This window comes from Cyrtonyx montezumae, unplaced genomic scaffold (genome assembly GCF_038088225.1).
Source record: "Cyrtonyx montezumae isolate F1298 unplaced genomic scaffold, pur_monq_1.0 scaffold_2, whole genome shotgun sequence".
In the NCBI taxonomy this organism is placed as follows: Eukaryota; Metazoa; Chordata; class Aves; order Galliformes; family Odontophoridae; genus Cyrtonyx; species Cyrtonyx montezumae.
Genome location: NW_027071936.1, coordinates 21,568,692 through 22,722,124, shown reverse-complemented (window position 1 = coordinate 22,722,124; position 1,153,433 = coordinate 21,568,692). Strand labels below are relative to the sequence as shown.

Below are 1,153,433 nucleotides of genomic sequence, written 5' to 3'. Positions count from 1 at the left end.
TGCTCCAGAATGCATACAGTGGATAGATCAGAACTCTTCTCCTTTCCCCGAAGTCAGAAAACATTGGTTTGATGTGGCACTTAGTGTCTAAATACTCAAGGACTGACTCCTTGGATAGCTATGAAAGAATACTCAAAGCAATTAAGTATCGTGCGACTTGTTTTTGGCTGCTGAAACCTGCCCGTGGGGACTAATCCCCAAAGCCACAACTTCAAGTAGAGCACAATAACAGCTTTAGGATTTATGAGATAAAGTTTTAGTCTCCAATATTTAATTGGACTTTCAAATTTTTTCTGTACTGCTTCAATTCCGTAACTGTGTACTTTGGGATTTTAAAGTTTCCAGTGTACCTTGAACTGGGCTCAGCCCAAGCATCATTAAATCCTGATCCCAAGTGGGACTGAAAAAATATAAATAATAATTATAATAATAAGCATATCATTGTTATTATTTTTTAGGAGAAATCATATTTTTAAAGGATAAAATAAAAGTAAGAAATTGAGTCAAAGAGTTACCTTTCCATGGGTACTGGAATATTCCACAGATTGTTTTGGTTTGTGAATCATAAAAAAATTAGGCTGTTTTGTCCATTCCTGAGCAAGATAAGTGAAATGGTGGACAGGTGGGGCTAAAGGCACGCCTCTGACCTCTGTGCTTCTGATTTGTTTTGGTCACTTTGCTGCATCCCTGTGCTGGACCATGAGCACAGGCCCCCACCCCGCTGCCAGCCCCAAGGGAGGTCCCAGCTGGAGAAATGCCCAGGCATTGTGCTGGGGAGAAACCCAGTGGCAACCTGCACACTGAATGAAACAATGTGATGGAGCTGGTGCACTGGGCTCGCTGTGAGTGGTGTGGGGCTGTGCGAGGGCTCAGGCAGTGCTGACAGCAGCTGGGGAAAGGATTGCAGACAGACGTTCAGAAAAGAAAGGCCATGTGCCAGATGGAAACCAACCAGCAGAGCCCAGTGCTGAAAAAAAGCACTGGGGAAAAAAAAAAAAAAAAGCCCTCAGCAGTGAACTGGTCTTGTGGGGGCAACGCAGATTTCATTGTGAGATATTAAAAATAATAATAATAATCCTCTTTGGCTGTTGTTTTTCCAAAGGGCAATGTTTTATCAGAGACCTGTAGCACAAACACTGCAAAATTTTACCTCTTTTTTTTGTAAGTCATAAAGCCGTGAGGGAAATAAAAAGTTTTCTTCAAGGAGAGTTTGATGTGTTGTTTTGCCTGCTCTGTCATTTTTCTTGTCTCTCTTCATAACCCCTATGCAACCCAGAAACGGCCAGTAAAAAAGAGAGAACCTCTGCTTGTTTAATTACTTCCTGAAAATTTGATAACTACTACTTCAGCCTCATTGGATAATCTACTTTTAAATTGCCTAGTCTTTCAAAGACAGCATAATTATTTGAGTGCGCTTACTTCCCTAGCTATACATCATGCCTATCAAAATTAAATGTTTCCAACATACCATTGCAGCGTTTTAACATTTCACTTCTGTAATACATTTAACAGTATATTGACCCTATACTTCCTTTTTAACAATTTTTCATACCTCGAGCAGTGAAGCACAGCTAGAAGAGGGATCTTTAGTTTCTGACTGGGGAATAGAGTAATTGAAAGAATGATAAAAAGACCCATAAAATGCGAAAGGTGGCTGTAACGTGATGTTTAAGAATTCTTTATTTCTGTTTAAAAGAGACTATTTCATTAGTCGAGCTAATTTCTGAACAAACTATTTAAGCATGAATCATCTCATGAGTTTGCAGTTTTGTTATGCATATACCCAGAATGCACATTGTTCCAAAGGAATTTTGTGAAGATTTTGTTTCAAAATGAGATAATGATTTATACAAACCGAAGAAGAAATGATATAGTGTATTCATTCAGCAGACCCAAATTTTAACTGGAAAAATGCTGAGTTTTAGAAATCCTATTTTTCTTTATTCCAAAATATTATTTATACTTCTCTATCACCATCAGGGAAAAAAAAAAAAAGAAAGATAAAGAACAGGTATTGATAAATCAAAAAAATCTGCATTAAGTGCGTTCAGGATGCAATTACTGCAAGAGATGTGTGTGTTTTACAAGGCTGAAAGATTCCCCTCTGTACTTGCATATCTTGAATAAAGAAATGAGAGGCTAAAAGTGACATTGATCACTTTTAGCCTTTCATTTACAATCAAATACTGATTTTAGAGCACTTCTGAGCATTCCTCTCTCAAGATATGCTGAATTCAAAGTTTGGTGGTATTTAGTCTTTAAAAACAGAAACAACAACAACAAATAAACTTGTACTGAGTCACATCAGTAAGCCACACTTTCAAAAGAAGGGGAGGTTTTATTTGCAGAAATGCATGCAGAATGTAGAGGCAGATCCTGTTGGTATATGTACTGCACGTGTGCGTGTGCATGCAAGCCAGAAGACTGTCTATAGCACATGTGCAGGTCAATCCAACATGAGCAAAACCAAAAGCGAACGAGGTAAAGAAATAGCACGTAAAAAATGGGGAAAAGAAAGAAACCCCCCTTGGTTCTAAATCATCACAGAGACTGCAATATCCTGTTATCTATTGTAGTAACATCACATACAAAATAAAGAAACAAATGTTGCCCTTCTGTGAAGGGAGATAATAAAAAATTGATTCATTAAGAAGAAAAAACAGATCAGAAATACATTGTTTTAAGAGTTGTGCTAAAGAAAAGCCCAGACAGACCTAACTTCTAAGCAGCTTGAATTTCTTCATCCTGTCTGGTCACTGATGTCTTATGGGGCAAACGGGATAGATGTGAGATGAAGGACAAACAAAAGAGACTGGATGCCTGGTTCCCACAAACTTGTTTCTAAACCTATGGCCTAGTGGAGAAGAATTTTGTATGACCTTCATTTATTTTTTTCCTACCACAGACCTTAAAAAGACAGAAGTAAGAGACTAAAAAGCACGAGTGTAATAAGTGCCTGGGAAGCTGCACCCTAAAGATTACTCACCACGGATTGGCACTGGTTTAAAATACCCATCCAGAGTGCCTCTTTGATTCTGTTATTATGGTTAGCTAATAGTAATTAGGTAGATTTAGGAAGGTACACATGTCAAACTGTAACATTAAACGATGAGAAAATAGATACACCAGTGCAGGCATAACATTTAAAAAAAAATTCATGTCAAAGAATTAAAAATTACCTACCTTTTTCTAAAATCTGGGGCCAAAATATCATTGATTACCAATTTGATTCTCATTTGATTATCCTCCCTCATATTCTAAGCATACTTCAAAGTTTGGGAAATATTCAAAATGTCAATTCTTGCTGGAATTCACACAGATTTTGCAAAACTAACAAACAAAATGATAAATAATATTCATAAATAAATCTTCTCCCCTTACCACCGTGAAATCAAAGCAAAGTGGTGTAAAGAAGTGGAAACGGATACAGGAGCATTTTTAGAGAAAACCCATAGAACTCACAGGAATGAGCTTCAGCCCAGGAATATTTGCCAGATCTGGAAGGACTCTCAGTAAACAACAGTGCATATGCTTAGAAAGTCCATGTGTTAGGGCTGCTGAACAAAAAAATTCAATGCCAACATTCGGACTCCCCGGATCTCATGTAGCCCCCGAAGGAAGCCTGGCCATCAATTCCCTCTAATGTTTGTGGCAACTGTTCTACACTTCCCAAACTTGCAGCACTCACTTAGCTGCCCAAGTAAGGCGTTTGCTTAGGCAGAAGGTTTGTTAAAGGAAAAACCTTCCATATCTTGACATCTGCGCCCATGCTTTCAGTTTACTTGGTCTGCTAGCACGCATAGCTGGTGCCATTATAGCATAATGGCAGTTTTACTTGTACCGAGTATTAAATGGCACACACAGCTTCACTCCACATCTCAGCTTTTTGTTTTCTCAGTGGCTTAGACAGAGTGCACTTGTAGATTAACCAAAGTTACTATGAAAGAAGGAACAGGTCATCGTTTATTTGTAGTTTGTTCATTTTGATTAATCATCGTCGGATTTGAAAAATTTCTGTAATGAACTAAACAAAAATGCTTCTGTTCAGAAGAGCTTTCCCAAACTGTTCTCACCGAGTACCCCATGCTTGCTTAATATTTAAGGTCAGAATAGTCACAGTAGAATTAAATCACTGTTCTGAACTGAGCTATGCTCACACAGTGATTTATCAAAGCGGATTAGATCTTAAAAATCAATCATTCCAAGTGAAAGAATTCCAGGTGACGCCCCACATGGAATTAATATCTAATTAAGGATAACAGTCTCAAAAGGGGGAGAAAAACATTTGTTCCGTAACTCATGCACGTGTATCTCATTCCAACTTTTCCTAAATTATATAGAAACTCTTGCAGTAGCTGCTAGACAAGCTCTATACTTTTGTTTCAGCCCGTTATCAAATTCACGTTACCCTGTATGCCCACATAAAATAGTAACTAACCACTCCTAAAAATCTTATCTAATAGGAAACACTTGTACTTAAATCAGTTTCTGAATAAAAGTTTGACCTAGAGCTTTTATTAACAGTAATTTACATCTCACCAAAGGGTTCTAAAAAAAATACCTTAAAGAGAACTTATTTTGCTAGTAGTTCATATTATTCACAACAATAATAAAACCTATACTTTCTTTCTTTCTCCTGGTTTCATATGCTCTGGGGCTGTTCTTGAACTGTTTGAATTTCATTTCATGCTCCCCACATTCCTCTAATGGGGTTTTGCAGAGCTGCTCTGTGACAGCCGTCATACAAATAGTTTTCTGGGTTTGAAATTTGTCTGGGTTACATGCACACTCCTTGGGGCAAGGCCCGGGGGAAATCCCCACTGCAGTGAGATCTGTTTCCCAATTGATTATGATGGAGCTGGCATTTTGTAAAGCAAGTACATTTGTGAGAGCCATGATGTTCCTGTACAGGTAGCGTGCTATGAAAATGGAAACAAGTCAGCTACTGTAGTCAGATAGGTACTTACTTATTCTTAGAAAAATAAAAGAAAATAAGTTTAAAGTAAAAACAATAAGCTCTTTTTAATAATGGATGATTTTGTAACAATCTGCAGTAAAAAAAAAAGGTCGGCTGGGCCAGAGATTCCTTTCCTCCTCGAGGGATTTCTTTTTACTTATTTATTTTTGACTTTGAAGAAGGGTAAAAATTATTTCTTTAAACAACTGGCTGCAGATTAAAATTAACACTGTACGCTTCAATTATTATCAATTCATCAATGAATCAGGAGAGCTGGTATCTTATTTTAATTAAAATAGTTCTATCAGATAACCTAAGCCTCTAAAGCCATATATTTGATTTTAATTAAAAAAAAATTCTGGTTGTGATCATTGTTCAGAATTAATATACCAAATAAAATATGGGAAGAAAAGAGGTAAGGGGAGGTTATATAGTGTTACCTGATAAAAGGAGACAGTAATATTTAAAATGAGGTAAGTGTTACACCGATTTATGATGTATTTTATCTTCTGGAGAAACCCTAGTTTATCGTAGTGTCGTTTAGTTTGAAACGTCAGCTGTATATCTTTCTGCTTTCGAATGTTACTCTAGGTTGAAAGGAAAAGGTTTGCAGTGATGTGATGTATAAGCAGATCAAAAGCTCAGCATTTTTTTCTGGGACAATTCACTTTTATATTGAAATATTTTTGTTGTCATATATACATAAATATTATAAATATCTAATAAATATTTTGAAAGAATATTAATTAATAACACTTAACTATTCTCTCATCTTTATAGCCCTATACAAACATCCACTAATCAGAAAGGATGAAAATGTTCTTTATGTTTCAGTTCCCACTCAAATTATCATGTAAACATCCTCAACCCTAACCCACTCGCACTAGAATTTCTGTTTCTTCTTTGTTTTGAAAACAAAACAGAATATCTTCATTCATAGTCTGCCTTTCTTTGTATCTGTAACATGTTTGCATTAGGAATTTTGCTAGTATAGGAGGAATTTGTAAGAAAACAGAAGTGGTGCCCTTACAAATAAATAAAAAATTAATGCCCAGCTAGTGCCATATTGGTAATGGATTTATTCTCAATATATATTCCCATAAATTCCAAATCAGACTCTACCTCCACTGTGTATGTTTAAAAGCCTTCTAAGTTGTTCTCAAAAACAAAATAAATACACTTCAAAAGTAAAAAAAAGTTCCACTGGCCCCAGCACCAAGTCAGGGTCAGGTATAAGTCAGCCTCTAAATCGCCCAACTAATCTTGTTATTCAAAAGTGACGTACCAGCCAAGAGCCAAACTAACCCCTAGGTCACCACTTGCAAAGGGAGCAGGGACAGCTAAGGTGGTGCTTCACTTTGGCTGTATGGCACCAAGGATGGTAGCAAGTGTAATTTCATTAAAAAACCTCAGCAAGACATAGAAGATCCAAGAACTCCTGTGACTGAAAAAAGAAATGCCATTCTTGCAAGTTAACTGGATTTCATTTCTCTCAAGGTAGCAGCTTCTATCTCCTGCTGATTCCACATACAGGAGAAGCAGCACCCTGTCACTTCTTAGTGACGGCCATCTAACAGTGCTGGGCACTTAGCCCCGAGGATTGTACCAGTGAAATGTTTACCATTCAAAATCACATCTCAGCCATGGATGACTGAGCCCAAATGCTTGAAGATGTTTATCTGTCCAATTTCAGCTTGCACACATATATATCCAGTGCAGAATATATTTCTACATTTCATTTCTTAGATCTAGCAGCACAGACAACACTTCTAAGAAATCAGCTGAAGGGAAAAAACGTTACAGTCTTCATTTGTATTCGCAGTGGATTGTTTTGCTCAGTGTCAACTAACACCATCTGCCTCAAGCACCACTGTTTATTTCCATTTACAGCAATTCGTAGGATAATGTATAGTTGTAGTATAAGGATTATAGTTGCTTGCCACTGCTGTCAGCACACATTATTAAAGAAGCTCAAGCCCTCAAGTCCCACGATCGTCCACTTTTTATCTTTAAAAAAGCAACTCTTGGTCAAGTTTATAGATTTATTCACATTGTTTTTCATTTCTGTATCTCTTCACTTGTTCCCAAGGTAAATGGGATAATAATTATTGTAATCTATAAAGCTTTAACATATTTGCCTCATGAGAATTCAGTGTCTGGGTTGTAGTGTTAACATCTTGGATGTAAGTACCAGAAAAGAAATTACAGCTAAACCAGAAGGATTATTTTTCAATATTATTACAATTGTTGTGGAGTTGTTTTTCATGCCTGCGTGACTTTTTTTTTTTTTTTGTAAGCCTAACTTTTTCCAATTAAGGAAAAGACAACACTTGCATAAATCTTCCAGAGACCTCAGATCACCATTTAATCTCATTATGGCTGATAAGGAATTAATGACTGTTGTGCCCTCATCTGCATCCTGGGGATTTAAATGAGCACAGTTCAGATATTTATGACAGCAGGATCTCATTTACGCATATGTGATTGCTTACATTCTCTTCACATCAGCCTGGTGGATCCACTGAGCCCTTCCACATCAGATGAATGACAAAGAAGAGTCTGGAATTGACAGGCTGCTTTAGGTTTGGCCTGCTGAAGAAAGCAGCTCTTGAAGACATTTTAAGAACTTGTCTTGGCCTAACTCCTAGACGCACTGGGACTTTGGAACAGATTTAGAAGTGCCACTTGAGGCTTTAATTTTTGTATGCTAATCTTGAATGGCTTGCAGATAATAATCTGCATCACTTATGCACATACATAAACGGATGTACATGCGTGGAGGCACACAAAGATGTAAACCACAAAGAGTTAGGAAATGAAGTGTATGCTTTTCTGACTCCCATATTTCTGAAAAGGAAAAAAAAAACAAAACCACTTTCAAGTCTTCTCAGGATAAGACACATTCTTGAAAGACCCAAAACAGCCATAACCCAGTTTGTGATTAAACTGACAGTGAAACAAAGGCAACAAAGGCATGAAGGTATCTCTTGACTCTTTCTATAGTGGTTTCCTATTAGAGAAGCATCTGTTTGCCTGCTATTTGCTAAGCTTCCACCAAACTGACAAACAAACATAGACCTGCAATATTCAATATTCACAAAATGCTGTCAACAATTTGCATTTTATTAAAAATATTAAGAAAGAAAACAATTATAAAATAAGTATTAGTTTGGGAGCCCAATTGGCGTATCTTTCCCTTTTTATTCCTTTCCCAGAGAAAAGCTCTGTTTTCCTGAAACTACATGATAAAGAAATTCAGAATCAGGGTCTCACTTTTCCCTGTGTCAGTGCTGTTCAAACTCTGACTTTATAGTTTTATACATCAGCAGAGGTATATGGAAACATCTGTTTGCAGATGAACCCCATTTTGCCAACAGCAGTAGAGTGCAAGACAAACATTCAGGCTGAACTGATACCCCCTAGTTGTTCAGGGTCTACAAATTAAAACACACTACAACACGTACAGAACTGTCAAAAGACAATTTGGTTACTAGGGGACATGAAGAATTTGTCCCACGCTATTTGGAAAGAATTTTGTTCTCGCGCTATTGCAATTTGCCATTGCTTCTTGCATTGCTTTTTAGTATTCACTTATTCATACCCCCCACAGATCAAGGAAAATGTAATCCCCAGACATTTAGCCTTGTGGTAGCTGCTGGCAGCTCCAAGGGTTTATCACCTGTGTTTTAAATGAATCTAGGTGATTTTAAATGATCCTAGGTGAATCTAGGATACAGAAAGATGCTCATTTACCACAAATAGATACCAAAAAATAAAACTGCTACTCAAGACTCCAATAACCAGCTGCCAAGACTACTGGGGCATATCTGTATTTTTCCAGTCACATACTCTGTCCTCAATTTAATGACAGAAAAAAAACTTTCCTTATTCAAATCCATTTTGATTCAAAGAAAGAGAATCTTTTCCTTCTTTGCTGTACTTTGCTTGACGTACTGCCTCCAGGGCAACGTTCAAAATGACCTCGTGTAAGAGTTTACATTCATAATCCATCATTGCAGAGAAAAATCAAAACATCAGAATCTTTCCCACCCCAAACTGACGTGCTGCTGTTCTGCCATGGAGAGGCCTTGGGAAAGAATCAGAGATGTGAGCAGATTCGCACCACAACAAACACAAACAACTCGGCCTTGAGAGTGGGCACTTGCAAATTAGTTGCAAAAAACCAGTGGATTAACTGTGACTCAAAATAAATTTGTTCAAACCTCAAAGACCATTTTTATGCCTGGTCACAAAACCTGCTGAAATATCCCAAGGTTCATGTACAGAAGTACAAATATATACTTACACACACACACATATATATACTGCAAAAATAATACAAATTCATAACTTTTATTTGTAAATGCACATAACATTTTTTTCAGTTAAAACTGCCTTTAATACTGATTTATTTTCCCTTCCAATTTCTTTCTGCAGCTATTAGTATAATATTCTATGATCTTGGAAAATAATTTTATTACTTACCAGAACAGGAGAAATCTCACCCCCTCTTAACTTGAAGCTGATAAGGAAAAACCTCCCTAATCCTATTTGTCAGTTAAAAGCAAAACAGAATAAAACAAAACAAAACATTCTTGCTCACCTCACAGAGTGGCTGAATAAATAAATATGACACAGCAGGTTTAGAGATAAGAAGACAGCGAATTGAGAAAGACCTTGAATTCTGCACTATTCTCATTATCACCAGATCTCAAACAGTTTTGCTAAACAGCTCCAGTTCTTTGGTGAGAGGAACAAGGATGGAAGCTTTACAATAGCATTCAGTGCTTCTTGATAAATAGCGAAAAGGCTCAGTGGAAATGTTCAACTTCTTTATGATTAAAAAACAAACCTTTAATGTAGTTTTTGTTTACTGTGTCATAAGTGCAGCGTTGGAAGTTGTTGCCAAATAATCATTGGAACAGGCATCACTAGAGCAGTGTCAGCCAGCCAGCTCTTTGAAAATGATTCAGTTCCTCTAGTCTTATGACTAAAATAATATCCAGTGGCTCCAGCCCGAAGCCTGGTTAATACATCTGTCCAGAACACATAATTACTCAGTCATAACATTCCCCCGGCCACCAGCCAACAAACCAATCAGCATTTCTTTCTAACTCATGAGAATTTTTGCTGTGTCAAACTGTTTGATCTTTAGGTAGTAAAAATGCAAAAAATGGAAGAACATTGCACTGAAAGGTTTTAATTTAATGTAGTTTCTCATGGAAATTAAATGTGAAAAGAAGCATGTTTTTGTTGACTTTGCTAAGGTTAAACTTTTATTCTGCTTTGGGAATTATATTAACATACCTATGTTGCAGCTTTCTTGTCTCTTCAGCAGCTAAGATTCTGAAATCTAATCTGTTTCATTAATTGCTTTCACAAGGAAACTCATGTTTATGAGACAGTGAGGTGACATCAACAAATTTGAAAGGTTTCTATATTTACAGCTACCAAGGAATATGTTATGCATGCTGTGTGTGGAAATGAGTTGAAATGCAGTCTGCATTTGTCCAGATGCACTGCCCACAGTAAACTAAAGCTTTATTTGCAAAAGTACACATTTAATTTTCTGAAGCTAAATTATGAAAATTCTGATCCAGATCCCGAGGAATCAATAAAAGCCTTATCTTGACTTTGCTAAGATGTGGAATCAGGAATACTGTGCCATTATATTTACATCCTGTAAAATTTGCCAAAACCACAGCCAGGAAAGCACTTCATGCACGTTTCAGAGGAATTCAATCTATCCTCCATAAAGATAGAACATTTATAAACTGATAAAATAAATAGCCACAATTTCTAAAATGAAGAGCCAAGGCAACATCCTCAAATATGCAGCCTGAAAGAACCCACATCATTTCATAAAGATCAAAGTATATTCATTGTTCAAGGGCTATAGTTTCATGTAGTGTCCTTTTTATGGTTCATAGATGACAAATACCTTTTGCTCACAGCCAATGATAAGAATTAAAAAGCAATACGGGAACACAGATAAAGATCAGAACATCTCTGCACCTCCCTTGTCCACAGCTGAACACTGGCCACTCGCAAACAGCATCACTAATCTCCTCGCAAGCCACAACAGTTATAAACATGGGCTATGGCACTAGAGCATGTGTGAGAACACTCAGGTTCCTCCATCACAAGTGAAAGATTGCAAGCAAAATGATAAAACCCTCATGTGGACTCTGCATACAAGTCCTCTCTCCATATGAAAGAGAACATGGAAACAGAAGAGCTTGAGAAGCTCTTTTATTCATACAGAGCTAGGATGCGGCTGGAGTCAGATTTCAAACTCAGAATGTCTCCTACTTATACTTTGTTTATTCCTTACCAGTATCAAATCTTCCAGATTCAGCATGTGTCTGTGAAAATGTAGAATCGACCAAGCATCAGCAGCATGCTCCGAATTTTTAGCGCATTATGATGCATATCTCAAAGGACAACATTAAGAAAGACGATGCATTTAGAGAGTGTGAGAAGATTGAAAAATAGTTCTCTATAATCATTTATAAGGTGCTAAGGAACTTTTGGGTTCTTAACACGTACATTATTTTCAGAAAGCATCCTTGACACCCCAAACTTAAGCATTCCAACTATCAAATTTGCTAGCAAAACAAACTCATCACAACACTTCGAACAAAATGGCAAACACTGTTTAACTTGAATCCCCCCAGAAAATACTTACTTAAGATTAAGGCTGAAGGACTACATTGGGAAATGTCATAAGGATATTGCCTGAATCCACACAACCTTCCTTCCTGCAGCAGTAGCCTCTTTGTGCAAATATACATTTATCCAGCTTTAATTCTATAATCACAGTTCAGATTTTTAACAGAACTCTTGCCTTATTTAATGTAATCATAACACTGCCTTTTTTCTGTCTTCTGCTCTCCTCGTACGTTCACATATTACTCAGAAGCATATCACCCAAGCCCTGCTTTGAATACGTGATCTATGAACATTTGTTTTTATACCGACTTCTAACTTTCTCTTACAAATCCACTTTAAAGGAGTGCTTCGCAGATTTATTTTCACAGCATCTTACTAATCATCATGAGGTTATGGACACTTTTACCTCAAAAAATTGTCCTGCAGCCACATGAAATTATTTCAAAGTAGAGCGTTCTCAGCCCTACAGCAAATATTGCAACTGAAGAACAGGAACTATCTCAAGGTTACCCTTCTGACAGCAAGAGCTGCATATAAAGACTGTACTTCAGGATCGTGGGAACAGGCAGCTGCTGCATGAGCAACAACATGATTTCCCTAACAGTACATCATCTAAAAGTATCAACTCATTCTAAGCTTCAGGTGCACGTAAAAGGTGTGAAGTGCATCCATAAAAAAGACCAAATAATATCTGAAAATAAATGTTTAAATGACAAGCTAGGCTTATGATAAGCTAGGGCTGTTTGTCAATTTGTTTTAACTTTGAAATCAAAGAGCAGAGTGAGGCAGAACAAAGACTGTTACAATGATGTATATTCTCAACCTTGTTCTTTTAAGGGGCTGTGGTGCACGCTTGGTTCAGAACAGCCAGGTGGAATTTTTTTCAGGTTTCTTCCCCACTCTCTCCTGACTTCTGTTGAATCATGCATTATATTCTGTTGACATTAAACACTTCCTTCATAATTTGTGTTTCTTTTTCATTATTCCTTTTTTAAATAAATCCCAAGCGTCTTAATTTGAGTTCTTAGGAACTGTGTGAAGATATTATACGAACAGACACTACAAAGCTCAAGTTAAAAGCTAATATAAGGAACATGATCCCTCCACCTTCCTTCCCTCTGTTTTTTATATTTGCAAAAACTGGAGTGTTGCATGTCCCTGCTTTAATTTTTCCTACTTTCCAGGGAGCCTGTGCCCTTGCTAGTATTCATTCTTCCCTGCTCTTCCTGTCCTAAAAATCCAGACTTCAAATCTTAAGAGTATATTACCATGTTCAGATCTTCACGTGTCCTCTGGCCCACAGTTTTTCCTGTCGTTATTGTTGTTCTTCAATTTGATAGCTCTAGGATAATATAAACTTGGTAGTCTTTAGTTTTATACATACATGCATACGCTTTTGTATGTATATGTGGTAACTGAACAAAGCATTCTGAAAAGGAGCATAATAAGCCAATTCAATGTCATTTAAAAAAGGAAAAAAATCTAACATGCTGCTTTCATTTATTCCAAAAGTGTGATTAGTGTATAAATGAAAAAAAATGTTGTTGCAACCAATTAGTTTATATATTAAAATTTTATTTAATACTTTATGTATCTTCTAATGCTCACATTTGTTCCTATTTTCACCACAATCACCTATACAGATGATCACTTAGTAATTAAAAATAAAGTTTTCCCTGAAATCTTCATGATTCCTCTCTCCAGATTGAAGGATTCCAAAAATCACATCCTGCCCAATCTCCACTTAGCAGGCACAGAGATGACCCTCTCTACCATCAGTGGAGAAAGACACCTAGCATTCCAGTTGCTCTTTTATAGATTCTACAGGTTATAAGGTTTGAAGGTAGTATAACTAAGGTTAATTTAAGGTACCTTCTCAATTAAGTTTCCTTTAAGTAAGATACTTAATTTCTATGCAGAGAGGTGGGGAGCATCCAGGCCAGTGTCTGGAGCACACTGCGTTATGGCACAAGAGCCACAGCCATCTCTGACACACAGTGCTCTCTTTCCTCTGCCGTCACACTTTCCAAAGGCAATATTTATCCTTCCACTCAGAAATGAAAATGAAAGCTAGTGTGACAGAACGCACAGTATGATGCAGGGTACCTCATGTCATGGCAAAATCAGCTTGCAGACAGCATGCCAGTGGATGATATCATTCATAGACAACAGTTAATTTGGAAACTGGAAGGCAGAAGCTAATATCTCTAGCGTTATGTGATTTGGTACTGAAAGGCCTTCACATAAATGTATGCAACTGGTATTAAAAGCACTTAGACTGGGGACCAAACACTAGGGAATGTACAGTTGGGATAATTGGCTTTATTCTTTAACTTGTTATGGAACATATACAAACATTTCCTGAGTTTTGCAGGCATAAGCAGCAAATTGGATACTAACAGAGGGCTTCCCCCCCCACCCCACCCCCTTCCTGAGCACCTTTTCTAAACCATTTATCATGGTTTGTACTGGTATTAAAAGAAAAATCTTAAATTATCATTAAATACACCTTTGACTGAATCCAGGCTACGAAGTAATGAGCAACTATGGATTCTGGATAAACTCTAAAGTGTTTCTCGCAGTCATACATTCATCTCCTCACCAAGACAATCCAGTGCACTACATATATAATGAACACTGTGCATATAGATGCTGCATATATTCCAGCTTCCTTAAAATAACAAGCAGAGACAAGAAACAATATGAAGAATAAAATGAAAAACATAACTGCTTATTTTGAAAATTAAACAAATTGAGATGGATGAAATTCTCATTATTTACTCAGGGGCTGTTACAAAGCTCTTTAAAAATCAGTGGAAAGAAGAACAACTTCACTGGGATTTAAGTCATGGCAGTGCAGTTGAATGCTTTAAAAGATCTATTTTGAAGTGGAGAGGGAAAAGGCTTTCTGGATTATCTTGTACTGTTTTGGCCTATGGGACTGTCTCAGCTTACAAGGACACTTGCACTTTGTTCCTCACTGCAAGAATGAGGCTCATTGGAATTCTGTAGCACTGTATTAAGTGTAAGATAGGACTAGAGCAGGAAATACAATAGTTTGGGTAATATTCACAGGGAGATGCAGCTGAGAAGGGACAGCTGAGGCTGCTGTGCCTGCAGGCTCCCCTCACTCATCAGGTCAGGCCACAGCTTCAGGAGTAGTGCTGAGTAGGTTGCACACATCTCTAGCCCCACACTAGCGGCACCCCATTGAGCAGCCAAGTCGCAGTAGAAGGGAAAACCACTTATTATTCCCCAGATTTCATAATTAGTTTCAGTATCGCTTGATGTTATTTCCTCCGAAGTTTAACTGTGTATCTAGACTATGTGATAAGACCTTTAATAGAGTAAGTTCTCTCCCTTAAAAATGACATTTGTTTTTCCCATTTTTTTTTTTGCTCTTGTAGTAGTTCTTCACTGCTTTGGAATTAAAGGATTATCACTACTAACATGTCTGTTATTCCCCATTAACATTAAATGCTGTATTATTGCTAAGTTCAGCCCAACACAAGGCTGCTTCCCAAATGTGTACAGAGTACAGGAGACCTCTCATAGGCATTTCAACATACTGGAAAACAAGTAGCTTTCTTCCACACGGAGAACCAGGAGAGACAATATACGGGTTAGAAGGGTATAACACGCTAGAAAAATATACTCAAGAGTGTATGAATTGCCAGGATTTGTACAGCTTTTCCATGTCTTTTCCTATTCCCTATCTATGGCAACATAAAAGTCAGTACAGAACACACAGTCTCTCTCAAAGCTTTCTTTCCTTCACTATTAGACTATTTGCTCCACAACCAGAATCCTCGTGCTGAGGAATGTTTGTCTTCATGTTCAGCCACTTGCAGGTCATTTTTAAGGCACTTTTAAAATATTTTATTTTGGAGTATGCCTTTTGACTTCTGGAAAATACGATATCTTTCACTTTTAATGAAGATAACCCTCCTGATCCTTAGAATAACCAAGGTGAGAAAAGACCTCCAAGATCATTTAGTCCAACCAGCCATCTGCCTCCAGTTCTGCTCGCTAAGCCATGTCCCTTAGTGACTCCACCACACCCTGTTCCAGTGCCTGACCACTCCTTTCAGAGAAGGGATTTTTCCTAGCATCCAGCCTGGACCTCCACTGGGGCAACTTGAGCACATTCCCTCTCATCCTCTCCCAGGTAACAGTGATAAGAGGCTGACATCCACCTCACCACAACCCCCTTTCAGGTAGGAATAGAAAGGGATAAAGTCTCCCCTGAGCTCGCTCTTCTCCAAACTTAATCCCAGTTTGCAGCTACTTCTCTTATGATCTGTGCTCCAGACTCTTCACAGCTTCATTGCCCTTCTCTGGGCGCACTACTGGACCTTGATGTCTTTCCTGTAGAGTCAGGCCCAAAAATGAACAATTGAACTGAGTTGCAGAAAACATGAGGGAAACAGAGTTATCATAGCACTGCAAGATTCTTTCCAGTAACATACAGGTTGTCTGGTTTTGTGGTTGTTTTTTTTCCTGCATTTCTGCCCTTCTTATTCTTTCTGTAGCCATTCTGACAAAAAAATTCTGTCCCATAACACTTAATTGAGCTTTTCTTCATCCCTGAAATGTTATGCCACTGTTATGTTGCCTTCAATTAAATTAAAACGACTTATACTTCCGTGAGATTTTATATAGAGTGTAGCCTCATGTTATATTTTCATGAATAGAAAGTACGATAGCAGTGGAGAGATCACAGATTAAGAAAGTTCACTTTTCCATAACTGATAAATACTTCACAGAGTTAATTCATTACTAAGTTTAAGTTGTGGTATAAAATTATAGTATGAATTTTTCCTGTCCCATTTTGATTGTAAGACGTCTGAGGAAAGAATAAAGAAGGAATTTAGTATTCACTAGTAAAAGCAGAAACCTGAGCCAGCTGAAGCCTTATAGAAAAGAGAATAAAGTTCTTCACACTACATCACTTCTGTTGCAACTGTTTAATTGTTTATTACTTTAAATGATGCCCCAATAGTAATATTAAAATCTAGTCCAAGAACAGCCAAGATACACAAGGTAAAGCTGGAAAAAATCCAGATAGTTTACAGCATCACATTTTGCAGTGTCAGAGCAGCAAGTGTTTACTTTGTATCTCAAGACATAATATCTTGTTTAAATTAAATGATGAAAATATAAACAGATGGAGATAATTTTTTTAGTGTTTAGACTCATCGTAGTGGAAACTGTTTGCAAAATAAGGATAAAACTAAACAGATACAGTGGTCTTATCCTGGGAAGCCTTACTTTTAACTTCAAGTGCCTGTGTCCACACTAACAAGCCAGTTGAGAAGTTCAGCTGCTTAAATTCTCAGTGCTTTAACTTCTAGGAAACTAAGTCAACGATGTGAAGCAGGTGCGAGCTTTCCTATGATGACCAGTTTCTGCAGAAAATGTAGACTGTTTGACTGCCAGGTCTATTTATGGCATCTTTAGTTTTTTTCCCCTGCCTCATTTGTGATAGAAGTACCCAAAGAAATGTTTAGATGCCCAAATCAACTTTGTGTTTTTTTAGTCTTACAAAGGGATCTGCTGGGGAGAGCTATGATGTCTCAACTTTTGATCTAATGAATCTACTCACAAAAGGAGATACCATCTGCTGTTTATGGAGTTTTTGTCCCCAAAAAACTGATACAGCCACTTCTACCACTTTCACAACACCAAAAGGAACATTTAGTCACTTCACAGTGTTACTGTGATTTTCCCTTAGTCAGTATTACACTATAGTACATGTAAGACTTTGGCCAATTTGGTTGATTCCAGGGAGGATTCTGGAAGTGCCAGCTCCCAAAGGTAGCCGTGAGTTCATAGAAGTTCATTTAACCACCAGGACTGAATGACTAAGTCAGCAAACATCTCTCTGCCCTGCAGCATTTACCAGCACCTACATCATACCCAATGCAATATAGATTTGTGATCAAAATCTACCAAGAAACTTCTGCACCTCAGAAGTTAGAGAACCATTTTAAAAACAGTGGATTGATCACTATTCTACTTCCGAGATTTGCCTGAATATTCTTCCCTAGTTTCTTGGCCCATCTCCCAGCTTAACAATCTGACAAAGAAAGGTGAGCATTTGATTTTTTTTTTAGACCATATTATTTTTAAATATACTGTTCTGAATGAATTCCAACTGAATTGAGGTATATGTAACAGTTTAACTACTAAAGCCACAGAAGAAACCGCTACACCACAAAACTTATCAGCACAGCCTTTCTTCATCCTGAAAGATCAAGTCTGTTATAAAGTTCCCAATTTTCATGGCATTGAGCTCTAAAGAGCACATTAGCAGAGATTCAATCTCTGACTTCCAGCCAAAAAGCCCTCCAAACTCTTCAGAGAGGAATACTGTATTTTTTTCTTAAATTTAAATGTTAAATGCAATATTCAAAGCAAGGACTACACAGAAGCTATCAGGTAGAAACAAATACCTGTTTTGAAGTCCCAGAAGATTGATGTCACATTAAGAAAAATTCAGCGTTTCAAGTAACTTCAAAATCAATTCTTATTAACATTTTATCAGCATTCTAAGAAGCTGATATCTGAGACCGTATGAAAAAAATGACGATAAAATATAGAATGGAATTTCTAGAAAGATTCTTCACAGAAACCATCTCTCAAGATTTGAGAATAGAGAAGGATAAAAGAATCTCAGCAAATATCATACTTCACATTTGATAAACTTCTGCTGAATGTAGCATATTGTCTCTTCAAGAGAAAGCCTTTGCATTATCTCTCTTCAGCTTGACAGAAGCTGTCTTTTCAGAGATATGCCCTCATTTTAATTTGGGCTTCAAACCACAGGCAAAAGATCAGTTCATGGCATAAATTCATATATGCTATATATACTGTGGAGTTTCACACATGCATCAGAAGCAACACAGATTATACATTTATTTACTAGAAAAACATAGGACAAATGTGCATTCTGAAGAACTGTTCAAATACTCAAGAGAATGAATGCAGGGGAAGGAAAATGAAGCAGAGTCAGCACTGTCGCTTTGGAAAAGCTGCCAAGGCTGATTTATGAGCATCACCTATGGCTGCCTTCAGTTGTCCCAAATGACTTTTGCAGCTCTGTGCACAAGGATGCTTAAATTGAGCTGCGTCATGGCCAGGAGCCATCTACTGCTAGAGCCACATCCTGACATGCCTCTTTCCTTCCTACTTCACTCATGCAGTGGTGGGAAGCTGATTTGCCAGTAATTACAGAGGTGTGTTGCTTCCTCTCAGCCCACCAGCAAATAAATCAGAGGCAAAAAAAAAAAGCCTTTTCAGCTCATCCCATACTACTTTGTAACCTAGTTAACACAAACTAGAAAAAAAAGCCACACAGATTTCACACTACTGTACTGTAAAAGGTTTGCTATATCAGAATAGAAACCTGTTAAGAGCAAACAGCAAAATTAACAACCTAGTTTGGATTAAAGGGGAAAGCCACCATATATCCCAAGCCAGCTGTATGGGAAGTGTTGAATCATGGCCTAAATCACTGATTGATCACCTGAGGTGAGCACTGAGTCAGCCATGGGAGCACAGGTGAAGGCAGTTCACCTGTATGACTGGAAGGACTCAATCTCTCCTAGACACCATTTAAGGGCTAACCACAACTGGGGAAGGATTTATTTCTGGTGATCCTTCAGAGTTTCCTATCACAAGGCAAGGACATTGGGGAACATTTTCCCTTTATTGTGATTGCCTCTTTTCCATCACAATAATCTGCTTAACTATACCATCTGTAAAATATCTTGGCTATAATACACCACTTGGTATTATTCATTCTGTTAACCTTGCATCTTACGCCAGCAAAGCATAGTAGGTAAGTGCTTACCTTCAAGCACACAGTGTTACAAGTGAGTCGGTGTGCCCAAAGGCTAGGCAGATGAGCTTTAAGTTTGTTTTTCATGTAGTAGTTTCCACAAGGGATACACTAAAATTGCACTGTTTGTTCATTTAACAAAGCTCCTTTTACTTACAAGATACACAACACTACTTATGCTATAATGTGAATCAGAAATGCAGAACAGGGACTGAAATGACAGATCTGAAGACTGATATATGAAAAGATACGTTCCAACAGTTCCTTCTGCAAAGTTCTGTTCATTCCAGTTTGATCCCCCAGAGCAACCAATATCATGAGTTTTGGAAGCCATGGGTGCAATTCAAGCAAACAAAGTTATATCTTAGCTTTTGGGAAGCCTTAGGGCAAGTACTCAGAAGCTTCTGAGACCACATCTCCTCTATACAAGTTGCATTTAACAACCTCACACCCCTTAGGAGGCGCTGTGACTTTGAAAAATGCTAGAAGTGCATTTATCAACATCTTAAATTTTTTTTTCCTTCATTGCTGTTTAGAAATAAATCCTATTTTGATACTGAATTTAAGCATTGCCTGCACAGGAAGAAGAGTGGAATACAGGAGAATCCATAGAAAGTGCCAAGCTGTAGGAAAACCGTTTGAAATTATCTGTCTAGCTTAACTCAAAAAAATCAGAAACATACCTCATGTCTGCTTAATAGTGTTAAAGAAATCCAAAGATAAAAAAAAACCTCCAATCAAAACCAAGGAATATTAGAAACAGACTTTCAAATATGCTTCCAGCAATGCATTTGCTAAACTTGTACACACTTCTTGTCCAAAAGCACTTATGTTCACACAGATTGAGACAGTGTGAACTTTGCAAATAACAGGAGTTAATTTTTCATTTTAGTCAGCAAACCTGCAAGGTAGAGCTGTGAAGCTGGTGACTTTTTGTTACAATAGAAAACACATCACTGGTCCAGGAAGACATAAGAAAAATTGACCACATTATTTGTTTAGTTTTGGTTAAGAAGGTTAATACACATACTTTGTACCTTGTCTGGGTAAATTCCACAGAAGGAGGGAACAAAGAAAAAAAGGGAGGGGGAATCCTAGCCAGGGAAGCCATTTAGACATTTGTAGCCTCATTACATTCAGTCAGAGCTCACCTGTGGCACCTATGCAGAAGAGGTGGTGTTCTGGGGTAACTACACTCCAGAGATGACAGAATGAGACATCTGGAAAGAAGAAATGACACCCTGAGTATGCTTGCTATAATTATAAGCTCTTATATCAGCTTTCCTCAAATTCAGACTCATTTCAGAATTTCCCACATAAATTAGAATTACTGTTTAGCTGTGAAGAAAGGAATCATCTTGAGATTGTACAATGCAGAATTTGCTTCTTCCAATTTCAGGTATATTCTGGTAAATACATTGTTTTATCAACTCAAAATAATTCACTTCTTCCAGTAGATAGAAGCCTATCTCCAGTTATGACACCCTCTTTGCATTTTATGAGGGGGTGGAGGTTTAAGTCCTTTCTAGTCTCTAAGATTAGGACTGGTTTCATTCCAAGCTTATGAAGATGCTTTCATGTTACTGCTTCTATTTGTATGGAGTAATTACAAAAAGACTTCCTTAACCCTTACCCATTGATCCCTAAGAAGTCTTAAGAGCAGCTTTTCCATGAGAGAGTCCAGCCCACGGTACTTGCAGAACACTTTCTAATGCTTTTTAACCTTGTGTCATTTCCAAACAGATATATTTCAGTAAGTGACTCATTAGCATTACACAAGAGAAGAATCCTTAATTTTTTTCCTTTTAAAACCACCGTATCCTTTGCTATCTATCTCTGGTGTTTGTTCTGATACTACAGCCACTTCAGTAAATTGAAGCTCTTCCACAGATCTCTACTTCAAATCAGCGCCAGCCTCGATTCTTCGGCTGAGGCAAATGCCAGACATTGTTTATACAGTGGTAATCAACATGGTAAATTTAGAATATACCAGAATAAATTATGATAAATTTGCTGCCTCAGGATAAAGATAACATACGGGTAGAGTCAGTGGTTATCACTTAAAAAGGGGGGAAATTGATGAACAGACATTTTTTTCCTTTCAGGCTATCAAAATAAATGTTTTTTCCCCCCTGGGATTTGTAGAAAAAGAAGATGGGACATGTGGATCTCATGAACTCAGATGCTAAATACAGCCACAACTTTTGAAAAACTGTCTTCCTATATTTCAAGTTGAACTCCACATTTGTTCCTTAACATTAAGGGTTGTTTTATTTTATTTAAAAAGAATAAAACCTCCTTCCCCTCTCCTCCTCACCCGCACCCACCCCCCCCCACCAAACCCATCATCTCAGCAGAGGTCAGGAAATGAACTGTATGCCATCAGAGAGGAAAGAAGTACAGTTCCCAAGGGGCCTGAGAGTACTGGTACATTTTCACCCCTACCTCAGCAGCTTTACTTTTCCCAGAAGGGGTTTCAGAATCATCAATTTGTGGAAAATAGATAACTTGCTGTATTGGCTTTTTAATTAAGAATATTTCTTAAAATTATATTTTCATTGAGACTGGTATTGGACTTCCCTGTCTTAACCCAATTCAGAACTTGAGAGTTTTTTTTTTAATGAAGTTTATTTACATGGAAACAAAATTTCCTTGGATGTTTATTCTAAGTGCAAACTATCTTCAGGGAGGACTGACATGCCTCTCTCTCCGCAAATACATTCACTGATACAGAATTCATGTTTTTTCTCCTACTACATTTTATGTGACCAAGGCAAACTTTCTGGGGAAGAAAAAACTATGATCTCACTGAATCACAGTCAACCAATGAAGTGTGGGCAGTCCTCTCTAATAGATGTTGCAAAAGCATCTTCACATCTTCATATGTTCATACACATCAATAAGATTCCCTTGCTACTATAGGGATAACTTTGCTTGTATGCATATATTAAACTAGCAGGTACAACTTCATCGCTTGGATTTCATTTTTCATGTCTCCCTTTCACCTACACAAAACCTGAGAGATGTAAGTACAACAGGCCTTAATCGGATTTAAACATATGCTGTGCCTTGATGAAGAGAGAACAGGTTATTGGCACACCTACTCATTTAAATCACATCCCTTGGTACATCAGAGACTTAACGTGCTTCTTCATTGGTATTCCAGGAACACATGAAGGTGGAAATCTTATAACGTTCTGCCTGGTCTCCCAGTTGTGGAGAGGGATGATGGACAGGCAACACATCCTCCTCTTGCTCTTGACACAGCATTCTGGTAAGGGTTACCCCATAAGGAGCAGGCACATCCAAGCCAGGGATGTTCCCAAAGACACTGGTCAATGTGTAAAATTGAAATGAACATCAATAAATGTGTTGCCCAAGGCTATCTAGGATATAAAATGCACACCGCCTGCTGGTAATACACACATCTCAAAAGCTGTTCTATTGAATTAATTCCTCCAGAAAATAGTGGAAAAGGAAAGTTTCAACATCACATCAAGTTTTTGTGATTAAAAACACCTTTCCCATTGTTCAAAGCATCCTCAGCTGTTAAGGAAAATTTTCACTGTGCATAGATACTGTACTGGTGAGGACCTGAATAGGACTCAGTCATCTCACCATGCAGGGATACAGAGCTCACACCCTCATCTCAGCTCATCCTAGAGGGTTACTGTAGGAAGCATCCATATTCTAGGCAACCTGGAGGCTCAGAAAAGCCCATTATTAATCACCAACCCCATTGGGGAGAAGCTAGAAGCACTTTTCTGTGTCTTGGCTGTTTCAATTCCCCCCCCCCCCCCCCCGCATGCCTCATTTTCTTTTTTTACTCACTCATGGCAGCCACACAAATGCCAAAACATTTCAGAAAGATATTTACAATCTCAGGCATCTGAGTGACCAGCATTTCCCTGTGACCTTCTCACCCTATCAATTAGTTGCCAAGGTTTACTATGTTGTGTCCTAACAGAAATCTTTCTTAGGCTTCTGCAGCTTAAACATTCCCGCTCTGATGCTCACACTGGGAAAGTTTATATCTGTCTGGGTCAAAAACATACAAGCAGTCTGGAATAGGTATAGATAAACCGTGTTTAGCATGCTTCAGAGATAGTTACTGTACTAGCAAAGGCAGGGTCTGAAAAATCTCTGTAAAATGAATAAAGGAGGTAAAAAAAAATCTGATTTAACATTCATTGACCTACCAAATTCTATAGGAGGGATGAATTTTGAAACACTTCAATAAATGATAGAAAAGAGCACTGAAGATTTGCCCAATGAATCCACAATCCAATCTTCTCTTAACCCCGATGTTTGCATCTATATAAATATGCACATATGCAAGGAAGCAGACTGATAGCCAGCTTTTGAATAAGAAAACTGGAATTGTAAGGCCTAGCTGCTGCTTGATGGCTCTCTTTCAATCAGCAGTCACAGCAGACAACTATTCCCAGGGCTATTAGCTCAGCTCCTGTTCTGGAGCTGTCAAACAAGCATCAAAGAAGAATTGGCAGATAGCCCCAATACATTTCCTTTAGTATATTCTTTTCTATTGGCTGTGTTCATTTTTTCCAGGTGCAATCACTATAATTTCCTCATTCGGGAATCAGAAGTCACAGTGCAATTAAGCCATATTCTTTGAGGAATGGTCATCCACATCAGTTTGTGGTTTTATTTTACTATTTAAAACACAGAAGTGATTCAAGGTCTAAGAACAGCACAAGGCCACCTCATCCAGAGGCATATCCTCTTGAGAAAGGTCAGACTTAACCTCCAAGAACTTGCTGCCTTTTGGTGGTATTTGCTGAGACAAAAGCCAGGTAAGGATAACATTTAGGAAAAGTAAAGTACTTAAGTAAGGACAAGACAAAAATAAAAAAAGCATGCTCCACAGAAGTACTTCAATTTAGAGATGGAAAACAGAGTATAAGAAGTAGGCCTTCTTTAAATTACTTTCATAACTTTGAAAGTCTGAACCAAAGTGAATCCATCAAGGTTACGCAGAAAGTCTCTGACCAAATACTCTCGAGTCCCACAGCAACCTACTAGTAGTCCTCCCTCTCCCAGAAAGTTTACTGGGCTTTATAATCATTCAGAAATGCCTCCACCTGCAAATGCCTGCTTCAGATGCACAGTTCTTGTGGTTCTGAGAGTGCATACCACTAAGAGGGAGAGACTTACCTCTGTACACACACAGTTAACATAAATATCAACAACTTTCCTTCTTTTTACATTCTGCAGTCTTCTTTGAATATTCATTTGAAATATACTTTGAAAATTCATTTAAACTGAGTGACCAGATATGCTAAAGAAACATGCAGATAAGTCTCCTAGTGCTGGATGTTTGTCAAGACAAAATTGTGTGGTCAATTTTAAAAGGAAGAACAGTTATTGCTCAATACACCATCTCTGTTCATCTCATGCAGGCAAAATTAACATTTTTTATTTTTAACATTAAAATAGAACTTTAAAGAAATAAAAGACATATTTAACCTATGCTGTAACTGTTGCAATTTCTGTACAGGAAAGTTTTGAACAACTGCTTTTTGGGCAAATATAACTCTGAATTCTAAGAATTATATTATAATTATTATCTCTTAGATAAGTTACAATTCTTACAACACTGTAATTCATATTGAAGTACCACATTATTGAATGGAAATATTCTGCATTTTATTTGATCTTCTGGAAATTATTCTATTTCTATTTATAGGAGGCCTCGCCTGCACAGATATGAGCTCCTCCACTGGCTTAAGTGCACGCTCAGACTTTGTGCTGGCACAAATAAAAAGAGACTGAGACTATCACTGTGGATCACTATGTTTCTATTTCAACTCTCAACCGTTACTATGCAAGATTAAAACATCAGAAGATCGTTTTATCTGTTATCGATTAAAATTGACTAGAACTGAAGACTTCATATTTCAGACAATTTTTCTCAACATACATTATCAAGAGCTATGTAAACTTTCCACTCTTTTCAGAAGAGTTGAAGCAGTTTTTGTGCTGGGGTAAAAATGAAATCTGCTGCTGAGAAGCCAGCACACACTACAGAAGATTAAAACTCAACCAAGAAAGAATCACATCAAACTCACATCACTTTAAACAGAAGTAAATGCATATTGGTGAGTGCTACTTAAAAAAAAGCTGTACTACTATTGTTGCATGAGTCTTAGTTTATAAGATGGAGAGCATTTTTATTGCTCCAGGAATTCTTTTTTAGTCCGTATAATCAGGACACCTAAACTCCTGCCTTACTTGTTTATGTAAGTCTCAAGAACTAACTCTTGCATCATTCCTCACTGCTGGTTAACTCGATTTCCCCACAGAGGAAAAAATCCAGCAGTAGAGCACAAGGAGAGATAACCACTAGGTGGCAATAGAAACCCCCCAAATAAACTACTATTACATGCTATTTACGCAGTTCCAATAGATACAAACCTAAACTAAGAAAGTGTTGAATCAAAAGGACGTGAACAAAAATTCTTCATGATCATTAAGAAAGGAATTTCTCCATACAACTTTCTGTAGGATTAATAGAGAACAACTGATCTAGCATCGTATTAAATCAGTTTCTTGCTTGCTTCTTTATTTCCTCCCAGCATCATTATTTAATGGACCTCACAGTAGAAAACTAATTATTCCAAACTCGGTAAGTATTCTATGCATTAAGCACAACAGAAATTACATGAACAGTCTACCACCCCTACTTAAGAGAGATGGCTGAAATTATAACATTTCTTCATTTGAGAAGCATTAAAATTCTTACAAAGTGCTTTAGACTCAGCTTCTAAGTCCACTACACACTTTTCCCCACCATTTCTAAAATATCAGGGACTCCTTTAGAAGAGTAAAGATCTAATTTAAGGAGTGGACTTTAAGGTACATATCCAAAAATATCCAAAATTAAGGATAATCTTGATTTAAAAGAAGCTACTGTATATTTGAAAGTTCCTTGTCCATATATGTGCAAGTTACCACTTCACTACAGATTTCACCCTACTTGTTTTCCTAGACTATGATTAGGAAAAGTAAGAGTTATTACCTAATACACATGAATATTGTAACAGGTTTAAGATCATAGCATTGATTAAACAATATTTAAAAATATACGTATAAATTTGGTGTTCCCACTTTCAAATCCTTGATTTTTTTCCAACATCAGCATCTCCTTAACACTGCTCTAGTATGTTATTTCCAAGTTTTGTTTTTGTTTAGACACCAGCAATGCCTGTAATGAGCTCCTCCTTGTTACCATTGGAGTATGAGTCCTGAATATTGAGAATCTCCCACAGTAGCAAGCTGGGCTGGCTGCAGTGCAGGGCTACACTAGCACAATCAGACTGCTTTCAGTTTGGGAACACCCTGCCTGAACAAGTTTATTTCACTTCTGCCTGCTCCAAGACGCAGGGGATGTTTGTTTTTTAATGTGCAGTGTCCCAAGACAGCCCAGGAGGTGAAGAAGTGGAAGACATAGTCTTCACCCCTGCCCAGCACCATCAGCCCAGGTCTCACTTGCTTCCTCTGCTCTGTCTACCTCAGAAGCAGGGTGCGGCAACATTGGGGTTGCATTACTGTCCTTCTATCCCAGGATAGAAAAAAAAAATCAAGAAAGGAAAGAGTAATAAAGACTAAAATCAAACTTGAGTGGAATTCTAAGTGAAATGAAGAGGGGAAGTACCTGTTCTTTAGATACTCTGCTGTTTGTTGTTTTTAGAAAAAAAACAGATGAGCTTCACAAAATACATATACATATATCTCAAATGCATAGCAAAAAAACTCTTACAGCCTGCCAGGGAGCACTCTTGTCATTCATTACAAAACTCATCCGTCAGAACACAGATCCAAGATCTTATCTTGGTGAAACAGCGCGACAAAGATGCCACCCATGCCAAAATTTCACACTAAGTTCATTTCTAAAAGGGAGCAGAGGAGTGTAAATTATGAACTTCTGAATGGAGTCCAAATCTGGATTTTGAAAGCTAGACCTGTTTTCTGTTTACAATGCCATGTACTTGCCATGGAAATATATATCTTTCATTAACATCTTTGAATATAGCTTTGAAATACCAAGAAGCAATATTAAATTCTTAATAAAACAAATATAGTCTCAGGCATGCACATGAACACTGACTGACATCTACAGACTTTCCCTTTAAAACATGAATAAAAATACAGTTTAAAACTTCAAGCCATTATTTTTATGTCTGCATGCAGTACAGGGCCACAATTCTCATACTTCAGAGCAATTAATTCTAGGACAGATCCAGAGGTGATGTAACTACATATGTTACAGATCTACTGATTGAAACCAAAACACTTATTTTTACATAAATAACAAAACTGTAAAAAGACACAGGAAAAAAAAACACCATTTCCTTATTTAGATCTTTGGAGTTAAAAATTCTGAAGCATTTAGGGTGTAACTCAACAGTGAGCATTAATAAGCACAAAGAAAGAAGACATGTAAGATACTCCTCCTGCTGTTGTTCCTTTGTTCAGTCTTCTGGCTGCTCAGAACTTATAGGTATGAAAATATACTACAGCTTTTGCTACTAACCAGGGATAAAAGCATTCAGAAAGGCTACAGCACCAGTTACAAATTAACTGAGTTAATTTCTTATTATAAGAGATATTATTTACTACTAACTTAAGGAAAAGTACCGAAGAGGAAAAAAAAGAGGAAAACATGACCAAAAAACCAGCATTCCGCCAGCTTTACACATTTGATAAGCAGATGACAAGCCACATAGGAAGATCTTCAAGACAAGAACTCGATTCAAGTCTTCAAGCAGGCACGTAAATTGACTTAAAGTGACAAATACAAACAGATTTTAATTAGCCCACACACCTTTCCTCTTCTACCTTAGAGCCTACTGTAACAAGTAGCAAGGAAATGAAATATTGCTTCTGAGGTCCATTTTTAAACGGAGGCTAAAAAAAAGTACCCTTAGAAGCCTGTTATAATTGTGCCAGATTCACATAGACCAAAATATCCTAATACAACTAAGAGAGAAAAGTAGTAAGACTATCATCTCTTTCCAAATATTTCTTCAGAGACCCTGTTGCCCTATTACTTCATTCACTATACTGAAACAAGACTCTGGAAAAAATAGCAAAGAGTAACAAATTCAAAGAATCATTTTTCTTTTGTACTCAAGTATTGCCCCTAGAGGACCTCATTCTTCCTCAGACCTGGCAGCAAGAGGTAGCAGTAAATAACAAAGTGAGAAATAGAGAAGCAGAAGAAACAGCTGCTCCCCAGCTATGGTATAGAAGTACTCCATTAAGCGCAGCAATAGAACTGACACAAAATGAGGTACCATCTTCTCCCTGTGGGTAGGGGCAGTCATCAGGTAGGTGGAGATATTCACTTCTCACAGGAATATTTGTAAGTCTTCACAGATCTAGCACATCTTTAATAGCTGTCTAGGTTATAGCATTCTCAATTAGACTCAAGGGAGAGGAACTTCAGGGAGAATTTGATCTGGGTCTCCTCTGTGGAGAGTAAACTAACAAAATGCTTTGCTAAAGGAAGATAGTCCACAGTAGGTAGAGTAGAATGGGAAAGCTGATAACCAGAAATAGAAAATGAAGAGCTCAGTTCTCTACTGAAGGGGCAGAGCACCAGCCTCTGGGTTTTGACCCCATAAGGTAGGGCAACTTCAGAGGTAAATCAACCCACTTCTCTACCAGAAGCAAGTCTCCTGAAAAGCAGAACACAGCTTCTCAGCTACAACACCTCACAATACACTTTGTCTCTTAAAGATCAAATAAGGTTGATATCCATCCCTAGAGCATACCTCCAGAGTTTCTCTAACACCACTACAAAATTCAATAAGCCCAGTAATGTAACTTCTCTTCCTCTTTGAAACACAGTAGATAATGACAACATGACAACAACAGCAGCAGAACAGGAAGATCTCAGGCTACAGCAAATAAGAAGTTACTCAAATACAACAGATAGGAACACTGAAACAAAGGAAAGAAGCTTACTTTCAGAGAGCCTAAAGCATACAGAAATTCCCAGTTACCCTTTTCCCCATTGCCAACCCTTAAATGAGGTCTGGGAAGGGGTGGATCCTGGCTCCACCTTTTCCAGTCACTCAGGTGCACTGCACGCACCTGAACTCCCCTGGGTTGGTCCTGCCTTCCCACCAGGTGCTCCATCACTGCTTCAAGCTGTGACAGCATTTCCACTACACTCATGAAAGCTCAAATTCTGAGACTTCTCTGGCATTGAGTGAGGGTTTGACAGGTTTTTATTTATTTATTTATCCCCCCTCATTAAAATCTGGTATTTTTTTTAAATGGAGTTGTATGTATGAAGAAGGTGAAGACTGGTGGTTTATACCCAGAAGACTGTGTAATCTACACTGAAGGATATCTAGCTGTGGCCCTCTTACAACATGGCATTTTCCATCTCCTGAAGTTATTTTGGAATGTTGTCCTGGCTGCTGTTAAAAGGGCTTGTCATTCTCTTCTTTATGTCTAGAATAAAACAAAATGCACTTGACATTTTATTCTGTTTATTTAACAGTTTATTAATTTATTAAATTTAAAGTGTATTCTCACCCAGAAAGCATTTTGTACATTTCTCCATGTGACTGTCAAAACATTTTTTCTTTCTCTTCAGGCCTGGCCTGACTAAGAGGTATGCTTTTTGTTGAGTGAAATGAACTTTAGTTCCTGATATTCTATTCAAGTATATATTTCTTTCTGCTTTGACCTATGCGAAAAATAATGGAATGACAGCTTCCCAAAAAAACATAAGAAGCTGGCTGTAAATAAAGCCTATTTTCAGCTAAAGAGATTGAGTACATTCTTTACATTAAGTCAGTCCTATGAGGATCCTTTGAAGAGAAGAAATTTAAGGACACAGTTGCATAAAAGGAACAACTGAAACATGGTGCTAGTTTTGTGTTTACGGTAGAGTGAGCAGGATTTGGGAATTTTTTAGACTCAAGTATGACAAAAAGATTGTTGACATGTGGAAGAAAAGACATTTTGAAAAGATTCATGATAGTTTGATGTAACTTTGGTAGTCCTTCTCTGTGGAAGAAACAAAGAACAACAGATAGTATTCTTATTGTTTAATTTCAGTGATGAATCTGCTGGGAATGGTTCCACATGAAAGTAGAGTGTCTTTCCTGAAACAGTTTTAGAGAACATTATGCAGTTTTATAGAAAACCTTAAAATGCACCCTCCTTTAATATATGCACTTCAACCGGTTCGTGACACTTCTAACAGTTTTCAATCTGATTTCCTTTCCAATACCATATTTTGTACTGTCACAGTCTTTGCTGCAGTCTTGCTTGATTTACATCACCTGAGAGCAAAGGTAGCTCACTGGGTAAAATTGAGGCTGCATGGAAGCCAGTGGCAGAGCTCCCACTGGCTCTAACTGTACTAAGATTTAATTCTCCCCTTTTTAAACAAAGTGCTGTCCCCCACACTAGCCATGTCTCATACTTTGGAAAAGCTCTAGAGCCAAATCAGCATTTTCACAACTGTTTCATAACCTAAAATAGGCTGAAATATTTAAAGAGTGAGGGGAAGGAAGATGAATTATTTGAAGATATACCAAGTAAGTATGGACTGAACTTTAGAAAGGTAACATTTATAGGCTGCCTGTATGGAAAAACATCCTGACTGTACATTAATCAATCCTGAATAGAAATATTAAACAAGGCCAACAGTTCAATGTGCCTAAAATTAGGCATCTAAATACATGCTTGAGGATTCAGTTTTAAGACTACCTGATTTGAAAAATTTGTTTCTAATTCAAATTTATCTTTCCGTGTTTTCTTGCTGACATCATGAGCTAAGGAAAGCTACTGTTCTGACTGAACCGCACGAGATAACAAGAGGATCTCATCCAGTTTCAAAATTCAAGACAATTTCTGCCATTTAACAACAAGTTTTCTCAGATTCTTCCCCAAGGAATTCTCCAGATTTCAACACACAAACACTAGAACTCAGAAATCTAGAGAACTGCTGTTTCTATGCATAGAAAAATACTATGGGGAAAAAGGGAAAAAAAAAAGTAAAAAGAAAGGAGAACTATATCCTCCTTAAAATTTTATTTTTAATCTTTGCTATATAAAGAAACACTGGACTTGAAAGCATGATGTGGCTTCTCTGGAATTAGATGTCCTTGTTCTTGAGCATAAATACTATTTTAGATCTGCTTTTTAAAGCACATATTAAACATATTGCTATACTACAATATATTAAAGAGATTTCCCATTTCAATAATAAAAATAACTCATATTAGTTTTAAAGTTGCAAGATGTTAACTTCAGATGGGAAACAGTTTAAAAGACAAGTGCTAAAAATAACCTTTAAAATACAGTGCACGTTGATGTTTCAAAGATGAGTGAAAGTTACACTTGGCAAGGGCGTAGGATCCTTTCATATGCTGGATATGTTTAGCTTTGGTATTTTCTTAACAAATGGTTAGTATTGGGCCCTATGTCCCAGGAGGAAAGACATCATCCTGCAGTGACATGTTTCTATACAAACATACTCAAACCAAGGTCATCACTCACCTTCCTAAACCCTCGGCAACACAGGCCAACAACTTAATTTACAGAGAGAAGTTGTGTGAAGTGTAGGACTAGCAGCTCCCAGGGTCCAGTCAAGGTCTGCCACTGAATTAAGGGAACAGATGGAGTGACTCAAGCTAGAAGAGCTTTTTTTTTTAACTACTTCACCCATATATTTTCACATGCATCCCTAATTCATGCTTAACCCTTTCTCATCTGAGGAGGTATGTAAGCTGAAAGAAATGAACATCATCTCACTTTGCTATACTCCCTCCACACAGGATCTGATATTTCCTCAAAGACAGTATTCAGACATACCAATGAAACCAAGCCATGCCACTCTGATTTGAAGTTCTGACTTTCCATTATAATTTTCAGTATTACATTTTGAGCTACTGAGTAATGAAATCCTTGTTTTACTCTTAGAAGTGTTAAGAAAATTAGAATCTTTTTTTGCATTTTTGACATCTTTGGTGGGTTTTTTTGTTCGTTTGCTTTTCTTTGTTGCTGTTGTGTTTGTTTTGTTGTTTTGTTTTGTTTTTGTTTGTTTGATCAATCTAAGCTCTTAATCATTAATTTGATTCACAGAGCAAACACAACCAGAACAATTTTGTATTATGCACATCAGAGGATACAAATTAGTAAATGAAGACCTGGGAGATGTACTTCTACTTCTGGTCCCATGTTCACTGCCTAACTAAATACTAAACCATTCCCTAACTTTAAATCAGTGTAACTATGTCATTTTCAAAGGAAATATGGGGACACAAGATTAGATTAATATGAAGGTGGGTCTAGATTTCTAAAGTTACTGGAATATGAATCTTGCATTGAACTTACCATTGTCTAACTTTTGACTGAACACATACGCTCAGTTCTTCAAGACAGAATGAATCAAAGTTTTCCTTGCCTTATTTCAGTATTCACAGATGGGAAGTCACACACCTTATTCATTAAGTTGGAAGGAAAAAAAAAACAGAGACATTTATTTTTCTTAATGTCCTTCTAAGGGAAATCTGATGCGTTTTGCTTTACTGTATACATAGCGTATACAGATGCAAAGATCACCAAACTCACTCCAGTGTAGCTTAATGATGAAGGAAAAAGTAGTCTTAGAATGAGTGTTTAATCATAACATTTTCAACAATTACAGCAGGAATTTCTTTTAGAAACAGTACATTTTCTTTTCTTTTACTTATATTTCATATTGTGGACTCTATCTTCACTGGGTTGATAAGGCAGGTGCAGCTTAGGCATGATTTCAATTCTTCCCTTTTCTTTTGTACCTGACAGCTACATATCTGAGTTCCGAAGATTTGTGGTGCTATACATTGGCAGCCATTGGCTAGCACTTAAAAGGAATTACACTGTAATTTTTCTTAAGGTTACTTTATAAGGTTAGTCATAGTTACTGATAAAGAGAGTCCAGAAATAAATCAATTACTAGAAACATTTCCTATGTCCCAGTAAAACTATGAAATGTGTCTCCTCTTTCAAGGAAAAAATAACACCATTCAGTGATTTAAAATGTATGTTTCAAGTATTGTACTTTTCTTAAATTACACTTTACTTTTACCTTTAATACTAGATAAAACTGAAAATCAAAGTAATAATTTGTCAGTTCAATAAGGGTCAGTTATCTGATCGAGTCTGTGAGTTTTATATACTGACAGTGAAAGATGGCAGACACCCACCAGTTTCAGTGGTTTCGCGGGATATGAGGAATGAACTCAGTTTATGCTTCATGTATTTTGCTTGATCTTGGCATCCAATGTGCCATAGCTTCCCTGAAGAGGGAATTAGCAATATATAGCCACTTCTCATCTTCTGTCAAGAGAATGCAATCTTTCACAACATGAAACAGGACACTGGAAAATGGAGGTTTCTGTTAAAAAGCAGTTAAAGATATAGCCAGTTGTTACCTTATTGTGTATCTGGCCCTCCTTAGGAAAGTCTGACTGTATAAACTTACAATGCCTGACTGCACAATAAAAAACAGGACTTGCCATCTCTTTCTTATATTCTTATAACATATGCTACTGGTCACCTTTGCAGGCTGAGGCTTTGATCTAAGCCAGTATGGCAATTCCTATGTCCTATAACCGCCTTCATTAATTAAAGCCATAGCTTAATCCCTTGCCATTGCTGTTGGTCACACTGTTAAGCATTTTTATTTAACACTTTATGTAGTTATATCTAAGAATTATAATATGTTGACGTATATTATAGAAAATTATTTTTTCACTCTCCAGTCAGCTTTATGTACTTTATAAAGGGACAGCATTATTCAGACCTCTTGAATAATAAATGGGCTTGAAGTACGTTGTAGAATTACTCAGTAGTGAAAATATGATCAGAAGACAGAACTAGGTCTATCCACTGCAAATTAAGACAGGTCAGCAATTTGCATTGGTAATGGTCAGAGAACTCCATCTTCATTTTCTCAATACTGCACAGTAAAATGTACATTAATAGGGACTTACCTCTCAGAATCTGTACATCTTTGAAATGTGTTATCCATATGTGGTCCATTCTTGGACTGTACGTGCTCCTTGTGCCTGAAGCTAGCCATGAGCACACACACAGTAAAAATGGACTCCATGTGGACAGTTACCCAGTGAAGAGAATAAATTTATTTAGGCTGCAAACAGAGAAAAAACAATAAGTAATGGCAAATTTACTGTTGTCTGTGCAATGGTGACCTCAGTGGATAAACGCAATATTTACTGTCACGGCGCAGTAAGTTGAATTCCTTGTCTCAAATGAAAGAACTTCTATCTTCAAAATGTCTTCTTGCCAAGTTCTGAAAATACATGCAGCTCAGACAGTGCCAGAAGTAGAATTCTGAAATTGCTATAGCAAAAGTCAAAGGAAATAGCTTGTATCCTGTGGGGGGAGAGAGATAAAGCCCCTAGAGTAACCTTCTCTCCCTCTTTTTCTTGAATTTATGTTGCCTTGATTTGCATTCTGTTGTTTTTCAGACACGTACGATTCATTTTATATGCCTTTTCCTTCCTTGTATTCTGCTTCCTAGCTAGATCATCTGGTGCATTCTCAGCCACCAAGAAATTGGTTTTCTGGGAGGATAAGGAACCGGCCATCCTTTACTCATCCAATGCATTTCTTGAATGGAGCCTTTTTCTAGCTAAGATAATTTTTTTCCAAATGTGGTGTAATTTTTTCTTTATAGTAGTACCAGAATTATTCTCATCTCAATGTTAATTTTTTTTTTAATTTATTTATTTCTTTTTCTTTCTTTTTTTTTTTTTTTGTCAATAACATAACTGGTTTTTACTCCGTTTTTTACTCATTTATATTCTGATGTTCCTTTGCTTAGCTATTTCTCTACACTGTCTCCTAGCTAAAATATAATCTTTTCTTCTCTTTCTACTACTACAAGTAACCTCTCAGAAGCCTAATATTTTTTATGATAATGTCTACATAAAGAAGATGAGTTGCATTTCTCATATACTACCTAGCCACCATAAACCTAAACAGGACATGAATAAAATGAGTGCTAACATCTGCCTTGCTACGCTAGGCTCCACCTTTCTGGCAAGGTAACCTATCTTGTATTATCATTATCATAATTAGCATACTCATATGTAAAATAGAGATAAATATTAAACATAATTCTTTTACAATTGAATAGTTTAGTTTTGTCATAAGAGCAACAAGTAACAAATATACTTTATTTTGAAATTAATATTTACAGTAAGATGAGATGGTTAAGGCAGAACTGAGATTTATCATAAAAGCATAAACATGAAATTTCCTTTCCCAGTAATTTAGTTTCACAGATTTATAAAAGGGTCTTAGCAATACTGATTGTACTGGTTTCACTTATGTTTGTTGTTGGTTTTGTTCTTTTTTTAAAGAAATGAATAATGCTGTCATACTAAGTGGGTAACATGTTCACTCCATTTAGACATTCAGTTCCTAATCCCTTCTTTGTATAATGTAGGTGTCACTGTTCATATTCATAATCATATCAATTCACTGGCACATCTATCACATGCTCACAAATAAGATAGTTGCATGAAAATATTAGGTGTGCAGTGACACTTGCATTTCAGTCAAGAACATGAGAGAAAACCTTGAGCTTAAGATGGGATATAGGATCACACAGACCACTATTATTTAGGAGGGTATAGCATTTCAACAGTTCCTTCTCAATGGACTGCCACTGAGATAAAGAAGCTTGAGTTCACCAAAAGGATAGCTGATTTTGGCTAAAAAATAGCAAGGGAGAGAGGGAGCAAGTGTGGACAAAATAGCTTCATTTGATAGATTACTTTTTTTCCTACTTGTCTCACTTGTTATTAGAAATTGGAACTCATTTCTTATTTGAATTTGTCTCTCCTTAGCTTCCGGTTTCTGAAACTGGAATTGTATGTCTGCAATTTGTGAAAGTCTACAAACATCAATTTCTTTCCATGAAGGAAATAGTGACAATATTCTTTTTAAAAATTTTATAGGGGGTAGAGAACAATACAGATTGAACATTTTAAGTTTTTCTTTGTGAAATGTTTTCTTTGTAATATTATCTTATCCTCACTTTCATTTTTCAATAACTCTATAAAAAGTAAACATCAGCGGGGCTGGTTACACTATTCCAGTATAAATATTCTCTCTGTGCAGCTCAATTCATGGATTTTTACAGGACTAATGTTGATTTGCATACTCATTTTGATTCCCAAACCTTTTTCTAGAGCCACTTATTTACTAAACATTCCATTCTATTCTGGAAATATGCCTTGTTTCTTGGCTAATCTTTTAAATCCCACATGTCAGTACATTGTGTACATTTACACTGCACTTAGCAGCTGTGTGGAATCTCTTGTGTGAATCTAGATGAAAGGGTGTTGCCTTATATCTAGGAGCTTTTACTAAATTATTTAGCAGCTATCAGACTATCAGTATTTAACTGAGTATTAAAAAGCCTTTATTGTCTCCTTAGCATTTCTGAGATCATAAGTGGACAAAAAAGGGCAATAAATAAATAGATAAATAAATAAAAAGAGAAAGATCCGGAAGATGCTATATGACTTGCTATTACCATTACTACTGCTGTCCATGGGCAACTCAGCAGAATGCATAGCTAAGATCAATAGATACATGATAAATTTCTAAATTACCATTTTTCCTGAGTGTGCTTGGGCTTTGCTGAGCATCTAAGTAAGGATCCAGACCTAGTAAGATGCTGCATGTTCTCAGCTAGTATCAGGATCTAGCTAAGCAAAGGAGCAATGTTTTTCCTTGTTATATCTTTAAAGTACATTTATCGTGCGGCTTATACTCTGGCAGAGAAACCATTCCTAATCTGTTTTAAAACAAATAGATTGTGTACAGCTGTCTCTATATCCAAGGCAAAATGATGATTTAATGTTGATTAAGAGAGAAGGTCTTTGAAGTGAGTGAGGCAGGAGCCCGTAGTATGTCTTTAGTGATCATTATCAGTCTTTCCCTGAAGGGTGACTTGGTGCCAAAAGCACTTTCCCCAAACTGGATGAGGTGGATTCAGGAGCGAATGCTTTGTAAATGTAAAAAGACCTTCTTATTCACAGACCTCTGGTGTCTTATTCCTTTAGCTGTATTAATGTCTGAGAATAAGCAGATGCAACCTTTTTCACTGGTTAACTACAAAAAGGGGCAAGATCCACTGCTACACTGCACTGCGGGCATAATTTATTCATCACAAGAAGAGTAACTGAGAATGCATCCTGCAGTAAAATCAAAGTTATTGGGTTTGTTTGTTTTTCTATTCATATGAACAGCTGCTATAGCAAAAGAGAAAACCTTTAGAGTCAGCTTTTTATAACTGAACACAACTGTGAATCAGTACATAAAATGTAGAAAAAACAATCAAGTATTCTCTCTCGTTTGTCCAAAGTTATGAGCCAAACACCAGTTACAATATGTGTGTGTATGTGTACCCACACATCAACATTATGTATACACACACATGCACATGCTTATACTGCAGTCTACAAGAAAGTGAGCAATAAGTCATTCATATATACATCCATCTGTCTACAATTTTGTTAAAAAATTCATGGTACCAGTGACAGATAAGAGGAATCCTTTGTTGTTTCATACTGGCTGTTGTAGAGAGTGTAATTCTCATGTAGCTGAAGGGCTGATGGCAAGAGAGGACACTAGGGAAATTATGCTTCCTTGGCTGACAGTTACTGTTTACACTCATTTATGACAAGGCAAATTTTAGCTCGCACATACACACTCTAAAGCAAAACAAAACAAACAAACAAAAAGCCCATCGGTAATTTTCCTGTTAAAGCTCTTTTTTTCTTTTTTGCCTGTCTCAGTTCCCAAAAATCCAGCATTACCTCTTTATTTATTAGCTTCTTTCTTCATTACTAGGCACTAAATTTGCTCTTCCTGAGCAATGCTTACTGTCAAAGACTTCAAAGCTACTGTCCATAGCATCTTCATTACTGACATACTTTCTCACATACCGTAGTATTGGGCTAAAGCAAAAATACAACGATTTTAATCATACAGTGCTATTACATGAATATAACCACCAAACACGTTGCTTCCACTGCTGAGAAAGGATACTTTGCTGTTGACTTCAGGGGGAGGGTGGGGAAGAAAATTGGTCCTTTGATGAAGAAGGGTTTTATGTAATTGTCTGTAATTTAAAAATTATGTAAATGTTTTACTGTGAGAGATGCCAGATTGACAATTCTGGGAATTTAAATAGAGAGAAGTAGCATGGGTTTCTCAACACTGCTCCATTATTGTGTTGCAAATCATGCCAGGAGGGAGATATGTCTTAAATATACATAACCAAGTGCAGAAGGGCCCTCCTAGACCCATATTGTAAAATTTTAATTCTTTCTCAACCTCCTCCCTCCCTAATAACCAAAACCAGACAAGTTTTTGGCTGAAAATGTTTTGTTTAGGGGCATTTTCATGAAAAGTTGAAATCATAAACCATTTTTCCATAGAAAAAGAGTTTTTATATGAAATTTTCAGCTATCCATATTAACTTCAAGTCTTTTCTCCCTGTAAACACATACATTAATCTTACTCATTCTTTTTCATCTTTAATTTGGATCATTTTTCAGCCTGAGTTCCCATTCTGTAACAAAAAGCATCAAAACATTAAAACACACTAGTTGCTTACTTATATTCTCACATTGCTTTTCACAGCAGCTATTTTGCTGAGCTCTTATTAGAGACTTAGGTGAAGTGTGACATGGATAACTCAGTGGATACTGTAGCATCAAAACACACTTTTTAGCAGTCTCCTGTGAAATCTGTAAGTATGAATTTGACAGCTGAAGGTTTTGGTGGGATCAGGATCACAAAGAAATGTCTGATCATTCTCCAAGCTGACCTAATCCTTGACCACTGTAGAAACAGATGAAGGTAGAAATTAATCCAAACCAGAGTTTATCTTAGTTTGATCAACTATTAAAATTATGCAATGGAATTTGCCTTGTAAATTATGCCTAAATTTAGCTGCTGAATGAGTTGGCAATCCTCATAGCAGGGAGTCATTGTTAGACTGGCTAAAGAGAATTTTCCTATCTGTTTGATATATCAATCTTTCTGGATGTTGAATGACAGCCTGTGAACATGTAATTCCAAAGACATTTTTTTCCTGAATCTTCTGTCACAAGTGTATCGGGACATTTTTTAACTAAGCAGTGAAAAGTTGGTTTTGACATTTTCCACCTCTTCCATGTTTCTGTTTTGTCCCAGAGGACAATAAAAATGGATAACCTGCAGATCTGGGGTTTGTTTCTTTATTAAAAACAAACAAACAGAAAGTGACACTGCAAAGCATCCACAATTTTGAGAAAAACGTTTCAAGTGATGTAAGATCCCTGGAACAACTTAGTTTTTCTACTTTATAGCTTGCTAGTAATAAAAGTAGTTTTGAAAATTATGAAGTGGCAGATGCAGCATCAAGGACAAAACAGTATCATATATAGGCCTAAAATGTAATTGGTTAAACAGGACAAAAAACAAACAAAAACATTTAGTGGCATAAAACTGGGAGATCTGCAATTTCTATGCAGTTCTGTCAAAAGACCTGATCCTGTAAAAAAAATCTTCATTTACTGTTTACTTGTTTTGTGCCTACAATTATACATGTTTGACAGTAGATGTTCAGTACATATAGTCCAGAAACTTTTTGATATATATATATCTTGGCATAAGCTCATGCATCATTAATTGATGTTAGACTATTATTTTGTCCACATGCCTTAGGGACTTCTCATTCTCAAATTTCACATTTCTTTGCTTGTTTAAAAAAATCTTTTTGACCAATGTCACAATTGTTTAGTATTACAATTGTCTAACTAAGTTATGGGCTGAAATAAGTAGAAAATTTGCTCATGTTAGAACAAAGGAAAAAGTGGTAGCTTTGGTCTCTAAAGAAAAAAATCTTAACAGACCATAGCAAATGAAATGGACAGCAACTCTTTTCTTTAAATTTTATCACTGTCCACTCAGACTGCTAACCTGAGTTGCTCCTTAATTTTGAAATCCAATGATTGTATTAGCATTTTTCCATTTCTGATGAAAAGGAACAACACGATTTTCAGAAACAATGAGGTTTCAAGATCCCAAAGATATACTAGGCCAATCCCAGCATTTGAAGGAAGGCTAATTAGATTTAAAAAGTCATGATCCATTCTTTAATAAACCATTGTTCAATATAATTTGTCTTACAACAGGGCCTGTCATAACCAGAGAATTAACACTGAATAAAAATTAAGACTTGCATGAGTGTGGAAGACTGTGTCTTCCACCAGACACTCCAGTTTCTTGCAGGGGAAAATGACACTGTAAACAGCAGACACACATGTAATCAGCAAAAACAGACATTGTTACAAATCCCCAAGTGTTGGAGTGGCTATGGGAGCACTAAAGCACTACCAATGAAAAAAAAAAAAAAACCCATGAAAAAAAAAGAAAGAAAAGGAAAGAAAAAGATACAATTGCTACAGGATTATATGGATTGTACGTGCAGGGAAGTTTAACACATTTGACAATACATATAGACAGTGGAACAAAAAGGATATGTCATCTTTATTTCTATATTCTGTTTTTTCCCCTTGCTTTACTCATTGATCGTGTCCTGGGGATAAACCTCACTCACTGAATATCACTGGTGATTTCGCTGTGAAATAGAAAACTGCCTAAAAGCAAAAGATGTTAATAGAGTTAATAACTCAAGATGTTTATCTGTGCAATTCATAATAATAAAAGCAGAAACATAGGCTGAAGTATAGTGGTTACGAATCAGTTAAAGAAAATGAGCCAAAAATAACATCTGCACCAGCAAATCTGCACTGCTTAGCATACGGTTTTAATTTAAAAATATTTACTTCAAAATTTTGAGAGCTGTGAGAGGTTTTAGATGTGTGCTTCTCATTAAAACGATGCTGGCAGATAGTGTAGGCCAAATATTGGTTCTGGAGAAAGAAAGGTTTAGAAAAGAACTAATATTAGGCCTTACTGAGCCATTGATTTTATTTTATTTATTTATTTTTTATAGGCAGAAGTCTGCTGAGTTCTAACTGAATTCATGGCAAATATTTTTGTGTTAGTAATTGAAACACCCGCTTGAGTATCAGATAAAGGTTTAACTATGGTATGAGCTGTTACCTGGGCATCATATTAACAGTCAACTCGAGATAGACCAGTTTCATTCTTTTTCAAAATTTTCCACAAAATGCTGTTGCTATATGTTAAAAATATGAATTTTATATGCAGCATCAATAGCTTGCTACAAACGCCAGTTATTAAGAATGACTTGATTTGCTTGTCTGTACTCACCCTTTCTCGAGAGGGACTTCTAGCATTCCCAAATGTTAGCATCAATATGCTCACTGAATAGAATGGGAATGGAGCAATAAGACGGAGCTAAAGTGCAATTGCATGACTGCACAGCTATTTGCATCTGTCAGTCCAAACCCACAAGCAGGAGCTTTTTAGGTTACAAGCATCAGCTTTGAAAGGGTCACGAGTGCTGTCTTTGCCTTGACATGAGCCCATCCATTTACCACCTGCTACACCTTATCCCATACCAAAGGATTTGACTCCTTAAATCTCATATTCCCCTTTCGCACAGTGTCCTCTGTCCCTTAGTGATCATAGTGAAAGTCATTCAGGAAACTCTTAGGTCTTCCAAGAGATGCAACAGAGCCTGAAATCTCTGTTATCAGATTTTCCCTTATCCTAAATGGCTACGTTAAAGCCACATTTGAAGATTCCTTTAAAATACCCACCATTTGCATGCTGGCCTGTAGCCTGCTGGAATCCCCACCTTCTTACTTTAAAATGACTTCTTAATTAAAAGGAAAATAAAGGAGAAGTAAAAGCAAATTGACAATGCTATAAAAACTTTTTTATGTGATTAGGTAATTTTAAGTGTTTCTACAAGTAAACATTTCTAAGGTTTTGGTAATTTTCTTTCCTTTTTGTTGTATTTATTCTTTCTATAAGCTGTTTAGATAAAAATTATTTTTAATTGTCCAGTGATAAAAGCTGTCCTGTGACAGAAAAGTCCACATCTGCTTCAACAGCAGACACATAAAATCCACGTGACAAACACCATCATTAAACAATCTGATTTTCTTCTTGGGAGGGTTTAATGCAGTTGGGTGTAGTATTAAAATGTAGAATTTGATAGTGCATCTTAAAATTTTAATGATGTGTTCATGAATATAAAACATGCTTCCACCAGTAACTTTATGACTTCTCCTCTGCATAATTAGTGGTATCTGTTTTATGAGCTTACTGTTGTTGCCTTGATCCCATGAAAACGTGAAACCACTGTAATAATTTACACCATTCCAGAGCTTTAAAGATACAAGCTGAGATTCCTTCCTCTTCTCCCCTTCCATATATCCTTGCTTTTCTTAAAAAGGCAGCCTTCATGAAAGCTGAGAAAGAAACTCAAGGACAATATTTAAGTAGTTGTAATAACTTTGTGTTTGTTGCCTCAGGTTAACTCTGCCTTGTTTAATTCTGTTAGAGGATGAGACAAATTTCTCACTCCAAAGTCGGTAAATGTACATCAGTACTTAAAAAAAAAACTTCTAAAAACAAAATTGGCAATTCTAGTATTCAAGATAAAAAGTCAAATAACTTCTCATGAAAAAAAAATTACACAGACAATAATGATTCTGTGATCACAATTAGCTAAGTTCTGAACTATCATTTATTGCAGTCACTGGACCCACACAAATAAAATGTCACTTGATTTATAAGATGAAATGCAGAATTTATTTACAAACCTTGATCAAATATTGGCAAGAAGGACAGCAGTGCAGCTTCTGCTGATTCTTTGTATCTGTGGTTTCATATTCGTAAATCAAGGATGGCACTGGTTAAAACATAGTGCATTCTTGTTGCATTTTACAGGCATGACTAATTACTCCTCAATTCAGAGAAGACAGTGAGGGAGTAAGCAATATTTTCAGAAATGTGTTCTACATGAATACACATGCTCCTGTAGGTTATTCAAACTCTGAAAAGTTGTCCTTACTTCTGCTTTGTGCAGGGGCCTAGCTACATCCTGATTCTAAGTTGTCTCCCTTTAGAATTTAAACAAACAAACAAATAAAAAGTAAAAATGCTAAAATAGACAAGGCATCTAGTGATGATTTGGTAACACTTCGCTACAGTGAATAATCTTGGTTTCTTACCAGTTAAGCATCACTTATCTACAGATACAGCCAATAGGTGCAGAGGTACAAGGCTGTGTTGAATAGAAATACATGAAGCAGTAATTAAATAAATATCTGGAATATTTTCACTTTCCAACAACTGAATTTTCTTTTACAAAACACTTTTTTGGTTGCTTACATCAATGGAAAGTTATCATTTATATCTGAGAGATATAAATGAAGAAATGTCACATTCATAGGTGCCATTGGAACAAGTAGCACTTCCTATCCTCTGGAATCACTCCTTTGGTTGAGAAGTGATTTATCCAGCTCCTATAAAGAAACATAGAGCCAGAAAGAACAGACAATGAAAAGAATTTGGGCACAAGGATCTGGGTTACCATGCTCACAAGACAATGCAGAGTTATAAACAGACACAAAATGATCCATAATTTTGAAATCATGAAAAATCCCACAAAATGTGATATTTCAAAGTTCCTTGGGATGAAAACAAATATCCACATATTGGAACACCTCTAGGGACCAAAATCTCACCGTCACTCAAATCTAATGAAAGCAGGAATCTAAGATCTGCTTATCTCAGCTCTTCCCACTTGATAAACATCAAGCAATCCTGGCTGAAATCCTTGCTTCTAACTGCCTTTCAAAGAGTCTGCTTCAGAAGGTCTTATCACACCCTGCTATTACTCCCTGCAGCATGGCTGAGTAGAGTGAACTCTGATTTAAATCAGTCCCTTTGCTACAAGGCTAACCAGTTAAAGAGTTAAATTAATCTCAGTCTTTGGCTCTAAAATACAGATCCAGTTTTGCATTCCCTACTTGAATTTTACTGGATTTTCTTCTAAAGAAGATTTCTTTGTTGCTTATTTCAGTGGGAGGTTATCTTTTCCCTTTGAAGGTTATATTGTGATTGGCAGAGGGTCAGGAAACTTCAGTCACATTGGCCTGTTACGGAAATACTTTGAAAAATAAATGTGAAAGACAAATGCTAAGAGACGCCTTAATCAGCAACAGTTCCATAAGGCTTCAGACTAAGTGAGGTATTCACAAATGTTTTGTTTACACAGAGTATGAATACAGACAATGGAAGCTTTTCTGTTGACTTTGATAGTCATGCTTAAGATGCAGAAGAGATTGTCACTGTGTTGGCAGGATGTTCACAAAAAAAGCAGCCTCAAAAACAAGTATGCTATATGGCCACTGTCAAGATATCATGTAGATTAGCAGACTTTTGCTATTAGTGTTGGTGGATTCTCTTGTTTTGCTTCTCACCCGTCCAACTTGTGCTAAAATAAATGTAGATACATAATATGTCAGAAGCAACGAGATGAGAACAGTAGCATTTGAAATATGTTCTCACACTACACAAGAGCTGGGACTTCTAATATCACATTTTAGAATGTACTAGAATAATTCCTAGCTTCCTAATTCTCCAGTTCATTTTTATTTAAGCATACTAAAAAAAGTCCAAGAAAGAAACTAATAGACAAATATCAGTTATGTTGTATAAACCAAAGCAGATATACTTTTGTTTAGAAGTTCCTGGAGAATGAGCATTATGCTTTATGAAGAGCAGTTCCAAAGGCAAGGGAATAGTATTAGAAGTGTTATTCATTATAACAAAACTAGCTAAGAGACTATTCTTTCTGGATAAGCTCATTTTACTCTCATTAGTAGCAAAGGAAGTTGTCTGTGATCAGCAGAAGGATGTGCACCCTCAGGATTTAAAAATTGAGCTGCCCTCATTTGATTCAACTGACCTTAATAGCCATGTTTTCAGGGAGCCCAAATAGCAGCTGGTTTTAACATACCATACCATAAATGCTGGACCTCAATGACACAAGTAGGATCTTAAGGACGAAGGATCAGGCTTGACTGTCATTTTTACAAAAAAAAATATTTCCTTTAGGCATTCTAAAAGAAAATGATAGCAAACACCAGAATAGCGTAAGCTCACATACTTCACTGCCAGAAGATTTTAACATGATTTTTAATATATTTCACTGTTTCTCCCTGTACCCTCACTCTCCTCTGCTGCTACCAGGCATGGCATGGCTCACTACCAGGAAATATTCAGATCCTTTTTTTTTTTTTCCAGGTTTTCTGTCTGCATAGTTTTTAAGCTGTGCCTAAACCTGAGCCATAAATGAAAACCTCCACGAAGCACAGGTCAAATTATGATTTGTTCAACAGTAAAATGGGAAAACACACTTATTTTTTGTTTCATCCTCTTACTCTCTCATTCTCAGCATCAACTTACTGCCTCTGCCAATGCAACTGTTTATGTGACTGTGCTCTAAGTCAGACTAGCAGAGTGGTATAAAAATGTTACAAAAGACCTACAAAAAAAAGAAATAGAAATAATTTCTCTTTCATTGACTGTCACATTTTTTGTGTATTTGTTTAAATGAACAATAGCTTCGGAAAACTATTCCTTTCAAAATGTTTCCATTTTTTTGTAGCTACATTTCCACTTCACACTTGTAGTTAACAGCATAACTTATTTTTCTCATTGCATTCCACACTTAGGGGATTGTAATTAAAGGAGTAACACAAAGGCAAAATTCCAGCAGGATCCAAAGAAGTCCAAGAGTTTTATTTGATATGACTGTATCTGAAAGTATATAATACAAACAGTACTGACTTGCAGCTTCCACTAGGGACAGCTAAGACGTCTCGCACTGGCTGGAAAGGTAGATTCTCCCTTTCATCAGCTGTGTGATCTGCTGGCATCACTAGGTACTCGCCAACAGGCTTAGGCTTGATCCTTCACTTATTAGAGGAATATGCCATTCTACAGGACAGGCTTTCTGCATTTCCACGAGCAATGTAAGAAAATTCTGTATTTCAATCAAGATTTAAAGCTTCCAAAAACATCTAAAAATTTAGTATCAATATAGCAATCATCTGTGATCGAAACCACAATGTTCCACTTATTCTGTACTCCTGCTTTCTCAGCAGGTCATTAAGGTTCATGGATGCACAATAGCCAAAAGTAGGGAATTGCTGGAGTGCACATAGCATCATACTTGTACTGCTCTTCACTTGGAAGAGATTGGCCTGGAAGAACGATGAGGACAAGATATTACGTTTCTCATCCAAAAATGAATCTACTAAATTGACTATAATGCTATTCTGGCAAGCTGGACATTTCATCACATACTCAAGGCTTTCCGAAGGCAAGGAAAGTCTGAGTGACTAAATCAAAGATTCTGGCAGTTTGTGAACATGAATGAAAACAAGATTTGTCCTGTGTGTAAGTTATGACTCAGCACTGTGTGCAAGTTATGACTCAGCACTAAAACACAAAGCCCAAAAAGCAGGCCAAGAGCCTGGCCTGAAGGCAAGAGGTGTGAGAAGAAGGCAAATAAATATCACTTTCAGCTGAAGTATGTCACATTAAAGAACTCAGTTGCTTTCTTCTGAAAGTCATACAGGGCAAAAAATATCATAAGTTACAAATACAGTCCCATACAAAATTAGAGGGATTAAAAGGACTTACACATCTGTCTCCTGCAATTCCTTCCTGAAATCTAGATTATTGCTGTTTCACATGTAGGGCTCATGACACAAAAACAGTAGGATTTGTATTGCAAAGGAACAGTCTGAAAAAGTACGTAGCAGACACACATGCTCCATTTTTAAAGTGATGCTCTAAAAGCAAGTCTGGATAACGGGACCTTGACACAACAAAGAGACTAGATTCATTGTAAATATTCTTCCTTACTGAAAGGGCTTTTTCCCCCCCCCCCCCCCATCACCACCAGTAAGTACCAGTGTAATGGCAACTGGACTAATGCAATGAGAAGGTGTTACAAAGAAAGAAGAAAATGGAATGCTCACCTGTCTCCAAAGATCAAGTCTCACAGGAAAAAACTCCACAAAAGAGGAATCTCTAACAAGCGAGTTAGACCTTAAATGAGATCTAAGAGGTGCCTTCACCTATGCTCCCAGGGCTAACTGGGTCTTTTCTCCAGGTGCTCAGTCAGTGGTTCAGACTGTGACTCAGCAGAACCCAAACAACCATGAAGCAAGAAATATGTGGAGAAATATTAGATGATAATCTTTCTCAAGATTAATTGAGAGGTTTGAAGTCACTGATAGAAATTTTGCATGAAGCAGCTGAATATAGGGAACCTTGCCTTCTTTAGATTGTCTGTTATTAAGGAATCTGACTACCATCAAGTCATTTGTATACTGTGAAGCTTAGTCATGGAGAACTGAGAGTACACACACTACAGAGAGAAACTGAGGAGCTGAGGAAGACTGACTCTTGTTATAATGCTTGTATTCCTCCTTTTTTAGTAATTATTAATAGAGAGGACATTGACATCAACATTTGTGGTCCTTTTATTGAAATCTGAAAATTCTCAGTAAATTTTAAAACCTTATAGTTTGTGAAACAAAAACATTTTGGAACACTGTCTGAGACATGGGCAGGATTGTGACAATCACTTCTAGATTTTGATATCTTCATGGATAAATTTAGCTCCATGGCTTAGAACTGTTGTCAGGATCCTGCCTGCTAGTAGCTATGGAGTATTGCATTTGCTTCTTTCCCAAACAGCCTCAAGTTTTTTATTTACTCAGCTTTATTTTCTCCCCTTTTTAAGCAATTAGTATTTAAGCGATTATTCACAGAAAAAAATGTTTCAAACAAATGGTTTCAAAGCTAATGTCCCCTTGAGGTGGGAGAAAGGGGAAGGACAGGTAATGCTGGCAACTTAGAAATATTTAATCATAGTTCCAGTATGTTCCTGTGTTGTTTGTAGGACAATCAGATTAAAAGCAAAGGTGGCACATAGACCTAAATTCCAAGGCATCATTAAAAAAACCAAACAAACAGAAATCTCATTACAAATATTGTTTATAAACATAAAGGAACCATCAGTTCAATACGTGTTTTAAAGTTCTGATTCATAACCCGTGACAATTGACAATTTCTACTAATATCATAATAATACCATCGGAGTCTATACATATAGGCCATCCAATTAATCTGGTGTAAAGGCATGTTTATCTTGTTATGCATCCCAGGAGCTCTTGCAATGTCAGACCTTCAGAAGCTCTTGCAATGTCAGACCTTCAGACCATCTCAATAAACAAGTAGCAGACACTTGTCAGAGGTAGCCTTTGAAATCTTCATGACAACCTGGGTTCACCCAGTTGTTTGTAGAAGCCCGGATCAGTTTGCATGAGTTTCCTCACTTATGCTTAAGGAGAGAATATGTTCAATTCCCTTATAATTTCCAGATGTCTGCAGACATAGTACCCAATCTTAGTTCTATTGCAGCCTCTCTACCTCAAAAAATAAGAAAAACTTTGTAACCTGTATGAGAAGGACATCATAATTTTTGCTTTTTAAAATTTTTGCTTGTGAGATGTTTATATGTAGCAATGTAGTAGCACACATTCACTATAAATACCACATACGCATATGTATATATGCACTTTTTGGTGAGTATCTAAGTGAAGCAGGTTGTGCTCTATTTAATTCTACTTTTTTTCACAGCATTGAAATAAGCTAATTCTCATTAGCATTTTCAACTTAATCTTTGTGAATACAGTTGCTAGGAATGACCCTATCAGCTACTGATGACCATAAAACATTGAAGTATTCTATATTTTACACATGGGGAGAAATTAATTCATTTGTTGCTCAGTTACCTTAGAAAGGAATTCATTTGTTGCTCAGTTACCTTAGCTCGGAAGATGAACAATAAGCAGCCTAGGTTTCATGTGTTCCTCTCAACATTCACTACTTTTTCATTAATCTAAATAGGTTATAGTGAGCTAGTCTGCCATGATTTGTACAGGAAGAAATATCTTATTTAAAGGAAGAACTGTGCTTAACTCAGCTGACTTAAAATTATGGGACAATTTCTCCATCAGTTATGCACATGCAACTTTTATCAGTTTTTGAGGAAGCATATGGCTCTAAGCTCAGCTCTCATATTTTAATTGCTGCCAAACACACACGCACGCATGTACACACAATCTTCCTTCCCCTAGTTCAAAGCTAGGAATGAAATGGTTCTGAGATTTCAAACATTTTCCTGCTCTGACTCAGGGCAAAAATTTGGAATCTCATAAATTTTCATCAATGTGCCTTCCAAACGAAAGCTTGGCTTAATTAAAACATTTTGTTAAGATCTGGACTTTTATAATTACTCTTAACACTGTGATTTGTTGATGTTTCTTCTACAGAATAGTCCTAAAATGAGGACAAAATATATATGCATTGTCTATTTTGATTTTCCTCCAGTTCTTTTTATTTGAAAAGACATAAATTGCAGCTGATCATTTCTGCTCTTTTTCCTTTTTTCATTTAGATGAATTAGCACTTCCTTTCGAAGAAGCTGCACAGAAAATCCCCCAGTCAGCTGTTACTTCTATACTGGATGAAGCTGAAGGTTCAGACCTGTCATTTCTATGTGCGAAAGAGATTAATGCAATTTCTCTTTCAGTGCTGGGAACAGAAACATGTTTACAGAGCTGGGAGGCAGCACAGTGCAGCGAGTGCAGCAGGGGAAAGTCTGTAGTCTGCATTCTCTTCCTTATTCTGCCACTGCCTTGACGCATAATCCTGAGCAGATTGCATGTTTTTAATGCCTAAAGGTCAGATCTAGATGCTAAGAGTGTTTTGCTGACAAAAAGACTCCTATTGTGCATATAACATTCACTGGAAAAACTGTTCTTTTGCCAGAATAATTTATTCCAGTCCTTCACAGTTCACGAGTGTGGTTTCCAGGGACCATACCTCTCCCTCTGCTACAGAAGAAGTTATCCAGGCAGAATTTTGTGCTGCACATGTAATTTAAGTTTCCTCTCCTAAAGCATGAGAGGAATGAGAACTTGGATAAGTATTTGTGCATGGTGTTATCTGTGCTGCTGCCTAATTATCATGTTTCTCAGCAGCACAGGGTGCAAGTTGCTGATTTCCCAAAGTGACACCTGTCACAGGTTACCATTGACAGCAATGTGAGAGGCAGCAGCTGAGCAGAGCTATAGAGACTTGGGAAGCTCAAACATGCTTCTGTAAGAGACTATAATATACAAGTTGCCTTTGGTCTCCATGGAGTCAAAATCCTGGCAGCCCTGGGAAGACAGCAGTGTGAATGCTTTTCCTGCTATTTTTGTCATGCTAGGAAGACCTTCAGAGCAGTTACATCGATTTTATATTGTTTTGCTGGTTCTTTTGAGGAAATATTGGCTCAAGCAACAGAATCAGGGCTCTTCCACACCTCTTAAAATACAGCACTTAGAGAAGTTTCCAGTAGAGGAATGAGTGTTGTCAACTAGTTAGCACAAGTCTTTGGAAAAATCCCTGAACTCTCTGCAGGCAGAATAATTGCACACAAATGCATTCGGGAATCCTATGGAAAATGTAGTCCAGTGACCTGGCATGGTTACAGCACAATTTAGCAAGTATGTTAGAACAAATTACTCCTTTTAACCATAAGCCATTCTGCTTCACGCTTTTAATGAAGGCCTGTGCCACACACTAGAATACTTCTCACCTCATTACTGCTCATAAAAAGCAATGATCCATTCAAAGGCTCCTCATATCTCCCATATGAGATGTAAAAGAGCCCACTCTTTCTCAGTCTGGCCCAAGAGAGAAAAACGACTTCTCTCTCCAGCCTTTGATGTTGATCATTAGGATGTTTACTAGATAAAAGAACAAAAAAATTTATCTGTGTAACTTCACTGCTGTCTTATGCTTGTGTCCTGCCTCTCTACCCGCAGTTCCCTGCTTGTTCATATAAATCTCTTGTTGCATGTTTAGGAAACTGAAAGAGTTTTAAGATTTCTCATAAGCAATTATTTTGCTCTGTGTGTATGTATTTATCTTTCTATACATAAAAACTACATAACAGAAGGGAAAAAAACTGCAAAGAAAAAAGAAATATTTAGTGAGCTCAAAGAATATAAGGCAGTAAAACATAAACCATGTGCTGAATAGAAATTAAATGAGACATGCTGTTCGATAAGCAAGTTTAAAAAATAATCACGCCTGCATTTAAGCTAGCTATTACACAAACACATGCGCACATACCACACACGCAATGCATACCATTGTGTGCATTTAAAAATACAAGGGCAAAGGTGCAAGCTGCATTTTTTCCACGAAGAAAGTTCTTATGTGTTAGTTGTAAGTCAGTATCTAGTGTTTTATTATATATATATATGTGTGTGTGTGTGTGTGTGTGATATAAATATTCCAACAGGAGGCTTTATCGTGGCAGCAGTTCTGTTTCATTACATCTTGGCAGACCACGTTGGAGCAGATTCTGTGCCTCCCTCTTCAGCACCAGGGTGACAAGTGACTAGCTAGCAGTCACTGTGCTGGATGACAAATGGTAGCTCAAGATCCTGTCTGCCAATCTGCTGCAGGTTTATTTCCTGCAGTTCAGCTCCTGAAATGGGTGGGCGAAGTGTAGTTTGAATGTATCACGAGGATACTCAGTTCTGGCACTGTCACTGGACACAATCCAACCCCAAATCTGTCAGCACAATTAGGTGTAGATTTATTCAGCCTCTATTCAAGCTCTGCCAAAGGGACCCAGGATGTTTGAATAGTTTCTAATTAATAAGGCTCTTTGTATTTAAATGATGTTCACTGAACATCAAGCTTGAAAATTTCCTATAATAAATACAAAATGCAGAAATGCCTAAGGTTCTGGACGGGGTGGGGCTCAGCCTGCTATAGCTATGGCCAGGAACATTCTGAGTAATACCAAAGCACAGAGAAGCAGGAGAACTTTTCTCCACCTGGCAGGCAGGATCTACAGCCATCAGAGATGAAGATCTGCCATTCTCAGTGAGACCAGCAGTTTTTCTAACCTTGTATCCCAGCAAGCAGTATGTGCTGCTTCAAAGGAAAATACATGATACCCCATAACCACCCACTGTAATACTCTGAGTAATAAGCCGCCTGCAGAAAAGTTTCCCTCCTAAACTCAAGCAGTTAGTTATGCCAGGAAGCTTGAGTATTTTAAATCCTCTGTATCTTATCCTAGGTAAGTATGGATGTTTTATTATCTGTATAAACGTCTAATCATATTTAAGCTCTGGAAAGCCCATCTTCAAAGTGCTGTAACGACATTAACTGATCATCCCTTAAAAGGGGAGGTGGGTAAGTACGTTGTTGCCATCTCTCCCTTTTCTTAAATATACAAAAAGTAAAGTATGGAGTGCCTCAATTCTGTGCCCAAAGCCAAACAATGACTGAATATAAAAGCCAGAGTTAAAATACCAGAGTTCATGATTCATAGCCCTCTATACGTGCAATAGCACACAGAGTTCACACGTATATTTTCCACATTCAGCTAGGAAAAATGATGGCAGAATTTTCTTGATTATTTTCTGATTATTGACAACTTTTGTGCAATTCTTTACAATTTTATTTTGGTAACAGTCTGACTATGGCACTGTGGCATCTTTCCTTAGAAGCAGCCCAGAAAGACTGCAATAATTCTGTGGTAACTCTTCATTATTTCAGCGTAGGTAGTGGTAACAGAGTATGAAACATTACAAGATGTATCTGGAACATGTAAGGCCTGAGCATGGAACAGATAAAGAATCCATCTAATTTTAACTTTATTAACTTTTAGAAAAGAACTTGCAGTTGCCTAAAGCATAGGTGACAATATAAAACACCAAGAGACACTTAAGCCATGTTAGTTCTAAATTGAACAGATATTCTTGAGGCACTTAGTCAGAAATAGGAGCTTGGCTTGAAATATTTTGTATTCTGTACAGCTGCATCAAAGAAACAGTGACACCCTGGGAGCATCAGAAAAAACCTCTGGAATAACAGCCACACAGCTTTGCTTTATTTGGCAGCTTAAGTCAACACACACATCTCTGGTTAGGGAGTAAGCTATCTCAAAAAAAAGAATCCTACCAGCAAGTACTAGAAGGGAGGAAGAAGACCATATTGGCATTAGAAATGTTGACAGTGTTATTCAAACTTCAGTATTCTCTTACATGCATAAATTTGACTTTTGTTTATAAATGCCGTTAGATATAATTCACAACTCCTGTTAACTCAACCTGCTGAGTGTAAAATCTGTTCAAAAACATCAGAGAATAATTTGGTCTGCCATAAATACTCCTTGATAACAAACACATTCATGGAATTTACATCTGCATTTGAAAATCTGCATTTATTTCATAATCTGGTGATGAGAAAGACAAAGACACAAAAAGCATAAACTTGAGTCATTTCCAATCTCAGCTGTCAATCTTCAGTAAAAGAAAAGAAAAGTCCCCTCAAACCAGCACAGCTATGGGCCAATGTTCCTCTCTGGTTTTGCTGTCTATCAGAGAGAATAAATTACTAAGCCGATAAAAATGTTTAAGGAAAAAAAAACACTGAATATTTCTTTTGAACTTCATTGTAGCCCAGTTGTGTAGAATCCCGAGAACAAGAACTTTTCAAACTTGTTTCGAAAGCAGTACAGTAAGGTCTCAGCCTATCTTTTTTACAGCTGACATATGTGTATATTATTTTGTAACAAAGAAATCTGTCAGCTGTATTGGACTGTTTATTACTTTGACAACCTGATTTTGACTTTTCCTGCATGATTTGTCAAGATTAGCTTTTATTTACAGGGTTTTATGTTCTAAGATGAGGTGAAAGTAAGAACAGCAAATATATCTTTTTCCCTGACATCTCCAATAACTTTACCTGGTCAAATATTTGGATACATGGAGCTGCAGTAAAAATGCATGATTAGTACACTCCCTTGTGGATTATGAACAGAAAGCATGTGCTGGGCTTGCACAAAGCCTGTGATTTACTCACAGCCACATACAAAGGTATTTGTTCTTTCACTCCAGTGTCTTTAGTGTCCTTTTCTCATTAAAGAAGACAGATACCAATAGATAATGAAACAAGTCTGTTCTGAAAAATACAAATCTGGCTTTTGAAGCAAGCATTCTGACCTAAGCACTTAGAAGGCAACTTTCAAAATATGTTCTTGTAAGAGGAAAATATGCTGTGATTACAAAGTTATATATGTGGCCCTCATTATAAGAAGTGTCTCAGTGATGGATTTTGTATTGGATAAAAGTATTAGCAGGAATAGTTCTGTAATACATTTTAAAGATAATGAGTTTAAGTTTCCAAGCATGGTGTAAAGTGATAATTCACTGCATAACAATCAGTGTAAGATGGATTTTAACAAATGCTTAACAGCAATTTCATACTCCTTAAAAGAAGACAGAGTAAACTCAGGGCTAACAATTGAAACACCTACAGAACAGCTGTTCAATCCAACCCACTCAGTAAGAATGTAAATAATAGGTTTCTATCACGAATTTACTATTTTAAAATGTATTTGCCCAAAGCATCATTTGCATCAGACTCCTGTTCATCGTGAAGTTACTAGATTTACTTAGTACACAGAAACAGCAGTAAGATATTAACTCGAGCAAAAGCAGCTCAGCCTCACATGCTTGTTTTAATGATTTTTATAAAATTCCTGAGTTTACTTCAGTCCAGTGAGGTTTCCGTTTTGGTGCAGTGCTGAGAAATTTTTTGGGAGTAGCATGTGTGCAGCAAAGAGCGAATTGCAGCCTCAGCAGATGGCACCCTTCTCTCTGACTGCAAGTCCTTCAGGCATGACAGAACTGCGCAACCAAGGCTATCATGGCTTTTCAGCAAGTCCTGAAACGGCCCCTGAGGGTCAGCCTGTCCCACATGCACTGTGCAAGCAGCATGAGAAACTCCCTCCATGTCCATGACAATCATTGGAGAGCCATGCAGCTGCTGACAAGGCAGAAATGTAGCCCTGAGGAGCAGACCTCACTAGAGGCCTTTGGGACCACTAATTATGACTATAAAGCATGAAGCACGTGGCCTAGCATAGCATATATACATATATGTATCTATGAGATAGTGGCCTAGCATAGCATATATACATATATGTATCTATGAGATATATATTCATCTAATACCTGATATGTATACATCATGATTCAGGCCTTAGTCATACTTTTATACATTTTAAATACTACTCAGTGCTGCAAGCATAAGGATATGGCAGTAAATCAGCTTGGTTGTAGCCTCAGTTTGATGCTTACAAAGTCTAGCAACCTCTGAAAAAGGGCTGAATTATTAAGACAATGCTGGGGCTTACTGGTGATTAAAGGAAGTCTTCTACTAATCACTGGCTTAAAGAAGATTTGAAATTAGATTCAGTTTACACAAAAATCTTTTTAGAAATTCAATAGATATGAAATTTATAATATTTTTTCCTGCTGACTTTATTGCACACCAGTCACAGTTCTGTATGTTTTTTGTTTGGTTTTTTTTTTTTTTTTGTTTTTGTTTTTGTTTGGTTTTGTTTTTATTTGTTTGGTTGGTTTTGTTTTTAATCTGAGACACTATATAGCTAATGCCTTACTGAAGGAGGTGTATGAAATAATCAATAGTTTATGATCATCTGGTTTTAGTAAGAAGTGCCACGACAGGTTACATGTAAGTTGAGCATATTTTCAAAATGCAGAAGGGGCACTTTTGTGGCAGTATTTTCTACGGTCATGAAATACTCGAGTGCTCTGCATTCTGGTTTCTTTCTTTGATCTGTTCTGCCTGGGTCAGAAAAGCTTCACCTGGAGCAGATCAAAGAAAGTCTGAGCAGTGCTTCTTCTTCCCTGACCTATCTTTCCTACACTTCCCTCTTTTCTGTGGTGCTTGAAATCACAAAAAGAAGGGAAACGAAGGCATCCCTCCCCCACAGACTGCATCTCCTCCAATCCCCAGCACAGATTGTTAAGTCTTCATCAGAGCAGCCTGTCTAAGTGCAAGGCTTAGAAGTCTCACAATGTTTTAATGAAAGTGACCATGCAATCCTTCATTTGTTTAGTTATTGTATTAAATTTCCAATTGAATGTAAAGATCTTCTAAATGACTTTAAAGATGCAAATGTTCTACTAGAAAATCAAACTGAATATGTTTTGGTGAGTAAGGGGGAATGCAAAAATTTTCAAACAAAATAAATCGTTGCAGAGATTGGCCAGAAAATAATTTATATGCTAAATAAATTCCTTCATAGAAAATACACTGATAAAAACAAAAAGTTTGGTATATATTTGTACTTGCTATTTTAACTGATTATTAGAAGAGAATTTTATTCCAATGGAAAAAAAATAAAAGTATTCACTGCTACGGTGCTTGTGATCTGTGAAAAGATTAGAAAATTTAGTAACATTACTTTGAAATGGTTTTGCTGCAGATATTTGATAGCTTGGCTGCTGATGATGGATGCTAGGTATGTCCTGCTGACATTTCCCAATCTTCTAGAGCACATCAGCGCAACACGGCTGTGTAGGACAGCTGTGGCTGCTGGGCCAGCAGTGAAGCAGTTAAGCATGAGAGAGTGGAACTGCTTATAGGGGTGGGAGCTGTCAGGAGGGTTGTCACAGTTTTAGCAAGGGGAATGGCAAGGAATGGACCTTGCTTTCATTTGGCTGGCGGGGAAGGCAGGCTTTCTCTGTATCAGTAAGTGGCTGCATTTCTAGATGTCATTTGAAAGCATCTGGCAATACTAATGTGCAATGAATTTATAAGCAACGGTTAAGATGCATAAATCACAGGGAAAAGTGATTAAAAGTTACTTTTGTATTACTTGTACCTAACATTTCAAACTGCAGAATATGTATACATTTTAGGAATCCTTCAAGATTATCAACTGAAGTCATTGGACCAATATTTCCTCCTATTTGTGCCAGTGTGAAACTTGGGCATCTCCGTTGTAACCAACATCAGAAGTTTGTATATCCCAATACTGGAGACATTCAGTCTAAATGGATATTGTGAGAATAAGCAACATTAACTTTGCATATTTGAGACAACAACTAGGAACAAAGAAATTGCATGCTCCATAGTGATATAGAAGCCAATCCCAGCAGTATCGTTTTAAAAAATATATATTTCGGACATCTCTTGCCTAGAAGCTGCAGACTCATTTACAAGTCAGGAGACCACGCAAGTGGTACTTGGACTGCTACTGTTAATTTTTTCAAAGCTCATTTTTGTTCAGCCTCCCCTTTTCCTGAACAATTTATTCTGGCTTCCCTATGTCTGAGAGGGATAGAGGAGGTAGAGCTTTTTTCCGTGTCTGACCTGAAATATGTTCAAAAGCAAAGTTTGTACTGAAATTTATCTTAAATCTTAAACTTTATCTTAAAGTTGATTGAAAATAGTAGAATTTGCTTCTATCAGGGAACTCAGGCTGACTTCTGCTGTAGAAATCTCTGGATCTTGATATTTCAATAGGAATGTTTTTCTTTGAGCTGAAATGTGTTCCTTTTTACTAAGAAAAATTTCAAAGGACATAAACTGCTTCTTAGAATAAACTTAATAAACAATATTTTGAAATCTATGGAAAACATATCACAGATGTGAAACTTAATTTCCACTTAAGAAATAGTATTTATTCCAAGGTTTGAATGATTTATTTAGATTCTGAGTGAAAAACTAGCAAGAGAGACAGTGAAAAAGGATATCTTATGATTATCAATCAAAATCATTTCCACAGCAATCCTTCTGTAACAAATCTTTTTCACTTATATTCTATTAAAAAATGTTTTCTACTGCATCTGATTCTTACAGTTAAAGAATGACTTCAGCTGTTCTATTCACACCATTTAAGGGCCTCAGGAAGATCTCACTTGTCCCCAGTGTTAAGATATTTTACCTCAATTAGATAAAAAACAATTTGCATTCATCTGAACGCTACACAACTGGATATGCAAGCCTAATATTAGAATATTTTCTTTACTTACATGCATTTCATTAAAATGCATATATACATAATTGGAAAGCATAGGATAACATGGTTTTACTGTAAGTTTTACCTCAGAACTGTGAATCTACAGATTTCTAATAGAGAAATCCTGTGTTTATTGCAGAAAGCAGCAAGTACATAAAAATATGTATGTTTATGCATACGAACATTGCAGTGAGTAGGAATCAAATCCACAACAGTTCTCCACCAGAGAGTACTTGCTCATCCTGATTCATAGTCATGGATAAAGCAAGCTCCTTCATGCACTGGCTTAATCAGTTTTGCAATTCCAGGTCTCCAACAGCCCAAGCTCACCTGGAAATTATTGGGTTCATCTCCAAACAAGTGAAAGACAGGGTATCAAACCATCTCATGGTTGAGGTGGTCAGCAATCCAGTGCTGCCTCTCAGCAAGTGCCCTAGCTGCTCAGCTGAATCTAACAAAATATTCTGGGCAACATTTTTGACCCTCCTTCCTGAGAAACCTGTGGTTCTGTTTTCTAAACTTAAGTGGCTGTCAAATGAAGCAGTTAAAATGTCACTGCATTGTTTTTGTTTGTTACAGTCATCCATATAGTGCAATGGTACCTCAACAGTTCAGGTCTCTAGTTTCAAGCACTCAGATTTTGTGAAGCCTGATCTGCTCCAGGGCTTCCCTTTGGACTTTGGGTTTTGTCCACTGGCTGGCAGGAAGAGGGAAGCAGGGCCTTGTACCATTTCCATTCCCCACCAGAGCAGAGGCTACCTTTGATTCCTGATGTGGGTCTACTGCTGCCATTGTGTATTTTACGATAAACTGTTTACATAGCAGCCTTTTGTTACAGGTTTTAAATCTTCTCAGGCTGCCAGTTTGAGGCTGAGGCTGCCAGCTGGCAGACAGAGAGGTGCTTGTGCTCCAACTGTTGGAGGTAATTAACAGCCCGAACTGTCAGGAGGTGACAGCCGGCAGAAAGTTCCTGCCCTGGGGTCACAGCTGGATTCCGGCAACTTGCTCCTTGATTTACCAGTAAAACTAATAATGTAAGTAATATCGGTATTAAATTATAAAACAAGGGGGTCTGAGCCCAAGTTAGATTTTCTACCTCCAAATGAACTGGCAAAGAAAATTATCATTAATATTTTGAAGCAAATAAGAAAGATTAACTCACTTTCTTTGGGAAAAAATTGGGGGACATAAATATTAGGACGATTGCAGACCATAATACTGTTCAGTTGACATTTACCTGAAATTGTAGAAAATTAAACTAATATCTAGTATTAGTAATCTGGGCAATGATTATTGGCCACAAACTTTTAATTTAAGTGCTATACTCAAAATGTCGCTTTAGATTTAAATTTGCAGCAAATAACTGGCTATGAATGGAAATGTAGAAAATGTTAATTTTGCTGAAATAAATACTTATTTCTTTAAAAAAATATATACTGTTACTTTATCAGACATTGAGGCATGTGTTTAACTTCAATGTTAAACAAGAGCATAAATACAATTGAGTCAACAAGTCATGAACTGTTCTTTTTTTTTTTTTTTAACGTATGACAAAATATTCATTCTTGCTTCTCTCAGTCCATAATAGAAAAATGTACATACATGGACAGTCAAATATTGAGATGCAAATAATGTTAGCATTTGTATGTCTTTGACTTTTGAAATTGAAGTGTCTGATACTTTAATACATCGGGAATCACACCTCCAGTGCAGTTAATCCTACTAGTGATTAGAAATATTCTTTCCATCTTGAGTTTCATCTCAGAATGTTAAATATAAATGTCTGTAACTTTGATGCTCTTGTTAATCACCATAGATAGATGTTCTGCTCTATATATGCCCATAAAAGAAATCGTAACTCTGGACCTACAGAAATGATCAGGAGAAGTAACTTGAGGAGTTCAAAAGTTTTGCTCTACATAATTTCTGACATTTTTCTAATGCATCAAATGCCACAGAAATTACGAAATTACAATTTGATAATATGTTTTCCTAAGTTTCTCTACTTAATGAGCTCTTATCTGATGTGTCAGGGTTTTTCAGTTTTGAGGAACAGAGATGACAGAGCTCAAGGACCTCCTAACCATTCACTTCATTATAAAGAAACTGTAACAAAATTCTTAAGTAAAAACTACAGAAATAATTGTGTGGAAGGAGAAAAATTATATTCTTAACAATATTTATTCAACAAAAATGTATTCCTCTTGTAGAAAATATTTCCTCACATTTTGACTTGCCTGGTATGGTGAAAGAACTTTTCATACCACTGGGTCTTTTATCTTTATGATATCCTACAGCTATCTTCATCTGCCATAAGGTGGTGTAAATTGGCTTCAGGGAAGCTATCATGATTGATGTTTGCTGAACATTTGGCCAAGATGTTAATTTGTATTGAGCTGTCAGTTACAGGAAATTAAAATTCTTGATCTGTATTTTGGCTCTTACAGTGGTTTATCCTGTGTTCCCAGGAAGCTTTAAGATGTTTTTTCTATATCCTCGATTCATAGCCAGCAAAGCAGCACAGTTATATTTTTCTACAGAACCTTCACACACACATTTGACAACTAAGTCCTAGTTCTGCTGTCCCTTTTGACCTAAACATTGATGTGTGAATAATGATGAATTAGGCTCTTTCCTGTTTATGGAGTTCTTTGAAATGCAAGAAAAGTACTACTAAAAATAAAATTTCCTGAAATAATAAGCTTTTAAGTAGTAACTCTGTATCAAAAATATGTAAACATTTCAAAAACCACCAGAAATGTTAACACACAGTGCACCAAGGAAGTAGACAAAAAGAGAAGCTAAAGTATTTACCTGGCTGTTCCACATCTGTGTCTGTTGCCTGTCATGCTCTGGTGTCTTGTGTCTTTCACTGTACAGATGGGAAGATATGACAACTCCCTCTTGGTTTGGGGAGGTTTCTTTCCAGCCTGAAGTCAGGCCTTCATTAGAGTCCATATCTCAGCCCTGGAACCGGGCTGGTTCAAGGTACACACAGAAATCTTATGGACGCATGTTGGAGTTTAAGCAGACTCATATGTTGTACGAAAAATTATTGATTCTGAAAGCACAAGTTTCCCTAGAAGTGCACTTTACTTGTCTTTCTAACTTCTGGAAGGCAGGGGAATGAGGAAGGATTTTGCATTATGCTGTTTCAGAAAGCATGTTTTGGTGAGGATCAGCCCTCAGTTCTTAGGGTCATTGAAAGATCACTCTTGAAAGTTTTATTAGCATTTATAACCATGTTGTGTTTCAATATAGTGTTTTTAAAGACCTGATTCCACACCCTTTTAACTTAATGGGAGATTTCTCATTGACAGCAATGGGAACAGGACAAATCCCTGAAGAAATATAAACTAACTAAAAGAAAAAAAAATCTATTTGGTTAATGTTAGCTTCTAATTAAGTTCTCAGCCAATGTAGTCATCCATTTTAAAAAACTTTGAAAAAAACTTTTTCCCTCCCTACCTTCTAACACAGCCTGTGTAGTACTGTTGAAGGAGAATAATAATTTCGAGAAAAATAAAGGAAAGGTGAATTATTTGAAAATTAATTATTAAAACAAAAAAAGACTAAAACAAACCAGGCAGGATAGTTATACTGAATCACTTTATTCAAACGAAAAAACGCTACAGAGCTATAAAAAGAAGAAAAGTAAGAAATCTGTTTTAGAATGATTCAAATAGACTAGTAATACTTAAATTCTGAATATTATCTTCCATCATCTTATGTTTCTCTACAGGTTCCCGTTATTTAGTTTCAAACCTCAGTTTCTAAGATGTACTAATTTACATTTTTATTAATCAAAAATATTCTGTTCGACATACTCCCTGGCTGAAGTCCATAGTCCTTGAAAATACTGATGTTAGCAGTTCATTCTGTCACCTATTTAATGTTTCTTGTCCACCATTATCACCCACTTCAGTTCCTCTTTTCCCTCCATTCTCATTCAACCTTTGCTGAAGCAAAGTCACACATATCTATAGGCAGCAGGTGTTTCATGATATAAATCAAGCCTGCAGAATATCAGCTCCTTGATATGACTTAATAATACTGCATGCTGCAGTCAAAATTCTACTTTTTTAGCTCTGCCCTGGGGCTGGCACAGCTGTCTACAGAACTTGTCTTCACATATGAGACTTTCCCAGTGGTTCTGAGCAGACTGATCTCCTAGTAGCTACGTTTTGTAAGTCTCAGCAAAAGAAAGAAAGAAACAAACAATGACATTGTCACATGAGAGTCTAATGTGGAAACAGCTTTTCATAAACCATTGTAACTATAAAATGTATAGGATAATAGATGCCTCCAGCTGCATGAAGAAAGGAGAAGCACAGTGCAGATTTTTGGTCACAGGAAAAGTTTCTGAAAGAGGAGGGCAGAAAAAGGACATGAGGAGTTACTCTTATTTTTGATGAAGAGGAAGAAAACAACTGAGAATGTCAAAATGTAATAGAATGTTTTCAGCTCAAGAAAGAAACACACAGTTTCAGTTCTGAGCTTTGTCAGTGAAGTTGTTAGGCTCTACTTTGAGCCTCAACAATGACAAAAAGATTGTATGCTGCTTTAGCACATATATACAAAAATAAAAGTATGTGGGATTAAAAATTAGTAAGATGAAGACATGAGACAGTATCAGGCCCATGCAGTGATCAAATAGATCATAAGAAATTATTCTGTAAATATATATTATTAGTAGAGGAAGACTAAACAATAATTAATCTTGGTAGTCAACAGGGATGACAAATGAAAAAAATTGTTCAGCACTCTTTTGATTCATGCCTCATGAAAAGTAGTTACCTGATACTGCATCAATTCTGTGATTAGCATTAATAATGGGCAAAACCTCAACCTGCTCTGAGTTATAAATGACTTCATGTGGGCTGCGCCTGAATTAAATCCAGTGGATATTTAGAGAAGTGGCAAAGTGATTCTAGAACTATTACAAATTAGAGCGTCTGCAGACGTCATGGGTCTGGGGCTCTAAAAAATCCAAATATTGCGATTACTCTCAGAAGAAACAAGGAATTCTAGAAGATATAGTCTGACTTCAAACCAATGAGAAATAAACAAGGCATCTATTTCTAAGCAATAAAAAGATTAACCAGTGAAAAGTAATGGCCAAAAATAACGTAACTAGAATAAATGTATCAATTTATTCATTATTATCAATGTATCGATACAAGCTAATTCTCTTGTATGGTAGGGAACAAGCCTCAGAAGTAGAGGAAGAGCAGCATATATGTGCTGTGGTTTTTTTTTTTTCATTCAAACAGTCAATACTGTGTTGGACATGTGAGAACCTGATTGGAAAAAAAATAACTCTTCTGCCAAACAATAGTTTAATGGGAGTGCAGAAATGCTAGGGTATCCACTAGGATTCTACTGAACATACCACTTGACTTTGGTAATACGTAGTTACTTCATTAATGATTTAGGTGGTACAATAGGAAGAAAGTTTATTAAATTCTTATGTGATATGAAGCTGGGAAGATTGCAAGCATTTTGAAGGACACAGAATTAAAAATAGAAATGACAAATAGAAGGAACAGGCTATAATAAATAGAATGCAATTCTACTTAGTAAATCGGCTTCTCAAATACTGGATGAGAAATGACTTGCTTAGACAGTAGATCTATAGAAAGGGATCTGGATGTATTAAGAGTCAAAACAGTGCTGCAATTTCAGTAAAGCAAATATAATAATGGAATTATAGCCATGGGAGTTATGTGTTGAATACACAATTTTGCAATTGCCCTATCAAGGTTGGACAAAGTCCAGCATAAAACAAGCACATGATCAGAGCTTAACAAAATGTGAATTTCAAGGAACAAATATTGCATACTGTTGTACAGAGAAGAAAATTTTAGAGAAGACTGAATGGAAATATGATATTGCTATATAAAAGGTCACTGCAAAGATATTATATTACTCTTCATGCCTATAGGTAATGGAGTCAATTTATAGTAAGGGTTTTTTGGTTGGAATTTTATTTCTATTATCCTTCTATAAGAGTAGATAATGGAATAGGCTCTACATGGGAAGGTTGTAGGGTTTCCATTTCTGGAGTTCTTAAATAATAGGCCAGGCCAAATTCATTCAGGAATGTTTCAGTAATCATTTAGTTTTAGGAATAGTTTGATGGCCAGGCTATATGGCATCTGAGGATTTCCTCTAGCTTCCCATTTTATGAAAATATGTCCATACTCTGAAGAGTTGAATATATATAATGAATACTTTTCTTCTGAAACACACAATTTACTGTAAAGGTTTCAAATGAAATAAATAAATAAGTCATAGGAATTCTTAATAGAATTGCAAGAACCATATGAGAGTAAAATGTGCAGTCTTGTGTTAATAGAAAGATTGGTCATCCAAAGAACTTGAACTCTGTACAGTGTGAAAATGCCAGCCAGGAACAAAATTATTGGGACACATTGTAATGCCATCTCAGTCAAATCTCTCATGGATTTCAAAGGGACTAATACTTGACTAGTCTTTTTCTAAGATCTCATATGACACAATGTGTGTGTACCATTATTAAACTGATGCAAGTAATTTAATCATTTAATCATTCCACATTAATATCTTATCAAATTGTCATTTGAGAGAATTTAGTTCAGTCTGTTTAACAAAACTGGCTACTACTAGACAAGTAAATTTATCTGCAAAGGAATATTTACAAAGAAGTCTGAAATCTGAATTCCCTATCGCCTGTTTCTTCACAATATTGTATAAATGAGGAAATAGCACCAAAGACCTATTAGTAATAGTTATTTCCTAATTGCAGTGGGAAGCATCCTGCATGTTCAAATAAATATTGTTAACTCTGACCTCTTGGTTTGCCAGGACTGATAAGGCAATTGTTTGACCTATATGAAGCGTATACAGTATGCATGGACTGAAAGCAGCAGGAAAACAGGAAACAATAAATCAGAAATTAGAGCACTGATTGTTGTAGCTAATTACATCAGACTTCTGCTTAATTTCTCACTCTGTCATTCTAACCTGATTTTCTTGCCAACAGACTTTGCAAATTGCTGGTGTCCCGTACATACAGCAAATAATAATCTTTAGTTACTATGATTGACAAATGAATGAGAAGGAGAACACAGTTTATTATCGAAGAATGAACTGTGACATGCACCAGATACCTGCTCAGATGCTTTTTTAATTCAATTACACAGATATCCTGCATGATACATTTTGCCAGGACCACAAGTTTTGGCATCACAACAACGTAATAGAATATGTGGTGTGGTTTGATAATGCTGGACAAAGGAGGAAAAATTAGGCTATTAGCAAAGAAGAAAAATTGCATAGATCGATTCTCACAGCAAGACAGACAAAGTGGTAACTAGAAAATTTAAATCAATTTTGAAAAAAATATGCTAAAATTAGGTAGATTAATTAGCATGTTATTTGATCTTGATATTACTGTCTTTATGTTGTGCATCAGACTAACTTTGTATCCTTACTATTCTCTCTTTTAGCATTACTCCACTTTCAAACTATACTATATTTCTTTGTCCTGTTTCATCACTGCCATCAACGTCTTCAGCTGGCATAAATTAGCGCTGCTTCCTTGAAGTCAGTGGAGCTGCATGGGACATTTTGACATTTCTGGGAATGTTTAGTAGAACATAAACAGTTAATTTTTGACTGTCTAAATTCCACTTCCCAGTTTGATGATTTAGTCCTTGGGATCCAAGTAAAATTTATTAGCACTGTTGTTAATACGCTGCCTTTCTGTATGGCGTATGCTTTTCTTTATACCAGAAGGTTGCTGACACTGTTTTGAGAGGTCAGGCCACAATCTGACACTTCTACGTACTTGGTGATGCAGAGATGCAGATTTCATTTTCCTCAATGTCTGTTAGAATCCCATCAGCACTAAGTCAAGGCTAACAGAGCCAATCAGACACACTGGAGTAACACTAGAAGAATAGATATTATATAATCACTGTCTTTGGCAGGCTGTACCTTGTAGATTATATATGCTGAAACTGCCCATATGATTAAAAAAAATAATTAAAAAAAAAACCAACTTCATCCCAATATAATGTTTTACTTAGAATATTACAAATCATATTCTCCATAACTGCTCTTTTTCTTTGTTGTTGGTGTTTTTTAAATTTTTATTTATTTATTTATTTATTTTAGTGTGTAACTTTGTGAGGTCTAAACCTGAGAACTCATCCTATAATCTAGCTTGCGAAGTTGTGAGCAACACATTTCCAGAGGTCTTCCATTCTCTTCCTGGAGGGCAACTGCATAACCTCAATGATCTACCACAGTAAAAGCGATTCATATTGATCTACAGTGCTCATCAGGTTGTAGGACCCTTCTCTTCTACCTAGCTTAAGAATCATGTAAATGTCTTCTCTCAAAAAATTTCTTATATTACAGCAATAGTGGCAGGGCCTGTCATGTAATGCTTTCTTCAACGGTAAATTTCATGACCATTATATGTTAATTACAATGTATTACATTATGAACATTCCATACACAGGTACAGATTTAAATACGCAAGTTGATTTTTAAATTATAAGAAATTTTAATATTTAAAAATCCTCAAATCTATATTCTTCTACATTTGTTTAGAGTTTTCTGCATATTCTCTAATGTAATTGAGAGTTTACTCTTTTTTTTTTTTTTTGAAACTACTTCATTTCTTTGTCCTTCTTACTCATTCTTAGTTTTTGTATTGATAGGCTGATGATCAGATTATTTAAACTGGAAATGAAAACCAAAGATTTTGTCAGCTACACTGACAGAGAATATGTATGAAAAAATAAGATAAAGCTTACTACTTACCAGGCTTTAGGCACTGCTGGCAAGACTTTACCTATAATGATAAGGCAACTATCTAGTTGCTGCAGTAAGACAGTTGCCTTATCACTACTGATAAAACAGTAACAGTACACCACAGCACAGATTGCTTTTGGCTGATGCAGGCCACATTAAAACACTACATTTTTGGGGGCCCACTGAGAACACTAAGGTACCCACTAATCTTTCAGCAATTAAGCCCCAAGTCAGGCCATTATTATGATTAGTCCTATAACCTTTGGAGATACTAACAGTGTAGAAACTGCTTCGTAAAAATTCCAGTTACTTTCTGATTTCCTTCATGTTATCTCTTGGAATTCCTGGATTTGTTCTGGAGGCAGCCAGTTCATCCATCTCCATATAGAAGACAAGTGTATCCTTGTTTGTGGCATTGTTATCAAAGACTGCAACAAGGATAAAACAAACAAACAAACCCTAATCCAAAGTATTTAAACTACAGCATTAGAACTAGAAAACCCACTGATTACTGCTCCTTATGCATGGCAGCTAATGGGACTATCAGTGTATTTGGAGTGTATTCTTATAACTACTTGACAGAAGCAAGCTTTGATTTTTTGTAAATGGATGGGTCCATAATACTTTCTGCTCAGTTTTACTATTTTCTGCATAAGTACAGCACAATAATCTTTAATAATTTAACAACAAAAGAAGACACACAGTGAACAATATTTTGAGAAAATATAGAGCATTCTGGTAATGAATTACCTTTGCATAGCGTTGCCTAAGAGGGAAATATAATATGGGGGAAAGCTTTCAAACTGCAAACCTACCACACATATATAATTATCTTTCCCTAAAATAAAATCAGCCTGCAAAATACAGCAGGGATCCACTTCCTTTTTTTCCTCAGAGAAAACTCCCTAGCAATAATTCCATTTTGAAAAATGATTTTAGTAGTTTCTGAGACACATTTTGATACTCAAAAATGAATAAAAATGGAGTAATTCATACTCATGCTGTATTTTTCTCTTTGCTGTATCTTAACTCCCACCTTTGTCTACTACTATGTATTTTGACCTTTAACACTAGCACACGAGAATCTGAAACCTGCCCCCCTGCTTCAGGCTCTGTACAGAAGTCCTATGACTAGACCACCCTTTCACAGGTAAGAAAAGCCATTAAACCCTGTGAATTTTCACAGTGGATAAGCCTAGATTAATTTGGTACAGCTGTTTGTATAACACTGTGCATGGGAACATTTCAGTGTCCCCTAGTTGTTTCTCCTGTGGTGGTCCAGACTTAGTACTCTCTGGACTCTAATCTAAAACATGTAAGAGTACCAGCTGGTGCAGGACTTTGTAGACAGCTTTTGTTATGCCGTTTGTGTCACTTTGATGTATTCTTTTGCTTTGCATATGAATACACGTTAGAAGCAGGAAGAAACTATGAAGAGCCATGTGCTGGAATTAGGTTACAAATTATTATCTTCTTCTATTTTACACAAACAAATCCTTTATTTTTTACTAAACGAGCTGAAGAAAATGTCATTATCAGAAGAGTAAAAATGTAGAGGCAAATTTTTCTTCATTTACACCTATGCAAACTCTTCTGAAGTCAGTCAAATTGAACAGATGTAAGAGAGGACAGAATATGTCCCCTCAGATTTTATTTATATGTTGCACCCTTAGGTTAGTCTATATCTTATTTTAAAGACAAGTAAGCAGAAGAGCATCAACACCTAAGTAAATAAATATTAAATCGTGTGCATGTATATGAGAGGTTTCTAAGTATTTTCTAAGTTATTATATTGAGAGCTGGTCAGAATTTCACTTGATTATTTCACTGAATTTTACTTGACTAAAATACTGAGAAGAGCAAAATTTGCAGCTAATGGGTCAAAATGTGAATTCCCCAACATACCCCAAAAATGTGTGCTTGAAGAACATGAACTTTCTAAAACTGATCAGGGCTAATGTAGCCATGAATGGAGTGTGAGTAGGAGCATGAGTTGGAGCTCTCTCTCATGGCACGAGTAGTGTTCTCACATGTCTGGTCCACTGGAGGCACAATAATATATTGGCAAGATCAAGAGATGAAACACTGTGGGTAGCTTTTCAGAAAGGCAAGAGGAATCTTCAGGGTCTGATTATCCTCTCATTGCACTGCAGGTTAGCAGCTAACAGAATTAGGCTTGTTTTAAACATGTACAACTGAATGGATACCTGTATAATAGTGAAGTCGCCATATCACAGACCTTTTTTTTTTTTTTTGTACCAATAAGCCACTGAAAATCCAGGATACATCTGCATAATTACTTTATAAGGGAGATGAGAATCAGGCCATGCCTAAAAATTGAAATTAGGAAGAAAAAATATATTTTGGATTGTCTAAAACTGAGCTTAGACGTCTGTTAGATGTGCATCCTAAAGGCTGCTTATATCCATTGACTAAGTAATCTAGACATCTGTACTCATTCTTGTCTCAAGACTGTTAGTGAAGATGTAAGACACATCAAAAAGATGCACTTTTTGAGCTAAGCTTAACATCTTACCAATACAAATATAAATAGGATAGATCAAAATAATTCAAAACTGTGAACAGAACTATCTCAGTTGTCACAAACTCAAGCCAGGAGATTGCCAGTGATAGAACTTACCACTGATTTTAAACACAAAGCTAATAACACAGGGGAAGGTAGCATTTCAGTCAGACCAATTGATGATGAAAGCTGCATTTTTGTCTAGCCCTTTACACATTTCTTAATTCATCAAATCAAATGTATAAAGCTATCTACAAGCAATTGAAAGAGACAAGAAGACAAGAGACGGATTTAAGGTACTTTACAGAACAGGCACTGACATCACAGATTTCTTTAGTCCTGTCTTTAAGCCCTTGAGAGACAGGCTTTTTTCCATGCCTTATTGTACTAATCAATAAATGAGTTTACTTACATATTCCAGATTTTATTCTAATTCAACCTATAGTAAAGAAAAAAGCAATCTTTTCTACCTGGTCTGAAATTATTCCCTGGAAAGATTTGTATTCCAAATTTATACCATCCCTTAAGTGAGATGCCTCATCCTGTCTTCAAGATAAGATTCCAGGCATTGCTCAGATACTTCGGTATAATTTATTGTAGCCAAACAAAAGTCAGATCTAAATCCTTTTGGACCACGATGCCACAAACTAGCAGTTCAAAGTTCAAAGAGGGAAGCCGACACATGCAATTTGGTTATCACTATTGGGATAACTGTAACCCTTGCTTTGCTTTTAGAGCTTCTGGGATCCCAAAGATTCTGAAAAGCAAAAAAAAAAAAAAAAAAAAAAAAAAAAAAGTAAGAGTATTCTCCTCAACACTACCTATGTTTTCATTACATAAATCACAGCAGTTGTAGTAAAATATATTCAGTGAATGATTTCCTGCCACTAAGGAAAAAAAATCCAAAATCTTGTTTCCTGATGACTACAAACTTCTCTTGACAAACCTCCAGTGCCAAATGTGGTTTCCATTTACTGTTTTGGGATTTATTTGTCTATGCCAAAGTTCAGGTGTGCCAGCTCTTTGTAATAAGCCATTTGGATGAAAGCTTGGCTAGCTCAAAGGATTCTGATGTATTTTATTGCTGCCTTTTAAGATTATTGTTCAGAAATACCAACTCTAATTTTGAAATCAATTAGCCATGCAGTCTGATGAGGTGTTGGCCCAGCTCAGGTTCACACCCGCTGTCCACAGATTATTGTTAAGTTGAGTCAGGTCCTTAGTGCTGCTCTGCATTGCAGGCATCTGGTGTACACATGTTTGATGTCCTCACAAAATGACGCTGATGGCTTAAATGGCAAGGCCCTAATGAAGAAAGCCTAGCAAGTTTGCTGCTGTTTGCCAGCAAAACATGACTTTTACAGGGCTGTGTAAAAGTCCTTTTTCCCCTTGTTTAACTCTTCCATGTCAAGAGAATGTAAATCTTCCCCTAAGAGAGGAGATTCAGCAATGATGATGGGAATGGGACCTGAGGGTCCACTACTGGCATGCAAAATGAAAATCCCTCTGAGTTCCTGCGCCTCTCCAGCACCTGCATGGCATGCACATACAGTCAAAAGTGTTTCTTCCAAGGGAAGGGCATCTGTTTACATCAGCCAGTGACTCCCTGCAGGGTGAGGATGCCAGTCCCTTCAGCTGTGCAACATCCACTGATGGCAGAGCCAAAGACAGAGGCACTAAAACTCCTCTGGGGAAAGGGAAGTTAATAAAATCATCTAAAATGGTTTGCACTGGTTTTACCATTATAAAATGTCTTATATCAAGCCAAAAAATAAATGAGTTTACAAGGTTATTTTCCATTACCTCTTTACAGGCTATGAAGTTTTTACACACGTCTTCCCATTTAGTGCATGAGAGCTAAGATTACAACCTGAGGAATAGATAAAAACTTAGTTAGATAAATAAGAGATTACTTCTGATTGGGTCCTTTAAAGTACACAAGTATTTAATACCTTACATTAAGGCTCCGTTTTTCTTCTTTTAATGAAAAAATATTTCATCAAATTTACCAGGGTGAGCAACTAATTATCAGCAGTATCATCCATTCTAGAGGAAGAGTAATAGCATGGGTGTGCAACGAGTTACTTGTATCCATAATAATGCTAGTCTATCTCAAATGACAGATGCTAAACCAGTCTAATCATCTCAAAAGAATTTACAAGTATTGCATTGTGGCTTCAGAGCTGAAGCCATTTATCAAATTCAGCCTTCCATTCAATCCATCTGCAACATTTTGGAGAATGTTAAGCGGATGCAGCCTGAAGTTGGCCCAACTTCTTTTTTTTCAAATCCAGAACTATTTTGATTTTACTTGCATGATCTATTATGGTCATTGTGAGCATTTAGAACCAGTGTCCTCTATGCTAAATAGAATAATAGAGATAAGTATCATTAATTAATCTGATTCAAACCTACGTATTTTGAAAATGTAGTTTTTATTTGGTTGCGGAGATGAACATAGAAGTTTGCAATACAAAAAGTATTTGAATCCTCTGCCTGACTGTTATCATGACCTGGAGAGTCACAATAAAATGAGAGAGTCATTCAAAATGAGTTTTGCCTTTACATTATAAATCAGGATCATAATCACAGAATGACTGCCATCTTACTTTTCTGATTACTTTTCCTGTTTAAATACGTCACCAACATCACGTAGTCTTGTACTGATGTAGCTTGTATTTTAGATCATCTGAAGAATAGAAATTTACAACTTCTAAAACCAAATATATTTTCAATATTCTCTCAAGAAGCAGATCTTTTGTAATTGTATTGATACCACACTCCTACCATGGAAGGAAATGCTATGTGAAGCTATGCATTTTTACATTCATTCTCTCACTTGAATGTGTGAAACATACTGGTGGCTTCATATTACACAGTGGGAAATAATTAAAATTGCACTATATGCATTTCCTTCACATTTTTATTTTATTTTATTTTTAATTTGGCAAGATACTCCTTCAAAGATCAGATTTTGTTCAAGCAAAACTTTCAGGGTTTGAAGAGACTAAGTATCAATCATCTGCTACAACCTTGCCTCTTAAAGGGAAAATCATTCTCTATAAAGCACAGATGTTGCCATGTAGAACATCAATATTAAACATGGAGGAATTTGGATCCTTCCTTTTGCTCAATCCTCCTAAAAAGATTGTTAAAATGTGTGTATGTGAGAAGAAAGAAATGGGGAAAAGGAAGGAAGCCCCAACAGAGAATGAGGAAGACATTCACTGCTTGCCAGTTTAGGGGGATGGTAAAACAAAATTACTCGTAGCTGATGGGAATTTTCCTTTCCTTAAATCCCTGACAATTAAACCCATCAAAAGCAAATGGTCTTGATCCTGGCAGTACAACAGCAAATAGTCTTGATCCTGGAAGTATAACAGCCAGTCTAAGTCAGCCCAGAAGTCTGTATAGCCCATACAGTATTTATACCATACTTTTAATCTATATCAGTCTTTTGTTCTGTTTTATAATTGTGGTGACGGGATGAACAAACTCTGCACACCAGATTCTGTTTTAACATGGATCTTGACATTCTGGAAAGCAGAGCCTGGAGATCAAAAGTCTGAGAAATCTTGCCTGTGCACCAGCCAGATCTGGCATTACTCTATATACTGTAAACAAATAGCCTTTCTTTAGCATCCTGAAAGGTTGCTGTTGTTAAACTGTATGAGGGACATTATATTATCTAAAATTCCACAAAATTAGAGGTTATTGAAGGGAAAAATGAAGTTCTGCCAAAATTCCATTTCTTTTAAATTATTTATAAATTTATTTTATTTGGGGACAAAAAGAAAGGTGTGCTAATGAAAACAGTTTGGTTACTCTTGTGTCAACACTGGAAGAGTTTAGTCAGTTTTCCCAGTTCCTGCTAGGTCTAACAAATATTGGCCCTTTAAAGTAAGTTTATTAAAAGGCTTTATTATTTTACTGAACTCGTATCCTATTCAATAGCACTTAGTGAGTTTATGTTTCACTTAAATCCAGTTATTCTTCAGATAGGCAGACATGGGGTTCATATTATCAGTAACACCTACATAAATGGCAGACATCGATTGTCTTATGATAACACTGATGCTAGGAAAAATCGCTATGATCAGAGCTGCCTTATAGATTTTATCCAATTAGGTAGGATTCAAGGGTAAATTTTGGTAAAAGTACAGAAACTCCACTATGATATTTTCTCAAAGATATACTTCTGAAACAGCTAAAAGCTATATTTGGTGTCCAACACATACCAGGGAGAATGTCACCTAAATAACTCTGTTGTGGGTTATTATTTGTCTCATTAGTATTTGAAGCCTGGATCTACGAGCTCTGAAATTTATATGTTGCTTCAAAGGTAATATCCCCTATTTATCTCCACAGAAACTACAACATATACAAAGAGCACGATAACACTATCTGATAGAACATATTTTCAGCTAAAAAACACTATATGAACATAGTCACCACTAATAACTGAATTTTTGCCAACAATGAGGAGCCTTCATGCTTCACTTGTAATAATCTGCACCACTGTTTCACAATTGGAATGATAGTCTCATTGCTAAGAAAATATTGCTCATGCAGTCCACCTTTCATTGGCTCAAAAAGAAGGACATCAGAAGTTGTCAAATCTGGACAAGCCAAGGTTTGCATGTGCTCCACAGTCTTCAAACTGGGATGGGGCCTGGCGTTGCTCTGCTGCAAGAGAAAGCTTCTCTTCTCTGGTCTGACTCTGGAAGTTGCAGTCTTCTGCTTAGGCAGTGTCACAGTCTAAGTCTAGCTGTCAGAGTTTATGGTTTGTCAGGTTGCAGGAAATCTTGAAGGAAATCTAGAAATCTAGAAGGATCACAACTTTCCTATCCCAGAAGACAGTGCACATCACTTTACGTGCTGAGGGCTGCATCTTGAATTTTTTCTTCAGTGGGGAATTCACATGACAGCACACCATGGAAAGGAAAAGTTCACCTCTACTGCCACACCACCAACATCTGCCTCTGATATCATGGTTTAATATAATATAATAGGAGCCATTATTTTTGGAGTAGCCTGATATAAAATGCACTGTACATATACTAGTGTATATTAATTTCAAGATAAGCATTTCAAAGTAATTCGGTGCATTTCAATGGAAAAAAAAAACCTGTAACTCATTTTATAAGAAAGTTCATTATTTAGTGAAAACAATTCCTCTAAAGTGAGTAGCTAAGTGACTTTACATTTCACAAAAGAATTGTCATTAGGACAGACAGGTTCTGAGAACTTTACCTATCCCTAGCTATTAGCTGTTAATATTTGGAGATATGTTGAGGAGACAGAAGCCAATCTTTCTAATGGTTTTCCCCATGCAAATTGATAGCTTGTTTCTAAATTGTCTGCAAGGTAAGCATAGGATATAAGGAAACTGATGATACTCTTTCACCCAACCCCTGCTGACTCTGCTAGTCTGTAAAACGAGTCTGACATTTGGGTTAGATCTCAGAGGAATCCTACTCTTTGTCACATAAATCCTCTTGTGTTTTATTTTGTTTTTCCCTGGCAGTGCTGCTTGAAGACACTAACATCTGTATGGCTTTTTTGCCTACATTCTTACTCATTCCCTACTTTAACCAGGAATGTCTCAGTCACTATTAGCCAGTTTTGATTTCTCAGGAAGCCTCTTGTCACTTTCCAACAAGCATCTATTTTGTAAGAAAAGCCACAATTTCAATGAGAATATTATTTCATTGATTTGAACTTATTTTTATTTTTACAACACCTAATGAACTGAACTATACAAATGCCATCAGTAACTGTCATGAAGTCTTCCTAAGGCATTTTTGTTACTGTCTTTCGTAATGGCTGCGTTTTTCTGTTCCTAACTGATAACACAGCAGAGGAAAGTAAAAGGTTCAATCTGCAAACCACAACTTCTTGAATTTCAGAACTGCCTTGCAAATTACTAATAGGATTTTCCCAAAATTCAACCTGACATGTAAGTTTGTGCAGGTACTTGGGATTTGTGTGGCCCAAGAGATGGGTTACTTCTGGCTAAGCAGAAAAAGATAAATACCAGGCAGTAAGCATTACAAGGAGAAAAGCGTGTGAAAAATTAAAATGAGAATTTATTTATGACACATCCTATATAAGCTTGACCTTGTTCACGTTGTAACCATTTCCAAGCCCCCAGTGGCGTCAACCTACACAAAGCTGAGCCTCATAAAAATAGAAAATGTGAAGGTTATGTGGCAATACACTGACAAGTTTTAATACCACCTCTTTCATAACAAATGGCCAACATAGGTGCAGAACTGCTGCTACTGGTGTGTGCTTATAAAAATGAGAGTAAAAAAGGCAAAACCCTATAGGTATGGAACACAGGTCATGACACACACATTGAAAAGTCATGACCTTCAATATTAAGGCAACAATTCTGTCCTTAACTTTGTATATTAAGAACAAGAGCAACTAGAGTTAGGAATGCTGCATTACCATAAACTGAGAAGTCCTTGAATTTTGTTGCTTTGCTCCATCCTTAATGTTACGCGAATGCTGTTTTGTTGTGCCTTTAATACAATAAAGGACTAATTCCTAAGAAATCAAGGATATAAGTCACATAAATGAAAACTTGTAAATTATGTCAGTAATCCATAACTCATACAACTGATTTGGAAACCAGAGCCTTATGGTTCAGAAAGAAGTAATTGCTTTATTAACTCCCATTTATCAGTATAAAATTGGCTAATTTAACTGACTGACTGATTTATATATTGATACTTTAAATTTAGCTCAACATCCTAATTTAATAAAGGGATCACATATGGATGTTTAAAAATATATTACTTTCTAGTTGGTTGATACTCTAAGCATGCCCTTATTAAGACAGATTATCTCCTTTCCCTTGTTCTTTTAAGAGAAGGACAAAACAAATTATATATCTCATTCATTCTATCTGACAGAAAGGCCATGTTTCCATATAACCCCCACTCTAGTAATATATTGAATGCATGGCTAACCACATCATTCATTCTCTTTTTAACATCCATGATGTCATAATCTTTTGCAGCAGGAGGGGTGTATTCCTGCCTGCAGACTTTGGGAAATCACCACAGGGAGTCAGACTACTGAAGCACAGTCAAGCAATAAATCTACTAGGTATGTTTAAAACAAAAGTTTGAAAGAAAACTATGGATTTATACACCTCTGACTCTGATTTTCCCATAAGAAAGCTCTTGTGTATTTCTACCTGATCCTAAACTATACATTAAGAACAGGAAATTCTCAGTAACTTCCTTTAAACTGTAAAATTGTGGGGTGAGGTGAGGAGGAACGTTACTTGCTTTAATTAAAAATGATTGATATTGTCAAACATGATAAAACAGTCCTTAAGGGAGAGACACAAGTTATGATTCTAATGAGAACATTTTTAGACATTAATATTAAACCACTGACAGTTGTGACAATCAGGAGTCATAATCTATGTAAACAAGATTATAGACAGGATGCTATGCACAACCATAAATGTATAATGCAAACACTGAAAGTAAAAACAGGAACATTCAGTTTCTTTTTCTTTTAAGCTTAGCACTTCTGTGAAAGGGGGCATTAGTAAGATGAAGCTATGTGTAGTAAGGTAGATAACTCTGTGCCAGTTTAAATTCTGAACATTTCAGTTTTTTACCCATAACAGTTAAGACAACTACACAGGCAACTGCAGATTGCTCAATGTATACCAGGGCTGAAAAGTTAATTACTATGTGGGATTTTGACCAGGGAATCAGTCAAATTCCAAAGAATAATGAGAAGTCTACTGCCGGGTAACAATTTCTATTAAATTATGGTTCAAAACGTACCATCCATATTTCACATTAACATTCAACAGGCTTGGGTTGTTTTTGGTTTTTTTTTTCCCCTAGAATGCCTCTTAAAAATTGTAGCGTTTGCTTAGGACATTAAAAGTTGGTTCTCAATCATTCATTCTAGCGATTTTAGCTCAAGATGCTTCCTAACTCCAAATCTGAATGGCAGACGATTAGAGCAATAGGAAAATTCATTTTCTGAAGCTGAGCCAATTTCTAAAAGCAATCTTTCGATTTTGGAGCCTACATTTTTAAATACAAGCCAGAGTATGCAATTTTGGAGCTTAGAAATTATCAAAGTGCTGTTCTGCAACACAGAATACCTATCTCAAATTTAACACATCACAGGACTTCCTCAGGGTTTTTTCCAGTTTCACGTGTCTGCATCTTTTGGTCTTTACTTCTGCTGAAGTTGGAGTTAGCCAGTACAGCTCTATACAAGAATTAAGCTTTCAGCCTTTTTCACTTCATGACTACAGAGCCATCTGATCAGGCTGAGAGAAAAAGGGCATCTTAGAATACTAAAAGTAAAACTCTGTCTCCTGAGTTTAAAATCCATGTGCACTCCATATCACTCCTTAGTCTTTGCATCCCCATAACAATAAAATCATATGATGTGGCTGAATTCATTATCTATTATATTACCTTACTCTTCCTCATTCACCCTCTCCATTTTATACAGAATTTATTCTTCTCAGCCATATGGTACACACACATTTCCCTTAACATATGCTATACATCCTTGTTTGGTGAATGTGAAAAATAAATGTCTGATTAGAAACAGAAAGCCACTAATGAAACAAAGTGGTCATTATTCCTTATAAAATAATCACTGAAATGGATTTTCCTAGTACTCTTCTCAAAGGGGTATTTCCTCAGTAACCCTAGAATGATTGCTGAGATGGACTAGTAATTGAGAAAGCTTAAAAATATTCAAAAGGCTTAATGGTCTAGAAAGATGTTGAAGTTTGGACTTTTGTTCTGAAGACAGCACAAAATGCTTCAGATAAATCTGTAGCTTACTAGAAATCCCCTTTCTTTCTCTTTGTAACAACTTCTGCTGTCTTCAAATACAAATTCACAAGGAGAGTAGAGAGCAGTTCAACCAGAGGTAAATTTGCAACAGGACTGACTTCAGATGGTACTGAAGCCTTGCAAGAAAAATATTACAGTTCTGTCCAATCACATCTCATCAGCAAATGTCTCACTTACATTCGAGTGTTCTGAAATTCAAAGCTGGTTCTGCAGTCTCACAGCATGATTGCACTTACAGTGCAATGGAGTCATCTTGTATTTATCAGGAGTGAACTACTGCCAGCAGCTGAAAGGTTTGTGGTTTTAGTGAGCATACTTCAATGTTGCCCATCATGTATTCACTCTCAGGGTGGTGCACATTTTTCTCCCTTCCCTTAAAATAACTGTTTCAGGTCAAATCAAAAGACTTCGTGTCAAACCTGATTTCTTTTATTATATTTTACAGTAAATATACTTTAAAAAACAAAGCATATTTACATTAAAAAGAAACAAAACAGAATTTGAATGGAGACTATTTCAGTTTTGTTTCTATTTAAGGATAGTTCATTAAAAAAAAAAATCACGTTTCCTTAGATTAAAAATAAACCATCACTGTAGAAGTTTATAGGAAACAATTAAGTCTGTTAGCAACAACATACTAGCAAAGGCTGATTTTTCATGTTGATATTGTTTTAAAACACATTTTTTTCTCTATTTCACTTAAAAACAAACAAACAAACAAACAAACAAACAGAAAGACTAGAAATTTACTTGACTCATGAAGATTTTCCAGTTCCAACAAGTCATTCTGTTTCAATAGCAAGACACAGTGTTCCTACAATTAGCAACAGGCTTGTCAGGGCTCTTCAGAATATTTTTGACTGTATTGATTCAATACAGCTATAGCTTTGTTAAAGTTGAGGACAACCTTTTTAAAATGAATTATAACAATTGGCCCAACGAATCCATTGCTCTATAAACCAAAATACAGGCAGGTATTTTCACTTGCTTTACGGTGTCCTTCAATCTATTTTAAACAGTGAAACACATTTTCTGGTCTTGCTGACTCCAGAATAGAACGAAATCTAGGGAAAAATCTCTTCAGAGAAGCCATCTGAAAATGTTAAATTTTGTTCAAATAGATACTGTTTCAGAGAGTAGTGCAAGCTTCTCAAAGTATGAAAGGCATTTTTGTGAAGTCTTCGAGATTCTGTTTGCTTCTGTTACTTTCAGGAGCAAGTTATGCCTTATGCCTTCAAAGATGCCTGCTTTAGTTCTCAATGCAAAAGCAGGACTCCATCTTCCTTTTGTCCACATCCTGGTATATATTCCATTGAAATTAAATAAAGATGTCATTTGCTTCAGTGAGCTTTGGACGAGTCTTCAAAGGCATTTTTAAACATAGGAATACTATATATACCTATTGAATTAGTGGTTAAAAAAAGTTCCTGCACAGTTTGTAGGGGCAAAGGTATATGTATGTTGTAGAAGAGCAATCAAGAAGCAAAATAAATATTCAGCTTTACAATATTTGCTACAAAAAAGACATACAAAGAAAGACAATTATCTGACTAGGGATCTGCTTAAAAGAGATGAGTTCAAGGCACTGCGTTATCCGAGATTTCCTGTGTGATCTCGTACCAGTCTGCACTTCTGCAGGAAAGAGTATTTCCATATATTTATAAAATGAAATATTTGGAAAAAAAATAGTGGCACACTGATTCTGTGGAAAAAATAAGCATTTAGACAGGGAGTTACATAAATACAAAGAAGACATCAACCTATGGCAGCAGACAGTCTCTGATACTGGAAAAATCATAGTCTCACCAGCTTCACTGCTGTTGCCAAAACTCACGGTGCCCTGTTTATCTCGAGCAGCAGGGACCCAGATACTATTGTGAAGAGAAAGCATCATCCCTTCTCTTTAGGAGAAGCAGCAAGCCTGACACCATCTATACATCACAACACTACCCTTTAACCACCCCTACACTTTTCTAAGATAGGAGTTTCAAGGCTCACAACTCCTTTCTTTCTCAGAAAGATCCAGTTTTTCTTTCTTTGCTGAGGAGGCTATGAGAGATTTCTAGTATAATGTATATTACTCAGAAAATAACTTGTGCATTTATTTTCTTGTGCATGTAAACCCTTATTCAATGAGAAGAGTTGTAAAAATGAAATTCAAATACAATGCAACATTATGTGTGACTCTTGTCATTTTATTGGGTGCACAACATTGATAGTATTTGTAATGAAGTATTGGAATCCTGCTACTCACTACTTGTTAATCATCATGACTCAGATTACAATCATGGAATGTCTTAAACATGTAGGTCTTAGTCACATAGAGTAGGACAGCACACTCCTAGTTTTAGATAGATGATAATTAGATTAGATAGATAGATGATTTCTGGTAACTATTTTCTTATTTATGCTTACTGTTTGGTTAGTGCCTTAGTATCTTGCTGAAATGAGGGCAAAAGAGGATTTGGTAAAAGCAGAAAAAGAAAATCCTATCTGGGGGCCATACCTGTAGTTAGACCTAACGGCTTCACTTTTCAGTTAACAGGAAAATACAGAAAAAGTTTTTGAGTCAGGGACAAGATATCATGTCTTTACCTCCCCTCCTGTTTGGAGATGGACTGATCATAAAATCATAGAATCATAGAATCACAGGGGTTGCAAGAGACCTCAAGAGATAATCGAGTCCAAACCCCCTGCCAAAGCAGGTTCCCTACACCATCCCTTGGTTTTAGTACTGATATGGGAAGAATGCACCATTGTGTTTCCTTTGCTGAACCAGGCCTTCTTCTGGGGATGGTAAACTGAAAGACACACAAGCAAAATGAGAAATTAAACCTAGAAGGGTTCCCTAACCATGAGGTGCTAATAAAAATGCACCACTATTATCACCATATATGCCAGCATCATATTTTCCTCTGAAAATGAATGCAGCATCACTGGTATGACTTAAAACTCATTCTGAAAAGGGGACTCCTGCATCAGGACCTCCAGGAGTTCAATGATGGCGACATTTTGTCTTTGACTCCTAAGTAGCCACATATTGCTCACTTCAGACAATAGGGTCCGTGAACATTAACATACAAAACATGCACACAAGTAACATCACTTTAGAAAACCTAGGACTCCTAAACTCTACTTTAGTTAGTGATTCTTTAAATTTTAATTGTATCTAGTAGTTAGTTGTCCTAAATAAACAGATTTGGTTTGGTCATTAACTTGTTTTTATCCGAGCCTTTTTTTTTTGTCAGTTCAAATATTCTCTCTATATGACTTCTTACAACAACCTTATAGTGATTTCAATTGCTCTTTTCTTTGGGGGGGGAGGGAATGTTTCTTTTCTTTTGGGTTTGTTTTTTTTGTTTGTTTGTTTGGTTTTGTTGTTTGGTTTGGTTTGGTTTTTTTGGTGCTCATATTTGCAGTGGAAATGCTAAGTCGTGGCTTGAACCAGTGACTGAGGACCTGGTAGGAAGACAGGGCCAACCCCGGGGAGCTCAGGTGCATGGAAAGATGCAAAGCACCTGAGTAACTGGAAGGGGTGGAGCCAAGATCCACCTCCTTCCAGACTTTCATTTAAAGACTGGCAGTGGAAGATCCAGCAAACCTGTGACCTTTTGAAGGTAAGCAGTTTGTTTTCCTTATTTCTGTGCCTGCAGCTGTTGTGTCTGAGCAAATCCTCACTTCTTATAGTCTGGGATCTTGCTGCTCTTCTGTTGTTGTACTTTCTATTGTGTTATAGTATTTTTTTTTGCTTTTTTTATGTTTGTGGAAATATTGTGAGGTAATTTTATAGACTCATTTGTATCTTGTTATATACAATAACATCTGGATTTTTAAGGTACAATCCGGGGTTCATGTTTTTCCTTTCAGTATATGCTGATAATATATTGAGGTTTTGACTAACTGCAATAACTGAGCTGAATTCTTCACAGGTACACATGGAGGGTAATCAGCATTTACCAGAAGGCAATGACTCACTAAAGGAAGGAATCATCTAGGGATACAGAGCATTCAGGCAGTGCGGATTAACTAAGCTATTTTATTTCAATACTAGTATACTAAAAATGGATTTATTTCTTATTTTCTCAATCTCAGTGTAGTTTAATCTCATTGAAAATCATCAGCAGTGGACTAATTCTCTATTAAATAATGAATAAAGTATGCAGCAAAAAGGTACTAATTTAAATTAATAATAACAAGGCAAAGATCTCAAGTACAATCATGCAGTAGTTTTGGAGTTGTTTTCATGGCAACTCAAATACAAGTTTAGATAGAGAGCTCTTTGTGGAAGTGAAAATAAACCTATCATTCACATGCAAGTCAAAACTTTCTAGTATGACAGTGTCTTTAATGATTTTAACTTAACCGAATTTCTACCTGCATGACTCAGTGGATCTGTCCCTCCGTGAAGACCCATAATCCCAGTGGAAGACTCCTGTGCTGTTGATACTCCCCCTGCTGACAGCGTTCCATCAGGAGAATGAGTTGGAAGGACTTGAGGGCACAGTGATGAGAAGTCACTTTGAGGGAGTTTGTATGAGGATTAGAAACAGTGGAGGTGATCACAAGTAGAAATGGGTGGGCGACATCAGGGAATGTGGTGGCAAAAGGTCCCCAGTTACTAATCTGTACAGCCTTGGATCTGGGACTGGAACCTAACCTGAGTTTTGCATCCTTTCCTCTCTTGCTTGAGTTGTCATGATTTTGGAGTGCATTTCATTTGCTTTTACACTTTAAACATTTATTTAGAAAGAACTTGGAGGGCGAATAAGAATTTCCTTGCAGTGGAGTAGCTCCTGTGAGATCAGGATTACATTCCTGGTTTCTATCAAGTAGATAAGGAACAGAAGCTGAAGGCCCTGCTAACTGACCAAAGCAACAAGTTAGTGGCCATTCTTGTGGGTTTTTAGTTGAAATAAATAATTGTACAGTCTTTGGAACATTTGTATACATTTATTGCTGAAAATTGCATTAAAATTACACTGTCTTTATTTACTTAAGTCTAACCCCCTAAAATTTTTCCACTGGAAAACCAAATTATTTTTACATCTACTGAACTCTACAAAAACTATAGCTTAAAAGAGACCTGTTAGTCATTCACAAGCAGAATGGTACTCCATTTGCTGCTGTTGGTTTGCAGGTTACAAGACAATGCTATATTACTGAAGAGATTAATTATTGATTTTCTTGAGGATTAGCAATTTCTGTGCTCTTTTTAAAAGCTTAAGCAATTACAGAACAGTCTTATTTCTACATCTTCTTCACAGCAAAGAGATAATGCTTCTGGCCTGCATGACTGTATTTATTGTGTCACAGGCTTTAATTGCATGGACACTCTGTACTCCTGCCTCTCTCATCAATGTATTCATCTCCAGCAGGCAGTCACAGCTCTATTAAATCAGTATGGTCATAGTAAAATTATCAACTGAGGGTGAAACACAATGCTTTTTCCAATTAAGTGGTCCTATTCTCAAGAACCAGGTTTTATTCCCATTTTTGACATAATGGACTGCAGGCAAGTAAGCACTGCAAATGTTTCACAGATTATTATTTTGCTTCTTTGGTTTGATAGGCATATCAAAGTTGATTTCTCACCTAACTTCAGACATTTGCACTCTACATATTTATTTTGATTGGATAAACAGTACTCTGTTTCTATCCATTGTCAATAAATGTAAATGCTCTTACCTTGGAAACAGTCATTTCTGTGATTTCCACAGTAAAAACTGAATTTCAGAGATGAATGCCCTTGAATACAACTGAAACTAGTGATTCTGCCTTGTTCAGGCACAGGGCAGTGTAGCAACACTCTCCTGTCCCAGTGATCCAGAGAGCATTTGTAGCAGCTAGAAAAGTCTAAGTACACCAAAGTATTCAAGCTAAACATGTTTCACAAGCCCAAATGCAGGATTTTATGTAACTGATTCTATTGAGTTAGTTGACTGTTTGGTTATTTTCTGATCAATCGTATGTAAGGATAAGCTTGATTATCTCTAAAAATCTTATACTTGTGCACTGAGACATTCTTATCAATGGCACATATGTATATGTAAAATAGAGAGATAACAAATGCTTGTGAGATATCCTGAGCAACTTGATAGCATGCACCTATGTGGTCTATACATCCCTTTTTATTTTCCTTTGTTTTGCTGTTTCATAGCTACTGAAAGCTTTGATGTCCATTGCTTTATCCATAGCATGATACATAGGTTATGATTCTAAACTTTAGAACAGAAAATACTTTCACAGAGAAATCATGTACACCATGAGAATTGGTCAGTTTCTGGTGAGGCTTCTCTGAAAATGTTCAAAATTCAGGTGTTCAATCACTAAAATTGCACCTTGTTCAGCCACAGGGCTTTTCAATTCAGTTTTAGGAGACCCTAGTTCAATGCCTAGCTCCAGAACAGAATGGTAACTTGAACCTGAGTCTTTTGCATTCCAGCTAAATGCTCAGAAATCCTTGCTTTCATGCCAGCCCTAATGTATGTGAAAAGAGATGGAGAGACCACATTAACTATGTGTGTTTGCAATGAACAGCTTTATACGTGGCAGTAAAACTGTGAGAGTTTTAGCTTAGACATACTTGATGCAAACAGTCTAGTTTTGCAGTATGTTCCTTTAAGGAAAAGGAGGAAATATGGAACTGTGTTGTTTCTACAGACCGTTCTCTAAATTCAGCATTAAAAACTTCTGGTGGGAAAGGTAGAATCTGTCTTTTGCTGTCACAATACTCTGCTACCATCACTGAATTTTGTTTAGAATAATATGGCCTTAATGCCCCCATCTCCTGTAGAATTGCTCAGACTGGTAGTTGATTAGAGCAGAGAGAGGTGCCAGTATTATCTGTGTTAGTGCTCCAGAGGTCATCCTACACTAACAAGACTGCCCCAGTCAGGGATGACAGAATCCAGCTGTTGTGCTTTCAGCTGAATGAAAAGAATCCACTTAATGCCACGGATGTGTCTCAAAAGATTAACTATGCTAACTAGTTACTTTCCACCTCTGCAAAAGTGGCTGGCTCATCATCATTGTCCTCTTTTTAGCAGGGGGCTACGGTATCCATGAAACCATTTACCCATTTACCTCTTTAACCTTGTGAACTGTAAGGTACCAAATACGTTATTTTAAACAGGTAAAATGAAGTTTTAACTTGACCAGTTTCTGCTTAAAAGTGACCTCTTGTATCTCTGAAATAGAAGGCAATGCTCCATTCCAAAGAAATGCTTAGATATTTTTAAATATTAAAAATGTTGGGTATGTATGCCACTGCTTAGTAGCAGCAAGTCACAATCTCAGCTGCAAGAGGAATGGCACAAGAGCACTTGCTATCAGTTTACACCACTGTTACAATATAGTCAGGAAAGCTGACATCCTTACTAAGGCTGAATATTCAGGTATATATATACAAGAAAACTTTTAAAGGTAAACACTGAGTCATACTTTTTATAGTGCCCTCTGAGTAGCCTGAAACGTTTCCCAGACTGCTTTTGCACTTTCTTATATGTTTCTTTGATTTGTTCCCCCCCCCCCTTTTTTTTTTAACTGTATGTGAGTCAATGTGGCTTTCCTTTCCAAGCTACTTGCTTGCCCGTAAGCATCCGTGGGAACGTCAGCAATGTTCTGCGGCTACAGATTTATTACATGGCCAGCAGAGGGAACTCGAGTTTTCCAATGACTTCATGAATCTGGAGGAAAACAATCATGGAGTCAAACTATACCTATCGTTTTGTTCAGTTTCCCACTGACACAGGTTGGTATGGGTTATTTTGTTTTGGTTGTATTCTGGATTTGATTTTTGTTTGTGGTGGTTTGAGTTGTTTTGTTGGTTTTTTTTTTCTCCCCAGTTCTTGAGGGTTGAATTTGGTGGCACGGATCAGTTTCATTCCATTCAAATGACCTTACCTAACACAAAAAGCAGTCATTTGAAACTCAAAAAGCTGTTTATAGCTGACTATGATTTGAACATATAGAGATTGTAACGGCATTTGATTCTTCAGGAGTTTTAACACTGTGCACTCTTGAATGACATGCTTTTACAATGTTACCCGATGAAGAGACTTTCAATGCTCAAGAGAAAACTTCTCATGGAATTTAAAAGTTAACATAAGGTTTTTTTCCCTTTTTTCTTTTCCAGTGGACAGTATTAGTTACCAAGTCATGGCAAGTCCTATTTCAGAAATAGATTTGACTATTTATCTGTATTTTTTTTTTTCTGGTAAAGGTTATGCTTAAGATACGGATCCAACATGCATTCCTTAGTGTATTTCCTGATTATAACAGCTTTAAAGTGAATGCAAAATTGGAATTATGCATTTTCTTAATCTTGTTCTGGAGATGAACATATAAAACAAGCTGAAAATGCCACATAAAATGTTTTCCAGGCTTTGGGGATTTTGTTTGATATTGTTATGCTGTTTATTACAATTTAAAAAAAAACTGCAGATCTTGTCTGCAAAATTCTCCCTGTAAAGCTCTTTCAGTGGCTGGAGGTTGAGTGGGATTATGATGCTGCAATAACCAGGAAAATGAAGTTTAAGCAAATAAGATGGAAAGACATCTTCAGTTACTCAGTCATTTTAGTGACATAAGGGATCGTACTATCATGTAGCCTGACTTCTTACATAACAAACCATGGAATTTCACCCTGTAATTCCTGTACTGTATCCAATAAAAATATGGTTGAATTACAGTGTAGTATTTAGAATGGCATCTGGTCTTGATTGTAGGAGTCTGGGTAAAATGTTTGCTCCTAATACTCAGGTCATTCTAAAAAGCCATGTAGGCTCCTAATTCACTTAGGCTTTTAATATTTTAATTGCATCTTCTTAAAATGACTGCCATGATTAGCATGGAATCATAACAATATGCAACTAACTTTTAGCTTAATGTTGCTTGGAGTGTTTTTTTTTATAGGGTAAAAATATGAGTTTTTTACATATTAGGCATAGAAAGAGAACCATCATCTCTCATTTATCCATTCCCAATGCTTTTTTTTCTTTAAAAGACAATTTCTTGCAGGTGTTTTTTTTACTTACATATCAGTCTCATACTGATGTGAAAAGAGGGAAAAGAATGCAAATAGGGAACACAAAAAATATGTCCTTAACATCTATAGGTAAGGATTAATGAGTAAAAGCACATTAATAGAAAATTCAATTTTCTTCCCCTGTATTGCTGACTGCTTAGAATGGGGGCGTGGGGGGGAGGGGGTTGTAAGGAGGGAGGGAAAAAAGAAAAAACAGGATCCAATATTAACATCTACTCCATACCATGCCAGACAGTTTTAAGAACAATATCGACATTCTGCACTTGAAATTCACTGTGATTTCTCCTTCTCTGCATAGTTCCTAGCCACATTTTTGCACCCTTTGGTCTAAGTTCTTAACACCAAGTCTCAGCGAGGACAAGGTGTTATGTGAAGTGATCTAATATCCATTTTTATCTGCAGTGTCAGGATAGCAGCACAGATGACTTTGTGTTGAGAAGCATGCGACCACTGTGTACTGAAGTCACCTTTGTATACTGCTCAGTCATGTTTATATACTTTTTCCCTCTGCTTGCTCTCCTATGAAGGAGCTCCTTGAGCAGTGTCTTTTTCTTCTTTTCTGTAGATACATAAGATGCATGAGAGACATTGACATCAACATTACCACTTGATTTACACTTAGAGATACAAGGAAGAAAACATATCTTAAACATCAAAAGGTCTGCAATAGCCCACATTTGGAGGAAAAAAAAGGTAGTGGAATGGCTTTTCCCTATTCTCAGTGTAACTGCCATTGGTATAGGTACTGCTGGAAGGGTAATGAAGGCAGAGCATGAAGGTATAGAGCATGGTATTTTCCTTCACGGTGTTGTGGCAGAGACTACACCCAGCAGCTGAAGGAATCATTTGAACACTCTGAAGCACGTATTATCCTCTGGCTCTTCATCACCTTTTGCTGAGATGACTTCATCCTCTTGCTCACTGTGGGGCAATGCCTGCCTGAGAACAATCTCAGCTGGAGTGAGTAAAATACCCAGGTGTACCCCCAGCTTTACCTGTGCAGGGAAGAGAAGGAGTGCACCAGTAAATATGGGGCACATCCAAAATAGTACAGAGAAAGATAAAGAATGGATGTTGTGGTTTTGGAGGAAAAACTAATAGGTGACAGGAGAACACATAAGTCTGTACAAAAGTAATGGGGATGTGTAAATTATTGTTTAAAAAAGGTTTTCAATACATGAAACAAGTTGCTAAAAGACCCTTAACCACAGACATCCTATCTTTCAAGATGAGAAGTTAAGGTTTTCTGTTATTTAATGGCATTTTGAGGACTTAGTAAGGAATTTCATGAGGAATTGCTAGAGACTGCTATGTCACCATTTAACCAGAAGGAAGAATAGAAGACTGCAGAGCAGAGGGAATATTTATTGTTTATTTTCTAAAGATCAGTAGGAAAGTAGCCTATTATACTGGAAAATAGGACAGCTTAAAATGTTAGTAAAAGCCATCAGTTATTGTTTATGGATTGAAGTGTTATTTTTTTAATTGTTCTGGCATTACTTGTGGGTATTTGACTACAGTTTATGCTGTTATGTTGTCAGGCTTCTGATAATGGGAAGGACTGTTTGTTTAGACTGTGCAGCTCTTCACTTTAATTTGCTCTGGCTCCAGTGTGACATGTTAAAACTAGTATCAATGGAAAATCCAAATTTCCCAGAAAGACTTAAAAGAGCAACCTCAGTGAACTGAAATTATCTCCTCTTAAAGCTAATTACCTTAGTATACTTAGGAAAGTAGTGCTATAGGAAATCTGTTTTTTTTTTTTTTTTTAAACTCTCTTCTGTTTCATTAAATGCCTCAGGTCAATATGAATAATTGTTTGCTTTTATTGCAACTTTTTCATTATTCATTTACATGCCTATGAAAGGACGTAAAACTAAAATAATCCAACAAATTAGGAGCAATTTTTTGAGACTGTCTTTCATAATTAAAAAACAAACACAAAATATTTTCACCTTTCAGTTTATTTTATTAAAAAGAAAATACTGTGAGGTTTCCATTTAATAGGAAGCTTTAAAGCATTAATGAGTCTCCCAGGGCAGTTATGGCAAGTCAATGTGGAAAGCTTCCAAAATCAAGTATGTTCTACCATATTCTGTTACCTGGGGGCTAGATTTAAGAAAAATACGCGTCAGAAGATTCTTGCTTATGGAAGTAACACAGGATTCTGTATTCTGTGCCATCTCCATTCAATAGTGTTCATCTCACACCTTTCACAGGTAGGGTAGGGTAGCAGTTTTTTCCCATTTCCCAGTGTGCTTATCGTAAATTCCATATTTTGACTGACTGAAACATATTTTGGGCAATTATTTTAAAGTCCCACAGCCCAGTGATTTTATGACCTCCCAAGGGCAACATTTCATGATGGTCAAACGGGGGGAGAAGCCAGCAGTCTTTACTGCAGTCCGTTATCAGGCCAATATGCTACCTAATTCCTGGGATAACGATGATAAAAATTATGGGAAAGACACATTGGGGGAGATTTCTTAACACATCTTGCTATCAAATTTCAGATTCATAGAACTGCAAGTCTACTATTTTTTAAATTTATTTATTAAGCACTGTTTTTCCAGACCTACGAAGACAATTGTTTCCCTCTTATCATGGTATTTTATTCTTCTCATCCCACTGCATGATTCATTTGTGAACCTACAGCTCCCCACCCCTTTCAGGCTGGAGTTGCATTTATCCTTATCTAAGCATGCATTACTGAGACAATGTAAAATACATTTTCTTTAACTAACTTGTACTTGATTAGTTTTAGCAACTGTGTGTAAAATGTTCAGTAGGGAAAATGTGAATTTTTTGTTTAAGTGAACAAAGAATAAATCTGTGGTTGCCACACCACCAAATTTTACACTCTCCCTGATCGTAGATTAACCACTACTTTGAAATTGAGTAAGCTAAAGCCATGAAAAAAAATCATGTAGAGTCTTTAATGAAAGAATTTTAGATACTATTTTCTATTGTAGGAATGAAGAAAAACTTCCATAGCAAATAAAGATTAAACCAAAGGCAAGACTCTGATTATGGTTGCTTGCAGAAAACACTCACATGTGATTTCAATCTGCTTTTGTTACTCACATCCACTCTCATTTGTTGAATTCTTTGGAAAAATAATTGTCTAAAAAGAGGCAAGAAAAATTTCTCTGAATAGCATGATTATTTTAGTAGTCCTTACATTTGAATTTGCTTCTACACAAAGCTATTAATTATATTGTAAATAATTCACCATGTTATTTATTTATTCTCTAAAGAAACTAGTTTTGTAATAATTTCTTTAATAAAGTCATTACTGATATTCTGGAATAGGAGGTAATAAATCTGACATAGACTGTTACATATAATTATGACAAAAGTTGTGTTTGCATTATTATTTAGAAGTTGGCAGTGTAGATGCAACTCACCTTAATTCTTGTTATCTTAGTCTTGACTACTCAAAGTATCCTACAAGAGAAAGTTCTTTAAAGGAAAAAAAAAAAGGCTTTATAAACTCTTGGCTATACTGTCATCCTGAATATACATTGCAGCAAAGCCTGTTTTGTTTTTTTTTTAATACTGGGGTAATTCAGTCATGGAATACAGTTTAGTGTTAAATGATCCAATTTTTTAAACATTTTATGAGAGTGTACATGTGAGCATATTACATGTATATACTTAATGAAGTATTTATTCTTATGAGCTGCAAAATACAACTTGGTGGGGAGTTTTGCAAAACTGATATAAGAATCTTAAAACTTAGGAACAAGAATCTAGTGGAGCTCTGAATAGTAGATTTGATTTATACGCAGCAAGAAACATATATACAGACATACAACATCCTGACAGGACTCTGAAGATCTCCTTCCAGCTATGAACTACTAAGTTTTGAATATTGAGAATGCTTTCCCAAGTCCTTGGGCAACACAGCAGGAAGACTTTTTGTAACCAGAACAGAAAGACCAAAGGAAAGACTCCTTTGGAACTTCAAATCTAAAGTAATACAGCAGCAAATGATGACTGGTGACATAAGATAGGACTGTTGATTTTCATCAGGCAACCTGACAAATTTTAGGTACACCAGGAAATATATTAATGTCATTCTTGTGGGTTTTTTTGTTTTTTTTTTTTGGTTTTTTTTTTTTTTTGCGGCTAAAAGTGTGTTTTATTTTTCTAGATTTGCAACTCAGGCATATCTGTGCTGAAGACATTAGTAACTTTGGGAAAGGCCTTTCCACACACTTCTGTGTGACCTCAGACAAGGCTGTTTCACAGAAGCAATGGTGTATTATTTTGAACTAATTTATGCCTTACTTTTTAAGTCTGTAGGTGGAAGTAAGAAAGTAGCAGAGGTATTATGGACTCATCTCTCAGTAGTCTGGTACTGATCTTGAGGAAGACTGGGTTTCTATTGTGTGGACATTTGTGGTAGGAGATGAGGCAGAGGCAGGCTTCCAGAAGCAAGAAAGTCTGAAAACAGCTGGAATACTGTTCCACAGATGCTGTGATAGCATTCAGAAATATCTGTGGTATGACTGAAAGGGTTGAGGGGTGATGAGACAATATTATGCACAGCTATTGCAGTCTTTCTTTTTTTTCTGCACTTCACCTTAACTCCTTGCTGAAACAGAGCCTGGGGTTCTACTGTTTCATAGTACTTCAAAAAGTAAAACACAGGATTACATCTCAACATTAAAGGAAATATCTGAAAAACATCTACCATTCAACATGCAGGAAATGATTTAAAAATATAAACTTTGTAAATGCCATTCAAAATAACTTTAATTAAAACATTCTGAGGGGGTAGATTTACAAGTATTCCTTCTTAAAAATGTTGTACTGGTGTTTGATATTTAAATTTAAATGCAGAGTTGAGTATAACAATTACATATGCTTAACTGGCATAGTCCAGTACAACCAATTCAGTTTACAGTCCATGTCTAAGGCTAATATTCTCTTATTTCCCTTCCTATGAGTTCAACAAAAACAGGATAAATCCAGTGAATTATATGAGCAATCTCATTTCATTAGCCTCACTTTTCCTCTGACTTTTACCAGCATCCTTTCTGTTAACTGTTTTAATATGATTATTTAACAATTGTTGGCCTTCAAAAGGTTAAGTGGACAGTCACTTAAAACCATAAATGAATGAAGAGGCCAATGTTTCTAACTTTTTTTAATTTCTGAATTATTTCAGCTAGCTACTCAGTCAGCTTTGGACCTTTCTGCTGAATCAGATTAGCTCTGATTTTGCCTAGGGCCTTCCTCTATGCATGTGTCAAATTTACTCTGTCTTTAATACTGGGATATTTATCTGAAGCAATACAGTTTTTTCTAATATTTCTAGAAGTCTAGCGAGTTAGAGAATTTACATTTTACTTCAATTTCTATTAAAGATAAAAAAAACATTAAAAAAAAAAGAAGAAGAAGATTGGAAACTGAGTATTTATCAGCAGAGGAAGAGTTAAACGAAATACAGTGAAAAAGAATAAAAGGTAAGCTGCTGAAGTGTGTAAACACTGTACCCCGATGGAAATGCAGTTTGGTAGGTGTTATACGAATCTTCCAACAAGCCAGTTGTGTTTCTATAATACACTTGGTCCTTGAGCTCAGATCTCTGGAAGCTATTTGATTTCAGAAGCAGATGGTAGCCTGTATCTAATCAATACTTATATCAATTTCCAGGAAAATACATCTGATTTCAGAACATGAAGAGTCTAAAACTATGTTTTACTGTGAGGACAGAAGAGAGGGGAGACCAAGTAGTGCACAACACTGGAAGCAGTGCCTTTGCTATTTGCTCACTTGATGAGCCTCATTGCTGCAGTGTCGCTAGCATTCTAGCTTGGGTTGCACCTGGTTACACCTCATCACACATCTCAGCAACCTGCCTATGCTTTTCGAAAAATCTGGAGGATGGCAGCAGACTGAGGCATCATGTTGCCACACTACCACACATCTCAAGAAACACTTCAGAGGAGATGGCTCAGATTTTAAGTGCTGCCTGCTCTCCCAAAAGCAGTGCTGGTCCTATACAATAATGCACAGCTCTCTTCTTTCCTCCCACAAGCATAAATCTTTGGAGCAGGTTGAGATTGTGGCTGGACATGCAGATGAATTCACAGCTTAGAGTAGAAAAAAAAGCAAGCATCTCTCAGGGGGCTCCCGTAGCTCTGAAGCAGACAGTGTAGTGCTGATGCTTGGCCTGACAGAGGTAAATTTCCTTCTATCCCACACTCGCTCTGATGCTGGTCAGTTGGCCTGTATCCTGTTTCCAGAATTTGGCCAAGTATGAATATTTCCTGGAATATATGTTATTATCTTAAAACAAAGGTCAGTGTAAGAAAGCAGGCTATGTATCAGTCCTTTTCCCTTCAGAATTAAAGCCTCTTTGTTAGTATTCAAGAACCTGAGCATGTAAGATTTACTTTCCCTATCTTCAAAGCCTGTCCATTTGGCACGCCCCCATGGCTCAGCAAGCTCTCCAGCTGACTAATCTCAAAACAGCTTTGGTAACTTACTCACTGTCTGTCTCCTCTAGCTGCCTGAACCACAACCAACTGTGCTCCACACCTCTGGAAAGGGATACTGTAATAGAAAAGGGGGAATTATATTTCATAATCTTGATGCGTCAATAGAAGCATCTGCATCAGAACTGGAGCTTGCAGGCTTTGAGCCAGCGCAGTATCAGCAGCTGGAACTGACTCCCACCAAAAATGCTAACCTCAGGTTGCAACAACTGCATCAAAACAAATGCTGGAAATCAGAGAGAGGCAGTTATGAAAATGACCTCCATTACCTGGCAGCTGTATGGCAGCACATGTTGTACCTTGCACCATCTGTGGATAAAGCTTCACTGTAATTTAAAGTGTAAAAGCCATCATACTTTTCTGTCAGGAGTCAGGACTCCCCAGTGTACACTAATATGTAAAATGCTTTGTTGCTATGAGGTCCAATTGTACGTGCACATATGTCAGCCTTTACTGAGGCTCACTAAGTCATTGTCAGGCAGATGTTGTTTTGCCAGGTGTGCTTTTGTAAAGCTTACAGCTGGATAACTTCCCTCCAGAGGGGATATTTAAATTGGAGATGGGCAAGCCTCAAAGGGTTTAGAGGTTCAATTAAATCAGCATCTAAAAGTCTGGATACTTGTCTGAACCAAATCCAGCATCCCCAGAATAAGGCTGTAGAGCAGAATAGAGCAGTTCAGTTGGAAGGGACCTACAAAGATCATTGAGACCAATTGCAGAATAGTTCGGGCTGTTGTAGACCATACAGAGCAGTCTCTCATGCAACCTGTAAGAATCACAAAGTTGTTTTTTTTCATCCCAAGATTAATGTATTAAATTTACAGATTATTTAAAATCATGTTTTAGTAAGTTAATGTTTGATTTTAGTTTGTGTAAAGTTCTAGGTCAGTTTTATTTTTGTCAACCCATTTCCATAGTCTTTGGTTTAAAAGAAAAGATATTTCTTAAAAGCCTATGAAAAATTCACAGAAAAAGATTCAAACTGCAAGAGCTATTTACTGTAAAATTGTAGCAAACATTTCCAAAATACTTTTGTGGAATGAAAGCAATTCAACTAGAACCATAAGAGAGCGCATTAACTTAATCAGAATGCAACGATTTCTACAGGACAATAGAAGACTCTAGAAGAAAACAATCTGGAAACAATATAAAGGTGCAAATAGGAATCACACAATTCCATGTACTTTTGGCTAGGTATAACTCTTAAGTAGGTCCTAAGCAGACATTATGGATGCTTTGTATTTTGAGACACTACTTCCCAAAGAGTCCAATAATATCACTGTTAAACTCTGTTTATCACACTAGCTGCAGATTGATGACCAAGAATTCTGTAAACTTGTCTGACTGATATAATGCATTGTGTGTTTTAGCACAGTCCGTTAACACTGAAAAATTTATGAAATCTGAATGAAGATCAAACAGAAAAGATTGAAGGGCTGTGGATAAAAAAGCCAGTCACACCCAAAAAACTTCCTTGCTGTTCAGAGGAGAATATGCATTCAAGAGTAGTTAGTGTGCACCTGAGGTCATGATGAGCTCATCAATGACACTAAGACCTCAAAGAGACTCAGCCTGATTGGTCAGTATTCATCTAGGAAATTTTCTGTAGGTCCTGTGTGTATTCACTGACTTACATTAATGCATGTACTGCTTAGCCTAATGCTAGAGTGTACAAGGAAAAGCTTAAGAAGATGAAAAGGATGTTTCACGAACTAACACACAGAAACATCGCAGAACTCTGCAGCCAGGTAATATTCTGAAGAAAACACTGCTGTTCAGTGATTCATATAATTTCCCTACCAAATTAACTAAATTGCTTTAAGATATCTTCTGAAGTGACAACAAACACATAGGTGAAAATCTCAGCATATAAAGGAATGTATATATATGCTTTTAATTTAAAAATTCTTTCATGGATATGAGTTAATGATTTTCTTTTACAGCCTACAGAATGTACATGATCTGCAGAACCTTGGTGTGTCCTCAAATGGTGTCCAGATTAAATTCAAGTTGAATGATTATCTATAGTTCTTCAGAACTTGATTGCACTTTACCATGGATTCATGCAGAACTTCATAATTAAACTGTATGCTAAATTTGAAGTCCAAAAGGAATGGTAGCTTTTAAAGGACGCTAACTACAGCTGCTGAATTCTATTTTATCACTCCAAGTTTTTGTGCTGGTTATTTTTGGCTGATTTTATTTCACAGAATTAAATATGCCGAAGTTCAGTTAAGGTAAGACTACATAAAACAGTGGAAAAATGTAGAACATTTCAGTTGGTTAGGCATGCATTTGAACTTATAATAAAAACAACAGATGAGCTACAAGTGGTTTAAGGTTTTGTTGTCAGCTCTGTGTGCAGCTGTGCTAATTTTTTATTAATCAGGATGAGAGATTTGGGAGTGCATTCAGTGATTCATATATGATTCAGATATTTCACTAACCATATGTTGTTATCTCACTTTCTGTTTTTTATATGTATTATTCCCAGAAACATGAGTACTAAACAGTAATGCTTGGATTGATGACATAGAGTTAATTTTTTTAAGGTCAGGGTCTAACAATGTTGCTTAGAAGATTCAGAAAGTGTTATATTTATCACTAGAATAAATGTGTTAGGGCTGCTCTGAAGCAGTGCCTACTATTTTATTATTCTGTATGACAACATTGGAGGCGAATGTTGTTGATATGGTAGAAGAGGTTGAATCTTCTACCAATATCCTGTTACCCATTGTTTCCATGTGACAGATGGCAGTAGAGAGGCAGACAAAATGGCAGCTGGCATGGAAGTGTATATGATGGAAAGGTGTGACATTGAATTCCTCCATGATGAAAAAACTGCACTCATTGACATTCACTGATGTTTGCTGAATGGTCATGGAGAGCAAGCACTGCATGTGAGCACGGTGGGGTTGTGGGTGGTTCATTTCACTTGTGGTAAAAGTGATGTGAAAGTCAAGCCACCTACTGGATGACATGTAGATTTGTATGAGCACAGCATACAGGCTCTTGATCATCATTGACAAAACTGCACAGCTAACAGTGGTGACTATGTTGAGAAACTGTTTTGTAGCTGAGAATTCATTCTATCAAATAATGCAGTTGTACTCTGTTTCTGCTGTAAATTCCATGAAAAAAAAAAACAGGAGGTATTACTTTCAGAGCAAACTATTGATTGCAATAAAATGTGATAAATGGATAAAGAGGTCTAGGTTATTTTCTCAATCATTAATCATTAACAGTTCTCTTTCATTAACTACTCTTTGTCACAAAAGGTAAGAAAATTAAGTAAATACATATGTGTATATGTATGTATATACATAAACACAGTACTTGTCAAAGGTGATGGACTGACATCTGTAGAAAACAGTATGCTGAGTTTCTATACTGAAAAAAAAGCAGCATTCGTATTTTCTTCCTTTACATGATAAAATATTTGTTGTTCATTTCAGAGCTGGGATTTATTTTTAAATGATTAGTGAACTTTAAGATAAGACTATTTTCAAATGCAAAAGGTCTTTCCTTATCTCATTTCCTGGCACTCTTTTTTATCTGTCTTTTAAGAAAATATATATATATATTGACCTTTTAAATGACTAAAATTGGAGATAAAACATCAAAAGCTCTGTGGAGCTGATAGCTAATCAAATATTGTTCAGTTTTTCTACCTGTATCTTAACTTAGTGAGATGTAAAAACAACAACAACAAAACCAGCATCAGCCTGGCTTTCTGTCATTTACATACAAAATATTCTAATTGACATAGGAATGCTTAATAAAATTAACAGACGTAAGTTCATTTTTCATTGGAATTTTCATTCTTATAACGTCACAAAGTCTGTGAAAAACCTTGATACTTTTTTACTGAATGTTTTGGAAAACAAAAGAAAACAAATCAAAAGAAAACATGGGAACATAGCTAATTAGCTTAGAAATTATTTCAGCCATAAATATCTGTGCCCCTGCTAAAATAGTTGTCTCCTTCTGGCATTTTCCATAAAATACTCCTTTACTGTCTAAATCAGTGTAGGTAAATCAGCTATCTTTTAAGTAGACCTGATAGCAATTAAACTTGATGAATAGTTGCTGTGATTCCAAGGTATTACTCTTTGCTTCTTCAACCTTGCGATTAATATGAATTTTCAACCCAAACACAATGTTGTAAAACATCATGGAATCTGAAGACAGCCAGAAGATATTCAAGAAGACAAAATGAGAGTAAAGGTCATAGATACCCTTTTAAAAAGTTGAATAAAAATGAATCAAGGGCCAAGAAGATCAGACAAAAGAGCTTCATCTTCTCTTTAACCAGACTTGAGGGTTAGTGTTTTTCAAGCAGTGATAAAATGGATTAAATAGACTGGCTGTGTGGCTAAGATGATTCAAGTCTTTTGCTTGTGACAGATTCCCTGGATTTATATTACACGCAACATTTTTGTTCAGATAAACTTAATTTAAAAATAGAGCCCTACAGTTTAATCTTGCCAGATATGTGCAATTTAGCTTAAAATGAACCACAATGTAAAATCCAGACCACTAGGGGTCTGACTGTTCAATCAGCTGTGCATTATTGTCCATCTACACAACCTCCAAAGAAGTTTAAAGGAAACACCTTGAGACTTGTGTGGATTTTTATTAACCCTACACTGTGAATTGATGGGGTGCTGGTGAAAAACAAACATAGGCATAGAAAACATAAGGTCTGCTTCACACAAGAGCTCTTTATTGACAGTTTATGACATAGACCTGAAATGGCCTGACACTGCTCCTAGGATTTTAGCCTCCAAAAACTGGCTTTTTGAGACTTTGTTCGCTCTGTGAGGGCTTGCCTTGCTTTGTCATTGCAGCTTTCTCCTCAGCATCATTTGAAAATTAATTGTGATCATTGGAGACAATTACACATTTTTTGCCATCTCTTGACCTATATTTCTGCCAGTTTCACTTTCTCAATCTACATGCAGAGCTCAGTCTTGTGCCAAATTACACATGGCTTATTATTAGGTAGCAGCAAACTAAATCCTCAAGCTGGCAACCAAATTTCCCACTAATTTTGGCCCAAATTCATAATAGGTTAATAACTGAGGAAAGGACATATTCAGTTGTTTTTGGTTTGTTTGTTTGTTTTGGTTATTTCTGTCCCAAGAAAGAGGAAAAGTATTGCAAGCAATAAAGCTCCCAGTTCTTACTTCTACGGCTCTCAGGCTGTCTTGGTTTAGTGTCTTCTGTTAGCTTGCTATTGAATCATAGAATCACAAAGAATCACAAAATTGCAGGCAAGTGATCTCAAGAGATCATCAAGTCCAGCTCCACTGCTAAAGCAGGTTACCTACAGTATGTCACACAGGTAGGTGTCTGAACTGGCCTTGAATATCTTCTCAGGAGAGTCCATGACATCCCTTGGCGACTTGCTCCAGGGCTCCATCACCCTTACCAAAAAGAAGTTCTGTGTGTTAGTATGGAATATTCCATACATAAGTTTTAGGCCACTTGTCCTATTATACATGTTTATCGGATCTCCCCTCAGTCTTCCCAAGGCTGATTCCCACAGATTCAGGTCACTCCACCTTTCTTCATATGGGAGATGCTCCAGCCCCTTTGTCATCTTTTTGGTCCTCCACTGGACTCTTTCTAGGATATGCCTTTCTTTTCTGAGCTGTGGAGCCCAGAACTGGACACTGGAAATGAAGAATGGAAAATCAGTTAAAAGTATAAATGCACAGATCTATTATCAGTGTGTGCATTCAATTTCTTAGTAAAGACAACTCTTTATCCCAACCCTCCTTTCTATATTATGTTCTGTTTTTTGGTTTTTATTTTTGTTTTGTTCTGTTTTTGTTAATTGCTTTGTGTTGTTTTTGCTGTAGCTTTTCTGGAAGAATTCCTTTGAGTTTTCTTTCTTCCTAAACAGAACTATTAAGAAAAAGCATGTGGAACAAAGTTTTTTTGCTATTTGGATTTTGTTAGGTTTTTTACTGTCAACTGTAAAGCTAATAGGAAGCAAAATGTGAAAGACCAAAATGAAAATTAAAGTTGCTATAGGTGAAACCCACCGTTATTTTCAGGCTTCACATAATCTAACATTACTCATGAAAACAATGTTAAACAGAGCAGTAAAATAAATAATAAGCACACTCCAAATTCTAGGGAATATTTTACTCAACAGTTGAGAAATTCAAGATCAACAGAGATTAAAATCTTGATGGGAAAGTCAATTTACCTTAGCAGAGTCTTGATAATAAATCTTGCCAAATTTGCCTATACCCTCCCAGCAGCTGCATTTGCATAGTCCTCAAATTCATCTTTCAGTCACAGTCAATATTCTGTCTTTCTTGGGCAAGATCACATTTTTATCTTAATTCAAAAAGTTCTCAAATCATGAGTATCATTCAAGATAGCTTGTAATATATTTAATTTTATGTAAGCTATAGAAATGTGGCAACCAAGAGGATAGTCAGCTGTCTGTACAAAATTTTTCTTGCTTTCAGCCTCCATATTGCAATATTTGCAATGCAATACATTTCTTTTTAAATCAGTGGGTAGATACATAGTTGTTAGAACAACCACAAATCATCTTTTAGATAATTCTCTGAAGTTATTTAGTACATGAAAATAGTACCGTATACACTATTCATGATACTTGTAGTTGAGTACCTGGTGTCTAAAAGTGGCCTAAAAGAGATTAAGAAAAATACAGGTGGCACATGTGGTACATTTTTACTACAATCAACACTTCAAAATCTGATTATTTTTTCCAAAGGGCATTCCTGATCCAGAAATCATTTCTGTATACCCAGTTGTACTGAATAATTTGTTCCTCTGTGAACATGGCAAATTTTACTCTAAACCATGTAAAGGATTTGTAGCATCCTTTGTCAAGGAGTTCCATAGCTAAGGTACCCAACAAATAACTTCTCCTGTCTGCTTTGATGTTTCTTATTTCTAATGTTCAAAGAAATAGTGAACAATTTCTGAACTTTCACCTTCTTCATGCTAGTCACAGTTTTATCAGTCTCTTTCATGTTGTGTCTCTTCCATTCTGTTTCTTTGCCTATTTTTTTTTCTAACAGCCTTTTCTTGCAGTCTGTACCCCTTCTCTGAATACTTGCGATATCTATTCTATCTGTCTTTGAGATTCCAGGTGTCAGTTAGATTTGCACTGTAATTAAACAAAGAAGATGATGAAGTAATCTGTGTAGAGCCCTGTAATCATAATGCCCTCTTGAAATGCGTGAAAACCACAATGCAAAGATCTTCCAGAGAGCTGGAGTTGTGATATATCAAACAAAACACCAAGCTAGTCCAGAATTCTACTTTCTTTTTATTTAATAAGCATAATTATTTCATTTACAGGTATATAGCACCCAATTTACCCAAATAACTTGGAAACACCATTAAAAGACAAAGAACCATTCTGTTTTGGAGTCTGATAAATTGAATACTTGAACAGTACTCAATAAAAGTCTGAAAAAAATTGTACAAGAGAATAATAAAATCAACTTTCCAGAAATGCCCACAGTAATCAATGCTATTTTTCATATCATACTATGAGCTTCTGGATGTTGAAGCAAAACTGAACTCTGAGCCCAGTTATACTTTTTATAAGATGACAGCTTGAGAGTGTTTCAGTTGATAAGTGTCAGTACGTTCCAGGAACCCACAGGCACAACTACTTTGATTTTCATGCCATTTAAAGCACAAGAAAAACCTTACTTAGAGAACAGTTAGGTTCTGCAGACTGTTTAATACTACTACTGCTCCTTTCTACTGCCTGCATACCTCAAAGACATCAAATTAATTGTGTGTGAGTAAATAATGGCTCAGGAGCTACTAAAAAAAATTCCAGAGGCCTAAGCTTGCAAACATGAGCAAAGACAGGAGCTCAGAGTACAGAGCAGGAAAACAATAAAAATAGGAAGAATTTTATAAGTTTGAAATCAGGGATCCAGAGTGAAGATAGAAGAACTAGAAAACTGGCTATCAGGGAGAAAATTAAAAGGAGAAGATACTTAAGATGACAGACTGCCCCTATTCCTGGTAAAGGTGGAAACTTGGGTGTGATTCTCAGCATATTTAGAAGATGGAAAGAATTACTGAAACAAAGAGCAGGTAGGGTGCTCAGGAAGCACTGAGTTGTGAACATAGAAGAATAAAAGTGAGCCTGGGCATATGATCAGTTTGCAACTCCTGTACCATTGCTGTCTGATGAAGTCCTGATAGGTTCTCCCAGTACCTTCAGAAACAAATAATGCACAAGAGGTAAAATGCTTTGGGAAGGATGCATGGTGATGCACAGCCCAACAGTCTTCATGCTGAGATCTCCTCTTTCTCCACGTCATTACCATCTTTTCTTCACAACACTTGGAACAAACTGAAAACTATACAAATCACAAGATGATTTTAGAGTGAATGCTCCAACTTATTCAATAAAGTGGCACATGAGTAAAAATAAGCTTCCTGGCAACATACAATTTTGCGTTGTTGTCAGAAGCAGTGAGAAGATGACAGAGAAATACAGTGTGCCTTCGCTGTGGCTGCCTAGCTTTGCAGTGATGCCAGTTTCTCAGTACTGACTGTATCTGAGTCATCAAAGAGCACAGAAGACAGCAGTCCATGCTACTTTCCATATGCAGTAAGATAACCTTGCATGTTAAGAAACAATTGTTCACTTTAGGAAATTAGTCTGCCTTGCCGCAGAAGCTGCACAGGAGATGGAACTTCATCACAACATTATTTGCCTTTGGCCAAGTTGGCCTTTACCTAGTCATTTGTCTGTGTACATAACAGTTACCTCCTGAAGTATTTGAGATGTAAAATGTTGTAGAGTAGCCTTCTGCTGAACTCTAAAAAATGACCCCACATATTGAACCTGGAAGTTTTATATCTGTGTAAGAACATAAGAAACTGAAGTCACTTCTGTAGCAGAAATGCAAGTCACAGCTTGAAACAGTGATTGAGTGCCTGGTGGGAAGGCAAGGCCATCTCAGGAAAGCTCAGGTGCATGCATTGTACCTGAGTTACTGGAAGTTAGGACCCATCCCCTCCCAGACCTCATTTAAGGGCTGACAGGGGGAGGTGAGGATGTTTTGCTGAAGATTCCTGTGTGCCTGAGGCATTCTAATGGTAAGTAGATTCTTTCCCTTGTTTCTATGCACATGGCTGTTGCATTTGAGCAAGTTCCTGCTTGCTGCAGCATAGGACTTTGCTGTTCTGCTGTTGTTGCTGCACTTTCCTGTAGTAATTAGACCCCAATCCTTGAAAACTGAGGAAGTGCCTTTTAAATTTCAAGGCAGAAATGCTCTGTGTGACTCGGAAGTATTGTAGAAAAGCAGATGAATAACTTGAGCTTTTCAATTCCATACAGCTGGACAGCATGGACAACAGTACTGCATTGCCAGCTGGCTCTATTGAGTTATCATATGTGGTTTCAAGGATGTTTGCACGAGATGTTAAATGAAGTTGGTATGGACAGCTCAAGCATTTTCTGCAAGCACTGCTTTTAGTGGCCTAAAATGAGTGTTTATAGCCTAACATTAGTTGCATATATGATATTGGCTTATAAAAGGTACTGAAGAGCTTATTACAGCTTGGGAAAACTTAATCATTAGGAAAGTATTTCAAGTCATTAAAAAGAATGTATGTGTCTTGGAAAACTTGATATGTAAAATTCAAGTGAAGAGAGGGGGAGAAACATTTTACTCATTAACTCCTCTTATGTCTTCTGAACTGTGCAGTTCACAGAAAACACATTTGCATCAGATTCCAGGAATTGGATTCTTTTAGTATTCTTTGGTGGAAAATGAAGGCTTGGCTGCTTACCAGATTATTTGCTGTATGATAAACGAGAAAGTTTTACAAGCTCTGATGGATTGTGGACAGTCATTCCTGAAAAATTTGATCATTGCTAAGACTATTGCAGAAATTGAAGTGATGCTACTAGTTAAGTAAATTGTGTAATTGAAATATCAGTATACGAGGAGACCAATATTCAGCATATTTTTTTTATAGTGGGTAAGAATTTCACTGACATACCTCCACAGATGTCAAGGTTTCTTAGAAATGATGTGATGATGACATGTTTTCAGGAGATGAGTTTAAACTCAGCCTGTAGAGCTGAGTTTATCCACAAAGCAGGATATCCACGAAGTAGGATAAACTGGTAGAATCCCTATAGTCGACCCAAATTCCAAATTTTGTGTTTTACAAGCAGCTTATTCCTCCCTATTGTAGTGGGGTTTTTTTTATGTTTTAGCTGCATTATTTCCAGGTTTAATACTACTGAATGGTACCAGGACTTCCATATCTCTGTGCAATACTATGTAAACCTGGGCTGCCCATTCTGGATTCAGAATAATTTCGTTTTCATTTCATGCTGATTTCCATCAATATGCTCTCCTAGGCACTGTTAGTGTTCACTATATTTACTTCAGGATGGCAATCTATGCACAATTCTATCGATGCAGAGAGTATATGGGTTGCACTTTGAATCTTCATAAGAATTCTTCATAAAGGGGAGTGGCATGTGCTGAGAATTGTTTCTGTCAGTGGGACAATTAAAGTATTTTATTGCTTTACTCAGCTACCTACTTAACCAAAATTGGGAAGTATTTTACATTTCTCAGTTCTGTATCACTGCAGGAAAAAAAAAAAAAAAGAAATGGAAGTTATTAAGGAAGTAGAGGGAATTACTGGTTTTCTGACAGGCATGCAGATGAAAACATAATAAGACGTTTCCGTAGGAAAATTCCGAGCCCTTTATCTCTTTCTGAGTGAGTCACATTTTCAGAAGAATGTTTGTGTTTTCTCTGTAAGCATTTAGGCTCTCTTATCCTCATATCTCTCCTGGAAAGATTTACTGTCACAGTGAGTTCAGTGGAAATTCATAGGGGAAAGAGGCACCCTAGGAGAGAGTGTTTTGTAGATGAGACTGTATGACTTCAGAGGAATGTTTTGCAAGATGCTGGCTGATCCAGAAACTCAGAAACTGATGAACTCCTTTATGTCATGATAGTAAAGAATGCTAGATCACCACACAGAAGTCAGTGTGGTGCTTTACTTGTTTGTTTACTTTAAGTAGATAGCATAGATAGATCCTAGATCCAACCGGGATTCAAGTAGGCTTGAAGTACCTCACACTGCATCTTAGTAGGTTTTAGAGAAAAAAAAATCCTAGGCCACTTAAATCCAGTATATACACACATTTTATAATTCATGCAATTCAGTTTTTCCAGCGTCGTCATTACACCTGAAATGAATTCTAACTCCTATCCCCAATGTTTCTAACACAGTTTTAGTCAAGCCAAAGAAGGTAAAAGTATGTCTGGCATCCATGTGGCTTGGATTATCATCTTATGGCAGCATAGCTGACATAACTAAATTAATTTGACTTAAGAAATCAGACAAGTCTTGAACTGTTGTCTTGTAGATGACAAACCAGTGCCTTATCAGCTAAGCCACTCAGATCCAGTCCACAGCACTTTTAAGTGTGGTTTCATCTAAGTAATGTGTTGCTGAGTCTAATGTCAAATGAATCCATCACTTTACAACCTTCCCTAATTAAAGGGGAAGAATAAATGTATATGAGCAATCATAGAAAAAGCTGTAATCTTTTAACTCAGCATTTTTCTAGGAATTTTAAAGTGTTTTTTATCATTAGGATTTTTAGCTGGATTTTTTTTTTTTTTTTTTTGTTATCTACCTGAAGATAGAAGAGCAGGTTTTACTATTCTTCCTTGAGGAAATAAATGGTAGGTCAATGCTGAAATGTATCTAAATCATACTGATTTAATCCCATATAAAACCTTAGTATTTCTCATTAATTGGCCACAGTCCAATTTATGCATAATTAGAGCTACTTTAAATTGGGTTTAACCAAGTAAACATTTTGAATGTGGGATCTACACCACAAAGATTTGAGTATTACTTTGTCATGTACTCTATTCTTGGTGTATATTTGGGGGAGCAAAGGACGCATTTGAACAATGTTGCTTGAAGCTATGACCTTTGGAGTTTTATTTTTGAATTTTTATAGTGCAATGGTGTGCTTTTAAGAAAAAAGTGCACAGGAATGCAGTACACCTCCTGAACTGCTGACTTCTGCTCAACTGGACTAAGTGTTCAGATGCTATAGGTCAAATCTTCATTTAGCAACAGAAATAAAGATTTCTTTGATCTGAAAACACTTAATATGTAAATTTTCCTTTATTAAGTGTCACATCTTTCCCATGCCAAAGCCTTAACTCCTTTATTCGATATTTAAAGTTACATTTTCAAAATCAGTTAGGCAACTAAAATCTTGCATCCTACTGTGTTTTGTTTTTTTTATTTTTTTTACTAGCTTGTCACCTTTCACAATGTGAAGAACTATTCCAATTCACTCTAAGTCTATTAGCATTAGGTATGAGAAGTTAATGCTTCTAGCTTTCTGTGGGTCCTAGTTACAGTCTTAGATACACTAGTATAGGATGGATCTTAGTCCTGTAACAGATCAAAGAATAGTAGATACACCAAGAATTATAACATCTCTGCATGAAAATTAATCTGTGTTCTAGATAAAAAAGAAAAATGCAAACAATAGTGCAAGTCCCTTATCCAAAGCCAAACAAAACTGGAGATTCCAGAAATAGAATTGCCAAATTTTTTATCATATTTTTTAATCTCCATTGCGTGGAGATAAAGAAAATTGTTTTGTTTCTTTTTTTTAAGTTTAGCAGGCCAATCAGGATTTATTTTCTAATTATTAGCAACATTAACAATGATTGTGAATTTGAAAGCCAGTTCAGAAATACTGGATCTTATCTGATCTCAGATGAGCACTTATGTATATATAACAGTGACTATTGAAAACTTTGTTTCAAGGGTAATGAGAATTCATCAAGAGTTTTGCATATGTAAATTGGAAATCTTGATGTAAACAAAGATATTCTTTATTTACACATACAAGCCAGTCATTTAGTCACAGAAGACAGATTTAAATAATTAGTTTCTGAAAATGTGATCTATTTTTCTTGCTCATGGTTTTTACTTGCACTTGATTTTTGAATTCTTAGTCATATTTTCATTTTCTGGCACAGAAAGGATTTGCGGAACAGATTACAGATCCCACTGGAGTTCAGTACATCTTTAATTACTACCAGGTCTTCAAATATTTTCAGAAGATTCCCGTTAGAGAGATCAAGAATCATTTCCATCCTAGATCTCCAAAGGAAACTTTGAGCAGACTCTCTCACCCAATAGTAACATTGACACATTAACTTTCCTCAGCCACCTCGCTCAGACTACTTAGTCTGGCTCCACCATGGCTGGAAGCCTTAATCAGATATCATACTAACGAAAGCTATGTCAGTAATGATGTCAGATGAATGGTGGTCACATGGCAACAGTCTCATTTGAAGCAAACAGTGCCACACTTGTTTTTAGGCTACTTTATGACTCGGCTGAAAAATGACTTTGTTCACAACGAAACACCACTGAAGTATGAGCTGTTACTGTAGGATTTTTAGCACGTCTACTATTTTCTCAACATTATTTTAATATACCTAGCTGGACAAACAGTGTAAATATCATTAAACTACACATATTATCAAACTCATCAATCAGTATGTAAGCTAAGCAGATGAAAGCTTGGCAATCCTTTCTGGCATTTCAAATCCTCAATAAAATAGAATGATGGAAAGCGTCTAAAGGAGAAACTATTTCTGTACTCTGAATTGGCTTATACCAGATTTACACACTTGTGGAATAGGGAGACTCAGTCACCTCTCCTGAAAATGTGTTTTTCCTGTCCCTGAGAGGGTTGGAAGGGGGCTTCTAAGAGAGTGGAATAACAAAACTGACATAAGGAGAGGCATGTGCTTTGTGGCTCCATTCACACTGCAACAAAATAAAACTTCAGAATCTCCTGGCATTTTATTAAGATTAGGGAGCAACTCCTGTTCCTTCTCTGGCTTCTGAGGTAAAAATGCCTCTGTATTTTCAATATGCACAGTTAGCAGCACTTTTACTCTTAGCACATAGCTCACAGACAAGAATGACTCTTTCACTGTGGAATACAGAAAAGTCCATCGCTTTATCAAGGATCCTAACTTGACTGGGAAGTAGGTGGTGACAACCTGGAGCGCAGCTTCCCTGAAAATAAAAGACCATGTGACTGGTCATTTTTCTGTACTTAGAGAAGGTAAATATCAAAGCCAGTTACCAGAGATTAATGTAACAGATAATTTGCAAGTTGCCACGTCCTGAGGTGGGCAGCTACATTTTCCTATGGCTGTTACTTGGACTGCAATCTCATGATCAGCTTAAGGTAATGGGCTGCCACTGATGTTGAAAAGTGAAGTCCCTGTGTTCCTGCTGACTGATCCTCCCCTGGCTCTGCTGCCTGCACATGTAGTGTGCAGCACAGCAAGTAGTGCAGAAGGTTGCAGGAGGAACTGGAACAAGTTTTGCACAGATGACTGTGCCACCACTGAGGGCATGGATGCCAGGTTGACCAACTGGAGATGTTGGGAAAGCAGAGAGAGCAGGACTACATCTCTCACTGACACCACTGGTTCAATGTTTTGTATTCATTGGGAAGCTGTGATATCAGGTTGTCGTGAGAGTCTGAAATCCAGAAGGGATCACAGACCTCTCTGCTTGGTCTGTAGTGTCTCTTTGGTTTGAACTTACTAGTCAGGAATATGGTTAAAGATAACAAAGCGAAGCTATCAAGCCCCAGAATTTAAAACAGGGAGTGGTCAGGAATAAAAACAAAAAATATTTCAGTAAATCTGTATGAAAGATGAATCTGTAGAAATAAAGAACCCTCAAGCAAAACTCAAAGAAAAAAAATGTTTAGATATTTGCTGAGAGTTATTCAGTTATTCCTAAATGCTAGCATACGAACATGAACTAAGGAAGTATACTATAGAATATTCTACTTGTAAGGTAAAATTAGCAGAGTTTTAACTAGTTCATGACCCTGGTGCTGTGCTGGCATAGTCTTTAGAGTAACATAAGTCTGGAAAAGCTATCTTAATGCAAGCTCCAATACACTACAGTAGATTCCGGACATAAATTGTGTATCATTCATACAGTCAAGGCTAAAGCACTATTATTTTCTGTTCCCTTCTGGCACCACTTAGCAAGTTCCAAACGAATGAATTCTCTATTCATAGATATATACTGGAAAAGAATGCAGACTCTCTGAATTGAAAAATAGCATGCATGCTTCTCTTACCTTACTCTTAGTTCTTCTGAAATATATGAAGTCCTCGGGAAAATGCACTGCTTTCACATCTCTGACACAAATTTGCTGTGTTTTTGCTGGGCGTTTGTTTCTGACTTACATTTTACCTTTATTTTTTAAAGATTATATTATCCTTTTCTGAAGCCAGAAATGAACAGCCTTTCAAAGCGTAGAAGGTAATCCAATGAGATGTGTTTTAGGACTACTGGCCATAATGTCTTCCTAGAGTATTGTTTCATTTTCCATTAAAAAGATTTCTATGCTAACTAGATACAAAATGGCAAAACTTCAGTGCATTGCTGTAGATAGAAGTAAAAAAGGCTACCATGAGTATGCCTTATTTTTTTGCTTAAGATACCTTGCTTGCGCTATCAAAAGTGCTATTGCTAATGAAGGTTGGAGAATTTTATGCTGTATATGTAGAGACATTTGTTTATTTCTTTTTCTGGCCAAGAAGAACATAACAGGATTGAAATTAGGCTTACACTTATACAGTAATTATAGCACAGTTAAAAATACATAGAGTATTACTGATCAACATGAGCATTAGTATACACGTTTTACGTGATCATTGCCTGTTCCCCTCGACCAGTACACCAAATAAAAATTGTCTTTTAATGGAAGAATACTGTACAGAGACCAAAATAGAAACTGCTAAAACAAACAAGATAATTATCTAAATTTTATAATATCAGTCATAAAACGTCTGCCTTTTCCCTTTATGAGGTTCATAGATTAAATTTAGGGCAGATGTTTCATATAATTTACTCAGAAAACAGGAAAATTATTTAAAAAAAACTCATAAAGCCTACAAAAACACAAATGAAACTAATCTAAAACATATGCAGTCTACAGGTCTCAAGGAGAAGTTCGTTATTTCTAAAGCTATGGATGGGGATGCTTAAGTGATAAAAACTATCTCACACATTTTATAGTATCAGATATCCTGAACTGCTTTGGACAAGCAGAGGCCCTTCTAAATTTAGGGTGCTTGAGGTAGCTCTGGCTGCTTTCCCAAAGACAAACTAAGAGAAATGCGAACCCTGCTCCTCAATGCACTGAAGCCTATGATAATAGAGAAGCACATGCTGCAGCATGAACATTCTGGAAAAATACTGCATAGCAGTATCACATCTTACCTATCTGTACACTGTAAAAGTGGGAATAAGAACAGGTGCAATGCCTGTAGTACTTCAAAGAGAAACAACATCCTTGCTGTTAAGAGATACTAAAATCAGCTCTTCTTTAAATGAGTTATCTATGGCTAGGCAAACAAAGAGATTTGGAGGCAAACTTCATAGACAGTTTGAAAGATATTTTTCACATTCCAATATGAAACACAAACACATTCTGAAGCTCCATTAGTAGCTTGTAATTTTCAGGACAGTTTTGCTAAAGAAACACCAGGGGAAAAATATATTTTATATATATTATATATGTATGCATTATAAATATATATATGTGTCATGTGCGTATACATATATACATCCATATATATATATAATGTGCTTGTGTATTTTTAGATCCAATCTTTGGAGTGTGAGATTCTTAAATATTGAAAGCAACAGAGGTGTATCACTCCCTGTGGTGTCAGTTAATGCACTTGATGAGAGCAGGAAAAGGAACTGCACGACTAGATTCAATTGATGGTTATGTCCCCATAAATAAATTAGCAGACAGACAAAATAACATTTAAAAAATCCAAATGTATTCAACTTAAATGATCAGAAATTGTGAAAATACAGAATCCACGTGTCCACTACTTTTCACCAATGTATGAAAAGACATATGAACAAAAATAGTCTAACCAAAGAATCTTTGCCACATGTACAGAATGTGGGAATAAGGCATAGACATTAAAAAAAAAAAAAATCTAGCTACCGTGTTGAAAGTCACTGTGGGCTTTGGGGTCACAAGAGAAGGAATTAATATTCTAAGCCAGACTTCATGCTCAAAAAAATACCCAAAACAGCAGAAAAAATCAGTTTCTCAATCCTCAGTACCTCCCCTTTTTCCAGCCTAAATCCAACCCTGCCTCAAGAGCAGATCACTTGAAGAACAAATCCCTCTGGTGCCGGGTCTGAATAATTTCTGTGTAGTAAAGCTTTCCTTTCCAAGAGTTTACCCCTTTACACGCTGTTCCCGCTGGCAACACATCACAGCCTGATTTTGTGCATGTGATAAAGAGGATTTGGCATTGTAAATGCATACTGTGTGTGAGATACTGAATGAAAGTAGCAAAGGAATGGATGAAAGCTTCTGAGTGTTGCCTAGCCATCCTGTGTTTCATTTGAGAAAGACCAGTCACCCACAGACAAAACAGCAAACAAGTCCATCTCAGAATCAAGGAAGTAGAAATTAACTCGATGAAGTAATACATGCTTCTTGATGCCCTTTCATGGAGCAGAGTTCTTTTGAAGGCAAATATTTGTACACAGAATATTAAAGAAAATGGTTTTGAATATGTCAGCATAATAAAAACTGTGGGACAACTCCTCCTGCGGAACACATTAGGTTACAACAATGCAGGGAGAAAAGTGTGAAGAGTTACAGTAAAGGTAGTATTAAAGCAGTGAAAGACAAACGAACCCAAATGCATTATTTGAGGTAGAAGTAACAGCAAGTTAACTTTGATGAGGCTTAAACACATGATCTCAAATAGATATGGCCAGAACTTCAAAAAAAGCTTCAAAAATGGTTTGCCTAATTCACATGTCAGTTCTTCCACAGGCCATAAATAGGGTTCAAAGAGTAATAAAACCAGGCAGCAGACATCAAATGCATGCGATCATTGAGTAGCCCTATTAAAAGCACTTCGCCACTCTTCTGCCACTCTGAAAAATTAGCAAATACTCTGTGTTTATACCCAAGTATGCATATGCATACACACTTCTGAACATTATATTGTTTATTAAGTAATACACCTACTGGCACTAAATAAAGTTTTGTAAACATTTTCATTTCACAATTGTTAATGGTATAGGAAATGTTTGTGGTATGTGGTCATTATGCAAACAGCAAAAATACTTTTATGGTAAATAGAGACAGTTTTTATAGAGTATCAGACAGCAAGATGAAGCTGCAAATGCAGAGGCCCAGCAGATGTTCTGGGGCAAGGCAGCCGCTCTGGATCCATCTAGCAGCAAATTGTACTTGGGCAAACAAGTGGGTGTGGGGATGTGTAATGGAATACAACAACTTAAAAAAGAGCTAAACTCATAAATGGATGGGAAGGCATATTTATCTTTATTTATTTATTTATTTAAATAGAATTTGGCTATGTGCCTCAAAAATGTTCCTGGATAATCACTTGAAGAAAGCATTGCATTTATTTCAGTGTTATTGACACTTTCTCAATCCAGTTTCCATGAATATTTGGATTACTAGTAGGAAAGCTTGGGGAAAAAGAGAACCTAAATCTTATATAAGAACACATGACATTTCCAGACTATATATGTGTTATAAGATCTGAACTCTAAGGGACACATTTTTTCCTCCACAAAAATAAATAACAAAACTACTAGGTCACTGCATTCAGACAAATTTATGAACACCAAGGTTATGTATACAAAAATGTATTCAGCAAATGCCTGGGAAAACAAATATTTTGGAGAGCAACCATAATTATCAATAATTAAAAGTATATATGATATTTATAAAATTTCTTTCTCTGTAGTCAAACTAGGTTCTTATGTTTCTGCCAGAGTTGCCCTCTCAAGTATGTGGTCCCTTCCTGGAGCTCACTAGTGTTATTTCATTGCCAGCAGTATATTTTTATGGTAACTAATGACTGCATCTTGTTTTCATCCTCAGAAGCATCATCAGGAATAAGTAGTGTCACCAATACACTTGTGGATGTTTCGCTTAGTCAGCCTTCACTCTGGGTGCCTCACAATGCCTGTGTGCCTCTGCTCAGAGCAGGCCTATGCCTTGCTTGAAGCCTCGGGCTCCTCAGCCTCTGCTCACCAATGTGTTTCCATAAATGCTTCTGTTTTAACTATCAGTAGATTTCTTTCTGTGACAACCAGAAGTAAACGGTTTATATGTTCTCCGGCCAGCTGTTGTAATTTATTGTGGTAGACAAATTCAGCAGTGTCAATGCTCCTCTACAAGTAGCATAATGTGACTGCGCTAACTGGAAAGAAAATTGATTATTAACTTCAGCTGAGCTGAAGAGAATAAGTACAAGAGTGACTATGTCTTGTTGCAGTGTACTTACAGATGAGTTCAGTTGGCTGTTTCAGCTAGGTTCAAAGAAGAGGAGCTACTCTCTCAGTGTGTGCCCTGAGAACAGCAGATCCAGAGCATCCCTCAGTAGGACTGAGAGAGAAAAATATGCCTTTGATCCACCCTTATTGCCAAACTGTGTGAGCTGAAGCTTTTATCAAGCTTGCAGTTTACCTAAGTTGTTGGATCTGATTGATGTCTGTGTCCACTTGTGCAGCAAAACTGCCTTCATCGTTCTAATATATTTGTGTTGTTGGTTATTCTGCCCACGATTTAAATATGAAGCACTTGTAATTATGATAAACTATTTCAGTGTGCGAAATGCCTCTTTAGGGTTCCTTGGACACAGTTTCAGAACCCAAGATTCATGTCTGTGATCAATAAAAGAAACAGAAATAGTACCTTCCATCATTAGTGCTTGTGAATCATGTGTAACAAATGACCAGCACACTCCGTGGCTGACATGTCTGGATAGCAGCCAAATTTCTATCAAACTTCACATGGTTATCCTTGGCCTACCAGCTTGGCAATACTAAATTCAAACATTTAGGGATAATTCCAGTCATATTCCAGTCTGGAGAGTGGTTGCCCGCTGCTCCCATTTTGTCACGTTGAGAATAAATGGATGTGGGCATCACTAACAATCTTGAAGAGAATTCAGCCTGGGCTTCTTTGAATAAACCATTAATTACTGTCTTCCTGTTAATCACCTATTTTTCAATAAACAACAGTACTTGAAAACAGGTATGGAGTAATCTGAACCACGGAATAACAAAACACTAATCCTGCACCAGAAAAACATCCTAGTACCATACTTGCTAACTGTCTAATTCTCTTGTTTAAAAGAATATAACTATCAATAATGCTTCATTCAGTATGTGTGTATATAATAACGTATACAAGGCCATTATTATAGTGTTCACTGTGGAAATAATGTAGTCATACAAAAGACACATTGCTCAAAATAAAACCTAAGATAAATAAAGGAAGCTATAAAATGCTCTGCTGGGCCCATTGCTGGACCTATTTAAAGTCAATGGCAGAGTTCCCACTGACCTCAAGCAGGAACTAGCTTCTTTTTCTCTTGCTAGTTTTGTTTAGGAATAACATAATGACAGACTGGAAAGGTAGGATGAAATATCTGGGGAAAGAGACAAAAATTGGGATAAATGAAAGAGAGAAGTGTATGAGGGATACAAGAGAAATGTATTTTTAACATTTTATATGGGATGTAACAAGATTTGCTTAGGGCTTTTTATTTCAGATTTTCCATGTTCTAGTTGTGTCAGAATACTTCCAGTATTTCAGTGCTTACATTTTTCTTCCACTTCTTTCCACTCTCTTCCTTGTGGGCACTTCTATTGGCCTCCAAAGGCACACATTTCTTCTCAGAGCAAAAAATGTGTTTGCCATTAAATATAATGTGTAAGATCTTACAATGCTTTCAGAAAAATAACGCTCACCTCCAAAATGAGGAGAAAATGGTACATAATCATGCATATAATTCACAACATTTATTTCCCCAGTAATTAATGTTGTCAGATTTTTCCTCCACTGACTAGTCATAACTGAGGCACGCAGAGCTAAAGGGCAAGCTCGCCACTGACATAAATGGCAGCCATGGCTGCTCTGCCAAAGCCATCTCCAATTAAGCCAACCATTATATTTGCTTCAAAGTATGTAATACCTTTTGAAAGATAGAAGCAAGCCTAGGAAATGCTGAGCACTTCTACAAATGCTGGTTTGTGCCTATCCCCTGTCCTGGCCCAGAGCCTCTGGGTTTGCACTGAGGGCGGCTCGAACGTGTGTCCTGTTTACCTTCACAATTAACAGAGCAGGACTCGGCGAGGGAAACCAAAGAGCCTGCTGCACTTAAAGAGCTAAGGGGAGGTGATAACAGCCTCCACTCCGTTAAGGCTGGCTGCCCAGCTTTACTGAAAATGTAGTGATAGATAAAACATAAATCAACATCCTTATCATCCTGGCTTCCTTGCCTGCCAAATGGGGGTTTCATTTATCAGCAACCCGTGGGCCCACTGGCAGCCTTTACACTTACAGCTGGTCAGTGGGGCGGGTCTGGGTAGGAGCTAAATGGCTGCTCTAAAAGGCACTGGTGTAAACAACCCAGTGAAGGGCTTCCTTGAACTGCTGGTTACCTGAGTGCCATCCGTCTCCCTCATGCACTGCCCCAAGAGGGGCAGCGTCGCCTGCATCTGGGAAAGAAAACAAACAAAAAAGCACCCTGCAAAGCCAGGCTGGAGAGCACCAAAACCCCCCAGAAAGGGCTAGATTGTAAGGGGAGGGCTCAGGAGGTAAGAAAGAGCCTTGAGAAGAGAAGACCTCTGTGAGCAGTGGCAGTGCATGCGGAGGTTTCAGCACATTAGTTCCAATGTCACACAGGGACTATTGTAGAAACTGTGAGGTCACATTTTCCAAGGGCTCCAGTGTCTCTAAAGCCTGTAGAGAAGACCACGAAGAAAATTGGTTGGTCCTACCTTGCAAGCCAGCAGCCCACGTTAAGAGTGGGTTGTACAACATGTAGGGATTACAGAAGCATTTCTCCCAGTTCATGACATCATGGGTAGACTGGTGCATTAATCTCAGCTCAGAAAATAGGAACCAATTAAATCAGGCAGTGGTGATGGGGAGGGTGGGAGTCCAGATAGTGGAGCGCTCCAATTTTCACTAGCTATGTGTAGGCACTGACATAATCTCCCCTTACAAACACTTAGCGAAGATGAAATTAGTCTTTGGATCTCAGTTTATTTCTGCACTGAGATCTACTGTGGCGGATAACTTCCAAAGAATTTGAAGTGAGGCAACTGTGGCAGTTTATGTCACTATCAAAAAGTGTTGAATGCAGGTGAATTTGACAGATACTAACTCAAGAGCTGTTTATCATGTTAACTAAATGTGAATTAATGCTAAAATTATTTTTTTTCTTGTCAAAGTAGCATTTGGTTGTATAAAGATGGATGTCAAGTTATATTTTACTTTTAAAGCAAATAACTGTATGTTTTTGAGTTTAGGATGCCACAGCTTCTGGCAATAGCTCCATGGATAAGCTATGCAGAGCACAGACAAATTGTAAGGAGGAAGTGAAGACACCATGTCACTGCTTATGTCACTGTTATGCAAGAAGATGAAGCACAATATAATAGATAGGTAGATAGATAGATAGATAGATAGATAGATAGATAGATAGATAGATAGATAGATAGATCAAGTCTTCTAACAGAAGAAAAAGATATACAATTATTTATTTTTGCTTAATAATTTTTTTTGCAAAGAAAACTTTTCTAAATTTATTTGAATATATGAAATTTTAAAAAAGAAAATAAATCTATTCTTTTGACAGGTTCAGACTTACACATTTCAGGAAGATATTCATAATAAATCAGACAGCGCTTTTCTTTCTGTATTTCCAGCAGACAAGTTTGTTACAGACGAAATTGCTAGAAGCAAGAGAGCAAGGGCAAAAGCATCCCATCAGAACATTTGCTTACAGTGTTTTGTCAAGGTTATCCAAGGTTACCCAAGCAACAGGAATACACTTAAACCTGTATTTAGTCAAAGCACAAAACTTCTACAGCTCAGAGACAACATAAAAGAATTAGTTACTCCCTAAGAAGTCTGTCAGAAGAGCATGTTTTAGTTTAGAGCTACAAGGAGTTGAACAAAGCTTTCCCTGAAGGAACAGATAGCAGGAGAGTGGGCTCCAGAAAGGACAGAGGTGACAGCAAAGCTCTTCCACTCTGTGTGCTCTGGGCAGAGGCATGACAGAGGAAAATTACTGTCCTGTCCCACAAAGCCAGGAGAAGTAGGAGGCAGAATTAGAGATGCAGCAGGTTTATGGGAGCTGGAAAGATGAGCAAGGGCAGGAAATAGGATGGGAAGGACTGGCAGGATCCATAGATGAAACCAAAGAAGAGCCAGAGCCAGTGTGTGAAAGGATGAATAGCAGAAGCAAGCAAGTGGAGAGCAGCAGGCAGTCATCATAGGGATGTTGAGGTCCAGAAGAGTTGTAAATGTTGGTGAATATTCTACTTCAGTCCAAAGTTTCCAAACTTCCTGAGCTATAATCTGTGAAATACACTTACAAAATGACTAGCTTTCCAGTAGCTTCTCAGAATAGCCTACAAGGCAAATAACTTGCTGTTAGAGATATCAGTATGGCTAAATGTTCTTTAGTTCAAATAAAGCACTCAAACTAGGCGTTAAGGACAAACTGCTTATGATGTATTTTAGTCTTACACTTTTCCACACATTGGGGTTGTTTTGGTTGTTTGTTTTTAATTTAAAAAAGCACAAAAAGTGGAATTATATTTCAGAAGTTACCTTCCAGTGCAGTGTATCAATAGCAGCAGATTGTCCAGGTAACTTTCATTTCTCTCCTACTGACATGTTTCACGAGAGCAGGTCCCCTGTTATTTTGTTTTTTTTTTGCCACGGTGCTCATTCATACATGTACAAGGTCTAATGTAATGCCCTTTCTTGTGCTGGGTGCTATGCATCACACATTTTGGAAGAGGCTATAGTGCTGCGATGTTACAGAGAATGTATTCCCTAGTGGAGTCACTCCTGAGCACAGGGTCTGCTGCAGACTACATCTGCCCAAGCACTGCTAAAGATGGCCTGTTAGGTTGTATTGCAGATCACAGTCTGGAAATAGTTGGATCGTGAAATAAACAATATAATCTTTTATTTCATGCAGCCAAACATGTGAAGGAGAGCTTTTTTTGGAGGACTGTCAGGTCTGAGTAAAAGAGAGACTTGTCTATAGGACTTCCTCAGAAGCTGAGAGACTGCACAGTGAACTGTGAAGAAAGAAAAGTGATCTACAAATCATCATGCTGACAAGTCAAAGAGAATGGTACCATTTTCATAGTCCCTGTAAAATTCACCCATCAAATCTCTCAAATCTTCCATTGTCAAATCCTTCATTTGGGACAGAAATGTACATCCATGCATGGTTAGCAGCACTATAAACTGAGGTTCCATCTCTTGTATGAAAATATTTGCCTGAATGGGTCACAGCCATGACTACTAGTAAGTTAACATTTATTGTGTGGGTAAGTGTGAGAAATTAACACCAAATAATTTAATGTAATGGGTTTGGGCTTTCGTATTTGAACAAATCATTTATAATTGTTTGGACAATTTGAACTTTTTCCTGTGAAAGGTAGTGAAATAAAAGGTTATTTTAGAAAATGGACACATTTCCTGACAAAGCCAGAGTTACACAATTTTGAAAGATAATATTTAACCTTTGAGAAGGCCAAAATTCTTTGGACTGAAGCAGAAGTTATAAAGATAGATCTTGCCAAAGGTAGAGTAATTTTTGAAGAATTACTCTTTTCACAATACTAATACAAAAATTCTTGGACGTGAAACTGAGAACTCTGGAACAGGAAGGAGAAATGATAAATGCTATTTAGAAGCAGTTTGTTCTGAATTCAGTAATGTCTGCTGACAATAATACATTTTCATGCTTGACTCTATTTTACTAGCTCATTTCTTCATGCACAGAAAGTAGTACATTTATTGTATGGCATTTCAAATTATGCTTTTAAAAGTGGACAATGCTTGTGTGCTTCTGCATTTTCTAAAAGAATGGAGAGTAAAAGGACAAGTGAGAAAGAAAGTAAATATGGGTATGTAGAGCCACATATAAAATTCAGTTACACATTCTTATGCTTATATTGAAATCTGTAAATACCACCTTGAAGAAGTGAAATTAGTAGGGGATATTACCTTTTCTGCGACCTTCCATGTTCTATACAAGGAACTCCTTAAATTTTTACTTCTGCAGGTGATAAACAGACTTATACTGAAACTGAGCACTCAGTTTAGATTTTCTATTTATAAGCAGAATATTGGCCTTCTTACATGACTTTTATGTTGGTATTGTTGTGAATGCTAAAGCATTACACAACTCTAAAATGAAATAATATTTTATAATATATATTCCTTATATATATATGTGTATAATAAACTCCCTATACTCCTTAGACTGAGCTTCTCAATACTAGTTCTAGTTCAAACGGCGCTTTTATCAAAAGAAGTGCTGCAGTATACTTTTGAACTTTGCCATAATTTGCAAATGTTAGAAGGCATTTCTAAGTTGCTTCTCAAGTTAGTAAGGTACATAACAGGAAATGGTATTTTATTATCCCCTCCTTTGTATATACTTATTTCATTCTTCCTCAGAAAAGCTGCATTTCCAAACTGTTTCTATTTTAGGATATGTTGAGGATATTTCTACCCCAATGAGAAGTATCATAATAGAAAAGAAATAAAAGAAAAAAGAAAAGAAAAGCAGAGAGGAAGGAAACCGCAAATACTGAGAATGTAATGTCTATGAAATGCACCACCGATTCCAAGCTTGCAATGAGCTGTCACTCCACACACAAAGAGGAAATTTCATTTAAAAGTTACAAAAATGACCTTGCTATGAACCAAGTGAATGTGATTACTTCTCAAATGAACAGAAAATTAAGAAGTTTGGATCAAATGTTTTACCAGTGCCAATGTCCCAGAACTTTCTTTGGCTCTATATTCTCCTTTCCTATGTTTGTCAGCTGAATTTAATGTTCTCTTCTTTTTGTCTTCTGGTCTCTTTGACCTTAATGTGACATTTTAGTTGGGTGATTAATTACTATTAAATGGCCCTGCATTTATTAAATGGAGTCCTTGTCTGCATAAGAGCAGAGTTACAATGCAACGATTCAGTTTGATAAGCTTAAATATACACAGTTAGATGTGGTAATATCTAATTTGTCAAGGATCTTGTGGCTAGCTTTTCTGCCACACAACTAGAAAAGAGATGCAATTGCACAGAAAGCTTAATATTCTGGACTTAAATGTCCTCAGTAAATTGATCATCTCCATCATGTAATCTTATTTCAGATCATGCAGGAGACAGTAAAGTTCCACACAAGCCTAAGTTGCCTTAATACCAGGCCTGAGGGTTCCTGACCATAAAAATAAAAGCTATGTGACAAGATTTGTATGTCTCTTTTCGGCAGACAACAGCTGACTTGCCTTGCCAGAAGCTTTATTTCTGGGTTAATTGAATAAAAAAAAAAAGAATAAATGTCAGTAAAAGGATAAAAGGCTCATTGAGAAAGAAAAGATCCATCTCTAGTGTTCAAACTGGGAACACTAAGTGAAAAAAGAATCATGACTATTTAATTTCATAAATGAAAAAACTGCAGCTGACATTGTAATCAACCAGGTTACTACTATGTAAATTGTATTGTCCCAACACTACTTTATTCTTTACTTATCTGATATATTTATCTATGCTGATTGGAAATGTTTTTCAGACTATGCTGAATCATCAAAACAAGACAAAGCATCTCACAAGGAAAAGGTTTTGATTTAACAACAACTGGAGAAAATAATTCATACAGATGAGTTGGATACAGTCAAAATGGGAAAGAGACTTTCAGAAAAAGATTGGTGGCTTGGGTACTCAATGGGAACACAGACTGTAGTAGTTCTAGTTTCTGCCTGGTTTTCCTGTCATTGTTTTTTTCCCATGGGTTAAACACTAATGGAGTCAGCATGAAGAAGAACAAAACTGTTCTCATTTCAAGCTCTGTCTTGTGTCTTCCACTTTGCAGCAAAGATTCTACTGCAGCAGAGTCAGCATCAGACTTTTCAACACTCTCCTACTTTACGTGAAGCAAGAAATTAAGATAACGAGATAGGTCAAGCTAATATAAGAAGGGATCTGATCTCAGTCTCAGAACTATAGGTTCATAGTTTTTGATGGTGTTTGCGATAGAAGCACTGTAGGTAGAAGAGGCATTCACTTCATCTGATTTTAGGTGTTAGGGAACTTGTTGTGGAGATACTGTGGAGCAGTCACATCATCAGACCTGCTTTATGTCTGAGATGAACATCAACTATTTTGGCTATAGTGGGAATTCAGACACAAACCTCCACACAGTTGGGAAAAGCTCCTGCCATTCTCCTAGAAAACAGTGGTATGAACATTACAACATATATGCATGTTTACAGGACAAAGATTTAAGCTGAACTCAGCTGTACACTGTTCAGGTTTGCTTTTGCATTACAGTCATGTAAAATCTACATAGCTCCAACTGTAATGTTCAGTCTTGGAAAGTATTTTGAGAGGGAACACACAGAGTTATGCCACTCTGGTTGCTGGATTTTGAATTAAGGTTATACAAAATACTGTTGAGATTATAGAAAAAATTATATTTTGCTTGAGTATGACTAGTAAAGGCTCTACTCCATGTTAAATGTTTTGAAATAGAAGTATTAGTGTCAAACAGATGGTGTACCATCTGGAGACATTGCAATAACCCTGCCTTGAGGCTGTATAGAAATACTAAGTCACAGCTTGAAGCAGTGATTGAACACCTGGTGGGAGGACAGGGCCAACCCAGGGCAGCTCAGGTGCATGCTATGTACCTGGTGACAGAAGGGGTGGAGCCTGGATCCACCCCTTCCCAGACCTCATTTAAGGGTAGGCAGTGGAAGCAAGCATATTTAGTTGGAGTTCTCTGTTTACCTTGAGGCCTTCTGAAGGTAAGCAGGTTCTTTTTTTTTTTTCCTTTTGTGTCTTTGGCTGCTACACTTGAGCATAGCCTTGCTTGTAGCTTGGGACTTGTTGCTGTGCTGTGATTTCTATTCTATTTTAATGTTGCAAGGCTGAACAACAATAGAAAAGTGAATGTAAATGAAAGGCCATTATTGCATCTATCTCTAAAATGATTATAGTGGAGTCTTGACTACTGGTGATGGTCTTAATGATAAGATTGTATTTAAAAAGAAAGTTATTATAGTTCTCAATGCAACTGAGTCACCACGCTTTCAGTTCTATCTCTGTAGGTGTGTTTGCCTGGGACAAGAGTTTCCCAGAATCCTACAGGCTCAGAATTACATTTAGGTCATTAGTTTTTTCCCCTTACAAACTCAAAATGTTGACCTTTTGGAAATGCTGGACACTGAAGATATGTCAGGTGCTTTCTTGAATTTATTTATTTATTTGTAGATAAGCATGCATTTACAAAAAGAACTTATGCATGTGCAGAAACTGTATTTTAGACTAGGCTTAGAATCTTCAGAAAGAACGCTCAGCCCTTATCTTATTTGTAGAATAGAAATATATTTTACTGGTATAGTTTGCTATTTTTAGAGTTCAAGACAGAGGCACAAGTTTGCTCCTGTGATCCAGAAATCTCTGAAGCACATAAACAACGCTAGTCAGTCACCTTTGCAAATATTGGTGCTATCTCAAAAATACTGGAACTAATTTCAAGACAAAATGCTCAATTTCTAATTTTTTATATAGAATTATTAAAAATTGGTCATCATCATTACAATGTATATCATGTAAAAAGGAAATCCCATGTAGCAAATGGGAAGCTTTGATTTATCCAAAGGAAATTGTTACTTTAAGAAAATCTGGGGAAAAAAATCCAAGTTTAACAGGTCACAAAATGCATTTTCAAACTAGCTCTAAGCTTTCATTTTTAGGAGTTTTCTTAGTTCTTTTGTGAACTGTAGACAGGACATAGGCGGATAATTTACATTTTGTGGAAGATACACTTGGCTGCTGGTTTTGATCATTCAAATACAAGAACAAGATCCAGCTGTTCAAATCACAAGACAGATTATTTTGAGGAAATTAAAATCACAATCTAGCATCCATTTTTCTAAACACAGAGTAAAACCACACTGATTCATGTTGTACAGCTTGCTGATGAGCACAGTAGTTTGCTAGTAATTGTCTACTGATCTTCTCTCTGACTAGGTAAGTGATTAGGGAAATAATAATCAAGTCTGTTAAGTGGAGGAGTGAAACACTGCATGGTAATAAACCTGTAATAGTTTCAAATTACAAGTAAAGTTGAACAGGGGAAAAATATAGTCCTCTCTCTTTCCCTCCTCTGTAAGCTAATGTGAGATAAATCCATTTCTAGCTTTTTCTTGGTGGAATATCAAATAGCAGTTAATTCCAAATCTTCTGAATTGTAATCTGACCATTGCAGCAAGCACAGCCTTACAAGGCCTTCCTGTAACTCAAAGGACTATATGAAAGTGACTGTGTTGAAAGAATTATAGCCAAGGACATAACTGTAATGAAGCAGTATCATGGGCATATAATATTATCAAAATATCAAACTCTAAATGTCAGCAGTCACCCAGCATGATTAGAGGCAGATCTGGCTTTCAGTTTAGGTAGAAGTAGGCAGCTGTTTACATTGGCAGATCATGGGGGGGAAGGGAGGAAATGAAGTGCCCCAGTAGAGTGCCACAGCCCTGGTGCCTGTTGTGTAGATCTGAGAGCAGTAAAGGCAGGGAAGAGAGGAGCTGCATCCTCCAGGATCAGGTCAGCTCAGGGGAGGAGCAGTAGGGTACTGCTCCCCTGCCCACAAGCTCCTAGTAAATCTGCTCCCTCTCAATACATCCTAGCTATATTTCTCCAGTCTTTCATGTTTACCACTGAATGTTGGGGGGGAGCAAAACAGCCTCTTGCCCACTGTTACCTCCAAATCTCTGGCAGCTGCCACCAGCCAGTTCCTTTTCAATATCTTTCCCTGACTGCTGCCACCAACACAGGGTGATTTGTTGCGGGGCTGCATCCTCACCACCTGCTTTTAGGTCTGCATTTTCTCTCTGAACCTGTCATGTTGCTGCCACATATGCCCAGCGATTATTTCTTTGTTCTTTACCTTGATAGCTTCCCCATGCAAGTCTGTGTCTGCAGTCCTGGGTACTGATTCACCATGCTGCCAGGAACATGTTGAATTGAAATGTACCTACCATTAGGCATGGTTAAGAGAGTGCATGTGCAGGAGAGGCAGTGTCTGCTGTCAGATTTAAATTCTTTAACTGCAGCCTTATACAGCAAACCCCTACAGTTGTTGTTTATTTACAGAGAGAACTGAGGATGTGACAGTCCCATTTGTTGAAGTAACTGGAAAAGCACCTTGTTTGCTTTGAACCTTGCACAAAAGTGAATTCTTTTTTGTGTGCTGCTTTCAGCATGATCCTGCTCCAAGAACCATACAGACTTGTAATAGCTTCTGTTTACGCAGTGTAACAAGCTGAGGTCAGTGGGAAAGTGTCGGCTGCAGCGTATGACTGAGTTTTCACTGCATCATGGAACTTGGCACAGCTTTGTAATGACAGATAACAAACTGCATTCTATAGCTTTCAAAACCCTCAAAGGATATGTGGCTGGGAAAGGCTTGCAAATGTCTTCCCTTGATTAATAGTCACAAAACTGAAGCGATCATAATTTAGTCCTAGCGAAGAGATGTGCATCTTTGTAGCAGCAATAAAGAAAGACACAAAAGCCCACAAACCTAAACAATATAGAGAAATCATCTTTAAAGAAATTCACAGTCATCATGCCAGACACTAAATGAATTATGTCTCTCATTTCTTGTCTCACCACAGCTCCCTCCCACTTGGACACACATGTTAGGCATTCAGTTAACCTCGAGCATAGCTCTCCTGGCCCTATCGCTATATCTGCACTCCCCATCACCAGGGTATGCTAGACTACATTTTTGCAATGTAAAAAGAGTGACATCATTTTTTTCTTAAAGTAGGTTGTCTCTTATAGTGCTTTAGTTATACCCAGCTCAGTTTAGCCCAAAAAGTGCTCATCTCAGTGTTTTCCTGCCCTCTGCTCACTGCCACTCCTGTGCACGGTTCTGTGTTACATGCCCCATTCTGAACCTCTCATTTTCCATCTACAGCAGCTGCATTTGCTTCCCCATCTATAACTTTTGCTGACCTCCTGCTCTTGCATTGCACTTCCTGTGAAGTGTTTTGTTCATGGACCCAGTGGAGGAATATGTTATGACAATGGAGTTTTAAGGAAAGCTTTTTGTTTTCTTGTCATGCACTTTATCCATCCCTTTTTGTTGTCTGATGGCTTTCCTTTTTTTGTTCTAGCACATATTTCATGACTAAAGCTATTTCACAGGCAGCCTTGGAAGTCAGTCCTTTTTCAGATAACATTTTTCAGCTGATCCACCTTCCTATCTAATTACAAATCCATCAGACAGTGCTTTATTTGGCTGCTACCCTGCATCTTTTTATGGTATATTTATAGAATGATTTAGAATGTCATAATATTCTCCAGCCTTAGGTGAAACACAGATTTTTATTTTTTTAATATCCTTCTTTGCAATCAGCAAATTCAGCTTAGGATAATAATATGAGACTTCACTGGCTCTGTAGAAATGCAAGGGGAAGAAAATCCTGCAAGATGCATGTGGGATCTTCATTTGGGGAACAGTTAACATTTCATTTTATTCAGGAAATATCTAATTTTTCATTATGCATTGGCTTCTTAAATATAGTAAGCAGTTCTTCCTAATGCTTTATAGGTTCAGATTAATACTGCTATGAAACTAAATAAAGGATTAATTATCCTTACTGAGCATTATATCATAAGATTCCAGAAACTGATCTGAAGTGCCATCATTCTCATATCACTGAAAGAATTTTCACCTGAGCTTCACCTGATGATTGTCTGTTTAGTCTCCTCTTTATTGAACTAGATATTGGATTACCAAGCTGTAGTGAAATTCCTATTCAGTCCTCTATCCTGATAATATATGAAGATAACCTGTGGCATAAGGTCTAGAAAAAGTTTTAGCTAAAATGAAGTGTTAGAATTACAATATCCTTGGGTTTCCTCATGTTTCCTGACTTTAAGTCCAGCTCACCATGAATCAGTTGTTGAGAGTGCAATTTTTGCTTTTACATTTTATTTATTGATCATGGTATTTTTATTGATCGTGGTATTTATAAGTTGTGTCGTTTATTGTAGAAGTATTGCTACAGATGTGCTGTAGGAACTGTGGGAGAGAAGGTTTATGCTTTAGAAGATACCTCTCATTGTGGAATTATTGTTGAAATATGGTAAAAGTACAATTTACTTTATTACTGAGTGTTGCTTTTTTTTTTTTTTGTGCTGGATCATGTCCTCTGCAGCATGGTCTTAGTTTTATGTGGAAGAAAAAGGTGCTCTTCTTATGACAAGAAAATAATAGCAAAGCCCTGGAATGAGGTTGCATAATCTAATGTATAATATTTGCCTTCTGATAACCCTCACCAACAATGTCTAAAAGTAGTCATTTGCCTTTTAATGACTGATGCTGTTTATGTTATCTCTACAAATTTCCTTCTTGAGAGAGCAGGTCCTCATACTGTTTAAATATATCTGATTCTGCATTTGTAAGAGCAGAGGGGGCGTCATTGGCCTTGTTTCAGTTCTTACATAGCGTCTACGAAGATTTAAACACATCAAAGTGCCAGCTAGATCGAGTGAGCCAGAATCTATTTTAGAATAATTGAAAGTTTGACTTCCATTTGCCCAAGAACTCTATTTATTTAACTTCTCTAAAATTCCCTCAGTATCATAAAATTAATTGCAGTTTTGTTATCTTTTCCTGATCACACTCTCTCAATGCTGGCAGTTTCTGAAATATTTCTTACAAAAAATCTTAACTCTAAATAAATGTTTTTAAAGCAAAGTAGGAGCATCTTATAGAGAACCACTTCTTATTCTACATTCAAGTGAAAGGCCTATTTTTACATAAGCATCCAGTAGCAAGAAGAAAGCCAGGAGAAATATATATCAGAGGAGCCTGTGAACTTTGAAATACAAATCACATTTACTTTGAAGTAATTTAAGAAAACCTTGCATTGTATTTTTATTTTTTTTGTCCCACAGTTTATGTTCAATCCTATAACATTGCCCATATGTTTTCATTCACTTCAAAAAAAGGTTTTACTCATCAAATTTGTTGAGGCGAGATTCACCTGTGCCCTGATTTGGAGGTCATAAGGCTGGGCCAGATTCTGTGTGTGTTTGTAGAATTTAGAGCCCAATGGTCCACTTTAGCTGCATCTCAGCATTTCTGTCTTGCTGCTTCCGTGCTGCTCAGGACTTTGTTTTTGCATTATTCACCCACAGCTTCTTATGATGTATCAGCATCTTTAAAAGAAACAAATGCTCCCAACAGGATATTTCTGTAAATCTTTCAAAAGTTAGTTCTCTGCTCTATTAATCTCTGTGAAGAGGAGAGGCAACACCTGAAATAGGAGACTGGCTCAGGGCTAGGCCCTGAGAGGTTTGTGTGTGATGGCCAAAACTTGCATTTGTTATTCTCATGCATAAAGGGCAAGCAACAGTTTTAAGACTGTTAAATAATTAACGCATTACAGAGATATACATACATTTATTTTGAAAATGGTTCATTATATCTCATTGACAAGCTCATACTTTTCCTGGCTTCAAGTCCCTCGTGTTCATAAAAACATGAAGCATAAAGCCTTCTTGTCTTCATCAACTCCTTCAACATGGGAACACTATGACAGTGGCTCAAATCTATTATTTTGTGTAAAGATGTTTTCTTCAAAATGCACTGGGTAATTAATAAGGTCTTCAAAAAATCTAAAAAATAAGAAGGAACAGTGTGAAGTCTTAACTTTTACATCTGCACCAAAAATCTTATTTCAGAAAGTTGAGAACTATGTTTTTTACTCTAGCTTGTGGATTTTCACACACCAACCACAGTCCTGTCCCTATAGTCTTAGGGTCTCTGTTAAGCCCATTAACATGTGACCAGGGCATAAGCAAATGTCAGAAAGTAAACATTCACTCTAAAAAAATCACCTTCTCCACCATGCTTTTCAAGGGCAAGGATGCATCCATAAGGGTTTTATCCAAAAGAAAACTCAGACTTTAAATTTAAATTTCAAATACAGGGAAAATATGAGGGGATTCAACTCCTGTAGTTTGGGTCCTTTCTTTGGTCTATCGAATGCCTGTTAGGTAAAAGAAAAGCCTTTATATGCATACAGTAGACAATGTCTCTGTTTAGATCTGCTTCTAATAACTTGAATAATATTAATCTCCCCTACAAGCTGTGCTAAAAATCTCTTTTGGGAAGCAATGACATCTTTGCATTATTAATAGCTGATTCAGTCTGGCTTGCTGTAGTAACGGCTTTTGCCAGTGTGAGATTAGGTTCAACTAACAGCTTTATGAGTTTCATCATGTCTTTATCTAGCAGGGTACTATACCACAGTGTCCTTCTGTGCCCAAGAAATGTAGCCAAGCAGAAATCATGCCTGCCTGGTATCATCAATCACAAGTGGGCAATTCTCAGCCACACTTACCACTTTCTTTTTTTTTTTAAGAAATTATTTTTCAGTCTCAAGGGAGAGGCAAAAATAAGTGTAAACATCTTTATTATTCTTTCTTGTTTTATTCTTTGCTATTCTTTTCATATATCTTCAAGCATCAATTCCTGCCTTCTGCCACAGTTTATCACTGACTTTCCTGTAGTGTGTTTTTCTAACTTCAGTTAATTTTCTTTTAAGAATACCTGTTTGTATTCCATATGTCTACGTATCTCTAATCTCCCATCCATGTTGTAAAAATGCCTATAATGGTATTGGATAGATGCTAGGACTTTAATAGATTTCTAACACCACAAGGGACAGGACTGGAAGACTGACATTTTGACCCCCTCGTTTACTGCCAGATGAGCTATTGGGTGTTCTGGATACATTGGTTCTCCTTTTCCTGTCAGGGCAGGCCATTCTTTTGCAGGTATTATCTCATCAGTCTTTTAGACAAGCGTGCACACTAGCTTGGTCTGCCTCATGAGTGATTACTTGTTTTCCACTTTTGTTCATCTTCTTCATTAAATGAGCTTAGGTTCAGCAGTAGGAACAAAACTAGAGTTGTGAGAGCTGGGGGGCAGGGGTGGGGATTGTTGCAAAAGAGAACAAAATCTCTGTGCTCTGTTCCCTTAAACTGCTAATCTGAAAGTCTCAGTCAGGAGGAGGGTAGGGATTTTTCCTTCATTAATTTACAGTCCTCATCTTTACTGCTGTATTCTTTTATGCAATAGTCACTGTAAAGTTAGACTGATGGGATCTGTTAGAACTTGCTAAAATGTACAAACACATATCCTATATTTTCATCAGAAGTGTTAAAGAAAATTTGTATTTTCATAGTTTTAAAGCATGCTTTTGAGAAGTTAAATTAGCTAGTATATTTTTCATTTTTTTCAACTTTTTCATATTTTCTATTTTATAGTGAAAATTCTTCCTCCACAAAGTGTGGATTAAATTGCAGATGCAAAGCAAAATCAAAATTCTAGTAGAAAATTTTGATTGAAAAGCATATGACTTCTATCATCTTAATCATTTGGAATACTGACTTGAACATACAATGCATTCCATATATTATTCAAAATCAGGGGAACTTCTGAGAAGGCTTAGGACGTAGATTAGAAAAAAAATGAGAAATGAGAATAACAGACAAATAGAAACTGAATAGAACAAACTGCCTTTTTCTGTTTTGAGCCTTCCTGCTTTTATTACTGAGACTTTAATATTAGATGAATATAAATTCTTTATATTTTGTCTAGCCTTTTATCAGTTTTAGCTTTTTTAAGAAAGACTAGTAATGTTTGCCCACTCTTATAGCAAGGAAGAAATAACTTCCTGAGATAAGGAGAAGGAAACATGCCTAAAGCAGGATGATAGAATATAATGAATCCTAAATGAATACCAAGGATACAACAACAGTCATTTCCTTGGAGAGTCTGAGCAGGGTATGGATTATGGTTGGTAAGACAAATAGGGGCATCTACTGAGCAACCAAGTCAAAACAAGCAAAACTGTGTTCAACGTAAATTAATGCAATGCAAATCTTTTCACATTAATTTAAACTATCCAATTTCATTTACCTATTTTTTGGTTCTCATTATTTCTGCTCTATGTCAACCTCATTTTGTAAGATGATTATTTTTTCAAAGGAGGTTGTATTTAAAAAACAAACAAGGAGGGAAGTTTACAAGATGTTCTCTTTTTCTATGGTTTCACAATAGCTTGATATTCAAGCTGAATCTGAAGAGCTTTTTGCTATTGCTCAGTGGTATTGATAAAGAGTTAAAGTTGCATGTATCCCACAGGAAAATACAGGGAAACATTGAAAGGATGTTTAAAAGATCAGGAGAGATTATATTATAAAATAATATTTATACTTTTCACATACAGCAACATAGTCAGAAAATTATTATGACCATGTTTCAGGTTTCATAGTAAGCCTTTTTTTTGGGGAGAAATGAATTATTGCAAGCCCAAAAACTATGTGGCTGCTGAAAGACTACCAATCCATGACAGCCCCTCCCTCCAGATGAGTGCTATCAAAAACATGGTAAGACCTTAATATTTAGCTGTAAAACTCAAGGGAGAATATATTCACATGAAGTGATTATCTCTTATGTTTCTAGACATTCTAAAGATACATTACATTCTCCTAATAATACTTGCCTTCTTTTTGATATGATGTTTTGGAAGAACAGCTTGCACTTATAATCAGTACAATTTATCACCTATCCCCAAAGTACTCTACCGTTGAAATGCCTGACATATATATTAGGTGTTGTGGATTTAGCAAAAATTGAATTATAAATTGCCTTGCCAGCTTTTGCCTCTGGAAATAATGAAAAAGTGAGCAAAAAAAAAAAGTTCTCCTGAAGGATTTATTTTTAGTGGCTATAAAGAAAGAAACAACAAACACGGATTGACCAGATTTTATCATTTTAAGCACTGAATAACTTAGTCTCAAGAAAAATTTTCATTCTTTTCTTTTTTTTAAGAAAAAGACTATTCTGAGTGCTTGAACATTTCTGAAAATAACCCAATTTAGAATTTTTTTAAATGGCAAAAAAAAGGAATAAAAAACTATTAACAAAACATTAATTTGTACTCAGTAAGCTCATATGAGAAGGTCTTGTACTCAAATGAAGTCAAGTCAAATGTCACCCAAAATACTTTTTCCTCTTCTCTGGTGTCATCTCTGTGTATGAAACTTTATGCTATGGCCATTTTGAGTTTAACTTCATCCAACTCCTCAAAATAAGAGGGCCTTTAATAAGTTATCTAAATTGGCAGAGCTAAGTAGAATCCATTTTGAGAAAATATTCCAGCATCAAAGATGCAGAGTAGATTTAAATGTTGATTGTCATTATGTTCATAATTTCATAAGTATCTGTAATCATAACTTAAAATGGACAGTTAACATTTTCTCATTAATTACATTTTTGTATTTTTACAAATTCTGGTGGAGGGGAGGAACTTGTATTCATCTAATTATTTAAAGGCAAACATTCTGCATTCTAAAAAAAAAACCATACAGCCTGTGATCTGTAAATGTGAGAACAAACATTCCTTCAAAGAGCTTAAGTAAAATTTTACCCCAATTTCAGCCATTTGTAAGGATCTAATGATTTTATCATCTTATTGGATCCCTAGTAAGTCGTGGAACTCAAGCTCTAATTGTTTCTTTGTCTAAGTTTAAATAACCATAATTCATGTGCACGTTTTCAATACAAGTGATATGAGAATATGTATTCTTATTGGAGCATGTTGTTTCTGTGTGCAAAAAATTTTAAATCAGGCATTTATCAGCCAAATATTGCTTCTTTCTTACATTAAATATTCTGTTACTAAGCAAATTAATCGTAAAATTCAGATGTCTATTTGGCATTACCGGGCCAAAGATGATTGAAACATCTTCATATAATTGATGCATTCTACAATATGATTGCCAGATTATAGTCACATGAAATTCACTCAGCAGCTTGACTGCATAGGTTAATAAAATATAACTGCCTACACCAGGTGGAAAGAAGTGCAGACAAATTGAGTCAGATGAATTCATCCCTAAATATGGTTGAGAAATATGAATACTATCAGCATTCATACCGTTCAGCTTACATCAAATGATTGCCTTTTTTTTTTACAAGTAATACAAAGAATCTATGCTCAGCAAAGCATGAAAAGTTATGCAGTCTGAGAATATGCATACCTAACAGCCATAGTACTTAGAATTTTTAATCAAGAAGGAAAGAATGGAAATTTTGAATAAGTGTAAATTTTTAATAAAGTAGAAAACAGACATGCTGCTGGAAAGACCAAAATAAACTATCATGAAAGCAAGACCTCCATGGAAGGGTTGAGTTTACAAGAGATACATAAATCCCTATGCAGAAACAGGATACAAGATTTCATAGCAAGCAGTATCAGGATTACATCAGTTGAAGGAAAGAACACAGGAAGATGAAGGAGAACCAATTTCCCTAGTACTTGTATTTACATTTTGTTACATCTTCGTTTTATAGGATAAACTTCTGATGCCTTGCCACTTATTTTTCTCTTTTGCATAGCTGTATAGTTGATTCAGTGGCCACTGTGGGCGACTGAGCTTGTTGGGGGTTAAAAAATCAAGTATAAGCAGGAGATCAAAATGTATTTGCATTATACAAAATACATGTGAAGGCTTACAAGTCAGCAAATATGCTGAAGAAAGATGTTGTCATCATATAGCCAGAAAATATCCTGCAGATTAATCCTATGTTGGCCTTGCACGACACCTGTAGTGTATGTGGGCATTAGGTCAAAATATTAGCTGAAGCTAATGATGCACCCATTATAACTCTCCTTAGTGCTCATTACTTAGGGGACCTTTTGAAGGTGCTCTGTATCATTCTCTGGCTGACAGGCTATTCAGTGAAGGTTAGTAACTCCCTCTGAAGTCCTATTTCTCTGTTGCAGCTAACAATCTAGTTGGGGTCATGGAAGGCACACATGGATCCTTCACCTAACCGACAGAAATAGTATAGGAAATAATTAACATCTGCATGTGGTACAAAGATTTCAAAAGAAAGAAATTTACTGTTTTTCAAAGTTATTTTCTTTCTGCATTGAGTATAATCGCCACAACAATGAATCAATGTTATTAGCATTGCATTCAGATCAATGAAGACATGAGTGTGTATGGTATGTTCAAAAACCCAGTGGAGGAATTCTACACAGATGTTCATGGAGCAGTCAAGGAATTAAAATAATGCTATTCTTATAATTCTGGTTTAATCTATTGATGAACAATAGTTATCTGCCTCCCATAGCCCTAACATTTAAGAGCATGACTTAGAACAGTCTTCCAACTTTTCCTTTTAACTAATAATTGCAACATCATAGCAATCCATTCATATTGAACTTCTCAGCTTTAATCACCATACATTTGGTCTACAATAAACTTGGAGCATGAAAGCCACCATTTACTACAAGTGTGGAATGCTCTTGATCGGAGATTGAATGGATAAACTGGAATAACGATTGTGTATTTTCCACTCACTATTTCTTGCATATTTTATTGAATGAAAAATAATAAATCTACACGCTCTTCTTCCTGTTCTTGTAGTGATTCTAGTGACAAAACAAAACCAGAAGCCTGTCAACTCAGTCTTTTCTTATTCCCTATTTTGAATCTGGCCTCACAGCATAGCTGCATGTTCCTATTAGGTCTGAAATCTGGAGTATTTGCTTTCTCTTAAGCCTTGCTTCACACTGCCATTTCTCCTAAATTTCTTAGTGATTATTTGCTGCAGTTGAATGCATGATTCTTCCAGAAATTTGTTTAAATCCTCTGTGAAATGCAGAGAGAAAATCACAGTAACTTGCATTAGGTGCTGGCTCTCCCTTTGTAGGTATAACTCACCAGTGATGTTTATGTAAGCATTTTTTCTCAACGAAAAATAACCTATTAGCATATACATCATTTTCCCTAACACCTACAAGTAGATAACAAGAGGCATTAGTATACTGAAGAGGACACAGTATCTGTGAGCCAGAAAGCATGAACACGATACTGTGTGAATGGTACCTATGAACTAGGATGCTGACCAGCAGATAATGTGTACAAACTATGGAACTGAACCTAACATTAAGGGATTGCATACTTAGCTATTTCCAGGGATAGTTTTACAGGTTTCGCAAAACTGTGCAATTAACACTCCAAAACAGCATTTTTGTAAAGGTGCTTGAGCATGATGTGTCAGTTATGAAAACATCAGTTTTATCAAAGTAGCATGTGGCATTGAAAATTTGAATTCATCTGCCCACTTTTAGGACCATGTCAAAGCACTGCCAACAAAGACACTACTTTGATTTGTGTTCAGGCAACTCAAGCCAAAATTACTCAATAACATTTAGTAATGCCTAAATCATCAGAGTCCAAGGCATTAAAAAAATAAAGAAAATAACTCTATAATATAACTGCATAATATAGAAAGTAAATTTATTATTATTAAAATATTAAATATTATTAAATATTAAAGTATATTAAAGCATAATCTATATTAAATATAATATTAAAGCAAATAATAAAAAATTTAATGTTTTATATTATAAAAAAGAAAATAACTATACGATATAACTATATAATATTTCTCTAAAGGGAAGTATGAAAGTTACTTCCTTATAAGGCAATTAATTTTTAGAGTCTCTCAGTTTTGCTCTGCAGAGAAAAATAATTCTTTGATTAATGATCAGTAGCAAAGATTGATATCAAGAAATGTTTTTTGAAAGGCAAGAGGAAATTCCCTTAAAATAACACTTCTCCAGTTTGAGGATTCTGAGTGCTCTTTACTATACTGGATCTGAGGGCGTGAAGCAGCACTCACCTCCTTACTAATTTATCAGACAGCAGGGATTAGAAAGCAGTTGTGGAGTATTTCTGATGGGGCAATGAGGCACATGTTTATCTGCAAGCATATCTGAAGCTGCAAAAACTGTCTAGGCACAGCTTAGATCAAATTTGAGTCACCTGAGGCCAAGTGTAGTTAGATCTAATAGGTGGGAATAAGAGAGTGGAACAAAAGTAGTAAGTTGAAGTATCAAAGCTCAGAAACAAATCTGAATTTTAACAGTAAAACATCTATGATATTTTGCAAAAGCTAGGAAAAGGTGACAATGTCTATTGTTACTAAAACAGAGCTCACTGTAAAGCTACAAAATACAAATGAAATTTAAAATTCACTCCTCACTATACTGACCCTTCATTAGCCCACTGTCCCCATTCCCATATTTTAAATATACTAGACTATAGGGTTGGGGAAACACTTTAGACAGGTCATCTATGTTTGAAATCATTTGAAGGCTGATTTATTCCCCATTCCAGTAAAGCCGCCTCAAATAAAGGAAATAATCTGTTTCTAGCCTAAGACATTTAGCAAGTTTCAGAGTAAATATTCGTGACAAAGTCATAAGCCTCTGAAAAAAAGATTTCCAGTGGAAATGCTGACAGGTCCTTAAGCACAGTGGTGTGAACAGCAGCGTTGTAATAAGCAGTAATTTAAACACTGTGCACTAGTTAACTATTAGTGCTAGTAAACAAGTGACTCTGATGGGATTTCGAATTAAAACTTCAAGCAAACCACATGATATTTAACCCTAGTGCTTTTCCTTCAGTTTATGGTAATAGAAATGTTAAATGTCAAATCATAATATTGTTGTATTATATAATATTGTAATATTACTTTGAAATCCGTTCCTATTATTATAGATAAAAGATAATACTTTGTGACAGTAAGAAACCCCATCTTTCAAGAAATCCAGTCATCTAGCCTTTTTCAAGAGGCAATTGCCACAGCTTCACCCTGGCCTAAGTTGGCTATGACACCTGAAAATGAGAAAATAGTGCGCTAACAATACAACCCATTCTACCAATCAACAGAAATACAGAAGACCAAGTTAAAAATCATCCTCTCTTCCTGATTCTTGGCCATTTTGAATTGATTAGATTTTCTTTAGGAGCAAACCACTAAGAAAATACTGAGGAAAAAGAAAATAAAAAGGAAAAAGATAAAGCCCCAAGTTGCAAAGAATCCCAGGAAAACACTGTGCAAGTCTGGCAAATCTTTAGGAGATGCACATAGAACCTCCCTGTGGACTATGCCCTTACTTCTTCCTCCCTAAGCAAACTGAATGGAGGAGAGATGCATCAGCTTGAGGGGTTTTCCAGAACTACTCTGCCTACTGTGTGATACAGCCCATCTGGACAGGCAGGCAGGTCCTAAGGCTCAGTTCTCTTTAGCTGGAAGCCTGCACAAACCAGAGCTTCTTTCCTAACTATTGCTACAGAACAGGATTTAGATAAATCAAACTCAGATTGCTCAGAATCTGGTTCAGTGCTGATGACTGTTGTTAGGGAGCAGGAATAATATAGTCCCCATTAAAAGATTAACTGCTCCCCAGAATTACAGATCACAAGATAACAAGGCATATGGTATGAGTTACAAACAGGTAAACTGCAATTTGAAGGTGGGCCTCTATTAAACACATCAGAATCCTGCCATCTCCCTATTGTGCTTCTCTGGATAAGGCAGAAGTAATCACACTGATCAGAAAAAAAGAATGCTGCTTCCTCCTAACCTGAAATCAAGAAGCCCTGACCTCCTCTGCAGGGAACGCCAGTGACATGTTTAGAGTATGGAAGAGTGTTTGATTTATAGCCCTTAAATCAAGAACTCTTCTTGTGAATAAACAGAATAAAACATTTGAACATGCATTTAAACTGACCCAAAACATCAGAGAGATCTTGTATCATGTCCTCATTCACACATGCTGTGGTATTTTACTATGTGAGCTGTGAACAGACCAGAAAAATCGAGAACTTCATCACCATCACTTGCACCAACTTCCTGCTGATATAGAAAGAATCCCTGGCCCTTCCTCTGCTTCTTATAGTTAACCAGAGTAGTTTTTCATTGAGAGGTGTGTTTGCTTTTGAGTGAAAAGAGAGCAAGTGACAGACTGTCCATTTGATCACAGTAATGTCTGATTCCCTTAAGGCCTTCATGAACTTTTGGCAAACAGTAATGCTGAAGGATTTTCACAGCATCCCTGTTTCCCATTCTGTCTACTCCTTAAAGATTTTTGTCAACTTTGAACAATGCATAAGTCTGGATTTGTCTTAAAATCCAATGTACAAATGGAACAGAGCTTACAGAAATGATATTTCTGCAAGTGACGTGAATGCTACTTGCAGAGCACTCTCTGAATATTATAGTATCTTACAATAATGAAAAATAAACTCCTCTAAAGTTTGAGACTCAAAATACAAATAATTGTCTGAAAAAGTTGTGAAACAAATAGTGAAGAGAGTAGTGAAGAGAGTCCCATAATTGTTAACCAAGAGTCATTTTTACACTAAGATCTTGCATCATTTATTGCTCTTAATTCTCTTTTTCTTAGATCTAGTAATAACAAGCAGTTCTTGCAAGTGGTACTACAGATTTGGCATTTTCAATTTAATTTGCAGCTAGAAATACTTCAACTGTGTTTCAATAATCCTAAGGTTGTAGTACATTGCAGTGCAGAAGAATTCACCCTCCTCCATTTCCTTACAACACTAATTACTTATGCAAGAATATTGAAACACCTCCTCCTCTTTTTCAACTTCCCTTTCACCAAAAATGATTCAGAAAACTTCATACCCTACCCATTTCGTCTACAATCCTTTCTTCTCTCTTACCACATGAAAATGAATATATGGAAAAGAGCTCTCAAAGTATCTCAGGCATTAAGTGAATTTAGTTTCCATTTCAGGTCACCAAATGACAGAGTTTTATCTCTTAGGTCTTTTACTTAAGCACTTCCTCATAAAGTTAGATACATTTTTTTTTTCCACAGAATAACACATTTCTTCATAACACGATGCAGTGTAGATCACTTTAAAACTGACACACTCTAAATGATACATCCAGTCATTATAGCACCAAGTCAACCCTGTTGCAACCAGACAGAATTCCACTGAATTCAGCCTTTTAACCTCAGTCAAATCTGTACTTGCTTCCTAAGTCACAGAACAAGGGAAATATATCCTTTAGTTTCACACTAAACCACTAAATTAATTGATCACAAACAAACAGTGCAAGTGGTCATAGTATCCCTTGCCTATCTGCAGGAAAGCTACTCTGAAGCACAAACAGGCCAGGCCTGCTGTATGTCTGTACTGCTTGGCAGGGTTTGGTTTTTGCTTGGGCAGGCAGCACAGCCCAGAGATGCTCCCTGGTCTGAGCTGTAGCATTACCCATTCAATGAGACAGTTTGATCCAGTCATTTGCGAGCTGTAGTTTCTGAACAAGTAGGACACAATCTCTGTCCCCACGCACCTCTGTAAGACATTTTGTGAGACACAGTGGAGAAACCCTACACACTCCTACGTACTGATTCCTGTTCCTGTAGCCAGTATCTCTGATTCCTTTTTATGACATGCATCTTGAATTAAAGAGGACAAAACTGTTTGTCTGTCCTTTGCCTTTCTTCTGTCCTGCCAGACCTAGTTCTGCTCATCATCCTGCTGGTTCCAGATATCTGCTGTGTGATCCCATGCCCTCAATTCTGGCACGCCGTTCCTCTCTTATGTCTCCAGAAGCTCCTGTTCTCATTACTGAATGAATACATTTAGCAAAATTAGTCATGCAGCCTACTTATTTTTTTTTAAGATTATTTTATTTTAGAAGTTCATTTGAACCAGTTTACATTTGGAGTCAGGTGCACTAGATCAGGAGGCAACAAAAGATTAGGCCCTGTAACAGAGTTTTTTCACTGGATTGCCCTGCTAAACCTGACAGTAAAGTATTTGCCTTTGAAGGCTTTTAAAATAACAATCCAAGATGAAATCCATAACCTGTAAACACTGTTTTTGCTTCTCATTCTTCCATTTCTTTTCACACTAAGCTTAGTGCATAATCCCATGAGCCAAACTGAATTTCATTAGAACAATTGTAATTAAGGATATTCAGGATCTCATTGGAGATAGAATTTTAGGGAGAAAAAAAAGAAAAAGAAGAGGAGAAAAGAGGATGAGAAATGAAAAGAAAAGAGGATGAGAAAAGGGAAGGAAAGGGAAGGATAAAGAAAAAAGCCACCTCTGGTAATTTAAACCTCAGTTAGATATCTGTTTCATCACTTAAGATAGAGTATACTGTAGTGTTTTTGTCTTGCAATGCTCTCTACAATCTCAGTTTTGCCATGTATATTTCCCTAATTTTTTCAAAGTTTTCTCAGCCCCTGTTCTGAAACACGAAAGTCTGTATCATTCATCAGAGAATGCTTCACAGAATGAAATGTTCATTTAAAGAAGAGCAATCACTAGTTTCTTGTTTAGAAAGATAAAAATATAAGCATCTGCCAATTCAGAAGTATGATAAAAAAAAAAAGGCTATCACAACATGACACTTCATGCTCCTTGCTAATATGGTTTGTGGGCTATTTAACCTTCAGTTAGACAAATTTGTCTTCAACATATGCTTTCTATACAGCCTACTGGTGTAAAAAATAATTATAATGTTTATTAAATTAAAATAATGAGGCTTATATGAACTTTCAATAATGCAGACAGGCAGACTATAACTGTAAACCACATGCTATATACTTTGGACTTTTACGGCTTTTAATTTATCAAAGGAAATAATTAGCACACTTTGTGGCAGCCAGTGATGGAATTTATTCATTTGGAAGCCGTGGGTTTCCTGTCATTAAAACTACATCATGTCCTTCCTTTTCTATTAAACTTCAACTGAGGGCAGTAAGAAGTCACTAAAAGGAAATGAAGAGTTTTTTTGGCAACATTTGCGTACAATGATTTAATACTGCTAAAAGATAGCAACCCATAATCTATGCCAATAAGGGATGAGGGTTCCAATTACCACATTATTTCCTTTATTTGCTGCTTTGTTTGTGGTTCAATTAACTGTGATTTGCAATAAATTTATTTTCTCTTTGTTGGCTTAATTCATTTTTCTGTTTCCCAATTACAAGTGCTTCTTCTGGGGCAAATAAAATGATTTAGATCTTTAACTGATATCATAGGATATTATTTTTTTCCCTTCAAAATGATCAGTGTTTAACTAAAGGTTCTATCTGGCTAAAATTAATGCTTTTGCTTTTTTCTAAGGCATTTTTTCATATACAGCCAGCAAAATATCTGGGTTTTTTTCATGTGGAATATAAGCAAAAGTCCCAATAACATTTCCCTTCTCCTCGATGAATATATACACAAAAACAGCCTCTGCCTTATACACACAGCTATGAACAGCTTCTGCAGAGCAAAACACCACAGAAGTAGCCCAGCCCAGTCTGAAGGCAACTGAAAGATACACATTCGTTTTCTTCAAAGGCAGGCTAATAATCAAATTACCATAGAGGCAGATTTACCCTCTCTTTTACAGGAGTGGGTGGTCCTTCCAGGTCACGACCATGGTACAGCAGCAGCACCAGAATGCTGGAGCTTCAAGTATTTTATTAAGTGATGTCAGGAAACGTGAAAGAATAGATGATAGAGAGTACTGTAAGATCTTTTCAGATGTAATGATTTTAGTTAATAGTTATTGAAAACACACAAGCAATCCAAGCCAAACCTCAGAAACTTAATAGGAAAAAAAAATCTTAAAATGCTTAGCAGAATTCTATGTTTCTACTCTCTATGTTTGCTGAAAAATAAACTCTTAGAAAAAATTGGTATAAATATAAAAGTGTCTTCAGCTAAGATTGTTGGAAGGTTATAATTCTCAATTGAACAATTTTGGTTGGAATGTATGTTGGTGTTCTCTAAAACCTTGAGTTCATATTATAGGTACATATTAGGATCTAGTGATGCTTCTCTAGGAGCATGGCAAATATTGACAGGGATAGAAGTGTGACTTTTAAAAATATTCAGAAGAATTCCAGCGCAGTTAATTTATTGACTGCCAGCTGTGCATTTGAAGAGTCGAGGATTTAACAGACAGGTTAACTGAGGCAGACATTAGATATCCACAGTATGTATTATCAAAACCTATTAAATCTGAGGGGGAGGAGATCTTTAAGGCAATAAGCAGACAATTGTAAACAGGCCTTTATTTCGGTTCAGTAGAAAATTGTTTAAACTCAGCAATATATCCACTAAATTTGGGCCCTGATATTGCTGCTGAGTTTGCAAATTAAGATGTAAGATCAGAGTTAGCTAAGATTGTCATATTGTCTCCTCTAATTTGAAAAAGTAGAACTAGGCTGGAGAGAAACCCATAAAAGAGACTTTATGACTCTCTTCAAGGCTGACATAGAAGCCAATGCTCCAATCCCTTCTCCCAGCCTCTTGCAATTACATTTCCGCAGGAAGAAAGAAAAGGAATTAGAAACAGGATAATGTAGCTTTAAATCATTTCTCACAGCCTTTGCCTTCAAGTGAGAGTCCAGAACTTTTTTAACATGCTTCTTATATTGTTTAGTGTGACACAACAAAAAGCACAACTTGTTTGACCCTTCCTCAATAAAAAATCATTTTGTTCTGACATCCTATAAAATCTGTGCAAGAGCCTACTGAGTCATGGTGTCTCCTGCAATTGCAAAGGAGCAAGCACTGTAAACTCGTATGGTTAAGGTCCCTTGTAGACACGTTTAAGGAAATTCTGACAAAGCAATATGTCATTAATATACCACAGTAGTGGGTAAGTGTGTGCTACCATTAAAAAAGAGCAACATTTCTAAAGCTGACAGTTTTGTCATCACAGAACTTCTAAGTTCCTGAATCATAAGGATATGATATCCTAGTTGGATTATTATGAGTAGGTATGACATGGCCCATGAACTCATAGGAACACTATGTGATTTGCTCTGTGATCCAAATCTGACTACCTCAGTGTGGACAGATTAGTATCCTAAAGAAGAGATGTACGTGAATATTTCTGACCCAGTATCACTAACAGTCTGAAGGTTATAGCCAGTAAGAATACTTTTCCTTCCCCCACACCACCGGCATGGAAGCAGTGAAAGCCAACTTGCTGTTAGCAAGTACTGTAGTGTCATGTATGAAAATAACAACTGTGTCTCAGTACAAGAAGCACGTTGAAAACTTATGCTTATTAAAAAGAGAACTTCTCAGCAAAGATGCTGAGCAATATTTTCAGAAGTCACACTTCTATCCCTGTCAATATTTGCCATGCTCTTAGAGTAGCTTCACCAGATCCTAATATGTATCTATAATATGAACTCAGGGTTTTAGAGAACACCAACATACATTCCAACCAAAATTGTTCAATTGAGAATTATAACCTTCCAACAATCTTAGCTGAAGGCACTTTTATATTTATACCAATTTTTTCTAAGAGTTTATATTTTTATATTAACATATTTTAACTTTTTTTTCTTAATAGTGAAGTTTTATTATTATGCCTAATGTTAAAACCAGTAACTGTGACTTGGGGAGATTATGAAAAAATATCCTCATTAATTTTGGATGTCCAGTGTGAGATACCTAGGGCCATTTTCAGACTGCATAGCCTTGATGTTATTTAAAGAAATTAAACAGTGGAAAATGTCAACTTCAAAAGTAAACAAAATCTGAAATATTTTGGCTCACAATTAAAATACTTCAGTTATGAAATACTATCATACTATCCCAGGCAGCTGTAGTTCATAATCTTAATATTCCCATCCTCCTCTGTAGCCTAAGCTGTCTGAGCAAAACAATAGTAAGAAGAGCTTGTTTCCTTATACAGTCCCTGAGAACAGTGTTGAAGAACAGTCTGGCTGCAAACTCCAGTCCAGAAGAACGTGTTAAGAAAGGGGAAAAAAAATTCTAAATACAGTTCTAATAAGATATTGCATCCAACTAGCAAAACTAAAATATTTTATTTCTCACATATTAGATTTTAAGAAAAATGTCTGAACAGCTGCATGCAAGAATAATCTACCTTAATTTTTCTGCACATATTAAGGTAAGGATAGTAACATTCTTTGCTGCTTGCACCTTCACAGAGGAATTCCCTTCAGCTTCAGGAGCAGTCAAAAGCATTTACCACTTCAGCAAAGTGGGCCTCAGAGACTTACATCAGGTGTCTTGAAAATGAGAGCATATGGCAAAAACTTGAATTAGGCAGAGGCAAAGAAGAGCTTGCTCACCATAGTATGCAGCCTTACATATCTCAGTTGTTTTCACTACTTCCCACTCTGTCTGCCTTCAATAATCAAATCCAACTCCAATCTGTCCCTTAAGGAAGGAAAAACTGTTTTCCACTCACTTTTCAACCTAAGTTTAAATATGGGGCTTGTAAGCACTCCGATAAATGAGGGAATTCAGGAATGCAGTGGTTTCTCCTGCTCTTGAAGTTTATGTTCAACCATAGTACATAGTTCCAGGCTTTATTTTCTGCTTAAAATAAAGACAGAGGGTTTGAATGTAGCAACCAGACATTATAAAAGATGAAGGAAAATATTCGTCCTTCCATGAAGAGGAGGTTCCCATCTCTTCTAGGACTCCTCTCTTCCTTGTTTTGAACCAGTCTGAGATATAGTCCTCTAAAATGCAGATGCGTTAACTACCTGGATCCACACTTGGACCTACTACTTGCTAACATGAACGCTTCCTGAGCAGGCCAAGACCCTCCATGAAAGTCATCAGAGGATTTAATATGCCTTGAGTAATTTGTAAAGGATGAGTGAACTGAGAAAAGCCAGCTGTCTGACAAAAGGATTAAAGTTGTTAGTCTGGTCTGTCTGTACAACCAATGTTCAGGGGTCAGAAAAGCAGAAAATTACCAACAGCAAGTATGCATTGTCAGTGACTCTACTTTGGTCTCCCAAGGGCAGTAACCTTGGACTTCCATTGCTTGCATGGATCTGGGGTGGGAGAAGACAAAATGAAAGAACTAGGAATGATAATTGGATAAAAATGGAAAAGTAAGCAAGGAAACAAAATAATACAAGAGCTAAATACAAGGTATTACTGAGAAAGTAAGAGTTCAAGGGTATCGCAACAAAGCAGCAGCAGAGAAAAATGAATGCCAGCAGGATTTGATGTGAAGGGACAGGGGTGAAAAACTGCTGCCCAATTGAAGTAAGGGTCAACATAACTATCATGCCCATAGGACAACCAATGGACTTGACTGCTCCCTGAGATTCCCACAGAAGAGCTCAGGGGCCAGACCTCCATGTCAGCTCCCAGAGCGCTCACTCCCTGCACCAGTGATGCTGCTGTAGGGCTACAAGTCTCCAACTCCCTGTAGCCCCACAGGCTTGTATCCCAGTCTAACTGCGGCCTAGCCCTGTCTCCATAGAGAGGGCCAGTACTCAAGTCTGGAACTGCTCCAATACCTCTAGCTGCTCAGCTTCTAACTATAGTGGTCGACTGGGCCATGGCTGTGGCCTGCAGCCCATTTAGTATCCAGAAAATAATTCTCCTACCTACAGGTCAACTGCCAATTCTGCATGAAATATAGAGTTCGAGAATTTACTCAGCTTTTTTGCACATATTTGGAACACCCCTTTCATAGCAGGTGTATGCTTCTCCTGCACTAACAGAACAAACAAATAGAAAAGGGTGACTTTAGTTATTCCCTGATTACTTAGCTCAGGTAATTAGGTCATTATGCTGTTGAAGCCCATGTGCTGCTGAAGGACACTTGAATAAATAATCTGATTTTCTCAGTTCACATTGTACTCCAAGAAATCTGCTTTAACAGGCAGAATATTATTACTGTAAAGTCAACCTAACATATATTTAAGAAATACAACAGCTAAGACATCCAAATGCAGATTTGTTCCTTACTTGACATGTTTTGTAATGGAAATGCTGTCACAGCTTTAATCAGTGATTGAGCACCTGGTAGGAAGGCAGGACTAACCCAGGGGAGCTCAGGTGCATGTAATGTACCTGAGTGACCAGAAAGTATGGAGCCAGGATCCACCCCTTCCCAGACCTCATTTAAGGACTGGCAGTGCAGGTATCTTTCTAGAGATCCCCTGTGTACCTGTGGCCTTCTGAAGGTAAGTGTTTTCTTGCTTTTGTTTCTGTGACTACTGCTGTTATGTTTGAGCAAATCTTCTCTTGCTTGGGTTCTTGCTGTTCTGCTATTGCTCTTGCACTTTCCATCATGTTATAGATTGCATTATGATGCACTCAGTAGTTAGGTGCTCGTGTATATTGTTTGGAGAGTCTTCTTCAGTTTCTGTTGGCAGTGGATTGGAAGGAGGTAGCATAGTCTCCTACGTGTATGACATCTCTAAGTTATCTCTAAGAGTTCTGCTGTTTATTGTAGGAAGAGGAGGTGCTTCAAATTATGTGAGCTGTGAAGGTGAAAAAGGTTTGGTGGACAAGGTGAAGAAAGTTCCAAACTTCTAGCAGTTCTTGGTTGTTGGTCTTTTTTTCATTCTTTCTGTTGAGGAGTCTAACTTGTACTTGGCAGTGGTATGTGTTTACCATGTATCTCCAACAAGAGTATTGTAATATGGAGCCTATTCTGTTCAATAGCTAACTTGGTGGCTGTTGGTACAGGTGGAACTGCTTATCAAACTGCTTTGTCATCTGTTGATAAATTTCAACAGTGAGGATTATGAAAGGAGGAAACTTCTCAGTCACTGTATATAAGATAGTTGAGAGAGCATGTGTTTGTACAGCTGTCCAAAATTCAAATGAGAGGGTATTGGCTAAATTTCTGGAAGAGAGGTTTATGAATAAAATACAAAAAAAAGTATAGTGTACAATCAGACAGTTTCTTTGTGAAAAATGGGTTCTCTGTCAGCTAAGCAATTAATCCACAATTCTTAGCTTATAATGCACAGATTCACACTAATACATCTGACTGTCAGAAAACTAGCTTAAAAGTGAGTTTAAAAAAAAGTCAACCTGATAATTTTCAGAGGTTTGTCAGAAATTGCTTGAAAGTGTTTCACCAGTGGCAGAATTTCAAAGCAAAATGAGAGCTGACGGAACTATGGAGATGTATGTTGAATGTAAGTTTGTAGTCTGCCACTTCATGTAATGGCTACTGCAAGATTTTTCGAGGACCAAAGTGTGTAAGAGAAACAAGATTCAACTGTAATGAAATATGTACTCTACATAGACTATGTGATTCTGAAATGAACATGCATTATAACGTGTGAGATATCACTCCTGTTTAATCTTTGTTGAAGTCCCCCTAATTGTGATTTCCCCCTTTCCCTTCTGCCAAAAAAAAAAATAGTGTGGCTTAATCCATTGAGTTTTTTCAGGTCAAAATATTGAATTTGATTTATATACTATTACCCAGTTTTTCTCTAGTAAATGACAGATGAAAAATGCTTTATCAGTCTGGAACTGGGTATGGCTTTGCTGTAAGGTTTCCCAGACTGCTTGCTCTGCATAGCTATGTGGAAGATTTAAGTGACTGTGTATTAGGTGGAAATGTTAACCTTTTTCATGTCAGATCAATTAAATAACCGGTCAAAAGAATCAACACATGTAAGATGTGTGCTTTAAGAAAATTAGCACTGAATCTAACTTTTAAACTCAAAAGGTATTTCTTAGCTCCACTGTTTTCAAGTAATAGGGGACTTTTCAACATGCTGCAATAACACTTCATTGGATGGTGATACAATATTAGCTACTGTCCACACAGAAGTAAAAGTAAGCCATATGTACAAGTACAATGCTGCTATCTATTAGTGTTGCTCTTTAATAGTTGTGTACTACTGCATTACAATAACTAATGTTAGGGTTGAATGGACTATAGGAAATTAAATTGGACCAAGGGTTTTTTTTTAAGACTTAAGAAAAGCTAATGAGGCGAACTTTTTTTTCCAACTGTTCAAGACTTTGTATCTTTATACACTATAAAATGTTGAAGCATCATATGAAATATTAATTTTAAAATAGTACTGAACTGTTCAAAATCTAACCAGTTTTCTTGTTCACCTACATCTTTGTTCATCTGCAACAAAGAGTTTAGACGCTACTTGCTTCAACAATCCATATATGTATTTTCTTAGTTGGCAGATAAAATACTTAAGTTGCTGACTTTTCTATTTGATAGAAATCTTAAATATAGGAGATCACACCAGAAGTGCATAAAAATTTTTTATAAAAATAATGCATCAAATACTGGGTATTTTTTCTGTGAAAACTTTGCTATGTGCTGTATTACAAATTTTAAATGGTCTAAATTTGAACTGTGCTACTTAATGTATTACAAGTGACTGAGGAAGTACTTGAGAAAGTATCACCTGGACTCACACCTTTTCATATTCTTTGTAAGCTTCTGTTTTTGGTCTCTGGAGACAGGATATTGTGTGATGTGGACCCTGTTTTGTTCTAGAATGGCTGCTTTTCTAGTCTTAGATATTTTGCTGCCTACCAGTTCTGGCATAGAGTGATCCTTTCTAGTTTCAGTGTGAATAGATATTTCCTCGAGTAGAAGATAACCTGGAGATCACCACTACATTCCTTTTTTTTAATTGATAAAAGAAGAAAGAAGAAGCAGGTGTTCACTCAATGAATTCCAGCATGGATGTGGACAGAAATGATACTCATTCCTATAGATGACATCCCCTTAACATAGTCACAAGTAGATTTTTAGACTGTCAAAACAATGACAGAGGGCCTAAGATTTACAGAATTAATGAGCAGCAGGGGGATACAAGTCTAATGTGCCAGAGGAGTGCTAGTAAGAAAATAAAAGTAAGCAAACCAGAAGGTAAGAAGAGAGTGAACAAAATAAAAGGAAACTTGCATTTCTTGACTTAAAAAAACAAAAAAAGGCTACTGTCATTTAGTGATTGGTGAGCTGCTGAAGGACAGAAGAAACACTGGAGGTAACTAAGAAAACAGGAGTTCACACTGTAATCACTAGAACGAATGTGCAAAGAAAGAAGGAAACCTTTAAGAGAACGCTATTGTGCTTGGATTAGCAGTCAAGAAATAATAATAAAAAAAAAACCTAAAATGTAAAATGTTTAACTACTTACCCACAGTTCAGGAGCAAAGGAAGATATATATTTTCCAATCTGAATTGTGTATTTGAGCTCAACAAATCTAAGGCCGTATCTATGGGAATATGATACTACAAGGTGACCAGTCAGACTCTTTCCAGGAAGATGTTTTTAATCAAGGGGATAAACTGTGTTGAGGATAGGTTTAGAATTATTCTCAAAGAACATCAGAACAGACCAATTGTTTATTAGAGAGGTTGTTTCAGGTGCAAAAGGACTAAATCATACCACTGGAGCATTTGCTGCACCATGCATACTGACCTGATTTTGTATTTGAAATAAAAGCACTGTAAATGCAAAATCACAGGGTGGTGATGCAACATGACCGTTTCATCAAATCATAGGTCAAGAAGTCTCTGCCAATCATATTCATGTAAGCAGTATTTGAATCTTTATCTTGGTTAATCCTTTCAGGAAAATCTCTTCAGATAACCTTAAAGGAGACTGAGAAAATTCAATCACGATCTAAAAATAGAGGTTAAATAGAGATATGTGAGTCCTTTGACATTCAAAGTTGTTCTCAGAATCTGAATAATTGCAGCCCTTAAAGGAAAAACCTTTGAAGTATTTTTCTTCTGTTTTTGGTTGGTTGGTACCATCCTGTATATGGTGCAACCATGAATGCAAGCACAAGTCTGTAGGTTTTGGACTCCATGCTCACTTCATGGCAGTCAGCACAGCAGAATGTAAATGGCCAGATTAGCCCTCCTTTTATTTTTTCCCTAGTGGTCAAATTCACTGCAGTTTGCCATATAGATTTAAATAAATACTTAAAATAGTGACTGAAGTTTAGGTCTTTACTGAACTTAAGAACTTTGTGTGCAGTGTTCATGAGGGTTCAAATTCAAAGGCTGACATATATTGAATCTTAGTTAAGACCTAGTTATTTTTGTTGGCAACAGAATTAGTGCTAAAATCATAACAAATTCCATTTTTCTCATTCTATTCCAGTTTAGTTTATGGATCATCTAAGAGGATATTCATTTACAGTTCAGTGAAAGTTAATAGGTCAAAATACAGTGTCCCTGAAACTCCACTAGTCAGATCTCAAAACTGTTTCAAACTAACTTTAGTGAATGCCTGAGGTACAGAGACACTAGTTTATTTGTTTAGGCAATAATTGTCCTTTGCCTTCAGAGAAGCCCTAAAATTGCTTCTATGTTTAGAATCAAGATTGGTCTGTTAAGGCTGCATGTCACAAAGCTTCACCTCTTTTTAGAACTGTTTATTCCCAGTACCCTATTTCCCAATTTAGTCCATTATGGAGTTTGATTGATGCATCTGCCTGACACAATATTGAAAGAACACTAGAATCCTTTATTGGTTGCCCTAGGCGGTACAATTACTATTTAAGGATTACAGTGATATTGTTTGTTAAATGTTTACTGCCTGCCTTTCTGAACAAACATTATTATTTGTATATATCACGCATTTTACTGTCTCAGTTTGGGGGGAAAGAAGACTGTGAAAACATGTTGAAGTACAAATACTTAGAGCCTCACTCTTGCCCCTCTGTGTACGAATTATATTCTACTGGAATTTACTGGTGTTAGTGGGATTTGTGTATAAAGACAAAGTGGAAAGAATAGCTTCTGCTCTTGTTCTGTTGACTATAATGTAAGATTAACCTTTTCAACAATGGAAAATTGAGTAGAATGCTTTATAGCCAGATATTATCTGTAAAAGGGACAAATCAGAGCTGTTGCACCCACAGAAAAATAAAGTGGGAAGGAGAATTAAGCCACCCTGCCTGTCTCTAGCTCCATGATCATCTCTAGCTGTTATATTCCTGAAAATGGTTGCTCAGCTTACACCTGAAGACCCTCCAGGGATGCTATACCAAAAATTTTCCTGGTTGATTTTTTTTTTATTATTATGGTGATCAACTCCCCAAAACTCATTACATAGTGACTCATCTTACTTAAAATAATAAAAATGCCAAAATGAACTACTTTCAAAAATTTTGGACCTTTATAGATATATACTACTACTCTCCCAGTTTCAGAAAGCACAAGCACTTTGACAGATGCACATGAAATGGAGCTTTCTTTGCTGAACAGTACGTAAAATTCTTAACAAGTAACTGCAGGAATGCATGGAAACATGCTGAATCTCACTTATAAAATTCTGATGTATCTAAGGAAATTCAAAGGACATAAGCTCAACCTTTTTAATCACAATGCCAGTATTTAAAACAAATATTTATAACAAAAGACCTTTTAAAACAAGTTCCTCCTTTTTAAAAGAGTTCTCATACCTGTTTGATTTAGGCAGTAACTTCTTTGCTTCTGAGAACAGGTAATCTGAAATTTATTATCCTCATTTGCATGGTAAGACTCCTAGTATCACTGAGTTGTAGTACTTTGAGGATGCTGAATGGCAGTTGTGAGCGAACTGTGCTACATGAAACAGAGTTAATATGTTCTGTACTTCAAGACAAAAAAGAGCTGGTCTTAGCTGGGCCTGATTATTATCTTTTGAGAAGTGTTAGAATGTGAGTTTCAGACTTCAGTGTGCTAAAGCATAGGTAAGATTGTACTACAACCTATCCTTTCAAGCAGAACTTGAAGTCAAATAATCTTTGTTTCAAAGCACAGTCCTTTGAAGGCTGATGTTTATGAAGAGATGAACAGCTGAAGATGATCTCAGGGATCACAGACTATAAAGTCTAAATGGTAAATCAGGAACATAAATCCTACGTTCAACTAAAGTGAAATTTAAGACATCATACAGTTGCAGGCAAGTTTCACAGGAAGCACACAGAAATGTTAGCCCCAATCTAAAAACCTGCTTATATCACATCTTCAGTAGTAGTCTTAAATTTGGTGTTGTTAGGCTTATCTTGTCAGTAGGAGCCAGGTTCATTTTAATATCTAGAGAATATTTGCCTAGACCACAACTTACTTGCTTTAGCACCAGTATACAAAATTTAAATGAAAGTATTTTTGATACACAGGATTTAGATGTGATCCACATGTAGAAAGTCCTGCGACATTAGAAATCAAAACTACTTTAGAATATGTAGCTATGCATTTTTAAATCAGATAATTTCCACTTTAATTTTGATCAATAAATCAGTTAATGTGTGTTTTCACATATTCCTAATAAAATATCTAGCTTTTGTTAGGTGAATCAACCCGATGTCGGCTAAGATTTCTTATAAAATGAATACAATGTAAAGGAGCTTCCCCAGTAAAAATCTGACCCCAAATATTTGGCATAGCACTCCAGGAATAAACCCACAAAGATAAATGAATTTGCATAAAATTTAGTATAGATAACAAACATACTGCTCATCTTTCACATAGTTTCCCTGCTACTTGCTATCTTTCCATATAGGGACTAAATATATAGAGAAAAGTAAATCTTGGCTCATGTTCTTCAATAACAATGACATTTTCTACAAGTCCCGGTGTTAGTAAATAGTAATCGACGCTCTTGCACTCAAAATATACTTTTTTGTTTTATCTGTGGAAAGATACTTAGCTATCTGGGTTGGTTGTTTTCATTATTTTCAGTTGGAACTTTCAGTTGGAAGGCACTAAATGTTTTAGACACCTAGAGCTGCAGTTGTAGAGCAAAACCTTTTAATGGTTTGTTTAGAAACAGCTTTTGGCAACAGTATATCCTTTGATCTCAGTATTAGCAGCTGGGAAGTTACTCACATTGACTGTGAAACAATCAGTTGGCAGGCAAAAGATGAAGGCAGGAGCAGAAATGACACTGTGGAGCTGTAGATCCAGTAAATTTGACTTAAAACTACCTTACAAATACAGAGAAGGTGAAGGCCATCACTGGTCCTGATACTGCTTTGAAGTTGCTCTTTTGTTTGAGCAAACCATACTGACTTGCATCAGCTGACAGATCAGCCCATCACTTTCATTTTCACAAACTACACGCATATAGTAAGCCTATGTTCTCTTTATGTTCTCTGAAAATTTAATTCTAGAGGGAGGGAGGGAATTTTGAGAGCTTCTGGCAAGGGCCAAATTAAGAGTATTTTTTTCCAAACTGAGTTTGACTGTCTGTGCTGACCAGAACAGAGGAGGTACTGAGAGAAGATGACTTCTGTTGGGTTGCTTGGCTACAAAAGGTATCAAGCATAAAAAATGAAGAGACAAGCAAATGAAGACCCTTGTGAAACACTGAGGCAAATCCCACAAAGATAAATTTGCATGAATCTAGATGCAAAACTTAATGTCTGGGTCTAAGTAAGCTGTGGTTTTAACATTATTTTTCCCCACTTAATTCAGCCAAGAAGACTAGTTATGATCATCTTAGATCCAAGGGCCTGTAGCCCTGGTGGATAAAATGAAGGTAAAGGAATCCAAAATAGAAGTGTCAGTTAGTGTTTGGACAGGAAAAAATGGATGTTACCATGTTTCTGCTGATAAGACCACTGTATTAGGTGCATTAATAGAAAGCCCTTGACTTCCTCTGCTTTCCTAAGTTTCCTAAGTAATGTATGTCTATTCCTTTCACTTTTCAAAGACCAAAGGGAAAGAGGTATGCATGTGGACTTTACCTTGAATACCCCAGTTTTTATTTTGTTCTTTCACTGCTGCCTTCATTCAACTTGAAGTTAAGTTGGAATCAGAAAGAAGCCCTTTACAAACTTCACATGCTAGCCAAAAGAACATACTTGTTGGAGTTCCTGTCATAGCCCATGTAAACATGTCCTTACACATTCATTTTTTTCCCTTGCCACCTTTTGTAGTTTATTTTATAGTATTAGATTACCTTGGTGGCAGCCACCTGAACTGATAAACTTTTCCTTGTAATTTGTTCTTTTTTTGGTTCAGAATTACAAGTTAGGGTCAAACCATTCTGAGGCCGAAGTAGACTGCAAAGAACACCCCCAGTGGATTAATCCTAGTTTATTTTAACCAGGTGTTCCTGTAATTGTGACACACTGAACCAGTTCACAGTGCTTATTCGTTCCTTAAACTTATATTTACACCTGCTCCTTCTGGCAGCGTGGCATTGCTCATGTTCGTTATGTTCTGTATGTTTATTTAGGTGTGTTTCTTTGTTTCTGTATCTAATTTAGCACATTTTTTAAAAAAGAGGGCATAGTAAAATTTAAAAGGCTAGTTGTGAGAGTTTCACACATTACCACTGCATGCACTGCTAATATGCAGGTGTACAGCAGAAAAACAGATAAAATGTGGTGTGAATGATACTTATAATGGATGTTTCGCCAGATGCAATTAAACATCTGTTCTATTCTGATAGTGATGCAGAAATAGTGAATATGTTAAAACAGAAATCCTCAAGATGTTCCCTAAAACTTGCATTCATCCACCTTCTTCACCTTTCTTGAGGTTAAAGACAATTTTGTTTTGCTATGTGATTTGATACTATATATGTGAACTTCAGCTGCCAAACCTTTAAATGTCTGATGTCAAAACCTGCTTGGGGTTATTTCAAAGTCTCTGATGCAAAAGAGATAGTTTCCATTACATTTGGAATGGTTTCCAAGGAGTTTCTAATGTTGATGTGACACCTTCCACAGAAAACTGGAAAAGAAAAAATTCAGGCATGAAGGATGTTCAGGAACAGAAGAGGGAGAGCCAGCAAGCAGAAGCCTGAAATTCCCACATTAGGTTAATATGCTTCATCATAGCATCTACAAACAGGAAGACTAAAAATAAACCTGCCCCTCAGTGTTTAACTCAAAAACGTTGTGTAAAATAAGTCTTCAATAGTATAAACAAGATTGTTAGTGCTAGAATTTGTATGCTTACTTATAATACCCTGTGTCTGTTACTGCAGGAAAAAAAAAGTAAATAATAGAATCATTATCTTTCTACATAATTTTAAATATGCATTTACTAGATTACTAAATTAATGATATCAGTTCAACTCAGGACATTCTGTTAGTTCTTTGGAGCACAGTACTAATAGTCTTCCTCATCCAGGAAAACTTCTTCCATTCATTCCAAATGGTATCGTATTTTATGAGAAACTCCCATCTAATGAGTGCACTGCAGTCTAGCTAGTGGGTATCAAATCATTCTATTTTATATCGTATTTCAGGTAACTTCCTTCTCCTTATCCTTCAGCTTTCTCTAATGCAACTGCTCACAGTTTGTAAGTTACAAGTTTGTAAGGAATCATTGGTACTTGATGCTGATAAGTCTATGCAGAAAGTTGCTCAAAGATTCACCGTGTCTGCATTTCAGCACAGTAACTATACTTTACTGAGGTTCAACAGCTTTGTCATCTTGGCATTTATGAGTCTGAATTGACCAGTGTCCAACATAATGAAGAGTATCATCATTTAGTCAAATGTCTGACACTGTACAGTGTTATCAGTGTGGGTTAAGGAGTTTAACTCTAGACCATTCAATGTCATGTCTTCTAATTCATCTAACCTACTTAGTGTCTGGATTAAGAATGTGTTGAAAAGTGACCATGAGTTCATGCTTTTGATTTCATAGCAAACTGGCTTAAAGCATTTGTTAAATTGCCAAATTTTTGAAACATAGTACACATAACTTATAAACATTTTTGCTCCATAGGTAATATTGTATGTTATCCATCACAGTCTCATCCAAAAGAAATCTTTGTAAAAGTAGCAAGAACAGCTTTTAGTTCCATTTTCTTCTATCTCCTCTTTGGAATTTTTGTTTTGTTGTTGTTGTTGTTGTTTGGTTTTGATGTGGTGGTTTTTTTTGTTTGGGGTTTTTTTTTGTTGTTTTTTTTCCTAGCTTGTGGCCAGAAATTCACATGCAGTTTTCCAACAAGTTGATATCAGTGTGTCCTGCAATCTTTCAGCTTTCTGAAAGATGTTAAAAAATAATAATAAATTGAGTGAGGCAAAACACATGTAAAGAACTGAAGGAAAAATATTACAAAACTATTTTGGAATTTCTTGCTTTTGATTACTTCCTATTAATGTATCAGCCAGGGCAAAGAGTAAAATCAGAAAGCTTAATATTAGCAAAGCCAGCTTTCAGCTCTTCAGATTGTTGGTCAACAAAAAACCCCTGGGAAACTGCCCTCAAGGACAAGATTGTGGAGCAGAGCTGGCAGATCTTTGAGAAAACTTTGCCCAGGGCATAACAGCTCTCAAACTCCAGGTGTAGGAAGTCAGAAAAGAAGTCAAGAGATTGGCATGGCTTGACTAGGACCTGCTGGTCAAACTGCAGAGGAAGAAGAAAATCCACAGACAGTGGAAGCAGTGACAAGTACCCTCGGAGGAGTGTAGGGATAGGATCAGGAAGGCCAAGGCCCAGCTGGAACTGAACTTGGCAAGGGATGCAAAGAAGAATAAGAAAGGCAGGTATATCAACTGGAAAATGAGAGCCCAGAAGGATGTGACCCCAACCTCCCTTACCCAGAGAGCAACATAGGCAGGCTAGTAAAAAGAGACAGGGAGAAGGTTGAGATGGTCAATATTTTTGCCTCAGTGTTCACTGGCAGCTGCTTTACACACAGATATCAAGTGGATGGTTTGGAAGGTAGGAACTGGTGGAGTGATGCTCCTCCCACTGTAAGTGAAGAGGTATAATTGGTATAATGGCCACTAGAGGAACCTGAAGGCCCATTAGCCTATGGGTTCTGATGAGATGCATCCCAAAATCCTGAGGGAACTGGCTGATGAAGTTGCCAAGCCACGCTCCATGATATTTGAAAAGTCATGGCAGTCTGGTTAAGTCCCTGGTGACTGGAAAGAAGCCAGTGTCACACCTACTTTTAAGAAATATAGAAAGGATGACCCAGGGAATTACTGACCTGTTAGTCTCACCTCTGTGCTGGGCAAGATCATAAAGCATATTCTTCTGGAAGGTATGCTAAGGCATATGGAAAGCAGGGAGGTGATATGAAATAACCAGTGTAGCCTCACCAAGAGTGGATCCTGCCTGACCAACCTCAGCACTTTTCATGATAGTGTGACTGCATTAGCAGACAAGGAAAGAGCATCTATGTGGACTTCAGTAAGGCCTTTAACACAGTACCCTGCAATATCTTTCTCTCCAAATAAAAAAAGATATGGATTTAATAGGTGGACTGTTTGATGGACAGGGAACTGGTCACAAGAGCATACCTGGATACCAGTGGTTAGTGGTTCAGTGTCTGACTGGAGTTCAGTGATAAGTGATGTCCCTCTGGGGTCAATTACAGGACCTATACTCTTTAACATTTTTGTTGGTGACATCAGCAGTGGGATCAAGTGCATCCTCAGCAAGTCTGCTGAGATGACACTAAGCTGTGTAGTACTGTTGATGCACCCAAGGGATGGGATGCCATCCAGAGAGACCTAGAAAGGCTCAAGGAGTGGGCCCAGGAGAACCTCATGAGGTTCAACAAAGCCAAGTGCAAGATTTTGCACTCAGTTCATGGCAACCCCCTCTATTAATACAAACTGTAGGGTGCAAGGATGGAGAACAGCCCTGCCAAACAGATCTGGGTGTACTGGTGGATGGCAAGCTGGATGTGAGCCAGCAGTGTGCCATTGCAGCCCAGAAAGTCAACCACATCTTGGGCTGCATCCAAAATAGTGTAGCCAGCTGGTTAAAGGTGGTGATCCTACCTCTCTACTCTGTGCTGTGAGGCTTCACCTGGAGCACTGTGTCCGTATGTGGAGTCCTCAGAACAGGAGAGATACGGACCTGTTGGAGTGTGTCCGGAGGAGAGCCACAAAAACGATCCACAGGAGATGGAACACCTCTCCTACGAGGACAAACTGCAGCTGTGCAGCCTGGAGAAGGGAAGACTCCAGGAAGACTCAATAGTGGCCTTTCAGTGTTTGAAGAGGAAACATAAGGAAGAAAGGGACAGACTCTTTAGTAAGGTCTGTTGTGCTAGAGCAAGAGGAAGTAGTTTCAAAGTAAAAGAGATATTTAGATTGGATTTAAGGAAGAAGTTTGTTACAACGAGAGTGGTGAGGCACTGGAGCAGGTTGCCCAGAGAGGGTGGTGGATACCCTATCCTTTGAGACATTCAAACTGAACCAGAGTATGAGCAGTCTGATTGAGCTGTAGGTGTCCCTGTTCACTGCAAGGAAGTTGGACTAGATGGCTTTTATGGTTCCATCCAATTCAAATGATTCTATGTTTCTTATACTGCCTCTCCCACTGTTTGCATTCACACAAAAGGAAGTGCTGTAGAGAAGAATAAATTTATGTCATTAAATAAAAAAAATCAATAACATTTAGATATACAGTAGCACAAGGTGAAGACACACAATCTTTCTAGCACTGGGTTGAGATTTTTCCTTCATTTTTTTTCAATTAACTAAAATGTTCTATTATGATAAGCAGTAACAGTGAGAAACTTATCAGATAGGAGGAAGCATGTAGTGTCTGGCGATTGCTTGCTTGTACTTTTGATATCAATGAAAAGAAGGAGAGAATTCCTTGAAAATCACAAGCCTGCTTTAAGCACCAGCCCTGTTCTGTTTCATTGAGCAAACTTGCAACTTAGTAAGCAGTACAGCACTCGGAGCAGATCAGTAGAGTCCTTTACTGTGAAGGTGACTGAAGACAGCAACAGATTGCCTAGGGAGGTTCTAAAGTCTTCTGCCTCAGAGATGTTAAAATATCATTTGCATGTGGTTCTGGTTTCCCCTGGCAGAGTAGAGGCATCAAGCTGACCTCCAGATGTCCCTTCTGACCTCAATATTTCTATTGTTCTGTGAGAGAGTTGGTACTGAGGGTAAGAGATAAATATTATATGCATTTCAGGATTTTTCTTTTTTTTTTTTTTTATACGGTCTCAGCTCTGGTCTCATTCCCTGACTGCCTGTTTGGAGCTGCACATAACCCAGGATTAGCTTTATTTGAAGAGAATGTAGTTTACAACATAGGGACTACCTTATAGTGCTGGGTGGAAGACCCAGAGGGCTGCTGCTGAAATTCCCCCATTACCTGCAGCATCAGTGCTGGCACCTCCTCAAACAAGTGAAGACAATCCATATTAGAAATGGGAAGAGAAACTGCAAAATGTGAAGATGTATGAAGGTAAAAGGTGGGTAGGGCTTTGAATTTAAGTATTTAAAGTAGTGAAAACAGACTTTTTTTAAACGACTAAGTGATGTTCTTCATATTATTTACATGTCTTGTGACTGTTTCCTAGATTCTTGTTCCATTTTTGTACGAGCATAAATCATGTAGCAAGCATGGAAGGGAAAAAAGTAGTTTTATTTGTTGTATTATCTCTTTCTTGAGAGAATACCCACCTTTCTTTCCTTCCACCTTTAACTTCAGAAAACTTTCTTACCATCGTGGAAAAACTGAATTTCTGTTCCTCATCCATTACCTCTGTCTCCCAGGTTTATGCTGGCTTATGGCTCAGTAGGATTTTAAATTTAGATGTCTCAAAATACTACTGAATGAGAACTGGAGAAGAAAACTCATTCTCACCATTTGCAAGGAGTTTAAAATAATGACATTCTTAAGCATATGCAAGTTATCTAATTTTGCTGTGTGTTGAATATAATATATACTCTCTCAGCATGCCTTGTCAAATTGAATGCATGAAGCTAAAGAAGTCTGGCTGTAAGTATGCAGCAGTATGGAAAACCATGCCAGTAAAAGAAAAATTTATCTTGAAGTTTCCACAGTTTTGGTATTGCTGCATAATGTAATCCTATATTGTATGTACATCTATGATATAGTTATAGCAACACTATAACGTCAGATTTATACCAAAGGGCTGCATCCCCTCACAGATTATTATTTGTATAAATACTTTTCTTGTACTTGTATCTGGAGTATCTGGAAAAGCTATTATTATATGCACTTTTTACTTTACAGCTCAAAGGAAGAATCTCACAATCCATGCACCCGTACAGTTGCAGAGCTTGGCAGAAATGACCGTTATCCTGTCCCATGTATAGAGCTTTCACTGAGAGTGCCCTTCATCCAGTAAATGAAGATGAATGCTTATTAGGAAAAAAAGGGCTTGCTGTGATCGACTTCCCAAAAATAATCAGAGTGAGGCACGCAACCTGAACATTAGGCCCTTAATGGCTGCTTTGGAGAGAACTGAAGGAAGGCTAAGGATCCTTGGCTGTTTGCATTGAGTCATAACTTTTTAAACAAGGCCCTAAGTCAGAGCTATCAGTCCTGTGGTGGTGTTTTCCTGGCTCATGATAAGCCTGTCTCTTTCTATCCCAGGCTTGGGCCTGTGATTTAACATAGCAATGACAGCAATTGCTAGCCCTAAAAACATCCTTAGCAACTCTCATCTAATACAAATCACTTATTCTTTGTGAAAGATGAATGAGTCATGCAAGTAACAGACGGCACATTAAGAGTGCATTGTTAAAGTGTGCTTTAAGTAGTTATGTGGCAGATAATGATACAGGGTCAAATAATAATTTAATTTTTGTACACTATCCTTTTTTGTATATTACCAGTGGACCACCCTCTATGATGTAGGATCCCCCAGTAATACTGAAGAACATGAGGAAATTCATTATTCTTTTTTCACAATAGCTCTTTACGTGTTTCTAAAGTCGTTGTGTTATACAAGTGGCTTTGAAATCTGTGGCCCAAACCTTTGTAAAATATCATTGGAAAAAAGAAAACAGATGCTATCCTCATGCCATAAAATTAAATGAGTTGTTGTTTTGTTGTTTTGGGTTTTTTTTTTGACAACGTATAGCATACCACTTAGCTATTAATTTTTACTTCTACATCATAAAAGCCCTCGGCTATCCTTTTATGTATCTCTAAGCAGATTGAATTTGGTGCTCCAAAAAACCCCCTGATTTATTTTTGTTATACCAAGAAATTTAACAGTGTGGTGACTTTTAAAAATAAATAAATAGATTAAAAAAATATTTTTTCTCTCAAGTGGCTCTGTTTATAAAATGGCACATAAGGGAAAACGTTTTGGATTAAAAAATAAATAAATAAAACAATGAGAATGTCTTGCTCATTAAATAAACCTTTTCAAGAAACAGAGCCCTGCAATAAACTCTGTAAGTTAGGCTCCTCAGATTTTTGAGCTGAAGTCCTCTCCAAGAACAGAAGATGATAATCTTTTAATCAGATGCAACTTTTTAGGGATAAGCCCACTGAAAGTAGGGGGTTGTGTCTTTAATTTTGACATTTTTTTCTTTAAGTCAATTATTTTGCTACTAGTATTCACTTCATCTGTAGCAGTTTAGCAGTCTGAAGACCAAAGGCACCAGAAATTGGAGATAAACCCACAAATGCATTGATTTCAGCTTCTTTACTAGATATCTATATATACTGTTCACTCAATCTTTAGAGTTTTATATAGTATTGTACCATTCCCAGTAATGTAGCTGACAGTCATATGCTGGACATCTCTATGTTCCAGTAGCCTGAGCAGGAGCTTGTAAAGACAGGAGTAACCTGTGAAGCCAGTTACAGGAAGTGGGTTGAGGAGGGAGCAACACATCATGTGAGCCTTAGTAAATTAAGACTCACATTTTTTCATACTTAACAGCAATCTTCAGTGTTGGTGGTATGTGTGGAATTGTTCTTGAATGGATTCTTGAGAGCAGAAATCAAGAAATTATATTTACATGGTGGTGAGAGCTCTGTTGTGCCAGGAAATGTGACAGACTTTGGTTCTCTCAAACACAATTTTTATGGGACATGTTTATCTTCTCATTTAATTCTCTGTGAACTGTCTCTTTGAAGAATATCCACCTTTTAACAACTCTCTAACATTCTGACCTAGCACAGCCACGATGAAAAGATGATTACTGATGCTTTCTATGTGGCAGTCCAATTTCTGCCATGGTAATCCCCATTTATGTATTCATCACATGTATGAAGCTTGCCACAGTCTTCCACACTCTTATGCTGCTAGACTAATATCCTGAATTGAATTTCTTCATAAATTGGTTTGAATTTTCAAACCATCACCCTATGTATCTTGAAACATGGAAGAAATAAAGAAGCTTCTTACTACCTACTCACTACTTTGTCATTGTCTCTGCTGTGCCAACAGATCCATTTTAGAGTATTAGTCCTGACATGCAGAGCACATCATAATCTAAGCTGTGACTATTTAATTGATTGTTTGTTTCTTACTTTTCTCCCTAAATGTGATGCCATCAGAAGCTGGTGGTTGGAATTTTCACTTCACAAGGGCTATGGCCTTGGGAACAAGCTCTCACATTCTGAACTTTTTCTTCAGTTGTTGGCATAATTCCCACAATAGTCATTGATGTGTGTTTTTTGCACATATACTTGGTACTAGTTCATCAAAACTGATTACGTTTTTCTTTAAAAATTAAGAACGATAATATCATAAGGGCTGCAGAAAACTAGCTGTAAAAATCTACCCCAGCCAAACATGCTTCTTCTTTTCCAGTTTTATTCTTTTATATTCCCTTTTTCTCTAATAATACATCCAGTATTTGATGGTCAACCAGGCTGTTTTGCAGCATGTGTAAGAATACTTGTATTATAACATCAAATGTTCAGCATTTCAATATGATCATTAATGTTGGTTTTTATCATCGCTGGCATGAACAAATGAAGCACTAAACAAGACTCAACTTTATTTATATTAATCAAATTGTCAGTTTGGAGTGCTTATCCTCTCTCCTATTTTAATTATAGGTCTGTATGGGAACTGCTAAATCACAACCTGAATCACTGATTGGTCACCTGAGGTGAGCACCAAGTCAGCCATGGGGGCACAGGTGAAGGTGATATACCTGTGTGACAGGAAGGGGTGGAGCCTGGCTCCACCTCTCCCAAACCCCATTTAAGGGCTGACCACCACCAGGGAAGGCTCTCTTCTTGGAGATCCCTCCTACGTGGAGTCCCCTGTGAGCCTTGTCATGCTGAAGATGAGCATCCTGAAGGTGAGCCATCTTCTCTTTTGTATTTTTTGTATCCTATCTATATAGAACTACTCAAAATATACCATCATCTATACTATTTCTTTGTGAAGTACCATCCTTGGGAGTTATTTACCCCACATAGGTCTCATCATTTTCTCTGTGTATAAATTAAGATGTACCAGAGTATTAAAACAGAGCAGAGAGTCAACTGAATATGTTTATTAAATTACTGAAGGTATTTTTTATCTTTTTTTAAAGAAAAGTCATCCTGAATATCTCACTCTGAGCGGTCAAAACTGAGGAATATGTTTAAATGTTAGGATGCTGTTAAGGAGGTTCAGTCAATCTTCTATTCAGGTGTTCCCTTCCTAACGCTAAATACAAAAAAAAAAAGACACTCAATTCATAGAGACAAGTCAGGTGTGTAATATGGTTGTGAAGACACATTAATGAAAAATTAATACTTTAATATTGTATAGATATAAATTTTTAATACAAATTCTGAGTAAAGGTGAAGGTAATTATTCATGTATTTACACTTGTAACTGCTGGTGACTAACGACTCTTTTTTTTTTTTCTCATATGAGCATATGTTTTCTGAGACAGTAATTTGAAATAGGAACCAATATTTGTCCACAGTTATATCTATAGAGAACTTAACTCTGTCCACTAAGTAAAATAAAGACTGTCCTCCAAATTAGATGACTGAGAGAATATCACTATTATCTGAGATATAGGTCATCCTGAAAGTAATGTCTCATGCCTCATATTTATTTCCTTGGAAACTACAACAGACACAAAGAACACAATAGCACTATTTGATAGTGCACATTCTCAGCTACAAACCACTGTTTTTCAACATAATCACCACCATTAGCTATGCGTTTTCACTAGCAATGAATAAGAGCCTGGATGCTATACTTAAAAAAACTTGCACCAGGGGAGGTGACCCACTGTTATACAGCTGCTATGAAATTGTTGTTGCTAAGAAAATACTGTTTATATGGTCTGCCTTTCACCAGTCTGAAAAGATAGAACTAATAAGGCACAAAATCCAGACTATACAGAGGATGTTTTGAGACACTCCAGCCAAGACTGGCAATGTACTCCACTGACTTCAAGTTTGTATGGAGTGTGGTATTGTGATGCAAGAGAAAGCTTCCCTTCTTCTCTGGCCTGATGCTGGAAGTTTCAGCCGCCTTCTTCATCAGTGTCACAATATAGTCATCAGAAATGTTGATTTGTCCCAGTTTCAGGAAATTCAGAGTGATCCCTCTTTTTCTATCCCAAAAGACTGTGCAGATTACTTTACCTACTGATGCTCCTTCTTGAACCTATCGTTTGATGGGGAATTCACACATCACCACCCCATGGACTCCCATTTTAACTCCATCTTACACTGGTGACACCATGTCTCATCACCAGTAATAACGTGATCAGAAAACTGTCACCTTCAGTCTTGTATTGGTTCAAACTTTTGGACAAACTTTCATACAGTCTCTTTCTGCTCCTGTGTGAATATTCTTGGGACCCACCTGGCACAAAATCTGTGACATTCCAATGTTAATATCAGTTTCCACAGCACTGAATCCAATACTGAACTCTGTTCATAGTTTCCTGGTGGTAATCTGCTGATTCATACAGATGAGTTGATTGAGATGCTTTTCATGTCATGATATGACAGCTCTGCATGGCTTTCCAGAACAGGGCTTGTCTTTCATATTGCTGTCACCACAGCTGAAACACACTACCCACTGCCTCACTGTGCTCACATTCACTGACTGGTCTCTACAAATGTTTAGCAAGCTCTGATGAATATCAGTGGATGCTACTCTTTCAGCACGGAGCAGTTCAATGAGACACCTTTGTTTCATATGCACTTCCATGTCAGATGCTATTCTGTCAGATTGCCCCTTTGCCACCATCTGTCACATGGTAATAACATGCAATAGAAAATTAACGGGAAGGTTTATTTTCTACTGTCATATCACCAGCATCCATCTCTGATCTCAAGGGCCAACACCATTAAATAGGAGGCACTACTTTTTGAGCAGCTCTTGTAGATACAGAAGGACCACATACAGGTGCCCATTGATGCATAAAAATCTTATGAAGTTTGGGTCTATGGATGAATAAGGATTCTGGATCTTAGACTGAGGATCCTGTACAACTACTATTAATATACTTCCATTACATGATATAAACTCGGTATTGGGTCTCAACCAGTCTATTCTGAATACATTTCCAAAGCATTTGATGAGGCCACTGGCACAACTTCAAGTCAATACATCACTCAGGAGTACTGAAAGAGACCTCTTATTCTATTATTACTCTCAAAACTGCAGTACTCCAAAAGTTAGCTAATTAGCAGCCAAGTATGACAGTTTCATCCTGAGATGGTTTCCTGTCTGTGAAAGGATATCAGTTTAAGTACTGGTTGCTATGATTTAGTATTGTATATCACAGAAGTGGGCTTCAAGGCACATGCAGATTTTCTTCTTGAGGACTCTTAAGTGTTTTGCTGAATATGTTCCAAAAAGCCTGACTTTTTAAAAAAAAACATGGACACACATTGCTTTAGTTTTTGTAGCTTCATGATAATTATTTATTTCAGTAAGTGAAAAGATAAATGACTGAACTCAGAGTAAAATAAAAACTGACACAAGCATAAAGCTCAAGAAAAATCCAAGACAACTCACTTTTCTAGGCTGGAAATCGTGTGTGTTAATGAAAAGAGCAAAGGATGGTAGAATGGAAGAAGATTTTGAGGAAACATAGAAAAATTAGGTGGAATTATTTTAAACAGCTTTTATAACAGTGATTTGGACTTGTTAAAATCTCACTGCACATTTTAGAGCACTCTTATTTTAAAACTGATATTATATGAGGTTGTTTTTTGTGTTTGTTTTTTTTTAATTATCAACATTAATGATGAATATGTGATGCATACTTTGTAATTTGTAATATGAAGTTGAAGATCCATTTATTTCCAATATGTTATACCAATAACATATTTCCAAGACCTGGAAAATAAGAATAGGTGGCTTTGAAGATATGTTCTACTTCAGGCACACAAATTATGATAGCTTGAGTTCCTTGGACATTCCTGAATTTTTTGTTTGTTTGTTTACTTCAATTAGATTTTGTTTCTAAAAATGGTTACAGACAAAAAGTAAAACTTTGCCAACATTACTGATTTCCATCCAACTTAAAGCCATTAAATACCACAAATGTTGTACAACCCTGTGTCTTTTGCCAGGTTTAGTCTTATCTGCCTACTAAAATTGATTCTTTTCTTCTTCATTTGTAAACTTTTCATCATCTAGTCTATTTGATGAAAGCAATAATATGAGTCAGTCCAATTTGAAGTAATCTAAAATATTTGATTTAAAACCTTGATAGAGACCATATCTCTGCATCTTTCAATGTTGTATCTTTTTTTTTCGCAACAAATATTCTATCATTTTTATAACATCAGTGACCAAGAAAAGAATCTAAAACAGCAAAGGTAAGCATGATACTAAGAAGCAGAACATTAATTTAATCTGGGTTTTTTTTTTTTTTAATTGAAGAATTTTAAAAACAATTTACTGAGGTGACAGGAATTTGTTTGGTTTTGGAAATTTGTTTGCTTTTGTGTTTTTTTTATGTAACACTAATCTTTGGAGTTCTTACACGAAGTCTATCAGAGCTCAAACTTTGTTTATGAAGTTACTATCATCTGATCCTCCTAAAATGTCAGGGTATTTTTGCAATTATTTCTAAAATATAAATTTTCTAAAGCTGACTAGATATATGCTTGTATAATAACTAGCATTTAATACCACAGCCTATATCTTTCTGCTTGTCTCCTATATAATATCTTGTCTAAAATACATTCCCTTTTTGTCTCTGCTAGGAAGCAGTTAAGTCTAATTAAGTAATTAAATGGGAGTTGAACACTTCAGCACAAGTGAATGGGTCTGAATATAGGTCTACTCATGTACAGTCAGTCCTGATGGTAAATTTTGATTCAAAAACATAAATTTTGGTGTGCCCAGTTTGCACAGTTTTTCATGTTGCACACACATCAGTTACGTAGGTCAACCCAGGTTTATCTAATAAAACTGAACATCTGGAAGCCCATCCAGTTCATCATGGTCAGAAGTTTGTATTGCTGCTTCTGTGTAATCAAGATAGTTTAATTAACATTTATTATTTTTCCAGCATAACTTTTATTTGAAAAAGCATTTAAGTGTCTCTGAACCTGGTTGAAATGCTTATTATCTGATACCAATTCTTGCTTCTCCAAATTTTTAGGCTTTTTTGAGACCACTGTGTAATAAACAGAAATAGTAAAACCCATTTTTAATGCATCAGTAACACCATGAAGAGTAAAACAATAAGATTTGTTTTTCCTCCCCCCTCTGTTTTTGTGCTGTTTTTTTTTTCCCTCCAAATATTATTTTTAAAATATGAACTTCTTCAGGCTACTGGATATTTCCAATTAAAATAAAAAAAAAGTGGATAAGTTAGAGAGACTGTTAGCTAATGTCTGACAATCAGCTATACACAAAGTTTGCAAAAAGCAAGTGGCTTTCATTATTTCCAATAGAGGCTGAGAGTTACAGGATTAAAGAAATTGATTCCAATTATTTAGGATCCTATTCCAAATGCATATAATAAATCAAACCATAAGTGGCATCAGCCTCACTGAAATATAGCAATCACACCTATACCACAGAAGAATATGTGCTTAGCCATAGGTAATTTCTTTTTATTGGGAGAATTTCAGGTATGTGATGAAATTCCAGCTACATGGTTATAAGCAGCATTTTGTGGCATGTAAACTTCGGATGACTAAGATTTACTTATAAAATAACATAACACCTCATACTGGGAAATCTTTTTAAAGTTGAGTGGTTCCTTTTATTCTCTATATATCAGCTTCCTAATGGCTTTTCAACAGTTTGAACCATTTTCTAAAATTACCACAGCTGCTTCACATTAGTTACAGGGTTTTGTTGCTAAGAGACCTTCTGCTTTCTAAGTCTTACTTGTTTCTTAAACTAGAATTTTTTTTGTTGTTGTTTGTTTATTCTTAGCAAAACACTATTGTGAAATGAGAACTGGAATAACTTTTCTCTCCAAACTTGTCCAAAGCATACATGCTGTTAATAATAGTGCTCTTAGATGATGCTGTCTTAGCCTTATTAACAAGGCAAGTCACTTTTCTGGAGACTCCATTATGTTTTGTATTTTTCTGTTCAGTAGGCTTTTGTTTTGTATTTGTTTTACAGTGTTGACAATGATCATGATTTCATTAAGAGTCATGTTTAAAAACTGAATCTGGGAAGTTCATCAGTTCATCAGAAATGGCAGCATTCATAGGAAGAGGGTAGCACACACTTGAGAGATTTGCTGAGCTCAGCTGACTCTTGTTCTTTTCACTGGACAGTAAATGTGCCATATAAAACACGCTCAGTGCCAACATTTAAATCTGGTGGCTAGTTTCGTTGTTTAGGCAATGAGTATCTGAGATAAAAATCAACAAACAGGTCCCAGAAGGAGCAGTCTAACAGTAAGCTCCTACTAGAATGTGGGTAACGGGGAAGTGGGGAAGAAAGAAGTACATGATAGGTGAAAACAGGTAGGGAGGTACAGGAACACTTGTGTCAGGAATGTAATCAGAAGGAATACATCAGTCCTGATAGAGAGAATGAATTAAAATATATACACCTGAATCGTTCCCAAATGCTGCACAGATCTTTTCTTTCATGACAACCTAATGCATCCACCTCAGCTGGGTACAGATGATGAATTTCAGCTGAAAAATCAGAAGGTTGGAGACAGCAGAGATGCTGGGCTGCTAGCTCTCAGTGCAGGAGACAGCAGAAGAAAACAGGTGACCTACGGGAAGATTTATGGAATTGCTCCCTGGATAGGAAATGAAATGACACACGGAGCTTCTCCAGACAGCCTGCCAGAAAGAGGAAGAGGTTGGTAAAATTAAAGTTATTGTAACATTTGGGGTTTTTTAGCATTAGTTTTTAAGTTGTACCAGTGATTTTGTGGTTCTTGAGTCATAGCATTAAGCACTTTTCTGCTGCTTTTCTCTTCTGTTGCATGTTTCTTGACTAAATGAATTGTAACAGAATTAACATAGAAGCACTGAAATTTGTCAGTTAGTTGAGGATCCCAAACACAGATAAACACTTTGCTTGAGAGAAATGTTCAGCCAGTAGTTCCATCCAAAGAAAGACAAAAATGCTAATGTAATTCTTAATGTATATTTTTTTTATCAGAATGATAGGAAAGAACATCTGGAAATTTAGCACAGATGGAAAATCAGTACTTATTACAATGAGAGACAGGAGTAGATTGAGCCCTCATATGTTTAGTTCTGTCCAATAAAGTAAACCAAGGGATGAAAGGCAAACCATTTTGATGTGCAGATCTTTAAACTTCAGAGAATTGAATGATCTAGCATTTAACCACTTCTTTGTTTACTGCAAAAGCGTTGATCTTGATAAAGAATTTCAAAGGTTTGGCATGAGAAGAAAAGCGAACAAAACACAGTGTAAGAATAGAATAGAATACCTACCGTTTAATTAATTACAAAGGAATTATTCAGGTTAGACATGAAGGAAAACTAATGTTAAAGACTGCTGCATATGTTGTTTCAGGAGAGGAGTAGAACCTCTGCTGTTTGAACTTCTTTAGAATAAGTTTGACAAACTGTTGGTCATGGTTGTTGCAGCAGATTCTGCCTTGCAGTATACAGAGGCTTCTTCAAAAGAATGTGATATTATAGTAGTCCTCAGGCAGATTTTCTGTTAGCTCAGAGTGAGAAATGCTTAAAAGAGATTCAAAACTACAGATTTTTGCAGTTCTCACTTCTCTGGAAAAGGTGTCGCTACCAAGCTGAACTCAAATATTATTCCAGGGATAGATGTAACCACAAGTCAAGAAAGTGCATGGAATCTAACTCCAGGTTAACATGCAGCAGAATATAGTGGAATAGATATTATCAGTATAAAATTAGAAGGACAAAATGCACCATATTCCTTATAAAAATGAAATATTTGAAATTAAGCAGAGATTTTATGTTGGAACACTAGTGTTACTGTAGTCGTGGAAAGAAAAATGTAAAATCTGTATCCTTTTCTTGGAAATCTATGCTGTTGTTAACGGTAAATATGAGGAATCTATTGGATGAATTACACAGTATTTGGCTATGCTATGATACGTAACGTTGAAATGCAAACTCAAGATTGAATTAGCCTGGAATAATATTTCAACCGCTAGGGAACATGATATTTTTGCAAAAATAGTCTTGTGAATTGGATAATGACATTTCCACTGCATTATTTATTTTTTACGTCTGACAGTGTGCTCAGTCCTGTAGAAGACAAACTAAAGAGTTTTCCTGCCCTGGGGACTACATAGCCTAAGGCCTCAGTCCTAGAAAGATTTATGTTTGAATAACTCAAGCAATTTCACTGGGATTTAAAGTTAATACTGAATTTACAAAATTGGTGTATGTGGCCAATGAGTGGGATTACAGTCCAGGACATGGAAGAGAGATTGTATCATGGCATTACTAGTTATTTGACCCATACCTTAAGTATTTTGCTTAACACATTGAAAACCATGTGTGTCTGCTGTAAGGAATTCATTTTCCATGAACAGGTAATTTGGAAGTCAGTGAAAAATAGGGACTACAAAAAGGAATAGCCCTTATTAAAATCTTCCACAACTTGTCAACTTTCAAATATTCCATTGTTTTATTGGCAGTCATGTGCCCCACTCAAGCAGCATGCATTACTGAGCTGGACAGTAGAGCTGTGAGATGATATGAGGCTAAATTCACTAAAAATATTTAAGAATCTAGGTCCTATTGAGATCTTTTGGAATAGATTGCCTAATTCAGAAGATTCAAGCACTAGACAACTGTCATTATTGCTAGAAGTTTTATAAGTCCTTTCGACACTGCCATCGTAGTAGTGATAACTGCATAGAGCCATGTGCATCCAAAAGACAGCAAAAAATTAATAAAACTCCACTTTATTTTTTTTAATTATTCCCCTAGTCTAACCAGACTGTGGAAACACATTCACAAATAATGGCACATATTTGTCAAAATATCTGAGTCACATTTTGAAAACTACTAGTGAAAGCTCATGCTATCAACCATGCTCATATATTTTTGAAACCTGAAGACTTCCATTAAGTTATACGATAGTCACAATTTAGACATTATGAAAGGACTGAAAAGGTTTTTTGTTTGTTTTGTTTGGTTGGTTTTTTTCCAACAGATTTGTCTCTCATTTGGCCATATCTGTATACAGAAAGAGACTACCATTAAATTTTTGCCAACCAAGGGTCAAATTCTCTCTTTCAGTTAGTCTAGGTCTCTCTGGAATCAATAGAATCTCCACATGCATATACAGAAAAATGCTGCCCATTATATTTAACAAATAGCTCTAGTAGTAAATATTGATGTCTTTCCCCATAAAAAAAAATTAGGCACTCAGGTTAATGCTGGAAGTGGCACTTTCAGCCACAGTGGAGAAGTTTGTTTTTCCCTGTTTCACAAACTTCAATCATCAGTAACACTCTTCCTTCAGATAAAAGAAATGCTCTGCAACAAATCAATTATTCTTGATACTCACAACGCTTTTGGCAAATATATGAACTGTTATATCTTCTTCTTTATGGAACTCAACTGTTAATTGTAACAAAAAAAAAAACAAAAACCTTTTTTCTAAAACTTTCTGTCACTTCCATTACTTGCAGAAATTTCTGTGAGGACAACTAAAGCTATAACAGAACCAGTTGCTAACTCATCATATCTAGTGATTTTGTTGGCCTCTATAGAAGATCAGTGTGAAATTGCTTGTAACTGATTATGTTGCCCTACTAGAAATCCCAGGTTTCTTTCTTCCCCAAGTCTGACCTGAATAGCTTTATTTTTTCACAGTTTTGACACTATTGACAGTTTCTTTGTATTTCTTTTACTGAAAGAGCAAGGAGTAGGAAAACCCTAATTTCAGGAAATAACCTTTCATCTCCATAGTTTCTTCTGAACACCAGGATAACCTTTTGCAGAACACTTGAGTGGAAAGAACGTGTTTATATTGGCGGTGCATAAGTATGCGTGCACATCTTTTACTACTCTGTTCCCCAAATCTTTTATCCTTTATATAAGTCAGCTGAGAAACTGAGAGTCTACAAAGTGAAAATGACTGACTGTCCTTCCAAACAGTAATAAATACAGTGAAGAAAACTGAAATGACAACATACAGACAAAACTAACTTTGTTATGTGGTACTGGCACCCAACACTTTGATCTGCATTCAACTGTGCTCAGCACTGCCAACTGGGGAGCAATCAGATAGATTCTGTCCAAGTGAGTGCTGGAGAAATGACAGAACTAAAAAGTATCATGTGGTAAATTACTCTAGTAAGCAACTTACAAAAAGTTCCACTGTTTGTTAGGTTGTAAAGCAAGAAAGTGGCCTCATGAAGTAACTAAAGGGAGGATTGAGATGGTCAATTCCTATGCAGCAGTTGTCTTGCTGAAGTATAGAATAAAAAAAAGGATGTGAAAAAGTAAATATCTTTTCTGTTTCTGAGTGTATGGGAACTGCTAAATCACAGCCTGAACCACAGATTGGTCACCTGAGGTGAGCACCAAGTCAGCCATGGGGGCACAGGTGAAGGTGATATACCTGTGTGATTGGAAGGGGTGGAGCCTGGCTCCACCTCTCCCAAACCCCATTTAAGGGCTGACCACCACCAGGGAAGGATCTCTTCTTGGAGATCCCTCCCACATGGAGTCCCCTGTGAGCCTTGTCATCCTGAAGGTGAGCCATCTTCTCTTTTGTATTTTTTGTATCCTATCTATATAGAACTACTCAAAATATACCATCATCTATACTATTTCTTTGTGAAGTACCATCCTTGGGAGTTATTTACCCCACACTGAGATATTGCTCTTCATTTGTCTCTAAAAAGAAACTTTCCTTTTGTCCAGTGGTACATAGGAAAAAAATAAAAAATGGAGATTTAAAAGCTAAAAATAGTCAGATACTTTTTAGTGGTACCTTTTCTGTCTCTGTTTATGCTGTTTAAGATCATTCAGCTATTTACATTCAATTTTAATTGGAGAGAAATTAGAATAAATCCTGTTCATGCAACTTCTCAGTCTCTATAGAAAATAAAAAGTTAGACTTATTTTCTACTATGTCAAGCTTAAAAAACATGTTGAGTACATACCCTATTACAGTTAAATGTTGGGGGGTGTGGGGAGAGTGTGTATCATATACATTTAGTTGCTTTGGTTTTTGTGAAACCACAAAACTTTCTCTGAGGTTTTTTTGTTGTTATTTCAAAACTTAAGTGTCCACAGAAGTATTTCTTCATGGAAATTATTTCTAACCCTCAAAAAAGTAGAGGCTCTGTTATTTGTGGATTAGTACTTGAGAACCATACTCAAACCATTTTAGAAAGCATGCCTGCCCAGGGAAGCATTTCAACCATAAAAGAAAATGCTTTCTCTTCTGAATTTGGGTTGATATCCATTGGAGCAAAACTGCATTTTGCATGTGAGAAAAACACTAATATTCTGTTCTTTGTCTTCTCTGCTGATCTCAGAGTATAGATCACACTTCATGGATTGAACTAGCAGGTATGAAAATAGATGTCTTTATTCTCCATGACAAATGTTGACTGGATTGTAAGGAGGCAGTTTGTAAGCTGAAAGTAGAAGTTCTATTTTTCTACATTTTGCTGGTGAAACCAGTATCGCTGTGAGCACAAGCTTTTTATTTCCAAGAAGAGTAAATTGGTTCTACAATAAACCTAAATAGATCCTTACAGCTGGGTTCAAATGAAGGAAAATAACCAAACACTGAATTATCATTACTATAAAGTATTTTCCCCAAAAAAACAAACCTTCAGGGAAAGGTCTTTATCTTATCATAAAATACAAACAGTTTATTGTACTAATTTGTGTTGTTTCTGTAGTGAGATGAGCCTGTGGAAAACTCAGATCTTGCTTCTATGATGACGATCCCCTGTAAACATGAAATAGACAATAGATTAACAGTTTATTTAAGGTTTTTGTCTTGCATAAGTATGGGTGCCTTTTTAAGACAGTCATTCTTAAATTGTTTTCTGTAAATGGCTTAAAAGCATAATAAATTAAATAAATATTTTCACTGTACTTCATTATAAAGCATCAGATATGCAAGGAGAGAAACTGGGTTTAACAATTACCAATGTTATCTTCAGAAACATTCTCAAGTGTTGATATCCCATACCAAAAGAAGTGTGTTTTGTCTCCAGGACAAAACAAGCTCTCTGAACGAAGACCGTGAGCCAGAATCCGTTTTATTTCAAATTACAATGATGAAATGATAAAACCATATGCACTTTCCAAAGCCTTTTTTTTTTTTTTCCCAGGAAGTGAAGAGTACACACTGACAGCTTTTGGAAAGATATGTGATACAGCCCTCTGAGAAGGGAAGGGAAGATGAGCGGGAGAGGACTATCATAAACAAAATGTGAAAATAACAAATAATTTCTGCTAATTAAAATTTTAATTGAATGTTCTGGCTCATGATAGCCATTAGATAGACTGCAGAAAAAAGTTACCTGGAAAAAGTGTTTCCTCTGAGAGATAAATTAGCTACCTAAAAGAACAATTTACTTTGAAATAATTTTTTCATTACTACTCAGTCACATAAATATATCTAGAATGCAATGTTAAAGTAACCTGGTAGTGAGTTGCTAACATTTGCTCTATTTCTCCATGTAGTAAGCACATGTAAGTTTTTGCATAGAATTGAAATACTTATTTACTTCTCACCTTGACTTCTATGACACTTATCCTAGCTTAGAAATATTATTTTTTTCGATGAGAAAATGGTTGGTTCATGATAGATTATATGGGAAAGTGATTCCTTTTCTGTGAAAAATATGCAGTTGAAATAGAAGGAAAAAAATCAAATTATGGTCAATTGCATGTACTTATATTTCATATAGAACCAGAATTTAAATGACTTTTTTATTATTATGATTTTTCAAAGAAGGCATGGAGCTTTTTTTTTTAATTTCTAATTTGTATTGTGATCCCACCGAAGTTACTATGATGATTCCCACTAAACACAGTGAAACAAGAAGTTATTGAAGTAATTTATGACTCAGTAGAAGAGAAAGGAGCAGAAGATAGCTGTCACTCCACAGTTCTCAAACTGCTCTGGGTTTGTCTCAAGTTAGAGCTGTGCATGTTGAACAGAGTTCTGTTCATTAGAGATTATATGGTGGCCCAAGTATAAAGTAAAATAGTTTTGTTTTAGTGATTGATATTTTATATGTATCTATTACAAATTAATATATTAAAATTAATGTGAAGTATTTTGTTTTGCAATAGCTAGCATCACTAGCTGAGATAAGGAAATTGTGTTATTTTTTCATGCAAAGGACTTGACTGAAAGAAGTCAACATTTTTGTTAATTATTTTAATAGAACAGTAGAGCCACATGCATAATAAGAAACTGGAGGTCAACAGTGATAAGTATGCTTCATAAATAAATGATTGCAACTAAAACTACATTATATATGGATAATAATCATATTTCATTGGTGTTATATCCTGTACTGCATTTCCTAGTTCTCTGGTAATAATTCCGAGTTAGCCACCTTTTATTTGCAGGCTGTTTCTGAAGAAAAGGATATAAATGTTGATCTGCCCTCCAATAGGGCTGTTTCTGTATAAGATAATACATCATGCCAAATATTTTTAGAGTCGCAAGTAATGGGTAACCAAAATCCGTGCCCTCAAAATAGTCTGATATCCTTCAAAAAGTTTTGAGTACCTACCAAGCAGAAATCAGGTTTCTCTGATAATTCTTTTTTTCCCCTTACCATTTCTCTTTTAGAATGATAGAGGGGGAATGAGCATGGTATCTCTGAGCTAAGGTTACCAGCCTCTCCCTTAATTCAAGGGCCCAAATCCTGATACAATAAAAACAATTTACAGAAGCCAAAAATGCAAATGGCAATATGACAATAAACACTTGCCTTATACTTTACCATGCTGCTGTTTACAGGCATGGTGCTTCGTTGCTAAAAGTACAGGTTTTTCCAGAGTTCTCCTTGCAAGTAAAACAAGTAGATGTGCCAGAATTTCAGTATTTCTTTCTTAATACATTGCTTCACAATTTAGCTTGAAGTCACGTACAGTATCTTCAGTTTCTGCCACTGAGTGTAGATACTAATGTTTAAGAGTCCCCAAAGATAGTGAAAGACATTGGAAAGAAACGTGATCCCTATGAAGATGATGAAAATATTGAATATCAGCCAAAATAGATAATAAATAACATAAAAGAAGGATCCTGTTCTCTAGTGTTCCCTGAGAGCTATTCTAAGCACTCCTTAGGTCAGCCTTTGGCAGCATGTTGGAAAGGAGATTCATGTTGTCTGGATGAAGAAGTAAATGAAGATTTTCATCCGGGATGACTATCACTGAACTGTAGCGCTTCATGGAGAAGTGTAATTCCTTAACAATCTGATGTCTTGGCATTTAGCTTGTTTCATTCAAAAACATACATTGAGCAACTTTTTCCTGTTTACCTGAAGACTGGTCCAGAGGGTCAAGTGCATGTAGATCTAGCATTTTCATCTCTAAGGAATACCATTTTCTGCCCAGTCCAGGAGACTGGGAATTCCTTAGAGACAGTCTGTGGCAGTGCTCAGAGACAGGAAACTGGGCTTCTAGGCTCTTCTCTTTGCATGACACAGGCCAGGATTTAAGCAGAGGAGGACTAAGTCAAAACTCTCTGGGGGTTTATAACAACTCTTTTAATTGAATCCAATCATGGCAAAATATTTGTCTTATAATCAATTAAAAATATTTTTTATTATGTTCTGAAGGAAAAATGAATATTTTAATAAAAAATAACTTCCCCATAGTGCTATGCCTTGATCAAAATGTATCAAAACATATTACATATTTTTATAGTTTAAATAATAAAATCATCTCTTTTTTTTTATTTAACTGAATTATTTACCAAGTCCCAGTAATGAGTAAGTTAAAGCTTGAATTTCCTCAGTAAAATTACTTTGTTTCAGGTCCCTCGAGTACCTTTATTTCATAGGAGTAGCTTTAAAGATAAAAATCTTAGTTTCTTTCTTGACTGGAATCTATACTCCATGTATGCGCTTAGTGCTCTAGCTGCTGAATCAGCCCATCTACAAAACAGGAAGCAGTAACAAGGTCTTGAAAAGTAGACCAATTTCTGAGATGTAAACACTGGCTCTACAGACTGAGGATGCTCTCAATTGAGAAGACCTACAGTTTGTCAGGAAATGTTAGGGATTCACAGAAACCTCCCTGAGATTGCCTGATGTCAAAGAATAATAATCTTAGTCTATTGTAATAACTTTTTCAAATAGCTATCCAAGCAAAGCATTAGCACTTTCTAGTCTCTGCACAGAGTACAGGAGCAGAGCTGGATCTAGACCAGAAGCATGGAAGGGGCAGGAATTGCAGCTGCTCTGGGGCCACCTGGATGCTTTGCTCAGGTGGTATGAAATGCAGATGTTCCTCTGAATTTGCAAATGGACCAGAGTCTGGGTGCAAGGATATATCTGTCACTTGGGTGTGTGACACAGTGGCAGACAACAGCAATACAAATTCATGAGCGTAGCGAATGAACTAAATGAAGAAATACTTGCAGTTTCTTGTGAGTGCAAACATACTTGGTTCACCTGTTAGTCCCTGTATTAATTCATCCATTTCTGAAACAGAAACATATCCACCCCAAACTCTACCACTTCTCTGTCTCTGAGTCTTTCCCCAGAACACTTATATAAAGGCTAATGGCTCCACAGGGTTCTTCTCTATTTTACATCCACTGTAACATCAGTCTATTAAAGAAATTCAGATAATGGGTCCTTTATCTCCAGTTCAGAATTCCCTTGCCATTTGCCTTCGTGGAACCATTTATCCTGTGTCTCTGGTGTTGTTTCTGTCTGTTCAGCCAGCTTATCCAATCTTAGCCATTTCCTCCTCTATAATCTTGTATGCCTGTGACTCTTCGGGGACCCGCCTTTCATTTTTATTGCCCCACCTCCTGGAACATTTTTATTTTTTTTTCTCATGATTTATTTTAGAACTTTCCAATTTTCAGTAGTCTGACTTACTTCCTCTCTGCCTATGAAATTTTGTGAAGGCAAGGAAGAAAAAATCTTAGAAGAAACTGCAGTGTATTTGTACCTGTAGTCATGAAATTAAGTCTGTATGTCAATCAGATCTGAGCTCCAAAATGTTACACGTAAAAGTGTAAGGAAAAAGTAATGCAATCCACTCTTCATCATGGAAATATTAAGTCACTGCATTCACAGGTGGGTTTTACTTCAAAGTTACATGTCATGCAAAAGAATGAGTTGTTAGCTATGACGTTTAAGAAAAGGATTACTGTAACTTATTTTAAAATGTAATCTTTCTCTTATTCATCATGACTCACTGGTTATGACATTTGAATTAAAAGCATACCATGTAGAGATAACTTCTTCGGGTGTTATACGTAATCAGTGTCTGACAAATAGTGAGTAGCAGGAAATCAAGACAACAGAGGTTGACGGTTACACTCAGTTTGGGGGCACAGGAGGAGAGTGGTTTTTTTTTTTGTAATCTGTGACCTTTCAGTAACGAATTTTGAAACAAGCAATCAAATATTTTACTGGAATAAGCAAATTTAAGAAAAGAAATAACATTTGGTTTTCCATTAGTAAATAAATGTTCCTTTCTAAATCTATACAGTAATTATAAGTTGTTGTAGACTCACAGTAGCAAAAACGAGACTTAAAACCATGTAAACTATCAGTGTCTTAGTATCTAAAAGAGGAACTATTTTTTAATACTGTCAGGTTCTAAATGATATATGGAGGAGTAAACTAGTAGGTAATAACTCTCCCAGTGGTTTTCTACTATCACTGAATTAGAACACACTGGAATAAAAACTGTCAGTATTTGTAGAGGAAAAAATACAGTCAGTATAAATTCGACAACCTACTAATGCTATACTAAACTCAGTGTAGAATTTAGATATTTTTTTTTTCCCTCTTTGGTATAACACTGACTTTTGACTGAGTTGATAAAAACTTGAATACTTTACATGGTGTTATAATATGAGAGGTAAGGCTAATTAATTTTTAAAGCACTATTTATGTGTATTCTGGTTGGAATGTACGTTTTATTTTGCTTTGGATTTTCCTTTTCAGATATTTTACTATAAAGGATAGCTAAAGCATAGAGGAAGCGTACATTCTATCCATATGTGCCTGTAACATCCACTTGAGGTGAAGTACTGTTTACTTTAATATCCATTTGCCATTGAACTGTGGAAGGAACGCTGTACTTTTCTTAGATTCAGTTGTAGACTTAGAAGTACTGATGATAATAAAATGTTTATCACTCTTCTTTAGTGTTTCAACACAAGATGAAACAGAAATTGAAGTTTTCATACTGTGAAACATTTTCCTAGTTATCAAATTAGATGCCTTCTGCTCATTACTGTAACATTGTTTTCTGGAACCTCCTTTCATAACAGGTAGTACTTTGCTGTACTTTGGCTAGGTAATTCACAAAACATTTGACTAGCACTGTTGACCTATTTACAAGATATTTATTATACCATTTAACATTAGACTCGATATTTACTTTCCATTATGGAAACACTTCTCCTTTAACAAATGAAAAAAAATGTTTTCAGATGCAAAGACTGGAGAAGTTCCACACATTTGCCCTGATAGCAGTACAGTCTAACTCTCTGAGAAGCCTGAAATAGGGTTATACAATATGAAGTTGTAGCTATAGCTATAGATATTCATAGAGGTATATACAGGTCTAACTATTATCTTGTCCTAAGTCAGTTTATATCTGTCATCATATCCATACTTTGCTCCCCATCAGACAACGAGTCTTGTATTTGGAGAACAGGGAACAATCCACTAATGTAACTGAATGGCTCTACTGGGAAGTGCTGTGGTCCAGCAGAAATAGCTCTGAGCCTACCTGCCAACCCTCAAAGGACCTGACTCCATATGATCAGTGATGCCATATTCTGCCTGTTATCTCCATTTTGTTTTTTTATTTTTGCCCATATTGGCCTGGAAATGAAGAATTGGTAGTGTTATCCTTTTTTGTTTGGCCTGTTACCAACAGCTGATTGGGGGAATAAATGGCCTGATGGTAACATAAAGTCTAAGGATGCAAGGAATAGTTGCAATAACTTTGAAGGTTTTCAGCAGGTTGTAGAGCTGCATTAAAATATACTGAAGAGATTCATGTGGTAATATAGTAAACAAACTTAACAGGGTCACCTAAGCTTGAGGTACTGGGCAACATACCATGATAACAGTTGTAGCAGTATAGTGGATGTGGATAATAAAGCACACAAATATATCTTATAACAGTAAGGAAATAACATGGATTTTAGTAATTTTGGTTTAACTTTGAAGTATTTTACAGGAAGAATTTATTCTTCATTAAGCTGTCAAAGATGCTTAAAGAAAGCTAACAAATTATGTACTAACTTATTTACAGTATCTTCTACAAATATAGTTCCACAAAAGTTATCAATACTGGGTGACATGTGGAAAAGCCTTTTCAGAGGATTAAGTTTAAAGAATGAATCATGTCATTTCCCAAAGACAAATCAAGCAGTGCTGGCCATATGGTGGAAAATATAGGCAATCTGGCTGGACGTATTGTGTCTATTTAAAGACATAAATGGAATATAAATGCAAAGTTTGACCTTTTCATGTTTCACAAGTAAAAAGGCATAATACTTTATTTGTGCAAAGGAACAGTGGGGTGTGATACTTAGGACAGGAGCTATGGGCAGTATTCTCTTGCTACTTGTACACCTTATGTTTATCAACACAGCTGCATCACATAATTCAACAGATTCCCTCTTCCCTTTCTCCCTTGTGTTGCTTAAAGTTCATTGACATATTTAGCACCTAAATGTAACACACCAGAATGAGGATGCAAGTAAAATGCCTTAATGATGTGGCTGTTGATATTATTTAAGTAACAAAGCTATGAAATAATGAAATACTTTCGTCATTCCAGTGCTTGCACTATTCTTTACTTTCCGTTGGAAGTTTCTGTATGCTGTGTGGTACTTTTCAAAACAAATCTCCAATTAAAAACATTAAAGTGGAACACTGACAAATTTGTGTTCCATGACAGCATTACAGCTATTAACATTGTTTCTTTGCTATTCAAGAGAAAATTCATTCTGACATTAGTAATTTTTTTATCACTTTCTATGCATATTTTCATTGCTTAGTTACAGCACATATACAGTACAGAGTATAAAACGTATTGATATGAATATGTAGTAAAGGCACGAAAACTGGTATTTGTTATTAATGATAGCAAAGTTTCTCAATTTACTAAGATTCAAGGCAGTCAAAAACAGTTGCTCATTCTAATTGTTTTGCAACTTGTTCTAAAAGACAAGTCTAAAAGACTTGTACTTCCAAGTATCACTGTGATCACTGTGAGTTCCCTTTCTGTAAGTGATATAATTAGGCACTGAAACCTGCATCAGTTTCTTTCATATAAAAAACATGCATTGAAATTCATATGCACTAATCTGAAATAATTTCAATTGACAACATTTTTTTTATTATTCATAATTGTTCAGAACATGTGTAAACTAAAGATGTAGCAGAGAGGGATGCATAATATGATGGAACATAACGTCTCAGTCTAGCAAACAAAAGTATACTATTCTGTTACATGACAACTTAATTTGTACTTAATGTTTCCAACTCCAACTTACAAAGCCTGCTGTAGCAATTTTTGGAAAATCTGTTCATGTTGTGGTTTACTCATTTTGAATATGATTCCAGCATGAAGCCTTCTCTCCAAGAAGTAAAACTTGTTCTAGCTGCTCATAAAATTTTCCCCAGAAGTGTTTACAAAAGCTAGTAAAAAAGAAAGTGCTCATTATTTTTGATAAGCAGTGAAGAATTGGAAATATATATTTCAACCACAGAGCTATAGATATCTAAAAGTAAAAAAGTTCTTGTCAATTTTAAAATGCATATACGTATCTTTAAAAAGGTGAATTTTTGTGAACAAGTTGCTTCAGAATTCAAAACTGCAACTTTCTTTTTGCTGTGGCTAAATGTAGAGAAATTACACCAAGTCTCAGCAAATGTCAAATTCAGTTTTAAAATATTGGGATTTAAAGGAGGTATAATACCAATAAGTCTAAAACTATTAGGGCCTCCTAGTGAGAATATACAGGACTGGTTTATGTAGTTTTTGACAGAGAACTTAAATTAGCCCTGCAACATGGATGGTGTAACTTTTCCTGCTGTCTGGGAAAGAAATGCTGTCAAGCTCTAAGTTGCGGTGATGGCACTTAGTTGTATGAGTCTAATAAAAGGGCAGAGTGTATGCATGTTTCTCTGATTTTAGATTTTTTTTTCTCTTGGTCAGAACTTTGAAGTCTTTTTAAAGCTTTGTTCTCTTCCTCTTTGCCAGGCTAATAAAAAGAATTATTATTACTACCACATTTGTGTCTCTTGGATTTTATTTTGGCTAATGCATGCGTTTTTACAACATGATCTTGGACAAAGGAGCAATTAGAATTAAGGAGCCTTATCCAACAATTACAGCACTTACTGCAATTTTAACAGTAACTTAGTAAGTTGATGACTTACTGAGTTACCCAAATGATACATTTTTATTTTGCTTTTAAAGTTAGCAAAAGCTTAATGCTTGGGTTTTTGTAATGAGCCTGTGGTAAGCAGATTTGTAGTCTGAAGCCTCCGTCTGCCACACTGTTAGGCATCAAAGGAGCCCTGTCCTACCAAGCTTTCTATTTTCACAACAGGATATCTGGTTTCTTTTATGAGGATACAGCTATGTTAATTTGGTTTAGTGGTTTGTTGGAGGTAAGCATGCTCTTCACAGCACAAACACCAAAATCCCCTTAAAGCAGTTCCTTGTTAATAGCTGGGGTCTGATTGGCAGTTTTGCATTGTAAAGTGTGATTTGGTTGGATAAATATGTTTAGTCTAGTAAGCACTTTAGTGATTGAGTGTCTGTTAATGGATAAAGGTGGATTATGGTGAAACCTCTACAGGCTGTCATTGAGCACTTAGAGTTGTGAGATGTCACGGGGGGAACGGAAGACAAACAGGCACTGTGGAAAAACTCACTAAATATATTTTAAATATTCAGTGTTATTTCAGTATTTAGCTTTAAAATCATATTCATTTGAGAACAGAGCAGAGCCGACTATGCAGCTTGTAGTCTTCTCATTTGGCCTTCAAACAGGCGTAATTGCTACATGCATATGGGAATATTCAGAAAACACAGTGATCTTTCTCAGCAGATATAGCCAAACAGCCACCAGGTACCTGGAAGGTAAATGCACAGTAGCCCTAACTTTTCTTAAGAATCTACTGTAAACCCTTTAATTCAGAATGAAATCCAATGTAATTTTTTGTGTTTCCCCAACACCCCACTAAAGGGTTTTATAAATCAGGATGTTGACTTGGTGTTGTGCAAGACTACTTTTTACTTTTTCTATTAAGGTCTTCCTCAAAACAAAGATTTTCTGCAAAGCTACCCTTCTTCTATCTTTTCTCTTCAAATGCAGAGATGAAGATCTTTCTTCTCTTCCTTTTAAGAAAGGTAATGTGATCTTCCATTTGTATCGCCAAGAAACGTCACTTTTTTTTTCCTCTACTTAGGCATACACATCTTTTTTACGAGGTGGTAAATATCAACTTACTTTGGGATTTGGAATGGCCTTGAGGCCAAGTGGCAGATATTCAGGCACATATGTAGAAAGTCTCCACATTTGGTGAGCTTTAAAACTAGTATGTCCTTACTGGTAGTCATGTAACCACGACTTGCTTAGTTTGTTTACCATCCTATGGAAGGACAGTATTTTAGTAGGTGAATTACATGCTGAGAGTATTTTGGTGTACATCTGAAATCCTTAGACAAATAGAGCTAACATATAAGTCTTGTTAAGGTCATAAAAAATTAAAATCTATTCTGGTTGATTATGATTTTTTGTATTGTTTGTTGTTGTTTTTTAATGTTTTCAGATTGATGTTTTTTGGAAGGAAGAGGTTGATGTTTTTTGGAAGGAGGAGGGAGGAAGTTTGTTTTCAAGGAAAACCCTGGAACTCTCCCCTGTGTTTTCCTTTATTCTTTCCTTATCAAAGACATACAAGGCTGACCTAGGCCTTACAAGTGATTTTTATCACTTTTCAGTATTGGTTCAAGCACACAAAACCTACAAAAAATCTAGACACAATTTTAGAGTGGAAAACTTCCTCCTGCTTTCTTTTGGGAAACTTCACTATAAACCTACATTTTTCACAGACACTTTTCATCTGATTGGAACTGCCTGCATAGGAGGATTACTTTCTGGTCAAATCTGGATGAAATAGGGAGTGGCAGCTTCTCCATTAACTGTGGTCTTTACAGTTAGGTAGTCCTCCAGAGGACATATTTGGTCTCAAATGCCTTTAATGGGCTTAACAGAATCCTACAATAAAGTTGGCTTTTTCTATTACGCTGTTATGCTAAACAAGCTAGATGGTCTTCAAACTTTTATCTAGCCAAATGGTACCTTGGAGACAAAATTTTACACTAGTATACATGCAATTATTCCCATCTTGCAATAATTCAACTAAGAGAAAAACAGACTTGTAAGCTTAATCTTCCTCTATGATTCTTGTCGCAGCTTCTTGCTTCACTGAAAGAATAATTCAGCACTGTAATAATTACTAGTTTTATATGAGGTATTTGCTTACAAACACAAAAATCTTGGTCTTAGATGTCAATTATTAGCAATAATGAATACAAAAAGGGAAGGAAGGTTTTACAAATACATAAGGATATTATTTGTTAAATATACATATTTTAATTTAGAGACAGCTTATAGCACACTGTAGAAAAATGTGTGCTACCTAGTATGCTAGACCACTGGAAGATGAAAAGGAAATATAGCTGAGGAAATAAGACAGATACATTTATTTAAATTTCTGGTCCCTTAAAATGTTGGTGCTCCTTCATATGGAAAGCCAGCTTTATTCACAGGAAGTAAAATAACAATGCAGGGCTCATTAAAGATCCAAGCTGTGAAATACAGGCCCTTGTTCTAAAATGTGCTGCCAAAACTGAAACTTTACTTTTAGGGATTTTTTTGCTCATTTTACAAGTAAATTAGGAGGTAAAATGAAAATGTGGTAGTTATTTGGAGAAAGGCTAACATTTGAAAATAGTTTGAGAGAGCAGCTGATTGAGTGAGGACAAAAAGAGAACACTGGTATGTTTGGGGAATCTGTGAAAGCTTAACTAATGGAGCAAAATTTGAGGTGGATGAGAAAGAGGTTGAGGGAAGAACCATAGTGTCAAAGTCCTATTGACAGGAAGACAGGAATAACTAAGACTGGAACATTTTGAGACAAGAATAAACATTTGGCATGCAGAACATTAGGGGCTGAAAGGAACAGAACAGAAAAACATGGAATAAGAAAGTAATGACGCTGGAGGAATTAGAGGTAAATAATATAATTTTGTAATGATGACAATTTTGAGATACGAAAACTGCAGGCAGGCAAGGCAAGAGTGAGTCAGAAGACATGGGTTATTTACAGGAAAGAGGAGAGATAGAAAAGGTGGAGGAAAAAAAAGCCATCAGAAGGGAAAAAAATGTAAGTAAAAATGCAGTGAGGCAGCAGGAAAAGATGCAGACTAAACGTGTGATTTGAGAGGAAGCAAACATTGATTCTTCAGTGCATTTTTCTGGTTGCTCATAATGAAGTTCATATATATATATAGTAAATATAATATCTGGGAACCTTACTTCTTAGTTAGACAACTAACGTGCTGTATAAATGTATTTTAAAAGACAAAAATGAGAATACTGGTGATACTGTAAATGATATGTGATGGGTCTATTAGTACAATGAGAAATACACATATGATCCATGAATGCAGGAACTTTTGAGTTGCCATCTTAAAATTGTTGCAGTGACTTTAAGACTAATTGGAATTGATTTTCAGGAATGACAAATAGTTTCAAGCTCTTAAGATATCTTAGACCTCTTTTTCTGTTTTTGCTGGCAATTTTACTCTTGGCATCATTTTATTTTTTGTTACAACTTTGAAAGTTAAAAGTTTTCTTCTTTCCTAATTTGCTGTGTAAGGAGTTCAAATTAAAAAGCAGGATGAAAAAAACAACTTGCTAAACAGGGGAAACAGTAAAAATTACACACAGCATAGTGCTCTAGGTGCATGAACTAATCAAGCAAGAGAAAACAGGCATTAAGGAGCAGGTAAGGAAGTCCTTTTAAGTGCTGTAATTTGATGTAGTAACATACCTTCTGTTTAGGAGGTAAATTTCTAAGTATAAGTACTTGCTTAGTATTAAATACCTGTTACATACATGCATGCAGTGCATACACAGCTACTAGCTGGGTTTCTTAGGGTAGGGGATTTTTTGTTTTACTCTACAAAATCTCTAAAAAATCTCCTCTTTACCTTGGCTATAGCTTTCACATCTTACTTAGATGATATTCAATTTTTCTACTTTGGTTAGCCTTAACCACAACACTGTGCTACTCCAGAACCGAAATATGTGCAGCTTTTGCAGCTCTATTTCACAAATACCCAGCAGGCATCCAAACACTTTCAAGCAATAAATAAGACCCCACAAACAAAAGCAAATTAAACCTTCCACTTCTATTCATAAAAATATATAAGCAGACTTCATTTTCCAATCAGAAGCCTGTTTGTGGCACATGAAATAACTTGGTGGTCTTAGTCCAATTCCAACTGGACAGCTGTTTGGACCATAAAACTCTACCATAATTGGCATTAACCGACATCCTTGTCAGCAAAATAGCCAAGCTTTGTAGGGGAGCAGAGACTGAACAGCCTTTCTCATAGCCTAGAGGTGGTTCTTCAAGATTGAGCATGTGGGTGGCCTGCTGATAGTGGGAGAATTACTAAAAACATAAGCTACACTGTTGTATTTTTCTTATATCTTTTTTTTTCATGATCAAGACAGAGTTCTACTCCTGAGTTTTTCCTAAATGTTAACTTAAATGAGTAGAATGTATATTGCCCTTGAAAGATGTTTTGGAAACTGTGAAATAAATTGTCTTTTGGAAGTCAATAGCAAAACTTTTTTTTTTTATTTCAGAGAGGTCATAATTTTACTCAATGTTTAAATAAACACTTTTATTTAATTAAAAATATATATAGAAACAAGTGGAGAATTAGAATCAAGATTTGGGCATTAGTGGGAAGGACAGCTCCACTGTTGCCACTTGGATAAATTCAGATCCCCAGATTTATCCTGTACTATCCTGTACAATTGATTTAAATTGGAATTGCATTAATCTTGTCTAAAATTTAAATGAATGATGAAGTAGCCAAAAAATGGTAGAAAATTACAATCTTCAAACACAAAAAAATGGAGAAAAAGTGTTTCACTCAGACTGAGCAGTTCTTCAGGAGCATCATGCCTAGAGCAGGCCTTGAATAGATTGAAAGACCCTGCTCTTTTCAGGATTATCACACAGTAGGTACTGTAGAAATATAATGATATATAAAACTACACAGAAAGTAACTTACATTTCTGAGATTGCTTCACATGCTGTGAAATGGGAAGCATGAAACATGCACCAGACTCCCTGATTCTCTGTACTGTGTGGGACACCTTGGCAACTGGTCTGAAGCTGAAGATTTGCACTCTGCACCAACGTAAATGCCTGTGCAGGGTGCAGCACAGGGGATATCTCAGCCTGTAATATAGAGCTGTTTGAGTGCTACAAGATAAATGTTACTGTAGTCTTCATTCTTGAAATTCTGCCTACTTTTTTCTTTCCCAGTGACTGCTTCTTAAAGAGATGCCACTCTCTTTGGCCTTTTGTGTACTGTCTGGTGTATGAGATCTTGACAAGCTGGGAAGGAAACTTAGTGTTTCCTAGTCTGCTGTGGAAAAAAGAGATGCAAGTTGTTTTTTCTATTAAAAAAAGCAACAAAAACACTGTTAAATCAGATGAGCACATGTTTTGTGTAGCTCCCAAGGCCTATCTGAAGAGTACCATATAAAAACAAAGCTTGGTGAAGAGGAAGCAGCTGCAGGAGTGATATAGAGCCCTTTCTTATAAACAAAGAGCACCAACAAATCTGTTGGAGCATGAATATTAGATTTGCTGACTTTTGCTGACATCACTGGAGGAGATAAACATATTACAAGGAGTGGAACAGCTTGTTGCTTGAGAGGTTGCCAGATGAGATAAGCGAATGGCGAAGTGGCAAATGAAGACAGGGTGCCCATCCTGACTGGCTCAGCATAGCTTAGAGCTGCAACTCTGTGAAGTGTTGTAGTGAATGTAATTGCTCTGGAACAAGTGGATAAAAATGAACTATGAAGCTCTTTTTTTTTTTCCTAATAATGAAGAGCTAACAGCTGCTTCCATCTGGGAACTGTGTGAAAGTGCCTTACAGCTGTACAATAATAAACAGCTAAAAACTCCACAGAGCCTACTGCTCCATTTACATTCTTTCCCAATCTTTTGCCTCATTAAACTGTAATCTTCCTCCTAATTATATTTCATCAATCTATTGTTTATGGAACTCTAGATCAAATGGCAAACATATTGAAACAAAAATAAACTTATAATTAGTTGTCTTCTCCTCACCCCTCCTCCCTGTGTATTAGCAAGTGCATCATTATCAGGCCCCAGGGGTTTGGTGAGGCAATCAGTTTACATGGTGCTCTTTTGGCAGCAAAGAATAATAAAAAAAAAACATTTGTAGCTGCATAATATGATTTACCAGCTCTGGGGCTCCAGGGTCTACACTTCCATAAATATATGTGACAAATTATCAATAAATCATTCTCTGGTCTACCATATTGCATAATGTTTATTGAAACCCAGTTCTAATAAATATAAAAGTCACCTTTTTTATCCAAAGCATAAGAAACAAAGATGACAGTGATTACAAACAGAAATGAAAAATGAGAAATAAGCCCCTTCACAAGCAACAAACCCTTTCTCTCTAGCATCATTACAGCCTCAGCATTGTTGGCGTCTAAAATCTGCCTTGAAAACAGATATGACCTTCAAACTGTGATTCTGTTCTTTGATTATGATAGATATTGTTCTTCTGGTTTTGTTTGTTATTCATGTAGTTCCCATATCTGATTCCTAATCTCTGAAGAAATCAGCCCAGTATTTTTTTCAGCACACTGAACTGGTAGAATTCATGCAAACTTGTCCTATCATAGATCAGCCAAGCGCACTGAAACTGTGTTGGTTTTGTTTATTGCAAGAAATTATTTGAAAAAGGAAACAAAGGGAAATGCAAAAAGCACTTGCATGTTATTAAATTTTATGTTTTTCATCTCTGTATACTGAAACCTACAACTGTAAAACTGTAGTGTAACAGTTATACTTTTTTCCCACTCCATTTTGTAACCACTAAAACTGGACCAAATATTCCTATGGCATTCACCCTTACTAAATATTATTTCAAGAAAATGAGTCAGAAATAGGTTTAGACTTCACTACTTTTTCCTACCACCATCAAAAATATATTATTAGATACATGTGCATTTCTTGCAACAAATTGGATATGTTTCACCTGTTAAAGGTGCTAATTAAAACATGGGATTATACTATCCCAATATTTTCTTGCAGATAAGCATTTGGAAGTAATTTACACAGAAGTCATTAGAATTCTGTAGCACTTAAAAAATGAGGTTACATCTTAACTGAAGTTCCCTATCCTATTGTGTTCCACAAGTCAAACATCAAATACCCAGGGTAGACTTAACTAGCAAGTACTCTTAAGAAAGCTTAACTTTTTAACTAGTTTTCCAATGTGTCTTTTTCCCTAGGACTCATAGCTATCTTTGTATCATTAAAAAGACCTATTCTAGAATACTTCACCCATCTTACTTAAATTTTTGCAAGGTGCATCCTGCTCTGTAGGACATGTAATCTATATGAATCTATACATTCATTGACATGGTTTTGCTGATGCAATCAAATTCCATCCAATTCAAATGCCCACTGAGGTCAGAACAAGATTTTCCCTCGTCATTTCCATGGAAATGTTGTTTGCCTGAGAACTGTGGGACTGAACCCAGCAGCTTCCCTTCCAGATTAGGGAATATTTACTGTTCAGGCTTTCTCTCACCACTGGATTTTGATTCCTGCTTTCCATGACTTGTTCTGAGGGCAGTACAGGCATTAGTGTGGCTGTGTTTGTGGGGTATGGGGAAGTTCTTACAAAATGGTTTGTTTCCTATAGGTTTAAGGCCCTAACTCCTTGACCAACTGGAATAATCCTCCTGAAATCATGTGCCTAGGAACCACTGTTCCTATGTGGTGGTATTCACACATCAGAACCTAACAAAATGTGAAAGAAGGAATGATTCTGGCATTCCCAAAGCATTAAACAAAGTCCATTGTTTTAGACATTGTTCCTCTGCTGGCACTTGGTCAGAGAGAAAAGTGCCGTGCTGGCAGCTGCAGCAGTTTTTGTTTCTAGCATGGCTGCTCCATCCATGGCTGCCCAGACAGCAGCATCTTTTTAAATCCCTCTCACCAAACTACATAGGATCAGAGGAGTTCAGACTCATAGCTCCTCCTGCAGAAGAGACAGCACATCCTCAAAACTCTGCTTAAAGCGGGAGAAGGGATTCACCCTCTCAGCATAGCAGAGCAGCAGCAGCCCTCATCCACAGGAAGGAAGCAGCTGCAGAACAGCCATGCGTTAGAGACCTGGTGCTAGCTCAGCATCTCACATTTGGTGATGAGTGAGGAAGTGGAAGAAACTGAGACCACTGAACTGACAGACTATTTCCATTCATCGAAACAGGATGCAGTGAGAGATCTGAGAAATCTGGACTTTAAAATAAAGTCGGAAAATAGACTGATGTGCATATCCTGACGTAAAGAATGACATCTGTGAGGGCGTCTGAGCAATCTGCAGGAGGATATCAGAAGACTAACAGATGATTTTCATAGATTTGGATGCCAGAGTTGTTGCTCAACATTCATATATTTCTGATTTCACATGATATACTCTAATGAGGTCGTAGCCTGGAACTTGGGGAAAAAAATAGTATGAAACTCTAGATTGATCATAATTCCAAACAAATCCAGCCAAAAATTAGTATTTCCTCAGGGAAAAGCAGACTTGGCTGCTCTGCTGTAACAATTCTGCAATAGCTTGACATAGGTATACTACATCTGTCTTTCAAGAAAAACTGAAAATAATTTTTAAAAGTTGAAATAAAAAGAGAGAATGAGAGAGAGAAATCTATATATAAGAAAGCAATCCTGCTGTAAGTGAAGGACCCAGGGATTTCTGCAGGCAATTAAATGTTTACAATAAACAACACAGGTTATTGTCTTTCATAAATATCACAGTTACATTTTCCTGGATCTTTTTTATTTGGTTCTGAGAAAAATTGAGAAATCTGCATTTATGGTTTTCATTGCAAGGGTAAAATGTGACTTAGTACAAAATTCCCAAATTCTTTGCATGCTTAATTACAAATTGAAAACAGTTCACACCTAGGAAAGGTCTAATCTGACCTCAATATTATTTGAAATTCTCATTCACGGTATTTCATCATATCATTTACTCTTGATATTTTAATAATTGTTAATAATTAACATGTAGTCAAGAAAGTTTCCAGTTTATTGTAGTAATATACTGTTGTCTTTCTCCAGTGATCTAGGAACTTTTACAGAATTCACTCTATAAAAATCATCCAGTTAATTATAACATCGTGATCTCTTTCTCATAAGCTGTGTTTTATTTTTAATTAGCAATATGTTGACAGCCATAGATATTCATAGCAAAAGCTATCAGATAGATAATTTAGGCAACACAAAAAATCACTACCATCCTGAAGTCAAAATCTATATAGAGCTTTTTCTAAGAGCTTTCTGTCTTGCTACCTGATTGCTGGCTTATAGCCCATAAAAACATATGATGCTTGATCTTGAAGTTCAGTAATTCAGCAAGGAGCTATGTGCAATTATTATACTTCTAACAATTCCTTGTCTTGATTGCACTCTGAAATCTGTTTCTCCTGTCAGAGCTAACAGCCGGGTTTTGTTTATCGTCTAGCTGATCATACTGATATAACACATCTATTTTAATACTGTCTGTATGTGTATTGATATCAAGTGCTAGTCAGCCAAGAAACAATTAGGGACCCTATACTGTAAGCACCCTAGTCCCATTAACCTCAGTGGAAGTCATTTGTGTGCGAATAGGAGAGACTTTGGCCCTGAATTTATCAGACAGCTGGAGTGTATTTTTATCTTATTCCTATGGTGTCAGTAGACATAACATAGCAATCTGCGTGGTTTCACATAAATCCAGCTAGAAATGAGCACATTGCTCTCTGCACATCATTTTTTCCCATTTCTTTGGCTATGAAAGTGTTTTGCAAAGACAGTGTTAAACTGATATAACCCAAAAAAGGTATTAAAACTAGTAGTATAACTAAGAGGCCTGTATGCACAAGTCAGTTCAGCTTGTACACCAGTTTTCCCAAATGTATCATCCAGGACAACAAGAAGCTGCAGTGGAGTTTGTCCACCACCTTTGGACATTGTTAACAACCCTCATTGAGGAGCAGAGTTATTTATTTATACCAGAAAGAAATTATGTCTTGTTCAATTTGTTCTAGTAAGAATGAAATCAGTGAGACCTACCTATCCATGAGATGAGTCTTGTGAAGGCAGGGAGTCACAATATTGTATAATAAAGATTTAATGTGATGTGAATTGCACTCAGCTTCAGCGTATTCTTTTGTGTCTGAACGTAAAGTATAAAGACAGGTTTTATATGCCTGACATTAGCTGCCAGCAGGACAATCTCCTCTTGGTCAGGTTTTGTAGAGGCCCTAAATATTAAGCTGCTAGTGCTAAAAATGAAAGCTAGTAGGGTCTGTTGTGATGGTTTGCATATTCCTTCGGCTGGCTCGCACTCTGAGAAACTGTGAGAAAGAAACTGGAAACAGTGCTCTCAGATGGTGTGCCTGCTACCCACCCTGAGGATAAGGTAGGCAGTGGGAAAGCTTTGGCAGCTTGACAATCTTTTTTTGTTGTTGTATTTTTCTTTTCTTTTCAGATTAAATCCTTCCCTTCACTCATGTGCAGCATTTTTATTTGCCTCTTAGCTACAAGATAGGACCTAATATATCACTATATGCATTGGGTCTCAATAAATGTTAGTGAATATTTTCATCACTTAACAAGTTCTGAAGGAAATGGGAAAAAAAATTCCTCTGTGCTTATCTAGCTAGCTGTCCCCTTGAAAACAATGACTTGTAGCTTGTCTTATTTACCTCTCCGAAGAAGCAGATGCATAAAAAAATAATATTAACTATTTGTATGGGTGTCTAGGCAGTTAAAGTTTGTCAGAAAATATGTTTTTAATTAAAAAAATCCACTTTATTCCTTACTTCTTCCTTTTATTATGAATTGATCTACCTAAACATTTTTGTTAGATTCATGATATTATGTTTTTCCACCTCACCATAATTTCTACTGTGGTCTCTGTTCACAAGCTGTAAAGAAACGAAACACTCATGCTTGTTTAGAGAATTTGAAAAGTTGACTGTAACATTGTTAAAATGCTGCAGTTATTTGATTTTGTACTGGTGCATGCTGACATTTCAAGTGCAAACTGAAATAATTCTCATCCTCCAATAATTTTGATGTATTTGAATTGCAGCTAAAGCTGCATTAAGTTGCAGAAGAAAACATCCAGATTGGTTTCTAAAATAATTACTGTCACCTGCAACCTGTCTCACTTGTACTTCACCATCTTCCCAACGACACTACTAATAAAAGGCTGAATACAGATCCCCAAAGGAGAATATTTTCAACACTTTTCCTTCTCTTTTTTTCTTATCATTTAAGCAGCTGCTCAGTTGTCACTACACGATAAGACCTTCCCTTGTCCTCTGTAAGGAAACTGTTAAGGACATCTGACAGAGGATACTGAAGATCCAGCTACAGCCTATCATCTAGGTTTACTATGATTCACATGGTAAACTATTTTTTGAAACAACCTTATCGGATTTGTAAGTTGTGCCTACATCTGCAAAACTTGATGACTCTTCCCCAAAGAATCATATCAAAATATGTTCTCCATCAGTTTATCTAGGCTTAGGTAAAGACAGTCCTGAGATAAAAGCATGGATTAGTAGCTGATGAGATATCAAATATCTGTGTCATATTCCCTTAGTATCAAGTCCAGCTTAACCAATAGCTAACACAAAACATTTACCAGTACAAGATTTTCCTATGTGAGTACTTCTGGCACTCCTAGAAATATCATTTAGGTCCTGAAAATTTTTCTTCCTTAATTTACCACTTCAGAACAAATCTCTTCTACTTATGTTTCAGTTGGAAATAGTTCCTCAGACTCTTCTCCAATAAAACATGATGTTAGTCTATTGTCTTTTCTGTAATGAATACCAGTGCAAGGAATTTGCTTTGCTTTCCGAAATGATCTGGATTTTCCTTGACAGGTCCTTTTATATCAAGAACATCCCATGCCCTAACTTCTCTTTGAAAGGCTTTTTCCTTTTGATGCACTGGAAGAAGTTTTTTATTATTAATATTTATTCCTTCAGCCAGTTGCTCAACAATTTTTGGCCTGTCTAACTGTGGTTTTACATCTAATAATGTGGTTTTACTTTAAAGAGATTATAGGCCAATAACTGCACACAAAGATTTAGAAACTAAATATATTTCATATCAGAATGATGAAGTTTAGTATCATTTAAACATTAATCAATCTATTAAAAAGATGATGGTAAGAAGTGTTAAAGGAAGAATATCTGCTTCTATAGTACATCTCTCAAAAGTGCTACTAATTATAGAAGTATAAGAATTTTGGTGCTTTATTCAAGACAATCTAATGATGCTTGAGCAGCAATGCCCAGAACTCACTCAGCCTTAATGCTTAGGCCTTTGGGTGCAGCCACTCTGCTTCTGGAAAGAAGTTGCATAGAGTCTTAAATAGTTCATCTGTCCCCCAACTTTCTCTGTTCACAGTGCTTTGAGCAGCTGCACATTCAGCCTGTGTAATGTTCATTTTTAAAAAATTCTCCACATAAGACTTTTAGATAGTTCAGTACAGGATTCTGGATTTTTTTTAACTCTAAAATAGGTTCATTAGGTGCTTTTGTCTTTTACTAGGTTATTTACTTCTACCACATTTTCCTCAAAGGCTCATTTTTCTACAGCCGTTCCATTAAAATAAGTATTAAAAAAATCAAAGATTTTCAATACATTAAAAATAAAGATTAAGGTACAGATAAAACTCATTTACCTCTTCTTTGCTTAATTATATATAGAAACAGAATATTATAAGCATCAGCAGATATTTTAAGATCAGTGTAACTTGAGTTCAATGTTTACCTCCATCCATTGAGTATCCTAGCAGCTTTTCAGCTTCTTATCATAAAGTAGAAGGCAGTACAGCATGTGTATTTTAATCACCAAGTATCTCCAAACTGCTTTTTTGAATTCATTTAGGGAAAGCATTTTTTTTCCTCCATCTCCTATGTTTTGGGGCATTTTTATTTGTGAAAGTGTTTTTAGGTGATATCTTTTAACAGTTCTCTCTTGCACTGGCTAAAGAAGCTCCTTACATGACATAAAGAATTCTAATTATTTTGTACAAGCACTTACAAATACTTTAGCAAAGCTAGACAGAACTAATTACTTTCACAGATGTTTTCAGAGTTTATTACTGGTGATGGTGGTCTTGAGTGAAGCACAGATCTGAAATGTAGACTATCTGGAAACAAAGAAGAGATGTTCATTTATGTAAGTAGAGAAAAGGAGCTGTGTAAAAATGAGGCTAAACCCTAGATTTTCAACAGCACTTTGTCAAAACTCAGCCTTAATTGGAAACAGCTCTATCTTGGACATACAACTTCAGTGTTAGGTACATTCTGCATTCTAATCCTCTTACCACGCCTTGTGACATCAACACTAGTCCACTTCACTTTTCCAATCAAATTAAAGATGATTGTAATATTTAATAACTTCCAATTATTAATTGTATTAAATACATTTCCTGAGCTCTTCACAGCATACTGTGCAAATGAATGATTTTACAACTAGAGGTAGCACGGCAAAGAAGCACACTTCATACTCTTGGAATTTTATACATAATTATCACCCCTTTCCCAGTCCTTCAACTTTTATTGATAGTTATTGATGATTATAACATATTAAGCAAAGCGTAAATATAATATGTTAAATCTAATGTTTCTTTTAAAAAGCGTTATGTGGAATCCTGCTGTCCAAAAAGTTAAGTTTGCTCTAAAATTCAGCCACCGAGCTCATCTTTTCTAGGCATTGCTTGAATTAAGTAGCCAGACAAGAGAACTTCTCCATAATAGCCATTTTCCCAGAAGACTTTCAAAATGCTTTTCTTTCATCTTAATTTAGTTACTTCACTGGAAATTTTCATAGGTGAGTCACCATACTTCAGCCACAGTGCCTAGAATAGAAGGTTATGTCTGCATACTGTTGCAAAATCTGAAGATTTTATTGTGAACCTCATACTTCTTCATCTCAATGAACCAGTTTCTGAAACTATATGAAAAAATAATAAAAAAAAATAAAATAAAATCTCATGTTTTCCTTCAGTATCCAGGAACACATTCAGCAAAACTTAAAAATGGTGGTGTTTATCTTTCCCTAGTCCTCTCTCCCACTGAAAGTTTTAAATTGTAAGCTTTAATGATTCCAGGAAGCACAGCACTCCCAACTTTTAAAGTGTGGTGCTTTCTAAACTTTGCAGTAATGATGATGAAGAGAGACTGAACCACAAGTCTTCAATAATTTGAGTTAACTGCATTATGAGGTGTTTCATCTCTTAGTCACTGAAATGCATTGCAAATCTTCCATAGATTTTTAATGGTGTAAGTCTATGGTGAGAGAAAGGTCCTCTTTCCTCTGCACCTGCCATGGTGTGGGCACCTCAAATAGCACAACTCCTTTGTTGTCTGCTCTTGCAAAAAACAAGAATCTAACTTGATTTTGACATCAACCAAAGGAATTTCTCATTATTATTTCTTTCTCTCTTATGCATATTTTATAATTTTAATAAATGTTTTGCTTGCATTTTCTTCCAGGTTGAGGGTTTATTTTCCTTGCTGTATTTTCTTAACCTATTTGGCCTTCTGTACTTTTTCTGGCTCTTATTTTGGCAAAATCTTTCAGTGTAACACCATCAGCAAATTTATTTAATGTGATCTTTATTCCTTTTTCCAAGCCCCTAAGATGTTAATTCATGTTCTTACACTGACTCCTCCATTGGCTTGGAAAGTTACATACTTTGCCATTAATCATTATCTTTTTTTCTAATCTCTGTTGTCCCATTTACATAAGATTGCATTATATTTTCAAATAATGGTTCTTGAGACTCTACTGACTACATGAACAAGGGCAATATATGTTAAGCTACTATATTTAATTCATTCATTAATTTTGAAATTCTACTAAAGAGCATAAAATTTCAGTAGCAAGATTAATTTTTATTCCTCCAATATTCCATATAGTATATGGCTCTAGGTTGTCCTTTTTGTTTTTCTTTCTTTTCCCTATAATATAAAATATAATATAATATTTATATTATTTATATATAGTTACATGTTTATATTTTTATATTTCTAAAATATAATATAAAATTCCCCTAATATAAAATAGGAAAAGTATTAGGAATTTTTATTTCACGTTAGTATGAATATTTTCTCCTGCTCTATGGCTGAGAGATTGTGATCTGCTTGAGGAGATATGCCAGGACTGTGACATGAAGTATAGCAGAAATAGAAAGTCTGTCACTACACCCATAACACAGTGGTAATGTCAGGACCAAAATTTCCATCGTGTCCTTGTTTTGTTTTGTTTTGTTTTTTGTATTTTTCATTTTGAAATTATTTAAATTGGAGCTGAGATTAACAACCAGATTTTGGCCCCTCTGCCAATCCTCTAATCAAGTTTCGATAGTCTACCTCATGTCCATACAATGTCAGTGAAACTGAGCATTTTAAAATCTGTATTTCTTTGCTGTGAAACACTGTAGTAGATAACGATCATTTAATTTTCATTGTGGCATCTTGGTTTATTTCATATTCTGATGTGCACTTTAACCTGAACTTAAGTAAACCTGCCATTTAAACTACTCACCAGTTCTGCTTCTCTTTATACATGTGTGGTTTTATGTAAAAGATAGGGGAAAAAATGGTCTCTTGTAGTCATAGCCAGTGACTATTTCAAGATATAGGCCTCTTTAGGAAATCAGTTTATGTGAAATAATTAGGATAGATTAGTAAGAAATGCTTTCATCTTGTGTGTTGGCTTTTTGGGCATTTTTTTTTGTTTGTTTGTTTTGTTTTGTTTTTGTTTTTGCTTATGTTGCATTTCAAAATAATTAAGAATCCAGATTGTTTCTGTTTTTCACCTTCGTTTACTGGCATCCAGCAAAGAGGCCTACACTTTGATTTTAATCATGGCCAGACAGTATAAGACCTTGGTCTTAAAGGCAAGTGGGGCTACAAGCAGAAACCCTGCTGTGTAATTTCAAAGCAATGTACTTCATGCTGCTAACCCTACAGTATGATTTCTGTTCTGCCAATGGCTCCAATAGCAGACAACTTCCAATTTGCACCTCTTGCATAAATCCACATTATGCCAATAGGTTTAGAAGAAAACCACAAGCTGCCCAGTTCAGCAGTCAGAGGTCTGTTAACAGATCTTTAACTATGATCTATTGTGTAGGAAAGTCTGAAATTATAGAAGCAGAGTTTCACTTTATAGAGCTCTCACTTGTGCTATGCAGGTTTTCTTGAGATAATTATAAGTGTTTATTTTGGCTTTTAACAAGTTTAATCACATTATTTAGCATGTTCTGATTTTGTCACTGAGGCAACCATTACTTTTGCACACAAGTTGGGCTTAATTGGCAGCAGGGAGAGAAAATGGAGTTTAAAGTGACTAATTGCGCTAGACCTCACAGATGCCAAGATGTAGTTCTTTTAATTAAAATTTTTACAAGAGTATTTACAAATGCAAAAGCACTATCTCCTGTAAGTTACTAGTACAGCATGGTTTGCTTCCATTTTAAGTGGTAAATATTCTGGAAGTTCAAATACAGGATGAGTGTAGAAAGTATTTCAAGGCAGGAAAGATAGAGATTGGGAATACAAAAGTACAGAGTTCAGTTAGGCACTTCACTTACTTATCTGAATTCCAATTTATAAATAACCTCGGCTGCCTGTAGCGGGTAATTCAGTCTGTTAATTTCAGGCCACCGCTTAAGTGTCATGCTGTGCCAAATTGCATTTGATGGTTTTATAATGGCATGACTGTAATATACTAAAATGAGATCTATAAAGGTATCCCCTAGTGAGAATTTCAACTCAGGTCTCCAGAGGTAAAAATGACACTCATATCTATCAGCTCTGCACCTCAGGTATGGTTTACCAAAAAAAAAAAGAAAAAAATATGTCTTCTAATTTAAATTGTTTTGAGATCCAAATAAATAATTATGCAATTTCTAATTGAGTTTTATAATAAAATATTTCAAAATAACAAAGTATGCTTCTTGACACATTTCATCCCACTTTAAATCTCTGAAGTATGCAACTCTATCAGAAGTGATCAATTATCACTTGATGGATGATAACAGTTTGCCCACAGGGAGTGTTATTTCTTGCTCTCTGACATTAAAATTGCAAAGGTACATCTCAAAGAAGTAAATGCTTACATCGGGATATTGTTGCACATGAGATTTCTTTGGTAATGGTGGCATTTTGTAGTGAACGAGACATCTTCACCCCTCCTCCAGAGACCCTATGAAGTTAAATTCATTTTGGAAGGTTAAGCTCTGTACACAGAGGTCATGGGACTGTGCTGAAGCTGGAGAGTCTGTTTATTTTCTACACGTGTAGAAAATGTTGTTCCCAGGTGTGAACAGAAGTTTCTAACCTTCACAAATGATCCCCAGGAAGAGACCTTGCTGACTAAGACTGGCTTTGTCTCTGAGCCATTCCAACAGTTCACTTTTTTCCAATTGATGTATAGCAACTAAAGAGAACACTTATTTAAACACTGGATTTTATTTTAAACTCCACTAACCAGAAGCAATGCCTTTACTGGCATAATGGTGCAATTACTCAGATACTTTTTCAAACACATTTTGGGGGAAAAGACTGCCATGGATATACACCTCTAGTATCTAGGGAGCACAGCAGTCCTATAAGGAACTTCTTCTTTTAGCCTGCTTATAATGCCCTGAATTATACCAGGCGAAACAAAACACTGAGAAGGCTTTAATAAACTTCCTGGCTCGTGTCATGACTCCTACATATTGAAACAGTCACACTATGCCAAATTGCTTGAAAGCAGAGAGATTCATGGTTTTTGTGAAAATGGTAGCTATATAAATTTAACTATTTCTGAGTCCACATAAATGAAAATTGCCGAGTTTTAAGAAATGTAAATAAATATCTCTACTTACAGGAGGAGTAGGGAAAAGTGTCTGTAATAAGCATTAACTTTTATTAAGTTCTTTTTTTCAGATAATTTTGATTTTACTTGTATCCTATTTTTCTCTCCAAGCAACTCCAAGCCTCCTACAATCATAGAACTGTATATTTTAAAAGCCTTTTTTTTCTTTTTTAGGCACAAAATCTTCCATTAAACCAGCTGGTTCTGGATAAATAATGAATAGCTTTGCTATATTCATGCATTAGGTTAGTGTGCTGCTTATTATTTTTACTACGAAGCTCAAAAGTTATCCTATGTCGTATTCATTAATTTCAGCAGTTATTTTGTTTGGGGTTATTTTACTTACTTCCCTAGGGAGAAATCTTTATTTGGATGTGACACCAGAATGAGCATGCTATGATTGAGACTAGATTGAGTAACTTCTGGTTTCAGGTCAGAAAATATCTTCAGGAAGCGCGTACATCTTCTCCCACAAGCCTGACAGTGCAATATGTCTATCCTTTCTAGTAGTCATAATATTTACAATGCATTATTAATAATGAATTTCATAATAATCCCATTGCTGACCAGACAGTGAACTTCAATAACTCATCAAATGCTTATTTTGATAGTTGCTGGAAACAAAGACATTATGACTTAATGGTCAACCGTAAGATATTTCGTCAGACTTTTCGATAAAGACTTAGATGTCAGACTTAGGATGGTACTATGTGTCTTTCATTGCGGAGCTTGATTTGGTCATAGAAGTAGAGAGTATTTTTGAATTCTGATTACAATATGCCATTAAGAGTCACATTTAATAGAGCAAATACATTCAAAACTGAAGTCAGTGAATGAATAAATAATGAATGAATAAGATAATCATAGAATAATCTTTCATACCAAGAACTGCACAGGTATGAAACTTAATTAAATATTAACTATTAATATCACTATTAATCAGCTTCAAAAAAACCCCACAGATTACATTATGATTTTTCTCCTCTTTTCCAATTTGAATACACATATTTAAGAAAACAATTTTGGAATAAGTGAAAAAGTTTCAGTGTAAAACATCAGATCATTACTGCACATATATTTAACCCCAGATTGCTTACACTTGTTTGATGTTTTATAAAACACATGGCAATATTATCTTGTTTTCTGGTACATATCAATGTCATGCCTAACAGCTGATACAGTTCTTCTATTAGAAATTGGAAAAGGACACATAAATAATGCTGACATTTCCGGTGGTAGACTTTTTCCCAGGAGGATTTGAAAGACTATAGGCATACTAATGATGATGCCAATTTTTAGATAAGATTTCTGAGTAGTGTTCAGAGTTCATTTACAGTTATTTGAGATTTCCTGGCCATTTGGTGCTTATGTAAAAGGAAAGAAATTCACGGTGCCAATCCTGATAAATCCACTTATCTGAAAATCTCATTTGAAAATTTCAGTTGCTTGCTCTTGTTGTGACTTGTTGTCTTTAACAATAAACTGTTTCCAATGTTGACTGAAGCAATTATTTTGTATAACTCGTATCACTGAAATTGGTTCATATCATTACATCCACTGGAATGGAACCAGAACCTGAAATAAGCAATAAAGGCTTATTTCATTTCTCTGATGGTGAATTTCAATGTGAAACTTTTCTCATTATATTTGGACTTCTCTGCACTCTCTAGTTTTGATCTAAAGTGATAAGTTTTAAAATTCCAGCCTCATCAAACTGTAGACATAAGGGAAATGTTATTTTATTTGAATAAGTGTTCATATGTGCATAACTCAGATGGCAATCTGAAATGGAGTGCACGTAGCCTGCCACTGAAAAATTGGTTATGGTGTCCAAACAGTTCCTGAAACATACCTGGGAGGCAATGCACCTGGGTTTGAATCACCTGTGTGAAACACTGACAAAAATTGAGGCATCTGTCGCAACAGAAGTAGGACATTTGTCAGAATGCTCACCAGCTATCTTACAAAAAATATATATTTTTTCTTTATAGGACCAGTAAGGAAAGTTTGGCAGCACAAACATGCACTGATTGACTTAGGAGAAATCTCATGGCTTGTTAAGTCCTTGGGAAGACATATGAATGCCATGAGCATGAGTGGTTTTTCTAGTCAAACTATTTATTTAACACAAATGGGACAGGAAAATCCACATTGCCATTCCTACAAGTCCTATGAGGTAATACAGGATTTGGGTAAGTGACATTTAATGGAAAACTGACTTTCAAAATGAAATAGGGATTTTTTCAACAATCCAAAGAGATATACTTTATTTTGATTTTGTATGTTTCTAATGGTATTCCTCTGCAAAAATTCAGTTTTGTAGGTCTTTTTTTCCATCCAATTATACTGACATAAAAGATTTTCAAGCATCTTTTATTATAAAACAGAGTTGTATAATTTATAAAAGTTACAAGTATTTCTCAGTTCCTTCTTAAGCGTTATGTCTACTTCAAATTTTATTCTTTAGTTTTTATTGTTGTTTTTATTTCTTAGTTTTCTGTATTATACGAAGTTCATTACTTAAACTGTGAACACAGGAAAAAAAATGAATTCTTCATTGCCTCCTACTAACACTTTTCATATAAACTCAGCCCATTTCCTTTCTCTTCACTAAAACCTACTCTAAGCTTTGTCTAAGAGTAAATTTATTATATTTCTATCTTGAATTTTCACCTCTTGTCAATATGGTCTTTATTTTCTTTGGCAGCGATCTGAAGAACATGGGCCACAATCTAACTTCAAAAATTTACAGCAATTACATAACTATGTCCTGGGCCAGGTAGAAGTGCTATGAGCTCAAAAAATTGCAGATAGCACTTGGACTATGCTGGTCTAGAGTCTGTGGGGGAAAGAAAAAAAAAGAAAGAAGAAGAAAACAGGACTGTGAAAACATAAAAATAGAAATAACACATTTGTGAAAGGAGAAGAAGCAGGTAAGAGAACAAGTGGACAGTACCGGTCTTTTCCATTAGACTGAGTAGCTTCCTTTATTTTATTGCATACTTATGCTTTCCATGCTGTATTTATGACACTCATTTAAGAACACTGTAAAAATCAGAAAAATCTTCACTTGAGATTTTTTGTCACATCTTAAAAATTAAGAAAAGAGTAGGTAATATATTTCACTAAATCAAAACCCACTCCCCTTAAAAAGCCCTCACTGTTCTAACTGCCCTGTTTTATAAAAGTAATGTTTAAAAAATTTTTTAGCTTAGAATATAAAAGAATCATAAGCTTCATACATCTGATTATGTAAACACTGTAGAAATGTGTTGTAGTTAAAAATTAAGTCTTCACATTGTAGCTGCAGTTGAGCCAGTGTTTGCCTTATTTAACTCTTTAAAAGGCTGTAGACAGTATCATTCCAGAGGCCCGTGGTTGGATGCACTTCTATTCACATTATTTAGGACAGTTCTGTAATTAAGTTGCATTTGGTGTATAACTTTAATAACTTATTCCAACTGAGAGCAAAGACATTGCTATAAGGAGCAAAAGACAAAATCATGAAAGAAATCCAGTGGAGCAGTTCTGGACCAGTGGTACTATCTAGAACACAGTTGTAAGCTGAGCATAGCAAGTTTTAGGTTGTCTGTTTAATTATCTTTCATTTAACTATTTTAAATTATTTTTTCCACAAAAGCATAGTTTGTGTGAAACTTGCCAAAAGGGCACTCTGACCCCTTTAAGTTTTGCTATTAACCTAATAAGGGTATTGTACTGGACAGCTGATGATTGTATAGTGTAATTATAGAAACAAGGATAACTTGAATATACACAAGCAGTAGGGAGTCACCTACTCAACAGTAAGGGCCTGAGCCCACAGTCCTCAGGCCCCACTACCTTCACTTCTTAATTGACTTCAAAGAGAGTAAAAACAAAACAGTAACGTTTAGAACAAACCATTCAAGCACAAATAAGGACAGACAAGATGATCAGACACAGCTGACAACCAAGTGATTTTTCCTGCCTATGTGTCTTCTACTATTTTTTTATTCAGTCTCTAGCCCAAGGAAGGATTATTGATTTTTTTTTTACTAGAATGAGAGGAAGAGATATTCCATTTTGATTCCAATGTTAATTATTGCAAGCCTCCATTACTATTGAGCTGAGGATTGGCACGAGAAACATTCTGTAGGGAATAGAAAAAACGAAGGACTCCTGGGCTGTGTGATGGATGATGCACTTTGGTATTGTAAAATCACCTGTTCAAAAAAAAGACATGTTCAAGCCAACACCTGCTTACATTAGAGGAGTCATTCTTTACGCTCTAGTGTTAGCAAACTTGTGCACACATTAGAGAAAAATATATTATGATTTTAGCAAGCACACAAAGTGCAAATGCTCTTGATATTATGACTGGAATCAATCGAACTAACAAATATACAGGAATAATTTGAATGCCCATGACCTTGAAGGTTCTTTAGCTATTCCTTTGGGACTGCATATGAAAGAATTTAAATAGGAAGACACATCTGTTCTATGTTGGGAAAACTGGGCAGAAAGCCTCTTCCCAAGGATTTAACCTTGAAAAGAACTGATCATACCTTTTGTTACACCTTATTAGATTATTATTAAATGTGTAGAATTTGTAAGATAGTAAAGCACACAACTCAGAAGTTTGAGGTCATATGGGAATTGCTAAGTCATAACCTGAACCAATGATTGAGCACCTAATTAATGGGCACAGCCAGCCCTGGGAGCACAAGTGAAAGCAATTCACCTGTGCACCTGATGGGGTGGAATCTGGTTCCTCACACTCCTTAAGACTCATTTAAGAGTTGGCTGTTGCAGTGTATGAGCTTTATTATAAATGAGCTTTATTTGGAGGTTTCTCCTTTTGTAGTATTTGGTGAGCCCTGACCCTTGGAGTAGGTAAGTACATTTTTTTTTGTTGTTGACTGCACTGTGATCACCACCCTTTTTTTGAGCAATTTGGGACTGTTTTTCTACCATCGTTTTTTCCTAGACTAGTTTTGTTTTTGTTAGCAGCTATCGTGGTGTAGTAGAAGCAGATGTGTGCTAATAACAGAACTTGATCAGTGTTTGCTCTTCAGGGCACCCTACTGTTTTATGCTAGTCTGATTCTGGGGCAGAATCCCCACAAGCTGCTGAAGGTCAGTTGCTTAAGTGCTTTGTGTTGCAGTAACTGGCTCTCTGCTCTCCAAGACTGTGTGGTGGTGTGAACTGAAGTCTTGTTGAGCAGTGATGAGTTCATGTCAAATGTGCACTCCTGAGTCATACTAGGTGATATTGATGTTTGAATGATATGCCGAAGATGTTCAAACCCTTTAACAAAGATGTTAAAAGAGCACAGCTATCTAAGACTTTTGAGTAGTTTTGCAAGTATTAACTTTGTCAGTTCTACAGATTCACTAGTGAATAACTTTACTGTCTAAGGACAGTGAATGTGTCTCTATTTATTTATTTATTTATTTTTACTATGTGCACTTGATATGCAGGTTTCCATAGGGGTGTACCATGTTTGGAAGAGAAGTCTGCAAAGAATCAGTCTGCTTAAGAAAATAAAAAGTGAGGGAAGAGTAAACTTTTTGCTGGCTTCTCAGGCAAAGCGGCTCTTCTATTTTACCTGGCTGTTGAGTAAATAGGAGACTCTGGCATGTCATTGAGGAAAACTGACATATGAATCTGAGGAGCAGCCAGCTCTGAGGAAAGCCTTAGGCTGCAGTCAGCTTATGAGGCTTGTTACCAAAGCCAGACCTCAAGAAAACTGTGTAGTCTTGAATCTGGAACAAATTGGGAAGGCCACTGAGGAATGTTTAAGGGCGCCTGGAAGGGACCTTTCCTTCCTTCGCTAGCTCACTGATAGTGCTCTGTGAAATGTTGTTCAACATTAAGAAAATAAGGAAAGATAGAGCATAGAGCTTGAAAGTAATGAAGAACTGGTTCAAGACTGACTAGCTGCTTATACAAGATTTCACTATGGAGAGTAGTGTTGAATGTGGGAGCTAGAGCAGAATATCATAACGGGACGCAAAAGTGAAAGAAAATCTATAGCAGTTAAGCAAAAAGCTCAGGGAAGTCAAGTGCTGGAAGTCTCAAATTATTCATTTGTCAGGAAGGTGAAAACTAGAGAAAAAAATCCTTCTGATGAAGGAATATGATTACAATAATTTGTGAATATTAGTCATTAATAAATAGTTCCTGCAAAGTTTGTAGAAGAAATGTATTTCTGTCCAATTAGGGCTACTAGGAGTGAGAACCAGGAAGACTTAAGATCATGAGCATTATAATCTGTGATGATAGAAGCTAATGTTAAATCAGAGAAAGATCAGGGCAGTACTTCTAATTCTGAGATACTAGCAGTCTAAAACTTGTCCAAACAAGTCCTGTATTTACACTGCGTTTAAAAACGTCATTTCAATGTTTAAATTTATCAAATTTATTTTTTCATGGTGTTTCTTTTTTACTCCTCAGTAACTATAAAATTAAAAATGCTTTCCTATGCTTCTGCAGAAGTACACTAACTCCCGCTAATTTTTTCACTGAGGAAAAAATTAAACACTGGCAGCAAAGCACTGAGTACAGTACACAGATGTTATTGACTTTGAATAATTTGTTTTGTAGAAACAAGCTATTTTCTCCTCACTGGGAACAGCAAAAATCCCATTGACTGGGGCATGGGGGGGAAAAACAGTATTCAACATGACTTTTTCTCAGAGAAAGAACAGAAAGTTGTAATATCACAATTTTGTCTTGGAATAAAATGTTCCAAAATAATTCAATTTGGAAGTGTCTATGTTTAGTTTTGACTTAAATTGAAGTGTTTTATTTTCTTGAGCTGAACCCAAGCACTGTTTCAAGTCAGTTCGACATTAATCTGCACTGGACTATTCTGTCTCATTGGAATTTGAGCAGTCCCCCCCTGGTTTCCACACTTTCATAAGGGCCAAGTTTTTTTTTTGCAAACTTCTCCCCATTGCTCTGCAGCAGTTTGACCCTGCTGAGCCATGTACTTCGATCAGAGGGGAGCTCATGATCCATAATGGAGCATGTACTTTTGCAAGTAGAAAATGCTTTTTTTTTCCTGCATGAGAAGTATTTGACAGGTTTCTTCACAAGTGATGTTGATGGAAATGCTAGAGGGAGAGAGGAATTGGTTTGCAGGTCTACTGTTGAAAATGTTGCAGACTTGGAAAGTCATGGTATTTCAAGAGTTAAGAAATAGAACTGCTTTCATGTCTGTCATAACTCCTCTTAGATGGGGAGGAAATTGGCCCCTACATATCTAGACTACGTAGTAGAGAGGACTGCAATCTACAGAAGTCAAGGGGAAAAAATGTGATAATACAGCAGATGGGGAATGTGTTCCTATGGTGACTAGATACACTATATTTTCTGCTAAGATATACAAATGAAAAGCAACGAGGACTGCAGTAATGGAAGGCAGCTCTAATTCTTATTAGGCTCATTTTCTTCAGGCTGCTATTCTTAGTGAAAACCAATACTAAGGTTGGAACACACATTGTGTCTGTAATATGTAGTGTATTGTGATCACCATAATTCTTGCCTTCTTTTCTCTGAAAGTTTAAAATATTTGAATTGTTTTTCCTTTTGGCACACACAAAAAAGTCAGCAGTAAGAACCAGAGCTGTAGTATGCCAAACTACTTGCTCTAGCTGATGGGTATGGCTGCACAGAGAGAAAGGGTTTGCTGTGGAGTTTTCTCATTGTATTGCAGGTGGGTGCCTTGTCAAATGAATGATGAGGTTGTAAAGGCAAGGTTTAAGAGGTTAGCAAAAGAAAGCATTATGATTGAATGTAACCTAGTTTTTGTCCTTTGAACTATAATTGAACAGTATTCCTTTTCTTTATGCAAAAACACCTACAAAAGTGGAAAGTTTTGTGTTAGAAGGTTTCTGCAGTCAGCGTTTTCAGAGCTGTCATATTATGTCTTCCACAGAAGTGTTTTTTCTGACGTTAAAAGAAAATGTACAATGGGTTTGAATGGTAGTATACTGTTGTGTTTTGGTTTTTTTTAGAGGGTCCTCAGCTGCAAGTGGGTATAGTATCTGCTTCTCAGGATTTATTTCAGAATGGAGGGATTTCTTCTGTCCTGGATGGGAAGCCTGTTCCTGGCTTTGGCATCACATTCAGCACAAGCTTCACAGAAACTGGTCAGCTAGTGCTCACAGCTCTCTACATCTCATGTGACTAGTCTTGGCATTGTCTCAATGACATTAGTAATGTTTTGATATATGATATGTGACAATATACTTCCTATATAGTAGAAATAATAATGATGATATAATGAAGTGGAGAAAGAGCTGTTTGGCAAGTGAAGCAACTAAAACAATCTTACAAGCACTAAGGAGCCTCTGCAGGGTTATAGTGGAAACATGAATAAAATTAAGATACACTCAATGATATTTTCCTGGATGACTCAGTGAGAATGTGTGTGAATATCAAGGAACTATAATTATTGGGGAATATCCAACTATTTATTTTGTCATGTCTTGAGACAGTTCACTCAATGTAAATGAAAGGCATGTTTGCCTCTATGATGGCCAGTTTCTGGCTTGATTGCAAAAGGAGCTATAAATTATGTTAATAATGCCAAATGTGTAGTTTTGCAATGTTAATAGTGCATGGTGGGGGGGGGGGGGAAGAGGGTGCAAGTCATTCAATTGCAAGAAAAAAGATTTCAATTTTCAGTTGGGCAAATATAGCTGAGTACACTCTTGAATTCTGATTGAAAATGCAATTGATTTTATACAGCTGCTGAAGAGGGTTCCCATTATCTAGTCAGACTGAAAAAATGTCACATTGTCTACTGCACAACTATTACTTGCATTTCTCCAAAGTCACCTCAGCTGCACTTGCTGGGTAGTGGTAAAGGAGCTTGTCTGCAATTACAAAGGTGTTAATTTCAACATTGCGTGTACGTTTTCTTTTTTACTAGATTGGCATGAACATTTCACACTCTAGTGTGTGCTGTAATTGGAACAAACTGCAACACATACTACTAAAAACTGAGTTCTTTGTAGCTGTTGCTTGTCCCTTCCATTTAAAATTCCCTGGCCGCACTTCTGCCTCCCAAGCTGCCTTTGAAGGCAGATTTATGTGTTTTAAGTACAATTCAAGCATATTGCAGACACAGCAGGAGACTGTAAACAATCAGAAGCTGAACTGGAAGAGTCTTCAGCATCAGGTTGGTAGGACTTGAAAAATTCCTGCAACTTAACAGGTTGTGTTCATTATGGAAGATATGGATGGCATCACTAGTAAATCCCATTAAGGAACATCAGGTAAAATGCCCAAAGATGCAACTATCTTATATGGATGGTCTCTGCATATATGAATCATTGTTCCCCTGCAGACAGGGTTTATATGGTCTCACTTCAATATCAGAATCTACTGAGCTTAACAAAAGATTATCTCAAGACAATGTAGGAAATTAAAAGAGCTATACATTACTTCGATCTCCCAAGAAGTGATTGCACTTGTACCTTGAATTTCCACTTGTTACTCCTGTATATTCTCATGTTAGAAAAAATACTGAACCTAAATAAGGCTCACTTGCCTCACTTTCAAACTTAGACAGAATAAAAAAAAAAAACTATATACTCAGCTTTTCTGTGCAAATATACTTTTTGCATATGTCTAGGACTATGAAAATTGGCTTGTACAGGAAGAAAAATAATGTTCTAACTATCAAGTATTGACTAGACTGTGCACAATGGTCTTTGAAAAGCTATAGTTTTAACAGAATACAGAAATATTCTAATTTCAAAAGTGTCTCACGAATACTGCCTGAGAACACTCTCAACAGCCTGCTCCTTTTTCAATAATATATAGTAATATTCAGTATGAAGTGGAAGAAACATACTTATTTTGATTTTCTTTCTTACCCAGTGGTTCTTTAGCACAAATTTTGCACCAAAGCTGTGGAATTTTTTTCAACACTTCAAGAATGGCTTTCTCTTTTCACTGAGAGAAGGAAGTTTAGATGTCTTGGGCTGGGTAAAGGCGATGAAATCAATACTGTTACTTCCTAGCAAAGTGCTTTAAGCACTAATTATGCAAATATTTTTTTCTAACTTATTCTACTTAGTGAAAGCGGTATATTTATTACCCATTTATGCTAAATCTGTTGCTGTCCAGTATTTTGAGATTCTTTGCCAGTGTTTAAGACACCAGACACCTGAAGAGACCTCCAGGTGTCCTAAACTGCATTAGAAAGAGGCTCAGTTTAATTAAGGAGTTCAATTAAGGGTATGATACATGTAGACATTAATCCAGTGAAATATAGGATGTGTAACAACTAATGTTCTTTTGGATATGGATACTGAATCTCTGCTTAAAATACATGTTAGTCCCAAAGTTTTCTCAAGACTTATAAAGTCAGTGTTTGGCAAACAATTATGACTGCTATTTTGCTTTTTAACAGAGAAATGCTGTTAAAGAAAGGCTGCTTTTCACTGGAGAAACTTTTTTTTTTTTCTGGATGCAGGCAGCTGTTAAAACCAAGATTTAAGAATTTTAACAGAACTTCATCCAAGGTAGTTTCTATCTAAACTCTGGCTTTCTTCAGTTGTCCCTCTGTCTGATGAACAGGTTACTCATCCCCATTCTAGACTTACTCTGTAGAATATGATTCTCATGTTGTTTGTGCTTTGAAATACGTGAGCAGATTATATTTTCTCATTTAAAGACTCTGGGCTAAGGACCAGTATAATTGTAACATTAATGCTATTACAGCTGGATAAGTCTGAAGGGATGAGCCCTTAATCTCATACAGGCTGATGAAATAATGGTTTCTAAGCTCAACCTGATGTGTTTTTTCCCTAAGAATCATACAAGAAATAGATGTGTGAAACTTCTGCTGGAGATTTCTAAAATGAAAATGTGAAACACAATATTCAAATATTTAAATAGGAATTTGCATAACAAAACTTGTTCTGGTTATCCTTTCAAAAGCCTAGTTAACTCCTCTGAAATCACTCGGAAAGACTACAGAGAAGATCAAGAAATGTTGGCTCTACATGAAACTTTTCCAAAATGTTGTACCATTCCACTAAACAGGGCATGTTTATCTGGGACTGTGAACTTCAGGAAGGATATTGTAAATGGTCGAGAATTTATAGTTCCCATAAAAGAGGAAAGACATCTTTTTTTCAGTCTAGTTATATCTGAGGACTAAAAAATGAAGAAGATAAGTGAGAGCCTGGTCATTTTTAATTTTTAACTAATAAAAATTTGAACAAGAAGCAGTTGTCTCTTAAATATTTTTCTATGTTGAGGATGCTAGCAAAAATGTGATTCCTTGCAAATGAAGGAAGTTGCTTTACTGCTGCTTATAACTTACCTATACAATGATTCACATTATAAATATGTTAATATGTAGTAATGGCAGCATTTTGGCTTTGATATATTTGTTCATATCTTAAGTTGGCTTTAATTTTTCCTCATGGTTGAAGTTAGATTATGTTGAGTTCAAAAAGAAGATTTAAAAAAAAGCCAACAAGAAAAGTTTTTTCCATAAACCTATTTAAATCTCTTAGGTTAGGTCATGGAAACCTATAAAGCCTTTTTAGAGGAAATACACATACATTGCATGTTGCTGGATTTGTTGAGGTCATTTGATATGATCTATGTTCTGAAATGTGTAAATAGAGTTCATACAGAGCTCTGAAACAGTGGGATAAAATGATTTTTAAAAACGTTTGTGTAAGAAGCATATCTACAGAACCATTTGTTATTATAGATGACGTGAAGAATGGATATTTGAGGAAAAAGTTAATTTAGATACTTCTTTCAGGAAGCTGACCATGTATTCTAACTTTATTTTTACCACTGTGTGGAGTTTTGTAATAAAATTACAAGCCCTAGTTTGCAATACATGTGAACTAATTAAAGGTATATAATAGACAAAATCAGAAGAAATATTTAGTTACATGGAACTGAAAAAAAGGTAAATGTGAATGCTTTTTGGAATTAAATTACCCTCTTTCATCATTTAAAAAACACCTGGATAGATTCAAGGAATAAAGTGAGGCTGAGCGAAATATGAATTAATGAATAACACATTTCCATGATAGAATGTTTTTGACTACTATATAGACCTATAAATAAAACATGCTATGTGCATAGTTGGCACCCACCAACTGACTAACGTTAATGTAAGTAGACACAGATTTCTAGAGTCTTTTTATATAAAATGACTAGTTTCTGCTTTCTATGTTATGTTAATGATTGCCAGGGAGGCTATAGGCTGTATTTTAACTTTTTGTTTACTTCATCAGACTCATGCTGAGAGAGTAGTAAGTGTCATTCCCATAGCAGAGGGCTTACCACATGCACTTAAAAGGTCCATACTTACACAATTAATCACATTTTAAAAATGATTTGCTTTCCCACATTGAACACAATAGGCCTTTGTTATATTTAAGAGCTCATGCACAAAAGAAATGCACTAGCTGCTGAAATACTATAATCACATAGTGTTAGTTACAATAAATTGCTGAGTTTTAATATGTCTGGGCTGCAATGGGCAGCTCAGACTTGATTATCTAAGATTGTGGAAGATAATTGTCCAATGAAAAGAGAATAGGGACCTTAGCAACTCTTTCTGTGGATAAGTAAATAAAGTGGAAAACTCAACTGAGACATTATAGAGAAGAAAACTAGTTGCTGTCAGTGGAGGAACTGGAGCTATCCCAAATGCTTTGGTATCAGTAGTGCAAACAAAATTCCACCTACAAAATTCTGACAGAACAATGTTAAAAAGTAAGAAGACTGAATAAAGTTGCACAGTAGGTTATGTATGCCTGTAACAAATGCATAGTGAAATTACCTATGTTTATTTTGGGTAGCAGTTTAGGAGTGGATCTGCAGTAGAGAATCTGAAGGGATTTCTGGTCTTGCTAATATTTAATGGAAGATAATGACGTGAAAAGACACAGACTGAACTCTTTTCATGCTAGGGAGAAAAAGGATAATCTCTTTTCTTGAAAAGAAAATAATAAAATAATAAAAAATCATAAACAGTAAATCAAAAATAAATAAATTATAAATAAATGTTAAAATATATATTAAATATATATTCTATATTAAATATACTATTTATTATGTTTATACTTTATTATTTATATTTAAACATTATTTATATTGTTATATATTAATATATTAAATTATATAGATTAAATATATATTAAAATATAAAATATAAATTAAAAAATTAAATAAATTTGAAAAATGAAGAATAAATAAGTAATAAAAAGAAGAAATTGACCTCTTTTCTTGAAAAGGAGGGAATAGGGCTTTTTCACCAGCAGTGGAAGAGGCATAGAGGAGATTACCAGTCACTGTTCCTACCACACTGCTAGTTATGTAGTATGTTGCACCCGTCTGTCTTTTCCTAAAGTAGAAATAAGCCAAAAAAAATATCTCCAGCAAAACATCAACTCTCTCAGTAGGCAAGCCTGGGTAAAGCTTGTGTTAGAATGAATCAGCAAAAAAAGTTTGGCAGGGTGGGCAGAAACATATGTAGGAAATGACTGCTTGAAGACTCAACAAATTCATCAAGTATAGATGACAGCAATAAAGTAGTTTCATTTGTGAACCACGTTTGTGGTTGTGACCATCTTCAAAGAGTAACCATCCAGTTCAGTTGTGGCTGGTGCGTCCTCCGAAGATGCCTGCTCAGCCAAAACCCATTAGGAGGCTTTAGGGTGGGATGCTTCTTCCCCTTCTCAGACCAGCACAACTCAGCACGCACAACTTGCTGCCAAAGGCTTGTTACTGCCCAGAAAGGTGGTAGTGGGTAACCTGACACTGGCAGGGTAGAGCAGTGCTTGTAACCTTGTAACAGTACTGCAAGGCATTGCTGGACCTTAAGTATCACAAACGCACCTCTGAACCCAAGAAATACTGGAGCAGGTAGAATACATGTTCCTAAGCTGTCCCTGCAGAAAAGTTGCTTTCTTCATGAAGTGGTAACCAATCACATGCATGTATTTGAAAACCAGTAGAAGAAAATGTGGACGGAATGTGGTTTTGGCTGGTTTTCTCACTCTGTGCTAGTGAGAGGTAATACTGCAATATTCTTTGAAAGGTTCCAGTGAATTTACTACAAGAGCACACTCCAAATGGTTATGAGAACTTTGGGATCCATTGCAACACTGTTCACAGTGACCCCTTCCACTATTTTATAGAACATATGGACCTGGCTGTTAATTTTAATAGGGAAGACAACTTTGTTTAACACAGAAATGCATCTTTAATAACCAATCCTGTAGCTGTGAGTGTTCTGTAAAAGTCTCCATCAGAGACATTTGTACAAATGCATTTGAATTAATTTAAAATCCTGGAAGGGACTGAAAGTCAGGAGAAATTTTAGATTTATAAACTATCCATGTGTCCATGGATTATAAGACTTTCTGACATAATACTACAAACGGATTTGGCCAGTACATATGAAGAGGTTTATTTTTATTCTACTGATTGAAGAATGGGATTAGGAGGTAGGTTTTGGAGAATTCAATTCTCAGCTCTGCTGCTCATTTATTATGTGTCCACATAAGCCTCAACCACATTAGAAAGTCTCAGCTCCCTCCAAAGATGTGCAGCATAGTCCCCTAGTAGCATTCTGAATTGCCTGAGCTCCAGGTGCAACACAGCAGGCAAACAAGCACCTCTCTGCGGCTGAGCTGGAAACCGTTCATACTCCATCCAGCATTCTGTGGTTATCAGGGGATACACTGCTATTGGAGTCACAAGGAACTTCTGTACAGGCAGGTCCCTAGTGGCTGATGGAGTTTTTTGTTGGTTTTTTTGTTTGTTTGTTTTTAAATTTACTGTGGGCTGAGCCAAGTCCTTAATGATGCAGGCAGTAATACTGGACTGATAAGAAGCTGTCACCTAGAATTCACACTCGGTTTATTGATCATGGTGAACCCCCCATAGAATAGTAAATGCAAAGTCTAGTCTCCTGTTTAGGTTCCTCACTAGCTGCATCAAATAGGCTATCAAATTAGTATGATTTTTTTTCCCATCATTTTATGATGATTACTTTCTGGAAGGCATTATCTTCAATGGGATCTACATGAGCTATTTTAGATGGGTTTCCATATTTGTTACTTACTGCTCAAAAAACTATTTTATTTAATAGTGGGCCATCAGTATGATTTATTAACAGTCCGATAATGTAGGGTCAGTATTTTAGCTTATTTTGTTTGTTGTATGTTTGGTTTCTTTATTACACTTTGGAAATGCTGCTATAAAGAATGTATCCTGGTGCTTTTTCTACTTGCTTTATTAAATGTCTTTGCTGCAGGGTATTTTACTGTTGTCATGTAGGTTCCCTTTTAATGCACCAGCTGTATTTCATGCTTATTCATTTCCTCTATCCTTAAATGTTCCTCAGTAAACTAAACAATCTACTTATTAGATGTAACTTAGAATGCAAAATCTGTACACTCTCTTCAGTGCATCAGAAGCTGGTACACCTTTACCTTCTGATGACAAAATTACATTGAATTTATAAACATTGAAAATGTGGTTTTCAAAATACTTTGCATACTCTGTTATATGTACAAATATTGCAGCTAGAATTATCATTATGGAGAGAGAAAGTATTTTGGGATCTTTCCATGGATTGTTCTTTCTGTTTTTCAGACTTACATACATTAATTGTCAGATATAGCTGCTACAAGAATAGATATTACAAAATAACTTTGAGTAAACATTGATAAAGTAATCTTTTACTCAAATTTATTTTCTAGCTGGTAGTAGCATCTACTGTATGCAACAACTTGGAGTCCAAATATCGCTTGCAATAAAACTCCAACTATCCTGAAAGGAAATGCAAAATGTGAAATAGTCTGGCTCACATATTCTTAGGAAGTGTGCATATATTTCATGTGGTAATTCACACAAATGCTACCATTATGAGTAAAATACACATAAAATTATGTGAATAACTGTCATTATACTGTTTTGTTAACATCTGAGGCTCATTCTATGAAGAGTTTGAGCTTTAGGCCACAGTAATATTCACCTGAGCTCACATTTCTCCTGCTCAAGTGCCCTTATGCCTCACCTCGCAGGCCTGTGTGGTTCCTTTGACCTTCTCCAAATACACTCACATTGGTGTTATATAAAGACTCTATTTATTCTAAAAGTACTTGAATCCCCCTTAAAGGCAGGCCAATCAAACACAAGCCACAGGCAGCTTCTATGAGGCATAGCTTTTCACAAGCTATTATTTGCCAGTACCTGGTAGCAACAGGATGGGACTTTCCAAATTCTTTCTACCATCTGACAAAGTCATCCAAAGCATTGGACAAAGTAGATCTCAAAGCCAGTTTCTGAAACACAGTTCCATTCAGAATTCTGAAGATCGTCAACAAAGCCAGGATTGTATTTTCTCTGAAATTGCCAGCTTTTGCATAGTGCAGGGTGAGAAGATCGGAAAATATACGTTTCTCATAACTATGTCAGGACTAAACACATGAAGAAATTCCAGCTAAGCTGTTTTCAATAGAAGATAGACATCTACCGGAGTCTTCTGCAGCTAGGCTACAATTTCTGAGTTCCGCCCTCAGAAGAATCCAGAGGAAAAGACAGGTGAATTAAACATGACTGATCATCTTTGTCTCCAGCTATCTTCCTCTCCAGGATGACATCCTGAAAGATATTAGGAGCCAGAATAGAACAGTGCGTCCAAAGACAGTAGAAGTCCTATTTCAACTGAAGCCCTGTTTCCAAGCAGCTTCTGAGGAAAACAGCTGCCAGACTTTAGTTGTCCAGCTACTGGACTCACTCTCAAGTGAGTTCCCACGCCAAGCAAATGTGGCCAGTCATGTTTCATGGATGCTGAGAAGGAAGATGCCACAGCACAGCATAGACACAGCACAAGCGAGTAACTACTCACATTCATACCAGTAGTGAGAATAACTGTGGTGAAGGTCACAATTAAAAATAGACAGTTCTAGGAACTCTCTATTAAATATGATTCTAAGTCTGTTTTTTGAAGTGCAGACTTAATCTCATTCACTTTTCAATTGGATAGATTTTATACGTCACAGTCTGTCAATGGTTTATGGGCTGGTTCAGCCAAGTTACATGAAAAATGGGACAGGGGATCCACAGACCCATGCCTTGAGAAAGGGGAAAAGAGTAGGGAGATGGGCATAAAAACATAACAGTAGCAACAATCTGAGGAGGAAAACTGATTTACTAAATAGGATATCAGAATGAAAAATAAAACGATATATCTGGAATTGAAGCTAATAAATCAAAGAAAATGAGAGAGAGACTGTCCAAAACCAAAGGCCTTACTCTAAAGCTGAAGGTGAGACAGCTGTGGAGCTCCTACTGCTGAGACAAACAGGAAAAATAGGGAAGTCTCGAAACTTGTGTGCAGTTTTCTTTCCTTCTCAGTGGAAAACAGGAATCAAAAAGCCCTCTGGAGTATGTAGTTCTCTCCAGTTTATCTGATAGCTCATAGAAACTAAGATGTGGACTCCAAAGACTTTCAGCAATGATAGCCCTCGTTAGCTCACTCAGCTCACCCACATGGCAACAGCTTCAATTCTTCCACGTTTTATTATCTTCTGAGAATGCCATTTGAAATCACATCAAAAGTTTTTCTGTACTCAAACCATAGAGTATCTACTGCTCTGTTCGGTACACAAGGCTATTAGCAGTAAAAATACGATTAATATTTCCTGACATTATTTATTCTAGACAAATCCGTATGAATTTTCTTATCACCTTGTTCTTTTTTTTCTGTTCACAGACGTTATTTATCCTGGTATTTTCAGGAAATAGAAACCAGGTTGAACATTCTGTAAGTCCATAAAGCTTCCTTTTTTATAGTCTGTTTGCCACCTCCCGTTATTCAAAAATGTTACATTTTCCCTTCCATAAGTTCTCAAGTACAATAACAAAGTAATATCTGAATTACTACATAATAAATTTTGTAATTTGTTACAGTTTGATATCTGGAAGGAAGAGCTGAAGTTGATGCACAGTCGTGGAACCATGTCAGTGAGATCCAACCCCAGCCCCTTCTCATATTTTGCTCCAGCCAGCTGTGCAGATTTTCCCTTGCATGCCTACTCCCTCCTCTTTAGGCCTTCTTCTGCCCTGCTCAGGAATTACCCAATATTTTTTTGGAGAACGCTCATGTAAAATAACCAAGTTGATATCAAGTCTCCATCCTCCTTAGAAGAATTATTTACACTTTTGCTTTATCTCAACAGCTTTTTGCACTTCTTTTTATTATGCATTTTTTGCTTTTTCTTCATTTTCCAGAATACTTTTTCTTGGTGGAAACTCAAAATCAAAGAAAGTAATTTCTGTATGTGACTGTGGAATCTGAAAATGGTGCTTCTTCAAGATTTTCCTTTCTGGAGAAAGGAATTTCATCACCTCAGACAGGCTGCCAGGAAAGACCAAACTCCATTAGACTCAAAACAAGAAGGACATAGGAAGTTCAGTTGCTGGGAAACTGAGAGGGAGATAGCATCTTTGAGAGGTAAGGTGACCTTTCTAACATTTTGGTCCAGTTCCTCAAGAGTCTTAAATGCAAGAAGACTTTAAATGTTCAGTTTTGTGCCAATGAAGATAACTGAAAATGAAGATGATACCTGTACTAGAATCAGTTTTTGTCAGTGGGAAAAACAGCCATAATGTTTTGCTGCTGTGGGATCACTCACTTCTCATTCTATAGCTTTTTTGGGGTATTCTTTTCTTCTTTTTACCTTTTTTTTTTTTTTTTGGGGGGGGGGTGGGTAGGAGGGGAAGGGGGAAATCACTATATTTTTGTATAAAATTTTATGATAATGAAGTTACATAACAATAATGAATAACCTTGTGTACTCATGTTATAATGATCTATGAAGGAGGCCCCAAAAGTCGTGCTTCCTATTTTATGATCTTAGCCCATGGCATCAGAGGTAGATGTTGGTGGGGTGGCAATAGAGCTTGAACTTTCCCAGCAATACTCTGTAACAGTTTGCTGCTTTGACATGTTACAACAGAAAGTCTGACAAAATGGCATCTGACATAGAAGGGTATAGGCTTGCATATGAAACAAAAGCATGGAACTGAAATCCTCCATGCAGAAAAAAACAGCACCAGTTGACAACTATTGATGCTTGTTGAACGTTTATGCAAACCAAACCTTGGACATTAGCACAGTGAGGTAGTAGGTGGTTCATTTCAGCAGTGGCAACAGCAACAGTGAGTCACTTCCAGTGATGCAGAATTTTACAATTGTGACATGCAGGCCCTTGTTCATTGCTGGTGAAAGTGCACAGCTAATGGTGGTGACTACAATGAAAAACACTGTTGATTAGCCGAGAATTTGCTTTATTAAATAGTGTTTTTGTGCTCTTCGTATCTGTTGCAATTCCTGTGGAAAAAAACAGGAGGCACTACTTCTGGAGTGAAGAATGTAGTATAGTTCTTGTTTAAACTAACTGCTCTTCAATAGTTTCTAGCCAGAAACATGCAATGATGATCAATGTGTTACTTTGCCAATCATTTAATAAACATTCTCAATGTAATCTTAAATGAATAAATGACTACTGAAATGGCTGGAGCAAATGTCATCAATCAATCTCATATACCCAGTATGTAAGCTGTTCCATTGGAGTAAAACATATGGTTGTAGTTTAAAAAGAAAATCCTTTGTAAAACTTCTTACAATGTTGCTTAAATAGAAGCTAATCTTTGACATAATCCAATATGAAGAGAGTGAGAGAGATTTGTTTCCTTCTGATTCACTTATACAGTCTAGCTTTGAAAGAGTCTTTCCCAAGTGTCTCATCACAGTAAAGTCTTTTGTTTAAAAAAAAAAAAGGAAGAATTAACATTTAACAATTGTGTAACACGGTGTGATTGAAAAATTATTGCCTAGGAAGACACTCCGTATTATCCTCTATCTGCAGTATTGGGTCTCTAAGGAAATCAGTTATCGCTCAGTGTAAGGAGCAACATAAATTTTCATAAACTTAGCTGCTGGAAGCAGCAGGAAGGTTGGCATCAGGTCTTTCCACACCCTTGCTGCTGAAATAGACATGAGAATGGATAGGACTGTGTGAGAATCTTTGTTCTCTCTCCAGAAGTTTTTGTCGTTAGAGCAGGTTGGGTGAGCAACAGCATGACAAGTCATGACACATACTGTCACTGGCAAGAAAACAATGTCAAACCCACGTTGCCTTGTGAGGCAAAGCCTGTGGTTGACTTTTCCAGGGAGACCACTATGGGCTCATGCAAGAGTTCTTCATGTTAAGTGGAAATGTAATGTTTTTTTCTCAGTTATGGGCCAACAGAAAATATTTTTCGTGAACTCACTTCTACCCTAAAACTTCATAGCACAGTTGAGTGAAATACAAGAAATAGTTTTAAATGCAGGTATTTCCTTGATGTTTGGGGGTGAAAGGAAAGCAAAATTAGAATTGAAACACATTTTTTAAAAGCATGAAAACTGCAGTTGTGACATATGATGTGCCCTAAAAATTACCGAGATTTATATGTACTCTACTGAAAGATTCATATCAAAGATGTTACAGAAATTTTCTTTACTATCAAAGGGAACGCCTTTTATTACACAATCTTGTAAACTGATACATGCTTTCTTTTTAGACTGCTGTTCTGATTTTTATGATAGTATAATATATCCCATCTATATATATCCTATAATGATAATGTAAACAGCCAGCAGATTGAAGTAGTTTAGAAAAAACTGCAGTTATAGGAACAGAATATCATAATGAATATATAATTCAAACATTTTTCTGAAAACTTTAAAGCAAAGATATTTTCACTAAGAATTCTTATGGGGTCCTCCTGCTCCAAGTTCTGATCTTGCTGTGGATAATCCAGAGTGAATTACTAGCAAACAGAAAGGTGTTCTGTTTCTGCAAGACTTACTGGTGTAGTGAAACAAATAGCAAAGCTGATTAGACTAAGGCAATCCTAAACAATAAGTAAGGTTATTTTAAAATGTTTATAATTTAAATCTTAAACATGATTACAGATCAAAATGAATTTATTTCTACTTGAAAGTATTTTAGATCCTAAATCAATTGAAATAGGATAGGCTCTAGATAATTCAAGCATCACTGAACAAAATCAATTAAAAATTACTTTTAAATAATGCCTTTAATTTTTTAATCCAGCAGTAGCTGTCTAGAGAAGCATTCCATTCTACCCACCAACAAACAGGAAGAAATTTTATTTGAAATATTATTTATTATTTGAAATAATTTAGATATTCATCATTTGTGCAAATGGCTCATAAATCCTCAAACACGTAGCAATTTCAAAATGTGTAAATTTGAGAAATATATATTAATATATATATTAATATATTCACTTTTTACATAAAAGGAAAATATATAGCTTTCCTACAAACAAGGATAGTGATATACACGTCTGCCTGCTCTAGTTCAATATGAAGACCTGCAAATATCCTGAATACTTGAGTTTCTTTTGTAACTTTAGAAAGCTCCGGAAATGGTGATTAATGCCTAATCTAAGAGTTGCTGCAAAAGGAAAAACAAAAATGCTCGGGCTGTATTCAGAGCCTTCTGTCGGCTTGGAAATGCCTTCATAATTGTTGCTTTCCTAGCTAAGAAACTTCTCAGGAGTGTTCAGGAACAGGGCTATCTGCCACAGCTAATAACTCACTCAGTATCTACCCCTCCAGAATCATAATGCTCCGGCCCCAGCCGCGTGCCTGCTCTGTGTGACAGAGCAGCTGATGGATGGGAAGAACAAGCTGAAATGGTAATGAGTCCTGGGATTCAGAGGGACACTACCCACCTTATGTGTTGGAAGAATTTATGAAGATAACATGACATACTAATATATTTTTACAGCCCAAACAAGATATTTTATGCCAGCTGTGGGATCCACACATAGTTCATCAATATAACTTCCAAGACCTTTCCCCTTTTTCTCCTGTTCTTGTACATAGTGTTACTACCAAAGCAGGTAAAGGCAAGTTGCTAAATAGAAAACTTGTGAACAAGAAAAGAACATCCTTTTGCTTCTTTTGATTTTTTAGGTGCATTTTTAATAATAATAGAGGAGGTGCAACAACTTTCTTACATAAAGCTTCTCCCTTGCAGTTAAAAACCTCTTTAACTTCTCAGGCATTGATGGATGTAAAACATTCTAACCAGGGACATTACTGCATCATTAGAACTGTTGCTGTTTTTTAGTGGGTTTTTTGTTGTTGGTTTTTTTTTGCTAAAAATAGCATAGCTGACCATGTCAGAAATATTATTTGCAAAACTGTAACACTGACGTGAAATTCTTGTCAGTCGTCTTTTACTACCAATGCTATAAAACACCTGCTGATTTTTTTTTTTTGCTATATTACATTTAATATTTTTTATTTATTTAATGTCCATCAATGAGCTTTTTTCAAATAACTGGTTGAAATAATTTCTTTCTACACTAAAAATGCAAAAATCTCTAGACAACATAGTACATTATGAGTAGCCTGATACTGTTATTAAGCTCGTATCTAACACAGAAGAAGGGAAAGCTATCATTATGTGACAGAAAGGGATTGCAAAATTTAGAATAGTCATCCAGATAGTGACACTAAAATCCTTGATCATATTATACCTTTCAAAGATCCAAGTAAGAGGATTACACTATTTGTTTTAGTATTTCTTTTCAGTGTATTTTTTCTTCTCTCATTATTTTTTTCCTTGTAGCAAAGAGGTAGTAATGGAAAGGAAAAAAAAAAGAAAATGCTTTTCTTCAGGTGAGTGCTTGTAAACATACAGGCTGGCTTTGTTTGAGTTAGATAGAAAGAACACAAGGCTTTACATGAAGGAAATGAGTAATTCAGCTTGACCAGGAAAATGGATACTTTGATACATACCTAATATTGTTTTATGGCACTTTATAACGCATAATCAAATTCCACAACAGTAAACGTGGATTAAGTCAATGGTGAAAACAGATTGTTAATGAAAATATAATAGGTTTATGCTCATTTCCCAGGAGACTAGTCCTTCACTGCACAACAGCTTATAAATTTATAGTGATCTAAAGTGAAATTACATTTCTTGGAATTTTCAAAGCCAACAATGGTATTCAGCCCCAGATTTAGAGGAAACCATTAGTCTTGGTCTGTCATGTGCATCAAGGTTTAGAAGTCAGTACACTGTTACATCACTGAACCTCTGCCAAATATCCCAAAAGGAAAGCAGAAGAGCCATACATCTGGATTGCAACTTTGCCAGCTACACTGTCATGTCTGTGGCCTCAGCAGATATGGTGAAACGTGTGCACTGAATACCTTCACTAGCACTGCAGAGGTGAGAATGTGATGGCAGAATTATGCCGAGGCCCCTACAAATTTCTTCTGGGAAGAATTTCAATAGTAACTGACCATGACCATGACCCCAATCCCACATCAAGGCTTTACCAGCACTCAGGAGTGAGGCTACACTTTTCTTAGTGTAGGACTGGAGTCCAAATACAAATTGAAATTTGCTCTGTCTTCCTATGTATCCCGTATGTTTGAACCATATTGTCAGCATCTGTTTAGATGAATCTAGTGAGTCAGGAATTTTCCAATGAAACTGTGTTTTACTAGAAAGATGGCAGTTTATCAAAACTGAATTTCTGTGGCACAGTGCCAAATTTTGTAGAAAAGCTTTCAGGTCCTTTGTAGCTTTCAGTGAAAGAAAGAACCTGCAGCCCTGAATGTCTATCTTGAGTCATCACCCCACCTAATATTCATTTGTATGCAAAGATGTATCTACCATTAACTGGGCTGTCATACATCTTTAATTCTGTGGATACATTCTGCTTTTCAGCCTTGAAATTTTATGTGATTGAAGAAGAGTTTGGCTATTTGTTTTTGCTATCTGGACATCTGGTACCCTGAAAAAAAAAAAAAGAGAGAAAGAACTAGCTCAAATGGGCTGTTGAACATCTGGATATTGTGGGCAAATGACCACTTTATGTAGGAAGATCAGCACCATGGTGAAGGAATCCATGTTTTCATTAAGGCTTCCCTGGAAAAATTTAGAATCTCTACTCCGCCAAGGCAACATCTAGTAACCATACACTAATGAGTTGCTTTGGTATCTCCATGTGTCACTCTTTTAAGCTACATAACTCTTGACAGAGCAGAGCAATCCAGTTGGATGGGTTGAGAAACCTGGAAGTGTATGTACATTCCTTGATGTGAAATGCATATTTTAGTCAATCTTACCTATCCCCACAGTTGTGTGAATGCTTCCAGAATGCACAACTTGAGGTTCAAATTCCAGGAAACCATATCAGAGATACCTTCTGCAACCATCACCATGAGGCATATCTGTGGATCATCCCAACCATACTACAGCTCTCCCTTATTCATACATTATCAAATGTATTAAATTCACCTTGGTATGCTTTTGGCAATAAATACCTTCAAACTTCATGTATTTCCTCAATATGGCAAATGTTTCAAACAGGAAAATATTTTTCAGCTCATTCTAGTTAATTTTATGGAGGAGCTGTCTCTGTCCTTGATGTCAACAACACTATCAGCAGCGGCATTCTACAAATCGATAAAAATATGCATTATAAGTTAAAAAGGGGAGGTTCTTTCTATAATAAATCACTCCAAAATTTAATATAAATCCTTGTAAAAGCTTCTCATTCCTCGCAGGTCTTGATATGGCTCCTTCTAGATGATGCCTAGTTCAGCATAATTTTATGGCAAAAAAAATCTTCTGGCAAACACAGAACAGGATCATGTGTTTGGTGAGTCTATTCACATCTACTGATCCACAGATTCATAGATTCATAGATACATTAGGTTGGAAAGGACCTACAAGATCATCTGGTCCAACCATCCTCCATGTAGATGCATGTAGTCCAGCCTGTGCAAGTGCATTATGATCATATTTCTCTTAACTGATTTCCAGAGAGACTTGACTCCATGCTCCCATGAGGATATAAGCAGCATCCCTGAATTTACTTGGTCAAAATTCCTTAGTGCATTAGGCAAGAGCAGATAGATCTGATAGTAATTTTTATACTCATTCAGTAATTTATATGATGATGACATTTCTCTATTGCAGTGAGAGAAATTTTTGCACATGTACATGTGCAAGTGTGTGCATGCATGTATGTGAAGATATTTTAAGTTTTTTCTAAGCTAACAGTAACAAAAACTGGATCATAAATAGGACACCAGAGGATAATAAGACTCTGCTGAAATTAGTTCATATCTGTATGAGAAACCAACAAATTTCTTGCTGTGATGAACAACATTTAGCAGTAAGAATTGATATGGTGTATTGCCAAGAATGTCTAGGTCAATTGACATTAGTTATTAGATAACAGACAGCGATGAAAAACACCATGTTTCCATAGACAGTGCAAAAGAATGGCAAGGTGTCTGTGTGATGTGGATTCAGTCACGGTAACCAGAGATGAAGTACAGAGTGTTTCTTGGAGTTTTTCTTAGAGTCAAACTCAGGAGAGAGATTCTGAGAAACACCTAGATTACAACACAGAATATTTTCGAGACAGTATTTTCAAGATCTTCAACTGAAGATGTGAGCTAGTCATGTGGTTATATTAAAAACAGCAGACTTTGACTCCAGTCAAATCCAACTGGGTTTTGCCTTTAACCTTGAGGTGAAAGAGAGTTATAGGAACCTCTATTATCACTTTCTGAGAAAGTATCAGTGGCACTGATAGTTTTGTCGTGTTTATTTCACCCTAAATGATCAAAATAACTTTTAGAACCTTTGAGACACCAGTGTTCTTCCGTAAAATTTGCATTGTGTGTATCTGTTTTTTTCATGGACACTTAGTTGCTGCAGTTATGTAAACACTTCCTGTGTTTTTTTGGATTTTTTTTTTGTTGTTTTAAGAACAAGATTAGCTTTTAGGGGAAGATGATAAAACAATTTAGCTTTAGTGTTAGCTTTTCAAGGAGAAGATGATAAAAATGTTTTTCTATCAAAGTTGAATACAAATTCTCTTTTCCACATTTCAGTGGCAGAAATAAGTTTTCTGAAAAGTGACATTTGAGAAAAAAATATTTTGATTAGATTAAATTTTTTTATTTAAAAAAATTACTGATTTTACTCACTGTCATCCCTTCCATCTCATTCAGGCTATTGGATTTATTTAGTTCTAATAGTTGTCCCTGACATTTTGTGAATTGTCATTTAATCTATCATGAAGAAAGTCTTCAGTTCCCTTTAGGATGCTGTTTATAAATGATCCCAGACAATATACTTTTGGTCTTGAGGAATTCATAGCCTTTTCTGACAGCTACTAGTACATTGATGAAAATGTTTTTTTTAATTGTGTGAGGATCTGTGCAAGAACTGATAAGTCATGACCTGAACCAATGATTGAGCAGCTGGTGAACGGACACAGCCAGCCCTGGGAGCACAGGTGAAAACAATTTACCTGTGTGACTGGAAGGGTGGAGCTTGTATCCACCCCTTCCTAAACCTTATTTAAGGGCTGGCTGCCTGAAGGTCCCTCTTTTTGGAGTGTTTGATGAGCCCTGATCCTTGGAGTAGGTAAGTAGATCTTTCTTTCTGTAACTTTGTTGTGACTGCTACCTTTTTTGGGGTTACTCAGAAACAGTTATCTGCTCTTCCCTTTTCCTACAGAATCATAAAGCTAATGAAAGCAAATAAAATTTATTTTGAAGCCAAAGGTATCATGTTAACACTTTTTGATTGGAGGAATACAACAGAGCGACTCGAGTAAAAGTGTCCCTAGCATCAGAAATTCAAGAGTAAAGCAATGTTATGAACTCCTCATATGAAGAATAACGTGGTTATTGTGGAAGTGCCTACAAATGGACACAGCTTTAAGTTTTTTGGGTAAAGGAACATTGTTTAGCAGAAGTAAAGAGGGCTTCAGTGTAAAAGAGAGGCAGATCTGAAAGGACAGTAGGAAACCCTGTGGTCCAGAGGTTAAAAAAATCAAGTGCTGAATTGTATTAGAAATGAAGTGCATAGGTAGAAGACTCAAACAATTTCAAAGCAATAGAAATGCTTCTGGTACAGATTCAGTGGAGGCATTATTGCATATGGGTTTTTTTCTGAAGTGATAGAATTAGAGGCCAACACTCTACCAGCCCTAGGTGAATGTTTTTAACTAATGTATATTAGCGTGATGTTGCATGTCCCATGCAGAATGAGGTGATTGATCAGAATTGTTAATAACAGGATTCTAACAATTTACATGTACAACGGTGTCCACTATCACAAGGAAAAGTGGTAAGCATACATTTACCTATATTTTTGAAATGTGTCATGCACATATATCCAGCAGTTTTTGTAAGACTGTAAGTTAGTCAGAAAGTGCATTGCTTTAGGAAAATAGCATGGAATATATTCTACAGTGAAAAAGAAAAAGTGCTTTTGTTTAAATGTGAATATCTATCTCAAAATAATATTAAAGAAACTGCCAGTAGTATGAGAATAAATCACTATCTGAGAGTGATGAGACTCAGTCCCCTTGCTAGAAATCCATGAGAGCCAGGCACTTCATGTTTATAAACCTTCTTGTAAGCCCTATGTGCAACCTGAACCCATCAGCTCTCCAACCACTCCTCTTTGCTACTTCTAACCAAGCAGACCATGAGGCTGAGAGCAAGAGCTGTGGGTGCAAGCTAGTACAGCAACAAAAGCAAAAAATATGACGTTGGCACTTCTAGAAAGTGCTGATCCCTTGTTCGTAACTTGTAGGAATGAATTTGCACTGAGATGTATAAATGGCTTGAACTCAACCTGGGTATTTCAGCTTGTAGAGGCTTTCTGCCTGTGCTCGTGCCATCCTATAGTAGTTCTCAATAATTTTCACTTGTTAAATTTCAGAAAGCAGGTAAAGATTTCCATAAGAAAAATAGACATCAGTTATTTAGCATAAAATCTATGCATTGAAAGTAACGGGTTCCATCCAAATCCTGTGGGAATGAAGAATGCCAAGTTTAATCTGGCACTCAACCATATTTGCCTGTTTAGAAAAGTGGTCTCAGAGATTCCTAACCACAGCCTCAGGCATGGGTTTTGACTCAAATCTCCTTGTACTGCATAAATCACAAATTCATTCCTTCAAATACCAAAGTCAATTTTTAAATCTTGTGTTTACAGTGGATCATCAATATTCATCAGTACTATCACCTTAAAAAAAAAAAGGGAACTTTTAACAAAGTTAGAGTGAGTGCAATGAGAACAGAAGATATATATATATATTTTAGGTTTCAAATCTGAAGTGGAAGTGAATGTTAAATGTATGTCTCATACTAAAACTTTATGAAAAATGAAATGTACGAAAAGCTGGATCCTTGCCATGACACCCATTATGGTGAAGTCTGAGACTCTGACCCTTTGTGTTATACTTATTGTGTTTTTGACACATTTAGTCAATTAAAATGGGTGAAGTGTAATTTGTTTTTCTTAAGTTTAATACAGCATGTCAATAGAAGCTAACCAAAATTTATAGTAGGAACACTAAAACTGCCACTTGCACTTAAACAAATGAACACAATTTATCATGGTTGAAATAAAAAGAACATCATGTGCATTTGACTTTATACTTCACATGAGCATGTTGCCAAATATAGGAAAGCATGTTACAGCTGACACTTCCAATGGAAAAGACATTTTACTTCACATTAAATATTGGTGTGAAAAATTTGGACCCTGTCCAATCCTAAGAAGTGTTAACGTTGGCACTTCCACTGTATACTTTTACTGTAAATTGTTGTAACATTTATTTGACATGGAATACCCAAAGGATTGATGAGTAAAGAAAGGAAGACTTTTTATTGTGCCATGTTCCCTTTTTCAGTCATACATACTAAGCCTTTACATCTTCGGAGTTTAAACAAGTCGCCACCTGTACTCAATCGGTGAAAGTTATTTTTCATGCAACTAGAGCTTGCCTTTTTTATAAACCTATAAAAGCACACATTTTCCATTTTATTGGTCAGCAAAGCAATGGCTGATTTAATCGTAAAACTCACAAATGTTGTTTCTTTATGTAGATCTATGTTTTTTTAACCCTTTATAATTCCTTGGAATATGAGCCTCCTTCATTTCATTCATTGTCAGAGACTGAACACTCAAAATAAACTGCAGTATTTTTTCTTTCCATTAAAAAAGTTTACCTAACACTACTACCACTTATATTATTACCCATGGACTACTAAAGATTTAGGAGGAACAAAGTACTGCTTCGTAAAAATTTATCCGCTTCAATTAAGTACCTGCACAAGAATTCTGGTTTCATATTATGTGAACTATAACTACATTTATCTGCAGTAATGAAGCACTGTAAAATTTTGGAAAAGTGCTGAGGGGCACTTCACATGATTTACTGAACTGATCTCTAGGTTAAGAATGTACGCCTACAACATGAATTTTTAATCCATATTTTTCAAATCAAAAAAATTTCCACAGCATTTTGAATTATAAAATTGAAATTTAGAGCCATGAACATGAAAATTATTGGGGTATTTTAACATTCTTTTTTGAATACCAGATCCAAGACCTCAGATTTTTTACCTATGTAAGCACAGCACTTTAAGAATTCTGTATTTGTTTATAACTTTAAGAAGTACTGTATGTGCGTAAATACTGGGAAAACAGATTTTTTTTTTAAGTAGGCGAGCAGCACAGCTGCTCCATAGCAGGTAGAAATCTCAGCAAATAAATGACAAAGTGAACCAGGAGAACTTAATGACCAGCTGAGCTGATGCCTAGGTGTACTTCTGCTTACATTAAGGACACCATATAGAGGCATCTTCAGAATGTCTCTGGAAGGAGAGATAGGGTTATTATTTAAAATTTTAAGGGAACGTTACTGGGGTAAAAGGAGGAGAAATACTGTCTGCTTTATGTGTTCCTACAACATACCTAAAACTGACAGCAGGAAAGCCAAATCAAAGATTCTGAATCTAGGTCCTAGGAGAAGGATTTTGAGCAGAAGATCCACATACCAGAAAATCAACAAGCACCTCTCTCTCTTTCCTCTTTTTATATTGCAAATATACTTTCTGAAATAATGGAAGGACAGAGAGGGTTGTACGTTATTGTTTTTGGTAGATTTCATAGTCCTTAGATGAAGGCTAATGATAACATCAGGAATGGAGTGTCAGCAGAAGCAAATTCAACTTAATCGTCTCTCAGCCATGTATGATGAAGCCATGATGCTTCAACAGCCTCAGTACAGGCAGTGCCATATTAGGGCTCTTCTGTATAATCATATTCTACTTAGGGATCTCTGCAGTTGTTTTCGTGGCTGACCCAAAGTAGGCTCAAAGTTATTAGGAATAAGGAGTTCTATCTCACCCTGATTAAAAAAAAAAAAAAAAAAAAAAAAGAAAGAAAAGAAAACACCAAATGTTCTCTGTTATCAAGATCTGATTGAAAATTCCATGTCATCATACAGGCCTTCAGAAGATCATCACCCTTAGTACTGTAGAGTCATTCACTCATAGCAAACTGATAGACAGGGAAGGCAAAGGGGTTATTCCTAACTTCTATGTTATATTCAAAAATTCAGAAAGCCACTACCTGTAGGCTCTTTTGCTTTGGAACAGTTTTCTCAAAGAAGTGGAATGAGCAGAGCCTTCCATTACCTGGTTTGATCTTGTGGCTGACCCTAGTCTCAGTAGATCAGACTACAGAACTCATGAGGTAGGCTCTGAAGTGATTTAACTAATGACTATACAATTGAATCTCTTATTTCAGGTGTAATGAGATTAAATCAAAAACAATTTTTAAGCCATTTGATTGTTAATGATTAACAAACTACACCACTTCTTTCTCTATGCCTCTACCAATGCTTTGGAAGTGCAGGTTCTCCTAAAAAGTAGGTAAAGATACAGGTGGACATTTTCTTATTTGCAAACAGTACTGGGGAAGAAAGACAAGTATTAAAGGACTGCCTGGCTTTCTTCAGAAAAAAAAAAAGCTATCTTTTCCTTTTGTGTGAATGTAATGTCAAAACTGAACAGAAGAAGGTTGTGTTTGTGTTACTCCAGTTTCTAGCTGAAGTTAGTAATGGGTGTGAGGGAGGAACACTCCATTTTAAAGAAGTAGCACTACCTTTCCTCCCATGTCATGCTATCATCTTTAATGGCAACAATAATTCACTTAAGCCAGGAAGACATTTTTTCTGTTTTATTTATAGATCATTAGGAAGGTCTGTCCGCTGCATTAATGCCTGCTAAAACGATATGCCGCTTCCAACTTTATGGCTCTGTGTCAAAACTGTCTCTGATAGCTAGTTACTCACTCCACTTTGTCTGTTTTAAACAATCCATTTCTTATTGGATGAACCGCACTATCACATGTCAGTTACTTGACTTTTATAATATTCTCTTGGGGTCTCACATCTCTGGAGGACGGTATGTCCTCAATTCCCACTGGAAAGAAAGCAACATAGCACCTTACAGATCAGATGTGACTTTCTGAGGAGCTGCTTAATATTTTCAGTTAAAACCATGCAGCTGTTCAAAATGTGAGCATTATTTTTAGTCATACAAAGCATCTCTTCATTTGTGATAATTTATTACTATGCAAAGTATGTTGCTATGCTATGGCCCAAGAGATAATAGCAAGGGCAAATCAGTGCAAGTATGAATGTAAAGAGCCGGAGCCAAATACTTGGTGGATACAATCTAGCTTTGTTGCATTGACTTCAAGATTTGAGAGTTGTATTTTTATATTCACAGGGCCTTTTTTCCACTGCAGTATAAACAATATTACAAAAAAAAATGTAAGATCAATTTTTTTAGTGAATTGAAGAAATGAGCTTGTACAGTTATAGAGGTCACTCCAAAAGTAATGCCTTTAACTTGTTTCCATGGGAGCTACAAGATACAAAGAACACAAAAATACTACTTCATAGAGCAAGTTCTCAGCTACAAAACACTATTTTTCAGTAGTCATCACCGCTAGCTGTGCATTTTCACCAGATATGAGCAAGCACCTGCATGCTGTGCTTGTAAAAATCTGCGCCAGCAAAGGTGATCCTCTGTTGCTGTTGCCACAACTGAAACACACCACCTACTGCCTCACTGTACTCACATTCACTGTTTGGTTCCCATAAACATTCAGCAAGCGTTAAAGAACATCAGTGGGTGCAATTTCTTCTGCATGGGAATTCCACATCTTTGCTCCATACGCACTCCCGGGTCAGATGCCAGTTTGTCAGAATGCCCCTTTGCTGCCACCTGTCACGTGGCAGCAAAATGTAATGGAATATTGGTGAGAAGGCTCAACCTCTACTGCTGTGCTGCCAGCATCTGCCTCTGACATTATGAGCCAATATAAAATCAGAAGGCATTACTTTTAGAGCAGCCCTTATACAAATGGTGTGAGTAGGTCTGCTGCATTTATTGAGTTGAAAAACAGTAGATAAATCATTCATCAGTTTGTTTGGAGACCATTTTACTGATTTTGGTAAGGAATGTTGTGCACCTAAAGCTTGGCACATAGACTCTATAAATGACATTCATAAATATGTGTCTATATATATTATTGGCCATCTGTGATCTACATGAGTATTTCATACAATAAGTTGTCTTCACTCTACATCTAAAACCATCCTTCTACACAGCCCATCAACAGGGTGTTTTAAAAAGTTTTTGACCAGCAGAAGTATTTATAGCACTTCTAGCATTTGTCTAAGAGACCATGCATGACTTATCTGAGTAGATGACCTGATTAAAAGTTCCAGTTCTTTGTGTGCTAAGCACTGTAAACATAGAACAAAATATGGTCACAGCCTTAATTACTTGTGTGCAGCAAGATTAATGCATATGATGTTCAAAACAGAATTCCTCTTACTAAGAGATATTTCTCATGTCACTTATTTGGTACTTAAAACAGCAAATTGAGATATAATATATGAAAGGTCCTGCGTTGCTTTTCCAAGGGTGAAGAAGTTTTGACACTTTGCAAACCAAAGTTTTCTTTTTATTGCTCCTGCATCAGCGTAATACAGCTCTGCTCATTACTTCCTGTAATCTCCTCAGCTAGTGCCTAGCATGTTGGTAAGGTATGATATGCTATAGAAATTTTGGAGCTAAAGTAAATGTAAAACCCTGAGGATTATTCCAAAGACTTCAGAGTTAAAAGCTCAATGAGGCCCATTGTGCCTCTTTTGCTTTTTTTTTTTTTTTTTCCAGTTAGGTTGTAGACTGTTTTGTTCCTCACGTGAAGAAGGCAGGATGAAGCTCTGCTGAAAATGCAAAGCTTACATGGACTCAGACTAAGTAGGGCCTGCTTCTTAGGCTGCAAGCACTCATAAAATGGTTTGAGGCTTCTCTTTCCAAGTGAGAGGAAAGACCATTACCTCCCACCTTGGACAGGAATGCCTTGGCTCCATTTTGGTGTTATATCTATTAGGTGCAGAGTGATGAGTCTATCTTACTGCTGATTCACACAGGCTGTTCCAGCAACAACATGTGACTGTGATTCCTCCTCTGTGGCCCAGGGGATATTTTCCATCAGCAAGAACAGATGTTACTAATTCAGAAGGCCAAAAGAAAGAATAAAATTATATGTATATAATATATGTAAACATTTCAGTTGGATTCTTTCAACCATAGGATCAATAAATGTGAGTTAAAACAATGAATGCTGGGGCTCATGGTATTGTTGGAAGTTGTCAGTGATTTCTGATGATTTCTGCCTATTGAGGGCAAGCTAAACTTAAACTACTTGTGTAAAATAGAAAATAAATTGGGTGTGATTTTAGTTTTCTGAGTGCCACTGTAGGGAAAGATAGAAATCATCAGGAATAATATATGAGGGTTTGCATTACGGTGAGATGGTGATACAGTATATCGTTTTAGCTCTCATCTCATACATAGAGAGAAAAAGGAAAGAAAAAAAAAAGAATCTTATTTCTGGCACCTGCATTTTAATTGCATTTCTAATAATTTAAAACGTCACGTTATTGCAACTACTATTGCAAACTGGCCAAGGTTATTACCAAAATGAGAACAAGTTGGCTGATATTAAACCCAAGAAAAATGCTACACTGGAGAACTATTCTAAAAGAACTGACAGAAACAATTCTCATCAGGAACTTTGTCATGTCATGTTCGATCATGCCTAGCCTAAATACAATTTTTTGTTAGATATTTATTAAAATATTAATATTAAACTTTTTAAAATATATTTTCATTCAGCTCAGTTTCCTACCTCTTCAATAATCTGTGCACCTTTCTTCAAATGTACTGTGTTGTCGTCTTGATATAATTTTTTTCTGTCTCAAAAGAAGGAAGGAAGGAAAGAAACATAGGCTAGAGGGTTATGGTTTTGTTTTGTTTAAATCTTCTTTCTTTCTGATACAGAGATGAACTCTATAAAAATAAACTTTCTTTGGGATTAATCACAGTGAAATAGTGATCTCTTTAGGCAGAGGGAACCAATCACTTCCAGTTCATTATATGAGAAGTTCCTTTATAAGATTTTCAGGACAAGGATCATGTCTTATTCGCCGGATAAACTATGTCATTATATACACCTATGTTATTTCAAGAAACGTGGGTTAAAAAAGAAAAAATGCCATTTGGAACTTGGCCTGAAATACACTAAAGTCAATGAAAATATTTCCATTAGCTTCAGAATGAGCTGGATTACGTTCAAGTGGTTCTGTGAACAAAACATCCATATTATAATAAAGACTGTATCATAATGTAATTACTGAAAGGGGGCAAATTAAGATCACATGAGTGACCTAAACTGTTGTATTTCCTTATGCTTTTGAGCACTTGATTTTGCAACATTAACATTTTTAACATTGCTGTCTGGTCATTGTACTGGCAGTGTCATATTACACTACAACACAAATCAGCAGATGTCAAGTTTTTAAATTGTTTTTTTGTTGTTGTTTTTCTTTTTTTTTTTTTTAAGAACTGTCATCAGCCTTTCCTGCAAGTTACTACATCTGCAGAGCTACTTTTTAGGCTATAAAAGTATTATAGACACACGAAGAAAGGCTCTTCAAAGTCAGATCTAATTACTCTTACTATGAGGTACTTCATGGAATATTTATTTCTATTAATATTGGAATCTAAGTGTTTTGTTTATTGACAAAATGAAAGAAATGTCAAATATAGACCTGCACAGGGGGATAAGATGGAATTCTGGAAATGTTCTATCTAATTCAACATTTTTGCCATACAATGTATTAGGAACAATCCCATGTGCAAAAACTAATGTCTCTGATGTAAAACTGTCTTCCAAAAGTTTGAAAGTCTGTCATCTTTCTCCATATGCTCACTCCATTAAACAGTTTACAGCTTGCAAGGGCATCACAATGTTGGAGTAACAAAATGACTGTCCTGACAGATTCAGACAATAAAACAACCAGATTGTTATATGAATGTTTTCTCAGAGACTGTTGCTGCAACACGTAATAAATACAAATATTGGAACACCTGCATGATAAACATAATACTTTTAACAGATGTTAATCCCCCTCAATGCAACCAGTGGATTTAGATCACATAAATGCAACTTGCCCCCCTCAGGTCTCCCTGGAAAATTACTGATCACAATTGCTTTCTGACCAACTGCTGCATGCTACATGCATGGTTTTGTATTTCTGCTCTGCTACTATAAGCATCTTAAAAATAATCCACAAATATACCAACATCTATGTATGAAACTGAAGCTTATCAACAAGTTACACTACTGGCATGAACTGGCTGTATCATTCGCAGAAAAGAGATTTCAAGTAAAAAACAAGCCTATTTTATCAAAAGTTTGTCACTCCCTGGGCACGACAAGTAGAGCAGAATGTTCCTCTCCAACTGATAGAACTTAGTTGTTCTTCCTCTCAACCCTCCATCTACACACAGCTTCTACAACTTCAAAAAATTGAATGGAGTATCTTTGAGAATTATCTATTAGCCCTCCACAAACTCCATTCAATTTTTCTTAGGCCTGGAGGAGAAACATTTAAAATCTATTGGCTAAAATTTAAGCACCTGCTTATTCACTCTGTTCAAAAAGACACTGAATCTACATCTGTCTTTTCATCTTCAGAATGTATTTTATTGTCTAGTGGTGTAATTTATGTTGATGCGAATGCTTCTGCACACGTGTGATTGTATCAGTGTTATCAAATATGAAGTATACATTTCCTTCATAGTGAGTGGCATTTTTCAGTGTTAAGCTGTCCATTCTGAAAATGAAAATTGGTAAAAGCAGAAAATAACTGGAAAATGATTATTAGAAACAGAATGACCAAGAAAAACCTGTAGACTTGATTTCATACCTTGACTCGTAAGTTGCATTAAGTCAGAGAAAGGCACGCAATGGGAAATCTACTCAGAGCATCATCCAGGTATCAGAACAGAAAAATAGTAATTCCTCATGGAAAGACAAAAATTTCCTTTTAAAAGAAATGGGTTAACAAAGGAAACTTACACAACTGGTGTAAAAATGAATAATTTGTTCTAACTCCATGATCCCAGGGTTGTGCAATTTGACAGAAATGTGTGAAACTGTAGGAAGATCCAAGTGGTGAAGAATTTTCTCAGAGCAATTTGTGGATGCACATCAGGAGAAATAAATGCATCTGAGAAGAATATAATGAATATGTTTGACAAACAGTTCTAGAGAATCTCCGGAGTTTCTCTTGATGACAAAGGATGACAAATTTATTTCTTAGATGCGCACTGGAGAAAAAAAAATAAACACCATTATTAGAAATTAAGGCTCAATTTCTTCAACTTAAATTCTACCCTTGATGAAATAATTATAGCTAAAAATGTGGTTGGCCATAATACTCAAGAAACAACACCAAGATGGATTACTTCAGTCACAAACAGCTACAGGGAAAATAACATTGAGTGCTTGAAGACAGATGAAGTAAAAAAGCTTCCAAAATTTTCCTATTCAGACATGAACAAATTAATGTACACAATTAAAGGCAAAGAGGAGGATTTTCTTACTACGTTTAATTAAATCTGCTGTCGATTTCCAACAGATGAGGGCAGGATGCATTGTATAAACATTTCTATTGTTCGTGAAATGAAAAAATTAACTGATTCTTCTACTTTTTAGGACTAATGGTTATCATAATTAAAACAGGAAGGGGTATAATAATTTGCATAAAAATTCTTCCAGCCTTGCCAATATGGTCCAAAGAGCAAGCACAGTTTTTTGTTGGATACATAACAAATTAGAAGGGAAAACGAACTTTTCTGAGATAATGATTTCAATTATGGTATCCATCAATGGAGATATCTGTGCAGCAGTGTTCTCATTTTTAAAGGTTATTAGAGAATGAGATGATTAGTTTTTCCAAGTAATGCTTTTTGCAGGAAAAATCTCATATAAAAATGAACTGGAAAGAGACACCGTTAAATTAAAAGACTATAGAAAAGTATTACTAAATACACAGGTAGACTGACCTTTTCATCTCACACATGATAATAACAGAAGGATTGAAGAAAGTGAGAAGTGGAAACTCAAAATGAGGGAAGGGATTACTTCTTCATTCAACCCATTTTTAGACTAAGAAGTGATCCTACTCTGTAGAAAGAATCAGAAAAAAAATCTCTATTACCTGGTCAGAAAGAGTAGAAAGAATTTTGATGTAGAAAGCCCACTTATTTATTTATTTGTTAATTTGTTTGCTTGTTTGTTTTTAACAAATGCAACATCTCATATTTTTCATTTAAGCATAATATTTAAAGCTCTACTTATAGCTTGGTGTTTCAAGCAGGGAGATTAAATCTACTATAATTCAACTTGCTCTAAACACTTAAAGAGTTTATCAGACCCAGTAGCTATTTCTTCTGGATTTATCCTGCACTAGCCAAAGCAGATGTTTTCATACTTTATCTGTGTGTATCCATGTGACAGTTACCCTGTATGACTTCATAGCTGTTGCTGTCAAAATACATCGAGTGAAGAAGAAGTCTGATGTATGAATGTAGATGTGTCTTAAGTTTGCCAGGATTATCTCCCTTATTTATTATAATGCCAGCTATTTTACCTTTGAAAGTCTGGGAAAACTCCAATTCGTAAGTAGTTGATTTTTTTTTTATAAATTACCAGAGAAGTTGCTGATAGAGATGTAATATTTTCTGACAGCACCTCCCTGATGTGAAGCTTTCAGTCTCCTTTCTCCCCTTATCGAATTCCCATCAAACATTTGGAGCCTATCTTTCAGCCCTCTCTGAGCACGTACTTGGCAGCCCATGCTCAGGTCTGGGTGTACCACGCTGCTTGGGTTCATGCAGGCTCAGTCAGGCCCACCTGCTTCCTCCTCCCCTTCACCTCATAACAGTGTAAATGCTTACCTTAGGAGACTGGGAAGGACTAGCATGACCCAAAACAAACAGGAGCAGGGCACCACTCCATACCTTCATGCCAGTGGAGCATGCACTGCTTGTGTTTTTTTTCCAGGTATTTGTGGAAGCTCATGCTAACCAGCCCTTCTGGCTCCCACTTGCACAAAGCACTGAGGTAGCTCAAAGCATTCATTAACCACTAGTATTTTAAAAACAATGTCCCACAGCCTTCATTGTGCAGCTTCCTGCACCTGGGAGGAGTCACCTGGAAGAGTGTCCAGCTTTGGCCATACTGATGGTGACTAAAACTCTACCCCTCCCAGGATACAGGTGCACTGGGGTCAGCATGGGTCCTGTTTGCCAGTGCTGTTTGCCTTCCTCTTCTTGCCTGCCTATTTGTAGGTATCTGTTTTCTCTCAGGACCTGCACAAGCGTTAACGTTCCAGGATTAGCTTTTTGCTCTGTGTTTGCAGAGGTAAAGTGTGCAAGGGGATATTGGTATGCAACATTATTGTAGTAAACTCTGATTATGATAACAACAAACAAATAACCTTTACATGTTAAAAACAACCTTCATGATTTTCATTCTTCAACCTTGTTTTCAAGTTACATTTATACGCCAGGGCTTCAGTGAATTTTTGTTATTTAGGCATTTCTGAAATGTCTACACTTTAATGGATTCAAATGACTAAGCTGAAAATGAAACCTCAGTAATTAAAGTGCATGTAAGGGGAGGTGTTTCATTTAGGTTTTTGTTTGTTTGCTTTCATCTAAAGGCCTCCAGTGTTTTTCTATCTAAACAGGATAATATAAAATCATCTAGTTACAGAAGAAATGAAAAGTTGAACTATTGGTTATATTTATATGGCCCTAAAACATGCTGCAGAATTGTATTTATTACTCAAAAAAAAAAATCAAAACAATAAAACATTTTATTGAGTAGACAATTATATGGCATTACAAAAATCTGCCTTCCAGTGGAATCCTTTGACCTGCATATGTACAACACTATAAATCTTGCTAAATATTTGTTTCAGAAATTGTCCAGAAGGATGAACAGATTGATTTTCCAGACCTAAATCATTTCAACACCAAATAGTACTCTGGAGAAAACCATGTTTCTCTTCTTGTTTGCAGACACATTAAGATCACACACTGAGCTGCAGCAGTTCAGCTTTCTGGTTCCTTTACTTCTCTGATAATGACAAGATGGAAAATACACGGGCTGGAGAGACTACCTAAATAAAAGCGTTTGACGAGGGGGAAGAAAATGACAAAATCAAGGAGCTAATGACTCCATTTCATTAATTCTGAATTTCTATCCTGTGGATTGCTGTGAATTTAAAAACCTGAAGAAAAAGAAAAAGAAAAAAAAACAAAGAGGACATAGATCTTTTTCATAAAATAGAACAGTTTATAAATATATTTTCATTTTTACAAACTGAAACATGTTTTACAAGAAGTCATCAAATCAATGAACTTGTTCACCAAATGAACTTGTCAAATTTTACAAAGGAAATATTTTCAGCTATAAAAACTCTGATTTGTAAGTTATTTATAGTCCAGAATGGTGTTGTGATTAATTTCCCCAAAGCGTGTGCTGATCTGTTGAGATCACAATTCTAATTTGTATTATATATCTGTGATTTGAGAAGTGATATAATACATATATCTTCAACCATAAACAGTATTTACTTTTCCAAACGCTCTCAAAGGATAACAGATGTCGTATACCTTCCTATTAAAGACAATACCTACTTACATCCTAGGCATTTAATACCATGCTTTTAATACTGATGCTTTCAATACTATTCATCAGTGAAAACCCAGTGCCATACTTTCCCCATTCGCACTGTTGCTCCCCCCCCCCTAACCAACACACTTGCCAAAGACGATATTCACAGACCTCTAAGAGGAATAGAAAGAAAAAACTACATTACGTCAGAGGTCATTAAAAATTGAAAAGTTAGGAGTGGTTTTTCTCACTTCTGTCATTCATAACATGTATCAAATGCAATTACATGTGCTCACACCCAGTCAGCAACACTTTACAACAACAGACACTGAACTTCTATGGTCCAGAAGTACTGGTTCTGTTTAGGCTGGCTTTTAAGTAGGCTGATTAGTTTTAACAAACCAACTTAAAAAAGGCAAAAGCCTGATTCTGCTCCATCTTTTGCAAAGATGAGGAGTTATTTCCAGCCTTGTCAAGTATGAATTCATTTCATAGCTGATATGAGATTAGATTTAGAGCCATTATCATTTCTGCAAGGTGGAATTTTCCTGTAAAATTAAATGTACAGAATAAAAGTTTATTAATTTGGGGGGTTCAACATATGTTTTTTAGTGTTTTGCATACTTTTCAAACTGATACCCCTCTAGAGTACTATGGAAAGGGACTAATGTCTGTTTATATATATTATTGTTTAGTATTAAGAAGCTTCAGTATGAAAGAAAAACAAACCTATCCACTCAACTGGTAAATCATTTCTTTGTCTTCCAAATTATTTTCCTTTTTCTGACATGCTCAGCTTAAGAGAATATCAGTAACAAACACCAGAAGAGAAGTCTCCTTTCAACTATGGAACATGTAGAAAGGGGAAGAGAGAAATTTCTTAACCACAACCTCTATCATTTGCACTCTAAGCCTCTTTGGGTCACAAACAAATAAATAAGCTGCTCTTATTTAGCTCCTACTTCTGAGAGTGTATTATATCATTTATAAAGGTCCTTTAAGCCCTGTGGAAATGTAAGTTTTATGCATCTTTAAAAAAAAGTTCAACACCTATTTGTCAAAACTCTCATTTCCTATTAAGTAAATGAAATGGAATTGTTGGTGTTACAGTGGTTTAATGGGTTTCTTCTCTTCTAAATGAGCACAACCTGCTGGATCCAGCAAATTCATTAAAAATGTGATTTTACAGGGTAGAGAGCTTTAGGAGCTGCACAAACCCATCAGACTTTATGGGTTTTTCGACCAGTTTCATTCACGGGGTGAGAGTGAATATCTCCCAGTTCCCAGAGAGACTCCCTTCACAAATAAAAAGAACAGAGATAAGTTGGGAGACATGTAAGGCAAGTATAAAATATAGTTAAAACCTATTCTCAATCTATTGTGGCTGTTTTACAGATTGGCTGTTCATCTGTCTGTAAATCCTCCCAGAGATCGTGTCTAGTCGCAAGGCTCTGTGCCTTAATTTCACTCTAGTTTTGAAGGATGTCCGTAAGCAAATACTTGGAAGTGATTGCCAGCAGGCTCAGGACGAGTAAACTTATAGTATGAAGTGACAAAAAAAATATATCTACTTTAAACTTATGCATAATCTCTGGAGTTAACAGGCTCATTTACGTATATGTTGAGTGCAAACATTCACTGGGTAAGCAACAGTACTCTTTTCACATGCAAGAATTTCAAAAACAAAGACAAGAAAAGGGGCAATTAAGCACAGGTTTTCTTCACTTGCTATCTGTAAGATACATTTCGTGGCCAGAACGTGAAAATAAAAACCACGTAAATTCTACGTTACTGTGCTAATATCAGGCACCTGACCATAATTTTCCACTTACATCTCAGTTCACGTAAGTGTTAAGTATCAGTCCTTCTAGTGTTTTATGAACTTTACTCATGACGATTACAGATGGTACTAAAACCAAGTCTATTGTTTGGCTGGTCTTTGCACTCCTTTCTTATACGTGTGAGTTGTACATCTGTAAGAAAATCATGCCAAGGTGAAAAACCCTGGGCCAAAAACAAGCAAGAAAATAGGAATATTGAAATAAAATAGGTTGAACACGTAGTACGAGGTGCTCCTGAATGCTCATGTTCCCTTCCCCAGTTTTAGTCCTACATTTCTGTGTTATATAAGTCTATTCTCTCACATCAAGTCATCCTATGTGCAGCACATCTTCTGCCAGTGCCAGCAAAGTAACTAGTGAATGATCAGCCCCAACGGCCACACCATGTGCTGGTAGTCTTGATAACTGTTAACACTTTGCTTCAGTTCTTTCTAAGAACTGTGAGTGGAGATGGCAATGAGAGTTTCCCCTCCAGAACCATATGTGACATTTCAGGTATTCAATTGCCAATTTCTAAAGCTGCTTATTACACTTCATTACACTCCAGTGAAATCACAGTGTACACTCAGAAATGCAGGAACGTTGACTTGTAGTTGTGATTTCATGCTGTTTTGATAATCTAGGGAATGTAGACCCACTTTGAAGGGTTTTATGCTGGTTCAGTGTGGTCTCAGCTGTCCAGGAGCTGTCTCATCCCACACAATATGCTGCCTGAGCCTGCCACTTTCATGCAGTGATTTTCCAGTCGTGTGTTTCACTCCTGACTGGAGAATAGGTTCTACCACACTAGTGATGAGAGCTTAGTGCAGTCCAGGCACACACTGACTGATCCCTGTGTAGTTGCAAGAAATTTCATGCCAAGACTTTTTTACACTGTAAGTATACTTGAGATTTCAGGAATACTTGAGCAGTTATAAAAATCCAAACCTTGCAGATAAGGAAATACAGATAGCCGTCAGCTGAGATAAATAAATGCCGAACACACGGAGAGGTCCTCCCAGGCATTTCTGGGTACGTGGATTTATGCCTTCATACACACCTAACCAGGAATGTTTTACATTCCCAGTTGTGAAAACCATCCCCAGCTATTTGTTTGCATATATATGGTAACGGATTTCCTCACAGTGTAAACATCTGTGTTTATAAGGTGGATCTTGGACAGTAAAAATTTTTACAGTCAGGACTCCTATGTCCTAAGTTTTAAAAGTTCATGACTCGTGGTTTTTTGTTTTTTGATTTTTTTTAACTACTATGTGAATGATTTTTACCACTGTAGCAAATGTTTCCAATATTTTTCAAACACAAAACCACTAAGCAATCTTTGTATTTACTATACTTTTCTTTAATACATAAATCAAAAGACACTAACAAGCCTAATGTCAAAGAAAATTTTTGACACTTCATACATTAAATAAAAGCAGCTGATAAAGAGTTTAGATGAAATTATGGCTTGAAAAGTAGTTCCCAAGAGAACTGTGGTTCATAAATTGTTTTTATACTGCCTCTGTCATTGTTGATTTGAGATATGCACAAGACACCCATAGTGGTTACCAGCGCAACCATTATTTAACCTGCCTCTGCTCTGACTGATATTTAGACACATGGAGACTACCAACCATCTACTTCTGTGAAAAATGCGTTGTTTGGTTGTCATCACATGTGTAGTGTGTTGCCTTCTATTTGAAAGCTTGACACATAATAAAAAAAAAATTGGAAAATCAGCCTTTCAATTTTCACAATGCCTGAATCCCAGAAGCTTCTGTGGCTACTTTGGGTACTTCAAGATAGGGTGTTTTTTGATCAGTACAAACACAATAATATTTGGCTGATAATAGATCTAATCTCATTGACTCTCACAAGATAACCTGTTCAAGCTCATGAGTTCTTTGTTGCATTACAGCTTTCAAACCTCTGAAATACATGCTTTCTTTTTCTTGTATATTTAATCCCTTTCTATAGCTAAAAGTGACAAGATAGAGCACTGCCTGAACAGTTCCGGTCTGATTATTGCCAGAATATTTATAGTAACTCAGAAAGAAATATGCCAATATTCACCTTAAATATTGAAAATGAAACTAATATTGATATCCAGCAAGAATCAGAGCAAGATCTTCATTTCTCATTGTTTTTTGGTCGAAGAAAGTGCTTTGTAAAATTTTTTGAGATTATGTACTATTGAACCATTCACATCAAGATCTTTGTTCTTCAAAACTGCACTATGCATGTAAGCACTTCCCTCTCTTAGGAACGGATCAGCTCACTGAGCTGTGCTCTGTGTTATTTCACCACTTCAACATAAAGCTGAGGGAGAACTACAGGCTTCACTGTAGAAATGTTCTGATAAAAATGAATTAAGAATAAAACATCCATAGACGAATCTAGAAAAAAAGATGAATTCACTAAGTGTATCACTTGGGTTCTTCTAAGTCAAGGTAGGTCTCTGCAAGCAAAGGTGGAAATCTTCTCAAAGATTGCTTCATTACTGTGCTAAATATGTGGCAGCACATTTGCTGAAAGCTATACAAATGGAGCATTGCACCTGAATGGCAACTACATATTTTCACCATAAACAAAACTAATAGATTCTGAGAGAGGTTTTATGCATTTGTGAGCAACTACTCTTTAAAGAGTACACATCCACGGCACAAATCCTGATGAAGAAGTATGTGCAAACAGTGATCTTAAAAAGAGCGTTATGAAAGGAAGTCTCCATGGCTCAGCAGATTTCTTATTTGCTGTGCTTTCATTTACCCTTCTAACACCTCTACACAGAGCTTTTACAGGAATGCATGCTTATTTGAAGAAACAAGTGGGTCTATCCAAAACAAACCGTACATATATTCCTGCTCCTCCACTCCCAGGGAAGTTGCTGCTTCTTTGTAGGCAACAGTTAGCTGATAGCTCTATTTTTTCATTCCCTGCTAACAATTTATACTAGTAGGTGCCACTGACAGTGCAGAAAAACTACAGAAGCTGGCTGGCAGCTAGCAAGCAAGATTTGTAGAGTGAGCCTTGGACAACTCTGTGTTGCCAAAGTGACTTAGGGCCAAACTGAGAAACGCAAATACCTTCTGTGCTCAATTTTTTCAATGGGAGATTCACACTAACAAATTGGGTGCATAAATGTAACAGATGCAACTAAGAAAAAAAGGAACTAGAAGTGGAAAACCCCTAACCTGTCCTATTAGTCAGTGAATGCACTGTCTTTTTTTCTTTTTTTAAATTTCATTGTTTATTTTAAGTATAGTGGAAAGGCTACTGCTCTACTTCCTGTACTACTGAAGCATATAATTCATTCACTTGAAATCACTGGCTTTTCCTTTATTTTATTTTACTCTGTTTTCTTTCTTTCTTTTTTTTTTTTTTTTTTTTTTGGAAGGCATGGTCGTAAAACTAGTCATCCAGTGAAAAGTTTATCCTTTTATGATATTAGGTTGAGCTCACCTTTGGGCTATGTCCAAGGAAAAGATCTAGAGAGAAGAAATGTATTCTTTGAGAGCCATTAAACTTACAATAGGAGTTAATATTGGTAGTATCTTATCTAATTCTGTCCTCTCTGCAGTTTCCTTAAAGTAACAATATTTCCTTCATCAGATCCAGTGGCTTTTTAGCTATTATTTGTACTGAAATTCCCACTACCTACAACATATGTTCTAAATTCTTCTTAGAACATTAAATATTCTTTCCTTTGCTCTTCTCATTCTTAGCCAAGTAATTCCTCCCCTTGCTTCCCACTCTTCTTTTTATTGCTGCAGAAACAGAAGTTCATGAGATTCAGAGTCCTGCTGAACCTCTTTTTTTTACTAACAAGGGAGGACAAGGTTGGGAATATGGAGGCTAGAGGCAGCCTTGGATGCAGCAACCATGAGACAGCTGACTTCAGGATCTTACATGGAAGAAAAATAACAGTAAGTAGGATTGCAGTCCTGTATTTCAGGAGAGACAACTGTCACCTCTTTAAGAATCTTCTTGGTAGGATCCCATGGGTTAGAGCACTAGAGGTAAGGGGGACCAAGAGAGCTGGTTGATATTCAGACACTGTTTATCCCCTTTGTGGTGGAATAGCCCTACTGTGCCTCAGCACAGGCTCAGCTCAGAACTGAAACCCCCAGCCTGGTGTCAGCATCCATAAAACCTGCTGTGGGAGTGACCAACTTCCCATTGGAAGGATGCTCCTGGGTACCTCTTACAGGATGACCTTTCCTAAGAGACTTTATCCTGCCTTGATGAGGGGGGCCTCAGGCCTGTATCTCATCATCCAGCTGTCTCCACCCCACTATTGCAGTAGTTCATTATCTTTTCTTCCTCCAGAAGGAAATCAAACATGCACAAAAATAGACACGTGTATGGGAACTGCTGAATCACAGCCCGAACCAATGAATGAGCACCAGAAGGAAAGATCTGGTCAGTTCTAGGAGCACAGGTGATGGTGATTGACCTGCGTGACCAGAAGCCTGGCTCCACCCCTCTTAGATCTCATTTAAGGGCTAACTGCCGTTGAGGAGGCACTTTTTGTTGGAGGTCCCTCCCTTCTCTGTGGAATTCCTTCCCTGTGAACTTAAGAGATGGTGAGTACTTTTTTTTTTCTTTTGGTAATGCCTCCTTGTTTGTATGCCTCTTTGCTTTTACAACATTTCATTTCTTGTTCTCTCCTTTGTCATTTTTCTATAGTTTTCTATTACTTTCCTATATAGTTTTCTATTACTTTCCTAGTTATTTGCTGTTCCTGTTGTTCTTTGAAGTGTATCTGAACCCCTGCACCTGGCAGCACCCTTACAAGACTTGTAGCACAATTTTGTTTCAGTGAAGAAGAAAAAAAAGAAGCCTGGAAACAGCCCAGTGCAGCTCTTGACTTGAAGTTTAAGATTCAGTTGTGAAGACTTCTCTTTACACTGAAGGATTAATTACTGCCAACAGAATTTAAAAAAAAAAAAAAAGCCGTGGAAGGGGTACACTAAATTGTTTAATTTCAGTTTCCAATTTAATTTTTTCAAGGGCCTATGGGAAACATGCTGCTTATTCTGGAATAGTTATGTAAAGTGATTTGTCTATCTGTGGAATGCTCAGGCAGAAAAGATGTGTTACATAGCTGAAGTGCAAATATACCTGACCTATGCTTGGTTCCTCTCCTGCTTGTTCTTTCTATATGAAATGTTAGTGTGACATTACCTACTTTCATTTCTAAGATTTTTTTTATTTAGAAAAACAGCTGAGGAATGTAGACATGATCACTATTAAAACAACCTCTTTTTATTATTGACTGCTTTAACCCTCTTCTCTTAGAACAGTCCCTTGAGCAAAGGTTTATAGTCAATCACCAAAAAAAGTGGGGGGTCCATTACCTTCCCCTTTTAATTGTAGGGCAGGGGCCTTTAACTTTCCATGAGGCTTTACCAAGAATTTCTTCTGGGCAGAGTTTCCTTGAACCTGGTAATCAAGACCACAGGATATGTGTTAATTGTCTTTGACATGCAGAATTATCTGCGTTTAACCAAGTTAATAACATCACCACAGACACGCTGATTTTTAAATACGTGATTTAAAATAATTTGTAAATTTAGTCACTATTTAAATAATGTAAGAGTTGACAAATATTATAAAAACTGGAAGAAATGAAGAGAAATATGCTTTGTCCTTAATTCACCCTGTTTGAATTACAAGCCCTGGAAGTCTAACACAGCTTGGGAAATCACTGTTGCTTATAGTTCCTGTTGTACTAAGGTACAATTACTTAGTTTAAAAACAAAGTTACAGTCTTACTATTGAATGAGCTTTCTTCCATAGGCTAAAGTCAATAACTTTAAAGGTATGCAAAACATTTTCTGTTATAAAAACATATATTTCCAAGAACCTAGCTGTATGAAAAAGGGAAGAAAATACCTCTTGTGAAAAAGTAGAAATAACTTAATATAGTGCTTCTGAATCAAAGCATCTGCAGGTATTTTTAGAACTTCAGCTTTTTATTTTTTGTAGTGTTTACTTTCTACCTTGAAGGTATATAATTGATGGTACATGTAACTAGGCTGCAATAAGTAATCTGTAACAGAGTTTGACAGAATTCAAACCCATTTTTTTCCTTATAATTCACCCACAAGATGAGATTTATTTAAACACTGTTCATTGTTCAAAATTACTTGATTAATGTTTTCTTAGAATTCATAATTCATTTACCCATTTCCAGGCAGGTTTCCAGCAAGCTGCATTTAAAAGAATACAATTGGAAGTTAACTGTGCTTAGGCACCAATTCATAGCAAGCTATATCATTTGATGTAACTTTCTCATGATATCCAGTTGATTCTATTTGCTAAAGACCTCTAGTTGACTTTTCTCTATCTAATTCCAAGCCACCCTTCTTGTAACCTTAAGTAAAACTCATGGTGTCCAGACATCAGTATTCCCTATTTCATACTACAATGAAGACTTCTTACATTAGTGTTATTGTATTATCTTTAAGTAGTACATATTGTGGTACCTTATTTTCTGCAGTTTTTTCCATACCTACCCACCTGTGTTGTATCATTTCCCCATGGATGGGGATAATAGCTGAAAGCCAATTGAAGAGATATCAAATGATTATTGAAGATGACAGTATAGAGTTGACAGAGCAGTGATCCAGATATCAACACTGATCAAGATAATAACACTGTATATTCAAGGGAGAGGGAGAAAAAAAAGGAAAATCAGCAAGTACTGTTTATTACCAAGGCAAGACAACTCAGAGTTGGTCTGAGTCCTGCCTGTGGAAATATCAGCCCTGCAGGAGCTGGCTGGAGCTATGGTGGTGATAGGTGCCCTGTCTTCTCCCATGAGCTTTGCTATTGAAGCTGAGTTCTGTACTCTGATTCTTGCATGTTACACTCCTGTCTAAAAGACTGCTCTGACTTGCCTGGCAGGACTTTGGCTGAGCTGTTTAGTAATGGTGGTGGCAGCGCTGTCCTTAGAACAGGAAGGAATAGAGAATGAGAATGGAATCATCTGCTTTGCCCTGTTTCTTCTTCTCCCCCCCCACCCCATCCCCCTTTTTTTCACTTCCTTTCTCATGATGAAGATGCCTGACCTGACAGCTCCTTATATCACTGCCTTCAGACGTCTCTGAACTTTCCTTTGAAGCTGTGAAAATCATGCCATGAATCAGTGGTGATGAGACATGGGGGCAGACAGACAGAACAAGATGTCAGGCTGCCAGTACTGTGTGGCAGCAGGCTCCCTGGGGTCAGGGAGGAGAGAACGCTTTTCAGTGAGGTAAAACTAATGGAGAAAACCTTCAAAAATAAAGGCTGTGGTAACCCTTGGATGACAGTACCTAGTGCAGTAATCATCTTGCCCAGTGCTGGCACCACTGCCTTCAGGTCTTTAGACTTTGGTGCACTTTACACATCAGGAGTCTGAGCAATCCCAGCAGAAGGTGATGTGCTCTTCGCCTCTTATTAAAAGCCTAGATTCTATTGTTTTTGTTCAACTGAATTTTTATTCAGCCATAATTCTGAATTTTCATCCTTCCTTAAATTTGGAGATATGAATAGGTGGTAATTAAAAAAATGATCTCGGATCCATTTGCATCTTGAAGCTTCTGTTATTGCAGCACACATCCTTAAAAGGCATGGGGGAACCATACTGGTTTGCCTCTATGTACGGTGGTATGTATCTTTGCCCTAAGGACTGCAGACACTAGTTATAAATCCAAGACGGAATAGCTTGAAGACAGTGGAAACACTTTGGAGGCACACTGAGTGGCATCAGAGGAACAAGCATTTGCAAAGATTTCTATGTGTAAAGTGAAGTTGTGAACTCTCACTTCAGAGTGTAACTTTCACTATCAGTTAGTTCATTTATATAGACAAAACTCAAGCGCAGTGCAGTATGAATAATAATAAGCATTGTTTAACTTCTACCAGTGATTTATGTTGAATTAAACATTTTTGCTGCTATTTACATAGCTGAATGACACTACGTTTGCACCATTCAATTTTGTATTATTTCTATATAAATATTTCTTTCAAACCAGATGTAAGTTCAAATTAGCTGTGAAAGAAATGCTCAGATAAAATAAACTTCCATTTGTGGTGATCACAAATTACTCTAAAAGTGAAGAGCGGGCTTGTTAAAATGCAAAGTGAAAAGCAAACAGTATTAAAGTAAGCTGAACAAATGAGGAAAAGTAACATACAAGTATGCCTTTAAAATGGTTTATCTTATTGCAATTGGTTATGAGGATTACAGGTAAGTTTAAATTAAATGAGGGCTTTAATCTAAGTAGCGAGAAGAGACGCAGTTCTTTAAAAGAAAAGCTTGTTGCACATATATTCAAGGTCCGAACTTTATGCAGCTCAACTGAAAGCAGAATTTACTCTTTTTAAAGCTAGTTGAATTATAAATGGTAATTTCATTCTTCCATGCTGTTTCCTCCTTGAAATCCACTGCAAAAGTACTTGGTTCCTCCAGAAGGCTGCTAATTTCTACACTGTTTGGAAGTAAACCCTATGAGAAAGAATGGAGAAGCACAATCTCAAAACAACTAGATCATAATATTCCTTCGCTCTTGTTTGTCTGACATCACACTTCTCTCTCAGATGCAATGCTGTACCTAATTTAAGATGAAAAATTCTCAGTGGTAGTCATGGTTTTATTCCTTCACTAAGTGTTTTCCATCCCACACAGGTGAGGTGATCTACAAATAATACACTATTCAATGCTGGGCACTTTCTCATTCCAAAGCACCAGGGAACTGCAGGTGTTAAGGAACAAAACCTGAGCATAGGAAAAAACATTCTTCAAATTGACTTTTTAGGAGTACATCTGCAAACCTTGAAGCTTCATTAGCAAATTCATTTCCACGTGTCCCAGATTTCCAGTGTTTAGGTAATGGCATCAACAGAATAGAAATCAGTGAGAATAGAAAGGTGTTTCAATGAGGGTTCTGGAGAGACCTGTCTGGGGTCTAACTCCTGTTGCTGTCTGTATGAATGGTCCAAATCATAATGTACAGGAGACACAAACTTTATATGTGAAGGACAATTTGAAGCCAACAGGAATTACGAGTATGTGGAAGATCCAGATAGGAATTCCAGATCATCTAGATAAATTTGAAAAGTGATTGGAGAACAAACAGAAAGTGACTTTCTGATCAACTGCACGGCAATATGGTGAATAGGCAGCTCATAATATTTTTTTTAATAAAATATTTAATGGTTAATAACCATTGAATACATACTGAACAAAATTATGCATCGGCATAATTTTGGCTTTGTTACTTGGAAAATAGAGGAGCTGTTTTGCCCTGTCAGAACCTGGTAAGAATATAAATTCTGAAGAAAAATAAATTAATGGTTATTTTCTGAATATGGCAAGATGCATCTAACACACTTCAGCTTCTTTTTACTTCCATTATCAGGATGAGTTTTTTCTGGGCCCTCTGCGCAGGGTCAGACCTGCTCAGATATATGTTCTCCAGCAAAGGAAGTCACTTGATTTCATTTTATTATTGAGGTGCTCGCTCCCAAAGGTGAGGGGTTAATGGCACACACCAAATTATGCAGAAATTTCTTTAAGGAAAAGATTCATCTTGGGTCCATGGCTACAGAAAAGAATGACAATGATTGATCTTCTCACCACTCAGCACCGTCGGCAAAGCTACAAACATATATTGTTTTTACTCCTCTGGGAGTTATTTATTGAGCAAAGGGAGGGTGGATAGTACTTCCTTTGAAGTCAAACATCTTGCTTGGATAAGGAGATATGTTGCATGAAATGAAAGTAATAAAAGGACAAAATGCTTTATTAAATCTTCTTTATCACAATATTGTGTTCCAATAACATGATCTAATTAAAGATGTATACAAACCTCTTTTCATCTGAGGACTAGTTCAGAGGCCTTCATTTGTTCTGAAGCAAATAACACTGCTGAAAAGTTTCCAAGATTTCCATTGATGTATTCTTTCCATTTTCTCTAATAGGTGTTGATGCTTTAACTACATCTTCAAGATTTGTTGTTCACAGGGGAAAAGACAGAAGGTTTTGAAAGGAAGAGACAAATTTCTTTATTATCAGAGCGGTCATTTAATATAGCAAAACTTCCTAAGTTACACAGACATAGTGGATAGTGCTCAGTTTATTTCATTGCTTAGAGGTAGTTCACATCAGCTCTTCTTATGTAAGAGATGTAAAATCAGAAGTTTTAAAGTCAAGTTGGACAAAAAGTGTTAGAAAATCTGGGCTCCTATGCACCTTGTCTCCTAGATAATGGGTGTTGAGGATATTTCTAATTTTCCTTTGGTGGTTCCAGAACACACACACACACACAAAAAAAGATTTGTGGGCTGTAGCTATCACCTTTCTCCTGAAACACACCCCACTGGCTTTCTCCCAGTACTTGCAGTTGGTTTAACTCAGTAATAGTGTGTGCAATGAAAATATTTTTATTTACGAAACATTTTTTTCAACAAATTTTGTTTCCATTTATCTGTCATGTTCAGTATAAAGCAAACATAAATCTGGTATCTCATAGTCAGAAAAATTAACACTATAAATATGTATAAACACTATAAATCAGTTTATATGTTCTGTATTTTAGATTTCTAGTAGCAATAATTGACAAATAATTCCTGGCATTGCTACCTGCATCTTGGTACATTATGTGGATGAAATTGTAAACTTGCATCAGGAGCCTGAATCTCCTAGATCTCCTATTAAACATCAGGCAAAAGGCAATGTGTGTATTTTGTAGTGACTGATTGAAAGCATTTCTGTAAAACCTTTTGTCGCTCAGAATTTCATTGCCCTAGGCTTATGGGAGTCAAATATTTAACAGGTCTGCCTCTTTTCTTCTACTAGGTTACTCTTCTGTTTTGTGCTCATAGTTCCTTTGTCTTAATATGCACTCACTCTTGTTTTCGTAGCTGTGTAGCTGCATTCATAGGTTCATTAGGTTGGAAAGGACCTATAAGATCATCTAGTCCAACCATCCTCCTATCACTATCCCTACCCAACTACTAAATCCAATCCCTTAGCACCTCATCTAAACGCTTCTTGAACAGTGCTAGGGATGGTGCCTCAACCACCTCCCTAACATAAAAAAAGAATGAATGCATCTGCATTCATCAGCCATCCTAGTTTATGGGTATGAAGATTCTTCATTAAGAAAATAATGTGAGTATACTTTTTTAAATTATTCTCATAAGCATATTCCCAGTTCTCCCTGTAACCCTTACCATCAACCCTGCCATAAGATCTTTCTTTTTTGTAATCATGTATGACTGTAGTTAAAAAAAGCCTGCCGTAAGCAAGTACTCCCACTAAGCCCTCTCAGTGGAATACTCATGACTGTACATTGTACTCCCTTTAGTCAAACAGATCTCAGATTTGACAAACTTAGGTCCTCATTCAAAACCATCTGTTTTATCAGGCATTCTAAGCTTGATATCAGCCTTTTTTAAGACACTATTTTAAAGGAGAAAATGGGGGTGCATTACTAACTTCTACAGTCTAAGGGAAAAGTATTTTCTTCCTGAAGTGCCATAATATACCTATGTGCATAGGCAATTGGAGCTATTACAAACAGCTTTTAAATATTGTAGATTAAAACTTACCGACAGAACGTGTGGAGCACAATAACTTTGAAGAAAAAATATGAAATGGTCTACTGAGGTCAAAGAAAAGGAAATATTTTTGGGACAGGGAATCGTATACTTGTATTTCAAAATATTTTTCTCCACTGATAATATGATAATTCAGGTTACAAGTTGACCTTTTGCAGGAAATGATTTTCAAAATTATTTAGCCTATTTATAATTATTTAGCCTACTTTAGGCTAAGTTAGTCTTTGATTAAACCTGGCTTTATACATACATATTAAACCAGGTAGGTGTATATATACATATAGGTGTGTGTGTGTGTGTGTATATATATATATATTTATATATAGCCAGTTTTATTTTCTAAATAAATATATATATATTTAATAAATTTTCTAAATTAAATAAATTTTCTAAATAATATATATATACATGTGTATATATATGTGTATATATATATATATATATATATGTAAGATTAGTTTAATACTGAGATGAAATGTCAAGTTTAATTGACCACAGAGTGGAAAGTCACAGCAATAGCTGTTCCATACTGCTAAAAATTAGAGGGGGAATTTCAGTATGATACAGTAAGAACTAGAAAACCATTGTTCCAGGAAGTAAGTTCACTTTTATCTCTGACAAACAGCTGGAAACTTCAGTATCTTGTTTTAGACACAGAATTATGTCTTATGTCAATTTAACTTGAAATTTTATTTTTCATTTATTTTATGGCCCAAAGATGTTTCAGCACAACTGTATCTGAAGCAAAACTTATGGAATAGTGGAAAAAATGCCTTTTAAGGGGGAAGAAGAAAAGAAACTGACCCAAGCCCAGATGACAACATAACAAAAGGCACAAAAGTGGTAACAGATGGCCCTGTGTTAAGATTAAAGCTCAAGATTAGACCAAGAAGAGATTCTTTTGAGGACATCAAGGACCTCAACAGTGTCTACAAGAAATCAGAGTAAATACAGCAGTGATTAAAGCTGAGAAAAAGAACATAACTAGTGCTTCTAGTTCTTGATACACTGGTTTTGGATCTTTGTCACTGGGTGTACAATAGGTGAAAGAGGGAGGTTTTGTGTTCATAGCTAGACAAATAGATAAACATATGCATGTGCATATTTTCCTATGTATTTAGTTCTTAGCACATACTTTGAATGTTCTATATATATGGCCAGAATGGGAAACTGGGATAGATGCATCGCATTTCCAAAACCTGAAAAATACAGTATAGTTTCCCAAAATGTTACAGTATTTTGAAGGAAAGATTTCCCCTCAACTGTCTAAATAGTGTTAATCTCACTTTCAGTGTATGGATGGGATGGTACGTCAGCTTCCCCAGAAACAAGCTAATCCTGTCATATACCATTCTGAATGTCTTTTCTTCCTCCCTTGTTTTTGTTGTTTCTGCGGCCAAAAATGCTGGGTATTCTGGCACTATCAAACTTTCAGATTGCCTTCACTCTCGTTTGTATGCTCCCCTTCCAAGGAATCAGTAGCCACAGCAGTGGAGGGGCAACTCGCTAGGTTTTAGCAAAGCAAGGGAGAAACATCTCTGAATTTCCAGCGGCCTCATTCAAGTGGCTTGGTGCAAGTCATCAGGGTATCCATGGCTCTTGGAACAAATTCTCAGTTCACTACTAAGAAATTGAGTAGATAGGGTAGGACAGTCTGTATGCTTTTGTTTTGGACAAGCAGAATCCTACTCTACACAAATACAAGTTTAATTTAGAACATCTTTTACAGAAAAGAAAAAAAGTCTTATTACAAACAATGTCTTTTCCCACTCTAAAATCAGCCTTCATATTAACAAATGAGTTTTTACTTCACAGAGATTTTCCTTTTTACGTTGTTGTTTCCTGCATCATTTATTGCATTCTTTGATCTTGGCTGTACCTTTAAATCTATGTCATCTTTCTTAGGCTGTTTAGATAAACGTAGCTTAATAACTCTGCAGTTTTATCTATAGTAACACAGATAACTATCACACATTCAGCTTGCTGTTCAGTTGTGAACAACCACAAGATTCTATTTTTAAAACTTCATAAAGCTCCAGAGAATAGCTGAAATCTCTTAAAGGACAGTACTAGTGGCTATCACTGTAATTGAAAATGAGGCCTATAATCTCACGTGAACCATCTCTTATGTTGTACTATATCAAAAAACAGATTTCACAGAAAATATCTTTATTTCATAAGATCTCAGCTATTCAATAATCCTGTATTTCTTGTGCATTCTAATCTCAGTTTGTATTAGCCAGACTTTTATTGAAAAAATTAATCCACTCTGTATGTATACATATCAATTTAAGAGCATTTTGACTTGTAAATCACTTTGTAGACAATAACAATACTGAGTAAGAGAACTAGTGTACAGCAAGGTAATTTTAAAATAATGAAGTACTTGCTAAAATTGATACTTAATGTTATAGAAACCAAAAACTACTGAGTGAAGATCAAACATCAGTAGACATATTTCCACAGGTTTCTAAGGAGTCAGGATTTGTCACCAAGACAAAGCACTGTTGGCTTAACTACCTAAGGTTTTCTAGCGTGTACTTTTCTAGCATGTACTTAGTTGTTAAGAATTCAGAAGGAAAACTGAAGAAAAGCCTAGGTGCTAAATAATCATTTGGATGATTATTCTGAATGCAATTTCCACAGATTCAGCACTTTACGCTGAAAATTTATGTTCAATATACATTTCCACATATCAAAAAGAAGTCAGTGGGTCACAGAAAATCAGTTTATTATTTAATTATTTACAAACTTTTGTTCTGAGCCTTTTCAAAATAGCTCCACTTGATGAACAAATTCAGTAAATACAAATTACACATAGTTAAGCTTGTTTTTTCCTTAGAATTGTTAACCATACTTTCTTTAGCAAGTGATCAAAAACATAGTGTGAATAGATAAGAGACCACCATTTCCAGTAATTCTTTCTTTTAACAGGGCCAAATATAGCAGTTTCAGTGAAGGTTATCCTAGATGACTTCTTAGTTTGGAAGATGTATCCACTATGGAAGATTGGCAGAAGTTGTATAAGGCAGTGAAAGAAGAAATGCCTCTCAGATTAGGTTAGCCCAGTCAATAATTTCAAGATACCTGATAAAGCTACCTCAGTCAAAAATTAATGCGAGAAAGTAGCAGATGGGTGCAGAGCGCAGCTGATAAAATTGGGTGAGTCTACTGAAAGGACACCAAGAATGTGAAAAAACACAAGACCTATGAGGAGAGGATGAATATCTGCTTTAATAAAGGTGAGCATCCTGCACTTAGGTACTGATGGGCTGCTGCTATGACCTCGATGAAGTTTTCTCTTCTGAACATCAATCAAGCTACTCCCAGCCTGTACTGCTGCAGTCACACCAAGAGAGGAGGAAGCTATGGTCTTAAAGTGAAGCATCATTTTACAAAACAGGGGAGGGGAAAGTCATAGTTAATGTGAAGATAATTCAGCTCATGGTGTGCAAAGAAACTGTGCAACCCCTATTATTGAGGATTTTTGTGACCCATATAGACAAAGCCCTGAGCAACCTAGTCTGACTCCATAGCTTAACCTTCTTTAAGACAGAGGTTAGGCTACAGATCTCCAGCAGTCTCTTCAACCTTAATTATTCAGTCTTTCCATGGTTGCGGACAGTAGCAATCAATAGTATCTCACATTTAGAGTGATTATCATGAAATTTCGCATTGTTCCTGGCAATTTTGAAATTACAAATTTGTACTACTCACTTCCTTGGAAAGGTGCAAGATAGATCAGCTGCTCCACAGATTTTCTGTTTCCTGTCAGTAATTCACTTGTCTTTGCAAGATTCTGGAAGGCTCTGAAAAAAATAACCTTCCAAGTATCTGTCTGTCTGTCCATCTGTTTGCATGCTATGACCTATCACTCAGCAATCTACTCGCTATGGTAAGACACCAACATTCCCCATTTGTGTTTTCTTTTTGTTTCTTTGTTCATTTGTTTGTTTTTTAGAGATAATTGGGCTTGATATTCTGACAGTCTCAAGGTCTTCTGAGAACTTCACTCTATCCTTGACTAAATACACAGAAAGACAATTGGACTAGCAGCTAAAATTACCCTCTTGTCTTTCAGTTTTTGGACTCTGTATTCAAGATTTATCTGTACTTAAGATCTTTTGTATGCACATGCATATAAAAAAATGAATTAAATAGGAATTATGTATTTGAATAGACATGTATTTCAAGGTGAGTGAAGAAAACCACTGTGGTAATTTGACAGCTTTTGAGAACGCTACATATGTCTGGTGTCCACGAACTAATTAATATATTTGCCTTTCCCTCCAGTGTTACTGAATGTTCCTTGGGTTTAACCTTAGACAGTGACTTAGTTAAACGCTATATTGAATTTCACCATTTCCATTTGAACTACCTTTTTGGTAGTTCACTGAAGGGTTTATAGTTATCATGAGTGACCAAAGTACTTGGATGTGTGTACTTAGGTCAGTGTATAGGCCTATACATGTGGAATGTGGGTGAAATCTTTTAAAATAAAACAGCTGCACAAGAAATGGTCAAGCCATTGAAGGCAATATGATAGCCGCTATTAAATCCCACTTTGAGAAACTTCCTTTAGCTTTGATGATTTTTTTTTTCATCTCAAAAGTTGCTATCAATTTTTCACTGACCTCAGTTCAACCTCACAAAATCAACCTAACTTCTAGTCTGATGATTTTTTTTCAGTATGTGGTGACAAAAAGAATAAAATATAAATAATGAATTACATTGAAACTGAAAGTGACAGCAAATTGGGATGATTTGTGCTTTTAAAAACTCCATTAATTTTATTTTTGCAAAACCAGTACTCAGAGGTGGCTCAGATCAGGTTCTCTTTTTGTCTAAAATTCAGGGAAGTTTGGATAAAATGTATGAGTCTTTTCTATAATGATAACCAAATGCCTTATCTTAACAAGTGACTGAGAATTAGCATAAAGGTGTCCTTAGCTTTTTAGGACTCATTGCTATTCTTGGAATAAAAAATATTAATCTGGATATAAATAATAAAAATAATGCCCACTTAGTAAAATGTCTGAATGATTCATAATCTTTAGTTATGTTAATAGTATCTTTACTCTGCATCTTTATTATTGTAACTCGTACATTCCCATTCAAATGTGAAATGAAGGCATAAATGCCATGAGCAACATGATCTCTACATCACCTATAGTTGCAATGTCTGCTTGATTGTGGAACCCAGCAGCACAAGCAAGGAGCAAAGCATCTTTTTCTCCATGTGCACGAGGCATCTTGCAATGTGCACGTGATCACTGTGCCAAATGGCAGATTCCTCCTGGCCCTCATGCTGAATGCACCTTAAAATACTGCTTCTCCTCAAAATTTAAGCGACTTGGCCAGTGCAGAGCTCCTATATTTCAGCTTGGGAAATCTGTACAGCGTATGTGCACTCCACCCCACACCAGGAAGCAACACACCCTGCTGCACATGCAACATTTCATTGCTCTGCATATTCACAGTAAATCTGACTTACAGAGCCTTAACTGTGCGTGTTCCCAATGACTGGGCAGCACATGGGCAGTAGGTCCATTAGGCAGAAGTGTCTGCCTTACTGTGCAGGCATGAAGGGACTTTGTCACACAAGCATAATAAATATGATGCTCTCTGAAAGTGTCTATGAGGGTTCATGCAGTCTTGTGGTTACCACCAGGATGTGTACAACCCGCTCACAGAGCAGCCTGGGCAGAGCATCTGACCTGCTACAGAAACCAAACAGCCTGAAATCCTAACAAATGTATAAATGATTCAACAGCTGCCCGAACAATGTTTCTGAGCTGAAAAAGAGAATTTGCTCTGTAAACCCAGCTGTTTGGCAGCTTTAAATCAACAGTATAAGAAGGTGCCTATGCAACCCTTGGTCTTCTCTCGAACACTGGCAACTGCACCTCTGCCCTCACCCTAAGAGAACCTCTACCTCTATCTGCATGGCCCATACCCCACCACTGGCAATGAAGGAGTCTGTTTCTTTCATAGTCTGGGTGATATTTCAAGAAATTCTGTGCTTTTATGAAGTTGGTGGAAGGATTATCAACCAGACCTGTGAATACTTACAAACCAAGAATGACTTCCAGATTAATAAGTACATGGAATACCCAGCTAGAGGATATAGGCATCTGCTAAGTGGGGCAAGGTTCTGTTCCCAAATACATTCTGTCTATCTCTGAGTTTGGCAGGAGAGCAAAACAAAATGCCGAAGAGCTTTCTGATTAGCCATATTAGTTCATGAGGCACTAGCAGGTGTCTGGAGAGCACCATTCTGATTTGTATGACACTATTTTTCCTGACAATCTTCAGTAGAAAGACATCTTATTTGAGCAGTTGTTTCTACAGTCCTGGGAACCCTCTGAGCAACAAGCAGAAAGAGGGCTGGACTCTGTGCCATAGGCTTTGTTTCAGACGCTGCTGCTGTGAACCCACCAAGCAGACTTCATACAAGTTGGTAGGGACGTGGACTAGCAACACAGAAATGAAAGGCTCTATTCTCTATTCATGGTCTCATAAACTGCTAACTCCCACTTGAATCGCTCCACCGGATTCTCTCTGTAAGTTCTTCAGCCTTTCTTTTGGTCTTTTTCCTTCACTTTGTCCCACTGATTTTGCAGTAGAGAATTTTAGATGTGTAGAATTTCAAGCTGAAAGGTCTCTTCCACTGGCAATTTAAGTAGATTGGGCAGTATGAAAATGTTTTACAGCATGCACGTGTTGCATGTTACAAGGGAGTGCAGTTTCTGCCTGAGTCCAAGCTATTAATAATGATTTGTATGGAGACTAAGTAACGGAAAAAATATTTAGGAAAAGATTTCTTAGTTCTTATAAGATTGATTCTTTGGTAGGCAACTTTCTTAGTTTATGAAGTAATTTAGAAAGTGCTGTGTTGTAAATTACAAAGTATAGTACATAGCACTCAGGCTAAGGGCAGTTTTGTTATTATGACTGCCTGAGATCTGATAAACTATTATATCTGCCTTTATAAACACTTTATTAAATATCACACTATCGCAAACCCAAGAATGTTTTATAAAAGCAACTTGAGCAATTCAACATCCACTTTTTGTCATAAAAAAAGAAATATTCTCTTGATTAGATTCTATGAAGCATAATAACTGTAAAATAAACAAGATAATCCTTGTGTAAACAGCCCAGGGTACGTGGAGCGCAGAAATGGACAGAGGCATAAAGAACATTCTTGGCTTTAAAAATTGAAAACAAATATCCACTTCTTTTAATCTAGTTTAATTATAGTTTTAATTGTGGTATTTTTAAGTTGCTGGGAAAATATATATATATATATATATATATATATAAAGGATTTCTAGGGATGTTTTGTTTGATGGTTTGCTTTTACAGCATCTATTCTTCCAGGAAGCCTCCCCTGGACAGCCATGAATCTTCGTGTTTGTGTGCCCCTCAGATCTATCTCTAGATTTCAACAGGGGAGCTCTGCCTGGCAACTATTGTTCTCTTCTTCATATATCAAAGAGACGAAGTCTGACTTGCCTGCACTCAGAGTGGCAATCTAACCTACGGTTCACTGACAACATGCCTTACTTCACATTAGAAAAGCAACCAGTGTTTCACAGCGATAGGACTGGTCTCATCATTAGTTGTTTCCCCTCTTTAAGCATTTCCTTGATGACAGATATAATGATTTTTATAAAAATGAATTTTACTTTCTTTTTCTCATCACTTTAATCCCCAGTTTTGAAGACTGTAATGCTTGAGATCCCCACAGGAACATAGTGAAATTTCACCTGGCCAACTGAGGAGACTCCTGCCTTCACAAAGATCATCATCCCTGAGGACCCTGAAGAAAGCAGAATCAGAAGTTTTTCAGTACGATATGTGTATTTACATGTATATGTATCAAAATAAAGGATATAAACAATATTAAAACTTAAAGCCTTGTTTTGGTCTTAATTATATCTCCATAGCATCCATCCTACAGATAGCAGATCTTCTGTTGACAGCAATGGTGGGAATGTGTAGTGGCAAGCAGTATTTAAGATGGCTGGAGTCCAGGCTAAAGTGTGGAGTATCTTGAAAACACCTCAGTGCTTTTGTGTGAGAGGATGGGGGAAGAAAGGGCTGTTAACTTCTGGTGTAAAAACACTGGAAAATTTGAAAAAGTCAGGAAAACAAATCTTGTTTAAAAGTCTTCTTACAAAATTGTAGCATAAATCCAGAATAATATTTAAATCATTCTAATTGCTGGATCTCATAGCTTTTCAGGAAAAAAAATATACTGCGCAGTTACAAATCATATCATACATTTGATCACTTCTGATGCTAAACGGTTCAATTGCTGTGCTCTTGGGACTATGCAACATGTGATTACAATAGTCATTTGACTGAGGATGACATTGATTTTATGGCAAAACTGAATATGGGGGCCTGAACCAATGAGCACCTGGTGGGAAGGCAGGGCCAACCCGAGGGAGCTCAGGTGCATGCGATTCCCAGACCTCATCTAAGGGCTGGCAGTAGTGGTGAGGGCATTGCTTGCTGGAGATCCCTGTCTACTTGAGGCCTTCAGGAGGTAAGCAGCTCCTTTCCTTTATTTTTGTGTCTGTGAATGCTGCTTCTGGTCTTGTCCTCATTTGCTGTAGCTGAAGACTTTGCCACCCTGCTATTATCATGGTACTTTCAATTATAGCATTATAGGATCTCTCTTTACTGTTTGCTTTAGGCTTTCTCCAGAGGTTTCTATTATGCTCTGGAATGAGAAGGGTAAAGGTAGTTGTAGGAAAAATGTTAGGGAGAGGGAAAAGGCCTGCACCAGTCAAGCCTGGAGGTCTTCAAGCTTTCTGGAAAGTAACCTGACTTGAGGATCTTACCTATGGTCCAAAGGAGGGACTAGTTCCTCCTCATATAGAAAAGTATTTGAACATTTTGTGGTTTTTTTCTCTAAAAGGTGGATAAGCATCAAGGTTTTTTACTTAGTTTACACTAATGCTATCTTTCATCCAAGTTTCCATTTAAACACTATTTCTGCAACCCTCAAATTTAGCCTGTGGCAGATTTATGAGGAGTCAGTGTGAGAAAAGAATGTCCATTATTCACTTATGGGTAGCACCGTACATGCTCCTATGCACATTGTGCTTTCTGAGTCGTGTACCACCTCTGTATGAATTAGGGAAGTATCCTCCCATGAATTATCTTTTTTTTTTTCTTTTTTTTCAGTTATTTTACTAGTGGGGTTGATGCGATGTTTGCAATATTTATTTATTATTTATTTTTAGAGATGGCCTAACAGACAAAAGCAACAGAATGTTTCACGGACATACCGCAGTGTTCAGTGTAACTCCATAGTCTGCTCTTGACTAATTATATTCATAGCACAGCAATCAATGTGTTATTGTCCATAAACGTTATTTGCTCGTTCTTAAAAAGGAATATGCAGTTTATTTCTAATACAAGAGAAGGTAACACAAATATTTTAGTTTTTCCAAATGATTTTAAGGGGAATGCAAAAGGGATGAAGCTTCCCTGTGATTTGCAGAGGAGTTGCTAGCCCAGGATGCCTCTAATTGTGATGAGATGAGAACATTTGAAATGCAGGCTGCTGTGGCTCTGCTCGGCACTCTCCCCAGTCACAAAGCTGCATTGGTGAGCTGATAACAGACAAAGATCTAAAAGCCTATCCCAAGCACAAGCACATCACTCTGAAAGCTGTCCTGGTGATACCCGGGTGAACCTTTGCCCAGTATGCATGGCCAAATGGTCACAGAGTAGCACATGATAGGAACTCCATTACCTACAAAGGGATTAGGAATGTGTTTCAGCTGAAAGCTTTTATCCTTTTTTTGTTGTTGTTGTTTGAACAACAAAAATAGTAATGGAAGCATTCTCCCTTTGCTACTGTGCAAAATCATGCAATGACTGTTTAGACTCACACTTTGTTTCATGAATAGTCGAATTTACCGTGGGAGTAAAGAAGCATTTACATCCAGAAAATCTGCATTCCTCAAAGCAGATGTTTTTAATTTTAATAACATCAGCCTGTAGAAATGAATGTCTGAAATATTCTGGTTGCTGTGTGCATGTTGCTTTTTAGGAGCAACACTCTGTCTTGGTCGGTTTGCAGAAAGATTCAGGAGTCACCAGGACAAACAAGCTGCTGATAACTCAGCTACCAAGAATTGTGCTGCTTTTTTCTCCTTTTGAAAGCCACTTAAAATTGCTCTCCTGTGCAGGAGATTGTCATTTTATGCACTGTAGATATGCTGTGCTGTAGACCCATAGACCCCTACTTTGAAAATTGCACATGTAAAATTGTTTGCGGTGTGTGCCTTTACTTTTCCACACATGCAGCCCAGATGTGAGCATGCACATATCACATGAAATGGGCATGCACAGTTTTTACAAGTTAGGACATATCTTTTAGGAATAGTACGCACATGGAGTCAGTGGGCTTCACTGCATGCAAGGCAGAGCCCCTGGCCTCTAGCTCACTGAGGGTAACCATGCATATAGGGCTCAGACTTCCCTCTATTCTGCCAGTGTTGCAAAACTGCAGGCCAGCACAGTGGTCCTTGAAGTGGCTGTAAAACAGTGCTTCGGTGAATAGAGATCAGCCCAGGATAAATTCTCAGTGGGGGACAGAGCACAATTAGTTTGTGCTGTATTCTGCCTCACTATGTCAGCCTGGTGAACATGTTGGAATGAGCTTGAGAGCATCCCAACGATTTCCTCTAGCAGTAGGCATGTACAAAACTGGAATTCATGCAAATAGGTGCCCCTCCCCCGAGCAACCCTGCAGACTTAATCAGAACAACTCGCACTGATGAGGTGGACTGTGTCTGCCAGTGTAGGTCATCTTACTTTTTTTCCACCGTTACATTTTGTAGCTGTTGTTCAGCACATGGTTAGGATTGACATATCTGATCCATACATTGTTCTACGACATTTCTTAAGGAAACTAGCATTCTGAAATAGTTTGCCTGATCCGTTAGAAAAACAAGTCTGTGAAAGTGTGAGATGATACATGAAGTCATTTTATTTTACTTCAAAATCTAGCAGCAAACCACCTGACCTAGCAGCTATTCCTTGTTCTCTTGGTGACTTTAACTGGAGTTTGAGCGAGCAGAGCAAGCCTGATTAGGACTGAATGAGAGAACCAAAACGAGGCATGAGAACAGAGAAAAATATTCCTACTGCTTGAGAAGCAGACTTGCTAGCATTTAATAAAACGGTTTTTTGACATTATAATTGCCATTTTACAGTGGAACATGACTCTGAAAAAAATATATATATTCTCTATATGGCAGATCTTCAAAGGTACTGAAAGCAGAGTTGTGTTTTGGTTTTCAAACATAACCAGGGTTTAAATCTTCGAAGAGGTTTCTATGCTGAACCTGCACGTATTTCAAGGAGCTCTGAACTCCTTGCCACGCTGAAATCCTCCCCCTGAATTACCTATCCTTATTTTAGCACGTGAATCTCTCTATAAACTTGGCCCTGTGAAACTAGAGCTGCGTTTTAGCTCCGCGAGTGGATAAATGATCTCAAACGTTTATAGTTTGGGAGCAACCAGGAAGAAAATAGCACTATATGTACAGGAGGAGAGGAACGGTGGAGTGTTATTTCAGCCTGAAAGTTCTGCATGTCAGCAAAGCAGGGAAGGGCACCACAGCGGCACCGTAAATGATCAGAGCACGTCCTAGCAGCGCCCACACGGGGCTCTTGTGCTGGTGCTTCGCCCGTGGTAGTCGAGGGGGGTTGTCGCTGGGCTGGGGGCACAGAGTCGGATGGCTGGGGTCCGCGTGGCGGAAACGGGGCGTTCTCCTCTGCGTAGGCATCCGTAGATGTACCTGTAAAACGGCTGAGCGGTAAAACCGTGGAATCCTTGTGGTTTTGCTGCTGGAGAGGATCCATAAAAAGAGATTTATTGTCATATTTCCCTTTTGTGTTGTACGGTTCTCCTCCGCCATAAAATATTCTCGTCAGTTTATAGCCAAGCGAATATAGCAGCTTAGTTCCTAAGCGCCAAAGTTCCCCTCTGCTACACGCGGGCTTCAGCCGTAATTGAATTAGCGCCGATTTTTGTTGTCGCTGCGAGCGGGCTGCTGCCCCGGGCTGCGGGAGGGGCTTCTCGGGGCCCGCGGCGTGCTCAGGGACCGCCACGGACCCGGACTCGCCCATGAGTCCGCAGGAACCCTTCCAAGAGCGGTTTTAACTTTTATTCTTCCTGCAGCAGATTTAAAGCGGCTTTGTACGACAGTCAAACAAGACTAAGCAGCTGTGGAAAATATCACAAATCTTAATAGCGGTTTAGCAGAGAGCGGGAGAGAGGATCTCGCGAAGCAAATGCGACGGCCCCCGGAGCCGGGCGGGGGCAGCCCTCGGGACGGGGATGCGGGGGGAACCCCGCGTGCTGGGAGCTGCAAACCTCGGGCAGAGCAGGGCACGGGGCGATGCTGCTCTCTCGTTTTTGTTTATTCCCCTCCAGCCGCCCCCGGGACGGCTCGCTGGGTGGGAGAGGTGTCGGCAGCGGGGGGCAAGGGAAGCCGGCCCCAGCGGGCAGGTAGCCACCGGCCCGGCCGTAATTACAAAGCAAACAAGGGTGAAATATTGGAGCGGCCTCTCCCGTGACAAGATCTGCGCTTTTTGCCGCCAATTTGTTTGTGGAGCTCTATTTTAAGGCGCTTGATTGAGGAAATGTTGAAAATAGCAGTTAGGGTTTCCCTAATGAGACCTCTAGAGGAAAGCAGTGGCATTCAGGGGGCTCGAGGAGGAGGAGGAGGGGGCAGCGCTTAACACTTTCCAGCCACCCCCAGGCCTCGGGGCTCCTCCGGGGCTTGGAGAGCTGCAAGAGGACGGGGGACAGCGGGGTCTGTCTCTTGCCCTGCCCCTCGCACCCCCTCGACGACCCTCGGGCAGCAGAGGGGCGGCGGGGCCGGGGTAGGGCCGAGCGTTGCCAACGTGCGCGCCGTCGGGGCTCTGCCTCTCCGCGCTCCTCGCATTACTGGGCCGGGTCCCTGCCGGGGCGGCCGCTCGCGGGCGGGAGGACGGAGAAACGGGGGCCCTTGGAAATGCTGAAACGGCAGCGAATGTAGTGAGCCAGTAACGAGGTTTGTCATTGATACGCTCCGCTCTGGGGCCTTGTGACACTGTTTTCCATGTATTCATTGCTCCCTTTTCCCTAGCTGGGCGAGCCTGCCCCGGCACTCATGCTCGCAGCCTCACATACACTTACGTGCTCAATTAGCGCCTGTCTGAACCCCATATTAAATACAAACGAGATCTTTGGTAAAACGCATGTTGATAATATTTTGAAAGGTGCTAATGCCTGTAAGGGAATGTGGATTTCAGCCCGCTTTCAGGCTTCTTCCTCCAACGCTAACATTTGAGCGACATTTGAAATCCGCTCTCTCTCCGTTTTATCATCGAGCTCCGGTTCCGAAACCGGGGAACCGCTCCAGGCCCGCCCCTCCCGCAGCCCCCCAGCACTGCTCGGGCCCACCCGGCTCCGACCGCCGCTCTCTGCACGCACCGCAGCGCGGTGTTCCCCGCGGAGAGACGGACCTAGAGTGAGATCAAAATAACTTCCTAAGGAGCACCTAATAAAAAGGGGCATTGTCTTTTCCGAGAGGGGAGAGGAGGGGAAAAAAAAAAAAAAAGTGTTGACTTCGTAAAATATGTTCTGCACGGTGATGTCAAATATTTATTTTTGTTGTCGCATTTACACCCAAGGCTTTGGCCACGGCTCCGTTTCCCTGCAGGTTTCGGGAGGTAAATGACACGCGGCTCCTTCTATTACTTTCCCGTAGAGAAAAGACTTTTAATTCTTTTTTTCCCCCCTTTTTGCCGGCTAAATCGACGCAAATGAGCGTTTTACACATCCCCAGATCGGCCGTAGTGTTGTCAGAACGCGTTACAGCGCGTTTTCAGTCGCGCGTTTCCAGTAAAACCTCCTGCCCTCTGTTTATGTTATGCCATTTCTGTTTGCAATTATTTTTATTTTAATTTTATGTCATTTTTAACAGAAGCCAGACCGATTTTTCCCCCCCACCCCATGCTTTGTACACCACGCTCTCCTTCTCGATAAGATGTTCCTTCCTATCTTTTCGGTTTTTTCTTTTTAAAAATGTTTATAGTTCCCCACGAGCAATTCTCCGATATTTCTCTCTTGCATTTTAAGGACTTGTCCCTGTCTTGCTTTATTTGTTTGTGTGAAATTTAGTTTGAAAGGAGATCAGAGAGAGCAGGAGGAGTTTGTAATAAGAGAATGACCAAGTGACCTAAAGGCTGATTATATGTCATTAACTGGAGACTTGGTGTATCCAAATTACCAAAAAGACCTCACTCGGGCAGATCAATTACACCGAGATACGCGCCGAGGCCCCGAGCTCCGCTGCCCCCGACAAGTGCGGGGCCGAGGCTGCAGCTCTCCGCCCGCAGCCCGAGCAATGCCCGCCGCTGCCATGCGGGCACACGATGGCGAGGCACCGGGCACGCGCAGCTCGGGCTGCGTTGAGATTTTCCACTCTCCGGAGGGACTTCTGTTAAGCCAGGCTTGGTTGCTTTTGATGTGTGAGAGCTACTTAAAGCCTTGCCTTGTTCGATGGAGTCTTTCCATCGGTAACAATGGGAGCGTTGAGGTTTTGTTAAACAACCAGCGATGCCAACCCAACCTCCAGTGCGTGAACTTCGGATGCTAGAGGAAAAATCAGTAATAAAGCAATGGCACCCGCGAGCAAGCTCACCAGCGCCGGGCTCAAGAGCAGCTTCAGGATGCTCTTTCCTAGGAATGCAAACAACATTACATGGAAAAATGTGTGCGTGTATGTAGGCATTCGTGTGCGTGATAGTACACGGGGGTGTACAGGAGATTGGCAACTAGAACAGAGGCACGCTGTGCCCTCTCTGCATCCTTTTGTAAGGTCTTTATTATCGTCCTTCTGACAAAGAAGGGCTCTTGGTTTGAATTCGTTGCATTTTTCTTTTCTTTCCGTTATTTCTCTCTGAGGTCTGAACACAACTCTGGATCCTTGGTCCCAAATATCAGCAGACCTCGAATAATTGCTCACACATGCAGTAGGAAAATGCACACAGTCCAGCACTTACTGCCAATCACTGCAACCTGCAGAATGCCCACTGTCCTGGGTTTTTCTCATCCCTGCTTTTTTTGTGTATGTCTTTTGGTTTTTTTTTTTTAATACACTGCATAGGTTATCGTGCCTGGAATATGTGGGCATTCGTTCCCAATAACGGTAACGTAAAGCAGGGTTCCTCCACCTCCAAGGGCAACAATTAGCTCGGGCCTGGTGGGCCCAATTCTGCCCTCTGCCCCAGACGCTGAAATCGAGGTTGCGTGAGTGTAACTGCGGGCATAAGTAGGCCCATTAGGCACAAGTCCTTTTCATTAACCCACGCTGACAGGTTGACCTTCAAATGATATTTCTCCGGTGCCTCTTTACAAAAGTCCACTTTCCTGAGGCTTTGTCGTCTTTCACAAACCCCCGAGTGGTGTCTCGGAGGAAGGAACTGCCGCTGGGGCGCGGGGTACCACAGTGTCCCCAGACCCATCCGAGGATTACACCCCTCTCCCATTCCCTCTCTCCCGGTCAATGACATCACGCACGCTATAAATCCAAACGCTACTCCGAGCCGTGCAGCGGGCGGCTGAGCGATGTGGTAGGCAGAAAACCAGGGGGAAAGAGAGCCGGGGGTGGAGACGGCAGGGCCGGGGTGCCCTTGGGGTGCTGGGGGGTTCCTTGGGTTAGCGGATCTGCAAGGTGAATGAAGGAGGGGCCAGTCGCTGCTGCCCGGAGCGGGATACTTGCAGACGGGACCCGGCACCCCGTGACGCTGCGGGGCTGCCACTGCCCGGCCCCGGGCTGCAGCGTGTCCCCCCGGAAAGGCCCGCCGCCGTTGTTCTGCTGTCCCCGGAGAGTCACCCCCAGATAAGTGCGTAAACACATAAAGAGCCCAGGGTGAACGGGGAGGGGGGGAAAGCAGCCTCGGCGCGGTCCCCACTAAAAATTGCAGAGAGCACTGGAAGTGCTGTCTGGCAGCAAAGATTCCCCGCCCGACGTGCAACCTTTTTTTTTCCCTGGCAGGAAAAAAAAGTGACATACCTTGAGAGCTTTTTTTTATTATTATTATTTATTTTTCCTTTTTTTTTTTCCCCTAAGCGACTGATTCGTGAGTGGAAAGAGAAAAAAAAAAAAAAAAGCAAACGATTCAAATCAGTAAATGAGAGATAGGAAAAAACTCGTCAGCTGCCCTTGAGCCTTGTCCTGAGAACATTACGTGGGGCTGCGGCGGCTACAGCCGAAGAGCAAAGCACGGCCCGAGCGGCGAGGAGTTGGGGGAGGACACGAGAGAGTCATTCGCTCTGAAACTCACTTTATAAAATGCATAAGCAATCGCTAGGGGATAGGAGGAAAATTATATGTATGGTTCTGCTGGGTGCTTCAGCGGGAGAGCCCCTTTCTCCAAAGCTAATTAAGCAGTAACGATGCGAGCTTCGAGACCGGTGTTCTGAGCCGTATCTCCTGGATCTGTTATTCCTTTTTCTCTATCTCACGTTCACCGTTCTCTTCAACACAGGAGATGCTATCGGAGTCACCTCAGTGCCACGGACGCTGCCGCAGTTTCGGTCCACCCCGTGGTGCGTCAGAAAGCTCCTACACGAGTAAGGAGAGTGCAAAGGAGCACGTCCCCATCCTCAGCCCGTGCACTCTCCCGGCCTTGGAAATGCCGCTTCTGCTCCGCACCGAGGAAAGCACCGCGACCGAGCGCAGCCGGAGTAGCGTCGCGTCTCGGCCGTCGCTGCGCGGGGTACCCGCGGTCTCTCTGCAGTCTAGAAGTCGGCACCGGGGATACGTTATTTCCTTAGGACAGTGCAACATGTGCGCGCACGTATAGCTAGAGATTTATCAGTCGTTTTAGTGTAAGCGTGCGTACGTATGGCCGAACGTGTACTTACATACGTTCTACACCTGGACTGCCTTTGCCTTTACGTAGTGTACACACGGCGCACGCTCAGGTATACACTCATACACGCGCACCGCCGCGTTCTGTCCCGGTGCGCTGCCCTCGGAGACCGCACACCGCCCTCCCATTCCCTCTGGCATCATCTGCTCTGCTCCCTGGCTGCACCCGCCGAGCCCTTCAACCCTGCTGCCCCGCAGGCGAGGCCGAGATGAACTCCGGGCCCTCTCCCCCGACGGTTCTTCCCCAGTGCCTCCCTCAGGCATCCCCGCTGCCTCCGCCCCGAGAGCTCCGAGCTCTCGCAGGAGAAGGACCCGCGGCTCCGCCGCCTCCGCAGCTCCTCCGTCTCTATCTTTCTCTTTCTTTAATTTACGACCTCTCGGCTCCTGTTGACACAGTTTTCCACACTGCCTACAGTGCGGGGTCGCATTGTAATATACGCCGAATGAGCTCAGCCGTCGAGCAGTGCGCAGAAGGGTGGGGATTTGGTATTTCCCCGCTGTTGAGAGATGCGAGGATCACAGCAGTCGGCCTCGTCTCCGAGCTCTCCGCGGGTCGCAGCCTGGGGTCCGCTTTTGTTCCGTCGAAGTCAAACACCTGGAACTGTGCTGCCCACGGGCTCCGTTCTTTTTACCGCATAACGGGAACGCGGAGAAACGTGTCTGTATTTGTCGGTAACGAGAGGCTCTGAACCGCTGTAAGGAATATTCTGTGACTTACCGCTGAGCCCAGTTAAACAAGCACGGAGCTGATGTCTGGAGCCACGGGCCGGGTTCAGTGGCGATGCCTCGGAGCGGCTGTGGCAGAAAGCCCCGTCCTGGCCGAGCCCCGCGCTCCTCTCTCCCAGATCGCGACGCCGTGCACTCATCCTGCACTTCCTACGTGCGAATAACTCGGCAACGCACGGACGCGGTGCTGCCCATCACGACCGGACCTGACCGGGCCGTCCGCAGCACCCTCGGAAGCCGCTTCTACGCGATGCTCTACGGAGAGCTCTAGCAGCGATTTTTGCCAAGAAACCTCGCCGCGCCCATACTGTACCTGGCTCAGGATTGTCCGATATTTAAGTTTTAATGATTTTGTTGCTATTGTATTAAAAAAAAAAAAAACCACGAAGATTTTACAGTAAGGCATCTGCTAAACACTTGCATTAACCTCTGCCTCCATGATAATTCCCCCCCCCCCCCGGTTTTAATTACGTTCTGAATGCGGAGGGGCGGCCAATCCCCGCCGAGGAGCGCTGCAATTAGCGGGGCCAACATCAAAAAGTTTTATTGCGGAGCCCCGCGGACTCCGCCCCCGCCTCCAGCCATTGGCGGCCGCCGCCTCTGACGCCATATATTAACCCGAGCGGCCCTAAACATGTAGCTGTCCATGGAGGTCGGCTCGGGGAGCCCTGCCAGTGCCCTGGGCCGCGCCGAGCCCCGCTACCGCCCGCCCGATGTCCCAGCGGAGCACTGAGCCCCGCGACGCGGAGCGGCGCTGACCGCGGCCCCAGGGCGCAGGGGTGAGGGCGGCGGCGAGCGGCCGGGGGCGTATGGAGGGGGGCCGCGTGTAAGTACCACCCGGCCGGGCCGCCGCGGACTTGAGTGCGAGAGCAAAGGGAAGCAAGAGGCGAGGAAGAGCCCGGGCTGGGAAGCCGAGCCCGTTTGTTTGTACGGACTGCTCTCCGTAGAGCCTTTTTTTTTTTTCTTCGTCTTTTTGCTTTCTTTTTCTTTTTTTTTTTTTCTTCCTCTCTCGCGCGCGTGTGTGCGCGCTTCCTCGAAGACCCAGCCCCGGGCGAGGAGGAGGAGAAGGAGGTGGAGGCACAACGCATGAGCGGCGGCGGCGGCGCCTGGGGAGGGGGGATCGCTCGGGCACCCGCGGGGACTCCGCAGCAGCGCCCTATGGAGCGGCACTGAGAGCCGAGCGGTGCCGCCGGCGCGGCGGGCTGGGGCGGGCGGCGGGAGAGCTTCGTTCGGGGCCAGGGGCGGGCCGGGGCGCGCGAGGCAGCGGCGATGAGTCTGGTGGGCGGCTTCCCCCACCACCCGGTGGTGCACCATGAGGGCTACCCCTTCGCCGCCGCCGCTGCCGCCGCCGCCGCCGCCACCCGCTGCGGCCACGAGGAGAACCCCTACTTCCACGGCTGGCTTATCAGCAGCCACCCGGAGATGTCCCCCCCCGACTACAGCATGGCTCTGTCCTACAGCCCCGAGTACGCCAACGGGGCGCCGGGCATGGACCACTCCCATTACGGGGGGGTGCCGCCCGGGAGCGGCCCGCCCGGGCTCGGGGGGCCCCGGCCGGTGAAGCGCAGGGGCACGGCGAACCGCAAGGAGCGGCGAAGGACTCAGAGCATCAACAGCGCCTTCGCGGAGCTGCGCGAGTGCATCCCCAATGTGCCCGCCGACACCAAGCTCTCCAAGATCAAAACCCTCCGCCTGGCCACCAGCTACATCGCCTACCTCATGGACCTGCTGGCCAAGGACGACCAGAACGGGGAGGCGGAGGCTTTCAAGGCAGAGATCAAGAAGACGGACGTGAAGGAGGAGAAGAGGAAGAAGGAGCTGGTCAGTGCCGCGGGACGGGGCGGGAGGGGTTCGTTGCGGGCCGCGACCACCGAGGGCGGCGGCGGCGGGAGCTGGGGTTCGCCGAGGGGACGGGGATGACCGCGGCAGCGCCGTCGTGCTGGAACTGCCCCGCGTCCTTCGGCGGGAGGCCCCGCTTCGCCCAGCCCGGCTTCGCGCGGGGCCTCACGGAGCGCTCTGGCCGCGTTCCCCGCGTTTCGGCGGCTGCTGTCGCGCCGCGAGCCCGCGGCTCTGTCCGGTGCCTCTGCGCCCGTGCGACGCGGTGCGGTACGGTCCCGCAGCCCCGGGGGCCCCCGAGCGGCGAGGCCCGCGCTCTCCTCCCGCAGAGCGGCCGCCCCGCGAGCGGGGCTGGAGTGGAGAGCCCGGGCCGAGCGGAGTCCGCTGGTGGCTTTCCCTCTCGGGCCGCGGCCGGGGCGAGCCAGGAAGTCAGGAATCTGCCTAACCTCGTTTCTCCTCTCCCCGCTTTGTTTTTTTTCCTCTGTCTCTCCCTCCTCATCCTGTCTCCCCAGAATGAAATCTTGAAAAGCACAGTTAGCAGCAGCGATAAGAAAACCAAAGGGCGGACAGGCTGGCCGCAGCACGTCTGGGCGCTGGAGCTCAAGCAGTGAGCGCGGCGGGGGCCCTGCTCGGCGCTCCCCGAGGACTCTCGCGTTCGGAACCATCCCGCTTATTTATGTGCAATTTCTCCCCCCCCACCCCCTAAAATGTGGATATTTGAAGGAGAGGGAAAAAGCATTCCATAGATGGATACGAAGAGGAAACTCCGGCTTGGTAAGGGGTAATAACATCTCTAAGAGTTTCGTGAATGTTATTTGCTCTGTATAAAACCCACGGGGAAAACAGAACCGTAGAGAAGCAGAAAGGAGAGAAAAAAAAATCCCTCCCTGGCATTAGTGTGTATGTGAAGTGTATCTTTAATACTTGGCCGTTTGGATATAAATATTCCTGGGATTATAAAGTTCTATTTCAACAGAAGCAGTTGCACCCGCATTCGGTCGGCTCCGTATTTCGTGTCGTGATTTTGTTGTGATTGTTCGGTATTCTGAGATGTTTTCAGCAGTTATTGGTTATGTGCACTTCCGTCCGTAAGGGAAAAAGTGGAATCTAATTAATATTGAAGGTGTAAGCGTTGTAAGTACTCAATAAACCACTGTGTGTGTTTTTTTACAAAAAAAAAAAAACAAAAACGGGGGGAGGGTGGGGGGTGGAGAAAACCCAAATCTTTTTATGTTTTATACCTCAAAATGTTTTGAATAACAGCGTTGTTTATGGCTTTTTTTCATAATATTTAAAATATTCGGAAGTAAACTAAATTATAAAGATGGCTCCGAGGTTCGTTTTTAACCAAGTGCCCGAGTGAGAGGAAGGGGCGAGGGGCGGCTCCCCCCACCCTACTGCTGTTGCTGCGTGGGTCGGGACGATGTTCTCCGGGCTGGGGCTCCACGGGAGCTGCAGGGCGGTGTGTTACGGCTTTGCTTGCTGCTCCAGGTAATCCCCTACCGAGTAGGTAAGAGGGAGCAGGGCCGAAGCTTTGCTCGGCGTGGGGAGCAGAATGGAAGATTTACAGCGAGCTGCGGTGAGCTTAATAATATTAACGTAGTGGTTCCCAAAGCTTTCGCGAGTTGAATAGTTTCAGGTTGCAAATCCGAGCTTCTTTTTTTTTTTTTTTTTTTCCAGCCCCTTCCACCTCTCCCGTGATAAACCTCTGCTTGGTATTGCTGCGCCCTCTAAACCCGTGCTGGCTCTCTCTACAGGTCTGCGGCCGGGTGCCCACCCGCCCCATGCCCAAGGAAGTCGCTCCCGTCGCCCCGACCGTGAGCGGAGGTAGAGGTGCGAATGCCCGAGCCAAGATCAGGGCGTCCAGAGCCGGAGCTGGGGAGGTTGCAGGGTTACGACAACGGGACCAAAGGGCCGTGCCCTCTCCTTGGCGGGTCAGGCGGCCCGGCCGTGAGCTCTGCCGTGGGGCCGTGTTTATAGCCACTTGCCTTTGTTTGTAGCATTTGCAGAGAAGGATCTCCTCTTCGTTTGCTTTTCCCTGCCTGCTAAGTGGCCGGGCTGATGAAGCAGAGGGTCCCACCGCCCCAAGCCACAGTCCTCCTGCTGTCTTCCAAAGGACTTGGAGCTGCGGCTGGGAGCAGATCTCCCAAGGATTTTCCTATCCGTAATTCTGTCCTTTTTCGAAACGTTCATTTTTCAGCCCTAGGAGTCTTTCTGGACCCTCTAAGAAGGATGCCTTATAATTGCTCGGTTGTGAGGATGTTGCCGCTTTCTCGGGAGCAATCATTCCCGGAGCTAAATCACGAGAGCCCTAGACAGGCCGGAGCCGGCAAAAGAGCTAAATGGGGGAGCGGGGCGGCAGAAGGTGAATTGATGGTAGCCGGGATGTCAGCGCCTCAGCCCTGCTCTGCGAGGCAGCGGGGCTGATAAGAGTGGGATCCGCGGCCTCGGGACTGCTGTGTGGGAGGTGCGGAGCACGTAGCAGCGGTGGGCAGCCCGGCCGCACCGCAGCGTTCCTCTGCATGATGTGGTGCAGCCGGGTGGGTCCAGCCCGGGTTTGCTCGCAGCTCAACGCTCATCTCTAGATAAAATGACTTTATTATTCCCCCCCCTTCCACGTCTAAAGGAAACAGCAGTACTCCCAGCGGGCCGCTCCCAAGCGCCCAAAACCCATCGCTCCTTTGGCAAAGGTGCAGGCACAGTCCCGGCTGCTGTCTCCAGGGACAGCCCCTTTTGCCCTCCGGCTGCGGGACGTGCTTCTGCCGGCGGGGCAGATCAACTCAACAACCGCGATTTAAAATTTGTTGGTTAATTTTATTTTTTTTCCCACCCGCTCATTTTCAGGAGCCCTTCTGTACGTCAGGAGATTACTGCAACGATTACTGCTAATTTGCTTTCGTTGTCAGAGCGCTGTGATGGGCCCCCTTCTGCCCAAGCCGCAGACACCCCCCGGAACGAGCGCCGGGACATCCGCGGGCACTGTACGGACATAAACACTCACGGGGGATGCCATTGAGCCAAGGCGATCACGAAAGGTGGGCGGGGAGGAGCGGGAGAAGGTTAATAATAAAACCTCGAGGCAAAATATCCTCCTCCCGCGCTCGGAAACCCACCCTTAATCCTCCTCCTTCGCACGTACCGCCCGGCGGTCGCAAACGCGCCCAGGAGGAACCTCTAAGCAGCGATGGGAAGGAAACGCATTCCGCGCTCCTGCAGGCATAATCCCCTCTGCTGTAACGAGGGGCTTATCGACGCTCTGCATTTCTTTTATTATTATTTTTTTTTATTTGGAGTACGTTTCCTTGCTGTTGCATACCGTGGGCCGCGAAATATGTGCCTTCGCCGACGGATTCCATTCTTCTCCGTTTCTAATTGAGTTTTGTCGCTGCAGCCCTTCCCGCATGACAGAGATTACCGCGGGGCTCTTACCCTGAACTATGCGTTCCCGTTAAACCGTAGCGGCAACCGTAACATCCCCCTACCCTCATTATCCCCTCCCGGAGAGGCCGCTTTGACGATCTGATAGCGGAGCATTGATTACGAATTTATTCTCGGACGCTATGTAAGTCTCTATAGCTGCTATTAGAGCCAGCTGGGAACGATTAGGGTCTTCCCTCCCTCGGCCCTGCTGCCTCTATCTCGCGGCGTGGAGCAGAAGCCGCGCTGACGTCACGCGGCCCGCAGCCAGCCCGCCGCGCTGGGCGCGATCCCGTCGGAGCTCTCCAGGTCCGGTCCGGCCGCGATGCCCGGGGCTCTGCCGCCGCTTCCGTGCGCCTGTTCGGCCGCGGGAGATGCAGAAGAAAAGCCGCTCCCCGCGCTACTCTCAGCACTCGGCCCAGCTTTCCTTTTCCCCGTGCGGATCGCTCGGTTTCAAAGCCAACGTCGGGTCAGGTAGATTTCCACCTTATGTCCCGGCAGGGGGAAGTTAGAGAAGCGAAGTGTGGCGTTTATGTGCGGGCTGGGAAGCGGGCTGTTCACACCCGAGCTCGCTGCTGCAGCCAGGAGTTGTCCTTGCACCTGCTCATGCACCCTCCCTGCCTCCTGGCTTTTCTGGCCAGGACCAGAGGGAATGGTTTCAAGTTGTGGCAGATGAGGTTCAGGTTGGATACAGGGGAAAAATTTATTCTCAGAAAGAGCGGTGAGGCGCCGGAACGGGCTGCCCAGGGAGTGCTGGAGTCACCGTCCCTGGAGGTGTTCAGGAAACGTGAAGACGTGATACCGAAGGATGTGGTTTAGTGGGCACTGTGGGGATGGGTTGGACAAGATGACTTTAGAGGTCTCTTCCGACCTTAATGATTCCATGAATTTATAGCCCGACGGGACCCACAGTGCCACGTTTGTTTTACCAAGCTTTTTACTTTATTGTTCTGTACGTTTCGTGCCACTCTCTCCCCTATCCTCCCCCAGGAGAGATACCAGCAACACCTCCGTAACCGGATCCGAGCCCTCGCCCGCTGTGCACGGCAGCCGCTGCTGCTGCCAGGGCCGGGCGGTGGGAGAGTGCTTGGAGCCGTCTGCAGAAACAGAGATAACAGCAGCCCCCTTCGGCTGCAGGGTCACATTCTCCGGGTAAAAATTCCCTTTCCAGGAAGAAAAAAAAAAACCAAAAAACCACACACACACACAAAAAAAAAACCCACAATTAAAAAAAGAGCTCGCGTGATCCTAAAATAACGAATAAGAAAACGCGTTTCCATTTCTTTGTTCCAGTAAAATAAAACGAAATAAAACAAATCCCTGAAGATACAGCAACGCTCCGCTGTGTCTGTGTGTAATCTCGAAAGGAAAAGGAGCACTTCCTTTGTAATTCGGTAATGCTGCTCCCCGCTCCCCGTTGCATCCACCAGCGGTTGGATTCGGCCAAGGGGTAGCAGTGCGAAGCTAAAACAGTAAAAGGAAGGGAGAATATAACGCCATGGAACGAACGCGATCTGGAAAGCCTCAATAGATCCCAGTGTGGCACAGAGCGGCAGGGAGCAGCCCTATGTGCGGAACAATGGGAACAGAGCGCCTGTCCGCGCTGTGCGGCTCCCTCAGTTGCCCGAAGGATTCGAGAAAAGAAAATATACATAGGCATATATTTTAATGCACAGCAGTAGAGGTGGTTTCCTGGTCCCGTACGCTGGGAGAGAACGTGTGGGGGTAATGGGAGGACGACTCTCCTATAGGGGTCCCTACTCGCATGCCATATGTGGCCATAGGCTAAAACAGCTGCGTATGGTGAGCTTTGAAAAAGCAAAACAAGCATGCAAACCCGTGGCAGCTTTCTAAAGCCAGCCTAAAAGACAATGAAATGTTCTGCCAGAAAGTACAGGAGGCGGAAGAGATTAAAAATAATCATAATATCGGTCCGCCCCCACCTCATCCCAGCCCAGAGCCCACGGCCCCGCAGCTTTATGGGAGCGCTGTCCGGAGAGGGACCTCGCAGCCAGGAGGGGGGAAGTGGGGCGGGTGGGGGGGGGGGGGGGCAGCGCTGTAGGACCAGGCCGGGCCAGAGGGGTGAGTGGGGCTAGCGGCTCGGCCCTGAGCCTCTGACCCAGTGCAGTTCTCACAGAGCCGTGCCGTAATTACCCAAAGCCGTAACTGTCTCCGAAATTATTCATTAAAGTCATTCTCGGCGATCTCACGGCGCCCGAGCTTACATTTACGGCCCTCGCAGCGGCAGGGCGTGCCATCGCCTCTCGCCCGCGCCCCGGCGGTGTACTGCCAATAAGGGGGGGTGGGGGGGATGGGGGTGGCCGGGGGGGTTCCTTCTCGCCCCGCTCTCGGTGTTCGGCTGCTCGGGGCTCTGCCGATTTCCCCCTTTTGGAGGAGGTGCGCCGCGCAGCCCGGCAGACACCCTGGGAGCGAGGAGGGTATTTTGGGGAGTTGCAGTGTTGTGCGGAAGATCATGTCTGTGCCCTGTGGTGCTGTCAGCAGTGACAGATCCCAGACGCAGCCGCTACTGTATGGCAGATTGAGTTTCTCAGCAGAAAACTCTCCCTCCCTCCCTCCCTCCTGAACGTCTTCAAAAACCTTCTCCAGATACTGCGGGTCACTTCGGCTCCAGCGGAGAGAGAAAAGGGGGGAAAAAGCCTTCCCGGTCTCCCACCTTCTCTTCCTCGAGCGGCTCTTCCTGGGGCGCTGGGGGGCCGTTCCCTACCCTCCTCCCCGCCCCTAATCCCCCCTCCTCCGGGGTCCTCTCAGCCCCCCTATCGCCTCCAGCGCGCTCGGAGCCCGCAGCGGGACGTCTCCTTCAGGTAAGCGGGGGTCGGCAGGGACGGGACGGGGGGAAGCATTGGGGCTGGGACTGGGGGGCTCCGGAGCTCGCCCCTTCCTCGGACCGCGTCTCACTGCGTGGGAGGGTTGAGCCGGGGGGAGTAGGACGGCGAGAGGCTGCTGCTGCCCGAGGGAGCCGAGGAGCTGCGTGGGACGCCCCCGGCCCGGCTGGGCCCCGCCGATGCCGCGTTCGCCCGGCAGGGAAAGCGCAGCGCCGGGACAGAGAAGGATGAGGGACCCGCGGCTGTTGCCGGGGCTGCGTGGACAGCGAGGCTGGGGGGGGGAGGGGGGGGCGGGTGTGTTAGGCAGAGCGAAAGGACGGGAGGGAAAGCGGGGCGGAGCGGCGAAGAGGACGGGCGGGGGGCTCGGTTCCTGGCACCGCCGCCGGGAACCCCCGCCTCCCTCTCCTCCGGTCTCCGCCTGTCCTCGCCGCTGCGGTGAGGATTGCAGCCTGCAGCGCGGCTCCCAGGGACCCCCCCCCCCCCCCGTCCGGTGCGGTGCCGTCTCAGCCCTCCGGCCCGGACGGTCCCAGGGCACACGGTCTCTGCGACGGATCCACCCCACCATCCTCCTGCACATTCCTCATGTGAACCAGTCCTGCTATCCTCGCTCTCTCTCGGCCTTTCCTTCCTCGGATGAAGTGAAAAGCTTTAATTCCACCGCTCGTCCAGCCCTCTCTCTCTCTCCCTCCCTCCATTTTTTTTTTTCTTTAAGCCTTGCCTTTAGCAGAAGTGTAATTGTGACCCCGGCTGATCCGCAGAGCCTCCTGTTGGGAGCAGTTAGCTGTGGTTGCATTAGGCCGAAAGACCTCCCAAGTGGCGGTGGCCTGGGTGTCACAGGCAGGGACTCTGCACATTGTCCGCTCCTTCCCATCAAAGTCCCCCGGCACCGCGGAGCCACAGTTTCTGCGGAGCGGGAGAATAGGAAACAACCTCAACCCCCCTTCCCTTGACTCTCCCCCCCCTCCCCCCGACCCGCAGTGCTGCGATCCTCCTTAGGACGCAGAAACGTAACGAACTTTTTCATAACTTCAGCTCCACGGTGTGATTTACATTTCCGGCCTCTCTGTCAGAAGGGCAGGAATTTACGAGCGTGATAAAAACACGTTTACAGCACCAGAACATGCTCCGCTGGTGTCTCGGTGTGCAAGGAGATTTTAAAAGAGGGACACACACGAGAAAGAGGTCCTTTCTCTGCCTTTTCCCACCGCGGCTTTCTGAAGAGAAAAATGGGTTCAAACTGCAGCGTAGGCAAAAAGAGCGGGCAGAAGTCCGTGTGGATGGACGGGTGGATCAGCCCGAGCTTTTGTTTGTATGGCATGTGATCTGTGGCCGCGTTTCTCCCGTTTCTCCACGGCTTTTGCTCCGTGGTCGCTTCCATTCCCGTGCGTTCGGGCCGACCCCGCGTGTCCCACCCCGGGGAGCTCTCCCGTCCGATCTTGGCTCCATTGTGTTCGAACAATTCAGTCTGCTCCGTAACTCATGTGTTCTCCGAGGGGCTCTGGTGGCATTTGCAAATGGACAGCGTCCTTTTTTCGGCTCTAATTATACCGACCCGATCCGAGCTGCGAGCACCAGAGGGCTCAGCACGCTAAGGAGACGTGAATTTGGCAGACAGTTAAGGATGAAAACGATCAAACGATTCAAACGGGAAAGAAAAAAGAAAGCGATGAATAAACCACACGCAGCAGTTGCCGAGTTGCTGCTTTCCTGACGCTGTAATTATTTACACTGATTCATAGTTTATTCCAGCCACGGTTTTCAAAAGTAAACCTTGAAAGAATTTAATTCTTTCCAGTGTTCTGGCATAGAGACGGAAGGGAAACGGAGAGCAGCGCGGAGCTGCGAGCAGCGGCTGTCCCGGGGCGCTCCCGTGGGCTCCGGTCCGCACCGGGCCGCGCACCCTAAAACGGCCCTCGGGTGCTTTTGCTAAACGGGCCTCGAGGCTCGGCCTGACCCCGCGGCTTTTGAAGCCATTTTCAGTCGTCGCACGTGTGCCGCGGGGCGGCCCCGGGCTCTGCTCCCAGCCCGTTCAGAGCCCTCCCCGCCCGGTGACTTGCGGGTGTGGGGGTGGGGGGGGTTTACAACAAACGCTCCCCGGTCTCGTTTCCTGGGCTCCCCCAGGTCACCCCCCACCCCGTGCCGCACAACGGGGAGCTGCTCCAGCGCCTGGGTTCCGGCTGCGGAGCTGGAGGGTGAGGGCATCACCCACTGAGTGCGCTGCTCCCGCCCGGGGTGGGGGGGGGACACGTGGCGGGGATGGAGAGCCGCGGGGTTGCTGGAGTGTGGCGACGGGAAAGGAATATGGAATCGTTAAGGATGGACGTACCGCGCTGGGTGCGTAGAGCTGAGGGAGCATACCGCGTTTCTCTGTTGAGGTCCATCGCTTGAGCCGTGCGCTCTGCGATACCGTTTTGTTTTGTTTTGTTTCTGATGGGCGATCGTGGCAATAGATGTCAGTCCTGCGATACTTAGTACCGCACTTCCAGTGACGTGCAGGCACCTCTTTCTCTGTTTTGGGAACGAAGTTATTTCTGACCCGTGCAGCTTTACACACATACGCCGTGCACGCATACACACACCGTGCACACATACACGCACCATATGTACATGTGTACCCTGACTGAGAAGTGCAGCTTCCGAAGGACGGGCAGCTCAGTTCCCACCAAAGCATCTCGTTTAAAACCACCACGAAAACAGAGGTTGAAACATGATAATGGCACAGAATATGTTCGGACCGAGTCTAAGCCGTATAAACATTGGAAGTGTTTAAAACCTCAACATTACTCTGTTGTTTCTTTTGGTTTTAAATAGATAAAGCTGTCGTTTTATTTCATAGTGCGTATATACGGACGCACGAATGTATGTCCCCGAAGAGAGCTCTGGCACCTGCTGTAAGCTCCGGAGCAGGAGATCACAGCGCAAATGCTTTCTGCGTTTGTAAATATCAAACTCAGTTCGCGGGCGGAATTTCTCAGCAGGAAAGCCTCGCTGAGCAAACGCGCTGCGAAAATGTGCTGGAGACGAAATTCACCCTCGAGCGGAACCAGAACCCGGTCGGATTCGCCCTGTGTTTCTCAGGCTTTTTACATCCTAATAGATGTCTGCTTTTTTTGTTGTTTTGTTTTGTTTTAGTGGTTATAATATTTCTTAAAATCTGCAGGGACCGCTTTACTGAGAGTACTTGGGTTTGTTTTTACTTGCTGAGTAGCGAGATGGGAAGATCGGTAATACTAAAGGGCTTGGGGGGGAGAGCCAGGGAAAAGAAAAAAAAAAAAGAAAAAAAAAAAGAAAAAAGGAAAAATAGGACCATTTTCCATATTCCAGTTCCGGGGTCGCCCGGCAGCTCCCCGTGCCATGGGGCCGGATCCTGCCCGGCAGCGCGCTGTCGTCCGCGGCCGCGGATGGAGGGGAGCAGCGGTAATGGTTTTCCCCGCAGATGTTGTCCCGGTGTTTAAAGGACCGAATCTCGACTTCCAGGCACAGCTGCGGGATGTTGTATCCTATCAATTCATAACAATTGCGGGGAGGGTGACAGGGTTGGGTGCCTTCAGTTTTGTTACAAAGCCAAAATGGCACAGTTCTAGTTGTGAACAAATGGTTTCCAGAGAACAGCTCTTTGCTCTTTCTTTTCCCTGCAGAAAGATTGTTTGAAGTTCCTGGATTTTTAAATGTTAAATAATATTAATACCAAAAGAGAACTTCGGGGCTTCTTGTTTTAATTTGGAAGGGCCAGCCTGTGTTGCTCTTTTCCCTTCCCTCCCTCTCTCCCTCTCTCCCTCTCTCCCTCTCTCCCTCTCTCCCTCTCTCCCTCTCTCCCTCTCTCCCTCCCTCCCTCTTTCTTTCTTTCTTTCTTTCTTTCTTTCTTTCTTTCTTTCTTTCTTTCTTTCTTCTTTCTTTCTTTCTTTCTTTCTTTCTTTCTTTCTTTCTTTCTTTCTTTCTTTCTTTCTTTCTTTCTTTCTTTCTTTCTTTCTTTTTCTTTTCTTTCTTTCTTTCTTTCTTTCTTTCTTTCTTTCTTTCTTTCTTTCTTTCTTCTTTCTTTCTTTCTTCTTTCTTTCTTTCTTTCTTTCTCTCTCTCTCTCTCTCTCTCTCTCTCTCTTTCTCTCTTTCTCTCTTTCTCTCTTATCTCCTCTTTCTCTCTTTCTCTCTTTCTCTCTTTCTCTTCTTTCTCTCTCTCTTTCTCTCTTTCTCTCTCTCTCTCTCTTTCTCTCTTTCTCTCTCTCTTTCTCTCTTTCTCTCTTTCTCTCTCTCTATCTTTCTCTTTCTCTCTCTTTCTTTCTCTTTCTCTCGCTCTCTTTCTCTCTTCTTTTCTTTCTCTCTTTTCTTCCTTCTTTCCTTCATTCTCTCTCTGTATATTTCTCTCCCTCTTTCCCTCTCTATATTTTTTTCTCTCTTTCTCTCTTTCTCTTTCTCTCTGTCTTTCTCCTTTCATTCATTCTTTCTTTCTCTTTCATTCTTTTTTCATTCTTTCTCTTTCATTCTCTCTTTCTCTCTCTTTTTCCTTTTCTTCTTTTCTCTCTTTCTTTCTCTCTTTCTTTCTTTCTTTCTTTCTTTCTTTCTTTCTTTCTTTCTTTCTTTCTTTCTTTCTTTCTTTCTTTCTTTCTTTCTTTCTTTCTTTCTTTCTTTCTTTCTTTCTTTCTTTCTTTCTTTTCTTTCTTTCTTCTCCTCTCGTTCTCTCGTTCCCTCTTTTGTTCTCTCTTTCACTCCTTCCCTCTCTCTCTTCCCTCTCTCCTCCTCTCTGCAACTTTTTTCCTTCTTCTCCCGTCTGGAAGCTCCATTCAGAGGACCGCACTGGGGATGGATATTGTTGTGCATAAAGAAAATAAATAACTCAATAAAGAGAGCAGGCTCCTGTTATGACAAGTTCTACTGCAGAGCAATGTATTGCAAGTTAAAATTAAAAAGCCCTTGAGGAAAAAGAAAAAAGAGAGAGAGAGAGGGAAAATGAAGGAAGGGAAGGAAATAAAAGAAAAGGAAGGAAAGGAAGGAAAGAAAGGAAAAGTATTTAATAAAGAGGCTTTGTCAGCTGCAACAGCGAGGCAACGGCACCAGGCAGAGCATCTTTCCCCCGGCCCGGGCGCTCGGGGCTGCACGGCACGGTGCCTGGAGGCCGATGTTCAGTTGGAGGGGAAAAAACGCCGATAACAGAGCCATCGTTTGGCTGCGGGGGGCAGCGCCCGGAGCCCCACTCTGCCCCGGCGCTGCCCGGAGCACACGGCGGCTCGGGAGCAGGGCGCTGCTCGGCGTGGGGCATTGCCCTGTTTGGTGGGGCTGCGCTGGCCAGAGGGTCTATTAGGATCAAGTGACCTAATGAATCGCATGGCCATTAGCGGGCTTTGAAAGAAGGCAGTTTTCCTCGTTACCTCCTCCTCTGCCTCTTAACATGGGCAATTATTTTTAACTGTCCTTCAATCAGAGGTCGGAGAGGGCCTTTTATTTGCTTGCTCGTTTAAAGCAGCTCCCTGATACACAGTCTCACGTACTTCCAGGAACAGCCCTTTCCTATCGGGGTTCCTCGACAGCCACGCGGTGCGGCCGCAGCCGCCCGACGGAGTGGGGAGGCCCCACGGCACTCGGGGCGGAGCTGGGGGCACTCCCGGTGGGGCTGTGTCCCTGTGCCCCTCCCGCCGAGGCAGGTAAGCGTCAGCCCTCCTCTCTGTGCGGGCGGTGCGCGGGGGGAGCGAAGGTGGGCGCGGCTCAGCTCTTAGCTCCGGTGGGGAGAACCCGAAACTTCCTTGTTATTTATTTTTTATTGAAGATTTAAGATTGTGCGGTGGAGGAGATGAAATATTTGCCCCGGGTTTATTCTGTCACCGTTCACACGGTAAATAAATAGATAAATAAAATAAAATAAAATAAAGAAAAGGTTAAAAAAAGTAAAAAGAAAAAAAAGCGGCCAGAGCGTGCTGGGAACAGCAGAGACCGCAGGTTTTTGGCCTGGAGCCTCTGGGAGAGCGTCTGCTCGGCTGGACTCGTGCCTCGTGCCCGGCCCCAGGAGAGCACCGCACCTGCCGGGGTGGGGCGGGTGCCAGCTGCGGGAGCAACGTGAGGTGTCTGCCGAAGGGGGAGGAACGGCCCGGCCCGCCCGACTTGAAAAGCCTCCACGTTTCCCACAGCTTTTTCAATCACACTCTGTTAGGAGTTAATGTCGCCGAAACCGCTAAACGTTTCCATGCCTGCAGGTAGGGCCCGCCGGGGGCTGCGGGGCCGGGGCCGGCTGGGAATCCTTGGTGTGCTCCGTGCTGGGGGGCTCGCACATTGGGGCTGTCCGTGGGGCACGGGGAGAGGGTACCTCGTGGGGAGGGGTCGGGGGGATGCTGCCAACTTTGTCTCCTTGCTAATTAATAAGGTGACTCGATGAAGGGAGGTCCGGGTGCCAGCCCCGAGGTGAAGAGGTGCTCGAGTCTTGCTCGCAGTCTGCGGATTATTATAACTATTATTATTATTTTATTACTATTATTTTGGAAGCCACCGGGAAAACTGCTTTGGGCTCTGTCTAGGAGCCCAGCTCCTCTCCCCAATCCTGCAGCCGGGCGGGGTGGGAGCGGCGACGCAAACGTCAGCAGATCCGCAGCCGGGTGGCCGGGGCGGGCCCTCATTACAAGGTGCGAGCCGCGGAGAGCTGTCACCGCCCGCAGCCACAGGCATCCGTCCGCGGAGCAGGTAACGGGCGGCTCCGGGACCCGCAGTGCCCCCCCCCCCCCCCAGCCCCGGGGAGCCGCGTCCCCACCGCAGCCGCACAGCGGTGCGGAGCTTCCCTTCCTCGGAGCTCCGCACGTCTAGCAGAAAATCGTGACAAAATCGTAGTGGCTAAAAACGCAACGTCGTTTTTAGTTTTATTTTTTGAGTGCTTTTCTTTTAATTTAGTTGTTTAATTAATTGATTTCATTCCGTTCAGTTGGCCTCCCCTCTTTATTTATTGCTTTGGTGCCGGCTCTGAATCTCAGCCCACGGCGCTCAGCGGGGAGCGGGCACGGAGCCCCCACGCGGCTGTGCGTGTGTGGAAATAGCCGTACAGATCTGCACGTACCGTTAATAGCAACTAAATCAATACAAACGAATATGTATTGCATTATTGCAGTTGGCTTATTAAATAAGAGAGGATCAGTCCTGAAGCTTATCTTCATTTGCACCGTGAGCTCCGAGAACTGCGATTAATCGGGAGTATTTAAACATAAATAAGGTGTATTTAAACACGCATTTTACATATTCAGCGTATAAAAACCGTATATTACATAAGCATGCGTCAATGAATGCACGCTTTGGGAAGCGGTGTGATGCTATGCGATGGGACGTGATGCGTTCGACGTAACGTGACACGACGTGTGCCCCCTCCAGCACCCCCCCTTCCCCCCCCCCCCCCCCCCCCGCAGCCCGTGGGAGCGAGGCCGTGATTTCCCTTCCCGGTGCTGCTGAGGTTAGGGTGGGGGAGAGCCAGGCGGACCCCCGCCCCACATGAGGGGCTGCTGATGGCCGGCAGAACCGCCAGGCCGCGGAAGGTTGACGGGGAGCAGGGAGAGATGGTAGCTTCCAAAAAACTACGTTGTATCCGGCTCTTTTCTGCAGAAATAGATCTTATCACAGGTTGCAAGGGGAACTTGGAGTTATTGGCAGAAGGATAATGCACACATATGCAGAGGAAGGGAGGGGAAGGGAAAGAAAGGGAAAGGAAAGAAAGAAAAGAAGTGAAAAGAAGACAAAAGAAAGGAAAAATAAGAGAAAGGAGAGGAGAATAGGGAAGAGAAATCAGAAGGGGAGAGACCACTGCAGGAAACGGACAAACGAACACCAAAATGAGGTCCTCGGTAATTTTCGTTCGTACTTCTTTTTGAAAGGCTATCCCTCGCCTCCCGGCACAGGACGCCAGCTCAAACGTTCTCGTCCTCAACGTTTATGTGGCACTGACTGTGTCTTTCACACTCCTCGAGAAGTACAAAACAACGGACGTTTTTCCAACTTTATTTTTTTTCTTTCTCCTATAACTGCAGAATACTGAAGAGATGGATAAAAGCACCCATCCGTTCTTCATGCGGTATGCCCAGAGCAAAAATTAATCGTGCCACTATGAAAAGAAAAGAACAAAACAAAAATTAAAGTAAAGGCAGACGCTTTGGTTGTTTGTTGGTACTTTTTCTGACTGTTTCCTTATACGAAGAGCTGGGAGCGGACACACAACGGGGCAGAGGGAGCTACCGAGCTCCGCCGGCAGTCGGAGGGGTTTGGGGAACGCTCCCTTCCTGCGGGGCTGCAGGGGTTGTCGCTCTGCGTTACAGGTATGGAGCCGGGAGCTCCCGCTGGGCGCGGCTGCCTCCGCCGCAGGGTCTGGGACGCAGTGAGCGGCGGTTTCTGGGGGAGCAGTGGGAGCGAGGAAAGGAAAAAAAGGGAAAAAAAGAAGAAAAAAAAAGAAAAGAAAAGAAAAAAGGGAAAAAAAGAAAAAAGGGGAAAAAGAAAGAAAAAGAACAAAAAGAAAAAAGAAGAAGAAGAAAGAAAAGGAGAAAATGAGAAAGTAAAAGGAGAAAAGGAACAAAGGAAAAATAAGAAAAAGGAAAAGAAGAAGAAAGAAGTAGTATTTTAAAAAATTGAAAGGGAGAAAAAAAGAAGAAGGAAAGAGGAAAAAGGAAAGCAAAACCAAAGAGAGGATAAAAAAGAAAACAGGAACAAAGGAAAAAAAAGGAAGAAAAGGCAAAGCGCCCAGTGCGCGCTGCCGGACTGACTGCCCAGGGCCGGAGCGGGGGTGAGGTGCGGTGCGCGGGGCTGGCAGCGGCTGTCACCGGGTGAGGATCCGGCCCCGCGCCTTCCCATGAGCCGAACCCGACATCAAAGGGCACGCGATAGCAATGTGGAGCGCACATGGGCGGCTCGCGAGCCCCTTCTGTCAAGCGGCGTTTCCTGGCGCTCCCCGCCCTCCGCCCGGCAGCCCGAGCCCCACGGACTCGGGGCGGCAGGGGAACGCGGAGCTCCGGGCGGGCTGCGCACCCGCGGCGTCCCGAAGCCATCCCGGGGAGCAGCCCGCTGCCTTTGCTCCTCCACGGGACGCGGGGACGAGCTGCGAGTTAATAGCCATTGTCATCCAGGGGTGGTTTCAATTATCTTTTGGGGCCTCCCCAGACTTAACTCATCTTCTGCCACTTTGCCGCGCATCCCGGGCACCAATCCAACATCCCTCTCCAAGGAGGCTTTGCAAAGCGGCACCTCACCTGCTGGCGGCCGCCGGACCGTCACAGCCCGCTGCTCAGCCCGGTCAGCAGCCGTCGGGACCCACGTCCCCCCCGCTGCCATCCTGCTCGGCCACTGCGGGTGGCCCCGGGGCTCGCCGGGGGCCGGGGGCACTGCGGGATGCGAGATGGGTTGTGATGGAAAACCAAGGAGGATTTTCAGGCTCTGCACTGGCTGGGAGTGGAGGCAGGAATTGAAATTAAGACCATTCAGCTTTGCGTGAGCCTTCAAGAAAACAGTCTTATAAACGTTTGCATTAAAAAAAAAATAAGTGAAGTTTCTGTTTGGGGTGGATCCAGGAGTTTGTGCTATATCCTAAGAACAATACATTTCTCTAATTCTTCAGATTTTTTTTCATTCCTTCACCCCTCGATGTTTGGGAAAATTGTAAGTGTAGAGCAGGAGATGCCTGTGCAGCCATTTACACAATGCAGCGTGAAACTTACATTTTGCAGTGATCCTAAGACAGAGTACTTAGGAAGAATCACTGCAAATGCTTCATGCCATCTACACCCAGAGAGCTCCTATGACATCAGTGAGACACAAGTCCAGATCACAGCCATGCCATCGCCGGGGATTAGGTGGAAATCTGGTGTTTGAATGCAAACTCTCTCTTCCATGTTGTTTTATCATGCAATCCTCAGCACCGGGGAAGGCTCTGAGGTGCCTGAAGCTCTGCTGCACACATGCACTGAAGCCTTTTGCTCCTGACAGGGCTGAGTACGTATCTCACACCTAACCCCATCCGGATGCACAGACAAAGCATTCCTCCTCCCGAGGGGCTGCTGGGCCATGCATGTGTGAGACACGCTCACGCAAACGGGCTCTGCACACAGCGTGGTGGCACTGCAGCACAGTGGGGATGGAGTGGTGAGAGCAGGAGATTCCTCAGAAGCACCGGGGCAGAGTGGGCACGGGGTGGGTGCTGCTGGCATGAGCATGCTGCTGGAGCCCCATAGCACATCTGTACTGCTCAATGTGGGAGAACCCAAAGGCACAACCCCACGCACCTCCTGCTCTTGGGGCTACTGGGACTTCTGCTTCAATAAGGAATGGAGCATGGGCTCTGAAAAGTGGCATTTTAAAGCAGCCCGAACCATGTCTTTCTTCTGCGTATGTCACCGCAGACCTGTCAAAGACATTTGTTCCTATAAATATTTTAAGAGTTCAGCGATGGTGCTGACATGGAAATCTTAGCTCCCTGTGCTGGCAGCCATGCTGGTGTTTCCTAGAATTCGCAGAGCTGAGCGAAGGAGGGTGCTGTGGGGAGGTTCAGCTCCTGGTTAAAAAAGGGAAGAGGAAGCACAGCACTGCGGCTCGTGCGCCCAGAGCCTTAATCCCCCCAGCCCCACCCCCTACAAATTTAACCACACAATTTGTAATCATTCATAACAGTTGGAATTGTCTTGAGTTTTAAAAGGCTTTTCTCATTAACCAGCCCTTTATTCCTTGCAAAGCACATTATTGATCTTAATATGCAGAAAATACCATCGCTAGCATAATGTCTGTGCCGTTTTTGTTAAACAATGAGAATTGATGAGGTTTGGCAGGACATTAAAATATTTAACATTATAGCTTTGAGAAGACTTTTATGTGTCTGTAGTAATAGGAAAATCTTTTAACAGGAAAAATGTTTTCCTCGGCTTCACTACAGTCTTCATTGAGGGCTGATTCTGTTTGTACTAAACCCAATGGGAGGTTTCTGTCTGACTTCAAAGAAAGCCAAGAGGAACTCCACTTTGGAACATCATTGCTAGAAGCAAATCTGAGCCTTCTGGCCACATGACCAGTGCCATTTAAATTAGCGTTTTTTACACTCCCTGCCTGTGGCTGGGACCTTCATCTCTGCCTCAGGAGTTGGGGGTATGGTGGAGATGCCAAGAGGTGGCCGTGCAGCTCCCCACCAACCCATCACTACAAGGCATGTGTGATGGGTCAGGTGCCACCCAGGGGCAGCTACCAATCTGTGCTCCTTGCCCCAGAGAGTTTCCTTCTGAGCCACATTTTGATGTAACTGCCCAATATTCTGCTTTTGCTACCAAAACACCACTGATGTTTTGGGTTTTAACTCAGGCAGTGTGGCTGATTCTCTGACTTTATAGTGTTATTTGCAGGGTACAGAACTCAGGGGAAGTTGAGGAGAGGAAAGGGCATTCAAAAAACAGTCGATTACTTCATAGATCTTTACAAGACCTGAACAGCTAACTGTCACAGGGAGAGCATATCCAGTTCAATTATTTGGCCATATGGGCATCTTCAGGTGCTCCTCCTTCCTGAGAGACTGAGTGCTGCCCTGGCTGGCACACACCTGCACTAAGGGGTCCTTGCATTCAAAGTGCAGTGACAGCTAGGAAAGAGGATGAATCTTTTGGCTAACTGAGCAGCTTACAAGAAAGTTGTGATGAAAAGGAGGGTGTGAAGCCTGCTCTTATCCCTGTTTTTAAGTAGTCAACTTACGTGAGGGCACTGTGATCATTTGGGCGCATAGATCACCAAGGGATCTGGTTCACTGGGCTCAGTGGTGATGGGCTGGTGATTGGACTACATCATCTTTGTGGTCCAACCCTAATGATTCTGTGATCCTTTCAATCACTGCTCTAAAGGCTCCAAGGGCAGAGCTCAGGAACCCATTCAGGCCTCTAACTTAAAAAAAAAACAACCCAGTAGTTGTTCCCAAACTCCATTTTAATGACGATCCTCACTCCCGAGGTGAGAAATTTAATTATAAATCATAAACCATGAGTTATTTGTGAAGATTGAATTTACTTTGTCATTTGAAATCTTCCCCTCACCCCCTAGAGGACAGCACCTCTTAGAAAAGCCAGCAGGAAAAGAACAGAATGTAGGACTGGTATCCAGTGATCATATTTATCCCCATACATAACATGCTCAAACACTGGGATCTTTTAATAGCTTTTTCCATATTGGACTCTTTGTTTGGATGTGGTTTTCCTGATGTATCCTAGTAACATGTTTAGTTAATTTATATTGTGTGTATGTGTAGACAGATATACACACATCCATATGTACGCACACACATAGTCCTCATTAAGTAAGTGCTAAACCTCCCACAGCAGAACCGGGTCCAGAGGGCAGTTGGGTTGGAAGCAAGGAGCCTGCTCCTTTTGCAGAAGGGTCCTGCAGGCACTGCTTAGGGGATACATGCAGCCCCCAGGGGAGTCTGTCCCCTGCACCTCTGTGGTGTGAAGGTTGCTGTGATGTGGGATGGGAACCACTGCTTAATGTGCAGCAACTATAGGGATGTGCTCAGAAGCTGCTGTGGGGTGGTGTGCAGCCCCCAGTCCCCTATTGCTTGTGTCCCCAGTCCCCCACTGCATGTACAGAATCTGGAGCCCTTGGTAGTCCCCAGTATAAGAGGGGCTGCTTGTCTTTAAAGTGAGTGTGTATGGAGGTTGGGAGGGGGAGGAAGGAAGGGTGTAAGGGTTCAATCCTTAAGCTGTTAGAGTATCCCAGCTGTTGCAAGGCAAACACCAAAATCAGAAACGTTTGACAGATGATGAGGGAGTGGTTTTCCATATTTCACAGTAAAACACATGCATATCTTAATTATTTTGTTAGGATAAGATTCTCAAAGGACTAAACCCTAGTCTATCTTTGTCTTCATTAAAACAAAGAAGAGTTGGTTCTAGGGCCACAGTACAAACTCTCAAAAAGGCCACATACTCCCTGTATATGTATATGTATATGTATATGTATATGTATATGTATATGTATATGTATATGTATATGTATATGTATATGTATATGTATATGTATATGTATATGTATATGTATATGTATATGTATATGTATATGTATATGTATATGTTTTTTTTTTCCAGGCCCACATCTGGACTGAGGAGCAGAGATGATGGAGAGCAGGGACTCAGCCTCAAGCCGGCTGCTTCCCAGGCACTCCTGGATGGGTTGCACCGTGCCTGAGAACATTGGCTCTAGGCTGTCCTGTCAATAACACAGTGTTGTATGTAAAGCTGGGAGCACCAAGTCTCACACAGTTGTATTTACTCAGCAAAGCTCCCTTTTGCCTCCAGGAGAATTCTGCCTACGTAAGGACTTCAGAGCCATTGCTAGGAGCTAAGGAAAGAGTGTTATTAATTTGCTTCATCACTGGCTTAGAGAAAGCCAGCAGCTTTCTACAGTCTTGCCAAAATGAAGAAGAGATGGTCTGAGGTACATGCAGGATGATTTTCATACTGAAGGTAAAAAAGAAGAAATCACTTTACGGTACAGTAACTTGCTGTAAAAATGTGATCCATGTTCCCTTTGAAAGGAGATTTTATAACTCTGTGGCCTTTGTTATTAAGGCAATCTTACTTTTAATTCCAAAGTTTGTGAGAAAATAGAATGGAACCCTTAATGTTTCTGTGCTCTCAATTGTCACTTCATTGTATAAGTATTTGCTTAATGAAACATACAGTAAATGTTGCACTGTAAAATCTGCAGCAATGTCCTCAGTATCTTTTGGAATTAATAGAAAAAAATACAAGGCTGCATAAAGGGCACTAACTTTTATTTTATCAAATAAAAATATTACTTGATTGCAAAGCCCTTTACTTTATTTTCTCATTTATATTGTATATATTTGAAGAAGAATGCCTGCTGCATGTTATCTATCTAACACAAAAAAACCCTGATGCTGTTATTAATAAGTTACAGAGAAAAATAAACCAGTTTGCACTTTGATTTCTATCATTCCTGGTGAGTGATTCTTTTGAAATAAACATAACTCTAACACATGTAAACAACACAGGAAATTAATAACAAAATTCTTTGGATTTATTTCAGATGCCACATACATTATGTAAATATATGTGGCTTTCAATTTCAATGATATTCCAGTAAGTAATAAACTTTGCTCATTAACCTCATTTTAAACTAAACATTTATTACTTTATAAGTGTTATTTCAACTGAATCAAGTGGATGTGCTCAGTAAATGAATGCAACAGATCTACTCAACCAGAGAAACAGGATGGCTTCTTTTGAGTTAGTCAAACCACTTCAGGTAAAAGGGAGTGGGATATAACTTAATTTGCTGAATTTTCCTGTAAAAGAGGTTGATAATACACACTTTTTTTTTTAATTAACCTACTTTTTCCTCATTTGCTCACCTGTAGAAAATAGACTGCAGCAGCATGGGGCTGCCAGCTCTGGGGCCAGTGAGACACAGCCTTGCTCTGAGTGCCTTGGATATTGGAACACAACATGAGTGCTAGGCTTCTGGGTTTTATCTCTTAATGAGACACAGGCTATCCTTGAGGGACACTGAATGATCACATTTCTTGAGCACCAGACTGCAACCAGCAGCGCTTATTTGAGGGACTGCGTTGTCCAGAAGTCTGCACAAGGTGATCTTAGCTCTGATTACAGAAGTCAAGCACTAAAATCAATTCACTCAGATATAAGATTTTTCAGTTTCTTCTGTTTTTGTTTTGTTTGGTTCAATTGGATTTGCTTCAGACATGACTCATTTCCACTTCCTGCATCTCCACAATAGTTCCTGCAAGACCCTCAGCCATGGAGCATGGCTTGCACCCACTTCAAACACAAAGTAAAGTCTCATTTCTATTTTTCAGACTGAGGCTTCATTTAAATTAAAAGTGGCAGGCCAGAGGGTGTGCAGTACACGTCCTTGGTTCCCTTATTAGACTGAAAAGAGGACTACAAAGAAAGAAAAAAAATAATCTGGATATGTAAAGGGAGAAGTCAAATACCAAAAGCTCTCAGGAAATCAAATTCCTCAGTCACAAGGAAAGTGACATTATCCAAACAAAATCTTAACATAGCATGGAAATGTGATGAGGAGTGTGGCTGGTATTCTCAGTGAGGCTATAGACGTGTATGTAAATGTAATTAAATTTGGAACATATTAGAGGGATTAAAGAGATCTGCGTAGCACTAGAAGAAAGAGGCAGCAGATGTAACTGTTAACAATAAAGGAAGGGATTTCTGGCCAAAGTTCAAGGTTTTCTTGCACCCAAGCCCATTGTTGTGAATGAATGGGGACACAGTCAATAACTTGTAGTGACTTGTAGATCCAACATCTTGCCGTTGTTGTTCATGATTTAGCTACCATTTACCAACATGCTGATTTTTATAAATGAGTTCTTTCAGCAAACACACAACACAGATGTACTTTCATCTAGGCAGCGTCACTGCTCTATTACAATGAGATGTTGCAGTGGCTGCAAGAGGCGTGGTGACCAAAAAGTGCCGATGACTGAAGACACCCAAAACTTTCTGAGCCCTGATTGGCAGGTTTCCAGCAACAGAGAGACCCGAACACTCACAAAGCTGATCTTCAGGCTTCAAAGGGGCTCAGTCAGGCATCGTGCCGTATGTAGGTCCCTCTCCATGAGGGAGGAAAGGCCTCGTGGGCAAGCACTCTCTGGCCTGGAGACAGTCCCCATTGGGACAGCCCAATGCTGATTTTAAGTTCTTGGTATCTATGGCCAGAGGTCTCTGTCTCTCCCAGCAGTTGGTATCAAATAAATCATTAAATCACACTCTGGTCAACGTGATTAGAAAATATTGCCAGGCATTAAAGACAGGCATTAAAATGGTGATAAATATCTCTTTGACTTCCACATATAGTTTATAGCATCCTGACCACATGAGTGGAGTAAGTAAAGCTCATCTTGGCAAGCCTTTCTTTTACTGGTCACCTGAGAATGCCCACAGCATTCTGACCAGTTTGAATGTCATGTTCTTGTCCAAACCCTGTGACTGGAAGCTTGACAGGTTAAGGAAGCATTTATTTGGTGTCCAGAATACTTCACTAGTCCCCACAGTGAATACCACAATCTGACAACTTTAATATAGTCAAAAACAGGAATGGCAATGTAGATGATGGTGCTCTACCTCACAGTGTGAATTACAGGAGTCTGTCTTTTTTGTTACTCAGTGAAATCTAAGGGCAGAAAGGATCTCTGTACTGTCCCAGTGGAAGATGGAGAATCAAATACCAAGTATCTTCTGTCCATCATCTGTGCTTCTACGGGACTGGTAGCAGCAGAGCTTCCAGGCTGGGGCAGAAAAGGAATGGTAGAAAAGTTACCATACACACAGAGAACTTATGAATAAATGATTGGGATTTTTGTCACTGAGTTAGCTGATTAGCCTTCTGGCTGTACGAGCTAAGCTTGCTGGTTGCACACAGCTTTTTGGCCAGGTTTCCAACCTTTTCCCTTGTTACCTCTGAGATAGCCACAAAAGATCCAGTTATGTTAGTAACCACTGGTTGCTTTAGATTGGTGTGAGACTTTACGGCTGTCATCAGGTAAAGCAGAGAAGCTGGTGTTGCAGGTGATCTTAGAAGAACAATTGTGAGTTGGAATAGGTGAGAAAAATGAAGGTTTCAGCAGTGCCCGCGCATGAGAAATAAGTGTGCTACTGCACCCTAGGCAAGTTTCTCCACTCCCCAAGGAGTTTTTCCATGCTGGTGCCATATCCTGTGCTGGGTAGTTCCTCTGGTTCCCAACTCTAAGAGACTGCAGCAGATCCCCCTCATGTTGGCTCACTGAGTCCACACCACAAGCCTGAGCTCTTCTCTTCCTTGCACTGGGGATGGCAGCAGATTAAACAATGGAAAGAAGGGCTATTTGTTCTCTTTGTTGCTCAAAATGAAAGTTCCACTTTGGCTCAGTACCCTTTTTTTTTTTTTTTTTTGGAAGATCATTGCTCTACAGAAAAACCAAAAAGAGCAGATAAATGAACCAATTTTATATAGAGAATAGCATTGCCCTTTTTAAGTCTTAAAGCCTATGTTCAAGTGTTTCTATTAATGATCCAGGATGCTGAACAATTTTTAATATCTTATTATAAAAGCTTTTCAGCTTGCTTTTAACAAAAGGAAAAGCTGGATTAATATATGAAGCCTGAAATATTGCCAACTATAAAAGAACATCAATCTTTTTTTTTTTTTAATTATTTGAAATGCTTCTGAATTCCCAAAATAGCTATTGGGATCCAAGGTTATGATCTAAGAGAAAAGATATGTTCATTTAATTAAAGTAGCCTTTTACTGTTTTTTAAAAAGTTTCCTTCAAAACACTCATATCACTGTTTATGAGCTCTGGGAGGACCAGGAACTCTGGGGATTGCTAACGACATACAGATAGACATATGGTCCTCTCACTTCTACTGTTTTCTCTGGGACTGATTCCTCATTGCTTGTGCCACGAGCAAAGTAATAGCAATTTGTGTTACAGAGCATTGTAGCCTTTGGTAGCAGAACCTTGAATGATTCTGTCACAGATAGGAGATGGAGGCACAGATGAGATCATTTGCCCCTCAGGGGCAAAGCTCATCCCAGAGCAGTGCCATCCCAAGTGACTTGTGCTGGGTGAAAAATGCTGTCATCTGAGACTGTTGACTCTTTGCAGCCCTTTGCTGCTGCAGATGCAAAGAATGGAAACATGTCCATCGATTTCAGTGATTTCCACCTCACTGAGAAGAAAGCCAGGCACAGATAATCCTAGGTATGATTAAAAAATAATAATAATAAAAGAGCAATAAGAAATAATCACGCAATTAGTATTTCATAAGAGATCGTAAGAGATCACTGTGGTTGTAGCCCAGCTTCACACAAAGAAGTATCTTCACAGCGATGCTGCGGTCGCAGAACCTTGTCTGCCTCGCCCCATCAGAAGGATGGCTCTCACCCAGAGTTCATTTTCCCCTTCAGTGCTGGTCAAGTAAATGGGAGGCTGAATAAATAGTCAAAGCAACACAAAGCACAAAGAAATCCATAGCAAGGGAGCTCTGGCTCTCACCAATGAAATGTGAAGCAGTTAGACTTTCTTCTCTTCCCCAAAACTGTGCTGACCCCCCTTGGAGGCACAGATGTACTTACAAGGTCTAGCTCCGTGCCTAATTACCAGAACACTGTCTATGATGGAACCTATTTTTAAATAACTTCCCTTCCATATCTGAAATCAAAGAGAGAGTATGTGATATAAAGAGCAGCCTTGGTCCAGATAAAGTATTAAAACTGTAAGAGAGGAAGTGAAGGAAGAGAATGATGGTCTAGTGGCCAAGATAAAGCTCATAAATTCCCCAGGTCTAAGGGCAGAGGAGATGCAGAGTGTCAACTGTGCGCATATTGCAGGCTGCTAAATTTCACATGGTTAGGCCTACAGAGAGCTCAGGCTGACTGCAGCATAATGGATGCTGCAGTGAAAGCTCATGTCACTGCTTTTTTTATCAGTGAAAAACTAACTGAGTGGTCATTGCTATGAAAAAAATTCAGCAGAGAGCTAAAATAAATTACCAAAAGGAGGAAATCCCTGGAATGGTATGGGTTAAGGAGCATGTCAAGGTGAAAGCTGGAGGCTCAGTGGTTTTGTCCATGCCATCTTGATGACTGTGGGCCCGAGATAGCCTTGCTGATGACCTACAGGGACAGCTCTGGAACACTAACACAAACATTTCTACTCTTCCAATGCCTGAAACCTCACCTTGCCCACAAAGGTGGGATGGGTGCCACCACCACACCTGCCTGTCCCCAGGGAGCTGGAGTGCCCTCCTAGCAGCACAGGCACAGGACTGACACCCTCTTTTGGCCTGAACTGCTCCAGCACCCTGGGGAACTTGGGCAGGTGTTGTGGAGAGAACTGCCTGGGTACCAAAACTGTCCTTTCCTCAGCTGGCACCACCGCAACCTTTGGCAGAAAAAGAGCAAGGATTGGATCAGACAGAGACGAAATGGCAAGAGAAGGCTGAAAACTAAGACATCTATTGAGCGTAAGCAGGTTTTCTTTCTCTCCACAGGCTTGCCATCTCCCTCCTTGCTAAATAAAGCACCTGGTGCAAGCCTGGCGTACAGATGGCCCCGCTGTGGTGCACTCAGCCCGCCGAATCTGGCATGCAGCTGCTTTGGGCTCTTTTTGCCAGGCTGCCAGCTCAGGATTGTTTTTACTTTTCTTTCCCCTTTTCTGCTCCCTCTGTACTCAGCCTCACACTCTGCAATGTAAAATGGAAGAGCAGATGTATAATCTGGGAAATTTTCCACATCCATCTTTTAAAGAGGAAGGTGGATAAGCTAACTCAGCTCTTTAAGGCCCCAGTTCGGAAAAAGCACTTTAAGCACATGCTTAAGTCCTGTTGATTTAGGAAAGGCAAAAAAGGCTGGTGATTTCATAGGTCTTAAACACATGCTTATGTGTCCTTCCTGAAGAGCAATATGCACCTGAACAGTGGTCCAATTATGCCAGTGCAGAAAGCACAAAATGAGTGCTCACAGTAAAATACACACGGCAAGCCATGTTCTAGCTTAGCTCTTTAAAGCAATCACAGTTTGGTTGGATTTTAAGGTCAAAAAAACATGCTTATTCTAGACCCTCATTAGTATCAGAACAATCAAAATCAAAGGTGAATATCTAAGCCCTGATCACCCCAAATGCACCAGGCTCTATGTCTGCCAAAGAATCCCCACAGCCCTAATCCTTCAGGAAAAACATGACAGCGCTACCAGAACTGGCACATTTGGATTTTAGCAAGGATGAAATGAATGCAGTGAAGTTCTTTTCATGTACGACAGTTTCTAGCAGATGCAGAGGTGAAGTGTTCTCCTCAGCTGCTGCAGCACAGCAGAGAAACGCAGTGCAGCCCAAGCTGCCACCTAAGTGCTGAACACCATGCTCCCTGAGGCCAGCATCCACACCAGCTGCTCTAAATGAAACAGGCAGAAATCTCACCCAGGTGCTTCTGGCGTCATCTCCCACAGGGCCTAAAAAGCAAAGCACACAAGGAAAGCAGAGCTAGATGCCGGAGTTGGGGAGAAATCATCGCTACCATCTTCAAGGTCTCCTTTCTAGGGATGACTTCCAGCCTTCGTGTGCTGTGAGTCTACAAGTACAGAGACAGCAATTTGGCCTTTGTTGGCTTATCATTTCTGCCAAGGGGTTTCTGAAAAGGCTTCCGTATGGATCTACGCCTGCTTGGCTGTCTCTTTCAGGAAGAGCTGAAGATAGCAGACAGCCAAAGGACTGAGGCTCACCTCTGTGTTCTTGGTGCATTGATGTTAGCTATCAGCAGACATAAGTCACAGAAAGGAAGGAAGAAGAAAGTGGGGCTGGAGAAATTAATGAGGAGGCAATTTTGCCTTGTCTTTTCCCTTAATCACTGGTTGTGGCAGATTAGCGGAGATCAGCTTTCACTGCAGCTGCCTCTATTGTATTTGACTCTAAGAAGAAAGAACAAATTTGGTCCCCAAGCTTGGAAGTTAGGCATCCAAGCCTAGCTCTGATTTCTCCTAAATAATTTTAATTAAACAAGGAAAAAAAAAAGTGAACTGACAGTTATGAATAATGAAGTGAAAATGGGCTATGAATACAATAAGAACTAATTAAACAGTGAGGGTAAGACCATGTTGATTTATTTCCTTTTTTTTTGTGTGTGTGTGTGTGTGTGTGTGTCAGACTTTTAAATGAAATACATGTGCATTAGGCCTAAGGAGGGATTTAAATCTGCTGCACACACTTTCCTTCAGAGCGCAACGCGTGACAGATGTTAGTCACATCACTGTACTACTGCGCTGGGTGAGCGGCGCAGCATAGGAGTCCATATGGGAGGGCACAGAACACGATGCTGGAGAAGAACATTTTACCTTCTGTTATGGATGTGTTTGCACAAGTGTACAATGAACCTCTAGCACGGCAAGCACCGTAATGCCAAATCATTCCCAAATGCTAAGATGGTTCAGCCTGTTCTAATAAAAAGTATCTGCATTTCCCTAACATGTTACTACTGAAGATGTGCAAATAACAATAGCAGTATATTGCACCACAATGAAAATGAAATCACTGGCAAGGGACTATCCCGCAGACCACCTGCAGATTATATATCACTTCATTTCAGAAAAGCTGAAGCAGGGGAGAGAGGGGATTGCTTTATTCCACAGAAAGTGATAGCAGCAAGCTGTAAGTGATACAGGCAACATTCATTGCTTGCTCCCAGAGAGGGAAGCAAGGGCCAGCTACAGAAAATGAGAAGGCTCTACAGAAGGCCCTCCTGGCTGAACTCTCCTGCAAGCTCCTGAGTGCTGGTTCCCAGACAAACGACAGCAGGAGCTCTGCAAAATGACCCAGCAGCTGACCAAGTGGCCCCTGCCCTGCACATCCCTCCTCTCCTTACCTCTCCCGGACATGTGGAAGCAGGAGGCTGCGCAACACCAAAATGTTTTTTGGGAACTGGCTGCCTGCCTGCTCACTTGAGACCATCTCCGGGTGCCCCAGGTTGTTCTGCAGACCACCCCTCACATTCCCTGGTCCTGCCTTTACTGCTTGTCTGTGCCAACTTTGTGCTCATCTCTGGCAGAAAATGTTGCTGAGTGGGAAGGTATGTTAACACCCAAACAAATCATATTTTTTCAGTTGTCCTCAGAATGGGTTGTGTGATGTGTTTGCTGAGGAGACTGTCAAAGTCATGGCAGTGTAGCCGAGAATGGATCACTTTATGCATTCCTTGCTCCTTATACATTTCCCTAAACAACCAACGAGGAGAAAGGAGGCAGAGGAAGGTGGGTCTGCCTCAGCCCCATGGCAGGTCTGGTGTTCCTGCAAGAGCAGAGGATGCACGACGCTCCTGTGAAGCCTACTGCACTGTGCCCTAATTAGGAGAGCTGACACCCACGTACAAACCATTGATAACCCACGCTCAGAGAGATGCAACATTCATGGAACCAGTATGGTCCATCTACATGCACACAAAAGTGCATTTTTCCAAAAAGAGAGGGGCTGTATTTTCACAGAGCTCACTTGCACACAGAAAGTCTCATTTGTGAATCTACGGTATGCAGCGAAAAAGCTCCCTTTTTGTGAATAAAGCCCCAACTGTCTGCTAACAGTGCTAACACACTGACATCATTCTGCAAACATTTTCACGTAATACAGTCTCTGACAAGCTTTGTTTCCACTTGGGTCAAATTACTTGGAAAAATCACACTTTTTCCATTAAAAAATCGTTTTTTCTTTATGCAGTTTCCAAGGTGCTCCACCCCACCGACTTCCAGTTGGAGATGGCTTGTCTCCTTGGCTGGATCTGAGAGCCAGAGTGGAGAGCTGCTCAGTGCTGAGGGCAGGTGTGAGCCGGCTGATGCATGAGGAGCACAACCATGGAAGTGCCTGCAGCACAGAGCTGCACGCCCCAAAGAACAAGCAGTTGGGTGCCAAGAGCATCGGAATGACATCTGTACAGGCTAGGGGCAGAAAGAGTTCCTCAAAAAGCCCTCTCTTCATGGGAATGAGGAAGAAATGTCACCTCAGCGTGGATTTAATCAAAAAGAAAAATGGCATGTAATAGTAGTGTATGTGACTCAAAGCATGGGATTTTCTCACTTTGTCTCCCTTCACTTTTTCATGGTACTTGTGGCCACATCCCTACCATTTTACTTATCACCGAAATATCCTCCCGAGGATTAGGCCTGTGTTTTCCTTGTCTCCTTGTATGGTATCAGTGGTTAATGGTGGGAATATTCACATATCCTTGCCCAATAAATTATTATTCTAAGGTAGTTTCATTAACTTCAAAAATTTTCCCTGAAACGTGCCTATTTAAGTTCAAGGTATCTTCAACACTTCCGTCGTAAGTATGAAATACAGAGATTTGGTATCCTGCTCGGCATAAAGGAAAACAGAATTCACATAGAAGGGGTGAATGATACTGACAGCTCATAGGCACACAGGGGAAAGAGCAGAAATGCTCTTATCTTTAGGGAAAGATGGAGAAATTATCTTAAGTTACTGGGGACAGGCAGAGGCAGGTAGGTGGGAAGGGGTGGGAAAGGGTGGTGGAAGGTGGGGAGAGAGGAAGGTGGGAAGGGAGGGAAGCAAAAGAGGAAGGAAGGAAAAGGCAGGGAGTAAGGGAAGGAGGGGATGGCTGAATGTTAGCCCCTACGCCTGATCAAAGGGCCAGCTTCCTATGCACCGCAGCAGAGATCTAAAGAGTCCTGAGGAATGTGCATTTACTGTGGTGTTAAATGGCTTCCAGAGCTGACCCTTGTGCAGCAGCTTGAGCATGGGCAAAGCAGGTGTGCGGCTTTCCGTGCACACCAGTGTGTGAGAAAGCTGTGTTTGAAGTGAGCAGGCGGAGGGAAGGGCTCGCGGTTGTCTGGCTGCCTTACCCTTGTGGGCGTTCGCTCTTGTGTTTTCAATCTGAATCCGGCCTTGCGCTGAATAATTATATCACTTTATAGATGATTACAGATACTCAGATGGAGCCGTGTCATCACCTGCTCAGGCTCCAACTCCCCCAGGAGCCCATACCCCTAGTGTTACCATAAGCATTGCTGTTCATCACAGCAAGCTGGGAAAAACAGCATGGGCTCATTTCAAACACTTGGCTCACCACAGGCACCTCATGTGGGACAAGCCTCACCTAATGACAACTGCATGTGCTGCAGACAGAGATACAAGGTAATCACTTTGGCCTCCTCCTACAGTTACTGAGCTCTGCTGAGTGCAAATGCAAACAGTTGATGTTGTACTGCTGCTTTCAGGTGAAATTAAGTGCTTCTTAAAAGTGCTTTCTTCTTTCCAATTGCTCTAAAAGAGCAAGTTAGGCTGAGAAATGGTTCTTATAGATGTCTACAGCTGAAACCCAGTCCTTAAGTACCAATGTTTGTTCTGATAGCATCGTTTCCTGACTAAACTGAGTATCTTGAAGGTCCAGCACATGTGCGTGGAGGGTCACACAGTCTGTCAGTCCCACATTACACTGTACTCAAGAGCCTGAGCTCTGCTGCAGGCTGCTCTCATCAGGCACCAGCTCTTCCGTGGGAATTAAAAGCGTCCCTTTCTGCTACAGAACTACTTTGCTAAAGGAAACAGACAACCTTTCTCATTAATGGCTCCCCAAAAGGCATGCAACTCTATTTGGTCCCATACAAGCAGAATTTTCTGCCTGACTTCTTAACATAGCTCAAGAATCATTTAGCCCTTTTATTTTTTTATTTATTTTTTCCCTTCTAGCATGTAATGTGAAGCTTTCCAGTTGTTATTACTTACAAACAAGTATCATGATTAATTTGACAAACAGTTCCAGACATGAATACCTCTGCTGGGATCTTTTTATAAAGCTACATAATTTTGTACTAGTTGTTATGTGAAACAAAGGAGAAACAACCTCTTTGGCAAAAAATAGAAAAGAACTCCTAGCTCTCATGAAGGAATGAAATGGATTTCTTCTGTATCTGTGGTCTCATATTCAGATATATTTGTGGATGAAATTTTGTCACCGGGGAGATCAGTGGGGATTTCAGGGTCTGAGAATCTCTCCAAGGTGCAAATTACTTTTTCCGGGGGGAATCTTACATTATACCAGATTTCTCTTTGAACAGAAAATTTCCTGGAGAGTATTACCTTAGTTCACACTTAGCTATGTATATCCATAATGAATTAGAGACCAGAAGTCTGGTCCCCTGATACTGAATAAATGACTGCCCACTGGATCATAAATCAAGTGTTTGCATAATTTAGCTATTTACAAATCAAGCCGGAGTCCAGAAAATGCTTTTTCCTGATGTAGTCATCGTAGTTAAGCGAACACTTGGAAAACACACAAGTTTTCATCTATTTATCAGTTTCTTTTAGAACAGCTGTTAGTATCTGCAGTGAAAAGGAAGATGCAAAATGTTCTTGGAGGCCATTCAAAATATGATCGTGGTTACAGTGGGAACATGAAGCCTCACATAGGGGATCCAGCTTCCTTTCTACTGCCTCTCAGGATGCTAGTGCCCACAAAAACAGCCTCTCAGGCAACACTTTGCCAGCATGAAGAGGGAACACTTTTTCCCAGCATGAAGAGGGAACACTTTTTCCCAGCACGAGCAGTTGGCTTCTCCAGTGGCTTGTGCCTCCCGTCTCTGCACACCATCCCACCAGTCTGTGTCTCTGGAAGGAATGTGTGCTGGCTCCCTCAAATGCTGCTTTCTTGGAGGGATTTGCTGCTTTGCACTTGTTTTTATAGGAAAAAGGCCACGATCAGGGACTTAGGTTTCTACCGCCATTCAGTACTATTCATACAATATTATGTGCTACACATACTGCTTTGTGAAGGATGCTGAGCCAGAGCCTGTTCCAAAGCCCACCCTGATCTTAGTGACAGAATCCTTACCCTACAGAAATAAAGGGCAGAAGGCCAGCCCTGAGCCATGCAACTTGTATCAGTGTCTTAGACAGCCTGGCTTTGATACGTGAGCCCGATGTTGGTTCAGCTGAATGCCATGCATCCACTTGTGCACCCCTGGGATATAAGCAAAGGTTGGAGCAGGCAGCATTGCCTCTGGGGTAAGTGGCAGCATGAGGACCAGGCTGGAGGTACAGTTTGTTTGGAAGTTGTACCCCTGACGTGTTTCAAAACAGATATTTAGAACCATAATATTGTGGTTAGAAATGCATTTGAGTTTCTGCAGTCATTTTTAGATGTAATAAACTAATGAAAGGCATAAAAGCTGGACTTGGCCACTGTCTGTGATTCCAAAATAAACATCTTAAAATACATTATGATCAAAATAAAGCAGACAAAGTTACTAGCGAGGTTTCCAAGTGGAGGTGGCTTGTTTTTCATTTTGCTTTGGTGCCAGCCTGTGAAGCAAAAATATTCTGAGAGATAACATAAAGGTACAGACTTAAAGGGAGAATAAACCCATTATTAACCTGTTGCAAGGCATTTGGTCACAATGAGGAAAGAAGGATGGAGAATGGAAAGCTGTTGACATGTGTGGAAGATGAAAATAATTTTGTGGAACACAGTGCAAAGCGCAGTGCTATCCATGAAAAAATAAAAAATAAAAGAGAATGCTGGGCTATGGGAGAAAGAAAGCAGCTACTCAGAAGATAGAGGAAGCCCCACCATCACACTGATGTCAACTGGTGGAGCCATCTGGATTTACCAGAATACACCCGTGTTCTTATGCCTGACACACAAAATACTGACTTCTTACACTCTTGCAAAATTATTTTTCTCTCTGCAACAACTGTAACACATGCAGTAAAATGCAAACACATTAAATTAATATAATAAAATAATATAAAGAAAAGGAAAAAAGGAAGGAAAATAAAAGAGGAAAGGAAAAAAGGAAGGAAAATGAAAGAGGAAAGGAAAAAGGAAAGTGGAGGGAAAGGGAGAGGAGGGAAGGAGGGGAGGGGAAAAGCTGACCACCACAGCTTGGAGAACAGGTAGACCTGGCTGCTGCATCTTGGGTCAGTGTACACCCAGCCACTGAAATTTCCATGTTGAGTCTAACAAGTACTAAACCATAGAAAAAGGAAAATTCAATTTTTGTTGAATAACTATATCCTATTTGTCATATACGTATATATGTTTAACAAATTTATGTTTCATTTGTGTATAGCCATGTCAAAATATTCTATAGCAACATTCAAAAAAGGAATTATGTCATATTTCTCAAACTTCTTCCTCATCCACAATTTTTTGATTGCTCTTAAAAGTCATATTTAATAACCATGCCAATATGACCTGAGTGTCTTCCTGCAGAACATGCTCTGCTTTTCTGGTTCGAATGTATTGAACTGGAGACTTGATGAACTAACAAATGAATTGTCAAAGTTTGTGCAAAACAGATTTCTCTCTCCATTTCAAATACCACTAATCTACAAGAGCACCTCCAGGACAATGACTTTCTAACTGAGGACCTCTAGTTGACGACTCTCTCTCAGCCCTTCCTGGGGAATTACATCTTCTGGCCCTGCTGAGGTGTCAGCTGCCCATGGCAGATGCTAAAGCAAACTTTCATTTTTCAAACAATTACTAATGTATAACTCCATGTCAACAAACAAAATAATTTTGTTAGTGCAACATTTGACTACTACCCACTTAATCATGCCCTAACTCATCTCTCAGGACCCTGTGGTGGCAGCTATGTGATCAATTCCCAGTTCCTCAAGGGTTCTATGGCTTTGGGGCTGCAGTGCTGCGTCTTGGAGATTCATGGTTATCAGCTGATGTTACTGGTGTTTAAATGATCAGTACAGTGCTTATTTCCGAGAGTATTTGGATCATTTTCTGTCTTCCAATACATTTCCCAACATATATCCCAGCACCTAACTGAGTTATTGCTGATTTACACCAGAAGAACATAACAGAATTGTATCTGGATGCAGCACAATGAACAGTAGTCACATCCTTCTGCTCCCAAATCACATACCTTTGCCGCTTGAGCTAAAGACAATTTTTCAGTCATTTAGATTCATGCAGAGCTCTTGTCTGGGACTGCACAAAGCTGAGGAGCTTCTAACCTGACCTTTCAAACAGACCTGGGAGTGGACTTTCAGAGGAGTGTCATTAAGTTTACTGCTAGTTAGCATAATTCCACAGAAATTTGGTGTCCTCTCACTTATTTGTACAGAAAAGGAAAAATTGTAAAAATAAGGTTTTGGAGATGTTTCCCCTAGAAGAGTTAATCCCACAGTATTTAGAGTTTCCTACTTGATTAGCAGTGGCATGGCTTAGGGTTTTTATTAACACTCATTTCATAGCTGCCATGCATTTGAGTTTTGGCAAGCAGAGAATGATGTTTCAAATGAGTCACATATTTCCTTTCAGTAATCAGCAATTCTTAGTGAACATAAACCTGAATTTCAGGCTGTATGGGAACTGTTGAATCATGGCCTGAACCACTGAAAAAAAAAAAAAAGCCAAAACTGAGTGAGGTTTTGCCTGGTTTTGTGTTTCATTGTAAAAGTTTTACACACCTTTCCTCGGAAGTACTTTGTGAACCAGCCATTAGAGCGTGACTCTTCCTGGTGATTGAGGAAATGAGATTCTGCCCAGCAGGGATTACAACTGAATTATTTTCTTCCCTTCCTAAAAGTACTTGATCTTAAAAGTTTATGACTAGTGATAATTACTGTTAAAAATACAGTCTTTTTCTAGTCCTAGCATCTGATAACATGGCTTTTTCTATGTTGATAATTTGCCTATAGATTTGCTCCATCACCTCCTGGATGACACGTCCAGACTGTTTGGGATCTCTGTTTGGACACGACAGTGAATCTGCAACAGTAACTGCATTTTCCATATTCTCTCAAGGTCAGTGTATATTGCCGTTTGCCTCTGGCACCCTCAGATTCCTCCAAATGAATATTACTAGATATCTACTCTGCCACAAATGAGAGTACTAACACTCCTGAGTAATGATAATTTGATCCTTCTTTTGAGCAAGAATTAATGTTTTTGTTGTACATATAATTTTTTTTTTTTGTTTGGAAGACCAACGAGGGAGGTTTTTCAGTATATTTTGGGAGGTTAAAACATGTATTTCACTTAATCCAATTAATTTAGATTGGTGAAAGATGTTGAGATCAAAGCCAGAAATTTGATGAGCTTTGGAACAGTCTCTCCTCATTCATAGTTAGAATTAAACTACAGCTGTAAAATGCAGCTTTGAGTTTCCAATGCACTAAAAGATATTCAGACCATATGACTGAAGAAACAGAGCTGTCAATGAGAAGTGTGACTGCACTCTGCCTTGTTTATATGTGTCTTCATCAAGTTTACCATAAGGTAAATGAAAAAAATGATTTTTAAGCCTCCTTATGCCTGGCAAAGCATATTAGTGCTATTATTAAAGTGGAATATATCTTTAGTGAAGGGAGTAACAATGACATTTGCTTTGTGTAGTGGAAATGCTGAATCATGGCTTGAAGCAGTGATGGAGCACCTGGTGCGAAGGCAGGGCCAACCCAGGGGAGCTCAGGTGCAAGCAGAGTACCTGAGTGACAGGAAGGTGTGGAGCCAGGATCCACCCCTTCCCAGACCTCATTTAAGGGTTGGCAGTGGAGGCAAAGGTATCTTACTGGAGATCTCTGTGCATTTGGGGCCTTCTGAAGGTAAGCAGCTTTTTTTCCTTTATTTCTGTGCTTATGGCTGTTGCATTTGAGCAAATCCTTATTTGCTGTAGCCTGGGACCTTGCTGCTCTGCTGTCGTTGCTGTACTTTTCATCACATTGTACTTTTCATCATGTTATACTCCCTAGGAGAGAAGGTTAGAGATCACTAGCTCTTCTCTAAATAATTTTGCTTATGAGTACTTTATCTAGATTAAACTCTCTGGTGGAGCTGATTGTTGCAGTGCTTTCTAGGCTGTTGTATAGCTATATACTGTTTGTGTCATGGACCAGTCCATAGCATGGACTGTGCCAGGGTTCCTGGGTTGGAGAGGGAGGCAAAAACACTGGAATGCAGAGGTAAGGCTGCTGCGGTGCATGTGGTCCTTGTGTCACTCCTTTCACTAAGGACCATCATATATTGTATACATATATAGCTTGTCTTATATACTTGTATTAAATGTGTATACTATTTGCAATTTGAATTATACCAGGTGAATGTGTTATTTGGTTCTGCAGGGTGTACCTAAAACACTTCTGTATCTTTTTCTTTTTATCACACATACTAAAAAACACAGATAAAAGATGGAAATAACAAATCTGTTATACTTGCTTTTCCTTCCTCAAATATAGAAAAATTAGGACTAAGTAACTGTGTCACTTGGTTGCCAGCAAATTGGGTGTTACTACTGCCAGTGCTAGAAACCTGGCTTTCCAGAAACTGTAAACTTAGTCCTGTTCAGATTTAGAAGTAATTTCTGTGGCTGGTTTCTGAGTCTGAGGCACACACCTTATACTCTTAAAGAGGAACTTGTTGCTTGTGGAGTATCTACTGGCCTAGCAGCAATTTTGCTTACAAAATATTTTCTACAGTATTAATCATAAAGACCTCATCAGTAGAGGAAGAAAAAGAGCTATAGCTGCAGCCTCAGTGGACTAGTTTCTGTCCGCTGTACTCAGCATATGCAGCAGTAAAGTATTGCACAGGGGACAATTCTAACAGTTATTTGAATCTTGAAGTACAGAAATAAAATCATTGAGGTCAATATAAAAAAAAATACTTCTTATGAGAGAAAATGTTGAATAAAATATCTTGCATAATGATTGTCCAGCTAAAAAGTATGAAATCTCTTAGAAGATCAGTCCAAGGCAATTATACCTAGTTATTACATTAATATTTATCCTGGTAATTGCATAAGAAAAAGCTTGTTCAATTCTTCAAAATGTGTTGCGTGCCTCAAGAAACTATATATAGGAAGGAGAGTAGAGAGGAAAAAAAGCCCTACTACAGTGGAGAAGTAGAAGCTAGAACAGAATAGACCAGATTTTTGACTTGTTCAAAAGTAGGAGCTCTGTCACATTCTTAAGTCCTGCTATAGGAAAAGGGAGGTTAAATTAGGTGACTGAAGTGATTTCTCCAGTATACTGACAACCACTAAATATACAATCCAGTTGTCATAGCACATGCAGTGTGTACCCAGTGTTGGTGGTTGGGCCTTCTTAATTTTCCAATGCTGAGGACTAAGGTCCTGTAGGACAAGAAAATACTGTTCAACAAGCTTGCTTCTGAGGCTGTTGATAAATACTTTCTGCTTTAACTCACTGAGTGATGGTATACTAGCTTGTTTTATTTAATGCAGGAAATGCTAGGTGTTCTAGCTTTTGCATCTGGATCCGAGTCCACTTGTACTGCTGTCTGAGGTAAGGCAGCTGAATGGCTCCGTATCCAGAGCACAGGTGGTATGGAGCTGAGGAGAAAAAAGAATTCCAACTGATTTCATTTTCATCAGCTCTTGACAGCACTGATCCTGGGAAAGATGTACATTTGCATTTTACAGTCTTTCATAACAAGGTAACAGAAATTCCAAACTAAATATCGTGACCTTCCAAAAGCAACTCATGTTCTATTTTGTGTGTGCTTAGAGTACATGGAAATCTTGTAACTAAAGGATTGAAGAATTGAATAATCATGAATAAATTATACTGTACCTACATTATAAAGACTCTGTAGCTTCTGATATGCTGAAGTTCCACAACTTTCTAGGGGATTAAGGCAAGTCTGTCTTCAGTTTAGTTTTTAATTTCTCTATTATACCATTTAACAAAGAAAAAACATTTGAAATTTGTGAGTCTGATACAAGCCTTTGGCTCGGGTTTGTTTGTCCATTGTTCTTGATTTCCATGTCAGACTGCTGAAATCTGGTTTGAGGGGAAGGGAAGCAAAGAGGAAACAAAGCACAGCAGAAGGCCTGACAGGCATAAGTTTCACTTTCCAGAATGTCTGTGCTTGCAATCAGCAGTCTAAAAAGTTCTGCTATGATCATCAAGAGATGATGCCAATCAATCAGTCTTTAAACACTGCCTGTTATGCTCTCTTGTCGAGGATAGAACCGAATCTATAATTCCCTGAAGGCTGTTTTTATTTCATTTTTCAGCCAAAGGAGAAATAAGGGAAGATCTTTTGCTTTCCAATACATTAAGTGGTGTGGATCAAAGAGATTAGTATTGTGGCCTAAGAAGTTCTTTTTCAGAGCTATAATAGAATCTGTACTGCATTTTTTTTTTCCCATGGAATTGTTTAAAACATAAATCAAGTCATATAGTATTGATTGTAGAATAGATTTGCAGATGTCACCCCTCAGTATAAAGTGTTTTATTTTCTGGTTCTGTAGAGCTTTATACATTCAATAAGGGTGTATGCAAAAGGCATTATACGACTGAGTTCAGACTTTTTCCAGATGATAGGCGTTACTTTTATGATGCCCTAGATGGAATGGCAGAGTAAACTGCCCTGATTTATACTCCATTAGAACTAGTGATACTGCCATCATGACTGCTGCTCTTTCTCATTAAGCAACATCATGTACTCCCTTTTCTAGCAATGAAATACACTGCAGAGTTCCCAAATATCAGCAACTCAGGTCGATTCCCATCATGTGTTTTACTTGCTCACCCTGGGAACTTTTCCATTTTAGATCTTGGCCTACAGATCCTCTTACGGATGGTTTCCATTCCGTTGCCTTATCTGGGGTATACATGTTATCTCATTCTTCATTTTAGATGTACTGTTTGGAGACAAGCACCGAAACAATAAATCATGGGACTAGGTTATTTTTAGGCCATATTTCCGAATCAACATTGAGACTATTTCTGAAGAACCTGCACAAGGAACTTATTGTGTGCATACACAAATAAATGACACAATTCAATGGTTTAATACTATCTGCCAAGTTAAACTACTGCAGAGCAGCTGTGTACATTTAAAATGATCCCTGGCACTTCTGAAGAGTTCATAAATCAGCAGTAACATACTTTCTTCCAATTAAGAGAGTTAAAGGGAGAAAAAAAATAGAAACTAATGTGTCTGGGGCATAAATGACATCTCTATACGCTTGTGAATAAGAAACTGGAAAAAAATCAATGCTCTTTAAATTGTGAAGATTATAATCATTTCCCATGCCCATTTTTGTAAGTGTTGCAGATGTCATTAAAAGTATTGTTATAAGAAGGCTTGCTTGAAGCCAGAAAATGATGCAAATCCAAATCTGAAGAAAACAGATGCTCACCAACCAGAATGCGTAAGTACCGCATCAACCCTCAAACTATGCCTCTCTCCACTAAGGATTGTTAGATGTTACCACCCTAAATGGGTAGTCACAAACCACCTTTTAGAACTCACTCTGAAAGTAACTGTTAAAATACTGATTACAATGTTGTTCTTTAATGCAATATTATTCAGCCTCTAAACTTTCCCGTCAATTCTCTGGCTAGCATCAACAGCAAGCACTGTGCTTCCACTGAGTGACTGCATTATTGTGTCTTCCTATAGAGAAGTGCAAAGGAAGTAACAAGTATTACTATGTCTTTGCCATCTATGTCAGTCTCTAGAGTTTGTGTTTCTCTGACTTGTACTGGTTCATCCTCTTACCATGCTCCATGTTCACACACCTTTTCACAATTAGTCTCTTGTCATAGCTGTATCCTCATCCCAACCATATCTGATACTGTTTGGATGCATCCAGGAGTATATGGATAAAATGTGTATTTTGCTGTAGTTTAGATCTTACTGAGGGAAGCACAAGGATGAAGCATGTTAATAAAAACATTACAAATACTTTAAAGTTATACCTAATTATTCTGTCTGAACAAAAACCTATCTGAGCTATTTACATATCTTGCTCTCCAGCAGATTTCTCAAGTGATCTCCAGAAAGCTTCATCTGCTTCAACTCTGCTTTCTCATTCTCTTTGCAAAGTGGTAGCCACTTCCAACAGCACCTTACACGTGATTCTTGCCTATGTACAAGAAGGATGAAAGAGACATCAGACAACCACCTAGAGCGTTCTGCTGCCCAAAGGAGACTGTTAAGAGTAGGTATTTTTTGCTTGCTCAAGATTTCAATGTGTTCTAAGATGGGTATTGCACTACCTGTCTGGACAATCAGTTCAGGGTTTGACTGTCAGTGTGGAAAAGTTTCCAGCTTTCCAGACCTTGTCTCTTCCACTACTTATATCTGAGATGGTGGCTCCAACTTCTCTACCTCTTCTTTTCTGGGAGAAATTCCCAGAAGAATGCAACACAGAAATGAATTAATTGTTCCCATTATTTAACTACTACTTCTGATGGAGAACTTCCTAAGGTTCAGAACTGGTCCTCTCCGTGCTCCAGAGGAAGGATATCTTCTTTCACTCTGTGCTCTGGCAGGATGTAGGACTAATGTATGTGTAATTGCCAGAGTGTCTGAAGCATGCTTGAGTCTGCTTCTTGTTAACTAGACCGTCACTTCCCATTTGAAACACAGAAGCTATGTTAAAGCGTACACTCTTGTTTTAAGCTTGTAATAATCCAGGCCATTTTTGTGGTAAACCAAGTGTGGAGTGGATAAGATTTGGAGGACTGGGAGACAAGTCTGGGTCAATGCTGTTGTATCTTGACATAATGAGTTCATAACATCATTTAACTGTAACTACTGAAGCGGTGCATAGAAGTTACAATGTAGTATGATGTTAATTTAATTAGAAATAAAAGACTGGCTTTAATGCAGATTTGTAAAATGTTCTGTAAAAATGCCAAAGCATGTGATTCTTGTATGGATTTATTTCCCATGTCAGATGTCTCTCGTGTCAGTGATCTGTTTGAAAGTCCAAACAGGGACATTTTTAGGCCTTGGGGATCTCTAGGAACTTGAACAGGGGAGCATTTCTAACTAATAACATAACTCTTCTGGAAAGTGAACAGATATTCTATAGTGCCATAATGAACTTAGTAGGTTCTTCATAGCTTATGTTCATTCAATAGTAAAGATTATGATACCCTGTTCTTCAGGTGAAGTTTGTATGCACAACATACAGATAAACAGGTGTTATATGAACACATTTCAGAGAGCTAACTGGGTGAATCACACCAGTTAGCTTCAAACAACTTCAAGGCTGAGGCTGAAGGGACTTCTGGGTCCATCAGAGCTTCACCTGGGTTGAACCCCTGGGTGCTCAGGCCTGAGCTTTTGAAGATCTTCAAGGAGAAGGACTCTAAGGACACATCTTAGCTATGGGCTATGTCTTGCCCAACTGGCTGGCAGTGTGGAGGATGCTGCATGTTAAAGATGATGCTGGTGTTCCTTGGCAGTCTGTAGCAGTACAGACAGAGAACCTGTGTCATCCAATGTCTATGGGAAAAGCCCAGTTGTTGCCTTACCTGAAAAGTGATGTGAATGAAAATGATTGCCATCACTTCGCTTCTTTTGTCCCTCTCAGCTTCTACTAAGAGAAGTGGAATGTTTTCCAGAGGGAGCATCCTGTGATCATCATACCAAACTAGTTTGTGCTGAAAAAACTATGTCTGCTCATTCCTTGTGGCAGGAGAGTGGGTGATCTTCATGCTCCACTAATGCATAGTGTTGGAGAGGTTTAGGCCAAGAAATGGGCTTAGACAGTTCAATCTCCACTGTTAGATGCCCTTATCAGCTGCTGCTTGCACAATAACCAGGTATAACACCCCCACCTGCACAAAAATGAATTTGTCCAGTTGTAGGCATGCAATGAATTGCTTTCCTTTGACATGGATAAGTTATTACAAAGCTGACAACTTCTAGCCAAAATCTTACTGAGAAAAGAAGGCTAGGTTAGGAAACAGTGGGTAAGGGTGAGTTTAGATGGTATGTTGCTACTTCAGTCCTGAACTGTGATTCTGCAGCACAAAGAAAAGCCAGTTTAATGTGATGAAATATTTTATACATCCAGTAACTTAATTAATAGGAAATTACAGATTTTCCTTTCTGGAAAGCTAAGGAATTGTTGGTACTAAATGTAAGTAATGCTGTAGAGTTTAAGGTTCTGAGGAAGTCTGCTTATTTTAGGGAAGATAGTAGAGCTGATTTGTTTCCTAGATTTTTATGCCCCTTGATGAAATAATATTTTGCAATTGTTGTTTAAAACTTCAGAGTCATATTATGTATGTACGTAGACTATCTAGTTAGGGATGTATATTAAGGAATCTAAATAGCATGTGAAAATTTAAAAATGCTTTTACAGAATATACATCTTACTTTGCCTGTAAATATCTGACAGAGATAAGAGATTTTTATGATCTACAAAATATTTTTTACTGTCATACTGAGCAGGCTTAAAAGCCAAAGATTCAGTTAAAGCATGAAGTACGTAAAGACTCCCACCTAAGGAGCAGTACAATAAACATAAAATGCTTTAAAACAATCATCATTTGCCCACTTTGAAAAAATATATACTTCATAGCTGTAGAGTACATGGCTAGATGGAGGGAAAATTCCACTGAGTATTTTATCAGCTGGCTGCCATTCTCTGTATGTGAGCCAATAAAAATGGAGAATTTTATTGGGAAGCAATAATTTCCTTTATATCAACTCTTGCAAGCACTATTACATCAAATCCCAAGTGTGCTCACATAAACAAAACACCCTTTAAAATGTTTTCCCAAGATATGATGCAGCCATTCCGTTTATCATTTGGATTCCACTGTTTCAACCAAATATGTATTGTCAGAGGTTTGAGCTTCAGACAGCATAGATGGGCAAAAGGGCTACAGGTTCAGTAAGATTTTACTGCGTTACTTTTTGGTTTTAATTTTGGGGGTCAAAAGACTGGAGTATCTTGGCTGTGATGTAACACAGCTCTAAGAGGTAAAGGCAGAAAGACCACAGCTTTATTGAACAGCTCCAGTTACACAGGGAAGGGATGTGAAAAGCCTTTTCAACACAGGAAGCCATAGTCTCTCCCTTGACTAGAGGCAACACTTTAAACCAAATTAAACAGAAGTCAGGTGACTAGGAGAGCACCTGCATATTCCCAAGACCGTTTGGCCATTGGTCTCAGGGACCTGACTGTCTGAACCAGAGTGTAAGTCGAATTATTCTTTATGGCCTTAGAAAGCATTAGAGCTATCCCCCAACCATTTGTGTCTTTACTGCAAAGCTTTGCTGATACGCTGAATTTAAATAATCTCCCATTTTGTAGCTGGCTGAGATGAGTAACAGGCCATCTCTTCAGCTCCAGCCTCAGCCTGGCTACAATAAATAAATTCACACTTTGTTTATGTACTTTTTGTTCATACAGAACTTCAGAAACCGTGTAGCCACTGAAAGCCCCAAGGAGCCTTTAACAATATTTAAAAGCAATTGTTCTTTTGCCATAAGCGTCAGCGTGTGTTACTGCCTCTTGCCCAGCTGGTTAGTTAGAACTGAAGACAAAAATCACTTAAAGCAGTGCCACGCAAATATGCAGCAGAGAAACATGTCCTTTGTTTTTGATCAACAGATTTTGAATGGGCTCAATCATGCACCAATGAATGATCACTGATCAGATCAGGAGAAAAACACCTGTTGACACCAATGGCAATGGTCCCACTGTATTTCATTTAATGATCTTTGGTATTTACCTAAGAAGATAAATAGGATGAGTCCCACACACAACTTAACATATCTTCCTTTTTTTCCTATTTCAGACTCAGCGTACATTATAACATTCATTACACAGAGCAAAGTGCTCTCATCAATGCATCTCTGGTTTGGCTTGGTTTACTTTGAGGTGATAGGTGATCAGCTTTTATTATTACTATTTTATTCTTCTTGGTATTTTTTGTTTTTTTGTTTTTTTTGCATCGAGATCAAGAGATTTTCAGGAGCAATGGAAGACACAATGGGCTGCTTCTGCAGTGCCACAGGATGGAGCCAGTGCAGGAGCAATGCCAGCCAGCAATCTGTTCTGCCTGAGAAGAGAGGGAGGGAGGGATAGAAGGGATGGGCTTGTTTGATGCTTCCTCTGTCCTTTGCTAAACTGAGACAGATTTAGAAACAGTGTTAAAAAAAAAAAAAAAAAAAAGGGGGGGGGGGGGGGGTTCTGAAAGGGTTTTCTGTAGAAAAGTATTGAAATGAAATACTGTGTCTTTTCAATTTTTTTTTCCTTCATGTTCTTGAGTGAAATTTTTGCTGAGAATTTGACCTCAGGACCCAGATAAATTCTGTGAATCCCAACCTGCATTTCAGGCAAGTGAGATACCTATGATATGTCAGTACAAGAATGCTGGCTGTTTTCCTACTAGAATACTCGGACCTCTCATATGTCACTGAAAGCTTAGAATATAACCACATTTGTTTGCTTGTTGGTTTTAAGCCATTTCCTTTAGTGCTCAGTGAATTGCTCCATGACACATTGAGCAACTTGTTTTCATATTGCTACATGCAATTCGACTGGATGAATTTTATGTAGCAAAGTAAGTGCTCTCAATTTTAATCAAGCTCTCTTGGCTGGAGAAAGATTGATATATGACAGGAAGATGGGGGAATGAATGCAAGCAAAAAAAACGTTCTCTTTTCTATCTAGTATCTGAAAAATAAAAAATCCTAATTTTTTTAAGGGGAGACCAATTCAGCTAACCTGGTTCTGCTGAGTACCAGTTGTAGTCACAAAATCTCAGGCCTTTGCTGCTCTGAAGTCGAGTTGTACACAGGCAGTACCGTAAGAAGGAGAAAAGAGTCAGAAACAAATGTAAAGGCTGTGCACACCATTTAATTGACATGACTTTGGAGACACCTATGTAAGCAAAGTAATTAATAGCCAAGCAGCAGGGAGAACAGGAAGAAAACTGAGAAGCAGCGAATAATTTAAAATATTTGGATGATTCTCTTGGCAAATTCCATAATTTTCATAACACTACACAACCCAGAAATTGCATTCTGTATCTTCAGGATGCTAGTCTGTGCTGGATACAGACACCTACCAAATACAGTATAAGAGAAGAATAAAAGGACCAATTGTTTTGGCTTCAGCATGATGGTGAACTTTGATGGCATCCTACTAAAGCACATAACATTTATTGCCATGATAAACTGCTCTTGAGGGAGTGATTTCCCTGCCCTCCCAGCTGGAGCTGTCGTGCTGCAATGACAGAGTGGGTAAGGAAGGGACAGAACAATAGTGAAGTCAAGGAGCTGGAGCCTGACCTTAACAGAGTGGGTGGTATTTGCTGCAGTCCAGAAAAGCAAATAACTCATTCAAAGGTGATAGATTTTACTAGGGAGTGGAAATAACAAAGCTGAGAAATAAAGTAGAGCAAACAGAGTATGAAAGCATATTGAAGTAACTGAAGGGGAGGGAACTTCTCAGTAGGTTTGAATACCAAGGAAGGAAAGAAAAAATGAGAGAAAATGAAAGAATAAAATAGAGGAGAGAGAAGAGGGGGATGGGGAAATAGGAAAAGCAGAAGAAAGAAAACAAGAAAGAGCAGAAATTAAAAAAAAAAAATAAATAAGAACAAAGGAGGAAAAAAGAAGAAAAAAGAAGAAAGAAAAAAATAAAAAAGGAAAAATGAAGAAGAAGAAAATAAATAAATAAATAAACAAATAAATAAATTTTTAAAGCAAGTCTCGTAGTTGTGAGGTGGTCTTGATTAAACTTATCACTCAGTAACACGTCCAAAACACACCAAGCCATGTCATGGAACACCTCACCTGACAGCCAGTGTGTAATTGAGTAGTTGTACAGGAAAATTTGTTTCTGTTTTCTCTTATTTGAGACCAGACACTGCGGGACCTGCAGGCAGCAGCAGTGTCTTTTTTGGTCACTGTCTCAGTCAACACGCAGGAGAAAAAAACAGCTCTTTTCTTTTGTCCACTGAAATTACCTTACATTTTAACCACTGTGTCTATTGCCTTAATTTCTATAAAGTCTATGAATGAGAAAGGCCAGAGACCTACTCACCAGTCTAAAAAATGAGGAGTTGCTTTGGTACCAATGACCTTAATCCTGTTGCACTTGCTGTGTGCAGACAAAACATGACACCGGCCACAATGTGTGCATTTGGAACTTGAAAGGGTTCAGTTCTCCAAAGCTGAAATAAATCAGTGTGATGACTGACTAAAAAGTGGTATTGTTCAAGGATATTTTATTTGCTCAGAAAAACACCACAGATAGGAGAAAGTATTCTGGCTGAAAGGAGACACAGAAGCTGCAACACACCATAAATATGCATCTAGAATGACAGAAAAGGAAAAAAAAATGTGTCACTGAATTAAAATTACAAGTTTAAATGCCTCATAGCTGAGAGTGTTCCAGAACAAATGTAGTACAAGGTACTCTCTCTCAGTCAGAGGCAGCTCCTGTACATATTGCATTAAAATGTTTCAGAATAGGGGTGAATGTAACCCCTCAGTGTTCCTTTGGAAACAGATGTCTCCTTAGACTCCATGTAACAGACGGGAGACTGGTAAAGAGAAATTCAGAGGTGTCTCCAGTGACAGAATGTGCAGTGGAAGAGCAAGAAAAACTCCTGTCAGTTCCTGGGGAGAGTGTAAGTGGGTGGCCACCCTTTCTCCAGGAACAATGGTCTCTGTTCCTTTGAAAACGTAATGCAAGTAACTTCACTGTTACTAGTGTTTCTCTTATTACTATTAGCATGGCACATAACACGTTTGGGTCCTGCAGGGAAGGCAAAACTCTTGCTGGGCCCTACAGTCATCCCAAAGATTGTACAGAGAAGCAGATAGCAAAGAGCCAATAATTAAGACACTGGTAAGGCACAAGGGCTGGGAGGCAGCCACCAGCCCTTGCAGAGGCCACATAGCCTCCAGTTTCTGAATGCATTTCTCCTGCTCTGCTTACCAGTTTTGTTCTTCTTTTCAACTTTTTTTTTTTTTTTTTTTTTAAATATGTATATTAAACAGAGTAGTTTTCATTAGTGACTACTTTACATCTTGGGGCTCCTGCAGAGCTGATAATTTGCAAGAAAAATACTCAGCAGCCAAAGCACCCTATAGAATACATTAAAACCAGCCCTGCCATCCCCGTGAAGCTTGCTCTGGGTATGCCCCAGGTTTGGGAGTGCTGTCTGCCTTCAGGATCCCATCCCTTCAGCTTCAGTTCAGCAGAGATGCTGAACTCCACTCTCACTTGAGTGGGAGCCTGGAAGGGACCTTTCCACAAAGCACAGCCTGCAGCAGCACCACTCCTCATACAACAACCCTTGACAGTGCAGCTTGGGAACCCCTAGGATGGACTGTTTTTTCCCTTCAGACCATGAAGGTACCAGGGCAGCAGAGCCGAGGGAGCTGCTGGACACATTTTTCTGCCAGAACCACTCCATTGCAGTCACTTTGCTTTTAATAGCATTTGTGTGCACATGTTAAATGCGTTCTTGCAAGAACCACGGCAAGGTTAGGATAGAAGGTATGTATAAACGAAAATATCTAAAATAAGTAATTCTTCATAATTCAATATGACATCCTTTCTTTAATTTAAACCTAATCAGGGAATAAGAAACTAAGAACAGCTGTAAGCATTCACATTACATCTCTCCAGGGAAATGTACATAAAGTTAGGATTTGTTTTCACCCAATGGAAATTTTGCGATTTCGCACAGCCACTCTTTTTGTTTAAGCTTCTTCTTTATTACATTTTCCATAACAGAATTTACAATCCTCACAAAATAAAAAGCAATCCCACTGCATTTTCCTTGGGCAGCGCTCTTGCCCTACCCTCTCCTGCTCTAAACATGAAAAGATTAAACACATAAGCGTTTCTGGTAATCAGACTATCTCAGTTGTAAATTCAACAGGCAGGAAAGACCCTTTCTATTTTTTTTTCATCAGTAAAATATTCCGGGAAACTCTGCAAGGCACCACACGATGTGCACATTTCTGCTTTTAACGTTCGTACCGTAAATAAGCTTTTAGCAATCACAGCCAAAGGCCTTTTAAAGCTCTCCCCTCTGCCTGTATCAATCTCTTGGACAACAGTGCTAAAATAAAATGCACAGCAAACTCAGAAGCGAGTGCTTCCAGTGATTTAAGTGTTCCTTCCAGCAGGCATTCCCTTACGGCGTGTGGGGACCTCGCAGCACAGAAGGACGCGGCCCGGGGACCCCAACAAGCCCTCACTGCTAACAGAGGATGAGATGCAATGGAAACATGAGATAAGCAGAAGCCTGAGTCCTCAGAAGTCAACGGGAAGCAAATAATCCGATTACAGCACAAGACTCTTGGAGAGCTGGACGCTAATGAAGGTTTATAGGAAACGCTCGGCTGCTGAAACTCGCTCAAATAAAACACACAGTATTTGTGAACAGCAATGCCTTATGAATCCACAGCTAATGCTAGCAGCAGCCTCTTAATCTGTACTTAATAATCTTCTGGCAGAGTGAAAGGCTGACCCAAGGCAAAGTTTAATGACCGGGCTGGTCACAATTGGTAACAATTAATTTTTCTGCAAACGTGCTTTCCGTGGTGGGAAGTGCAACTATTAAACTTCCAGGCATATTTCACTGCATTTTCATTTTAATCTTTTAAAAAGGAGACACTACCCACCCTAAATACTGCACAAGATCATCTCTGATGTTAGACCCAGGAACAGTGGCAAAGTCTTGCATAAAAAGATGATGGAAGAAATTGTGATATTTGAGTACAGTCACAGCCATGAGTGTTTTCTTCTTCACAGACAGAATGAACCTAAGAAAAAAAGAAGACTGTGAATCTTCCCTCACAACAAAAGACTGTGATCTTGCTCTTGAAAAGGAAAAAACTAACATGCCATGAATGTACATGGGTTCCTGAGAGCCAATTGCCTTCAAAGGCTTTGCCCAGCTCTATCAGCAGGTACAAACAGCCCTTGCCAGCCTAATCCAGCAAAGCATGAAAGTACCTACTCAGTTTTCAATGAGTGATTTCAGAGGGACAGTTCGCAGCACATAAAACCGTTTTGCTCTCAGGTTGCTCTCCCCTGCTGGGGAGTCTGAGATGGCAGCTCTTACCCCAGTTGCTGCCATTCCGCTGGGCTCTGCCTGCAGGTCAGGACAAAGCCTGGGCATTCCTCTATTGGTGGCCCTTCAGAGGATGCCAGATGCAGCCAGACTGCACCAAGGCTTTTTGCCACTGACGTGCTCATTGCTGTTGGAATTACGTTATAGTTGGAATTACAGCATCGACGTGCTTTTTATGAGGACAAAGATGTGCTTGTTTGTTGGATGCTGATGAGAGAGTTGTGAGAGGGAGATTGGAAGAGGCTGTAGAAAGAAAACAAGAGAAAGGAGACAGCCAAGAATGGCCTGTTTTCACCCTGTTTTTAACAATTTATCCAGCCAACATGACAGGTTTTAAACATGCACACCATAAAACTGATTCATTTTTCTTGTGCAGCTTTGAAATCTCCATTTGTCTCTTTTTCTGCAATAACAGATTTAATTTGGAGTAGAAGGAAAATAAAAGAACTGAAGGAAAAGAAAGGGGAAGAAAAGAAGGAGAAGGAAATAAAGGAAAAGAAAAATGAAAAGAGAAAAACATGAAAGGTAGGTACTGCAAAGGGTATTTTGCCAGCTACTTAGTAGCTATGTCAGGTCTACAAAGGAGCAATTTGAACTCAAGACAAGAATTATAAGCCTGCTAAAAGGCATATCATCATGTCATAATGCCATGGTAGGTAAGAACTGCTCTTCTAGTGAGTGAAGACTACAAGGCCTAAGCAAATACATAGAGCACAAATGCATTTGATATATAGTCATACATGTGCTGAAAAACACTTCTGGTCTACCTCATCAAATTAAAAGCTTTTGCCAGCCTAGCTATGTTCCAGTCTTGCTTTTGACAAAATCACACACGTACATACAGCTACATAGAAATTTTCTGAGATAACCATGATTTTGCATACAATACACAAACATTTATAAGACTTTTAAAATGATTATTGATAAACAAAGATTGCTTTCCTTACAAACTCTAGACTTCGTGTAGTTCAAGTCAGGATTAAACAAATCCAGTGTGTTTCAAAAACAAACACAGGTACATGTGATACTTAAAATTAGTTTTATCTATTGTCCTGATGTTGCCTCTTATGCAGGGGGTAGTTTTGTGTGTCAGTGGTTGTTTGTGCTTTTTTCCTTTCATTTTTCCTTTTCTTGCCTTTTCTTTTTTTCTTTTGGCCTGGAAACTGCCACAGAAAAGTCTGGCAGCTATAACCTTCAGCTAACTACTAGCAAATGCTAACATGCTGTAAAGTAGAACATTTATACAAGATCCATCTGGCGCATACAAGTCAGAATCCAGGATTTAAAGCCATTACACTGTGCATATGCATTTACACCTTCACTGGAGCTGGCAGAAGAGTCAATTTTGCCCCATGACTCCAGTAGTAAAAGAAGGGGTGTGAAATGCATGCTGACCTGCGCTCTGCTGTCCGACTGCAGTTGTTACACACTGCACTTGGCGTGTTACATCCCAGGCTTTGTGCCAGAAGTAAATTAGTCCAGTCCTGCCTTGCCTATCAGAAATTAAATAGTACAAGAGTGAAACATGCCCATAAAGTATTAGAGTAGCAAGCATTTTCTTTTGATCAAGCTTACAGCTATAAGAGGGGAGTCCACTGGGTCTGGTAAAACAAGCACTGCTCCCACAAAAAAGGGTGTCTCAGCTGGCTCGTTTTGCCACAGCTGAATGGGAAGGAGGGAAAAACAGCTTTGAGTTGTTTCATTCCTCTCTGTGCACCTCAGGTATGCTCAGCTATCTCGCACCTGACTGCTTTCCTGCACGACACATACCCATCTCTGCAGGCAGAGCACACCTGGGGTTCTCAGCCTCGTGTTTCTTTATCCATGTGCAGGGTGGAGGGCAGAAAAAACACCCGAAGTATGCCCTAAGTGATGATGAATATTTCCATCATCATGTTGGGGAAAAAAAAAAAAAAAAAAAAAAAGAACAGAACAACAAAAGTTGAAGGCAAAGGCTACATTTCTTTTTTTGCCAAGCGGCAGAAGCCGGTGACTATAAGGCGTTCGCCGATGCCCTCTGCTGTCTGCCTATGAGAACTTCCCTGAACACCGCCTCCACTCCGCAGAAGGAGCGCGACCTCGGGAAGCTGTTCAGGGTCCAGTGCAGCGGAGTTGTGAGATCCCCTAAGGCAGAGGAGGTTGCCCTGCATCTTTGGGCAGTGCGTTCTGGTCCTCTGCCACTCGAGCAATGAAAAATATTTTCTTTTTACGCCGTTTCCCTTCTTGAAACTTGTCAGTATCATTATATTGCATGCTCAAGAGCCTGTCTCCATCTCTTTGATGCTCCTCTGTGGGTCCCCCCATATTCCCTTCACCACTAGGCTAAGAAAGGCCAGCCTTTCCTCACACACCACCTGCCCTAGTCCCTATCCTCTAGGCTTCTCCTCGGTTTGCTGCCTCCTCCATGGACTTCAGAACCTAAACCCAGATGTAGTGACCCAGGTTGCAGCCCCACAAGTACTAGAGGGACAACATCCCCTCATCAAGTTGCTGACTGGGCTCCTGCTCCCACAATTCAGCAGGAGTTGGGACATCACCATAGAATCGTATAATCATTAAGGTTGGAGAAGACTTCCAAGGTCATCAAGTCCAACTGTAGACTCATCCTCACCATGCCTATTAACTATGTCCCTTAGCACCACATTTACATGCCTTAACACCTCCAGGAACAGAGACTCCATCACACTCTGGGCACCTTGTGACAATACCTCACCACTCCTTCAGAGAAGAAATTTTTCCTCATATCCAACCAGAACCTCCTCTGGCACAACTTGTGGCCATTCCCTCTTATCCAGACACTAGTAAAACAGGAGAAGAGCCCGACTTCCATCTCTACCCTTCAGGTAGTTGTAGAGGGCAATAAAGTCTCCCCTGTGTCTCTTTTTCTCAGACTGAACAATCACCAGCACCGGGGCACAGCATTGGTGCAGCCCAGCTTGGGCCCGGTAACCATGTCCTCCCTCTTAAGCTGCCCAGGTTTGGTCCAGTCACAGCGTCACCCAGTGCATGGCATTTCACCATCCTCATCTCAGGATGGTGAAAAACATCTCCGGTGGTAAAACCAGAGATAATTGGATTAGGACAGTAACAAACAACAAGGACAAATGAGAACACTGCTACCTGTTGGAAAGCCTTAAATCTTCCAACTAATTGTTGTGAAGTTAGTTCAAATTTTCACCGATATTACCAGCACAGCAACTCTGATTTGGCTTTCAAGTATGAAAAGCACACCTGGAGACCACCATGCATGTAGCTGCAGTAATGCTTCAGGTGAATTTCCAAAGTCAGTGACAGGGAATCCTGATAACACTAATGTAATAGGCCTATTTGAATAACTATCTTTTAGTTGCCACATATTTCTGCCAGATGCCAGCTATTTAATTTCATTTCCTCTGTGGGAAGTGCTGTGATCAGATTTTATACACTCGCACCTTGCCAACACAACAAGATCGTTCTCACACTCACATGCAGAAACTGAACCCTGCAGTTCCCTCATGTTTCGCTTGCGGGAATAAAAAATAATGAAATGTTTCTACAAATTGTCCACCAGATGGAGCAGGAGCATCCCAGCCAAAGGAGAGGATGGCTGCGGAGACGAGAAGCTGCCCGCGCATCCGACAGTAACAGCTGCGAGCAGAACAAAAATGTCCCGATGTTCTTCCCAGCTGCACAGAGGAAGCAGGGTAAAGCATTACTTACAAGAACATGTGTATTCATACGACACACACACACTGCACGACCATTGCACCAGCAAAATAACTGTACGGGCAGGGTTTTACATTCCCGGATCACAACCCAAACCATGGACCAGTCTGAGTCCTGGCTGCACCTGTTTAATTCCCTGCACGCCCAACTTCTTCAGCTCTTCAACTGGGCTTCGGAGCTTGAAAAAGGTTTTCTGTCATAGTGAGTGATCAGGCAGTTACCTTGAACTGCCCATTCCAAAGTGGCCAAACTGACACCCTCCCTGCACCCAATAATACGAGGGGTGTCCTTTCTCCTTGGGCACATTTCTCACGCTTCCTTCCTGTAACCAGAAGTTTGGGAAGGTTGGAAGGAGTGATGCAGTTTTGCAAATTTCTGACTCAATTTTTCTATGTCAGGTTTACTGTTCAAAGCAACAGTGACAATGGGTATAAGGAACTGAATACCAGACTCAGTAAGCAATTTCACATTTCCTTCTGTAGCAGTTGTGTTGTACTCCTCTGGATGCTTATACCTAAAGCAAGTCATGATTTAAGTTGCATTTTTCTCTTCAACAGGGCTAGAAACATTTAAAGGATCTATTTTCAATAATTCTCCACTAACAAAATCTCATTTTTATCTGCTCTGAAACTATTTGTATTGCTGAAGACAAACTGCTCTTCTTCCAATAAGCATTTCGTGCAATGCTTCACCTATAAGAACTGGAAAGATTAATCTGCATGAAGTTAATAATGCTTCACTTTATCAAGTACTAAGAAGTCCAGTCTCTAATCACCAGCTCATCTTACCTGTAACACAGACAGGTTCTTCTCTCCTATTTCCCTTCCATGAACATAAAAGTAATTACACAAAGTACAACAGTTGCCTATTATCCTAAATGAACTATAGCCTACTGCTTAGAGTGCTGTATTAAACTGCAGAGGGAAGGAACTGCCTTTCTTATCTTGTAAAGCTGGCTAACCATCCAACTACTGCATGGTTCCTTTCCTCCTCAGGAGGAGAAAAGAGCAGATTCATGCTTTGCTTACAGGGGGAGGAGTTTAGGCATCCTTCTCCAGGAACTCCTGGGCTAGGAGGGCTCCTAAAACTCTTGGAATGTTAAACTCATGGTCTCACATGACTGATACAGCCATGAACTTTGGGAAAATATCCTGAATTGCATTGTCTTTCTCTACCAGATTGTACAAGGGGGCCTTTTCCATCCTCTGGCAATTTTTCACTAGTTAATCTTTATGCACAGAAAATTTGTTTTAAAAATCTTACATCTTTTGGGAAAGTCATCAAGGAAAGAAAATTCTCACAATTCCTACACCCCTCTGCCAAACATCTTGCATACTTTTAATGATGGCAATAGAACAAGAGAAGATCTTCCAGGGAGCCAGTGCTGGGAAAGCCACAGAATCACAGAACTGTAGGGGTTGGAAGGGACCTCTAGAGACCATCGAGTCCAACTTCCCTGTCAAAGTAGGCTCCCTAGCCCAGGTTGCACAGGTAGGCATCCAGGCGGGTCTTAAACATCTCCAGAGGAGAGTCCACACCCTCTCTGGTCAGCCTGTTCCATCCTCTTCCTCCATTAACTGCCAGACCAAGCCTGTCTTGGGGCTGAAACATAAAAGGACTCCAAGCCACCAACCAGCCAATGCCAAAACAACCTGTGATCAACTTGTATCCTTCAAGGTACAAACTAGGAAACAGAAACCTAAAGCTTTCTGTCTGATATGACACAGTGATAGAAGAGGAAAAAAAAAAAAGAAAAAGAAAAAAGGAGTAAGTCAGCTGCACTTTGGTTAATTTTTCATATTAAATTCGGTTCATTGTCAAGTAATATTAGAGCAGAAATGAATCTTCAGCCAAAAGACCATACTAAGTCATTAATTACAGAAGCTGTACAATGGAGAAGGCGAGCAAAGAAAATGGCATTACAGTAAACACTGAAGGAGTATTCAAACCAACAGAATCTTCACACTTTTCAGCGAATCAATCTTTACAGTACACAACTAACAGTGAATTACACTCTGGTTGGATAACTAAAAGCCCTCAAAACCTGGCAGAATAAGGACTAGGATTTAAGAAAGCCACCCTATGTTTATTCAGTTGGTGAGAAAGAAAACCCTTGATATCTAATGAGAACAGCTTTCAAGCATGAACTCCTCATGATGAATTTGTAAGTGGTGAATAGTCACCATCTAGAAGTCAGTTTGCTGCTTTGCATGCCAGTTATTTAACTGTACAAATCCTCCCAGTGTCTGTGCTCAGACAGCTTATCATATTCCAGAGTATAAAAATGGTCCCCAAATTGTGTATGCTAATATACTAGTATTGACAGAAGGAAGCTGGGAAAACTGACTCAGAATTAACAAAGAGTTCAACAGCGAGGAACAACACTGGCAAAAAAGGCAATTACAACTTAAATAATGATGATTACTTGAACTGTGAATCCAACTGACCTCTCTTTCGGAGAACACATTTTTATTAACATCCAACCCGAATCTCCCCTGGCGCAACTTGAGGCCACTCCCTCTTGTCCTAATGCTAGTTACATGGGAGAAGAGGCCGACCCTCACCTCATCACAATGTCTTTGTTGTAAAGAGGGGCCCAAAACAGAAGACAGTACTCCAGGTGCAGCCCCACCAGAGCTGACTACAGCGGGATGATCATCTCCCTGCTCCTCGGGAGAAAACTATGGGAGACTGTGTCAAAGACTTTGCTGAAGCCTAGACAGACTACATCAACAGCCTTTTCCTCCACCAGGTGGGTCACTCAATCACAGAAGGAAATCAGGTTTATCAAGCAGGACCTACCTTTTTGTGAATCGATACTGGCTGAGTCCAATCCCCATTTGTCCCACATGTGCTGTGTGATGTCACCTGTAAAACCCACAGCTCCAGGGGATACTCTTCCTTAAAGAACATGGCCCAAGAAATGTGTAAAATGCTCAGTTATCTTCTGGAATGTTGTTGTCACCCTACCAGACAAAAAGGTTCATCTTAAATTGTTTCTGAACTATTAAGAACCAACAACAGCAACAAAAATAACCCAAACCCTACAGAATACCAATAATTTAGTGGGCAGTCTGCTGCAAATGCATGCCATATGGGCAATTAAATTTTGGGCTGAGGTATGGAAAAAAAAAAAAGCCCAGATGGAAGGGTTTCTACTGTTTATTCCCATATCTTGCAAATATGGTGATCTTTTTTTTTTTTTTTTAAATGAGAAATACTTGTTCTGATTAATTTGGTGGTGACAGGCATAGAGCAGAGCATAGAAAATCTTAAATTTGATATAAACATAATCATGCAAAAATAGTTTACTCTGCTTATTTTTCACATGTTGGGCATACCTTAAGTTAACAAGTGCAAGGGTTGCTGAAGACAGCAGTATATTGCTTCATAGTTTTTGCTTTACTCAGAGTTGTCCTTTTCCTTGACTACTTACTGTTTCAACTGAACTCTATTCAGTCCAAACTGAAGAACTGTGTAATGTTTACCTAATACTCGACTGCAAGGTCTTGCTAACAAAATCAAGGGTCTATGCAAAGATTATAAAGTAAGATTTCAGTTCTGGTTACTCCGAGAATGAAGTTTTTAGCCTCAGCGAAAGCAGGGACAGTTCAGAAAGCGGCACTGACTACACTTTGAAAAAATTTCTCCACCATTCCAGTGAGTCAGTGAAGATTACAAAAGAATAAAGTTTAGGACAATGCATACTGACAATCGAAGATACTGTGCCAATCCTGGAAATCAGAGATACACTGCAAGATGTGACTTATTCAATTTAAATGCAAAGGTAAAATCTCTGGAAACTGTTTACAGCATGGGTGTCCAATCTTTTGGCTCACCTGGGTTGCATTTAGCGAGTAGAAATGGTCTCGGGCTGCATACACGTTAGTCGCTCCAAAAGTAATGCTTCCTATTTATTTCCATGGAAACAACAACAGATACAAAGAGCACAATAACACAATTTGATAAAGCAAATTCTCAGCTACAAAACACTATTTTTCATCATGGCCACCGCCATTACCCGTGCATTTTCACCAGCAATGAACAAAAGCCTGCTCATAACAATCTGCACCAGCAAAGATGATCCTCTGTTCACCACTGTTGAAACACCACCCACAGCCTCACTGTGCTCACATTCACTGTTTGGCCTCTATAAATGCTCAACAAGTGTCACTGAATGTCAGTGGGTGATAATTTTTCTGCATGGAGGAGTTCAGTGGCAAACCTTTTCTTCGTGCTCCCATGTCAGATGCCTTTTTGTCAGACCAATCCTCTGCTGCCATCTGTCACACGGCAACAAAATGTGGTGGAATATTGGTGGGAAGGTTAAACCTCTACTGCTGTACCAACAAACCCCTCTGTCATCTTTGGGAGATAAGGATGGCAAAAAAATACAACAAATTTTGTGAAAGGGCTCCCATGGAGATAGGAGAAATTGGGGCCAAGGCACCTGACCTCAAAACTGGACAAATTTACCAGTAAAAATTACAATTAAGAAAAAAAAACATCAATTTCTTGGCTTCTGTGAGTATCAACAAATAACTCCTAGCAAATCAGTTATATATATGCAATATATATAGTGAAAAGCTATATAACATTTTGAATCAATGAAGAATCAGACAAGGCATGGACTTTTGTGTATTAGAGAACCAAAATGCCTGCCATAGCTGTTACCTGGGAATAGTTTCCCAGTTTATAGTCGTTCTTTTCATGGTACGTTCAGAGTCATTTGTCTCTCTGAAACACTGGGCTGCATACATACACACATCCACTAGTATCTCGGTAGGCCTGTCTGGAATTGACAGTTCATAGCATCAGCAGGTTCTCACTGTATGGCATCCTCTCTGCATTACTAGAAAAGCAACAATCTGAGTGTGCCATCTGAGAAACCACGCTAAAATATGCCTTTGATTAGATCAGTGCTATGTCTTCTATCTTAGCCAAGCATGGTCTGCAGACTGCAGAAGTAGAGAAAAACCAACAGCAATTACAGGAAGTCAAAAATTACTGAGAGAGGAAACAGAGATGCTCTGGGACTTCACAGAGAACAGCGACTGGAAATAAAGCAGCACCTCACAACAGAGGCCAGAGACATAAGAAAAGTTACATGAACAACAACTACTGAGCTTGATTTTTTCAAACAGGCAATGAACTTTTCCTTGTCTGGAAAATTCAAATGAACCTCCCAGGCTACTGCAGATACAAGGTACAAAGCACATTACCAGATGCAGGAACTGCAAAGGCAACAGTAGATCATCTAACAGCATAGATATTTTCTAAACATAATCATCAGAGGAACAAAGGAAACAACATTAAAGTTACACATTATAGATACCGAGCCATGGAAAAAATGACAATGAAGCTACAGTGTTTGTGTTACATGTGTATTGCAAAATGAGCATGTAAGGATTTTATGGCTGCTTAAAAGCTTTAATACCGAAAGCCAACTATAAAGCACCACGATCCTGTAACAAATGATGACAGCAGTTAATGTCTTAGTTGCACTAGCACTGTCATTGCTACCAGTATCAAGTCTCCCAAGGTCTTTATGCATTCCTACAATATTTACATTTCACTAGAGTCATGAGCCGTAAGTTTTAGATTGCATCAGCCACCAAAATCAGGTTCTAGGATTCATTATAGATCTCCTCAATATAAACCGGATGTATTAATGAGTTGCCTGGCATCTTTTAAGAAGATTTAATGAGAGGAGAAAATGCTAGCATTCTGCACCTGTCAGTATTTTTGCCTGCAAAAAGTTGCATGTTATATGACATTGAGAATACAGTAAAATGCAAATTGATTTGTGCTTACAGAAAAAAATGTTAAACTTGCATACCTGCATCAAAAATGTGAAGTATATGTAGAATGTTGAGTACTTAAATTCAAAAAACAAAGATTATTTTCCCAGGGCACGTTACACAAATTTAGTGTGGAGTAATGTTATATACCGGAGATTGCCACTCATTTGCAGCTGAATGTCAGTGCTGCCTTTTCTTTCTTCCTTCTCACTCTACCAGAGGACATTGTCCTTCTTTCCTATAGACCATTGCTACTACCAAGCCTCTGCCCCCTCCAAACAGCTCTATTTTAAATCTTACCATTCCTCTTCAGACAAGAACAGGAATCAGCAGGCAAATGGATAAAGCATCTCTAGATATAAGTTGAACAGGATTCATAATGATCCTCTCCACCACGTGTAGACACAGATTGAGGAAGTATTGATCAACACCCCCAGGCCCTTTTCCTTTGCACAGTCTTCCAGCCACTCTGCCCCAAGCCTACAGTATTGCCTGGGGTTGCTGTGGACAAAGTGCAGGACCCTGCACTTGGTCTTGCATTTAACAGTCAAATAAGCTAACTTGACAGTCCTACAGAAAGTAGGATAGTTAGTATAGAAACATTCATGGCAACAGATTAGCAAAAAAAAAAAAAAAAAAAAGAGAGAAGTTAGATCTGAAAGCATTGCTTTGCACTTCGCTCTCTCCAAGGCCACCAGCACCAAAGGCTGCCCTAACCCTTCAACACATTTTCCTATAAGCTACCTACCTCAATTTTCATACCTCAGAAAGCAGTTCCTACATCAGCCACTGTAGTCTTTGGTTGCATCTTACCCCCTAAAACCTTTTCTTCTTCCAGATCTCAAACCTACTTCCCAGCTTCTATGCTATGGAAGCACCATGAGGGGGAAAGTTTCTTCCTGTTCCTGAATGTTCGCAGTGACTGGAAATGTCAAACATGTCCCTACAGAGAAGGGACAGGGAGGAGCACCAGTGCACCACTGAAGCAGTATTTTTGTTAGAACTGTCTTTTCTCAAAGCACAACAGTACGTTTTCAAAAGAATGGTCTCCCCGCTCACTCTGTTTTATAAACAAAGTGATCCAGTGTCACAGTTTACCCCAGAGATTGTTTTCTCATTAATACATAATGCTTCAGGTCTATTCAAGGACTTCAAATTGCAGGTTTTTACCACACCAGATTACTTGAATATTTATATTACAGTGATTACACAAGCCTGCTGGCTGGCTGCGTGCCCTGCTTGGATGGCACAGCAGGGCATGTATTCCACAGGGGGGCACTTTCTCCACTCATTCTGAGTGCTGTGGTTTGCTCTCTGAGGGGACACCTTGCTATCAGGTCCTGGACAGACTAAGCATTTCCTGCTGGACCGAATGCATTCTTTCTCCTTTCCCTCATCGAGGTTGGCAGTGGCTGAAAGAGGCAGTTCTTGAAGCCCATCCTCTGCCCCTTGCTAGAGCATGGAGCGTGTCACTCACAGGCAGAAAACAGGCTGGACAAAAGGCTGTTTGTCCAGCACCTCCGCCAGCCCTCCCTCTGCTCATCCCCTCCAGCTCTAGCCCTGTGTACATCTAAAAAGACACAGCTGTCAAGAAGGTGAAAAGGAGCGGAGCAGAAGAGAAAGGTATGTCTCACTCCTGAAATTATCCTTGTACTCTTGTTCTTCTGGTGTTAGTCACAGACTGCAGAATTAGAAATATATACAGGAACATACAGAAGAAGATTTGGAAAAATCAGAAACACTGTAGGCAAAAGCTGTTATTTGAGACAGATGCATGGATATGATCCAGCTAAAGATCATTCTTTCCTATCTTACTCTCCTTCAAGGTTGGATCATCGTGTATTAACAAGTCATTAAACATGCTTCCCTGTACTCAGTATTATTGCAAAGTTGGTAAATGTGGAGAGAGGTGAGCTCACAACAAATTGCTGACTTTAAGAGAACTAAATAGATTCTGATGAGAACTCAATTTCTGGAAAGAATCGTGGTATTGATGGGAATTACAAAGCAGCAATTCACCAATTCATCCTCACTGGAATAGCTGCTGTCCTCACAATGCACCAACTGTTCAAGCAAAACAGATTTAAATACCTTTTTATGGAAGAACATTTTTTATAATACTATCAGTTATGCAGTTCTTGTGTAATGATTTCTCATGAATGCACTACAATGCACTGACACCGAAATATTAAATGTTAAGTTCTGCTTTTTACAGAATCTCAAAGCAAGAAATTGCAGGTGTTTCTGAATGATAACCCAACAGAGGGCATTTAATTCCGAGTGGGCACTTTTAGCTCTTGAACTCCACACACATTGAGAGTGCAATGTATACATATAATATATATAGAAAATAAATTTTGCTTCACTTTTTAAGGCACGATTAGCCAGCTTGCTAACCCAGCACATGTCACTGAACTGAACGGAAAAGCTCATACATCACATCAGCATCAGATGAGCACATTGCTCATTTTTAGGATTAGGCAACTGGAGATGCACAGAAAAGCACAACTAACTTTGAAAAGTCCAGTTAAGAGACAAAAATTGTAAACAAGCATTTTTCCCTAAACATGAAGGATCTCCTAGATACACTGAGACATACATTTTTGTCACATTCTTCAGTTTTTCCTGTTTCTGTCTCCTACTGGTTAGGGATAGCAGTAATTCCTGAACTCTCCAATGAGACCGTTTCCTCTACACAAAATCCTAAAGTCTTTCAAAGCATTTGTTTGCCCAGCTGAACTTCTTCCCTGAACTTTAATTACATTATGTCAAAGTAACCAGGGAATTAATTCCTTAAAAAGGATTTCTGCAACTGCCAGGAGCTCATTTTTAGCATTTGTAGGTGGCTTAAGTCCTCTGTTAGAATTGGAAGTGATACAGTCTTGATAGAGCGATCTGGTCAGGCTTAGTGTGGCTTGCATTGCTGCTTTTTCTGAAGACTTTACATAAATGCAATACCATTTGCTGGCAGTGATTCTGTGGGTCACCTTGGAGGCGGGATTTGCTCAGATTTCCCTCATTTGTTTTATGAGAGAAGATCATTTCCCTGCTATGTGAAGGCAGATAAGGTCTTTGACATACAATTTGAAATAAATATGCACTTTCTAGCTCTGCAGGTTGCCTGAACAATCAGTGATATTCCATCACCTCTGAACCCACAGTTCAGAAGAAATTGCAGCAGTTTGTCAGGAAAAAGAAGATTCTGTATCTGAAAGGTCCACCAGGTTTATGACCATTGATCCTGTGCAGGGAACTGCTGAAATGCTGCTTCAGGTCTGTAGCAATCTTTCACCTGCAAATAGGCACCATTCTCTTACAGTGAAGGAACAATCTTTTGAAGAAAAGTCTCCTAACTGAAAGTTTCCTTTCAGTTACTAACCACAGGAAAAAACAGGAAAGAACAGTTTTAACGAAGTACTTTTCTGAAAAGCAGCAGTACTGAGTAGGCAAGATGTGTACTGTGAGTGAAGCTGTCTATCCACAGCTCACTGGCACATGACTTTGCTAATGCCACTTTTGGCAGCCATCCATATCGATGCACTATAGCAACATCTTGCTGTACTCCAAAGTGAATGCTGAGTTATCCTCAACTGTAGATCACGATTCTTGAATCCAGCAATTTGACAGCCTGCAGAAAATCTGTCAGTTTTCGCGACAGAATGTGTTCCTACTAATTTAGAGCAGATCAGCAGCTGGCAACAGATTGAAATGAGCACTCCAGATAAACTCCATGTAGGGAAAAATCATCCAAATAAAGTAGAAAAAAACATGCACAAGATATTATGAATGCCTCATCCTCAGGGGAGCAACTTGCAGAAAATCCAACCACAGAAAACAAAGACGAAAACCTCATCTGTTCCCTAAATTTCTTTCATGGAACGTTTCTTCCATTAAATGCTTACATAATGAAGTTAAATTATTTGAACAGGAAAAAAAAAAGTTTAATTGCATTCCTCAACACTGACATTTATCAAAGTACAGCACAAATTTCTTTGAGCATTAGACACCTCTGACCCTCACAACTGCCATATTTCCACTGCAAAACAAAGTTATTATTTTAACAATGCAGATTCTTTACTTGCGTCTAAGAAATAACATCAGACAAAGTTAGAGCAATTTTTACTTTATTTGAGAAATGGTTCTGAGGCCTAAAACTAATAAAGACAGTACATTATTCAATACTGCACTCTAAGGCAATTTAAAATTGATCCCCAAGGCTCCATTACCAGTAGTTTATAGGAATCTCCTACTCAAAAGTTCATGTACAAGTTCACAGAAACTAGAAGGAATTGTTCAATTCATTTTGTTCCTACTACAGAAGTTTGAAAGTACACAAGAGTTTATTTTCACTTTAGTCATATTCTTTAATGTATTAGCCAATTTTTAATACTTCATTTGGTCAGTGGTGTTCCAAAAAAAGTTTGCACAAAATCTTATGGAAAATATAACTGAAGAGCAACAAAGTGTAGCGTTTGATCCCTAATATCAACACAAATTACCAGATTTTATAAGTTGTCTCTGGCTTGGCTTTCGTGGGCTGAAGAGCCAGAATATCAGCAAGATAACTATTGGCATTAAATACCTACTCAGGAAAAAATACTGCAAGTTCAGAAAATGTACAACGTAAGTAAGTTTAATAGCTTATTGTTTGTTTTTCAAGGGTGACTCAGGGGTACCACAGAATAACACAAGCAAGACTAGTTATCCAAGTGAACTCTATGCCTGCCATGCCCTGGTTTTTTTTTCTATCTAGTTAAAGCTATAGCACATGAACTTGGGATTTGATGGTCTTTGCTCAGAGGGTGTTTTATTCCTTGGGGTTCATTTAGAACACCCTATCCTGCAGTCACATGTGACAGCCTAGAAGTAGCCAGCAGTAGCAGCATAAAGGGATCAGCTAAGTGCCAACCGAATGAAAGACAACAAAATCATTCTAGATGCTACCATAGTTAGAACTAGAAGTGCTCATATCTTTCATTGGGAAATGTAGCATTAACGTTAAGTGGGTGACTCATTTCAACCAGCCAAAATCACCTGCAAAGCAGTGAGACTCACGTTCTCCCCGCCTTGGTAGCCAGCAACGTGCTCACTCACATTGCTGAGAGAACACAGTCAACTCAGAGCAATTTTCTCAAGGTGAGAGGGCAAGCAACAACAAAATTGCCAGCAACAGAAGCCTCAGTTCCCAGCAATGAGATTCCCGTGGTTGTACAGAAAGTAATGAATATCAATTCCATGGCAATCTTATTTACCTCCTAGGAGAAAGTGCCCTTCAACACAGAGGCTCAAACCTCCAGAAGTTCACAGGAAAGGCAGAAAAATGTAAGATAGAAAGCAGCCCGAGGAAAGAGATCTATCCATCCCCACTGTGTCTGTGTCACCTACCTCCTTTCTATTTAGCACTGCTGCACAAGAAACCTTCCAGAAATGAAGATGCTCTCAGTTCTGCTTCTACTGAGTGCCCTCCTGGGTGCCCATACAGTGCCCTCCCGGCAGTCCCTGTGCTACAAGAGGGTCCTGCACAGCCACAGCTGCCACAGCATCCCTGAAGGCATGGGGAGCCTCCGGCGAGTTGATGAGAGCCTGCAGGATCACTTCTGGGAAGGGAAAGGATGCGAGACCATCTGTTACTGCAACTTCAAGGAACTGCTCTGCTGTCCAAAGTAAGATAACACTCGTTTCATAGAAACTCGGGGGGTTCTGCACAGCCACTGGTAATTCTAACATTTCACAGTTTCCACTGCTAGAATAAGGTACCGTTTTAGAGAAGAGTATCTCTTCAGGTGGCTTGAAACTGAATCAAGATGTATCCGATTACCTGACACGCTGGCAGTTTTCAATGTTTTTCAGGGCCTCACCCGGGACATGCTTAGCATACTTGTGAACCTGCATGTCCCAGCAGAGGGGAATTTAGCATTTAAATTATCCAACTTTCAACTCTTCTGCCAGTGACTTTGATCTAAACTAAGTCTGAGAACTACAGATCCTTACACACAGAACTTTGCAATGGAGATGTTTTCAGGACCATAAACAAAGCCATTTGATTTCTGTTCCACAACAAAGAGCAACGAGGCAATTCTAAGGCTTATGCAGATATGTCAATAGAATAAACAATTCTTTAAAGACAACTGTTTAAAGTAGTAAGGCAAGCAGGGGGAAAAGAGGTCCACAAACACCTGCAAGGGGGAAAAGGATCTTGCTGACTTCTCCTGCTGGCTGGCTGTGTTGACAACGCAGGACATTTCTCATGAAATCCGGGTATTGTGCTGTTTTACAGAAAGAATGTATATCTCAACAAAATTAATATTGAGTAAACATGAATTGCAAGTTTTGTTTTTATAATATCATATATTTGAGAAGTTTATCCTCCCAAAGTTAAAATACCATGCTAGAACTCTGACATACTGGTCAGTCAGTGAAAGTCTTGCCAATGATTCTGAACTAGGCCAGGAGATGAAGAAATACACAGTGTCTTCATACAAACCTGCAGCTGCATTTGCATGGTTGGAAGGGCATCCCATAAACATGGTGATCACACATACATCCTAGCAAAATCTGAAAAAAAACCAACAACCTTGGAAATGCACGGCATGTTAAAGCCCTCATAATTATCCAAATATTTAATATCTTTCAGGGAGATTTTCTTTGGATCGAAGATATCTTTTGTGATCCCCTGTAACAGTGAGTGACCAACCACAAGCCCGCCATTGATGACAACAGATATCATTCTACAATCACAAAATACGCTTCCAAGGGGAAAAACAAAGCCAGCAACAGACAAAACAAAACAAACTTCCTCTCTAAGCACGCTGTGGAAACTCCTTCCTTTTTATGCTTCATGCAATATGTAAGAAGTTCTCTTTTTGGATAGAGAGATGCTTGCCAGAATTGATTGCAGTGCAGCTTCCTATTGCTTTATTGCTGCTTCACAGTTAGTGTTGAGGTAGTGTTGAGCTTTTAAAATACTACAATAGCAGTGATATAATATATATCTATATTCAGAGAGACTTAGAAAGAGGATTGGACAGAAACATCAAACGCGTAGTACAAATGTAACTGTGCTTTACCCCTCAAACTTGCTCCCCCAGAGACATGGTTACTGGGTATGGTGGAGATGGGTTGACAGTTGGAAGAGATGATGTTAAAGGTCTTTTCCAATCTTTATGTTTCTACGATAATAACCCAACAACACTAGACTGCGAAAACTGCTACAGTCAGCACACCAAACTTACTCCACTTATAATATGAAATACCACAAATACTGTTTTACTTCATCTGTTAGTAAAAAAATGCTTGGATACGCATAGTGCTAGGTTAATTATACATAGTCAATAATAACAGTTTCAAGTCTATATGCATTTTCTACTTTTGCCAAGTAATTTTTAGAATATGGAGTGTTGAACAGTTTCTAACATCAGGCTTTTAAAGCCTGGGTCATATAATTATTCCTGCATCATTTGAGCTTCCTATGTAATAACCAGTTAAGGAGGATGGAAGGAATCTGGCAACTCACTGACAAAATAACCAAAGGTAGTGCTCTAAGAAAATGTATAGTATCTTCTCTTGTGCTAAGTCCTCTACAAGCTTCTAGTAGCAGCAAGGACATGTAGTTTCTGTGGGTCATGCCAGCTAGTTTTTTTCCTAATCAGGTAGCGCGTATCTGCCTTTCAGAGCTTTCCAGAGCAGCAGCAACAAAAATGCAGAGCTGGGTAGTGAAGTTAGTCAGTGATTTTCAGTTACTTCCCTTTCACCACTACCGATGCGGGAAAATACATAACCTGATGGAAAAAAACTTTCGCTGCTTTCCACACGCAGCAGCGTAAGGCCACAGACCTATTCCCGATAAAAGCTCGCTTTTGTTTCTCTCCTTGCTCTCTGTCCCTCGAGAAAAAGCTTCCACAGGTCCTGCCAGACCTATGCAGGAACACTCATCCCTGTTCTCCATCCTGTAATAAAGAAAGAGACTTTATCCTCCAGGTGTTCAATGCAGAGCCAGGCTCCCTGGCTGCCTCTCCAGCTAAAGCTGTGAAGATTACAAATGTAACTTGTGCAAAGGGTGTTTCATAAACAACTTTACAGCCATTGCTGTGAAATGAGTACTACGTATCTCCAAAGGAATACCAACTGCATCCCACAGTAGCCTGGTATCACTAACCAGCTTGAACTACAGCCAACACTGCAAAATTCCCCTGTGGAAAGACATGTGAGACTGTAGGGTAAAGAAACTAGGGTACCTGTAGCTCCTGAGAAGGAAGCCAATTTGAGTTTAGGGTTTATTACCACTCAGTTTTAAGCAAGAGTGCCACAGGTCGAAAGAGCAAAATGGAGCATCTTGGTCGCAGTGAAGTTCTCCACAAAGCTTCACAAGGTTAACACCAGCAGATTAGACCACAGAAGTACTGTTCTCTCATTTTTGCCCAAATTTAAGAAAAAGCATTTGAAAATCTGCTAAGGCTTGAAGTTGCAATGAATGCTAACTGAATAAACTAAAGCTGTGTCTTCCTCTTCTCTAAGCTTCTCCTCCTTCTGCCTCTTCTTCAGCCAATGCACACAGCTTAAAGCAGAAAGAAATCACGCTTCGTGTACCACGCATATAGATTAACACAAAGCTAATAAGGAAAATACAAGAAATCATATATAACACTGTTTTCAACATCAAGACTTTACTAAGATACCACATTAAAATGATACTCTGCTCATGTAACTTTCGGTGCATTGTTTTTAAACGGGCCTGAGTTAACACATGCAAGGAACAAGTAATAGCATTCCTAATAGAAGGCACCGTATCAACCCAGCACAAACTCAGTCTGCCATTCTCCAATTAAGGAGATGAATGGGAAAAGCCAGCAGCTGAAGCATTTCTTCCCAAGCAGAAGGACTTCTCAGCACAGTGAGCTGCAGGCGTCTTTGCATCCATACTCATAGTTTTGAAATTCAAGAACTGCTTTTCTTTTTTCTTCTCCCAGTTTTAGTACAAGAGCAGGAAAGCCTCAGCGCTTGGAAGCACATATACCAGCAACGACAAGATGAACAAACAAATCAGAAAAGCCCACATAAATTCCTGTTCTCAAAGAGGAAAATGAGAATGTTATTCAGTCATTTCTGCCCAGCGAATAACTGGAACTGTCAGTTAAAGCCTTTTACCTCAAGAAAAAGAGCCCGCTGCAAAGTCTACCGTAATGTAGACGGGGTTTTTTTTTTGTTGTCTGTTTATTTTCAAGACAACATTGGATTGTGAGAACTTGAAGGACATTCATAAATGCATCCTTGGTACACTTGAATTGAAAGATATTTTAATATCACTACATGAGTAGTCAAAGCTGAACTATGAAGTACAAATAACTCACTGAATAAGTTAGACACACCCACTTGAGCAACAATATCAGTAATATTTATTTAAAATAGTTTGTGAGGAAATTTGTTCCATAAGAGATGGTTTCCAAACATATCATCAAGGTTATGAAAAAATAAAACAGAGAAACTCTCTGGGGAGAAAAAGATACAAAGAAAGCTTTTGCATATCAACAAAAACTCTCAGTCTTTTGATTTGTGGCCTGAGCGTCAGTCCCAATCTTTGCTGCCTAATGAACACCACTATCCATCTTTAGATCTGGTTTATTCTTGTCATTCTTGACCGAGTAGATGAAATACGCTAAGGTGTCCTTTTCGTTCACTGGGATTGTCCTAAAATGGCAGCCAATTATCTACAAAGGAAGAATGCAAGGGAATTAAAACACTTATACACAGAAACTGAAGATTTAGATTTATATAGACTACATTAAAAGCTTAGGATAAAGGAAAGCCACCCTCCCTCCCTTCAAAAGTCTTCAGTCATACGTAAGGCGGGAGAGGAACTGTTTTATTGAGAACCCTGAAACAAATACAGTACCCTAATTTCTCAAATAAAATGCCCAGAAGATTATCAGGAAAGGAAGAAAAAAAAAAAGATTTATCCCAAAAAGTGCAAGAGCATCATTACATCTGTGCAGTCTCTCTTTGAATACAGAACATGTAACATCTATAGACTATCATGGACATACAGCACGGAAATGAGGTTACTGCTCATTACTCATGCTGAAGGGGGGTCTGTACTGAGCTGTGTACAAAAAAAAAAGAAGACTCAAATGCAAGCACTTTTAAGAACAAGCATTGAAGATTTAGCTCTTTGAAACAGGGCTGTTAATGACAAAAATTCACTATGCTGTACATGCTAACATATGTCTGCTTCTGCAGCTATTAAAGCCCTTTTGTCATTAAAAACTCTTTGCCTCTTTGGCACAACGGACCGGCAGCTTTATAAGGAAACACTGTGCTGCACTGCCTGCCCCAGCACACCCTCCAGCTTCTCGTAGAATACTTTTTTAGACTAAAATTAGCAAGAGGAAGTGAGAAATGTGAGACTGCTCATTGAACTACCACAAGCCATAAGTGTAAATACTTAGCATAATTAGCAAGTTAGAAAGCTCTCCAAAACACAATCTGGGAAAAAGAAAAAAAAAACAAAAACAGAGACAGTTTGACAGAATCCTTTAAATTGGGCTTGAAAATAACAGCTACCAGAAAATCCCTTGTATGTTTGTGCAAAGAAATCACATGCACTGTAAATGACAGAAAGTTCTGCAGCTACAGCTGACAAGGACCCTACAGGTCCTTCAAACGAAGCACACAACAGAGGTCTTGCCTGTTCACATTGAGCAGCACACGAAGCATAAGCTACTGCAAGGATCTCACCTAAAGCAGACCCTTAGAAATGCCAGTTCTACCTGAACAAAAATTGTGCTTTTTCAAACCAGTCCAGCTAATTCAAGAAGAGGATATATCCATGCAAGAACTCTCACATTAAAAAGGAAGAATTATTCTAAGCACCTAACCGTAGAGGCAGCAGCATTGTTCTTCTGCAGTCTAGCCCTTGAGAGCTCTCACGCATTTAATAACCTTGGCTTTAATCTGTGTTAATTAGTAGAGAGAGCAACAAAATGTCTGCACTGAAGTACAACTGAGCAATACAGCACAAAAATGCAAAGGTGGTGGCTATCCCCTCCCTGCTGAAATGACCACCAGCACTGTCAGGTATCTGTGTTGGCAGTACGTAACCGTGTCTTTGCAGTGCAAAAGAATTACTTGGAAGTTGCACTCCCATACAGAAGAGACACATACAGCTGTGCACACATACAGCTTAAGAGCTTTTAGAAATGCTGATAAGAAAAAAGGAATTTCATAAGCTTCTGTTTTGTGATAATAGATCCCCAGTTTTTAAACCGAGATCAATAATCAATGGAAGCCTATTTTTCAGGTCTCTGCACTTCCTATATGTGTACAGATGCCTATACTAATCTGTTTTCTAAAGCCTGAATCTTACTAGAACCTCGCTGCTACCTCTCAATTTCTGGTTATCATCAGTAGGATACTTAAGTTGAAGGTGTGGCTGATGCACAGGTTCCACGCAATCAAAGATGCACAGATCACCTTAGTGCTCGACTCACTGTTTTCAAGCAGCACGCACTCTTTCTGAAAGTTAAGAGTCCTTCTCTGGAAGGAGCCCTCACTTCTGCTTTACTTGGCTCAGGAGCTGTGGCAGCGAAGGAAACTAGATAAGCAGCTCCTTTTTGTTCTCATAAAACCCACATTATATATGCACTTCATGCAAGGATAACACTGTGCAGGCAAAAAAAAAACGACACAAAGCATCCCATGGCAAACTGCATTTTCTATTATGGAATAAACGTACCTCCACAAGCTGTGCTTTGTTAAGTCCTGGTCTGGTCTGTAGCTTGAAGTGTCTTTTGTACCTTCGGAGTGTGTTCACTTGTAACTGATACAAATCAACCTAAAAGAAAAGAGGAAAGGGGAAGAAAGCAACCTGATGTAAGTGGTAAGCTTTCTCTCATTAAGCATCAACATTCTGGAAACTTGCACATACACAGCTGTAGACTGTCAGCTCGGTAGAGCTCGTTTTGACAGAAAACAAAACTCCACTCCACACCTTCCAGAGGAAGGAAAAAAACTAGTTCAGTTTCAGAGCAGTTTATTCTTACTAGGTATTGCTCTTCCTCCCATTAGCAGCAGACAGTATTTGGAACTTACAGCACTATAAGCTTTTCTGTTTTTTCTTCTTTGATTGTTGCTGTTTGTTCCCCATTTTGAGCACAATAACACAAAGCACAGTAACAGATCTCCTAACATCTATGAAGATGCTGATTCAGAAGGAGCTATCTGCATTTTAATTTCAGCCATGAAGTTTTTCCACAAGTTACACCCAAGATGTAGCAGCATAGCTGCTCCATGAGCAACGTGCGTTAGAATCAAGAAAAAAATCTAGAACATTAAAGCTTTTGGCTTGAGGTGGGAGAGAAAAAAAAAAAAAAGAGCTGGTCTTGGTCTCCAAGAATATCCCTGCTACAATAAGCACAACAGAGGAGTTATGTACACAGGCATAGTTGCCCAAAACTATTTTTCAGTATGAGCTGACAGTTCAGAGCATTGCACAAGCTCCTCTCGGGGATATAAATACACAGTCTCAACCCAGTACTCGCTCAGTTTTTAATCCCATGAGCTCAGATCAACAGCCACTTCTCCCAGCAACAGCTTACCCTCTCACCTCCTTGACAGTGTAAAAGAAAGTTTAATCAGAAAACCAAGGGGGGGAAGGAAGCTAAGAGAGCAGGTTGAACAAGAAATTCTGTTAAGTCAGTTGGAATTACGGCAGCATTCTCCAAACTTCCTGCATTAAAGACTGGTTAAGGCATTAACTTCTATTTTAAAGTCATCTAGCAGCCTCGGCTTTGGAATATTAAATGCAACAACAGTGCCAGTGCACTCCTCGTGACCTGGCCAGACTCGATATGACTATGCCTTACACGTTAGAGGATGGACATACCGTGATACTTAAGATAGCAGCACTGTGGAAGTCACTGAAAATACACTTTTTTTCTCCTGTTCTATGGATATCCACCAGTTGTGTCATACTTCATTATTCGTGTCTCAGTAAACAAGCAGGCAAAAGCTGCAGTTACCACTCTGCCACATAGCTACCTTAAGCCACACAGAACAGCAGGTTTAGAGAGCATTCAGAAATGCCATTCGATGTTTTTTAGCAGACAAAAACCACAACCCAGCATCAAACTGCTTCCAATCTCCTAAAATCCTCTTAGTCAGAGCCTTCAGGCTTGAGCTGCGTGCCTCCAGTCACGGATTCCCACACAAACACTTTATCGCTTACACTGCAGATGCTGACCATAAAGATAAATTAACACTTCTCTAGCATTTTCTAAAGAAAGCTGGAAAAAATCTCTCTGTTGAGGCCAGGTAGGCTCTGCTCACAATTAACACACAGATCATAGCAGAAATAATCCAGCACACGTGTAGGACAAAGAAAGCTCTGAGTGCAGTCACGTTATTCCATGAAAAAAGTTTGAAAGAAGTTCACTTCCCACAGGGTGGTGATTCAATGGCCTATAGCAGAGAAGGAGAAATGCCATCTTATTTCAGCTCCTTTTAAGACAGAAACGCACTCCACTTTTGTCGTATTAAAAGCCGAGGAAATCAGGAGCCACCCCCAAAAGCAGGAGCAGCAGTGGGTCAGAACAGACTTAACACAAGTATTAGTAAAACTGTTGGCTACCTCTGGAGTGTCGATGTCTTGTACCGGTGAGTCGCCATCGTCATCACTGCCTTTTCTCTTTCTTCTATTTCTCACACTCTGAATTAAGTTTTTGTGGAAGTCACAGATGTAAAGGTGCCTCGCCTACAAGAGTGAGACCGCATCTTTCAATCAAGTGCTCGCAAGCTCCTCCCAGCCTGGCGGCACGGAGGCATGTACGGAGGCATTCTTTCGGCCGCCTCGCTCACGCGGACCGACGTGGGGAAGCTCTCCAGCCGGATTCCTCTGCACGGAGGCATTGTTATGCTGCGCATAACCCAAACCGCCTCGGCCGGAGGACGGAGAATCGCGGCTATCGGCCGACTCGGAGGGAACGGCGCGCATCCCTCCCTCCAACCGCTCACCGCGACAAGAAGCCAGCACGAAAACCCGAAAAGCGCTCGGAAGGCGGGCAGCCTCCCCTCCCGCGGGAGCCGAAACGCCGCCTCCTCCCGCTCCGCGCGGCTCTACCTCCGCAAGGTCATGCAGCACGCGGGCTGCTCCCCCCGCAACACGCCCCAGCTCCCTGCGCAGGGCCGCGCCGAGCCCTGCCCGCTCCCACTGCCGCCGGGCGGGGCAGCGACCGCGCGGGGCTCGGGGCGGGATGGGGCAGCGGGATAGGAGGCACCGGGAAACGGCGCTTCCCCGCCGCCAGCGGCGACGGCAACAACGGCAAACCCGCAAACAAAAGGGAACGCGCAAGGAGGAAAAAAAAATAAAAATAACACTTTAGAAAGAAAAAGCACTTTCAGAGCCGCCGCCTCCGCCGCGAGACTTACGCTCTTGTCCAGCTCGATCTTCACCTTCTTTTGCGAGATGCTCTTCTGGATCCTCTTGCTGAAGCTGGCGTTGCCGGCGGCGCGGCCGCACCGCTCTCCCTCCTCCCGCAGGCAGCACAGCTGCCCGGCCCCGGGGCCGCCCGCCCCGGCCGAGCTCGCGGTTCCCGCGGTCAGCCCCGGGGCCGGCAGCCCCGCCGGCACCTCCGCGCCCGATCCCGCACCGCTCACAGCCGCGGCGGAGTTGGCGGCGGCGGCGGAGGGGGGATCGGCCCCGCGCTGGGGCAGCTCCTCGGGCGCGAAGCCGTTCATACCCCGCGGCGGTGCACTCCGGCCCGGAGGGCAATCCGGCCGCGCTCGGCCGGGGCCGCGAGCTCTGCGTGCAGCGAGGGGGGGACGCGCGGCGAGACGGGCGCCCGAGCTCGGAGCCCCGCGGCTACCGGCGCGCTGACGGCGCCCTCCGGGCCGCCCCGCTTCCTCCTTCCCCCTCTGTCATGTGGAGACTCTTCAGCTGTTTCCTATGCAACAACAGCAACCTGCCCGCCGCCCCGCCCCGCCGCGCATGCTCGCCGCCTTGCCGCGGGACCCGCCGGGAAATGCGGTTCCCCTCAGCGGCGCGCGGGGACGCGGGGGAACTACGGCTCCCGAAGTGCGCGGCGGCGGCTCCGGCTGAGAGGAGGGAAAGGCGGCCGCAGTTGGGCTGAGCGGCGGGGACGGAGCGGTCAGGCGTTTCGTGGTTAAAGGGAGGAACTGGATAAGAGCTGGAAAAAATATCAAACCCTCCTTTGTTGTCAGCCTGAAGGCTGAGCGAAGCATCTGGGTTTAATTCCTCACCCTGTGTAATCTCAGCAAACAGACGTTTAACTCGCTGGTAAAGTTTCTTGTGAGTGGGCCCTTTCAAAAACTGTAGTGACGTTAATATTAAAAACAAAACAAAACCAGCAATACGAGGCCTTACCCAAAGAAGAATATAGGAGGCATATACTCTGAACGCCGAGAGAAGCGTGAGCTCCAGGAAGCTTCCAGCAGAAACCAGGGTCACGAGGAACAATTTCTAGCACCTTACATGGTGCCTTTTGAGATCGTTTCTTCGGGTGGTTTTGACCTTGCAGCAGTGAGCATAAAATAGACAAGCTGCGTTGCGTTTGCTGTGACCTGTTAAAATGTACAGACTAGCTCTACATCTCAAACATGTTTCCGATCCTCTTTGTACAGTTTGTGAGCAGTTAAAAGGCCTATTTCAGCCATGCTTGGCAATATGTTAATTCCTAAGCTGAATTTCAATAGAGCAGTATCGTAGTTTCACGATTAGATCATGATAAGGTTGCAGCAGGGCTGAGAAACGCAGTTTGCTTCTGCTGTGAGCTGCTCACTTTCACACCTGTGCCCTGTCTTTCTTTGTGCCTGTGAAAACGTTTATAACGCTCTGTGGCAAACTGACAACTTGACCAGGGAAAAGAAAATCAGTAGGTTTAACTCCCGTCTGCTTTACTGCTCAGTTACACCATCAAGTCCATACAAAGAATGAACTGGACACATCACCTTGAATATATTGCAAGCATGCTATAAAGGTGTTAGGAGTAATCTTGGAAAGGAAATGTAATTTATAACTGCATGTACACCTTCACGCAATAAGTTGTCCTTTTTATCAAGCTGTTCTTTCTCAAATCTTTTAAATTCTGATTTTCCTCTCCCATTGGCTGCTGCCTCCCATTTACTGTCCAGCTGTTTAAGCATGAAGCTGAAAACACCGGAATATAGAGATCCACCTGAAAACTATTACTATTATTATTTCACTTCTTCACTAGGAAAGCTAAAATGCAACTTTGATGCTTAATCAGGTAACAAAATCTCTGGTAGCACGGAGTTTATTGTGGGAGAACTAAGTAAGATGACAAGAGAGAAAATCCCACCTTTAACCCAAATAATTAAATTAGTGTAAAACTGCTATTTTCGGGTCCTTGAGTGATCCTGTTGAAGCCAGTGTTCCTTTCATTGTTTTTTTTTTTAAAGCATTCCAGCTTACAAAATGAAAACTAAGTGTGTATAAGAGTTTATGTAACACATGCTTTTATTAGAAAGCAGAATACAGGGTCCAAAAATAAGCACTGTATTTTAAGAATAATCTAGGTGTTACAGGATTAAAACTGATAAGCCTGTGTACTGTAAAAGCTTTGAAGATCTGTATAATACATGCCCCTTCACAGTTTGTACCAACTCACTCTTGCAATAAGCATTAGTTGGGCAAAAGGGACCTCCTATTAAAAGGCTTTGTTTTCATGTGCAAAGTGCATAAACGTTGTCACAAAAATACAAAAGAAACCCAGCAAAAATCAACAGTGGTGCTTTTCTGAAATGTAACCAGGGATATACAGCAAAAAACTATCACTCCCAGAGGTTTGGCTTAACAATATAATAAAAATTAGCTACAGATAATAGATCTGATACTTGTGTATGACTTAACAGTTATTTTTTTATTCCCTTGGAAAGAAATAAAGAGCTAGGTCGGCTCTTTATTTTGTCAGCAAAAGAAACTCATATTTAAGTGAATTTTTTTTGTGGTCTCTCTCAGTACCACGGAAACAAAGCAAAAAGTCTTTGCTACCATGTTGTATTCTGAGAAGCACCATATCCTGGTTATATAACTTAGATTTGACATGGTCTTTAATCACTTTTTACTGCGGATAATGCAATAAATTATATTATCAATAAATAATAAATTGTTCCTCTACACCATCATGATCTCTTCTGATTTGGGTTCTTTTTATACAAAGGAAAACGGAAAACCTCTGCGTCCTTCTGTCCCGTTGTAGTGTCCTCATCTTGGCAGTATAGCTGTAAGCATCCTTAGGTCTGACTACACATAGTAGCCACAGAGTGCTCCTTGGGAGCAGGTGAACACTTCCTCCACCTGAATCTGCAGTGCATAATTTAAAAATTCTTCAGAGGATGATTACTCAAGTAGAGTCTGACAATACTATGGATACTTTCATAAAAACTAAATGAATAAAATTATGTTTAAATGTCTTCCTGACCTCCTGTACAGTTCACTCTGTTTAAAAGACAGAGGCTTATGCTCCCAACAAACTCGAGTATAATTACAGTCTGAACTAAAACTGTTTTTTTTTCCTGATACTGTTGAAAAGAAACCCTTCATAGAAAAATATGAAGAGCTGACAAAAAATTTTGCAGCGTTTCTCACAAAAAAAAAAAAGACCAATAGGCAGAAGGTATTTTTGTAATTGCAAAGTACACAGGGTACTGTTTCCCCCATTTGTTCTTACAGTCATCAATCGTTCAGTACATAGCAGTTGATCAAAAGCACTGCTTCTTCCTAAGAAATCACCAGATTGTGATTTTTCCACTTCATCTTTCATGCTCTTCAAGTCTCTAATCCTTTACTTCGAAGATGATGTTAGAGTCTCAGCTTTCATACTCATGAAGCTTCCAGCCTTACAGTTGCAAATATGTTTGAAATCAAATCAAGAACATTTTCTAAAGTAAAACAAACAAAAATACGACTTAACCACAAAGAAAAGGTGGCTCTCACCTTCTAGTTTCAACGTTATGATGCTTAAACAGATGTAATGGGGTTTAAAGGCTTTTTGTCTGGTGTTTAGTAGTGAAGACTTATTGATAACCACAGATGAGACCTGATTCTGCCATTGCAACTATCCACAGGCACAAAAAACCCCTCACCTCTCCCCACAAGTGACTGAACAGATTTTTACATGATCTTGTAATTTATGTCAGTCAGCAACACCTCTTAAGCAACTTTCTGTGGTTATCTATGTCCATAGTTACATCAAAGTCTGTTCCAAAATGAATTGTCTCTTTATATATATGTATGTAAATGTTTAATACTGGAAGAGTTGAAAGAAGGGTTTTATGCTTCTAATAGTTGTCCACATTATGTTAATTAAGAAAACCACAGAAATGCTGATTATCTATGCAAAATGTAATGACAAAAACTGCACAGCAATCAAGCTAATGAACTGCAGCATGTTTGATCTAGCAGTAATAAGTCTTGATTCAAAAAGGATTCTCTCCAAGGTTTACATCGAAGTTGAGTTTGCAGATTTGAAGGATTCTTAATTAAAAAAAAAAAAAAAAGCAACTGAAAAGGACATGGTTTGGGCTGCAATTTAGTTTTTCAGTGGCTTTGACTAAGCTGGCCTTTCCTTGAAAGTGAACTTCATTTGAGATTTCTTTTTCAAATGCATAGCTGCACCCTTCCCTGTTTTATTTTCATTTGTAGTTGCGGTTTCTCCCTGCCAATAATTACAGAGAACTTCTCCTTAACTTCACTGTTAACTTCCTTAACATCAGTGATGTGTGTTCCTTCAACTCAGCTTTCAGTTTGGCTTCATTCAAGAGTTACCTCCATTTGTGTGTGCTGAGACAGCTGTGAAATATGAAAGAAACCATGGTAAATAAAATCTCATCAGGAGACCACCTTTGAAAGCATACCGTTGTCCTAAACTAATTAATCAATTGATGTAGATGGACTCACAGTGGTATTCCCATGGCCAAAACGATTTTCATACCAGGATGTACTTCACATGATCAAAACTTCAGACCCATTTAAGTCAATTTGTGTTTCTTTACTACTCGCACACAAGGCCAATGAGCTTGTGAGTACTAACATTTCTTACAAGGAACTGGGCTGTTTGCAGCCACCTCTCTCTATTGGCTGCAAGAGACAGAAGAATGCAGATTCCTCCTTCCTCGTGTGGCCTGTGGTATACATCTCTGTCAACTCACTGTATTCTTTTCTTCCCTAAAAGATTTAAGAACAGCAATTACGTAGAAAACGGCTTTTGCTGTCAAGTTCAATTTGCTTTCAAGTTTCTTGCACTCAGAAGAAAACAGTGCTTCTGAATGGAAAAGGTCTAAACAAAACATTCTGTAGAAGTTTCAACATTTGTAAACCATCAGCAGCAGCCACATGCTTCATTTTGGCAGCATGAGCGCTAGTGGCTAATCTCACACGGGTGCTTTGACTATTCAGGAGCTGAACTGGGATTAGAGCCTCTTCAAATCTGTTTCCTGGATGTCACACCTCCAGGGCCAGACACAAGTCAACCCTTTGTCTTCCTATTTAGAGGTAAAAATATCCTGGAATTAATGTCCATCAAATCCCAGTAGATGCAACATTTGGTAGCAGTAATTACATTTTACTTAAGTCTCATCTAGGTTTCAGATAAAGAAACCTGTGTTCATGAAGATTTTGGGGAGTGGAGAGGTGGGGGCAGAAGGAACAAACCTTTTCTCTATCTGTCTGCCTATCTATCTATCTATCTATCTATCTATCTATCTATCTATCTATCTATCTATTACCTATTTAAACCAATTTAGTACTGTCATTTATAACTAATCACATTCTGAAGTCTCTTTATACCATCTGTGAAACTATGTAATGGATGAAGAGGGAAAAAAGCTATTTTCTTCTCATATTTGTAAAAAGAGATGAACAATACAGCAAAACATAAGGAAGCGTATTAAGATCAAAAAGGGAATTTGAGTCCAGTATTTCTTTGAATGTAAATAAATAAATGAAATTCAGATTAAGGTTGACAAAGTTTGCTGAAGTATAGCAATTATTGTGACCAGGAACAGCTGGTGTTCCTAATATTATCTGCATCAGTACCAAGAGAGATTTGTTGTGTTTATTTCCTATCATATGACCACTTCAGTTTCACTCTCTGCTCTGCAGCTGTCCCTGGTAGTGCCTAATGTAGGCTGTCTTTGTTTTAAACATTTGGTACACAGTACGGAGTCAAAACAAGTTCCTGAACTTTCAGACTGAAACAGCCTGGTATACCAAGGCCACTGTTTGCCTACGAGCTGCTTAACTGGTTATGCAGGCTTTACAGTAGTACATACAATAAAACTGTAATGTTTAGAGGATAAATATATTTCATTTTTATAAAATACATATTGTCTCTGCTCTATACAATAACTGAAAAAATAGGAAGAGCTCTAATACATGACTTTAAACCTAATTCCTTACCGACAGACACATCAGCTTAGAGAACTTTTGGCCTGCTGCAATTATATATGTTTTTATTGAAGTACAAAGAAAATAACTGCTAATATTTGGAACACAACAGCAAACAGAGCATTGCTTTGAGTTTTGGTAAGCAGTAGCTTAGGTAGTCCTATATTTTGCATTTAATCCTACGTCTCCTACTGCCTACAGAACGTAAGAGACACGTGTATGAAATAGGCCCCACGACACAGTTGTTGTTTGTAGACCTTGTAACACACAGTAGAAAGGGGAGTTCTAAAGCAGTGACCTATTTAAATGTTTTTAATGTCTTGGATTTTAAACTTCTTTTTCCTATAACAAAAAATGCTCATGATCTGAAGCTAAATTTGCTTTGCCTTTCAACAGCTTGCATTGCTGCTTGTGAAGTTAGTTAGGTGATATTAAAAGCGTGAGTGCTTATAACTGACTTTCATTATTCATCCGGTAAACGGTGACTTCTCATATCTGCCAGAGAAACCATTTCAGCTGCAGACTGCAATTAATCAAGAATGATTACTTTCCAATTTCACTGCCATTAATGCTACATTATGGTGCACTCTGTGCAGGAATTCAGGTCATAGCAGAAGCTCTGGGGCGAGACAGTAGACCCACTTCATACAAAGGAATGAATTTAAACGGACACTGCCATCATATATACACTTACACCAGCATAAAAACTTGGTCTGAGTTTTGGTTGTGCCACTGGAGTCTGCGGTTCCCTCAGCTGAATCACATCTGTTCCAAACACAACAGATCTGCTGATGGAAGCGTTGACTGAGATTCAAAGAAGAGGTTTTCATCACTTTATGTCCTAATAACAATATTCAGAAAAGCTAAAGACAGTGGTCTTAGAAGCTAGGAGTAAAGTATTATACTCTACTCACCCATTTTTGTTGTCCACCACACACTTCTCTTTAAACCAATTTCTCAGCTCTGTGACCCCTTGTTCTTTTTGTCTTCTCCCACCCGATGCTTCTAGTCACTGCACTGCTTATCTTCCTGCAGACAGTTTACTGAAGATTAAGTGAAGTTAACAATAGCGCTCAAAATTGCAATTGTGGAGCAGATTAGAAACACAAAATGGCTTGAAAACAGGGAACTATAAAACTTAAGTCATTTCACGAGCTGAATTATTCAACTAGAAGTAAGCCCCAAGTCCTGGAGTTTACGCTTCTTACCCACAACTGTCATCCCATAAATCAACCACATGGACTGACCAGAGTCAGTACTGCATAGATCACTGCTTTAGAAAAAAGCAACAGCGACAGCATCTCTTGAGACGGAATTTGTGGTTTTGCCTGAAAAGAAACAGTATGGTATAATGAAAAAGAGTGACAGCTTATTGTGGAAGTAGGCACACAGAGAAACACATTTCCAAGTAGGATGGTTCTGTAGAAAGACAGCTTTGGAACTGACAGCTTTCTTAAAGTCAGCACTCCTGCGTGGAGCTTTCAGCATCAGCACTGCATCAGAAAGCTTCCAGTATCATATTCAAGCATGGCAAATTTTCAATACTGCCTCCCTTGTTGGAGGACAGACAGATGTTAAAGACTACAACTGTTTGGTTTGTTATGCTGCCCCATGTTACATGACATCGCATGATGTAACCTTCCGTGTTTACATTTAATTGCACAAAAGCTTTCTTTTTCAGAGAAGATAATCTAGGAAAAGGATGTTTGAAGAAGAATGCAGAACAGAACGTGGAACAGCTTCCTTAAACCATTTGATTAAATCATTTGAAAGACAGGCAGGTCTCATTTTTCCCATGGCAGTAATTACACTTTCTCACCGTACCTTTTCCACAACCGTTTTCTTAAAAGTAGATAAGAAAAGACAATGCAGTAGAAAAAAAAATTCACTGCAATCTTTTCCCATAATCTCCAGCAACTGCTGCAGAGTAAAGTTTTCACGTGAAGTTGTGATATGAAGAGAAATAATTAAAAAAAATACATATAGTAGTCTTACATGATTTTTTTTTGTTTGTTTGTTTTAAGAACTATCAGAATATTTTATTGCAAGAGATAGTGCTACTTTGTTCTCGTTTGAACGGCCCAATACGGAGTTCTGGGTATGTCTGTTGAGCAGAAAAAATGTGTTTGTTTTGTTTTTTTTTTTTACATGAGACACAGTAATGGCTGTATGATGATTCGTTCTGCACACATTAGTATTCTAGGATCTCCTACCAAATGATTTTATTAACCAGAAAGCACTCTGCAAGAAACTGTCATACGCAGGTGGTTGGCCACAAAGCAAACGAGCAACCATCTGGCAGCTGAATTCACTAAACAAAGTCACGCTTTCCGAGCAATACACGAAGTAAAACTATTTGTAAAGGCCACGCATAAAGAAATAAAGCACTCCTTGCAAAGCAGCTCGGCCGTCACCGAGTTCACTGCTACAGAACTGACGGCATCATTTCACTACTGAGGGTAATGGGTTGGTTTATGGCAATAAAACACTGGAACACAGAACGTCCCCTGCATCAGTGTTTATCTTAGAGGATAAGCGTGAGGTCCGTTTGTAGGTTACACTCTTATTAGAAGGAGCAGCCGCAGAAGTAAGTGCTGTAAGAGCCCTGATCAGCAGCTTCAGACAGGCTTTGACACCTGCCAAGGGCACACACAGCTCTGCCAATTCACGCTGCTTTTGAAGAGGATTCAGAGCATCAGTGGGCATCGCCTTTCAGGGCTGCAGCTCGAGCAAGCACGTAAAGCTCAACGTGAAAGAGGTACAGAGGAGGTGCGCGTTCCCACGTTACAACGCGTTTGTCAGAACGAAGAAAGGGGAGCTCGAAGGGCCGGACCGACAGCTGCTTCTCATCCAGCGCTCCTAACAGAGCCTCTCTCCAGGCCTCTGCACACGCGTTCCCCTCGGCATCCCGGGAGCGGCCCGCCCTACCCCGTGCGGGCGGCAGCGCTGTGCAGCACAGCCCGGCTCCGGCCGCTGCTCCCCTCCTTTTGCGCCCTCCCGGGCTTTGTATATTTAAACCACGCCGCAGCATCCCGCTCCGCCCAATCACAGCGCGCGCGGACCCCAGCGGCGAATAGCAGCCGCCCCCGCGGTTTTTTAAACCGTCCGCCTCCGCCAATCGCAGCCCGGCGCCCTTAGCCCCGCCCCCCGCCCCCCCTCCCTCTCTGCTCACCCCAACCGGTTCCAGCGAGTATGAGAGCTAACGACTCCCCGCGCGCGACCTAACCGCGGTTGTGACGTCACCACGCGGCGGCCGAATCAGCGCCGGCCGAATCCGGGTTGGGCGGGGCTTCGGGCAGTTTGAACCGGCGCGGCGACCAATGGGCGGCGGTGGGCGGGCTCCGAGGCGCAGGCGGCTCAAGTTGCTGTGGCGGGCAGGGGCTGCGGAAAACAAGAGGCTGTAAGTGCGCCGCCGGGAAAGCAGTCCGCACGAGCCGCGCACCGAGCAGCGCCCGCGTCGCCGCCGCTCAGCCAGGCAAGGATGCGCCGCACCGCCGGGAGGGGTGGGGAGGAGCGAGCGGGCGGCGGGTCCCGGCGGGAGGGGCCGGGCCGCCACGGAGGGCGGCGAGCGGGCGGGCGTGCGGGGCTCGGCGGGCGGCGAGCGGGCGGCGGGGCAGCGCGGGGCAGGGCCGGCCCCAGGCGGGGCGGGCGGAGCGGCGGGAGAGGGGCGGGAGCGCGGCGGGGCCCGCCCGGGAATAGCGCCGCCCTCACGGCGCCGCTCCCGCCCTCGTCCCTCAGGATCCGCCGCCGAGCGCCATGGGCAAGGGCGACCCCAACAAGCCGAGGGGCAAGATGTCCTCGTACGCGTACTTCGTGCAGACGTGCCGCGAGGAGCACAAGAAGAAGCACCCGGACTCGTCTGTCAACTTCGCCGAGTTCTCGCGGAAGTGCTCGGAGCGGTGGAAGGTGAGCCCGGTGGAAGGGCGGCTGCTGCGCGGCCGTGGGGGGCGGCGGGGCGCCCTCTGATCCCGCGCCTCCCCCTCGCGTGTGTCCGCAGACCATGTCCAGCAAGGAGAAAGGCAAGTTCGAGGAGATGGCCAAGGGAGACAAAGCTCGCTACGACAGGGAGATGAAGAACTACGTTCCTCCCAAAGGAGAGAAGAAGGGAAAGAAGAAGGACCCCAACGCTCCTAAAAGACCACCGTGAGTGTTGTTGGGATCAAAAGAGCCCCGCAGCGTGCGTTGTGCTAGCCTCTTACTTGCTTAAATTACTCGTTTCAGATCTGCATTCTTCCTTTTCTGTTCCGAACACCGTCCAAAAATCAAAACCGATCATCCCGGCTTGTCCATCGGAGACACGGCGAAGAAGTTAGGGGAAATGTGGTCCGAACAGTCAGCCAAAGACAAGCAGCCCTACGAACAGAAGGCTGCAAAGCTAAAGGAGAAATACGAAAAGGTACGGTGAGAATAACACAGTAGTCGTTAAAGATGTAGGAGTCGCTGTAAAGGTGACTTCTGTTTTGCACCTAACCTCCATGCAGTCGGTTCACAATTCCAAACGTGTGCACTGAGCTTTGTCAGGCTTCCGCACGCGTGGAAAGCTGTGGCGAGGAACCTGAATGCAGTTTTCTGTATGTCTGAGGAGTTTTATCAGCGCTTTGCTTCCAGAAAAATGGGTCACCTACTTGGGAAAACGTGCTGTCGTGTTCTAACACGCTGCATCCATAAAACGCATAGAACTGTATGGATTAATGTATGTTTTCTCACCAGAAGCTGAAAACGTGGAAGTCCTACGGCTGAAAACCCGCTTCTCCACGTGTACTGTGGCATTAAATTATCGTGGTGGTACACGATGGTTGTCAGAGTTGCATCCCCAGCAACTAAGCAGCATCTTTCTTGCAGGATATTGCAGCGTATCGTGCCAAGAGCAAGAGTGATGTGGGAAAAAAGGGCCCAGGGAGGCCTGCAGGATCTAAGAAGAAAGCGGAACCAGAAGAAGAGGAGGAGGAGGAGGAGGAAGAGGAGGAAGAAGAAGAAGATGAGGATGAGGAGTAAATGAATGTCCTGCTGTAAAGATTTATGCTCAAAATTCAATATTTTGCTAAGAATGTGAACTCAAGTGCAGCTCATTGTTAGCTTCGGTATAAAAATCTGTACAGATTTGTGTATAGGTAACGTGGTTCTTTGTAGGGAGACCTCTATTTCTAATGTAAGTAGTAGCTGAGTGCTGCTACAGTTCAGTTTTAAAAGAAAAAGTTGTGGAATGTTTCTGCATATTTAATGGTTTTGTTGAAATTCAGTGAATGATAGCCAGGTGTTTTGTTTTTGTTTTGGTTTTTTTAGCTAATAAAGGAGGTAGCTTAATAGCTGATCTTATATTTTGTAGTATATTCACTGTATTACTTTTTTTAACAATTTTGTAATAAAATGTTGTACATGATTACTGTGCTATTTGTTATGTTTGATAGGGAGGGAGCCTTACTCTGGCAGGTCCCTTCAAGCACTCTAAACTTCTGCAATCCACGGGATCTCAAGTTTTCTCTCTAAGTCACGCTCTTTCATACATACCACCTTTAGTTGCAGTTGATGTGTCCCCCTGTGCCACTCTTTGCCTGATCCCCACTTTCCTTCCCTCTCCCCCCTCGGCCCCCAGTAGTAGTGACTTCTCGTAAACGACACAGCTTGTGAAGCAGCATGAAAAATGTTGGAATGTTCCCACATACCAGGAGTCAGATCCCTGCAAGGAAGAGGAGGGCTTAGTGAAGAACCACCTGCTCCTGGTGCCTTGCTGGTTGTAGGGTCAACAGTAGCACAAGTTGCACTGTTTTATGGTCTGAGATTTTTACTCAAATGTGGCATGAATACATAATAATAAGGCATCTTATTTACACAGGGAAAACTGAAAGTTCCGTAGCTAAACAGACACTCCATTTAATTTGTTGAGGTGGCAGGTTAAAAAAAAACTCCAAAACTGGTAAATCAACCAGTTTGATAACTTGGAATGTTTTTAGTTCTGCTCCAAGGCTTTTAACTGCAACAAAATACAACCCTTCAACTGTTCTTAAGAGGTGAAGAGCACATCTCGAGGTGCATATTCCCATATTTTCCTCAGCGAGGTGAAGACTTTTGGGGTTCAATTTCACTTAGTGGCTAACTGAGCTTCAAATCCACCTCGCTCCAAACCCAAGACTGACAGGAATAAAGAGCCCGTGTGAAGGAATAACAAAGGTAACAACTAACAAATAAAAACGGTTCTCCCCCTTGCAAGTTATTTCCAAACCCGTAACACAGAAGAAACTCGCTCTGACAACCAGATACAGCAGTGTGCAGCAGGGAAAAAATACGAGCAGGACAAGTTGAGAAAGCACATGGATTAATAACTTCCATGAACGTAAGAACTAGGAGGCCTACTGAACAGCCCTCATGGGACGAAAGATGATTACGACAGAAAATCAGTGTTCAGAGTAGATTTCAGGAAAATAAAAAAAAGCTTTTTTCTTTCTTTTTTCTTTTAAACCTTGTGGAGGGGTTTCAGAAAGTTCTCATGACAGGGTTTTTAATGGAGGCGGCATGGTGGAGCATCTGTCTCAAATCCGACTGTAAAAGGTTTTGACTTGAAATGACAGGACAGATGGTATTCATCCGAGAGTTCTAAAGAAACTCAAGGATGGAATGGCTGAACCCTTAACTGTACTTTATATGTGGGTCTGGTTGGGTTTTTTTCCACTTAAAACTGCCTTAGTACTAGAGGAATGGAAGGTCACAAATATGATGCTAATTTTTAGAAAGTATTCCTTGGAGATACAGGGCACTTCAGACCCATATATCCATATGGCAAACTAAGAAGTTCTCATAGCATAGATAAGAATTTCTGAATGAACAGCTAAAAAAGACGTGAGTGGAAGTCCTGTACACAGGAAAATAGAAAGAAGTGAAAAAAAAATGGTCAAAAAGAAGCTAGGGTGATCAGGTATGTCTGCTCCATCTGAATTTCCCCACAGACTCCTCATAAAAGAAGGGAAGCCATCACTGAAGCTCTTAACAAGTGACTGGTTAAAACACTGGGACAGAATAGGATTTAGTCATCAGTTTCACCAGTGGGGGCAAATCACCTGTGAAAACCCACAGATTATTTCGGAGGTTGTGTTAAGGGCTACTGAAGCCTGTTTAATCGATATGTATGTAAATCATTTGTAGAAAAGTGGTGAACGGTACTGCAGCAGAGATGGGAACTAACTGTGAAGAACAGCAAAGGCAGCGTGATTTAAACAGAAGGTGAAATATGCTCTTAGTACAAAAGATATTACATGTTACTATGTGCTCCCCTAACACATGCAAAGGGGAAAAGAAAATGCCTAATGTTTGCATCATTGGTAATGAGGATGGACAATAAACCACATTATACTTGTCTGGAGGAGATGCTGGAGCTATGATTCTGTGAAGACATAATGGATGTTTATAGAAAAGCAAACAGCACGTCGGGCATTATTAGATAAAGGAATAAGGAAAAAAGCAAGAACTGTTTATGAATTCATTACCTTCTTCCTGAAGAAATGTAAGGTTTCATTTTTCTCAGACCAACGTCTTGGGCAAAGCCTATTTATAAAGTTGGTCTTACTTTTCCCAAGAGAACCCTATAATCTGAAGCACGGTTTTGTTTTGTTTTCAAAAGGAAGACCTTGATCAAAACAGCTATGGACATGAGAACTGAATGCAATATATACAGGCTTAAAACACAAATTGCAACAAAGGAATCATCAATGGGCACGGAGAGAAAATCAGCCAAAAAAAAAATGAAATAGGAGTACTATCTTTGCTCACCTGACGTTCTGTTGATCTATTTACTAATGGTGTATCAGAAGAACCTTGTACCTTAAACTGGTATATTATCTACTACTTATTGCTCAGCGACAGAGACAAGCAGACACAATTTTATCTTAATCAGTATAATCAAGAGCTGTCATGGGCCAGCTATATGTAAGTGAACCCATAGGCTGCTCCAGCCAGATATCCTGAGGTAACTTCGGCCTCACTACTGGAGAGACTCTTGTTGTTCCGGGACTGAATACAGTGTCCTTTGGCCAGGAAATCTCGTGCTTCATCTACAAGTTATTTGGCTATTCTCAAAGTCTCTTAATCCAAACATCGATTGCTGAAGTCATATCTGTAAGAGGGCTCATCGGCAGAGCTGAAGGAATGACATTTGAATGGACAAGCTGTAAGTGCATGGTCAAGTAACTTCCCATAGAAAAGACCACATCCTTCCAAAAGGTCTTTTGAAAAATGTGCTGTGATGACATTCTTGTCAGTACTGCCATCTTGAAGCCAGCTGCTGGCTAGCTGAACCCAGCACTGACCTAGCACTAATTCTTCCCCTGGGAATCAAGATCATTACTAAGATCATCATTCTTCTGTGTCTCGCTGATTTGTCTCAGCAGGGGAATGAACTGCAATGCCAGTGCCTCTCTTAAGGAAACTGGAAATCTTTTTGTGTAATCACATGTGATGGATGACCAGTGTCTGTCCAGATTCAAAAAGTGGCCAGACAAATTCTGGAATACTACATAGAAAACACAGTTTCTAGCTTAAAGTCCTCAAAATCGCCAGAAAGGGAGAGGTATCCTTGCCCACTCCTTTCACTCTGCCTTGTGCTGCTTGACCACACCAATCCTGCTGAGGGAAACAAGGCTACTGCGCTACCTGGGATTTCTGGCTGCTCTTGCATGTACTTTCACATTTCTTTTGTTCAGTTCCTATCCTAAATCAGAACATTCTTTGCTTTTGTGCAATAGAGACAAAGTTTCCTGGTATTTCTATATTAACATTAATACAGGTACTGCTCTTCTTCTCCCACCCTTTGCTCCTGAGACTGCTTGTGCAGGAGATGTTTCTCTTGCACAAGAAAGGGTGCAAATTCCACGTCTGGTCATCTGAGTTGGCAACCCACGAAGGTAGGTCTGCCTCCACACTGAGCGATCGCACGCATGGGACCGGCGGTACCCACAGCCCCTTGCCCTGCTTTACCTGCCCTCCAGCTCACACATGGCACGTTTCTCCCTAAAGCAATCACATTTCTTTTCAGTGAAGTATATTCGTAACAAGAATTCGAAGGGATCTAACGTGCATGCCTACCTTTTCATCTTGGTGTTTAAATAATCTCTTAATCCTTTTTCCAGCCTTTGATCCTTTCCTCGCAGTGCACCTGTTTAATGGAAGGAATTTGCATTTTTCATCAGTCAAGGTCTGCCAGACCATAAGCTATGCCATTACCATAAGCTATGCCATTACCATAAGCTATGCCATTACCTTGCTGAAGAGCCTTCGTCCACACGATTGTTCAGAATAATCACAGAACAATGCAACATTGTGAAAAACACACAGGTTGTGCAGACTGCTTTTTTTCTTTTTTCTCTTACCAGGACCTTTTGTTGTACTTCAGAAATCACTCTCGTGTTTTTATTTTTACCTCTTTCTATTTCCCTGTGAGCATATTGAGTCTAACCTAAATAGATCAGCGTAGTTAGTACGAAAATCTAAGTACATCCACATGACAACTCACGGTGAGAAATTCACTCCTGACTTCTCTGGATAAAAAACTCCTCGCTCATCACAGATAGGACAAAAAGGTACCTAGGTAAAAAGTGAAACAAAGCGCTTTTAATGTTTGTCAGTTTGTAACACAGAAATTCTCAAGACTTAGAGATACGGGGTTCCTATAAAGATAATAATCCATTTTTTACTCTGTAAAAAATATAGTAAACCCCCAAAAATTCAAATATTTTATTTACTTCACCTAAAAAACAAGCAACTCATAAGATATACATGTTTCCCAGATTTCCCCCTAATAAATTTCTGAAAGATTTATACAATTTCTACAGAAACATACAGTGTATCAAAATCTGCATAAATCAAATTTATAAAATATGTAGAAATGCATAGTGATATTATCATCAACTTACAGAGCAAGAATATGGGAATTATTATTATTTTTTTTTTCCGAGCAAGTTATAGTATGAAAAAGACATTACAGCAACAGCTTCTTACGATCTCATGTTTCGGTCTCACATACAGATGTGTACTCACACACAGCATCAGCTTTTAATGAATTGCACAAAACACCCATTTAGAACGCACAGCTTTATGTGCCACCACTCTTTCTCTTATGCATAGTAACGTGATTAAATTAATCTACCCAGCACACAAAGATGGAGTCAGTTTTCATACACGCAAGGAGCAAAGTACCGACACACACCCTTATTTTCCGTTTTCCAGTTTCTCCCTCCTTTATTTTCTATTCTTCATACCTCTGAAAGGATAGATGAGAAGTTTAAAGAAACTAGGAAAGATCCCAAGCCAATGTATCAGTGCAGTCTGCCCTAGAAAAATCAAACTCTCACCATATATGATACACAACCCTTGTTAACACCGATGAAAGCTGCATGCAACGCTATTCTAGGTTTCAGGGAATATTTAGTCGTACTTAATAGTGTGACGTGTTATAGGCTTCACTCTAAGTCAGTACACTGATGTCAACATTTAACAGTCACAAAATCTCGAATGAGGAAGCGAGGATAAGTCATTTCTCCTCCGCCTCTCTGTTCATTCAGAGTACTTATACTCCTGAGGGAGTCCTCGTGAGCTCCCATTCGGAACGGTTTCAGAAACTTCTCCGCACTCTGTTCTGTACACTATAGCACCAAGTGGTTATATTTTGTGTTTGTAATCCCTCAGGAAAATTTTCCAATGGAAAAGAAAAAAAAAAAAAAGCGGAAAAAAATTAATATGAATAAATGTTTCAAGGTTTCCACTTCTCTTTTCAAACCTTTTCAAACAGTGGACAGATGTCCTTTCAAACAAGTATGCAGATGTGTTAACGAGCTGGATTTTTTTTCCTAATTAAAAGTTTTAGTTCACCTCTAAGTGATTTTCATTTAAAATAACAATATAAACGAAGTGCTGGAATTTTTCTTTTTCTTTTTTAATAATTGTGCAGCTTTTTTTTAATCTCTCTTTTTTTTTAATTATTTTATTTATTATTCTTACTTTTATGTAAGGTCTGATTTGAACTAGCAAGTTAGTGCTTATAAATTGCTGACTGGAATTGCAAGGGTGCTTCATTGAAACCCAGCGTACCACATTGGTGCTAGCCTTGCCACTGAGCTCCTCTTTTCTCCATGCCAGGCGCTCAGCTGCTGCCCCGTGCACACCAGAGCAGAGGTGGGCTGGTGGCCCCGATTTGAGGTTCTGGAGCACCCACAGCCAAGGGGCCCATCAGGGTGGCTGCATGCAGCCCTGCTTCTGCCCGCTGAGAAGCAGCCCAGCTGCTAAGAGCAACCGTCTTCAGCAACACAGTAATTACGTGGGGTGGGACAGCTGATCCCCGCCTGTGGTGACATCCATTGTCTGATTTCCAATAAATGCTTTTCTTGTGAAAGAGAGAAACGGAAGAGGCACTAAATATGTTGAAATTCACCTTCCAAAAAAGCAGCATGACTGTGAGAGAAGGCCACCCCGGCTAATAACCTGTGGCAGTGCTTAGTAAGATGTAAAATTAAATAAAAATTTACAACAGGTTGATCATCACCAAGTTCTATGAAAATCTGGTTACTCCAACCTTTTCAAGTTTGTGTAAAAAAACTGCCTTCAGACCCCTGAGTGTAATCCCAAAGAAGACAACAGCACTTTTAACTATGCTCCTATGAAACACAGCTAAGAGTGCTTTAAGTTACCGACGTCTTAAAACAAAAAGATGTAAACATCTACAGAGTTTAAGGTAAAGCAGTTTTGTAAACATTAACTGCGGATGATAATGTTATTGTAATAGTCACAGTTCATCTATGTCCTTCATCCAAGTCAGGAGGCTCGGAGATGTACAGTTAATAATTGCAGCAGTTTTCAGGCTATTTTCAGTCCTGTACAAATGCACGTGTCAGTAGGTAGGTTCTGTTCATCTACACGCTAAGAATGTTGTTCATTTCCCATTTCTGCGTTGCTTTACTGGAATCACACTCTGAAATGAAAACTTGGTGTAGGACTTCTGACCGATCCAAGCACTTCCCTGAAGGAATGTGTGTAAATCTGTGCAGATTCTGGAAAAAAACAAAAAACAAAAATACCACCAAGGACATTTTAAAAAACAACCACAGCAACCAAAAACCAGGTTTTGGTTTTCTTCACAACTGTAATGTAGCTATTTGCAGTCACAAAACCAGGTTTCAGGGTCCCTGAAAACATCAGTTCCATATTTGTACTACTTATTTGGATTTTTACTGAAATGCTTGATGCACGTAGGTCAACTTGAAATGCCTTGCATTTCTCATCAGAAACAAACTGCTAAGAAAATAAGCAAAACTGTGCTTAAAACACTTGCAGCATTTTCATCTGTCCCGTAACCCAAACAAAAGATTAACTCTCAAGGACAGCTTTACGAGAGCTGACCTTGCCGGGCAAATCCTCCTCTGGTTAGCTGTCACATACAGCAACATTAGCTCTGCTGGGGAAAAGGCACCAACTTCGTTCCTTGTTTGACTGGTTGAAGGAAGAAAAGAGGGGATGAGAGCAAGGCTGGCCTCCAGAGCAACAAGAGATGGCTTCAGAAACTGCAGATCTATTGTGTTGAGCACGGTCATGCTGAGACTCACGTTTGGCTTCATTTATCCCCCCTTCTCGCAGAGCCAATTTGCCAAAGCAGCCTCTGGCTCCAGGCTGTCCCACTGCCCAGCTGCGTGCATCGTGCCAAGTGAGGGAGCAGCAACAAACCTGCTGCAGTGGGGCTGCACAGCCTTGCCCCGTGCTCCCTCCTGCACATGATGGAGTGCTGGTTCCCTCTCCCATTGCCGCATCACTTGTACACACATGTGCACATCACACAATGGGGCAACTCGATGTCCATGCCCATCGTGGAGATGGACACGTGGCTCCGCTGCTTGGACAGGTAAATGGAAGTCAGAGCAGAAGTCATGAGCTGACCTCTGCTGCGTTCCGGATGTGTGCCCGGCCACCAAAAGCCCTGCTGCTAAATGCAGTAGCACAGATGTTATGCTCACCGGACTGGCACGTGTACTAGCATTCCAGAACCAATCGACTGGCCAGATAACTTCTCCTGGCAGGAGAATAGCAGGCCACAACATTTTTCAGCAGTTCATAAGCATTTCATTCCTTACACCCTCCTCATTAGGAGAAACAGTCATACCCTTTGCGCTGCACAGCAGAGTGCCAAAGTCCTAAGATCTGCTTGGTTACACACCCTTGGTGGTCCCTTCACCCTCTTCTCCTCCCTGTATTTTTTCTGGAAGCCAGTCCGAGTTTTGTTCTGCAGCCCAGACTGTGCCCACCAGGCTTTCCTTATAACTTGTGGTAATAAGCAATCGATTACATAATTGGTACCACTGGGGAGGATCTTCTCACATAAATGAAACGCATAGAGGAGAGCCGAGCAACATGCTGGGATGCACTAGAATGGCTGGTGAGGTAACAGGTGCTATATATTATTTCAATACTAGAGCCAAAGTCAGTAGGCACTGAAACACCCCTTTCTGATTTTTAGATTTCAGATTTAAAGACCTTTGCCCATCTAAACTGCACAAGACATTAGAAACAGCATTACGATGCTTGAGATTCCAGAGCTCAATGGAGATAACAGAAAAGGTGGGGTGGTTTTGAGGCTAACAAATATAATTCAGTGCATTTAGTAGTGGCTTCCAGATGGGCTCAATGCAGATAACCAGCTAACGAACTGATATGTACGCAGTGTGCCAGGTAGAGTGAACAAAAAAAAATCAGCACAGAAGATAGACACAGAACTAAGCCACAGAGCCACTGGCCACATCCAGTGGTAACATCACCCTTAGACAATTCAGTCCCATTTTTTAAGAGGAAAAGAAATATGATCTTAGACTTTCAGAACTCAAAATTAATAGAGGTTTACAGACTAAATAGCCCATAACAGCCCTTGCATGTGTAGCAGGCAATGTTCCTAGTCTTTATTAAGAACTCATAGATTTTGCAATAGCATTATAATAGCACCACACCCATAGTTCACAACAGAGTGTGTTTTTAGAGAACGGTTAATGAACAGGAGAAAGAAATACTGAAAAAGGCAAAGAGCACAGAAAGACAAAGAGTAACAACACTACTTTTACCTATTCTTATGTAGACTTCCTTCAACAGGCTAATACTTCAACTGAGACATCCCCAAATTAGATATATGGTCACTAGCTGCTAAATGCACCTCAGCATTTAAGTCATCCTCTCACGACACCCAGTGAGGAAACCTTCTTGAAAGAAAGACACGTGCACACAGGGTGGTGGCACGTAGAGCTTTTAGGGACACAGTCACTTCTTTGCTTCCTCTGAGGCGAGTGCTAACTTCTACAACGCCTGTGGCAGCACATGGAGCACCAGGAGGTTTGCTTTCAAGATTTTTGCTTCAGAATTCAGCAAATAGGAGAGCCTGCAGAACACCTTTCTCTAGAGGAAGTTTTTCCAGCAAGCATGGCTTTCTGGGAAAGTGTAATTAACATTTCCTCTGTTTGTTTCAGTTAATCTTGTCACAGGTCTCTGTTTTCTGATACACGCAGAGTAATAATAGAAAAGGGGTAATAAAACAAGACACAAATGATAATTACTTTTCCCCATATGTCTGTTCCATACCTTGAAATATTGCCAGTCCTTGTATTCATTCAGATTACAATGTGTGATCATAATTTTGGATCCATCTGGTCCTTTAGTTAAGCACTGATCATACTGCATGAGTTGATTAGCTTCATTGATTCGGAAAAGCTACATGAAAAGAAAAAGAAGGCATCTTCTTAACAGCTGACTTAGAAGAATGTTTTAGAAACAATGCCATATCAATAGAACTCCATCATGCTAAATATTCTCCGGTGTTATGACACCTATTTTAAGGAGGGCTCTTTATTCAACATAAGGTAATACATTTTTGCTAGCAAAACGCTCAGTTTGATGGATAAATTTGCTTTACAATTTAGAAGTGAAAAAGCTTAGCTTTCAAGACAAAGATGATACTAACAAAGGGAAACCTACTTGGGAAATTTCTGCAAGTGTTCAGCTAGAAGCCTTCATGTAATTTGAAGGCTATCACCTCCCTATCTATGTAAAGGCTTGGGCAGTAATTTCATATGAAAACAGTAACATTTCAGCATTCTACACATGGAGGAAACCAAATTAAGCATACAAAACATGTTCAAAAACATTATCTTTGCTTCTTCTTATGAGAGAATTACTACATGCTCTGTGTGCACCATCTACAGAACAGGTATTTTAGGGAACTTCTGCATTAAATACCAAAACAAAAGAGACATTTCTAAGGCCTACAAAGAATTAAGGAGATATGATTTTTAAAGCGCTGTCCTGCACGTGATTTCAGACTGCAGTGAGAAAAGCCACCTGGTTCAAGTCCCCAGCAACATAAACAAAGGCTGCAAGTGCTGCAGAGTCATCCAGCTGAAAGAGGAGATGCAAATACAGAACAGCATGCTTGCCTGGCAGCGTGTGCAGGTTTGTGAAGATATAGGTCCAACACTATAGTAGCATGGGTTGGATATTAGTAAATATGTTCTGTCAATTTGTAAGCGAAGCAGAGAAATTAATATTGTTTGTCCCTTGTGGTGGAAGGGGAGCGGCGGCACAGAAATATCTTACACTCTCATTAAAGCAAAACAGCACTGTGAAATAAGTGAGCTGGAGAAAGAGGAGCTGTTTCCCTAAGGATTAATAATTAAGTGAGGGTAAATGACAAATCAGCAGCAATGCTAAGAGTTACACTTGCTCTAATGCAGTGATATGGCTGCTTTCACATGTACCCGCTTCACTGAGAAACAAGGTCTTCATTTCCCTTCAATTTTGTAACAATACTTTCAGATTTCTGTACTTTGACAATGGCAGCATGCTTATGAAAAATCTTCAACTCTCTGTTTCGTAGGTACTACAGAAGTGACTTCATGCAAAGGCTCAAGAGAAACACAGTCCATTATCCACGAGTGCAAGTACTTCTCTTTCAGGCTTGCCTCAGAGCCACTTACCTGGTTTCCTCCCATTCTGTGGCATGGTCCAAGTTCGACAAAGCCGCCGTTGGTGTGCCCCATGCTGTCAATGCAGTAAGCCGTTTCAAAGCCTCTGATCTGGAAAAAATAGGTTGTGTATATTCAGTTCCTCTCGTGGGAAAACAAGCGTGAAGGAGTTCAGAAAATTCTCACTTTTCTTTCAGACCAGAGACAGCTATCTGGTAGACAGATACAAGGCAAACCTGTGAGTGACACATAAATAATGATGTTACGTGTTGGAGATGGGAGCTACTAGCTGCCCAGACTAATCTGTGGGCTCTTACATGAGTTAAATGGCACCAATAAAACTAGAGCTGTGAAGCTCAGTTCCAGACTAATGACACTGAAATGCAGAACTTCCAAGTATTTTAATTTGTTCAGTCTGCTATTAAAGCATGTTCAGTCTCTCAGATCTTCCTAAATAAAGCAGCAGATTGGTTAAACTGCTCTCGTCTTTTGGAAGACGTGAGGAGATGAACTCGATGCAGAGAAGCTGCAAACAGTAGTTATTAATGCTGCAGCCAAGCACAGCCCCCTGGCCTGGCTGTGCAGAAGCGTGTTCTGCAACAGCAATTACATGGGGAAAAAATAAAAAGCAGGTGAGAGGCAGGCAGAGGCAAAAGGACAAAGAGTAAAACTCCTGTTGGAAAGCATGCCTCAGCTGCTGATTATTCCATTCTACTCTCAAAAGGATCAAAAAATAGCTTTGCAAAGACACAAATAACATTCTTGCCAAATCCCTTTTTCTTCGCAGGAACCTCTTTCTCCTTTGTGGCTGCAGAAGGAAGCTGGGAGGACTGAGTTCAGAGCACAGGCCTGATTTCCTGACAGTCCTGAGGAAGATGAAACACACACTTCCTTTCCTGATGGTTTGGGAATGCAATTAGTGCAGTGTTGGAAACATGGGAAAAAAATCTCAGATACTGTCAGACAACTGGTAGCCAGTGAAGACTTGAAGGAAACTTTGGAGTTGTTTCTGAACTTCAGTCTTTCCTGTTCCTTCTCCTTAGCCATCTGTTTTTATCAGTGGCAGTTTCTCACAAGGTGACCATCATTATTTTGTTCTCTTCCGATATTTTCACCTTGCTGAAGCAACGTATAACAAGTGTTTCTAACCTTTTTTGTGAATGTAAAAGAGGCTCTCAAGCTAACGTACTAACTTGATGCTTTGTGTTAGCTTTCAGATATGAAATAATGGTGACATTGTTGATTGGCTCCTCAGATACAAGACTATAACCCCTTTCCACCACGTGTATGCTCTCTATCACTAATTCCACAGAGAAGTCAGAGATGGCATGTTCTTGATCACATGAACATGCATACATCTCCATTTTCTAATGCTCTTCTGAAGTTAGAAAAACAGGTCCATTTCATCATGAATTTGTTGGGACACAGGACTCCTCCCTTACTAGCAAGATGATTTTCTGGTTTTACCTCCACAATTTACAAAAATGAAATTGATAGAAGAGGAAGGGTAAAACTGGAACCTTCTGAAAAAAGCCAAAACATCATTTGAAAGCGTGAAGGAGGCGCTAGCTTGAAGCCAGAAGTGGCAGAGTTTAGTGAGGTGGCCTGCATCCCCTGCTAACATTCTGTCTCTCAGTTAAGTGAAACTGTCACATTTGCTGAATGTTCTCTAAGTGAAAATGCCAAAATTGTTACCACACCCTTAATTTAGCAATGCCGTACTCATTACATTAAAGAATCATATCAAGTTATTACATGCAGGACAGGGATTTACCAAGGCTGTACAGGTATCAGTACATCCCAGGCAATCAGGGCTAGAAGGTACTCTCTCTGTATTTCATGATCTATTCTGTAAGCCTTCATAAAAAAAAAAATCACCTATTAATTTTTGCCAATACTCTGTTACAAACAAGTTGTTTTTTTGTTTTGTTTTGTTTTGTTTTTTTCTTTTGGAAAGCACTGAAGTCTAATTTTGGAGAAAAAAATCTTTAGACGTAAGTGAAGAAAGGGACAGTTACAAGAATGACCCATCAAGGAAGCGTGGAGCTAATTAACAAAACCTCACCTCTTAAAGTAGAATATTTTGCCCTTTGGTTATTTCTCTGCAGCTGTCTGGCTGGCACCATTTACATTAGCACAGCTGGAACCAAAGAGTCTCTTCTCAGGTTGATGCCAAGTAACAATGGTTTTGAATTCCCAACTTTAAAAAGAATGCTCCAAAAATAAAAACATGTTATGTGCTGTACATACCTCTCCCCACTCCACGTTTTTAGGTGGTAAGGGATAATACGATGTTATATCATATGCTATTTCTTCCATGAACCACTTAAAACTTTTGCAGTTGTGATCTTCACGGAACTTTTTCAGTTCAGATATATCTCCGTAGGGCAGTGCTTTTGTCTCTGGCCGGCTGGCATAAAAATAATCTTTGTATTCATCCCACCACACTTCCACAACTCTGACATAGTTCTGTGAAGAGGAATGACATTACTGCTACTTCGGTGCACACACAACAGGTCAGACACAAAAACATGTTAATTCCATGAATTTAATTTTATATTCTCATGCATCTAAAGTGAGGTAGTTTATTGATGCTTTTAGAAGGCGAAAAAAAGGATAGCTTGCCTGGTGAACAAGTTTCCCTCACATTTATTTCTTATGCTCTGATGGCTCTTATCTCTGAATTAGCTTTATGTGGTCTAGGTGCACATGTTTTTGTTCTGATATTCTAGCATTAGTGACAATGTTAAAACAGTCTCAATAAATTTGACTAAAAACACATTATTATTTTAGTTTAAGGAAGCACTAATTAAATAAGTAAAGCTATACATAAAAGGGAGCTTTCTCCCACCTAACGAGGGAGAAAGGTATTCCTTCATACTGCCCTGTACAGAGAAGCTCCTTATCATTTAAGAACACCCAGCAGTGTTTTGTTTTATCCAGACGAGCTGAATAATGTAAGGAATTTAGGTACAGAACAAATGATCGTATTTTTCAGATTAATGGAATGGTTTTATAATTTCAGACAAGCTTACCCGCATTGAAAAATGGAGCTATCATTTACAATCTCTTCTCCCATTGCTCTTTTCTCTGTCACTACATCCAGCTATGCTTACTTCCAGCTACCTTCCATGGTACTGCTCGCTCCTGCTGTTAGTTTGGTCAAAATGTTAATCATGTCTCCATATTAATACAGGATATTTTTATTTTGTACATGCTAGTCTCTGCTCTGAGCCTTTTCTGAGACATTCACTTTTGAATAGAAACAACTGTTAGCTTGGCTCAAGCCACAGTTTCTAAGCCTGTAAATCTGTAGTCATCGTCACCAGTAACTGCTAGTACAATGGCTCTGGGATGGGAATTTATAAAGAATGGAGCCTTTAATTTATAAATATACAAATGCCAAAACAATGCACAAGAGGAATTTTTAGCCAGGTAATAGGAAACCTTAACAGAATTATCCTTGCCCTTCTTTTGGTAGGTACAAAAGCATATGAAACCATTTTTCTTGATTCAGGTTCCCTCCTCAGATGCAGACAGGTTGCTCACTCTTTCCGTGAGGTGATGTCTACTTTCAGTGTCATGGCTCCAGTAACACTTTTTAACCTACAAGACGCCAGAGGAATTATGGACTTTCGTGTGCAAAGCATGCCATTTTCCCAGGTATCATCCTCTGTTTCTTTGTTCACAAATGCAGCTATAAAGGTACGAGAGATGCTAGGGAACTGCATTTGCTAACTCAGAGAGAACCTGGGCTCCCATCCTTCCAAGCCAGCAGAGCGTTGCAAAGCCATGCTCACCACCTCCCAGGACTGTGCTGCACTCACCAGAGCAGAGGCAGGCACTTTCTGCTGCTTGCACTTCAATTGGGCACAGCTCAGCAAAGGCTGGGAGGTGAGAGAAAGCTGTAGGAAATGTAATTTGTACCTCCATGCTGGGGAAGGGTGAAGAAAGTAGCTGGGTTCCAGGAGTGTCTGTTCTTACAAACACTGGGGTTGGCACAAAGATTTCCCTCCTATGTAGCTCTCCTATGTGGCCACCTCAGCTTCAGACAATAAACACCTTCGGATAAAGTGCTCTTTAAACTACTACTGATAATTTAAATAGACCTATTTGAATCTGTTGCTATCTGGCACCAACAGACCTTCAGGGTTGCAACAAATCAGTACCTTCAGCGTGGGAGAAGACCCAACGTACACGGGTGGAGGATTTCCTTGCCAGCCCTGGAGACGGTAGATGTGTCCAACACGAGAACAGGGGACAAACAGCAGTTTTCCCCCACACTGCCAGATCTACAAGATCAAGAAAAAATGTGGATATTAATAAACATGTACAGGAATTTAAGACAGAAAAACACACAGCAAATTGTGAAAGAGATGCCAGCTACTTTTCTTACCATACCAACCGTGTAATACACTTCAGTATTTTTTACTTCAGACGTAAGCGTGGACATAATAGATCTGAAATGAAAGGCTGTATCAAGTACATCTTCAACTCCACCACAAAATTACTTGATCAAAGTAATTTTTCAAAGAGCTTTTAAAATAGTTTGCTTTCTCATTCCATCGCTATTTTAAAAACAACGGTGATGAATGAGAGAACAAAATCTGGCGTGGGATAACTTTTAAAATGACAGAGCAGTATTTTGATTTTATTGGAGTAATTCACGCACCATCACTAAGATGGATTTAAGTTTTTCTCAATAAAGACTAGGAGAAGATTAGGACAATTTGGTAACAAATTATTTTGTTCCAAACCGTTACAGATCTGTTACAAACTGATTCATTTTGTATATTTTTTTCCAGCTGTAGTAGCTGAAAATAAAAATGGAGAATGTATGTTCCCATTCTGAAATTTCCTTCCTCTCACACATCCTGGGAGAATCCATCTATTTATGGGGAAAAGAAAATATACCTATAAGAACTGAATTCATTTGCTCATAGCTTTGACAAATTCAAAATGCAGAATCAAATCCTAGTTCTAAGTAAATTCAGGTATATTCCAGATTAAGATTGGACTCCAGATTAAAAGTATGACTTAACATCACTAGGAAAGATGGGCACAAAAGTTTATTTCCTTCATTGTGCACGTTTTATCATTATATTAATTTCTTAAGAGTTTGATTTAAAATACACATGAAGAAACTCTGATACACAGAGACATTTTATTTGCTATCTAGGAGTCCGCATGCAACAACGATAAATGGTTTTGATCTACATGAAATCAATTTTAAGGTCTCTACATAATCAGCAACAGCTATCCACTTCAATTACAAAACTACTGCATGTAATTTCAATCATCATTTAAATCTAACCAAGATGGGGAATTGGAAGAGTAAAAACCCTGTAAGTGTAACATCCTTAATAACTGTCTTTTGCATATGGATTTACAGATGAGAAAATGCACTCAGAGCTTTCCTCAAAATCAGCAGCAGCAAGAGTAGCTGAGGAAGAGCTGAATGTACTTTTACTGAATTCAGTTAGTGTATCAGAGATCACCGCTGAGGATATTCGATGTCTCCTCTTTCGTTTGTTAATTGGAACAGATTCCTGCTGTCTGCCACTTGAGTCATTATGAATACTGAAGATACCAGAAGCTAATGATTATCATCTTACATTTCCTGCTAACTGAAGAGCGTGCATATGCCTAGGATTGAAAATAAAATCTGTGGCTATTATGAATTATGCAGTTAGTGCTTCAATTATGAAGACTTCCCTTGAAGAGAAGTTCTTTAAATTCTGAAAAGCACGAGACCATTTTTCACCCACAAAAACAGTAGGGAGGAGGAAACCGGGGCAGTTTACCTCTTGGCTGCATTGCTGTTTATTTTACATGCATCTGTGCTTTAATCGAAGGGTGCCTGTTCTCTGATCACTTCCTTTAGAGACAGCATTGTTCTACAATCACACACACCGAGCACTCAGGTTTTCCCCCTCCTGTCCGTCTGGTTTCAGGCTAGCTATTCACGGGCCCACATGTGATCCCAAATCCTTACCAAAATCTACACTTAGGGACAGCTTCCCAAACTGACACCATCAGGTTGGATATTAGGAAAAATTCCTCCTCGGCAAGAGCCGTCAGGGACTGGAACAGGCTGTGCAGGAGCAGTGGGGTCACCATCCCAGGAGGTGTTCAGGAAACATTTAGATGTTGTATTAAGGGATGTGGTTTAGTGGTGGTAGGTGGATGGCCGGACTAGAAGATCTTGGAGGTGTTTTCCAACGTTTCTGATTCTATTACTCTAGGATTCTATGAAAGTTTTCACTATTTAACGTTACCTTGTAAGAAATTTCAAAATTTTCACCACCCCAGATCTGAAGGCCTGGATCATAGAGACCCAGTTCAAAAAAGAAATCACGTTCGATGGCAAACAATCCACCAGCCATGGCAGGGGACCTGGAAGAAGAATACAGTGTAACTTCTCCTGCCAAAACAATCAGAGAACGTTCACAGAAAGCAACAATTAAGGAAGCAATTCACCAATAACATATAATAAAGATTAGATTAATGGCAATACACTGAAAGATCATAAAGCTTTGTCATAAGCATTCAGTGATTTCATGAAATGACATCTGTATCATTTTTAGCCAAGTTGTGGATTTATTTTTGTATATCTAGATTCTTAATTATACAAAATGTTGATCAAAATTACCATTTCCAGGACCCATACCAAGCATTTTCCACCCAAGCATCAATAAATATTAAAAATCCCTAATGGATAAACCTGTAGTCCCCACTAGGCTGGGGCTTAAAAGGGTGGAAATCTGTCTGGGGGCTCTTCTCTCATTGCTGAAAGTTGATCATTTTGTCAGCTTTGCTTTAGTTTTTTGTTTTTTAATGAGGCAATCCTATCTCAGAAAAGCCATTGCTTGGTCTTACATGTCTTAGTATCGCTGCAACAAAACACATGCAGCCCGGACACGACCGACTTGGAATTCTCTTTGGAAAGGGCATTGTGACTATCAAAGTAGTATTAAGAATAAAGTCGTCTTTTAAACTATTCCGAGAACATGTGTTGTGTGTTTCTGGGAACAGTTTAAAGGATTTTAAGACCTGTTTGGATGGTAAACACAGAACACAACAGCGATGTTTGAAATAGTTTATCCCCCTCCAAGCGAATATTAAAGTTCCAATGTGGACAGCCTTGTCAGAAAATGGTATTATTTAGGTTGCACACAAAACAGATCAAAGCTTCATAACTTCCTTGCATGTGTTGCCATTTTAGCAAAGAACAATCACGGGTGAGGAGAGGGAATTACCAACATAAGTTCTTACAGTGCTTAAATCATATATACAAGCAATAGAAGACATTAGACTCTGAAGATGTGAAGATTGCTTTCAAATGTAGTAACACGATTAGTTAAGTGTGAAGGGGAAAGTAATAAAAAACAGCAGAACCACAGCCTTCCAGTCTTGAAAAGCAATCCAGAAACCCTAAGCTAGAGCTTCTAGCCAGTTTCTGTTTGCTGGGAAGAAATCATACCCTGCTCTGAAGCAGAAGAAAAAATCTGTGTAAAAATTATTGGAGTTTTCCCAGAAAGTAAGGATTTTTTTTTCTCTCTCTCTTTTTCTTTTCATGTGAAACGTAAAATCCCCAAGCATACCGAGACCTTAGAAAACATCTAGCCAAGATTCCCAAATAGTATGCTTCTTTGTCAGATGTGATCTATTATGAAGCAAGTGGGAGAAACATGACAAAAGGGATTCTTTTGATATACGTGCATAACCCACGAGCTGTACGCATGCACCAAGCCAGGACAGCATCCTACAGATTTTATGCATTACCAGCTGTTACAAATACTCACAGCATGCTCATTATTTCAAACCAAATGGTTAAATAAGCACTTTTGTTTCCAGCACTGCTCCTTAAAAATATCGTAGCTAAATAAAGTTTTCCCTGGAAACAAATTCATACAGCGCCTTATCTCCGCAGACAACCCCCCGCTGTTCCCATGTACACCCTGTTAAGCACACAAGAGCAGGAATGGAGAGGCAGCAGAAGGTAGTGAAGCCATTTGGAGCAAGAGATCGGTTGCAGCGTACAGGTCTGATGGAACAAAGCAGCTGGCGTGGTCGGAGGTAGGAATATTTTCAGGCTTAAGTGTACATGCAAGATTTAGTGGATCAATATCTACTTAAGAAAAAAAGAAACGTGTAAGTGATTTAGCGTTTACCGATACGGTTCGGTTTTTGTCTCTCTTTTTTCCTTCTCTCGCTTGGCCAAGGGCACCCTCTTCCATAGCATACTCCAATCCCATGCTCCTCTAGCAAACCCATCTTCGTCACCACCCCCTTGCGGCACAATCTTAAAAGTGTTGCCATCTATGACATCTATAAGCGGCACAGTGCATGTGGTTCTGCGGGTGGCGGATGGTGGCGGGGAGGATGTGGTTATGCGCAGGGACCCACGGAGGATGCGTGCGCCAACCGTGATTCGTGGGAGAAGAGGGAGGAGGGAAGAAGGAAAGGCTTTAGACACTCATTTGTTACAGTTCACAGTAAATAAACAGCTCTCTTTACCGATAAGGCTCAGTTTTATGTTTTCGTTTGGACTTTTCCTTGTGGCTTAATGGAATTCGTTTCCATAGCAAACTCCAGTCCCAGGCCCCTCTGGCAAAACCATCTTCATCCCCACCTTGCTGTGGCTCAATGGAATAATCGTTCCCATCTATGTAATCTATTAGAGGTACAGTACATGTAGTTCTGAAACGTTTACAGAAGGGAAAGAAAGAGCAAAATGCAATTTAAGAAGAGTAATACGGCTAATCTGAATTTTTCACCATCAATTATTAATCTCATAAAGCAGTTTATATGAAAAGTCACTTGCAAGCATTGTCTGCGAAACGATGCCTCATTAGAAAAAAGAGAGGCTTTTCTTCTTGCTGTTTTAAGAGGTTCTGAAAGCAGAAGAGATAGGTATGAAATGCTAACATATCAATTTTCTTATACTTTTTCCTTTATGTGCACCTCTTGCAAAGAATTGCTGGAGGCAACAGAAGAGCCTTTAGAGGGCTTGGGTTCTTACAGTATTATCGTTTTCTGTAACTTCTATTCACATCAGACCGTAGCTGCCAATAAGATAATAAAAGGTTAGCTTTCACTAGTGCAAATATGGACGTTCACTGTTTGCTCCATTCAACTGTGCTGCAAATCCTTTACGGATAAAAAAAAGTGTTATTGGTACTCATTCAGCAACAGCCTCCAACAGATTTTTTTTTTTTAATTTACAGTGCGCTCCTCAGAGTTATCTCTCATACACAACTTTCAACTATGAAAATACGTCATCCCGTTATTCTCCCTGATTTTCCCAAATGAGTTTCCTGGTGACCAAACTGCAATCAGCACCTCCACACGCAGTGCTGGAGCCCCTTCAGCTGCCTTTTTCTCCCACCTTTTTTGTCAGGTTTAAGAGCAACACAGCCTCAGTGGAAGTACACAGAGCATGTTTATTTTCTATCTAGTATTCTGACCCACATATGGTCTCGAAGCTAAGTTATGACCTTTAAAAAACAGACAAAAAAGGCTTTTCAAGAAACTTCTGCTAGTATGACAGGTTAATAAATACTTTTTTAGGATTAAACCATTACTTTATAAGATTAAAGTGTTTAAACGAGCCTGTGGTTTCCTAAACCCACGCACTCCTGACTACGAAACTAGGAGCGTGGTAGCACATGGGAGCAGCAGCCAGACATGGAGTCCATGGGATCCCCATTCTTATCGCTGCACACAGTTCCCACAAACACAGCACAGGCACTTCAGCCAACAGGTCCTTGTAGACACCTGGCCTTGCAAGACAGATGGACTCAGCCCTGGGCCCTGCTCCCCTAGAGGCAATGCTCCCAAGTGCTTCACAGAAATCAGATTAGAACATCTTGCAATCCCAAATTTATGAAACTCGTGAGACGGCAGTGACTTAAACCCTGATTAAATCAGAACTTTTGCCATTACTTTTCCTTTACCAAAAATAACAAGTTTTCTTTAGTTAAAATAAAAACCTTATTTAATCACCACCCTTTCTCAGCTAGAATAGAACATTTTTGTAACAGTGATCACTGCAGAAGAGAAGTGCTGTTTTATATTTAATCTACTTTAAGCGAAATATTCAGGAAACCTTCTGAAACAGAAAATCTATTTGCCTGTTCTCCTTCCTCCTCACATAGTTTTTATGCTGAGAGACGGTAAATACGTCATTCAACAAATATTGACATGGTTTGATACAGATAGAAGCTGACATAGATATACAGCACACTGCTTTTAATTTTATATGTGAAGTTTGTTACTTTGACTTTTGCTTCCTAAGAGGCCAGGCACTGGAAGTCATAGGAGAGCATTACCTGTCCTTGGAGATAGGAGCTATAAGTGGTGCGTACCAGTTAATTCCCACCTCACAGTGGGCATCCAGATAAACTAAAACCTTCAAAAGAGAGAAACAGAGAACCAAATGAATAATAATTTCACAAAGATTTAAGTAAACTTATTTTACATTGAAATATCTTAATATTAGAGACAAAAAAAAAAGGTTAAAGGTGTAAAATTAAGCCTACCTGTCCAAGCTTAGCCTTCTGGGCTCCAATGCTTCTAGCCTGGATTAAACCTTCTCTCCTTTCATTTCGAAATACCTTTACAAGGCCATTCCACTGCTTAATGTAGTCATCCAGTCTCTCCTTTAGGTGAACTATCAAATAACAGGAAAAATTTATTTGGGTGAAGCTTAGTAATAGTTGTGTTTGTACTCTTAATACAACCCAACTCCAACTCTACTTCAATATATCTACAGACATATAGGATCTAGGGACTCTTGAATTCAAGCAGCAGCTTGGACTGCTGTGCACAAGCACTAAGCCTGTACAGATCAAGCCTAGGAGCTCTCTGACTCTGTGGTACAAGTTCACCTCTTTAAAATCACATTCCAAGAAAAAGTAGGTCAAGTGGTTGGCTGCACCACAGTGGGGGTGGATGAAAAACTCCACTTCACTGTATCACAAAGTGGCTTTCAGGTCTTCACCTATATTTTGATCACATAGACCAATAAAGTTTTGACACTTCAGCACATAGTCTTACCTCATCAGATAGTATCACACGTATACAGCAGGAGGCACTGCTTTTCAGTTTAGTGTCTCTCTTTGCCAACTATCCTTCTGACTTAAAAAAAAAAAAGTTATGCTAGTCTCTTAAATCAGGAAAATTGAGACAAACACCCATTGTACTCAAATTATTCCCCTCCCTCATCTAGACCTGTCCCAGCTTGGGGCAGTGGTGGTGCTAGGCTAATCTTTTAATTAAATTAATAAAAACAACACTTGGGAGGGATGGAACTGTAGCGGATGAGCTGTGGCTCATTGTACTGATGATCATACTACAGATCCTACAGAACACAAAAAGGACAAAAAAATTTAAGCCAAAGGGACTTGGCCAATAAAAGGATGAGTTATCTACAAGAACCAAGATGGGCTACGCTGAAATGCTTACAGATTTGTATTTGCACATTGGGCTTTGCCAAACTACTCTGGAAAGCACGTTTCTACCACACAATTTGAAAAAAGGACGCTAGTGTTGCATAATATTTTCACACAGTTGATTCTGTTGAGAACATTCAAAAAGGCAGAAGAACTGGCAGTCAGGCGCTCACAGTTTGAGGCTATGCTAATTCAACTACTGCTGTTCATTTGAAATCTATTTCTGTACTGAAAGGCTTGAACAAATCACGCCCGGTTTCAGTTTCTCCATTACGACCCAAAATAAGCCACCTAAGCTTGGGGCAGGGACACCCTAAGCGTGGTCTGTAGCAGTCTGAAGGGGCACACAGCCACGTATTTGTGCTGAGCCAAGAGCATGCTGCCAGGAAGGACAGCAGTCCTTCTCTTCTTCTGCTCCTGGCTTCTCTGTGAGCTCCTATCCAACACCTCCCACCCATGCTGGACCTCTGACTACTGTGGTGCCACAAGCTGCTAACTGGGCAGAAATCCACTTGAGGGGTAGCTTTTCAGCTGGTTGGCCTGTTTCCTGTTTGGTGAAACCACAGAGGTGGACATGGCCAGGAAGGACATGTCAAGGTGGAAGAACAAGAACATCCCTTACAGTAGCAATCAGACATCAAGGTGCTTCAGCTACGCTGCTTTCTGCACTCTGACTTAAAAGGATTGAAGCCTGGAGTTTGCTGCACCTTACATTTTAACAAGTCTTATATTCTTGCCAAAACTATTTCAAAAAATGTATATTTTTAACAAAAGCTACATAATATTGTTCAGATAAGAATGTTTATTTCTTATAAGTGAAGTTTCCAAACTTGAAATTCAGCAGTTCTACCAAAGACCAGAAAATCTTCAAAATCAGTATTCTTTCAATACTGATATTATCCCTCCTCTTGAAATTAATAAAAGTTTTCCAAGCAAATGTATCCTCTTTTCCCACACACATTTACAATTTCTTTTGTAAAGCCTTAAGAACTAGAATAACTTCAAGGATCTATAAATATCAAACTAGGAAAAGAACAATTTTATCACATACGCTATGTGGAGTAACGTGCCATGAGTTATACAGAGAATATGCAATATGACAGTTGTATAAAGAAATGTTATGGGATAAATTTAAGTGAGTTATGAGGTCACACTGAAACAGCACTAAGAGAATCTCTATACCACACCACTATTTACTCTGCGCATTCCAAATACATGCAACAGAAGGACTGTTGGGAAGGTTTTAAAGTTTATAAAGTTATTTTCAGCTCTCTTGCCTGTGAAGCCAAATGTTCTACTTATCAAATGTTCAACTACGTACAATTCACAGGGAGCTGTAAAAACCTGTAACAGTGATTGTGTAAAGCTTTTCTACAGCACAAGTCCCAGGGCTTTACAGTCCATTATCCCAGTCTTTGCCAGGGCTAGCAGCTCTTTCCCACAGGAAAACTGAATTTTCCCCCTTTCCCATAACATAGAGACTTGGCCTTGCTAGGCTGAATGACAGTACTGTATAAAACCCTGATCCTTTTACAGTTAGAAATACTGTTTGGCCAACATTAAATGTCATACACCTAAAACAAGTATTCATGATATCTGTCTGCAACCTCTCTGTATTTTATTTTCTGTTTTTAAAATATTCATTTTACACCTCCAAAGTACTATAACCCCCAATCTGGTCTTCCCTTGTTTGGGTGGTTCTCTCACTGCATGATTACAGCATGAATCAACGCTTTAAAAAGCACATCCTTTCTCCAAAAGACATTAGGCACTGCAGATTGCAGCTGGGGGTGGGAGGGAGAAGAGCTCTGTTTTTCTTCCTCTACTCAAGGATGTCATTTATTAAAGAACAAGAGAAAAGGCACCACAAGCCCTCTGTGAGGCTGCTGCCTCCCAGTCCCCCCAAACTAACATCACAAGTGTAGGGCTCTTGGTTTGGACAGGGATACCCATTCACATTTCAGATCCCACCTGTGAGCACTGTTAAACTGAAAGTACTGTTACCTGTCTATGCCCACTGCTTCCCATTTTTATTATCATAAGGGATGCTACACCAGTTAACCATAAAGAAAACAAAGGAATATGGATTCTAGCACGCATTAGTACAGAGTTTTCCACTACAAATATCAGAACTAGTGCAATTGAATTAGCTCTGCATCATCTTCTTGTTAGTGTTCTGTGTGTTGGCAAAGAAAGACACGCTGGAGCTGAATGCAGCACATCTCTCGGAGCAGTCCTCCACAGCCAAGACCCACTGTTTGCAGAGCAGACAAATGGAGGCAGGCAGTGTCATTCTGCAGAGAGCCTGCTCCCAGCTGACTTTTCACAAAGAACTAAATGAAAAATAGCATTTTCAAAGCACTGCAGCCGTTTCTCCCTCTAAGGTATGTAAGGAAAAGCAGACACAAAGCGAGCAGTCTGAAAGCGGGCGGGGAGGAGAAAATCTCGAAGCCTGCCTGTTTGATCAGCACCACCTCTGCTTTGGCTGGAGAAGCAAAAAGCCACCAGCAGCTCTACTATGGCAAAGGCTGTTTGTGATATGCCGCTTTCCTAACAACTGCAGATCTCTTGAAGGAACTTGGCATGGCATGCCGGCTGCACGAGATCATGCTTTTCTCCAGCAAGAAAGAAGTGGAGCGAGATTCTCCTCCCTCAGCCATTTTTTAATCTGGAATGCAATTTGAATGATTGAAATTAAGTTAATTATGTTTACCAAGTAATAGCCTAAAGCATTTTAATGAATTATTATAGGGAAATAATGCAGTTGCAGCAAGGTGTACAAAGCCATTCCAGTCCCTGCTTGTTTTCATGCTCACGCATGAGAACACTTCATCCTGTGTATGCTTCACTCCATTTTCTGACCTAAGTTATTTAGGAAAATGAAGTGTAGGAAAAATAAAGACAAGAGTCTGCTGGAAGTTAGTACTAGGCTAGCTGTATCTATCTGCTAACCATACATGCGCGTGTAAAACGCACAGATTCTGCATTCCAAAACAAGTTTCTGGAAAAATATTACCTTTATTTAACATTAGTCATGTACTGGAAAAGTGTAGCACCAGTTATGCCAAACTCATTCCATAAATGACATATGTGTAGCAGAGAGTCAGCTATGACTCATGTGCAACCCAAACATTGAGGCTGATCATTAGTAGTAAGAGACTGGTAATGTTTCTAGAGACCATCAGCATTGCAGTTATTCCATGCTGCTCACTCAGGCAGTCCTTGAACAGCTCAGAAGGAAAGCTGTGATCCCAGCCGCAAAGGAAAAACACAGTACATGTCTGCTGACTGAATTATTAAGATTATATCCCTTAGGAGAGAAGATATTTCTATTTTATAGCGTGTTTGTATATCTAAGCCAAATTCTCAGAGGCTGTAAAGGATACAGGAGACTATAATGTACCATTCAGTATCTTTATTAGACTGAGCCAGATGTAGACAAGTTTACAATACAGGTAACTTTTCCTCTTCTGTAAAAACAAACAAAATGATACCTGCCTATCTATGGATATGATGTAAAAATTAGCATGCATTAATTATCTTAGTAGCAATTTATACTCAATCCTGACTATGTGATCCGTTCAGTCTTAGAGTTCATAGCAGGCACACAAGCAGGACACAACAAATGCTGCTAGGCTGAATGGGGAGAAGTGCAGATTGCTTGAGAGGGACAGAGCTTCAGCATGGAGCCATCTGCTGTCTGTGCCCCTGCCCAATGCAGATATTACGGAGAGAGGAGGCCAAAGAGTGTGTATTCTGCACTCCTGACCAGATCTGACTTGTCTGTGCTCCTAAAAGCCTACCTTAGCTCCTCACTGTCATCTTAAAAGAGACTTGCCATAATACATGCTCTCAGTTCTGTCAAAATAATGGATTAGTTCTGCCCTGCAAAATCAGAGCCATACAGCATGGAATGACATACAAGGAGCAAAGATTTGAAACTATGATTTTTGCATGGCAGAACTATTGAAGACTTTCCCTCTTTGCCACAGATCCGCATTTCCTACAAATTTATTCTACAAAAACTTAAGAGTTTAAATACCTTTTTGGCTCACTATTATCTTGATAGCTGAAAGTTTTTCAGGTTTTATGGATTTATTCCCATAAACCTGTGGATGAGGCAGATGTACTGCTGCTGCCACTTTAATACGAGCCAAGGGACAAGGAAATTGAGTAGTTAGTCTGAAAGGAGAAAGTTAGAGACAGTAACTGATGTCTAAACACTGTCACAAGAATATGCTTCTTGTATGTATAAGATGTTGTTACTAATGCATCTACTCTGTCAACTTCCATTAAAAAGCTAGGCAGCAATAAAACCTTGCAAAAAAAATGACTGCATTTTCTAAAATAAATTTCAAAATAGTGCATCCAGTTGAAAAAAGATGATTTCATCTATACCAATCATCTTATGGTCATATTACTAACACTCAGCTCTCTGCATTCAGTCTCAATTTGTATTAGTCCTTAAGATACCCCCATTAGAGGAAAAAAGTCAGTGTATGTTTATATTTGTAACAATCACACAGAAGTACATACTTTATCAGTATAAGCTGAGGTTGTATATTACAAAGGAAGAGGAAAATCTTTGGACTTCTGGATTGATATGCAGGTCTTGAAGAAAGGCAGAAGACAATGTGTGCTTAAATTCTTAGCTCCCTCACCCCCCTGAGAAACAACCACTTCTACACAGTGCTAAAGGATGCCAGAAATTAAAAAGACAGTGAAAATGAATCAGAATAATTCAACTGCCTTCGATAAATTTTTATTATAGTTAAAAACAAACAAACAAAACAACAACAAAAACCAGAACCTGGATTCCTCTATAGAATAAGGGAATAAATTATTCATTACAGGTTAAACACAAACTCCTTCAATACTCTAAAAACTGTTTGTTTTCACAAGAGCTGAGCGAGGGACCTGTTCTCCCAGCTGTCCCCTACACACTCCTCCACAGCTGAGAGAGAGAATGGAGCACAAGCCCTGTCTTTCAAGCAACTGACTGCACAGAAAGGATTGTCACCTTCATGAAAGCTGCTCACTGAGCCTTTCCTTTACTGAAAGCTGAAAAGACTGAAGAATCAGCTTGCTTTTCTTGCAGTCAACTCAGACCACGGCAGGCAATAAATCAAAAGAAAACGAATTTTAAAACAAGGCACTTGCTTTTTCTGCAAGCAGTGTATTTAACAGTCTGATGTACCTTTGTTGCTAAAGTCATCAATCAGCACAATTTCTGCCAAGTATTTCCTCGGTGTTCTCTTAATGACGCTGTGAACCGTCCTCATCAGTGTGGACCACCCTTCGTTATGGAAGACAATGACGACACTTGAGGTGAGCAGGTTTTCATCGTAATGCCAGTATTTGCATCTGTGAAAAGATTGCACTGTATTGGTTTTGATACTGTGATGTACAGAACTGCTTAATAACATCTTTCGTAGTACAGCTCAAACACACCGCAGTGGTGCGAGGACTGAGACAGCAAGGCCTTTCTGCTCCCACAAGAGGGTGGGATGGAGCTGCCAAACATCTGCTGCCAATGTCACCATGTGCTGAGGTGTGAGACTGCACATTCCTGCTGCCAGCACCACGCTGCAAGGGAGTGCTGCAAGGATGTGCCCAACTGCAGCTGCAGGAATGTCCTTGAGATACCAGGGTGGGCTAAGCTTACTACATAAGAAATAATAGGACTGTTTCCGATTTTTTTCTGCTTTGTTTTTGTCTTTAAAGCGCTTCCATTGCCTTTATGCAGACAAGAAGGGATCTTTATTATTCATATTTAAACTTTCAGGTATAACAAACACAGCTAAAAGAAAGGTCACGTTTAGCTCTCCCTTCCTATGCTCAAAATGCAGTCACGTTTTACCTGACCCACAAAAGCAGCAACCGTGGCCAAATCTGTGCAACTGTCCATAGTTCCTGAACAGATAGAACTGTGTGGAAAAGCCAAAGAAATAAAATAAGAAACCGAGCCCTGAAGGGCCACTTCATTTTAGAATCTATGGCTTATTTGAAAACGTAATGCCTATTTAGCATTTGCTAATGCTATCACATTAATAACATATTTTGATCAAAACAGTTTCTACCCCTACAAATACACTGGATGGACATTCAAGTAACAGTTCCAGTCAAGCCTGTATCTGGCTATAATATCTTTTTTACTTGTTCCCATCTTTCAGCATCAGAGAGAGTGACACTGGAAATGTGACTATTTCCTATGCCAATTCTTACCAAGTGCTTCAGCAGAATTATCCGCACCACTAAATTCTAGCTCAGTGTGCCATGAAAAGCCTTTCTAAATTCACTTCAAACATCCTACATTTCAATTTCACTGCACTCTCTAGAAGAAAAATATACATCCCCTTGTCCCTCTCTTCTGTAAGATTTATGTCAAACTTTGTGCCTGTGCATTCCCTAAATGATATCACTGTCTTTGAATTCTGTTCCTGCTGCTGACATTATAAGGGCAGCAGCCTATACCACAAGAACTGCAGATCAAGGAAAAGGATGTACAGGTAAATGAACATAATGGCATAATGATCCTTATACTTTTAGGGCCGTTTGTATTTTTGTCCACCACAGGTTTCCCCACACAAATTGTATGAACGGTCTTTTTTTTCCCCTGAGGAACTATAGATGATTTAGAAGCAGGCAAGGCAAGCAATTTGGCCACACTTTTCAACATTCATCACAGTTATCAACAACACTTCTACTTTGCAGCTGCTACCTTCCTCAGCTGCATCCCTAAATGAGACAATATTCAGTCTCCCCAACAACGGCCTATAATTCCTATACCTTGGAGTTTTCTTACTTGATAATCAGCCCCCTTTTCCAAATCATAGATCATTTGGGGTGGAAAGACCACTCAGATCCAACCACCTAGCCCATGCTTGTGACCACCTTCTAGACCAGTGTCACATCCACCCCCTTCTCAAACACCTGCAGGGACAGTGGCTCCACCACGTCCCTTGGCAGCCTGCTCTGATATCTCATCACTCTTCCTGAGAAGAAATTTTTCCTATTTAAAAATATACCAATATTTATTTGTTTTACTTATTACAGAGATGTAGTGCTTTAGGTTTCAACAGACACAATAAGAAGGACCTAATTCTTTTCTTCAAGTTTCAGCAAGTAAAATCTCTACTAGAGAGAATCTGACTTTTCAGATATATCTATCGTATATTAAAAGATTATTCTTGATAAATGCAAACATTGAAATTGCCATAGTTATATTTCTCTATATGCTTAAAAAGGTTATTAAACATAAAGAAACATTCTTGTGTTTGAAAACACAGAAATCACCAGGTTTTCTGAAACAATATTCAATAATATGCGAACATAACCCATATAACTCATCAGTAGGTATTTAAATAACATTTCTTTGATCAAGATGGAAGTATTCCATGTTTTTTCAGCAAACAGCATCCATGCATATTCCTCATCCACCATAAAGAAAACTGAAATTGGTAGACACAGGTTATCCATTTTGGAGATGAAAATTACCAAACAAAATCCGTCTATAACTAAGAGCTATCTGATCAGGCCTTTTCTTTTTTAATCAGGCTTGATGCAAACAACCTCTGCAACAGCACGATCTCCAAAAGTACACCTTCACATCTAAAAGCCTCTACCTCAATTGCTGTTATGCCTGGAGGGGCTGCAGCTAATAACATTCATAGCTACCAACAGGTGGGTGTTAGATGGACTTCTTTGTAACGGATCAGGTGACTCACAGATTCCCCCCACAAATTCCTCTCAAAGATTTCATCCGATTACAAGTTTCAGCACTTCAGTCTGCAGCAGCAGAACTCAGGCTGCCAGTGACTTGTGCAGCTATTTGCACAGGTGAAAGGACTATGCTGTCCAGGGGAGTGAAGTCAGTTGGTTTGGGGAAGATATTCCGCTGTGTGTTTAATAGCATATTAATAACAGAATTATGTTCTGCTTTATGGATATATACACTTGAGTTAATTTTAGTGGCACAGCTACATTAGAGTACAGGAGAACAGCATTATATATTCAAAATCAGAATGCCAGCTCAGCACTTTTCAAGAGCTTTACGTAGAAAGTAGCAGAAAATTCTGCCTCTGGTGCAGGTGACCTGCATCTTCAAACATTATGGTAGAAAACCTTTTTTTTCTAACCAGTTTCAGACAGTTGCAACGTTTCAGACCACCTCCAAATAAAGCAAACACTCTAACAAACCAAAATCTTCCGTGAGCTTTTTTCCCTCTCACTTCCCATAGCAGAAAACGGAGGTAGAAAATGGTCAGGAGCATAATGAGAGGCAGTAATTAATTTATCATATTTAAAAAAACCTGAACCTATTATAAAAACTTGAATTCAACACGTCTGGGAGCAATTTATATGCTTTTTTTTTTGTCTTTTTATCTGCATCTAATGTATTTTCAAAACATAAAGCCAGAGCTCTAGATAGGTATGGGGTTTTTTTTTTGCTACAATTCCAGCTTAATCTCCTCAAATCTGTCAGCACATTTCACTTTTTAAACTTGAAAAATCACGTGTTACAAAATGTGCCATTTGTAAGCTGTAAAAATGCTGCATTTATACCTCTAAATCATGCTTCTAGGTTTTTTTTTTTTGTTTTTTTTTTTTTTCCAGAGACTTCATTTCACTTATTGGACAGTCAGCACACTGACTCATCAAGCATGCAAGCTTCAGCAGGCTGCAGTAATTTACAGCACAATCTTGCCTCTCACCTTGCACTAGGAATTAGAGGTTTGTTTTAGATATTAGCAATTAATGTCTACTATAATTGATGTGGCATTTCTTCCAAGAAATGCAAGTGGGCAGCTATTTGAGTGACAACCTGAGAGCCTCCACTCTTGTTTGCACAAACCCACTGGAAAGGAGGTGGGAGAACCTTCTGTGAGGCAGCAGTGACATCCAGTGGTTGGCAAACCAAACACCATGCAACAACACATAGTCCATGTTTTTGAAGCTGAATTTTACAGTACTACTCTACCTGTGAATTTTAAACATTAGAAATGGAAGTAAAACACTTCCAATTCCAAGCTCATGCTTCAGTTTTAAGAGACAGGGTCAGGAAGGTACAGACACCCAGACTAAAGCTGCTACTGAAATCAGGCATGGGGAAGGTTCAAAGTACAAAAAGCTCTGTGACAAAGAGGACTTAAATAAGCTTCAGACTCCAGCTTCATCCCCAGTGCTCTGTCTTACCCATGCACTGCAGGGTGCAGCTTCTGTCCTGCATGATGCCCCTTCAGCTGTAGCCCACGGGTCAGCTGTGATAAGCTGGGAACCAAGACAGCTCACCTTGAACAAATCTTTCCTTGCCAAGATCTCCATTTTGCCAGAATATAAAGCTGTTCACACTTCAAAATCGTATTTTAAGTTATATTTCATGTCGAAAAATGTATCAGAGCCTAACAAGAAGTAAAGAGTTCTGTTGCCATTTGCAGCTTCCATTTCTCCTAAGATCTGTTCTTATCTTATAAGGGCACAATGCTTCAGCAGGCAGCACACTGTTTACATAGCTTCATTCTGAATTCAGAACCGTTTGCTGTTTTAAGTCATCAATTTATTACAACTATTGCAGTAAACTGCACCCCCTTTCCCCAAGGAAAACAGATGAGCACTTCTTTCATGAGGCACCTTGAAACAGCTCACTCATCCATATGGCTGCCAGCACCAAGGTGCCAGCTGAGGCTGCTGCTGGAGTGCCTGCAGGTCAGAGGCAGCACTGCCTTGAGAAGACAGAAGTGGACCACACACAACTGTGCACTTCTTTGCTAAGATGTAACTAAGTAAATCTATAGTTCATACTTTACTTTTTAATCATTACAGGGTATTTTTATGGATCATCCACATCAATACAAAATTGTGTTAGTTAACTTACAAAACAGGGGTTCTAGAAAAGAAGCGAACAGTCCAAAAAGGACTGTTTGCTCAGCTGAAGACAGCTAGGTATTTGTTCTTTTGCCTTCAGCATGAAGTAGCAAAACCACTCTTACACACTATTTAACAGCTTAGACCTACACCAAAACAGCATTTCCTACTTTGATAACAGCTATAGGCTCTGTATAATTCCATTCTGGAAGCAGCCTGCAAGGCTATGTGACTGAGTTTCAATACCGGTGCCCCTGGAAGCACAAGCTGTACTTCCTATCATGCCTCTTAAAACATCACAACTCTAATTCATGACCAGGTCTGTACAGAGTGCCAACACTGGTGCTAACAGCAATGTGAAAATAATAAATCTTGCTTTTTTTTTTTTTTTTTTAATCACAGCAGTCTTGCCTATAGTATCACTTTCACAATAATGAAGAAGGATAAGCAATAAATACATCAGGGCAGGACAGTGAGGCCAGAAATAAATTTCCTTCCCTGGGGGAAGCTGCCTTACAGAGAGAGGGAGCCAAACTTCTCTTTCTCCCCTGAAGGCTCCTGTTTCATGTGCTGATAGCTGTCCTCAGCTTGTTTTTCCTATGACATTCAACAGATCACTTTCACCTTCCAAATTAGAGCTGTACTGCTTTACAGCATTGCAGATCTGCAGCATCCTTTCAGCTCAACGCAGCGTAGCGTTTTCCAGCGTTTCTCAAGTCCCTCTGCAGAACAGTGGCACACTGAGCTCTACCACGGTGAGGAGACAGACAGGGAGAGCCAACCACCAGGCAGAATAAGGAGGCATTTCTCTGGGTTGATTACATAAGTGCTGTTTGTTGCCCTCTACTTTCCTCTCCCATCTGCAGCAGCCAGCACTCACTTGTCAGAAAATGCTGCAAAGAAGCTAATGCATTATGGCAATTCCCATCGTTTTTCTGCTGGGGTATGCACTGCTTTAGGAAGTGGCAGCTTGACATATTTGCCTATGTAAAGCTCAAAAGAACTCAGACTATGCATAATTTTATATTTATCAAGCACTGACAGTTGTTACCGAATATAATAAGCAAAAGGCTATGAGAAGCTTGGGGCTCAACCCCAAGAAAATACCTCATTTCTACCACACCAGACGTTAAACTTCGAAGTTACTGTCCAGGCTCAACTGAGCTGAATTACAATTTATTTTACATCAGTTTATTTAAAAGCTCTGAGATAGACGGTAAGTTTCTAATCGGCAGGAACAAGATAGGGATAAGAAGTTCCATTATCTTTTAGCTTTGCATTCATATTACAATTCATTTGACAGAATGCTTCCTCTGTTTGCCTCAAATACTTTCTGTTGAAACTTAACATGTGAAATGCTGGCAGTTGACCTTAGACAGGATCCACCTTCACTTTAGTTTTCACTTTCGGGACCTGAACTGTACACAGATAATGCTTATTTTCATTTAAGCACAATATCTGTCATTCAAACCTTTCCTCATCACAAGGAGATGCTGACAGTACATTCCCCATTACTTTTTAACTACTTTTTTCTCCAGGAACCCTGTCAGGCGTGAGGTAGCTAGTGGCCCACCGAGCACAACCCAAACTTCTCTACTTTATTTGACCTCTGTGATGCACTTGCCCCAGCCCCAGGACTCAGTAAAGCACACAAAGGTTGTTGGGCATGCTGTAAAACTGGTCTTCTCGGTTACAAACAGGTACAGCATACCACAGATTGTTGCAAACGTACTATGTGAAATGAAACCAAGCTCCTAATGCTCCATTTCCAATGACACTGATACCAACAGTAATTGCTGAAAGCATATTTCGTAAAACAGTATCAAATACATAATTTGCACAGTGCTATAATTAAGCTACTAATCAAATTCCTGAAGAAAGCAGGCTTTAGTGTAGTGCTTTCTATTCGCCTTCCTTAGCTATGACAAGATTAATCTGACAGCTAACCACTATAAAAGAAAACAGTACATTTATATTTTTCACTCAGACTAAAAAGACCATCTACTTCTTACAAGCAGCTGGGATCCATGTGCCTCATCTCATGCTTTCAGTGAGGATTTTGATATTTTTTAAACTCGAGTCAGCACTAAGAATTTGTGCTATAACATCTGGTATTTTCAATTGCACTTGAAACAACTAAAGTGTCCTAGATATCACCATCAAACTATGATCGGAAAAATACTGAGTTTTGCTTTGCTTTGCCAAAACAGAGCTCTGCATGTGTGCATTCTTAAGTGAACTCGGAAGTGTTTATTTCTGGCAAGAATTCCCTCCTCTACTTGTACTACTAATAATAAAAAATAGAACGATCATCTTTCAAAACTTCATTTATGATTTAAAAAACAATTCTCATTCACTTTGAACAAAAAAACTGTATTATAGAATGGTAGGAGCTGCAAAAACAATTGTTGAAAAATACATTTCTGTACAAAAGAAGCATTGTACTCAGACAAGGAAGAGCTACTTTTTCAGGTTTTTCAACAAAAGCTTATCAGCAGTTTTGTTTGAAGTAAAAAGGTGACCCAAGACAACAGATCCAATTATTCAAGTATGATTTCTAGTGGCCCAGGAGGCACATCCTGTAACAGCAGCCATGTCATTAAAAAGGAAAATAAAATAAAATAAAAAACAACAGATAATCCAGGGAAGGAAAAAACACAAATATTTATTCTGTCACAACAAGACTGACAGATATGTGTGTGAGTAATGCACTTGAGATTCTGGCTTATGCTGGTGAACAGACAGCAGTTATCTGTTGTAATACTGAAATAAAAAAAAAATCAGTAAGAGATTAATTTGTCTCATGTCACAAACATTCACAAAGAGTCCTAATGCTTCCTCTCACAGTCAAAATACTCAAGGTACAATTCCTGCAATGTCTGTAAGAAGAGGCTGTCAAAAACAGCCAAGTACAAATTGAGTCCTAAGACTAAAACCCTACGGGTCAGTAAGAGTGATTTGCAAGCAAGCCTTCCACGGGTGTGATAACAGCAGCAAACGAAGCCTGAGCAAAGCGTGCTGAGCAGTCATCCTTTCTTACAGACAACACAGTTAATTACCCCAGCAAAAATCTGATCAGCAGTGTGAACATCCCTGGCATTAGGGCTCTAGAGTAACAAAAGTCATTAACAGAACAGACAGGGAGTTTCAAACAGCACCACTTACAGTGGACTTCACGAGTGCTACTCCACCTATATTTCAATCCAGAGCACAATGAGTGTGACTTCAGCCTGCCAAAATACACCAGTATGGATGGGGATGTTCCATTAAGAAAACAGACTTGATAAAGAAAACCCTGCATTGCTTCTCAGTGCTTCTGAGAGAAAAGAAATTGCCAAGGGAGACTACTTCAATTCACACACTAGCTATGTGTTTTTTGTAGCAATACTAAATGCAGGTTCTTTGGAACAGCTAGCATTGTTTTGGTCTTGTATAACCATGTACAGCTTTTGTCGTGAGTCACGCACCATACAGCCTCTTCTCAGAGCTCCACATTCATACTCATCAGTGCTTTTGTCCACAGAGTAGATTTCTCATCTTTTTTGACTCTCTTTCACAAGGAAGACACCACTTAAATGTTCCCTAACATCTGCCAAGAAAAGCTCATGATTTCAGGTGTAAGAACTTTGCCAAATTTCCAAAAAACACCAGGAAGAAAGTGACTGAGAACAGCCAGCATGGCTCTACCAAAGGCACATCATTACACCTGTCCATAAAAAGCTCCCAGCTTCAAATAAATGTCTTACCTCCCAGCAAACTAGCTACTAAGGACAGACGCCGGGAATAAACAGCATAAGGCAAAAAACTCACCCCGGACAATGATAAAAAAGGAAAATACAGTTTGGCTCTTCGCAGTCAGGAGGCCAATGCATGGTGACAACACTCAACACTATTTTTCACTTTTTTAAAACATACTCAGAATATTTTGTAAGATTTTCTACTTACAAAGCCGTACTGTAGAACTACTGTTTTCCGGAAGAACTTAAGAAAGAACATTGTCATTAATTTAACAGTTAACCATAGAATTCATGTAAACAAACAGAAATCAGACTTCTACAAGGGATAATTAACTCACTTAGGTCTCTATTTTAAACTTACTGAATTAGAAGATCGATTTTGCAACCAGAGGTCTCTTCGGTTAGGCTTTAGTGCACAGCTCCAAACATCCCTTTGGCCAGCACTGTGTCTGCTTTGTCCTTCCTATCCTTAGTTGTATTGAAGAATAAAATAGAAGAGATGAAGGAAAGCGGGAGAAGCTTGTCCAGAGGACTCATTCAGTATCTCATACCCTCAGAGATGAGGCTGAGAGGGCACATACAATTCATTTATTTACTGCTTCCAGATGGAAAGAGGAAGAGGAGTGCTGGATTTACCCAACTGCTAGGAAATGGCAAAGAAGCAGAGATTTGGTGTCTGGATGAGAAAATTGAGTAGTAGCCTGTTTTAAATTCATTAATCTGGTGAGACTTTTGCCACTGTTTAATTTTATCCAGGGAGGATCACCTTCGTTAAAGAAACCAGGTGTACAGATTACTAGAGTTCAGATGTGACACAGATGAAGACAAGGGAAACTGTCAGTACAACTAGCGGGAAGAACTGGCCACCCATGCAGGACTCTGCCAACCCCCAGGATGTGCCTGGAAGAACAGAAACCACAGGCAGGAGACCTCCATTGCCTCTAGAGAGTTGGTAAATCCAATCTGTTCTCCAAAACCTACAGCTGTAGGCATCACTAGTTAGTGCTGTCAGAGAGAAGCGTAGTAGAGAACTTGCAAGAGCAGCAGCAGAAGAATTTTACTTTTGTCACTATACTGAGCTCTGCTAAAGGTAAATCTGTTTGGGAGCCACACTCCAGTTGCAGCCACAATGCACTGAAGGTCCAGTGTCAAACAAGAGGTGTCACAGCAACTCCTTCTCTTGGATAGGGGAACTGTAAAGGACTGAGCGGGCTCGTTAAAATGCTTTCAGGTAGCATTTCAGAGTTTTCTCAAAGACACCATATTAGAAGCTGAGAGTGTTGTTTACCAGTACTCGCAATTAAACAAAAAAAAAAAAAGGGTAGAAAGGAATGAGGAAAGGCAGCATAATTAAAAGTCAGGTGCTGTTTGCAGTGAGAAGGAGATGTTCTTTAAATAAACTGGGTGGTATCCAAAAAGGAAAACTGAAATGAATGCTAATTCAGGCAAACAATGTAAACAGTAAGATAGATGGTGAAAAAAAAAAAAGTTTGAGAAAGACTTACTGAAGTATGAAAGCTGCTATTGAAATACTTTTTCCAAACACCACAAGTAGGATAGGCTGCCTGCCAGAAAGTCTGCGGGGCTGATAAATGATCAAAATAAAGAGAGACTACCACTTCAGAAGTGGGAAACCTAAATTACGCATTCCCACTGAAATCTTAACATTGACCAACACCAGATAACCAGGGAAACAAAAAAACAGAGCAAAGACATAATGAAGCTTCACTCTAAAATTAAGGACTTTGTATGCTGACACCGTCCATTTACAGAAGGGCCCTGAGGTTTCAAAGAACAGCAGAGTACTGAGTCCTACTCCAGTGCTGTGGACAGAAGCGAATAATAAAGAACAAAAGTAGTATACCATAAACACGGCATTTGTTGAGGAAAATCATGCCACAGAAACATAATATTTTTAAGGAATCAGAAAGTATGTAGATACGGGTGAGTCTGTTGGAAGAGCAACTGAATTTCCAAAGCCTTTGACAAAGGTTCTTTGGCCTCTTCAGAAGCAAAGTTCTACAGTGAAGTAAAGCAGAATAAGATGGAAGATTTTGTAGATCAGTAACAGCTTAAGGAACAGGAATGAATGGATATTGCTCACACTGAAGGAAGGCTGCGACTGTAAAAGCCTATTAAAATCTAGGCTGCCTCTACTGAAATGTAAGAAGCTGCAGAGGAACTCAAGGAGCTACCCAGGCAATAAGGCATCAGAAGAGCCCACTGCGAGCACAAATGAGTGTACATGAAGCATAACAACACAGCAGTCAGACATGGCCTCTGAACTTGTCATTCATTGTCACTTAGAAAGTCTTGAAGTTGAAGAAAGGCAGCTCTGTGCACATTTTAGCTCAAGGCTGATTAGAGGGCAAACAGTGGTAGAAATAATAAGGAAGAAGTACAGAACGTTAATATAGTAGCTCGACGTCAATACTGTTGATATTTCTGTATCACAGGGTGGCAGAATAACAGAGGTACATGACAATATCCAGGAGGAAAGGTTAAGCACACACTGTGTTCTTCAGCCTGGAAAGAGACTCTGACTCATGATTTTATGAATTTCAAGAGTGCAAATGCATTTAAAAGACAATTACATGCACAGGAAAAGGTCCATGAAGCATGATGGTCCTGTTGCAATTTCTGGATCAAGAAGCCCTGGCCCACTGGTTTGCTAGGAATGAAAGTAACTCCATTCTTGCATAATTTATCCCAAGCATATGTTATTCAGTGGAGAAACAATTTTGAGAAAGCAGATCTCTGGTCAGATCCAGAACCTTTTTATTTAATTTATTTATTAAATTCTGTACCAGTGGCTCTGTTTGCTGGAAACAAAAACCCTACTTTGTTGCTCTCTCTAGCAACAACTTTTTTCTTTTTGAGAGCACACATCTCATACCTGACAGCATTCATCCCCATCCCAGGTTTATTTTTTATTTCCCTAGCATGGTCTGTTTATCTTGAATCCAAGATCATCCAGATTCTTTATTGCTCTGTTTTGATTCAGCCTTATCTCTGTGTAGACTCCCAATCACAAAAATACCCTGGGAACAAATAAATTAACAATCTCATTCCCTAAAGCTCAAGTTTTATCAGTGTTCTGCTAGGATTCAGAACAACATGTAGAATTGAATGCAAATGCTCTCAGAAGGCAGAACTTGCCAGAATAAAAAATAAATAAATCCAAAGAAGGTAAAAATCACCAAGCTTTAAGGAAAAAAAATTTCCTTCAGCAACCACGCAGAGGTTTTAGATAGGGCCTGTGAAACCTGCCTCCTCCTCTTTGCAACCAGGAGTAAGGGGGAAAAACAAGTCCTGCACTATCTAAATTCATAGCAGTTCCCCTTTGGCAAGAAAAGTGATTGCCTTCAACCTCAAAACAGCCTGGTTAAGAAACTCAAAGTTGGAGTTCTCAGTACTGATCTAAGCAATAGGTCAGCATTGCTTGACAAACCACTTCAACACATCAACCAACATGACTCCTCCCTACAGGAGGCAGCAAAACTTGAGCTTCTTTTAAGGAGCTGATACTGTCTACAATCAGCAGCAAAGTTCCTGCTGAATCAGTAATGGCAGTTGGCAAATCCCCTTGGCCGTGGATCTGACAGAAAAGACAAATCTAACCACAGCAGGACCAAATACTCCCCTTCATGGAGCTACATGTCTTTTAAGCTCAGAGAGACTGTTCTTACAGTACTGTTTCTCTCCTGCCATTGCAGCCTGGGGAAGCACTTGATGTCCTTTCCTGAACAAGCTCGTTGCTTAGGGTGACGCTGAAGAACTTCTAACTCTCAAGGAGAAGGTTGACAAGAGGCTTACCTGGATTTGAGCATCTCTGACTGAATAACCCAGCCTTTTCCTGAAATATCTTCCTGACAACAATGCTAAGATGCTGGTAGTCAAAAAAGGATGATTATACTGTTCTTTGGTAGGATTGAAGCGAATGCTGCCCCACTCTTACCAACCAAAACAGCTTCAGGACTCACTAAACGGATCAGAAGGGTGAAAAGGGGAAAGAAATAAATGGGGCATCCATCAGGAGAGCTGCTACGTTTTGCAGGGGGAAAGAGCAGGAAAGTGAATACACTGATACCTGAAAGCATATACCAGTACCAAACAATCCTGCATTGCTTTCCCTCTCTTCTGCCTTTTCTGGAGGGACACATGGGGATAGCAATAAACCTTTAACATATTTAAAGTAACGGCAAGAATTTCAACTATTCAGTATATTAAATATTAGATATAAAGTTGCCTGGAAGATGCATTTTGCTCATATTTTTTCATGCTGTTTTGTTTGCTTGCTTATGTTATTAAACAATAAAGCCTAACTTTGATTTGAGCTGCTGGCTTGGAGCTCCTTGGATGATTTATTTGCATGTGTGCTCGGAGGAAACTGTTTGTAAAATTCTTTTTTTTTTTCCAATGCAATCAAGGCTGTCCTTTATATTCCCCATAGAAATACAAAGTATTTAAGTCTTCTTAAGGAATTTGTATTGTTAGAACAGCAGTAAGGAGAAATTTGGAGATCATGCCAAAAACATTTCAAGAAGTTAAAGGGTTGGATCTACCAGGCAGATATGTAGCCCCCCTCTGATGTCCCTCAGCTTGGGGAAAACGAGAAGAAGGAGGTAACTAAGCTCTGTTGCCAATGGTCAGTAGCCTGGGTAGAAGTAACCCAGTCCCAGTGATGTGGGATATTCTGCCATTTCTGCTTTGCTATCTGGGCAGAACAGAGAGTGAAGATTGGGAACACGCTTCCATCTCCTTCCTCCCCCTCTTTTGAGGGAAGGCAGGGTCACAATGAACTCTACTAACACAAATTCTTGACATCAGCTTCACTCTACTCAGCTCATTACAGAACCTGACTGGAAAACAGCTTTTCTTCACCAATTTTCTTAGTTCTGTTTCTTCTTCCGGAAAGTCCTCAGTGGTTGTAAATACCTCAGCAGAAGTAGCAGTGTTCAGGGAAAAATCTGGAAGGAAACGGTGGCCTAGGCAAGTTACTCTGAACATTTATTCCCCTCCATGAAGTCTTTTAAGTACTCAGGTCCAACTGCTGACTGCAGTGCAGAACTAAAATTAAAGTAACCCTCAAGATGGCAAACATTCTCCACTGCTGTGAAGAAGAGGAACCTATTTTATATTTAAATTCATACACCTTCCTATCCAAAGCAAAAAGGGCTAAAAACACTGGTCAATCAATTTGCTCAGGAACCTTTCCTTGATATTTAACAAGGAAAAAAAAATATCAAACACAGATTAGCCTGAAAGCAAATTTGGCTCCAGCATTTAACAAAGAACAGAAAGAGATTGTGGAAACCTGTTGGCAATTATACACGGAGTAAATATTAATATCTTCCCAGAATTCTCCTCATAGCGAAGTAGACACACCTCAAGGCAAGTAAATCTTTTTTTTCCCAACTTTCCTTTGTGATAAATGCAGTGAGAGGTGCAGGTAGAAGACTACCACTCTGCTGTTAGCTCCAACCCAAACTCTGCTGTAGCAGATCTATACGCTCCTGTTAATGTAGGTAAAAATGTTTAAAGCAAACAATATATATATTTTTTTAAAGCATTGTCATGAAACTATAACTAAATAAACAATACTACAGGCACTTCTGTATGAAATAAAAATAATAAAGAAGCATCCTTACTTAACAAATCTTAAGTTATGAATCAAATAGAGATGATACAACAAGGAAGACTGCCAGGAACTGGAACATCAAAATTTATACAATTAAACACTAAAATGAATGATTTTTATAAACAAATCAACATAGATAAAGCATTTATGAAAGGAATAATTGGCACAGCATTAAGCATAATATATAGAAATATTTGGTATAGGACATCACTCTTGCCTGTCAGGACAAGAAGTCTTAACAATTTGGCCTAATTAATAATATTATTTTAAGCACTGATTAAGATCTATGGACAGAAAATAATTAAGTCTTATAAAAACAGAACTAAAAGAAAACAAAAAGTTTGCTTACTCTTCTTGACGCAAGTCATTAACACTCCGATCTAGTGAGATCATATCACTTGCCACCATATTAAACCCAAACTCTTTTATGCTGGCTTGAATGGATTCTTTGTAATCTGGTCCTAAAACATATGGCTTCGCTTCCTCTCCAGGGCCACCAACAACTCCATGAGGCTCAGGCTCTTTGGGTTCAAAATTACCGAGGACTCCAGGTCGTAAAACAGGATCTCGATATACAAATGTCTGAGGCTTAAATGTGAGATATTGCCTCTGGATGACGTTTTGCTGATTGTTATCACCACCACCATGCTGATTTAATTCATTTTTGGCCTTATTTTTCCTTCGAATGGATTCCAAGTCCACTTCCACACCTTCAACATGAGGCCAAGGTACCACAGGTTTGAACTTCTCATTTCCTAGTCCATGCACTCCTTTGTTTGGCAAGGGTCTGTTGGCTTCTTTGTCATCCTATATGTACACACAGAGAAACAGCAGGAGATCATGTAAATGTATTACTCTTTTTTCCCCCAAATCTTGTACCTCGGACACTGAAAGTTGATACTAAATATATATTATGCAAGAATAAAGAAGTGCCTGTTAAGGGGCTGAACTAATACTTAAATCTAGCAGTTGCTGGAGAGTTTCAATGGACTACATCCACACTTACCTGAGCGAGTGGGTCCTGGCAAAGCCCTAAAGTCCTTCTCACCCCAAAAATTGTTCCCACAAGCATTATTCCCTCTGCCGAAATAGCAACGCTGTTTTAGAGCTGTGAGATAAGCTGAAGGCACCAGGACACAGAAGGCAAAAACAAGCCACAGTCCTACTCTGAACTGCCATGCAGCCGTGGATGCCATGCTTGGGGCTGAAGTCAGCAACCACAATCACTGATGCTTAGAGCGCCAGTGTTTAAAGTGACTTTACAACTGTACACCACCCACCCAAAGAAATACCAAGTTTGCACTGAGAAGACAGGCTGGGATTTTGGAAACTGTGGCATTTTCAGTGATCAGTAAGATACATGGGTCTAGAACAAGGGTGATATTGAAATAAATTTGGCAGAAAGGCTGAGTGTGAAGTTGCTGGAGTACAACAGCCCCACCCATGATCATGCATCAAAAAATACAGTCATTGCTTTTCCCAGTACTTCTGACTAATAGTATAATGGGAAAACATTGCAGAAAGTTCAGATTTCCTGGTAAAAGTATCTACGTGTAAGACAGAAGTCCTCTATGGATTTTTAGTGTATGGATTTCAGCAACACCTCACTACCCAGTTGCATATATGGGATCAGAAGTGAAGAATGAGATTAGAAGGATGTTACCTGCTGACAGAATCACACAGAATCACTATGGTACATTGCCAAGCAACAATCTTAACTTGATGGCTAAGATGGTGCTAGTCTGACCTTACTGCGGTAATGATATGTTGCTCCTACATCACAGTATTTACCCATACACCATTCTTCACCGCCTTCAGAAAATAACAAAAATTCACAATAAAATATTCCAAGAGTAACACAGTAACAAAGGGAGTCAGAGTGGCTCAAATTCAAAATAACATCATTTACTCAAGAAATATTCAACCTCTCTGCTTTCTCAAGTTTAAACAGTTAAGATGTACAGGATGCAGAAGTATTACATTATTCTGCTCTTCTGCCGTTTCCAAGGGACTCTCAAAAGGCAATAAGAGAAAGAGAAGGATAAGAGAGCACATGAAAAGGCACATTTTGCAAGGAAGCAAAAAGTCTCAAGAGGACTCTTCAATAAAACATCTCACACTTGCCTTACAAATCAACATGAAGGCTCCACCACTCAACTGTCAGAACACTGTTGAGCATTCAACCCTTACAAACTTGCACCTAATTTCTGCTCCAAGTGCAGAGGCAGCTAAAAAGCCAACAAAATAATGAGTACCATCAGAAAAGGGTGCTTAAAGAAGAATGTGCTTTTGACAGCATACAATTTTCATGCATTCACATCTTCAGTAATATTTAATCCTCCACATCTCAAAAAGACATGCAGGAGTTAGAGATGGGAGAGAACAGAGAAATCAGAATGAAGCTGCAGGGTTGTGGTGCCTCAGGACATATGGCCAGAAAGGCTGAGACTCTACAGTTTGGAGATGTGAAAGCAGAGGGGTGTATCTCTGGAGTTCAGAAAATCATGAGGGTGATGGCTAAATTGAATACAAAAGCGCTGTTGACCCTGAATACACTAGAGGCACTTGGCAAAATAGTTTTTTGGTAAAACAATAATAAAAAAATAGAAAAAGTTCTGTGCACTGGCAGCGATTTCCTGGGAAATGCTAAGTGGGAAGCTGTGGACAGAGACAGTACCAACAGTTCAATGGGGACAAGGCAAAGTAATGGGTGCCTGATCTGAGAATGGACAGCAAAAGGAGTAAGGCAGGGAGGTATCTCCTAAAAACTCTAATTAAACCCTTGTGGATGTTGGATGAGTCCAAAAGGAAGTGAACACAGACAGCAGCCAGACCTACATGCATGTCCTTCTGGGTTGGGTGGATCACTAGTCTCAATAAGACAGGAATTTCTTACAGCCTTGGTTGGTACAAAATTAAATATCCTTTCACTCCACTTCTGCTACCTATAAAATAGTTACAAGCTTCCACTTTGCTTGTTTTCTGACTAATTCATAACACTTCTCAAAGTAGTTCGTTTACAGTGCTGTAATGAGAACCATGACTTTCCTGATATCGCATAATAATTATTACATACAATTAGCAACGTAATGCATTTTATTTACTGTTTCCTAAACATATTTCATTTTTCTAGGAATGAAAAATAGTACAGAGAACAGGGAGCTTATATACATGCAGACACTCACTCACCTCTTCTTCCAATTTCTATGCACCTGACAAACCTGAGGGAAGGCAGTGGCTGTGGGCCAAAGCACCACACTGTCATTTGCTCAGCCCCTACCTTCCCACACCTAAGGGATGGAGGGAAGAGAAAAAGAATAGGAGAGAGAAACCTCACATGTGAGATACAAAAATGTTTAATAAGTAAAGGAGAAGTGGAAGAAAAAAAACCAAGTAATGCAAAGGCAACCACTCACAACCTCCCATGAGTACAATGATGCCCAGCTAGTTCCCAAGCAAAAGATTGCTAATGAGCACGACACTATATGGTATCTCCTGTGTCAGTTTGGGTCATCTAGCTGGCAGCATCTCCTCCTACCCTCTTGCCTACCCCCCCAAATTGTTTTTAAAACAGTGTGCCTAGGTGATTAAAAGTTCAGCTTTAAAAAGACTCATACCACAGTGTCAGCATGACCAGACGGCACAGATATGAAAAAAATTATAACTTTTCAAAAAGCAGATAAATAACAGAATCTTAACATTGTTTGAAAAAACTTTGGAATGACCAGATAATGACAGTAAGGTACAGGGAGGTCTCAGAAATGAGCACAACACATAACTGAATTACTGGGGTTTCTAAAACTAAGGGATAGAAGCAAAATCCCGAGAATTTTCTCATGCTTGAAGACCACCAAAGAACAACAACAGAAGTCTAATTACATCTTAACCAAGAACGTGTAGTTAGCTGTTTATATGCAGTAATGTAGAAATGGTTGGGTTTTGTTCTTTTTTTTTTCCCTCAAAACACTTTTCTTCCATATGCTACATTTAGGATTTTCTGCAAGTTTTTCTAGAACCAGCTTCTTTGTACTTTAGATGTTGTTTTCACCCCTCAAAAGGATTATGTATGAGTCACTGCAATGGGTGTTCTGGAAATACTGAGATGGTATAAACACAGTCAGTCCCTGACGTGTGTAAAAAGGAGATATTTGGTGTGATTTTTTGCAAATGAGGTTTTTCCTTTTTGAAAAAGACAGGCATGAAATTGAACTTAGGAGGAACGTAACAGTATTCTCTTGGAAGCATTTTTCTATATTTCACAAAGAAAAAAATGGGAGAGGCCTCCATGAGGCTGTAGTATTGGTCAGCTGACAGGAGGGCTGGGACTCTGGCTGGCAATAAAATGGAAAATGTCAAAGTTGCACAGTCTGCTTTTCTTCATTAAACCAGTTCAAGACTGGCAACTCCCTGATGTCCTATGAAATAATGTCTGAAGTACAAATTGATGGTTAAAAAAAATAATGAAGTGGATTTGTTTAAATTTATAAAATGGAAGATTATCATGTTGAAAAAAGGTTCACTAATTCAAAAGCATGTCTGTAACAGCAGCTTGTTTATCTAGACAAAAATCAGCAATGTCCGAGAAATGGAGAGAGGTATAATGAAGTAGAATTCTGTATTATTCTCATTACCCAAGGATGAAAAAGGAAATTAAAATTTTTGCCTGTCACTGCATTTGCACCACTGGCACTTACCATGAAAGGCAAGTAACATGTTTTCCTACCATAAGGAAGAGTTCAAAGACTTAACAGAGGATAAATCAAGAGCTCTCAGAAGTCCCCTGATGCAAGTTGTTCTATGCGAGTGACGATTTAAAAGTAAACAAAGGGGAAAAACTGAAGTATTTTGAAAAGAAGCTGTCACTGAAATTGAGAGAGAGACCACACAGCTCTCAGCTTAAGTTTGGTACTTTAGCAAAGATTTCAACATATTTTAAACATTTTTCTTTGTTTGCTTCATCTTAACGCAGCCACATTCTTACTTTACTGGAGAAATAAGACCACTAGAGAGAGGTTCTGATACAGTGTATTAGTGCTGTGCATTTGCAATTATTTGAGTAAATGAGAGGGGTTGTTTTGATGTGCTCAATTACCAAAAGAAAAGAGGAGGAAAGGAGAGGAGAGAAAAGAACCACAAGCTGGATCCACAAAGATTTCCTTATTGACTAGACTTGTGCTGACAAGATATTAAAATAATGCTGTTCTCAGGCACGCTTCTAGCATGACTCTGCTCTATGTGCTGCTAACAAAGGAGGAGGAAACATCCATGTTTTTTGGAGTGCACGTCTTAGTAGTTCCTACACTAACTTTTAAAACTTGTGTAACCTTAGAATGGAACGGTTATGGGAACTGTAGAAACAGAGAAAAATATGATTTCATACAAAATTATAGAGAAATTCTGATGTTTAAAAACACATGCCTGTAAAAATAGCAGACTCCTAAATCACTGTAATTGTGGCACAACTCAAATGAAAAAGCACACTGTAAAAGGTATTCATCACCAACACTTCCAGGAAAACATTAAGTTTATAATTATGTTCTTATGTCAGTTTTGACAGATATACTGACAAGACCAAAGTCCATTAAACAACCAGTGCCACTTATCCAGTGTAGATTTTTGCTCTGTTAAATATTGTAAAGGGGAAAAAAATAAAAGAAGCACTTAATAAGACCTAAATCAAACCTATTAGTTTGATTAGCTGCATCATACCAATCTGCAATAAGCTTTGACCACAAGACAAACTTGACTACCACACCGCAAACATACTACTATGATGGCATCCCCAAAGAGCAAGTAAACCTACCAAAAGGTGACCACATCAGCCTACCTCTTCGAGCATTTCACATACGACCCTGACTGAAACCACTTATAAGCCACACAGAAAACTACAAAAATATTAACAAGAACTTTAACGAAAGCATTAAATTACATACATTTTATATATCTACAACCATCCACACACATGAATATTTTACTCCTTAAAAACATTATACAACTTAAAAGCATAACTGATATGCAAGGGCAGCTTTGGAGAAATGTGTGTTCAGCAAGTCTTATACTGCTGTGTACTACACTACACCTGAAAGATGTAATATAAATATAAATTATTCTTATTATCATTTTATAAAAAGGACAACTGCCCCTTTCACACGCGTCTTAAATTTTACAGTGACTGGAAAATTTTTTCTCTCCCTGCTTATGTTCTGATTAGGAAATACAGGAGAATTGTTAGTATTTACACCCCTGCTTCGTATTCAGACAGAATTAACTAATAGATTTCAGTAAATACTGGTGGACCTCAGTGCACTGGGGAAAAGTAATAATAATAATAAAATTATCAGTATCTTTGTGTCCCAAAATTACTTGAATTAGTTGAAGAAGAACAACTTAAGGGAGTAAAATGAATAATTTTCTTCTATGTTAATGTTGACGTTCCTGATTTGGAAAGCATCACTTATAGAAAAGCAAGTGACCTCCCAGCCTCCCTCCAAGTAAATTAACAAACAAATAAATAAATAATTTAAAAAAGGACAGGAACTGTTTTTCAAACTGTGAATTTGGCGGAAGTTCGATGTTGTACTACTACACATTAGTTTGAATGAAAGTACTGTTCAAGTTTTGAGTGACCCACATGTAAATCCATGAGCCTCTATCACTGATCCCAAGATAACTGAAAAAAAAACAAGTTAGTGTTTCCTAGTAACAAGTCTAAAATCCAACAGTATTCACTAATATCCAAGTTTGTCCCTGCTGCTGTTTGGACCTATGAGTGGTAGAAGGCCACTAAGGAAGACAAGGCTCAGTTTCTCAATAATTCATAGTTTTTTTTACTGGCTACACAGTTACTCTAAGATCTCACGGAGCACAAGCATTATCTAGTTTTTCCTGCCTTCCTGGATTTTTGTAAAGAGGCCATCTACATTGTCACAGCAGAAGCATTCTCCTAGGACAGTGGCTACAGTCTATTTCTTGCATACTGCCATGGTTTGCGGCCAACATTTCATTGCATTCAAAATTTTGCTAAGCTATGGAAGCCCCAGGGTACCAAATCAAATGGAGATCGCCTCTTGTCCTTCCTTTTCTTTTGTGGCATGCCTGCAAACACAGTCATCGATATTAATTTCTAACAGTGTATTAACATTTATTTTCAGCTGAAATAACTTGATAGCTCAAGTATTTGCCTAACAGGGTAACACCCTAAATCCCTCTTACATTTGGTGGGTTTTAAGAGCAGAAATGACAGTGAAAAAACCAAACAAACAGCCCTTACTATCTCACATGGCCCATTTGGGAGAAGTTCAACATTTCTTAAATCCCTGTGTTACAAGTAGTTTCTCAGTTAAACTCCTCTGCCTGAACAAAAGCCACTGAGTGTTTCAGAACAATAACAATCTTTTATTGTCTTCATTTTTACAGATGCCTACTGTTTGGAGGTACTGAGACAACTCCCCCAACCTGCCTTCCTTTTTCCCTAAGGTTCAACTCTTATTGGGCTTTTACATTTCTTGTATTGTCATAGTTTATAAATAAATAATCACACTGTATATAAGAAGCCTTGTCAAGAATCCACCTCACCCAATGCTTAAGAGATCTTGGAGAGCTTTGTGGAGATAATCACACACAATGTTTACCACCTCGCAGCTCTGGAAAGCAACATCATCTTAAATAGTGATTGAAAGATCTAAAATAGAAGAACTCAAATAAATGTATGAATAAGCAGATTATGGCAGTCTTTGTCTCTCATCATTAAGAATACAATCACTCAAGTAGCACATATATTCTTAAACTGAACTACGAACAAGGCTGCTATAGTACTTAAGGTCATACTATATTTCAATTTCTCCTGAGCTCTAGAAATAGGAAGATATTGGCACTAGCAGCTTGTGCAGTAAAAAAAAGAAAACAGAAAACCAACATTTGTAGCTGCTTGCTGTAGAATAAAAACAGTCAGAGGACGTTGGGTAAGGCAGAAGTATGAGCCAGGTACTCTCCATACAGAGCACTCACCGAAGACGACAATAAAGCTTTTAAACCTTGAAAAAAATGAGAATTTATCACAAGTTTATTGCAAATAGAAAAACTATTTTTTCCAGTAAAGGAAAGGCAAAGTGATCAACAAAGCGATATACAAGAGTATAAAAACAAGTATATTCCAATCCACTGCATTACTTCATGTGAATTATGTTTCTAGACGATGTTAACTGTCTTTGTTGCAGTACAGTGTTGGATCCTGAGATGTCTGTTCCCATCAGCTATAGATCTGTTTCTTGTTCTTCTCAGCTCTCCTCTCTGTGCTGTGAAGTTAACTGCACTGTTTCCTTTCCTGCTGTACACTGCAGCCTAAAGCCCTCTCCTCTCCAAGAAAGCTCATCTCCACAGTGCCTGCCTCGCTCTTCTTAATGGAATGTGACACAGATCAGGAAGAGTAAGTACTGGACATCAAACAAAGTAGGTCATTTTAGGCTAAGTATTTAAAGAGTCTAATCAAGAAGTTGCTGAACCAGATACTGAGCTTCACCTGCACATCTGCCATCAACTGTTTTTTGTAAATGCCCATAAACTTTCCTCCTTCCTCTGCACAAACACTTTGCTACATACTGCATGTTTTCAGGATGGTATTTCAGCTGCAAACTTTTGCAGAGCAGAAGCCCCAGTCCATTCTCAAGAAGAGATGGCAATGACTCAGTGCCTGTCTGGTATTTCTGTATGTTTATCCTTGTATGTACCACACAGGCTGCTGTACCAGAGATTGTATGCACAGATGAAAAATTAAGATTCATATACCAGTTGACTCATTTTCTAAATGCAGCTATTTTAAATACTTTATTGTAATTTTACTTGTTCGGAAAGCCAAGTCCTATGAAGGGACCAAAAAGCAAGGAGAGCATCAAGCCCTAGGGCACAGCTATCATTCTGTTGTGGAAGCAGAGGGAAAAAAAAAACTTTCCAAGGTAAGCAGAGCCCACCAGATACTGAGCCCTATCTTTCCAAGACACAGTGTAGGTTCTTGTCTGAACATTGTGAGTGGAGACCCTGCTAAACGCCCAATTCCTCTCAATTTTCCTTCTTTTCCTGTAATAACTCTCCACTTGAAAGATGACAAGCTCCATCTACTCATATGAAGGACAGCATTTAGTTATTGTCTAGAAAATTATATCTTGTCTTTAAAGGAGCTTTATGAAAGCATTTTTTCCTCTAATTTCCCAAGTTGGAAGCAGGACAATGGGCACCTTACTGTGTGGGATTTCTGCAAGATGACTTGCTTCTTAAGCAAATACTTCAGAAAATGCTGGAAAATTGGTGCAGCAGATATCAGAGGAAGAATAAAACAGTGGGTAAGAGGATGCATTTCTAAACAACAACAGAAAAATGTAACAAGTTACTTCTAAGGGCAAAGCCAACTCCAGAAAAATTGTTTAAGCAGATGAAAGCTGTGGGAAGTCTCCAAACGCTCACAATTCTAGCTGGATCTAATCAATACTTTCATCACTTACCTATGTAAACATTTGTTTTGAATGTATTTTGTTCCAGTGCAACCTTCTGTTCTCCTTTTAATTAACAGTCTTTTTGATTAAGGTGGTAGCACTGCTTACTCTGTTTTAGACAGACAAAAAGTTGGAGGTAAAAGCTTTTTCCAGCTGTTTAATCTAGAAAAAGCTGAATATCCTATTGAAAAAAAATCAGCAGAAGGTGCAAAACTGCCTCCCCATTTCCCTCCTTCAAGTGATTAGGAGTATCATCATCTGCACATCACTACGTGGTTTGGAGAATTCTACATATTTGACCAGCCTTTGAAAACAGTGCTGAATGATTCACGTAACATCTGGAAATGATGAAATCTTCTAAAAAAGAAAAACATCAATTCAGACCTTCAACTTGTACACCAGATCTTCAGATTCAAGTGCTGCTTTTTCTTCCATCTTTCAATAAGCTTTCTCTAAGAGAGATGGTTTTGGACCGCATCACGCAGCAAATCTCACAAGCAAAATATTTTATAATGCAGCCTGATAAACTAAATACTTTTTTTTTTTTTTAACCAAAAACTAGACATTTAAGTCAAGACCAGTAAAACAGTGCAAACATAACATTTATTAATTTTGTTCTAAGTGTGGGATAATCTGAAACATACCTGGGATACAATACATTTCTTCAAAATAATTCAAATAACCAATACTCTGCTGGCCAATAAAACATTTTCCCCAGGATCTAAGGTAAAAGGGGACATATTTGATAGAGAGGCAAGGGATTCACATCCCTTAAAGCTGAAATTTCAGCACTGTTGTGAATAGCCACTCTGCTAAAACAGCCATTATCCTCAAACCAGAATTAGACAACTGTTCACAATCTTCCTCTTCAGAGGGATCTGATGAATGCTTGACTAGAAAAATTACCAGAAGAATAAAGTTATCAATTGCTTGATACAACATCTCCATCAGAGTGGATTATAAAATTCAAAAGGGCCTCCAGATACCAGGTCTTTGTCTATGACCTTTGGTCCATGGCTCCAGTTTTTTTTTTTCCCTTTCTTTCATCTGAACTTTGCCATCTCCCACCATATTGCCAATCGGAGGCTAGCAGAATACGTGTCCCATGTCCTAGTTAAAATGAGCTCCATCCCTTGCAGGCATCTTGGACTATTCATCTTGAACAATTAATAAAAAGTAAGAGCAAATGATCCTGAATACCTGGAAATAAAAACAGTGATGTTATATGAATAACTCGTGAATTTATTATAAGCTGATCCAGGTAATTTTGCTATTCCTATAGTAGCATTCTGCTACGGCCACACGTGCACATACTTAAACCTGCATGGCAAGCAACTTCAGTAGTTTTTGCCATCAAATGGATGACAAATATAGAAGACACCCATGAGAATGACTGAGTAAAGAAACACACCATCTGTTTCTTCTAGAGTTAACAATTAACATTTAAATTATGAAATTTAAGAGACCAAGCAGTTAGAATTTATAGCCCATAGCTTTTCTATTAAAAATAACCAACTGTATTATTTCTCTATCCATAGGGAAGAAGTCTGAGAAATAAAGAAAAATTACCATAAATCCTAATGTTTTAAGTAATGTCATGTTTTCCAGCTCCCTAGGCATCAGCTGTGAGCATTGTACTAGTTAAACCCAGCAGAGAAGGAATGCAGAACTTTATCCTTATTCCAAATAGTTATTTAAAAATTATGAATCTGTTCTATATACTTCAGTGATTAAATTACATTCACAATACAGAAAAATCCACTGTTGATGGATGTGCTTGACCAAGGGATACAGGTTCCTGTGCTACATCTTGTATGGCTCCATTTTTCAGTCATCTGTCAATTTCATTTCATATTTCTTATTATTAAGAAATAAACTGCATGATTAGATTTTCATTTATCTTGAAAGACTGTTACCATTTTCAAGCTTTACAACAGCCTATTTCTGTCTGTGATTTTAAATTGCATTTCACAATTTGATCAACCCTATCATTTTGAAAGCTTTCTCAGAGAAACAGCCAGCCAAACCCAAAAGTTGCACTGCAACACATAAAAACTACACAAAAAATCACATGTCATTGAAAACATTTCTGAAAATTTCATCTGAACTCCCAAAAGATTTGGGAGACTCAGTCTTTACTTAATTACTTTGGGTACTGCTTGACAAGCAAGGGGAAAATTGCTTGTTATGATCAATTGTACTGTGTCTCACTTTTCCTTGACCCTCTTTCCTGCATCTTTTCTGTGCAGAGGCTGAGAGAGATGATCCTCCCCCTCTCCTGTGCCCTCGTGAGGTCACACTTAGAATACTATCCAGTTCTTGGCTAGCCAGTTCAAAAAAGACAGGAATCTCCTTAGAAGGAGTACAGCAGAGGGCCACAAAGATGGTAAAGGGCCTGAAGCATCTCCTGTATGAAGAAAGGCTGAGAGACCCAGGTCTGTTCAGCCTGGGGAAAAGAAGACTGAGGGAGATCTGATTAATATCTATAGATATCTAAAGGGAGGTGGTAGGTAAATGAATGAGGCCAGGCTCTTCTGAGTGGTGTGTAGTGATAGTATAAGGAGCAACGGCCTAAAACTTCAACATGGGAACTTCCATACAACCACATGGTAAGGCTGATGAGCACTGGCACAGATTGTGGAGTCTCCTGCTATGTACACCCATTTGGACACTTACCTATTGTAGGGAACATGCTTTGCAGGGGGGTTGGACTCGATGACCTCTTGAGGTCCCTCCCCTGCAATTCTGTGAGGAATGTCAAAACCTATTTCATAGCTTTGCTTTAAGAACCATATCATGTGTGAACATGGTCAGATTCTTTGCATCTTTCAGATAGTCAGCAAGAATACTATGACCTAATCCACAAATTTCTTAGAACAGATCTTGCTGAACTGGTCTGCTGCACCCTACTCTCCACCACCCTTCCAGCCTTGCACTTAGCTCTGTGCTCTCTACAGTATCTATTCTTTTACTAGGGAAGTCACTGTGTTCATAGCGAGACCACGAGTTCTAATAGGCAGACATACTGCCACTGGACCTCAAAAAGCAGACTGCCTTGACTTTAATTTGGTTAGTGCTGGTGCTTTGCAGTGGTACAATCTCAGCATGAATCTGCCCAAGACTCACATTGAAGTTTTCACCGTCGGAGCTGGTTCGGCACCTGATACCCTACTTGCTTTCTGGCACTGTGGCAGCAAAGTTCAGCCTCTATCCCTGAACACCCTCTCCAAAGCTCCTGCCTACATCTCAAGAACCATCCTGAGGAAAATTTTCATGTGACTCAGCTCAGGTACAATCAGGATGACATTTCTAAACCACAGGACTGGAGAAAATATGAACAAACATCATCCACCTGAGCGCACCAGCCCCTTTGTCAAGAAGCAACTATGCAAATGGTGAATAAGCAACAAACTCCAGCAGCTGCTCTCTTTTCCTCTCTCCTTCTAAACCAGGAAACACTGTTACAAATCATAGGCAGCACTGGATTTACAGGGTACACACTGTCATTTTCAGCTCCCCAGAGACACTGGTATAAAGTGCCAGACATCAGACATGCTGCAGTTCACAAACATTCTATCTTTTAAGTGACAAGAATTTCAATCAGTGTTATATTATAACTAATATAATATAATATCTTCTTTTCCTTTTTCCTTTTTTTTTTTTTTTAACATGGGCTTTAATACAGAAGTGCCTCTTAGTGAGTGCTGCAATTCCTTGCCTTCAAACCAGCAGTAGACTGTAGCAATCTACCGTTTATATTATTTTTACATGCAGCAGACAAAAAGACACACGGATCCTCCTTGCTTGCAACAAATGGAAGTCAGTCTCTTCAGCACTGGGTCTCTAATCCCCATCATTGAAACAACGTAGCAAGAAATATTTGAGATTTGAAGAACTGCAATCTTTTTAACAAATGTTGACTTACTGAAAAGATTTTTTGTATGAACTCAGAAGTCTTGGCAACTCAAGCTCTCCATATAAATAACAAGAATGGAATTTTAGTTAAAAATTGATCCAAGAATGATTGCAAGCCTTTTTTCAGGTTCTATTTGCCTCCATAAAACTGCTGGCAGCTGTAGCGATTTCCATAAACACTAAGCACACATGAAAGCATGTGGGCTTCAACTGGATGTGCTAACGACTGCAGTCAGGAAAACTACAGCCTTTACTTACTACTTCTAACATAGAAAAGATATTAGTGAAGTGCAATTACAATTAAATACCTATTCCACTCGACAGTCCTAGTAAGCTAAAGCAAAACAAAAAACAAACCAACACACAAAAAAACACCTTTTTTCTTAAATTACAACTAAATAATTTTACAGTTTTAAGACTCAGGCAAACTAAAAAGATCAGGAAGTGATGAAGAGGTCAGTTGCTACTTTAAAGAAATTGTCGGAAATACCCAACTGGATACAAGAAAAATTCTCACCATGACCACAGCCCAGCATGGCAACGAGGTAGACTGAAAGGTCGTGAAGCTTCCCTCCTTGGAAGTTTTCAAGACCTGACCAGACAAAGCCCTGAGCAGCCCGTCTGACCCCATGGCTGACCCAGCTTTAAGCAAGAGGCTGGACCTCTTGAACTCCCTTCCAGCTTGAGCTACCCTATGGTCCTATAGAGAGAAAAAAAAAAAAAAAAAAGATTGTCTTTTTTCCTTCATTAAAGCTAATTTTTTTTTCCCCTCACTTCACATTTAATTCAGCTTAAAAATAAGCTACTATTCAGCTTTTCATTTCTAACAATTTCAACAGTACATGAATAGCAGGAACCCTTGTCTCTTTAGTAAAGAGCAGTTGAAAGCCACAAGCAATAAAAGTCACTTCAGACATAATATTTTACCTGGAAGCAGCATATTTTCCTTTTGTTCAGTATGACATTCCCAGTTCTGTAATTCTTGGCAGTATGACATAGCTGTACATTTGTAAAGGAAGTCAGACTTGTATTAAATGCAAAAAATAAAAATAAAAATATAATAAAAAAAAAATAACTTGCCTATTCTCCCTACTGAGTATAGGTACTCAGGTCTGGCTTCCCTGCTTTATTTAAAAAGTTTGGAATACTTCAGAATGTCAATACTGTGATGCATTACATTGACATTTATCTTCCTGAGATTGCAGATACACCGATACAGTAAGACCTGAAGGTGGTATTTTTCATCTCTGCTGCAAGCTGAATAGCGGAATATCAGGAAAATGAATTATAAGACGCACCTAGCTCTTGCTGAACAAATAAACAAAAAATACTGATCTTAGCTGATGCAGAGGAGCTGCCTTCACATTTTTATCTTCTCTAATTTGTTGTAGATTTAAAACTCTGCCTGATAGATGCTAGATGTTAAAGAGTAAGATGGATGCTTTACTTTTCTCCTCTACACATTTTTATCCTTTCTGCATGCCAATACAAGCACCTTTATGCCTGTGTACAGAGCTGGATCAATGACTTCCTGAATCAAGCCACACAGGTGAGCCAAAGGAATCTGGCATCCATAAGCAGGGTAAACACCAGCGCTCATAGTTCAAATGGGAGCATGGAAAAAAAAAACAACAAAAAAACAGCAGCCATGGAAGCTGAAAAATATAGACATGCGTGTGCCCTAGCAACAAAACGCACAAAACACTGGAGTTACTTCTAGCCATCCTCAAAGCCCTCCTGAGGTTCTCCAGGGGCACCCAGGAGAAAAGTCACCTCCAGTCTGGCACACGAGCAGCTGTTTGGCTCAACAGGGGGGCTGGCTGTTGCTATTTTTTCTTTGATGGCTTGTTTTGTTTCATCTATTTCTTTATTTAAATTAAAAGGTACAAGAGTCTCTCTCTCTCTCTCAGCCTTTCTGCTCCCTCTGAGGAGATCCCTGTGCTGCGCTGAGGCACTGGACACACAAAAGCAGATAGTCATGGTGCAATAAGATCATCAGAAAAAAATGCAGGCTTGCCCAGTTGCGCAGTTTTCTGAGTTGCTGCCACACCCAGGCCCTATCTCCGTCACAGAAACCAGAAGTAACACAAGCATTGCTAAGGAAGGGAAGTCCTTCACAATAAAACACTGCCTGGGGTGGGCTGAGCCACGAGTGCTGTTCACATACCCTAGACACCCAACAGTGTTCCTCCAGTGTTTTTTCTGGTCAGTGACAACAGTAATGCAGGAGGAACAATTACTCTCAACATGAATCTCTCTCTTGTCCTATTTCCTCTGAAACAAAAGTATGCTTAAAGAAAGCAAACATTTTCACCTTATAGAATGAAGAAGAGAGTTGCAAGTTGTTGAATCGGGGGAGGAGGGAAGTTGTTTGTGCCCAGCAGCTGTCCCTGCATTGCGTGAGGTTACTTTTTCAGGAAAGCTCCAACTGATGGTAAGTGTTATCATGAAAAATAAGTCACTTTTCACAGTGTTATGATTGGAGCATGTTTTTCTAAATCTCTAGTACCATGTTTTATGAGAAATGTACCCAAGCATCATGCAGAACTCCCACATAAGATAAAAAATTAAACAAAATTAGTGAGGGTTTTCTCACTCTTGCATCCAGTCTTTTACACCTCTAGAGCTAGAGGAGCACATCTCAGTCTACAGATAAAATAAACCTAAATAACTGTAAAATCAAGCAAAAAAAAAAACAAAAAACCCAAAACAAAACAAAAAAACCAACAACACAAAACAACCCTTTAAAAGCAAAACATCCACATTACAGAAAAAAACATCTCACCTCTCAAACAAAAAGCTTCCATCAATTTCACGTACATTTAAGTGTTAATGATATAAACACTTCTCCAGAAGAACTAATTTGTTGTCACACTGAAATGTAGCTTCCCATTCACAAACACCATCCTCTAACACAGGACTGTAGTTAGTCTGTAAAACATGAAAGAAACTAGCACTGTGGAGCTTACTGTGCACCAGGACAAAGCCAGCACTGGTTATAACACTACGGAGTAACCAAAACAGGTCTGTCTTATATACTTCAAGTTTTCTTTGATTTCTACAGCCAATGCAGCACAGAAGGAGTTAAGCAACAAGTGCCTGACAAGATTAACAAGCACATGCAGAGGAGAAAATGGACTTCCTTATAGAAAGCTGTTGAGGATGGGTGCTAGGACACAAACAGGGCTCTGAGAATACACACAGACTGAAAACTTCCACTTTCACAGCCAAAGTCACTTACAGAAAGCCAGCTACACACAACTGTGAAGATGAATATTTAACTGATTCAGCTGCAAGGCACTGATTCTGTACTTGAAAACTTAACTATCTTCTAAGTAAAACTGATCTTAAAAATAAGTGTACACGGTCACTTCAAAAGTAACACCTCCTATTTTCTCCCATGGAAACCACAACATCTACAAAGAGCAAAATAACACAGTTTGACAGAGCACATTCTCAGCTACAAAACACTATTTTTCAGCTTGGTCACCACCATTAGCCAATTAACACGGATTAGGTGATCAAGATGCTCTTCATTTCGTAGCCTGACAGCTGTACATGGTCAACTGGCATGCGACTTATCTTTGATGCTGCTGTCAGCAGTGCTGAAACGCACCACCCACCTGCTCACTGTGCTCAGATCCACTGCTTGGTCTCCATGAATGTACAGAGTGTGTCAATGAATATCACTGGGTGTCATTTTTTCATCATGGAGCCATCTGTCACACAGAAACAACACGTCATGGAATACTGGTCGGAAAGTTCGACCTCTCCTGCCGTACCTCTGATGCCAGAGGCCAACATAACAAAATATGAGGCATTGCTTTCGGAACAGTCCTCACATGTGCCTTTTAGTAAATGTACAGAAGTACTTTGCTCTCCACTTAAAAAACCTTTGGTTCAGGAATGAAAAAAGGAAGATGATAAAACACAGTTATTTCAGATACTTGAAAATATTCTCACTGATGAACATTTTAAGATATCAGAGTCAAGCCTATCTAGTTAAACTACTAAAATGTATTTTTAAAGCACTGACCTAAAAGTATAATGAGTTACGTTTGGAACACTATGCCTTTGGTAATATTGTGAAGTAAATTATGGTTGTTAAATAAACCGAATTAATAAATAAGCATTCTGTTTCTTAGCAATTAATAGCTGTGAATCATTCCTGAAAATCACGATTGTTGGGATTAAAGCGCAAATTGTATTTTGACAAGTTTTCAGCAGACTAAATTAAATTCTAAAGTCTTGCAGGTATAACGCATGATGAAACCTGTTCAAGTAATCTCTCCTTTGCAGTAACATTAACTGGCCAACTCTATTGGTGAGAACTTTAGTGCTTAGCACTTAAGACCATAAAGACTTCTGTAATCCTAGACTGGAGTTGCAGAGTTTATAAAGGAGCAAGTTTTTTCCATAAAAACATTAGCATTTTATATCCTGTGAAAAACCTGTTAGAAGACAGACTGCCCAAGCTATTACTGGGGATAAAAATCAAGAGAGGTATTCTAATCATACATTGTTCTTCCTAACTTTCAGATACCTATTTCACTTAACATCTTACACTGCCCAGAAAACCATGAAGTTGCTGAACAGCTTATAAAGGACATATATACATGCCTTTAAGAGCTAATTTCATGCTGTGGGTCATGAGAATAAACCTAATTAAATCTTTAAATCCCAATAAAGAATCAACAAAGAAAATAAAACTGACTAGGGGAAAAAAAAGCGTAATTGAGGTATTCATCTGAGGATGAGAGTGAATATGAAGGTGAGCTTGCAAAAGTCAGTGCATCTCATTACAGTAGCACAGACCTGTGCTGGCTGCAGTCAATCAGCAATCAATATTAAGCTTCCTAGTGCAGATCCAATCATACATTAGTCACCCAATGTGAACAAATGAAAACAGTTTTAGAAAGTTAATTTTTATGGCAAAAATATAGCCGTTCAATTTCTGTAAATATAAAATTATGCAAAGATCCCATGCCTTGGTGTTGTGCTGAGAAGTGAGAGGTTGTTTAGTTTACAGTAACTAAGTACATCTGACTATGTGTACCGATGCACATTTTGCCAAACACATATAGTCAAGTCAGCCTAGGTTTAGACATACACACTGTTGGAAAACGTCCTCAAAACAAACCCCTCCCAAAGAAGAAGAAATCATCTCTCATAAGTCCCAACCACAATATACAGGGATAGTGAAATCAGAGAAAGAGGACGTAGGACAGAAAACGTGCTCAAGGACAGCACATTTCAAAGAATTCTAATTATTTTAAAGTAGGCCAACCCCTAGGACATATCCATTTCATCCAGAAAAATTAATCCCGTCTGCTCCCTGCCATCTTCCTTTTCCCAAGGCCCCTCCGGCATACACAAAGATTAAAGGCTACATGAACTATCCTGGCAGTCTGCTCCCTTTTATCAAAACAGCTTGACAGCTCCCCTGTCATCACAAGTCTTGGTAGAAGATAACAACAGGAGGAGAATCTGGCAGCCACCTGAGAGGTGACTGACTGACTACCCATGGAAAAGGCACGTCTGCTCACTGAGATAATGACTCTGTATCTTGGCCCCTTTGTTTCTCCACACCAAATAATGGCTATGGTATCACCATTTTGGATTCTCTCTTAAGTGTCTCATCACACGTTACCAGTAGGAGCTCACTGCTGCACCCAAACAGACCATGGCCTTGCTGTCAAACCACAGTAATATTCCTCAGCTCAACCTCTCAAACTCTGTACATTGCTGAAAAATGAGGAAATCTTCAAGACAAACATTTTAAACAAAAAAAAACGACAGGGACAGAAGATACAGGGAGGCTTCAGTTCTTGGACATCTAGGTCACTCAGTCTTACTTCAGAGGTCTAGGGAGAAACATCAGCATTTGGAACTGAATGGTCCACAAGAAGCAGTGCAAGAGGCAGTATGGGATTCTTCTGCCTTTTCAGTATGAGGTGAGGCAGAGGAAACTCACACACTATCCTTTTATCTTGAGAATGGCTGGCTAAACACTTTCTGATGAGAAGCAGGCAATTGCCTGCACATCCACAACTAGAATACACTTACAAACAACCACTAAAAGCTGTTTTTCCATTAGAAGAAACAAACAGCTACCAGAATCAGAATCACCACCACCACCACCCTTTTCCACCTTGGCAGACCACTGAGTTTAAGCTAAGCACAGGGGGGCGTCTTGGTTCTTTCCAGGAGGAGGATATTTCATAGAGAGGAAAAAAATAAAGGAGGAATACTTGGAAGAGGTGAGAAAAAACAACATATTTCATAGCTGCTGCTTAAAGCATTTCAGAAGGCTTTGGCATATTAGAATAACACTGGGGAGATGGATTAGCAGTCGCTTAGCAGGTGAAGCAATCCAAGATGCATGATAAATGCACACTGACGCACGCATTGCTTATAAAGAACATATATACAAGCCTTGAAAAGCTGACTTCAAGGCCTCATTTAAGTGCATGTGTAGCAAATCACGTTTCAAGACTAAAGCACGCTGAGAACAATTTATTTTCTCTGGAGAACATCTTATCTCAACATTGCCTTTTTTTGTTATTTCTTCAGTGATAGGAAGAATAGAAAACTCGTGACATTACCATCCCGGACACTGTAAGAGGTAGCTTGGTTTCTTTCTTAATTTCAGATGCTATTAGATGATGCATTTTCTACAACAAATTAACGTAATAAAACAATAAATACCTCTTTGATTGACACTGCTGGAATTCTTATTAACTAGCTCAAAATAAAGGCACTGCTTAAATATCTCAAACCCATGAAGACAGGAAGTGAGAAATAAAATGGAATCCTGCTATGCTTCAAACCCTCCTGAAATGCTGTTCATTGTTTTTCAGTCATTTTTCGAAGAGAACTCTTTTATGAAAAGTTAAAAACAAAGCAATTTTTAATCCTGAAATTCTGACAAAAATGTTCAACTATGCAAAAAATTATATTCAACTTCATTCAAAATATTGCACTTTTTTCTAAAACACGCTATCATAATACTGCCTGCCTTATTAAAATAATCACTATTAAGTCAGAACAACTATTGCTAAGCCGTTTCATTGCCAATTTTTTTTGCTTTTTAAGACAACACAACAACTAAGAAATTTTGTGGGCAGAGCACCATCTGCTCGTGCTTTAATTTTGCTAACAGTTATGTTCTGAGACCTTCAGCTGTAAAGAAAGTTTTCCAAATGTAAACAGCATAGAAAACAGCATACTGGCTTTACCGTATGCCTTTCCCCAACTCCCTCCTGCTGTACAGAGGTATACCACACACCAGTGCTGGCTGCTGCTCTTTGCAACCTAGCATTCCATGAGGAAATCAGAAGAAAATAAGCTGCAGCTTGGAAAGCCAGAGCAGTACTAAAAATGTCACCGGAGTCAGCGATTAAAATGAAGGATTCAAGAAAAAGTAGTAAGAGACAAACCTGAAACACACGCAATATTATAATATGGAAGAAAACCTCACGTGCTTTGTGAGTTGCAAGAAAGCATGCTGATGTGTAGAGAAGAAAAAGCCTTCAAAATGATAAGATGCCTACACTAGCCTGCAGCAGCAGAAGTTGGAAAATGAAAGAAATGAAAATGAAAGCTTAGTAGGGACTCTAATATTTTTCTGTCCTTAATAATGGCAGTGAAAAGCCACAGCTTTCCTTTCCTCAGGTATGCCTGCTCAATACAACCCTTTCTCAGGTATCACCTCATCATTACAAAAAGTAGCATTTTTTGTTTTCTGTGTTAAGCATCTACCTAGCCAGGTAAGGATAATATTGTTAATCCTATATAGGAATGAAACAGGAACTCCATGGGTTTTCAGAAAATAGAAATTCTATGCTATGAAGTGCATCTCTAGGAAAGCACTAACCTATTCCATCAAAAGCTTGCGACAAGCAAAGTATTTGACTTTTCCAATTTCAGACCTACCAATTCTAATGAGATATCAAACGATTAAACAAACACTTCAAAACCATTTAACCACAAATTGGAAGAACAAAATGGAGATCATCATCACTTGAAAACAAAAGCTGATCACAAACATCACCCTTCTCCTCTAGCTGGTTTGCAATTACTATAATAAAGCAGCCCTTCAGAAAGGCACATAGCACTTTCAAGGAGCATACTGCAATTAAACCTGAAAAACCCAATCCAGGGAACTATTCAGCAAAAGCCTAATGTTTGGTTTAACTTTTCAGAAATCTACCCTGACTTCTCTATTTTTTTCCCTGAAAACCTGCATTGGCTGAAAGAGCAGAATGCCCTGACATCCAAGCCTGAACAGCATCACAGGTTGCCAAGATGCACCCTGCTGGCTGCATACCATTCCCATTTGTTGGGTGCACTGTGCTTTCTGAATACGCTGCCTTGGTGTTGCTATTAATCACAAGAGGAAAATACCTCATTTGCCAAAACAGTACCTAAATCTAGAGCACTGCAGGGCGGAGGTGGGCTGGTAAAGGCAGACTCACGCAGGATAAATTCCCTTTAATTCACAAAATGATTAAAGAAAGCTGATGGAGGAGGCGGCCTTTTAAGCAGCATGTTTCTATTTTTAAACTAATCGTTCACAGCAGACTTTTTTTCCCCACTTACAGAGGAAATCTAGTAATTAAATGTAACTGCTACCAGACTTGGAATCCTTCTCTTAGTTTATTTGGCCTATTTTCTGCAAAAAGCATCCACCCCCCTCCAAGGTAGAAGTCAAACCTATTAACGTAACAGCTTATCCTGCCCTATTTCCACTTGGCAGTCTCTCGTAATGCTGATTTAATATCTGACAAAAATAGGACAAAGATACTGTCATTTTTCATTAGGAAATGCCAGCTCAGTACAAGCAATTTTAACTCTACAGAGCTTGGGTTAGGGAAGGTGCACGCTGCTTGGCCATGTGATGAAACAGCCCTGCCTGCCTGCCTGCCCTCCCCCCCCCTTCTGCACATGGTATAATTCTCTCCAGGCTGACACCCTAATGACCCACTGGGCCCCGTCTGATAGCTGAACTTACTGATAACAGAATTTCCACTGCTTCAGCTCAGTCACCATCTCCTGATTCAGTACCCTTAGAATAAAGACAGAACTGTTATTTAGATTTTCACACCTTTTAAAGTAAGGACTTGATAGCATGCTATTTTTAACACCCCACAGTGTGGCCACTAAGACACCACCAAAGGTTCCTGGACTAACCAGAACTCTTTTCCATCAACAGGATCCTTACAAAGCAAACACCAGCCTTAGCATCTGCCATTTTTCAGCTGTTATTTAATTTACATTAGTCACAAATGGTAATACTTGAGGCTAGAATAGGACAATAGGCATCTTGTCACATACATATTAAATGGTGCTAAACTGCTCCCTGCAGAAGAGCAGCTTTCTACATAATTAGCAGACTTGAGATAATGAGTTATTTACTTATTAGTAGTGATTTCAATGACAAAAAAAAAAAAAGTTCAAGAAAGTTTCAGTACAATCTGTACATACACCCGAACTGTAGAAACTAGGTAGGGCTTTCTTCATATTATTCAAAAAACCACTTTGTGGTCATTTATTCTGTACCATAACTGGAAGCATTTGACAAAAGACTTCATTTTTAATAAGATAGAGATTGGGCTTCTTACACTCTCCCGAGGGTGACAAGACTTTTACAAGCTTTTTCAAAGCCAATTTAGATGAAAGCACACATTAAAAAAATTAACATTTAATATCTCAAAACATTTTGCCTATTACTGTCACTAGCAATACGAAAGACTGCTGTGATAAATGGGAAGGGAGGGAGTGATGCTTACTTGCTAGAACAGCAGCACTTAGGCTACAGCATGCTCACTGCTTCCCTTTGTTAAATTTCCACACCAAAATCAGCAAAAGTGTGACCTGGTGTTCTCTGTCTAAGGTCTCACCCAACTATAGAAAGGCAAAGTGGTGAATAATACACTGGCAGAAGCACAGCTAACCATAGCAAGCAATTGTGGGGGGACCATCTGCTTGCCATGGTGCACCTTGGACTTAGCACTTGGACTGCTAACCTTCCGCTTGAACCACACAGCTGAACACAACTCCTCCTGCTGCATTAGATTTATCATCTGATTCCAGTCTCTGTTCCTGCATTCCCTCCAGTGATGACATCAAATTCCCCAATTCTCAGTTTCTCTTCTAAGCACATTTACTGTTATTCCTTAAGGGAGAGCAATGAATTTCCACCGGGACTTCTACTGCAAAGAATCTAATTTAAACCACAATAACACTTCAAGTTCAGTCTGCAACTTGTCATTAAGTCCTCAGTGACAATCCAGTTAAGGCATGCAGGATATTAGTGGCCTTTAAAGTGAGGGTAGAAGGGGTGTCAGGAGAAAACTCTGAAAAATTCCATTTGCTTTTCTTTTCTTATTTTTCTAACTCCTCCTCCACATCATAAATCCTGCACTTTCAGGCAGCCACATGAGAACTGTAGCACATAGCCCTAGTGGCTGGTGACAGCTGCAGCCTCCCCCTTCAAGCCCACCAGTAGCCTGGACACAGCAGCTGTGGGCTAGCAGCCTCTGGGTCCCAAACATGAAGAATCAGTTCCCAAATAGCAGGCTATGCAGCACACACTTAAGTTTCAGGAAGTTTTCCTCCCTGCACTTGAGAAGAGTTCAGAATGCAGAATTTATTTCATGGTTTTTACTATCTCACCGCCACATTTCTGATCCCTGCAGTCAGCAGTGTACTTCCATCCCGTCTTTTACAAGCTTCCTGAGCCGTGAATGATAGAGCATTCTGGACCACTTTGCTACAATCTCTCCTTCCTATGGGCAGTTTCTATGACCTTCCCACAGCAGTCCAACAAAGATTAGAAGAAGCAGATCACTAATTACAGTGCTGCCACAAAATCCATGAGCATGCAAAGTTGCCCTTCAAGCACTGCCTTGAGAAGGCTAAGCAGATCATAAACAAATAAATAAAATCGTGATTGCATTATTAATTGAAAGCATCTGGATACTGATATGAACATTTTAACTCTTTGCAATTAGTCAGATGCGGAGAATTAAAGTTGACCTACACTAGATTTACACTAGGCTCCTTTCAGATGTGCTGCTTTCAACTTCTCAGCCTTGAATCTTTCTTTACCTTTCCAGCCCACTGGCTCTGCCTACTGCATTCCCATTCCTATTCTCTTCTTGGCAATACCAGTTTGTAAGGCTGTACCTCTGAGGCTGATCATTAGCAACATATCACACTTGGGACCAGCAAGCACCATAGCTGAGCTCCTTAGGCTATTCACTGTAAGAAGATTGCTCTCACTTGTCTCCTGCTGGCTCCAAAATCGTCATCCTTGATTCAGAAGAGCTTAAACAAAAAACATCCAGAAGACTCCACAACATGTACATGATTACCTTACCAAGATTTTGACTGCTCTTTTCTTACAGCTATAAACAAGAGCGTGTGCACCCCTAACTAACATTTCAGTACCTTTGCAATCCTTGCTGCCAGATAGCAGGTGTTCTTACTGCTACAAAAGCTGGTATTTACTCAACCTCCCCCTGAATCCCACATTTTGTCCCTGAATTACATCTTCCAGAAACAGGGCTCTATAGGCTGAGTATCTGGAAAAAAGTGTTGCTTCCCAAGTTCTGAACACACTTTCAGTAGCAGTGAATGTATCCATCTGTGGTAACCGTCTTCCACCTCCACCTTCCAGTGCTACTGTTAGTACTTAGTCCTCATTTCCTTCCTGAATTGCCACTTCTCCACTTTTCTTTTGGAAACTCTGTATCTCAAGTCATCTCACTTCTCAGAAAAACCATTCAAACCCTTTAGGATCAGTAGGAAAATAAATTAATAAATATTTGAAGATAGAATGTTACAAACTGCTACAAATTCTTCACTATTACAGTATATCCCATCCCCATTTGCTGCTCTAAGCAGGAAAAGATTCACGGCTATGAAGACAAAAAGAGTAAGGTAGCTATTTGTTCATCTGTGTTTCTTTAATGCCTGACTGTTATTAAAATTGTGCTCTCAGCCATGCCTGGGCTCACAGAGCAAAATGGAGATGGCACTGCCCAAGGTTAGCTGTGAGAAGCTGAATTACTACTGGGCAGACCTTCACAAGCAAAGGAGGGTGATGTAAGCGAAGAAGAATTACTCTGTCATCTCTGGTTTGACAAACTTTCTTGCAGCTAACAACAGAGCAAACATGCACTTGAGCTGCCCTACATCACATGGAACCACCTATTACTACACCCTGAGCAACAGAGAGCTGAAACCATACCAAGACATGCACAGTGTGTTCCAGGCACAGCACAGCAGCCCACCTGCCAACACACACCGTGCACGGTGTTCTCGCCCAGCAGCCGTGGATCTGCTGACCTCAAAGTGTGTGTGGCACTGAGGTTTTCTCTGGGACCCATTGCCTGAAAGGCCTCTGAAGAGGAGAGAGCAAACAAAAGCGCAAGTGTACAAATAATACTGCCATCTCCTAAAGAATGATGATAGAATGTGTTCCTTGCTATTGAGTACATCATGATGAAAGTAAATAGTTGGTCTAGCTAACGAACCGTGTATTCTGTTTAGATATTATCTTTGACAGTGTTTACTTGAGAGAATTATATTTGTTCCCAGCGAAGACCAAATCACTTCCTGAGGTGGCTATTGCAAACACCTCCTCCTCTAGCCAGGAGGAAGGTGACCAAGACAGAGAGCTGCTTTATCAGGGGCTGGGCTGCCAGAATTCTTCTGACTCCTTCAATGCCACATGGACAAGCGAGAAACACTTCACAAATAAAGCCCACCAAATCAGTAGAGCTGAACAGGGCTTCAGCACACCAGCAACCTCTGAGAATGGGCACGGGGTCCTTACAGCACCTGCACACGTTAACACAGCAACCCCAGAACACCACCCATGTTCCCCCACAGGATGCTTGCCAGCAGGTCCGCTCTCTTTCCTACGCAGGATGAGTAATTCAACCGGTTTTGACATGAAATGTTTATTTCTTGATGTTTTCTCAGGAGGCTTGCAAATAAAATTCCTGAAAAATTCTCCCTACACAGAGGAGCCCGTGTTGTGCCTGAAAAAAACAGATTACAGGAACTTCACCACTTAATAAACTGTGTATCTCAAGAAAAAAATGTGATAGCCCATTATCTCAGCAGTAACTGCCACAATACAGCAAAACGTAACAGCTTCAGAAGACAGAGCATCTGCTGAAGTCCAAAGTCATTTCCATTGTTCAACAGTAAAAATTATGTCAGCTTGCTGCCCTTTGACAATTGTCCATGCTACACAGGACCGAAATCATTAGCCACCACATCATAACAGATCGCTTTTTAAATAAACACCATAAAACAAAACGACTTATCCGAGACTGCAGTAATCTTGGCCAGTCTCCTCCAGGCTCACCTCCTCCAACAGGCACCAGCCGTCCCACACCTGCTCTCCCCGTAGGAGAGCACATCACCTCGCTGCCAGGGGCTGCCGGCAGTCCTCGGCCCTCAACTCTCCTCTCCCGACCCCCAGAGGCACCTCGAGAGGCTCCGGTGCCCTCGGCAGCCGCAGGTCGGCACGGGGCCATCCCTAGGGCACGCTCCATCTCCTCGCGGGACGCTAGGTGTACAGCGGCGCGGCTGTGCGAGCCACGAGCGCTCCCCAGCTACACCCACCCGGAGTACCGCACAAGCGACCAGGGCCGCGGCTCCGGACGCTGCCCGCCCTCGGCCCCCACCCCACGGCGGGTCCCAGCCGGATCGCGGGGACCCCGGCCTGGCCGCGGGCACTCCCACGGCGGCACCGGGCCGAGCCCGGCCCCCTCGGCTCGGCGTTCCCCTCTCGGGCCTGCAGGCCGCGGCCCGGGCAAGCGTCCCCCGGCAGCCCCTCGCCCACCGCGTCCCGCCCGCCGCCGCCCCCCCTCCCCAGCCCGGCGCCGCCACCGCACACTCACCCGTCCCGGGGGAGCCGGCTCCTCGGCACGGGGCGACAGCGAAGACCAGAGCAGCAGCAGCCCCAAGAAGCTGCCCGCCAGCAGCACGGCGCGCAGCAGGAAGCCCAGCTTCAGCCGCATCCTCCCGTCCGCCCTCTGCCTCCCGCCGCCGTCGCCGCGCACGCAGCGCCCGGCCCCGCGCACCGCCGGGCTTCCGCCCCCCCCCCCCCGCCCCGCGCGGCTCGGCGCTGCTGCTGCTGCCGCCGCCTCTCCCGCTGCTCTGCGCCTCTCCCCCCGTCCGCACGTACAAACTTTCTTTCTTTTTTTTTTTTTTTTTTTTTTTTTCTCTTTTTTTTTTTCTTTCCTTAAAACCTCCCCCCTTCCCCGCCTCCCTTCCCCTCCTCCCGTTAGCCGCCGCCGCCGCCGCCTCTCCGCCGGGCTCACGGCCGAGGCGAGGCGAGCAGGAAGTGGCGGCGGTGGGAGCCGAGCTTCCACGTGGCCGCCCCGCACCGGGGAGGGGGCTCCGCGCTCCGGGTACCGCCGGCTCCGCTCCCAGCGGTGTTCCCCGCGCACCTGCTGCAGCCCGGAGCCGCCCCGCACCCTGCGGAGAGAGGCGGGAGGGGGGCCGGGGGCTCCTCTCTGTTTTTTCTTTCTTTTCTCTTTATTTCTTTATTCCCCTCCCCTCGCACACACTTCTCGTGTGCCACTCAGGTCACCGGGTGGGGAAAATCCAAATGCAAGCGTTTGGCTGCTGTGATCCCGTGCGGCTAGGATAACACGAGCCCGTTAATCAATCTGACACAGCCGGGGCAGCACCGTACTGCTGTGTGCTCAGGCCAGGCTGTATGTAAAGTCAACAGATTTTTTTCTTGAGGGCAGCAGATTAAGCAGGAGATTACAGAGATCTTATCAGCTCTCAGCTTTGCACGTATTCCGTTAGTAATTTTCTGCGCTGAGAGTTAGGCATCGTATTTCCTCCCCTGAAGGGCTGTCACACACACACATACACACCCAAACATGATTACACGAGTCTTGCACAAAGTGCAGTGATGCAAGGACAATGCTTCCCATGTAAAACCTGTGTCCTTCCCGTGTAAAACCTTTGCATTTCCTCTGTTCTCAGCACTCTCAGTGCACTTTTGCATTTTTCAGCTTTTTCACCCTCATGCACTGTGAGCTCCAGCAATACTGAGCATTACTGTTCAGTGAAAAGCACTGCTGGAATACAACAGGATCTTGCACCCTGAACAGGATCACATCAGAGGGAAATGGGCCAAACCCACTGACCTTTGTAGCTGACACGCCTGGAGCAGGAGCCTTTGTTTACTGGTGGAGCCTGTACCAGCACTGTGGCACTGTGTGATCCTTCCCTGCTGTAGGACATGCAGCAAGATGCAGAAACACAGCATTCACAGGGTAGGCAGCAGCTCCAGCCCTGTGACACCCTTAGGTCTGAAAGAGTGGTCCCCAGCATCTCCCCCCAAGCTGAGGGTGTGCCCTTCCAGTTGTGAGCAGGTTTGAGGTGTTGCCTCTTAAGTGGCAGGGAAAGGCAGGCTGGGGCTGCACATGTTCTTACTCCACAAAAGCAAGAGGACTGGAAGCATTTCTCCAGCTCTCACCACTTCCAGGAGACTTCACTACAGCAAGAGGCTGTCACCTCCCTTGCTTTATTCTCTGGTTTTGGGATCCCTTTCTGTTTTCTGTGCTGGCACTCTAAGTGCATGCAGGAAGAGGGAGAACATAAATCCCTCCTGGCGCTGTGCAGAGCTGTGGCTGTGTGATACCGCTCTGCTGCTGCCTGTCAAGCTGTGACCTGTGTGCCACTCCATAGATGTGATTGCACATTTATAAGGCTGCTGGACAGAAGTTTTGTTTTTTTTTTTTCTTCTAAGCAGAAGCTTACATGCTGTTGAAACTCATCTATGAGCAACTCATCCATGACCACCACAGAGCTTCAATCTTGAGAGTGACCAAGAGTTTGGTTGTGCGTTCGCCACTATTTTACTGTACCCTGTGCCTGCCTCATCAGCTACATTTTTCACGGACTCAACCAGTCCAGCTGCCAGCCCATCCCCACTGTGCCCACCGAACCATGTCCCCAAGTACTACATCTATTCTTTCCTTAAACACCTCCAGAGACAGTGACGCCACCACTCCCTGGGCAGCCCATTCCACTACCTTACCACTCTTTCTGAGAAGAAATTCTTCCTAATATCCGACCTTTTGACCAGGCTGTGGATCTCACTCCAGAGGCTTCAGGTTAATACCGACCTTGGCGGTAATGTTTTCCAGTTGCTTGCTCTTCCAGCCCACTGAAGGTATTTATCTTCATTGAAGACTGGCTGAGGTTTCAAATGCTGCACTCTTAGTTTCTCTTATATAGGAAAGTGCCTAAAAATATCTGCAGAATATATTTTTGCTCTTGCTGAATTCATATGGCTAAGATAGAAAACTCAAATTAATGTTGTCCTTAAATTGCCTCCATTAACATTCAAAAACACTTTAAAATGTCACTTATGACCTAGGGGGAGAGAGGGCTGAACAAAAACATTGTTTCTCTCAGTTGTGAAAGACCGTCCTGGCCCTGGTGCTCTGAGTATCCAGCTAAAACTGAACATGAAATAAACCCATATGTTATTAGGGAGTTAATCAACTTCTGTCAGACCAATACTCTGTCACTCAAATGTTTCTAGCAGGCTGGCAACTGTCATAATGTTTGTGCCTATATGTGGACTCGCCTGCTGCTTGTTGCATTTAAATTGCACGCAGGTTTCTGCATATGCCTCCAAATAACCACCCAGTGGTATCTGAGCCATGGCAAGCTCCCAGTGCTCCTGAAGCCAGGCTGTAGTGACCTGGGGTGAAGTGTCCAATTACCAATCCCCTAAGCCACTCAGTGCCCTCACTGCTGGGGATTTGGGGGATGATGTCTGCAGTGGGGTCACTTCCAAATGTCAAAACCCCGCTCAGCTGTCAGCCCTGGGAAAGCTCAGTGTTGGATGTGCCTTTCTTGGCCTTCTACTTGTGCATTAACCCAGACTTTGACAGGAAATTCCTAAAAACCTTAATACCTACCACAGTGTAAATCATGTAGTGATCTGTGCTGCAAAGACTTTGCTGCACAGGCCCCCCCCCCCCAATTCTGGTCATCTGCAGAGAGCTTTCCCGTAGCACCTAGTTCTCCCTTGTCATGTCAGCAGTTCCAAGCCTAATTTCCTTCTGCTGAGTGCCATGAGAAGACACAAGGTTTTCAGTGAGTACGCAAGCAGAGCCTTTGAAATTAACAGTGGATTATAGGCTTCGAGGACTCACACTTCCCTTAGATGTTTCTAGAATTAACTGCTGATGCTTCACTTCGTGTGGTATTTCACTATAGGATATACTCCACATGAACAGAATGGCAGTCTCAGGCATGCTTTCATTAAGAAAGTGCTGAAACAGACCAGCTGTCTGGCAGAAGCTCATTTTCCTCAACCAAATGCCCTGAATACAAGAGGGCAAGTTTCATTTTAACATGGCTTTTAAAAGGCATCAGCATGTCTATGCCTGGAATTGTATGTTATAATACATTTGTCAGTATAATGATTAATACCTTCCCATGAATTTCATCACAGCACCCCAAACTTATTTACAATTCAGTAATGTAAAAAGCTTATAACGTGGAGGGAAGCTTTAGTGGCCTCAGCGGAGGGGAAAGAGAAGATGGAAAGAAAATGTGTTGGGCCTGGAGAAGCCTGGTGCTCAGAAAGGGTCTGGGAAGGCTTGGTGACAGATCCCATGCCCTGGCCAGCTCTCTGACTTTCCATTTGCCACTGTGTCCTGCTTCAGTAAAAGACAAAGGCAGTAATGAGTACTTCTGCATGGCTGCAAGCAGTGAGAAACAAGGTGCAGGCTATTCCAGGGAAGGCTGGTCCTTGAACTCGTTCTCTCCAACTCCTACTCCTGCTCATGAAAGCTTTTGGCTCCATTCAGCTCCTTTTCCTAACCATTTCTTGCTTCACCATCCATGCTTTTAGAGTTATCTGCATTTAAACTATTATCTCCAAACAGAGGCAAAGGAGTCTTACATACAGCTGTTTTGGGTCTTACACAAACTGACCACTGGCACCTGTGGAAAAGTTATGTAGGGCATTCACACAGGTCTGTTGGTGCCACATCTATGCTGACTTCTGCCATCCACTCACTCTTCCTGCTGATGCTGCCCCCATTGCAGGGACTTGGGGTTAATGAGGTGTTCACCACCTGGGATAATTCAGAAGCACAGAGACTGACGTACACTGCCGTGGAGATAAAGTTACACCCTAAATATTTACAGTGGACTGATATTTAAGTTGATAAAAAGGAACCGAATTGCAGGCTTTAAAATTCTTCTTAATTTCTTTATATAAAATGTACTTTAATAAAATAAGTGTATTAACTATTACTGAGAGACATGTTCTTACAAACTAGACTGAGATGTGCTTCATGTTCATTGTTGTGTGTTCATGATAACTAGTCCTTAATACAATTCTTCCTACAATTCCCTTTTATCTTTTTCTTAAGCCAGAGATTTAGCAATACATGTCTTACCAAAAATTATTCTTCAGTATCTCGTGATTTGATTTAATGCTTTTGGCACAGCATGGTTTGCCTCCTTTGCTTTTTCTGTCACTTCTATAAAGAACGCATTGTGAAATTCCTGTCATTATATTTAGCCCCCATACTCCTGTCATGCCTACTTAGTTTTCCCTCCTGCAATATCACCTCTAGCTCATCCTATATTTTATTACACAACAACAGTAGGTGAGCTCATTATTTTGTGTTGGTCCCTATTCCACCCATGTTCCACAGACTGGATTGTAAAAAAAAATCAACAAAACAAAACAAAAAAATCTATGTGCTTTTTTCAGCTGCACTTTCTGGTATCGAGTACCAATCAATGTTTATGGCCAGTGTTGTATGATTAATGTTGCTTTAGTCTACAGAAATTTAACCTCTTCTGGATTTGCAAGTCCTCAAAAAATCTAAACTGTAATGCCTGTTGACAATCCCAGACAGATTTGGATCTCATTAAAATAGAAGATTGAATGGTCTGGTATGTGGGTGTCTTATTTAAGTGTGAGGAAAACTGAAATAATTCTGAGCAAGGCTTAGTCATTTTAAAAGTAAAAGCAAAATATATACTTTAAGTAGCTTTATTGTAGGAACTCTCACCTGCATTTTGAGCCAGATGTGTCAGTATTTCAGATCCAGAAAATATCCTTATTCAGGTTGACGTATTCCCAAGCACTTACAACAGAAATTAAGTTGCATCATTTCCAGAATCTAGGGCAGGGAAAATTGAAATATGTTGCTGCAGTTTCTGTTATGCTGGAACAGTGAACCATGTAAATACCCACATTTCAGATGCCAATTTCCTTTTCCTAAAAACTTTTAAAATATAGCAAATTAGTGGAGTTAATTAAAAAAAAATGGACAGTTTTATCATGATGTAAAGTACATTCAAGGTACAACAAACTATTATACAAACAACTGCAAATAGAGTAGGTTTCCCTATTTCTCTGGACTATTTACTCATTAACTGTTGATAACTAACATCCAAATTCACAGGCATTATTAATTTAGTATTATATGTGCTGCATTGGCTAAAGGTCTTCAATCAGCTGGATAACAATATATATTGAATATATTTATGTTCAAAGTTAAACTTTTTTGCTGAAGACAATAATCATTTGTAAAGCACTGGCAAGTCAAACATGTCAGTTACAAAGGAGGTAAAGCCCTCCATGCTTTGGGTTAAGGAGGGCCACCAAAGGTTGTTATTGTTGCACACTGATGCACAACAGTTGCAAGTTGCCAGACATCTTTTGTTGCTCCTCAGCCACAGGATGAGTGAGCAGAAAGAGTATTCTGCCTCATTTTACATAGATACAAAAGGTCAATTAATTACTGTGAAAGTCCAGCCCAGGACACAGTTTTATGCGTTAACGCCAAAATAAGGCAACAGAGTAAGATCACAGAGAAGTCAGACTTAATTTGCAGCTGGGTTCCTTGGATGCCTTGGAAATGGGGAAGGCGTTTGGTGTAATGCATGGTACCTGCAGCTGACAACAAAAGTATGACTATTACCACGAGTCACATCAAGTGTGCTATACACAGCTTCCATCACAGATTTATTATGGAAAATCCTGGTAGCAATTACACTACCAAAGCAAAGTATTGCTAGACAAATTCAAACTTCCTTAATTTCTTGCACATTTCACAACTGTGTGTCCAGTATTCCAAGTGGACCTGAACGAGCACAGAGATGCTAAGGAGCCTGTTTCCTTTGAGTTGCTACTTGGAGAGAAATTCTTAAACATTAGAGATTATTTCTATTAGATATAATCTGACACCAAGAGGTATTGATTATGTAAGTCAGTGAAATTATACTGTTATGAAAGGCATATTTTATGGGAATGGATTCTGAAATTGTAGGCAGTAACTAGCATCTGTTGGATCATGACACTGCACATATTCAAGACTCTTACTAAATATAATCATAAAAAAAATAGATTTCATAAGGCTTTGAGTACAACATGGAGATGTATCAGTTTTTTGGAAGCTTCTCCCTTTACTCAAAATTATTTAGTTATATACATAATTAATTCTTGATGTGAATTAAACAATTTCCAACTTGTACAGTTCTAGCTCAGGTAGATACATATGCACATGTATACTTATTTATTTTTGAATGTTTTCCATCCTTTTTCCCAAACTGAAGGGTAATGTCTCTGTGTCTTAAGAGGCAAAATTCCTAGACTTGTCTAAAATCATTTGAAATAAAGGTTAAAAAACCTTAATAAAGTCATCATCCTGGCAAGCTGAACTCCACTGCCTTTTAGTCACTTGTGACAAGTAATAGTGGCAGTGACAAGACATCATCCATCTTCAGATACTGTGGGTTTCCAGCTCTTGCAGTTCACTGCCATTCAAGTCCCTTTTCTAATGCATGACTGCAGTCACTTAACAACTAATTGGTTGGGTCGACCGATGAAGCCAAATATGTTCTCAAACTCCCAGGTTCATACAATGGGCTGAAAGCAGATCTCTAGCTTGCACTTTTATTTTAATGCTGCCTTAACTAAATCTTCGTTCAGAATAGTCAGGTCAGCTTGGGGATATCCTTTAGAAAAAGGGGGTTTAGAAGCTAGTTGCAACTTACAGATTAAGTGGTAAAAGACTCATTCCAATTAACATCATTTCTAATTGAACTGAAGAGTCAGTGATTAGTTTCTATTCCCATTAATTGGCCCTTTGAGTAAGGAAAGATGCTCCTGTAAGACTTAGGTCAAAAAGAAGCTGATTCCATTTATTGTTTGCTATCAACAATTTTGACATGTAGGAATATAATTAAAATAGAACACAGCATCAGTGTAATTATTATTTTTCCCCTTCCTGGAATGGTGCTCTGGGGCAAAGTAGAAGCTAGAGGAAACCTGCACAGCATGGTGATTCTCACCAGAGCTTTTGTAAATTCTTGGTTAATTGCTTGAAAAAACTGTCTTCTTACTAACTTGCAAGAAAGGGGAAGATTAAACGTATTTTCAATACATTTTAGACTTAAATGAGTAGAATTACAGAATGAATAAAATTAATTTAACAATTTGCCTCTCTTTCTTATACGCAAAATCTCTCTTCAAACTTGCCCTGCTAAGCCTTTGGTGTCAGAGTTGATTAACACAAAGGAAGAGACACAGGCACTGTTCCTTGCAGCATTTAGGTCAGAGCTGATACTCTCCAGCATGTATCTAGGCCACGTCTAATTAATCCCAGAATACTCCATCGCTGTCGGATTACCTCAGCCAGCTTCTCCCACAGAAACCTGGCAGCAAAGATTTTTACCTTAGGTGAGGAATTTCCCTTTTCTGAAGGCAAGTAGGAGTTTTTTTTTTCATTATTTATGTAATGTTTATGCAACAAATTATAGAGCCCTTAGGATAGTAGAGTATTTAGTAGGGGTGAACACCTTCATTTGAAGCAAGTGGAACATTGCCACTGACTTGAGTTGAGCCAGGAGTTCACCCCCAATTGTTTTTGGATAAAGTTTCCTAGCTGTGGCCTTCACATCTCTAAATTTGACACTGTTAGTCAATGTTAGTCAAAAGAACTCCTTTTTCCTTTTGTTTCTAAGCCAAATGTGTATACATGGCATTCAGTCAGTTTCTATGACCAGAAAACACAAATCAGTACAATAAGGGTGTCACAAAAGCCTGTTGCAGATGAGGAAAGAGGGACGGAGTTGTGTCTTTGCACTTTAAACTCTAGTCCATGGTCTTCTGCGGTCATTACTAGAATCACAAAGAGTTTGAATATACACTCAGAATTTGAGGAAGTGCTTGAGTCATGATGAACTCCTCATATGAAGCAGTGGCACCAAGTATATAATTCAACACTTACCAAATGAAGGAAACACTACTGACACATAGAACCATGAATGTATCACAACACTAAAAATAGAGCACTAATTAGCAATCCTAAATTGGTATGCAGGGTGCTGAGTGTCAGAAGCAGCACCAAGGCTGCAGCCTGAGGACAGAGTTACTGAAACTTCAAATCAGTGTGCCATAAATATGTATTCATTTCATACGCAGAAAGTCAGATGATTTTTTCCACATCTGGTGATATAGGACTAAAAGACAAGACAAAATATTACTTGCAGAACATGAAATGCCTGTTACTGTGTGTCTATTACTATACTCTTAAAATACCGAGCATGAAAAGCAGGCATTTTTGTAATGGACAGCATATGCTTTTTGACCAGAGTTTTTCCAATTACGTCCTTACTATGTGTTTTACTTACATATGAAATAAATTAAAAAAGAAAATGTATTTAATACAGTGCTCTTATCAAAATCATCACTTAAATGCTTCTGATACCTTTGGAGTTAAGTAGTAATATACATGTAAATAAGATGCAGATTTTCACATCCTCATTTTCCTCTCCTGTGTGGGTTGATTCCTAAAACTGGAAATGCTGTTCATAGGGATTCATAAATGCTCAATATTGGCACACAAAAAAAAAATAAATCTATGTTGAAAAATATGCCTCCAGAAGAAGAAGAAAAAAAATAAAACACTAAGAAGGAATTAGTAAAATCAGCATCCATTACCAGTTTTGCCTGCATTAAGATTTACCTGCCCTTCAAATGTGTGGTGGTGGTGGGCCAGCTGATTGCTGCGTTAACAAGCCTCACATCTACATACAGAATTTTAGAAGTAATCTCATGATTTAGCTTGCATTAAATCCATGACAGCAGATTTTCCTGCATGTAAGATGCATGTACTACAGCAAAGTGCACTTTGATGCATCAGATTCCACAGAAAGCTGTGGAGGTGCCAAATCCCAGTGCCTTGCACTTAATGCTTTAGGATAATCCCACGGACAGGTCATAAAAGACTGGAGGTAAAAATGCACACAGGCTAGCGGGAACAATAATATTTTATGTCTGTGTAAGCAGTCACAATTCACAAAGCACTCTTTCACCAAAGCTCCCTACTGGAGCAGTGGACAGCAGTGTGGGAAAAAAGGGCTCCCATCTGCTTCTGGCTTTAACTTGGACCCGCAGCACATCCTATCAGCCCAACAGCCAGGAGTAGATGGGCACTGGAGAGAGGAGTGATCTGAGTGGATTATATGGTCTCTAAACTCAGCATTAATACACTGTATGCTGCAGAACAGCATGACTTCATTATTCAAGGAGAATATTAATCAAAGGTAACTTAAAAATTTCCTACATCCGTGAGTCTGGACTTCAGAATCTGTTAAGGCACAGTCTTCATTGCAATATCTACAGCAGCTAATTGAACACACAGATGTTTTGTAGTCCAGATAGAGATGCATTGTTAGGCAGGAGCAATCAATAACTTGCACACTCTGAAAGAGTAAGCACGTATAGCACATGCAAAATGCAAGCAATTATCTTAAGAAGAACTACACTGTTTTGAGTGGCTGCACAACTTGAATTGCTGTTGAAAAATTAAAATAGCTCATTGTAAGCCTCTGAGAAATTGCTGCATCTAATAAGGAAGTCCTCTCTCATCATATAGAGCTTCTACCAGAGCCTTCTTTTCCTGACATCCTTTTGTTAGCTTTCTTCTTCTTTCTCTATCCATAAACGATTGGTTTCTTTTGTAATACAGGCTCTTCATCAGGCTCTAGTCTATCAGAGAGCCTACCACGATTTTCAGTTTCCCACTCAGTGATCTGAGTACAGTTAAATGATTCTCTACTTTCAACTACCCAAAACAATCTCCATTATGAGGACAAGTGTTTTCCCACACCACAATACATAAAGAGGAATAGCAATAACATCAGTGTTCATGCTGATTGCATAGACCAAGTCTTCAGAGAAAAATCTGGATTGCTCTGATGAATTTTAATACAAAGGTAGAAAAGATTATGTTTTCATTTTGACATAATAAAGTCCTGGTGTGCCTTGCTGTTTATTCTAGCTCTGCAGCACTGTCCTACCTTATTTTTTAAATAAAGTTACATTGCTCAGGAAGGATACTAAATAGATCTGTCCCGAAATGCTTAGCAGATGCATCTGGCTTCCTTCATTCTTATACGATGTCAGGTTTCAAATTCAATACATGATTTTATATATCCTACTGACAGTGTTTATTTTTATGACCATGATGCTCTCAGTGCTTGTCTGTTGGACCTCAACACTGTCAATGCTCCGAACATGGCATTGGCTGACTAAAGCAATGAAAATTAAATAAGAGTAATCTTAGAAATCAGTCTGCTTAATGTTAGGACACAGATTTCTTGTCCCTCTTGTTTTGAAATTTTAGCATGCAAAATGCAAAATAAATAAATAAATAAAATCCTATGGGCTTTGCAGCACAGCCAGGGAGTACAAAGTTTGAATGCTGTCATGCTGACCCATTTCAGCTCTTTATTTATCTTCCTTTGCTGCTGTGTATGCTCTCCATTATGTATTTTTACTCTGTGTTTGCTTAGTGTGAGCAGAACAGACTGGTCGAGTCTGTTCCTAAGACACCTATAGAATGTTACACGTGTCCTAATCCTAGAGGTAAGTGGGATCTAAAGCACAGACACACACACCCTACTCATCTTGGACTTCCAGTACACTTATCTGTAGATAAATACATACTGCAGGAGTTTCAAAAGGAGGATCTGCACTAATTAGAGGCAGTGTCTTTTGGATGCCAGAGCTTTCCTCATTACCTCTAAAAATTTAATATTTATCTCACCCTCTTTCTTAAAGGATATGTTTGAAAGTCAGCTTCAAACTCAGAACCCATCTCTATAGCAGTAATAATACTGTGTAAGCCAGGTTTCTTATCAAGTGGCAACTTCCGTTACTGTTATGGCTCTTAATTCTCTAAGGCCCCTTAGGCTGAAATATTGTCTGCTGTTCGGTACCACTGACTGGGTATTCTCTCTCTGTGCAACATACTAGTTTTTAATGGTTATATTTTAATAAGAATGCTTGGATAAAAGTAGTGATGAAGCTTAAGGTCCACAGGCCAGATGCTGAATATGTATAAATCCCGCAGCTCCCAAATACATCAAAGAAACGATATTCATTTGTCCCAGGATTTGCTTTCTACTTCCAGTTTTACCAGACTTTTCTTCAACTAATCTTGCACATGCCTTAACCACATCCACTTCCGACTGTACCCCTTTCAATCCCTTTCAAATACCTCCTTCTTAACATATAACCCCTCTGTAATTCTTCCCTTTTAAATCCTTTTCAATCCTATTTTTTCTTCATTTTCCCCCCTTAAATTAGCTAATTGTTGGAAGCTTTTGTAGCTCTTTGAAATTTTACTTCTGAATGTGTTGTGGTATGTTGACTCTGGGGCCTAAAGTTTATAAGCAGCTTTCAGAATAATGAGATTTGTGTGCATGACTCCCATACACTACTTTGAAGATTTACTCTATAGAGTGAAAATATTTATGAAAAAAAAAATCAGCTTCATTGTTATATTCACTTGTAAACACAGCTCAGAGTATGCTTCCTTTACTGTATGGTTACTGCTTTCTCCTTTAAGATACTTGCTGTACTTGAGGAGCTTGTGAACGTATACCCTTAACAAACAACTTTTTAACCTAAGGGTGCATCATCCTTAGCTGTAGCTGATACAATCAGTGTTTTTTTTTCCTATTTTCTCCCTCTCTGCACTTAGCACTTGCATGCATAACATATTTGCATTACACATTCCTCTAACTAGAGGCTTTTCTTTCTCTGCATGACCAACATTTCCAGTTATACGTGGCAGTAACTTGTAGATATCTAATGTAAAGTTCAGTGTGATCCAAACTGCCATGCTCACATATCACATTATTCGAATAAGTAGTGCCTAAAACATTAACTAAAACTACCTGGATTTTGGAAGCTGGCTCGTTTTAGCCGAAGTTCCTGACATTTCATAGTTTGTTAGGTTTTGTACCCTTATGTCATACCAAGACTTTCATAGTCTTCTGACAAGTAAATCTACTGAGGGTCTAACTATTGCCTGCAGTACTACTGACCTCGTAATTTGGTTTTGGTTTGCTAAACCTGCACATGGACAGCTTTGTTCACGTTTCCCTTTGCACTCTAGCACAGGTATATAAGCATGCCACGTGGCTGTCTGTGCCAAACAAGGTGGGTTGCTTGGGTGCTGTGGCAACTGGTCCTGGGCTATTTGCATTGGCTCAAATAATGCCAGCACTCCTCTGCTCACGCCTGATGCTGTGTGTGCTCTGACTGGGTACTGCAGCCTGGCCATTTGTCTTAAGGCAGCAGTCTCAGACAGGAATCAGGATGTAGTCATTTATCTTTGCTTTTTTCCTGCTTCACCTACTTTCCCAGCCACAACTACACTACCTCTGGTATCGTGCTGGAGAATGAGAGCTGTGTGAGTCACATGCTAAAGAATTTTCATCCACAAAAAGCACATTATTCCACTGCCTCCTCTATATACAACATTTTGAACTCAAAACTTCTGCTTTGTTGGCAGGCTTTGGGTTAACTAGTCAATTCTGTTAATAATGAGCCATATGAAATATAATGATGCTTAATTGGAGAAAAAGAATGTTAAACAAGCCTCTTTAGTGAAAGGAAGCAAGGAAGAAAAAGAAAAAAAAAAAGAAAGATATTCAGTCTGTGCACAGGTTTTCATTTGTGGTCTCGGTTCCCCCTTTTACCAGGAGCTATGGGATAGTGACTCCAGGATGACCCTGTCATTACAAAGTTACATACGTGCCTAAGCCATTGTTTGAGTACTGAGGCTTGTGGATGGGAGCTTCTTGTGCTTCCGCATTGCCCCAGGCTGCGTGAGCATATTGGCTTCTCCATAACTGAGTTGGCAATAACCACTGATTTAACTGCACCCTAAAGAAAAAATATTAAATTGTTAAGCTGCAGACTTCTTTAAGACTCTGTTAAGGTCATAAGGATAACAAGAACTCCAGATAGACATGAAAAGCCAGAAGTCAGATAGGAAGACAAAGAATAAAGAAACGTTATGACAGCTGAATATTTCTACATTATGGTGTTTTTAACTGTGCTGTTATAACTATCTTTTAAAATCTTTTTTAGTAAGTCAGCTTTAACACTAATCCTGTTCTCTACTCATCTAAAAGGATGTTTTTATTATTTCTATTCCTTTTTAAAATTTTTTTAATGTCCTGTATTCAGTATCATTCGTTTCCTTCCATGCACTGGGGGTAAAGAACAAAGGATGTGGCTGAATCCTCAGTGCAGGCTCCTGTCCAGTTTCATTCACTTTTTCCTCATTAAACACACAGAGGATATGTGTGTGCCTATTTTACAGTGCAGCAAAGTTACTTGGCATCTTGTCATGGCCTCTTTCAGCAAGGCAAAGGAGAGCAGACCCAAGTCAGGCACAACAGAACACACTAGGCTGTGCTTGCTGCTGGCCCACACACCGTCAGACTCTGCCTTGCATTAAGCACCTTTGGGGTGGGGGAATGTTTTTCTTAACATTGTTATCACCAGATATAGTTTACATAATCTGTAATGGTTGATCCAGGTCTTAAAGGAAGTGCTATCCAAATGCTCTAAACTCTCAAGAGCAAAGTCCTGGAAGCATATACAACACTAAGCATGGATGGGAACATCACAAACTTTACTGCTTTAAAAAGTCTTTCAACCAGAGGATGATCCTTTCTGGATCCAATGACTTTTTTCCCTTCTCCCATTCCCACAAATACAGACTGTCCCAAGAGGCAGAGAGAGCTGCCCCGCGTGATCTCAGACCCAATATTTTGAGCAGCACACCATTTTACACCTGCTCTGTCAGACACTGGACAGGGAGAGTGCAGAAAATACACGGAAGATACTTTGGCAACTGCAAATGTAGTCAATCTTTCCACTCTCACTCCACAACCCTATCACTCTTTTCTCCCCAGAAACCTGCTGAGAGCTCAAATAGCCCTAAAGTCAATGCTAACGCATTAAGAACATAATTCACTAGGTAAACTTGTGAACTTTGGTTGCTTGCCACTGGCAGACCGCTTCATTGTTTCAGCTTGACTTGCTCCCCATGACTTGGGAAGAAGGCTTTCCAGCCTTCCAAATGCCCCTGGTGACCTTCTCAGGGCTCAGCTGCCTCCTCAGCAGGGAGCACTTCTGTTTCTATGGCAATGGGAGCCCAGGGCCTCGCTCCAGACAGAAGATTAGGGAAACAGCTCCTCAAGCATTGCTGCCACAAGCAAGCCTGCAGCTAGGCTTAGCCTTCAGGTTTCACAAGATTTGTCTGTGGCTGAGGTTCCTGCCACGACATCCTCTGCTTCAGGGAGCTATATGTGTGGTTATGCAGCAAGTTACTATCTTGTGAATCTGGTAACTCATAGCAGCCAAGTGTAGTTTTTGGCACTCTTCTTGTCTGCTCTACACAGTTCTTAACAGTGCTGTTTCTTATCCTACCCACTGAGTATACTTAGCCGTGGTGGTGACACCCCTCTGTTTACATCTGATGCATCTCTGCATCTGGTCAGATGTAAACAACAGAAAATCTCCTTTTAACTAATGGAGATTCAACCAACAGTCTAGAATGAATAATTAGAACCGCCATATCAAGAGAAGGAAAACAAAGATGGAAGCAGAAGTGTTTTTATACCTTAGAGTCTTAGGGCATTAATTTTTTTTCTACTTGAGATCTTAATTTTTAATGTTGTTGGAGGAAAGCCAGTTTCTGAGTCCTGTTTGCTGTAACATCATGTTTTAAAGAAAAATCAATATGTACTCTGATGGTATTTATTTGCACTTTAATTTCCTTTAATACCGGATATCAAATGAACAATTCCTCCTTGCTAGCAATAAAGTTTTATGATTTACTCACTTTGTCTCTGCTTTATTGTAATAATGAATGCTTGTGGAGGGGCTCTTCAGCACTCAGAACAGGCTTTAAAATATTGCAGGCTGTAAATGCATTTCCCGTTGTCATTGCTTTCCTCTCAACACCTGCACCTTTGTTCTTTGATTTTGCACCAAATCTGAACCGTAACCGATTGCAGCCAGCAAAGCCTTGATACCAGTGATATCTTTTTTCTGTCTCTGTTGAGCTTCAAATGCACCAAGAAACTATGTCTGGGCTTCCTCCATCAAGAGAGGCCTCCAAAGCAGAACAGGAGCCTGAATCAAGTGAGCTTTGCTGGGTGTAGCTGAGAAACAAAACCATGGATGAGATGGAAGAAAAAGCCAAAGAGGCCCAGCAAGAAGATCCCTGATGCAGGGGCTAAGGAATGAATTGAGTCGTGGATGGAAGAGCTTCAAGTGGGTTGTAGAGCTCATACTAGGGGCTTGAGGCCTGCACCAGGGACATGCTCCCTCACACACTGAAGCTGCTGAGGGCCTGAAGGGTTCAGGAAGGAGCCAAGCAGGGCCTGATGTTCCATGAGACATTTCCTCTTGGAATTCCACAGGTTGTTTACTTTTGTCGGGTATCAAATGCTGCTTGCATAAGTACATGTTTGCTTGGCTCTCAGGAAAGCAAGAGCAAATTGTACCACAGAAAAATTGATTTCACTCTTCAGATAAGCTCAAATGCAATGTAAGGAATGTTTTACATACTATGGAGAAAATACACCACAATTCAGCAGGAAAGCTAAATTTTTATGATTTTTTTTTAATTATTTTTCCAATTTTGATTTTCTGTTTAAGATTAGAAACATAGATTACAACAAATTACTTCCTCAGGGTTCACGTTCTTTCTAGGACTACGAAGTCAGGAAATAACTAGCCAAAACTTTATTATCACTGAATGAAATGAAGTCAGTGGTGAGACTGTATCTCTTGGCTTCGGTAACACTAGCATGCAATAAAACTAACAGAGCTGGAAAATAAATGCAGAACTTCAGAGCTGAATAGGATGCTTTTAGGCTCCAGAAATTCTGAAGCTGCCACCCACCTACATCTAGGAACCGAAGATATTGCCAGTCCTCCAAGTACAATGCGCCTGTCCAAACCCACTGTGGAAAATGTGTTGTACTTAACTACTTCCAGTGTGGAGTGCAAACCTGTGATTCAACACTTTTCAGATTCAATTGTTGTGAAGCTCACAACAGTTTCCTACCCTCATCCTCCACTACCTCCATGATGCTGCATGGAAACCAGTCCTCCAGTGACACTCTCCAGGAAAACGTTGTCTTTGAAGACTGCATGAGTGGTGGTAGCGTGTGCTCAGCTCTACGGACCTCCTGCACAAAGCTTAGCCCGGGTGGTTGTGCTGAAGTTTGGCTTTGCTGATGGGACAGCTGCCATGTGAGTGAGGCAGTATTTGATCCTGGTAAACAGCTGCTGACATTACCATTAATTAAGCTTAAGGAGAAGTCTACAGTACAGCTGTGGTACCAGGTAAAAAGATTAGGTTTTCTACCTCACTTTAAAGCAGAAAACTTACAAGCTTATACTGTTAAACTTCCCCAGAAAAGTGAATAAAGGCTGCAATCTGTATAAAAAATACATACATGTAAAAAAACCAAAACAAAAGTCCACAAAAAAATCCCAACGATAACAATTCAACAAAACAAGCATAGCTTACATGCCATGAGCTATAAAAACCTCAGTTCTAGACCACTATTAGCTTTGGGAGAGTTTAAATTCAAACATATTACCAGATCAAATTCTAAGCCTTAAAGAAAATTACTTAATGCATAAATGAAAACCTTAGTGTGAAAACACCGCTGCAAGCTTTAAATATATACACAAAAAAGTCAAATTGCTGTTAAATTGTCTGTAAATTGCTGCTCTTCTGGGTAAAGTAAATATTTTGTGATACATTATTGCCTCTTCATCTGAAATGCAAACTGTTTTCTTTATTATTGGTGTAGCACTTAGTATTAAAAAAAAAAAAAGCAATAGTTTTTGTATGTGTCAACCACAGCAATCAGCCACCAAGAATATTGCGGAAGACAAATAACAGAATACTTTTGGCTCACACTGCTTCAGACTTGTGCTTTGTAAGGGAAACATTATTCTAGGTTTATGTGGATGGGGGCTCTTCAGAGAACTGAAAACATTAAGGAAAGTTTAGCCACAAATGGGGTCTATAGCTTCTTCATATCCTTATTAACAATCCTGTCTTGAGAATTAGCACAACTTCAGCCTTTTAAGAGTGCTCTAGGTGAAGAAGATCTCAGTAAGAATGCAGATGAAAGACTGATGAAAGAAGAAGTCTTCTTGCACAGAACAAAAACTCAGCAACATTCCCAATACCAAAAGTGGATAGTTCAAAGGACACAAAATGTCTGCTTTTTTTCCTTCATTTATTCCTTCTTCCTAAAATGAAATGAGCTCCTTTAGTAATTTGAATTCCTTAATTCAAAAGGTATGTCAGAAAGAAGGAACAGGCAGGATGATAATCAAGGCTTTTAGCAAAGTAGTAAACTCTCCTCTAATTATGTTCAATAAGTTCCATGAGAAATACTTGCATACCTAGGCCGTGCCATGTCTCTTGTCAGACTCAGATACTGCTTATATTGCCTCTAGTGCAAGAAAGTGTTTGTCCTTATCTTTGCAGAAATGGTGGTGGTTCAGCAATGGCACAAATAGCACTGGGCATGCTGACAGATGGCTGGGATGGGCAGCAATGCCATTTTGCTTTGCTCAGCAAGGCACTTGTCACACTTTCCTTCTTGCCAAGAGGCCAGCAAGTAGGTAAAGCAGGCTGCAGCTTCTTGAGCTAGAGCCCTGACAAGCAGGTTGGGCCTCCAAAAAGGTCAGGGGCACAGATCTATTAAGAATCTTATTTAGTCTATTTAGAATCCTATTTAGGAAAAACAAGTTCAAGCCATTAAACGTAGCCTGCTGTAGGTTTTTATAGTCTATTTCCATGGTTATTTGAGGTTTACATGTCAATCAGCTAGCATCCCCTGTTGGTACAACCTTCATAAACTCTTAGCAGCAAAAACATTGGCACTCTCCATGGATCAGATTGCAACTTCATTTCCCTACCCTTCCCTGTCTGCCCAGCCTTACTTCCTGACCTAACAAGTTATTTCATAGGTTGGTAGTACTTGCTCTCATATCTCAGCAACAACTGCTTCAAATATCTTTGTAAACATGTTTACAGTACTGACACTTGATCTGACAACAGCAAATAATTAAGTTACTTACCTGATTTGGGATTGGCATTGTATCTCCTCAATTGCAAGTCTCAGTGCTTGGAGAGCTGAGGATGCACCTTCTCAGAGGATTTCAGATGCAGATTTCTTAGCAAGAAATTGGTGGAGCCACAGCTGGTCATTAATCAGGAGGCACAAGCAGGAGCCCCTAGAACAAAAAAACTCAAGAAAAAAGAGAACAAGTCTGTAAAAGCTTTACATACCCTTTGGGATGGTCAGTGGAGGAGCTGTGGGATGGCTCAGGTGACACCAGTTACTCTAATTGCAGCTCCTTTGCACTGATGGACCAGTCAGTGCTAGCATGAACCTGCCTGGATCACCAAGAATACATGGGAGGAAGCCTAGGGAGGTGCTTCAGTTCAAGTTCTAGAAGAGGAGGGCAACCAAGAAATCCTGGAGCCCATCCTCTGGCCTAGTTTGGGCAATAGCTACCAAGCCAGCCACGTGCCACTGCTGGGTTCAGTGCCCTGGATGTGCTTTCCTGGCTCTTGTTCATCTGTATGCACATGTATTGGGCATTGCTCTTCTTCTGTACATCATTTATACCTTCACCTGCCAGCATGGAAATTTACTCTAGCATTTCCTTAAACTAGAAGTTTATTAGATCTAAATTAAGAGACATGCTTAGAGGAGGCATTAGTATATATCATGTAAGCATACAATCAGGCAGAGTTAAATAAACAAAAATACATTTTTTTCCTCTTACCTCAAAAATCAGAAAAGATTGTCCAGCTATACAGTGATCCAAACACGAATACCCCACCGAGCACCCTCTTGCAGGCACTTATCAGAATTGGGCTGGGGGAATGTAAGTGCTGCCATTGAGCTAATAGGCAGCTAGCGTGTGGAGCTACTGTGCGAGCTAGTGGTATCACAAGTTTTAAGGATGGAAATTCAGGATGTGGGCGGCAAGTGCTTGTGAACAGCTGCTGCAAATGTGAAGCCGTATCTGAAGGCTGAAATAACATAGCTGCTGCTGCTGCTGACCCCTGGAGGAGCAGACTTCCTCTTGCTTAAGGAGCTGCCCACATGCTCAGCTAGTATACAATTATAGTTAGAGTATACATTCATCACACTCTTCATAACTTCACTGACAAACTTCGCATACTTGCAGGCACTGCTGGAGGAGGAAAGATGACAAGGAGGCAGAAGCCAGACTTGGATACTTTTCTGCTTCTTGATCAGTAGTAACATATACGCCACAGTTTGGTCTTGACACAAAAGAGTCAGATCAGAAACCTGCTCAGCCTATCACTGGACTATGTTTTTAAATATGCACCAGCAGCTACTAGCTGCTATTTGGTTCCTCTGCTGCACACCAGAACGTGGTGCAGTCCTTTTTCATTCCTTTCCTTCTCCAGTTCAAATCTTGTTACATACCTGATGTGTCCTTATCTGCAAGAGCTCTTTAAAGCTCTTTTTCCTTGATGGTTTGTATCTGATGTAATCAAAGTTAATTAGATAACTGACACAAAACTCACGTAAGGCTCTCAGTTTTCCTAATACAAAGTGCTTCCCCCAACTATGAACTTTAAACGATGCAAGTGGGAGAATACTCTCCTGTTTTACCATGCTTAACTTTAGGCTATGTTAAAACTAATGGCTAATTGTTTGTGATGTATCTAAAACACTTTATTGTTCTTTTAATAATACTTTTCCTTTGTTCCTAGTTGTTCCCTTGCTAAAGATTAGCAACTGTAATGTAATTGCTCCAATATCCTTAGGGCTTTCGTATGAGTTTCTGTTACTCATAAAATCCCCCTCACTAGGATTTTTTGTTGTTATTGTTAACATCCTTTCAGTTTATGATTGTTCTGGAAAGTTATTTACCAAAGTTTGCTCAGAACTACCTAAGGAATTCATCTAAGGAATGGTTTCATTGGGAAGCTTCAATAGAAAATGATAGTTTGTATTTTTCTGCAGCTAGAGATGCCTTGTATTTGACTGCAGCAGCCTTTTAAGCTATCTATATAATGAACAGTCACAAATTTCCAGTGCATACTTACGCTTTTCTTATATTTGCTATTTCTGACAGACTACTTCAGAAGCTATGCTCGCTTCAATTGTACTCTCAGAAAGATGCTTGCATAAATAAAAAAATATGCAGTGGATGAAAGGGATGAATTTAATGAAATAATTTAGATCAGAAAGTTTTAGTGTAGAGGTACAGTACTGCAGAAGTGAAGCGTATGGGAATGCATAAAATCAAGCTTGAAGTAGAAATGCAAACGGAAAAGAAAATTCATTCCTTGAAAGACAGATAATAAGTAATAAGCATCTTTTCTGTCCCTTTGAAGATGATTGATTTTTGTTGCTCTTGTATATGACTCCTGAATTTCTTCAGTGTTGGTTACCTGCTTTTGATAGCCTAATCTGACATTGGAAGATGATATATTTTATATATTATCAGTTGAAAATATAAAAAGAATCAGTTGGGAATTTCTAGTTGTTGGTTTTTTTTTAATTGAGTTTTTGGGGTGGGAGGAGGACAAATAAATCTCTTTTTCCATCACTTCTTACTGGAATCAGATCTTCATTGCCTTTTTTTATGCTTCCTTACTTATCACTTGAGGAATGGTATGTGTTACAATTCCGTAAACATTTCTATTTTTGTCTCTCATTTAAATGAGCATTCAAGGTCTGATACTGCCAGAGCTAACGTTGCTCTTTGGTGGTGTGGTAGATCTTGGTTTCTACTTTGGTGTGGCTGGGGCTGTGGGAGAACAAGCAGCCCTATGGCCCTGGGCAGCTCTGGCTGCAAGCAGCTTCTGAACAAGCTTGCCTGGCTCTTCCCCCACTTGACATGCATGGCAGGTTATTTCAGCAGCAGCAGATGCACAACAAATTGAAACACTAATGCTGTAATTTCTGAGAGGTATTTATTCATTCAGATCGTGATCTTTTTTTTTTTTTTAACTGCTCTACAGCAATCTTTTACTTTGTATTCCATAATTTGACACATCCAAATATAAAATAGGACAGGTGTACAATTTTTATTCCATTATTCAGGATCTTAATTACAGTCTGGTAATTTACAGGCATGTACTCTCTGTAAATTTTGTAAGTATGTCTTAAAAACTATATTTTAATGCATCAACAAGTTGGTCAAAGCTTCTACCATTGTTGTTTAAAATCATCTAAGCCAACTATCTCAGACTAGTCAGCACAGAAGCTTATGTTCTCATTTTACTTATTATTATATATATATTACTAATTGCAGTCTACTGTATAATACTTGAAAACTTGAAAATATTTTCCCCATTTTCTCTTTTTTTTCCTTTTCTTTCTTTCTTTTTTCTTTTCTTCCTGGAGAGCTATATTTCCTAAATCAAACTTACCAAAGAACAGAAAATTACACAACTCTGTCTCGCTTCTTGTGGACTGATCTCTACCATACCATTATTGGCTGCCTTGCCTATGAGCACACAGGGAAGAGATTACATAAACTTATCCACAGCCCTTCTCGGTCCTTTGAAATTAGTTTGTAACAGCTGAATTGTGAGGAGTTGTTGTTTTTTTTCCTGAAGGTTGTTTAACAGCAAACAAAGGCTCTCAGAAAAATGAGAGAAGTGGGTATTTAGCAGGATACCTGCAGGAAAGGCTGCTGACTCACAGAAGTGCCTGGAAATCGCTCTGACCATCACAAAGGCTTGCTGATAAACAGAAGCATCTTACAGGCTCAGAAGGGACCATACATTTCTGTTCTGACATCTAATCCTTGGTGAGCCACGTATGTGTCCATCCGGGCTGGACTGCCGTGGAGCACTAGGAGATGCAAGGTGAAGCAGATCATCTGGCAACCTTCTGGAGAACTGGTCAATGCCAAGCTACTTCGGCCAACAGAATTTGAGGTGGAAAACACAAGGTCAGGGCAAAGCTGGAAGAAATGTCCTTTGCAGAGACAACTGTGATTGAAGACTCCCAACTCCAAAGAATGGTTTTACAGAGCCATGGTGCATAGATTCATACAGAAAGTTGGCAGCAGAGCCCCGATGAAGCACCATTATTGTTCCAGGTGCAGATTACCATGATAGGTTTAAATGCAGAGCACTGGCTGTGATTTGAATGCTCATATTGCACGAATAAAGAAAATCTAACTTCAGGGAGGCTTACCGTTCTTCTATAAGGAATCCTTATTCCTTGTCAGACAGTACTTTCAACTCTGCTTTAATACAGTTTTCATGTTGGTACTCTGATTTACCAGGAACTCGTGTAGCAAAGGGACAGATTTAAACTTGTATTTATGTTTTCTGGTTACAAATAAATGACTCTAGGGGTGTATAAACACAAACAGGAAACAAATGAAAGGATTTTCTGCTAATAGGAAAGAAAAGGATGTTTTACTGCAAGTGCAGCTTTGATAATGAGTATCATGGGAAATCTTTATATATATGACCTTTGCTAACTTATTGGGGAATAAACTGAAACTCTCTACAGATAAAAGCAAGAGTTGCTGCATGTTGGACAATCTCTCTCTACTTGTGGTTTTATGTAAAAATAAAAGCCACTCTACATCTCTCCATCCCAACTGAAGGTGAACTTGTATCATGTATTCACCAGGGATTACAGATCAATTTTACATTTGAAATAATGCCTTCAATTAAAGTTGTTATAACTCCCTGATGGCTTATACAAACCACATTTTAATTTGGTGGACTTATAACCCAGTTTCTTGTATCTATGTTAGCTTAGGATGGATAATCATGAGTTAAAACCTACTTGCAAAGTTTAAGTTCTGCTGCTTCTGAACATTTGTAAGAAGTACATTAATGGAACAAGATGCTTCTGGTCTTACATAATCCTCTTTCTGACTTCAGCATTGAATTTTAAAGATGAGTAAGAAAGTTGATTGCCAGTGGAGTGTTCTCCCTTGCAGAAGGTAAACGGACATTTGTCTGCCTGTGCATTTCCAGCATGGACAAAACTTGCAGTGAGACACTAATCCATAGGACAGGACCCCTTCCTTCTGCTCCAGTACCATTCTGCTCATTGGCAACAGAGGTGTACCCAATGCAGAAGGGTTCACGGATCTGCCAGGGCAAGAACAAAGCAGCATTGATCACTGTTATCTTGAGGAAGGGGTCTACAATAGCTGAACACCTCTTCACACACACCAGAAAGAAGGAAAGGAAGACTGTCATTCTGGCAAAATTCTGCAGATGAGGAGTCAGGCAAGATTAAATAGGATAAAGAATGAAGAAAATAACTGAAATTGCTAAAAAAAAAGGTAAATGCTGCAAAGTGTCATGACGGCAGTCACAGTGTTACTTTAGGAGTTCTATGCAATGTTTGAAGAGGAACATGAGATACCTTGATTCACAATGGGAGGAGGCAGCGCTACTTTGTACTCACCTGGGTTGATATTTCCTTGACAATTTAGTTAACCACTCACTGTATTTCAAAACAGCCTGAGATGCAGAGAAATATTAAGCTGATTTAAAGTAGTGACCATTGTGTTCCGCTTCTATTCCCAGAGCATCCTTGGGAATATACACACGAACCTTTGGTGGAAAACTCAACACTGTCTTGGTGTCCAGCAAAACTTCACTGTAGCTACACTCACATATCTCACGATCAGTATGTTTCAGATTACACAGTTCTTTCTTCTAAATTCAAGTCCTTTGCGGGAGGAGGTGGGAGTGATTACTTCTCAATTCCTGAGCATTTGCAATGGAAACAAACATGCAAGCACTGGTATGAAGAGGTACCCAAAGTTATCCATGGCTGACCTTTGCAAGTCATGCATCCTACATACCCAGAAATAAAATCAACTCCTGCTCCTTCCCTTGTACTGACTACTTCCTACATCCTTTCTCAATTAAACCACCATATCATAATTGCACATTTGGCCTTTCACCTCTGTGCAAGTTCATTACTCCTGATCTTCATAATCTAGGGTCATTACCATCAGTCGCTCCTTGAATCAAATGAAACATTTTTTTTTCATAGAAGGACATAAAGGGCCAGTGGATCTTTCAGGATGGTTATACTGTTTTAGATTTGGTGCCAGTCAGGGTTTTTGACTAAACTGCCTAGCATTTGTGTCAATCAGATGCTACAAGCTGACAAAGAAAAATTTGCTTGGGCTGTGATTCCTTCCAGCTTGGGTCATTTGCTGGCCAGGGTGAAGGATTAACTTAATTAGATCAACTAATACCTTAACAAAGGGTCAGGGGTACTGCCAAAGCTAATAAGGGCAAAGGTTAATGAGGACCAAGTTTTCCCTTCTCATGTCCTAATGTCTTTTAGATAGCATTGCTTACCAGACCTGTCACATTACAGCTCATTTCACATCCCTTATGTGATACCACTCTTAAGACCCTATTCATCTGCTTCTCAACAAAAGGTCACTGTGACTCTTTCTGTGTCCATTGCTACATAAGGGCTTTTCTTCTGTGTGGCTTCTTCCTGTTCGTGTTTTCCTGGGAGAGTTGTATCTACCACAACAGCCACACAGAAGAAACAGATTTATCTTTGTGTGTAAATAACATCCTCAGCTGTGCTGAGGACTTGATATCTTTAGGCAACCACACATTTTTATTAGTTTTAACCCACATGCTCTATGTTCCCCTATTGTCAGCACTTTTTTCATGAAGGCTGTTGGGGATCTCAGGATGGGTAATGTTGGCAGAGCCCTCTGGGTCACTCTGCTCCAACCCCTGCTCCACCAGCAGGACCACTCATAGCTGGGGCCCGAGCCTGTGACTAGGTGGCTCTTGGAGATCTCCAAAGAGGAAACTCCACAGCCTCTCCGGGCAGCCTGTGCCAGTGTACTGTGTGGCCCTGTAAAAGAAACAAACAAATAAAAAGCAACAAGCAATCAAACAAAACAAAACCTAAGAAAATGGGAATCTCATAATTAGCTAAGGCTCTGAAGACATCCCAGGCTGCAATATTTGAAAGGGATCTTTTAGGAACTGTTTCTACAAAGTGACTTTTTCTCTGCAGTGCGCTGTCTATCTACTGTGCCAAATGATAGCACATCATTTTCAGAAATCCTGATGCAAGGGTAATACTAGTGATATTACTGATGCACTGAAAGGATATTGAGCCATCATACAAAATGAACACAATTTCTGAATGCTGCTGAAGCTTTGGAAATGTGATGCATTTTTCAGTTCATTTCCATCTATGCTTTCTCACTGTTTGTTTCCGCACAGGTTTGTTTGATGTCAGTTCTTAAAGGTTTTTTCTCTGCTTAGGTTATTCTCAGTTGAGTGCATTCAGAATTATAATAAGAAAAAAATGAGTTTAGAGGACACTTCAGGGCAGATTTATGTATTATATGTAGCTAAAAAATAACAACAAAATAACTATCAAAAACTAACTACATTAACTAGAATTATTTATATATATATGTATATACCTTTAAGAGTAGAAATCTAAATGAGAAAGCATTAAGCAGTGCTACTAAACTGTATTTATTCATCTAAAATTTTCTGGTCAGTGAATACTGTTTTAGAACAAGAAGTCCAGCAAAATCTTAAGAAGTCAGTATTTTTGTTGCTGTTATTGTTTATTTGTTTTGTTATTGTTGTTGTTACCTTTTTGCATACACCTGATATAATATTCTGAAGACCTTTCAAAATTTACTTTCATATACTGCAATGTCTCCAGAACATGATGTTAAAGAACCTGAGTACCTCTGTTCTCTTTCTAAGAGAATGTATGAAACAGATTTGGAAGGGAGTTATACTAATGAGTTCATTAATCTCATAGACCCAAGGCCAGCTATAAAAAAGCTACTTCAGATCAGCTTTTTATTTTCAAGTGTTTTAAAATGTTTTTACCTAATGACCTTGATGGATTAAATATTCTGCCATCGTATTCTTCTTTTAATGTACACCTTATGTTCCCTAGAAAGATGCTGGACCAACAGCACTAAAGACTGATGTTCTTTAGCTTCTCAGGAGAAGGCTGCATCCAAGGTGATGGCCTCTCAGGAGTTGTATTCCCAAAGCACTTCTTCCCCACTCTGTCTGGGTGGCTTGGAAGGCCACCACTTACCCAGCTCATTGCAGAAGTTGGCAGTAAAATTGTAAATTAATTCTAATTTTTATTTATTTTTAAGCAAAGGTGACATCCACTCTTACAGGGATGCCATCCATAGAATAGATTTGGTTATTTATATACATTTCTTCTGTGATGTTCTGTGGCATCCGATTTCACTGAGGTCACAGAGACTCGATGCCTGCTAAATTGCCAGTAATCAAAGGCTGTTAAGCACTTGTGCTTCCTTTCAAGCCTAGTCTATCTTTATCATGAGGATGACCTAGTTCAGCAGCTACAGCCCATTTATTTATAAACTGATAACACTCAGGAAGTATGCATTATATCATTAAAGTATCTATACTGTTGCAGAAACATTTGTTCTAAAATGATGTCATTTTCCTGAAATAAGGTCAAACCTCTACACAATGCTGCTTCCCACTCATCCTCTCCCTTAAGCCCTCGCCAAGGGCTTCTGCTTAGTTTGGATTTTGGAATACAGACAGGGAAACTCAAATGTTTCCACACCTGATTTTAGAGTTTTCATAGCACTTGGTGTCTATGCTACTTTTCCAGTTGCTACAATCTCCAGTAGTAGTGGTTTGCTGACATCTAAAAGAGTCAGAAAGCATTAAGTGGGAAAAGTTTAGGGTAGGTGCTGATGAACTCCAAAAACACAAAGATCTTTTTGGGTGTGTTGATTAAATTCCTCTCAGCTGTAAAACAAACAGCGGAAAAACTGAAGCCAATCACGAGCTGGAATTTCATAGAAATGATCTCTTAGTGCTACTTGCGCACTAAGTAGCAGTTTTTAAACACCTTTCTGAACAGAAATTTCATATTCTTTGTAAGGAATGTAGATTGAAGTTAAATGCTTCTGGTTAAATATGGCAGGAAAAACATATCTGTCCTTCCTATCTTTTTACTTGCTCGGATGTCTGTTGAGTAGAAAAAGATAAGGTTGCTGGAAGACTTAAAGAAATTCTGAATGTTAAATTAGTCATGAAATGCTGTTATCAGTGGAAAGCATTGGAGAACACTCAAGACAGAATTTAATTTAGAGGTAGGGATGATCATTTATTATTCATAATGCTTTCTGCTGAAGGAGGCCTGTGCTTAGCAAGTCATAACCATTTTGTGAATCCATCAGCCCAAATGCTACAGGAGCACAGCTCTGAAACTCTGTCCCTAGGGCCACCTTCTCTGCTCAGCAGGAGAAATACAGCTGCCTGTGAAGAACCTGCATGCGAGACCTTTTCTCTCTGTTTTTAAAAAAGAAAACTGCTTAAACTGAAAACAGTGAAATAACTATCTTCTCTATTCAGATATTGATTGCTATCCTTCCTTCCTTCCCTTCCTTTTTCCTTCCTTTCTTTCCTGTGCAGTTCTGGTTGTACCTGAAATCTCAGTCTGTGAAGTGAGAACTAATGTCTCCTCCATCTGCCTTTTTCCACTAGTCAAGTATACGTACATGCATATGTACGTGTGTGTGTTAATACCACACTGTGGCAAGTTATTAAATGTTTTTCAAGATCTGGACCTTCATATAAACTTTATATTTCCAGATTAACCAAAAGCTGCACGCTGCTGACATACAAAAAACTCTAATATAACTTTTCTTATATTTTGCCTATAAAAACTGAAAACGATATGTAGAACAGATTTTTCCAAAACATCTACATCCCATTCAGATGGATTGTAACCTGACCGGGACTACTAGGGCTTACAATCACTGTTCAGCTGAGTAATGGAGAGGTTTCCTTTGTCAGTGCAGGATGCTGTGCAATATTAATTAACGAGGGTTGTAAAAGGCATAGAAGATCTCTGCCCCAGCAGCAGTCTAGTTCCCATTAGACATTTCAAAATCAGACCACCGAGATGCAGGCAGAGACTGAATGATATAACCTTACCAATCTGTGCATATTACAAATTGCATTGCTGGTTTAGCAATTCTCCTTTGCCTCTCTATTTTAGGCATAAAGGACTTTGACAGTTTAGGGCCAGTTTCAATCAGCAGCCTGAGGACTGAATTTACATTTTAGGAACTCATTTTATTCTTTTTCCAAATCCTCATTTCTCATGTCCAGGCTGCAAAATAAATGATGATGCTGCAAGCTCTGTATCCAAGAAGGGTGACAGCCTGCAGTGCCCAGACTGCTTCTGTGTACTGATAGCTATCTAAATATCCCCACAATAGCCTTGCTACCTCCATCTTTCAGTGCTCCACAATTAAATTTAAACAATACCTAAGCAAATTCCTTTGCTTTAAAAGCATAAAATGATGTCTACAGTCATTTCTTTCAGATTAATTGAAGGGTATCTTCACTAACTTACAGCAATTACTCAATGCATGTAAGCATCCAAGTGCATGCATCCTAAATGCTTCAAGATCCCATTTCTCTCCTAAACAGTTCCTATAACCAACAATTTTAGGTTAATACAATTTTTAATCTGCAACTACAAGGTGCTGTCATAAAATAGTGTACACTAATTGGTACGAGAACCATCCTCCGGATGCAATCAACACCCTTTGAGCATAAATACAGAGTAAGGATCTATACACAAAACATATTTGCCCTTCTGCCTCAAAACACAGTAGCTTACACACCAGTATTTCAGCTAGTCATCCACTTCTCCAGCATGCAGATTAAGCAACTTAATTCCTTATGATATTTTTGGAACCTGACGGCACTGTTATAACCACCTCTGGGGAACTGTCATCTATCCACATTTATGCTGCTTTTGTCTGTAAACACCTTTCAAACAAAAGCAGTCCACATACTTATTTGATATACCTATACACATGCTCTCATCTAGAAAATCCCAAACCTGTTAGTAATGTTCTACATACTAGTATTAACTGATTCCTTCTGAGAAGAACCATAGGCCTTTCAAACAAATTTTAGAGGCCTCTCATGAGAACAGCTCAATGGGTCTGAAGGACACCATGTGTCATAATGCCTGTCAGAGTGACAGAAGTCTGTCCGAATCTGAACTGTATCTGTGCCTAAAGCACCAAAATATTGCCATATGTAACTTGTTTGCATTCCTCCTGTCCTCCACGATGAGATCTGCAGACCATTCACTTGACAGCTTAGGTTTCCATCACGGATTTCATCAGGAACTCTAAAACCACCCAGCTAGCTTCATGTCAGATTTTCTCTCCTCTTATATCTGACAAGAACACCACATAATTTCTGCAAGGTCTTTCAAGCTGCACTACAGAGAATCAGCACATTTTTAGGTGATGGCAGTGTACCAATGTTAATTTGACTAACCTAGTTCAGCATGCAGTATGCAATTATTTCCTGCTCTCGTGATGATTTTTTCAACCTATTTTTAACTTAATGTATACTTTGGTAAGGATTCTACCTTAGGAAAGATAGCTAGTCCACAGGCCTTCTATTATGTTGCAGCTGCTGTTATGTTTGTCACTGAAAAATAAACCTCACCGTGACAGCAGGATTTGAATCACAACTGCTAAATATACCACGTAGAGAAATTTGATTGCTTTATGTTATTTTTCCTCAACTGAAGGGAAGAAATGTGAGGGCAAAACCTTACAGTTCATTTCATGCTTCACTACAGTGTAATTCTAGACCCTAAGATTCTACCATTCCTATTTTGGTAATGAATGGAATGTAAAAGGGAGGTATTTAAAATTAATTGCAGCAGTTCTGAGGGTTAAACCTGCTTAACCCGACCTTTTATTATGAGAATATCAACAGAACATATATCTTGTCTAGGGAGCACTGGGACATCATTATTCTTCCACGGGCATGTTTAGTTCTAAAACCTGGGATTTCTTCAGGTTCCTGTAGCTGTCATGCATACCACGTACCCATCCCAAATCATAGTGCCTGTTCTGAACTACTCACTACAGCAGGATTAGACCTGAGAAACTCTAGAGTTTTGTTTTACTTTATTAACTTGGAGTACTTTTAAACAGTTTTTAAACAAAATTTTCCCTTGACCAGCAAGGGAATTTTCAGCCTGAAGTTCTCAGCAGCATCCGGTGAGGCTCCTAGCCAAGTTCTTCAGATACTGTACATCCTCAAGGACAGCCTGCTGGCTCTTGCTGGGGCATTTTCTTAATCCTTAGAGCAGACTTCCTGGATCTAGGAAATTTAATTCCTGACTCCTTCGACCCAGATGCTGGCGAAAACGTAGTCTGCAGGCTGTGTGTAACTGGGTGTGTTCGTTTTTTTATTTTCCCTAGGAACTGGCCTTGCTGTTAAATTTTTCTAAAACAGTCATATTAATATGTTCAAAAACCCACTGTTGAGTTTCAGATAAAGGATCACATCTGTTCATGAAAATCTTCTTTTCAGATGGGTTGCAATCTATGCAGCTGCTGCTTACCGGATGGAACAAAGTTTTGTCCTACAGAAATGAGAAAAAAATAGAATTAAGTAGCAAATGCCAAGTAATTGGAAGTGTTCTCACTTTACTGAACATGGATTAACACAGTTGTAGCTGAAATAATTTTGTATACTTTGTGTGATAACCTTGTGCAATAACCATAGCTGAATTTAGAAACTTGCAGAGAATCTAGCACTTTTCTTCCTTGTGTTATTAACCTTCAAAAAACTGGGGACTCAAAGAACAAGATGACATAGTTTTGGCTTTAGCTAACAACCACATAACATAATGAAAAAAAGAGGATGCCTTTCCTTACACACCACGTGCTTCCCTAGGCAATGATTAATGTCTGATCCTGATGGGTTTTTTTTATTTTTTTGAAGGGGGAAGGCTGATTTCAGCAATTTCTACTGTGCTGCTTGGTGGGAGGATCTGTAAAGATCTATCTGAAAAACGGGTAACCTTCAACTCAATGAAGAAGACACGTAACAAATATTAACTGAGGTGCTGTGATGGACAGATGCATAACTGACGATCCCAATTTTCACCCCATAAAATGCAGTATTTGCCTGCATCCTCGTAAGACAAGCCACTGAAACACTCAAGCTCTACTCCTAAGAAGGAAATTGTAATGCTACCTTAGATCCCCATGGAGATACTGGGAGGATAAGGATGGATTAAGTTGTTTAAAATCAGATGTTCATGGTTTTTAGTTTTATTCATTTTATTAAAAAAAAAGTGAATTTTAAATCACCCCACTCTGAATCTATGGTAAAGCAGAAAGTACCGAGATGAGCAACAGGTATTTGTGGGTAGGCTAGTTTCAATGTATTTAGTTCATGTAGGCAAGCAGCCAAGAGACAGACGTGGAAGCGATTAGAGGGCCTGAACGTTTCCAGGGACTATATAATGCATTTACAGTATCTGTGGAAATAAACTTCTGATGACTCTTGGTAAACAACATTCAGGCTCTTCCCCTCCTCTCCAAACAAGCTCTGCCAGCAGTTCAATGCTAATTCAGGAAATGCTTGTTCACCCAGTTTGAAAGTAGAAAAGAAGGAAGCTACTTGTCAAATCACAACCTATTACAAACTCACCAAAGTGCTCTGGGTGCTGAGCAACAATCATACAGAAACATCTTTAACTAAAAATACCTCATCATTCAGAAAAAAATTTATGAAGACAGAACTAAAAATAACACAGTCTAAAAAGAAATAAAAGTTATTTTAAAGCAACTTTGATAAGGAAAGCTTTTTTAATTTAGGAAAGAGAAAAACTGATTGGTTCTGGGGTTTGTGAAACACTGGTAAAGCACTATATTCTATAAATTTAGAATATGCAACAGAGGGCAAATTCAAAAACATAGCACTGTGCTCTGCTAGAGGGCGATGGTGCTCCACCTGCCTTTCACCCCAACTCTTACCCCCTAAATGCACACACTCACAAGACAGAAGCTCTGTGGGATGCGGCCAAAGCCTGCATGGCTAACTAAAGGAACAGATTTTGTGTGGATGGGGGGAGGGGGGGTGGGGTTGGGGCAGAGGCCCTGTTTTGCTCTGTACAGGGAGCAGCTTGCAAGCACAGGCACTGTGCACATAGGGCTATCAAATCCTGCCTAGGAGGAGGCCATACCAGAGCTCCTAAGGACCTATGGGATGGCTAGGTGCCCTTCAGCACCTTGCCAACTCCTCCTGCCATTCTGTGGGCACCTGACAGCAGTCATACCTGAGCTGGGAGGGAGCAGGGGGTACCATGGCTGCCTACCTGCTATGGAGCCTCATGAGAAAGGGATGACTGGTTTTCCTCATGTCATAGCTTGGGAAAGGCACAGCCGAGCTACTGGGAAGCTGAAATGCTAGAAGTTTTAACACAGTAGCTGGTACAAGAAAAGAGGAATCTTCAGTACAAAAAGCATGCTATGAGAAACACTCCAGCCCTTTCAAAGAGCCTGCAGTCTGTCTTCTCACAGAAAAATCCAGGGGATGCAATTCTTGAATGAAGCATTGTTGGTGCTTCTTTCAGCCAGTCTGGTTATTAGGAGAGATGAGTGCCTCTTTTCGGAGAGGGACACAGTTACTATGAGAAAACTTCTGGCTGCCTTAGCTATGTATAATGGCCTATTAATTTATCATCTCCAGCTTACACTGACCTAAGGTCAAAGCCTGCAGTTCTTATGGAACTCGATAAAAACAGGCTGAGGACTTTAAAGGGTGACAGTTGCATGCACCCCAGAGAAGAACTTTGAGGGAAATATATAAATTCCTCCTTAAACCAATATAAAAGAGCTACAAGGACCCTTCCAGAGACTTTTCAAACATCTGAAAAGTGCAGAGTGATTTTTTTCCCCCTCTGCATAAAGGCAAGTCTGAATATTATTTGCAGAAGGAGAAACTTCTCCGTAAGATAATGGTTCTTGACAGTTCAGGGGATTGGTAATGAGACACAGAGCCTTTCATTTCTTCTAGGTCACTGCTATAACTATGGCCAAGGTCAACAGCAACTGGAAGTCATTATCAGCTGGTGGCTGCAGTAGTTTATCTGAAATTAGTCAGCAGCCCCAGTGCAGTTTCAGCAGGACAGATGTCCATATGATAAAAACCACTATCACAATGACATGTCTTTCATTGTCTGAGGGAATAATCTATGGACTCAGAGTAAAGAGTGAACTTACTCTTGCAGTTTTGTCCCTGAAGCTGTCAGGAGAGTATGAACAAATGGTGCTATTCTGGGCACAGGTTTTGACGTTGCCAGTCCAGCTTCTATCATAATCACTATGCTCAGGGTAGAATTATAGTATAATGAAATTGATTTTGCACAATTATAACCATTATTTTTTAAAGATGTACTAAATCAGCCCTCTCTTGAATACACGTGCTCTACAGATGAGAACAGGGCACATAAATTTAATCATACTTTATCAGAACCAGTGTATTACCTATCGCTCCAGAGTGACACTAAGCTGAAAAACAGGAGCATTTTCCTTCACTGGAAGGAACAGGAATCTGTATCCACTGTTGATCTTTGACACTGACATGCTTAGGAATCATAAACACAGTTAAGGAAATGGCTTTATCTTGAAAAGACGTTATTCTCCAATATCTCTACTATTTTCTGCATTCTCCTATTGCTCCCAGAATTGATTTCAAAGCCCCATTACGGCATCAATGCTTTTTTTCCCCCATTATTAAACTCACTCCCTTTTTCTAACCCACGGTGTTGTTCACAATATTATTTGGATTCAGTCTACTTCATCACTTCTTACAGATTTCTTAAATTCAGACTTGGCTGTTTTATTACAGGATAAAAGTTTGAACTGGTCCTAAAAATACTGATTGCTCACTGTCATAGACTCACTAGAATTTCAAAAACTTGCTCAGAACTCAAGACATGAGGATGCAAATAATCTCAGAAAGAGAAAGTAGCTTAAGCTATTAAAAAGCTATTATCTTCTAGTTTTATAGGAATAGTATGACCGTACGGTAAGAAATGCTTTCTATTAAGCATCTCATAAGACACTGACCAACAAGGTCGTTTTTTCCTGAAGAATTACAGATGAGATGGACACATGGCCATTAGAAAGCTACAGCTTCTGTATGTGGTGCAGATAAAAGAACACAACTGCTCATCTGCTCTTTGTTTTCTAGAAGAAGGCATTCCTTGCTGAACCACAGACTATTTTAGAATGCAATTTTAGTTGCATACTACTCTCTAAGAGCACTACTATTGGTGCAATTAAGCTGAAAGAAACATCCTTTTGCTGTATGACTTACTTGTCTCTGAGAAACAGTATAAATCCTATTTCCAAGATGCTCTTAAAACTATGTAAGGATAACAGGTTTTTTTTTTAATTACTATTTTGAATAGTTGTACCATCAAACTTTCTATGGTAAATCTGCCCTGCATCTAATGAAACACTACGAAACAATCAAAACCTACTTAACTTTAGTTTGGCTACCCACTAAGCCTAAGTAATAATAATAATGAGCATATTTGCACTATTTCAGCTAAATTTTTTTTTTTAATTTGAAATTTTATAATTAAGCAGTAAATGCTCATACAAACTAATCAGCTTGCTGTCAGGTTAATATTACAGCTAGGACTGCGTCAGTACTTCCATCACTGCAAAATGTTGTGGTGCCTTTTGCTGAGATGAAAATGCCTGCCTTGCATTGAGAATTTTTATATGAGCCCTGTCAGCCTACTGGAAATGAAAAATGAAGCTGTGCAGAGGATTTAATAGAACTCGTACATTTTTCTTTTTCAAATGTCTTTTTTTGGATTGTCTGCTGTTTTCTGTCCACATCAAAGGTGATGAGCCATACAGAGGGCAGCTCCAGATCTGCGTTTTTCTTAGGAACCAGCTACATTAGGCACTAATGAAGTGCTAAAGGTATGAAAGCTTCTTTGGTATGGCTTGGACAATCAAAAAGATAAATTGGAAGTGTTTTGAAGCAAGAAGGGATTATAATGACATTATAAAGCCATATATGCAGCAATACAGCCACGTCTACGTCTTCTACATAGCCAGCCCACACCTTTTAACTTCACTACAAGTGAAATCTCAAGAAGAACACGTTTTTGGAAAATCCTGTGGTACATCTCTGATTGCAACACAAATATGGTAAAACAACAACAAAGCAACACAAGCTGACAAGCAGGTACTCAAAATAGTTGGGGCAAAGCTACTTTTAATATTTCTGAATTAGTTTTCTGCTAATAATTTTAATCTAGAAAGTAATACAGAGGCTTATGTGGCACAATCCAATTCCTGTCACTTGGGTCTCAGCACAAGCAATGTAAAGGACAAGGCACAGCAGTTGCAGAAAATTAAAGGATGCATGAGAAGAAGCTCTCACTTCAGAGAAATGTATGTCCTTACCCTGCACAGAATACAAAGTTTATTAGAGAAATGTTTAATCCAGGCAACTAGTCATTCTTTAAAAAATTTGGTAGCATTACCAGGACTTTTTACGCCCCAAATGAGGCACTCTCGCTTCCTAGCTTGACCTCCTGCGTTAGTGATTTTTGATCAAAATGGGCAGAACCTGACAGATCAAAGTAGTGTCTAAGCTGCTTATCTTTAATTTATAAACTCCTGACGTCTTCAGGCTTACAGCAGTCCTTTTAATGTTGGTTTGGGGTTTTTTTGAGGGAGACATTTCTGCTGCTTGTAAAAATGTAGTAAAATAGTAATATTTAACTCATGAGCAGCATTTCTTGATGCTGTCACATTGGATGCAAATATTTCCAATAGCATCTCACTTAAAATGACACTAGCATCTTTGACATTCTAGCACAAGTGCCAGAATGCTATAACACCTTTCAGACACCCAACACAGACATCCTCTGAGCTGGATCAGATCCATTTTCATTTAAATTTGACACAAGTAGCTGAACACTCAATGAGAGCACACTCTAGAGAGTTTACCACAAAATTAAATTGGAGTGAAACAGTGGATTTTAAAATGCAACTTCTCTGAAGGTACAAATCTACACTGAGCTGAGTATAGGCTCAAGACAGCCTGAACCTCTGAAATGACCCGGAGTGACTCTGACCTTCCTATAGCTCCAGTGCTGGTTCCCCTTCATCCCGTGACAGTCATACAGTGTGACAGGGCTACTGTGCGAGATGGCATCAAAGCAGAACTTCCTGGTGTGAAGTGGCTCCCCAGGACGGATGTCTTCTCTCCAGCCAAAGGTGAACAGCTAGAAAAACAGCCAGACAATGCAATAGCTTATTACTAGTTATTACTTACTGCAAAACACCACACACTAAATGACTTGTCTTTTCACTGAGAAACCTGTGAGCTACAACCAGCCTGTTAGAGCACTTTATCTGGCTGCCTGAGAGGAACTGTGGAGGCTCACAGATAACAGAGAAATCCTTCTCAATCAGGCATCAGCTGTCTGAAATTATGCTGTGACACTGCAGTTGTTCAATCATAAGATGAAGGTGACAGGTCTGACAATACCAAATTTAAAGATACAGAGTGCATTTTCCTTTCCTATGGACCAATCCTTGCAGAAAGCAGGCTGCAGCTTGTACTTTGCTGCCCAGAAGCTCTGCTGTGAGCTGTGATTTTTTTTTCTTCTTTTAATTTTTTTTCTTTGTGTGTGTGTGTGTGTGTGTGTGTGTGTGTGTGTGTGTGTGTCAGGGCTATTCCATGCCTTTCTACTCGACTCTTGATCTTCCACAGTACAGACTGAAGCATAACACTGATAAAACTCTCTTTAAATGATCAAACTTTGCTACTGGAAACCATTTAGCTGTGACAGTTCATGCAGAACTGCATGCAGGCTCATTATCTGAATAGCACTTCCACTCTATGCTGTTTTTAGCCTGCCTGCAGCACCTCAGCCATCTCATCCCAGGCAGCTCTGGCACTCACCTGGTACCCTGCTCCCCACAGTGCACACATTTCCTGATGCTGGAACCACTGTCTACAAATGCAAACTAAAGCTCAGTGTGACTGGGGGGGGAGGTGCCTGATTTAGAGTATTCCTGCTGTAGTTTCTAGATTTTGAACCTTTCACTGTGCCAGCTATCTGCTCTCTGTGGTGTACCTAAAAGAGGCATCTTTTAAAAATGCTGCATCTTCAGCACTGTACCATCCTCCAAATGCCACGTTGAGAGGCATAATTGTTTCCTGTGGCCTGCAGGCACAGAGTATAAACATATATCTGAATATTTGCTGTTTTTCTTGTTCTCTCTGTTCGCATCTGTCATTCCCTATTTATTTCTGGTTTTCCAGTCAGCATTTTCTCAGTTTTCCCCCCATGTCCTGCTTATTTCTTTTCTCCCGCAGAGTGCATTTCACTGTAAAATCTGCTGTAAAATGCAGTGGACAACTTTAACTTCATTTTCAAACCAAATCCTTGCTTTTTAAAAGGTTAAGTCTTTTCTCCATTTATCTTTATATTTCCTGGAAGCAGCATCATGCACTCCCTGCTAAACAGCTTATTTCACAACAAAAGTCAGAGGAAAGATTTGATATATGAAAAAGCTACAACGCTGCTTCTTAAAAAAAAGAGTTTGAGATGTTTTGCTTCTGAAGGAAAAAATAGCAAAAGCAATTTCCTTTCTTTTGCTTTACTTTTCTACAGCCAAGTAATAAACTTGGAGCTCAAAGTGATGAATAACATACCTGGAGAAATGGTGTGGAACAGTGATTTTGCAATATTCCCACTCTGACTAGTTTGCAAGATATCATTTTGCAACACCTTTCTCATCTTTCCCAGTCACTAGCTGTCCAAATTTTTCATTCTGTGTGTGACTGGTGAGCTGAGGGGCCATTCCTGATGCTCTCTGGACCTTGCCCCGAGGACTATTGCCACACTGAATGCATCAGTACACCTGAAAGAGCTGAAGCTTGCTTTTAAATCAGATCAGACCGATCCAGGGTATCCCCTTGCCTTTCCCACTCCTGTGTGGTTTCTGAAGGCTGTGTTCCATTTGAAAGTCAAGACTCTTGACTTGGTACCAGATAAGGTGTCACTTTTTCTTTAAATCCCCATTCACTGAAAAACACAATCTATGTAATAGTAGATCTCACTGATTCGATGGCACAGATTCCTCACCCTCTTTCTTAGGCTGATGTTTTGTAAAATAGTTGCATTTAAAATGCAAATGTGTTCTCCCTAGTGATAGAGTTATAAAATAAACCTTGTTAGTTTTAAAAACTAGTTTCTGCCCCTAAGACAAATGAAAAATATCTATTTGGGAAAAAGTTCTTAGATAACATTTGAAGATCAACATCCTTCCAACCTCCCTACTCTATCATATCCTCTGTAACATGGCAAATTCTGTCTACTTCAACACTAAACTGAGCCAGTGTAAAAACGATCTTTCCTTTGTATAATGCATAGCAAAGCTATAAGTTGTGGTTCTGACACCATAAGTATCTGCTTTCCCACTATTTGATGCTTTGGATGTTCCTTCCTTTGACCCAAGCTGCTAGGAGCCTGCAGAGCCTGACTTCATGAGAACCCTTCCTGTACTCCTTCATTTGCAGATTTGAAACAAAGCTGCACAAAGATTTCTGAACACATTAGAGTCAGGCAGCTGGCTTTCTCTTCACTTGAGGTCTCAAGGGCTGCTGTTTCTATTGAGTCCAAGAAATTCTCTGTCCTTATGGTTCCTTCCTTCCGCATCCACTTCTCCTACCACAGTCCCAACTTCTGAGTTTGCAACCAAGTAACACCTTGGCTGACACAGATCAGCTTTTGATGAGGTCTGGCCCTCTCACAGGACAACCTGGAAAAAGACAGTTTTTCAGTTGTCTTATCTTAAAGGAAGAAAAGAATTTCTAATTAGCATTGGGCCTGAAAAATGATTGCCAGATGCAGCCACTGGCTTTGGACTGTCTATAGGACAAAGGTCCTTTTGAGACCATTAGTGCTCTCCAGCTTGACAACTGTGTTCATTTGACCACTGCCTGGCTGGAGCCCGTCAGCAAGCATTGTGCTCAGGCCACAGTGCAACATTTAAGCAGACAACGTATGCCCCACACAAAGACAGTATCGTATCTGTGAGCTTGACTTTGGTTTGAATTACATTTCTAAGCAGAGAAGAAAGAGCCAGGAAGGCTGCACAGTAACAGCCTGGGCTGAGCTGGAGATAACACCAGCCCACTTAATCCCTGGCTAGACTGGGGAACTTGAGAAGACACAGAAGATGCTTGCCACCACATCCTTGGCTGCAGTTTGATCTTGCCCAAGTTTCACCTTGAAACAGAAATTAGCTTAGGCAAGAGAAGTGGAAGAAAGTCAAGATGTGTCCCACTCCTGCCTCTTCTCTCTACTTTTTTTTTTTTTTTTCCCTTTTTTAATTCTGGGGAAGTTCCCAGAGACTTCTTTCTCTTGTTCACCAGAAAATCTGCAAGTGGTTTATGAAGCTTTTGCCTGCTGTTAGTTTTTACAGCCCTGAGGTGGAAGGTCTCTTTCTCAGGGGCTGCTTAGGTGACATGAATCAAGTAGCACAAAGAGTTGTTTCTATCTCATGGTACCATCAGCACTAACACCTGCTGCTTTCTTCATATCACATTTTTCTAAAGAACTCCCTGTAAATTTATACCAGAAGTTACAAAATCTGCTCAGTGTCAGTCCACACTACTTGAAATATGATAATAGAATCCTCAATATTTTCATTAACCCTTAGTGTCTACCAGCATGTGTAGAATTAATGGCAGCAACATGACTGGAGTAGTGGAAAAGCAGGTGTTCACAACACAGCACACTGTCTCTACACTGAAGAAAATACTGGAAAAGGCAGAGGGAAAGAATGTTACTTTGCTTTTGGAAAAAATCCAGGCCTAGCATCACTGAAATGTTTTGATCTACTGAAGGTAAACATTATCAGAACTTCTTTTCTACAAGAAAACGGATAATTCTCTGGATAATTTCCATATACTGTAATTCCCTGTGGGATAGAAATTCTGAGATTCACTTAAGTCAATCTAGTTTGCTTAATCTTAAAGTTTATGAGATTCTGTAACTCTTTCTTAACTGCTGTCTTTAAAATTGGCACCTTGCACAGGCTGATCCTTGAAACCAGTCATCTGACTGTGTTCCATACTGAGAGTCTGAACATTTGAGTAAAATTTGCTTTGCTTCATTTCTAAACTAATCCAGAAATCAATGAATTATAATGAAATAAACCAACAAGATTGCAAAAATAAAAAGTTACCCTGTAACAGAGCACTAGATATTAGTCCAATCATCTGTCTTCTACAGCTTCTATTTTCTAGCTCAAGTGAATAAAGTCCTAAACTAGGAGAAAGTGAAATTACGTTACCCTAATTTTGTTCAAAAGATTCTTCAAAGTTTCTTGTGTGAGTTCTAGGATTTACGCTGGCAGGTAGGTAGGTTAAGAGCAAGCATGCTCTGCTCTGTTGGAAAAGCAGCTTTTGAATGTGCTGCTGTCTCTAGGAGAAGGAAAATACTACCAATCAGAGGCACACCACAAACACAAGGGAATCCAAACAATGACAGAATCGTAGGGGTTGGAAGGGACCTCTAGAGATCATCTAGTCCAACCCCTCTGCCAAAGCAGGCTCCTTAAACAAGGTTGCATCTCCATCTTGCCAAAAGTAAAGGGACCGTTTTGAGTGTTAAACAGTATCTACCTGTCTGAAGCAACAGTAAGCTGCTTTTTTTTTTTTTTTTTTTTTTTTCAAGCGATTCTTTATCATCCTCGGTCTGATCTCGTTGCAAGCCCTGAGAAGCCCGCAGAGCTGCCGGCTCTTCCCCTTCCTTGGCCCGGCTGTGCTCAGCTTGTCCGGAGCTGCCCTCTGCCGCCTTTTTGCCGAATTACACTCTTAACGCAGCAGCTCTTGGACAAATGCGCTAGAAAAAAATAGCAGTCGATGGTGTGATCCCACTCCTCTTGTACAACCTAAAAGAATCTTTGGACTGTTCAGCATAATTGAATTCAGTGACTTGGCTTGGGCTCTGGCAGTCCCTTCCAGGCACAGCCACACCACAGTGCTCAGAGGAATGCTGCCTTGCAGTGCTTTGAACTCTCTTCAGCCATGAGAAGGGACATGCTTCTCCCTGCCAAAACAACTCCTGCTTTCCTAAACATAGTTTAATTCTACTTATCTATCTCAGCATCCTATCACTGCACTTCATCTCTGTTAGCTACATGAGGAAGCCTTCTTTCAGCAGCTTCCTTTCTCTTGAGTTGCCACTTATCTAAATTGCGATCATTTTTAGCTCCTCAGCTTCATTCACTTGCACACCTTCCCCTGCACTTTCCACTATCCTTAGAGAAGGATTTTTTGACCTCAGCACTTCAAGTTCTCCTCAGAACTCGTCCCTCCTGAGCTTTTAATATCTTCAAAAACGCCATGCTTAGCTGTCAATTTTTTCTCCTCAGCCTTGTGGGTTTTTTTTCTAACCTGAGTCCGTTGCTGTGCAGAAGGTACATTCATTAGAATTGCTATTAAACAGACAGGTTTTTTTTCATCCAGATTCTTCGCTCACATTGATCAGAGTTAATGAGTCATAATCTTCTTCCTAAGGTACTCACAATCATGGAGAGTACAAATCAGTGCTCTTTTCCTCCGTACTCCTGAAAAGTTGTTTTTCTTCCTAACCAACGTAGATTAAAGCATTTTTGAGCCTTTATCATCCCTCATGTTTGTGAAAACCATTCTGGCTTCCACAATATTTATCCTGCTTATAGCTCATATTAATTTAAAATACAACCACTTTCTGTGTTTATGGAGATGGAAGCATGGAGACAATCTCTAGAGCTTTTCATGCCCTGTAGTATTTTAAAAATATTTTCAGTTAAGTGAACTGAACTCCATATGTTTTCATGACATACAGGAATAGAAATGGGCATCTGAAAGCTCTTTGAGAATCTGAATTCTTTCTGGAAATTTAAAAGGATATGTCAAAATTCTGAGATTACTTTAAAAAGAGTACTTTTAAGAAGCTATTAAGGTCAGAAATCATTCAAAAAATAATAAATAATAGCTTTAACTTAAGAAAAGGAAGAAACCTCAGATAAATGCTCAGAAACTAGAAAAAAGGATCAACAATTTTACACTTTTTTTTTCCATCTGTTGCAATACCTGTTCGTGTGACCACGTCCGTTCTGAGCCATCCTTCACACAAATGTCTAGCCTTAGTTCAGTCCCCGTGGCTCCATGTTTGCTGTCCACACAGAGATTGGCTGCCACATTTCGAATCTGTAAAGTCAAGCAGGAACATTTCACATCAAACAAGACAGTCTCTTATGAATTCAGCTATCTTAAAACTGAGGGGCTTAAGACTCAGTGCTATAGAGTTGGTTTTTACAGGGTAGAGCACCAGGTCTTAGAATGATCTCTTCTTTTGAATAGCTCCAGAATCAGTAGAGCTAGAAATGTTCTGCTTAACAAATGAGAGGTAGGCGTGTATGAAATAGCCTCATGCAAAGAAAGTAAGAGGAAAAAAATAAGAACGAGAAGTTCAAAGCTGAGTCTGTCTTTTTTTTTTCTTAGCCTCCTACTGGACCAAGTGAGATCAATGGTATTATGAGGAAAATATTTCCAAATGAGACTTTCACAGGCTTCAGAGCAATATTTCTTGAAAATTTATGCATGCCCTGCCCCACTGCTTGTTCTTCATTTGACAGAATAATGCCACTGTAGATAAGGTCACGCACTAGCATTCAAAACGTATAAAATTAAAAAGTACTTATCATGGTTACCCACAGAAGTTCCTTGCACTTGAATGCTTCTGCAAACAAACTGCAGTGGGACTTATAAGTAAGTAACCAAAGCCTATGCACCTTCTTCTTTCATTTGTCTGCATTTCAAGTTCTGCGTTCATGTAGTGAGGGGCGCAAAACTGAAAGACACGGTGGCCCTGGAGCACATTCACAGAAGGGCAACAAAACTGTGAGGGCTCAAGAGCACAAATCTTATGGGGAGCAGCTGAAGGAACTGGGATTGATTGTTTTGTCTGGAAAAGAGGAGGCTCAGGGGAGACTTTATTGCTCCCTGCAAGGAGGTTGTAGCAAGGTGGCTGTCACATTCTTCTCCTGAATAACTAGTGATGGAACAAGGGGGAATGGCCTCAAGTTGTGTCAGGGGAGGTTCAGGTTGGATGTTAGGAGAAGCTTATTCTCCAAAAGAGCAATCAGGTATTGGAACGAGCTGCCCAGGGATGTGGTAGGGTCACCATCCCTGGAGGTGTTCAAGAAATAAGTACTAAGTGTTCAATAAGTAATAAGTGTTCAAGATAAAGTACTAAGGAACATGGTTTAGTGGGAAACATTGGTAGTAGGGGGGATGGTTGGATGATCTTGGAGGTCTTTTCCAAAAGTAATGATTCTAGGATTCTCAGAGATGTACACAGATTCTGTATGTGCAATAGACAGAGGGAGGTGCACATTTTGACACTGTTGTACTTTGTTTTAAAATACTTTGATCAGTATTTTAAAAAAAGAAGCTAGATGCTGAATAGAGCTGAGGGGATGATTGCAATTCTCAATGGAAATTTCTTTTCTTTTTTAAGTCATCATTATTGCCATATTAGACAAACAAATATTGCTACTCTTAAATAATATGGCTTATCTCACAGAAAAAAAAACAAAACCAAAAGAGGATAAAAAACAACTTATCATGGAAAACAACACAGGGAGAACAAAAGGAGTAAGCCCTATGCTTGTAATGCACAAACTAGAACTGCTTTGCTCTTTTTTTATTATTATTTTGGAGGTTTGGAATTGAATCCATTCATCATGTTCTAAGAAAGATTTAGACAGATGGGAAAGCAACAGGACCTGGATTAAAAAAACCCACAAACTAAAAACAACACATCACCTTCAGGAAAGGCTTCAGGAAATCTATTTGCTTAGCCTAGGAAGTAGCAGATTGAGCAAATGACATGAGCAGCAGTCTGAGCTCCAGAATTCTCTGAGACTTCACCAGAGCTCAGAGGCATATCTTTCAAAACACGGACAAGCACAGTTCTAAGGCATTTTTTCTTATTTTGTAGAACTGTAGAAGCAATTGCTGCTAACCTTCTAGTTTCCACAGACACAGAAGCTCAGCACTGAGCCCCAAAGTAGTCATGTTGACTGCAAAAAAAAAAAAAAAGGGTGAAAGATAATAAGCTCTCAATAAATCTCCCCTCATTTTCATATCATCCATCAAAAAAGACATAAGAACAATGAGGGGAAAAGATTAAATTTTTATGTATCTTTTTCTTATGTGAAAAAATCTTCTCCAAAGATTATTTGAATTCAGATCTGCATAAGAATACACCCCATATCTAATGAATGCTCATTGGATTAAATGGCTGCCATAATTTTGTCTAGATGGCATTACTCCATCCTGTTCTCACTCATTTGGATGTTGTGATGAATGGTGAATGTATTCTAAGCATTCTTGGAAAGCTTTGAGCCAAAGCAACACTTCGTATATTCACTGCTGGAATCCATCTCTTTTTTTTTTTTTTTCCTTTGCTCCTGAAAGGCTTCCTCAAGTTAGTTTTATTTTTGTTTTGTTGCAGCTGAAATGGTAATTCACTTTTTTTTTTTTTAAATCCATCCTTCCAGCTGCAGAGGGGTTGTGGCTTGTTTTTCCATTTTCTTTTTGTATTACAGACATATCAGTCAAGTCTGTGCTTTTGTTCTCAGGCATTTCTGTGTGGCCTTGGCAGTCACTAGAAATTGGATCATGCCATCAAACTGCTGCCAGAACCACAGGGAACATTCTGCTGAACACCAGAACTGTGTTGCCTACAAATCCCCTAAGATCCCTTCAGAGAAGGAGGAAGGAGAGTAAAAACACAGCTAAGAGATGCTGTATTTTCATGTATACATTGCTACTGCTTTGTCTCCAGTCATGCAGTGCAATGAATGTCAAATATTTAAGTTACAACTAGAGACATAACTAGCACTCCTAACACACTCCTATTTCCAGCTTTCATAGCTGGGTAACTGTGGAGACTCTTTATCCAACATGTAACTCTTGAAATGTTATCTGAACACACACTAGGACAACGCTACTAAGACCGTGGGCCCTACAGTTCTTATAGAGAACATAAAATAGAAAGCACAGACTAATGGGCTCATTTTCTCCCTATTCCATAGGGAAGGTGTAAGGCCAAAGATAGAGTGTTGCACCTATGTTTCAGGAAATAAAGATTTACCAAGTAAGGGAAATTTCTGCTCTTGTATCATCATCTGATTTCTGTTTTTTAAATAAGGCAGCAAGCCATAAGATAATAGACTGTTCAAGTCTAGATATAGTTCTCGAATTTTATGAAAAAGAGTTAAATAGACATGAAAACTACAGCTTCCTTTTTCTACATTAGCAAGCCTACATTAAAAAAAAAAGCAAACATTCCTGACAAATAGGCAAAGCCTGGAGTAAGAAGCAGATTAGCTCAATTGCACTACAAGAGTAGAAAGTGGAATATATTAAAAAGGAAATGTGGCATTAGTGGATAAAAGCTCTTTGAGCCTAGGTTTTACATTTGAAGAAGACATTTTACGCAGCTGATTTGATAGATATTTCTACATTAATTTCCAGGAAAAAGAACAAAGGACTTACAAAAACAAAATATTTGTGGCAAATGTTGTCAGTATGGCCAACTGTACTAGATTATTAGTTCCTGTTAAAATATTCCATTCTAAACTCAGGGTTTGTATGCTTCCTTATGTTTCTCTATAGCATTTACATACAAAAGAATATACTGCTTCCTAAATGACATTTCTGCCTTAGTTTCTGCTGGGCAGAATTGTTTTCTTCAGAGTGCCCAGTATGATGCTATGTTTTGTTCTAGGAGAAAACAACATTGATAGCACACTAACATTTACAGTTATGGGTGAGCAGTGTTGTATAGAAACAAGGCTGTTCCAGTTTCTCAGTTGATACTAACAAAGGACTGGGATGGATACAGGGAAAAGTAATGGCAAATAACCAGTTCTAAATTACCCAAAAAAAGTCAGAGTCATAATTCACATAAAGAAAGATTTGCTTACCCATCCCAAGGAACAGGATTCACCAAAAACTCCAAAAGGAGAGATATCCAAGTAGAGACTCATCCCTTGTGGCTACCAGTCCTTAAATAAGGCTTAGGGAGGGGTGGAACCTGGTGAATTGCTTTCACCTGTGCTCCCAGATCTGGCTGTGTCCCTTCATCAGGTGCTCAATCATTGGTTCAGGCTGTGACTTAGCAATTCCCTTGCAAGGGGACAGAAACAGGACAGCTGTTTTTAAACTGGCCAGAGGAATATCCCATGCTGTATGACCTCAAGCAGGAGAGTTTTGAAGGGGGGTGGGAGTTCATCTCACTCTCACTTGGTGCTAGAGTCATAGAATGGTTTGGGTTGGAAGGGAAATTTAAGATCATCTAGTTCCAACCGTCCTGCTAAAGGCAGAGACATTTCCCACTAGACCAGGTTGCCTAAAGCCCCATCCAGCCTGGCCTTGAACGATTCCATGGAGGGGGCATTCACCACCTCTCTGGGAAACCTGTTCCAGTGTCTCACCACTCTCACAGTGAAGAATTACCTTCCTATACCCAGTGTAAGTCTACTCTCTTCCAATTTAAGTCCATTTCTTCTCATCCTGTCATTACATACCCTTACATAAAGTCCCATCCCAGCTTTACTGAAGGCCCCCTTCAGGTACTGGAAGACCACTGTATGGTTCTTGGAGCCTTCTCTTCTCAAGGCTGCAGAGCCCCAGCTCTTTCAGCCTGTCCCCATAGGGGAGGTACTCCAACCCTCTGATCATGTTTGTGGCTCTTCTCTGGACTTGCTCCAGTGGTTCAATGTTCTTCATGTGTTAGGGACTCTAGAACTGGATGCAGTACTCCAGTTGAGAGGTAGAATCACCTCTCTTGACCTGCTGGTCATGGTTCTCTTGACACAACCCAAGATACAATTGGTCTTCTGAGCTGCAAGAGCACATTGTTGGCTCATGTTGAGACTTTCATCAACTGATGCCCCCAAATCCTTCTCCTCAGGGCTGCTCTCAAGACATTCTCTGCCTAGCCTGTATTTGTGCTTGGGATGGCCCCAAAACAGGTGCAGGACCTTGCACTTGGCTGCGTTGGAACTTCATGAGGCTGGCATGGACCCACCTCTGAAGCCTGTCCAGGTCCCTCTGGATACCGTCCCTTCCCTCTAGAGTGTCAACTGCTTCACTCAGCTTGGTGTCATCTGCAAACTTGCTGAGGTTGCACTCAATCCCACTGTCTGTGTTTTTTACAAATATGTTAAATAGCAGTGATCCCCAGGGAATGCCACTCATCACTGGTCTCCATTTGGACACTGAACTATTGACTACAACTCTCTGAGTGCGACTATCCAGCCAGTCCCTTATCTAGCAAGCGGTCCATCCATCAAATCCATTTTTCTCCAATTTGGCAACCAAGAAGTTGTGTGGGATGGTGTCAAATACTTTGCACAAGTCCAGGTAGGTGATATCAGTTGCTCCTCCTTTATTTATTGATGCTGTAACTCCATCAAAATAGGCCACCAAGTTTGTCAGGCACAATTTGCCCTTTGTAAAGCCATGTTGCTTACCACCAATCACCTCATATTCATTTTCCATGTGCCTTAGTAGGGCCTTCAGGAGCACAGAGGTGAGACTGACTGGCCTGCAGTTCCCTGGATCTTCTTTTCCCTTCTTGAAAATGGGGTTTATGTTTCCCCTTTTCCAGTCATTGGGATCTTCACTAGACTTCCATGACCTTCCAAATATGATAGATAGCAGCTTGACAACTTCATTCGCCAGTTTCCTCAGAACTTGTGGAAGAATCTTGTCAAGTCCTATGGACTCGTGCACCTTCAGGTTCTTTAGATGGTCTTGAACCTGATCTTCACTTACCGCAGGCACATGTTCCATCTCCCAGTTCTTTGCTTTCTGTAGCTTGGGCAATGTGGCTAGAGCCCTTGCCAGTGAAGAGTGAGGCAAAGAAATCATTAAGCACCTCAGCTTTCTCCATATCCCTAGTGCCCAGGTCTCCATTCTCCTGCTGGAGAGGGCCCACATCTTCCCTGGCCTTCCTTTTATCACTGCTATACCTATAGAATTTCATATTGTTCCCCTTTATGTCTGGCTATATTTAATTCTATCTGTGTTTTAGCTTTCCTAACCTGATCCCTGGCTGCTCAGATAACTTTTCGTAGACTTCCAGGTAACTCATTCTTGCTCTATTCCCTAGAGACTGTCTTTTTGTACACTGTGCATAACTTGTTATATACATTCATACATAAATATATATTGTCCTTTTCCTTTTCTCTATCTTAGTAAATAGCTTTATCCCAACCCACAAGTTAAGTTCTACATTTTTGTTTTTTTTTTCCCCTGATTCTTTCCTTGATCTCCCTGCAAGTTTTGCAGAAAGTCAGGACTTAACGTGATTTCATCTGCTCTCCATGAGAAGCAGATTAAGATGGTCTGTCTTTTCACATTGAAGAATACAGTAGTTCCTTCAAGATTTGCTCTTGAGTGCATGGGTGATGCTCTGCCTGCTCTGCAGCCCCACTGTCAGCCTGGGTCACCTCAGCCTTGGTGGAAGCAGTGGTTGAGTTAGAGATGGGGAATCACTCCCAGCAGCATGAGGGTCTACTCTGTGTGCTCACTGTGCCCTAACCAGATGCACTAAAAACAAAAATGGGGAAGCAGAGCAATCTAAAGGCTGCTTTATGCTCAGCATGGTCATCTTAAAATGATGAAGGTGGAGATGATGCTGTGACTATCCTCATGGTGCCCCATACAAAATAGCAACATGAGAGAAACCTTGATGTTACCGGCTCAAATAAACACTTTCCTTATATCTGACTCAATGCTGAAAATAATAAAATATCCATAACTCTTGGAAGACACTAACAACATCCATTTATGTTGCTTTTTTTTTTCTTTTTTGTCTGAGCAGCACTTAAAAGTGATTTTAGTACATGCTTATATTTTCAGATAACCCTAGGGCCATCAACGTCTACAGATCAAATAAAGAGAAATGAGACACCTTTCCTGCCAACAGATACACAGCAATTTTAAATGGATTTATCTTTTGTGTGAGCCATAAAAAGGAAAAGTTGAAGTTGAAAGAAGTCAGGCACTGCCAAAGACCTCCTTGAAGAAACAGGGAACTCTGCTGTGCTGCATGACATTGATCCTGATGGAAGAACTGCAAGAAACACATCTGCGTGCTCTTGTTCTGTGTGAATGGGAAATAGCTGGTTACACTACTTTTGTACAATGCCCATGTGACACTTGGTGAGCTGATACTGACTCATTAAGGCTACAAAGGTGAGACCTTAAAACCAAAAATAATCAAAAGAAATTACTGCATTCTTACATTTTAATCCTTTTTCAGATACATTTCTTGATTTAATTTAATGTGTGATATTTTCACGCCGGTGCTGTAGAACAATTCTATAAAATCCATGAGGTCTGGACTGAAAAATGAATATTTTGAGGTCCTATAGCTCAACACTGCTGCAGTGACTGAGTGACTTGCTTTGTATTAAATCACTAAATAAGAAGTTTATGCAACAACAAATGAAACCAAGCTTAAATATTTCCCTTTTGACTCAGTAAAACAAATCAATCTTTTTCATATCTCCCTGACAATAGGATTTCTAAAGTCTAAAACAAATTACTACAATGGCTGGCAGCATATGATTGATTTACTGTAAAATGTGTTTTCAAAGATATTGTTGGAAGCTGCAGAATACACACACAGTGGCTTGTAGATTTAGGAACGCTTCCTAAGAAAACATTAAATGCCCAAGTTTCACCTAATGCAGCTCTTGTTTTTAACTTCCTTCAGCAGGATTTCCAATACACATTACAAGTAAATTATTGCACCTTTGAAAGAGAATGGGATGGTTATTACTGTTTTTCAGCTGGTAGCACAGTTTCCAATATATTTTTAAGGAAAAGAAAAAATCTAATTGAAAATTTGCCTTTTTTTTTTTTTCCCCTGCCAGGAGAGAAAAAGGTACAATAATCTCATTCAAGGAACTGACAGTCTCACTAACCTTAATCTGTCTGAATTCATCACTGCATTGCTTTACTGCACATATTTCAGATGTTAGAAGGCAGAACAAAATATAAAGGCAAGATACACCCTGTCAGCTACAAAGGACAAAAGACACAAACAAGAACAAGAGATAAGGTCATGCCGAGGGTATTGAAGACAACTAGTTCTTTGTTTCTCAGATTTACTTCTTCTCTATCATGAATAGATTTTGTTGAGAGAGTTAGGAATCAGATTTTAAGTAAGAGTGTTTGCAGAAATAGAGGAGTTATGCAGAGGTTGTTTTTGAGATGTCTGCTTTTACACCAGATAGCTTCTACTAGCTGTGCATCAAAATACCAGAGCCAAAGACTGCCTGAGAACCTCTTTGTTTATTCTTCCTCAGATTGATATAAAGTCTTTCCAAGTGCAGGCAGAGAGAGTACTAAATGGCAGTCAGCTCTGGCATAGACTTCTGGTGTGTTTAGTCAGCAAGGCTTCTAGAGCTGCTTGATTCTTACAAAACAGTAAAACACAGTCTGTGTTCCTCTCTCTGTTTCTAATTATGACAGCCACTGACCTTCAAATTTGCTCAAGTTCTTCACAAGTGCCAACAAATTAATTAAAACTTCACAGGAATGTGATATTCTCAGGAAAAAAAAAAAGTGGTAGGACTGAAACTTCTCTTGTTATGTCAGAGAAACTGTATTTTAGAGGAAACAAAGTCTTTGGTCTTATTTCCTTCCTAAGAACTCAGTAAGTACTTTTAAAGTACAGATTAGTTACCACTGCTATGATGTACAATTTACTTTCAAGAAATTGTGTTTCAATGCAAGGAAGGCATCGATAACAATGTGAGCAGACTTAATATCTGAATCCCAATCTCTTTTACTTAGGCCCTCTCACTGAGTTAAGCATTGTTTGTCTGCCCATAGAAGTTACAGATCTCATGATCATATTCCTTGAAGAATGCACATGTATACACGTGGAAGACTGTGAAAGAAGACATAAAAGTAATTACACGACCCTGACCAAGCCTGGCTTCTACCAACAAATCTGTTACCTTTTTACGTAAATTTATCCCATGAAGTGTGGGCAGCAGCATTAAAGATATATAAACAACAAAGGATTTCATTGTTGCCAATGAGTAATATCTATTATGACACACATAAATTGAAGCTCCTTTGAATTTCCCTAATTGGCAGCTTACAGAGAAGAATTAAGGATTGCTACTGCCATAGGAAGTTCTTTTTAAAATTTGGAGATGAGACAATCAGCTATTGATACAGAAAGAAAAAAAGAAATCTGGAGAACAACAAAGGTACCTGTGCTTAGCAATCCCCTAGATGGACTGTGACCACTGGTGATATACTGAAAGGATCTTACCAAAAGTTTTGGTCAAAAACTCCATTTTTTCAGTTTGTCTGAGAACCCTAAGAGCTTCTCCAGCAAAATGAGAGAGGTCCAGAACTCAGCATAGATATTTTTACTCTTTTAAATAGCAGCAAAATACAGTGGAAGAGTAAAGCATTTCCTATAAATCTTAATTAATCAAGTGGAAAAAGTTGTATGCATGTCACCTCCAAGATGCAATGAATCAGCCACAGCTCCTAGGAGTACAAGGCCACTGAGCTTTCCAGTTTAGCTATGGAAGTCATATCCACTCCCTGCACTCTTTGTGCTTTCATCTCACCTACACAAAACAAACTGCCAAAACAGGGTTTGCCATGGCTCTGCTCTTCAGAGAACTCTGTAGGCAGAACTTCTTTGAGCATGGTTGGAGAGTTCCAGCGGGTTGTTTCTTTGCCCCCGCTCAAATGATGCTCGGATGCTAACTTCCCTTTTCTCTCCCTTTCCTTTCCCTTCTCCCCCAAACACACGTTCCATTTGCCTGCTACCAGCAAGTGGAACCTATAAAATGTGAACCACAGGTTCAGTAAAATTAGTCTTTTAAAAAGAAAATTACCAAGGCTCCACTTTTCATATTTGCATATATAAACAAAACAGGTCAAACGACTGCACCTGCACAGTAACTCTGGTGAACTGCAAGAATAGAAGGAGGTATATAAGCAGATAAAGCACTGACTTCAGACCTCCTTTTTGCTAAATAGACTCTCAGCATGTACAATCAACTTGTGACATTCAATAACGAGTGCTACATATTCTTTTCCATGTTCTTGTTCTCAATGGGCAGGTATCTTATGGCCTGTACACGCTACATTGTAATGAATTATAAAATGGACAGCAACAATCCTAAGACATGACAATTCCTCATTTTAATGGCTAATTCAGAGATGAAGTCCATTAATAACACTACTTATCAAAGGTGGCAAATATAATTTTGTACTTTTAATTTCCTGTGAGGTAAAATGATAGGCTCATTTAAATTTCTTCTAATTTGTATTCCTCACCTCCCCCCAGGCAGCAGGTGGAGGCTCCACAGGTGGGTAATATTTGGGGACATCCCAAGCCACTGCAGCCATGAACCACTTGAAATCTTTACATTTCAGGTGCTTGCGAAGTTCCTTCTGGGCAGAGATGTCACCAGTCGAGAGATGTCTGTACTCAGGCCGTCGCTGGTAAATGTACTCTGCAAACTCATCCATCCACGTCTCTGCCACACGTTTCAGGTTCTGTGCAGCAGAAAAAAAACTGCAAACATTATTTTTTTTTCATGCATTGACTGAAATGATATCTCTGATGGGGAGAATTATACAAACAAAAACAATCAACAGCCCATATAACTTGTAATATTAACTGGTCTAGCTTTTCATTCTTAACATATAAAAAATACCAGTAAATATATGCTACATTTATTTATTAAAGTTTAGAGCAGTTACTGCAGAGCATTAAATATCCTGTTTACTTGCTACCTCTGTAAAATAAAATCTTTAGTCTGATGAACATCTAATTTTACTTCCTACTTTACTTTATGCATTTTCACACGGGCTTTAATTATTGCTGGATGTTAAACAGAGTTTTTCTTTCAGCTGATCACATTTGTACCTGTGCCTTTTCCTGTTAGCTTGGAACCTTCTAATTAGCATGAATAGTTCGAGCTATTCCTTCTGATATATCTCTCTTCACATCTGAAAGGCTTCTAAATTTCAGCCATCACATGGCCTCTTTGCCTAGCTTTTGCATTTCTGATCCTTCTCCAGTCTTGGCTAACTTCTCTTCATCAAGCCACATCCCCCGTTGCTTCCTCAATTCTCTTTAGGGAGATTTTAGAAAATGTTTCAAGAATGGAGGTCTAGTTGCCCTGCCCTCTTTTCCAAAATTACATCTCAAAATTCATGCCCACATTTTGGGCATGAATTACATGCATATGCATGGGGACAAGCAGCCATGACACAACAGTGCTCCATCTCCTGTTTGGTTTTGCCTAGATTTGGACAGGAAGTTTTGCTGTATTAGCGCACCAATAAATCTGCAAAAGCAGAGCCTGTAATCCTGGAGTGGAGTTGAGCTGAGGCAAAGCAACTTGTGGGACAGGCAGAGCATCTTGTGGCTTTCTGCACACATCCTATCGACATATCAAGGGCTATTTTTTTATGAATCCCAGTTCTGGCTTATGTCCCACAAGGTTTATTTTTGTTGGCACTTTGCAGGAAAGAAAACTACCAATTTTCTCGTGTAAAAATTTGCTCAAAGTAATTAAATCAGCTCACTGAAATTATAAAATAAAAAAAGACTTGTGAGGAAAAATCCTAGGCAGATAAGATTGAAATAAATAAAGTTTATTGTTGTTTAGCATCACAGAATCTAAATAGCTGTGGGGTAGGGATGGGGATTCTCTTTATATCTGTATGTTATTTTTCTATATGAATTTATATGCAGATGTTGAAGTGCAGAATAGATTTATTCTATTCCGCATTTCCACAGTTGCCCAATAACCTCTTCTTCCAGTAATAAAGCAACATCTCATTGGATGACATTGACACGCTGAAGTATTCTTATTGCTTTGTTTGTAAAAACAAGATCATCAAGTTTTGTAATATTCTTTTTATAGAACACTAACTGCAAAATGCTGAGATTTGCTCTGTAATAAGCTGGAGGACAATATACATCTGATTATCAGCAGCATAAGGCAATGCTTCTTCTCAGAACATTCTCTGCATACGTTAGTCTGATTCTCACTTTGATTTGCTCTTGAGATTCATTTGAAAGATCCTTTCTTGAATTTTATTAATCTGCACAAACTAGAAGTCTCTGAACTAATAAGACTGATCTGAATATAAAGACAGCAAGACACAGAATGAACTTGTAGCTGAAACTGCAAGATAAGTTTCTAGGTGTTTTGTCTCAGTGAAGAAAATACATTGAAACCTGCAGGGGTAAAGCAAGCACAATTAAAGAAGTTTAAAAAATATCATCACTTCTATACATATACAGAAATGGCTCGTGCCTCACATAAGGTTGTCTTTTATCATAATTTCATAAAAATCCAAATTTCTTTAATTTACAAGACATTTGAATTCAAGAATATAGGAACTGGGTAGGACAAAGAAAGCAAGAATAAACTCAAGAACTATATCTAAATGACAGTCTCATGCTTTCGGCAGAAACCATATGACACAAAAATCTACCAAGTAGAAGTACTATGGGATGAGACTCTGTAGATGAGGCCAAAATATACTTAAGTATACTAAACCCAAAAGCTAAAATCTGGAAAACAATTGTGAACCTTCTAGCACATTTTCCGCATATATATGCTGTACATTTCAATTACTATAATGCACATAAAGTTTAAGACTGTTATAGAAAATATCATACTATATTTTTGGCAATCTCTTTATCTAATAGTGTCATTTCCATATTAAGAACCATACAGTAAAAGTACAATAAAAACATTTCTGAGGAAAGAAAAATTGAAAGTAACTCCAGCAGAGACTTAGCCCATTGGTATTATAGTAGACTGCTGGAGTTTTCTCCAGTTATTTGGCTAATTTAAAAGAACAGCATTCTTCCCTAAATGATTGTAACAGAATGAGAAAGGAGTCCAACAGAAATGCGGCATATTATACTTACTCATTAGCTCAAAATTCCCATTCACCCATCAAAATCTCTTTGTCTTCCTACAAACTCTTAACTGATGTAATTTTTTTCTTTCTTTTTCTTTTTCTTTTTCTTTTTCTTTTTCTTTTTCTTTTTCTTTTTCTTTTTCTTTTTCTTTTTCTTTTTCTTTTTCTTTTTCTTTTTCTTTTTCTATTTTTCCTGTAATGGTCAGAACTTACCCAAGTTGAAGAAAGTAGAGTTCTGCACGCTACTCCCCAAGTATCAGGTAAGCTGCTTTATCCATATATAATAGAATATCCTTAGTTAGAAGGTACCCACAGGGATCATGGAGTCCAACCCTTGATTCCACACCAGATACCCAAAATTCAAACCCATATCTAAGAGTGATGTCCAAACGCCCCTTGAACTCCAGCAGCTCTGGGCCATGCCCACTGCCTTCTGGTGCAGAACCTTTTCCTAATCCCCAGCCTGAACTTTCCCTGATGCAGCTCCATGCCATTCATCCAGGCCATGTTGCTGCACACAGTGCTGGAGGTGAGACTACACCAGCACACAGCAGAGCAGGACAATCCCTTCTCACACCTGGCTGGCAGTGCTGGGCCCAGTGCACACCAGAGTGCAGTTGGCTCTTTTTGCTTCCAGGACACACTGTTGACTCACATTCAACACCTAGATGCCTTTCTGTGGAGGTTGCTCTCCTGTCTTTTGTTGCCCAGTCTACACATACATCCAGGGCTGCCCCATCCCAGGTGCAGAATTCAGCACTTGCTCTTATTAAACTTCATGTTGTTGGTGACTGCCCATCCCTCTAATATGTCAAGATGTCCCTCCAATGTCTCTATAAGCATGAGAGAGTCAACAAACAGCTTCTATTTTAGTGTTATATGCAAGCTTACTTAGAATACACCTTTGAGTCCTGCAGACAGGTCATTCATGAGAACACTAAAGAAAACTGGCTCTAAAATGGAGCTCTACAGATCCCCACAAGTGACTGGCCACCAGCCTGATGGAACTCCATCTACTATAAATAACCCTTTGAGGCTGACCCATCAGCCAATTGTTCACCCACTGCATTCTGTATCTGTCTTGCTGTATTCTGGACATTGTGTCCAGAAGTATATTGTGAGAAAAAGTGACAAAAACTTTGTTACTTTTGTTAAAAAATATTGTCAACTTGGTGGGTAACCCTGTCATAAAAGGAAAAATGTTCACGAACCCCTCTTGGCTGATTAATGACTGCATTGTGCTTTTCAGTTGTTCCTAAAGTAATCTTCTCCATAATTTTACTCACTGAAGTGTGTCTGACAGGATCCAAATCTATTTAAAAACTTGGTTCCTAATTTCTTCCAAAACCTATGCTTCCTTCTTATGCTAAATTTTTTCCATAACTTGGCAGATTCTATAATGAAACTATACATTCTCAACATGTTCATACATTACCATTGTTAGCTGAACCTGTATGAAGCAGCCCTTTGAATTTCAGTAGGTACCCTTTCAAAAATATACTCTCAATTTGCTAGTTTAGCACCTCTGGACTATTTTGAACTTGATTGTAAGAAGCCCTCCCTCATGGAGTAGCAGAAAGCTCTTTCTGATGTTGGCAGTTATAAGAAAGCATTCTGTATCCAAACACTTTAAAGGGTTTTTTTGTCCTCAGTTAACACGAGATTCTTATCCTTATTATCACCACAGAAGCTCAGTAATCACAACATTTTACTTTAACATAAAAACGTACAGACCAGTAAAAAAACCCTTCAAATAACAGTTAACCCCCATATTTAGATTGAATGAAGTCACATAGATCAAATTCTGCAAGCTACCCCAGAACAACTTTACACAAAGGCGAACATCATTTCACATTACTAATTACAGTAAACTGACTTAGCATGTCCTTGGAGGTGAATGAGCTCTGCTGAGCTGAATTCTGCAGTTCTGTGGCTGTCTAATATTGTGTGAAGTTGCGCTATGGAAAGAACCTCCTTCTCCACAAACATGTCAATGAGATTCTAGTATCCTACCAACCTTACCACCAACAGGAAAAAAGGGCTCATGACTGAAAAGTGAGAGAGGCCATCCTACTTTAAGGTTTGTCAAATGACATACTTGCAAGGAATTGATTTCAAGTCCTTTATAAGTCTCTCCTAGAACTGATTTTCCCACTATCTGTGAGAGTTTGACATTGTGGAGGAAGGAGGACTGTGAGACGTCCTCCTTGCCTGAGCTTCAAATGAAGCTAGATACATTCTGAAGCATATATACATATTAAACTCCATAAATGAGAATGAACAGCTACCAAATCTTGACAGAATGTGAATATAAAACAGGTGCCAAGCAGTTTGGCACTGAAAGGACTTTACAATGTATGAGACTTAAGAGCCTATGAACTCAGGTGGCATTTTGTGGATGCCTTACAGCACTCCAGTCTCACAGTAAAGTTAATCTACAAAGAAATTAAAGCAAACAAAATAAAAGTCGACTTGAATCTCTCAATTTCTAGCTCTGTTAATCTTTGCATAATCTTCTACAGTTGTTTTTTTTTTAAAAGTCTTTTTAAAGTCTTTTTAAATGTTGGTTTCTAAAATGCCTTTTCAAATATCTTTATCAGTAAGAATAATCAGTTTGGGGGTCTCTCATGATGTGGTAAATCACATTTGCTTAGATTATTTACCTCAATCCAAACACCTATCTTAATGCATTCTGAGAGGAAAAATGAAATAGGTTTCTACAGCTCAAAAACTGCTGTAGCTTGGCAAACTACTACTCATTGCAAGGTTACACATGCTCAGCCTGGTTAAGCTGCAGTTTTAATAGAAGACGAAAAAACAAAAATAATAATAACAGGAGTAATTAAATGAAGATCAGTTCGATATTAAATAGTTACATGAATTGACACACGATGTAAGGAAGTCACAGGAATTGCAAATGAACATTTGAGGAGTTTCTCAGGACCTATCCATGACAGACCAGTGATGACTTTTTCCCCCCTCTTCATATCAGTGAAGTTTCTCCATGATAAAAAATAAAGCCCAAAGATATTTCTATGTATATTTCTATGTGTAAGGCTGTGACAGTGCCACCTAGAGGCTGAGTGATGCATGCAAATGTCACATCAGTCACAGCAAGACTCATTCATCATCTGCCATCTGTTGTTCATACATGCACTTCTGAAGTTATTAAATTTTATGGCGCTGCTACAGATTTGTTCTTTGTTAAATCCTTTAATATTGGGCTCATATTTGGACAAGTTTTCCTTGATTTTTTTTATGTAACTCACACATTTAAAACTGGAACTTTTTTTTTAGATTTTCTTTTAGCAATGTGCTACAACAAAAGAGCAAGTTACAATGTCACTGATATCCAGACTTCAACAAAAGAGTAGAAATTACTTGACTGGAGAAAGAGACAGAAATATTTCATGGACTGCTTTGTCCTTTTCACATTCCTTAAGTGAGTAGGAGAGATACATCTCTTTGATCAAATGACAGTCCCTTCTTTTTAAGGATCTAAGATTGTCCACCTTTTTCAAGAGACATGCTATTACTGAAACTCAGTGAGAAGAAAATGGGTACTGGTTAGAAGGTTGGAAAACTGGACTCAGGAAGACATAGCAAAGGACAGATGCATAAATATTTTCTCTGAGCAAGGTTAAACTAGATTGGTCCCTGAGAAGAGAGAAGTAATTCCATACTTCATGATAAAAATGCTGCCTAGTGACATACTACTGCACGTTGTAAACCTGCAAAACTCCATCCCACAGTTACATCTTTTTTTCCAGTTCACATTCCTGATGCATCAGTTAAGCTACCATTAAAATGTAATTGCTGTTTTCAGTTTCTCCAGATGTTCTTATGTATGTTTTTGTTATCCAGTGGCACTAAAACAGTGCAGTGGTTCTCTTATTTGTTTCACTTCTCCTGCATACCTGTTTTCTTTTGATTTTGTGCCTATCTCACTCTTGGCATGAAACCAACTCTGACCCCAATCCACAGACTTCGCTTTTGTCAATATTATACTACCACAGGAACAGGTGCATCCTGCAGTGAATTCCTGTTGTCCTACATTTAACCTGGCCATTTTCCAGGAAGCTGGATGTCACCAGCAGAAACATACACATCTGGCATTGTTTTATGTGTCACAACAGTCTTTTCTCTCATCAGCCAGGACATAAAAAATCACTTTCAATTACATCAGTCATACACAAGTCACTGTAGCATGCCTAGAGCTATGAAATGTAAGAGGGGATGCAACTGTTGATATGCTAAAAATAATGTGACAATTTTTGCCACAACCAATATATCAATCTATTTCTTCCTAATAACATTCATACGTGGTTATTTCCTCTCTACCTACTTCATCTTTCTATTTTAAATTTTCTTAATTGTTTGTTTTGCAAAGTACAGTTTTTTGGTGCTTCAGGACGTGTATCTTATTTACTTCTTGAAGCAGCTGCATCTCATTTATCTAGAAATAACATAATATACAGTTACAGTTTGTTTTACACAAAAATTATTTAAAAAACACATTGTGATCCAGCCAGCCAAGAGAACTATATGTTATTCTGGCAAATAGGTAATATAATGTAACGATAAATCTCTGTGGGGAAGGAGAAAAGTATGACTGGAGGAGCCTATTCAACAAGTATGAATTAATATGACAGAGGCAGCAGCGCACATATCCTTACAGTGCTCACAAGGAGAAAAACAGTACCCAAAACCTGAATGTTATGCAAAAGTGCCTCCGTAAGTGACAGCACACAATCATTTCTCTTTTCTGTATATTTCTACAGTGGAAGCATAATAAAGCATTTCCTGGACACCAAGTACAGCTTTGTGACATGTAAGTCTCAATATCTGCCCACATCTGTTATGTTAAAATGGGGGCTTTCTTCCCTTTCCTCTTCTTGCCAACTTCCTTTTTTCTTTGTCATTAGGCAGTGCTACTGTTTGGCAGTCTTTTCTCCTCTTGGACATCTTGTTTTGGTCCTTTTGTACATAACAGTGTTTAAAACTTAATTAGCTTTCATTCCAGTAATAGTCCAGTAATTTTTTGTGTAAAAAAGCAAGCAAAAAAGAGATGCATGCACGTGTAAAAGAAAGGCTTCTCGATGGAAGACAGTGCACTAACCAGGTGACAAAGTTGGTGGTATATATAAATAACTCCCGTGGGAGTTAGCACAACTGGCAGAGAAGCAATAGACTATTTTCAGCCTTTATTCTGTTAAAACCTAGAACTGAAATTCTTGAGATGTCACCTGAATACAGACAAAATCTCCTTCTCTTTAAGAGTGTTTGTATTTTCACAAAAAAAAAAAAAAAAAAGCAAAATAAAATAAAAAATTAAGCCTACACTTTGAAAAAAGGGAAGAAAAAGGGAAGAGGTGTCTGGAAAAAGCCAGCTGCCACTAAAGGACACATCTCTGCTCACTTGCGGCCAGACTGTGGAGCTTGGTTGGCAGCAAGCTCTGCGTCCACACATGGTGCAGCACCAGGACTCCTTCTGCCCCAGGTTTTGTGCCTGCATGTTTCTTAAGGCTGTTTGTAGGACAGCTGTGGAGAGAGAGTATAGCACAGCATCCTAGTGGCCACTCTAGAGATAACTGTTTCAGAAGGGTATAAATAAAAACTATTCACTGTTGCCTGCTCTCAGCAGGAAGTAGAACAACAGTGTAACATCTGTTTGCTACTATGATGCTCACTTTGTGGATTCATACTCGGTAGCCTAAAAAAAAAACCCATCGGTGACAAGCCTAGAAAAGAGTTCAGCAGTTTGCTCCCAGACGTATCTCTCTAGCTACATAAGGTGGCTGCCAGTCCCAGGCTGTTGAACAAACTCTAGGAAGTAGTCACTATCTCTGTGATGATACTATCATCCAGGAGCACCCAAGTTCTCAATCTCCTTTGCATTCCTTTCAGCTAGCTAACAGTTAAACTGCCTGTCTTGTTACTGTCATGTCTTTTGTTTGTTTGTTTGTTTTTTAAACCTTCAAAGCAAAGCTTATATTCAGATTGAAAAAAATACATGAAATTTGCATTTAAAAAATACATTGTGACTTTCTTGTGTTCAAGGATAAGGAGATATTACAGTTCCTCTTCGGTAAGTGCTCTGCTTGAGATCTTGCCTTATCTAATTTTAATGATAATTTTATAGATCTGTTAAATAAAAAATGTTAGAATGGAAACTGAGAAGTTGTACAGATATCATCATTATCATATATGACAACTGTGCTGTTGCAGAAAAGCAATTCTTGCTTCATTCTGCAATGATTTGCTCATTCTAACCTAATGTTTCAAGCTGCTTACTGTGACTACTGGATCATAACTGAATTTGTGCAATAACCTCCTATGCTGAGGAGGTGACTGCAAAAGTGCCAGCACTGCCCCTGAGCAGCATGCCTCATCTATTGGTTTGCACTCCAGTCACAAGACAACACAGCCCTATGAGCTCTCTTTACCTAACTGTTTCTCCTCTGTTCATTCACTTGTCTGGAAACAAAAGAAAACGTTGAAGGGCTGATTTAAGAAAAGCCCAAACATTATCTGCAGCTGGAAAAAAAAATAAAATAAATGATCATAATATTAAAGGAAGCTCTGCCAAAAATGCAAACGTAGTCACAGCACCAGATGGTCTAGCTACATTTCTTTATTTAAAGAAACTATCTTTTCAAAGCCACAGAAAAAGGCTGAGAGAATGGTTCAGGTGGGAATCTGAACCCACCTTTAGCAGCTGAATTCCTGAAACAAACTCTTGCAAGTCCCAGTTCAGCGACACTGTGCAATGAGGCAAATATCATCGAGCTTGTGTCTGCTGGGTCAGAGGATCACTGTGCTCTGGGATCCCACGTCCTGGAGTGCAGGGAGGAATTCAGGTTAAGATTAGGATTCACCATGCTGCTGGGTTAGCATCCAAACGTGAACTTCATTGGGAATGCCCTTCCTTTCAGGAAGGCCTAATGCGCTACTGTTCTGAGTTAAGGCTAAAATGCTGTGTAAAATACCTGTAAATGAAAAAAAAATCTGTGGATATATTTTGAAATTCTGAGTCCATCTCTGTATATCCTATTTAAAGTGATATCTTACTGACAATTTTCTTATAGCTCCAACAGAATCATGAACAGAAAAATACCCCCACCCCAATAGGAAATGAAATAAATAATTTTCTGGGATATGTCTAAAATAAACTGCTAATTGAATTTTAAGCTCTAACCTCATAGGTAACTCAGTAAAAAAAAAAATTGCTTAACTGAAATTCTTAAAAATGAAACAAAAACAGCAACACCGAAGAATATCATAAAGCAACTAAAGTAATATAGTCAAACCATTCACAAGCTCTTAATAGGACATCTTGTGTAGGGTTTTAAGATTTGAGGCCTTGTTTCCTATACTTTACCTAAAACAGACAAAAGTAGCTATTAATCACTGCAGTGTTGTGCAGAAGGTGACTGAACAAATGAATGAATAATTATGCGGTGCTTCCACACTATAATGAAGAATCACTGCTGTTATCTGCATGCCCATTAATCTCATTTTATGTGCTAGTACCTGTAAATCCGGCCTCTGGCAAGCAGTGACATCCTGAGACATCTCCAGAAAAAAAGACTCAGCTTTGTTATCTGCATTTGTTAGTCACGGTCTGTTTTATAAATCTACTATGCATGCTTATAGTTTGCTTTTATTCTGTACAACCAGTTTAACAGACATAGGTGGATGTTTTTCAATACTTGAAGTATGTGTAGGCCTGTCAGGTCTTGAATGACAGAAAAGAAGGAAAGAAATATGGTAACAAGGACATAGAAAGTTGATGTAATGACATCTGCTATTGTGTATGGTACACTAATGGTTATTTACTAATGGGGAAGGCAGAAAATGGTTTCTGACAAGTCTTTCATTTTATAAATCAAGTTATTCTCATGACAGATCACAGCTCTTCAAAAATATATCTGAACTGGTCAGGTATTTCATAGCTAGCTGAAACTGCACTTTGAAACTTGCTGCTAAAAGATATGGACAGGAGAAATTCCAAGAGAAGGGAAGGTAAAATGTCGATCTTAAGCCATGTAGATAATGGGCTAACATAGGCTAATACAGCTAGAAAAGAGATCATGGCATGATCTGAGCTTGCGTAGAAATTCCACCTTCCTAACTTGTCCCAGTGTTGCTTGTGTTGGTGTTGAGGGAAAGGATGAGGAAATCCATGCCTCTTTAACGCAGTATTTGCATAACAGAAAGCTCTCCCTTGATTAATGAAAGGGCTACTGCAATCATATACAAAATTCCACTTGGGCTTCCTACAGCTTATTCCCTACCTCCAGCATCCTCCTTTACATAGTAGAAGATGGAAAAGGATTTAGTGAAAAATTTTATGGAAATAAATAAGTACTGAAATACTGCAGGGATAATACTTTAGGATTTTCTTTAATATGTTATCTATTATATTTCTGAAGAGAAGGGAAAATTCAGATAAAATATTTTTAACAGCTAGACTATCGTCTTTGGAGAACATCATGATATTTGGAGGATACAGTAAAGATTGCTGAAAAACCCAGGCAACCAGCCATAGCATTATTTTGGCTAACAGCTCTGTTTGGGACAGTTTATTCAAAACCACAAATGGTTTGTTTCAAGGGGATTGATATACAAAAGATGAGTGCATACTTGCTTTTGCTTTTTTGGCTTGGATGGCAGAAAGAGAATATTTTTACTCTTAAAATTACATACAGCATTATTGTTCAGAGTCCTTTCATTTTTGGCTAGTGATTAAACACTGAAATGTATAGAAGATCTTGTACTGTTGGCAACCTTGATAAAATGTAGCTTAACAGTCATATTTTGATTAAGAATATTGTACCAGAAAATAATTATGAACCTGAAAATTCGAATTTTATTTCAGCATTAAACATATGCCAGAAAATTACCTAAGCATATCGTGTTTTGAATTCAAACAACACAGATGAACCTATTTCTTGAATGGGAAGGATAAGATCCATCCTATCAGCACACTACGTCTTTTATCACAAGACATAGAGCAGAGTATTGGTAGATATTTAACTTTATATCAGGGATTTGGGGGTGTCAATATTTCACAATTTTTTATTAGAATCATGCAAAAATAGGTTTATGATATAAAAATATAAATGCATATATCTATACTTATGTATAGAAAAAAAGGGAGACTGCAGGCTGTGGGTACCTGTTGGCTGCAGGTTTCCACAGTGCCCTCATGCAAAGGAGTGTTGAACTGTATGAGATAATAGTAAGTCTAAATAGAAATGACTGAATTTGTCTCCTACACATAATGCGCAAGACAGGCTATTCTCTTATGAGATACTTTGTTCTATGATAGAGGAAAACAAAGAATGAAGCTTGGATTTCTTATTTCAAGTTGTGTGATTTCACCAGGGAGTACCAAGAACAAAGCAATTTATTTCAACCAGTGCAGAAATCTGAATGAGGATACTTTGAGAATACATGTACTTAGATTAGGGGAAGATTTGGATCTCCCAACTTAATCAATGTCCTTGTCACTAGCACTACCACAACCACTAATCTCGTTACTATGCCTCGCTATTTACGTGGATATTCTTTTCCAGCAATTTTTTCTCTCTCTAGGCAGCTGCCAGGCAGAGAGTACAGAAGGCCTCATTCCTGTCTCCAGAGTTATCACAGCAAGCCTTCTTCCATGTTGCCGAAACTAAGAATATCTCCCCTTTAAAAGAAATTTATTCTTTTATTCATACCATACTTTCATTATTAAGGAAAAAAAGGATTCATAAAATATCATCCTATGGCAATATACAGACTTTAATATTAATGCAATTTTATTAAAAAGAAAAAAATCCTCTAAAATAGAAAAGATCAAACTTAGGCATGAATAAATACTAGTATCTGCCTGGAAGCTACATCTGTGCCCTTTGTCTCCCATCTTTTGACATCTCATTGAACATCTCCAGAAAGTTACAGAACATTTTTCACTTGAGTAAAAGCCCCTCGTGGATATGGATGGTAGTCTTTGAGAAATGCCTAGAGGTCTTCCAATTTCTCACTCACATGGCTCCAAGTTGGCTGTATCCTATAACCAGGTTTTATAGAATAATTAGACAGTTGCTCAAATCATTGTTGCTCAGTTCTTTTCCCTCAGAAAATATTCCTTATGCAAGATTCTGCCTGTTTCACTGACTGATAAGAAAATGTGCATTCAAATTGGTCCTGCTATGACTGACAACACTGTGCTATTCAAGAAGCATAAGCCTTAGGTTATTCTTAGGTTCTTTTGAATTGGTATGAAACACACTTCTGCACTGAAATGTCCAACCCTATAATTTTAAGCTTTCATTTTACTCTTTGCAATTTTATCTCTGCAAGGCAGCATAACTGCAGCAATTGCACATCTCATTTCAGAAAAATAAAGCAACATTCATTTCACATTTTAATGGCTTACTGTTAGGTGTGGAAACTAGTTCATGGGAAATGAAGAAACTGATTATAAATGAAAGTGAAAAACAGCAAAACCCAATTACTTACGCGTGCTAGGCTGGTTCCAGAAGGAACTTTATAAGGGACATACTTCCTGTAGATATGCCCAACTCTAGAGCATGGAACATCAAACATGCCACCTCCACACATCCACACCTGGAAAGGAGACAGAAAGCAATGACTGCTGAAGACACGCGGAGCAAAACATGGCATTTTAATTCATGAGATATGTGAAAACTACACATCATTCTGTACTGACTCTTCTCGTACTCATAGTGGCGGCCTTCTGTGCAAGCCCAGTGCTGGGACTAGATAAAAAGGTTCTTTGCTACCTGGAATCTCACCTTACAAAAGCAGAGTATGTTCAAAATAGAAATACAATACATATTTAGTATGTCTACTAATGATCCTCCTGCAGCTGTTTAAAATATACACAAACAAAATGTCAAAAGAAGGCCGCGTGAGTTCAAACAAACCATCAATCAGAAGAAAAAGAACAATCAAAATACCCATCTTATCTTTTATATTGAACAGTGAACATAAAGCTCCACTGTTGTGTACTCCAAATTATAAGGAAAAATAAACAAGTCCATTTACCTCTGATCAAATTCATGCAAAAGAGAAAGAAGAACATGCCACTTCTTTTTTTTATTAATTAATTTAATACTGAAATAAATAGTCACCTGGCAGATCTGTTTGATGCTTCAGGTTAGAGCAACCAGAAATCCATAAAAAACAATGGGAGCTGCAAGACCTTTGCAGGACTAAAACTCAAGCTGGGTGCTAAGGGACAGCAAGCAAGGAACTCTTCACAATGCTTCACCTAGCATATCTAGGTTTTATTAAGTATATGTGAGAGTTAGGTTGTTGTCATGTCAGAGAAACAATGGAAATCATGTGATAAAATCACTGTCGATGCTGAATTACTAAACTACCAAGATGGCTGTTAGATGACTTACGTAGCATACTGACAACATTTAACATTCTGATTTTAAATGAATAGATAAATAAAGCAATATGACTTTACAAATCAGGGAAATAAAAAACAATAACAAAGAACACTTCCAGAAATCCCCCAGCCAGAACATTTTCCAGCAGTCTAAAACCAATCAGGTAGCTAAAGTTTAAAATTCACAGTGAAAACATTGATATTATTAAAAATGTTCCCTAGTCTTGGCAAAATTTACTTTTCTCATTCTCTGCAAATATTATAAGAGAATGGCAGTTATTCAACATAAGGGACACTTGTGGTTTCAGATGCCAACCTTAGACTGAAAACAAAAATTCCCCAGCCCCTTCTCACCCTGTTTAAAAAAAAAATTGCACAGAAGCTGAGACCAAAAGGACTTATCCTTTAAGTGCTTCTTTATGTAAGTACACATAAAGATGTGTTGAGAAACATTTCCATTCATTAGGGTGAGAATTTAGGTCCACGTATTACATATGATTTTATCTGGATCTGAAGCATTCTGGAGCGATATGAAGCAAATTTGTGAACGAGGCTAAAGCACAACAGAACAGACAACTAAATATTTTACCAATGACTTGCACGCATTAAGGAATTCATCTAGAAGTTGGCATGCTACCAGTTAAAACAATAGTAACCGGATTCCTAACAAAAGTTATCAGAAAATAGGATATGATTACGAATACTTGATGTTCTCTGTGAGGCCTGCAGAGAACAATGTGCATCTCTGTACTTTTTGACCTTACATTTTGCATTCTGCCTCTCCTGCTTAGCTGGCTGTTGCTGCTGGCTTACAGAAAGCACAGGAAAAATAAATGATTAATTTCATTCACTTAAAACAACAGTGAAAACAGACAGGAGTTTGGCATCTTTCACTGTGTTTGCCTGCACTACATCTGTGAGGTCCTGGCTGTGTCGTCGAGAGTCTGTGATGAAATTTTAGTAATCCAAACATGCAGATGCTAAGCACTGAGCAATGGGATAACTTGGTGCTTGAGGGTGACCAAAGCAGTTGCCTGAGGTAGCAAGTGGAAATTCAGCACCTGAGACTGACTGTCCTACTCATGCTGTGAATGGAGAAAGCAGGGGTTTTAGCGTGAGGTCTCGAGCTGCAAAGCAATTTAAGAAGCTACTTCTTACGGGCCATTTGGGTATTGACCCTTGTAGTCTGTTAGCTGGTAGCCCTGGCATCCAGCTGAGACCTGGTAATTGTTTGAGGCTCTACAGCAGACTACTGGACAAACCTAAGTATGCAAGTGTGAGGGAGTAAGGAATGCTTGAAACTGGTGGGGGAAAATCCTGTGCTTGGCTTTGCCCTGCAGGACCAGAGACCCCCTTGCACAGTTGAATTGCTTAAGGGGCTTAACAGCTCCCAGCAGTCTGTCCTTCTAGGGCAAGAAGCACTGTGTTGCTGCTTCTGCTACGTGGAAGCAAGTCAGATGAGAAAGCACATTGTGCAGACTGGTGGCACAGGGTTATATGGGCAGTTGTACAGGGCATCACTGCCAAATGAAAACATGCACGTTGACAGAATTTAGCATGAGCACAGTCTTTCTGATAGGCTGGAAGTGGAGACTCAAATGAATGCCCTGCATCTGTGCCAAAATAACTCATTACAGTCCAGAGCAGCCTTGCTATGACATGTTGACATGATGGGTTTTTTTCTTGAAAGTACTTTGTAAAATGTACTTCTCAAAGAAAACATGGAAATCCTCAAATCTCCACCTGTCTAATCCCATGTCGCCTGCTTCACAATGCCCATAAACATACTATAAGTTATAAAAATGAGAATGTTAAAGTCAGGAGAGTAATTCTAATCATTTAAAAATACATTATTCACCTTTCTGTAAATACTTCATTTGTACATTATTTCCTCTGTGGAAACCTCCGAGACTGTCTTGATACAACCCGATGCACCGATGAAAGTGCAGGCATATAGTGACTATTCATTGCTGTTTTTTTAAATTAAAACACTAAGTTGAAGGCTAGACAAAACATTGAAGTCATTAAGAAAGATTTCTAAGTCACTGAAGAGAAGACAGAATAGAAGTTTGACTCAGGGGGAGATCAGCCACAGAACAAATGTAAAAAATAAACCAAGAAAGCAGTATAAAGTAGTATACATACATACATATATCTGTAGGTCGACATTAATTTAACTCTGGCAATGAGAGCTGAGGTAGACATATTATGCAGTGTATATCAGTAAAAAAAAAAGAAAAAAGAAAAAAGAAAAGAAAAGAAGAAAAAGATTCAGAAAAAAGCCCCGTCAGGTATGCTGAGGCAATAACGAATGGGAAGAAATAACACTTTGTGTTAGGTTTATATTTGATAGACATAAAACTTGAAAAGGCTGTGCTGCACCTGAGGTGCTCTGTGTAGGGTAATTGAAGTGAATCTTGGGCTGCCTTGAAGGACATTTAGCAGCTGTTCCTGTTTATCTTTCAGCTTCAGAATGGTTTTAAAGGTGTTTTTTCTATTTTCCTGGGAAGATCAATTCTGGCAACCTTGTCTTTAAAATGTGCATTTTTATGTCACCCGCACTGAATGCAGGAAATCTGAGAATGGCTTCTGTGTTAAATATTGCAGTTCTTCAGTGTACCATGAAAGGAATTCAGGTGGTGTGGGACATTTAGCAAAATGATATCACAACACTGATGCCTCTGTTTATCTAAAATGCAAGCAATGAAACTCTCAAGATTGCTAATGCCTCCTCTTTACAAAAGCAATGAATCTGCTCCCCATCTGAGGTATAAAAAATGAAGATGAAACCAAAACAATGCAATTGCAGTTTGGAAAGATCAAAAAAAGAATAGTTTATGTGTCAGCTATATACTATATCTCAATCTATCTTTATATAGGTCCTTCCCAGAGAATGTTGCAAAACACTTTATGGGGATGGTTGAAAGCAAGAGGCAAGAATTATTGCAAACCTTTAAAATAGATCGTTGTGGTTATGTGGTTTAGGTCCTGAATACAGCATAGGTATTGCTGCAACATATTTCTGTTTCCACTATACGGCTTTTGTAGGACATTGGGTGAATCAGCCTCTTTTCATATTACTCATAATGAATGTCACTTGCTCTCTCCCTCTTTGCCTTATCTATCTATCTTGAGAGACTATCTGTAAAATGTAAATACAGTACACAAGAGTAAGAGATTCCAATCCATATGCTATGCTGTAATCATAATTACTGCAGTAAGAGACTCATGATACTGGAGCAGTGGAGGATGTATTGCTGGGAACAGGAACGTAAACTTATAGCAAATTAAGTAAAAGATTGAGGAGGGAACTGAATGGGTTTTGGATCAGGATTCAAAACTAATTGAGAAATATACTGCTGCTGCTGACAGTCAGTAAGAAGACAGACAATGGCAAGAGACACTGAAATTATTGGAAAAAACCCACGAAACAGTAAACTGGTAGAAGAGGAATATAAAGTACGTCATGCAAAGCTGTCAGCTTGGTGCTCTGAGCACTGAGCAAGAAACAGTGACTAAAAACAGGAGAAACGTACCACCACAAGGAGGCTGAAAAAGGTGTAGAAAGTAAGAATACAAAAACATTATGGGAGGTTGCAGACATTCTTCCTGAAATACAAGCCAAGAGACTAGATTTGGCAGCAGTAGAAAAGGAGAAGGAGAATACTTTATTGTGAACTTTTCAATGTAACAAGAATGTCCAGCTAAATGCAAGAGAAGACTGAAAAACCATAACAGTGGCTTCAGATATGTGGCCAGCAAGGTCAGAAACAGCAAAACCATTTACTTGTAGTGCAGTAGGATTTCATGCCAGTGATAATGAAACAGTAATGTGTACACTGGAAAATGATGACTGCGGATATTTCAACAGCAGTCACCAGCACCTCTCAAATACTGAGTCTACATTGGTTATAACTGCATTGATAAGTGGTAATGCTGCCCTACTCCCTGCCTCCCCCCAAGACTGTCAGCAGTGGAGGGAATTAATAGTGATGATGATAAGGAAAGGGATTAATGATCTTGGAGGTGTGTGTTGAAAAACAGGGATGAATAGAATCTGGAAGGTATGTCAGCATGCATAAGAACAAAACCTTAGATATAGGTGACTAGCTTCAAAGAGGCAAGGGTATCAGCATGAGCATTTCTGTTAAGGTATGATTTATGTCTATGCCTTTGGAATGTCCAGTATAAAGGATCTTCAGCAAACACAGGAAATGAATACCTTTCACCACTCTATATATTTTGGAAATTACTACATAAACTGTTTCTTTCTATCAGATTTAAATTTAGGATTTCCTAAATAGTGACTTCCCTGGTTAATGAGAAAGGAAACTATTCATCAGGTCAGTTCCAGTGTTTGACAGTTTTCTCAAGTTAAGCACACCCTGGACAGTATCATTAGCAATACACCATATATCTTTTTAATTAAAAAATTGATCCTGAGGTTATGCAGCCAAAAAAAATTGAAATACTTCACATTATTTCTTTTCCAAAAATTAATACAAGAAACTTTTAATAAGGGGGTCATATTTTGAGACACAGGCTGTGATTGCTTCACCATCTGTGGATTTGTGTGAGTGCTCTGATTTGGGAACAGCAGTCAATGCAGCACCCAGTTCTACAATTGCTGCTGTCCTCCACAGCAATGTTACTAGGCAGGAACAAGAGAGAAGTATATTGGTTTTCCTAACTGAGGAAATATAGGTCAAGGAAATTAAATAAGCAGCCTTTTTGTTAAGCAAAACAAAACAGAAAGCCTGTTCCTCTCTGCTCTTAACAACTCAGCCCCTGGTATAGAGGTTTGTTTGAAGTTTGAGGAAGTTTCCTTTCATGCTACAGTACCAAATATCACAGAAACAACATTTTGGAGAAGCTCAATGAACTGCTGTGCTGTAAATTTAGTTTCAGTGCAGATTCACTCTGTATAATTTTTTGTTCTTCCAGAAGGACTCTCACACACCCAAACACACAAAAGCAGATTTTTCCTCACATCACTCACCTTCTGTCCATGTATTGTGAGATTATGAAACTTCCCCCTCAGAAAAAGACTTTTGGTTAGGACTCTGCTCTGCATCGAAGCCTGGTGCCTGTTACCCCAGGTCATATCTAATGAAACAGCCAGTGAGAAACATCAAAACAGACACTGTCCCTCCAAGAGGGAGAATGTTTCCAAATATGTTTCAACCTCTTTGTGTCATGAACTGCAGTCTGACTCCCGATGCAACCACTTGTCCTGTTCTAATTTTACTATAGTTTTTTTTAATCAGTCTTCAGTCTCTACCTTAGCATCTTGAACTCATAAAGCCATACGGTTTGCTGTCATTACCAAGTGCCTGATGACTCTTGCACCAGCCTTTAATTCACAGAGCAGAGCAGCTGATACTAGGATCGCAACTTAGAAGCTGACAAAACCTTAAGTCAGAGGACTTGAAGCTATTTAACTGAGGACTATTTAACTGAGTCCTGAGACTAGCAAAAATCTAGCCGTCTTCCTGAAAGATCCAATTTCTCCAGCTGCTTAAGCCCACACTCTGCAATCACAGCTATCCACCTGATTTGTAGGCAACACTTCTGCCATTTGGGTTGTAGGGATGACTGTGGATAATTATGGTACTGTAATGCAGAGATCTTTGATTGAAAAGCTACTTTTTCCCTCTGATGTGTTAACTGCAGCACACATCTTGGTGTTTTCTGCACGCTTGCCAAGGGTGCATTCAATCTCTCTGTCCATGTCACCTACAAAGATGTTGAATAGGACTGGTCCCAACACTGACCTCTGAAGGTTTGTGATATATATATGTAGTTATTACATAAAAAGGTGTGTGTGTGTGGGGGGGGTTACAATTATTTGTTAGTCCATGATTTTGAAACTCAGCACTGAGAAGAGGACAAAAAACAATGTGTGAATGCTCCTTACTCCATCTCACAGAGTAGAACTGTTAGTTTAAAGTTAACCAGACAGTGCTTCCTTCCAGGGAGTCTGTGACAGCTTTCTGGCATGCTCTCTCTCACAATTACATCACTGTATTTCAATTAATCACAAGAATTCCAAGTCTGACACAGGGAAGGTCATATTATCAGTAAGGTATTCATTTATAGTAGCTGGGTCATTTGCTTATTTACAATTATATAGCAGCTTTCATAGAAATTAATCTCGAAGTTAAAAACAAGATGATATATGAAAAACATGAAAGGAACACTAAGTCCATCACTGGGTTTAAAGACCAGTCTAAAAGAGTCATTTGAAGAACTTTCTATAGTTATGGGACGTTTCAGATTAGCTTCTTTCTGCAGCTTTTAATGAAAGAAACATGTTTTTACAAAATACTCAAGACCTAATTGAATTGAAGAAATAACTGAGTACTGGTGTTTAGCCATATTATTGAGAGAGTTACTGTAGCAGTATGCTCCAAATAATTATTTGCCATACAAAATAGTATTAATACTAGATATGGCTTGGATGCAAAGGACCCATGATACAGCACTTCCAGAAACCATGGCTGTGGACACTCTAAGGAATTCTAAGACAGTTTCCTACCAACTCAAGTAAGGTCTCTCACAGCTTGGTCATCTGCTTTCTTCATTGACTTTATGAATAACACAAAGATGGCAAGTCCATCAATCTCACAATTTTGTAAATAGAATCAGTAAATTAAACTGAGTAATTTGGTGTCACTTTAAAATGTTTCAAGATTACTGGATCTGTAGCTATTCATGTAGGAATTGTTGAACCAGAAACGTTTCCCCAGCTGATATTGGTGATTCTGTTTCTTTCTCCTGCCCCTTGATTTCTTCTTCCACTTTCTGTCATTCCAAACAAAACTAGTCTTTTTTTCTGAAACTTGTTTACGTTAAGTTCTTCTAATAAAAAGCTATTTCTATTAGGCAGTCCTTTTCCTTCCTCTTCTTTTAATACTTATAAAAGGGACAGGGACCCTAAGGTTAGTGTGTACTAATGAGATGATTTAGAAGATATGACTGAAATGAGACCCAGTGTGACACAGCTGCCTACAAAAAAAAATCTATTGAGCAAAACACACTGGGGTAATCTAGTATCTCAGTTTCAGTGCTGTTACCATGGTTTCTATACAAAGGCTGGACTGCGTTATAATTATATTCTTTGTGATGACAAATAAAAGGAATACATGAAGTAGGATAATAAAATCTTAGGTGACCTGTCAGAAAGTCTAGTTACAGCTGCAAGTGGCTACTTAGATTTGACTTTGAAATGACTTGTATGGATAGAATGTAAATTGATATATTCTAAACATGATTTCTACCTATTGGGTTTCCCTTGCTTTCCAATTTTATTTTGCTGTGGTGTAAAAATGATTTAGAGAAAGAGGAGAGTAGTTCAGGTAATACAAACTGTTTTCCTAGTTTTGATAACTCCTATAATAAAGACAGTCTGCCAGTCCAGTGTAGGATCACACTGCGTTTCATTCAATAGAATGGCCATAGCTGTATTGTTTTAATCACTGCTGAAATTCAGATGGAGCAACATGTACAATATTAGTCATGGCTGACACACTAAATTTATTTACTGAGCTTTACACTGTAGTAGTTTGGAAGTAGAATGGAAAGATCCTGAAGCTAAATGTGAATTCTGATTACAAATCCAAGCTTTATCTATACATGTTTGACTCAATTAATTTATATAATGAAATCCTATTAGCTAATTGAAAACCTTTACATAAGGTAGAGCTCTTAATTTTGGGTAAACTGAAACAAAGTAAAATGAATTTTCAAAATTATACATTTAGTCCTCATTAAACTAATGGAAATACCTATCTGACTTGTAGAAAGTAACAAGACTTTCAGCTCAGCATATAAAAGCCAAATAACTGACTTGAATACACATGTCCCCATAGAGGAGATAGGATTGCTGGCTGTACATAACTGGAATGTTTTAAAACTCTCTGCCATTGCAATTTTATCATTTAATTATCCAAATGCAATTAAAAATACCAACTGATTTTGAAAACCCAGCCTACCAATAACAGCTCATAAGAACTCAAGCCAATCTAGTGATTGTGTTGAAAAGGGTTCTTTCTATTACTTTCTTCTTCCCTTTCCACGAGCTGACCCTACAGGGGCCTACCCTCAATATGATAGAGTTCAGTAGGTGCAGCGTCTGATGGAAGGTAAGTAGAGAAGACTTGATACAAGGGACAAAGTAAACCTTCATGGTGGTGGTAAGCTACAAGATATTTGGAGAAAACGGCACTGATTTTTCTACCATTTCTGGAACACATGTTTGTGGCATAGTTCTGTCTGAAATTTGGGAAAATTCCTTAAGAAAGTGATCTGTACTAAATTATTTGTAGTTAAAATACAAAATCTAGTATTAGTGAACTTACCAGGATCACAAAGCATATCAGAAATGAAAATCCAGAGGCAATAGCCTAATAAGTAAGGAAGCATTACATAAGGCGAATAGATGACTTACCTTAAAGGAGATTTCGTACTGCTCTCCTCCCCATATTTCCAGTCCTGGATCATAACCTCCCAGTTCCCAAAACCACTTCCGGTTAACAGCAAATAGACCTCCAGCCATCACAGGGGACCTGAAGAATTAAGTGAAACAAATTGTGAATGATCATGCTGTGCTTGAAAAATGGAAAAGACTGGCAATGTACATAGAAAAACAGTAATGAAGATATTAGGATTGTGTGTGTGCATGTGAATGCAGGTGCATTCAGCTACCTTTTCTGCAAACAACATTTACCTTTATTGACCCCTGTTGAGAAATAAGCAATGTGATAGTAACATAGATGGAGGGCATGCCAGACAGCCTTCTAAATATTCCCTTCCTTAAAACAAATTCTATTCATTACTGAACAGGCCCATTTAACAGCAAAAGAAAGAGACTTTGCAAACATGTTTAATTAAGTCCTTGAACAAAATGTGAAGCAACTCACGTCTGAATGTGAGCAAAACTCCTCAATTCATTTCAGTCTCACAGGTGCAGGCTAGAAAAAGGCAATAGTAGATACCTACAGAGCTACTGCTGGGAGTTAAACATCTGCTTTTCCACAGGAGCATCTGAAAATCCTAAAATTTGCCTCACTGTGGTAATTTACCACCATTCCATGAATAAACATGTGGAACTCGCTTGAATTACTTTAACTCATCCTTTTCCACAGACAGCACAGAAAACAAATGAGATGTTTAAAGTTAGTATTAGCAGATATTCATAAAAGGTGTATTTAAAATTTATAAGCATGATTTTTTTCAGCATGAAGACAATGATGTTTCTAATGAAGCAAGGATACTGAAAGATCTTGGGATTTTTATGTTGTTCACTGATTCATTGAACAGGGATACAAAGAGATCTACACTGAATAGGAAGGAGGTAACAGACAGAAGAAAGTTCAGTACAACTGCTCCACCAATTCGTCAACACTTACCCTGGATGTTTTAGAACAAGGTTATTAAAGGAACACATTTCTACTGATGGGTGGCCAGCAAGTGGAAAGCTTCTGGTGGAACTTACTAATCAGAGAATAGACATGAAACTGGATATTATGCTACGTGTAGCACTACAGTCCCAGTGGATAATTATCTCACCTGGAGACATATTTTTTCTAAATTATAATTGGCAGTTTGTTATTGGAAGTGGAAGCAGATAGTACAATCCCTGAAGAACTGACTGTGGCATTATTTGCCACTGATTTAGGATTTGATAATAAGAAAGGGCAGGGAAGTATTTCAGTAAGCTAGATGCCTATTAACGGAGTAACAAGTTAATGGAATAATGTTCTGCCATATTTTCTCTATCTTCTCACTTTTTGTAATGCTATCTTTTATCTAAGCCAAAACAGCAAACAGACAGCTGGGTGGCTTCTGCCACTATTGAGATGACGGAGTATCCCTACAAGCACGAATGTCATAAAGTAATCCTCTCATCTGCATTCATAGTAATGGAAAACTTACAGATATTTCACCTTTCACTTCCAATATGTAATCTAAAACATATATATAACGCACATCTTACATCTTTTATTAAACTGTTCATTCTTATGACTGGGGAGCTCTGTTTTTAAGAGATTAATTGCATTTTCCTTTAGAGGTTATGTTTCTAAAAGCACATAGTAGCTTTGTGAAACAAAGCTGAAATATTCTAACTGGCAAGGCCGTGCCCTGTAACATAGACTGTATGTTAATACATTTCACTTTTATTGACATTGCTTAGCTCAAGTATTGACTGGTTTTTTTCACATATGAATAAATTAAATTGACTTTTTATAAGAAACCTTCCCCTGAGGATTCTGACTACTACAATACATTTTCCATTCCTACCAACATATATCTAATTACAAGGTAGCCTTTGTGTCTTCAGGTTCTAAATAATCAAAACAAAATATCCTCTTATAAAGATGGACTTGCATGGTAAATATTTAAAACTTAATCATTATGAGCAGAAGAAATGAAGTCCCAGAAATCACTGGGGAAATGCAGGTCTTCTATAATTTTCTTACTTTTATTAACTTCCTTGAGCATTTCTCTTGGCACAGTGAATGGCTTAAGAAAATGCCAATCCCATCAAGTGAATCCGATAGAAGACAAAAAAAACAAAACAAAACAAAAAAAACCCCACAAAACAAAACAACAACAACAAAAAAAAACACCCACAAAAAAACCCCAGAAAAGCCAGAGACTTAATAGCAATACATTTGGCAGATCCTTACAAACGATACTTTAAAACTAGTGTATAGATTTTCCAAGGGTAAAACTGAGTAAAGAAACCCCTTCTTATTTATGTGATAGTTCATGAAATTTCTGAACCTTTATTATAGTTAGTAAAACTACCAAACAAGTTACTGGAACAGCAGCAAACTCATATTTCTTGCATTCACTTAAAAAAATAATAATTAAAAAATCACATTGTGTTGCTCTGTTCATTCGTATTCACAGTATGTTCTGACACTTGTTGGTTTGCAAGGAAAGAGATGGAGTGGACAAAACAGGATGGGTCTCTGGTTCGCAGTGAAGATGGATGAGCAGTAAGCTTTGTGGACCTGACCACTTGGCACAGGATTCTGTTCTATGACACAAGCAGCTAATGCCAAACAGGGCTTAAATTATCTTCAAAATAGGAAGACCGGAATCCAGTCCTGCAATCTTGACTGATATGGGAAGTTCTTATGTAGTCAATAGGATTACCCACACAGATGATAACTGCACTGAGCCTGAAAGAGAAGAATTACTGTCTTGTTTAATGGTTTTTATATATGAGTAGAAATGTCAAGTAAAAAGCTATGCTTGTAGAAGACATTTTTCATGAAACATCCTACTCAGCCACTTAAATAATCAGACTTGAGCTACTGTAGCATAATATTATGTGAGTAATTATACTGGGAAGCTGTAAAAGAATTCTAGTCAAAGACTTCAAAGGACAAGAACTCCCAAAACATCAGAAAAACTGGAAAGCCTAAGGTTGCTAAACTTTCAAATAGTTATAAAATCCTTCCACAAGAAAAGTACTCACAAACTCACTGGAACAAAAATACTGCAAGTAGTATTCAGCTGATCAAAAAATGGCCCAAGATATCTCTTCTGTCTCAGCACCAATGGGTGTACTTGGACAAAAATGCAGTTTGATTTTTCAGAGTACGAAAAAAAAAAGTTATTTATCACAAAAAGAAGATACACTGAGAAGTCATGCAAATACTTAACGTGAAAAGATAGCTTACATATTTAGTAACTGTACTAGAAATAATGCTACTGTAGCTTAACTGTAGCCACTGAAGAATTTTCTGATGTCTCATAATTTACATGCAGAGGAGGAAGAGATCATCCATGAATTTTCAAGGTAAGAGAAAGATTGACAATGGCTTAAAAGCAGCAAAAAGTTGCATTAGAAACAAATGTAGTATATTGCAAATAAATGAATGAGCCGAACATCAAGGCTTGGAATGATTAAATTGCAAGGAAGAGAAGCTTTGACAACAAGCCTGAATGCACCTGGAAACCATTGTGCTAGATGAAGCATGCCAGTAGGTATGCTAACATTCAGACTAGAAGCTGACCAATACAAGACACATATTTTGCATCAGATAATGTCAGTAGGTGAATGCAGGCTTGTGTCATCCATCATTCATTGACCAGTTGACATGCTGCTGTGTACTGGGGTGCTTTGGAAAGGGCTGAGAGAAATTACCTACCTGTAACAGCTGAAGTTTAAAGAGGTATAGGCTCTGATAGAAAAGGCTATATATACATATCGCATCCAGACAACAGTGTACTACACAACATATTTCTTCATACAGTCCAGACTTATTAAAGACTGCTGCACAGATGAATAGAAGCAGCAGATGTGTTTCCATCCCATGCAGGACACGTTAGACAAACTCCCCTCCAGTGCTAAGTTTAACTGGCATGCAGTCCAAAAACCTGGCTACATGTCAGCTGATAACAGGTATTGGTGGTGGGTCTTATTGACCTTGTGGAGCAACAGGTGTGACAGAGGAGGAGAGAGAGATGAGGGAGCTCCTGGCACAGTGACAGTCATAGAAATGAGCGGTGACTTACAGAGCAGTGCTCTGAACTGGACTTGTCCACTTTTTATAGTGGATGTCAATGTCTTGTTGATCAAGGACTATGCACCTCCACTGTAATGATACCATAGGACACTCCTCAAAGGAGTGAAAAGATTCCAACACTTTGTTCCAGAGAGGTGCTGCTCTCTGTAGTGATTCCTGATAGTACACCAAATCTTTCTCAAGCAAACAGCAGAAGCTGATACTATTTCTATATAACAAAAAGGTCTAATACGACTGAAAAATAAAATCCTTTATATGTGAGAAGTAAGAGAGAGAGATGGACACTAATGAGAAATGAAGTGGATGCATAAAAATGAAGAAGATGAGTTGATCAAAAGGCTGCTGGTTAACAGGATAATAATACAAATGACAAAGTGTGAACTTAGAGGCTGCTTCAACTGACAAACTGAAAGACAATTTCTATATTATGAATAGAAAAACATGACGTAATTGAGGTCAGTGCAGCTAAGACTGACATCACAGAATTTTCAAGAAATAAATTAAGAACCTTTTATATACTTCACTGTTTAAACAAGTACATTAAAAAGATATTTAATGATTTTAAAATATACTGAGTTTTTTATGTAGAATACTTCTGTACTTTACTGTTTCCTTGTATCTTATTGACATCTATTTTAACAAGATGGCTATGAAACTTCTCCCTTTATTTGATGAATTTGTGCCCCATTTCTAACACAGTTTTTGTAAAACACTGTTTCTCCAATGCCCATGCATCTTAAAATATGTGGAGGACCAATTGCCTGCAGAAGGGGTATGTCTTTCAGTTGACTTGCTCCACAGAAATACTGCCTGCACCTCAGCGGTTCATTCATTGTGAATTCAAAGCTATCATCACAGTACACTGTGAACTACCAGCTGTTCTTTTCCTTGTGATGTATGTTAATTCTGAAGTCTTGAATATTTTTGGTAAGATATGACAACAATTTTCACAGAGCAAACTGAGAGAAGCATTTGTATTGCTGTTTTCCACTGTGCAGAGACTGCTGCAGTGTCATTGTCCCATTGTCATTGTTAAGTAGATGGAATATAATGATAATTTTCCTTCCCTTATCTCTGTATCCACCACACCTACACTGAATACCTATGTATATATATGCTTCATACCTGTTTTCTCACTGACACACTGTAAACCACTTAATTGGTGATAATTCATTTAAGACAGGAGTCCTTTAAGAGGCATGGAACTAAAATTTCACCAATGTTCACTTCTTTGCCAAATGTCCTCCTGATTGTTTTTCTAAAGCCATTTCTGAAGTATTCAGCCTAAAAAAGTGATCACTCTTAGGTTAGCAAAAAAGGACTAACATGGTAATTATAAATATCCTTATTTTTAAGCAGTCCTTTTCAAATTCAGTCTTACTCTTCAGTGTTGGCGACAAAATCATTCCCTTTTCCTACAGTAGAGAAGCTTTCAGATTTAGCAGCTCCACGATATTTTAACTTCAGGTAACATCTTTCCTAGGCAACTCATACTCATGCAAGCCAAAGTGTCAGAGCATTGGCTATGAAGTACAGTACCACAAGTGGCAGAAGCTGGTGGAAGCAAACTAATACTGTGATGTATTACCAGCAGGTCAAGAGAGGTGATCCTTCTGCTCTATTCAGCATTGGTGAGGCCACATCCGGAGTACTGCATCCTGTTCTGAGCCCCCCAGTACAAGAGAGGTGTTAACATACTGGAAAGAGTCCAGCAGAGGGCCACTAACACGATCAATGGTCTGGAGGTCTGGAACATCGCTCCTCTGATAGAGGTGCATCAATGTCTGAAAAGACCTGAAGAGAGGATGTGAAGAAGAAGGAGCCAGGTGCTTGTCAGTGGTGGTAAAAGAGGTGATGGATGCAAACGGCAATAGAGGAGGTTCTATACAATCATCAAGCAGTTTCATTACATGTAACTTTTAGAAGTGTTGTTACAGTAACTTCATTCATTTTAAGAGTAAAAATATAAATGATGTTTTGATATTTAAGCAAATATTTTACACAAGAAAAAAAAAAGGCACCAAACTTAGTTTTTATATAACCTATCACCTTAAGTTGTATTCAAATATATAACTGAGATATATGAATATATATGAAATGTGTAACAATCAATTTGCATCACTTAAAATTAACTTGCCAGGTCCTATTCAACTGCATTTCATTTTTCAGGTAGTCATTTTGAGGGAGGTTTATATTGAGATAATGCTCCATTCTTCTCCAATAAACAGTCAAAAAGTCAGCTGTAGAAATTCAGCCACAAAGTTCTAACAGGACTTGAAGCTCCATTTATAAAAATTTGCAATGGGATTTAATCACATAGCTCCTTTGAATATTTTGCATATTTTACTTAGCATATTGCTAAACTTCATTGACAAATCATATTGTAAAAGAACCTTGTTATGGGTAATGATGCTGAGTTTCATTTAGCCCTCCCTCCCGTGTCCAGAAAATTAATGAAGCTGTGGAAGAGCTGGAACAGTTCAGTAGAGATGGAAGACTCAGAAAAGAAGACTTCCCTCTCTCATAATTACTCTCATAATCCAAAGGAAATATATCTGAATTATTGCTACAGTAATCAAACTAAGGAGGTTGGCCTGCAAAAATTATCATGCTGAAACATGAAAATGAAAGGTTCTGGAAACGTTCTACAGGTAAAGGTGTTGAGAAGGATAAAACTGACAAGCAAAAGAAGAGCTGGAATACTATGCTTCAAGTTGATCTAAGGAAATGAGTCCAATGCACAAGCACTCTTAAAACATTCCAGGAAGGAGAGCTGAGAGCAGCACTTCTGCTGAGCCATGTTCGTGTCATGAGGAGACAATCTTGGACATATGCAGCAAAAACCATGTAAACATAAAGATACACCTGAGGCAAAATATGTCCCTAAAATATGGACTTACATTAGCCCTCCTGGCTTTTTGTAAAGTTCAGTTTTGAATCATGTCTAAAACCAAATATATATTCATATATACTTATAATTTAAAGTGTATATTCTTTCTGAGCTTGTTAGTTTAAAAAGCCAGTACATTACATTCTGCATTTAAAGTTAATTCAATGTCAAAATTCAAACAGATCAGTAACATTTTTGCACAGCCTAGCAAATTTGCAAGTGTAGGAAGTCACCTTGCTTCTGGCTCTTGTGATAATCCATTTATTTTGATTACAAAGGCCCGTGCCATTCAGCTGAAGGCACAATGAATATCCTACTACCATCTATTTTCCCCTCTATGTTATAAAAGACGAGTCTGGTATCTTAAGGCCAATGACACTATTCTAAACTGGGTGTACATCTTAGTTTTAAACAGGAAAAATCTGTACAAGGAAATCTGTGTCAAAGGAAGGGAATACTCAGGTAAACTGACATCTCATTTGAGATGAAGCTTCTGTTTTCAAATAAACAACAAGGCCAGCAGCATATCTGTAGGTCATCTCTCCTGGTTGTACAGTGGCTCCAAAACTGCCTCCCAAACATTAGCATTAACAACAGTTCATTAAATTGCATCACTACCTTCAAGGATGTTCTTTCAGAATATATGATGGCAGTAGCTCAACAGAATTACTATCCAATTACAATGCTATCTTCTTCTCTTTAGATGTAGAGGTATAAGCCAAAGAACTATCTTCCTTTACCAGGGCTTGCTTTTGCTTAATTTATTTACATAAAACAGTATAGCACTATAAGCAAAGTTCAGGGGGAAATTTTAAACTTCATTAAAAATGATTCCTCTTTAAAACACATCCAGTAGCCCAAACATAGGTTCTCTGACATTTTTTTTTAATTTCCAAAATAGCCCTTTAATTCAGACCTTGTCTTCCCTATAGACATTCCTAGTTAAATAACGAGAATATTGGTTAGGAGAGTCTGCTGTTAAAAGTTAGAGTTGATTTGATTAGACTTTTCTGTTTACTGTATCCCTGTGGCTCCAATTTCTATAACTCTAAAAAGTTCTGTTTCTGTTCCAAATTAAAGACACTGCAGCTCAGAAAGCTAGCTTTGCACACAATCAGTAAAAGTGACTTCACAACCAGGGATTAAAAACTACTCTTTTTGCACCTCTCTCACCTTCCAGCACAACTTCACAAGCAGACCAGAGCAGCTGGGTGATGCAGGTTGCCAATAGCACCGTGCTGTAGGCAGGACCAGCAGGGCTGTGTCTGTCTGGCCTATGGCACCTCCTGTGCCATCACTACTAAGCTGCTTTGGACTTTTTATGGTCAGCAAGTGAGAAAATGAGGTCATTCTATAGACCATGATAGATGCACCAGTAAACTGCAAATATATTCACAACACTTGGAAAACTTTGAAAAAGACAGAAAAAGCAGTCTAACTTTCCTAAATTCCAAACAAAAAAGTCTTTTTTTTTCTTCTGGCTTTCCTGCAGTAACCCAGGCTGAAGTTTTGGTGGTGAATGCTTCAGGTTGGCATGGTACTAAATCACTACAGGGAAACGTCAACACAGGTTTCTGTGGGTTTCCTTTTATTTTTGTTTGCCCCACTGTTCCTATGTCAGATCACACTGAACAATTGCTGAAGGTCATTTCTAGAACATTTCTGAGTGGCAAAGACTTTAAATAAGTGGAAGCATAGTTCCAATAACCCACTCCTCATTAAAAATCTTTTAAGGCATTACAGATTTCCACATGGATGAAACCAGCTGTTCTCCGGGGTCCCACAAACTGTGTGTGGTGATCGTGACAAAGGCAGACGTAGCCCTCACACTTTGCTAAGAGGATGAGATACACAGTCCCGATTTGGCCTGTGATCTGAAATGGAACAGGGATGTGGCTGAGTATTACTGCTTTGATCAGTTCTTCAGAAGTACTGTCAGCAAGTGCTCCACTCTACCCTTGTGCGTGCATGCTGCTTCAAACTCAGGCAGGGAATGATGAGGAAAGGTAGTTGTAGTATTTCATTTACACTTTTAGTGGTTAATGCAGAAGCCCGAAACAGTGTTACAAAGGAAGACAGGAGCCAGTGCAGCTTCACGCCATTGCTCTGAAAAGCAGGCCACTCATTTGCCACTGGTCAACATCTTCAAGAACGTAATCAATGCACTAAGAGAAAGCATCAAAAACAGCAACCGAGATCAGATGCCTGAAGAGGCAAGTATGTAGCCGAAGACATGTTGGGATCCTAATATGGATTCCAAAATGCATCACTGCTAATTATTAAAGATCCATAATTTGCTATGTTGCACTCGTAGGGACGGTAACAGGGACATATGTAACTATAACAAAGTTGGATTTTATCCTGTCTGCACCAGAGGCACAACAATATTGTCTTGTAAAATCATGAAACAGTGAAAGTAGTTTTTCAGAAATGGAACTAACAGAAAAAGACTGGAAACCACTTTACAGCAAGGGATGAAGGAACTGAAAGCTGATGAGGTTGAGCACTTCATTGTCCCACAACAGCATATGCATTTAATTTGATGCTGTTGGAAAGATGGGCAGGCAGGGCTGTTGAAACCTAGGGAAATGAACCTTTCTGTATTATCATCATAATAAATCACATTTAAAAAATATCTCTATTTGATAATAAAAATAAAATGAAAGTCTTGACCAGGGATAGCTCTCCATATTTGCATAAACTCATTCACTCCGTGCCAAAAGTGCATGGAATGTGCCTAGCAACAAAGAGACAGAGAGAAGATCTACAGTGTGGTCTAAAGGAGATTAATATTTTTGAGGTTTTCAACTGTTAGGAATCACAGAAGACACCTCACCCAATAGCTTATTTTATTTCCCCAATAGCTTATTTTATTTCCTCACAAAGAGTAATATCTAGTGTTCTGATTTTAGGATTTGGATATGAACTGGTTGTTTTCAAAAGTAATGCCAGATTACAGACAGTTTTCATTAACTGCTAGTAAAATATTCTGACGGTGAGAGATGTTGATTGCTATTGTAAATGTTCACTCCTGTTAGAAACTTTCAGTTATATGAACACTTTGATATATAGCCGAGAGGAAAATAGTCTATCCCACTTTGAGGTATCATATTTTTCTTATAAATGTAAATAAATATATACGTGTCACAAGTACACTTATTACACTATTTACTGACAAATGGTCACATCTAGAGCAACTAGAAATCTCTATTACTGAATATATGACTCAGCTTCCAAATGATGTCTGGTACACCTGCAGCTGGCTCTTTGGATGGTTTAAGTGTTTGCACAACATTCTGCCACTGAAATTGTACTGTTGTGCATGAACCCCAACCCTGAGGGCAGATAATGAATGTTCCACAGAGCTGTGATGATTCACAGAGGCTCTAGTGCAAACAATTCTTACCAAAGCACATTGGTCTTGGGGCTGGAAACAGGAGTTCAATGTACATACACACAGAACAGCACCTCCAAAAGTAATACCTCCTAGTTTATTCTGCTGGTCCACAACATCAGAGGTGGATGTTGGTGGTATGGCAGTAGAGGTTGAACCTTCCACCAATATTTCATTACATGTTGTTGCTGTGTGACAGATGGCAGCAGAGGGGCACTCTGACATATAATGGTGTCTGACATGGAGGTGTATATGAAGCAAAGGTGTGCTACTAAATTCCTCCACTTGGAACAAAATGGCACAATGCAGCTCTTGTTCACTGCTAGTGAAAATGTATAGCTAATAGTGGTTACCGTGAGGAAAAAGTGATTCTTAGTGGAGAATTAGCTTAATCAAACAGTATTACTGTGTTTGTACCTGTTGATGTTTCCATGGGAATAAATAGGAGGCCTTGCTTTTGGAGTGACATATATATATATAAGGATAAAATAAGTTTTACGTTAATTTTAAAAAACATCAATACAGTTGGAAAAAGTTGAGGCAATCAGTCATTCTGACTCATTTCCAAAAATCTTCATGTCAAGCCCTATCATTTCAGACTTAAATTGAAAAAAAAACCCACAAAAGCCATGACAAATCCTGAACTGGCAGTGGGATAAGCTGGACAGTAATGATGATTCTTGCAACTAACCTACAAAGGCTTCATTGTCAAGACTTCTCAGAAAAAGAAAACAGAAAAAGCAAATCCTTAATAACAAAGAAATCAGATTAATCTATTGTTACTTATGGCAGATACCAGAACCAGAGAATCTGTAGATTCATCTGATTTCCTCCATCACAGTCAAACCTGAGACAGACAATTGTCTCTGTGTTGTCTGGATGGTAACTGACAGGTAGTCTCACTGGACAGATGATATTCAAAGGATGGAGTTGGCAATACTGTTATTATTTTACAGACTACACAAAGAGTGCTCAGAGCATCTTGTCCAACAAGTTCTTAGCTCTGCATGGAAATACTTCAAACACAGATACAAAAAGGAGTGCTAGTGTTACTTGAAGGCCCTCAGTTCAGACAGAGTGGTTTCACTGTTCCCCAGTTCCATGTTCTCAAATAACAACGCTGTTCTTGAAAGTGTGAACTGAATCTTGATAGAGACCAAAGTGCTGTTGTAACCCACCCCAGTGCCACAAGGTACAGGTGGGCTTCACACCTCACATCACCTATTCTCCCTAGAGCCAAACTGACCAGCAACTTCTCAATGCAGGAGTTCACTTTAGCCCTGCAGGCACTTCTATCACCCTAGTTTGTACCGTTCAGCAGTCTGTCTTTGAACTTTGAAATTACAGTCTGTCATTCAGTAAAAACAGGATCAATGCTGATTATACAAACTAAATAGAACTGTACGTTTCTGAAGGATGCAAGTGACTGATGAGATGATTGTGCCCATGCTGCCATTATAACTTCCTTTCTTTTCAGGCTCTGGATCTCAGCATCAGGTTACATTCCCTTCACATAGGGCAGTCCTTCTTCTACTTTCTAGAGTAAAAGTATTCACCAATTGCCAGCTAAACAGAAATGGGAATTGGGATGATCTGAGTACTTTGCAAATGATTACATTTTTCCAACAACTCAACTCCAGCTAGAAGAAGAGAGCCTATGGAAGGTGTGAAGAAGAACAGTAATTAGGTCTGTCTAACATTTGTTTTCCTATGCTTGAGAAAATATTTTTCTGAAAACTTCATACAACTCATAACCATAACTTCATACATACAGTAAATTGTTGGCTGTCACTATCAGTAATAAGAGAGAAGAATTACAGTTGCAAAGCAGCTGCTGTAGCATTCAACCATTTTGTTGGCAAGAAAATAAAACTAATGAAAGATTTAAAGGAAGAACATTATGCATGAGGCTTCTCAGACACAATTAAATACAAATTGCAGCACAAATAAGTATTATAAAACATGGAATTGCAGGTCAAAGACTGAAATTACTAATGTTGACAATCTCTTTCACAGCTTTCCTTCTGAAGTTATATGCAGGATGTTGTTCAATAAGTAAAGATAGAATGAAACAGAAGACTGCAAATATTTTCCCCTCATGACTACACTTTAAATGCAGAATTATGCCTCCCCTGTAATTACAGAAGCTGCTACTCCATTAACAACTAATATTAGGAACAAGTGGGAAAGCAAACAAGCCAAAGGGAAAAAATCTGCTTCCAAGTATTGTTAAAAGAATGCCATTCATTCATAATTGTGTTTACTGATGAAGCTTAATGCCTCAGCAGAGGAAGAAAAGTAGAACAGTCAAAACTAAGCTGTGTTTTGGGGTCAGGCAAAATGGAGTCCTGACAGTATTCTTCAGTCACTTGTGGATGCAATTATTCCTGGAGGCCAAGATCTGATCTGTTTGGAAGATATGATTTCTTGATAATGAGTAATAGCAAGAAAGAAAGACTGTGTGCATTTCCTTAGGAAAAAAAAAAAAAAAAGAGCTTAACAGAGGTCAGCATTCTGTCTTTGCTGCCTCTCTTTCTGGAGCACAGGCAGCAGCTTCAACCAAACCTGGCACAGCATGCATGAGATTAGTGGTTTTCTTCCCTCATGCATCACTGTGTACTGACAGCCTTTAGATACCATTCCATTAATATGGAAGTTGTTCATATATCTGCATTTCCAAGGGGAAAGCTCAGTATAGTCCATCTTCCTATATAAAACAATATTACAGAAAAGAAATTCACCTTGAGACTTGATTTCACTTCCTGAGGAATGTATGAAACCAAAAAGCACTGTCTTTTTTACCTCAGTTTTTAAAGATTACAGTAGAACACAGATCCACACAGGTGCTATCTGAAGTAATGACTATGAATTAAGAAATGACGAATTTTCCTATTTTTGCTTCCCTAGCATAAGGAACTCTGGAAGCAAAAGCGGATACCAGCCCAAGATGACTGCATACAGTCCTACTATCTCCTCAAGATCAACGTATTATTTGCTGTGCACTAAGAATAAAGATGTAAAACTCCAAGTGACTAATATCAGCATCCACAAACTCCTGTTGCCATGAGCAATGGAGTCCACATGATAAATACTATGCAACTGAGCCAATATTCCTCCAGTAGACCTTAGCATCTCTGAGGAATAATGAAGCTCACTCTGCTGTCAAGATCCATTCAATGTGCAAACATATTTCATTATCAAGACAAAAGCCAACAACCATAAATTCAGAAAGAAATATGTTCCACATTCTTGATGAATAGTGTAAAGTAATAAAAAGCTCCTGCTTCACAGAAAGGAATATAGTCAAGAACTTTTTTTTTTTTTTACATGTAGAATTTTCAATTTAGTTTTGTAACTACAGAATTTTATTGATGAAGCATAACTAATTTGTACTCTAAGAGGAGATTAACAAAAGATCTTTTCAATATATTTTCCTATAGTCATCATGCAATTTGCTGTCGTAAGTAACAAAAAAGAATAATAATGTTCTCAGAAAGCCCATGGCTTGTCTGTGGTACAAACCATCATTTGTAATAACAATTCCTGTAAAGGTATTTTTAGAAATTGATACCTGTGGAGGTCTTCCTCAGCCACTGTGCTTCTACCTGGCTTCTACCTCTTACAGCATCAGTGCGATCAGGCATCCTGGATTCACATTGGCCTAGTTCATTGCTGAGAACACCATATTTTAAGAAGCATTGTTTGTAAAAAATGGACCTGGAATATAAAATAGAATGCTTTCTGGGCTACTGTGAAGAAAGTTGCATTTAAAATATCCCATATAATATGATTTCACACGTGCCTCAGGTTTGAATACACTCTGAATTTTTGCTCAAATTACTTTTCAGTATGTAACACTATATCTTTAAAGTAGCATTTTTAAAAGTTAAACATTTCCAGTTATTTAAAGTCTTGCAAGTTTTAATCACTGTTATATATTTTCTTTACAAACACATAAATGAAGTACTTCAATGTTCCTTGCTGTGTCTCAGTTAGTAAATTAATCTCAGTGATGACAGCCAGTAAATCACTAAAGACTCCTCTTCCAGGAAAATGCAGTTTTTGTAGCAAAACAAACAATTATGCACAAGAACTGTTTTAATTCTTAAACCACTGCCTCAGAGCAGTATTTAAACTTCTACAGGTGAAGACGGTATAGCCACTTTATGTATATACCAACACATCAAACATTTTTTGGGTTACTCCTATCACTTAAACCGCCACTCCTTTGATTTTATACAGCACTCATTAAAACATGAAGTTTTGAAGAAACAGATGTATGTGACAGTCCAGAAGTGAATTGATCACTTCATGTAATGCCTTTGCCTGATGCCAACTACTGTGAATATACATTAGCAATAAGACTACAACTGTAGCACTGGATTGTAGTGGATTATTTAGTAATTTTTCTGATTTTTAATCCACTCTCAAAGAGAGTCTTATTTACTTTAGACTGGATATAAGGAAGAAGTTTTTTACAGAAAGGGTGGTGAGGTGCTGGCACAGGCTGTCCAGAGAGGTGGTGGATACTCTGTCCTCGGAGACATTCAACGTCAAGCTGGACAGGGCTCTGAGCAACCTGGCTGAGTGAGGATGCCCCTGTTCATTGCAGAGAAGTTGGACAACTCAAACAACTCTGTGATTCTACGAATCACTCCAGTTCAGGAAGAAGATGCAGACAGCCCAAGCTCTACCTCAGAGAACTTTTTGTTGGCACATGTTTTCTGCTTGTCATTGTTACTAACAGAGTGCTAAACCTATCTTCAGGGCAGAAAAACATGGCTGCAAGGTGTACTCAGAGTGGTGACATCCAGCACATCCCCTGGAGAACACCAACTGGATTGGCCCTGAAGCCAACTCTGATATCAGTGCTGCAGGCAATGAATGTGGACAGATGGCTCGTTTGGCTTTCATTCTACTCAGAAATCAAGCTTACTTCTGGTAGTAATAAAACACAAAGATTCTGACAAAACATTCGGTGTTATATTAACTTTTCTGATTGTTCTCATTTGTTTTTCATAATATCAGCATTTGTATTCAAAATTTTACCAGTTGAAATAAGCTTCTGTTTATGCTCACAAAGTACTTGAAAGCATATTTCTCAGTGTATCCTTGTCACTTTAAATCATTCAGTTAATAATATTTTGAAGTCTATCTGCATGGATCAAAAGTTCCAAATACTGAGCTGTGTTTGTTATGACCATCCAACCAAGCCACCTGGCACAATACGAGTAGCTCTCCTTGCATCAGCATAAATATACGTCTGCTCACTTGCTTTCTAACAAGGCCTGTGCACAGAAAATAGAACTATAACTTCTGTGCATTTTTTTTAGATAATGAAGCTGTGTATATATCAGCCTAAGTGGAAAGGGGGAATTTTGCAGCTGACATTAAATATTCGTGGTATTTATTTTTGTATTGTTCCCTTACATGTATGCACAACACCTAAATGACCAAAAATATTTTAGGAAATGTTACATATTTTTTCTGAAGACTTGATTAATCAATTTATTTAGATTAGTTAATTTTTTGAAAAAAGATAACTGAAAAAAAATGGGGGAAGATGGTGTAAGAGGTAGGAGCAAAAATTTGGTGGATATTTCTGTTTGAATTTAACACTTGAGCACCACTGTGTATTGAGTTTAATGTAAGACGGTTTATAGATAATTGTACAGTTGACAAATTAATGACAAATTCAAATGCAGAGACCTCCAAAAAGCACATGCACTACCACGGACAACCAGCAATAAGAAAGAGCACAGCTGCTTATGTTCTATATTACTGAGGCAAAGCACTATTTCCTTCTTCAGTTCCCCAGGTAACAACAGTTCAAAATATCAAAATGACCTAAAATCCAGAATGTTTAGGACTTCTGTCTAGACAGGACTGAGATACCTGCAATTATTATACTATATTTTGCCCTGTGCCTGGCTTTGACACATGCATCTCTAGTAAGCAGCTTGTTCTCAGCTTCCTCTCTTAAATACATTATCTTTCTTCTTGGGTTGGATGCTTTGGTAAAATGTTCACTAAATTTTGTGATGCAAACAAAACCCTTCAAGAAAGAACAAAAGTCAATAAAACAAAAAGTAATTCCTCTTCACTAAGTGCTTGTGGAATTAAAAAAATAAATTTCTCATTTTATTTCTTAAAACTTTGTTTCAATCTGGAGAAAAAAATACTGAAGGGTACTCACACTATTTTAGAGACCAACTCAAGAGTTCATTTCATCTGACGCATTGATCTAAGACATGCATGATGATATATATATGTTTTTTTTTTTAACAAACGAAAATGTGAGCTCACAGTACAGGGAACCAGCAGCAAAGCCTGCTTCTCTCATGTACATCAGTCACAACAAAGACGGAGGTTATGCAGTCTCCAGCTCTGAGAGTACATTCTGCCATAGTTCACAGTTGCATTGTGACTGTCAAGAACAATTCTTTTTAGCTGAACAAGCCTGTTCAGTGTGGAATACTCTGACTTACCATGAGACTAAGACTGAAACATCTAGATACCCAATCAAATACTCACAGTTTCCCGTCCTGAAATGCCATTTCTTTCTAGCAAAAACCTGACTCTCTCAGTCTTCACAGGCAGACAGCCACCCCACTTCTCTCACACGTCCCGGAACCTCTAGGCAGGGGTTGAACGAACAGAAGAAAGAGCAAGTCCAAGCCTGCTTCATGAGACCGAACTTGTCTAAGGGGCCAGTACTTAAAGGGAGTTTATAATCAGGAGGGAGACTGACTTTTTACACAGTCTGATAGGGATTTCACAACGGGAACAATTTTAAACTGGAAGAGGTGCCCCATCTCTGGAGGCATTTGAAGAGAGATTGGGTAAAATCCTGAGAAGCCTGATCTGGTAGGTGGCAGCCCTGTCCATGGCAAGTGGGTTGGAACTAGATGAACTTTAAGGTTCCTTCCAACTCAACCCATTCTATGATTCTATGATAATATAACACCAGGCAAAAAAGCTAAATATTCCCACTATTTTCTTGGTGAGAACTGAATTTTAATTTCCAAATAAGGTGAGGCATGGATAAGCAACCGTTTGGCATGGGACCGTCCTAGAATAGATCACATTTCACTATTAGTTTGGGTCTATTTTTTGTTGTACCTTTTGAAAGGTTTCATTTTGTTCTGCTTCATACAACATGAGCTTTGTTATTAATTCCACTGAGATGACAATAGCTTTTTTAGAGTTTCTCAGCCCTACTTGGAGGTTCCTGTGAACTACAGTTGGTATTTTAAACTCCTGTTCCAAGTATTCAAAAAGCGATGAATACATAATTGGTATATTTCTTTTTTCCTGTTTTTTACCATTGCTAAGATAATTACGCTCTAGAGACACTATCTGACTTAGCAGAAGCAACGCTGAATAATTCAGAAATATGGAATATCAAATGTGCAGAAAGGAAAGCTGTCATGAAAATCCCCCGTGGTCTATTTCAGCTAACAAATCTGACACTTCAGATACCAGTTCTGCTCTGACTCTGCCATGAGCTACTACTGCTCTACCTATTGTTCTCATCTTTTCTACCTCTTTATTCAGCCCCAACAAGAGAATCTCCAAACCAGTATATTTTTCACATTGAAATACTTAACTTTGAAAAATGGATTATAGGTACCTAGGACTATTTTTCCATTACTACATGTCTCTGTAAGGTATATTGTTAAATTTATTCCTACGGGGTAAAAAAAATAAAATAATAAAAATAATAAAAAAAAGGGTTCAGAAAGTTAGAGTTTTCCAAAGTAAATATTAATAGACTCTGACATTAACAGACTCGGGTGAACACCAGTTCTATTTCAATAGATACCAGATACACAAGTCTCAGGATGCATTTTCCATATCAAAAAGCTGGTCATCTCTTGTCATACTTTCAGCTGGTAAAATCTACTTACTAAAATCATGATTATCAATAGAATATGCTCATCTGTGGTTCTCAATAATTTCTTGAATTGCAATAATTCTTCCCTTTTGCCAAGTATTTTTTCCATGCAAATCACAACAAGAAAATTAAAGAATTTGTGTCTACTTGCATACGTGTTAGGTAAGTTTAGAGGCAAAATAGTTCGTATCTTAGATTCACATGGATTGCCCCTCCCAAAATAAACAGCAATTTAAACGTAGATGTATTAGATATTAGCTATATACATACAGGGCCTATCCAAAATACTTTTCACTTCAGTCCTCCAGCGTTACAAGAACTATTCCCAGTTCCATGCTATTACTACCAATGATGTTGCTGCAAATAAGAAAATAAACAAAAAGCTATGTTAATTTCAAGCTTCATTAGAGAAAGTGAAAAACCATCAGCACTTATTGAATGAAAATGGACTCAAGTATTGGAGAAGAAACATCAAAGGGAACCTTTCAAATATATCTCAACTCAGGGCTCTTCTACATATCTTCTGTCCATTATCTCAAAGGAACCACAACTGGATCAGCTGATATTCTGCAGTATTAGCAGTTCCAAATAACTGAGATATGCAAGGTCAGAGAGTTCAGGAACGGCTGAAACTAGTGTCAGATTAGCTTCAGAAAGGGCAAATGCAACTTTAAGATCTATCAGTGGACTTCTTCCCAGCTACAGATATAGATCAGTAGCACTGATGGAGATCACACACAGTACAAGACTGCATACAAATCTGGCCAGCTCTTTTCAGAAAAAGGAAAAATGAAACCTAACTCAGCTGTGCCAGAATAGTCAGAGGAGTTATGAATCTGAGATTAGATGAGAAGAGGGTGAAGAAGTGCATCAAAATGAAATCTAATTTCTCTTTGGAGACAGACCAGACAGGAGTGCTGTCTGACGGATCACATATGTGTAAACAACCTGGCTACCTAGTTGTTTACAATCCATTTCCAGAAGAACCAACATTTTCAGAGATTTGTGAGACATTCTGATGCTGTCAAGTAACACAAAGCCCCACAGTCTTGCTTAATGGGTTAAACTCCACGCATTTCTGCTTCAGTTCTGGTTCTGCTGTTAGGGTACTTTGGATCCTATGTCTGAAATGTCAAAACATACAAATTTTCCAATTTGTTTGAAGTTTCAGAATTATTTAAACCAATCAAAAAATAAGCTGTCTTGAGAACTACAGCTATTGTCTTACTAGGTAATAAATATTTCTGTTGGTGCCTATTATTTACAGAGATACAGAGCAAAGTGCCTTTTAAGCTTCTTACAATTATCTTCCGCATTTCTGGAAAACTTGTTTTCCAGCTGGTTATAGTTGATTTTCCATTCAGGGCACACTCCTATTTTGTTTTATTTCTGTAACTACTGTGAAAAAATTGCTCAGAGCAAAACAGTTAGTGGAAACCTACTTTGTTTAGCATCTCAATTCTAGCGTTGCTTAACACAAGCTTCTGTAGAAAGAGATATTTAACTCTAAATGGCTCACATGGCTTTTCTGTGGATGGACCTGATAAGGCATCTGATCCAGGCTGAGACTCTGTAAAATGAATTGTGTGTGTGCAGGAGCGTTAGTGTTACTCAACCTAAACATCACACTTCTAGTTTCACTGTAATTATTCTTTATATGAGTACTAGGGAGAGAGAGAGACTGTGCTCTTAATATTCCTCACAGATGCTAAAATTACCAATGTATCCTTAATAGGAAGATTCCTGAGGCCAGAAATTCACTAATTAAGTAGAAATTAAGTCAACTCAGTAGAAATGTCAGTAAGAAAAGTTTAAGGAGCAGCTAGTGAGGATTTGACATCCGCTCTCACAGATGAACGCACCATCATGAAGGAAGAGACAACAAAGACTTTGGAGAAAATTAAGGTATGAAGGAACATCCTAAATTGTAATTTTGCATCTATATATTCTCTGTTCTCCTCTTCTCGCTGGGGAAATGAGGGAAAGGCTTTTGGGCCCAAAGACAATAGAAGAACTAGATCCCATTTTAGGCTGAGATTAAATTATCCCCTAACTTGTGAGGAAGAGGAGTAGGGGCTAGCTGAGATTCTGAAATATTCTGTAACCTTGGAGGGCCACTGGCTATGGCAAAATAAGCTCCAAGACTGCATTTGCCATTTCCACAGCTGTTATCATACTGGAGAATTGCTGCAACGAGCAGATTTTACAAAGTGTTTCTCCTCCTTTACCGTTACTAACAGATGAAACCAACTCCAAAGAAATTCTCATTATCATTTTGACTTTGCCCTTTTTGTTATTGAATTTTACAGCCTTTTCTCTTTGCTAATGCCTGAACTGCAATTAGGAAGGCTTCTGTATGTGGCTCTTAAAAAAAAAATTATTATTATTATCTTATGCATGCCAAAACTGATAATTAATCCGTGAGTCAGCTGCTGAGTGCTTTGTTAGAATAGATTTTTCTTTTCCTTAAATCATTCCTCTTAGAGCTCACTTATAATCATGCTTATTAATCTGTTAAGCTTTATTACGCTGTATGGAAATAAGTTCTAAAGGTTTACTGCATTCTTGATGTGCTGACAATTTCCCACAGAAAAGACATGATAGGTGGGTTAAACACACTTTAAATTTTATTCTCACTTAAAATTGTGTCATATTTTCTTTATTAGGACCAAGGCTAGTATGCATAGGTCAATGAGTTTGACATCATCTGCTTAATTACATAGCTTTGAAGAAGCTTCCCCTTAAAACTGTGGCTGTAAGCAATTTGTCTGTAAGAAATGTTACAATATTAAAAACAGCTTGGATGTCATTTAAACCAACATTGGAACTGGAATTTACTCACTAGCCAGCAGGTGGAGATGTAGGTCCAATAATTACTACAGAAACCAGCTATTTGGCAGTCCTTGATACAACTGAAGTTTTGTATAACGCAATTTAACTGAGGTTAAATTTCTTAATAAGCATTTGATGAGACAGATTAAATCTGTTTGCAGTTAAGGCCCATCTATCAGCCTTCCTTGTCGAAGATATTCTTACAGTCTATGGTCAGCTGTGCCCACACTGCTTAAGAAAATCTAATATTCAAGAATATGCTAACAAAAGGAGGAGAGTTAAGTATGTAATCATTCAACATTTTCTAATACTTGACCATGTGCTATCAAGGATCTGAAACAAGCTTCATCAGTATTCTATCGCTCAACTCACAAAACTGTAACAGAGTATATATACAAACTGGGAGAAGTCCTCCTTGAGAATAGCTCTCATAAGAAGGACTTAAGGGTTCTTGTTTATGAAAAACTTAGGTGACACAGCAGTGTGTGCTTGCAAGCTTGAAGGCCAATGTTAGGAGAGGTGGCCCACAAGGCAAGGGAGGTGATTGTTTCCCTGTATTCTGCCCTTGTGAGGCCCCATCTGGAGTATCAACATCCAGGTCTGAGGCACCCAACGTGGGAAAGATGTGGAACTTTTGGAGAAGGTCCAGAGGAGAGCCATGAAGATGATCCAAGAGGTGGAGCAGCTCTCCTATGAAGATAAGAAAAAGGAACTGGGCTTGATCAGCTAGGAAAAGAGCAGGCAGCAAGGAGACCTTACTGCAGCCTTCCAGTATTTAAAGGGAGTTTGTAAACATGAGAAAAATAAACTTACTACATGGGTAAATAATGATAGGACAAAGGGGAATTTTTTTAAACAAAAGGGAGATTTGGATTAGATGTTGGGGGAAATATTTCACTGAGAGAGCGGGGAGGTGCTGGCACAGGCTGCCCAGAGAGGCTGTGGATGCTCTGTCCCTGGAGCTGTTGAAGATCAGGTTGGATGGAGCCCTAGGCAATCTGATCTAGTGCTTGATCTTGCCTGTGGCAATAGGGCTGGAACTTGATGAACTTTTAGGTCCCTTCCAATCTAAGCCATTCTATGTTTCAATGAAAGCATACATAGAGCCAGTCATTCAAATACCTTATTTTGATAAGTTTTGAGTCTTTTCATGCCTACAGAAATTATAAGTGTATAATTATGTTTCAGAAGATATAGGAATGTACTTAATAGATTCCATCAAGAAAATCACAATATTCTGTTTTGCCATTAAAAAATTATGAATCTATAAAAATTATTATAGAAAATATTATTGGGAATTGTCTTGGATAGCAATAGTATTTTGTGATAAAAAAAACAAAACAAATTGCAATAATGTCTGCTAACAGTTGTCCTCTACAGAACAACAACAGTATCCCTATCTATAAGAAATAGAAATGCAAACAATTACTGTACTGTATAAGATAAAGCATAAGTTTTAGGGCAGTGTTGTTGAACATTTAAAGCAATTTCTTTGCCTTTATTTATGCTGTTTGATATGTCATATAAACCAATATTGAAATCAATAGGGCCCATGTGATTTACCACCATCAACTTAATTATAATTCTGAAACCAAAACTGTACACATAGGCAGCTTATACCAAAAGACTGTTCTTACCTGAATGCCCTTTAAACAAGTCAGGAATGAACAAAGATTATGCTTTGAACAGTTTTCCACTTAAATTGTCATTCTGTCAAAATGAATCACCACAGAATGGACTAAGCAGCAAAACATATCACAAAGAAGCAATCCACAGACCTAAAATATTTCCTGTGGGGTAAGAACTTAGTAACTTCACTTTTCCTTTGGTGACTTCCATGAAAGCTATTGGTGCTTCTCAGAAACTTCGTCATCTGCAGACGATGGGTTGAAAGTACATTGTCAAACATCTTTCTTTCCCTGCTGTTTACCTTCTCCTAGCATATGCTCAGTGCTTCAAAAAGGAAAAATGTTGCTGTTCTCATGGCTTATCACCATCTCCTCCTCCCTAAATTCCCTGTACATCCACAGGCCATTTGCCATCGTGGAAAAACTGAGTGGAGACCTGTCCTAGCACAAAAACACCAGTGTGGTTATGAAGCATCAGCTCAATTTTCTGCAGAGAACCAGGAGTCAGCAGGGAATGGAGTCTCCTCTTTCACTCCAGGAACCTCATTCTCTGTCATGGGCAATTGACTCATGCAATTTCATAACGACAACACTTTTTGGTGCTTTCTGCCTAACTGCACTAGTTTAGGATGTGTGCCCATGAGGTCCTAGGTGCTAAGTCCTAGTTTATGGAGCAACAAATGTCAATTTTTTTGAGCCTTATTTATTCCCTGTCTCTCAGTAGAAACTCACAGCATTTTATAAATAAACTAGCACATCAAAACTTAGGGTGTTCATCATAATTTTTGCCTCACAGGCTGCTGGAGGCATTTGCCTTTGCCTCTTGGCAAAAGTCATCTTAAAGCTAGAAAAAACATATTTTGGTTACTTAGATGAAAAGAAAACAAATGCTAGAATGCCTGGGGATGATTCAGAATGTGATGTTGCTTGTTTTATTTGTAAGATCCTCATTATGCCAAAACCTGTACCAAACTTTCCTGATATTTATTCAAAATTGGCATTAACTGTTTTTTCTCAGTAGAGTGTTTAATAAGTTATCAATTCACAGATAAGTGCAAGAGTTAAAAATGACAGCAATGCATACTAGACACAACAGCTATCAGAGTGATACAAAAACAGCCAATAGCCATAACTAAAATTCAATCACCTATAACTCAGCATCAGAGAAGAAACTGTTCTGAAAGGGTAACTGCAGACACTGCCCTGCATTTGATTCAGTTCAGTGTTTCATTAAACACTTGCATTCAGCAACCCTACTCCATGGGGCTTTACATGGCACTTCCTGTCTAACTGTACTTGCTTGGAACTTGTGCCCCTAAGGTCCTGGATGCTGGTCTCTTGTCTGCAAAGGGAGCTGAAGAGCAAGCTGAAATTGTTTTGTAGATTTGTACCATCTAGAACTTTCAGAGAAGGTCCTATGTATGAAATACCTGGCGCTCAATGGATCTGAGTTTCAGGACATATGCATAAAGACTACTAATTTTTATCAGGATAACAAAATGATTTATAAACGTTTGCCCAGCAGGAAGCATCGCTTCTGAATTGAACAGATTATCTGGAGTGAAATAGTACATGAAATATACCAGAAATGGTACATGCTCCATTTCTGGCTGAGGAAATGGAGGAACCTTGTATGCACCAACAAAAGATAAACACATCATATACCTTGAATCCTCTCATTCTCACAATCTGAATTTAGAAAAAGAGTTTGTCAGTTCCACAAACTTCAACATTACATAGGCTTTAAACTAATGGGAGGCCTAACCAGAATTTAAAGACCTGGCAAGCTGGAGAAATGAAGAAACAAGTTGTAAGTATCAAGTATCACACTGAACTAGTGTGATATAAACATAACAAAGACACATCATCTTTTTAGCCATGGCATTTAAACAGACATGGGGATAAATGCCTTGCCTTTAAACAGGTAAAATCTGAATTAAAAAAGGAGATGGATGAAAACTTGGCTACATACAAGTTCTTCCAAAAAAAGCCAAAAACAAACAAAAAACATGCAAAGATTACACCAGAACAGAACAACATCAAGGAAATAAGCATGCAGACTGAGGTAGATAAAGTTGCTCACCTGCTCTACTACAAAACAAAAAGGCTTTGGCTGTTGCAGTATCTGCTCTCAGTATAGCTCTCAGGCTAAATGGAAAGAGTCCAGAGAAAGGCAAAGATAATCCTCAGCAATATATCATATGATATTAAAAGAGACTGAAAAATAATAATTTTCTTGAAAATGAACAGTCAACTGATCTGACACCAGTCCTCAAGTACTTATAAGTTGTTCTCCCACTGTGCAGCGTTCAGGATAAAACAGAAGAGAGTTAAAGCTGGTTAGCTATTATGAATAAGAAGAGTACTGAATCACTGGCTCTATAATAAATTGTGTGACTTTGCATCACTGGAGATTTAAAACCAGGCTACTCTACTGGATATCTTATAAAAAGATGGGTGAGGCTAAGGGGATGAAGTAGGAGATTCCTGACAATTCTTCCTAGTCCCTTATTCTCACGCTTCTAGCACATAATGCTTTAGCAGCTCAAGTTCTTCCAAGTGGACACCAGAAACTTGTTTTCATCCCCAGGGCTAAGGGGATCCGATGCCAAGACAGCTGGGCAGTCCGAATTATTCACTATAGACTAAGAATCAGGTGTATTCTAGCAGGTAAAGATGTTTTTTAAGCAGACCTAGTTCACTGCTGGATGTGAAAAAAGAACCACAGGCATTGCAGGGGAAAGTACTATGGATCTTGCAGAATAAGAGGGAAATAACTCCCACCAACTGCCCATACTGGATAGTAATTGTAAATTTAAGCCAATGAACAAATATAGAACTTGCATTAAGTACAGATTTGGAAGCTATCTGGCACAGTGAAGGGTCTAACAAAATCAGTAATTGGTTTTAGTCTTTTATTGGGAGCAACTGAAGCACACACATACACAAGACAGCAATAGTCATTCTTTAAAAAAGCAATGACCAACAAGCTCAAACAACTTGAAATGGCAGTGGATGCAGAATTCAATACCAACATAATGCTGGTAAAAATTACAGTGACTTCTGCATGGAAGGGAAGGATGTTTTTCTGTTTATTAGTACAAGTGGGTGTCACCTAATTCTGAAAGAATGTTGTAGAGAATAAGGCTTGAAAATACAGTTAGAAATATAAGTAACTATTTCAGAATGGTGATTTCTTTTTCATCACTGAAAATTGTTCAGACATGATTTTATAATTTTGAAAAACAAATAATCTCTATCAATAGTATATTGATAGCTTTAACTTTTTTATATCACTGGATATATTAAGCAATGCATCTCTACCATTTTCTTGGCCACCATTCCAGTCTTTTTTTTTCTTTTTTCTCTTTTATGTTCAGAAATATTAAATTCATGTCCAGAAACTACTTAGTTTTCCAATTACTGGTGGTTTTGATGACCCACTCTATGAATCTGCCCTAGCATATGGGCATATCGACTAGCAAGCTCTGAAGTTTATACTTGTGGGAAGTAGCAGGCTAACAGCTCCAGAAACATTACACAAGATGTTTTTATCGTAATTATGAAATCCAATTATAAAAGAAAATTGGAAACACGAGTTTCCACAGAAGCAGAAATAGCATAGCTACTTTGGCATTGCAACACCAAGTTTACAGAGATTTGGTCCCTTTTGCCTAGAGAGACATGAGGCATTACTAACATTCAAGTGAAAAGTCGTGCATCCAACATGAATCTACTCAATTCAGCTAGTACGTAGGAATCAACTATTTGCCCAAATGATTCTTATGAGGTTGGAAAAATCATACCAGCAGCAGATCTTGTAATTTATATTTTTTATTCAAAGAGACTGTGCTCTTTGTAGAGGCCTCTCTTTTGAACTGGCCTTCAGAGAAAATGTACTGCTTGTACATAACCTCTACATCACAATTCTAACAATGGCAAGAGAAAATAATGGAATATTAATATCTTAACATAAACACTGCACATCAGTGTTTGCATTTTTTATTGAAAGAATTCTGAAATTTTCATGGGGCCGCAGGTGAACAGCAGTTTGTAAAAGCTATTGTTATCTCCCTATCATTTCTTCTACAAACCACTGCTTGTCAAAACAATAAATCAAGACCCTAAATTGCACAAACTCACACTAGCTGGCAACTGCTTTTCTGTAGAATAATGCCTTTGCATCAAATATTGCTATAGCACAGTTCAAAAGAGTAGATTACACTCAGGCTGTAGCATAAAAAAAAAAACCACCAAAAAACAACAATTGTTTCTGGTTGTGAGAAGTTTTATGAATAAAGTTTATAGGCAGAAATCAGCCATAAAAGAAACAGACTATAAAGCACTGGGAGCTATAGAACAGAAATCTTCATCCTTTGCTCTTTCTAAACTTCAGAAAACGATCATAAAATTGTAAAAGTACTTGTCGATTTGAAATGCAGCCTATGCAGAGAGTTTCTTTGTACCACCATGTTGTTAAAAATATGTATAAATAGTGAAAGTAAGGAATTGTGGAAAAACGAATACTTCTAAGCTAGAGTATATTAAATTCCAATAAAAGATCAACCTGACAACAGCTTACATAGTAATAATACAAGTGTAAATGTGCAAATCAACAGAAAGTGCCAGGTAACCTAATGCACAACTGATCACATTGAAGCCATGTGTTATATTGAAGGCTGAAAGTCTGTTAGACAAGAGAACAATGCACTAATTACCTAATTCCATTCATAGAGCAGATCCAAACTTTTACTAGAACCACAGAATTGTAGGGCTTGGAAGGGACCTCTGGGAATCATCAAGTCCAATCCCCTTGATACAGCAGGTTCACTACATTAGGTTGCACAGGAAAGTGTGTAAGAGGGTCTTGAAAATCTCCAAAGAGGGAAACTCCACAGACTCTGGGCAGCTTAACTTGTGGCAGAAGTACATCCATAATACATGAATGCCACATACTACTATGAACCACGTTCCTAGAACCTTGCCTGCACTTGTACCCAAAGCAGCCTTAGGATGGTGAAGTTTTTCTATTCTTATTTCATAAAAGGGAAACAGTACAAAGCACTGAAATCTCAGCAAATGTTACAATGCATCTTCTAATTAATTAGTTAGCAAAGTATTTGCCAAAGCTATTCTTCTGTTCCTTTGCTGGAATTATGTGACTCTGCAGCTTTGACTCCCTTTTGGGAGGTCTGGAGATGACAGCTCCATAACAGAATGCGAACAGGCCATTATAGAAAGGAACCCTTAAAGACCAAGTGGTATTTCACATACCAAAACTCCACTATCTTTCCCAGACAGATGCTGGAAGTTTTGGTAATCAGTAAGCAGCAGAACATTCCCCTCATTTCCATTCTGAGCTGCAGTTCCATAGTAATGTTGTCAGGTCTTGCTCATACCTCTCCCTCCCCTACTGTATCATGAAGACACACCTCAACCAAAACTGCTCTGAGGAGCTGTGCAGCCCTTCCTATTATAAACTATATTAGTCTTCTGCACTATGTGATTTTTTTTTGAAATAGTTTTTTTGAGCTGAATTCTTGATGTTTTCTTGTCCCGTTGCTGATGGCACCAAAGGACACTAATGCCTGTTTTCAGATGGTACATGATAAAGCGAATTGATGTTACGAAAGTACTGACAGAAAATAAAGATCAGTCATCCTCAACAGGCAGAGCATATCAAATTCCTGCTTTAAAATTCCACAGAGCTTTTAGCCCAGACAGGCTAGTAGATAACATACACTAACATGCTCTATATCACAGCCCATTATGGTAACAAGATTGCCCTATTATTTTAAATGGCAATTGCTTGGGTTAGGTAAAATCCCCCAGAGGACAGCATGTTTTGCACCACAGAAAGAGAAACAGTACCATCAGAGCTTGTGAGCAATGGCCCAGTTTCTACCATGGCAGAGAAACAAGCCAATGAAAGACACAAGCCATGATGAACTTTGCCACAGAGGAGGTAAATATCTCTGATGCTCCTGATTTATAGACCAGAAGAACATTTTACAAGTTATCTCAAGTTTTGCTGAACAATCAGGGACCCTGGGATCAAGCCACTGAGCATCATCATGGCGCAGTGGTGATTTCACATTTATCTTACAAAGACCGCTTCCCACAAAACAGCAGAATCAATTTACTCTGTGTCTGATACTCAGCCCTAAGTGCATCAGAGAGAAACAACATGAAGTTTCCTTCAGAATGTATCACAGAGTTGTACGTGCATCAAAAGAGAAAAATCACTGCAGGCAACTGTGATGGGCTGCAAGTGCAACAAATCAGCTGAATATTATATAAAATGTCTATTGCTTCCATGGCATACAACAGAGGGAAATCAACAAGGACTTCAGAGACTCTGGGGGAAAAAATAAATATATATTTATTATTTTGAGAAAAAAATAATTCCAGAAATGCTAGCTCAGCTACTACTGGAATTCAGTCAGCTCCATGCTACTGTCACTGCAAAGCCTACCTGACCACACTTCTGCTGAGCCAGCAGCAAATGCTGCTGAAGTCCACTAGAGCAGCATATTGATCACATGCAGATGGAAAGAAAACACATCATTCAGATGATGCAATGACTACTTTTGGGTCTTCTCCAGTTTGATCTGTTTTTATGTACATTAAGTCTGATGCAACTTTTCTGCTGAACATGAGCTGGTATTTCAAGTGAGGGGAAAAACTCATCCACACAGTTTTTGGATCTCATTATTTCTGATATTTTACTAAAAACTTCAGCAATTTTCCACTTTGTTAAGGATCAACTAAGATCTAATGCTGTTGGCAAGAAACATTGCTACTGGAATACAAATAGCAAAATACTTACATGTATATATATCCCTACTGCTTAAAAAATAGTAACATCATAATTATAGTTCTGGCTGAAGCCATTTCTAGCTTTAGCATATGCACCTAAAGGAAAATGGTTATGCCTCTTTAATTCTGTAGGAGCTGTCTCAGTCAATTAAGTTACTGATACTTAAACGTGAGTTCCGTAACATTTACGTTAATTGTTGTAAGGAAAGTATTAAAAGCTTCAGGTGTCAACAGAGAAGGCCCTATGAGAAAAGTGATACTGACTTTCAATTACAAAGCAATTTCTTAACTAAGCAAAAATATTGATCATTAAAAACACTTCAACCCTAGCCATTCTTGGCAGTGGGTATGACTGAGCAAACAGATTGCCGTAGCTCAGCCAGTCTTCGATTCTGTTCCCACATGTGGAGTGGACGCAGTGGGTCTCTGTGCAGGACTGTTTTTCAACCTGCACCCCTCAGATTTGGATTCTGTGATGGGAAAAACAAAGGAAGGCTCTTCTTGATTTATTTAGGAATCAGGAAGTGTGCTTTTCTGGGGAGGCAGTGACTCAAATTGCAAGAGATTTATACATCACATGTTCTTTGTGAAGCCATTTATCTGTGTGGGTTACATATGCAGGCAGGGTAAGGTGGGCACCAACTGCTGCCACATTGGTAACAACAGCCCATGCAAAATCGTCTCATTTGTTCTGTAGTGTATGAAGCCTTGTCTGTTCTATGAGCTTCCTTCAAGCATCTCCTCCTCAGTCCCCTTGTTTTTGAGAGATGAATATGACAAACTGTAAACGTGTGAAACCGCTGATAAGAATCTCTCTAGCTGCAATAGCTAAGTTTTACTTGCACACAAATTCTGAATGTTGAACCAAATTATAGGATGTATGAGGTGACTTTCAGTAAGCTGCAAGAAATCACAGCTGGTCAGAAGACCAGAAAGACTTGTGGAAGAGCAGCGGGGCATCTAGCAGCTCTGGTGCATTCTGTGATTGCGTTTGCTGCATCTGTGTTGAAAAATCACCACACTGGCAGTAGAAGGAAAGTACTCCATCAGCACTTAAACTAGTGCAAGATAGAGAGTGATGTGCCTAGATGAGGCACTGATAGGTAAAAAGGAATAAGGAGAACAATGAAAATAAGCCACAGAATGCTGAAATTACCTACTTTTTCTCAACATACTGGTCACACCGTGGATACAAGGGTCATGCTCTGCATGACTCAGATCCTCTCCTTTCACATAGTGCAGAGTCGGCCAGAAACACTGATTTTCTGTTTCTATTTCTTCCAGATTTTGTTTTGAGGAGGGGAAAATGCTGACTTTTTAAGTTGTCAAAATCTGCAGTGTGGCATTTCAGACAGGCATGAGCATCACAGCAAGTCTGCCTGCCAGCCCTGCTGGGATACACGCTGAACAAGAGACCTAGAGACACCAAACCACATCTGTCTGCCTGGCCCCACTCTGCTGGTGAGGATTAACCCCAGCTGAGAATAAAAAGAAGAAATTAAAAAAATTCATTTTTATGAAGAGTAGAAAACCATTCCCTTAAATAAGTTGTTCTATATAATATTGATATTACAGGCTGTCTTATCAAGAATTATATACAGATCAGCTTGATACTGTTCAGGTGTGGGAATACAAGAAAGTATATTCAGAGCAGAAGCTGTGGAGCAGGATAAACAGCATGAGAAAGGGAGGCTGAGAACCAAGGACACTCCAGAAGAAAAGGAAAACAAGTTCAAGTAAGCTGTGTGGTGGCAGATCCCAACAGGAGGAAGAGTGTATGGCTTGGAGCAACTCATGACCCTGACTGAATAAGCACCTGCACACTCAGTTAAGGAGTGTTTGTGAAGTATTTTGTTGACACGTAAAGGTGGGTGGGAAAGTTAAAAGAGAAATATTGTGAATGTGTATAAGGGATGTTAGAACCAACCTGTAATAAACAATTTGGATCATCCACATCTGAGTCTGTGCCTCAGATGCTGCATTCAGGTTTGACAGTTCCATGTTAAAATTACAGCAACACATACAACAGCAATATCACCAGTCATAAACGAAGCATTTGCTGCCACAAATGTGGACACAGTGATTAATGCATGCACTGTAACAACCCTCAGCAAAGAAAACACAACTAAAATCTGTTCAGAAAGCACTCTGTGGAGTAAAGAGAATTGCTGTAGTCACATTCACTGCTTTCCCAATGCCATTGCTTTCTCTTAACGATGTGTCTGTTTCTTTTTTGCACAGCCACCAGGCCAAAAAAGATCAGGAAGTGTTAGTGAGCACAGCTTGTGAATTTGACAACTTGTTGCCCTGATCTTTTTGCTGGTTTGAAGTTCATAGCTGCTTGCTTCTACTACCTTTAATAACTGTGATGCGTGGAAATTCCTGGGCCTGGCTTCTTCTATTGCAGCTGCCGCCTTTGCTCATTTTGCTTCATGTTCCCACTCTCCCCTTTATTGCTACTTACTCAAAGGGGTCGCTGGGATCAGCTCTCTGGAGCTCAGGAGGAATCGGGATTCTTTTGTAGTACATTTCCCAGTCAAAAGCTCCTCGCATGGCATCCCCTGCCTGTGCCTCGTAGCCAAAATGATTGTGGTCAATGACATCGATCATAGGACACACGATGGTTTTGTGGTTTAGTGCAATCTGGTCTGAAAAATGAAAGTAGAAAATAGGAAATGGCATGTCTAGTCAAGCCATCTGTCATATTACTGCAAAGTGAATCCCACAGGTTTTTTGATGTTTGAAGATTGCTTGCTTCGTTTACTGTGGCCCCCAAAACATTTCATTTATAAAATCTGTATCATGCCTTTGTCTAAGTGGACTTAATGCAGTTGGGGAATGATTAGAAGCATTTCCCATTCTTTAAAGGGAGGCATATCCCTCTGAGACCCACAGGAGTCCAGTCATCTATATCTCTGTCATTTTGCTACTCTGAGTTGTCCCCAATCTGTCAGCTATGGAACAAGCCAGCAAGCAAAATGTAAAAATACTCCTTCAGCTGTAGGGAATGTGTATGGCAAGCTCCTGTGAAAGAGATTCGTGTTCCCAAATGCAAATCTCAGACTTTGCAACCATTCAGCCCCTGCTCTGTAGCACTGGTGAACGTCAGCTCCGAGATCAGACGCTAAAATTAAAGACAAATTCCAACACATGGAACAAAACAGAGCTCCTGTCCTTTTTGTGCCTTTCTTGGCAGTACAGAGAAAGCCTTAGAGCATGATTCTTACTCACCTGTTTTATAAAGAAGCAAGTTTCAATTTATTAAAAAAAAAATTGAGCTTTGAGACTAAAGCAAATTCCCATCACTAATATAAAAGCAGTGAGGGCCTGAGTCTGCCTTTGGAGAATCCTATTACTTAATCCCTTAGAGCTTCCCGGAAAAGAAATAAAAGGAAAGAAGATATGCCAACTTCAAGAATTAGGCAGAAGAATCATGTTTTGCAGTGAGGAAGTACACAAAAACTTTGTAGCTGCATTGGAGTTAAAGAATAGCAGAAAAATTATCCACAAAACAAGGTCTCAACACTATAACTGAGGTAAAGCTTATTCTCCAGGTGACATCCTAGATTCTATGCAAAATATAATACATTTTCTAAGTCTATGTGATTTTTTTCTAAATAAGAATTAGATTTCACTGGTGCATGAAAATGTCCTAGAAAAAAAACCCCACAACAAATATCTGAGGGTGGAATGTGTAATAAACAGATAGTAAGGCAGGAAATATTAGCATGATTATTACTAATGTAGACTTTGTTTCCCTACTTACGAAGGACTGAAATGAAAACTATATATACATTTTAGCAAAATATCTGTAGCTTTTATATTTATACTCAGCTATTGCTTAAGAGACTGCCCAAATGGGGGGACAACACTGGCTGCTAGTGAGAAATAGCCATGCCTGGAAGTTTTACATCCTAAATCTTGAACAGTGAAATAAATTTAAAGTACAGCTTTCACAATATTCTAGGAAGCTCTTCTGAGACATAATGGCCACATTACTGTTGCAATTGCCAAATATAATTACATTCAGTGTTATATGAGGTAGTGCTATCTGTAATCATCATGTAAAGTCATTTTTATATAACCTCTTTCCTGTGATGGTCCTACTAATAGTTAGAGGGCTTATAATAATCTGTCTGTGATCCTTGCTTTGTGAACTGATTGGAAGAGAGAAACTAAAGGGGGTTGATTTGGCTGGTATAGGTCAAAGGCAGACTCACAATACATTAATATCCTTCTCTTTAAGAGTTGCTGCCTTTAAGCAGGCTGAAGGATTAGAAACAAGCAAAGACAGCCAGTGATACAACTTTCTGAGCAGTGCTCAAACTTAAACCCCACCTTTCTCCCTACAGCTCTGCAAGACTTTTGCAAATAAGATGGTTCTAACTTGCCTGGTCCATTGAAAACCACAGGAACATCTTGACTTTTGAGGAAAGCAGGGTGTTAAATTACATATTTGTGCAACCAAAAGGCAAAGTAATCAAACCTTCAGCCTCAATCTTTCTTTCAGTATGCCTGAAATAATGAATTTTACATATAAGCTTCAGAGGCTTAAATGTAGCCTGAATATGAGTTCAGGAAACAGAAAGAAGTGCTGTAGGGGCAGCTTATGTTCCCCAAAAGTACTGATATCATAGCTTTACAGATGCGAACATGCTGCTGCCTTTGCCACCCACTGCTGTCTATCCCAACTGCTCCTAACGTAAGATACTGAAAGTCACAGCTGAAATGTTTTGCAGTCTCCTCCTCATCCTACCACAAATGCCTACTGGTCTGAAAACATCCACGGAGTATTCAAAGAATATACACTGAAAATACAGGGAAAAAAGATAAATAAGCATCATTGTACATGTAAAAATCTTGCAGAGCTGAGGGAAAGCTTGGGATCAAGTGGGAACATTGCTCATGTTTTCTCCATTGAAATTGTAAGCAGTTATACATACATATTTGACTTCAGCACTTTTAGTATGAAGCAGAGCGTGGGTATGTGGCAGTAAACAGAAGTCTGCAAAACCAGGTAAGCCACTATATCAAAACATTAGGTTTTGTCTTTATGAGAACTATGCACCTATTTAATTTCAAGTGTTTCCTTCAAATCATTCTGATTAAAGTAACAATACTATAGAAATGCTCTTATTTTTGTACTTACATGGGATTACAATGGTGACTACAGCTCAACAAACAATGGTGACTACAGCTCTTTCCCGAACTGTCATAAACGTTTTTGCTCTGAAGTTTGAATCTTTCAGCTGGTTTGTCCCTCAGTTTCTTACTTCAAGCCAATGACAACTGATTTTTATACTATACTGGACTTGACTACAACAGCTGGAGTCCAAATCACAGATTTTTTTCCACTGACTTTAGAAATGATAACAACCAGCTGTGTTTGCCAACATTTTTACATGGCTATAGCTGTCTGCTCAGTGACCACCAGGCAAAACTCCCTGAGGCCTTGGAGTGGCTGATCTCAGTTTAGAGTGCTGTTTAAGCTAACCAAATAAACTAAATAAAGCTTAAAGAAAAAGAAGAAAAGCCATTTAGCAGCCATTTTAAGAAAAAATAAATAGATAAAAAGGGCTGTAACTGAAATATAGTTGTTTTCCACAGAAAACATCTCTGGCTGAGTTATTCATATATCTTACAAGAACTGGAGTAACTCAGTCTTCTTACAGCCTAAAAAGTGATAGACAATTCTAAAAATGTAAACTGGATGCCTAAATAACTTTGAGAATGGTCTTGATTTTTTTTTTTTCTTTCTGACCTTTATCATGCAAGGTCTCATTTTGATAAGAACTTCCACTACTCTGGAGCAGTGCGAGTCACTGCCTCCCTCAGTGATGCAACCTTCACACCAGAATGGAGTTGAAATGGGCTCCTTTTGAGGACTTTTCACTATGCTCCATGGATGAAAATCAGTTAAAATAGGGCACATTTTGTTTTGGTTTCCTTGAACAATATGCATTCAAATGCACTGCTGTATGAATCACATGACATATCTTTAGATAAACACTAGCAAATATCTATAACTGTCATTAGTCAACAACCACCTAATGGTTCTGAGAAAATCCCCTCTCCCCTTTGGGGAAACGGCACAAGGCATTCTTAAGTTGTGGTTTCATTCTCTATTTGCCCTCCCTCATGTAATGCTCTTATTCTTTTCTTTAAAAATCAAGCCTATTGAACCTGGGCTCCTGTGTTTCTCAAGATTACTTCCTAGATCCTCTGGCTGGTTTTCTAAAGGTATTTCCACTGGAAGTAGACTGAGAAGGATGACATTGCACGTGGGAGTTGGACAGAGCAGGGTCTTGGTCCCTGAGGATGCTTCTCCCATATTTGCATTTTTCTTTCTTAAGACTGGGGAATCAAGATCACCAGTTCAACATCCCCATGAACCTAACTGCTATTATCAGTTCTTTGTGATCATTCTGTTTAGCATTATTTATAGGGTCAAATCCAGCTAGATGCCTCTTCACTTTAGATGAGAAAACTGGAAATTTTTTTGCAATTTGCAATTTTCCCACGTCTAAGCTAGTAAAATAGAAGGGTTAAATCTCATCTGCAACTACTTAGAAAAAGATTTCAGCAGACAAGAATGACAATCTTCCTGATTTTTTTACATTAGTAGCGATGTACTGTGCACCTTGGGGAAAAAACAGAAGGTAGAGGAAAGATGTGTAAGTGCACTCCATGGTGTTTAACAGCTAATCTGCCAGGGCTGTCTGTGGAAGGAGTATTGAAACTCACATTTCCCTATGCTCCTTTATGCCATTTGGGCTTTACATGAAGACAGCAAGGTTACTTCTAAAAATGCTGATTAAGGCCAGTGTGATAACAAACGGATAGACTGTAAATTGATGTGGAAGCTAGAAAGAATGTAAATTTGGAATTTTGTAATTACTCTGTTACTGATCTGAAGAAAAACTAGTTAATATTTCTGTTTCTTGGTCTCAAGTGATTGTTCATTAGCAGAACAGCATCTCTTCTTGGCTGCAAATGTTTATTGGCTTATTGCATGGCCAAACAAGGCTTAAGAACAAAATTCAAGGAACAATAACCACTAGTTGATGAAATACTATCCTGTCATACCCTTATGACATATTCTTGTAATTAACATAAATTTCCTTAACAACAAATTCAGCAGTTTTATTTAGCTTTCCTAGAAGAAAGTACTCACTTTCAAGCCCTTTATATGTAGTCAAGAGAGAAAAGAGGGGACAATGTTTTCTAAGTGAAATTCTAGACTACAACAATTGATTCTTTCCATTTCTTTGACTAATGGAGCTTTGCTGGGTGCAGCTGGAATCCAGCAAAGCAGTCAATAGCTAATCATTCTCCCTGAGCTTTCTATTGTGAATGCAGTTATTGGATTTAACTCTGAAGTCCTAGATGCATTTACAGTGAAAGCTGTTTTAACGGAATGTGGAAGTCTAGGAAGGAGTACGAAAAATGCATAACAAAAGCTTTCAGGTGTATAGTAAAGAAAGGCATAGCACAATACTAGATTTAGCAGTGTGTTTAGTAGTAGTAATAACACAATAAAATGTAGCTCTAATGTAACTCTGATAGGCCAAAGTGTCACCTCAAAGTTTCACTAATTCTTTGGTTGCAAAAACAAACAAACAAACAAAAAAAACCCCATAAATTGGAGCTGCTCAGATTTCTCTGAGTTCTTTCCTCGCACTGCAGAGCAGCTTCAAATGCTTTTATGCATTGCATGTCCTTACTGTGGGCTGCAGCCTGGATTGCTTCAGCTGTGCTATATGCTGTACTTTTAATGGCTGATGAACACTCAGACACTTACTAAGCAGGGGAGGCAGCCAATTCACGTTGACTTCGCAATGGGAATCCAGAAATGTCAAGACTTCTCCTCTAGCCAGCGAGGCTCCTAGCAGTCTGGTCCGAATGAGCCCCTCTCGTTTCTTGGTACGTACAATCCTCACTTTGGCAAAACGAACCATGTATTCCTCCAGCTTCTCTTTTAAATGTTCTAGAAAGAAGGGCAAAAAAAGTGTCAGTTGTGCCAAGTCTGGAGGAGCCAACAGAAGGGTAGGTTGGCATACAACCTGCAAGCTTATCCACTTCCATCTCTCGTCTTTTCAAGACCTCCAAAATGTGCCACAAATCCTCTCTAAGATGATTCAGAAAGTGCAAATGCTCTGTTTTATCACCCAGAGGAAGATGCTGACTCTCTGGACCTTTTACTGCAGTTGCTACTGGCAACCTGCCATCCACGATATAATCACAGCCAAAACAACTGTAAGATATTCATGTATTCTCTGGTTCTAGCAGCCCAAGGCCACATAAGTATTCTGGCACACCGTTTTACCAAAAATGTCCTTTCCAAGTGGACTTGCTATTACCAACTAATTATCAAGAAATGCAAATAGAAAAAAAAATTAAGTAAGCATTAAACTAGCACAATTAGATTGTTTTATTAATGGAAGGGAACCAGACATGCAGATCTTAATAGCTGGATACCTGCAGGAAGTAAATGGACAGATAATAAAATTAGGCTGTAAATATATAGCAGTTGATATACTTCTTATCTGCATAATCTGGCTTTCTTGTATCATAAAAGCAACACTTTTGGGAACCTTCTCTATTCTGACTAAAAACACACACTTACGAACCATATAAACCAAAACTAACCACTACCACCAACAAACAAAGAAATCAGACCTTACATTTTTTGACTCTTTCTAAATGCATCCGTAACAGTTGCACTGATCTTTTGCCTTTGATACAACACCTCAGCTTCTCAGATTCGTTGCTTTGCAAGAATTTGATAACTTTTCTTGGCAAGGAAAGAGTCTCCCTCTCTTTGTCTCTGATAGCAATAACATTGCACGGTGCCACATTTAGTGACGCTAGGAGCTGTAAGCTAAATCTCACTGATAAAAGTTTGCCAGGTTATGTTTAACTCTTGTATCAGCTGCTCTTTTCTTTGCACTTGTGTGGTCAGTACACAGGCTTTGATCCAGACCTAGTAGTGATGTATCACTACTGATTGCAAGAAGTTTGTTACGGACTACTAGAAAATACTTCAGCAGTATCTCCATGTGTGTATAAACATAGATTTAAAGGAAACAAGGAAACAAGTCACAGCACAGAGAATACACAATACTGTAGAAATAAAATTAAGCTCCACTAAAATAACAGCTTCCTGCACATACTCTTCCTTGTCTGTGGCCCTTTACCTGTGGATCAAGAAGTAGAAAACATTGAATTGTCAATGCACTGCTAGCAAACCTAAAGCAGTGCAGATAAGTTACATGCATTTAGTAGGACGATGTTGCATGGAATGATTCTCTGAACGGATGAATCTTGTTGCACTCTGACACTCATGCAGGAGAGGCCTGAGATTTGACAACATCAGCTTGCAAGGATTACAGACAGGTTCAGGCTTTGTAAGGGAGGAACTAAATGCTTTGGAGTCCTGTGAGTCATGAGAGTGGTTTCCAGGAGAAGTATTAGATCAAGTAGTAAATAGAAATGTGGTAAGTCTCATGGCGACATTGTTAGAAAAATGAAAAATATGATATGAGGCCAAGTATGAGACAAAAAATAAGGACTGACATTCAAATAAAAATCTAATGGTTTTCATTCCTATTCTATGGCTGAATGGAAAACACCAAGATTTTCATTTTGCAAAGAGGTATCCCTTTTTTTTATCCTAATTTGCTACGTACATACTCAATAAAAGCAAACACAATCCTGCAGTAGTCATGATGACAAAAGTATACTGTGTCTTCAAATGATGATGCCTGTCTGCCCAATCACATTCACATGATAAGGGCTGTGTGTCACTCAGACTCATTTTAGGTACCAGCTACAAGTCACTACCACGACTGGCCTGGGGTTAAATCAGGTCTTAGATCATCTTGTGCACATGTGCAGGACTGTCTAAGGTGTGTATTTATATCGACCTGTTTTCCTGTTTTTATGAGCTCCACTGAGGCTATACACATTGTGCAGAAATAGAGAAGAAGGGAAATAGACCTTAAAAACAAAGATACAAAGAGTCCTTGCAGGAAACACAAGAAAGTCTGTTAGGATCGTCAATCTAGATTTTTTTCTTGTGTTGTTAAAAAAAAAAGGAATCATTTTATGGCCATGAAAAAAATGAAACAGTTTCCAACTGACAGGATATTACATACTTTCAAAGATCAAATCTCACCTCTTAGGTACCACATCTTCTTTTACTCCTGAGACACTGTGGAAACTTCTGTAGTACTTAATGTCACTTGAGGGAGCTGGGATTGTTTAGTCTGGAGAAGAGGAGGCTCAGAGGAGACCTTATTGCACTCTACCACTTCCTGAAGGGGGGTTGTGGTGAGGAGGGGGTGGGCCTCTTCTCCCTGATAAATAATGACAGAATGAGAGGGAATGGCCACAAGTTGCGCCGGGGGAAGATTTAGATTCAACCTGAGGAAACATTTTTTCTCTGAAAGAGTGGTCAGGCACTGGAATGGCCTGCCTAGGGAGGTGGTTGAGGCACCATCCCTAGCGCTGTTCAAGAAGCGTTTAGATGAGGTGCTAAGGGATTGGATTTAGTAGTTCAGTGGGTAGGGATGGTGATAGGAGGATGGCTGGACTAGATGATCTTGTAGGTCCTTTCCAACCTAATGAACCTATGAACCTATGTCATATAAGCCTTCCCCTCTGATCTCTTTCACCCACAAATCTAAAGTTCTACCCACAATGTTATAGTCATGCTAAATTAGTTATTTAGCTTTTCATACAAGAACAGAAAAGAGACTAATAATATAAATTGATTTATAATATGATTTGGTTGAGCTTGGACACAACTGATGCCAAACTCAATGAAATCAATGATCATTCATACTCTTCCTTCACTGCTTCCTTGCAAACTCTGGAAAAGGGATCTCTCACATTTTTTTTTTCTTTTTCCAGATTAATAGTCAAAATTCTGTACAACAAACACCAACTTCCTTCCTTTCCTTCAAATAGCTATTCACACATTTCAGAGAGAACATCATTTGATTTGTGAAGAATGACATTAAAGCACACAGCACACCTTCTGAAATCAGAATCACACTTAACAATGTTGTTTTCATCTACTCAGTTTTCTACTCTACTCATCGAATGAATCATTAAATCATTGAATTATTTTTTTTTATATTATCCTTTTCATTCAAATAAAAACTCATAAATTAGCACAAGTATATAAAAGTATACATCTTAGTCATGGTGAATTTTAAATACATCCTCATTTAAGATGTATGTGGAAGTAATCAGGAAGAAAACAAAATTAAGAGTTAATTTTTTATAGAGCCTAGACAAGTAAACTTAAAAAAAAAATAAAAAATAAAGGCCATGTCTATAAACAAATCTAAGTTTATCAACTACTAGAGGTAAGACCTAGATAAAGTAGCTTGATTTAATAAAACAATCACAGTAATAACATTCTAACAACAAATCATAACACAGTCAAAGATACACCAATTACAATAGCTAATCTATATTCAGTTTTAAGATTTAGCCAAGAAGAATGTTTGGGAAAGTTATTTTGGAAAAAATACGATGTATTCAATTTCAATATCCAACTGCAACAAACTTCTGAGAATCAATACATCTCAAAGTGGAGAAAAAAATCTCCCTTTTGGATGTGTGAGTAATGATAAATATATTTTTAAACCTAATATGAAAATACTCTCACATCATATTTTCCTTTGTGTCACGTTCTAGTTCTAATCTTACCAAACTGATGTCATAAACAAACACAGAGTAACAGCCAGCGACTGTAGAAGAGTACAATGATAAAATCCTTAGAGTGGGAAGGGACCCTTAAATGTCATTCGATCCAACTCTCCTGCAGCAAACAGGGACATCTTCAACAACAACAGATGCTCAGATCCCCATCCAGCCTGATCTTCAATGTCTCCAGGGATGGGGGCTCCTACGACATCACTGGGCAACCTGTGCCAGTGCCTCACCACCCTCACTGTAAAGCAGGGTGTAAAAGAGGAAAGCAGAGGGGCAGGATACACTCCCTCAACCTGCTGACCACACTTCTTTTAATGCAGTCCAGGATATGGTTGGCTTCCTGGCCAGCACATTGCTGGCTCATGCCCAGCTTGCTACTTACCAGTACACCCAGATCCTTTCTGTCAGAGCTGCACTCTATCCTTTCGTCCCTCAGTTTGTACTGAGAGTAGGGGTTGCCATGACCCAGGTGCTAGACATGCACTTGTCTTCATTGCATCTCTTGAGGTTCTCCTGGGCCCACTCAGCCTACCTAGGGCTCTCTGCATGACATCCTGTCCCTCTGGCTTACTGGCCACATCACCCAGCTTGGTAACACCTATAAACTTGCTGAGGATGCAATTCTTCCCACTGCTGATGTCACTGATGAAGAAATTAAAGAGCTTTGGTGTCAGTACTGACCCCTAGTAGTAATTAGTTTAAAAAAAAAAGTGACATTTTATTCTGTTCAGAGAAGTATTAAAAACATATCCTTCACGTTCAGTTATTCACCAAAGCTACACCTGCATTACTCAATTTGGGTGAAACACACAGGTGAAACTCTATTTACTGGTCATTTAATAATCAGCAGCTGGCTTGAAAGTCACCTACCTAATAGAAGATCCAAGGATACTTCAACAAATACAATACCTGGCAATCTCACAGTTCAAATATTATTTAAAAAATAAAAGAAGACCTTATAATTCTCTGTCTGGCAATAAATTTGACTAACAAAGTATTTTGATAGCATTTATCATAACGAACAAATTTTGATTAAATTCATTTTTATCTCCAAAATAACAAAATAAACTGTCCCATTTCACAGCACTCCAAAGATTTCCTTCTTAGAAGAAAAAAAAAAAAAGGAAACAAAAGGAAACAAGGTTGTTTTTGGTTTTTTTTTTCTGATTGTACATTTACTTTTTCTCACAGTTCCCAATTACTGTTTTGCTAATACTGTCTCTAGAAGAAGCATCTCACACACAAAACCTATGCACAGTACATACACGTTTAGAAGCAAGTAAACTCAGGTGCCCAAGTAAACATGCATCCATCAATGTCAGAACAAAACTATAATTCTACAGAAATCCTCTGAAAGAAGTTATAACAGCGTGTGAAATTAAAAGAAGCATGAAATAAAATGGCCTTTAAATCTTCAGAATAAAATGTGTTAAGCCCATTTATTACCAACGGAATCAGTTCAGGAAAGTTTACCATGACAATAAAACAAGGAGGTAGGATGGTTTCATTTACATGCTGTAACATTACATAAATTTCACTTTCATAGTTAGGCACAAGAGGGAAGCTAGTATTTAAATTGTACTGTGAGCTATAAATGGTGCACTTTGGATATAAAGAAGCCAAAACTCCTGTCACTAGATGTGGGGAATAAATGTCTAATTTGTAATTTAAAGGAAAACACATCATGCTTTTCTTTACAGTGTTGATCAAATGTACCCATGAATCATATGTTTGACACATGCCAGGCACCTGCCAGGCCAAGAGTTGGCACAGGTGGTGACAAATGTAGAATAACGCACAGGCAGGAGGTTTACAGGCTGTCACTGCTATGAAAAGTGATGATAAAGGGCAACATTATGTCTCCTCCAGTGACAATCTGTAAACAGACTCTCCATTGTAATTACTTTGTGTGGATCTACTCTGTCTTCATTTAAAGTCTGGATAAAATTTTCTAAAAGAGAATGAGAGTCAGAATTGCCTGATCAGAGTAATTGAAACTCTACTCAAGCAGAGCACCAACTTACTTAATTTTGTGGCTAAAGATACATTAGAAATTACAGTTCTGTCTTTGTCTGGAAAAAAAATCATTGCAATAAAAAGTACAAATGTAATTTTTTCTCTCTGTGCTGTATTCAAAGAACATTTCATCGTCACAACAGTACCCCTTGGCAACATGTGCTGTGTGACAAGCAGTGTTCCTCCAAAGTTATTGAGAAGATGTGAGGAGACACTTAAAAGATGATGTGAAAATTGGAGCTGTTTTTCAGAGCTTGCTCGTAAGGATCATGAAAGATAAAAGTGAATACAAAGAAAAGTTAATTATCTCCTGGACAGTCCAGTAGGTCCAATCAGATCTATACCTGTAACATAGCTAATTCTCCTCAGCTTTGTTATACCTTCCATTTCTGTCCAAAAGTTCAATTTGTTATAGTGTTGTAAGTAATCAATTAATTGTATTCATAGGATCATAGACTCACAGAATGGCTCAAGTTGGAGGGGACCTTAAAGACTGTCTAGTTCCAGCCCCTCTGCTATAGATCAGACTGTTCAGGGTCACATTCAACTTGGCCTTCAATGCCTCCAAAGATGGGGCATCCACAACCTCTCTGGGCAACATTTTCCAGTGCCTCAAACACTCTCTGAATAAGAAATCTCTTCCAAACATTTAACCTAAATCTCCCCTCTCTTAGTTTAAAAAAAATCACCCTTGTCCCATTGCTATCAGATTGCACAAAAAATCAGTCCTCTCCCTTTTTATAAGCTGCTTTCAAGTACTGGTAGGCCACAATGAGGACTCCCTGGGGCTTTCTCTCCTCCAGGAGGAACAATCCCATCTCCCTCAACCTTTCCTAATGAAAGAGGTGCTCCAGCTCTTCTGGCCTTCCTCTGAACCCACTCTAACAGTTCCACATTTCCTCAGTTCTTATACTGAGGACCCCAGGCTGGGACACAGAACTCCAGGTGGGGCCTCACAAGGGCAGAAAAGAGAGGGACAGTCACCACCCTCTCCATGCTGGCCACCCCTCTTTTGATGCAGCCTAGGATAACGTTGGCCAACAGCTCACTGTTGGCTCATTTCTAGCTGTTTGTCCATCAGAACTCCCAAGTCCTCTGCAAGGCTGCTCAAGAAGTTCTTCGAGTTTGTACTCGTATCTGGGATTGCAACACCTTGAACTAGGCCTTGTTACCTCACTGTTACCTCATTAGATTCTGTTGTGCCAGCATATCCAAGTCCCTCTAGATCTGTGTCAACTGCACCACTCAGCAAATTTGCTGAGAGTGAACTTGATCCCACTGTCTACATCACTGATCAATATGTTGAAGAGCATCAATTCCAAGACAAATACCTGGGGGACACCACTTGGACATAGAGTCATTGACAACAACCCTCTGGCTGCAATCACCCAGTCAATTCTTTATCCACTGAAACGTCAAGACTTCAAATTCACATTTCTCCAGTTTAGTAAGAAGGATGTGGTACGGAAGCATGTCAAATGCACAATCCATTGCTCCATCCCAGAAGGCCACCAGATTGGTCAGGCACGATCTGCCCTTTGTGAACCTACGCTGGCTGCCTTGGATCACCTTCACATCTCACATATGCCTTATCAATTCTTTCCTGAAGGATCTGTTTCATGATCTTCCCAAGCACAAATGTGAGGTTCACCAGCCTATAAGTTCACCAGGTCTTCCTTTCTCCCTTTCTTGAATATGAACCTGATGTTTTCCTATTTCCAGTCACCAGGGACCTCACCGGAAAGCTACAAGTTTTCAAATACAACAGAGATTGTCTTGGCAACCACATCAGCCAGTTCCCTCAGAACCCTGGGATACATGTCAGCTGGCCCCATAGACCTGTACACATTCAGCATGATGAGGTGGTCTCAGACTTGCTCTAATCTTATAGTCAAAGTAATTTTTCTCCCCTGACCCCCACTTAGAAGTTCAGGGACAATCCACTTCATTAAGATCAGCCAAGAGCCTATAGAACTGTTAATACTCTGATAAACAATCTTAATTTAATCTGTTTCTTTTTTACTTTTATTTACTGACATATTTTGAGCTGCTCTACCATCTCCAATATGAACTGTATAAATTAAATACAAGAGTAACTTACAGTGGTGGAAGATGCATGCTGTCCTGTCCTGTTATTTCAGCACAGGCATTTGGAAAGAAGCCATGTAGCCAACAACATAGCAGACAGTAATCTCATGTCAGTAAAAAAAAATCAAGTGACTATTTCTACTGGTGAAAATTAAAGCAGCCAAATGTTTTTTTACATGCCATGATAACAAGGCCAGTTCAAAAGTTTTTTCTCAACTGGCCAGCAGCAGAAAGCTTTGTGCTCAATATGTACAGCAAAACCTGTAAGTACATTTAGGCAACATAGCTCCCACTATTAAAAGAACCTCTGTAATCTGTAAATCGTTCTGAGATGGGAATATCTTCACAGATAAAATTAGCAGGCATGCCCTCCATTCTTCTCCTGAGGCTCTGAGCACAAATTTTTCCTGGAACACCTCTGCTTAATCTTCTGATGACTGAAATGCTTCTGTCTAGCTTGACAGAAAATACGAAAAGGAGATGTAGAGACCTATTATTATTTGTTTTCTGCTTTCCAAAACATCCTTCTTCAGTACCTTGTTGTTCTTTTTAGTTTCACTGATGCTATATGCACTAGAAAAAAACAAAATCAGCCTAAAGAAAGAATACAAGGTGAGCAGATGAATTTGGGTGCACCACCTTTCTTTTCAAAGTTACCCTTTGAGTTTATACATTGTGAGGGTCAGCTGGAAATGATGTCTGGGTGCAGAACTGTTGTCAATAGTGTACCTAGTCAGCTACCATGATTTTCTAGCCAAGTCTTGAAGACTCCAAGATGGACAGTTCCACTGGTTAACTCTCTGGGTAAGCAAATCCAAATACCCTTCTGGTGAGCAGCTTCTTTTCCCAGTATTCAAACTGCAACTCTCAAGCTGTACCAAGTTGCTGCCTCTTATTTTACCACCTGTCAGTAAAGGAAAGAATTTGGTTCTGTTATCTGGGAAATTCTTATTCAAGTTGCTATTGCAGGCACCTACTAGACCAACACTTAGCTACTTTTCTGTCAGACTAAACAAGCCCATATTCCTCAGTCTCTTCTCAAAGGTCACATGTCTTTGGCCTATGATTATATTGCAAGCTTTCTACTACTGAACTGACCTTAGCTTTTGTTGTGCTACTTGAACTGTAGAGCTCAGAAGTGGATGCAGCATCCCAGATGCACACCGCATCAACATCATCAACATCAATGGAGGGATTACCATTTCAACTAATCTGCTCACCACAGCTCAGACTTGTTTGCTTTCCCGGTGATCCTCCTCTTGGTCCCATTAACTTGCTATCCACTATGGCCTTTGCAAGTCCTTTGCAGCACAGTTAGCCAGTTTCCAGCACTACTGGAACATGGATTTATTCACCCAAGTACAGAATTCAGCACTTCTTGAATCTCATAATATTTATTTTGCACAGTCCTATAGTCCTTCTAGACAGACACTGTGCTACTTTAAGTATAAACTGCTTTCTCTATTTTAGTATCATCTGTAGTTTTGGTGCGAGTGCAAGGTCAATCATGAAGACACTGATCAACTCCATCAAGACTTTGATTAACTACCCTTTTTGCTCATCAATTCGACCCACTTAATGGTTTTAACACTTTTTTCTTTTTTTTTTTTTTGGGTGGGGGGGGGGGTCGTTGGTGGGGAGGTGGAGGGGCAGCCCATGCTTTCCCTGGCTATGAATAAGATTGCTGCAAGGACAAAAACCCAGCCAAGGATACATGTTTTTCTTCTTCTGGGGACCCCATGCCTGGATGCAGTACTCCAGCTGGGGTCTCATGAAGGCATAAATAGAAGGGCACAGTCACCTCCCCTCTCCCTGCTGCCACCCCTCTTTTGATGCAGACCAGGATACATTTGGAATTCTGCACATGGATATTTCTGCCTGATAGACTTCTCTATCTGATCCATAGCCATAGAAAAGAAGTTCCAGAAGCAGTCAGATCCTGTGAGATCTGTTGGATGTGGTAAGTCTGACACAGACTGATAAAAATGGGCAAAATTTAAAACTGTTTGGTAAAATAGCAATTAGCTAATAGCGATATCATTGGAGCATCAGACATCTTTTCCACAGCTGACAACAGATTCCTTCATTTGCTGTGTTTGCATCAGCGTAGTTCTGAGAAAGCTGGGGATATCCTGTCCAAAGACTAAATGATGTAGTGATTACTTATGGTCTGAAAGGCTCCACAACAACAAAACTACCAAACATCCTATTTTACACATCAAAGTTAAACACCCGATGTATTATAGAATTAAAATAGAGGCAACAAATCCAAATTGTTTGTCAGCTATAATATATGGAGAAATAATTTGGTTTACCAGAGGAATAACACATTATATAATGCAACTGCCGTATCCTGGATGAGGAAGGTTGGCTAAGTATGTATGACAAAGCAGTATTAAATGGGAAGTCAAAGTAAGTTATCAGGAAGTTATTTTTGCTGCAATGTAAATGAAAAAAATCACTGGAAAGCGAGCAAGAAACAGAACCCAATTAATGACTGAATGGAAAACGGTACACAAAGAATGAAAGGCACATTTCTCTCTGCTTGTCCTCCAGCTAACTGTATGGGTTGTGAGTATGCTGCCTGAAATCAGGGGTGGAAAGAAACCAGGCAATTCTGCCACAGACTGCCACACTGAATGCCACTTTGCAGAACACTTCAATCCCTGGGAGAGTTTCACTGATGCCAGCAGCGTGGCTCATGGAATGAGATTCAATCTGAGCAGCAGGAAGTTGCTCCTAGCAGAGCCTTGGCAGACCTAACCCCAACACGGCATGCATGAGCATGCTGACAGACATACACCTCTCTCAGATGGGGAGAGAGAACACAGATGAGGCTGTAAAAGCTCTATCCTGATTGCAACTTCCTACCCTTTCCTTTCCCTTCCAAACTTTCATGGAAGGCTGCACTTGCAATGGCACCTTCTTACACATCTAGTGCAACAAACGTAATTTACCCTACAGCTCATGCAACTTTCTAGGCAACTTAAGTACAGGGTAAGGAAACAAATGAATGTATGGCTGCCTTTTCAGATCATTCTCTGGACACAATGAGGTAGTATAAAACTGTCAAAAAGGTCACCTTGCTTCATTAAAATTCAATTCTTTTTACCAAGTCTGTTTACTACGCAGTTATTTATATACAGTAACTTGTCCCCAAGGAAAGCATGTTGTGAAGTTTCTTCCACGTTGCAAGGCCAATTAGAAGAAGGTTATTTTGAAGTGAATCTAGGAAAGTGTAATTTTCTTTGCGATCAATAAACTCAGAAAAGCCAGCCCCTTATTTTCAGAGTTACACTACTGCATCCTGGCAACATTAATTGTAAATAATTGTAAATGATAACCCGTCAGACAAAACTTCGAACATATTTATAACACTGCAAACAGTCTTGCAGATTTTCAGACCTGTCATTACACTGACATTTTCTGTTTTGCCTGAAACTATATTTGACATATTTTTAGTTCTTCCTCCAAAATATATAACTGGCTTTTACAGTAGATGCTGTTGTTAGAGAGCTGATTTCTCTCATACCACTTCTTAACCTATCAAATGCCAAAGATAGATTACAGCAGAGCACTGCTGAAACATTGCTGTGAGGATGTGACCGACCTTATATTTGCAGAGCCCTCGGGAAGGGCAGAAATAGAAGTCACAACTCAGGTAACTACTTTTTAAGTAGCATCAGATCCTAAAACAGCCCCCTACACTGAGCACTTTCATTTCCCAGAGTAATCCTACTGACATTATTGTAACCCGTTGTGAGACTTAGGCTTTGCTAACCTAAGGATATTGGAATACAAGCATCACCTACGTTTCTCTAATCCTTGTTCACTCAGTATACTAATCACCCGTGGTCAAACCTTTAGGTCCTATTCTCAGTTTGCAATCACTCCTCTTCCTCAAGATTTCATAAAGTGCTTCTTCTTAGCACATAGTTACATTCTTGCAAATAAGAAATTAAATTCGCTTTGAAATTGAGATTTCAAAATACAAAACAGAGTTTTGGCAATACTTCACTATTCTTGAAGTCTATTATTATATCTAAAAATTGCCCTTATCTCTGACTTTGTATCATTTGTCTTTTAGAAAATGCCCTCTTTGATATAGGATCTGGAAGTCCATGGCACCAGTTTTACTATGAAGTGATGAACTGACGTAAGGTTTGCATGCTTCAGCAGGGTACAGGATGACAATAATAAGATATCCTTGCTGTACAGAAACAGATATTAAATTTGTCGTGTATCTAATGCTAAAAATAAATTTGTAGCCATTAACTTTTAACTATTCTTTGTATTTCCTTATTTGTCCCAACATAGCATCTAGAATAATGGACATATCTTCATGGCTGGAATGCAGGTCATTACAGGCTTTGGTAAGTCATGCTTCTTATTTGTTGATGCAAGCATTCAGCTACTTCTCTGTATTACTGCATTCCATCATCCAAACACTTTCTTGGTTGTTACATAAAGACTTTTCTCTTTCTTAGATTTGTCTATGGGGAAATACATCCCTTCTGATACTTTGATACTTCTAAGTCTTTATGGAGCTAGAATAGTAGTTCTCAGTGTGTCACTTGTTTATTTTCAAATCTTAGCTGTGTTCTTATTATAACCCTTGAGGTCACTACTATGTCATGAAGTGCAGGGAAAGATGACAGAGTTAACACTGCTGAGGACATTGTCAGAAAGCTGAACTCTGGGAATTCTCTGATGCTTCATTGGCAAAGAAAAGCAATCTGCTTGAGGCATGTTTCTGGAATTAAGTCAGGCAGTCTTCTTTTTTAGCAAAACAATTAATACTATTTGCAACAATTTCCTTCAAAAATTAGGTGTACAGTCTTTTATTGAAAGAACTAGATTGCTGTTTGGGTTACATATTTTGAAGTATGTGAATTATCAAAACAGAAAGTGTTCTTCTGTTCATGGTCTAATCTGCTATGATGATTCTCCTCTAAATAATGAGGCAAGCATTAAAGCATAATTAGGCATCTCCTAACATCAAGAAGAGCTATTAATCAAACAATAACACCGTGTTATTTTTTTATGAGTAGAGAATTGGCTTTTCACTTTTTATTTTAAGACAGAAAATAGCAAATAAATGAGCTGCTGCATAACTCAAGCTTTAGAAAAGGAGACATCAAATTCTTTTATCTTTTTTTTTCTCCCATTGTTTTACACACTGAATCAAACTTGTCTTTTCCTGCCTCTCAGCTGTCACAGCAGTGTGAATTTAAGAAACAGAAAGATATACTGAATGCTTAATGAATAGCTAAGATTCAAAGTTTAAATAAATAAATGAAAGAAAGATGTAATGTTACTACTAGCAGATTTCATGCAATGACAATGGGATTAGAACCAGACTGATCATATGTCCTTACACAATTCAGTTTGAGCACCCCTCCAGCAACTTCCCTCCTCCATCCTGCTGTCTGCTTTGTAACGTCAAAAGACAGAGGATGTGACATAGTACATCATCTGTTAGCTTTCATTTTATGTGTCACAAAGTTTTACACTGACACAGTCATCTCTAGATAGGAGGAATGGTTATGGCAGGGACTGTTTGCTCTAAATCTCTTTGGAAAGCTGAGCCTTAGGAGTGAGGGATTGTTCCTCCTCTGGATGGATGGACACGAGTCCAGAACCAAACACAATAGTTTGCCTGATCTGACCTATGCTCACATATACACAGCCTCCTCCTAGCAAATTCTGCACATTCTTCCTAAGTAAAGGGTTAATGGTTTAGCAGCTATCAACTGATCTTTTAAAATTCTTAACTATGATTATTTGCCATTTCCTCACAAAATTAGGTGCATAGCCTTATAGCAAAAGAACTAAACTGCTGTTAGAGTTGCATATTTTATTGCCACCATAATGTCTTCTAGCTCTTGGAAGGTATCACAATATTTCAAAACTGGTCTGGTTCTATTTTCTTTAACAATTTTACTGGTCTTTAAAGATGGACAAAATAGTTTAACTCTGAACACAATTCTTGTACCTCTCTTACTGTTAAAACTACATATACTGTAGATCAGCATAAAAGGACTAAATATACTTCTGAATATAGGAAAAAACATCCTTGTCCAAAACTGCATTTAAAGGTAAAATATATATGCAATTTTGTATGAAATATATGAACCTAAAAACAAAAGAATCTTATTCTCATTTTAAAACAACTTTTACTTAAAAGCTGTCAGTATCTTGGGTGACTGCAGAAACCCCACTAGTCCTGACCACAGCTACATGTCCACATTCATCTTCCCCTCAGCGTGTGTGTTCTCTCTGAACTGATGCTAAGCCATAGCAGTGCTTACAGGTTGAAGAACATGTCTGGCTTAATCTCAAAGCTACCTGAGTACAAGAGCTTTCAATTTTTTTTCCAGTTATGTTTTTGTGTTCATATTTTCTTGGAAGCAGTGGAAAGAAAACAAGAGCAACAGAAAAATAACAGTTGAGTAAATTAGTTAGTATGGGCAATGCTGAAAATAGGAATACTAAAAAAAATAACCCAAAGCAACTACCAAACGTAAAATAGTAAAGAGCGCATAAATAAAAGGCAAAATACAAGTTTTTACAATGCTCTGAAGTGAACACAACTCCTGTTTGTACTGAAATATCATTCTTCTGAAGAAAACTTAGACTACATTTAGCAATACCTCTCTTCATCTGGTTCACTTTGTGGCTTCAATTGAAAGGGAGGACACCTAACTCATGGACAAATAAAATACAAAAGAGTCAGCTTTCCCCAAGATCACCCAGAGATGTTCAAAAGAAGGAAACAATACTCCAACTCTCTTGCTTCCAATATACACTTCAACTTTTCCTGAGGGAAACTCTCTCAAGGATAAGAGAATCCCTCGATACAAAAGCAACGTGCTCTACTTGTTAAGCTTTACAGAAATGTGAATTTTGTTTTCAAGGGAAATAAAGATTTAACTGCTCATTTATCTTGCAGTTCTTTAGTCCACTCAGCTTGGCATTACAAAGTGCTAACAATAGGCCTCAGTCTTGATTAAAAAAAAAATAAAATACTTCAAGACATAGGACATCTAATGCTCTTTCTTAAAAGCACTGTGACTTGATGTGCTGTATCTAAAAATAAGTAGGAAACTGACTGCAACTTGCAGAAAGATCTGATGGTTATTGTCTGTCTTTCCTAGCTCTAAAATCACAGTTACCAGAGGTAAATTGGTGCTTCTCCTACGTTTCTCAGCTTCATCAATATTATTTGAACTGCTTTACATTCCACCTTGCTTAGCTCTGTATCAATTGTGCTGTTCTCCCCTAAGAAAGAAATCATACCACCTGCAGAGGAGACACGGTGAGACTCTAGGAGGGTGAGTGCAACACCAGGGAAAAAACTAACTAACAAAATGCTGGTTTACCACTGTTTTAATTACATTGTTAATGACCACATAGAATAATAAGATACTTTGTATGAGTGCAAATACTGTTTTAATTTCAGTACATCAACTGCTTGTGGTATTTAGATTAGGCAATTAAAACTCTGGATTAACAATAAAATTCTAACTCTTGTCACAACATACAAAGGCGTTCTCTGTTTTTTGGTAACTAAATGGTATATGCAGCAATACATTCACATTATGATTTGGGAAGGATTGAGAAAAATCAGAAACACTTCAGCTTCCTTTGAACACGTCTCAGTGACTTTTTTTAATCTCTTGTTCCAAATACTCCAACTGTGTGTTTTCTCTTAACAACTACTCCAGCACCACTCGACAGGATATTTTGAAAGCAACAAAGTCAGGAAGGCAGTGTTTCATCTATTTGTCAATGTCAATATTGTTTTTACTTTTAAGAACCTTTGCAGGCTCGGAACACCAGAGCTATCTGTTTCACCAGACAATGGCTTACCATGGGACTGAGGGATTGTTAGTGAAATGATGCAGTATCTGCCATAAGCCTGAGGCAGCCCTACACACAAGAGCAACAGCTTTATGTATTGAGCGAGTTTATGAAAATGTACTTTGCTTTAAACTTAGATCTTCTGAAAAGGACTTTCATATAAGACAGGTAATTTGTGAACTATACTGTGGAAACTTCAGTATGCACAGAGGAACAAAAGGCAGAATTTACAATGCCAGCTAGGTATTTGGCTTGGCAAAGCAGCATGAGCCTCACTAACCTCAGGCAGGCACAGCCTCTCTGTGAGCCATTCAGGCACTGCAGGACACTAATCCATTTGCTGTCCCATTTTCTTTCTTCCAGGCCTCATTTCAGGGAAGCGGGAATGGCCCTGATATTACTGCCAAGAGAAGCTTTGAGAACTGTTAGGGAGGCAGGGAAATTTGGGATGACACAGATGTATTCTACGGCAGCAGAAGATAGCACAAAATATTTAAGACAATGTCAACTAATGATTGTCTCAAATGCTTGGTCAGTGTATATGCACATGAGGATGGGAAATGGCAACAGATGCAAACTTCCCTCACAATGAAGCTCCTGCCTCACTCCAGCAACTGGTTAGACAACAAAAAGGAACAAACTACTGCCTCTGTAAGGTGGCTAAAGCCAAGAACAAATATTTCTGCTCTAACTTCGGTCTATTTATTTTAAGAGGTCTTCCAAACCAAACATCTGTAGGAACCGATAATGGCTAATGGATGCATGAGGAGCCTTATCCCAAGTCACTTCACTGAAACTGCTTGTTGTGAACTACGCCTTGAGATCCACCCACAGAAATAAAGTGACTTATCCAAAATCATTTACCACCAATTCATTCATCATCATGGTGAGAAATCACCAAAGTGAATTCACCAAAATAACCTGGAATACAGAATTAAAGAGGAAACTCACACAAAAACAGTCAAACCCTTCAAGATGTTAAATACTCTGAAAAGTAAATTATATTCACTGAGGAAATAATTCAGTATTAATTAAGAACGTGACTCATTAATTAATAAAATTCACAATTTGTAAAACAGATATTAATACAAGAAAGACCTGAAAAAATAGTAGGAGTCAATTCTACACCATAACAGAGATTTCTTAAATATTATTTCTGCTACACTTCAGCATTTTTACCAAATTAATTGTTGGCTGCAGGAGCTTTATTTCTTTCAATGAAGCCTGTTTTGTTTGTCTGTTCCTCCAAAACAGTAACTATACTTTAAATATAGCTGTTTAGAATTACTGTAATTGTGACTCTACCTCTTGAGATACATTTCATTTCACTCTTCCATAGGCTCATATCCTCTCCCTGAATATTTTTTCTCCTTCTCTGCTTGGACATATTGCAAAATAAGTTTGTGTGGGATTTTTGAGGTCAGTCACTTATACATTCTTATATTTTCACAAGCTCTACATTATTGCCATTAGAATTACAGTTACATGAGAATAAAACAGTAGGTTGGGCACTGTTGTTGCTAAAAAGGAAGATATTATTTATTATTTTTTATTATTAAAGTCTATAGTTAACCCCCTTTTTATGCCTTAAAGTGGAAAAGGTGATTGCCTAAGGAAAAATGGAGATGGTTACCATCAGTAACACTGTGAAGCATTCTGCACCAGAATTATTTCATGTGTTTTATATTGTGTGAGACAGGTGAAAAATGCCTAAACTAAAAAGACTGGTCAGAACCAAATTTTTTGATGCATTTTATAATACTCCCACATGAGCATAAAAAACAAACAAAAAAACCAAACAAACAAAAAAACAAACCCAAGCTTCTATCCTTGTTCAGAATTTTTCTGAAACTGAGACCATGGTGAATATATATGCCTTTAAGGAAATGGTTACCTTACACTGCACTTCTCCTGAAAACCTTCAGCAGATATACTAGTAGCTGCACACAGCCATTCCATTCTCACTGTCATTTCTCTCAGATTTTTCTGCCACCCATCATGAAAACTGTACGCAAATAATAACTCATTTCTTCATTTTCTTTCTGTTTTACATCTCTGTTTCAAACTAAGAACCATTTCATTCGAACCACCAGAACAAATGGATCTAGACTTTGCTGAATTTTACTTCTTTCTAAATCACTGTATTCTGTATTTCCTCATTTCACATCATCTACATAGCTTGCCTTCTACCTGGCTGCTGCATTTCCTCTCTTGTTTGTTACACCAGCATCCCCTCCTGAAACCAAGCTGCCCACCAGATAAGGCAGAGCTGAAAACTCCAGTTGGTGTAACCACAGATCAAGGCTCAAAGGGAAATATGGAACAATCCCATGGCAGTAATTAAATCGCTGTCTTGGAGAACTGAAAATTTCTCCCCAATTGTTATCTAAATCCTATAAATGTTCTTATTAAAACGAAACTGCAAAGGTTGTCTTCAAAAAGACCCTACGGAAAGATCCATGTTCTTTTCCCTTTGTACAATTCATCACTGTAAGGATAATTTATGAATATATGCCTTAGCAACAATTCCTCGCATTAACAACTTCAGACAACTATGAATTGCACACTTGGGACAAAGATTTTTCTACATAATCGGAAATTTTCACGGTTCAGCCACATGGTGCAGAGCATTAGGAAAAAATATGCCATTTATTTCATCTCTATAGATCACTTTGCTTCTTTATCTGAAATGAGAAGAATTAATGCCAGCCAGTCTGATGCTTTCAGGAAAGTTTCCTTGCTTACATTTGTAAGTTCTTATTAAAAAATCTGGCTAAAGTAAGAGAAAATCCTGTAACAAGCTATGAGCACACCAGCTAAGCCCATCACTCAATAAGGGCAGAATATTAAAGGTTTTCAAACATTAAATGTTCTTTGTTAAAAATAAGAGTATTTAAATACTTTAAAAAATGTCATTAATAACAACAACAAAAAAGCTTAGCAGGTGAACACTTCAAATATTTTGATATCTCTTTCTTTAGCAAATTTATTCATTAAAGCTACCTGAAAAAAAAAAAAAAAGGAATTGGACAGAGTTAGTGAGCAATACGTGCCACTCCACAATGACTTAAAAATAGTGCCCCAGTACTTACAAGCACCATAAATCAGATAAGGAGGAGATATGTTAGCAAAAACCAGAATTTCAAGTATTGCTACTCATTAACCTGATTGAATTACTACGTTATCAGTGATCTGTGCTTTATGATTGTCTTCCCTTGTGAATAAAATGTTTTAGTCATCAGCAGATCCTACAGCTCTCATGTCCTTTCCACACTCCATCTGCCTTGCCACGGGCAGTTTGGACTGATGTGTAGCATCGCAAAAGAGTGGGCAGACTGAATTGCACCATACATTTTAAATATCAGCCACATAGAAACACGTAGTAGGAGATATCTCACAGTACAGTTTAGCCTACTTTAAATGGCTGAAATGTCAGAAAAACAAACAAACCACCCACCCAACAAAACACCTTAAGCTGTGCAGCAACTAAACAAGAACACTGAACAGGACATAGAGGCTAAGCAAATACAAATTGACAAAGTCAGAAAGAAATGAGGCTTGACCAAAGACTTCAAGTAGATAAAGACAATGAGAAAGCATCATTGGTACATGCTTCAACATTTCCAAAAAAGTCTTTGTAATATTACAAGCAACTTTGCAAATGTTAGTCATTAAGGCAGCTTTCAGAAGTGTCATTAGAAGTGATTATTGCAATTCCACAACGTTTAGAATTACCATCAAAACTGAACTCATGCATTAATACCATGACTGTTACCAGTCTGATTTACACACTGATAGTGTTTCCTTGAAACAGTTTACAAGTTACTTGAACACAGCTGGCTTTTTATTCAGCAGTAAAAACGAGGCAAAAGATGGAAAAGGAACAGAAATATTTTCCTTTTCAGGTGTAAATATTCAGCAGTATTCTGAGACAGTGATCAAAACTGGAACAAATCTACATTTCATGTGCTACTGAAGGGACATTTATAGTCTCTGCTGTTTACAGGGCAGAAATATATATTTTACTATTCCTTCAACCCATACTACTGGTAAGCTAAAATTAAACATACATATTGAAGAAGCTCTTTAGTGCTACATTAGTGTGCTGTAAGCAAAGATGGCTCAATAATGAACTGCAGGCTTAACAATTCAATCCAGCAATTTCAACTTCAACAAAACTCCTGTCTGTATACCTAAGGTAGTACACAAAGCAATCTAAGCAGCAAAACCTCTTTCGCCTCTGTTAGGCATGATTAGACTAGTAAAAAATCTTAAGTTCTTTTGGTCAGTGTAATCTTTGTTAAATAACTAGCATGCTGCAGAAGCATCTGAGGCTCACTATTATTTGCTGTAAGTAGGACTGTTGCCTATAGTTATGCTCTACTACATCCTCTGCTCAATTTTGATACACCCTGCTGCTGCTTCTCCTGACTGGGCTGGGTGAAATGACACTGCATGTTTGCCAAAGCTGAACCTAAGATCATACATCCAACGAGAAGGAAATAGTTATAACTATCGTTCATAAAATAAATAAATAAATGAATAAAAATCAGTCTTTTTTTTTTTTTTTTTAATCTCTCAACCTTGGCCCATGAAGGTCCCGAAACAACCATATGAATTAGCATGATTTTTTTAACCTTCATTCTACTGGAAAAATGAGTAAACAAAGTATAAGTCCAGGTCTGAACTGGTCTAAGCTTAATGAATTTAGGGTCACTAATTTGAAGTTTAGGTTGATTTCCTTATTTAATTACTGATGTGCATTGAAAAAAACTTTTTGTCTATTTGATTATTTGGGGCACAATCTTCATTATCATGTTATACCTTCCACATTAGAAAATTAACTTCCCAAAGAAGGACCAGAATAAGAAAAATATGCAATAATGTTTGGCACTATGAGTATGTATAATAAGATGAATTATAAATGTTAATTGAGGTTTGTCCTATTAGAAATTAAATCATGATGTAGGTAGTTAAACACTCATACAGCATGCACTTTTCCATGTGACAAGCTCAAAGGCTCATTTATCTACACATTTGATAGTGCAAAATTTTCGTTGCTATCTGCATCAGTTTATTTGGGATTCAGACCTTATTACAGCATAACAATGCAACAGCCACAGAGACCTACTATCCTTCCCTGACTCCTTTTCCAAAATAAATTCAGCTCCACAGAGAAACATTTCCCTTTCCAAAGATTTAGAAGTAGACTCACTTATGCACAGAATGAGTGGAGTAGCATTGGTAACTTAAGCCATGGTATAGGTTTGGAAACAGGATTCAGACCTTAGTGGAAGAATCTACAATATTTGAACTGTTATGTAGGAAAAGCAAATGATGATAATGAAAAATATATATGATGTTAATTAAAATTGTGTAAGGACTTATAGTTATGATAAGCACCTTAACAATTGTAGAAAGAGATAGAAACCACTTCAGGGAATTTTATATTTATCCTAGCTACAATCCTTTGCATTAAAAGGCAAGATGATGAAAGCATGTAGTTTTGAAAATCTGAAACATTTCCTCGGTATCCTGATCACATGCAGCATAAACCAAGTACATGACACTATGAACAAGAGTCTGATAACACAAAAAAATATGGTGTTCTTTTCTTTTTAATTTAAACTTTTACTCTTTACGACATCACAGTATTCCCATTCTGTATGGTAAATATGTTCACATTAGTAGCTGTATGTTCATCTGTGTGCTACTGGATACAAATGATGTCTACTTACACCTAACAGTGACTTACCAGGGATAGACAAAATATTCATATCTGAGGAAGAGCAGTTATACAAGATATTTTTATGGATGTTTTCAGAGATGTCCTCAAAATATTTTTACTCAAGTTAGCTGAGGAATTTCATACCCTCCTACTCAGGAAAGTGATAAGGGAATTGGGTGGTAGGGATTTGAGTCAGATATTGACTAAATATCATGAAAAATAATCCTTGAGAAGCTCCTTCAATATGTCTATACAATTATTGGCAATTTAAAATACATAGCATACACAAAATGTCAGGAACTATTAATGCTACACTGAAAGAGCAGAGATCCAGTTTAATAGGTGAGAAAAGAACTCCTGAAAAGCTGCAAGCAAGTTTTACCAACTACAAGGCATTCTTTCATGCTATAGCTGAAGTCAAAAGATAGAAGACAAAGGATAAAATCAGAAGGGAGAAAGAGAAAGAAAATGGTTAAAGCAGATGTTGATAACAGTCATTTCATTCTCTTAACATAAATTCTTCTTAATAGTACACAAATAATGTAGCTATCTCATGTCACTCATGACATGAGACACCCTGATACTCCAGGAAAATAAAAAGTCTGCACCAGAATTAACCAGTGTTGGTGTTATGTAGCCACATTAGTTTGAGAACAACAGGAGAATTCAGGGCTTGTAGTTCAGGTCAAATCTTTCATCACAGTGGGAGAACCAACTGATATAGCTTTTTTTTTTTTTCAATTAGATCAGCAGGTCTAATGGAAGACATTACCTGACCTATGAATGTAGCTACCCCAGAACTTAATATCCACTTCCAAATTCTCTGTCTTTGAGGAAGGACAACTGTTCCACAGTGGAATGACAATTTTGGGGCAGTAAATAAAAAGCCTTCTCTCCTTATGGAAATGAGTGGGGTCAACTCTAGCTAGCAGTCCGTAACTTAAAGTGATGCCCAAGATTTAAGCAATCCAAACTTGCAAAAAAGAAAAAAATTAATTAAAAAGTATCAATAGCTTCAGAGGATTCAAAACACAGTTTTTAATTTCTATGGTAACGTAGTCCTCAAGTGATCTTCAGAATACAATTAACAATTCTTATATCAAAGCAAAGCAATGCTTTTGTTAAGCTTTGGAAAAAAATTGAAAAATAATGAAGAATAAAATAAATTCAATGCTGAATCACAATAGTTCAAACATTTACAGACAGGAAAGACTGTACGGTCTCATGAATATTGCTGTGAAAAAATTAAGCTGCAGGAAAAAATGCAATCAGCTAGTACAATTGTTTTAAATAAAATAGTCTTTTGCTACCAACAAAATTTTGGCAACGAATGTTTTACCTTTGAGAAGTGAAGTAGGATAAAATAAATAGAAACAAATACAGAACAGGAAAAAGGTGTAAATTGATAGACTGGTGACCCCAGTTTATGGACAGTGATCTGCAATGGATACTGAGGGGAGTATAATTCTAGAGATAAAGCAGATACAATTAAGTTTTAAGCATGCTTGTAACTTTTTCAGCTGTTTAAAGGTAACTGTTGGGTTAAGCAGTGTTTTTGTTCTGCACTGCTAATGTCATCACCACTGGCTCTGTTCTTTAATTAAGGAAGAACCAGAGGGAATGACTGGTTGGCATGTTCCTTTCATCTTTCCTTTCAGGTGAAGCTCGCATTATTTCTTCACAGCAGCACAAACTACAATCACTACTTGACTGGCAGCTACCTCTGTCATTCACACAGACACTGACTTCCCTTCTTCCACATCTCTGAAGTAGCAGATCTTAGCTTTCTCTGTTCTTACCAGTTTTATCAGCATTTGCACTGTTACTCCACCTCCCAGCTAATAGGAAATCAGAAAATCAGCATCTTCAGAAAAAAAGGAATTCAGCATCTTGCTACATAAACTTTATTAGACATGCAAACATTTATATGTTTTTTATAAGCTACTGAAATCACCACTTAATCCACTCATCACAGCATATTTCAAAGAAACAAGACAAAATGCTAGAAAATAGCATAATTTAAAAGAAAAAAGCATCAAGTTTGCCTCAGAGCTTATAGTAATTGGATCTCTATCAGATGTACTTAAAATGCAAATATATTTGAAAACCAAATAAAAAGGTGACATTGGGGATTTACTTTGCTTAAAATTTACCCATGTGTGACACTGTGAGTTTTAATCCTCCAGAAATGGACTCATTGAAAACAAAGTACCAACACTTTAGTCCAATGACCATAACATTTTACAGTTCCAGGTATTTCTATAAAACTGAGGTTATCAAGAGAATTCCATCACAACTGAATTCCTGAGAAGAAAGAAAGCCCTGTAATAATGCTGGTAGAGCCTTCTCTAGGAAAGTAAATTGTGAATAAGTGAATTATCCTTTTCCCAAGTAGCAACAACTTCTCTACAATTATTTATTTCTTTATTTTATCAAACAGTAAACATCTTAAATCTTTTACGCCCACCACTAACATTCTGTGTTCCTCAGAAGCACTACAGGAATGTTTGGCCTTTCTCTGAAAGACAGTTGATCAATATTACCTATAGTTTGTTGCCATAATTAGTGGAGAATGTATTGGAATACAATAGCCTACTCTTTGTTCAATTTCTCATGGATTTTTTTAAAATCATGAATTATTAAAGATTGATGATAAATAACACTGAAAATTAATAATATTTTCTTGAAAAATACCACAAATAATTCCATGTCAAAAGTGAATTAAGAAAAAAAGAATTCAGATTTTTAGTGTATTTCAGCACAAGTTTTATCACTTAACAGCATTCAAAAAATGTGAATGTACAACTCAAAACACCGATTTTTTCTTAGAAATGTATATTATTAGAATATGTAGAGTTGCATCGTCATTATTTTTGAGAGTCAACTCTTCTACTAAGAGTGGTATTTCTACTTTGCTCAGCCTCACTAATAATCAGAATAAGATACTGTGATTTAACCTGGCAGGTGGTTCAGCAACACAGATTCATTCACTCACTCGCTTTCTTCCCAGTGGAATGGGGGAGAAAGTCAGGAAGAAAATCCAAAACATTAGAACTTTTGGGTTGAGATAAAACTATTTACTAAGATAAGGAAAATAGTTACGACTATATATACATGAACATATTTAACAAGTGATACATAAGCAATTGCCCACAGACCAATGGCCAGCTAGCCCCTAAGCAGCAGAAGAGAGTGAGATTAACTCCCACACCCTCCAGACCTCCTTCCACATGATGCCATAAGGTAGAGAATACCCCATTGCTCAGCGTAAGACAGTTGTCCTATTTCTGTTCCCCAACAGCTCCTCAGGCTTTTCACTGCAAATGGTTGTGGTTCTGTACGACACTGCTTAGCAGCAGCTACAAACTTCAGTGTGTTATCAGCATTGCTTTCTTCCTAGAATCAGAATATTGCTTCATACCACACACTCTAGCACTTATTTTGCAGTATTTCAATTAAAGCGTTCATTCAATATTATTATTATTTTACAGAATTGCATGTAGTCACTATAAACTCCACTTAATTCCAGTGAAGAAAATTGTTCATACTTTAAAATCTTAGGCTCACTAAAGTCAACAGCCAAGAAAACAAAGACTTAAGTTTCTGTATTTACAGTACAGACCTCTTACATAAACTTGCAGTCACATGCTATACCAGCTGTTAAGGGTTGAAGGGTTAAAAGCTCTATGGTCCTTGCGGTCATCCCAATGGTTGAAGTCACCATTACAGTTGAAAGACTGATTTTACTCCTTCAAGCCAAATTTGTAGAAAAATGCATATAAACCCATGCAAAATGGGAGTGTAGTAGTCAAATCCAAAAGAGATTCTGCCTCATGTAACTGTTTTTATTAAGTATAATGTATTACTGGTGGCTCTACTATGTTGCTGAAGTACTGTGCCAGGTTATTCTTGTTGAACCTGCTGCTGAGATTCAACAATATGTTTCTGAGTGTCTCACTGGTTCAACATTAACAAACCTATCCCAATACAAAACAAGAAATAGAATTCAGTGACCTCATTCTAGAAACTCCATTGATTATTCTGTACAAATCAAATGACACATCAAGGTGTTCTCAGGGTATGATGTGAAAACGAGCTGTCTTCATAGTACAGAAAGCTAAGTGAATAAACACTTGCTATATTGCGTTCTGTATTCCCGTTTCTATCACTCACACCAATTAGACAGTACTTTGCCTAGCCTAACAAAATACCTATAACAATTTCCTGTAACAGCCTTAAAGGGAAGAAAAACCATTCCATATGTATGTATAAATTAAAACAATTTTGCCCTCGAACAAATTGCCACCTTGGGATTTTAATGAATGAATATATAAGTAGCTTTTCAAGTCAAGAGACATTTCCATTTGCTGATTTATTGCAGATTCAAAACCTAAATAGTGAGTTGTCAAAATTGAACAGCAACATTAATCATTATCTATAAATATGCAGAATGCACATCTGACTGAAATGACTTTTTTTCTTTTTCAAAAACATTTGCGTAATATTTTTGTTACTAAGCAACAAAATGAACAAAATCCCTCTATTATCCACAACCCTTGCATTATTGCCAGGGCAGCCTTGGAGTATGCTTAATACAACTTTATTATCTCAATTGTTCCACTTGCTGAGCATGTGGAGCAGCAGATTAGGGATAATTAGACAAGGAATGAATTAAACTACAGTGCAGTCACATCCTAAGAAACAAATGAGTATTGATTTTGATGATTCTTCTAACAGCCATTTAATATGTGTAGCTACTAAACATTTGAATTGATATGACTTCAGCCTCAATACATTGTTAAATGTATTCAGTGTTCTGGCTGAGAAAACAATGTTCAGCCTTTCTGACACTCCGTGCCATTCATGGTTATTATACACAATTAAGCAACATGAAAAAAACTGCTAAGGTTGAAAGAAAGACTATTGGAGCACCTTTAAAATTTCATTTTTTGAGGTACAATGGAACAGAGAAAATGGTAAGGGAACAATGAGATAAGGTGCCTTTCCAACATATACAAGGGCTGCTCTGAAAGTAAGCTCCTATTTTATAATGTCAGCTCACAACATCAGGGGCGGATGTTGGTGGTATGGCAGTAGAGGCTGAACCTTCCCACTCAATTACATGTTGTTGCTGTGTGACAAACAGCAGCAGAAGGGCAGTCTGACAAAGTAGCATCTGACATGGAAGTGTGCATGAAGGAAAGGTGTGTCAATGAATTCCTCCATGTTGAAAAAAATTGCACTCACTGACATTCACTCACACTCATTGAATGCTTCTGGAAACCAAACAGTGAATGTGACCACAGTGATGTGCTGGGCAGTGGATTTCAGTAGTGGTAACAGCAATGTGAAAGACAAGACAGATGTTCATATAGATTTTAAAAACGCAGCATGCCTATGATTCTATGATTCTATGCAGGTTCTTGCTAATTTCTGGCAAAAATACATAGATAATGGTGGTTAAAAAAAGTGTGTTTTATAGCTGAGAATTTGCTGTATCAAATAGTGCTATTGTACTCTTTATATCTGTTATTAATTCTGTGGAAATAAATAGGAAGCATTACTTTTGGAGTAGCTTACATACATTCATCCCTGGAATGTAAATGTTCTCAAAATGTTTTGTAGCATAAATCACACATGCATGACAATATTGGGGAAAAACTTGGGGTGAAAGCTAAGTAGAATCTAAGACATCCCTGTCAAAGCATCGTGTAACATGATTAACGATTTAGCCTAAATAAACTGTATATAAAACAGTAGAGTGAAAAAGGTTAATAATTGATTTCTAATTTTTATTTTTTAATATAAGATGAAATGTTCCCTTTGGTTGTGCTATTGCAAATTCAGGCAACTGAAACTAGTGAAGTTAGCTTGGATTTACGTCAGTGTGAATGCTGCATTTTGTTCATAAACTGCAGAGGTATTGCTTCTCAGAGTTAAAAACTAATGTTCTCTAAAGTAGCTCCAGAAACGTTTCAAAGCACATTATTCAATCCCCATGGAATACAGAGGAAAAAGGGAAGACTACTATGCTTAAGTGGGATTACAGAGAATATTTTTTGTCAGAATTGCAAGAACTCAAATATGACCAAGATATTAAGGCTAATGTTCATAGTTTTGTAACTATGCTTTTTCAGCTTTTGATACACAGTACTCAGTGTAAATATAGACCAATCACAGTGTCTGCAAGTTTTGGGGTCAAATTAATTCTTTGGATTCAAGCCAGAAGATAATGAAGCATAAATGAAATCATACCTCATTATCCTGAGTGGTCTAGACCTCATTGTTAGTCCAAAAGACTGGAGGACAAAGACAAAAAAATAACGTACTAAAAATCAAAAGTAGTGCAATTGGTACATCCTCGTTCCAGTAGATAGGCTCCAATACCTACTGCTGGAGTCAATCTGAAAGGCTAAAAATACAATAGTGTTTTGGATGGCTCACAAGGTGTATGTGTGAGATTTTATGTGCGTTTGTCAGGCTACTCACCAAATTGCCCCCGACATTATTCACCTCTGAATTATGTATAATTTCTGCTTCACCAAATTGTGCTGGTTTGGACTGAACATCATAACTGCAAGAGCTGATTGGCCTTTCAGTCTTGAGATCAGCCTGAAGCATGAGTGTCAAGCATGCACCTCAAATGACTGCATAGTATAGGAACACTAGTAGTACTCAGCACTTAAACATTTTGCTGAGCTTATGCAACTCCATATGAGGACTGGCCTCAACTGCCAAAACAGAGGTGTTAGCACACTGCCTTACTGGTGGCTTTGTGGCCTCTCATCAGGTACTGTAACTTCTAACAGAAGAAGCTGCTCAGTGCACCCTGAGTGGGGCTTTAGTCCATGTGAAAGTCATAAAACAAAAGTAAAAGAAGCCCTAGGCAAAGTTTCTGATGCTCCAAGCACCTCAGACTTACTAAATCTGATCTGCATCTCTACTAAACCTGTTCTGCAACAAGAGTATTAATGGTGATATGACAACATGCCAACACATGCTCCTCCTGCCAGTGGTACCCTCAGAACGAGCAAACCAAATGCATTGCTTGGGCTTGCGAATGCAGAGCTAGCAGCTGTGGGAATGACTGACTTATTTGACTCTGGCAACCAAAAAATGAAAAGTGGAAGGAAAAAAGCAACAAATGGAGCTGGGATTTGACAGGCTAGGGAATGAGGGGCTTGAGGACAAGAATCTTTTACACAAAGTGATGGTATATCTGCCACAGATTACTTGCATTGGTTTAAAAATGATGTTTAAGATTATAAGGTTCTTCACATCTCTACTTGGATTGCACTTTTCAGAAGCAGGGCAGTGTGAGGTAATAGTGAACTCAGCCACTGTGTCCTGCAGTGGAGAGCTGGATCCAGCTTCATGTGGGCTAGCAGCCATTTCCAGCGAGAAGCAGGCCAATGGGGCAGGCTGCAGCAGGTACCTCGACATGGCAGTCTATGCTGGGCTTCCTCTGGTGGCCCCAGTATGTCCGCAGGGAGCTTTGTGGAGGGAGGAAAAGCCTGGCAGTGTATTGTTTGCTACCTGGGAAAACAAATAGATTTCACTTTTTTTTAAATGATCTGGTATCTTAGCAAGGACTACTTCACCAGCATGGACCAACACAGCCTGGCTTAAAGTGTCAGCAGTAACTAAGATAGGAACCTTTTAAACTTTCCTGCACCAATCCAGTAAAAAAGAATGACCAGGAAGATAATACAGTTTTGAGATGTCAGACAGACAGGAAGCACTGAGCCTTCCTTGCAATGCTTCCCCTGGGAGATGCCTGACACAGTGGTGCAGCTAAGGCTGCAGCTTACAAACCAGGAGAGCACAGTTATGAACAGAAACACAAACCCATCATTAATTCAGCATCTGATATCTACCTGATAGCTGAGCTGGAAATCTAAGAACCAAACGCAGGGCTTCAGAAAAAAATTCTTTTGAAAACTGCTGTCCTAGAAAGCTCAGCTACCCTCAGGACAACGGAAATGAGGGAGGGCTTGTTGTTTCTGATTTCCAGCACGGCAGATACAATCTTTATCACCATCAGCTACATGGTTCTGACTAACACCTCACATAGCGTGAGGGCTTCCTATAAAGCAATATACAAATATAAACTGTTGGAAACCACAGACAACAACTTAATTTCGCCTAGAAATGAATGTCCGTTCCAACACTTCAGTATAATAAATCTAATCCAGTTAGCTTTCATAGCTGTAAGCCATGCTTGGCTATAAATTATATCTATACACATTTGAAAAATTCAGCAGACTTATGCCAAAAGGCTTTTCAAAAGGAGAAATATTGGTTTATATCCATTTTGATGTTGTAAATTTATCACTCTTGAAAAAGAAATGGGAAGTGTTTTAATACTTCACTTATAGGAATTTGAATTTTGGAAAGATTTATCAGCATAGAAGTAATTCTTAAAGTATTCACTGAGGAAAAAATTAGTTTTGATAGCGAGGGCCAAGGCGTTGTTTGAAAATGATAGACTGGGCTGCAGGAAATTTACATCCACTGCTGTCAGATTAAAAGATACTGAATATACAGGTGCTCCTTGAATATTACTATGAACAACATAAATGTAGTTTTTCAAGTGATCTACTGTAGCTTTTCAAAACAGATACATAGAAAATTTTCAGTCTAGACCTATAGCATCAAATTCTAAAATAAGATCCAGAAAAACCCCTACGAAAAGTGGGTTTCTATTGATGATCACAGTCCTCGGAATCCACTTAAACTTATAATCACCCCAGGAGCCAGTAATACATCTTTCTAGGCTCCAGGCACATGTATGCGTGAGTGCACATGCATGAGTATGGACCTAGATATGTCTAGATATTCTGTAATATCTAGTATGCTTGAAATATGGAAGCTATTTCACATTTTGATGCCAATATTACACAAAATATCCACTGGATAAAATATTTAAACAGTCCACGCAACAAGAGTTTCTATTTCTGAGTGAAACTGCTGCAAAGTAATACTTCACTTTCCCTTCCTCTGGAAAGCATATATTTGTATTTTAAAATAAGATGTATATCAGTTTCCAACATAGATTCCTGTGCCTCAATGTAACACACATAAAGAAACATATAGCACTGTTAACTGAAGAGGGAATTGAATCTGCACCCCATATGTCTTGGAAAATACTCTTTGATCGCTAAGCTATATATAAAAATACGATATTATCTCTTTTTTTACTGTCACATTTACCATACTTTAAAAGAGACCTGAGGCGTCCCTATTATTTAGAAGTATGTAACTCCAGGAGACAGATTAGAGCAGTTCTTGCCACAGGCACACAAACATGTTCTTGTAGCCCGTGAGAGATAACGAAAGGATGTTACACAAATCCCTGAAATCAAATTTTTCATACCAGAGGCAATGGGCAGTATGCTTCTGCTTTTGAATTTCAGTTAGCAGCGATCCCTAACTGTGCATACATTCCTATATATTTGTCATTAAGTACCTCCATCTGGGCAGAGGAAGCACTCTCTAAGTAACTAAAGCTAGCAGCCCTTGTTTCTTCACTCCTCTTCTAGGGCTTTACCACCAGGTGGGATAATTTGACTATTCAGTACCTTTGAAAAGCAACTGCCATCCCGGAAAAATAGGTCATACACACAAATAAGAGTATTTTTACATTTTCATCTTTGTTTATACTCTAGAAAGTGTAATATTTATCAAGAGGCTGCAGACTTGAGTCTTAGCAACTCATTGATTTTGAGAAACAGTTCTGCTGACTTGGACTGTAAAAAAGTCCAACTCTTTGTATCTGCCTTGGGCTTTCAAGGCTACCATCACTGAAATCATCACCTATGTGACCAAATGAGAAGTTTGTCTTAGAGATCTGATAGACTGCAATGACATTTTCTCTAAATTGCAGCATCGATTGTCGCAAGGAATTCCAGTACAACTCAGAAAACTGCAGTTATTCTAGCAGTCAGTAACTGTCATTGCTCAAGGACCACGCTCCACACCAGTACTTAAAAGAACATCATGGAGTTTTCAACACTTTCAATTGTAAAAAAATAAAGTTAACGCAACACAATGCATTTCGTAGTCCTTCTCTCCCTCCCCCCAAATCCTGTTTTACTGCTCACTCTTTAACTGCCCTCTAAAATTCTGACTTTCCTGTAGAGACACTCCACACTTTCATCAAAACTTTGCAACACAACAGAAGCACTTTGAAGCGCACTGAGCAGCAGGGCTCAGGACCTCAGGACCTCGGCTTATAGAGGAGAAGCACCGAGTCAGCTCAGTGTTTGTGTAATGCTTTGTTGTGCTTGACATTCACTTGGGCTCGCCCTTTTCGTTTGTAATAGAGTGCCCTGCAGACAAGGAAGTGTTTTGTGCCTTTGATAGAACATTAACAGTTCACAACCAAAGGAAACAACAAAATGATAGACAGTTACATATTATTGTCAAACGCATTTACTGTTAAATGTTCTGTTAAGATAGTCTTGCTGATTCTTATCTTCCCCTCCAAAACACACAAACACAAAACCACCTTGGAGCTCCTAATAAAAGGGATTGGTTATGAAAATTCATTCAAAAACAAACAAACAAAGAAACAAACAACAACAACAACAAAAACACAACTGCCCGGACATCATGAATTTAAGTCTAACAAGGCTAAGCAAAGAAAGCCAAATCTCTTAAGTAGTTACCTGTTTTGGCTTACAGTACTTATCTCAAATCTTGCACTAATTTTAAGTTCACTAACATACAAAGATGAAAAATATTCAACAACTTTGAAGTCTATGTTTTTGACTTTATACTTTCATCATAACCTCAACAACTCATATCCTCAAAGTATGAAAGAATACAGTGGGAAAATAATCAGAGATAAACTTTCTCATAACTCTGAGAGCAATAAACTCCTGTATTCAGAGTACAGCACAACACTACCAAAACAGAGTGATAAGCAGCTATTCAATTTAAGATAGAGATTATTGAAGCCCCTAACTCTAACATCACTTTGGTAGAATATAAATATTTGCTTATTCTCCATTTAGTAATTTGAGGTCTTTGGGTAAAAGACATTGGATGAGTTAGGTGATGGCCCAATGCAATGCAGAAATGCTAATTATTTCATCAAATCAATTGTCCTAACGCCATACATTTCTATGTTATCAGCTGTTCAACTGATATTCAAGGCTGTATTTGACAAATTCTTGCATCAGTAGTACAAAGGACAATGCAAGGTATTCTGATTTAAGTTATTGTCAGGTTCGTGGTAAATAAAACTTCATACCATTTCAGTTTCTGAAGAACTGTTTGGTTTAACTGTGCCTTTGGCACTGTAATCTGGGAGCACTATCAGGGCAAACTGATATACCAAAAGCTAAATTTATGCAATTTAGACTTCACTGAGCTATACCAGACAGAATTGGACAAGGCAAACTGTTGTGCACCACATTAAAGGAACAAGAAGTAGTCTCTACAGTGCTTTCTAAACAGAAGTGCCACAGTTTGTTAAAGGATAAATAAAAAAGATTATTATAAAACAGATATTATAAAAAATAAAAAAATTTATCCCTAATCTTGGGTTAATTTTACTAACATTACTTGTTAGTTAGTAGCCTTAAGAATTTGGTATCATATATGTAATTTATCTCACCTTCAATAAGGACTTATTTTTTCCAACCCGTATTTACCAAACTTTTAAATTATTTTTAACTTGATTTTGTAATCCACTAAGTTTCTTGTTTTGGCCTAGTGCTTACAATGTTCATGACTTCTGTATAAAATATACTCCATCTTACATATCCTATCATCTTCTATAATTTTCTAGACTAAGTTCAGATGTCCAGATCTTCTGTGATTTCTTCTCTGACATAACGTAAACAAACTTAATATGATGATGGCTAGAGATGAGAAAGGCATTGAGTTGTGCCAGGCATTATGAGTGGTCAGAGCAGGGTAGTATCCTGACTGCCTTCTCTGTCCTGTACATCTATCCAGCATTTGCACAAACCACTATGAATTTAGAACTTCTGAATGGATTAAGTTAATTTAGACAAAAGAGGTTCAAATTGTTTCTATGGATATTGTATAATTTTATCAGCTAATTATCAAGGTAGTACAGACTTAGGAACACATTTCATGTGTGCATGAGGCAGCAGTTGTGGTCAGTGGCAAAGAACATATTAAATCCCATCTTAGTCATTAACCATCATTCTTGGTTGAAACTGAGGAGGAATGAGAGAGACACTAGCTACAGTTAGTTCACAGGTACAGGAACACCTTAAAATACTGCTCCTTACACACTCTTTCAGCCAAGTTTATGAACACTATTTATCCACATGGCATTCACAGGAGTCATCAAAGGTGAGAAAGAGTTTGAAACTGCATGCTTGTCCAAGGAATTCTGAAAGCAATTCCCATGGCAGCTGTTGTCTGGGACTAGGACATTACTTACTGTGAGTTCCTGAGTGTTTTAAGGAACAGTATCAAAGACAACTCTCTTCTAATGTTCTCTACATCTATTTAATGACTGTAATAACATAAATACATAAGCTAAAAACACTGATAAATTACTCTTTAGCATTCTTCCAGTACATTAGTATATATCAGGCTCAGATTGCTATACTTGACTGTCCAGGAAATGGAAAACATTTTACATTCAGTGGACTCCTGTATAAGTTTCATATGCCATAAGTCTTATGTTACAAAAACAATTTCTGTCCCTTTCAAAAAGTGACGACCCATATCATATTGTTGTTAACATGACCTACAAAAAGAGATATGCTGACATTAAGATTTAGATACAGAGGACAGCCTACCGTGGTACTGTTGAAGGTTGAACTTGACATGTTACAAGGTATTTATCTATATATAGCTATATTAGAAATATCTTGCCGCAGTAAGTGTACCACCTTTAGCATGAGTGTCAGTACATCTTTTAATTAAAAGTGTCTAACACAATTATTTAAATATAAATTTCTTTATAAACTTTATAATATCATAGTGCTCCATAGCTGTGGAGTATATTGCGGGCAGATCTCATTACTACAAAAATAAATTTGCCTTAGATTTTTTATTTCAGCTTTTGTTAGAGTATACATTTAATTTAGATAGTGAAAGAAACAGTACTCCCGGTCATGCATAAGAAATCTTATGCTTCTGAAACATGCAGTTTTGGCACTGAGAAACCACACAGTACTTAAAGCTGATCAGTTTTTAACCTCAGAGTATGATTTTCAAAACTAAAGACATAAGCAAAGCAAACACTATATTAGCAACTAGACAAAATATGAAAACCTTCCACAACAAAAATTAGTTGATTGTCATAATCACATACATAATTCTTAAAACAGAATTGAGCTAAGAAAAAGTAGTTAAGGCACAAACTGCATCACATTCAGTGGCAAGAGGGAGTGGAGATAGGACTGACATGCCAGGGGAGTTACAGTGAGAATCTGGGTTTGCATCATTACTGAAAAATATGAGAACTAGAAACATGACACTACATTGTCTCAAACATTACTGCAGAAGACTTTCTGTTTTGCAACTATGTCTTTTTGTAACACTCATTTCCCTGAACTTTCTGCTTTCCAATCAGACTTTGTTTCAAATGGTGGCATCAAAGTAGAAATTATGCGCTAAAACTTAGTCTGGAAGTCTCTATTCAGTGATCCCCCCCCTTTAAAAGCATAAAAAACATTGAATTACTTCTCAGATGTCACTTGGTAGTATCATCAGGTATTTGGAAACAAGCTGAAGCAAATGTGGGCTGAGAGATTGGTACAGATTACAAATGTAATGCCAACTTAACGCAGCAACTTTCCTATAACATACACAACAGTGCAAGCTTCTCTCAAGTCAAAGAAAAAATTCAGTGCACAGCACTCTAGAAAATTTCACAGAAGTCTGACCCAGAAAAAGCTTCCAAAGACTTGATAAATGAATTGAGAAAGGGAAATACTTTGAGTGCATGCAATGCAATGAGACATACAGGTTATTATTTTAACCTTCACCTTCCTCTCTCATCATGCCTTACTTTTTTTGTTCTATTAGTTGTACAGCTGTGTTTTCATAGTTTTGAGCTTTTCATAACAATTCTTCGTTACTGGAGGAGTTCTTGGTTGCCATGATGAAGGCAAAATGAATGTTTGTACCTCTATTTTTGCAACTTTGTAAAAATACAAAGTTTCAAACTGTATTCAACTTCAACTGTAGTGCAATATTAAGGAGGAAGAGAATGAAAAATAAAAGCTTATTTGTTCTGTTTCGTTCTCAAATGTAAGAAATTGACATTACTCTTCCTGTAACACATTTGCTTTCAGCTGTTTCTGGTCTATAGGTCTTGAGAACAGGTTCAAATACAGGCAAGGAATCTTCAGAGTAATTCAGCACTTAAAGTCCATCCGTATGTGAAAAAGCTGAATTTATCATTCAGAACTTCAACATAGTTAGATGAGAATTGAGAGATCTTGCAAATCCTCACACAGAGGAGAAAAGAGCCATACCTCTGTCTGGGAAAGAAATATAGTGAGACAGAAGATTTTCCTTTGTCAATATTTAAAAATACATTATTCTCCTCAAAATCTAATGTTTCACATCCATATTTTCCCAGGTTCATTCTTCCTGGAAAAGGTTTGATAATTCCACAGATGCTAAAGTTGAAAATCATTTCTCCAACACACATTAGCTTGAGGTGGCAGAATGTGCCTGAGATTCAGCATTTAATACCTGCAAGCCCTTATAGAGTTCAGTAGATCACAGAGGAAGGGATGTGAGGGTGTTCAAATGGATAAATTATCACTCATAGGGACTTCTTGGTTCTTTAAGTATAGAAGAGGAGGCTCCCAGACTGCTGTCAGCTCAGGCCGAGTGAGTTCTATTACTTGTGCAGCTGGGAGGGGAAAATGAAGCACTGGAGAGAGCCAGTACCAGTCATAAGAACATGTCAGCCAGCACGTCTGATTGCTACCATACTGCTTGTTTACCTCAAAACAGAGTGGTAAGGAAATAACAGAAAAATCTGCAATTATCTAGAGCTTATTATTCTCTTAAGTATCCTATCAAGCCTATAGTTCTTTCTCCTAATGCATTACAAACGCTCTGTTTTGCAAGCAGTGCTGTTTAGCTAGAAAACAGATACAAATCATTCTAAAGTAGAACAGCATGCTTTAGAGGAACTGTCTGTTGAACTATATAGCTACATGTCTCATACACTGTTGGATCTTAATTTCCATCCTTCCCACATATACATTTTAACTCAGAACGTGAGCAGTATCATAGCACCAAGTGCACCAGATAAGTCGGATCTATGTCAGTGAGGGACACAACCAGAGTCACATAGAATCATAGAACCACCAAGGTTGGAAAAGACCCACAGGATCACCCAGTCTGACCATTCACCCATTCTCAATAGTTCTCTCTAAACCATGTCCCTCAACACAACGTCTAAATGTTTCTTAAACACCTCCAGGGTCAGTGACTCCACCACCTCCCTGGGCAGCCCATTCCAGCACTTGGCTTCTCTTTCAAAAAAGTATGTTTCCTAACATCCAGCCTGAATTTCCCCTGGTTCAACTTGAGGTCATTCCCTCTAGTTCTATCACTAGTTACATGAGAGAAGAGGCCAACCCCCAGCTCACAACAACCTCCCTTCAGGTACTTACAGAGAGTAATAAGTCCTCCCCTGAGCCTCCTTTTCTCCAGACTGAACAATCCCATCTCCCTCAGGCAGTCTCATAAGGCTTGTGCTCCATGCGCTCTATGGCATTATTCACTGGAATATGCAGCCTGTGTCACTTCTAATCTCAACTTCAAGAGCTGTCATACTCCTCTTCATACAGTCTGCACTGCATGTAAAACTTAGCAAATCAGGCAAACAAATTCTGTGTGCTAAAGACATTTATGAATTAGTTCTTAGAGTTCCCAATTGCAATTAAGGAGAGAAACCTTAGATTTTATGTTTATATTATATGGCAAAGCTACTAAAATTATGCTGAAATATGAATCTTAGAAATCAGTCTTCACACATCTGAAACTTTTCCTAGCCTAGCTCTTCACTGCCTGCTTTTGGTGACCAGTGGACAACTTCTCACACACTGCTCATTTTGTTCATGCTTGCTCATCCCCCCCAAAAATTCAGCAGAGATTTACAGATTTAAGATTTAAAGCTGCTTACCTTCACAGAAGGCTGAATAAAAGATTTCAGAATTTCATTAATTTGATCTGACTGAAAGCAAAAAGCAAACCTTCCTAAGTCAATGGAGGAGAACCAGTTACAGCTGCTTCCAGGTTGCAGTAGAATACCAGAGCCAGCAGCAGTGGCTCAGCTGCTGTACACTCTTTTCATGTGCTCAGTGGGACAGAACAAACCCTTTGGTCTACTGTTTCTTAATTCTTCCCAGTTTTAGCAAGCCTCTCATTTCTGCATCCTGCCGTTGAGTCCCAGCTCAAGACCTAACCACAGTATACAAGTCCTCATTGGCATCTTGCTACCACAGCCTGCACCAAAATGCTCCTCTATCCAACTGACTGAAAGTGACAGCATCAGATGCAGCAAAACAACACCACCACACACACAGACACAAAAGAACAACAGCAAGATATTCTCTGCCTGAGCTAAGAGTGCCATTTCATAACTCACTCTTCATATAATCATCAAAAGGCATTAAAACTAGTGTCTTTTTAATGTCATATCCTTCTTACTTATCTTTTTAATTTTTTTTTCTTCCAGATACATGCTAAAGACTTTCAACAGATAAAGTTCCTAGCTCTATTTCTGGGTATGAAAATATAGTCACCATTGTTACAGAGAAAATTGTGGATTACAATATTTATGAGGCTGTGAAAAAGCAACTGAATTTGTTGTCCTCACACACTTCCAGCAATGAAATCTGATAGTCTGTAGTATCCAGCAACTCCTGATCCAAATTATAATATATTATCTTCCTAATCTCAGTCTGTAAAGCAGTTTGTATAGTCTGGAGAAGGAGCCATAGAAATAGGAGCTCACCAAGTCTACTGGAGGAGTGACTGAATCATACTGTGTCTATCACAAACTGAACACACAATGCGGAACTTAGCAGCTTTCAGTATGAAGACAGACAGGGACAAAAGGAACAAATAGCTCAGGAGTTTGTTTGCTTTTGCCATGTTAAAACCTGCAACAGGGTAGTTTCTCTTCTGTTCTAGATGGTATCTTTTGCTCATTTTTAACATGAAAAACTCATGAGGTGTTTATTTGATGATTAATGATTCCGTGACAATATAGAAATATAGTTATAGTAGAACCAAAACTGATTAATAAAGGAGAAGAGATTTTCAATTATATGGACAAACAGAATTGTACCTTTATCCTGTTCAGGATCCCCTGCTTAGCTTTAACTTTTCCAGACTCAATGGTCTATATATGATTTCCTATACCAGAGATCAGAAGAGTGATGCTACCTGCATAATTCCTTCATTTTTGACATACTCCTTTCATAGCCTAAAATCACTCCTCAGAAAGTCAATGCAATGAAAACTTAAAATTGTCTTTTCAGGGAAGGATGACAAACTCAATCTATGTGAAAGCATTTAACTAACAAAACTAAAATTTCAGAGCCAGATACTTGACTTTACTTCCCACTTCACCTTTCAAAGCAGAACATTTTGTTTAAATAAAAGGAGGTAAAATTAGTTGCAAATGAAATGTATGCAAAATGAGATGCACATTAGTAAGAAGTACATTTCTTTCCCCCCATCCATTGAAAATTCCAATTACCAGTCATTAACATTTAAAACAGAAAGAGAAATCATATGTGGGTTTGCCACAATCTGTCATACATCTGCCCTTGTTTTCTTCATTAACTACCTGTAAAAAAGTATACCACGCAGAAAACTGAATCAGTAAGATTTCCTCTTAACAGGAAGTTGAAAAGTGCTGAAAGATACAGGAATATGGGATTAGAATTCAAAAGGATCTGGTCAAGATGGAGAGACAACTGACAAAAAGATTTCATTTGATAAAGAGAAGCTTTCAACATTCAGAGACAAATAATAACTTACACAAATGTCGGAAGGGAAACAATTTCCTTAATTTAGTGGTAGTTCCTCAAAACCATTCACTGATTTATGGTAGATCAGAAGCTGAATATAAATCAGAAAGGTGAAGTTATTATGGAAAAGGATGGGGAAAAATGAGTATAATCATGAGTCTTCAAAACAGTGAAAAGAAATCTTAAATCTGCCTTTTTCACTGATACAATTTGAGGTGAAATATCCCATTTTTAGTACCATTCATTATGACCAACTATATTCCACTATGAAAACACAGATATGATTAGCATACCTCCTATTGAGGTTTGCCCTGATCTTGCCACAGTTTTGGTTGCCACCAGATTATTCTCTCACACCATTGACAACCAGAATGGAAAGAAAGTATCAGTGAACTGCATATGAGAGGCAAACAAAAGTTAAGACGAGATCCATATCTCCCTTGAATTTGAAATCGGAAGCATGATCATAGGTAGAACTCCAGGCACTCAAAAATGTCTGTTGACTGCCAGAGTGGTGTAAAGGAGCTTAGCCAGCAGGTAGGCACAGCCAGGTAGATGTGAAAAGTGTCAGTGTGACAGAAACAGAATATTTAATAACAAAATATCACTGTCAAGGTTTGCTTTTCATCCAGCTGCTAACTAGTGTCACCCATGCTATTAACTTTTCTGAACCTCCAAAGCAGCCAAATCAAATCCCACATTGCATAATAAGAATAATTCTGGTGCCCGTAAAAATCTAGGAATAGTTTTGAAAGGTTGGCGGGCCCAGCCTGGAAGCTGTCCAAGAGCCCTTCTGAAAAAAATTCTTCACCATCTTCATGGCTGGGTTCAAGTATTCATACACGTTCCTTGTACTGTTTAGCATAAAGCTACACCCCGGCCACAAATACTTCAGGCATCATCACTTTTCAAGACAAATGACTATATCAATTTATAACCACAGATCTTTTGCCATTCTTCCCAAGGAGGTTGGGTTTTCCACACTGCTTACTAGAAAATCAACTGCATGATTTATAAAAGAAAAATTCGTTCTCCCATATGTCAAGTTTATATTACATATAATCAAACTTAGAATTAGTAATTGGAAAACACAGTTGGCTGCACACAATTCTGTAAAATTATTTGACTTCTTTCTTGATCTTCCAAATATATGAAAACATTAAGAAAAGCACATTATTTTTCCTTTCTTTCGTAAAACACTAACATGCTAGGATGAGACTACTTGCAGCTTCTTCAGCTATGAGATATAGGAACACAATCAGATTTACATTTTTCCTGTTAAAGGGGAGTATAATTACTTTTCCAAGAAGTACGTGCAAAAACAGACTCCAAAACATGCAGAGATGCAAGATTAGTTTTCATTCTCCATAAAAAGACAATGCTACTCAAATTCCATACAAAATGTTATAGAAAAAGCAATGTATCTTAATATAGCCTGAAAGCAGAGACAGTAGCTATTATGCATCTTTATAACTCCCATTTTAGCCCACAGAAATAGAGAATATTTAAGATAGTTTTCATATCACAAGACATTGTGTAGATATTACAATGTTCAGTACAAATGCCTTGCTGCACCATATTTGTGTCCTCTGCAGCATTCAGAGGAAGACAAAGTGGAAGTGGCTGTGCTTACATCCAGACTCTGTGTGCAGTGCACCAGCTCAGAGAAGTAGCATACTGTGTGATAGGTCATCATAACCCCTCTTAGCAGACAGGAGTGAGATAGTGGAATTAAAAGGCAACTCTTTGATTTGAGATAGCTGTGAAAAAAGACTCAGTGCTAGAGAGATTTATGTTGGAATACCTTAGAAACAAATGTAGACATCCATTCTATTTTGATTCAATAGGTGTACAAGAAAGTGCATATTAACAGAAGCAATCCAAAACTCAATGAGTTGATGAAGAAACACTGGTTAATTGAAATCAACATTAAATGTTCATCTAATTAAATATCTTTTGTACTGTTTGATCTCTTAACTCCTACATGTTTTATCACAAGAGATTTACTGCAGTGGTTAGGTTTTACCTCTAGTGAATGGGCCATTATTCACTGGGGTTTTTAAAGGTATGGCACACTATCAGCTCAGTAACACAGCTACAAAATGAACTGCATGAAAGAAACCCTAGTTGTCCTGAATCATTGCTACATTGCTATATTCCCAGAGGTAGAAACATCCAGGCAAAGACAGTAACTCTGAAAAAAGCAGTATTTAGAAAATAAAACACGAGGAATAGGATGAAGCCAGACTGTCTTATACAGGATTGGAAGAACTTCTCCAAAATCACTGATACAAAAGAGAAGAAATATTTATCTCAATATTTATCAAGAATGTAAATCTTAAGCTGGACTATCGGTGTGGCTTCTGGAACTGTTGCAGTTCCAAAAATATTAGGAGGGAGGACCACCACAGGTCTTCTTTGACCTTAGAAGAAAAAGCATTAGACTTGACAGGGAACAGCTTAGGCAATGCTATTCTTTCAGGTGAGTTAAAAGCTTGTTTCCATTGAAGTCATTGTGAGCTTTCCTTATACCTTCAGCAAGAACCAGTCATGTACGATTAAAGCAGGCTGCAACTCTGTATGTATTTAGGGTCCCTGGGTTCCATTAAAGGCGTTTCATGAACATTTTATGTCGCTTGATCCTAAGGATGCAATTTGCCCACCCTCTCCCACTTGATCTTGTCCTCACACTGGCATGAACATTTGCACAGTTGTGTTGTAAATCTGACTAGGGAAAACCAGGTCAAAGCTATTTTGCTTATTTTTTTATTTTCTGGTATTTTGCTTTTATAGGCATTATTGCTCCTGACAGCGTTGCTGCAGGTTAGGGGACTTTATGATGTTTTTCAGATGGGGAAAGTGAATGATGTAGGGACAACCAGAAACATGCCAAAATTAGGTAAGAAGTCTGTTTGAGTCACAAATTACACTAAGATGTCCAAACTTCCTCTCTCAAATATTATTAATTCAGTTAGCCATTAATGTAATTATTTACAGAACGTGCAAGTTTTTCTGCTCAAGGAGTACTGGTACTGTATTTTATTAATTAAATTGTACTAAGCAATTTCTAAAAGCACATATTCATATTAATACTTGCAAACAAAAAAAATTGCTTTACTCTGTCTTAATAATTAACAATAATTGCTTTTTTTATTTTCCTCTCTCTGCTCAGGTCAGTTTTTCTCTTCACAAGTACTTACTCAGTTCAGAGCTATAATACATAGCTAGATTGATCTGCTTTTGATATTTTAAATTCCAAGGAGTATGCCTACCGATCAGAATTAAGAAACTGACAATAGAAAGTAAGCAGATATGTGATACTTATCATTGATGCGTCCAGAAAACACTTGCATATTTCTAAAACATTTGAAGACATTTTGTCATTCTCCAACTAGTTTTGCCTTCCTCACAAAATCAATTGATTTCCTGGGAACCTACAAGTAAATGTGACCCAAGGAAAAAAAAAACAATCTGTGACATGAGAATCAAATCCTAGTATTTAACAGCTGGTGTTGCATATTCTGTGATTTTTTTTCTCTGACTGGTGCCTGTTTTTTTTTTTCCTTCTCACAGGAAAAAAAACCTCTCATCAGAGTGCCTTTATCACTCTGTAGCCTTACATTCAATATTTGGTTCCTTTCTAACAGCAGAAGTTACAGTTAAGATCTAATAATTTTTTACCCAAACAATTTACATGCATGATTGCACATGTCCATACAAAAGCAATACTTTTCATGCAGGGCAGCAGCTCTGTATCTTTGCACCATTGTTATAAATCCTGGAAAGCTTGTTGCTGAAGCCTTCCATAGACTCATCCACGTCCAGGTTATGTGGTGGACTACCATTCAGCAAAGTATGATATCAAAATAAATGCCTACCTAAGTGCCATTCAAATTAATGGTAAACTCACAGAAGTGTATTTGAAGTGCTGATTACATTTCCACTCTGGCATTTGCCTGTTCATCTATTCCACTTAATAAATGCCCTTGATTCTTTAATTATTTAATAATAAATTAACTTTTACACACTTTCACTGTTTAATTTCAAGTGCACTGGAACATGCACTAATTTTAGTTTTGAATGAATCTGCTGGATTAAAGCTGATTAAATTAACTTCTTGGTAACAACATGCACATTGCCACCAAAACATTATTTAAAAAGGAAAACAGTTTAATGCTCTTTTTACAGACTACTGCAAAAATGCTATTTATCCAAAGAGACTGAAAATATGCTGTATTCTGGTTATCCAAAGGAGGATCCTCATTTTCTTTATAGTATGAGGTCAAGAAACAATGGGCCTGACAGTTCACTGCCATTCATTCAGTGAAAATTGAGTGAAAAGCTGTCATTGTATAAAAATCACCTTGCTTATGCATCACATTGATTTTGCAAAGGTATTAAGGATTATACAAGGCTGAGCAACATGCAGACTTGAGCCTGCTCCCTCCATTGTGGTTGTTCCCATACTGGGTTCAGTGGGTACATTTCAGATTGGAAAGTCTTCTCCAACCAAAGAGAAAAAGGGAATGAAGATCCCACAGGAGATAAAAAAAATACATGGAAATAAACAGGCAAAGTTAAATCTAGAATAGTTTTTCCTCTAAAAATGCAGAGTTAACAACAGCCTTTTAACTTCCTCCTTAAATCATTTGAATTTCACAACACAATTTCACTAAATTTCACTAAAATTATTTTAACAAAGTCTCCAAACCAAAATGTCTTGTTTTAAGCAAGAAGATGAATTCCTTCCAGAACAGCAAGTTTTAATATTTTATCTAATATATATTACTTTATAGCAATGAAATAAAGTAATGCAATACTTATAACAATTGGTAATGTTTCAAAATGATCTGTTACACTTTTTCCACATGAGCCCAAAGGAGAGGATGAAGCTCTGACCTGTGATGATACTGAGCAGTGGAGATGTGTGGTATTTACAAACAGAAATGTCAAGGCTCATGTAGCTGGAATTTTGATACAACTAGAAAATTGGTTATATATATTATTTTTTCACACTGTTTTGCAGGCTTTCAGTTAAAAAAAATAATCATGAAGTATTAGTTTTTGTGGGTTTTTTTTTTTTTAGCTCTTTTGCTCTTCGTGGTTGCTGATTCTCATACATAACATTTTAGCAAATATTAAAATAGAGCTATGCCTGAAATCATATTTGGCACTGTACTTCTCTGCTTATTAGGATATTTTAGAAAAGAACTTTCTACCTAGGCAAAAGCTGCTCTTGCAACTATGGAGATATATTTCACCATTTCAACCACTTTACTACATAGCACACCCAAAGCCAATAATCTTCCCCTGGCATTTCCAGCTGGGAGTATCACACGCAGCCATGACTCTATTCCTATATTATCTCATAAAAAACTAGCACACATCCCAGTAGGTAATGAACACACTATCCCCTGAGCAACATCCAAAAGTATGTCAAATTTCTGTAAAATTTTGATAAGCATGAAACAAATACGGTTTAATTGTGAATATGACTAGCAGAAATAGCCCCCAAATGGGGATGTAGTGATCCAGAACATGGAAAATATCTGCATTTCCACCCTCCCAAAGAACTCAATTTTTTGGCAATACCATGGTCCATTTAAGATTGTTGAAAACTGCTGACGAAGCCTTCTTTATGAAAACTATCCCCTCCGTAACTGACTTGTTTTGAGTTGGTTGTTGGCACTACAGAAATGACGTGCAATGCTTTTCACTTGGAAGAAACGCAGGAAGCGGAAGGCAATTAAAATGGCCCTGCCTAACATTGGTTGCCTACCTCTCTCTTCTAAATCAATTTCTAACAATTTTGAAGACCAAAGGGAGCTCTTACACAGATCCTAACCTTTAACCTACACCAAATTTTAGGGTTAAGTGCTCTCAAGTCCTAGAAAACTTCCTAGGCTAAGGAAAAGAAGTAAAAAAAAAAAAAAAAAAAAAAAAAATGGCACTCTGATTGGAAGCAGTTCCTGCCTACAGATAATGTTCATTTCCACACTCTTTCCCTATTTATCTCAGATGCAAGTGCTTAAGTCAAACAATGCAGAAAATGTACAACTCTGGAAAACTTGCCTTTTTTCCTTCCCACAGTTCCCTAGGACACACAGAATTTCTACCTTGCAATTCCACAGAGTACCCAGGAGCTGTGCTTTTTGGCTCAACCCAGATTCCATTCTGTTTGCTCTCATTTATCCTGCCCACCAACTCAAACTATTGCTGATGCTTAGAAACCATCTTCCAAAGCATACACATTCTGGGGAGCTCACCTTGGAAGCTAGATATTCACACTCCACTGCCACAATTGCATTCCCTCATACCCTCATTTCTTCATCAGCTTTCCGGTCCCCTTCTGCCCTGTGACAACAGACCATCTTCAGGACCCTTCTCACTCAATCTCTCCAATTTTTTTTTTATACACCTATAACTTCAGTATATCTTCCAATCAATGATAAAATATGGTTACAGTTAATGCAAAATATACTGTAAAGAGATTCATCATGGTTAAGTTATCTATCTATTAGTTATTCTATCACTGATTGAATAGCTAATTTAAAACATAGACAATGTTGATGAAAAACAAACAACAGAAAAACACAAATGATACAGAACACCTTTAAAAGTTGTTACTATGTACTTAACTGGTGAAAAAAACCTAAGAAACTTCTAGAGGGAATGGTTTTAGACCTTTCTCCTCCAACAACTTCCCCCAGACAACAACAGTTTTGTCATGGCAAGCATTCCTATAGGAGCAGCTGGGAGTTTTGGTATCATTTATTGTTTTACACTGATCTCTCATTTGCGTAGAAAAGATATTTTTAGTGCAGTGGTAGGCAGTACTTCAGCAACTTATAAGAAATGCTAAGTCTTTTTGATCATATTTCAAGTGGAATATTTATTTGTAAACAACAAATACTTTTTCTGATATTGTGAGGCATTTCTAACCCGATCTATGCCTCTAGCCACTGTGGTTTATACCACCACACAATTTTTTAACTCTTACAAAACATAATGCTATAGAATCTTGTTGGGTCTTTACAAACCACCCTATTATAACAGTGAACTAAAAACAGTTGTTTGGGAGTCTCAAGGCTTTCTGAGGCTGTCTTCTATATTATAGTTTAATGGCATTGCTAAGCTGATTCATACATTTTTAACCTCAACATTTCATTACTGCCACTCTGTTTGCCAGCTGGCAGTGTACCAGCTTCAATTACAACAGCTCCATGCAGGTCAGCCCTATGCATTTTAAACCCTGCTGCTACACTGCTGCTTTTGAGAGAGTCACCTCCCGGCCCCTGCTTTGTAGGCTGCATGCACAGACTAGAGAAATGGGCATCAAACAAGCTCCAAGAACAGCTTCTCTGATTTATTCAACATTTTTTGTCCATAGTGGTGAAGGCCAAGAAGCCCTTTCATGCTACAGTTGTGAATAAGAACTTCCAAAGCTAGTTTTTAGGAGTACTAACTATGAAAGGAATGAAAAATCTTATACTTTACTAAGCGAGGACACTGCCTGTAGGTAAGTTTATAGCTTACACACACAGGAATTCAAAGAAAACATAAACTGTAAAACTTTGTCTACTTTATATCAGTAAATCTCTGACATTGGTAACAGGTTACGTGGCTTTGAACTGTATTTCCTGTCCTTCACATTGTGTATGTAGCCATACCCTTGCTCTTACTTTTATAACAATAAGATAAGTAGGATTTTATTTTATTTTAATATTGGAGAGTCATTTGTCTTACAGCTGATCCAGAGCCCCTATGCTGACACAAGTTAAGGTTAAGTACAGACCAGCGGAAAAGAGGTAGGCCCTTTTCAGATAGCAGCAGGATTGCCAAAAACTGTTCCTGAGGCACTGGCTGGGTAGAAAGGTATACAGGTGGTACAGCTAAAGGAAATGATTGGAAAGGAATGAACACTGGGCGTAGGAGCTGTGAGTTTCATAAGCTCTAAGTGTGTCACACACTTCTTACAGTCTATTTCAGCTTTGCAGTTTCTCCTTTTTACAGTTTTGCCCTAATTAAAATGCATATTGCTCTTGCAACTTTTAAATCTGTCCTTAGAGCATAACTGTTTGTGATTTCATTGAATGCTCTTATGATTTTTTTATTTCTGCATTTTAATTTTTATAACATATTTAATTTAATACTATTTTTCATGGTATAGAAAAATATTATAGTCAGTTCACATCACAGTGCTACTTTGTTACTCATCTAGCTCACTTTTATGTGTAGGGAGGAGAAAGTAATCTAAATGCCTTACCCAAATCTATTGAGCAATTAAAGAAAAGTATTTTTATTATTTTTTTCCTTTCTCTTGCTTTTTTTTTTTCCTTTAAGGCTTTCATTAAGCGAATATGGGCTGCTGGACAAGCCCTATTTGATATCAGTTACAGGAAGCATACATTTTTGATAATGTTATAACAAGTAACAGAGCTTTGTTTATATCAGGAGAAAGTCCTGAAAATTGAGAATTCATAAAATGAGGTAGTGACATTTCTGTGATACCCAAATCCAAAAACCTTTTCGTTGTAAAGAGAAAAAAATGCATTCAGGAGATAACAATACGTAAGATAGGGGACAATTGTTAACATTATCACATATTATTACATAATTATTACATATAAAGCAGAGACCCTAGCTCAGATCATATTACCAAAAGGAACTATTAGTTCATGTAAAGATTTATATGTAATTTTCTTTTGAAATTCAATAAATCATTTTAATTTTCAACATTAGAAGTTCAACCTTCACCATGAGGTTCACTTGTGTGTGGTGAGGCTTATCCTCCCTCAGTCCAGATTTCACTTTCCCCTGTTTGATCCTCCATAGGAGCACAGACTGAGCTTCCTCCTGACTGATTAATGCTTTGATCTGATTAATCTCTCCAGCTAAATCTGAGATCTGTAATTTTCTGGTAAAAGAGTAAAAAGGGCACCCTTCTCTAATCTTTCATCCTCTTGATGATACATTTCATTTAGGGTACTCTCTGAGCCAAAACTTTTATATGGAAAAGAGGAAAGCTCTCCCACCATTTTTGCCTAGGATACCTAAAAATAGCAAATCGAAGAACATGTATTACTTTTAGAATTGACAATGATAAGGATAATTTTGATGCACTTCACAGACTGCAAAACACACACCGATAGGAAAGTGACTTGCTTGACATCGGACAGGAGCCACATAGACATCCAGAAGAAAAACTTTCTCTGGAGTCCTTTGAACCATGGATTTTCATTACTTTCACATCAAACAATGCTATCTTATAAGATATTAATTCATCAAACCTTAGTATTTAATAGAATAGGTCAATGTTACAGAATTCTAGCAAATAACAAGGATTTCAAACATCCAGAAAATAAGAAAAAAGTCTTGAAAATAATTGTGTCAGAAAAGCAAATTAAGTTCTGGTGTACTGTGTTGAGGACTAGCAATTGCTTGTGAAATATTTCTCCAAGACAGAAAAGACAGTATGAAAGAAAACTTAGATAGAACAATATATTTATCACTATATAACAGACAGGAAAGTCTATACATTTTTTGTGAATTCTATCAAGTTAAAATATGTATCGAGAAGTTGTACTGAGGGACATGGTTTACTGGGAAATATTGGTGATAGGTGGACAGTTGGACTGGATGATTTTAGACGATCCAACCTTTATGATTTTGATTCTGATTCTATAACTAAATGCTCTGCATTCAGTAAACTAAATGATAATTGTGTATGTTTAGAAATGGCCCAAGAAGAATAAAAGGCAGAGTAGATTCTCCTTGTAGATTATATAATGTCAGTAATACGCAGATGCCTACACCTAGTCCAGAAACCCTACTGAAAAGCTATTCTTTTTTTTTACAGAAAATATAGGTCATAGAATCACAATACTAAAAATATAATTTAAATATAATCGAAGCTCAAAGTGTCCTCAAGAAGCAGTCCACTCTTCTTTGAGGATAAGAGCCATAGGTTCACTTTTATGTGAGAGACTTACATGTACTTAAAAATATTCAGTGATGGAAATGTCACCACTGACAGATAATTAAGAGTCCCAGTTGATGTCAGTGGATGAAACAATTAGCTGCTGTTTCAGAGGATAAAAGAAGAAGGATGTTGTCATCAAATACCACCTGCTTAACTCAATGGGCTGAAAGGCATCAGTGGGCTGGGAGGAAAACTTCAGGGTCTATTTGGAAGCTAGTTCAAACGGCTAACTAAAAACAACAAATGTATAACTTTGAGTGTAAAAAACACAAGTTGTCACTGAAACCCATAAGAATATGAGTTAAATAAGATAGCTGTAACTGAGTCAGAATGAAGATTCATTGCCCTCAATATCCTACTGCACAGACACAAACTTTTAAAACAACACAAAAACTACAATGTAGTTTTAATGATTTTCTGAAGAAATGCTTTTATACTTTTTTTCTTAAAAAAAATAAATCAAGGATTGATTCTTCACACTGGCTTTCTGCCAAACTAGTTTCAATTGAGAGTTCATCAAGAAGGAAAAAGAAGTGAAATCCTATCTCATCTGCCTTTTGTGACAAAACTCTTTCACATTGGAACAGACACAGACTGCAACAGCAAAATCAGTGTTGCTTGTTCTTCTTCATTGGTTGCTAAGCCGAATCTCCCTTTGATACGGTCACTGAGTTAGCAATTGCTGCTCTCCACATGCTTGGCATCTCTGCATCCTGCACCATAAAATTCAGGCACAGCAGTGTAGTCATGTAGGATCTTGGGCCCTACAGATAAAGTCGAGGAGTTCTGAGACTGGCAGCAGAGGGTGAGGCACTCTTGTAGGATTTTCTACAACACCGAACACCACAGGTAAGAGTACACAGGGACAGCTTAAACCACTGAGCAGTAGTGTGTGGAATAAAAGAAGAATTATTCAGCAATAGTCCAGAAAACTAGCAAGGACACAGCAGCAAAACAAAAATGTATGAGAAGAAACTGAAGATATTTTAAAAGATTATTTGTGAGAAACTACTGCCAAGAGACAAAAAACTTGTTGGCTTGTTCCATACTTTTTTTCTTCCAAATGTCTCTAAACCTTTATTGTTGTAGTTGAATATGATCTGCATGCCTGAACTAAATCATCTGTAGATGATTAAATCATTTAGATGTAGATGTGTAGATCTGAGAGATCTTGTCATCATAGAGTGGACCAAAACATATACAGGGAACCATGCTACCTTAAGCACTAAGGGCAAGTTTAGGGAAAAAAAACCACAACATGAAATGTCATATGCTTTCTAACTGCTTCTTTAAAATAACCCACAGGCACTTCACAAATACTGATTTGTGAGAAGGAGGAACATTTGCAATTAATCACAGAGAAGATGCCAAAGTGTGATGGCAAATGTGTATGTTGATTTCAGGCAGCTTCTATTGATCTTATGGGGATATTTAATGTTCGTCATGACTGTAACAGCAAGACCTTTCACCCCTGAACAGACTTCGCCCCCTTCACCCTTTGCCAAAAATAATACAGTTTCTGATTGATCAAGTATTTAACTCCTCTTACTATGTACTGTATGGAAATTAAAAAAAATAAGAGTATAACACCAATCTCTTCAAATGTGATTTTTTCCACTGAGCTGTTGTTATCACTTCTATGAAAGATTTCATCAAACCCTACAGAAGAGTTTAAGGGCAAAACAGGAAGATTGATTGGTAAACAAGAGCTATCAGCTATGGGCTCATTATTCTTTATGCTCCAACCCTGAATTGGCCTTTAGAAGACAAATTTCTTCTATACTCTGTAGTTTCTGCCCCATGATTAATTATCAGCTGCCACATGCAAAATCCACCATGATGGATTGCCTGCCTGCATCAGCATAACTACTAACCACGGTCACGACAGTCCTTGTTTCTGGAGCAACCAACCTCAGTAGGATTGAAAGGTAAATTAAATTATCTTGTAAGACAAGACAAAGAAATGCAGTTAGTAAAAGGAAGACATATCAAAGCAGTTAGTATAGTCTCTTAGCTATAGGGAGCAACAGAGAGGTGACAGCAGTGTCAATAATTCAATACAAACCATTTAGGAAATGCAGGATCTTTTTCAGATCACAAAATTCACAGGACATTTTATTAGTTGTTGATACACCAAATATTTTTGAGAGTTTCACTGTATAGTCTATAGTATCTAACACTTAGAACTTAAGTGTGCTACTGAACTACTACTAAAAAAACAACACTACAGTTCTCATCTTGGGCAGATGAGAAAGACTTTCACTGATGGGACTAAACAGAACCTAACTATTAAACCCTTACCTTCAGTAGCCTATGGCAAATGTAACCACTTTAAATAGGATACTCACAATTCCTACCTGCAAAAGCTGCTCTCACACTCGTGGCTGCCCTCCTTATTTGTATCAGGTGGCCTCCTCAATAATATGAGGATATCACATTGTCTTCTGAGGCTACTTCCTTCTTTACATTGCTTCCTTCATATGCCAAAGGGAAGTAGGTAAAGGAAATAGGCATCTGAACAAGTACATCAGTCGGTTGTTCAGAAAAAGGGATATCAACAGCTCTATTAGATGCCAGATTTCTCTGTCAGAAGGGAGCCTGGACACCCAGCTCTACTAGCTAGCTCCCAGAAAACAAAGGTACGCCTATTTTTTTTTTTTTGTCCTAATGAATAGGCCACCAAAAACATCTTATTCTCCTGTCATTCTGATGTGAAATTTCAGAAAGAGATGTAACTTTTCAGTAGAGCTCCTAATTAAGGTGAAGTGAAAACACTGGGGATAGAAAAGAAAAATCCTTCTGCACAGAAAGTGGTGCATGTGTGCTCTGTTTTACATGATGACAGACCACATTAAACAGATTGGTTGCATGCCACTAAATCACACCTTGAAACTTAACTACAGGAGAGTAACAGGCTAAAATGAGACAGGTGTTAAGGAAACAAAAATAGGATGCTTTCAAGTGATTTTTTGGTCCTTCAGATAGATCATGCTGCACTTGGTGCAGAGTAGACCTGTCCTTCAATGACTTAATTCCTCTCACAGCTTTGTCAGTCAGAATTAACATCTAAGCACTATCCATACCTAGAACATTATAGCTACTAGATATGGCTTGTAATGTTGTCTCATACATTTTCACTGACTACTGCAGATGCAAAATGACAAGGAATTTAAATGTAATGTAGTTGACTTGGTTACAAATAAATTCAAGAGGGCTTCTTTTTCCCCCCTCAACTATTCTATTACTTTTGAAACTAAGGATGTTTTTCCATTTTCATAAAGAATTTGACCGTACTATCTGATAAGGATGTCCACAAATGCATGTGGCAACTTCTTCACAGTAAGAGTGATGGAGCACTGGAACAGGTTGCCCAGAGAGGTTGTGGACAGTTCCCTTCCAACCTCTACAATTCTGTGATTCTGTGAATCAGAGCATGGTAAAGCACGAAGATGCTGGCAGTTTGCAACTGCTTATGACTGTTCTATATCTTAAATCACAAAATGACATATCTAATTCAATTTTCATCAGATAACGCTAGGAAATTTTAATAAGAAACCCCACAATTTATCAATAACTACTCAATAAGCATGCTCTCAGCAAGAATGGTAAAAAAAAGTAATTACTGTAAGGACTGTAATTACAGAAAAGACTATCATATTGCATTACATAACTCATATTTCAAGAGATCAACAGCCTAAGCTTAGGACCTGTAAAAACACTAATTTGACATGACAACGGTCAGTCCACAAAAATAACCCAAACTTTAGGCAAATTCTACACACGAAATCTTAGACTAACTATGAAAATGAGAAAAACTTCTAATTATCTCAAATATCACAGGTTTATTAAATCTTAAATGATTATGCATCACATGCTCCACTATTTATGGGATTGCATTTTACAGGGTAAGGAAATAAGTATTCCCTATTTCCGTTACATTCTTTTCATGGAACTGTTTCTGAGAGGAAGCATTGCAGCTTTCACACACATACAATGCACATTTTATGACAGTAATAGGTTGTGTAAGCTTAAAGCCAGATGGCTATACTCTGACAGATATGCACCAGTACTTCTGTGAAACAAGAAATCTGTGGAATAAAGTCTCTAAATTTAAATCATAGTTCGCCTCACAAGAAACAGTAAATCTCAGTAATAAAATATAAGCCTTTCTTTTCCACTTAGAAATTTCTCTTTGTATTAATGGCATCTTTGTTAAAATTTCTTTTGTCTAATTAATTTTACAGTGTTTTACTGTGGAGATATGTGACTTTTGGAGAAAGACTATGCTTATCAAACTCTGTTCAACACTATTCAAAAGCCCCAAGAGGAAGAGAATCCTGGATCTGATGACAATGCAACAGCATCCAGCAGATAGGCCTTTTGTCTGCTACAGCACCCTGAATATGCCCTACAGCTACTCCAACTCCTGCAACAGGTCCTGCAGTTGCTCAGTTTTTTTTTTGACAGAGCATGCCATTACTCTAACCCTTCTGAAGCACGCTGCAAGTGTCATAACCCTCACAACCAGCCCTGTTGTCACTCCAATCCCTGTGACAAACCCCACACTCTAAGAAAACCAACGAGTGGCAGTATCAGCCACCCTTGTATGTAAGACAAAAAATAAAATAAAATAAAAATAAAATAAAAATAAAAATAAAAATAAAAATAAAAATAAAAATAAAAATAAAATAAAAATAAAATAAAAATAAAATAAAAATAAAATAAAAATAAAATAAAAATAAAATAAAAATAAAATAAAAATAAAATAAAAATAAAATAAAAATAAAATAAAAATAAAATAAAAATAAAATAAAAATAAAATAAAAATAAAATAAAAATAAAATAAAAATAAAATAAAAATAATAAAATGTCTACAGATTTCAGAAAATATAGCAAAGAGAAGAGGCTGTAAGTTCAGAGAAGAAGGTGACGATAGCGCAGGACCATCACAAAGGCAGGAGAAGGAGAGACAGGAGTCATCCAACTCCTAACGTTGGTGAGCTAAAAGGCAAAATTGCACCTTCACTCACTTTTAGTGTAATATTTAATTTTTATGTCAATTACTGCTAGTTTTCTAAATTATCCCTTTCAAGCCATGATTTACAGAGATATAATGCTTTATAGCCTTTACCTGGGATACTCTGACTTTAACACAAAAAGTACTTGGATTCAGCACTGATTCTGTTTGTGAGTACTATTTTAAAGCTGAGGTCCAGAAGCCCTGCCGTCTTTCACGCTCAAACCAGGAGACATGCAACGTATTAGCAGAATGTTTGTTATCTGTTACAGGAAAGAGCACCTCTACTTGCACACACCCAGCAACACTTTTCCATGCAACTCTAAACAGTTTAGGAACTAGGCTCAATCATGCCTACTAACAACAGTTGTAGTTATGCACTAAAGAAAGCACTAAAGGATCATCAGAATAGTTCTTTGCTATGAAAGTATTACTTTTTACAAGTTAATTCTATAAATGTATTTCAAACCTCATGACATAATGTACAGTTGCTTTGAATATCAGAACAGTAAAGCCCATGATCTTTGCATTTTCAGCATAGCTGGGAATGAAATCCTGTGGCTTCGTTAGTGCACCCAAGAGTTGCATAGTGTGAAATTCCTCAGTTCAGTTCAAATAATTACTGCTTTGTTATTAGATAAAGTCATTCAATTAAGACATTAAAACCATGAGATCTCTCTGAACTGTACAGGAAATTAATGCTCTGCTCCCCACCAAGTTTGCTCATTTGAGATTCTCTCCAAAGTCAATCTGCAGATAATAAAAAAATGAATAAATGTGTACTTGCAGAAGTACTGGATCGTTATGAGAATGCACGAGAATGTACATTGACATCACTACGGATACAATAGTTCATATTCAATTTTTTAAACCACATGGAGCAATGTAACTAAGTCTATTTAGACAGTATCTTTAAAAGGTTTCAATGTGTTAGAGAGAGAGCGTGAACAATGTGCTGCTGTTTTTTTGTTTGTTTTTTGTTTTTGTTCTCCCCTCATCACCCCTCATCATTGGCACTACAACCAATCATTATAAATCCTAATGAAGTAACAGCTTATCGTCCAGGAAACAGATCCTTTTTCAGCTCTTCCATTAGCTCCTCTGACCAAACAATTTTACTCATTATCATTTCTCACAGCAAAAGGAGCAACAGAAATCCAAAAGACAATGGGTTCCAGGTTCCTTTGCTGTTGAAAGAGAAGCAGGTCAGCAAACAAAAGGATTAAATAAATTCTGCTACTGTAAAGCAATTGGAAGGGGTAGGTATTCACTGCTACGGATCCCAAGATAATTGTGACAGGAAGACAACAGTTTAAGATTTTTGGAGTCTCTAGGCACCACAGAAAAAGTCATCTGCAAAAGAATTTCCTTTAAAAAAAAAAAGGATAAAGAAAAATGCACATACATCAAACTCATCAGTGTTACTGATTTCTGACTGTCCCACTTCGCCCTACTTTACCAGAAAGATTTGATGCAGTGAAGTCAGAAACAAAAAGCATAACAACCTTGAAGGGGTTTACTTTGTTATAAGGGGAGGAATGAAGTACACATGGTGAATCAGACACTAATTCTCTACAACAAACTTCTTTGAATTTTCTGTTTCTCAGTATGGTGCAGAAGCACAACCAGTAGATATCCTGAACATGAACAAACAAAATCCTTCTTTCTACAACCACGGAACGATAGATATTATAGAGATACCTTGCATTTAAAAATGAGTAAAAACAAAAGTAAAATGATTATGAAACTACTGACCAACAGAAATACCACTTCAAATATTTTATATGCACCATACAGATGAAACTGTTCAGTACGTTCAATACACATGATACTGCTATATCAAACAGCTTTCTATAAAAGACACACAGCGTAGGTGGAAAACTTACCAGAAATTCCCTACTTTCGTTTCACAACATATCTTAAAGACTACAATTTCTTTGAAATATGAGTCATGTAGGTATAGAAATATTTTAATATTCAATAAATCTATTATGATTTTGTAAGTGAAAGATGAAGTATAAAAAGAATCATTAGGTAGCAAGGCTAAATGAGTATGTTTGCTTCCAGTTTATTTTTAAAAAGATTTTTATCCATATTTCATTAGTCTAACTTGGATGGAAGCCACAAAAGCAGTTACTCGATACTTCCCTTAAAAAAAAACCATAAATAAATAAATGTGTGTGTTTTATAATTCATAAAAATCTCCCTGTAATTACAGGATGGGAATTTGGGGAAACAACATAAACTCAGCACTCTCATACCTTAAGCTTTTTTAAATTCTTCAAACATATTCCAGACATTGTTTCCATCTTTTAAAACATTAGATTGCCATTATCATAGTGCAACAATTTAAAATGTGATAAAGAAAAATTCTGCAGTTTGCACCAGCTCAATGATAGATGCGGTGTTAACAGGAGTGATGTGCTTCGTAATTAGGTATCATGAAAAGGTGTTACTGTTCTATCTGTGACTTGATCTTCACTTGCTAATGAAGTGCTATAAAGAATGTAAGAACTTGAGGCAGCACATTCCACCTGAGCAGTCAGGGGATAAGATGCAGTAGCAGAAAGGAAGACCCTAAAACTAGGTCTCCAGTTTTGTTCTAGAGAGGGCACACATCTTCCCTGGCCTTCCTTTTATCACTGATATACCTGTACAATTTATTCTTGTTCCCCTTTATGTTTGGCTAGATTCAGCTCCTATCTGGGTTTTAGCTTTCCTAACCTGATCCCTGGCTACTCAGACAACATCTTTGTAGTCCTCTCACAATTAACCTGTTCCTGCTTCCAATCCCTATAGACTTGCACTTCAATAAGTCCAGGAGCTCCTTGTTGATCCATGGAGGCCTCCTGGCATTCTTGCCTGCCTTCCTTTCAGGATGCACTGCTTCAGGGCTTGAAGGAGATGGTCCTTGAACACTGACCAGCTTTCTTGGGCCCCTCTTCCTTCCATGGCTTTATTCCATGTCACCCAAGCAGTTTCCTGAAGAGTTCTAAGTCCACTCTCCTGAAGTGCAGAGTAGCAAGTTTGCTGTGCACCTTCTTTGATGCCCTAAGGATCTTGAACTCCACCATTTCGTGATCACTGCAGCCAAGGCTGCCCTTGAGCCTCACATTACACACCAGCCCATCCTCATTGCTGAGGACCAGCACAGCACCTTCTCTCATGGGCTGCTGTACCACTTGGAAGAGAAAGTTATCATCAGTTCACTCCAGGAATCTCTTCAGTTTCTAGTGCACTGCTGTGTTGTCCCTCCAGCAGATAACAGGGTGAGTGAATTCCCCCACGAGGACTGCATTTTGTGAACGTGAAGCTGCTCCTATCTGTTTATAGAGATTCTCATCCACTCGGTCTTCCTGGAATGTGGCCTGTAGCAGACCCTCACTACTACACCTCCTTCCCCTGCCTTCCCCCCTAACCCTCACCCATAAGCCCTCTGTCAGCTCATCATCTATCCCCAGGGCAACACCTTCTCCCCTGCCTGTCTTTCTTAAAGAGTTTGTACCCATCTATTCCCGCATTCCAGGTATGAGAGCCATCCCACCAGGTCTCAGTGATACCACTGACATCATAGCCCTGTGGACACTCACGTGCCTGCAACTCTACTTGCTTATTCCCCATGTATTCATGTACAGGCATTTGAGTTGGGCTTCCACTGGGGCTGATTTACCAAATGGAGTTCCCTTATCCTGAACCTTTGGTACTGTCTTACTGGCCTGTGATCCAACTCCAGGCCCAGGGCATCCATTACCATTGATCGCCACAAAGGAGAGTGGTTTGAGGATCTCCTCCTCTGGCAACTCTAGATTAAAGCCCTCCTGATTAAATTAGAAAGCTTGTTGCAGAAGACAGTCTTCCCCTTCTCTCCTTCATCCTCCCTCAGAAGACCAGATTTCTCAGAGCTAAAAGTTCTACTTACGACATAACTCTCTTAACAATTTATTAAAGATAGCTGTAGGAAGATAATGTCTCAGCAGCAAATTATTATTTTCAGAAAAACTGGTGCAGATCTTTAAGTTACAAGCAAGTACATACTCACTAACACTAGCTTAACAAAGAAGAAAACCCAGTAAGTTCTACTATATTGGTGGCCCATCTGACACAGCTGTCAAAGATTTGTAAATAAAAATAGTGCATGAATAGTAAAACTACCAGTGCAAACAAATTCATGTCCGTAGAGGCTAATAAGCAAAAAAAAAAAAAAAAAAGACTCACGTTAATTAGGAGAGAAAAACCAACACTCCATATTAAGATCCAGCAGCTGCAAACCTGCTGCCTTTGTTGGCAGTGTGCTTTAGAATAGCAGTAATTTAGAAGCTAGAAAGTATTTTATAATAAGGAAATAAACTCTTACTGTATCTCTGGGGAGTCATTGCCATCACCAGAGAAGAGAAAGTTACGGACTGGATTTACAAGACAGACGTTCTTACTGTATAGATCATAAAACTAATTGAGAATAGCACAGAAATAAATACAATGAAACTCATTGCTTTCATCTCATGGGGAACAAAGTATACAAAAATAGCATCTTTAGGCTATAAAACATGCTTAAACTGCACAAACCAATGGACCCAAGAAAATAAGAACAACAGAAAATAAAAAGTCACTGATAAGCAAACCAAAGCGCTACTCAAATGCCTGCGTAATTTCTGTGTTTCTCTGCTTGAAGTATTCTACCTGACAAATTCCAGAAGAAAGAAATGAAGAGAAAAGGCAGTAGAAAAATAGAGAGACTACTAATTGTTAAAAAAAAGCATTTTCACTTTCACTCAGTGAATACTGAATTTCCTTCGGTATGAAGTAATAAAATTTACATTATCATCCTTACAAGAAAGAAGGACAACATCATAAGAAATGTGCACTTCACTGTCTTTTAAGTTACAAGTATGTTGTCCTTAAGCTTACCAGTTCCACAGAAGCATCTCTGAAACTTAGTTTTCCTTTACATGCACATCTATTTCAATTTAATGCTTTTAAAAGACTAGTATAACATTAAAAAAAAAGTTATATATAGGCAAAATAAAGCTCTTACAGGCCATCCCTACGATAAAACACAATAATCAAAATAGAGACACATTGAGCTTATCCTCATTCATAATCTGAACAAAATAAACACTTTTAAAATATAATTTCATATCACTTAACCTCACCTGCTTTGCTTAACTAAACCTATTAAGTATATCCCGGAGATAGTTAATGATCTTCCAGAATTCCAATAGAAGCAGAAAGTCAAGGACAAAACAGATTGACCCACATCACCAACCTTATTAAGTTCACAATGCTGACATTTCTCTAGTTTACTCAGAATCACAGCCCACCTAGTTACTTTAAGATTGTTGTTTAAGAATTAAAACAATTTGACCTGTTAACTCCCAAAGGAGCAGATGATGTATTTACGATCAATAAAATGTAAATCTTAAAATATATCCTGTAAGTTATTCGTATCAGAGAAAAAGTTAATGGGGAAGTTAAAGCTTTTTATGAAGATCCCTGAAACATATAACAGTCAATTTTCATTTCTCAAATGCCTAAGCAGAATTTTGTGCTCATAGGTTCAACATGTTGAAACGTCATGCTAAAAAGAGCAGGAGGAAACAGTGCAAAACAGTATTTCTGCCTGTCACGGGCATCACAAAAGAACACAGATAGATAGACATAACGCAAGTCTTTTACAAAGACAAAAACTGAAAAAAATATTTCCCCCTCCCCACAAAAAAATCTTGTCAACTAAATCTGAGATCCACTGCTACAAAAGCAACTCATAATTAGAATCATTAACTTGCACCACTTTTTAAATTAGAAAAGAAATATATTTTACATCCTTAGAGATATTCTATCAAATTCTATATAGGAGAATCTACCTAAAGAACCAATCACCAGATAAGAAATTTTAATCTATCTCAATGTTCTAAGTGGAATTCATTGAATATCATTGTCTTCTCTTTCTCCACCTTTAAGAATGCAAATTATTCTTTCTATAGCGGAAAGTTTTATTATTAAAAGACAATGTAATATATCTTACATGTGAACAGAGTGCAGAAAGCCAAGAACAGCCTTTACAGAAGCTTTTTTTCTACTCCTCATCCAAGAGTGATTCAGTTCTGGATACCACGTGCTTCAGCCTTGGCCTGACAAACTGTATTTCTCTGACGTGAAATCTGCTGTCTTGGATGGCCATAGATGAAAGGTGCAGTTGCTGATGTGCTTGGGCTCTGTAACTGCTGAACTGACAAAGACTGCAAAAGTGGCAGTCCAATAAGGCCTCAGTTGTGCGTGGTGTGTAAGTGCTGAAGGATATCTAAATTAGCAGCACTGCTGAAGCAGTGCCTACCTTGGGCTGCTCTGGAAAGTCTGCGTTAACTGTTAGGTAATGGACTCTGAGTCTGAGGTAAAATCATCTGTGCTATCAGTAAAACTGAACCTGCAGCAAACCTGGATTAAGTCAAAGTATACGAATAAGGAAATCATTATATGTTAGGAGAATTAACCCATATATAGCGATAGCAAATATTTTAATTTGTAAGCAAATTACGTCAGAAGTTGTATCAGAAATCAATACAATGCAATTTTTAGAATCAAAGGAAAAGTAATCAAGTTACAATAAAGACAACTGAAGAGGAATGAGCACGGAACTAAAATAGCGTCACACCCAATTAATGTCCCCTGGTAGCAAATCCATTTATTTTGCTGCAGAAACCCATCAGGATGCACGTAGACAGAGCACTGAGGACATTAATTATATGCAGCAATATTATGTAAATAATATACTCATTTATGTTACTGCACAACAAAATTCCATTAGTAATTCAATTTGGAACTTTGATCCAAGCCTGTTAGAAAAATCTTCAGCAAATTATGGCACGTATCTTCAGTAAAAGTTTACAGAATACCACAAAACTAACTCAAAGAGTTAATGTAACCTCAGCATTACAGGCTGTCTTCCTAACATTTAGTAGTCTCCTGATAACAACCATTTCATCATTGCATTTGAAAAGAATAACCTCTGTGAAATCCTGTAGCTGTTTTTAGTTTCACATACTTGCATCTTCTGTATCAGTTGAGGACCAAAAAAATATATGTTCCTATATTGCTTTACTTTTGCATTGTTTTCATGAATACAATTTTTTTTTTTAAATAATACCATATATCGGGAAGGTGACATTCAACTTCTTATCAGTTTCTGTTCTGCCTTTCACTCACACAGGAAGTATTTTTTATTCCTGATCTGCAGCTACAGGGTTGTTCTGGTATTCCAATAGCTGGTTAGTGATAAACAGGCATACTCGCTCCCACCTCATCTCCCATATATTAATGAACTATTTGGTGGTCCTCAAACGATGAGATTGATACTGTATAATTTTCACTGTGTATATCATGCACCACTACATTAAACATCATTTATGATTCTGGATTTCACAAAAGATATTATTACCTCTCATTGCAGAAGTACTACTGAATTTTCCCAAGAAGAAATGAGTCTTGTAACTCTTCATTTGCCTTTCTGAAGCATCAATTCAGAGTATGGAAATAAAACAGGCAGATTTAAATATAAACAGTCCATTCAGCATAGCTTACGGTATAGAAGCCTGTACTGATCCATTACAGAATCTCTGAGTGCAAAACTGAAAAGTAAATTTTAATATTCTCAGTCGATGAAGTTTGCTCAACAATTTAAGACTGCAAAGAATCTTACTTAAATGCATAGTTATACAAACAAAGGAAACAGAATTTACACTGCCTTCCCTTGTCCAAATGGTTGGTACAGATATCATCAATTAAAAATAATGAAAAAACAAGCAAACAAAACAAACACAAAAAGAAACAAACAAAAAGAAAGAAAAAAACCAAAACAGGCAGTAACATTTGCTGATCTGAAACTACACTCAAAGATACTTGTCCCAGAAGATTTTATCACATCTCCTACACGTGGCGTTACGTAAGGTTAAGAACCAGATTTCTTTCACTTGAAACATTTTGATAAATAGAATGAATACAACTCACTATTTTGATTTCCATCAGGACTCCAAATTGTGGATATATTTGATAAAGTTATGTGACTAATTAAAATTAAGACACACAATGTAAATGCAAGGAGAATAGACTACCGTATTGTGAATTACCAAGCATAAGTTTTTATCTGTACTTCAGGTTGCAATAAGTTTGCCTTTTTGAGTTAAAGCAGACCTTCAGGCTTTTCAAAAGTTTTTTTATTTGATCTTCTATTATCATGCATGCCTTTTTGGAAAACATTAGAGCAAATTCCTTTGTGAAAATTTTCCCTAACTTACTTCCTTTCATGTATGCAATATAATGGAAATAAAATTTTACAATTAAAGTGCATCCACTTGCACAACAGATTTGAACAGTTTATCAGATAAGAATTATTTAAAAAATAAAATGGTTCATGTTCTATGCTCTACAACTTCAACAGTGTTGAACTATGTTGTGAATATTGCCTTACCTCTAAAACAGCGCAGAAAAGTGTACTTTTTGAACACCATTATCTGTGTACATCCAAAGTATCTCCTAAATATAAATATACATCTGGACTGATAACGGCGTTTCTTAATAAATTCTATCAGTGCACTACACAAGGTGCCCCTATTTGGGTGAATAACCCAAAAGAATAGCATCCACAGAAAATAATGGAGGTGGATGGTATATTCTGTACAGCTTATCTGGATGGTATACAGACAACCAGTAAATAAAGAAAGGCTAACCTGTTGCTGATGGTCGAGGCTCACCCAGGACTCCATGGGGGAGGGATCTCCAACAAGAGATCCTTCCCCACTGGTGGTCAGCCCTTAAATGGGGTCTGGGAGAGGTGGCGCCAGACTCCACTCCTTCCTGTCACACAGGTGAAATGCCTACACCTGTGCTCCCATGGCTGACTCAGTGCTGGCCTCAGGTGATTTATCAGCAGTTCAGGCTGTGATTCAACAGTCCCTGTACATTCCCTAAGAAGCTTCAGCTTTGCCAAAACAGCAAGTTCAGTGAAGGAAATGTATGGAATCCAACACATAAAATGCACATAAATACAACAAGTGGCTGCATGGCACTGAGTTGTCAGCACACTCATTAATCTGCTCCAAGGGTGAAGTCTATGCACCTCATCCAAAACAGTCTATTAAAAGTTGCATTGTCAGTAACAATACTGCATCGTATTTGAGAAAGTCCAATCACAAGTCTGTTAAAAATTACACGGGGCAGGATACTGCCAAAGCTTTCTGCAGAGAGGTGACTGGCTTGATGAGTGATGAGGGGAGAGCAGAGGATGTCATTTATCTCAAATTTAGTAAAGCTTCTGACATTGTCTCCCATAACATCATAGAGAAGCTGACAAAGCAAATTATAGGCTAGGTAAGTGGACAGTGATATGGACTGACAGCTGGATAAACACCCAAGCTCTGAGGGTAATCAATGGCACAAAGTCTATAGTAGAAGAGGCAAGTCACTTTGTGATGTATCACAGAGGCCAACAGTAGGGCCACAACTGTTTGATCTCTTCCTCACAAGCTGGATAATGGGACAGAACTAAGCAGGTCTGTGATGATTGTCCAAGGAGGAATAACCCCATGCACTACTTCACAGTGGGAGCTAATGTGTTGGAAAGCAGCTTTGCAGAGAATGTCTTCTGGTGTCCCAGTGGACAATAAACTGACCATGAGCCAACGGTCTAACTGCCAGGAAGGCTGATGGCACCCTGTGCTGTGTTACAAGTATTATCAGCACACCAAGGGAAAGTGATCCTGCCCCTGTACTCAGCACTAGTGAGGCCACACCTAGAGTGCTGGGTCCAGTTCTGGGCTCCCTAGTATATTTGAAGATATAGACCAGTGGGTTGAGTGTAAGTCCACAGTGATGTTTAAAGAAATCAGAGTATCGTTCACCTAAGGAGTGACTGAGAGAGCTGGGATGTTCAGCCTGGAGAAGAGAAGGGTTCTTGGAGGATTTTATCCATGTCTATAAATATCTGTGATGCCAGACAAAAGACATTGGACACAAATTAAAATACATGAAATTCAAACAGAACACAAAAAACACATTCCTACTGTGAGTGTAGACAAACACCAGAAAAGTTGCCCAGAGAGCCTGTGGACTGTCTAGCTGTGGAGATGCACTACACCTGTCTGGCTGCAGCCCTGGACAATCTCATCTAGTTGACACTGAGCAGGAAAACTAGACAAGCCAATTTCAGAAGGTCCCTCCCTTTCAACTTCAAACATTCTGTAACTCTATTAATGACGCTGGAAATAATGAATGAGGGATGAGATCAGTTCTGCATTTAATGCTTGCTGCAAAAAGGAAGCGTGTGGGAATCTGGCCCATTGGCATCGCAGACCCTTTGCAAATTTAAGCAAATGTGTCTCCTTGTGGTTGCTGTACAGATTTCTGTGACATGTTACTGACCTTTTGCAATCTGTTTCTGGAAGGAAACGAATCGTGATATCAAAGGCTCATGAAACAATAACAGTATGGCTGATTCTTGGTTATTTCAATGGTATGCTGTCAACAGCAGGGTTTATGAGTCTGATGAATGTGCATTCATGCAGAATAGGGAAAAGGCCACATTTGCATCGAAATTCAATTTTTAATTGTCCTTATTCTTTATTGATGCTTGGTGAATTGGATCTATAAAGAATCATTTTTAAGCAGAATGAAACTTGACAAATAATGTAGCTGTGTAAACAATTTCAGTAATTATGGCAGCAATTATTCTCTGTTCTTTCTCTTGGTAGCTTTAAAAAGAGAAGAAAAAAAGTGAGAAGAGACCATCTTTAGAAACCCTGTGGAGATTACAGCTCCATGAAAGTTAGAGAAGCCAGATATTAAAATGTGAGACATAGGTTTAGCATAGTAAGGTAAATATTGTCCATACCTTTAATTTTTAAAAAGAAAAGCCTTTCTTGCTTTGAGAAATCAGTAGACTAAATTTAGTTAAACATGTTGGAAGAAAGACACCCACACAGAAAATTTAAACAAGAGCATATGAAGTTGTGCACTCAAAAAATACTATATGCCACCCAGTAATTTATACAACTGTAAGAAATTGTACTGGATTATTTTTTCTTCAGACTTGTTAGAAAAATCAATAATTGCTTTGGATGATGAGGGCACAACAGCAGCCAGAAACTAACTCATCAGATTAGTTTCGCTTTCTTCTGCAGATGTCTGGTTATAAGGTACATCTTTTATTCGGTGCAGGAGGAGAGGAAGCTTGTTCTAGTGGCACTGGCACTGCTGAGAGTACATTCCTTAAAAAGCACACGTATACTGTATACACTACACAACAGAGATCTGATTATAATATTTCATCAACACGACAATCATCCCATACCTAGAGTGTAGTGCTCTGTTGGAGCAGTTATTACCTGCCAGTCTCTCATTTGTCACTCTAAGAAAGCCCAGTGGGATTACTGGTACTCACTAACTCTGAGCAGCAGAGACCTGAGCATGTCTCTGAGTTCCATCCTAGAAAAGAAAGCCTTGATGCTATTTAAAGAGATGAAATAGCAACCTTTTGCTTAAGAAATTTAAAGTATCACACAGAAAGCACATGGAAAAATGCAGAAAATAAAATGATGAAATGAACCTTGCAAGAAGAAAAAAAGTCTATATAATCAGAACCAAAAAAATAATAGCATTAACAGATGAACAACGGAAGAAGCATAACTACAAAAGAAAATGTTAATACCCTAGAGAGTAAGTTATCAATGAGAAGATACAATACTTCAAAATTCTTGTCTTCCAGCTTTGTTTTTTGGAAGCTCGTACTCAGGAAATGCAGAGGAAAGGGAGAGATTCTACTTCTCTTTTGTTTAAGAATATTCAGAAAGCAGAGAGACAATGGTACACCTTACCTGGCAGATCAAACCTGAATGGTCCATCAAGGCATAAAAGAAAAATAAGAAAGTTTTTCCTAGCTGATTTTCTACCGCTCATAGTACATAGCATTGCCAAAAAATATTGTGTAAGGTACACAACCCTCTGTCCTTAGACAGCTTGAAGTCTTTTGTCCAGGAGGTCACACTACATTGACAACCTATGGTAAGTGAAGCAGGAGTTGCATTTACTCTGGTGAGTGACAACACTGGCAAAGTTTTGCCCTTTAATCTATTCTCAAGGCACAGAAGTAAGCAAACTAAGCAAAAGGGCAAGGAAAATAACTAGTAGCAGGGTTTGACAGATGCAGCTCTAAAAGCACAGACAGTCAGAGAAAGTGCCACGTAATCACGCTTAATATAAAGCTCTGCCATTTACGGATAAGACAAAAAGGCAATGAGGATAGTCAGGATAATAGTGCACCTTGTCTAACTAATCAAGCAATCATCACAAGTAGAGCAAAGGCAGGTAGTTCACAAGCATCCTAGCACAGGTTGTATTTTAGAAGAGATTTACAAGTTGAGCAGCTATAGACTCAGTGGCAATCTGTCTGCACAGCAGATCCTCACAGAATGCAATTATTTAGCTCCTAGCAAAACACATCAAATCTACTGCTTAGTAAACATGTAACTAACTCATCAAGAACCAAAAGACTCCTAATATTTAGTGTCAGGCAGCTGACAAATCCATCGTCTCTGTATCCACTCTGGGGACTCCTTTTTTCCTTTCTCTAAAACCTAGAGAAGGCAGCCTTGCTTTCATTGAGGCCCAACAGCCTCCTCTGGGGAGGTCCTGAGGCTGCCCCTGGACATCAGCCCCCAGAAACTGAAGCAAACCCTACAGTTGCCACCTTCATCCATAGTACACAGTCACACCACTCTGCACATGCAGATCACAGAACAGTTTACTTTTATATGTCAATATTATTATTAATGACTTGTCTGGATTAGCAGTGAAGATGCATTTAATTAGGCCATACAAGTATGGACTACTGTGTGAGTAAAATGTAATTAATCTCTTTAAACCTTGGAGAGCTGATGTATAGGGTAGTAAAATAGCAGACAATAAAATTTAATGAAGCACAGTCAAATGCATGAGAATGCTAATATTATCAGAGGATGACAAATAGTTTGTAATATTATGAACATGAGTCTAGTTCATATGATTTTGAATTTTTTAATACTGATCAGAAACTTAATCCTAGCTAATCAATCCTAAAATAAATAAATAACTGGATCTTCTTTTAGGGGATAATTTATTCATGCTCATATTTTATTTCTCACAATTTCTTTACATTTGTCCTGCTAGCTGTGATGCCTTATCCTTCCCCTCCAACTTCTGCAACATACTTTCTGTTAGCTAATTTGAAGACATGATGAACACAATTGTCTGCCTCCAATTCTCTCTGAAAAGTGCTTTCTTTCACTGATTACTTGGGAATACCTTGATGATGATGCATCAGTTTACAAATCAAGACAGCATTCCTTGTATCACTTAAAAAATAGACTTCTACCATGATTTCTCTGTCAATCACACATATTCACTGTAATTTATCTGTGGATACTTAAATGGGTAAAATATTAACAAAAACAGTACTACAAACACAGAAAGGCAGACAGAAGCCAAAATCTAATATTAAAGACTTCCCTTGATTTTTGAGGTATCTACACGTCATTTATACATTAGAATCTCAGAAGCAAAGTATTGAGGTAACACTGCATCAGGTACTATTCTTATTAGTGAATTAGCTATTAAAGCTAAAATCAATAGAAAAGATTACTCAGAGAAAGAATGTGGTATGTATTTTTTCTAGATAGCTGAATTAAAGGATTAACTAACAATAAGTGTTGATGGGCTTCCATTTCTAAAATTAAAGATTAAGAATGAAACATTTTGCGCTAGCTTTTGATAGTATATTTTTTAATCTGAAGAAATTGTGGGAAAGATGATGGATGCAAAATTTTTCTTTAAAGGAAGCAGAAAACAGGAATTATGAGGAGCAACTGAAGAAACTGAGGCTGTTTAGTCTGGAAAAGAGGGGGCTCAGGAGAGATCCTAACAGTCTCTACAATTACCTGAAAGGAGGTGGGTATCTGTAACTTTACTCAGATGGCAAGTGATGTAACACATCAAAACGTACCAGAAAAGGTTAATATTGGATATCTGGAGGAATTTCTTCACAGAGTGAGTGATCAAGAATAGGAATGTGATGCCTAAGGATCCAGGTGAGTCTCTGTCCCTTGAGATATTTAACAGACTTGTGGACACTACACTATGGGTTAAGGTTTAGTGATGATTCTTGGTAAGTCAGGTTGATGGTTGGACCTGGTGATCGTGAGGGTATTTTTCAAATTAGATGATACAATGATTTGAGATGTTAGCAAGATTCTGTCAAGCACTGTAACCAGATCGTGACAATAACTTGTGTCATTTAACACTATTGTTGCCATAAGGATAGTATTCAGTACCTAAACTATTTAACATAATCACTTTTGATGTGCTTTAAGGTTACCAGGAGATCGTGATCTGGAGAAGGATGCGACTAGACATGGAACAATTCCAGAAAGCGTCAGAAATATCTGACTATCTCTCAAAAGACAAGAAGTTTAGTGCCTACATTAAGTGCCTGATTTCTGTTCTAGAGAATTTATCATGTTCAACAGTGGCAGTAACAACTAAAATTGAGACAACACCACCTGTGAACAAAAATAACAAGGAGAACAAGATTCCTTGCAGAGGTGAATGTAAGAGAGTAATTTGTCTTTTGGTTGTCCTATACAATCAGTGTGAGAGCTCTCTAGTAAACGAAATCTACAGAAATAGAGAAAAAAATTAAATACTGAACAAATTAAGTCTCTCTAACAATTTCTTCAAAAATGAAGTTATCATATATATTCTAAATTCTAAAAGTGTACAATTAAACACAAGTTGTGTATCTCACATAATAATTACATATTGCATAAATACATACCTGTATTATATATTCATTAATTTAAAATAGAATAGCTCACTTTGACCACAGTCCATTGATATACTCATGCACACAGAAAGTAATTTCACAGGATAACACAGAATCATAGAAAGGCTTCGTTTGCAGGTGACCTCAAAGATCATCTAGTTTCAACCCTCCTGACCAGGTCAGAGTTGCTACCCACTAGATCAGGCTTCCCAGGAACCCATCAAGCCTGGCCTTGAGTACTACCAGGAATGGGGCACCCAAAACTTCTCCAGGCAGTGCATGCCACTCTCTTGAGTGAAGAATTTCCTCCTAACATCTAAACTTTCCCTCTTTCAGTTTAAATTAATTCCCCCAGAATAGAGGGGACCAATCACTTCCCTCCATCTACTGCCATACACTCTTATGATGGAACCCAAGGTACCATTGGGCCTTCCAGACTTGAAGAGTACATAACTGATTCACGTCCAGCTTTTCACCTATCAGGACCTTCAAGTCATTCTCAACAGGGCTACTCTCAAGGAGCTCATCTCTCAGTTCATACTCTATCTAGGACTGCCCAGACTGAAGTGTAACACCTTGCACTTGGCCTTACTGAATCTCATTACACTCTCATAGGACCACTTTTCAAGCCTGTCCAGGTCTCCCTGGATGATGACATCCCTTCCTTCTACTATATTGACTATACCACCCAGCTTAGCATCATCAGCAAACTTGCTGAGGGTACACTCAATCCCAGTCTAAGCTCTTGATAAAGATGTTGAAAAGCACCACTCCCAAGACAAAGTGATGTCTGAGGAGACACCACTTTTGACTGGCCTGGATGAAGAACCCTTGACCACAACACTCTTGCCACAAACATTCAGTTCTTTATCTGCTAAACAGTCCACTCTCCAAATCCATACTTTTTCAATTTAGAGATAAGGATATGGTGCAGGACCACAAAGGCCTTACACAAGTCCAGGTACATGAAATCAGTTGCCCTTCTTCTGTCCCCTGATGCCATCAGTGCATCAGAGAAGGCCAGCAGAGTGGTCAGGCGTGATCTGCCTTTGGTGAAGCCACATAGGCTCTCTCAAATTACTTCCTTATCTTGTATGTGCCTTAGAATCTCTTCCAATAAGATCTGTCTCATGGTCTTCCCAGCCACAGATGTGGGGTTCCCTGGTCTTTAATTCCCCAGGTCTTCCTTTCTCCTTTACTTGACTGCTGTTTCCTTTTCTTTCCAGGTACTAGAGATTTCACCTGACAGCAACAAGTTTTCAAAGAGGACAGAACACCTTGGCAATTACATCAGCCAGCTCCATCAGGACCCTGGGATGCATATCATCTAGCCCTATAGACTTGTATACATTCATCATCATGAGGTGGTCTCAGACTTGCTTATAGTCCCAGACCTTCGGAAATTCAGGGACATAAGAGAATTGAGAAGTTTGGCTTTCCTGATCTCATCCCTGCACATCCTGACAGCATCCTCATATTCCTCTCAGATGGCACACAGAGCTGCAAATCTTTCCACTTGGAAACAGCAACTTAGGACCACCACTGAAAGTTAATGCATCAGTCTTAAGTGTTGAAAAGTTGCTCTGTGGTAACATTATGGATATGATACTACACTATTGATATGGAAAAGCCTCAGTGTAAAAATTCTTTTTTAAATCCTTCTATTCTACACAGCACTTCAGAAGCCAAAGGAACTTCAGAGAAGTTTATTGTACCAACTGTCAAAGTTTTAATATGAAGATTATAAAGCTTTTGAAAGAGAAGGCAGAAAGGAATTGTTGTAATGAGGTATTTTTCAGCAACTGGCATAAAAAAAGCAGCAACCTTTTCCCATAGCTTTGAATGTTAGCTTCTTCATAACGTTGATTATTAGCTTCTTCATAGTTTTGATTTCTGTAGTCTACAAAAAACTTCATCAAGTCACAAAAGCCTAAGCAACCCATCAAAATGGTTATATTTTTTTCAGTTCAGAAAAAGTAGCAATCTTCCAGATAAATTAGCTCTTGTCTTCCTTCCTCAGAGAACAAGGTACTTGGCTTGCTTGCTTGTTTTCAAACTAATTTATTACTGAAACTACTGATCCACATTCTAAAGCAAACTTTAAAAAGTACTACACTGTAAAAGTGGAACATAATACATAATAGAAACACAAGATATAGTGCTAACCAAGTTGTAGTAAATGTATCTCTTTGTGTTAGCTTACAGTTTTAGTGATAGGAACTAATCAGAGAAACGAATCTTAAGACAATGCTCAAAAAATGTACAAAATGAATTTCCTGACACAAGAATGAGGGCAAGTAAATCTATCACAAATAAAAAGGCTGCAGGGGACTGCAGAAGAGTAGAAGAGCCCCAGAAGAAGGCTGGAGAGATGGCTGAAAGAATCAGCCTTTGCTTATATCTCCATGCAGGTACTCTTTACTCTCAAAACTACCAAGCTGTAAGCCTGACACAGTCATATTTTCTTACTTGTTTTTTCCCCCATCACCTGGAATCTCTGACAATATGTTGTTCTAAGGACTTTACATCTGCAATGAGCTGATTAGACAATAACTTTATATTGTATCAAATTTTATGAAGCAACTCCTAGCACAAGAGAGCAAATTAAGTCAGGACTGAAATTGCAGTTTTTCCTAACATATGATATGTAAACAGTTACTTATGAGTAGTAACTATGAGAGTAACTGTATATTGTCAATCCGATATAAACAGACTTCCTTCATTGTCAAGATATAATTGGAAATAACATTGTATATAAGATAAGCAAAACTACTTGCAATAACTTCTCCAGTGAGTTTATTACTCTATTATATTAGTGGTGTTAGTTGCCCACATTTTGAAGACACTCTATTCAGATTAACAGGATTAACTCCTAGTAAAAACACAGATCTAATATTACTGAAGCAAGTGGAAATATCTAGGATTGGTAGGGATTTAGTATTACTAATAAACAGGCAATACTGATTTATTACAGCTAAATACAATGTTTTTGCTTGTTTTATGCAATATAATTAGAACAGCAAATTAGGTATCTTAAAATGTTTCACTAAAATCTAGTGGTGATAAATAATTATTTCCCCTTACTAAGGCAGTGGAACCCCACCTCCACTCATTGCCATAAAGATCTCAGTATTCCTAGGGCTGTACTCAGGCAACTGCATACAGCATATAAGTGTTCCTATAATAATTAACTTTCCTAATGAGTATTTATTTTTCTTGTATTTTCCATGTTAACATATTTATTTGTGCTCATGAATATTATGGTATCAAACACGACAGATTAATGTGAGCTTAGACATAAGCAAATATTCCTAACTCAGTGCAATTTTCACAGTAACAAATTAAGAATCTGCTCTGTGCATACAAGAACTAACAGGCAATTGTTATATTTTCCTTCAGAGCACATAATCAAGATGGACTATTTTGATAAATCTGATTCAATTATTCAATCTTTTGAGGATTTTGCTGTAAAAATAGCAGTCAAAAGGTGACTTCCACAAATCTCTCCAGACTTGCCCACACACACTTGACAAATGCCAATACTTTGCATAGGAAGAATTAGAACAAATCTTTTTCTCTATTGTATATTATTCTGTTTTCATAAAAACATCTGTTGCTGCCCGCTATGAAATGAAGCAGAGCAGGCATATCATTTTAGAAGTTCTTTAACAATGCACAGACTAATATAGAGGATTTGATGTTCCATCATTCTTGTTGCCTTTGGATAACTCAGCAACAGATGTTCCCAGGAAACTGTAATTAAGCACACTCATTTTTCAAAAGCTGAGAACATAGTTGTTATATTTGGGGACATTTGTTCCATTGTCAAATTCATACTATGTCACATCTGGAATTTATTGTTTTTAAATATTTTTTCTTTAAACTTTTATTAAGCTGTCATTAACTGGTTCAGGATCTTAAATACTGAAGTGGTGTTGATTCAGGACCATATACCTACATTACAACATTACAAGGCATATTTCCCCAGTCTCCAGCAAAAACTGTATTTTCACATTGTAGCTAATACTTGTTAAGTACTTCAAAAGATTCATTTGTTCCTTCTGATTCAATATTTTCCTGGGATTACCAGCAGTAACTGACCTTGAAGGGAGCTTTCAACATGTTTTTCTTCCTTCAGAAAATTTCCAGCTACTTAAATGTATCTAAATATACGAAGTCCAGGTTCAATTGTGGCTGGAAGATCATTGGCAGCTCAGAGAGCAACTGCTGCTATTAGACCCTTCCAGCCAAGGCTGAGTATCTGCAGTTCCTTTGGTTATCAGCTTTGTCTTTGACAAATTTAGGTGAAAAAAACAAACACTGCCCATTTCACAAGAAATTCACATTGAATGAAATTCAGTCACGAAACAATACTTTCACAGAGTCAGAACACTGAGGATCAAGCTGATTTCCAAATGACTTTGGTTAATCAGTATCACAGCAAAAGACAGAAAGGAGTAGAAAATTTTTCTTTAAGAAAACATCACAAATATTTTTCACTAGATAACTAGGCTCCACACATTCTTGCATTTAGAAGCACGTTCTGCTAGTCCTATTACAGTACAGTCATTTATTTGCATTACTTGTAAAAGGACTTAAAACAGAAATGATCAGTATTGCCTCATTTGTCTGATTGTAGATTAACTCTTAAGAATTTAAGCCACCCAAATCAAAAGAGGAAAAAACTTGGTTTGCCTGCTTTGCTGCTTTCAGGGTTGAGTTTCCTTTGAGATACTATTTTTGGTGATTTTCATTCTTCCCAAGTAAATACTATTGGCCTGCAGTGTTTCTGAATAAAAAAGACAAACAAGTAAAGTCTCTGCTCCTCCAGGTAAATGAGTGCAATTATCTTAAACTAATGGCTTGAACATCATGAATGAAGAAATGAGAGGACATTTCTGATTAACTTGCATAATAACAGCATTTCATCTTACTCCTTTTCCATCCCTTGAAAAAATCACCTACACTGCATAAAGGCCTCACCCACCATCTGGGAAGTACTTACAATCTTCTCTGTGGGAAGTTTTAATTTCAAAAGAAATTCTGATTCTTTATATCATGGATAACAGGGGCAGGATTTTAAAGCAGAACTATTAGTTTCAAACCCAAAACTAACTAATCTAACTGTATCATTAAAACTAGATATCAAAGCTACAATTAAACTTCATCTCCCTAAATACAATTCCAACTATCGGATCATTTTTGCTTACTTAACGACATCAAAAAGCATAAGAAAAATAACAGAAAGCTGAAGAGCAAACCAGTGAAAAAACCAAAACACTACATACCTCTCATTTAAATATTATTTGTATATTGACTCAAATTAACGTGTTAAGAAACCTTATAAGCAGTAATAAAGCACCTGAGTATAACGCGTTTGAGTTATGGAAGCCAAAAAATGTTTCAGTCTAATAGCTAAACATATTTCAGCATTTTAAACAATAACAAATAATACCATGTCAAATCCCCAACATCTCTACTAGGTAAGGAGGGGTAATGTCAAAGACATTCCCTCTAATTAGCACAGAATACTCTGTAGAAGCGCATATGCAATTACACGTGCAGGATTCAAGTTATACCAACTTGACCTTAAGTATTAGGAATTGAAGACTTCAGCATCACCTCTGGGCATTCAATTTCTTTCACCAGTGAAATCATTAATATTTTAAAATCTTTTGTTTTTATCAAGGGACCTTCTACATGAGACAAAGAACAGTTTATCATACTATGATATCCTGACTATTAAAACAAATAAAAAATATGAAGATAAAGATGATCTGAACTAAATATTTCATAGCTGCTAAAGCATTCAGAAAAGTTTTCAGAACTTTTCTTACAGTGTAACAACAACTTTGTCACTAACCATTACAGCTAGTCACTGAAAGGTCCTGAATTTTTAGCAAGAGTGGATATAGCTTCAGAGCCACAGTTGAAGATTTATAGTATGACTGTACACAGCCTTGTAGTCTTCCTACTTCATGTACTAGTTAATAAGCAGCAGTTAAAATACTGAAAACTTATTTATCACCTGTGTTATTGTCAGAAGCAAATGAAAATAAATAAAAAATGTAGAAATAATTAGGGCAAAAGATGTGTTTGACTTTTCTCCTCTCTCCCCATTTGCAAAATCTGTTCTCTTACAGTACACTAAGAACATTTATTTGGCTTAAAAAAAAAAAAACAACACCCAACCCACCCTCCAAAAAAACAACCAAACAAACAAAAAAATTCCCAACTTTAAACTTCCAATTCCTATACCTAAATATTTCTGAGATTTCTGATTTCAGACACGACTGGAATGAACAGATAGCGAGTGGCACTGATGGAATGCTAGCCCACCTATGGTGACAACTGAGCAACTGCAGATGAGAAACCTGAAACACAGCCAGGAGGATCAAATAGATCACGTATAACAGTCCCATTTGAAGAACTCATGAGAGCCTTTGAAATATTTCACAGCTGATATCTAAAATAATCTTCCGATAAAGAGAAGAAAGTATACTTTTAAAATCATTGTTTTAAAGCCTTTGATTTAAGTGGGAGATGATAGATATCAGAAGTACTGAAGCAGATCTTACTTGGTCTTATTCTTGCAGTACGTAAACAATTCATGTTGTAACATAAGAGATGAAGGTAAAAGGAAGAGGTGATGTAGCACTGCCTTTCCTCTATCTGACCATATGTATCCAACACAGACAGAAGGAAGAAAAGCAAAAAGAAATGCTCTTCTGATATATTATCTCTGATAACACAGATAAGTCAATTGTTGGAAGTAATACGTTAACATTCAAGATTGGGAATCATTATTTGGCACATTACTTTAAAGAATATTTTTGCATAAGAGGAGACGATGGATAAACAGGCTTTTTCAAAAAGAAAATTTTAAGTTGATCTTTTTTCTGCAAGAAATTGAGAAGTAGGCAAGGACTGAATTCCTGATCACATTGATTATCAGATGCACGAGAAGACAAGCAAAGGGACAGCAGGCTTTTGCTTTCGGTTTAGGGGTGAATTAACCATGAGGAACTGTTTAGGATAAGTCAGTTCTCTGCAAATACTAAACGAGTACTAAGATACAGAATTCACTGAAGAAAAAGACTGCCTTTAGGTGATAGTTGAAGCTGTTATCTGTTTGGATATCTGATACCAAAAGAACTGGAAATGTAACACCTTAAAAACAGGGAACCAGGAATAGGGAAAGCAAAGGCAAAAAACAGAATTCATTGAGATTAACTGAAAGCGAGTAAGTTGAGCTAAAAATTACAGAGTAGACATATATTGTTAATATAAACACTATTATTTCAACCAAAGATTATAGGCCAGTGGCCAAAGCTAGAAGTTCTACAGACAGTGCGATCTGTTGAACACAGTAAAGTCTACAGATGAAAATATTAAATGAGAAATAAAGGTCAGTGTCTAAAAACCTGGACATAGGAGCCAAAAACACAGCTAACCCTGTATCAAGGAAATCTTAAATTAAAAAAAAAAATCATTAAAAAACCCAAACAAATCAGAACTGCTTGTGAGTAAATTCAGAAAACTTCAAAATAGCTGTAGACATGAAGTATGGGAAAAAAAAAAACTACATTTCCAAATAAAAACATTTATGAACAAGTATTTACACTTTTTATTTCATTCATCGCAATCTGTCCTTGCCCAATTACTTTCCTTTCAAAAGATGCACAAAAGCATCTAAGCTAGAAAAAAAAGCAATGAACATAATGACAGAAAAAAAGAACAGCTCAACTGTCCTCCAGATAAAGTAGATATCTGCTGATTGTCTCAAATAATCAGAGAACTTGGTAATATTTCCTCATCTCATGGTTGCCTAACTAAAGAGCTAACACTATATGTCAGTCTGAACACAATTAATGAAACACGGGAGAATAAATTCAGATCTTCAAGCAGTTTTCTCTATTGTATGTACGCATGTATATACATATGACAGCCTACAGGGACTGCCTTAAACCTGGTGCAAGCACTTTTACCACGTCTCTTTACTGCCATGAAGAGTGCATTAGCCGTACATGATTACCATAGGTAGTTTTGCTATAGCAAAGTCGGAATCCTACCTGAAAAATAACCTGTAATATTCTGCAGCTCTTCAAATCTACATGGGGCTGATAACTCTGTGCACCACTACTGACATCTGATCGTTGTCAAGTTTGGCTTGCACTGCAAACTGGAAAAGACTTTCTCATACATAATTCCTCAGGGCTAGAAACAATACCTTTCTGTTATACTCTTTCTTTCTTTGTCAAAACAAGCATTCAGAGAATCTCCTCCCTTGTCCTTGAAAATTATGGCATAAAAAACACCCAAAAAGTAAATCACTAGCTTTGCTGTTGTCTGGCCTTTCTTTCTTGTTGTCTGACCAGTTTCCTTCTCTACATTGAAAAATGAATATGCTCAGCTTTGCCTCCTTATAGCTCCTTATGCGCACTTCACAGAGATGAAAGATGCCTTCCTTGACAGGGCCAGAGGGACTGAAAGACCTCGAGGTTCATTAATCTTGTTGATCCTGACTGTCTTATTTTAAGACGTAATCATACCTAGACTGCAGCAGATGCTATTGAAATATTTAGTATGGAAATATTTTTACCCAGTTTATTTTGTACATTATTTATGTTTACAATGTTCTTTTCTACTAATTCCACTCAGTAAGTAAATACATGGAAACTAATACTAAAAAAAAAAACAAAACACACACTTGAATATTACTTGATTCAGCACTGTATAGTTGGAATGACTTTTAGTATCTGAGATGTACTCTAAAATTTTAACTCCATAAAAACTAGCTTTGTAAGGTAATGACCAAAGGAAAAGGCACTTCAAAATGTAGTATTTTCCCAAATGTCTGGAACATAGCAGATTACGAGAGAAAAAATTAATAAACTTTTATATAAGTGTATATATCAAGGCAGTTTTAGGCACCCAAGAGAAAAGATTTTACCCACAGCTCTCCACTAGCAAAAGGAACAGTATCTGCACTAAAAATTCTTTTAATACAGTTATTACAAACTCATTCCATTATTTTATTCTTAAGATTCTTGTGATATTAGGAAACTAACAGCAGCATATATTTGCTAACTTGAATGAAAAATAGAAATGAAAATTTTCCTTATTTCACATTTTTAAAGTATTATATGCGTACTACCATAGGAAACTGAAACTTGATTCTCCGCTCAGTGCATCATCATGAGCGTAGAGATAAGTCAAGGCTGAGAAACTAAAAATCTGGACCCTTCTACCAGATATTTTGAGAACTGATATCATACTAATCTGCAGTGAGCCTAATAATTTGCTATTAAAAAGCTATCAGTATATATTGAAACAGCTCATGATCACTACTGACATTTTCCATCTAATGGACTGAATGCATTTTTTTTAATCAGCAAAATGGTTCAACAGCTCATGACTGACTTAGAAAAAAATATTTGAGGAAAAAAAAACAATGCTCAGCATATTTGCTTTCCAAAAAAAGAGAAAGTTATCTTGAGAATATTTGCTTCACAGAGATTTGAAATCTGACAGATGTGGGTGAGGATTGTGTCAGAGAGAGGGCTGTTTTTTTTTTGTCGCTCCTATGCCAATCATTTCAACATATTTTACATACGTTCTCTAAATATGGAAATTTTAGCAGATAAATTCTTTGGAGCTGCCATTCACAGTTTTTACTTGATTGCTTTGCAATTGCAGCTTTAGCAAATATTCAGAAAGATGCTTCACAAAATAACCATTTTACAAATCCAGTCTATATAGGGCTACATGATGCCATTATATAGTTCACAAAACTGAGAATAATATCTGAACAGAAGGCCACAATTAATGTAATTGAAGTTTCAGTTTTTCTGACCTTTGGAACATCTAAAGAGAAAATTCAAAATACTAAGGCTCAAGGGAACCAGGAAGTTTTCAGGTGCCACACAGAAGTTGTTGCACATGCCTGACATAGGCATGTATGGTTCTATGTCTTTCATTCACAGGCCATCTCTTCAAAATGAAGCCAAGATAATCAGAAGACTGGAGCACTGATCCTATTAAGACAGGCTGAAGGAACTGGGCTTGTTCCACCTGGAAAAGAGAAGGCTGCTGGGAGACCTCATTGCAACCTCCCAGTAGTACTTAAAGGGACTTCATAAACATGAAACAAATCAACTTTTTACAGATAGATATTGATAAAACAAGGGGAAATGGTTTGAAACAAAAGGAGGGAAGACTTGCATTAGATATCAGAAGTGTTTCACTGCAAGCATTGTGAGGTGCTGGAACAGGTTGCCCAGAGGAGGTTATGGATACCTCTGGAGGTGTTTAAGGCCAAGTTGGATGGAACCCTGGGCAACTCGATCTAGTACTTGACCTAGCAGCTGGCAGCCCTGCCTGTGGCAGGGGCATTATAACTAGATGACCTTTGAGGTTCCTTCCAAACCAAGCCATTCTATGATTCTACAAAGTGAGTGACATAATCGTGTATATTTCTATATGCCTACACACTTCTTGTCCCACAACACACATACACAATTACTAAGGAAAATGTGACCAGAGAAGAAAAGGTAGAACAGAGAACTAATCTTTCATAGCTGTAAGTAAACAGTTTTGATTAATGCAAATTTACTGTATACATAAGAAAACCTAACTACCTAAGATACAGGCAATGAAGAAATTAACATTATGTTATTAGTTTAAAATTCTTCCAAGGAAACATTGTCCTTTCTTTATACCTTCTCACAGGCATTTATCATCAGTAAACATTCTTAAATACTGCAGTTGGATATAAGGAAAAAGTCTTTTACAATAAGGGCAATGAGACACTGGAACAGGTTGCCCAGAGGGAGATGGTGGATGCCCCGTCCCTGAGGACATTCAAGGTCACGCTGGAGGGGATCTGAGCAATCTGAACTAGCTGTGTACGTGCCTGCTCATTGTAGGGGAGTCAGACTAGATAGTCTTTAAAGGTTCCTTCCAATTCTAAGACTTCCATGACTCTATGCATGGGCTTCAGATACAAAAATAAATGAGTATATGGAGCTCACACTGTGGTAAGGGTGAACAGCTACTAAAAGTGAGTTCATGAGACTGTCCAACCATAGACTGCAACAATTTCAAGACAATACACTGTTATGATGCAGAAAACCTCACAATATGTGAGTCACCCTCTTGTCAAATCCTTTGCAATCATCACGACATTTTGTGACTACAAATAGTAACAGGCATAGAAGCATACGGCACACATTATCAGATCCCTCCTGCTGGCAATGACATCCAATTTAAGCCACCCTTGGAAAAACTGTTTTGATTTTTATCTTTTAGAGAATTCAGATGTAGCATTATCAACCTTCCTTTTTTTGGCAGAAAGAATATACGACCGTAAACTGTGTTCACATCTGCGCAAAACGTTTCAGCTCAAATTTCTGACTAGAAACAATGGCAATAGTAGCAGCCCCATGTACTCCTCATAATTTAAGTATTTTATAGACTAGGAGAAGTACAAAAAACTGCTGAAGTTACTAGAACTTATACAATGAGCATAACTCTTAAGGTTTTCAGGTGAATTAACACGTACACCTGATGCTGAGTCAATTTACTGAAATTAGTAAGATTAAGCTAAGACTTGATATACTAAACTGGATGTGAACTTGCATAATTCACATTCAGATAACTCATTTCCAGTAAAAAAGTAAATAAAATAAAAAATAAACAGTACATTAATCTTAATTTCAAGCCAGCTGAAATTTATCCTGCAAATTATAGATTAAAAACGAATATTTTAGCAGTATAGAAAGACAAGTAGGTAACTTCAGCAACATTCATTTTTACCAGAGTTAGAAGAAACATGTTTAGGAACTAAACAGTTATCGACATGTACATCAGTTACAAAAGTCCACCAACAAATCATAAGTGATTTAAACTGTCAGCAGAGTACACCTTCCACATGATACAGCACAGTCCAAAGGTAAAGAACATGACATTGATTTAGTAGCCAGTTACCTACTTTAAAACTCTTCAACACATTGACTTCACAAGATACTAGAGTTCTAGTGAATGAAATGACAGTGAAGAACTCAGCTAACTGACATTTACATCTGTATAATTCAATGCTTTTCTATTCTAACTCATGTTTAGACGACGCCCAGAGGAAGAGACTTGCAAGAGAAGAAAAACTTTCTTTTCAATCCAGATATATCAGACAACGTGTGAGAAAATAAATTGGATCAAAATTTCTCTTCTGTATTATTACATTCTAACATTGACCATCTTTCTTCGAAGAAATAAAATGATGGAATATTTGACAATTTCTGTAGGTTAACAGGCCACCATGCCAGAGCTAAGAGCAAGCAAAAGCCCTTAGGTTCAGAGAAACTTTAATGCTTTGTCTCCTCGTGGAACTCCAATAAGCTGCTTTCACAAGAAAAAGGTTCTAGCTCATGTATTTATATCAGCATATAATTCACGTTTTGTGCCAAAATGTGAAGTTCTATTCTGAGACAGATTTTCTTTGACACACCATTTCTCTCCGTTGCAGAAGCATGAGGGAGGTATAATTAATAATACTAAAAGAAAACCCAACACAGCCACCATCACCCCAATTTTTGCTGAAACCTGCCTATTTCTTTTTGCAGCAAAAGATATCAGACAACACTAATAAATTTTTATGCTCAGGCTCTACATTTCTTAACATCCTACATGACACAAAAGAAACAAAAGTCTGTCTGCATGCTTAGAATCATCTTGCTGTATATTAACCTACCTCGGACTACAAGTTCCTAAGACTGTCTTTTCAGCTAGCACTGATGTTAACCACAAGTACCCAAAGTGAAAGGGAAATCTAATTTCCTAGCAGATTCTATTTCAAGAATAAAATTTACCATGTTACATTAAGTTCCATTATTGCTTCAAAAAATGGCACCATTCATAAAGAAAAGGTCTAGGGGCATTCCATTGTGAGAAGTTCCAACTATTATGTTTTCTAGATAGCATCTGACATTGCCCTATCACTTGGTACCAAAGCTGTAAAATCAAACGGAAAGAAAACATTTACAAAGGTTATCCATGCAGTGACTCTTGGAAAGCACATTAAGCAGAGTGAAGCACGGTGCTTTCGGCAGCTCCACCATCTCCACAATACCTGCTCACAGGAAGCAGCGTGCTGACGTGACCGTCTGCACTAGCCCTGTTGTGCCTGACCAATGCCGTCAGGAAAGAGCTTAAAGACACCGAACAAGAAATCTGAGAATAAAGCAGGGGATGTGTCCTGCTTTCAGGAAAAATATCTTCAGCCATTTCTTACCAGCAGTTCACACATAACCAGCCTTCTGCTTTGGTCACTTTTCTTCAGCGTAAGGGCTGTAATATGGCCTGACGCTTAGGAAATGATTTAAATCTACACTGATACAACAACAGATCTTCATCATAATATCAGATATTGTGACACAATATGATTCAAATGAGAGAAACAATTTTTTGTGTTTTTTCCTGTTGACTTGAAACCACACAGACAAAACTATGTGACTTGGACTTTTTATTATTGCCATTTTATGAAAAAATAGAAAAAAATAAGAAACTTGAATCTTACACATCTTCCTTAAGGAATCAAACCAGTAGCTTCCAAGTGTTTCACATGTGAAATTTATAATTCTTATATAGCAGACATCATCCTTTTTTTTCTTTTACATTCACATAACATCAATTAAGCACTGATTCTTGCCAGTACGTTCTGAATTAATGCAATTAGATATGAGACTAAAAATCTAGTCACACAGACTAAACTACCTTCTTACAGGACTGTAATGAGTAAAATCAAACAGCAAGAGCTCCAGTGGAAACATCGAATAGTAGCAATCTACTTTGTCTTACATTACACTGACTGCTTCACATAATTTCATTTCTACATAAAAAAGAGAATTCCATTGTCTGCTCTGCTGCCATTTCTCCTGATATTTGAAATATATTTAATTATACAAGGTCACATCTGACGAGATAAAGCTCTCTGGAGAGAAAGAAATTGAACTTTTCCATATCAGATCACTTCTCTCTCCAGAAATGAATTCTTTATTACCCCAAAATTACACAGTATTATCCTGAAATGACATGATACGTCTTATTTCTTATCTAGCACATTCCTGGAATTAGGCTGGAGTATAAAAGAAAACTAATGGTTCTGAGAATTGGCTGCTCCAAAGGGTTCACACTTTCATTACTCACTCTTCGTAATTGGCAGTCCACAGCAGGAGAAGCAGCAAGAAATATGCCAGTTGCATTTAGAGAGGGGAGTTATGGCCTTTTCTTTATGATGCTCCATAAAAAAAATATGGCAAATTATAACAGCTGTTACGAATGTGCTAAACCTGCCAGAGGTCTGTTTGTGCTAAATGATTTTTTTTCCCTCAATTTTATAGTTCTTCAGCCCTTCAAAGACTTAAGAGTGCTTTCAACAGGAAAGCACCATTGAAAAAGAACAATGAAATGAAAGACAGATATCACTGAAGACCAAAACCGATTCAAATATTTCGGAAACTTCCTTTTTATTTTCCTATTGAGTACATACAAAGAAAAGACAGTTCATATTTGTTTCGGCCATCAACACATTCCTTTAAAAGTTACACTTTCTGGTTTGTATGTAAAAACTCACAAGATATGCAAACATAAGTAAATGCATATTCAATTTTTTACCCCCTCTTGATCGCTTTGGACATATTTACTACAGTTTCACAAGGAAGTAATCATCCTACATGGAATGTTACTAAATGGCAGCTAGATGAACTGCTTCCAAAAATTATTAGTATTCTATACAGAACATAATTGCCCATAATTACTACTGAATTCCAAAGTATTTGGTCTGTTTCCCAACGATAGGAAAGGAAACAAATTAAGTACAGAAAGCTTTCTATAGATGCACAAAGCATTACCTATACACAGATGTGCACACATATACATATAAATCTTGTAAGTATATGGTCTTAAGAATGACCAAATACCCAAAGCATCTCAAATATAACATTCCTACATTAAAAAGGCTGTTCATATCTTAACAGGCAGTTTAAAGTGGACAAAAAAATAAAAATCAGTTTGTACCTAATTATCCAATGTTCTTAAAAATTTTCCATTTTCTGAACAGAATCTAGACTTCAACCTGTCTGTGCAAGTGATGAAGAAGCAGTAAAGTCTGCATTTTGGAAAGCTAACAAAGATGGAGACATTAGTACGATGGTCATGTCTGATTTAGACACTTCTTATACTGCTGTAGTGATATTTGATACCATGGGCGTTACAGAGCAGTTTGGGCATGGAGCCACGTAGGCTAGCTTTAACTGATCTAATTTCTAACTTTTGAATATTGGTACTTTCCTGACTGCCCTTCTAACCACTCCTAAAAAAAAATATCTCCAAAAAAGTTTTGTTTTTATATTGTTATAGCTACTGATTCAACATTTTTAGTATCTCCTATGGGTTTAAAATGAACCATTAACAAGCAGGAACAGCTGCAGTAAAAATGCGTTTGAAGACTGAAGGCTCTACAAAAATCAAACAAACTACAAAGGAAGTGATGAATTGCATCTAAAGGGAGAATGGTTTTTCAGCCTAGGCACTAGATAACAATGAAATTCTTTCATCACTTGGGCTTTTTAAAGATGTGCATAAGTGGCAAAATCAGAAGATCGATCTACAGAAAACTGAAGATACAAACTCTAAGAGCCCATGTTCTTCCTATTAAGTAACAGTAGCAGGCACTACTGCAGCATACATTCACTGAACAACGCCTTTATGTCACTACAGTTTGCTTCAATCATCAAACTTTAATTGGACTTTAAAATTACATTAGACTTAAATAAATAGATGGAAATCCTCTTTGCATTGATATATTGTTCAAAAAAGCCCTCAATTCTTGAATTAGAACAGGACTACTCTGACTTTTTTGCTACTATGGCTTTCAAAACAGTATGCAGTCTACAAGTTTGAGTTCAGACACTTCATAATTTATTGCTCTTTCTTAGTTGTATTCACATATTTTGCAAAGCAAGCAAAACCAAATAAATAAATTAAAAGAAAGGGAGACACAGGGTAATTACAGACTGACTTCTTTGAACAGCTTCAAAACTGTTTAGTAAAGCTAAAATGTTATAACATGCATACTCCTAAAGTGAGAAAATGGGTCAGAATTGTTTCTCTTTACAAGAGAAAACTATGACAAAGTGAACACTGTTTTAAAATTGAAATGATTGAGCCTTTTTTATATTATTATACTGTTTAATTGTTTCTATGAAATTGATAATTCTCCACAGAATAAATGACTGATTCCCAGAAAACTTTATTATCCTGAGGGCAAGTATTTCAATAAAAAAAAACCTGGTCTTTCAGTATTATTTTTACAGTAGGAATTATTTTCCTCCTCTTGACTGAAAAAAGTCATAATTAAATTAATAACTTCGCTGTAGAATCTGTAAACACCAGACAAAAATGTAGTCCGAAAGTCAGGCAAGAGAACTCCTGAGGCAAGTAGAGTTTGTTTTTATAGTGGTTAGCATGTTTTGTATACAGCTACAGTGTGAAATAAAAATAGCAATAAGTAAATTATAATTGGTCTTAGAATGCATATTATGTGCATATTACGTAGAGAAAAGATCAGTTCTTAAACATTTAAGACCAGCATTGTCAGAATTATGTGCTTTTTTTAAAGTTTGAAACTGACTATTTTTATTTCCTTACAAATGGTGCCAGATAGACTCTTTTAGACAACATATGGAGAACAGAACCAGAAAAAATGCTGTTATGATAATTTATACTAAATAATAAAGTTGTTATATTTATCTGTTTATTTTTCTAGTTTTTCTACTATTACATTATGAGCTCCCAATAAACCGTGAGCTTGACTTCCCCTTTTATCCAACCTAACTCTACACTCCAGCAATTAATTTTGTTTTTCATTTGCTTAATTTGTTAAGCCTACTCCACCAGTAACATGGTGGCTTTTTTTTTTGAATGTTTTATGTCTTTACAATATGCCAAACCATGACAAAAAAAAAAGAAAAAAGGCAGCGCTTACTTCACAGAGGTGAAATGATGTCTCAAACATTATGGAAATTGAGAGACCAACTTTTTAAGATTAACTTATCTGATTCCAAATGTGACAAAGAAGTAAAGAAGGCAATGAAAGAAAAAACACAGTACATACAAACTTATGTTGGTCTTCTGAAAACAATACTGATTTTGGATTATGTGGATAGTCAAAATGCTCTTTAGAGTTACTTCTCTCTTTATAAAGAATAAATTGAATGAGGATTCAGAACTAGTTCTTGATTGAGATAACCTGGATTTTTTTTTTTTTTGTCTAGTCTCCAGATTTCTACCTGAGAACAGCAGAATTCAACTGTGAATCATGAAATTTTGAAGTTTCCATAAAGGATTAGTGCGCTGATTATATAACAGCTAGTCTTCATGATACCTCAACAACAATAATAGAATACCTGAATAACCTGATTTAGCTGTAGAGGTTCCCATTTACTGCAGAGTAGTTTGAACTAAAAATAGCCATTAAGCATCCCTTTCAATTCAAACTACTCTATGATTCCATGAAAAATGAAAAAAGTGCTTCCATTAAACTCAACTCCTCCCACTTCCATAAAACAATAGCATCTCTCATTCCTCTCTCATCACATATTTTCTACCAGATCGATATTCCATCTATTCAGACTGTATATTTCCAAATGATTTTCCCAGGGAAAAGAGAAGTAGAACAGTTCTGCAGTTACAAAGGCAAGAACATTTCATTGACTCCATATTGGGCATTCAAGTGCTCTAAGGCAGGGTTATGCTCCCAGCTTAACACATCTGGTTATGCTCCCAGCTTAACACATCACGAAAACTGAATTTTACTGTATATTGTTCAATTTTTTATTACATAGGTTGCTTCAGAAGTTAAAACCTCCTATTTATTTCCATGTAAATTACAACAGATACAAAGATCACAATAACACTTGATAGAGCAAATTCTCAGCCACAAAACCCTGTTTTTCAGCACAGTAACTACAGCTGTATATTTTTGTCAGTGATGAACAAGAGCTGCATGCCAAGCTTGTAGAAATCTGCACTAGTGGAGGTGACCCACTTGTATCAACATCCAGGTTCAAATGCTCAAGGCATTAAAAAAAATGAAACAAAATCCTCTCTCCTTGAAAAATTTTCTTAACGAGTAATACAGGGACATACTCATTTATCAGGATAAGGTGAATGTGTCAGCTCTGCAAATTACAAGGGGTGCTCCAAAAATAATGCCTCCTGTGCAGGCTCTCGGTCATGGTTAATCTAGTAACTAAACAGTACTGTCCTCTGCATGACCACTGACAAATCAGTCCATTTACATTTATGTAGCAGCTTTATATTCTTACAGTTCTGCAGTAAGTTATATACAGAGCCAGAATTAAAACAACATAAGCTCAAATTCCACATTTTACAGTGAGTGAAAAAGCCTAAGATACTCTTACATTATATCATTTCCACAAGGATGATCTTGTAGAGAGGTAAGATTCATACAGAAGTGTGAAACATCACTCAAAATAAAATATGCTATTTTTGCTTTGAGATCAGCATTTACTCTAAAAACATAGTTTGTAATTCTCACTTATTTAATTTGAAGTGTATAACAAACATGCTAGCCTCTAAGTGCTTCATCCAAGAGTGAAAGCTATTAACATCTAACACAGAAACAAAAGTATTCTGCACATCCTCCAAGGGAGAAAATCCAAGCAAGGTCACTGTCACGGTGTTGTCCGTGACAGTAACCCAAAGGAAACCGAGAAGGGAGAGGGGAGAGGAAAAAAAAGAAACTGCGTCAGTGGCCGCGCGGCCGCCCGAGCAGAGCCGCGCTCCGGGAGGGGGAGGGGGAAACGGCGGGAAGAGATGGGTCTACAAGAAAACAACGGCACGATCTGAGAAGGAACGGTAACTTTTACTAAATCTAATAAAATTGAACAATTGAAAGAGAGAGAAAAATTTTCAAACCAAAAGCTATGAGCTTACGCTAAGGAGGACCCGCAGGGGAAGCACACGTGCTGAACCTCCACGGCAGCCCAGAGCAACGCGCCCAGACCGAGCGCCGCCTGCATCCGGTGCGGAGCTCCGCCCCTCTGCTGCTCCCCCAGCATTAACTCCTTAACTGCTGCATGATGCTCTGATGTGGAATACCGGCATCAAAACCACAAAACCACAACATTCCACCCCTTATTCCACATCATCACATCATGCTTAACACACATCTATACATAACCAAACAGTAATAACATGAGTTACATAGAAACATAGTTACATAGAAACATATATATATATACATACATACACACGTAATTACAGACTGCATTCCCCCAGCATCAAATTCCCTTGTGGGACACACTGGACGTCCCCATTTTTATCCATTACCCACCAGGTGCACCCAGGTCCCTGCGCAAAAACGGTTCCACGGAGGGGTTTGCCCTTTCCAGAGGCTGGAAGGACCCACACCGCTTTTCCCAACATGCTCCTCACATGTACCACAGGGACCTTATCTCCCTCTATGGTCTGTAGGGAGCTGGACTGTGTAGGACCCTCTCGGTTGACTGATCCCCTAGTGTTGACCAGCCAGGTGGCTTCTGCCAGATGCTTCTCCCAGTGCTTGAATGTCCCACCACCCATTGCTCTCAACGTGGTTTTTAACAACCCGTTGTAGCGCTCGATCTTACCAGCAGCTGGTGCATGGTAGGGGATATGGTAGATCCATTCAATGCCGTGTTCTTTGGCCCAGATATCCACAAGAGAATTTTTGAAATGAGTCCCATTATCGGACTCAATTCTCTCTGGAGTGCCATGTCTCCATAGGACTTGTCTCTCAAGCCCTAAGATGGTGTTTCGGGCGGTAGCATGGGGTACTGCGTATGTCTCAAGCCACCCAGTGGTCGCCTCCACCATGGTGAGCACGTAACGCTTACCATCGCGAGTTCGTGGCAAGGTGATATAATCAACCTGCCACGCCTCCCCATATTTATACTTTTCCCATCGCCCTTCCTGCCAGAGGGGTTTCATCCTCTTGGCCTGTTTAATTATGGCACATGTGTCACAGTCATGGATAACCTGTGCAACGGCATCCATAGTTAAGTCCACCCCTCGGTCTCTAGCCCACTTATAGGTCGCATCCCTTCCTTGATGGCCTGACGTCTCATGGGCCCACCGAGCTAAAAATAGCTCTCCTTTGTTCTGCCAGTCCAAATCGATCTGAGACACCTCAATTCTGGCAGCTCGATCTACCTGATGGTTATTTTTCTGCTCTTCAGTAGCTCGATTCTTGGGCACATGAGCATCTACATGGCGCACCTTTACACCCAACCTTTTTGTTCGGGCAGCAATGTCTTTCCACAGTTCAGCAGCCCAAATAGGTTTACCCTTCCGTTGCCAGTTGTCCTGTTCCCACTGCTGCAACCACCCCCATAAAGCATTTGCCACCATCCAAGAGTCAGTATAAAGATATAGCATGGGCCACCTCTCCCGTTCAGCCACATCTAAGGCCAGCTGGATGGCCTTTACCTCCGCAAATTGGCTTGACTCTCCTTCTCCTTCAGTGGCCTCTGCAACTCGTCGTGTGGGGCTCCACACAGCAGCCTTCCATCTGCGATGCTTCCCAACAATACGACACGATCCATCAGTGAAGAGGGCATACGTCTTTTCATTCTCTAGTAGTTCGTTATATGGTGGGGCCTCTTTAGCACGTGGTATCTCCTCTGATGGGGATGTTCCAAATTTCTTGCCTTCAGGCCAGTCCATGATCACCTCCAGGATTCCTGGACGGTTGAGGTTCCCCATCCGAGCTCGCTGTGTAATCAGTGCAATCCACTTACTCCAGGTGGCATCGGTAGCATGATGGGTGGGGGGAACCTTTCCTTTGAACATCCAATTCAGCACTGGCAGTCGAGGTGCCAGGAGGAGCTGTGTCTCAGTACCAATTACTTCAGAGGCAGCCCGAACCCCCTCGTATGCGGCCAAAATCTCCTTCTCAGTTGGAGTGTAGCACTCCTCTGAACCCCTGTACGCTCTGCTCCAAAATCCAAGGGGTCGGCCTCGGGTCTCCCCAGAGGCTCTTTGCCACAGACTCCAAGTGGGACCTTTCTCTCCAGCAGCAGTGTAGAGGATGTTTTTCACATCCTGTCCCAACCGAACTGGCCCCAGGGCCACAGCACGGGCTATCTCCTGCTTGATTTGCTCAAAGGCCTGCTGCTGTTCAGGACCCCATGCAAAATTATTCTTTTTCCGAGTCACTTGATAGAGGGGGCTTACTATGAGGCTGTAGTTTGGGATGTGCATCCTCCAAAAACCTACTACACCCAGAAAAGACTGTGTCTCTTTCTTGCTAGTGGGTGGTGACATACTGGTGATTTTGTCAATCACATCTCCTGGAATGTGACGACGTCCATCTTGCCATTTTACTCCTAGGAATTGAATTTCTTGGGCAGGTCCCTTCACTTTGTTCCGTTTAATAGCAAAACCAGCACCCAGAAGAATTTGGATTATTTGCTCTCCTTTTTTAAAAACTTCCTCTGCTGTATCACCCCACACAACAATGTCATCAATATACTGGAGGTGCTCAGGTGCCCCACCCTGTTCCAGTGTGGTTTGAATCAGCCCATGGCAGATGGTTGGGCTGTGTTTCCACCCCTGGGGCAAACGGTTCCAGGTGTACTGAACGCCCCTCCAGGTGAAAGCAAACTGTGGTCTGCACTCTGTGGCCAAAGGAATAGAAAAGAATGCATTGGCAATGTCTATAGTGGCATACCACTTGGCTGCTTTTGACTCCAGTTCATACTGCAGCTCCAACATATCTGGCACAGCAGCACTCAGTGGGGGTGTGACCTCATTCAGGCCACGGTAATCTACCGTCAGCCTCCATTCTCCACTGGCTTTACGCACCGGCCATATGGGGCTGTTAAAAGGTGAGTGAGTCTTGCTGATCACTCCCTGGCTCTCTAGCTGACGGATCAAGTTATGAATGGGGAGCAAGGAATCCCTGTTGGTGCGGTACTGCCGTCTGTGCACTGTTTTTGTAGCGATAGGTACCTGCTGCTCTTTCACTTTCAGTACCCCCACAACAGACGGATCTTCTGACAGGCCAGGTAAAACAGACAGCTGCTGAATGTTGTCTGCATCTACAGCAGCTATTCCAAAAGCCCATCGGTACCCCTTGGGATCCTTGAAATGTCCCCTTCTGAGATAGTCAATACCGAGTATGCATGGAGCCCCCTGTCCAGTCACTATGGGATGCTTCTGCCAGGTTTTACCGGTGAGGCTTATTTCTGCCTCCAACACAGACAGTTCCTGAGAACCCCCAGTCACTCCAGAAATATGAATCAACTCTGTCCCTTTATAACTCGAGGGCATCAGAGTGCACTGTGCACCAGTGTCCACCAGTGCCTTATATCTTTGTGGCTCTAATGTGCCAGGCCATCTAATCCACACAGTCCAATACACTCTGTTATCCCTTTCCCTCCCCTGGCTGAGGGCAGGGCCCCTCTATTGGTTACCTGCAGTGACGGGAGCAATTTCATTGGTGGCTGATCTCTGCTGTAGTTCTCTCACCCGTGCTCGCAGTACAGGAGTGGGTTTTTTATGCCACTTCCTCATGTCCTCTCCGTTTTCTCGTAAGAAGCTCCACATGGCCACACGTGACATGATGTTACTGCCGTCATTTGCTCGTGCAGAGGGGCGGTTGCCTTTGGTGGCCGAGACTTTCAACAGTTTGATCAATTGCTTCATCAGATTCTTTGGGTCATGCTCGTCTTCATCAGGTGTTTCCAACACTGACACAGGTTCATCCCTATTCATCAGTAATGACAGTTCGTCCAGTATAGTTTTCTGTGTCTCCTTAATCTCACCTACTTCTTCTGCTACTACAGCTGCAATGGAAGCACGTGATGGTGGAAACTGCTGTTCAAAGTTTTGGAGTGTAATAGTCAATTCATAAACTGGGAGTCTCCTGTCTTGACCCTCGAATCTATGGAACATTGCTACCAGTGTACTTGCGTACCTCTCTGGTGCTGTTTTTGAGAGCTTGCGATATACATCAGGTGTGCACCTTACTCTATCAGGATCACGGTCCTGGTGTGGATTGTTAGGGACGAAATTGGGATCATACAGCATCTCTACTATGGCTGTTTCTCTCAAAAATTGGATGCCTTTCTCCACGGTGTTCCATCTTTCCACCTTAGGCTCCAGATCATCTTTGTAAGGGTATCTATCCTTTACAGCCACTAGGACTCGTTCCCAGAGGGTAGCGACTCCATTCAGACATCTGCCAATTCCTCTGTCGATAGCTGGGTCTCGGGCAATGCTTGCCAGTTGGCGGGCTTCACTGCCATCTAGGGACACGCTGCTGGCACCGCTGTCCCAACACCGCAGCAACCAGGTGACAATAGATTCACCCGAGCGCCGTACAAACTCCTTTCTTGAACCTTGTATTTCAGTCATCTTTAGGGGCCGACGAGTAGTGGTAACAGTGACTCCATCATCATCGCTGTCTTCTCCATGTCTCTCACTTTTCTTAGTGGCCTTTTTAGGTGGTGGTGGTGGTGGTGGTGCTGAGGAGGGCCCCTCGCTGGGATCTTCCTTTTTTTTCTCTGCTTCTTCTTCTTTCCGTTCTAGGCGCGAGGACGGCCGTGTCCATTTCTGGCCTTCCACAGGGGCAACCGACACTGATACCGGTGCTTCCTGTGATTGGTCAGGTCTAACTTCGAGGTTTTCATTTTTGCTTTGGACCTTGGTTTGGAAACCATTTCTCTCCAGAATATCAATTATGGCTCGATAAGCACAAGCCAGACCCCAAACAATACATTCCTTCTCAGATCGTCCTGAGTCCCATGACTCCTTACCTAAACACTCACTGAATTTCTCAGGGTCCCACAGGTGCTCAAGATCAAAATTGCATAACACCGGGGGTCCCCACGCTTCTAATTTCTTTCCTAATTTTTTCCACCTTCCCTGCCATTCAACACTCTCTGGTTTTGAGGAAAGCTTCCTCCACATGATGTAAATTACTATTGCAGAGAGTGCATGCAGAAAAACAGATAACACAGTTGCCACAACTGCCGGGCTGACATCCTGAATATAGGTAAAGACCTGAAAAGAGTAATTGGAAACCGTTCCAAATGCCGCATAATCTGTCACGTTAGCCAGGGTGTTTAGGTAGGAGGCATGTAACCCCCTCAGCACACTAAAGTAGCTGTATATCCACACTACTCCGGTGCTGAAAGCGAGGAGCTTAAAAAGACGCCAGCATGCTGTAAGGTACATGAAAAACCTTAGTCCACTCTGCACCAGATTTACAATGGAGAGCCAATACTGCACTGCCCGCATTCTCCACCAATAATTGTCACGGTGTTGTCCGTGACAGTAACCCAAAGGAAACCGAGAAGGGAGAGGGGAGAGGAAAAAAAAGAAACTGCGTCAGTGGCCGCGCGGCCGCCCGAGCAGAGCCGCGCTCCGGGAGGGGGAGGGGGAAACGGCGGGAAGAGATGGGTCTACAAGAAAACAACGGCACGATCTGAGAAGGAACGGTAACTTTTACTAAATCTAATAAAATTGAACAATTGAAAGAGAGAGAAAAATTTTCAAACCAAAAGCTATGAGCTTACGCTAAGGAGGACCCGCAGGGGAAGCACACGTGCTGAACCTCCACGGCAGCCCAGAGCAACGCGCCCAGACCGAGCGCCGCCTGCATCCGGTGCGGAGCTCCGCCCCTCTGCTGCTCCCCCAGCATTAACTCCTTAACTGCTGCATGATGCTCTGATGTGGAATACCGGCATCAAAACCACAAAACCACAACAGTCACATATGCAGCTAACAAGTACTAGACTGTTTCTCATATAATTCCAGGCCAACTTTTTAAGAGAACACAAGTGCTGTTGCCTCTCACAAGCGTAGAGGCATTTTAAAAAAACAAAATGCGATTTCACCTATTGATTATAGTTATAAACACAGTGCATACACATAACAGCTACCCAGTACACTGAGTTTCTTCCTATCCTGCAAGGCTAGACCAGAATATCATATTTTACCACACGTAACGTGTTCCTTAACAGCATAATACTGCATCTAGGAGTTCATATCTCCATAAGGCTAGAATAACAAAAAAAAGGAAGCTGCACATCTGTGGTGCTCTTTCAAATCAGGTAGTACAGTGAGATACAGGCCGACTGTTGTCCCAGTACCAAAAAAGATAATCCTCACATCCATAGGAAACAATGAAAAGGAAGAAGCAACAGTAAAGTGCCTGAAGGAATTGTACAGAGGGAAGGTCAAAGCTGAAAGTACTGACCTCCAAGAGAAATGCACGAAAGCACTGCAGGAAAATCCTGCTAGAATTGTGTCAGCTTCATACATCAGACACAGTAAGGAAATTCTGCACTGCATATTCATCACACAGGGAAGCAGGAAAATACTTGATCTTAGAACATCTCCACAGTTTTACTATGCTGTAGCTCAACCTGCTGGAGCATGGCTGCTATCCTCAGGACTACAGCAGGAATTTGTTGGAAGGCATTGGGTGGATGTTGAGTAGTAAATGCCCAAAAAACAAACAAACAAAAAAAACCTACTGCCACAATGTGGTAAACTGTAGAAAAAAATCCAAGCAAATATAAGGTTTGTTTTTTTTCCAGTCACCAGTGTACAACAGTATACTATAGTATAAGAATAAAATTATTGAGTGTAGTATGCAAAGTGTTGAGAACCTTCTCAACTTATCACCTTGGAAATGATCAGGAAGAAGACATTTTTTGACAGATCAGCCAGAAAAAAATGAATGCAAAAAACCTCAACAAACATAAAAGAAGGGCATGTGGTTATTTAAGAGATGTTTAAACAAAACACTAAATTTTTAAACATTGAAAGTCTATGGAGTAGTCATACATATGTTGCATATGGCAGCTGAAACATTCATATCTTTAAGCAGGATCTAAACCAGCTTTAAGTGATTAAACAAACATTAGAAATATAACTTGCAGCATGTTTTGGAACATAAATAATTCATTTTTCATTAACAAGTCATTGAATACATTTCTCAAGCAACCCTTCATTTAAAAAACAGTGTAGCTGATGCTATGAGAAGCAAAGACTAAGATGATTCTTGATTCTTTCCTACATCCGTTACGAAAAGACACAAAGAAAAAGACTATTTATATATATCTACATATATAAATGCAAACAAGCAACTTTACTAAAAACTTTCCAAGCATACATAGCAGAAAACAGAATTCACACATTCAATTCATTTGGAAAACAGAAAAGCAAAGAGCAGTCTGTTGTGATTAACAGTTCGAGATTGCCTTTGGGTTTTAAAATTTTATCATTAGAAATTGCTCAAAAGTACTCCTAAAAGACCCAACCAGTTTAGAGAGAGATTTGAAAAAATGATCTGTTTGAAATGCGTACAGATGTGTTGAATTAGATGAGAAGTACCAGAGGAAACAAGTTTTTAATATTTCATGGAACTTTAAAAGGAGGCATCCAGCACTAAAGTTATGAGGAGATGAAAATCAGAGACTTGACAGCCCCTTATCACTCCAGGCTACTGAGAAAGCTAGTTCTCCAGGGGCTGAGACCGGGAGCACGAAGCAAGCATCTCACAACTTACTAGAACGCATTAAAGTCTGTTTTCCTCCAAAAAAATAATCCCTGAAGATGAATATTTCTACACACACTTTACCCAAATGGCTCCAATAAAAAAGTTGTTTAATTCACAAACCAAAGCAGCATTTCTCATTTTCAATACCAAAGTCCAGACTCAAAATGTAAAGAAATTGCTTTTTCTCTCCCATCACTTTTAGAAGATATTTTACTTTTGTAAATTACCTAGCAGTTTTATTGGTTGAGGCAAACAAAACTTACACAAAAGCATTTAGAAGCAGTGTTACGGTTTTATGATTTTTGTTGTATTATTGATAGTGGAGTTAAAGAGTTAATGCTCTAGCTCCGTTCTGGGTATACCTGTCTCAGAAGAGAAGAACTACATTCCCCAGAGGACTTTGCGATGCTTTGCATTTTATGTATTTATGCTCGGAGGGAAAGATTAAAATCTGTCTATGGCCACACCACTCTGGCAACACCCAATCTCATCTGATCTTGGAAGCTAAGCAGGGTTGGGCCTGGGTAGTACTTGGATGGGAGACCTCCTTTATTAACTCCCAACACACCACATGATGTTATGACATGGAATATCAATAATACAACAAAAATCATAAAACCATATCAAGCAGACAGAGACAAAAGAAGAATCAGAGAATTAGTTATGGATAAAAATTATGCTGAATTGATAATCAGATCGTCAGCTGAAAATACAGGTTGCTAGATAGATGGAAGCAGACTTAAAATCAGGCATAGGCCAAGCTTACATAATCTCTATTCAACCTCACACTGCTGTGCAGAGGTCCCATTAGCTAGGTCTCACTTAGAGAGCATGATGTAACAGAAGGAGCTACTAAGATGTCATCCTAAAACAGGTGTAACTTTGTCTCCCTCTCCCAAGAAACTGGGAGGCAATAATTGAGGGACTGTCATAAGGCACTGTAGAGGAATGTGCTGCTACTTCTCTTTATTTCATGTTTATTTTGGTGTATTTGCTTTCTCAGACTTAGCTGGATCCTGACAAACAGCCCTTATTGCAAGAGCTGTAGCTATCTCCTATCAGCAGGACGATCTGCTCTGGCAGCTCAGGAGGGCTGTCACTGTGATGGGATGAGAAGTACCGGCATGCTTGGAGGGATCAAGCATACCTTAGTGCTGACTGTTTTTACAGACTTCTCATTTTATGAACTTACTGTGCTGAACTCATAGAGCTCTCAACTTGCCATGGAGATATTCTGAAGAAAAGCAGTAAATCTGATGGCAAGCTCTGAAGCTGACTGAGGGACGAAGAAATGTCTCTGAAAAAAAATCTCAGGTAGTGGCAGCAGTAACCTAGGATTGCTTGCAAGGAAGTGACCTTCCTTGTATTTCTCCTCCTCCAGGTCTGAAGCACATCAGCATTTTTCACAGAAACTGTTAGCAGCTGACTGTCAAGTAATCATTCCCATTGTTTCTGTATTATTTGTAGCATCAATAAAAGCAGAAATGCTTTTCAGCTGTGTTATTGCTATTTTGCAGTGCCACTTGTAGGGCTGTATAGCACAGTCACACTACATGCAGCTGAACTGCATACTTTTGTGCTCTCAATGACTTAGAGCTTGATCTTCCACATGTCCAAGAGGGTATCACAAGTTACAAGAGACTATTTCAATTCAGATCATGTTTTGATCGAAGAAACCCCAAAACAATACAATGTATGCCCACTCCCAACTGTCCTCTTTGCATTGTTTTATTTCCCTCATCTGACTACAAGGCTTAGCATAATTGCTTTTGCGATAGCTTTGCTGGTTTTTATAATTTCCTGCATCATCTTAGATACCCTGGCCTGTTTATCATAATCTTCATAGCTCACAGAAAATCAGTATATGAGCTAGAGAGATCGAGGTGCTATTTGGAAGACTTTTTTCCTACTGATTTTTTTTTAAACACTGCTTCAATGCTCACCCATAATTTATTTTCTTGTCTGCTATCCCCCTGCACTCTGAACACTTGTTCATTTTTACTGCTCTGATCAACCAATTTTTCTTTGCCTTTTAAACTCCTACAGCAAACTTGGAGGCACAAAGTTTAGCATTAGCCATATTGAAGCTTCAAGGTCAGTAACCCTCCTGATACAGGTTAAACAAAGATCTGTGCATAAGCACCAAACTCGAGCAGACAGGAGGCAACCAAGGAAGCTAAAATAATTCTAAAACCAGTATTTTTGAATGGAAATGGAGGCCAGGAAACAAACAAAAAACACAAACAACAAAAAAAAAAACAAGGGATGGAAAGGCAGATGTTGGATGAGTTTTCCAAACATCACCAGAAATAGCCAGCCAGCCAGTTCTGTCAGCACTGATTCCCATAAACAACTTGACAATTCAAACAAGGATACAGGATTTGGAGCTGCAGCTTCAAAGAGGAGGGACTGTATTTCTGTGAAGTACAATTTGAGCTCTACTGCATTATTAATCAGGTCCAATTTAGTTGATAGGCAGTCTGGGTAACTAATTCTCTTTCCCTTTCCCACACAGGTAGTTACTCAAAAAATAAAAATAAAAATTTAGAAAAAAAATCAAGATGACTTACAAAACTTTAAGATACCTAATTTTCTTTGTGGCTGCTATTTCACTGTGTGCAAGAAAGTCATAATACAGCAATTTCTTTCCTCTTGGAAGGTGAGCTGCATTTCTTTTTCCAAAGCTCTAAATATGAAATGGATCACTAATTAATCAGTTACTAATACATACAGCTTCCACATACACCCTGATCCTTTTATCACAGGAGTAACATACTAGTGCTACCCTCTTCCAACTCTGATGTCATTTAGGTGATCTTGGTTTCATGACCAAACACAAATGCATCAGCTTCAGTTACACTCAAATTGGTAGATGTTAGTTGCCTCATGAAGATTACTACAATTAAAAACTCCAAGGACTGAGCTTCCAGATAAACTTAACTGTTAGGGAGCTGCAAGCTAAAAAGATAGAAATAATACATAAAAGATTGAGGATTTTGCTAGCCCTACTTTGCTTTTAAAAATTAAAATGCTTTCTTGGCCCTTTGTCAATCAGCATTCCACTGGTTGGGCTTTGTTTGTATAGGGGTGAGTGTTAATGTGTGTACATCATCTTCTGTTCCTCTTTATGGAGTCTTCCAGATGATGTATTCTTCAGCTCTAAAGCACCCACTCAGTGAATTTCCATTGCAATGAATCGCTACAGAAAGATTTTAGTTACAACTAAACAAGAACAAATTTCTTCTCAGATCCAAATACCTCCTTTCAGTTATTTCAGTTACTTTTAAAATACATTTTGCTGCCAAATAAACTGAAAATTCCTAATCATTATCTTCTGTTTAAGGGATTCATGAATTGAAAGAAGATTTGGAATAGCACTGGATATGCCATTTTGTAATTTGTTTCTAATTGTCTAAAGAGCAGCAAATAAACCCAGAACTAGAGACTAAAACAGGAGAGATTAAATCCGATTATTGTTTCAGTACCATAATGCTGAACCTGTGTAATAAAATGAACAATGCACATATTAAAGGTCATTTTCATCTCTTTTGAGGAAGCAAATTTAGTATGCCAGTTCTCTGAGCAATTGAATATGCCTTAGCAGCCTTTTCTAAGGCTTTGAAATAGACATGTATCAACACTAGGAAAAATAAGATTCTGAAATGATAAAGAATCATCAGAATTTGTGCATTTATTATACTATGCTTAACAACATGTGCAAAACTGAAATGGCTTCATTTTTTAAATCCAGTGCCATTATTTCATTTTCAGTTCAACTCCTAAATGGCTTATTTCCTTCTGATACTGCTCCAGTTGCTTTCAGTGGGAAACCATATAGTTTATATATTATTCATCCAACTAAAAGCCCTGAGGCAGGAACCCTATGGAGCCTCTTCAGTAACTGGTCTCCAGATGCTGGTGATATGCAGTGCTCTAGAAGTCCTTAAACATCACGAGAACACAATTCCATTTGTTCTTGGAGCTACATACACTTAAACTAATAGCCCAGATTGCTCACCCACATTTCCACACAGCTTCTATGGCATCTAATTATTCAGGAACTAACACACACAGAACTCCAGTTTATGTGGTTAACAAAATAGCACAACAGTTCTCAAGCTAAATAATCAGACTTACTACGTAAGTGTGACACAGTTGAACAACCCATCCACAGAAGCACTGTAGTATTGTCAGCAAAATTATTGATCCTTTTAATCCTTCCACAAGCAGGAGCAGGAAGCTGAGAGTGAAAGCGGGAATCACTCTGTGCTGTGATGTCCTGACAAGATGCAAGTATGCATAAGATTTGCATTTTCATCCTGAAGTGGTAAAACAATATTTAAATCTTATTTCAGTATGACACCAGCACAGGTGTATAGGAAGTTAACCAAAGCTAGGTTTTGAAGCAGGACTAAAATGATTTTGTTCCACAGTTGCAAGATCTGTTTTCATATTTCCCTAACACACAGAACAAACTGAATAGCGTGCATTTCAATGCCTTCTTTTCCAAGATATTTCCATGAGCCTCTCACGCATTTTTATTCCATGTAAGAGAAAGCTGTCATACAAAGTATATTAAGTTTTTGGACATCTCAGTTGCATGTGTTGTTTAAAAGCTAAACAAAGAAGTTTATTAATTTAGATCTGGAAGGGAAGCTGGCAAATCAGTCAGTCACTTCCATCTAACAGCACTTTGAGTCTCAACTTGACCTACCTCCAGCATTCCCTGCTGCAGCTCATGCAGCATCACCATTCTCTTTTCTAAGTCTCCCTTGACACCTTCTGCCTCCCTCAGCAGTCACATTGTAGAGAAACACAAAAGACAAGAGCTGAAGGTTGACAAACTAATTCAGTTCAGTTAGCCTGGAACTGTTCTTTGCTATCAAGGTCAGTGAGAAGCAACTGATATATCTGTACCCTCGGTGCCATGAAAGAAGCACATCAAGGGGGAGGAAGGAGAACTACATGACCTGAAATCAGGAATTACATACATTAGATTATCAGGACTTGCAGTCACAGTTGATGCAGAGGTGCACATTCTCAAGAACAACTAAAGTGAAAGCTAAAGTGTTTAACAAGCTGTTAAAAACGTGAATAGCTTAGGAGATGAAATGAGTGAGACAAGACATATTCCATCTGGGTGGAAATCAAATTTTGTCACAAAATGATGAAAGTTCTGACCAGAATACACCAGAATTCTGGTGTAGGTTTTCACAATGAGACAGGAGAGGTCCCTTCCAGGGATCTCAACATGCAACAGCTTTCTCACCACTGTCATTGAACTGGTAGATGCAAAGGCATTTTGGATGCCAGCTATAAGGAATATCCTCAGGAAAGGAAATAAGAAAAAAGGCAGCAACTCAGAGGACATTGTAAAGTCACTGTGACTATAAAAAGCACAATTTGAAGCAAACTCAAAACAAGTTCATGCAGCAATGGTCTCACAGTACTTTCTAATGCAATTTTTTTGACTTTTAATGAAGAGGTTTTTCTGAATCTCAATAGCCAATGGCAACATGCACAGGAATACATCAGGAGACTGCACAAGACTGAAGAACAAGCCGGACTCAATGAGTTTCACTTTTTAAAATGAAATCTGACTGGTGTTACTGCTCAACAAGCTACTAAAAATCACCCTCTCTGCTGTTGCAGCTATCAGTCTGCTCTTCATCTGAGAGTCTCAACCTCACTGCACTCACTAAGAGTGAGTTTTCTCTTAGAAGAAATGTTACATTTGATAGAGAAAATAAGGTAGAAGATGTTGCTTACCTGAATATAGAATCAAGATAACAGATAGAAAAGGAACCACATGATGTCTCATACATTGCTTTATAGAATAGAAAGAATAAATGGAAATAGAAAAGGTCATGATACATATACATTCACTGCATTAGAAAAACTGAATATATGCTTGTACACAGCATATTCCAAAGCAATGCGTGCGACCTGTTACACATACATACACCTGCCAAGTGTACACACTGAAATAACCTTATGATAAGACAATAAGGCAAAACTGACCAATTCTTGCAGTGCTAGGCATGCATTACAAAGTTCTAACAATGCTTTCAATTAATCTCACCCATCAAAACTACTGTACAGACCAAACCACTAAAATAACAAGAGGAGAGTAATTATTTTAGAGCACAAATATGTTAGAAACCGCATCTTAGCACTACAGACATCAAACAAGAAATCGCAGAAATACAAATCTTGCACTACATTTGCCTATGACAGCATATACTGCCAGCAGAACCTTAAAAAATTAAGGTTAATTAGAAATTAGTAACAATAGCTAGCTTCCTTCAATATGAAAATGACTGTCAAGCAATCTGGACAATATAATACCTTCTTTGAAGCTGGTACATTACTCTTATTTCACTTTGTAATGAATTACTAAGATCTGAGTTTCTCATAAAGGTATTTTCACTAGAGAAATATATACTTTCTATGAAACACACAAGAGATTATGAGATTTTCTTGCTTTTTCCTAGTTGTCCTCTTAACCTGCATGTCTTCTCTAGCAGAACAGTTTACACAAAGTAGAGAAAAAAATAAGCCTTCCCTGAACATTGAAGAACCTCATCTCTTCTCAGACCAACCCAGGCATATACCACTCCCCATCCTTAACACCACTGATCCAGAAGAACATTTAGGGATGTCTCATATTAAGGTCTGGTAACAGGGTCACTCTATAGTCACTGAAATCTTCAGCCATATGATAATGATAGATGATTTTACAAAGCAAAACAAATAAAAATAAAAGGATTTTCTCTCTGTTCATGTTTTTCTTCCAAGAGAAGATATACTCTTCTGAAACACATCTTTAGAAGCCTCAATTTCAAATACTTATATTAAGATAGTTTACTTTTGGTCGGTTTATATTTTGAGATAACATTCATCAACATATAATCTATAATCCTGTATTTTTTTCATAACCACCTTCAAAACATGTACAGTGACAAGAAAAGACAGCAAAGTGATGAGAATTCAATGCCTCCTTCTGCAAACAGTATTCATCCTTTGATATGCTGTCATATCTACATACTTCAGTACCGGAAGGGGGCTACAGGAAAGCTGGAGAGGGACCTTCTATAAAGGCATGTAGCAACAGCATGAGGGGAAATAGTTTTAGACTGGAAGAGGGTAGGTTTAAACAAGATATCAGGAAGGAATTATATACTGTGAGGGTGGTGAGACACTGGAACAGGTTGCCCAGTGAAGTGAATGCCCCCTCCCTGGAAGCACTCAAGGCCAGGCTGGATGGGGCTGTGAGCAACTCAATCTAGAGGGAGGCATCCCTATAGCAGGGGAGTTGGAACTAGGTGATCTTAAGGGTCCTGTCAACAGTTTATGAGCTGGTTTGGCCCAGTTCCGTGACTAATAGAGTGGGGGGACCCACAGGCCCATGCCCTGGGAAAGGGAAAAGAGAGATGGGCATAAATACAAAACAGTGACAACAATCTGAGGAGGAAAGCTAATTTACTATGATATCAGAATGCAAAGTAACAAAATATAATACAAGTAGAATTGAAGCTAATAAATAAAATGAGAGAGAGAGTGTGTCTGAAAACCAAAGGCTTCATGCTAACACTGAAGGAGAGATGGCTAGGGAGTACCCACTGCTGGGTCGATCTGAAAGGGGGAAAAAAACCTGTTTCTTGTGACACGTGAACAGTTTTTATCTTTCCCTCTGAATGGAAAATGGAAAAACACAAAGCAACATGAAGTCCTCTGGGGTATGTAGTTCTCCTCTGAAACAGGTATACCTAGAACTATCAATGATCCACAGAACTGGAGCATTAACTCTTTAAATCCCAGTGCACTACACAATGTTATGATGTGGAATACCAATAACAAAAAAACATAAAACAATGACAGGTCCCTTCCAACCCAAACCATTCTATGATGCTAACTCTCACTCCTTAGTAAAAGAAATTAAACTCATTGAAAGATACTTATACTCCCCAGAAAAACAATGACAGTTTCCCTCAGCATCCATACTCCAAAAGAATTATAGAATCACAAAGTTGGAAATTACCTATAAGATCATCCAGTCCAACTGTACTCCAAGAAGAAGTTCCCTTCCAAAACCCAAAGTATATACAAGTGCATGGATTTGCAAATTTTACCTTCTACACAATTTCTGCCACTCTGGCCACTATGATTTAGAGCTCTTACGAAGAGCTAAGTAAAGAATTCTCCCCAGCAGGAAGGCAAAAAAGTATGACTATGTATGAACATTAATACTGTGACCAAATAACTGACACATGATGCATCGGTCTCAGAAAAAATATATTCTAAGCAATTTCTAAGTAAGCATGTGAAGCACTCACTATTTGAATGGAACTCCATCAAAATGTTTAAGTATCCAGTGAGGTATGTTCAGCAAAATGAGATGTGTTTCCCCTCCTCACTAATCTTCGTGCATGAAGGTATGGAGCACAGCAGTATTACTCACCAGAATTTTAATATTTGTAATGTTCTATGATGCTTTCAACCCTATACCACAACTTCTGCATCTACATAAACATAATTTATGGTTCAATAAGCTATCCACAAAGTTGCTGAATTTATGAAATTTAGGTTATATTAGTTGGTTGTGGAGCTCTGAACCTTGGCACGTCACATGTTATGCTCAGATTTTAAATTTAAAATATAAATTTATATCATCTGAGTGCTTTTCATGAACAGGGTGATATTCACTGATCATTGTACCACAAGTCCTAACAATATTCACTATTTGTACTTACTATTATTTTTTCCTATTGGTCCACTGGGAAAATGACACCACTATGATACAACCAACAGCAGCTATGGAAGTGGATTTCTAATGCTCAAATTTTAACAGCAGTTCAGAGAGTTATGACTCACAGCAGAGAAATTTTAAGAGATTATGTATATATATATATTTGGTGTAAAATATTGCAGGAAAAAAAAAACAAATTTATGACTAAGAAAAACGTGCAAACAAAATCCTGGAGGAGCTAGGAACAAGAAACAGTTACAGTAAAAGGCAACTTCATAGGTTTCTGTTTTACACTAGTTATGTCCAAAGCCCCTGTGAATGAGGTCTATTTCTGAGCAAATTAGTTGCGGAAAAGATGAAACAATGCAAGCAACATCAAAGTAAACAAACTAAATATACTGTATGTAATTGTTATGCTGTTAGTTAACTAACAAAATCTGTGATAGATTTTTGCATGAATTCAGTATTCATTCAAAAGGCAAGGCAATTTTCTGATAGTAGAAATGTCTGGAAAGCAAAAACATAGTAAAGGAACAATAAATGCATTTTTTGTTAAACAACATGGGCTAAAGTCTATAGTTCTTCATATCCCCACATATTTAAAAGTCAAAAACGAACCATCTGTTGTTACATTATTCCGCATTCTGAATCAAAACTTCACTTTACAGTCTATTGTTGGTTTGCCTGATGTAAAAGACCCTGCAAGAAATCACTGTAATTGCATTATAGGTTATAGAAAACACATTTGTATGGTTTAATGATATTATTGATCACAGAAGGTAACTTCAGTTACACAATATCGATGTCTTTCTCTCCGTCCACTGGGGAACATATTTTTGAAAGATGCTAGTAGAATAGCAATGGAATTTAACACCCTCCCTGAACAGCAAGTCAAAGACAAATAGCAAGATGAAGTACATTATCTGTCTTCTGTAGGAATTACTTTTAGAGCTTAAGAGTTGCTTCCTTCAACTTATTAAGAGTATATTAATATCCTGAGGGTAGCATGACTCAGGGCATCAATATCCTGCTTTTGTCCCCCTTTGAGATCTGTTTCATTTAAATAAAAAACACAATGTTTTCCTTCCCACTATAGACAAAAAATAATAATAAAAAAATGCTCTGCACTATGGCATAAACTAGAATATACAATATTGTTAGTGACAATTGTACATTACTTAGTAGGGAGAAAAAAACAGCAAGACATTTTAAGGACCTACATGGAGTTTGTAAGAGTGTTTTATTCCTATCACTAAAAAGAGTGGAGGGAATAATCTGCTTTGTGTTTCAAAACCACAAACATTGAAAAAAAAAAAAAAGATGAGGTTGCACATGAAAGTTGCCTTTGCAAAGATTCAATGGAGATACAAATGCAATTCGGGATACAAAGTTATTACATTTGTATTCATACTGTAGATCTTAAAAGCAGTATGAATGCCACTTCCTGCCTCTCAGCTCTGAGTGTAGAATTCTCATTTCTCGTGAAAAATTAAGCCTGGTGCTACCAAGGCAGATGGACCACCTTCCACAAAAATTCTTCATTAGGAAATCTGAATTGCTCCTATCCAACAGCAAATGCGTGAACTTGGGTGGAACGAACTACTACAAAACCAAGACAGCTGAGTGATTCCAAGTTGTTCTGGATGAACAGCCAGAGGGGTGCACGCCAGTGGTGCCAGCGGCCAGGCTGAATGCTGCAGCTGGACAGGGCTGCTTGCTAGGAACCTGATCACACTCACATCCCACCAGGCTTTCCTGCAAGGAAAGCTGTTGCAAAGCATGACCTGAGGAAAGCCTCAAGGAGTCAGCCTGGTCTGCCTCCCCCAGCAGCCAGGAGCAGGGAATCAGCAGGAAGCAGGCTAGGTGTAGAGATTCCTCTGCAGCAATGCTTCTGTAGCTAGAAGTTGCATCCAGAACAACATTTTTATCAGTAACTAATGAATACAGTCTGCATGAATTTACCTGGTGATATTTTTGACATCCACTTACACAGAGCATTCATGTAGTCTCCAAAGAATGAGATTCCTATTGTAGTCATATTTGACAGGATAAAGAGCAACATTTTTATTCCTTTTACATTTTAAGCCCAGCAATTTCTAAAATATCTTCCCACTGGTATACAAAGATAATGAGGAAGAACATTTTCCTCAACATTCTTTTCTTTTTTGTTGTTGTAGTACATATTTGTGTAGACAGAACTAGTTAGGTAATTTCAATACAGTGCACTATGACTCTCACTAAGATGTTCAACATCCTATAGTTATTTAATCTGTGCAACCACTTGCTGTATATGCAAGCACTTTCTGTCACTCTTGTTTTCCCCATTGTTTTATTCACATGAAAAATACTGAAATTCCCCCCCCCCATTTTCTTTTTGACAATACAAAATAACTAACTTGAGCTTATTGTTTTAGTTTAAATAAAAGAAGGTAAACAATATACATGTTACAATGAAGGACATCTACAACTGCCCAATTCATGGTTAAATAATTAGGTTAATTTACACAGCAATGGAGAAAATGGTGTTCAGAGACCAGTTAAGACTGTAACAAAAAAAATATAAAATGCAAAGAAAAGTAAAACTTAGTAAAATCTTTTGTCATTGCCTTTACATTCATGAAAAGGTGTCAAAAATTTCTCTTTCATCTCCCCATCAAAGCTCCCATTATTGCCATACAGAGTAGAAAATCTCTAAAACTTTGGGTTGAGCATTCTACTTCCCAAAATAGCTAATTATAAATATTTCAATTGTAGGATGACTGTAACAAAAGCATTTCCTGTTGTTCAGCTACACTACCCATAAAAAGGAGTCACTTGACAAGAACCAAATTAACTAAAACTAGGTGCACAAGTAACTGAAATCAGAAATGCCCTTCTGAAATAAGTCTCCCAAGCCTGCTTAACTGTGCTTTGATACACCTTAAAGAACAAACTTGGAAAAAAGGAAACTGGACCATATCAAATCAGTATGTGCTCTACAGAAGCATATATGATAACCTTTTATTGCTAATGGATGTTTAGGCACCAGGAAAACAGTAGAACTTTTCCAAAGTAATTCTTTTTAATAATTTCAGTGCTGATTTTGGCTACTCAGCACCTACTATTTCCCTCTGCAAAGCATCTTCTTACTTGCTGCAGACTCATTTCCCTCCTCTGTGTGGTAATCACTTCAAATAACACCAGAGGCAAATGCATTGCACTTGTGACACCACTAAGAGGAATGTCATGGCCCAGAGAGTCTCAAAATAGGGCAGTCAAGAAAACAGCAAACTTAAAGCAAGGGTAAAAGTCACTAAAAAAGGTATACTAAATGATTGCTTAAAAAATTAGCCTGATACTGTGTGTGGAAAAATACTGTAACATAAGGAACATAATATTAAGGATAAATTCTTAACTCAAGGAGATTTGAGTAAAAACAATAAATTATACATAGCTATTCAGCAAGGCTAATCCCAGTTTAAGGACAGAAAACACAAGCCAACTCACAGTACTCAAAATTCAACCTACAGTAACACCATCATTGTGAATATGATGCTCATTGAAGATGAGCATCCCTGAGGAATGGAAAAGACAAAAATGGTACCTAATTTTATAAAACGAAAGAATTAATAAGGACACGAGAAGTTGCAAACTAGTCTAGAGACAAAACTAAAAAGAAAGCAAACAACTAGCTAGCACTTAAAAGATGATGAGAAATCTCAAGTTTGCCAGTAGTAAAGCAACACAAAAGGTTTCTTTTTCTTCTTTAATGGGTTAAATGACAATTAGAAGAAGAAATGCATTATGCCATGGCATTTAGCAATATTTTTTTTAATTATCTTAGGACTTCATTGCAATAAGCTTTGCCTGATTCCCACAAACATTTCAGAATATTACAGCCTCATGATGTGCAGATAACTTCAGTTCTTGTTTTTTCTCTACATAAAAGGACATAAACATTATATTTAAGACATAATAAAACACAGCCCTAGCAACACAAAGTTAAGAACATAGTGATTGAGATTAATGCAGAACCAAGAAGACATGGCACTTAGTCTACAACTACTCATGGGAAAAACCTCATAATATTCACAGTTATCCATGAAAGATTTTGTGATAGCCACAAAGCCCAATCCAAGATATCATAGGTCACCTTGAAAGGTATTGGAGTTCTGCAACATGGAATTGGATAGAATACATCCTGAAATTGAAAACTGAGAAAGCAGCCATAAGCAAAGGCCTTTGCTGTGGAAAAAATAAAAATAAAAATAGAATCACAAGAAGTAACTCACTGCGGAAAAAAAAACTACTCAAAATCATATGCACATTTTTAAAGGATACTAAGAAATCCTTTTAAACATATAAACAAAGCCTAGATAAGTGGCCAAGTTCCCAAACTCAGTTTTGGTAAACACAATGCAAAACCTAGAACATGTAAGGAGAGGAAAAAAAATAATGCCTTAAAGCTGATACACACTAATCCCTAAGAATTTGATACCTATACAGGACTCACTTGACTAACTTTTGTTTTCACAGTTAGGACTCACAAAAGGAAGCAAATATATGGAAAGCCTGCTAGGCACTGAAAAACATTTCATCCCTTTCAGTTTAAAGAAGGAATAAAGATAATGTTGACGTCTGGGATACTCAAAGTACAGGAAGAAAGCAGCCTGGACTACCTGAGAAGTAAGAACAACCTACAAAGATTATAAGATCAGAAAAGAGTATTATAGAAGAAAGAATGGGAAAAAAACCACCTTGCGAACAGAAATGGAGCTTCTTCCCAAACACATATAAATCACAGAACCACAGAATTGTAGGGGTTGGAAGGGACCTCTAGAGATAAGCTAGTCCTACACCCCTGTCAAAGCAGCTCCAGGTTGCACAGGCAGGCATCCAGGCAGATACTGAATGTTTCCAGAGAAGAGAGAAGTGATTCCACCACCTCTCTGTGCAGCTGTGCCAGTGTTCCATCACCTGCACTGTGAAGAAATTCCCACGCATACTTGTGCAGAACTTCATATGCTTCACTTTGTGGCCATTTCCCCTCATCCTATCACCACACACTGCTGAGAAGAGTCCAGCCTCATCCCTTCACCTCCCGCTCCTTAGATATTTATAGACATAGTTCAGATCCCCTCTGAGTCTTCTTTTTTCAAGGCTGAACGGACACAGGTCTTAGCCTTTCTATCACTGGAGTCTTTCCAGGAGATCTCTGGCCTTTTAAATTTTTATTATTTTTATTTAAACTATGACAAACCTATTAGAACATGTATAAAATGTCCTTCGTGAGGAAAAAGTGGTAAAAATACTACAGCAAAGCGTTAAACAAGGTTTGGGACACTCCTGCATTGGTGACTAACTGCATGCAGTATTAATATAAACATGTATATAGAGAGCTGTGGAGAAGAGCTAATGCTTTTCTTTTTAGCCTCATATGCACATCAGAAGATGAAGAAAGAATGAGATTTAGGCACTTGAAGTGAAAAATCACATCCCATTATCTAAAATAATGGAATACCACCTCCTAGAGCATTACACTTGCCAAGACAGCAGCCCTGTGGGAAAGGGACTGTTGAGAACAGAGCACCTGCTTCACAGTAGGCCAGCTTTGTCTTAACAGAGCAGCATCTGAAACAAAGACGATAGAAGGCAGGATGGAAATATGGTCCCAGTAGGAGAGCAATGTGTCTGTTTCAGTTTAGGAGGACATGCACTCTGGAGAGAGGCAACACAGGAAAACAGCAGGATGGGCTAGCAGCTGTGACTCAAGAGGCTCACAGGAGAATCTTTTGCTTGTGAGGATAGACGGTACACTCAGTAAGGAAAACTGAAAATAGCCTTCCCTTCACAGCCTCTGGAGAAATGAAAACTATATGCACTCTGACATGTATGTTTACTTGCAGTTTTCTGTTTAGTTTTGTTGCTATTCCCCCCCTTTATATTGCTGAATCTTTAGTTATTCAAGGCTGGCTCTCAGCAAAGCGGAAGGCGCAAAAAAGCCCCTGGGCCTGGGATAGCTGAATATGGCAGTACGTGCTACAGCACCCAAAGTCTTTGAGCAAATAAAAGTTGCTTTAACAGAAAAGAATTACTATTTTCATCTCTAAGAGACTAAACAGCATTTTGCATTACCTTTCATGATGTTGCTTGGTACAAGCACGTAAAAATCAATTTCAATTTATTTCAATCACCTGTTATTATTTGGAATATTTAAAAAAAAAATATATGAGTTTGAGTTTGGTTTTCCCCCCTCTCCTTTGAAAGTTTTGTTTCAGATCTGACACGGGGTTCCTGCTCACAGAGGCAGGCAGCAAGCAAGTACCAAGCAGGCAGAAGACAGGAAAGGCTCTCTCATTCACAGGCTTTAGAAAACAACATATTTCACAAGTATTAACACAGTTCACCTTTTCTGAGTGCAAGCCTGATTTGATTCCATCCACTCTCCCTGTGGCTTTCTTGGGATCTATCCCCTACCACCTCCTTACAGGGCAACTGCAATGAATGATGCACCTTTCTGTGATGGTTTCACAGAAACACTATATTTAATATTTATATTCATCAGTTTTCGCCTCTTTCAATAAAAGAGGAAAGAAAAGGAATTTTAACCTCAGTATAAAATCCCCTGAAAATTTGTATTTGTCTGTTGAATATCAGTGGGCTAAAAACAAATCAAGGCAGCTCACTCAGTGTTAATGAAGAATCAGCCTGTATAGTTAAATAAGCAATTATGACAAAAATGCAAAAAAATTTGCTCACACACCATCAATAATGAAGTGGAATTCTGTTCTCAGCTACAATAGTGAAAGTCTGTGAAAAAAATAAATATTTAAGACGAAATAATAACAGTAGTAATAATAAAAGATGACAGTACATCACAAGAGGCTTAACTTGGCATAAAAGAAATGAAAATTTGAAATAGGCTTGCTCAGGAAACTACACAAAAATAAATCATTATTCACAACTTTGTTTAAAAACTCCTATTGACTTACTGAACATTCAGAAAGTAGTACCTAATGCACAAACAGGGTTTAAACAAAATTTTAAAATTAGATTGACTGTTGTAACCATTTCAGTCTGTGATTGACTAGATAGAACAAATATAGCACAAAAATTTTCAGGAAAAGATGATCCACTGCACGGCCTGTTTATATTGATAAACAAACATTGCTGTAGCTCCACTCACTCGCTAGAGCTTAGAAATTATACCAGGTAAGGATCTGCTTGTTGAAGTAATTAAATACATGGACAAGTTCTATTGAAGTTCACCCAAAAATTAAATGAAAAAAACCCTATCCATCACCTGTCTATGAAAGAGAAAGTAACGGATGTTTCTGTGGTAAAAGTCCACTTCATATCTGAAAAATACTTGAAGTGAGTATAGACATACATATGCACACAAACATGTCAGAACAAAATAGGAACACACCTCTAATGGGATGCATTCACTGAGTGCTTCTTCTTGCTTTGCACACGAAAATGTATACTGCCTTCAACAAAAGATCAGCTGATGTGTTGTGTGTAAAGACTTTTAAAAAAAATTGTGAATTTGCAGAAGGATTCCCTATCTACAACTGGAAATAAAACTCACTTGCCACCATTCTACTCTCCCCTATCTGAAACGAATCTATTCTCTTCAAATTCTGCACATCAACTGTAATACCAGCAGAGAAAACTGCATGTGGGAAATTGGCAGAAATGTTTCTGTGCCCTTTTCCACACATTTTTCTCTTTATTTTCTGCTCAAGATTGCAAGCAATGTAAGTAATACTGCAAAACAGAAAAAAATAAAACAATGTATATTGCTTTTATATCTCTTTCCTTCCAAGCAGCTTCCATACGATTGCAGAGTATTGGAATTGAAACATTTAATAAAGTTAATGCAAGAGAAGAAGTTAAAAGCGTCTACATCCTGTTTCTCCATATCATCATGCTCAAACTGCAGTTAGTATACCTCAGTTTTATTACAAACATGCACAGTGCTAAATACTTGAGTTTAAGTTGAGTCAAATGACAGTATATGAAGGGAAAGAAATTTCTCACCATCTGTGGTTGATATATAAAGGTGACAGGAACAAAATACCTGAAACCACCAAAAGTTCTCTGCAGCAGTTCATTTCTCCATTGAAATTTCATCACTTTAGTCCGTTCCTTCTAGCTGCTTACCTGCTGCCACAAAGGCTAGCTAATTCATTACAAACTCAGGGATCTGTGCTGCAGGCTGGGCTAAGGAACTCACTTCCCTATACATCAATTAACCTTGCTCTGTAACGTGAATATGCTAAGGGATCAGACAGAAAAAAAGACAACTAACCTTTATCTCATGTGACAGGTGTCACATGTCAGATAGCATCTACACAGCTTGGTCTGATCAGACACCTACCACAATTCCCACATCACAAGTTACTTTCCCATTACAAGTAAATGCAATATGTAGAATTTAACTAACACTCGCATAGCTGTTCACTAGGAGCAAGGATACCTCACTGAAGTTATCTTCTGTCTGGCAATATTGATAACGTATGTAATTTCATATCTGACACTCAACCAACAGTTTTCACTATCATCTAAACCAGACTTTTGGGGTGTGATGGAAATCAAATCTGAAAAATCAGGACTCCAGCTATAATAACACTGAAGTTTTGTGTTTTATTCCCTTTCCAGAGTCATCACCCAGACTGATTCAAAGAAGTAGTGAACAGATTTATCATGATAACACCTGAAGAACTGGCTGAGTGTCATTCAGGAAGCATACCCAAGTGATCCTGCTTTGGTGCACCCAATACCAGTTGTGGACTGAGTAAGTGAGGTAACCCAAAGCATTGAGAAACAAGAGATTTAATGGTGATCACTGTTCACAAATGCAGAGACTAGGAGCACAATTGTCCAGTTGGTTAAGAGCTGCAGAACTACAAATACTATTGATGGCACAAATGCTTTAACAGTAGTTTCCTTATTAATTGGACACTTCAGTTAAAGCCAAAGACCACAATTAAATTAATTAGGTTAACTAATGTATATTAACTGTATTAATTATTAACCAGATTAGAGGCTATAAGAACACTTGTACCATTCAGCTTTCCTGCGTTACCTAGGCAAAATTGTAACCCCGGTTGAAAAACAATGAAGTGAATTCCAGCCATTAAGGAAGAAAGTAAGGAAGCAAAGGAATTTAGAAGGGAGATGATAAAAGAAAGTCTATTGAAGAGTAATTGACTACATCAATTCATTCTTTGCTTCACACTTTCAAATCTATTCAAATGAGCAATGTTTATCGATTTTGGCTTTCCTCAGGGAACAATAAGCAGGAAACTGACAAAACGAGGCAACATTTGGGACCCCAAATATTAACACACCAGTTACAGAAAGAAGAGCAGCCCACCTGCTCACACAGTTCTAAGAATTTGAAAAGTCTGATCACATAATTTCTTCTGGCTACTTTCACATAAATCATTAAAGTAAGATTCTTTCACACCTTCCCCAGCCCCCCCCCAAAAAAAATTAAGTCTAAACTCAAAACATCCATGGTGGAATCATCTATGCAGCATATCTGTATTAGGAACTGTGAGCCAGCCTTTGCTGAGGACAGTCCACCTACTACTTTCCCAGTGATTTCTCACTGAACACAGGCTTTGGTGGTGAAATGCCTCAATACTTGCTAGAGGCTTTCTCCTGACAGAAGGCTTTTGCAAGTCTTGGATTATTATTCTAATGACACAGTATTTCTGACAGCTATAGATGCATTGCAGTGAGTAAGAACAGCACTTCAAGCATTGTTACGCTGAGGAGAATGAAGTCCTTGCTTTGGTCACAAGGACGTCTGCATATCACAAGTGCATCTCACAACAGAGTGATGCTCAAAGTCCAAAACTGATATGCCTGAGCATCAAGTCAGTGAATACTTTCCATCCTTATTAGGAAAAGCTCAAATTGAGAGTTTCTGAGAGGAAAGGACAGATGTCAAGAAACTGACTTCTCACTGTACAGTTTTCAGTATCTCACATAACCCAGTGCAGTGTAGCTGAAGAAATTTAGTGCTTTAAGGAAGAAAGCATGCTTTCCAAGCAAAATAAAGAGGGCTCCACTTAACTAGAGAACTAAATCATGTACCATGCACATCTGACAGATTCCTCTCAGTGACACTGCAATCTTGAAGAATGAGATTATGTATATACACATATATATACACACGTGTGTGGACCCCTCTGAAAATAACTACAACATACTAACATTTAATATACATTGACATAAATGAGTAAAGTGAGAAGTGAATACAAAAGATAGTAAGACCATTATATCTTAATCTTTCTGGGGAAAAAAAAAGTTTCTAAATTACTTTTACAAAACTACCATTGTGGAAATGGGAAGTGTGTCTTTATGAAAGCACGTGAAGGAAAGAAACAGATTTGGAAAATTCTACCATCTCTCAATAGCAGAAATTCAGATCCTGCAAGCTGGCCAGCCAATCATCTAGTCATTCTGACCTATTGTTATAAATTACATTGTTCAGACTATTCAAACTGAGCAATGAAAAGAAGATATAAGATGCTCATAAAAGCAATAACTGAAAATTTCTCCTTATTACAAATATCACTGTGTCTTATTAGTCTCTTACTGAGAAGCTATAAAGATGATAAAAAGTATCGATGATTACACTGCAAAGACCTCCATCCATACTTACAACAAAAGGAGCTGATAGACTTTCTAACAGAAATTTTATTTACTCGTGTCTTGAGCTTCACTGCTAAGGGAACGCATTTTCACTTAGCAATATCAAATGCAGAAAACCACTCATGCATGTAAAAATATATAAATTTAAGTCAGAAACAGGTAGGCTTGATGCTGCAGGACTAGGCACCTCCTTCTTTACGGACAGCAGGTATCTGAGACCAGGAGCTTCACTCAACATCTGAGACTACCAGAGGGACTATGCGCTATCAGCTTCTTCTCAAAGTAGAAATATATATACATACACACGAACATATACTTTCATCTTAACACTAGTAGCTCCGTAATTAGTTACAGTAAAGTGACTTCTACAAACTTTTAGTGAATAGAGAAGAAATAGTTAAAATATAACAACAAAGAACAAGTAATTTGTATCTTGGATCATTTCCTTGACCTAAAATTCCTTTAAGCAAAGGTTTAATTTAAGGCACATAAATAACACTAAGTCACCCTTGGAAATTGCTATTTAAGTGCATTGCTAATGCATCTCTCCAGCTAAAGGATTCTGGAGCTCTTTAGTTTCCCTTAGACACACTACACAGTGAACTGACTAAACACCCACTGCTACAGAGACACTAGCTGAAGACATATGCATCCCCAAGACTGGAAGTACAAAAGACATTACTTTGCACCAGGTCTAAGATTAAATTTCCTTCAAGACTCAAAAAACTAAAGCCACACACATACATGAACAAAATCACAAAAACCCAAAACAGAAAAAGAGCTTAAATCATTCCTTCTGTTTGGAGGGAAACTACCAGTCACACTGGATTGCTACATTTAGTGTTTATAATTTCAAAAACAAGAAATCTGTCTATATATATACACAAACTATTCTGGAATAATATAGAGGCTACATAGTTGCCTCTGAGCAGTTTCCAAATAACCAAAGAAAGATAAACAGTCATAAACCAAAAGCATGAAAGGAATAGCTTACCCCAGTAAGACACGAGCTCACCAAAAAAACTCCCAGAAAAATGCAACACCTTGGTTACCAGCCTTTAAATAAGATTAGGGTTGCACAGGTGAATTGTTTGCACCTGTGCTCCCTAGGTTGGCCATGCCTCTTCACCAGGTGCTCAATCATTGGTTCAGGTCATGACCTAACAGTTCTGTACACAAACAAACCAACCTTTCATTTACTGCTTTTCTGCTTGTAGGGATAGAGTTGAAATGAAGTTGTATCATCAAGACTTTCATCTAGGAAAATCTTCTGAGATGTGATTAAAAGGGCATGCATGTGAAGGTAGACCAAGCAGTTTTAAATTACAGGAGTTAATATGTTTTGAGTTCATAAAGTAAGATGGACAGCTGCTTATATCAAATAAAATGAAACATTCTCATCTACAAATCCTCTTAAACATCTTGAGAATATACTTGTTAGTATTAAAAAAAACAAACAACAAAAGCAATTCACTCTCTGGTGTTGCCCCAAGAAAAGAATGACAGTGCAAAGACTACATGTGTTCACACTTCAATGGACTCAAGTACTTAGAATGCTGGCCAGCCAGCAATAATGTCACATCTCATATGGCGAGCATGCACTGACTCACGTTAAGTCATGTCTAGTTATGAGAAACTATATAGTTACAATGGAAGATGTAAGACTCAAGAAGTTGCCCTGCGCAAAATCTTGCCATCTATTAATCAGTCAGAAAGCACTTTGTATACTTCCACTAACTTCATAAAACTATCATTTATATTCATTAGCTTTAGTAGTATATATTCATAATTAATGGTATTTCCTAATAGAGTTAAACAAGAACAATTGTTCAGTTTATGCCCATTATATTGTTAATCTCTTAAAGATGACAAACAATATAAGTCAATTCTTATGTTTTGATGTTCTTTTAATATTTGCCTCTTGGAGGGAAAAATAGATAAAGTATTTTAAACAATTTCCTGCACTCTCTTGTTTCTTAACAGAGTTATTAAAACTTGCATCAAATTCTGATGCTTTACTATTGAATCAAATCTCTAATTTAGTGAGTTCTTCACACTCTGCAGAACTGAGCTACCAAAAATATATTTACCCCCACACCATTCGATTTCATTCACCAAATAATTTCAAATAATTGATGAGTCACTCTTGATTAAAAGTTCTCAAAATCTTTGACCTAATTGTATTTTGCCACATTATGTAATTGCATGGAATATATTAATACATTTTATAAAGACAGAACATTTAGAAAAAAAAAAGATGCTCTTTCAGCTATAAGGACTGCCTTCATCTACATAAGATTGAGGCTTATTTTTTTTCTTATATCTTCATAAACTATTATTTGAATATAGAACATTTAAGACAAATGCAGTAGACTTTGACTTTGCAGCAAACACCACCACATTTGAAAAGAAGAACACAAAAGTCAATGCTGAAATAACAAGTATGCTACCAGGTACAATCGTGGAATTTTAAATAACCCACACCGCATTTATTGAATACCTTGTCAAAATTTCACATGGGAGAAGAATAATAATGTTAGTGTGGGTACAGAAGAAAATTATCTTAGTTCCATTTCAGATATGCAGAAAGACACGAGGTACAGAAGAAGGGAAGAAGGAAAGTGACAACCTCATGATCTATAAAAATGTTGTAATTTGTAGGGGACAAAAACTAATCACAGAAGGGACTATGCATATAATGAGTTCTAATCATTTATATATTATAAAATACTATATAAAATATGCTTTATGATATATATTTTTTCTTTTTGTTAGTAATTAGTATGGAAAAAATAAATCCTAGCATAAAAACAATATCCTCTGTGTACTATGTTTCTAGGTTCTTCCAGACGTACTCTTACATCTGCCAATAGATCCAGCACAGGACAGCTTTTTTCTCTAAGTGTAACGGTGAAATTAGAATCATTATTTCCAGCCAAGAGTCACTTCCAAAAGCTTAGAAAATGTTAGAAGAAAAGAGAATGTTTACTTCTACATGGCTTTTATTTTGTGAAACATAGCTTGCTATGGTAAATTATTTCAGTAAATAACAGTGTATATTTTCAAAACATAAAATAACTACCAAAATTGCATGGAATAAAATATTCTATATTCTCAAAAAAGTGGAGTTGTTAATATTCACATATTTTTAATACAATTTATTTTTTATGTTTCAAATTTCCAAACAGGCACCCACTTTTAATCTTATGAAATGCACCTGAGTTTTTGTGTGCAGAATTTGTTTTGGACGGGATGCCAGTCTCAAAAGTACTCTTACAAAAATGAACCAGTGATGTTGCTGAACAAGTAATGCATTACAATGAGCAGTAGATTCTTGTGCACTTTTAGACTGAAGAAAATATACTATGTTTACTTATTAATTTTTCTAAGGTCGTGAAATTTGTGATATCATTCTTGGATCCCTCATTCCAAATTGTTTTTCACAGCAACCATCAATAGAACAAGGGGCAATAGGCAGAACCCACAACACAGGAGCTTCCATACTAACACAAGGCAGAACTTCTTTACTGTCAGAGTGACAGAGCACTGGAACAGGCTGCCCAGAGAGGTTGTAGAGTATCCTTTTCTGAAGATATTGAAGACTCATATGGATGTCTACCTCTGTAACCTGCTGTAGGGAACCTGCTTTTGTAGTGGGGTTGAACTTGATGATCGCTAGAGGTCCCTTCCAACCCTTACAATTCTGTGAAGTTAACTGAGAATTTTCTTGTATGTTTTTATTTGTGTGGTGTTTGTGATAAGGTAAAAACTCCATGTATGTTGCTGAAAGTCTTCTTGCCCAGTGGCAATGCAACAAGAACTGCTTTTACTCCTTAGCTGAGTGCCTACCAAGGTGGGGGCAGTAAGGAATGAGACACACAGAACATTTCCATCTAGAAGAAATATATGTATGAAATTGTTTGAAATAGAAGATCACTGCCTGTAACAATCCATGAAAGTGTCAGCGAGTACAAGAATACAAGGAAAAATCATGGGCCTGCACAATGCTTTGAAAGCATATCTTTGCTCTGGTAATATCAGAGCTGGAAAAGAGCATTTTCTTTTGTGAGAAGTTAGCCTTCCCAGCTGTGGGCAGACTTTTGATTTAGATCAGATAAGAAAAGAAAACTGATTGAACTGAGAAATATTGGCAACCAATCACCTAAAAATTTCACAAAAGGAACAAGTACACTGGAAAATGTTTCATTTATGTCACTTTATTACAGTGAATAGAAAAAAAATCATTCTTGATTCATTAAATGTATAATCACAATATTGAGCAATGTACCTATTGATCTTCCACACTGATGTTCATAAAATGCTTGGCACAAAACAGTTTTATATGTTCAGGCTGTCAATTGCAGCTATTCTTGACGGCTGAACAATTTTATGGCCCTTGCAAATAACTACATTAACTACTTTTATTTCATTGCTCATTACAAAACCTTTATCAAACCAGTATTTTTGCCAGTGCTCTGCAACCTCTAAGTACAAACCTCTGGAAAAAAATACTCATTACCCCAGAAAAGGATCCTGTTGCACCATAGACCTGAGCTCTTTCTATAAGTGCCTGGAGAACTATGTACAAGCCTGCCCCAGGCACAAACCCTGGGGTGCTTCCATCTCAGTCTCTGCACGCTAACAGGCATGGAAAGGAATCATTGGTAGGAAGATATCCACAGTTTGATCACCATGTCCAAGAGCTCAGCTGTTTAGGTCACAGCTCTATAAAGCCAGCAGGGATCATTCAATTTCACATACGAAAGGGTGAGAGGAAAATTCCTGTTCCAAACCTAGACCTCAATTTAAGATCCTGCTGGTGCACCTCTCTTTACAATAAACACTCTCTCAGAAGAGTTAGGATGAATTAGTGTACTTAACTGAAGTTTACTAGAATTTTATTCATAAGAAACTGATAGGAACAGACACAGTAGACAAATACTTTATCTTCTTTCTCCAAGGTCTTGAATAGAATTCTGACAATTTAGCACTCAGGTAATTTGATTCAAATAGTTCAGATAATTATTAACAAATGAGCTTGAATCCAAAAACGAGGAAAGGGGTCAAAGCAATACTCTTTAAGCAAGATATACAAGTTTCAAACATTTCTATTAAAAAACTAGAGAGGTGACACTGTTTGAGAAGACCATGACTACTCTCTAGACAAATAAGTCTGGAAGTTCTGCTCATCTTCAGATGTACTTAGAAAAGTATAAATAAAAGGCAGAAAATAGTAAGTTCCCAACCACCAGACTTCTTCTGAAAGTCATTATATGGTTGACTGATGTGGCAAAGGGTCAAGCAAATGTTCACCTTCACAGATTTACTACTGTCAATGAAATATTGCAGTCTTTTCTCTAAGGAATGCTCTTTTGTCCCCTCTCTCTGCAAATTGCCACAATTCAGCAACTTCAGACATTTTCTCTTGTGAGCCATATTTAATCCAGCAGACTCTCAAACACAGAGGGAACCTAAGTTTTTAACTCCACTTGTGCTCTCTTATTGTCTTATTCTCTAGCCTGGACCTAGAGAGGGCAATGAACCCAGAGGAAAAGCCTTTTTCTACCGCAGCAGCACAAAGCAACCAAACCCACTGTGACACAGAGGTGAAGTCATTAGCAGCTCTGAGAAGAGGGATAATGGTCTCCTCCCCTTCACTGGCCGTTCACCTGACGTGTGTGAACTCTCAAACTGCTGCAGTTGTGCATTAGTAAGACAAGTGCCAGTATTGCAGAAAACAACCAAGAGATTAAGGTAATGCCTTCCAAAGTGCCAAGTGTCTTTTTTTCCTAAGATCACAAAGCCTTGTCTGAGAAATAACAAGGCAGATCTTATGTTTACATTCTGGTGTGGACGTTTTATATGCAACTGTAGTCCCCAATATCCCTGTACATACAATGAAGTTCTTTATTCAAGTGCCTCCTACAGAATACCATCTAAATCCACGGAACTCAGCATGAATAGTACCAGTTTTGTTACACTGCAACACTTTGGGGGATCTAGGTAACTTCAGCTGCTGAAATAGAATGCCTGTAATGAGGCACTCTGACTACTAAGGCAGTTGGTTACATGATTTCCTCCCATGTCCCCAAATTGTTGTTGCACATGGTGATTTCACTCCAGTCACCTTCCTGCACCATTTCATGCCTCAGTGATGATCCACCTTTTCTGCATCAAAAAGAACTCTTGGAAAAGCTCTCATGAGATACCCTTTCCCAGTGTGTTTTTACTGGCTGGAAAATTGTCGTGGAAGGACTTGTTTGCACAGCCTGTGGTAAAGGTGAGGGAGGTTGAGAAATTTTATGTTGAAAGGCTGCTGTTAAGGTTTTCTTGGACACAGCCTAATGTAGATCAAAAGTTAATCAAAGGGAAAGCTTTTCTTCATGAATTTTAGTTACACATTGCAGTGAGATTCAAAAACAAGTAAAATCCTTGCTCATCTGGTTCTTGCCATTTTCATGGTATCTCATATTTAACAGTAGGAGAGAAGTCAGTCTTAATTAAATTACATTATTTCCTTCTCCTAGCTAGGAGAAACAATTTTATTTTATTTTTTATTTTCTTGTTCCAGAAAACCATGCTTATGATAGGCAACAGGCAAGTTCTTACAACTTATTGCTGACATGCTAAGCAGAATAATTAAATTGTTTATGAGGAGGCTGAATTTTAAGTACTGTATTATAAGCTCTCTATATAAGCCAACGAATCCATCTTTGTAATCCACTACAAATCTGCTAGGCAATCAAAATTCAATTAGATTTAATCCACTGATGTTCAATAGATATGTCAAAATAATGTTGATTACAAATAGTTAGAAATCAGTATCCTTTGTCTGTCAATGAAGATGCTTGTGGAAGGTGGAATTATCAAAACCAGGAATCCATTGTCCAAATTAGACAATTATTTTTACTAATTTGACTAATTTGAGTACTTAATTTGACTTCATTTTGAAAATTTAGAAACTCTTTCATTACTTTTCATTTAGCATCAGCAACATTTCTAATTAGCATGCTTTATAAGTAATCATTAGTCACTCATATTAATTACAGCTCACATAACTGTTCAAGTGAGATTCGAATAGTGTTATTTTAAGAATGCTTAAACCTATGGTGTTAGTTCAGGAGCATTCATTTGTCCTACAAAAAATAACCACACCAATTCTGTGGCAGGATCTGCCAGACACCAATCCACGTCACTGGCAGTGAAAACAGACGCTGCACGGACCTCACTTTTCTGTGTTTCACTGATTCACTTTAAAGAACAAAACTAGAAAAGCTAGTTCGTAGGCTACACTACTGTTCAGACAGAGTTGACACCACACACAGAGAATCTCTGGAATTTGCTTGAGCTGCTGCTGGAGAACAGTCAGATAGCTATGGCAAATTTACTTCAGGTAAAACAAAATAAAGATAACCAGTAGAAATGTATGGAAAAATATAAACTCTCCATGTCTTTTTCTCTCTGAAATCAGCTTTGTGTTAGAACTCACTCCAGAAATGTGAAATTACTTTTGGCCTTTGGAATGTGATCAACATGGGCCCTGACCTTGAAGCAGATGTTCACAGAGCCTCACATTTTCACCCAGGCTGCACAGCATCCTCCTGGGGCTGGCACTGGCTTCCTTGCTTTGCTGCACACTATAACTATGAGTCAGCAGAGCTGACATGACATGAGCATGGATGAAAGAGGGAACCAGCAGAGCCCAGCCTTGACAGCTGGGTATCTCATGTGGTAACGCTGAGGCAGTTTAATGTCAGACCAACTCAAGAATCTGGAAGGCCACCTATGCTACCTATGATTTTACAGTCTTATATGAGTTCAACATGTTGGATTTAAGCATATACTCAGTACAACAGAACACTCAATCTCAAGCACGTTAGTGTCTGCCCTTTTGCTTTATTACTTTCTGTGCTCACACCTGCCTCAGTGGCCAACAGCTTCCCAGTCCTGCAGCCTACTGATTTCTAAACAAAGATTTTGCCCAATAGTCTAATTTCTGCATTGAACCCACCATTAACTTATCAAATGGAACTTTCCATTCAGCTTTGTTCATACTAAGAACACTTTCAACAATGTTCAAAGGTGTAAGACTTTTATAAAAGCAAACTGAATAGAAAGTGACTGGCTACCAACAGTCACATAAAAATTGTTCTTATCCACTATAAGTAGCCTTAGCTGAAAGTAAGCCATCTCTAAGCTCAGGTCTGTGCTTCAGCAGACCCCTGCACACATAAATAAACACAAGTGATAAACAGTAGTATCTGCTACAGAAAATTTCCTTTCTTCCTTTTTTTTTTTTTGGAACAATGATTCACATATTAAGTGATTAAAATAATTCCCAGTTATATTTGAATTTCTTTGCTAATATGGAGGCAGGGAAATTTTTTAGGGTGATGTAAAGAACCGAGTGGTAGAAGGGTTGAATGGTCTTTTACTTTTTTTTTTTTTTAAATCTTTTTGTAAATTGGCTATATTTCTGACACTGAATCCAGTGACTGAGTCCATCAAATCCCCAATAATATATGTTGAAGTAATGCACCATGAAACATTTGCCTGGAGCACTTCTTTTAAAATTTTTCAGCAGGATCCTGTCAAGCCTCGTTAAGGCACCAAGTGGGTATTACAAGATAAAAGACTTCCTCACTGAAATTGATTCTGATGTCAATGTATTCTAGAAACATCAAAACAGCGCTTAAATGATATCTATTTATTATCTGTTTCCAAGTCCAAGAAGAAGGTAGGAGAACTTTTAAAATGGAATAAAATGACCCACAGCTTCCAGAAAAAAAAGCCTTTTTTTGCTGTTATATGCCCAAAGGAGATTGAAATATTTTTTCAAATTAACTCAGAGTAGTATTACTTAAAAGAGTACTTTCATAATAGCTGCACCAATTTTTCCATAGGGTGCACTGCACTGATTAACCCTGCATACACTTTCCAACTGCAGTCACCATGGAAATGCAAAGCTGTAGGTTGCTGGAATCTCATGGTCAAGATAAAGAAAGGATGCACAGACACATTTATTTATTTTAAAATAACAATTTATAACATTAGTCTTTTTATGATGTCTGCCATACTTGCTCATGTTCTACCTAAACAAAATTTCATTTCATCTGCTTTTAATTGCTCTATTTACAGGTTTGGCTTAGAAACCTGACATGCAAATGTACACAATACTTCCTCTGGGGCTCTTCTACAATCTATTCATTTTTAAGTTGGTTAGAAAGTGACTTTAACAACTTCTCTGTATTTCAGAAAGAATTTTCCAGTCCTATCTTGAACTCATTTACACTATTAGCATACATAGAATTGCCTGTTGAATCCTACAGTTGATCTATTTCATAAAAAAACCTGCCCTTCCTTTCGTGTACTTTGAACTCATCTGCCAGATTCAACTGATATTCTCTTGCTGCTGTACAATATAAATAATATTTATCAATCATTTAATATATAATTAAATAATAATAATTATTAATAATAATTTAATAAATAATATAATTATTTATAAAATAAGTGCCAAATTTCCATCACGTGCACAAGAGGGTATGCAAAGCATGGACAGACAAACTTTCATCTCCATATAACATCAAGATAAACTCACAACAATACATTTTTAAACAAGAAATGTCAGATTATATTTCAGTATGTTAAAAAAAACGCATAATAAAGAAATGAAGTTAAAGTAAGGAATGGTAGAATAGTCAATCTAAAGAATACATACTTGCAAAAGGATTTTCTGAAGTATTCCTGAAAAATCTTTAAGATTCTATGTACATGCCAGCTTGAATTGTAACACGCATTAAAAGCTGAAGTGGTTCAGATAGTTAAACATCAAGAGTAACTGATATGATACTGAACATATTCATAGCACAAATTAAAAACATCTATTGCTGTTGTAAAGTGTCTTAGCACTTCAAAAAGTGATTCTGAAGTAAGATATAGTTTCAGGAAGAAAATGCCAGTTAAGGCTGAAGTCTGTCCCATAAGCATGAACCTACTAAATAGAGTCTTTGCTTGTTGCTTACCTTTCTTTATTGGTCAATGCAATTGAAATTGAAGAGCAAAATTGTAACGAGTAAAATAAAAAATAAGGAATATATCTCAGTAATAAACTTCTGAGTAAGAAAAAAAATTGCACTTATGTACATACATGAAAAAAAGTGTTTTGTTTTGTTTTTTCCATCTACATTAATTTATATTGCATAGTTGGGAATTGACAGCATTATATTACCTATCTCCAAATCACACAATTACAATTTGTCTAGTTTCTTTTGTCACATGACCGTAACAGAATTATTTAGGATATCTTTAAGAAATACACTATTAGTTATATTTTGGTTTAATGGTTACACAGCACTATCACACAGCTGGGGAATAACCCAACTAAATAGCCTTTTCTATACAAAAATGGAAAATGGCACAAGTTATAAATAGTCAAATAGTACAGTACTATTGAGTTTTGACCTGGAATACCATCAGTTCATGTTTGATCATCCTCTTTCCCAGACTTCAGTGCATGTACTTCTATAAATTTTAGCATTTTTTAGCAATGGGAATTGGATCAGCCAATGAAGTAACTAAAAAAAGAGCTCAAATAAGTATATACTCTGACATCTTGATCCCTGCTTGGCTGCAATTGATCACTTTAAAGTACTTTTAGGACTTAACTATCACTGCTAACTTCTGGTCTCAGTCATTAGGCTAGCACATTCTGGGATCGTATCGACGAGTTTCGCATTTCTTGTTCAGAGACAAGGGATAAACACACAGCCCTCGTTCTTAAAATGGAATCAAAGTCCTAGGAAAAGAACACTGAAATGGGACTACGATTACCTGTTCTTGTGCTGTTGTTACTGTTTTTCTTCAATAAATTTTAACATTTAACAACAGATGTAGAAAATGATTTGTTCTGATACAGCACTTAAAAGCATATAGCCTCACTGCATAAGAGTAACAACATAGGTTTATGTTGCATGAAATGGACATTCAATTACACATGATAAATTGGCTATCCACATGTTAATCTATGATTTTGTATTCATGGGATTAAATATTTCAAAGGCTACCCAAGATGTTTCATTTTAAAACCAAAGAAGGTGACAGATTCTCCCCTTTCCTCCTGTTGTCTTTCTTTAGAACAGCACAAGATCAGTTCTGTAATTCCAAGAACACGAAATGTTACATTATTTTTAGTCAGTTCCCATCTTACAATATATTTTTCTGTTCTTACACAGAAGTCCTCAGGAAAAACAATCAGCAACAAAACACATGAGTCTGCTAATGAAGGCTTTGGAGCAGACTAGTGTAACACCCTTGTGAAAACATCATGCATTTCACCTTACCACTCTCCAAAACTTTTGAGGCTTAAATTTTGATTCAGTTTCTTGTACTCACAAGGCACACACATTTTAAAATGATGTGGATTATTGGATAAATTCCTTTTCCACATACTGTTAATCCACAGATATTATCCTGCAGCCCAGCTAGGTAGAATATTACAAGGTTTTATTTTCATTCTTGCCTTCGGAAGCATGCCTCGGCACACAAAGTTAACACATAGTCCAATTTAAGTATGCAATATTGATTAACGAAATAAATAATAATGTGGTACTTAAACTACACAAATACTTGGATAATTTAATCTCTTCTGGAGATAAATAGGCTCTATTAAAAAAGGCAAAACATCTGGGAAATAAATACTGCTATGAATGGCTTGACCACTTTTGCTTCAGAATTCTTACCACTAACTAAAAAGTTTTAAATCCATGCAATATTCCTACCACTAAGCCTGCTTTAAAAAAAAAAAAAAAAACAACAACAAAAAAAAACAACAACACATCTTCTGCAACTCGAGGTAAGTTTGTAAAGGTGAGGTGAAACTGAAATGTGCCACCAAAAATGAAGACAGAAAGTACTACAGAACATCCAGTCAAGGCATTAGAAAGACCATAACACTGTTTCATTTCTTTTCTAATATAGAATAAAATTGGAGCTGCTTACATACACATAGTAAGTTATGTGCTGCAAGTATTTGGCAGCTACAGTTTGAACAATGCAAGTCAACTGTAAATGCGACATTTCTCCTTTGTTTTCTTATGCTGCAAAATCGTTCAAAGAAAAGATCAACCTACACAGTTTTCCTTCAGAAAGGATAAAAAGTCACTAGTACTCCAATGCAGAACTATTACAAAAGAGGATTATCAGATTTTCTACTGCTTTTGACCATATTGATGCATGCGAAGGAATATGTTTTATTGTATCTTGAATGTTACAATGTAGAACTGAAAGACTTTTGGAATTTGTTTTTTTCTTTTTCTTTTTTGGAAGGAAAATATTATTTTTTTTAAACAGTGAAAAGAATTGATGCTTTAATGAAATAAAATAGCTGAACCTCACACTAAAAATTGTAAGAGAAAAGGTCAGTATACAGGCCATTCACAAAAACTTGCATTTTCACTCCATTCTTAAATGCATTTGTTAGGTCTAAATATCACAACACCAAAACACTTAACAATAGCTCTGCCACATTAGATGCTATTGACTTATGCTAATCGCATAGCATACACATATACTGAGTAACATTTGTCTAACTCAACTGTGAGTTTCCCAGTTTTTTCTTGTTTTTGCCCAAACTGGCAATTTGAAACATATTACCAAATAACTTTCACCAATAAAACTGACTGATCTGAAACACATACTTGATAACTTGATATTTGTTTTCTGTTGCTGTATTTCTTTCAGATGTTCTGTTTTCCTCTGTTTTTCACTACTGGTTCAAGCATCTACCTTCCTGTAATCACTAAGACGTTATTAAGGCAAACAACCTAATTGTTCTTCCAAAATTATCCAAATAAAAAATTAGAAGAATTAAAGAGAAAGAAAAAGAAGACAGAGGTCAGATAGTAAGAAAGCTCTGCTGGCTGGCACTAATCAACACTGAACTTACTTTCCCCTTCAAAATGACCTTGCATATTGTCTTGTCAGAATATGAAGTGCAGATGATCTGTAACCCAATGAAATTTGCATGCGATGAATACACATTCAGAAATAGTCCAGATCTGTGAGACTGTCAGTTTTATGATTTTAATAATCATAACTCAGTTTTATTGACTTATTCATTTGCAAGGAAACTAATTAACTTTTAAATGTAGCATCTCCTTGGGGAAAAAAATGTGTAAGAGACTGAAGAAAATTATGATTCAGAGCCCCTAACCATGATGGAGTGGTGGTGAATTAACAAATGTGCAGGCAAACAGCAGTAACTTTAAGTAAAATTTGGCTTTTATTCTGATAATGCACTTACTTAAGAGACTCTGAAAGTCCTATACATGAGTGGACTTTCTTGGAAGGACAATTTTTTTCCTCTTAGAAGTCCTAGAAAAGTCTCCACTAAAAAGAATGTGGCCTGAAACACAAGAGCATGCCACCAGCACTCTAATTAAAAAAAAAAAAAAAGAAAGCAAAAACAAATAAAAATCAATTTAAAAGTTTATATCGTTTCATTCATTACAATTCTTGTAGCACCTATGTGCTCAAAAATCAAATATATTGGCACCACATACTACTAAAAGTTTAGCTATACATATAGAAATACAAGAATGTTACCAACTTGAATCTTGAATTTTTGTGGAACAGTGTTGCACGTTCTTTGTGCATACCAAATCATTCTCTGAGTCTAAGTCCTTGAATGATGCAGTACTAAAAAGTGAAGACTAAGAAAAGCTGACTAAAATAAATAAGGTAGATGTACAAAACTTTTTTGGGATGAGACTCTTATAGGAACTTCTGAGATTAAGTTAATTAAGTCTGAGAATGTGTTATACTGGACAGTGTACAGACTAACAAACACTCTCTGCCCTGTAATCTATGATTTCATTGGAACAGAATGGATAAAAAAAGATTACTTTGGCTATCAGAGATATGATTTACCAAAATACACAGGCTGGCAGCAAAGGCAAAAACTGCCCAGAGGTGCCCAAAGACCACTCCTCGTCCACTGAGAACTAGCGCAGGACGTGTTCCACAGCAAATAAGTCCTTTGTGCTTGTTTTACCCTTCCAAGTTACATCAATAACTATGATTTATATGCTGGTCACTGGCCTTCTTTGAAGCTAATTCACCCCAGCTTTACATTATGTACTCAAATAACAAAACATTGTCATAACCGAAAGCAAATAAAACAGTAATTTTGTATTGATTTCTGAGGACAATACTTGAGCTTTAACTTTGTACCAATGCAGAGATCGTAGAACCATAGAATCTTATGAGTTGCAGGGGACCCTTAAAGGTCATCTAGTCCAATTCCCTGGCAATAATCAGCAACATCTTTAGCTCAATCAGGTTGCTCAGAGCCTGGTCCAGCCTGACCTTGAATATCCCCAGGGTTAGGTCATCCACTACATCTCAGCACATTGCTGACTCAGCTTGCTATCTTGCAGCTACGTAGAGACAACCTGGGTTCACAACTCTGCGGCAGAGTCAAGGCAGAAAATTTCATAAATAATGAGTAAACCATTTTCATGTTATAAGCCTGTAGATGCCTCTTTCAGTACCCAACAATTCTGGAAAAAACATTACTTTCGCTTTTTTTTTTTCCAAGGTAAAATAATTTTTATACTCACTTTCATTCAGATTTATGAGGAAGCAGAGCAAGCTGGATTTTAATTATTCCATCAGTTCCATCACTGTGGGAGTAAGATTGTTCCCTTCAGGATAATCAACTTAGATAAATTAATCCTTTCTTCTTCTGATACTTCAGTCAAATGAAAGCTGCACATATGCAGTAGGGAGTAGCATGATCACGAGAGAATTATTTATATTTTGATTAACTTACTATTATTGTTCTATGACACTGATCCTCATCACAAATTTTATATTCTCGTACAATAGAGACAAAAGTAAAATGGAACTGGAGCTCAGGTACAAGACTCACAACGTTAATACTCACAGAAAAATAGTTGGTTCAAATGGCACTCTTGAGAATAACTGCACCAAAGATCATTGCTGGCAATAAAGTGTTTGATTTTTTTGTTAAACTTCTAAAAGGAGATTAGCGTGAAGTAATTTTCCCTGACATTCCTCTGAAATAACAAAATATGGTTGAAATTATATACAAAGATACACTATTTGGAAATTCTGCTTACGCGAAGAATATTGACCATCCTCTGTGTGATTTTGGCTTTTTTGTTTGTTTTTTAACATATATGAATACATATTTGAGGCACAACATTGCTTCATAGACTTTTATGCGATGACAACTTTCATCCTAAATACATCCCATCAGCAAACTAGTACACTGAACTGTGCTATCAACTACAACAGATGATACTTTAAAAAGAATTCTTTGAGAAGTGTTAAAAAATAGGCAAGAATTTTAAAGAAAAAAACCACACTGTATAACACAGTAAAATGCAGAAAACTTCAGACTAACATTATAAATTACTCATTTTCCACAGGTTACAATTTTTTCTGAGCAGAATTAAGAGTCTAGTTAAACTGCTTCTAATAAAGGTAACTAAGCCTTGTGACAAATGGCAAGTCTTGAAAAACGTCCCTTTTATCTTAAAACAATGTCAAAAGCCAAAGATGACAACTTGTGGGAGGGAGCACTTTCTGTTTTCATTACCTGTTACCAATTTCATTGAAATGTTTGAAATCTGTGTCCTGTTCTTTAATTTACTAATGCATTCCAGAATTAGATTAATAATGGAGGATTGCTACAGGAATTCTGCAATTCTTCTGACACGTTCTGTTATTCAAGGTCACTCTTACAATTGTATTTGCCTTGTGGGCAGGCACAGGTGCCTGCTTTCACTGTTAAGAAAAATTCTCCTTTCTGGAGTGTAAGTGTCGACAAGTTTCATGAAGTGTAAAGAAATGCTTGGCAAAACTGACACAGAGCCTGACCTCTCTGTAGCAGAGTGAGGATGTGCAGCACTGCACAAGATTCCCATCTAAAAACATGTTTATTCAGCACCTATTAAAAGTGGGCTACGTGCCCACCCTCACAGATGGCTGTAAGCGTTCACCACTGTACTATCATGTCACTTAAAAAATGTGAGAGTCAAGGGCAGGATTTCTTCTATGAGAACATGCTGCCCCATTTAAAGTCATCAGCCATTGTAAATTATGCTGTGAGCTAAATTAATCTTCAAAAAGTGTGAAACTAAATTTTGCAGACAAGTAAAAGAGTACTTGTTAGAGTAGAATGTAAGGAAAGAACATGAATTCAATTGCCTTGAGCACTTTCTGCGCTCATCTCCCTTACCCATCAAGGGTTTTAAAAGTAAATACCACCCTATGTTACGTAGGAGAAAAACAAGTTAGAGGACACATGCAAACAAGTGTTTGTACTGAGAATTTTGAAACCACAAACCAGGACATATTGACAAAATAGACTTAATGCATATCTCCTATTCAGGAAGCAGTGATTTAGCTCAGCTTCCAGCTGAGTGCATGCTAGTTGGGTGCTGAAAACAATGGAGACTTTGCCCTTTTCCAACAGCTGCTTGTCAGACAAAGTTTGCAGAAAACAATACATGCAAATGTTTCCTGAGACTTTTAAATGTGATCTTTCTAAAGCTCTCGTGGGTGGAGCCGCATGCTGACAGAGATTGATCAGGAGCAGCAAAATAGGAAAACACTATGCATAATTTAGTTACACTAAAACAATGTAGCACTTGATATACTTTGATAGGGTAGTATTTGATGTACTAGGATATAAAGGTCAAATTAACTTCTAAGACTTTTTAGTAAACTAATTTACTAGAGAATATATGAAAAGTACAGACAAAATAAGTTTGGTGCAATTCAAATACTTTCTTTAATAAGTTCTAAAAAGGCTTTAATATCACTCTGGGGCCTGTATTTAATGTACTGCAATAGCAAAAAATAGTTCAGAGTTTAGAGAAAATCCATGTGCTAAAATGAGAATAACATCTTTGCCAGTTGAAATCCATTGTACTGTTTGTCACTATCAGTTTCTAGCTAACATTCTCCTACAAGTTTACCATAATATGTGTTGCAATTACAACACGAGACAAAGTAACAGTCTGACAACTCTATTTTCTACAGAAGCTACAGCAGATGCAAAGCACAGTAACACTACTTGATAGAGCAAATTCTACAAAGCACTAGTTTTTCAACAAGGTCACCACCATTAGCTGTGCATTTTCACCAGCAATGAACAAGACCCTGTATGCCACACTTGTGAAAGTCTGTACAAGCAGAGTTGCTCCACTCTCACTGTCATCTGCACTTAAATGCATCACCCACTGCATGACTGTGCTTATACCCAAAGTTTGGGATATCTGTGGAAAGGTTCAACCTGTACTGCTTTATCACCAATATCCATCTCTAATGTTGTAGGTCAACTAAGTAAAATAGGACGCATTACTTTTGGAACAGCACTCATACATCACTGCCCTAATCGGATTTTTTAAGGTTTACCTGAAATTCATGAACAGACTCTCATCTGGTAAACTGAAAATTTTTGTATGCCCCTATGTTTTAGTTTATTTGCATGTGATTTTCAGCTTTACTTCCGTAAGGGAGAACCAGCAGCTAATCCAAGAAATTCTGGGTCGTTTTGCCTCAAAGTCTAACTTTTTGATATTGGGAACATGATATCCTTCTGCCATCTGGGTAGTCCCACAAAATCTGAGTGACACTACCCAGAACTGAAGAAAAAGTCTCTATCCCCTGCTTTCATTCTATTCCCATCTTCCTTGGAAAACTTCATCTCATCACAGCTGCAACACAAAGCGATGCTGAAAACTGATTTCCTTGTCTTTTCCCAGGCAGGGTAAGGAACTTGCCTTCCACACAGCTCCTCTCCCTACTGTCGAAACAATTTGTTCTCTTAGAGCTCCCTTAGCTCTAATCATAATACTGCTGTAGCAAAACAATCATTGCCACCATTATTTTTCGTGAAAATCCCACATTCCTAAACTATGCAAATTGGACACTAAGTTACTATTTGTAAACTCAACTGCTTATTTCAGCAACGTTTTTCAGCTGAGACATTTTATTGTGAGTGATCAATTATCATGTCTGGTGCAGCAAAGATTTAATACAACTAGTGATGCTTATGATGCTGAAAAAATAATCCCAAATAATTACCAGGATATCAAAGCTCCTGGAACATGCAACAAACTTGCTCTTTGAAGTCTATATTTGATTTTATGTCTAAAGATGAAGTCGACTAATAACTCCCTCATTTTTTCACCTTAAGAAAACATTTTTAGAAAGGCTTCAGGAAGCAGAAAGGCTGTGATGATTGAAGTTCAATCAGAAACTGGCATGAAAATGCCATTTTATTTTCCCAAGAGGTTAATCTAAATATATTTCTTTTTAGAATTATTACTAATATTCACCTAGGTTTTGTCCAGAAAATCATGATATTAAATGTAAGGTTATTTGGAGAACAAAAGAGGAAAATGAGCAGGTCTTTCAATGATAAGTCTTGCATTATTTATTCTAAGGTTTTCAGGTTAGCTCTCAAAATTCAGTGCTGATTGAACTGAATCAATGTTGATGAGCCTGTATGTACTGCATGTTAAAATAATGTATGTTTGCCTTAACACAACTGCTTGAAATTTCCCCTCTTGTCATTAATTTCCAATGCTTAAAATATCAGTTAAGAGCTGCCCTCTGCCACTCAGGGAGTTGTAGGCCAGTGATTCTATATATCTCATTGTAAAGCACTTCAGGATGAGAACTCTAAGTGTAATACATTGTTACAAAATACTTCACTTAATTGGGGTATGCTGAACTGGGACTGTCCATTTTATTAAGAACTCCTAGGAAACAGATTTAGTTAATGATATAGAATTAAGTGTTACTGAAACAGGACACTATTAGCACAAAATCTGTACAATGGAGTTGTCTTGAATAGCATTAAGTAGCATCTAACGAAGTAATCAATTGAAATATTAATTACAAATTGAATTGATATATCAATTAGAAATCAATTGTTAACCCTTAGCTTACAACACAAGTTTCCAAATACACATTTAAAGGATAGACAGGCACTCGAACACAGATGTGTAACACTTAAGTAGGGATGGTTCAGGAGAACTCAAACCCAACAGTTTCATGGACAGATTAAAAAACAAGCAAACAACAAAGCTACAGTCAGAAGGATGAACAACCTATTAGTTATCAAGTCAATCTTCTAACAGTGAAAATGCTGTCAAAAAGGCAGCACAAAGCAATATATCTTCAGAGCGCTTTCACAGACAAAAAGTTGTGATTTTATGGTACTGTGCTACCTAGAATAGATGCATACACCATATACACATACATGCCTACACACTAATGCTACCTGGATGTGAAAACATCTACAAGTACAGTAAAAAAAAAATCACCTATGACCTACTTCTTAAACCCTGCATACACTTCAGCCTCCTGCCTTTGAAATTATTTCTTATGTTGTCCTTTCCAAAACAAATAAATAAATCATTCCTCGACAGCGGACATAAAGCATAACCAAAGCAAAGTGCTTCAACACAAAAAGTAGTAGCAATATTAATAAAAGAAATGCCATATTTATCCAGAGCTGACATCAATAATTTTCAATAGTATTGTTACCAGAGAAACATGCATAAATCATCCTACAGCTTGCATCCATTTATTATCTCCAGACAACTCAGTCACTCTGACTTTGGAATAAATGAAGCCCATTCTGTGGGCCAAAGCATTTAATCAGTCTTGCCATATCATTTGATTATTTCTTCACTAGCAAACCAAACTCTGGACACTCATTTTATAAAGTACACCCAAGAGCATCATAAGCATAGATATTAAAATATCATATGTAAGCAATAAAAAATATCAAAAAAAGAAGATATTGTACATTTACATTGCATTGAAAATATAGGACCATGATAAGAATTATGATTTTCCATAATATATTCACACTAACTTGTGAGATCAGATTTGCCTGGTCTGGTTCTCATGAGGATCTCACAAAGAAAACCTTCCCCCTGTGTTACAATGCGATCTCATCCTACCCAATTATTGTCAAACAGTTTTCATAGCTACAGGCTCATGTCTGAATTTGTTTCACATTTGTTCTGAATAGAAACAGATTTATTAACTCTATAAGGGCATCCTAAAGGTTTACTTGCATCTTTTTTTCTAAAGAATATATATTAAAAATTTATTAAAAAAATCAGTTAGTAGAGAAACAAAACCAAAAATTAGATTGCCTCATCAGTGGAATTGTGATTTAGATTTTATATGAGATAATAACAAAATTATATACACAAATAGCGAGTGTTGATGTTCATGAGAAACTAGACAAGAAGTCATGTACTAGTCCATTTTGAGTTGGTTTCCATTTCATTCTCTCACCTCATCTAAAGAAATAATGTTTTAAGCTCAGATTTAAAATTAATGGAAAATCAAAGTAAGAAAACAATTTATGAAAGATCTATGTCACAATTCTTGGGTAGGGAGGTTGAGGGAAGCAGCAGATTAACATCATCTCTTTGAAACTGTGGATAAGAAGACTAGTCGATAAATCCAGGATCAAAAGAGAAAGCTGGGAGTAAGGCAGAGACCAGCCTTCATTCAAAGTACAAACTTCTCTGAATATGATAGGGTTTGGTTAAAATTCTTCTGGAATTACCTGAATTCTATCTCTGCAGATTAACAGGAATAAGACCCAGGAACAAGAAAGAATACAATAGCCAATACAACAGTGCTCCATCGTTCTATCAGATGAAAGGGAAAGGAGAAAAATGAAGTTGTCTACAGATTTTCTGTACTGTAGGATGACTAACATTTACACTGATAAAATATACAAGTATATTTAGTAGTTTTCAACCCCTTCTGTGTACTGTCTAATCTAAAAACTGATAGCATAACTCTGGTAAATCTTGCAGTGCCTTTGCAACTTCCTCTTCCCATATGTTTCACAGAACAAAAAACGGTTAAGGAAATGTAAAACTATCTGTGACATTTCTACTGCAATATTTTAGCTACGTCTAATGAAACAGATTGTAAGGTATATACTCATCTAGTAAGCCTTTAATAGGCTTATTGGCAGTTACTATTACATTAGTTATGGAGCAGAAAAATTGTTTATCAAAACAGATTTTATGTTAGAATATCATGCTAAAGTTGAGAGCATTTCTAATCTCTTGCTGAAAATGTATACTTCACAAGATTGAGACCAAATACTTTGTAAACTGTGATTTTATTTTATTTTTTCACAAAATGATGCTGCTCGTGCCTAACAAATGCATAATTAGATGAAAATTGTATGTATTCATTTCCCCTCTGGAATATCAAAGTAACATCGTATACACATGCTTTCTGTTGGTAGCTATTTAAAATGACAGCCCAGGCAGAGTCACTGGCTATCAGTGACTATCACAGCCTTCTGACTGACTTTTTTTATATCAATAGAATTTACTATTGGACACTAGGCATTGATCTAGAAATTTCGCCTGGACTGTTTTCACATTACAAAAGAGGTTCAAAAATTCAAAAGCTGACTGCATCAGAGCAAATAGTCACCTTGGAGCTTGTGGGGCAAAACTGTAACTCTGAAGTTAAGTATCAAGCACTTTTCAAAGAAGCCTGCTTGATGTAAGTTCAAGTCCATCATCCTTGATCTAAACAAGTTGCATTTCTGTGTTTGGGGTCGCTGTCCATTCAACAAGGGTCACCTGCCACTATGCAGGATCAGTGAGGAAATAATAAGATGCAGCTTCATTATTCTGCGTTAGAGGGAAGAGAAAGCAGGATGGAGACATACAGGAAGAAATTTATTCTGTGCTATTGTGCCAAGACAGAAAGTGTATCAGGCAATTTCATAGGAAATCAGTCCCAGTGCACCATTTAACAGATTAGAAGTCTTTGTGTAAAATAGCTTTCAATCTACTACGGGTGTCAGGCTTAAAATCGAACAGGCAATTACACACATCTATTCAGATATAAATTATTCAGATTGCTTGAAAGTACCTTTAAGAAAGCATGCTTCATGGAACTCAAAGAAATTAATAAAAGTCAAGAGATTAATGGAAACTTCAGAAAAACTAGAGAACATATCTTGCGCCATGAATTTGCAGTGACCAGTTCATCTTTCCACTTCAGATGGTTGATCTGACAGTATGCATAATCAAGAATTAAATAATGGCAGCTTTATCAGGTCACCATCAATTTCAACTTAAACAGGAAAAAAAACCTCAGAATGTAGAAGTCTAAAATCTTTTAGTTAGCAGAGGGCTGACAAAACAAAATATCAGAAATTCTGTTAGCAATGTGATTGCCAAGAAGATCCCTGACCCTAATTCCATGACAGTTCAGTGGCAAATAGGTACCTTCTGCCAGGTGCTAAAATAGATACAAAAGGAAATACTGGACCTCCAGTTGTCACTAATGGCCGAGGTTTTTTAAAATTTAACTTTCCCTGAAGGTTGAAAAGAATGCTTTCATTATATGCCATTCGGCCTCAAGGCAGGCTTTTCTCGAAAAGCTATTTAGTTTCTTCCAAGAAGTGACTAAAGACTTCTATTTATTTATTTATTTTAACTAATTACAATGGAGGGGAGAGAGGTAATCACTCTGGTCTCTGGAAACAGAGAATAGTCGCTATGCTTTGGGCAGAGTTCCACTGCTGCTTTTGTAAATGTACTAATGAGCCATTGTCACACTTGTGCCAACCTGGCATTAGCAGTTACCATAAATTTACTGCAAGAACACTGCTGTTTGTAATTAGCTCTTCATTACACAATCAGACTGATTTAGAGAAGCTCTTATATGATTTGCTCAGCAAATGAAGCAATATAATTACACCTCACTTGAAATCAACAAATTAGACTGCTGTTTGTAAATGGTTGTATTATTGTGCTGTTAGTGCTAGCAATTGCAGGCCTGTTGCGGACTTCAGCACTTAAAGTAAGCATAATTGAAGTACAGAATATTTTTGAATTTGCAAGTTCAGCTACATAACAATCACAATTTTTTTTTGCAATTAAAAAGAGCTAAAATTTGTGTCACAAATTCTCTGCAAGTTTAAGACTCAGTGGTGATAACACCTAACAATACAAGCAGAAATCAGCTTACAATTGAAGTGAGGAAGTAGAGGCAAATTTTCGCTCTGTAGCAATTTATTTTGTAGCCAGCATTGAAGAAATACATATACACAGATCAGGAGGAGTATGGAGCTATGTTATGGTTTTTACACTTCCTCTTCCTTGAAATTTGTGTGACAGGGGCACTGAAGAACAACTCAATACACTGCCACTCTATTTCATCAGATAGAAAGCTGAATGTTTTGAAGACGTCTGACATTGAAGAGGCAAACACAGTCAAAAATGCAGTATTTGTTACTAGGAGCGAGCCTGGTACATTCACAGCATCTGTGAGGGGTAACAAGCTCTTTCATTCCCTCCTTGCAAGACTTTGCCCTGTACCCTCCTATACATTTCAGTTAAATGTCATGAGTTGTTGATTCTGTTTTCCTACTGAAATCCATATGCATGTAGATTTCCTTCAAAAAAAAAAAAAACCCTACACAAGTTATAAAAAGACTGACAGGCATTTGGTTACTGAGCAGCACTGTAACATCCATTTTTCAGGATTCAATACAAGACAAGACCATAGGTGAGGCACCTATAAATGTCACTGATCAGCTCCAATTTTCACAATATTTGGCCATCTAGCATCTGACAATGCAGAGAGATTTCCTTTGCTACACTGATTTATTTGTCTGACTGAAAAAAAATGGGCTCCACTGATGCAAGTTGTAATGATATTGTTATGCTTTCTAATGCTCATTGATGAATAGCTCTTTAGTTTGCTTAGAAAACAGGAGTCTTCCTACTGGTCTTCCTACTGAGCAGATAAGGGAAGTACCATCAAATGTTTATACTGAGTAGAATAGGGAGATGTGGAAGCAAGTATTGCACAACTGAGGCAAGGAGCTAAATGAACATGTGTAAAGACATGAATCAAACTGAGAGCACAGTGAGAAAGACTACTGACAACTGCTGAAGCAGCCCCAGGACCACCACCACAAAAAAACTGAGCATATGCAAGGAAGTGGAATTCTATGTTAAATTAGAGGAGATCCTTGAATATGAATGTACAGCATGGGAAAACCTCTGCATATGCAACACAACACATATAAACTGAAGATCTTCTGTGCCAGGCACACATAACCAGGTAGAAGAATCCCCTTGTGCATCCAGAGAATAAAGAACACCTGCTTTCTAACACTCCAGAGTCTTAAAGCATGGTTGTCAACTTTTTGGATTGCCTGAGCCACATTAAGCAAACCAGAATTGCCTTGGGCTGCCTATAAAATGCATAATAAATTAAATGAGCATATGCATTAAAAAAAAAAAAAGGTTGGTTACATTTTTTTTAATTACAACAAAAACCAGAGAGCAACAAAAACAGAAATATTGGGAAGTTTGATCTAGTTTTTGTTGAATTTGGCAGCATGTTTCTGCATATAATGTCTTTTAAAATTATAATCTTTGAAAATGGGCATGATTTCCTTGCAAATTAAGCACAGAGCTATATTATTTGTCAGCACTGCATTGTTCCCTCCCTGTGTCCCATGGCTGGGTAGGGCAAAAACACTGCCATGATGATGTGGCATCACAGTGCATGGGCTACAGAGTGAGTGAAGCTGGGCTGCATGTAATGCATGGGTTGGATATGCCTGTCTTAGTGAGCTTCCTCTTTGATCAGTTTACAGTAACGCCACAACTATATTACTGGATTTATTTTACATTATGGACACACTGGTGCTCTCTACTACTGATGGCTATCAAAAGATCTTTAGGAGCCCTCAAATTGTAGGGCTCCTAAAATACAAATAACAGGGCTCCTACTAAGCTGATGAAAAGTAGCTAATGACTGTCTTTAAAAGAAGGGTAGGCATAGCAGGTAGGTGGTAGAAGAAAGTCACAGAATTTGGGACAAAAAAGCCTGAAGTACAGTTTGCAAACTGATACACACCTAATATATAATTTTCCAAGGAGGAAATCTTGCCAAAAGGACTGCTGTAAAAAAGTCATTAGGGAAACAGAAGAACAACAAATCTATGCATGTTTTGTGTGTGTTCACTGCAGAAGAGTTTGAAAGTCACCACAATCAGGAACTTCTTCACAGATAAGGTGGAAGATCTGTCTCAGAATAAATTTCTAGGAGAAGTGAATGTGATAAAGATTATAATACAATCATTTACAAGACAGGAGAACTAGAAGGCCTTCCACTTATAGTTTCAGGGAACTTTAGCATGAAATGGCTGAGTTGCAACTTCAGTACCTCGACTGCTATTTAGCATTTTGAGATTAAAGAAACTCTAGGTGGCAAATACTGACTCAATGTTTAAGACTGTTTGCAACGTCTGGGAAACTACAGTTCCATGTGTCCGACACCAGTATCAAGAAAACTGATAGAAAGCACAAGTTACTAAGGAATTCATGCACAGACTGATCATAATAATGGATAATATGGATGGATAATATGATTTAATTTATGCTGTTCTTACCCAACCTAAAAGGAGAAAGCAAAGGAAATGCTAGGGAGGGAAAATTCCTTTTGTGAAAGGATTAACAGCTAGTCATAGGTTCATAGATACATTAGGTTGGAATGGACCTACAAGATCATCTAGTCCAACCATCCTCCTATCACTATCCCTACCCAACTACTCAATCAAATCCCTTAGCACCTCATCTAAACGCTTCTTGAACAGCACTAGGGATGGTGCCTCAACCACCTCCCTAGGCAGGCCATTCCAGTGCCTGACCACTCTTTCAGAGAAAAATGTTTCCTCAAATCTAATCTAAATCTTCCCTGGTGCAACTTGTGGCCATTCCCTCTCATCCTGTCATTATTTATCAGGGAGAAGAGGCCCACCCCCTCCTCACCACAACCCCCCTTCAGGAAGTGGTAGAGTGCAATAAGGTCTCCTCTGAGCCTCCTCTTCTCCAGACTAAACAATCCCAGCTCCCTCAGCCGCTCCTCATAAGACTTGTGCTCCAGACCCCTCACCAGTTTTGTTGCCCTTCTCTGAACACGCTCCAGGGCCTCAACGTCCTTCTTGTAGTGAGGGGCCCAAAACTGAACACAGTACTCGAGGTGCGGCCGTACCAGAGCTGAGTACAGGGGGATGATCACCTCCCTGCTCCTGCTGGCTACACTATTTCTAATACAGGCCAGGATGCTGTTGGCCTTCTTAGCCACCTGGGCACATTGCCGACTCATGGTAAGCCGAGCATCAACCAACACCCCCAGGTCCTTTTCCTCTCTACATTCTTCAAGCCATTCTGCCCCAAGCCTATAGCACTGCATGGGGTTATTGTGGCCAAAGTGCAGGACCCGGCACTTGGTCTTATTGAACTTCATCTCAAATATATTACAATATTATATCATAATATTACTGGTAGGCAAATAGCTAGTCCTCACATCAGAGTAAAGCCAACAGTGGAATTCCATTCAGATCTGATGAAGAAATGCTTTTCAACATGCATATTCAAGTCAGAAAAGGATTAATAATGAAGGCAAAATTTTTTGTCTGGCAATATATGGTTTTCAGACTGGTAAAAAGCACTGTAAATAGTTCCATCAATACCTGAATGGCAGAAGAATTTCAATGTAGACAAAGTAATTCATGTGGGAAAGAGAAGGATAACTTCAATACCCATGATTGACTCTGAACTGACAAGTACTAAGAAAAAAATGATACCAGCTATAAATAGTAATCTCATTGGTAATGACAGCTCAATGTTCACTAGTAATCAAAATAAGAAATAGAACATAAATCATAAAATCACTATGTCACTCAAATCCATTGTGTGCCTGGATCTTTACCCTACTTACAGCTCATTCTCTCCATCATTACCAGGAATAGGCAGAAAAAGTGAAAGGCAAGAGATTGTGAAAATAAATAAATACATTTCTGATCAAGGAATAATAGAAATGGGAGATAGATTAAGTCTCCACTCCAGAAAAGAAGAGACTGAAGAGGAAAGGTAGAAGGATCTCTAACCTTCTTTACTAATCTTTAAAGGTAAGAACTGACATATATAAAAACAAATTTAAGTAAACTTATCAGATCCTCGTTCTACTCAATATGTATTAAAATACAGAACTCAGTGCCAGAAAACACTGTTTAAAAGGATGGCACAAAGTCATGAAAAAGCCATCCAAGTTTAATAATTCTGCCTCAAAGTTCCTAAGGCACAGATAGTAGCAATGTTTATATGAAACACGTACATTTTCATCATTCTCACCCCGATACGGTATCAACCTTAAGGGAAAAGGCTGCAAAACAGTGCTCTGACCCTACACAACTATTCTTATATTCCACTGGAACTAAGAATTCAAGTATTTCCCAGACATCCAGTACCGCATTAATGACAGATTTTTTTCCCCCAGCAGAAGTGCTTTAAGAAGTATGGAGATTGCTTCTAAACACTGACTTTCTTGCTTCTACACACTGACTTTCACACTAGAAGCAAACTAAGAGCAGAGCAAATAGCATGTGGCTAATAGCACACATCAGCATGAAACAGGAACTGTTAACAGCTTCAAATGGTCATTTAGTACTTGAAATACCCTAATTCTCAGAACATATGTTACAAGATTCTCCAAGTTACTTCCACAGAAAACTACATGCATTGCTAAAGAGTCATACAAAATTGAAAAATTTAAATCATGAACAGAAAAGTGTAACTGGAAGGCAAGCTTCATTCAGACTACAGCATGGTAACTAGAAGAGATGGCTTGAAAAGATAGATAATAATGTGAGGTAACTTATTTATATTTCCCATGTGCTTTGTAGTAATTCCTAACAGTACCAGGTGAGATTAGGATCACACAGTGTTTATCTCTGTGTGTTACCTGATCTAAACACCTGTCTGATAGATAATTCCTTAAGACCTATGCACTGCTAAGAAGTAAGCATTCTTTAATTATGATGCCAGATGCATGGGAGAAATTGCTTCACCAAATTGTGCATCTCTGACACAGAATATCTTCAGCTTATATACATTATATTACATATGTAAAAAGGTTTTTCTGGACAGAACATACACATTTGATACTTTCCCCCAAAATCATTAACATAGGGTTCCTCTTTCTAGCATGTCACATGCTCAGTCGTCCTGGGACCTCTTGTGGTCACCTTAATTGCCTCTTTAAGTTGAACTCTGGTCTTCTCTTACTAGGGATAGAAAATTCCTCTGTGGGATGCTTGGCTGACTATAGCCCCTATACTATTTATTACCAGTTCTCACCTTCAGAGAAGCCTTCAGAGTTTGTAGTCAATTCTTTTAAAACAGGACAAAATGACAACAGGAGAAACTCAGCTCCATAGAGTTCATCCACATAAATGTTGTTTTTTATTTTAAATTTTACATTAACGTAGCAGTACTTGTACTTGTTTACTTGTAAGACATCTGTGTGCAACTAAAAAGTTCTGGACAATTATTAAAAGTGTCATTCAATAGTGTTCCTAAAAAAAAACGTCAGATTTCTGCTGCTACGGAAACAATCTTACCACTGTTATTAATGGGCAGAAAGGAATTTTCTAGAGCACAGAATTATCTAGAGTATAAAACATCTGCAGAAGTATAAGGTGAATATAGATGCTGCGTTTTAAGTTTTACATAGTAGGTATTTTCTTAAGAAACACTAAACGCCTAGTTTGAGTTTACGCCTAGAATAACAGTCACTTCTGTAAGACAAGAGCAGCAGGGTTTGGCTACGTAAGAAAGCAGCCAAGACAAGTACACCCATAGACTTGCTAAACTCAGACTCCCGAGAACATTATCTTTAACCTCTCCTGCTTTCACTGAGTAGCTGTCAACATTTATGCAAATGCCTACAAATTGAAGACTGTAGCATAAAACTGCATCATTATAGCAAAAAGTAAGAAACATAGGAGAAGGAAAGGAATAAAAGCTGTCTTTTATTCTTCTGTAATTTAGGTAAGACATAAGTCCTTACTTATCTGTCCCACCTCATTTCCCCATTTATTTTGCCCAGAGGGAAAGACAGGGACTACAGTGAACTACACTGAAGCAGATCAGATGCACCAAAACAAATGTATACTGAGCAAGCTGCTGCACGTATGTCAATAATCACATGGATTCTAAGCAAGCAACGTATTAAAGTATGACTAGTCAGTATTCCGAGGGGGAAGGTAAACTAGGGTATGTAAAGGTAAGTTAGGTTGGGTAAGGTCTCCACAGCTAGAGGCAGATCTTGTTATCAACAAGGAGACAGCTACCCGACTCATGCCCCATCCCATTCTCCAGTCATGTATGACCACCCCCCCTTCTTAGGCCATATTCCACAGTACCATGTGTAACATCATAATGTCACTACTGATATATATATAACACCAAAGAGATCTTTGGTTAACAGTACAAAGCTTTAGACATTGGACAGAGCACACAACCTTTCTCAGAAAATAATGTCAAAAGAGTCCAGTGCCTGAACAGATAAAAAAAAAAATCAACATTCACCTCACAAAGCAAGTGGATTGCTCACTGATGATCTGTCTAGCAGCATCCTCCAGACGTGTGACCACATTTAATGCTGAAATTATACTTGATCTGCAGTCTACAAATCTGGTAAATGCCCAATGGATAAGAAACATACATATACTTTCCTGTTCAGCTTTTGAAATAGCAATACATTACACATTACAGTAGGCATCATACAACATTGTATGCTAAATAAAACTAAGTGATATGTGCTTCAAAAATTAAGAAGATGCTTTAAGTAACGTATAATGCTCTGAAATTTAAGCACTGATACCATTAAGAATTTGTTATGCCTTTTTGTCCTTTCGTATCTTTTCTTGTTTTAGTCATAACCTACAATCAGCTTAAATCGCATCTGGCAACACAAAACAATGCCTGTAATAGCAGCAGTTAGGAACACTGGAAACACCCAAATAATTTATTGTTATCCTGGGATCAATTTGTGCCTGTTACTAAAAAATTCAAGAGTCTATCACAGCACCAGGCAGTCCCATATCAAGCTGTCAGCATCCAGACAGAAACCCAAGGAAATACTGCCGATGTGGAGGGAAGTCAGCAAAGCCTGCGGACAAGTCCTTATCAAGGCATGAGGGAAAAGGGGAGCATTCTAAGTAATTGCTCCACTTCTGCCCCAAGGAATACCCTGCTCACCCACTCTATCCCAATTTTGTATTCTGCCTGCAGGACACAACTTTTCAGAAAAACATAGAAAAAAATAAATTGTTTCAATTTATTCTATTAAAACCAATTTCAGCACTCAGCTACAACTCTATGACCAAGACAACTTCATCACTGCAACTTCTTAAAAAAGAAACAACATATAGTACCATTTTAATGATTTATCAAATTATTCTCAAACCAGACTTCATATGCTGAGGCTAGACAATCTGAAAGCACAAATCATGAATATAATGCTAAAAAGGTCAGCCAAATTATGGAATAGACTTGCTCTACATCATTGCTGACCTTCCACTTCAATGTAAGGTTATCTAGACTAATATGAATCATCTGCGTTGAAACCTGCATGAAAAGGTAAAGTAAATCCCCCTCTAGAAGACTGTATATCTTAGTGTCAGCAGTTTTTATTAATATAATCCAGTGTCACATTGGGGAAAAAATAATAATACAAATACATGTCCATAACAGCAGTACAGCTACGCACAAGGTGTTAAAAATTCAGTGAAAATATCCCATATAGACTTCTAAGGCCTCAATGCAGGCTTCAGAAAAGCAAATGCCTGACACACCCACAGAAAACATTGTTATAGCTCACAAACTCTACAGAATTGAAATCCGCAGCTGCTCTTACAGAAAAAGGAATGGATAAATAAAGTGTTTAATAAAGTAGTGGCTATAGTTGCAAAACAGAGAGTGTTTGACAGTAAGGAAAGAAAAAGAAGCGTACAGTAAGAACACACGAAAACATGCAGAAGAGATAAAAAAACTAGCCTTTTCCAACAGATAGTGCAAAAGAACTTATTTTTTATCAGTACAGAGCCACTGTACAGTGCACTATACACACATCCCACTTTGACCGCATCCCACAGCCAATACCCATTTGTCTTGCTGTTCAAATGCTGGCAATCATTACCGTGTGCTTTAAGGTACCCAGAATATTTGCAATTGCTGTGCTATAATCTGCTGGCTAGATGAGAGTTTTGATGAGGGCAATGAAGAATGATGTGGAAGTTTGAAATACAGAACAAGCATGAAAGTTAGCCATTCTAGAGGCCTAAAATCACTGGGTACCCACCAGCACCAAAACTCATTTAGCATAAAGTTCCTCAAATGCTGAATCTTATCTGCTGGGTCTGCAATGCAGCTGTCCAGAGATACTTCTGGGCAAGGCAGTTAATAATATGCTTTCCCTAGGATGAAACCAATATGAAAAGAAACAGGAATTTTAAGGAGATTAACTTCATCTTGCTCAATTAGATAAGATGATGTTGGTTTCTCTATTCAAAGAGCACTGGAAAAAAAAAGGAAAAAAGATTACGCCACTGGCAAAACAAACCTACTGTATGGTATCAGGATACTAAGTAGACAAAACAGACCTCAGACTTAAATGCGCTAAGATGTCCAAAATCAAGACAAGAAATTCAAGAGGCATCTTAAAAACAAAGCTGAAAGCAGGATTAAGGTCCTAAACAACAGCAACAAAATCAACCACACACTACTTCTCTCCTTAAGACATGCTTCAATTTACAACAACCTTATACCAGATACCATGACTAAAAATGAATAACTGGAAACATCCAAGAGAAATTTGGTATAACACTTCCTGAAAAGTATATTATATCTATCTTGTGCTGCAATTTTTGTTCAAAATAGAAGTTGAGTATGACTACAGCCTTCTTTTCGCCTTTCTGAAACCAGAAGTCAAAGTGCTTAGAGGAAGTACAACTTATCTAAAATACTTCACAGCTTGCAGCATAAAAGTAGACAGTTTTACATAAAAGAATTCCCAGTGATGTAAGCAGAAAGAAATAATGTAATCAATATAAGAATTAGGAAGATTTTTAAAATGCAACTTTTGGAATATGAATTATGATATTAGAATTAAACTAATAACTTCCATTAAAAACTACACATCATAAAAACAGCAATACCACCTTAATGCTTTTTGAAACTCTACTCAGCACCGTGAAATGTAATGTTTGCCCCGGAAAGGAACTCAGTGCAGAGGTGACATACCTTAGCATAGGTCCATGCATAGGTGTAAACACATTTCTGCTGTTACGAATATAAAGACAGATTTTTCTTGTTGTTTCCACATAAATTTCTCACTTTTATTTTCCCCTAGGGTTGTTTGCTTTTCATTATCATCACTTGCATAGATTTTTGGTTCAATTTTAAAAGGAAGCTGTCTAGATGAATACTGTATTCGCTCAGCTAATTCCTCCAGTTTACCCTTTCTCATACATAATCAATCTATCCTAAGCCTTTCCTTGTAAAACAGGTGATATACCAAAGAACAACATGTCTTCTGGGATGGAGACTACATCACTGACTTTTTACCTTAATGCATCAATCACTCTGCTTCAGTTCTAATTGAAAACTGCTAGTCCCCTAAAGCCATGCAGAAAAACAGCAAAGAATGGCATTTAATATCATCCCAGAGCTGCTTCAGCACAAAGCCAGAAATGAGTCATTTCACACTTGGATTTGTCATGACTTAGTCTAAGTATCTAAATTAGCCCCAGAACTTTCTCTGTCTTATGTGAAGAAGGGACATCAGATTTGCAAATCATTATTATTAGTAAGATTAATTCATTTCTCTGTACAAGTTAAAACATTTGAAAGCGTAGAATAGTTTGGGTTAGGAGGGACCTTTAAGATCATCTAGTTCCAATCCACCCCTGCTGTAGGCAGGGACACCACCCTTTAGACTATGTTGTCTAGCCCCATCCAGCCTGGTCCTGAACCCAGCCTGGGTCAACCTTTCTGGGCAAACTGTTCCAGTGCCTCACCATCCTCGCAGTAAACAATCTACCCTCTTCCAGTTTAAAACCATTTGCCCTTGTCAATGTTCACGAGCACTGGTTTCCCTGGATGTGGCCAGTTGTGTGTAGCAGCCAACTGTCCAGCACAGCACGTTCACTGAAACTGGTGAAGCAGTCACAAGCTCCCGCTGAGAAAAGCTGATTGCAGCCCAGAGCAGCTTAATTCGATTTAAGCATGAAAGAAAATACCAATTGCCCAGTTCAGCACTTTTCAGTAATGTTTCTTATGAAGCCAGGTGAAAGCAAGTTTGTTGCTCAAATACTTAATGCGTTTCTTTACACAGTGTATTTCTGTAACTAAGTTAAAGGAGAGAATCAACACATTGCAGAAAAAGTGTAATCATTTTTGTAATTTTAGAATAAATTATTCTTTCAAAAAGGTATTAAACATCATTTTACACATGGATAAACCAATAAGAGAAAAATTGAAATAAAGAACAGAATTCTCATAGATCAAATATTACTGTTTTTTTTCTGCATAATAACACTTCTGAAAGCCACAGATTTAAGTAAACATATATTTGGCAGCAATCTACAAAGTTGTATTTGAACATTCAAGGAGTTTCTTTTTAAAGCAAGATACTGTTTGAATGCTTTAGAAAGCATTAAATAATACTTTCCATAACAGAGCTTGGAATAAAGGCAGTCATCTTTATAAATGAGTATGACACTGTCAAACAACCAAAATTACTCAGTTCCTGACTTGTTTCTCTTTTCTATATTCATCAGAGGCATATTACAGAACTTACTGGATTGTTTCTATTTACATCAAGCACTAAAATAATCCCACTTACTCTCAATAAATACTTTAGAGATGCAAATTACAGCAAAGAGATTGGAATATCATATATTAATCAGAATGATTAGTGCAACTGCTCACTCCAATGCAGTTCTCTAAAGCAGACAATTTGAACTGCAAGTATATACTGCATTTGTATATTAATTAAACCACAATCATAGTTATTCTACAGTCATACATAATCAAGCCACATCATTTTAGAATATATAAGCTTTCACAGGTGCAGAAGAAGTTGTCCACTTTAAGAAGAAAACAAAGTTGAATTAGATCACACTTTAAAAATTAAAAAAAAAGAAACACAAAGTGGAGACACGAGAAAATGGAAGAAGGAATTAACTCACAGTTCCTACAGTCCTAAATTCTATTGAAACCATTTCAACTAGTGCCACTTAAAAGAATACAAGGATAAACCATTCAGCTGAAAAGCAATACTTTGGATTTCCTTTCAAAAATTAATCATATATACTATGGGAGTACATATTGAAAAAAATATCTCTAGTGCACTAGACACTTTTAACCCATTTTATTCCCTTACATCTACAGCAGCACACAGATTGTAACATATTTAGACATTAGTTAAGAGTGCTTAAAGCTTTCTTCCTTTCTTCCAAAGACAAACTTCAATGTACCCATGGACAATGTGTTCATATGCTATTATAGCTTGAAGCACAAAATTTATTTCCTACTATTAACATTAAACTACCAATACAAAAACAGAAGGTGGATTTCAGACAAGCAGCTCTTCAATTGGTGTTTTCAAGTGCATTTAAGGAAAGCAGGAGTTTTTGACACAAATAGAAATTTGGATTATTTTGATGTCTTCATTCACTAGCATAAGCCAGTTTTGCTTTAGTTAAAAAATACAGTAGGTAAACTACTCAAAGAGAATAGGACTAACATCTGTTATAGGATAATGACCTATATGAATTACGTCTGTTCCTCTTTCTACGATATAGGCTGACACAGAAACAGGGATCAACAAGTATAAGTTTAAAGATATATTAATTAAGCAAAAGGAATTGATGCATGCTAGTTTAGTGAAAATTTCAAGTTTAGCTTTTCCTTGGTATGCGCAGTCCTACCTTGTATGTGTAAAACCTTGCTTCTACTAACCCACTGACATCACCAAAGCACTTATTTGATATGTACCAGGAACCTCACATTCATCAGGTGCAAGGACTCTCCTTGGGCTCCATAGAAATCATTTCGAGTTAGAGTGTGCTGAGAAAAAGTTGCTCATCATGTCATAAGGAGCATTGGAAATTTGCCAAATTAGGGAAAAACAACTGAAAGTCAGCCAGAGGTCACTGTGAATAAGCTGAAGATGGAAAAAAGAGGATGGAGTACAGGGTCTTTAAGACCACCAGAGTGTCACACAGAGCATGCTCAAATTACATTGGTATATATTAATGAGTTCTTGGAAGAAAAAGGAATATACATGCCATTTCCAGGACATATGTACTACATATATCTGTTGTAATTGTATAAATGTAACACCCAAACTCCAAGACAGCATGCTCCACTCACCAAGTCACCCTGTACGAGTCATGAAAAAAAAAAAAAAGTCTGCTTTCTAAAGCCTCATTGGAGTTAGAGGGTTTTCTTACCAGATTTTCTATGACACAATACACCTGCAACTATTATTTTGTTTTACATGAAATAAACTGTGGGACTGAAATGCTGAAGTTGAGTAATTTTTTCAGTTCCTCATCTAAATGAAACAGCTGTGCTCAAAACATGTTTTATAGCATCACATTTGATTAGAAAAGTGTATTTTTTTTAAACTAACTTTGTGAAGTTTGAATATTTATAGAACTGTCATAAAGATGTCTACCTTCCCTTTTTGAATAGGAATACCGTACTCCAAAAACAGAATGTTATAAAAGGCAAAGGAAGTTGCTCTCAGCTAGTTTGCAGAGCTGCAGCACAAACTGCTATACACATAAACAAGTGGACATTAGAAATCCTATGCCTTATTATTTTCAATTCATTTAACTTCTCCATCAGACAGAAAATCAGTAATGTATTATATAGCTTTGAAAACAGAACTTTTTTTTTTTTGTCAGAAATAAAAAAAATGGTATTTTGTCCTTTAAAAATATTGGATACATGGGATGCCCAGGAAAGTTCCTCACTCTTATAAAACATCCCCTTCTCACCCAGTCATTGTACTGTTTGCATTTCCAGTAGGCAATGATTAAAGAAAAAAGGAAGAGCATCATCAGCAATGAAATCCCATACTTACACTGGACTGAACTGGCAGCAACAGTAGGCAGCACGGCCAGAAGACATGGGAAATGGGCATGGGAAAACACTCTAAAATAATTCCATTTTTTAACATAGATTAACATATGAATCTAAATATATATATAAAAAACTCAAAGCAATAAACATGGTTTCAAATCAGCAGAAACTGGAAGGAATTCTACCCCTCTTAGTGTCCTACATCCATAAAAAATACCGCAACTATATGCAATTAGTAGCATTCTCCTCATCACACCAAAAAAAAATCCCTAACAGAGACCTGTTCTAAATGGTCAGGATTTCCCATGCTGTGCAGTGGACTCTCTTCTGCTGAGCCATTACATTAGTCTTTATGCTCCTGAGCTTAAGTTTCAAGCCAAACTTAGAGAAGAAACTACTTGCAGTATGGTGGGTAGACTTCCTTCAAACAAGTTTTAAACCACATGTTAGCTTTTCATAAATATTTTCACACTTTTTGAGAAACATTATGTTTATTTCCTTTGTTAACTCATTTTCAAGTCTGAATCGTTTGTCTTAATGCTTACTTATTTATTGACTTTCTGCATTGAGAGGGCAGACTGGAGAGGTGTTCCTATAGCAGGTGAATAAAGACTGAAGGAACTGATCAAAGCGCAACAGATTTGTTTGCCTTCGCACACACTTTGTGTCTCAGCAGAATTAAGCAACAGCCTTGCACAGCTGAAAAAACTGAAGCGTGTAATCTCAGAAAGCACAAGGATAAAAAGAAAAGCAGTCTCTCTCCCAGAGGAAAAACACTTTCTGGGTCTGACTTGGGAAAGCAGAGGGCAATTCACCAAAACTTGCAGCACGTTCATAGGCAACTTGTTTCTTGCCTTCCCTACTTCAAAACCTTCTACTACATATGGAACTTCGACTTGGAAAGCCTGATTTAACCCAGTCCTATTGAAGTAAGTTCTTTTTAATTGCTAGATACAAGTTAGTAATGTTTTGTGCACAAATCAGCTACATTTAAAAAACAAACTGTGCATGACAGATCTGTTAAAGCGCTCAACCATTTATAAATATCTGAGAATTGCCCATCTGTCTGAAAAATACATGAGCTTAATTTGGGAAAACAGCACATTAGAGGTGTCCCCAAAGTTGACTGAATTGTCTCGATAGTGATTTTCTGAGGGGAACAAAATATTCATTTTCAAGCTAATCAAAATTATAATTGTATTTTTGTACAAAAAGATTTGTAACAAGACAATTCAATACATCATTAATGCTCCCTGCGAGACATCCAAGATGCACAGAGCAATGAACAAGTACGCATAAGTACACTTTTGATTTTTGACTGCACAAAATAAAAATCTGCATAAAGACATAAAATACTAAGCAAAAGAGATGCATTTGGCAATAGGGCCTTCAATTATGCAAGATAAATTAAATAAATACAGATGATGCTGGAACTGCTTGTCATTAGCCGGGAAAGAATCACTGGAAACAAATGCTGTCAAATTATGTATCATGTTATCTCAACAGAAAAGCATTGAGATTAAATGAATAGAAATGAATTCCAGTGCTTTTAATACTCAGATTTTTTTTTTCTTTTGGTAGGCAATCTTTCATTTTGTTTTGTTTTGACAGAATTAATATATACCAGGGCTTTAATGGAAGCTGAAATTATCTTGTTTTACTCCATATCTGAAGCAAGGTCAGAAGAGCTATTAAAGCTCTTAAAATGTTTCTGATTTTGCCAGGGTTACAAAATTAATAGGACAGGACAAACCTTTGTTCCCCACATATAAAGCTCTGAAGGCACTCATTTGCTACAGTCATTACAGGATTTTTCTCTCTCTAGGTCATGTTAAGATTTGAAAATTAAACACTCACTAGCAATCCTACACATAAGTACCACTCTGTAGAAGACTTCAGCATTCATTTTTGGAAAATGTATGCAGTTAGCAACCAAATCAACATTCTCCCAGCCATTCCCTAGAGAAATTATTAGAAGCTATTATCTACATCCACTATCTGATCTGAAGTGCTTTTATAGAATGAGGCTAATACAGCATTTTACCACTGGAAACCTGGGTTTAAAATTTTCTTTAAATTGATAATTATGATTTGATGCCTTGGTCTTCTTCCAGTTTTGCTTATAATGCTCATTTTCATTTCTTATATGTATGTAAAGTTTAGTGCCAGTGAATGAAAATAACTGCTCATTTCTAGCATCAGTAATATACTTCAGATAACATGAATGATTGCAAGTAGACAAAAAACGCACACACAAAAAGACATTCTCAACATTTACAAAGAGGTAAAATAATGTAGTAGGTTTTCTGAGTTATATTTTCTGCATTTCAAAGAAAATAACTCACAATACACATGACAGTACTGTTACTCTTCTGCTTATGAAGATAAGCCTACTTGAAAGCCTGTGTTCAGGGAAGAATAAGAGATATTTTCAAGGTCTACCTAGATTAACTCAAATATCTCAATTAAGATAGCCACGAGTATAACAAACACCCCAACTTCAGAAAGACCACTAGGATGCTAATTCAAAAGCTTGTTACACCTTATTAAACTGCATTTAACTTTGAAAACTGCAAGCTGCTAGTCCTTTCTCCGTACAATGAAAAGATGAGTTATTTGAAGAATGGAGATCATTGAAACTTCAACAGATATGAAAACAAACAAAAGAAACAAAATCAAAATTTAGATTTCTAATTAAAGAAAGCTGCTAAATAACAGAGAACTAATGTTTGGCAAGAGCACTCCAGCTGGATGCTAGCAAAAAAGTAGCTATAAGTTTGACAAAAAAATACTACGTAAGTCTCAAGTCTGTACTCCTGACAACTAATAAGAAAGCGTACCCACAACTTAGATGGACTGCAGATGAGAGATCCAAAGCAATGGATATCAATTACTATCCCACACCGTTTGATTAAAGAATTTCATGCTGAATGCTGCCTTATTAGAGAGATACATCACCCAAAGATGTGAAGGTTAATTAACATCTCCACTGCACTACTGATTAAAGTTGTGAAAGTAACACCTCTGGTAATGTTTAAGCACTGCTAGATGTCCTCTTGACTCCCAAGATCACCTACTCATACAAAAACTTTACATTTTCTTTAAATAATAAAAAGAAATTTTCTAGATACTCAGACAAAGAGAGGAAGGAATGCAGGGAACTGCAAAAGGACTAACCATTTTTCCAGTTTTCTAGCTACTAATATGCATCTTTTCCATAATTCATTAACTCTTATAGCTGAAGAAAGTAAACTGTAAGTTAATCGTTAGAGGCTACTGTCAAATTGTTTAATGTTTTGTGGCAATACAGTGCTTTTTTTGAGAGAAAAGCAAACAGCTGTTGTTTCAGAGAAAAAGTGATATGGAAACCAACATATACTCGTGTTTAGAAATTCTCTTTGCTGTTTATGAGATAAAAATCTATTTTATAGAAAGAGGTTAAGTAATTCAATTTCAACCATAAATTCATTTACAGAAATATCAAAGTTGAGAAGAAAAAACAAAATAAATGAACTCAAAATTAATTTAGTTTACTATATGAGTAAACATGCTTTTCATATTTCAAGATTACCCAAAGTGAGCATGGTGATGGCTTTCAGACTCTTCTTTCTAGTCTTGGTAGCATTAGGAGACAGTTGAGCTTAATGATCATAAGGGTCTTTTCCAACCTAAGTGATTCAATTTCTCTCACAGATTTCTAGCAAATGACACTCCTTACAAGGATTAGCATAAACATTTTTAGGATCTGACACAGAGAAGATCCAGCTTTGTCAAAGCACAGGCTGCCTGTCTGCATTACATTATCAGTGTACTAAAAATTCCTTGCATATTCACAACTGAAAGGGATGCAGCCTACAGTCACCAGCACAATGCACACACAGCAAACATTTCAAGTGGTGAATGAAAGATTCACCAGTACAAAGTTAATTGAACCACAGATACTCTGACTTAAGTAACTGACCTAGAACACTCATCTATTTAAACAATTCAAGGAACTATGTGGAAAAGTAAGAAATTTGTAAAAGTAAGATCTTTCACATAGAAACAAGAATTCCAATCATGCAATGTTAATTGATTTGCGTCCAAGTTGTCTAAGCAGGAGGAGTGATGAAGCACGGGGGCACTCCTAACTTTATCCTACATCAGCCACATTTATAGTCAATTTGGTGCAGCTAAGTGTACAATCTCAGTTATTTGAAGCTCTTCTCACCTCTCCTTCTCTCACAACAACATGACAATATTATTTTGCTACAGCAAACAGAACATTGCAAGATACGTTGCAGAAACTTTTAAGTTATTCATCTGAGCTGAACTCTCACCCTTCAGGGTAACCATTTTCTCCTCCATGGGTACAGCAATTCTGCCAAGTCACAGTGCCTTCAGCAATAAAAATGCTATTCAAGATAAATTCAGTAGTCAAAGGCAAAAAGCCTGTAGTCCACAGTTTTGGAATAAAAAGCCACAGCAGAAATTCTAATATTAAATAATCAAGATTGAAGTGGGAGGAACGGTGAAGCACAACAACTTGGTATTACAAAGTCATATGAGCATATTCACTCATTCTGATTTCCTTCCAATTGTATTTGTTACAATACACACCTACTCTATTTCAACTGGAAACAAGTGCAAGTAGCAGTTACATCTTTAATAAAATTTAAATAACATTTGTGAATACATTATAGAGGAAACAAAAGATGTTTTCAATACAGCAAGCAAAGAATATAAATCCTAAGTTTAGTTATACCTCAAGTCAATACAGACATCTCGAAATTGAGTTTGTTGTATTTTTCCTTTGCCTCCCATCCCCTCCTTTTTTAATATCCTTTTAAAATATGGTGACTTTTGAATCCAAAGCTGACAAAAACAAGTCAATCCCTTGTAACATTTTTTATTTAGTGCATACGGAGCAGTAATACGTTAACATTTAGATTGCCATTACTTTGAAGTTTTGCTGCATTAAACTCCAGTTCTGTAAAAGTTTGTTTACACTGCCAGCAATAGCAGCAGTCCAGCTGGTGTTGCTGGAATTGCACAGAGTTTCTGGATGTTGTTTTAATCAGCAATGAGGCCTTTGCAAATTCTTGAGGCTATAGAAAACATCTTTACCTCTGTATAATTCTGAGGTTGGTACAGCAGATTTTTCAGCTGGTAAGGTTAAGTGTTGTGAGTATTCAGCTATATACCTATTAGGGACACCAATTCATAAGTACTTTCTCACACAGTGCCTACGTGACTTACACCTAGTATCACAAATACCTGCCAACACTATGTTTAATGAGAAAACACTTCACTTGACAGGAGGTTTCAAGACACCAACTACAAATGTTAGCTCTCAAGTTTACAGCTTTCAAATACCTAAGGTGTCAGCATCTGTTTGGGATGACTTCTGGATGACAGATTCTCTTGCAAATCTTTTTTGCACATAATGCACCTCCTGCAAGAGTTACCATCATAATTGATAGGGTCACCAAGCACCTTGTTACTTACAGCTCATTAATCCATCTCAGGTTAAGGGGCTAAAGCTGGCTTGGTCTAATACGCAGCACTTGCTCTTGTTCTCAGCAATCTCCCTCCTGCTCAGAATATGCCACAGGGACAGACACTTCAAGACGACAAGGTGATAAACAGAGTGCTCTTGCTTGGCAAGGTGTGTCTATACAGTTAATCCCTCCAGAAGGCCCAGATTACATTGCAGGCACAGGTTCTGCAAGATCACTTCTAGGCTACCCAGTCCCCAGTCACATCAAGCAGGGCAGGATCTAGCCTAGCTCTTTTGTCGGACTGGAAATTTACTTCACCTGGAAATATCTACTGACAGATCTGATTTCAGAATTGCATTAAGCTTTATCCAAGGAGTTTCATTAGTATTTATTTTCTTACTATCTGGCTATATTTTTGTATTAATAACGTTCAGTTGCTTCCTTGTGCAAGACTTGTAACATACTTAGATTCTGATGTTGGTATAGGCAACATTACTCCTGTCACTCAACATTCTTGAGAAAGAGAAAAACAACATGATAGTGAAGTAGATGATACAATTCCTTATACATTCTTGTACAGTACGTATACTTCAAGTAAACATTCATTGCTCAGTTATATTTTCTTTCTTTCTCAGCTGTTCCAAAATGAAGCAGATATCTCCAGTCTGTACAGAGCAACTAGCATTCTCCAGAGTACTGTTATACATTGAAGGCAGCTTGACTTAAGTGCACTGTTTGTAAATATTGATGTACACATACTGCAGCACTAATTGTTTCCATCTGTAATCCCAGAACAGAATTAGACATAATTGTTCAGCTGAATTATTTTAGTTTAGTATTCAGTTAGTCAAGGTGACACAATTCTGTGCACCTTTATCTCATCTCTTTCTATTTTCTGTGTTATTTCTAAATCTCATCACTTGTACTGCATAGGAAAGAAACTTCAACAATCTTATCATATAAATTCCAACTATGGGATATCACATAGGTAGCAGGACCTGCAGTACAAATGAAACACTGCATTAAAGAAATATTATATTGTTCTGGGATTATCATAAAGCTCTTTACATTTTCTACACTGCTTAAAACAGTTTCAATAGGAATGAGACTTATTCAGACCATTCTCCTTGTGATTTTCCGGGCATCAAGGAACATTCTCAGATACAAGATCAACACAGATTTTTTGAAGGAAAACATCTGCCTCGTAACACTCTCTTCTACCTCTTCTAAAACGTACTATACTTGAATCATACGATACTGATATCAAGCTAGGCAAAGTCAAAATCATATATATCAAAGATCAAATAACCTCTCCTCTGATAGATATTTATGATGCATGACGATTTTATGCAGGTGATCAAGATAGCACCCATTCTAAAATGTAGCCTAGTCTCAAAAACACAGTATTCCTCCTCAGTTCAGCACTCACTAGTTACTCATTTGCCCTGGATTCAGTATTCAAGGAATCCTCCCTTGTGGTTTTTTTTTGGTGTGTACTGATACACGTAAAGGTATGAAAGTTCCTCTTTCTGCCTTTCTGCTCCCACTGTGCTGATGCATAGTCTGTAATAACATTCTAATGCTTTCTCAGTAATGCTTAATTTTCCATTCCTTATCCTACGGTGTCTCTAGGAAGTGTCAATAAATTTTGTCCACATGATCCTTCAGATTCTTACAGCACTGACATTGCTGGAAGCATTCTGTTTGGAGCCCCACTCCCTATATGCTTTTTTAGGAGAAAAGTGATAGCTTTTCAGGACGAGTAGATGTTCAAGTTCAAAGGCATAGTCTCTGGTATAGGAAGGTGAAGAATTATTAGTATGTAGGTCACTCCCCAAAATAATGTATCCTATCTACTTCCATGAAAACTATAATAGGCACAAAGACCACAATAACACTGTTTGATCAAGCAAATTCTCAAAACAGTGTTTTTCAAATATAATTACTACACCAATCTGTAAATTCTCATTAGCAATTAACAGGAGCCTGCATACTGCCCCCCAAAAACCCGTCTGTATGACCATCCGAAGTGTGGCTTATCTTTCACATCGCTGTCTGCACTGCTGAAAAGCAGCACCCACTGCCTCACTGTGATACAAAACACTTCCCCCCACCATGACAGGATCCCTTGATGCTTCAGACAGATAAGAATAGGCTCCTTTGTGTAAACAATGTGAGGAGGTGCCAAAGTGCTCTTTGGCACTTCCTTGTCTTGTACATTGCTAACTGCATACTTCAACATCCATCTCATATATGGGAAACTGAAAGACCTCTTGCAAGAACCCCTTGACTGACAGATGCAGGTGCAATGTTAGATTTACTATTTACTGTTTATGACAACAGGTGGGAACTTTGTGGAAATTCCCTGAATATTCATGTTTTAAATGTATATAATTAGGGTGATATAGCTCTAGAGTGTGCATGCTTTATGGAGAGATCCTCACATACACAGCACTGTAATAAACCAGAGTTGGCTTTCCAAACTATCATTTGGTTTAGGGAACTTTCTTAGTTGAGATCTTTGGTAAAACAGTGGTGGCTCACATCCACTGTTTCATCTTCATAAATGTTCAGCAAACATTGATGAATGTCAGTAAGTGCCATTTTTTCAGCATGGAGTAATTCAATGACACACCTTTGCTTCATACACACTTCCATGTCAGATACCATTCTGTCAGGCTGCCTCCTCTTGCACTGTGGGCCAACATCACCAAATAGGAGGCACTGCTTTTGGAGTAAACTTGTATTTAAGAAAATGAATTGCGATCAACTTTAAAGAGTTCCAGCTCAAAGCAAAATACACTGAGCAATTGTATACCATTTTGAAAATCAGGCTCTTAAAGGAAAGGGACAAATTTAAAAACATAACATTTTTTAATAGGTTGATTTCCTCCTCCATTTTTAAAACACTGTGCATTTTGACACCACTGGAAATTTTTGGAGCAGTGTTCTCAACACTTTAGAGAAACACATGGCTCCGCTGGGATAGTCATTCAAGAGTAGAACATTCCCTTTCACTCAATCAGAAAAGCTATATTTGCCCATTATCTGAAGCCAAGCATCAATAAACTGGAATCATGAGTGATGTGAAATAAACTAGCCATCTGCAGTTAAAATGCAAGGGATTTCATTTTTGTGCAACAAATCACACAACCTGCCATTTAAGAAACGCATGCTGATATGAAGAACTGCTTTGCTTCTACTACATACTCCCTACCTTATCAATAATCATACAACTTTCACTTACAGAAGTACAAAGAAAAACACAAAAAATACCAAGATCAGACAACCTCTGTAAAGGCCTTGTAAAGGCTTTGTCAGGCTATTAGGATAATTGGGCAATTAGGGTAGATCAGACCTTTCTCCTTGATCACACAAAATAAGGAGCGCCTCTAGCATTTAAATCCACTGGCCAAGTAAATCAGGTCCTGATCAATCAGTGTAGCGGACTGGTTTTGCCAGCTGACCTACACATTATTAGTCTAGCTTATTCACAGAACAGTGATCTGGCAGAAAGCCTATGCTTTATGATATGGGACATAATGGCACTCAAGCATGAAATGAGCAGTAGTGCAGAAAACAGAACTAAGCAAAGGGACAGAGCCCTGAGAACAGGTGACAAAATGAGAAGGGAACAGCTTATCAACATAAACTATGATTTCCCAGTGAGTTATTCTTCACCAAAACACAAGTTCACTGCCAGCGACAGAAACTAGTTCTTTCCTACAAGAAGCTGCTGATCACTACATCTGCAATCTTTCCTCTTTCTCCCTCATTAGGAGAATTTTATTTTTTTAATTAATAAACTTCAATAATTGTTACCACTAATAAATTCATTGTTGGTGGTGGCACTACATTCTTCTTACAATAGCTCTCTAACTGGTGTAACTGCTATGAGGGTGAAGTACAAGTAACAAGAATTAAAAAGTGTTTGGTTAAGTCACTTTTACACACACAGACGTGGACTGACTAAAATAAAAAAGGTACAAAAATCAATGTGCAAAGCTATCAGCAAAGGTGCTGGCAATCTACACCACTTGTTGAACACAGTAATAGAGTCACAGAATAGAATCAGGGGATGCTTTCCAACCCAAGCCATTCTAAGGATCATCAAATTCTAGCCCCCTTGCCACAGGCAAAAGCTGATGGTGCAAACCTATTTGATCTCAATACATGTTTCAAAACTCTGAGAGTTTTTAGGATTCCTTTGTGAATACAAACTGTTCTGTAACTGAATAAACAAAAACTAGCTTCCTGTTTTATTTTATCTTTTGTTCCAGAACTCTTGCCTAAATTCTGCTCTTTGCTATCATTACAGCTATCTGGCCACCAACAGAGAGCAACTTCAGATATATCAGCAACTGTTCCTTTCCCCACAGAAACAAAACTCACCTGCATGCCAACCCCTTTATTCTCCCCACAAGTCACCTCACACACACAAAAATCCTTCCTGGAAAAAAAAATACAAAAGCAACAACATAAAACTACTTTCCTACATGGCTCATTGTCCCATAAAACAAAAACCCAGCTAGCAAGAGGGATGTGTACACAGTGCCACTGCAGAGACATTTCACAGAGTCCACATCAATAGAATTACTTATTTTTCATGACATGTGACACTTAAAAATGTTAATAGGATTTGAATTTATACATGGTTTGAAATACATGAATTGCTTGCATAAATCAGATAACAGAATCATTTGGAAAGCAAAATCCACCACAAAATTAGAAATATTCGTCATTCTTGAAATATACAAACGTGCTAAATAGCAATAAACTATTATTAATAATAAAGCAATATTAACAACCCTTCATGGAAAAGCTGTTGCACTTGAACCTAGGACTCAGTTATGATAATTCAGTGGAAGTATCTAAAGGGGAATGGACAGCCAAGTCAGCAGCAGAAGTAAAATCATTCCTAGGTGTGAACCAGAATACAGCACAGTCAGTTCTCCTACCAAGAGCTTTCCAAGGCACACTAAGTTGAAGTCTAATATTACCCTATCTTCAACAGAGCTTCCATGAGAGCATCAAAGTGCTCCTGTAAATTTTAGGTTAGTTCTTTTAGTCTCTCCAGCACATCATTTGTTAATTAAATGCAAATAAAAACAAACAACAACAACAAAAAAAAAAACCCACATAAAAAAGAAACAAAAACAAAAACCACCCACTTCTCTTCCATTGAAATGAAGAGTTAGAAATAATTCCACTATTTCTAAGAAGCTCCTCCCCAACATTCCTTTAGTATTTAAGAATATGAACTCCCTAAAAATGATATGAAAAGATATTCTTCAAAATTAATCTACATTTCCTTACATCTGCTAAGACATTTTAAGAATTAATGTATTTATTTTTATGTTGGTTTTTTTTATATGACAATTCATCACATTTCCAGATTTTGTAACATTCGATTACTTCCCCATTCTTATTACAAAATCTCTAGTCTGAATTATATTATTTTAAAAGAACCAGCTATTCTTTCACTTCTATAACATCTAGCTGTCATAATTTATGGTGAATATTATTTATGAGCTACCTAAAGTTTTTCATTTTGATCACAAGAGACAAAGTAACAAGTATGAATAAAATGAATGCAGAAGTAATTCTGCCGACAAATCAGCGAACTGCTGGGTTCCTGGCTATGCATTGTAACATTTTCATCATCTGTTATCAAAGTTTTTTTTATGTGCATTCCCATATTTGTATTTGCATTAGTTAAAAAAATGAGCTACAATGTTTTTATCTTCAACACCTCTTTCAAGTTTCTACTTTCTTCTCAAGTTCTAACAAGGAATGTCTCTTGGTAACAATTTCTTCTTAAACTTTTGTGAAAAGTTTGTTTAGTAGAAAACCTCATAGAAAAATGTAGGCTTTTTTAATTGCAACACTTAAAATAACAGCACTACAGAAGCATCTCATTCTCACTTCCAACTACCTCCCAATTATGTTTAGGTTCCTGGTAGAACACTCATAAAAATACTAAGCTTCAGAACAAATATAAACCATTTAAGTGATAACGCATATGCTATAACTCATTCTGTAAATGCAAGTAGTAGCCTTTTGTCATCTCTCTGACATAAAGCCCCAGTAAGGAATTACAAAAATGGATAGAGATTTATCATTGTACTGTTTCAACACTGCACTTAACTTTGCTTGCTATGTTTCTCCCAGTTTGGACAACAACCAAGCATGCTTATATTTCATCAGCAGGAAAAGGAACATCACCAGCACATCAGAAATTTATTCAAACACTTTTTAAAGTGATTATGTTATGAACTGGGACTGAAGAGTTGGGAAGGTGTATTAGATGTTTTTCAACATAAAATAACGTCTGTACTAAATGTCTTTATAAGGTAAAAAAAAAGCACAAAAACCTCTTGGTATAGTTTCATTGAAAGCACAGCTTAAGTTATAACAAATACAAGAAACAAATTCATTTCAAAGACAAAAAAAATGATTCTGCCTAACTTGAAGTTCAATGTCAATGTTTTTTGATTCAGACCATTGAGATACTAGCACATTTTCCTTGTATGTTTAAAAAGCTCTTCCCAAAATACAACTATACTACCAACTGTGCTCAAACTCAAAAGTATCAACTATTCAAGAATACATTTCTAATCTGCATTTTAATAACAACAACAGCAACAACAACAAGAGATGAGCAAAGCTTCCTCACAATAGTTCCAGGCCGAAGTCCATTCAAGCCTTCTTAATAAGTTTCTTTCAGACTTTCAAGCCAGACACTATGATAGGCATTTCTATGCTGTATAAATAATTTCCAGTTGAGAAAATAGGCTTACAAAACCCGACATGAGGAAAACTTCCAAGATTTCTATAATTTTCATAGGAATTAATATTAGAGAGAATTACTTTGAAAATACTTTCAGGAAGTAGCAGAACTTATGCTGGGGCATGCAGAAAAAGAGGAATAGAAGTGGCACTGTTTCCCATTTAATACCATTAATACTTGTTCTAGTAACCAGGAAATATAAGCTTTCTAAAATACGCATTCCAGTGCATATAATAATAGTCAGTAGGACCTTCATTAGAGAAATGCTACAGTATTACCATATAGAGCAAGTATAGACTCAATAGCTACTCTCTCAGTATAAAGATTTTAGTTTTCAGAAATCTCTAAGCCAACTTGAAGACTTCCCTGCAAGTCATTTCCTACTAGGAAATTGTTAACCCACAAAATTTGTTGTGCTGCATTACTTTCAAAAGGCTACTTGTTCTGAAAATTTTCATCATCCATGGTCTAATATCTACATGCATGGAAAAGCCAGAACTAAACTTAAAATACTTTTATGATTTCTCTTGAATTACACTACGGACAGAGAGGCAGTTCAGAGGACCCACTGAATCTAAACCAGCACAGATGTGTGCACTACCAATATTTCCAACTCCTGAAATATTCAATTAAAATCTCACAGAATTCTTACACTGTAGCAACTCTCTAAAAGTTCCTCTTATTCACTGAGGGGCTTCTTGCAGTAACAAGTCAAAAATAAGTTTCTATGAAGTTTCTAGTTGAGACAAACCTTTCAGATCAACAAAGAGCATGGCTTATTCTCCTTTGCTTTGTATCAGTCTACTCAGAACAAGGCTCACATACACATTAGAAACTGATGTTTCAAGAGAAACCAACCCCCCAGAAATCAAAATCAACCAGAACAAGTCAAAGATCTTCATGATTAAAGTTCTAAAATAAGTATGTGAATTTGAGAAAATAAACAACTTCCAAGTTCTACACCACTGTAATGTATGAAATTTTAACAGTTTCTTAAGTAGAAGTCATACAAGGAACTTTACAGCATTCCATTCTTGTACTGTATTCAAGTAATGATGGCTACATTCATTACATGATGTACTTTTTGTTAATTTTGCCATACAGAGATGCCATGAGTTCTGATTAACAATTTGGAAACAAGTTTTTTTTTCACATTCTATTCTAAACAGACTCATTTCTCTGTATGAGATTTTGTACCAAAATATGAAACTTAGTAATTCTGTAAAATTACAGGATTAAAGTCTAATGAATTACACCCAAATTGGATAAAGTTAAAGATTTTCTGAGTGGAAACCAGCGCAAAGAAAAATAAGAAAGTTGAAATCCTAATAATTCACAGTGCTTCAGAAAGAATATATTCAAAATATTATACCAATAAAGATGAATGGTCAATCTATTTTCACCATTGAGGAGGAGAAAAAAAAAAGCAAGTTTATAGCAAATTAAAAACAAGTTTTTTTTTTCCCAGCTAAATATCAAACACTTCTTCAAGGAAAGCAGTTCAGCAGTTATTTTTTTTTTCTCAGTTTTCCCTCAAACTTTAGTTTCAACAGGAACTACATTTCATTACAAATTTCCAATAATAAACAAAAACGGTTGGGCCTTACCTCTGTCACTGAAGTCATCCACAAGAATGATTTCTGCAATCAGGCTGTCTGGAGTGCGGTTGATAATACTGTGTATCGTTCGCAAGAGGGAAGTCCAGCCTTCATTATGAAATGGGATAATGATGCTGGTATTCGGTAGCTTTTCCAAGTACACCTTGTGCTTACAGCTAGAGAGAGAAGAAAGCAGTTGTGTAAGCATATCGTGAAGTCCGCCTTGACATTTACTGTCCACAGTAATAAGCAGCTGTTTTTTAGAAAAATAAATTTATAAAGCACCTAAAAGAAGGGAAAATAAAAACAAGATAATTGAAGTAAACTGTTTGGAATTATATTTCTTTTCCTCCTGTAGAATCTTTCCTGAAATACAGCAGAGGCTAGGCTGCAATGCTTTTAGAACTTAAGTCCACAAGAAAGATTCCTTAAATGTTTTCTTCCCTTCATAAAGTCTGAAGCGAAACTTCTCTTCAGTCCGTGAAAATATAAAGCTTAAAAAAGCAGCCTGCTCTACCAGTACTCAAAGCTTAGAAACGGGCTCAGTGTTCCTTGGCTGACGTGTTCATCATGCAAAGTAACAGTATCCACAGGTACAAATCCCACTAGATATCCAAAACAATCCTTATAGCTGTACATATAGTAGTAGCAACACCTCTTGAATATGCTGACTGATACAAATAGCAAAATCTAAACTACACTGACATTTTAACAGTACCTAACTTAGTACCAGAACTTAAACTTACAATAGTAACTTGTTTTCACCTGTGAATATATGCTAAAAAACCCCATATGCTTGAAAAGCAAATAATGGTCTTGCAATTCAGTTTCTCCTAATATTTGAAAACATTTCAAGAATAATGTTTAGTTACTGAACTGGATAAGTTACTATCTTTTTATTCTTTATTCTTTATTTTTAAAGAAAGAAAGGTACACGTTCTTCTACCAACAGCATGATATTGCATTGTCAGCCACATCCACTGTGGACAATGAAACTAAACCATTACTCCTCCTCCAAGACAAAGTTGCACTCTGAGCAAGGTATCCATACACACACACATTGGCTATTCTGTGATAAAATGACAAGCAAACCAACAAACAAATACAACAGACAAAACCTTTGACTTCCAACTTACAAGTACAGATATCAGTGGTTTTTAGAAAGAATAACTGCATACAAAATACTGCAGTAGGTTATAATGTTGATTTGCATATATTTGCAGTCAGTTTGGCATTTCTACTTTACAAGTGTTACTTGAAAAATCATTATTTAAAAGTTTTCTTAAAAATAAGATTTAAATCTGTCAGCCATTTCTTCCTCGACCATGGAAAGAATGAATTTAATGACTAGTCATTTGCATAAATATCTTCTTGGTAACATTTTATTAAGCAGTTTGCTGGGAGAATATATACACACACTGCAAAAAATACAGTTACTCTGCAAGAGTATTACGAAGAAAAAATTCTACTCAGTTGTAAGACTGTGTAAAACAAAAGGAACCCATTACTCACAGATAGCTGAGTCAGCTGTCAAATCAAGACAACCACTGATCAGAAACAAACAATACTTCTGTAAGTAGCGATACTTGAATTAGAACAAATCTATTTTTATGCTTTTCCTGAAAGCAAGATTTTTCCTCTAGTATTTTTAGCTCCCACAAAGTAGGTTTCTAAAACTGAAAAGTTCTTCATCTCATTCGGAGGAAAAAAAAAAAACCCAAAAAACCCAAAAACAAATCCACAAAGCAGAACACAAAAACCAAACACGTAAACCCCAGAATGCTTTTTCTTTCTAAAAAAAGATGTCCTTTCTAAAGGGGAACCCAATTATCTACTCTTATATCTGCATGTATTTTTAGCCAGGTTGTAAAGAAATTTGTGCAATTGCATAGGTCAGTATTGTATCCTTAAGTCTATATAGATGGGAAAGGTTTCTGAGTAATTGCATATTGTAATTGGTGAGAAGGAAAAGTGACATGGACATTTAAATAGTTTAAGACCATTTCATTCTTCCCACAGAACAGATGATTTTATTAACTCTAGAAGGGAGACACTTAGAATATAAAAGCAAAAGACATCTTAAATTCTTCTAACATGTAGTCATCATTCTACTACCTATGACCACTCTTCCTCACTTACACACACTTTTTGTCTGATAACCCTTACAAAGGTATTCGGCTATAATGAATTCACTGCTGATACAAACCACAGAACACAGAAATGTACTTGTCCTACTTTTCACACATAAAAAAAAAGTTAAATTCACAGAAATCAAGCTTAAATTCTATTTTCTATTGTTAAAACAGTCTATTAGGATTCATAGTGGTGGCTCATCTTTCTTAAGCAAGTTAAATTCTGTTCATTTTTAAACTCTTGCTCTATGACTAACTGTAACAGCAGATCAATATATTTTAGAAGGCAAAACACAAAAATCCATTTTATTTGTAGTCCTACCCAGCATTATCAGTAGGAGAGTATAGCCTGTGCTACGCTACAGGACAGATCTTTTGGATAGTCATAATACACAGGAAAGGCCTATGGACTGAAATGACAACAAAGTTAGATGTCCACTGCTAAGGTATCAGCTTTACAAAGAGAATAATCAGAGGTCATATACATGCATGCTCCATTGGATCAAAGTCCATCTGTGTGGCTCCTTATATCTTGCATTTTAAAAGTGATGCCAAATACCCTGGCTACAGTAAAACTACTTGGAAGCACAGACATCTCTTCTTGTCAACCACTGCTGATCTTCAAAATCACTGCAGACCAGAGTGAATTTCATACACAGGACTTAATAAAATGTTACTATATTTTGATATACTAATGGTGCTGACAACTTAAAATAAAAGAGTCTGAATAGATATATGGTTAAGGTTTTAAACGGAAAAGATATCAATTTTTACGTGCAACAATAATACTGATTTAGTCATCAGATCTTAAAATATATAGATCTATCTTAGTTAATACTTCAACTCTTCCACATTTTACTGATGAGAATGAAGTTTAAACCAGGAGCACTAGCAAAATTTACAGATAAGGTACCAGAAAGTACATTTATCTTTAACTGCACCATTTTACGCAATGAAAGTTCTATAGGGCACATCTGGAGAGGTGCTAACACAGCCTGACTACCCTTCAGACTATTTACACTGGTTCCAATGTTCTAAGATGCCTCAATTAAAAACTATTTTATCTTTTTTTTTCTCAACATCAAATTATATTGTCAAGGGTACATGCATTTTGCTCTCATCTAATCCCATCACAATAACTGTGCTTGAAGCATTCACCGCATAAAAGAGACCCTGATTTCACCACGACTGCTTTCTAAAATTGATATAGTTAATAGATTACCTATGTTGTTGAATCTTTCAGAAGGGAAATTTCTCTGAAGAAGTGTGAAGAACTCTTTAATTACAATTTCTCATTTCCTTAAGATTTCAATCTTACCAAAGTTTATTAAAATGTCAAAATCAAGATTTTAAAAAGGAATAAAGCTAAGTATAAAAGATGACCTTTAAAAACTGATTTTAACAATGTTTAAATTCATTAATTAGTTAAAAGTTTCCCAATTAGAGTATATACTTTAAATGGAAGTGAACTACATTCACTAAAATTGACAAAATTTTACACTGAAATTGCAGTACAAACTCTTAGGTATCTTGAAAATTATAATACCTGCACACATGTACTCTGAACACCAGCCTCAGCCTGAACGTATTGCAAATTATTTGTGATTTTTCAATGAAATCACTGTTGACTAAGTATTTTTCAGGTATAAAAAGTGATAGAACAGCGAAAGTCAATGCATTCTTTGGAGATATTGAAGTTTGGGACACTAAGAAATCTATAAAGGCCTAGAAATAAATCATAGTTTCAACCTCAAAAAAAGGATGGTAGATTTAAGACAGACAGTTCAGCCAGACAGTTTCAATCAAGATTTTCAATAAGATGTAATTCAATACAGAAAAGTTTATTAACAAAGTTGATGTCAATCAACATTAATTAATACTCTCCCTTTCACAAACAAATCACACAGCAACTGATAAAGGCAAATATATTGAGAGTTTTAGTGTCACATCACTGCCTGATTAAGGAATTAAAAAGACAAAAATAGACAATAATCAGTGGTGGATTGAATAAAAAAGGGAGTGACTGCTAGGTCTTCCAGTTCTTTTATTTGTTTATTTAAATCAGGAAGGTATTTGCTATGTTTAGCTTGGTTCCATCAGAATCAGTTTTTGTCCTAGTAGCATTTTCATTTGGATTAACAAGTAAAATAATTCGTGAGATGTATGTAATAAAGTGGATCTGAATGGTAACTGAAGACAGATCATTTGACACCTATAACTTTATTCTGCATATGTTGTAAATGAGATCATTTGAATGAGATGTCTCTATGTTTATACTAACATACAGATTGAGAAGAGAAAGCTCCCATGACATCTACTAAGTTTGTGCCCTCAATTCCATAGATGAAATAATTTAAATCAGTGGTTTGTATTTATTTATTTATTTCTGCTTCCACTGCAGTAATGTCATGAATGTGTTTTCAGTAATCAGTCTTGGCCATGCATGCATACTCAATATCACTACCTTTACTGATATAAGCATAACTATTCAAGGATTAGCATTAGAGCACATTATTTGACTATTCTTCCACATTTCATTGTGTTTTTACTTGCTTTCATCTTAAACTCTACACTTTTCTTCATTTAGTTAACTAAACATCTAAGAAGAACCTTTTTTTTTTTTTTAAACTTTTGAAGTAGGATTTACTCACTTTGGCCAGAAATGCATCAAGACACATTTAATATGCTATAAGTTAAGTTGCTGGAATTAAGTAATATGATAATCCCTCTTCCTCAGACTTCCTTACATAGTTGTACAATTAATACAGATTGATAAGTAACTACTTACATAAACTGGATGGTTAATTTTTCATAGTTAGATATTAACTTCCCTGAAGAATTCTGAAAGATCCTGATCAGTCTGTCTTATCCCACACACATGTTTATATCTAAATGTATATTCACGCAGTATGTCAGCTCAATGGAAGAGCAGGCACCTGCACGTCCAGAGGCACATCCTAATCAAATAGACCTAGACCTCCAGTTCTTTCCAGAGGGTTGATTTGGGATTATTCCACTTATTTGAGGAACAATGCTGAATAGTAAATTTGGAAGCTAAAACTGCAAGATAGCATTAACAATAGATCTCTGCAGAATTATTATTTAATGAGTTCTGAAATGTCAGGATAATTTCAGTGGTTTAGATATCATTTTTAGACTTAACAAGTAACTGTGATGAGCAGCATTCATCCTGCTAGTTAAATAGCTCACACCTGTGTCTTCTTACTGAAATCATTATGCCAGTAACCAGACTAAAGGTAGTTTGAAAGAAGGCTGTGTAAGAGACAACACAATTCCCTTGCTCAAATCTACAGAATTATGTAACAAAATAAAAAATTTAGACTTAAATACCAACCATACACAAACATGCACAAGTACAAAAAAAAATTAATGTCCAAGCAGTATAGCTCCACTAGCACCAAATGATGAACTTGTGTATAAATCAGATGCAATGACAGTTTCAAGATTATCATTATGAATCAAAAGTTATCAACCCTGAATTACACTTTCAGATATTGCTCTTCTTAAGCAATCTTGCCTTTCTTTCCAAAAGCTTTTCCTCCACATTATTTGAACATTTAACACTTGATTTTTCTTACCAAATTTAACAATACACTCCTATTTTCACAACACACCTCTACTTTCAGGGGAGATTTTCTGAACTGAGCACTTCAGGGCATGAGCTGTTTCCAAATTAATTTCCAAAGCAGTAACAACTTCCTCTCTGGCCAAAATATCTTCCTCTCTTTTTTTTTTTTTCCCCTCTTTTTTTTACTTTGCCAAAGATTAGACAATTTACTGTCCACTGCTTTGGTGGACAACAGGATGGCTTATGCCCTTGTGGCCAAGAAGGTCACAGGTATCTTGAGGTGCATTAAAAAGAGCATGGCCAGCAGGTCAAGGGGAGGTGATCCACCCCCTCTGCTCTGCTCTAGTAAGTTTACATCTAGGCTACTGTGTCCAGTTTTGGGTTCCCCGGTTTAAAAAAAAAAAAAAAAAAGACAGGGACCACCTTGAAGGAGTCCAGCAGAGGGTCACGAAGATGATTAAGAGCCCAGAGCACCTCCTATAGGAGGAAAGGCTGAATGACCTTGTCTGTTCAGCCTGGGAAAAAGAAGATTGAAGGGGAATTGATTAATGTTTATAAATATAAATTTATAAAAACATCCCAGGGACGTGGGAGGCAAGTGGATAAGGTCAGGTTCTTCTTGGTGGTGCATAGCGAGCCTAAATCTTGAACATAGGAAGTTCTGTATAAATACACAGAAGAACTTCTTTACGATAAGGGTAATGGTGCACTGGAACAGTTGCCCAGAGAGGACGTGGAGTCTCCTGCTATAAATATATTCAAGACCCATCTGAATGCCTGCCTACACAAATTATTGATGGGTATCTGCTTCCACAGGGGGTTGGATTCTGAGATCTTGAAGTCCCTTCCAACCCCTGCAATTCTGACTTTGTAATGATATTTCAAACACAGCTGCTGTAAGGACAGGTGGGAGGAAATATAGTTGCCTTTAATCAGATTCAGATCACCAAAGAAAGGTAGTGGTCACAATTTGGTAATAAAGAAGGAATTCCCTACCCCTTTCCGAGGATCAAGGCTCACCAAACACTCCCAAAGGAGGGGCTCTTCAAGTAGAGAAATCCTTCCCTTGTGTCTGCCACTCTTTAAATGAGGTTAAGGAGGGAAGGACCTAGGGTCCACTCTTGGTCACACAGGTCAAATGCTCACATCTGTGCTCCCATGGCTGGTCACACCCCTTCACCAGCTGCTCAATCACTGGTTCACATCATAACCTAATGATTCCCATACAGCTGCATTTCAGCAACCTCAGGAGTCCTGTAACTTTCCCACTGTTTTGAGAAATTTAGAGCGCTATACAGTACTGTTTATTTTAAGCACCTAACACAAACATCACCAGAAACTGGCCACTATGAAATCGTGATTCATTTAACAAAAAGTTAAAGTAGAATTTATGAATAAATTAGTGAAATCTTAAGCATACAGAAATGACAAACTATAACTCTACAACCTGCACATCTTGAACACTGCTCCTACACTAAGTTATTGCAGCTGGGCCATCACACACTCACTTTGAAACACTGGAGACTGATTTTAATTATTCCCTTGAGACATAGAATTCTCCTAGGCTAAAAGAAGAGTTAAAACTAAGTTTCTGAACAAATCACTTCTACAGCCAGTTCTGAAGACAGAGGCAGACTTCTAGAAGGTTTAAAGAATAGAGGATGCTCTATTCCTGAAATACAATCCTGCCATAGTTAGAAAAAAATTGCCACAATCAACAAAAATCTATGTGCAACAGGCACTATTATTTTATTATTATTGTATTTTAATAGAAATACAACATAAAAGATCACTCTGTAAGAACAGGTAGCACAAGGTAGTTGTAATTGCTTGTTACTTACTATGGAGAGCCCTAAGATTATTGGTAGGTCTTTTAGCTTCAAAAGAGGAGATTGTCTGCTGTGTTGGGCAGAAACAAACAAGTAACATCCTTTTATTTCAAGGCACAACAGTAGCTCTGTTTAATTTCCTGATGAGTTTTAAGTGGAAAAAGAAAAAAGAAAAAAGAAAGATATCCTACAGTATCATATAGCTTAAGAAAAGATAGAGCCACAACACTTTGCATCTTTTTCAGCTTCTCTGCTAACACAACTGCACAGAGATCCACTAGCTCTGTAGGAGAGCAAATGAAAGAAAATGGGCTTTGAAAATGATCAGAAAGGAGAGAGTGTTGGCACCACTTCAGCTACTTCACAGCAAAAGTTGATTCATAAAAGCAGCAATTTGTTTGACCCTGTAGATATAACAACAGCAATATTTTATCCATGTTAAAGGATGCCAATAACAATGCCTTGGCCGGTTACCAGGTTCTGTGCTTTCTAGACACATCAACAACCTTGTAAACTGCCCTTTCTGAAAGATAATAGCATAGGAGAAGTTAAATGTCTTTCAGACATCCCACTGCAGGATTTAGAAAGCAAAGCAGCAGCTTCCTCCAGCATTTACTTCATCATAAACATAGACCACCCCCAATTTTCTCTTGTTACAGAAAGAGAACGATTATTTTAGAGTAAAACAGAATCAGCCTGCAACCTTCCTTGCACCAGTTCTGTGAATACATGCTCTATTAACAGATCTGACTTTTTCTTCTCTTTATTAAAAGGAACCACAGCACCCAGCAGCTGACAAGCCTGTGACAAAGCTACCACGACACAACACATTTCCAGTGAAGATTTACATAGTAATTGTCTTAGCATGTCAAAGTGTTCAATTTACAGCAACAAGCTTCAGTCACACTGTGTTTCTGTTTCAATCTAGCCTTGTCAACTGCACCTGATAAAGTAGTGATAACTGATAATTTCCACTGCTGTTTGACAAGGCTGTAAAATTAGCCTGTGTGTGAGCTGATGGAGGGGAAAGTAATCTTTACTTTCACAGCAGTTCTCAGTTGAGAAGCAAGTCTGCTTTACTGAGAATGGGCCTCAAATGTCACAACACTTCCTCTTTCCCTACTGGAAGAAATAAACTTTCAGCAAAAACATACCACTATGCTCAGAGAAAAAGAGACGAAATTGTACGGCAGAAATAGTTTGTGTTATTGCTGTTAATCATGCTAACAAAAAAATCATGTCTTGGAAACTACTTTGGAAAAAACCCTGCACCCTTTATGCAGGTTTTCACTCAGAAGTGACTTCACCAGATCATGAAGCTGAATTAGGTGCTTGTTATTTCACATTTGGCTGTGTCATTTTGATCCATCATAGGTAATCACTCCAAAAACTCTGCATGGTTTCAAAGAAGTCAAAGAGCATTTATCTCACTTCATCATTCAAATAGAAAGGTTTCTCTAACCAAGGAAAGCGAGTATACAAGACAGATGAACCATATGACACAAAGTGTGTCTATACTTGTAAAGCCTTGTTCTACAAGACAGCGAACTTTAAAACTCCATCACTTATGGCAAAACCTTCAGATATATATACAGATCTGTAATTTGCATTAATAAAGTTACCTATTTATATATTAAATCCAGATCTGGAAAACATTAGTGCATATGGTTATTTTATCCTATCTCAAAATTTCTCACTTAAAAGGAATCTTACAACAGCAGGCACCTTAGTACTGTATTTCAGCTTTAACCTTGCACTTCATGACCTATGAACGCCCAAATTCCAGTATACATGTATATACACACATACCTTCGTTTTTTGAAAGAAGATTATAAAACTATCAGCATACTCAAAATTCATTCATCATAGCAAGCAAACATATCTGATTGCCTCTCAGAAGACATGCAGACCTTAATAGAATCTACACAAAGCCTCTAATACAAGTCTGTTTGCTTTCCTGACTGAAGGAAAATGAAGAGGATTGAAGCTCAAGTTTTCATTGTTTCAAAGTGCATTCTAATCACACTGCTTTAGTAACCAACCAACCTTTGACATTCAGCTACCATTGATCTTCAGCTTCAGAAATCCTAAGTATTCTTTTACCACTTGACCTTGTGTTCCAGAACTATTCAACAGGCTGCCAAAGGTCAGTTACATCTTTTCCATACTAAACATACTGCAGCTAAATACAAGATTACAACCATGTTCAGCTTGACTAAGAATACAATAGGATACTGCAAGTCATCAAGAAATTATTTTAAAGTGTTAGAGAGAATGAAACATTAGTGCATATAGAACTCAAAGTACAAAATAAAGGCTGGAACCCATTTTATCCAAAACTCCCTCCAAAATTGCAGTAACATCAGAGCAGAGGCTTACAAGAACAGTATCTGATCAGTGGGGAAGCACAGAACTGCATGCAAGGTTATGCTATGAGATGATGAACATTACTGCAAGGTGTCTTAGAACAAGGGAAATGCAAACATCGTTCTGCATGATCTTCCTCTGTTGGAAGCAAGAAGTTTAGGACTCAGCACCTTAAGGTTTTCTCAAGCCACTGGATTAAGCTCCTCTGACATCCTTCAGTTCTTTGATTCTAATTAGTGAAAGAATATAGCGGTTGCTGCATTACCCACATCCAAATTAATACAGAATGCAAGTCTTCCTAACTCGAGAATGCTTCAATTATATATGGGATATATGACAGAAGTTTACAAAAATGCTTCCAAAAGTTAATGGATAGGCCAGATGAGAAAATGTAACTGGGTTTGGCAAACAAGAACTAGAGGGTATTTGATGCAGTTAATATCACGTTAGACTAAAATACATTACAAAAAGTTCCTGCATTACACAGCAGCCAGTTGTCTGTCTATGCAGAAGGCTGTAAGGCCTGCCAGTGTTAGGAAATTCAGTAATGAACTAAACTAACCAAGAAGATCCACAGTACACCTGTATAAAGGCATAGAGGATCATAGATCTCATTCTTTTGCATCACGCAAAAATCCAGTTCCCATGGGTGCTGAAAGAATCCAGGGGAAACAAACTGGAAGAAGCAGCCAGGCTCACATATTTCAATATCACCTTTCAGTATAGATAAGATAAAATAATGGGTGAGATACTTTTAGGTCTGACCACTGTCAACATCAAGGTTACAGCCAGTATGCGTGGGAGGAAAAGCTGTGAAAAAGCTGCAATCAGGACTCACAGACCATAAGCACCAGCCTGATCAGCAAGTTCTCAGGTCTGCTACCAGATCTTGTGGCCAAGGGCAGCCTTTGGGAAATTAGAGCTCAGTAAGGTTATTCATAATCCAATCAGCCAAAATAAAGCAGTTGCATTTTCATTCTAGCCTTGCTGCACATTTCCTGTCCTTATTGCATGACATACAGCAGCTAATTTTGTTGCTAACAAGAGCATACCATCAATTTACATGTGTTTTTTACTATTAGAGCTGAAATTTCACTGGATTAACAGTATGCGAACTTATGCAAGGTAGATGCCTAACTGCATGAAAAAAATGCCCAGATAGGAAGTGAGAATTGATACCAAAGAACAAGGAAGGTATAGTGACGCTTAACTGAAACTATTAAACTGCCAGCAAACATAATCACTGCATTCACCCATGAACTGCAAAGGTCTGGAACTCCAGAAACTCAATCTTTCTCATTGATCTTGAAGTTACACGTGCTTTCCAGTTGCAGTATTGCTTTTGTGAGCCAAAAGTTTTAACCACTGCCAAAAGCTAACAGCCTTGGCTATCCTAGATGCACAGAACTGGCTGCAGGGTGAATACCCTTCACTATTCCTTTCCCTATTGCTTTTAGATTTCATAGTTATGTTTATTGCAGCTTCCTACTTTCTCAGCAATATGAGAGGCTTTACTGCAGTGTAGACAACATGCAAAGCATTCAAATCCACAAGGACAACTTTGTCGCATCTGTATAAAAAGCTTGCCTCATTTTTTTTTTTTTTTTCCAGTAAACAGACCTATAAGTCTTGGGCTATCATTACTGACCTACTCAACACTGCAGCTATTGCTCCTCACCAAAAGGGTGGAAAGGGAATCATCAGTCTTCATCCCCATATTAGTTGTTTCTGCCATAAAAAACAGGCACACAAAGCACCCAGAAAGCACCTAGAAATTATTCAATTGGTAGTACCAATACATATCTTGCAGAGGAACTGACAGCAGGCGTGACAGAGACAGAAGGCTACAAGTTTTCTCAAGTATAAAATATTCCTGATCCTGTTTTTGAGGAGCTACACTTAGAATGAGATGCCCTGAAGCAATTGCAGAGAGCAATCTGGTGAGGCTTGGAAATGGGGACATTGCCTATCGTGTTTTGGCACGCATGACTTTCCACCTTCATTACATTATGCAGTAACTGCACCAGGAAAAAGCAGTCAGTAATAACCCCCAGCCTTCTCACTACATCTCTAGAAAGACAATTTGTGCTTAACCAGCTGCTCTGAGGCCAGATGAAGTTAATATAATACTAACAAGAAATGTTGCCCTTTGTAGGGAAATCTGAACCAACACTTCTCTGAAGTACCAGAAGTGAGCTAGTAGGTTTTGCCGTTTGTAGACTGCAGTCAAACTTACCATAAGATTTAGCAAGTTAGAAGAAAAAGTTGTATCAGCTAGCTAATAGCTGTTCCAAGTTAAGCACACCCAGAGTGCCTCTTCAGCATCCCTTGATAGCAGTGACTTCTGCCCTCTGAACAATGAGATGGCGCTGAATTATTTCTCTACTGACTATAGCAGAGATTACTTGAGTGCCTTTGAGCCAACTTTTACAACTTCTCTTGGAGTTTTCCATCATTAAGCATTGAAAAAAAGGAAAGCAGAGGAGCCAGCTTTTCATCTGAAGGGAACAGAGCTGCAGAAGAACTGGGGCTGGAGCACAGAAGGCACCTAACACTGGACAACATGTTAGAGGATTCAGATATTAATACTGCATGATTATAGAACTACAACATCAGCTTCAGATTTTTAAAAATGCATTTTTCTCCCTCATGATTCTATGTTTTCTGCAAATTTTACTAAAACATAATTAAGGAATAACAGCGACTCCACAGCTACTCCAAAGACACACAAAAAACAAACAAACAAAAAAAACCAACCACAGGCAAAGCAGAACACAAAAGCAAACAAGTCCACTCACCTACAGCTAAATAAAAAAACCTTTAGATATCTCACTGTGTATTTTTTTTAGCTTCATTTAAAAACAGAAAGGACAGCAACTTTACTGCATTCAAATATTTTGAAATAGAACCATTCAGGCATTCACTCCGCTTCTACTGCAGATAAGGATTTGAAGAGCTTCAATTATGTTGAGCAAGTATAGTGAAATGTGTGTATTTGTTGTTTTTTTATTTTTAATTATGAAAACAGAAGAGCCTCTTTCCAAATAGAGGTATGTTAAGGCTACATTTTTTCAGAGGCCTGTGAGAAATATAACATCTATGATCACCAAGAATTGTTTGGACTTTGCAAGGAAGCTTGCTGGGCCACCGCCACCCCCATTCCATACAGCAAGAGCCACTCAGCACTTAGAAACACTGACTCCAGACCATGCCTGCTGAAAACAAACATCACAGAATTATTAAAGGTATCAATGCAAAAAATATCTATCTATAGCTCTGGAAACATAAAAAGGATGAGACTTCTGGAAATAGAATATTCAGGTAAGCCAAGAAGAATTTAAAACATCTGTGTATGCACAAGATATAAATAAATGCTTTACAAACCACAGATACAAGGATTCCTGTTGGAATAAACCTATATGAACACACCTAAAACATGGAAGATCTTGAATCGTAATGTTTGCAGTTTATTGATAACCAGAATCAACTTAAATCCCTTTGTTTCAAGAATGAATAGAAAAAAATTATCTGGTCTAGTTTATGAGGAATCAGGAGTTTCAAACAAGGCATTCCACAATTAATATTCTTTATTTAGGCTAGGTGATTGCAATAGTTCCCCCCAAGCCTCATCAGAATTCCATTTTGAATGTTATTCAAACATGAATCAGATTTGGTTTTATTTGAACTGAATTGGTAAACACAGATTATTTCAGAATGTAGAGAAGACAAGAATCGATGGTAACTGTTAGACACTTAAACAGCAGTTTTCTTCTCCAACAGAAAATGATCACACTTTTATCTACTGCCTTTAGAAATACTGCCTTGTACTCCAAACCAGAGCAAGTGGCATAGGCCAGCAAAACAAACAAACAAACAGCCTTCTGATCTGTTCAGTTTTAAAATATTTTTACTACTAGTATGGAATTTTAACTTTAAAAAGTAATTCAATGGCCAAGTCTAAATGTTTCCCAGAACTCAAACGTTGCTTTCAACTTCAGGTGACAAGAAGTCTTGCCTTCACTAAACACATCCTGAAATCCCAATGAACTGAGATGGCATTTCTGTTTCAGGTTTCTATTTGGAATAATAATATAAAGCAACAACAAAGACCAAACATCTAAATTCCATTTTCCTACACTCTGAACAATAGCCTCAAAGCTATTTATTTGTTTCAGGTGCTAGGGCAGAATGCTTATCTTGAATTATCAATTGACTATCTCCTGCAACAATTCAGGCATTCCAAGACAAGAGAAGTATTTCCTTCAATATAGACATCTAAGATTCCTCTAATCTTCTGCTGTTATCTAGCAAACAAAACTGGCCCCTTTCCAAACTCAGTTTCTACATGGAATTTGGAAGGGAAAACCAAAGACTGTGTACGAGAAGCAAACAAAGCCTCTAGCTATTCTGATACACTTTGCACGGATCTGTCATGTAAGCCCTATTTCTATAAGCAAAAACAGTTCAGTAAGGTAAGTTGTTTTTTTTTTACTTTAACTAATCTTCTGTTCATTGCCCACCATCACTCCCTAGTCTAAACTACCACTGTGAGCATCCAATTCCATGAAACTGATACAGAATTGATATTAAAGAGCACATAGAAATGGCAGAAGTATCATTCAGGTGCAGTGAGAAATGAAAAAATTGATATGGGAGGTATTAGAGGAACGCAACAAAAACATAAAAAAGGACTAAGAGAAGTTGTTAAGGTGGCCTTAAAATAGAACTTAACCATCTAATTCCTCCAGAGACTTTTAAGCACATTATCATGTCTTAAAAAGGAAAGGAGCACCCATCTGAAAACATATTTCTGAAGCACCCTAAATATGTCACACTCAGAGGAAATAATCAAGAATACTATTAAAAAACCCACAACAAAAAAGAGAACCTGAGTTTCTCAGAGCTCAAACATTTAACCACTTGCTTGGTTCTCCTCACTCCTTTACCAAAAGACATATTTTGCAAATCCTGAGCCCAGTTTCCAAAAAGAACAAGGAGAAAATTCATTTGGGTTAAGAAGAGCAATTTACCTATCAGTATCTCTGCGTACTTTCCAGAATATCAGTTCCTTAGAGGTGGGACTTGAAGTTTATTTGGTTCAAGACTTTCTATAATGTAATTTTCTGAATTGATTTCAGAAATACAGGAATTACTATAGCTGCTTAAATATATTTTGGTCTAAATTGCAAGATTCATTACTCAGTTTTTATTGCATTCATGAAGGTTTGTTTTTCTTTTACAAAGTTCCTCTACTGAGCAAGAAAACTATTTGAGATTTAGTTCTATAAACCAAATCCTAACTTGTTTCAAGGAGTAACCACTAGAAGTGCAGAGCCTAGCCTTGACACCTTGCTATACTTCTTAGTATGCAAGCTATGTGCAGAAATACGTCTTACAAAACAATGAAGTCAGTTAACTAATGGACAGTTCATGTTACAAGTGTTTAATGTAAGGAAAGTAATGTGGGCATGACAAGTCAGTTCACTCAGGACACTACAATAACATCCATCACACAAGACTTTAGGAAGGTCACACAAACATAGCTGAACTGGAACATGAAAATGATGTCTTGAAGGTTCAAGTTTCCCAAGTGACACACTCAAGTGAACACACTGACAGACTGGGCTGGGGTTGGAGGAAGAAGGTAGCACAAAGAAAGGCTGGCACAGTACTAACATGTTTCAACCACATCACTTCAGACAACATATTATTCACTTCCTTTCTGGGGACATGTGGAGAAACATCAATGATTATGCAGACAGTAGTGAGTGAGAAACGAATTACCAGGAGATCAGATTGCAAAAACATACAGGGAGCGTAGACTCGCCACCTCTCTTTTGTATTTAATAATTGTTTACTGCAGTTTTACTATAGAGCATGGAAGAAGAAGATGCCATGGTATTTATCTTCCTCTCCCCACCCCATCAAAATCTCAAGCTTTTTTATGTAACAAAACCAGAAGAAATTTTTTGGAGACAATTGGTCCAAAAATTTAACCAGTGAAGGTTTATGCAACTTCTGAGTTTGCCACCAAAGCTTTTCAACAACTAACAAGAGAGAACCTGAAGGAAGTTTTCTAAATGTGAAGCATTCTTTATCTCTACGTAATAAATCACTGCCCAGAAACACCATTAAAATCATTTCATAACAAGAAGTTGTCTTCTATTATTTCAGAGTGTAAATAATAAGATGGGAAGCCAGTTTAAAAGACAGAATATGATTTAAGTACAGTGAAGATCTCGCTATTTCTTATTTAATGAAACTGGCACATTGTTGGCTCAGCACTTCTATTTTACTTCCCAAGAAAGCAAGTTATTTAGGTATATTCAAAGAAAAAAATATAGAGTGAAATAATCCATGGAACAATTTACATACTTAGGATGTCGGATGTCTGGCAGAGATCGTTCCAGTGCTATATTGTTGCTAACAAATATGTTGAAGCCATTTTCTCTATAAGCTGAATCATCATGGTCTTCCTCTGTCAAAGGGTACGGCTTTCCATGTTCACCTTTCCCTACAATGAAATAAAACAATTATTTGTCTCAAACTGATAGCACAGAATGGACTACAAAGATAAAAGTAGCAGTTCAGTTAGTATATTAGCTCTGGAACATATCTATTTAACTTCTTCCAAATGTCTTTACTGATAAACACAAGACATAAAGAATAAAATCTGTCAAGATGTTCCTAAGTTAGCTTAGCACAGGTTTCAGAAAAAATGCTGCAGAAGGGTCTGCCCTCAGAAACCTCCCAGCTCATTCTATTTCCAGTGTGCAGGATTGGCATCTAGTGGATGGCAAAGTTCTTACTCCCAGACAGACATCAGAACAAAACTTATGCCATCTTTGCTTCCGGAACAAAAGTTATTTTCCTTGGCCCCGTTTCTTTGGTTAGGAGTTGTCAGGTTAGTAAAACTTCATTTTGCAGTTAAGGGAAAAGATCTTGTAATCCATTTCTTACTCTGTCACAAAATCATTTTTTCAGTTCCATGGGCCTTTTTTTTTTTTCCCCCTTCTTTTGTTGCTTCAAAAATATAATAGAACACTTATTGAAATTGGAAAAAAAAGCCAAAAAACAAAAACTTGTTCTTTTCACTTCATGAAAAGTCTCAAAGACTTTCCTCTGTTTATTTTATGGAATTCTCAATCACATCCACAATTCTTTGAGGAAAACAAAATCTTCACATAACAAGCTTCATTTGCTAATGAGATTGAGGTAACATAGTTGGACTCTTAAGTATAGACAGAATGGTGAGATTAAATTTTTCTTCAACAGTACTTCAAACACAATTTCAGGGAAAACTAGCTTTGAGCTGTATTTCCCTTGATAATTGGGCACACATATCAGTCACAACATCACCTCAGCATGAAGAATGAAGTGTCTGTCTATTCAAATTGTCTATGGTTTTTAATGGTAGTTACACTATTTTGTTAAATTACTTTAAATTAAATCAATTTAAGTACAGAACATAATGCCTGCTGCCCGCATTTTACCTGGTAAAGATTTCTACAATGAAACAACTAAATCAATAAAGCAATGCTCCTGTTACCCCAAACACAAACATTCAAATCAGGTATAAGTTCAACCATTAGAAGTCCCTCTCAGTTCACCCAGGTTTCCTTCCTTTCAGAGGCAGTCAGCTTAAAGCCATTTTATCTGCAAAAATTTGATTTGTTGATTAAGGATAAACAAAGCCTTTTTGCATCAGAATCCACTTTTCATTGTCTAATTGTGAACAGAAGAATGGGTTTCAGCAAACTGTTTTTGACTGATCTGAGAAAATGGAGCACTCAGTTATCCTGTGTTTTAGCAGGCAAAGCACTTCCTATACTCACTATTTCCAAATACAGCTTCAGCATTAAGGTTTAGAGTATGCAACTTCCCAGAACAAACAGTAACAAAACCAAATGTTTTGCTCTGGGCTCCTTAAACACCCTCATACTCAAAGGGACCAGCCAGATGGCCTCAGCACTTCTAGTGTCTTCACACTGCTGATTTGGTTTCAGAAAGTGGTCACTTCAATTCCCTAAAGAGACCAGCTGCTTGTTCCCTGGCAAAGGACAGGCTTTCTAATCCAGCTTTTTGTTCCCAAGTTAATTCTCACCACCAACTCACTTGGCTTGATTAGTACCTTCTGCAGGCAACTATACCTTTCTCTCTTCCAGTGAGAGAGCAGAGAACAAACAAAAAACACTTCAAAGAAAATGAAAACATGAAAGTCTTCATTTCTTTTCAACTATTTTTATCTTCCTTGTTCCTACAGAGGTCAAAGCTCTCCATACCTACTCGTAGTCTCAAGAAGATATGCATTCCCCTACATCTCACTGATCAGCTTATAACTTCTCTGTTCTTCTCCCTCCAGTGCACTCTCATAAGAAAATAACTCTTTTCACCTGAGATCTTTTAAGAAAATTAATCAGCTTCCCAGCTAGATTTGATAAGTGACCTGGTCCTCAGCTGATCAGAAGTAGCTGCAGAGCAGAGCAAGCTGAGAGAAAGAGTCAGCAGTATCCTTAAAGTCTATGAATCTCTGTCAACAGTTTAAGTATTTCACACTGCACGCACACAAAAAAAGTTTAAAATAGGCCATACAATCAAAGATGGTGTAGCTTTTCATTTTCAGTTTGTTTTTTTTTTTTTTACATGAAGTATTCTTTTTATCTCAAAGCTTGCACAAAGATGTAGAATTTCACTATAGGTCTTAATTAAACAATTAACATTACTTAAGAGAAGGGAAAATTGCATTCTGAAATACTCTTTGGCTATGTCATTTCATTACTAACAGGTATTTTGATATTTTTATTTTAGAACATCTCTGAGATATAGATTATCACACCCTAAAACTAATGCCAATTTTTATGATTTCATACTAAATATGACAGGAACTACAACATTTCAGAGCATTACTGAGAATTCAGTTTTATCAGATCTGTTTCATAATGCAATGAGAATAAGCCACTGTAATTCAAACCCTGAGACAGACATCTTAGCCCCAAGTATTTGACCCATCGCAATATATAGATTACTTTTGCACATATACAGGAACTTGGGTCATAAAGTACGCTAGAAGTTGTGAAGCATGACTACTTCCTGACACTAAAATATATGCCTAGAGGCACGTGGGCTTTTAATAATCCAGCGTGTGTTTCTCCCAAGCTTCCTCTTTTATTTGCTTTCTTACCTTGCAGCTGCTTCTGATTAGCTAGGACTCAGACAGACACCTCCTGCTGTACAGCAGTTGGTTAATTTTGGGAAAAGAGCTCAGGTTAAAAAGAAGTGATTTCTTATGGCTGGACTTGAAGAAGAGAAAGAAAGTGCTTAGAAGCTGGATATAAAAATAGTAATAAAAAGAGGACAACTTCTGGAGAATCAGTAGGCCTGAAGGATTCTCTTTATGCAGTAACTTGTCAGATATGAGTCCTACCCGTATTACAAATTACTGTAAGCATATTAAATTCTCTTCTTGCACTGATTTGCCTTCCTAGTTTAAGAAAGGCAGTTGCCTTTAGTGCATGCTGCTTAGGAGATGAACTATCCCAAAGTCTACTTAAAAGGACTTGATACTGGGGCTGCTTCTATTTAACATCTTTATTAACAATCTTGATGAGGAGATTGAGTGCGCTCTCAGTAAATTTGCAGGTGACACTAAGTTGGGAGGGGATGTTGATCTGCCTGAGTAGAAAAGGGCACTACAGAGGGACCTGGATAGATTAGATAGATGGGCCAAGTTTAACTGTTTAAGTTTTAATAGGGCTGTGTTGGGTCATGCATTTTGGTCACAACAACAACCACAGGCAACTCTACAGGCCTGGGGAGGAGAGGTTGGAAAGCTGCCTGATGAAAAGAGACCTTGGTGTATTGATGGACAGTCAGCAGAATATGATCCAGCAGTGTGCCCAGGTGGCCAAGAAAGCCAATGGAATCCTGGCTTGCATCAGGAATGGTGTGGTGAGGACTTGGGAAGTAGTCCTGCAGGGGTACCTGGCATTGGTGAGGCCTGACCTTGAATAACATGCTCACTTTTGGGCAACTCAGTACAGAAAAGGACAGTGAGGTCCTGGAACAGGTCCAAAGAAGGGCAACAAGGCTTGTGAAGGGCTTGGAGAATATGCCCTCCGAGGAGAGACTAAAGGAACTGAGGCTGCTTAGTCTGGGGAAAAGGAGGCTGAGACCTTATTGCTCTCTTCCAATATCTGAAAGGTGCTTACAGCGAGAGCAGGGTTGGTCTCTTCTCACTGGTAACAGGTGACAGGATGAGGGGAAATGGCCTTAAGTTGTGCCAGGGTAAGTTTTGGTTGGATATCAGGAAACACTTATTTACAGAAAGGGTTGGTAAGCACTGAGGCACTCCAAGGAGGTGGTTGATTCACCATCCCTGGATGTGTTTAAAAACCATTTGGATGTGGTGCTCAGGGACATGATTTAGCAGACGGTTGTTAAGAGTTAGGGTAGTATGGCTAGGTAGTGGTTGGACTCAATGATATTTAAGGTCTTTTCCAACCTGAGCAATTCTATGATTCTAAATGCCAGACTCAAAAGGTAAAAAAATATCACTGCATAAGAATAGTAACATTCTGGTGGGTGAAAAAGATCACTAAGAGGTACTGTACAGGCTACTGGCTACAGAGTGGTACTTTCAAACTACTGACAGCGAGAGACAAGCCTTCTTATGCTGGTTGTTCTGCCTGAAGGCAAACCAGCTATTCAGCAAGGGCATCGCAGCTATAAAGGAGCTAGGAACAGAAAGGGAGGCAGGCCCTAGAGCAGCGAACAAAGCCAGTCCTAAGACTTGCTCCTAACCCTGTCTGAGAATGGTTTACAGTTGCAGCACAAATTAGCCCAGGACTTCTTGTTCATTCACAGTTGAAGTTGACATCTCTGCACTAGTTAAATGTTAAATCTGAAAATTAAAAAAAAATAAAATAAAATTCACCACCACAAAATTCTTATCCAGTGACTGACAAATAAATAAACAGTAAAGTAAGATAATCTAGACATCCAAAGAAAGTACTGACTTGGTCAAATACCAGATGCTCAGGAATTTTTTAGTTCCACTTAGGGATATTACTGTCCCCTAGGAAATAATACACTCTACACCTAGCCCCAGTGAATTTAAGTTTTATGCTTGATAGCTTGTGGTAATTGATAGTTTAAGAAAACTTCAGTCAAAACATCTACTATTAATATTAAATACAGATGCAACAGAAGGAGAACAAGCCTTATTGTTTAGCAGATGGCATGAAGGGAAGCTTAGGGTGAGACAAGAAAATCAGAAACATTCTGTATCCTCAGCACAGATGTGTAATAACAGAATAATGTATCTGGATCAGCCAGGCATGATAATTATGAAGAGAACAGGGGTACTGTTTGCAAATAATCTAGAAATCAGTTCAAACATGTAACAAAATTGAAGTTCTGTACTGCTTTTCTATGCAGTGGATAAAAGACCTTGCTTGATAAAATTATTAACAATAAAAAAGCACATTACAACAGGTTCTGGTTTCTTTTATCCTTTTTCCTGTTTGCTTTCAGATGAGCAAATTATTTACAATTTAGTTGGGATGGTAGAAAAAACTGGCCTTAATACAAGTTAATATATTAACTTAAAAATAAATTTACTGTATATTCTACTATTTTGTATGATTCTGCCATTTTCTAATATATATTAGGAGGTTTTTTTTTTTTGCCTAATACACCTAAATATTCCATCCAGAATTTATTACAATGTTGTCTATATGTATCACATGTAAACTCAGAGGCCGTTCTCTCTTCTCAATATTCTCAGAGGGAGAACAGGTCCAATCATATATTAAAGCAATGTTTCAATACAAAACTGGAGTCTTATGGAGGGGGAGTGACTGTATTTCTTAGGAAGGGTAGACAAAGGAATACAAATCCAAAATAAATGTTATCAAAGGACAGCTTCGAAAAATAAAATGTGTAAAAGGAGGAATACAGATAATCAGTTGAATAAAAATATGGAGTTAGACATTACTAAACAATGGAAAACAATTTGATTGATTTTGTCAGTGAAAATGGGATTTAGAATGTCTATTTGTTTTATTTTCTTGGCTTCTCTACCTTGTAACAGCTTGGAAAACCATTGCTGTGATTTACAGTACTGAATTATTTATTACATAACTCTGTCAAATTCAGAGACAATACATAAGGCTTTTCCTCAGCATTACAGATACAGCTATAATCAAATCTTACTTATGCAATTGGGAAAAACAAAATCCCGGGCATCTAAATAATGAACAATACATTTTTTCAGGTGAGAATAAATCACTTATTTGTAAACATATAACAAAATGTATTTATTACTATTTCAAGATCAAATATAGAAAACAAAACAACAACAACAACGAAAATATCACTCCAGTTTTCTGGTAGCAAATATTAAAGTTCCAACTATTTTATTATCATTCAGATACCAGTAGCATATACTTGATTTCTTTTCAAGGACCATGCAGTCCTCAGTAAGTGCTGGGGAAAAATTATTGGGCATGAATATAAGGCCTTGTGCTTTCAGGATTGATGTTACAGTAACATGATGGTCCGCAGGAGAAACACAAACTAAATTCCTTTCTCTTTGGTAATGGCTTTATGCAAGTAGCATGGGTTAGACAAAAAAGACAAAGCTTCAAATTTTGTTCTTTAATTGCCTACTCACTTCTGAAATTGGAAAAATAAAAAATAAAAATAAAAAAAACATAAAAAAACCCACCCGAAATACACAGACGAGGGATGAATATTCTCCTTAAAGTTTTGCAAGGGTGTGTCCATATATTGGACTGTAGTTGAATTCTTGGAGTATTGTTTGCTAATCAGTAGTAGCATGAGATAAAAATGAAAAGTCTATTGCTAATGTAGAAATGAGATACATGCTTATGGCAGCGATGCATTTCTCTGCTCCTCAACAAAAAGAGATTCCACACAATATGATAAAGAGCATTTCCTGGAGAGAAGAGGAGATCAGAGAGACAAGTGGGAACCTCTGAAATATACTTATTTTTACATATGCAGTCTTATTACTTTTGAAAAGTATTAGTGTTCAAAGAAATGTATATCGAAGTGAAAAAATACAGCTTTTTAACTGCATTAGACATACTTTTCAGACTTCCATGGGCTGGGGCTGTCTCTTCATGTTCATCTAAAGATTGTAATTTCTGTGTCAGAATGCAACAACAACAACAAAAATGGCATGAGATTCATAAATTGAGAGAAGCAGATTAACAGTATTCTGCCTACACCATGGGAACAGCTTCATGTGTTCAAGCAAACAGAAACAGCTGCAAAAAGACACAGTAGTTTGGTGGGCACCTAAAACCTGGGAAAAGCAGTGGCAGTGGTGAGCAGGACAGAGAAGTAAGGCAGTTAGCAGAGCAAGGAATAGCAAAGGCTGGCAAAGCAGAGGAAGCTCCAGGTCATGCTGTCAAGACTGTAGTTTGAATCAGCTCGTTATAGTACAAGGATCAACCCCAACAAGTAAGGGGGACTTGAGTTCAGAACTGAAGAACAACCAAATCAACTGCCCTAGCCAAATCTTGCCAAATTGGATTGCAAAATAGCTATCGCTACACTTAAGTTGTTAGTTATTTGTGTATCTTTAATAAAATATTGCTTGCTGAACCAATCAATTGTCAGGAAGAGAAAATGAGCTCTGTGCTCATATGCTTAGCTCTCCCAGGTATCCAGACACTCCACTGGATATTGCTCCGAATTTCAGCCTGGCCTCTGCTGCTAACGTTTGCATTCTTGCAGAAAAGGCACATTACACAGCTAAGCAGAGATGGATTTTTCCAACTGTTATGATATCATTTATATTACTCATATTTTTATTATTTTACATCCAGACACTGTGCTTTATCTTAAATATGTGTATGTTCTCAGTCAACAATTAATTCCTAAATCTTATAGGCTATACTTTCTGGAATAGTAAGGTAACATATCCCTTGCCTTTTTCATACCTTTGTAACATAAAAAATACTGCCTCTGCATTACTAACATACATTGATGAGCAAAAATACAGTGCTTGGAGGGGCAGGAAATTGCTTCCAAATATGTCATGAGGTTAGCCTGTGGCACTGTGGCATTTCAACAAACATACAAATGCATGAACTCTGAAAAGTAAACTGCCTGAACATTTGAACAAATACTTCATAAGAATAAATACATCTAAAAAAATCTACAGCATGTAACACTTGCTTCAAATACTGCAACAGCTTGATAAGCAGAAAGAACCCTTGTACCCTCTTTCCCACTTTAATAAATCTAGATTAAAAAAAAAAGAAAAAAAAGCAGACTATTCGATGTCCAGTGTATTTAGAAAGCTGCTGTTTACTATGCAAGATAAGCAACAACACCTGCTGTTTTGATATGAACTGCTCTATCACTACAGCAGAGCAGCAATATCCTCAGCAGCATTCTGCAAGCTGAGCTGAATCTAGTCACGACCCTGTAGCCAAGGGATGCACAGTACATCTTCTCTTTAGTCTAACTACTTATCACCAAATGCCACAGCCACAAGAATATGTTTTTCATTTAACACTGGGACAGACTGGCCATAAACCATTAATCAGAGCCAAACCTTGCAAGCCCTGAATGAGTAAGCATGTGAGAAAGAGAGTTAAACCATAATAAGGGTTTCACAAGGTAACCACATTACCTGAAGAACATTTGTTTCAGTGCTTAGATAAATTAATTCATATAAAACTGTTTCAAGAATACTATTCTAATTGTCTCCACTACCAGGAGATTTTCTATAATTAGCATATGTGTCCAGGCAGATCTCTTAATGCAAAATTACACTTGCACAGGCAGAGTTCTAGGAAAATACAGAAACACAGAACGATAGGCTTCAAGCAGCTGTAACTAACACAAGATATTCTCCTCCCCCCTCTTCCTTCATTCTAAAATGTACCACAAGCATGTGCTCTTTAATGTATTCCGTCACAGAATAACAACAGGATGTGTGCCACAGAGCAACTCTATAATTATTAGGAGTTATTTATTTTATTTTTTGCACAAATCAGTCTAAAGTAGGTGTAGAAGGATGTTATGGTTTTATGAAAAATTTATTTATTTAAAACCACAACAAAGGAGGTTCTGCAGCTGTTGCACAAATAAGATAGAATGGCCTGTAAAAAGGAATTTAGCTATGCACGAGTCCACAGCGTGCAATAAAAGCAGTACTCCATGGTGTGCATCCCACTGAGAAAAAAATATGTGAGTTATCACAGCTTCCAGAAAATTTAGATTTAGCCTGTAAGATCTCTACCAGAAAAAATGTCTGTATCCATTCTTACATATGGAGACATTCAGTGGTCACAGCTGAAGTCTAAGGCAGTTCCAGGAACACGAACTGACTCCCAGAACCATACCAGGACACAGTAACAAGGCCATTCTTCCTACTTTTGTAAAGTTGAGAAAAGGACTCATAAACAAGAGGAGCTTGCAAACTCAGGCCCATGATGGTAACTTCCTCAGGCAGTACGTCTGAATTTTATTGCATTTTCAAGTCCACAAGGATCCACAGCATTATACAACTCAGTTCCATTGTTCTCACAATATGAAACTGAAGCCCAGCATACACACGACCGCCTAGCTTAATAAAGATGTGACAGTACTAGAATTATCCTCCAGATAAGCTGTGTGGTCCCAGGGAACTGAATCAAGAACATATCCTTATGCTTTATTTCAAAATTAGTACGTTTTTGCTGCTAGATCTAAAGTATCACCTTGTGTCTCAGTGCTCTTTTCTCCTTCCCATGTCTCCTTTTGGCAAATCAGTCACTCTCCTCTTCTGAAAGTGACACTGATACTACTGCAGCTGTGTATACTTGGAAGCATCACACTTCTCAGTAACTGCCTTTCTCTCCTTTTACAAGACTGTATCTCTACTACATTCAATAATTTTGTCTTTTATCATTCATTTGATGGTTTAGAATAAATTCTTCATTTGGAAAGAGCCTTACAACTGACAGATATTCTTGTGGTAAGGAGAACTAAACTTAATGCTTGACCTGGCATGAGCACAGCTCTACACAGGCTTTGTCCTTCCTAGTCATTGATTCAGTTGTTTCTGAATATCAAGAGCCTAATTAATGTCAACTGTTTTTCAAATCCCTGACATAAATTTGACTAAACTTTCTGTACTAAAGCTGACTGAAATTGCGAGTCAATACACTGTAGAACCAAGCAGAGACGGATGTGAAGACTCAAAAAAATCACATTCAACCATGAACTGAATTCCAACTAATGAGTTTAAAATATTGTCTGTTCAAAAGAACAACTCAACACCTACAGAATTCAACTGAGAATTTATCCCAAAGCCCACATTTATACATTATTCACTAGGAACCTGCACATGTCCAATGAGAACAATTTCAGAGAGGTTAATACGCTGAAAACTGATATTTGGAGTCAACCAAAAGTATTTGCTGAATTCCTTTCTACTTGTTTAAGTCTAGGCTAAAAGAAGCAAATAAAAAAATATATATTTTGTAAAGTACACTTTTAAAAATTGCATACTATTAATGAACCAATACAATACTCTCTCATTCATCACGCAGAGAAAAAAAAGTATTGAATATGAAACTAGAGTTTCACGTGCATACAGCTTTAACTTAGTGATATACATGAAACCACTACCTGAAAATTTCTTCCTCACTGAGAAAAATTAAAAAGTACTAAACTCAGTTATGCTATGAATGATGGAACTATGCAACACGCACAAATTCTCAATTGTGTTTTCACATATATGAGAAAGATCCCCTCAATAAATCCCATCTTTGAGGAAAAGGGAGAGGATCTTTAAAAATCATGCCAGGAGAGCAAGCATACACACCTCCCTAGCTCTTCATAAACACAGTAACAAAAGAGGATATAAAGCAGAGATCAATTTAAGTTGCAGGCTTTGTTTCAGAAGCGTTACCGTAAATACTACCTTTTATGTTGCTGCTGTTAAATAATCTCTACATTCATTGGACAACTGCTCTAACTTAGAAAAAAAACATTTTGCACTTAATATTTTTTGCAGTAGTTCCTCAAGGATTAAAATTAGCTTCTAAAATAGTTTAAATTGTCAACAAGTATAGCTGAAATTAAGAGAAATTATGACAGAGCACTTAGAATGGACTATGTCCTGTTGACAACTGAGGATGAGTTCCTGTATAAGATTTAATTTGGCATTTTGAAATGTTTTCAATTTTTGATGTATTAAGAAAACTCATTCTAGTTATTGAGTCTTGATTCTTTCATTTTTACTATATTTTCAGGATATCTTTTCTACAATCCACAATGCTTTTGTTAAAATCAGATGTGAAGTTGACAGAAATCATTAGTAATGAGCTCGCTTCCTCTACAATACATTCATCCTCCTGCTCATCTGTGAAAATGAATGAAATACACATGAAGTTATTGAAAGAATCTGTCCTTCAACAGGCCTTTAATGCCTGTGGGAGTTTGTGCTAAAAATAAATGAATGAATGAAAGAGATGTCTATATATTACATTCAGATTTTACACAAAGCAAGGAGAAAGCTTCCAATCAATTTCTTTCCCTCTCTCTTCTTCCGTTTTTTTCTATCAGCTGACCAAGAAATATTTGAAAACATGACCTGTTCTTTATCAAGGCATTCAGTCAAACAGCTGCCCTCAAGGATTCTGTAAGGGCCTTCTCAAAATAGGGATTTGGCTCCTGAATTTAGATCTTAAAAGTAATGAGATTAAGATTCCTTTAGATTGGGTTTATATTGAGATAGGCCTGTGAGATAAAATTATAGCCAAGAATCCATCTTTTTATCAGAGTCCTTATTAGCATTTTTGGGAAGTATAGTTCCTATTTACTAAATAGGTACAAAATGAAAAAGTGTTGTTATTTGAGCTCGCAACAATGAGATTGCTAAGAGACATTTGAGGACTCCAAGTTTCCATGTAACACATCAGAAGCTACAGTAAAAGCAAAACAAAATAAGCAAGCAAAAACAAAACGAACAAAAAACAAAAGCAAACAAACAACAAAAACCCAACAAAAAACAGATGAGCCCTTATGAAGAAAGGCTGGGTGACCTGGGTCTGTTCACCCTTGAGAAAAGAAGACTCAAACGTGATCCTATTAAAGGTTATATATATCTTAAGTGTGGGAGTCAAAAAGACATGGCCAACTGCTTTTCAGCAGTCTGTGAGGAGAGGACAAGGGGAAAAGGCCAAAAACTTGGAGCATAGGAAGTTCCGCAACAATATTTGAAGGAACTTCTTCACGGTGAGAGTGACAGAGTACTGGAACAGACTGCCCAGGGAGGTGGTGGAGTCTCCTTCTCCAGAGACGTTCAAGACATGTCTTGACACCTACCTGTGCAACCTGCTGCAGGGGGCCTGCTTTGTTGGGGAGTTGGACTTGATCTTTAGAGGTCCCTTCCAACCCCTACAGCTCTGTGATTCTATGATAATATGATCAGCATCACAGTTTATTACAAACTTCAAAACAAAGTTGATGATTGCATCAGCTGGGGAAAAAGTCATTTAAATGCCATTCTGAAGTGGCAGTATGTTAGTACCTAGCTTAACTTACTGATTAATAACAGCTAATTAAAATGTCAGCCCTCTAGAACTTTAACAGCGCACAGCATTCACTCTCCTTTCTAAAGCACATGAAGCTTGGATTTTTTCCCAGTATAACCATTTCAATGAAAGCCAGGAAAAAAATATATAGAAAAACAAATCCACTAGTGTTTTGTTTATTTAGAGATTAATTGTAATTTTTGCATAATATTAAAGTTAGATAAGTCTCTCAACTAAAAAATCTACTCTCATGCACATTGGCAGGATAAAATGTCACTGACAGCAATGTGGTTTCTTCTTTTTTTCCTTGGGGTGTGTGTGTGTGTAAAGAACAGATTCTTTCATCTCCCATATACTAATTCGCCATGAGTGCGGATGGAGCTGCTTCCTTTTGGCTACAGTTCCCTAAAAGGCAATGATCCCAGAGCATCATATGATGAGTTAGTAGATACTAACTCATGTAAAGAAAATCACAGCAAAACACTCATATTTCTGCTTTTTCAAATATATTGACTGGATTTCAACACAAATCACTTCTCCAGCCCTATAACTTTCCTCTGTCAGCTTGTACAGCAAAAACAAGAAGGCAAACATGGACAGTTACCCTACATACATTTAAGTCATAAACAACACTGAGATAACTAGACTGCCACTAAATTCATGGCCCTAAAAGAAAGTTATGAAAGGAACAATTTGTAGGCACAATTTCATTCATCTTTTTTAGCAATGAGTATTCTATTCAACCCTATTACTGACCTTTTGAAAGCTGAAAGACTAAAACATACTCTGAAATTGTATTTCTGAAGTCTGCTATGTACTCTGCCACACATGAAAAAAATCTAGTTTTGCAATATCATGTCAAAGAGAAGCACATGGGTAATACTGTAAAGCAATACATTATTCAACATCTTTGAGGAACCTTAGCAATTATGAAGTTCAGGCAAGCACCTGGTGAATTTTTAAGTATAAACATCTTTTTCATTCCTTGTGAAAGGCTTGATTGTGATTATCATTGTGAGTGATCTGTAACACACAACATTACTGAATACAGTGCAGACAGTGTATATGTGGTACCATCATACTTTGCCAACTCTGAACTCCTTCCACCACTATGTAGACTAGGAGGGGATTCTCCTCTCTTGGGTCTTTTGACATGAATTCAGGTCAAATAAATATCTTCCGGGAATTTTTAAAAGAAACCATCTTTAAGGCTGGTTTACAGCAGCTTATTTTATGTTTCAAGCTTAAAAGGTGACATAAAAGGAGTAAGGAAAATCTGTCTTTTGTCATTCCTTCTGAACTGAAAAGTGTTGATATGCTTTAAGTACTGTCAAGTACTTGTTTCAGGTCTTTTGTCACAGGTTAGTCAGGATGCATTTCCCCTTTCACTGAACTGGGACTTTCAGAGCAAAACAAGCAACAACTGGAAATTGAACTAGAAAAGCAAGCAATGTTTCTCTGTGCCACTGAGCCAAGATATAATTGCTCTGAACTGACAAACTTGATAATTTTAACACGTATCACAAGAGACACATCAACTCAATTTAGATGGTCTATGGAGCTCTCCAATCCTTCTTTCACTCAAAGATGAATCTATTCTGAAGGACTCTCAGTAGTTCATTTCTTTTTCACTTCTTACTTCCAGGGAGGTACTGTTTTAAACCCCCAACATTCACCAACACCAGAACTCCATCACCGGTACCAATGTGAATCCACAGGTAATAATATCCTTAGAACTAAGAATAAGTTAATAAGTTATGTAGCAGCCAGGATCTGCTTCCTGGTGTTCTCTTTTGATTTTATTTTACTCTAGTTTGTCTACCCTCCCTCCCTGTCACACACATTGAGAATAACATGCAAATGCAACAGGGCTGGAGGAGAATCTACCTTGCATCAATCACAAGAATTACTCCCAAATCTTTGCTTTGAGTACTGAAACCACTGCTTTCCACAGTGTTATGTTTCTGCTCACTTCTGTAGCCATGCAATAGAAGGCTGCAACTGAGGTCCTGTGTGGGTTCATATTACACCCCAGATAATCTCTTAACTAATATTGTGAAATGTCACTTCACATTCTGAGGAAGCAAGTTTGCTTTCATCCAGGAAAAAGAACCAAAACTTCAGCATCGGAAAGATCAAGAAAATCAACCCTGTATTTTGCATATACCAAGTTTAAACTTCTGGAGATTACATCACTGTAAATATCTCAAAATCCAAACCAATACTTGAGAGTATAAGAGCCCTATTTATTCTTGGTGCTGGTTTCAAATTGATCTCACTGTTTTCAGCAGTGTCCAAACAAATAAGCTTGAATGTTAGAATCAGATCTTAGCAAACAGCACTTTATATTTTACAGTGCAGATGGTTTTCTCATATGTGAAACACTTTATGTAACTACAGTAGATCGTAACCATCTTTTCCTTATTATACATTCTTTATATGCAATTTCCTTTGCAAGCAATGATTAACATTCAATTTGAGACTTTTTTAATCATGTAAGACTTGTATTAAGATAAATTGATGAACATTTTTCCCTTTTACAAAACAATACATCGAAAACTGCAGGAAGCAATCTCATGATTAATGGTATGCACTATTAGGTTATGACAGCTTATCAGGACCTTGGCTAACACCACAGTTCCAATTATATTGCAAGTTCTCATATTTTTTCTAAAGGGATTGCAAGTTCAGAAGCCTAAATTAGATTTAGGAAATTAATTTAATATACAGTGTTGACAGACTTCCAAATGTATAATCCCATGTGAAATACAAGATAAGTAAATCAGTGTTTTAGTATATACTTTTTCCCCCACAACTTTGATTACATTTCTGTGCCTAAGTACCACAGAACAAATCTCTTCCTACCAAGTAGGGAATTACATTTAATGTTGCTGACTCCATGACGTTTACTAAAAACTTTTAGAGTCACTCTGGCACTAAGTTTTCCTTTGAAAAATTATTCTGAGTTCAAGAATATACACCATTCAAAATAAGAAGGATTAACAACAGAAGTTTTGGGGAATTATTCTATTTCATTATGACGAATGCTTGAATAAAAGTGATGGAAAAAAAAGTCACCAGTGAACCACTGGTTTAAGTCACACAGAAGTCAGCTCTCAGGTGTTCATAATATACTGATGTACAAATGCACTCTTGACTCTTTTGCCTCTATTTAACATGAAACCCCGTGCATACGGAGTTTCATGCTATTACTATTTTCATCACATATAAAATTCATTTCCTATTTAGGTACTTGTTTAGAGTGTTATAGTATCCCTTTTTCAGTCTAGTTTTTTATTCTAAGATCCTGCTTCTGAATTCACGTGAATACATAAGAATCTTTATCCTGAGATATATTTTTCTACAATAAAACTAACCTGTGTATATAATGAGGACAGTTGCTATCAGCCTGAGCTGTTGGTAAGCATCATCTTATCTGATGTTTTAATGGTTCATCCATCTCTGTTGAACCAATCTGTATGAGATGTCTGCGCTGCAGCATGTAAAGGTCACGATCTTTGAAATACTTTAATACTAACCAAAATAACAGATCAAGGAGGCAGAAATGACTGTATGGAATATCAGCAAGAACTATAAATTTCACTTTTTCCTCTCCACCTAAGTCTTCCACATGGTATTTAAATAAATAAATAAGAGAAACAGAGTCTGAAAATGACTCAGCAGCTACAAGGACTTCATACATTGCAGAACTTTTTCCTCTGAGATCTTATTAACAGACAGAAGCAATATAGCTCAACAGTTAAACAAAAAATATTGACAGCTACATCTTAAAACTTTATTAATTCCTTAAACCATTTCTTTTGAAAGTGAATATATTTTTTGGAATTATGTTTAGGGTCCTTAGCAGTTACCATTCTTTTCTAAATTTGCCTAAATTTTCAATGCCCTTCACAGATTTCAATCATTTTAGTGCACACATTCAATTAGCAAAAAATAAAAAGGAAAAAAAAAAACAACAAAAACCACGAGTATTTGAAGAGCAGATTTTTGAAATATTTTCTTTACTGACAGTGTGACACAGAAAGTAAAAAAATAAATAATAATAAAAAAAAACCAATTCCCCTAAGGAACTTCTAGTATGCAATATTTCTATGTCCCTTTATAGAAATTACTTTACATGATCAGAAATAGCACCATACTCATATACAAATGCTCAATCTATACTTCTCTAAATATCCAAGAATTACACATGTGAATTGTTCCTCTTACCTGAAAAGGGCTATAATCCATCATTAATGCTATTATTTGTAATTGATGAGCACACACAGCAGAGAATGTATTGATGGAATTAGATGTAATAATGGAGTAACACTGACAATGACTGATTCTTTAAGAGTCTAAGTCTTACCCAGGGTATAAAGATAGCAGTGAAATCAACAGAATTTCTTCTCATGGATCTATTTGAATTACTACCAGAGGCCTTCCTGGCAATCTCTTGTGAATTTCATATTTTATGGGAGAATTCAGAGGATCTCAGACTCCTAGTTCTTCTTAGAGAGTCTGGTAAACCAGAGGTCATTGGTGCCACAGGAGCTGTCATACTCCTGTAGTGAAGAACTTGATAGATATCAGTTCTTCCCAGACAAGCAAAAGGAACTAGGTCAATGTCTGATGAAGTAAAGAAACGTGTTGACTCAGAAGCTTATAAATGAGAATGCCAGGGGCTTCAGCAACCAGGATGTCAGTTCTGTCCAGATATCCTGGCAGCCTTGCACTGCTCTGATACTGTTGCTATAGCTGGACTAACAAGCGTATTGATAGCTACCTAGGTTATTACCACAGGTTGCATTTACATTGCTAACTGCAACACAAGAATACTTTCATATAAAGAAAAAAAGACAGATGAAAGATTTGCATTTGTCTATAGTATTCATAATTTTAATGCAAATTAAGCATATTCTTCATCAAGGGATGCCATCAGATGTACTCCCAGAGGAAATAACAGAAAGAAGCCTATAGTTGAAATGCTGATGTCTTGTCAGAAAGATGGCACGACATATAAGCTCTAATAAAGTCATTTCCTTTGCTTAGCTTGCTCTATTCCCTCCCCTACCATTGTTACATCTGATTCACTGAATGAGATACTTCAGATATGGAAGCACTAAAGCTTCTGAGGTTTTCCTTCCTAAAGAGCCAATAAAAAACATATCACCAAGAATTAGGTTTTTAATTTTTTTTTTTAAGGTGAACTTTTACATTCATTTTTCTATATTTCAATCACTGGTTTTGAAGTAATGAAAGAATATTATTCAGAGAAAAATGAAAGTGATTGGGATGTCTGATTAAAATGTCTTCAATTTCACTATGCCTATTCCATACTGATGAGAAGTATGTTAAATACAAGTCATTAAATGCTTCCTCCTGCTTTAGTGTGAATCAGGGCTTGGATAACTGGAACTAATTGGCTATCTTTCCTTTTCTACAACAGTACAGCAATTAGCTGCTTCTCCAACTTTCCATCACGTTTCCTCTATTGATTTGTTGCATTCACATATCAAAACCAACAAAGATTCATAGAACCTCCTTTAAAGTTTTATTTCTGCTCAGAGAGTTTGAAAATATTGAAACATTATTATTAAAAACAAGCTCCAAGAAAAACAACAAAACAATCTGTAATAGAGAAGTACTTTCACCACTTTTCTAACTCAAAATTAAAAAACAAAACTAGACTTGATAGCATACACAAAATTAACTTGTTAAAATTGTTGTACAAAAGTCATAGTGGTCAAAGAATTCCCAAGATTCCAGACAAAATTAAAAATCTTAAATAGGATTAATTAACAATAGCCATGGGTATAGGACAAATGATTTGTCTATATCAAAGGTTATTTATCTAAATATCTGAGAAAAGCTAGTAAGGGCATGTCCTACAAGGAGAGGCTCAGGACATTCTGGTTGCCCTAGAGAACAGGAGGCCAAGAGGTGCTTTCTCATTGCTTTCTGCAGATCTGTGAGGAGGGGAAGTAGAGGTAGGTGCCAAGCTCTGAGACTCTACTCCTGGGAAGTGATGGTTAATGTGAGAATGGAACAAAGCTACTCCATGGGGGGTGGGGGGTCATGGTATAGCTGGGTATAGGTGTAGGAACTGATTGCCATCTTGTGAATCTCTTCAACAGTATCATTAAGATCATGCCAATATTTCAGAGAAACCTCTGTGTAGCCTACTAGATCTTGCTGGGCAAAACTGATAGTAGTGCAGTCCCATATCACACGCAATTTAGAGATTTTACTAGGTACAGGAAAAATATGGCTATAGAACAAATTAGCTTTTGAAGAGTTATGTCTCCAAAGACCGCTTTGTATTTTCATCATTGGTAAGAAACAATACCTTACAACATTCTTAATAGAGCTAGAAAGCATTATCTCTTCTCAAGACAAGAAATCAAGACACTGAGAAAATTAAATACCTGTGAGAAAACTGGAAAATCAACTTAAATTTATAGACTTTCAGACTGCTGCCTTAATTACAGGCCAAACCACCCTCTTCCAGTAACCTGCAATCATTCAGACACAGCCAGAAAAGTAGGATCATTTATCCAGAGTCTGGACAAAGAGAGGAGAGCTAAGCTCTCTCCTCTCCTCTACTCCAGCTGCCTCAAAGATTTCTCTAAGGACTTCTGCATGTGTTCTGGGTCTGTCTGGGATGGGGGTAATTTTCTTCACAGCAGCCTCTCTGCTGTGTTTTGAATCTGTGACTACAACGGCATTGACAGCACACCAGTGTTTTGGCTACATACTTGCACAGCCTCAAGACTTTTTCCAACAGGTCAGTCTAGGCAAGAAATCCAGAAGAGATTCAACCATCAACTGACCCAAAAGGATGATTATGACTGTCATCTGGATTCAGTTATAACGGTATTTTGAGGGAGGTGTTGATTGTCATCTGACAGTTGGGTCAAGACGGCATGATTTATTTTATAACAGTAGATTGGACGTTGTAAAATAATGACTTTCAGACACTGATTAAGGTGCAATTTAGCTAATTTCCCTCCCATCCTTTTAAATAAATTCATCTCATGCTGAATAGCTGTAAATTGTATTACAAAAGAAATATTCAAATCTGAAATTGCTCTTATGACAGAAAGAGGAACACAAACCTTCATTTGCACATGTGGCCTACAACACATAAAGGTACATTAAAATTACATTACTTAATGTAACAAAGTGTTCTTCAGTGCATCTGCAAATAGAATTTGCTTCCATTTCCACATCATTTTAGACTGTCAGAATGAAGTAGCGTTAGTGTAAGTAATACTGAAAGACTGGATTTCAGCAATGGTAATAGGGTCATTTGTATTGTTATTCCTAATATAACCTTGGATATTCCTGACAGTTATAACTATTGGACTCAGGTTTTATCCGCCGATTTAAAGACAATTCAGTTGCAGTTGTGATACATATCCTGTTTTTGGAAATCAACACTGTTACATATATTTGGTTACAGTATCACAAATGATTTCAACATGAAAAGTATTCTGTTAATAAAATTTTTGCCTATATCTTAATGCAATCATTATATAGCTATGAACATTCAACACATTGTTTCTAGGTTCACTTATTTTCAGAGATACAATATCTGCCTTTGTTCTGATCCCTTAGTTCAGATCGCGTCCTTGTGACATGCTGCAATCAAATACAGACTGTTACAGTTCTTTTTACTTGACTTAAAAGAATGACCATATGAGAAAAAAAATATCTAAAAATCTTAAATTTGCTCTGAACCTAAGCATACCTGAACGCATAGCATCTTTTTGAATACTTTCATAATCGTGCCAATCCTTCCTTTTCAGTCCATCCGTCCAGGTGAACAATTGTCCATCTCCCAGCCCCAGTGGAATTGTCTGTGAAAATAACAAACAAAGAAACATAAATAAAAACACACACATATATATATGGTATCCATTATCACAGAAAAATATCTAAAATATGCCACTAATGGACAAAACATTCTGTTTATCCAGTGCAAATACTGGTAAATGAATCAACTCTGGTAAATGAATCTACTCTTCCAAATACTGTGATAAAACTATGAATTAAGGTGTTTTGTTGTTGTTGTTGTTGTTGTTGTTTTTTAACTAAGTAATTAATTGAAGTATGTTGAATATACCTGAAATATTTCTAACTCCAGTACTGGCTCACAGAGGCTGGCTGTCAGAAAGTTAAATGGACCACTAAAACTGAACAACAGGTTCTCAAAAATGCCTCATTCTTCAACAAAAGAAGCACCTGTAATTTTTATTTACTTACATTTGCTTAATTCTCATTTGAGCAAGGTTAGAGTTATAGTTAGTAAGCACCTTCCAGTGTCAAAACAAAACAAAACCCTAAGAAACAAAAAAATCTCTCAATTTCCAGACTCTCATTTCCTGAATTAAGCTGAGCTTACAAAAAAATGTGGTTAAAATAACTGAAGAAAATTGTGATAAACAATGCAATTTACTGCATTTGTGCTGAAGGAAGAAAGGAAGAGATTCATAGCTGTTTGGAGTAACACAATTTTTCATTCTCCTAATTTATAGGTTTGAATCAGTAAGCTGTGCAGAATGAAGGGCATATGTATAATACATTTTGCAAATGTTTTTTAAGCACGCTCAAAGGATGTGTGAAAATGTCTGAAAAGCAGTTCTTTGGAAACAACATTTGACCAGCATTCTACAGATAAATATTATGAAATCCCTACAAAAATCTCATGCACATGTAAGAGCAATACTTTGAATTTGTGATACATCCATGTATGAGGTACATGAATCAAACAAACACTGAAATGATTATTTTTCTTACTGATTTCACAGCACTTGTGGCAAAAAATGTGAAGATATTCAGTGTAACCAGTGGAGTTGTCCCATTACTTTCAGATAGGATTTCCCTTTTTTTAGGACAGACAAGTGTTTGTCATGGTAAGTGATATGGACCTGGCAGTTAAGAATTCCTTAAAAAGTAGGTCCCAGTGCCTTCAGAGTTGTGGATAATGCCAGGAATGCTGAGCAAGGCAAAGTACCTCAAGCAAAGGATGCTAGAAGTCCTGTCTGTCAAGATCTGTGTAGAAAAAACTGTTTTGTGTAAGCTGATATTTCTGTGAACCTCAGACATTCAGGACAAAGCGTCGTGGGCTCAGTGTTACCCAATAAATCCTTGAACTACGGAGAAACATTCCTCCTATTCTGTTAGTGTGACCTATTTCTTTAGTTTTAATCTTGAAGTTAGGTAACCTATATTACATACCACCTAAAAGCAATCCAGCCTGTGTTTACACCTCTATTGCAGCTTTTGCAGACATATTACAAGAAAGTGTTCTTTTTTCATGTTTTAATATACATCAGAAGGTCACATAGAATCCTTAGAGTTAGAAGGGACCTTTAAAGGTCGTCTAGTCCAACTCCCCTGCAACGAACATGCACAGGGAGATCAGGCTGCCCAGGACTTGATCTGGCCTCACCTTGAAAGTCTCCAGGGACAGGGCATCAACCACATCTCTGGGCAACCTATTCTATTGCCTCACAACAAAAGACTTTTTCCTTACATTGAACCTAAACCTATCCTCTTTGAGTTTAAAGCCATTTCCCCTTGTTCAGTCACCACATACCCCACTAAAGAGTCTGTCCCCTTCTTTCCTGTAGCTCCCCCTTAGGTACTGAAAGGCCTCTATCAGGTCACCTTGCAGCCTTCTCTTCTCCAGGCTGAACAGCCTCAGCTTTTTCAGCCTGTCCTCCTAGGAGATGTGTTCACATACAGAAGAAGAGAAGAACTGAAGATATTCTGATACATCTAATTCATGTTATCAGAGTATATAACCTTTTGTGGCCTTGAAATTTACTACTTAATTTAAACAGTTCTTGTGTTCAAACAACACTAATGTCTTAATAGTAAGCAGCTTGCTTCTGAAAGTCAGAAAGACAAGACAGAACGTAGGCTGTAACAGATTTTATCTGCACACGATTCTAGCGCTCATCCTCCTAAATTAGCACTTGAAAGCACATTAACTGGTTCTTTTCAAAGTGAGGTACAGAGAGTTTGGCTTCATCTAAACTTCTGTCCCTTGTCAGTAGTGGTGCAGCTGGAGCAAATCTTTTGGTCCTACTAATTCAAGACTATTAGAGCTACCAAAAGCAGGATAAACTTTAATTTTGTGACAGTTTATTCCAGATCTGGCCTCTTCTCCTGAGAACAGTGATTTAAATGGCAAATTTGCAGCACACTGAACGCATGCTGAGTAGTACTGCTAGCTGCTTTGCAAAACTCCATCTAAGTATGTTCACGTCTTCCTTGTTCTTGATGACAATGACTGGAAAAGCCCCATTTCTAGAGCATCTCTAGCCAGCAATTAGAAAAAAAATGCATTAATGGTCCTCTCATTCTGGCTTTAGTCTTCTCCCTCTGTACCCACTGTTTTCATCTCTCAGTGCTACATCTGTCTGGATACTTTGATAATTTACATTATTTTGCTCAGTGCTTCATCCTTCTTGAATGTTCTATAATTTACATTATTTTTGCATCGAACTGGAATAAACTCTTGGTTTAGACAGACTATAATCCTCTCCTGTGAGGGCTAGATCATGATATGCGGTAGTGCTTCATTCCAGTGGATGCCAAGGTACTAAGAAAGAGAAGGACCAGGCACTCATTAGCACCTTCCCTCAGCTAAGAAGTAGTGAGCAGCTGGAGCACTCTAGAAGCTCGTCAGTGCTCCTACACAGCTGGTTTACCCACAGCCCTCCAGACCAGTTTTCCTTTCAAGTGTCCCACCAGATAGGCAGCCACAGCTAAGTTTTAGGTCTAGCCAGTGAAGACTGAATTCCTATATGTTTTAAATACTTGTCTATTTTGAGAATATACTAGATGGAATTCCTTCACCTAAAAATCAGACCACAGATTAGTAACACATAGTAACACAGAAATGCAAAAAGCATTTGATTTTCATAGTTTTCCATCAGTCTGCATTTCACATTTTTGTTTTGTAAAACTGAACATTGAATTAATATTATTGAACTGACTTTAAGAAATACTTAGACATATTAAATATCACTGCTGCCTTCTTGGAACCTGTGACCAATTATTGCTTACTAGCTTATTTAAAAATTCTTAGCTAAACAAAACTTTAGTTTTAGGTTCTCCTTAGTGATACATCATTATATTGAAATGAGAAACCAGTAGAGCAGCCAAGTTGAAACATGTTCAGCAGTTTTCTTCCCCAAAACATTTCTGTAAGTTAGTCACAAATAGCGTGGTAGCCCTTTCAACTTAAGAACTGCTTTTATCATTGCAGCACTATTCTAATAGCGAAAATCACTCTGCATACATAGAGCTAGATTATGACTGGCTGTCAAAAAGATCCTAAAACAATTTATCATCCAACCATTTGCTACACCTAGTATGCAGCTGTGAGTTGCACGTTTTTAAGTGTTTTGGATCAACGGGGATTATCCACCTACAGCCACATTACATACAACATCTGCCTTACTATTTCATTTTTACATTAACCTCAAACCTTTGGGGATGCAAGACTGATATGCTACTACACAGACTCAGAAGAGTCTTCTCCTCTAGAGAAGTTTCAACATCTGTTTCAATTACAGAGAATATGATGAACCCCCCAAAATAGCACAATTATAAAAAAAAAAAGCTCACTCTCAGACTATTAGATTCCTCAGAGGGGAAAAAAAGCTTCTCCACTGTGACATTTGAAAGCTCAAACTCAGAAACAAGTGCCTTCATTGAATAACTCATTTATTTTTAATTTCCCCCTGCAGAGGCAGACAATTAGAGAGGTCTGAGGCAAAGGAAGATACTATATCAATGGAAATATACCTTTCTAAAAACTACAAGGGATAATTACAGATTCACTTTGAGGCTGAGGATTTACTTTCTAGGCTCCAGGGGTTATTTTGCAGAACACCAATATACAATCAACGACTACATTAACAAAACATCAGTAAAGTTGATCAGCATAACCATTTCCAATTGTTTAACGAATTTCAGGAATGGAGGCACTTGTAACAGCTCAGGGAAAGATGCACATGGGAAAAAATACATGGTCAAGAAGCACTGATATGAGACATTTCCACGGATGTTTCAACAGAAGCATAAAGACAACCACTGTTTGATTCCACTTCATTCTCTTAAAAAAAAAAAAAAGGATTCTGTACAGTGTTAGTAAACAGTGTCGTATAAAAAAAAGACAATTCATTATTTTTTCCATACTCTTTAACACAGATAAATCTCAGGATGCTAAACCCTGACTAAGAACAGTGACTAAAAAGGATAAAAGAAAATCACAAAACTCACTGAACAATGAAATTCATTCACTTATCAGAATAAAGTTAGGGATCACTTTTCAAAGTGGCAGAATCACTGGGTATAGCACCATATGTCTATTAAAAATTCAGATATCTAACTATTGCCTTTTAATTACTTAGCTTTATTTTTAATTAAGTTTTTTTTCCCCAAAATACAAATCTAAATCATAATTTAAATCCCTGACTTGATGCAATGTAATATAAAATTGAGAACATGATGAATTTCATCATATCTTCTTATTTCCTGTGCCATTTACTTGTTATGCCACAGCGAATAAGTGTTCACTGCACTGACATTTACATTAGTTGAAATAATTAGCCCAGCACATCAAAAAAAGGGCAGCACTTGATTTACTCTGTGACATCTGAATAACTCAAGGTTATTTCATTTTTGAAACACTTACATCAGATTCTCTGTGCTTTTAGGTTCTAGAGTATCAAGAACAATCATGTAACATCACGCTATAAATTCCAAATTGTAGTTTTTAATAAGGTTATTTAGAAAATGGCAAAATCCCCGTGTATTTAATGGCTGTGAGATTTTACAGATGGGTATAAAAGCTATCATTGTTGCACTATAGTTATATTGATAGAGTTTTATTGATATACTACAGAAAATAACATCACAACTTCATATTGACCTGGACTACGCACACTTGAGCAGCAGGTGAATGACAACTCTGTAAGGGAGCATATGCGCAGTGGAGAAATTTGACTTATCATACCAAAATATGGAAGATTTCGGGTGTCTAACAATATGTATGGGTGTGAGAAGACTCACAGCTTCTTTACTACAGATACGGTTTTGCATGAATTATTTGGTCCCTTCTGACCCCTACGATTCTGTGATTCTGTGATTTTGCATCCATCACTCCTCGATTAAGAACTTGAGGTATGCTCTGACATTCAGGAAGCAGAATTTTAAACAAATATATTTTAGAAGTTAAGAGGAAAACGGTTCACAGACTCCTACTAAATTGAATATATCAGGTGATGCCCTAACAACAGTTCAAAGCTCTGCTAATCTGATTCATGTTGGGACTACTTTCCTATAGAGAGAGCAAACTAGAGAAATATATATATATACACACAGAGACATACACACTGAAATAAGTAAATATTTATCTTTTCTTTAAATATCTAACACTTCTAAAATAACTCACTGTTAACTCGAGGGGCATTTCATCTATTTTCATGTGAAGAATGAATTGCATACTATCATTGTTTTATTATTATAAAAAGGAATCAACCAGAAAGTTAAAATTTTTATTTACTGATTGGTAAAAATAATTTAGGCAATGCAGGCAAAAGTATTCAAATCCCCCAGAGAATACAGCTGAGTGGAACAGAAGAGTGTCAAGTAACTGTCCTGGGCACATCAGAGTATGTCCCTTTCAGATAGTATACCTCATCTTTTGTCATGGCTTTATGATTTTTGTTACTGGTACTCCACTAATATCATGCAGTGCATTGTGAGTTAAAGAGTTAATGCTTCAGCTCCATGGATCATTGATACCTCCAGGTACGTCTGTCTCAGAAGAACTACATGCCCCAGAGGACTTCGTGTTGCTTTGCAATTTTCCATTTTCTGCTCAGAGGGAAAGATAATAAACTGTTCGTGTGTCACAAGACAGAGGCCCTTTCCTTTTGGATTGACTCAGCAGCGGGTGCTCCCTATCCATCTCACCTTCAGCATTTAGAGTAAGACCTTTGGTTCTTGGACACTCTCTTTCATGTTATTTGATCTATTAGCTTCAATTCCAATTGTATTGTATTATTTGCATTCTGTTATCTTACTTAGTAAATTAGCTTTCCTCCTCAGATCATTGCTGCTGTTTTGTTTTTAGGCCCATCTCCCTTTTCCTTTTTCCCTTCCCCAACTCCCTTTTCTTGGGGTGTGGGTCTGTGGGTTCCCTGCACCAAACTGTTACAGAACAAGGCCGAAGTAGTAAACCATTGACAGTACGTCATCTATTGCCCTCTCAACTCAGCACCACTAACATCTCCACAAGTTAGGTATTTATACTCGCTGGTATGATGCCCCTTCCCTAATCCTTGTATTGTTGAGTCTACACAGAGGCATATGCCTCTCCTCATAGGATAGATGCTCAAGCACCTGAGGAGAGGCCAGGGTATGACCAGCTGTATGGGCAAGGAGGCAGAAAGCAGAGCACCAAAGGATGCTTTCCTGTCAGCTGATCACGAAAAATCACAGATTTCCAAAGGTGTTCTACAAGGTCTAGCAGCAAACCTTGGGTTTCCAAAAGGTTAGAGGACAAAAGGTAGGATCTACACTGAAAGGCAAGTAAAGGAGATTCATCAGAGATAGAAACCCCCACCTCTTTCTGTCTGGTGATTTAAGCTAACAGACTTGCTCAAAAACTAAAATACTCAAACAAATGTTTCTTAATTTCTTATTTCTTAATATCTTATTTTCACTCTTCTCAATTCCAACTTCACAAAAAGAAATCAAACTCAAGTAACATAAGCTTCAAAAACAGCTCCAAACGAACTAAACCACAGCATACTCATTCTTCAGTTGCTTTCCCCTCTCGCACTTTCCGAAGTCAAACGCTTTGCCAGCACAAACGGGTATGCTTGCACAAAACCTGCATTCCATAACCAGCTATTCATTTTCAGCAACGTTATGAACATACCTGAAGTCAAGTTAATGATGCTTCTTTTTAATGAGTGCCTCTTCCAGAATTTATTTTCACAGTAAAAAAAAAAAAAAAAAAAAAGGACACAGCAAGATTTTTGTGAGCGTGGCTATTGGTTATTTTTTGAAGAAACTTTCTCAGTGCTTTCATAGGATTCAGGTGTCAGGATTTTAAGAATGAAATCATATCCCACTGTGAGGTATCCAGGTACCATTCAATGGTGATTAATACTCAGATTTCCTTATACTAACTTACATCTGAAGTCATTTGTCTTTTTCAACTTCTTACAATAAAAGTACATCTTCTCTAATTCAACATTCACTGAGTATCGAAAATATTTTAGAAAGTGTACAGAATGAAGCAATTACAGTACAGTCAAGCAATTGTTAACAAAAAAACTAATGTTGTCTCATGCGACTACAAATATTTTAGAAATATTTTCTCATTTTTTTCCCCTTTGGTGCACCAGGAACTTCAAAAATAAAAATATATATATTTTTTATTCAAGGGTGTAAGATTGTTCAAGTATTTGTGGTACAGATGACAACAGCTTTGCAGCAAATTTGATATCAATGACCTACCAGACACAGCAATATTTAAAACAAAACAAAAACCTTCAATTGATTCTTAAAAAAAAAAACAAACTGAGCAATGTTCTCAATAGAAGTGGTATATTTTTGGTATATTCTAGTGTAATAGAATTGTAACAAAGTTGAGATGCAAAAAATTTGTTTTAACCAAACCTGAAATCTTGCATAAATAAAAAATATGTTACAGAAGTTGAGTTTCTGCTGCAATACAGATAGTATATTCTATATTTTTTACTACAAGTATAAGGTAAAACTTAATTACTTTCTCACAGTATTTGTAAAAGCTAATAGCCTTCTGTAAGTACAGTTTTTAATTGTGACAGAGAATATTACTATTTTTCATGAGAACTTTCATGAACTTTAAATTCTAGTGTCTATAAATTCAGTCTCCCATACTATTTAATCAAAATTCCCATACTATGAAACAGGCGCTGCATACAGTTGAAAAACAATTTTTACTTTTTACATTGACTGAACAACTTAGAAAACAATCAAGTATAAGTTCTTCATTGATTTATGCCACAAAAGAATTCGTATTTCAACAGCACTGATTTGCAGAATATTCAAGGTTTTGGCAATGTACACATGGAATCTATAGTGCATACGGAGGAGGAAAACATTTCACTGTCTTGTTGAGTGCCAAATAGTACTTATCTGTTCACAAATATTCCAGATTAGCTATCTTAAGAAGTAAATTTTTATTTTAAGAAAATTGTAAAAAAAATTTTTTTTAAATGATGCTGCTACTATTAGAAGCCTCTTCCTACCCACAAAAACATTCATCAGTCCAAGAATTTGCTAAGATATTTCAAATATATGTATAATAACTTATCTTGGCACTTTAAATGATGCATTCTTTATACTGAACTGAAGAAATCAAAAGCTCGTTTGATTAAGAAAAGCAACAAGCTGGAAAAGGACTGTTATCTTGCATTTTAAAGAAGACACCGAGTCAAACTCATCAGCTCAAATGGCAGTGCATTTGGTTACTGACTCTCCATTGTATGCACCATCACTTTCTCTTGAAGAAATCTATCCTTATGTCGGCATCAGGAAGAAATTCCCACCGTCTAACAGATTTTCAATCAAACTCCACAGACTGCTGCAGAAAATAAGCTGATTAAACAAAACTGACAGGTATGCAATTCTTCTTCAGCATCCTTACAGCAGGATGAAGCTGTCCAAAGTCTGAAAGCATGACAACTTTTGTGTTAAGTCAGCCCTGGTTTCCTGAGGCCCTCTGCAGTCTGGCACTTGATCCCAAAATGATCAAGTTCAGAACTAAACAAGGGTTATCACATGAGAAGTTTAAGATGCACCTTATTAAAAACATAAAAAATAAAAAACACTTCCTAAGCTATGGGCCACAGCCTCTATTCCACTTAAATTTTAACCATCTCTTCCATCTGGTATTAATAAACTGGTTTTCATTGTTTTTTTCATCTGCATCTGATTTCGAGTCCATTTCATCTGTGACCTCACAATCCTTTCCACTTGTTTTCTTTCTTTTCTTCTAAATGTTTTTAAGTCAAGCTATTATAGCTAACTCTGTAAGAACTAAAATAAATTGACAGGTATGGTAGAAAAGCTTTGTTTAACATACCCCTTTCACACAAGAATAAAAGGATTTCAGTCTTTCCACTATAACTGTTGAATACAATCTTAGAACAGATTTAATCTTAATCTTAGAACAGATTTTGCTTCTTTAATTAACTTGCAATTAACTGGATTCAGTTAACACTGAGAAAGTTCTGAAAAATTGTAATACTAAGGTACTATGGTAGCTCCAGTTTTTTTTGTTTTCAAGTTAAATGAGAATAACAACATAAAATTTATTAAATACTGCCTTTCTTGAAATGCTCAGTCTTCATTTATGAAGATGGGTACTGTGAATGTAAAAACTGTGGAGATCACAGAAATGATGTGAAGCAAAGGAGTAGAACACAGTTACTAGTCAAAGCTATCTTATATCCTTGGACTTAGTCAGTGTTAAATTTCATGAGGGAACAGAGGTAAAAATGGCAAAATTTTAATCAACTCCTTAGGCTATTAGCTCAATTCTTAATCTTACAAAAGCATGAATAATAAGAAAAGGGCACTATCTAGATCTTTTTACTTTCTTTCACTTTCAAATGTTGCCATTTGTAACCTTTATTATTTTTAAATGGGTTATCCCAGATAAAATAGACTAGTGATGGATACATAACAATTTTCATTAATACGATACCACTTTACAAACAGAAAATAGCACTGTTTCTAGATTTTTTAGGTGTAACCTCTGCTTTTTTTTTTTATTGTTATATTAAAATTGATTATTTTTTGAAGTACTAGGATACAAAGATACAGCCACTTGTATTACATTTTAAAGACTCATGCAAAATCATCATTAAACAATGAATATATATATATGTCAAAATTGCATTCCCACACATTGTATAAAAATTCGGTGTTCCCAAAAATTAAAGGAAAAGCAGACCACCTGTTGAGTCATCATGCTTACTTTTGTTGAAACACCAAAAATAAATGTACTCCTCAAGTAGGTTTTAAATCATGTGTGAAAGTGTGAAATTCAATGATCATTCACAGAAAAATATATCTGGAAGCTCCTCTGAGAAAAAATCTTGCCTGACCTCAAATTAGGGCCTGGTTGGCTCAAAACACTTCCTTGAATTATCTAACTAATATGCCCTTCCAGACTTCCAGTAGCAGAGATCGCACAAATGCTTCATTATTTTTGCAATTAAAAAACTTCCCCTTTCATCTAACCTGCATTACTTGCCAAAATTTAAGGCTTTTATTTCTTTGTTCTTTCCACCAGGGTCAGGAATAATGTATTTCTGTTACAGCAGCTACATCATGGACATAAAATTTATTTTCTCCTTCAGACTAAACATTCTTATATTTATCAACTTCTAATCTCTTGTCGCTGACCCCAGGAATATATGAATCTTTGAAGAGAACAACATTATTTTGTTAGTAATTGGCTCAGACTAAGACTAGGAATTATATACTGCTTATTAAAACAAAACAAACACAGAAATGTATCAATATCAGCTAGACAAAGAACTAAGACAAGTACCTTGAGGCAATTACATCTTACAGTAAGTAATTTAGTCTGTCTTATTTTTAGTAAGCTTTTTCACTGTCTGACTGCCAATTAAATAGCCTAGCATACCCACGTTATGCAACCACATACTTCACATTTCCAATCTAATCTCACACTGTTTCATGGAGCAGCACTGATCTCTCTTTACTTAAAGTGGACACATGACTGAAATCTTGAGATAATCAAGACAATCAAGACAAAATTATGCCAGAGATGAAAATACTGAAATCCAGTGGTATACATACAGTTAATTTTAACAATTAGTAATGACGATCCAATAGGTCTTGTCCCTCTCATGTAGTGCTCAAATTAACACTGCTTTTTCCCCTAGCAGTAAGAATATATTTAAAGAGTTCGGGTTTTCCTACACACAGGAATTCTTCCCTCGATGAGAGAATGAAGTGGAAATGGGAGGGGGGAAGAATTGGAGAAGTTTTAATGAACTATTTCAAATTCAAACAATGACCTCATTTTCTTTTTCTCTGAATCAAAATCTTTCAAACTGGACAAACAGATTATTTTCTCGGCCAAATGCCAATTAAGCTGACCTTTCCATTTAACACCAATAGTTTTCAATTATAAAAACACTCATGGTATATTTCACCAAACGGTACGTCGTGATTAATTAAATCTAATTTTATCAACAGCCAGAAAGTGAATTGCATATTAAAGTAAGGTGAAAGAACAGCTTTGATTGATACTCTGAGTTTTAATTTCTAATACCTTGTCTCCCACTCTTTTGGTAGGAATTGAAGGTTACAAATCATTGAACAGGGTAAGCTACTGTAACTCAAACACAGCTTTAAACATCTGTCCTTCAGTATTTTCCTCTGATTTTTTTTGCCTGCAGTTTATAAACACCAAAATGATAGGCCTGGAACTATGTGCTACGCAAACATTTTTATAAACATAAGGTATTTAAAATACAGCACTGATATTAAAAACAAAAATCACTTTTTTTTTTTTTTTTTTTTTTTTTTTTACAGAAGCAGCTATGTCCACTTGTGCTAAAGACTGTTTCTATAAATATTAAAAGGTTTCCCTCCTTCTCAACATCTAGTGCTGGGGACGTAAGCTGATGTTTACTCATTAATGAAAACAGACTAATTTTCATAGCAACCACAGCTCATACAAATAGCAGCACTCAAGTTTGAAAATGTATTAGTTACTGTGCCTGAGTATTTTGCACATGAGGTCCTCCTGTTGTGCTGTGCAGACAAATTAACAGAAAGGTTTTGACTGTGTTCAAGAACCTTAGACAAATATACCTTGAACCCACAGCTTGTGGGTTCACCCAAGGGTACTACAATATGCTCTTTGAGTGTTTTCATCACCTCCTCTTTTGAGGCCATGTTTTGAAGCAAGCTCAAGACAACAGGCAGCCCCTGAAGGGTCACAGAAGCAATGCTGGTTAACCCAGCCCTCACAGAGGCTTTCTCTGTGGGTTCGTGTCTTCCAGCAGGCTGGTTCCCACCAGGCTTTCTGGCTGGGAGCTTCAGAGCGTCATCATTCCACTTTTGCTAAGCCTCTATGAATAAACATAAAGCACTCTTATTCCCTTTACGCTGCCTTGGCTGAACTGAGCATCCTTATGTTCCCCAACAGATCTGCTATCCAGCTGTGCTTCAGTGGCTCCAAGGCAAACTCCAGGGCTCCCTTAAAGACCAATTCTCTTTACAGCTGGGACAATTACTGCCACACAGACACTGAGAAAAAATGATATTATCTCAGGTTTTTACCAATTACAGGGATTAACGTTACTAGTCCCCTTTTTCTCTTAGCTGGGTATTTCCATATACAAAAAACCTGAACTTTAAAATGTCTCAGGTCTGGAGAGGAGTCAAAAAGGAAACACATTAAGTTGTCAGCTTAATATGTTTTAGAATGCATGGGGACATTAAATTTCACTTTTCATCTATGAATATTAAACATTAATGAGGTCTCAGGTACAGAGACATTCAAATGAAACATCAGAGAGCTATGACTTAGCTCTTATAAAGGGAAAGAAAGTTCACTAGGGAAGCTAATAAAGGTCACAACCACAAAAATATCTTAAAACCAGAATATACAATAGAAAAAAAAGGTAATTTGAAGTAAACCTCGATTTAAAAGGGCTATTAAGAAAAATATGCACCTTTACACATGTAAAAATTTTATATAAAACACAGAGAAATGGAAAGTAATTAAGTACATACTCCTATCAACATATATATCCCTAACAATCTAACATTTTAAGCCAAAATGGGTACAAAGAATTATATAATCTTTTCAGTTGGAAGGGATCCTTAAAGGCCATCTGTTTAAAGTCCACTGCAAATGAATAGGGACACCTACAACTACAGCAGATGCTCAGAGCCCCATCTCACCTGACCTTGAATGTCTCCAGGGATGGAGCATCTACCACATCCCTAGGCAAAACGTTCCAGTGCCTCACAACACATACTGTAAAAAGTTTTTTATTTATATCCAATTTAAAACTCCCCTTGTCCTATCACCACAGACACTGCTAAAGAGTCTGTAACTAGCTCCACTTTAGATATTGTTAGGGTGCTATTTGGTCACCTCGGAACCTTCTCTTCTCCAGGCTGCACAGCTCCAGCTCTCTCAGTCCATTCTCATAGGACAGGTGTTCCACTCTGGGATCATTTTTGTTCCCCTCCTCTGGACACACTCCAACTGGTCTATGTCACGCCTGTACTGAGAACTCCCCAACAGGATGCAGTACTTCAGGTGAAGTGAGGTCTCACAAACACAGAACAGAGAAGCAGGATCATCTCCCTTGACCTGCTGGCCACACTTCTACTGATGCAGCCCAGGATACAGTTGGCTTTCTGGGCTGTGAGGGCACATTGCTGGCTCGTGTCCAGTTTGCCATCCACCAGTACACCCAGGTCCTTCTTGGCAGGGCTGTGCTCTATCCTTTTGTCTGCCAGCTTGTACTTACATCAGAAACTGTCATGACACGGGTGCAAGACCTTGCACTCGACTTTGTTAAACCTCATGAGGCTCTCCTGGACTCACTGCTCAGTTTGTTTAGGTCCCACTGGATGGCATCCCATCCCTTGGGTGTGTTGACTGCACCCCACAATTCAATATCATCATGCTAAGGCTGCACTCAATCTCAGTGTTGATGTCATCAATGAAGACATCTCTTGCACTGGGTGACTTGAAAACAACTTGTAGAGCTGACAAACATTACTGTGATACATTCATAAGCAAAACCAAAGTAATAATAATAGCTGCATGCTAGCATCCCTTGTCTCTCTCATGCCTCCAGCTTTGGAGACTCCAGTGCCCACGGCTATAAAAGTAGTAGTAACAGCAATAATAATAGAAACACCAGGGATTACGTGAATGTGTAAAAGGTAATAAGGTAATATGCAATATTTGCATTTCAATATAGTCAAAATATAAGGAAAGAAAAAGATCTAAGGATGAACAAGAAAAGCTGTCAAGCAAGTAACATTTTTTTCTCTCCTACATTTCCTTTATCGTTCTGTGGATATCTACACCCCCCCCCCCCCCAAGCTATAATAAGGAAGTATTTATTTCCTCTATCCTTAAAAATCTGTAGCTACAAAGCTAAAAACAACCTGAGAAAGATTCAGTTTTTGAAGGTATAGTCTAGCATATTTAGCTGAAAAATAGTGAGACAAAATTCAATATTAAGGTATTAAAAAACCTTGATATTACATAGACCAAAACAAAACCAAAGAACACCTTGAATGTTACTGATATCCCAAGCTATACACAGAAACCAGTATTGCGCATTCAGACAATTTTTAGATATTAAATTACGTAATACCAAAGTTGCTAGAATATGACAGCGAGCAGAGGATATTCTTAATGCACATAATACATTTAACTGAGCAGTTTTTGTTTCTAAATGGCATATTATCGATCTGGTACACAATAGCATGGCACATTCTGTACAACAATGCATTAACAGCTCAATGGTGATTTGAAGGATAGGTCAAATTTTTTACAGACAAATATACAGTAAGATTTTTAAAACATTTATCATCACATTTATATCCCTACTACACAAGATGTTGGAAGAAAGATATCATTATCTGCATTCTCAGAAATTACATAAAGACAAAAGAAAAAGCTCATCACTTACGTAGATCTGATCAGATCACCAGAAATGCTGAATGAAACAAACCTCTCACACTCTTTCTCCAAGTTATTTGTGTAGCAAAATTTAAGTCCCAAGAAACACCTGTGGCTCCCTGACTTTCTGCAGGTAAAGCCTGTTATTCCCCTAATTGCAGGTGAATAATCAAATCTAGTCAAGGTGAAGGAGAGGAAAGAAACTGAAGTTATTGTCTGTGCACAGCATGAATACTAACAGAAGACAAAAGGATATGCTTTTTAGTATTAAGTTGAGCAGCCACACATCTACATTCATACAAACTGTAAATCTATCAAATAGGAGGATTTCATTTGTAATGAAATTTCAGAATTTAAGCAACTTTTGTTAAGTATTTCCTATGGACACCTTTTAAATAACAGTACCTAGAGCAGTTGTAATTTGAGTTTTAGTACAGATCCTTAGTTTTGATAGCGTCCAAGAGTACCAATTAAGAATCATAAGACTACTGTGCTCAGCAGTGAAACCTGGTTTGTCTCCAAAAATGTTTGCAAACTATGTCTAAATAAATGAGCAAAGAAATGTAAGCAATGGCACAGAAACAAAATACTTGATGTTCTAGATTACGAACGTAAGTATGGCATAGACAAAGCAGTCTTTTCCTTTGTCAGATATAGAGAGAAGGATACAACTGCAGCTGAGATGTTGATGCCTCAACAAGTATTCAGCTGTTTAGATGAATAGCAAATATTGTAATTCTCTGAGCAGGCAAAAGCCCCTAAGTTTTCAAGTCCCCTTCAAAGAAGATGTCATATGCTATCCTGTCAGAAGCAACTCTTCATCTCCCTCATTTTTCTTAAGACTGGAAACTTTCTAAGCCACAATTCTCTTTGTATGTACTTTTTCATGTTAAGCAGGCCTGTCAGGTTCTACAGAATAAACACGACTCATTCATTACTGCCCCCCAGGACCTCTTTACCTCACTCACACAGACATGGCACTAATGACATCTGCAGTGACAGCACAGTGTGCTATCAGTAATGGCTTCATGTCACACTACTCTTCCTGGAGATCGAGCGCATGATACAGACATTTGTTAGACCTATAGTTCACTGATTATTTGTATCAAGTCCCTAGTCTTCTGGAGTCAGGTGCTACCAGTTTATACTCTACAGAAAGACCATTTGTGTATGTAATGTCTCTCCCACAACACGTCATGGAATGCATGCACCTGTCCTATGCATTTCTTCATTTCTTTAGGTGCTCAGTATTCCACACAATTCAGCACTAGGCTATGGTTGTACTTGTCATTCATGTGTGGTCGGGTACTCATCTCCAGCATTGGTGTTCAGTAGCATATATTAATGCTTTAAGAATAGTTTATTTTAACATTTCTCCCAGCATTTCAGTTCAATGTACAATTTTCCCTATAAGTGAGAATAGTTCTGCTTACAATGACCTGAAAAAGAAACTAAGCTTCAAGACAAGTTAGAAACAGCAATGAAAAACTTCATTTCATACCAGAGGGGAAAAGCCCTTCAGCTATAGTTAACAGGCTCTTCTGCAATGAAAAATACTATCATTGTATCTCTATACCTAATATCAATATATGCAGCAAGGTAAACTCAAGCAATTCATCCTATAAGCAATTCTCCTAAAAGAATCCATTCCAACACAAGCCTCATTCAATTTCTGTGGCAACTGGCTATAACTTCTATTTTCATCTATTCCCATCTTTAAACATCTCTTTAAATGATGGGATCATCCTTTGAATTAATGCTTGATTAATCACCAGGTGCCAATACCTAATGCTTATGGTGAAACAGAAAACTCAGTGCAGAAAAATCTGTCAGAATATTTATCTTTTAATTTGTGCACATTTATGTGTGTTTTATATAGGTTATAGGATTATATTTTCATCAATGAATTTGCATTATCTAAAAGATTGCAATTCTCAGAATTAAATACAGGTAACTAATACTGTGGTTATGAGTGTTACATTAAAATATTTTTCACAAATATTCCATACAAACATTATAAAAATAGGACTTGATGGCAAATAATCACATGATGATTATTCCTTTATCACTTCATAGTTTTTAGAACAAGCTGGCACATTAAGAAGCTGTATTATATGACTAAACATTGTGACTGAATAATTTTGTTAAGGTCCTGAGTGTTTCCTTTCTGGTTCTGGCTACAGGGGCCCAGAGCCAACATGGAGCTCATAATACAGAGCATGGTAGCCCTGTTCCACCAGATGGCATGAGTGCAGTGGGGAGGCATCCACAGGGGCTGCCCCAGTCCTTGGGAACCATTTTGATCTGGTTTGAATGACAGCTGCTGCAACCATATTGGGCTTGTTTGGGACCACTGACTAACCCATGGGCTGCCTCCCCATCCCTGTGACCCTGCCTGGCCCTCTTAAAGTTCCTGACCCCAGCTATGGGACAATGGTCTGGCTACACCATCAGGCTTTGTCAGAAGCATCCTGACCCTCCTACTGGGTCCTTGCTGCTCTCTGATGAACCCTGAACTGTAGAAACTCCAAGGTTTCCCTAGCTGACAAGCTTTGAAAACCAGTTATAAGTGTATTTGAGTTTACACTTAAAATAATCATCATATTAATTAATCATTACACAATATGAAGTAAGGACAATAAATAGTCAACTAAAACATTAACTGCTGTAGCCATAGAACCACAGCTATCTGATTCAGACATCAGCCTTGTGAAATGAAATCTAAGGAAAGATGACAACTTAAATGTAATTTTCTCCAGAAGATGTTCTTGAGGCCTGAGAGCCATCCAAATAGTTATTTGGAATACCTACAAAAACTATATCCACAGAAGACCATCTGCTCAAGTTACTTGTTAAATGAAACCTCAGAAAGATGCTAAGCCTGAGGTGAATTAAATCTGGGGAACAACAGATGGAGGTCAATTTTCTGTGACTTGTGGTGAACCTGAGCTCACTGCCTCTGGTGAAACCACGCAGCAAACTGGCTTCTGGACTCTACACGAATCATTTACAAGAAAAACATCGCTCTGCTAGGACCATAATATGTGCAATTAAATTAACGTACCTGAAAACAAATGCTATAAACACCAGTCTGTCTTTGTTGAAAATATGATGCTACAGCCATGCATTACTGTTTACAAAAATGGTCACAAATCACAGAATATACTTTCCATAAAACAACTCAGTCATAGAAAAAAGGAATGTAAGTTAAAATAAAGCCGAAAAGGGAAGGAAAAAGCATGAAGACAAATCATTTGCCCTGTTGGTAGGTCAAAACAGTATTGAAAAAACTATCATCTATCAAAAATTTTAGATAAATAGAGATACCAAGCGAAGCATTACATGTAAGCACTGTCAACTCATGTAATTTGTAGCTTTACGGACAGTAAAATTCTGAAAGGGCAACAAGTAGCCTACTAAGAACAACAGGCCATGGTGTCTGGAAGTAATTCTGTTCAAGATAACGTGGTTGTTAAGCGCTGAGAACCCTTAGGAGCAATCTTTGCCATTATCTTAATTGGCTAACTAGCCTAAGTTTAGCAATGTTCATATTCTAAGTATGTACCATTCCCAGTATGTGTTTTTCACAGAGACATCCTGTTCTGGAGACTAGGAGCTGCACAGCATGGATCTGAGCTACATTATGATAGCTGCATTCCAGAGTTAAAAGTTTGGGATGTTGTATACAAGAAAAGCACTCCTTGGATAGAGTACTGATGCAACAAACACCAGCATTCTCACTGGGGACTAAAATTTTGCTAACATCTTTTTTTTTTTTTTTTTTACAGACATATTTACAAACTCTTTCACCTCAGTGAAATAAAATTAACTGACTTCATGATGAAAAAATATATAAATGTCTCATTCTTAAGGTCAGTAATATTGAATTCTTGAAATGGTTGCTGAAAAGGCTGCAGGCATTACTAGTAGTGCATATTACAGTCACCTGCACACAAATTTTTATTCCTGCAGTTGATTCACAAAGTTTTCATTATCGATTGCTACATTTCAATTCAGTTACAGTAAACTCAAAATGAAAGATCTAAGATTTTGTAATAAAAGATCATAATTTTTAAAACACTCTTTGCAGACATAGATATAGAACTTCTCTTATGTCGATAATACTTATGGTTTGGATGCTCATTCACTGAAAGAAAACTATTCAAGTGCTGAAGGTCTTCCCTATACTTTCCTGTTACTTGCCATAGGAAATTCCAGAGATGAAAATGATTTGTTTACAATAATTTAATCATAAAAACTAAAGTATTACAGCTACGATACATTCAAAAATGTACTATTTATTTTTGTAAATCGTTCAAAACTTTGAATGTATAATAGCTGCAATACACTCAAAAATGTATATAGACAAAAAAACTTCATGGTTTTCAATTATCTTAATGTCAGCTGTTTTCTGCTTAATTCTCATGCGTTAGTATGATAGATGGATGCCTTTCTGTTAACATCCATACCAAGCTTCTATGACAACTACCTTTGGTAAAATGTGATCTGTGTTTCAAGAATGTATTTCTACTGTGTGCAGCTGTCACAGGTAAGCTGCTGAAAAGTTAACAAAATCTCTATCATTCTATGGCTTTCACATGTGTCATCAGCTGTGCTCGTTTCTCCCTATAGAAACTTCACCCTTGAAAAGTTTCACTAAAAAGCACAGCTGAAATGAAGATGAGCACTGGGTGATGTAAGAATGGAAACGGAAGTAAACTGTTTAATGTGTGAAGATATTGTATGTTTTGTTTTTCTCTTGGTTAACCATTGTTAGCAGAGTAAACCTGCAATGAGGGGCCTACCTGAAAGAATAGCTAGGCTAAGGAAAGAGGATACTCACAGACAGGATGTCTTTCCTGAAGATCTAAAGCTTCGAAATAACGCCCTTGGCCCCTGATTTCTGCACAATGTCCGAAGCCCACGTTTCCCCATTTTACTTGTTATGCCTTATATAAGGGATTGTAGGACAGAGTAATTGCTCATGCATTTTGTTCTGCTGACGGTGGGGACATTTGTTTTTGATCTTATGCAGTCCTAAAGTATGTTGCTTTGAGAAATTATATTAGCACGTATGGAAGAAAGAACCCCAGTATGGCACAGAGTCTTAGCAGAAAAAAGAGTTGAGATGCCCATGTGAGCAGAACACATTTTCTCACCGGGTATAAAGGTAGGAAAAAGCAAGTTCAGCCCAGACTACAGTCCCAGGGTATAACATTCTTAAATGTGTTTTAACAGAAAACAGTATGGAGGGAACTTAATTCAAATAGCCCTGCTGGAGAAGAAAAGCCTTCTCATATAATTATAAAGTACCTGTATTTTAACTGGATAGTACAAAAGCAGTATTATCTTTAAAATTATTCTTCTCTTTGTACTTTCCTACACAGCTGCTACCTAGAATTTTAACTATTTTTTTTTCACGTAGATGTAGTTACATCTATATAGTACAACACACTATTCTAAAGAAATGCTAGCACACTGCAGAAATCTGCTTATTTGTTCAGCTACAGTTATTACTGAAGATAAGCAACATTAAAAAAAATAAATCTGCCAAACATTAAAAGAAAGCTGTTCAAAGGAATAATGAGTTTGCTTTTAAAGGATTGGGGGAAAAAGCTGTAATTATGCAAAAGTGTGCCTCACCCACAAGTTTCCTGCCTTTCCAACTTGCAAGCTGCCTGAATGACCTAGTCAGTCAACAGTCACCTTACAGTGCTTCCTTTCCTGAGGATATTATGTAGTCCTACATTTATTGCCACATGCCAGATTGAATCTTTTCTGGAAAGCAGGTAGGTATAAAGGCTACACAAGGTTATCCTATGTATGCTATGTTTTTACAACAGAAAAACATAAGCTAATTCTATGCTTTGTTTATTGTCTTGTCCATTAATTAGTCCATCTTCATTGCAAGAAAATAAAATGGATTATAGCTTGAAATAATGTATTTGAAACCCTTCTGATTTTTTTAATATTATATTTACATACTCTGAGCTTAATTTTGAAAATTTTCTATAAAAAAAAAAAAAAAACTTAAAAGATTTCAACTTCCATAATACATGCAATACATTATTTCCACTGTTCTAAGTGGAAAAGTAAAGTCATCTGTACTACAAAAAAGTTGAGAATTTTTTACCACTGATAAATAATTTTCTCTTTTTATTTACTGCTTTAAAGCTAATATACTTTATCTAAAACCAGAACACAAACAAATTTATCTTATAATAACTTCACAGTTGTAATAAGAAATGCATAGCTCCCTATAGACAGTTCTAGCACCATAACATAACTACTGACGATTCACATACTCTTAAAACATTTTCTTTTTTGTGTTTCTTATGTGTCTACTGTAAATAGCAAGCCTCAATCAAGTCTTACAGCAAACTCTCACAAAAACTTAGACATTGCCCAAGGGATGAATGTTACATCTGGGATGCCTTCCATACACTTGTTTCTTCACTTTTAAATCTATCCTTGTTTAATAAGCTGATGTTAACTCATTTGATTATACATTTTTGTTGAAACCACATGATGCATGGTGCACAATGTATGATGCATATGCATATGTAAATTCAAAATGCTCATTAAATATATACAGTAGGCATACATAGGACAGATAAATTAAGAGGGCACAGTAAATGATAAATACAAGTAAAGTAAAATGAAGACTATTTACAACTTCTGTTAAGTTGCGTGAAAGATGAAAGAAACACATGCAATTTAATGAACATGCTCAGGACTCACAACTGTCAGTCTGCCTAATGCTCAGTGGCACTGGGTGCATCTAGCAATGACCAGGCTGTAGAGTTGAATCCAAGAACACTGAATACACCAGAAAGCAGAGGAGAAATAGAGAAAAGTATGTGCCCTACAAATGCTGAAATTACAGAAGACGAGAGAACGCATGGAAGTGCTGTTTCTGTCAATGACCTAGAAACTTGTTTTTCTTGTTTTCTCCTTCCATCATCAGTAAGAATATTCAAACTCAGATGGAGCAAAACTACAGCCAACTGTGAATGCAGAAATAGTGATTAGATGTATGAATAATGATCTCCTTTTGCTATTCATAGCCAAAAACACCAGAAAAGAACATTCAGATTGCTTGAAATGGGGGAAAAAATAATAATAAATCATAAAATGAACTCATTTGAGGTCAGAGATAATCAGATGAATAATTTTAATCTTTCAAAACCAACTTGATTCAGCCTTAATTTTTATGATGCACAATAATGCCACTTAATTTTGGAATGTTTAAAAATATATGTATGTATTTAGTCAATGGGATTCTAGAGTTGAAGCAGTCATTCAAATCATACAAGTTCTTAATTTAATCCCTATGAGCCAGATGAGGTTTCAACGTTGCAACTCTATGTGAAATTGACTAAATTTCCACGGGGTTATACCTAAGAATAGATGTAACAACACAGTGGTAGATGAAATCAAGTCTCAGAGGCAGAGTACAACATGGCTAAAACAATCCCTAATGTATTCCAAACTGAAAGCCTACTGCTTCATGTACCATAGCATCTATTTTGCTAGTTGCACTTATATTGGTATTATTAACATGAGAACTAGCAGTTGTAATAAGAATTTCAGACAGATTTTTAAGCGGAACTTTAAAAGAAAATCAGAAATAGAAAGAAGAATGAATGATGCATAGACATTCAGAGCAGCAATTATTTATTTACTTATATTAAATGACTTTAAAAGATACAAAATTTCACAGGAGGAGATAAACCCCACCCGAGATGTTTCATAATCACTATACCAAAAACTCAGCGAAACTGAAGCATGTCTGTACTTGTAATTCTTTTGAGACTTTCTGGGAAATACAGATCTAAATAGGGCTACACAGAAGATAGGTCAACTCTTCAATAAGCAGTTGCTTTAGTGATTGTTGATATAAATTATGTGACCTTATTCTATAGACTTAAAATTATCAAGGTATACCATATCCTCTATCAGAATTCTGCAGATGCTTTATTTCCTTCTATGATAGCATTACTATACTCTTCTGAGAATATATCTATCCTCCTCTATCCTCAGCTGTCACATTCCTGCATGATTTATACCTTTTGATCTAACTCCTCTTGGATGTAATCAAAATAAATGATGCCTTTCCATAAGATTGCTGCATCCTCTACATTTTGAATCTCACAATTATTTTTTTTTATTAAAAATTCAGTTGCAAAAATCTCATAATGTTTTCTACTCTAATAACAATGTTTTTTCCAGTTCTACTTAATTTATTTTATTAAAAATTGAGTTACACTTGCTGGAATGAGAACAATGAGAACTGCCAACTATAATGGCACCGAGTCATCTCTAAATAAAAGATTTAGCTTGTAGCATTAAAAGTTCATTATAAACTCTTATCAAGCATCCTCTGTTCTTTTCTGTCCTGTCCATGAATCTGGTTTAAATTCTTATATTTAATTCCTATTACTATTAGCACACAAGAAGCTTCCTGCATAAGAAATTGACAAAAAAAATCTTTGGGATCATCTACTAAATTAAAATTTATGCTGAAGCAATATTAGCCTACTGAAAATGCATGTTTGGCTGGATCTTCTGCAGAGCAGAAGTTTCAACCATTTTCTTAACTGTAAACCTGTGACAGCAACTATTGGTGCATTTATTTAGATATTTCAAAGTAAGAATCAACTTTAAAAATTTTCTGCATTACAGTGACAGCTTTTTACCACAAATTATAGCTTTTGGATTATAATTAGAATCCTAGTTGCTTACTTCAATGATGATAATTATAATTACTAAGTTTTATTAAGAATACTACTTGCAGAGTCTTATGAGCAATAATGTACATTATTACATCTTCTGCAGCAATAAAAAATTTCTCAAAACAATTGAAAAATTTTACCACAGTAGACAATATGAAAAGAGTAGGACAAGATCAGTGTTAAAAGGTTATAGAGATAAAGTGAAATGATGTAAGAGTTGGTCTTCGAAACTAAATCAAGTTTACAGTTTACAAAAGTGTTATTAACTTTTTTAATATGTGGAAGTAAATTTATTGCATATCAACCACTGCAGGAAGCAAAAGTTTTATGTTTGTCTCTTTTTAAAACAAAACCAACAAATATTATGTTACATAAAGTATATAAAAATGCAATGTTAAGATACTCTTCTGCAATTCTTCAACACGAAATTTCTTCATATAGCATGGCAGAGAAAAAAGCAACAGTAACTTAATTATTTAACGATACGCTTCTTTAGAATTACATTTTTCACTGTCATGAAGTACACAAAGTAAATGCAGTGAGTACGAAATGGGATGGTTTTATAATAATAGTTGTTGTCTTTGGTCTATTCAACAAAGCCATCAATTACTATTTCAAAAAACAACATATATTAATCACCTGAAAGAATTATCTTGACTTGCTTCATAAAATATGAAATTTTCCCAACAACCCAGAGACCTCGACGTGGTATGTAGTTCTATTTTTTTTTTCCATTGGAAAATATTAATAGTCTTCTCAGTACCTTATATATTACTAACATTATTAGTTCTCTAGGTACTCAATCCATCAACACGATGAGATTAAAGTGATCTTTACATGAATCTGATTCCTGCACAGCAATAATTTTTTGTAACTAACACAGCTCTGTTTCATTCATTCAGGAAAACCAAGTAATATTTCTTTTTTCAGGGTTCCTTTTATTATTTTACCTATAACAGAGGAATATGCTTCAAGGCTGGGACTTCTGGGCACTATGGCAACCTTAAAATTAAAAATTAGAAACATGGAATATGACAGCACTACTTTGACAGTAGCAATAAATTTAATTGACTTCCAGAATCTTAATTTCCTGTATCCTATGAATGAAGCATTATTTTCACGGGAGTTTCCAAGATAACTTGTCACAGGTTATGAATTTAATTTTGATACATGAAGGCTATTTATGATCAAAACCCTCTCTGCAAATTACAGTACCTACCTTCTATCAGAATCTTGACAGGTAGCAGACATACTGCGTCTGGGAAACTGTGACAGAAGAATCAAGAGCTTTCAGCATTTAACAGCTCTTCTGTACTGGAATAATTTGTTTCCTACCTGCACGGCCATTAACTCCAAATGCCCATTTACTCAGGAGCTGATGACAGGGAAAAGAAGAAAATTCATCAACTTGGCAACAACAGGGACAGATCCTATTTTGCGTTTTAAACAGTGTATTTCTTTGCAGAATGTAGTCCATCCCACCGAAGGAAGCAAAATGAGAGGGCTGGAAGACTCCTTGCCAAATCCCCAAGTGCAAACAAGGACTGATGTTTGGAGAGGCGAGCCTGATGTAATGGTAACTTCTGACATCTAAACACATGATCTGTAGGTGCTTCAAAGACAAATCTCTAGACAGCAACAGTCCAAATCACCTCTAAGTATTGTAGCTTTTACTTAGTATTTCTATTTCAATAGAAAAAACATCATTGCCATCACCTCGAAGTTTTTGCTAATAGACCATTTCATTGCCATGTCATGGCAAATGTTAAATGTGTAAGAAATTCAGCCGTGAAGATACAGAGTAAAAATCATAGAACGGTTTGGGTTGGAAGGGACCTATAAGATCACCTAGTTCCAACCCTTCAACTATAGGCAGGAACACTTCCCACTAGACCAGGCTGCTCAAAACCCCATCCAGCTTGGCCTTGAACATCTCTGGGGAAGGGGCATCCATAACCTCTCTAAGCAAAATATTCCAGGGCCTCACCACTGTCACAGCAAAGGATTTCTTCCCTCTATCTAGTCTAAATCTACTTTCTTCTAGTTTAAAGCAATTTCCCCTCAGCCTGTCACTACCTACTCTTGTAAAAAGTCCTTCCCCAGCTTTTTTGTAGGCTTCGTTCAGGTACTGGGAGGGTGCTTTAAGGTCTCTCCCCCCAGCGCCTTCTCTTCCCTGGGCTGAACAGCCCCAACTCTCTCAGGCTTTATGTGTAGGGGAGGTGCTCCAGCTCTCTGATCATCTTCGTAATGCAGATAATGTTATGGAAATAAAAGCTGTTCACTTGTGAAATGCCGCTGCCCAAAATAAGCATAAACGTGACTTCAAGAGAGGGGTCACTTGAAAGGCAGATCAGAAATATATATGAGGAAAGCCCTAAAAAGACACAAGGTATTTAGCATCTGTATTGTGTTCACACATCTGGCAGCTTATAAAAGCAGAACTGATCAAAATAATGTTGATGTGCATTTTACCATTCTCTTCTCATTTAAAGTTAGATAATAGTTAAATAATACCATATTGATGAAAGAAGTTAAACACCACTAGAGAGAGGTTTATTTGAGCAGTAATTTTATATTCCAAATTTACTTTTCACTATACACTGTTTACATATTTACAGTTTGGGGTCTATACGCAGAAAATCTGTGAAGCAGCTGGACTGTGTCTGTGTATACATATGAGTAACACAAAGAGAAGTTCATCTGAGAGCTGCTTCTCTATCTCTCATAACCTGACCCTCATCTCTATCTCTCAAGAGTAATTTTGCTATTACTCATCCTCTTCTTATTTCCATTACTATTAAACCTCCCTTGCTTTTCATCCCTCCCCTCGACTTCTGGCGCTGATTAGGATAGGATTGTCCAAAAGTGTGGGCTTACTAAAGCATGAGTTCTGTATCTAAAAGCATGGTAACTAACTCTTTCCTATTAATATTTTGTTAGTGACTGCTTATACAGAGGAATTACTTAAAATTATATGAGAAAGAGAAAAGAACTGCCATCATAATGACGTTAGGAATGTTTTTCTTTTTTACTTTATCAGAAAACTTTGAGTAGACATTCACCCAGAATTACCTGAAGGAGAATGAAGTACAACGCTTCAGTTAACTGTTCTCTTCAGAATGTCAATAATTTAAAAAGCAAGAACATAATTGTAATGATCTGGAATACTGGATACTGTATCAAGGTGATCTTTTTTTTTCTTCTTTTTGCCACAACATCTGTGACAAAAGCCTTTTTGCACAATTTTAAATCTATACTGCAAACCCAAATTTTCTAAAGAATAAAACAAAGCAGGATCAATTGATTTCATTTGAAAAGCAATGGTCAAGCTCAAAGTGTGTTTATACTCACAGTCAGTGAATTTGAGTAAACATACAGAACTAGAATTTATCTTCAACAACACATTTATAAGCATTTTTTAGCACTGTGATATTAAGGAAACTTGTCCAATGAAGATAGCTGCAACTAGAAAGGTTCCAGAGGTTCCTCTATACTAGCTAGCCACAGAAGCCTTATTGCAGCAAGTTTTCTCAATAACCTTTTGTCTCTTCATTCTGACTGGTGCTCAATTTGTGTATTTCCAAGGCCTGACAGTTGCAAGAGTCTATCAGAAACACAGGAGCCAAAAGAAAAGCCTTATTCTTCCAACAAACTGAACAGCTATGCAGCAGCCTCTTGAAGAAAATGAAGAACACCATATCTGTTCACAGATCCACAGACTGAATCACAAATTTCACAAAATACGAACTGCAACTTAACTTATAAAAAATAATCTGTGTAGTCTGTCTCGCTGGTTTAAATAAACCTTATTTCACTCCTACATGCTATATTGAAAATCTGGATAACCATATAGCTGAATAATAGCAGCCAGGAGACAGATGACTACACAGAAAACTGGTTAATGTTTCTTTCTATGTTATAGACTGAGACTGCAATAACTTACTTGAGCACTGTGAATAAATGTTTATATGTTTTGGTGGGCGTGTATGATTTTTTTTTCTGCCTCCCTAGAAAACATTGTACGTATCACATTTTAAGCAGAAGTTTACTGCATGAATATAATTTTGTATTGAATATATGGAAATAACAAAATCACTGTCCTGGAATTTAAGGTACTTTGGTTCACATCTTGGACATGCACAGTTTAATGACAATTCTATTTTACAAAACAAGCAGCTGTAACAATTTTTTTTTTAACTGTGTTTCTACATTGGCCTGAATTGAAGGAAAAGCTCTCTAGACTGACTCATATCAGCAGAAAATTCAGTAGAAGGGGAGTACAAAGGAGCACATGGGTGCATACCAGACTATGTGTCTCAATGGTAGGAAAAGAATAGGGAGCTGAACCTTCAACTTGACATTTACCTAAAAAAATATTTTGCAAACAAATTAAAAACTTTTGATTATTTGATCTCTCTCTCTCTAGAGAAAAATCTTCACATACTGTGTATGTTTTGGATACACAATTATCAAAATATATTAACAAGTAACGTTCAAGATATTCTTTCTAATCTAATAATCCTATGCTATCTTGAACCTTCATTATTCCTGATAAGAAACTCTACAATGATCATCAAAGACCTTTGAGGATCAAGAATAGAAAAGTGGAAAAAAGAGCAGAGCCCGATGCAATAATTCTGACATTGAGGATGAGGAGAATGATTTGATGGAGAAGCATCCATTGACTCCTGGCACAGTTTAAAAACATCTGTTATATTTTCCGCAGAAGAGAATGACCTCACTTATAGTATTGTTATTCAACTGCATTCTGGAAAGTCTCAGGAGAGGTTGCAATTAGCAGTGACTTTGATGGATAATGTATTTTAAAGGAGTTGCCTCCATTCAATCAGGTATTTATTGTGCTTGCATAATAAGATATATAGATACAAGACACAAAGATGAGACAAGTACTGAAGTGAACACAGCAGAGTTGTCCAAACTAAGATGAAAGCATTTGTTATGGAACACAACAAAGATCTCAAGGGCACTATCACATGCTAAGAAATGCACTGAAAGTAAGATTGCTTCTATACAGATTTTTCAGAAAAGGAAAGGTATGTAAGACCAGGTAGAGAGAGGAACAAATTATACAATATTTTTAAATGAGCTTTCATAAATTATTTTTCAAGCTTAAGAACCTGAGCTTTTTAATCTCTTAAGAGTGAATCGAATGTAAACTGTGAAATTGTGTTTAATTTTTTCATGTGTATTTAGCTTCAATAACTTTTGCTTCAAATGGTTGTGTTCCTTTCCAAAATAGCAATTATCTACACATAACTTGTCAATGACACTGTTTTACTGCTATAAGCATTGAAAACATATAATTTTATTGTCTAGAATGGCTGGCAGCAGGAAAGTAGTGGAAACTGGTACTTCAGACCCTGGTATACGAAAATCAACATAGTAGCTTCAGTGTTGAAGGATCAATAGGTGGGTAGGTCATGTCACAGATGTTTGTTTCAGCAGGTTGCCACATCTGTGCCTTACATCAGCCTGAGCACTGCACTGATAGAGTTTATCAGCCTCACGGTATACACGGAGGAATGCTATTTTCTCACAGTCCTACAAGTAAAATTAACTGGCAAATCATGCTAACATTCTGCAATGAAGATATTTTTCCATTCAGAGTCTTAACTTCAATTAATTCAAGAATTTACTAACTCAAGATTTTTGACAGGATCTAATTATTAAAAAATAATACATCTGCAAAGAACTTTAGAAAAAGTAAAGAAAAAGCAGAACAGCAGGAATATGAATCAGTGCTGTGTGCTCAATTAGATGCTGTTAGTGATAAATTTTAAACTAATTGTTTCAAAATTGTTTTGATTTAATAAAGAAATTTTAAGTTACAACATTATTAAAATTATTGATCATTACTTGTAATTAAAGAGTGATGTGTTTCTAAAATGAAAACATTTTATAACAAGGACCTTTTACAGTTTTCAGGAGTCTTCTTATGAATTTGTCTACAGATGTTGACTGTAAACTAGAGGAACATCATTGTAATGCCTAACAATTAATGAAGGAGCAGAAAAATCAGTAATTTAGTGTAATTTAAGTTTAGAACAAACCTTACATGCAACTCAATGCCTTATATGTAAAAGGCATGAATTTTGGCCTAATATTTAACTTGTGCAAAATTAATGGTTTTCAGTCTGTCACTGAACTGGAAAAAAAAAAAAATCAAAATCCCAAGGAAAATTAAACAATTCCTACTTTTTCCATGGAAAAGAAACATATCTGAAGGCCAGTTTTATAAGGCTTTTTTGAGTATTGAAGAAAGTCAAATATGCAAGCTGTCACAATGTGCACTGTTAAAGCTTCATCAGCAGCAATTAAACTTTTAGGAAAATATATGAGCCATTATTCTTTTTATAAAAAGAAGGTTCTAAGATTCTATGAGTTCAGAAATGAAACATTTGAAATGTACAAAACTCATAAACTATCACAGAATCACAGGGACCCCAAGACATCAAGTACAACCCCCTGCCACTAAAGCACAGGTGGGAATCCAGACAGGTCATGAATATCTGCGTAGAATGAGACTCCATAACCTCTCTGGGCTACCTGTTCCAGTGCTCTCTCATCCTGACTGTAAAAAAGTTCATATGTTAGCATGGAATGTCCTATGTTCATGTTTTAAGCCATTGCTCCTTGTCCTATTACTACACACCACCAAGAAGAGCCTAGCCTCATCCATTTGCCTCCCATTTCCCCTTAGATTTTTATAAACATTTGTCAGATCCCCTTTCAGCCTTTTCTTTTCCCCAGGCTGAACAGACCCAGGTAAGTTAGCTTTTCCTCACAATGGAGATGCTCCAGGCCCTTTATCATCTTTGTAGCCCTCTGCTGGACTATTTCTAGGTGATCTCTGTATCTTTTGAACCGGGGAGCAAAGAACATGGTGTGCTAGATGTGTCCTCACAAGGGCAGAATAGAGGAGGAGGATCACCTCTCTTGATCTGCTGACCATGCTCTTTTTAATACACCCCAGGATGCCATTGGCCTCGTTGGCCTCCAGGGTGCACTGCTGGCTCATTCCCCTTGGTGAATCCATCCTGACAATTCCTGTTAAGCTTCTTCCATTCCAATTGCTTGGAAATGGCATTCAGAACAAGTTGTTCCATCACCTTTCCAGGGATGGAGGTGAGGGTCACTGGCCTGTTCTTTCCTAGATCCTCCTTCTTGCCCTTTTTGAAGACTGGAGTGACATTGACTATTCTCCAGTCCTCAGGTACCTTTCCCATTCGCAAAAACCTTTCAAAGATTATAGGAAGTGGTTCAGCAGTTCAGCTCCCTCATCACGTACATCCCATTGAGGCCCACGTATTTCTGTGTGATTTTGGCTAGACATTCTCTATCTCCTCCTCAACCAACAGGAAGCCTTCTATTACCCAGACTCTGTCTCCTACCTCTAGGGTCAGAGATTTCCAAGAGGTAGTCTGTAGTAAAAACTTGATGCAAAGAAGGAATTCAGAATATCTGGCTTCTCAGCTATAGCTTCAGATACACAACAAATTAAAAGCCAGAGCTTAGTTCCTTAAACTTGGTGACTGAAGAACAAGGAAGCACTCCAAATACACAAACCATTTATAAGCAAGGAAGCGTGCAATTTTGCTTCCAGTTGATGGCAGTATGGATTTATCAAAGCATTCCTTAGATATGATCAGATAAAACTCAAGGGAATTGGCATTTTCAAATGAAGGAGAAAGATGAAGTCATTCACAGCCATTTCCCATTTTAAACTATTTCAAGATTCACACAACATTAACATTCAAAATAATCAATTTTAAGTGTACATCTCTGCTCCTAAATCAAATGAGAAAATAGACATCTCTACCAAATTAAAATTCATGCTGAAAGAGCTACATGTTGTAGCTGAGTCTCTGTCATATAAATAATTTTACAGACTAATCTGCAATCAAATAAGCTATCAGCTGATAAGGCACCATTCATGCATTTGAATTTATATTTGAATACTAATGGTTCCTAACAGCCCCCAAAGACAAGGGCAGGACTGGTGGGACCGATAATAAATTCCATCAATTTAAAAAAAAATTCTCTTTCACCTTTTCCTTTTTTTCTCCACTGTGGCTCTACTTCAAGGGAGGCAACTTTATCATGAAACTTAACCACAGTCTTTGATACTATCTGGAACATAAATGATCTTCAGTGCTTAATGACTTTTTAAAAATCATATCTTGTGGAGATATGATTTCATGGAGAAAAGGGGATTCCTTTGAAAGATTTCCCAAATCTAATTTCTGACAACGTGGGTGAAATTAAAACTCCACAAGACCACCTGCCTCTCTTCTCATCTGTACTCTATCCCACTTCCATTCTCCTGTTTTCAAACCACTCTACCTAGTGCAGTGCTGCTGTGACTAGTTCGACTTAACTGATTGTCATGTTTTTGTGATTTCTGTTATATTATTGATATTCAACATCATGACATCATGTAGTGTATTGGGAGTTGAAGAGTTAATGCTCTTGGGCTAGTGGTTAGGAGCCGGCATTCTCACTGCCACGGCCCAGGTTCAATTCCCAGATGGGAATACCCAGAATGCCATGACACCGATTGAGTTTCATATTTCCAATCTTCCCAACTTCTCTCTGCTGTGATGTCTTTCCTTCGTAAATAGGATGGAACACCTTCCCTACAAGGACAGTCTGAGAAAGCTGCAGCTGTGCAGCCTGGAGAAGAGAAGGCACTGGGGAGACCTGAGAGTGGCCTTTCAGTACCTAAAGGGGGCTGTTTGAAGGAAGGGGACAGACTCTTTAGCAGGGTCTGCTGCAATAAGACAAGAGGAAATAGTTTCAAACTAAAAAGAGGAAGATTTAGATTGGATATAAGAAATTAGCAGTTTCACCACAAGTGTGGTTAGTCATTAGAACACTTGCAAATGAGCAAAACACTATTATCCCTAGTTTAGGTTTCTGAATTACGTATTTTGCATAAAAATGTGCCTTACATACTCAGCCTGATTCACACAACTGAAGTTAGATATGCCAACCATCATGACTAATGCTTAAGTGATGTAAACCACTTAAAATTGAAAATTATGGTGAGAAATGTTGAACAAACTTAATAGACATTTCATCAGTTCTACTTAGAATAACTGAGTGCAAAATTCTACAGAGTATTAAAGTATAAACTGCGTGAGCTAAATCATGGAAGGCCCTAGATTGTTCTACTACAATGTTAATTGTTAAAACTCAGAAAAGGAGACTCCTGTCAGAAATATTAAAAACCAATTAGAGATTTAAATGCATTTGGCACTCATTTTTACAAAGCAGCATACACTTATGACATACAAATCACTTGCAATTATCATTGCTTTGCTTAACTGATTTGCTAGTTTTAATGGTAGGCAAGAGTATATAGAGTTCTTTAAAAAAAAGTTTATTTAAATTAATGCATAATTTTTCTTCAAATCAAAACTATTGCACAATATCCCTGTATTTTTAGGCAAGGCTACAAATATGTGTCTATACGTCACACCATGACATTTTAATGATGTAATAGGAGAACCAGATGGCTATGAAAGGAGTTTACTACACTCAACATGCTGAACAGAGAGTAGCTGTGCAAGTAACTAAGAAGGGCAAGGAAGAAAGCCAAACACTCCCTCCTATAGGCCCAGGTAGGTCAATTCAATCAGACAAAGGCATTTATTCCACTGAAACTTTCTGAAACAAGGGTTGAGCTTCCTTCTGAAAGCAAAGCAGCATCAGTTCTTTCAAAACACTTTTGATGGAGTTGCTCTTTTATCCTCTAGCTCATTGGTTAGAGCGCGGATTTCAGGATATAGAAAGTACAGGTTTTAAACCCCTTTGATTAATGGGCACCTGAATATTTGCTTTTCACTTTCAAGAGTTTGTCACAAACCTTTGGTGATGAAAAGCTCCATTCCTTGGGCTCACCTCCCTGAAATCATTGTGAATCCTTGTTACTCAAAGACTGCAATAGTTCTGCAATTAGGGTATTCACACGGGAAGAGGAAGGACCAAGTTCAAGTTACTACTGAAATGAATGCCTAATTTAGAATACTTAAATCTTCATTGTCATGGAATCTGAAAGTTTGACTCCCACCCCACAGGGCTGTTTTAATGATTTTCTAGTTTAAAAATATATTGAAGTACTTAATTCTGAAGATAGCAGCTCACTAGACCCTTCAAAAAAACTAGCCAACTGGTCAGCATGAAAACCTGAATGCAAATCCTTTAGAAAAGGGAAGAGGTGCTGCCAAGCCTCCAATATTTCAGCAACATATTTTAAGCAAAACTATTTTATACCACCTTTTCTGGCAGCTCTCATCTGCTCGTTTAAGGACATCCCCTGCATATCACCTTGCAATGGGATACAGATATCCACGTGCACAGACATTGCTTTCACAAATGAGACCAATAACTCAAACAAGTTCCTTGCTGCTCAGCTCGTACTTTGTAAACCATGCAAATGCTGAGGAGCAGCAAATTATCAGCTTATCCACCTATAGAATTTGAAACTTAAAATCCAAGGGAGTTTTCTTCCCAGCACTTGACAGGTGAGCTATGAATACATTGACATTTAAATGCTTGATTTAGATGCCGGCAGGGACACTTAGGCAACAGCATCCCTTTTGTAAACTCATCTTTTAAACACTTTGAGATTTACAGATAAATAATACTTGTAATAATGATTCTGGAGAGTTTAATAATAATGTCATCCACTAATCTGTTTAAATTATCTGAATGCCTTCAGCTAACCTGAATTAAAATCTTGCTATTAGCTTTAAAAGAAGCAGGGTTGTGCCTATTTTCCATCACTAAAACAAAGAAAACAACCTAAAAATCTGGTTAAGATTGCTAAGAGACAAAAATGTTCTTATTATGTCATTCAGAAAATTGCAATGCTTAACAGAAAGAAGGAAAATAATTAGCTATCTATTAGCTTATCATGTATTATACTGTTTGTGTGCAATAAGCATAAATACAATTTTACAAAGTATAAGGTGTTCTGGTAGGGAGAGAGGTAGTCAAAGGTAAAGTCTACCAGCTTACATTTAGATCAATGTCACATAATTGGTACACAATAATCAGGTATGATTTATATTTGAAAACCTTTACAAAAAAACTTCAAAACAACAAAATAACGCAACAAACCCCAACTAAGGCATTCTGACACGGTTCAGGCCAATTTCTGCTTGATTCAGTAGACAAAGTGCAAAGGTACAGATCCAGCAGCTCCTAATGCTTACTGCTAATCTTTTGCAGGCAGGGCTGTAGTAGAATCACTTATCTATGCTGCCACTGCCACTGTATATTTCAAAGATTTTAAGGAAAAAAATTGGCACCCATTGTATTAAAGTGAAGTAATCTACTTTCCCATCCAATATGCACAGGTGGGTTTTAAGAGTGGTAATGTAACTAAATACTCCTTGCTCCTACAAGAACACAGCTGCACTTACAAGCTAGGATTCATTTTTATCTATCTTTTCCCTGATAGGAGACAACAAATAACACTCTTCTATTTTCATGAAGTTAATCTTCTGAGCATGCTAACGACTGTGCTTTGCAAAGGCTTACTGTTGTTTCTCTGTGGAAGCAGTACAATAAACACATTCTCATGCCAGACCCAGATGAAAACCCTTTGCTCCTAACAGGGATATGCACTCTGTTGTCAAATTACTATGAAGTGAACTTTATAATATGAAGGAATAGAAGCAAGCACTCCCTATTTCTGCAACCAGCTTTCTTTATTTTTAAAAACTAATTAAGTGACTATCTTCTTCAGCACACTTCAAATTAGAACTAGCAGACCACTATTTCAATAAATTGCCCTTAACACTAACAAATTATCCTGGAATGAAGTACAGAAAAAGAATTTATTTCTGAGGAAGCAAATTGTATAGCAAATGCAGAAAATGTTTATTAGTTTAACAGAATCTTAAATGGGCTAATGATAAATTTTAATAGTGTGTTTTGTAGTATGAATTATTTTACTACTGGTTGTGCTAGAGTTAAAGCTAAACTTCATGAAATCTTCATTTGAATGCCAAGTTTGGTAAGCCAACTCCTTACCAAAACAACACCCAAAAACCCTAATCAAACAATGGTGTTGATTGGGATATTCTTTATAAATTTGTGAGATGATTGACTACATTAAACAGAAAGCCCCTTTTTAGTGTTTTTAATTAAAATCCTGTAATATTTCATAGAATCAAATAACCACTCATTCATGGTGGGTCTGCATTTCCTGACTACAAAAGGACACATTTTTTTTCTATCACATATAAATTGTCATAGATGCATATTGAGATAACCAGCTTAACTGTTCTTCCTTTCATGGTCACAATTAATGTGATTTTTGAAGAACAAATGAATTGCTAAAAGGCCTCAGGATGCCTAAACATCCTTCCCATTGTGGATTTTATATGGATCTTTGATTTTCATTATGTGGCAATCATATATCATAAACATTTGATTGAACCTTATTCCCAGTCTACAAAACAGACACACACACTCTGAATAGGCATCTTTGGAAATCAGAACACTGAGTTAAACAAGTAAATTACAATCAGGGTCACTAAGCAAGACTACTATATTAATAAAATGCTAAAACAAACAAATAAAAAACCATAAGCATGATATCTTTTCCAATCAGAAAATACAAGTAACTATGTGTGAAGTGTGTGGGGCTGAAATTCAACTTTATGAGATACATCTAGATAGTCCACAGAATTATATTTCTCATATTTATCACGTTCGTATTTTTAAAGTAACTATAAAATGTTCATACACAGTGCAGATGATGAATCTGTTACATACGCTTAAGTACAAACATCTGAAGGGAAGCAGAGAACTTGTTTGAATATAATTATAAGAAGTCATTAAAAGTATGACTCGAAGAAATTGGATAGACACTTAAACACTTCTTATAACAGTGGGTTAATTAAATAATAACACTGTATTCCAAAGGAAGCTATAGGAAGAAGGCTGATGCATGGCGAGGCAGCCAAGCAGGCAGAAGACATGAAAGGCAGTTGCAAGGACTGGGGCATGGGGTCTATGAGACATTTAGGTGCTGTAGTAAAACAACGGGATGAAGAAGGTAAAAGAAAGACTTATTGCTGGTAGATGTTCAGTGGGATACTGAAGTGATTAAATCTGCATCTATGTGAGGCTCTGAAATTACTGCAGTGAGGTCCTGTGGGGTACATGTGGGACAAACATCTTCATGTAGATAATATGGGGCTGTCAGCAGGCTAGGCATGCACTGGAAGAAGCATGGCTACTGCAAATTGGCACTGCTACCTGCAAACATACCACAGGAGAGGCTTAAGTGCTAGTCATTAAAGATTTACATACATGCCTTCTGAAAATACACACACCTAATGTATCTTATAACTCGTGACCTTCTAGAAGTTTTCCAGAAAATAGTTCATAAGTAAATAAATAAATAGATAAATAAGCCAGTGAAACTTCTAATTGGTGTCTACCAAATGTGGTTTAGTCTGAAGTATTTCTAAACCATGTGATTCACACCAGAATAAACTACCTGCAGACAGCTCGCAAAAGGTTGTGCAGATTTTATGTTGGTCAGGGTTGGCTATGGACTCACAAGGCTGAAGGAGCTGCAGGGATCAGCCAGCAGCAGCAATCCTTCCCTGGACAAACTCACTTAGGCATGATGCTGTGCCACAGCAATGGGTTTCAAAGAGATGGGGGCATAGAGCAGACAGCTCCAAGCAATGTAGGTACTGCAGAGAATGGCTTGAGCTTGCACAGTAAGCTCAGCTACCCTGCACAGTTCTGTGTTAGGCAGAATAGGGTAACCTGCATTGAGAGCTGCAAAGCAATACCACAGCACTCTAAATAAAAAGCTTACTTAAATTCCACTTCAAACTCAGCACTCATAGCAGTAAACTTTACCAGACTGAAGCAAATAAAAACCAGAATAATCTGAAATATAAGAATTTCCCATCACTCTGATTTGCCCACCAGCTGCCTATTTTTCCCCTTACATCCCTATACACACACATCTATTTCAAAGCAATTTGGAGGGAATCCAAAGAGCTACCAGATGCCATTTTCTGTTCCCCAAAGAGAACCACAGATTATAACATAATAACACTGTAGATCATAATTAAAAATGATACAACATAAATCCCTTTTTAGGGTTCCATTCTGTAATTTGAGTTTTTAAATATGATTTTGCAATTTTTTAATATCTGCTTCTATTGTCTCTTGTTTTCCACAGCTGGTTTCTTTGGCTACTATTCACGCTGCCGAAATTGCAAAGAAATTACGCTTCCTCATATTGACCTTTGCAGTTCTGCTTGCTGGGAGCATATTTTAATTTAGATTTCCAGTTCTGGCATGAAGAATTGTGCAAGCATGCCTGTATCCAACACCAGTGGAAGGTGCCAATAAGCACATAGGAGGCGTGACATTAGACACAGCAGATCTAACACGAAGCAAAATGAAGATAACTAATCTCAACCTATTCCCAAATGATAACTTTCATAAAGAGTAATGAACATTTCCATCTGATCTATATGCAAGAGATCAGAGTAGGACAAATTTCTCTGTTCTGAGCGTAACATCTGAAAATCCTGAGAAGTGCAAGACCTATCCACAGATCACCACAAAATACAGCATAGTGATACTACAGCTGAAAAAGTTCTTCAGTTATCACATATCTTCTTTTTATCAGTGGAGAATTAGAATATAAAAATCCTAAAAAAAAAAAATATTGAATTCCTTTCTACTCATTATTTGTTTTTCCCAACCGACACCGAGTTCCTTTAGGAAAAAAAGTATAGGAAGTATATTAAAAAAAAAAAATGCAGAAACAAACTGCAATATTGGTTGTTTTTTGTTTTTAACTGTGCTTCTGAAACAAACATCTCTGAAAAGGACCCAGAATGATCATTTTTACTCCCCTCTGAATTAAAGGAAATAAAAAATGGCCCTTGTCCCCAAAGGAGAATTTTTTATTTAAAGATTTCACAAGAGTTGTCATCTGAATTGTGACACACAGCTCCCCTGAAACTATACCACAGGTACTCTACACCACTTTATCACTCCTGGTCTTATTCCCTATCTCTGCTCACAGGACAGAAGCTATGCAATTTGCAAATGGCAGAAACCTTCTGCATTTTGCATACCAACTTTGGGAACACTGATGTGATAATAGCACACTTTCAATTTGCTAATGGTAGCGGGTGCAGTGAGTTCTTTGTTGGGTACAATCACACATGAAACAAAAGAAAACTGTGAATGTATGAAGATTAGTGAAGCCTCACATTTAACTTAAATGCCATGCAAGTTTTTTAAAATGTTAATTATTGAAGACAATCACAATAGCTGTTCTGCCACCTGCAGAGTAAAATGCCAGCAAATCAGACAAGTACTGAACTTTTTATAAGTACTCCAGAAATGCTTGGGCCTTTATGTTACAGCTTCCTTTTCCTCTTTCTTTGTATTAGAGAAAATATTAAAGGCTTAGAACTTAATTTACCTGCTAAATGCAAAGCTGACTCAACAATGAAAAGTAAAGCACAAAAGTACTTGTAAATTACTGCCATAATCTGTTCCCTTTCTTCCAGCAGCTACAGCTACACAACTGTCTTTTCCCCTCCAGCCTAACTAAACTTGTAATTTCTAGATGCCAACATCAAAACAGCTTAAAGTACTTCTTATGTATTCATTTAATTACATCTCCACCAACTTCTGCATAAAAACATTTTGGCCATCAAATTTCATATTTTCTATGGCAAGAAACCTTGTTTCATGTAAGTTCCTGATTAACTGTTGCTGTGAAACCTCCCTAAAAGCTTCCACCTTTAATGCTAATACTTCATGATACTTTTCTAACATGTTTCTGGGGAATCAGCTTGTCTTTTTCTTGCAGAGAAGGGGGAAAGTATGAAATGGGTTCCTGAAATCAATTCCAGATGGTGATTTTTCTCATCAGCATCGCATACTTCCCTAGGGACAAGATCTCCCTCCACCACAGACATTTCAAGCACACTCATTCTGACTAGTTAAAAACAAACAACAGCATTAGTATTGAGAGATTTGTGTTATTTGGTTTATCAATTCATTTGAAACATAGGATTTTCACTCAAAACCATTAACCTATTTGTCACTTCCAAACCATGAGGATGTGTTTCTTCTCAAGTGTTATGTTTTAAGATTAGTAATAAAGTTTCAGAAGTAATGGAATGTCTTCCTTGTATATGCACATTATTATATATTATGGAAAAACAGAAAGTCAGATATGGGGCTAAGACAGATGAGTAACAGAAATATAAGGGAGTATAGGGAGTTAACCTGGTAGGGTGCTCAGCACCACACAGCCACTCGCTCACTTCCACTACCAGGTTGAAGGAGAATCGAAACAGTAATGCCATGGGTTAAGATATAGTTTAGTAATACAGAAAAGGATTGGAAAATAACACTAATGATAAAAGAATATACAAAGCAAGTGATATACAACACCCACTGACTAGTGCCCAGGCAGCCTCCAAGCAGCAGCAGCAGTCCCTGCTCCTGTCCAGCTCTCCACCCACATTATAGCTCCCCATGGCACTGCATGGTAGGGACACCGCTTTGGGCAGTCCGAGGCAGCTGCCATGGTTCTGTCCCCTCCCAGCTCCTTGTGCTCCTCCAGATCATCAATGGCAGGGCAGCACGAGGAGCTGAAAAGTCATCAGCACTGCTCTGTGTAGCAATGCTCAGCTAGAACTAAAACGCTGTTGTGTTAGCAATGTTACACCCATCGTAAATACACAACACAGCACCACATCAGTTACTGGGAAGAAAGTTATCTCTGTCCAAGCTGAAACCAAGACAAAAGGATTCATGACAAGTTGACACACACTTTTTACAAACTAATCTAGGACTGATCTTTGCTATCCAAAAGCTCTGTAATATGCTAGAAAAATCATGGCACAAATCCTTTCACTTTATGACAAATGCAATAATATTGTGACAGCAAAAGTCTGTGTCAGATAGCTAGAAAAAATAACCCATTAGCTCCTTCTGGCTGGTTCCTTTTTTCAGTCTTTTCATTCAAAAATGTTACAATGGCTGCTACTTGTCATGACATAGTATTTATGAGGCATATGTCTTTTGTTAAGCACTGTTCTTTTTACCGATTTTTTGACAGGTCTTATTTACTGCCAGATAATATACTAGAACATTTTACTGACACTGGTCATGTTAGAACTATAAATTAAAGCATCGTTATAGGAAAATGAGTCTTAGTAACTTCAATAACACCTGTTAGAGAATAGGAAAATTCTGCTATTTGATTAAGAAGAATTTCTGCGCTGCAGAACAGAACTGACGTGTCATGTCACAATAACCTCATGAAACTTATCCATCTGCACTAAAAAGAGTATCTCAAAACAATGAAACATCGCACTCAGTTATTATTATGAAACACTTCCGTATTTCATTGATCTTAATACTTCAACTTTATACTCAATTAACTTAGCATGTAAGTAAATATCTATTTACATCTAGACATAAAATAAGTAAAATTTATTTAATCTTCTGCTTTGTTCAATTGTCTACACTGGGAAACAGAGTAATAAAAACCCAGGTGGAGCTGTGAACTTGCAGCTGTATGCAATTATCTCATGCCATCTGAAAATACTGCTCTACCAGGATGAGCTAGCTTGAGTGTATCTGCTCTGTTGTGTTATGCAAACCTAAACAAATGTTATTCAGACAGATTCTCCTTTCTCAGAGAATGAATAGGACATGCTATTAACACATTAAACATCTGTTAGAAATTGCTACATCAAATCAGCATGCCAATAATTCATCAGTGGTGGTTTTTATCTAATTAACTTCACAGATACACAACTGATATAACATGAATATTAACAGTAGCAGTGAATGCACTCAAATTAATACTCAAGGTCTAATAAATATAGCATTGTCCATGTAGAAATCTGTGCAACCACAACAACACTGATGATCACACAGCCTAACTCTGGTACAGACTTACCCTTAGAAGCAGGAAAACAGACAGTATTTTAGTTTTTTGATAAAGCTATTCTCATCTTCTCCCTCTAGAACATACCTAAAACCAGGTAAGGTATTATTATTCCATTCATTTTATTACTGCAATATTTAGGGGGAGCAAGGAGGGCATGTCTATTTTTTATGGTTGATGTCATGTCAATTTGGCTTGGCTATTTTTTTCTTTTTTATGGAGGGGGGGTGGTGTCTATTTTTTTGAGTCAGGTGGATACAGTCAGGCCAGAATTCATTAGATAAAAGAACTAAAGGGATAATAAGTCTCTCTGCTATTCTAATGCAATTACTCTGATTTAGGAAGCAGCCCGAGCAGAAGGTTGAGTTGGCTCAAATTCAGTCTATTTTAGAAGGCTGTACAAAGCTGTAAACCAACTCAATCTCAAGACACTTATTCCTGCTTGGGAACTCAGTACCACTCAAAAGCTTTTCCTAACCTGGAAAATTGAACTCACTTCAGAGATTTGCTCAATAAACTCATGCACTTGCATATATATATACAACAAACAAACATCTGCCAAGCAGAAAATGACCTATGAGATCTGTTTAAACACATTCAGAAAATATTTAATTTCAATTAACTCAGCCATCATGCAATTTTAAAGCAAAGCAACCAAGTCCCCACTCCAGCACTATACCTTCTGCTAAATTCAAGGCAACAGCTGTGAAACAATTGAGCCGAGCTCTCCTTGCTGTTGATGGGGTCTCAAGGATGGCACTCACCCTTGGGAATGTAATATTTATGGCTGTTGTTACCTCTGCATCTCTCACAGAAACTCACTTTGAAGGACAATTCAGGGGGATGGAATACTTTACGAGGCTTCACAGGATGCTGTACGCTGCTGAGTTCCTTCAAACAGCCTCAGTCAATCCACTTCCCCGTGTGTTTAGCCCACGAGCTCTATAGAGCTTCAATGCAAGGCCTATTCTCAAACCTTACATTTCGGTAAGAGCTGTTTGAGCGCTGGGAAATCTTTTTTCTGCTGTTCCTCAACTGGACGTCTGGAACTACAGAAATAAGAGCCCAAAGTGAGCCATTTCGCCTAAAATTATGGAATTTTCCACTTTGCCATTATGAACCATTCTCCTGGCTTATTCAAATGAGAGCAATAAGCTTCTCCAGGGGGCAATTGAGAGCATTAAATTAGGTTTTCACTAAGAATTGCTCTCTGGAGAAGCCCTGTTCTCTCATAGAGTTTGAAGACATCAAAGGGAGATTATTCAGGTAATTTAATCTGCTAAATTAGATACTAAGTTGTATTATATTGCTATCTTCTCATAATATTGAGTATAGTGCAATGGCACTCCTGTATTTCGAGTGCAACTTTGTTGAGTTTCTTGTCTGCATTTAAACTGTTCTCCAAGGCAAATAAAATTTTACATGTGCTACCTTTTTGTGGATATCCTCTTAAACATGATTATAATTAATATCTCTTACAAGAGATCTGCATTATTAGTGCCTTAAAAATGGCTCATAGCTCCTAGCTCCAGAATAAACACATATATCATGTCTGATGACATACTCAATGATTTAAATTCTGTTAGAATAAAAAAAAAGAACTAAATAAATGGTCATATTTAATACTCATTCTACTGATTCACAGCAACTGAGGATATGACAGCTATGAATTAAAGAATTCTCCCAAACTGAAAAAAAAATAAAATAGAAGTTACATGTTTGTTAAAGTAAAAACTGTGGTTGCACTTGATCAGTACATATGAATCAGTAGTGTTCTATAATAACCCTAATATTAATTACTTAACCTCAAAATAGGTAGAGGAAAGAGAGGAAGCGACTGAACCACTCAGTCAGAGAAAGAAACAACTTGAGAAGTCACAGGCACAAAAATGAGTAGCACAAATGAGATGCACAGATTGACCCAATGTATTTCTTAGTCACTGCCCACAGGCATCCTGATAAACTACAGATCGATAATTTATTTAACAAATATATTTTTTATCATAACACTTCATAAAAGACAGTGCAGCTACAGGTTTATATTTCCGTTGTCCCAGATAAAGGAGAGCAACTGGCTACAAACTGAAGTAAGGCCTACAAACTGAGGCCTTACTCCTGTAATGTCAAAAATCACACAGGGAGCACAGGTGCAATTACCTCAGAAAATGAGACAGTCTCTTTATCCTTGGCCATCTCTATCCTTGCTTCAGCTGTATCATTATTTGTAAAATGGCATGTCAGTTTTTCAATTTACGTCCTGATCTGGGCCATAAAAATATTTCAAAGCTAATCTAAGCATGCATATGATTTATTGCTCTACTGTAATGTAAGTCACATTAAATTAAGTAGTAATATAATTCATTACTTTCTCAACACTAAATACTCTTCCATATATTATTCTTTTGGAAATAATAGGACTAACTGAATCCTTGACATAAACTTCACAAGGAACATGAATATAGGGATCCCTCATCTACATTCCTTATACTTAGCAACCAACAGAGATAAAATGCAACCGGAAGCAAATAAAGACAAGTGGTGTGAAGACTTACACGAAGACCTACTTTTAAGACATTTACTTTGTCTTTTCTACTGTGTGTAATATCATATCACCATATGAGGAGACCTGGACACTTCTTACTCTCTAAAGAGAAAAAACTATTAGGAAGATAGTTTCCTATCAATAAAAAAATCAAGTACAAAGCAATTATGTGTAGATAATCCTATATGATACCATAATGTTCTAATTTTATATATAAAATGAATTTAATATTTTTAAGTATTTCACAGGCTTACTATTTCTTCTCCAAGTTCACATTTCATTTTGCAGTGTTCATTTTCCTCAGAAGGCTGAGGAAGGTGATTCTGCTTCTCTTTTCTGCTCTGGTGAGGCCTCATCTGGAATAATTCATCTAGATGTGGAGTCCTCAGTTTCTCCAAGAGAGACATAGATCTATTGAAGCATGTCCAGAGGGACACAAAAAAATTATCCCAGGGGTGGAACACCTCCCTGTGAGTATAGGGTGAGAGATCTTGGGCTGTGCATCCCGGAGAAGAGAAGGCTCCATGGAGAACCAAGAGGGGCTTTTAAGTTTCTAAAAGGGGGGGCTCTCTAGCAGGGTCTGTGGTAACAGAACAACGGGAAATAGTTTCAAACTATAAGAGAGGAGATTTAGATCATATATAAGGAAGAAGATTTTTACAACAAAAATGGTGAGGCACAGACACAGGTTGCCAAGAGAGGTGGATATCCCATCCTTGGAGATACTCAAGGTCAGGCTGGAGGAGGTTCTGAACAACACATCTGAGTTGTAGGGGTCCCTGTTCACTGCCAGAGAGTTGGACCAGATGGACTTTAAGGGTCCCTTCCAACTCAAATGATTCTATAATTCTATGATTTTATCTGTCAATTAACAGTCCAGGAAAAAGTGTAATACAATAAAATAAAGAAGTTGGCTCACCTGCTTACCCCCTTAAAGTGCTTCATAATACAGCATTTCTACTATTAGCATAGTCTTATACCTCTCTCAGAGTTTTCTATGCCTCAAGCAACACCACACGACATAGCTGATTTCAAATTGCATGTAGAAGAACTGGGAAGAAGGGTTTTTCCCATTTGCTTAAACAACTGTAGCACTTCTATGTTTGTCTTGTTAAGTCTGAGAAAAAAGGTCAAAAACTGATTTTGTGTATTTGTATGGTACTTCCTCCTGTGATTCATGCCCTGTGCAGAAGTTCTATAGCTTTTTTGATGCTTACAGACCTCCATTCCCCTCTAAGAAGTTAAAAACCTGTCTCTGGTTGCACTGTATTTACAATTTAAATATCTCACTCATTACTAGCAGGACAGCACAAATGATTCTCTTGGACAGAGCCAAGAGCTCTCTAACACTAAACAGAGGAGCTGCCAAATAATAAAATGAGTTACATGAAACAGGTGGCAGCACCTCCACAAATCCAGTCCAAGTTCACAGAGCCGCTGAGGGGAAGTGCTCACTGAAGGTGTCACGGGCTCAGTGTCAAGTCTCAAAGGAGAGTGGAAGTAAGAGCTGTCATTTAAACATTCAGCCCACTTAATTACTGCTGCTTGCTCCACTGCCACACGTGACGTGCAGCTGATAGGCTCATATCACAGGGCTGGGTACTTCACTGCATCGATCTCTGCCTCACATCCTTTCCCTTCTATGGTACACACTCCTATTAATAGGAAAACATTATCGTGGACAAAAACTTGTGCAAATACATACCCTGGTGTAATCAAAAATATAACTACAGAAACTAACAGCTACTATCGTGGTAATCTACTGTGTAGTCCAGAATGCAAGCAGTGCCACATGCATGTAGAAGGCAGAAATCCCTGAATTTCAAAATCAGTGCAAAAGAACAACTGAAAAAATGCCCAGCATTTACGTAATAGTGATTAAGCCAGTTAATGTCATAACCAGGGCTCTGTCAAAAAGAAAGAGGTGAGGTAAGCAAAAATAAGGTGAAATCACTATGTTTTCAAAAGTAAGGAGCAGAAAACACACAAGACTTTATTTGTATCAGAGATACACTGTGGCTAGACAAAGATACAATATTACTAGATAAATGCGAAAATCATTTGAGACTTCATCAAAACACACTTGGGGAGGTAATGCTTTAAGGGACAAATATATACCACAGAAAATACTAAACAGTGCATTGTACTGAGCATGTACAGAATTACATAGTTAACACTATAGGCTAGAGATTACAGAGACTGTACAGCAACAGTGGGGCACTTCTTTCTGAGGTACTGACAGAGCTAAAATAAAATCCTGTAAATAGGATACTAATCTGTATAGCATAAAAAGTCAAAGCAAGGATGCAGAATTGAATAAAGGTAGCCTGTATTGCAAGAGCACTAAGTACAAAAAGAAAAAAAAAAGATGTATACTGCATAAATAGCTAAGAAAAAGGGAGTTAATACACAGTAAAGACAAAATACTATTGAAATAGTCTAATAACATTTTATAAATTCACACTAGGAATTAATAGAGAGAAAACGAAAAAAATATACCACTGAAATAAAAGAGTATCTCTTTATAAATACATATAGGGAGCTAATGAAAATAATGAAGAGGTGTATACAAAGCAGTTACTGTTAGAACATGAAGAAATGGCCTAGAAGAAAAGAATAATGTACCCAGACAAATGCATTACTGAAGCTAATTGGGGTGTTTTGTTGAAGGAAAGGCAAGGGGGTCACCATCTTGGAAAGTGATCACAAAATAACAAGAGAGAGGCAGACAAGTATAACGAATATGCTGTAGAAAATCATAACTGAAGCTGCTGGAACAGAGTCACTGAGCCAGACTCTCCTTCCACTCCCATCATCCACAAATACATGTACTGAATTAGGAAGGCTGCAAGAATTAAGAAAAAAGAGCTCTCTACAGATGCATGAAGTTGTCAGAAACATAGGAAAAGAATAATAGTTGGAAAAGAACAAAACGTAACGTATTACACAGGCTAACTCCAATTCTATTGAGTACAGTAATGTGACACACAGATAGGCCATGCATGTAGAATACAATATTGTTAATCATGAAACTTCACTGATGTGATAGAAAAACAGGTTCTATCAAGACATAAATGTAAACACCCACGTCCACTCTTTTAATTGAATTATAGTAATATTAACAGCTAAATGTCTGTGTCTATTTAAAACAAATGAGGCATTGATAAGGATGTCATCCATATACTGAGTCTGCCTTTAATTTATTTTCTGATAACAGTCATCGTTTGACATGGAATTTCATGCTCAAAGGTCAATCCAGGAGGGACATAACTAAAAATGGTGCATAAATATCTTCGAGGATCTTGTCTGTTTTTCTTTGCTTTATATGTCAATTCAAGAATGAAGGAAATGATGTTATGGAGCCACAGTCATTTCAAGTTAAGAATACCAAGTGAGCACCCTTGGGGATGAGACTACATATTCACATCTTTTGGCCTTGCAACTTTTTAAGGAACACCGAGGTCCAAATACCATACGTGACATATCATGTATCCTGTAAAACAATGTCTGATTTCACAGAAACAAGGAAGTGAGGACCTCTACACTGATAAACAAGAAAGTGCAAATTCTATCAAGAACACTAAGCCTGTAAGAAAGATGGACAAAAATAATAATAATAATTTAAAAAAACAGTAAAATGAGTACAATCTTTTCTTATATTTGTCAAGATAAACAAACATGAAAATAGTAACAACAAACCACTGCAGACTAAAATATAACCAAAAATAAAAAATAAAAAACCCTAAGAAAGCAAACTTCTAAAAACTCACTAATATCTGCTATGACTTTCAAAGCAGTGTTTCAAGCTAAACAATATTTAGTGATTTTCTTATTGCTACATTTACTGAAGGTCAAAATCTTACATCTCAGATTCACTATAACCAAGCAGTTCACCAACTGAGGCCAATGTTTTGAAGTGGGAGAACATGAAATGACTGAATTGATAGAGCAGGAATCACACAGAACTGCACCTCTCTTCCCCAGAAAATTTATTACACAATTTTCTATTGTTGCCATTTGAGTAGTTACCAAAATTAACTAATTTATAGTATTCAGGTGCTACTTCACAAGTAGAAATAATGGAAACTGGTTTTAGAAAAAAATTACTTTCATGTACCACAATCATTATCCATAATGCTAAAGTTAGACTACAGAAAGATAATCACTTTACAGTGAACAGTGCTATAAAATGTTAAAATTGCAATCACACCCAGACTCCAGAACTGCACAGAAATAAATTATTTTCAGAAAGGGCTGCAGTTCTAAAATAACCAACAATAGTTGAAATAACAAGAATCTAACCAAATGGAGTTAGGATAATCCAATGGATAATCATCAATCTCTTCCAGGCTTTAGACTTTGCGAACCAGAGAAAGAGATGGAATTTGAAGTAACATATCTTCTACCTTTTTAATTATTATTATTATTCTATTTTTACTGATTCTCTGATATTCAATAAAATTCAAATCCAATCTGAAGAGCAATTTGCATACACTGGTAGAAAGCTTGATTTAGGAGAATCAGTTAAATATGGATAATTAGAACACTAGGTGTTAAATTGCAGGAGATTAAAATGAGATTAAAACAAGATTAAAACATTTAGAACAAAAAAAATATATAAAATAAAATAAACCACCAACAATAAAAGCTACAACAAGACTCAAAAAAATGGTCATGCTTAAAAATAATGCTCTATTTTTCACTTTAAATTGGAATTAGGTCCTGGAGAAGATATGGGGACAAATGAGATGCTCAAGTTTCTTTTAATTTAGCTTTTGTATTTATATGATTCCTATGATTATACTTACAGATTTATAAATAAATTGTGCGTGTTTATGATTTCTTTGATTCAAAGGTCTTTTGAAAGAAGCATGTAATTCTTTGTTGCAATACAGTAATGTCTCTGAACTTTATAGAATTTCATTCATTCTGATACTTTTTTACTGATAATTATTGATATTTATTATTGACTCTACTGAGTAGTTATTTTTTTCTTCATTTCCTAATAAAAAGATGATTCTTCTTATGAATGAGTTAATATTCATATATTCCTTTTTAGTCATTAAGATTTCCATTCATGTCAATGTTCTCTCAGTTTTCAATATGAAGTTATTTATTTATACTCCTAATTTTTCTGTTAAAGTCTAACTTGATACCTGCAATGCTAAATCCTGCCACTAATTTTCAAGCAATCTTCAAAGAGTTTGAAGCAATTTATCATGTTTATGAGCTGAGCACCTTTGAGTTCTGTGCAAACCAAATAACATTTGTGAGAAATTTGTGTAACTGGAAAGCGTACTTTTCCAAAATACCTGAATTCAACTTCCTGTTTCCCTTAAAACTGTTTAAAAGCTTCTACTATGGTAACAATATTATCTATGCTTATAAAGGAAAAAAAGATAAAACTAATTTTTGAGCAGTGAATGATGCTAAGCAGTAGGTGAGAAATACAGTTGAGTTCATACATTTCTTTGGTACATCTAAGTCATTCATATAAAATTCATTCTGAAACCTGACATTTGCACAAATCCAGCAGATAACTACTGTCACAAAATAGTAATGAGAAAAATATCATTTTTTATTAAAAGCAATCCTACAAACCAAAAAGTAATTAAATGCCTCACTCTTCTCAATCACAGGCCAGGCAAAACGGCATTAAAAATAAATCTACTTTATTTTATTCAGATTTGAAACACTATTTCAAACAAGTTTGTTTTGTCATTGTAGATTACATAGATCACAAGCTTTGCCTGTTTACTGCATTAAACTAAAAGCACATGTTCATGAGAGCGAAATGGAAAATGCCTTTTTATCTCTTCCTCTTTACCCTAGCTTCTCCTCACAAGCACACAGAATAGTAAAACATTAGCCAAGAACCACCACAGCGAGAACTGTTATCACATTGATGAAATATTGACAAAAGAAGATTTACATTGTACTGGTGGGACAAGAGTTAGCCAAGATCATAGCTCGAGTATAGTTGGCTCTTTAACTTGCTTTCTCTAACACCCGTTCAAAAGTGAAGAGAGATGCAGAACAAACGTTAGCTCTTCCTTCCCTCCCCCCCCCCAAGAAGAACTAAACGTGCACAGAAGTAACAAAACAATACAGAAGGAACAGTGTATCCAGTGTGCACCAGATACATTTTAGAAGAAATTAGACCCTCTTCAGGATCAATACAATTCCTCTTTATATTCCTTTGTGTAGCAGATATGCCAATGACACACTGAATTGCTTCATCTAATCATTGCAAAATGTGAGATTTAAAACTATTTAGAGAGAGTTTGAGAAGAGACAATAGTTTCTGATTTGCTTAAGTACAGGAAGTAAGGAAGAAGAGCAATTGTAATAATTACTTTATCACAATAAAGAACATAAATTTGATTTTTTATTCCCTGTCTTTCTCCTTTTATTGTTTGAATGAGATTTTATAAAGTATGAATACTGGAAATTTTAATAGAGATTTTCTCCTTTCTTTTTCCAGCACAGCCAGCATTCAAAACAATGAAAGATGAAAAATTGCTCAAAAGCTGCAAGTCTTAGCTGTGGTTCTAGTAATGTGAATGGAGGTACAGAGAAGGATACCTAAAGACATGATTGGCAATGAATGAATTTCTAGCAAAGAACATGGGTAGATAGCACTATTGCTTATGTTCTGTATTTATAATAGACATGAATATTTTAGTTGTAGTAACGTCAGATGTCAGTGCCTCCACTCGACACTCACTTAGTGAGATGTTAAAGTACTACATCAAAATGTCAGAAAGATTTTAATTCGGAGCAGAGAGACAAACTGTCCTCTTTCTTCCTCATACTTCTAAGTCTTCCAGTCATGCAAATAGCTCAGGAAATAGTAACAGAGCACAGCATAAATTCTAACTCATACAACAACAAAAACCCAAAAGGCAAAGAAAATAAAAATTGAGTGATTGAGTGAAGGCTTTAAAATGGAATTATTTACAATAGTACTGACGAATGTTGTAGGTAAATACATTTCTACACTACCGTGTGAGTCAATCATAACCCAAACAATCAAATCTAAGTCATGATTGTTAATTTTCTGCCTCAGAACTGGCCAACAGAGCCAAGTATTCAAATTTACTGTAGGGCTAGAGTACTGGACATTTCCATTTAGAAGATCTATCAAGAACGTGCTTTGAATGAGCCTTTCTCCTGCTCACAACAGAGACAGCACCTTACAGATATATTCGCTGGGTGAGGAAGACTCCTGAGGCAATGACTGTTTCAAAACTCCAGCATTCCTTGCCAATACAGAACTGTAAATAGAGATGACAAAATTATAGGATGACTAAGAGAAAACTCACAATGCAACTCTCACCTAAGGCTTCAAATGCAGGAAGGACATCCTTGTTCTCAACTCACACACAAAAAAAAGTTAAAGTTGGAATATGAAGGGCTCGTGTGCTTCAAATGTAGTACTTTCCTGAATGTAACAGCTGGAGAATGTTGTAAAAAACTTGAAGTAAGAAACGAATACAAGATGCTCCTTATTTCTAATCAAGCTCTAATTTTTAGAATAAAATTATAGTGAAACAGATTATAGTAATTATATAATCACATATTTTGTACCTGGGACAAATTTAAATCCAACTCCGCTCCAAAACTTTTCCATTATGTTCATTAATCTTATATTCATTTCACACTTAGACTTATCACACTGAATTGCTTTCCAGCTGTGAGCAGTGTACACTTCAAACATAAGAAAACTCTTTTTTTTTTTTTTGCCAGTTGAACTAATAATTTTAAAAACATCCATCTAACTTTGGCACAGTGTACAAATGTTCAGACACTGAAGGAGCTGATATTCTTTTCAGTGCAGCAGCATGGCTCCAATCAAAACTTCAGCAGACAATGAAGAATCTTCTCAATGCTTAACCTAGAAGTCTTGTCTCTTAAGGAACTGCTTAAAAATTACCCTGTACTGACCAAACAACTTTGTACATTCCTGTTTGCAGAATGCAAATTCTAAAACCAAAATCTAAAGTCCCAGCTTCTCTGAAAGCTCCCGCTCCTGGTGCCTGCAGAGTTGGCAGAAACAGCTCATTGCTACTCTGCATTAATTGTTTTCCAAGAAGTTCCTTAGAAGACAAGAGCATGTAATCCTGGCAGAGCAACAAAAGCCTCAGGAGAGTCTTAGCAACAGTCCAAGAGTTGACTGTTATGTATACAGGGGTAATATAAAAAAACATAGATTTTATCTCATTTTCCAGCTGATAGCAGAAGCTTATGCAGCAGCTGGAAGGAAGGATCAGAAGCAAAGAGGATGAAAGAGGATTAATTTTTGTCATCCTAATTCTTTTGGATTTTGATTCATACCTTTAACACATACAGAAAATATACTCTAGAGGAAAATAGATGTAACTGTGTCATGGTTTTGTGATTTTGATATGGAACACTAAGACAGTATTTGAAGAAGTGCCATGAGCCTAGCTCACCCATCGCTGCATGCCACTGATAGTTAGAACCCTTTACCACATGAGCTGGGAAGCACTAAGGGTGCTGAAGTGCCTTCAGGGGGGCCTCTGTCAGCGTGCCCCAGGAAAACAATCTGACAGCATCCTGGGAATGGAGATGAGACCCAGGCAGCAAGTCCAAAAAGCCAGGATTTTCAGCCTGGCACTTAGTTCCTCTGAATGTTCACACAAACATGGGCTCTAAAAACATGGTAACACAGAGATTGGCTCAGTTAACAAACCTTGAAAACTTCAAAGAAGAACTGATTCTCCTTGACAGAGACTGATACAATGCCATATGCTGTAGTCTGTTTTTGTTCATAGTGATGCTTAGTAACAATATAATTATTCCCTGTGCTGTGTAATTAGCAAACATACACAATGGTAAAGCAAATCAATCTTCGGAAAAAAAAAAAAAAAAGATCCAGCAATATTTTTAAAATATCACAACCTCTAGCTAAAGCTAGAGGCAAGCATTGCAACTGAAATTGTGACAAGTCAGGAAGCAGACACTTTTGTAAAGTAAACCTAAGTATTGTTTAAGTTTCACAGTGCATAATATTCACACACAGACAAAAAAAAAAAAAATTAGCTGGACAGACCACAGATAGATGTGCATGGGAATAAATAATTGTGTTTTGTTATGCTCTTATTGAACAGTAATAATAATAAAACCCTTTTGAAACTACTGAAGAGATTTTCTGATTCTCATTTGAGTTGAGCGAGTAGCATTTTTACAGGTAGGAACAGAATTACCTGTGAGGTCAACGTTCCTTTATCTGACCCAAGATATTGCACAATTTCATTTAAAGAAGCAAAGAGAATGATTGTGATGTTAGTATTCTATTTTTCTCTCTCTCTCCTTCCATTCAACTACATTTTTTAAAAAGTTTACTATCTGACTTTTTTTTAGCCAAATAAGAATTCACAGTGTACAGTGCACAGTCCAAAGAGGGTAGAAGAGATCAGGGATCCTTACAGGTAGAGTTGCTCTCACAGTGCCAATGGGACAGTTTTGTCATATGTTCTCACACGAAGGAAAAACCCTTGGCCAGCCTCCATCCTCTATTCACAAACACTTCATTCTATTTTGTTCATTTGTTTTAAAATATGACATACAGCATTAGTTTTACGGTTTCAGATAAAGTAATTCCATTATGTTCTTCAGAGCTCTACGCTTGAAAAAGAAAGAATTGTTTGATAGGCTCCATAAACCTGTGGCTTTGAAATAACCAAGTGTCTTACCGACAGCTACCATACTAACAATAAATTAATATCTGTTTTTATATGCAATTATTCTACTTCAGCACCCATACATTCACCAGAAATGGACCAGGTGTCAATAAACTGTATTTCTAGAGGCAGAAGTGAATGCCACTCACAGCTCCTTTTAGATGTCAGCAGCAATGTGATGCTGTCAGAATTCTGCTGCTCTTCTTTATACCGTGCTCCCCTCTAATGTCTCTGCTAACCCTAATTGAATGTGTCCTGATTTCATTTAATCCAGGTTGCCCTCAATCAGTAACTCTGAAGCCCCTTCTCACACTCTGTATTGATCTAAAGGCCCAGACAAAGAAGTGATTTTGTACCAGGAGAAAATCCATAGCACCTGCTCCAGTTCTGGATGGAATAAAACCTTGATGAGATGGCAGCCAGAGGTTTCCCACAACCTGAGGGAAAGTTGGATGAATAGTGGGAATTTGGAAAAAGCGGACTCCTGGATTGACAAGAAGCAAATTCATGCACGTGCCATCTGTTTGAGCCCAGCTCTCATCAGGCCTTCTTCATTTACATAAGCACTGGCACTAGGCACAAGCACATAGAGATAACTACAGGGCAAAACCTATATACGTACCCTTTGCTGCATGTAGAGCTGAAGGGAATCAGTTTACTAATAAAATTAAAACCTGTTTGGAAGGTTTGTGTATTTTTTTCCAACCCACAGAATATGTTATTCAGTTGACACAAAGATGGGAAATACTGTGAACAGCTTCCTTTACCAAGAAAGTTACAAATTAATGAAAAGCTGCTTCTGGTGTTGCAGTGCAACATTTCCCTTTATTTATTTATTAATATATCACTTCAAAGTGAAATATCTCAGTTTGTAAAAATAATGTTTTCTTTTTCGTTATAAAGCTTTTGGACTCAAATCTATAAATAAAAAAAATCACATCTAACAATTCTTATGATATCAGTATATACATAATTTTCATGTAACTGATGCAGCAATTCAATCTCCCTCTCAACTACTTTCTAAACCTATGTTTTGAAATTTGGAGTTACTTCTCAGGTTGAAGTATAAGAAGAAACACGTGAACTTCCACCAATCCATCTTTTTGACATCTTTGTTATTTAGCCAGTGGTGCAGTTTCCTATTGTTGATGTGATAAACGTTTACTATATTTCAAGTTCAAAGAGTGGCTGCCATAATTAATATACTTCTCCTCAATGCACACATTGTAATAGAAGAACAGACTTGTCTCTTTAAACTGACAGAATATGAAGTCCAATGAAAAACCCCCTGGATGCAAGCACAGCTGTCTCAGTGAACTTTTTTTGCCAGAAAATCAATAGGGAGCTGCAGGGGACACAGCAATTGAAGAACAGCAGTTGATGGGTCAGTCAATTAAGTAGCAGCAGTGAGTAGAAGTGGAAGCAGACAGGCACCCTTTCTGTGTTAAGCTCAGTATAATGATATTGAGAACCCTGGTAAGGTTTTTACAATCACACAAAAAACGTATTACTGATTTTAAGTCTAATGAATACATTATTTTTCTTATGTGTTGCTATAAAATGACTTTCTACTTCATTTACTTAGGAAAAATCTATTAAAAAATAAGTAATGTCTAATTGCTTAGAAGGAAAAAAAAATCAAAAGGAAACCACATAATGAAATTCATCTCATATGGCCTCTAAATGTAGATTGTTTTATTTAAGTTGCTTTAGCTACTTCTAAAGCCAATGGGATCTACTGGCAGTCCCAAGGAATGATAGATCCCATTCCTACGTGGGTGTTCTGTGTTGTTTTCCTCAGATGCAATACGGCAACGTAACTAAGTGTGAAATTCACTCCATGTAAATACAGGAAAGCAATTAAAATAAAAACAATTTACTCACACAGCTTAATTCACTCTGATGAAAAAACTGCATTTTACATACATCAATAAAACAGTAAAAAAATAAGGTAAAAAAAAGTAACAAGAGGAATAAAAACAGATTACAAATTAGTAATACAGAAATTTTTAATTTTTAAATATCACGTTCATAGGATTTTTTTTTGTTTTTAACCTTTAGCAATTTTATCATCAAATGCTTTTCCTTTTGATAAGAATACTTTTCAGATTTCCATAGCCTATATACGAAGTATACAGAGCTGAGGGTGCATTGTATGAATGGATATACATTTATTTATTTATTCTGCTTTTCCTTTTCCTTGCCAAGCTCACAAGATGTCACATTCTTGCTGTGTTACTTCCCTTTGTATTAATCCTATACCACATTCTCATTTGGCAGTAAGCATTTTAAATTATGGTTTCCATCCATACTCAATTTTAGTTATATTCTTCAACATAGTCCCCTCTAAGCATCAATGACTATGCTGTGCACTTCCTTTTTTCTTAATTCATTCAAGGTTTTAAAAATCTCCACGTGTCAATATTAATACAACTACATATTTAAAATCTAAGCCTATAGGTATAGAGAATATGTAGATAACCAGATAACATACATATCACTGATAAGCTTCATATAATTGGAACATGACTTCGAATTGAGATATCTCTCCTATGTATTTGTGCTTCATATAGCCTTAGCAGGCCAGAGATAACTCAACTCCTTGTCCTTTTGCTTTTTTAACAACGCAGATAGTTTTGCTTAACATATACAAATATTAATCATGTGTGAATTTAAGCAACATATAAAGTGAGGCATAGGTTAAATCAAATTTACTGTAAATTGTTGCATAAAGAATATAGCAAAACATCTTGACTTGTTCTACCAAAAAATTCAAAACCAGACAGCAAATAGAAACACCTGATGCACCGTGCATTGGGAAACTCGAGATAGAAACTCACCCTCAAAAATTCCCAGAATATACATATTATTGGCAACTTTAAAACGTCCTTCTGCAACTTTGCAAAAACAACAGAGGCAAAGTCTGAGAGAAAAAAATCTTAGAGAGAAAATTCACATGCACATTAGTAAAGTGCTGATACTTAATAACATATCTGGAGAACCACAGAGAATACCGAAGCATTGACCTTTCCATTTAAATCTTCAGCATAAACACAGTATTTGGCCTTTATGAGAAATTTCTAAATTGCTCTACTATTCCTAACTGCGTATCTCTTTGTTTATTACTTAATTGTTTAACTTCTGCCCTAGCAAGTACAGCTACTTCATAATCATCAATAGGCTAGTTGAATTAATGAAGATTGGAGATACATACAGCTAAGTGTAGGCGCAACTATTTCTGAAGCTCTCTTATTAAGAAAACCCATGGTGTAATGGTACAACTTGAAAGAACATTTTCCACTGAAACCTATTGGATTATTTTATTAAAATTATTTGTAAATTCATGACAAATTCCCAGATTTTCCTAAGCTTTATTCAATAATTTATTAAATATATTTAATTACATCAAGGACAACTCACGTAAACTGTATGCAGATCTTCTCATATTTTTCAACCATAACTTCAATTTAACTTTTTCTTAAAAAGCAAAATTGAGAGATTACTCTTGTGTCAGAAATCGAGGCTGAGAGGTGAAAGAATCAGGCTCAATCAACAAAAAACAAAGGATTTACAGACAGAGAACTAGGAAAACTAGCTTAACTGATGGAAGTGACAGGTTGATGGCAGATTTACTAGCTGTGCAAGATTACAATAAATTTGACTCAAGCTTAGGTCAAACCATGTTAAGAAATATTGCCATGTCAAAGAATTTCTCAGATGTCCCTGTTGTATAATGGCACGTCAGCAGAGAATGTTATATTCTTCAGTGACATATTCCTCATCCAGACGAGGAAACAGTCTGATTAGTATTCCTTATTTAAATGTAGCATAGCACTGAAAAATGTCTTAATCATCACCCACCACAAAATAGTAAGTACCCAATACTTTTTTCTTTTTGGAAGTTTAATTTATTACTCTAAAATATAACATATTACTTAAAGCACACAATACAGCACCTCCTGAAAAACACAGGGAAATACTTCTCTACTTTGGATCCCAAAAGAAATGAAGTTACCTCGCTATCTCTACACTCTGCCTGACTTCCCAGCTCTGTATTGCAAAGATGATCTTGAACACCATTAACACTGATTGTCTAAATGCAAATTCCTATAATCATCAAAGCTAAAAACTTTTATGGAAAAAAATCAGCTGATATAAATCACTTCAATTACAGTGGAACTTATGGCTTTATTTCAGTTAATGCCAGGTGGAAGTTAATTCTCTGGTTTCTATCTAGAATATTAATAATCTGAAATGCCACTTCTGCAAAGCTTATGCATATATAATTTTATGTGAACTCTCCTTGAAGTTAATGGAAATACATTTGTATTTATATACACAGGAACAAAAGTATTTAGAGGATGAGTACCGACGTCTTGAAATAATAATAATGATGATTAATGAATGGAAAAAAAACAGGCCAGTATAGTAACATTTTGTGTCTGCCTTCACTGTTATTTACAAGCCTTCATGTTCACTTCTTAATAAAAATAATTAATTCTCTGTTGCCCCTCTTTCTCAAGGTTTAATTAATTGTGTTGCTAGTCACGTGGAATAGAGCCAGTAAAGGTTCTTCCTTGTGATAAAACATGTCTATAAAAAGTTAAATATCTTCCTGGTAAAGGAATTTTTTACATGAAAGCAGCACAATCAAAAAGCAAAATATTTCTAAAATCTTTAAGTAACTAAAACTCATTGATTACTGTCAGATAATACACACAACCTGGATTACTAAAGGGCACATCAACAACTACTGCCATACATTTCATAGCTTTAATACACCAAAGATCAGATGCTTTTACAGATTTTTGACACCAAAGAGAAAGGACAAAACTGTTCCACCTTCATATCAGGTCTAAACCCTGTGTTAACAGAGTTCAATAATTAATTCAAACACTATTTCTTTTCACTGACTACTAAGGAAATAAGATATGCCTTTTAAAAAGGAGTTTAAGTGCTTCCCTGACTAGAAATGGACTGAAGAAAATAGGCCTGGCATGAAGTTAGCTCTACAGATCTACTCTGAGTGCAACAAAGCACACACTCTTCTACACACACGTCTCCGAAGCTCAAGATCTACTACTGCAGCACAAGATCCACACAGCAGCAATGGATGTGAAACAATGAAAAACTCTATGTAAAGAATTTACCTTCAGACTGAAGGAATTCAAATGATGCACTGTAGTACTATTACTGAATTCTTAGGATGGTATATAGATAAGTACTTGTATAGCAAATGATTTTTGACTACAGAAATTTTTTTACACTTTGATAAAACCAGATTTTGAACTGTAATAAATATACAGATCTCAAATACAGCATTCTTCACCTTCATCAAAAGGTAGGTAAGGTAATGAAAGGCAGTACTCTTTCTTAGCTGGCTATAATGCTTTTTAGTAAAGATGTACGGGAGACACTACACTCTGTCCATATACCCATGAAACTTAGATCCTTGTAATAGCGTTTTGGGGCCAGAAATTTCCAACATCTGCTGTTGCTTTTATGCTATCACGTCCAAGATACATTATATCTGTCTTAATAAGTGTGCTTTTATCATGTTTACCTTAAAAATCCTATCTTCATACATTTGCATATTAAGTTTATAAGGACCTTTGTTATGGTTCACACAAGATTCTTTAGAGCACATTATATTTTGACTACCATCCCATTTTTACCGGGTAATGGATGAACAGTATGGAGTCAGCATAAGATGCATTTTTCTGGTTTTTGTAGTCTCTTAATTTGAACCATATGAAAAGTTCTAAAAACAAACAACAAAATGCTTGAACATTGTTCCATCCATGAAGATATTTCTTACATTCCACTTTTTATCTCCTCCCCTCAAAACTGGCAAAACAGCACACTTTGTCACTACCTTGAATTTGCCATACAGGCTGTTTCCAAACAGTCTGAGTGCCACTTGCATCTCTTAAAAAAAATAAAATAAAATCTTTCTTACACAAATAGATCAGCTGTCTGGAAAGTGGTTACCTGTAGTTTAGATTTATGTTTATTTCTCTGATTGCGTTAATTGATATTCATGCTATTTTAATCATATTTACGTTTGAAGACATGAGTTCAAGTGCTGCTTAGGATTTTGTTTTTCCTGGATTCTAGCCTATTTCTCACCACAAAGCATAAGGTACTAATCTAGGAAATGAATTTTAATAAATGAAAATGCATTTGAAATCAACATAGCCGAGTATAATTGGAAAAGAATATTTTCACTCAGTTACATTTTCTGTGAAAGACAAATGTGGAGATACTTCGTATGTGGCTAGGTAAGAAGAAGAAATCACAAGTTAGATTCCCTCTGATTAAGCCATTTTTCTAGCTGACAACTGTCAAAGCCATCCCAGAAATCCATGAATATTAAAGTACTGTTCACTGGCACATTTGGCATTTTGAAACTGGGCAAATAGAAGTCATGAAATATGAAAGGAGTGCCCCATGTCATTTTGTAGAAAACATTGCCATTAAGATGATGTATGGAAAAACTCACATTTTCATCTTCTGGGAGCACTATACCATATTTTCTGTATTACTTTGCTTCAAAAGCATTCTTAGTGATTGACATCCTTCTTTGGCTGCAACATCTTTAAGAAACCTAACATAAGCAAGATTTTAAATTCCTGTTAATATCAATATATGTATGTGTTTTAGATAAGTGTGTGTATATTTTTACTTATAATGAAATTATCTGCTGAGATAGCATTCTAATACAGCTGTTTTTCATATCTACTAACAGCCATACAAAGTCATTAGGTCAACCTTAAAAAACACTACATTTTTTCTTATAATTAAAATTTACCAAAGAATACAACAATAGGATGGCACCATTTTAGTTTAATCTCTTGAAATTCAGACTCAACTTCTGTGTTTCAATTCTTCCTTTCACAATGGGCAAAAATTTCTGGAAAATTTAAATTCTCATAACACAACGTACGTGCTGATCTCCAACTAGAAATATCTTTCAAAAACGCAACACTTTTTAAGGCTACACAAGCCATAAGAATTGTCCTTGTCTGGATTATGCAACTATACCTTTCACCTATTCTGTAACATGAATTAAATACAACCATAGGACCTTTAATGCAGTTATTTAACTGCAAGTAACTAGTAAACAAAAATGTAGTTCCAAATAAGACATACATTCTCACTTCAAGTTTGTGTATTGATTGAGCAATGAATTTCAGATGACTAAATAAAATCTTGAAACATAAGTCTCTAAATTTCTCAGCCACATGGGACTACAGCATTCCTTGCATGTTCATTTCATTGGTGCATCCTTATACTTGTATCATCTGGGAACAAATTATGAAACTGATTGTGCTTAATAGATACAATCATTTTTAAACATTTCAGATTCAGTGGTCACAAGAAGTGCCTGATAAATATATTCTGGGAGACATTTGCATCCATAACACGTTAACAAACATTGACTGATAAAAATACTGCCTCATTATGTAAATAAATAAAATTTAAAAACGAAAACATCAAAGATACGTAGCTAGGAAGAAACAGAAATTATATTTATTTAAACTAGAATAGTATTAGTCACTGACCATATGAGCACATTCAGTGGGTACACAAAGGACTAGCATAGTCTTGCACTTGTACTCATTTAACTTCTGACTCTCCAAACTCAAAGAAACAGAATATCATCAGTAGTGAAGACCTTCTCCATTCCTAAAGCCTTATTTGTAGGAATCTACATGTACCTCTGTGACAACATCCTATTCTAGAGCTCTCTAAAGGAATCTGCCTACTCTTTGCCCTTGTATAGAGCCTGACTTCGAAGCATTAGTTTCAATAAGCAAATACCCATCTCGTATACGAACAAGTATAATTTTATCAAAAGCCTTGTTAGTCAGTCACATACAGTAATGCTCGTTTGTGAATGTCCATGGCCACACAACTCCCTCATGAGAAGCTTAAGATGCTTATAGCTGCCTTATCTTATAACATCCTATTCACCTGCACAGTGATTTGAACATGTCTCTCTAAGCAGCTAGACTTGGATCTGTCTCAGTTCTTCTGAGTATCTGTCATTTAAATGATACATTTAATAAAATTGATTTAATAAGATTGCTGATAAAACAGCTTTTTTTTTCTACTTCTGGCCTTGGCTTAACTAATTAAACTCATTAAATAAAGAACAATTAGCTATTCATGGAGAGTAATATTACTCATCAATTTTCATATTGTTTAAAATATAAAAAAAACAAACAAAATCTTCATTTTATCATTTCAACCTGAAACCCCATGCTCCTAGTATGTGAGCTGTAAATCAACACATCATCTTAGCAGTGAGATAAACAGGCAGTATTTTTTTTATTCAAAAGATAGCCCGAGAAATTTATGATGTCATCTTGTATGCTTTTTAAAATACATAGAAATACAAAAACAGCTCAAATACAGGAATTAGGAAGATTTCAGTTGACATAGCTTGCATGCATTGAAATAAAAGACTGAATACACCTTTGTGAATAAAGATAAAAACATTTAGTTTGTTTTTAAATGCCTTATTCCTTAAACAGTACAATGACTTTAACCTGACACATTCTACAATAGGCCTAGGGTAAATGCAGACAGGGAAAACAGCCCTTTTTCTGTTGCCTGTACAAAATGACTTCTGCCCTTTTGGCTTCATAAAATGATCTGTAATAAATATTTCTCATGTTCCTATATCTTTACTAATTCACTTTGAAAAGCCAACAATACCTGTAGGCACATTCTGTTATGATTAATGGCAGAAGCAGTGGCCTTTGCGTAACAGCGTTCTCACAGTTCCATAAGTTTTCAAGGTCAAAATTGTACCCAAAAAAGTTGTTCTTAAACAAAAAAATTCTTTAAACATGAGCAGAGTAATATTCACACAGAGTAATCTGCTGATTAACTTACATACAACATGAAATAAGAAGCATAACATGAAGATTCACATTAAGCAAATTCACCTGCATTTCCAGGAAAACATCAATGGGAATGTTCCCACTCCTCTTTCATTATATGTTGGAAGTGCAAACCACAACCCCACTAACTTTACCATGTTATCACTGTTTGCCTGCACTAATGGTAACAGCACAAGACTGAAGCAGGGTAAACACTCTTTCATGAGGTCTGTTAAGAAAAAAATGAAATAATGACAAAATTCATGCCACTAAATATCAAAAGCCACTAAAAATAAGTCCTTTTCTAGCCGGCCTTTGCAAATATCTTAAACAGAACTGAATGATGCAAAAGTTTTGTTCTTAGCCTTCAAAATCTCTCAGGTATTAATCTCTGAGAAACTCATCGCTTACATCACACAGTGTGCAAGGGGGAAAGTTATCAGCAAACTTCCCACTATAAATATATACTCCTGTTGCTTTATGCTCTTATAGCACTCTTAGTAATCATTACCATGCATTAAAACCATTGCCTACTGTTAAAGAGGACAACATTATTTCATTAATTATCTTTAATGCTAGAATACTTAATAAATTCATAGCTGTGGCAAGAAGTATCCAAAGTATAGTAGAAAACTATGCAAGAAATAAAAAGCCTTCTTTTATACAACAAAATGAGTTAGAAAAATATGAATATGTAAAATAGAAATGTGTAAGTAGCTAATTTCAAGCTTAAAATAAGGACTTCTCAAAAGAAAAGGAGCTTTCTGCAAACTATTAATGACAGGAAAAGTTAACGAGAAAGGAAATTGCATAAAACTATGCATCACTAATGTTTTGATGATTTTTATTAACATTACAACAATAACAATATATTCTTAGGAAACCCCTGCTTATTACAATCATCCAGTTTTTTTGTGGTTCCTACCTTTCATTTAGGTACATGAATCTACAGTTTCTTGAAGAAAAAAACAATGGTATATTTGGATGGGATTTCTGAGACGATGTTCTTTCACTTATTTATGGAAAAGAACAGCACATGGATATTTAAGGAAACTGCAGACAACAGTATATTTACAACTGCTTTTTGCAGTACCAAACATGTTCGGAAAAAAAAGAATCAAATTTTATAAAATTTTGAGCAGGAGAATAAGCCAACTGCCTTGGAATAAGAGTAAATGGAACAGGAAATAGGGATGAAACAGGACTGCACGTCATGGTAGTTCAAACATTATAAGAGGTGGTAGTGATCAATGGTCAGCATTAGGCTCAATGCCCAAAAACATTTGTCCGTTTAATTTGTGGTAATTAAAGAAACTTGCATAGCATTCTGCTTCAAACAAAAAATTAGGAAATCAGCAGTACTTTTGTCAATAGCCATCAAGATGAAAATTATTGTTTATCCAATGCTGAACTTGTTTTATTTTCCTTGCAATACTCTTTTGGGTTTTAATGATAAAGAACATAGTCAAGCTCACTTGTCAACAATTGAACTGCTAAGTAAATTCTACCCTTTGGTCATTGATGTCCCTACCAGGAGAGTTTACCTTGATTTCAAGTGTTTTTTTTTTCCCCGCTGTTCTTTGGTTTTGTTTTTTCACTGCACAAAAATTAACATAGAGCCAAGAAACAAAAAGCAACACCCATTAAAAACAGTGCCTGTAAAAGGACATTTAGAACCAATAAATAAGTAAATAAACACAAAACTATCAGTATAAAAAAATCATATGCAACATTGTAAAGAAACATTTTCAGTCAGGTCGAACAGACAGAAGTTTGTTTGAGCAACTTAGGGTCTAGAAAACAAAAAGATACCACCACACTTCACAGACATTTCAATCATCTATAATAGAATTAGTTAAAAAAATCATAAAAGACACTGATTTTATACTCTTACACTAAGACTAATGTTTTATTTAAGATGTCAATCAAGATGTAAATGAGGAATCACAAAATCATATTTAGAGGCAGAAAAACATATGAATGGTAGTATTAAAGTATTATACTACCTACTTTTAAGGTAGTATAAAATAAACTCCAGTTAGCAGAATCAATGCTGGCTCATGACCTGGTCCGTTAAATCAAGCAGTACATCATTTTGGATTAGTACAGAAAACTGTAAGATGGAGTCTTTGACTCATAGTTGAGTGTTTTAAAATAATCTGTGAAGTAACGTATGGCAGGGTGCAATGTAAAGGTGATCCAGTAAAATAAAAGTGGACATATAATGGCTAACTATGAGAAGCTTAAGAGAAACGAGATTTTTAAAAGTGTGCAAAGGGTGAGTATATCCAGATGACATACTAACAAACAAGAGGACGTAAAATGCTTCAGCTGATATGACAATAAATTTAGTCACTTTCAATATATTTTAGTATGTTAAAACTACATATACTATGGGTACTATTTAGTCAGGAGATCAAGTTTTAATATAAATTGACTTGAAATACCAGATCTACCATGGCCTAGGTACCTTACCTGCTATGTTAAATCTACTGACTGCATTGTGTGTGTTTATACACACAGCATAATTGAGGTTTTCACAAAGATTACATCCAACTGATTTCTGTGAAAGCAAAATAATAATACTCTATGGCTGTATATTCTGATGTCAATTCTATATACATTTCCTAGAGGCAGGTGTGCAAGTTAACTAGCTGCTATTAGCACCGGCTGACCGCTGTGTACTGGATATGTTTCTATTTGTTCTAGTGCCAATTCATACCTAAGAAATTATCAGGATCAAGTTTCTCTCTTCACATCTGTGGTAAGAGGTGATAATGCTACCAGAAATAAGGGAAGAGGAAATTACAAGAGGAAGTTTTAAAAAGCTCTGTGGAAGTTAAAGAAAAAAGTATTTGATTTTAAAATCCAAGTTAATAAAAAAAAATGACACGGACCAATGTAAACTACTCAAAGGGTATAATATTGTAACTATAATCAACTGATGTGCATTTAAAAACAATATACATTTGATGAATGAGTGTTAACAGCATCATGCAAAGACTAAATTTACAATTGTGAAAAGAGGAGTTTCCTTAGACAAGAGACAGAACCCAGTTAAGCACAGAAATGTTCCTTGTACATAAGGAACAAATGTGACAGATTACAGCAAAGACATGTGGAAAAAAATTAACACAACCCAGAAGCCGACTTGCAGCATGCCTTCTCATCAGAGGAAAGTGAAACAAAATGAACAAGAACTGTGAGTATATGAAAAATATCACCCAGATAATAGCTGAAAATTTGAGAGGCAGTACATAAAAACATCCTGATTCCTTCTCCCAGAAAACACCTCTACATTATAGCGTAGTTAGAAAAATCACTTTCATAACATGAAAGGAACACTGCTGTTCTTATCACTTGGGAGGCATAGTTGCTAAGATAATTTGATTATCCACATTCGAAAGACCTGGAATAAAGGTTTCTCTATGTCAATTTTTCATTGGCATTTTAATTAAATAATTGGTCTAAATTCTAAACTGGGAAGTGAAATGATGATCTTATTTAAACAGAATAACTGAGGTCATCAAATGACTTTTAATTAAATTGTTAATTGATTTTTCTTTAATTCTTTAGGATGATTGATGGCAGCACACTTAGCTGCTCAGTTTGTTAATTGCCATCATGAGTCAGTTCCACGCAGTGCACTTTGGTAGGGCTGTTCTAGTAACTCCTTATAAAAAAAAAAAGAGAGAAATTACCATTATTTCACTACACCATCCAGCGTGATTCTTATATACTTTATGATGTAGTTCACTTAAAAAAAAAAAAAGTGAGCATAGATCGATCACTTTCATTTGCTGTAGTTTACAAATTAATGTGCTAATAAATTAGTAGCTCAATCACATTTTCTAGCAAATCTTGTTCCAATTGGCTTAATAGCTTTTCTTACAATTGTCAGACAGAATGTTCATCTCATTTCTGGAAATTACACAAAACAAGCTACCTTAAACTTCCCTTAAGGGTTGTTATAGAGATGGCAATTTTTGCTGGCATGTTCTGTAACTTCATTTGCAGAGTTCTGTAATCTTCTAACAACAGACCTTCTGCGATTATGCACAGAATAAAGACCTGGAGAAATGACAGCTCGGTTTCATGCACAACCACTGCTATCTGTCTTCAATTTGTTGACAGCACAATTCCTATTACCACCAGCAGTGCAACTGTTTCACCTTCTGTGAAGGCAATCTCCGAACTTTTTTTTTTTTTTTTTTTACAGTTTGGGATAAGATAAGCAATTACTACTGCTCCTAAATTTTAGGACATGTAGCAGAGATGAACTATTGATATTTTTTTTAAAGCAAATACTATGTTCACATGAATTCTGTCAGTGAGACCTGAGCTACCACAAAGCCTAAAAATGCACTGAAGCAATTTACTATCATAAATATGATTCTCACATAAAGCAAATTAAAACAATCCCAAATGACTAAATCAAGATTCACTGAAGCAGCCAACTCAGCAAGTCTCAGTAAAAAGTTCATGCCACCATCTATCACCATCAGGGATGGTGGAGCATCACCATACTTTTGAGGGGTATTAACAAAATATTTGTAGAAGGTGTATGGAGAACAGATCATCTAGAGTATCAGCTTAGTGGTATACCACTGTATACTGAAGAACTGATAAAATGACAGGATAACGTTTATTAGCTTGCTTCTAAATAGTCTGTTAGGGACAAATCTTCGCTTTCCTCATCAGGCAGAGTACTAAGAAAAATAAACGCACCTAACAGCCAACTATTTCAAAACATAAATATATTGAACGTTAAGTTAGATCTGAAAAAATACTATAGGTAGACAGTTTTTAAAAAGGCCTAGAGGCATAGTTAAGAATGGAAAAGCATACATCTTGATAACAGTTTTTTTCTTTAGTTCATTCACCACCTCTAAGTACATGGATGGCTAGAGCCTGTACCTACTTTGAACTTAATCTCCAGATTAAGGCCTCCTAAACCAAACAAGGTACTTGAATGAGAAGAAAAATAGATATTCCATCTACAATACACATAGAGGAAAGAAACATGATGATATTTCAACAGTCCAGTTTTTTTTTATATTCAAATATTTCTAACTTTTGTCATCAAAACTATTCTCCCAGAAAAACACCATCCTTGAAAAACTATTTGGTCAGGAAGTCAGCTATTTTTCTCTGTACCCTAGATGTGCTACATGGTTGTCTTCACTGTCAAGGCTACTTGTCTGGCCCTACGTATGTACAAACAACTCACAATAAAGATCTACTATGGATCACAAAACAAAGTAGCATAGCGTGAGTTTCTTTTGAAACAGTTAAAAAGAACAACAAAAAACAGAACACATGCAAATGATTCAAATAAGACTGATCAAATAAGTTACTTGGCACTTTCATTTCAGGCTCACTAATTTTTCAGGCATTATCAAGTAGGAGTGCTTTGTAACGTTACAGAAGAATAAAAAATATATTTTAAACAAAAACAAAAAATGAATTAGATGGTATCATGTTGTAATGCCATGGAAAATGCAACAATTACAGCAGAACAGCAAGGTCCTAGGCTGCAGCAAGTAAGGACTTGCTCAAATGCAACAGCCATAGCCACAGAAAAAAAAAAGGAAAGAAACGACTTACCTTCTGAAAGCCTCAAGTACACATGAATTGCCAGAAAGATACCCTCGACTCCACTGCCACCCTTAAATGAGGTCTGGGAAGGGGTCAATCCTGACTCCTCCTCTTCTGGTAACTCAGGTACATTGCATGCACCTGAGCTCCCCTGGGTTGGCCCTGCCTTCCCACCAGGTGCTCAATCACTGTTTCAAGCCATGATTCAGCATTTCCACTACACTGTGTATCGGTAAGAAAATAGGCTTGATTTGGGGAGAATGGATTCTTCAATAAAAAAGATGGAAGAAAAAATATCTTGTCAATAGCAAATCACCTCTCCCACTACTCTGTAGACAACAAGGACCAACATCTCTTCTTTCGAGCAAAGAGCTCCCGACCTGACATGCCAGCTGGTATGGAGTATTAAAAGCAGATGATCTTGCTCCAGCAGAGGCCAAGTTAGAGATTTCTTTTGCCTAGATGATCCTGAAGCTGTCCATACTGAGGCTGACACATAGTTCACACCTCCAGTCACAGTCCTATTAGAAATCCTCTGCACAGGCAGCAAGCCATCTCTACACCACTCCCAGATACTCTCTCTCCTTTCTCTCACTGCCAAAGGGCAATGTGAGCAGCAGGCCAAACCCAAATCAACTCCCCTCCCACAATCAAGGAAGCACTAGCCACATGCAGCAGCATGATTGCTGCACCTACCCTAATAAAATTTAATGTTAATTCAACTCTAGACACCATAATTCAAGTCAAGCATAGCATAAATGAGCATGTCAGCAGTATCCTCCTGTACAAAATACGTATCTCTTTATATGTGCAGAGCCTGTTACCTACAGAAGTAAGGAAATATCAAATTTCAAAACCCAGCAAAAAAAAATGAGTGCATATTTTTCCACTTTTTACAGCTGCATGGGAAACTTAATCAGGTTAATAAAAGGTTAACAAAATACCTACAGGAAAACTGCTATCGCTGACTAATTGATTTTCACATTTGTTTAACTATATCATTTTTATATGCTCATACTCCACAATAAAGCCGAAATGTTTTCTGCTGTTCTCATCACTATAGTTGATCAATCTTCAGAAACCTGCAAGCCTTATGTTTCCAGCACACCCATCAGGCAGATAAAACAAAAAGACAAACCTGTCAAGTGCTGCTTCCTCAAGATATACATTAACCTTAGTAGTTGGTTCTTTCCAATCAGGAACAAGTTATACAAACAGACAAAAAGCAATAAATAACTTCAGATCAAAAATGTTGTGAAAAGCAGAGATCACCACTGGGTTTAACCTATCTTAGTTTCTTTGCTGGTGTTCTTCGCTGAAGCAGCGTTTAAATTGAAATAAAGTTTCAGCTTTGTATCACCTTTTTGCATAGCAACATCTGGGAAATCAGCTCAGGTCTTGATCCACTGCATCCTTCAAGGTCCAATCAACTATCTAGGAATCTGAACTCTAACCTCTGAGACACTGGCCTGGGAACCCACCTGATCTTGCCCACCTACCTCATTCTTCCCATCCCTCACCCTTGCTTTTCAGGAGGAAACAGCTCACGTGCACTGATCTTGAGCATCTTATTCGTTACCACTTTCAGCATCAAGAGAACCACTGCCTAAATACTCTGAAAATTTACCTTTGTATATAAGGTATCATATAAAGGAAGAACAAAACTGAACAGACTGTTCACAAAAGCAGACAGCTGTGCAAGAAGACAACTGTGTCACAGAAACAGATCAGCCTAGGACATTGTGCGATTCACTGAAAAACAAGCTAACTAGTTGGCAGTGACCTGTAGGAGCGATAAGATACCAACAGGAGAATATTTCATTCTAATTCAAAAAAATCCTTCAGAAATTAATTGAAGTCTGAATCCTGGTTGAGTGAATAGCAGAAGTAATTAATAAATAATGTGTGAAAGGCAGGAAATCAAAAGTCTAAACAGCAATCCGTAACAATATAGAGTGAAGCACACTTAGGTATAAAAGCAAAAACGTGTAATTTAAGGTTCCTACATTTATTGTCTTCAAGGGAAACAACTGAAATAATAGTTACGTTAAGTTCTTCATATTTTCTATTGTCAGAAATCTTTAAAACTTGAAGATTTCAACTCTGTTCTTAGTAGTTTAAAATATGACCAAATAACCTTGTGCTGAATTCACCAGTAAATTCAAATAAATCTACTTTTCCTTTCTTCTACTCTCATTTACTTAATTGACATGACATGTGGTATAACAAGCAGAACAAAATGATCTCTAGCAGAATGAGGTACTAGGTAGGTATTTGTAGCCCCACATGAAGTTCAAGACAGAAAACTGCTGCCACCACAAACAGCAATGCTCTGTACTGCTTCCTAGATCTGATGCAAATGAGAGTTAAGCATTCCTTCTCTTTAATCCATTCCTATTGAACTAGAAAAAATAGAAAGCAAACTTCATCAGCCATTTCTCATTGATACACTAGCATAAATACCAGTTTGAAAGATTTACCCCAGTGTGACTACTACTGCTGCTTCTGCATCACGGTGTCCAGGTTTTCCTTCACCAAGAAGCAATGGATTACTTCATTCCAGAGCACGGAAGTCTACTACCCACCTGACAGATAATAAATAGTTTAAGCAGCATATAAAGGCTTCCCAGATTTGTCATGTTCAGTGTTTAACTCAAAAATCAATTTCCTGAAAGCACATTGTGCTAAGACAAAGTATTTAATTGTGATATATGTTTTTGAAACACCAGTGAACACACTCAGATGCCAGATAATGGAGTCAAAATAGCACAAGTGAAAACAGAATTTGTCATCATATTTTAATGCTAATCTATAAAAGAAAATTAACTTTATAATATGTTTTAATTAAGCTTCTTAAAAGGTCTCTGTTAAGAATGGCAGATCTGTCTTTTGACATTATGTTGGGATTAGCTATAAATATTAATCAGGTGATTATATCTTAAACACAACTGTTACTCATACATTCTCAGTAGTTCCAAACTAATGCTACAGAGCAGTTGTGAGAACAGCTCACAAACTGTTCAAAACCAACTTTCCAAACTTACCAGACTTCAGACTTAACTGACACTAATCTCCAACCTATGTGAAAGCCCTCTTAGCAAACTCATGAATAAACTCAACCAACATTACTGAAAAGTAACAACCTATATGCAGCATTTTTGTTATTTGTTTTCTTTTCCTTCAGCACAGGCAGAATTATGGGAAAACAGCACAGACTTTAAAAATATATTCAATTAATATGAGTTCTTTATTGATATTTAAATATATGTAATATAAAAAGAACATCAACAAAATAATTCAGCTACTTATTTTGTTGTCTTGTTTTCTTTCCACAGCATAAAACGCTGTCAGCTATGGCACACTAACAACAGGAACACAATTTACATTTATTCTTTAAAATAATTCAAATAATGAAGGCAAAGCATTACAGATATGGTTCTTTCTATTCAGGTAGAGCAATAATAATATCAAATGCAATGGCTGTCATAAAACCAGTAAGAACACTAAACTTACATACTCTTTATATACATGTGTATATATTTAAGTACAGGTAGTCAAGAATTTCAGTTAATGATCTTCCATTACTGTCATAGGTGCAAATCCATTTACATCAGTTATGATATTACAGATCACCACAATCTGAGAAGACGAAAACTGGGCCATATTTATTTATTGGTTAAGGCCAGTCTTTGGTATTAACAACTCCAGATTTATAAATTCCCAGAAACTCAGAACACCTTGGATTCTTTTCAGTTACATAAAGGCTGATTAGATCCTTGCTTGCCAAAATAAAGTTCCCACTTTGTGCATCCACTATTGTTAAAAATTTACAGGATTGTTGTAATCTTTGAGACCCAAACCCCATGCTAATCCAGCATCTTAGATATATTTTTAAATTACATCTAAGTGATTTCACAGCAGTATATAATGTCTTAAACAAAAACATCCCTAAGGACACACTAGGTACAGAGCCCAGATTCATACACTTAAAACAAGAATTTCAGTTCTGCATGCAATTGGTTTCTCAGCATCTTACATTTGGCTAAGCACACAGCAACTTGAAGGACTGGGGTCCATTTAAACCTTAATATACTGAAGATTTCTTGGGGTAACTCCGTCCCAGAATGGAGATGACAAATAGATGTATAACATGGTGCAATTGTCACACCAAGGGGAAATTATTAGAAATCATTTTTCTTCAACAAGGCTTACCTAAAACTGAGGCTTTTTTGAATTATCTTAAGAGATAAGTCATTAATTTTTTCAAATCACAGACCATCAAAAGGGAGCCAACTCATGAGCTTCAATTTATTAGCTATCTGAAATACAAATTGCAATTAATATTTCCTTTCATACCAAGGATGTAGCGTAAAAAGCTGTATGACAGAAAGTGACTGACTTCACATAGTCTTTAAGAAGGGGAATATGTTGCCATAACTCTTAGATAGTCACCTTTTTGCAGCTCCTTAAGTGATGCACCCATACTCCAATAGAAAAATGTTTTTTTAATTGACTTTTTTTCCTTCCGACACCAATGAAGTGGTTATCTATCAAAATATAAAAAGAGCCCTAGTTTTAATTCCTTCTGCTACTTCTTCCCATATCCCATGCGCAGGATGACTGCTGTGTCTGCCGTTCATAAATCTCAAAGAACTAACTAGTAAGAAAAACCCAACAACAGCTGCTAGAATCCTTTGCAGGAAAGCAAACTAGAGATTTTGTTCAGGAATTAATTCAATTGACAGGTAATCAGACTCCGTGAGAGCTCAAAAACACTGTACTCCTATATAAGAGAAAGTATTCTTCCAGAGGGATTAAAACATTCAGAGGATATCTTTGATTTAAAGCAGTAAAGGAAAAGAAATAAAACAATAATTAAGAGCAACAGCACCTGAAAGGCCAATGACCACACAATGAAATGATTATTTAGTATTGCTATAGCTTTGTCTTATAGAACAAGATACTATTTCTGTAAGATACATTTATTAATCAAATAAGATGTGGATGAGAACAGTTTCAACACTCTAAAAGCACCATTCATTGCATTTAAGTATCACTTCTAAGAGAAGTGTAATGAAAAAAAAAAGAAGGAAAAGCAAATCAGTAAGATTACATGAAAAATACTAAAATGTTAGTCCTTTCCTTCATAAAAAAAAATTACATTGAATGTTAACAAAATATGATGCAGAATTTACTTGAATTAAATATATTTATAGTAAAGAATGGATATACGGGAATTTGCAGACCCACATAGCTGAAGCCACCATGAGTTGTGCCACCAACTCTGCATCACAAATACAAAGTTCAAAAGAAGACAAGAGCTGATATTTCCAAATTTCCTAAAAATAAGTTCACATCCAGAACTGAGCAGTTCTTCTCAAGGACAGACTACTGAGACAAAAGCATGACGAAAACCGATGAGAAGTTACAGATCAGAACAAAAGGTTTCTGACACTCATTTGGGGTTTGTTTATAACATTTATGTTCAGTAGAGTAGGCTTAGCAAAGTCATTCTCAAGGGAGCAAGAAATGTTTGCTATGATGGAAAAAGACAGTTTTTCAGGCGAAGCAGAGATGAAAGTGACCATGTGTACAGGGACACTGACAAGCATCCCAGTTGTCTTGAAAAGAGCAAGCATTACCTGCAGGCTGGAAAGAAAACCTCTCTTCTTCCATTTTAAACTGTTGAAAATGATTTTATCACTCCCCTAGAGCTAGAATCCCTTGGACACAGAAGTTGGAAGACTTGTTTATGCTATGATGAAGACTTGCCACATTCCATACGTACAAGGTAGATCACTCAGCCATGAGTAGTTTCTCGCATACAGACAAATGACAGCAGCTACACATGATGGAAGACAGCTTAATAATTGCTAAACTGAATAGAGAATCATAACAGATTTAACACTTGGATTCTCATAGGTACAAAAAAAACCAACACAAAAGTCAGAACAGACTTCCTCTAAATTAGAAAAGCATGAAAACCAAAACCAATTACATATAATGAAGTTTATTCTGCCCATATAGTGATGACTTTCTAGAAAACTATTTACATTTTAACATAAATAACATTTCCTCATTCCACTAATGAAATGAAAAGAACATTAGCTGGACGGTGCTGCTTTTGCACAATGAAAGCAGCGGACATTAAGCAGTAATCACAGTGAGTTAACTGCAAAAAGCCCTTCCCTTACTGGAAGCTTTACTGTATATTGTGTGGAGTAAAATATCCATAATGTCGTAATTAAAATTATATCTACTTTTATAAATGAGAGAAGAAAAAACCCTACACTTAAAAATGCTTTCATATACCTATTTTTGCCTAAGTTATTTACTTAAGCTACTTCTCCCAAGTTTTTCTTTTTTAAAATATTTCCTCAACAACAGTAAATTTAAACACTTAATAATTACTATCAGCAATAATGGCCTAGAGCTGGTGGAGATGTACGGAAACAGAATGGAGAGATATTCACTCTACATCTTAGTAACATCATACAGGATATTATTTCTTAAAGCTGAAAAAAAACAGAAGTGACATTTAATCTAAACTGTTAGGCAAGTATCCTCAGCTCCAGAGGAGGGTAACATTGGTTCAAAAGGTAAATTTGATGTTCCACTGCCAAAAATACTGAAAACAAAAATGATAAGGTCCATGTTATATTTCATGAAATATGTTTTCAAGAAGTATGCAGAAATGTTATGTCAAGGATGCACATCTTTCAGAAATGCAAGAAAAGACAGTTCTTTTAAGGACAGTTAAAGAACTCAGTGACACTGATAAAAGTGTTCCATTAGAGAAACACAATCTGAATTCCTGGAAGGTTTCTGTCCCAAAGATTTTGTTTACAAGCTAAGAAGCTGTGCTGTGACATGATCAGAGACAGTCAAAGCAAACACTGGCAAAGCAGAGACATTATCCAGAGGATGCTGCTCCACACAGAAAGATACTAAAAAGCACGTGCAGATGCACATGTATTTAGATCTGTACATATGTATAAATTACAATTATGAAGATGAACAGGTATGTTGACGTTCAGAAAATCTGGAACACGGCAGATGGGATCGAATGAACTCATTCAAGCAAAAAATACGATCCCATCAGTGAACAAGAGTTTAAAATGTACATTTCTATGTTTTTTTCTATGTTTTCAGAGAAAAACAATTGCCACTTGAGAAGCCAAATAGGACTGCACCACTTCAGCAAAGAACAAGAATTAGAGGAAAACGAAGAAACTGAATGCCTGCCCATTGGCACTGAGTAAGCACAGAATTGGAAAGAAAGTTGCTGGCTACATGTAGAAAAGAAGCCCAACATGGTATAATGATAAATACAGGCAGGTGGTATCAAACAAGGGTAACAGCCACCTAACAAAGAACTATGGGTATAGACTATTCTCTTTGCAGTGCACAATGCTGTATGAACAATCATTTCAGAAATATAATTCTAGTAAAAAAAAAAGGGCCATTGTTGAAGATTGAGATGGGAATGGTGTGTCATTACATTACCTGAGGTAACAATGTGAAACACCAATTCATAGGAAAACAGATCATTGCCAGATCTAAAACCAGAGTTTATTCAGTATAGTGTATAGAGGTTAACATCACCAGAGTAGAAGGAGCAAGATATATTTGATGTCCCTGTACAGATAGTGTCTCAGAAATCAATAATTCGAGTCATAGAAGCCTTTCTAACAACTGAGAACATCTCTGGAGTGCAGGCATGACCAAGCAGATGCATCACACCGTCAAATACAGTGGAGTTATACCCCTATCATGTGCATAGACCATACAACTACTCTGCTATTTTGTTAGTGGAATAGCAAATTTTACCTCCTAGGCATCCTAACTTTTAAGAGGTATGAGGTGGATCCAAGGAATGCTCCTAAGCGCTTACTACTCAGGAAAGCAGAGGCAGAGTCAGTACAGCCTGCTCTTTTTCAAGGAACTGCAGTGCCCAGTAATACTATCTTTGGTAACATTGAGGTAGCCAATCCTGAAGGACAGAGATATCCAGAACTTGACTTCACACTTCTTTATCTTGGCAGTTGGGCTATTACAGGTGAAAAGATAATCAATTAATTCCTGGGGTAAATGGCCAATACTTCACAATACAGTGAAATAACACTGATGGAATTTGCAGAATTGAGTAAACAAGACCAAGATACTAAAATATTTCCCTGTCTGGGAAGAAATCAAAATGGCACTTTTTTAAAAACATCGTCACTGAATGCCATTGGTGAGGCCACTGAATTTCACTTCGATTTTAAAGCACCTCCAAATTCCCAAGACATGAAAAGATGGAAAGGAAGCACGCATTTAAGCAACCCACCCAACAGGCATATCAATCAACAATGACACACTACAATTACAGCAACAGGCTTGCTGCTGTTTTTTCAAGTGTGTAAGCCTTCAGCAAGGTCCTTAGTGCTGCAGGCTCATATCACCATTTCTAAAACAGAAGTGCTGATGACACACTAAATTTTAAGCATAAAATGCACTGATCTCCTCTGAAAGTAGAGTACACTGTATTGATCTCAGCCATCCTGGTAGAGACAGCAAGCTGTGGAAGATAAAAAGCCTTGCTGTTTCTAAATGCTCTTAAGGAGACTAAGAAAGCAGATGCAAGGTAACAGAAATTAGAAGGGACTACATTTTGAGGTAGCTGACTTAGTCAACAGAAAACAATTTTGAACAGCATTCCCTAATTCTTGTCTCATTCATTTGCTTCTGAAAGGCAAAAACATGCAATCATGCAGATGCACATAAGAAAATTTATAAACGTTTAAACCATGAGCTACCAAACACTCTGTTTCAACTAGCTTAGAAAAACTCTACTGTGTTTAAAACTGAAAACAGATCATTTCCACAGAGCAGCCAGCTGCAGACAGAGAAATCAGCAGGCTTTTTTTTTTCCAGTCAAACAACTATACAAAAGAAAGGTTTGGTAATCCAGAATGGACTCTATATGAGCTCCTTTTGCAGGAGAACACAGATGTACCTCCTTAGTAGTTGGTAAGCCAAAAGAGAATGCAGCTAACTCAGTTGATGCTGTATTACGGTGTTAAGCTGTGCTAAAATAAATATTAAAATAAAAATCATCATTACATGTAATGAAATACACAAACTCAGAAACTAATCAGCATCCCAGAATCACTTTTACAGCTGTATCTTCAAGCAGAGCAACACAAAGTCTAACTATACAGTATTTAACTGAGTGTGGATCAGGTTACTCAAGGGCAAGAGACACAGTTCCTTCTTTTGAATACCTCATTTTTAAGTCCTTTCTAAGGGAGAGAGAAGCTGAAGATTTATATTGGTTTTGGAAAGAGAAATCTAGCACACATTTGATCATGAGTGTGTGTTAATTTTTGCATGACAAAAGCACACACAAAAAGAAAGGCAAACACCTCTAAGTTGTTTATTTTACAAACTAAAGAAACTATTTAAGAAAAATCTTATGTTTAGCAGATTTCATGTCCCTAAGCCCTTTAAAACTCATTGAAAACAGTAGATAAACTTATTCTTAACACATAAGGGATTAACCAAGTCTTAACATTCATCAAGACCTTGTTAGAGGCATAAAGAGATAGAATGCATTTTCAAGGTTATGTCATTGGAAGTCAGTAGAATAGTGCTTGCATGCCTAAAATTAAACAGCTTTGAGCTACTTGGTGGCCTGAGGTCTTTAGGCACTGACACTATTGAATAATTCTCATAGATTGTCACTAATATTACCCTCCACTGGTCTTGACTATCACGTGCAAATAATCCATCAAAAAATTCCAAAGCATTATTAGTATATAAATGGTAGTTAAGTTTTACAAACTGAAAGTAAATCAAAGAATATCTGAAAAAGAAATTCTCCATCTCCCAGGCATTTAGACTCCCCAAATCACTAACACTGAGGCTCTGATTCTTACCTGCGTCACAACAGAAATTTGGTCTTTAGAAGAGAATTGGGCTTTGCAAGATTATGCACAGAAGTGACAACATCGATAGTTTGATATAAGATCATTGCTCTTCTCTATTCCAGGGATCTTCTGGACAGGGAAGGGAGATATATAATATTCAAAATATTTAAAATATTTTACCCCTACACAGAATAACAGAATCACTGTATCACCAAAGTTGGAAAAGACCTCCAAGATCATCCAATCCAACTGTCCATCTACCACCAATCTTTCCCCACTAAACTATGTCTCTTAGTGCTACATCTGAACATTTCCTGGTGATTCAATCACCTCCCTGGGCAGCCCATTCCAGCACCTCACCACTCTTTTGGAGAAAAAAAATTTCCTAATATCCGACCTGTATCTCCCCTGCTGCAACTTAAGGCCATTTAGTCTCACCCCATTGCTCTTATATGGGAGAAGACACTGACCACCATCTCCACACAACCTCCTTTCAGAGAGCTATAGAGAGATAAGAACACCCTTGAGCCTCATCTTTCCTAGACAAAACAGTCCCAGTTCCCTCAGCCACTCCACAGCCACTCTTCCCTTCTCTGGGCACACTTCAGGGCCTCAATGTCTTTATTGTGAGGAGACAAACCTGAACACAACCCTCAATGCACAATCTCAGCAGAGGTAAGTACAGAGGGAGATCAAGAAAGAAAATCCACTGACTGACTTCGCTGGAAGATAGGAAATATTCACAATCCACTGCTCAAATACACATTTCATACACTTGATAACATGCTCAATATTTAGGTATCAAATGTGGCACAAGCATTTCAGTCTTGGTGGGTGTAATAGCAGAGGAGCTGGTGTAATAAGATGTTATGGAAAAAAAAAAGAAAAAGAAGAAGTAAAAGATTGAAAGCTCCCGTCTCAGAGCATCTAAGCTCACAAAAAAACTCCACAAAGGAGGAATATGATCTCCAATGAGAGATCCCTCCTTGGTGACTGTCAGCCCTTACATGAGGTCTAAGAGGGGTGGAGCCTGGCTCTTCCCCTTCTGGTCACACAGCTGAATTGCCTTCACCTGTGCTCCCAGGGCTGAGCAGATCACCTGGTCTTTTCTCCACATGCTCAAACAGTGGTTCAGACTGTGACTCAGTAGTTCCCATATAGTGGGTTTATTCATTTTTTAATAAAGTTCTTCCATATGTAGGGGTACATGATGAAGAAAGTACTGCATATCATATTAAAAAGTTGCTTTCAAGCATGATGCACTCAAATCAACTTAAGCATACATACAACTATACAAATCAAAAATACAGATTTTAAGGTCAAAAAACTACAAAAGATGAATAAAAAGCTTCATGCTTTTAATACTTTGCAAATTATTTATACATTTGTTTTATTAATAAAACATCATTGTGTTACATAGAGATGGTTTGAATTTCTGTTTCTGAGATATTTTTAAAATAGGTTAGATTTGACATGAGACTATTTGAGGTAATGTGGTAATTAAGATTTGACCAGATGTCAGCATTAGTAAGGGACTCAAATGAGGTTTAGGAAGATAAATGCACTATTTTAGCTGTGCTTGCATGCCAGACGTTATCTAGAGAAGATATCACAGCTTCAGCAGTTCTTTGTTCAGGAGAGATTCTGGAAAACTGTACAGTAACTCAAGCTTTCTGCTATCATACAATTTTATACATGATCTTTCAGACTTAGAGAAATTACTGTTCTATCAATAATAATGACATTATAGAATTTGATCAATACCTTATAATTCCACAAATCTCTCAAGAGAAATTATCTCTTGAACTAATGATCATAAATTTAAAAACATCCTATACTTTTCAGCAGTTATTTTTGATGCATTAGCAGACAAAAAAAAACCAAACAGATAATTTCCTTTCTTCACCACAACCACTTACAAGTTGCAGTGCATCTGCTTACAGACTGAACAGGATAAATTCACTCTGCATGCTGATAACAGTTCACGTATAAAGATGTGAGGTCAAATTAAGCTAGGTCAGATCTAAAATAGAATGTTTTCAAGTTACAGTCACTTCTGGAGAACAAATGAGCACAAAAATGAACAAAAGAATAAACAAATAAATAAAAAGCCTCTAAGGAATTATATTGTCAGTCTTTCAGCAGACTTCAAGAGACCACGCACATCATTTTTAAAAACATTTTAAGAGGTTGCTTTCAAATACAAAACAAATATGGTCTGATGTGTGGGTACACCTCAGGTATCCACGTTTGCCTCAGAACCCCTGAAGAAATCCAAACAAATCCATAGCTTCAAAGGGACTGAATAGGTTCCAGGCAGCACCATCATTCGTAAGCACAACCATAGCAATACACCTTGCAGAGAGCCAAGTTAACCTCCAAAATAAAACAGATGATAATACTTCATAGAGGGTAACTTATACTAAAATAGCAATAAAATCAAACTAAAAAAAAGCTGTTTGGGCTTAGTCAGAACACAGCACTTCTACAAGTTCAGTAATCTACATTTCTGTTTTGATATAATCACTGATATTCAAAATGCAGTTTATAGCCAGCAGCCAGACCTTAAATAAATGCATAAATACATGTGGACAAAAACATCTAAAAGAGTCCTAAACTGATTTCACCTTTGTATCCTAAATCTCTTTGTAAGCCCTGTGCAAATAGGTAGAACCTCTTTAACATATTTAGCCCTGTTTGGAAATAGTTTGTCTGTAATTTTCTTCAGTTCTTAATGTTTCATTTCCCTGTGTAGTTTTAAGTATACAGAGGACAAATGATTATTTAAATTATCTGAATATAGGCAGATCTAGATAAAAGCATCAGTAGGTCCCTTTCTCCTTAGCTTCGCATCTTGTATTATGATTTTATCTGCTCGAATATACTCAGGCTTATAAAAACCAGCTCTTTATTTATTTATATATTTATTAACCATAGAGAGCCAACCTAGAAAAAAAGACTTTTTAGGCAAGCAAATAATAGATTTATTTTCATTCACTGGATCATAGACTTGATTAAAACAAACAAACAAAAAACATGACTTTCTTTTATTTTTTAAGTGAAGATATAATTAATTAATTAAGTGGTAATGGCTGAATTCATGAAAAAAGATCTAAGTTTCATCTTTCCAGCTAAAGATTTGAGACATATGGGACATATGGCTATGATTAAGCTTTTATACAAGACTCTTCCAAAGCCATAACTAGTGGTTGGAACTTGTTCCTGTTTTGTATAGACATCAAAGTAAACAGATTACATTATTGGCTTGATTAAGTAGACTTGCACGAGTCTGTATCAAATTTGAACAAAGAAAGCAAACTGAAACAAGTCTGAAAAAAAAACTGAAAAAAAAACTGAACAAGAAATATGAAGTAAAAAAAACCCTTTATTTACAGAATATTGTAGGACAGAAAATATCTGCCACCACAGTATCATAGAACACTTCAAATTATTATTGATCAGGTGAAGCAGTATTTGTTCTTATTTACAAGGAGAAATTGTTATTTCTTGCACATTTTTTTCTTTTTATTTTTGGATTAGCAGTAAGTTTTGTTCAACTTAAAGCAGATACATTAAGTATATAACAAAACCCAGAGACATAGCAGCACACTTAAAATTTTCCAGACTAGTAAGTACCTGAAACATGAACCTTCCACATCAAAATATTCAGAAAGATAAATCCTAGCATTCTCTGTAAATATAAGTCTAGGGTAAACTATCAGATTGTGCAAGGAGAGTTTTCTGACATTTTCCACTCCCATAAACAACCTAAAAACCTACAGGAAAAGAGAACACTATAGGAAAAAGAAAACTTTCTGAGAGACAGTTGAAAAAAACACTTTTAGAACAGTAGTTTATAAAAAAGCAAAAGCTAAAACTGTGTCTGGGGAATGACAGAAATACAATCTCTATTCCACATTCCATTCCTTCCTAACAGGTTACAACCGTAGGCACTTGCATAATGTGAATGATGATGCTGACAGAAATACTACTGTGCTATGGGCAATGCTAAGCACATGTAAGGCATTCCTCAGTATGTACAATGAGGAATACTCTTCCACAGAAGAAATACAAGTAGAACTAAAATCAAACTCAGCAGAAAAGCAGCTCATATATTACAAGCCACATGACCTGCAGCAAGTGATACAAGCCTAGGCAGCACCTACACTTGGAAGACATTGCAAAAGTGGCTGTCATTCACTTTGCAAGCTTTTGCAAGTATCTCAAAGAAGATACAGAAACACAGCACAGCAAGTGCAGCACTGCTAGAAAGGAAAAGTAACATGAGTTAAGTTCTTCATAGGACCGGGTAACTGCCACAGAAGAAAAGAAAGGTTTTGAGTATGAACATATATGAAGTGTTCATTTAAGTTTGACGTTTACATTGAGACCCACATGGGCCAGGAGCAGTAACATAAGCAGAGAGCAAGCAGCCAAGAGAAGTTACTATGTTAAGAGAAGTGGTATCTTAAGATATCTTAGTGCCATCTTAAGATATCTTAAGTGGTATATTAAGAGAAGTTGTAGTGATTATGATCTTACTGATGTAGCTGTCACTTGAAACAAATGATACATTCAAAAAATAGTAAAATACAAGCTTTGTAGGAGAAAGGATTGGGTTCAAGTCCAATTCCAGTCATGGAGTTGTTAAACACAATAAGGAGAAAATGAGAATCTTTTTTTTTTTCTGCTCTGTTTTCATACTTCAAATATAAACCTTCTTTATGCAATCTAAGCTTTATGGAATTCTATGGTTTTTGTTTGTTTTAATTTCAACTATTGCAAATTCAGGTTAGATGATTCAATAGCTCTTGAGTTCATGTACACAGTATCTATATGCCACTCAATTTCATCATGGCCTACGGCACAGAAGTAATTACATTTAGATTACAAACACATACATATGGTATCAGAAAGAGAATACAGTAAAAAACAAGGGAGAGAGGTTCATAAATTTAATTCTCCAACTCAATTTGTGAAGTTACCCTATCTAAAAATAGGGTTATATTTAGGAGTGTTAGTGTTGGAGACGAATTGCTTGTTTTTCTTTTGAAACTAAGCAAAAAAGAGATTACTTGTGGCAATGAGTACTGAAGAAACTATTCCATTTTGATTGCTATGCAACAGTGGCTAACACAGGAATGAGATCTTATTCTTTCCAGCTACACTGGACGATTTTATTTTTCCTGTGCAATCTTTTCCTGTTTGATTACAGACATAAACTTGTATCTGTAATATTTTTGGGTCACATTTTCCCTTGAGCAGGTTTGGCTACCATTGCAAAGAAAAAGGTCTGGAGAATTTTGTTTTGTTTTGTTTTTAATAAAAGGATAAATGAAAGTACACACACTAAAGACTAAAACTACACAACTTTTTTGTATGTTGAATAATATGCAATTTATTATTATTATTATTATTATTGCACATGGCTGTGAGAAGCAAAATACTGAATGTGAGCTGGGTACTGTAATAAGAGTTTTAAGCCTTCTCAAGTTTCCAATCAGACACAAAATCACAGGAGAAAAAAAAAAAAACATACTGAAAATCAGAAGTAAATGATACCACTCTGATGAATAATTAAGCATTTTCTCTCTGGGAAATAGTTTTCAAAATGGAAGACATTCGTGAAGAAAAGCAATATGTGAGGTAACAGAGCTTTCCTCAAGTTACTTGTTCTAGTTACCAAGAAAAGGTCCTTCAAAACATTCAGAATAAATAAAATGCCTACACACACACAATCTGTATGTTTGTCTTATTTTAAACTGTGATCTAACAATCTGCTGTGCCAAATCCCGAAACAGGTGCACTCACTGATACTCAGCACAGTGTTCTGTGCTTGAATAGTTTAGATAAGCCAACAACTCGTTATCCAATTGAAATACGCTTTACATAAACAGAATTATACAGCTAGATCTTACCAACACTTGAAAGGAGAACTGGGAAATCCGTGCATAATCCTGCAGTGAGCGCTTGTACAACATTCACAGTTTTTTTTCTCAGCAACTGCAAGTGGATTATCGCTCACACTAAGTTTTGGACTCCCAACGGATTATTGCTGTAACATCTGTTTCCTCAAGGTTCATTTCACTGCCTTTTTGCTAGATTCTACCAAGCTCTGTTTTTCCCATAAGGTAAGGGACTATTTCAGGCAACAGTCTCTCGCCTTCATTACATGGAGCTGCATTATCTCACATGGAAAGGTGAGCTTTATATACATTTTTATCTTTTTTACTCTCTTTCATTATCACAGTCATTATCAATTCAAGCACCATGATTTCCATCTTGTAATACGTGAGTTGGCATAAACTGCAAGAACACTATACCCTTTGCTAATCTTCTTGTCCTACTTCTTCCATGTGTTTTATTCTATCACATTATTCCATATACTGCTAATTATTAGCAGAAAAAGTATTGGTTTTCCTTCTTCCAAGCCTCCTCAAGTATCAAATCTTATTACTACTATTGTAACTTCTCCACAACACTGTATTCAAACAAAGCAACACCATCTTCTGCACCAGCATTTAACACATGCATTTATAACGTCAAGATATTCTTTAATGTCAAGAACTTACCTTCTTATATGTTATCATGCTAACCTGATATACAAAGCTACTTTCTGGGTTACCCAAGTTATGCAGATAAAGAAAACATGAACCATAAACATCATAATTTATAGCCACTTCAGGTTGTGAAATATAAGTAAAACAATTTTAAAATGAAAATTAAAAAGCAAAACATTTTAAAGAATATTATAAAAATGAAAGAGAAATGTCTGTTTACTGCTTTGTTTCCTCTCTTTAGTCTAACACTTTCAGAAATTCATTTAACTCAGTTCTGCAATCTTGATGAAGCGTGCTAGCCCTAAGGAATCAGTCACATGTAAAACCTTCCTACTGCTACATCTCTCAGAAATATGAAGGAGTTTCCCTTGCTTCCACAGAGCTACGCCACATCTTCGCATAATTCCAAGTTCCACTGTGTTCCATGACCTCAAAACTTCTGATGCAGTGAGTGAATTTCAGCACACCAGGATAGCCAAATGTGGTATTTTCTGACTCACTGGGTAGCACCAGGATCCCAAAGCAACATCTGGACAGCATGGGCTGGAAATTGCTCCTTTCTGAGTTACAACTTGACTGTACCTCTCTGTACATCATCTGGCACCATCTGACCTGACATATGCTCTCTTATACACTGAGTGACCAAAAGTGAAATTCTCTGAATGCGGACCTGAGTACATTGCACAGAAGTTAATTAAGTTAGAGGATTTCTAGCTGGTAATGATTTATACACTTGAAAAAGAATTTTTTGAGAGTGATGAAATGTTTGCTTAGTAAGGAAAAAAAAAAAAGTAAGGTTCTGAAGACACTTTTAGCAGTGAAAAATGCTGAACTGGAACAATGAGTGTGACAACAGTTCTGGAAAGAGTTCACAACTTTAATCATGCTAAATAACTTTGCTTCTAAAAGCTCAGAAATTCAGTGTGCATGACACACACACCGAGCTTCAGCAATTCTAGATGACTCTATTGTGGCACAAAAAAAGATACGCCAGAATAAATACTACAGTTACAAATTAAAAGATTAAAGACGAGTCTCTCAGATTCTGTCAAACACAGAAAAATTCTAAACTTTTCTCTTTTGCATGTAAGTGCATGAGCGTGCTTCACCATTTCTATGGACCTGAATGGCTTGGGATACCCCTCTTAATCTCCCTTCCAGCTTACTGCACAGTCTTAGTACATTGTTGGCTGAATTTGGCTCTAAGTAATTAAGATCTCAGACCATCTATTTGTAAAATACTCTCTCACAAACACATCATATAGAATTTTTTTTCTAATTTAGATACTCACAGTATTCAGAATAATAATTTAAATGATGAATGTCCAAATACATTCAGTGAATGTTTTTTTTTTCTATGAAGCTGACCTAAGCAGTAGAACACCAGATAAAACAGAGATGTAAATGAAAAGGAAATATACCTATTTACATTATTTGTGTATTTTCTGCCAAAAAGTAGCAATGAGCTACAAGAATTGTAAGCTGAGATTTATGGCCTGAGTAACTCTGGTTTTCAATGTCTATTTTCCCCTCAAGGCAAAAGTACAGCAGATATAGGAGACAACTGTGCTGAGCACCTCAAATGAAAGAGACAGCAAAAGACTTTAGAAAAATGATTGTATTGGAAAGGTGGCGCACAGAAAATGTTTTCTTGTTAAAGGATGAGGACAATTTACAATTTCTGTTATTCACAGCATTATTTTAATGTCACTGAGAAGGAGATATTAACATTTGATTTAGCCAAAGAAGCTTACTCCTGCTGACAAATCTGACATTTGTTTATTTATATCCACTAAAGTGCTTGTTTGTTTGTTGTTGTTGTTGTTGTTTTTTCCAAAGTGCAGCTAATCTTTTCTTAGATTTCTTTACCATTTATACTTTTTTATTTCCTATGCTGTGGTTGTAAGGACTCTTTTGGAAAATACACCATCAAAACCAGTTTTACACACGCCAGCCATTCCTATGGAATTCTGACATATTAAGGGGTTTCTGAAGACAGAATAGCAGTAACAGTGAATTAGAATGTAGAAATCTTATATTTTGCAGAGACTTCTGCAAATGTACTCTGTAAAGCAAAAGGAAAGCTTACAGGATGATGGGTGTAAATACAGGACTGTAGAACCCCTGAAGATGCAACATTCTCAGTTAAAGAACTTGGCTAAACTTTCTACATGCTTTCTTTTTTTGCCAAAGGAAAATGAACAAATTCATTAAATTTCTGTAACAGTATGTTATAATAATGTCTGGATTTCCCCCAAAAAATTACCCTATTTTTATTATGGGCATCTTAGTATTTAGAGGATTAAAAACAAGATTCACATAAGGCAGTGAAATGAGCCAAAGCAGGTACCACAAAATCTCAACCTTAAATAGGAAATGAAAAAGTTAATTTTTTATGCCCAAAAATTTCAAAATGTCCACAAGAAAGTGAATTTATCCTTTCCTGTTAGGGTGGGGGAGCATCCTTATCACTATGTTTTGAAAGTGATATGTCAACTCCAAATCATCAGCATCAAATTCCATCACAGATTTTAGCTAAGTCAATAATAGAATAACTAGAGTGCTGCAGCTTAGAGCTTCATAAAACTGTAAAAAAAAAAAAAAAAAAAAAATTAGTTGGGTGATAACAAAGAAATTATGAAAAAGATGAAAATTACTATCTTCCATGTGAACATTGCTTTGATGAGGGATTAATTCAAGCTTCCAAATAATTTGTAGTATTTGATGTTATTTTGAAACAGTGATAGATTTTAACCATAGCAATAATGCATTAAATAAGCTGGCACTGAAGAAAATTTTGACCTACAGCCCTGAATGAATTCCCTGGTAAAATATAACTGCAAAGTACAGCCTCTGCAGCAGAACTTTACACTGATGTGGAGACATCTGCTCCAATGTACCTCTGCCAGCAAAACACAACAGCCACAAATGGCTTAGGGTTGCCTTATTTGCAGAAGAAGAAAGTGATTAGCTCTCTGTAATACATCCATCTGTATCTAGCAAATTAGCCTATTCTTAATGAAGTCTATTCCGACAGTTAAAAACTAAACTTAAAATATCCTGAGGATCAGCAGAGTATCCCTTATTTTGCAATATCAGCAAGAGTGCACAACAGATATATGACACAGAATAATAGGATTTACAGATGTCATTAAGGAAGAACAAAGTGTAAGATAACATGAGGAAACCTACAAGGTTTGACTTAGGGATTGCAATCACATTTATTTTTGAATGGACAATGATTAAAAAAAAATTGCTTTATGTTCTTTTAATTATATTTTTTAATAGAAACTATGAGGTTTTAATCATAAAAAGCTTTCCATGTAATATATATTACCAATTTTTGTCCTTAACATGCCAACAATATCAAATCAGAATATGCTTATCTTGAAAAAACCATGCTTCTGTAAAAATCAGATCTGCCCGAAGTATCTAACGGAGCATTATAGCCCACAGCAAGAAGAAGCACTTAAAAATATATATCTTCAGAGGAAGTCTTAACTTCATGAAACTCTTCATCCACTCAAAGCTAGAGTGAACTGAGAACTGCAGAGATTCATCATGCACAAATCTAAAGCTCCAGAGACACGTTTTGAAATTAGTTATGCTCAGAAATTAGATAACTGCTCCCTAGATGCAAGGAACGTTTGCCCACATGCTCCCCTATGTGCTTGAGATCATTGCCTTTACTACATTGAAGAAAGTATGCTGAGAAACTGAGCGTGTTTTAAAGCACAACTTGTGCAGTCTGAATGAACATTCTTAGCAAATTTAAATGAGTGAGGATTGTTTATAAATATTTTCTTAAAAGAAAAAAAAAAAAAAAACACCATATATTTCAGGACTTCATAAAAAGTTTAGCTGTTGCTAAATAACACCAGACATTTTCTGACCTCAATCAGAAATTTTCAGTACTTCAATACAGAATACACTGACATATACGAATGACTATATAAGCTACAAAAAGTAGCTTATATAGTCTGAAGGATTCTCCAGTGTCAGAACAAAGAAAAAGACTTTATGCAAAAGTTTATTTCATCAGACAAGCACCACAGGCTAACTCAAAACAACATTTACTTATTTTCTAATGGCTCCTGCTGGTTCAAAAGAAATAAACAAAATATCTTTTCCACTTACTGTCACTTTCACAGCAAATCATATTTTATTTTTAATCTTGCTTTCCTTGTAATGCTCTCACAAACAAGACAAGAGAACTGAAATAATCTTTTTATTATTCCTTCCCTATAGAGATTTTATTTTTTAGGTTCTCAACACCTCCCCCCCCCAATAAAAAGCAGAAAGCAAACAAACATTCCCATTCCAGCACATTAAAAAGAGATAAATATGTACAAATAACAAGGTTCAAGTCTGGCTACATACTTTCACAGATTTCAGAGGTGTTTGGTTTTAATCGTGTCAGTTCACCAGTTTCTGCGTTTGTACTGGCCATGTTTAGATCAAAACCTCTAAAAACATCAAGGATGTCTGGAATAGTGTTATTGATTTAGTATAAAAGGAACTGTACTCTAGACCTGTTGAGCTGTGTTGAAGTTACTGCCGTTGTCAATAAAAAGAAGAAAGAAAAAGACAACTAAAAACAAACTTCACTCGGACTGTTCTCTGCCACTTGAAAGAACACAGTTTTATCTTGACATTGAAATACAAACCATTTTGGGAAATAGCAGGAAGCTGTGTGATGAACACTCTGCATTCTCCAACAGCAACAGCATGGGTGGCACTGTCCTCAGCTAAGAGAGAATGGCACACATAGAAGAAGGAAAAACAGGAGCAGTAGTTTTGTTATTTCAGGTGACCTCTCTATTGCATAAGTAATAGGAAGGCTGCTAGAACTGAAACACTTCAAAAAGTGCTAAGCCTTTACCATGAAAAGAGGGAGATGTACAGTATGTCACTTGGTTCAGTACGGAAAACTGGAGCTCCGACAGATACCCTGCTGGCAGCCATATATGCAAAGGTCAAGAGTGAAGACCAACAGGAATCAAGTGACAAAACCTGTTCTGCAGTTGCAAAAAGATACTAACAAAAAAAGCCATTCTAATTAATGATTTGAAAGCCATGCACCACATGGTCTTGGCACGAGGGTGGAGAGAATAAGGGAACTAGATTTTACCTGCACATACAAACAAGCAGCAATCATGCTCTTATGAGCCTATCTTTGTCAAATCAGGTTAAGAAATACCACGTAGAACAGTTCATTAAACCCTACCATAGCTTCAAAGACATTATAGTTCAACATTTTGTATCACAGAATCATATGATATGAAATGTTGATCATAGTAAGGCTTGGGTTGGAAGGGACCACAAGGACCATCAAGTTCCAGGCACCCTGTCCCAAGAAGGGCCGCCAGCTTCTAGATCAAGCACTAGATCAGGCTGCCCAGGGCCCCATCAAACCTGACCCTGTACACCTTCAGGGACAGGGCATCCACAGCTTCTCTGGGCAACCTTTTCCAGCACCTCACGACTCGCAGTAAAAGACTTCCTCCTGACAACTAATCCAAATCCCCCATCTTTCAATTTAAACTAATTCCCCCTTGACCTATCACTATCTGCCCTTGTAAAAAAAATGATTTCCTTCATGTTTATAAACTCCCTTTAAATACTGGAAGGCCACAATGAAGTTGCCCTGCAGCCTTCTCTTTTCCAGGCTGCTCAAGCCTGGTTCCTTCAGCCTGCCTTCACAGGCTTCATGTGCACTGGAATACTGTAAAAATATTTATGAGAAAGCATTTTCAGTCATTCGGAAGCAACATATGCCCGCTCCTCTTCTGTTCTGAGCAATTGGAGATAAGGCTTTCTTTATCTATTCATTAGATTACACCTGCAATATAGCTTCTGCTCTGTTAATTATGAGTTCTAGACGCATCATATGAAGAAGGCAGCATTCCTCAGATGATTACTGATGTCTCTGAATAAAACTGTCAAATGGAAGTCAATAAAAATTTTAAAGACTATTCACACTTCATATCTTGTAGTTTCACGAGACACTGTGTGCAGCACTCACTAATGCTCAGGTAATCAATAGAGAATTATTAGATGGGCATTTTTATTTTATGGACATTTTCGTAACCAGTTGCCTGACTTTTTACCCGTGCTATGCACAATGGTTTAGGTTAAATACTCTTTACAGAGTGATTAAAGCATATACCTGCTTATATTTTTGTGACTCTGGTAAATTGCTCTTGCAGAGAGCTTCAAGAGTGCACACAGGAAAAATAAATAAAACAAAATGTTGCGCCTTTGAAGTTCACCGTATGAAATTATGGGATTAGTGACCAGCTTACTATTTTTTCCAGCAGTTCTATGACGTTTTGCTTTTAACTTTGCAAATCTTTAAGTGTAGTTTAAATACAGGTTGAAATCTGCAAATGATGTGGCTCATACTGTGTTTACAAGATTCTTCACTTTAATGTTTGTGCAGATGGCACTGTATTTTGGAAGTTACTTGTTTCTAAATCACTTTCTAAAATATACATAAGACATTCATGAATACACACAATTACACTTTATTTAACTCCAAGCTGGGATTTGTTGCGCAGCTCAACACTGCACAGGAATCTTATTCTTATCTCAGTTTTGTATGCCAGATCAGATTATACCCAAGATGCAAGTAGATTTGGTTGCCGTAGCGGGACTTCGAGTTGCTGTAATGGCTTCACTTTATGAAACCAGTTTTGCAATAAAGAAACTATTGCTAGTGATAAAAAGACACTGTCATCTTTTATTTGGAAATCGCAGCACCTCAAGATTTTAGGTAAAAGAAAAAAGAAGAATCTGGATCTTCCAATATTATGCTCTTTGTCAAATACACAACATTTTATTTGGTCGTGTAAAAACACCCATTCAAATAAGCTATGTGATTCAGGAGAGTCTAGTGTTTGTGCAATACTAAATCACTAGGTTTTAGTCAGAATGACAAAAAAGTTATATCACAGTGACAATGAATTTAAATGCTTCCCAACATTCTAAGGTACTAACAACAGGCATTTCACTAGGAATAGGAAAAAAAAAAAAAGACGTTTGATTTCTTATTTTCAACAAACTAGTTCCACAATACTAACAAAGGAAAATGCTTGAGTAAAGAAAGACAACCTAGTTGTGGATGTGTGCACACAGCCTTTGCATATGAGGATTAGAAAGAATGTATTTTTTTAATTGAAATGATGGATTTTTATTTGTTTGTAACAGATTTATACACCAGATACCACACAGCTTATAAGTCCTTTTTGATAATTAACTTGATATTAAAATATTCTAACACATCACAATTAAATACTGACAGCTTCAGCCAGCCAACAAAACTAGGACACTATGTATATGGATAGGTGGACAAAGTGAAGACAAATTTTTAAAAATTTAAACATAATTGGGCGATAAGCCATCCCAAATATATTTCTATTGAATTCTTGGAAGCAGTCTGAAAACCAGTAACTACAATAGTCCAGCAATGGTCGGCAGACAACATTTTTCACCAGAGGAAAAATGGAATCTGTCCACAATATCAGTTACACATGCACAGCTACATGTGTACACCAAAAACCTGTTAAATTCAAATGTATATTTTTGCAATTCAGTATAAAGAACATTTTAAGCAGCTATAGTGAACATCTTTGATTATAGTAAGATTTCCTTTATGTAAGAAGCTCCAGGTGTGCTACAGTTTCAGAACATCATGGCTCTTAATATCAATTGAACTCTTAATGCTCAGGAGAATATTTCAGAATCTTTTAATCAATGTAATGCATTTGTTTACTTATCACTGTCAGGAAATAAACTGCATGAAAGCAATTCTTTCACCAATATGAAGATTTCCTCCATTAAATATCTGATGTGGCTGCTCTGATAGCTATGCCTCCTATTTTATGATTTTGACCTACAACCTCAGAGACAGATGTTGATGGTACAGGAATAGAGGTTGAACTTTCTCACCAATATTCCATTACATCTGTTGCCATGTGAAAGGTGGAAACAGAGCCACACTTGACAGAATGGTGTCTGATATGGAAGTGCGTACAAAATACAGGTATGTTTGAATTCCTTCATGAGGAAAAAAAATACACCTACAATAGCAGGTCACCTCCCCTGGTGTAGGTTTTCACAACTGCAGCATGAAGGCTCCTGTTCATCACTTGTGAAAGTGACTATGTTAAAAACCACTATTTTCTAGCTGAAAATTTGCTTTATAAAATAGTGTTATTGTGCCCTTCGAATCTGTTGTAGCTCCCATGGAAAAAATATAGGCTGCTCTGAAAGTAATGCCTCCTATGTACATAAACGTAACAGTATGCATGTATGTAATACAGAGTACTACTTTCTTCTTAGATTTTTTATATTTGCTTGATTCAAAATTTGCAGATTAAAAGAAAAAAGTCAGCTGCTTGAAGAGAAACATATGGAGAGAATAAGTATTTGTATATGTAATTATTGAGAAAAGAACAAAAAGCCTAAGATGTTGTGCATAGCTTCTATTCTGCTACATTCTGCTATTTTGATGACAATTGTATATCCATCTGTTTTATTGCTACTAAACATGGCAATTCTGTATATATTAAACAATCTGTGTGGTGGAGCTGAGACAAAAAAATAAAAATAAAAACAAAAGCAAGATGAGAGAGCTACTAAATCAGTGTGAACCACTTACTCAATCTGTTTCAATGATGCAAAATCCTACAGAGAGAGGTTGATCCCAATGCTTTTTTTGTTTAAGCTCTTACCTACTAGAAAGGAAATTTACTGTATGGAGAGTGAATATGACTGAAATTTTTTACCCCAGTAGGTAAAACAGTCAAGAGACTGAAATTACTGATTTTTTTCTTGTCACAACTGTTTCATTGAATTTTTGCTTATTCCAAGTAACCACAGTAAATTTAGGGGCAGCATACCTCATTCCTACTCTGCTCAGTATAACATCTTCAATCACCATCCCAATATTATATTTTTCCACTTTGTTTATTGGTATCACCTGCACACACACACATATAGAAACTTCGAAAAGATGACAATAGGTTGTAAAGTATATAATTTGTCTGCGTAAAAAGTTTACTTGTGAAATTTCAGTGAGCTTAGAAACAGCAGGATTGTGAAGAATTAACGTACTGAAGTAATTTGGTCTCATTTCCTTAGGAAAGATAAACAAATTTCACTCAACTAGCTACTAGCTCCAATAATACTTGTAACAGAGACCGATGAGGTAAAAGAATGATGTTGACAAATCTACAGGTTGCTAACTTTCTGCAGCTGTTCTATACTTACAGGAAAACAAACAAACAAGGAAAGAACTATGTCGTATTTTATAATATTAGAGTTCACCATAATTCCAGGTTTGGCTCTGCAAAGATATCTGAAAAAGTATATATGTATTAATTCACAGCTTCATGAAATAACTGACATTCTCAGTGAACAAACTCAAAATGTAGCTGTCCAAATTCTGCAGAGAGTCAACTAAAGAAAAGACTCATGGCTTTTTTCCTGAACTGTGAAGTTAAAAATTCTTTCAAGGAACAGAAATAATACCATGGTTGATAACCAAGAGGAGACAGGAGAAAATTAAGATTATTACTGAAACTATCAGACAATTTTATTCAAAATATAATCATTGACTATATTCAGTTCTGCCATGCATTTGTTCAGAATTTGGTTTCCCTTCTGAAACGTTAAGAGTTATCCACCCATACTATTGACATCAGTCATGGAAGTACCTTGAACTATTCTCACTTCAAAGCATAGTTCACAGCCTCTTATCCTAAAAATATGCGTGAAACTAAGTAACCAGCTTTTCTGGACTCTTTGGAGAGCCATCAGTCCTCAAACATGCAACCATCAAAGTAATGTACATTATATGTCCCATACGCCTCATCTTGTCCTGTACATACTATTTGCAATTATGGCAAGATAGAGACTATTAAATATGGAATCATATACTGCAATAATCCTTAAGTATTACTGTAATAAACATGATATTCTCTCATTTTAAATTATATATATACTTTAGCAGAATTTATATTTTTAGTAAGAAATGTTAAATAATAAAAATTAAATAATATTTCATATTTCACATATTAGCTTTAATATGTACTAAAATATTTCATCTCTTTTTTTTAGTATTAATTTCATTTTCTTATTTTCATGAGTCATTCAACTCAGACAAAAAAAAAAAAATCTCTATAACCATTACACCTCCAAAGTGTTTTGTTTTCTCTGAAGAGCTATTTAGGAGGAGAGCTTCCCACAAACAAGATCAGCTATTTCCCATCCAGGATAGATTTTGCCTTTGTATTAGGAAGCCTGCTGGCTTTGGGCTGCCTTGTTCAGCTTCTTACCATAGACCATTAAGCTTTCCTTCCCAGTTCTCACACTACTACTAGCTACTGTGGGGTTGCCACCTTGTGAGAAACACAAGTCCTCTTGTAAAAGCTCCAGTTTTATGATTCTTACCCGGATGTTCCTCATGAATGCTATCACAAACAGAGAGCATGAAGCACAATTATTGTTTTTAATGCCTTTCTAAGTCCAACCTTAGTGACTTTCATGATAGAGAGATCAGATGTTATGCATGTTACACTAAAGTGACTTCTCCTTACTTGACTACTTGTATGGATTTCACCTGTAGTATGATAGGTGAATCAAATAGAATATTCAAATGAAAATAGCAATTGTGGAGATTATAACTGCTCATTATGTTCAGAAAAACATCTATGTAAATCTTATAAAGACTAGAAAATTCCATCTTCAGTGCAACTAACAATTTCTTTTTAGTGATAATGGCGCTTGCTGATTCACAGAGACTGCCTTTCTGCAGCAGATTAATTTGGAAACAACAATATAAAAGCATATGACTGGTTTTTCAGCTCTATTCATTGAGGATGTATTAAAATTCCTTTATTGTTAGGCGTGCTACAAAGCAAAGACAATGCATTATAACATTAGAAGAGATAACTGGAAATTAATAAATTACAGTTATCACCATTCACTTTTCATTTATAATTAATCATTCAACTGTATAAACAAAGCTTAAATTTTCCACCTTGCTTTACAGTTAGTACTGAAGTAGAAGGAAAACAAGATTCTAACTTAAAAGAACTCAGGTCCAAAAAGAAAAATCAAACAATTTATCAGTAATACAGTGCACTAGGTAAGCATTTTAAAACAATTCAAATGTATTCATATCATGCAACTTTGCTTGCTTGATGTCAATTCATGGCATTTCTCTATTGCTATTAGCTATAGTACAATTTCTTTACTCTTGCCCTTCTTTAACCTTATTGCAAAGATTACACACATATCAGGCAGAAAACTCCCTTTTATTTCTAACTGGGGGAAAAAGATCGTTACTGTGGATTTTCAGGAAAAGGCTCCCATGAAATTTTGAGGTTAAGGCATGTTTCCCTATCATTCATTTGTGAATCTGTGCACAGAATCCTAACATTCACCAAACATACATCTAGAAATATACATTACTGTATACAAAAAAATGCAGTAGCTAACTTTTATAAGCACTTATTTTCTTACTTTAGCGGAGAAACATTCTTAAGCCTGTAAGATGAAGTGGTGAACTTTGTGGCTTTCTAATTTTATTACTACTCTTTTTAGAGCTCTGTATTTTTTAAAAAGAACTGGACATGAAAGCCTTTCTGTCATGAGAGTCTGGGATAGATTCTGGCATACTTTGTCATATTTGAGACTTCATAGCAAAAGGGATTTCTTTAATTTCAGTGGCCTGAATGCAGATTGCAGCAGTACTTGCTGCAAGCATATAAGAAAAATATTTTTTTCCTTTCATTCAGCCAAGAAATATCTGTCCCCATCCATTATAGCATAAAGACTATGAATTAAATATTAGCTTAGGACTGACTTCTGCTTGGCTCTTTGTGCAAGCGGAAGTATGAGGGGAACATTCCATTTTTCCATTCTTATTCTTTTCATCTATCTTATGATGTAAGAGAGCTCACAAAAGTTTCTGTTTCAGCAGTTACTCAATATTCTCATTTTACCTACCCGATTCTGTGGAAAGGGACTCAGATAAGCTACTGAACTATGGGATGGACAGAGACTTTATGGGAGAAAAATGACACCACTTGGAGTTTTGTTCTTTGAGGATAAGAGGGAAAAAGTAGAAACTACTGAAAGTCATATCTTCAATTCATTTAGCCAATCATTTCTTCTTTCTGTCTGGTTCACTCCCAAAATTCACTGAAAAATTCTGAACCCAATAAACAATTTAAAAACAAAAAGATCTAAGAAGGATGCTACTTCTGCAGCTACACTGCCTCCTTCATGTTATGTGAAGTGAGATCAAAGAAGATGAAACTGTTATGGCTTTTCCAGAGCATATTGTGAAAAGTAACAATATTAGAAAAACAAAGAAAAAAAAAAAGAAGAAAGACAGAAGGAAAATCAGCATGCACCATTCTTTGAAGTTGCAAATTCTGGGACAAAACTGGGACAGTCTGATACTCATCTGAATACCCACAATTACCTGGAGGGTACAAGAGAGATCTTTGTTTCCAGTTTGTCCCCTTCCAAGAAACTATTGGAAGTAATTCTGAAATATCTAACCTTCTAATTTTTTTTTCTTGTCACATTCTGCAATTCTTTGGTTCATCAAGTTACAGAGCTATGTTAAGCAAGTTGTTAGCAAGTAAGGAAGAAATCCCGATGCTGTAACTTCATTAAACCTGATGCTTGCTCACACTTCCCACCTGTGAATTAGAAAGGCATGTTTTAAAGCTAAGAAGAAGAACTATTTCTGAAGTCAGAAATGGACACAATTTCTACTCTTTTCAAAGAGGGAGTTCAGCTCCAGGGAATACCATTTGAAGACACACAGCACAATCAGATATGCTAAAAGTCAAAGAAAAGTTATTTAAACATTTGAATTTAAAAAACTATAATCTAAAAAAAGTTCTCAGAGACTGCCAGTTTTACCTGAAACTCTTTTTATTTTTTTATTTTTTTAAGAGGAAAGATCTTTTGTGTGGAGTGATGATGATTAGACTTAGATGACTAATGAAATGTCAAATGCACAATTCAAAGTTACAAAGAATTTACTAAAAAAAATTGACTGTCTATTAATGAATATGAGAAATTCCTAACCAGATTGATCAGTTCCGCAATCAGCTCCTGTTGAACTTGATAACAGCAGGGAAAGAAAAAAAAAAAAAAACAACAAAAAGAATGAATCTCTTGCACATATTTCTTTTTTCTTTCTTCTGAGAGCTAGAAATTCACAATGACCTTGAAGATCTAGATTACGTCTCCCCCCTGCTTTTTTTTTTATTTATTTTTTTTATTTTTAACATTCCACACTCCTAGCAAATAATGGGGAATTATGGTTTGTGACACTAAACCATATATATATATATATATATATATATAATGTAATGAACTTTTCAAATAGATTGCTGGCTCTAGAAAATGCAAATATCTATGACTATTAATTTGTCATGCATTAATACACAACACAAAAACAAAAACCACACAGTAAAAATATGTATGTGTTCTGAAAGACCATTTTGTCATGCTTTTTTTCTTAAGCAATTCACCTGAAAATAAAGTTATCCATAAATTTACAGAGAGCAAAAGAAACATTCTCCTCTTGTGGGAATACTCTTAGCTTTACATAACATAAATATTCAGAGTCATGGGTTGCCATCTAGCCCTTGGAGCCACGAAGAAAAGGATTAAAGTATGTCTTGATGTCAGAGTATGGATTAAAAAGTTTAAAGTTATGCTCAAAAAGGAAAAAATAGAAATAAGCCATCTCAAGTTTCCTTTGATATTCTAAAATATTTACTTATTTCTGAAACAAAGAATAATTTTGCTCACAGTACAAAAACATACTCAAAGGGATTGAAGTAAGAACTATCACACATATTTTTCCGCAGCAGTTTATCCAGAATAAGAATGATAAATTAACACCACAGTTTACAGAAGCACAATCATGGATTAGCAAGTTCAACATATCCACAAGGCCTTCACTTCAAAGTAAAATAGATGCCTGCATACTGAATCCAGAGCCGTCCCAACTCTACAGACTGGTCAGGCTCAACCTGAAAACCCAAAAGGGGCCACTAGGCCAGAATCACTAGCCTCAACAATCAAATTCTCCAGTGATTATAAATCTGAGATCCCACTGCAATGTCAATAAAGATATGAAAGTTGCACAAATTCTGAGTTATTTCTCTCATTTAGTACCAGAAACTACAATGGCATATTTGCTTGAAAATGAATGTCATGCAATATCCTAGCATCCCATTGAGAGAACACATTCATCATACATAGCTGCACTCAACCTTACTCAAATGCAGCAGCCACAGGTGGTTTTCCAGATGGTTTGTAACCCCTTTGCCATGCTACCTTATAGGTAATCTAGTACTTCAGATCTGTATATTTATTTGAGTCATTTACAGTAAACTGTGACTGTCTCTGTTACACGTTCAGTTAGCAATATTGTTCTCTTTGACTTCAATAGAACGATTGTCAGAACACACAGAATTTAATTTAGGCCTGAGAATCTTCTGTTCCCATTAGTCTTCCACTAGGTAATAAGCAGGTAACAACTAACTGTACTTTCAACAGCTAAAAGGAAGGAGTAATTTGTTATCAATATCAAATCAATATCTAAATTTTTGCAGGAGCTACAATCTGTGTAACCATTCACTAAAAAGTAAAATATAAAATGTACACATACTGACTGCAATTCATAAACTGTATCTTTTTCATGAACATATTTTCTTATATTGAATTCTTATTTTCTTGTGTTGAATGCTTATGAAAATAAAATAACAACCATACTGTTTGTGGGCTGTAGAGAGAAGTGACAGACAAGAAAGGAAAGAATTTACATCTATATGTATATATATAGGAAACGAGCATCTGAACAAAGGACTCAGTACCCTTCCTTATGTCTATGTCTATATCTAGTGAAGATCTTGCTTGTTATGCAGATAAATCTCAGATCTAATTTAAGTTAGCGTCAATTAAGAATGAACAAAGCATTCCATAACTGGAAGTGAAAGACAGCATAAGTAGTGCCCTCCTTACCTTTTCGTACTCACTTGGAAAGTGTGTTTCTTAAATAACAAAACTTGTGTACCTCTATATAAAGTATTAATAAGATGAAGTAGTGAAGAAAACTGGCAGAAGTAAGAAACCTTTATCACACCTAACATTCTTCTTACCCGATACAAAATAAATGAATAAATAAAAATAAAAAAAGAATCTCATTTTTCCATTGTTTTCACAAGAAAGGACTCATCCAGAATTTCTACAATTTAAAAATCGTCCTGTTTGCAATACACATTCAAAATAATGGCACAAGTTTGAACACAATATAAAATTAACTCAACAAAATGGACTATTCAGAACTCTGGTAGAACAGCTCCTTCAAGAGGCATTTAAAGCTCCAATGAAATTCATTACAAGAACCTGACAATTTAAGAAAATTCAAAATTCAAGAAATTTATTTAGTCTCTCCTTGGAAAACAAGGTGAAAGGACATATAAAATCAGGGGTAGGGCAGTGAACAATTAAGAATTCATTTCTTTTGAACTATGAAAAGAAATACCTTGCGGAAAAATAATTTCTTCACATTTTAAGTCTTATCGTTTTATGTAAGACTGTTTTCCAATGTTCAGGTCCCTGTAGGAGTTGTTCTCCGAGGCTGAATCTAAAATCAATGTTTCAGTCTCTAAGAATATGAAAGTTAGGTGTTTAAATCACCTCAGAATAAAACACAAGTTAATTTCTACCTAAGCACATAGAGACTTTCTTAAATAGAAAGACTTGAGAAAAAAAAATATTTTTACCACTGAAACGTGCATTCACTGAATAGAATGATTCATTAAAATGTCATCAAGTTGTGTTTCTCCAGCCAATTGTTTACAGATATAAAAAGAAGTATATGAATACTTTTTGAAATCTAAATTAGGAATGACTGTAAAGATTCATAATTAATACATGAATCCATTCCTGGTATTTCAAAGCTGGTGTTCTTGATGCATCAGACATTTTAGGAAGACAGTGATATGCATATATATCAGTTTACAACAAAGACGTTTAAGTTCATTAAAGTTATCAAGCTACAAAAATGAGAAGTGACTCTATCCTATGTCAGCAGAAGGCTCTTTCTTGAGATTAAAACTTATTTTAAGGAATATAGCACGTAATATTAGATGCTTTTAACTGTAGTACTAAAAAATAGAACGAGCTTCCTTTTCATTATATATTTGCCCAATAAATTGATATAAAAAATTTTAAAAGACATTAATCGACTTAAATTTCAGAACTACACAACTGTTTAAAATGGTGGACCACACCCTTCCAAAATTTATGCTTGATCTCCCATGGTGGTAATGGTGCTTTCTTCTTAGAGGTCTGCCTTGTGCATTTTGTTATTAGAGAGCATGGCCATGAAAAAAAGATTTTGGAGAAACTGAAATATTTCTTTCTCTGAAGGCTGCTACCTCCAGAGTGGGCAGCTGCACGCATACATCTGGGGAACCACAGGCAGTTTGGCATGCAGAGGTTATAACATCAGAGATAGCAGACTGTAACTGAAAAGTACACATGAAGTTGGCTGTAGAGTTTTAAAATTTTACTAGTGCTGGGTATGAGGCACCTTTTTAAATCCAGCTTAAGCCAGTAACATCTCTAAAGTAATATTTCTTTTATCTGTACAAGGTGTGCTTTGCCATAAGTTATTCTGTCTGATTAGACCAGACTTTGCTATGGTACTTCAGTAAAAAACATCTTCACTACACTTTGCATAATCGCTTTTTAAATTTTTAAGTATCTGAAGGAAATTCTGATATGCAGCTATCCTTAGAATAGCAGTGCAGGCACTGCCTCACAGTGCAGAATGATGCTTTTCTCTTCCTCTTCTGAAAATACACCAGTATTACTTACTTTTCTTTCTGGTTCATTTTTTTAGACCTTGACAATTTTCTTCAGTAGGTATCAGGTTTGGATAAATATTTTTTAAAACAAACACAACTTTTTTTTTTTTTTTTATATTTGATGTGCTGACCTCCCCATGATAACTTTCATTATTTTCTGGATCTCCGTGGACTTAAATGAACAAAGCAGAATAATGGTCACTTTCAGATAACTAGGTACCTATTAAGTGTTAGCAGGGTAACTATCATTCCAAGACGGGATCTCTTTTTGTGGACAACATCCAATGAAGCTCAGTGATAAAGTTATGAAAACAGTAAGTTTCCACTAGCACAGGTTTTGAGAAACGGTGTTCTCTCTAGTTATAAATAACTTGGAAGACACACAGTGTAAGAATCATGTTACAAAAAGAGAGGTTATCATTGTGTTGCCTCATGCAATTACTTAGAACTATGCCTGAAACAGTTTTCTTTCCTTAAAGTCAGATGATCAAGCTCGTGTTTTTGGGATTGACTTCAGTCTACACTCTTCCCATTCAGGTAAGGTTTACACAGCATCATCCTGAAATACCAGAGTTAGAGATTCATCAGGTGACACCATGAAGGAGTAGTGTAGATTAAGTTGTAAGTAGTTGCCGATAAGCTTATCATTACTAATCTCTAACCCTAATTACTGATGTCAGTAACATTTAATTCCTCAGCCCATACCAACCCAACTATCTCTGACATTTTAGTTCAGTCACTGAGGTAAAGAATTCTTTATCAAGTCAGAGACTGCCTTGAAGTTCAACTTGTAAAAAACAAAAACAACAACAACAAAACATAGAACAACACAACTTATTGTTTCCATTGCAATGAATCCTTCCCAGCAGAAGCAAGGGAGAACTGCCTGTTTTTCAGATTAACCCTCACTCATTAACTTAACCCTCAGGACTCCTCATTCAGAATCATAATAGTATAATAACATATAGAGTGGTGGGTTTAGGCTTTTTTGTCCCCACTCTTTTCATTATTTTTATTTCCTGTTATATATATATATATATATATATATATAAAATTTCTTAGAATTCATTTTCTCCGCACCTCAACACAACACCTCACTTCAAAATCACCTGACTAAAACTTTAACATTAAAGTAGGTTTTTAAATGCTTTTTCAGGTATGAATCTCAAAGAGCTCCTTTTTCTAAATGGCACACACAAGGACCACTTTTATATTAACAGATGTCACAGGGATTTTGTTAAAAAAAAAAAAGAAAAAAGAAAAAAGAAATGCATTAAATCCATTTATAGAAGCCTATTATTTAAAAAAAAAAAGTGCTGGCACCAGTCCAATTCCTGGCAGCTATTAATATTAAGAAAGGATAAAGATGTAGCATTCATAATTATGACTACAAATATAAATTGCTCCAAAACACTAAATTTGACAAATCTTCTTCAGGTGTTCCCCACTGCTATTAATGATTTCTTTAGCTACAGCTTCTGCTATTCTGTTACTTCACCTTCCCCTTCCATTTGAAATATTCAGGAAAAAGCAGAGGCTTTCATTACAGCTTTGCACTTCATATCTTCATCAGCAATTCATCTCACTTGCTAGCCCTTAATGCACCGAAAACATACTTTTTTTCAAACATAAAATGCACTATTTAATTAACAAATTTAGATAAGCTCAATATGTGGAATGTACTTCAATACTGAGGGAGATTGCTGTACTGATGGTTGTATTAGCAAGCATAGTTAATGTATTCACAGCATGCGAAGCTCATATACTCCTTTGGGATACAGATTAGAGTTTGCAGAGATTTTATATTTTTCCCCTCTCCAAAATTGAAGGTTATAGCTTGAATTTTTTTGTTGTCGTTGAAAGCACTGTGCAACTGTCTTTCTGCTGTTCTTCTCTAAAATAACTAAAAAATATTACCCACTAGAAATAAGAATCTGAAATTTCACTGGGATTCCAATCCACACATCAAATTGACCCTCTTCCAGTCAAAATAGAAATTTCAAGACACTTTTTGACAACAAACAGATAAAATTTGTGTATTAGTTTTAGAACTCTATACCTATACTATAAGTACCTAGGTTATTGTCAAGCAATCTGTGCAGCAAAAAAAAAATAAAATAGATAAAGCAGTATTAGTGGTGTCTCTAATTCAAACAATAAAGAGTTTATATTCTTACAGAACTGCTACTGTATCTGTACATAACAACAACAACTCAAATGTTTATGTGTGAATGAGCATTCAAAGAAAGAAAAAAAAAGAAGCATAGAAAGTATAACTCATTTCAAACTGAGTGTATTAAGAAAAAAATGCTACTGAATATTTCCACTCATTTCTTGGCGAGGGAAAGAAGATTGATGGCAAAAAGTTCTCAGTGTTACATAAATGACAACTTAAAACCTTTTAGGATATCATTGCTCATGATAGTTTCATTACACCAGGTGCCTGAGCCCCACACAAACCCCCCACTCTCTGAAAGAAGTAGCCTGAGCACAAAAAGATTAGTAGACAGAAAACAGAATGCTAAGAACTGCATAAAACAGCAGGGATGGTAGTCAAAATGGAACTGCTGAGGCCCTAATAAAACCCAGAACATAACTCTTAACCATTGTCCTTCGGAGCAGTAAACTGTAGCCCCAATTAAAAGTCATATTTCGGTGGCAATTGTCAGTTAACATTTTTTGTTTTTTGCCATTCTCTGTCTTTCAGAACTCTCATTAATGCACTGCTGTTACTCCTCTCCCGCAGATCATCTTTTATTATCACAGCATCTGAAATAACCACCTTACCTGCAAAAATGGTTTTTTTTGACGATTTTTGACATACTCCTACAGCGTCCAAGATTTTACTACTAGAGGTGAATCTACAGTTCTCAGTTTTAAGCGTCTATAAAGGATGTACTTATTTCCACTCTGGAAGCTCTTCCTGATCCAAATTATTAACCACAAATGCCAGTTTCTTTCCTTTGTTAATCATCAGACTGAATACTCTGCTGGATATATTTAGCCATTAATAAAAAAGAGACAAAACTGCATGAACAGCTGTTTGTGTAAACACACAGATTTGTATATCAATGTTGTACTTGAATCCTTCCTTCTATTTGATCATTTTCACCTGTAAGCTTATCTTCTTTTTCTACAAAAGTAAATAACTCCATGAAGTAGTCCCCTCCCCAGAATGAAATTTTTGCATATTTCACTGCCCCTTTTTTTATGCCTTAACTTGGTCTACTGTGTCTCCTACACACACCATTTTCTACCATACAGCATTATGGTAAACATGAGAAAATACATTCTCATGGGCTCTGTTTTCAGTGCAGAAGGATTAACACCATTTCCAGGCAGTGAAATCATGTGGATGTGCAAACCATTACAGAACAGACACTGATATCTCATATTGTCACTATTATCACTACTTGGATTTACAGGTGGTTTTTTTTGTTTGTTTGTTTGTTTTTGGTTTGTTTTAAGTTATTATTTTCTCTCTCTCCCTCTGTCTTTCCTCATCTCTTATGTGGGTGCTAGGAAAGAGGAGGAAGAAAAAAAGAACAAGGAAAAATCACCACGTATTATTAAAAAAATTTATGACAGCTGTTTGTACAATCAGCTCTGCTAGGTATTTTATTAACAAAGTCCTTATAGCAAGAAAAAAGCATTGCAATTGTCTATTTCTGTTACTTCTGTCTACAGGCTTTCCAATCTGTCTATTCATCTCTCACCAGAAAGGAAGATAGAACTACTTCCAAGCATGCTTCAGTTAAGTTGGGCTATTCAATTAAGTATTCAAATAAAAGATTTCAACACTATTAGTACACAGACTGTGTATTAACAAGTCCAATGACTCTCCAGCTTTTTTATCTCTGAAAGATGGTCATAAACATCACATATATCACTGACATGTAACAAAGGAACAGAAAGAGAAGTTGTGTATTGGTATTCATGCTTATTATTTGCCTCAGAGATAGAATTTGCACGATATTAAAAAAGTAATGTTATGTCAAGAATATTACATTACAACTGCAGATAAATAATTAAGGAAACTACTATCGGAACACCATACATTGAAGAATGTATTGTTTCCTCTCCTAAGGAGACTCATCATGAACTACTCATTGCTGCCTCCAGCAGTTTTTTCCACCCTTTTGTGTTTTAAATAAAATACTTCTTTCCATTATAGGAGCTGGACCAATAAACATTTTTGCCTATAAACTAGATGCCAAACATCAACTATTATAAATATGCATTTGAACTGTAATGTTTTTCTTCAGTTCTGTATTTTATTTCAGGTCTGGTGAATCTAACTGCCACTTTCCCCAGGCTCAGCTCCTGTGATAAATTATTTTACTGAAGTTTCAAAGTGAGGAAAAGTTTTAGCACATTATAATTAATTCTGAAGTTAGTAAAATGACAGCATTTTATATCACATAACATCTGGTACAGGTGTTTCAAGTGTTTACCAGCAATTTTGTCTCTTTGGATTTTTATTCTTATTGAAAGTGAATAGCATTTAATTGTAAGTCTATCATAAATTTTTGAATGGCTGGAACGGTTTTGAATGGTTGCCACTCTGCAACCAATTTGCAACTAGTAGACTACTAGAGTAAATTAAAAAATAATAATAAACTCAAGATCAGAATAAAAAAAAGTCACCAAACTATCTGTCTCCCAGCAAACATAAAATGCATTTGCAAGCAAAATGTTTTCTTGACTCAGAGATATTGAACATTACCCTCTCTCACAGATGTTCCATATATTTAATGTTTCTGTCTTTTGGGATTCAGAACCACAGCAGCTAACACCACCTCTGACACATTCCTCCATGTCTGGCATTAAATACTGTGGACTCCTTGGGTTGGGATGTTATGCTCAATGCTGAACAGTATTGACAACATGTAAAGGGAAGATCTGCCATCATTTTCCCATGGAAAAACAACTAGAGGAAAGGGAAATTGAGAAAGGGGAATGAAAAAGGGAATGAAAACTGCAGTCACTTCTGGTAACATAAGCTGTCAAACACTCAAAATACTATTCTGAGATTTCAAGCCCATTTCAAGTCCACACCATTAGAATCTAAGAAAACTACAGATTTCCTGTGATTATAACGAATGTCAGTATATATACATATATAAAATAAAAGTATGAATTACTGCATAGTAAATGTAGTTATGAGCTTGTCTTGTAAACATACTGTATTGCCATTTCACAAAGGCAAACAACATTGATCCATGTATTATTGCTTACCATTTGTTACTCAGCTTGATGTTTCCTCGGTTGCAAATTTGTAGCTGTTTGTATCTTACTACAAAACAGACTTTTATTTCCTACACCAGCCTAGGTGCTACATCCCCCTTGGGAGGAACTGCTGAGCCCAGGGGCAGCCTCCGCATGAGACCTCCCAGCAGACACCAGTGTCCGGCTGCACCTGTGCTTCTTCTCAGCCCTGCATGAGAGGCTGCTTTAAATTACACTGGAGTGCTTTCCAGAGCTGGAAGGAAGCAGATGAAATATGCTCACCCAGAGAGGCACTGCTATAAGTTGAGAGACAGCAGACACTTCACCTAGTTGGTGTTCTGCTGGTTGTTTCTACCACCATGCTGTGTTACAAGCTGGTGGCTGTAAGAACAGTCCTCCTCTGTCAGCATAAAATCAAATAGCTTACACCACAGATTTTCTGAGTTTCATCTCACCTGTCACAGTTTCACAACCAGCAAAATAAACGAAGGGAAGAAAGGCTCACACACTACACACAGAACGATCTCTGCTGCTTGGTACCCAGCCCCAGCTGAGAGCCTTCTCTGGCCCCAGACATCAATTTGCTTTTCAATTCAATATGCTAAATTTATTGTGATACCATCATGTGAACTGTCCATCACACAATGCCAAGAGCTTCTGTTCTATGTTATAAGGGTAAATGGCAAAATTTAAGGAGAACTTAACTGGCTATGTCTGAAGGACCAGGACATATGAACAAACAGTAGATCAATGCATTTGAGAATACAGAAATTCTGACAGGACTCATTTTATTTCTTAGTTAAAAGAATGATGCCAACATTTATCAAGTTTTTTATTATTTCCATATCACTGTTCCTATGTTGTATCCAATACTTTCAAAAATACAATATCAATAAAATGAACTATTTTTTGTTGCTGTTGTCCTTATGTCTGTCTCTGCATTGTATAAACTTAAATGCTGCCAAATTCCTTATCACTAACCAGAAATGAAACAGATTCAAGGATACGTAATTACATAAATGACAAAGTAATCAACATTTATCTACCATATTTAAAGCTCCTGCCATACACAAACTGTTTTATTTGCCAAAATTTCTATAAATAATAATAACCTAACTAACCAATTTCAGAAAAGAACATGAACATTCACTTGAGCTGAAGTAAGTAAAACTCAAGTTAAACTGGATTCAAAATTATATCTGCTTTAATATACTTTGCAAAAAAGAATGCATTTAATTCTTAAATGCATGTTTCCTTGACAAACATTTGGTGGGGAAGAAATATAAAATACATACTTCTCTTGATATTTATTCTTTTTAGCAACCTGAGATACCATTTGTAGCAATATAATTAGTGTAATTAGTGTGTATTTTGAAAACGATAGATAGAAGCCACATTATCCTGAGAGAAAACTGTTTCACCTTTCTTCTGACTTTTTCCTTTCGTCCACATCCTGTGATGAAGGTCCTATAATCTCCTTTGTAGCAGAAAACTCAAAGGCATTGCAATTTTCTTTTTTTTTTTTTATACTCTATCAGCTCCAGGCACCTAGGACTTTACACTAGTAATAAACATGTTTCCTTTCCTCAGGAAGTATTATTTCCTGCTATTACTGCATCACCTTTCTCCTGAAGTTTCCTGCCAGATCACTTTTAATTATCCTCCCTTCCCAGTCCCTCTTTTCTTCTCAAATACATCCTAACTGCAGCCGAAAATGATTTTAAGCTCACAAAATAAGTCACAGTAGGTAAACAGGTTATTTTTTACATAAACCTCTAAACCACAGACAATCTTATGGAAATATGAAGCCCAGGTCCAAGCAGTTAATTCTCACTAAACAACACTATTTTCTCAGATTTTCAGAGAAAGGCAGCAATAAAGGGATAGAGACATCAGTTTTTGCCTCTGGCTAGGTAAACTAGATCTTTTTATAATATTTCTTAGACTTCTGATTTTATAAATATAGTGTTAAAAGTATGGTTTGCCAATACTTTGTCTATCACACACACAAAGAAGGGAAATAACTCGCTCCTTCCCTTCAGCATGGTTTGCCAGTAGCTTCCTAATTCAATACATAAGATAAGGTACAAGATTTTCTTCTCCCACCCTATTTAATGACATCTATATTCTGACTTTTCACATGTTCTGTTATTAGCACTGCAAACTCAAAATACCCAGAAGTCTGGCTACCTTTCAAGTCACATCTATGAAAATCAGCATCAAACTTGGTTCCTTTGCTCTCAAAAGTACTTCAAACCTTTTGAAAAGGACTAATCTACTTTCTTCTTAATATAAAATTCAGCTTTTTAATGCTGAAATTAAGAAAGAAGAGGCACTGATTCACCCAGCTTTTCAGTATGAAGTTCTCTCTTAATAAAGAAAGTGACCGCATCTGGATTTATACCCTTCTATTACTTTAATTACATCAGCCAGAAAGGTGTACTAAAGGTACCAGGTTCCAGCACCAGTGTTAGATCATTGACATCCGAAAAATAGTTGGAACCTGGTATCACAGGTAAAGGTAGAGAAAGTATTTGGTAAAGATCTAAAGAGAGTTCAGAGAAGAAAAGAACCACTTTAAAATGTGTAACTTCCAAAGTTACAAAATGTGCAGAAGATTAATGTTCTTATTGCTGTGGGGTGGGTCACAGAAATGTTTTCCTACTTTTCTGTGTCTGAGTGCATAGCTCTCCCATCAAAGACATACTGGTATATAATAAACATTTCTGGATCTCTTCTTACCACTGTTCTGCTGCCTGACTTCAGCATAGGCAAGACTGAAGATGACTGAACTTACAGCAGTGAAGACAGCCCTGTTCTTGACTTGAATGAGATAGGGAACAGGATATCCACAGGAAGGAAAATTGACTTGACAGTATTTTCATTTCTGGCTCACAGCGTTTTTGGAGCAGACAACAGCAAAGCACGCCTTGCCTTACACATGCAAAGTACTCATGCCAAAAGCTTGAGAAATCAGGAAACCAAGCTGTTGCACTTGAGCTTTATCAAAACATAATCTTGCCTCCTTATCATATCATCATACCTCTGATGTGTAAGACTGCACAAGATCTTGCATAGTACATTCCAGCTGATAATTTGTATTTAGGGCTAAAATAATATATATAAGAAAAAAAAAAAAAAGCCAATTAATTTGTTTCAACTTTAATCCATTTTATCAGGATCTCCAAGAGCATTTATTAAAACACTATGGCTTAGAGTGAATGAACAAAAACAGTGAGTGACCCTTCATAAAGAAAAACTTTTTAGAAATACTATCATGCACTAGACTTGGCTGTATTATCTATAATTTGTATAATAATAGCTGGCACTTGAGCAAAAGCTCTGGTACTGCCAAATCACTTTATGATAAAAAAAGATTGAGCAAATTATGTCCATTTTGACAATAAATGTAGACTCCGACTTGAAAAATGGTGTGGAAATCAGCTTTTGTAAGCTGTGAAAAACACCTTGAGGGCTCCTGAGATTTTGCAGCCTTAGAGTAAGCAAGTCACAGTACATCCTACTGAACTTGGAGTTACTGGCTTAAAGCTGACATTGTGTATAAATATTCACTGTGATACTCTGTCGTGAGAGGGACTTAATACACTTACAATGGGCAAATAGTATCACCTTATTTAACTTGTTTGCAAACATTTGTAATAGATTGATCTGTATTCCAACCCTTCCTGAGGTAAAACCTGCTCACAGGAAAGTAACTGAGCACTGAAAAACTTATCTGCCTTGTTTTCAGGAAACTCGGCTGAATATGGAATAATTTAATTCACATAGCAGACATAAGCTATGACAATAGAAAGGCACAAGTCTCATGTTCTCTTATCTCAAGGTGTTTCTACCCATGGGCTTTCCAGTATCTCATACAGTAATACTCATCAGGACATACTTTCCCAAATTTTGTTATGCAAGATGTTAGTTACACTGAAAGGTAAACTGCCAATTCACTGACATAAACTGTATTTTTCTATTATCTGGCAAACTGCTAAAGTGCACAGGAGCCATAACATATTCCGTGAGAGTTCTTTATGTATTCATAATAGTACTATTATTTTCTACAGCAAGACAGACTCCCTTTTCCAATATACTACAGCTTCCAACACGTCTAACATATTACCTATGTACACACACAATTACTAAGGTTTTCCAACAGACAATTTTCTTCCAGTGTAAGATTAAAAAAAAAAAAGCAAACAACAACACATAAGTAAACCATAATATATTTCCCTTATTATGTTTTCAAAAAGAAGTATTTGTAAAATAAAATGTTTTGTTGATTTTAAAGACCATGAACAGCACTACAAAAAAAAAAAAAATAAAATAAAGCTGGGTTGTTACTTTTTAATAGTATTTTTCCTTCCTTTGTCTTTCAGCTACAAGCAGCTGAACAACAGCAAAGAGCTCTGTAAGATATGAACACCTCACAATAACAGAACTTTCCTTCCCCCTCCAGAATCAGTCTTTGTTTAACCATCTCTACTGACTGCAACTATCAAGTCACCTCATAGACCAAAAAAGCACTGCTCATGCTCCCAGGACACTGAGGAGTTCCTTTAACTACCTCCAGCTAGCAGAACACAATCGTTATGGATGGAATAAATTGCTAAGTCTCCATCACGGTTAGCACAGTTCCCCCAAAAACAGCTAATCATGAAAAGAATTATAATGGTTAACGAGAAAAATGAATGACTCTTACAGATCACTGCATGCAGATTTTTTCCTCCTTTTCTCCTCAAAGAAAATCTCACCACATTATAGATCACACTTACTTTCTCCAATGACAATGGACTTTTTGGAAAGAAGACGAATTATAATGGAAGCATCCCAAAAATAAGAACAAATGAGATCCCTAGATACCAATATACTGAATGTTTGATATTACCAATAATGGTTAAGGAAGTGTGGGTTGTTTGTTTTTTTTTCTAAATTTTATGGCAAAATTGTTTCTCCTAAGTTATCTTTGGTGAATTTCATTTAGCAACGTATAACTGACTTCATCATATTTATCATATTCTGACATTCCCAAAGTCCCAGATTTAGAGCATGAGTAAGGAAAATATAAAATAGCCAGATTCATCTTCCTTTCTTAGCTCAACAACAAAACCCTCTAAGGCATTAAAATAAGTTATATTTTATAATAACACTGAGTTATCCATCACTCTGTCTGACCTGAATATTCTTTTTATGTCTAAAAAGTTTTGCTATTTCATTGCTTTACATTTTAGGAAACAACAAAAAAAATATATATGAATCATTGTTTCAATACCACACAGCAACTATTTTTCAATCCTGCCAACGCATGGGAAATGAATTTATTCTTTACTGAAAGCACTGTCTTACTCCACCGGGGCTGTTTGTCACTTCCTCCAGAGCGACACTAAATCAAGTTGCAAAGTACTGTAATGTAAATCACAGCCTAATTTACTTGTCACTGTGTTGTGACACTTGGTTAAAAATGCTTTTTAATTGCAAAGATAAATTATACATTAACAATTCTTAGTGGCAGCTTCAATACTACATCAGATTATTTCACCCTGGAGAAAGGAGCTGAGCAACCGCCACAAGCTAAGACAGAATATTTTTAAATTATCGCTTTGTCCAGATTGATGGTGTTGGTAGTGTTGCAATGATGAGTTCTGTCCCCCACAAAAACAAAAGACATAAACAGTCTTTTATATTCAGTAACTCATAAAGTACTCCTTCTTTCTTGAACCTTTCAGATCGCTTCAGCCTCTCACTTGCAAATTATTACTCAGAATCCCTACAGTAATAAGAACTGGTTCTCAGTCAAGATGAAAAATAAGACTCTCTCTTCCATAATCCTGGATGGCAAAATAATTGAAGATAGAACAAACTATGTTTAAAAAAAAATAATAATAATTTTTTAAAAAGTAATTTTTAGTGATACTGAACATCTCCACCTCAAAGATTGTAATTCTCTCTTCAACGAGATTTTATCCATTGAAAGCTGAACTGGATCTGGCTCCTCCTGTAGCTAGTTACCAGCAGGCAATGATCAGTACCTGATCTGATCTCATGCCCTACAGGTGAAAACCTCCACGTGGCAATGACTAGTATTGGACCAGAAGAACGTACTTTGCAGACTTTCAAGTTAAGATTATATCGTCACTAAGAAGCAACATGGGTGGATTTACAGAGATTATGAAAATGTGAAGCTATCAGTGAGGAAATGTGAAACTATACATTTATTTTAACATCACGACAGAAAAAAACATTTTTTTACATACCTTTTTACCTTTTTTGTTTTTTTTTTTTTTAACTTCATATCTTCTGATTCCACTTAGCTAATGGCCACATTAACTCTGAAGGTCTCAGACATCTAAAAAATGCTTCCAGGAGTGCAGTCAGAAAGAAAAAGAGGAACTGCCCTCTCCTGCATTTGGGACTTCTCCTTATGCCAGACACTCGTATTTGCAGAGAGCCCCCAGCCCCCAGCTTCCACCTCACACTCACAGCAAGGTGCAAGTGCTGCTGTCCTTGGGAACAGCAGCTGCCTTCTGTTTAGCTGATTTTCTTGGATATGAGTAAGAAATTTTTCATTATAAGGGTGGCGAGCCCCTGAAACACACTGCAAAGTGGCTGCAGATGCCCCACCCCTGAAAGCATTCAAGGCCAGGCTGGCTGGGGCTTTGAGCAACCAGATATATTAAAATACGTCCCTGCCCATAACATGGAAAACGCAATAGATAAATGCATTACCTGGTACCACCACAATCTAGTTTGCACAGTAAGTCCCCATAATTAATTGATAACAAGCATATAGCAGGCCAGGACTAAGTCCTGTACAGATAGCATAAAGCCTGCTCACACAAGGAACTGCAGGCCTGAGGCTTTCAGCAATGACAGTATCTTTTTTTACTGGGCCACTGGGTATGAAAATGCTTATATAGCTGTCGTTGTATAGATGAACTCACATTTGGGATGAGACCAAGCTGATACCAAAGTCTCTTTCCACTTTTATGGGTGCTGCTGGCCTCAGCTTGAGCTGAAAGGCAGCCCTAACTTAAGTACCCAAGATGGAGCTAAGCATGCTGCAATTGCATTTATTTGCTGTTCCTAGAGGAGCTTGATTCTCAGCTACATGATAATAAGTTGGTCTCCTCTTCGACAACAGAGTTGTAGATGCATCTGCCAAAGCAGTCTCATAAACAGCTGTAATCAGTTGCACTTCCAACACAAAACAGTAACGCTCTGCTTCAGAGACTCTGGCACTCTATGAACAAGCTAAAACCTGCAGGTTGTATCTTTTCATACAATAGAGACAGGAACTATTTTAAGGAGATATTTCTGACTGGATGGCACTACAAGCTTCACAAAAACACAAGGCTCTTGAGTTTGTTATAATAAAAAACAATTAGACTTATAAATTAATTTCTGTGGACTACAATACTAGCAAGCTCTCCTCTTGTTTCTTTATTTTTTAGAAGATACAAAATGCATTTAAAAAATAGAAGGCAGGCTTCCTATAAGAACAAGACAACTAAATAGTAAGTCAATGCTCAGAAAACTTCTTAAGATGTAGATAACGATCACTGAAGTATTTAAGTGTTGACACCTAATTCACTAATTGTGTCCTGAAACACAGTTGGTTGGTATTAGGTTGCAAATTATTGTGCCAGGCATGCATAGTAAATCTCCTTATTATGATTCCCTTTGTGAATATTTATGCAAGTCTGCAACCCCCTATGCATAAGAGACCTGCATTATCACACAGAGTAACTTGGCAGTTTCCAATAAACCTAATATAATTAAATCAAATCAAATAAAAAATGAAAGAAGGTACAACTGTGTGAGAGGCTGACACCATGAACTTTCATGAAACTGTGGAGTTAGAGGCATCCAGCATACTGAACACTAAGCTCCAAAATAATGACACAGAGCTATTAAAACAAGCAAACAAAGAATTCTCATATCAAGATCCAAAATATTGATTGGAATTGTTTTGCATTTAAACACAACTCTAATTTGCATTTCTAATTATTCTGTCCAGCTAAAGCCTTGTACATTAAATAGATTAGCTTTTGAGAATTTCTTTGGCATAACTCTTTTGGAGTACATTTTAACCAGCCTTTCAGTATGGGTTTGCTATAGGGCCAAGACAGTAGGGATACACCCAAGACACTGACTCTAGCTCCCTGGTACTACAAAATCTACTTGATCTACTATATAAATTGGTCAAATATAGTCTTCAAAGATACTTTACCCTTTACGAGTGCTCCTATGAGTTATTTTAGCCCAATTTTTACATCCAAGGACCTCCTTCACATTTCCAACTTAATATATTCCTGACCAATTTGAAATTGTGGGGGCCCTTTACTGAAATTGTGCTGGATGTTTACGGTTGTTCTTTTTTCCCTAATAGCCAGAACACAAGCACTTCTTTTAAATTCCTCCTGAATTCCCAGCCTCCCCTCCTCCTACTACTGAAGTGCTCTCCCTGTACATCTGTTTATATTCATCACTCAGGATCAGAAATGGGGGGGGACCAGGGCACAGCATTGCCATCAACTTGTAGGATTGTGCCAGCGTTTTTCTTTCTCTTCTCTCATAAAATTGCAGTAATGCTTGTCTTCTTACTGAGTCACATTAATAGACTGCAATTACTTAATGATCTGGTGAGACAAGGTATTTTATTCACATGACAACTGCAGCTGGTGAGCTCCTTTTTATAAGAATTCTTAAGCTCCACATACAACACTTTACATGTTACTTTGTATAATACAATTTAAGTACCTAGCCCCCTGCTTCTGGAGAAAATTCTGTTCATGCTGACAAACCATCCCAACTTTGCAATGAAATTTTATCAACTGTCATTGAATTCCTCTATGTGGAAAAAGTTGCACCCACTGAACATTCATTGCTGCTTGCTGAATGTTTATGGAGACCAAGCAGTGGGTATGTGCATTGTGAGATCATGGGAGGTATGTTTCAGAAATGACGCCTCATAGCAGCAATTAAAAAGAGGGTCACCTCCAGCAATGCAGGTATTCACGTGTGGCATTCAGGCTCTTGTTCACTACTGGAAAAAATCATTAGTGATGGTGAGGATGTTGAAATAATATTGTTTTCTAGCTGCAAACGTGCTTTATCAAATAGCATTATTGTGCTCTTTGAATCTCTTCTAGTTTCCATGGAGATAAATAGGAGGCATTACTTTTGGAATAGCCTATTTACTATAAGCATATACTTCAGTAATTTTGCAAATATTTTTGATTTCAATGTAGAGATATTATTAAGGCATAAAAAGTGGAAAATGAGAACAATATTTGTTACAATACAATAACTCTTAACAGCATGGTAACTCTGTAATAATACAATAACTCTGCAATAATTCTGTGAGGCCAGCAAAAATTTTAAGGTATAATCAGAATATACTATAGGTAAATATCATACACAACTTGAATCTCTTAATACCAATTTTACAGTAATGAAAGGAGTTTGAAAATACCTGCATATCTATATAGATAATAGTTTACAGCCTTCTATAGTGAAAAATAAATAGATGAAATGTATGTTTAAGAAGTATAATTGTATCTGGTTGAGGATTATTTTTTTTTTTAAAGCACTTTTTATTTCCACAGAAAATCTATTTTTCAAGTAACTGATTTTTCCCCTCCAGAAACATCTCAGGTTGATGTGAAAAACTGAAAAATTAGAATGATTTTTTCTTTTTTGCCTGAAGAGCTATTTTGGACCTAGCCCAAATTTTTTTGGGTTACCAAACAACTTGAAACAATTTTCTTTTTTAAGTCATAACAATTTTAATCTCTTCCTTGCTAGCTTGACAGTACTGCTGTCATTGCTGGTCACTGAATATCATGCATACAGAACCTAGCTGTGTTGATGTCCTTCTAAAAACCAAGGGATTTCTCAATCAGTGCAAATTTTTGTTGTTTTGTTAGCTTAAAATTACAAGGTACATGTTTCAGAAATGGAAGATCAGTTGTGGTACACATTTTGTGCTTTTTATTTCTCAATAAAAAGTAACATTCTTCTGACATCAGTGACATAGCAGTGGTTTGAGATATTACCTCCAATGTCAAATTTCACACATTTGAAATGTTGTGAAAATTCAGTTTTCCAGAGTTAACAGCTGTTATCATAGAGAATGTTACTATTGGCCTCTTGGAACTGTACACCTTGTGTCTTGCAGCTGGCACTGAAGCAGTGCTGTGTGAGATGAGATTTGAAGTTCTCAGCAGAGAACCTTCTCTCTTTCTCATTGCACAGACATATATGACCTTCCATTGAAAAAGCACGTGTTCAGGTTGAGCTGGATTTAGTATCCTAAGGATAGATTATCACTGTCAGGTAATGCCTGACACAAAACTGAAGGGCAGACTTTCTAGCCATGACATCAACAGTACGGTCAGGTCCTGAGGATCAACTCTATCTGAATTCCTGAGCACTCCTCTGAGCCATCTGGCTACTCCTAGCATTTTCCTCTGACAAGAACCTAGTCATGACTGAGAGTGAGAAAAAACAAAATTCCTCCATACCTGCTGTGAAAATACAGTGAGGACAATAGAAAGGTGGGGAAACCTCAAGGTGCCTTGGCTCATCATAAAAGCATTTCTCATCTAACGCACCAGCTCTGCGTACCACACTTATGTAGAACACTATTTTTAAGGACTGACTGCTTTGAATACACAGTAACAAGTATTAATAATGTGCAACAAAACATTATTAGGAAATGCATTAATGATTGCCTGGCTTAGTCAAGTTTAAAATTTGTAATTGGCCTCATACATTAGTTTTTTCAGCTCCCATCACAGGTATCCCTAATTCCCTAACTGAAATATATATGCTTAAATTCAGTAATTTACCCAAAATTCTTGGTTTCCGTTTTTCCCTACCTGAATTGTCAGGTATACACATTCTCTTCTATTAGTAGCCAGAATTAAAAATCACATGTGCTAAGGAAAAATATTTTATGTACTAGTGATGGAGTTCAGCAGATAGTCAAGAAAGCAGCCAGAACACCAAGAATTATTAAAAAGGAAATGAAAAGAAGTGCAGCAAGATGCTGTGTAAGTAAAGGTGTATCTATATTTTGAGGGATGCACGAAACGTAGATATGAGCTCTAGCAGCACTGGGAATGGATGATCCTAAGTGCAGCACCTCTACATAGGCAAGATTAAACCAGACTGGGATTCTCCAGCTTGGAAATACAATACAATACAATGACTGAGACAGATGCCTGAAAAATCTCTGAAAATCATCAGTGATAGAGAGAGAAAAAAATTAAAAAATAATTAAAAAAAAGCAAACAATTACTCACTATTTTTTTAAACTCATTTCAATTCCTAATTTTTCAGTTACTAGCAATCTGAAAAAAAAAATCCATTATCTACAAACAATCCAGTATAATAAATATCAGTAAAATAAAATGAATAGCACTGAGACAGAGAAAAGATCACTGCATGATAAACAAGGATCCTGAGTGAAAATGGCTCTAACCAGCACAAATTAAGATCAGTTTTATGCACCAAAGAACCAAGCATAAGAAATAATGACAGTAGTGGCCAGAGACAGCATGTTTTTCTAATCAGGATGGTTACGGTCACCTGATAACAGAAACAGAATCATCAATACTTGCTTGCGTGCCTTCTTTGTGCTACCCTAAATACCACTCCTGGAAAGCATTCTGAAAAGATGTATGGTAGGAAGAACTGTAGCTGGGAAAAAGTCAGAGCATCCAGGGAGAACCAGAAGCAAAGAAAATACCTGAGAATAACCAGTAGTGAGACAGAGACAGCATCTGCAATGTCACTTCAACTCAGAGATGGAAATGATGGTTTGGGGACAGAGAGGAGGGAATAGAGAGACAACAGTAATTCAGACGGAGTCGATGGAAAAACAAAGCTGCTCACAGGGAGCAGGTAAGAAAGAGCTTCCCAGTGATTCAGGGAAATGCCACGATAGCATTGAAATTGGTAGAGTATATAACAAAGACACGGAAGCAGGTGGGGACTTCAGTGAAGGAGACAGAGAAGCCCTGAGCTGACAGGCACAGAGGACTGGAAGGTTGGAAAGAAAGGAAAAAAAAATAAAAAAAATCAGAATTATATTGTAAATGCTTTCTTTAGGCTGGAGGTGGAATGAATCAGAGCTCTTTCGAAAGAACCTTAAACTCAGTCTTCCCACAGCTTCAGTTCTCACAAAGAGAACCAAGAGAAAGAACAAAAGTGACTGAGAAGTAAATTGTACAGAATAGTAAAAACCTGCCTGCATAAAACCACTTCAAAATACATGAAACAAAAACATTTTCTGCAGCCTATTTGTTGCTGTCTGGAATAGACCAACAATACTTACATTTCATTTCTGGAAAAATAATTTTCCAATAAGAGTTTAGATGGGTTTGTGTTCCTATCCACATAGGCTCTTCCAGTCCTAGCTCTACGTACTCCGAACAGGCACACAACCTTAGGTTTAGTTCTTAACTAGACAACAGAATGATTCTGCTGCATTCCTAACTGAACAGGAACATCTATTAGTCAGGTGATTGGATTTAGGTAGGTTAATTAGATTTGTTTAAATACACCTCACCTTTTATGCTACGGTAAGAAAAAGTCATATTTATGAGTCACAGGAGTTAAATGCATTCATTAGTCAGGCTTTGACTCAAATTCTGACTTGAGATATAATACTACAGCTTTGTCAAAGTCAGCGGTGCTGCTGCCATCTACACGTTGAAGGAACTGACTAATTATTCCACCCTAACTGCATTTGCATCTTAAAACTGAAATGCGTTATTCTACTGCCAGTGATCAAAATCCCTTTCTGCTGCAGGTGAGGGCCACATCAGTGACGAACTCTTGAACAATGATGTAGAATCAGAGCAGAGAAAGTCTCAAGGGCCCAGTTAAGATGATTTTAAAATGATTTTGTAGCACCAGGATGATTCCAAGCAATGCAGCAGAGTTAAAGAATTAATGCACAAGCTGAACAGTTTCAGGGAAGAAAGGTTCTGTTTAAAATGTAAACGTGCAGTGACAGCATGTCGATAACTATGCAAATGCATTCACTGCTGTCATACTTAAAATAGGAAAAACCTGTAAAAAGTGTCAAGAACCACTGCAAATTTAACCCACTCAATACACTGCTCATTTAATGAAATACTTCTACACAAATAATTACTGTCTTTCAACAGAAGTGCTCTTATGGACTGACTCAAGCTTTTGCATTAAAAGAAGAGTCTGTTTTATTTGAAATGGGCTTTACGTACTGTCAAGCACTTGTAGGAGAGCAATCCACAATGTGCTGACTGTTCCAATTGTTTTCATTATTTCATGCCTAATTTAAATGACCTTAGTTGGACTGCATGCGTGTGTAACCTTAGATGCTTCCTTTCCCTGGTTCAATTCGCACACCATCCAAGCAGCTTTAAGGACAGCATTGGGAACCAATCACACTTTTTACCTGTTTTACATGGCTGGCAGCACACAGTAGATTCACGCCATTAACACATCAGTCTCACTGGTGTCACTGGAAGGTCCCACGACCCACGTTGCCCCCATGTTTCTCCAGGAGCAGGCAAACAGCCATTAGTTAAATATGCAGTCAGGAATCAGCCTTCTTGCCCACCATCTTCTTGCCCATAAAATACTCCACCTTCAGTACAGCCCACAGCTACAGGGCTGATGTAGGCTTGCACTGAAACACTGTTTGCACAACTATTTCCACTAGGACAACATAGAAAATAATCCATCCAAGCATATTATTTAATCTCCTTTATAACACCTTCAAAACAAGCATCACAAAGTTCTCAACACCCCTGGTGTATCCAGACAAAAGAGCACTGATGTAGGTTTGACTTCTGTTCTTTTGAGAACTTCCATTTGCCCAAAGAAAGCTTCCCTTTCTTAGACATTAACTAAGAATATCAAAAGCAGTCTTCGCAAATACAATCAGTACAAATTCTCCAAATCTACAATACAGGATAAGCAACTTTACTAGGCCTAAATTAATTTCAAATTACCCTGTTGAGACCCTTCCCAAATGTTTTTCATGTTTTATGGAGCTTTAACGATAGCCATGAAGAGCAAATAGACCTTGAGTTCAAAAATTCAGGCTAGACTGAAGGGAGGGAAAAATAATTTTTTTAATTGCTTTTCTCTTATTATTCTAAACTCTGAGGAAATACAAATCTAAATGGCCCTGAATAGTTGTGTTGAAACTGACTTCAGAGAGGTTTATAGATCTGCATCCTTCATACTTATTTTTTCTTTTTTAAACCAATCTTTCCTACGAGTCACAAATTCAGCATAAAACGTCCTATAAGCTGGTGGTAAGGAAACCTATGCATATGATCATTTACACAGAGCTCACTGAAATCCCACGTTCAATGGGAATTGATGCACATATTCCTGAGAGAGATATCAAAAGAGTCGAAGTCCCATAGCTCCAACGTTGACCACTATTTCTTCCACTGTGGTACGTCACTGAATTTCAGCCTAGCCCTGTATGAATATCCCAGGAATACCCAGGATTTTTTTTTTTAATAAATTAAATGAGGCATCTATCTGGGTATACACAGAGTTAGTAATCCTCCCCATTCTTTTTTTTTTTTTTTTCCTTTCTTTAGTTTGTTAGGCATTCTTTCTGATTTTATGTTTTTGTTTGTTTGGATTAAAAGAAAAAATGGAATCATTCCAGCTCATGGTAGGCACCTCCCTTCCCTCTTTGCTCTTTCAAAAACTTTATTTCCCTTTCCTGCTCTTTGCCACTAAAGAAATTTCTTCATCAGTGTTTTTCAATTACGTTCATTTATGGATTCACTTCATCCAACTTGCTAGTTTGTTTTCTTTCCACTTCAATACTCCAATAACCTCTTACTTTTGCACAGATGGGTGTAAATGGATTACAGCCTCAAAGAGGTGACAGACACTGGAAAAATTCTAAGCTAGCCAGATCGGTCTGAAAGCGAGAGGCACAATATCCCAATCTGGCAGAAGCTGTTGTAGCCTGTAGAAGAGAAGAAAGTACCAGCTGTTGTAACGCTGAGTAACATTTCAGGGTTAGACTATCTGCACCATCAGATGCCACAAAAATAAAGTTTGCAAAAATAAAAATAAAAGAATACGCTATCACAGTCTAAACCCAAACTAAAATTGCTGTCTGATAAAATCACTAGGTGTTCAGTCTCTGTGTTAGTTACAATTACTGTGCAACACACATTCATCTTTAATAGCACTAGTTTTGTTAGCACAGACTGTAGCCAGACATCTGTCCATACATGCTCATGACAAAGATGGAACGTGAGATAAAAATGTGTGCTTGTGTCATCCTTATTTTACTACAAAATCAAATGTGAGATAAACTATGCTGAAAATCTGCATTTTATTTAAAAATATATGAACTTTAATGTGAGAAAAAAGGTTTACCTTTCTTGAAGGTTTACCACTGTAGATATAAAGAAATATATATATTGTTTGTGTGCGTGAACAGCAACAAACTGAAAATGCTGTTCCTATTAAAATAAAAAATATAAAGAAAACCTAGTCAAAAGTGAAGAAGAACACAACTTGTAATGTCTTAAAATTGACACCTTTTGAAACAGGTGCAAAGCAGATGTGAAATACTGCTGTTTTGATAGCATTTCATTCCCACTATAAAAGCACACTGATGACAGCACAAAGTTTAAAAAGCAAACTAAACTAAAATTCAAACAACACTCAAGGGAAAATTGGTCCCTTATGTTTAAACGGTGGATTAAAACAAAAATGAAGCAACATAAAACCCTCAGAATAAAAATCCACAACAGTGAGTCCTTCAGTCCTCGAGAAATACGTAAACATTCAATAATGTAAAATCACCTTGCAAATACAACTTGAAAGCAATAAAAATAAATAAAAATCAATCCCTCCCACTCCAACTTTTTTCCATTTCCTGGACGAATGTCATATTTCATTGTTTACTTTATTTTCCAAATAACCGCATTCCTTCATTTCATGTTATTCAGATGTTGACTCAAAAATAATAAAATTAAACAGTAACCTTGATGAAGCATTAAGTATTCATGCTAGATCTGAAACTTTATTACATTTCAACATATACGTTTGGAGAAATTATGACAATTTTAGGCAATTCCTTCAGGTAATGTAACAACAAAAATAACTACATAGACAATACAAGTCACAGTATTCCATTGCCTAAAATGTTTGCATTTTAAGATAATGATTTAAGAACAGCAACCGAAGCACAGCACACTTCCTCAAGATTAATTTGCCTCTGAGGGAGTAGATAACCCTAGCTACAGACAAGAGCAATGCAGGTAACAACAGCAAGACAACAGCAAGGCAGCTCTGCAGGTAATCTCTACTGTCATGAAACAACTTCACCCACCCTTTTCATCATCTAAAAATGAACACAAAAACCACAAAACATGTAGGATTTTGATGACAAGGTTCTTTCCCCCAGCCACTATGCTTCCTGGGAAGGAAATGACCTTGTGTTCTAGACTCAGTCATACCTGGATTGACCTGTGCATGGCAAATGCACTATTTTCAAATATGGAGTTTGCTTTTTCTGTCTCTACAAAAAGAAATACGAATCAAACCTCTTTTGAAAGGAGACAGGACAAACAGCAGCCTTTAGAATACTTATTCTGGAGTATAGATTTCAATGCCTGTGAATATTTTTGAGCTTTCTATCATGAAAATCACTTAAATATATTTTCAATTGTCTTTTTCACAGATTTCATTATTGCTGAATGCTTACTATTAATTCATTAATAACTAAATAATCTTACCTGTTCTTTTTTTCTTTATATCTCTGTTCAATGGAAAATTCACCCTTCAAATTCAATCCTGTGCATGTAAAGAAAAATGGTAGATCCACTATGTTGTAGTGGATACTGAGAAAGAAATTAATGGATGTGTAAACACAATCTTCTCATTCTGGGTTGTTTGACGAAACACAGAACAATGACAGAAGAGGACTAGGTTGATGAGAACAGTAGAGTACTCATTTATTTGCAATTCCACACAAATGCACGTGGAAATCTGGGGATTGCCCAAAATACTGCTGTGAGCAGTTTCACTAAAGTCCATAGCTATTAGTCTCCATAGATATTTTGCCAGCTAGAGACTTCTGTGGAAGCGGTCAGAAAACATTGACATTGAACTTTCATGGTCTGCTGAAAATTTCCTTCCACGCCACTGCTTCTGAACATTTATTAAAAAATATATATATATATATGTATTTAATAAATATTAAACATAGCAGTTTGAAAACAAAAATAAATCTAGCTTAAAAAAAAAAACACAACAAAAAAACAAAGTAGTTTTAAGTATCTCTAACATTTTACCTGATTCTCTTGTTTCTAGGTACTCATTTGCTACAGTCCCTCTAAAACTTTGCTGATACTGTTATTCTGCATGCTTATTACTCCTTTGCCTAAATTCCCTTTCTCATTATGCAAAAAAAAAATAACTGCATAACCAGCTAGACTTGGCTATACTAATATATTCTCTTGGCAAGAAACTACTCAGTGTTTTTACTATTTTTCCTCACTTAAAATATATAAAACAAATATAACAAACAAAAACACGAACAAACAAATCAAACCTCATGATTAATATGCTAGTAAGGAGACAAAAGGGTAGTTATTTTTTTCCACAGCATAACTGGAAATATCTAAAAGTACCATTCTTTTGGTTACTGATGCTTCTTGATATTTTACCCTTTTACCTCCTTACTGACTCTTTTAACTGCTGTGCGAAACCACAACTTAAGGCTTTTATGCAGCATTTTCTTCTTTCTTGCAGGCCTGGGTTTGCCTTGGTTCTCTCCAGCTAGCACAAAGTGCTGACACTCCTCAGATGGTACTCCGTGTGTGGCAGCACATACAGGACCAGACACACCCCAGAAAAGTTGGCTTGCTCATGTACTTTACCCCCGGCACACATTTGTACTCACAGATGGTTCAGCATGTCTCTGTGGGGTTCAAGTTACCCAGGCCTTAGTAGTCATTAAGGTCCACCAAGAGGACCTGGCACCAACTCCAAGGGCAACAAATCCCCACAAGCAAGAAGAAAATTCTGCATAGTTCAGATAGCATTTTATCCTGAAAAAGGAGTGTTGAAAAGAGCTGAGTATTAATGCTTGATACCCAAAAGTGCCTTACACCATCACTCTCTTTTCAAGAGACTATGTACAACAAGCACAGACCTCCACGGTTTTAAACGTGTTCCTAGCTGCAACTAGGAATATCAGGAGTATCAGCTCCCATTTTCATGTAATGAGGACACAGACAGTTCAGCTTGTTTTCCTTTAACTTGGGTCCATATTGTCTGTAGAGAATAATATTTCTTTGTATATTTAAATAGCCACCTATAAAAACATAGACATTCTATTTTTAGATTGTCTAATAAATAATACTAGTAATCCACATTTCCCTGTCAACCATAAACATCTTTGTATAACATCTTTGATATTTGTAACATAACAAGCCACTTTTTTTCCAGTTCCCAAGCCTCAACATTACTGAATGAGTATACACTAAAAAGACACAAACCTCAAGTTATATATCCCCATTAAGACTTAATACAGCAGCACATGACCTCTGCCTGTTGCCATGTCACCAGCAAAAATTGCACAGCATTGCAGATTTTCCATCTCAAATGTCTTGTCCTTAAAACAACCACAACCCCCATAACTGTTTAAAATGTACATACAGTAATGATTAAAAAAAAAAAAAAAGCCTGTGTATGACTTCTCTTTCACGTGTTCTGCCTTGAGTTATTTTCCTTAGCTGTAGCTGCATACCTATGTTCACACTGGTAGAGATCACACAGATGTAAAAAACCCTAAATTTGGCTAATGATGCTACTCTGCTGGCAGAGTATCACAGTGATGCACTGATCTTCAAATACCTGGACAATAACAAAATTCAGTCATTTTCTAAACAATGATAAGGAGATTTGACAAGCCCCTTTTGTTAATGGATTAATCTAAAACAACAACAGCAAACAAACCAAAAAAAGAAAAAAAGAAAATCCAACCAACAAGCAAAGAAACAAACAGAAAAACATCTAACCAACCAACTGACCAAAGTAATCTACAAAAAGAGAATGATCCAGAAGCTCAGACAAGACTTTTTCAGAGGAAGGCAGGAAGGGTTTTACAGCAGACTTTGACACTTTTTTGACAGATCTTCTTTCACAACACTCTGTGAGGCATCTAGCTGCTTGTTGATATTAACAAAGTAAGCTACACGTTTGATTCTTTAGTACTACTTGATAATATTTCCAGAAATTGTACTAGATAGGCTATCCTCATCAGCAGGCTTACTCTGTTCTGAAATCAATCTACCTCTTGACTGCTCAGCAGCTAACTCGGTTGCAGTAAACCTCCAAGAACACCATGGAAGTTGCTGAGTATCCCTGACTTCTTCAGCTATGGATACTGAGCAAATCAAAAAGTTAAAACACTTGCAAGACAGACATGGAAATAACATTGCTACATTGGATAGTATCCAGCAAGTACTAAATTCTTTTTGGGCAGTTTCATCAGGAAACATGGAGAGTATTGCTGTCTTGGAAAGCCTGAAAATCTGTAATTTCTTTCTCCAGAAATGAGAACTGACCTTTAACTCCCTCCAGGCAAATAAAGGATCTGAACTTCAGACTACACATTCTCCCATCACTATGGGAATGTCTGTGAGAAAAACAATGAGGAAAAAGTACCACTGCATCTCCTTTACACAAAGAATGATAAAATGCAGCTCCAGGGTCACTGTCTGCAAGAGCTGTCTACTACAGCTGCCGCCCTTGCTGTGGCTTCCTAAGAAGGATACAGTGAAGGATTCACATTTAGGTCATCTTTTTCTGGCTGCTAGCAGGCCAGCCCATTGCCCCTGCCCTTAAGCAGGTCACAAGGACACACTAAATCAAGGCACTAAGTCCTCAGAGTCAGAGTTCTTAGTCATTCTGCAGCTGTTCTACACATCAAGGGTTGAAAATTCAACCTTTCTAACATCCAGACCTCTTTCTAGACCTAGTCTAGTCAGTCGAGTCAAAGCACAAATTTACATATTCTAAAGGTGCATTTACACAACTGTACCAGACACAAAACACTATACCAGAGATCTAAGGTGGTTAAACCTTGTGGACAAGTCTGTTAAGCCAACTTTTGTATCATGAAGACCAAGGCAAGTCCTACACTAGAAATTCAACCTGAGAAACAATTTGAATACTTTATTTAGTTATTCTGTGTCCCTACTTACCTGCCACACTAGGAGGAACATTAAAAAAAAAAAAACAAAACCATAAGCAAAGATATATTTTTGAGACATCCTTCCTTTAGTAAGCAGGTTCACTGCCTTCACTCTTCCAGGGTGATTAACAGGGGTGGTATTACAGTAATTAGTGTAGCCTATCATAGGTTACTACAGTAAGCTTCATGGAAATTAAATACAAAATAATATAAAAAGAAAGAAAAAAAAAGGTCAAGACTGACAGTTCAAAGGAAAGAAGAAACATGAATTTCTTAAACAAAAGAAAAGTTCTAATTGGTTTAATACAGTCAGAATGGAGGGAGGAAAACCAGGAGGTAAGACCAATGATTGTCCTTTGTAGTATCATTCTGCAACCAATTTCCTTCTGTGTTAGGAGTTATAATCACCGTTTTTCAAAGCATGGTTTAAAACTAGACCGTTGTCAGAAATTTGCTAAAAGTACTATGTCCAAAGTCAGGAACTTCCCAGACAGCAGTTCTTTATGAATAGTGCATAATCCATTTTATTTTTCTATTGATAAATTCCATGCTGTTAATAGGCGTTAATCACACCTTCATCAGTATGCAGAGTGCCTTCTATTGTGTAGATGCTGATTACTGGTAATTTGGCAGCTGTTACAATGTGTTAGCTGCTTCAGCATTCCAGAATATATAATGACTACTTTACTTTCTGAATTTTTATTTAGTCATGCATGTATTTCTCCTTACAAACATGTCACATGAATGAAAGCTAGTCACAATACTGTGGTATTAATGTGAAAGCAGAGCAGCACAGCATGCTCTACAAGTAGATAGGATGATGTAATATGGGAAGTGAGAAGTTCCCAAGTGAGAAGGTTTGACTTCAGAGCCCTGGAAACCATTATAATCCATCTTTTGTTAATATTATTTATTTATTTATTGAAATATTCTACCTTATGAGCACTTCTTGTAGAAATGCAACTATCAGTATCAAATACCATTCATGTTCCATAAGCAAAGTCTTCTCTTTGGAAAAGATACCAAAGACAGGCATAATCTTCAACAGAATTAAACATTTGATTCTGTACCTCATCTATAATTAACTGCTTTAGATAATCTCACAAGATAACAGGAGGATTACTAATGCATTTTTATTAAATTAGTATTTTAATCTTTCAAAGTAAAGAACAATAGAATCAGGAACACAGTGAAAACAACGGAGAAAAAAATGGCTCTCCAACTCTGCTTACCAATTTTCAAATACAGGAAATGTGTTTTCTTCTATAATTTCTTCAGATTAAACTTTTTTTTTTTTTAAACACATAATTTGAATATGAACTACTTTAAAACAGCTTTGATCTATGTTAAAGATAGTAACTTCTCACTATCTTATTGGTCACCATTGCTTTCATTAAAAAATAATAAGATCAATATAAACTCACTAATTCAGTTACTCTAACCCCTTACTTAAAAAGGATATTTTACCTTTCTAGACATACAGTTACAAAACGCATCAGTTTTATATGAGCTCTGTACATGACAAGGCATAGAATACCAGAGTAGGTTGGTAAACAGAATGAAGCTAGCTTGTTTTTCCAGCAGTTCAAAAGAAATCATTAAAATGAACATGAAGTGCTGGATGTCTCACTTATAAGGGTTATAATATCCTTAATATGAGGTGGACAGATTTTCAATCTGCATGCCCTAAAGCAGCTTGTGATGTTTCTTTTTTCCTTCCTTGCCAAAGTCAGTTATTGTTTTAACAGATTTTTCATGAGACAGTCACTTATTACAATTTAAAAGTACAACATCTTGCTTCAGTAAATTTAAGATCTACCTGTTCAAAAGCATTATTGTTTCCCTCACATTGCAGAGCAGGTTTAAAAAGAACAATAGTCACTAAAAATAAACATAACAGTCTCTCAGGCAATGTCAAATGCAATGGAAAAAGAGTGATAAGAGTTCTCCAACATGAGTTTTAATGAACCTTTTTCTCTGTTGTGTCAGTGCAAGTATCATTTATTTTTGAAGCAATCGGTCACAGCTTTCTGTTACAGCGACGGCCTCTTGACTGATTTTGCCAAAGTGCAGAATAGTAAGGAATAATAATATTCCCAAGACAGTATTCAGTAATGAACAAAATTTGAAGTCAACTGAAGTGAAGTACTTGTATTAACTTGGCTGTAAATTTGTGAAGTACATGGGATCTATGTCTTCAGACCACAGGACAAAAGTCAACCACTAACTAATAATGATTAGGAAGAAATAACTTTTGAATTTTGCCCTGTAGGCATGTTATTCTATAATCATCCATCAGAGGAACACTCCAACCCAACCCACGCCCAAACAAACTAACAACAGTCTCTATAATTTCTCTTAGTTCTTCTCCTCCCCTGGGACTGAAAAAGGGTGCTTAAACAGAATACAAATGTATATGTTGTTCACGCACTGAAGAAAATGAAGAAAGCAAATACTTATTTTAAAAATCAAAAACTTGCCAATGCTCAAGAACACAAGGGGAAACCATCGTAAGAAGGCTCATTACTAATCAATCTGAAGAAGCTTGGTCAGCTCAGGTACCACTAGAGAGCTTTGGTCAGAAGCAGAAGTGCAATAGACCCACTAGAGCATCTTCTTTCCTCTCGGAATCATTTTACTTTAGATACCACCCTCCATTATAATTGTTGTCTTATTACAATTTGCTCCTGACTGCATCTATAATTGACTGTCATATCCTAAGAGGTGTTTAAAATTAAACATTTTTTTGCACAGACAAGAGCGATTCACCACTTCTAAGTGTTTGGGCTAAAACAAACAAACAACAACAAAAACACCACTGAAAAACACACAAAAATGAATAGACAAACATGATAACTTTGACATAATTGTGTCCCTAAATAAGTAAACTCCTTAATATTGACAGCATATGCTTGAAGAGATCAACCACCCAATCCAGAGACATTCAACTAAGTTGGAAGGCACCACTCTATTACAGTTTCAAGCAGCATCTTAACTCTACACAATTCACTGTGAAAAAATCCCACAAACTCATACATGGACAGATCTTTCTATGTAAATTATCACACAAGCTCTGTAGTCAGTAGAGCAAGGACAGGCACTGTCCTACAGAATGTGGCTGGGTAGAGAGAGGCAGGTGTATGGAGCAGTTGTTTCTCCACTTCAGTGAAAAGTGCATAAAAAGAATCAGAAAAATTCCAAGACAGAAAGAAAAAAGAAATCTTAGGGGCTGCCAGAGCTTTGCTGTGAAAAATTTGATTCTAGTGGACTGCCATACCACTGAAAGCTGGTATGCGTCAGCCAGATTTCTCTTTCTTGTTCCTAACCATTACTGCTCTGTAGGTAGACACCACACAAAGCACAGCTGCAAAATTCTAACAATACTTAATTTTCATATATATTTGTCTGCTTAGAAGGAAGAGACAAACTGACAGTTTTCCATGACATGTTTGCTTGGGTGAGCTGGAATATTTAACAAACAAATGGAAATACTTAAGCATGTCAGAGACCTGGGTGTAAAACTTCTCACTTTTTTTTGAAAAATAAACTTCTTCCATTTCCTCTCAAGGAGGAACAACCATCCAGTTAAAATTGTAAACTAATAACAATATATTCTAGGAAAAAATGCACGTGAGTAGCCAGCTCCCCACAATATCTATCAGAAAACAAAGAATCTTCAAGAAACCTCTTTCAACGAAAGCTGAATATTAACAGCAGTCAGAATAATTAATAGTCTTATGGTTCTTACATATCACCCTTTGCATCTAAAATTGAAAACTGCTTTACAAGGAAAGTTTTCTAAGCAATATCTTACAAACAATGGAAATTAATCACAAAGAAATGAAATAAGCTACATATGGCAAACAACCAAAAAGCAACAGAGCCTCAGATTCTATAGGTCAATGTCAGTACTTAGATTCACACTTTGCCCACCAAGAAATGGTTAGGCACATTTCTTACGCTGTCTAGGCTTCTCAGAAAGAACACTCCGTGTTCTTTTTTCAATACATTTAAACAAACTGAAGGAGTTACAGATAGAGCTTGTTGGTTTTTAATCATTCTGCAACAGTATTTCAGCATAGACTTCTACTATGTGATTTTATACAAAGTAACTATGAGCAAACATGGCACAGAGTAAGGAGTTAGGAAGCCTTGATCCTGCAAGAATCTATTTCAATTTTCTCCAACACAATTGCCAGCTGACATTTTCTAACCTTGGAATTAAGCTGCACTTTTCATACTAGATTATGTTTTGCTTTGAGAATGAACACAATAATCAATTTGTTTTTACTCATAGGCTAACTACTCACAATATAAGGGACGTGGTTTTTATATACATCAATACACACACCTGGAAAGTCTATTGCTGTAAGAATTACTTCTCTTCTTCCCCTCCAACCCCACCTCCCCCCACCCCCAACTCATTGAAATTCTAAATCAAATAAAATTCACGAACTAATTTTCATTCAAAATCAAAATACTGTTAGGGAAAAACAAAACAAAACAAAAACAAAACACATCATTGAAACCATTTAGAAGACAGTCTCCTATTCATATACATACAAATTCCTTCCATGTGCAAGTTATGCTGACTATCATGCCTGAATTATAGGGCTGCTCTGAAAGTAATGCCTGCTATTTTATTATGTTTGTCCATAACATCAGAGGCAGATATTGGTGGCACAGCAATAGAGGCTGAACTTTCCCACCAACACTGAGCAGCATGCTGTTGCTGTGTGACAAAGGACAGCAGAGTGTCACTCTGACAGAATCATATCTGACATGGAAGCAGGCATGAAGCAAAGGTGTGTGAATTCCTCCATGCAGGAAAAAAAAGCACCCATTGACATTCATCAACACTTGAGAACATTTATGAAGACCAAACTGTGGATGTAAACACAATGAGAAAGTGGGTGGTGCATTTCAGCAGTGGTGAGAGCAACAGTGGGTGTAAATTTATTATTAATTTTTTTTATGAGTGCAGTATGCTGCTCTTGTTCATTGCTGGTGAAAGTGCATAGCTAATGGTGGTGGCTGTGCTGAAAAACAGTCTTTCATAGGTGGGAACTTGCTCAGCCCAACAGTGTTATTGTGCTCCTTGAATCAGTTGTTGTTTCCATGGAAATAAATAGGAGGCATTACTTTCAGATTGGCCCATGTATGTTTACAATTCATGCAGTAAATCTTAACCTAACTATTAATTTTTATTTTGCACCTCCATCTTAAAGCTTGTCTTAGACTTTCTGTAACAATTGTTTTTTTTCAAAGCTATGAATTATTTCTAATATATTACTATGTTTTCCTTCTCTTTGAAACTGGAAGATACAGGGTTACTATAATGACTACTGACTTATAAATATATATTGACTTTTTATATCGACTTATAAAGCACTACATAAATTGTTGGCATTCTGCATTAGTCAAAACAAATACAGGGTTGTTAGCAACAACAAACAAAAAGTTGCTTTTCTTTTTTTTTTCCCAAGTTTTCATAAATATGGCTCTATTGAGTAAAACACTTAAAAAAAAAAAACCCAACAAGCAATTATACTATGTTAGATTGATGCTACCCAATCTTATTTTTAGACCTATATGAGCTTTGTAAACTATTACTAGGTTAGCTACCTTACTGATCTCTTTTATCCACAGGAAAGACACAGTCATCTGTGGTTCAAAGAATCTGCTTTAAAATATCACTTGTATGGTTGAGAAAAGGGGTTGGGACTGACTCCTTCCAAGCCTTGGCCTCCTGACAGATTTTTTTTCAGATGACTGTGATGTTGGCCAGGGCTTGGTAACGGCTTTTATTGATGGGGTACTTCATTGCAGGAAGAATGGAGATTCGTGAGGTTGCTCTGAGCACAAAAGAGGACATGAAAGAAGACACAAAGGTCGATGCTGGAAACAAGTCAAAAGAAACTGCGTGGCAGATGGTATCCCAGAAAGGAAGGACTCTATGGTAAGATTCAGATGTGAAAGAAAAGTCAGCCCAGATGGTGACTGACAGCACTGATTACAAAACTCAGTTCCCATTGAAGGCAATGGAAGCTTTATTCCAGTAATGAGGATGGATGTCAGTGAAGCCTTTTTTTTTTTTTTAAATCTTGTTTTCCATTTTTTCCCCTCTGCAAACACCTGTGCAATTGTATAAATCAAGCACTGACATCTGATCAACAACACAGTTGACAGTGTCATACCGTAACTTGTACGTAAAAGCTCAGGATATTGGCATATATGTATTTAGGAAAGAGAGAAATGAAACACTTTTACATCTATAATAGTGCAGTGCAGGAACAGGTTTTTAGCAAATCAGATTTCAAAAGTATATTCCAAGACAGTTCTTTGAAAATACCTTTCCCACCTTACACATACCGTTTTGCACTGGCAACTTCACATTCTGCTATTCACTTGGAGGAAATAAAATAAATTAAAAATAGAGAGAGAGAAATGAAAAAGAGAAAAAAAAAAAAAAAGGTGAGATCAGCTTTTATCTTCACCAGTTACTGTCAGCAAACTATTAAGTGGTATTCTGGTAAGCACCTGGTAAATCCGTGATCAGCACAGCCTACAGAATCCTAATGAACAAGGTTTCCTGTAAGTAACCCACACTGAGGAGAGAGAAAGAAAACACTTCTTTCTTCTTATCCAGTTATGCCACACATTCTTGTGGTAGGTTCTATTCATATTGAAATCCAAAATACAGTCTTGATATCAAACAAAGCTCAATACCAGGAAAATATGAATCATGTGGAAAGAGCAAAATATCATATTCATAGCTATAGAAAAATGAATAGTATGGAAAAATGAATGTAAAATTCTGCAGATACCCCGTAGAGTAATTTAAATATTCTCAGACGACAACCTCACCTTTATATGCAATAAAGGAAATGTAAACAAATATTTCCATTCCGTTCTAGAAAGGAAACAAAATAATAAAAAAAAGGCACCACAAACACCTACCCAACTCCACATCCACAGACACAATACCACAATCTCAAATACAGCATGCTCTTTATTACATTCTGCCATATTCAAACATGTCCCTGGTTTATTCTGGACAGGAAAAATTAGAAACCATTACAATGGCAGAAAAAGATAAACCAATTATATGAATAAAAAGTAGGCTAAGCATGCAGAAGATCTGGGAATCTGTTGCTTGCACCAAAGAAGATGGAGAGAAGCAGTCATGGACTGTAGGAGGACCAACTGAAGCTTTGAATCTTGAAATCATGTTTTTGTCTCCCATAAATAATAACTAGTACACCAAGACACAGATAGGTAATAGGAAAATGCATACTGTTACAGTTACACCTACACTTGCTTTCTTGGAGTGTCATACCTCAAATTCACTGTAAATCCATACAACGACATCTACTTTTGTCCCTGGCTTACCAGAAAGTTCTCCAGCATCACTCCATTTCCTCATGTTCCACATCTTGATTTCCCATCAGCAGCTACTATAGATCACTTTAGTTTACTCATTAACAGTATAAGAATTACTTTTATAAAAGTAATATGAAAATGTCCATCTAGACAACTATTTGTTTCAGACAATGATCAACAGCACGTCGTAAGGAAAGATATAAACACAGCAAACAAACAGCTTCACTTCCCTAGAATACTTTTCCAGCCTCCAGCAGCTGGTTCAAGGACTTCACAAGCCAGAGATGGTGTCTTTAGCACTAATGCATTTTTCTCCAATGAATGCATTCAACTGCTTCTTGCAGCCATGCAGACTTTTAATAGGTACATTCCCTGGTTCAGAAAGCTCTGCAGCTTAATAGCTTACTCTTTGAAGACCCCTGCCTGCTATTTGTTTTGAACCCAGCATACTACTTAATTTGATGTTACTATTTCTATTGAAAGTGCATATATTTTCCATGTTACTCTCTTCTATGATACCTCTATCGTGTTTCTTCTCAGTACTCTCTTCTCATCAGTCACTCAACAATGAAGCCTTTACATAATTTAGCCAGCCTTGATAAGCATCCTTTTCCACCCCATCTCTGATGATTATGATTGCACCAGAATTGCATACAGTATTTCAGAGTGCAAAATGAATTTACACAGTAGTAATAACATGTTATCCTCTTTGAAATGAAAGTTAACATTTTCATAAAACTAATATAAGCATCAAGAACTCCTTCCTGAGTAGCAATTACTATCTCAAAAGTTATTGCTGTGTATATGGAACTAGGATTATTTACTTCTGCATTCACCTGATTCACCTGATAAATCCACATTTTATTTCAGAGGGCTCAACAAAGATTATGTTATAGCAGTAAAATTCTGCTTGTATCTTACTCCAGCTTTCCCCCTTACCTTTTTTTTCCTCTTTCTATCCTGTACAATGAGTCTTCCAAACACCAACCACTGATCCCATAGGTCACTTTCCTCCTCAGCATAGATCACCTCAGTTTCCAAGTACAGCAAACTCAACACATAAAACAGTTATTTTTCTTACTGATGACTCTTTTGAAGTGATTTGAATCAGTCTTTCAAAATTTGTTTTACACGTTCTCTCCTCTTAAGCAGCTTGATGTTTAAGATGTTTAAGATGTTTTCCAACCTCTTGGGCATCTTAGTCACTGTTCTCCTACACAAGTTGGGACTTATTTTCAAACACTGTTTTTATCCCTCTTTCATAGTTAAAGGACCTCTAAACTGATAGAAGAGGTTGCTCTAGGGAGGTGCATGTTCTGTTTCTGTTAAGGACATTTGCTCAAGTGTACTTCAGGACTATGAACATTCAGTTTTCAGCTCCCTTTCTAAAAGGCAAATTTAACAAAAATTACAACTACTACCTAAAGTTACTGGTGAAACATATTACATTATTCAGTTATTTAAAGAACTGTCACACACTCAAAATCCATTGTCTCTGAAGCATAAGCAAAGCCAGTTTTACTAAGATGGGACTAAATTACTAAATTTGTGGGGCTTTTGTTGCTAGTAACTTTTGTTGTTGGCTGGACTTTTTGGGTTTGTTTGTTTGTTTTTTTCTGTTAGCTTCCCACAGTGTTAAATCCGGAGGAGAAACTGCTCAGAAAAGCAGGCTAAAGTGAAACCCTGAGACATATTAGGGATGCAATGAAGAGAACCTTGCTTTTTGAAAAATGAATGAGTTAAATAAATAAATAAATAAATGCAGTATACTCTCATTCTTACTCAATTCTCAAAGACAAATACAGCAAGCAACACTTTCTACTTAAAAAATGAAAAGAATTATAAAGTTACCTGTGCAATAAGTAAACGTGTAACTTTTACAAGTTAAAATTAAATTCACTGCTTTCTTGAATGAACTTCTGGGAAATGATCTGCATTACAGAATTACCCCAGCCTGCACCACAACAAGCAGCAGTTTCCCACTCCCATGGCAAAACCTGGGGTGAATCACTCTCATGCTTTTCAGTCTGAAGTACAGAGTGCCTCAATGGCTACATACTTCAGAACTCAAATGCTGTTTGAGTTCTGCCCAGCCGCAGAAAACATGTCTTGGGAGAGGTCATAGTCTCCTCTTAAGAAGCAGCTTCAGTTTCCCATATAAAAATATGAAGCATATTTATTCACACACAGCTTCAATTCACCTCGACATTAAAAGCCCATAGGTCATGTTTGTATGATGCAGTTAACATAAAACTAAGAGCTTATTGCAATCAAAATAAATGCATCATTAATCCAGGGTATTCTAAAGCAGCTTTACTAATATGGTAAAATAAATTAGAATAGAGAAGCAAGGTTGCAGTTAGCGTGTCTTTAAAAAAAATAAAAATGTTACTCAATAACAATACCTGCCAGAGATTTAAATTAGAGACACATGAAAGGAGAGGTAGTGGAAACATGAGTGCAAGATGACTTAGAAGCACCAGAAATATATTTGATGGGATACAGAAAGGAACTATATGCTATTCTTTTTTGTGGCTGAATATTTTTCTTTCTTTCTTTCAAGTTTCCTTCCCATCACTTCCATCCTAACACTCTGGCAGGTTTTCACTCTTCATTATCATGAAAAGAGAGTATCTGGTCTCTTTAACAACCAGATCAGTAAATGGGAGGTTAATCTGTAATATGAAGAAGGTTACTCAGTGGAAGAGAAGGTCAATCACTTGATTTTTTTTTTTTTTTTTTAAATCACACATCAGGAGAAAAGCAGGTTAGCAAAACACGTTATAGAGACAGCAGCTCAGGGCAAGTTTTTTGAAACAAACTCGTTTGCTGTCTCCTACACAAATGGATCATACGAGAGTCCATCATAGAAAGGGCAGAAAGGACTAACTGGCAGATTGGAATGAATCAAGTGCATAACTGATAAGAGCCAACATCTCTATTGCCCACACATTACTAGGCTCAGAAATAGAGAAGAAAAAAAAAGTTCAGTAGATCATAGAAAGTAGTCACTGTGCAAAAACCATACATAAAGCCAGCCCACATACAATCTGTGCAGAAGGAGGAGCTGTAGAAAAAAAAAAAGCAACAAACCAAACGTCCACGTTTATTAAAAAATGGAAAATGCCAAAGTTGCTTTAGGCTGTACTGAATTTATATCCATAAACATACACTTCCACACATATTTGCACAGCTCTAAGACTGCTAGGGCATGCTACATTTAAAAAAATATACTCCCTCCCAACGAAGGAAGCAAAGCAATGGTCTCCTCAGCTCCTCCTGCCCATAAAGAAACGCACGTGGAATCAGAGAATCATCTGAGTTGGACTAGATGACCTTTAAAGGTCCTTTCCAACTCCCCTGCAATGAACAGGGACACCTACAGCTCCATCAGGTTGCTCAGAGCCCCGTGTATTCACATGTATGTACTTTTATAAACGACAAAAGGCACATCAAAGCCCACACTAAAAAGCATTTCTGGAGAATTTATCCTAGTAACAGTTTCCTTAAAATGCTCTCAAGAAGAATCTCAACTCTGTGTTTTGGTTAGGCTTTAAACTTGATTCAGTAGGATTTCACTCACATAAATCACAGAACAAATGTTACTAAAGCACAAGGACAAAGGCGAGTCTTTCAAGACCTCCCATCTGAAGGGGTTGCAGTGTGCACAGGCAGTTAGTACACGTTTCCTGCGCTCAGCTCCCTGTGTTCATTTGTCACGTGCATCCATTCCAGATGCAGAAGCAGGATGCTGCTTAGCATGATGCCACTTCCATTTCCCTTCACCCATTATAAAATACGATTTTTCTGCATTGCTTCTGAAGGAGACATCTGTTGTTTGTCTTGAGCATTTGAAGAAGAATTTCTATCTCCTTCGTTCATACTGATGTTGCTTCAGTAAATACACCTTTGTTTTTTTATGACTGCACCTTCACTCTATGTAGGGCCAAAAAAACGTCCAGCAGCACATGGAATTCCTGAGCAATAATTAGATACAACCCCAATTTTATAAAGAATTAGCCTCATGTTAATAGCAGCTCTTTGTAAAGCACTTCCTCTCTATGCTTTGGGTACGGATGGCTTAAATAATGTCTTGGCATCTTTAATAGCTCTCGATGCCTCCTCTCCTTGTGAAATAAGGAAAGAAGGAAGGTGAGAAAACAAAATACATGGTCATGGACCATGTTTCCAATCAATTCTATATCCCAGTGCTGCAAGAACACTATTCTGTGAAGCGTTTGCATGCAATTTTTAAGTTTTCTGATAATTTTACAGCCATCCCAAGTACTTTTTAATGTCCATTTATGCTGTGACTCTAGCCATTTTGTGATTTCAGTGGAGAATTCATTATCTGTATCATAAAAGCTCTGGATTTACATTTTTACACTGATGTTATAATTGTCAAATTTGATCAGCAATTTGACTGTCACTTCAGTTTATATTGAGCCATTCTGGAAAAAACAACATGCGTTCAAGCTTGTCATTCATTCTGAATCCATATCAAAGGCAACATAAAATGTAGTCATTTATCAGAACCTGAAATACTGCAATATTTTCTTGTAGTATGGCATTAATATGTCTTTTTTATGCATTTTCTGTGCTAATGTGAAACTATTATTCTGTAGAAAAAGCGATCTAAAAATTTCCAGGATTCAAACAATCAAAATAATTTACCCAGCCATCAAATAAGATTTAAAAACATTAAAGAGACTAAAATGTGTTCTCTCTCCCTACTTCCCTCCCCCCACAAAAAAAGCAACACACAACAATCAACCACCCTAGAAGAAACAAACAAGAAGGAAAAAAAAAATCAAGAAGCTGTGGTGTATTGCTATGCTGAAAATAATAAGTCTTTCCCCATTAAAGGGCCACAAGAGGCACTCTGCCGTTTATATAGAACATCTGTATGAATAACGGTATTAAAACCTGGATTGTATTCTGTGTAGGACAGATTCAGAGCTGATGAGCTACTGAAGAATTCTATTTCTGTATAAATTTAGGTAAAATTTGCCATCTCGTCTAAAGTAACCTAGCTCTGGCTAATTACTACTATACCTCTATGGGCTTTTTCAGAGACTGGAAAAATCTTGCCAAGGGTATAGTTAACCTGTTCAGAAGAGAGATTTTTCTTGCAAGTATCTGCTGGCGCTAGTTCTTACAGAGATAACTCTTATAGGAGGGAATACCTCAGACCTCACAGATGCACGTGCACTTACCTGATTCTGCCTATTCTGACCAACCACATCAAGCCACATATTACAGTAAACTCACAACTTCTATCCCAGGAACTGAATGGCAGAGAAAAATGACAAACTGACTGTTACAGACAATTACATTATCTAATGCAAAACTGGGAGGTTTAATCACAGCTAGGCAAAAATATATAGGGTGAAGCTCTTATCTCACACTACAGAAGCCACTAGCACTGCAGGGCTGCATGTGAAGAGCCTCTATTTCCCAGACATCAGCTCTGAACAGAGAGATGGGGAGCACATGTGCTTCTCCATCTTCACCTACAAGCAAAACTTGTACGGATCGGTTATAAAATGTTCTTTCTTGTCCTAAACATTTATTTATGTGCTCCTAGTACTTAATTTATAGAATGCTACTTTCAAGGAGCAATAATAAATAAACAGGTTAAAAATTCCTAAACAAACTCATCTATTATTCCACTTGTATTCTAAGTACAGGTATGAAAAATTATGCTTCTTTAAGCAAATGAGCACCTTAAGTTAGTCTGATAAATCTGCACTTACACACTCCAGTGAGCAATCCAATTTCCAGAGCACCCTGTTTTAACACGAGTGTCCTGACCAAATCCTAGTTCAGATAATTACTCTGCCTGGCTAAATCTCTCAGCGGCATCGCATCCTGTCATAAACTGCCATATAGCATGGAAGCAAACTGCTAAATCCCCATTGCATTTTAAGCTCAGAATCAATGGCTTATCACTGATTGATGAAACATTTAAATCGTAAGGGCCAGATTTTCTGGTCTGCTATGTCCCATTTACACTGTAAGTCCATCGATTTTTAAAGATAGCAATGGGCCAAGTATAAAGAGCTGCCACAACCTGAGCCGGTAGTCCCAGACCTTCCCAGTCCATGCAGTCTGCTGCTCACAGGGTTCTGAAGAACACATGCAAATATTTTTCGGCTATATCAGGAAAGAGTCCTGGCAGATGACAATCAGATGAAGCATCTGCCAAATGCTGTTACGTTCTGTCACTGGAGACTTAACTGACAGTTTTAGGCCCTGGATGGTAACCAACAGGAGGGGGGGGGGGGGGGGGAACAAAATCCTGTAGCTGTCTATTAAATCCATGTTTCAGCCAGTAACTGCTTGCTAAAGTGAGGACAGAGCTCTTGAAAACATAGGAAAAAGAGAAGGTAGGGAATTCCTTTTACAGGATCTGACAAGAGATCTGAAAGTGGCAGTGCAAGACAGTGCCATCCCTGTGAAACACTGCCTGGAGCAGGAACATGGCAGCCCTGGCCTAGGCAGGTACAGGAATCCAGACTGGAGTGGTATTTCCAGTGTCAGCTGCACATATGCCTCACCATTTGTGTTCCTACAGTTCTGTTAATATACTGCTATTAGCTTGGTGATTAAATAGCTGGCTTGAATTACCAGGTGTTTGAATTGACTTAGAGGCATATCTTCTACTCTATGAAGACAGACGTGAAAATTATGGAAATGAAGGTAAAGACTTTGAAAGAGAAGCAGAACATTCAATTAAGTTCAGGGTTTCTTCCACTTCTTCTCCCATGATGCAAGCTTCACCTCCCAAGGAGACATCCTCAAGCAGATCTCTTCCCAGCAGAGAAATCCTTCCCATCTTAATGGAAAACTATCAAAGGCATATTTTGACAAAGATTGCACAGCCCAGTCCATCAGCCCATGCTGCTCCTTCAGACATGGCGATTCTCAAAAAGAGTTGGAAAGCAATGAATCACAAAAGATCTTGACCTTAAAAACCAGTTTACACTGACATTCTCAGAGAGGAGTTGGTACAGAAGGTTGACATCTATTAAGGCCTCTACACAGTTTAAAGAAACATTAAAAATTGAGAGTGCTATTTTGTTCAGCTGAGGTAATTTTGTCTCATGACTGTGAGGCACGTTTCTGATAGATGTAAGATTTTCAGCTGTGGATTCCTGAGCGGCACCGTATTTAACTTGTCAAGCTCCAAATTAATTTTGGTAAGCCTTATCTAAAGTAACCAAACATGCCTGCTCCTGGCCCAGGTCCATCAAAGTAGTTAGCATACCCTCAGTTTTGCTCAAGTCAATTGCTATAAATGCTTGCATCAGCATATTGCTAGATGAAAACCATAAGTTACCTGTCTGAGCATTAAAAAGAAAAAAAAAAAAAAAAAAGAAGAGAGAGAGAGAGAGAGAGAGAGGAAAAAGAAGCTGAATTGTTCATTCTTTCTTCTCTCCAGTCACCTGCCTGCACACATGGGCTGCTTCTTACTGAGCTGCATATGCAGGACATGGTGCCATCTGGCTCCCAATGTGTCCACAGTGTGCTGGGTTCTCTGGACCCGAACAAAAGAAGGTAGAAGGTTTAGGAAAGCAGTGAACAACATCATGCCTGGGGAGGAAGTGAAGCACAGCTTGGCATGTATCTCCAAGCAGTGAGAGTTCCTCCATCCCGCTGCTCAGATTAGGGAATGGAGCCCCCACTCATCGCTGCAAGACATCCACTTGTTGGCCAGCACAGAGCTTTCTCAATCTGAGATTTTTGTTCCTATGAATCTGAAATGACCGTGTTTAAAAAAAAAATATATATGGCTACACACAATAACAATAGTGAAAACACATTACCAACACAAAGTTAAATGGAAATACAACCAAATATAGAAAGCAGCCCATTTTATCCTGCAAGATATACTCTGTTTAGCAACATTGCTGAAAATTGATAGGTATTAAATTAACCACAGGAGGGCTCCCTCTGGTATACTGAATACAACAGAAACATACTGTTAATTGCCAAAAATAATATTGTATCTTAAAATTAACAAAGGTTTCACACCTCAAACGATATTTTCCTCAGTAGGCACCAATATTTACAGGGGAATAAAACTATACATGAGCAATTCAGATTGAAAAAAAAAGTGAATTACATAATTGTTAACTGTCTGACTGTTAAATACTTAGTGGCAAAGAGACTGACGGTGCACTGCATGTCGAGGCACTAAGGGCTGGCATGTAGTGCCCAGGAGAGGGGCCCAGGGCAGCCACCCTTGCACAGAAGCAGAGGGAGCTAGAGAGCAGATGGGGGCCAAACACTCTGGGAACACAAAGGAGAGGAATGAGGACCTGCCTCAAACAGCACATGTACAGAAACTGAGGTAGTCTTAACTCTTACTGTCAGCCATACACTCCACAAAATTGTAAAAGTTAACATCAGCAACAGTCAAGCAGCTGCTTTTGTGGACTTTGTCACCCTATTTACTTCTCTGCTAGCAAAGAAAGAAAACTCTTCTACCTCACAGGTTTATAGTGATCATCAGTAACCAAGACAGTAGAACAAACGCCTACATAACTGGCCCACTTCTGTCAGGGCAGTAACAGGAAACAGGCACCTACCCGTGTCCTAACCTAGCCATGTTTAATACAGCTGTTGAAATTAACTGGAAAAGCATTGGAAATACAGTAATGGAGAAAAAATGAATGTTTCACTTCTGAGACGCAGCTTTCATGTAGCAAAACTGACCAGCCTAAACAAGGTACCCAGAGTGCAACAGCAGTGAGCAAATGGAGCTGACTATCCCTGCAACAACCATGACCATCAGTTCAGCCTCGGGCTAAGTGTAAAATTTCAGTTCTTTAATGGATTTCAGAAACTAATGACCTTTGCAAGATAGATTTCACTCCTAAACCACTTGCTGGATTCAGAAGCCAAAGCTGATGCTTCTACAGCCACCAGACCTAGAAGCACCATGCATGCACTATAGAAAAAAAAAAAAGGAAACACCATTAGACCTGAAGTGGTCAGGCAGTTGGAGTCTGTGACCTTTGAAGGTCCCTTTCAAACAAACTATTCTGTTCTATTTTATGAGAGCACAAGCTGCAGCCACAGCACTTCCCATAGTAGTGCCTGAAGCAGAAGGGTGATGTTGTGCATAACACTGAGCCGGAGCATAAACAAATCAAAGCAAGAAATCTACCTTCTTATACAGGTCAGGAATTACTTCACTAAACTGCTCTACTCCTTCAGCCTACCACACTGGTACCCCATAAAAACAGGCACAAAGCCATCTGATAGCACTTTTCACCAATTATACACTAAATTTTCACCAACACTATATTACAGGCACTGGAAAGCTGCAGCAGGAAATTTCATTCTATTAGATGAAGTTCTCGCTCACCTTTTGTAACTGTATAAAAGACCAGGTTACAGCCTTACTGCAGACAAATAAAGCAGCACTAACTTCAGTTAGCATCATTGTAGCCAGGTTGGCAGTAGGATTACATCCTGCTGGTTGTACTATGCTGTTCCCACAGAAAACTAAGATGAAATTAAAGCCTTTACCAGCTTATCCTAATACCTAAACAACGTGCCTTGAGGTTGTGTCAAAAGAAATGATCAAACAGGATACTAGTATCACAAGTAATATCTCAATGGCAAAAAAAAAAAAGTCAAACTAGCGAAACTGTCATTGAAACTCAAGATACTAAAACATGATAAAGAGTTTATAAGGCTTCTCTAATATCAATTTATTTTATTCCTACAGTTTAGCAAAGAATACCAACTTAGAAATAATTCAAAAAAATTTTTTAGAGGTGAGGTGGCCGTTCACATATAGTATTTTGTTCATACTGCTCTATTGTCAAGCAATATTTTAGAGCTCCTTGCTTCATGTAAGGTAGACCTTTATCTCGAACCTTTACTTCTGAAGCCTCATTTTAAATACTGTTCTAAACTAAATGTAATTAGCAGCATTCAAAATACATTGACCAAACCTATCAATATCAGAAGTGTAAACCTTGGAAAAATATGTTAGGCAAAAACAAAGTTCGTACAAAATAACACAGAGCATTAATGCATGGCAATGAAAATCATTAACACTGTCTGAAATCAGTGTTGTCAATAGCACTTTCTCATCTTACGATCTATCCTATGGAAGAAAAGAAGAGCTTCTCTGGGCAAATTCTGTCTGTTTCTGAGCAGTGACAAAAATATCTTATGTAACTTCTTGGAGCACAACTATAAAGAAGAAAAAAATGTAATCTGACGTTGCTATTTCAGAACTTTTAGGTAATGAACCCTCTCTGAGAGGCTGAGAGAAGCAGCACCCAGGGGACACCGACACAAGCAGACTACTTCTGGCATGCAGACTGTTTCTGAACCCTGCTGTCAGGATTGCCATGCCTCAAGCAGCTGCCACCACCACTGCCAGGCCAGAGCTGCAGCAGGCAGCTGAAGCAGCTGGGAAGCTCGCAGAGCCCCATTCCCAGCCCAGTTTAGAGATGTCTGCTTCAGTAATGCTTTGTGAAGTTTAATCCTCCTCTAGTCAGAGTATTAGGATTTCACCCCCACACCGCCTCAGAAACACCTGATGATCAATAACATTGGTTAATTAAAACAAGAGTGCACTTATCATAATGGCCAGCACCAGAGTAGCACCAGACACATGTTCAGCATGTGGTTAACATATTAATCCATGACAGCTCTGTCCCTCTTCCACAGTCATAACATACCATAACAAACATTGTCTCATGCCTTCACCTGCAGACCTGGGCAATCTAACAGAAACTCAGCACAGGCAACAGAAGTCTGTTATAGTTCCAGTGAGATTGACTTTAAACTGGTGTTAAGTCACTCCACACATGGAGTAACGGTATGCCAAGGGCAAAGCCAGAACCTCAACACTCAGCACAATCATTCACCTCCTGCTAAGAGGGGATAAAGATGTTATCTATTGTGACAATGTTTCTAGTGTAATCTTGTCTGTTAGTATCTTCTTCCTAGCATAGTCTCAGTGACCACTTTCTTGCGATCTATTTTACACTTGAGTTCAACTCAAAACTTGCACTGCAACCTCCATCCCTTGCGCGTGCTTCAGGTTATGATGTGAGCACCAAAAGGCCCAAGTACCATGGCTGCACTGTGCTCCCCCTCTGCCAACCCACTGTCCTCAGAGGGCATGACACATCAGCTCTGACAGTGACAGCAAAACTACACTGGAGTCAGCTGCGAGGTTCAAAGTTTCATTGACAATTTTATTGTTTTCCCATTAAACTAAACTCATTCCCACTTCATTAGCAGTCAGGTGAAGAAGAAGAAAAAAAAAGGAAACTAGTAAAAGAAAACCCTTTCAGGAACCTTAAGATTTAAATGTTCATCATTAGTACATTCTGCTAGCCCTTCACATATGTTCAGCTACTGCTCTCCAAGGTCTTTTTACATCATTTTATCCAGCAGCATTTTTTATTATTATTTTTTGACACTAGTTCACAGTGATTGCTATCCAGTCACACTGCACTTAGGGCTCAAACTGGAACACACAAAGTTCAGCTTATCTCAAGGCATATTGCCCTTTTAAGAGCCATGCAACAAACATGAAAATGATCATTTGCATTGAACACTTCAGCTTTCCTAAATCACAATGTAAATCAGATACGGTGAAGACTACAGCATGCACCCTGCAAACTAATGACAGACCCTCGCAATCAGGTATAATTTTCTTTCAGCAGAAATTATAACCAACTCAAGTCTAGCACCTGACATCTACTGCATGTTAAAAAACCCTTGGAAGGACAGAGTAAGCTCCAAATTCGGAAGCTACCCTTCACTTCCTCCTGTTGTAATTAGGGTATCCTCTATTCAGCACATTTCATTGCTAAACCGATGACACTTCAGAGGAATAACTTCCAGCAGCTTGTGTAAACAAAAAATCAAGCATGTTGTTGTTCAGTTGAAGCAAGTGAGTTAAATACAGTCAGTATGCAGAGAACAAGCTCTATGCGTAGGTGCTGACCCCTGACATTAAGACCACTAGCACATCATAGTGACACACAGTGCTGTCTAATGCGCTCCACCAAGGCAATGCAACTAGAAGATGGAGCCAATCTCATGATTTCTCACTAATGACCTATAAAACATGTGTATTATATTTAAATCACAACACCAACGATAGCGTTGAAGCATAGCAGCGCTGAGCAGAACACACATAAGCTTTGGTAAATCTCAGGCAGGGTTTTAAAGCACACTGTTAATACAACTCCCTCAAACTAAACTTCCCCCAGTGCAGGTGATTTATGAGCCATACAAGAAACCCAACGAGGGAAAGAATAACTTCAGGGGGGAAAAAAAAATAAACAACAACAACAAACCAAGGCAAAAAGCAACCAACATCTTATGTCAACTGCTGTTATTAATAACGGTGGTTGCAAACTGGGGATATTTAGAAGTTCGTTGCGGCACCAATCTGACAAGAAGTTACGCACAGAGCACTTGCAGCGGGTGATGTCCAAAAGATTAAAACAAAAACAAAACACCTGGATGTCAGACACCCCTTCGAGTTCTCAACGGAAAGGAGGAGAGCGTTGAGTTGGCTGGAGGGACGGCATCCAGCCACACACCGCCAGACAAACCGAAGTTACGGGCAGAACTCCGCTCCTCCGAGCGCACACCCCGCTGACGCGCACGGCACGGGCTGATCGCCCTGCCGCCACCCCACGCGCCCGCCCTCAACTTTCGCGGCCCCAGCCCGGCTACCTGCGGCTCGGCGGGCTCGGCCGGCTTCACCAGGTGCTTCTCTCTGTAGAGAGACCAGAGGCCGATGTCGGGCAGGAAAATCAGCGCCGCGGTGAAGAGCAGCGTCATTTGCAGGAACCTCTTCTGTTTCCTCTTCATGGCCAAAGCCGGGATGCTGCTGCCGCCGCCGCTGCTGCCGCCGCCGCCGCGGGGCCGCGTCCTTCCCTCCCCGCCGGATAAACTTCGCCCGCCCGCCTCACGCCCGCCCGCCCCGTGCCCGGGCGGGGCCGCCCCCCGCGGCGGAGGCGGAGGCGGTGGCGGCGGGGCCGGAGCTGGCGGCCGCTCTCCCCGCCCCGGAGCGGCGCTGAGCGGCGGAGGGGCCGCCCCCGCGGGAGCGCATGGAGCCACCTGCGCGCGGAGCGGCACGGCACGGCGCGGCTCGGCGAAAAGGAATAGGACGAAAAAATAAAAAAGGCAAAATAATAACAGTAACGGCACAAAGAGCAGCGCGGCCGGCCCGCCCCGCGCCCGAGTAACGTGGGAGCGCCGGAGATGCGCGGATCCGCCTCACATCTCTCTGCCGCCCGGAGCGAGGAGGCGCGGCATCGTGAGCTCATCGAGAGCAGTTTGCTAAGCAAGAGTTAAAATACAGCTATATGAAGAAAAATAGGAAATGGGAGGCCGGCGCGGCCGCGGGGTCGGGCCGAGTGGTTCCACCAACACCTGCGACCGGGCCGGGGCAGGGAAGCTCCCGGCTTCTCTCGTGCTGTTGGGGCTTCGCCTCCCCGCGGATCAATGGAGCCCCGCGGGGCGGCACTGATGCGGGCCGGAGCCGAGCATCGCTGCGGCGGAGGGGAAACGGGCTTTGCAATTCCAGTCTGGTCCGCCCTCCTCGGCGCTGCTCGGAACGCGGGAGGAGCCGCACCGGACCGGGAGCCGGCGGGACGTTTCCTCCGCTCCGGGAGGAAATGGGAGAGCCGGGGGTGTCGAGGCCAAGAGGCTCCGCTGCCTTGTTGCATCGCTTGGGCTGCGGGTTTGAGTTCAGCTGCTCGCTCCTAGGTCACCGTTCCCCTTCCTCTAAGCAATACGGGAGAACTCCCGGGGTAAACTCACTGGGAGCTAGCGAGTGCCCTTTCAGCTTCATCGCACTGAACAGCAGGGAAGTGTACCCACTTGCAGCATACATTTAGAACATATGTCCTAAAATAATAACATATCTACCTTCCTTATATTTTCTGACCCGTATATAAAAATTATCAACTGTGGCCCACATTTATACTGATGGTTTAAAATATTTCCAAGTGTCAGGGTCTGAATCCTCCCTTTCCGTGTCTGGGCTGTTATCTCTAGGAGTGGTGGGCAGCAGTGCCGCCCTTCCCGTGGGTGAGATTGATCTCATCCAACTGCAGAACTCCTTGCAGAAAGCATTTCCTACACATGCATAATACAATAGGATAGGCAGCTAGCGATTATTTTTAGGAGAGTAGCTGGAGATAAAGGGAAGCTTGTAGGAGGAACAGAAGTCTGAAGGTGGGGTGAGAGGGAGAAGCGCAGTGCTGAGTAGTAGAACTGGAAGGGACCTCAGGAGGTCAGCTCTCACACCACTCTGCCCCAAGGCACCATCACTCCACCTCTGTCATTCCTGTCAAGTGCTGGGCTAACTTGTTCTGAAGCCTCCAGGGACAGCACGGCTCCAGCCTCTTCAGGCAATCTGTTCTGACTTGCAGCTACAAACTTTTCCTTCATGTGTAACCTGAACCCGCTTTGCTGCGATTTCAGGCAATTACACCAAGGATAAAACAGAATATTCTCCTCACTTTTTACATCACAGTAGCCTGCTTCTTCACGCAGTGTTCCACAAACGGCCCAGGACATCACAACAGCTGACGTGTTTTATAACTTTCACCAGGACGGTCTTCAGCTGATTTGTAACTCCATATCTTGAAGTCCAACATACAAAACTGAGCTTGATACACCACTTGGGGCCATTTAAGTGCTTGTAGGAGAAGAAGGATAATTGTGTACAGGCCACAGTACGTGTTCTTTTTTTAAGCTTCTGTGTGAAACGTATGCTTTGTTTGCAGCAGCATTATTCTGTTACCTAATGACCGTTTTGTGATACGCTTTAAGCTCCAGTTGTTAATGTTTTCCTTGAACTAACTCCTACCTCTTCCATTGTTCCCATCTCTGTCCCTAAGGGCAAATACATCTCTCTTTTGCCCTGTTTCTATTGAACATTATCGTTTTTATTCTAGAATCTCCCTTCAATTTGTCAAAAGCACTTTGTGTTTAAGCCTGCCATATACAAATTTAATAAAAATAATTTCAGTTCTTTATTCCAGGTTGTTAGTGTGAGCTTTAGCAGATTCAGATCAAGGACAGATAGAGCCTTGCATAGCTTTGCAAAAGATATCCTCCCACATTTTTGAGTGAGCTAGTGATCCTTCATACTCCGTAGTTTCCAGGCAATCCTGCACTCACCTTCAATAGTTGCAAGACCTACATGAGCTAGTCTTGCTTAGACCAGCATCATATGCAAGGCTTTGCTCTGTTGTCTTAGTGGCAAAGGAGAGATTTCAGTAGTTTTCTTTCACCCCAGCCAGGCTACAAGGATGTCATGGTATTGAGTCCAAAAAAATCACAGAATTTTTGTTTGGTATTCCTGGAGCTGAATCCGACAAAAAAGTGGGAGCATTCACAAAATCAAAGAGCACTGATCCTGTCAGGAATTTCACTTACTTTTCTGCTAGTCATTCAGGACTAGGGAACTTAGCGTAGCACGAGGAAGGTTTTGATTCAGCTGTCATTTTATCTGAAGGGATCCAGCCCTGATGTTCTACTTGTTGTGAGAAGCATAATAGCTAGAACCATCAATTGGTGTAAGATGGTATAACAAGAGGCTGATGGGAAAGATGTTGCATTCTGGAATTCCATCGCTTGCTGGTTAAGTCTCTCTGTGGAAGTAAAAGTTAATGCAAACATTCGCATTCACTCTCAGGAGATGAAACTCAGTTTCCCAAACACTGAGAGTGATTTTGTGGTAATGGCTGTAGTCCATAACTCACAAATTTAGGTCTCCTTTGTGAAGAATAAAGGCACTGTTTTCAGCAAATGCTTTTTTTCACACAATCGTAAGCCATCTAGCCATGTTATGAATTGCAGAGATATTAAGATGCTAGGCTAGCTTAAAGGAAAACAATAAATAAGTAAGTAAATAAATAAATAAAAAGAGACCTCAAAGTCCTTGTTTGGTGATGATTTAGAAGCTTCAGCCACACAGCAGGGCAAGTGGCAATAATGTATGCTCACCCTAGAAAAACATGTAGTAGAGTTGCAGGATATACAGTTTTCTTCAGGGGGAATACCTTCAGAACTTGAAATACTTGCTGTTTGGAATCTTTAGCCATATATTAAAAAGAGAGGTAAAGGTGTATTATAAAACTCTGCACTGCCTGGCTCCATAATTCAGTGGACATATTTTCATATCTGTTCCTGCGGGTCCTCTTAAGACAAAATCCCCACCAATTCAAACCCAGGACCAAAAATCAGAGCAGACTTCAGAGCGCCCTGGTGGGGATTGGAACTTTCCAGTCAGATAAGAAGCTTTCTGGCCGTGCATTCATACCTAGAAGCTGAACTCAGACAGCATGCAAAGTACATTTTTTAAGATCACAGCTTTACATACGGAGTTACTCGCAAGACTCCCACTCGCGGTTGATCAATACGCTTCATGCAGGAAAGCTACTACTCAGTGCATAGCTGCAGGAGCTCAACTATGCACTCATGAGAAATAGGAAGAGCCCGTCTTCATGTTCCCTGTTACAAACAGCAGAGGCTGATGTACTCTAAACAAAGAATGAATCTAGTAAAATGATGATTAATGATCTGTAATATTGCCATATAAAAGAGTGAATAAAGGTAAGGGACTAGGAGTTGGTTTTGATTACAGCATTTACCTCCAGGTAACTCAGGATATGAAATATTTGTTCCCATGTTTTATTTCAATCTGTTCAGCTATTAGAGAACACTTTCAAAGGCAGGATGAGAGGCGAAGGGTTTTTTCTTCTAATCATACAACCCCTATCTGGAATGGTCAGTTGTTCTGATATTTAGGACACTGACACACTTTCATCATGGCTGTTTTTCATCCTCAGACCTCCAAAGATCCCTCACAGCACATCAGATCCTCCCTCAGAATCACTTAAACTTGACTAAAACCTCCAGGGAAATGCATGACATTGGTAGCATACTGGAAATGGAAATTTACAGTGATAGGAAGGAAAGCCTTAACAGAAGTTCAAAAGCCAAGATCCTCCAAATTCCTGCAGAGAACATACATTCTCGGTGTATCATGCAGAAGAAACTTTCAGTAAATTTACCTCAAAACCCCAAATGATCATATATGTGGCTATAAATAACAGCATAAATAAAGCATTAAACAGTAAACAGTGTAAATAACATGTAGCAGTTTTTTTTAATTGGCCTTCACGTGGCCTAGGAACTTCTGCTGAAAGGGAAACTTAGGAGCCCTCCTACTTATATGGGAAATGTAGATGTTCAGCCCCTGGAGAAAAACATGAGAAGTTTAAATTACCAACTTTATCAAAAGTTTTGGATCATTACTTGTATTTTTAAGCTAATAGGTTTGCTAACATTGTATGGAGTCAAACAAACAAACAAAACCAACAAAAATACTTGAGAAGTATAATACAAACTTTTCTTAAAATCTTGATTCTAATAGATCAGATACAATACTTCTAGCTGGTGAAGATTTTCCAGTCAGTGAACACTTGAAAGTCCATCACCTCCACTAGAAAGCTTAATAGCAATTAAAAGAAGGAAATGGCATGAAAAGTTTTTTCAGTGAGTGTCCATAAAATCTTAGATGTTTAGAAAATTGCATCATTCCTATTCCAGAATTCCAACATTTGCTTTAAATTCCAAAGCAAAACTCTTTCTCCTGTGGAAGTCTATAAAAATAGAAAACTTAAATGAGTAATGCTAAGGCCATAAATTATTTTTACTTTCAAATCTTTGTTCTGTTTGACTAGCTGGATGATGGATGATTGCTGCTTCTTTGTGGCTGTGATACTATAAACTCATGAATGCAAACAAAAATGCTGATAAATCAGACTTTTGGCACTTACCTCACAAGCTGCAGATTCACTGCTGCACAAAAGAAATCACTGGAATGTAAGGATAATCAGAAAAGTTTATTTTGAGACAGAAAATCAGTACAATGTCAAATATTTCTAAATATCACAGTAATCATAAAACACTGATGTCAGGAAAAATAGTTTTTCATTCTTCCTTTCACAGAAATCCACAGTAATTTGGACCTAAATATGGCAGAGGAACATGACATTTGCAGGAAGTTGGATGAACAAAAGTTGTCTTTTTTTAGATCGTCTTTTCAACAAACAGAAACAACACATTATCTTTACAAAAAGCAGCAAACTCAGCTCTGCATTAGCTTGGAAAAACATTCAGCTTTTTTGCAGATCTTTCTTTTAGATATTCTCCTTGGCCAGTTTCACAGAACTTGCTGTACACTTTTCAAAGGCCTCACATCAACATTTCTCTGTTCATATCTTGAAGTTTTATTTGACTGGTAATCCACCATGCCTTTGTACTCTCATTATGCAGCCTGATCCAGGTTGGATCTAACATAGCATTACATCACTGAAAATGAAGCAGTACGTTCTGAAAAGCTGAAGAATGTAAGTCCCATCAAATTTGTAAAATGTGCTGAGTACTTCAAATGTTAACAGATGTTACCTTCTGTTCTGAGTTCTTGCTAGAGAGGTTACCAGCAACCTTTGGAGATGTCTACGCCACAAGAGAAGGCAAGTGGATAGAAGAAGCTTCTCAGTGTTTACTTGGTTATTTGCTCCCAGTTTCCTTTTGGGCTCCTCCAGACAGTTCTCATTAAGAAAAAGTGAACCTTTCTTTCAGTTAACCTCACTGAAAAGGTGAATGGATGTGAAAGCACTGAGTTGTAACTTCTCTGTCATCCCCCAAGCCAGATGACTCCTACAAGTCCCAAGCTTCCCTCCACACCATTCTGTCACTCCCTAGGATGCATTACACGTCCCTGGGATTTCAAGAAAGCCTGAGTCTTGTACGGAGATTTCACATCACTTCAAAGACTTTAATCTCTCCCCACTGTGTCAGAGATCAAGACATCACTTTGTAAAGGTGAGAAAACGAAAATGTTGATTTGCTGCTAATGCGATATTTCCCCAGTGCAATGGCAACTGACTGTTCATTTCTGTGAAGTAAATCTGGGAAAACAAATGCAATTTTCTTCATATCGGAGATGAGGAAGCTGTCAAAAATAGTTTAGGTGGAGATCATAATGCTGAGAGTTCCAGGCTCATCAGTGTTACATTCTAGTACAAATACACGTAAAAGCATGAAACAAGTAGGAACACATTTATATTGTATTGCTAAAAGACAGCAGTATACTGAATTCCTGCATGCACTACAGAAATGTATCATAGATACCACAGATAGCAAAGCGATGGTTTTAAACACTCTGCGTGCAACCTAGCAATTACACCACTTTAATGTATACGTATTACTCCATCATCAAGAGAAAAGGTCATTTGATTTAAAATTGCAGTCCTCAAAATTAGTTGTGTCTCATGAGCCACGTGAATGCAACTTGGTAAATTGATTGTCTTATATCCAGATTAGGAAATAAATGCTGGAAGAAACAAAACTCAAGATAAATAGTTAATGTTCTGAAGTCCTTTTCTAAGGGTTATTAATGAGAGATTTTTCTATTTTCACACTTTTAGCACATTTAACATTTTATGTACAAACCAGAGATAAACCAACCAAAGGTAAAACAAAATGGAAAAGAAGACCAATAGCTATCTGTCAGACTGAATGACAGTGTAAGTCCTACTAACTAATTGGAGATTCAATCTTTTTTCATGGAAGTTGTTCTCCACATTTCAAAATAGCTAGCCCTTAAGAGCAGTGGATGGCTTCCTTGACTAGTACAATTCAGACATCACAAGTTATCCTTTCAGTCTCAGACTTCATTCAGGCTCATGGGATATTCAACAGTACTAAAACGTAGAATACATTAAAGGATCCAACATAGGAAATACAGATATAACTGGATATTAAAAAGAAAATGAAAACTAATCAAAAAGCTTCATTAAATGCTTATTGGAAATTTTGATCCATTTATTTCAACCAGTTTTATATTAGCACGAAGGTGAGAAAATACAGTAGTAATATCTATCAGTTAAAAAGATGTTACAACATATTAGCTCTTATCTTCCTCAATTCTTCCTCAGACTAAAAGAAAAGGTAATAGCTATCAAAAAACTGAGGAAAGGAACGATTTTAACAAATTGTGTAGGTATCTCCATGAGCTTATACATTTAAAGAAAATTCACGGAAGCTGCCAATTTCTGGTGTGAAAGTGGTCATGGATCCAAAATTTTGAGACACACAGGTTACCATATACTTTCTAAATTTTGTTGTTCCTCCAAATAGCTAGAAGCAGCATCAGGTGCTAGAACTGCAGCAGCTTAACTGGAGAGAGCTGATAGTCCTTAGACAACACTGAAATGTACATGAAGAAAGCCAGTAACGTCCTGTGCTTCCCTAATGTGAATCAATGAGTTCTGTCCTGTCCTTTCAGAGTCAGGGCTTTCAAACACTTGTATCTGGCTTGAAGTTTTTCTTCAAAGGGAGATGAACAGCTTCATTCCAGCTCCAGCATTCTGGTACAAATGAGAGGTGAATGAGGCTGCAGGCAATGAGAGTATTTGTCCACATGACTTGACAATCTTATTTAGGAGAAGCTAACATTTTCTAAACAAAACTGTTCCACAAGAATGCCTGATCTTAGCAATCATAGCTTGGACCTTTTTTTCCCTTCTCATTCAGAGGAAACATTTTTAATAATTAGGATGGAGAAGGCTTTCCACACCTCGAGGAGCAAACTTTAGTTACTTAATACAAAATCAAGAGGACAATTCCTTAATCACAGATGAAAAATAGCTAATAATGGAGTCCAATGCGTTTATCAAATTCTTCACTAAGTTAATAATAAATTTAAGAACATCTAATGTTAAGAGCTCTTCACATCGTGACTAATAAACTATTCTGTCAAGTAGTAAATCCAAAATTCTCTAGAAATCTTCCCATGTATATGCATCTGCAATTTGAGATGTACTAGGGCAGGGAAAACAAAAATGATTTTCTACTGAAATTATAGATTCTATTAAAAAAATTAGAAATTGCATTGGTGTGAAACCAAATGAATTTGTTAAAAATTAGAAACAAGTAAAAACCATTAACATTACAGGGAATATTTCTAACTCAGAATTTAAGATAATTTCAAGTAAAATTAAAAGCAAATACTGTATTTCAATCTAAATGAGGGCTTTTGTTTAGCCCCAAATGACTTTTTCAGTTTTTGTTTTGGGCCATCAGAAAGGCTATCGGCTTCCCTCTCCCACCCACCTGCGTGCCCACTCACACTTATTTAGTGAAGCATTGTTTTTCAGCTCCATCCTTCTCATGTTTTAAACGAATCTGAATGTCATTCATTGTCATTGTCATTCCTTGAATGTATAATATTAAAGTAAATTATTCTGAAACAAGCACAAAAGTTATACAGATCCTCACAAATCCCGAAAACGGATTCCCAAAAATGGGAATGTCTGATGAAGCAAGTAGATAGAGTCACATTTTGAACAGCTCAGAAATAGGTAGGGGTATCAAAGTTTCTTTTAAAACCTTAAAACTCACACCTCAAGATATCACACCTGCACTAAATGCTTTCCAGCCCTTAGTAAACAACCAGAGTGGTTGTTATTATTGCTGATAAGTATAACTGATACATTTTAAGCTTATCAAAACCATTTGGCTTATATGGGCAAAATTGAAGACAGTATCAGCGTGAGAGTCAAAATATCATAGCATGGAAGTCAAAATGTCATGGCACCACAGGGTCTTTTCAGATGCCTTCAGGTACAAAAACAAGTGAAATTATCATCTTTCTTTCAGGTCTCACTCATACCGTGGCATTCTCCTAGCAGAGAACTTCTTTGCCAAGATAACTGTTCCCATCTGTCATTCACCCTTCATGTTTCTCAAAGGAGTTAAAAAGCCTGACAGTTTCCATGAATAACAATGACACATACTCATATCTTGCAAAGAGGCACAAATTCTACCGATAAAAAGAGGGGAAAAAATCCCACAGCGTTTAAAGAGTTTTCTGAGCACTATTTATGTCTGGTTTTGAGTTAAGATAGAGCTGCCATTGCGCACAAGTCATCTATACTCTGCTTCTATCACTTACCATGTAATTGCTGTGGGAGGTCACTGTAATTAGGACTATAAACACAAATCTGTTCTGTCACCATTCTCTTTCTTTTACAAGCCAGACTCTTTACTTTATGATAGCCCTCATTTAGTTGGATTCCAACAGATTTTAAGATGCAATTATTAACAACATTTATTCATTAGAACTTAAATAAAGCCTGCATAAGCATATTAGTTTGAACATTTTTTCTTGAAGTCTACTCCAAAGTCATAGCAGGGAAGCATGTTTTGAAAGAGATGTTCACAAGTAGCATGTAGAAAAAGTTCTTTTACTGCTGTGAGTAGTTTTCATGGTAGGCTTAAATATAATTGTATAGGTATAGCTATACATACACATCCATACGTTGTAATTTTCAGAAAGAATGCAACTATCCATCTAGTAATAATGTTGTTTTGTAAGTGCAGAAAACAATGGGAAAAAAATCATAGAAAGGACCACAAGCAAACTTATCTAAGTTTGATGATTAATAACACAGTACCGCATCAACATTTGGTCAACCTTGCATCACTCTAAACAACATTCCTAGCACAAGTTAATGTAAATTTCAGCATGAAAAATTTGTTCTGATCTCTCAAGATTCTGTTCAGAGAAGAAAAGTTAACCCATATCTTATATTAAATGTCATTATCAAAGACGACATCTGCAAACAGAACTGCATTTAGGTGCACTTTTCGTTATTGGCATAAGTTATTTGGTACTTTGTTTTTCCTTCAGCTGCATTATTGAATTTCTGACTGTACTCAGTCAAGCTGACTGGGAAATATACCTCATGTCTTGAGGGAATATGCATTATTTCAGATTATAATTTAGATATATATTACTTTTTATGTATACATTTATTTTCATTGTGTAAAATTCAGCTCTTGCAGAAGCTGGCCAAGCACTGATCTTGGTGAAAAATATGTTGACTATTATGTCAGTGATCTTGGTGCATGCTAATAACATCTTGAGAGACATCAGAAATAAAGTAAATTGAAATGGTATAAGCAAAGAGCTAGATGGCCTTTGGAATTACAATAACAAAGCAGAACTGAGTTTAGTACTGTCTGGGGCAAGATGATATATAAAATGCCCAGGAAAAACAAAAGATCCCTATACTTGAAAGTAAAATTTCAAATAGTTGACTAAAATACCATCAGCTATTAGAAAAAAATCTAATTGATTTGTTTGAAGAGGATCTTAACTAACTTTATGATTAGAGAAATGCATTATGATAATGTGAAATCACAGGGACTTCACTTCATAGATCCAGGGGTCTATTCTGGCCTGAGGAGCTCTGCTGACTTGGTCAATCCACTTGACTAATGCTGCCCTTCCCTCCTTATTCGACAAATATTTAAAAAAAATCTAAAAGGCTCTGAATTATGTATTCCTCTTGTCCTCAAGGATCACGCGCATTTTCTTACCTAGCCTTCCAACTGTCCATTTCTTTCAAGATTATGCTTACAATTCAAACTGCTGAGGGCTTAGTCTCTTTGACAACTCAGCTACTAAAAGAAAAGAACAGAAGATGAAGCAGGCAGAGTACAGAAAGAGAAATATTGTTTCTGCCTAACTGAAACCTCATTGAAACCAAGCTGAAATTGGGTCAGAGTGTCTTTTAAGGGAAACAATACAGTGACTTCTATGCATTGAGTCACACAAACCTAGTTTCTCTTTCAGCCGATTCAGAGCAAAGGTCTAAAACATGAAGATAAAACTGGTCTTAAGATTTTTGTTTGTTTGCATGTATTTGTACGGAGCAAATGTTTAACACCAGAAGATGATTTCCAGCATGCTTGAGTGTTATGGTCAGTATGACTACGTAAGAGCTCTGATGATAGGTTAGAAAATATCAAAGCTCCTCAGCACATGTAATGATCAAATGAAACACAGAAATTCTATTTCTGGGGAGAATCCACTCCCACAGATGTCCTGTATTAATAAGGTCTCAAATACTGGCTTTTATTTGTTTGTTTTTGCTAGAATGCCAGACATTTTTTTACTGACAAACCTCCAAAGGAGTTCAGCAGAATTTTATATACCAACAAGCATTTATCAGTAACCTATTTTATTAAGAGAGTGCTATAAGTAAAGAAAAATCCAACATTGTACACATTTATTATACTGATTATTATAGCACAGTCACAGAATGTTTAAAACTCTGAAAACTGAAAGTTCATAAATGGTCTCAGGAATGAGTTGCCAGTATTTTGAAACAGCAAAATCTATGACAAAATATGATGACCCTGGACAGACTTAGTTAATCAGCTTCCCAGATTAGTCCACACAAAGCTTTCTATGTCAGACAGAAGGATTGATGACTCCTCCTAAAAGACCCAAAGCATGTCCTAAAACTAATAACTGTCATTTCAACTACCTGTATCTAAAACACAATGAATCTAACAGTACAAACTATGTTATGATTTTATTTGATGGAATACTAGGAAATGAGTATTTTGTTACATGCCACTATATGTGATTGTATTCCTATTTTTCAAACTGCACTGAGGGTTGTTTTTTTTTTATCTTTTTCTTGAGGTGTGTGATGAAACATGAAATATGTGCTACATAGGTTTTCAAGATAGAAAAAACATCCAAAAGCTTCACTGAGTCAGATCAGTTTTGCGATACATACTGAGATGCTTAAGGTAGAAAATGCATTTTTATGACCACCAAAAGTTCATACGCATAGCAAAATGATGAGGAAGTTAAAGAACTTCAGGAAGTAAAAGAGTAAGAATAGGCTTGATGGACAGCAATGTGAAACAAAAAGACAAACAGCTGCATAACTGAGAATTTAAAAGAAAACTTATCTTGTTTGTATTTTGTAGACTTTACTTAGAAATACAGTAGCTTGCAAATTATAATTATTACTTTGGATAGCTTAGCAAAATGTCCACTTTTCCTAACTACTTTGCAAGAGAACATCATAAGCTTCAAAAATGTCTTGTGACTATATGAAGTTACAGTACTAATCAGTAAGTTCAGGACTGTAATATGAAGACATGTAAGTTTTCAATACAATTCACGTCGCATGATGTCAACAGTGCAGTTGCAGTTACAATTGGTAGCTCCACGGTGGAGCCAAAAGCATGAGCTTTAGTCTTACTGCTGAGAGAGAATCAGAAACATAATGTTAAGTGTGAGAGCATTCAGCTTCCTAAAAGAACACTTTGTCACTTTGTTCCAGCCTACAGAGCATAGCAGTGATTTCTTAGACCTACCTGCAACTAAAGATGTATTTCAAAATTTGTTTCATTAACTGAAACAGCTTGTTTTTTTTATAAGACTACGATCATTAAGTTTCATTGCTGCTAATTATCTTATAGGCACAGCGCAGTAAGGGGGAAATTCCCATTTCAGAGAGGAAATACACAAACCAATCCATTCCACAAAGATTTCAGACTACAATCAAATGTATACATTTTGTATAAAGCACCTTGGCTGAAGTTGTGTATAAAACAATCCTTTGTTAAAGGGTCACTACTAAATTAGTTTCATAAAGCAAATACTATTTCTCCCTGTTTACAAGCATATTTCACAATACAAAGCACTAAGCATATCAGTCTTCAGTGCAACCCTTCGCAGATTTCTAAATCTGAAAGCTATTTCCCTCTCTGAAATTGTATTTTCTTTACGAAATATAATTACCAATCATCATATGTACATGTCAGTGACAAGACTAAAAATAATGAAGTAGAATAAGAACAATTCTAGGATATTTTTACTAGCTATGTACTGCTCTTCCATTTAGAAAATGAAATAAAGCATCAAACTGAAGATGTAAGTGAAGCTGGATGGCTGCTCCTCATGTCCTGTTTGCTACAGGCATATAGGATTACAGTATCCTAAACCAAAAAACAGACACACATCGGACAGAGGGGGGTTATCTTGCTGTATGTGCCAGTACAATTTTAATGGTTTGTGAACCTTAGTTTGAAATTCAATTTCTAAATACTGTGTTTTCAGAAGAACTTGCTTATGTCTAAATAGGATGTGTTGTTTTTTGTCCTGAAGCAAGCAGAAAGCACTCAGAGGGGAGGAGCCCTGTGCCAACAAGAAGTCTCCTTAGACACTGCCTGAGCTTTGGCTGACATGCATACAGAATTATCAGCATCCTCCCAGGTTGCAAGCTATATTCTCTTGTAACTAGCACAGCAGGAACTTCCTCATATAGAATCAATAACAGGATGTCACTTCTGCAAATTTCTGCAGATGCATATTTCAAGGCTGTGCCCTTAAAAATGCTTGTAAAGGCAAATGAGCTACAAAAATGCATTAAGCACTCACTTGTATGTATAAAAGTCGTTCAGTATATTAGCAATTAGAGGATTTATCAAGTTTTAAGTTATTATCTGCAACTGGCATATACATCCTGTGCTCATTTTCGAAGGAGTACCTCCCCTTTGGAATTAGAGACTAATAAAAGAGTAAATTTTCATACATAATTGTTGGGCTATAATGCTCAACTCACCTCTGCTCACTTGAATCATTCATTTAACCATGAGGGAAAACTAGTTATTGAAATATATACTGAGAATTTGTAGCAAATTTCCATTCACCCAGGTGTTAGAGGTTAAGCAAACTCTGAAGTAAGAATCAATCCTAAAAAGCAGAGGTTGAACTAAAAGATACCTTTCTAATTTGTAAGCTCTTCAGTTAAGAGATGTATCTGCTTAAACAGTAATTCACAGACTGAAGAAGTGCTGGAAGCATACTACATGTAAAGAGAGAGGATAAGCTGCCTGGAGCAGAAGTAAAAATGCTGGTGTAAATTGCCCAGAATTATAAAGTCATAAGCTGCCTCTAATGACATACATTGCAGTCAGAGAGCTACTTCAACAACAGAGGATTTCAGGATACTAACAGAGCTATTCTTACAACACATTGTGAGTGCTGCAGCCATACTGCTACTGCCACAGCTGGTGCAAAGTGAAAGGTTTGTTTTTGCAAAACAGTATACAATATTCCCATAAAGGAGGAGGCTCAACAAGGAGAACAAGCTGCTTCTCCACTGATGATGCTAATGAGCTAATGATCTCAGAGACTAGCTGGACATCAAGGAAGCTGTTGCGTTAGTGAGGGTGCTGTGATGACAACTGTCATATAAACTCCTACTCAGCAGATTGCAAACAGGTTCAGTGGAACTGACAAGGAATAGAGAGGAGTTCTACTGCACTGCTTACATAAGCCCTGCCATTTAGTTTGCTAAGGAAAGGAATTGTTACAGCTCGTGAGAAGAGCGAAGACACTACCTGAAAACTGGCAGAAAAAAATAGGTCAGGTTATTGAAATATTAAAAAGTTATACCAAAGATAAAAGTTAATAATAATAATAACAGTGAAGAAAAAGATGGGAGGGAGTCAGTTTTTAGTAGACACATCTGTAATTAAATGGTACTTCAGAACCTTCATTTACCCTAATCACTGTAAGAAATAAATGAAAATGATATTTAGAAAACCATGGTAATTAGGAAAGTGGATACAAAGACTTGAAAACATATATTTAAAAAATATTAGCAGGACAATTCTCATGTATCAAGACAATTCTTAAGTATCTTTTTAACATGCATAATGAAAACCTGTATTTTGGCAGTACTGTTTGTTTGGCATTTACAGAATACCAGAAGTAGAATAACAGCAATGCAAAATGAAGTAGACAATTTCCAGGCTCAAGCATGATGCTTTTAAATACAATTCTAATTTAATTTGGATATAATTATGTTGAATAAAGATTAATCAATAATAGAACTGAACATTGTTTTGGAATGTACCAACAACAGCAATAATACAGTTGCCTGGTGACTTCATGAAGACAAAATAGTCCCAGCCGCTAAGAGCTGCAATCGTACTGAAAGTTACAAGAGAGATTTTCCCAAAAATGAAAATCATCATAAGAAAACCAGGTTAGAAAATGATGTTTAAGGAGAACTGTGTCAAAAGTTTTTTGGAAATTCTTTAGAAATAAAGTGGCTGTTACAGAGCAAGAATAACCAGATAACAGTTGCAACATTATTAACAGGATGGGTTGACTCCCATGATTCTGGAAGACAAGGTTTATCCAGGAATATTTGGGGTTCCTTATGCAGCTTCTTGGCAAAACATAAGGGCCTGTAAACTACACAGGTCAGGCTAAATGCTCTAATGAAACTTTGAGTAATACCATTGCAATAGCCTCTTCACACGTCTTACTAGAGGAGATAAATCCTTGGCTGTATGCCCTGGGTCTGCTTCATGTTGTTAATCACTTTGTAATTTCCCTTAGTGGATATACTGACTGGAGAGCTTCAGCCTCAGTGCTTTCCTTTCCCTTTATACCTCTCCTAAACATCTATAGTTTTTCCCTGTGCTAAGAAAAGAAAATAACTATATCTCTTTCAGTATTTCAATATTCCCAGTGTCTCTTCATTTTCTTAAGCCTGAAGAGGCAGACAGATTCTTTGGAAAAGAAAAAAAACACCTCTAAATTTGTAGAAAGCTTTTAATATATTTTCCCCATAGTAACTGGGAAGCTTCTTTCTAGGGATTTTTAGATCCTTGCAATACTTCACCTCCAATCACTCTCCAGAAATACTACCTCTGTGAAAAATAAATTAAATGGAAAATGAAGCATTCCTTTCTTTACACAACTTTCTGTAGTGAGTGCTTCAGCAACTTTTCTAGTTCATTCATGCAAAATGAAAAGAAAAATATCTGTTTTTCTGATTTTTTTCTATGCTGTTGAAGACAGAAAAAGACAGGAAACCAAGTAACGTAAAACCAACAGTGTTTGTGCCTAAATCATGAAATTATTTGTCTGCAAAAATACAATTTTATGAACTGCAATTAAATTCAATGATAGTTTTTGACATAAGACAGCATAAGCATAAGACAGCAATAAATTTTACTCATAATCTGGGGGAAGCTGGGACAACCAATCCCCAGATAAGAAGGATACTACGATGGCAGATCTAATGGCTCACCTGTATTAAAATATTTAAACATATTTGGAATTTCAAAACATATGCTTTGAAGCTCTTTCCAAAGATGGAAGCTGAACAAAAAATTTATGCTCAATGTATTAAGGTACAAGAACAACTGAAGCAGAAACTAGAACAGTAACACAAATAACACTAACTCTTCTTTATCTCTTAAATGCCTGCCTTAAAAATGGTATCTAGACCCAATTGGAACACCTAGGAAGAGTAGACACAGGACAGGTCCCATCACACTGCAACCAAAGTGACTTTTTCTACTGCCAGAACTGTGGAAAAAAAAAAAAAAAGACTGCAGTATCAGGCTTACAGATATTCCTTTCGAAAGATAAGCAAAAGACTAACCTAAAAAACCATATAAAATATACACAAATGTATACTAGCTACTGCTTTATGCAGTATGTAACACTTCTTTCTCCCTAGTGCTTTGAGACACAAAACATTTGTTGGATTTTTCTTTGGTCCTTTCTCAAATTTAAGCTCCCCTTCAGGGCAATTGGATGAGTTGCCCAGAAGCAGCTCAATGGAGCTTGAAATATAACAGGTGCTGAAGGGATGCTCTTCTTTCCCAGTAGCTGTAGTCTGTAGCAAACTTGCCTTTATTGGCTTCTAAGGTAGTGAATCCGTCCTCACTTTTCACCACATCCCCAGGCATGCTACTGATCACTGAGATTTAAGCTCATTGGAAGCTGCAGCTACCTGTAGCTTTTAAAAGAGATGCAACTGGCAAGTTGATTCAGAAATTTGTCTCTAACTTGAGCTCAGGAAGTTGCATTTAATCTGTCTACTGTCTGCATGAAAGAAAATAAATTCATTCTTAAAAATACATCCACAGACTTTGGAATGTAATACAGAAGAATAATTGATCATTCTGCACAACTGCCTGCAAAAATATATTACATTTCTGTAGATAAAAAGGAATCAAAGCCTTATGGTATATTACCAACTTAGACAACCTTAGAAAATAAGAATGTTAAAGCTTTGAAACTCCAGTAAAGAAAAGTAGTCCCTGGCTGTTACGGTATTTCTCTCCAAGTCTTTTTGTTTCCATCTTTTGTCAGAATGGTATGAGATGGGTAAAAATAAATAAAAATTATATATATATATATATATATATATATATTTGTGAGGATGTTAATTGAAAAAGATAAATTACGTAGTGTAAAATGTGTCGTTACCCTTTCTGGGGGGTACATACATTAAAATGTTAAATTTAGATAGATTTTAACTTTTATTCCACTTTGATCTATATGTAGTCCACTGCAAATATGAAGTAAAAAGTTCTCTTAAATTACCTTACACACATCTGTATTTGCTTTCAATGGGAAAAGAAGAGAAAGTGGAAAAACGGTTTAAGGATGACTAAGACAAGTAGTTTGAACTTAGAATCTGCTGACTTGACATAAATTGCTATGTAATTTGTCATGATTTCTGGAATATTTGGTGAAGGTGTGAACAGCTTTAATGTATGATGATACATATATCTAATTTTCAAGAAGTGCAGAATTATTTCTGTGAAGAAATTTTAACTAATTATAATAACATTTATCTATAGCCTGGATGGATTCTTTCAGAGTACCAGGAAACAAAGAAAAAAACAAAGAAATATAGTACCCCAGTAAAAAAAAAGATTAGTCCTGTACTGAAAGATCCCACTACTTTCACACTGTCCAAAACACAGTTTAGAAAAGAAAATATTTAGTATTCAAATAACGCTCATTCAACAAATTTTGAACTTTTTCTTATTTCCGTGACCTATCAAGGAACATCACTGGTGGAATTTACATTCCCTTAATTCAGTAACTCAATATGTCAGTGCTCTGAGGTGCCTAAGGGAGCATTTGAAATATAAAACTGGCAAAGACCAGATTGGCTTCAGAAGCAAGCTTAGTCTGTCTTACTGACAGAAGTCATTTCCATTAATATCGTGTCTTAGTAACCATGCCCTCAGATTGGCACGAAGCCTTGCACATTAGCTTTTCTCATGACCCTCAGGATTGAAAGTTGTTTGTAAAAAGGATAAAAGCATGACACATAGATATAAAAAGGGCAATACTGCATGTATTAAGATTAATATTTTGCATCAGTGCACATGCTTCAAACACAGGCTTTGCATTCCTATTCCTTTAGGCTTAAGATGAGAAAGAATTATATCTTGAACACAAAATTCCCAATAAAAAAAAAAAACACAAAACCATTTTTAATGCTTCTAGAGCAGCTCCCTCTAGTGGATAATGGTTATCAAGACAAATGTGTCAAACGAGAATCCATCAAACATTAGTGCTCAATTCTTGTACTGTAATGACTGAAGTAAACGTGATAACATGTATCTAAAAATCCCACCACTCCTGATCCCACGGCTACTCTGTCCTAGAGTGATGCCTACACTCTTGTGGGCACAAGAGCTCAGTCAAAGAAAGGCATTAACCAATCTCTGCCCACAACTACCTCTCATGTTTCCTTTTTCATTACACCAGGTTTTAGGAATAAACAAATTGCTAGTAAAACTATAATTTTCCCATCAGCTTCAGAAAAACAGAGGAAAGAATCAAAATCGAGTGTTTTATAAACTAAAGCACTGTATATTAAACCTGTGCATTCCACAACTGAACAAAAAACCTAAATTACTGAGTGATACTCTCCTGGACCTTAGTAAATCAGTTCATTTGATTATCTTCTCTATCTTAAGGATCTTCACCACTGTTTTTTTTACTGCTGTAGTGGTCTATACTACACAAAACTTCTGAATTATAAGTGCCTTCTGACCCTCACTCTTGTTTAGGAGGGGAGAAATGGGAGGACAGGAAATATATTTCCCCTTTGTCACTTACCTAGCTCTTTCACGTGTGCAAGTTCTTCAGAGTTCTAGGACATCCCTGTTGTGATTTTCCAAGCTTTATGATCCTTTTTTTTTTTTTTTAAGTGCTATTTTTCTGTAAAAATAGTGCAGACTATGAGCTGTTTGACTTTTCCAGACCTCAAAATAATTTTCATATGAGAAGTGAAAAAATATATTCTGCTTGACTATTTGCATGTGTGTTTCAGAGGGAGGAAAACAGACAAGAGTCCCACTTTACAAAAAAATTCCAAACATACAGTTAGATACGAAGTATTATAAAAGCTTTTTTTAGGCTTGCAGTTAATTACTGCTGAGCAAGTATCAGAGTAGTTCTATCATCTAAGATAGCTCTTAAAAGCATAGTAAATATAGGAGGAAAAAGTCAGCTGAGAGGTTGTGATGTATCACTTACTAAACACAGTATTATCTACACTATTCACAATTTCTATTTATTAAGTTTCAATTGCCAGTTGTAGGAAACTCAGAAAAATCTTCACCAACAAAATGAATGATCTTTTAGAAGCTGGAAAAGAACTGTTACAAAAAACTGAGACACTTAAGCTGTAGGACATGCTGGTTGCTTGACACTAGGCAATATATACTCAATAGGGTCATTCTACAACTACTGTTCCCCACAGATCTATAAATGGACTGAACGTTTAGGCCAAACACAGTGCCCTCTCTATCTCTTTTGAGAAGAGCATCGTGTGCAGTTTACAAACAAATGAGATGCCATTGTTTCAGAGAGCATCTGAATGACTTCTGCATTTTGGTTCTCTACTCTCTTTGACATTGAAATGGTGCTATCTCAGAACATATATCCTGTAATGTGGTTAGCTTTATCTGCAGTAGTCCCATAATCTCATCCTTGAATAATTGCAGTGAGCTCAGAGCACACTGCATACATAAAGTTCAGATATTTTCTTCCTATTCCTTTACGTAACATACCATTAATTTCATAAGCCATTTTATCATGCAAGGAACACTTTTTGTCCTTTCATAATTACTCATGGTTGGTCCTTTTTTGTTTTCTCATAATTTTGGTTTATCATCAAACCTTTTCCTCTTACTTATTCTCTCCCTTTCCAGACTGTTTAATAACAAATTCAGTAAGTATGGTATAAAACAGAGTCCTGTGAGATTCCATGGCTGACCCTATTCTGCAGGAAATTCGCTATTTCTTTCTAGATATTTTTGTAATTGAGAACACAGAAATCAAATCAGTATTTCAATTTAGTTATGAATCCTCAGTGACAAGAAAAACGTTAACAAATTTCTTAATATATTTCATGCAAGTATTAGCAAGTTAAACTTTTAAAGTGTTACTCATAACATACATCTCTGTAAGTTGTACAGGAACCTTTTACACTTCGTAATGAAAAGCAAATCTTAAACAGATTCCGAGGAGAGAACTTGTGTTTTTCTTCCATAGTTTTTAGAAATTACATATGAATCACAGTTAACTTTGGTTATTTCCATTATCTATGAGGAAAAACTAAGCACAACTTTCTGTTAGCCCAGAGAATACTTACATGCTTAACTTACCTAAGTAATCCCATTGACTTGAATTGGTTTCTTTTGCAGGACTGAATGCCAAATGGTCTTGTCAAGCATGTGATTAATGATGCATATTTGGCATTCAGTCCTGGAAAGGGAACTAGATGAAGTCATTGGGATTATTAATGTAAATTAAGTAGTAGACTATAGTGGTACTGCTAAGGTGGGTAAAGATTAATAAAGAAACTCTATGCAAAGTCAAGAGTCAAATAATATCTGCAGCCTCAGCTTTAGTGTAGTTTTTACTTAAAGTAAGTTTTTCATGGAAAAAAAAATGGAGGGGGGGAAGAATTAATGATATTAACATCCAAAGGCAGAAATTTCTATGTGAAAACTGACACACCTTTAAATAGCTTTTATTTTGCTTACAAAAGAATGACAGAAATCATAGAGAAAAAAAAACCCACAAAATCATCTCCTTCTCCCCATTGTCCACCCCAGTTCAGATGTAGCCCAGGATACAGTTGGCCTTCTGGTCTGCAAGAGTGCAAGTACTGGTTCACGTCCAGCTTTTCATCCACCAGGACAGTCAGCTAGGTCAAGAGCCAGCAGTGTGTGCTTACAGCCCAAAAGACTGATGGTAATCCTGGACTGCAACAAAAGAGGGGTAGCCAGCAGGGAGAGGGGGGTGGATTTTCCCCTCTCAGCTCTGCCCTTGTGAGGCATAACCTGGAGTACTGTGTCCAGGCCTGAGGCCTGTAGTACAAAAAGGATCTGGAACTGTTGGAGAGAGTCCAGAGGAGGACCATGAATACGATTGGAGAGCTGGAGCACCTTTCCTATGAAGAAAGGTGGAGGAAACAGTGCTTGTTTAGCTTGGAGAAGAGAAGGCTCCAGGGAGATCTTATTGCAAGCTTCCAGTACTTGAAGAGAGCTTATAAACTGAAGGAGAACAGACTTCTTACACAGTCTGATAGCAATAGAATGAGGGGGAATGGTTTTAAAATAAAAGAGGGGAGACTTACATTAGAAGCTAGGAAGAAATTATTTACTCAGAGGGTGGTGAGGCACGGGCACAGGCTGCCCACAGTAGCTATGGATGCCCCACCCCTGGGATCATAGAATCATAGGGGTTGGAAGGGACCTCAAGAGATCATCGAGTCCAACCCCTCTGCCAAAGCAGGTTCCCTACACCAGGTAGGATGGGCTCCTAGGCAGCTTTATCTACTGTTTGGCAGCCATGCCCACAGCAAGGGGGTTGTAATAACATTAGTTCCCGTCCAAACTAAACCATTTTACGATTCCATGAAAACTAGAGAACAAATGTATGGAGGATGAATAAAAGTACAACATGCCAGTGCTAAAAGAAAAGCTTAATTCTGTCTAGCATTATAATTAGAAGTCCTCATTTCTTCTATATATTTTTTTATTTATAGGTAGTGCTGCTATTCTGAGAATTGTTAGGAGTCTTTGTCTTGCTCTATTACAGCAAAATAGGTCAAGACATGTTGATTCTCAAATCCTTATGTATGTCAAAACTCAGAACAGACCTACCTGTTCCTGCTTTTCACCTATTTAATCTCTTCCACAGCAGTTAGGTCTCATTGCATCACCTTTAAAAATATGCAGAGGCAACACAATGGCAAAATATACTTCAAATGTGCCCAGCTTGCCTGATTTTAAGCCATGTGTTTGAGCAACTATTACACTTGTTTGCAAGTCATACAGTGAGAATTATTTCTCATTTTTCATAACCATGTATCAAATATGTTAAGCATAACAATCCTACTATTGTCTTCTAAATTAACTTGTCCTGTGAACTCTGAAATAGCTTTTGAAGAAGGCAATGAAGATTTGATTCTCCCTTGATATCTGAGAAATGGGTAGGTTTTCAACTAAAAGATTAGCATAACCAAATCTTATCTATAAAACCTCTTTGCTATCTGTGCTTCCAAGACTGGATATTTTTAAACAACACAACTTTACTTAAACTAGAAAAACTCCTATATGAAATGCTATATGAAATTAATAGAATATGATTCATTTAAAGCAGTTATTTATTCTGCTTTGCAGCAAACCACTTGGGAATGTTTGACACTTTCTATTTGCCAGGGTTTTGCTCTTCTACAAATTAAATTAGTAACCAAGTCTCCTGTTAGGCGGAATTCTAGGGAAACTGGAATTCATGGGCAGTTAGGCAGAGTTGCCCTAAGCTTTTGTTGCTCCAAGAGTCTGCTGCTTGCTAACAAGATGCCATCGTAAGACAAGAGTGCCTAAGGCTTATGATGTGACACAAGTGAGACTTATTGGGGCTACAAAGCTCACTGAGCATTCAAACACTGTGCTTTATGAACATATTTGAATCTCAGCCATACAGTCTTATTCTTTTGACTACTTCTTGTTATGCAGTTGTATTAAAATCTCAGTGACACCAAAATCTTTCTTTGATATGGATCACAAAGCATCCATACTGGTCTTTCTATATTAAGAGATAGTCAGCATTTTCTAAAGACAAAACTTGTTCTTACTCTCCTGCAATGATCCCATAAATTCTAATTATTTGCAGTTCACTGTAAACACTTCAGTAATAACCAATGACTAAGGCAGACTGGTACCTACAGGAGCTGTAAGATCCAGATTCAGCTATAGAAGGGGACATTTCAGTAGGTATATTCTAACTGTTATATATATTTTTTTCTTTTCTTTCTTTCTTTTTTTTTTTTTGAAAGGATCATGGCATGCATACATTATGCAGTAATGGTACGATCAGTGGGCTGTCACCAGGGTTCTGAGGTCAAAGTACACTAACATGAAAATAAACAAAAAACAAAAAACTCAAAGCGATCACGACACTTTTTATGAAAAGACTTAAATTTTTCCTTTTGTATTCAACTTGAACTCCCAGTACACTACAATTACACGACAGTTTACATTTCTCCCCTGTTCATTTATGCCACACAATTTCCCAAACTTCAAGTAACTCACTGTAGAACTGTGGACCAGAAAGGGAGGCTCTAGTGTTGGAACTGCTGGAGGAGAATCTCATTTTTTGAGTCTTGAATATCTGGTCTTCATGCATTAGCTGTTGAAGACCTTTCTCCAAATGGAGATGTGAGGAGATTCAACTCATATGAAAGGCTACATCTTCAGGAACTGAGTTGATTCTTGCAGAGTGGTTCTCACTGGGAGGCTCAGAAAAGACTTTTAACACAAAAGTCAGATTATTTTATGGATTATTAAAAGTAATTTACAAATTATGCAGACAGGCAATTCACAGTCCAGTTTAGAACTTCATTTACAATGAAATTTCCATGAAGTGTCATGAGTGTTTGCCATTTAAGAGGAAATAATAGTGTTAAGTATTAATCTTGTACATAGTAACTATACAGATTCAGCACAATGGAGACATCTTACTAGCTCATTTCTTCAGTTTCTCTTGAAACCTTGATTTAGTTGCCAATATAAAATTATAAAATCCACCTGAACAAGATAGCAAAAATGTAAACTAAAACACAGTTTCCACTTCCTGTAAAAGTAACTTGCTCTCATGGAGTATAGGGATCAAGGTCAGAGCTGCTGTTTAGATCACAAGTAACTTAATAACCACTTTGTTTAACAATATTCCAACAACGTTTTCTTCTGTTGACAAGTTTGTTTCTTTACTGTGGAATTAAAGATCCTCTGGAGAGTTTTGATCTTAAAATATTTCTCATTGTTAACTTCTTAAGCTTAGAGAAGAGTTTGCTTCCTTTCCTGTTTAAACACTACTTTATTTCCATTCCTTATCTCTAGAATAAATTTCCCACTTCCCTTTTGAAATTACGTTTCCAACTGCAATTCTAGGATCTATTTCAGTAGTAAATACAATAGACTGTAAATAAAATCAGAAGTTTGATCTATTTTTAGGTCAGAGATAGGCACAATCAAACTTATTTACAGATATATTGGTTGGAAGAGGGATCAATAAAGATATAAGTGCAAACAGTCCACAGTGGATAAATATAATGTGGTATATAACACAGATTTCAGATTTTGTTACCAAATATAACTGCTTTTTGAAGGAACTTATTGCAGAACTCACATAAAGAGAAACACAAGCAAACAAGCTTTTACTTCTGAACATGAGTAGAATACAGAATTCAGAAGATTTAAAAAAAAAAGTCTGTAAATTCTCTGGTCAAAAGAGACAGGCCAAGGAAAACATACCCCTCTGATAAATGAGAACGAAGAGCTGGCAGCAATGGACATGGAGAAAGCTGGGGTATTTGAGTTCTTCGCCTCACTCTTCACTAGCAGCCAATCTTCCCACACCTCTCATGTCTTTGAGCCTCTCAGAAGGGGCTAGGGGAGCAAAATCCCTTTTAGTGTAAGAATGGAGAAAGTCCAAGCACACTTCATGATGCTGAATGTGTACAAGTGTATAGGGCCAGATGACATGCATCCCAGGGTTCTGAGAGAACTGACCAACATGGTTGCCAAGACACTCTCCATCATATTTGAAAAGTTGTGGCTGTCAGGCAAAGTAAAGTCCCCAGTGACTGGAAAAAGGGAAACATCATCCCCATTTTCAGGAAAGGGAGAAAGGAAGACCTGGGAAACTACAGGCTGGTGAGCCTTTGCCTGTAAAGGTCACGGAGTGAAGTTTCCTGGAAGATATGTTAAGGCACAAAGGAGATGAAGAGGCAAATCAGGGCAGTCAGTTTGGCTTCACCAAGGCAGACTGTGGCTGACAAACTGGGAGGCCTTCTCTTATAGAGAGACAGCATCATTGGACAAACAAAGGGCAACTGATGTTTTCTACCTGGACTTGTGTAAGGCCTTTGACATGATGACATGAAGATGAGTGGGGTGGAGGTGATATAACAGAAGGAAGAGATACCATCTAGAGGGATCTGTATGGGCTCAGAAATCAAGCCTGTGAAAACTAAATGAGGCTTAACAAGGTCAAGTGCAAAATGCTGCATTTGAGTCAGAGCAATTACAGACTGGGAGAAGATCTCTTTGAGAGCAGCCATGCAGAGAAGGAATTGGGTGTTCCGAAGCACAAAAAGCTGGACATGAGCCAGCAGTGTGTGCTTGCAGCCCAGAAGACCAGCAGTATAATGAGATGCATCAAAAAAAGTGTGGCAGCAGGGTGAGAGAGGTGATTGTCCCCCTCTACTCTTTCCTTGTGAGGCTTCATATAGAGTACTGAGTCCAGGCCTCCAGCACACGAATGATGTGGAGTTGCTGGAGCATGTCTGGAGGAGGGTCACGATAATCACAGTCACAGAATTTCAGGCATTGGAAACGACATCAAGAAATCGAGTCCAACCCCATTGCTAAAGCAAGTTCTGTACAATAGGTCACACAGGTAGGCATCCAGACAGGTCTTGAGTATCTCCATAGAAGAAGCCTCCACAACCTCTCTTGGCAACCTATTCAAGTGCTCCATCTTCCTTGCCATAAAGAATTTCTTCCACATGTCTGTATGGAACATCCTATATTCAAGTTTTATGCCACTGCTCCTTGTCCTATCATTTCACACCACCAAGAAGAGCCTGGCCTCATCCGTTTGCCTCCTACTTCCCTGTACATATAAGCACTTCTCTGATAAACCTTCACTAAGCCTTCTCTTTCTCCAGACTGAACAGACCAAGGTTACTCAGCCTTTCGTCATCTGGAAGACACTCCAGGCCCCCTAATCATCTTTGCAGTTCTCCACTGGATTTCTTCTAGGAGATCCCCTTTTTTTTTTTTTAAACTAGCAAGCCCAGAACTGGACACAGTATTCCAGATACGGCCTCACCAGAACTGAGTAGAGAAGGAGAATCATGTCCCTTGATCTGATGGCCTCATTCTTTTTAAAGCACCCCAGGATACCAAGGGCCTTTTTGAACATAGGCACACTGCTGGCTCAGTCAACCTGTTTTCCACCAGGACACTCAGGTCCTTTGCTGCAAAGGTCCTCTCCAGCAGGTCATTCCATAACCTGTACTAATGCATGTGAACAGGCTACCCAGAGAAGCTGTGGATGCCCTATCCCTCTAGGTGTTCAGGGCCAGGTAGGATAGAATCCTAGGCAGCTTGATCTAGTAGTTGGCCAATCTGCCCATGACAGGGGAGCTGCAGCTCAATAATCTTTATTGTCCTTTCCAATCTAAGCTATTCTATGATAGTTGAACAACAGCTTTGTAGCAGTCCTTGGTAAAGAAAAGGCATATATCATTAATTATTCATAATACTATTGCTTACCTCCAGTTAGCAGTGAAATATGTATATAAAAGAAGAAAACTTTCGGGAAGGAAATGAAAAGAAAGAGTTGAAAGCATAGAAATAATCTAAAGACGCCACACTAGATAATCAGAATAAAAGATATGTTTAAGTGTCTCCTACTTTAAAAAAATTAAAAAAAATTATAAGGAAGATCTCTCACCGCAAAAAATATGTTGAAGACATAGAAGTTAAGATTAATTCAGACCAGAAAGATTATCTTTCATAACAAACATGAAACCACTAATAATGCAAGATAAAGATTTATAGATTGTCTTAGTAAAGATCCCAAAGTTGTGATTCATTTTACAGATGTTCCATAAGCATGGCAACTGCCGAACAACTGTATGGCCTTCTGATTCTATGCTGAAGATCCCCAGCTTCAGGCTCAGCAGGTCCTGAAGTTACAAAGAAGGACGCTACAGGAAGATAAAACTGTCACAGAAAAATTGAGTACCTCCATGCCTTGAAGTTCATAGAAGAGAAGCCTAGTGTAACTTGTAACATCACCTTTCTTTATAGCAGAGAGGACTGAACAATTGTTTCAGTTAGGCATACTAATACATCATTTCAAAAACAGATCAATAAATTGAATACCTATGAATCACACAGGCCAGATGATATACAATAAATATCTCAACATGAAGCTGCCAATACAGTAAGTATATAGATATCCTTTAAGTAAAGGTAGTCAGCTTTATTGTAAGAAAGGAAAATAACTTCTGGAATTTTAGGTTCCTGGTGAAATGCAGGTTGTTCTGCAACAGTATGGAAAGACAGTTGATCAGTTCTGTTCTTCCTTTAATAATAATAATAATAAACAAAAATAAAGAAAAGCGCAACTTGAGAAGAGATGGACAGAGAAAAGGGTGTTGAGGATTACCAGAGAATGGCTGGTCACCCTGAAATCCTATTTATTCCCATGGAAAAAGCAGCAGTTACAAAGAACACAGTGATACTATTTGAGAGAGCAAAGCCTCAGCTATAAAGCACTATTTTTCACTATAGTTACCACTGTTGGTCAATTTTCAAGAGTGAGCTTGTCATATCATGGTGTGACAGCTGTACATCTAGAATGGTCTCCATAGATGTTCAGCCAGCATCAATGGGTGTCAATGGGTGCAATAATTGCCCACATGAAGGAATTCAATGACACACCTTTGTTTCATACACACTTCCATGTCAGACACCTCTGCTGCCATGTCACACAGCAACAACATATAATGGAATATTGGTGGGAAGGTTCAACCTCTGCTACTGTACCACCAGCATCTGCCTCTGACCACATGGGCCAACAAAATGAAATAAGAGGCTTAACATTCAGAGCAGTCCTCATATGTAAGAAGCTGTACGTGGATATATATAATCCAGCTTCAAACAGGGAAGAGAGAACATCCTAGAGAGCCTAAAGGCTTATGAAAGCTCTGAATGAAGTGGCAAGAAATCTATATTCACTCATTCCTACTGAAACACCTAAAATAGATAGAAAAAAGGAAAAGAAAATTATGATCATAAAATCGTATAACTTTGCTTTGGTATTGTGCATCAGCCAGAATGGGTTAAGAAATAATAAGTGATGAAAGAAATACCCTCAAAGACTAGTGTACATGATGGGTAGAAAATAATGCAATACAATATAAAATACTTGAAATAAACATTAATGGATTATGTCTCTACTCTAGCTTTAATGTCTATATACTTCACCTATGACAAGCTACCATGAGAGATGAGATTCAGCAGTGATGGATTGTTGCTCAGGCTGGTTGGTTCATGACAGTATAATTGCTACCATTACATTTCTAAGACTATTGCACTTTGACAGAAAAGGACATTAAGGTAAACAAATAACAATAAGATAATCCAGGATGATTAAATGCTCATATCATATTTTTAGCTAAAGTTTGAGGCTGTGAAGTATTTGTATCTGAATTTGAAAAAAAAACAAGCATTTTTAATAAATCCAGTGAAGGCTAAGATTTTTAAAATTAGGTTATTTTATAATATTAAACATTAGAGCTTTGAGTAGAACAAATAAAATGGGCAAAGTCTGAGGGAGAAGCTATGTAACATCCAAGGAGCATGGCATAGTTATTCTATAATATCCTCCAGATATGAATTTGCACATGATGATCATAATTTGTTTTGACATTAACTAGTGCCATGTCTGAATGTTACTTAGAAGACTAGTTTTATGTAATCTTTATTCTCATCATGTATTTCTTCTGATATTCCTTTGCCTTCAGATAGTCTTATTGTGATATATTTGAGTAGTATGATCATAGCACATTCAAACTTTATATAAAATGGACTCTAATATTGTTTGGCAGTGTATGCTTGTCAAAATGTACCTTTAAAGAGATTTCATGAATTCTCTAATATTAGCAATGTTATATACTCATAGAAATTTATTATATATTTGCTTTCATTTTTCTATGACTTCATAAGTGTATAAATATTCGTGTGTATATGTTCATATATGAGATTTCTACACATAAGTAATACAAAACATCAGTGCTAATAAATGCTCAAAAGTCTTGAGAGGTAACAATGATGCATATAATACAGAGCTATGCAGGATCATTAACAATAGAGAAAAGAAACATTTTCCCTTATGTGAGTGGAATTCTAGAACTGACAGTTGCACAAGTACCTAATTAAATAGGTGGTATAAGTATCTGATTAGATAGGTGCAATCATCGTACCCAGGTGCTGCTTTCCTAGTCACAGAGACTTGAAAAGGGTCCTGAATCCAAGCTCAAGGTCTTGTACCTGGCTCATGGCAACTCTTGCTATTCATACAAGCTGTAGAGTGAAGGGATTAGAGCACAGCCCTGCTGGAAAGCACCTGGGGATCCTGCTGGATGGCAAGCTGGATGTGAGCCATCAGTGTGCCCTCACAGCCCAGACAGACAACTGTATCCTGAGCTGCATCAACAGAAACATGGCCAGCAGGGCAATGGAGGTGATCCTGCTCCTCTGCTCTGTTCTGTGAGATCTCATCTGGGGCATGGCATATGAATGTGGAGTTCTCAGTACAGGAGAGACATGGACCTGCTGGAATGCATCCAGATAAAAGCCACAAAAATGATCCCACGGATGGAATGCTTCTATGGGAACAGACTGAGTGAGCTGTGCCTGTACAGCCTGAAGATGAGAAGGCTCCAGGAGACCAGAGAGCAGTCTTTTGCATTCTAAAAGGGGACTTCAAGAAAGAAAGAGAGAGACTCTTTAGGAGGGTCTGCTATTATAGAACAGGGGGAAATGGTTTCAAACTAAGGGCAGATTTAGATTGGATAACAGGAAGAATTTTTTTTTATAACAAGGTAGAGAGTCACTGACACAGGTTGCCCAGAGATATGGTAAATGCCCCATCCCTGGAGACATTCAAGGTCAGGCTGCTCAAGGCTCTGAGCAACCTGATTTAGCTGTGGGTGTCCTTGTTCATTGCAGGCTAATTGGACTAGATGACACTTAGGGGTCACTTCCAACTCAAATGATTTGATGATTCTATTATCAGTGCAGAGCCAGAGGAAGCTGTCTGGTTACAGCCATATGAAAGGGTTTGCTGCTCCCATCGACTCCACTCTCCTCTTTTCTGCCACTCACGTCCTTGCTAAAAATACCAATATTTATCTTACACTACAATATTAAAGCAGAAGATTTTGATGTGGCACCAAGAGACCAAAGATGTCTCCAGTTGTGTATTACTGCATTAAAAATATAAAAGGAAGACTAAATACTAGATGTTATTTGCTATGATAATAAGAAAAATAAAATGAATAACTGCTTAAATGGTTAATTGAGTAGGATCTGAGGAGTCCAGAGAAGTCAGATGGAACTTGCAAACACACTGGTATGCTACACAAAGTTGCATAGAAAACTATTGATCTGGCAGCTTTTTCTTTTTAAATATTGCAGCTGACCTTTACACACAAGAGCCTAAATACTCTCTTCACATATAAATTTTCAAGAAAAAGTGATGAAATTATATTCTATAGAATACTGTTACAACATTCACTCTATACAATGCTGCTAGCTAAAATCACAACAAATAACTTCTCATACATATTTGCATCCAGCTCTTTAATGGTTTCATTTAGACGAGGATGCTGCTAAACTGCTTAGATTCTTCAGTGTCATTGGCAGATATTCAAAAGGGTCATAAAAACATTCAATAGACCATAAGAACTCTTATTTGGGGTATTTCCCCTGAATGGGGTAACATCCCATTGAAAACCACACACACATTCCAGAGTGTTCTAATGCAAAATAAATTACCTCTGAAATGAAGAGCGTTGTCGTTTAAGAAAAGTTTGCTTTCTTTGATAGCATTCTGAACAATATCCTGCTGCCAGGTCCCTTTGGTGCTGATATATCCCTTCTCCTGATGACCCCCAGTTGAGGTATGCTTCCTTCACACTAAAACATGCAGCATGGAGCACATCAGGCTCAGTGCAGTACTTAAATATTTGGTTGAAGGTCAGTCCTGTCATCAAGAAGAGAACAAATGTGTAAGTGATTCTGCATTTCACTTGTAGAAGTCTGAAATAAAAATATTTTTAAAAAATACAAACAACAAAAACAGCAAATAAAGCCACACCCCCAGTACGATGGTGTTAATTAGCAACCCCAGGATGCAGTATCCTGTGATACTGGAGGTTTGCCAAAAGCAACAGCTGAATCCTTGGGCATGCAAATTTCACTTACCTTACTCTCTATTAGAAAGCAAAGATGCAGAAAAAGTCATTTCTGAAGAAAAGGCTTTTTTTTCCCCCCCTAATGCTGACACCACATAATTAAATTACAGCCAGTGGTTTGATATGAAGCTTTGATCCAATTAAACAATGGCAAAACTCCCGTAGGTATCACTTCATGCAGGGAAATTCACATAGAGTTTGCTGGAATAAATCACAATGACCAGAAACCCCAGAGGAGAAAAAACTTTCCTTCCCTTCAGGCCTTTTTTTTTTATACAAAAAGCCAGTGCATGCATATAACACTATTTTAGGCTGATTATTTGGAGATCCAGAAGTAACATGGAAGGACTACAGTGATGATACCTATCTAGAACAAACATTTATGCATGCAAAACACAACAGACTTATTATTTTCTTAAACAAAATTTAGAATGTATACTAACAGAATTTAGGAAAGTTTACAAATCTACTGCATAACATCTAAATAGCTTCAAGCAATTATAGTTCTTAAAAGAAAATATCACACTTCATTCCCAAGCCAGCAACATTTACCTCCAAGAGGCCTCTATTTAATAACTTCTAAAGAGATGCATATTTTTAGATAGTTTTGTCTATTTCTAAAATATACTAATCATATACTTTGTCCCACACAAAGACTGAGTTAATGACTGCAAAGAAAAAGGGTTGCGAAAGTAATTAAGAAGGAAATCTTCATACTTCTTTCTGTAAAACATAACTACAGGACATTCACTGACAAACAGTTTCTTGACTGTAGAGGAAAGGTCCTCTATAAGTTTGAGTTACTAAAAATGATTTAGGAAGTCACTCCTATCTTAGCTACTGCATGTCACAACGACACTGTTTTACATGTAGAAACCTACTTGTACTTACAATCTTTGCTTTATGCAAACTGTTCTTTCAGGTTCTTATTTAGATTTCCTTAGTCTGTACAAGCAAACCCATTTTATTTCTCTACACAGTCCATCTGTTATGTGAGTAGAGGAAATACCAACCAAACAAAACCTAAACAATGTAATGGCAAACCTCATTTTCATCTACTCTTCTGCTCTGAACACCTCTCTTAATTCTAGTAACAAGAGCAAAAAAGGTGTCATTGGAGTCCTCTCATGAGTGAGTACATGGGATGCTGTCAGGCAGTCTCTGGGCCCTCAGAAAGTCTGCACACTTTATCTAGAGCTGAAGCCTGTGAGGTCATGAGAGCCTTGAAAACCTGTAGTAGGAGCAATGCATGCTGTTGTGCAGCACACACAGCTTCACTCATAGAAAGGACACGATGAAAAATGGTGGACTAATTTCACAGTAGTGTTTTTTAGTTGTAATGCTGAGAGCAAGAAAAATACTTAATGGATGTAAATTAACATCCCTGGATGTGGCTTTTGGACCTGAACCAACAATTAAAATTATTATATCACTCTGGTGCTGACAACAATGCTGGATGAAAATAGTACCTCTTATATATTCTGGGAAATATGCTTTTATTATGGGCAGTAGTCATAACACCCGTCTGCAGATGGGTAGGTTTCACTCAGCAGAGATAATTATGTACATATTGTATTAACTTGATACACACATCTGTTTTGTGTACAGGCACTATTGTTTTGTGTAAAGCACTTTATGTTTTGGTCTATGTAGATCTGTGTTCTGTGGATAGAATATCTATATTCAGTAATATATGACCTATTCCTGGATCTGAAAACTGTACTTCTAGTTAGGGATTAGGGAAGGTTTTGTTTTATTCAAACGATTATGTGTTTTCAGCTCTTAAGCTAGTGTTAAAACAGCATCTTAGCCTGCTACAATCTTACAACATATGAACATCAACATAATGATAACGTAGGGAAAAATTCTTATTCATATTTTCTGCGTGTAAAAAAGAGCAATTACACACTACAGCACAAAATAAAGAAGCACTGAATCGACTTCTCTGGCTTTAAACTTTTGTTTCTTTGCTGGATTTATTAGCAGTATGCTTCCCCTTCTGTATCAAGGCGACACAGCTCATGGTTGCACTATTAGAAACATTATGAGTAAAAAAATACATTTTGATTCTGTTTAGATTAATATCATAATCTTAATTATATATGCAACAAATACATTTATTAACCTAACAAATACTCTTGGGCTATAATTTCAATTTTAAAGAAAGAAAACGTAGTTATTGTATTTTCTGTGACTCAGTCAAAAATTATATACACCAATCACTGATCAGTAAAAAGACTGCAATTACAAAAAATATTTCACATTTCAATAATGCTAAATTCAATTTTGCTACATAAAAGCCCATTGTCAAGGTGTATAATATTCAGATTTCCTTTCATTTAATAGCAGAGGCAATGAAGAGACATAACTTCAGTTCCATCATATTTTCATTTCTGTTAAATATCATACTGAATATGGTTCACATTTATCAATTTGAGTATGCAGCAGTTACGGGCTAAGCTTTTGTGTATGTAATTTCTTTCATTAATTCTCCCACAAATCAAATTATATGAGAAGAAAAAGGGGAAATAAAGATAATAGTTTCATAAATATCTTAAGAGCAAATCGTAAACTGCGTAACGAATCATCACTGCATTTTCCCTTTTCTCTGTCTTTCAGTTAGAATAATTAGAAATTCTTACATAAAACTTTACGTTTCCTCTCATAATAAATCACACAGTTATTATAATGGTTGCCAGTGCTTCCATGCTACTTTACCTAGACACTAAAATATTAACATTTTTTCTTTCTGTGAAAGCAGATGCATATTTCAAAAGCAGGCTTAATCACAAAATCATTGATAAAACCAAATTCCTATCTTTAAGAATTAGTCATTCTTCAACTGAAAATTAAAACATTAATATTTAAGATCTAAAGACTATCAACAGCTTTACTTTGTGTATTTTCAGGTAGGGAAAAGTCAGTAAAATCTTAAGGCTGACTCTAGAAAGGAGTTGAGAATGAGCCTGCCAGATGTCATGTTTCATAGCTTTTTAAATGCAGGTAGCTGAAGTCTAGTGTCAGAAAGAGGGGGGGGGAGGGGGAGGTCAGCTATATTCTGAACAGCATTACCAAATGTCTTTTCACTTGAAACTGTGCTAGGAAACTACTAGTACAAGACAAATTAATTTAATCTTGACCGCTTTGTCAATCACTATAAGAAGACATTAAATCACAATAGAAAAGACATTGTGATACAGTGATTATTCTCTTAGGATATCCTAAAGCATGAAGAGCAGCCAAGAGTTTCATATAGTACAGGACAGTAATTATCTCATGACAAGTATGCTCCCTGGAGATAACTTTAGAGCTATTATAAAGATACTGTGGAGAAAACTGTGTATATATGTTGTGCCATGGAAAGATGAAGATGGCACTGTACAATCACTAAAATGAGCTTTAGCTGACTGTGAGGTACATGCCGATTAATTTAATGTTAACAGCCAGTTGAACACACCTCTTCAGCTGAAGAATGTTTATAAAAGTATAATGTACACTTAAACACACCTCTAAGCTGTAGCATTAAAATAAAAAGTTTGAAAACAATGCTGTTCTAGTTTCAGTTATTGACTCTGATATTAAGGACTTCCTTTGTGCTTTTTGTTTCCTATGTGTACTTTAAAAATATATAAGACACCTCTTTCATTTAAAAGTTAAGGAAAATACTGCATTTGGGCCATACTCAGAGTATTTCTAATGACGGATTGATGGGGCTATGGTTTGAGTTCTGGTGAATGTCTATGACTGATCTAGGCTGAAATCAGTTTACAATTCTTGCAGTAAGATATTCAACAGCTTTGCCATATACCTTAAATTCCCACTGTGCATTGTAAGTTTTCTTATGCAGCTCTAACATTTGACTATTTTAATATCTCAGGAAAGCTGCATATGGTTATTACTCCTCCTCTTCACACAACAACTGAAGTGTATTTTCTTTAGCCTAAAACTTTTTAATTTCATCAAATATACTTGAATTCTTTCTAACGAAGCAAATTATGCTACAAATAATGTCTGTATACATACACATGTAGGAGTTTTGACCTTGAATTGCCTATGCTGTCCTTGAAAATGTGACCTTCATAAAGTAGACAAAACTAAATTAATGCATGTATAAATATTAGCTTACAAACTACAAAATCTGTAAGAGAGAAAATGTTATTTGAGAAAACAGCAAATGAATTCAAGTATAAGTCAACTATTGATAGCTCAGTGCTTAACAGATTTTAAAAGCAAATTCTATAGCTTGATGTTTAGAAAATCATTAAGGCAGAATACATTAACCTCTACAGATTTGAGACAAGGTATTATCCTCTTTTTTTGCAAGAGTCATATGAAGGTAAAGAGAGTGTCAAATACCTATGGATGCAATATCCACTCTTCAAGTATAATAAAGTCAGAAGGATCAAATCATTACAGTGCTTCAATATTGATTACTCTTTTTCACAGCACGGGATTGAAAAAGTGATAATAACAGATTAATATTTTTGTAGCATTCCCCTAAAGCATATGCTGATATTGAAACAGAACAGAAAAAAGGATGAACATGATTTTGAGGGTATTATTTACAAATAGGCATTATGAAGTGCCAGTCTATTTGTATTTCCTTCTTTTTTTCCCCTCACCAATCTCTCTAAGATATAAGAAAGATGATACTTACCAGTATTCTTGTTACATTCTTTAGTAAAGTGTAAAAATGTGTAGCCATTTCTAGATAAAAAACCCAAAAACAAATAAAAACAAAGGACGCCTGAGAGAGATTATTTCTTACAAAGAAACAAGAATCAGAAATTTGAGCAGAAAAAGGTAAAATTTGTCCTTGGAAGAGGGTCAGCAAGTAGCATATGTCCCATTCAGGTTTTAATTTGACAATATGATTGATTGTCAAGTGATTCCATGACCATCATCTTCTCAATGAATTTCACTCATGACAACAAAATATAGAACAATGGCTAAAGAAAGCAGTAAGAGCTGTCACACTTGCGGGTCATAAGTAATTCTGCTTAAGAATTCCGCTTAAAATAAGTGAAAATTGAAGCAGCATCAATCCATGCAGTGGTGGGTTCAGGATCCCCATAAACCAGCAGTAGTTTTCTAAACTTATCTGCAGAGGAGACACTCTCTTCTTCAGCTCCCCAATAAAATACACCAGGCATTGCATCCTGTCTACATTATGACACCCCCTGTGCCTTTCCAAAACAGTTCTGCTTACAAAAGTCTAAAGATCACTTCAACAGACAACTCTCTATTTCAGCTGCTGTACATTTTAAACATTAGTTAAATACATCTGTGAGGTTTTCTAATTCCCTCGGGTAATTTCTCAAGACAAATTCCACTGTTTGGAAATAGAAAACAAGAATTAGAAACAGATAGTTTTAGAAAACAATATTTTCTAACAAAATTGGACCTATTTAGCTAGCAACCCAAAAATGTCTGTGTTAATAAAATATACAGTTTGTAAACATACTGGGTTTAAGTTATATCTTTTTATTTTTAATTGAGTGAAATGAAGCTTTCAAAACCTTCTCAGTTTTATCAGTGGTGGAGTTTCATTACATTACTGTTTGTAGTTAGCAATTTACAATAACATAACAAATGTTGTGCCTCCATCAGAAAGCTAAAGGCTGATGAGAAATTGAAAATGAGAAAGTACCTAAATATTAGACCAGTCAGCACAATTTTAAAGTTAGTTAAAATTAATACAAGTTATTATTAGAGCTCCCTACAGTTCAGTGCTCCATAAATAGGAAAAACAAAGCTTTTCATACCTTTCAGCTTCATGCTTAAGCTGGTTCATTTACTTTTCTTTGATAAATCAAGATGTAGAATGGCTCATAAATCTTTCTATATAGACTGGCAGTATAAGAATTTGCTATATGCGTCCTGAGCCACTTATAACTTGAATGCATCCAGAACAGAGAAAGAATAAAACAATAAAGCATGATCACCCTTTGTGCTTTGGGGTAAAAATGGATACCTCTTCAGTACTTTGCTTCCTTTACTGACCCAGTTCTACCAGAGGAAAAGAAGTTTCTTTCAGTCTGCTAATTCCTGCATGTCCTGAAAAGCATAAGGTTTCCTTCCAGTTGGTGGCTGTGTTTTCCTAAAATGAAATAAAATACCAAAATACATGAGAATAATTCATGCGCTGAAAAGCAGGGAAAAGTGTTTTTGATTGAGTACTGAGGTTGCTGTAAAAAAAAAAAATGACAGTGGGAGAATCAGAGTCAATTTCAAAATTTGCAACTTTCCTTCAAAATGAATGAGTGCATTACATAACATCATCAGAAAGGAAGATGTTATTTCCCTTAGTGCCTTAAGCCCCTCACAACTTTGACCACCCGAAGTGAAACTTTTTGGTTGTGTTAAAAAATGAAAATTCTTTTGAATAAAAAGTAGGTGAAAGATCGCCTCTGACAAAGCAATGAACTATTCAAAAATTATTTAGAAAATATTTGAAATAGAAATTCTCATTAATGAAATAAAAGACAAAATCATTCAAAGAGCAATAGAGAATTTCTTAATAGGAAGTTCAGCAAAGGAAATTGTAGATCTTTACTCAAGTACACGCAGTACAATCATAGTATTGCACTAATTAACATTTGACCCATTTGACTCACAAACACGATAGAAGTAACATGAAATATGAACAGACATTAAACAGCTAGATACAACCACAGCAGCAGTCATAAACTGCATCTTCTTGTACAACAGATCGTCAAGAACTCAGAAAACCTCGGATCTAACGAATGACTGTAAATTAGAGAGAAAAGATTTGGCCCACGTAGACCTGAAGGTGTCTTCCTCAAAACAAAAACCTCACCATAGCTCTCAGCCCTCTCATTAGTCACTAGTCAGTGTTTACAATTATGCCACCACATGCTCCCTGAAGCATGGAAGTTGTCTGTCTTCCTCAACCAGATCCCTCCAGATATGAACTACACAACCTGACTTAACCTTGCCTTCCAGAAAGTTGCACTAATAACATTTTACTGAGAAAACTGAAGCAGAAAGGAGAGAGAAGAAAGCTTTGGGTTAGATTGACTTGGGAATTTCTCTGCCTTTGTTTCTAGAGCTGGTTGATGGGAACCTGCCTGTTACGTTTAAGTGTAGAAAACCCAAAATAAAGAACAAGCCATTTCTGCAAGAGGTACTTTCCCACATTCCACACATGTATTTATGTTACTGCAAAAATACAAACTATCTGGAAATAGTTGCCTTCTGCATCTCTGAGTGTTAGAGGCATCAAATGGAGTAACCAAAATATAGAAGATTGATCCCTGTCAGTAGATTGTTCATTCTAATGTGGTCAGTGACTCAAAAAACCATGATAAATAGACAGACTCATTGAATAGACAAAACAGAATATATACAACTGATTTTAAGAACTATAATAAATCCATTGATTTAGCAGAATCAGTGCTTACTCTTAAGAAAATTTATACTCCCCTGACAGAAAACATGCACAGGATTCAGCAGTGCAACCTGAAAGAGAAAGATGAGACATGGGACAGTGAGTTTATTTGCTTAATCAATATAAGCTCATTAGTATGGAACTGTTTCTTATCCAACCTATAGGACAAAGATAACTAACATGGAAAGCTATGTGGTACAAATGTTAAGGGTAAAAAAAAATAATGAAGAATAAAGTAGCTATTTTCATTATAATGAAGTCCATTTAATTTTGGCATTAAAAGAAAATGATTTTAGGTCCTCTAGTGATGCAATATGAATTGTTTAACAGGCAATGCAATAAGTTAAAAAAAAAGAGAAATCAAGTGTTTGTGGAAATGGACATAATATCTCTTTTGCCAATCTACTTTAATCCTGGCCAAGATTCTGGAATAGCTTCACAAGTTTAGTATCACAATGGCCTATAAATCTCATATGTCAAAGTGAAATATAAGTAATTCCAATGAAGAAAAAGAAATGTCAAATTTTCTGGTTTTGTATCAAAATGATACACATAAAAGCCAGAAATAGAACACACAGGGAGAACCTCAGCTAGTAGGCACCAGTCCTGGTTCTGTTTAGTAACAGTTGAGGCTGTTGATTTTTTTTTTGCAACTGGATGCGAAAAATCAATATAGGAGTGTTCTGGTTTGAAGGCAGAAGAAGTTGGAGCATTTCTTCCAAAAAGAAAATAACAAATACTTTGAGGAGAAGAAAACAATGGTTTTGTGGAATGCCATCAGATCAGTCTGTCAGGAATAGACTTCATTATCAAATCTTGCTAATCTCTAAGTGTGTTACAGGCAAAAAGACTTTCCCTGAGGTACATTGCCAACAACTCCTACTCAAGAGCTTTAAAGCCTAGGATTTACTGTCTTTCCACTTTAATTTTTGATTGGCTGAGCAGACATGGAGAATTCTGATCATCTTCCTTGTCACTGCCCAGTAAATGAAATTCATAGATAAATTGTCATAGGGTTCGAACAACAAGGTTTTGCAAACTCTTTCTCTTAATTTGTTTGGAAAGATAGGGGTTACTGTGAATAACGAATTCATATTCCGAGTAGTGATCAGTTCCACAAAAATATTTGTTTCAATGTTTTGCTGAATTTGAGTACACTGTAGAATAAAATGCTGCTTCAACTTCATCTGACATCAATATAATTTTAATGAACCTGACCCTCTAATTCTCAGCTCTCAAAACCACCAGAAATGGTGCAATGAACTGACACATTGTTTAGCACACATTTTTTAAATATCATTTGATTTTACTGCAGATTTTTTGTCTTGAAGCCTTGGAGCTTATTGAACAATTAAAGTACGTTCTCAGTCATGGGGAAGAAATGCTCATAAAATAGCAATAAGCTAAGCAGCAATTTCCTGAAAAATGTTGCATTTTAATTTCCTTCATCATTATAGGAACAAGTATTTGCTTTGTAAATAAGACAAAGAGTCTTCAAAAAAGCTGAAAATTACATTTGATTTTTCCCCGTTTTTCCCCCCTCTTAAGTGAGATTATGTTTAGAGTACTTGGAGTAGCAAACTGCTTCTGCTGTACTGGCTCCATCAGATCAATCAATCAAATGAAATAAGCAACTCTTGGCGAATTTCTTTTTCTACAACTATTTTGCTGATGGATGGCTGCTTGCAAAGTATTGCATAGTGAATTTGTTTGCAGAAACCACAGCTACTTTCACACTAATATTGTATTGGTAACCAAAAACACTATTGAAATCGTATACCTGCTGTAAACAGTTCTGATTTTAAAGAAAGATTGCTACAGAATCTGCCTCATGAAGGTGCCACACAACTCTGAAAGATATTCTTACACTAGAATGTAGTAATTCCTTTAAAGCATGATAGCCAGAAATGAAAAGGTGTTTTCTTAATTATTGCCAATTGAAGACTTTGACTACCTAAACAGTCACTATCAGCAGATAGTGAGTTTATTAAATTAAAACATAAGCAAAATATATCCTTGATAATGGCATTTAGTAAAAAAGATACTCGATTTTATTTGCATTGAAGTAATAACCCTCATTCTGAATTGTACATTCAATCACTAACTCAAGATATTTTACTATTGTATACTGAAAAGGATCATGAGTTTGCATCAATGCAATTGTTTGAAGCAATTCAATAACATCAAAATCAAGCACTCACTCTGGAAAATTTTTTGAGCTGTATTTCAAAAATGCTATGCAATAATACCTTCAGAAATACGTTTTCTGATACATTTTCTAAAATATTTGACTTAGTTTCAATTTAGAAAGAAATAATTTCAAGAAAATTAAATCTATTTCTGGTGAAAATACTGAAGTCATACTCCAGTTTATACTTTATCTCTTTTTACAGTGCACTATACTGCACTGTGTGGAAAACTGAAGAGTTATAACACTGAAATGTAATGGCTCTCAGATCAATAGAGCACTGTGACATGCTGTACTCCCAGGTGAATGGAAAATTGAGCTGGCAATTGACATATCAGATCTGCCAGTTCCTTGCATTCACAGAGACATTATTATTTAGGCTGGTTGAAAGCAATATTCTAATACAATCAAAGGTCAGAGTTGAGTAATAAATCTGAAGCTAGAGTCAGTTTATCATAATACTGCCATGTAAAAAGTCACAACTTGTAAGTAAAGGTCAATTTTAGCAAGTCATATTCAAGCATTTTTGCTTTGGGGTATGGTAAAAACTTGAGTGATAAGCAAATATTGAGATGTATAGCAACTACTAAATATCATATTAAAAATTGTCTTATCTAATTTTTTATGGGTGTATGTTGAATTCTTTAAGACTGAAACAGCACTTAACAGAATCACAATCGCAGAAGCTCAGGTTGGTTGAAGCTGGAAAGAACCTCTAGATCCAGAAGGTCTAACCCCCTTCTGAGCAGACCATTACTTAAATACTAGCTGCCCACAACAATTGAAAGATTTCATTGTTTCAACCAACGTAACAATTTTTCATTATTTTTTTCTTATATAACATTGAGGACATCTTTCAGGAAAATCTTCACATAGTAGACAAGCTTCTATAACCAAAGCAATGCTATGTGAATCAGCTTGTCCTTACTGCAATTTTTCTTGCAAACTTCTAAATCGATGTAAACTGCACCCTTCTGTTTTCAAAGATTCACGATCAAAACAGATATGACAGTCAAGGAGTTGGAAATACAGAAGCATTCATATGTATGCTATTCCTCCTTAGGATGGTACATTTCAGATGAAAAATCTTGTCCACAAATCAGGAATTGCAATTTTTCTTGAGTAAAAAACAACTTACCGTGGAAAGTATTTTACACTGAAAACTTTAATATTAAATCCTATTGGCAACTCAAAATCCATTCATGTAAAAAATGGTAGGGTACTTAGAAAGAACCTACTTTTCCTTGGGGAATTCCCAAACATTTCCTTAGAGCACTTTTTCTCTCATGAAGCATACCTTTTACATCCTGGTTTTTTTGTATGACATTTCCCTCACCCTTTCTCATCCCATGCATGCTACTCCACATACAAAATAATTACTTTTCACAATACTAGAAGAAACTAGTTTAATTGCCTAAACAGTCACAAAAATTAACAAGTTTTATTTTTAAAATATTAACACAAATTTTACACAACTTTTTATAATTGATTTTGTAACAACAGCACTCCTTCAACAGAACATGCTAAAATTCTACATACCATGACATACCCCGTACAGATTCTCTTACATTTACTTGTTTCAAACATAATCAGGTTCAAGCTGGACATTTATAGCATTAGTGGGGAACAAGTAAAGCATTAATGGTGAAATAAAAACTATCACCCTCACTAATCAGACAAAATACAAAATTAAAGCATATTTATGACTGCCCTAGATGCACTCTAGGGCATTTGAACTGTCTATTGTTTATGATTAAAAAAGAAACATCTCTTGGACAACTCTGAATATCTTGTGCAGTAATCTTTGAATTTATGGCTATCTGCTCCTTTCAGCTACATACAGTTCTGAATATAATGGCTTAGCTCTAGCTTATTGCCATGCAAACTGCTACAGGCTTCATTACCTCACAAGTACTCATTAATGGTGCCATTAACCATAGTCTTCCTTTTGTGATACTGTTCTTAATTCTTCAAAGTCCAAGAATTATATCATTGTTGTCCTGCTATTTTACCTGCTATAAATGTCCCTTTTAGGTCAAGGTACTTTCAGTTTTACTTTCATTATACACTGTTGTAGGTTCCATAACTGAAAAACTTTTGGCTCATGTTGCAACAGGACTCAAGTAGAATGCCAAATTTAGTATGTTTATTCTTAGAGTAGGTCACTAAATCAGGTTAAATGCAAGAATACAAGCTTAATTGTGCATGCTTCTGCTTAGTAGAACCATCTATCTTTTGAAAATAACACAATTGTGATTAAGTAAGTACTTGAATGGGCTCTTGGTTCTGCTGTAATCTAAACAAAAAACATGAGGGTAACAAATGCATACTCACGGTTGTGGGGGAACTTCAGAAAGATTTAACCTCAAGCTTCCTTATTTGAGAACAAGACTCAGCTGTTACACCTGATGACTATGGAATTGAGCTCCTGTTACTTATATTTTATTGCATTCAGAGTCACTAGGAAACAAGGATGAAAGAGTCAGAAGAAATGTGGAGATCTGTTTGTATTAAATTATTAATATTATGTTTCCTCTTTTAATTTAGCTTTATTGAAATTTATTCAGAGTTAATCAAGAATTTTTTATTATTGTGAAATCATTTATAGGTGCCTGTACAAAAAAAAAGTAGTAGTCATCCTATCCTTTCCCCATGATAATCTCACCTAAGACACTAATTAAATACTACCAAGTAATTTTTCTCTGATTCTTAAATATTTTTAGTCTTAAAACTATTTCTGACTATCTTATATCTACAGAAAGGCACAGAACATTCATGCTGTTTGAGATCAGGTCCTTAAAACACTGCTTTGTTTTACAGAAAGGATTCTATATAGTCATTGAGGATTTATCAGGTAGCTCCCCACTGCTCCCACCCCTTCTTCCTTTTGGCTCCTGTTATTAATTAGTCACCTATGGACTATGCAATATAGGAAAAAGGATTTCTAGTGAGGCGGTTCTTGAAAAGTTTATTGTTAGCATTGGCAAGTAAGTTTTAAGTTGTCCATACTAAGATAAAAATACTTCATTAAAAACAGCATTTTTAAGTTATTACTTATGTGGTATTTTAAATTATTATTATTGAAATGTGATATTTTAAATTTTATAATCTTACAATATCTTGGCTAATGAATCCTGTAGTGCCATTAATGTCACTTGAATTCAACAAAACTAAAGTAAATGGAGGTATATGGTCCAAAGGCAGACCAGTAACTTTTACTTTATTTTCCTTGTGGTTTGAGATAAAAAAAAATATTCAAAATATTTACAAATAGTTTTCCAGTTTAACAGTAGTCATTTAAGCAGTAACAAATATATTTCTCTGTCAGAATACTTGTTAAAATGGGCATGAAATTACTCCAAGTTGGATCTCTGCTTAATAAATGAGTTTTTCCTGTCTTTGCTTATTTGTTTTCATATTTGCAGAACTAGTGCAAGAGTTAGAGAAACAACTGTTCCAGTTACACCACCTTTAAGGCTCAGAACTGATGGATGATACATTTCATTATTTACTACAATCCTATTTTTACATTTCTAAAATATCATTAATGTTAACTGTGATCTACCTACTCCCTTTTTGTCCTTGGTGACGGGAATGCTATAATATGCAAGTGCTTACACCACTAATTTAGTGTGACAAACAGATTTTATAGAGAATTGTACCAGATCTGTTCAGACAGGTGAACATTTTAAATTATTTCAGAGCAAGTTAAAAAATCCACAGTAGCTAGATCAGTAATTAATTGTTGCTTTAAGTTACATGAAGCCTCTCAAACTAAGAAAGACATTGGTGGGTATTTAACAATCTGATTTCCTGGGTCAAATACTTTATGATGTTCTTACAGCTCCATGTGGATTGTTATTAACTAGTGAAAAAAACAGACTGCAAAAACTACAGTTCTGTCTCATGGCAGAAAACACCCACAGGGAAGGCACGTTGTTTGGAATTTCTGGTTAGTCTTACATGTTAAAGAAAAGCCTGAGGAAGACAGTCCTGAAGATCACTAAGTTTGACCAAAAACTGGCATCTACTCAACTAGATAACTAGGTAACTAGGATTCAGCTGAACAGAATATCACCATTATAGCACACAAAACATCTCCTATGCTATTGACACCAGTCTTCAGAATCCTCCAGCAGAAAACACTAGGATCTGGAGGAGACATTAGCACTTAACTGGATTCAGTCTTTCTGTTTTGCCACCAGAACCACAGACCTTCTAATACAGCCATAACACCTTCTATCTTATTGGGACATTTTGTCCTCTTCTACAGACCACACAGATGTAGGTCTTCAAATAGAGCTTAGAATCATCTGGTGTGTTCCTCATACTGGTTTCAACATCAGTGTTCAAAAAGTTATGGAGAAATTCAGAAGCCTATATGAAAAACTGTATGACTACATTTAGTGTCCTGGGTCTCTATTTCCAGTACTACTAAAATGTAGGCAATCATTTTTGTAACTCTATAATTTAGAACTCATTTTAGCTGTAACCAATTGGTTTTATTTGTTGAAAAAAAAAAATCAGTTCTAAAGCCCAACAGGATTATATGCCTCTCTCATCACACTTAAAGAATACAGTTAATCATACAGTCTCAGAATTCTCATTAAATTCCTCTGACTGTGCATAAGAGAACAAAATACATTCTTTGAATGTATTTTGAAAGCACATTGTACAAAGTTATATATATTTGTTTCCAGAGATAATTAACCATCACTGAATGCGATCCTGGCACTTTCAAGGTACACAAATATTTCATTGATGCATAGTATTTAAACTCTGGTTGAGTATAGGATACAAACTTTCCCAAACATTAAATGAAAGAATGCAACAACAACTTACCAGTAAAGCTACTGGAGTAACTGCTGTTGAACTTTTATTCTCAATGGTAGAAGACAAATTATTTCAAACTGGAACAATGACCTATGAAGATAACCACTTCATAGTCTCTATGATGTCAGCATGAATTTGTGGCTGTAGTACAGCTCCTGCAGTTTGGGATATCAGAGAGGAACACATTATATAGGATCCTGATATATATATGATAATTTATAGTGCACATACAGGCCTTGAGGGTCTTTAATTTAGAAAAATCTGAACAATTGAAGGTTTTCTACACATGATAGTAAAAGGCATCCAGATAAGACTGTTACATATGCATAGGTCAATAGATTCAGAATTAGAGAAGTTTAAAATTGCTCAGATGAAGAGTGCCTGATTAGAGACTGTAGCCTTCTACACAAAATCCAACAGAAAAAAAATACTGCATGTAAACAACAGCTGAATGAATTTGCTCATTATGAAGGATACAGCTTTGGCTACTCTAAAGCAGAAAGCATGATCTAAAAAGGTGCTTAGTACCAGAAAAGCTCAGTATTGAGACACTGCACTTGTTAAACACTTTTGAAATCAGAATGAAGATATTCTAACATTTTTTATGCAGTCACAGAAGCTCTGCCAATAGTTACTACAGCTGTGGAAATGTTATCAAAAACAGTAGGAGTCCATAGCGTATTAGAATACGGATTTAAGATACATTATGCTTCAAAAATTTATCAGTTTACTGAAACTACTGGACCTGGATGGTGCCCAAGTACTGAAAATGCAACAGTCAACACACAAGTATTTTCTGATAGCTAAACTCCTATAAAAATGGAAAGACAAGAACTGTATGCTCATGTTTATGTGTATACAAATTCAAATGTGCATCAATTTCCATGGAGAAGGAATTTGTATCCTAATACATAAAACAGATAAAGAACTGTAAAGAGAAAAAAATATCACTGGCACTATGCTCTACTTTGAGAAACATTTGCTGCTGGATGACTTCACGAACATTATACATACTCAGCAGGAATTAGATCGTAACCAACAGATACCTGAAGAATCCACATCTGGTACTGGAATTCAACAAAAAGGAAAATATCCATATAAGGGGTTGGCTGAAATGTTCCAGCAGTCTAATTCCAAACTAGCAAGTATGAAAGTTCACAATTCCATCTTATGGTGCAGCTTATTTCAACTGTCTTCAATGAAGTTTTCAATCTTATATTTTCTTAACTCCTAGCTGTGAAAAAATTTATTTGCTATTCAGCACTTATTTTCAGCCCACTCCAGAGTCACATAGCATGCATTCTTCCAAAAAAGTCTCCAAGAGAATACTCTATGATATTCTTAAAGTTCCTGAAATTTATTACCCATCTTTTATAGGATGGGACTCGCAGTAAAAAGCATTAGTAACGATCCCCAGTTTTCAGAACAGTAGTAATGTCATTGCTGAATCCTCCAGCAAATAGACAGCACTCTAAACCACACTCAGAAATGAGGGAAAGGATTCAGTTTTCCATGCCATGTCTCTCAGGACACCACCTCAAAAACATGCAACCCTCAGGCAGAACGCATCCATAAGGGGAAAAGAGGATTCTAGCAATGGATATCAGAAAAACAATCAGATTCAATGAAATAAAAATACCTGATCTGCATTATTATCTGCTTAATGCAACATTTAACTAACATTAGCAGGCTGATAGAGACCAGTGTCTACATGTACATTTATTTAAAAAAAAAACCTGTTTAAAACACCCTTATGAAAGCTCCTGGTGTTTTTAGGTCTTTCCTATTTCATTTTAGTTATTAGTTTGTTTTAAAGAATAAGAAATCTTTCTATAGAGCTCACTTTTAACTACTTTGGTTCTGTTGCTAAGTCCCTCTTCAGATTGCACTACCAGGGGTCAAGCATCTTCTATCCTTACAGACCCAGAAAAAGAGCTAGGAATCAGCTTCTTATAAAACAGAAATACGAAAGAAAGATTCACAAAGGGAAAGAAAAGAACCTGCAAAGACAGAAATAGCTGATATATGGAAGGACACTGTATTTATATATATATATATGTTTACATCAAAGTTAAAACATTTTTTTCAGAGAAAATTGAGACATTTCTCTCATAACCCCTACACCACACAAGAAATGGCAAATATTTTATACAACAATTTCATAATATTCACATTTTATACAATATATACAAATATTTATATGCATAAATATGTGTTATTTATTGTTGATTAGACTTATGTATATATTTCATCATTGTTATTTTAAACTGAATGTTACCTAAAATCTTTAATTGTAGCCTCTGTTCTCACATGTTTAAATAGAAATAATCAGCTTTCAAGTAACAACAGCCCTTATAAATGTGAGAAAGGAAAAACAAAAACCCACACCCAAGCAAAAACCATCTTTATCTATACTTTTCATAAACCAATAAATTAAGGAGGTCAGAGAATATGGAGTAGAAACAGTAAAACTACACCTCAAGTGTTGGTTATTTGAGATGAGACCTCATGATTTTTTTTTAATACTTAAATGAAATTGAAAATTTTGTTTTAATCATCCTTCCCATAGATTTTACTATGATACAATGAAATACTTCCAGAAGATATTCTTAAAGAACTTCAACTTTGAAGGTCAGGATGCTTATGAACAGCATCTGTGTAAAAAATACTCTCATAATGAAAGATTATTACTATAGTGACAATTCAAGTTGTTATGGTAACTGGGACCATAAAAAAAAAAAGAGTTCAGAGAGTATTTAGGTACTTTTTCTGGCAGATTTTTATATAGTTTTTTTCCTATTAAAATTCTTTGGAAATGTTTTAAGAGCAGAAGAGTGACTAAGATTTAGATACAGCCAATATTATTGTTCTGAAACAAACATATATGATATTTTTATATATACGTTAATAGATACATAACACTTGTATGCTCTGAAGAAAAGAGAGAACAAGCTCAGAAAGCCACTACACTAGCAAATCCTCCATTTCATTCCAGTATTTCTATGTGCCCCTCCTGCCTTCCCAGTGGTAAAAAAAAAAAAAAGTCATATTTGGGCACGATGAATAGCATTTTGCTTAACAGTCTTATTTAAGTTCATTACAATTAGCAAATAGCTGGAACCACATTGCACTACAGACTAACTGTAGCTGTTGCTGATATTCAGGAGACAAAAGTGAGTCAACAGATGTCCAAAGCAACCATGGCCACAGGTGAACTGCCACCCCCAGGGATGAACCTGTAGCTGCAGTCCATTACTGCAAAAGGTGTCTGCTAACGTTTGCTTCCTGCAGCAGAGCTAGCATAGAGCAGCATCATGGCCTCCCATGTAGTGTTTTTTATCATCCTCCTAGTAAATTCTGTCAGAAGACAAGGCATTGATGTTTTTGACTAAATGATTGCTTCGTGCTCCTAGCTAGATCCTTTGTGCTACAAACCACTGTGAAAAAGGGCCTTATTAGTACTGAATGTATTGTGCCTTGCTAAAGCAGCAACTTTATCCCTTACTCAGCATTGTAAACAATGGGTTTTCAAGTGTCCCAGGGGACCATAGGATCATTTCTGTGCTGAGAGCCCAACTTGTCAAGTATCAGATATAAAGCATACTTGCAAAATTGTTACAACAGAAAAAAAAAAAGCACATGCACATACACACAAAAAATAACCATCATAAGAAAAATAAAGAGAAGTAGTAGTAAATGCATAGAAGAATATATGTCTTTTCTAACAGAAAAATTGAACTGATGGGCATTCATTTTAACTTCAGTTCTGACTAACACAAGGAGACCAGCCTGGGGAATTTTCAGGATAGGGAAAGTTAATCACACGATAAAAGTAAAAAGGGAATTTTGCTTAATTAAGTTACATATCATACTTTTATCTCATTTTTCCAGTGATGTTTAAAAATAGTAGTTTTATAATTTAATTTCTAATTTAACAATCCTGGAGTAGCAGAGAATAACTTTTAATTGTATTTATGGGTGGCCCAGGATATTTTATGTAGCTAACTTTAACTGGGAGAAATAGTTACTTCTGCTAAAAGTTATAAACATCTTGGCACCTTAACCAATATTAAAGCAAATTTGAAACAAACATACTCCATATGAAAACTCAGGACCTGGCTCAATGAAGAAACAAAAGAGCCTTCAACTAAAATTAAAAGCTAAGAAAAGGCTAGTCAACAGGTTCATTATAGGGTAAAACAAAACAACAGCAACAGTCAAAACAATGAAAGCTTTCACAGAGATTGCAGTCACCTGACAGCCTCCAAACCAGTCATCTAGTGCACAGAATCCTGCAGGAAACCTTGGGGTACAAAAGCAAACTCAAAAAATTACTGGAGAGCGTGGAAACTGTCTGCCTACATCTTTCTGAGCAAATTGTGTAATATAACAGAATTTCCTATGTAGTCCTCTAATCAGTACACTTGTACAGGCTATGAAATTTGTCTCACAATACAGCAGGCAATCCCACTATCAGGTCATCAAGTAAGGAGATAAAGTTCATGTAATTTGGGAAAACTATCAGAACAATAGTCTACACCCAATTCCATATAGCTGCTCCTTGAGTTGTTTAAATAGCTAACTTTACTTAAAAGTAGAATTATTTTTCTGTGCTAAATGCATTTTTAGAGAGTAGTGGGAAGTGTAACACAACCTCAGCTACTGTGGATTTCATTGTAAATGACAAGAACTATATTTATAAAAGCAACACAAATATTTCATATTAAGTATCTTAATTTTACTTCTATGCTCGTTAAGTATTTGCAGGTAGGGAGTCTGCTGACACAGAAGTTTTTGCTCTATTTATAGCCTTGAATATATGAGAATACTACTAGAAAACAAGAACCTATTATACCTAGGTTAATTTCTGACAAAATCTGTAAAATATTTAGAGAACAGCAAAAGCATCACTAATGAAAGGAAGAAAAAAAAATTCTATCAAAACACAGGGAAATTTATATCAATAGGTGGAGAAAACACATTTCTGCTGATAAACTTGCTGCATATTTAGGATATAATGGAAAGGTTTCAGTGATGAAACAATTCTCAAGTGACCCAGAAAACCATGAACAACACCCTCACATCATTCTCTTTTCCAAGATGGCTCTATTGATTATTCATGTACAGGAGCGAACATTTGTCATGATCCAAGACTCATTCACCTCTGCTGTAAACATGTAGATACCAGGTAGAGAGACTTAAAAAAAAGTAGAAAGCTATGAGAGTATGATGTTGAGAAACAGCATGCAATTTCCCTCATGACATGGAGAAAATGCATTTATTTCTAAGCAAAATCATGTAGTAGTCAGAGTGCTGTTTCTTACATAAGCAGAACGATGAAATCAAGTGCACAGTTTTCCTGGACACATTTATTCTTTCTTCAGCCTTTTGTTGATAAAAATGAAATACGACAAAAGCATCGTATGGAGATCCTAAAAGAGTGCAGTATTTTATTTTTTCTATTAATATAAATGGAAAACTACAATTTATTACTTTCTGCAGTTGTTCATCATACAGTATATTTTAATCACTCATTCAATAGACAATTGTTAATGCATCTTTCAATTGCACATTCCATTGATTGAAATCCACTGCATTAGAATCTTCACAGTTAAGATTATTGTTCTACTGACACAATTATATTATTTTTGACTGAGGCAGAGTTCTTGTCCACTACGTATTAAAAGCTTCCTATTTCAAGATAGAAGTTAGACCTAAGTAAGAATACATGCAACTTTCTTGAGGTAATGATTTACAAATTAGTCTGCTGTACACTGTACCCCACAAAACAGCTAAATGCTCAGATTTAAAATCTCACTTCCTGTTCTACTCCTATGTATATACAGAGTACCTCAGCACAAAAACATAAATATATGCAGTGCTATTTTACAGTTCTGAAACATTTGTTTACATGTTCTGAGCTAGCTGGAACTTTTTCAAGAACCTTCATTATCTTAGACATTTTGAGAACATTTTGAAAGCTTGAATAAATTGCCTAACCACCAAATGCCTAGGGCAGCTAGGCAGTGTTGGAAGACTTAGTGAATTGAGTGACTCTTAAATTAGACATTTGCATGGTTATTTTTAATTAATCACCATATAAAATGTAATTAGCACGCACCACTTATCATTTGAATAGCAGTTGGCAATTTTTTTTTTTTTGGAAATTCTCTCACAGCACACAGTTCAGAAGAAAAAAAGGGAATCCCAGAGGCTGATGTCAGGAGAAATCAGGGGTGATTTAATTGGCTATTGCTCAGGATATAAATCAAGTATTTCTCTCCTCGTTGCTCAGGGTTTGTTTCCTTTTTGTTTTTTTTAAACTTAGAAAAATATACAACTGCTTGGCTGCATCATCTCTCTATGTTGTTTTAGAACAGTGCAAACTTAATAAAGAATAGGTGTACAACTTGTACAGAACCCCATTCATGAGTGCTGTGCAGTTCTTTTGTGATGCTGAGTTGAAAGGCAACGGAAGGCAACATGGGTGCAGAGCTCCTACTGGCTTCAGTGAACATGTTTGCGCTGGTATGAATCATAATCCCTCATACTGCTTTAAAGAAGATAGGAGAACATATGAGAAGAGCTTTAATGTATGTAGCATCCCTTGAAGAGTGCTGGGGGACCACTTCCTTCCTGTCTGGAGGCAACCAACTCCTAGCTAAAATTCAAAGACACAGATCCTTCCTAACAAACAAAAGAGTTGATTTCAAAAAACTGCCGAATACTCCCAGCATCTCCAAAGGCACCACCATGGTGTCCAGAGCTGTTAAGAAGAATAACAGACTTATTTTCAGATACCACACAGGAATGGTGCCCACCTGCTCCTCCAAACCTCCTCCCTGCCATCACAGAAAATGGCAGGCAGGTCCTGCCACATAGTGAGAACCAGGCACACCAAAATCACTTCCTGGTGGCAAAACTCAAAGAAGTACTTCACATTTGCTCTGGAACAAAACCAGTAAACAGTAGGAATAAGGTGAACTAAATTTTGACTGCATTCCCATTTGAACCAACTACAGAGACACGAGAATAAATCAGTGCTTTACATCTGCAGGACCAGTGTTAAACTCCCAGCAAGACAGATGACCAGTGAAAAGCAAAAAAGAAAACACCATGGAGATTATTATCTATATCTATTAAAGGTATCTCATATATATATATATGTATAGATGTATATATACGTGTACATACATAAAATTACTAAGAGCCGCTACAGCAAATGCACTCAAAATCTGAATCAGCTGACAGCATCTCCTCACACCGAGGACATTCTCTCCTGTGAGTCACTGAGCAGCATATGAACTGTATCCTTCGTGCCATATATCATCAAACAGCTGCAGTGCACTCAAGAGTGTGCACCTGAATTTTATTTGGAATAAAAAAAGTGATTCTGTCTTTTTAAAAGATTTGAAAAATCATTTTATGAAGATGAGCTAATTTCTACATTAGATTACTGGCAAAATCCTAGAAATAAACTTTTAGGATTTCTGAAAACTTCTTAAAGCCAACTCTTACCATTCCTTAAGAAAAATACTGTAAGGCATTTATTAGACACTTACTTGTTGGAAAGATGAGGAAAAAAAAAGCGTCTGATTCTGCTGTTCTTTCTGCATCTGAGGAATAAAGAGCTATCACTTTTTTTGGATTTATGCCACTCCTACTAAGGTTTAGGTAGCTTGATTTAACATAAGACTTCAACATCTGGAGCATGACTTAGAAGATGCCACTTAAGCCAGAATTTATAGCTCTGCAAATCCCTGCTCAGCTACCTGTGAATATTTTTAAAAACTTCAAATAACCATTGGTGTCCTGGTCAAGTGATGAGGCCTCAGATGACTGGATACTTAGTAACTCAACTACAAGAAGGGTAGGAAGGAGGATCCAAGGAACTACAGGCCTGTCAGCCTAACCTTGGTATAAGAGAACACCGTAGACCACATAGTCTTGACTGCAATCAAGTGGTACTTGCAAGACAACCAGAGGATATGGCCCAGTCAGCATGGGTTTGTGAGATGCTTTGTGTATGCTGGTCATACTTGACCAGCTTGATCTCCTCCTGTGGCAAGGCTTCACATGTGGTGGATGAGGGAAAGGCTGAGAATGTAATATACCTAGACTTCAGCAAAGCCTTTAAAACTTTCTCCCCCAATATTCCTCTGGAGAAGCAAGCAGTCCTTGGCTTGGACAGGTACACTTTTTGCTGGGTAAAGAATGAGAAGATTGAGTGCGTTCCCATTAAGTCTGCAGATGACACCAAGTTGGAAGGAAGCGCTTGGGCAAACAAAGGCCCTATAGAGGGATCTGGATGTGCTGCATCAATAGGCTGAAACCAACTGCATGAACTGTAACAAGACTAAGTGCTGAGTTCCCGCACTTATGTCACAACACCATGCATTTCTACAGACTTGAGGCAGAGTGCCTGGAAAGCTGCACAGAGGAAAAGGGTCTGGGTGCGTTAGTGAACAGCCAGCTGAATAATAGCTAAGAAGGCCCACGGCATCCTGGCTTGTATCAGAAATCTATAGTCAGCAAAATTAGGGTGATGATCAACCCTCTGTAGTCAGCTCCAGTGAGGCTACACCTTGAATACTCAGTCCCTCACTACAACAACACTGGGGTCCTGGCGCACTCCCAGAGAAGAGCAGCAAAGTTGGTGAAGAGTTTAGAACACAAACCTTATGAGGAGCAGCCGCAAAAACTGGGATTATTTGGTGAGAAGAGGAGGCTCAGGGAAGACCTTGTAGGTCTCTTCAACTACCTGAAAGGAGGTTGTATGGAGATGAGGGTCAGCCTCTTCTACCATGTAACTATCAATAAGACTTGAGAGAACAGCCTCAGTTTGTACCAGGGAAGATTTAGTTTGGATGTTAGGCATTAAGAAAGGTGATAGCACGCATAGTTACTTCAAACCAGTTTAGACTTACGCAAGAAAAACAGAGGCCACAATCAAATAATAAATGAGAAATTACTTACCCCTTTCTAAGGATCAAGGCTTACCAAACATTCCAAAGAATGCGAACTCCAAACATAGAACTTTCCTTTACAGTGGCCAGCCCTTAAATGAGGTTAGGGAGTGGGTGTAACTGGCTCCACACCTTCTACTTGCACAGGTGAATTTCTTTCACCTATGTTCCCATGGCTGGCTAGGCCCCTTCACCAGGTGCTCAATCACTGGTTCAGGCCAGTGCCTCAGTGTCTTAGTTTCAGTTGGGTCAGAGCTGTTTTTCTTCAGAATGTCTGGTATGATGGTATGTTTTGGTTTTAGGAGGAAAACAGTGTTTATAACACACCATTGTTTCTAGTTCTATTTTGTTTTGTTTTTCCTATTCATACCCTGCTCCCCCTGGGAAAGGAGGAAGGAGCGAGCAAAACACTGAGGTGCTCAGCTAGCTGTGGTGTAAAACCAAAACACTCTGGTAGGTCATCTGTGCTCTGTAAAGGGAATGGATTTAACATACGTCTCTACATGGTATAGTTCCTGCCAGATTTTGGATTCCACTCAAGAGATTAATCACTTTAAGCAAGGCATTACCAAGGGATATTTTGCACAGTGACACATAAGTTCCTTTTCTGAATCAGCCTGAGATATATAAAAGTGTTTTGTTTCACTCACAACTATACAAATTAAAAATAAAATCTCTCTTTAAAAATGCCTACCTGAATAAAATAGAATAAAGCACAAGTCTATCCCTGAAATACCCTTGCTGATAATCACTCTGTAGCAGGAGTTTCCCTAAGAGACCCACCTATGCAAAGCAGCATGCTCCAAGCAAGAGAGAATAACTAATTCTTCATTCAAAGGTTGCTGTCAGGAAATGGTCCTGCTGATGCTGTGCCCTTCCAGAAGGTGACTGTTTCAGAATAATCTTTGCCTCTTCTCTTTTCTGGCCAGCAGCACCTTTTCCTTCTCTTTTCTAGCAAATCTTCCTCGTCTTTTCCCAGGTTGGGCATTAGAAAGTACAGCACAGATGATATTCTAGTAAAAAATGTCATTTTTTACCACTTCAGTAGCTGGTAATAAAACTTATTTCTCTATTGAGGTCTTCTTAACATACTATTTGTTTTAAACTTCTTATATGCTTGTAAACAGACTCTGATTGCTGCAAATTGATTTACCTAACATCCCTCTTCCTGGTGTAGACAGTCAGGTTAGAGAGAAGGACAGGTTAATTACAAAGAAGATATGTTAATGAGTTTATTAGCACTTCACACTGCTCTGCAGCAGGCAGAATGGAGGAAGATGATTGAGGAATTAAGGGAAGAATAGTAGAGATTTGTTTATACAGCACGAAGAGCTGTATAAACGAAAATGGATAAACTGTATAAAAATAGGAGTAGCTTCAATGAGACACCATGACTGTGGAAACTTAAATCTCTGATAAACTGCATGAAATAAGCTCAGACATTCATGTTCTCCCTGTGAATGCAAGTAAAAGCACCTATGTTTCTGCACACAAGGGTGTGTCTGGTCCCCTTCTGAAAATATGGCAGAAGACCTCAAGATCTGCGTGGACCAAACAAAGGACTTCCTGAAATCTTCGCCTGTCTGTTACAGTGGACAGAACAGAGGGAATTAATAACAGCCAGAGAGATGGGTGCTATTGCTGATATCAAAGGGCCCTAATTTATATTATTTTCACTTTTATTATGTTTCAGTAAATACATGTATCTCACGTATCAGGAGCTTTGTCTCTAAATACAAAGTCATCTTTGACCTTTTGTTCTTGTATGTGCACCTAGTACCCAATGATCTGTTGGACTCACATTTGTCAAATGATCCATGAGGTTCTGCACTTTCAAACACCTCAAAACAATCAAGACAATGGAACAAATGTACCCAGCATCAAAACTGAAACTGACATGGATTTAGAGCTGCCCGGGCTCATGTTTAATCTCACATCTTCCTTTTCCAGGCAAAGAATATAACAATTTGCAGAACTCTGCTACATAAGACACAATTTTAAGTATTGCAATTTATCCACTGACTAAATTTACTAATAGAGTTTAAATCTGAAATTCATTGTGCAGTTTATAATTCGTACTGCTGCCAAGAGATCCACAATCCCTCTCAGGCAGCATTAGTGTCTATTTTGTCTTTCAATGTTTCTTGTACTTCTGTGCACAAACACTGACCTTTGCTGAAACCGAGGAGAGAAATAGAAGTCACAGATTAAAAGATGATCCGTTATCATCTTAATGTATACAGTTTTCATTTTAGATAGATCATTCACCTTTTCTTACCAGACATCCCCAGAAGTAACTTGAGATTTACCACACTGTTTTTTCTTGTTATCAGAATAATTTGGATTTTCAATTTCAAAGTGACAGCTTTGAGTCACATGCCTATAAAAATGTTGCCTAGGTAGGCGTTGCATTTTGTCATAGATGAGCATTGCATCAGTTTGATAAACTAGATGCGGTTTCAGGAATGTTCTTCTCCAGTTTTTTTTTTTTTGAGCCCTTATGTGTCTGTAATTTTTCAGTTCCTCTAACATCAGCATGTATTATAGTCATTGAAATTCCCAGTTTCCAATTTCTGTAAGCATTAAAACGTTTCCTCTTTTTATTTTATGAATTAGAAACATCAAATTCAATTCAGTATAATTCTACAACTTTGTCTAGTCTTTGCTTTGCTACCTCAAATCTTTTTTTTTTTTCTGTTAGATTCTGATGGGAGAACTAAACAAATAAGATCAAGCAGTATCTACAAGCCACTTTACTTCAAGACCACTAAACTACCTTCTCAGTTCATTGCTCCTTTCTGAAATTTACCTATGATTGCTCCTTTCGGAAATTTACCTATGAAACCAATACTAGAACAGAATTTGGGAGGTCTCAACATAAGCCTGACCTTGTCAGAATGACGCCTTGCCTGTAAAGTAAATCTCAAAAATCGGTAAAATATTTCATTTCTATGTGTAGTATCATAATTCTCAAACTTTGTAGCAGATTTTTATAGTTTGTCGCTTCTGTTGCACTTAGAGAAAAAAAATTAAGTACATACAGTATATGAGAACACATATGTGTTTTCATATACTGTATGTACTTAATTTTTTTTAAGGTATAATACTCTTCATCTGTGCCCTTTTTTTTTGGAAGATAGGTTGTAGTTTGTTTATTTCTTCTGCATTTTCTGAATCTTAGCTGCAGTGGATTTTTTTTCTACTCTTTCGCTTTCCTTTAGTATCTTCCTATTTCTATTTTTATGTCATGCCCAGGAATCATTGTTTATCTTCTTTAGCTTAGCAAAGTATTTCCTATGCCTCTGTAAAACTTAACCTGAATTTATACAGAGCTGTTTCTTAGACAGGGTACCTCTGAAACTAAACCTATCACAAATTCAGTTTTCTACTTCAAAGCTCATTGCTCTAGACTTATAGACAGCAAAAGTAGTTATTTCTGCTCTACATTGATGTGGTTTATATTTCTGATCATAGTTTAAAAAATGTGCACTAGAACCATAACTTCTTTACACAGACATTTGAAATGATAAACTCAAGATTAAAGATTGAATCATCTTTCCATTTTGAACTTGATAAGTACTATCATCATTTTTAAAATGTTTAATTTCTCTGTGTAGTTCTATGTCTGGTTTATTTCTAGTTCTCCTCATCATACTTCTTCCACGATAAAAAACGGTGGCTTATTCTTTCAGATTTTGTATCAGTTCCAGTAAAAATTAAATCCCCAGATTATTCATAGATCCACGACTAACTGTCTGACTGCCTAGTGTAAAGAAGCTGGAAGCTTAATCTAACTGCTTTGCTTTAGTTTTTAGATTTGCCTACCTATATTATATTGAGTGTTAACATAATTTTATGCTCTCAGTGTCTTAAGTATTGATGATAAGGAAAACTTACGGATTTAGAAGTAGTCTTCAAGCTCCATCAGTTGAAAAACAATCTGTTAATTACACTAAAAAAGAACAATAGTTTCTTTCTTTAGTTTGTTTTTTAAATATTTCAATAGATACTCTCCAAAAAGCAAGAGAAAAAGAAAAAAAAAGAAATGTGGTTAAAAGTAGAAGCAGAAAGGAGAGAACAAGGAGGACAGAAAAGAGGTCATATGAGAGCAGAAATAAGTGGAAGCAATCAAGGAGTGGTATTTTCTTAAAGATCCCAAGTGAAACTAAATTGACCCAAGGTGTCATAACTAGCTAACATTCTTTCCTCTGCAGTAAGCACTGAATCATTTTTCTTTTCCCTGCATTTACTGATTAGTAGAGGTCCAATATTCTTCCAAAGAATAGATGAGCTTTTAAAATGAGATACAGCCTTAATTGTAGCCTTTATGAAGTAGATGGGAATAGTTGAATCCACGTCCAACCTCAGGAGACACATATTAACTAAAGAAAATATGAGAAATAATAACTGAAGTGGAGAACAATTTGCGAGAACGCTGGTGAAAGAAACTAGGGGAAAAGTTCAGCTGGAAATCTTTTTACATTTTTGAATTTGCTTTCAGATATATTCCCTCATTTGCCAAAAATAACCAACCCAACAATGGAAGGTATTATCTAGCTTCAAGCCCCCTCATATTTATACTTTACTTATTGTAAAACCTTTTGACTAATAAACACCAAAATATGTTAATGGTAAATTACAGAGTTTTGGTACCTTGTGATGTGAACAGTCCCAGTATATTAATTAAAAAAAAAAATTCTTCTCTATGTCAGTTTTGTGTTATAATTTGTTTTTTTCTAAGTAAGGAGGGAAATGGCTCTATGAAGTAGATAAAGCATAGACTGACAAAAAAATAAAAAAGACAATAACAATGGAAATTGTTCAAAGTATTTCATGATTCAACATCACAGCCATTTCAAAACTCCTTTTAGAAATAAACTGGCCATCTCAGTTTTCATCAGCCATTATCTTAACACACAGCAATCAGAAGACCAAGGAAAAGATCTTTAGCTGTAAGTGTGCAATGTCTGTTTCTTGAAACTTTCATAGCACTGTGTATTGGTGCTACAGGATGTCTTTCTCTCATAGAAATAGAATTATACATTGTAAATACTCTGGCAGCAGTCAGTAGTTAAAATAAATACTTTTTGAAGTGATATAATGAGTACAATCCTGCCTTCGCTGAATTCAGAGATGGTTCCTCTCTGTATCCTTTGATTCTTCTGTATCATCTTTCCACCATACAGTGCTCTGAAACACGATAAAATCCAGCAAAAGCTGAGCCACTGACATGCTATGAAATGTGTCCTTGAAGCTAGGATGCCTGAGATTTGTTTGACACATAACTCAAGCGTGGCTCAGTTAGGCAAAGCTGGTTATTCTGTGCAGAACGTTCCCTTCTTTGCTTCAACCTCAATGCTCGCAAATAGGTCTGCTTTTTGACACTTCAGTAATGGTAATGTTCCTGTTTTCTCTAGCCTCATTGCACATAGATGACATAATGGATTTCATTCAGTGTATTACAAATGATCATGCACACTCTGAAAGTGGATGCCATGTCCTAGATTTTGAGAGGTTTGTTTAGCTTGTCTCAGCTCATTTATGTTGTATATTTTCTGCAAAAAACTGGCATCAGTTGTACCACCAGAAAGCAGTGAAAAATAAGCTCTTGTGGATGTTTCTGCAGAAAAGCATAGTGTTTGATGCAGAAAAGCATAGTGTTTGATAGGTATTTGAAATCTGGCTTTAAAAAATCTTTAAAGTGACATGTAATCACCAGGCTAGGAATATTAAAAATCCAAGTTAACTCCTGATGTAATTTATATTAATGTCTTAACCAGTAGATTTTATAGATACTTCTGATTACAATCCATCAAAAATTTATAATAATACACTAGCATCAACTGACATTCTGATTCTACCTCATGATATAACTTGTCATGACAGAACTGCAGGGGAATTAGAGAAATGGCCATAAGTCCAACTGTATAGAATCTTGTGTTAGGAAAGTGGTATATAAACTAAGAGTAAGCATAAATATGCTAACACAGTCACTTATTTTCACTCAGGTATGTATGTCCTTCAGAGGTACTCTTCATAGTTTTCCACACTGTAGTGCTTATTTGAAACTGAAAAATAATTTGAAAAAAATATTCGATGTCTCAGGAGTGAGAAACATGGGTCAAATAAAACTCCAAAACTCACCAGACAGTTAATAGTTCAAATCCATCATTCAGAACAACAAAAATTCTGTGTCAAAATCACACAAAACTGCCTCAAGAAAATTACAAATTGATAATTATTCTCTTGTTAAGGAAGAATTTGTTGTACGTTATTACACTAAACTAAACTACATAGGTCTCTCCAAAAGTAATGTCTCCATTTTAATTCCATGGAAACTACAACAGATATAAAGAGCACAGTAACAAATTCTTCGCTACAAAACACTATTTTTCAACATGGTCATAACGTTAACTATGAATTTTCACCAGCGATAAACAAGAGCCTGCATGCCACATGCATAAAAACAGCATCAGCGAAGGTGACCCACTGTTGCTGTTACTATTGCTGAAATGCATCACCCACTGCCTCACTTTACTCACATTCAATATTTGGTCTCCACAAATGTTCAGCAAGCAACAATGAATGTCAATGGGTGCGATATTTGCCCACATGAAGGAATTCAATGACAGACCTTTGTTTCATACACACTTCCATGTCAGACACTATTCTGTCAGACTGCCCCTCTGCTGCCATCTGTCACACGACAACAACATGCAATGGAATATTGGTGGGATGGTTCAACCTCTACTGCCATAACACCAATATCCATCTCTGATGTCATGGGCCAACATCATAAAATAGGAGGCATTGTTTTTGGAGCAGACCTTGTATGATACAAAAGCAAATCTTTCTGATGAATTGTGTTTGTAATTATTGGTAGAACTGATTGCATTTGATCTAGAGTTTCTTTAAAGTGTGTATAAATCATATTTATCTCATGGGAAAAAATTGAAAGCATATATGGATCCAAAAAAACCCACAGCCAACTGTGAATGATTAGTTAATTCCCACTGGTTTCCCACAGTATTTTTGAAATCTAGGAAGAGTCATTCCCCTAGGACTCTTTGCCATTCTACAGTCAGCTGTGTTTAATTCTCAAAGTTTGTGCTAATGTTAATTCCTTCAATAAATACTGAAATGTATGTTTTCAGAGAATAAGTTAGAATACAGACCATTAAAAATGCAGTTTTTCCATATTAGCAGAGTTGTCTTTTATTATTATTATTTTTTTAATTTCTTCAGAATAGTTGTAGTAATATAAATAGCTCTGTATTTGGTATTATTATGTCTAAGGAAATGTATGTGCACAGTCAACCTAAGATATAATCTTGGTGAAGCTAACAAAGATTACAATCAATCTCAGATGCAATCTTAGTGAGGTTAACAACCCTAAAACAAACATATAGTTGCTTACTGAGGACCAGTATCAGCAAGGCATCATAATGTTGTGGTGGAAGGAATCTTTGTGCAGGTGTAACCTTGAAAGGCATCTCTGCTCAAATGGATATCCTGACATGAAGCCAGCTGCTGTGCAGGAGACCTCAAAGGAGGGGCTCTTGGACTGTTCACTATTTATAAGGGTAAGATGATCAATACATATATATCAATATATGTTATAGGTTGCCTTTTATATGCATGCTCAATTGGTCCTTGAGTGTTGAACCAAGGGCCTGTTACCAGTTTTTTTCAACCCTCAGTGTGAGACAGATTTATAGTCAGTAATCTGTTTTAGCAAGAGTGTTATCAGTACTTTGTTCACTGCCTTACTGTATAGGGCCAAAACAGGGAGTTAAGGGAAAAACCTAAACATAAAGAGGCTTCATGTTTTGATACAAAGACGCAAGTAACTGATAGAACACCATTATATAAATACATGTTTCACTGTCTTTTTTAAAGTATTTTATAACCTGCACATGAACACAATTGGCTACTATTGAACATATGGACTGGCAAAGTAAGTACTGTATGATGTCTCCCTTAATTGCTTTTTATCACATTATTTTATATCTATCAACTAAAAATTGCTTGGCAAGATATCCCTTTTATCTCTGAAAATCACACAAAAATGAACGAAGAAAGTCTGAACTTTATTTTATGAGGTCAGTTTTATTCTTACCTTACTCCACAAATGAGGCTGAAACATGTGAGAGCAAAATGTATTTATTTGAGAAAAAAATGATCCCAATTCTAGTGAGATTTTTTTCCAATTTTTCCAATCGGTATAATTTAAGAACAAAGTTGCTTCATTCTCCCCCAAAATCTTTCATCAAATACAGTAGTATAACAGTACTGTGAGTACATCCATGTTCCTGAATAAAATTCCCAAAGACAGTATAAAGACAACTTTAATAGCAGTCTCATTTTTTAATAGTTATTGGAATAAAAATGAACAATTTCAGCATTTTACCTTCATGAACTAGTAAATGATTATCCAAATACAGACGTAACTTTATGTGAATATCTCATATCTTTTCCTTGAAAATATTTACTATTTCTTAAAATGACATTTATTTGAAATTAATATCAAAATATAGAAATTGTCTTCATTTAGAAAAAGGAAAATTAAATGATTTAAAGTGTTGTTAACTTCTAACACTCATAGCAAGGGTTATAGTTGGAAACACTGCAAAAAAAAAAGACTAATTGGACAAATGATCTTATTGCCTTTCTAATCTCAAGAGTATAACAGCAAAAAACAAATATGCTAGAAAATAGTTTTTCAGCATGTAAATATGCAGCTGCATGTAGTCTTCTGAATACTGCAGCATAATAAAACTTATCTGAATGAATCTGAGATTATTATTGCAGCACATGACCCCATGTCAGGTCAGTGCAAATAAGAAAAAAGCTTGTCTGGTCTTGAGCTAGAAAACTATAAAAAAATATCAAATAGATGTCTCTCAAGTGTGTTATAAAAATGCATCCTCTCTGCTATGAGCAGTATTGTACCTGACCTCAGAGCATTAGAGAAGAGAGACCATACTGAATGCTTTCATTTCCACATAAAATGCTGATCATGATAGTTCAGTCATGCCAGATGGCAGTAGTAGTGATAAATGGTGTTGATGCCTCAGGAGAAATGAGCTAGTAAAGTTATATTATCTTCAGTAGGGATTTTAAACATGTAATGTAGTTAAAGCTGTTATTCTCCTGCAAAAATCATGCACCTCATATTTCAGTGCCACGTCATACATGGGGGAAAAAGTTCCTCCCATCATATGCTACTTTGAAAAGTAGATTTTTCATGTCTCAAAAAACCAACACTACACACAATATATACAATATTGATATATATTTGTGTGCGTACATGAAATGATGTATCATCTGTATATAAATATCCAAGCACTTTCCCTTTCATACTTACGTAGGTATGGCAAGATATATATGGATACAGGAAATAATAAGACAGTGCTAGATGAGATAAGACTTACCTCACATTTCTAATGGGTCCCTTCTTCCTTTCTGAAACTATTTTCTGACTTAAAGGCCAATAAGGAGACCGGAAGGCACAAAGCCATCATTAAATCTGCATTTGATCTGCTAACTACAAATTGTTTAAAGACATTTCATTGATCTAGACACTATTTGTTTATTCTCCTAAGAGGCAGCACTGCGGGATTTTCCCTTTTAGTGTCTGAGGTTTTTAGAGGGAGAAGGAAGATGCTCTGTACACTATAAGAAATCACTTTGTTCCCATGAAACCTAAGGATTCCTCAGGTTGGAGTTAGGTCGCACCCATCCTCTAGTTTTATTCCAAGGACTTAGATCCTTTTGTGAGTGAAAATTTTGCGCTGATCTATTTTTACAAGATGGTTCTTCACCAGCAGCACCAAAATTGATCAGGAAGTTTGAACTGTACAGCTGCTATGAAAATTATCTTTCAGTTGTACATTTTATGGTCAGAACCCTTTTGTATGGAAATCAGAGTTGCCTTTTGCTCACATATGGAACTACTGTTACTTCTTTGTGTCTGAGCTGAGACTGCACATAACAAATTAATTCTTAAAGAAGTGTGGTGCAGCTTTTATACCAAGGTCAGTGTGGAGTAGTCATGTCTTACTAGAGGTTAAGAATCGTTGTTAAACCCAGAATATATATAGGGTTTAATAATGTCATATGTACTTGCTATTAATACATAGGAAGAAAGAAAATATAGATGTTACATTCTGTAATGTCTGTAAAATCTCAGAAAATGGAGATGCAACAAGAGACCTGAATCGTCAGTATTTTGTATATTTTGCTCAGACTCTTTATCCTTTGGTAACTTGGAAATTAATTTCCTTTGTCTAACTTTCTGTACTTAATGTTATTAATTAGGAGACAGCCAAATTTAGAAGAAATATTACTGAGGTCTATGAGAAAGAAGACAGTAGAAAAGTCTATCATGCAAAGATTAATTTATTCAATTTCAAAACGTATATTGCAATATTTTACAGATGGCAGGTGATCATAGGCAGATGGTCATTACAATTTATCACAGCAGGAAGCTGTTAAAAATGACAATATGGGCAGGTATAAAATTGCATGAAGGAGAAGTTATAGAAGACAGTTTTGAAACTCTAACGACTCGTCCTCCTAAAGTTTCAATCACCTAAATAATGTAATCCCAGAGTCAATTATAATTTTAAAGGTCTTAGAGAAAAAAATCTTACACAGAGAAAATTCATTGTTCATCAAAATCGCTATACTGGAATGGTGTAATTTTTTTTTTCCCTCACCTTTTTTGTTTTAAAGTTACTGACAATTATTCCAAGCCATGGAGGATGGATGTTCAATTCCAATTTATGGCTTTGAAAATTTCTCTCTCTCCCCTTTTGTAATTCTAGTATCTATAAACAGCAGCCACATACAATTTTTAAGTGGAAAAAGAAACGTTCTTTGGCACTGATCAGCCTTGAGTGAACATTTATAGTAGACTTACAATTTTTTCCATAGTAGGGTTTATAATGGAATTGGTAAGGGTACTCTGACTCTGGAGTACTAGCTGGCACACTATACACTGCAGAATGGATATAAACAAAAGGAACTTGATGTTCTTCTTCCCTACTTCTGAGAGCAATGCTTGTTGCTTTTACTTTCTGAATCACATCACACTTCTGCTGCCAATGATAAGTTTGGATATTATAGTGTTATATATATTTTTTTCTCTTTAGTTTCCTCAGTGCTCCTTTTGGTCACTATTACAAGACCGGGAATTTAAGATCACAAGCTTTTGGAGGTAGGATTGTATTGACAATAGGATAAAATGTCTAACACAGAGGAACCTATCGATCAGAGTGTGCTCTACTGGTGCTCTTGTAACAGAAATACTAACAGACAGTAAGAACGAAGTCTCCATTTTACAGTCTGTATCATGCAGAATGAGTGAAGATATAAAGATATTTCTGAGATTTTCTTCCAGAGTTCTTTTTCCCTGCCTTTCAAAAGTGATCTATCCTTTCAAAATAGCAATATTTAAGTAGCACTTTAACAGTGTACTGAACAGAATGTGTGGAAAATCTGATTAATCAGGACATAACTATTGGCCATATTACCAAGCATTTGCTTAAATCCAGGAATATCTAAATCTCTGTCTGTGGCTAGGAAAAGGACTAGTCTCACAGCAAAGCACAGGTCACTATTAAGAAACCTACGGTCTAATTGCATTCAAACGAGGTTTCAAAGTGGTCTGATAAAACAGGTTATTGCGTGCTTAGTCTTCAGGAGTACAAAACACAACCTCTCCAGCATTAAAGATCTTGCTTATACTTTTCCATTTAGAGGTATTGTTAGAATGTGTATACCCTTTTAAACACATGTAGCGGTGTTTCTTTGTATTTTGATTCATATGGCCACCTGAGTACAGCGGAAGTTAACTCACCCTAAAAAACACTTCTGACATTTAAAACAGCTCAGTGAATTCACATGGATGCCAGTGAAAATATACTGCCAGGTAAGGGACACTGCACTGAATTTGGAAAGAGAGGCATCTCCTCATGTTTAAGATGATTTCCAATACAATCATGATGACTTTAAATTCTGTTTCTTGAATATTTGCACTGAATGTTTCTAAAACAGAATTTACTTCCTAGAACTGCATGTTGTCAGGATTCTCAGTAAAAGTTGTAATTTATGAGTACAAATCTAAAGAAACATCTCTAAAACCTTATAATAGGCATACTAAATAAACGAAATCCCTACATAACTTTGCATTGCAAGGGGGAAATCTGATTCTACTGAATCTAGTGGCAAATCACTGTATTAAAATTTTTATTTCAATGAAGCAAGTTTCTCACCATTGAGATAAAACAGTGACTTCACAAAGTGCTTAAGCAAGGATTAAGTAAATTTAGTCTTTTATGACCTGTACACAATAGATGGATTTAGCTTTTTCTCATCCTTTTTCTGAAATGCCAAATTTTCATGCACTAGAACAGCATATATTAGAAGAATAAATCCTTTTAAAAAAACTTATGTTTGCTGAACAAGCCTGAAATACATCTTTTCTCATCTTTACCTTTCCTTTTTGTACAGAACAAAGGAAGCCTATAAAAATATTTTTACCTTGTTTTTGAAATTCACCATTGTAAGAATGTCTTTAAAAACAACCTTTTTTTTTTACTTACCACTTTTACATTCTCAAAAATGTCGATTATACCTATACAATGAAGCATAAAATGCTGTGTGAAAATAGGCAAGAAAAAAATGATTTTCTTTATTTTCTGTATTCTTAATCTCTCTCATCCACCAATGTTTTGGTTCTGCAAAATACAAAAAGAACATTTACAACTTTATTCACCTAATAATGATGTATTGCAAAAGCATAATTGCAATTCAGGACCATCCAATTTTGTGTACATGAATTTAATTGTTACTTGTAACAATACAGCCATGTAGGTTCTCTTGGATTACTCATATGTTGTTATGAATAATAGATTTTTGAAATGAGTACCTAGGAATATGATCATGCTATGCAAGCATTGAAAATCACAGATGTTTTGTCCAGAGGCAGAAGATACCTAGATGCATATTCATGAACTTAAAATAAGGTGTGCTTAAAATTAGTTTATATTACTTTCTTAATAGTATATGATCATATTTAAAGTACTTCTGAGAACAACATCAAACAGTACTGAGTAAGAAGATAAAGTAGTTTTCTGTGCCCAGAATGACATGACTGACACATCTATAAGTTCAATACATTTCCTCCTGACATTTTCATACATTATTGAACTTGCGATGAACTTGAAACGTGTGTTTGGTACCTCCTTCTCACAAAATCTAATGGTCTGAATGAATTCTCTGATGCAACTGTATTTTCCCATCTGTTCAGTGCAGTACTGTCTGCCTTCTCTACCTATTCAGCCTGTATGAGAAAGCAACTTCGAATCCTACTTTCTTAAAAGAGGAAGGAAAATTAGGGATCATGGAGTGGAGACTAAGTACTCTGACGAGTAAACTGAACAGCAAAGAATCCCCCAAAGTCACATGCCTGCAGTCTTAGAAGACACTCAGTGGCCCAAACTTTCTTAGTGTAATATTATTAATAGTAAGTTTGAATGAGTCTCAAATGCAGGACTCTCTTGCAGGACCTAAATGTGAAAAAAGTATCAACATTCAAGCTGTGTAAACATGTATTTCCAAAGGTCTGTTTTTGTGTCACTAAAGGACTTTTCTCTTTGATTAAAAAAATTCAAGAATCAAAAAGAGTTTTACCATGTAGTCGTGCTATAAAATGACAGTATTTATATTTCACGATTCTAGGAGTTCAGAGAAAGCTAAAGACATCCCAACTTCACAATCCCACATAGTATTGTGGAACTGTGAAGTTGGGATACTCATCTGTCTCTCATTTGAAGATAAGATACCTTGCAAAATTGTTTGGAGATTTGGAGGAACACACTTAGCTTTATTTCCTACAACCTTGCCATTTGAAAAGCAAAACAAAAAAACACCAACTACAAGTCACTATAACTGATATTTTCTTTTTTGATGGGAAGTATAACAGAGAACACTATACACTTTAGCCTGAAATGGAAAAATAAAAATACACTGTAGGGCCAGAATATTTTTTTGAAAGATGTTCTAGTTTCTTAGCTGATTTTCTCCCACTGTCTTTGGTGCAGAACAGACAGGTCTGCTTTGATTGCTTGGGGGTTTACTGCAAACAAAAATGTGACTGTGACTCCCAGTGCAGGTACTTAAATGCCCAATTGAAACATTTAAGTATAGATGTAATTAAGCAGGTTCTAATTTTACTTATGTGATTCAACATAAAAAGAAGAGCTCCATTACTTAAGTGTTTACGTCATTCCTTGGAGAAATGATCTTAATTTATTGTAATTTCCAGTTGGAAGATTACCAAATTGGTTTTGAACTTAAGTAGCCCTGAGGGTGCACAGTCATTTACTGCCAGATTACATGAAGTACACTGATTACTTCAAATTATAAAAGACTTATTTTTCTTAATAAATAAGTTTACCTTTATTACTTAACAGATGCTACTGTTAAAATTCTCTACCTATTAGGATCATCTTACACTCAGGCAATTACAGTTCATCACACAATTAGTGAAAAGAACTTTAAAGATCAACAATTAAGTTACACAGTATGTACAAGAAGGCACCATCTCATGTATCATGTAAGAATTTGCACAAAAGTCAAAGAGGCCAGGAGACTGAGCTGGAGAACTAGGCTTACATAGCTATCTTGAAGAGAAATTTTGCAAAATTAATGGCAAATGTTTTGCAAATTTTAATTCTAACAAGAACTTCATTTTCAAGCCCACATCACCATAGTGAACTCAACTGACTCTCCTAACCATCACCCACTCTGCCTAATAGTTCAAATTTAAATTTCCAATTTCAATAGAATCTCCTGGATAAAGACAGCTAATATAACAAGACAAACTATTATTCCCCCAAGCCCCCAAATAATTTAAAATTACAGAGAACAAGCTACCGTGGTTCAAAATATGAGCTCTACCATAGACTGAAAACAGTGGATAGCTTCATAAAATGAAAAAAAAAAAATAGAATAAAAAGAATACTAATGTAGAATCTCAGAGAGGTAGGTACAAAAGAAGTAGGATAGATCAAGGACATTTTAAGGCACCCATCAGTAATCATAAATTTTATTAACACTTTATGATGCCAAATTTGACAGTTTTATCATGGCAGTTAATGTCATATATAATACCTCACAAAAAACTTAATCATAGTGCAAAATATCATTTTATTCTCTTACATTACCTCTTTTTCTCGCTTGTCTGGAAAATGCTACCAGATATGACCATTCTTTTGCTGGAAGATAACTGGATTTGTTTATGTATCCTATATTTTTCATAATGAAGAGGGTTAGGAAATCAGAAATCCAGATTCAATGTCTTTAAAGTTTAGATACAATTGCTGCATTGCTGCATTTGTCATGCTTTTTTTGTGGTAAGATCATAATCTGTCCAAAAAAATACCAAAATCTCATCAGGAATAAGGCAAATACACTCCTACTGAACTAAATATTGTTCAAAATCAGATTGAACTTCCCCAGTGGTGTGAATGTCTGCTACTTTTCTTGTCACTTCTCCACGTTTTTGTCATAAGTACCTACAAGAAATTCATATTTGTCACAAATAATCACATCCTTATCCATCACTGGAACAATCTGAAACCCATATAACCCCAGGTTAAAGCAACCCGGATTCTTTCCTTGTGTGTACAAAAGGAAAAGATTAAATATTCTTTATACTACTGTTCCCTGATTCCACTGATAATGCAATTTATTATTTTTTTTTAGTAAACTACCAGAAGTATATAAATAGAATTATTTTTCTTTCTGAGAAAATGTGATTTCTAAGTAACACTTTACTTGTTTATTATTTTAGAAACATTATGGCATTTAGTAAATTTTATCAAAATTAAGTACCATCAAATACATTAGTTATCAACTTGGATCTAAAAAGTGCCAGATACTTACATGAAAACTTCAGAAACTCCAGTGCTTCTTCTCATTTCAACCACTGTCATCGGTGATAAAATCATGATTTCTTCTTTCCTATTCTCAGAATATCAAACACACCTTACATGCTGCTGCTACTGGGGCTCAGCATAAAATTCTGAGGAGCTGTTGCTGTGAGGTGTAACTTTGCTAATTATGTACCATAAATTTGGATGCCTTAAAAAGGCTCTGAAAGGATAGGTGTCAGACTCAGGAAAAAAATGCAAAGCGGATGGATTAGGAAGAATCACAGAAGGTAGCTGAGACACTGCTAGTAATTATGACTTCTCTGAGCACGGAGCTAGATCATCTGGGACTAAGGGCTTACATAAAGGACTGAAAACATCTTTCATGTCCCTAGGCCTACACTGAACTAAACAATCTCTGGAACTACTTTTTCCAAAAAGATGCATTATCCTGCATTCTCCTCTGTGCACTTCCATGAGGGCACATATGTCACGCAATGGATTTCCTAGGGCTAATTATTACCAGGCTCCTGGACTTCCAGACTTACTAGACTTCCAAGACTGTGTTTATGCCATTTTTTTTTTTCTGGTACAATAAAAAACAAACAAATAAACAAAAAACCAGAAGCTCTAACTCATCAAAACAGACTCCTCTGACTTCTGTTACATATATGGGCTTCAATTTCTGGCAGCAGATAACCAACCTTTACCTGGTTTTCAAGGTAACTCTTCGTGACTGTTTATATACCAGTCAACTATAAAGCATCTACTAAGAAACTAAAGACCATTTCAACTTGGTACAACAAATCATCATTCCCCAAAACAGGTGTTTACCAAATATGTACTCTTCTGCCAGAATCTACTCTTCTGAGAACGGAAATATGAGATAATTATCTGCATATCTCTGATGATTCTCACTTTTAATGGTGATATTTTAAGAAAGAACTTATTTACAAGGCAGCCATCACAGGAGTGTTACTATGAAATTGGTAGCATACAATTTCCATCAAACTTACTGGCATAACAGTGAAACCATTTGAATTTCAGCAACTTGTAAATTCAAATGTTTCTGTCTTGACAGTTAAAACCACTTAGTAAAATTCTGTTCTGTGCTAATCTGTGAGTTCAAGGCAGTAATTGTAAAACCACTTTAACCCACAGCCTGAGCACAATGCTGTTGGATGTTCATGCTACAAGGAACTTCCCAGGATTCTGTCTGAAGAAGGGATAGAAGTGGATGTGTGGTAGGTGCAAGATTATCTCAGAAGAGTTTGCACAACAGGCGCATCGTGCCTATAGGCATCTTGGCATGCAGGGATCAGTATGCAGGCAGCAACATCATTCGTAGCTTATTGTGAGATCATCCAGACTTACCTGAAAGAAAATGAAAAAATATCTCTATATATTTCCCACTGCACTACCTGAATATTTCAGATAAAAGAGTGGTTGAGACAACTAGATAGGAACCAAAGGAAAAGGAAGCCTTTTTAAAGTTTCTTTCCTCAGAGAGGAAAAAAGTATTGAGAGAAAAACTTAGGCATTTGTTGTGTATAGAGCTAAAAAAGAGGAGCAAGAAGCCAGAAACTATGTGAAAGATTTTTCTCAGATACTCTAGGGAGAACTTCAAAAATCCTACAGAAAAAAAAAGCCATATATTTTCACAAAACCAAAACAACATAAAAAACAGAAACAAACAAAACAAACAAAAAAACTGACACCATTCCCAGCAGCTTAAATTTAACAGAACAGTAGAAACACTGTATGACTCCTGAAATATTGAAGAAAGTTTTTCTTTAATGGTGAAATTGATAGGAGGCTGATTGAAAGCTTGAGAGGAAAAGGATATTCTAAACTGAGCTGAGACAAGAAATAAATACTCCAAACTAAATGAACTCAGGAAAGAAATGCATAAGAATGCAAAGCTGGGCTGTGCTATAGCATTCATGACATTTAATCAGCCAAAATGATTAATTAAACTGGAGCCACAAGAAACATCATACTCTAAAACACCCCACAGCCTTCTCATTCCTCATATTCTCTACAAGCCAGTTGTGGGTGCAAAGACAGGGAGTCTCAAATACTCAGAGCTGTTGCTGTTAGCCCTCTAGATAGAAGCTATTTGTAGACTTAATTTCCATTCTGTCAGGAAGGATAGTCACAGCCCAGCCTAAACATTCCTTGACCACACTTTCTTCTAAGAAAAAATGTCTTTCATTTGGCTGCTTGCTGTTTTTGAGTCACAAAGCCCATGCTCATTTGTCAAATCCAAGATCTCAATTTCCTGCTGAACTTTTCTGATCTGATCAGTACCCCCTATTTGAGTTGGACTTCTTGCGTTTTCACAAACTACAAAAACTGTTGCCAAAATTACTTCCTTGAACATAAGCATTCATTGGGATTTCTCAATTGATAACAGTTACTGACACTTTAGATATTAAAGTCTTCACTATTCAAGAGGCATTTAACACTCTATGCAATCATAAACAATGATAAAATTCACCATGACATCATAAAAAAAAGTCCAGAACACTCTTTGTAAGTGTTGCTAAGAGATTTTAAAAAACGTATGTCATTGAAATCAACAACACTGTTATTAGTCAGGAGGTTTTGGTGTAGGCTTGTGGTTAATTGCCAATTAGAAACATTACTTTTAACTAGGAAGATAAGCAGAAGAAAAGTGAAAAAAGCTCTTCTAGGTAAAACATAACAAGAAAGGAAAAATTATATAGATTATTTCACTCCAAAAGGCCCTCATGGCTTCATGAAAGAAAAAAGATGGTTAAAGGTATTGTCTGGGTATACAGATTACACAGCCAGGTGAAAAATGTAATCACCACTGTTCAAAACAAAATTCTTTAGGAACAGCTTAGAGACCATTTCTTATTTCTCATCTATAGAGAGAATTGGTATCATATACTTATTGAAAAAATCCTTACCTTACTCCTGCTCAAAAGAGATCAGAGATAAAACTATGGATCTTGTCCATGCCCAGTTTAATACTTTGAAATCTCCTAGTGATTCAATTTAGAGACTGCTACCTGCCACATATGGCTTTGTCCATTTTTTGTGAACGTTGAACTATAGTTAGATCAGTAATTGGAAATACTGCCACAAAGTCTCTGGAGTGATAATTTTGAATAACAAATACTTGCTACTGTTCTTGGATCACTGTATATATTTATTTCAGCATAGCAGACAGCATATTTTTGGTTTTAGGAGACTTCAGGGTTGAATTGTGTTTAGAAGTTTGAGATTCATAGTAATTACTGTAGAAATAAATACCTTTTAATAAGAATCTCACTAGAAATAAAATCTGAATATTTACTTCTCTCTTTCAAGAACCTTAAGAGAATTTGGAATCAATATTTCAGTTCAGAACTACCTCTGTTTTCACCAAAAATTGGCATAAACATAAATATTAAATATGAATACAATTGTAAATAAGATAAAATACTCAATACGACTCTTAATTTGAGTGAGCATGTTCTTTGGATGTTACTGAAAATATAAACAATAACAAAAATTAAGTGCCTATAGTAGTTTGGAATCCTCTTTAATTTAGTCGACATGTACCAGATTTCTGATTACTCAAAGGTTTCCTTGAATATCCAATATACAGAACAGGAAAAGGAGATATGTCATGCCCAGTACATGTACTGATGAAGTGATCAGAGCATCCTTGGATTGTTGCAAAAAGTAAACTGAGACTAATACAAAAGTTTACATTCAATTGCCTTTTAAAATAACATTTTGTTTTTATTTAAAAAACATTTCATTGACCTTACTCTATTTTCTTCATTAACCTAGCAACAAGGTCTAGTACTCAGTGAGTACTGCATGACACACTGCATGTAATTAACTTTGTTTTTAGTTAAAGGTAGTATTTCCTGTTAACTACACATCAAAAGTCTCAAAGATGCATGCCTAGAGCATAAAGAATAAACAGGGATAATTTATTATTCTCATGAATTTTGATCATGTAGCAAATTCATTTCCATTTGGTGCAAGAGATATAAATACTCCAAATACCCTGGAAGAGTTTCAATACCAATATGGATCAGAAAGATCACAAGGCTAGTGCCATCCAGAAGATATAATTTTCTAGAAAACTGCATATCTAAAAACTGCTGAAGCACATACTACTAAAGGAAATATGAAGTTTTTGCAGCTCCCTGTATTACAAATCCTTTCACTGCATTAAATATTTTATAGGAATATTTAATGTTCAGTATTATTAGCAGGAGTTTTTAATTATCAGTACAACTTAAATCTCCTTTTGGAGAAGGAAAACATTTATCTAAGAGCAAGTATGCATTTAATTAGTTTATTGCATGTGTTCAGTTTATTTTTTTGTATAATTAATCATATACTTATTTTTTTTCTCTTCAGCATGTTTCAGTCCTTATTCATAATAAGTTTGAATTATGAATTGAGTCGGTTCTGTTTATATGTGCGCTCCATATTAAAGTATAATATTATGGTCATTTCAACTTTTGTTCTAATTTCTGGCACAATTTCAAAATAACAATTTATAAAACACTAAATGAATTACACATCTTGAACTTAAGATGAACGATACGAAGGAAATACAATTATGTACACTAAGTGTCCATTTACTGTCATAAAAAAATGCTCTACATCATTCATCACCCATGGAAATGCCTCTTCCAGAAGAAAAAATTGTCCTTACTGAAGGCACTGGTAGATTTCAGTGAGTGCAGGATTACTAGTTTCACTGAGGCAGCTTCCTTCTCTTGAAGAGTAATGGCAAAGTTTAAGCTTGTAGCTTCTTAGCACAGCTGTGTATGCAGTTTGATCCAATACGTAAACCCCGTAGCAAAGCTAATAGAATGACTCACCATTTTGTATTAGTAAATTCGGTGTGAATTTTTCCAGTTCACCTATTATAAAATGCTACTTCTACTAGTTGGTCCTAGTTGGTCACATAGTCAGGTAGAAAACAGAAAAAAACACTCAAATAATCTAAGCCAGATCTCAGATCATGCAATTCCTACATTTGTGCCATATTTGTAATAGCATCCAAAAGTACTTCCTGGGTGTCTTCCTTTTCTCAGCTGAAGTCAGTGAAAGTTTTGCTCTTTTGGATTCTGTAGCTTCAGTTTTAATCAAGTTGGCTTCAGCCTGCAAAGACCCTTCTGCTGCCTTTTCTTACTCTGTATGTGACAAAAACCACAGTTCTTAGAGCTTCAACTAAAACCTAAATTCGAGTGCTTTTATAATTCTTAATTTTCTCAGAAATATAATTATTAATATTAAACAAATTTATAGTGAACTGACATATAAGAACTATCATTTAGCTGAATTTATTTTCTGGTTCAAACCAAGCACAAGATGAATAGAGGCTAACCAGCAGTTTTCTAAATTGCTACATTTAGAAATTCTCTTGCACATTGCCAGTGAAGCCTGTGGTTGAGTTAGCCTGTTGCACACCATTGATCAGTTCCTTTTGTCATTCTGAAACACTTTCAATGCTGAAAGCAGATCATTTGAATTTATAAATAGCAAAATCTATGTGGTTTGAATAGGCCTAGATCTGCTCTACCCAGATGTCATCTTCACTAGCTTAGAAAGAGAGTTATTGTGATTCTGAATCATAAATCACAGTCTTGTTTAAAATAGGCCTACTATTTTGAGGGAGTACAACATCACTTCAACTGACATGCTAATAGATAGTTTTAAATGCTAGCTCTGACCGTCCACTATTTAAGATAAAGCAACTCAGACTGAGAAATTTTTTTGTTCTCAACAGATTGCTAATAAACACAGAATGGATACAAATGCTAAAAGGAAGCTGCTTGCAATGTTTAGGTTTGAAATACAGAAGTAAGAACATGAAAATTACCTTTCAGCATGTGTTTACTAGAGTATTTTTATTGGTATCCAAGGCAACTTGAAAAGCAAAGGGTCTAATAGGGAATGCCTGTTATTAATATAATCAAAACTTATTTAATGATGTGATTATGTAATACATTAAAAAAACCACAGATCTGCATGCTTAATCTCACTGTAATGTTGAGGTTGAATTCTTGTCCCAGTGTGTTATGAAACTTGGAGAGAGAAGTGGGCAGAGAAATCCAAAAGCACAAATGGATAAAAACTTCTTTCTCCTGCCTGAATAATCTGTGGGGGCTGATATAACCAAATGAACAACAGATTAAACAGTTCTAGTTGTAAGTAGAGAGGAGGATGACCCCTGAAGTTTATTAATATTGTTCAGTTCATTTGCATGGTAATGTAACAAAAAATACATGCTAGGTGCAAATTTACTATCAACTGTGGAGGTAAAGACCACAGCAGCCTCCTGTTGAGTTCTGCTTTGTATGGAGCATCCTTCCACTTATGCAGCGTGATGTCAATGCCTCAACCCTTCCCCACCTGCCTGCCTGCCCTCCTCTCTCAGTCCCCACCTTTCATATTTGGCACACACCATTTGAAACTCAGTTCTTCCTTCCTGGTTACAATTTCCCCAGCTGCAATCAAGACAAGCAGTATTTTCCTCCACTTCAACAAAACCATTCTTAGATATTTGAAGAACATAAAGATTAATGATGTTTTTAAAGAGAAGTGGAAGAAAACTGGGCCTTTATATTATATGACTGTTAAGTCACTCACAAACTATAGAAAGGATATACTGGTCAAAGCAGCATTTGGCTAAGATTTACCCGAATACAGCAACTCTTGCTAGTTTATCTGTTTTTCCACAAGAAACATCTGTAACTCTAACAAGTCAATAAAAATTAGTTCAAATGGAAGATTTTCTCTTAACTGATGAGATTTACCTATTACGGGGCCAATAAGGGTGAGATGCGCATTTTTTTTCTTTATTAGCCTTTGAATTCCTTCTTAGATTTGCCAAAGTGATCCACTGTCTCTAACACTGACACTAATTTCACTAATTATTTTTCCTGCACAAACTTACTCAGTAAACAACTTATTTACAGTTACTTACTAATCTTTATAACAGCTGTCAAGTTGTACTGAAATTATAGCAGCAACAGACAAAAAACTGTGGCAGAAATATTCAAAAGTGAAGTTTTATCTCCTAATACCCTGCATGTATCTCCAATGCAGTGAGCCTGCCTGGGCATAAATTTTTGATCACTTTAGAAGAATTCTGACTATTAGACTTATCCCACTACAGATGATGGAGCGAGCAATTTAAACTCTCTGCTGAATTGTTCCAAGATGTTTGGCCTTCAGCCAGAAATGACAGAAGCCCTTTGATTTTCACATCCCTTTAAACATATGCTATAAAAGATGCAGCTTTAGAAACCTTTAAAGTGATCTTTCTTTGGAGCATCCAAGCAGCCATAATAAGACAGAAGATATCATCACCACACCACTGAGCAGCTGAAGCTATTACATAGCGTCTTGTGTTTGCCTGTTGAAATACAAGATAGTTAATGTGACGTAACTTTTTGTAGTAAAGCCATGCAATACATGAGCTGGATGTTGAATCAGCTGAGCATGATGGAAAATGTACACTCTGGGGCTCAGATTAAAAGAATATAAACTTTATCATAACATCTTCATATTTCTAATCTAGACATCCTATACCTTACATGTTTTATTAATAATCTATATATTCGGGCAGAATTTAGGTAATATGATAAAAGCAAAGAGTTAATATTGAGTGTTTGCAGAAGCATAATGGCTGAAAATTGGGCGCTTACATTTCACTGAAGTTAACTTGCATAAATAATGAGGATTAAAATGGTTTGCAAATCCAAGATGGAGAGATATATATTTTTCTTTCATTTTTCTGTGTTGAACTTCAGTTTTAGACATTACCAATTACATTAATTTGTTTAGTTATGAACAGATAACATGTAATGGAACTACATCTATTTCTCTTAGGTTATGTAACAATAATAACTAGACATTTTTTTTATGAATTCATAAAATCATAGACAACTCCCTGCCCCTGCTAGCAACACTATTTCTGATACAAGCTAGGATGTCTATGGCCTTCTTGGCCACCTGGGCACAATGCCAGCTTATGTTCAGCCAAGCATCAACCTATACACCCCCAGGTCCATTTCCTATACACAGTCCACAAGCCACTCTGCCCCAGGCCTACAGCATTGCCTGCAATTGCTGTGGCCAAAGTGCACTGGGTACTGTTCTTGTAAGCATACTACCAAACAACTTACCTTATATTAATATGAAAAGATTACTGGAGATACTGGAGATTCTTCAGATACTAAATTGTATTAATATCATACAAGATAATAATAATAATAAATAATCCTTGTATGCTCCCCATTCCCTATCCCGCTTACACCCCATCTCAAAGGATGAAGGAAAACATGCTTTTAACTCCATGCTTTTAACTCCTAGACTGAATATTCAATTACTTTTATTAATTCCAACCACTATATATATATTTTTTTTAAAGCAACAATTTTTGTTTGAGACCTTGAAGTGATTTCTGCAGAAGTTAAGATTATGTACTGCAATGTTATAGATATCTCTTTTATGGCCTGCACTCATTGTTAACTACTCTTCCTTTATGACAGTATCACGTTTACAATGATATAATTTGTAAGTGAAATTTGTAATTTCAGTCCTCCATCATCCTCACTTGCAGCTAGAAACAAACAAACAAACAAAACAAAACAAAACAAAAAAACAAGGTTGACTTTATGTTAATATCAATAGGAAAAAGTATCTCATGCAACTGTTTGTCTATTGTCAGTGTTTTAAACAGAACCCTTCAAAGTGCTCCTCTGCCCTCTTAGTGGAAAAACAAAAAAGAGTTATATTTGTTGCTTTAGTTTAAGTTTATATACCATATATGAAAGCTAACCGGATTATTATAATTGTGCTTTTCTCAGCTTCTGTAGAATTTTTTTTATTTTTTAAGACAAATTTTATGATATTATGGCATTTAGAGGCTTCTTACAGATACTTGGTACAGTTCAAGTACTGATCTGCCAGTTAGAAAAAAATGTGTCTCAGACATAAAATAAAGACACTAGATAGGCCAGTTCTAACATTAGCAAAACTTAGCATATGTTTTTTCAGGGCATCCATGTGAGCATTGTGTCCTGGCTACACATTTGGATACGTCAAAAGACAATGTGGCTAACTGATCTCTTGCCTGGTGCACAGAGACAAGGAGATAAACATCATTGAACTAAAGGAATGTTAGTGCTATTGAAAACTGAAGTCAACAAATTGTCAGAGAGGCAAATGCTCTATGGAGCAGTTTGTATGTATTCTTCTCTACTCACCTCTGCTCTACAAAATACACTTAAGGTTATCTAGTGGACATCAGTATTTTGTACTTCAAGAGATCACTTAATTGATTTAATATAATCTATTAGCATAGCATATTTATCACAAAAATCAGAAAATCACTGCCTTTTTGTATATGAAAAGACACTATTTGCATGTCATCTATAAGAAATGCTATAGTATGTGAGAATGATATAAGACAATGTATATGTGATTGCTTCCAAGCTATGCATCTGTAGGTAGAGGTGTTATTCTTCTTTTGTCTTTTTATGAACATGCCAGCAACTTACAGTGCTTGCTACCCAAAAAGAAGCTTGCTAACAGTCAAAAAGCCACATATCACAGTCAGTGCAGTGGTAGTACCTTTTTTTTTAGATTAGGAGATTTCTGAGCCCAAGTGCAGTCTCATTCCAAGAGTTTACTTGAAAATTATGACAGTAACACTCCATGCATTTCGCAGTACAGCATGGTCCAGATGAGATAATGCTGCAAACTTCAGAGATGTTACCCTTTTGCTGGTGAGTTCACACTGCTAAACAGTAAAAAATAAAAATCTGAAAAAATTCCTTCCTCCTATCACTCTGAGAAAAATCAAGGTGTGGTATCAGTTAAGATTTAAAATATATCAAACATAAACACAGCAATGATCACTCTGAAACAAGCCTGTATTTTTAAGATACATGACAAACTAAAATATTAAACATAGAGGATAATTATGTAAGATATAAGTTACTTCAGTGTGAAATATGCTTAAGAGAATGATAAACTTCAGTGAATTGCAATGTACCAGTACTAATTCTTTTCTCCAGTATGTGATGAAATGCTGTATTTTTTCCAGTTTCATTCAATTCTGCATATGTTGCTACCAATACATTGATTAAATAGACATTTGTTCTGTAAATAAAATAGTGCTACTGTATTTGCTGTTCTTTTGTGTTGGAAAAATGCTTCACTTCCACTTCCTCCACCCTCAGATAAAAATTCCATACAATATCAAGGCTGTCACTTAAAAAAAAACAAACAGTAAAATATGTTCAAATTGTTTTCACTGTAATTTCAAACATGCATATAGAGTTTTGTAAACCTCCACACAGGTTCTGGATGAATATATAAATTGTATTAGTTAAACATGGACAACAATATTTAAACTTGTTCTTTCTTCCTGGAACTTTATTCAAAGTGTCACGTTTAGTATTAAATTAAACAATTTCATTGTATTATATTTTCCACACAAGAATATATTTATTGTTTATGCAGTATTATAAGGTCCTAATCCTGACTGGAGTCTCTCAGTTCTACTAAATAGGGAAAAATAATTATGACTATATTAACTTTGGTTTTAGTAATCCTTGGACATGGTAACTCAGTTGAAACAGCTGGCATTCTTATTTACTTATCAGCAAAAAATGAGAGAGCAGATTGCTGTAATGAGATCTTATGATATTAAAACACCATTAAAGTTACAAAAGTTACTGTTATGGGTATGCTACAGCATAAAACATTTTAAGGACAAATCATGAACTAAACAATGCTCAGTAAAAACAAAAAAAAATGAAGTATTTTCTGTGACATGTTTATCAAGTAATGTTTTTTTTTTTCCCCATTTTGAGGTTAGGAATTATTCTACCATAAAGGGCACTTTAGGAAACCATGTTTTGTCACCTGTTTTTATTTTCTCATTCCTTGAGGTTCTCCTGCACTTGGGAGGCTTTCTCAACACCAAGATTTCTTCCATTTTTCTGGTGAGCTATTAATAGCCATGACGACTTTATCACACTGCTGCAGCAAGTGGGAAAGTACATCATCATACAATCTTTAGTATGATTAACATTCCTTAGTGTACTACAATATAATTCCTCCAATTCATCTCTGTACTTTTTTCCTCCTGCTGTTCCTTCACTATATAACATATGAAGTGTAAGCGCCACTTTCCCCTGTGTTTGCTAAACATACAGCTTAAATCACTGAAAGTTTTAATATCAAATTTGTCTCTGAGCATTTTTAAGTAACTTCTCACTGGTGTTTTTCCAGACCCATTTGTTTTGGTAGAAATGCCTGTTGCTCCTCATAATTTTAGGGGGACCAACTTTTGTATCCCTAATTATTTTCTATTTGAAGACCCAGATAATAAGCAGATTGATTAATGTCAGCCTGTTGTTTTTTTTTTCCTTCTCTTCTTTCTAACTCATCAAAAGAGCTAACTACAGCCCAAATGCTCAGAAGCTTTGCAGTTATTACAACCTAAATACTTCAAGTGGAATAAACAAGATAGTTTTGGGCACTAAATACTACATTGCCTGTAGTCAAGCTTCTCCACTGCTCCCATAGGAGATCATATCAAGATCTGTGCTGTCTGCGTGACTGCCTCTTTGATTTTGCCTGGAAATTCATAACATGTTCCTGGTTATATGTGAATGTCATAATCACAGAAACTGAATATTAGAAGTACTGAAAGGGAAAAGAAGAACCTAAGTTCTTCCTTTTAATGTCCTCAAATAACACTTGGAACCGTAATGTCCTCAACATCTACACTTAAATCTTCTCATCTTGCACTTAGTTATTTCCAGTCACAAATTAGATTGAAGGAAAAAGCATATTTTAGCCATATGCCAGAGGAATGGGTTTTGTAGCATTCTCTGGTTTAAAAAAAAAAAAAAAGCAGTCACAGAAGGAAGGCAGGAAACTTTAGGTGAAAAGAAATATATTAATGAGCTGTTATTTTCTACAATTTTTATAGCATAACCTCCAGAAATCTCCTTTGTAGCACAGGGAAAATGAATGTATTTGTGACTAAATTTAAGGCTTCAGTTATGACAAAAGCAGTTTTAGAACTTTGAGATTAGATACATATGTATTTTTCTGTTATAATTTTCTCCATTCTCTCTTTGGGCTAATCCAGCACATCAATGGGTTACTGATATACCAACTATTTCCTGATGATGGAATTATGATTCTTGGGTCCAGAATATTAAAGATCCACCTACCAGTGCTCACTGACAAGCAAGTTAATGTCTCACTAGACTTCATGCAGGATAAACTCAAGTAGCAATGGAATTTCCTATGCCTTAAAGTGTACAAATTCACTTTCCAGCAGAAATTTGCTATTTTTAATGATAAAATGAAAAAAAACATATTGACTTTTTACTACTCAAGGTATATAATTATATTCTATTTTACAACTATGTTTTGTAGCTATACTGTGTATATTAAGTAAAAAAATACATATCTGAGCATATGTCTATCGTATGATTCTTGTTGAACCAGGAAAACATAGAAAGAAATAAGGATTTTTTTTTTCCTCTCAAAAGCTTTATAAATTGGATCTAGTTTATAGCAATACACTTTCAGCTGGCCTGAAATGCCTCCAAGAATACTGGTTTTAAATGCTGGGTTTTGAACAGCTTTCAGCATTGTTTATAAAGATGGAAGCATCTGAATTTTGCCCTGAAATTATCTTTAAAGATCTTTCTCCTCTCTTTCAGTTGAAGCTCTATTTTTATGTGTTACTGAGAACTTCAAGTACATGAGTTATTATATAAAATTACATATTGCCCAGCTTAGTAACATCAACGCTGATGTAAAAAAATTACTGTAGCAGGTAAAATGTATATAAGAAACAAACTGAAGAAACAGTAGCAAGAGCATCATTATGAATGTAAAATATTTTTGTATGCCTATTTCTCAAATACTTTCCACCTGATCTTTAATTCTTTTAACTTAGTCTCAAACTAAAGCCAGGCTATATACGAAAAAAAAAAAAAGAAAGATAATACATAGAAACAAAGCTTTCTGCTTAGAATTGAAATGTATAACCTATTAATCTTCAACAATGACAACAGATTAATAACTATCATTTTTACTTGGCTCCTCTTGACATCATCTGAAATCCACTGTATATTTTTCATGGCCAGAATAAAATCCACTGATGAGGAAGTCATTGAAATGCCCCCTTTAGATTCTTATGATATTTCGAAGGACAGATTTTATCAGAGAAATTCTGTTCAAATGACCAAATGTCATCTATTCTCTGATCGCACTCGAGTCAGAAGCTGGCTAGTCACGATCCGTGAACCTTTGCTTCATGATCATTAATTTCACACAGCACTCCTCAGAGTTCTATTCCAATTCAAAACTTTTACCAGGGAAGTTTGTTCTCAGTGAACATGGTTGATCTTAAATTTATACCATATTCATTGAGAAATACATTAATAGCATTAGTTTTGTTCAGTCATGTGATTTCTTTTTCCCCCAAGAGCAGATTCATTTTCATTTAGAAAGGTTTAATAAAAATTAGACTGACACATTTACATAAGGAGTATTGAATGTCACAGCATCTGATTAAACTTTTAGGATAGCACGTGAAATTCTCAGCAAAGTCTAAAACCTCTCAAATTTTCCAAAAGAGACTGGCATATAAATAATGTTACCATTCATCACAGAGTTGAAGAAGGTTCATGATATTGTAAAAATGATCTTCTACTGGGGTCATTCTATGCTGTGTATATTGAGACAGCATTCAAGTACAGACTACAGTTTAAGGTGAACCGTAAACTGAGAACAAAACTGTAACGCCTAAAGTACTGCTTAGCATTAAATATCACATGCTAATCCTATTAAAAAAAGTCAAGCTCTCAGATACACAAAAACACCTTATCATTCAGAGTTTCTGAAAAAAGTGATCAGAATATCTTCCACATTTATGTTTACTTTTATACCAGACAAGGAAAATAATGACAGCTAGAGTAGATAAGGTAAGACTGTGATCTTTGTGAACTTCTCTTTTGGATTTATGTTTGTGCTTTAAAAAAAAAAATCAGTTTTTGACAAAAAGAAAAATAATTTTATTTAAAAAAACGTTACTTTTCAAAAACATTAACAGTACAATAAGTAAGGGATTTAAATATAAAAATAAGCAGTTGTTAGAGAAAATAAAAACTCTTCACTAAACCAAAATGATTGGACAGCATTTCTGGTTCAAACAAAAATTCAGACACTTGAATTTAAAGAGTCAAGTGAAGCTTTTTTTTTTTTTTTTTTTTTTTTTACTTATTCACTCACATGCATCATCAAACAACAGAAGTTAGAAGGTATCAACCTTCCTTTGAGGCAGAGAGACTCACAGTACATACTATAGACGTATGCTTGAAGAGCTGCAAGAGAATGAAATAATCATTACACCTTTCAGTAACAAACTGACAGGTTTTCCCACTAAGGGCACCAACTCTCAATTACCATTTTCCTGAATAATATTTAAAATTCACTGTTGTAGACAAAAAAAAAAAATACACAACCTAATCCTTCCCTAATCCTTGATCAGCATTGAAGTGCTTGGTGTCCTCCTTTAGTTCTGTGATCGGTATTAGTCCCATGGCCACAGCGTGTAGAGAAAACACACAACTAAATTTACTGGGCTCAAAATTGCATTCATGTGGTATTCTGCATGTATTCTACTATTTATCTAGATCACATGTCAGCTTTAAAATACAGTGAGTGTTTTAGTTAATGTTATGTCATCAAGTGATTAACATTCCTTAACTTAGGAAATACATAGCAGCAATGCTTTGGAAGATAGCAGTAGACTACATAAACAATCTAAACAATCAGTGGAATGCATTTGTATGATTCTAGTGCATACTATCAGCAAGTTATCTTTTGATAATTTGTTCACAGTTCAGTAGAATATTAACTTTATATGCACATGAAGCAAGAGAAATACAATGGAGATATGCAAAAATTATCCCTTATATGAGGCTGTCTTCCAGTATAATCAGAGAAGATCTAGAAACATACTCTGCCATAATTTTGCTTAGATTGTATAATTATAGGTATATAATTTACTTATTATATATAAAAATGTATATAAATAATGGACAGTAAATAGACAAAGCGCATATATATATTTATAAATTGACTGCAAGTTTCAGTAGTAGCATTAAAAAACAAACCAGCAATGGGTAGCAAGAACATATGAAGAACAAAGGAGTATTGTTTGGTTTTATGTATTTCAGTTTTTCTGTATTAGACGATGTGGCAAAGGACTTGAATTTCGTTTCACAAGAGGTATGATGTTGGGGAAAAAAAACAGATGAAGAGACAGACAATTGTGTGAGAAGATGATGTTTCAAGTATCCAAATCTTGTATAAAAGAAAGAAAGGAAAAGTTGCCCACAAACATTTAAATAGAAAGGGTGAAAGAATAGATTTTGCTCATAAAATGGAAACATTACTGAGCTGCAAAAGTGTTTAGAGAGGAGTCAAGAACGACACAGTGTATTAAGAAGAGCAAGACAAACAATGAAGCTCACGCATAAAAAGATGTTAGTCGTTTCTTTGTTCCTACTATACACCTTGTCATCTTTCAGAACTTCTGCTATTACTTTTGAAAGCAGAAATGTTGCACTGATTTCTTAAATTTTTGCCTGCAGGGATTGAAAAAGGTACTGCTCTCATTGTTTTTGAAGCAGTTTAGAGAATAGACAATTAACATTTTCTGTAATAGCAACTATCTACAGATGCATACAATGAAGTCTTTATGGAATTATATCCACTAGCAAAAAATTACTTCATTCCTATTCCTCCAAACTTACAGAATATATCTCCAAACCTCAGAATCAAATACAAACATTTCTTGCACACTTTTACCTTCTCATTCCTATAATTCACTAAACTTAAGTGGAATACTTTGTCCTGTGTGAAACCTCATGCAGAATGAAGGTGCTGCCTCAAAGAAAGAGGAGTTTCAGGAATTACAAAAACATACAGAAAAACGTTTTTATTTGTTAAAGAAAGCTTAATCAAATTTACAGCAGTCTTCAATAAACACCAAAAAAGCTTAAAACAATCAGTAATAAAAATATATTGCACAAGAAAGTATAAAGCCTTTTAATTGCAAAACCATTGAAATATCTAGGACACACAGGAGTGTTTCTGACTTTTCCCTAGACACTTTTCAATGTGTCCTTTCAGATGCATTTAAAAAATAAAATTTATATGCTTCTTTTTGGCACTAAACTTGAAGAAACAATTATGAGAACTCCAGCACTCAATTAGTGGCATTCAACTATGTTAATGTCACACATGCATACAAAAATATTTCCCTTAGGCAAAACAAAGCATCAGTACTATTTTCTAAATAGATTTTATTTACATTCACTTTGAAACATCCACTGTTCTCAAGAAGTGAATTCACACTCACATGAAGTCCAGTGCAAAATTTAGCAGAACACTGTACATGAATGTGAATAATCAAATAAGACAAAAGTTCAAAATACAGAGCAAATTTAGCCCAGATTTTCTGTTTTGAACAAATAAGTTCAAATTTCTTCTTTACAAGATGTCTGATATCACATCCTTCAAGTGAAACTTGAACTCCTACAAAATGCATCCTATGTACACCAAGGGATGAGGAATGAACCAAGCCCAGCTTGCCAGATTTTTCTTCATTACCATTTACTTACATTTTGCCATATAATCAAATGTGCAAACCAAAAAGAGAGCAAGCACAGTTGCTTGAGAGATCAGATTCTCCTGTGTATCAATATAACAGTACATTTATGCTTTCAACAGTTAAAAAAAACAGATGAATATTACTCGTTTTAAATGAAGATGAGGTAGAAGCAAAACTCTGTTGATGCCCGCTTTGTTTCTGTGCCCATATTTCCACCCTCTTGATGTTCCACTTCATTTTATATCTCTAGTTTGTGCTTAACTGAGGAAAGTCCTGTACAACTGTAACTCACAGTTTTTAAATAGCCATAGTAAAATACTTCTAGAAAGGTTCAAAGTCCTAAGTCTCCCAGAAGAACATGTTCTCATGTGCAGATAGAAAACAAGGAGTGCCTTGGAGTCTGGGGAAAAAATTCAGCATTTAGACACAAGTAGCAGAAGATAGGTGTTAAGAACAACTAAGAGACTTAAAGTTTCAGAATTCTTACTAAGCTCTGTCATTATTTACTGTGCAAAACAAAAGCCAAATTAAGTACATAAAGATACAAAGCAAAATTTAATAAACAACAATCAACTTTTCCTTAAATATTTTAATTACTCTATAAAAGATAAGCGTATATTAAATTTTAGAGCTTGATTAAAGAGGAATTTACACTCTTCTGGAAAGATTTATTGGGATAGGAAAAGAAAGTATTAGAAAATGAAAGAGTATTCCAAAAGCACAGTGGTATAAGAATATGATTTCATAAAAGCTGGACAAATATGACAAAGTACTGCATTTCTAGCTGCTGCTTCTTTCTAGAAGGTAAATCTATAAGGAGAATTGCTAGACACTTCCTTAAACAGACTATCAGTCACACAACTGACATAATTCTTCAACTTGAAATTAAACCATTTTTCTCCAGTGACGCACAAGACTTACAGTTTTGTTTCAACACATCCATACATGCAAAAATATGGAAGTTAATAAATTCCATACCTGGTCAGCTATCAGCAGCTACTACACAAACAGATCTCTTCTTGAGCACAAAAATTAAAATAAGAAATATGTTACATTTTGGTATATGTCTTTATGTGTATTTATGTGCATATACATACATACACACCTTCACTCAAAAGATGAGTACGAAACTTAATGGAAAGATCAAGGTTTTAAATAGGTAAAGGAGTATTTGTCAAATAAGGCCTTCAACAACTCATCTGTAAAGCTAGTTATTAAGAAACTTGACTGGCCCATTGCCCAGTATCAAATAAATAAAAAAAATAAAATTCCAGTTATTGAACTGATGGACAAAGAAGCCTGGAAGAAAAAGAAGCAATTTAAATGTCATTTCAGTGGATTTCTTTCTACATGTATCTTACAGAGAGAAAAAGATGCCCATTCTGATGAAAAATGTTGTAAGACTATTTTGTGGTTTCATTATAGGTGCTGTTCAAAATCCATTTATAAGCAGTGACAGGCTTTTTAGCTTACTCTAGGGGTTTCAGAACACAGTGTACTTGCTGAATGAGGAGTGCTACAAAAAAATTCTTAATTTTTATTTCTCACTAAATACTAGAAAGCTAGAACTGTGAGTAGCACACCCAGTGTTTCCTAGGGTTTTTTCTTTAAAGTCATTCTTTTAATTATCTGTATGTATGACAAAATAGAATCATTCAGGTTGAAGTGTTCCATACTAGATGACTTTAGTTTGGTTTTAACAAAAACACATTAGCAAAAGTGAACTTCTCAATATATTTTTTTTGCCTCCACAATAATTCTGTTCATCTTTTAAACAGCTCAGAGAAAATTTAGTGCCTATTTGTCACAATAAACAGCTTTGTTTTTCTTCAAGAGAAATATTCTCTTTATTTCTCCTGTTGATTTTACTTTTTTTCTTGCCGCTGTACTCATTTTACCCAACAAGATTATCACCAAGAAGCTGGGAATGGCAGACTGCTGTAAAAAATTTACCTCATGACTCAACATGAAATTACTTGTCACTCTTCAGCTGGCAACTTGTGGAGTGGAATTGTTCTCTTCACTAACTGACTTAAGCATGAGTCTTCAGAAACCAAATTCAAGCTTGAATAAAGCCAACAATCATTGCCTATTATTCATAACTAATTATTATTTTCCATGCCCTTTGGCAGAGATAAAGGAACTAAACTTACACCAGAAAGGAAATTTCAGCTTTCCCAAAGTAGATAAAATATTGTATCTTACAGGAAACTACCCAGCTAAGGGAGATGACAGCATTTCTGGTATGTGTGCAAACAGCAGCTCTGTACTCATACCATGAAATGCACACATAAGGGGAGAAAACAGAACTGACAAATCCAGAAGTCAATATCAATCAGGCTGGAAACCAAAAGGAGGGTTTAATTAATAAAAAAACAATTAACTATTAACTGTTTGCATTTCTGATGTATGTTTGCTTAGACGCTTACAACCAAAAGTAAGTATGACTGCTCAAACCTTACAGCTAAATGCAGGCACCAAAAAGATATGTTCACTTTGAATCCTAGATTGGCTTCAAGCTAACTACATATTAAATGCAAAATGTTAGCTGTTAACATTAATGTTTATAGATCTGTGTTCCTTCTTAAAATTTCTGGCAATGTTTATTGGTTGTATTTGGTTTCAAGTATATCTGAAGTGAATAAATTTGACCCTACAAGTCTCGCTGTCTCAGGTGTACATTTCCATCCCTCATTATTTTGGCTAATAACAATAGCTTTTCATTCTGCATTCAGACAAAAAGCTTGATTATCTTCTACATCTGTACTAAATATTCCCATTTTCATTTAGCTTTTCACCAGCAACTCTGATGTTAAACCTAACTTCAAATCTAGAATAGTGGCAATTTTCAACGTAATGTATATTAAAATAAATACAACTGCTTGTGTATAGTCAATGAATACAGTGCTGCCTTAGACCTGAATTTACCTTCTCTGGAATCCAAGTATGGATCGTACATTCTAGCAAGAACGAGCAATACATGGAAGATATGTATTTTGATAAAAAGTACTTAGATAACTTAAGGTAGAACTCTATATAAAAATGTTACACTTACAGTGCTTAATGTTGGTACATAGTGAAACCACGCTTGTGCTACTTAATAGCAATTATGGATTCATGAACTAAGCTGAACATACAAAAGCATTAAATGCATTATTTTTATCAGAAAGTACTAGGAAAATTTTTCAGTCCCCTCCCCCTCAACCCATACTTTTGAATAGGCTGGACAATGACTTGAAACTAGAGCAGGTAGGACTACAAGATGTTTCAGGATCTTCAGAAACAGCAGGCAATTTTTCTCTTTTGGATTTTAAATGTCTTAGAGTGAAGTTGTAGCCACTTTCTTTTGCCTTAGTCTTCAGAACGGTTATTGTATCATAATGAAGATATCTCTTCAAAGAGACACTTGAACAGAAAGTTTCATATAATACATCCTCTTAGTTTCAGCTGGAATGGATTTTTCTTGAGAGTCTCCAGTATTACGCAATATTTTTGGTCCTAGGAGGAAACATTGTTGATAGCACATCAATGTTTATAGCTGCTGCTAAGCTGTGTTGTACAGGGCCAAGACTATTTGCAGCAAGGGTCCAGGCGAGCTGGGAGGTAACAGAAGTAGGATGGTTGACTTATACTGGCCAAAGTCATGTTTCATACCACATGACATCATCTAAAAGTTTTCAGTGGGGTGGGAGATCTTCTCAACCTTCTCACTGGGGATTAACTGGGCATTGGTCAGGGGGTGGTCAGCAATTGTTTATCCTTGTTATATACATTCATGTATATGCACATAGTCATAACTACTATCTTTTTCCTATTCTCTATCTTGGTAAACAGTTTTAATCTCAATCCCCAAATTCTAGTATTTTTCTCTCCTGTTCTCTCCCTCATCCCACCAGGAACAGAGGGTGAGTAAACAACTTTGTGGTGCTCAGCCACAACATACATTTAACAGTGCTGAGACACATGAAATACCTGTGAATACCTGTGCTAGATTGGTAAGCAGCAGAGCTGAAAAGGAGAGAAAGAGTCCTTTGTTTTAACCTTAGGTGATAAAAAAGTAGCTATAAAAAAAGAAAGTCTGTCTTTGCTATGATAAGACAAGAAAATTCTGACTTGCTATTGGGCTCAAGGCAGAAGTCACAGGTTGAAGTGTAATCAAAAATTATCTCCTACATTTTTATTATTCCCCCTCTCCTAGAGAGGAAACTTCAGTTGATGGTCTCAGAGCTTCAGATTATCTGATAGAGAAAAGCTGTCTCAAACAGTGAGGACGTCTAATCAAATACTGACAGATGAGATGTTCTAGAAGATAAAACTAGATTTAAAATCCAAAGTGACATTTTTTTTTATGAGAATCATAGCCTAACTGTTAAAGTAAAGATGTAAGATAAATGATACAGTCTAAGACTTCCAAACAATTTATTACCTTTTCTAAATATAACAAATATGAATTTCCTATTTAAGTCAAGGTCAAACCCCTGCAAATTAACCAAGATAACTTCATATTTTCTTCTAGACTGGTAAAAAGACATCTGTTCATAATTCAAACTAATTCTACTCATTTTGAAAAAGCTACAATTTTGAAATGTTTGTATACAGAAAGTAGAATATATTGGTATAAACTGTTGTGCTTTGTATTTAACTAGCATACCAACAATAAAATTCAATTGAAGTGAAATTTTAAGTCTTAACACATTAAATTTCACTGCCTGTAGTAATATATTATGTAACAGGGAAGGAAAAAAAAACAAAACAGAAAAAGCAACACCACTTTCTACAAAAAGAAGAATTACTTCCACTATAAATTAAATTGCTTGAACTGAAGGACAACTCATGGGTCATACCATGAGTCTACTAACTGGAGGTATTGATGTGGGAAAGAAAATAAAAAAAATAAATAAGAAAAAAAAGGAGAACCACATCTTCAGAAAGATCCCCACTCCATTTTCACCCCCCCAAGTTTTGATATGCATATTCTCCAGGCAAAAGTGATTCATGGTTTGGACTGACTTCTCAAAAGGTAACTATCCTGTTTCATTCAGCTTTGGTAAAGGCTAACCTTGAGTATTGTGTGCTGCTCTGGGCTCTACAACACAAAAAGGAATTAAGGTCCTTGAAAACAACCAGTGGGCATACCTGATACCACAAAAACTGGTAACAGGGCTGGAGGCAAGTTCTGTGAGGGGAGGCTGAAGATGTTTGGACTGACTGGTCTGGAGGAGGTGAAGAGATGACCTCACTGCTCTCTACAGCTCCCTGAAGAGGGGAAGCAGAGGGAAGTGCCATGTTCTGATCTTTATGAAAAAGCGGCACGATGAGAATGGCACAAAGCCATGACAGGGGAAGACATTAGGAACAACTGCTTTATTGTGACATTGCTCAAACACTGGAACAGGCTTGGTAGAGAAACAGTTCATGCTCCCTGCCTGTCACTATTCAAAACAAACATGCACAGTGCCTTCAAAAACATGCTGTAACTTTCAATTATTACTGAAGCTCATAGGCAATTAGACTAGATGGCCTTTGAAAGTCCCTTCCAACTGAATCATTCTATTGAAATATCACCTTTGATATGGCAATGCTGACCTTAATGCCGTGTTGTCTCAGTGGCATTTAAGTCTGTGCACTGTTAAATTTCTCAAATTGACACTGTACTTTTTTTTTTAAAAAAAAGAACAAACATGCACATAGTTGTTCCCATTTTTGGCTTGGAGACCTTGAAGACCACAACCAATGATCAAATTGGAGTTCATAAAAAAGCACTTGTAACATGGGAATCAGGAACAGAAGGAAAAGGAAGACAAAAGGCTACCAGATGCATCATACATACAACTGAGCAGAATCTTCCAGCACAGGAAATATTATTCCCAGCATGATAATGACAGGCAATTATCCTCTATGCAATATGCATCAGCCAAGGTTAACATTAAGCATGACATTATGAAGGAGTACTGAAGAGAGAAGATCATTTCTGTATGGAAGGTATACATGGTCAACTGTGCAGTAGAAAGCCAAAACTGTAAAAAGTAGAGGATGCATGATAAGTATGCAGTAACAACAATCAATTAAAAAGCATACAACACCATATGCATTCCACAGTAACAAATAGCAATTTGATTAAATCTCAAATTCTGGAATCCTAGGGACCAAAATTACATAAGCATTTTACTTTAATGTGTATTTCTAGAAGAAAGGACAGTAACAAAGGAATTTCAGAGGAAGATAAATGGATGAGAAACCTTTACTCTGTAACAGGAGAAAAGTTAGTGTCAATCGGTATTTCAAGGCTGTTACTATACAACAAATATAAAAGATAAAATCCAACTATGTTTCAGTACAGCTATTAAAGAAAAAAATAACAATAATTACAGGTAAACAGAAAATAATTATTCTGTTACATGATACTAGATATGTATTAATGTTGAATTATCCTCAAGAGAATTTGCCTCTCTGGACTCCTCAGAAAGCCTTATCAAGAAAAAGAAATCTTCCTAATACCAACACAGATGATGATTCCCTGAGTTTTCGCTATCACTCTTCAAGAAAAAAAAAAAGAAAAACAATCTTTTTATCCCAGTTCTGAGATAGCACAACTTGCCATTTACTTTACACCCAAAATACTTACTAAGCAGTTTGATTTGTGGTATCTCCTTGACAACATTCATCAAGATTTTACCTGCTTGCATGGCAGAAGACAAAAATGACAGTGCCTTTGAATGGAATACACACACTACAAAGCAATAGCAAGTAATAAAAAAAGAAAATTAGCTCACCCCCTTCCAATGACCATTAACACAGCTCAAGAAGAAGGTAATTTCTATCCAGAGAAATTCTGCTTCCTCAGCTGCTAACTAAATGAGAGTGAGGAGGGGTGGATCCTGACTCTACCCCTTCAGGTCACTCAGGTGTATTATTTGCACCTGAGCTCCCTGGGTTACCCCTGCCTTCTCACCAGGTGTTCAACCACTGGTTCAGGTTGTGACCTGGTAATTTCACTGCACTGCTTTACTTGTATTATAGGCTTTGTTGTTACAAGAACCTCACGCTCCTTAGAAGCAAAAAATACCAATGAATGTAATTTCACAGCATTCACTTTAGGCAGAGAAAACTGACATTCAGTTTACAGATAAGGAATTTCATGAAATCAGTCAAATCAAGGTTGTATGAGGAAGTCAGCTCCTGGACTGCCGCTGATTTCAAGACTAATCCTAAGCTGCAATAAAGCTTACAGATTTTGTTTCAGCCTCAAGATTCATGACACTAAGCATTAGCTTCTTGAAAGGTTTTGGATTAAATGATGTTGTTTCTTTTGTAGAAAACTTTTTTTTTTTTTAATTTGGAGAGTTGGTTGTCAACAAAGCTTGTAAGATAACTTCAGTGCTCACATTGAGAAATAAGCCAGTGATTACAGAGGAATTGAGAAAAAGGATTGGCAACATATGGGTTAAACTACTCCAATTCTAATTAGAGCAATTCCACAGTGTGGTTGCTCCAACAATTGCTTTTCTTGCACAGAGATATAATTCACTACATTTTAATCTATTTCAAATCCAGTCTTATTCTGCAATTTTTCTATCATATAAACTGGGTTATAATAATAGCAAGTGAGGAAGAGACCTGCCATTCAAATGATTTTATTCCATTCAGTGTAAAAAGGACTAATTTTACAAAAAGTTCAAACATTTCTGAGTCCATTAAATTGTTTTTCCTAAATCTTTTCCATTCAACAATGAAATGCACTAACTTTCGCACTTCTATTAATCGTGTATGTTATGAAAAGGTATGCATTGCATATGTATAAAATATGTTTGCAAAGGTATTTCTATAACTCTTGATTGCTCTTAACTTGTATATGATTATTTATATGATTAGCATCCACCACCTCTCTGGGCAACCTGTGCCAGTGCCTCACCAGTGTTACTGTAAAAACTTTTTCCTTACATCCAGCTCAAGTCTCCTGTTTTAGTTTGAAACCATTTCTCATTATTCTCTCACAGCAGATATTGTTAAAGAGTGTGTCCCCCTCTTTCTTGTAGGTCCCCTTTAGATACTGAGAGTCTGCTCTCAGGTCAGCTGGGTGCCTTCTCTTCTTCAGGCTGAACAGCCCCAACTCTTTCAGGCTGTCTTCATAGGAGAGGTCTTCCAACCCTTGAATCATTTTTCTGTCCCTCATCTGGACACAATACTAGTTGTCTATGTCTTTCCTGTACTGAGGACTCCATACCTGAATGCAATAATCCAGGTGAGGTCTCACCAGTACAGAATAGAGGGGCAAGACCACCTCCCTGAGCATTCCTGGCACATGTTAATCTTGCCATCTACCAGCATCCCAAGAGCTTTTTGGCAGCACTGTTCTCTGTCCTTACATCCACTACTTTCTATTGGCAGCAGGATTGCCATGAAACAGGTACAAAATCTTGCACTTGTATTTGCTGAACCTTATGAGTTTCTTCTCCTGGGCCCCCTTATCAAGCCTTTCGACGTCCCCTTGGATGGCATCCTGTCCCTCAGGCATGTCCACTACATCACGCAGCTTGGTGACATCTTCAAAATTGCAGAGAGGAGATACTAAAGAGTGTCAGTCCCAGCACCAAATCCTAGGAGACACCACTCATCACTGATCTCCATCCAGGCATTGAGCCACTGACCACCACTCTCAGGGCTCCATCTTGCATCCAGTTCCTTGTCCATCAAGAAGTGATTCATGATATAGCAATAATTCTGCATTCCTAGCAGTCACTAGGACGAGGCTGTGGTTGAGGCCTTTGCACATATTTTGGAACTAACAGAGAAGCAACGCATGCTGCTGCAAACAGCTGGATGTGCTTGTATTGTTTTTCTCCAAAGAATTGTTGGATTCCATTTATTTCTGTCAATTATGAAATGCAATTAAGAAAAAAAAAGGAATGTTGAATGAAGGGAAATGTAAAGGAGGAAAAGCTGGAAGTACTCAACAAAATGCCCTCCTCTTATGATAATTTATTTTTATATTTTACATGGTCTCACCCATTCTCACCTTCATCTAAAATGATTCATTTGATGTAAAAAAAATATTAAAAATATTTGTGTGAATGCCTGCAAAATAAACAAGGAAGCACGGTACAGACCTTCAACATCTTTCTGGTCAGGTCTTCCTCAGATCCAGAAAAGAAAAAAAGAAAAAAAATCTAGCTGGAAGATACTGTTGATAATATGTTCCTATAATCTCTAGATCTGTGCTGCCTCCAGGGTTCATTGCATTGCACTAGGCTACCAAATTTTTAGGGAAACTACAATGTTCTCACTGTTTAAGTTCTTGGGAAAAGAGTAAAAAAGAATAATAAATGTAAAGCATAATGGGTTTTATTAGCACTGCATTCAATTGCTATAGAACATGCAAACAGTTCTGAGCTACTGTTGAGCATTTAATAGGATCCAAAAGGGAAGCAAAGATGGGTTTTTCAGCAGCTAAAAAGAGGCTGAGGGGCAGCTGCAGAAATGGGAATGTATGCTATCCTTCACGCAGAGACTGCAGGTTCTGCAGCTGTTTAATTCCTTATGGAACTTTCCTTTTCACATGAATATTCTGTTATTCAGAGTATCTCCTCCAACAGGGTTGGCAGCAACACATCACAGGATCCTGTCTAGTACTCTTCAGGGTCTAACTTGCTATTGCTTTTTAGTCAGATAAAGCTGTGAAATGATTGCTTATTGCTAAGGCACATTTTGATTGCTCTCCTGTATTCCTTAGGCTATTCAAATAAAGGCAGCAGCTGCATTTTGCCATTCACAGTCATTTATGCCTAAAGGTTCCTGTTTCCTCTCAAAAACTCGAACTAGTGGTTTTATATGATTTTTGTTCTTTAATCGTATATCACTATTATGTTTTCATATAATTTTCAATTTAGTAATAACTTTATTGATCTATTCTTCAGTCTTCCAACATTCACATATATAAGCACATTGTAACTAACTTCAACTGATTAGTTTATACCTTAAATTACACATAAATGTATATTATAGGGCTATACAATAATCACTCAACATAAACAGGCTTACAAGGGCCCAAGACAGAGCCAGTCATCCTTTAACTATCACTGGAATAATCACATTTAAAAAGGAACAGAACTAGATTGCTGCCTTCTGTTTACTGTGTTTCCTCTCAGATAACTGAAATGGAAACAAAAGAAAAATGAGAAAAGAAAGATAGGAAAGGAAATGAAAAGAAAGGAAGGGAAGGAAAATTATCAAATGATCACAAAAGCAAAAAGTAGATAAAACATAACATCTCATTTTTCTTATGTCTATTATTTTCATTCATTTTCACTCATTCATATATTTTCTTTAAAACACTGACAATTACGAACATTGTTCATACATTCTAAACATTCTCAAGACAAACTGCAATTGCTGAATATAATATCTAAATATACTTACTTTCCTTTGATACACTGTCCTCATTTTCTCCAATGTTTTTCCAAAGAATCAAAGATATTTGTCTTGAAATGAAAGCTGCTTCTGTTATCACATAAATGCTTTCTGTTTCTATCACATTCCAATGCTGCACAGTCTGCAATGCTGGATTTCTAATATTGCTAATATCACTTCCATAGCAACACACTAAGATATCATAAACTTGGCATTACAGTTTTATTCCTAGAGTAGGTCTAAGGAGGAGCTGATTTCACAAGGCTGCTCTTATTAAAACGTGAATTTACCTAATATAATCAAAAGAAATTACTGATGGAATACAGATAGTGATGTTCAAAGTACCGTAAAGCAGTCCTGAAAAGAAGTTGTTCCTCTTCAAAACTTACAAAGAAGGAAGAACTTGTTCTGGTAGTGGTGTTTAAAATCAGCCATCCTTAAAATGAATAACATATCACAGGTGTTAATTTTCTAGGAAAGATAATGTTACTTGCAATTTTCACACATTGAATTCAGTCTAATGCACAGTAGACTCAATGCAATGTAAACTGAAGGCAAAATCTGAGCCCACCGTTTGAGCTGCAAATATTAAAACTCCACAAGGAACTGAATAAATTAATGAGAATCAATTCAAATTCCACAACTTGGAAAACAACAACTTTATTGATAAATATTTTTGCTTTTAAGCTCAAAATGTAATGTATTAAATAGAACATGTATCACTTTGGTCAGCATTCTGTCATGTTTCATGATATATAATGACTTGGAACAAGTGTGCTCCATTTGTTATTTCCTGGCTAGAATCCTATATAATACTGTAAAAGGAGAATAATGCATGGAATCTTATAAGGGCTTTACTGCCACGTGCTTGCAAGTGGCTGAACATCACAGATATAAATTATGTAATTATAAGAGCAACTAAACCTCCATTAGTTTTATTCTGTATAATTCTCATTAGCATCAGCTGTAATCACAGAGGAAAATACTTCTCTACTGGTTTCAACATTAGCTTTTATTGAGATTAGTTAGGAAAATAGAATATTGAGATCTTGTGGTTATGCATGAGTACATGGAAAACAGTAAGCAATTGCCAACTTGTGAGGCATTCAAGAAAGTTCCTCTTGCTCTGTGTTAAAGTGGAAGGTTCTTCAAGGATGAACTGAAAGTAAAAAAGCACAAGAATGGAATGAGCAAGCTTTCAGCAGAGAATCCTTCAGGATCCGTACTAGCACCTGCTTTCTTCAGTATATTCTCTCTTGGCTGGGAAAGTGAAGAAAGAAGTTTCATAACACAAGGTTAATTCAGGATAGTGAGGATAGGAGCCAAGTTTGAAGCATTTCAATGGGAATAAAGACTGAGTAATTGTACCATAAAATAGCAGCTGAAATTAGATTAGGAAGATATACATAGAGTGATGCATATGGAAAAAAAGAATCTGTATTTCACGGACAAAACAATGAACTTACTGTCTTCTCCCAAGTGGTGTCCTGGGGTTTTCATTACACTAGTTCAAAGCTCTGTAGCAATGGAAAAAAATGAATAAACTGCAAGAAACAACAGGAAACAGAGAAATAGAAAAGACTGTTATGCTGTCATGGAAATATATGATGCATAGGTGTCTTGAATATTACATGCACCGCTTACAACTCAAACTATACAGAAAAACTGGGAAAAGCTCAGAGAAGTAACTGCAATGACTTTAATTCAGGATTCTTTAGTGTGGAAAGGAGATGATTAAGGGAAAAATAAGATAAAAATGATAAGAGAAAAGCAAAGATTAGCAGAATTTTCCAATTATCGATGATTGAAGTAAACAAGATTTCCTTTAACTTTGCTTTTTGTCACTTTTCTCATCTCTGCCTGAGTTGGAATGCTTGGCTAAATTGTCTCTCTTGGTTTGACCTCATACGGCCACTCCGGTTGCTACAATCTATCTTCTCCCTCCAGATTACTTATGCAGAAGTGGATGGTTTGGAAATGTTTTGAATATTTCAGAGAAAACAAAAATACCCTAATCAGGGCATACAGTCTTATCTGCACAGATGCAGTAGGTAATTCTCATACTTCAGGATATCATTAACTATATTGTCATCAGTTACTTGTGATTAAATGTTTGAAATATACACAACCAAGTCACTCACCTGTTTACTCGTTTTCAGTTCTGTATTGTTGCACTTCTGGGTTTATAATGGCATCCATGTTTAAGCTGCCACACAAGGCAATTTATGTAAAAGAATGCAATTCACTTGAGAGCAGAATATGCTCTGTATGTACTGTCTGAATGTACAGTTTAACAGACTACCAAACTCAGTGGTCAAAATGACATTTATATCTCACGCTTTAAGTCACAGCTTTTAGTACACTCCTGCCCATATGCAGTCACTGTGGCTAGCATTTCCAATTGGATCTATCATGTTTTCTCTTATGTCATTGGATTTTTCTTTTATTTAATACAGTTTTCTATTAAAATTCTAAAGTTATGTCACGTTTTTTCCTGAACTCTAGGAAATTGCCCTTTCACACTGGTGCTTTTACTGAGCTTATATATCCAGGAAGCACACAAAGCAGTGGACATCATCCTGTGCTCCTTCCTAGGGTACAGTGCCTATATAGAAAATACTGAACAAGAGAAATGACTGCACTTACTTCAGTTGCTCTATTTCACAGTCAGTGCAGCTCTTTTCATGGCTAAGCTGTATTTTGGATCTACTCTGATGTTTTGAGTAGTTTCGTGCAAAAAAGTTTTTTTTTACTAATGCAGAAAAAAAAACAACAAGGTTTTGCTAGTTTTCTGAGATAAATGTTGAAAATAATGTGATATGCTCTAGAGAATCTTTCGTACAGGTCTTATACATTGTACCTTATAATGTAAAAGTACAGGATTTTCTCATGTATTTTGCAAAATTCCATTAGCTGTTGTCTTTTGTCCTCTACTTACTGTTGGCTGTTACAGGATATTAATAGGCTCAATCCCACACAAATTACTTTTTTGTATTACCATCATTTTCTTACCAAGAATCTTCTAAGACATTACAGAAGTAATTAAAAAAAACAGATTTTTTAAACTACATTCTTGAACTTGTCTGTATTCTTCAAGTTAAAGTTATACAGTATAATGTGATATCATATGGTTTTATTATTTTCCATCATACATACTTCTTTAAGTTCAATCTGCAATATCCAAATGATAAACTGTTCTGTTACATCTATACTCTTGCATTATTTCACTTCAAATTATCGTGACACTCCTTTGCCTAGTGAGTTGAAAAGTCCACTCTAATTTGCTTTAATCATTTTATTTTTCACTAATGTCAAGATGCTGTTGCAAAGGTTGTCATATTTAAAACTTTCTTTTTCCTAAAGAAGTGATTTTTCCTTCTCAACTACTCAAGGTTTATTTCCCTTTAGGAACAAATTTTAATCCTTCTAGATGCAAACAGAGTAAGTAGGAGAGTTTTTTCTCTGTTCTGGGGCTGGAATATTTTAATTAGCATATTTTCATGCATAGAAAACCATTCAGCAGACTTTGGAAGCTCACAACATCTGTAGGCAGTGCATCTTTTCCTCACAGATCCCAATATCAGACTGAAGGAACTATGTACTATGTATCTGATCTACAATCAGTACTACACTCACAAGAAATATCCATACTCTGAAAGTGGGCAGCCTATAAATAAAGATGGAAGAACTTCAAAACACATAGATAAGGCTATGAAGGCTGAATCAATGTAAAAACTCTTCTTATTTCCCTGAGAAAATGAATGATTTTGTCTTCTGAACTACCTGCACATTTCCATCTTTTTGGTAAGCTGCATAGTTTGGAGTATTCACCATCTACCACCTTTGCCTACGAACATAACTTTACCCCACTAACTTACACTGATAAATAACTGCTTACTGTATATCATGAGACACTTAAAAGTTTTCAGTCATACTGTATAAGTAAAACATCTGAGATACCTGTAGTACCAGAAGACATTGAAAAAGAGTGAGAAGACAGGTGAGTAGTTGAAACAAAGCAACCTGCAAATGAAAAATATCTTAAAAGAACATCTTATTTAAAAACCACAAGCAGATTTCAAATCAGTTTTAAAAATAGACCTGGATTGGATAAATGAGCTAAATATTTCAACTTCCACAATTTGTAGTTGATTTAAATATTTTGACATAGTTTTCAGTTCAGAATGATTCTTCTCTATTCCTATGATAATGGAAATTGTAATGAAATACTTCATCTTCCTTAGTAAGAAGGCTCATCTTGTCTGTCTAGCTTTTGATAAATAGCACACACGCAGACTGGGAAAACTGAAATAACTAGCAGATAAATTTTGTTATAGCGTGAACCACTTATGAATCTCAGAACTAGACATTCTTATTAATATAGTTGTCAAAAGATCAGGTCATAGAAAAAACTTTTGCCAGTTTTCTTTTGCCTAGAACAGCAATTTTTCAGTATCTGATATAAGTTTCTTGGCATGGTACTCCTTGCACCCAAATTCTCAGCCCCAGTTTCAGCGATGTTTTTAAGCCAAATATGGATTCAACTGCTAAAGAGAAATGACTCCTCAAGATCAACCTAAACTTAAATGTTACTTTTTTTTAATAGAGGTCTACAGAAGACATCTCTTGCCATATAGGATAAAAATCTCTTTAAGATGCATCTATTTCAGTCATACATTAAAGTACTTTTGCATATTTCTGACATAGTAATCCCTAGCAACTCAGCAATATATTTTAACAGTAGCATCTTTCACATTTCAGTTTGTGTGATGTGCATGCCTTATAATACCTGCAGTCTAGTTTTATAGTCTAGTTTCATCAGTCTTATATTCTTGTAACACAAATATTAGTTCTTCTAATAGCATATTTTATGTGTTGTTTAATTATTAGAGAAACTACAATAGAACTGTAAGCACATTAATAGAGGTAAGGAATGAAAAAGTTTTAAAAAAGAAACAGTCTGCAGGCTTCAGGGTTACTCTATTTATTTAACAGAGATTCCCCTTTCCAATATTGTGGTCCACTTTGTGCTGTATCTGTTCTCATGAGAGATGACTAAAATGACAGTGGAAAGCAACTGAGGGCACTTATCATAAATGAAAGAGTTGCATTTATGTCACCCCTTTCCAAGCCTGATTGAATTTGAAACATGGACGGCTTCTTTTCCAAGCAGATATTACTAAACAAGTAAATTTTAAGTGATTGGCCTTATCTTCTTATAATATTTTATAGTAATATCTGTATACCTTCATGAGAGAGATATAACACAGAGCAGAATAATTCTGGAACTTAATATAGAAATCTGTAATACAGTCGTTCTACTAAACAAAGGAATATGTATATAAAAAAGTTTCTTTGATATCACCATATTTCTAGCTGCAAAGTTGATCTGATTGATCAATTTTTATTAAACATTCTTATTTTGTCCATACAAACCAAACCCAATGTTACACAGGGAATGTTTGTTGTAAATGAACTCGAAAGACATATTTTGGAACAACATCATTTAAAGAAGGATGAAAACAAAACTAGCTAAATTAAATTGCTGACATTAATAAATAACAAGGACTGAAGACAATAAAAATTGATTTTAAGACAAAAATGTTTTCTAATTTCTCAAATTTTTTATAGTTAAAATATACCTAAATAAATGAAAGAAACAAAATATAGTGTTATGTATAATATATAGTGCATGATATATGTGCATCTTTGACATGATAATATTAATAACTTTGTTTTCAACTTCTTTCATTCATCTCCTTGATGAAAAATTCTAGATGCTATAATTTACAATCCTAAGTCAAGATGATTTGTAGGCTACTCTACATTTGTGGAAGCTGCATTTCTCTTGCCTGTTTATCATAAAAAAAAATTGTTCTCACGAGAAAACCTGTTGCTACTTTAAATTTAGTCATAGCCAGTTGTTACCTGTACTCTTTGGACACACAAAAAAGATGCTATGTTTGCACAGTGTTAAAAACATTGTTAAATGTCACTAATTGACAGTAATTATATACTTGACTCTAAACATTGACTAACTTCTCCCTGAGTCCATAGCTAGAATGTATTTCAAATCCCATGACCCACCTTTATTCCTACATGATATATAAAAAAATAATCAATGAGAGTTCTTCATTTTTAAGTACTGCTTATTGTAAAGAACAGAAATGCCCATGAGAAAAGTAGAAAGAATAAGAAGAGGTGGAATTTGTAACAAAAAAAAAAAACCTTTGATTAACTCATATTCACGTTATTGAATTGGTTCACTGAGAAAACAACAACACTAATGAATATATCTACTCACAGTATCTTAAATTAGGACAGAAACACTCTGCAGTGAACAGCACTCACAACATTTTGCATCAGTTTGGCAAGACAAATAGGTTGTCAAATCTATTAACAGAAAACCATCAGGATTTTGGTAGCTTTACATGAACAAAATATGAAAGGAGGGACCTTGGATGTTGCAAAGTACAAACGATGAAGCTGCATGGCTATGATTTAGCTCAGTAGAGGCCATGTAATATTTAGAAACAGGTTTATCATCAGATTTCACAAGTGAACACAAGTACCTATCCTTTACAGGTACGAAGAATACTGTTAATGAAATTAGTAATGTATAAAAATCCTGTATATCTTACAACGGCTTGGATTGGAAGGGACTCCAAGGACCAACAAATTCTACCCCCTTGCCACAGACAGGTCTGCCAGCATCTAGATTAAGTACTCGATCAGGCTGGCCATAGCCACATCCAACCTGACCTTGTATACATATAGGAATGGGGCATTCAGAATCAATCTGGGCAGCCTATTCCAGTACCTTACCAGCCTCTCAGTGACAAACTTCCCCCTGATATCCAAACTAGATCTATCCTCCTTTCATTTAAATCCATTCTCCCTTGTCCTATCACTACCTACATGTGTAGATTTCCCTCACGTTTATGAATTCCCTCTAAATCCTGAAAGGCCACAACAAAGTCTCCCTGCAGCCTGCTCTTTTCCAGGCTGAACAAGTCCAGTTCTTTTAGCCTATCTTCATGGGAAAGCTGCTCCACTACTTCAATCATCTTCATGGCTCTCTTCTGGACCCACTCCAACTCTTTCCTGTACCAGGGGCCCCAGACTTGGATGAAACAGTGTGCATGGAGCCTCTTGAGAGCAAAATAGAGAGGGACAATCACTTCCCTCTCCCTGGAGGCCATCCCACTTCTGATGTAGCCCAGGATACCACTGGCCTTCTGGGCTGCAAGCACACACTGCTGCGTCACATTTAAGCTTTCATCAATGGGGAGCCCCTTTGCAGGACTACTCTCAAGGATTTCTTTCCCCAGTTTGCGTTTGTCCATTGGGTTAATGTTAGGCTTCCGTAATATCAGTCATACATTGTTTTACTACGTAAGAACTATTGCAGGAGAAGTTTGAGACAGTTGATTAGATGTCCACATTGTTTTAACTCTTCCCCTCTGCAAGTATAGATACCCTTTCTTCATATAGATAATAATACCTACTTTATTACGTTTTTCTCCATTAGGTCTTTCCTCTAGAACTAGACGGCTTGGCTCTTTTTTATTCTTGAATGGCATGCCATCAATGTTACTAGCATGGCTCTGATTTAATAAGTGAGGTCACATCAAGTACATTATATCCCCAAGGCAGCAAAATTTTAACAGCACCATAAATGTGTCAAGATGACAAAAACACCATAAGGTTGATATAAATTTCATATGAATTACCACTATTCTAGATTCCCACAGGTATCAGTAAAATTATTTTTTCTTCTTTATTTTTAATTTTTAATTTTTTACATCTTCCTGAAAAATGATACAGAAACATGCTTGAACTATAGCATAGTGCATTCCAGTTTATTTTAGAAAACAGTAAATAAATTTATATCCACATTCTATAAAACATATGGTTGACAGCTTCCTTTGTTTTGTTCAGCAACTGAAGTACACACTTAAGATAAATAAACCATCTTTGAACAACACAGATAAAAAATGTTAAGTTCTGTGGTTATGGAAAACAGTTAAAAGTTATATTTCACACTTCCAGTATTAATTATTCAGTACTTCTCCATCCCATCTCCTCAACTCATGTCCCTCCTCTCACAAAAACAAACAAACAGGGAGAGATTTCTGAAAGCACATCTCTACCTGGCCAAGGCAGCTTTTTGCCCACAATATCCACCAAAAAATAAAGTGTTCAAAGAACAGTCAGAGAACGCGCTTATTAAAACTAAGAAATGGTATGGTATCCACTACTTTCTTCAGTTCTGCATCAGTGCATTGGCTAAATAATTAATGTGGTAATTTAATCTGAAAAAATCGTGACTGTACAGTGGTATAATTTGCACCCCAAATTTATGAACGAGTTAAATATCTGTCCTCCTAATAAGAGAATTCTGTACACTGATGAAACCCTGACTCTATGAATCAAAGATCTAGATTCTTATAGAAATCAGTGGAATTTTTCTTTTAATGCAATGTAATGAATATTTAAACCAATCTGGGCCAAGTTTTATGTTAATTTATTTCCTAATACCATATACAAATATCAGAAAGGATTATAAACAATTTTAAAACATTTCCTATGCCCTTCACATGCTATCAAATTCTATTCATATATTTGTTAACATAACCATGACATTTAGTAAGCTGTTCGTGTTTATCAAATAGTTAATTTAGTTAACTATTTATTCCTGTCAGGTAAGTTTGAAGAAATTTTCACTTTAAACAATAGAACATATGCTTACAGTGAGAACACTATCAAATTTCTTATTGTAAAAAAGCAGGTACATCCCCAGGGTATAGCTAATTCCTGAGAAAACCTTCAACATTTAATTCAAGTATAGGATGGTGTTTCAAATTAATAGCACACTTTTGAACCACAGAATAAATAGAAAAATTTCTGCTGCACGTTTCAAACTAGCTACTGGATCATTCATATTTGAGAGCTGCCTGTCTTTCCTAAGTGAGCATCTTACACTATATTGTCAGCTGTTCATCAGCTACATATTATTGTATAAGTTGTGTATGCTATCCCAGATTTAAATTCAGGAGTTTCAGTATACCTTCTGAATAACAGTAAATCTTTAGATTTTATAAATGATTTGATTATATAGGCAGACAGATGGCTTGGTTGTATGCAAATACATCTAATGCATATTTCAAAACATTATATGTTTTTAATCTCAGTAATGAAAGGAATTTAAGTTATTCATTTCAAATTAGAGAAATTTAGTAAATTTGAGCTATGATAGCCTAATCATAGCAACATTATATTTAGCAAAGATTCATAATTACCTAGTCAGTAAGAATACCTCATTTAAATGAGTGGCAAAAAAAATATCTAACACTAAATTAAATACTAAAATAATTGTTTAATGGTAGTCAACAAAATAAAAATGCAACTAAAAAAACCTGCAACTGAATTCTATCCACTCCAATAATCAGGTAGTCTCATGTTTATCAATATTGCTCATTGTCTGCTTGTTTTTAAATCTGCAACCACTTTTTTCCGCCCCTCCAAAGTGTCCTCTTATCATAATACCCATAAGCAATTTAGAAGAATGGTTGGAACAAAAAGCTGCCACTTCTATTACCTGAAGTGGTGGCAAAAAGATAGGAATATTACAATGCAAGAGACAATTTCAAGAGATTTTTGTAAATACGTAGGAGTTAAACATTAAGCTGAGTATTTTGATCTCTTAAGCTGACTGCTACACAGTGTCTAAATTACTTGAATGCTGAATTGCCCTGAGTGCAGCAACAGAACACCAAGTGCACGTGAAATAGTAAGGGACACAATCCATATCAGGTTTAAATGTAAAATTCAAAGATATTATAAGGACAAAAAACAGGCTTGCATGGGAAAGCTGATGTTTATCTGACTGTTCATCTGATAATTACATCTACTTATGGTAAGCATGTGTTTATCAGCTATTCAGAGATCAGTAGCTTACTCCAATCTAAAGAAAACTATTTCTGCCTGTTACCATAGACCTACTGCAAAGATGCTTCAGCTAAGTATTACAGTGCAGACCTGCCAGCTACTTTTTCCTAATACAGAATAGTTATTCCCAGAAGACAACTTAAATATTACAAAGTGAGACGCCAGCTAGTTTTTCCTAATATAGGATAGTTATTCCCAAAAGACAACTTAAAGATTACAAAGTGAGACGCTAAGAGGTACTTACAATAGAGTTTCCTTACTGCAGACTGTAAACTCAGATGAACAAATTTGCAGGATTCGACCCATATGACCAGTAATCTCATATTGGCACAATACTCTCAGAAGTGCATAACATTTCAAACAAACAGTATTAAAATCAAGACTAAAATAACTACCTTAGTTTATATTTCGACTAAATGTTCTGCTAAGTAATTGTTAGTATGTTGATTGATATTTTAAAACACTGAAGGATGAAGAACTGCAATACAAACTATAAGTTTAGAGACAATGGCTAAAAAAACAAACAAACAAAAAAACATATGAAAGACAATTGAGTTATACGTAAGATTTTTCTTTCCATTCTCCATAGTGATGTATTAGACTACTTCATCAGAATATAATAGATCACTAAAAAGTTTTGTCAAAAGGAAAGGACGCCAGTTTTGCAGCTCAAAAAGACACAAGCAAGACATTAGAAGTGGTCTTGTTAAATTTTCATATCCTGCAATACACTAAAGCACAAATGGAGAATGGCAGCTGAAGTACTTTGTGTACAGTATGATCTTAGAATCTGCTTTCTAAATGAAAAACAAAAAAAACAGTTACCTGCACACACTGAGTGACTAGCAAAGATAAAAGAACACTGCAACACTGCTGATTTAAGAAGTAACTACTGTAAGCCCTGTATTCAGGTTCTAACGCATATTACTGAAATACATTAGCTTAATTTGCAGAACCAGGCTTCAACCTCCGTGTTTCCCAGCTTCGCTCATACACAAACTGTTCAGAAGGCAGAACTTTACTTCTGATTCAGACATCCCTATATCTTATAACAAATTCAGTTTTTAATCAGGTTTTACTTTTCTATATTATTGCTTAGGTTTTAGAAGTCATGTTAATTTCTGGTAGTGAATTAGATTCCAGTCACACTCAATTAAAAAAGTTCAAGACGCAGCTACTCTGTTAAACCTACCAGATGGCCCTCAGTGCTTGGCCAGACATGAGTTACCCCCCACGCTGCTTGTAAACAAGCAGAATCTAGGGAAAAGTGCAGCAAGAGGGGAAATCTATGTGTACTGCCATGGTGATGGAGGGAGAAAGAACACAGAGCAATGGGAAAGCAGAACTCACTACATTTTGTGTTCAGGAAGCAGCATTCAAGCTACTGAAGTTCCTAAAATGGTACCATAATCTTGTGAATAAGCTAGGCAGGAAAATGATTGTTAGTTTTTAAAGAAAATAAAACAAAGCTAGATGCTATATGAAAGTACGGAAAAGAAAAATACTCATCTTATTTTTAAATAAATCTTGCTTCTGAAATAATCTCAAGTATACCTCTCTTCCTCCGCAAATACATCCGTTTATCCCCTATAATCAATACAGGGGGTTGCACCAGCATTAATACAAATAGAGTACAGTGGATGTCACACCACATACTAAGGGAGACATGCAGACATTTCAAAAATACATTTGTCTCTATTTGCAGAAATATAATAATCATTATAAATATTAGTTTTTAAAACACTTTCTAAAACTCTAGCAATAGAAATAAACTAAAACAAATAACTTTTTTCCTGCCAAAACATATCCCTGAAAGGAAGAAAGGGCAAATAACCAGCTCCAAACTGCCCCCAAAAGGATGATAGTCACAATCCAGTTAACAACAAAAAAATTTGCTTAACTATTCCAAAGAATAAGGCCCACCAAATACTCCAAAATGGAAAAATATCCAGGCATAGAGCCCTTCCATGTGGCAGCCAGTCCTTAAATGAGGCTTAGGAAGGGGTAAAACCTGGTGAACTGTTTTCACCTGTGTTCCCAGGGCTTGCTGTGTCCCTTCATCAGGTACTCTATCATTGTTTCAGGCTGTGATTTAGCAATTCCCATACACTGACTTTGCTACATTATTTTACCTTCCTTTTCCCCTATCCCCTTCTTTCTTTTCAGAATATTATAGTGCATTTATATTATTTTAAATTCACATGGAAGAAGAGAAAAAAAGTAGCAATAATAGCTTTTTATGAATACTTTTATGAAGCACTGAATTTGTTTGTTCAAAACCAAGAGCTTGTTTTAATTAAAAACTCTATAGACCAGATCACATGCAAGCCCAGTGGATTCTTCAGTCTATCCTTTTAAAACATAGACATGTTTTTCAGGAGAATTATTTGGAAGTTATGTATACACAAGAACTAAGCAATAACCTTTAAGTAATCAAATGCTTTGTTTCCAAGAAATTTAAATGCTGTTTTAATAATACTTTCAACAATGTAATCATATATTCTGCTTGAAAGTAAAGCAGAATTTAACAGATGTGCATAGAAAACCATAACAGAATCACTTTTCTTATGGATGTATTGCATATAAGAAGAGTCTTTACTTTCACCATTTAGTATCTAGGTGACCACAAGAATTTGTCAGGTAGTACTATTCCAGTATTCCTAGATAGACTTAATGAATTTCAATCAAACTTTCACCAAAATACTTTGACAATGTTCTATGAGTGGTTACACAAGAACATCTCAAGCATCTAATTTGACCAGGTCAATTCACAATTCATCAAATGATATGAAGAGACATTTACCTAGACTGTGCAGTAATATTTACAGGAAATTCAAAGTAAAAACTCCCTACTCACAATTTGAATTACATCAGGCAATGCATACAGATCCCATCTGGGAACAAAAATATAAGCCCAGACTGTAACTGGCACATGTGCCAAAGAATAGTTTATCATAAAACAACATAGGAAGTCTGTCTCCTTTTATTGTTTCTTGATTAGATGGAAGACAATTTCTGCAAAGGGAATTTCTCCTTGATAGTATTCTTTTCTTCTTAAGTACTTAATGAAAATGGGTTCTCCTTTTCCACTATAATTGCTGGTCAGTTTCCCTTTTTACATTTTGCTCAGAAAATTTAACCCAACCTTTGACTCAAAGCAATAGGTTTCTACAATGTGAATGTAAGCCAAACTCTTGTTAAAATCTCCACAGTGTGCATTATTTGTTGTACAGTTAACAGATTTCTTTTGAGAATAAAATAAGGAATCTTCATTCTTAAAGTTCCATCCGTTGGAAAAAAAAATAGTACAAGATTGAGGAAAACAGTCCATTGGAAAGGCCAGAAGTTTATCAGCTATTCTAACTAAATTATCTGCCTAGCATACGATGTTTCCTGTCCCTGCACATCATGATTTTCTTTTTTCTTTAACAAAATTACAAATCTTCTAGTATTTTTTTGCAACAGTAAATACTAAAAGCACTACACTAATACAGGTAATCTAAGGCAGGCAGGTATTTTTCTTTACAAATAAGACAGACAGCTTACAAAAAAAGTTACCTTGCATAAGCTTATAGAAAAAGAATAAGCTAGGTTTACATCTCAGGAGTTTCTTTCAAGGTCTGCCAGTCGTATTTTCTCTTCTCGTTCCTTGCTTGTGTTCTTCAAACAGTTGCTTGAGCTAACCCATTCGAAAAGCTCATCTCAAATTCTGGCAGGGGGCATACACAAATCTTAATACTGCATACTCAGTAAAAGTCGGTCAAGGATGTATTTTTACATCACCCTTTCAATGAGCTAAATCTTTTCCTTAGTTTCCACAGTTCCTGAGATCATGCATATCAGCATAACCTGAGATGTTCCTAAATTGCTGAAGAAATTTTGCTGTGCTGGGACTTGTACATGAAATCCATTTGTGAGGGCTGCTTTCTGAACAACTGAGTTCAAAATCAAGTCCAATATGCCTTAATGTGTTATTCTGCTGACTTAAGATCAGTTTTGAATTTTTAACTGCAGAGACAGCTCTATAGGCATGTCAGTAGCTTTTAAGCTAATTTTGAGACAAGATTACATTTTTCCTTCTAATATACTGGTCTGTAGGGTACTTACAGTTTCAGTAGTCAATAAACTCAGAATTACATGAATTACAGTCTGTTTTGGGACATTCACCTGCCTTGCTAGAGAGTGAACACAATGCGTGAAAGAGAGACAAGAATAAAGCAGTAATTGATTCTTGCTGCTCTTTCTGAGCAACAAAGCTTTCCTTCTCTTGCATACAGAAGCACATCTTACCACCTTTTCACTGCATGAAGACCAGAAAAAAAAAACCAAGAGTACCAGCATGATTGGACCCAGTTACCCAAACATGCATAGAAGTTATAGCTCTAGTCAACACCTCCACTGAAACATTCCAAACCACTGAAATTACTTACTAAATAATAATAATTTCTCAAAAGTAATAATGTGAGAATTCCAGTGCTACTACTGTATTTCAAGAAATAGGCAAAACTTTCATTTATTTGTGCCACATGTGTGGATACTATTGCATTGTCTTCTCTACAAATGTGCTGTTAATCACCAATTGTCAGCTGAGCCATTTAGGATCCATCACAACTGAAGTGAACTTCTCCAGGCTCTGGAACACATGTAGAAATGCATGCATGTACAAACACAACACCTAAATACTATATTTTCATGAATCAAGTCACTTTGATAGTGATAATTCTTCTTTCTTACTCCATAGAAAATATTTAAATAAGTTTTCTTTTAAAGGAAACTCTTTGTGAACAAGCTAGCTTATGCAAGAATGTTACTTAACTGACCCAGGTTGGAATGGCAATAAAGTTTGTAAAGGGAGAATATTTCACTAATTTGTTGACAAGGGAATCACACCTATTTTCAGGAGTGAGATCAAGGTTAGCTGTAGTTTAAGTCAAAATGAGATAGGCTTTGATAATGAAAGTTGTATCAAACAAATATAATAAGCATAATTATTATAAGGCCTTCAGTCTAAAAGTTTCTCAGGCACCTTCCAGAACATGAAACACAAATAGTTCATTAAAAAGATTAAGATCACTTTGATTTGCAAGCACATTTTGTAAAGTCAGTTCATACTAAAAAAAAAAAAATCAATAAAATGTTTATCTTATGTCTGAGTATCTGACACCAGTATGGATTATATTTTAAAACTTATAGCTGCTGATAGTATTTAGTTCAATTCTCTATTTCATTTCCTTAAGCTTTCTGATAAGTTCTTTCATTCCAATAGTTTACTAATACTAGCTTATATCCAAATTCTAATTCCCATGTGACATCAGCAATATAAGGAAATTGAAAGCAGAGCACTGAAGGCCTTAAACTGTCTTTGGATCCAGCTACAAAAGATTTTGTAATTCTGCCTAGATGAGGGGATTCCTCAATATGTACCTGGCGTAAATCAAAGTGACCTCCATCACTGCACTATGGTATTTGCCACTGATGTTAAAAATTAGATGGTCCCATCTTCATGACATAAGTATTGTCTATGAATATTAAAACAATTTGAAAAATTCTACTGATTCCCAGAGGAAAAGTATGAATATTGACATTCTTGTCAATGAGATTATTGTTTTATCAGTCTATTAAATAGTGAACAAAATTTCAAGCAGATTGGTTTACCTCAGGTATATATTCTGGTCATGGAGATCAAGGGTTTTTTATGCCTTGCAATACATCACAGAATATACAAAAAAAACACCCAGAAAAAAAACACTTCTGTGTAGGTGCGCAGGATTTACTTCACATTTTAAGATGCTGAAGTGATCTAAGATCATGTTGTTACTATAGGAAGCAGCATTAAGTGTAATCTTTGTGGATGTACTCCAGCTTATCTAAAATTCACAGGCTCCTGTGCTGCTCCATTGTTGCTATTGCAGCCCACAGTCAGCATTTGTCATCAAAGCACTGGCCAGTTTCTGCAGTTTCAAACAGCCTCGTAGACATACCCATATATAAGGCAAGAGTTTCCAAGTTAAGTTTGGCTATGTCATATTTAAATGCAGTGCTATAATTCTTAAATTGTTTAGAATCATTCATAACTGATTTCCTGTCTGAAAGTATTTGTATTGACATGGCATACTGGCTAACTTTATAAAGTAATTTTGAACACCAAAAGGTCATTTTGCATTGTTTTCATACAAAATTCATTCAAAACATGCATTTTTATTTTCAAATTATTTTGGTTCCAATTGTGTTGTTTTTCTTTTCAGTAAGCTGGATTATAAAGAAGTAAAAGTTTCAGTGATTTAAACACAAGAAGTAGAACTGAGCTACATTAATTCTAATTATTGGCAAATAGTTGAGTGTAGCAGTAGTAGACTAATGGAACACAACTATTATTTATTTATATTTCCCAGTTTCCAAGAGGCAATACTTTTGGAGTGACTTAGCTTGCTTTGCCAAAAACTCCACAAAACTTAAAGAAACTTGCCAGTAAATATTTCATCTGAAGTTTAAAATATGTTAATGGTAGGAAGTTGGTATTTATTTTTTAAGTGAGAAAACTTCAATACAAACTTGTTGAATAAAGAGAAAAAAAACCAAGTCACCTGTATATATGTTTATTAATAAACAACATAAAATTAAGAACAATTTGTAATTTTTGCTTATGGTACAACAAAATACCTAAAGCTGCCATTCAATCCTCAAAAGAGTTTTTGGGAGATTTTCAGTAATCAGAGGGAATTTCTGATATAGCAGTTAAAGGGTGTTGCCCTGAAGTAATAACTACTTTCTCTTCTGCTCTTGACTCCAGAATGACTGTTCTTGCACAGTCAGCTTGCTAGCTATAGAGTTTAGTAAACTTTTGAAGTATATGGCAATTAAGGAGCAACTATGTGTACCACATCTCAGAATGCATCTCTGACTCCCTGACATTTGGGAATCTGAAATTATCTGAAAGATTCCCACATTCTTGAAAAATACATTTGCACGCAGTAAGACTACGCACAGAAACTAAAATTTACTCCCATGTTCTTTGTGGAACTGCTTCCACTGAATTTTAATCTGAAATACAGACATCTTCTGCTGAAAAGAAAATGCACATTGCCCTGTCTAGCAAAAGAGCACTTCACAAAAAGGTATCGCCAGGCAAAACGCAAGTGGAAAGTGTCATCCTTTCCTTTGCAGTTCCTGAACTATTTACTGTGTTATCATTGGTATCTCTAGACTAGATGTATTTTGCACAAAATGTCTCCTAAAGAATTCCAGCTTGCATCAAGTAACAGCATTTTGCCTCATAATTTGTTTTTATGATGATTATTGATAATATTGATCATTCATATATTAATATATTCTAATATTTTTTTCAATAACCACAGCAATGTTAATTGAACTAGATATAAAAACTAATGCAAAATACAACTGATATCAAGATCATTTGTGGATGTCTGTTCTAGACTTTCAACCAAACACGATTTTTATTTGCTACAGAAAGCTTTTATACAAATATTATGTTACATAAATATCATTGAACCAATTAAGAATAGGAATTAAATATGAATACAACCATTTTTGCAAGGTAAGGTTTTGTTTTGAGGTCTTCTACTTTTATCTACTATTCTTGTTCTTGGGTGTCTTTTTTTCTTCTCCCATGAAAACGAATTTTCAGACTTCAGCAGGAGATACTCTTCCCCCCTCCTGTAAATAACCCTTTTTCTTTCTGCCATACTGCAACACCAGATCTCCCTCACTTGACAAATGCTCTCCTCTAAGGGAAAAGAAAGAACTAGAACAAGTACATGATTTTTTTCTATATGACATCAACATTTTTTGTGGATACTTTCTTAAGATTTATTTTCTATACAGATAAGACATGAGAGTTTGATTCAGAGTTTTTTTTAGGAACACAACACGGTGAAGCCAGTAAGTTTCACTGTGACATGTACAGTGGTTGTAGTACAGCTATATATTACAGCAATGTAGAACAGTAATAGTCTGGGGTGATTTGCCATTGCCTTTTGTATCAGTGTAATTTTGTTTTAGGGAGGATAAAATGCAGGAGTTGGAAAAACTGAATAAAGATGCTCAACTTTTCAGTACTTAGTTTTTTGAGGGTGCTGACATTCTCCATCCTTCTGAATCATGCTTACTAATCGTGGGATGGTTGTATATATTTATATGTACTATGAGAACCAATAAAATATATTTTAACATATTAGGTTATAGATTCTTGAAACAGAAACATCAGTAAAACTGTAAAGGAGACAGTGTTCTAATATATTTTATTGCATAAGATTTTTGCCCCATATGACAAATGCCAAATTCTGGTAATTGCAGGATAGCATTTAGTACTCTTTATGACCTTTTTATTACCATCTGTGAGGTAAATAACTCCCAAGGATGGTACTTTGCAACAAAATAGTATAGATGATAGTATATTTTGGGTAGTTCTATATAGATGAGATACAAATAATACAAAAGAGAAGATAGCTCACCTTCAAGATGTCAAGGCTCACAGGGGACTCCACATAGGAAGGATCTCCGAGAAGAGATCCTTCCCTGGTGGTGGTCAGCCCTTAAGTGAGGTTTGAGAGAGGTGGAGCCAGGCTCCACCCCTTCCTATCACACAGGTATATCACCTTCACCTGTGGCCCCATGGCTGACTTGGTGCTCACCCTAGGTGACCAATCAGTGGTTCAGGCCGTGATTCAGCAGTTCCCATACACCATCTATGTAATATCCAGCTGTACCTCAATATGCAGCAGCACTTGGACTATTGACATTTGGGGATGAGTTTCATGGTGCAGCAAGACTGAGGCTGCTCCAAGTGAGAGAAGACAGGAGCCAGAGGAGACTGTAGCACAGATGTTCTCCTCATCATCAAGGTTGCATTCCCACTGGATCTAGACAGGGCAGTGTTAGTGGCACAGGACCCATCCACATGCCCAGACAAGGTGGAGTAATGAATAAGATCCAGTGCCTGTCTATGGAGTCTGTCACAAACAGCAAGAGACATCCAAAATTAGGAGTGGACACAAAGCTACCTAAGAGGTGAGTCCATAGTTGAGATATGAAAAGCAATAAACAAGCAGGATCATCTGTGGCATAACTCAGACAAAGACATGTATGCCCAGGACCTTAAATGGAGCTTCTTAAGGATGTGTAGATGGATGCCCCTGGTGAAGATGGTCAGAACAGTTGAGATTTAGTAGCATTCTCAAGACTGACAGCAGGAAAGCACGCAGTTAGGGCAATACCATTCCCTGAAGCTTAAAGCAGTTTAATCTGTGTGTGCATACGTTAAATAATATCAGTAACTGTGAGGTGGCTTTTAGGAGACAATAAATAAATAAATAATTGCTGAAAGCATCACTGAGGCGATTTTTTTTCCCAGTAAGCATCTCTTGTACAGAAGAGGAAAAGGAGATTTAGAAATCATAAAATCACTCACTTGGAAATGATCTATAAAATCACCTACTCCAACCATCTACCTAAAAACTATACTGACCAAGATACCACGTTCCTTAGTAAAACACCTAGATATCTTGATTACCTCCAGTGACAGTGACTCCCCGCTCCCTGGGCAGTCTGTTCCAGCACCTGGAGTATAAGCTTTTCCTAATATCCCACCTGAACCTGGCACTATAACCTCTCATTCTATTGCTAGTCATATGGGAGAAGATTGGGAGCTCTGAAAAAAAAATAAAAAAAATCAGACTAATCAATCACAGGAAGGCAGCTTTTAGGAGACTTCTTGATTTTTGAAAGAGTTGAAGTCGCTGTCTGTGTAGGATCTGACAGTGAAAGAAGTTACTGTGTCAACTTATCTTGCTTTGGGCTCAGAAGGAAACAAAATGTTAACAGCTTTCTGTAAAGGAAAGAATATTTTTCATGTTCAGTTTTACATGCTTTCTTAGCAAAAGATCAATAACAATCCTTATGTAGACAAAACTACCATACCAAATATTATTTGTAATAATCACTGATATTTCAACATCAGATGCTTTGCAGCCTTCTTTATTTTCGTGTACAAGTACTAAGGACTAAAGCAGGAACTCAAAGAAGTGAATACTATGATTGCCTCCAAATTATTTCAGAGGCTGAGCAATCCAAGTGAAATATTCTCTTCAGCTCCTATTCAATTAAAAACACACACAGTGTTCTGCTCTGCTAGTTCTCAGGTTCTAGCTACTTGTTTTCCTAGCTTCACACTGATAATACTTCAGGCTGATTAAGAGAATATATGTTCATATTAAACATTTGGAATAAAAATTAGAATCCCCTGAGGGTTGTACTGAAGGCCAAATGGAAGATAGAACATTCAGTTTCAAGTATGAACATGTATTTATTATTCTGCTCTACAAACTCCAGCCTAATTAGGCACATATGCAGTAAAAGCAGGAGGTGAAGTTCCTTAGTTCTGAGCTTTTTAGTAGGCAATCTTTACTCAGAAAAGATACCTCCCCCCCCCAAAAAAAAAACCATACAGAATAAGAGTCTGACTAATCTGCAAACAGAGCAGATGTGCCAGTTTGGTCAGCATGATGCACCCTAGGCCACTCAGCTTAACAGCAGGGGACCCATCAATTTCCACTTCTTTCCTAAAGTGTCCAGCTCAGCAAGACTGTTAAGTATATTTTAACTGTAATCTCACCATTAACTACCCACTCACTTGACATCTCCTACAGGTTTACATGTTAGACACATGGGAACAAAATGTAACATTGCACTTCACAAACAGAAATGATTCTGTCAGTTTATATTGCAACACATTTCCCAGGGTTGCTGCACATGGGCTGAATTTTAAACGTGCTACCAGAAAATGATTTTTGATAGAATAATAAGGCTTCAAACATTCAATAAACTTTTTAATCATATGATAATGCAAGGCTGTTAACTTAGAGTATGATACCATTACCTAAACACTTCAGGAGTAGTAATCTGGCCAGCACTCCAATATAAATGCCTAAATTCCTACATTCTCTACAAGTTGATTATATTTTCTGGTCTTAAATGTTGATCTTATTGAAACATATCTCAGCAGAAATTTATGTTCAAAGTCCTGGAATTAATAGGTCATAACATGAATGAGATCTTATGTAAATCCTATCATGCTCTTGGAGAAGAAGTATCTTTTCTGGCAACAGAAGATTCTCAGATCCAACTATACACCTGCCCAGCTATCTGAGAGACATTGAAGAGAAACAGGAAAATGACATGGCTCTAATTTTTATTCCCTGCTGACCAAGCTTTCATCTCCTTGGGCTTCAAAAGCCATAGCCCTGTCTATTTGCAAGGCTTGTGATTTCCTGCTGCCTTAGTCAGAAGTGGAGAAGCATAATTCTGTCCTCCTCCATCCACACTCCTATCTGGCTTCTCTGTAGCAACAGAGCATTGTCTTGTTTGCTGTAAGAACTGCAGAAGAACTAAGAGTAGTCGCCCCTACTGATAACAGAGTAACTCAAAGTTCACAGTTGCTAGGCTAAAGCACATAGAGTTGTTCAGAAGTCTTCATCTTAGGCATCTTTGAGCAGATTTCTCACAAATCAAAAGGCATTACTTTACAGAAGCCATTTTTCTGTCAAGTTTTAAATTCTTGCTACAAGGCAGAGATACTAGAATTATGCTCTACAGAGCAATAGTAAATAATGTAGTAATAATAAAGCATATTGCACATAAAATATGAAATAAGAAACAGAGCTTTGGAAGTTTTCCTTACTGTACAAACAAAACATTTGCAGCCTGGTTTGGCTTTCACACACAGATGAGCAAAACAGAGTTTAACATATCTAAAGTACTCGAAACTTAGGGCAGATGCGTATCATGGAAGACATCAATCCAGTTGTTTATCATTTGGCAAAAATCACAAGTCACTAAGAAGTCTTATTACAGGAAACTGATGCTACTAGAGTATTGCAGAGCTCACACTGCCAGTAACAACTGAGGTAGCTTTTATTTCTTGTAATCACTCCTAATTTACTTTATACATTTAGAAAACATTAGTGGGTGAATTTCTGTCATGCTGGCTGCTACTTATCAGTTTAACAGAGAATGTAATTCTGACAGTATGCTAGAGGCTAGATGAAAGTTATCAGCATTATGCCTTACACCCTTCCATGTGTAAGTTCCTCATGATAGCAAGACAGCAGTAGGAGACTGCTACTCCATTGCTACTGTTGCCTTCTCTTCCCACTGCACACGTTGGAAGAGTAAAAGATAACAATAAGCTGCAAGTAGTAAAACATTTCTAGTCTCCAATTCTAATGGAATCCATCTAATCTGATAAGAAACTATGCTCACCAGACTTCTAGGTTTTAAATTCTTAGAACAAAAGCCTACTACAGAATAGTTATCTGTTAAGTGGAGGTATAGCAGCCTTGGGATTAAAATTAAGTGTGTCAGGGTTACTCTGAGAGTAATATGCCTCTTATTTCATGATTTTGGCCCACAGCATTAGAGGCAGATGATGGTGGTATGGCAGTACCACCAATATTCCATTACATGTTGTTCCTTTGTGACAGATGGCAGCAGAAGGGCACTCTGGGACCTGCACACCAACACTGGTAGGTTCTGCCCAGAAAAGCTTGGTGTTATTCTTAATATTTGCTCTTATTATGAATACTCTATCCAGGGACTAAATATCAGTGATAAAGTGTTGCAGCAAAGATGCAGAGTTCAGCAAATGTGGGTTATAATCAGGACTACTAGGACAACACAGTTTTGTTACAGAAGTCAAGACAGAAAGCACAGATAAAGCTATATTTAAACTAAGAGTTACCTTGTATTTTAACTTACATTTTCTTTTAAAAAATGTAATGGTTAGAGAGGGTAAAATAAGACAACTTTCTGTAGAATGCTTTCATAGCCATATTTGTATTGAAGCTTCCTATTTTGTTTTGTTTTGTTTGGTTTGTTTTTGGTAAGATAATGCATTTGATTAGTACAGTTCTGAAGTCTGTCAGATAAAAAGCTGAATTTATATTCTTACAGAGTGTAATAAAGAATCAGTCCAATATTGAAAACACCAGTTCTAGGCAATTTTGACATTAATATTAAACACTGGTGTAAATAACTAAAATTTTGGGCAAGATATTCATGATCAGAATTAAAACAAATGAACAAAAAAACTAACACATTGAGAGAATGTATTTTTAAATACTTTTTTTTTCCTTTCTTATTGGCCCTACCCTGTGGGACTCTTTCATGCTCTGCTTTGAATCATGTGTAGCTTCACTGAATTAAATTTCCATTATGCCAGTTTAATATCAAAGAGATTGATCTCCAGATTAAACAGTGTACAATAAAGTTCATGCATATGTTTCCTCCCTTGATTCATGAATTTTGTTTATTACATTAGCCTTTGCCTAGAGGATTTCAGATGCACATTGATGTCAAATGCCTTCCCAAAAGCCACTGTCATGAGAAATAAATACATTCAGAGTGATTGACTTGGGGGGAAAAAATCATGAAGATAATAAGTAAGTCAGTAACACAATTTTATTTTCAGAGAAATGGCCTAAAACCTGTGGCTTGCTCTCCCTAGAGAGCAAAAAAGGATCATAAAATTTAGTGAACTGGAAATAGAGTGTTTTTTTTTTTTTTTTTTTTTCCCCCTTCAAGTGATGTTGGAAATTCTGGGGTCTTGGGGCTAATACTGTAAGGATAGACAATAGTCTTTACATTTACTCCTAAGCAGGAACATTTGATAATACAGTTTCTGGGAGCTGAAATACTTCAGAGGAAGATTCTTATCCAAAATCAAGTTTCAGGGCTTCTGAAAGTTAAGATATTTGAAACACTGATAAGGAATGATGAGGTCAGTATAACACGAGGGCCTGGGTTACCAGAAGATTAGAGATTTCAGACAACTCACAATAAATTAAAACTTACAGAGATGACTTCTCTTCCATTTAACCTCAGTGATACAGTAAGAAGAAATGCTCTAAAAGATTTTTTTCCTTGTGAACTTACATATAAGTGAGCAAGGCTTGCCTGTACGTAATATTCTTTAAAAAGTACCAGTTGGTAAGTACTTTGATAGCCCTTTATCATCTACATGATTTAATTATCTCTCAATACAAAGAATTAAATGGTGGCCATTTCTTCAGCATTTGTGAATTAACCCTGGTTTCTTCTGTGGAACACCAGAATATAGTGGCTCATGTTAGTATAGTGACAAATAACATTATTTGTTGGATGTCAATGAGAATGAAGTTGTAATAGGTCTTCAGCAGTCTTAGTTCTTGTTTCTGTCTTTTAACACATACCGTAAAGGAGAATTAGTTCTGCTTTGTTCCTTTTCATCATAGCCAAGTCTGTTACTGTTAACTGTCCTCGCTGTAATAGGAAAGATAACCAAGCAGGCATTTCCCATGTTCTTAGGATGCTGCCAAATTATTCTTGTGGTAGAACAGCTGCAGCTTATACCAATGATAGTCCTGAAGTGGGATCATCATATGCATTTGTCTGATGAATACTTGATGATATACTGAATATATTCATTTGCAAATTCTTATGTAAATTATCTGAAGATAAAAATTGCACTTACCACTAAACTACAAGGGCCAGATTCCAATACCGTTACTAAATAGTCTTTCATTTTTATTATAACGATGAATAATTGAAAGCAGCAGCAGCACAGGTTTTGGTGAATCTGTTCTTTAACAAAGTTTGGAAACAGACATTTTTCTGAGATGTCTTATGGAAAAGTCTGAATGATGTTATGGGCCTCAAAGCAACACTTAAAAATCCAATTAAGTTAAAATTAAATACTGAAGAAACATTATACACCCCCCCCACACACACACCTCAAAATTGCTTTACCTTTCCCATGAAACAGAAAAATGGAATCCAATATGGACATTCTCACATTCACCAAGGCACATGAGGTTGCTCTGTATTCCCAAATGTTGCCTTCCAGCATTCAGGCACTTAACCATAATTATTTACATTTGAAAACTGAAGTACTTGAAGACTGAGTGAAGCAGAAACTCCAACATAAGCAGATATGTTGATTACTCCTGCTCTTCAAGTTGATTTTAATGGCTACAATGTGCAAGATAGACAGAAATTCCCCCTAGAGGGCTTGAGGTGCTTGGATTTAATTCTTAATTCCACTTGTTTCACAGCCTTTGTCAGAAACTGAAAGTGGTGAATGCCTTATGTATTCTTTTATTTTCTTTTTGAAAGTCTTCATTAATTAAAACACATGGAAAACTGCTTACAACACGAATCAACGAGGAAGGATGTAGGCTTCAGAAATTGACATTTGTGTGTGGAAATCATTCAACTGAACATTCAAGAGCAGTTTGTCTACTTTGCTGGGAAAGAAGCTGCTACAGAAGATTTCTTTCTCCTCATCTGATTACAGGCTGTGGCAGCTAACTGAGGACTATATCAGACATCCAGCCCTAGTGTGATGCCATGTTCATTCCTTGCTAGCTAGCAGTATCACAGCTGTACTCTATCTGCAGAATAACTAGTGCTCCAGTGAAGATGTCTGCCGTAGTATGTTTGGAACCTAACTACAGCTGCTAGCACACTCTAGTATGACAAAGCAGTACCTACTCAAAACACCTGCCTTTCTCTGCTCTTTAGTAACATCACATACTGTGTAATGCATCAAAAAGCACAACAGTAACAGCAAAGCAGCAAGATCCCAGGACACAGTGAGGGAGGATTCACTCAAACGCAACAGCAGTGGACAAAGTAAAAAGGGAAAAAAGCTGCTTACCCTCAGAAGGCCTCAGATATGCAGAAAACTCAAAAGAGCTAGCCTTGCCTCCACTGTCAACCATTAAACGAGATCCGGGAAGCTCCCCTGGATTGGCCTTGCCTTCCTACCAGAAACACAATCACTGTCTCAAGCAATGACAGCTTTTACATTACAACTGTATTCTTACCTTGCACATCCACACACGTATGAGTATTTAATCTGAGGTACATTAATCACCTATCAAAATTAAAGCAACAGTAAACAACAAAAACAGTAGATGGTTTCAGCAATGGTAGGTCATTGGAGATATTACTTCCATGGTAAACTAGAAACTAGCAAGTGCATCTCCCCTGATTACTACTTGCATCCTTGTGTTTTGAACATTCTTCACAAGTAGGGAAGTGGTGAGTCCAGTCTGTCACAAATTCTCAGTGGCATATGCTTGCTTCTTGCCTAGTCCCAGAACAAATTCCTTCCCTGTCCTTGTAGGCATAAAGATTTCCACAATCATCTTCAACAGCTTGGACAACATAGAAATGGATGACTTCAAAATGATTAATTGTTAGTAATTTGTCTGTGAAAGTTTCTCACTTGCAACCATTAGAAAAAATCTGACAAATGGATCCTCTTGCACATCTTGTTTCTCACGGGCTCAGAATATTTTAGAAATAAACTGTCATTACATATACAAACAGAAATTTAAATTCTCTTTCTAACATCACCATTTGATACAGAATGGTGGTGAATCTGCTTTGTAGGGTTTCTGAAGCTCAACCAGACCGTTAACTTCAGAGAAGTTATGGCTTGTCCCTCTACAGTCTTACCTGCATGTGGCTACAGATCAAAGCAGAGGGAAAAGTTATAGAGCCTATTATGAGAATAATCTTGGAACAGGGTTTTAGCTTCTATAATTCTCATAGTTTTCACTGTCTGGTCAGTTTTTATAAGGGAAAGTTTTCCCTTCATATTCTTTTAACAGCCTATGTATATTAATGTAGTTTTTAAAAGGCTGACTGATTATATTCTATTATAAATAATTATGAAAAATCTTATAACTTGAAACAGGAATACATTCATTTGACAAATTAGAGTCTTTTGCTTAAACGGATGCTATATATATTAAGTTGGAAACAACCCAGACAGTAGATAATAAATGTAGTCTAGAAGGATATATTTAACTAAACTTTTCAGAGAATAATAAAAAAAAAAAAAGGAAGTAGAAGCTTTTGAGATTTAACTAATTATCAAAATAACAGTCAGATTTTTTCAAGATTAAATTTCACTACATTTGGAAAAGCCGGTGCTAGTGCTATGCTTTGTCCACATAGCAGACAATTCTGAAAAGACAGTCTGTCAGCTTTCACTCTGAACACTTTCACTTATCATTTTCACACCAGTGATGATGATGGTTCTTCAGTGCAATGGACAACTCAGTGAGGTTGGATAAAGTGAAATCAAAGAAGGAGGTATGCCTATTTAGAGATTAATAATTAAAAAATGATTATAGATATTCTTAGTAAGTAAATGTTTGTACTTTCCTTTTTACCTATGTCAGTGCACATACACTTTCCACAGGACTTTTGTTCTTCTGATCATTCTTGAACATCTTCATCAGTTTTCACAAGAGGGTTTCATTGTTTTAGGGTTGAGGCTATAAACTACGTCTGGGGTTATGTGTATCATGTTTTTCCTCTTTGATTGTTACAAGATTTCTTGTAATTTGACAGAAATTAGTGGGAATAAATTGCTTCAATATACAGCAATATCATGTTCCAGGATTATTTGGACACTTAAGCACATCTAAATTTGCATATTTGCAGGTATCTACTGCATTTTGGAGTCCTTTAGCTCAGTGGAAATTTGGCAGATAATTTAGCAAAGCCTCTCTCATCTCAAAAATTCTGGCCAAAATTAAAAACACCAAAACAGAAAGAAGGTTGTTTTCTTCATTATTCCATGACACTCATATTATATATCTGTCTGCAAGCAATCAAATAGACATCAGTCTTCCCTTCTTTGTTCTTTCTCACTTCCAGTGATAAATGACACTCTTCCCTAAGGAAATTATCAGCAGTTATACTGGTGGTTTTGAGCTCTAGAAAAATCAGATGTGGTCTTTAAAAAACATAGATGTATTTCTTTAGCTGATCTTGATGTATGCTACTGTTCTGAACCTCAATTTTTCAACTGAGCACATTCAGAAATTGTAGATGGTTTCCCCTAGTAGTGACAGTGAAGCAGACAGTTTAATGCTAGTTGCCTAGAAAGCATCACATTGTTGCCAGAATATTCCAGAGTTAGGTAAAATCATTCCTTTTCTGAAGCAGGGTCACTTAGGTCAGGGTGAATAGTTTAGTTTCTGAAGTAGCAGTCTGAGTCAGTAATCTGTGTTCTTTTCCAGGTGCTGTCCCAAGAAAATGATTTTTCTTTTTTTCTTTTTAAACTTTTAAAAACTATATTTCTGCCTTCTTGTTTATTTAGAGTCAAGGAGGAGAAAGCTATACTCCAGCCTCAAAATTTTTGCCAGCAGCCTTATTTTTACTGGCGTTTTGGTTTGGAGTCTTTCACAATCTGATTTTTTTGCTTTTATTATTTCTACTTGTTTTGTTATTGCTGCTGCTGTTGTATTGTTGTTTGTTTCCTGGTTTGTTTTTTTCCTTGTTGCAATGAATGTATGATGAATTATCATGGCAAGTTGGAAAATATTTTTCATTTATATATTACTCTAGATGACACACTAAAATCAAATTAATACGAGAGCTACAATGAACAGATATTAAAAATTTTGGTAAATGGTACAAAAGGTTTAAAAACAGTCAAGGAAACTGATCCAGAATATTCCTCTTCAAATGGTCTAATGACTGCTTTTTTTTCCCCCGTGTTTGAAGGAAGCAACAATCTTCTGTACTATTTCTTAATAAGGAAAGAAAAATCTATGAAGGTTGTGTAATTAATTTATGAACCATGATGCAGCAAAGGACATTTGTCTGCAGTAAATTTTACCTTAATGCTGCCTGAACATTTAAGATATAGATCACTTGCAATTGGATTGCACTGAGTTTCCAGAACATTGGAATCTATATCAAGCACAGTATTCCTTGCTCTCTTTCAGAGGATACATAGATTCAAGATAAAGATATTGGAAGAATATTTATTAGGACTTCAAATAACAGAGACTGTGAATCACGGTAAAATGTCCTGATTGATCTTCAAAAACTTAAGTGCAGCAGCTATACTTTAAATAGGTCACTGAAAGCTGGCACGTGCTCCCTGCAGCCAGATTTTCAGAAGAGAATGTTGTGGTCTTATACATTCCCCCCCCACCCCAAAAAAAAAAAAAAAAAAAAAAGGATTGAGGAGGATGGCTAGTATTTCAGTACATAGAAAAAAGTATATGCCCATTTTGCTATTGATAATGTTATCTCCCAGAGAACATGCATTCAAATTTATAACAGTGTATTCTTCCTTCATCAGGATTTTTTTTTTCATTATTTCTCTTGGTACATGGTAGAAATTGCATGTGAAAACTTCTACTGAATTCCCCTAGCTATCTCCCAGAGAACATGCATTCAAATTTATAACAGTGTATTCTTCCTTCAGCATTCTTTTTTTTTAAATAAAAATATTTTGATATTCTTGCCATTTGTTCAGGAGGATATTTTATTCACCATTGGAAAGCATGTAAATTATTAAAGCCACCCTTGAAACTACGCAATTGAATAGAACATCTAATCCTTGTTTGAAAATATAAATTATTAATTGCAGGATTTAATTTAAAAGTTGTCTATGTCATTCCTAGAGTTGTTTGCATTGCATTCTGGTGAAATTTAAAACAAATTAATTCCACTAGGTTTTGTTAGAGACCTTCTGACTTGTACCCGAGGATTGCCTTTCTATTTCTTTAAATATGTAATCTATTTGTTTTGGTTTGCTGTATAAATATAAATGTATATATATAGGTAAAAAGAGGAAGTTACTTAGTGCCTTCAGCAATAGCATTTCACTGGAAGCTGCCATCCATTCACACTGGCCAAAGTTGACTCTTGGATGAGAAACAACCAGAGTAAAATTGATGTCCAAGGTGATAGCACTAACATTTCAGTATATTGTGTTTCACCATGAGTTAAGAAATAAACTGTTAGGTTTAGACCCCAGTAACATAGGGATACTGAATAGTCTATATCAATTTTTAAAGAGGAGAAATTGCATTTGTGGTCTAGATTAATTTTGTTTGGATAATTTTATCCTGTATAAAAGTTCTGTGCCCCAATCTCCATTCCATTCCAATGTTTTAGCAACATTATTATTGTAGCTTAAAACTAAAGTTACTGCAGTAATTGAGCAATGTATCTTCTCTTTCATGCTACAACATTGAATGCTTTTACTTTTAATTTGTAGAGATGATCTCACTTGTACTGTGTTCCACCTATAATTCACTCCTGTTTCTGACACAGGACTTTTTGCAAGTCACTCTCGTAGCATGATGCTTTAGGATGGTTTAGGTGTAAATGCTTGGTTTCAAAACACTATTTACTATTGGAAAGCTATTCTCAAAAACATTTCTGTTTGTTCAAAATGTGTAACATTCCAATTGGTTACCATGCCACCAGGAAGATTTACATGCTGTAGTTCTGTGTATTGTCCACATCATATGTCTGGAAAAACCATACACAGCAAGTTGTAATACACAGTCATTTCAAAATTATATCAGAAATTTGCCTTAGCCTCTTTTTAAAAACAGAAGAGCTTCAGAAGATAGAGTCCTAAAAATGTTAGCCAGTAGAAAACAGAATAAGGTATTAGTGAACACTGAAGTTGTATGCGTCAGCAAGTCTGAGAATTAACTGAGCTTGTACAGGTCTCTTTTAGCACTCTAACAAAGCAGGGTGTGAGCTTCATGGAATCATAGAATCATCAAGGCTGGAAAATTCCTCCAAGATCATCTAGTATGACGATCAACCTAACACCATTTCCCCATTTAAACACATCTAAACATTTCTTGAACACATCCAGGGATGGTGACTCAACCACCTCCCCTGGATAGCCCATTTCAGTGACTCACCACTCTTTCAGAGAAGAAATTTTTCCTAACATCCAACCTGAATCTCCCCTACTGTAACATAGGGCCATTCCCTCTCATCCTATTGCTAGTTACCTGGGAAGAGAGGCCAACCCTCAATCTTGCCACAACCTCCTTTTGAGTCTCCTGAGCTTCCTCATCTCCTGATTAAAAAATCCCAGCTCTCTCATCTGCTCCTCATGAGGCTTGAGCTCCAGATCCCTCACCAGGTCTATTGCACACACTCCAGGGCTTTCTTGTAGTGAGGGACCCAAAAGTGAATGCAGTAATCAAGGCATGGCTTCACCAGAGCTGAGTACAGGGGGATGATCACCTCTGCTCCTTCTGGCAACGTTATTTTCAATACACGCCAAGATGCCATCGGCCTTCTTCACCACGTAAGCACACTGCTGGCTCACATTCAGCTGAGCATTGACCAACACCCCCAGGTCCATTTCTTCCACACATTCTGAAAACAAGTAAAAATGTGGATTTTCTTTCCAGACTAGGCTTTCTAGAATAGCTTCTTTTCAACGATAGTACATATACTCTCTGGGGACTTGGCTTAGAGTTTAGCTTTCAGGAAGGAGACTTCAGAAAATAAGAACATAAGATCAACAGTTGCAAGTCAGACAAATCATTATCTAGCCTGTGTCCTTTGGCTAATAGCAGATGCCAAGGGAAAAGTGTGAGATCAGAACAAGTGCCTAATGATGTACTGCCCACCATTACTCACTCAACAGCCAATGATTTATAGCTCAACTATTATTGAATTAAAGGTAGTTTCTTTTCTTTTTAAGATGCTATGCTTTGTCTGTCAAATGCTTTTTGAACTACTGTAAATTCCTAGACTCTGTAGCATCCTTTGATTGAAGCTGAAAACATAAGCAGTGAGTGAAGGATGTAAGCTCAAACATTTACAAAAGTCTTTGATTACACCTTTTAGAGAAGGAAAAAAAAAGAGAAAGTATTTATTTCCAAGCTGAAGTATTAGCATGTTTGATTCAGGTTTTCTTCAAGAAGTTTTTTGAGATCCATACTGAACTCTGAAGAAAGAGTCTTACTGGGAACCAGTCTTTTGACACAGAAGTGGACAACTCAGTATAGTCCTACTCTGCTGTGAAAGACAAGTAGATTCTGTCTCATCAGTGCTGCAGGACAGATTGTTATTATTCAGTCACATGGTGACAATACTTTTAATTGAGTATGCCTCTTTCACTACATGGAAGTAACAAGGCATATTCTGAAATGCTTATTTCATTGTCAGATTCATGCTTTTCTGTGATTTGCAGAACAAGTACAGATGAAAGACCTTACACAATTGTTTAGTCTTTCCTTTTTTCTTCCATATTAAAATGGATGAAATAACAAGGTGAAAATATAATACATGAATAAAGGCTCATCGTCCTCTAGTAAATATATTCCTTGTACACTCTGCTGATATAACATTTAATATCTCCGAGCACATTTCACAGTTTTGTTGTTGTTTGATTGTTTGTTTTGGCAGGGGAGCTGAGTGATTTCTACATGTAGAAAAGGAGCCACCAATAACACAGACAACATTTGCTCATGTCTTTGTTAAGTAAGATACGTGAAATACAAAAAGGTAGCAAAAGACTAATCACATCCTGAAAGATGAAGGAAGGAAAGGTCAGGCCACATTAAATTGAGTAGCTAGACAGTGATTATGATCAACTTATTACTGCAGAAAAGAACCAACTATTATGGTGAAAAATACCTTCGTAAATGACTAAGGAGAATGCCCTGATTCTTAGTACAAATGAGAAACTAGAGTTATAAGTCAAAAACAAAACAATGAGCCTCTTCACTGATCCCCTGAAATGTAAGCAAAAGTTAAAGCTATGCTTGTGAAATGCTTTTAGAAGTGACTAATACTTTTCAAGTAGGTAGATATTACAAACTAGAACACATGAACAAATACCATTGACTTGTGTTATGTAAGAATCTGAGGCAGTCTTGAAATCACAGTTCCAAGGAGATGGAGGAAAAATTTCAGAGGAACCTATGTTCTGTATTGGATAGTAACACGAGCACGTGGGAACATAAGTCTAACTGACAGGACCTCTAAGCCTTAGGGACTTTGTACTACTCTGCCTTGGGCTTAGCATATGAAGACTTAGGTCTAGAAAACTATTATACACAGCACAACAGGAGAACATCAGTTTGAACCCTGAAATTAATACAAATACACTAGGGTGCTTCTAAACCTCAGTTTAGAATTTCTCCTGCTATGAAAACAGATACTTCTGTATAACTGAATTTCAAGTGCACAGAGAGATAACAGTAATTTTTGTGATCGTCTTGACTATTCTGTTTCTGGATCACGGATATGTTCATGACATCTAGTTTCTACAACTGCTACCAGTTATACTTCTTAAATATAATTCTAGGTGATGCTCCTATTATTTTACTTTCTTCCTACTGGTTTAATGACAGAATGTGTGTTGCTGAATTCTAGCTTTCCTAAATCACACATTAAAATAGGGAGAACACTGATATAAACATTTCAAAAACCAGTGGCAAAGTGTCAAATTATGTTCAGTAGACACATATACTCAGAGTTTCAGTGTCAATAGCGTGTGATGTGAGAACAAAATCTTAGCTGGTGTTTAAATGACTTCACAACAAGAAAGACCGCTGAAAACAGAAATAAGTTTGAAGGATTTGCCTTAACTTACACTGTTATACTCTTTGTCATGCTTTGGAGAAAAAAAAAAAAGTAAATTTGTAGCAGAAAATACACATAGTATGACAAACTTAGTAAATAGAGGTTCTCTATTAATTGTACTGACTTCCATATTAACTTTGGATTTGAGTTCCATGCTGACTTGAAGTAGCTCTCTTTTATGACTTCCCACTATGAAGACCTTCTCTTACAGTAATACGTGGGGTAAATTAGAATGAGGTTGTTACAATATTTTCCTCAAACTTACGACTTGCATTTTTTTTCCTCGCTTCTCTTCCAATTCAGCAAGAATCTGAAGCTAGTTCTGCATCACAATTGTATTTATCACTGTTTCTGATAAGATATTCTACTATCACAATTTGGTTGACAATTCTTTAGGCACGATAGTTAGAATATAGTCCTTGTGTTGCCAACTGTAGTTAATTGTCAGCAAAAGAAAGTAGACATCCTTAAATTCTCACAGAATATCTATTATGAGAACGACATCTTGCTGGACACAGCTAAGAACTGTCTGAAACGTTTCTGATTAAAATTTTTAGCAACTTTTTATGGAAGTTGAAATATACTGTGGGCTTAGAGTTTAAACAATACTCCATAGGACTTTTTCTTAAATCCATTATAGCTTCCTCAGTCATATCAATAAAGAGAATAATAAGAGTATGAATATGAAATATCTAAATGAAGTGATTGCAAAGTTCCATTTCTTTAAAAAAATTCTTAGGTTTTTCTTTGTTTACTTTGTCTTAGAAACAAATGAAAATAGATTTCAGAAACAGGATGCATGCAAAATCTTCTTTTCGATTTAATACACTAAAATTTCAAAACTTTATAACCTCAGCTGTAGTAGAGTTGTGTTTTTTTTTTAAGACAAAAGCCTCATTCATTCTGTAATTCGATAAGTTATGTAACATGTTTTCATGATAAAATGGTGCTTTAGTAGATCTGAATGCATTTAAAACAATCTATTTCCTCTTGCTATTTGCCCCTTCCCCCCAGTAAATAAAATAAGGCAATAGTCACAAGCCTGTAAAAGAAAAGCTTAGGGCTCACCAAAGACTCCAAAATTAGTACTCTCCAGTTTGAGATCCATCTCTTCTGTCAGTCAGCCCTTAAATGAGGCTTAGGAAGGGATGGAACTTGTTTACACCCTTCTGGCCTCTCAGGTAAATTGCTTTCACCTGCCCTCCCAGGGCTGGCTGTGTTGTGTCACCAGATGCTAAATCATTGGTTCAGGCCATGACTTAGCAATTCTTAGTATTAATTCTGGAATGTTTTACTCTATGTGTTATATGAGAATCCCATTCCACAGAAACTGGAAGCATTCAGATTTACTATGTATACCCTACGCCTTATGTTATATAAAATCTCTTTATCCCTGCATATTATTACTGTGTTCAGTATTTACATATCTTCTATTCATGCCCATAGAAGTATAGATGCACTGTAGTTTTTCATTTGGAAGCAGTGCTATAAAGCATGAAGGGCTGCTGTTGCCTCCTATACCATGGCAGCTATCATCCCTGTGATGCTGCATGAAGAACATTACACAGTGTAATGCCATCTGTAGGATAAGGCCTACAATGAAAGAGTTCAGTTAAATAAAGTTAGTCCCATGAAATCATAGACTATCAGTCTAAATAAAGGAAATGAAAGGACAGCAAGAAAGATTTAATTGTGTGGTGATTTTCATTTATATTGTTTTTATGACATTTTTACCACCATCAAATTTATGTATTTAAGGTATTTCTCAATTTATTTGTTTAATTGTTGAACGTGACATCTTGAGAATTAAAGGCACATTTGTAGGAAAATGTGAATCTGAGCCAGGTTGTTTAGCATGTAGGCTGCATAAACAAGAAGAAATCAAACATCGATATGTTCTGGGCACTGGAGCTTGATTGTCTTGTTGATAAATTGTTGGAACAGTTTTGCCACAATTGTGACCCACAGGCTTTCAGACCTTTCTCAGGTGCCATTCAGGTGTTTGCATGGCTAGGGGCTGCCTCCAAAAAGCACCTTTTTTACCTCTAAAAGTAGAAAGTTTCCAGCAGCTCCATCTTCTGACGGTTTGAAACTTCAATGGAAAAGCAACAATGGTAGAGTAAAACTGATATGTATAGAGTGGATCAATACCTGCAACAGTTGTTTGTACGAACCTGTTGGCTGCTCCATTTCATAGTCCTGTGATACCTTTGGTTATTAATTTTCTTTCTGCTCTACACAATTTTGTCCTGTATGAGCTAGACAAACTGCTTTGGAATGTACTTAAGAAATACTCATTAAGGCATTTATTGAAAATGACTGAGAAAGACACCCATTGTATACATACTCTACCCACATTTCCCAGTCTACAGACTAGATTTGTTGTGTGTTTGGTCTGTGAAGCTGAGTAGTCAGACATTTAGCCCTTGGACTCCTAAGTACCTGCTGTTGTCTGCCAGGGTCTGAGCCAAGAAGCAGTAGGAAAACAATCCAAAGCGCATCCCAGCATCCATCCTGGAAGAAAAGCAGCTTTCACTGAAATGAATACACAAAAATGCAGAATATAATAATACAGTAAATTTTATTTTTCAATGATCAAATATTTGTTACTCCAAAAAACAGACTTTCCAGATTTCTCTTATTTAATATTTTTGTCTGTTTCAATGGCTGGTATGGATCAGTTATTGTTGTTGTTGTATTTTATTTATTTATTTATTTAAATTATTTTTTGTGTCTGTTTCTTTAATTCTTAGGTGTGCCATTCACTTTGTATACAAAAATGAAACTTAAAACATAGAAATTATTCTAGATACATTTTAATAACTGTCATTGTATAGGTAATTGCTCATTTTGGAAAAAGGCTGTAAAGTAGGTTAGTGAAATATATGTGTATGAGGGGAAGGCTTTGAAGATATCATGCTCTTTCATATGCTTTCATAAGTTTTCCTTTAATTGCTTTTTTTATCATGTGTTTATACTTTATTCCTTCTTTGTTAATACACTGTGATTCACAATAATGCCTGTCTATCACTTCAACTAAATATTTCTAACATCTATTATAAAATAGATTCATGCTCATTTCTGCTTTATTGTCAAGGCAGAGCATTTTTATATTGGCCTTTTAAACTTGATTTCTTATTTTGAATAGTTGCCTTTTAGATTTGTTTCCTGATATGTTATTTTTCCTTTTCCTTTTTTTTTTTTAATTAGAAGCATGTCTACTTTTTGATAGACCTTTTGGACATTAATATAATTCATGGAAAATTCTGATTTCCCAAGAGCCTCCACAACTGTTGTCAAATCTCTGTCATAGAAAAATTTGCCATTATAAGGATTGATTCTTGTCATAGCTGTCTGGATGCTCATTCACATTTCCTGGTATTTATCTATACACTGCCATATTTTATTCAGAGCATTGTGTTATTAGAGTCATGACTCAAACAGTTTTTGAGGCACTTCCTGTAACATTTTGAAAATCAGCCTAGATCCACTTTCAGCAATACTTATATTAAAAATTGCAATATTCCAGGCACTGAAGAGATGCTGTGCAAAAACATTAGCACTTAGTTCCTTATTACTTCCTTAGTTCTTTATTAAATGAAAACATGTTATAGACAAAAATAGGGAGTAAAACTGGAGTAAAGGCAGGGAGTGTACTATTTTTTTGGAGTTCATGTACAGGCTAAGCTCTAATACAAATAAAGCTTTCAAAAACTGGGTGTGAGAAGATCCAAGTGCTCTTTTTCTGGTTGTTGTTTAGGTTGTTGTTTGTTTTTAATTTATGTTCAGTCATTTGATTTTGTAGGCACAGTGTCATGACTCATGATTTTTAGCCATTAGCACCGTGGTAATCACCAAGTATTTCCGTTTGGCAGAAATGTGACTGTGAAGCCCAGAGTTTCTCTACTGAGTTTTTGTATTGAAGCTTGGGCAAAGACTGCACTCATTTATTTTAAGTTCTGATCACTGGATGGTACGTTACCTTTTCTATACAGTAAAAAATTGATTTCAGCACTTACAGAGGATGTCTAATTAAAGCCTTCATGGTAAGCATTGTGAGCAATTCCAATGTTACATTTGGTACAAGGAAAGTGGGGGCAAGGATTAATGGATTTGTTGAAGGCTGGTGAATGAGCTAGAGATGAGGTTAGAATTTACTACTCTACATAATTCTTCTGTGCTCTTGGAACAATGCAGAAAAATCCTGAAGTGAAGATAGAGAACCCCCACTCACTGAAGCAAATTTGAGACAGAATGAAAAGCAGAAGCTACAGTTTTATTCATAGGAGAACCTGCCATAAATACCTGATTGCTTTCTGGTTTAGTAAGAAATGATGAAGTTAGTTGAGATTTGCATATACTGACGATGATGGCTAAGTTTTAGTGTTGAAAATTTGTTTTTTGCTTCTGACTTCTGAGCACTTTGGGATTTTTGTTCTTCTACATTTAAGTATTTTTGTATTCAAAGTCACGTAAACAAAGTACATGTGTATAGACATAATTTAAAGGTATCTGACCACTTTATATTCCAGTCATCAAAGAGATTGACTGCAAAAGCCAGTTTCTAGGAATTGCTGACTCCAGCATCTTTTCACTACTCTCTTAATCCAGCAATTCTGTTTTACTTCTAGCCCTTGAGGCTGATAAGGTGATATTTTGTCACTTCCCAGTCTCTACCTTATAAAGTGAAGCTTAGGAACTGTTGCCTTAGAACTGATCCGCTTTAGCAGAAAAACACAAAGTACCTGGAAACAGGAAAGAAATCCCATTATTTCATCGAAGATTATTACCTCAGGTATAGCTACTAAGGATGAAGGACTGGCCAATTATTCAATGGATGCAAATTTCACTGTAGGGTGACACTGAACTAAAAGAGGTGAGGTCTTGTTGAATATATCTTTTACAGTCTTATTTTTAGATATAATAATTCATATTGCTATTGGCTATCACTGCATAGCAATCAATTTCTTAAACATGAAAAAATGCTTAGCTTCCAGATCTTTAAATTCTTTGTGATCCTTGACCCACACAACAGACCCCGTATTAAAGTTCAACAATACTGAACAGATAGAAAGAACCAGATTGAATAATAGAGATAATTCATTCTTCTCTGCACTGCAAACAAAATAGAGGAACACCTATCATCTCCTTTGTGGAGAAAATTGTTGAACTTGTCGTAGTTCTGCTCAGTCTGTAACATCTTCAGTACTGGAAAAGCTGATATGTGGTTTACTTCAATGTCTGTAGGGACCTCAGAAGAATTTAAAATTATTTTATTTATAATATCCCATAACAGCACTTACATTCTGTAGGAATTAAATTCATACTATGCAAGTGAATACCATGGATCACTTTCCTCTGAAAAATCAAGGTCCTAACTATTTCTGTAGCTCTCAGGATTATTGTGACATCTGCAAACTCGCTTCCTCACAGCCAGTGAGATCAGATAAAACCAAACTACTTGGCTGGCTTCTGGTACAATTCTTTTTTATTTAAGTAGATAATTTTACATTACTGCTGCTACTATTACTATGTTTAGTTAACTGCTGAATGAATATTTTCATTTGTCCCAATAACCTTTAAGAATTCATGGGGGAAAATGTGGTTATGTGTCTTTTAATACATGAATCAAGTAAGCATATCAAAATAATTGTGATTTATTTAAGCACATAATGAAGGGCAGAAAAGTGTTAATGTAATTTTATTCTTGGCACAGCTAATTCAGAGGACTTTCTGAGAATTTTGCCTTGATGCTATTGATTTTCTGATGTGACTTTCATTTTACACATAATTCTGTACATTTTGGGTTTGCCTCCCAAATCTGTAAAAAATATGACCAGTTTTCAACCCTTTCATTTAACAGATCAATAGCAAATCAATTTCTCTCCATTACTAAGTCAATAGCAAAACAATTTCCCTCAGTATTGAGGACTCTTTATTAAGTAAAAGAAGAAACCCAACCTTCCCTCACTCATTAGTTAGACTCCACCCCAAAAAATAAAGCAATGCTCACAGGTCAGCATAGTGTAGACATTTATCCTAATTTACTCAGTCCACTGAGTCTTCCCTTTTTTCTTTTTGAAATAAAAGCCTGGGAAATATAATCTCTGCATTAGTTTTACTAGTCCAGTAAAATGGGCACTGATATCTCTGTTCTGGCCCTTAATTGGCACTGGCTACTCTTTTTTCTTTCTGAAGTTTTAAAATAGTAGCTGATTCAATAGGAGGTACTAATTTCACTACTGTGTCTGAAATACAAATGAAAGCAAAAAAAACACACTTTTTTTTCCTTAAAAATAAAATGATGGTCTTAGGAATAATCCTTTGTTACTCTCAAATTAATAGCAAACTGGTTTATATCTGCTGTAGGGCATCCGTGCTGGAAGTAATGGGAAATAAGAATTACTCCTACTTCTTGTAATTGCTGAAGTAATCATTACTGTGATCTGTGACAGACATCACTATAACTTGTCTCTGTTAGTTGCTTTCTGGAAATCAGAGGCCATATCTGAGTAAATAGTAAGACCATTAAATGTAATTCCAGATATGTGCATTGCTCAAAGAGGGACACTTAGAAGGAAAAGGAAAACAGGCTTGCTTATAGGCTGATGTGTGATAAGCTTATCCTTCCTATTGTAGCTCCAAGTGCAATACAGTGCAAATCACAGAGAAAACAGAGGGCTCTGCCCTCTGTTATTGACAGGAGGCTACAGAGGATTATGTTTGGAACAAGCTCACTCTTGTTATTCCAACAGCTGTAGCTGCACAGGTTTTTTGGTTTTTTTTTTATCCATTTTTATACTGTCTATCTCATTCAGCTGTAGGCTTGCTTTCAATGTTTTATATGCTCAGTAACAGTTCTGGTACCAAAGCATTTTTTTTCCCAAGTCTTGCTCAGTGACAGAATGCCATTTCTGGAAGGAATTTCCTTTCCTGGTCAGATTCTAAATGCCTTACCAGGGTAATTGTGCATGCACCAGTAATCTGTCTTTCTGCATTATTTTTTTCATTATTTATTTTAGACCATAATTACAGAGCTCCCATTACAACCTTTTTGTTAGTATTCCCCAGAAGCAATTGCCTTCCATTTATTTATTCATAGACAGCAAGTCCCATGTTTTATCACTTTGAACATGTACCTAAATATTTGCAAAGAGCTTGATCCTACTCACGTTTTTCTAAGAGTTTTATGGTTGGTTTCCAGTTCTTTACTAAAGGAAAATTTAAAACCCATTGAAAGCAACCAAACATTCTATTGGAAATGCAGCTACTTTGGGATTCTCATCTTTCCATTGACATCCACTGCCTACAGATACAGCTCTGAATTGATTATCTTCTTTTCCTTTTAGTTTTAACCTTTGTGGAAGTCAACTCACTCTAATTTCATTGTCAATTTATTTTATTATTAACTCTGGGAATCAATTAGATACTTTGGTGAACTCATATTGGCGAATTATCAACTGCTGCTTTTTCTAAAAACAAATGCTTCTCTGACATCTCTCCTCCAATTTTCACAACTTAGAAAAAAAAATCTAATTAAAGGAACAGTGCTATTGAGCACTGTTAAGTATTCACACTGCAGTCACTGCAACCTTAAACTGACTTGTATGTACTTGCTTTAATGGTTACTCACCTGGTCAGGAAGTCAGGAAGTGGTTTTTCCATGGGCTGAGCTGTTCAGTTCACTGATATTATTGCTTGTTCCAACTTTACTATTTAGTAACAGGACTAGAGTGAATGACCTCAAGTTATGCCAGGAGAGGTTCAGGTTGGATATCAGGATGAAAAAGTGGTCAGGCACTGGAACAGGCTCACCAGACAGCTGGTGGAGTCACCACCCCCGGAGATGTTCAAGCAACATGTACGTGTGGTACTAAGGGACATGGTTTAGTGGGAAAATATTGATGTGAGGCAGACCATTGCACGGTTCAATCCTGGAGATTTTTTCCAGTGTTGGTGATTCTATGATTCTACAATTCTATGAACATGCACCTGATGTTCTGCAACATTTCTTGAGTAAAGCAGCTTGTTCTTCATCCTAATGAAAAGGAATAAACTGACTGTCAAAAAAGTATTTTCTCAATACAGTCTTCATAAGTCAGGAAGTTAGAGAAAGATCATTTATGGATTCAAAATGAAGCAGATGAAAGAGAATGCTTTCTAAAAAAATGTAAATTTTTCAAGAATGACCTCAAATTATTTTTATTTGGAGATTTTTTTTACTGTCTCTGGAGTCTCTGTTGGTCTACAGAAACTTAGAATAGATTTAATATAAATAATTAAATTATTTAAGTAAAATAAATAAATGATTTTTTTTAAATATTAGCTTTACCAATATATTTTGGATGGGTCAAACTATCATTTATTATTAATAATATCAATAATAATAAGAAAAATAATATTATGACCAGCAATAATTCAACAAATAAATCAAATACATATTTAAGAGAAGCATTTGATTTTGAAGAAAATACACAGTGTGCATATTACCAAGGACAAAGGTGCCTTTGTAATGTATTGTAATTGGTCTTTGCATAATTTAAGCAACAGATAAGAGGCTAGCTATGTTTGCTCTCATTAATTGGTGCTTTGTTTTTTGTGGGTTGTTTTTTCCTTCACCTTTTTAACAGGACTAAGTTGCAGCCATACATTCATTCTTGATGGATGTCTCCTCTGGGAACAATGCATCTATTCTAAGAATTTTAGTTTTAAGTAGAATTACACTGCAGAGAGTACCTTGATTAAGATGAACTTTAATTAAGATAAATGATGGCTGCTTAGTCATCTGTTTGGCATGGCAAGACTTGTATCTTCAGACTAATGCTAGAAGTAATGAAAATTTTTCATTTTCTTATTGAAAGCACAGATTAGATTTTGGCAGGATTGTTTCCCACCTGTCCTGATAAGTGTACACCTGTTAGAAAGTAATAGTAAGCAATTTCATTTTACAGATTTTTCTGTTTAATGAAGTTGTGTTATCTTCCCAGTATTCTATGAGGATACTAGTCAGCAGTATCTGTTCCAGGAATAATAATATTTAATCAAGGTTAAGCTTAATTGCTACTGATGCAAATAGACCTAATTTCTTAATTCATAAAAGAGTTGGGTGCTGATTTTTGACTTCTTAGGGAAGATGATCCATTCAGAAATCAAGTTTAATTGATTAGTGGAAAAAAACTAAAGACTATACAATATTTAGGTGTGCTATTTCTTCCTTGTTAGAAGTACTGAGCATATCACTGTGAATAACAACACCTAGAGGTACAATTCTGGCTGTACATTCATAGTTGAGTTTGGATATTCTGCAATGAGGAACACTGGAAAAGAGACAGTTCCTTAACATAGGTTTAGCGTGAACTGTTTCCCTTCTGAGAATAATTTAAAATACCACTGTGTTACCAGTTTTTACAACAAAGCATTCTGAAGGTTCCACTTAGAATAATAGAAATGTGTAATCTAAATCTGTCCCAGCAAATTTTGTGTGCTAAATAAAATCTTCATCCAAAATGTAAACTTTTCAGACCATCCGAAACTATAGAGAAAGCTCTGCCCTTTTTCTGGTCTCTGGGTTTTTCAGTGGAGTTCCACCTTTCCAGCTCCTCAAACCCTTAGATGTCTTCAAGGATGTGTACATGCAAAATGCAACTTCAAATGAGGAAAACAGGATGCAGCTCTCTCCTAGAGGACACAGTATGAAAGTTCTATTTTCCTAGATTTTCTATACTTCAGCCAGAAAAGTATCTAGGATAGATACAACAGTTTACACTATAATACAGACAAATCAATTGGTGAATACCTTTTCTGCTACAAGCTTACAATGCAGCTATTACAGAAGAGGACTGATATTCCAATGAGTAATTCTTACCTTTCAAATGTATGATTAGACAAATCACTTAGTGTGATTTGTCCTCATCCACCACGTAAAGATCCTGTAATTGCACTCTTCAAGGTTTGATTGTAGTAAACCATTGAAACTGGTAAATGTCCTATGAAAACACAGCATGATACATCTTAGTGTAGGGCTTAATTTAAAACAGTATTTGAAAAGTAGATTGTAGCATCAAAGGTGTAAAATAAAAGCTTTCTTCAGAAAGGCACGTTTCCTCTTACGTCTAAGGATGTCAATACTTTTTCACTGTGCTAGTGTAGTTTGAATCATGCAATGAAACAAATTTTTGCAAGACTAAAGTTTTGCTGTTACAGTTGTAGTACTAAATTTTAATGGTAATGCTTTCTTAATGTGAGTACTCAAAGAAACATGTTATTAAAATGTTATTAAAACAATATTATGAACAATATTTTACTCATTTTAGGTTTTATATTAAAATACTTTTTTTTTCCTCAACTTCAATAGGTTTTGAAAGAGCAACAGCTCTTAGTTCATATTTTATCATATATGTATGCTTGGCTAGGTAAGATTTTTTAAAGGATATTTTTTGTGCTACAGGATTGAGGTAGTTAAACAATTATTACTCATGTTACATAACTTGTAAAATACTCTCAATAATATGTTCTGAAGTGTTAGAGAAAAAAAAAAGTCAAACGAAATTAGCACTTGTGAAAGCACTCATGGTTAAAAAGCAAACAATAAAACTAACCCCCCTACAAAACATACAAACAAACAAAAAAACACAAAGCCCAAAACCCTGAACAGAAGCCATAATTTTATGAAAAATGCATTCTCTGAGAAATTCTACTACTGTATAATTTATTACTTGGTTTCACTATATACCATTCATTGCTAGCTACTGATTAGATAGAAATAATTTTGATGTCCAAACAGATGGGTAAGGGAAAGAAATCATATCACTTGAAAAATTAAAAGCATCATTATTTTGAAATATTAGTAGAGAAGTGGAAACCATATATGAAAACTGTTCATTAATAAAAATATAATAGTAATAAATAAAATATAATAATAATAAATGTGACCTTTTTCTTATGAAATAAAACCAATATTTTTAATGGATGCTTTATTCATTTGGAGTATTTGTTAAATATTTACACAACACAATTTGTTTACAAAGTGAGATTGTACTGCAGAAGAATATGAAGAGAAAAGGAAAAAAAACTATAAATATTTATTAACCTTTGATTTTGGTAAATACAAAGCAGCACAGTGTGTGAGACTTGGCCTATGTTAATCTATTTATGTGAAAGAGGAACTCTATCTACAGATTTATGCATTGCAAGACAGGAAGGGGAAATAGGGCAGTAAGAACACAAAAAAAGGCAGAAAATTTTAGTGAAGGTGTAAGGCTATATGACATTGAATCAAACAAATCTCAGAAAGAAGATACCCTGCACTTTAAACAGGCAAAACAAAATTGAAGAAAAAAAAAAGAAACCAACAACCCTGCTTATTAATCTTTAGTAAATATCTGCAGCCTTCACCTTTCCTTACAGTGGGATTCTAATTTAGTGCAACGTACAATTAGGTGTTTGACTGTAGCCGAAAGTAGAAGGCATCAGTATTGAAGGAGGTGAGGCTTAACCTCTTTGTAGTGAAGATTTGTAGAAGTTAAAGGTCTGCGCTACTGATCTAAACCAGTCAGGGCCAAATGACTGCACATTCACACCATTGTGGTGAAGCAGCAAATGGCATTTATTGTCTGCAAGCACTCGCTTATATTCACTGTATGTCCATGCCCCCAAGAATGCGCACTATTCTACTGCCAACGTGGCACTTCCTACGAACTACCACATAGCCGGAAACAGAGCAAGGGAGGGGTTCTATCATGTCACATCCGGTATCGCCCCACAGGCACCTACTCCTGTCGTATCACGCTGTGAGATTCCACACAGGGCCTAAAACACCATCTCCCCCTCCCTATGCTCGGAAAAGCCTTACCTGTTACAGTGCGAATGCAACCTGCCTATTCTAAAGCAACCTTCTTATTCTAATGATCTACTAGCCTACTGACCATCACAGGGGTTCTACGTAATGCCTTTCTTCTCTTATTCACCTTAGATTCTTTCCCAATCTCTCTGCTACGAAATTGGCAGGGTTTTTCCACTTGTACAGTGCATCCATGTGTCCAACGCATGAAACAGAGTTCGAGTGGAGCTCCTGTACCTCTCTATAATCTCTCATGCCATCTACAGTATTCCATCCGTTGGTTGAGAGCCCTTTCCATCATTTGTTGCAGGCAATTTTGCAAGCATCCTACAAAGCACAGATGCAAGCATTCTATAAAGCACGATAGACAGATCAGAATATATACAAAGATTGTGAGCCCTATTGCAAAAAGCCTTAAACAGTGGTCTTAGTTACGAGTCTATCTGTGATTTCTTTTATCTGTAACATAATACCATTCGTTGAGACCTTTCTGATATATCTCTCATTCATTACTTGTTGACATCTTCAGCCTCTCCTAAAGGTAGTATAATCGTCCGCACCTTCCTGATCTATCATGGCTTCGGTGTCTCCTTTGGTCACAACTCCTGCTTTGCTTTCTTTCTCTGCTTCATGATCTCTTGTGGTCTCATGGATGGCTCTCATGAAATTTCTGTCAAATGTTCTCAGCCCCCTTTATTATTTATTAGCAAACTATTAACATACTACAAACTAATAATACTATAACAGTATTGATGAATGTAAGAAAAGAGACAAAGCAATCATATGATAAGGACAAGAAATATTCTTAAACTTAACAAGAAGTGAACAAATACACATTTCACCCATAGGTTTCACACATTTTACTTCTAGATGAGATGTGGCTTAAGAAGAAGATTCAAGACAGCTTCATTTTTCTTGTTCTTTCAGATACTACGAAATACATAAATAAAATGACTTCCGGATTGATAGGCAGATTTTAACAATTCTGTTAGAGATCCCCACATGTTAGTCATAGGAGGACATATACGTTATCTATCCAGATACAACAATGTATATGTTCCATTCCAACAGATTAAAGAGCACTAAGTTCCTGTAGATTTTTTGGTAATTTTTTTGTTGTTTTCTAATATTATCTAACATCTTGCATTAGTGGAAGCATATGAGTAAAAACAAGCACTAACTGAGAAAAACTTTGTACTTAGATCTTTCAACTTGGGAACAGAATAATGAAAAATCACTTTATAAACTTCAAGTATCCTCAAGAGATAATGAAAATCTATTGTTCTTACTAAGTAGAACAAAGGAGCGTACCCATAGTACTAAAAAAAACACTACCAAAGATTAAGTAGCTCAGTTTTACAGAAATAAAACACACTCCATGAGATCTCACCTGTATTTTCATTAGTGTCTGCACAGTCAAGTGCTAGAAGGTATGTCTGGCTAATTCTTTTGACAACTCTCGTGGGCTTTGAGTGACGATCATTAAACCAGGGGCTACTTTCATTATCTTTCGCAGTGTAGCAATGTTAATGAGGTTCAGTTGTTGGTATGAACTCTCCTTTGGTTTAGAAATGTTGAGAGCATGACAGACGATAAGAACTATCTGACTGACTGACTAACAATAATGATTTTGTCAATGTTGTGATAAAACCTAATTTTCACTGTCTACTCCAAATTTATCCAATTGTCTTAATGTGTGATAGAACAGCAGCTGACATCTGTGGGTGCTTTGTTTCTCACAACCAGCCAACTATAATCAACTGAAAAAACATCTATCACTGTCACAGCACAGATTTAGCCACGGGTCACAGATTTGTGTAAATGAGGCAGAAAAGAAAAAGAATAAATTAGTAAAGGAAGAACAGTACTCTTCATGGGGTTTTTAGGTAAAAAAAATACTCAACCAAGCAAAAAACAAACATACTAACTAAAAATACAGTGAATAAGGCATCTTATAATGATGTCTTATCATTAAGTAGTTGTTCCAGAGCAGGTTAAAAAAACTCAGTATCTAGTTTATCAGACTAGCGAGAAGACACCCAACACTGATGACTCGAGCATCTGTCTGTTTGGATTTCATATACAATTTCCATACAGGTTTAAATAAAATCAGGACAGTATGCTAGTCCTATAGGATCGTACTCAGTAAGATATCGAACAAACACTATTTCTTGTTATTTACATAATTTGCTCCAAAAGTAATGCTTTCTGTTTATTTCCAAGGAAACTACAACAAAACAGAATCGAAGAGCACAATAACACTTCTTGATAGAATGAATTCTCAGCTATAAAAGACTATTTCCCAACAAGGTCTCCACCACTGGTTCTGCAATCACGAGAGCAATGAATAGGAGCCTCCATGCCACGATCATCAAAATCTGCATCAGAGATGATACACGTTACTATCGCTGTTTCTGAAATGTACCACCCACATCAGTATGTGCACATCCAGTGATTGGGCTCCAGAAATGTTCAGCAAGCATTGACAAATATCAGTGGGCGCATATTTTTTCCTGCATTTGATTTTTTTTCCTGAATTCAATTACACACCTTTGCTTCACATAACTTCCTTGTCAGATACCATTCTGTCTGACTGCCCCATCTGCTGCCATCTGTCACAAGGCAACAACATGTAATGGAATATTGGTGGGAAGGTTCAACCTCTACTATTGTACCGCAAACATCCACCTCTGATGGTATGAGGCAACATCATAAAATAGGAGGCATTACTTTTGGAACAGCCTTTGTAGAGGTTGAATTATCATTCAGATAGTTCTTTGAAGAACTTCAAAGAAGGTAGCATGGATATTTGTTTGCTTCTGTAATTGCTATCTGCATTACGTTTTTTTTTGTTTTTGTTTTTCTGCTTTTCATGGACAATCTAACATAATGTAGCAAGGATTTGAGTCATAACAGGCAAGACAGTAGGATGCAGATTACTGAATTTGTTGTTTTGTTTTTGATATATTTTGGAGGAATGCTATTTCTGCAGCCAAATTATTAGCAGGGCTGCCTGTTAAAAGTAAGGCAGTAATGAAGCTATAGTTAAAAAGAGTAAGAAGTTGAACCTAGCTTAAGATTGTACTGCCATAGCATCTGCTCAATAGACAAGAGTCCCAGGATTGTACTTGTGAGTCTGTAAAGGTTCAAGTATCTCTGTCAATGCAATTACAGCATCAAGGCCACACAGGTATAAGTTTAGCTATAATATTTTGAAAGAAACTGGAATTCTTGAAATATCCCTCTTCTGTTTATCTGATACACTGCCTTTTTTTTTTGTTTAATTACATTTTATTTTTATCTGATCTTTTAAGAAAGGAATGAGTGATAAATAACCAATTCATTCTTATTTATTCTAGTTGACTTGTAGTTATTCTCTTAAGTTTTACTGCATAATATACTGGCTGTTTGATTCAGAAGCAAAATCTTAACTCTCATAAGAAACCTTGAAGTCAATTTCAATATGGTGCTTCCGTACTTCTACGGAATGTGTCTTTTCCCACACAAACATCTAGCTGTTCTAGAGCATAAAGCAGTGGTTGTAGCAAGAGGTCAGGCTTCAAAGCAGTAAATGTAGGTGAACAGATTCCTGATTTTTTCCAGACTACTGAGTCTCTTGGATTATTTTATTTTATATTTTAAATACTGCCTGCTTGGGGGAATTTCAATGAACAGATTTCAAAATATCAATATATTTTGTAGCTTCGATGATCAAAATGTACAATTTACATATTACTCTATTTAATATATAACATTACCCAGTTTTTAGAGTATTGAAATTTGATGCTGCTTTTTTTTTTTTGCCTTTACAAAAAACAACTGGAAATTCTCTTTTGTTACCACCACAAGTTTTTCTTCTTCATGAATTGTTCTAGGAAGAAACTAATGAGGTCATAATTACGAACAGTATGCACAGCTAATGTGCAAAGGACATAATCTATGTTACTAGTTTCTGAATTGTCATTTGTGCCTTGAGTTGATGTTTTGTTTTCAATATAATCAATATATACAGTGCCCCCTACTAAAATTGTTTGACTTCTATGAAGTGTTCTGTGAATAGACAGTTGAAAGCCTAGAGGATATAGCCATAAATTTTGGGAAATGTGAAGAAAACTCTTCCTGATTACTGTAGGTGATAAAACAATATTGTGATAATTAAAAATCAATATTTACTACCAGTTAACTCTGTCAAATTAATGCATGTAAGGAACACCTGGAAATACAAAAGCTATGGTATGGCCTCAGCATAATCTTTTCTTTTCAAAGGTAGTTTTGAGAAAAAGATATCAACAGCAAGTCATGCACACTGTTAACAAGGTACACACAACTCCAGTAAAGAATGAGATTTGTACTACAAAAACCTTTAACCCTTTCAATTCAGCAGTACTTCCTTTCTTGCAGCAGTGTCTATAAATACTTTTTTTTTTCACTAAATTTAGACTGGCAGCAAAAATTTACGTGAATTACTGCATCTGACATCTAATTAACACAGTCTTCATGGGCTTAATGAGCAGTGATAAATTTCTATCTTTTCATTGGCACATTTTAATTAGTTGTTACTACAAGTGGAGTGACCTGAGAAGATTGTTGTCCCATAGATTCATCAGAGATTTGTATAATGTACATCTGTAAAGACAGAATGAGTTTTTATGGAATTGAAAAAACAAAGTTTATTTGAACTATTGCATCAGTCATATAACATCCTTCTATAAAACTCAGGTAAACAGAACAGTGGGCATAAATATTTGATCTTATTCAGGTGATGATTCATAAATTAAATCTACTGTCTTTTGCTTGCCTGAGGAATAATAATGCATTGAAATTTACTTCATCTGTTCCTCAACAACTGAAACATTGACTGCTGACACTCATCTTTAGTGGCATTATAAACTTACAGATCTGAATGCATGTGTTTGAAATATTCATTTATAAAGGTTTCAGCACTAAATAGTTACTGAAGCAAAATTCAAACAACGGAAAAAACTAACCTGTATATGAGTACAAAGTGCTTTCCTTACTGAGGTCTTCCTGCAAAAGTAACAAAGAATAAAAATTCCTAACAGTTATGACTATTATTCCTTCACAGGGAGTTTTATATAGTCTCTGGAGAGAGATATGAAAGAACTGTCAATGAGATTAATGCAAACTTGCATTACCTAACACAGCATATGAAAGTAACTGAAAGGTTTGGCCATTAAAATAAATGTGTATTTCATAAAAACTGTAAAAATGAAACACGCTAACATTTTATAAAACTCTCAGTCGTGATCTGTGCTTTGATTAAAAAGACAAGATTTCATAAAATGAGACTGCACGTAGCATTTCTTTCCTGTAAAGCTGATATTTCAACTCCTACATTAAAGGATGATACAGGAGGGTATGCTGAGACAGGGCTGAAATCCTTCAAGACTCAAAGCTGCACTACACTCATTGGGAGCTGATGGTAAGGCAGAACAGTGATATGAAGCTGCTGTTCTCCATGGCAGGAGGCATGATGTCTATTCACAAAGAATGGGTTCCCCTGTAGTGCAAGTATCTCTGGCCTCTTTTTTTTCCCCAAATCTGACAGCTACTATGCCACAAATCAAAAAATCTGAAGATAAGAGAGAACTTTGGGGCATTTTTTTTGTGAAAAAAGTAGCAAAAAATCTCAGATATGCATTCAATGAGAAAAAAAAACAAAACAAGACACAGCCCCTTAAAAGTAACTAAAATAAACACATAGTGAAACTCAGAACAGCGTTTGAGAGTGTTTCCGTGATTTAGGCTCAAATTCTTCCTGGGATTGTCAGAAAAAGCACTGAACAAGTTCCTAGACTCTGTATTACCAGAGAACTTTGAATTCCTCTGCTGTCTGCTGCTATTTCAGGTTGGCTCAACTGAGCTTTTGGCAGCAGCTACCAAATATATATATACACACATATATTTAGTACAGCTTCTGAGAAAGCTATTTAGTTGAATCTGTGTCTCATACATGCAGCTTGTGAATGGCAGGGTTGGAGTGGGAGCAGTAGGAACCTAAATGACTGTTTTTCCAAGCCTGTCTCATTTTGACTGTAGCTTATGATGGCTCGAAACTCTTACTTGATCTAAACCATGGTTTCAGTGAACCCAAGAATTATCATTGGACTTATCTGAGTTGAAATATATGACAGCAGCATTCAACAAATTACAACAGTAGAGACTAAAAGCTGAAATAGTGCTGTTAAAACATTTTTAAAAGATACTATCAAAATAAAGATGCTAGAAAAATACTAGCACTCAAGGCTCAGTTTGTTGTAGTGCCAGCTTCTAATACACAATGCTAACTACTCATTGTTGTCCACCTTCGTTTTCATTGAAAATTTTCTATTTCCTTTATGAAAAATAAGAGAATTGCTCTCATTTGCTCTGTGTAATGATTGATAACAGTTTATTGTCTAAATATTTTTTATTTTTCTTTTTTTCTGGCACCACTGAACTCTGAAAGCTAAGTTTTCAGCATTTGTTCATACAGGCAGGACAAACAGATCCCTTGATGAGAAAGCTGCATTGGATCACCTGTGAAGCCATGCTTGCTTCCTATGGGACATTTGCTGTTGCGGAATATTTTACTCTGAAATTAGTTTATTATTATCAGAGTACTTCTTTGCCAAGGACTGTTGGTCCATGAGAAGAGCGACCTTGTATTTTAATTTGCTTTCAGTCTCTTAAAACTATTTCCATAATCTGGATCATGTTAAACATAAACATAATGTAATTCCAAGATCTGTTTGCTCCTTTAGTAAATTTGATTAGTAGTCTTTCCTTTATGTCATTTTGTTTGTTTAGAAAACACAAGTTACTTTAGCTTTTACATTATTAAAGACAGCTTTTTTCTTCAGCTGCACAATTCTATAAAATAGTAAATCAATAACATTTTTGATGTCACATTTTAAAACTGAACTGCAAAGACTTAGAGAGCCTTAGCAGATGAACCACAGACATGTGAATACTGTTTCTGTGACTGAAAATTCAATTCTACCAGTAAGGCCTTTGAATACAAGGGAATGAGCCTTTAGTGTGTTGATTTGTTGAGCTGCCTTTTTTTCATCTGGTGAATTCATCAGGAGCAAAAAAGATGAAAAAAAATACTATAAGAATCAAAATAAAATTATCCAGGCTGTGAGAATGAGATAGGTCCCAGAATAATTATCTTTCCTCATGTTCTACTGCTCATATCTTTTCCACTGCAATATTTTCTTGTACCATCATCAAGAAGAAAAATATTTTCAACCTAAATTTTCTTCACTTAAGAGATAATGAAAACTCTTTGCTCTCCATTTGGGGATGTAGTTTGACCTTTCTTGTAATTCTGTCAAAACTACTCTGTAAATGGAGAAGGAGCAGAGGAAATACATCACTGTCCCTACTAAATCTGCACAAACTACTTTGAAAAGATAATGATGATACACATTAATTCTGACAGGTATCATTTCCAAACAGTGCAACTTCCTTTAGGAGAAGTCTCTAGTAAGTTTATAGCACGATGCATTTTCTGCACAGCCTGCAATGCTGTTTTCAACTCTGCATACACATTTACCACATATAAGGGAACTGTTAAGTCATGACCTGAAGCAGTGATTGAGCACCTGGTGAAGGGGCATGGCTAGCCCTGGGAGCACAGGTGCAACCAATTCATCCGTGCAACTAGGAGTGGACCCAGGATCTACCCCTCCCTAACCTCAACTAAGAGCTGGTAGCTGAGAGGGAAGCACCTCTATTTGGAGATCACCTCCTCTGGAGCATTTAGCAAGCCTTGATCCTCAGAAAGTAGTAAGCTATTACTTTCTTGTCACACAATACCTTTCTTGAGTGACCTCAATACTGGTCACAGGAAAATACATCTACTGCTTCCTTTCCTTACACCATGAAAGTAAATACCTCTCCCATTATTCACACATCTTCCCTCTGATGATCATAGAATTAAACAAGTATCAGCTCCAAAGAAGTTTAACAGCTTTGCAAAGAAAAGAGTAGAAACTGCATTTAGTGTATGCAACTCCTTTTCCATATAAATTATTTTAAATCGTTTTTAAAAAAAAATACGTTGATACAAGACAGCATGAAATAAATCTTTTCACTTAAAAATGGTCCAAATCAGCCACACCACTGAAAATGGTGAAGCAGTAAAGAGGATGGCAATATATTCTTTATAGAATTGCGCTCTATATGTACCATCACTACTGTATATTTATTGCGTATTTAAAAGCTGTATAGGATCTTATTTTTAACCAATGATCATTCAGAAGAGAAATAGACCAGAATGACCCGTGTGACTGAAGAGCACGATGTCTATTTTAATTCTTCCTGTATGTTTTGTCTCATTATTATTAATTTCTCTAAAAGAGAATTTCTGAATTATTTCAAATTATAATTATTTTATGCCATACTAAAGATCACTGCCTGGCACAATGGGATTTTCTACTTTCTTTTCTGTATCTTTTTCATCTGCTATAATTAAAAAAAAGGGAAATAAGACAGGTGCAGGACTAGCTTATGTACAGGTAATACTGCTGTTAATGCTTAAAATCAAAAGAAAGGATCTTGGTCAAGTAGTGGAAATTCTGGTACATGTGACTTCTCAGAGATGTGTTTTTTCAAAAACTTTTGTTGATAATTTTTCCAACTAGCTTCCCAACTGAACAAACATGAATGCAGAAAAACTCTCAATGTACTGAAACCACCCAGGAGTACATTTCATTGGAAGTAATTTGTATGTTTTTTTCTAGTATTATACTAAGCATGAACTAGAGTTATGTAAGTCCACAGCTCAGTTCTGTTTTTAAAAATTATGTCATTCCATCAAATTTTGACAGATGACAAAAATAGAAGTTTAGGTACTGTCTTGAATAGTTATTCAGGAGCCTTGCCATGAAGGCAGTTGAGACCAAAAGTGCACCTGCTCTGCGTGGATCTGTCAGAGCTAAACGTGCTTTCTGAGTTACAGCAAAAGACATTTTCAAAAGAGAAGAAAGAATTAGGTTCTTCAGAGGTAATAGTTGAAAAGATAATGCATAATATAGTCATAAAAGTCTTTCTAATACTTAATGAATGTAGTATACCACACAATACAAGAAGTAATAAAACATGGATGCAATTGACAGGGTAATAAATGAAATTTTAACCTTTAAAATATTTAATTGAACTACACTTTTTAGCAAACTTTCCAAATGATGAATAATAATTTCCAGTGACTTTTTCAGACACTAAAACTACTTATATGCTTGAGAATTGTGTCTGCCAAAGAAAAATAAAAATCAGGTGATTAATGGTACTGTGCCTGTCCAAATTAAATATATATATACATGGATTAGAAATACTCCCTTGTGTACACAAGGGAAAGAAATCTTCTGTTTGAGTGCAAAATGAAAAAGGATCCTTTAAGAAAAAATCATATGCTGAAATGAATACGTTATAGCATGATGTTCAGTGACTAAATGCCAGTCTTATAAATCTTAACAACTTTTTTCCGCAAAAATCAGCATTTGTTTCATTAAGACATAATAAGGCAAGTAAGATACTAATAAGGCAAATTAAGCATGTTATCAGAGAAAATAGTGAGAAGATGTTTTCTATGGTATTTGCTTGAAAGTCTCTTCACCTACCAACAAGAATATTAGAACTGTATAAGTACCAGCTTTGAAAAAATTTTCCATCATTTATATTTTCCTATAATTACACCCTTCTTGCAGAAATCAGGTAGCTAAACAGAGTCTGAGTTAGTGATGAATGAGCTGCCAGAAAAGCTACCACAAGGGTGATCTTCCCACACTCATTTTTCTGAGCTATTCAATTTCATTTGAATCTCTATTCATAATGCTTTAAGTGTCAATACTTGTAACCACTTCAGTTTGATTTGGGGTGTACAAACCTAAAGTACAACTAGAAATTATTTTTTCAGGTACTTCATAGCTAAACGTATTTTTGAGGAAGTAGGGGAGCCCAAACACCTTGGTTATATCCAGTTTTCACTCACAAAAGCCTAAGCTTTTGTTTTAGTGCAGAATTTATCCCTGGTGTACACTTTTTTTTTCCCCAATGTCTACATTCTTTTCATCTGTCCTAAGTAATCTGAAGACTGTGGGATAGTTTTCCATTTCTAACAAGTTTTACTAGCTGAAAGCTTTTGAGATGCAGACCTTCCCTTTTATTTAATCCCATGTAACATTTCCTATCCACGTACACAGAGCTGAAAGTTTGTTTGTTTCATGTAGTTGTTTATTTCTTTGTATGAAAAGGCCCTTCTTGTTCTCTTAAAACAGTTGCTCTCTGCAAGCAACCATTTAATTTTCACTACATAAAAACAGAAAAGCATGTTCTCAGTGCAGTCTTACTGGCATCATACAGTGCATGTATCACATGCTTGTTTGATGACATGGTAGGTCTGCTTTAATCAGACTTCATTTTCATACCTGCCTATCTGCTTTTGATTTTCTCTTCATTTTCAATGTATGAAGATTGCAGTCCTAGTTCCTACTCTTCTGCAAAATAAATGTATATACAGTTACTTCATATCTTTACCAATTTACATATTTTCTCAGTTTAGTATCAAATTGTTTTACCTGTATTTCTAATGCATTTAGTACAAATTCTTCTTTATGGAATTCTGTGTTCCAACCTGCTAATATCACTTATAAATTTCACTAGTATTTATATTAGTCATTAATAGGAAATTTGAATACAACTTAAGTTTATACAATTTTCTTACATTAAGTCTATGGGGTTTTTGTGGCAGATTTTATGGTTAGAACCAATTTAGAAAAATAAATTTGCTATTGGAAGTTTTCTTTAGAACTGAAAAGAGCATCTATATACTTGCATGTACTTTCCCCTTATTTTTCTTGTTTCAAATTTGTCTATAGAATTTTTATCTGGATTTGATAGAAACATTGGTAATTACAGTTTCACACTCAAGAAATTCTAGCTAGAAAAGGATTATTCCAGGTTGAAACATTCCAAGTTCCAAAATATCACTATTACAGATTCCTTTAATAATAGCTTGAAAGTCACTTCTAAAGTATGTTGAAGATCAGTTGTAGAATCACAGTGACTTGTATCTACATCACAATCCCAGCAACATGTATTTGATCTTCAAATGTTGTCCATCGTGAGCCTATGAGACTACTCATAAAACAGTTCCCTTTAAAAGGTATCTCCAGAGCTCTGTAGTCAGTCTGCTGAAAGCAATATCTGCAAGGGGAAATCAGGTTGCTTTCAGTATTATACAGTCGGGTCTTGAAACATTCATGGATGGCAGCTGCACAGTTTGTGATCAACCACTAGGCATTTATCATAGTGGAAACCAGTCCAAAACTCTTATTTCAAATTATGCCTTTATGGTACTTGGTAATCCAAAAACTGGATACAGTATTTTATATGTGGTCTAGAGGCAATACAGTGCTTTTAAGACGTCTTAGTTTTTCACCCCACTTTAAATAAATAAATAAATAAACCAACATAAAGATGTTCTCACTGCTGAAGGTAATGGCTTCAGGACACTGCTTTCTTAATCCTCAGTAATTTGCAGATGTTCTTTCCTGGGGAGAAATCATGCTTCTAATTACACTCAGGAGATAGTGTGAATAACTGGAGGAGAAAGGCAAAGAGCACTCTTTCTACTGAATTCATTATGTTTAGCAGCAGTGTGCTGTATATAGGATTCTTCTCCATTGACAGCTCACTTGCTGGGGATGTCGCACTGAATGATCTAAAATAGTCAATGCTCCTGACTATCACACTCAGAGACGGAGCATAGCAGAAATCATCATCAGGAAAAATCTGATCATATTAGCAGAGTTGTTAGCCTAGTTAGTGAGGAAAAAGAGCTATATTTTTCAGGATGATTAAAAGTGATAATAGGCTTTGGGTCCTGTAGGCCATTTGTATTTTGTCCCCCCTGAACTTCTCCTGCCCCACAGAAGCAGTTTCCTACCTCTCTCTAAGCAAGCATGCTTCTTCTGAAAAGCAGATATTCGAGATTCCCCCCCAGGCAGCAGCTTACCAGCCCCACAGCAGATACTCTCCCCTTGTCTTACTCTTCACTATATTCAAATTACTTCCTCCCTTAAGAAAGGCCTGATACACACGGATCGGTCTTTTTGCCCTTTCTCTGCAACAGAAGTATGGCATTAGTAAGCCTCTCAGCACACTGTGATGTGGTAGGTACAGCAAAAGCTACTGGAACATCAGGTTCAAACTGGAAGGAAAAAAAGTTTGAGTGGAAAAATCTTCTAGGATTTCTGGTGAACCATGATGATTTCTGTCAAAGACAGGCATCTTAAAATGTTCAGCTCTTTTGTGGTAAACAGTTGGGAACTTTGAGATCTGAATGTACTTCATTCATCCCAAAGGAAGCATCTCTGCACAGCTTTAGTAAAAAACAGATGTTGTGCATGGTAGGGGGTCTTTCCTGCCTAAAATACAGTAGCTTCACAGCTGTGTCATGGCTCTTCAGAACTCTGCTAGCTGCTGTTTTGGTCCAGTGGATGTTAATGGACAGGCTGGCTAAGGTGACTGTTCAATGAAGTTTCTCTTCCTAACTAAATATCTCAGCCTTTTCAGCACTGAATAAATGGCTAAGGTTGGGGAGAAAGAGAAAAAAAATGGACTTCCTCTGAGGGGATACAGAGGCTAGAAACATGCTGGGAGCCGTAGACAATGAAAACTGCTTTTTATAGAGAGTTTTCTGTCCTAGTTTATTTACTTAGTCAGAAATGATCACACAAAAATCAATGAGTTAAAACAACAATAAATGTAATCAAATGTTTTTCTCCTGATATTATTTATACCTTTCTGATTATTTTTCAGTTTTATTTTAAAGTGGATGTCATAGCTCTAAGAGTAAAAATGCATCACATTTTTCAACAGCTCGCTGTACCTGATGCTTTTATGTATCTACTTAAAGGTATGTCCTGTTTTTTAATAGTGTAACCCGTTAAATAAGCACACACCAGAATGCATACATAAAACCAGGTTCTTACCTAGATTATTGATTAAGCATTTAAGTCTGCAGTATTGTAGTATTTGATTTCTCCTCAGAGAATGAAGAATGACTACTAAAATAAAGAGAGAATGCACGTCTAGCCATTTTATCCACTTCACTTTGTTATGCAACTTGAACATTCTGGATTTCGTTTGACCCGGAACATGATAACGCTAAGAACTTGTGAAAATTCAGATGGATGGTTGTTTCATTAAGAAAAAATAAATTTGATCCTCCAGTGTTTCTACTGGATTTGAATCTGGAGTGATCATTCCATGCCTAAAGTTGCATCACTGCTCTAGGATATGAAAATAGCCAATTTAAGTCCCTACTTCACGTGCTTCAGAGTAGAATTTTAAACTCGAGTTTCCTGTTACACTATTTCCTACTTCTCCTTCAGAAGTAACCAGGAAATCCCAGAACTCTGTGGGAAGTAACTGCTGTACAAGTTGTGCCTAGCAACCAGTGCAGACAGCTCTGCATCGTGATAAACACACATGAAACTGCAGATTTATTTGACATTGTTCAGTACAAATGTAGGGAAAGACAATAGCAAATACCTGGTTCAAAAAAAAAAAAGTGATTGTCACAACCTCATCAGAGATAGAAAGAGAGATTTGCTTACCTGTCCCAAGAATCAGAACTCATCAAATACTTCAAAATGAGTGATGCCAGGTAAAAATCTTTGCTTTGTGGCAGCCAACCTTTAAATGATGCTTGGGGTGGGGAGAACTTGGTTTAATTCCTTCCGGTTACACAGGTGAATTGCTTTCACTTGTGCTCCCAGGGCTGCCTGTGTCCCTTCATCAGGTGCTCAATCACTGGTTCAGGCCCTGACTTAGCAATTCCTATACACCAAGTGTGGAAGAAGATGATGCTGTATACGCATGTCTTAAGATCACAGGTTGGCTTCTTTGGGAGTAACTTTAGCTATTCATGATGAAGAAACAACCTTTTTTCCTACTTTATACTGTTATCGAATTAGTGAAATGTAAAAGTCACCTTGGTATTTTAATAAAAATACTTATTATTCATTATTATTGGGCTTTCAATTTTATTTTTATATGTTTGATAACTATTTTGTTCAGTTACTGCAAAATACTCATGTTTTTCATGACAGACTGCAACAAATTTGTTTGTCATCCCAAGCTGGAATATAAGCAGTCTCCCAGAAAAAAACCCACAAATGAAGTACATTAGTGGGGTGGGAGTAGGGCTGGCACAAATAATAAGTTGTCCATGACTCTTTCTGTTTGTTCTCTCCCCAGGTGTCTTCAGTAAAAAGAAATACTGTTTACTTAATTTACACTATTGATTTTTTTTTTTAAAGAATCTTGTGGTTGTTTTGTTTGTTTGTTTGTTTGTTTCCCGTAGGGAATAAAGTTAGTTGTTTCAAACACTCCCTCACCCTGCTGGCCACACTTCTGTATATGCAGTCCAGAATATGGCTGGTGTTCTGGGATACAAGGGCACATTGCTGACTTATGTGCAGCTTGACATCAATAGGTTCCCCCAAGTCATTTTCCGCAGAGCTGCTGAATGGAAGCACAAATTTCTGGTGTGTCAGCCACTCTTCTCAGCTTTGTATCATCAGCAAACTTGCTGAGGGTGGACTCTATTCCTTCATCCAGGCTGCTGATGAACATGCTGAACAAGACCAGTGCCAGAGCTGACCTGTGGGCAGCAGCACTAGTTACAGGTCTCCAACCAGACTCTGCACCACTGATGTTAACTCTGAGCTGTGCCAGTCAGCCAATTCCCAATCCATCTCACTGTCCACTCATCATCCCACAGTTTCTAAGCTTCATTACAAGGATTTTGTGGGGAGAGCAAGGCTGAAGTCAAGGTACATAACATCAACTGCTCTACCCCCATCTATCCAGCCAGTGATGACATCACAGAAAATGACTAAGTTGGTTGAGCATGATTTCCCTTTGGTCAATCCATGCTGACTTCTCCTGATAACCTTCTCCACCTCTAATTACTTGGAGATAGTATCCAGAAAAAATTGTTCCAACACCTTTCCAGGGATGGAAGTGAGGCTGACTGGCTTGCTCTTTTTGAAAACTAGAGTGACATTGATCATCACCCAGTATTCAGGTACCTCTCCTGTTTTCCAAGACCTTTCAAAGATGATAGAGAGTGGTTTGGCAATCACTTCTGCCATTCCCACAGCACATATGGTTGCACTCCATTGGGGCCCATGGGTTTATGTGCATTGATTTTTGGCTGGACATTCTCTGATCAGATCCATCTCAACCACGGTGAAGCTTTTCATTCCCCAGACTCTCTCTCTTACCTCCAGTGTCTGAGATTACCAAGGAGAAGTCTTCGTAGTAAAGACTGAAGCGAAGAAAACATTCAGTATCTCTGCCTTCTCACTGTTCCCTGTTACCAAGACATCCAACTCATTCAGTAGCAAACCTGTGTTTTCTCTAGTCTTCCATTTACTACTGATATACTTAAGGAACTCTTTCTTGTTATTCTTGACCTTTGCTAGATTTAATTTCAAGTGGACCTTAGCCTTCCTCATTGTACCCCTGCAGGCCCTGTCAACATTTTTATATTCTTCCCCAGTGAACAGGCCCTTTTCCCACATTTCACAGCCTTCTTCTCTTTAAACCACTGGTCACCAATCTCCAACCATACCCTGAGCTACTCACTCATCCATCGAACAGTCCACCCATAAAATCCATATCCTTCCAATTTTCAGATAAGGATGTTGTGGGGAACCTATCAAAGGCCTTACTGAAGTCCAGATAGATTACATCAGTGCCTCTTCTTCACTGATGCAGTTGTGCTATCATAGAAAGTGACAAAGTTGGTCAGACAGGACCTGCCCTTGGTGAAGTCATGTTGGTTATTTCTTATCACCTCCTTCTATTCCATGTTTCTTTGCATAACTTCCAGGAGCTTTTGCTCCACAGTCTTCCCTGGCACAGAGGTGGGGCCGATAGGTTGATAATTATCTAGGTCATCCTTTCTATTCTTCTTAAAAATAAGTGCAGTAATACCTTTTTTTCCAGTCACCAGGCACTTCACCTCACTCTCATGACTTTTCAAACACCACTGAGAGCAGCTTGTCCACTACATCACCCAGTTCCCTCAGGACTCTGGAACACATCTCTTTGAGAGCCATAGACTTATGGGTGTTCAGATTGCTCAGGTGGTTGCAAACCTGATTTTTGCTTACAGTTGGAGAGAGATTGTTCCCCTACTTCCCACCTTCCAATTGCTCAAGGGCTGTGTGAAGAGCAGTTGACAGTGAAGACTGAGGTAAAAAATAGTTGAGTATCTCAGCCTTCTCCTTGTGTTGTTGTTAGTCTGCCTGTGTGAGTGTGAGATATGCCTTCTTAGACTCTTCATTTTTGCTCCACATCATTCAAATATCTGAGGTAACTATTCACATTCAAACAGAAAAACCTACCATATTTATGCTTTTTCTTCTTATACAGAAATGGTGTGAGAAAGCTAATTATAGTTTTGTAGTTCTGATGAAATTTAGATTTATATGTTAGGTCATTTATATGTTAGGTCATTCTGTACAATCACAAATATTGTGATCTCTTTCAGGCATGAGACTGTTACATTAGTGGATCCTCCCACTGCTTTTTCATTACCCTCAAATCCTCTCAATATCATGTGTTGCTAAAGTGATTTCAGGAGTAGCATGGGTTAAGTCTGGAGAATCTTAAACAAGAATATTCAAGCAGCTTATAGGTGTGTCCACATTAATGTTTTGTATTAGAGAAAGAGATTCTCCACAATCATGCTTTGGCTCACCAGTATTTTTAGAGTGCTCTTACTCAATTATTTCCTGAGGACTGAATCAGTGAAAGAGGCTGTGCTGTAAGAGAGCAGCTAATGAGCTCTAACTCCTAAAGGGCAATTAGTTCACAGGATCAAACTGAAACTAGTCAAGAATAACCCTTTCAGATATATATAACATAGATTGCTCATACTCTGCAACAAATAATTCACTGCACAGATTTCAGTCTTGTGCAATGTACCTGCTAAATGACACATAGCCTACATTCATCCTTCTTCAATTGCATTTTCTATTGCTCCAGCAACAGTGGAATTATATGTCCTCCACTCCATGTGTGGAGGAAAGGAACTATAAAGGGACACAAAACTTTTAAAGAGAAACAGCTATTTTTAAATGAACTGATCTCAGCTGGATTTAGCTTCAGAAGTATCAAGGACAACATAAGAGAGAGATAAAAATAGGGTAGGTATTTAGGACTTGATGCAGCTATTTTAATTCCAATATCTGATAAGGATGCAATGTCTGAACTGATTTTTTCACTTGGTAGTAAATGCACATTTCACTGATTTCAGCAGAGAATATATGACAAGTTCAGAGTTCAGCTTTTATCTAAAAGTCACTTTGAGAGTAAGGGAAACTCAAGTTTTCACCCCAGGTAAACAAGTATGTTTTAGTTTTTTTCAACCTGACACTTTTAAACTAATTTTTCAAGGTATGAAAAATTCAATAGGGAAGAACAAATGTGTAATTTATTGACCACAGCAGTATTTTTCAAATTACTGAAATGTTATTCCTTCCTCCATCCTTTCTCTGAACTTACTGTGCTATGCCTTACTGAGGACTAAAGACCTAGGTTATGATGATCAGATCTAGGTTATGATAATTATATCCATGCAAATGTATAAATTTGTTTTATTATTTAGAAGACTGAAGGGCATTAGAAGGTCTTGAAATTCTTAGAAATAAACCTGCATGTGGTTTGAAGCTGCTTCCCCTATCTTTGGTAAAGATTAAGAAAGCAGAAAATCAAATATATTTGAAACCAACTAGCTGAATTTCTGTAGAAACTGTCAAGCCATTCATTGTATAACGGCAACACACAATTTAACAGAGGTTTCTAAGCTGGTGACTTCTGCTTGTTCTCCTATCCTTACTGAGATCCATCTTTCTCTCCTTTTCTCTGGAAGCTGGCATACTGTACTCCCAACAAATCATGCAAGAAAAATTGTTTACAGTTTTTGGTTCCTTGACTTTTCACTCAGTGGCCTTGTAATGTATTCCAGGCCCTGTTTCATGCCCCTTGCATTCCTCAATAACTCATGAATTCTGCTCAGGAGAGTTTTGTTTCACAGCTGAGAACATTTCTACACTTCTCATTTCATTGGTCAACTGCAGAAATTATCTGTATCTCTTGGAGTCCTTTCAGGCTTGTTTCACTGGTTTTGTGCTGACTGTTCCATAGATCTTTGACATTAACTTTATTAGGCTTGCTATCACCTCTCTTAAAACTGTCAGAAGATTGCTTGATTAAAGCTCTTCAAAGTACCACCAGATAGTCAGAGGAAGATGAAGGAGGGAGAATGTAATCAGGATACAAGGCTACAATAAATATTTATCCATATCTTATGCTAAATTTTGTATTAAAATATTATTGTGAAAAGTGTATGATATATTAATGTGAAAAATACTCCTTGATAATTGACTTCAAACATTTTGTAATGTTGAACTTATGTGACATTGATTTGGGTCTTGTTTGATATATGACATATGGCTAAGTAGCCATAACTTTCAGAGCTAATATTGCTTAGATCAAGAAATAAGCTTGAGTAAGAAAGTGGAAAATTACCACTGTTATGGGAAAAAAAAAAAAAAAAAAAACAAAACAACCTTCTGCTCTTCTGTTTAAAAATGTTGCAGATAATGACAGAAAACAATTGGCATTGGTTGTGGGTTATTTTGTTTCTGCTTTTGTTGTAGTTTCCTCCCTCTTTTTATTTTTGATTATAGGAACATTTTATAACCTTATAAAGTACACATTTATACAAGCTTTCAAAGATGTAGCAAACAGCATGTTCACCCTCTGTGAAGAGAACTTTGAAGGAAAATGGATGACCACGCTGTTTACTATATACAATGCCAACTGTGTTGCAAATTAATGCACTGACTACTGCTGGGCAAAATGGTTTGCAGATTTTCAGTATGAATGTATATAAATATAGATCTATAGATCAAACACTTGGCAGTTCTGATAACATTGAGAATGATGACATCCCTCCTCAAACAGAAGCAGTATTTTGCATGACCTTCAAGACACCTTCCTTGTGGATTAGCACAGACACTGTCTCTGGATTGATGATTCTAGGCACAAGCTCTGTAAGAAAGCAATATGTGTTTATTACTGGAGGGTAAAGGGGCATCTTTGCATCTTCACTGTAGCTTGTTTCTTTTCTCCAATATACTTTGTTTTCCTATCTTCCAGTTCCAGTTCTCAAAACTGCTCTGGGAAAAACAGATTTGACTAGCACATTAGTCATTGCAGCCTATGTAAACAGGTTTGGAAGCTGTGATGTTGATAACTAAGTTAGGTTTGACTGTGGGCCTAATTCTTCACTGCAGTAAAAACTCTCAGTTCCACAAAGATCTCAGGACGCTCAACATTTTTTATAAGGAATTCAATACCTTAATAATTAGAATAATGGAATCCTTAGATTTCTAATTCCACACAGCATTGAATTGCACTGAAGAACTGCACTGAAGAACTAGGCCCACACTCAAACCTAATTTTATTACCAACGTCACAGATTCTGAACCTGTTTACATAGGCTGCAGTGACTAATTAGTTTCGAGATGGATTTAGGTGATGTGAATAGAAGAGGTAATTATGCTGAACAAGTATTAAAGAAATCTGTGACACTTCAAGATACAATCAAAGAGATGCTGTTATGGCTAGTTACTAACAATCGTGAACAAAGAAAACAGCACAAGAGTGCTTTCACTCTATTACGTATTTTCTAATCAAATCAAGAACCTACATAACTTCAGATGAATTTCATAAGCATGTGGATGGAACATCATGAGAAAGAAATGAGAGAAAATTTTACAAATGATTGCTTGAATGAGAGTCAATTCAGCTCACTTCTGCCATGACTGAAGTGACTTTAGTACATGTAACCTACTTATAAATCCTTTGAATTGCAGAAGCATTATGAAAGGTTTTGAATGTGTAACTGATGCACTTAATGATATTAAAGAGAATAATTGAAAACTTTTCTTTTTGGAACTTATTGAATGAAATGGCTATCTGACACTTAACTTATGATGTTTGAAGACATGCATAAAGAACTGCAGAGCAGAGTTCTTTGCTAAGAAATAGCTTTACCCTGAAAGTATGTGTGAAATTATAGTCTATCATTGGCACTGCTATGAATGTACTTATGAAATACAGTATTAACCCAATAATAAGTCTTGACATATGGTAATTCTTCTAGCATAATTTATTACTATTGGCAATGCCAAGGAGTATTCTGCTTTTCTTTCCATGACTGCTACGAGCATTTTCATGTAGCAATTCAAGCTCCAATTGCAACTTCAGATTTAAATATTAAACCACCATTTTCACAGTGATGAAAACTCTCTGTTGCTCGGATAGGAACTTTGCCAGAACCATGTAAACAGAGACTACATGCAGTGTTGAGTTGGGTTAATTCAAGCTCATCTTAGTCTCAAAAACAGGAGCTGAAAATCTTCAAATATTTTTGCTGTTCACAGATATGTACAGACAATAATGGCTAAGAAAAGGACCTCAAAATAATTGAGTTCTGATTTCAAGAAAGTCATAAGAAGGACAAGTAGAATGGTAGTCTGTCAATCCACAGAATATTTTAATTGTTACTAATTTGAGAAGTAAAAGAAAAAAAGCAGGAAGAGTGGAAGTTTTAATTAGTGATCACAACAGCTACTCAACTGGCATATGAGAGACTCAGTAGGATAATTCACATGATTAGAGTATTAATGAGTATAATTACTCCAGAAACATCTGCAAGGGATGAAAATAAGAGTGGGTTTTTTGTGTTTCTTTTTTTGGAAGGCAGTTAGATCCAAAAAGAGAACTTAGACATTTTCTGGATAAGGATGAAATGATCAGATCAGCTGTAAACCAGCAATTAAGATGTGATTATTGATGGAGAACTTTCAACTGTGTAGACAGTGGTAGTAGAAGTTGTTAGTAAAAAGGTATGGTAAAGCCTGCATGAGAATGAACATGGAAACAGAGAGTAAAGCCCCTATGAAGGAAATAAAAAGTTTCCTACAAAATAATGAATGAAATAAAGTTCAAGAAAGTAGACTTAAATTCAGAGAACTGGTAGGAAAATAGGATGGGATGCAAGACTAGGTAGAAAGGGTATTTGGATCAGAGCAGTTCTTATTCCTTAAATAGACTAAGTTATGCATGCATTTATTCTAGGGTAGAGAAAGACCAAAAAATACAAGCAGGGATAAATTTGGTACTATAATGAAGGCTCTGATGATCTCAAACAATAGAGCATGTACAGAAAGTAGAAAATACATCAAAATAGTAAAAACTTTAAAAATAACATTAAAATCTAGGCACAAAATCAAAAATGCCAAGGTGGAAAATGGGATACAGTTAGCAAAACATTATGAAGAGGAAAAAGAAAACTGCTAAGTGAGATACCTCCAGCTAGCTCTAAGAAAAAGATGAAGGAAAGATTAGATTTAAATCAATGGGAGAGAGAACCTACTGAAAAATGACAGCAGCAGCTCACGTAAAAGTTTTCCCTGTGACTATTTCATTAAAATTACTCTTGCTGTTGAAGGACTGACTAAAGTAACATCAAAATCTTGAAGTGTCATTTCTGAGAACATAAGTCTGCACTATTTATTTATTTACTTTTAGTTTAGTTAAGTATATTTGTGCTTAAATTGTATTACATTTTTTAAGGCTTATGTGTAACTTCTCTTTTTATTTTCTCAGTGTGCAGGGATAAACTTCTCATATGGCTAATTGTTAACAATCAAAGCGGGAACATTTGGAAAAAATTGTTATTGTGAAGCAGATATCAACAGCATTAGTCATCTTCATAAATTTGTATGTAATGAGTTCTTTCCCTTGAGATCTTGCTTTAATTTACAGTGCTACTATTCTCAGATGACTCTTTGTTATCTGTTTAATCTTGAGTATGGATTCTACAAAGGTAATTTTTAAAAAATTACTTCAATTCTGACCTGCAAGTTGAATTGAAGAGCTGTATCTTCATCAGAATATTATTATTCTCCTGCCATGTTCTGCCTTCTGCTGCTGCAATTGCTTTAACAAATATTGTCTTCAGTGTCACTAATAATTAACCACTGATGCAGAAGAAAATAGAACAAGGAGCACCATTTTTACTAAAAGAAGATACAAGATCTATTATCATTTTAAAATCTCAGGTTTATTAGATTTTTTTGTGTTCCAGCACTCAAAATAAGTCTCGTATGTCAGGCAATTAGTTCCTATGATTCTAGTACTGAAACAAACAAGAACAATAAGATACATTCTTTAAGATATTTTTTCAGTCTGTTATTCCAGCTCTAATAAATATCCAGATTACATAGGGCAGATCAGTTTTCCCTCTCATTCCTCACTCTCTTCTGCTGAGAAATTTGCTCCTGGATCAGTTATTAGGTTGCAGAGACTTCATCTCAGTTTCTCCTACTCTCTTGTTCTCTCTGTTGGTCCCTCTTGGGCAGAGCGTATTCCATTCAGTGACCTAAAAGGACCTTGTCATTGGCAATTCCTTGTAGCAGCTTTTTTGGAGAAAAGTGAAATTGCAGATGAACACTGGCACAAGGTGCCCAGAGAGGCTGTGGAGTTTTCCTCCTTGGAGATCTTTGAAACCTGCCTGGACATGGGCTCGGGATCTCTGCTCTGAGCGGCCCTGCTGGTTCAGGGCTTGGAGCAGATGGACTCAGAGGGCTCTTGCCAGTATTAGGCATCCTGAGATCCTGAGAAACTGTCAGACAAAAATGGTGCAAAAAAACCTCAGATAAAAAGGGATTCAGGAAATCTTACATTTACCTTATGGGTAAGGTGATAAACAGTTACTGCACATTTCTGAGCAGCCCTACAGAGAAGGGGTCTTGTGGATGAAAAGCTGGATGGTGAGCCAGCATTTTGTGCATGCATTTCAGAAGGCCAACTGTATCCTAGGCTGCTTCAAAAGATGGGTGGCCAGCAGAGAAAGGGTGGTGACTATTCCCCTCTACTCTGCCCTTGTTAAGCCCCACCTGGAGTACTGTGTCCAAGCCTGGGGCCCCAGCACAAGAAGGATGTGGAGCTGTTGGTGTTCTGGAGGAAGACCATGAAGATGATTAAAGGACTGGAGCACCTCACTTATGAAGAAAGGCTGAGGAAGATAGGTTTGATTAGCTTAAAGTTGAGAAGGCTCCAGAAGACCTCACTGCAGCCTTCTAGTACTTGAAGGAATCTTACAAGCAGGAGGGGGCCCAGCTTTTAGACAGTCTGATAATGACAGGAGAAGGTGAAATGGTTTTAAACTAAAGGAGGGAAGATTAAAAGTCAGAGGAAAGGTTTTCACGGAATGTGTGGTGAGGTGCTGGAACCTGCTGGGATCCTGGGCATCCTGATCTAGTGGTTGGCAACCCTCTCCATGCCAGGGAGGTTGGATGGAACTAGATGATATTTAAGGTCCCCTCCAACCTAAGTCATTCTATGATTCTATGGTCATTATTCTAATGCAAAGTTGGCTTGACTCTGAGAAGCTGTTTTGGTTTGGTTTTCTATGCCATGTGTCAACCCAAAGCTTTTTTTGTTATCAGTTCTTTTGCAAAGAGCGCAGTGACATGTGAATTATCATCTTCAAATAGAATTACCTGTTACAAAAAGAACATTCTGAATAATATACCTTTTGAATTCAAAATCCTTTGTATTTCTCTTGCTCCTTTGTCTGTACTAGGTATTTAATTTACAGTGGCTGTTGAAATAACATCCCTATTTAGCTTTTGTAAGAAAGTTCTTACTCAGAAGATTTCAGGCCACTACATTCACATGCAGCAGAAAATACAATATGAAGAACACGCTTCTGTGAAGTGTCCTCACTCCTACATGTTGTCCTTATACCCAGTTAATGAGTTTAAACTACTAAGTGTAGTTTGAGATTTCAGATATGTGTAGGAGTTTATTATTTATAGAAAGAGTTCATAATCCTTTATTTACAGTACAGTTATTAATCCAGTATATCTATAGGAACACAGAAAGAATGTCCATGGATATTTTATAGAATCATAGAATCACCTTGGTCAGAAATTCCTTCAAGGTCATCAAGTTCAATCATGCATATATTTTCAACCAATTGCCTACATGTTTGCAATATAGCTTCCACTTAGTATGAACATACAGTGAGAGGGTAATTATGTGCTTGCTTAAGGGAAACAAGTCCCAGTGAACTGTTAAAAACAAGTGGTATATTTTTGTATTAGTTTGTCATAATGAAAAACAGTGATTTATATTGCAGATATTGAACAAATCTAATTATGTTTTATAGCTCCTTTATAGTTTATGACAGAAATTTTTATTTTAAATTGATAGCAAGGAAATTCAATAATTGCTAATTATATTGGTTATTGTATTATGTAGATGATCAAGTTTACTTGACTGATTAAACTGTTGACAGAATAATAAGAATGTATCATTTTAAAGATCTTCTGTTTGCCATATATCTATCTCATACAGTTGTTTTGAGATATTTTATTTGAATTTGTGAATAACTTTTATATATATGAGAATGAAAGACTACTTAATTTTAAACTGCATAAAGAGTTCATATAAAAAATAGACTTGGAAAACAGACTTCTCTAACAGCTAGGTTTTGCTTCCTCCCTCATCCTTCAAAGCCATATTGTAGATTTTGTTCACTTCTGTAAGAGATAAAAGCTCTTCCCAAAGAGCTAGTTTTTCGCTTTCTGCTTTCACAGACATAACTGATACTTAATCTCTTTTTGATATGTTTCTGTCCTCTGTGTCTCTTCATTCCTCAGCAATTCCTCTGAGTACAGACTGCTTGTAGTAATTTTCTTTTATTACCCTTTTCAGCTTCTTTGCCAGTTTACCTTCTATATCATATCAACAATGTAACATTAATTTTCAAATTCAAACTCATTCCACTATTTATTTCTTAGTATATCATTTATTTAACTTTAAATCTCCTGTTGCTTTTTGTATTTCTTTTCTTTTTTTTCCTCTCTTTTTGCAACAATTCTCTTGCTGTCACTGCATTATCTCATTACCTTTACCTATGTCCACAGGGATGAGGCCAGGGCTAGATAAAGGGGAAGGATTAGTGTTTTTGAAATCATCTCTCCTCTTTGTTGAATCACATTATATGGAGACTGCTTGGAAATTAATGCCTCTTATTTTATGATGTTGCCCCAAAGTATCAGAGGTGGATGTTGGTGGTAAGGCAGTAGAAGTTGAACCTTCCCACCAATATTCGACTATATTTTGTTGCCACGTGACAGATGGTAGCAGAGGGGCAGACTAACAAAATGTGGAACAAAATGGAAGTGTGAATGCAACAAGGCTTTGTCAGTGACTTCATCCATGTGGAAAGAAATAGCAGCCATTGACATTCCCTGATGCTGGCTGATTTTTATGGAGTAAAAATCCACCAAACAGTGGATGTTAGCACAGTGAGGCACTGGATGATGAGTTTCAAAGTGGTGACAGCAACAGTTTAGATTTTGACAAGTGTAGCTTGAAGGCTTTTGTTCACCACTGGCCAAAATGCATAGCTAATAGTAGTGATTATTGAAAAATAATGTTCTGTAGCTGAGAGTCTGTTCTATCAAATAGTGTTATTGTACTCTTTGTTGTAGTTTCCAAGGACATCAATAGGAGACATTATTTTTGGAGCAACCAACATACTTATGTATTTACATAATTATCGGAGATGTCATATATAATGTAATACACCTATATAATAAACATATGATAATTTATAAATTTATCGATTGGTATAAGGGTAATTTTATATATGCAGCTCCTGAGAATGAGAACTATTCGTTTCATAATATGACAGGCAAAAACATAGTTGCCTATAACCTATGTGATCATTTGCCCAAGAATAAAATCATTGATACACAGAAATGATAACTTGGACAGGTATTAAAATGGTGAAAAGTTTACAAAGGAATGGCAATTACTTCATATTCTCTGCCTAGTAAAATACAGCCTCAAAAATTATTTGAGAATATTAGCCAAGCAGCTTTTAAGAAGGTTTAAACTAAGAAATTAATGCAGCAGTCTGTGAAAATGACTAGCTATTGAGCTGGAGAATGAATATGATGCTGTAGCTATGTAATATGGAGGTGAGATGAATATGAGCAGACAGTACAAAACTTCAGTTTACATTTCTTTAAGAGTAGATGAAAAACTTTCAGTATGCAATAGATAGCTACAAAACTGTTCTGTCTAGTATTTAACTAAACTTATTCTAGATCTCAGGAAGATAATGAGTGATGATTTTATTAATAGTCACAGAAAAATAGTGGAGAAACACAAGTTCACAAAAAAAAGCAGATGACAAGAACCATAGAGTGGATTTTACTACTGGTAAAGTTTAAGTATAAATTATCTAGGTATTTGTGATGAGAATGATTTGATTCTGGAATGAATGTTGTTGCCAGTAATATTTTCAGTTCTCTCTCTATCACCTTATTTGATTAAGAGAAGAATGACAGAATCATTTTGATTGGAGAATTCTAACATCGAGTCCAGCCATTAACTTAGCATTGCCAAATCTAAACCTTGTTCCCAAACATCCCACCTACGTATCTTAAACACCTCCAGGGATGGTGACAACTTGGACAGTCTGTTAATAATGCTTCACAACACTCTGGGAATAAATTTTTCCTAATATCCAATCTTAACTTCTTGTGGTGCAATTTGAGGCCATTTCCCCTTGTGCTACTGTTCCCCCCCTCTCTACAGCCTTCTTTGTGGTAGTTGTAGAGAGCAATAACGTCTCCCTTGTTCTCCCTGCCACTCATCATAAACCTTATGCTCCAGGCCCTTCACCAGCCTCATTTCCCTTCTCTGGACATGCTCTGGCACCTCAGTCTCTTTCTTGTAGCGAGAGGCCCAATACTGAACAAAGTACTCAAGGTGCAACCCCATCAGTGCTTGAGTACAAGAGGATAACTGCTGCCCTATTCCCACGGGTCACACCATCCCTGATAGAATGCTGCCGGCCCCTTTGGCCACCTGAGAACACTGCTGGCTCATATTCAGCCAGCTGTCAACCAGTACACCCTTGTCCTTTTCTACCAAGCATCTCTCCAGTCTCTCTTCCCCCAGTATGTCTGTAAAGAAGTTCCAAGTCATTTACAATTAGACAAAATAAACCAACCAACCAACCAACCAAACAAACAAACAAACAAAAAAAAACCAACAAAAGAACCAACCCAAAAAACAGAACAGCATTAAGACAAACTGAATTATACAGTGATTATTTTGGCTTTAAAAGATATGTTTTTTTAAATAATAATTTTGACCTCACAGTAATGTAACATATATTCATGGTTCAGAAAAAAAATATTTTTTTATCAAGTTTATAGATGTAATATGTTTTATTATTTACTATGTCTCAGCTTAATCGGTAGAGATCATCACTTGTGTTCTGGCCTGTCTTGGTTTTGAAAGGGTTCAAAAATAGAAAGACAGATACAGAGTATTTTATAATATCATTCTAAAGGAAATTAATTCTTTCAACCCACATTCACTGCTACTAAGTTAGTACATATCAATTTTATACGATTGGTATCAGTTGCTCATACAGCAGAACTTATAAATGAAATCAGATAGCTTAACAAAAATCATATTAGTATTTCTTTGTATAAAATCAGAACCATGATCAATTCTCCAGCAACTTTGAACACATAGAGCAGTAACCACTTATGCCTTCAAGCAAAATATCTATGCTAAATATCACTGAAATCAGACATTGATCTGTCTTGATTAAGCTAATACATTTTTCCACATTCAGTTCTTTCAAAACATGTAGGGAAGAAGCTCTCCGAACTTCACATTCTTGCTCCATAGTTGATGGCTTAGAACACCTAGAGAGTGATTTAATTCCCTCTAATTTCTTATTAACTTCAACTGACTTCCAGAGCTCCTCATTCCTGGAAAACTCCTTAACTACACCACTGATTAACCTGAAGTCAGTATCATAATCCTTTACACAAAAATTGCTCAAGTCTTCTTGGAAGACATGAGGGTTATGGAAATCAGAACAAGTATAAAAGACTAGAAAAGTCTGTCCATCTTCTTTTTTGGTCAATCAGACATTCCAAGGTAGAGGAGATGTCTGAGATATTTACCAGAAAAAGAATTGCTTATTAAATTCTGTTCAAAATTGAATTTCTGAAGAATGTTCTTTTCCAAGGCAGAACCACCCCAAATTTTTAAAGACAGACAGCTGATCTCAAATGTCCTTTAAGAGATTTTCTATATATTACGCCTAAGCTATAGAATGCTTCTGTTGATAACAGATCTGCATTTAAGTTGGTAGCTTAACCTATTGATTCAGGAGATACTCAGAGTTATCTCAAGACAAAATTGGTTTTGCACTTTTGGGTTCATAAAGTCTAACAGAGAGAATTTACTTGTGGAATTTGGATCCCAAATTTTACAAAAACGATTCCCAGTTACATGGCTCATGTAAGTAAATCAGAAATCAAAGAAGAAAATATAAAGTAGGTCTGAGAATGAATGTGATTCTTAATAAGGTGATAAAAGTCAAAGACAGCTTCCACCTGATGAGAGAAGAAAGGCCTAAGAAGAATACTGACTAATATGGAAGACAGGATACTCATTTCTCTTTTTTACATGGCCTAACCCACTCCTTTGTGACCCAACTGTGACAGTAAATAGAGGAATAACTTGCTGGAAGGTTTTGCATTTTTCACCAATACAGTGACCTCAGTCCATTCTCACATGTAGACTTTACCTGCAACATTAGTATGCCCAAGAATGTATTAAAAAGAATAGTGTATACTACTATTGTTTTAAAATATATTTGTCCTGTAATGAATAGATAAAATTCTGACTTTTATCAGTTACCTTGACTTTTATGTATTACAATCGGAATTTTGGATGGCGTTCAACATGTCATTGATTTCCACATGAAAGACTTGTTTTTCTCTAATAAAAAATGTGAGTTCTAAAAATGTACTACTGAAAGTAAAAAAAAAACCTAAATTCTTTTTTTTTTTTTTTTTTTTTTGTATTTGAATAGCAATATGTACTGATCAGCATTTATGCTGTTTTGGAATCTTTCAAGTGCCTGGTCCCTATGATTTTGTCACACAGAAATTACACTTTTCAGCACTACTGTTCTTGTAAAGCTCTCTATTTTTCAACTTAATTTACTAAAAAAGAAATAAAAAAAAAATCGATACTTCTCACTATGTTTCTTAGGATCCCAATAAGCAGTACTAAACCTACACAGAAAAAGAAAGCACATTTTTTAAAAACGGTGCTGATTTTGTTGCTGCCATTTCTAACCCACTGGTTAAGTTTCATGTGCATTCTTCACTGAATATGTTTGGTTATTTTAAATCTAAGCATCGTGAAAGTAATATGCTGAATCTAGAAATCACCATGAAGTTTATGGGGAAAAATTATACAAAATGAGTTGCTATACTTTAACATACAAGAGAGAGAGTCTGCTAGAGAAAAGTTATAATATAGAGAGATCATATAGCACACATTTTCCATAGTCATGTTATTTATTTTTGTAATATTATGAACAGATCATTTTGTATTGTATATGATGTATGTCATTAGACACCAATAAATCCACTTTTCACAAAAGCAACTTTACTTCTGCTGATGCAGTAAACAGAGAAGGTACTTCAAAGTCAGCAGAGTTGTATCAGAGATTAATCTGAGCAGCCATACTGAGTAGTTATTCATTTTAACCTGACTTTTGAGAAAGAAAGAGATATAGTCACTGATTTAGAAATAAAATAAAACAAAAGAAGGTAGAAGTGACTCAAAAATAGTTTCAACTTGTGTTCAATTTTCATATCAGTAAAGTACTGATGGAGATTTTACAGGAACTTAACCAAAATATAAGACATAGTGTGCTTCCCTTTTGTGAGTGAAACTCACTAATCTCCTTGATTTGAAATCTAGCAGATACTATTTTTCAGAAACCACGTATGTTTGCAGAAAAGAAGGAGATGGAAAATGCTAGTTTCTATAAGAATTGAGTATTAGGCTTTGGATGGAACAAGAAACATAAACCAACAAATTATTCCTATCATCTCTAATATAAAGAAATTAAATATCTATGTAGACTAGCCACGTGCTTTATCTAATTTTCTGCAAATGAACAATAATACATTTTTCCAAGCAATAACTTACTGGTATCTGAATGACATCTCTGGTGCATTTCATACCACGTCTGTCCATACACAAGAAAATAACATCCATCAGATCTATTATTTCTTTTTAGTGAATCTAAGTTTTTTCAGTGAGTATTCTAACCATGAAACATTCATAACATAATTACTTTTATATAGGCCAGATCATTTTTACTGTAAACTGACAAGAAAATTAGTGTTCAAAAGTAAATTATCAAGATATTTTCTAATAAACAGTGCTGATCACTGGAGCTTCAGTTAAAGCAACATATCGTTAAGAAATTGTCCAATTGTTAGGGAAGGTCACTTAAACTAAATGTGACTGAGATATAGTCACACCATTGGGACCTGACATCCCTTATGTTTACAAAGTTCCTTTTCTAAGATTCAAAGATTACTCTTAAAATTCTTTTACCTATTCTCCATTTTTTTACCACCTTTACAATTATACAATAAATAGAATAAGTATTATCTTTCTGACCTGTATGATAATCAAGCAATTCTCCACTGAGCATAAAGTTTTTCTGGAACATTATGATAAAATTTTATGTTATTAAATGATTTGGAGAGTGTATCTAGGATTTTTTTTAATTTTCTAATATATGAATATTCATACTGGACATTGATCCATTCTGCTTTTCCTAGATGTGTCATACAGTGTGAATAGTTCCCTTCAAAATTACATAACAGGAAATTATGATGATGTAGAAAGGTTCATATAAACAATGGATTAAATGTTTAAACCAGCATTAATGTTATAGTCCCTTTATGTGTATTTATCTTGCCATGTGTTATATTTGTGTTCTTCAAAAAGGTACGGGTACATAAAGACAAGATTTTTAACCTCATTTTCTATGCAGCATGTACCTTTATGCATCCTTGTCATTTTATCATGTATTTTATTGTCTATTTAGAGTGAGCTGAGAGAAGGAAAAGAATATGTGATAAAATCTGTAGACAGCACAATTTCTGAAGTCAATTTCAGCTACAAAAGGTTAAGAGAAACAGTAGACCTATAGGTATTGACAGCTTCAAAAATGAGCTGAAACTCCTTGGATGTAAGTGTAACTGTAGATAGCTCATGAAAATGTCACTTCATTGCACAACAGTCAGAAAGCAAACGTAAGAGATGTGTAAAGAGATGAGATAAATGCATTAAAATGCCATTATATAAATTAATGAAATCGAAACTCTCGGAAAATTCTGTTCAGCTTGATTACCTGACCTCTAAATGGTAAAAGCAGAAATAGAATAGTTTCAAAAGAGGTCAATGAGTCTGATACAACATGGAAAAATTCTCATGTGAAGAGAAATTTTTAAAGAGACTACTATTCAGGTTTGAGACAAGAAAAAGAGGTGATCTACAGGGCTATAAAAACAAAACAAAACCGAAAAAAATGTCAGTCAATAACTGTTATTATCATGAGAGAAGAGTAGGGGTCACATCCAAGGAGGAATCAAAACATGACTGATAAAATGAAATATTTTTTAATATACTGTATAGTTGATCCTTGGAACTTTAATTTTATTGTGAAATTCAAGCGCCTAGCAGGGAGCCATAAATTATATTAAACATAGTGAACAGATTTAGTTGTATTTATACATTAGCATAAAGAACTGATGGGACAGGAATCCTGTCTTGAACCAGAAGCAGGAATTGATGTTGTTTCCTTCATACAACTGATATCAACCACTGTTGAAGAGAGGGAGTGCAAACATCAAAAATTCTGCCACAGTGTACAGGCTACAATTTAATAAGTGCTCTTATATCCTGTCCCAAAGCCATAAAAATCTCAAAACTTTACAATAAGTGATGAAAACAAATGACAGCAGCACTATAGAGCTAAAAGGCCTTTGCAGAGAATACATACTCGAGAGAACATACCTTACTATATACCCAAGACCACTACAAACCTGGCCCTGTGGTCTGAATCCATTTTCTACATGGACCACTGCAGGTACATTCTGACAGTGTCCCTTCCACGTAGCTTCTTCCCAGAAAGCCTATCATGGGCACAATGATGCTGCTCTACTGCAGAGACTAGAGGCTTGGAAGTGGGAAGGACTGAAAAAAAATTCAGAGTGCTTTTCTAATTCAAAGTAGGACATTATTTGAGACAACTCTTAAATCCATATGACCATTCAAAGAAAACCACCACAAAGTCCTAAGACAAATAGAACTTGTTTTGCATAGACCTGCAAACTAGTAAATTATCAACTGCCTTCCTGCAGGTCAGCCTGAGTGTGGAGAGCAAAACGGTGGCAGGAGACATCCACAGCACAAACAAGAACACTCAGCTGCCTCCAAGAGCGTGAAGGGGAGATGTAACAGTTGATTCCAGAACAATACTGAAATCCTGGCATTAAAAACTCATTGTCTTGCTCTTTCATTTCAAAAGAGTTTTGTGGATTTGACTGTTTCATCTCCCAGCTCTGGGGAGGCTGTCCTGAATCACAAGATTCCTTCACACCAAAGGGAGGACCTGAGATGATGCAGGAGCCCACCATTCCTCAGGTTGTGTTTGTCACAGGCAGCCTAAGACACTTAGGCTGCCTAAGCATCAGCTATGGAGTACAGAATTGTGTCAGCAATACTTCAGTTCATCAAAACAAATTTTCTAAGCATTTCAATCATTTCCTGTTGCATCTGATGCTACATTTTTCTCTTAGCTCATATAGCAGTTAATCCCCATCCCATCATCCGGCTCGCACTCCAAACCAGTTCTGTTTCAAAATGGAGTTTCCTTGTAGTTTGCCATCATCAAGGAGAGAACTGCTCACATGACATATTTTGGAGGTTATATAAGAAACAATTAGAGTTTAGAAAGTAGAATATTCTGTCACACTGTACAAATCAGAGTTCAGTGAGCCTTTCCTTTCAATCAGAGTGTAAAGATCAATCTTAGAAGTTGTGAAGTAAGCTCAGTGAACTAGACTGGGTTTTCTATTATAATTAGGTCTGATCTAACATAAAAGAAGGTCATAGGCATTTCTCATGCGATTACCCACACTGGCCTACATGTGAGCACCTCTAAATTGAGTTTATAATCTTATGTCACAATCTGATGTTCTTTATCTCTGCATCTTTTATGGAGTTAATATAAGAAAAATAACTGAAAAAATTCAGAGTTCCCAGAGACAGTCATGATATAAGACTGATAGTGTTTAATTCTTAAATGAATAACAGATAATTTATAATGATACACTATTCATTTAGAGCCATTTTTGCAGTCTTTTAGCTGGTATTTAAACATTACGTATTAGTGGGCTTTCCAGTTGTTGTAGCTGAATGCTGCTATTAGATCAACCTGTTTCAAATGAGAAAATATGAAAGCTTCTTTCTATATACATGATAGTCATCTCAAAAAGTCAATGCAATATCATTGCAAAAAAAAAAAAAAAGGGGGGGTGGGATGGACAGCTTAGGCTTGGAGATGGAGAAACTGAGAAATATGTAGTAACACTGTGAGCACAAAAATCATTCCAATAATTGTTTGTAGCAAATGTAGCAATAAACAAGCAGAAAAATTGAGGAAATGCTATATTAATTTCTGCTTTATTACTGATGATCATGAATATTTTCTACTAAGAAAATCTCCTAGTCCCCTTTTAAATTAAATTTGTATATGCATGGAAACACCTTCTCTAAATTTTTATAGTACTAAGTATGGCATATCTCCAGGGTATTCAGTATTATTGTTGTTCTGAAGCAATATTTCAAATAACTCCGCTTTCTTTACTGACAAGCAGTTTACAGGAATTTTCCAATTGAGCAAGTTAGCTGAAATGAGGGAAAAAAAAAAAAAAGCCCATCTCAGTGTGTTTTCTTAGATCATTGTTTCTAGATAATTGCCAGGAACTAGAATGGAAGAATGAGTCATGAATAATTAGTAAGCTCTCCCAGAGTATCAACATTTCTATTATGTTATTCATGCAAGAACATTTTGATTCAAGAAAAGATGTGTAGGAAAATAAGAAAAAGTGAATATTACAGTTTATTTTGATGTAGGACCACATAACCCTAGTTTAATTCTTTTCCTTAACATCATATCAATTTCAATTCTGTGTTTCTATTTCTTTACTTGCCTGATATTAATTTCATGCCTAAGTTCCTAAATGGCCCTAAATTCATCAGTCTAAAATCAGTAGCTGGAAGAAGTTACAGCAGTAGGAGCATGATAAGAAGTAAGATTCACTGAACCAAATACAGGTTTGAAAATTAGATATTCCTTAAAATGGTTGTATCTGGAAATTAAGAGTCAGATGTAAATATTGATCTGTGTTAGTTTGCATTTAGAGAGGACAGAATTTCTAAGTTATTTCTCTATACAATCTCCTATGATGGTACCACTGAAGGTGAAAAAAACTCATTTTCATTAAGAATATTTCATTTGATTTGTTGCCTTTAAATTTATTACTATTAATCAACAATTCCCTCCAACGTTAATGTATTTTCTCAGCAGGACACTGTATCCAGTTCATAGCATGTTGGAGTACTATGTCTGAGCAATCACTGTGTCTCCTAAACAGCTCAACAAAATTAAACCTGTAATAATCTGATCTTTTCTACATATTTAGAGGAAAGAGCATTACAGTGTTAAAAGCTCTCAAAGCAACCAGAACCATGCTCTATTTTATTCTTTCATCAATTTTTTTCTAAGGCAGACATATGTTAATGTTTACATGATAATAAAATATAATAACTAAAATGTTTCATTTTGAGAATTAAGTCCTTCCTACTCCTCTTTGTTCTTTTGCTCCAAGATGACTTCTATCTACCTCTTTCTAAATCTAATCCTTAGCACACTAAGTAGTGAACAAATATAGTAAAAAACAATTCTCATTTCTGAGGATCTTCCAGACCTGCAGACATGGAAAAAAAAAAGTTGCTTTTTTTTTTTCCCCTGAGGATTTATGATTTGAAAAAGGACTTAGAACAAAAAATTCTAGTAATAGTAATAAAATAATACAAATTTTCCCAGAAACAAAGGTTATGAAAAAAATAACAAGCAACTCAGTTTCTAAAACCCAAGTTATAGCTGTGTCTCAAGTCTTATCTCTGTCGCAAAATCTACAAAGCCCAACTAGAGGCACTTAGTCACTGGAGTATGTCTTTAAAAATTAATTTGTGAGATGGAGATTCAAAGAGGTGGTCTAGCTACATACTTCTGATTTCAGACCTCTCAGAAATTCCTCTAAGATTGGAACAGTGTACAGATAGTTAAGATTTAACAGGAAATATTTCATAATATAGAATACAAGTCTTTTATACACAGAACTGTGTTGTCTTTTCTGTATAACTTCAGATTTTCCATGTTGTTACTGACAGATCACAATAAAATGACACTAGTTGATTTGGGAAGATGCTTCAACAAGAAAAATCTCTCAGAATGATCTTGAAGTGTAATTATCCAGGGAAACCGGTTCCATATTAATCAAGATGTAGCTGCACAATACAGTAAAGTTTGGTAACAGTGGTAAACATATAGGTTAACCATAGGTTAACATAGGTTTACCTTTTTAATATATCACTAAAGTGAGTAAATACAATTCTCCTTTGCCGAACTACGATACATCCAAGCAATTCTGTACAAATCTATTTAATATTATCTCACTAACAGAATGAGATTTAGCTACAGAGTGGCTAGGAGACTTCAAATAAAACACATAAGTAGATTCCTAACAGGAAAGTGAACAATACCAGAACAATTGGTATGGTTCACCCCACTGCTCTTCAGAGAGGTAAGATTTAATGAATAACTTGCTCATCATGCGCTCACACTTCTGTCATTAGTTCTCAAAAAAACGGAGAAGTATAGATATATACTGAAAAAGCATGTTAGCATCTCTCCTAATTTGATTAGAAGGAGATAGGTCAGTTAATGATATCTTTCTTCTCTTACTATAATAATTTGGTCTCAGTTTGCTTATTTCTCTGTTCTTGTTTACATGTTATTATTATTTATCTGAAAAAATGTTTGGTACCTTTTGTGTTATTTTAAAAATCACTACTCTCTTCTTGGGCTTCACTTTTCCAGTTCCCTAAACATAGCTTTTTTATCCCAAGGCATTTTGAGTTTCATCCTCCCTCACTTATAGATCTGCTTGACTAGTTAATGCATTTGTCATGTAATATTTTTGGTTTGTTTCTGTTTCCTCCTTTTTTCCTTCTGATTGTACTAAATTTTTAGTTCTGAGGAGTGTTTGAGCTAAATTTTATTGAACAACTTAAGTAATCAAATCTGCTTTGCACTGTAATTTTAATCTAGTTAAGTATTAAATTACATTTAGAGAAATGCCAAAGGGAGGAAATGAAGATACTGGGTTTCAGAATAACAGGGTTTAGGGAAGAAACTCAACAGGTTGAGTGCAATTGAGTATAATAAAATAGCAGAGAGGAAACAGCAGAGAGAGAAACTGAAACGTGTGTAATGAGATTAAAGTGTGCCCAAAGGATATGGAATGCATAACATGCAGCGATAAAACGAGAAGTTTAAAAAGCCAATGCATTCAAAGGAGGAAAGGCAAAGGAAAAAAAGAAAAAAACAAAAACAAAACCCACAAAAGACAAAGTCAGAAAAAGCATTATAGCTGGAGCCTCACTGAAATTAGACATCAAAAGATTCATTTGGTCATCTTGACCTACAGGCTATGACAGTATTCAACTCAGCAAGTAAAGAGAAAAATTAGAAGGAATAGAGGGAAAAACTGTGAATATTAAAAGCCAATTAAAACAAACAAACAAACAAACCCACAGTTTAAAAGCCACACTAATAATGGAGTCAAAAAAAAAAATAAAATCAAGGGTCTGATGCAAGAACTGGCAGAATTAAAAAATAATTCCTTTTAATTTCAGTTATGAAAACTCTAAAACTAGGGGGTGGAGGAATGGGATGGAGGAGGACAAATTTTCAAAAGTGCATTTTCTATTATAAACCAATTTCCCCCCAAGTTCCATCAGAATTTGACTTTTTTAAAAATCTGTTATTACCAGCAGAGAAGTACAAATCACATTCTACTTAGTGAACTATCTGCCACTGCTTTCCTTTGCTTTCCTCACCAATCTCTCCGGTTGCGTTTAATTCTGAGTTCCTCTACCACATAAGTGACTCACACTGGTATTCTGACCACTCAGATTAAAGACGTATGTTTCCTACCACTTGAGCCATCAGCCTTTAGAAGTAAGAGAGTTGGATACCTCCAAAATATTCTGAAGATGTGAGTTGTGGTCCTTCTGTGAATCATTTTCTAGAGCCTCACTGTTTACAAACTAGGGGGAACCTAAGGAGACAAGCTGAACAAGACAGATTCAAGAAGCTGAGCACATTAACATGGTTTTACTACCTTATGCAGATACCTCTGAGAATAGAAAGCCTGTAGCAAACTTCCAGGGCCAAATATTTTTTGTTAGAAGTGATGTATCAAGTCAATAGTTCAGCTGTAATTTCTGTATAAAAACGTTTAGAGATTATTTAAAATTTTCATTTAAATAATAGAGGAGCACATTTCTGAAATGTAGTAAAAAATCTAGCATTGGATCAACCAGTCTGTATTTTAAAAAGCTTCATTTAAACAGTGATTTGAGAATTCCATACATGTCTTCCTGACATACCACTGATAGGACTACTGAGCTAACTGACCAAGTAGGGAAAGCAAGAAAAAAAAAAAAGTCAAAGGAATAATTCAACCAAATGACAGGAAAAAAGTAGTTTGAGAGAGTTATAGCTCATGTGTCATTCAGATATATGATCTGTTTCTGACTACAATTTATCAGTGTTGCAAGCAGCAGGAAACTATACAAATAAATCTATAAATCTCTAAAGTCATCAATCAGCAGCATTGAGGTTCTTGTACAATACAGCAATGCAGAGGATTACACAGTTCCTGACTCCAGTTCTTGGTATTGTAGCACAGTTGCCTAGAGTGGCAACTGACCCTTAATTACATACACCTATTGTCCATGATTAGTCAGTATGGTTTCAAAAAAAAATAAGCCATGAAAATTTCACCATGGAGAAAAAGAGGGAAATTTTTCAACTGTAATAAAAAACAAAACAAACAAACAAACAAAAAAACCCATCAGATTTATGATTTTAGCAGTATTTGAGGGGAAGGGGAAGCTGACATAAGAAACAAGTTAAACAACATCTTAAACATCAGATTCACAACAGCTTTATTCCAGGCATACTACTAACTGTCAAGTTTATGACTGTTATTGTTTGTGATTACTGAAATTAAATAATTTGAAAAGGAAGCCAAATCAAAATCTGGATTTCAAAATCAGCTCATCATGTAAGGTACTCTTGGTGGAGTTTTAAGTTATACACTGAAGGAATATCTTCAGGTCAAAAAAAAAAATTCAAAAAGCATAACATATCGCAAAGAAACATATCTTCTTTTCCTCCAAACTAAATAGATTAAAATGTGTAAAAATATTTTAAATAAATACCCATGAATTATGATTTTAATTGAAGATTTCATGTAATTGTTACTTTTACAGACATCTGCCCATCTCTGCCAAATTAAATCCCTTGATTAATTCTTAGACTTTTCTTCCTATGTAAGGGGTTATTTGCCTTAAAAGATACAGATGGGCAGACAAGTCCCCATGACGTCCTAAGAATCTGTTTTGATTATCTTGTTTGAGGGACATCTTTTCTCTTGGCACAAGCACGTGAACTGTGGCCTGTTGTACATGGATAAATAAATACTAAGCTCCAAGTAAGTGCTTGGAATTAAGAAAATAACTAATTTAACATATTGATAAAAAAATACTTTTATTGGAACAGTAGCCCAGCTATAACGAGACTCAGCACAAACAAGGCAAGTATGGTACAACGCTCTTCTATCCTTATTGCCTATGGCATTTTAAAAGCCACAGTTTTTAACTTCAGTAGCTAAAGAATGGAGGTACATATACCCTAGTGCCTGCATAGTATATACCTTGCTGTCATAACATAGTAGTCAAAGGTTAATCTAAAGGCTTTCTATGCTATTGTTACAGGATGTTTAAATGACCTTACACATTTGCTCCCGTGAAAAACAGGTTTCAGTATGGGACTAGTATGTTGCATCTTTCATTCAAAAAACCCAGACCTTTAAGCTCATATTCTCATTTCAGTTCTGAGTTCAGAAATACATCCTCAGATGTTTCTTAGAAAACTTCTCTAAGGAGTATGCTTTCAGCTGGAGAATTTAAATATATTATTTTAAAAATTACATTCTAAATCTATGTTTTCTGACCCCTAAATGAGTTATAAACCCAACACTTTCCCAAAATACCATACTTACTTATTATTTGCAGCAGAATGAATTTCCACTATAAATGTAAAACTTCTAACGAACTACCACCCACTTCAAAATTCCTTCTGCATTATGCCATATGATGGAATGCCTCTTTGGCCAGTTTCCTACTTCTATTCCCCCTCAGCTCCTTGGGCCCCTCACTGCAAATGGCCTTGGGTCTGCTTAGCAGAAATTATAATTATCAGTGTGCTATCAGCATTGCTTTTCTCCTAGAACCAAAACATATTATCATACCAGACACTCTGAAGAAAGCAATTTCATACCATTTGAAACTAAGACACATGTATGAAACTGAAAACACATAGTACAGTGAAATTACTGTTTCACTGCCCATCTTTTGCCTCACTTGGTAAAATTCATTCACTGAACAGACTTCTGAGCCATAATCTTTTATCTTGTGATAATAAAATGCATTCCATTTTTATGTAGTGTCCATAATGTAGACTGCAACAAAAACATTCTATAAATAGAGTTTTACTGATTAAAGTGAGAAAACGGTGAATATTTTATAGTCTTCAAGATACTGTGCAGCATCTCTCATGGAATCTGTGCCATTATAGTCAATGAACTGAAGTTAAAAATGCTTTAGCTATTGACATCACATCAGTTGATAAATTGCATTCATTCTTTTTAGGAGAAATGAATAACTGTAGATTTTATATATGTTTTTATAGAGAGAATAACTTTCAGTGACAAGCAGCTTATTAGGGAGAATCATGTTCTTTATGCAAACACTTTTCCATGTAATGCAAACATAAATGTTTATAATGTACTATGTTATATATAGGAAGAAAGCTTTGACAACTAAGGCCAAAGTGAGTATTTGGCACATTAAAACAATATACAATATGTAAATGCAGCTGGTGCAGTATCTGCATTTTGCAAGTAGTATAATTCTCTCCTGATATTACCTGATTTGTTCTTAGTGATTGTACATACTATCATCAGTTATTTGGTCAATATAAAATTTCAGCTTTCACATTCTTGCACATTAATCTCTCACAAATTCATATCAGCTTTTTGATTTCGCAGTAACAGGCTGGATTATGTTTCAGAAACCACAGAAGAGCCTTGGCTGTTGGACAACAAATTAACACTCAAAACCTTCTGTTCAGACACTACTAAAATACATTTGTCCTTAAACCTGGTGTAGAAAATTGCAACTGACTGCAACTCTTGTGAATTTGAATGACCCAATTGTTCAATTTCATTATTATTTTACTATTGAGTCTTTCATTAGTTCAGTGATACTCTATTCAGAGTAGTGTATAATCATAAGTCACAAAGTCACTCATTAGCATCGTTTAAAAGTAAAGACTGCTACTATGGTCTTTTATATCAAAGTAGGGCTATGGTATTCTGAACTCAACCTAAAAACTTTATGAAAACCATAACTGTTAAAAAAAATTACAAGTTTCTTAATTATAAGAAAACATGATGAAAACAAAACTAGATGCCATAGTGACTGAGTAACCTTTAGGATTTTTAGTTCTGTCAAGTCACATATGGTTTTTTTCCATTTCATGCAATTATGCCTCTATCTGAGTTGACAGAGCTTCATTTCTACATCTGCCAGAGGAATTGCTACTGCACGTATCTAGAAGGTACTATGTCATATTCTAGTTGCTTGTCTTACACACTGAATTCATGTTGCCTAAAGGAGAACATAAAGTTGAGCACAGAATAACAAAGAAAAAAAAATTTTAATCTTGATTCTCAGTTAATAGTATCATTATCTCAAATTTTTACTTGATAGAGACCAAATCGTGCTTATGTTCACACTCCTGTAGAGATTTTGCACAGGAGTCTGGAAGTACTGAGTAAAAAAGAGAAAGCCTGTGAGGCAGGAAATTGCATTGTTTCAACTTCATCCATGACCAAGAGATCACTAGCTAAGATTTATACAAGTAGCCCTGATAGCAGGTGTGAGGCAAAGCTGGAAATAGATCAAAGAAGAAAAAAAAAAAAGAGAAAAAAATTCAATCTTTATTTTGTTGCAGTTTTATTTATTGTCCAAAAATGTTTGTGCTAGAGAGTAGCATGAACCAAAATCTAAGCTCAAATCCATCTAAAGAACTCACCGGGGAGCTTGCAACTTTGTCATCATTATCTAATAATATGAATTATCCTCAGTGGTGAGTGACAGGGCATATCCCCATTTAGATTATGTCATTTTTGCAAGTAACCTTTTCAGAGAAGAAAGTAGACTACAGAGAGTGGCATGTATTTGGTCATTATTTATCCCTCACTAACTCACAGCATGGTCAGTTCTTTTTTTGAGTCCCTTCTCCACTTTCCCTTTATGTAGAGAGTGTCTGATCCATTGGATTCTGATGATGGTATGTGACTCATTATCAATCAAACACACTGGGTCATTAAAAAGGAAATGTTTGATGGCAATAAATCAACCAGAATACGTTTCTGCTATCTTAAGCAACTGGCAAGGGAAAAGATATTTCAAGTCTTTTGCAAAAATCTAACTAAAAAAAATATTTCTTAATTAGAAAGGAAAAAAAATAGTTTACTGTGGCTAAACAGGTTTCTCTCCTTATTCCAAAATTAAAAAAAAAAACAAAAAACAATGAAACAAGTGAATTAAGGCATAGTAATTAGAATATGAACAAAAATGACGAAAAACAAACTAACAAAAAAAGGTGGGAGATTGTAGGTGTTTTACACAACATCTGTCTGCTATCAAGAAGAATGGTTTTTCAGTAGTTATGTTCTCTAGTTTACTTCATGCACATGCCTTAGAGATTTGAATGTTCATAACAGCAATCTCTTCTGCATTCCAAGTAATGTCTGATGTGTGTATCTTTGAAAAATCTTTCTCCAAATGCTTAAGATTTCTTGAATTTCTTAAAATTTCTCTAGCTAACACTCTGGAAAGAAAACTGTATATTTTCAATGTAATCCCACTTTGCTTATACAATGTTTTTTACCCAATCATTTATCCATTTATTCATAAATAAATTTGAACCAAAGTAAAGGAAACAAAATCACCTCAGTCACTAAAGTGATCAGCTCTTGTCCCTCTGCTCGCCTCATGAGGAATCTGTAGTTCGCCATGAGTTCTCCCCTCAGTCTCCTCCTCACTATGCTGAAGAAAACAAGTGATTTAACGCTAACCCTCCAACATTTTGCCCTCTATGATTTTCAGTGGTAGGAAAAATCTTGTTTTGCTTATGGCAGAGATAAGAAAATGACACAGAAATTGTTTTCATACTTAATGCTAATGCTAACTCACCTCCCATTTTATCCATATCTTCTATATACAATAATTCTATTTTCTGAATAATAATTATGAAACATGTTCCTAGCCTCCTTTCTGTATTGTCTTATGCAATATCCCCAATCCCATTGCTGAAAGCTAAGGAACTGAACAAAAAGAAATTACAGTACAAGAACCAACTCAAGAATTCATGAAATTTCTTTCAGCCCTCATGTCCAGAGGAAAATTCCTGAAATTCAACAAACCCCTCTGGACTGAACAGCCAACTCACATCATACTGGTACTTAATATGACTAAAAAGGACATTGAAGGAAGTTTGAACTCTATCAAAAGGAAGTTGAAATGGCAGTACTGCCACTATTAGTTTCAAATTTAATGAATAACAATCTGTTTTCTCTGTGTCAATGACCTTGCCAATCTGCTCCTTTGTCTTAATATGAAAGTCAGGTAATACATTTAAAAGAAAAACAAAAAATCTTCAAGATTAGTAGTGGAAATATCCCTTGCAGTGAAGATAAAATTAGAATTTCTAATGGAGCAAAAGACCTACAGGCAGCAATCTACTGTTGACCTGACCTGTCCTTAATCTGATAGTTCAGAGTGAACGGTTCTCCTGTGTGTATAGAGTCAAATCTAGCAGCATCATCTGTGCCCTTCACATATTCCTGGACATCTCAGATAGCATTAAATGCCTTTTTCTGACAACTGAATTTGGCTCTGTGTTACCTTCCATATGAAATAAATAAATAAATAAAAACCAGTCATCTAAAAAGTTGTTTGTTCTTTATGCTCTTCTTGTAGTCAAGAGTCGTCTGGTCAAAGCAGTCATAGAAGCTGAGACTCATTTGCCCAACGGCTACATGTTTGCATTAAGGTGAGTTGGACAGCATTCTCTGTTCTAGTGAATGCACTGACAAGATACTCAATTGTCTAAATATAGTGATCTAATAGCACTTGATACCCTTTTTGTCCTGGTGGACAAAAAGAAGGATGTGAGCAAGCAGTGTGTGCTTGCAGTCCCAGGAGCACACCCATCTCTCGCTGGCAGCCAAATGTCAGTGTGCTATTAACGCTGTCTGAGCTGCAACCAGGGCATGTGAAGAGTGTAGTGCAGTGCTAGCTCAAGTTACAGCAAACAATTGTATGTATTTTGCTGCACTGGCTAAACCGCAAAAAATATGCAGCCCTGCTTTCCATTTTGATAAAGGAATTTGAGAACAGATTTCAGATTGCCAGAAAAATCATCATTTTTTTTGTACATTTGCAACTCCATTTTCTGATGACATAATATATTACCTGTGATTTTCAAATGGAATGTATAGAGTTGTAGTCAGACATTCAACACAAAAATCTGACCATGTCTTTCTATGTTCATAAACCCTGTATCATCAGAGAAAAACATTCCTCACTTCACAATCACACCTTATTCATGTCACTGCTTATGGGCAGTACATACATTTGTGAACAGCTATTTTCAAGAATGAAGTACTTGAGGAGTAAAATTTCATCAAAAACCTCTGACAAACACATTGAGAGCTCACTAAGAACTGCAGTCACTGTCATCAAACCATACTGTAGAGTTAGTTCACAGCAACAGGGTCGCATATTCCACTAGTTCTGTATTTTTATTGTTCTCTTTTTTTTTTTTTTAATTTTATTTTAACATAAAATATTAAAGAGTAAAATGTTGTGCTACTTACATACACTAACTATATTGTATATTTTATGAGGGTTGCTCCAAAAGTAATGTCTGCTATTTTGTTATAGCATATATAACATACATAAATATTATATAGCATGTATATGAATGATCTTAGAAGTCTTTTCCAACCTTGGTGATTTTATGATTCTAAGACTCTATGATTATATTGGCCTACAAAGTCAGAGGCAGTTGTTGGTGATATGGCAGCAGTGGTTGAATCTTCCCACCAATATTATACAACAGTGTGTTACTTCCACTGGTACAGATTGTTATGAGCAAGGCATTCAGGTTCTTGTTCACTGCCAGCAAAAATGCACAGCTAATGGTGATGACTGTGCTGAAAAAAAAAAAAAAGTGGTTTTTTTTAGCTAAGAATTTTCTCTATCAGACAGTGTTACTGTGCTCTCTGTATCTGCACATAAATAAATAGGAGGCATTACTTTGAGAGCAACTTAATGAGGCCCATGGCAATTCCTAGGTTCATAGGTACATTAGGTTGGAAAGGACCTACAAGATCATCTAGTCCAACCATCCTCCTATCACCATCCCTACCCACTAAGCCACTAAATCAAATTCCTCGGCACCTCATCTAAACGCTTCTTCAACAGCGCTAGGGATGGTGCCTCAACCACCTCTTCACTCAGTTGCAGTCCAGGCAAGCCAAAAGGTTGGACATCCATGCTGTAGGAAGACTTCATTGTGGCCTTACAGTACCTTGAAGGGAGCTTATAAGCAGAAGGGGAGTGACTTTTTACATAGACTAATAGTGACAGGACAAGGGACTATAAGAGTGAAGATTTAGGTTTGATGTTAGGAAAAAATCCTTAACACAGAGAGTGTTGAGGCACTGGCACAGTCTGTTCTGAGAAGCTGTGGGTGCACCATCCCTGGAGGCATTCATAGCCAGGTTGCATGGAGCCCTGGGCAGCCTGATCTAGTGGTTGGCAATCCTGCTTACAGCACAGGGATTGGAGCTCCATTATCTTTAAGGTCACTTTTGACCTAAACCATTCTGATTCTAAGAGATACCTGAGTGTGTTTGAGATATCTATATGTAGCAGGAAGTTCAATTGCTGGATCTATGTGAAAACTCATCTTTGTACATAGAGAGCTATCTATAGATGTCTTAATCTCAAACACTCAACAAATAGGTGGTCAACAAACTTAGAGAACTCAGTTATTAAAGAGTTTCATCATTTGAGTCCAGAACAATAATTTGTAAGTTTAAGGGGGAAGTACTAGATTTTAGAATCAGCTTGGTATAGTAATTCATATAAGAACTCTTCTGTAAAGTAAATCGTTCTGTAGTACTGAGAACAACACTGCTGCTTTTACTGAAGAGAGAATATGAAAGGTATCATGCAAGAGTATCATAAAACAAAAAATTAACAAGGCAACACTAAGTCGAGTTTGGAACTTGTTCAATTTCACAACAAAAAGCTCAATAACAGAAAGAGTGAAAGATGCGAGAAAGTGAAATGCTATTGGATCATCAGGAAACAAGCAGGATGAAGTATAGGATATGTTAAACTAGTAAAAGATGTGCTTTTATCTCTTCTGAGGAAAGAGTAAGTGTGATGCTCTTATAATACTGGTTGTTCAAAAGTCTGTTAGAAGTCACTTTCATATAACTTGCCAAGAGAACGACAGATGAAACATTCACTTTAAGCATGTACTATAGAATGTACTTTGGAAAGGACAATTTAACAGAGATAGGTTAACTAATTCAGAACCTTTTCTGAGAGAGATTCAAGTGTCCACTTGGATAGTTGCTGCTTAGCCTGAAGAGAGTGAAATAAATATTAATAATAACACAAAGCTATCAACATCTGAAATACACATGCCAACAGAAACAAGCCCACAAAATCAATTCTTTGCTACTATTATAAAGCCATCCTTTTACAGACCCCAAAGAGAAAAAATGTCCTGCTCCCACAATCAGTGCTGAAATTGTACAATCCCGTGTTACTCAAATTGTAATTCTGTATCATGTCTATATGGACCATTTTTCTTTGTTTTGTTCTCTCAAAAAGTATGGCATGAAATTAAACATTACGCATACATTTGTTTTTGTTGAAATGCGATATTCTTCCTGGCCTATAATTTGTAAGTAACACTGTCCGAAACAAGGGCTGAAGGAATCTTTATCATGATTTCTCTTTTTTCTTCCCTAATTTTATGAAGAAAGTTTTTTATATTGTTACTAGGAACTAAAAAACTGAATTTTTTAGGCAAATGGCAATTCAGTTCACATTATTGTTTAAAGTGACTATCCTGTGCTAAACCAGCAGTGGTTTATTATTCTGTCATAATTATTGTAGAATCAAAGAATTAATTCTGTACTGGAAAGAAGACAAGGGAAAAGGAAAGGTGCAATATTTTCATTTGGTTGGAGCAGTGTAATCATGGTCAGCTATAAATCTGTTGTCTGTACCACTGATCAATAACTATTAACAATAAGCACTACTTCTCACCAGCTTGACACTGATGAATGAAATAACCAAGAATGGCAAAAATCTCCAGATAATGGCATCTAGCCTCTAAAACAATCAATTCTCAACTTTCTTTCTCCTGGGCCTTATCCCAAGCAGTTTTTGCTCTAAATAGGTGTCACTCCTTTTTTTATCACCTCTAAGTACTTATTAGTACTAAGGTTCTTCTTAGTACTATTTGTCTTCAGTGCTATCTTGTACATATGCATCTTCCTATGCAATTCACCAATTAATCCATCTTTCCATAGCAATTTCTAAAATGTAAGCAACAGCTTTGCATAGATGTGTTGTTCTACTTTCCTGCACTGAATTACAGAATCTAAAAACAGGAACAGAAATTTTCATACAGCAGAATCTGCACTCCATAGATAAATAATAAAGAAATCTTTAGGCTAGCAGTTGAAAAACATACTTCTATTAATTCCTGGGAGAAGAGAGTAACATTTAAATGTATGTGCAATATATTTTAGGTATTAAAAATTCATCTATTATTTCATCTATATATTTCATTATTTTTGTGAGAATGTGTAGCTTTGGCGTTATGTTCTCAAGTTCAACTCAGCAATATTGCTCACTGGTGGCATCATTAACTTTTGACAGAATGAACTAAGCAGAGTTAGGCATACACATCAATAATTATGTTATGTATTTATCTACCACATTACAAAATACAGACTTCTGCTGAATTTCCCATCAGTTGAAAAATCAAGCAAGAACAACAACAAAAAGTTCTTTGTACTCATCCCCAAAGGTTTTTACTAAGTTGCTTCAGAGAAAGAGTTGAGGCACCCTGATAGAGGAAAATACTAATTATACCACTTTATCTAGAACAAAATTTAAGTTTTTTTATTTACTTAAATTGTTGTAAACTATGAATTGAATAATGCACTATTTACATGGGATTAGTAAAATTTAATTATAATTCTAGCTTTGTTTGAATGCAATCCTGTTTTTCATTTCAAATGTGATTGCTTGCAAAAAAATGCCTCTTATAGCTTAAAGATTCAGGTCTGGTCTCTACAGAATAGAAGGCTCTATCCCCATCTGTGAAAGAATGATTTCTGTGAAACATCCTATTTTCCTACCATGTGTTTTTTTGTCACTATTATTATTTGTTTATCTGTTTCAATAGTATTTCTTTTAAAGAATCTAGTTTCATTTTTAAAAACAGAAATGGCAAAAGACATCTATGGACAGATATCAACTCTAATGAACTGGAAAAGTCCACTCTCAAGATTAAACCTTACAAGAGAGGTGAAAACCAAACGCTGCATTGTTTGGGGACAAAACAGCCTTACAACTTATTATACAAATTGTTTGGGGACAAAACAGCCTTAACTCTTACAAGAGTTGTAAGAGGAGCTACGTAGCTACACACCTTCACTGAATGCTGGCTAAGAATTTGAGTCAAGAAGGTACCAATTAATTTAATGCCATCTCATCTAACATTGCAATCCTATCTTTTGGTTTAGTGGGCACAAAGAGAACCTTCTCAGTGACAGCCTCTTAGATTTCCTTCAACTATTGTTATGCTCAAGTGTTCCTCTAAAGAACTATTTTAGCCTCAAAGGGTTTTAGAAGAAAGAGGTAAGTACATTATAAAGGACAAGTCATGTCCCAATAATCTTAGTCTTGTGTTTGTCATCTGCCATAGGTAGTACACACACAGAAAGGTCACAAACTAAAGCACACTACCATATTTAAAAAGCACTATCAAGTCCTGGAAAAGCTTACATAATCTTAACAGAGCAGTATATCCTACTATCCTTAATAAACACACCAAGCAACCCTAAAAGCCTTCAGCTATATACTGTTCAGACACAGAGCATTTTATGGCCAATCTGCATTTCACATTAAATTCTTTCTCTTCACATTCCAACGTCTGTACCACTTTGGCCTGCATTGCTTCTTCACAGCAGGCTGTGTGGGTGCACACTTCCAAGGTCAAAGTAGTGAATTTCCAATAAAGGTCTGCACTGCAGATTAAAGAAAATCTTCTAAATACATGCTGCATTGAGGACTACAGTAGCTTTACAGGAAGACTGCAGCATTTTTAAGGAGAAAACATCACAGTAGTTGTGCTGAAAACAACAAAAATACAAATGCTTGAAATTTGCTTTTTATAGTTCTCAGCTTTTTTGTTATTGGAAATAAAACCATATCTGTAATAGTTATTTTCATATTTTTATGGCAAATATTTTTTGCCAGTTAAATAATACAGTAAGGTCAGATTTAGATAAGAAGACCTTTTCAATGACATCTGTATCATCTTAAAGCAGGACCAAAATTGAATTCCTACTTTATTATAAACTTCTACTTACATAAAGCAAAGAAACTGAATAACTGTGATCCCCTCCTGGCCCCCCCTACCCCCCCTTTTTTTTTTTTTCTTATTCCATAGACATAAATACATCGGAATATTTCCTGTATGGTATTCACCAAAATAAAAATGTGGGATTGTTTTTGCATACTATTGCCATATTCAGAGTACCATTTTAAATCACTTTTCAGATATCACCTTTTCTTGTGTGCCTTAGTTTCACACCAGAACTGTTTTTTTCTCTTTTACCTGTCTTTTTCAAAGAAAGCTTTCTTTCATTAATGGGACAAAGAATTATAAATACTATATAGACTACAATTTCCAGATAACAAAGTGCAAAACGATGCTGCAGAAAGCTCTAGGTAGGTGTTATATTCATCATCATTGCAGTAGAAGCAAAAATGAGATGACTGCAATATCACATTCCCAATATATTAGGTGGCAGAGCATATGTTAATGTTATTTGAGTAACTGCAAAAACTAACAAAAAAATTGTGATCAGATTTCTATTTTTATGATCATTAATTAGCAGTAGGCTCTTCCTACTTCCCATCTCAAGCATTTATTATCTCATATCTGCTTGCATTACTGCTTTCTTTTTAAACTTATTTATTCCATCTAAGAGTAGTTTCGAGCAAGCATACAAATCACTACCTAATAGCACACTTGTTAGTGTCTTCTGTCATGCATGTACAATTTAATAATCTTTTATGAATCAGTCAGTTGCAGAACGTGTACCGACTGCAGATCTAATGCAGCTGAAGCAGCAAGTAGGATGAACTAATGAGTAAAACCTTTTGGGAAAGAGAAGTTTAACATTTCTGTAGGGTGAAATGCTCAATTAAAGGTGTTTCAAAATTGTTACTTATAGTCAATGTGAAACAAAAAGTCCTCTGTCAGAGTGTTCCCAGTGTTCCCATTCTCACTGCACACACTAACTTCACATTATCTAACTCATGGTGCCTTTGATCAGAAAATAGAATGCAAAAAAAACCAAGGTTGGAGGTTTTTTTTGTGTTTCCAAAGACAGTTCCTCCCCAGGAACGATCGACTAAGTGTTTGCACATTATACTCCATTAAACCAGGTGTTATCAACTCAAATCCATTCCTTTCAAGTTCTTACCACCTTTATTACACTCCTTTCCACTCCAATTAACGACAAGGAGTTTTAGTTTTGGTCAATAGCAATGGGCTACCAGGCTACACTAACAGTAGGCAAGCTTTCATTTACAATCATTGAGTTTTTCACTTTTGCTGAGAATCTGAATGAACACTGAACTCTAAAATCCACTTGTTCTTTCTTCATTTTGTTCTTGTAACTAGATTTTTATTTATCTAATGGCATACAGTCCAGACACTACCTCATCATTTCACTTCTATTTAACTTCCACCATAATATGGGAAAAACATGCATCTTATCTCAAAGATTTATATTTCACACTAAGAAATAGTTTTGTTTTAGTTGTGGGGTCACAGCTGCCTGCCTCTTTTCCAATATACTAGTTTACTATGAAGATTACACCCCTCAGGGCAATCATGTGCACATTCACTTATGAAAAATAAATTAAAATCATACTGTCCTTTTAAAGAACAACATATTTATCTACTAGATGTTTAGGATGGAAGACAGTTGATTCAAAGTTGTGGCAATATAAAATGGTTTCAGTGGTGGTGGTTGCTTTTGCTTTGTTTTGCTTTTTTAAGGAAGAAAGGTATATAATTTACAATAAAATACTAATAGCATTTTAGGTAAGCACAAGTAGAGTCCTTGGACACTCCAAAGATAGTGCTTGTTTCAAACCTTAAAAGACAGAGAATGAATATGTAATAGATGAAACAAAGGAAAAGTTGAGACAAATAAAAGTTATCCTGAACCTGAATTGAAACACTGTCTATTTTATTTTTTACAGTATATAGTTACTTCTTTCACCTTCTTTTCAGCTAGGATTCAAATCAGAAATCCCAGTGCACTTTCAGACAGACTACTTAGCTCAGAAAGGGAACATCTTACAGAATCACAGGATCAAAGAGGATGGAAGGGAGCTCATCGAGTCCAATCCTCCTGCTAAACCAGGTTCCCTACAGCAGGTCACACAGGCAGGCTTCCACGCTGATCTTTAATATCTCCAGAGAATGAGACTCCACAGCCTCTCTGGGCAGCCAGTGCCAGTGCTACACCACCCACACAGTGGGTTCCTGCGTTCCAGTTTGTACCTATTACCTTTTCTCCTGTCACTGCATACCCCTGAAAAGAGCCTGTCCCCAGCCATTTGACTCCCACACTTCAGATATTTATAAACAGTGATGAAGAGGAAAACTTCTCAGTCTTTTCCTCTCCAGGCTGAACAGACTCAGGTTACTCAGCCTTTCCTTATATGGCAGATGCTTCATAACCTTAATTATCTTTGTGTCCCCCACTGGACTCTCTCTAGATGACCCATATCTTTTTTGAACTGGGGAGCCCAGAACCTTGCAAAGATTTCATGAACAGGTTAGTAATGGAGAAATAAAATTACCATCAAGCTCAGGCTTTCCATCTCTAGCCATCAGTAAAACACTAATTGCCAGGACAATGAAGTGAATGAGTTAAATCGAAAGACTTTCAACTGTTACTTGCAGTCAGAAAAATGTTTTATTTTTCCTTTCCAGGAAGAAGGAAAAGCTATCAACCAAAAGCTCTGCCATTAGATTAATACAACAATAAAGTATAAGAGTGATTCAGAAAACAACATACAAATCACGCTTAGATGTCTTAAGGAAAAGATTAGTAGGGAGGAAATCAGAGTAAAGCCAGTTTTCATAAAATAATGTCATGAAAGTCATACATTTCTACATCTGGCAGAAGTGAAGGTCTATATCATTGTGCTTTTCTATATCAATACCTCTAAAAGCTCTTTTTTGTCTTTCTAGACCCATTTGGGATTTCCTTCATGTTTCATAAACCATAGCACCACTCAAATGTGATCTTCATGAAGTGAACACCTATTCTGGCATTTTGCTGACAAGCAGAGAGAAATCTTAAATAGAGCCAACATCCACAGATCAAGTTTATCACTCCTTTCATATTTTATTAGTAATAAAATATTCTAGCTTGACTGACAGCTTAAACCAGGCTACTTAATATTAACAGTATCTATTAGCTTCAGGATATTTTAAAATAATGAAGTCAAATTAGCTGTTTCTAATAATTATATAGCATTGTGGAGCATTATGATAATGGACAAATTGTAGCATACAGAAAAATGTGAAGCTTTGCATTTAAGAAAAAATGAAATTTAGAAAAAGCATTAGAATACTCAATTATTTTTTGAAATAGTCTTTCTTCTGACTTAAGGAGTCCTCTGGAAATTTCGTGCTTGACAGTTTACAAGATCAGTTTCGAAGATTATTTCTTAGCTAGAGAATTATAACATCATAGTATGATAAACTAAGAATGAGAGGTAAATTTTTCAAAATCGAACAGTTGGGACTTTCAGCCCATGTTGATGTAGTTCATTTCCCTGGACTTGATTGACAAGTACAATAAAAAGTTGAAAAAGACTGAAGTTCAACTTCTAAAGATTAATAAATACCTCAAACTTTCGAGTGGAACTTTATTTTAGGGTTTGCTCAGAAACCTTAAAACATTGACTGAAAGTCTTTTGTTGTTCTTTTTCACAGTTCCACTGCTGAGTACAAATAGAAGGAGCACAAGCTTACATTCTGGTAACCTTTCAGCCCCTCAAGGACAGACTAAAGCCACTAGATACACTGGAGCTCAAAGCTGAACGTTTGATTTCCAATTTCCCCTGTAATTTGGATATGGTTTTTCAGCGTACATTAAATATTGTGACCAGTTGCATTGCTATCCATCCAGCATTTATCTACACTATAAAAAAAAAATAAAAATATAAATTATTGTGATTTTTTAGCTATGTTTAGTTTGTGTACACACTAAAGTTTTACCATCTAGCACAGAAATTAATTTAACTGCACAAGAATTAATATTTGCTTATAGACAGAATATTATCAGAAAGTCATTATAAAACCTAGTTGAAAGTTTTTCTGTTATTAGGCAAACAAGCTATGCTATTAACTCAGAATCAGCTGTTCCACGACCTTTTCAAAGCTTCTAAAAGCACAGTACCTAGGCATCTGAAACCTAAATATCCATGCAGACAATTAAACTCTGTCACAGCCTACAACATCAGTTGACAATTACAGAATAGACCAGAGATGAAACCAATTTGTAATACATAGAATCATAGAATCCTTAGAGTTAGAAGGGACTTCTCAGGACCATCCTGTCTAATTCTTCTGCAATGAACATGGTCACCACAGTTAGATCAGGTTGCCCAGGACCTTATCCGGCTTTGCTTTGAAAGTCTTCAGGGATGGGGTGTCAACCACAACACTAGGTAACCTGTTCTAGTCTCTCACCACCCTCACTGTAAAAGATTATTTCCTTATATCTAACCTAAATCTCCCCTTCCTGAGTCTGAAGCCATTTCTCCTTGTTCTATTGCCGTAGACCCTGCTAAAGAGTCTGTCCCTTAATTGAAGTTGACCAAAGTGAAATAAGTTTATCAAGGTAGTGGATATGGATCTGATCCCTGGTCTCATGTAAAAAATAATGGTACAAAAAAAATCTTATAGTTCTAAACTGGAGCTCTTAAGCGTTCCCATAGGTTTCACTGCATGACAGCACTGAGAAGCGCAAAAGTAACAATGATCAGTGCAAAAATATGCGTATGTTGGCCTTGTTAGTTGTATTTTTTGACTCCTCACTACCTTATCTTCTTAGATGAAAATTTCAATGCACTAAATACAAAATATACAACCTTCCTTCAACCGAAACTGGAGACTTGAATTAATTCATTTGCAGCAAATGTCTCAGTAATCACAGGGCTTTACTGTGAAATCATGATTTCTAAATCTGTTCTTCAAACCATGTCACACTTCCTTTTCTACCTATCTCTAGTCTTCAATGTAGCGTCCTGGTGAATTAGCATTTAGTTTTCTAGCTCTTTCATCTATATCCTCTGTCCCTCAAGAGGGCAATATTCATTTTCCCAGGACAAGGAATAAAATGCTGCAAAAGGAACGGTTTTGTGTGCAGTTTTCTTACTGTAACATTCACACTATGTGAACATCTCAATATAAAAGTTTGATGTATTCAATCTATAGGAAGGACTAAAAGAAGAAACTTCGGTGTGCTATTTCATTTAAGTGTTTGAAGTCAGATTATTAGTAACAAGAGAAAGAAGGCATATTACTTATCATGTAAATGAATGCAACAGCTGCATCACAATTACTATAAAAAGATGAGGAAAAATGCTGTGACATTCAATTTATTGTAATTTTAAAAAATGTTCTGATTCCATATTCTTTGTGATTATGACCTTATATCCACCAGGCTGTGAAATCAATTTACAGGCAGAACAAACTCAAAAGGATAATTTTTAAATGATTTCACTGAGACAGAAACTTTCCCGGAAACCTCTAAGGATATCTGCAGCTTGAATATTTCATTTTTCCCACTTTTTTGACACAATTCTGCTATGATTGTATGAAAGTATAAAAAATTTACTAAATCTCATCTTATAAAATGGTACTAATTATGAACTAGCATATCCACTAGTATTAGAACATTGCAAGGTCAGAGGGAATGGTGGCTGTTGACTCTCATCAATAAAGAGAATTAGAATCTAGATAGCCCAGTTTTCTCTTAGCAGGCCAGAACAGCAATTAAATAAAACATAAATAAAACCTGCCTTAAGTATTGCGTGACTTGAAGCTTTGTAGGTTAAAATAGGTTTTCAAATAACTCCTTAGGATAAAGAAAGAATAGTAATGGAGAAATTCCAGATAGCACTCCGCAGCTATGTAAGGTCTTGGTTGCCTAGTAAATATTAATATTTCATTCCAAATTTAAAATGCACTTTCTCTTACTCAAGAATGTTGCTTAGATGAGGTATGCTCCATGTACTGGATTCCACAACCCAGTTCCCTAAAAACTGACTTTTCTACAGATCAAATATTAAGATACAATATATTACATAAATATTTAGTACTATTCTGGGGTAATGAAGGAAGTAAGGTGCTTTCAGAGATAGGACACAAGTTTAAGACCCAGCCAATTTCACCTATGTTGAGAAGTTGGTACAGGATACATTTATCACCTTTCAGTGTCAGCTGGGCTATTCAGCATGGACTGTATATCAAACTTCAACATAAAGTCAACTTGGGGGGGGGGGGGAAGATAATTCATTAAAATGCTAAATCAAATGCCGTCCTTTAACTGTTGCTTATCTGTGGCAGGTAACAGTCCACATAGGTGCGATTCATTCCTTCAATTTCTACCTAAATGAATGAAATCCATTCTCTTGGATCTTTGATCCATACAGAACAGAAGAGAACAATCCTGTTAACTCAGTAGAATTTAGCCTTGAATAAAGGGGTCATATTGTCTTCTTAATTAGCAATATCTTGTGAGCAGTAAGTATAGATAATATTTAATAAATCTGATACCTCAAAAAATGATTAAAACTGCAATTATGCTACAGAACAAAAGCATTTTATTAAATAAAAATCAGCTGAATTTTTTCAATAATGAGGATTCCTCCTTCATTAAGCTCTTAATGCTATCGCAAACACAGGTGTAAGTACTTTCCCATTCATTTTACCTTTCATTAACAATATTACATTTTTCATTATATGCAGCAGCAGGGGAAAGGAGGAAAAGCAGTCATTGTCTTTTCATTCAATTAAAGTGACGAGGAAGGACAGACTATTTCTCCTAATTAATGATTATCTGATTCAAATTCCTGGCTCATGTAAGTAATACCAAGGTTGTCTAACTTTAAGAAAAAATTCCTTGTTTTGTTAAATCATACAGGCATACGGTAGGGTACAATTATATATCAGATTAACCACCCTGATGACTGACATATAGTTCTTGCACTAAACTAAGACTGAACGTTAAGAGAAAAAAAAAAAAAAAAAAACATCAGCAGTTTTTTGGGTGTCTCCTGGCTGATGACACAGCAGAATCTAAAATGCATCCATCTCAGAACTCTTCAGAAAAAAAAAATGTTTTCTTAAGATTTTTGAAACTGGAAATGTTGTAGCAGATGTAGTTTCCCTGCATCTTTAAAATCCATATAATTTCTAATGTTACGTTGCCAAACAAGAGAGCAAAGATTTTGTCACATTTCCTCTGGAAATTCCTGACAGAAGGGTGCAGGGAAAGCACCTGAAATTGCATTACTTGATTATGAGAATTTTCATTCTGGTCTAGAACCTAAGAGAGAAGTCTATGTTCTTAATCCCAGCAACAATTGTAGCAGCGGCTCCTGATTTTCCACACTTTTCAGGCTTCTTGTAGAAATACATCACAACACATTTCCCTGTTTTTCTATATCACAATGCACTTCCCTGTTTTTCTAGAAGTGCTCAAAGTACCTAAAATTCTTCCTCTAGAATACTTTGATTTCAAACCAACAAACAAACAAACAACAGCAACAAGAAAACACAGATTTGTCAAGCAGCAACCTGTGCCTTAAAGTATCTTTGTAAATACCTTCTGGGACAAACTGAAATCTATCAATCATATTTTACCAATTACCAAATGCTTCTGGTGAAATTCATTCCAGCCACAGAAGACAAAATTTGTGAATTAGTCCAAAACCTTAATCACCCTTTGGCCACCTTACCTTTTAGCACATTATTTACAGTCAGACTTGAGAGACAAAAGTTTGGAATAACATTATACCTTTAACATCATGAATTTTGACCTTCTGTTATAACGCCAACAAGAAAGATCTCTTTGATCTCTTTGCATTCAAAACAACATGTGTAATGATATTTAAAAGTAGAAAAAACAAAGAACTTTGCCATTTGCTGTCTTCCAGCTACCTGAGCACCAGGTGCTCCACAGCAAAACCTATTGAAATCAATGTTGTACACAACTATTTATCTTTGATAGCTCAAGTATAGTAGATAATCTTAAAAAAAACTCTGGAGTGATTACATAACTACCACAAAAAGCAGCTGACCTTCTTGGCAACCACTGAAAAGACAAACTACCATGTTTTGTGAATTGTACTAAAGATCAGTTCATGAGGAGTCTGAAAAACAAGCAACAAGAAATCCACTCTGCTGCTTTGCTACCTAAATGTATTGTCTTGAAATATGATCTCTTAGTACGCTAAGTATTCTCCATTAATTTACCTCGAAGATTCCATGTTTTTTCCTGAGAATCACGACTTGCACTCCTATCCCTCCAAATATATATATATGTAATAAGTAATAAAAATAATACATATATATATATAATAAAAAAATCGATAAGAAGACTAACAAACCATGCAAGAATGCAACCATAAGAAATACGAGGAGACATCAACAACTTTTTTCAAATGATTTCAGAGTAAGAGAACAAGCTGGAATGAAAGTTCCAAGTAATGCCAACATTTCACAAAAAGGAAATGGATGTTTTTCATTATAAAGCTTCTCATGTACTGTATCAGAGTGCTTAAAATTCAAAGCAGCTAAGAATACATTCCATCCAATGCACCTGTCAGTTGTATTTCTTGGGTATGTAATTTACTTGACAGGCACAGTTTAAATGCTTTAAAATAAACCATTGTACCAAGAACTGATGCAGTCGAGTAACACAGCTTTAAGTTTTATTAGGCTTTTAAATGCAACCAATTTGTTAGGGTGAAATCTTTGGAAATGACCCCTAAAACCTGTCAGTGGAAGAATCCATTTGAATAGCCTCTTCTCCCCTCACTGAACCACTCAAACCTTTTTGCATTATTCATATGCAAAGTCCCTGTAATATATTATCGATACTGTAGAAGACACCCTCTACTATGACTGTGGCACTTATAGCTAATGTAACTCATGAATGACCGCTGCTGAAAAACAGAGTCAGCAAAATATTCTAAATAGTTTAAAAGTTAAAAGGGATTAATCTTTATACTTATACCTTCCATCCACCATCTCTTGAACATTAAATAATCTCAATTTTTCTTTTGGAGGGAGATGTTTTTGTTTTATTGATTATTTTTTTATCAATTTTCAAAGTAAGCTACTTTAGATCTAAAACCGTATCTTCCAAAGTTCCACAGTGATTGAGGTCGCAAAACTACAAGGATAAAACACGTATTCCTTCTAAAGAAAATAGAGTTTATTTCTTCATAGTTTTAATAAACACGGCACTAGTCAAAGGCGTGCTTGATTCTTCTAGGTACTAATTCAGCTACAGTTCCTTAAATTTTATTACAAATGCATTATCAATTTACAAGTCTCATCCTGAAAACAGCAAATTGCAATCTAAACAGGATGAGCTACATGAAATTGTTCTTTATTGAAATAAGCATATATAAAATAAATGAAATAAACTACATTCATTCCAAAACTGCAATTGGCAAACAGAAACAAAAAATAGTCATGCACTGAAATGTAAATTTTTCAGAACAAACTAATTACCTCACAATATGAGGTAATTACATGAGCAATGCCATTAAACATTGTCTTAGTCAAACTTGAGTATAAACTCAATTAAGTTTTAATTTAGTTTAAACCTGATTAAACTGTATAGTTTACACACCTACTGGGAAAGGAACAAAAACAAAAAAAAGACTGTAGTATGGCTTAAATCTTAGATTTCTCTGATCCTGAAAAACATTTCCATACTCTAAAATATGTCTGTTTTTCATTTTCTTCTTTGGCTTGCTGAAAATGATTTTGTAATTCTTTTCTACCTGCATTGCAGTTGAGCTGACTTAGTGCTTCTGAAGGTTACATCTTTCTCTTTTGTTATGATCTTCTATTGACTAATCACTCAATTTTATTGATTTCATGAAGTTGAATTTTTGTTGTTTTGTTTTTTAAAACATTAGAATCTACATACTTATTGACAACCTTACTTGAAAGCCTATGGAAGGCCTAAAAAACTAAACAAGAGTGACATGAAGCAAATCAATGCATTCAAATACAAAGTTACCATGGAAAAGATAGCTACTAATTTGTAATACAAGCACACATAAGCAATACAGATATGAATAAACAAAATTGATTATATGCAAAGACTTCTAGTTTCTTGTGGGTAAGTCTCTAGACTAAAACAAAAGATGTCAGAGCTAGACAACTGTCATGAAAATGAGAGTTGAGTGTTCTGCATAATCTGAGCTGGTACAAATTTTTCAGAAGTACACTGTATGAGGCTTTTTTTCAAAGACTTCCCATTATTTTCTACCCATTCATTCTGCTTTCTTAGGAGCAAGTAGTACAAAGCAGGCCTTAAAATAAGAAATAGCAAGACATAAACAGATGCATGAAGGAACCACAGAGAGTCATAAATAGTTAATTGGAGGGAATTACGATTTCATTATCAAAGTTCAAATTTCTACAGAACAGATACATCACAATCACTTGTTAAAATGTGCTAGTAAGATTCATGTAGTGTAGTACTGCATTATTTCCAGTAGCAGTACTCCACCACTCATTATCAGGGTGCTTTACAACGAAGAAAAATGCAGGGATCCCCCGGACAGCCGTGAAATGGTATAGGATCCTTTCATCCTGGGTTGAGTATAGGAAGACTTGACACTCATCATTAATGAATCTTATGTACTAATGTCTACTTTCAAAACTATTTGTATGCCTTTTCTTAAAAGTCAGCACTTACATCTATATATCTATATTAGATACCTATGTAGGTGTTCATTACTTTAATCACAGGGCTTGAGTGCAACCACACTAAAAGTAGTTTGTCAAAGACACAGAGAAGGTTAAAAAAAGTGCTGACAGGTTCTAAATTCCACTGGTTTGTGCTTAGTTAGTTTTGCAAAATACAGACTTGGAAAGAGAGAACCTTCTCCATCACCCCTGTTGAAACTATTGCAAGTTTGAAAAAGCAGTATCTGTAATGGCAAGGGAATGAGGCATTCAGGACTCTGGGACCAATTTCAGATCAAATAAAGCCTAAACTCAACCCTAACAGTCTTTTATAACACATCAGTCTGGTATGGTTCAAGCTTGCATATTTCAAGTTGCTTATTCTTTCTTCCAACTCCCTCCCTCAGAAACTGCCATAGAAAAAGTACTGGTTTGAGGCTTGTCAGCAGGACAGGAGCAAAGTAGTACTTTTTCAAAATGTTCTACCCATCTTCAAAAACATATAGAAATTCTTTAACATGCTTTTGTTTACTTCTCATCTCTTCCTCACAGATGATTGAGTTTAGTTAAAAAAATTAACAACAACAACAACAAAAATACAATTCAAAATGTGAATTAAAGGAGTTGCTTTCCTTCAGGACACCAAACCTATCAAGTTAGACTGAATATATCATGTATCTGTGATTGATAATAAGACTTTCAAAAGCGGATAAATTAATAATTCATTCTCAGTGTGATAGCTGGCCTAGAGTCTCATGGTTCTTCTCAAATTCACTACTTCAGAATTACTCTGTAGAGATTTCACATGACACAGAGATTCCTTTGTACTTGTCAGAGAGTCAAGGTGGCCTCTCATCAACAATATGGCTTTGGGTTGATTTTCTTTCTCCTTTTCAGAATCCATTTCCCTCCTCTGAATACTGATTAGTACCGATATCTACTTTGCTCCTTTCTATGACTTTCAATCTTTCAATTTTAACAGAGTAGAACAAATTCAACTTTGTGAAGACAGCAACTAGATAAGTGACTGTCTGAGGCAGGAGTATGTGAAATCTCTAAGATTAAAGGGATCGTCTGTTCCCTAATGCATTCTTACAGTACCATCCCTCAAAATTGGTGTGAGGAAGATGCATTTCTATCTTTTTCCAGAACGCCTTGCACACACTGTGACACTCAACAAGAACAACCTAGTATTGACTTTTTTATTGCTAATCTTTTTTCATATCATAGCAAGAGAAGTGGAAACATGTCAAAATAATACTACATGAAGGGAAAATTACAGACATCAAATTAAATACTCCTGATGTGAAGCTCCTGCATATCAAGACATCTTGACATTTTGAAGCATGCACACAACATGTTTCTGTGTTGATATTGAGTGATCACCAATTATTTTTCTCTGTTAGAACTTTCCTTGTATCAATAGCTCTGCTCACTTAAAAAAAAAAAATCGACAATATTGACTTCATGCCTTATTTTCATAACAATAACCAGGTCTTTTGAGCATCCAAAATGGTGTGCTTTCTTATTACCAGTGTAGCATTTAGTTTTTATTACTGACAGAATGAAAACATTCAATAGAAGAGAAAATGTGTTATCTGTATTTTCTATATGGGGAAAAAAAAGCGATACGTCAGAAAAATCAGGGGGGAAAGCAGGCATGTTTTTAGCACACTGTTATGATACATGCAAAAGCTTTCACAATCCTCAATCATATCATCCAACACAGGGAGGGAAGAAACAGATACCAGATGCTTTTTTTGTTGTTCTGAGCACTTATTTAAGGGATTTTCCCAGCACCTCAGAGTAGATTTGTAGCAGAAAAAAATTTAAAAAGAAATTGACCATTTCTCCTGTAATCATTTTTTAGTTTACAATATTTTTATTTTTATTAACTGTGAGTGCTTATAAATTTCACAGAAAATTAAGTTAGGAAGATTGGTATCTGCATGAAAAAAAAAAAACAACTGTTGAGAATCTCTTTGAACAGGTGTGTCAGGGACCTAAAGGTTCTGACCAAAGAATGATCCCAAGTTGAAAAAAAAAAAGTAGGGGGGAGGAAATTGCACTTCCTACCAAGTCCATTGCTGGCATGTTCCATCTCTTCTTCCTGCTCAGCATTTTGTCTGCCACTGGAGGGTCAGAAAGTCATATTGTGCTTACTTAGGGAGCTTCTGTTTTAGCTTACTAGCGTTCATATTGCAACTGCTTAAGGAGTTTCTGCTTGCCACTTACTGGGGTTATCTGAGTGTATGCCCCTGTGTTACCCTGAGTATGCTTGCCTCTACTCCCGACACATAACTGTCTCCCAGATCCAAATGTACCCTGAAGCAACAGGCAGTTTCACTACAGAGTTTTCATAATTACCAGACAGAGGCTAGACTGAAAGGCTAAAGATGAAAGTAAATAAATAAGCAAACAAATTTTGAAAAAGACTTAACAGAACAAGTTTCATTGGTATTCCTACATACAAAAGACTTCAAGTTCATTTTTTATTAAAGAAGTACTAGCATCCATACCGAAGTAAGGCAGAACCCAGAAGATTAGGCAGCCCTTAAGAACAGTTTAGAACAAATAAGAGAATAAACAAAAACATTTCTCCTCCTACCCATGTTTGTTGCAAGATCTCAGAATAAAAATAGTGAGAGACTATAAAAGCTTTATGCTGCACATCTTTCTATATAAATCGGCAACATCTTAATACAAAGCTGAGGGTGTCTAGAAATGAAGCAATGTCAGATTTACTTTACAAGTACAAAATTAAGCATAAACATTTTCAGGGATTTTCAATTCTCTCAACAGAATAGAAACTGCAGTTCTGATATAGTGAAATTATTGCAGGTTTTCTGACTAGAGAGAAATTCATACAGGTAATCACTTTTATCTTAAACCATAATAGTAGTTAGGATTAGCAATATGATACTGCATATCAAGCATCCTCTGTAATAACTCCCGTTCATTTCTAGATTCAACTGGGGAAAGTGGGAGAGAGGAAGATAAACAGGACACAAAGAAAACAGGGAACTAATTTCTTCAAATATAATAAGGCAAAGCAAGGAAAGTATCTGACTGAGTGAGTTTGGATAAATAAATATCATGGAACTTACCACTAAAGAGTTGCTTAAGGTCACAAAAAGTGTGATTATTCCAGGAACCTACATTTACCATGATCTAAAAAACATAATCCTGATACTTCTTGTTCTTTTCTGTACAAAATGAACATATCATCCCCCAGCAGGTAATTCCGTATTGGTGACAGTGAAGTAAGAATCAGGATATGTGAATGCGTTCTTTACCATTTATGAGGAAAAAGGAAACAAAAAAAAAATAACCCACAAGACTATTACATTACATAATAATTAAGGTATGTCCACAAAGGTTTTAAAAGGATGTATGTAAACTAAGCACGTAGTACAGTGGCTTGATCATACGGGCATTTATTTCTCAAACACTTCTGAGAAGGCAATCAAAAGAGATTCAGATTTTTAATTTTAATAGAAGTCTTCTATATAACAGCACAAAACAGGAGCTATACCAGTTGAAAACATGTAGAATATGTTGCACAATATTTCTGGGTATGAACATTTATCAACCTCTGAAATGGAATTAGTTAGACAGTCCTTTAATCCCTGTAGGGCTATGGACCTATTTCCTATTTCCACATCAGTAGATTCTGTGGAAGCTTTCTTGCTGACACAAATAATGCAAGTCTGAACTCTACCAGGCACACTGCAGGCTCTGGTGTCACTCTAGGCACAGTTGTGAGATACAGACAGCATGTTAACTACTTTTAGTATTAATAACTCATGGGTTATAGTAGGAGTCACTATAGCCCCGAAAGACATTTCAATCAGCTTTTTCTCTCCCAGTTCCTTTTTGTAAGAGCATATTTGTTTTGGAAGACACCCCCAAGTGACCAACCATTCACTCTGTCCTACTTCCAGCCAATCTAGCCAGTAAACAGGACTGAATGCAGTGCCAAGATCACATTTATTCCTCATTAGTTCCCAGATGTGAGAAAAGGGCATTCGGGGAGGCTTTGACATACAATCAATATGACTTGTCTTGAAGAGCAAGACTGTGGAACGAGGGTGTAGGGTCCTCCCAGCCCTCCTCAGACCTACTTACATAATAGTGGAGAGCTTAGGAGATTAATACAATACTCTGCTCAAAGCAGGCCACCTAGAGTAGGTTCACTGTGAGGGCTATAATCCCAATATACTTTTTCCTATTACTTTTGAAAGCCTGAGATGTGTGATCAAGCATATCACACATTGTGTGATCGAGAATACGTAAGAAGTTATCAGGATATAACCTGGGGCAGAAGGTAACAAATGAATGCATTTACAGGAAAAAAATATTAAGAATTATTAGTAAACAATAAAAGCTACATAGAGAAAACCTTGTTGCTATTTCAGGAAAGATTTGAAATAGACTGAAGAGGACATGTTGAGGAAAAAAAGCTCCAGAAGATGAAATTTTTTATGCTCTCTGGCCTGACCAGGGAAGAAAGCTTAAATGAATTAAAGAAAATTTCTACAAGGATCCCCTCTATGGATGTCCAAGATAGAGATTAGTCTGGTAAATAGAGAAGGAAGTCAGAGGAGTTTCCTAATTTTTAAACACGTAAAAAATGTATCAGCATGATGATGCCATTGTGGGCAGAACACTTCCAGAAGAGAAGCAAGCAGTCATAAAGAGAACGGACTCATTAAAATAAATAAATAAATAAATCCTGAGAAAATGATTGTTTCCCTCCTTTATTTAAACCATTAACTAAAAATATAGTATAAGTACATACATTAACTAAAAACAGTGTTAGTACAGTTTTGATATCTTCTCAGTGCAAATTTTGTCTCAGAATATTCAGTTCCTATCAGGCCAGACTTCTTTATTGTATAGCATGAAGCGTTACTGCCAGAAGAGAACTTATTTCAGAAGAAAGCAATAAGTAACTCTTAAAATGTAATATTCAGAAGAACAAACCAAAGACTTTACTACTTAGCATCAGTGAAACAAATAGACACGTAAAAGGCAGAATGCTTTCAGGGAACAACCTCAACTGCTCTGGACTTCTATTTTTCGTAAAAAGTATCATAACCTCTGTTGCATAATAGGGAAAAGAAAAAAAAATTGGTAAAAGCTGAGTCACCTTTTATCGTTTCCAAGGTAAATGATGCTGCTTTATAACCTATGTTCAATGTTCTTTCCACCACTGTTAACAGAGTAGATGCATAGTCACTGAGCTTTGGAAATAATACTATGAGTATTACTAGCATGGGTTAGGGAGGAACGCCTGACAAAATTCTCTAATATTTGCTTTCTGACAGCTCGGCAATAAGATATATGCTTCTTGCAGTTACACAGTGGTAAATCAGGAAGAACTCCACTGTAAAGCATAGGATAAGCCCTGAATCCATATAGGTAATAGTAAATCTTAGTTGAAATTAATTGATAATTACTTTTTATAAGATGGGAAATATCTTCTACTGGCAATAGTAAACAAAATGTAAACAGTGTGGACATTATCTACTTAGACTTCAGCAAAGCTTTTAACACTTTCCCACAGCATTTTCCTGAATAAACTGATAGCTCATGGCTTAGATAGGTGTACTCTTCATTACTTCCATAAAAACAAGGCCAAATATGCCAACAGTTCTGAGGGCGTTTTGTTTTTTTTCCCTCTCTTTTCTTATGTTTTATTAAAAATGTTAAAAACTAAAATAAGCTTTGTTAATTATTTACATTAACAATACTATATCCCTTATGAGAGCTTTATGTTTCCTGTATTATTACATTGGTCTATGATGTCAGAGGAGTATGTTGGTGGTATGGTGTCAGAGGCTGAACCTTTCTGTCAATATTCTGTTACATGTTGTTGCCCTGAGACAGAAGGCAGCAGGACAGTGTGATAGAATGGCCTCTGACATGGAAGTGTATGGAGCAAAGGAGTGTAATTGAACTCCTCCATGTGGAAAAAATTTTACCCATTGACATCCATCGACATTTGCTGAATGTTTCTGGAGACCAAACAGAGAATGTGAGTATGGTGAGAAGGTGCATTTCAACAGTGGTGACAACAGAAATGTCACCTCAACTGCAGTGGATTTTGACAAGCATGACATGCAGAGAACTTTTCACCACTGCTGAAAATCACAAGATCACAGAATTATAGGGGTTGGAAGGGAGCTCTGGGAATCATCAAGTCCAACTACTATACTAAAGCAAATTCCCTAGAGTATGTTACACAGGAAAGTGTCCAGGAGGGTCTTGAGTATCTTCAGAGAGGAGACTCCACAATCTTTCTGAGTAGTCTTATCCCAGTTCCCTGGAAAATGTAATGATAATGGTGTTGACTATGTTGAAAAATAGTGTTCTGTAGCTGAGAAGTTGCTCTAATAAACAGAGTTATTTTGGTCTTTGTATCTGTTGTAATTTCCACGGAAATAAGTAGGACACATTACTTTTGGAGCGACCTACTGATATGCAGCCCAAGACAACTCTTCACTCAGTGCAGCCCAGGCAAACCAAATGGATGGACACCCACAGACTAGATGACCTTAGAGGTCTTTTCCAGCCTTCATAATTCTATGATTCAACATACAAAAACTATTCTTAAATACACATTTTTTAGTTTCTCATGTAGTTTTCGTATCACTATTTAATTGCACATTGTTAAATACTCCAGAAGAAGTATAACTTTGCTGGCTGATCATGTAAGGATTGTGTTAGGAAAACTAAGGCTGATTTGGAGCTGAAGTTGGCATGAGATGCAAAGGGAAACAAAAAAGGATTTCTCAAATTGTTTAAAAGGGAGAACACAGAAGAAGAGCACAGAGAAAAAGTCTGAGATGATGAATGCCTTCTTTGCCTTTAGGAATCACAAGGCCCTGAGAGCAGAGAGAAAATCTGAAACAAGGAAGACTTATTCTCAATTGAGGAGGATTAGTTTGGGGAGTACTTCAAATAACAATGATTTTTAACAAAATGCATCTTAAGCCTAAATTAACTGGAAATCGCAAGAAACATGGAAGTAACTATTGGAAATACCCACTTGGTGACACTGCAGAATGAACACAAAGTGCCCAAAGTACTTCACTTGGATAACCTGTGAAACATTATTACTGGATACAAGCAAAGATAAATTCCCAAAAAAGCAGTGAAACCCAGAAAAAAGGTTAGAGATTTTTATGTAAAGGAAGAATATCTACATCCGTGTGATAAAATATAAACAATGATTATCACATTTCCTGAAAGGGAACATTTTATGTATGGACAAAGAGCAAGTACACCCTTTAATAGGCTATCACATAATTTTCAGTATCAAACGGATTCATTTTCTCTGGAATACTGATACAAGTGTCAATATCTAGATAGTTCTACACTTATAGTAATTTGTTCTCCTGATTGATAGGATTGATCTCGATTTACAACTATGAGTGAGAGAAACAAAGGACAGAAATTCAGCTTTGAAATTACTAATTTAGGAAACTGAACAGCCATCAATGTCAACAGAACAAGCAGCATCAGCAGCTTACCTTTCAGTATCAGTCCTCTAAACTATCATGCAAATATATTACAATTAGTTTGAAAAAATCTGTGAAGTCTTTGCTGAATATAACAATTAAGACTAGTAAGTTTACACTTGAGCTTAGATTTAATCTGAATATTTAAACAGAATCTGAATATTAAAAACAGATTTGTAAGTTAGATGCTCGCATCTAACTTTTTCTCACAAGTCTACCTCTACTAATATAGCAGAAAACAAAGCACAGGTTAGTGCATATTAAATGTTTCTTAGTTTTCTCTTTCTTTCTTCAAATCATAGAATCATCAAGGTTGGAAAAGACCTACAAGATCATCCAGTCCAACTGTCCACCTATCACCAATAGTAGTCCCTAAACCATGTTCCTCAACACAATGTCTAAATGTTCTATGAATGCCTCCAGGCTCAGTGACTCCACCACCACCCTTGGCAGCCCATTCCAGCACCTGACCACTGTTTCAGAAAAGAAGCATTTTCTAACATCCAGACTGAATTTTCCCTGGTGCAACTTAAAGCCATTCCCTCCCCTCCTATCACTAGTTACACGAGAGGAGAGGCCAACTTCCAGCTCACTACAACCTCTCTTCAGGTAGTCACAGAGAGCAAACGAAACAAAACACAGAATCATAGAACGGCATGTGTTGGAAAGACCTCAAAGATCATCTAGTTTCAACCACCCTGTCATAGGAAGGGTCACCCACCACTAGACCAGGCTGCCCACAGCCACATCCAACCTTGCCTTGAATTCCTCCAGGGATGGGGCATCTACAGCCTCTCTGGGCAACCTGTTCCAGTGCACCACCCCCACCAATCTCTGATTGGAATACTTCCTCATAACTTCTAAACTAAATCTCTCCTGCCTTAGTTTAAATCCATTCTCCCTTGTTCTATCAATATCAATCCACATAAACAGTCACAATGTTGGAAACTACCTGAACAAGTTAGTGTCACGCTCCAATATAAAGGAGGGCGACGAAGGTTCATTTGATTATGTATATACCCAGCGTGAGATTAAGAAACAACGGTTCAAATGTTGGTCCGACCAGTTTATTACCACTATAAACCAGGGAGATGGGGAAGGCGGACACTGTTAGGGTGATGGGGAAGGGAAGGCGAGCGATAGGAAAGATAGGAAGGAAGCAAGGGCTTGTACAAAGCAGGGATAGTCACCAGCCAGGATCCCAGGGGCGGTCCGGTTGCAAGCGGCTCCGACGGTCCGAAGCAGAAGAGCAGGGGCGGCAGAAGCGGGGAGAACAGCAGCAGCGACGGACAGCCCTGAGCAGCAAGCAGTCGTCCGTAGAAGCAGCACCGGGTCAGCACAGGAGGAGGGGTGCGGGGTCAGCACGGGAGAAGCGGCGAGGGGTCAACCCCCGGAGGGGCAGCAGCGAACAGTGATCAGCTCGTGAGGTCTCTCCAAAGAGAAGGCCTCTCCAGGAAGCAGCAGGCAGTGATCAGCTCGGGAGGTCTCTCCTAAGAGAAAGCTTCTCCAAGAGGAAGCCACTCCAGAGAAAACCCTCCAACTTCGTGGCTGCAGGACCCCTCTATTTGTCTCCCAGATTTCTCCAGTCTACGTGACGAACCCCTCGAACCTCTCCTGCTTGGGCATCAGGCGGGTATCGCCTAAGATGGTTATCTCCCCCTGGAGATGAGTTCCATAAACGAGTGTTCTCCGGGTCATTGAGCTGCAGCACTCCGGTCATTGAGCTGCAGCGTCAGGGGAGTATCACCTGAGATGGTTATCTTCCCTTGGAGATGAGTTCCACAAAAGAGTGTTCAATGGCCACTGAGCTGCAGCTTAGGCCGCCCCAGGACATGCCCATCAGCTTGTCCCTGAGACAAAGGATTTCACAGCCCTTTCCCAGGACTAACTTGGACATGTTCGGACATGTTCATCAGCAACCTTTGAGGCAATGGTAAAAGATATTAGTCTCTTACAGTTAGCGAGCTTGTTACACTTGCAAGCAGAAATATCAAGAGATTTCATGGAAGGTAATCAGTGTAAATGCTTACTACAGGGCACTGGCTATGACAGTTGAACTTACTGGACAGTTATGAAGAATGGAGTCCTGCATTAAATATATATGTGTATATATATATATATGATTTTCACTCAGAAAATATTTGGAAAATTGTGATTTGCAGAGAATATAGTAGAATGAAAACAAATGCCAAGACCTTGAAAGTTATTGTGGACACACTTAATGTCCTCAGCCACTCACAACAAAATCAAAATCTGGAGTCTGAGCTCTTCTCTCCCACATTGATCCCCAGATACTGGTCTTGAAAGGACCATATCAGAAAACACCAATATTATTACGACCTCTTGGTTGGAGGGAGCTTGAAAAATACAAATCTATGCAAATCTGTTAATTTTGGTTTATAAATGAAGGACAAAATAGCTATTAAAGGAAAAAAATTAAATATGATTGCTGCTCATCAAAATAAATAGGAAAGTATAACCAGCTTTATCTAAAAGTAGAGAGATGTTAATAAAATGAGATCTTTTTTTTTTTCCCTTGAAGTGTGCTGTAAATAAGCAACGGCATCCCCACACCTGAGAGAAGAATTGAGTATGAATTTATGAATTATTTATACTGTCTGGAATAGATATAGGTTCTTTCAGACATTCTGTGAGTTTTGCAGTCAAGATGCAATCTTTCAATAATTCAGATCTCATCAGAAGAGAATAAGAAACCTTGTTTGGATATATTCTAGTAAACAACTTTAAAGTGCTGGAAATATACAATGCAAGGACGAGACAAAATTACTGTTTAGTTGGCATTTGAATTTAATTTTTTATATTATTAGGATGACTATAAGCTACAAAAAGGATTAAAACATTTTCCTGTGGATAAGTAGGATGAACCAGAATTTTTTGTTGGTATGTGGCATGTAGAGGAGATGTTATGAAGGTAATTGTTAATACTGAAAGAAAGAGCGCATGAAACCAAGTGTCACCACTGAATGTATGAAGATCTCCATATAGATTTTAATTTTGACTAATTCAAGAGAGTTGACTGAAAATCCAATTTCTGTTTGTTTTTTAACTCAGGAAAGTATCAATGGTAATCAGTTATGTGAAATTTTATACAGTTTTTATCCAGTGAATAGTAATAACTTTTGCCAGCATAACACTCCCTGATTATACTCTTTTGTATTTAATTCATGATCTTCCCTTCTCAAGCATGGCTACACTCAGAACTCAAAGACAGATGTCCCTTATTTTCCTTCAGATGATCATATTACACTTGCCTAAGCAAACTCGATCTCTAAAGATGACTCACATCGTAACACAAATACTGACCTGAAACAAGATATCTGCAATCAAAAAATGTGACAAATCATTGATGAAGCAGATAAAGACACCCCTCTGGCTAGTACTGAATAGTACCTTTCCTCTCATTTTCTTATATAGACATTTTATTGATTATGTTTGCTGAACTCTGAGCCCTCTTGAACTCTTTGAACAGCTTTGTTCCTCCTGTTCTAGAAAAACTTTGGCCTGCCTAGTAACCTGCTCTTCAGCCTGGGGAAGAAAAGCGCAACCAGGCATTTCTTCACATCCTCTCCACCAGTCATCAGGGCTGGATGCTGTGTAATGAACCCAGCATGCATTACAAGTCACTGCTAAAATGATGAACAGGGTATTTTTCTCTCTCACAAATACACAGCACAGAAAAGACAAGCTCACCTTAGGTCATCACTCCATTTAATCAGCCTAAATGAAATCCCTGTCTCCCCCTTCCTGTACTCCTTTAGGTGGCTGATGCTGTACAAGTCTCCTTTCACCATGGTAATGCAGCATTTACAAGTTGGAAAGACAGAGTGGTACATTATAGTGGCTGTTTTTACCTCAGACAGCATTAACAGGATAGGTCATCTGCTGGGTTTCAGAAAATCATTCTTACAAGTCCCTCCTAAGATTACAAAAAGATCAGTGGGATTTTTAGTAACCTTCAGCTAACAGCACCAGTCACAGGAGGGTGCTTTATCTCATCAGATACCCTGAGTTGAAGGGCACAAAAATGATCCAAGGGATGGAAAACTCCTGTACAAAGAAAGCCTAAGAGCTGGGGGTGTACAGCCTGGAGAAGAGAAGGTGCCAGGAGACCCAATAGCAGCCTGTCAGTATCTAAAGGGGTACTATAAAAAAAAAAGAAGTGGATAGACTCTTTAGCAGTGTCTGCTATGATAGGAAGCTGTGGTCTAAACCAGCAGGTGGCTGAGCACCACACAACTGTTTCCTCACTTCCCCCTTCCCAGTGGGATGGGTGAAAGAATGGAAAAAATGAAGAACCCATGAGTTGAGGAACAAAGACGAAGATAATAATTACGACAATACATTATATATAAGTATATAACTGATGCACAAGAAATTGCTTACTGCCTGCTGACCAATGCTCAGTTCACCCCCTGAGCAATGGAAGAGAGCGAGATACACTCCCAAGTCCTTCAAAATTCCATCCACATGATGTCATATGGTATGGAATATCCCTTTGGCCAGTGAAAGTCACCTGTCCTAAGTCTGTTCCCTTCCAGCTCCTTAGGCCCTCTGCTGCAAATGGCCTTGGCTCTGCATATAGCAGCAACTATAAACATTTGTACATTATCAGCATTGTTTTTCTCCTAGAACCAAAACAGAGAATCATATCTGAAGAAAACAATTTAATCCCAGCTGAAGTTACGACACAGGAAAAGGGGAAAGGGTTTCAAAATAAAAGAGAAGGGATTTAGACTGGATATAAGGAAAAAGTTTTTAAAGTAAGGGTGGTGAGGCACTGGCACAGACTGCCAAGAGAGGTGGTAGATGCTCCATCCCTGGAGACATTTGAAGTCAGGCTGGATGGGGAACTGAGCAGTCTGATGGAGCTGTGGGCATCCCCATTCACTGGTGGGGAGTTGGACCAGATGGCCTTTTATGGTCCTATCCAACTCAAATGATACTATGATTCTATGAATTCAGCTCTCCTATACCAGCAGGAGGTAGGAGGAGGATCAGATTCAAAACTAGCCTGTAGAGGTGGTAAAACTCAGCCTCCAAGCATGATTCCCCATATGCATTTACCTCTGCTGAGGATGTGTTATAGCAAGTCCTGAGGTAAAGGACAGTGAGTGCAACACAGAGCTGAATGCAAAGACAAATGGATTAGCATAAAGCATTGGAAAGCAGCTGTCTTGATGCTGGATCAGTTTGCTTCAGGTTATTTCTCTGTTTCTACACACCAGGGTTCTCGTAGCTTCACATGTATAATATGGATGTAAATCTACATTTTACTTCTAGAACAGATTGGATGTAACTACTGTAAGGGCAAAACCTATACATCATATAGCACTTACACCTATTAGTCACCTTTTTTTTTTTTAACCTTTTTACTGAAGAAAAAGTAATTTGAAATATTGTATAATAAATGCCCATAAAGTGTTCATATTTATGGAGTGCTAAATGGCAGCATTAACTGAATACTGACAGCTTGAGTAAATAGTTGTAGTGTCACAACAGTTTATCAGCAGCACAGCAGTGGAGAGATGCATGCAAATAACACCCTAAGACACTTATAGCCTCCTGCTGATGTGGCAGGTTTGATGACCAGATATAGAGAACATTTACTAGCAGTCTATGCCTTAAGATGGAAATAACAGCAAATAACCTTTTCTTCTAGAATAATTGAGGTTAAAAGTCTGGAGAAAACAATGACAAAAATTGAAGAGCATACATAAATTTACTCTGAGGTGCAGAAAGCTTTCAGAGACTTTTCTGGAGACTGGTTTCTTTCAACACCAAAAGTTTACCTAGGGGAAAAAAACAAGACGTGATCTCTGAGCAAAACATGCAGTGTTCTTGTGTCAAAGTCTGCTCTTACACAGGTATACCCCATTCTTCTAAACTTACAGACTTCAATGTAGTCAAGCACCTGAAGGCATCTTCCTGCCTGAGAAAGGCATGTGGATTTCTGGATGTAACTTAAAACACAGGGAGCAAAGCAGTCTTTAAAGCTGGGTTACAGTGGGATGAGGTGTGGAGAAGACTGTCCTACTCTGCAAAAATCTGAAGCACTTAAATCTCACCACCCTCCCTCTACCTGAGAACTAGGTTGATTCTTCTGAGCAACATAGTAAAATCTGAGATGTGAGGAAAACATCTATCTTGATGTTATTTTCCCCATAATACAGATTGCAAGAAGAAAACAAAACAAAAACTGGGAATTATTTTCTGGTTTAGAAAATAACCACAAATATAAACTTAAAAGGTGATGTATTCTGTGCTTACAGACCTCTCTTTTTAATCTTCACTGCTGTTATTTGCAACTGCTTTTGCTATTTCTGTACACACAAGATGCTTACAGAAAGGATAGACATACGTTGATCACCTAAACATAATTTGAATAATTGGTAAGTAGGTAAACAGCTTCCAGAAGCACAATTGCTTTAGCATTAGTTACGCTTCTATCTCCTGCTATAAATTAATGCTGGTTACTCACAGGTCTAATTTCATAACAAGATATGCATCATTTCATCAATTTTCTTTTCCCATAAAGGAAGAGAGTAGAAAAGAAGTGAGGTAAAGAAATATATAAAAGAAGGCAATAATGAAGACCAGGCCTCAGAGCTTGGGCTCTGTCAGTAATTCACTGACTAATTAAAAGAGCCTAACCAAATAGAACAAGTTTTAAGGTCATTACAACTGCAAATGGCAAATGTGTCATTTTTATTAAAAACGCTGAAATTTAAGGTAAGGCCTGCAAGATTTGTGGAAGCATAGTGCTTCAAAATGGTACTATACGCAGTATATAACTAAATACTGCAAGTGCAAACATAAGCATTCCTGTAGAACAGGCTGTAACTACATGCCTGTATGTTAATCAAGGGTATGATTCCTTTTAGAAACACTTTCCTAAAGACCCTGAGTAATAGTTCTGATGCTCACAAAATTTGCTATCCAAAGTCTTTGTAGCTCATTTTCTTATTTTTATTATGTTACATGGAAACCAGCTCTTTTCCTCAGAAGCTTATTCTTTACCTGGAGCAATATTTTGAAAGAAAAAATGGCTGTGATGTGAAAGAGGTAAATCAAGAAGCTGTTGATGCTTAAGGGGTTCTTTTAATAATGAGGTACTGTGAGTTTCCTAATGATTAGTTCAGAATGCAACTTCTCATGTATTAGCAGGCTTCAAAACAAGCAACAGCTTGGAAAGACATCTAATTTAAATTTAAATATATTTTCCTTCTCTCTCTGTTTTAAATGGGTAATTTCCATCCAAAATGTTCCTTTCATTTATTTGGTGCTTCAAAATAAGTTCCTTTCAGTCTACCTTAACAGTCTAGGAGGGATTATTAAGCCTCAGCCATGTAGGAAGTGGTATTAATCACAAAGTAATGCACTGCTACACTGGACATCGGTCTCAATGCAGTTATTGACAGTGTGCAATCTCTTCTCAAACATACACCGTTCTACGTTTCTCTGCTAGAAAATATACACAGTAAATAGAAGAACACATTATTTACTGAACAAGAGTATTACTTCTTACAGAGTTTTCCAAAATCATGTGTTTTTTTTTCTTCTCCCTGTCCTGATTAAAAAAAACATCAGGCAATTTTATACTATTTATTTAAAAATTTGGAAGTGAAACTCTCCTGCTCCCAGATCCAGTATTTAAGAATGTGATGGTTTATTTCTGTAGTAAATTTATCTCAAGAACAAAAAGCCAATCAAACAAACAAAGAAACAAACAGAATTAAAGTATCTGATACTTCTGAGTCCCTTCTCTAATACTGAAGGTCTATATCCAGCCTTCTTCCATGAATGATCAGTCTTTGTAATACCTACATGTACTTTTTTTTTTTTTTTTTTGCATTCTTGTTAAAAGTAAACGATGCTTCATCTGTACACTGAGCTACATATGGATGTGAAAGGAAAAATATACCAAGCGGTTTAATAAGAGAGGATGCTGGAAACATCACCTTAGTGTTTATTTCTCTACTGCAAATTGCAAAAGGTGGATAAGCAAGAACTAAATGGGATCCAATTCCATTTCCTACATTGCAGGGAAGTTTTCAGGCAGCATAAGATAAATTAGTTCAGTCACAGGTCATCATTAATGTTTATAGAGCAATTTCCTTGTGAATGATCCCAGAGTGAGTCATGAACGTTATAAACTAATTACACTAACATTACATAGCAACTTGAACTTGCCAAAAATACAAAGAAAAGAAATTCAGTATGCAAATGATGAACTGAAAATTCTCAGCTAAATAAGATTTTTACTTTCAGGGATTAAAAAAATTACTTCATAAAAATGTAACTGACCCAAATGTGCTTGTTTGCCATTAATTGAAATAGATCTTAGTATTAGCCAAAAGAGAAATACCTTAACCCTGACTCTTGGCCAAGACTAATTGTTTCTTCCTTTCACCCTCCAGTAGAAATTGCTGGACAGTTTAGTCACTAGATAAAACCCTTAAACTTCTGTTCTTTTAACACCTCTGTTATTTGTGATACCAACATTTTTCACTTTCTGTTTTTACAGAGAGTTCTCATTCCACTGTTTTATCATTCAGACTTCATCGTGTAATCTGAAGAACTGTCTGCATAAATGACTTTATAGGACAAAGAGTGTCACATAGGAGCACCAGAAAACATTAATTGACCAGGGATGGGAAACACATGCTTCATGAAAGAAAATCAAAGTGCATGTAATACAAATCTTTTCTTGTTTTCTTCCCTTCTGCTGCTCTCCAAATAACATAAGTTATGTGGAAGTCTAAGAAACCTACTGCCTCTTTTTTACATGCTGTAAAAACAAACAAACAAAAAAAACCAACAAAGAAACAACAACCACATTTTCTGATTTTCTATGGTGTGCTTGGTATGTCTCAAGCACTTACATTGCAAAGCCACCACCATGACAATCAGTTGTTATCAGCAAGTATGATATCCTGTCTTCTAATGGGATAACTCCTGCTCTAAAGAAATATTGACTTACCCTTCCCACAAAAAAGTTTTAGCTACAAACTTACTTTTGACAAACTCGTTTTTGTAACCTTGGGATGGTGCAGTGCACCTGCAAAACTAGCAGGCACAAAAGAATGCTTCAGAAGGGACCCAGGTGACTGTCTCGGTGGTCACTGTTGCTGTTTTCTGGTTTGAAACTATGACCTCCTCATCCCTTCTACAGCATTTCAGGCTGTATTCAATTCCTTGAGACAGACCTTTGGAACAGACTGGTGATCAATCCTTTCCCTGTTCATTTTCTCAATTTTCCTTAGTTTGCTCTTTTCATTCTTCTTCTCCCATAAAATTAAGTAATTGCAAGAAATATTTTGTGTTCTTAAAAGCCATATCTCTCATAAAGTTAAGCTCATTTCGGTTCCTTAAGATCACACAGTTTAGCCGCACAGTTTAGCATAGATTCTAAGATGCCATAGATACTGGCACATTAGAGTACCAGTACTTTTGGGATAATTGTATATATAGATTCTCATTAAAACTGATGATTGTGTGTGGACCTCTGCATATCGTTTTACCTTAATCCAACCAGAGGTATTAATGAAATCAAACCTGGTCCCACTTTTCCCTCCCCTTATGGACAGGATGTGACACATGACTAGGAAACTCAGCCATGAAAATGAAAGCCACATTCTTGTAACTTATCCACTTTCCTGATGGGTAAGTGGTTCAGTGAGTCTTTGTATTTTCACCCACTGACCAGAAAAGCAGAAAAGTGATCAATAAAGTCAATGAGTTTTCCTTATAAAAATTATGCATATTGCACCTTTATGTCTAGCTGCACCTTCTCTTTTTTTACCATACCCTTAGTAAAGCTCTTATGAAAAGCCTTTGTAGAGCATCACTTCAAGATATAATTTCATTCAAACCCCCTGTTTCCATTTCCCATTCACCATTTTCTCTGTCTCCTTTCACAGGAGACACTGGCTGCAAATTTTGAGAATGCATAGCTGGAACACAAGCCTTCTACTGGACAATAGACTTAACCTGTGACTGTTCTGGGAAAAGAGGGTGCCTGGTTTTCTTTTTAAAAAAGTTCCCTAACATAACCCAATGGATCAGTTATAACCACTCAAGAAAACTACTACAAAGTAATCACCTCTATTTTATAACACCTCACACTATAACATTCTCAAATAGTGCACTTTACGTTGCGGATGTGTGTTATAGAGCAACATGAAGGGCAAAACAGAATGTTGGTGGAAGAACGTCACGCCAAGAAACATATTTCTACTTATTAAGAAAAACAGATAGCCATCAAAAGCAAAGGAAATTATTTCAAAACAGTAGCTAAGTTGTATAGCCAACAGCAGCACTCTTAAAATAAGTTTCAGTCATCACATATCTAAAGATTCCCCTCTGAAATACTCATGAAACTCCTCATCCTACCAGAACTATATCCAGCCTTCATGCTGCCATCCTCAGAGAAAAACAATGAAGTTGAAATCAGCAGTTACACTAGAGGAGATTTCAAGAGGGGAATCCTTAGAACCAACTTGACCTCAAGTACATAGTTTCTTCACTTCCTCAAATACCTATGGAAAAGAAAATAGCTGACATGCTCTATGAAAGAATTAAAAAAAAAAAAAAAAAAAACAGACATTTTTAATGAAAATAAATATGCAAGCACTTATGAAATAAATTTAAGAAGACATGAAAGTTAAGTTCCAAAATGTATTAAATGGTAATCTTTGTTCAAGTCATCAAATACTAAACAGAACTGCACATGCTGTGTTTCCATTTCTTACCATTCTTAGATAATTTGAGGGCATAATCCAAAGTGCTCCTGAATATTTTGTTCCATGGTTTCTTTTTCCTACTGCAAATATATTCCCACTAGTTTTAAGCCACACTCTTTTTCCTAATCTATTTTTCTTTTCTTAAAATAGTAATTAAGAAATCTTACTGCTCTTCAATGATTAATAAGAAGTTACAAGTATTCTTTAAATTACCAAAACTTTGATACAAAAGTTAAACAAAAGACCACAAAAAAAACCATTCAACAATAGTTACTCAAGATATTTCCTTACAGACATCCAGAGTTTAAGGGACCTACTAACATTCCAGCTGAAATAGAGGAAAAGTAGTAGACAGAAAAGAAAGAGGAAGTGTGCCATGTCTACACAGGCATCTGAATCTAATTTTGTTCAAATGTAATTTCTTGAAAAATTAATTATTGTGTAGAACAGTTAAAGTAAGAAAAACGATAGTTTATGAAGTAAAAAGGTGGAAAATACTATGCAAATTCTCAAGCACATCATAGTGGCTGTAACAGTGCTAAGGATTACCTTACCTAGATCCTAACAGCTGGAATTGATATGAGGCCATCAGAAGTTAGCAGGGCATATAGTAGGAGGATACCAAGCTGGTGCTAATAACCTTGAGATAAATTTATTGGTCTTTTAAGACCTATAGAATTGCTTTGTAATGCAATGTAGCAGTATATAGTCCTTAAGGCTTGTTTATTTTTTATCAAGGACCCCAGAACAGCCCTATACTGACATTTCTGAAGTATATTAGGATGCTTGAGTAAAAATTGAATTTGATCCTAGTTAGACTAATATCTCTTCATTTCTATCTTTCTAACAACATCAGAAAGAAAAGAGATCTTGAAACACAATGCAGTAATAGACAACAAATATAACTTACATCCATGAATTAAATTGCTAAACTGCTTCAGGTGCTTTTCTCCAAGCATTTCAGTTTAATAAGGAGGAAATTGGCTACTTTATCTCTTTAGTGCTTTTTGAATCCAGTTTTCAGAATAGTATTTGAGCACCAGAAGACTAAAATAACATTGATTATACTCTAAATAACTTTGTTCTGAGTTTCCCAAGTATCTCAGAGGATGTTTTTAAGGTTTTATGTCTCTGTTGCTCTAGTTATAGTTTTACTCAGTAAAGTGTGGGCTATAAAGTTATTTTCATACCATAGAGATTGCACTTCTGATAAGTTGTGGCACTAACAGTTTTCTTGTCTAAACATATTCATTTAATCACCAGTGAAACAGAACATGAATTATAATACTAATGAATTTCATTTTTCTGCAGTAAAGAAACCTTTTACCTTTCCCCCTGAGTAAGAGTGATGGAAAATGAAATATGGAAGTTTATATACCAAAATTCTGAAGAAAAAAAGGGCTCTGAAAAAAAGAATGAGCCAGAAGAAAAAATATTTTTCAAAAGAATTAATTTTAATCATAAAGAAGTCTGGTGATTTTGGACAAGTCACCTACACAAATTAGTGAGCTAATAGCTTATTCATACTTTTTCAAGAACCAATTCATGAAAGTAGTTGAAGTCTACCTCTAAAAGGATGGTATAACAGTGTGGCACTGTGCTGCTGCACTCATGGAAATGTGACATGCATGAAACTATCAAACCTAATCGTTATGGAGGATAAAAAGCAAAGTTAATAGAAACAACATAACCCTAAAGAAGCTTTGCTGAAGGCTATGATTTCAATACTGCATATAAAAAGAGCACGATCCAACACCAACATTGCACATTTTTCCCTGGAAGAGTTCCCCAGATTTTCTTCTTTTGAATGGCCTAACTTTTCAAAAACTTTCTTAGAGCAGAGACCAAATTCACACAGAACTTCCTGGGAAGCAAATTAGTTCAAAGCATATCTTGGAAAAAGGATGCATTTAAACAAACTAAAGAGTAGGATAGGAGGAATTCCATTCTTATTGGGTACTGTAGTGTTCATTCTCTTCTGACTGTAAACATGGGCACATTATGTCTATTAGATTTATAAAAATAAACATCTGTCCAGGACAAGAAAGAGATATCATAAAATTGTTATATTTTTTAATGTTATTACATTTAGGACATTTGCCTTAATAAAATAGAGGCATGCACATAAAATGTTAGGATATTAGTACTTCTAATAATAAAGACTGTCCTCACCTTGGTATGCAGAAGCCAAATAAAATGGCTTGTGGAGAATCAACAGTAAGATACATGCACCTTGAGAATAATAAAATATACATGTGCTTGATCACCTATTCATATCACTATTATTTCAGATTCTTATCAGTATCTATAAATCCAGTGAGCAATTTGAAAACATACCAGCCACACAGCTTATTCATTGTTAACCAACATAAAAATCAGCCAAAAGCAAGCCAAATCTAAGGATATCTTAAGAACAGAAGGTTCATGTTGATCTACTTAAACATTAATAAATAAAAACTCATGCTGCTAGTGCAGTACACTGAGCAATGCTTCTTTCAGCCTGATACATAGCTAACAGTACTTGAAATCTTTGTAACATCCTGCTTACATATGAAGAGTAAAAACAGTCTAGCTGAGACATTCTTTCATGCTTTGGGGGTATTAAGGTATGTAAGTTGTTTTACAATTTCTTATTCTCTTTTTCTGATATAGATACATTAATTAGAAAGGACAGCATATCTCTTCTTAAAAGCAGTCACATGCTAATGACCTATTCTTCCAATTTCTGCTTTCTTGGGGAACAGAGATTAAAACAATGACAATTCTCTGGGAGTAATATTAGTGCTCTTGGAAAAAATTTAAATTTAGCTCATCATCAAGGTCAGAAAAAACTACTGCTGATAATAGAGAAACCTGAATCCAATAACATTACTGTAATATTTACTTTAACCTTTGTTAATTTCAGAAGCATAATAATTAAAACCTGTGAGGATTGGGTAATGATGGGTGAGAAAGGCTGCTCATCTTCCTTGATGTCTCTTTGCCTTACTTGTAACAATTTAAAACCATAGCATGAGCCCTGCCTTGTATTTGCATTGTGGGCAGTATAAAGGTAATAGCTCATATTTAGTTTCAAATTCTAATCTGTAAGCATCAGCAGAGTTCAGTGACTTTTACAACCAACAGTGTAATTAATATTATGTGTTGCTAACCCAGCATCTCCACTGGCCTATCCTATTGGGATCAGTTTTATTCAGGTAAGAATGAATTGCCTTTCTCAGCAGATGTCAGAAACTTCATCTTTATCTCTTGCTCTCCTTTCTATAACTACACATAAACCTCATCAGATTACAAACTCAGGTGAAAATTTTTGACAGAACTCCAACTTTTAAGAGTTATTCTGTAGAAACCTCATTACAGGATCTTAAAGCAATAAAAATACAACCTAAGGTGAAAAGCAGACACAGAAAACAATTCAATTCCAGACTTTCACACACGCTTTTGTGGGGGCGGAAGAGGAGCCTTGGCAAATAGATTACATAATGCAGTTGCATTTGGGACCTTCCACAAATAAGAGAAATAGCGAGAGAAATGCAGAGCAATTCACAGAAACAGTACTTCCCATTGACTAATGGAGACTGTTAGGAGGATAACAAATTAACAGACAACAAAATCATCATCAGCTAAAAGGGAAGAATTAAATTGTTGTGAAAATGAAGTGACTGATTCTGATAAAATGTACCCAGAAAAACTCTAAAGCAATCACACACCCATCCTAGGATATATGCAAAAAGAAACCTCAGCAAACACTATCTTATTTTCATAGCATTCATAAGATTCCTCAGTGGGCAATGTGTTAGCTAAAACTACAGTGAAATTCTCCACAGCATCACCTGACAGAAATGCTGGCTATGTGAGAGAAAAGCAAAATAAGCTATCTTCAAAGAATGAAAAACAGCATACATCTGAATAATTTCAGCAATTTACATGGGTCTGGAATTTCTCCTGCTTGACCTGCTGACAGGTGCAAAGCATAAGATATTTTCTGAAATCCAATGGACTAGCCGAAGAATATGGCCAAGTCTATACAAGCAAATCATAGGCCTTTGTTTAAGAAAACATCTGCAGTGTGCATTCACCTCAGAAAATAGCTGAAGGACACCACAGGAAACCATAGTTTCGATGCATCTTTTAAAGAATACTAAATCAAGCATAGTTGCTTTACTCATATTCAGGAAATGTGAAACCTGAGGGAAAAAAAATCATAATCCAGAGGAACAGAAGCATTTTAGAAAAAGATTTAAAATCAATTTTGTGTTCATTCTAAGATAAGAGAACAGCAGCAAATATTCAGAGAGAATTATTTATTTAAGCTTGAAATAAAAAAGAGCTCATAACAAAAGCAGTAGTAGTTTAATCTCAGTAAAACCTGAGTTTAAGCTTCTTACTCTTCATTGCCTGTAGGATTTCCTTCCCTCTTGGTTTCATTTTCTCATAAGTTTGTACATTTTATTTTTATTTATTTAGAATTAATAGAATTTCCATTTACATTCAGGGCACTTGTTAGTCCATGGCTGCTCAACCTTTTCACTTGCCTGGGCTGCACTGAATGAAGAGGAATTGTCTTGGGCCACATACCATGCTCCTAAAACCTGTACCAACAGAGGTGATCCACTGTTGCTATTGGCACTGCTGCTTCTGCCACTGCTGAAATGCACCACTCACTGCCTCACCATGCTCACATCCACTGTTTAGTCTCCATAAACCTCCAGTGAGAATCACTGAATGCCAATGGGTGCCATTTTTTCCACACAGAGGAATTCAGCTCCACCCTTTTACTTCATATGCACTTCCATGTCAGATGCCATCTGTCAGACAGCAACAACTCACCATGGGATACTGGATGGAAGGTTCAACCTCTATTGCTATACCTCCAACATCTGCCTCTGATGTCTTGGGCCAGCGTAGTAAATAGTATGCATTGATTTCAGAACAGCCCTCATAAAATTATATCTGTATCTACAAATATGTATAAAACAAGAGCAATAAAATCATACAACTAGTGGGATACTTGACCTTGTTTTTGTGAACTAATACATCAGCCTGGTTCAACGAATGTGGTTTAAATTCTTAGCGAATTCTCAAGGTGTTCATCACAGACCTCTGATGAAATTTTATTTTCCCTGTGCTTCATCCTTGAAAACAGTTGTTCGCAAATGTATGCACTGCCAAAAAGTTATGATGTGACTGTGAAATGAGGGATGTTTTCCCTGCTGATTTTTTTAGTTGAATGTCTAATTGAAGCTATATACATGCCATTTGAAAATTTGCAGGTCATGTACTTATGCTGACTAGAAATTGAGTCTGAAACTTACTAAACTATTATTATTATTATTATTATTAGTAGTAGTAGTAGTAGTAATCTTAAAGCTTGTTTTCAAAATCTTTTATGCTGTTTACAGGGCTGCATTTAGGCAATGTATCAAAACGTGTACAGTTGTTTGCCATAACTTGAGTTGGCATTGCACTGCACTCTGTGTCATTGTTTCAGCCCAGATAGTGATAATTGGTACCAATGTCCAGTTGGTGCTAAGCAATGGGTGCAAACCTGCATCTAAGACCAGGCTGGGCCACTCAGTGAAGGAGGGGGTGGGCTGTACCATGAGCTGTGTTGGACCACATCGGCTGTTGGTTGGACATGCCTGCATTAGCCCATTTTTCCACTGTAACATTGTCCAATTCACCTACAATATACTCCACCAAACAAGCAATGAACCTTCTCCAAGAGATGTACGGTATGACTGAATTTGAAAATCTCTCTGTGATGTAGCCCACTTCATCTCTTCCATCTTCTCCTAAATACTCGCAGATTTCCTGGGCTTAGATTACAGATATTTCTTCATGTATGTTGATTTTGATCTTTCAGTATTCTCATATTATTATACAGACTCTTTATCGTGGTGAAATTGTCATAATCTCATTTTTCATCCATAAATTTCACTACATACTAGATGATTTTATTTCCCAAACCTCTATTTTTTCCATTTGAAAGTAACCTTAGATCAATTCAAAATGGGTAGATCCCTGTGGAGTCCTGTGAGTTCTGTTTTAAGCTGTTTGCTAACCTGAATTCTCTTAATTCATCAAACTAAAAAAGAAAAAACAAACAAACAATACAGGAATATTTCTATCTAGAAACAGATTTAAAAAAAAATCAGCTACATTCAATTACAGAGTTTATTGATCCCTGTAAACAGAAATGACCTTCAGATATAACTAGGTGTTTCACACAAAAAATAAACAGGACATGTTTTGGTAAAGCAAACTCAAAACATCCAAGTATATTTTCTTATGACTTTACTTGACAGACATGGGCAGGACCTACAGCTTCGCCAGTGAACCTAAGATTTGCTTAAAAAGCATTCTACTTTTTTAGCGTGCATCTTCTAGATGACTTCTCTGTGTCTCTGAGGGAGAATACGATTAGAAGAAAGGTTTGAGGAGAATGTAGTTAAATAACACATTACTACCAGTGTTTTACTTAATGGACTTTAAAACATTTTGAAAATACCGTTCAAAAATTAAAAAATGTTGCTAACCCAAATTGTACTTTTATGTACCAATTTATCTGCAGATCTGGCAATACCCTGAATTTTGTATTATTCCTTTATGTTACCTAATCTTTGGATTCATGCTGTCCTGTTTTTTGGTTGTTTTTTTTTTTTTTTTGTGCTCTTAAATACTATGAGAGCAAAATGTGAGAATAATGCATTTTTCACAGTCTTAATTAAAAAGTGAGTTCACCTTCCTCCTCAAAAAAAAAAAAAAAAAAAAAAAGCGGATAAAATGACCACCATTAAGAATTCACTATTTTCTTTCCTAGAATGCTAGTATTAGCAACAATCAGATTTTTAGAAATTAAATGTTTCAAAGTTTGAGAGCAATGTTCTTAGATGTGCTGAACACAAGCACACAAGCACAATTTTTGTGTAAGCAGTTAGTTATGTAGGATCTTTTTCTGCAAAATACCACAAGAGAAGGACACATCCTTTATCTTCCTTACCCTTAAAGACAAGCTTTAAGCAGCAGTTGTTTAAGATGCATGCTTGAAGGAGAATAACAGGAACAGAGGAAACTGTCTTGATCTTCATATCGGTCTTATTTTATTGGGTAATCATGGTTTGTAACTGCTTACAGTTACATGAAGAAAAGTGGAAATGGAACCACAAGCATCCAGCAATATTTTAAAAGGCTGATCACTCATTGTCCTGAACTGTGCATGTATGAATTTACAACGGCAACACTGAAACTCTTTAAGCTGTTTTCTTTTAGAAGATGAAAAACAGAAAGAGCAAAAATGGACTAAAATCGCCAACTGCGTGTCTGTAAAGTTTAAAGGAATAGCCCTATGAGACAGAAAAAAAAGAGGAAACTGGGAAATACACAGAACTCTGCCCCCTGTTAACACAAAAAAGGAGGCACTGTCACTATGGCAACCCTCTTTGATTACAGATGGAGATAGTTGACATTTTTATCTTTATTTCTTCTCTGCATAATCTCCCCATAGGCTAAAGAACTCAGGAAAACACATCTTTTCTGGAGGTATAGATTTTTCTTTCAAAATGCATTGCTGAATTTTCACCATTGTGCAGCACTGTTACACCAGACTGAAAACATGAGAGGCACCAAATGGCCCCATGGACCTTACATTCAGTAAGGTCACTGAATGCAGAGGGCCTGCATTCATTTTCACTCACTGTGAATTTCAGACAATCTCTAGTGTCACTGCAAATCAGAAGATACACCAAATCCCTAAGCTCACATTAATTTCACCCTGTCATGCCTTTTAAAAGCCTCCTTTCAGTATGAAATAGGCCATTAATCCTTTCTTTATTTTTTTTTCCCCTACACTTCATAAAAGGGACTCAACTCTACTAAAACAGTTGATAAACACTTTCCTGTAACATAAACGTGCACAGGGGCCTGTCTCTCTATTCTTCCTTTCTTGGACAGAGTTAAATGCCCTATAAGTTATACTGGCATTATCATTGTGAAAATGGGCTTATTGGCTTCTTAGCTGGATTAGAAAGAATGACTTACTTTATATTAGAATCAAGTAGTATGTAATTTATGAACTTATTTGAATGCATTCCCATCCAAGAGACTAAGCTTGGCAAATGGTTTTAATTTTCACTGAAAACAGAGGCCCCTGCAATATAGTTATGTTTTTGACCATAGCTGGTTAAGCACTTGTAGAAGGGCTAATGAATTTTAGTTTCTCTGTGTTTAATGTGTATACATATCCTGGAAGTAGCATTACTACTCAGTTAAAATTATTTCATATCATGCAATTTAAAGACTGGAAAAACTGTTTTAAAATACTTTATGAATACAAATGAGTTTTCCTAGGAAAAAAACCCACAATAGTTTAACCTTTTAATAGTCAGTGCCAAATGAAATATTTGTCTCTGTGAATAACATTTTTAAATTTAGTGTCAAAAGCAAATGTTGGTTTTTCTTTATTAAAATTTATATTAGCATTGAAGTATTTCAGATGCCAAAGAATTGTAATTGTAAGTCCTAAATTCCTTTGTTTTTTCAATTGGTCCAAACCGTGAACTTGGATTGCTAGACAGTTTAATATAGAGTTATATTCTGCAGGGCTTTCTTCATCTTTTTTCATTTGACAATTCTTCTTTTATAAGGGTCATAAAGGCAACAATCTGTAAAATCTATTTCAGGTTTTCCTGTTCAGCTGTACTAATCTTGGTATCTTTTTCTTTTCTTTAAGAGGCTGGTGTCTTTCTTTTTTCAATTAGAATTCTCTGAATGATTCTTCATGATGTGGAAAGTCTTCATGTCTTGAAGGAATCCCATTCAGTTAACCTGAAGTGACCTCAATTTTGTACACAATAGAAATAATTTGTTTTCTTTACCTCTACCTTTTAGCACAGTCATGCTTAAATGATCTTTTCTGGTAACCTCAGTAGGAACATAGAAAGAGGATTTAGGTAAAACATTATAAGAACAGAAAAGCTAATTGAAATTTCAATAAAAAAATAATTGCCATATCCTACTACAATAAAAAGGTCAAATCATCCTCTTATGCTCTTAGTGTACATTGTCAAAAATATACTGACACTAAAAAAAGACAACAATAATGGAACCATTGATCTTGAATTCATTTGCAATTGGGAAGAGGATAAAGCAAACATTTATAACCCTGTTCTTGTCACAGCACAATGAGCATACTCAGAGGTATAGAAAATGTCCAGCTGTATGCTATCAGATTTACACTATTTTGCAATATTTTATAGAATCATATGCTTATATAGAAATGGTCTATTCTGGAATGCCTCTGATCATGCATTTCTATCAAATAAGTAAGGAAAGCTCTGGAATATGCCCTGGAAGTTCTCCTTGTATTCCCACATGTTTAAGACACAGTGTGATGGATCTTCCTGGTTGTGCTTTCTCCCATTAAAATACATTTGTTCATTGTGGGGAGAATCTCCACACTAATTATTGTCCTTTCTAACCCAAACTAGTTTTCTACTCTTGACATACTCAGATCTTTACTGTACTGGCACTGGTGACTGCTGCTGACAGGATTTTGATGGACATATTTTTCTTATATGTCAGCTATAGGGATGATGGTGCTACTAATGGTCTACTTCTATTACAAGAGGAATGTAAAACATCAATGTCATGTTTTCTATAACTAGACCTGTTATCTTTTCATTCAATGCTAATAGAGTCCTACCATTCATGCTTGTTTAATTGCTATGATACATGGAGGAACAATTGTATAAGCAGTAATTTGGAAAAGGAATGGAAATTTTCCTGGATTTTTAATTAAATCCCATCAAATGTAATGATGGTGGCTGCATTTCTTGTGAAAAACATTTTATTATGGACTTTTCTACTCAATTTTGATAACTTGATAGAACTACGATTTGTTAAGCCTAACTATTTTGAGAGTCACTATACATGAGCTATATAGAAAATTATACATAGTCCCAAAGATTCAGAGAAATGAATCATCTCAGTAGTCAAGAAGAGCTAAGTAAGAAAAAAGATTTCCTTTTTTCTTCTCCAAGCAATTCTTACACGTTGTGAAAGCCACAGTTTGTGCTAAATAGCATTGAACACTGGGTTAAATAGTATTGGAACTGGCATATGTCATTCCCAGTTTGGCATTCAAGACCAAATGAATAAGCTGTTAATTGCCCACTCTTCCAGCAGCAGACCAGGAGGGCAGTATCATGCTTTGTAGGTAAAAGGTTTTCCAGAGCTAAGTAGCAAAGGCAGAAGGCTAAGTAGTGAGTTTAGCAAGTGTTTTGGTAAGAAAATAGAGAAGAAGGTGATTTGGGGGCAATCAGTGAAACAGCTAATTCCTGCTCTTTATCTTTCTTCAATAAAACTTGAAGATAGTTCTTTTCACATCAGTCTGTACTGAGAAGAGCATGAAACTGAAAACGCAACGGCTCTTACCACATTCTTCATGCTTAGGGAAGAAGTGTTTAGAATGATATTTATTTATCAAGTAACAAATTTTTAATCAATCTCAACATCTGTTTCTCCTCCTAATTTGAACAATACATTTGGATAACCTTCGGTTATTTTGTTTATTCCCCTATATTCTCCATAGGTAATAAACCCATTTCAAGGAAAAAAATCTGGAATTAAACATAGACTTCAAGTCTGCAGACTGGATGTATTAATACTGTTACCAACCAAGAAGAAAAGAATTAATAGAATTCAAGTTATTGAATGTATGACAACTAGGCCATTGCAGTGGGGGGAGCCGCAGTAGAGCAAGGCAGACAATTGCATTTAAATTCAAATCAAGAGATACAGAGAAGCAGCTGATAAACCATACTGGGAAGGATAAAGAAGGAGAGATAACTAGATATTAGAAAACTTTTTTTCAGTCATACTGTGAAAGAACTAAATTTGGTTAAGACTACAACATGACATAAATCTACAAATATCTAGACATGAGTCTATAAGGAGTGGGAGGCAAAGGAGCAAGGACGGACTCTTCTCTGCAGTGTGTGGCAATAGGACAAGGGGAAATGGCCACAACCTGATGCATAGGAAGTTCTGCACAAATGTGTATGAAAACTTCTTCACAGTGAGGGTGATGGAACACTGGCACAGGCTGCCCAGAGAGGTTGTGGAGTCTCCTTCTCTGCAGACATACAAGACACACCTGAACTCCTACCTGTGCAATATGGTCTAGGGAGCCTGCTTTGGCAGGAAGGTTGGACTCAATGATCCCTAGAGGCCCCTTCCAACCCCTACAATTCTGAGATTGTGTGATTCTGTGAATCGAGGCTTTAATAAAGTCAGTTTCAAATGTGCTTAACGCAATATAGTCTTAAGCACTGTATCATCTAGGTTGCATCTAAGATACATCTTCTCTGGAAATAAAAACTGTGTGTTTTGGTTTATCATATAGCCAGGGATCACCTGGTATAAGCATTATTGCAAGGAATGTTATTCATAACTCAAGGTACAATGAACTGACTCACTTTTCTTTTGAATGATTGCTTTAAATAATTGTTTTATTTCTACGTACTTTATTTTCTTCAAAACTGTCCCCGGTTTCAATACTTACCCTATGCCTAAAGTCACATTACAGGTAAGGAGACAAAGTGAGAAGAAGAAATAGATTTCCAATCCCTTCCTATTAAAAACCTAACCATTTTTTGGAAGTATCTCTGCCAGCTCAATGGAATACAAGCATAATATAACATAGATAATGCACCATCAAGTGCAATCAATGGTATTTGCTGACAAGAACATTTTAATTATGTATTACAGAAATGTAGTTAATTTTGGACGATCTTTGTACTTGTAGCCTCAATTCATAATTATTTCAACAGTTCCATACGTCAGCGTGATCAATTGAAGGGCACAGGAAGCACTGATGTATACATTACAATGATACAATATCTGTAATAAAAATGCAGCACACAGCAATCTTCCTCACCACCACTTGCAATATAGTTTAATCTGTGTTATTAACACTCATGCTATGTATCCAGTGATAATGGCAGACCTTGCCATTACTCCTTTGCAAGAACTAGCCAAATATAATGACCAAGACATAAAACCATAATCCATCTAAAAGTGTCAATAGACTTCAAAATAGACACTGTGCCTGCACTGAAATAATTTCCTCATTAGCACGAGACTTTGATTTACACTCAGGGTCCCTGTAATGAGCAGTGTTTTCCACAGCCACATAAGCAAAGAGTCTCTCCACCTTAATTCTATTAACTCCCAATTGCCAACTGGTGTTACACAAAGCACAGCTAAGCTCTGACTACGTAATTTTCAGGTTCTTCTATGGCAAAGAGAAAAAATGTCATTGCTCAGGACACTTCTGCCTGAGCATTTAGCACCAAGGAGCAGATACAGGAGAGGTAATATGCCACTTAAACCACCTTTCACTGGAGCTCAGGAGCACAAACACAAGCTTGCCAGCTTGAATTTGAATTGGCAGCAGCACAGCCACAGCAGAAAGTGGGCTGGCAGAGAAAGGTCAAATGTGATGGGAAGATCTAGAAGGTGTTCAGTTCAAGGGTGGTTTTTAGCAATACTGTCTGTAAATGGGAACAGGCGAGGTGGCCTGAGGACAGTCCATAGGAAGCAGAGGAAGAAGAATGAGCCTCAAATCTCCAATGGAAAAGGAAAATAGACAAAAGCTAAAAAGAAATGTTTCTTTGAATCTACAAACAGAAAGGAAGCTAGAAGGGTGCACAATACCCGTCTAGATAAAAGAGAAGGGAATGACAGATTATAGGATTTCAGAGAAAAACTGAAGTTATGAAGCTTGAGAAATGTTCCCAGTATTGTACCATTTTCATGTATTCTGACAGAATTTCTCAGGGAAAAAACTAAGCCATTTCGAAAGAAAAATAAATAAATAATAATTATAAGGTACTATAGATTTTTCTTTTCAAATTCTTTCAAATTGCTGAAATAAATTACTATTTATACAGTGAAAGAAAACAACAACCCAAAAACAAAACAAAACAAAAAAACACAACAAAACACTATCTCTGCATTGCCCTTCCCCCTCTCTGCCACAACTGATTTGATATGGGATTGGATATCATACATCAGATCCCTGATACTGTATGCCAGTTTACTACCAAAATGTAGGTTATGTAATCCTGTAACTCACTAATACAGTTGATGGAAATTTCATTGCATCACACTGAAACTATGATTCTGCATTCATATTCCTTACAGAATATATGAACAATTTAGTTAGGACATTCTCACAGAAGACTGAGGATGTACACTGGAAATTCCTCTGAAATAGAATGCATGAAATATCTCTCCCCTGTATTCTCGGAAAGTAGTGTTATACCAAATTATGGTGGAACACTAAGACCACTTCAGGGAAGAAACAAGCTGGAAGAGGTTTGAAAGAAATCACTCAAGAAAGAAATCCAGCTTGTAAATCTTGTAAAATTGTAAAACCTCAAATAAAGTGGACAGACCTCACAGAGAGAATTAAAGATGTATCCATACTGTCTGTGCTTTTTGTCTCCCTCATAATGAGGCAACAGTTTATTTAAATCTACACAATACGAAACCCCTTTCAACCCATCTAACATGAGTTTATGTACTTGTATATTACACTGCTATATACCATCAACATAAGAATCCAATCAAATCAAAGCAGAAGTAAATTCTGTTTTATATTCTAAACTGACTCTGTACTTACATTGCTTTCAGATAGTCCACTAGATCTAAGAGTTCCCTCCTTTGACTTTTCAACAAGACCAAAAACAGGTAGTTCTTGAATATTTGCAACATAACAGAAACATTGCTCTTTTGTTCTATTAAGAACACTAATGAAAATTAACAGTTCCAGTTGTTTGGAGTGCCTGTTCTTAGAACTATTGATATGGAAGAAAGAATTGAATTACATGCAGAAAGTAAAATGATACAGTCCAGTATGCATTGTGAGCCAGGATTGTGAAAAAAAAATGTTACTTTACTCTTGTCATGGACCTTTTACCTTCTGTCCTTCCATTTACCTGACATCTTGAAATGGAAGATGTACAGCAGGAGCTAAAATAAAATGCATGGCTATTGAATCAGCTGAACTTTTGTCCTATAACCAATACGGGGCAGGGAGGAATTAAATTTCTATATTGCATTCGAAAGACATTTCATGGAAAGTAATGTCAAAGTTAAAATCCCTTGCACTTACCAGTAGAAAAATTATGTATTAAGTACTTAACCTGATAATTATGCTCTTGGACAGTTACAGAAAAAGACTATTCTTTTTAGCTAAATATAAGCTAGCAAATATCATTCCTACTGAAAAGATGGAATAAGCTACATCACTTGTATAAATGTCTAGTACTGATTGAGTCTCAGCAAGCTTTGTTTTTATTCTTAACATTGAGATGCTTATTTCTTTTGGAAATCAGTCTGATTTGGATACCAGAGTGAAACCATTACTAAAAAAATGTATAAAATAAATAGTTATGTATATATTAAATATATATACGCATTCAGTTGCTTTGAAGTGGGTGAGATATATGTATGTTTGCATAAAAGCATTTAACAAACCCAAGCCTGCTTTTGCTAACTATCATGCTTATATTCAGTTATTGATATCAAGTTCTTATAAAATGACAGTCGTATTCTGCTCCAACATACCTCCTAAGAAATGTCCTTAATCACTGCAGAAATAAAACAAATTTGAAGATATAAAAGACCACACCACCTTCTAGATCTGATGTTGGGTGACTTATCCAATTCTGTTATGGGAAAGACAACCTCAAGAGGGTCTATCATTGAAAAGGCATTAGGTAAGAAGAAATATATGCAGGAAAGAGGGCACAATCTAAATGTTCCAGTGCAAACATGAGACAGGTAGTTTTAACCATATTGTTTTATGTACAGATACTTGTATTTATTAAAAAAAAAATTATAATCAAGTTTACTTTAACTGGAAAATTGCCACTTAAGAACAACACAGGGAAACAAGTTGAGAGAAAAATGTTTTCTTTCTCACATAAATATTGTTTTCTTATTGTCATAGCCACACAAAAGAGTGAAGGCTTACTCATGATTTGCTATTGACTGACATGTTTGCTGTTATGTATGGGGAAAAAAGGTACCGCTCAGTCTCCTTTTCTGCTCTTCTTCCAGCCAGCTTCTCCTTTTAAATTTACTGCTGCTAAATGCAGGTTGCTTTCAAACCCTTTTACTCTCTGATTCCTTGAAAAATCATTGTGAGGAGAAAAGGAATGGCATCCAATCAAACCCTACTAAATCAAGCTGAAATTCCCCACCTCAGCCTGCAACAATAACAAAGCTTCATCTCTATTTCTTGTGCTATTCTATTCTATCACATTCAGCTTTATCCCTTTGGCTTTGTTAGTCTGCTGTTTCCTTTTCACGTTTTGTCTTCATTTGTTTACTCTGCCCTGCTCTTAGGGTGGCTCAGCCTCTCACTCCTGCTGGAAAGACACCTAGGCTTCCTTCTTCAAAAGTTACTCCAGATAGCGACTCTCCTGCAGAACAACCTGTTTTCTCTATAATTTGATGTTGAGTTTTGCCTGTACACAGAGAACGTGTGGACATCTCCTGCATTTTTCTAAGTATTTTTTTTTCCCGCCTTATAGCCCAGAAGCACATCGGAGTAGATACCTTTATTTCTGGTGCATTTATTACTAATCTGCTCACACTTAAACTAATTATCTCAAACTCGTCATTCCAATGTGCTAAAATGTCTGTAGTATGTATTTAAAGTATTTAAAACAAAAGTGCATTTAAAAGTGGTTAGTTAGCAGACAAAATGGAAATTTCTCAATTTAGACCTTGTCTTTGCTCTATGCAAGTAGGCAGCAGTAACCACCAAACCACACTGAGCAGTAGTGAATGGAAAGCACTGTGCTTTACACTGCACAGATAAACTTTTGCATTCACTTTTCAGAGCTTTCTCAAGTAGAAGAAATCAGCGTAACCAGACCAATGCTTTAGATTAAACAGAAGTAAATATACACTCTGTGTATTTCTATACGTGCATATATATATTTACGTGTATATACAAGGCTACATGGTAGGAGGCATCCATGTGTATTTACTGATTGACTTCATAAATATACAGAAGCAGCTGAGGCTGTGATAGTTAAGCTGGATTTTGAAAGTTAATTCAGTAAACTGGATTGGTGGGTACAGAAGATGCTTGCTCTTTTCTAAAAAGTCAAACTGTGAAAAATATTTAGGTGTTTTACATTAAAAAAACTGGTTGATGGCATATAATTTTATGACACTAACTGCTGGCCAAATAACAGAAAAATATTTCTAAATAACAATGAGATATTTCAAAATGTAGGTATTTTTCAGAGTGAAATACTTTTAATAAGTTCAAAAATAAGAGCAGATCTAAATATATTCCAATATAGAATGAAAATTTTAAAATCCAAAAATAAATAACTACTTTGTCAAAGCATCTCAAATTATTTAAGTAAATGTTTTAGGGCTTTCCCTCTGTGACTTTATTCATAAACATGACGCCGTTTCCCTTTGCAAAAGGGTTTTTTCTCTTTTACAAAGCTCCTATGTCTTGCCGTTCACTGGGATATCATTGCTACAAGACAATGGAGTAGAACAACAATTCTAAAATGCTAAAATGTATCAAATCCAAAACTCAGAATGGAGACTGATGCTGAGTGCCATGTACCATATAGCCTTAGGAGCATGAAGGCCAAGGCCCCATTACCTGCATCTTTGTCTTCCCTTACTTCCTTTTTTTTTTTTTCTTCCCATATTTGTTTATCTGAGAAAGATAAACACAGTGCAGAACACGATAGAGAAACAAATACTTTGTAAATGTTTTCCAATAACACATGCACACAGGACCTTAACAGATAAGCAGGATGCTATGACTGCACCAGGTTAGCTCCAATTGGCACTAGCAGCTTCACAAGCTTCAGGGAGAATAAGATTCAGGGTGACCCATTGAAAAAGATAAAACCCATTCCAGAGCATACCATCAGCTACAGAGCCCGTTGTAACATCTTTTCTTACATAAAGGTGCCTCAACATCCTGTGTGAAACAATCAATTTAGATATCTGTTGATAAATAGATACTACAGACTTTGGATGGAGCATTTTAATTTGAATGTGTTTTTTTGTTTTTTGTTTAAATCTGCCTTGTCAGACACAAGTCAGTAATAATGGTGATGTGTCATTGCTTTACCTGTCTGTACATAAGTTGAATATAAACTCAAACATTTTCAAAGTAATGTGGTTCCAAGCAGTAGGAAGCTTCTCTTAGCTGCCCACTGCCACCTGCTAGCCTCAATGATGATCATTTTGATATCTTTCAGAAGAAGCTGAGTCTACCCTGAGGCACAAGGCTGCTTCTGAAGCATCATGCCTTGCTGGAGTCCATACATACATACTCAGGCAAAACCTTTGGTATATTAGTGATTGCTGTATTAAAAGCAGATGTTCTGTGCATCATGTAGCCTACCTAAAAAACTAAAAATCAGCAAAGGCATGCTGATTATCATGCCCTTCTTGTCTGCCTCTGCTACTAAGTTATAATCTGCTACTGACACCCTGATATGCTCCAGCTTTCATAAACATCCACAGACCTTTACACCACCTGTTAGGGTGTAATACTGCTGGATTCTTATGACTGTAACAGCTGTCTACTCATTTTTTATTCTTATTATATTGGGAAAAGAGAGGAGCTCATGTAATCAGACTCATAGTCACTTCCTCTTAGAAGAAAAAACACCGAGAAGCTGTATGTCAGCTTGACAAGAAACTCAAGGCATCTTGTGTTTTCTGTGTTTCAAGTCATTACTCCAGTTTAGCTAGAACTAGAGAAATGCCCTTTCCTTGACAGAGAGAAACTTTGAGGATTCAACAGTTTTCCACAAAATTTTTGTGTACAACCTCTCTATTCTCCACATTATCACGTATTTATTTTCTCACTTTGCTTGTAGTTTAGTCTTACTACCTCTGCACCTCACTCTCACTTCATAGATTTTAAATTCATATAAGATTTTGTAATGTCTTGTACGTATTTCTTAAGAAACGTGAGTTTTGATGTTATCCACTTGCTAGAATGAGAAATACATTCAGTAATAAATCATGAGGAGACAGTGGGCAGAGAAAACTAAAAAACAAACAAAAAAAAGTGAATGGAAAATATTTCCAGAAAAGCATGGCTGTCTGAAAATGGCAATGGTTGTTTTATAAAAGGAAGTTATTATTTCCATCGCTTTCAGTTCTAACATTTGAGTTTTTTTCAAGCTTGTCACTTCTCAAGGACATCATTTATACATGTAGTATTAAGTGGTAAAGAAATTTTCTTCCTGTATCAAAGCATCATAAATTCTTAACAAACATACAGCTATCAGCTGAATTACTAGTAGCAATTTCAGCCTCTGCTACTGCTTATGACTCATTCCACATTGCCAATATTCTTCACTATAAATTGACTGATGAACTGAAACATGCAACTCTTCACACACAAACCTCTTTAACAAAATGGAAATACATCTCATAAAACATCTGCAATTCACATGCATTTTCACAGACTTCCCACCGATGAGTGACTATTGAAGCAACAACAATACACACCAAGAAGGTTGAAAGACAGTGAATGACAGCTTCACTTTGCCATGAATCAGCTTGTTCAACTTTGAAATTTGCAATTTGTTTCAACTTTGAAATTCTGAGCAGGCAGAGGCCTAAGCATTAACAACAGGATTCGACTGCTTGTTTTGAGTATCTACACTGATAACTGTTTCATCTTATATATCTGCTTTAAAAAGACAAACAAGTCTTTATATTTTGTAAGCATCGAAAATTTAAGCACAAACCAAAGACCATTCATCATCCCATCTAACAAGAGATAAGCAATAACTGCTCCTGAGCCAGAACTTTCTTCAATTTTTCTTTCTAAATGGCTGGAGATGTAGCATTTCATAGACACTAAACCAGCATTTTCCTGCAGTTAAAACAGTGCTCACATTTACGACTACTAGTACCACTACTGAACCCAATACCTCAATACTGAACTAACCTATTGAGTAAAAGTTCTTAAAAAAGTTACATATGTAGAACTTGTATCATACCTACACACAACACACCAATAAAGAACATAAAAAACAATGAATATGAAAAATGAGTATATATATTATTATAACTTTTATTACTCTTATCAAACTATTTTTTTCTGTTGCCTTTTTTTTTTTTTAGTCACTCACTAAGCATGCTATTGTGTATTAAACACGACACCTAAATCTGCAAGACCCTTTATTCTCCTTTTCTGGCAAAGCCCAGATCTTGCCCTCTAAGTGGAAGATCTCTTTCACAGCTGTAGTTTTTGCATCCATTCCTGTACATCTGAATGGCTTCTTTTTCTGAAGAAATACGGTCTCTCAATCCAGGCAAAAAGCATTTGCTTTTAATGCAGCAGTGAAGCTGAACAGGCAGCAATGTCAGTTGGTATGAGCAATGCCCTTTTTCATAAAGATGGAATGTATTAGAAAATTTGAGCCAACATAAAAATCAGACATGAAATATATCATAGAATGCCACCTAAGTTTTGTTATGTTAAGGTTTGTGATTTTATGCACTGCTTACTCATTATTTCTGGTATGTTTTTAAGTACATCAGACTAACTCAATCAAGAATGGTTCCAGCTTGCTGAAAATACAACCATAAAAATTCATGAAGAAAGAAATCGGGATAGCTATGTGTAGTACCTCCAAGATTCATTAGGATGATTAGATGTTAAAAATATAAGGACAACCCTTTAAAGTGAAATGTCTAACACTAGTCAATATCTCTACAGACTGAGGAAAATTTTATTACTACTGGATAATAAAATATTTCCCTACAGTTACCAGCAGCTTGCAACAGCATACACCACAGGCAAAGGCTGACAATCCTTGTTTTTAACAGTACACTAAAATCAGTCATAACCTGGATATTACTACCATAAATTGGTCTAAAGAATGAGGAGATATTGTGATAGGAAAACATGAATAGACTAACTTCCAAGTGCTTTCAACAAAATTTAATCAATTTGAACCTAGCAGATCTGATGTGATCCTTGCTTTCAAAGGGCCCTTGGAGCAATTATCTCTGGCAAGCAGATCTACATTATAATCATAAGGGACTTTTTTTGGACTGAAGATGTTAGATGATGTAGGACTGAAGTCAGACTACGTTGATAGAGGTCTTTTCAACTTGAAAAATGGAGCTCTAAACAATGAATCATGAGAATATTGTGAAAACAACTTGAGCAGATATAATCTGAAGGACAGGAGGTTTGTGTAAATGCAAGTTCAAAACCAAAATGCAGAGGCCGTGAAACTTGGTGTCAAGTGAAGATGAGAAAGTAGAACAGATCTCCTGTTTTTGAAGATAAAATGGCAAAACAGATGCCTCAGCTCGATGTAACATCAGTGGGATCCAGTGGGCTATCCCCCTTAAAAACTGGAAATTTACACCAAATATGACTATTACCTTTAATCCCACAACCACCAGATGTGTCAATCATTTCTTGAAATTTCTGTCAATGTACTTGGAATGTAAAGAATACATATGTGCTATGCCTGTAAATATGTAGTCGTTCCTCTCTTTGGAGTGCATATTTGATAAGCAATCCACATGCAGCCAGTGCTGTAAATAAAGGGAATACCTGCTTGTCATAACTGATTGGCGTGTCAAGTTAGTTTGTTGGTTTCCTCAAATTCAACAATGTGAGTCAATTTTGGCAGTAGTTGTGCTAAGTTAGGCTAACAGGAATCATAGAATTATAGAATCCCTAAGAGTTTGAAGGGACCTTAAAGCTCATCTAGTTCAGCTCCCCTGAACAGGGACATCCACAGCTTGATCAGGTTGTTCAGAACCCCAGCCTGCCTGGCCTTGAAAGTCTCCAGGAATGGGGCTTCCGCCACATCTCCGGGCAACCTTTCTGCCCTCACCACCTATTCTATAAAAGCAATGGAAATAAAATACACTGGACTACGTTAGCTGTTTCTATTTCTGTTCATTATTCATGGAGCAAGTTCATTTAAATTGGTTAAAATAATAAAATAGGAACTTCAGACACACCTAAAGAGTTGAGACTCAAGATTTTCTCCTAGTGATCGATCAATTGTGATTTTTGTTGCATTTTTTAGAAGACAGAATGTTTGCCATGCAAAAAAAGTTATTTTCAAACAAAATATAAGTCAGCCATCCAACAATGGCATTTACTGAAGTTTCCATCTTAAATGAGTTACTTAGTTATTTCATTGGTTGTGGTTTTAGGTAAGATAGCCATTATGCACTGGTGTCAGACAGCACATAAACATTATAGAGACATAATTTATCACAATTAACAGCTTTGCTCTTTACAAGCATGGGTGTTGCTTCAAGTTCTCTCCAGCATTTCCTAGATTTTATTCAGTTAAAGACTTGTATCAGAATATTATCAATTTCAACAGATGTTGAAATATAAAGGAAAAAAGGGAATGTGACCAGATCTTGAACTCTTACACAAATAACACTTTAGACAATCAAAGATTTCAGAAAACTTCATATGTGCTTTCTGTTATAAGGTATGAATGTCTGACAGATGCATAGCACAAACCATGTGCTTACAGGATTTCTAGATACTACATATAGTAGGCACTGTGGCCAAAGCTGTGGAAATTTTCAGAATCTGTTAATTAGCACAAGAGCTGTTAAGAACAGCTGTTAGCAACAGGAGGCACTAAAATCTCAGCATATCCCTGAAACAAGTGGGTGAAAAACAGTCTTGTAGTTTATTGTAATTTACTGTTTTGTATTTATTTATTGCTCATATTTGTACTTTTTCTTATTATTACAAGTATCATGTATGTATCATTTTATTTTTAACTCCTCAATCAAACATTCCATCATTTGGATAATTCCCATCCATTTAGAAAAGGGAGAAAATAATAATATTAAACAAATAATGAAGTCAACAGGCAGATACCCATCAACTCTATTATCTGCATAAAACTTCTGAGTTACTTAATTACTCATAGCTATACATTATAACTTAGGGAGACTTACAGTTACAGGTAATACTTATAGGAGCACTTAAACATATAAGCAGGGAATATATTAGTCAACTGCCAGACCTCAGCAAACACAGAAATTAATGACTGCTATAGGCTCTTGACACATTATGTAAAACCTTTTGCATGTCTGAATTTATCCTTCAGAAAACACTGTTCTACCTATCAATTCGTTTGGAGGAAATGCACTGATTATGAGATATGAGTTACTTACATGACCACATGCAGTTATATTTTCATTTCCCTGATATCTTTACTTGTTTGATTTATTCATAAAGTTTCAAAGAAGATAATTACCTTTAATCATTTGATAAAATTCAATTCACATAGGAATTTCAGAGAAAATGTCATTCAAGAAGATCAGTCCACTCTTAAAAGTCTAATTAAAGCCAACAGAATGAAATGACCTGGGGGTAGGAAGAGCAGTTAATGGAAGTTTCTTGTCAAAAGTTATGAAAAGTGTTTTAGCAATGGGATTAAATATATTCATTGACATCAACGCGTAATGACAACATTAATTATTTGCCAGTTCAATTTATGGGAAAGAGAAATACTTTATTTATTTATTTATTTATTTTAATAATGACACTGTCACAGCTATGTTGACACAGGAACAGAAGCATCTCTAAATTAAGAGAGACCAGTTTTACATCTCCCTAAAACATGTAGATTAGCTTTCTCTTTGCTCAACTCCAAACTTCCTAGGAAATCTCTCAGACCTCCTTACTATTCCAGTATGAAAAAACTGGATGAACAGTTTCATACACACGGCATGACATGGCAGTGGGTTGCAAGCTGGGAGACAGCATCCTGAATGCTTCCATCTTAGTTTTGATACTTTCATCATCCATTTCATCATTTGATTCTGGGACTATTTAGTGGTTGCCCATTGCAGCAGGACTGTACACAGAAGTGGTTGTGATAGTGAGCCTCTCAAAAAATAGCTGGGTGAAATGGAGCGGGAGGACTCATAAAGGACTGCACAGGGCTTCCAGCTGCTCCTTCTGAAAGGATTGAGACATACAGATGCTGCAGAGCAAGCGTGCATACATATTGCAGCACAGCAAAGCAGTACTTGGCACTGTGTGTTTTATGAGCCTTGAGGTTGTTGGTTGTTTTTTTTTAACAATTCTGATCTCTTTTAAAGACAAAGCAGACAGAAATTTTGCCAAATGAAAACACTAAAGCAATAATAATTCAAGTACTTAAAAAATAATCTGAGTCTCATGAGGAAACTTCATGTTTAATTTTATGTATGATGTGGAGACTAAGTTTATTACAGGGTATCTATTAATCCTTCTATGAGATTTGTTAATATTTTTTGTAATGCCCTGTGGACAGTGATAAATCACTGCAATTAAGATTAGGCTAAATGAATCTTGTGACTTTATTTTATGTCTGTTCTATCTCACTTTAGATGATCAGCTTTTAAATTTGGGGTGATGGCAGTGAATAGGTAATGTCACAGCACAGACCAAAAGAAGAGTATAATTACATATTGCCTTTAATGTCATTTGCAATGCACGAGTTCGCTGTTTGTGATTCCTGATGCATCCTTCTCAAAAAGCCAGCCTTCCTGACTGTGCAATTAATCTCAAAGGCTACCTGCAGCCATGCCAAAGACTCCTGAAATTTCAGAACACTGATCTGTAGCAATTACCAGCATCCAAGTCAGTAAATCAGGGGCAGATGATCCACCATGCTGGCCACAGTGTGGCCACATCAACAACTGGAGATGTTTGCCATCTCTCTCAGAGTCCAGCTTCATGTAGATACTGTCCCCTTCTATAGTCCAAACCAACAGCGAGGTTGTATAACCAGTGTCAATGCTAACCTCATTCAACAGCAGACAGAATGGTACTGAAGAAGAGTTACCTGCTCAAAGACCTGAAAATAAAAGTTTTAATTGGCACCTAACATATTAAGTTCATTTTAAATGCTGTCCTTTTCAAGCCCACATATTACTATTTTTCTGCTTTAAATTCCCATTTCTTATTTGTTTATAGAATTCTAGAAATAAAAGCTGCTATGAAGGCATGCCTCATTTTGTCTTGCCCGTTGTTACAACACAAGCAAATCTCCCCAGATCTGCAAAATTTGCCAGGTAAAATTCTGACAGAGCTCTCAAGACAGCTTTCTTCACCTAAGAAATAAGAACAAAAAATAGACATTGCCCATTTCCTCATTTTGCACTTCTTTATTCATAAATATTTGTATTCTATCTTAATGTTTTCAAGCAGTAGCTACATATCAGCAAAGAATATATATCACTGGGAACTACAAGCAAATTTTCACAAGCAACAATACAGTGGAAAAATAGTCAAAGAATAACAGATTACATATTCAGAACACACTATCTGTGATATATTTTCTTTGCATTACACCAACTTTTCTTCAGGTATAATAACATGTTTGTTGATATACCACATTTCTAAGCCAGAAATAATTTTAAAAGCAAAATTGTATTAAACTTAAAAAGATGAGGAAAAAAAAAAAAACCTACAAAAAAACAAGCAAACAGGTTTTTCTCAGGATCCCTTGCCACCAAAATCATTTCTGTCTTGATGGTTACAAACAAAACACTTTTTCCACAACTATCCTCAGTGAATTCTTTAGTGAACTTTCAATATCTATAGGATCAAAATCTTGAGAAATTTTTAAAAGGGAGTATAACTAAATTTTAAATTTTAGGCACAAAAAAAAAAAAAAAAAATCAGTAACACACAGATGTGCAATGTGTCTCAGCAGGCAGCCAGAACCAAGTGGTATAGACAGGCAAATGTGATGAGTGAGTGTACATAGATGAGGTCCTTTTGAGAAAAAAAGATGATAAATGAGCAGCAATATACTAAATAATACACAACGTAGTGCATGGCTTACTGACTTTTAGCTTCTTTCATATGTATGTTTGCATGTGTGCATATATACACATTTACTGCTATTTTAGTTTGTTAATATAGGCAAAAGTATCCTGACAGCATATTATAAGTAGGTTAAGTGCTTTTGCCTTTCTAAATGTCATGATTTGATATTTAATAAATGCCAAGAAATCTCACCAGATGTCAAGTGTGCTGCTGGCTGACTTTGAACCAGCTCTTTAACACATAACCCTTACCCTGTGGTAACTCTATGCTTATCTAACTAGCATGTCATCTTTTTTTTTATAAATTAAGAAAATAATTGTAAAATGTCAGACATGAGTGACATGTCTAGACCACTGTTGTACTAAACAATAGGTTATTACTTTACTGTAAAATAGCCAACTGATTGAGAAAACTTAAATTATTGAGTAAATCAGCTGGCTAATTAAAAACAAACTAAACTGAGATGGAGTCCCTATAAAACATTAGCAATTAACGTTTCAGAGATATGCAACTTTAACTAAAACTTCTGCACCAAACACTGACCATGCTGATGCATACGATCTAAAGAATTAAATTGTGCCCATTAGTAGTCTCAATGTTTGAACTAAAAGATAAAAGGAGATCTTAGGTATGTGCTTGTATTAACTACAGGGAACTTTATAAATAATTTCTATTTTCTCTCATAGTTCCCACACTTTCATTTGATTATTCTCTGACAGGTTTTCTGTTCTATAAAAGGGAAGTTGCATTGTGAAGCATTACATCCCATATCTTTCTTACATACAGTTAAAAAAAACAGAGTGTCAGTACAAGTAATCTTATGGGAATACCCTCTTTTAGTGAGTAGAATTTGATTTTCATGTCATTAAATGAACTTTTATCTGGCCTAGCAGAATACTAAATTATTAGAGATAGGCCAGATTGATAAGAGAAAAATTACAGTACTTACAATTTTGAAGAACGTCTTTCTAATGTTCTCAGCCAATGGTTTCTACCAGAAGCAGCCTGCAAAATGGGTAATTTGGCTTCTAGCTATCTGTGCCCCTATACCAAACTTTAACATTTAGAGTTGATCAACTCATTTGGCTATACCATTAATCACAAGCATTTTTAAGAGTTTAGAGAAGTTTATTTTTCAAAACTTTTTCCTTTTTTATATAATGCGATAATATTTAAAAAAGCAAATTTAGAAAACAGTAGATACTATTTTAGTATGCCTTCGTTTTTGATTTGGTTTACTCTTTCAGGAAACTAAAATATAAAACCTAAGAAATCAGGAAGAGATTGATTAACTAGTCTGTTTTATTTATTACTGAGCAAAAGCTATTTTCATTTGAATTTCAGCTAGAAAAAATGAATATAATTGATACTGTACTCCAAGGAATTCTCAGCTCATTCAAGGCAATTACATTTATATTTGTTTAAATTATGGAGGCACTGAAAATGCTGCTTTATTTGCCAGTTTTGTAAAATAACATGTAGCAGATGCTTCAAAAATGGTTGTTCAGTTTATTTGAAATAAATGAGTACGTTTTTATTTCATGTATTTACAAGAACGCACACCCACAGGAGGTATAATCCATGCATGTTTCCTCATATATCTCTCAAGTTGCCTAGGTTACATCTGGGCTCTCAGGATGAATTTTTTTTCTTTCTTCTTTTAATTGCTACTTTTATTACACTAGGGAGAAGACTTCTGATGACCAATCTTGGGATGAACTGGAGTTTTAAAATGTCTTCTCTAAAGGTTTTCTGACTGCATATGCTCTTGTACTGAAGTTTGGTAGGGCAGCTTCCATTTAGACTATTTACATTAATACTGGCCAAATATCGTACATACAATCACCTTAAGACAGATGGGAGTTTCCACATTTAGTCTCTTTGCCAGTAATTGTGATTCATATTTGTCTACCTTATACTGAGACAACTCTTCCTTCCTTGGCTATGGTTCTTCAGTCTTTAGGGAAAATTATAATCATACATTAAGCCCTTAAATGTCTTCTGCATATCCTAGCCATGACTCCTCATTTATATTTACTAATTTATTTACAGAATTTAATGTATTTTTTCATGGCATCCCCTCCTAGGATACTAACAGCTTCCCACATTTTAGTTACTTACTTTTCTGAGAGTCTAGTTTAAAATAACTGAGAAGGGATTTTTGTTTGCTTGCTTCTTCATCACTTAAAGGAAGATGCTCTGCTTAAAGGTGAGGCAACACGATGAGATCATTCAGACTCCAGGGTGATTCTTCTAGCCACAGAGGCAAGAAACAAGCCAGGACAGAAAAAAGGCCTCAAAAGACTTCTATTAGGGTCTGCAGACTTTGATTAACCTAATGTCAGAGAGATAATTCAGTATAACCTAAGTGCAAAAAGAAGAGGATCTAATATATGTCATACTATAATCCTTCTTCATTATTAATGAGAGTTATATTAACCTCTCCCATTAGCAGGATTAAATCAAACAACCTACACTCCTATGCTACTGCAGGTTGTAATAACTTTTATCCTATTCCCACATCAGATAGGCCTTTCTCATTAAGTTTTAAATTTTGTGTTATCCTACCAGTGATATTAATATTTATGTAGTTGAATCACATTTTTGATACATTCCTAAACTATACATTCAACGAATAACACATCTGGAAACATTATTTTATGCCACCACAAACCATGAGCAATCAAATGAAAGATCATTTCAAATGAATATGTTTTTACTTTTATTAAAGAAGAAACACACTGCTTTCCTTCTCTGTCCTAGCAGATCCTCAGAATGAGTAAGCAGAGACTATATGAGCTAAGGAACTTTGTTCCACAATTAAAAATTCTATGTGGAAATATTATTTTTGCCACAAGATTCCCATTGCACAGAATAAAGAGCTCTTTTGTAACTGCAACCAGAATGACTACCTGCTTATGGCATATCAAAAGAGTAAAACTGATTCCAAAGGAAATCTTTTCTCAATTTTCCCAGGTTTGGGTGAGTAGGGAAAAAGATGTTGTTCTACAACTAGATTACAAGGAATGATATATAAGATGCCTATTGGATTATTTTGTTCTAATTTATGTTGACTTTAATTACCTGAGTTGATAAAATTTGAATTTATGGTGAATAACAGCAGAAATTGCATGCCAAAAAACTGCATGTAACTCTTGCACTTCTGCCCCTGGAGTTTAGTTTCTAACTTGTATACAGACACACTGTCTGTGTACATCATAGCAATTTATGTAGAGTCTCTAATACTCTCCCGTATGTATTCTGCTTCACAAAGCATAAGCAAACACAAGATCTCCTCCACTGGAGGCACAAGAGGAGAAATCCTCTTGCCTGTGGAGCAGTTTCAAAATGAGGGGGTTCCACATATTTTTTCCTTGCACTGGAGGCCTCATTGACGTTTCCCATAGAGATCCATGTGAATCATGATCTGCTTTTCTTCCTCCCCACAGGTCAAATGACTGTTGTTATGCAAGTTCAAAAAAGAATTTTATTTAAGAGACAGAGGTACTGCACCTACAACAGTGCCAGCTGAAGTAGTTTGTCATATACTGGCACAGCAATGAGAATGGAGGAAGCAGTAATGGTATGATGCAGAAGGAATGTGCCCCATGGCATCATCTGTCATGAAGCAGACCCCAGAGATACCTTTCATGTGACATTGATATAGGCTGACAATGAATGAATGATATGGATACAAGGTGTCAAAAGGAGAGAAAATAGAGAGGGTTCTCATTAAATAAATGATGATACTGATAGAAGCCTGCAGTGAGTCATCGTGTAGACAAATGACCAGAAATGGGGGTTGACAGATGGTGAGTGATGCTCATATAATTGAAAAATACGTTTGAAGCTTGCTGAGAACATTCCAGCAGCAATTTAATGGTTTCATTGAGTTTTGAGTACCAATGACTGTGTTGTTTTTGTTTTTTTTTCATAAATTTCACATTTACTTTTACATTATTTTTCAGATGAATATTATGGATATCACTGTGTAAAATTCACAGTTGCTATTTCTTTCTAAAATAATTTTCTCATTATGTAAAAGGAATCATCAAATTTTAGGAAATTTAATTAGTACATTCTGTCAAAGTATAAATCTTTGCAGGGATCACAGTTCTAAATGTAGTTAAAATAAATTTAAACAAATTTAAATTAATGCTGCTATTCTCAAAAGACTGTCTTTTTCCCCAAAACATTCTGTCAACCGTTTAAAAAATAAAGCCAGCAAGCCAGAGCATTTACTAATCAACAAGAGAAATTATACTATCCATTTTGCTCAGGGCAGTTGAACAAATCAATATCACTTTATCAAAGATGCTTAGATTTAACTGCTTCCTAGATTAAATGTATTATAAATATTAAAATGCTTGCTTAAATAAACTCCTAAAATTATACTTCAGCTTTTTCCCTAACAAATTATTTATGCAGTTACAGTATGCAAGGAAAATGCATATTACAGAACCAGAAGGGATTTCACATGAACAAAGAAAATTACTCGAGATTCATAGACTGATGGAAGACCCTTTTTTTTTTCTTTTTTAAAGAAATGATACATTTCAAATATATATGGAGAGTGGAGAAGAGAAAGTGAACTGATCACTCAGCTTGTAATGGAAGCTTTGTACAAGGGTAACACAGTGAGCAGCGCAAAACAACTTATTAATTGCTGTTTTCTTTACTTGGGTGGTTCAGATCTTTTTGTAACAATTATGGCTCATTTATTCCTTAACCCTCAGTCTGTGTAGACCTGGTCTGTCTGTCAAGAGTCTTACTAGTCTGTACATGGGTTCTTAAAACTACTGCGATTATTCCCTCTTTCATTCAGCAGGAAAAATTTCCCTGAAATGGCTGAGAACAGGCACTCTTTTCCTCTTCTCAATAAATCCATTTACACAGATGTTTTTTAAAATTAATATGCTCAAATCCTACAGGTGGTTTTTGTAAGATTGATTTAGAAAACATCTGACTTTAACACGCAAACTAGACAATTTTCATATATTATTTTCATGTAGCCTGTATCAGTTCATCTTTGTATAACAGGAAATGGGTTTTGCTGTCTCCAGTACTTACTGTTTAACCTAGCAGCTGCTCAACACCACACATGCAGAAGGGAACTGGAAATAAAATAGAGTTTGTGGGTTGAGATAAAAGCTATTTTCTAAGTAAGAAAAAGAAAATGGAAACAAAACCAACTGACACTGCTACCAATGCAAGGTCTTACCACCACTGACCGGTATCCAGCTAATCCCTTCATGGCATTCAGATCCTCAATTCCCCACAGCTTGATGGCCTTCTATACATCACACAGTATGTATGTAACTTTCTGTCTAATTCAGACTAACTGTCTTGGCTCCACTGCTCACACTGCTGTCCCATCATAATAGCAGGGCTCTTCTCCACCCAGAGACCCATCCTGGCCCCAGGTGGGCTTCTATCACTCAGAAACAACCAAAACATTGGTGTATTATTAATGCTGTCTCAGCTGAAATCAGGACACTCACCACAGTGCTGTCTTGTGGATTTCCAGAAAACACCACATAAATTTTAAAGGTCAGGCTTCACTAAGGATGGAATTACTGCAGTATAAGAAACACCACTCTAAATTATATGTATTTCCAAAACAACTAAGTTGACAGCACAGTCAACTGAAGGTCAAGCCTTTCCTCCTTGTGAGAAAAGAAGAAATAACAATAACAATAAACAAGAAAAAAAAAAACACACAAAACCCACAATACTACCATACCCACAAACACTGTTTAAGCAGTGTAGTACAGTAGGAAAGCAATACAAAAAAAAAATCTAAAAATTGCTTGTAGATTTATAATATTGTTTTGATCGGACAGAGTGGAGTACAGTGGAAAAAGAAAAGTAAGGATAGAAACTCAAACAACAAAAAGCTTTGTATAGAGTGGATATCTAAAGGGCGTGTCTGATTTATAATCAGAGTTCTATGCCTTGTCAAGCAGTAAAATACAATTTGGCGGAATTGTGAATTAGGAAACCAAGTACAAAGTGACTGATGACATAATGTGTGAGCAGGTATATAGTAAAGTAAATAAATGTAAACATGTAACCATTTGGAGATCATTCACGTGTTTCTGTCTATTCATACAAATAGCAGAGTATATTTAAATGCATGGGGATATAGGCATACTAAAGACAGAATCCCATTCCTCATCAGATAAGCAACTGCGCTGAAGAAGAAACCTCAAGTGGAGTAATTGAGATTTTAGATGTTTGTTTACATGCCTCAGCTACATCATGCTGAGCACTTCTCTGTAACAGGATGATAACCATTACAAGAATAAAAAAGAAGCAATTAAAAAATAACAAATGTGGAAGAGGATGATTCATTATTAACAGATTTCCGGTGAGCAATGACTTATGTTTGACAACTCATGAACATAATTAATGACTTTTTATTTGCCAATATCTGTCCATATTTTCATAAAATCACAAACTGTACTGATTCATTTCTTTTCTTGAAAGTATGAAAAGTGATCTGGAAAGCCTGTGGAAGATTATATACTACTCTATGTGGTGTGCTCAGGAAGAGCAGCAAACAGAAAAGCAGTAAAGTGATTTAAGTAATAAATGTACCTGGCTGATGGATAGACAACAAATACAGATAAATGTAGACTAATGAATTTGTATTAAAAAAGGAAGAGACAGTGTATAGCTGCTAAGTGGAAAAAAAAAAACAACCAAACAACAACACCACAGCATTGACCTAAAAAGAGATTTAGATGTGATTATAGACAGATTCCTGAACTTTGTAGCACATTATGTGGCTAAAATGAAAAGTACAAATGAGATACTTGGATAAAGCTAAAAGCATGCAATATAAATAAAAGTATAAACCTAATTATCCTAACTTCATTCACACCACATATTAGTTAAACCTCAGAGACAGGATCCCAATTTTTAAAGATAGGTGACACCAATTTGATCTAAATACAGACTCAGAAACTCATGGGCAAAAGATTTAATTTCAAGATGTATAAACACATGGCAGCTTCCATTCAAATGGAATTAAAATCCTACCTTTCTAGTCAGTAAAGACAAAGTACTGAAAAAATTAAATTCATCAGTATTTTTAGATAGAGATCCAGATTTTATGGTGAAGCAGTTCAGTGCAAATTTGGACTAATAAACATGCCTTCACTTGAATGCACAGCAGACATCTGGAGGTGACTTGGGCAAAGAAAACAGAAAACTATCTTGATGTTACTGTTATGATACCATGTTGCTTTGCATTTTTTGCAAATCACCTTAAACTGTTCTTAAACACAACTGGCCATCAGTGCTCTATACCAGTAGTTTTATTTCTGTATTTATGTGTGCATATATATGTGTGTGCGTATGCGTATGTACTATACCTATAGTATAGGTATACCTTGTAAAAGTTACATATATATTCTGTACTGTGTTAACAGTAGAGGAGTTTAGGATAATGGTTGATGAATGCTGAAAACTGCTCATTTTTAAATGTGTATATTCAACTAATGTTATCAGCAAAGTATTTTCATACCAGAATTGTTTGTGAGAATTGTTTGCTGTATTTGAAAAACTTTTCACATGGCTTTTGTTACATTTTTACTTTATGGTTTTAGTATTTTAACATTTCCTTAACAAAGTTAATAAAGAGAGGAAAATACTAAGATATAGCTAGTGAATATTATTTCTTTTATACAGCAGTTAATGAGATCTTAATGTTACAGAACTATCTGAATTTTCTTAAAATATCGTAGATAACAGTAACCGTAAGTCCAACAAAACTAAGTTTATTCAAGACCAGTCTGAAAAGGGCTTTTCTTGCTTAAACCAAACCCTGCTCTGAGTTGCTCTTTGCCAAAGCAACTCACCCCAAACTTCCCAAGTCCAACAGGTATCTTATCTTCTCCAACTCTGCAGGATTCTCTTCAGAGAAAGAGATACATTTGTTGAGATGCCTGCAGCTCTCACTTCTGAAATCTACTTTGTGCTAATACCAATTATTTCTTTTGCTCTCTTTGGATCTTTTACGAGAGATAAAATCATCTTGCCATTAGGCCAGGTAAGTGAAATCATTTGGTTGAGCAAGATCTGCAGCTTTTTCAACCAAATATTTCTAAGCTTACTGAACTTTTTGTTTATTAATATAATTATTTGATAAAAACTATGTTTTATTCTCCAATATAACTCATTTTCCTACAGAAGCCAGATTCCATATCAATCACTTTATATAGCCACGACAGAAATGTTTATTTCTTCTTAAACAGGAAAAAGGTATTTGTCTTCCAAGTTGCAAGTCCTCATACAGCAGCTGAAAGCTTTCACTGTGCAATGGCACCATTTAAGGACAAAACTAAAGGTGTGTAAGGAAACTAAATGCCATTCAGAAGGCTATTAAGAGTGAAGATGTATCAGTGAAATGCCTAGAGTAAAATGACTACATTAAAGATAAAGATATAAAAAAAAAAAAGTGTTATTGTAAAGGCTTAACAAATTTATAAAATCCCACTTACATCAGCATACAGTCACTGTGAAAGTTATATATTTATGCATATCATGAATTAACAGGTAATATTCTCTAACATAAAGTCAGCTTCAGTACCCATCCATCTATAAATGTCATAGTGTATTAATCATTGATACTGCAAACAGCTACCTCATCCCTGATGGGACATCTGGCACAACAGACAGGCATACTTACATTCAGTCACTGAGGCCTCAGCAAATTATATCTGAAGCCCTGGATTTTGAAAGTACTTCTCTTTAAATGCAGCCCTCTTTGGTAGTGATTATATGATATAGAATAATAAAGGAGTTTTTATAGTTCCAATATGGATGTGAAGTACACTATGTGGAAATATTAAAAGTATTCATCTCAAAATGTCACTCAACTACAAAGCCTGATGATTGCACAAACTCACCCGAACAGCAGTGTAGGGAGCAATACAAAATACTCATTTTGGACTTACTTTGACAGGCAGCTGGAGACTACAAAATCACATTGCAGCCATTGTCTTACTCTCACTATGTAGTAACTGAAGAGCTCTGTGTACAGTAACACAATATAAAATAGTGCATTTGTTCAAACAGTGATGGGAATGTAAAAGGGTAGATGGTAAGCTGCTCCTCCAAAAAGGTACACTTCTTTTCAAACCCACTGACATTTAGGGAAAAAATAAAGCTTTACTAGGACATTTGTAAAAACCGTAGGTAAATATTCTGCATGCTGCAATTGTGATTAAGCAAAATTTTTTAAACACATACTTTGCTTTCCACTTGAATATACCACTGATTGACTTCTACTGACCTCACTTACATAACTGAAACAAAGAATCCATAGATAGATTTGCTTTTCTGGATTTTTTATTAAGTCCCTCTTTTTTGCCATAAATTTCTATACATAACTGCTTTTTTTTTTTTAATTGGATTAAAAACAGACAACAAATATAGCAAAGAAATATTATTTCTGCCATTATTGCCAGTGGAGAAATGAGTTCTCCCTTCTTTTCATACAAACATTTCCTTGAGTAGTAATATTGCATGATCAAGCACTACTGAGATTTAATGTGAGTTTTGCTATTGATTTCAGGAGGGGAAGACCCCTGGTGAGAAAAGAAAACAAAAAGGAGTAGAGAGCTCTGTAGTTCCTAGACCAAATTTTATGCTGAAATCAATGAGGCTTTATGTGGTACAAAGCCAAAACAGAATTCAGACTGTATAATTTTGAGTAATTAGAAGTACCCAGACTTGCATGGTACCAGTCTCCTATTGATTTTTTCATTACCTTGCAATGCGTGTTTTAATGGCAATTATATTTTCTGGCAAGCTTTTTTTTCTCTCTCTCAGCATCTGAATTGTTGCTTCTTGATTAGTCAACAGGAAAAATCAATACTCCATACATTGCACTTCCAAACTTTAATTCAATTACCATCTGTGAACTAATCAAACATTGATCTACCTATGTCAGTAAGTAGAAGGCCAATTTTTTATACTGTGATCTTTCCTTGTCGTTAAAGGTTATATTTTAAATCATTCACTACAAGTCTAAAATATTTACTGTAGCTGAAAGAAATCTCTGCTTTTCAACTTCAATTTCATTTAATTAGAAACACATAAGACCTTTTATGTCCTTTTGTCTATTTCTGCCACTCATGCCCCGTGAATGCATAACTATTTCCTAACCAATACCTCAAATTGTTTTTTCCAGTGTGATTTTAATAGACTGAAACAATTCATTGTTTCCTTACTGTCAGAAATTACCTTCTATTACCTTCATTCCAACCCTATTGGCATAGACTTCCTCTTCATTTAATAGCTACTCTGTCCACCCAGCTAAGGTAAAGTCTAAAGAACATGAGAAGTTGCCTTGAAAGAGATCTGGACAGACCAGATTGATGGGCTGGGGACAATGGGATGAAATTCAAAAAGAACAAGTGCTGGGTCCAGTACTTTGGTTAAAACAACCCTGTGCAATGCTACAGGCTTGGAACAGAGGAGCTGGAAGTCTGTGCAGAGGAAAAGGACACAGGGGTGTTGGTCAATGCTCTACTGAGCCAGTAATGTGCCCAGGTGACCAAGATGGCCTTCTGACTTGTATCAGAAAAAGCGTGAGCTGTTTCTAACATGAGCAGGAAAGTGATTGTCCCTCTGTACTCTGCACTAGTGAGGCTGTACCTTGAGTATCATGTTTAGTTTTGTGCCTGTCAGTACAAGAAAGACATTGAGGTTCTGGAGTGTGACCAGAGTATGGCAACGAAGCTGTGAGGAGTCTGGAGCACAAGTCTAACAAGGAGAGGCTGACAGAACTGAGATTGTCTAATCTGGAGAAGAGAAAGCTCATGGAAGACCATGCTGCTCTCTACAACTCCCTTAAAGGAGGTTGTGGTGAGGTGGGGGTCAATGTCTTCTCCTAGGTAGCTAGTAATATGATGAGAAGGAATTGACTCAAGTTGCATGACAGATGGTTTAGATTGGATATTAGGAGAAATTCATTCTCCAAGAGAGTATTCAGGTGCTGGAATAGGCTGCCCAGTGAGATAGTGAAATCACTATCCCTAGAAGTGTACAAGAAATGTTTAAATGTTGTACTAACAGACATGGTTTAGTGGGATAATATTGATGGTAGGTTTACGGTTAGACTAGATGATATTGGAGGTATTTCCCAACTTTAATGATTCTATGATAATATTTTTACCCTAATAACATGTTGAATTATCAAATGATCTCAAAATATTTTTCATAAATCTTGTAATTACTCATTTAGAAACACATTAAGAAATTATTACAAGAAGGCTATGTGAAGATGCACAACTTTTACAACACATCTTAAAAGCCTCTTGTCATCTTAGTCATAAAGAAACACCAAGATTTATTATACCGAGAGGAAATATGAGTCAAATAAAAATGGTTTTACTGTGTTTTTCTAAGGAAAATATTATCCTACAAATCAGAAGTCTTTACTTGTGAAAGGAATAGAAACAAGTTCCTTTTGTAGCAGCATTCACAATCCTAATTAGGATTTCAATATCATTATGCCTGTCTATGTTTCAATTAGGGCATCCTTAGGTAGTTCTGCACTAAGTATTTTTAAATGAAATATCAGCAACTTTTCCTCAACTACAAGTAATTCCAACATTCCAGTTCTGGGGCTTTGCATCCTTATGATTTGCAATTTGAAGGAAAAACAAACAAACAATAATCAATACTTATTCTTCAACAGTATGTAAATAAATAGAGAAATAAAGTGTCATGAAAATTAAGAAAGTCTGTATTTCAGAGTCTGCACAAATTTGGGTGTTTTATGATCTTGAACTGAAGTTTCCCTTACACTGCCTTAAGCATCGCATGGGACTCAAGAAGCCTATTGGCCTTCTCTAAATTAGCAAAGTACTGCAAGAAAAAAAACAGCTGAAGCACAAAAGTCTACAGTATCTAACTTCCCGCTTATTTTAGGTAGGTGATGTAATTCAGTTCTATGTTCCTTCTTCCATGGCTATCTGATTAGCTGTGGCCAGTGAAGCTGTGTGATGCTGCCATTAACCAGAACTGAATCCAACATACGGAGATTTGGAAAATCCCATTAAAGTAGTCAGTGGTGTATAATGAAGCCCAGCAAGACCCATTTCACTACAGATTTTTTTTATATGTACATTCCTTTCATTCTCATTTGCTTTACATTTCTGTAGAATTCATGTAACTTTCCCAAATCCATATTACATAACTTTTATTTTATTTTTTGGCTAATACAATCTTGTCCCTCTTAACTCACTTGTTAACAATGTCTTTGGCTCTTAGGCTTTAAAATGCAGTATCTAACAATGATCTCTGTGCTTAGTTCATTCTTTCATAAAACACATTTTGTGAGATATATTCAATCTTCTTTTCGTTCCAAGTACAAATAATGAGACTGTTTCTTTTGTAATTTCTGTAATAGTGCAGCACACTCACCAGGCAGCTCAAACAAATTACTACAAACATAACGGTAAATGTTATTTTAACACGTGCTTTGGACTCCAACATAGAACTATATTACATATTTTATTAGATCACTTACCACCTACTAGGTTATATTATTAGCTAATTCATTGAACATGATATGTGTTAGGTAGATTTGGCTACCACTTTAAAGTAACTCTATCTGAATCTGCTTTGCTTTTTTGTGAATCCACACAAGTCAGTCTTATTGTGGTTTTATAAATAAAAAATAAACCTCAGAGAAGTAGGAAAGCATAAAATAAAAAGATAGGCTCTACTTGTCCCTGTCAGAATACTGTATTGTATAAGTAATTGATTTCCTCATTGCCATTGTTCAATAGCTCTGATTCACAACCCATTAGGGTTAATGAAAGCAAAAGACCCATGAGTGAAATCTGAACTTCACTTATGTCACTGTTAGCGCTAACACTGACTCTGGGAACTGGGATTTCTCTACACCTCATGTCATGGTTTTATGATTTTTGGTATTGGTGTTCCGCATCATAACATCATGTAGCATATTAAGAGTTAAAGAGTTAATGTTCCAGATCCATGGATCATCAATAGTTCCAGGTATACCTGTCTCAGAAAAGAAGAACTACGTTCCCCAGAGGACTTTGCGTTGCTTTGTATTTTTGTCTTTTTCTGCTCAGAGGGAAAAATAAAAACTGTTTGCGTGTCACGAGGCACACCCTTTTAGACCGACCCAGCAGCAAGTGCTCACTAGCTGTCTTGCCTTCAGTGTTTAGTGTAAGGCCGTTGGTTTATTGGACACTCTCTCTTGTTCATTTTATTTGACTTATTAGCTTTACATCCAATTATACTGTATTATATTGTGTTATTTTGCATTCCAATATCTTATTTAGTAAATTAGCTTTGCTCCTCAGTCATTGCTGCTGTTTTATTTTTAGGCCATCTTTTCCGTTTCCCCACTTCTTCTTTCCTGGGGCGTGGGTCCATGGGTTCCCCACACCAATCGTTACAGAACCGGGCCAAACCAGCCCACAAACTGTTGACATTTCACTGGTGCCCAATGTGGAGTTTCTGTAGAAAATACAATAGACTGCCTCATCATACTCGAGTCAACCGATTATTAGCAACTCATGACCTTGTACCCTCTAGAGAATATTATAAACTCTTTAGAAGAATAAGATTTAGAGAAGGTATATACCCCTTAGGGTCTATTATTAGAAGTGCTGAAACTATTATAAATATAATCTTGAAATGTTGGAAAATTAAAGATGTATCGGACACTGCATTGTGTGCCATTTGATCATCTCTTACTTTGGCACCAGTACAAGTGGCCTTAGGAAAAGAAAACAGAAAAAAATTAGCAACTGCTCGCTAGCCATCTGTGCACTGTTTTTGTAGTAATTGGTACCTGTTTCTCCTCCACTTGTAGCAACCCCACAACAGAAAGATTTCCCAACAGACCAGGGAAAACAGACAGCTGTTCCACTCAAAGAGGTTTCATCCTCTTGTCTTGTTTAATTGTGGCGCATGTATCACAGTCATGGATAACCTGTGCAATAGCATCCATAGTTTAGTCCACCCCTCGGTCTCTAGCCCACTTATATGTTGCATCTCTTCCTTGATGGCCCAAGGTTTCATGGGCCCACTGAGCTAAAAATAATTCACCCCTGTGTTGCCAGTCCAAGTCTACTTGAGCCACCTTAACTTTGGCAGCTCGATCTACTTGATGATTATTTTGTTGTTCTTCAGTAGCCTGACTCTTGGAAATAACTTGGGCCAAAGATCATGGCATCAAATGGATTTATCACATCCCCTGTCATGCACCAGCTTCTGGTAAAATTGAAAGATACAATAGGTTGTTAAAAACAATGTTGAAATTTGGTGGGACATATCATCTGAAATTCAAGTTCTGCTGAACATTCTCATTATAAAAATGCAAAATAAAAATAAAACCTAGATTTTAATCATCTAGTACTACCAAGTGTTAACTGTAAAGCACATAGACATTCAATCTTTTGGCTTGTCTGAGCCACACTGAGTGAACAGAAATTGTCTTGGGCCACATATAATGAGGTTGCTCCAAAAGTAATGCCTCCACAGAAAGTATTTCCACAGAAACAACACTGAAGGACACAATAACACTACTCGATAGAGTGAATTCTCAGCTACATAATTTTTCAGAATAATCGCCACCACTATCTATGCATTTCTGCCAGCAATGAACAAGAGCCTGCATGCCATGCTTATAACAATCTGCACCAGTGAAAGAGACCTACTGTCACCACTGTCAAAATGCACCACTTGCCACTCTCTCTGCACTCACATTCACTGTTTGGTCCCCAGAAAACTTCAGCAAGTGCCAGTAAATACCAGTGGCTGCCATTTTTTCCTGCATGGAGGAATTCAATGACATGTCCTTGATCCATATGCGCATCCACATCTAACACTGTTCTGCCAGATTGTCTCTCTGCTGCCATCTGTCACATAGCAGAAATATGTAATAGAATATTGGTGGGAAGGTTCGGTCTCTACTGCCATGCCATCAACACCTGCCTCTGACATTATGGGCCAAAACAATAAAGCAGGAGGCACTACTTTCATGGCAGCCTTCAAAAAATATACAATGTCGTTGTATATAAGTTAATATATAAGTAACATATATAATATACAAGTAACAAAGCATTTTCATTTTAAATATTTTACTAAAATCTTAAAAAAAAAAAAGAGAGAGAGAGAGAGAGAGAGAGAGAGGACCAAAACCATAACACTAATGAGGAATCTTGTTTTTGTGAAACTTAAATGCCTGGGTCAATGGCAGTAGCTGCAGTTCTTAGTCTCAAGGTATTCATTAGAGATTTCTGATGAAACTTTACTCTTCCTGTACTTCATCGTTGACAATAATTGTGCAAAATATATGTTCTGCCAGAAAGCAACAAAATGAATGAGGAGTGATCGTGATGCAAAGGATAGCTTTCTCTGATAAAATAGGGACTATGAAAGTCTGGTAAAGAGTGACAATCAGATTTTTGAGTTGAATATCTGATTGCAACTCTATACATTTCATTTTGAAAATTTGCAGGTCATGTATTTCTATCAACTGAAAATGGTCTTGTAAACATAAACTCACATTGTTGTCTTTTTTTTTTTTTTTTGGCAGTCTTGAAACCCCAAGCTTTGTGGTGCAATTGACACTCTCAATGGATGGGATGCCATCCACTAGACAGGCTGAGCAGCAGGCCCAGAGTAACCTCATGAGGTTCAACAAAATCAAACTTGCTGCCTGGAGAAGACTTCAAGATGACCTAATAACAGCCTTTCAAAATATGAAAAGGGACTGAAGAGGATAGACTCTTTAGCAGAGTCTGTGGGTGGTAGTAGGATGAAGGGAAATGGTCTCAAACTTAAAGAGAGGAGACTCAGGTTGAATATCAGGAACAAGTCTTTTTCACTGACAGTGGTGAGGCACTGGCACAGGTTGCCCAGAGAGTTGGAGGAAGCCCCTGTCCCTAGAGACATTCATGGGGTTCTGAGCAATAATAGTGCTGTGGATGTCCCTGTTTATTGCAAGGAGATTAGACTTGGTGACCTTTAAAGGTCCCTTCCTACTGAAATGATTCTATGATTCTGTTTCCAAATTCCTTTATCAAAACGGAAAGCAGAGCTGCATGTTCTTCGCTGTTCAGAGCCCTGTGTTTACCCAGTGTATCAGAATGCATAAAGTTATGTGCTATCACTTGAGTCAACACTGCGCACACTGCCCTCCTCATGCCCTGCTTTCCATCAACATAGCATTAATAGTGCACTGTTGGTGGGCTGCACTGCCAGTTGTGCTGGGTTGCATGCAGGCTGCAGGTTGGACATGCCTGTTAAAGCCTTATTTTCAGTTCAGGTTATCAGCAATAACCAAATCCTGCACACTACTGTTTAATACATGGATATTTTAGAGACTATCATCCCTGATAGCTGGTTCTGCCTTAATAAAGCCTGAGCTTGCACTATTAAAGAGCATAACTTGAAGGAAATTTGTAGTTCATTCTTGTTGCTATTATCTTAGAGAAAGTAAGTTTTTAATAATACATAGCTTTTTAATAAAACATAGCTTTTCTCATAGTAGCTGGCAAATATGTTTATAATAATAGCTCTGGACTCTGAAGGGCAGCACTGTGATCCATAAATATGCTTGACACTTCCATGGTACTAAAGAGACTTAAGAAATTCACTGGGGAGCTTAATGTTATTAAGAATGAGCAGCAAGGAAATGTGCTGCAGCCATAGTAGAACTGGTCAGAGAATGGAAAATGAGGAACATTAGTTCAAGTAGGAACCAAAAAGGAATGATGAAGAGGAGAACTGTAACAGCAACCATCAAGAAGAAAAGACCTTCAGTTTTACAGTAAAAAATGATGGTGCAGTGTCACGGTTTTATGATTTGTTACTGATATTCAACATGATAACATCATGTAGTGCACCAGGAGTTAAAGAGTTAAATGCTGCAGTACTGCAGATTGTCAATGGTTCTGTCCCAGAAGAGAAGAATGAACTACAGCTCCCAGAAGACTTCACTGTTTCATTTCCATTTTCCATTCAGAGGGAAAGATAAAACTGACTGGGAGCCATGAGACTGCTCTCTTTTTTTCCTTCTCATCTCTGTAGTGTGTACTCCCTAGCTGTCTTGCCTCGAGCATTAGAGTAAGGCCTTCAGTTTGGACACTCCCTCATTTATTTGATTTATTAGCTTCAATTCCAATTATATTGTATTATATTGTGTTATCTTGCATTCTGCTATCATACTTAGTAAAATGTTTTTTTTTCCCTTAGCTCACTGTCACTGCTATCCTCCTCTGGGCACATCTCCCCATCCTTCACCTCCTCCCTTTCCCAGGGGGTGCATCCCTCTGTCCCATTAGTCATAGAAGTGGGCTGAACCAAGTTGTAACCACTGACATATAGGCATGCCCGAGGAGGGAGTCAGCTTAAGGAATGACATGAGAATGAATATAAGTAAAGCCTAAAGCAAAAGCAACATGCTGACAAGCTAAGTTGTGACAACATTCAAATATAGGTAATATGACAGAATTAATTAATTAAATGGAAAGAGAAAGTGAAGATATGGTAGAACAAGGGTTCGGAACAAAAGCAGTGGCAATATAACAATAAAAAAAGAGACTGTGCCTTTAAATGTATTAAGTACTTTTGACATTTGAATGAACAAGACTGGAAATCACATTTTAATTAGGTTTAGAAGTGAAGGAATGTCTGAAATGACAATCAAATCTAATAGGAAATATAAGAATGGACTGAAAAGAACAGGAAGCAGAGCCCATCACCATTCCTCCTGTAATTTAGAGAAAGGGAAAGTCCTTTTATGGCCTTTGCGATTACAGTGCCATGGGGTGATATCCTAACCCACATCTTAACATAAATGTAACCTCTGTAATTGCCCACCATCACAGCTATGTTGTACATTAGTATATTACAAACTGAGAATTACAGCATGAGACACATAATATTCTTATCTGCTGGCCAGAATCCTGTATTTCTCACTGAGGAGGATTTATCTGTAGCTACTAGAGTCTTCAGTGCCATTCCAGCTAAACACTATTATGAAAGCATCCTCACAACATGTCAGCTGAAATGGTGCTCCTGCTGGATTTATATTTATGTAGAAGATGAATACATGGAAGAAAAAGCCATACTGGAAAATTTTTGAAAGCATAATACCTGGCTTGCTTTGTCAGTCTATGTTGCTGCTAGCAGAAGGACCTCTGAACTTTGAAGCAGATCTGTCTAAGTATTCCATGGGTAAAAAAAAAATTGCTTTATGAGTGTTTACTTTTTTGACTTTTGTTGTTGTTGCATTTGTTTGTTTTCTTACAGAGACACAGCACGATAATAATATATATTGTTTTATATGCATATATATACATACACACACACACATATAAAACCAAATCTCCTTTCACACACTCCTTCTCGCAAATGAGGTACCAGACTATTCAACATCAAAGACTCTTCTGATCTCTGACAATCACCTAAGTGAGAAATTCCAAAGGACATCTGTACTGTGCTCCCAGCTGTTTTCCAGCCTTACCAGCTCTGGACCATGACTACTTGCTCTCCTGCTTGCCACCAGCTCCAGCTACAGAACATCCTCTACAGGTGTCCTCAGCTGCTGCCATCCTGCCAGAAGGGTCCATATGACCTAATCATCCCTCTATTGAAATAAGGAGGCAAAGAAACCCAAACTGAAAAGAGTAAGTAAATTCTGTCTATAATTCGGTCTCTCACTAGCACGTCTCTGCTGATCCCAGCTGGAGGACTGAAACCAAGCCTAGGAACTTCAGATAAATTCCTGCATGACAACTGCATCCTTTTCTCTTTCAAATGTTAGTATTTTCACTCCTCTCATGAGTTTAACAAAGGGTTGGTAGATAGAGGAGCTCCCGTGGAGATGAATTTTCCCTTTCTAGTAACAATCTGAGGCAACATTAAAGAAAATAGGAAAGCAGCATTCAAGGAGATAACATGCCTAGAACACACCCACTTGCATTCAAAGAGTGGACAGTTAAGTCAGTGGAAATACATCTGCCTCCTGAGCTCTGTTGCAATAAGACTGGAAGCCTTCATCTTCCCAGGGTAGTGCTGCTAGCATGACTACTGTGCACATTAGGATTTTGTTAAGTGATACTATGGAGAAACACACACAAGACTTCTATCTGCAAGCCAGACTATTAACACTATTTCCAATTCTGCCCCATGAATCTAAAACCTTGCCAGCTGTGTTGCTACAAAAATTCTCAGGAGTGAGGTTCTGTAGCCTCCAGCAAAAGTTATGGTTATGGAGAAAATCAAATTCTCCAAGGTGGATGTTCACTGGAAGAACTTGAGACTATGAAAAGAGCTTAATTTCTTTTAGTTAGCATAGTTATAGTTACATTTGGTGGTTACTCAGGTGGCTTTTGTTCATCGAACACTATTCTGAACTTCACTCCCATTTTTTTCTCAACAAAATTGTTCAAGGGGAGGGATCGATGGTGTTACATGTACTTTTCAAGCTTTCTCCGACTCAAAAATTAACGTTCTTTCATTTTACCACTGTATATCTGTTTGCTTTCTGGGGCATAGTAGAGCATGATAGCATGACCAATTATTCTATCAGTGCCAAGAAAGCTTTACTTTTTTTTATTTGGCCTCTCTTAGGCATGCAATCAATGCCAGTTGCCTTTTTGCCTCATAGCCTTTTCTACAGAAAGAGATGAAAGTGAAGCCTTACTGACACGCACAGGATGGCAGTGTGATCACCAAAATAGCTTGAATCTATTGATATAGGCATGATTAAGCTTTTCTCCTGTCATTTCCCTTAATGCATGCCAATTTGGCCATGTCAGTCATTTTATCAAGCCTGACAAGAGCTTTCATCCAAATAACATCTCCAGACACAATCTGAAAAGCACTATGAGTAGAGAGCAGGATTTGAAATATTTCTCATATACCAAGAGGTTCTTCTGTTTAATTAAAAATAA

The 1,153,433-nt window shown here is 37.4% G+C and overlaps 6 protein-coding genes and 3 long non-coding RNA genes across 11 annotated transcripts; 5 read left to right on the top strand and 4 right to left on the bottom strand.

The window, feature by feature from the left end:
• Positions 1-204,560: 204,560 nt before the first annotated feature.
• LOC136048557 (uncharacterized) lies at positions 204,561-218,083 on the top strand. Its single transcript, XR_010622190.1, has 3 exons — positions 204,561-204,605; positions 217,495-217,545; positions 218,013-218,083. It is a non-coding gene; the product is annotated as an uncharacterized LOC136048557 (long non-coding RNA).
• A 53,434-nt stretch (positions 218,084-271,517) lies between these two features.
• On the top strand, positions 271,518-273,916 carry HAND2 (heart and neural crest derivatives expressed 2). Its single transcript, XM_065736575.1, has 2 exons — positions 271,518-272,711; positions 273,239-273,916. The coding sequence occupies exons 1-2, from the start codon at positions 272,160-272,162 to the stop codon at positions 273,335-273,337; spliced, it is 651 nt and encodes a 216-aa protein (XP_065592647.1). The 5' UTR covers positions 271,518-272,159; the 3' UTR covers positions 273,338-273,916.
• Positions 273,917-286,411: 12,495 nt separating this feature from the next.
• LOC136048424 (uncharacterized) lies at positions 286,412-286,646 on the top strand. The gene is made up of 2 exons (XR_010622172.1): positions 286,412-286,482; positions 286,568-286,646. It is a non-coding gene; the product is annotated as an uncharacterized LOC136048424 (long non-coding RNA).
• A 45,766-nt stretch (positions 286,647-332,412) lies between these two features.
• On the top strand, positions 332,413-337,739 carry SCRG1 (stimulator of chondrogenesis 1). Its single transcript, XM_065736074.1, has 3 exons — positions 332,413-332,476; positions 336,254-336,516; positions 337,488-337,739. The coding sequence occupies exons 2-3, from the start codon at positions 336,281-336,283 to the stop codon at positions 337,540-337,542; spliced, it is 291 nt and encodes a 96-aa protein (XP_065592146.1). The 5' UTR covers positions 332,413-332,476; positions 336,254-336,280; the 3' UTR covers positions 337,543-337,739.
• Positions 337,740-340,222: 2,483 nt separating this feature from the next.
• On the bottom strand, positions 340,223-345,650 carry SAP30 (Sin3A associated protein 30). The gene is made up of 4 exons (XM_065736573.1): positions 345,272-345,650; positions 344,475-344,597; positions 342,582-342,680; positions 340,223-340,557 (listed from the first exon to the last, which is right to left on the bottom strand). Exons 1-4 carry the CDS (start codon positions 345,578-345,580, stop codon positions 340,435-340,437), a joined length of 654 nt encoding a protein of 217 aa, XP_065592645.1. The 5' UTR covers positions 345,581-345,650; the 3' UTR covers positions 340,223-340,434.
• Positions 345,651-349,920: 4,270 nt separating this feature from the next.
• Positions 349,921-353,089, bottom strand: LOC136048781 (uncharacterized). Its single transcript, XR_010622222.1, has 3 exons — positions 352,184-353,089; positions 351,964-352,073; positions 349,921-350,048 (listed from the first exon to the last, which is right to left on the bottom strand). It is a non-coding gene; the product is annotated as an uncharacterized LOC136048781 (long non-coding RNA).
• A 1,513-nt stretch (positions 353,090-354,602) lies between these two features.
• On the top strand, positions 354,603-752,545 carry HMGB2 (high mobility group box 2). Of its 2 annotated transcripts, none has more exons than XM_065736588.1 (6): positions 354,603-354,744; positions 355,008-355,175; positions 355,267-355,412; positions 355,491-355,665; positions 356,112-356,536; positions 752,531-752,545. In XM_065736588.1, the coding sequence occupies exons 2-5, from the start codon at positions 355,026-355,028 to the stop codon at positions 356,262-356,264; spliced, it is 624 nt and encodes a 207-aa protein (XP_065592660.1). In that variant the 5' UTR covers positions 354,603-354,744; positions 355,008-355,025; the 3' UTR covers positions 356,265-356,536; positions 752,531-752,545. The 2 variants fall into 2 exon arrangements, with proteins under 2 accessions (XP_065592660.1, XP_065592658.1); XM_065736586.1 differs by having other exon boundaries at positions 356,112-356,542; positions 752,536-752,545.
• On the bottom strand, positions 362,240-425,463 carry GALNT7 (polypeptide N-acetylgalactosaminyltransferase 7). 2 transcript variants are annotated; one of them, XM_065736577.1, is made up of 12 exons: positions 425,261-425,463; positions 398,288-398,745; positions 383,894-384,060; positions 377,785-377,915; positions 377,575-377,654; positions 375,761-375,943; positions 373,519-373,636; positions 371,410-371,532; positions 369,491-369,709; positions 367,253-367,351; positions 365,862-365,990; positions 362,240-363,298 (listed from the first exon to the last, which is right to left on the bottom strand). In XM_065736577.1, the coding sequence occupies exons 1-12, from the start codon at positions 425,378-425,380 to the stop codon at positions 363,161-363,163; spliced, it is 1,965 nt and encodes a 654-aa protein (XP_065592649.1). In that variant the 5' UTR covers positions 425,381-425,463; the 3' UTR covers positions 362,240-363,160. The 2 variants fall into 2 exon arrangements, with proteins under 2 accessions (XP_065592649.1, XP_065592648.1); XM_065736576.1 differs by lacking the exon at positions 375,761-375,943 and adding an exon at positions 375,415-375,597.
• Positions 455,853-887,213, bottom strand: GALNTL6 (polypeptide N-acetylgalactosaminyltransferase like 6). The gene is made up of 12 exons (XM_065736578.1): positions 887,076-887,213; positions 739,596-739,704; positions 719,655-719,793; positions 703,372-703,538; positions 537,935-538,120; positions 532,598-532,781; positions 500,578-500,695; positions 491,228-491,335; positions 478,103-478,324; positions 467,795-467,911; positions 461,772-461,921; positions 455,853-456,236 (listed from the first exon to the last, which is right to left on the bottom strand). The coding sequence occupies exons 1-12, from the start codon at positions 887,211-887,213 to the stop codon at positions 456,069-456,071; spliced, it is 1,806 nt and encodes a 601-aa protein (XP_065592650.1). The 3' UTR covers positions 455,853-456,068.
• Positions 887,214-1,153,433: the final 266,220 nt, after the last annotated feature.

Coding starts and splice junctions, on each gene's coding strand:
- HAND2 (XM_065736575.1), top strand. CDS start 272,160: ATGAGTCTGGTGGGCGGCTTCCCCCACCACCCGGTGGTGCACCATGAG. Junction 272,712..273,238: donor AGAAGAGGAAGAAGGAGCTG/GTCAGTGCCGCG, acceptor CTGTCTCCCCAG/AATGAAATCTTGAAAAGCAC.
- SCRG1 (XM_065736074.1), top strand. CDS start 336,281: ATGAAGATGCTCTCAGTTCTGCTTCTACTGAGTGCCCTCCTGGGTGCC. Junction 336,517..337,487: donor GAACTGCTCTGCTGTCCAAA/GTAAGATAACAC, acceptor AATATCTTTCAG/GGAGATTTTCTTTGGATCGA.
- SAP30 (XM_065736573.1), bottom strand. CDS start 345,580: ATGAACGGCTTCGCGCCCGAGGAGCTGCCCCAGCGCGGGGCCGATCCC. Junction 342,681..344,474: donor AAGACATCGACACTCCAGAG/GTAGCCAACAGT, acceptor CTTTTCTTTTAG/GTTGATTTGTATCAGTTACA. Junction 340,558..342,581: donor ACAAAGCACAGCTTGTGGAG/GTACGTTTATTC, acceptor CTTCCTTTGTAG/ATAATTGGCTGCCATTTTAG.
- HMGB2 (XM_065736588.1), top strand. CDS start 355,026: ATGGGCAAGGGCGACCCCAACAAGCCGAGGGGCAAGATGTCCTCGTAC. Junction 355,176..355,266: donor AGTGCTCGGAGCGGTGGAAG/GTGAGCCCGGTG, acceptor GTGTGTCCGCAG/ACCATGTCCAGCAAGGAGAA. Junction 355,413..355,490: donor AACGCTCCTAAAAGACCACC/GTGAGTGTTGTT, acceptor TACTCGTTTCAG/ATCTGCATTCTTCCTTTTCT.
- GALNT7 (XM_065736577.1), bottom strand. CDS start 425,380: ATGCGGCTGAAGCTGGGCTTCCTGCTGCGCGCCGTGCTGCTGGCGGGC. Junction 398,746..425,260: donor AGCCGGCTCCCCCGGGACGG/GTGAGTGTGCGG, acceptor GTGTACATATAG/GATGACAAAGAAGCCAACAG. Junction 371,533..373,518: donor ATTTTGAAATTTCTTACAAG/GTAACGTTAAAT, acceptor TTGATCTTGTAG/ATCTGGCAGTGTGGGGGAAA.
- GALNTL6 (XM_065736578.1), bottom strand. CDS start 887,213: ATGAAGAGGAAACAGAAGAGGTTCCTGCAAATGACGCTGCTCTTCACC. Junction 461,922..467,794: donor GGACGTGGTCACACGAACAG/GTATTGCAACAG, acceptor CTGTTTTTCTAG/CTGTTCACCTTTGGCTGGAG. Junction 456,237..461,771: donor AGCACTGGAGCTATAGGAAG/GTCAGAGTCACT, acceptor TCATTTCTGTAG/GACAAAACTTTGTTCCATCC.